Below are 1,153,433 nucleotides of genomic sequence, written 5' to 3'. Positions count from 1 at the left end.
TCAGGAACACAGGAAGCCGCCTTGTCTTGATCCGGATCCTTGGTTCATTTAACTCAGCATCATCTTTCAGGCTGTTTGGAGATGCCAGGGATTGAATTTGGGACCCCTGGCATGCAGGCCACGTGCTCTGCCACGGAGCTGTGCAGCAGAGGTGAAATCATGAACCTACCACTGCTCCCTTTCTGCGGATGTGTGTACCAAATCCATCACACACCACTTTCAGCCCGAAAAGGACTCCTCCGATAACAAACAAGGGCAAGCTCAACTGCTTGGGAATTAGAGGATATTCCATGGCTTTCTCAGGAGAGCTCTACTGACAGTCGTAGACACAAAACCAACAGGTCAAAAAGGGGCACCAGGAGCCTTGTCTGCTTTCAGCACAGGCCTCTTTGTCGTCTCCTTGCCTGTTGCGAAAAAATCTTAATCCTCAAACAGGCAAGGAGAGATTTTGCTGGATCTCTGCCAATCCCTGGCTGCTGCTGCTGCTGCTGCTACTACTTCTGCTTTCTTTTTCTTTTTAAATTTCCACTAGCTGCCATCTTCCGAAAAGGAAGCAGGTCCCTCTTTGCTGTGCAGCTTGGCAAGCGAGCACAAGGTGGCTGGTCTCCCTGTGTGGTCTGTTTTTAAGCGCCATCTGTCTTGAGTTTAGCACAACAACAAGGCAATGAGAGCAATTAATACAATCTGCTCAAGTTGAAGCCTGGATAAATTCAACGCTGTAAGAGGTTGGGATGCAGATAAGTAGACCTGGGTGGAGTGGGGGTAAGGTTAGGGTGGAATATATTGGACAGTGAGGAGGAGACAGTACTGGGGGAATAAAGGGGGGGGGGTTAATAAGAATCACCAATATTTCAATATAATGGCAACTTTGGATATCTGTGATTTCTCTGCTCCGGAAATGAGAAACATGCACTTTATCACCATCCTATCGGCAAATACAAAGCAGCGGCTTAACTGTACATGTGGTTTGTTTATCATGTAATTTGAACAGCTGTCCTTGCTTTTGAATGGCCTGCAAGATGATGTGCAAATATGATTCAGGTCTGTGCCACTGTCTGCTTTTTAGAACGACTGCATATAACGACACAAATGCAATGTACAAGAACAATGCAGATCCTGTTTGCAAAAGAGAACCTATCCACTTTTATAGATGGGTCCATGCAATAGCAGTATATGAATATCAGCAAAATCACCAGATCAATTATTTTCCTGCCTGATCAACAAAGTCTTCAGGGGAGGTACCATTAGTGGCTCCCAACAACTTGGATGGACAACTCATATCTATCAGGAACTATGCATTTGTTATTGTGGGCCCAATTTTATGGAATTCCCTTCCAGCTGAGGCCAGACAAGTCCTCTCAGTGTAGAACTTTCTGGCACTTACTGAATACTTTTTAGAAACTCCAACAGCTCTAAAACTGAATTCTTACTTTATTCTTTTAGCTCATTTTTAGTTTCACTAAGCAGACAACTGTGATTAAATTGTATGCAAATTTTCAAAATAAAATAAATACGTAGAGAATAAACTTCATCTAGCATTGGCTGAAAATCTTCTCCCTCAGCAAATGGATATCCAAGCACATCAGCTCCATTTAATCACAGCTGTGTTTCAGGCTAGCTTTCTGTTCCCTCACCCAGTCCATCCTCAATTCCAGGCACAGGTGAGCTCTCCCAAAGCCCTCACCTGATTTAGATGAAAATGAGCATCATGCCCACAGAAAGACAGCACCTCAACCTCAAATATAATTTTTAAAAAAATTGTTGTTAATTGACCATGGGTGAGGGTTTGCAAGAGGAGCACGGAAGTGATAAGGCAGGCAGGACCTGTGTGCTTTAGGGTTGATAAATGGTTGTTTCACTGCCGTTGTGAAAATCAATCCAATTTGTGAACGGGAAACGCAGTCCAAAAAGCAACCCGAACAACATGGAATGGATCTGCAAGAACCTGTTTTACAAGAAGGGGGGGAAATGAGGTGCGGGGGGGGGGGAGCCCTATGAAATTCCTAAGGAAACAGTTCCAAAACACTGCTAATTAGTCCAAAATGTGAGACTGGCCCTCCCTGCTTTATGTTTTATATTCAGGGAAATCTCCCAGTGTGGCAAGTGTTAGTCATTAGCGAGGACTTTTCAGGAGTAAGGGCAACACGCATACTATTGTGTTCATAACTTGTGACTGAGAAGCAATCAATACCTATGTGTATAATCAGGAAAGGTTTCCAAAAGGATGCTTTATGTGCTTTAGCCCCCATGCAAAGGACAGGGCAAGACTATTAGGTGGTTTATGGTGCTGTGGCAGCAAATTCCCCAAGGCATTAAAAACAAACAATGACATTTCTTTAAATACATGGAGAGAAGGGAAAATCAGTCAGGAACCTGAGGGGACTTCAGACAGCAAAGGTGTGAAGGGTGGACTGAAGCAAAACAGGGAGACTTCAGAGAAGTCAAATGGATTCCTTTCCTCACTCTCTACAGCAAGTAAGATGGGTGAAGGAGCAGGGAATACATTGTAGTAATAATAATGTTAATCATGTTATTATTTGTACCCCACCCATCGGTCTGGGTTGCCCCAGCCACTCTGGGCAGAGGCGGGGAACCTCTGACCCACAAGCCAAATGTGGCCCAGCATGGCTCCCAATTTGGGCTACGAGGTCAATATTCCCGAACCAAATGCACCCGAAATTACCTGACGTCCTTCGTGATAACAGGTGTTGGTTGGGTAGATATATGGCTGGATCAGGTGAAAATCTGCATGGACAATCCCTGCACAGCCACAATCCAGGTTCCTCATGAGGAACACAACTACATAACCAATCTGTTCAGGGATTATTAGCCATGATAAAACTATGAACAGCTGTTAGGGGCAATAGGGTAATTGAACATCCATGTTCAGAGACAGTGTATCTCTGTTGCCTTCATGTTTTGCTTCTGAACTTCCCAGTGTCACCTGCTGGCTATGCTCAAAAAGAGGACGTCAGACCCAGTGGGCCGTCAGTCTGATCTAGCAAGGCTCTTTTTACTTTCATAACTCATATCACATCTAAGCCTGGAGTAGCTGGTTGGATATTTGGCCACAGCATTGCTCTTTGCTGAGGTCATTATGATTTGGTCATTGCCAGCTGAAGAGATACATTTAACATCTAGTAATGGGCAGATGCTGATGACCTCATAGCATTCCAACGGCAGTACCATCTCAAGTTTTCCTGCAGAATCAGATTCATTCACAGATTGGAGTGGCTTTGGAGGTCAATGAAGGATCTGCTCAATGGAGGAACTACAGCATCTCTGATAGAGGGCCACCCAGCATTTGCTCCAATGCTTCCAGCAAAGCAGGGCCACACAAGATGCAGGAAACTGCCTAATACAGAGTCAGTTCATTGATCCATCTAGCTTAGCATTATCTACACAGACTGCTAGAAGCTCTCGAGCTCAGCCAGGGAGTCTCTCACAGGGGGTGAACATGGGACCTTCTGCATAATAATAATAATAATAATAATAATAATAATAATAATAATTTATTATTTATACCCCGACCATCTGGCTAAGCTTCCCCAGCCACTCTGGGCGGCTCCCAATCGAGTGTTAAAAACAATACAGCATTAAATATTAAAAGCTTCCCTAAACAGGGCTGCCTTCAGTTGTCTTTTAAAGATAGGATAGCTGCTTATTTCCTTCACATCTGAAGGGAGGGTGTTCCACAGGGCGGGCGCCACTACCAAGAAGGCCCTCTGTCTGGTTCCCTGTAACCTCACTTCTCGCAATGAGGGAACTGCCAGAAGGCCCTCGGCGCTGGATCTCAGTGTCCGGGCTAAACGATGGGGGTGGAGATGCTCCTTCAGGTATACAGGACCGAGGCCGTTTAGGGCTTTAAAGGTCAGCACCAACACTTTGAATTGTGCTCAGAAACATACTGGGAGCCAATGCAGATCTCTCAGGACTGGTGTTATGTGGTCCCGGCGGCCACTCCCAGTCACCAGTCTAGCTGCCGCATTCTGGATGAATTGCAGTTTCCGGGTCACCTTCAAAGGTAGCCCCACGTAGAGCGCATTGCATGTAAAAGCAGACATTCTACCACCTGACTATGAACATTCCCATGGTAGTCTGTTCTACTGTCATGCAGTTCTTGCTATTAGGAAGTTTCTCCTAATGCTCAGCTGGAATCTGCTTCCTTGTAGCCTTGAACAAGTCTGCTCCATCACCTGCTGCAGCCTCTCAGACAGAAAAGGTTCACTGGGTGGGCACTGAACGCTATGGTTGCACGGAGGAGGAACCCGCAAACCCAGCTCCAGGAAGTCACTCTGCAGCTGGAGCAAACCACATGAGAACCGAAGCCGGCCAAACCATGAACATGCCCTGGTGCCACGGCTATCAGTTTAGATAAACATACGTGAAAGTATCCTTAGCACCAATACCCGTGTGGTCACTTACCTGCTTGTGTTTGCCACCCACACACTGCTTTATTAAGATGTAGTAAGCCTCCAGAGAGAAATGTTACTATTGGCAAAATTTATTTTAACATGTGGCTGACTCAGCCCAAGGAAAACATGTAAAAAAACCAACCAAACTTTTTTTTTACAACACACAAGAAAAACCAGGACTACTCTTTGCATAATGGGCGCGTTACGGACACACACACACACGCCATAATATTTATGAGTTCCAAATGTATAAACTTTTATAAAGTAACACCAGTCATATGGTTATTTGATAAATGAAAACAGGCTTTGTATTGGCCCAAAAATGTCAGCAGCGTTTTAATTTCCAGTGTGGGTGAGAGGTAATTTGCGGTTTCATAAATGGTGTTCGCGCCATCAGGGCTGATGTTTTTGCTAATGGCTGCCAGAGGTACATGTGCGATAACAGAGGAGAAGTGGTGTTCAGAGAAGAGATGGGTTGCTGGCATGGCTATTTGTACAGAAATGACAAAAGGACATTGACGTACAGGCAAGTAGTTGTGGGGAAGCTGTAGTAGCATTAGCATATCCAACGTGGTACCCTCGGGGTATTGTTGGACACCAACTCCCATTAGTCCCAGCCAGCATGGCCAATGGTCATGGATGATGGGAGTTGTAGTTCAGCAATGCCCAGAGTGCACCGTATTGGCTATACAGTGGTACCTCAGGTTAAGTACATAATTTGTTCCGGAGGTCTGTTCTTAACCTGAAGCACCACTTTAGCTAATGGGGCCTCCTGCTGCCGCCACGCCACCGGAGCACGATTTCTGTTCTCATCCTGAAGCAAAGTTCTTAACCTGAAGCACTATTTCTGGGTTAGCGGAGTCTGTAACCTGAAGCGTATGTAACCCGAGGTACCACTGTACCTGCTCATTGCTAGTGGCTCCAGTTCTTCCCATGTGCACAAAGTACACACTATTTACTAATTTTATTTATACAATTCCTTACTCACCCTTCTCCACATGCTCCCAGGGCAGGTTACCGTAATGGAAAATACAATTATAAAAACAGATAAAATCAATACAAGGATAAAATGCCTCCAGACCATTCCAAATGGAACAGAACAATATGAATTCAGCGAAAGAGGTGGCTCCCACTAAACAGTATTTCAGGGAGCCAGATGGAAGATGAGTGTCGGTTTCACAGCCATTCCAGCCTATTGTGGAGGGGACAAAATCTCTCGCTGAAAAGGACTGTTCATACATAATTGAATTCCAATCTAACAGCCTTGCCTCTTGCCTCTCCTTCTCAAGCTTTAGGCATAAGCTGCTCGTGCATTACCTTACGTTAATATTTCATGGGGATTTATTAAGTGACTTCCTCGTCTTAGGCTGCAAACTGAAGGATGATGGAGGCAGTCACATTTGTTTATTCACCTGTCCGTGTGCCACAATCACAGACGACAGTGAATGAATTCGTGATTTATAATGGAGTAGGGCAAGGGAAGGCTAATGTACTCCTTTTCAGGTTAAAATAAGATCTTAACCCAGGGAAGACCTACAGGCAACAACCATGGCTGGACCCATCATATCTAGCTTGGCCTGACGTATCTACAGTGGTCCCTCAGTTTAAGAACAGTCCTGTTTATGAATGAGTTGGTTTACGAACTCCGCAAAACCAGAAGTAATTTGCGAACTTTACCTAGGTCTACAAACGAAAACCGAACGGTGGAAGGGCACTGGCAGTGGGAGGCCTCATTAGGGAAAGCGTGCCTCAGTTTAAGAATGGATTTGGTTTAAGAACGGACTTCAGGAAAGGATTAAGTTCGTAAACAGAGGTACCACTGTACAGTGGTACCTCAGGTTACAAACACCTCGGGTTACAAACACTTCGGGTTACAGACTCTGCTAACTCAGAAGTAGTACCTCGGGTTAAGAACTTTACCCCAGGATGAGAACAGAAATTGTGTGCCGGCAGTGCACTGGCAGCAGGAGGCCCCATTAGCTAAAGTGGTACCTCAGGTTAAGAACGGTTTCAGGTTAAGAACACACCTCCAGAACAAATTAAGTTCGTAACCAGAGGTACCACTGTACTTGTTTCTTTGCTGATTAAAACAAAACCCCATTTCATGCAGTTTAGAAGCAAGGACAGAGTCCGGAATTTTGTGGTAGCCGGATGTTGTTGGGCTCAAAGTTCTGCCTCTACTGTTGGAGGCAATGTGTCTCTGAAGACCAGTTGCTAGAAGTCACAAGTGGGGAGAAAAGGCTGTTGCACTCAAGTTATGCTTGTGGGATTCCTGAAGGCATCTGGTTTCCCACTATGAGAATAGGATGCTGGACTAGATGAGCCACTGGCCTGATCCAGCACGGCTCTTCTAATGTTCTTAAGTTCCATCAGCCACAATCAGCATGACCAACGGTCAGGGATTATGGGAGTTGTGGTCCAAGAACATCTAGAGGGCCACAGGCTTCCCTCCTGTGAACTGAAGGAACATGATGAAGGAACCTTGAGAAAGTAAGCAGGTCTGGGTCTGCTTAGTCCTTGGATGGGGCTCTCCTGGGACCCCCATGTAGGTGAACCAGAGTTCTATCAGAGAAGATGGAAAATGCATGTGAAAAATAGCTGTTACAGAGTTCCTCCTGTAACAGCCTTCCTCCTCTAGTTTAAATTCCAGAACAGAGGCAATGGAAGCTGCAATCCAACAACATCTGGAGGGTACCAAGTTGGGGAAGACTGGACAAGGACCATGTCCATACTACAGCTTACACTTGCCTTGTAAAACACATGCTGAATAGATGGAACAAAATTAGTGCCATGCAGCAAATCTGTGACTCAGTACCTGGTTGATTCATGCAAATTGAAACTGATGCAATGGCCAATTAATGTCATAAAACTCTCAAGAGGAGAAATATGAGCACAGGTCAAGGAAAGAATCAAGATTACTCCAGATTTGTGTGTTGCTGGAGCCAAGATGAATCAGAAGAAAAAGTGGCAGGCACAAAGGAATAACTCAGAGACTGTTTGGGTGGGGTACATCGTGTATACTTAATTCTCATTCCGGCCTCTTCGCCAGCCACACAGATTTGCTGCCACGTAACAGGAAAGTCAGATCAACAGTTTGAGCCTGTTCTTGAAGTACAATTTGGTTTGTGAGTCTTTAGCCATCCCACACACACATGACTTCAACTAGAACCCAGTGTTAGACAAAAGACAGCTCATGGTTTTACACAGCCAGCATGTTTCAGTCACGTGAGGGTTTGCTTTAGGACAGGGGTGGAGAACCTGCAGCCCTCCCACTGTTGTTGTACTACAACTCCCATCATGCCTGGCAAATCTGTCAATTTCAGTTCTCTGAGTTTCTCGATTTTCCAATCTTAAATTTAGTTTCCCGGCAATTTGCATTTTTGTTTTCAAATCATGAAAATTCATCAGCATTTTAGTGTGAATTTCTCCTAATGAACCCATTTTATACACAGTTTTGACTAGCGCGCATGTCTTTTACAGCAATCTTCTCTGATATAATGCATCTCTTTATTATATTATTTTCACCGATATATGTATTTTTATGTACACTTGACTCGCGACAGGACGACGAAGAGTGAGGGCCGCGTGGCTGGCGCAGCAGCGATTTACGCTGCCATCCACGCCCCTTCGGAGGCACCTGGTTGGGTGCCTGCCCGTGGGTGTGGTGCACCAGCCAGGTGAGTGGGAGGCAAGGGGGCTAACACCCCCTGCTTGAGGCGGGAACCAGCTCCCGCCCACAACCACTCCCCTCTTTTGCAGGAGGAGGGTCTTTTCCCTTAAGAGATGCAATTTTGGAAACACTACTTGGCTGGAGAACCGCATTGCAAAATTTGGGTAAATGCAAATGTTAAAGGATAGCTCTTTTTTTTTGGAAATTCTGAATTTGATAGATTTGCCTTTATGTGGGAACTGAATCAAATCTCTCTCCCATTCCTTTTGTGAAAACTGATCATGCTGACCTCTGAAAGGCCACAGGTTCCTTCTTAAGAAACCTGCCTATCTCTATCACAGTTTCCTTGTATGGACGGTAATTTTCTTTAACCATCACTTCCCTCTTTCATCAGTATTAGGCTGGTAGGAACACATGGTTCTGAGTTTCGGGGGGAAACCCAAACCCATTTCTGAAGAATGTTTTTAAAAATCACATGTGGTTTATTGTTGGTTTGCTTGAGCTTTTTGAGGCTTTCTGTGAGTTCTGTTATTGTACTTGATTTGCTTTATTACCGCACTTTATTGTGGCTCTCCAGATGCTGTTAGATTCCCGTTCCCATCAGTCACTGCTAGCATGGCCAATGGCAAAGGATGATGGGAGTTGGAGTCCAGCATTGTCTGGAATGTCACAAGTGACCCAAACAAAAGGTATGTCCTAGGCAAGCAGCAGCAGCAGAACTGGGAAAAAGCTAAGCAAGCTCTATCTCCTCTCCCGGTGCCTGTGTGCTCACACTAAACAATGGCTTGGCATGACATGCAAGTCAGACCATACCAAGTTTATCACAGTTCCTTGTTGAGTGCGGGTGTATTTCAGATTGTATCTGCTGTTCCCCAAACGCAGCAGAATACACACTTACAGCAACAACTTGCCTGCTGCTCAGCATTACACTGAGCTAGGTCTGTCGTGCAGAAGATGGACCAGACTTGTTCTCTGTTGCTCAAGGACTAGAGTCAGCGGGAAATGCAGGGAAGAAGATTTGGAGATTAGGAGAAACTTCCAAACTGTCAGAGCCATTTCACAATGAAACAGACTATCTTGGAAGGTGGTGGTGGGCTTTCTGCTGTGAGCCTGGGGTTGTATTCAGCAGAGGGCCTTCAATATCCCAATTCTATGATCCTCCAGCTCAGCTTTTCCCGGGTGTCGCTAGACTAAAACACCCATCAGTCACTACTTGTTGTTTAGTCGTTTGGTCGTGCCCAACTCTTCGTGACCCCATGGACCAGAGCATACCAGGCACTCCTGTCTTCCACTGCCTCCAGCAGTTTGGTCAGACTCATGCTGGTAGCTCGAGAACACTGTCCAACCATCTTGTCCTCTGTCGTCCCCTTCTCCTTGTGCCCTCCATCTTTCCCAACATCAGGGTCTTTTCCAGGGAGTCTTCTCTTCTCATGAGGTGGCCAAAGTATTGGAGCCTCAGCTTCAGGATCTGTCCTTCCAGTGAGCAGTCACTGCTAGCAATGCCAATAGTAAAGGAACATGGGAGTTGTAGTCTGACAACATCTGGCAGTCACCAGGTTGGCCGAGACTACCTTAGCTCCTGCTTCCAGAGCGAGCGCTAATTGCGTCTTCCTCCAAGCGCGCTGCAGTCACACAACGAGCTCCTGGAATTAATTCAGTCCGATCCCTGGTTCATCACTGTTGCAACCCAGGCCTGTTCTCTCTCATATATCTTTTATACGGGTGGGATGACTTGTTACCTCCGCTGACTCAAAAACGCCTTATAATTAGTTTGCCAGTTTCTATGGCAACAGATGCCAGCTCTGTTTTAATAAGAAACAGCAACAGTGATATTTTAAAGTAGTAGCATCACAGCGCCACAGCTCTCCAGAGCGACGAGGGCGGGGTGATGAGCCAAAGAGGGGTTTTTTCCCTTCATAATTGTGGCAAGAGTTAAACAATGCCCGAGTCGTACAATTGCTGTATCCAAGAAGGAGCTGGTGGTGGGAGAAGGAGGATGACACCTGAGGCGCTAAAGAAAGCCACCCTTGGCGATCCAGTCAGATCACCTCCTCCCAGCCCCCAACTTCGAGCAGGAGTGGCAAAGACAGACGATGATAAGAAGGCAGAACTGCTCAGCGCCTGGAGAGGATAAGTTATGATGAGACGTTAAGCAGGTGGGGAAATAAGTGCTTGCAAAGGAATGCATCAAACAAGGCATGGGTGTCGCAGCTTCACTCAGTGGTGAAACACATCCGGGAAGCCAGGAGGAGGCACTAAGCGAGAGACAGGGAACTTGATATTTCAGAACTCACCAGAGGGTGGTGGAGATGTAAAGCTATCACTGCTTTGTGCCTGGGCATGGAAAGAGGGGCCACGTCAGATCTTCCCCCGCCAAAAGAAATCTCTCACCTACTCTATGTCAATTCTACTCTCCCCTCCACACTGACAACTGGCATTGACTGCATGACCTGAGTTTGGGGGGGGGGCTATAAGCCATTAAGTCCAGGAAATCCAGAGTACTGTATCCTAAACAGACGGCTGCCTAGCCCAGGCTTCCTCAATCTCAGCCCTCCTGATGTTTTTGGCCTACAACTCCCATGATCCCTAGCTAGCAGGACCAGTGGTCAGGGATGCTGGGAATTGTAGTCTCAAAACATCTGGAGGGCCGAGGTTGAGGAAGCCTGGCCTAGCCTCTGTCTGAAGAGACACCACCATCCCACAACTATCTCATTGTCAGGCTACTGCTATCAGCAAGAATTTTTGCTCCAACATTCAGGTGAAATCTGTCCTCCTAAAACATAACGCCGTTAGATCTAGGCTGCATCCACACAGGCGTTTATTCCATTTCCCCGACATTTCCCCAACTGTTAAGTTCCATTATTATATTTGAGTTTTCACATGATGTGAAAGCTTCTTCTGTAAAACTAACGTAATATATCGCGCTTCCATGTTATTTGATTACAGGGGGGAGGGGGAAATCCGTTTACAGTCTCCTTAACTCGGAAAACTGTGGGAGTAAAGTGATAGAATTTGGGACTGTATGCCGGCATGCTGTTCTTTCCTGTCATTTTCATGGGGGAATGGAGGGAGAATAGGGACGTTGTCCAATGTCATTCATTGTTGTGTCACAACACAGCCGTCGGTGAGAATGAAATTGAGTTTGACACGGTGGTATGGGCTGAGAAGCCACAGTTGTGACAAGTACTGCAATTTGAAAGGAACATTCGAAAACAGGACAGGTGTGTTAGCATTATAATCAGGGAAACTAATGCAATATTCCCCACATCTCAATGCATCCCTAATCCTGCCTTCTGGGGCAGAAGCAAACAAGTTTTGCCCTTTTCAATGTGATGACTCTTCAGGTATTTGAAGATCACCACCAGCCTTTTCTCTTCCAAACCAGGTTCCTTCAGCCTTTCCTTATGGGACTTGCTTTCCAAAGCTCTGAGCAGTTTCACCGCCCTCTTCTGAAGACATTCCAGTTGGCCTGCATCTTTCTCAAAGTGGACACGGCATTTCACACAAGGTCAGACTAGAGCAGAAGAATGCGGAGCTACCTGCAGAAAGTGACAACCAAAATGTATCCAGCAGCTCCTTTATCAGAAGAATGCTTTGGGGCATTTTTGGTTTGTTGTTGTTTTTTAAAAAAAATTAAGTTAAAAAAGGACATGATAGAGATTTATAGAATTGTGCATGGTGTGAAAAAGAAAACATAGGTGGTCATTTTTCTCCACCAGAACTCAGGGCTATGCAGTGAAACTGACTGCAAGAGATCATGAGTATGAACAAAAACAAAAGGCTTCTTTGCATCATTAAACTGTGGGACTCACTGCCACATGATGTGGTACACTGCCATCAACTGACATGGTTTTGAAAGAGGAATAGACAAAGTCATGGTGGATAAGGGGGGCTACTAGCCATGAGGACTATGTTCTACCTCCTTGACCAGAAGAAATGTGCCAGCTATTGGGGTCCAACACTGGTAGAGGACCAATGCTTGTAGACTTTCCAGAAGCTTCTGACTGGCCACTGAGAAACAGAACACTAGACTCATAGGCTCTGGGAAGATCCTTGCAGGACTCTCCTTATGTACCTACAAAGCCTACTGTCAAAACCTGATTAGTGATAAAAAATAAGATTGCTTGACTTTAGTAAGGCTTTGCTAAGTGTCCTCCTCCCTTCCACTCGAAGAAATGGAAGCAAAGAAACTCTCTGCAAAAGCGTGGTGGACAAAGCAGCAGCCAAAGTGTAATAGCAGATAACAATCCAACTAGAAAACAGATCAAGTGAAGTTCTGCAGGTGTCACAACCCTTGGGACAGAGCTGCTCAGCAAACCTCGCTGCTAACTGATAAAAAAAGAAGAAGCACTGAACGGAGGATTCGAGCAACATATTAAATACATATGAACTTCTGCTAACTGTAAGCAACCAAAACAAAATAGAAGAAATAAAAAGGCAAGGGAACCTCCGTCAAGCAGGATATACTATACCCTTCAACGGTCCCATGTTAAGCGGAACATCCTGGAATCACAGAAGACAATTGCGGCAATCACACAGGGTCCCCGGACGTTTCACCGTCTATTGATCCCTGTGCCACCACTATTTCTCACTGCCACCACCAAGGCCCTACCTGGTACAATACTGAGTCCAGTCAGGGTTAAATTGGAATATAAACTTCTGTTTATTTATTGCAGTTTAACAAGCGTGTGATTTCATAAACGGTATCGGTCAATTGCAATCATGGGGTGCCTATCCAGACCTATAACTTCCACTACCTGCTCTCACTCACTAAACCACCTTTCAGATATTTACTTGTCTTCCTAGCCCCCAACTGTTCCTGACTCAGCTTATTTTGCTACACTAACTCAACCTCCCCACAGACTCTATTCCAATTCACTCCCACTCCAACCAACCACCCAACTCCCAACGAACTCTCCCCTTCGCCCCTCCCAGAGCTGGTTTTATAGTCCCTCTGACTCCACCATCTGGGTTCTGATTGGTTAGCCTGTTTAACTATTTCCCCTCCAGGACTCTCATATGTTATGAGCTTCTGATTGGCTCCTGGAATGTCCTGCTCTGGCATAAGTCAGCAGGGTCACACCAGAGCACCCAGCCAAAAGATGCTCGTTTCTTGGTCTCGCAAGACCAAAAAATGAGCGTCTTGGTCTCGAATTCTTGCACATGCGCAAGAGCTCAGGACTGGAAAAGGAGAACACTGCTTTGGGCCCTGCGAATGTTGGAGGGTATCATACGCAGGTTATAGTGGATAACAAGTTGTTGCAAGTCAAGAATCTGATGCTATGGTACAAAATTCCAGTGTACTCTCTAGGTTCTTTTAGAAAATCACCGCATTCAAGACTAGCCAAGGAAGAAAAGCAATCCTACTCAGTACTGCTGAAGTCCAGGCTGGGAAACCTTAACAACTGAAGGCCCAAGGCCTGGAAGACGCCTGCTTTAAGGATGTGCTCTGTAACCCACTTGCCTTAGTATTCCCCAGTTCTGGCACTGCCTCAACACTTCCCATGGTTAAGGGTGATGGGGAGTTGTACTCTGACAACAGTCAGAGGACTGTTCCCCATCCCTGCCCTTTTGAAAACTACAAGCAGCAAAGGCCGGTCTCTGGTATCGGGGGGGGGGGGGAGTCAAGCTACCAATGTCATTGCAACAGTTCTGACTCCAGCAATGAATTCACATGCAGTGAGCGCCTATGAAAGCACCGTGCAGTATAAGACAGCCATGGAAAAGTAATCTGGAAAGCTTCTTCTTCTTCTTTCTTTTACTTTAATAATGATCTGGTGCGGGTGTCAGGAAACGAGAAGCAAGCCACACCTACCGTGAGCCGAGCGGGCTACAGAAGATATGACATATCTCTGGCAGCAGCGCGCATGAATCATGTGTGGATGTCTATGTTCTGTTTCTAAAGCAATAATACGTTTGGCCAGGCGTCTGTAGCAGAAAGTGAAGTTAAAAATACGCGAGGGGGAAGAAATCATTTCTATCTGACCTTTCTCTACAAAAGAAAACTCAAGCAGCTAGCAAAACCCATTTAGACACACACACACACACACACACACACACACACACACACACACCGTAAAATGGCTCATTCTTCATTTTAGGCTGCATTGCTCTTTGTAGGAGTTGGAAAAGGAGCTGAGATTTTGAGACCAGCACAGGCAACAGCTGGAAGCGTAAGTGAGACAACTAGAATTAAAAGCCAGATATCAGAAGAGTGAAAAGCACTTGGGAAGTGCAGGGATACTAGATTTATTTAAAGCGAGCTGGTCGGCTTATAGCTTCGTGATAACAGCTGGCAAAAACTACGGTTTGCTGTAATGCTTGTGCACAAATGATAGTTTGTTTGGGGCTGATAAAGCAGCACTGGAAACCACAGTTTGAAGATGCTCGGCAAAGCACAGTTTCTGTTAATTTACAGACAGCTGACAAACCACAGGGAAGGACATTTCTCCGCCTTAAAGGCTGCTGCACCATGAAAAAAGGGCAGAACATGTGAACCGAAGAATAAAAAAAGAGCCCTGCTGGACCAGTGTTCTCACAGTGACAAGGTGGCTCTGGGAACTACACAACATCACTCTTCTCACCTTGCAGAACTGGTATTCAGAGGCATCCTGCCTCCAACAGTGGAGATGGATGAGTCCTGAACAGATGGAGGGGAAAAACAGGCCAAGCAGCTCACAGTCATGGGTTGCCTGCCATATATCTAGATGCTCAAACACAGGTTCTTAATTGTGGTTAGCACAAACCACAGTTTAGTGGGTGTTATGTACTGAAGTTCTCACTCTGGGCCAGCAGGGGGATACTGTAGATAGTTTTCACTCAGGTCCACATATGCAAATAAGGGATTGAAAGTGACGTTCAGGGATTGGATAGTTACAGAAAGTGGTTACTGTTGCGTTGTAGTGGAGCTCTATATAAGCAGGCTGGCTGAAGCCTTCAGTTCTGTTCTGTTCTGGCCTGTGAATAAACAAGAGCTGTTTGAAGAATCGCTGTGTCGTCTGATATGTTCACCCACAACTTAACAGTGTGAATGCGTGAATATGCTGGCTCCCAAACAGCAGCTGCTTAATCATCCCAGCCTTGAGCTCCCTGATGTTGTCAGGTTACAACTCCCATAACCTCTGACTGGAGGCCATGCTGACTGAGGATGGGGTGTGTGTGTGTGTGTGTGTGTGTGTGTGTTGTGGTCCAACAACATCCGGAGACCCAAAGATGGGGAAGGCTGCTTTAGGAAAAGCTCACCTGCCCTTACTGATCTTACAAATGAACCTTGATAAGCTTGTGCCTTTAGGGTCCCCCAGAACACAGCTGGAAAAAACCAGCAGAGCAGTCTCTCAGTAAATATCACCAGGCTCCCCAAAGAAATCAAAGAGGAACTTTTTGTCTCCCTTCATACAATCTCCTCATAGCGCTATAAGCTGCAGATGCTAAGAATGCCTAGATTTTTTTAAAAAGGAAAAAAAATCCCTTAGCAACGGCATGGTGTAAAGGTTGATTTTCCCTTCTCTTTCTTTTGAAACGGCAGCAAATATGTTCAGTGGGTGTCGTCAAAATCCCTGGAACGCAAATCACATTTTTTAGAGTCGGCGGCGATTGGGAGAAGGAAGGGAAAGGTGGGGGGCAGCTGGGCATTGTTCAGAGGAAATAGCCAAATTGCTGGTGCTTGTGAGCCTCTGCCTTCCACCAAAACAAAAATCACTTGCAATGGGTGGCAACAAACTGAATATTCAACTTTCGCATTTCATACCTTACTAGAGTTTCATCAACATATTTATCTGCCTACACACCGTAAAGGTCAAGTAAAATCTGTTCCATGTATAGCGCTGGTGCACAGAAAATGTATTCTTTCTGCAATTCCATTCTTTTGCAGTTCATTTAAGAGGGCTGCATTGCAACCCACCCACCCCATTAGGTGTTGGAGAAATGTTTTCTTTCTATTGGCATGCAGCCCAATTCATTGGGGGAGGGGACCCTCTCTCAGTTTCTTAGCAGTACAGAAATGGGACCTGTTATTCACTTTAACGCTTCAATTACATTTCAGGTATTTGTTTTGGCCGTCTTTTTTCATTTAGTTTTATTTATTTTCAATGACAAGCCAAACTTCCTTTCTAGCTTTGTCATCCAGCTAGTTGCTGAATTCTTCATCAGATGCTAAAAGCAAGTATGAATTCCAAGCATTGCTGTTATATATTGTATATTTTCTCAAGGCCGCCACCATTGCGGGGCTTCTGGTTTCACATACTGGACCTGTTCGGTTGATCGTATCACAGCTACAAAAGCCAAGATATGTCCAAGGCTTTTGCCTGCTCACTCAGTCCCTTCGCAGTGCACCTCAGTCAGCAAAAAAAAAAAAAAAAAAAAAAAGTAATTGACCACAGTATACTGTTTCACTCAAACCAGCAAACTATGGTTACCAGCTTCAAAAAGGAAACCAGGATTTTAAACAATGCTTTGTGGATCTGGCTTGTTACGAACTATATTTAGCTATAGACAGGGAAGGGGTTACACGAGTGGGCAAAAGTCTTTCTTGTGTCTCAACTTATTAGGCTAAGATATGAACAAATGAACATAAATAAGCAGAAACGTTTTCACTGCAGCAAACTATTCCTGACTGTCAGTAGCATGCTGAAGCAGAAAGGGGTTTCCTGTCTCTAAGCCAGGGGTCTGCAACCTGCGGCTCCGGAGCCGCATGCGGCTCTTTTACATCTTTGCTGCGGCTCCGGGGCGGATACTAGCGAGGGGAGGAGGCGCATTGTGCGCCCCGACACTCCTCACTGTGGCGGGCGCTGTACTGGCTGTGACGTTGCATGGGGGCGGTGCATGCCTTAGTCACGCACCGTCCCGACGTCACCTTCCCGCCCGCTGTCAGATCGTGGCTCCGGAGATATATTTGTTTTAAATGTCGCAATGGTTTTGCGGCTCCCAGTTGTTGTTTTTTCTTCGGAAATGGGTCCAAGTGGCTCTTTTTGTCTTAAAGGTTGCAGACCCCTGCTCTAAGCCAAAGAAACAGATAGAATGAGCTTTGTTGCTAGTCCAGATGCAAGCTATATCTACCAGATGTTGGCACGAAGTTTCACCAACCAGTTAGAATTTTACTGGGCAACTTAGCACTTTATGATGTTTTGCTGTCTGAGGCAAAGGACAAGATGGCATCCCCCTCCAACCCCCCCCCCAATGTACTAACTTCTTCTGTTCTTCTACCACTGCTCCTGGTTGGATCCAGCAAAATAACAAAAGATCCCACAATATCTGGCCATTCCATAGAGAAAAGGGGGGGGGTGTCTGCATAAGCATCCTTAAGAATCATCTGCAGTTTAGCCAACATTCCTCCTACCCACCCACCAAGAAGTGGTCCATTCCCATCATCCCACTCCATGCATGATGTGGCCTCTCTAGCCTTAGCATGAGCTTATTATTTGCTTGTTTGATGCTTCCCAGTTCTTAAGCCCCATTGCTTGCCTGGGCCCTCCCAGGGTTATCCAATTAAGCTGCCGTTTTGCACGGAGGTCTACAATGCAATATCATAAAGCATTTTAACTGTGTGTTTAAGTAGTTCCCATTTATTGACATTGGCACAGGCAGGTTTTTAATGCTGCGGAACAATGTGGGCTTCCATTGGCTCAGTTGTTACGAGAGTAAATTGGTGTTATTCATTAAAAAAAAAATGCAGGCATATTCGTGATAAACAGCTCCTGTGACTGCACCTTCTCAAATGGCCAGAGTACGAAGGTGCCCTTGTTCCAGGGCAGCTGGCACCTTTTGTTCTTCCTAGAGCACTGCTACAGCAGAGGAGCACAACAAAGCAATATTAGAGATGTTGTTTGGTGCAAGAGAGCCATGGGTGCTGCAGTGGTTAGAGTGTTGAAGCAGGACCTGGGAGACCAGAGTTCGAATCCCCACTCATCCATGGAGCTTACTGGGTGACCTGGGGCCAGTCAGCCTAACCTACCTCACAGCGTTGTTGTGGGGATTAAATGAGGACGGGGGAAACAGTGTGCGCCAGCTTGGAAGAAAGGTGAGATAGAAATATAATAAGTAAATAAGTAAATAAGAATCCAGGGACGTAGAGATGGAGGGCAGGGGGGCAGAGGATGTTTGCCAGGCCACAGAACTTCAACTCATCTGCCCTAGAAAAGACTGCTTTAGCTCAAACTGCTGAATGGTGGGGTCAGCTTGCTCTTCTAACACTGACATCTTGCCCTATAAGCTGATTCAGAAACTACACTGATCTTGCAAGGGATACCATCAGACTGCAGTTACAGTAAGCTGCTTATGCTGACCCCTCTCTTCAAGTCCTGCGCTAGAGTTTGGATTTGATATCCCGCTTTATCACTACCTGAAGGAGTCTCAAAGCGGCTAACAGTCTCCTTTCCCTTCCTCCCCCACAACAAACACTCTGTGAGGTGAGTGGGGCTGAGAGACTTCAGAGAAGTGTGACTGGCCCAAGGTCACCCAGCAGCTGCAGGTGGAGGAGCGGAGACGCAAACTCGGTTCACCAGATTACGAGTCTGCCGCTCTTAACCACTACACCACACTGGCTCTCAATACCTTCTTGTCTACCTTCCTGTCTGCTACCTTCTTTGCTCCCGGACCCTGCGCAGGCTTCTTGTCCTTGCCTCCAAAACTCTCCAGAGCCTCACGGCTCCCCGCACTTACCTCTCCTCTCTCAAGCTTTCTGCCAACCTTTGCTCATCCAGCTCATGCACCACCCTCTGCTATCCTCCTCTCTGAAACAACCCAGCCCTTTCTCCCTTGCTGCACTTATGCCTGGAACAGCCTCCACAGAGGTCTTTGTGAGACTATTTCCTTTACCTTCTTCAAATTCCCCATACTCTTTAAAGGAGGCCTCTGTAACTATTCCTGCATCGCAAGGGTTTGTCCTAGGTGGCCCTCGGGGTCCCTTCCATCGCTATGATTCTATGGTTCTGTGATGTTTCATTCTGATTTGCACCTGATCCAAAGAACAAATGACTTTGTATTTGTACAAACTAAGTACAAACATGGGTGGCGCTGTGGTCTAAACCACAAAAATTTGCTAATATGTCTGCAAAAAGTTTATGATCATTATTCAACAAAGATATAGGTTGATAATTCTTAACCTGCTCTGGATCTCTATCTTGTTTAGGGATCAAAGTTATATGCACACTCTTCCAAGATTCTGCCAATACCTTTGTATTTAAAGTCATATTCATAATGTCTTTTAATGGTCCCATTAGGTAATCTTGTAACTTCTTATAATATATTGCTGAAAGTCCATCAGATCCAGGTGCCTTCCCTAATTTTGCCTGTGAGATTGCTTGCTGTAATTCCATCATTCTCACCAGGCCATTCAAAATTGTCATTTTATCTTTTGGTATCTTATATTCCACTGTCTGTTGTCTTTGTCCATGGAGTTTTCTTGGCAGGGATACTGGAGTGGTTTGCCGGTTCCTGCTCCAGGTGGATCACGTTTGGTCAAAACTCTCCACTATGACCTGTCCGTCTTGGGTGGCCCTGCACGGCATAGCTCATAGCTTCTCTGAGTTATTCAAGCCCCTTCGCCACAGCAAGACAGTGATCCATGAAGCTACAAACATGAGTCTGACCAAACTGCGGGAGGCAGTGGAAGACAGGAGTGCCTGCCGTGCTCTGGTCCATGGGGTCACGAAGAGTCGGACACGACTAAACAAAAACAATAAATTCCACTGTCTTCTAGATATTTTTGCATTTCTTCTATAATGCCCTGTTTGCCTCAATATAGTTCCGTATAAAACCTCACAAATTGATCTCTTATTTATTTAGGATTTTCCACAGCTCTACCTCCTATATTAATTTTGTTAATACTGGATTTTTCTTGTTTTGATTGTAAGTTTCTTGGCACGGGGACCTGTCATCCCCTTTCTGAGTAGAGAGCCAGGTACCTAGGTGGTGCTATAGAAGTAGCAACCTACCACACCATAGGAAGAGCCCTGCTAGATCAGACCAGGCGCCCATCTAGTCCAGCACCCTGTTGGCACACTGGCTAACCAGATGCCTGTGAGAAGCCCAAAAGCTGGACACCAACACGATAGTATAATAGAGAGAAAAGTGCCAACAAGACAGCTGAGACCAGCTACAATCCTATTCATGCCACCTTCAAAGTAATTCTGGAAATCAAGTGGGCTCTGACTGTGGCATGTTTCTGCTGACCATGAAGGCGTTCCCTGGCCATTAATCCCAGGTTCTGTAATTAGATTTTTTTTACTTTGTTCTATTGAGCTAGTTATACAGTGGTTCCATGTTTCCGTCATACAAGAATATGGTATGTAAACTTTTTGTTTAATACGTATGTTATGTGACTTAGTTTGTATAAGGATTATGTTATATCATGTTTGTTTAATTTAGAGTATGCACGGCTGACGAAGCCCGGTTGGGCGAAACAAGGTATTATCCCGGATTCCTTGTCGTGCCATACCTTCAAGTTTTCCATCTGATCTGATATCTACATACAAGAAACGTTAGAATCCTCAAAGCAGCGATATGTGGAACATCATAAGATAAGCATACCATATTGTGGTTACTGCGAATATGCCAATTTAGGAACCGAATGGACTTTATCCCCTGACCATCCATTGGACTTTAATTTCTCTTGATATGTTCTGTTTGCATGTGTTGGTCTACGGAATGACACTTTGTGAGATATTATATGTTGAATTGTGTTTGAAATAGAAGCTACGTAGTCAAAAACAGCCTGTTATGTTGTGTGTGTTGTTGCCAGTTATACAGTGGTTCTTGAACATAATCCGTTCTGGGAGTCTGTTTGACTCCTGAAACGGTTCAAAAACCAAGGCACAGCTTCCGATTGGCTGCTTCCAATTGGACGTTCAGCTTCCGAAAAATGTTCACAAACTGGAACACTCATTTCCGGGTTTGCAGCGTTTGGGAGTCAATTTGTTCAGGAGCCAAGCCATTCAAGTACCAAGGTACCACTTTATTGCAATACTGTGGTTGTTGTTTTATCTGGTTGTGAACCATACTGGTATTTCTTTTTGTAATAAAAGTTGTTACACAAATTCTGGGCTCTCACTTGTGGGGTGCCTCAGGGTTCTGTCCTCTCCCCCATGCGTTTCAACATTTACATGTGGCCGCTGGGAGAGATCATCAGGAGGTTTGGGCTGGGTGTTCATCAGTATGCGGATGATACCCAGCTCTACCTCTCTTTCAAATCAGAACCAGTGAAGGCGGTGAAGGTCCTGTGTGAGTGTCTGGAGGCGGTTGGAGGATGGATGGCGGCTAACAGATTGAGGTTGAATCCTGACAAGACAGAAGTACTGTTTTTGGGGGACAGGAGGCGGGCAGGTGTGGAGGATTCCCTGGTCCTGAATGGGGTAACTGTGCCCCTGAAGGACCAGGTGCGCAGCCTGGGAGTCATTTTGGACTCACAGCTGTCCATGGAGGCACAGGTCAAATCTGTGTCCAGGGCAGCTGTTTACCAGCTCCATCTGGTACGTAGGCTGAGACCCTATCTGCCTGCGGACTGTCTCGCCAGAGTGGTGCATGCTCTGGTTATCTCCCGCTTGGACTACTGCAATGCACTCTACGTGGGGCTACCTTTGAAGGTGACTCGGAAACTACAACTAATCCAGAATGCGGCAGCTAGACTGGTGACTGGGAGCGGCCGCCGAGACCATATAACACCGGTCTTGAAAGACCTGCATTGGCTCCCAGTACGTTTCCAAGCACAATTCAAAGTGTTGGTGCTGACCTTTAAAGCCCTAAACGGCCTCGGTCCAGTATACCTGAAGGAGCGTCTCCACCCCCATCATTCTGCCCGGACGCTGAGGTCCAGCGCCGAGGGCCTTCTGGCGGTTCCCTCATTGCGAGAAGCAAAACTACAGGGAACCAGGCAGAGGGCCTTCTCGGTAGTGGCGCCCGCCCTGTGGAATGCCCTCCCACGAGATGTCAAAGCGATAAACAACTACCTGACATTCAGGAGACATCTTAAGGCAGCCCTGTTCAGGGAAGTTTTTAACGTGTGATATTTTATTGTATTTTTGGTTTTTATGGAAGCCGCCCAGAGTGGCTGGGGAGGCCCAGCCAGATGGGCGGGGTATAAATAATAAATTATTATTATTATTATTATTATTATTATTATTATTATAAATAGTTCATTGAGTTCAAATGGGGTTTTCTCCCAGGTCAGAGTGGATTGCATCCTTAGTAGCAATATCTTTTCCCTCCCCCTGCATCATCTCTAAGATCATTAGTTTCATACTTTTGACACATCTTAATTAACACAGTGAGTTGATGCTAGTCATTCATAAAAGCTTGGCTTAAACGGCGGGGGGGGGAGGAGGTCTGGGTGCCTTGAATGTTGAATTCATTTCAAATTAGTGGCTAATATTCTAAAATTCAGCAAAGCATTTTATGGTTCCGCCATAAAATGCATGGTCGAGAGTGTAATACTGGAAACCCAGCTGCTCTGAGTAGTTTTGTATCGCTGCGGGAAAGCAAAAGTTTAAATTGAACACAGACTTGGCATTTTCACCGTTACACAGCTACTTGTGGAACAAGTGCCAACCTCCAAGCTCCCTTCTCCTATATAAAATGCAAGGTTTGTTTTTTAAGGGAAAGAATCCGTTGGAGGTGATCCCAGCAACACAGAAGCTAATGGTGGAATTCCTGTCAGCTTCCACAGATCCAGGATAATTGTACTGATCCAACAGCTCCCTCATGCATACGTGAACTCTGCGTGAAGAAGAAGGAACATTCTTTCCATGAGTGGAGAATGTGGAATGAGCACAACAGATACACACCATCAGGAGTGTAACACGCTTTGACATTCAATTGCTGTTCACACATAATCTCCATGTGTACCCTGCGGTCCTGCCGAGTTTGGGATCAGAGTTGTAGGCCCAGATCCAAAAGGCTGCCTGGCAAATTTCATGCTCACAATACAACTTCCGAAGCCACCATCTGCAGAAGAACACAATCCACCTCCCAAAACCCAAGGCAACATCAGGAGCAATTTCCAAGGTAGCTGTGTCCAGAAGAGAAAAGTGGTGAAAGCTCCAGCGGGCGTATTCAGGCCTTGGATCATAGCCGCAATTGTTTGTACAGTTTTACCAAGAATGCATTCCTTCTATCCATGTCTACTCTAAAGTAATCAAACAAAGAGCAGTCACAAATTGGGCCTGCAGCACAAGGGACCCCCCCTTTCTTTCCCTTGTGCAGTGTTCCATGCAAAAATCCTCCTTCTCCCCAATGATATTTGACCGAGGAGGAAAGTTGCTATCAATGCAAAAACTAACTTCCTTTCCAGAACAAAGAGCAGCTTCAGCAGGAGGTGTGAGTATTTTAGTCAGAAAAACAGTGCAGGGGTAAAGGTTAAATAAAAATACCCGCCTCCCAGGTGGCACCCACCCACAATATCACAATTGGAAAACAGCAGCTGCTAAGCACTGCACGGTGTCCTATTACCTGGTGTCCAAACAACTTGCTTATCAATCGCAGTTTGGGCTTCACTTTTTGGCTAAAAGCACTGATAGATGGGAACAGCCAAGCTGACTGATTTCACAGAAATTGCTTAGAACGGTACTGGCACATTTTGTTGTGTAACTTTCTTTCTAGGAGGGCTAGAGCACTGGCTTCTGGGAGCAGCAATGAAAGTCTTCAGGGGTGCTATACTGGTGACCCCTGTTCTATTACGACAGGCTCCCCACATGGTGATTCTGCAGGATTCTAAATCACGCATGGAGCCTCCCCACTTCAGACTTTGCTTCTAACTTGTGGAGAACAACGGGCAGAGTGGTGTGTGGGAGAACTTCGTGCATTCACCCCTGCTTGCTCTGCTCACGCTTTACATGCACAACGCATGTCTGAATAGGGCTGGTGTTGATCTGGCATAACCATCTCAGGCTCAAAACACCCACGTGCACTTAATTTCCATCTTCAAATAAGAAACAAAACCTGTTCAGAAGTCAAAGCCAAGAACCATTTCTCATGCAGAGAGAAAACTGTGTGCTCTCAACACGAGATGCTTTGCTGCAAGAAAGCAAGGAGTTGGCAGGACACTGAGGTCTGGATCAGACGCAATGGCGAATAGTGACTTGCCACTATGTGAATAAGCCTTACAGGACAACCGGTTCCCTCCTTCTCCACTCATGCCCCAAGGATTCCCTTCCCAGTTTGTGGCAAATACTGGTTTCTTGTCCGTCCGTCCCCTCAAAAAAAATGGGGAATTAGAAACCAGGACTGAAAAAAACCACAATCAAATCCTAGCCTCTGTTCTTGCTTCACGTGGCAAGTGCAAACGGCAGTGAGAACCAACCCTGTGTCATCTTAAGTTCATGGACTGTACAAACAATCGAGAAATCACAAAATTTCACATCAACTTTTTACCTCTTCTAGGTCAAATAAAGAAAATGTCAGCTTCAGAATTTACATATATTTGCTGAAGTATATGCAGCAGTGTGACCTGGGTAGTGTTAATTTGTGACATGAAGTTATAAATGCCACTAAGAGCAACTTGGTCTGCTATGCTCTCGCAACAGGTTATTTAATTAATTGTTCAACTGCTCATGGTTTTTAAAGATATAAATTAAGTGGGTTCCTCCCCCTGCCCCAGGATTCTGCACTGTAATAAATTGCTTTTAAAGCGTATTCTGTCTACAGGTTGCACTCCTCTGAGCAACACGCTGCGAGCATTTACTACAGGTTAATTACTACTGAGATATGGAACGAGTAAAATATTCGCTTGCTCGTTTATCAGAAAGCCTTTGTTTTGGAGCTGTTGTTTTCGTTACTTCTGGCCATGTTACTTCAGTGGCTCATTCTCTGACATTGTCATCCCGCTGCTTCTACGCAAATAAGGTAACAAATGTGAACGGGAGAAAAGACAGTATTATCAATGGGTCAACTTTGAGGACGACTCGTCGCAGGTGAGCAAGAGTGCTGCTGTGCTCAGGTGGTCCCTTCTTGGGGGTTTCTTGTGGTTGGCCACTGGGAGAAGAGGACGCGGACCCAAATGGGCCTTTGACCTTATCCAGGAGACTCTTCTTACATTGTGAAACCAATATAAGAGGGAACTGTTTGTTCTGCAGGCAGCTCTCTGGCAGGCCTTGACTGTATTGCTTCCATATGTGAGTTGGGTGGGTGGTTATGATCCTGCCTAGATGGCATATGGTTCCAAGTGTAGGATTCCAATTACTTTTTGCTCTGTTCTTAAAACCAGCTCCTTGTACACCAAATTATCAGTTAGCTTCAAATCTACCTGTAGGAAAAAGGTAAACAATAAGAAACACAACAGGTCGCAAAATTGCCTGCAGAAATTACCGGTACTTTTTCCTCCCCCAGTGAGGTGTGGGGAAAAGAAATCAAACGATCCAATTCCATATAGTTTTCATAATATGCGGGGGGGGGGCATTTAAAAGGTGCAGCTTAGCAACCTAGGCTGCCATCTGGTGCTTGCTGACATAAATGTTCTTTTTTCATGAAATATTAATATTTATAGCAATCTTTTAGGAGGGGGAATCTTTATTAAAACAACGGTTGCGAGATTCAGATACGGAGAGGTGTTGGTGCCTGAAGGCAGACTGTTTAATATTTATGTTTCATACACCCTACGTTGCGCTTCACCTCTCTAAGAAAGATAAATTTGCCCTCTTCTGACTATCATGTGACCCGCGACAGGGTTGTCTCTGTGTATGTATGTATCTTAAAGGTTCTCTTGTTTATACTGAAAAACCAAAAGGAACTGAAACCAGTGGTGGGTGGGGACAGAGGCAAAAGTGGGCAGAACAACACGTGTAAATGTAGCCAGCAGGGTACTTTCTGCACACATTCAAACATTCCCCTCTGTCCTACATCTGTAAAAGCAAGAAGCATTATCAGAGTTCAAGGACCAATCCCAGCCAGGCAAAATCAGTATGAAGAAAGGCCAATGACAGGTGTAGTCTGGGGAGTTCATAGAGCCAGACAGAGAGGACCGAAGGGCCACATTTGAGGTTCCCTATCACTCTCTCAAGGGACACAGGTGGCGCTGTGGGTTAAACCACAGAGTCTAGGACTTGACAATCAGAAAATTGGCGGTTTGAATCCCCACGATGGGGTGATCTCCCGTTGCTCGGTCCCAGCTCCTGCCAACCTAGCAGTTCGAAAGCACATCAAAGTGCAAGTAGATAAATAGGTACCACTCCGGCGGGAAGGTAATTGGTGTTTCTGTGCACTGCTCTGGTTCGCCAGAAGCGGCTTAGTCATGCTGGCTACATGACCCAGAAGCTGTACGCCGGCTCTCTTGGCCAATAAAGAGAGATGAGCGCCGCAACCCCAGAGTCGGTCACGACTGGACCTAATGGTCAGGGGTCCCTTTACCTTTACCTTTATCACTCTCTCAAGATGTATTTCCCAATATACATAGAAACTAGGAATGTAAGAAAATCCCTCTTGCTGGCTGGACCCTCTCAAGCCAACCATTGGCCATGTAAATAATTTGTCAGGAGTGAGTCAGCAATAAATCACACCGAGTAAGTGAAGTTAACTCTTTATTAGACGAAACAGGCTGCTCAGTAGTGCCAAGCCTAGGGAGCACAGCAACTCTTCCTGGTAGGTCTTGCCCCTATGAGGCAGTTGTGGAGATTGCAGGTCCCCGCCTTCCCACACCTGACCAAGCCTCTTCCTCCCCTGGGTCCTTCCCAAGCAATCTGAGACTCAGCTGGTGTGCCTGTCTCTGCTTCTCCCTCTTCATACCATTTCTGGTTCTGGGAGACCAGGGGAGAGTGGAGCTTGTCACAGAAGTGGGAGACACCCTTGGCTTCTACACCAGCCTGACTCAACTCTGCTTCTTGACCTCCGTCCTTCTCTGCTTCCACTTCTGCCTCTGATTCTGGACTTCTCTCTGTGACAGACTCTCCCTGCTCATTACGTCCTGCTGCCTCTTCATTTTCCCACCCTTGCTCCTCCCAGTCTTCTCCCTCTTCTCCCTCTGACCACCCATTGTCATCCCAACACCAATTCCCAGGCTCTGAGCCGTCTTCCCTTGGGAGTTCCCCAGTGGGTGCCTCCCACTATTCCTCTGTGCCCAGCCAGTCCATGACACATACAGTGGTACCTCGGGTTAAGTACTTAATTCGTTCCGGAGGTCCGTTCTTAACCTGAAACTGTTCTTAACCTGAAGCACCACTTTAGCTAATGGGGCCTCCTGCTGCCGCTGTGCCACCGCTGCATGATTTCTGTTCTCATCCTGAAGCAAAGTTCTTAACCCAAGGTAATATTTCTGGGTTAGCGGAGTCTGTAACCTGAAGCGTATGTAACCTGAAGCGTATGTAACCTGAGGTACCACTGTACAGATGTGGAAGCACATTGTTGTTAGCCATTTGAAAGCATTCTGTTTCAGCTGTGTGTAGAGGACAGAAAAGAGCACCAATATGAAGAAAACAGAGAATGCCATCGAACAGAGGATTGTTCTCTGACAGCCTTTCAAAACAGAGGACACACAGCCACCCTAGCATGAAGGCAATAGCCCTTCCTATCTGTTATCTCCAAACAACTGGTATTTAACAGAAGATTACTTGGGAGTAATGAGGAATGCAGTCCTTGTGAATTGCTATAGGAAATGACCTAGTCAGCACCTCTTGGACCAATGGGTAGACCAGAACATAGTGCCTACCAGATCTCATATTTCTGAATGTTGCAACACACTTCTCAGCTGTTGAAATGATCAAAATATGTATTTTGAGGGGATTGAGGGGAAAGAACAGCAGCTTACTACACAGGCAGAACTGAATTATGGGTTTAAAAAATGAGAAGGTGATATGGGCTGGAAATAGATTCACCCATGCCTAAAATTGTTGTGCAGGCCTAATCTGTTTTCACTAAAATGCACATTTCAGTCTAACAGAGCGAAGGAAAAGAGCCGCAACACTGAATACATTCAAATTTAAATGTTTATGATAGGTTGTACATCATGATAATTCCAGGGGCATATGTGTGTGTGTAGGTGGGGGCAGTGTGCTAAGTCCATAACACCTTTTTGTTGTTGTTGTGGGGGTGGGGAACAAGGATATTATTGCGTTCACATTTTCTCCTCCTATAAGTTTGACTTTTGAAAATGTGACATTTAGAGACAATGCAATTCCCCCCACTTTAAAGATAAAGCTTGGAACATAGATTTAATACAGCAGGAGCGCACGCTTGCAATAAAATGTTATAATGAATTCCGCATGTGGAGAGAAAGAAAAAGAGAATTATCCTGCACCTCAGCACTGCATTATTTCTAGGTAGCTGCTTGTTCTCTGTTGTGTAATTTTGAGGTTTAGAAGCACGAATCTTTTATGTGGTGGTAGCCGTTGAAAGGCGAGTGATGACTCATAATTCTTTGTATGGAGACAACCCAAGACATTTTGCAGCCTGAGGCAAAAGGCAAGATGGTGGTCCCTCACATTCCAGGTCCAAAACTAACTGGATTTCCAGCTGAATGTTATTTCCACACTGGCAATGGGAGAGTGTCTTCCACAGCACCTGAGGGCACCACTGTTGCTTAGGGGATATAGGGCAGGCCACAAGTGTCAAGACGAGAGTTGGGCGCAGGTCAGCAATAACTCACAAGGTGCCGATGAAGTTAACTCTTTATTCAAAGAAACAAAACAGCCCAGACCTAGTAAGCACAGCAATTCTTCCCAGTAAATCTTGCCCCAATGGGGCAGTTGCAAGGACTGAAGGTTCCCGCCTTTCCACAGCTCCCTAAGTCTCCTCTTCACCTGGTCTGTCTTTGCTCCACCCTCTTCAGACCTCTGCGGGTTCTGGGAGACTGGAAGGATGGGAGCTGGTTGCAGCAGGAGGGAGACCTTCCCTGGCTTTTTCAACAGCCTGTCTGATTTCTGCCTCTTGGCCCTCCTCCTCTCCTCTGCCTCTGAATCTGGGCTGCTCTCTGCCACAGCCTCTTCCTGCTCACCAAACCCTGGTGCCTCTTCAGCTTCCTCCTCCCAGACTGCTTCCTCTTCTCCCTCTGACCACTCATTGTCATCCCAGCACCAATCCCCTGGCTCTGAGCCATCTTCCCTTGGGGGTTCCCCATCTTATGCCTCCCACCACTCCTCAGCTTCCAGCCAGTCCATGACAACGGGGCACTTACTGCTCTGTCCTCCGACACCTTGCTTGCCATTGCTTCCCGCTTCACAGTAGTTGCCATCTAAGGCAGTTGCATCCCTCTGCCTAATAGTTAGGCTGACCCTGTCTATGCATCCAGATTCAGGTAGGTAGCCGTGCTGGTCCGACACAGTCGGAATAAATAAAAAAATTGTCCAGTGGCACCTTAGAGACCAACTAAGTTTGTTCTGGGTATAAGCTTTCATGTGCATGCACACTTCTTCAGATACCTGTCTATGCATGTTTACTCAGAAACAAGTCTCACTGACCTCAGTGGCACTTGCTTCTAGGTAGGTTGGTACAGGCTTGTCATCAAAGACCTTCTACAGAAACCAAACGTTGCATTCTGGAGCCAAAATCTGTACAGTGGTACCTCGGGTTATATACGCTTCAAGTTACAGACTCCGCTATCCCAGAAATAGTGCCTCAGGTTAAGAACTTTGCTTCAGGATGAGAACAGAAATCATGCGGCAGCAGCAGGAGGACCCATTAGCTAAAGTGGTGCTTCAGGTTAAGAACAGTTTCAGGTTAAGAACGGACCTCCGGAACAAATTAAGTACGTAAGCAGAGGTACCACTGTACTGCAAATGTTGGCCTGTTTGCATCAGATGGCGGGACTTTCTGTATGCAGAGCATGTGCTCTATGTTGACCTATGGGCCTCTTGCCAACCAAATGGCTGGTAAAAAACCCCCACTGTTTTCTACAGCCATTCTCAGAAACCTCCAGGGCCTCATTTCCTTGGGGGCTAATCTATAGGAGGTTGCAGTGAGTGAGGCCTGGGACAGAAACCATCACTTTCTTGGGATACCACAATTAAGGACCAAAAACGGCCAAATAGAGAGACTACAGCATTTTCTTCCTTCATCCTCCAACCAGCAGGGAATCAGAGCATTCCCGCACTCTTGAAGGAATGTCACATTTTAAACGTTCACGTCACCTAAGGAACGCAGCAAACACCCTTTTCTGTTCTCCTTTTAGCAGAGCTCACAGAAGACTCAAAAGCCTGCCATTCCTGCGTACAAAGTAAACAGTTAAAATTCAGGAGGCAGAAATTAAAAGAAGACGAAGTGTGTGTGGGGGGGGGGACATATTGTGAATGCTCCCTGCGGTTACTGCTACCATGGATATTCTTCTTCTGACATTGTTTCAGAAAGAAACCAAATCATGTGTTCTCAAGTCGCCCTTTCAAAACGAAGCACAAAGCGGGGGAAATGTAAAAGGGGAAAAATTACACCTACATTCAGGCACAACTGTTTCTCAGGGGAGGGGGAAGGTGGCACTGCTGTTCTGTTGGGTGAAGGAAATTCTTTTATTAAGCTGATTGCTTGCTAATAGTAAGGGACTGTGGTGGGTTGGTGTGTCCTGAATGGGAGCTAATGACGAGGAAAATGTCTTCCTGAATGTGCAATTTACCAGCTGAGGCCAGCTTTGGATTTGGACAGAGACCTAAAGAGGATTTAGCTGAATGAGAAGCGGGCTTGATGGCTACAGGGTCCCCGATGTTGCTTGTGAAATCTTGAAGTGGGGTCAGTAATTCTGGTGCCTGTTTTTGGGAGTCGTCTACCTTCCAATAGGCTCTGCTTCTACATTATGAGCTGTATGCAAAGCTCCTGTTCCACTAGCACAAGGGATATGCACTAGTGGAACAAAACATTTCCCTCTTCTCCTCCACAGTTCTCTGTCACAGAGAATGCCATCTTCCAGATCACCACCTCTGCTGATCTTAACTTCTGAGAGCTGGCATAGGCAAACTTGGCCCTCCAGATGTTTTGGGACTATAACTCCCATCATCCCTGACCACGGGTACTGTTAGCTAGGGATGATGAGAGTTGTAGTCCCAAAACAACTGGAGGGCCTAGTTTGCCTATGCCTGTTCTGAGAGAGTCTGTAGGGAAGGGGGCAGATATTTGGGGCCTAACTCATTTGTGGTTTTAAACATCATCATCATCATGATAGATGATAGATAGATATAGATATAGATATAGATATAGATATAGATATAGATATAGATATAGATATAGATATAGATATAGATATAGATATAGATATAGATATAGATATAGATATATAGATATATCCTGGCTTTTTCCCTGATGGGAAAAACAAGATGAAAACAACAACCACAAAAAACATACAGAAAACAATCATTAAGAAGCAATTAAACATTGATAGAATTAAAATGATAAACCTATATAACATCTGTTTAAAACATAACAAGAATTATCATAAAAACAGCACAGCACCAGCCCTTTAATTAAGAGCAGACAATTCCCAAAAGCCTGTTGTTGGACCTGCCAGGAAAAGCAGAGCAAGGAGGAAGCCCATCTAGCTTCCTTAGGGAGGGAGTTCTAAAGTCTGAAGGCCCTTTCTGACATCTCCACCCAGTGTGCCTGTGAGGGCAGCAGCATGAAGAGAAGGCCCTCTCCTGAAGTCCTCAAAACCCAGGCAGGTTCATGCGAGGGAATGCGGTCTTTCAGATAGCTTGGACCTAAGCTGCGTAGGGTTTTATGGGTCATAGCCAGCACTTTGACTTGTGCCCGGAAACAGACTGGCAGCCAGTGGAGCTGTTCTAACAAGGGATTCATCTGCTCCCTGTAACCAGATCCCATCCGCAGTCTGGCTGCAGCTCTTTGAGCCAGCTGAAGTTTCAGAGCACTTTTCAAAGGCAGAGCATATTACAGGACTCGGAGCAGGATGGGACACAGGCATGGGTCACTGTGGTCAAATCAGGCATCTCAAGGAATGGCCACAGCTGGGCACCAGCCTGAACTGTACAAATGCACCGCTGGCCACCGCAGAGAACTGTGCATCCTACGGTAATGTGAGCACCTTGAATTGGGCCTAGAAAGCTTCTAGGTGCGCGCAAGCAGTCCGCTGCCGCCCCAAGCCTCGCGCACCCGGTGGGACCTCCTGCGCGAGGCTTGCAGACACTCGCCCGAAGCAGGGGGAGCCCTCCCGAGGGCTCCCCTGCTTCGGGCGACAGGCTGCCGCCCCAAGCCTCGCGCACCCGGTGGGCCCTCCTGCCGGGCGCGCGAGGCTTGCAGGCATTCGCCCCATAAGACGCACCCCGATTTCCCCTTCATTTTTGGAGGGGAAAAAGTGTGTCTTATGGGGCGAAAAATACGGTATTTGATTCATAATATATTTTATATATTACGGACAGACAGACAGGAGTGCCTGGCGTGCTCTGGTCCATGGGGTCACGAAGAGTCGGACACGACTAAACAACAACAACAAAATATTTTATTGCCTTGATTTTCTGTTTCGATTTGTAGTGATTTCCGTTTTGCGCATTGTTTGGAGATGCTTGTGAATCTAAAACGATGAAGACGTTTTCCGAGTCAATTATAAAGCCCAGTCAAAACGTGTGGTCCCTCGCAGAGCAAATCTGTGTTTCGAAAACTCGGCCCCTGTAAACCCAGCACGTGCCTCTGCTAGGACCACCCCACCCAACCAAGTCCTAAAGCCGCCTTGTGCATTGCAGCGAATGGGGTCGATGGGCGAAGTGATTTGTGCAGGAACAGAGCGCTCCCTCCTCGCCTGCTGCTTTGGGACCCTTCCAAAGGCTTGGGAAGGGTATCGGAGTTGCAATCTGGCAGCCGTAAATCAGTGGTGGGCACATGGGGATTATCTGCAACATCTTGCGCCACGGCTGGCAGATTTTCCTGCACTCACTTTGTGGAACAGATCCTCTCTTTGCAAAATAAATTTTAAAAAGCAATTTTTTTATTTTTTTTAAAAAAAGCCTCCGTAATGTGACTTGCCTGTGGCTGGGCTTGAACATTTTAATCTTGTTCTTGGAGAGTTGCTAGGCAGTCTTTCATAAGTCACAGAGGCTTGGTGTCAAGAATCGGGAAGAAAGCAGGAGTGGGGTGGGGAGAGATCTTTGCTTGAGTTAATTGCTTGCAGCTGTGACTACACAGCCCCACTTTTGCTTACCAGCTGGAGTGTGTGTGTGTGTTGGAGGGAGGGAGGGAGGGAGGTTAGGAAAGAACGGCCTTTTAAGCCCTTCTTAAGCTTATGCAGTAGTTGCATGTCATGGAAATGATGTGCAGGAAAAGCCAGGCCAGGGTGGCCTGTCTCTCCTATTGGAGATGGCATATCTTGCCTTTGCTGACCAAGGGTTGGTGTAGCAATCGGAGATGCCCCCTCTCCAGAATAAGCTGTTACTGTATTTTTCCAGCAGCATCTAATATTAGAATAATGATTAATTGCATTTACACCCCACCATTTTTCCCAAGGAGCTCAAGGGGGCGTACATGGTTCTCCCCCCCCCCCATTTAATCCCCACAACAACCCTGTGAGGTAGCTTAGGCTGAGAGGCCCATGGTCACCCAGTGAGCTTCAGGGCTAAATTTGAACCCTGGTCTCCCAGCTCCCAGACCAGTGCTATAACAACCTAATCATGCTGGCTTTCACAGTGTTTTATACTAATTGTTACTTGCAATGGTGTGTTTGTGTGCGCGCACATTCCTCTCTGAATTCCCTGTTTGCTTAAGAACTCAAAGGCACTGAAAGCATAGGAAGTTACTTTGCACCAAGTCAGATCATTGATCCATCTAGCTCTGTACTAAGCTTTCGGGCAGGAAGTCTCTGCCAGCTTCACTAGGAGATCATGTTGGGGGCTGAACCTGTCAGGAAAAAGCAGCAATGCAAGAACGAGCTGCAGTTGTCTGGAATGCAAAACAGGATGTTGATGTTTGGGACTGTATTATTGGAACAAAGGGGCAATCTATTCACTGTGCTGAGCACCGGATGTTAGCTCAGAGTGTCATCTGACCTGTACTGGAAGTACAGGGGTGGAGTTTCTCTCTCTTCTGTTGGAGACTGGAGAGTGCAGACGTGTTTCTCTGTACTGCTGCAATGACAGAAATAAAGACATGTAAATAGATTTCTGTCTGTCTCTTTCCCCCTCCCTGAGGGAAGCAGGGAGGAGGGAGGAGAGGTGTGTCCCTCTCACGCTGAGTGGAATCGCCGATAGTGACCTTGCCTGTATCCTGCCGGGAGACGCAGACGGGGAGGTCAACAAGGATCTCAAGCCGAATGCCTGGAGTGTGGCCAGTTACCTCTGACTGCGGCCTGAGAATCCGACAGAACCTGCATGCAAGGCAGGTATGACCTATCGCCCTTTCTCCCCAGCTTCTGTTCTGCCAGCCTTGCTTCTCCCTTGCTCCTCTTGCCCAGCTCCTAGACTCCCGCTTAAGCTCCATGTTTCTCTTTTGTTTTCCTAACAGGAGAACATAATCCATTCAATCGTTCGGCTGCAGAGTATTCTGGTGGTATGGGAAACCCACAGCGGACAGAAAACAAGAGATGTACGCTCATGGTGTGACCTCACACACACACACACACAGCCACGCATCACTACTGCACATTGCCGGTGTAGCCAGAAACAAATAACATCTCAGAGTCGAGAAGGAAGGAGACTGGGGATCTGCAGGTTCCCCCCCCCCCTTTGCTGGCAAAGCTTAGCAAAGAATCCCAGGCATCCAGTGGTGGCTGGTGCTCAGCGGGACTGGAAGTGCGGAACGCAGGGAGACCCCCAATAGGTGGATGACAAACTGAGCCAGACCCTGATTGGCTGCAGGAAGGCAGGCAGGTGGGGCCTGGATGAGGACAGACTGGGATAGGTGGAGAAGTGCTCCACTCACCCTGATGGACCAGCCTCCACAGCTCAGGCTGATGGAAGTCTGAGACCAAGAATGTCTGGAACATCTCCTAGATGTTCTCACCTCAAGCATCTTTCCTTCTCCATTTACCTCACTCCATATCCTTAATACTTCGTCTTTCTTCTCTTTTTCTGAAAAGGCCAGCCTGCAGGCGAGGTCGTATCTGTTTTCAATATTCCAAAAGGTTTTTCATAGACCCATAAAATGTCATGCAGCTGATCTGCAGATGTCACTGACCACTGTTTCTGCGAGGCTGCAATCCCTGCTCATGCTTCTTGGCAAACAATTCTGGCCCCGTTGGACTCGCTGCGACTGTCGCCTCACGGAACATGTTTAAGATTGGGATGAACAAAAACAAGCTCTATGTGAAAAATAAAACACTGAAGCATTTATGTCTTTACACCGCTCCTTGAAGACCACCAGATAAGACAGTGGCAGCTATTCATTATTGCTCTAACGCCACCTAGGGGGCCTGCTAGGCACTGCACCAACACAAAGGGTATTTCAGACACCTTTCTCTTTTGGGGTAAATTGGGTGTGCAAATGTGGAAAATCCATATAGAATCATAGAACTGTAGAGAACCATAAGGGCCATCTAGTCTGACCCCCTGCAATGGAATCTTTTTGCCCAACGTGGGGCTCAGACCTACAACTCTAAGATTATGAGTCTCACGTTCCACCAACTGAGCTATAGGTTTTCCTACGTCTTGAAAAAGTTGACTAGCAACTGCAGGGGTCTCTGATTTGAAGCAGGACCATGGTGATGGAGAAGGGAGTTTAACCTTGATCAAAATTGCTGTTTCCCCTATTAGCATCAGTTACCTTCACAATTCTTCCTGTGGATTAAATAGCAGTTTTGGGAGAGTTTAAGAAGGAAAAATGGTGTGGGGGGGATTAGCCTCCCTCCCACTAGCATTGCATTGCTGGCCCAACCCACAGATTCTATTAAAGTGTTTTAAAAATTGCGGAATATTGTATTCTCAGATCTCCCGATTCCTGACAGTAAGAGCTGTTCAACAGTGGAATTTGCTGCCAAGGAGTGTGGTGGAGTCTCCTTCTTTGGAGGTCTTTAAGCAGAGGCTTGACAACCATATGTCAGGAGTGCTCTGATGGTGTTTCCTGCTTGGCAGGGGGTTGGACTCGATGGCCCTTGTGGTCTCTTCCAACTCTATGATTCTATGATTCTAGGGTTTAGAGGAGGGGTGGTTAACCTGTGGCACTGCACGTGCTGCGAGTCTTCAGACCCCATCAGCTCCAGCCAGCAAGGCCAATGGTCAAGGGTGAAGGGAGATGTGCTCCAAAAACATCTGGAGGACCACATCTTAGGGTGGTGTAGAGACTCCAGACCAGAACATGCATTTCAGTCCCCACAGTAAAGTCTTCAGAAATTACATACTCAAGTGAAGTGACCTGGGCCCTGACATAATCAAACTAATCAACACAGATTTCTGTGTGAGCCTATTGTGAGTTTCCACATATCATTCCGGCAGACCCCTGGAATTTTGTACTGAGCAGAACAAATATACTGTACAAGACACGCTGTTATTGTTTGGGCCTGAAAGTGCCTCTTCCCTGTAGCTCATTTATGGCCTCAGAAGCAGCCTTCACATGACACTTGGCTGAACCGAGCAGAGCTGTGTGAGAAGGGTCTCTCAAAATTCCCCCCTCCTCCTCTTTGTGGACGGAGAAATTGGGAGACCATCTCAACAAATTTCTCCAAGGGAAATGGAAAATCTCTTAACATTTTTTCAGGGGCAGGGCAAATGTGAAGGCAAAGCACCTGCTTTTCACACAGAACATCCCAGGTTGAATTTCTGGTGCCTCCAAGCAGGTCACTCGGTTGAAGGCAGCTTGCTGTGTTCCTGTTCAAAGGATCATAGAGTTGTAGAATCGTACAGTTGAAGGGATGCTGAGGGTCATCTAATCCAACCTCTTGTGATAAAGGAATCTTTTTTGCTCAATGTGGGGCTCAAACCTTGTGTGCTCTACTGAATGAGTAGCACAGCCTCTTTCTTTTCTGTTGTTGCAAGAGGCAACTGCGTTGGCAGCCTAGATGCCATGGTGCATTCTCCACTGAGCCCCATTTCTGGTGTCATGCCAGGGCACTGTTGGAGAGGAGATAGTGGGGGCCTCCTCATGAGAAAAATGGCAGAGGATATGTTTCTTCTTATTTTGCAAAGCACCCTTCTTTTATTAGTGGGGGTGAGGATCTTCTGAGAGATTTTGGCTCAGCTCTACTAAGTTATTAATTGACAGGCTACAACTTCAGGGGGACGTGGGTGGCAGTGGCGTAGCGTGGGGGTGCAGGGGGGCCGGCCGCACCGGGCGCAACATCTGGGGGTTAGGGTTAGGGGGCGCAAATCCACGGGTTAGGGGGCGCAAATTACTTGCCTTGTCCCGGGTGCTGACAACCCACGCTACGCCACTGGTGGGTGGCGCTGTGGGTTAAACCACAGAGCCTAGGACTTGCCGATCAGAAGGTCGGTGTTTCGAATCCCCACAACGGGGTGAGCTTGGTCGCTGCTCCTGCCAACCTAGCAGTTCAAAAACACATCAAAGTGCAAGTAGATAAATAGGTACCGCTCCAGTGGGAAGGTAAACGGCATTTCCGTGTGCTGCTCCGGTTCGCCAGAAGCGGCTTAGTCATGCTGGCCACATGACTCAGAAGCTGTATGCCGGCTCCCTCAGCCAATAAAACGAGATGAGCGCTGCAACCCCAAAGTCGGTCACAATTGGACCTAATGGTCAGGGGTCCCTTTACCTTTACCTTACAACTTCAGGAGAGAACAACATCATGAGAAGGAAGTTTGCAGCTACCCAGCTTACTGCCTCTTATAACGAGTTGTTGCAGAAGAGGGATTGTGAGCAGAGGAGAGGTGTATCTAGGTCCAAGGTGAAACCGTCAAGCTCCCTTGTTATTTTTGCTATTGCCAGGAAGTGCAATGTGGTCGATGTAACCTTGCAGTGTTTACAGAAATGTCTATTGTTATATTTGCTATTATGATGTTTTATCGTGTTATTATGAAATTGTTGAGTTTGAGATGTAGCCCTGTTTTCTTTGTCGTAAGCTGCTTTGAGCACGATTCTCTTTCTGGAAAACCAGCATACAAATAAAATTATGAACAAATGAGGGAGTGAAACTTTCGCAACATAAGCCCAGTGCATTTTTAGCAGGGTGGGGCAGGGAAGGGAAGAAGGTAAATGGCTGCCCTCCAAATGTTATTGGACTACAACTCCCCACAGCGTCAGCCAGCATGGCCACTGGGAGTTGGACCATCAATGCTGGGAGTTGGACCACCAACATCTAGAGAGCACCAGGTTGACTACCCCTTAGTGAGTTAAGGCATGGGGCAAGCAGGTGGGAGAAGGGTAAGATGTAATGACTTCCATTAGCAGGGATGGAGAATGACTTCCTAGTGGAGGGCTGGACCTAGAAGCGGATGACCCCCTATAGAGCCACCCACCTTTCAATCACCTGATGCCATACAACATCAGCTGACTGAAACTTCAAGCCATGGCTGCAGATGAAGAACCAGGAGTGTGCTTTGAAGGAAAGGTGTGTGTGGTTCACCCTACGGTGGCCTGGAGGGACTAATCAGGGCCACAGGCCAGCAGTTCCAACCACTTTCCTATATTGCTATCCCTTCCTCCATTTATGCCTCCAGGAAACCATCATCAGATCTGCAGGCCGCATAGAGTTTAGTCTTGTGAAGACTATTATTATAGGCACAGATAATTGGGTCAATGGGAAGAGATTCATCTCGAGAACAAGCACATATGTATATGTACTTTCCCTGTGCAGAGTGAAAATGTCACCTTAGCTCAGAAGCTGAACAGCGAGTGACAGAGCCCGGCATTTGGAGACAGCAGCAGATCCTTGTCAGCCTCAAATGCCATTTCATGTCCTTCCGCAGCAAATTACAGACGCCTTCGGATAACCTGGCTCCCATATGCTGAGGGCAGGATGGAACAGGAAGTCACTTGATCTTCCTGTTCCTGCTACTCCTAATAGGTTTCCTTGCTGGTATTTAAAAAGGATGTTCAGAGACTGTGAATAACAATATGGCTCTATCGTCATTGGCAGTGCTCATTGTTCCTTTCTCTAGTCTGTGGATCCTCCTTGGATTAGAGTTGCTGGATTTTATGTTCTGCTAATTCAGGAAGCCCTGGGCGGTTTACCAAGATCTAAACAATGCTGAATATTCAGGAAGGATTCAAGACCCCATTGTAATAGGCAGTGAATATGAATATATAGTATTGGTATATGCACACACACACACAAAATATCTGGGGTGAAAATATGCATGCTACTTTCCTCATTTTGCTTTTAGCAAATTTTATTGAATCAAACTAATTAATGTACAGTGGTACCCCGCAAGATGAACGCCTCGCAAGACGGAAAACCTGCTAGACGAAAGGGTTTTCCGTTTTGGAGGCGCTTCGCAAAACGAATTTCCCTATGGGCTTCCTTCGCAAGACGAAAGCCCATAGGGAAATCTCCGGGACAGCGGGGAAGCGCAGCGCGTCTTCCCCACTGTCCTCGGACCTCCTCCCCCCCCCCCCGCCCGGCATCGGAACGAAGCTCCGATGCCGGGCGGGAGGGGACCGCCTCCTCCCCCCCCCCCCGCCCGGCATCGGAACGAAGCTCCGATGCCGGGCGGGGGGGGAACGCCTCCTCCCGCCGCCCAGCTTCGGATGGCTTTCCTGAAGACTTGGGGTGGGAGGAGGGTTTTCCTTCCCACCGCCAACATTCAGAATGCTGTTCTGAATGTTGGCGGTGCGGAGGAAAAACCCTCCTCCCACGCAAGCCCCGGGAACAGAGGGAAAGCACTGCGCGCCTTCCCCTCTGTTCCCGTACCTGTCCTGAAGGCTTGCGGTGGGGAGAAAAGCCCTTCTCCGCACCGCCAGCCTGGCAAGCGGTTTCCCTAGGAACGCATTAATTGATTTTCAATGCATTCCTATGGGAAACCATGCTTCGCAAGACGAAAAACTCGCAAGAAGAAAAAACTTGCGGAACCAATTAATTTCGTCTTGCGAGGCACCACTGTATCCCTTTTAAAGCCAATTGCCAATTGTTCTCCATCAGTGACAAAGGGAATGGCAAGCATCTTTGAGACAGAATTTTAATGGAAATACAGTGGTACCTCGGGTTAAGTACTTAATTCGTTCTGGAGGTAATTCTTAACCTGAAACCGTTCTTAACCTGAGGTACCACTTTAGCTAATGGTGCCTCCCGCTGCCGCCGCCACGCCTCCGCTGAGTGATTTCTGAGGTAAAGTTCTTAACCCGAGGTACTATTTCTGGGTTAGCGGAGTCTGTAACCTGAAGCATCTGTAACCTGAAGTGTCTGTAACCCGAGGTACCACTGTATTTATGAACTCCTTTCAGATGTGTTTATGTGTGACAGCCTTGCTGTCATTTTATGCCCCTAGCCTAGCGCCTTCCTTTCCTCCGAACTCCGAACGCCTTGGAAATTATGCATAGTGGAAGCTCTGGGATACAAGGCAAGGAAGGTGCCATTGCTGTCTTCTCCTTGCATTAATCAATAGCAGGGGCTCTTGCCAGTTATGCGTAAGAGTGTGTGAGCACCCAGAAACGCAGGTGGCTTCCCCTTTAAAACAATCATGGCACATCCTGATTTGGCTTACCTAAAAGCCTGCTGAAGGACACTCGATGCCCGATGCACTGGAGGGAAAACACATTATAGGTACTTGGGAACATAGGAGGCCTTCTTGCATCCAGTCAAATCTTTGGTCCATCTAACTCAGTTGTTGACACTGGCAGGCAGTGGCTGTCGAGGTTCTTGGGCAGGAGTCTTTGCCAGCCCTGCTTGACAGGGATTGAACATGGGGCATTTTGGGTGCAAAAGACATGCTTTGCTGCTAAGCTACAACTCTTCCTCTCAAACACCTACATTTGTTTCCATCAAGGTTAGAAATCTGCACCCAGAGCCAGTGTGGTGTGGTGGTTAAGAGCGGTGGACTCGTAATCTGGTGAATCGGGTTCGCGTCTCCGCTCCTCCACATGTAGCTGCTGGGTGACCTTGGGCCAGTCACACTTCTCTGAGGTCTCTCAGTCCCACTCACCTCACAGACTGTTTGTTGTGGAGGAGGAAGGGAAAGGAGAATGTTAGCCGCTTTGAGACTCTTTCGGGTAGTGATAAAGCGGGATATCAAATCCAAACTCTTCTTCTTCTTCTTCTTCTTCTTCTTCTTCTTCTTCTTCTCTTCTTGTATTCCACACATACTTACCATATTTTTTGCTCTATAAGACTCACTTTTTCCCTCCTAAAAATTAAGGGGAAATGTGTGTGCGTCTTATGGAGCGAATGCAGGCTGCACAGCTATCCCAGAAGCCAGAACAGCAAGAGGGATTGCTGCTTTCACTGTGCAGCGATCCCTCTTGCTGTTCTGGCTTCTGGGATTCAGAATATTTTTTTTCTTGTTTTCCTCCTCCAAAAACTAGGTGCGTCTTGTGGTCTGGTGCGTCTTATAGAGCGAAAAATACGGTACATTCAGCACTCATAGTAGGAAAATGTAGCTCTCACAGAAACTCTTGAGTACCTTATCCACATCTTTGTTCTTGGAAACCCCTCTCCGTCGGCTAACTGAGCCTCTAAGGCAGACTTTCTCAACCTTGGGTCCCCAAATGTTTTTGACCTACAACTCCCATCATCCCTGACCACTGGTCCTGTGAGCTAGGGATCATGGGAGTTGTAGGCCAAAAACATCTGGGGACCCAAGTTTGAGAACCACTGCTCTAAGGGTTTTCTGCCTCTGGATGTCAGTGTTTATGCCTAGCTTGTTCATTCCTGGTCTGAAGGCCTGGCTCTCAGGTCAGCCTACGTTCTCCTACTTCTAGTCAGCCTGGTTCTTTTTCCTAAAGAAACAATGGCTTCTTCTCTCCCACAAATTCCTTGTCCCTCTCCCACTTTTCTCTTGATGGGTTGCAGAACCATCACTGCATCTCCCCTCTTAGTGGAAAAGCAGTGGTGGGCGTCAATAAGGAAGCGTCTAAACCAGAGATGCAACAGCAGACCCCACTGTCCTCCAGCAAACCCATATTCCTGACAGATCTCCTTAAAATAAATGATGGGGCATCTCTGTTGCCAAGGCCAGAGGAGGAATGGCAAATGTTCATTTACATTATAAAACAGGGTGCATGGAGTTCAGACAACTTGTCACTGTTATCAGTTTGATCATAGACAGTAAGAAACTGGCCCATTTCCTCAAGTATGAAATGTGGGGGGACGACATTTTGTTTAGTCTAGCAGGGAAGGGATAGATGACATCAGAAATGATCAGATTTGGGGCGGTCATTCCATGCCAATCAACATGTTAATACACACAGTGTAAGCTGCCGTTCCCCCAAAACGACGTTTATTATTTTGTTAAACCACATCCCAAGATATAGAGCATGTGTAAACGGCGGAACACCCCTTTGACATCCAATATGGACAAAGAATCCTATTCCCTAATTTAAGTACCAGGTGAAGCCCAAGGCACCAAATGTTTACTGGCGGCTGTCAACGTCATATTCTCGGCTCCAGCGCCCGTTACACCAGCTGTGGATTTGCACAATTGATCTGAAAAGTAATTCAATCAGGCAGCTTTTCAAAGCCCCTTTAAACCCTTGAAATGTAATCCAGAGTAACTTGTAAGAAGTCAAATATTTTAGACAGAGTCGCCTTGTATTTGCCAAGCACAACGTGTACACTACACCTGCTCCTTTGTCTCTTTCTCTCTCCCTCACACGCACACACACACACACACACACACACCACTTTAATAAATAATAAAATAAAATAAACCAGTCTCTGAGCCCTTGCTGGAAAAAAATGCTATACATAAAAAAGAAAGTTGCCCACCACTTTTTTTTTTTAAAAAAAAGGCTATAGAAACCAAGCAACCAAGACCGGTCTCCTGCATAACCAATCTCTGTGCCTTTAAGAATTGCCCAGTATTGGGAAACTCTAGGGAGGGGATGTAACTCAATGGAGTGCAAATCAGGCTTTGCCACCTCCTTGCAGAGTCCATTTCAAAGAGATATTGGTCACACTTTTGAAGAAGACCTCTGCTGGACAGCAACAGAAGGCGAACCTCCCTTCTAACAGAGGCAGTATTCAACATGGTTTTATTCCAGGGATCAGTTTCCTTTGGTTTTGCATTGATGGGCAAAGACATTTCTTCTCTCTCAGGCATTTATTTGAGTGTTTTTCTTTCCAGCAGTTGGAGGGATATCCCCGCCCCCTCCTTCTGCTTTGGTTATCTGTGGTGGTGAGACCCATGTTAGGGAATGCAGTAGTATTTAATGCTTGAGTATTGTATCATACTGCACTTTGCTTTGAATGATTTTGCACTGTGAATTTTAGCATTATTTGTAAGCTGCTTTTCAACCCTTGTGTAAAGTGACTAGATAATAATAATATTTCAGCAAAGCTTTCTCATTTAACAAAAAAAATTGCTTAGGAAAGTGAAGCAAGGAACTATAGACTGAAGTTCCTGTGACTGATTTTTATTGTTACTTTACGAATGTACCAGGGAAAGCTGCATTTCACCGAATATCAGGTATAAGGTAAAGGTAAAGGGACCCCTGACCATTAGGTCCAGTCATGACCGACTCTGGGGTTGCGTGCTCATCTTGCTCTATAGGCTGAGGGAGCAGGCGTTTGTCCACAGACAGCTTCCGGGTCATGTGGCCAGCATGACTAAGCCACTTCTGGCGAACCAGAGCAGCGCACGAAAACACAGTTTACCTTCCCACTGGAGTGGTCCCTATTTATCTACTTGCACATGACGTGTTTTCGAACTGCTAGGTTGGCAGGAGATCAGGTATAGTTCTGCCCTAATATTAGATACCACATCCCAACATCCAAGTTCACAACAAACTGCACTGAGCTCAGGCCGGCCCACCCATGAGGAAAGGTGAGGTGACTGCCTCAGGCAGCAAAATCCACAGGGACAGCATATCGTGATATAGCTCTTAACCCTCCCACACACTTTTGGATCCTCACTCACCCCTTCTTCCCTGGCAGGGAGCAGGGTGCCAATTCATGGTTTGCCTCAGGTGTCAAAATATCTTGGGCCGGCCCTGACTGAGTTGCAACTATCCATTTGGATCATAGCCTCAATATGCTTCCCCCTATTTCAGCAGCAGAGGTTAAGTGCTCGAAACAGAAGTGCATTGCATTAGCCAACATCCAAGGGCCTCCTCTTAAGATTAAAAACTGCTTTATAAATCAAATCCAGCAAAGCTGAGCAGACTGTTCCAAAGCATGTTACTCATGAGAGGAACGAAGTGCAAATGTGGGTGTGAAAAATTACAAAAATACTTGACGCATATGGGAGCAATAATTCAGGCAATTTGGGGTGTGTGTGTGTGTGTTTTCTTCCACCAGAAACAATTGCTTCATCATTCACTGTTATTCATTCCATTGCTACTTTGAACAGACACTTTTAACACCCCCTCTCTCTTTTTGCCCTTTGAAAATCTGTGCCAGTAGTCAAAGCAAAGACCGAAAATAAACCCAGTTAGCTGGGAGTCGGAATATTGCTGAAATTCTGCAAAGAAGAATTAGCACTTAAATGCTTCAGTTATTAATTGAATGTCTAAGAAAGGGAGCATCTAAGACCCCAGCTCCTTTGTAGGGCCTGGACCACGCATAAATCTTGGTGAGAGCAATGCAGCGAGCGGCCTCCTGGAGCCACGGTGGCAGAAAGAGTAATAACCACCACAAACAATGCTCTCACGCAGATACGAGCCATGCCACTGCCAGACAGGTTGCAGAATAGTGTGCCAGAAATGGCCACACCGGTAGATCACAATGGGCAGAATGATAACTGAACGGTCTGTTCGTGCAGCGCTCGGGAAGACTGAATAAGTCGGCTAATTAAAATGAGGATTTCTGCATGAATTCAAAATGGTGTCTTTGCATTCCTGGATGATAAGGTTTGAAAGTGCTAAGAAGAGCTTTGCTGGATCAGACCAATCTAATCCCAGCACCCTTTCCCTACACACAATGGCCAACCAAATGCCTATGGCAGGGCTGGGGAACTTTGGACCCACCAGATGTTGCTACACTACAACCTCCACCATTTCTGTCTTCTAAATCCGGCCCACAGATGGTCTGGGAATCAGCGTGTTTTTACATGAATAGAATGTGTGCTTTTATTTAAAATGCATCTCTGGGTTATCTGTGGGGCATAGGAATTGGTTCATTTTTCCCCCTTCAAAATATAGTCCGTCTGCCCCCCCCACAAGGTCTGAGGGGCAGTGGACCGCCCCCCTGAAAAGTTTGCTGACCCCTGGTCAAAAGAAAGTTAGCTTTCTTAAGTGCTACACAGCAATATCCAATTTTTGATTTAGGTAACTTAAATCCATTGATATTCTGATTGTAACATTTGACATTTTATGTTTTCATATTCTGCTGGAAGCCACCTGGAGTGGCAGGGGAAACCCAGCCAGATGGGCAGGGTATAAATATAATCAGTGGTTTTTTTCCTAAAAAAAATGTTTAGGGGTACTCTCATTTTTCTACTCATATTGAAATACTGCCTCTCAATGAGGCGAAACTTAGATTCACAAAATGTTTAGGAGTATGCGTACTTATGCGTCCCCCAAGAAAAAAACACTGAATATAACAACAACAACAATTTAGTAACTATGGCTGCAATCCTAACCATGTCTATTCAAAAGCAAGTCTCATTTAATTCAATGGAGGTTACTTCTATGTAAATAGAGTTCAGATTGCAGCCTAAATTGGATGCCACGCACTGTAACCTACTAAGCGTGTTGGATTGGAACTGAGAAGACAAGGGGAAAGTTGCATGACACAATAGGAGGCACCTGGCATGGTGAATTCTTGACAGTCCAAGATGATGGAATGGCAGTGAGAGGCAGATCCCAGCGCTCCCTCCGCCAAGTGTGCAAGGACTCAGGAAACCGGAGCTCTAATGTGATTGTTACACGTGCCAGTCAAGAGTCTTCCGCACTCTCACCCTGATATTTTAAGCTACTGCAAAAAAGGAAACATAACTATGGCAACAACATTTCTAGCCGGGAGAGTTTTAGCAGCAGCACCCTCCTCCCACACAAGAATGCAATAAAGATCCATGAGGTGCCTGCACACACATTGATCAGAAAATACCAGGCCCCAACCAGAATATTTTACGGCCCGCAACAAAAGGCAGTGGCGCATTTAACTTCAAATCATGTCCATCTGAATAGGCCATTTATTATCATCCTCAAAAGACCTCAGGATGGCAAATGCAGCTTGCCTCATTCATCTCTAGCTAGTAACCATTTGTTGCCCTTAAAGGTTTAGATATTCATCCTAATTGCATTAGGGACAGGCTGTAAATTCCCTGTCCTATTCTCTCAGCAGACCACCGCTTTTTTCCCTGGGCCTTTTTTTTTTGTGGAGAGAGAAGAGCATTATGCAAAAGGCACTCCTAATAGCCATTCAGCCACCCAGCTCCAATGACAGCTTTATTCAAGGCCCAAAGCTTGTTAACAAGCTGAATGGAAGGCAGATTAAGGCAAAGCAGATCTGATTAGGAAACAGCAACCTGACTCCCTAGGAGTTAGCAGGATTTCACTTGCACGCACAATGCCACCTTCTCCAAGTGCCACCACAGCTACTTCTCCTCATCTGTTTAAAAGGGGGGGGGGATACAAGGACATCCCTAGGACTTTCCACAACATACGCAGATGAATATTTCAACACCGTTCGGATCTCAGCTGGTTTGCAGATGATCTTCTGTGTGGAAAATTCTCAGGTATTTAAAATAAGAACGCGCTTTGGTTAGCTATGAAATCTAAGCATTGCAAGTCAACTGCTATGGCGCGGACAGGTATTCAGATATTCTGACATATACAAATACACACACACTAAAGGAACATCTCCAGAGATTCAAAACAAGCTCAGAGAAATTAGGGGCAATTCCAAGTGATCTTTCTTTTCTTTTCAAATTATGAATTCAGGATGCCCAACAGCAACAAATCTAACAGGAGCTTCAGCAGCACCCACAATGACCACTAGCTAATCCAAACAAGAAGGAACTGAAACAGAATGTTGCAGCGAGAAGCATTACAAGTTTACGATTCCAGCTGCTGTGCTCAATCCTCTCTCCAAGCCCATTTTTGTTGCCCCAGCGTTCCATGGCTACTGAGCATGCTCAGTCCTCATTATATGCGTTCTGAGGCTCCCCCCTCCATTTAAGTCCCACTCCCCATATTTATTTATATATGTGTGTGTGTGTATTTCTGCAAACTTTGCAGTTCCGCCAGCCTACTTCTGTTCTTCGCTCTTGGGCCAGCTTGGTGCCATTCCAGCTACATAAGCAACGCCACACATAGCCTGAACATCAGAAAAAGGGGGCATAACGTTAGCCTGGAGGTTTGTAAAAACATTGTGAGTGTCGCAGTTCAGAGCTATTGGAAGGGCCTATTGCTCAGAAGTGGAGCATCTGCACTGAGGTACAGTCATACCTTGGTTGCCTTGGTACTCGGACGTTTTGGCTCCCGAACGTCACAAACCCGGGAGTGAATGTTCTGGTTTGCGAACGTTTTTTGGAAGCCAAACATCCGGTGGGGCTTCCACGGCTTCCGGTTGAGTGCAAGAAGCTCCTGCAGCCAGGGATGTGGCTTTCAAACCGTTCCAGGAGTCGAACGGATTCCTGGAACAGATTAAGTTCAACAACCAAGGTACCACTGTAGTAGGAACTCAATAACTGGCATCTCCCGTAAAACTGTCTCAAAGCTCAGAAAGAACTCAGCCCAAGACCCCCAGAGAGCTTCTACGAGTCAAAACAAGACAGTTTTGCGAAATGGGCCATTTTTAGCACAGCGTTTGGGCTCCCTGATGGAAATATCTGAACCCCCATATTCCAAAGGGGGTCAAGAGGTGTACCTAGGGGTCAGTGAAGTCACCCAAGGGGACGCCAAAATCCCCCCTCTCCACTCGTTTGGTTCCTCTGACAGTCTGGGGCACCAATACATCTCCTTGCCAAGGGAGCCAGTGTGGTGTAGTGGTTAAGAGCAGCGGACTCGTAATCTGGGGAACCGGGTTGGCGTCTCCTCTCCTCCACATGCAGCTGCTGGGTGACCTTGGGCTAGTCACACTTCTCTGAAGTCTCTCAGCCCCACTCACCTCACCAAGTGTTTGTTGTGGGGAATGAAGGGAAAGGAGAATGTTAGACGCTTTGAGACTCCTTCAGGTAGTGATAAAGCGGGATATCAAATCCAAACTCTTCAAGGGTACATGGGAGCCTGAGTATGTCTCTGAGTGGGACTGCTAAAGAAATGGTTTGGTCTGGACTTACATACCCAAGATAAGGTTACCAGGTTTTTTTCAATGAATCTGGGGACACTTTTCAACTTCAATGGATTTTGTATGGGGACGGATTTGTAAATCTGGGGACTGTCCCCAGGCAACGGGGACATCTGGTAACCTTAATAAGAAGTCATTTCCCATTGTGCTCCAAAGTCAGCAGTAAGTGCCCATTTAAGAATACCATTTATGCTCAGCAAAATATCACTGAAGGGTACCCTCTACCCCACAATGCTTAAGGCCAAGTGTTTTATGGACGCTTTCCCAATATACATACAGTTGTACCTTGGTTTTCGAACAGCTTAGTTTTTGAACGTTTTGGGTCCCGAACACCGCAAACCCAGTGACTGTTCCAGTTTGCGAACTATTTTTGCAAACCGAACGTCCGACAGGGCTTTCCCAATATATATACAGTGGTACCTCAGGTCACATACGCTTCAGGTTACAGACTCCGCTAACCCAGAAATAGTACCTCGGGTTAAGAACTTTGCTTCAGGATGAGAACAGAAATCGTGCTCTGGCGGTGCGGCAGCAGCAGGAGGCCCCATTAGCTAAAGTGGTCTTCAGGTTAAGAACAGTTTCAGGTTAAGAACGGACCTCTGGAACGAATTAAGTACTTAACCCGAGGTACCACTGTACTTCCAAGGTACGACTGTATTTTGTATTTAATCCCATTTAAGATTGTATTATGTTTCATTCTTCGGCTCTGCTGTATAATTAGAGGGCCTTACATCTTTCTGGCCCCCTCTTTCTGTCAACATCAGTATTATGACAGGAGATGGGTGGCTCCAGCTCCTCTCCCATCTTCCCTCCTCTCTACTCTATTAAAAACCAGCTTTTGGAAGGTCGGCAGGCCAGTGGGATCTCCTAGCAAACAGCACGGAGGGAGAAGAGGTGGTTGCCAGCACAGACACAGAGGAGGAAGGGGCAATGATGGCAGGGGCGGGGGGAAAGGAGGAGCCATCATTGATGAGGGGGTGCTGATAGGCCCCCAGGGCAACTTCCTGTTGCTGCCAATTGGCTGGACTATAACATGGTCTCTTCTCTCCCCCCCCCCCCTTGTATGGCTAATTGCTCTAATTGAAACTGTACTTTCAGGAGAATGTTTCTGAAAGCAATTTAAGGAAAGGACAGATTGTAAAACAGGCCACATCCTGTAAATTAAAATAACGAACTAGAAGTACGGTGCAAATTAGCTCTTAAAGGGAGAGGAATGAAATCACATAAAATGAAATGTGTGTCTCCGAAGAGAACATTTGGAATTCCATTTTTCTTTTTTTTTCTTTTAAGTGATGCATCCTACAGAGAAGGAAGAGAGAAAGATAGATCTAGGAATATTTTTCAATCGTCAGTCAAGACATTCTCCTCCTTTCACGAAGGACTTTTAAACATCCCCTTTGATCTTCTAGCCACAGCAATTTTTGCCCGGGTTAATAAAACGGCAGCACAGATCATGGCGAAAAAGAAATCATGGCTAATTAGGAAGCATAAGGTTCCACATAATGATAATAAATGCACAACGCTTGCATCAGCAATTGGGACAATTTGCTTTCTGAATGTATCACAGGCTTAGAACTCTAGCCTCCCCGAGGTATCTTGTAAATTCCCATCTTTGAAGCCCCAAGTCCAATTTGCATTTAACAGCAAAAACTGTACAGTTAAAAGATTACGAGAAAGAAGCTTAAGAACCCCAGTGGTTAATTGATCTAGCCTTGTTTCCTTAAGCTGTACATTCCCTTGAAACCTATTGTTTTCTTTTAGCTTTATCAAGCATTTTAATGTGGCTGAAACAGGCTTGTAGCTTTTTCCTCTGTGTACAAAACCACAAAAGCCAAATTATTCGGGGCTGTTCTGAACACCAGAACAGGCTGTGAAGAACTCCCCCCCCCCCCAAAAAAAAAATCTTTTCAGGCAAGGTAAGTGAGCAAGATGGCAAATTATAGATTAGATGCACAGAAAGTATAAAGCCATTTACACTGGAATAACTAGTCACCAATGGGGGCGCATAATCCCAACATCAGATTTCCTTCGGCACATATATTTCTAAGGGTAAACGAGAGTGTAATTGCTCAATAAATAAATAAGTAAAGAACTTGATTCTGACTAAGGCTGCCTTCTTTCGCCCAAAGGCAGCATTCAACCTTGGCCAACCCGCTAAAGTCCACATGCTGGGAGTGGCCACCCACCCACAGTCTGCCTCCCCTCCTTAGTTGATTAGAAAAATTTGCTGGGGGGATTCAATCAGGCCTCCAGGCCATGAGTAAGTCATCCTAAGAACATACAAGGAGCCCTGCTGGGTCAGGCAAATGGCTCATCTAGTCCAGCCTTCTGTTCTCACAGTGGCCAGTCAGGTGCCCATGACAGAAGTAAATAAACAGGGAATCCGCAAAGAGTGTCCCTATCTCCTCTAGCGAGCCAGCATGACCACAAAAGCAGGTCCCCATCCTCTTTACTGGGGAGAAGGGGGTGTCCCCTGCAGAGATGCTGGGCTTTGGGGTGTCCCAAAGGCCTCTGGAGCCCAGTGAGATGATGTTCTGCCTCTTCCACCTTAGGAGAGGGTCATGGTTAGTGGCAATGGCATATTTTGGCTGGTTCCCGAGGTGGGGGTGGGGGGAAGCAAGGGGGTGAAGGAATCGTATCTCAAGGGTTCACAGTGAAACTAGTTGGCTGTTGATCCAGGGACTTCAGACAATGCATAATTAACATACAAAATTCACAGAATTGTAGAGTTGCATTGCAAGAATTTTAGCTAAAGCATCCATGACAGATGACCATCCGACCTCTGCTTAAAACCCTCCAATTTAATACTGCGGGTTTAGGTGGCTTTCAAAAATGAACCAGCACATGTTCACACAGGTTAGGCACATATGTCATCTTGGATGGAAGAGATGAAGCTCAGTTGGGTGATGGCGCTTGGTATAACAAGGTCTTGGGTTGGTTCATTAATATAGTTAAAGAAAGGGCGTCTTGGAAGGTCTTCTCCTCATTTAGCCCCCCACAAGGTTAGGCTGAGAGAGACAGTGGCTGGCCCCCAAGGTCACCTGGTGAGGGGGTGGTTTGAACCTTGATCTCCTGGGGTTCGTGGTTGAGTGGGGATTTGAACCCTGGTCTGCCAGGTGCTGGTCCAACACTTTGAACCACTGCACCACACCAGCTTGTCTTCACCTGCAGAGGCAGAGACAGCCCAACAGAACTGCAGCACTGCTACGAAACGGGATGCAAATAGATCTTCTCACATCCGTGCAGCTCTGATACCTCCACACTGCATATTGGAAAAGGTCTCCTCTCTGTGGCTCTTTTTGTCCCTTTGGTCAGCTCCGTGGATGAGAACAAGTGCAACAGCTAGAAGGGGCCCTGTGAGGTCTCTTAAGCCCTTCCATGTGCACAGCCTCAGCCCTGGACCATAGGAGAATTAGGTATCAGCCTGAGGTCACCCTACTGCCCATCCCCTCTCCAAATATTAGCCCTTGTGTTAACAAAACACAAATAAACATGGAAAAGTGCATAGAGCATGTCTCCTTTTGATTCATAGAGTCTTTTTCACTGTTCGTTTACATTTGGTAAGAGAGGAGAGAGAGAGACGGTGGATCATGTTCTTTCGTGCTATTGCATAGTGTTTGAGCAAGGTTTCTGTGTCAGCATCAGGTGGGTAGTTCCTTTATTTGTGTGTGTGTGTGTGTGTGTGTATGTATAAATTTTTTGGCATTGCAAGAGATTAGAGGGTTGCAGAGCTTCGTTGGTTGCATTTGGTTGGCTGCAGTGTGGTTTGTTTGTAAGTGTATGGGAGGCAGGACAACACCTTCACCCTAGTGTGGCTCCCCTTTATCACATATTAGCCCTAGACACCGTGAGGGGAACTTCTGAAAAGGACTATAGACTTCTTGGGTGCAGCCTGGTGGCCTGCATATGATGTTGGACTATAAGGCCCAGCAGCTCCATCCATCATGCCCAGGGGTCAGGGATGATAGGTGCTGTAGTCCAACCATGGTCTCTAGGACCATGAGAGCAATTAAGAGTTGGCATGAATAAATCTAAGGATATATATATCTAGAGGGCATGAACTTGGCTACCCATGGGCAGCTGTGCCATCAGTGCGGGAATTGGAAGAAAAGCTTGGAACCATGCACTGTTTATTTTTATTTTTAAATAACATGAGTTTAAAAAAACCTGTCCTCAAGATCGTCTACCAAATAAAAAGAGAAACAGGAAAAACATCTTTATCTACTTGCACTTGACGTGCTTTTGAAGATATATATATAATTGGGTTTTATGCTGATCCTTTCTGTGAACCACTCTGAGACCTCCGGGTATAGGGCGGTATATAAATGCAATAAATAATAACAATGATAATAATAAGTAAATATAAGGAGGGTGCCAGGAATCCCTCCTGCATAAGGGCATCCTGTCAGGATGGAGCCACCACAGAAAAGGCTGTGTCTCTTGGCTAACCCGCCCCCCCCCCCAGTAGGTCCATGGTAGCTTCTCTCCCTAAGATTTCTCAACAGCACTGCCAGGATAGTCAAGGCTGCAATGGCTCCTCCATCTAAGCAGGGCTTGCAGCCAGCAGTAGAAAATGTCCTGTTACAGCAAACTGCAAATGCACCCACTCAACCCACGGTGAATCATGTAATGAGACAGGCTGTACCATGGGGTTGCAGGAGTTTCTCACCCTACGGTAAGGCGGTTGCAAGGCGTTCTTGCACAGAAACATGCAGATCTTGCAAAAAGATGCGAGGGCTGAGCTGCAAGCAGCTGTCAGAGGTGAGTCAGAGTTAAAGGACCGAAGCAGAGCCAGGAAGAAGTTCACGCAAGAAGCCCTCCCGTCCAAAGGGGCCCAGTGAAAATACTTCACTGATAAGATGTCCCAAGCTCTGGTTCTGATGGCTCACCACACAAAGGTGCCACTCATCATGTTAAATGTTTATGTACAGTACTGATTTTCAAAACGGGTTTTATAAATGTAGAGTGTATGACCACTTGCAGATAATTGCACGATGCCTTACGGTTTTCAATAATATACTTTCCTATGCAACATCATACAATAAAACTAAATTAAAACCAGCCAATGGCTCCTGGCTCTATAGCTCAAGTCAGTAGAGCATGAGACTCTAAAGCTAAAAGTTGTGGGTTCAAGCCCCACGTTGGGCAAAAGATTCCAGCATTAACAGGGGGTTGGACCAGATGGCAATTGTGGTCCCTTCCAATTCTACAATTATATGAGTCCCTAAAATTTTTTGTACCCCAAGCAATTGCCCTGTTAGGCCTCTCCCGCCCCCCACACTATGCATCTGGGTAGGATTTATTTATTTATTTATTTATTTATTTATTTATTTATTTATAGTCCACCACACTCTGGGTGGCTTCCAACAAAATATTAAAATGCAATAGTGCGTCAAACATTAAAAAGCCTCCCTAAACAGGGCTGCCTTCAGATGTCTTCTAAAAGTCTGGTAGTTGTTTTTCTCTTTGACATCTGGTGGGAGGGTGTTCCACAGGGCGGGTGCCACTACCAAGAAGGCCCTCTGCCTGGTTCCCTGTAACAAAAGCTGTTGTTCCCATCCTACAGTTCTGGGTCACAGTTAAGGAAAAGGCAGGCATGGTCAGAATCCTTAAGGTATATGACAGGAGTAGCCAACATGGTTCTCTCCAGGTGTTGGACTTCAGCTCTCACCAGTCCTGACTATTAATGTCTCTAGTCCAAACACATCTCAGGCAGGCAGGGTTACCAGCTTGGGGAAGGCTGGTGTATTCTTATTGACCTTCATGAATTTATATGGTGCTTGATTGCCAAAGCTTACAAGTATCAAAACCAATTGCAAAACAATGTAAAAGCATGTAAATAAAAATGCCCAATCAAACAATTTCATTGAAACATTAAAATAAGCATCCACGTTATTTAAAAATACAGTAAAGCAAGCACATTCGAACAGCGCAACAGTGAAGCACTCTCAGCGCATCCAGAAAGTCTGTAGCAGAGTCCAGAACTGCACTGGTGCTTCGAGAGGACCACTGCTTTTCCCAGCAGACGAAGAGAAAAGAAAGCTCACCTGACAACTGTAGCCACAGCAGTTTTAGGAATTCACTTTCCTCTCAAGTGGCCACAGAGGGGTTCACACGTTGTATTCAGCAGGTGACCAGCCTCTGTACACAATAACTGAGCTGTATAAATCAACAAGTGTACCCTCCTCCCAGAAGCAGATTTAGGGGAGTGTGAATTGATGCTTTTGAATTATGGTGCTGGAGGAGACTCTTGAGAGTCTCATGGACTGAAAGAAGATCAAACCGAGGGAAATCAGCCCAGAATGCTCACTGGAAGGACAGATCGTGAAGCTGAGGCTCCAATACTTTGGCCACCTCATGAGAAGAGAAGACTCCCTGGAAAAGACCCTGATGTTGGGAAAGATGGAGGGCACAAGGAGAAGGGGACGACAGAGGACGAGATGCTTGGACAGTGTTCTCGAAGCTACTAACATGAGTTTGACCAAACTGCGGGAGGCAGTGGAAGACAGGAGTGCCTGGCGTGCTCTGGTCCATGGGGTCACGAAGAGTCGGACACAACTAAACGACAACAACAACCAGTTCAGTCACACTGGGCACAGAGCCTTGCGGGTGTCACTAGGGGCACCACAGCTATGATGCAGAATGGAAGGGAGAGAGGCAGGGGGGTGAATTTTAGCGTAGCACGTGGCGCCGCTGTAATTTGAGACCCCAAAGGTCTGCCACTGCTTCTCCACACTTCTGCATGCATAGAGACAGCTTCCATCTGTGTGAATTCTTTCTGTAACAGTTCCATTGCCCTCTTCAGCACTTGTTTTATTTTTACTGGCTGATTTTGCTTGTTTATCCCTCCTCTCCTCCAAGGTAGCATCCATGGCTCTCCCCACTCTCCATATTGTCCTCACAACAACCCTGTGAGGTCAGTTAGGCTGAGAGATGGGGACTGGTCTCCAAGGTCAGTGAGTTCCATGGCTGAGTGGAGATTTGAACCCTAGTCTCCCAAGTCCTAGTTCAGCACCCTAACCACTACACCACACTATCGCTAGAAAGACAATACATCAAGGAAGTTTTTTTTGTTAATGGTTAAGTCAGGTAACCATCTTCAGACTGCGACAAAATATAGACCTCAAGGCTTCAACAGCCTACCAATTATTCGGTAACAAACGCAATTCTCAACCTCTGCTTTGTAGAGCATCTAGCTTGAAGACGACTTCCGGAAAATTCAAAAGACTGCACAATCTTTAGTGACATTTTGGTCAGTATTGCCCAACTGTGGATTTCGGAGTTGTTGCTTTTCTTAAAATCAGATGCGTCTGTCAGTACCTCAAAACCTACAAACGAAGGGCAGGTCCTGCTCACAAATGAAGCACGCAGAGAAATGTCACTCAATGTTGTTCGTCAAAACTGAAGCAGCAGGAGTAATAATTATGGAACTTTGTGGTGAGACCTGGGGCAGATAATGCCACAGAGAACGATTGCAGGAAAGGATGATCACAAGCCGGAAAGAAGTCTTGAACAAACCCAACAGAACAGCACACCGATATGACAGGGAGGAATCAACAACACCAACCACCAAGTTTTATTATACGTCCAGAGATCACATTTTAAGCACACAAACACACACAGGGTGTTAGGCTTTCCAGCGAGCTTGCACTCTGCCTCTCATTGTTTTCACAACTCCTTGGGGACGCTGTGTGTGTGTGTGTGAAACGTTTGTCTCCTTACCTCCATTTATGAAGTGCGAAGCCCGGACACTGGTCACCGCAGTTGTTGCAAGGCCGCTCTCGTTCCAGCTCACCCAAGGCGGTCAACTTCATTGAGGAAAAAGAAGGAATCCCATGAATACAAACAACATGCTTTCTGTCTCCCTCTCCCACCTCCCTGGCAAGAATGGGGGGGGGGGGGCAGACCCAACCTTGTTAAAGACGCACCAGCTGATTGCTCGCCCATTGATAAAATGAGGAGAAATGAGGAGTAGATCTGTTTGCAAACATTTTTTTTTAATTATCTAAAGACAAATTTAATAAATCGCTCCATCGGGAAACGGCATCTCCCTCCACGGAAGAGTAGCGTTGGGTGGTGGAAGGAGATGATTAGCATCTGAAAAGGTCCAGCTGGTGGGAAACTGACCCGGTTCTCCCCGCGCCTTGGACAAAGGGAGCAGCAAGTCAAGGCGCTGTGACCTAGCCATGGCTGGGGCTTTGCCTTTGGAAGCGGGTGGGCGCCACAGTGGGGCGGGGGTCCCGGACCAACCTGTTCAAAGGGTGGAGGGGCTGGAGAGGAGGTGCCCAGTGAGGCGCGATGCCCTGGCCAGGGCGCACGAGGGGGGTCTCTCTCTCGCTTGCCAGGGTGGGCTCGCTCTCCAGGACATGTTTCTTTCCCCACGCCCAGACCACGACATAATCTCAGACCCGCGGCAGATTCCTACCCCCCTCTCTCCCCCCCCCATACACCGGGTCTCCCAGACCACGCGATCGTCGCGGACTCACCGATCGGCTGGAGAGGCGCTTCCGCGCGCTCCGGCTGAACATGGCAGCGGCGAGAAGGGGGCTGTCCGGCCGGCCCGGGCGCGCTTCGGCTTGGATAGGGTGGCCGCGCGCGCTGCGCACAGGGCGAGCCGAGGCTGCTGCGCCTTCCGAGCGAGGGGCCGCGGCGCAGCTGCTGGCGCTCCGCTTTTGCTTCCTCGCCCCCCCCCCCGGCAGGCTGTCCCCTCCCCTCGCAGCCCTGCCTGCCTCCCACTCGGCCCCCGGCTGCTTCCCCTCACGTGTCTCGGGCGCCCTTCGGGGCCGGGCGTGCCGTCACCGCCGCCTGATCCTCAATGCGCTCTAGCGCCTTGATGCTTCCCTACGCGTCCTGCCGCCTTCCTGCTCCTCCTCTGGCATCTCCTTAGGGGGCCACCACCACCTCGCCTGCGTTGCGCTTTAGCGCGTTCCTGCGCTCTGGCTAGTTGGCACCTGGCGCCTCCAGTGTCCCCCCTCCTCCCCCTTCTGCCTCCGCTTTCTCCAGGCGCCACTTTCACTCACTTGCGGGTTGCGCGCACGCGGCCCACGTGGGATTGGGGGGGTGGGGGTCGCCCACCTGCCCTGCAACTCTCGCTCCCACCTTGACTCCGCTCCCGCCGCCGCCGCTGGCGAGGGAAGCCGGGTTTGCGCACGGCGTTGGTAGCCGCACGCACCATCCGTCTCTGTCCGGTATCGATCCTGCACCGTCTTAGGAAATAATGTATTTTTATGTGTCCAAAGCCAGCTTCGATCCGATTTGAGGGTGGGGGCGTGAGAGAGGCGAGAGAAGGAGATAGATGTGCTGTACGCAGGTAATGCTTCAATAGACAGTAAGGCCCGTTCAGTCTGTAGGAATACATTGATTTATTCACAAATAAGAGTCAACTGCCAATTCATCGAATAACAGTAATGGCCGATCGCAATAAAGTCACGAAAACATCATAAAATGATGGCGTCATAAAATGCAGGTCGTGCATCTGCAGAAAGCATTACCTGTCTTCACTTTCTCGGAAGGTTCCCAACTACATTAGGCAGTGCATTGCATTATAGCAGTGGCGTAGCGTGGGTTGTCAGCACCCGGGGCAAGACAAGTATTTTGCGCTCCCTAACCCGTGGATTTGTGCCCCCTAACCCTAACCCCCAGATGTTGCGCCCGGTGCGGCTGGCCCCCCTGCACCCCCCACGCTACGCCACTGCATTATAGTACTACCATTATAGTACATTGCATCTATATAGTACTACCATTATAGTACTTTGCATCAGGCAGCCATGGGTAGAGGGAGCTGGCGCACGCAGGATTGCTTGGGACTGGTTTGTAGGGTCAATTCTGTGTCCATGTGGTGCTTCCCAAGGCCACCTTTGCCCCAAGTAATTAGCCAGATTGAGAAATGCCATCTCCAGGGGTGGGGAACCTTTGTCCTTCTAGTTGTTGCTGAACTACATATCCCACCCTACCCCCCCCCCCAGCCAGCACTGCCAATAGTCAAGGCTGATGGGAGTTGGAGTCCAGCAACATCTGGAGGGTAAAAATTTCCCCACCCCTGGGCTACAGAATGTCTGGTATGGGCTGGGATCTCCCTGGCTGCAGCATCTTCTCAGGAATAACCTTGGTGATTGTGGTCACTGAATAATAATAATTAGTATTATTACCATTATTATTTATTAAATTTCCAGGCCACCCTTCATGTGAAGTGCACAGGGCTGTCTACAATATAAAACACACGCACAAAAAGGCATCCCATAATAACAAACAAATACAACACCTCTCCTTAGTGCCCATAGATTGCTTAATTGGCCTATGAGAAAAGGAATGATAATGATAACATGATAAGCCTCCTTGGGGAGAGAATTCCACAAGCAGGGAGCCACCGCAGGAAAGGCACATTTTCGTGTTGCTACCCTCAAGACCTATTGTGGAGGAGGCACGTGAAGAAGGCCTCAGATGGCAATCACAGGGTCCGGGTCAGTTCGTATGGGGAGGAGCAGACAATCACCTTCCCAGATTTTGCGGGAAAGAGACAGTGAATCTCTTTGGGAGGATCCTAGTTCATAGGAGAGATCTGTAGCTCTGTGTTCAGTGGGAGAAAGACTAAGGAGTGCATCTTCAACCCCTTCCCACCAAAGGCAAATTGTGTGCATGAAAAGAGGGGGCTGCACTTTTCCACCACCTTGTCTGAATCTAAACTTCTGTGCAATTGAGAATGTTTGTTAGCATTCCGTAATACCTCCAGAGACCAATTAGTGGCCAGGGAAACTTCATTCCTATGTACCAAATCCTGAGCTCGTAGAACTAGAGAGACTTGAAAGGCCACACACACTACATCTCTTTAGTAGATAGGTAGCCGTGTTGGTCTGCCATAGTCAAAATAAAAAAATTCCTTCCAGTAGCACCTTAAAGACCAACTAAGTTAGTTCTTGGTATGAGCTTTCGTGTGCATGCACACTTCTTCAGATATACATCTCTTTACTTCCTTTTGCTAAGTTTATCTCTATTTAGGACATTGCCGGATTTACGTATAAACTAAACAAGCTATAGCTTAGGGCCCCACTCTCTTGGGGGCCCCCAAAAAAATTAAAGGGAAAAAAACCTGGATGTACATTTCCAAAATTTATGATAAAAAACAAATAAAATAAAACCTACATACAGCAACAGTGTTTTGTTTTATGTTGTGTAGGCTCCTATTTGTTATGTGCAAATGGCTTTAGATACCTGTTAGGTCCATAAATTACCATATAGCATATAATACGAGGAAAACAGCAACAATTTGTTGTTGACAAAGGACACCTGGACATATAAAGGGCCCCATTACCTTCAGTAGCTTAGGGCCTCATCAAAAGTAAATCGGGCCCTGATTTAGGGTGAAATGGCAGACCCCTTTCCACTTCCAGCCATCTTCTTCGCTTTTGTTTGAAGCTTCCATCTCCCAGGAAATGTAGTAAGTGCCTTAGATGTTTTTGTTCACAGCTGGCATTGACTCTGAAGGAAATTTAAGAGAGTGGTAGTCATGATGGACGCAGGTGGCACTGTGGGTTAAACCACAGAGCCTAGGGCTTGCCGATCAGAAGGTAGGCGGTTCGAAACCCCGCGAAGGGCTGAGTTCCCATTTCTCGGTCCCAGCTCCTGCCATCCTAGCAGTTCGAAAGCACATCAAAGTGCAAGTAGATAAATAGGTACTGCTCCGGCGGGAAGGTAAATGGCGTTTCTGTGCACTGCTTTGGTTTCGCCAGAAGCAGCTTAGTCGTACCGGCCACATGACCTGGAAAAACTGTCTGTGGACAAACGTTGGCTCCCTCGGCCAGTAAGTGAGATGAGTGCCGCAACCCTAGAGTCGTTCGTGACTGGACTTAACTGACTGGACTTAACTGACCTTTACCTTTACCTTAATCATGATCACAGGGTCAGGAATTGCACCCTCGCAGGACGGATTCAGGCAGCCGTGCTTTCCCTCAGGCATAATTATGGAGATATATTCCAAATGTTAGAGGTGAAGTGGAATTAGGAGCGAAACCTGACAGCTGTACCCCATACTGTGGACAAGTTCCAAAATCTTGCTTGCCCATTTATGATAGTCGTGGAGTCCAGTTGTGCAAGTTGGACTCTTTCAAACAACTTTGATCTACTCTATTCCTGCTTCTCACCGAAGGTGCTTGACTCTCTTACAGTGGAAGTTTTTAAGCAGATGTTGGATGGCTTCTGCCAGGAATTCTTCAGCTGTGATTCTGCATTGCAGGGGATGGACTAGATGACAGGGGTCTCTTCCAGCTCTACAATTCTATGGCTCTAGGATTGCTGTGTGCCACGCATAACAATCTGTATGTATCTCCAACACAAGTTACAGGGTAAAGTAATCCACACTGAGCCATAAAGCTCACTGGGAGACCTCGGACCAGTACTATCTTTCAGCCTAACCTACCACACAGGGTTGTTGTGAGTATAAAATATTTTCTCAAATTTATACCCCCCCTTCCTCTAAAAATAGGTGAGGAGAGAACCATGGAGGGACATAACAAATCTAACCAAATGTAACAGACCAAAAAAAACCCCTGTTCGTTCTCCTGGGTGTTTCAGTGGTTTCTGAGACCATCAACCATCGTTTCCTTCCGGACTAATTACCCTATTTTTCACTCTATAAGACGCACCAGACCACAAGACGCACCTAGTTTTTGGGAGAGGAAAACAAGAAAAAAAATATTCTGAATCTCAGAAGCCAGAACAGCAAGAGGGATCGCTACGCAGCGAAAGCAGCAATCCCTCTTGCTGTTCTGGCTTCTGGGATAGCTGCGCAGCCTGCATTCGCTCCATAAGACACAGACACATTTCCCCTTGCTTTTAAGGAGGGAAAAGGTGAGTCTTATAGAGCAAAAAATACGGTATGTGATGGGAACTGGAAGCACAGAGTTCAAGTGTTGAGGCGCCTTTCTCACTGATCAGTTCCAGAAGTTGTGTTGGGAGAGCTTTTTGCAGTGTTCAAACCTTCTTTTAGTGACTCTTGGTACTTAAAGGGCTTTTAAATGTATCTTGATCAGCGATCCTCTCACTCCCCCTGCCCACTTGAGAATTGCTGAGTGCCCTGGCCGACCGTGTAGGGATTTTTCTGCCTGCTGTACTAATTGTAATGCACCGTGGTAGGTGCTGTATGGTTTTTAATTATGTTTGTATTGCCGCTTTTATTCCTTATATTGCATTACAATTTGCTTTCCATAGAATTCAGACAGTCATACAACAGAAAACAACACAGGAAATAAAAGGAGCAATAAAAATAAATCAATATGAATATTTTAATGTGGGCATGCTGTGGACCACCTGAATGTATTTTGTGGGGTGCCGTTGCTGCTGGAAAATGCTGCTGCTTAAAAAGATGAACAAGGGGGAACTATCTTTAGAAAGAATTCTTTTAAGAAAATGTTTCTAATCAGACGTCACACTGAAGCATTGTTTAGTGCTATGTGAATGAAGCTTGTGATCATTCACCAGCAGTGCAGTTAGATAATTTTAGACTGTTATGGTAGAAGCTTCTCTTTAGATGATATTTTTTCTCACTTTTTTCAGAATGTGGTGAACCATGTCTGCTGCAATTGGGGATGGGGTGAGGGGCTCCCTCCTGATCGTTCTGATGAGTCGAACCCAGCACTTCTGCCCCTAAATCTTGTCCTGGTAGTGCCATCATCACGCTATCATCACCCCACTTTCCCCTCTCAGGTGCAGTCATGAAGTGAAGCTTGGAACCACCAATTCCGCTTTCAGATAACCGCAGTTTAGAATCATAGAATCATAGAATCATAGAGTTGGAAGAGACCACAAGGGCCATCGAGTCCAACCCCCTGCCAAGCAGGAAACGCCATCAGAGCACTCCTGACATATGGTTGTCAAGCCTCTGCTTAAAGACCTCCAAAGTAGGAGACTCCACCACACTCCTTGGCAGCAAATTCCACTGTCGAACAGCTCTTACTGTCAGGAAGTTCTTCCTAATGTTTAGGTGGAATCTTCTTTCTTGTAGTTTGGATCCATTGCTCCGTGTCCGCTTCTCTGGAGCAGCAGAAAACAACCTTTCTCCCTCCTCTATGTGACATCCTTTTATATATTTGAACATGGCTATCATATCACCCCTTAACCTCCTCTTCTCCAGGCTAAACATGCCCAGCTCCCTTAGCCGTTCCTCATAAGGCATCGTTTCCAGGCCTTTGACCATTTTGGTTGCCCTCCTCTGGACACGTTCCAGTTTGTCAGTGTCCTTCTTGAATTGTGGTGCCCAGAACTGGACACAGTACTCCAGGTGTGGTCTGACCAGAGCAGAATACAGTGGCACTATTACTTCCCTTGATCTAGATGCTATACTCCTATTGATGCAGCCCAGAATTGCATTGGCTTTTTTAGCTGCCGCGTCACACTGTTGGCTCATGTCAAGTTTGTGGTCAACCAAGACTCCTAGATCCTTTTCACATGTACTGCTCTCAAGCCAGGTGTCACCCATCTTGTATTTGTGCCTCTCATTTTTTTTGCCCAAGTGCAATACTTTACATTTCTCCCTGTTAAAATTCATCTTGTTTGTTTTTGCCCAGTTCTCTAATCTGTCAAGGTCGTTTTGAAGTGTGATCCTGTCCTCTGGGGTGTTAGCCACCCCTCCCAGTTTGGTGTCATCTGCAAATTTGATCAGGATGCCCTTGAGTCCATCATCCAAGTCGTTGATAAAGATGTTGAATAAGACCGGGCCCAAGACAGAACCCTGTGGCACCCCACTAGTCACTCTTCTCCAGGATGAAGAGGAACCATTGATGAGCACCCTTTGGGTTCGGTCAGTCAGCCAGTTACAAATCCACTGAGTGGTAGCATAGTCAAGACCGCATTTTACCAGCTTCTTTACAAGAATATCATGGGGCACCTTGTCAAATGCCTTACTGAAATCAAGGTAGGCTACATCCACTGCGTTCCCTTCATCTACCAGGCTTGTAATTCTGTCAAAAAACGAGATCAGGTTAGTCTGACATGACTTATTTTTCAGAAATCCATGCTGACTATTGGTGATCACAGCATTCCTTTCTAGGTGCTCGCAGACTGTTTGCTTAATGATCTGCTCCAGAATCTTCCCTGCTATTGATGTCTGACTGACTGGGCGGTAATTATTTGGGTCCTCTCTTTTCCCCTTTTTGAAAATAGGGACAACATTTGCCCTCCTCCAGTCTGCCGGGACTTCGCCTGTTCTCCAGGAATTCTCAAAGATGACTGCCAGTGGTTCTGAGATCACATCTGCCAGTTCTTTTAATACTCTTGGATGCAGTTCATTTGGCCCTGGAGACTTGAATACATCTAAACTAGCCAAATATTCTTGTACTATCTCCTTAGTTATTCTGGGCTGTGTTTCCTTTGCTGAATCATTTGCTCCAAATTCTTCAGGTCGGGCATTGTTTTCTTTATCGGAGAAGACTGAGGCAAAGAAGGCATTGAGGAGTTCAGCCCTTTCTGTGTCCCCTGTTTGCATTTCACCATCTTCTCCTCTGAGTGACCCCACTGTTTCTTTGTTCTTCCTTTTGCTACGAACATACCCATAAAAGCCTTTTTTGTTGCTTTTAACCTCTCTAGCAAGCCTGAGTTCATTCTGTGCTTTAGCTTTTCTGACTTTGTGTCTACACGTGCTGGCTATTTGTTTGAATTCCTCTTTGGTGGTTTCCCCCCTTTTCCATTTTTTGTACACATCCTTTTTAAATCTTAATTCAGTTAAAAGTTCTTTAGATAGCCACCCTGGCTTCTTTAGGCACCTTCCATGTTTCCGTCTCATTGGTATTGCCTGACGTTGTGCTTTTACTATCTCCCTCTTAACAAACTCCCAGCCATCATGAACTCCCTTTCCTTTTAGTATTGCTGTCCATGGGATCTCACCCAGCACTTCCCTAAGTTTTATGAAGTCGGCTTTCTTAAAGTCAAGAAATTGAGTCCTAGTATGCTTGGCTGCTCCTTTCCGCCGTATAGTAAACTTCAGAAGAGCATGATCACTCGCGCCTAATGATCCTTCCACATCTACCCCACTAACCAGGTCATCAACATTGGTTAGGACCAGATCTAAAATGGCTGTTCCTCTTGTTGCTTCTCCCACTTTCTGGACAATGAAGTTGTCTGCAAGGCCAGTGAGGAATCTGTTTGACCTTATGCTCTTGGCTGAGTTTGACGTCCAACAAATATCCGGGTAATTGAAGTCCCCCATTACTACTATCTCCCTTCCTTTTGCATGCTTGGCCATCTGTTCCAGGAAGGCATCATCTATGTCCTCCGTTTGGCTTGGGGATCTATAGTAAACTCCCACAATGAGGTCTCTGTTATTCTTCTCTCCCTTAATTTTGACCCAAATGCTCTCACTTTGGCTTTGAGGTTCTAAATCTTGGATCTCTTCACAGGTATACACATCCCTGACATATAACGCCACTCCTCCTCCTTTCTTGTCTGGTCTGTTTCTCTGAAATAGATTGTATCCCCCCATTATTACATTCCAATCGTGGGACTTATCCCACCAGGTTTCAGTGATGCCTATTATGTCATATTTAGTTTGCTGTACCAAGAGCTCAAGCTCATCTTGTTTATTTCCCATGCTTTGCGCATTAGTGTACAGACATTGAAGTCCATTAATCATTCCCCCGTGTCCCTTATTTAAGGATTTTTTCCTCCCTCCACTAGGTCCGCGTGCTGTTTGCTCCATTTGGTCTATGACATTTGGATGATCATCTTCATTAATTGATAGACTCCTACCTTCAGGAGCACTGTCTCCCTCCCCCACATTAGTCAGTTTAAAGCCCTCCTGATGAGGTTTCTGAGATTTTTGGCAAAAACATTTCTCCCAACCGTTGTGAGGTGCAGCCCATCACTTGTCAGAAGTCCATCTTCAAGAAACTGCAGTCCGTGATCTAAGAATCCAAACCGTTCCTGTTTACACCATTTGCGAAGCCAGCTGTTCACTTCCACTATTTTCCCCTCTCTCCCTGGGCCACGTCGTTCAACTGGGAGGACAGACGAGATGACAATTTGTGCATTTAGTTGCTTCAATTTCCTGCCGAGAGCCTCGTAGTCTCTTTTGATCTTCTGGAGGCTATTGCTTGCAGTGTCATTGGTTCCCACATTGGTTTGTTACCTGAAGGAGCGTCTCCACCCCCATCATTCTGCCTGGACACTGAGGTCCAGCGCCAAAGGCCTTCTGGTGGTTCCCTCACTGCGAGAAGTGAGGTTTTAGGGAACCAGGCAGAGGGCCTTTTCGGTAGTGGCACCCGCCTTGTGGAACGCCCTCCCATCAAATGTCATAGAAATAAACTATCTGACTTTTAGAAGATATCTGAAGGCAGCCTTGTTTAGGGAAGTTTTTAATGTTTGGTGTTTTAGTGTGTTTTTACTATTCTCCTGGGAGCTGCCCAGAGTCAGTGGCGGAGCTTCATGCTCCGGCACTGGGGGACAGAGAGCAGGCGGGGGCAGGGCTGGCGTGCATCCCGGGAGAGTGCCGCACTGCCCTATGGTGAAACTTTTCATTCCTTTCTGCGCAACCTTTTGGGTGGCGATATGTTAGTGATGTGGAGAAGGAACTGGCAAACCACGCCAGTATTTTGCCAAGAAAACTCCATGGATATAAAAAAGGAGAAGTGAGAGCTTCCAAGGCATGCTCTGGTTCATGGGGTCATGGAGAGTCGAACACGACTAAGACGACTAAACAAAAATGTTAGTGATAGGCACGTCCAAAGGCAAAAGTGGGCAAAGCAATGGATGTAAATGTACCGTACAATAGCCTAGGTTCTGCACACATTCACACAACCCTTTACATCCAGGCAAGCAAGAAGCACGATCAGAATCCAAGGACGTACTCCAAACAGGTAAACAGACCCAAGGAAGGTGTGAAGCCAGGCCAATGAGGGGGTGTGGCCTGGGAAGAGAGGGTGTGGCCTGAGGCAAGTCTTGAGGGCCAGACAGAGGGGTGTGGCAGGCCGTGTTGGTCTCCTGAGGTTGCTCACCCCTCATTTAAACAAGGAATTATGGCATCCTAGGAATGAAGAGCGGGAGGACAAATGCTTGTAGCAACAACAAAAACTCATACTGTATATAAAGACATGATTTTCCTCCAGCTATTAATTCCTCCCATATGGCTGTCTTCGGAATGTGAATATTTTCTTAAGCCTGTCCATAATGGAGAGCACGCTTCCTTTCGGCTGCTGCCGTAGCCTTACGATTCTCATTATTTTACGGAACTAATAACTTGGAAGCAGCCATAAGAGGAAGGCAACTTTCAAGAGGGCTTCTGTATTAGTCCCTCACGGCCAGACGCTCAGGTGCTCGGTTGCTCTCTCCACACGTAATTATAGTGGTTGTTCTGTTTTAATAGATCTTATATGGGGGCAATTATACTGTGCTTGGCAATTCTACAGCGCTGTTGCAGAGAGATGCAGACCTGAAAGATGCCAAGGAACCAAAGATGGAAAAATACGTGCAGAAGGATTAAACGTGCCAAAGCAGTGGTTCTCAAAGGGTGCTGCACACCACACCTTTGTGGCAGGAGAGGGTGGCAAGTGTGGCAGGAAGACTGAAGGATAACCAAACATTTCAGCATTTCAGTGTGGTATGGATATGCAGCCAGAAACAGTATCCACACCTCTCTTCAAGAGTGATGCAGCAAGAAAACTGCTAGTATGTTTGCAAAGCTAAACAGGGTGTCTTATAAAACAAGGTTGGACTCGATGGTGTTTGTGATCCTTTCCTAGAATGGCTTTTTAAAATTTTATTTCTGCTTTTTAGGTTTATACATTTCACTAATTTTACAGTCATTTTAACATTTCAAAACTTGAATTCCTTCCCCCTCTTTCTGCGCTTCCTTAATTTTATTTTTAATACCTTCTGCATATACAAATGAACTTAATTTGCTCATTTATTCATCTACTTTAAATACACACTCTTATAAACCTGCGGCTTATTACAATAATCCTGCCAATGTTCTTAACTGTTTACAATTTATCTGTAAACATTCAATAAACCATTTCCATTCTTTTATAAAAAGTTTGTTATCTTGATTTCTTATTCTTCCAGTAAATTTCGCCGTTTCTGCAAATTCCATAAGTTTTTGTATCCATTCTTCCTTTGATGGAACTTCTGCTTCTATCCATTTGGGGGCGAGTAACATTCTTGCCACTGTAGTTGCATACATGTATAAGTTTCTATACCGTTTCATTAGTTCTGTTCCTATAATTCCCAAAAGAAAAGCTTCTGTGGTTTTTTAAAAACAAACGTTATTTTAAACATCCTTTTCGATTCATTACATATCATTTCCCAGTAAGCTTTAACCTTACTACAAGACCACCACATACGATAAAAAGAACCTTCTTTCTCTTTACATTTCCAACATTTCTTTGATTTAGATTTATACATTTTTGTCAATTTACTCTGTGTTAGATACCATCAATATATCATTTTCATATAATTTTCTGCTTGGGGTCCCTTCCGACTCTACTATGGGTCTATGAGCACCAGCTCTTCTTCTACAGTTGCCCATGACATCCTGTAGTGAACAGGGATTTTCAACTCTGACAAATATGAAAGATCAGAAAAGAGAAAGGCTTCCTTGTGTTATTGAAGAGAGTTGGACTGTCTCAAATGAGACCCGATGTAAATGAGATTGCTTGGCAAAAGCAAGCTCATGCCTCTCATTGAGTTTGTGTATATGCTTAAGGTACATATGTACAAGGCTGGTTTATCATTATATTTTGGGAATGATTTATGTTCTTATGTAGCTGCCTTGTTTTTCTACTTTCTGGATGTCTGGATATAAAGTAGTTGCATTCTATGTCATGAATCAAGCAATGTTGGAGCTGTTTCTTTTTGTTTTCCAACATATTTCTTGTCAATAAAAGATTCAGTGTGTTCTGGGCAAATTTTATTCTGAAAGTGTGGCGCAGAGAAAAAGGTTTGAGAACTACTGGGCTAAAATGAACAGCTAAAACAGGAATGGACAGCTCACAATGTAGAGTCACATAGAATTGTAGAGCTAAAAGGGAACTCAAGGGCCATCTATTGCAACCCCCTGAAACGCAGGAAACTTTTGGCCACATGGGGTTTGCAATGTGTATGAGTTACTCGTGCGTAAACTGCTGCCTTTCTAGGCTTAATTGCCTTGGTTAAACCGTTCTGACTGCACAGCCCATCTCCGCATGGCTGCCTCAGTCGCTAGCAGAATCTGTCTGTGGGCGTTTCTTAAACCTTTTCCAGCACAGAAGCTGTCTGACTCCCAGTCGCCTCCTCCTCTCACTGCACGGGAGTCTTCTGCGCAGGGAGGGCGTGGGTAGTGGAGGACCTGTGCTCTCTTCACTGATGTCCAGAGAAGAATCCCGGAGCTCTCCCTCCGCTTCCCCCATTTGCCCCCCTTTATCCCTGGTGTTGCGCTGATTTCCTTCCTCCTCTACCGAGCTGCTTCTCCCCCTGGTGCTGGGTCCTTCGCCTGCAGAATCTGGGAGCCTCCCCTTCGCCTCTCACTCTGATGTCAATTCCCTGACAGGGTTCAAACCCACAGCCCTGAGAGTCTCATGCTCTATGTGGCATGCAATGCAATGGACTTGCTCGGGGTTCTTTGTGTTGGAACATTCTCAAAGAATGAGAAGCTGGCAGGTCACTTCCTACCATCAGAAGACAACTGGTAACTCACTACAGCAGCTTGGGTCAACCTGGTGATCTTCAGATGGCTTAGACTACAACGCCCATCAGCGCCAGCCAGCCCCAATGGGAGTTGTAGTGTAAGCCAGGGGTCAGCAAACTTTTTCAGCAGGGGGCCAGTCCACTGTCCCTCAGACCTTGTTGGGGGCTGGACTAGATTGTTTTTTTGGGGGGTGGATGAATGAATTCCTATGCCCCACAAATAACCCAGAGATGCATTTTAAATAAAAGCACACATTCTACTCATGTAAAAACACCAGGCAGGCCCCGCAAATAACTCAGAGATGCATTTTAAATAAAAGGACACCTTCTACTCAAGTAAAAACATGCTGATTTCTGGACTGTCCACGGGCCAGATTTAGAAGGTGATTGGGCCAGATCCAGCCCCTGGGCTTTTGTTTGCCTACCCATGGTCTAGTACCAGGTTGACAAAGCCTGTACAGCAAGTTACTGATTTCTTAATCAGTGGCTAAACTGAAGATGCTGACTGTGACCCATAAACTTCCTGTGCTTTTAATATCTGCATGAAAAAGCTGGGAAAAGTGATCAGGACGTTTGCGCTGCTGTGCCACGGGGCTTTTGCTACTTTAAGGACATTTCCTCCCTTTTTGAGGCTTTTGTTTTTTGGGGAATAAAAAATATATACTTCTGCAAATCTCAAGATCTCCCCTCAAAGCCAGTCACTCTCTTACTCATAGGGTGGCACTTCTTTCATTACCCAAGCAATTGGAGTGCACAGCCAAAGCATCAGAAATAGACTGATAGGTTTTGATATTTCACAATCCGTATTATACCTCTCTGCCCACTGCCTTGCAGGACATCTTTGGAAGAAGAAAAGGCTAAGGAGTAAACCCTATACAAATTTGGAGTGGAGTCCCTAAGGCGGTTGGGTAGTGCCTTCTACACCTCCTTCCAGCAATTCCTGCAGCCAAGCTCATGCCAAACATTTTGTTCTGCTTTCCTTTGGACCACATGACCAAGGCTGAGAGGCGGATCTTGTCGTCTGGGCAGCCAGGACCTCCATACACACTGCCAAGGCTTGCACCTTGGGGAGAAGCCACACTCCATTGTCTCTGGAGAAAGACGGATGCCAACAATTATACCTCTCTGTAACATTTATGGTGCTGTAGCTCACCTGTCCTAATACAAACCTAAACAAGCAACAAACAATGCAATCCTGATCAGGTTTAATCAGAAGCAAATTCCATTGTGTTCAGCGAAACTTACTCCCTGAGTAATGAGGATTGCAGCAGCCTCATCTACTCAGCGTGAGCTTTGGGATCTGGGAGGAAGCCAAAGAAATGCAAGTCGTCTCTTAGGACAGACTTTTATGAAAAATACGGTGGGGAAATCTGGGTAGCGGAATATGAAGATGAGGCAATATAGTTTTATTGTTTCCTCTTTAAACAGTTTTCTTTCTCATTCGGGTTGTTAATGGTGTGGCGGCTTTGAAAAATTCTGACAGAACTAATGGCTTCTGAATGATTTCCCAGTATCCATTCTTGTTTCAGATTCTCGATGATAACTTGTTCCAAAATGTAACTGATAAAGGGTGTATTCAGAGGCAAGCTCTTTTGTGGGACTTTTGCAGAATGTCGTCCCCCCCCCCCCCGTCCTTCCCAGATTTTAGTGATGTATTCACAGCATGTGTTAAGAAGCTGGATTTTCCGTTTTAATATCCCACAAAAAGTGTGGTTTTATGCATTTTCACTCATAGGTGAAATAACTACTGTTATTATTATGCTCCTGCAGCCAAATGTCTTGCTCTGCTTTCCTTTGGACCACATCTGCGAGGCTTGTCTTGTCGCCTAGGACCTCCAGACACCACTGCCCAGGCTTGTGCCCCAGGGAAGGTCACTTCAGTTCTGCTAGCACAGCAGTTTGACTTCACCCCCAGAGGGGCACTCCATTGTCTCTCGAGACAGACGGATGCCAACCACAACCACAACTATTATTACTATTATTATTATTATTATTATTATTAGTCATGGAATCATGGAAGGGACCCCAAGTATCATCTGGCTCAGCCACCTGCAATGCAGGAATAACAACTAAAGCATCTCTGACAGGTGACAGCCGCAGCTTTTGATGCAACCCAGTGAACCATGTTCAAGTACCACACGGTCTGAGTTACTAAAAAAACTAGAAGCAGTGCTTGAAGAAAGCTGGGAGGAAAGAGGAGTAACTCACTGAATATAATTTCTGCAGCAATAATAATAATAATAATAATAATAATAATAATAATAATAATAATAATTTATTTATACCTCGCCCATCTGGCTGAGTTTCCCCAGCCACTCTAGGCGGCTCCCAACAGAACACTAAAAACAGAATAAAACTTCAAACATTAAAAACTTCCCTAAACAGGGCTGCCTTCAGATGTCTTCTAAAACTCAGATAGTTATTTATTTCCTTGACATCTGATGGGAGGGCACCACTACTGAGAAGGCCCTCTGCCTGGTTCCCTGTAACCTTACTTCTCGCAATGAGGGAACCGCCAGAAGGCTCTCGGCACTGGACCTCAGTGTCCGGGCTGAACGATGGGAGACTACAGGTCCCATCGCCCATGGCCATGGGCTGTGCTGGCTGAGGCTGATGGGGGTTGGATCTCACATATTAAGGATGCTCTCTCATATGTATCAATTTACTTGGGTGTAAACTCCCTGATCTAAGCAGTGCTAGGGGATTCTGGGAATTGACAGAGGCTGTATGCACACCATTCATTTAAAGCACATGACTCCCCCCCCCCCAAGAATCATGGGGTCTGTAGTTCACCCCTCACAAAGCTACAATTCTACCATTCCCAGGATTCCTTGAGGGAAGTCGTGCACAGCCACTGTCAATTCCCAGAAGCAGCTAACACACCTTAGATCAAGGATGGGGAACCTGTGGTCATCAAGGTGCCGATGGGCTAATAATAATAATAATAATAATAATAATAATAATAATAATAATAATAATGTTATTATTTATACCTCGCCCACCTGGATGGGTTTCCCCAGCCACTCTAGAACACTAAAAACAGAATAAAACTTCAAACATTAAAAACTTCCCTAAACAGGGCTGCCTTCAGATGTCTTCTAAAGCTCATATAGTTGTTTATTTCCTTGACATCTGATGGGAGGGTGCCACCACTGGTAAGGCTCTCTGCCTGGTTCCCTGCTACCTCACTTTTCTCAGGAAAGGAGCCGCCAGAAGGCCCTCAGCGCTGGCCCTCAGTGTCTGGGCTGAACGATGGGAGACTACAGCTCCCATCGTCCATGGCCATGGGCCGTGCTGGCTGAGGCTGATGGGAGTTGGAGTCCACAACATCTAGCGGGCCGCAGGTTGCATATCCTTGGCTTGGAAGTAGTGTAGGCCTATATTTGCCCTGCAGACAACTATCATCTGGAAAACACAGCTTCTCTCATCTAGCCCTTTCAGTGATGAAAGGAGACCTGGCACAAACCCTTTAAATGTCAGCCAACGCTCCAGATGAAAGACGGAGTCTAATAAAACGGAGGTATATGCTCTGCAACATTGCTTCTCTCCCCCTCCCCCCACTTTATTCACAATCTCCCCCATCAGGCCCTTTATACGAAAGTGCAATCTGATGCCTCTGTTTTATTTGCGAAGCTCTCCGCTGTTCGTCAGAGAGGTGTGGGAGGGCAGGGAGCCGAGGGCCATAGGACTAGCTGGCCTTCTGAGATGTCCCTGTCATTAGCCTCGTCTTGGTGCCATTTATAAAGGTTTTGCGACGAATAAAAAACAACAACTCAGAATAGCTCGGCCAGATACCAGATCAAACCAGCAGGCCAGTCTGCCAATCTCTCACGTGTTCATCACTGTGCTGAAATTGCTGTGCGACGCTCTGCATTCAACCGACGAAAGTTACGCCAGCCATCTGACTAACATATGAGCAATGCTTTCGTATGTCTGAATCATCTGCTGCAACTAAGTCAGGGCAAAATTCTGCTATCTATCACAGACGTCCACCTCTCTTTCTCCCTCTCCCTTATGTACACATCGAGGTATTTCTAAACAAACTCCCTCCTTCTAACCTTTGGGGGTTGTTATTTTTTTTATTGTGCTAGTTGCTAGGGAACTGAGCAAGATTTATAGTCATCTATTGTTAATTTGGAAAGGCTGGTCTTTGCTATGGCTGTTAATAAAGAAATAAATAAAAGAATTTGGAAGAGGACAGCATGCCGTAAAACCTCCTAGCTAGTTTCATCACATTGAGATAAAAGACCCGGAAACCCAATTTGGAAGAACGACAAGGAGCAAAATGTACCCCGAACTTTTCTAGCGGAACATTCAGAGCAGAACATTTGCAAGGCTTCTTCTTTTGGAAAAGAAAAAGTTGCAGCATTTCAAAAGCAGCTCTTTTGCTCCCCCTGGTGCCACTTCAGATAAATGTTTGTTTTTAGAATTTCGGAGTATTCTCCCAGCATGGCAGATTTCTACATCCTACACGGAATCGCTTGACCTCTCCAACAATGCCAAGATTCGATTTTACCTCTGTGCATGCAAAGTTTGTAAGTCAAAAGTTTGTACTTGCCAAAGAAACGGGATACTAGCTCCCACCGGAAACTGATGAAAAACAACAAGAAGATCCCTTTAAAATAATGAATCACTTTGAGAATGTCTTTTATGAGAAGGACTAGCGATGAGCAAGTCCTTATTTGGCCACCTCATGAGAAGAGAAGACTCCCTGGGAAAGACCCTGATGTTGGGAAAGATGGAGGGCACAAGGAGAAGGGGATGACAGAGGACGAGATGGTTGGATAGTGTTCTTGTAGCTACCAGCATGAGTTTGACCAAACTGCGGGAGGCAGTGGAAGACAGGAGTGCCTGGCATGCTCTGGTCCATGGGGTCATGAAGAGTCCGACACGACTAAACGACTAAGCAACAACAACAAAGCAATGAGCAAACTGTCACTGGCTTAAAAAAGGAAAGGAGGGGAAAACCCTTGTGGATGTTAAAACACAGTCACTGCTTTGACCTTCCCAACTCTTCCAAGGGAAAAAAAAGCAACAAGTGGATTAGACAATCCCTTCCCCTGCTCGCCTATGAACTGTTTCATCTCCCATCCCTTACCTGGCCTCCTCCCAAATTTACCCAGCAGCAGCAGTGAGTCAGAAAGGTCTCTCTTCCTCTTTCCTCCACTGAAGTGCCATGGATTTTGGCTGGTTTTCCCTTTGCCATGATGTTCTGCCTGAAAGGTTAGGGGCTTCAGCCTCTGATATAGCCCTTGCTCAGTGGCTGGGGCCAAAGCATCCTTCTCTTCAAATCTGAATATATATCTTTTACTGTTGGAGCTGATCAGGGCTGACCAGCTTTCTTCTTCTTCTCGCCGCTGGAGGGCTGTTTGAGTATGTTAACAAAGTGCAACCTCTTGGCTTCTTGCACAGAAATGTGCTGCAGAAGTAAAAGGTAAAGGTACCCCTGCCCGTACGGGCCAGTCTTGCCAGACTCTAGGGTTGTGCGCTCATCTCACTCTATAGGCCGGGAGCCAGCACTGTCTGCAGACACTTCCGGGTCACGTGGTCAGCGTGACAAGCTGCATCTGGCGAGCCAGCGCAGCACACAGAACGCCGTTTACCTTCCCACTGGTAAGCAGTCCCTATTTATCTACTTGCACCCGGAGGTGCTTTCGAACTGCTAGGTTGGCAGGCGCTGGGACCGAACGACGGGAGCGCACCCCGCCGCGGGGATTCGAACCGCCAACCATGCGATCGGCAAGTCCTAGGCACTGAGGTTTTACCCACAGCGCCACCTGCAAAAGTAACAGCTGCTTAATAAGGTGACCAGAGGTAATGCTTAGCAAGTCTCCTGTAAGTTTTAAAAGCAGCACGGAATGTATTGTTTTCTACACACAGACATACTTGATTTTAAGTTATATTTTATGTTTTCAAGATTTTGTAAGTCGCTCAAAGACTCTTAGTGTAGCTAGTAAGCAATACATTTAATAATAATTTTAGAACACAGCGGGTGGCATTCAACTAAGTATCGCTTTGAGTAGACTTGTTGAAATCTATGGACCGATTGTAGCCATGTTCATTAGCTTCAATGGGCCTATTCTAAGTAAAACTTTGTTGAACACCACTCAGTGGGTTACAGCTGAGGATACTAGCAGATGTAGAGGATTTCTTTAGCTCAGTGCTAGTCCCACCTGGAGGGCATCTGTTGAAACTGATGAACCTAAATTGTTGTTGTTGTTGTTGTTGCTGTTGTTGTTTAGTCATTTAGTCGTGTCAGACTCTTTGTGACCCCATGGAGCAGAGCACACCAGGCACTTCTGTCTTCCACTGCCTCTCGCAGTTTGGTCAAACTTATGCTGGAAGCTTCGAAAACACTGTCCAACCATCTCGTCCCCTGTCGTCCCCTTCTCCTTGTGCCCTCCATCTTTCCCAACATCAGGGTCTTTTCCTGGGAGTCTTCTCTTCTCATGAGGTGGCCAAAGTATTGGAGCCTCAGCTTCAGGACCTGTCCTTCCAGTGAGCACTCAGGGCTGATTTCCTTCAGAATGGAGAGGTTTGATCTTTTTGCAGTCCATGGGACTCTCAAGAGTCTCCTCCAGCACCATAATTCGAAAACATCAATTCTTCGGCAATCAGCCTTCTTTATGGTCCAGCTCTCACTTCCATGCATCACTACTGGGAAAACCATAGCTTTAACAATACCTAAATTAGTCATAGATAGGTAGCCGTGTTGGTCTGCCATAGTCAAAATAAAAAAATTCCTTCCAGTAGCACCTTAAAGACCAACTAAGTTAGTTCTTGGTATGAGCTTTCGTGTGCATGCACACTTCTTCAGATACGTATCAGGTATCTGAAGAAGTGTGCATGCACACGAAAGCTCATACCAAGAACTAACTTAGTTGGTCTTTAAGGTGCTACTGGAAGGAATTTTTTTATTTAAATTAGTCATGTCCATTAACTTCACTGGGTCAACTCTGGATAGGACTATGACTGGCTGCAACCCAATAAAAAATAATGCCGAGAAACGGTTCTGCTTTATAATGTGTGGGATTGGTAAAACAAATTTTAAAAAATAACTTTTCATCTTGCTTTTGATGCGTGAGAGGACCTTCAAAGCCAAGGGGGAGAGAGCAATTTCTAACTTATTCCACGTGACAAAGTCTGTCTAATACATAAACACGTGCACTTCTCTGTTGCCTGTTAAACTCCTTGAAGCCAGCCATCATTGTCTACTACAATGGGGAAGAGCAGCCAAAGAATTTTACTTATGATACTTTTTTCCCCAGTGCAGTAGAAGGAGGTGTCAAATGAGAAGGTCACCAGCCGCTGGAAAGAATGGATTACTCTGGGACCAAGTCACAATGCGCTGATTAATTGAATTGTTCTTGTGCACGGTAGTTAAGGAGAGGAAGCGGATGATGAAAACGATCAACATATGAAAGGAGTTGAGTAATAATCACTTTTATGTAAGGGGGAAGGCGGGCAGATAACCTTACGGAAGCTTTGCAGGCAAGGATTAAACATCAGTGTGTTGAGCCGCTTTGTTTCAGCCAACAATTAATATGCTTATTACACCACTCTCAAAATGTTCAAATGGGTTGCATGTCATGCAGTTAATTCATAACCAGGGCTGCATTAACTCTTTGCCTTTGTGCATCATAAAGATTGCCTCCTCCAAAAATAATCCAGGGGAGCCAAATGAATTCCTCGCACATCCTCTGGGCATGTGGAAACGTAATCTGGACTCCCGGTTGTTAGGGAGGCTAATGGCACAATCATCGTAATCACAATAATAATTCCATTTATCAGTTGCTTTTATGCAACGAAACATCCCAAAGCAACTTGGCGAAATAAAATGCAACACCTAAAGGCAATTTAAAACGTGTGTGTGTGTGTGTAAACAAAAGAACGACATTGCAGAATACATAACATGCTGATCCAGCAGTGTCTTTTCCAACTGCTACCTGTTCAATGAAAAGATGCACATCATTGTAATTATTAATTATGGTCAAATCCACACCGTACATTTAAAGCTCTCTCACTCAACTTTAACAGTCATGGCTCCTCCCCGCAAAGAACCATGAGAACCGTAGTTAAGGTGCTGACCTCACAGAACTACAATTCCCGGCACCCTTAACAAGCTACAGTTCCCAGGATTCCCCGTTGCAGTGCAAAGTGCTTCAAATGTCTGGAGTGGGTGTGATTTCTGTTGTTTGCCCTTCTACACTGCCATCAATGTACGTGGCTCTGCACACAATTAAAAGATGCACAGTGGTGCCTCGCAAGACGAAAAGAATCCGTTCTGTGATACTCTTCGTCTAGCGTTTTTTTCGTCTTGCGAAGCAAGCCCATAGACGGATTAGCGGATTAGCGCTATTAGCACTATTAGCGGCTTTTAGCGGCTTTTAGCGGGTTATCGGCTGATCGGATCAGCTGATAAGCGGCTTAGCAGCTTAGAAAAAGGGGGGGGAACCCGCAGGAACTCGCAAGACATTGTCGTCTTGCGAAGCAAGCCCATAGGAAATTCGTTTTGCGAAGCCAAACGGGAGCCAGTGTGGTATAGTGGTTAAGAGCGGCAGTCTTGCAATCTGGGTAACCGGGTTCGCGTCTCCACTCCTCCACTTGCAGCTGCTGGGTGACCTTGGGCCAGTCACACTTCTCTGAAGTCTCTCAGCCCCACTCACCTCACAGAGTGTTTGTTGTGGGGGAGGAAGGGAAAGGAGAATGTTAGCCGCTTTGAGACTCCTGAAGGGGAGTGAAAGACGGGATATCAAATCCAAACTCTTCTTCTTCTTCTCCAAAACGGAAAACTCTTTCGTCTAGCGAGTTTTCCGTCTTGCGAGGCATTCGTCTTGCGGGGCACCACTGTACCCCGAAGGGCATACAATCTAAAACAACCAATAAACAGTACCACGAAGTGCATGACTTCCCGTGATTCTGTGATCTGTGATTCTGCATCTAAGGGCTTTTCCACATTTCCGCTTGTGCTACTGCTTTCCCTCTGGAAAACTCCCTTCTTTACCGCTGAATCAGAGCAAATGTCAACCAGGTTTTTGGTGAATTGACATTTGCTCCGATTCAGCAGTAAAGAGCGGGTTTTCCCGGGGGAAAGTGGTGGGGCAAACAGAAAACGGTGCCTGGGAAGCAGGAAACCTCTCAGACCCATGCTTTCTAGGGAGAGGTCAAGCAGAAGTGTGGGAGAGTCCAAAGTGAGCTGAGCAGACTGTGAGCAGACTTTAGGAACCTTGGATTGCATCCCTGTTTGGCAGAGTGTTTTGCTCCAGGTTGTGCCAGTATGCAGGTAGTGGTGCTTGAATGATATTGGGGCAGCAGGACTCATGGTCTGGATCTCCAGATTGTGGTCCCTCCTCCCTTATGTAAGGTAGATAAAAACAGTTAAAAACACCAAATACATTTAAAACAAGACTCAAACCCTAACAAAGTAGGGCTGGAAGCCCAGCCATATGGGCGGGGTATAAATAATAAATAATAATAATAATAATAATAATAATAATTATTATTATTATTATTATTACTTGCGGTAAAGAACCATTTCTCCAACGGAGAATGCCTGTGGGAAACAAATGAATGTCTTCAATAGTTTCCAGAAAGGGCCGATAGTGAGTGCCTGTCGTATTGCAACAGGATTGCTATTTCACAGAACAAGGGGCAACCACACAAAAAGCCCTGCTCTGAATTACTGAGGAGCGGGCTTCCAAGATTGTTAGAATTTGCAAATACATGCTCTTCCACAGACCTCATGGAAGAGAACAGTGTCAATTGTTTTCTCAAGGCTCCTAGATCTGACTCAAAAAACTTACATGAACAGCGCTGTGGACATTTGTTCCCCAGCGTTCAATGGGGCTGACTCCTAGGCGTGTATAAGATTGCACCCTTTAGCATTTAATGTGCAACATTAAACATTTAAGTGTTCTGGCTGAATTACTGTGTCTTTTTGCAAGAAACCTGTGCTAATAACTGCTTTCATTTTAAGCATATTTTTTTTCTAGCCCTCATGATCCTAGAGAAAAAGAGCTAGAAATTATGTATTAAAGCCTCAGAAATGGAGAAAAAAGGCCAAAGTATTATTTTTAATTATTTTTAATGCATGATTTTAGTTAAATTATTATAAAGGAGCTGACTGGTGTTTTTTTCTAGGCCTCTAAGTGGAATCTGTGATTAGAAATATCACTAGGCTATTAACAGAATAATAATTTTGTAACGCGAGGAATATTTTAGTCTCCTTTACATGTCAGTCAGTGCAGCTACCATTATTATTTAACAGCACTAAAGTAATATTTCTTTTATGGATAATGCCTACTTTCCAACATAACATTGAAGAATGAAATAGAGATGATTTTAGATCAAAATTAATTTCTAGCCTAATATCACACGGTCCCATTATTCTCAAGAAACATTTGCTGTCAAAGGCGAGCCTTCTTTGGGTTCCTGCAGAGGTCACACAGATTTTTGGACCACTGGGTACATTTAGGACTCTGAGAAATTGCTGTGGGTGCCAGGCACAAAATGGCAGCCATGAGGTGAGCAGCTTAACACAAAATGGCGGGTCTGCAGTGTAGGTGTGTGTGTTTGGCACAACACAAAATGGCTGCCAAAACTGAAAGAGAAGCAAATGATCATCACCCCACATCAGTTCCATCAACAGGGACAAAAGGCACCAGCCCCCACCAGGCTCACTCAGAGAGAGAAGCTCTTTGCACCTACCATACCCTCTGACATCATGAGTCGCCAAACCGGGATGTGGGTCTTGCTGCCCATGCTCCTTCATGAGTCACGTGACCTATGTGAGATCACAGAGCCCCAAAGATGCATGTTTTTCTTCAGGCAGTGCTTGCACAGTGCCCCAAAGTGCATGAGATCTTGGCACAAAATTGTAGGGGTTCAAGGCACCTGAAATGGCTGCCATGCTCTTTCGCAGGAAAAAAGGATGTCCCTTTTTTCCAGGACACTTGTGGTGTATGACCTAATCCATGCCCTTTCGGTGTCCCTGGGTTTGATGAGGATATTTTAAGGTTGTTTTTAAATAGCTGCTCCCCATGATGAGCAGGTAGAAAGGGGTATCGCGAAATTTAAAAACCACTCGCAGGATTGTTTTCAAAGCTGAGAAGCATTTTCACATACAGGTGTTCCATGTTGCATCTTAATGCTTATGGACATCACTGAAGACTTAGGGAAAGGTGGGCCATTGCTAACACAGAAGATGTAGAAACAGTTTGATCAGCTCAGTGTGCAGGTGCAAAAAAAGAACAACCAACAGATCCCTTGAAAGACCTACACTGGCTTCCAGTACGTTTCCAAGCACAATTCAAAGTATTGGTGCTGACCTTTAAAGCCCTAAACAGCCTCAGCCCAGTATACCTGAAGGAGCTTCTCCATTCCCATCGTTCAGCCTGGACACTGCGGTCCAGCGCCAAGGGCCTTCTGGTGGTTCCCTCACTGTGAGAAGTGAGGTTACAGGGAACCAGGCAGAGGGACTTCTCAGTAGTTGTGCCTGCCCTGTGGAATGCTCTCCCACCAGATGTCAAGGAAATAAACAACTATCTGACATTTAGAAGACATCTGAAGGCAGCCCTGTTTAGAGAAGTTTTTAATGACTGATGTTTTAATGTATTTTTAATCTTTTGTTGAAAGCCGCCCAGAGTGGCTGGGAAACCCAGCCAGATGGGCGGGGTAGAAATAAGTTGTTGTTGTTGTTGTTGTTGTTGTTGTTGTTGTTGTTGTTGTTGTTGTTGTACAATCTAAAAATCCTACAGAGGAGACACAATGGATGAATAAGGGAAATGGAGGCAGGGACAGTTGGTGCGACTGTTTTAGTTACACATGCTTTGGCTCACGACTGGGTTAACTGGAGCAGGGTAGAGGTGGCTAATGTAGTGCCTTCCAAATATTGCTAAACTACAGTTACTATGATTCCTGATCATTGGCTATGCTGTCTGGGGTGATGGGTGTTGCACATCTCAACATTTGCAAGGGGGGGGGGAGGAGTGGGAACTGTTAAGGATAATGGTTTAATGTCCTGAAATGGGAATGTTTGCTTGTGTTGAATTGCTGCGTATTTTTTTGTTTTTAGCATGGGGTTTTCCTTGGGCAGTAGCTCTCTCATGTGATTGGCTGACTGTGAGTCACATAAGAGGGGCATTCCATTTTGTTGTGACTGTTATTCCTGTGACTGATATCGTTTTTTGACAGAATTACAAGCCTGGTAGATGAAGGGAACGCAGTGGGTGTAGCCTACCTTGATTTCAGCAAGGCATTTGACAAGGTGCCCCATGATATTCTTGTAAAGCTGGTAAAATGCTGTCTTGACTATGCTACCACTCAGTGGATTTGTAACTGGCTGACTGACCGAACCCAAAGGGTGCTCATCAATGGTTCCTCTTCATCCTGGAGAAGAGTGACTAGTGGGGTGCCACAGGGTTCTGTCTTGGGCCCGGTCTTATTCAACATCTTTATCAATGACTTGGATGATGGACTCAAGGGCATCCTGATCAAATTTGCAGATGACACCAAACTGGGAGGGGTGGCTAACACCCCAGAGGACAGTATCACACTTCAAAACGACCTTGACAGATTAGAGAACTGGGCAAAAACAAACAAGATGAATTTTAACAGGGAGAAATGTCAAGTATTGCACTTGGGCAAAAAAAATGAGAGGCACAAATACAAGATGGGTGACACCTGGCTTGAGAGCAGTACATGTGAAAAGGATCTAGGAGTCTTGGTTGACCACAAACTTGATGTTATGTAGTGTAGTTTCACCCTGGGCCAACAGGGGGATACTGTATATAGTTTTCACTCAGGTCTGTAGATAGTTTTCACTCAGGTCCGCGCCAGTTATTTTAGGCGGGAACTCTGGGCTGTTGTGGTTACAATGTTGACAGCCGGCTGCCTATAAATACAGGCCGGCTGAGCTGTTCGCAGTCAGTTCTATTCCAGCTTACCATAATAAAGAGCTACTTGAAGAAATCGCTGTGCCGGCTGCTATGTCAACCCACGACTTAACACTGGCGATGAAGGTGGGATAGATGGACATCAGAGCACAGCCAGATGCGGCCAGCCTCTGAACTGAGCTGAATCACAGAGCGAAATCACTGAGCGGAATCACTGGGCAGAACCAATTCAGAGCTGACTGTTCTGGCTAGAGCACTGTGTTCCATCCATCGCCCTTCACGCCGGCATCGGAATCATGGCTTCACTTGTGCCTCTACCGCCGTTTGCGCCAGCCTCTGAATCATGGGACTCCTACCTCGCTCGGTTCGACTGCTACCTCCAAGCCAACGAGCTGACAGCAGTATCAAAGGATCGGAAGCGGGGCCTATTCCTCAGCCTCTGTGGGCCTGAGGTGTTTGAGACGGCCCGAGCGTTGGTTGCGCCTGAAGCAGTCCAGGCAACACCATGGGACACGACCCAAGAGAAGCTCCGCAACCACTACGCACCAAAGCCGTCCAAGATTGCTGCCCGCCATGCGTTCTACCACCGGAACCAGGCAGAGGGGGAGTCAATCAACAACTACACCACCGCCCTGCGACAGGCTGCAATGCACTGTGAGTTCCGAGACTTAGACGATGCCCTGATGGATCGAATCGTCTGCGGGGTCCGGGACATCCATCTGCAACGGCGTCTCCTAGCCAAGCCAGACCTCACGCTACAGAAAGCCATTGAGGAGGCTGTGGCCTCAGAAGCTGCTGAACGCTCCGCCCAGGAGATCCGCAAGTCCAGCAGCCCGCGTCTTGCTAGGGAGCCAGTTCCGGTGCATCATGAAGAGGCCAGCAGTGAGGAGGCATCCTCCAGTGAAGACGATGACGTGCACCAGACAAAGCGGGAGCGCAGGAAGTTCCAACAGAAGTCCAAGGGCCAACCGGAATGTGCTGGCTGCGGAGGCAACCATTCCCGTGCCAAGTGTCGATTCAGAGACGCCATCTGTAGGAAGTGTTCCAGAAGGGGCCACATCGCTAAGGTCTGCCGATCGGCTCCGTCTGACACCCCCCCTTCATCGACTCGCAAGTCCAAGTCTTCACTCCAGTCTGCCAAGGAAAGTTGTTTCGCTCTCACCAACTGCCGCTGCCCGTCTGGAACCACGATTGGCCAAACCGACTCGCCTACGCGACGCAAGCTGAACGTCACGGTGCTCATTGAAGGAGCTCCATGTGACATGGAGATCGACACCGGGTCTGCCCTGTCCATCGTGTCATGGAGCACCATCAAAAGACTGGTACCCAGAGTGTCCAAAAGGCAACTCGACTCTCACCGCGTACACCTGAGAGACTAACAGGGAAACGACATTCCCGTGGTAGGCGTTGGCCGGTTCCGGATCGCCTTCAAGGATTTTTCGGGCCTGCTCCGGTTGGTGGTGGTCGAAGGTCAGCGGCCAAGCCTCCTAGGGCTAGACTGGTTTGATGCCCTCGGCCTGGAAGTCACCGGCATCAACTGCATCTCTAACGCAGAGACTGAGGGTCTGGTCAAAGACTTTGCCGAGGTTTTTGACGGCACCTTGGGCCAATATACAGGTACGCCCATCTCCTTTAGCCTTGATCCACAAGTCGCCCCCATCAAGCTAAAGCCACGCCGGGTTCCCTTTGCTCTCAAGGCTAAGGTGGACGAACAACTGGACAAACTGATCGCCCAAGGAGTTTTGGAGCCGGTTGACCACGCAAAGTGGGAAACCCCCATCGTCACGCCTGTCAAGCCAGATGGGTCGGTGAGAATCTGCGCTGACTACAAGTGCACGATCAACAAGGCACTTCAGCAGCACGCTTATCCGGTTCCTGTTGTCCAACACCTGCTGCATTCCCTGGGTGAGGGTAAGGTCTTCGCTAAGCTGGACCTTGCCCAAGCCTATCAACAACTGCCAGTCGATGATGCCACTGCTGAAGCCCAGACGATCGTCACCCACCGGGGGGCATTCTGTTGCCGCCGGTTGCAGTTCGGGGTGAGTGTGGCTCCTGGCATCTTCCAAAGCCTTATGGAGCGTCTCCTGCAAGGGCTTCCGGGCGTGGTACCATATTTTGATGACGTCTTGGTGTCTGCAGACTCACACCAGCAGCTGTTCGAGCGCCTCCGTGCCGTGCTGACCAGGTTCCAGGAGGCCGGGCTCAAGGTAAAGAGGGAGAAGTGCCAGATCGCCGTTCCACAGGTAGAGTTCCTGGGCTATCTTATCCTCCGGTCTTCATCCAACCACATCCAAGATCCGCGCTATCCAGCAGGCCCCCACTCCAAAGAACAAAACGGAGTTGCAGGCGTTCCTGGGGCTGCTGAACTTTTATAACATGTTCCTGCCCCACAAAGCCACAGTGGCTGAGCCTCTTCACCGACTCCTTAGCACTAAGACGCCTTGGGCCTGGGGTCATCGGGAGACGGCGGCCTTCAACACGGTCAAGGCTCTCCTTTCTTCAGACAGTGTGCTGGTACAGTACAGTGAATCCAGGCCGCTGGTCCTTGCCTGCGACGCCTCACCTTTTGGCATCGGTGCTGTCCTTAGTCACCGTTTTCCAGATGGAAGAGAAGCACCGCTCGCCTACTTTTCCAGGACACTATCTCCGACGGAACGGAATTACAGCCAGCTCGACAAGGAGGCATTGGCACTTGTGGCTGGAGTGAAGAGGTTCCATGAATACCTCTATGGCAGGACTTTTGACCTCATCACTGACCACAAGCCACTCCTGGGCCTCCTCGCCGGTGATCGTCCAACTCCACCGGTCCTCTCACCACGCATGCTGCGATGGACTGTTTTCCTGGCTGCCTACCACTACCGGCTCATCCATCGCCCGGGGAAATCGATGGGCCATGCCGACGCCCTCAGCCGTTGCCCTCTTCCAGCATTTGTGGAAGACCCGGCTCCAGCTTCATCGCTCCTTCTGATTGAGGATCTTCCGGCAGCGCCTGTATCGGCTGCCACTGTGGCCTCCGCATCTGCCCAGGATCGCACCATCAGCCGGGTGCTCAACTGGGTGTGGAGGGGGTGGCCACAAGGGCCCTTTGCATCGGAGTTCCAGCCCTTCGCAACCAGACAACATGAACTCTCAGCTCATCGCGGCTGTCTGCTGTGGGGAGACCGCGTCGTGATTCCCCAGGGACTCCGTCAGCGCGTCCTGGAGGCTCTGCACGTTGGCCACCCGGGAATTGTCAAAATGAAGGCGTTGGCTCGGTGTTACGTCTGGTGGCCTAATATGGACGATGCCATCACTGCCTGGGTGTCCGCCTGTCAAGCGTGCCAGGAGTCGAGGCCTGCACCACCGGCAGCTAAGGGACACACCTGGGAGATGCCAAAGACACCCTGGTCGAGGGTGCACATCGATCTGGCTGGCCCCTTTCACGGCCGGACCTTTATGGTAGTGGTGGACGCCTATTCCAAATGGCTGGAGGTCGCTCTGATGCCCTCCACCACTACCGAAGCTGTCATCCGGGTGCTGCGAGGCCTGTTTGCAACGCATGGGTGTCCTGATGTCCTTGTCTCTGACAACGGACCTGTGCTGGTCCCGGGGGTAAGGTACCGTGAGTGTAGCAGAGTCCACACGAAGAGGGGCGAGGTCCGATGCAGAGAGCTGGGCGGGGAACAGGAACTCTGGAACAGAAGGCTGAGCAGGTAACAGGAACACCGGAGGGTCGGGAACAGGAGGCCGAGCAGGGAACAGGAGTACTGGATAGTCAGGAACAGGAAGCCGAGCAGGGATCAAGAACACAGGAAGGGCCGAAGCCAACAACGACGTTGCTCCCGCAACCTGGGGCCGGCCTGACTGGGCTTTTATCCTCTTCTAAGGTCAAGGGCGGTCCCGACCCCCAGGAGCCCCGCCTCCTCTGGCCTTAAGGCGAGCACTCCTCCTGGGGGCAACCAGTTCCCTTCGCCTCTCTGCCCTAAGCCTCTGCAGATTAGGAGAGGCCGAAGGGTTACTGGGCCCTGGAGGAGGCTCACCTGTGGCCACTGAGTCATCCAGCACCTCTGGGGCCAGAATGGTTTCACCTGGTGCCTGCTCTTGAGTTTCCTCAGCATCTAGGCCTTGCCCCAGTTCAGCCGGCCCTGGAGGCGGGGACTCCTGTGCCGGCTGGGATTCCTCCGGATCGCTTTCAGACTCGGAATCCCAGGCCATCACACCATCCCCCCTCCCAGGCCCCCCCCTCACTTGAGGGTCCGGACCTGGCTTGCTGGGGTACGCCGCATGAAACTCTCGGATGCAGGCAGGCGCGTGGACGTTGGCCGCTGGTTCCCAGGAACAGTCCTCTGGCCCATACCCCTTCCAGTCAATGAGATACTGCAGCCTTCCCCTGCGGTATCGGGAGTCCAGAATGCGTTCCACCTCGTACTCAGGCTCTCCCTGCACCAAAACTGGCTGCGGTCGGGGACGGTTCGGGTGGAACTCGTCGGGTGGGGCCACTGGACTCAGAAGGGACCTGTGGAATACCGGGTGAACCTTCAGGTGTGCTGGCAACCGGAGGCGGAATGCCACAGGCGAGACCTGGTTCACGATAGGGAACGGGCCGGTGAACCGGGCGTCCAGCTTCCGCGAAGGTCGAGAAGGGTGGAGGTGGCGAGTGGAAAGCCACACCAGGTCACCGACGTGAAGTTCCGGCCCCACCTGGCGGTGGCGGTCGGCCTGGACCTTGTACGCCTCCTTGGCCTGGCGCAGCTGCTCCATCAACAGCTGTTGCTGGGACTGGAGCTCCTGAAGCCACTCTGTCACCGCAGGGACCGCAGATGCCGGCAGCACATCCGGAAACAACCGTGGATGAAAACCATAACTGGCTTGGAACGGGGTCTGCTGGGTGGACGCATTCACCGCGTTGTTATAAGCGAACTCCGCCAATGCTAGGTGGTCGACCCAGTCGTCCTGCTGGTAGCTGCAGTAACACCGGAGGTACTGTTCCAGCACCGCGTTCGCCCGTTCCGTCTGGCCATCAGTCTGTGGGTGGTAAGCAGATGAGAGACAGACCTCTGTCCCGAGGGCCTGGTGCAAAGCACGCCAAAAACGGGACGTGAACTGAACGCCACGGTCGGACACTACACGCTCAGGTAGGCCATGCAGGCGGAAGACATGCTGAAGGTACAGCTGCGCGGTTTCCTTAGCTGAGGGTACGGATGGGCAGGGGGCACAGTGCACCACCTTCGTGAAGTGGTCGGAGAAAACTAGAAGGCAGGTGCAGCCACGAGACGGGGGTAACTCCACTACAAAGTCCAAAGAAACTGTGTGCCAAGGACGTGGTGGAACCGGCAACGGCTGAAGAAGGCCGGGGGGTCGCCCGGTAGGCCCCTTGGCCCGCCTGCAGACGTCACAACCAGCGACGTAGTGAGCCACGTCGGCCTTCAAACGGGGCCACCAAAACTCACGGCTTACCAGATGGGTGGTCCGATACCGCCCAAAGTGCCCCGCCGCTGGCGCATCATGGGTCATCCGGAGAATCTCAGCCCGCAGCGGCCCTGATGGGATGTACAGGCGCCCGTGGTGCAGCAGAAGACCCTGATGCGAGACCAGCCCTGGATACTGAGGGCATGATCCTTCGGCCAGTTCCCGGAGTCGTTCCTGGGCCCAAGCGTCGACCCGCTGCTGTTCCCGCACCCGAGCCTGCAGTGGCTCAACCTCCTGGGTGGCCAGGAATGCAGCTGGTGGTAGGATCGTGGTGGGTGCTGCTTGCTGAACCGTGTCTACGTTGTCTTCGGGTTTCCGGGACAGGGCATCCGCCTTCTGGTTTTGGGAGCTAGGGATGTAGCGGATCCGGAACTGGAACCGGGAAAAGAACAACGCCCACCGGATCTGCCTTTGGTTCAGCTTGCGGGTGGTCTGGAGGTATTCCAGGTTCCGGTGGTCGGTTCTCACCTCCACCGGGTGTCGTGCTCCTTCAAGATGATGGCGCCAAACCTCAAAGGCCACCTTGATGGCCAGTAGTTCCCGCTCCCACACGGTATAGTTACGCTCCGCTGGGAGGAGCTGGCGGGAATAGAAGGCGCAGGGTAAAAGTGGCGCTTCCGGTCCGTGCTGCTGAGACAAGACGGCACCGAGAGCCGTACTGGAGGCGTCAGTCTCTACCACAAAGGGTCGAGAAGGATCCGGATGTTGCAAGATTGGCGCTCTCTGGAAACAGGCCTTCAACCCTTGAAACGCCTCCTCCGCCTCCTTGTCCCAGGAAAACGGCGTCTTGGGGCGCAGTAGTCGGGTCAACGGGGTGGTGCGGTGAGCATAGTCCGCAATGAAGGTCCGGTAATAGTTGGCGAACCCCAGGAAACGCTGTAGGTCCTTGCGGTTCCGAGGTGCCGCCCATTCTCGAACCGCTGCCACCTTCCCAGGATCCATCTGCACCCCACCTGGTGAGAGTCGGTGACCCAGGAAGTCCACTGACCGCTGATGAAACTCGCACTTGCTGAGCTTTGCATACAGACGATGCTTGCGCAAGCGCTGCAGCACGGTCCGGACATGGCCTTCGTGGCACGCCGGGTCACGGGAGTAAACCAGAATGTCATCCAAGTACACCACCACGTACTTGTCTAGCAAGTCCTGGAACACGTGGTTGATGTACCGTTGGAACACAGCAGGCGCGTTGCACAAACCAAAGGGCATAACCAGGTATTCGAACTGTCCATACCGGGTCCCAAATGCGGTCTTCCACTCATCCCCGGCGCGGATCCGAATCAAATTGTAGGCACCCCGGAGGTCTAGCTTGGTGAACACCTGCGCCCCTTGCACCCGCTCCAGTAACTCCGAAATAAGGGGCAAGGGGTACCGGTCCGGGATGGTAATTTTGTTCAGGGCCCGGTAATCATGGCAAAGGCGGAGCTCCCCACATTTCTTTTTAACAAAGAGCACTGGCGCAGCAGTGGGCGAGGTAGAAGGCCTAATGAACCCACGCTCCAGGTTCTTGCGCAAGAAGTCCTGTAAAGCCTCGCGCTCTGGCTCTGTTAACGAGTATAAGCGACTCACCGGTAGAGGCGCTCCGGGCTGCAGGTCTATGCCACAGTCAAAGGACCGATGCGGCGGCAGCTGGTCTGCCCCCCGTTCCTCAAACACGTCATGATATTCCCGGTATTCAGCGGGGAGCGTTGCAGCAACCTCCTCAGTGGGCGCAGCTGCTAGCATCTCAGTCTCAGCAGGAGAACTGGGGTCTGGGAAGTGTACAGTCCGTTTGACCCAGTCAATCCGCACATTGTGAGCCTCCAGCCAGTCCATCCCAAGCACCAGGGGGAACCGGGGCATGGAGGCAATATCCAGAGTTCGCATCTCACGGTGCTGCTGGAGGCACAGGACCAGGGGCTGGGTCTCCTGAGTGACAGCACCCGAACGCAGGGGCCGTCCGTCGATTGCCTCCACCTGCACCGGTTCTGGCTTGTTCCGAAGTGGCACCCGATGCTGGGCAGCAAAAGCAGCGTCCATATAAGAGCGGGTTGCGCCCGAATCCACCAGCGCATGGGTAAGAATCCATGGCCCTCCTGGAGGGTATAGATGTACCGGAACCATAAGGTGTTGTAATTCAATTGGTGCGGCCCCATTCTGTGCTGTTTGGGACCCCAAGTAGCCAGGGCCATCAGCTACTGTGGTTTGGTGGTTTCCCTGCGGCTGGCGTTTCTCAGGACAGGACCTTGCATAGTGTCCGCTTCCGCCACAATAGAGACATAGATTCCCCTCCCGACGCCGCGACTTCTCTGCGGGAGAGAGGCGTGGCCGCACTGCCCCAAGCTGCATAGGTTCCTCCAATGACTTAGCTGGGCCCGTGGGGCTGCTGGTAGACACTGGGGCCAAGAACTGGAGGTGCCGGCGGTCCCGAGCCTGACGCCGGTCCTCTAGCCGATCGTCAATCTGTAGACTCCATTGAATAAGGGTGTCTAGCGTGGTGGGGCGTTCCATTGTGGCCAGCTGGTCCAGTATCTCATCTGAAAGCCCCTCGAGATACTGGTCCCGGAGAGCCGAGTCGTTTCAGGTCAAGTCCTGTGCCAGCAGCTGGAATTCTGTGGTGTATGCGGCCACCGTGGTCTTGCCCTGCCTCAACCGCCGAATCGCCCGGTTGGCTTGACTCCCCTTCTGGGGGTTGCCGAACGCGGCCTCCAACAGATTGCAAAACCCCCCGTAGTCTGTCAGCAAGGGGGAGTCTTGCCTGAGCAGTGGCAACGCCCACTTGGCCGCCTGGTCCTTTAACAAACTAATCAAAAAATGCACCTTGGTGCGGTCGTCAGGGAAATTCCGGGCGCGCCCCTGAATATACAGCTTGGCCTGGGCAAGGAACATGGGAAAGCTGGCCGGGGCCCCATCAAATTTCTCAGGCAAGGCCACTGGGTACTTGCCAGAAGCCGGGGCGTCGGCCCCAGGAGCCGGTAGGGCGTCCAAACGCTGCTGCAGTGCCGAAATCGCGTTACTGAGCTGCTGCACGGTGTGCCTCAAAGCCTGGTTCTCCTGGGCTATTGCCAACAGTGTAGCCGCTTGGTCGGCCATGGCCTCTGACTCTTCCCGAACGCACCCCTACGAAGGGGGAGTGCGGGTGTGGCGGGAGCAAACTGTGCTGGTCCCGGGGGTAAGGTACCGTGAGTGTAGCAGAGTCCACACGAAGAGGGGCGAGGTCCGATGCAGAGAGCTGGGCGGGGAACAGGAACTCTGGAACAGAAGGCTGAGCAGGTAACAGGAACACCGGAGGGTCGGGAACAGGAGGCCGAGCAGGGAACAGGAGTACTGGATAGTCAGGAACAGGAAGCCGAGCAGGGATCAAGAACACAGGAAGGTCCGAAGCCAACAACGACGTTGCTCCCGCAACCTGGGCCCGGCCTGACTGGGCTTTTATCCTCTTCTAAGGTCAAGGGCGGTCCCGACCCCCAGGAGCCCCGCCTCCTCTGGCCTTAAGGCGAGCACTCCTCCTGGGGGCAACCAGTTCCCTTCGCCTCTCTGCCCTAAGCCTCTGCAGATCAGGAGAGGCCGAAGGGTTACTGGGCCCTGGAGGAGGCTCACCTGTGGCCACTGAGTCATCCAGCACCTCTGGGGCCAGAATGGTTTCACCTGGTGCCTGCTCTTGAGTTTCCTCAGCATCTAGGCCTTGCCCCAGTTCAGCCGGCCCTGGAGGCGGGGACTCCTGTGCCGGCTGGGATTCCTCCGGATCGCTTTCAGACTCGGAATCCCAGGCCATCACAGGACCGCAGTTCACGTCAGGCACGTTTGAGCGGTATCTTTTGGGACTGGGCATCCGCCATGCCCTAACGGCACCCTTTCATCCATCCAGCAACGGGCAAGTGGAAAGAATGGTGCGCTCGACAAAAGAGGCACTGGCGCGCCTGGACCGGGGAGACTGGCATGAGCGGGTCGCCGAATACTTGTTCGTGCAACACATCACCCCTCATGCGGCCACAGGGAGGAGTCCTGCTGAACTGCTTATGGGCCGCCGCCTCAGGTCACCGCTCGACCGGCTACACCCAGACTTTGCCGTGGCTGAACCCCCAGGCTGTGCCAACGCACCACGGTCATTTGTCCCAGGAAACCAGGTCTTTGCCCGGAACTATGTGGGGGACATCCCTTGGGTGCCAGCCACAGTAGTGGGAGTCACTGGACCTCGCTCGTACCAGGTGGCACTCGAAGACGGACGCTTGTGGCGACGGCACATAGACCAGCTTAGGCGCAGGGTTGGGGACTTGGACACTACCGAGGTGCCTCCAACTGCGCTTGCGGCTCCAGAAGAGACACGTACAGATGGCGAGGCCCCACCTACACCTCCCTCGCAAACTGCCAGCGTGGAGCCGAACCAAGCCGTTTCAGAACAGACTCAGACCACTCCACTTGCGGAGGCTCCACCCACAGCAGCGGATCCAGGGGAGTTGGTTCCAACGCCACCTAGGGTCGCACCACAGCCTCAGCGAGAACTGTGTGGCCCTCCGGACTTGGCTACCAGTCCCCGGCGGTCTGGCAGAGTTTCCAAGCGCCCAACTCATTTAAAGGACTATGTTGTTGGACAGGTATCACTGTTGGTCTAAGTATGGGAAATGTAACCGATATGCTTTTGTGCCTAATTGAACCATTACGCGTAGTGCTGTATATAAGGAAACCATTACGATTGTAACTAACGCCTTATCTCGGTGGGGAGGGGTGTTATGTAGTGTAGTTTCACCCTGGGCCAACAGGGGGATACTGTATATAGTTTTCACTCAGGTCTGTAGATAGTTTTCACTCAGGTCCGCGCCAGTTATTTTAGGCGGGAACTCTGGGCTGTTGTGGTTACAATGTTGACAGCCGGCTGCCTATAAATACAGGCCGGCTGAGCTGTTCGCAGTCAGTTCTATTCCAGCTTACCATAATAAAGAGCTACTTGAAGAAATCGCTGTGCCGGCTGCTATGTCAACCCACGACTTAACACTTGACATGAGCCAACAGTGTGACGCGGCAGCTAAAAAGGCCAATGCAATTCTGGGCTGCATCAATAGGAGTATAGCATCTAGATCAAGGGAAGTAATAGTGCCACTGTATTCTGCTCTGGTCAGACCTCACCTGGAGTACTGTGTCCAGTTCTGGGCACCACAGTACAAGAAGGACACTGACAAACTGGAACGTGTCCAGAGGAGGGCAACCAAAATGCCTTATGAGGAACGGCTAAGGGAGCTGGGCATGTTTAGCCTGGAGAAGAGGAGGTTAAGGGGTGATATGATAGCCATGTTCAAATATATAAAAGGATGTCACATAGAGGAGGGAGAAAGGTTGCTTTCTGCTGCTCCAGAGAAGCGGACACGGAGCAATGGATCCAAACTACAAGAAAGAAGATTCCACCTAAACATTAGGAAGAACTTCCTGACAGTAAGAGCTGTTCGACAGTGGAATTTGCTGCCAAGGAGTGTGGTGGAGTCTCCTACTTTGGAGGTCTTTAAGCAGAGGCTTGACAACCATATGTCAGGAGTGCTCTGATGGTGTTTCCTGCTTGGCAGGGGGTTGGACTCGATGGCCCTTGTGGTCTTTTCCAACTCTATGATTCTATGATTCTATGACTGTCGTTTTTAACTATTTTCTGTTCTTCTCTCTGTGTGTGTCAGGAGAATGGCTGCTGAAAGAGGTTTCTCTGGATACTGCTCTGGACGGTGTGCGCCGTTGTGTTCTGTCTAGGGTGAAGCAGACAGAGGAACATCCCCAAATGTTAATAGGGAGAAATCTGAGTTTGGCATTGTACACTCATGCACACGCGCACACATACACACAAACACAGGACCACACTGTTGATCCCTATAGTAGGACATGAGAACAGGGTGGGTGTGTATGTGTGCATGTATAAAGCCAAAAGTTTCACAGAAAAGATGACTTTTGAGGAGGGATTTGAAGGAAGTAAGAGAAGTCTTGGATACTTTAGTTGAAGTTCCTGTATCGCAGGGGGTTGGACTAGATGGCCCTTCCAACTCTATAATTCTATAAGTGGCATTTTTTTGCAGGCAGTAGCAATTTATTGACTTCTGCACCCATTGCAGGAACAGCTGAGTATGGGGTTTTTCTTTTCTTGATTTTACAAGCACGCCTCTCTCCCACACATAGGTTTCTGCCTGCAAGGAGGTTATATTCTAAGTTTTGATAGCAAGAAAGATACAGAGGGAGGGGGTGAGTGATGAATAATGAGCACCACCTTTCACGAACGCATCTCCGTTTCCCTCGAGAAGCAGGCTTATCACAACATACATCTCCTGACCATAAGGAAGGTCTAATCTTCAGCTGATTAAATGCAATTCCTCAAGGTTCCTACAAGGCATGTGCTTAATGTCTTCAGTGCATTTAAGCAATTTGCAGAATACAAAGTTCACACACTTGGCATTATCGCCAATACATCACCCGCCTCCAGACGCTTTGCTATCGCCGAAGGGATATATCAGGAAAGGTTAACAGAGACGCTAACTAACTTGAAAGAGAGCGAAACCGTGAGAGTGTGCTGAGGAAACAGCCAAGGAGGTTATCCAGGAGTCAGGGATTGCTGCGAGAACATCCAGGGACTTGTGGCTGTAGTCGCTGTGCGTCTCTTGCCCTGATTTATTATGATCATTGGGATTACCCATCCCTGAACACCTTCAGCCTGGCCAATAAACACCGTGGAGGTTCATAATGGGAGGTGAGGGGACGGGAGGAGGAAATAGTTAATCCATGTGTAGCAGGAAATTGACCAGAAAGGCCATTTGGGGGTTCCAGAATTTGGGGGGTTGGGAAGGCTATTTTTACATTCATCTCATTAACTTCCTTTATAAATCTGTACATGGAAAATCGTTACTGCAATCCAGCCGAAATGTGTGAAGCATTTGCCAAAACTTTTTATCTTCCTTTGACGGATTTCTTTTCTTTGAATTTCTTCAGTGATTATTATCATCATCATCCTTTGCAAATGTTTCCGCTGGATACTCCTTTCCTTATAGCTTGGCTCCAGTATCTATCTGCAACCCCAGTCTCAGGTTTCGTTCCCCCAAGAGAGCTTGCTTTGGAGTTTACTATTATGGAAGTACTGGAAGTTTATTAGAAATGAGCGGAAGCAGGAAAGTAGATCTGAGCACCTGTACAGGATTACATAGAATGGTTGTGTAATGGTAAATTTTCATATGAAAGTAGCGATCAGCGAATCCATCCATTTCGGTTTCTTTCAGTTTCTCAGCTTCTTTTTTCTATTCTTATGTTTACTTCTCCACATTGGTTTGTGGTTTTAAATTGAAGTTTTTAAATTGAAATGCAAACCATCTTGCAGAGGTATTACCACCTAAATTGCACACACACTCTATGGCCTTTTAAATGTGTGTGAGAGAGGGGTTATTGGTTTGCTTTGGTTTTATTATGTATGTTGTTCTCATTTTGTAGTTTCCTATTGCAAATTGCCCTGTGATCTTTGGATGAAAGGTGGTATACAAATTTAATAAATGTTGTTGTTGTTGTTGTTGTTGTTGTTGATGATGATGATATACAGTCATACCTTGGTTGTCAAACTCCCTGGAACTTGGACGTTTCGGCTCCCAAATGCCGCAAACCCAGAAGTGATTGTTCCAGTTTGCAAACGTTCTTTTGGAACCCGGACATCCGATGGGGCTTCTGCGGCTTCTGATTGGCTGCAGGAGCTTCCTGCAACCAATCAGAAGCTGTGATTTGGTTTTCAAACGTTTTGGAAGTCAAATGGACTTCCGGAACAGATTCCGTTCAACTTCCAAGGTATCACTGTATATTGAAGAACTCGAAAGCCTATCATTTCATTCGCTTGCCAATTTCCCTCATGCTCCAGCAGAAGGCATCACTGAAAAAAGTCCTGGAGCCGCAATCCCCTGTATTCTGCCTCCTCTGCATGACTGGTGTAGAAGACAGGACTTGCAGCATGTACAGGTTTCCCCTACTTTGTGGCAAGGTTGTGACCTTTCCCCCTTTTGCAGAAGCCTTGTCTGCCTTTGCACTTGACCACCCTAGTGGTTTTGCTCTGGCACCAAGGCTTTGCCAAATAAAGATGAATGAATGAATGGAAATCTTGTGGTCTATATTATTCATTCTGCTTTAAATTGATGGTGAATGGAAGACCAGGCTTCCAAACTAAGAAAGAAAATAATGGAATTTATTCAAGCAGAAAATCGTTACAACATCTGAAAAATAAAAGAACTTCATAATGTGGGTTGCATGTGGTTTTTTGAAGCGCCCAAATCACTTGGTATGCGTAAGCCTGGGTCCAACAGATGGAACGATTTGTTCTGCATGCCCAAGGAAGCTCTTGCTTCTTCTTTTGTTCCCAAAGTGGTTTGTGGCATTGCATGGGGGACTTGCTGTTCAAAAGGGGGAAGGATCTGCTAGAAAGGCCCAAGCTTGCAGATACCCTTAGGATAGTAAAGGTAAAGGGACCCCTGACCATTAGGTCCAGTTGTGGCTGACTCTGGGGTTGTGGCGCTCATCTCGCTTTATTGGCCGAGGGAGCAGGCATACAGTCATGTGGCCAGCATGACTAAGCCGCTTCTGGCGAACCAGAGCAGCGCACGGAAACACCGTTTACCTTCCCGCCAGAGCGGTACTTTATCTACTGGTACTTGCACTTTGACATGCTTTCGAACTGCTAGCTTGGCAGGAGCAGGGACCGAGCAACGGGAGCTCACCCCGTCACGGGGATTCGAACTGCCGACCTTCTGATCGGCAAGTCCAAGGCTCTGTGGTTTAACCCACAGCACCACCCGCGTCCCACCCTTAGGATAGCTCTAGAGATAACCACAGCCACTGTTAATTGGATCCCTTTGAGTGTGGTACATCCATTTCCAAAGGTGTGGTCTCCAGAGAAGGGATATGAGGAACATCTACTTTGGGCAATGGGGGAACACCTCAGTGACCAGGAAGAGCCAGTGCAGAGCGGCCAAACACCAGCATTGCTGCGGCTTACATGGATGGTGCTGAGGCAAGCCAGTGGTGAATTTGGGGCTGTGCAGATGCACAGGCAGTGCCCATCCAATGCTCCTGCAGGTGAATCCATGCAGCCTTGACCTCATCCACCCTGCGCATACCAGTGCTGCCCTGGTACACTGCATTAACAAGGGTGTCGGAACGGTAACACTGAGACTCTGCTCAACCACACTGGCCACTACTGTCAGTGGCAAAACAGAAACACAGGCACAAAAAGCTTCTAAGGATTATCAGCTTGTGGGCTGCAATTTCTAATAGGCACATAGAGGCAGGGTAAGGCAAAAGTAGGTGGAGCAACAGATGCAAATTAGTCTGCATTCCAGCCGTGCAAAAGTCAGATACGTACCCACCAGCTTCTTATCCAGGCAAGCCAGAGACATTACAATTCAACAACATGTTCCAAAAGAGAACATGGCCTAGAAGAGTCTCAAGGGCCAAAGAGGTCTGGAAGCATTTGGTCAGGCGGCTCCAGAGATGTGTGGGGATTTCCTATTGGAACTGTAATGGGTATGAGTTACTCGTGCGTAAACTGGTGCCTTTTTAGGCTAATTTGCCTTGTTAAACCTTTCTGACTGCACAGCCCTTTCTCATTATGGCTGCCTCAGTCGCTGGCAGAATCCGTCAGTGGGCGTTTCTTGAACCTCTTCCAACATAAACGTTGTTTGACACCCAGTCTCCTCCTCCTCTCACTGCGCGGGAGCCTTCTGCGCAGGGAAGGCGTGGGTAGCGGAGGACCTGGGCTCTCCTCACTGATGTCCAGTGAAGAGTCCTGGAGCCCTCTCTCCAATACCCCAATCTGCCCCCCTTTATCCCTGGTGTTGCGCTGATTGGCTTCCCCCTCTACTGAGCTGTTTCTCCCCCTGCTGCTGGGTCCTTCGCCAGCATCATCTGGGAGCCTCCCCTTCGCTTCTTGCTCCGATGTCAGTTCCGACAGGAACATTGATAGTGGCAGGTGCCCAGCTATAACCACCTCTGATGCCAGCCCTGAATCTTCTCCTGAAAAATCTACTCGCATCACCTAGTGCTTTCCTGATCTTCTTTCACTTCCTCAGGAATGAATACAGCCATTGCAAGATCTGACAGTATTCTTGAAAAAAACCATGTTATTAATCCCATGTGTGCAGTGTGTTTTGTCTCTAGGATACCACGCAAGCGATTACGGTTGATGCTGGTGAACAAAGGAAGACCACACAAACTTAAAAACACACATTTTGTTTTCTTTCTGATAGTCCAAACGAAAGAAGGAACAGAAAAGGTAGAAAGGAAGCAAAATAACGAAAGTGCTTGCAAAAGTTATTTTCATTTTTAAAAATGGCATTGGTACAAGAGAAAAATAATTGTATATTTACTTTACAGGACGTGTCTAATCATTCAGTGGTCCTCCTTTTGCAAAACAAACAAACCGCATCAGGCACACTACAAATTAGTATCTATCAACAGTTTCCTTTCATTTTATAATTTTAAGGCTTCCTCTTTGCACTGTTGTTGATAGCCATTATGATACTACATAGTATAAAGGAATGTATAGATTTCCCCCCCTTAATAATATTTCTTTGTATAAATACTCAGTCACTTCATTACTGAAAATAAAAAGCAGATTGCAATTTTCTAAATATCAATTAAGCACCATTGTTTCTGTCCTAATGCTTATAGTGCAATTTCCCCTTTTCCCTATAGAAAGAAGATCTTTAAGGATAAGTGGTGGGCTTAAAAAAAAATCACTACTCCTTTAAACTACTCATGGTTTTCCTAGAATGTACTTTGAAATGGTATTTTTGGCATTTTCTCAAAGTAGTACACAAACATTACCACCATGCATTCGTTTAAAAAAAACAAAAACACCCCATGTATCTGAAGAGCTTAGCTTGCCTGAGATATGGATTTATTCAGTTCTTGCGAGACTTATGCTAACATGAATTATGCAGAGAATAGTTTTACTACCTGCGGAGCTAAATGAAGTGCAGCCTCCTTCATCTGAACAGCAGAAAGCAACAACATTTAGTCAGAAGTTTAGATCAGGAGAGTGAACATACAAAACTGCCTTGTGCTCAATATTATTTACTTAGACAGACGGCAATTCTACTAAGGGCAGTTTTATGCTACTGTTGCTACCCAAGAGCCATTTCAGAGGAGACATGAAACTGTCCCCCAGATCTTCCCATAGCTGTCAACTTTCCCTTTTTTAAAGGGAAATTCCCTTATTCCAAATAGGATCCCTTGCAAGAAAAGGGAAACGTTGACAGCTATGGATCTTCCACATGAGTTGTCCTTAATCCAACTGTAATTGTGTGGAAGCAATTGTGCACAACAACTAGTGACCATCGTGGGGCCCCATGAAGCCAAAAAAGGTGTGTAAAATTAGTAAAAAAAGGGGGAGAATAGAGATATTAATTTTGCAGATAACAAAGCACATTTTGAAGGCACCTTCTCAACATATGATGCCTATTTTGTTCTGCCAACTGGATACCATGCTTGAGCCTTGCTAAGAGTTTGATTCGGGGGCAACCACCATCCTATTTCTGGAGAGAAATCCAATAATTTTCCCCATTCCTACGCAGCCAACTGAACTGAACAGATGGCTTTATCTAGAGTGGGAATTATATTCTGCATGATTTAAATCTAACAAATGAAAGGCATCTTTATTTCTACATGTAAACTTAAAAATTTTGAGAATGGGAGGGCGTTTCCCACACCCAATTTGACAGAGATTACATGCTATGATACAGCTAGAAGATCCAAGACATGGGAGAAACCTTTCACAGAAACAGCCATAGCATGCATACAGAGGCATATATGAATCCATATTATCCACCTATAAGAGACCCCATCTATACTCATTAGTGCTGGGTTCCCCTTTTGACAGGGGTGGGGATATGAATCAGTATGCTGGGTCATTTTTTTTTTTTTGCATGCTACTAGTGAGGCACGAATAGAGTTTGACTGGAGTCAAGATAATTTGGTTTCCAAAAGAAATTGGCTAAAACTGAATTTCTGACACGGAAGAGGAAACACAGTTCACTCTGCATAAAAAACATCAAATTTTGATACCATTAAAAAAAAATTGAATTTCTATGTACACATTTGAAATGTGTGTTATGCTTTCAGGGAGTACTGGGGTTCTTGATAATTCATATTTTTTCAGAAGTACGTTCGTTTCCCAAACCTTGAAACACTCACTAAAAAGAAAACAGGATTCATTTTGGGAACTGAACCCAGGGTTAATTATTCGGCTTCAACTATGATTTGTGGGATTAACCTAACACTGATCCCATGCAGCAACCATGTCAGTTTTTTCTGGAACACTTCCTATGCCTTAGGCATTAGCCTGGACTGGCTGAAGGTATAGCACTCACCCCTGTAACTGAGGGAAATAGTGATCTGGAGCCCCTGCTTCTGGTATGAGTTTGACTAAGACAGCAGTTGACTGTGACCTTAAGCCACCTCATCAATTTGGCGGTGGAGGCCTTCTCCTTCTGCTACGATTAGGAAAAGGGACATTCCATTGCCTGCCAGGGCGTGACACTCCATCAGGGGGAGCAGACCAGCTGGCAAACATCTCTACTCTTTTGCTCCATGGGAGCAATATTGGAGGCTTCTGCCAGGCATTGCTATATCCTCTTGCAGGAGTCTTTGGTCTGCTGCAACAGAGATCCTTTAGGGCAGTCAGGCCCCATCTCAGCAGCGTTTCCCCACCCAGCTTCTGCTCTCCCTTGTGCATGAGTGGATTGGGGTGGGCATCTTTACTGCAGAAGGGCATGGGATAGGGGGAAGGCCTGAGAAGCTGTAGCCTATGGTCTTTCCAAAGTGTCCCTCAATATGCTGGGCCAGGATGAACAGGAACTGTTTTTGCTGCAATTTGAACCCACTGGTTCAGGTCCTACCATCTGAAGGAACAGAATACAAATTTGCTCCCTCATCCATGTCAAAGTCCTTCAAAAATTCAAAGACTGATCTACTTTCTCCAGGTTTCTTTGAGGGAGAAGGTGACGCCAAGTTGGGGGTGGATATCTCTGCCTTCTCTTTCACTCGCTAACATTTCTCCATCTTCTCTACTCAGTTTATCTACATTTCTCTTATTCTTCCTATTGCCCCAAACAGAGCAAAAAATAACCCCCTTTAACTATTTTTAACATCTGTCACAAGGTCAAGATCCCTCTGAGATTTAGCCTTCCTGACATTCTCCCTACAAGCTTTGGCTACTTGTTTGAAATCATCTTTGGTGCTGCAGTTTCTTTCCCCATCTGTAGATTTCTTTCTTGGTTCTTGTTCAAACTCCTGGAGCCTCAACGGAGCCTGCCTCTCAGTTATGGTGCAGGAAGTCAACTGGGGATGAAACTCATCCAGAAGAATGCAAGGTGATCACATCTCAGGCCTGGAAGATAGGACATTTCCCAGTCTTGATGTCCTCCTCCACTTGAGGAGAGATCTGTTTCTATATCACTATGTCTGCCACAGGATTCCAGGACAAAGGAAGGGAGTACAAACAGTTCACAATGGGGTGATGGTCACAGGACTAAGGGCTGTTGCCCCATCCAAACTGCAAGTACACCCTAGTATTACACCAGTAGTCTCCTGTGGATGCACAATGCAAGGTTAATAGTTTCAGGCAAATGTTATGTATCTTTCCTTTGGGGAAGGAGCTCTTTATGAAGGACTGAGAATACTAGGATTCCATAGAACACTTTGTTTTATTAAATGCTGCCTCAGACTAAATATCTGAACGCACCCTCAATTTTCCCTAATGTACTTACTCGTTCTCCATGGCTATTTAGTATGGTACGGGATTCAGCTTTTAAAGCCTACAGGATACTAATAAATATTACCATGTTAGCACCAAACCAGTAGCTGTTAGCACTGGCCAAAAGAGGTCACATGCCATTAAAAAAACACACCTAAGAAACAATTGTTGATAAAACCATTGTATCATAATGTGTGTTCACTGAGTCCCTGTGTAGCGCTGATTGCCTTGTGAGTTTAAAAAATAATCATCGCAACCATCATCGTATTCTTTTGCTCATAAGAAAAAAATGCCAAAAATACCCCAATGCAAACCGTTTAGCACCTTGCAAATATCAGTGCAGCCTGTAACAGGAAGAGAAATTACTGATTGAAAGTAAACAATTGAGTACAGTGACAGTAAAAGTATCACTTTTGTCATAATGCTACATATAATGTAGAGTACGTAAAATGCAGTGGTGTGACTGCAAGATTTTTTAAAAAATTAAAAAACACACAGGATAAGCAGCCTTAATATAAACATTTTACGTACAAAAATATTAAATCAAAAATAAATAATTCGAGACATAAATATTATACTTTACAACATTAAGAATATACAATATATATATATACACACACACATATACGCACACACTTGCACACACAGGTACACACACACACACATATTTGGATGTGCACACACACCACACGCACAGAGGAAGAAGTACAAAAAGGAAGGCAGAGGTATTGCTTCATTGTCCTTCATCTGTCTTGCTTCAGCTCCCGGCAATCAGAAACCCTGGGAATTAAAAGCATAATGGAGAGTTCTCATCTCTACTTTCAGCACTATTAATGCATTTAAAAGAAAAGCGCAACCCAGCCCTTCACAGAGGCAGCTATCTGCACAGCAAGGAATATGAACAGGGCTCACTGTTTCCCTCTACTCTTTGTTGCACAGCTGAATCAGGGACAGATGCTTTTGATTTCCATTCGAACAGTAACGTCCTCAAGAGTAAGCCCTGATGTTACCAAATCACTGTTGTGCCATTTCGCTTGGGCTCTGTAATGCTGATTATTCTCCATGGGCTGCACACAAGAGTGGAAGAATTGGGAGGGATCTCGAGGGTCACCTAGTCCAACCGCCCCCCAGCAATGCATAATATTCAGGTGACTGGCAGCCATTCCCACAAGCTTGGTGCAAACTTTGGGAGCTGCCAAGATGGCTGCAATCTCATGGCTGGTACTATTTCCACCTGGCTGCATCATGAAGAAGCCTAACAGCTACTGCATGAAAGGAGTTCAGTGGCACTACTTTCTGCACATGTTGAGGGCTAAATTAGCAATGGACACACTATAATTAAAGCTAAAGCGAGATCCCAGCATTGGACAAGGGGGAAAACACAGGGTTGTACCAGCTTTCTTTTCAGTTCCCAGGGTACTGTGATGTGTGTTGCTAACCTACTGAATTTCCTCTCTCCAACAATGCAGAGAAAATTGCATTCCCCATCCCTCCTATGTGGGCAACGCAGTAGCTGGTGGTTGCTATCCCGCTGTGCTAAGTTCAATTATGTCATTAAGCTTGAATCAGTTGGGATCGTTATATCCAACTGCCTAAAGCTTAGCTGCTCGCTCAATGCACCATAGTTTTGAGCTGTGGGGTTATGATGCAAAGCCTGAATCCGTGGAACCAAGTTTCACTTGAAGTAAATGTTTACCTGATTTGGTGCCAGGTTACCACCACAAATGTAGTGCTTTATAGTAAAATGCACAAATCTGAACTTACCTTTGCTACAACACTTGTACGTCGAGGCCAGTTCCAGATGATGGAGTACACTTTCCGCAGTAGCCGCCACATTTCCCTATTACTTTGGTACCATCCTGTAAGTAAAATCACAAAGCAGATCTCAGGAGAAAGCAACCAAAATCTGTATCAAGTAAGACTAGAACTGTGACCGTAAACACGTTAACTGGGAAGCAAGTCCTTTTAGAGACAATGGAACTTACTTTTGAGTAAGCCTAGGTTAAAAATTGGAAATACAATTAAAAACTGAAATGTGTGTGAGAACGGCTGAGTAAGCGAAGGTTGGGACGTGAACATTGTGTTTGCAGGAGAACCATGACAGAAGGTTGGAACAACTTGTATGCAGGAGCTATTGCTTATAACTGCAGAGGACAAAGGAAGGAGGGAAAGTTCCTTTGCTTTGTGGTTAAACCAATAGAAGCTAGTAGAAGGAAGCACTGCCATATGTGGTCCTAACTCCCCCTTTGATTTTAAGTGTATAAATGCTTGTGCTATTTTCATACTTGATGTGCCACCCCTCAGTGGCTTTTTGCTTAAGGTTGAGTCACACTGGCCTTGCAATGGCTAAACAAACATCCTGCTTGATTGACAACTGGAGTCAGGCTCTAACTGGCCGCCCAGGCTGAACCCACAGGGTATTGGTTACTGATATTTCCCCAACGCATGCACAACGTGGGGAATATCTGCTTTTAAAATATGTGTTTATTTTGCAATGGTGGGAAGGGTGGGAAGCAATTACCTGGCACTGAAGACGAAAAGGACATGCAAGAAAAACCGCCAGCCCATCCTAAACTGATCCCCGTGCTAGCGTTTTAAAATATTGTGAATATTAATGAAATTCTAATATATACAAAGTAACACACAGTCTCTCCCTTCCGCAGTTCAGCGGATATCAAATTCTGGCCAGCGTAATCTACGCTAGCATACGTAAAACCACAGCAAAGCCTTCCGCACCCCATTGTGTGGCTGATAGCTTATTCTACCTTCGTATGTTTTTACACTCAGAAGCAGCAAAATATATCAAAGATCGACCAAGCTCAATGGACGACTTTCCAAGCCTTTTTGTTGTTGTTACGCTGTGGTGTATGAAGCTTCTGCGCTTGATACTATTGATCTGTTGATGCTGCTACCACCTCCTAAGAGCATCTTTGCTCTCATATTCTCCTGCCACCTACGCTTCAAGAGCTGTGCCTTACAGGTGAGCCAGGTAACGTGATGTGCCCTACATCGATTGCCTCTTCGGTTCTGCTTTAATTTGGTCAGTCGGGACTCCCTCGGTCTTTGTGCTCAGCACTCATCTCGGTTGCTTCAGATTTCCCGTCGAAAGGTCCCTCTCTGCGCTGTCCCTTTCCAGATGAGCCCAATGTCTTTTATTTTTCACTTGTCTTTTGCCATTTTAATTGCGGCAGCTGAGATGGCAAATGGCTCAAACGGGCCAACAGCTCTCTTGGTTCAGATGCCAGCACAGTGCAGCCAGCCACTAACAGCAAGGTAGACACATGCATTCTCTGGGCCATTCCATCTTCTGCGGCCTTCCATGCTTGGGACTCTGTATGGAGTCTGCTAGCATGTGGCAAACCCATTTGATTCTCGGAAATATCAAGCCCAGTATTCGCGTTAATCGGTTTGACGTGTTCGAAACGGCCCTAGGTATGAGGTACGAAGGCCAGTTTGGTATTCTGGAAAAATGAAGGTCCTTGTTTTGACAAGAAGCTGTATGAACTGCCTTGTGGTTCCCAACTTCCTGCTTATCAATAGCATTCGCTGGGTGGGTTTGGGGAAGGAGAAACCCCCTCAGCCTACCCTTGTCCAGTGGACATTGTAAGGACTCCCCCCCCCCTTTACAATTATTGCATTTTGTGTGCTGAAAAGTGCCACAGATGTGGCAAACATACTAACACATAACCAGTGCTAAATAGAGGCTTTACGGTGCTATTGTTGTACCTGGATCCACAAGGATAGGAGGAGGGAGGTGAAGAACCGCAGGCACTGGAAAGTAATCTCTTTGGTACTTTATTATGCTCAGTAGCACTGTTAGAGCAGGCTCCCAACTGCATGCTTCCTGAGGACTCAGACAACTAATTAAAGAAGTGTCTGCACCACTGTGCTCAGTGTTTTTAGCTTCACGGTTAAGCAGACCCACTAATTAATTGCAATAATACAGATCAAGTTGAATTTACTCCAGTCTGTGGCTCTAAACCCACCAATTACAGACCATGCTTCACAGTTCTTATGCTTCACATTAGAATTCAAGAGGTTATTTTAAACTCCCCCCCCCCACCGCCCCATATGTACAAGGCACAATTTACAAAGGTACATTACAATATGATTTGATAGGTTAACAGGTACGATGTCACAATTAGCTGCAAGTTAAAAGATTTTCCTTACTGGTGATTTTATAATTTCAGAAACCGCGTAATTCCCTTGGGAAAGCCATTTTGACGTTTGTGTCACGGACAGGCCGGTTCCAGAGAGGTTGATGCTAAAGCGGCCCTTGAAAATGGAAAAAGGATATGCATCAGGTCTGAAATGACAGCTACGTAATAAAATTCGCTGAAACGAAGAAAGAGAAAGAAAACCTAATTCTAAACGGGGCTGTTCTCCACTGCCACAACCCTGCAACCCTGCCCTGCAACAACAAGCCATTGTGCCATTATTCTAACAAGATCACCCCGGCAATGTTTTCAATTGTTCCAAGCCCTCATAGCGATTAGCACATACTGTACAAATCACAGCAGGAGTGAGATTAAGCATTTCTTCCCCTCTGCAGCTTCCTGAGGAAAGGCTGTTTTTGCTGCAGATCGCCAGCTGAGGGCATCCTTGCCCTTTCCCTAGTAATCTCTGCTGCTCACTGGAGAAAGTCAACTCTCCACTTTTGAAGAGACGTCATTCCCCCCCCCTTTTTTTTAACCTGGATGGGGGAAATTCGATTTTAAAAATAAATAAATTGTAGCATCTGCCACACTCTTGTTTGCTCACTGGAACGCCAATCGTCCTTGGCTCCCCCCCCCCCCCCCGCTTGCAACAAAAGAAATGGGTCTTTGTGCAGGACTCTCGATATCTTTAGGAAACAATGTAATGACACGTACAACTAAATGGCTTAGGACCACTGTGCCTCAAGGACCGCTTGCTCCCACACACACCTCCCCAGAGATCCTCAAAATCGTCCTCCATCACCCTTTTCTCAGTTTCACTGGCATCTGAGCTGAAGGGCAGGGGTAGGGCCAAAAGCAGGGTTTTCTCTGTGGTCAGTCTTTGGAGTTACACCCCATAAAGGTTTACCTAGCAACTGATTTTGATATCTTTTCAGATACCAGAGAAGACCTTTTTTTGTTTGCCCGTGCTCTACGGGGAGCTGGCTTCAGATAGAAGGCCTTTTGGCAGGCCAACTCTGCGTTACAAAGATGTCTGCAAACATGACATGAAGTGACATGACAACGTCAACCCCACCATGAGGAAATCCCTCACAGACGACAGCAGTGCCTGGAGACAGACAGTCAGGTTGTGTATCCATAGCAGTGACCAAAGGAGGAATGACCACTGGAAGAAGCATAGAAAGAAAAAACGCCATGGTACATCTGCAGCAGCACAACCAGACGTCTTCATCTGTTCCGGCTGCAACAAAACATGTCTCTCCCATATCGCTCTCTATAGTCACAGCAGATGCTGCATCCTTCCAGCGGTCTGACTTTTCCCTCCTTCAACCGTCTCCCAAGAGAGATGGTTGCCAACAACAGCTCTCTAGGCATGTGTTTTTACACTAGTGTCTCTTTTGGAAGAGAGCCAGTGTGGTGTAGTGGTTAAGAGCGGTAGTCTTGTAATCTGGGGAACCGGGTTCACTTCCTCGCTCCTCCACATGCAGCTGCTGGGTGACCTTGGGCCAGTCACACTTCTCTGAAGTCTCTCAGCCCCACTCACCTCACAGAGTGTTTGTTGTGGGGGAGGAAGGGAAAGGAGAATGTTAGACGCTTTGAGACTCCTTAAAGGGAGTGAAAGGAGGGATATCAAATCCAAACTCTTCTTCTTCTTTTCTGTCTCTCTAATGTTTAATCTCTTTGTCCTTTTTAATGTTCATGTTGTTTGAACAGTAAATTATTGTTCTAATTGTCTGCTGTCCTGACAATCCTTTGTGGTTAAAGGGTGCAACGCGACTATACAAAACCAATGCCTGCCATGCTGACAAAGGGAAGTGCTAGATTTGGAGGGGCTGGAGAGCGACTGTTCCGATCAAGAGCAATTCATATAACGCTAGAATATAACAAATGGAATCATGGTTTGAGAAATATTGTTGTGGAGATACCTGTGGGCACTTGGCTGCACTGTAGCAGTCCCCAGCAGTGGCGAAAGGTACAGGTCGTCCATCAAGCGTCTGCGCAAACTGCAAATCGGTTGCTATGAAAAATATTCGGTAAGAACCAGAGAGACAAAGGGAACGGAACAGCAGGGAAAGGGAAAGGAAAACCGAATGCATTATCTGATCCCCATTTAATATGGTGCACCTGCCTTTACACATTAATCTTGTGAATCCGCTGGGATCCTCCCTAAACAATAAGGTTGGCCATTAAATGTGACACTCGGAGTAACACGTGTGCATGTTAAAATTGAGGAACAACTCATTTGTCTTTAAAGGTGAAGGCATTCTAAACATGCAGGATTCCAGTCTTTTAACAATATTTTTTTACATAGGGGAAATATGCTCAGGACCACATGGGCACCGATGGTATATCTAACCAACACCACCTTTGGGCTTATTCCTTTAGTATGTTTCGCATCACGTTTGACACTTTCGGATTGTCCTGGGAGTAGAACAGAGGACTTGAATTCAGAAATTCTTCTCGAGTTCTTCTGGGAATGGCATGAAGAGGCTTTCAATAGGGTCCTACCATGTGTAAAGAATCTAATTTCCCTTGGCCTGGCTCAAATTCCACTTCAGTCAGTAGGAATTGTGTCCAGTTCCAACTGTGGTAGAAATAAAAAGCTACCACATTGCTTCAGTGGAATTTCTATGATTTCCAGAGGGACCCAAATCTGAAGGGAGCTCTGGGGAGGCTATAGACCTTTTATCCTGAGGGTCTATCATGCCACTGGAGAAAAGGCAGGAGAGTCATATATGAAACATAACTTGCAGGGCAAACATTTATGATTTAAATTCTGCTTCTGAGTTCAGGAGGAGGAGAAGAAGGGAACAACCTGAATGTGCAACAAAGTGAACAAATTCAGTCTAAAAGGAAGAGTTGTTCTTTCTTGCTTCAAATGAACTGAAGAGAAATCCATTTTTTGGTGGTTTTAAACTACACGACCATTCAAGTACAAAGTGCTGTAGTATAAAATGTTAACCCAGGTATTGTAAGGACCTTACCCTAGCCTACCTAGCTTTAAATTGAAAATTGTGCACACGTGCATGCACGCACGCGCGCACACACACACACACACACACCACAGAGCATTTTGCGGGTAAAGCCCTATTGTTACTCACTTATTATTTGCATAGCGTTCAGGTCCAGCCTAACTTTGCTGAAGGCGGAAAACCCAGCTGCTGTGTAATCTTTCCTACACTGGCAGTCTTCTCTTCTGCTTCCATTATATGGACATTCGGTCGGGTTATGTAATCTGAATCAAAAGAAAAGCCCTTTTCTACTCATGACAAGAAACATAACACCAGGAAGAGAAAACAAAGCATTGCCAAATGCAGAGTGCCTTGATGCTCTTACCTGTAGCTGTATACTTCTGAGAAGTTCTCCGCTTCGCCATTTGCCAGAGTCACATATTCTTTTGGTCTGTCAGATTCCATGCCAGTACAATAAATCTGAGAGAAACAGGCCTTCAGTTTAATCAAACATCTAATGCTAGGTGTTAAATGAATGACTAGGAAATCAAAGGATGGAAAACACACAGGTAGAAGTCACAAGAGAACTGAAATGAATATGAATTATTAGTTTTTCATACACAAACACACACGGTGGACACTCGGGTTGCGAACGTGATCCATGCGGGATGCACATTCGCAACCTGCAGCGGTGTGTCTGCACACGTGCGGGTTGCGATTCGGCATTTCTGCACATGCGCAACCGCTGAAACCCGGAAGTAACCTGTTCCGGTACTTCCGGGTTTCGGCGGGTGTGTAACCCGAAAAAACGCAATCTGAAGCGGCTGTAACCCGAGGTATGACACTGTGTGTGTGTGTGTGTGTACATATATATGTGTGTGCGTGTATATCAAAATGCAAATAGGCCTCAACATGCATGCACATAATTAAAATTCAAAGGATTAATAACACATGCAAACACACTCACATGGACACAAAGGGATTGTGTACTTCCCACCCCCCTTAAAATCAAGAGGTTGAATGAACCAGGGAGTTCTATTGACCATGAGGCCAAATGTGGAATGTAATATTTCCAAAAGAGGGATTATAACATTATAAGCAACCAAGTTTTAGTTCTTCTAGAAATGTACCATGGACAGGCATTCTCCAAAGTCATCTGATCTCTGAGAACTCATGCAGCCCTGGAAATTCAATGAAATGCTCACACAGAAACGATACAGAAGTGGCTGAGCCATACCTTGAGGAGCTTTCCTTTAACTTGAAGGTAATATTCTCCATCTTCAGTGGTGACTTTGAGCCTTTTTACTTCTTTGCAGCTTGTTGGTAATTCACCTAAATTAAAGAATTATCAGTAAATAATAATAATACAAAATTTCAGAATGCAAGCTCTAAACAGCTGATTTTTCGATTGACTTGCCTAAGATCCAGGACAGAAATTCCCCCTGGTAATGTCCGGAAAAATCTGAACATAGGCAGCCCTAATCTCTATCTATCTATCTATCTATCTATCTATCTATCTATCTATCTATGAGACAAACACCAGTAATACTGGTCCCATTTCCTTTCAGCAGTGGCCTGGTAATTTTAAAAATGTGGTGTTTAGTTATTGGAAGGATATGTGCTCCTATTGCCAGCCAATGACAACTCCCCTAACTGAAAAACAGAAACACACACACACACACACACACAACCCAGCAGCGGCATCTAATGGGGGCATATGGCTACCCACCTGTGTAAAGCTTCATGACATCAATTCAGTGGGGACAGGAATACAGAACTATAGGCGCTTGACTGGTGCTAGGGATGGTTATAGCATTAAAGGGAAAGTTCAGGTTCTTAAAAAAAAAACAACAACAACAATTTGCAAAAGGCCCTTACAGTCATGAATATTGTGGCATGTCCTCCTTTCTTCAGGTTTCAGTTCATCAAGACACAAGGGGCTCACTTGGTCATTGTTCGTAAGGCACTGAACTGACCGGTGCATTACTCCATTTCCACAACTCACCGAACACTGGAAAGCAAAGGAAGTAAGTTCAGTTCAACTGCTGAAAACACCCGAAAGTAGGTAAGACCTCAAGCAGCCTCCATTCTGATTCCCAGGTTATGGGTGCAAAGAGACCAGAGGTCTGGCAATGCTATTTTGCTCTAGTGGAAATATACTTTATTCTGAAGCCCACAATTCCCGCATCTTAAGGCAATAATAATCACTGCAAGGAAAGAACTACGGTCTACTGTTCCACTTGCTCAGTACAATGGATTAACTCCCCTCCTCCCCTGGCCATCAGCAAAAATGTGCAATAAAAGGCCATGCACAATGCAATTTCTGAAGCCAGGTGAACATCTATCTTAGAAATATGAAACTCACTCACTCTGCTGGAAAAGCTTCTGTCTAAAGTCATATGGGCTAGATTTTATTTTTGTATCCAAGCGTACAAACGGTTGGTCACAGTCAGATTAGATCCGTCTGAACTCCAAACAAATGCCAGAAGCTCTCTGATTGCGAAGGGTTTGTGTTAAAAAGAAAGATTTGTATGTGATCCTGTAAGTGGATTTCCCAGTAGCAAAGTAGTTCTGAGACACACTAGGACCACACAACAATGCATTTGGGTCTGAAAACATTTTGATTTACAGTAGTCCATTTAATGGTGCCCTGCCAGCCTCCTCTCTTCATTTAGTCCAGCCAATGGGCCTCATTTGGCCTGTGAGGCTGTTTTATCCAAGCCATGCCCAGCCATGTACATCAAGTGTGGGACCTGAATGCGAAGGAACAAGTGGGGATCTTAAAAAAAAAAGCTTTGGACTTGTTGCTTATAAATTTGGCACCAAATGCAAGACAATCAGAGCAAATGAGTGAAGCCAAGCCCTGCTAAAAGTGAGGCTTGAAGTCAGCACTGCCTAATTTCAAGTGCTGCTCAGGAGTGACTTCAAGGGCTGTTGGGATTGGCTACACTCCAGTTTCCAGTCAACTATCAGCTCGAACCACACCATATCAGAAAAATGGGTTTCCCACCACTGAACTAAATGATGGATCATCATGGTGATGCCAGGTGTTTTACAGGTGAGCAGTCCTGCCCACCTATCACAGTCACCCATCAGAGGTGGGGGAGCTTGCGGTCCATCTTGATGGAGTGGGGGGGAAATTGCGCCCGATTTAGCCCCATAGCTGCCAAAGGATTGCACTGGTTCTCCTTGAGGATGGGGATTATTGGCAAAGAGAGAACACCTATGTGATGGAAGGAGAATCTCCCTGTAGCTACACTCAAACTCAGAGCATATTCTGTGCGTTGGCTGCTACTTCCTGTTCATAGCAACTGGTTGTTCAACTTACAGCTCATCAGCAAAATTTGAAATTTTGTTAAGCCACCCAATCAATGCAGGCTGAGCAGGGGATTAAAAATCATGGATTTTCCCCACCCCTCCTTCCAAGTCAGGGAAAAATGAGTAAATTCAGACGTGAAAGACTGTGGCAGATTAATGTGGTTTCCCCCAAACCTCATTTCCTATTGGTTCTTCAAGGTACCTTTCCTTTAAAACAGATAATATTCCCCACCCCCTATATTTTCCTGTTCTTAGAGCAGAGTGGGCTACACATTAATATTAAACAACAAATAATAAAGAAGGAGTAAGATTAGAAACATACACTTCCCCAATTTCCAACTCTCCATGATGCCAAAACTGGGCACTCGCCTAGATAGCATGACTGCACGTTTGGTGGTTGTGTTCCTGGACAGTTGACTGTGTTCTGATAACCATACTCATAATGATCCTTCCCTGTGTAAATTTCACTGCAGGAAACCAGCCTTTGCCTGTAGCCTTTGCCACATGTCACGGAGCACTATGGGAAGAAAGAAAATCAATTTGTTTTGGTAACATTAGGGACGCTCAAAGTAAGCTTCTGACAAAAGAATAAATGACTTAGTCTTTAAAGCCCTAAACGGCCTTGGTCCAGTATACCTGAAGGAGTGTCTCCACCCCCATTGTTCTGCCCGGACACTGAGGTCCAGTGCCGAGGGCCTTCTGGAGGTTCCCTCGCTGTGAGAAGCCAAGTTACAGGGAACCAGGCAGAGGGCCTTCTCGGTAGTGGCGCCCGCCCTGTGGAACGCCCTCCCACCAGATGTCAAAGAGAACAACAGAGACTTTTAGAAGACATCCGAAGACAGCCCTGTTTAGGGAAGCTTTTAATGTTTAATAGACTATTGTATTTTAATATTTTGTTGGAAGCCGCCCAGAGTGGCTGGGGAAACCCAGCCAGATGGGTGGGGTATAGATAATTTATTATTATTATTATTATTATTATTATTACCACCCTTTGGTAATACTTACCAGCCAAAGCCCACCAAGCACTGGTGGGATCTGGTGTTTCCCATTATTCCCTTCCTGCCCTTAACCACTCCTACCTCTGATATTTAAGGCCACTACCTTATCACCTCCACTTTATGTGATATATATCCTCCTTCCCCCTTTTGGAGCAGGCACCAAAAATGAGACAGCAAAGGATCGGAAAAAGATTGTCCTCTATTCCCAAGGAAGTTGGCCACCAAATTTGCTATTCCCTTCTTATCCCCAGACAGGATTGCTAGTATTATGTCTCTGCGACACAGTCTGAAAATTCAGAGTGTGCCAAAGAGATGAAAAGGAGTAAAGCTGCTCCCACATGCAATTTCCTCCCCACACTGCCCAAATGACGTTATTGTCATCTAAATGCCAGCCCTTTTCAAACGTTTAGTCTGGATTTCCTCTTACTGCAATATATATATATATATATATATATATATATATATATATATATATATGCAGGTTTTGGTGTCTTCGGGTGTCTTCCCGTGTAAGAGTTGGGGTGTCTAGGCGACGTTTCGACGAGGTCTCACTCGTCATCTTCAGGCTGGTGCTTTCGGCTTCTTGTTACTGGAACAGAGCAGGATCTCAAACACTGAGATCCTGCTCTGTTCCAGTAACAAGAAGCCGAAAGCACCAGCCTGAAGATGACGAGTGAGACCTCGTCGAAACGTCGCCTAGACACCCCAACTCTTACACGGGAAGACACCCGAAGACACCAAAACCTGCATTCCTGTACCCGTGAAAATCTACGAAAGCATATATATATATATATATATATATATATATATATATATATATGTATGTAAAAATAACACTGCTGGTGTGGAAGAATGTTAGCACGATGTTTCAGTGAGTGGTTTGCAATAAGTAGGATTACATTTCCATGTGTGGTCTCTGTCACCACATTCCTCCTTCGGTTTGCTCCCCACATGAGCACAGCTTAGCACAACCCACTTTAAGGCAACTATTCCATCAAAATATGAACAAATGTGGGGAATTCCCTTGCAGACGATCATTGCAGCACACACATAAAGACTTAAAACAAATTAATACAGAGATTCTGCAGAAGACTTTTTTATTGGAATTTTGGTATAATTTGCTGTTATAATCTACCAATGCACACACAATCACATTGTTTTTACATGGTATGGGGGGAATAAGCTATTATATGCTGCCATTGAAGAGAGTGCATTTCCCCACACTCCTGTGGTGAAGAATATATTACAAGTTACTGCTGGATCGAATATCCTGTGGTTTCCCTGTAGCGTAATATCAGGGAGTCTAAGGGCCACACACTGTAATCTGCAAACAATTCTACACAGGAAATGTTTCCACGGGATGTCAAACCAAAGTAAAACAAGGTGGTTGCAAAAGAAGCAGATGAAGATTTGCCTGCAATGCTAAAAAAAAAGAATAGAAGTTCTTTGCCTTTATACACACCCCTCCTTCAGAATCAGTGCCCAATAAGAGCTTGAATCTTATCTTTGAAGAAGAGTTTCATATATAGATGGCAAGGCCTCATGAACCTAACTGAAGCATGACTATGTATGCAGGACTGGAACTATGGCAATTTAAAGAAAGAATATGCTATGGAAATTTGCTTTGAGGCCATTTGGGAACAGCACCATTTCTGGTAAAGGGCCGGAAAACAAAATGGAGGCACCTCCAGTGGCAAAGGCACAATCTCTGTTGACTAGCCAATCCCTTTCCCTTAACTCTTTACCAACTCCTGTGTCTCTTTTATCACTCCATTCCCTGCCCACCCAGAATCTGAAACTATAGAGTAATTAGGGAATATTATGCAAAATCCACCTGCTCTGGATAATTTATTAATTTATTATGGCAGCACCATTTAGATTAGTAGTACAGAAATATAGCCAGGTCTCTCTTTTACCCATTTAAGGAACGTACCAAGAACCATCACCTCCCTCAATAATCTAGCTTTGGGATATAGGTGAGCCCAAAGAAATGTATAATGGGGGGGTCAGCTGAATCTCTTAGCTCCTTGCACCAGACATCCACATGCATTTTCTTTTCATGCTTCAACTCCATTCTGCTCTAAAAAAATTCCCTTTTCTGCTAGGTGAGCAATAGCACTGCCATTTCTCGATGGGGCTTTTCCCCGGTGCAAAATGCTTCTTCATATGATGCAGAAGGAACAGGCCAGGATCCGTCTGTTTCCTTCTGTGCTGAGCTCGGGCATACATGGGAAGCAGCTGATTTCTCTTGACAGGTGTGCTCAGCGTTGTGGGGGCAGAACTGCCAGCCCAGATTTGCTCAAGAAGTAGAAATCTGATCTTTGTATTTACGAGAAGGAATTGTTATTTTCAAAGTTGTCAGGTAATTCCTTAGCCTTCTCCCTCCCAGCCTAATTTTCTTTTTGTTTCCTCAACAACAGGACCAACAGTGGGCAGCTCTGCTGGGTATAAAATATAGGGACTGAATAGTAACCTCTCCTGCTATCGTTCCCCATCCTGACCCACTTTTTGGCAAACAAATCAACCAACGTAAAGTGCTATTTTTGCAGAACACCACTCATCAGCTCTTGGAGAAAATCAAGGAGCATTATAATATATGATTTGCATATATTATTCTTGGCATTCTGGGTGGATGCAATTGACCAGAGAACAAAAGCAGAGGCTCCCTCTTTTTGCCTTCCTGCAGACTTACCTCTGACCAGTCCCCTGTAATCCAAATGTATTCGCACGGTGCCGGGTTGCAGGCCTCAATATCAGGTGGCCTCTTGCTTGAATCGCAGTGAAGGCTGTCGGCCTTTTGCATATCTTGATCCACACAGGTCACCTTGCGATATCTGGAGCCTTCGCCACATGTTTTGCTACACTGTTGAAAGAAGAGATCGGAAAGAGAGGTTGCTGACCATGCGGCAGAACTGATGCAGCAAGGGAGAAATATGGTGGACGGCAGGACTGGTGTTGGCTGTTGAGGGAGATGTCCTCTCATTGCTTTTTGAAGTTTTGAAAAAGCTTCAGCTGCTTCCCACTTCCCTCCTTCTGTGCTGGATCTAGGAGGGAGGTTCAGAACACTAGTGGTGCATGCCATGGGGTGGAACTGGGAAGCCGCCCTCATGACAATGGCTCCACCTTGCACCACCACATGACCCATGACTGGGGCTTGGAGTGGAACTTATCTGAGGGACAGCCAAAAGGAGAGAGGCCTAATTTGAAGCGTAGTAAAGGTAAAGGGACCCCTGACCATTAGGTCCAGTCGTGACTGATTCTGGGGTGGCGGCGCTCATCTCGCTTTATTGGCCGAGGGAGCTGGCGTACAGCTTTAGGGTCATGTGGCCAGCATGACTAAGCCGCTTCTGGTGAACCAGAGCTGCGCATGGAAACGCCGTTTACCTTCCTGCTGGAGCGGTCCCTATTTATCTACTTGCACTTTGACGTGCTTTCGAACTGCTAGGTGGGCAGGAGCAGGGACCAAGCAACGGGAGCTCACCCCGTCACGGGGATTCAAACCGCCGACCTTCTGATTGGCAAGTCCTAGGCTCTGTGGTTTAACCCACAGTGCCACCCGTGTCCCAATTTGAAGCATACAATTACCCAATTAATAGGAATATGCTGGTAAGTCTACTATATGATTCACACCAACACATGGTCCAGTGTCACTCCTCCTTCTGCCAGCCTCTATAGCTGTCAAGTTTAGGTAGATATATTAGAACCATGGTGGCAGAGACAAAATAAAGTTCTGCGGACCAAGGAGGTGGAAGAGGCCCTAGGATATATAAGCACTGCATGAGATATATGGTGTGTTTCTTACTTGACAAGATCCTTCTAAGCAAGCAGCGGGGAAGAAAATGGGTTTGTGTTTCACGGTATGCCGTAACTTCATTCGTTTATTTAATTAATCGAAATGTGTAACCCATCGTTCAGCCTTCGAGGTATGTTTTTGACGTTGGAAAAAAATACCCCACAATTTAAAACGCAATGAAACAAAGCTAATATAATCATAAAGCACAGCAAATGAAAAATACAGACAACGAAGAACGAACAAGACCCATAGCCTGCACTGGAAAAAGCGACAGTGAATTGCATTGCATCTGAATGCTACCGATGAGCCAGCCGGCTTCATACATACCTCAAGGTTGCTAAGAGAATTTAGGCAGGGCAAATGGCTCCACACCACAACTTTAAGGTAGTGAGGACTAGGCCCTAGGTGGGCAAAGGCCAGAATTTGCACTTTGAATTAGGCCCAAAGACAACCTGACAGCCAGCTCAACTTTTTCAGCACTGGCAAGATGTTGTCCCTATAGGAAGTCCCTGTTTGCCGCCAGGTTACACATTTTACCCCAGCTAAAGGTTTCAGACCATCTTCAAGGGCTGCTCCACGTAGAACGTCATTGCAAACAATTAAATAACAGTAGAATAAGCTCACTGGAACTCAATGAGAATTGTAAACAGGACCGCGGAAAATTGAACCAGTCAGGGACAGAGGTTCAAATACAGGCCTTAATGAGGTTGTAACCTTGTTTCCAACAGGCTTTTCGTGTCAGTCTGGATTTACTACCAGATGGCTTAATTCAGCCTGCACCTCATCCCTCAATAAATAACATGAAAACTAGTTCTATGGCAGACAAGGTGCCTTTTTTGGCAGTTTATCAGTTTGAAAAAGAGGGGGTTGCGGGCTGGAAGTGGTGCAGGACTGCTGGAAAAAAGATATCCGAAGGACCAAGTGTTTAATGGGTGCAAGATCTGGACTGTCATTCATGATTTCTTATGAGGAAGATGTCAGGGATTTAAAGGTTGGTGGGTTGTTGTTTTTTAAGCATTCTTTGAAGTCTGTTCTGTCACATGGTAGAGATTTACAGAGCATAGACACACACACACACACTCTCACACAAAACCAGCACACGGGGAGCCTGGAAAGCGTTAGAAAACCAGCGTGACCCATCAAACATTCACCTCCCACAAAAAGGGCCGGCAGTGTGAGTGGGGGAGGGGTCCCTAATGCTTTCCAGTTGTGTAGAAGTTATAACAAAATTTGCGAGAAACAGACAGAGGGAGAAAGAAAGAAAGAAGAGCGTGAGGGACTGGGGAGAGAAAGGAGCAGTTGCTTTGGGAACAAAGTTACTCCGATTTGGGTAAGTTTTGTCAGTGCATGCTATTTGGTGATCTTTAAATGTGCTACCTGGATCTGTTTCAATGTGTTCTGTTCACACTGTGCTTCCTACAATCTTCCACACCATCTTTTTACAAGCAGTTCTGCAGGAGACAACAGTCCAAGGCTGAGTCCTCCTTTGTTTCTTGCTTACAGAAAGAACTAGGCTGTGAGCCATTGTAGTGAAGCTCAAGCCACAAAATTTTTACACCACTTGAAGTAAGTGTTTCTTTGGAGCTTCTATTGATCCTCACTTGTCACTGCACAGGATTGGAGTATCTCTGGACCTTAAGACAGCAGCAGAATGTCAGAATGTGTATCTTTTCTATATATAAAAACCATCCCCGGGGCCCACGATTGATGTGGGAGTTAGCTGAGGGTAAGAAACTCTGCCATGTATGCTGTTAATGCAACATATTGTGGGAATTCGAGGACAAGCAAATCTGAAGGAGGGAGAGCTGTTGACTTCACCTTGAACATTCTCTCTGCTCTCTGAGGAAAGTTTGTTCCTTCAGAATCTGAAGAACTGGGAATTGCTTTTTATTCTTCCTTTCTCTCCCAAGTAAAGGGGGAGGAAGAAAGTGTTTTATGCAACTGTGAATGTGCTAGAAGAAAAGATATACCGAGCATGGAATTCAACAACCTGAGCAGACCATGCCAGCTACCAGTCAATGCAAAAGTGCCCTCATGGTGCTAACATTTTACACACACAATATACTGTATATATATTTGTGTGAGAGTGTGTTAAGCAAACAATCCTTCAGACTCACAACTTTATTCTGTGTTTGCGTAACTCAAGTATGTATTACAAATGTATACTTTTAATCTGTTAAGAGCTACACACCCTTTGAAACAAATACTACTATACACCCACAATGTACCTTCTCACACACACTGTTTCTTCTTCTTTTCAGGCTGTTTGATTTTAAATTTTTTTTTAAATATTCTGTTTCTTGCTTTCCTTTTCTCATATATGCCTCATAATCCCACAAGCATCTGATCTACCTGTCTAGAAAATGTTTACGAAACAAAGGAATGGGAAGACAAGAGAGGGGCAACAAGGAGAGTTCTCTATTTATACAAGCTAGCAGAAGTTTCTTTTTGCTTTTGCTTTCTTTTACTAATCTGCTGTGAAATCTTGACTGTGTAGGGCAAGGTTAACAAATGCCGGCTGCTATGAAGCCACAGACACCCAGAACTTTCTGGTACATCCCTTCTCCTTGCTTCTGAATAACGACAAGTTATTCTCCACCTTATAACCTTTTCCATAATCAGATCCATTTTTAGAAGGCTCTGGAGAAACATTTTTAAAAGCACCACAACAAAACTTTTCAGGCAGACGTTTGTTTTTCGGTTCATTTCTAACCACAGGTGTCAGCACATGTGCTGGTACATCACTGTTTTGTACTAGATGGTGCGTATTCACATAGAAAGATGCCTGACCCTGTTTGCAAAAGATGAGCTACAGGTGAATTCTACAGGTGAATTCCAAGCACTTGGATACATCAGGATATGCTCAGACACAAGTGAATAGACCAAGGTTGCATTCACACAGCAGCTTATTCCATTTCCCCCATTATATCTGAGCTTTCATACCACACAAAAACCGCTTTTGAAAGTATAGTGGAGTAAACAGAACATATTTAGTGCTCATTTATGTGGTTTTTTGTTTTTTGTTTTTGTTTTTTGCAAACAGGTGTCTTTCTGGACCAAGTAAATGGGAAATAAGCACTAAATTTGTGCCACATTCTGATGTATTTCTGTAAGTGGCTTTTATGTCATTTGAAAGCTGAACAATAATGCAGAAAATTAGGGAAACTTGGGGAAACAGAAAAAATTGTCGTGTGAATGTAGCCATTGGATTCAAAAGGGCCAGCCTGACATGAACGATTTGGGGATCTAAGTAGTCATTTCTAGAGCTGGTTGACTGCCCAGAACCATGCCTCCAGTCAGCCAGTGTGAGACACACTCAAAGAGAATGACCATTTCTAGATTCTGCCCAGACACATCCAGATGTATCCTAGGTTTAGCATATATCGGAAATATATACACTATTGCCTTTTCCTAATACGTTGTTCTCCAGATGTTTTAGATTACCATTCCTATCAGCTCCAGCCAGTGTGGCCCCTGGCCAGTGCCGATGGGAGATGTGGACCATAATATCTGGCATTACAATAGCTATGCACTACCAATGGGGACAGTATTGAAATCTGTTTCTAGAATAGCAAAATTAAAAACAAAGTAATTGTATTCAAAGGAAGGTGATCTTACATTTAAAATTATTTAAAGAGGTGTGTTTTTTTAATAGAACAAACTTGCTTTCTTCAATTATCCTGTATCAGCTCAGTAGATTATATTGATGAAAAGAACAACAACGCTGGTAATCATATGCCATGCATAGTGGTAATTAAATCTGCTTATGCCGTCCACTTCTTATGTGGGGTAGATCAAACGCTTCTCATTTAAAAAGCTCTGCCTTTTACCTTCTGAAAATTAAGCTTCCTGCTTTAATTAACAAACCAAGTCACCAGCATTAATAGGTTTGTGAACATGTCCTGGTGTTTCCTTAAGAACTTAATGCTTAGCGTTTGCCTGAACTAACATTCCGATGACCGAGCCGACTCTTGCCCACAGCAGCACGTCTACTCTATGCCTGCTTGCCAAATGAAAAGCGCTAATGCAGGATTTAGCTAGCACAGCAGAACCGATAAACTTTCTTACTGCATGCTAGGTCCAACAGGTGTGTGTCAGTGCTTCTGTAATAAATCTGCCACATGTGTTCCTACTGGCTCATGCTGTAGCACTGAACACTTGGTAAGCATTAAAAAGGGGGCATTTTGCAAAGCATGGGCTCATTTTCCATAGCGTATCTCCAGACTTGGTCATGTAGAAAGCATAAACAAGGTTTCTAGAGAACGGAGAAAGCCACCACACTGGTGCGGGAACTCGGAGGGAGATCTTATTATACCTATAGGTAAAGGTAAAGGGACCCCTGACCATTAGGTCCAGTCGTGACTGACTCTGGGGTTGCAGCCTTCATCTCGCTTTATTGGCCAAGGGAGCCGGCATACAGCTTCCGGGTCATGTGGCCAGCAGGACTAAGCCACTTCTGGCGAACCAGAGCAGCGCACGGAAACACCGTTTACCTTCCCGCCGGAGCGGTACCTATTTATCTACTTGCACTTTGACGTGCTTTCAAACTGCTAGGCTGGCAGGAGCAGGGACCGAGCAATGGGAGCTCACCCCGTCGCGGGAATTCAAACCGCCAACCTTCTGATCGGCAAGTCCTAGGCTCTGTAGTTTAACCCACAACGCCACCCGCGTCCCTTATTATACATATAGTTGATGGCTAATCTGTTCAGTGCTACTTATTTGTGTCTTTTTGTACCCCACTTGTTCTTTGGGGATCTCAGGGTCCCCCCTCCCACTCAAGGATTCAACCTTTGCAATGACCTGATACACGAAGCATGGTGACAGTGTGTTTTTAACTGGCCAACTATCCCATCATCTCTCTGTGCTGTCTAACTCCCCAAAAAGAGAAATGTGATGGCAAAGAGTATCAGGAACACCTTTGCTCTGATTCAGTGTCAGCATAGTCCCACCACATTACAGTCTACTTACATCTGGAAACAATTAAATCACTTAGAAGAATATGGAACATATTGGCTAATAAAAACAAATTTGATCCATTTTTACATGCTAAATTACTCTGTGGGGAAACTGCACACCATGAACTGCAAAAATAGATGGTGATATGGGAAAACTGGATGGAAGCAGGTGTATTGACACTGGACCAACTGATATAGATAGGGAAGATGAATTTTATACTTTTGCTGTTTTAAGACAAAAATATCACCTATCAGACACAGCCCAATGGAAATATCTTTAATTACAAATCTTCTAACAAGTGTGTTTGGGATGTCAGCCCTTTCAGCTACCGAGATACCTGAGATTTTGGAGCAATTGGACAACTCATTCAAAAATAAAAAGCCAGCAATTACTTTTTATAGGTATCTATTAACAACACACAAGTTCAATATGCAGACTGTAAGAGATGATTGGAATAAAGAATTGGACCTTACATTATTACCCAGCCAGTGGGAAAATGTATTAGCTTCAATACCTAAGGTGTCATTAGATTTTAAATTAAGATTAATACAACAGAAAACAATATTTAGAGTTTATTGGACTCACGTACAGTAGTATAAAAAAGGGTTAGCTAAGGTAGCTCAGTGTTGGAGATGTGGTAAGGACAATGCCTCTCTGAAACACATGTTTGTACAGTGTTCTTTACTTAACAAGATTGGGGAGAATCTGCTGGACTGTGTAACTATGACTAGGCAGAAAAAGTTAAATCTTTCAGAGGAGAATATTTTTATGGAAGTTATCAATGGCACAACGGAAAACGTAGTAGGCTATTAGCGTTTACATAAACACTAGGGCAATAACACTATACTGTACGAATTTATACAAGAATATATGGGAATATCCAGGACGCGGGTGGCGCTGTGGTCTAAACCACAGAACCTAGGTCTTGCCGATCAGAAGGTCGGCGGCTTGAATCCCCGCGACGGGGTGAGCTCCTGTTGTTCAGTCCCAGCTCCTGCCAACCTAGCAGTTTGAAAGCACATCAAAGTGCAAGTAGATAAATAGGTACCGCTCCGGCGGGAAGGTAAATGGCGTTTCCATGCGCTGCTCTGGTTCGCCAGAAGCGGCTCAGTCATGCTGGCCACATGACCTGGAAGCTGTACGTCGGCTCCCTCAGCCAGTAAAGCAAGATGAGCGCCGCAACCCCAGTGTCATCCGCGACTAGACCTAACGGTCAGGGGTCCCTTTACATTTATATGGTAATATAGCATACTGCCCCCCTCCCCATATTTTCGCTTTTATATGTATCTTTGTTGTTGCTGTTCTCCTTCTCACTTTCCCTTCCTTTTTTTCCTGTATCACTCTATTTCTTTTAGCTGAAATCACCTTAATAATATATAAATATTAAAGGCAAAGCGGAATGAATAACTTTATAAACTAACTAACTAACTAACTAGAATCATAGAATCATAGAATCATAGAGTTGGAAGAGACCACAAGGGCCATCGAGTCCAACCCCCTGCCAAGCAGGAAACACCATCAGAGCACTCCTGACATATGGGTGTCAAGCCTCTGCTTAAAGACCTCCAAAGTAGGAGACTCCACCACACTCCTTGGCAGCAAATTCCACTGTCGAACAGTTCTTCCTAATGTTTAGGTGGAATCTTCTTTCTTGTAGTTTGGATCCATTGCAAATAAATAAATAAATAAATAAATAAATAAATAAATAAATAAATAACAAATAAATAAATAGTCTACTTACATCTTGCCAATCCTCTGTTTTCCAGCTGTAAGAGGCACATCCCGCCATTTGGCATTCTTGTTCAGAAGCTGGCCTGCTGGACTGACTGCATTCAGTGTCGCTAGCTGTTTTGTGAGTACCAAGGTGGCAGACAACGCTTCTTTGCTGAACTCCTCTCCCACAGGACACTGAGCACTGAAGAGGCAGAAAAAGTAAGGCTCAAAAGTTTTGCCTATTTTCACCCCCAGTCTCTCTTCAACATTGGAAGTTTTTAGTTCAGATATTAAAAAAATAATAATTGTGAGGTCTCCTCCAGGCAACCTGTTCATTGAGCGTTCACTCTGATTTGTTTTCACAAGTTTGTGTGAAGGTTACACAACCTCTGCTCTTTATTGAGCTTTTATTATGATTTGCTTGTGTGGAGGTTATATTATCAGTGCCGAATTTACGTATAAGCTAAACAAGCTATAGCTTAGGGCTCCACTCTCTTGGGGCCCCCAAAAAAATTTAAAAGGAAAAAAAACCTGGATGTACATTTCCAAAATATAAGGGGGGGAAACAAATAAAATAAAACCTACATACAGCAACAGTGTTTTGCGTTGTGTAGGCTCCTATGATGTAAGTAATGGCCCCCGCCTGCTAGCCTGCTCCTTGAAATATCACTGGTTTGCTCATTTCTATATACAGTGGTACCTCGGGTTACTTACGCTTCAGGTTACATATGCTTCAGGTTACAGACTCCGCTAACCCAGAAATATTACCTCGGGTTAAGAACTTTACCTCAGGATGAGAACAGAAATCGTGTGCCAGCGGCATGGCGGCAGAGGGAGGCCCCATTAGCTAAAGTGGTGCTTCAGGTTAAGAACAGTTTCAGGTGAAGAACAGACCTCCGGAACGAATTAAGTACGTAACCAGAGGTACCACTGTATAGGGTGCCTACATTCTGCATGGACTGGTTGCAGGGCAACATGTGCAAATGGCTTTAGATAGCTATTGGGTAGTATATATTCAACACAAAAAACAGCGACAATTTGTTGTTTACAAATTACAAAGGACAGCTGGACGTATAAAGTGCCCCATTACCTTCAGTAGCTTAGGGCCTCATCAAACCTAAATCTGGCCCTGTATATGATATTGCATAATACAACTGTTACCCCACACTTTCCCCCCAGTGCTTTCCTTGTCACAAAGGCCTTAAAAAAAAAAAAGCATGTTTGTTGCGCCAGAGTGCCAATCACACTTTGACTCGAGCAGACTGAATCTCACCAGCAAAACAGCAACAGTCTAGAAGTGACCTGAATCCTAAGAAAGATGGTTCCCATTGCTGTTTTGTACGAAATGCTGAAATGCTACATGCCAGTGGTTTTCAGCAGGACTAGACCAAGACCCTTGTGGACCTGAGTGGCACCTCAGAGAGTTTGTACTGGTCCAGTAAACACTTCCGCTGCGCCACCAGCAACAGCTCTCTTTGCAGAGTATTAATTAAGTCCAGTGCAGAGATTCTTGTTGCAGTACAAGCTTCAGAGTCTCAGCAGCAAAGAAATAACGACACAGGGAAGCCTGTCTTTCCAAAGACAGGTTTATTGCAGAAAGATAACAGAAACACCTCCGGAGCTTTCAGACATTTTGCTTCACGCCCCAAACACAGAGAAAACAAACACTCTTTATATACTGAGCAACTTAACAACTTAACGAGCTTGACTACTTAAAGTCACATGACATTGCTAACTTGCCAGCGTCTTAGGTTTCACACCCTAACACCCCCTCTCGCTGGCAATACAAAAAACAAAATTACTTCAGACCCATTTCTTCACAAAAGTTTTCATGCCGCTGAAACCCAAGCGGTTTTGTAAAACCATCAGCTTGATTCTCATGACTGGGACAGTAATTTAATTTAACAATTCCTGCTTTTACCGTTTGACAAACATTTTGAAAGCGGATATCCAAATGTTTTGTACGACCTTTAAACTGCCCATTTTGTGCTAACTTAAGACACGGTTGATTATCACCCCATACAGTGATTGGAGTGATGGCCTTTTCATACATCTCTTGTGCCAAGCATTTGTAAAATTCTAGATCTCTACATAACTCAGATAAGGCACAGAACTCAGCTTCTGTTGACGACAAAGCAATTAGGTTCTGTTTCTTGGATCTCCACCCAATCAGAGAGTTACCAAATTTTATTACACAGCCAGACACTGATTTTCTATCCTTTAAATTTGCCCAATCACTATCTGCCCAACAAGTAATCTGTGCTTGTTCTTCCGAAGACAATTCAAGGCAAAAATCTTTGGTGTATTGTAAATATCTTAACACTCTTTGAATTCCTTTCCATGCATTTACACTAGGTTTTGAAGCTTCTCTGCTGAGTAAGTTAACAGCGTAAGCAATATCTGGTCTACTCCATTGCGAAAGATGAAGTAAGCTTCCCAGTGCTGACTGAAAGATTTCAGCACGCTTGAATTCAGCACTATCCTTGAACTCATTGTCTTTTACAAAACCCATTTCCATTGGTGTTCTAACACCTGCACACTCTGTCATGTTAAACTTTTTCAACATTTGTAATATCTTGCCTTTTTGATTCAGTAGAAAACTGCCATTTTTGGTCCTATCTTATCTGAACACCAAGATAGACCTTCACATCACCAAGATTCTTAACTTTGAAGTGCTTATTTAACTCTTTGGCTAGTTTTTTTACTTGTTCTTGTGTCTTTGAAGTATAAATCAGGTCATCTACATAAACAAGCAACGATTCTTGAGCATCTCCTGAACCTCTGAAATATAAGCAATTGTCAGCCTTGCTCCTGCTAAAACCAATGCCTACCAAAACGTCATTCAAACACTCATTCCAATTATGAGCAGATTGCTTGAGTCCATAAATAGATTTATGTAGTTTCCATACCTGATTTGATTTACCAACTTTCAATCCTGGCGGTAGCTCCATATAGAGCTCTTCAGCCAAGTCTGAATGAAGATAAGCTGTAGAGACATCAAATTGATTCACTTTGAACCCTTTCTGAGCAGCAACTGCTAATAGTGCCCGTAGGGTTTCACTCCTTGAAGTGGGTGCATAGACTTCGGAATAATGTAACCCCTTTCTTTGCGTAAAACCTCGAGCTACAAGCCTTGCTTTGTACTCTGGTTTCCCCATCGCTGTTCTCTTTATCCTGTACACCCACCTACAACTTACTGCTTTGGTACCTTCTGGCAGTTTGGTGATGGAAAACACACCCAGTTCTTTCATAGAATTCAACTCCTTTTGCATGGCCTCACGCCACCTACTGGCCTCCTCCTGGGGTAATTGCTCAACCTCCTCAAAACTTTCAGGTTCGCAATTTGCCAAACCAGCCCAAACACTAATAGCTTGGTACCTTTCAGGAGGTTTACCTTTGTTGGTACGCTGAGAACGCCTTAACAGTTCCTGCGATGTTCCTTCAGTTTCCCCCTCTGACCCAGAATCACTAGTCGTCACCTGTTTGTCACTAGTAGTTGAAGAACTTTCTGATTCTGACTTTACACGTCTCTCTTGCTGTACAGGTGAACTTTTAGAGCTAGAGGATTCTGACTTTACAGACTTGGGTGAACTAGGCGATTTCTGACCCTTGTCCTCAGACTCAAATTCCTCAGTCTGTTCTGGAACTAATACCTGCCCTGGGGCCTGAGTTTCATTGTTACTGTTCACCACATCAAATAGTATGTCAGGATTCCCATGAATTTTATTCCAACCATCCTGTTCACAAAATTCCGCACTTCTGCTGATTGTGATTTTCGTTTGATTGCCTTCTACATTCACAAATCTCCAACCTTTTGTGTTTGCTTGATAACCACAGAAAAACATTTCTTTAGACCTAGGATCGCCTTTCCTACGTTGTGCCCTAGGCACCAGCACATAAGCACGACATCCAAAAACTCTTAGATGATCAATTTTTGGTTTTTTCCCAAATAGCATGAAGTAAGGAGTGTTGCCTACTGTGCTATTGTACACTCTGTTAAAAGTATAATTCGCATACAGTGCAGCCTCAGCCCAAAAACGCTGTGGAAGTCCAGAATCAAACAGCAAAGCAGCAATGGCTTCCTGTAATGTTCGAAATTTTCTTTCGGCAACTGCATTCTCCTGTGGTGAATAGGGATTGGTAAGTCTATGAACTATACCTTTCCTTTTTAACCACGTCTCCAGCGTGTGGTTCACAAATTCCCCACCACGATCTGATTGTATTTTACGTACCCTGGTGTCAAATTTACATTCGACTTCTTCAATCCAATCCATCAGGATGGAAGCTGCTTGTGATTTTTCTTTCAGAAAGAAAACCCAACTAGCCCTTGAAAAATCATCCACCAAAATTTGCATAAATCTCGCACCTCCAAGCGATTTGACTGGCATAGGGCCACACACGTCTGTGTGCACAAGTTCAAAGGGTTTCTTGCTTACTCTATCAGATCTAGGATAGTTACATGTCTTAACCTTAGCATGTTTACAAGCGCAACAATCCAGAAAATTTGGACAGGGTTTAATGTTACACTCCTCAGCTAAATCTGGCATCTTGCTTACATACTTAAAGCATATATGAGCTAACCTTCTGTGTAGTAGATGTGCACAACCTGTATGAGGAGCCTTATTTACACACTTAGCTTGCGCTTCACCTGTTGAACATCTACCTGCTGCTAACTGCTCTTCATCCAAAACAAAAAGCCCATCCTCACAGGGAATTTTAACTAGCTCCTTTCCCTGTTTTGAAATGGTGCACACATCATTTTCAAACTCAACCTTAAAACCACTTTTTACCAGGCATGACACACTCAAAAGTCCATTCTTCATTCCTGGAAGAACAAAAACAGGAAGGTTAGTTTGCAAACAGTTAACATAAATTGTGCCTTTAAGGTTCATTTCTCGTTTACTATTGTCTGCTATAGTCACAGTTTTTGCAACTGGCAATGTCTTGCAGTTCATCAAGCGGCCACTAGATGTCGCTGGAACTAAACTGTGACTTGCTCCACTGTCAATTATCCACTTCAAGGTTTGTTGACTCCTTTTAGGACTCTGTTGTGCTGCCATTGCAGATAGCCCCTTATCAGCACCTGCTCCCCCTCTGGATCGTTGATTCTTGTAGTTCTCACGTCGTCTTCCCCTGTAGCTCCGGAAACTGGCCTTGGACTGTTGAAATTCCTGTTGCTTTTCTGGACACTTTGCTATCAAATGAAACCTGCTGCCACATCGAAAACATGACTTGCTGGCCATAGCAGACACTTGTGAGGCTTCCTTACAGCTCTGCCTGCTAGTTTCCCCACGCTGGGAATTATCTGAACGTCCAACCCTTGGGGTATTTGAATTATCAATACGTTTTCGATGATGTTGATATTCTTGTTCACACAATCTACCAGTCACATAATTCATATTCAGCTGGTCCTCTGGCAAAACTTGTAAAGTTAGTACTAAGTTTTCAAACCCTGCATGCAGGCTGCTAAGCAGAGTATAAACTTTAATATTTTCAGGGAAATTCACACCTAAAGAAGACAGTTGGTTGAAATACTCAGTCATCTGTGACGTGTGTTCAACCACACTATCCCCTGGCTTCAGTTTCAATTCATACAAAGCACGTATAATGTTCACCTTCTCTCCGGGCGTGGCTCTATGGTGAATTCGCTTAAGAGCTTCCCAAATTTCAAATGCAGACCTTAAATTTTCCACATGAGGTAATTGGGAATCGTCTATCGATACCATCAACATGCATCTAGCTTTAGTGTCCATTTTATCATGTTCCCTGTTCTGAGCATGTGCAGCAGCCTGTTGCTCTGCTGTGGCATCTGCTGCAACAGCCACAAACGGCTTTCGCCTCTGGACATAGTCAGCCCACACTTCTTTGGCTTCCAACCAGACTTGAGCCCTCTTAGACCACTGCACGTAATTAGCAGAGTTCAACTTTGTAAAGGGAACCTGGAAATTTTCCACTGCCATTCTTGGGGTCTGCTGCTACTCCCTCTGTGTGCCCTTTCTTCTCTTTCCCCTTGGGATTTGTTTTACTCACTTTTCAGATGCCTCCAGCCTCCTCTGAAGCCTTTAAGAGCTGGATTTACGACCAAGCCAGTCTTCTCTCATCCGAAAGCTGCTTTCACTTTCTCTGCACATAATACAGCTGTAGAAACGTAGAAGGATCCATAACCTAAGAGAGTTTGTACTGGTCCAGTAAACACTTCCGCTGCGCCACCAGCAACAGCTCTCTTTGCAGAGTATTAATTAAGTCCAGTGCAGAGATTCTTGTTGCAGTACAAGCTTCAGAGTCTCAGCAGCAAAGAAATAACGACACAGGGAAGCCTGTCTTTCCAAAGACAGGTTTATTGCAGAAAGATAACAGAAACACCTCCGGAGCTTTCAGACATTTTGCTTCACGCCCCAAACACAGAGAAAACAAACACTCTTTATATACTGAGCAACTTAACAACTTAACGAGCTTGACTACTTAAAGTCACATGACATTGCTAACTTGCCAGCGTCTTAGGTTTCACACCCTAACAACTTCCACATATGCAGTATCTATTTAAAAATGTCTTCATGCTATCTTTAAAGATATAAACCATCTCAGGGCAGTGTACATAACACAAATAATGATGCATGTAAATTCTTATGCTGTGTTGATAACTGATACGACTGAAGTAATCTCAGTTGTTTCACACCTTTTCCGTTAGGGCAACTCACTCAAAATCAGTGTGCATTACTTTCTACAGGACAGAGGGTAATAGCACAATACGCAAGATCACTTTTCCAACTCACCCCCTAAAAGAAGAATATAACTGACAATAAAGCTACCATTTAGTGCTGTTGAGAATCTGTTGACTGAGGCGGCCACCTCAATTCTGTATCACATTAGGGCCAGCCATGCTTTTAAGCCACCGAATTCATCTTTTTGTAAGGAAACATGTTGCGGGGCCACAGGCCTTACAGAAGCAAGAAGAAACATTTCCAGCTATGGGATTCTAGCAGAATTACTCAGTGCACAGCTACATGTACAGAACTCCTTGTGCAAACGTTTTTCTCCTTCCATTGTGTGAGGTAAATGACAGATCACAGTCACATAGAGAAGACCTGTGTGAAATTATCAACTTACTGAATGTCACAACTGGTTCCAACAGCTCCATAGAAAAAATGAAGAATGGAGCTGATCTAGAAAATTGCAAGAGTGGCAAAAGGTGGCACTTGCAGATAAACAAAGCAGAGAGGCAGAAAGGTTGCCATTGTTGAAAACTATGGAGTAACAGGATCATTATAAGGTTGCTGCATATGTCCCTCTTCCCACATCATGCTACAAGCTTCCCCACAGCTACTAAAGCAGACTTAAGTGTATGTGTATAGCTAACTATCTTTCCACTTTATTTCCACTTTATTTCTCCCCTCCCCCATACCAATTTGCTATTGCTTTTGGAATTATTTTAACATATTCAGTCTAAAGCTAATCCTAATGAAGGTTAGGAAAAATAGTTTCATTTGTCCTTGTTTTTAGAAGATTCATTAAAATCATATAAAAGTAATCAATAATAATGTCTGGAGTACGTGAACAATCTTATATTTGTGAGTCAGTCTCACTGAGCTCACTTATTCACAGGGAATGTGTTACCAACGACATACTGATAGTACTCCAGTCCAATCCTACACATTGTTTACACGGAAGTAAGTCCCACAACTCAACTGGACTTACTCCCTGGCAAGTATACATGGAATTGCTGCCTGAATATGGCAAATGGATGAGATATTATTGCTCATTAAAAGTAAAGGTAAAAGACCCCTGACAGATAAGTCCAGTCATGAACAACTGTGGGGTTGCAGCACTCATCTCGCTTTACTGGCCAAGAGAGCTGGTTTTGTCCGCAGACAGTTTTTCCGGGTCATGTGGACAGCATGACTAAGCCACTTCTGGCGAAACCAGAGCAGCACATGGAAATCCCGTTTACCTTCCCGCCGGAGCGGTACCTATTTATCTACTTGCACTTTGACGTGCTTTCGAACTGCTAGGTTGGCAGGAACTGGGACCGAACAACGGGAGCTCACCCCGTCGCGGGGATTCGAACCGCCAACCTTCTGATTGGCAAGCCCTGGGCTCAGTGGTTTAGAGCACAGCGCCACCCGTGTCCCTTTTTTGCTCATTAGTAGATCCTGAAAGGCAGTTTGAGTGTGTGCAGAAGAGGATAATTAATTTTACCAAGAAAAAAGTTTAAAAGTCAAGAAGGTTTGTAGCTAAAACACAGATATTACGGATGACATTTAGCATTTTTGAAGATTGGCTTTTGCTAATAATGCAAGGGCCATTAAGCAACACTTTAGAATCCAGTAATGTAGTATCTTTAAGCTTCCTTGAACTTATAAAATACTTGAAATACAGAGATCATGAATAACATTTGCAAGTATTAGTTTAACAAGTTTTAGAGCACTTGTTAATATAAGAGTTATTAAAAACAACTTTATAAACCCAATAATGCTGTATCTATCAAAGCAAAATGTCCTTGAATTCAACACAAATTATCATTTTCCTGCAAATAACAATTTCATATCATTTTCTTACATTTACAGCTAGTTGTCAATGGCAAATCACCATTCTTTATTGAGTAAACAACTTTAAAAAGGGCTTCTTCCGTGTTACACGATTTAGTGTTGGTATGCCCCGTAAAGTGAAGAGACCCAAAGAGCAAATGGACTTCAGACATTTTTTTGGGGGGGGGGTTATAAACAGTTATGAAAGGCTAGTTTTATAAGTTGAAAAAGTGGAACACAATGCAGCTTTATCTGTTCTTCTTTGGCGATCACTCGTAGCTGAGTAAGATTGTCTTCCATAAATATGGTTTTAACAATGATTCCGTAAGTGACTGTGGAGGCCAATTCTGGATCCCCACGTCCTTCCACAGTGGGGACATTGGTTTCTGGGCAGGAGTTGATCACGGTGTGGTTTTGCCAAGCGTGCCTTCCTCTTAGCACGTTTCTCCCTTGTGTCTTGAGTTTGAGTGTCTTCAAAGCCCATGAAACCTTTGGTAAAGGCGGTTCTCCAATTGGAGCGCTTTTTTAGGATCCACTGCTCACCCCCAAAAGGGGGAGGGGCTAGAAAAGGTGCCCTAAACATAGTCTGCCTCCCTTTTCCCCTGACTGTATTACTGCGCCCAGTGGGGTCACCACCCAGCAGTTGTAAAAGACAATCAAACTTTGGAACATGGAATATATGGACTTTGGAATATACGGACTTTGTCCTGAATGCAGAACTGCCATCATTGCAAGAGAGCTGCGATGTTTTAACATTGATATTGCAGCACTTCAAGAGACTCAAAGAGCAGGCGAGGGACAACCGAAGGAAGAAAAAGGAAGCTACACATTCTTCTGGAAAGATGTATCTGAACAAGAACGTCAAATACATGGGGTAGGCTTCGCTATCAAAAACGATCTTGTGAAGCTCCTGTCAGAAGTCCCTACCAGCATTAATGAGCAACTCTCAACCCTTGGAATAGCAATCAAACTTTGGAACATGGAATATACAGACTTTTTCGGATAACGAGTGTCCTGAACCCAGAACTGTCATTATTGCAAGAGAGCTGCGATGTTTTAACATTGATATTGCAGCACTTCAAGAGACTCAAAGAGCAGGCGAGGGACAACCGAAGGAAGAAAAAGGAAGCTACACATTCTTCTGGAAGGATGTTTCTGAACAAGAACGTCAAATACATGGGGTAGGCTTCGCTATCAAAAACGATCTTGTGAAGCTCCTGTCAGAAGTCCCTACCAGCATTAATGAGCAACTCTCAACCCTTCGAATAACACTAACCAAAAACCAGCAAGCTACTATTATAAGCCCTTATGCACCAACACTGGGTGCCGATGAAGACATTAAAGAAAAATTTTACTCTCAGCTGGATATCGTCCTATCAGAGACGCCTAAGGAAGATAAAATTATCCTTCTTGGTGATTTTAATGCAAAAGTTGGGTGAGATTTCGATCTGTGGCCTGGGACTATTGGGAAAGAAGGAATTGGCAACAGAACCAGAATGGAACCTTACTTTTGACGATATGTGCAGCACACTTCCCTTTGACCTTGCTGCCTTGGGTAACCCTGCTGGGAGTACGAGATTCCTGACGGCTTCGCTCACAAGGGTCATAGGAACGTGCAAGCCCACTCACCACGACAAGGTGAGGATACAGCGAGTGAGAGCTTGATCTGTACCCAAATGTGGTGTGGTGCTTTGTATTGTGATTAATAATACTGCTTATCCTCTGCAATCCTTATGGAATAGTTGAATAGCAGAATCACAGCCAGAAGAATCTATACGAAACTGTTCCCTTTAATGTATTTCAAAAAGGACTTTATCCCTTGTTTCTCATACTTAAGGGCATTCATTTTCAAGAATGCTATGATGATATAGAAGACTGATACAAAATGAGTTAAGCTAAATTGAACTGGAGGACTTCTCCCTATTAGTAATGAGTCAATATCTTAGCAAGGTAGTAATAGCTCCTTAGAGGCAGATGTTAGTAGTACTTATCATGTATACAGTGAAAACAATCTTGCTGTTCAGATCTCAATGTACATAACTGATATTTGTGAGATCTGTCACAATTCTAGCAAATAACTACTTTACCTGAAAGAAGAAAATGCAATTTGCCTTTAGTATTTACCTGGTATAAATCAGTATTGTGAAAAATGTTGCTTTGCCCTTTTTAAAAAACAAACAAACAAAACTTAATTTAAAATGTGCTTTACCCCTAATTAAAAAAAAATGTTGACAGATTAAAAAAAATTGTTGACAGATGAGTCAGGATATTATGCCATAATTAAACCATGGCTTAATATCATGGGTCAGTTTAGCTAACACCAGCTGTTGTGGATTATAACTCCCATTATCCTGATGGGAGTTGTAGTGAAATACAGCTGGATGGCACCATGCAAGCTCCTTCTGTCGTAGGTTACTAGCAGTAATTTCTGGGTTCGCACGTAACAGGAAGCTGTGGTTAACAGTGGTTTAGGAACTCACTCACTGGGCAAAGCAAAGCATTGGGGAATGGTTGTATATGACCGCATACCTCTCCTTTACATCATGGCTTAGGAAACCAGGATGGAACCCTGGAAAGTCACTCACTGTCCTGATAATTATTTGCCACTTCCAGGATGAGAAGCCACCTGCCTCTGTGTACCAGCCACCAGGGAACCAAAGCAGTCCTGTTTGTGGGCTTTCCATAAGCATCTGGCTGGTGACTGCAATACAGAACTCAGGGCATGCAGTCTATGCATATCCTGACTTATGTAGCCCAAGATATGATTGTGTAAACTAGGCCATAGTGACCCTTTCATGAAAATTTGTTGCTGACCAAAACCACAGAGAGTGAGAACTTGAGTCACGCATAACTTATTGTCGTGAGTTTTTGCCTGTTTCTCCCCTTCTCCCATAGGCTGACAATTCTGGAAACCTACGGGGCAAACCATACTTTGTGCAGGCATTTCCCCCTCCCACAAGTCCTGCCTCCAGGCACCTTAAAGAACACAACAGGGCTGCATATTTCCTTCCCTGAGATTAAGGTGCAAGGCACCATCCACATCTTTTTTTCCTTATCTTACACCCAAGTTCCTTTCCCTTGACGTAAGAGGAGCCCCCGAAACCTTGGGTGCACTGAAATCCCTTTTATATTCTCGATGACATCCAATGAAAATACTGTATGAAGAATACATTGCAGCAGCTAATAAATCCCTGCCCCTCAAAAAAAATGTCGGCATCTAGCAGAAAGAGCCATGACATTCCAACGAGGCATTATTCAAACCCTCTTGTACTCTAGCAAAGCTAGACAAAATGTGTCATTGCACGGCATGGTGATGAATGATAGCCCTTTCTAGACCCGACTATAGAAGGAACTACTGTTGGAACACTGACAGCAGATTTTTAAAAGTTCTCTGTGGGTGTCATTAGATATATATTTGTAAATGAAAATAAAAACCAAAAAACAAATCACTATCACCACAGCTTGATGTCCAGATGGCTTAAATTGGTACCACTCACTATACTAAGGTGACAGACATTTCGGTTTACACCATCTGAAGAACAAAGTCTAGATCTCAATGGCCTGTTCATGGGCTAACCATTAGCATACAGATTAGCTGTTTACCCCACTCGTTTCAATGGGGCGAAGCACAGGCAACCAGGCAGAGCATTGCAATCATAGCCTTTAATTGCCAAGTCACAACAGATTATCGCAGGCCATAAATCATACTACATCCTTATTAATTTGCGTCCTTTCTGAATTGGGCCCCAATCATCTGAGATAATACTTGGAAATTTCAGAACGTCTGTTTTTATATAAGTTCAAGCATCTGACAGGCCGTCGTGCGTCGGCTGGCATGCCTTCATTAGCCACAAAGATTGCTTTCAGGGCAAGATGTGATTTCAAAAGCAGAAGTGCAAAAAAGAAAGAAAAAAATCCTGGGCCCAAAAATAGTATGGCAAACTCACTGCCTCTTAAAAATGATGTTCCCACACTTACAAAGGCCGTTCTCCTCAATCTGCCAATAATCATATGAGTTCCACAGAGAGCTGTCTGCTTAAGTTAAAAGACCAGCGACAGAATGTTAAGGGAGTAACCAAATTATACATTTGACTAAAGCTGAACTAAAGCTGCCTGCCCCAAACCAGCGATGGCGAGTGACTCAACTCAGCAGCTTGGCTCTAGGAAAGCTGAAGACACCGTGTGTGTATGCATTTGTGTTTTAGAAGTCCTTCCATGTTAAGATTCTCAGGGTCTGTAGGCCCTCTGCCTATTTGCATTATGATTATTGGCAGGTTCTTGGGGTCCTGAAGGAGGAGAGAAATCACCTGCCTTCCTAGTCCAGCCAGAGAGATAGGAAGAAATATGGTTTGCATTTTAATGTGAACATAGCCGATTTGCACATTGCAGATCAATACGCAAATTGAAATTCAGCTACCTTTCAAAATTTGCACTTCTCCGCATTGGATGTGTATACCGTATTAGGAGCAACATGAACTAAAATGCTGAGGATTTTTTGTGTGTGCAGACTTTTTCTTTTAATAGCAAACTGATGCAGAAATGGCAAGGCTTGACAGCAAGCAAAAGCACTCCTGTCTGTAGTGAAGGTAGGCGCAACACTTTCTCTCTGACATTGTTACTCTTCCCTTTGGGGCGGCCAACGATTTGTAAGGTAAGAAGCTGTGGCGGGTTGATGGCTGCCTGAAGAGTCTCACGTCTTGTCATCTGCCTTTGCGTGTCCTTCAACCATACCCCCTGCCCGCTCCTTGCACAACCTCATTTTATTCCCTCGCCTTTCCCTCAGTTAGCCCCCGAAGCAACTGCTGAAGTACAGGCCCGGATATTTTGCATGGCCCAGGTTGCTTATGTATGACACTGGCCCGGACGGCAGCCCACAGTTGCTTAGCAACCGCAAGGGCCGATCTCCTCCACTTTTGTTTACAAAAGGAGCTGTACTGTATTAGCTGGAAGTATGCTAACTGGAAAGGCCACAGCATAGATAAAAGCGAAGGTCTGGGACAGGAGGAGATCACTGATCCAGAGTGACAGGAATTTGACATATGATTTCTTACATCCTCCCTTCCTTCTCTCTTTCCGTTAACTAATGGAACCTTCCACAATAGGCTTTACAAGAGGGGTTGTGAAATGTATCCAAGGAAGGTATTAGCAGTGCAATTCTAATGCCCTCTGATGGGGGCTTACTTCTGAGTATCATTTTCATGCAGCCTAGGACCCACGTACCTACAGAACTGCCTCTCCTGGTATGCCCCGCGGAGGACCTTAAGGTCCACAAATGACAACACTTTGGAGGTCCCAAGTCGCAAGGTGGTTAGATTGGTCTCAACTAGGGCCAGGGCCTTTTCAGTACTGGCCCCGACTTGGTGGAACGCTCTGTCACAAGAGACTAGGGCCCTGCGGGACTTGACATCTTTCCACAGGGCTTGCAAGACAGAGGTGTTCCGCCTGGCCTTTGGTTTGGACTCAGTCTGACCCTTATGGTTTCCCCTCCCCTTATGGTTTTGATCTATGGGCTACTTTTAAGATGAGGCTGCATTTTAAATTGCATTTTAACCTGTATTTTAAATTGGTTTTTCCCCCTATTATGATTTTATTGTAATTTTACTGATGTTAGCCGCCCTGAGCCCGACTCTGGCCGGGGTATAAATCATCATCATCACCACCACAGTTTGTGAGTTGTTGGAGAAGAGCTATAGTTCAGTGGTAGAGCATCTGCTTTGCATGCAGAACATTCCAGGTTCAATTCCCAGTATCTCCAGGTGGGAGAGACTCCTTCCTGCAACCCTGGAGACCTGTTGACAGCCAGTGCGGACAATGCTGAGCTAGATGGACAATGGTCTGAGTTGGGAGAAAGCAGTTTCCTATGTTCCCACAAAAGATTCAAAGGAACTTACAAAAATTAAAAATCCAAAACATAGTAAAATGTTGAAAACAGTATTAAGGGGGTCACACAATAAAGCACATCCATCTATGTCCCAACACGGACTCAACTACCAAATATCCACCCCCCCTCCCCAGTGTTAGAAACCAAGATATGAAAACTAGGAGCTAAATGGCACCTTAAACCTAGGTTATGGGCGCAGCAATGGAGTGCCTATGCACACTTTTTAAATAACAAGAATACAAAGCTGAAAATGAATGAACTGTTCATTTTTCGCATGGCCTAGTCCTTCCCCTGCGCACCCCTCTAATGTTTTTAAGAGGGTCTCTTTTCCAGTCTTCAGAGAGTGGATGGAGTCCCCCTTTCCTTCCACTCTGCAGTTTTAATCTGAAATCTTAAGCGCAGTACTGCACCCAGAGCTCAGAAACTGCTCACGCTAATGAAATTCCCTGTTGCAAAATGCGCCTAGAGCAATGGGAGTTTCGAACACTGATTCCTCCCCCCCCCCCAAAAAAAATATTCAATGGCTGCAGAAAATTAATGCTCAAAAATGCCTGGAGAAATAAAAGGTGATTGATGGGGTGGGGGGGGGGGGAGACGACCAAGCAAACAAAATGCCAGCATTGGTCCATTGTTCCGAAGACAGGGGGCCACTACTGAAAAGCCTAACAAATATGTATAGTACTGTAAAGTACATTAAAAAGGCAAAATTCTATGTCAAGCTACAGAGGAAGGTTAAAGCTTGAATTTACATGCCACAGTGGAGGATTCCTACAGCCAACGTTAGATCCATCTGCCTTTGACTGTCCCATTTAGAGAGACTGGACTGAATGCGGCCATCTGCTGGGAAACCAAGGAAGATTTGCAACCCAGGGGTACGCAGACATCTCTCATCCCATGCCTGCATGATGAACGTGTGGAGGGAGAGCAGGATCATGCCCTTGGACCTTGTCTCTCAACTTCTGCTTGTTCAGTATTAGCGTGGAAATTTATGCACACACAATACTTTTCACGTAAATGCTGAACATATGAGAAGTGGGAAGAGGGGAGGGGAGAGAGGACAGGCATGATCCTGCTCCCCTCCATGTGTTAAGTGTGTGTGTGTGTGTGTGTGTGTGTGTGTGTGTAGGGTGGGAAGGGAAGTCTACATGCCCCTTCCATCTTGAACAATGACACCATATATCCAGGAGAGAAGCAGCTTTAATAAACTGGAAAATAAAATCCAATAAAATCCAGATCAACCCCCTTGTACTCCTCAGTACTTTCAGGTGACAACTATACAAGGCCTCTTGCAGAGGTCAATCTCAGTTTTGTTACTTGGAGAGGGTGATAATTGAACTGGTGCCTTCTGAAAGCAAAACACGTGTCCTGCCACTGAGCTATGATTCCCCTCCCTTAAAACAACCACAACACCCAGATGTTTATCAACAGCCATAGTTGTTGGCGCAAAAAGTAGGATGTCACACCTTACCTGTCCCCAGTCTCCTGTTTTCCACTTTGGGCACCTGCCACCTCTACACTTTCTTTGCACATTCGGTTTAGCCAGGTGTTTGCAAAGACTGTTTTCTAAATGTGTCCCATCCTTCGACAAGCAATAAACTTCTCGATACTTCTGCCCTCGTCCACAAGAGACAGAACACTGAAATGTAAAGGTAAAGACAAATATATCTTATACAGCTAGTTTTACGGCCTTCTACATGGTTTAGCGAAAAATACAGCATAAGACTATTTGGGGGTTAAGTGAGCAAGGAAGTGGATTTCATGTCCCCCACTCAGAGAACGAGAGAGAACAGAGTACCCTGAGGCTGCTTTGCAATAATAATAAGCAATAGCTGTCCCTCAACCTCTACCTCCCCAGGTCTCTCCCTATCAACCTTCCCATAAATACAGCACAGGTCATTATCCCAAAGAATAGCAAAGGAGAAGGAGAGAGAAGTGGCAACTGAGGAGATTTGGAGAAAAAAAACTGCCTCTTCCACACTATATTTTCAGATCTTTTGTAGGCAGTGCTATTTTTCTAGAAAAAGAGGTCCTGGAACTCACCACGAATGCCTCCCTTGTTCTCTTATAATGGCAATCGCACCTACCTGGGAGGTGCCGGAACTGAGTTCCAGTGAGTTCCGCCTGAAAAAAGCCCTGGTTGTAGGTCTTTTTACCAAAATTACTGCTGTGAATATAAACATTTTGTGTCAAACTTAACGGGCATTTCGATAATCTCTAGAAAGTTCTGAAATGCAACATTTTTTAGAAAAACATAATAATCTAAGATAAGCAAAGGAGCAATGATGAGGGAACACAACTGAACTGCAGCTAGGACTAAAGAGTGACTGAAAAAAAGTTTGGTGAAGCAAAGATTGTTATTAGGGGAGCAAGAGTTTTGCTGTACATGTTAAATGCAAACATAGCATGAGAAAGAAGACTGAAATATACTGAGGAACGGTGGTGGTGGAGAGGGTAGGAAAAAATATTTGGGGCAAGCATCTGCCACCCCTCACTATCAGGGGTGACAGGAATCAGTTCCTTACACTTCTATATTACGCTAGAATTGGGGTGTTGGGTGGGGAGGAGCTCCTGAAGTCCAAATAAGAACATGAAAAGCAATTGGACAGAACACAGGGAGGATTAACAGTGCAATCCTAACCAAGTTCCTCCAAACATTGTCAATCATGGCAGAAATGGGGAGCAACACACTCGCTCCCCGGCTTCTACTGCATTTCAGGTCATTCTCTACACCCATTAGAGGGTGACTGCTGTGTAGGCTCCCTCTGCACTTTGGAACTCAGATTTTCCAAATCTTACCTAACTAAGCTGGCTCCCCACTACCTTCCAATTCATGGCAAACATCGGGAATGCAACTGATCCAGTGGGATAAGAATGTTTGCCCCCTTTTCCTCCTCTGTACCATGATTTACCCCAATGCATGCTGGGAGACAGTGTTGAGGGTAGAAATGCCTCAGTCAGTTCCATACAAACGTACCAGTTGACCTGCTAGCAATACTATGATAGACGCTTCTGCCAGCAGCCTCAGTGGTCACTGCTGCCTCCAGCAGTGATGGAGAAATGTGTCAGAAGCAGGAAGATTAGATGTTAACAGAGTGAGATGTATGAACTGAATGAAAAGTAAACAAGGAATTGATTCTGTGTTACTTAAGTATATTGTTTTGTTATACAAGCGGGCAAACATCATCGTGGAAACTGCAAAGATCTATCTCCTGCAGTGGCAATTCAAAGGTGCTGGATTATATAAACAGTAAAGAGCTACAGAACTTTGTTGGAAGTACAAATAGTCCCGAATAGCAGGTCATGGAATAAAATTAGTTGGATAACTAGCCTGACATATTTTGGCACATAATTTTCACCTTCTGTTTTGCAGAAACCTGTCCTTTAAGGACCGTAACAACAGAGGGAAGGACAACTACAAATATTTAATATTGAAAATGTTACTAGTGCTGCCTTTTAAAGTGTGGGTTGGTGGCTTGCTGCTGCTTGTTAATTACACGTGTATTTAACCAGAAGGGGTTCAGTATTTTTTACACTTTATGTAGCCAGCTCCAAAGAAGGCAAAGCGGGCACAACAGGACATTACAAGCCCAAGCAAAAAGCAAACCAGCAGGTGCGTTGGCTGCAAGCTTTGTAGTAAAGCAACAAATTTCAACCTCCTTCTGCAGGTTCATTGAACTTTTACAAATGTGACCACTTCTGGCATGTGGGCCCCTGAACCATTTTGATTTTAGATTAGTCTCCACCAAAAGATTTAGGAATCAAAAGGGGTCTGGAAGCACAACAAGAATTTAATATGACAGTTCCTTGCCGAACGGGCCTCTTACTCAGCATGACGCAGGGAGAGATTCAATTTCGATTTCTTCATTACATGTTAAACAAGTCATTACATGTTATATCACACACAATGTCAGCTTAATCCTTTAGCACAAACACATTCTGTGGTGATCTTTCGAAAGTAACACTCTCCTGTTTTCTTTTCAGAGCTGAATCGATGGAGGAGGATGCAGACCACTAACATCTAACAGGCCTCTCAGGCTCTTCTGTGCAGGGCTTTAAATTGCAATTATGCGCGTGCCCCCAAGCATTAAGATTCCTGCATTGCAGGGGGTTGGACTAGATGACCCTTGGGGTCCCTTCCAACTCTACAATTCTTTGATTCTATACCCCCACCCCGCCTCCAAAGATTGAAGGTAGCTAGAAAGAGGTGGATACAGGAGTTGGGAGAATCCATCATTTTGTCTGGGGATTTAGGAAACCTTCAGATTATCTATTTATCACATTATTAACTGCACCTTAGCCACCTCTTATAATTACAATGCCATTACCGCCAATACATTAAGCATTTCCATTCACAAAAAAACCTGGCAACTGCCCCTCACTGGCATATATTTCTGCTACACATGCTCGCCCACTATCCACAAGAAGCCCTGCCAAATTGCAAGGCAAAGTGATGTCATGACCTTCGGCTATAAGTATTGTAGGGTTGGCAGAGCAGCTCTCCTCTTGCTTTGCTCCCGTCTAAATGCTCATTTGCTACTGGTGGGATGATATTAATAGGGCTCTGCACTTTATATGTGGAATTAACAGCAATTATTGCTGGGATTATTGCACAAAACAATTGCAGAAGCAGAAACACGCATTGTAGATATTTTACTTGATATAATGTTCATGAAACACAAAGGCGGGAAACTGGGAGAGGCCATGGTGGCCTGCACTTCAAATATGGCTCTCAGAAGACTTCCATCTAGCCTCTCCTCCTTGGCTTTTGTGCATCCAATTTTATCTGCTGGGATCCCATTGGGATCACCTTGGGACCACAACAGGGGTTGGGGGAGATTTAAAGCAGTGTTTAAAAACTGAGATAAGAAAGCTAGGAGCTAAATGGCACCTTAGACCTAGGTTATGGGCGCAACAACGGAATGTCTATAGGCACACTTTTTTTAAATAACAAGAATACAAAGCTGAAAATGAATGAACTGCAGCTAAAATATGTTCGTTTTTCACACAGTTTAGTCCTCCCCCTGCCCACCCCCTAATATTCTTAAGAGCATCTCTTCTCCAATCTTCAGAGTAGCTAGAAGTGGGGAGGCAGAAAAAGGTCCTCCTTTCCTTCCACTCTGCAGTTTTAATCTGAAATTTTAGGCGCAATACTGAGCTCATGCTAATGAAATTTCCTGTCGCAAAATGTGCCTAGGACAATGAGAGTTTTGAACACTGGTTTAAAGCCCTCTTGTTCCTCACACCATGGTCCACATCCGCACTGGACCCCTGCTTCCTACAATTTGCATTGCAGAGGGGAACTCCCATTGGAGAGAATGGAGGATGTGTCTGCCCCCAGTAGTTTGCAAAGGGTTAAAGTCATCCCTCTACCATGCCAGGACCCTTTGCATTGGAGGGTTGTTTTTTTTGCAATGCAAATTTCAGGTGTGCTGTCAGGGATTATGAATCATCCGATGGATGGGTTGAATGTATGGATAAGGGTGCAAATCACTGTGGGGCGGTCCTGCTCATTTTGACTCCAGCCTTACCCACCTGCTGGCATGCTGTCCCCAACACATTACCCCCATGGGGATGTGCCCTAAAGAGAAAAACAATTCCCCAACCCTGATCTGACTGTTTAACCTAAAGACAGGCCCCGATTTTTATTTTTTAAAAATGTTCATACCATTTTCAACACAACATTATTTTCCTAATTATAAAAAGACAGACAACAAAACAGCACATACATTAAAAAAGCAAAACTCAATTTTCTTTTAAAAAAATAAATTATGAGGGTAAGAGCCACCAGCAAAATCTTGCCTTCATACCTACCTATGGATCACTCCATAGCAATTGGCCCATTGTTCTGCTTGTCAACTATGTTTATTAAGCTACAGAACCACAGAATAAATAATAAAATTAATGTAAATAGCATCAATAATAAGGAACTCAGTTATACCAGATCTACCACATACACATACAGGTGCCAGAGCCATAGTGGTGAAACCATGTTTTGAGTTCCCTATGCAGAGACTAGAAATTTCACCTACTTCCCACACAATTTTTATTCTGGCATACTCATACACAGTGAGTTCCATCCTGACAGAAATGTATGAGCCACGTTCAGATACAAAAAGGCAGTTGTAGAGTTCGGATTGCTATAGCATGTGGTTGACTTTGCATGGGTCATACAAAGAGGCCAAACAATCTCCTCTTGATGTTATATTTTTCTTTCATGAACTTCTCATGTCACTGGCTGACTCTAAGTCCTGTTTTTACAGCTGCAAACTACGCGTCCTGTTTGTAACTTCCATCTCTAACAATTCCATAGTGAGGCAAGCTTTGACCCTGGGCTTCTTGAATACACAGAAAAGAAGAACAGAGCAAATGCATCTCTGGTTCTATCTGTTTGAACTGAAGGGTTTACAATCTCTTTCTGATACTCAACTGCCTTGCTCTAAGCTCTGTGAACTTGAGAGAAAGGTTCTCTATCAATTTCATTTGAGGAACTCAAGTAAGTCACTCCACTGACCTCTTCCTTATGCCAGTTAGTTGGTATAGATATTAAAGGTCAATTTCAACTCTACTTACTCATGAAATATGAGTTGCAGAAATAACTTCTGAATGGCCATGACAAGTATATAGGAAAATTAACATCCCCCAAGTGCCCCTGCCCTAGGAATATGTGCTAGAGACTTTGAAGGAGGAAAACAAAGCAGGCCAAACTCTCAACATCGATAGCGAGGATTAAATAAGTAGTAAGACAATTGTCAGCTGAATGTATTAGCACTGACAGCCAACTGTCTTAGAGCAAAGAAAATGAAGATCCAAATCTCTATAGAGCCTCAAAGCCGATACTAAAACAATACCACACAATCTAATTCACCTATCAAAATTAATGTGGGTATAAAACAACTGCACAACACATTATAAACTGAAAAATGCCATACAAATCATTAACTCACTTAAGACTCAACACACCTGCCATGGACAATTAATTTCAAATTAAGTTCAAAGTCAAATGCAAACATTCAAAGTAAAAACCCCCAACCCCATTCAAGTTTTAAAGTGTGCCTTTTGAACAGTGACAACACAAACTTGTCCAATTGGAGTAGACAACCTAATTTACACTGTGCACTGAATTGTAAAATACATTATGAGTTGCAGAAAGCTATAACTCCTCTGCATGTTTTAGTAATTGTATGTTTTGCATATGGTATTATTATGATGGATGCAAAGCAACAGTGGTGCACATGCCGATTTTTTGATATTCCTATTCTGGAAATGATGACTCCAAAGAAGAGGAACATGGAAAAAATAATGACAGCAGAAGCTTTGGAATTCTGTGCTAAACAAGTTCTGGTTACTAAGTTTATCAGATTAGGCACATTTACTTCTATCGAGTTAATATATATGTATTTGATTGTGAGATTTTTGTGGGTTCAACAATGGTAGTATTTGGTAATTGGTAGTTATTAGTAATTATTATTAGGTAATTAGAAATACTTGCTTTCCTTTTTTAAGTCATAGATTTAGGATTGGGCAATATATACAATATATGCAACTTTAGATGGGCAATATATACAACAAAGCAGAGAGACCAAGACTGAAGGACCCAGAGAGGAATGGAAAGCTGTGATGAAAATTACAACATAGCAAGCGAAACACACACAAAAACCCAAACCCTCGAAACGATTTCATTTCTTAGGATTAAAACTGAACTCCAAATATTTCACAATCTTTTAAACCTGCAGGTCTAGCAATGCAATCGGAGCTGTCATATGAACTATGAGATCAGTGGAAGAGAAATATTTTGTGGTAGGACTGGTCTAAACATTACTCTCCACACACAATTGCCTGACTGCAGAGGCCTGAATGATTCGATTTCCTCTTTGCAAATTGAACCAACTCTTTGCACAGCTGCTTTATGCAGAGGGCCTGCTCCCATGCTGGAGGCTCTGTGTGGTTGAGTGAAGAGTATCACGCTGCTTCTCCACTGCGCTATTTCATTGCCACTCTCAGCAAAATGTTAGGAACTGAGTCTACAGGTATTCATTCAAGGTCATTTTCTTCTCATCAGAATTAATTAAGACAGAGTAGTTATAGCCAGCATGGCCCTTTGGACAGATGAATTTTACATATGGATGTAAGAATTTCTTTTTTAATCTGTATTCATTTACAGCCTGGGGCAAGTCAGTGTAGTCCTCAGGCAACAACTCATAAAAATGTGCTAATTTCAACACCACCATCATTATTAATACCATTACTTTTTTCCCATTACAAGGTTCCCGTGATGATAAATGGGTAAGGATTGCAATGTACTGTAAATACTGTCAGAATGCTAGTTAATACTATCAGCATCACCTCTGGATTTATATTCAAAATTACTACCCTGGTTTTGGATAACACAGAAAGGCTTGGGGGGGGGGGGGACTTTAACTCATTAATAGTCTTAGCCTGCCCAGTCCTAAAGATTTAGCAAGTTTAACAGCATCACCTTATACATGCCTACTCAGAAGTATCCAACACTGAGTACAATGGAATTTACTCAGAGGTAAGTTCATATAGGCTGCAGCCTAAAACAAACATTGCAACAGAACAGGGGTGGCAAAACTTCTGGAGCTCCACAAGCCTGATTCTTATCCAAATAAGCACTGTGGACCAAATTTGGAAGGTGGACAGCATGGCTGTCAATCGCATAGTACATCACATTTTGCTGGTGGGTGGGGCAGCCCCTTTTTTGGGGGGGGGTCCTACTTGGGAGGGGTCCATTTCCAACCTCACGTGCAGCAGACTAGGGAGCTCAGAGCATACTTCTGGCAAGCTACTTGCTTCCCCCCTCCTCACCACTTACACAGAGGGGAGAAAAAGCTATCTTTTGCAAGCATAAGCAGCCAAGTGGAGAAGCTTTGCTTGCTGCTGTTGCTTGTGAACACCCGGATGAAGGAAGCAGCATCACTCTCCCTTCTCTTTAGCTGATTTGGGGACAGGGTCCAGCTAAGGGATGAGTTTGGTTGTGCAGGAGAGCCCAGCGCTTAGCAGGATGGCTGTCCTGTTGCATCAGCTGCTTAACGCTGGGTTCCCAAAGCTGTTTGAAGCATCCACCCATCTCCTCCTCTAAGTGAAGGAGAAGAGGTGGCTGCTTCAAAGAGTGCTTTTGAGAAGCTCCTGAAAGCATCCCCCACGGATGGGGGGGATGTCTTAGATTGCTTCTTAGAAGCATTGTCTGAAGCAGCTTGCGCACTCCTCCTGCAAGAACACAGGAGGCCGAGGGGGAAAGGTGGAAGAGACTCTTCTGCCACCTGCCTGCCCACTTGCAACAGAAGCAAATGAGCTACTTCAAACAGTGCATCTGAGCAGGATTTAATCACTGACCATCAGCTGAGATGAAATCCTGTTGCCATGGCTGTGTGGTTCTGTTCCCTGCTGGGAGCCGGCATGCAGTCAAGTGCGGATTAAGCATGGTCGTCCTGCCCATCAGCTGATGTCTCCATGATGCCAGCTGATGGGCAGGAGGGTGTGGTTTGGCAGGAAAAGCCTGGCAGTCCAAGACTGGTCTGCAGAGCAGAGGTTCCTCACCCCTGCGATAAGTGACAAGGTATGGATGCTGGACTCAAGCCAAATAGAGATCACAGCTCAAAAACCAGAAACTTGAATTTAACCTGGAAGCTGGGGCATCAGTGTGACAGGTTCCCAGTTACCATTTACGGAGAGGGGGACAGGCGTTAATTTTAGTAAATAATTTATAACATGTGCAGTAGTCAATTCGTGAAGCTGTCAATGCATGAATAATACGTGCCAGAAATTTGGTGGAGTTTAGCTGTCCTGTCAAGGCAATTAAAAATACGCATTCCTTGCCCTGCAAAATATAAGCTGGATCCAGGAACACTCCCAGTTGTTGGGCGCTAGAAGGAAGTCATGAGCAGCAGAATTCTGTTCTAAGTTACCGGTACTTTATATTCAAAAGCATGTTTGAACTATGCTAGTCTAATTTTTTCCTTAACTTCCCAAGGCAGCTTGTTATATTGCTATAGCTCTTTTGGTTAGAATCACAACCCTGTGAGACTTAAATCAGTTTTGATATACACCAGATTTTTGCTTGCTCCTAAATGAATTGCTATTTCCCTGGATAAACTTCGTTCATTCACCAGTCATGTGGGCCCCATTCACGGGGTCTCTTTAGCAACCTCTGAAAACAAGGGAACAGTCACACAAATGCCAATTCAAGTTCTTCCGTGTGCTTAAATTCATGTTGATGACATGGGAAGAGTGTTCACATATTTGACTTGCAAATTTAAAGAGCACTGCATTTTTCAGGTCTGCTATTTCCCCCCCCCACACACACATTTTTAACATTCACCTAGCTTTTGCAACCTATTTTTATTTTATTTTTTTCAAAGGCATTTCTAACTCATTTCTAGATAGCCTTGTTTACTCCAGTCACTGCTCTTCTCTTTTCAAGCCCTATGCTTGGCACTTTGAAATGTGTCAAACACCTCCCGTTATTGTAGTGTCAGATAATTTATCAGCGGGTTGTCCCAGCCACCTATCAAATTGGTCCGAGGAGGTCGGAGAAATAAAGATTTGTTTCACCAGGCCAAAAAAAGGCTCCCCACCGCTGTACCTTGAAAACATAATTTTAGGCCAAGTTAACTATGGTGACTAACTAGGGACGCAGGTGGCGCTGTGGGTTAAACCACAGAGCCTAGGGCTTGCCAATCAGAAGGTCGGCGGTTCGAATCCCCACGACGGGGTGAGCTTCTGTTGCTTGGTCCCAGCTCCTGCCAACCTAGCAGTTCGAAAGCGTGTCAAAGTGCAAGTAGATAAATAGGTGGGAAGGTAAACAGGAAGGTAAACGGCGTTTCCGTGTGCTGCTCTGGTTCGCCAGAAGCAGCTCAGTCATGTTGGCCACATGACCCGGAAGCTGTACACTGGCTCCCTCAGCCAGTAAAGCAAGATGAGCGCCGCAACCCGAGTTGGCCACGACTGGACCTAATGGTCAGGGGTCCCTTTACCTTTACCTTAACTATGGTGACAGATATTAAGTGATCTTTCTGCTACAACTGCACTACTCCTAACATGAAGCCTGTGGTTGTATTCATGAGAAATTCAAATCATGATTTTGGATGAGTCCCAACAAGCTCAAGAATAGTCTTGGTTCCCATTCCCATTGCTTCCCTCTCCTCCTCCTGCATCGCTGGAAAGAGGATTTTGATATAATTCAGTTTCACCTTTAAAAAGTTTTGACTTAATATTGCATTCAAACAAATTTTGTTTGAATGCACAATGGTGTTTAACAAATCAGCTTTATAACATTATGCCTAGATCCCTTAAGAGTGAAGCTTCTGAAGGTCTTTTCACGTGAACTTCTTTCCCCTCCGAATAAAACAAAGCAACTTTTAAAAATTACGGAAGAGCTCTGCATACAGTGCTGCCTTAGAGATAATTTAACAAGCATTTTGATTGGAAGACCTGCATTTTGACCTTGGTTTTTAAAGATACGTGGGCAAAGCTGGCCTGAATTTTGAACACAAGTGGAACTGTATACAAAGGGCTGAGCCCAATGCACTCATTGCATGAGTGGAATAACTTCTGTTCATGCAATGGAACGTCCCCTTCCCTTTTCCCCCCTTCCAAATCTGCTCTGGGGACTGACTTCACTGGCTGCAAACCAAGATTGGGATGTGTGTGAATATGTCCCAGCTAGACCACACGAGTCCAGCTTACCAAAAACTCCACCTGTGTTAGCTGCCCCTTCGTGTCTAGCTAAATATCAAGCAGCTCTGTATTGTCTGAAACCATTTGCTCCTGAACAAACTGGACCAACTGTTAGCAACTTATTTGCTTATCTGCATTAGTTGTGCTCTCAGACATGGAACAGCTCCATGTTCTGGCACCCGATCAGGAGGAAAAGAAGCCAGCCAACTAAATCAGCAAGCCAAATTCTATCAAGTGCTCTGAGGACAGAATAAACCATGTAAAACCATACAAATATTTATTTGGTTTTTAATAAATCAAATATTGCACATTACATCATAAACCAAATTCTGTTCATAACAACAGAAGTGGTAGCTGTTTTCTGGAGATGATGCTACCCATATTAGGTTAAGTACTTTGCCCTAATCACAAAACAGAGAATTGTGCACTGTAAAAGAATAATAGATTGTAGAGTTGGACAATATTACAAGCCTTAAGATCTGTATTCAACACATTCATCAGGACCTTCTTCCTCCTGCTATTATAATCTGGACCACGGGGTGCCGGAATCAGACAGCAAGTTTGCTGAACAGGACGGATCATTAGTTGTAGTTTCCCCTCAATACCAGCTGGCTCAACATTTATTTCTGAAGAATTTGCTTCTGGTGCATTATTTATAGTGTATCAGTTAAAAAGAATCTACTTCCAATAGTGTACTGTGAAAATTCATGAGCTTGGAGCACATATACTTCTACATCACAGTGTCCTATACGCTTAAAGACATAAGACACAATTCATTTAATGGACCCTGACAGTGCTCCCACTTGCACCATGGGACTATTTATTTTTATTTTTATAGCACCCTTCACCACAAGGTCTCAGGGCAGTGCACAGGATAAAAATACAAGGTAAAAGCACAAATAAATAGCTAAAACAACAAGAACAACAACCAAACCCTCCCTCCCACTTCCTTACCCTTCTCCCTGAAATTGGGGGGTGGGAGCAACCCCAGAGGGAATTGTTCCATTTGGGAAGCTGCAATGCTTGTGCAGACACAAGGTCTGACACAGTGTGACATTGAATTCCACCCATCACACGTACATATTCAATCCTTAATGGGGGTAAAAATCTGGACAGGTTTTTAGAATTTGCTATAGCCATTCCAGCTCAAAGACTAGACATTTCATCAACCACATAGGGCTCCTATAAGGGAACATGTTATTAAATCACTACCTGTAGAATCAGTACTTTGGGGGAAGACAGATGTTTCCTTAACTAGAAAAGCCACAGTAGAGCCACATGCTATTAAGTATCCTACTGCGGCTTTTGGATTTCTTCCAACGAAACAACATGGCATCCTTTTGTATCCTTAAACAGAAGTTGCCATGGCCACGTTTTCTTTGCGATCCCCTCACATTCTCTGGTAGCAGGATCTTTAAGGAGTCAAGACATTGTATGGCGTCAATGGAATAACTTAAATAACATTCTTCTAGGCAACATCACACTTAATTTGTATCTGCTATTCTCCCTTCTCCTCCAGATTTGCGTAACTAACACTGCTACTTATGCAAACTTCAAATTTCCCACTATGTTTGATGACATCCAGACCCTTTGGAAAAATTGCATACACGTCCGCATTTGGAAAACCAGCTGGAGATCTTTATAACAGAGATTCATGAAGGCCTGACAAGTACTAGTCCCATACTTCCGCAGGATGCCCATCTTCTTAGGAAAAGGGATATCAAGATTTTTTTATTTTTTTTAAAGTGAACCGGTAAAGCACTTACTTTATAGGTTTCAGCTAAATCGAAGTTAAACGCACTCAGCAATTATGCCTTCCTCGCTTGAGGACTCTCTCCCTAATGCATTTTGAAGTAGAAGAGAAACTGGGTAGTTATGCACCAAATTACTAGGCACCAGTAACAGGGTTAGATTGCAGACTTAGGAGCTCTCTGGAAGAAGGAAAGAGAAAATTGCCTAATTCTCATGGGCATTTTAGTGCAGGAAACCCGTGCAGAAATAAAAATGAAGAGAGACCAAGAGCAATGTGTTGAAAGAATGTGTAAGCAATGCCTCCAGACACTGGCACTATTGTAGAATGAAAAAATTACTTAGGGAGTAAAGGAGTTTCAGCTTATGAAGTAGTGTTAGAAAATAATTTTGTTCCTGCTCTCTTTCTGGTCCCCTGGGAAGAGGGCAATCATCAGAGTGGCCCCTTCAGGTCTTGCCAGTCCATGTCTGCAGCACCCTAGCATATTCAGGTATTTCTCGCATATATGCAGTCATCACTACGCCCAAGGACGGCAGCTGCAAACTGCTTCTGTTCTGGGATCAGGCCCTCGGGTTACGGCACTGAGAAATTCAAAACATGATGCGCAGAATTATTAGGAAAGGAACTGAATATAAAAGGTAAAGGGCAATTTATGTCCCCATACAAACACTTGAGGCTGTTTGCTAAACTGCTAGTGAGGATGAACTACCAAGCTGTAGGGCTCACTAGGGCAAACGGCTTTTAAAAAGAGGCAGGTTAAAATCTTTAGGTCCAGCCCCTGGCATTTGCAGTTGAAGGATATCGGACTGCAAAGCTAGGAATGCTGGAGACCCTAATAGAGCCACTACCAGGAAGAGTAGAAAATTCAGAGCTCAATGGAGCAATGGCCCGACTCAATAAAGACAGCTTCGTATTTGCCAGTTTAGAAAAAGAATTGCAAATCTGTTGGTAGGTATAGCTATGACCTCTGCGGGCGTCATATAACCATTGGAAATGTATAGTCCTAACATTCTTATTTCACTGGGTCTGCTCAGGCCCATGCCACAAGAACCTCCACTATGCGTTAGGACTCTTTCTCTCTCTTGCCAATGCTTCAGAGTGGATCTGCACAGCGGCAGCCTGTCCTGTCTCGCCACCTGAGGAGAAACGGGGAGGTGCCACCCACACCAAAGCCACACTTACCAGGGTCACATGCCTGTTGCAGCTTCTGGCAATACTCTGTGGATCTCTCATGGAGCTATCACAAGAGTTCCACAAGATTTTGCCGGAAGCTGACGCCACTTCTCACTTCTCTGGTGGCGGCGGGTGGACTGCCACCCCACAGGATTCTGACACCTGAGGCAACTGCTTCAGGCAAACTCATGGGCAAGCCCAGCCCTAGATCTGCATGTTCTCTTAATACACTGAAGCCCAAGCATGTGATACCTGCCACAGTCTATAAAAGCCTACAAGCAGGAGTTTCATTTCCAGTCCTGGTTCCCAGGGACAACTTATCTCTATACATAGGAGGGTTTTTTTTGCGTGTGACAGTACTCACCAATATGGAGTACTAGCACCTCTTCCCCCCCACCCCCTTTTCTTTTTTTGCTGCCCATGGCGGCCATTTTGTGCTGGCATCCACCACACTTTTATCAATGAGTACAAGCACCTCACTTTTAACAAGAAAGAAAAAAAAGCACTGCCTGTATGGCCTAACTTACATGACCTATTCAGATGTACACCCACAGCTGATTAGAGGGACAGAGGCATCCATTATATAATAATAATAATGATAATAATACCCTGTCCATCTGGCTGGGTTTCCCCAGCCACTCTGGGTGGCTTACAGCATATCTAAAAACATAATAGAAACATCAAGCGTTAAAAACCTCCCAATACTTCAGATGTCTTTTAAAAGTTGTGTAATTCTTTATCACCTTGACATCTGAAGGGAGGGCGTAGCACAGGGAGGGTGCCACTACTGAGAAGGCCCTTTGCCTGGGCAAAGAAATGTGGCGTTCAAGCATGTTAAGGACAAACACGAATCTCTCCCAGGTGGAGTTAACCTTAGATGTACAGAACTTTTGTTAACAGTAATTGCATTTACTTGCTCTTCCCTGAATGGAAAATGGGTTAATAAACAAATATTTTCAACGAGGGCAATATCCAACAAAGTCATAATCAGAAAAGAGCCACAGAGTAGAAATACTTAAGTACCAAGTCCATTGATGGTCCATAAAGGCTTAATGTTGAATATGACTAATGTTGATATGTTAAGCTTGGGCAAGAGACAAAGGATGACATTCGTAAATCCTTGCTGGTGCCACAGATGTACAAAGGAATAATGTGAGATGGAAGGAACCTGAGTGGCACAGGGAATCAAGCACCACTCCTAGGCCCTCAGGTAGAAACAATATGTGAACTCACTTCAAATTTCTGATTCATTTAAGCATTCAATAAATTATTTAAAGCTGTGTCGTGTGGAATACTTTGTATCTGGGAGCCAATTCCTCAGTGAAATGTGTCTTGATAAATGGCAGCCATATGTATACATTGTGGTTTTTTGCTTGCAAAAAATAAAATAAAAATTGTGGTAGATGGGAAATGTATGCTTGGGTGCATTTTCGGAGGTAAAAATCGGACTGCGGAATAACTTAGCAAAAGAATGTAGCAAAAGAAAAACAGACGGCACCGCTTTGCTCACTAGAACAGGAAAAAGCAACAACGCTGTGCTAACAGCCATTGCATCTTGGGTGTAATGAGGCCGAATGAGAACCACAGCTTAACTACAGAGCAGTTTCCTGCAGGAGCGAAAGTCCCAAATTAGACCCCCCCCCCCAAAGCATCTCCAGGCAGAGTTAGGAAAGAGTCGTGTGTGAGAGATGCTGCTAACCGATGTGCACGGTAATGATTTAGAAGGACCAATGGTCTTAAAGGGCCTAAGACCGCTTCCTATGTTCTTCCTAACAAAGAAGCAAGTAAATAAAACTAAATTCCATCCTGTCTTTTCTGGCTGAGTGTTAAGACTATAATCCTAAGCATACAGGAAGGAAGGGCTGACACACAAGTTCGATTTAGCATGCTGAAAGCAGCTGTGACACTCAGTACTATGTGCATGAACACATATTGCATAGAACACATATTGTTCTAAACAAATCAGGCATGCCCGATGGACTAATTTCATCAAAATAAGAATAACAATAACTACGAAATATAGCTTTGTCACTGCTTCTATGTGATCAGGCCCTACAGGGGTAATGTTTGTGTATGGGAATGATGTGGAATGGTTTGATAATGTTGGTACTTTTCAGTTCCTCAGGAGGAAGTGTTGTGGTAAATAACTATGAGCTTTTGCTCATGGTATTTGGTCCCTGCTGCTTTCTGGTGCAGATGGGACCTGGCCATGTAAACTGATCAAAAATGGCCATGTACAAATAGAGATATAAAGAATGGGGGTGGAAGGATGACCCAGGGAAAACCCAGAGGTTTTTTTCCATTTCTGTTTTTAGTCCTTTTAATCTCTAGTACAAAGTGTCTCTAATTCCCACTGATTTGGTTGAACGTTACCAAGTGAATATGCTCAGCACTGTCGATTTAAGAGGCAATGCTAAACATGGTTTAACTGGCAGGAAGTCCAACAGCTTTTAAAGGAAGTCACTTCCTGATAAGGATGTTCAGTATACCAAGAGCTGACTCAAGTTAACAATTTTCCAAGTGAGAACATGATTCAGTCAGTTCGGTTTATCTCTCAGTTGAAGTTTGGTTCCTGCCAAGCTACTGTGAATGATATGCAGTGTATGTCAATTACCTGCCACTTAAGGTATGCCCTCTGGGTCTTCAGCCAGCATTGACAAATTTATGAGCAACATGCTGGAGAAAAAATTGCCTGCTTCTATTACAGATTAAGTTCTACCAGCGACACCTTATTTTAAGTCACCCAAACAGAAATATGAAGCATATTTGCAGGGCTCTCTGTATAGCTGTATAGAGCCTTCAAACGTTACCATGTCTGACACAACAGTCTCTGTGCTTTCGACTCATATCCCACAGGAGAGATAACAGGGAAGCAAAAAAAACCCCATAATAAACACCATAATCAAAACTGAAACCTCGCCCCGGTCCCATCAATTTATGCAGGAAGGTATACTCGGTTATTTGCAAGATATTCACTGGCAATGCTGCTCAAAGATCAGATCTATACTCTGTTCCATCGATCAGTTAAAACAGATACAAATATATGGGGCTGGTGGGAACTTGCTCATCCTATATCCTTTAAGCACAGACACGAAGAGCCTGCTTGATCAGGCCAGGGGTCCATCTAATCCTGTTCTCACAGTGGCCACCCCAGACACCTGTGGGAATCCCTCAAGCAGGAAGCCCTCAAGCACTCTACATGCCTGTGGTTTCCAGCAACTGGTATTCAGGAGTGCAGTGGTGGCCAAACTTGGCCCTCCAGCTGCTTTGGGACTACAATTCCCATCATCCCTGATCACTGTTAGCTACTGTGGATCTCTACGTTACTATTTCTTACTTTCTTGGAAAGGAATAAAGATCAACAATACAGTCGTACCTCAGAAGTCGAACAGAATCCGTTCCGGAAGTCCGTTCAACTTCTGAAATGTTTGATTTCCAAAGCGCGGCTTCTGATTGGGTGCCGGAAGTTTCTGCAGCCAATTAGAAGCCCCGTCGGACGTTTGAAAACTGGAACACTCACTTCGGGTTTTCAGTCGTTTGGGAGCCGGAACGTTCGACTCCCAAGGCGTTCGGGAGCCAAGGTACAACTGTACAAGAGCTAGTATAAGTGCCTCTACTCAAGCTGTGATCTTGGGCATGCACAATTTGTGACCCATCAAGTTGCACACAGCCTGCCAGAAATGGCCTGGGGAGGGTCTGTCCTCCTGCGACAGCTTTTGTGTTAATCGTAAATAGCAAAACCAGGCAGTGTTCATACCCGCAAATGGGTCACGATATACAGCCCATAGGTTACGTTCAACTTATTGGGTCTCAAAAGGCCTACTCTGGCTGCTAAAGCACTTGCCAAAAAACCAGGCCAGAAACATTTCGCATTTGGATCAATGTAGATTGTGTGAACATTCCCATGTTGACTGGAATGAACTGATAATACTTTTAACACAAACATAGTCTTTTTTGAGTGTTATAGGAATGCCAACATGAATAGAGGCCATGAAGATGCCCCCATCTGCCAACCTCAAGCTTTTCTCCATTCACCTGGAAGGAGCTCTATGCACGTTCAGCTGAACACAAACAGAAGTCTGATAACACAAGATTCTCTTGACAATTGGAGGAAAACTTTTAAGCACGCCTGGCTGAAGGCACTTAGAAGCCCTCTTCCAACCTTCCTGTTCAATGCCAAAATGGATGGAGAGGTTTGGGGTGGGGCACATGGACGTGACTTGTGCCGCCATTTTTGAGTGTTCACAGCCTTTCACATATGTTAGAACAGTAATCGGCGCAACAACCCAGTGGGGGGGGGGTCAGTACTATTACCACAAATGGAGGAGAGACAGTGGTTTGTGTAAGTGCTTTCATTGAGGAGACAGAATCTGAAGCCCAAAGTCTGGAGAGAAATTAAACGTTGTACCTCCCTCCAGGTATAGGGCGGTATATACAGTGGTGCCTCGCAAGACGAAATTAATTCGTTCCGCAAGTCTCTTCGTCTTGCGGGTTTTTCGTCTTGCGATGCACGGTTTCCCATAGGAATGCATTGAAAATCAGTTAATGCGTTCCTAGGGAAACCGCCTTCAGACCAGGTCCGGGGACAGTCTGTCCCCGGACCTCTTCTGAAGGCTGGGGGGGGGGATAAGGGCTTTTCTTCCCACCCCCAGCATTTTAAAAAAACCCGGGACAGCGGAGGACTTCTCCGCTGTCCGGGCGATCTTAAAATGCTGGCGGGCGGCATTTTAAAATCGCCCCGGGACAGCGGAGGACTTCTCCGCTATCCGGGGCGATTTAAAAGCCCCTGGGAAGGCAGGCAGGGGGGACAAAGACTTTTGCCCCCCGCCAGCCTTCAGAAGGTGTTCCCGCCCCGCTTCGGAGCACCGTTCCGAAGCGGGGCGGGGGGGGAAGGTGTTCCCACCACCCCACCCCGCTTCGGAGCACCTTTCCGAAGCCGGGCGGTGGGGGAAGGTGTTCCCACCCCCCCGCCCCGCTTCGGAGCACCATTCCGAAGCGGGGCGGTGGGGGAAGGTGTTCCTGCCCCCCGCCCCGCTTCGGAGCACCGGGAGACGCGATCTCCCCGCAGCCCCTTGCTTCAAAAGAGGTCCGGGGGCAGCGCAAAGCGCTTCCCGCTGTCCCTGGACCTCTTTTGAAGCAAGGGGCGATGGGGAGAAGCGATCTCCCCGCAAACCCTTGCTTCAAAAGAGGTCCGGGGGCAGCAGGAAGCACTTCCCGCTGTCCCCGGACCTGGGGCTGCGGGGAGAAGATCGCTTCTCCCCGCCGCCCCTTGCTTCAAAAGAGAAGACCCGCTGTCCCCGGGGCAAGCTTCGTTTTGCGAAGCAAGCCCATAGGGAAATTCGTCTTGTGAGGCAACTCGAAAACGAAAAAACCTTTCGTTTTGCGAGTTTTTCGTCTTGCGAGGCGTTCGTCTTGCGGGGTACCACTGTAAATTCAATATATAATAATAAAATAAAATGATAATCTGATTGTTATGCCAGCACAAATATTTTGGCCAGAGGGAATGCTCTCCACTATCTTCCCCTCACACCAGGTTCTGGGGGCTCCTACAAACTCCCAGAGTGGATTGTGGGGGGAGCGAGAGGGAAGAAAGAGAGGAAGAGGTCCCATTGTGCAACAGGACTTGTTGTGTGGGCTGCCACTGGCACCTACTTAGCTGAATCCGGTCCTCAGTTTTTTAACCATGGCACCACACTAGTTCTGCATTCTGTCAGCTTGAATGCACCTGCCATGAGGCTATACAGTATACAGTAGTACCTCAGGTTAAATACTTAATTCGTTCCGGAGATCCGTACTTAACCTGAAATTGTTCTTAGCCTGAAGTACCACTTTAGCTAATGGGGCGTCCTGCTGCCGTAGCCCAATTTCTGTTCTCATCCTGAAGCAAAGTTCTTAACCTGAAGCACTATTTCTGGATTAGCGGAGTCTGTAACCTGAAGCGTATGTAACCTAAAGCGTATGTAACCTGAGGTACCACTGCAGTGGTCTTTTGAACACTTAGCCTTTGCATGCAAATTCATGTTTATATTACTTCATTATATAACGGATCAGTTCCACTGCAGCAGGCCTAAAGCAGAGCCTATCGATCTTGTGTTCAGAAAATAAATACGCCTCATGACTCTATGATTATCAAAGCCAAGAAATCATTCTGCGAAACGTATTGATGATTACATTCTACTTTTAATTTCTCTGTCTCCTTTGGCCAGCATTCAAACATTGTAAATGCAATGCGACATTTTTATAAAATTAAATAACAATAGTTGAAAAATAAATACACTTCATTAACATAAATACATAAAGAGATCCATCCTGCTGAAGAAAAAAAGCTTCAGTCAATACTATACTCTTGTTTCAAAAGTGTCCAAAAACATGGAAGCAACACTCCATCTGGGACAGATGAAGCAGAAACATTTACAGCAGAAAGGTGGTGATAAATGTCAGAGCCAGGAGAAAGTGTGTGGCAACATGAAACAAAAAGACAACTTCTTTTTGTCCTCTACTACCTACAGCAGTAGCACATGGTCTCAAAACGAGGTAGACAAACATCATTGGTTGAATTTTTCAGGTGAAGCGAGAAATCTTAAGTTTAAGCTCATTTATCAGTGTTTTAGTTTTGTCTTCACTCAGCACCATTTGAATCATTGGCCATCTAAACTGTAAGCAGCTTAAAGTAAGTTTGTGTGAAATTTATGTACTTTTTTCACACTCTCTCTCTTTAAAAAAAATAAATCATGATTTGCAAATAAAGTGGCTCAGCCCTGCAGACTTTTTCTCTGGGGGATTTTTCATCTGAACGGATGGCTGGAATTTAATAAGGAACTCTGAATACTCGGATCACAAGACTCCCCACTGAAGAGCCAAAGACCATTTGTGTTAAGAACAGGAGGACAGTTTACTGTTCCATGCATCATTTCAAAAGAGTGGGGGGAAGATCTGAATCTGGAACTATGTTTCCATTGAGCAGGACACCCAGAACTTAGTTCAGTTCTGATACTACCTGCCCTCTCACCTTCGGACCTTGCATGGTGAGTGGGCAGCAGAAGAGAATGGGCCAGGAGATTGCAGTTGTATTGTGCTGTGTGTGTGTGTGTGTGTGTGTGTGTGTGTGTGTGGCAAGACAGAGCAAGAGGACACAGATATGCAACTTAGGGCACATGTTACTTCTGCACCACAGAGTCTTGTCCATTTCAGGATCTGGCAAGCTTTCATTTGTGTACGTTAAGCCGTGCGCTGTGCACGAGACTTTATAAACTACGTTGATTACATTTTTATGGCAAGCTAGCAGACATTTGTGTTGTTGTTGTTTAAAAAAAGTGCAGCACTACACTTTGTACCAACAATTTAGATGTTTAGATGTCTAGTTCTCAGAGCTGTTTATATATAAAAAAGATGAAAATATCATTTGGGCTTATCCTATACACACAAACACACACAGAGAGAGATAGAAGTATGCTTACTTTTGGAAGTGCTTCCCTGATTCTTTTTAAAATAACATAATGGGAACTGTGGCCTGCCTAGTTAAGGAATTAGAGAATCATAGAACTGTAGAGCTGGAAGAGACCCCAAGGGTCATCTAGACCAACCCCCTGCAATGCAGGAGTCTGAACTAACTCATCCTTGACAGATGGCCATCCAACCTCTGCTTAAATACCTCCAGTGAAGGAGGTTTACTGAAGCCTGTATTTTAAATTCAAAGGGAAGTCTTACTATGGTGAGACAGAACTCCATTGGAATGGATCTAGAAGTTTCTGCAGGGACTGCTGCTGAAGGAGGAAATTGCCAGAATGCATATGAATCATACACCAGAACAATCTCAATGTCATAACCTTATTTGTTTGTTAATGTTCAAAGCAAGTGTAATCCAGTGTCAACAGCAGCCTTTGGTACATAGTTTTGGGCTAGAATAACCCACACTGTGCCTCCAGAAGCTGTGGACTACAACTCCCATCAGCCCTGGCCAGCATGGTCAATGGAGAGAAGCACGATGGGAGATGCAGTCAACATCTGGAGGACCGTCATGTTGGCCACCCCTGGCTTGGGGAGAAAGTCCAAGGCATGCAGATGCCTAGCCACACAGAGCACATTTGCATTTAGCACCAACTCTGCCCCCTCAACATAGAAAGGGCTACAGCAGCACCTTGGATGAAAGTGTTTTATAGCACTGTCCCTTGTAATGATAAAAAGCACCATAGAAAATACAACTTGAGCAAATGTGCGGCTATTGACATTGTTTGCTGAGGTATGAAAGTGAAAAATGGTCACAGAACTCTCCATAGAAACAGCAGGGAAGGACGGAACAAAGGAAGGACGATTCCAGCAATAAGACTATGGCACTTTTGGAAGTTCATATATTGGACGAAAGGAGCTTCTTTTATATAAAGTGCTTTAGAGTCAGATTAGGACTTTAAAAAAACCAAAACCCTTTAAATTACATTATACCACAATAATGATATTTGGAGGCTCATTTGCATGAGACTTTGAATCGGGCACACTTATGGTTTCCTATCCAGCCATTATTTGCCACCGTCTTAAACATACGTGGCTGGAGGCAGGGAATTAACTTACATGGGCTTCAAGAGCCCAGGAGAAGGTGGGATGAGTTCCTTCTGTCAACTCACATTCACCCATGCCTACTTTCCAAGTTGCAGTGGTTTCTTGAGAATCAGCACCCATGGGATGCTTGTGAAGAAGCATAATCTCTGTTGTGGGGAAGTTCACTGTGGAAGAAGGAGGAAACAAAAGACTGCCTAACCCCTTTGGTGGAACCTGTGAGACAAGGGCAGCTGTAATAAAGGTCTATCTTCCCCTTCCCTCTCCTCTCCACAGTGGGCCTGGGAAATGTACCTAAAAAAATATCTGTGCAACCATTTTATGGCAGCGTTCAGAGGGACAAGGCAAGTGGATAGGCAGCAGCAATGAGGAGCAGATGGGGAGACTTAAGGAGAAGTGGTCCTTTTGAGCATCTTGTCCAAGAGTTTCCAAACTATGGATCCAAGACGGATGCTACGTGCTTGATTCTTTGGACAGTGGTGTACGTGAGGAATTCTAAAGTGAGCAACTGTTCTCAGGCATACCTGAATTTCTGAAGATCAGGGGTGGGGAACCTGTGGCTCTCAAAATCGCTGCTGGACTCCAACTTCCATGAGCACAGCTGATCATCAGGGATGATGGGAACTGTAGTCCAATAACATATTGATGGCCACGGGTTCCCCCATCCTGGCAACAGATTGTGTTGATGTAGCTTCTCACACCAACATGGCAACACTGACCTACGGAAACAAAAATGCTCCAGATCTCTATTTTGTTACCCGCTTGTGGCTTTGTGACTGGGAAGGATTTTAGGTATTTTGACAATCTCTTAGCGATGGTTAATGTTGGGGGTTTCCCCCTCCCCCCATCTTTCTGCTGGAGGTTAAGAAGCATTGCGCAATGAGCTTATGAATATGTTTATGCCGTCCAATCAAAAGGGCTTGGGACAAGTAACACAGAACTTTTAAATCAAAACCATCTGCTGTTGTAAGGTTACTCTGAAAGGCAAGAAGCCAGTGTTAAAAGCATCCCCCTTTGGTCTTCATCACTGACATACAAGACAGACACCCAGATACACAATTATGCAATATGTTGCTATTAAAAATATTAGCTATCCTTTGATGGAGCCCAAAGGCAGCATCGTTCTGTGTCACTCTTACTTATTGTTGTGGGTTGTGTTTTTGTTGTTGCTAAAAAGGATGTTCCTTCATCTGAACAAGTAAGTTTGTACTATACAGTTCTAAATATACAGAAAGAGCTACATGGATGACAGCAGCTTAGCACTGGAATTATCCCGTAACTATAGTAGCGTTGAAGGTGGCTTGCTAAGTGTTAAAACTGGAGCTTAAAACAGATCTATGAAGACAGAAGAAAATGTTTTGGAAACAGTCGAATACTTCGACAACTCTCATTTGCTTGCAATGGGTTTCCTTCATAGTGAAGATCAGTATCGTGCAGCACTTGTCATGGGCTAATAAAATGTACAAACTTCATTAACAAGCAGAAAGTGCCTTTTAAAACGAACAGATTTCCTAGTTGATGCTCTTCCTGAATGCCTATTTATTTGGAATGCATCGTTTTGTTTTGTTTTTTAAACACCTTTAAGTGCAGTTTCCTTTTTTAAAAACACGTGCACATGCACCAAGTATTAGCACCTTGACATTAAGGACACTCATTCCGTTCCTATGAAACATCTGTGAAAATGACTAACAAAAAGCAACAACAACAACAGAAGTATGTTATGGCCGTACCGAGCTCCAAGGACCAGTATTCCAGGCGGTATCTCGAAGGCAGTCCTGCATATTGCACTGCTCACGGTCTGGTGGCTTGTCAAGGATTTCGCAGCTCAGATCAGTAAATCTCTCCCCATTGGGATGCTGGCACACAACCAGTCTTGTTCTGGTTCCTCCACCGCATGGCTTTGTACACTGGGGGGGAGGAAGGCAGTAGGTGGAGATCACATTAGCAACGGCTAGGTTCATTTATACTTCATGATTGCTACTTTTGTCTTCTTTGATCTGACTCACAGCCAATTTAGATGCTGCTTTCCTTCTGATGTGAGAGACTCAAAACTCTAGACTCCAGGGGGGGAAATACAAACATATGCCTTATACCAAGCTGGACCCATTGGTCCATCTAGCTCAGTATTTTCTATAGTCCAGTTGTAGACTACAACTCCCATCATCCTTAGCTGGCAAGACCAGTGGTCAGGGATGATGGGAATTGTAGTCCAAAAACAGCTGGAGACCCATGTTTGGGAAACCCTGGTCTAAAGTACCTGGCAGTAACTCTCCAGGGTCTCAGGCAAGGACTCTTTTCCAGCCCTACCTGAAGACGCTGGGGACTGAACCTGGGACTTTCTGAATGCAAAGCAGATGCCCTACCATTGAGCTATGATTCTTCTTCTTCAAAATGAAGGCAGTGAGATCTGTATGTTAAGATGTGTATGAGACCGTCCTGATCTGACCTCAATGTATTGCTACTTTCCACATGCCTTTATTTCCCCTCTGGGACTGTGGATGTGTGAGGGATTCCCATAACCGTACAATCTGGGAAAGAGAAAGCATCTAAATTTGCTCTCATGAGTGAAGTGAATGACACCTTTGTTATTTGTTTCAAAATAAACTGGGGAGCAGGTTCCAGATTAGGTCTTTTTTGTGGGTGGGAAGGTAGAGCAGGGAATAATAAGAAATATGCATAGTTTCTGGGACTCTTCCCCAAAGTTAGAGAGCCATCCCAAAGGAAAACACAAAGGTTGCTAAAATCTGGTTTTATCTATCTACACCTCTTAGTTTTAGGACTGATTCAGGTGTAATGTCTTATGAACTGCTGATTAGAGCAAAAACCAGACTCCGCATATACCAGACTCCCTGCTCTTTGCATACCCAAATCTGGGGCTTCTATTATGGTTTATTAAACCACAGTTTCCTCTTATAGCCTAACGGGGAAACTGTGGTTTAATATACCTTTGCAAACCAGGCTATGGGACTGGGAATTTGATTTTACTTCCTGTGAACAGTAAACAGAGATTAAACCTGTTTCCCAATTTGGATGCAATGTGAAAAGGTAGCTTTAGCAAAATCTTGGAAACCTTGAATTATGGTGAGAGGACATACGGCTAGGAGGAAGCCCACAGAAACATGGTTTGCTCCTGGTCTAATAACCATAGTTTATCCAGACGAACAACAGTAAGTCTAAACTATGTCTCAACAGTCCTTTCAGCACTACTGGATAAATAAGTGTTATTATTTCCAACGAGGAAAGGTAAACAAGCAGGATAATTAGAACTTCTGGATAACGGATCTTCTGTCGAAACCTATTGGCTTATGCTATTTTGTTGATTTTTTAAAAAAAAGGTTTCAAGGAAATTCAAATACAGCCACATCTTTAAAATCTACAGTTAAGAATGCTTTGCCTTGGGAATGGGTTAGTTAAAAAAAAAAGCAACAACAACCCCAAATAAAGTAGAATATGCTCACCTCACCCCAGCTGCCATAGGCCCATTGTGGGCAGGGCCCTGATTCACATGATCTTTGCTCATCTGGTTTCATTCTTACATCACAGTTACTGGCAGTGTATCCATTTTCATCCTGGCACACGACAACCCGCCGTTGGAATCCACCAGCGCATGTACTGGAACACTACAAAACATAGTTTCATATGACTGAGGAGGCTCCACCGATCTTAGCCCACAACTAACTTAAGCGATATAGCCTAGTAAAGTGAGGAGTCCCAATGGCTATGAAACCTGCAGCCATAGTCGAAAAGCCGTCTTCTTGATGGAGCGCCAGTGCCGTTCCTTAAAACTGTAAGATCAGACTCTTGGCATTAAAAATTCAGTTTGAGGTAGCATTAGCACAGCCGCTAAATTTTTTTCTCTTTGACATCAAAGGCGTTTTAGGCAGAGAGTACCCTGTCCACTTTTATCAATGTAGGTACTAACGAGGGGAAGTCCAGTGGGAGATTTCAGAGAAGAAACAGATTGCCATTGCATTTAAATCAGTGCATTTTGTCTGAGAAGAGACACAGAATGTAGACACAACAGAATTTCTTTCTTTCTTTTTTTTTAAAGAGGCAAGTTGCTAGTCCCCGTAATGACAAGGACAATCTTGGCAACTTTGCAAAGCCAAAAAAAAAATTAGGACAGTGCCGGAACAAGGCTTCTCAACATTGGGAGGACAGATGATAGGTTCCTATCACTACCACCACCCCATGGTTATTATTCCTTGCCCCTCTAATCCTAGTGATTGTGTAACTAGGCCCCTTCAACTCTTCCCATCCTCGTTGATAATATTTATATATAGTAAAATGCCTTGATGGTGTCTTGGGGTTGTATCCATCCTAGTTCTAGAATAGAATTAATGAACCTAAGTTAGTCCTGCCCATTAACTTCAGTGGGTCTACTTTGACAAGGACTAACATCAGATACAACCCTTAGGAGTGGAGGAGGCTGTAACCCGACTCGCAACAGATTAAGAGTATCTCCACCAGCTACTCACCGCTCCCCATGGGCCAGTTCTCCACTGGTTGCCTCCGTGCACATGTGCACGGCCTTGGTTTCGGTTCACGCTTCCACCCTGGTTGTTCTTTTGGCGATAGTCAGGGTAAGGGAAGGAAGGGATTGGCCTGTTGTACTCAGGGCTAATCTGCTGGCACGAAGGCGTGGAGCAATCTTGCTCCGTCGCAGGGACGTCCTCAGCATCGCACTCACTCCTGTCAACCATCTGGTCGCTGTAATCGATGCAGACGACTTGCCGGGTCACCTTGCCTTGCCCACAGGTTACAGAGCACTGCGTCAATAAGAGGGAGAAACGGGGAGATCAACGCCCTTGGCAACGAGGCACAAGTTTTAAGAATCGCAGGACGAAACATATTTACGTAAAACTATTTTTTTTAATGTATGCGGATCCCATGTGGCTGTTGATTTCACATGATTAGGAATGTGGGAAGCTGCCTGATCCCATTCGCTCGTCTAGTTCTCAAGCAGGAACAACCAGAGGGGAGGGACGGTACAGCAGACTTGTCCCCCAGGAAGCAGTGTCACTGCTGTGAGAGTGCAGGATGGTGTGGGTGGGGGGAGCACAGTTGGGGTGGTTTGGGGGCACTGGTGGAGGCAATCCAGTACTCCTGCCGCTGGTCCTGGTCCTTCACCATCCTGGCCGTGTAGCAGCAATGCTACTGCCAGAAGATAGGGTCCATGGCGGTGAAGGCCCTCCCCACTGCTCACTCTCACTTTCCAAGATCTCAGGCAGAGGTGATTCATCTAGCTGGAGATGGCAGGGGTTGAACTCAGGACTTTGTGGATGCACCGAGCTCCAGCCCCTTCCTTAACTTGTGTCAGTTGGTATAAACTGATCCTGTTAGTCCCCAGCTTTGCTGAACAAAGAAAAGCTCTGCTGCTGCTGCTGCTGCCGCCGCCACTCCCAAGGGCAGAAACACACTATTATAACTTCTGCTCCAACAACTACTTCTACTGGTTCCCGATTACAGGACATTCTGCTGCCTCCGTTTGAGCCAAGCGTTATCTTTAGAAGGCCTGATAAATGTTGAATAAGCAACAGGCATCTGGGAGACACTACCCCTAAACAAGAGGAAGCTGCTTACAGGGCTCCACTCCATGGCTTTCCACTGTCCACATGGTGTCACAGAGCAGGCTTCTGTCGCCGATGGCCTTGGGAGGTGGAAGCAGGCGGCCTCGTCAGCCACAGAGCCTTGGTCGTCGCGGCAGCTGACGTATCTCATCCTGGTGCCTTTCCCGCATGTAGTTGAGCACTAGGGAAGATGGACAAGGAGTGACAATGGGAGTTGGAGGGGGGGAAGCAGCTGCCCTTTTTGACAAGAAGGGAAAAAAGCCCCCTGGAGTTGCAGGACTGTGGGGGGGGGGTTATCAAGGGATCTCCTTGTAATCTACGCTGACCAGTTTAACGTACGGGAGTCCAGGATCCAAATCTCCACTGGGTTCTGTGGCTGCTTTGCTTCGTTTCCGGGCTTCCTGGGCGGAGACGGCATGGTGCTGTCTCACAGTCCTATTTCATAGAGGAGAACAGGAAAAAGCAAGCTATCAGCAATTCACAGGGATTTCAGTGTAGGTTAGATGGTTATAGCGATGCAGTGACGGAAGCGGGGGGGGGGGGGTTGGAGGGAGGAAACCCCCCCATTACATTTGTCATACATCTTTTGTTTGATACAAATGGCTCATCTTAACCCTAAAGGCGGATGCTCCTGGGGCATCTGCCAAGATGAGAATATACATGCCTGAAGGCTGCCACCTCGATTATTTTGCTCTAGCTGCATTCCCTCCCACCAACAAAATGCCAGCCCTCACAAGCATGCTAATTTACAGAAGCACCCATCATTACTATGAAAATCACTTACATAGCACCAAATTGCCCCATGACCTGTATAAATCACAAAGGGCTTACAACCCGTGCCACTGGGATGAGGCCCAAAATCAATCTGAAGAGAAGACTGGAATTAGCGGGGACTATTTGGACGTCACAATAAAAGAAGAAGAAGAAGAAGAAGAAGAAGAAGAAGAAGAAGAGGAGGAGGAGGAGGAGTTTGGATTTGATATCCCGCTTTATCACTACCCTAAGGAGTCTCAAAGCGGCTAACATTCTCCTTTCCCTTCCTCCCCCACAACAAACACTCTGTGAGGTGAGTGGGGCTGAGAGACTTCAAAGAAGTGTGACTGGCCCAAGCTCACCTAGCAGCTGCGTGTGGAGGAGCGGAGACACAAACCCGGTTCCCCAGATTACGAGACTACCGCTCTTAACCACTACACCACACTGGCCATGATTTAATGTGAAGGGAATGTCCCTCCCCTCAAGGTCACATGCTTCCCCCTCCTCTCCGCCAGTGTGCTCACGAGGAGATCAGAATCTTTCTCTTCCAACGTTAGTATTACATCTAAACTGCAGATTATGGCTAATTTTAACAATGGTTTGTTAAAAACAAGCCAGCTTTGTAAATCATGTTTGTTGTTGCTGCTGCTTTTTACTGCTTTGAAGAGGGCTTGTTTCGAAGAAATCAGACTGACCACACTTTGACAAGTTCAGACCAAAGGACAAGCTGCTTCTGAGCTCCTCCTTGTGGCCGTGGCAAAGGAGGAGTGGGACACCTGAGCCCGGGGGGGGGGAGAAAAAGGTTGGTTCCTGGCATGATGCTCTGAACCTGACAGATTAAGTACTGGCAAATAAATAGAAGGGCTCAGAGGGGAAAGTTTTAGATGTGCCACCCCCCCCCCCGGATATTATCGGACTCCAGTTTCTATCGGTTTCAGCCAGAATGTCAGGTGTGATGGGAGTTGCAGTGCAAGAACATCCCTGCTCTCCACTCCTGCTTTAGAGAGAAGCTGAGGTTTGGTTAAAATGCAGTTCTTGAGCAGGGCCCTGGAGGTACTGAGGAAGAGAAATTGGCAAAAGCATCCTGCGAGGAAGGGGAGCAGCGAGGGAGTGAGATGAAGGAACTAAAGAACAATTCTGCCCAGAGATGCTGGGGCAATACGGTCAGATAGGCAGAGTACGACTACTATAAATAATAGTTGTCAGGGAACTGCCATCAGAGCATCAGGTGGTGGAGGGACTCAGGCAGGATGAAAGAGACTCAACTGCTGAAGCAGGGACCAGCAGGGGGAGGAGTGGGTCTCTGAGGGAATGCGAGCAGGAGGGAGGGCTCAGGGAGGCTTCCAGCGAGAACAGTGGGGAGGTATCGGAGTCTCCCATAGGGAGACCCACACCTCGCAGGAAACTGTCACGCCGTGAGTCCAGGAGACGCGTTTCCGTTAAGGAACTTCTTTGCTGGAAACGCTTCCGCAGACAGCCACTGTCGGACTCTACTAGTGACTAGAGCAGACATGTCTGAGGAGCTCCGTCACACACGGAGGTTTGTGGGGTCGCACAAACTCTGAGGGAGCACGTTTTCACGCACAAGCAGCTAATCAAACCCTCACAGCAGTCCGACAGTCTTTGTACGCTGCCTGTGCAAGAGAAGGCATCATGAGCGAACCAACCGGAACCGGAGGAGCAGGGGCTGGAGCTGGTCCAAGCTTGGAAGATAGATACCGAGCGTTGGAGGTTCAACTGGCCCTGCAGACGGCGAGGTTGGAGGAGAGAAGGGCTCAGGATGCAGACAAGAAGGGGAGAGCCACGCAATTCCCCAGAAAGGTACCAGGATTGGTGCAGAAATTTGGGGGGGGACCCCAAGGATTACCATGCTGATTCACAGACTGAGTTGGGATTTATCGGCGGCACCCGTTCAAATGCTATTTGAGGAAGGTCTTTCTTCGGGGGTGAAAGACGAGCTGGCACGGAGCCCCAGGGCGGAGTCTATGGATCAGCTGACCAAATCTGCGCTGACCATAGGAGCGCGGCAGGAGGCAAGAGCCTTGGAGAGGCGGGAAGGGAGAGGGGAACGTTGGAAGGAGTTCCGCATTCCAGACATTCCTGAGCCAGCTTTCCCGCCGGCAGAGCCGATGGAAATCGGAACAGCGCGCGCGCGCGCATTTTCAAAAACCAGCGAGGGAGCTAAGAAGGAGGGAAAGGGCCCCCGGAAATGCTATCTCTGCCAACAGCCAGGCCACTTTGCCAGAGTCTGCCCCCAGAGGAAGGAATGGCAAGGGATGGTGGGAGCTGTTGAGGGGGGAGAAGAAGGGGGAGCGGAGCAGGTAAAAGCCAACGCCTGGTTGCCACAATTGGGGCACTGCAGCCAGGCCAAAGAGCAGTGAAAGTGCCCGTGCCAGAAGCTCCTCGACCTGCTCTAGTGATTGAAGTGTCGCTAGAGCTGCAGAATGGGCACCCCCTAAAAATAAAGGCGCTATTGGACTCAGGCAGCTCCTGCAATTTTATGAGCAAGGAGTTTGCTGCTGAACACCAGATACAGACCATCCCTTTAAGCAACCCCCTGCAGGTGACCACGATTGATGGCAGGGAGTTGTTGGGAGGAGGAGTCCGCTTGCAGACTGTCCCAATGATAATGAGGGTGGCAAGGCACACAGAACTGATAGCGTTTAATGTGGCCACCCTGGGAGGCGCTCCCATTATTTTGGGAATGAGCTGGCTAGCTCTACATGATCCGCTGGTTGGCTGGCATCAAAGAGTGGTGTCCTTTGGTTCAGCACATTGCCTAGAACACTGCAAAGGGGAGAAGGGTTCAGCAGGGGCCCAAGCCACCCTAGCAGGGACTGAAGTAATGGGGAAGGTGAAGGTACCACCACAGTATGCAGATCTCAGCGACGTGTTCAGCGAGAAGGAAGCTGACCAACTACCACCTCATAGACCCTTTGATTGTCAGATCAATTTACTCCCAGGAGCACAGCTTCCCGTGGGCAAGTTGTATGCCATGTCAGACAGGGAAATGCAGGAGTTGCGAGGGTTCATTGACAAGAACCTGAAGAGAGGCTTCATCAGAGAGTCCAAAGCAGCAGGGGGGAGCCCAGTGTTCTTTGTGGACAAAAAAAATGCGGACAAGCCGAGACTTGTATGTGATTTTAGGCGGCTGAATGCAGTGACTGAACCGGTGGCGTTCCCTATGCCCAGAATTGATGATATTTTGACCAGGGTGAGAAAGGGAAAGATTTTCACAAAGCTGGATCTAAGGGGGGCGTACAACCTGATACGCATAAGGAAAGGGGATGAATGGAAAACCACCATGTTTACCCCTTTGGGGGCGTTTGAATACCTCGTTATGCCATTTGGATTACAAGCAGGCTCCGCGTGTTTTCAATCTTTTATGAACCACGTGCTGGGCCCTTTGCTCTACAAGAATTGCGTTGCCTTTCTAGATGATGTGTTGGTGTATTCTGAGAATGAGGAGCAACATGTGAGAGACGTCAGAGAAGTGTTGAGCAGACTGCAAGCCAACAGGCTGTGGGTCAAACTGGAGAAGTGTCGGTTCCATACCAAGGAGGTGGAATTCCTGGGGTACCGCCTGTCAGACAAGGGATTGGCCATGGATCCCGGCAAGGTACAGGCAGTGCTGGAATGGAAAACACCCAAAACCAAGAAGGATGTGCAGAGGTTCCTAGGGTTTGGAAACTTTTATCGTAAGTTCATCCGCAACTTCGCCCATCTGACGGCGCCCATCACTGACTGTCTCAGCAGTAAAAAGAAGTTTGTATGGACGGCGGAGGCGGAGCGAGCGTTTGAGGAACTGAAAAGGGCCTTCGCCTCTGAAGAACAACTTCTGCATGTGGATTTACGAAAGAAGCTAAGGGTTGAAACAGACGCATCTGACAGAGCCATAGGGGCGGTGCTTCTTCTGCAGCCGGGGAAGGAGGAGTCAGAGTGGCGTCCGTGTGCCTTCTTCTCGCGGAAGCTGAACAAATCCGAGAGGAACTACACGGTGTACGACCGAGAACTGCTTGCTATTCATGAGGCGTTCCGGAGATGGAGGCATCTGCTAGTTGGTGCACAACATAAAGTGCAAGTGTGCACGGACCATAAAAATCTAGAGTACTGGAGAACGGCGCGAGTGCTCAACCAAAGGCAGTTGAGATGGGCCCAAGAGTTCTCCAAATTTAACTTTGAGATTTGTTATGTGCCAGGCCCAGAGAATGTTAGGGCGGACGCTCTCTCACGCAAACCTGAATATTTGGAGGGGGAGGGAGCACCCGAAGAAACCCATATCATTCCAGAGGACCGCTGGGTGTGTGGGGCGACTTTGGTGGGGCAAAGGGAATTGGTAGAGGGTACGGTGCAGGATGCATACGCCCAGGGGAAACTCAGGGATCTCAGAGGGGAGGAAGACAAATCCGGTGGTTTTGAGGAGAGAAATGGGGCATTGTATTATAAGGGAGCGTTATATATACCTGAAGGGGAATTGAGGGAGAAGGTACTCAAGCAGCTGCACGATAGCCCCACAGCAGGGCACTTTGGGCAACACAAAACCATGTGGCTGGTTACCAGGGAATTTTGGTGGCCCAAGGTCAGGGAAGATGTGCGGGAGTATGTGAGAGGGTGTGAACAATGCCAAAGAGCCAAGGGGGAGAGGCAGGCGCCGGCTGGTTTATTAGAACCACTGCCCACACCTGAGAGACCGTGGGAAGCAGTGGCAATAGATTTCATGACTGATCTGCCAAGGTCTAGAGGGAAAACAGCCATCATGGTTGTAGTAGACCTGTTAACTAAAATGGCCCACTTCATAGCCTGCTCACATGCGGTTACAGCAGAAGAAACCGCCAAATTGTTTGTAGAGAATGTGTTTAGGTTGCATGGCGCCCCCTTGAGGGTGGTTTCAGACCGAGGGAAACAATTTACTTCCAGGTTCTGGAGGAAGCTCATGAGCTTACTGCATGTAGAGGTTAATTTCTCGACGGCCCGTCATCCTGAAACCAACGGGCAGGCGGAAAGAGCAAATGGGGTTCTCCAACAATATTTGAGGTGTTATGTTAATGACAGAGAGAATGATTGGGTGGAGAAGTTGGCGTTGGCAGAATTTGCCTACAACAATGCAGAGAACGTGTCCACGGGGATGAGCCCCTTTTTGGCTAATCACGGGTGCCATCCCAGAGCCTTCCCAGGGGGGGAGGGGGAGAACTGGAGCGTTCCAGCTGCAGAACAGTTCGTGGAAGAAATGGAAGCGATCCATCGCCAGCTCCAACTCAATTTAAACAGGGCTAAGGAGGAATATAAGAGGCAGGCAGACAAAAACAGAAGGGAAGGTGAAAGCATCAGGGTGGGGGACCAGGTGTGGCTGTCAACCCAAGGGTTGCCATTCAAAGGAGGTTGTAAGAAATTAAGACCCAAAAGGCTGGGTCCGTTTGAAGTCATACAGCAGGTCAATCCAGTGGCTTTCAGGCTCCGGTTACCGAACCACATGAAGCTGCACCCAGTTTTTCACAGGTCGTTGCTGTCACCGTATAGAGGAGACAGTGAGGGGAGGGTCACTAGGGGACCAGCAATGGAGGAGAAGGAACACAGCTACCATGTAGCGGAGATCCTCGATTCCAGGTGGAAGGGAGATCAAGTAGAGTATTTGGTAATGTGGGAAGGGGAACCGGAGTCGGAAAACACCTGGGTTAGGGCAGAGGATGTCAATGACGAGGTTTTAATAGAGACTTTTCATCAGAGGTTCCCACGTAAACCTCAGCCTGTAGCGAGGTTCCGAAGGGAATACTTTGCCACCACCGACGAGGAAGAGGAGTTGGAGGGGTTCCCAGATTCTGAAGAGGAGGAGGATTCAGCTGGCCAGGACGACGATCGATGGAGAGAATTGTTCGAGACGTCAGAAGATGAGGAAGATTCGTTTCGGGGTTTTAGCCCTTCACCTCCCAGGGGGGAGGAATTGGGAGGGGGTGAGGGGGGCCCTGGAGGGGAGGTGGATGTCAGGGAACTGCCATCAGAGCATCAGGTGGTGGAGGGACTCAGGCAGGATGAAAGAGACTCAACTGCTGAAGCAGGGACCAGCAGGGGGAGGAGTGGGTCTCTGAGGGAATGCGAGCAGGAGGGAGGGCTCAGGGAGGCTTCCAGCGAGAACAGTGGGGAGGTATCGGAGTCTCCCATAGGGAGACCCACACCTCGCAGGAAACTGTCACGCCGTGAGTCCAGGAGACGCGTTTCCGTTAAGGAACTTCTTTGCTGGAAACGCTTCCGCAGACAGCCACTGTCGGACTCTACTAGTGACTAGAGCAGACATGTCTGAGGAGCTCCGTCACACACGGAGGTTTGTGGGGTCGCACAAACTCTGAGGGAGCACGTTTTCACGCACAAGCAGCTAATCAAACCCTCACAATAGTAATAACATACAGGAACACTGTATGATCGGACTATACTACTCAGTTCCTGCTGCAGGCGAAGGACCCCCTACACATTCAAAAACCCACCCTCCAGGTGAAAAGCTAGCATACCAGAAAGAAGGCTAGACTGGCGACTGGGAGTCGCTGCCCAGGACCACATAACACCGGTCTTGAAAGACCTACATTAGCTCCCAGTACGTTTCCAAGCACAATTCAAAGTGTTGGTGCTGACCTTTAAAGCCCTAAATGGCCTCGGCCCAGTATACCTGAAGGAGCACCTCCACTCCCATTGTTCAGGCCAGACACTGTGGTCCAGCTCCGAGGGCCTACTCGTGGTTCCCTCACTGCGAGAAGCAAAGTTACAGGGAACCAGGCAGAGGGCCTTCTCGGTAGTGGTACCCACCCTGTGGAACGCCCTCCCATCAGATGTCAAGGAAATAAACAACTATCTGACTTTTAGAAGACATCTGAAGGCAGCCCTGTTTAGGGAAGTTTTTAATGACTGGTGTTTTAATGTATTTTTAGTATTTTGTTGGAAGCCGCCCAGAGTGGCTGGGGTATAAATAAATTACTATCATCATCGTCGTCATTATTATTATTATTATTAGGCTAAGATGAAATCCTTGCCCCTAAAATGCTCATTTTTCATTGGGAGCAAATGCTTGCGACAGCATGCCACCATGGACCATACTTCTCCATGACCCCTCCATCACACCATGTGTGTTTCAATCATTTCCCAGCAAGCTTAATTCACCCCCTCCCAGTCGAGGCAACATCGGTGGCTGCATGCCCTTCCACTTTTCTTGACTGACAACACACTGCATCCACCCCCTTTCACCCTTTGATTGAGATACAGATACAGATATATACATGGAGATTCTCATGTGGCTGCCACATCAACACACTTACCTGTACATCTGTTGGCTTCGTAGCAGCATTGCACTCGTTGTCATCTACCACGGACACGTAGGCGCCAACCACGCATTTCACCGCTCTCATCTGATAGCCCTGCCCACATGTTGCAGTGCACTGCGGGGAAGGAAAGAAAGCTGTGGGGATAGCTATACGGCAAGCAAGCCTAAGGATGCGAAAAGGCAGCTTCCACTGAATCAGGCCAAAAGCCAATCTGGTCCAGCATCCTGTTTCACAGTGGCCAACTAGACACCTATAGCAGGAGGAACGTGCTTTTGCGATTGCAAAACTATAGTTTTTGGGAACTATAGTTTTTATAGGACACAGAAAACCCCAGCCTGCCTCTATAGTTTCCCACAGGGAGGGAATTAATATCAAACCAGTTCAAATATATGCCCTGTGTCCCAGGCTTCATAATGCACCTGCCTTAGTTCTAAATGCATTAAAAAGAGGCAAGGAAGTTCAAAGCACCTAACTTCTTTGGCCAAATCCAGAGTGATTTAAAATATAAAAAAAGAGCCCTTTCTCCTTCTTCAGTCGCTTCCATTTAAAATTAGGTCAAACGGTTAAAATGCGCTGCTTCCGCTGAATCTTCCATGCTTCATTTATTCCCTTCAAATATACATGTGCAAGTGTTTAAATCATTTACCATACTGTGGATTACGAGCCTCACATAATCTCTGTCACATTTCTTTACCGATTGACTACTGCAACAACCTTAATAGAACACGATCATGACAGGAAGGCATGACCGGCTGAAGAGAAGTTTGTGTGGTCTGGACAGGTTTATTCATTTACTTGTTTTGAAAGTATAATTAGATGAGAGCTGTTGCTGCACTGGAGACTGGAGACGGCAAATGAAGTCTCTCCGACAGATTGCTTGGAAGTTCTCATTCTGTGTATGATGTATTGTTAAAAAGGAAAAGGTCAACACAAAAAGTTGTGTCCGTGTGGGTTGGTTTTTTTGAAAGGATCCTTAAAGCCAGCTCTAAAGCAGAATTTATCAAAACCTGCCTTTCCTTTCCAGTCCTTATTCTTAGCTAAATTACTTGCTTTCAGGATCCCAGCTGCATTGCAGAGCGATGGACTTTCAGCAGTGGCTCACAAGGTGGGGTGGAGCTTCAGTGCTGGTTTCCAGGGAGGCCTGAGGTAGCAGGGAGGTTGGTGCGGTGCAAGCACACCGGTGGTTCTGCCGACGCACCTGCACCATGCCATCCTACCCGCCACCTCACCCCTCTCTCCCCACCAGTAAGAAGCACTGGCACGCCTTCTGGGAAATGAGTGCTGCTGCTCTGCGCCACCACTACTGTATGCTTTGCATGTACAGTGGTACCTCAGGTTAAGTACTTAATTCGTTCCGGAGGTCCATACTTAACCTGAAACTGTTCTTAACCTGAAGCACCACTTTAGCTAATGGGGCCTCCTGCTGCCGCTGCACCGCCGGAGCACGATTTCAGTGTACAGTGGCACCTCGGGTTACATACGCTTCAGGTTACATACTCCGCTAACCCAGAAATAGTGCTTCAGGTTAAGAACTTTGCTTCAGGATGAGAAAAGAAATCGTGCTCTGGCGGCGTGGCGGCAGCAGGAGGCCCCATTAGCTAAAGTGGTGCTTCAGGTTAAGAACAGTTTCAGGTTAAGTACGGACCTCCGGAACGAATTAAGTACTTAACCCGAGGTATCACTGTATAGGGATCCTTGCCAACTGGTATCCAGGCTGGGAACCACCTCTCCCTGAGAGCACATTAAGTGGTGGACTGCAAGTCTGCACTAACAACGCTGGTCTAAAATACCCACAGTCTGATTCAGCAGAAGGCAGGAGTTCTTTGGAAGTCCAAGAACACTTTATTATTATGGTCAGCAAGCGAGCTAAGGCCAAGCGCCTCCATTTCTGTGATAAACATAAGACGGCAATGGATGTAAATATTTAAAGAGAAGGCGCAGCACTTCAACAGCGGCATGAGGCTGGCTCCCCTCCGGTTTCCATTATGAGTAATTGTGGTGGAGCAGTTTGGATGCCGGGCTAGATGTGGCTCCAAATCACCGCTCGCTGGGTCACTCACTCTTGTTCTTTGCTTAACCTAGGGCAATTGTGAAGGTAAAATGGGAACTGGAGCCATGAACGTTGCCTTGAACTCCCCCAAGGAAAAGCAGGATATAAATGAAATAACTCAGTAAGCTCAAAGTCTTGTTCCTCCTCCTGGAGGCTCCCAGATGTAAAAAATGCAAAAGCCCACCCAAAGAAACATTCATCGGTTTATATGTACAACACCTGATTTTAAAGAAACATAAATGTTTCCAAAGCAACTGCAAAAGTGGTCCAGAGATGGAAGGGAGGAATCTGGGTGAGGCCCGGGAAGTTATCCAATGGGAAGTTAACCAGCCACGTTGGTTGTCCCGGAAAGTTAACCAGTTGGGTGTCCCAGGAAGTTAACCAGCCACGTTGCTCTACGAATATTATATCTGTGTTCATCCATAGGCTATTTGTCCAAGTAACAAAAAGTTGCATTCTGCAGCTGCACCTGTGGCTCCACCTGTACCATTGGAAGCCTTGAGCCTCTCTTTTGGGTCCTGGGACAGAAGTCATGACAAAGAGCCTGCATTTTTTAAAAACACCACCCCAAAACAACATCTGCTGGAGCCCATGAAAAGCCCCATAGCAGTAAAAATGAGAAGAATGGCTTCAAATACCTGGCCCCAGGGTCCTACTTGCCATGCGGCACACTCCTGTTGCTGACAACTTTGCACGGAAACTGGTTTGCTCTCAGGATGGCAAAGCCTGTCATTCAATCGGTCTCCTCCAAACTGGCACCAGATCTGGCGGTGTTTGTGCCCTTTCCCGCAGGTTACCAAGCACTAAAGGAAGGAAACGGCAAGCTTTAGGCATGCATAAGCAGCTGCTCATCCAAAGCCAGTGCAACAATCACTGAAAAGCTAAGTAAGATTGGTAAGTTGCCCCTGGGACATTGGAACTGAAGGACAGCAAACTCTGGCCTCTGCTAATACCGAGGGGCCGAGGGAGCTGGTGTTTGTCCGCAGACAGCTTTAGGGGACCAAGGAAGAGGTGCCAAATATGCAAGACTGGTTGCAGAATGGATGGACCTGCAGCACAGGGAGGACACACCCATACTTCCACTTGTCCCATGCCTAGAAAGCATGGTTCCGAGTGGTTTCCCCTTGTCCCTTTCCCAGGAAAAGCGTACTCTTTAGCTCAAAGCCTGTTTGCGGCTAAAGAGCAGTTTTCCCCGGAGCAAAGCAGTGGAACAAGTCTCTGTCCTGCACAGCCACTCCCAGAACTTGATAGCAGTCTCCCTTCACAAACCCACAACTGCACTGCCTTCATCCTAAATAGACAACCATTCCAGTTAGTTGTGACTTCAATGGGATTAAAGCCTCTCCCGCATGTCAAAACGGGAGGTGGGTCACTTCCAGATCTCACCCCTGCTTTAGTCCCATAGAAATCATGACTAACTTGTATCATTGAGTTAAAAGCCTGATTAACTTGGTCTGGACTTAACCTGATATAGCACTGCAGTTCTAACACCAGGGAAAACCCCTTTTCTGCTGCCCTTCAATGAGCAGGCGGAGGATTTACCCTGCCTCCTGCCCTTTTCTCCTCCTTGCTGCCTTTCAAACAACAGGCAGTGGCTGATCTCTGATCTTAGCGCTGTAGTCTGACACCATTAAGATCAGACAGAAGCTTATCTTATTGCAATGGTGCTTAGCTCCAAGATTATGGATAAGAGATTTTTTATCTCCGATTTTAGAGCTTATATTGGAGATAACAGGTCTCTGTAACTCATGTTTCACAACTGCTAGCAGTGGTTTGCCCAAAATGGCCCCACAGACTAAATTCAGAGGTCTCACAGCCCTAATTAGGCCCATGGGCCAGAAGTTTCTCAATGCTGGACTAAAGTGCAACTAATTTAGGCTATAATCCTCAGCACTTACCTGGCACTAAGTCTCACTGAAGACATGTATAGGGTTACGTTTGCAATCCAACTCAATATATATATTTTGTCTGTGAGTGCAAATATTGATCGCACAAACCTTGAAAACCAGAAAGGTCCACAAGATATGACATTTTAGTTGGACCTGCAAACATGTAACACAAAATGGCTTGCCACATGCAGCAGCTACCATTCAGGAAAAGGTTCAATGGGCTTTCCACTGGGCTTCAGATTCTAAGGCATTATCTCTAGGTGGTGAGGGATAATTCCAACCTGGAATTAAGGATTGCAACTTGACTACCATCCCTCACTAATCAAGGAGGAGGGTGTGAGCAAAGTAAATCTCAGACTTGTGAGAAGGAAAGGAAAAGGGATAAAGCAGCATGCACACCTTTTCCTAATGATGGTGGCAAACTGATTCGGGGTGCTTCTGACATTACTGCACTGCAGCTTTCCCGTGATCAAAATCTACCATGCTGTTTACACCTTTAAAGCAATAAGCTCCTTACTTCTGACCAATCGCCGGTCTTCCACTGCGGGCACGAGAGTTCGTTGCATCGCTGCACGGTCACCTTCTCCTGCTGGCTGCATTTACTGTCCTCCAGGACGTCGTTGAAGGTGTTCATGCAGACAGCTCGGCGCCTCTTTGTGCCAACCCCACAGCTCTTGGAGCACTGGAAGGAAGAAAAGCAGAGTCAGCAGACAGCAGCAGAAAGGCCCACTCCCTGCTTGCCTCAGGTCAGGAGTGATGAGCTCCCATTTGTCAGGGAGTGCCAGGAGGTAGTTCAGAAAAAACGAGGTAGGACTCTCGTTTCAGAAAATCCTATCTATAATGAATAGTTCTCCCCAATTTTAAGCAATCGGGGGAATGTTCTTAAGTTTGGTCTCCAAAAGGTTTTATCACAGGGGTAGGCAACCTAAGGCCCAGGGGCTGGATGCGGCCCAATCACCTTCTAAATCCAGCCCACAGACGGTCCAGGAATCAGTGTGTTTTTACATGAGTAGAAGGTGTCCTTTTATTTAAAATGCATCTCTGGGTTATTTGTGGGGCATAGGAATTTGCTCATTATTATTTTTCAAAATATAGTCCGGCCCACCACATGGTCTGAGGGATGGTGGACCAGCCCATGGCTGAAAAAAAGGTTGCTGACCCAATTTATCCATTCTAGGAAACGGCGAAAATGATGAGCCCCTTTCACTTCTGTACATGGTATGTAACCTAACAAACTTACAATATTCAATTATTGCTATTTGGCTTGCTAGCCTCCAGTTGACTAACAACATGTTTAAAATCAAAAACATTTCGTCATTAACAGAGTCGTACAAACACACACACACACCAGCACTACAAGAATGTTTAGCGGCACACTGGCAACAAAACAACACCATCTCAGTTCATCAAAAGCTGGGGGTGGGGGGTAAGTCTTTACCTGGTGCCAAAAAAGATGTCAGTTTGGGTGCCAGGCGGACTGCACTGGAGAGAGCATTCCACAGACAGGGAACCACAACTGAGAAGGCCCTGTCCTTTTCATATATGTCTGTCTGTGTGTGTGTACACACAGAGACACATTCAGTACAAAGAAGCATCAGTGGAAGGAGCCACAGTAAGTGGCAGCACTTACTTCTGTCCAGGCAGAATAGCGCCACCCCCCAGTGTTACATTCCGCTGAACATTTTTCTCTAGAGCTTGGCTTGGGGATGCCGCTGCAGTACCGGTCATCAAATTTTTCGATTTTCCCTTCCAGCTTGCTGTACTTTGTGCAGGATATCTCCAGTGTCTGGTACCCCAATCCGCACTGAGCAGTGCATTCGCTCTTTCTCGCAACGTGCCACCTAGGGACAACCAAGGGCACCGGGTTAGAAAAAACACTGACAAGACAGTGACAAAGGAGCCTGAAACAGAGAAGAGAAGCCAAAATATAGGAAGCTGCCTAACACCCAAGTCAGACGGGTCCACACAGCTCCTTGGCACTGACTGGCAGCAGCTCTACAAGGTTTCAGTCACGTAACATTCCCAGTCCTACCTGGAGATTCAATTCCTGCAGAGGGCTCTTAGTGGGTTCTTTCCAACACCACAGTTCTGTGATTCTGTGAGATGTCAGGATTTGAACCTGGGTCCTTCTGCGTGCAAGCAGACCCTCTCCCACTGAGCCTCAACCAAAGAAGACTTACAGTCCAATCTTAAACATGACTATATTCTCAAAAAGCAAAAAATCCTCTATGAAGCTGCAGACTAATTGTCCGTGTAGCCTGGTACTGCCTCCTCTGACTGCCAGTGGCTCTTGGGGGACTTAGGTGGAGACCTTTCACATCACCTGCTACCTGAACTTTTTGCTAAATGGAAATGGCAGAGTCTGAGGCTGGAACCTTCTGCACGCAAACCGCGTGCTTTTTACCACTAATCTATAGAACCTCACTGAACTTCCTTTAGACCTTGGATTTTTTAATAGGTGTTTTGAGATTAGGACAGACATGGGGAACTTCAGAACTGGGGGCCAAATGCAGCCCACCAGGCCTCTCTGCCTAGTTGTTGGAACTCTCCCAAAGTCACACAGCTTTCTGCAGTCTTGTCTCATCCCCTCCTGGAGTGTTTCTGCCTGACCAGAATGTGCCCTTGTGCTCTTTTAACGCCTCTTGTTTGCCTGGATTAGAGGGCAGAGAGGGGTGAACACAGAAACTAGTCTACCATGCAAAATTTACATATCTTGCTCCACCCACTTTTGCCAGTCTCCACCCACCACTGGCATATGGGCCCTGAAGATTGTTCAGAAGGGAATGTGCCCCTTCGGCTGGGAAAGATTCCAGCCTCGGGCCTTGGTAATTGCCTGCTCCAGGAGCAAGCAACCATTTTTCCCCATTGAGGGCTATGTTCCCTCTTTCCCCCCTTATTTTTACTTAAACAATATTTTATCAAGACATAAAATATTACAATTTTTAAAAACCCTGAACAAAAGCAAAGGAAGAAGAAGGAAGGAAGAATGCAAAGTCCTCTTTTGCAGGTAAATCTTAACCTGTCCCACACAGAGAGAGGTGAGCCCTTCCAGCTCTCACCTGCCAGCTTCCCTTTCTTCTCCCAGCCTCCCACCCTGGGAGAGCATCCCTCCCCTGCCTATCACACACAGGGTCCTTCATCCATCACCTTCAACTGCATATTAACCTGTCCTTAAGCATGAGTAAAGGTAAAGGTACGCCTGACCATTAGGTCCAGTCGCGGATGACTCTGGGGTTGCGCGCTCATCTCGCTCTACAGGCCGAGGGTGCCGGTGTTTGTCCACAGACAGCTTCCGGGTCATGTGGCCAGCATGACTACGCCGCTTCTGGCAAACCAGAGCAGTACACAGAAACACCATTTACCTTTCTGCTGGAGTGGTACCTATTTATCTACTTGCACTTGACGTGCTTTCGAACTGCTAGGTTGGCAGGAGCAGGGACTGAGCAACAGGAGCTAGGGACCGAACAACGGGAGCTCACCCCGTCACGGGGATTCGAACCACCGACCTTCTGATCAGCAAGCTCTAGGCTCTGTGGTTTAGACCACAGCGCCACCCACATCCCCTTTAAGCCTGAGTAGAAGACCACAAAATACAAAAGAATGGAGCAGAGCAAAAACACAAAGTGTTTGATACAGTGGGACAAGGTTTTGAACCATGGAACTGCTTCACATTGCAGCCTCTCCAGTGATCAGCTGGTGTTTTACGGATACATGGAGAGAACAAACTTATTAATCTCACAATCCTCGGGAAGGAGCCTAAATGTGCTGGTCCCGGGGGGAAGGTTACTGTTACCGTAGTCAAAGTTCAGTCCTAAGTCACTAGCCTGGAGATAGTCCACAAAGTGCGAGGTGAGGTCCAAAACAGGGAGCCGGGCGGGGACAGGAACACTCAAAGATCAGAAGCAGGAAGCCGGGTGGGGAACAGGAACACTGGAGGAACAGGACTGGATGCTGGCCGAAACAGCTCTTCAATGACGACGTTGCTCCCGCAACCTGGGACCGGGCTGACTGCCCTTTATCTTCTCTAAGGCCAGGGGCGGTCCCAGCCCCCAGGAGCCCCGCCTCTCCTGGCCTTAAGGCGAGCACTCCTCCTGGGAGAAACCAGTTCCCTTCGCCTCTCTGCCCTAAGCCTCTGCAGTTTAGGAGAGGCCGAAGGGTTACTGGGCCCCAGGGAAGGCTCACCTGTAGACACTGAGTCCTCAAGCACCTCTGGGGCCAGAATGGTTTCACCTGGTGCCTGCTCCTGAGGATCTGGCACAGGTGCAGGCTCCTCAGAATCTAGGCCTTGCCCCAGTTCAGCCGGCCCTGGAGGTGGGGACTCTTGTGCCGGCTGGGATTCCTCCGGTTCACTCTCAGAATCGGAATCCCAGGCCATCACACTAAAGAGCACACAAACAACAAAGAGTGCCAGGAGCCACCGGACATTGCCCTGGAAGTGTGGCGGTCACGAGGTTTGGAAGCTTTTGCTAGCTTCCTTTCCTTGGCAAAACCAGAGCATGGCATGCAATGCTCCAGCGGAAGGAACACTCTGACACCCCGGGAGAAGCCATTACAGGCCTCTACGCTGCCATCTGCAACACATTCGGAAACATTTTAACGCCCCCCAGCTGCAAGTGCAGAACACAGAGGAAGGTGGGGCTACTTTTCACTGGAAGAGGCTCCTTAAACAACAAAACTTTCCACGAAATAAGGAACAGACTTGGTGTAACTGTTGCTGTTGGATATACAGACTTTTTTTCCATCAACAGGCTCTCATGTCCGCTGCATTAACAAGTAAGTGGCTGGCAGACGGAACTGTGTAAAGAGAGCATGGAATGAAACACTCCAGAGTAGAGTAAATCTCACAATGCTATTTTAAAGGCTTGTTTTCCCTCTGCCAGGACTGGGCCAGCTCCTCCGGCAGTAGAACTGCTCCTGAATGGAGTATGCTACAGGGGTGACTTACTTAACTTAAGCTGGCAACCCAGCCAGATGGGCAAGTAATAATGATGATGATAATGATGAAGATGATAATAATAATGTTCTGTCCATTTCCAAGGATACCTCTGCCCAAGACAAGTGTCCTGAGCAGGTGTCATACAGTGGTTCCGCTCCTTCCTCCTGGGCCGTGTCCAGAAAGTGGTGGGGGGGGATGAGTGTTCAGACCCCTGGGCTCTCACTTGTGGGGTGCCTCAGGGTTCTGTCCTCTCCCCCATGCTTTTTAATATCTATATGAAGCCGCTGGGAGAGATCATCAGGGGGTTTGGACTGGGTGTTCATCAGTATGCAGATGACACCCAGCTCTACCTCTCCTTTAAATCAGAACCAGTGAAGGCGGTGAAAGTCCTGTGTGAATGCCTGGAGGCGGTTGGAGGATGGATGGTGGCTAACAGATTGAGGTTGAATCCTGACAAGACAGAAGTACTGTTTTTGGGGGACAGGGAGTGGGTTGGTGTGGGGGATTCCCTGGTCTTGAATGGGGTAACTGAAGGACCAGGTGCGCAGCCTGGGAGTCATTTTGGACTCACAGCTGTCCATGGAGGCTCAGGTTAACTCTGTGTCCAGGGCAGCTGTCTACCAGCTCCACCTGGTACGCAGGCTAAGACCCTACCTGCCCGCGAACTGTCTCACCAGAGTGGAGCATGCTCTAGTTATCTCACGCTTGGACTACTGCAACGCGCTGTACGTGGGGCTACCTTTGAAGGTGACCCGGAAACTGCAATTAATCCAGAATGCGGCAGCTAGACTGGTGACTGGGAGTGGCCGCCGGGACCACATAACACCGGTTCTGAGAGATCTGCATTGGCTCCCAGTACGTTTCCGAGCACGATTCAAAGTGCTGGTGCTGACCTTTAAAGCCCTAAACGGCCTCGGTCCTGTATACCTGAAGGAGCGTCTCCACCCCCATCGTTCAGCCCGGACACTGAGATCCAGCGCCGAGGGCCTTCTGGTGGTTCCCTCATTGCAAGAAGTGAGGCCTCAGGGAACCAGACAGAGGGCCTTCTCAGTAGTGGCGCCCGCCCTGTGGAACGCCCTCCCATCAGATGTCAAAGAGATAAATAATTACCTGACATTCAGAAGACATCTTAAGGCAGCCCTGTTCAGGGAAGTTTTTAATATGTAACGCTGTACTGTTTTTAACACTGATTGGGAGCCGCCCAGAGTGGCTGGGGAAACTCAGCCAGATGGGCGGGGTATAAATAATAAATTATTATTATTATTATTATTATTATTATTATTATTATTATTATTATTATTATTATTATTATTATTATTGCAATGCTGTCCTGCACTGGCTTTTAAAGAAGGTTAGTAAACTTGTAGTAACAAGTTTCTTTAAAACAGCAACGAAAGAATACATAGCAGAATTTTAATCTCATAAAAGATCTGGTTGTGCTTGTTCTAGAATGAATGCACATCCAGCAACATTTGCTATCTGGGTGGACCATTATGAAGGGAGGGCACGTGACGAGGAAGAGGAGTGAATGCAGATGTGTTCTCGCTAACACAATGCTCTAAAAGGCATCCCCTAAGTCTTCCCCAAAGCCAAAACGTTTGTGTGTGTGTGATCTGCCAAGGACAAGCGCCTGAAAAAAAAGGGACTGTCCCATGACAAATAGGGATTTTTTCAAGTGTATGCAATTCTGGTTGCCAGGTGGATGCAGAACTAAGGGAGAGAAAAAATGGAGAGGGAGCGAAACAGAGAAAGACTGTTGTCATTTGTTTGTGGAGCTTAAGTGTTCTGAAACCGGAGGAATCATTTGTGTTCTATGGGACTATGGTGCTCTCAAGGAAAAAAAGAGAATAAACACAATGGAGGTTGGTCCATTAGAGTGAATGGGCAATAGCTCCACCAACTTAAGTCTTTCCCCAGTCAGGCTACACCTGCCTGCCTTCCAACCTACAACGAATCCAGGGGGTGACCCTAGCTGTCAGCTTCCTCTTCCTTAGTCTCTGTTTTGCTGCCGGAGGATGGGGTCCAAACTAGAATGAGTTGTCCCTGTCAGTCATTGGCTCTGGCGCCACCTACTGTTGGCCTCCCTTGCCTTCTGCCCTACCAGTCTCAATGGGCTACAGACTCCTGGGAGCAAGTGATCTCTCCCCGTCTAAAATAGGGACACTTATTATCCTTTCGGAGAACAGGCTACCTGACAACTCTCAGCAACAGGAAATGCATTTTCGCACACATTTTTGTGTGGGAGGATTGCACTGCAAAATCTGGAGAATGCCAAATTTCGAAGGATAGTTATGTGTCAGCTTGCACACTGTATGGATTTCCCCCTCGTCCCTGCTCAGGCAAGGGCAGCAGAAACGGACTCTCCAGAAACCAAGGAAAACCTCAACACTGCACACTTTGATTTTTAGCAAAAATCCACCATGAAAACACAGATATTAGCAAAGAAGACATGGCCTAAAATATATGATGCACCATATGTACAGACTATCTTTGGGGTAGCGGCAGGGGAGAGGGGTGTCAATACCTTAATTCACAGTTTGTATTACACAACTCCGTTACTGGGTCCGGCTGGGGAATCCGATCACATCTTTGGTCAGATACTGTGAGCTGGTCGGATTCTCGGGTGCAAACAAGTTTCCTTTTTCGTTCCCCTAAAATAGAAAAGCATAGTTTTATGAGGCCTATGGAAAGAGATACATACCCCTTATTTCTCAAAACTTCACTGCTCGTCTTCCACAAACTGGTTTACATGTCCTTGCATCAGGCTGCACACAGGCCTCGCTTCAACGAAGCCCTATATATAGTTTTTTATATATGTGTGCAAATTGTCTCTCGAAAGCCTCCTCCCTGTTTGTGGGCAGAGAAATTGGGAGGAACAGGTTTGGGGGAACGATGCTCTCCATTACCAATGACAGTAAGCACCACTGCCCCCCCCCCCCGCGCCTTGGTTAGGAAGGGAAGTGAGCGCAGGAGCAACTATGTTGGCAGCCAGGACATCATTTTACATGCTCCACAATGTGTCCCGCATAACTGCAAGTGGTGTGTGTGTGCAGGGAGGACAGGAGGATGGCAGCTGTAGAGAATTTCCAGAGAAATATTCTATTACAAAAGTGGCCTTTTATTTGGTTGTGGTGGGTGAGGATAACGAAAACCTCAGACATTTTCTCAGAAAGATGTCTGACAAACTTTGGTTCAGCTGTACAGTGGTGCCTCGCAAGACGAAAAGAATCCGTTCCGCGAGTCTCTTCGTCTTGCGGTTTTTTCATCTTGCGAAGCAAGCCCATTAGCGGCTTAGCGCTATTAGCGGCTTAGCGGGCTTAGTGGATCAGCTGATAAGCGGTTTAGCGGCTTAGCGGATCAGCTGATAAGCGGCTTAGCGGATCAGCTGATAAACGGCTTGGCGGATCAGCTGTTAAGCGGCTTAGCGGCTTAGGATCAGCTGATAAGCGGCTTAGCAGCTTGGGAAAAAGGGGGGGAGGAAAAAAACCCCGCAGGAACTCGCAAGACATTTTCGTCTTGAGAAGCAAGCCCATAGGAAATTCGTTTTGCGAAGCACCTCCAAAACGGAAAACCCTTTCGTCTAGCGGGTTTTCCGTCTTGCGAGGCATTCATCTTGCGGGGCACCACTGTAGTTTTAACTCCTCATTCTTTTTGTCATTTGTTAGGGCATCACATTAGGCCTTTCCTGTGTCCTTTACATTACTGGACCACGACTCTCATAATCCATCTGCACTGGCCACCAATGGGAGCTGGAATCCAACATCATCTGGTATGACATAGGTTCTCCACCCCTGCTGAAAAGTAGGACAATGGCTTCAAGACTTATTTTGGTTGTTAAAGACTGAATGTATTGGAGACCTTGATTTCTGCCTTGGTGGCTATCCGAACTCAAATGCTGCCTTCAAGAAGCAGGATTCTGTGTACAGTACTATGCTTTGAGGCTTGGTTAATGACAAAGAGAGGCCTGGGTATGACAGGCCTCTCTTTGTTAAGATAGATCCTGTTCCACATCTCATTAAGGCCAAAATGGCCAATTTGTAATAGTGAATGGTTGCACCAATGCTGGAGTTTCTGTCTAGTAAAGTAAATGGAAAAGAATGCTTCGGCCAGTGTCCATAATTCATTCTACTTGCTGTGTATACATCTTGACATCTAGTTATCCTGACTACCAAGATTTAGATCTTTCATTCTCAGTAAACTGCAGGCCGTTTTGTTTATGCATCCTGAGCCCTGGGGTATTCAGTGCTCTTCCCAAGATGCAGTTGCTGTGTACCTGGCTGTGAAAAGAGGATTCAGCTAATGGCTGATTATGCTAGGCCAGAAGAGGTTGGGGTGACTTTGCTTGGTATCCTGGGAAGAACTTGTGCTTCCAGCTAAAGAGGAACAGCCAGAACCTGTGAAAAAGCACTGTTGACGGGGGAATAGACTTTTCTATGAGCAAGTCCAATTTGTGGTGCTGACAAAGAATTTACAGCCTTCAAGATGGGGTTTAGAGAATCACAATGCTGGAAAAGGCAAGTAGGCTATCAAGACAAGCAGGGTCCTTCACAATTCAACAAGTGTTTCTTTGCCAAATTGTTTGCAGCCCTGCTGAGCTGCTCATTAGCAGTTCTTTCAATACAGGCACTTACCCTCCCCTCCAATGCCACTCACCAAGGAAGCAGGATTTCTGACTTCACAGTGAGAGCCAGAGTGGTCCAGGAAATAGAGTACTAGTCTTCCATGGGAAACTTGTCATGGCTTTGGGTGAGTCGCTATCTCTCAGTTTCAGTTTCCTAGCTGAAAAACTAGACTAATGAAGACTTTCTTATCTGGAGCTTTCAGGGCCAGAACTGCGCACTCTGGGTTGTGAGTTATCAGAACTACAGCCTGGTACCTGTCTCTAGCAGGAATATGGCTCTGGACTGGCTCTGCCAACTCAGGCTGGCCTCTTGGACAGGAAGTGGTGTAAAAGACTTCCTATAGGGACTTGGATCTCTCCTGAGTGACGAGGTTTCCCTGGCTCTTTTTCTGCATGATCCTCAGTTCTGACTTGCTGCCCTTTGTTTCCTTAGCTTTGGATCATTTCTCACAGTTGCTTTTGGCTCAGCCTTGACACCTCCTCACAGGGTTTTTCTATACACTGGGGCAGAGGGGGAACCTCTGTGCCACCGAATGTGTGCTGAACTGCAACTCCCATCCTCCCTGGCCCTTGGCCGTGCTTGCTAGGGCTTATGGGAGTTGTAGTTCAGAAAACATCTGGAGGGCCAAAGGTTCCCCACTCTTGCTGTGCAGGTTCAATCTCTGTCATCTGTAGGGAAGACGCCTTTCTGAACCCCTTGGAGAGCCCCTGCCAGTAACTATATGAGTCAGCTTCCTATGTTCCACTTTGCAAATTAAAATCATGGGATCACAGAGTTGGAAGTGACCAGGAGGTCACAAACAAAGCAAGAATCTTTTGCCCAACATGGGGCTCAAACCCACAACCCTGAGATTAGGAGAATCACACTCTACCCACTGAGCTATCCAAGTGCTATCTAAATTAATTGTAGGGGCAGGGGGAATTCATTCATTTAAAAACATTTCTAAACCTCTAAAGATCAGTAGAAAGTATGCACAAATAGGTTCATACAGTAGTGAAACCTATAATGGCTACGGGCAGTAGTTACATTGCTCAGATGTTGTAGGAGCTGGGGCTGATTCATACATCATTTGGGATGTTGTTCAAGGAGAAGCAACCCATTCCTGCTCCTGCTTTCACTTCTTCCACCCCACTCTTACGATCAACTGTGTAATCTCCAATAGCAGAACAGTCTGCACAATGCTCTAAAGACAGGTGGACACCAGGATGAAACAAAACACGTTCCGTTCCATATGCTTCACTTAGCAGCCCGAGCTGCCTTTGGACAGAGCCAAAGGGGAGCTCAGATTTCTGCAAGCAAAACTGCAGTGTCTACTTGCACACGCTTAACCATTTATGCTATCGCTTCACCTTGAGCAGGGTAAGATAAGGAGCCACCTGCCAGCAGAATGGTCAGCCATTAGTCTGTGGAGGAAGCAAGAAATCTGAAGTGTTAAGGAGGGGCCTCAGCATTATCAAGTGACTTGCAGATAGTATGCATCATTCCACTATGACAGTTCTCGGAAAACAAAATTGCTTGAATTTTATCAGAAGCTAAAGGCAGACAATAGAAGCATAGTTGTCATCACCACCAGAATCGAAGATAAAGCATTAAATACAGAAGATGATGGTGATAATGGTGATGATTTTTTAAAATAAAAAACCCCCTAAGACCACATACCTTGGCATAGTTTACTGCAGTGCTGCCAAGGGCCATAGATATTCCAATAAAACTGCTGAGGTTTATCTTCAATGGGGATATTGAATGTGTATCGAACATCAGGGTTATATAAATTACCCACTGATAAAACCTAAGAGGGAGGAGAAAAGCATAAGGTGAAAAGAATTATCTCAGCTATTACAATTTAGAAGAACAGTATTTATGAGGTTTTCATTTTAAAGCGAGCTGTTTCTAACCTGAAGAACTATTTCTTGGTCAATACGGTATGTAGAATTGATCCTTTCAACGGGGGTGTCTGAGCCGCTGTATTCTATCACCGCATTTCCAACTTTTATTTCCTTCTTAAACATGCTGACAACGTAGTCTCCGTTTAATATGAAGCCTTCGTTACTCGACAATGCTGTGCGGATAGAAAGAACAACAGGCAGGCACACGGAATCAGTGTAATCTGCTTGCCTAGATAAGAAAGGACGTTATTCGAAAGCCATCTAATTTACATAATGCTCAAAATGAACTCGGGGATGTCTATCTCCAGAAGCAACCAAGACAGAACAAGACTGGGAGGGAACCAGAGACCGCCTGCACTGATTTATGTACTCCTTATTCATTTTGTTCCCTTTATTGCTTCTGTCTCACTGTCCCTTCCTGACAGAAGCCCAAAGCAGCCAACAGCAAAACCAAAAGCAACTAGATTAATACAAAAGTATCAGGCTGTCAATATAATGAAACCTGGCAGACAGGAAAACATAAACCAAGTCAAATTCAAATTCAAGTTGAATTCCTTGCAGCGCTGGTGTCCCCATGCTCCCACACTTGACCTCATTTGTACAATGATGGGAGCTGCTTCTCCATGTTGTGATCCCACTGGGGATACAAGTGTGTGTGTGTGTGTGTGTGTGTGTGTGTGTGTGTATCTAGTTCTCACACTACTGCAGCCTAACCCCTGACAGCTTCCCACCTTGGCAATACAGGCCAAAGTCCAAAAAGGCTTCCCTACTACCCCTGAACAATGACTTGGAAAATCAGCACAAATCCACCAAATAGTTGGAAATCCAGGAATAATTAGCCCCTACTAAAGGCTGTTCTTCAGGTAAGCAACAGTAGAGACCAATTCAGTTAGTCACTGCAACTCAGGCAAGGCAATGGTGATTGCATCACATTTTGTTTTTTGGCTGCTGCAACCGAGTAGCCGTCAAAGGGTTGTTGTGGGCACTGGCTGGCCCTGTTTGTTAAGGAGCTACTGAAGTCCCTGAATGCAAGATGCCGATGGCATAGCGCTTGCACATGCTCTGCTTGGAAAGATTCCAGGTTTGATCCCCTGCAACTCCAGCCAGGGTTGCAGCTCAGTGGTATAAGGAAGGACCCTGGCTCAGCGGTAGAGCAGCCACTTTGCATTCAGAAGGTTCTAGGTTCAATCCCAGGCACCTCCCAAGTTGGGAGTGGATAAAGTCCTGTCAGAAATCCTGGAGAGCTGCTGCATAGGCAATATGGAGCTAGATGATCAATTGTTTGATTCTGCACAAGGCAGCTGTCTGTGTTGCAAGCTCTAAAGTAAAAGGTTTTCTGTATCAATACTGTGGAGGACATGCATCTCAAGCTTGGAGGGAGGGAGTTATTAAAAAAAAAGACAATTCTGGAATGGTGAAAATTTGAAAGGGTGCAAATATGGAGGGATATGTCAAGCTCCTCACGGTGAAGTCAGGAGAACCAGCAACCATAAAAAGGTGCCTGATTCCTCCTTCACGTTCCTGCTGGACCCTGATGCCAGACGTGGCGTGATTGGCTACAGCCCTCACACTTCAAGTGATGGGTGCTGTAGAAACACCTGCCTCAGGAAGAGGAAGACCAGAAGCACCAGAAGAGGAAGTGGGATGACAAAGGTGAGAGTTTCCCCCTTTGTCTCCCACAGCTTTTCTTCCTGGGGCAAAGAGCTGAGCCTTTCTACAGAAGCCTGCATGAGACACAATTTTTTATCCCGCCACCTGCTCTTGCAGATGGCAAGGCAGAGGGTGGCAGCAAAATGTGTAGATCTGGCACTCTTTACTCCACACAATCTCGGGTGTGGGTGGCGCTGTGGTCGAAACCACTGAGCCTCTTGGGCTGGCTGATCAGAAGGTTGGTGGTTCGAATCCCCGCAACGGGGTGAGCTCCCATTGTTCTGTCCCAGCTCCTGACAACCTAGCAGTCCGAAAGCAATCCAGTGCAAGTAGATAAATAGGTGCCGCTGCAGCAAGGAGGTAAACGGCGTTTCCATGCGTTCTGGTTTCCGGCGCACCAGAAGTAGTTTAATCATGCTGGCCACATGACCAGAAAGCTGTCTGTGAACAAACACTGGCTCCCTCAGCCTGAAAGTGAGATGAGCGCAGCAACCCCATAGTCGCCTTTGACTGAACTTAACTGTCCAGGGGTCCTTTACCTTTTACCTTACTCTACCCAAATACTGGGATGTGGGTGGCACTGTGGGTTAAACCACTGAGCCTAGGGCTTGCCAATCAGAAGGTCGGCAGTTCGAATCCCCGCGATGGGTTGAGCTCCCGTTGCTCGGTCCCTGCTCCTGCCAACCTAGCAGTTCGAAAGCACATCAAAGTGCAAGTAGATAAATAGGTACCGCTCCAGCGGGAAGGTAAACGGCGTTTTCGTGCGCTCTTCTGGTTCGCCAGAAGCGGCTTAGTCATGCTGGCCACATGACCTGGAAGCTGTATGCCGGCTCCCTCGGCCAATAAAGAGAGATGAGCGCCGCAACCCCAGAGTCGTCCGTGACTGGACTTAATGGTCAGGGGTCCCTTTACCTTTTACCTTTACCCAAATACTGCATTTAAGGAATGCAACAGAGGCATCCGTTTGGCCTCTTTTTCAAATTTCCCTGGACCGTGCTTGCTTCAGATTCAAATACATGTATCAAATATACACAAATCAGCAAACATGCACGTGCTTGTGTACAAAATCTGGAGTCTACAAGCATGCAGCATACAAACCCCAAGACAGAAATTTCTACTATGCTCATGGACACAAATGTCTATATCCTCTAACGTCAACCCAACCTTTGACACAACCAGTACAGAGACACTTCAACACTCTTCCTAATGCAAACGTGAACATCCCACACGCGTATCAGTTCATTCTCTCCTATCTTCCTACATAGCACACACTTGTAGGATGGAAGTCAACTCCACCACACAACACCTTGATTTAGTTGTAAAGAAATACTAAAACAAGAGGATCTAGTTAAAACATCTACAGCTGGCCATCCAAATGGGAGATTCAGAGGTGTTTGGCGAGCACCGTATTTTGCGTTTTGCTTCATGCCAAACATGAGCAACACATAAAAATGTCAAAAAGCTTAAAAGTCTAAAAGCTTTCTCTAAAAGGGACGGTTTCCTGAAAACAGCAGTCTGCTGCACAAATTCACACTAATGCGATTATGTAGTTAATTTCCTAAGTTAGTTTCCCCACCATTTCACCCATCACAGCTACTATATTAGCCCTAAAGGAGTACTCAAAGTTGCACAGAAAGGAAGGTGTTCTCTGAAAAGGCCGGCAAGAGATAAAAAGCTATCACACTGCAAAGGGACAAGGAAGGGGAACTTTCAAAGCACACAGAATCCAGCCACTGTTGCTTTTCACGCAGAGGTGGGCTCTTACGGTGCCAAATGACACTGAAACCCACAACAAATCTGAGTCCTTCCTCTCGCGGGAGGGTGAAGCAGTGAGACAAAAAAGGTACACCTCTCAGTTGAAGGTGTGGTTGGATGAATGTCACCTTTGACACAAACAGGCCACCATTAGAGGAAATGAAAAGTTCCCGGGGCAAGAGGAAATAAAACACTAGCTTCAAGTAAGACACACTGGATCAGGTAGGAGTCGTGCCGCCATCTTATTTGTGCAAGGAAGCCTTTGCCAAGCAGTTACCCTCCAGATGTTTTTGACTACAACTCCCATCAGCCCCAGCCAGCACAAGGCTGATGGGAGTTGTAGCACAAAGCATCTGGAGGGCACAAGGTAGGTAAAGGCTAGCATAAAGTATATTAGTGGCTCCCCATTTGTGGAATGCTTTCCCCGGCGAGGTCCATCTTTGGGCGCCAGGCAAAAACATTCCTCTTCAACCAGGCCTTTGGCTGATTAATGTTCTACAGCCTTTTAAATGTGTTTGTGGGAGCAGGGGGCTATTGTTTTGTTGCTTTTGTTTTACCTGCTTATTTTTGTCTTTATCTTATATTTTTACTTTGTGAGCCGTCCTGAGATCTTTTGATGAAAGGCAGAATTATTATTATTATTATTATTATTATTATTATTATTATTATTATTATTATTATTAATGCTGCATTTTATTAAATACTTCTGAAGGCAGCTGTGCGTGAGTTTCCTTCTTTTGCTCCATGCTAGGTTTTGATTGAGATGGAGCTAATACACATTTTTTGCTACAGAACCATCAGGACTCAACATCCAGCACAAAGGAACTTTTGCATCAGATGACCTTTGAGTTCTTTCCATACTGGAAGTCCTGCGTTAGCCCGATGGAAACATAAGCACGTCAAGAAAACAGCATGGTTTTGCCACTGCTAACAAGCGCCATGTCTTACCAAGGTAGTTATCATCTTCTGGTTTCCCTGAGTAACTATGCTGCCGCACATCGATATTTGTAGCACCAGCTGGTATGCGTATCACAGTGTTATAACCTGGGGAAATAAACTAGAAAGTCAAGCTTGTCATGCATTTGTATCCTCTGCTTTCCTTTTTCCCCCTTCTAAATCATCTTAGTAAAGAGGGGGAAAACCAGTGTAAAAATGTGGAGCTATATCAATTAAATTAGTTGTTTGGTGCGATCACGAAGTAGCAAGAAACTCACATTTCCGGTAGCTAAAGGGAACTCCTGCTTATTATAAGTGTTAGGTGTTAAGGGGTTTTCCATCCTGGTGTACTGCCCGGGTAAAGTTTTCTGCGACTGATTCTTACCATAGTGCACCGTGTTGAATGTCCCTGCAATGGTTTTGCACGACGAATTGTCACCGCCACACACACCGCACTTATCTCTCCTGGCTTTCGAATTGAGCACGTGATCACATCCAGCTTGCTTTAGAGAAAGAAAAGTTCAGAACTAGATTGAACAAATACGGAAAGGAGGATAGCGTTTAGCAGGGCTCCAAATTGAAAACATGCATCTGCCACTGAAGGCCTCCGACTGCCTCGCTCATTCGTTTATTTTCCAACGTGCTCTGTTGAAGCTATAATTATAGCCATCTTCCAATTAGGACTTGAAAAACGAGTCTCTTCCAGGCCCGCCATGTGAAGAGCAAAACCACTCAGCGTGGCGGGGAGAAAAGGTGGGGGGGAGAGCTAAGGAGCGGTGGGGGGCAGGATTACACCGTGGTTAAAAGTCACACGGACGTGGGATAGGGTCATTATCGAAACGGCATTTGTGTATTTATTAAGTATTTGTAAACTGCTCTTTTCATAAAAGCATACTGAGGAGGGAGCACAGCATGCAAAGTTATAATAAAACGAGCAAAAGCATCCATTAAGACATAATTAAAATATCAATAAAACAGTAAATACATACTGGTTGGTTAAAGGGGAAAATTCATATTGTGAAGGCCTGCCTAAACCACACAGTGAAGTGGAAACGCCTAAAAGAAGGCAGGGGTGGTTCCTGTGGAAACACCATTGGCAAGGCCTGAACCTGCCACACTATAGTCTTGGTTCCCAGTGAAGGCCAGCTAAACCCGAGAGAAGTGGGAAAGCATCAGATGTAGGGCCATCAGAAGATCTCAGTGATCAAGGCTGGGCATAAGGAGTCAGGTGGTCCTTAATGTAAAGTTGCTTTTCCCCAGGCTTTGTATTCTAACGAATGTTTTTTCCTGTTTTAAATTGTTTTGACTGTGTGGGAGGTGGGGCAGGCTGGGTAAGGAGGAGGACACGGCACAGGTGGTAAGTGACCTGGCCATGTGCCAGACCTGGGGAATTGTGGTTGTGCTGTCAACCAGCCCTCGGGTCTGCAGCTGCTGTTGCTGAATGCCAGGCTGGCTCTGAGGTTGGCCACGATCTGATTGTGGATGAGGAGGCCGGTCTGGTCTGTATCACTGAGACCTGGATGGGTGAGCAGGGTGGAGTTGGTTTCACCCAGCTGTAAGGTAATGGTAAAGGACTCCTGGACGTTAAGTCCAGTCAAAGGCGACTATGGGGTTGCGGCGCTCATCCCACTTTCAGGCCGAGGAGCTGGCGTTTGTCCACAGACAGCTTTCCAAATAATGTGGCCAGCGTGACTAAACTGCTTCTGGCACAATGGAACACTGTGACAAAAGCCAGAGCGAACGGAAACACCATTTACCTTTCCACCACAGCGGTATCTATTTATCTACTTGCACTGGTGTGCTTTCGAACTACAAGGTTGGCAGGAGCTGGGACAGAGCAACAGGAGCTCACTCCGTCGCGAGGATTCAAACCTTCTGATCGGCAAGCCCAAGAGGCTCAGTGGTTTAGACCACAGTGCCACTTGTGCCCACCTGGGAACTTGCCGTGTAGCTTCAGGGCATACTTGAAGGTCGGGGATGGGGAGTTGCTGTGGTGGAGGAAAACTCCAGTCAAATGCAATCAAAGACTGGTGAGGGTTCATCATCGAGACTACCTAGTGGCAGTGAAGAGAGCGAAGAAGGCAGGCACTCTAGATGATTTTCTAGATCCATTTCAGTCAGGGGTTAGGTCCAATTTTGGCACGGAAACTACAATCCTTTACTTTAATGGTAGAGGAAGCAGCAAAATCTGTTATATGATTTAGATGCCGTAGGTTCTGTGGAGTTCATATCCCACAGATCCATTTTGGGAACTGACTGGCCTGTTTCTCCCATCCAAAGTGGATTCTGTCTGGACTGTATGAAGCCTCTAGGTGCTGGCACAAAGCCAAGACACAGGCATGCACCAGGGCCTCACAGCATCCATCCCTATCATGGCTATTATGTGGGGAATGAAACCTCACTCCTCATACACTTAAAACCCCTCATTATTTTGTGATTTGGGGCTTTGGCAAGATACACCAAACGCGGTTGTTAAGGCAGCTGGGTGATACAAAACAGAACCCTAAAGGGGATATATTACAGTCTAAAGCAGATAACAAGGCTCTTGGGTTTAATTTAAGATAAAGAGTATGGAATAGAGCCTTTAGTCCTGATTAGGGCTCCCAGGCCTTCCCATTTGGCCCACAAAGCCATTTAGGCCAAGTCATGCCCTATATCTGATGTCATATTTGCAGAGCACTCTGCAGAAAATGGTCATCGTGAGCACAGGTGACTGACTGACCGGTGGCGCGCCCACCTGTGAAACCTGGAGAAAGGCGCTCAGGATCCAACTCATGGAAGAGGAATGAGCTGGTTCCTTGAAGAGCGTTAGCCAGTTAAACCGAAGGAGGCTGTATTTACCCGACAAAGTCCTTGTACACAGATGTCATTTGTGTCTGGGCCACAAGGAGTGCCATCAATAACTCTGTCCCTGAGCTGATAATACGCCGTGTTTCCTGCCACTCTGCAGAAGAGCTTGCACCTATCTTTCATTAAAACTGCCAAGAGAAAGAAAGGAGAGAGAGGAGAAAACCAAGTTAATTTAGTGCTGGTTGCTTACTTTGTATGGTGAGAGAACACTCTTATTCACTCTCCCACAACTCTGAGCTAATGTCCCTTCCCTCACAGGTCAAAAATCAGATGCCAGCACCGCCTTGACCAAACGAGGCACTCATTTGCCCAGCTGGGTTGCTCTCAACTCAGTTGCCATGGCGGCAGCAGGTTGGTGGCGGTGGTGGAGGGGCCTATGGCTGCAGGCAGGTGACTGATTCTACTAGGCCAGGTGGTAAAAGTAAACTGGACAGCGGAGGCAGGGCTCCAGTGAGGAACAGCGGTAGGAAATCATCATGAGGCGGCTCCCCACAAATTCCTCCTTAGACTGTCATTTTGCAAGGTTGAAATCACTGTATCCTGAAAATCTCTAGAGATCTTGCCTGCCTTCATTTGACAGCCCCCCACTCCCAATATTGTAACTTGCTATTTAAATAATGTAAGGGAGCTTTTGTCAAACCAAACTAGCCCTGTTAATGTCTTTTCTGTGGGGGCAGAGAGGCCTCATGTTAAGGCTTTGCTGTTAAAAATGGTGGCGGGAATCAACCCTGGGACTAGGAACAATACACAGAGTTAAGCTGCAAGGTGTGTGTTCCTTGTATCTAGTCCACAGATGAGGGACCCATTAAACTCGAGGGCTTCATTTCCTTCATGGCAACTTCTCAGCTCTTGGACTTGGGCTTCCCCACCCTGATCTAATTGCTATATTGTTTTGATATACTTACTTCCACTGTATTTTGGAACCCAGCGCACATTAGGAGGTAGACCGTTAATGTTAAAATGCTTCCCATCAAAGACTGCACATTGCTCATCGCGGAAATCTTTCTTTTGCTTTGAACATGGTTCAGTGTTGCAGGATTTAAATTTCATTCGTCGTCCCACACAGTATTTTCCACCATTTTTGGGTCTTGGAAAAAAAAAAGAGATGGGATAAGTATACAGTTACAAATTATAACATTAATTAAGAAAACCCAACGCTCTCACACAACCCATCCATTTTTTTGAAGCCTTGACTAGTTCTTTGATCCTTTCACTTCTTTCCGTTTTTTAAAGCCCTACCACAATATTGGTTGCATCAGACATACTGATAGCTGTGATGGTACTCTGTCCCATGTGGTTTAAGAGACAAAGAAGAAGTGTTGTGCCCACTCACTCCTTGCTTCCTTCTCTTGTGTGCCTAATGCCATACTTCCAGGGTTTGTCAGACCAGAGTTTCTTGTTACATCCAAACCAGGAAACTGTGTTTTAAGCTCTTTCTAAAACCCTGGCTTGCAAAGAAAAATCAAACCAGGTTTGTAACATAGGAATAAATTCAGGGTAACATTATCATAATCTTTCTATTGCCGCGAGCATTTCAGCTTGCCAGACGGAACAATACCCCCTCTCTTCCCTCCAGGTGCTGTTCTGGGGCTTCTCCCAACCCCCCCAGAGGACAACACTTTTTCTCAAGTCTAATAGGCCAGTGGTTCCTAAACCTCCCCCCAATGGACTGCTTGAAAATCGCTGGGGGTCTTGGAGGACCACTTAGCTGCTTTTCTGCCGGTTGTAGCACTTACAATGTATTGTGCTAGGTACTGTATAATTTTAAATTGCATTTTTGTTGCTTCTTTTATTTCTTATATATTGTGATTTAATGTATTGCAATTTGAATTCCATATAATTCAAATTATAACCCAATAAAATGAATGCATGAAATGAAAGCAGCAAGAAAAATCCAATTAAAAATCAATATGAATATTTAATGCAATGGATCTCTCCCCTTCAGCCACAAATGCGCAGACCACTTAAACAAAGCTCACGGACTACTGGTGGTCTGTGGACCAGTTTAAGAACACCTGTAATAGTCCATTTGACTGAGATCATTATGTCTGAACTGGTGTTGTATGGTCAGGATTTCTCAGCACAGAAGAAGAAGAAGAAGAAGAAGAAGAAGAAGAAGAAGAAGAAGAAGAAGAAGAAGAAGAAGTCTGAACTGACTTCAGGTCTCCAAAATATTTTTGCCACTCGTGGCAAACACAACCCACCAGCCTTGTATGACATGCCTACAGGAGCTAATATTTCACTGCTTGCCTAGACTGACACAGATTGCCAGGCAGGCCACAATATACGGGTGGTGGGCTTCATTTAGAGTGATGGGTCACACACTGTGCAGGCTGGCTCCCTTGTTTCTGAACAGAATTAGAGAGAGCTGCTTCGTTCTGATTATGAATCACTAACATGACCTTCCAGTATTGTTATAAGGATTGATGAGGTAAGAACTGTCAAGCACGTGGGTGTTCTCCTTGCAAAACAAGTTTGCACACTGCATTTCATATGTGACAGCACATACATACCATTCCCCAAGCGGGGATGATCTGTGCAGAATAAAATGTCACAAATAAAGCCATGTTAAGACCAAGAGCCAAGGCACACCAGTCACTTAATATGAAAATCTGGATTGAAAACAGTACACAGTCTGCTGGACTATCTTGGTTCTCAACAAGATACTGCAGGATCCATTTAAGAGCTAATTACGTGACAGGAAATATCCCCCCCTTTATTGTGAAAAGCTAATAAATTAATCCAAAACTGTTTGAAAGAAAATTATGCTGCAATCTTATGCCCACTTTTCTAAGAGTAAGCTATGATGAACTCAGTGGGATTTACTTCTGAGTAGGCATGTACAAAGGTCCGTATAGTTGGAGCTATGGTTTTCCCAGTACAGTGGTACCCTGGGTTAAGTACTTAATTCGTTCTGGAGGTCTGTTCTTAACCTGAAACTATTCTTAACCTGAAGCACCACTTTAGCTAATGGGGTCTCTGCTGCCGCTGCGCCACCGGAGCATGATTTCTCTTCTCATCCTAAAGCAAAGTTCTTAACCCGAGGTACTATTTCTGGGTTAGCGGAGTCTGTAACCTGAAGCGTATGTAACCTGAGGTACCACTCTAGTGATGTATGGAAGTGAGAGCTGGACCATAAAGAAGGCTGATCGCCGAAGAACTGATGCTTTTGAACTATGGTGCTGGAGGAGACTCTTGAGAGTCCCATGGACTGCAAGAAGATCAAACCTCTCCATTCTGAAGGAAATCAGCCCTCAGTGCTCACTGGAAGGACAGATCCTGAAGCTGAGGCTCCAATATGGACATGGCTAAACAACAAGGCATGTACAGATTTTTTTCAAACCATGACACCAAAAACAAGTTTTAATGAGGAGGGAACTTTTATTATTTGAAGACAGCAAGCAACAATGTATGGATTCCAATCCACACGAAACTGGGTTTGAAGGCTGCTCACAATAGGTTTTTGAAGGCTGCTCACAATAGGTTTTCAAGGCAATACCATTTTCCTGTGCAATTTTTGATGTCAGAGGCAACACACTGCACATATGGTACTGTCACAAACCGCAGGAAGCTGGGCTTTGCTGCCAAGCTATCATTCATCAGCTTCACGGTACCATAATAAAACTTCCTTTCAATCAGGATGTTGGGGTTAAAACATACTTACAGCTCTGAAATTGATTTTTTTCTTTTCCAAACTAGCCCTTTACCACTCTAACAAATTTTATGAAAACTTTGAAGCCGTTAAGGCTTTGTACTAGCTTTCTCAGCAGCAAGCAGAGACAGATCTAAACCTGGCTCGATGTACTGGGCACCACAGTTAAAGAAGGACACTGACAAACTGGAACGTGTCCAGAGGAGGGCAACCAAAATGGTCAAAGGCCTGGAAACGATGCCTTATGAGGAACAGCTAAGGGAGCTGGGCATGTTTAGCCTGGAGAAAAGGAGGTTAAGGGGTGATATGATAGCCATGTTCAAATATATAAAAGGATGCCATATAGAGGAGGGAGAAAGGTTGTTTTCTGCTGCTCCAGAGAAGCGGACGCGGAGCAATGGATCCAAACTACAAGAAAGAAGATTCTACCTAAACATTAGGAAGAACTTCCTGACAGTAAGAGCTGTTCGACAGTGGAATTTGCTGCCAAGGAGTGTGGTGGCGTCTCCTTCTTTGGAGGTCTTTAAGCAGAGGCTTGACAACCATATGTCAGGTGTGCTCTGATGGTGTTTCCTGCTTGGCAGGGGGTTGGACTCGATGGCCCTTGTGGTCTCTTCCAACTCTATGATTCTATGATTCTACTTTGAAGCAGAAGTACCCACTAGCAGAGAGGGTATGTTCCCAATTAAGTACTGTCTCCAATATTGCCATGCCTTGTTCACAATTGCCATTTGGGACATTTCCTTTTCTTATACAATCAAATTCCGTTCTGTTTTTTCAATAGATATCTGAAATGAAATCTTTTTCCGCATTCAGACAGTTGGAAAGACTCTTGGGTTATCAACCCAAACTTTCTGCTCTACAGCGGGAAAATATAGGCAGCTGTAGTCAGAAGGTTTTCTAGACTCATCTTAAGCTAAGGGACTTGGCATGAGAGCAACATGAAGGGACAGGAGGTGACACAGAGTTCTGATTGTTTGTGTCAGGGAAACAGCCCCGGCACAACCTGTTTCTGCTCCCACTCCTGTGGCCAGAACACCAGTGCTAGCAGGCATTCATATTTTGCATACTAGGAGACCTCTGGGGGCGTTTACTGGTGGACCTCCCTCGGTCAATAGAATGGCCTTTATGCCAGTGGTGGCACTGTGGGTTAAACCACAGAGCCTAGGACTTGCCGATCAGAAGGTCGGCGGTTCAAATCCCCGTGACGGGGTGAGCTCCCGTTGCTCAGTCCCTGCTCTTGCCAACCTAGCAGTTAGAAAGCACGTCAAAGTGCTAGTAGAAGGGAAGGTAAACGGCGTTTCCGTGTGCTGGTCTGGTTCGCCAGAAGCGGCTTAGTCATGCTGGCCACATGACCTGGAAGCTGTACACCGGCTCCCTCGGCCAATAAAGCGAGATGAGCGCCGCAACCCCAGAGTCGGCCATGACTGGACTTAATGGTCAGGGGTCCCTTTACCTTTACCTTAAGAACGTTTCCCAAAACCCTTAAGCAGGGTTTCCCAAACTTGGGTCTCCAGCTGTTCTTGGACTACAACTCCCATCATCCCTAGCTAGCAGGACCAGTGCTCAGGGATAATGGGGATTGTGGTCCAACAACAGCTGGAGACCAAAGTTTGGGAAACCCTAGCCTGGCGGCGTCTCCAAGGAAGTACAGGATTGCTCCCTTAATTTTTTAAAAAAATAAATAAATAAAATCTATAGCTAAAACACAGAAAGCAAAAAATATTAAAAGGATGAAAGAATGTCATATAAGAAAGTCCACCGCAACAGACGTCTCAGCTGTTAAAGTGAGTTTATACTTCTGCCATATTTACTCCAATTTTACTTTTACTGTTGAAATTATGACCATTGTTTTAATTGCTGCTTTTTATTGTTTTGCTGTGACGCTATCCTACTTGCCAGTTTGTAAATCAGTTATGTCGAAGAGATGGGATACAAACATTTTTAGACATATACGACGTATATGATTGCCGACATAGATTTGCAAACGGTGGTCGAGGCCAGTCTTGCTTTGCTGAAAGCGTCTTCCCCATGTGGCATCCAGTAAGTACACCAATCCCATCCATCAGTGGCTTATCTTAAGCCTTTTTTCTACCTTGGAGACTCAGCAGAGCATCGCGGTGAGACGGGGTCTGCTCTGCTCATTCCTTTGATTGCTATGAAAGCATAGTCTGCTTGCAAAGCCACTTACATCTTCTTAAAAAGAGCTGGTCCATGTATGTGTCAGAATAAATTCATTTTAAATAAAATAAAAAAAAGAACCACTGGCAGCAAAAGCTCAGGATAAGGCTGTGAGTGTCTTGGGCTTTATGAGCACCATCAAGTTTAATGGGGAGGCAGCACTAAGCCAGGGAAAAGAGGCTTCACTTGGCCTCCTCCTCCCTGTCTTCTCCCAGCTCACTCTTCGTACCATTGTCCTTCGACACGGCCAACTAGGGAGGAGTGAAATCTGCCAATTTCTATTTCGTCCCGTTTCTCATTTTTTCCAATCTTAAGTTCAGTTCCCAATATTTCCTCACCAGTTTGCAACTCCTTTTTCTTTTTTAAAAATAGTCTTCATGAAAAATCATCGGCAGTTTAGGGAGAGAATTTCTCCTAATGTATAATAATAATAATAATAATAATAATAATAATAATAATAATAATAATAATTTATTTATTTATTTATACCCCACCCATCTGGCTGAGCCCCTCCAGCCACTCTGGGCGGCTCCCAATCAAGTGTTAAAAACAGTACAGCATTAAATAATAAAAACTTCCCTAAACAGGGCTGCCTTCAGATGTCTTTTAAAGATAGGATAGCTGCTTATTTCCTTCACATATGAAGGGAGGGTGTTCCACAGGGTGGGCGCCACTACCGAGAAGGCCCTCTGCCTGGTTCCCTGTAACCTCACTTCTCGCAATGAGGGAACTGCCAGAAGGCCCTCGGCGCTGGATCTCAGTATCCGGGCTGAACGATGGGGGTGGAGACACTCCTTCAGGTAATGTACACATTGTTGTATGTAATTACGCATATTTCTTACAAAGCACCCCCAATATAACTTTCCCCACTAATATATGCATATTTATGCACACTCATTATGCATCTGCGCATTCCTGCGTACTTAACTTGGCTAGACAACCGCACTGCAAAATTCAGAGATGTGTGAACTTTTATAGATGGCTGTGGTTCGGTTAGGATGTTGATTCAGAAAGTGAGAATTTGCTATGTTTGTCTTGTATATGTGAATGGAGTCCTATTTCTCCCTCATGCCTACTGCTACACCATACCCCCAAGCGCTTTACAAAATCTACTGACGTATGAGAATGAGAGCAGTCTATGGTTGCCTTGTGAGACAATATCACTTACAAGTACTTTTTGGCCCAAAATGAATATGACATTAAAAACAAACAGCATTTTAAAAGAAATTTGCACTCTAGATAATTCCTTAAGTGGCTTCTGATTATAGACACACACACACGTCAGTAAATTTAAAAGGAGTAACACAAAAATTAAACCACAACAGCAAACTGAATTAAAAGGCTTGAGAAAGTTCAAACAAGGTATTTGACTGATGCCAAAATTAGATCAGACACCATGTGACCCTCTCTTGTGGAAGAACATTCAACAATTGACCCATTACTTCTTCTCATTCTGCTTATTTGAGATCAGAACTGATTAAAAATCTTCATCGTCAATTGTATGACTTCCACAGCTGGAAACTGAGGACTGAAATTCGCAACACAAAAGAAATTTGTTTTAAAGCTAAGTGACCTAATTGGCCAGTTTCAGTTTCATAAGCTGGTGATAATGCAGCTACAAATCAGACTATGCACTTCTCCAAATTGGGTGGTGTAGCTTTTGTTCAAAAAAGTACGCCAAAAATGAATATTTTAAAGAAAAAGATGTTTATACAGATGCATGTTTTAGTGGAGAACATTGAAAAACATACAAAATGTGTATTTCAGAGTAAGAATATATATAAAATGAAGATAATTTAAATGCAAAATGAGGATGGATTATACATATAACTGAGGGCTAAGAAATAGGTTGATCCATCCATCCTTAGATGAAATACTTCCTTATGATATAAGAACAAGACATCCTCATATGGTTTACTACAGCACTAGAGATATCAGCATTTTAGAAACATTTTTTTCATTTTAGGAGGGAGGCCAACAATGGCTGTTACTCTTTCATCAGTAAGCTTAACAGTTGGTTAGCACTCCTGTACTTACTCAGGCCTGTTGCATTCTCGAACAGCATTTTTTATGCCCCCACCACATGTTCGTGAGCATGCGCCAAAGGGACTCCATGTGCCCCATGCTCCGTCCGTCATGGATATCTCTCGCTCTCTGGGAACACAGTGGCCATATTTGCAGTGCTACACTCCAGAAAGGGCAATAGAAAAAGAAAGAGTTTCACAACATTGTTTCATTGCTATGATCTGGATCCAAGCATTCTAAAATGAACCCGAGATACTACTACTACTACTTTATTATTTATACCCCACCCATCTGGCTGGGTTTTCCCAGCCACTCTGGGCAGCTAGCTCCCAACAAAAGACTAAAAATACATTAAAACATCAGTCATTAAAAACATCCCTAAACAGGGCTGCCTTCAGATGCCTGGTCCCCTGTAACTATGCTTCTTGGAGTGAGGGAACCGCCAGAAAACCCTCGAAGTTGGACCTCAGTGTCCAGGTCAGATGATGGGGGTGGAGATGCTCCTTCAGGTATACTGAACTGAGGCTGTTTAGGGCTTTAAAGGTCAGCACCAACACTTTGAATTGTGCTCGGAAACGTAATGGGATCCAATGTAGGTCTTTCAAGACCCGTGTTATGTGGTCTCGGCGGCCACTCCCAGTCACCAGTCTAGCTTTACACCTGAATGTGATGTTGTCAAACTTAGCAGGAAAAGAAATTGCACCTGTCAGAACACAATATTAGAGATCAACCTTCTCTCCTAACCCAAGTTGTGCAGGGGGCATTTCCCCGTTTACTGTGATGTGGGGAGCTGCATTTGCTTTTTTGCTGCTGCTCAAAATCTGGTTGTAACACTATGATAAACTGGTATTTTCCATCCTACTAAAATGAAATTCTTCCACTCATTATTTTATCGAGGGGGTTGGTTAAACTATGGTAAGTGAGGATAAGCCAAGATAAAGACATTGTTTCAGGTGCTGACTTGTTCAAAAACACATAGTTTAAACAAGCCACAGTTTTTCAACTTCAAGCATCACAAGGAACCAAAGTTTGCTTAAAAGCAGAAGTGGGTGCTTTCAATGTTCTCTGTCTGGTGCATGGAAGAGGGGAGGGGAGGGCACAATCTTGATGCTCGTGTAGCAGGAAACTTCAGTTTCCCATTGTATCTGAACCAGGGCAGTGAATTTATAATCAGTTTTTAGTTATGGATTAAGAAGCTTCCACTCCCATCAAATTCTACTGCAGATATGAATGAGTTTTGAATCTTTGAACAATGAAGGACAATCAGTCTGCTGAGGACAGTGGAGTGACAACTCCCCAAGGAATTGAGTTCTGCTCATTTGCTGATCCAGGATGAGAAGTGAAAGCTGTTACAGCTTCTGAGGAAAGCAGCCTGGCTGATTTTCTGATCACAGGTTAGATGTCACAGTGCGTAGAAAGAAAAGATGCATCTGCAGATCAGGAATGTTGAAAGAACCTCTCAAATACTGAAGGCTAAAAAAAAAAAAGATGATGTAAATAACAGGGGTGGGGAGGAAGGAGAGAGTGGATTCATGTCTCTGCCCTGTCAAGCTGGATGCCCTAGGCACAATATGTTCCCCTTCTGAAAAGATCCTGCACCACTTATGTGCAACCACATCACTCCCAGCGAAGGGGAAGCTCGGAGAATTTAAGAACGGCAGCATCAATTCCTAGCTAACCTTCTGCAAGAGCACAGAGGTTCTGCAGCTGTCAAAATAAAGATACACATGGCATCAATATAGACAGTGCTATCCCCAAAGAGGAACATCTTGCAGAACAGCTGCCATGTGCAGTGAAAATATTGAATAGCAATCGCGCTCCGCGCAGAACAGACCAATTTGGCTTGAGAGCGCCTAGAACTCACACGACGCGGCACGTTTTACACATGTTTGAGCCAGCAGTGAAAGGCGGAAGCCCCACTGGAGAAAACTGGTGTAATCCAACGATGGCAACTGCAGGTGAGTGCTACATCTAGTTGTGTGAATCAGATGAATCTGAAATAATGCTGATTTAAAAACAAAAGCAGAGACATCACCTTGCCAACAAGTTCCATATAGTTAAAACTATGGTTTTCCCAGTAGTGATGTATGGAAGTGAGAGCTGGACCATAAAGAAGGCTGATCGCCGAAGAATTGATGCTTTTGAATTATGGTGCTGGAGGAGACTCTTGAGAGTCCCCTGGACTGCAAGAAGATCAAACCTCTCCATTCTGAAGGAAATCAGCCCTGAGTGCTCACTGGAAGGACAGATCCTGAAGATGAGGCTCCAATACTTTGGCCACCTCATGAGAAGAGAAGACTCCCTGGAAAAGACCCTGATGTTGGGAAAGATGGAGGGCACAAGGAGAAGGGGACGACAGAGGACGAGATGGTTGGACAGTGTTCTCAAAGCTACCAGCATGAGTTTGACCAAGCTGCGGGAGGCAGTGGAAGCCAGGAGTGCCTAGCGTGCTCTGGTAAATGGGGTCATGAAGAGTTGGACATGACTAAATGACTAAACAACAACAACAACCATGGCATGACCACACTTGAAATATTGTGTACAGTTCCGGTCGCCTCCCCTCAAAAAGGGTATTGTAGAGTTGAGAAAGCTTCGGAAAATGGCAGCCAAATATGGTCAAGGAGATGGAGCAACTCCCCAAAGGTTACAACCTTTGGGGCTTTTTAGTTTAGATCGGGGTTTCCCAAACTTAGGTCTCCAGCTGCTTTTGGACTACAATTCCCATCGTCATCTAATGCCTCTAAAAGAGGATTAGGCAAATTCATGGAGGATAAGGCTAGCAATGTTCCATGGCCATGCTTGGAGGCATTACGGCTCACGTGTTTGGGGTTAGCAAGAAAGAGTCAAGGAGCTGAAACAAACCTTGCCCTGGCCACATTCCGTCCCATCAGCCCATGGCGTGTGTTGAGTCCGACATCCTTTATGTGCTCCATCAGCATTGATGCACCAGAGTCTCCTGCACTGCTTCTGCTTAAGTGAGTTCAAAAAGTCTCAGCATTACTGAACAGCCAACCCAACATACATCATAGCCCAGAGACATAGTTTAGATTATCTCCCTGGTGTTGTTACCATCGTGTGTAAACAACGAACGCAATAAAGCAGGGGAAGATGACTCGGGCTCTGGTTGCAAACGGAGAAGCTTTCTGCTTAAATGCCTTAACCATGGATTTCAGCGGCCAACAGCTCAGTCCAAACCGAAGATTCACTGGGGCGGGAGAGTTTGGATTCAGTGGATCTTGGGTTTCCTGGCTCAGCTGGGGCTTTGCTGTGTAAGACACTCACCCTGGCTCAGCTGAGGCTCAGCCAGGGGAACTTAAAGCATTAAAGCGTAAAAAAGGGAGCATTCTAGGGGCAGGACAGAGCAAGGAGAGATCCGCAATATCATTTGCTGATTTTAAGATCAGCAATATCATTTGCAGTATGGAGCCCCTGAAGTGTAGAAAGAAAATCAGGTTGGCAATCACAGTTAACAATGAGACTGTCTTACATTCCAACTCTATTACTATTAAAATATGTGGATAAGCCATTTCCCCTCTGTGATTCCTAATTTGGAACAGTTATATAAAATTTTAAGTTCTTCCTGTAGCAGCACGCAGAACCTGCTCTAGGTCAGAATTTAGTGCTATAAAGAGGGATTTCTGTGACATCAGTCCTTCCAAATCCTATCATGTTTCCTCTCCCTTCACCCGGCAAATTTAAAATTGGGCACAAGTTTTACCACATATTGTGCTTGTAGACTGAAGTTACCTAATATTGCCTGTAAGCTTAAATGTTGCTGCTCAAGCAGGCCCCATTCACACACCTACCCAGAGGCATCTCTCACATGGCTGTGTAATGAACATGAACAACTCAAATACAGGGACTGGGCAGACTGCATGGATTTCCAACATCTGATCAGAACTCTGTAAGGAAGTAGGGTGTTGACTGGGTAAGAAAGGTCCACAAGATTGACCTGACCCATGCATTGTGGCATTCAAACACATACAGTATTTGCTATTGGTTTTCTTGCTGCAGTTTTATGATTTTAATGTTAGTATATTAGAATTCGAAATTCTAATTACTAATTCTAATTCTAAATTCTTGTAACGTCCCTGGAGCCATTTCGTGAAGGGTGGTCTGTAAGTATTAATACTACTACTACTACTACTAATAATAATAATAATAATACCACAGCCATGTGAGAGGACCTGGGAAAGTGGTTTTCCTGTGTGTGTGTGTGTGTGTGTGTGTGTGTGTGTGTGTGTAAGACTCACACTGTAAAGCTTCGAATCCAAAATGACTGAAAGGCTGCAATCTTTTTCAACAACAAGGATTTGTCTCATTTAGGAATCTCACATACAAAACACATGCATGCATCTTATTCGAAATGTGCCTATCAGTATTTCATACTCAAAGCAAGTTTGTTTTTTTAAAAAAGTGTTCTTACCATGTACGGGCAAACCTTAGCTCCAGGCCCAAAAATTAACTCACACTGCTTATTAACATCATATATGTATCCTGGAAGTTGTTGAGGCAACGCATACTTTCTCGGTGAAGGTTCATCAAGCAAACACTCCCCATAACCAGTGCTAGAATGAAAAATGTGACATTTATCTCCACAGCTGCACTTGAGAAGTCGGTTAAGATCATTCTAAAAATTTCTCAATGGTTAGTGAATAGAGTATTATTAGCACGGAATAGTAACATAAGGCCACTTAAGCTTAATAAATGTAAAGATAAAGGTACCCCTGCCCGTACGGGCCAGCCTTGACAGACTCTAGGGTTGTGCGCCCATCTCACTTAAGAGGCCGAGGGCCAGCGCTGTCCGGAGACACTTCCGGGTCACGTGGCCAGCGTGACAAGCTACATCTGGCGAGCCAGCGCAGCACACGGAAACGCCGTTTACCTTCCCGCTGGAGCGGTCCCTATTTATCTACTTGCACCCGGGGGTGCTTTCGAACTGCTAGGTTGGCAGGCGCTAGGACCGAGCAACGGGAGCGCACCCCGCTGCGGGGATTCAAACCGCCGACCTTTCGATCGGCAAGCCCTAGGCGCTGAGGCTTTTACCCACAGCGCCACCCGCATCCCACTTAAGCTTACCAACCCTCAAAAAGCCCATTTCAAAAAGCCCATTTATAAAAAGAGTAATCTACTAAAGGACCACAGTCGTGCCATAAAGTTGCTTCACTGCATGATAACCACTTGCTCACAAAGACCAACAAAAAATTAATTTTCACATAATATTTCTGTACAGTGGCACCTCGGGTTAAGTACTTAATTCGTTCCGGAGGTTCGTACTTAACCTGAAACTGTTCTTAACCTGAAGCACCACTTTAGCTAATGGGGCCTCCTGCTGCTGCCGCGCCACCGGAGCACGATTTCTGTTCTCATTCTGAAGCAAAGTTCTTAACCTGAGGTAATATTTCTGGGTTAGCGGAGTCTGTAACCTGAAGCGTATGTAACCTGAAGCGTATGTAACCCGAGGTACCACTGTAACTTATAGCAGTAGAGAGGGGTTTAAGAGGTGCACAAGGCTGTCTTCTAAAGGTTGGAAGCAAAAGTTAAGTGAGAGTGGAAGATAAAAATAACATCCTACTATTCTCAGCCCCCCCCCAGCTGCTAATGCTAATAATAATAATAATAATAATAATAATAATAATAATAATAATAATAATAATTTATTATTTATACCCCGCCCATCTGGCTGGGTTTCCCCAGCCACTCTGGGCGACTTCCAACTGAATATTAAAAACAATACAGCATCAGACATACGCTATGAGGCCAACCCTCCCATCTAGCACTGCATCGTTCCACAATTAAAACAGAGAACCTAAAGGCAGTGCAAGCTGCCTCAAATCACCTGTCACCCTCTTATGCTGATGGGAAACTCTGCCTGAGAAAGAAACTTTGATTTCTTTATTATATAAATTAATGTACAGTCGTAGAGTTTGCCTTTTAGGGTTGGAGAATATTGCTTTTAGATTGGCAGAAAGCAAACAGCTGGCTGCTGTTCTCAAATGCATCTTAGTAATGTGCACAGTAGGGCTTGGAAAACTGGGGGGGGGTCAGGGGGGAAAGCTGCATACACCCCATACATTTAAAGCACATTTTCCTCCCCGCAAAGGAATTGTGGGAACTGTAGTGTGTTAAGGGAATTGTAGCTCCGTGAGGGGGTAAAATAGTCCCCAGGATTCTTGGATGAGATATGCGTGTGTGCTTTAAAAGTATGTTGCGTGTGCAGCCTCACGACATAATTTTGGCCTGTTTCCCACCCGCTAAATTTTCACATATGGAATCATGTTGGAAAAGCACCCCCATGTGGCACTCTTGGAAGAGTGCTGTACACATGTGAAGAAAGAGGATCAGATGATAACCCAGTCATACAACCCAGTAGCTCATTTTCCTTTGGTGAGTTGCTGGATACAACACTCATGTGGGTTTTGCACTTTTGCCATCACTCACAGTGATTGTTTTTTTATTGCCCACTTCTACAATTAAGAGTGTTTTGCATCACAAACCACTGAACCTCTTTATCACTCCTTCTAACCGCAAACTCAAGCGTTGACAGGATTATAGCCAAAATAAGGACACTGGGGGGGGGGCAAGAGGGAGGGAGGTACTGTATCTGCATGCTCAAGGGAACCCCAGAAGCTGTAGAAGTGCAAGAAAGCCTTAAGGTGAAAAACACAAATAGGAACTAGGAAAGGCCCAATTAAGGACTGAGTATGCTCAACAGTTGTGGAATGTCGAGTATCAGATGGAAAAGGAAAAGAGAAAGGGAGACAGTGATTGAATGGCCTGACGGAGGAGAGGAGGAACCTTGAACAGGAACACTTCCTTTAGGATTTGAGGACACACTGCAGTGGTGCCTCGCAAGACGAAAATAATCTGTTCTGTGATTCTCTTCGTCTAGCGTTTTTTTTTTGTCTTGCGAAGCAAGCCCATTGGCGGATTAGCGGATTAGCGCTATTAGCGGCTTTTAGCGGCTTATCAGCTTATCGGATCAGCTGATAAGCGGCTTAGCGGCTTAGAAAAGGGGGGAAAAGGAAAAAAAACCCCCGCAGGAACTCGCAAGACATTTTCGTCTTGCGAAGCAAGCCCATAGGAGATTCGTTTTGCGAAGCACCTCCAAAACGGAAAACTCTTTCGTCTAGCGAGTTTTCCGTCTTGCGAGGCATTCGTCTTGCGGGGCACCACTGTACAAGGTTTTTTGCTTGCAATCACCAGATTTTTCTCTTTTGTGGCTGGTACACTTTGCCTGTACCTTTAACACCCTCCCTTTCTTTTGTTCTGCTCATCATGGAGAGCAGCACTGATATCAATTGCTGCTGGCCATGATGTCAGATGCAGTCTACCTCTGTATACCATTTGCTAGGAATCACAAGCGGGGAGAGTTCTTGGGTCCTGTTTACAGGCTTCTCGCAGGCATCTTTCAGGCTATGGTGAGAACAGGATGCTAGATTAGTTGGGCCTTGGGCTTGATTCAGCACAGCCCTTCTCTTGTATTCTTATATTTTTGCCACGGAAAAGTTGCGACAATGCGGTATGAATGGACCAAGCGCCGGGACCTTTTGATTCACAAACTCGTAATATGAGCAAACAAATCCACAGTGTGCATGTAATGTATATTTGCATTCCACACACACACACACCCCGCTGCTCCGCCCCCTCGGCTAAGCATGCATTCATATCCAGGCAATTTCACACAAACTCCGGAATCTATGAAGTAGTCATTAAGGCTTTACTCTAGAAATTCTGTGATATATTTCCGGCTACATTTTGACCACATCCAAGGGTTGGTGTTGTAGTTCAGGGTGGGAGCCATCACATGTTGCTGGTTTTTCCCTCCGTCTTCTTTGCACTTATTGTTGTCGTCGTGAGGCATGTTAAATCTACAAGAGACAGCATACAGTGGCCAATGTGTTTAACGTGAATTTTAAAAAGGAGGAAAAGTTAAAAACACTTGCACACGTAAGGGATTTCAGCGGAAGGGAGCCAAAAGCTTTGCCAACTCCCCTACTTAGAATCATAGAATGTTAGAAATGAAAGGGGTCATCTAGTAAAATCATTTCATTCAGAGTGCTCTGGGTGGGAATTATGGAGCAAAGGCTTACAGAATTCCTACATAAACAGGGGTTTCTCCTAGGGCTGTGTTCAGAGATTACGGCCCATGTGAGAGGTCTCCTGCCTCATCTCCAAAACAACAATTCCCAGTTCTCCATGGGCAAGCAAGCAATATTATTTCAGATGTTTTGGACTTTCTGCTTTGGAAATCAAAGGGTGACTATATGCCTAACAGAGTGCGTAGACACTCCATATGTTTTTAATCAGTAAAGCAAGCTATGCAAATGAATTTTTAATATATATAAAATTCTTGATGAAGCACTGTCAGGACACGTAACTAATGATCTGGGGCGGTGGAGAAGGGAAGACATTTTGCATGCTTTACCAAAACAACCACAAGGGGAAACTGTTGTTTACAGTGGTGCCTCGCAAGACGAAAAGAATCCATTCTGTGATTCTCTTCGTCTAGCGGTTTTTTTCGTCTTGCGAAGCAAGCCCATTGAAGGATTAGCGGATTAGCACTATTAGAGGCTTTTAGCGACTTATCTGCTGATCGGATCAGCTGATAAGCGGCTTAGCGCTATTAGCACTATTATCGGCTTATCTGCTGATCAGATCAGCTGATAAGCGGCTTAGCACTATTAGCGGCTTATCTGCTGATCGGATCAGCTGATAAGCTTCTTAGCGCTATTAGTGCTATTAGCGGCTTATCTGCTGATTGGATCAGCTGATAAGCAGCTTAGTGGCTTAGAAAAAGGGGGAGGGGGGAAAAACCAGCAGGAACTCGCAAGACATTGTCGTCTTGCGAAGCAAGCCCATAGGAGATTCGTTTTGCGAAGCACCTCCTAAACGGAAAACTCTTTCGTCTAGCGAGTTTTCCGTCTTGCGAGGCATTCGTCTTGCGGGGCACCACTGTATTGCATTACCCAATCAGAAATCCAGAAAAGCAAAAAATTAGCAAAAATTGTCCCACCTTGTGGCAGGACAGTGTCACCAACTTTACATGTGGCAACATGTTCTGCTAATAAACCTAGCAGCATCAATAGTGTAGTAAATAATAGTCTACAGTCACCCAGCACCAAAAATTTTAGTATTCGTTTTCTAACTTTTCAAAAAAAATTCCCACTACAGTATTTAATGCTCATACCACAATTTCAAACATTGAGAAAACATTGCCCTGAACCCTAGCTCGCTCCTTCATTCACATAAGGGAGCAGTGGATTGATTTCTGCCATCTGGCAGTGGAGAGTTTGTTTCGACCCTGGTGGCTGAGAAGGAGGGAGTATCAGAAGTGAACTGAATTAATATTGATTTATATATATTAGTAACTCTGTATTAATCTACCATTATCATATGTAACTGTTTATTTTTGTAATATTCTGTTTAAGTTGTCTGGTTTTGCTTCAGGCTTCTGTACACCACTTACAGCTGTTTTTAATAAATTAAGTGGTATAGAAATTAAATAATCAAATCAACTCTCCCATCTATTTACAGTTCCCAGTGCCATATCACACACCATTTTCAAGGGTCCCCCAGCTCCCTTAATCAGATTTTTGGAGAGGTCAGGCGGATGCAGAGCAGAGAGGAAGGCCTTGTTCTATAACTCTTCAGTTTACAAGGGGAAAGTTTGGATCCAAGCCAATATTGGCATATACAGCTGTACCTTGGAAGTCGAAGGGAATCCATTCCAGAAGTCCGTTCGACTTACGAAATATTTGAAAACCTAATCACGGCTTCTGATCAGCTGCAGGAAGCTCCTGCAGCCAATCAGAAGCCACAGAAGCCCCATCAGACGTTCGGGTTCCAAAAGAATATTCGTAAACCGGAACAATCACTTGCATCCCCATGTAAGCTATATGGTTTACATATCTCTCTCAATGCTGTTATTTTTAAAATATATCTATGTTTTTATAGAACATACACATGGCCAAGTTCATGTGCAATCGTAAAAGCAGTACTTAGTCCACTGTCTTCACTAATTGAGCAGCTCCGGTATGGATCACAGACTGTACCCAATTCAGCCAGACCTGGAAAATCAAAAGCAGAACGAGAGAGAGAGAGAGAGTTTGCTCTCTAAATAAAGGTGCGCACAACATTCTGTCAAAAACATGTTAACATTGACACCTTAAAGAGTAAAAGAAAAAGGAGATTAGGCTTACCTAAAGTATCACATTTGTCGTGAGCTCTACAAATATCCTGTCTGAAAGCAAAACAGACTTGATGCTTTTAATTTCCATGCAAGTTAGCATTCAGAACACACAATAATAAACATAACACCATTTAATTATATGGCTTTGGGTTTCTTGCTTGGCATTAATTTCAATATGTAGGCTGCCCAATTCCAAATGTTCAAGACGGGGATAATAGTAGATTAAAAAAAGCAGGAATAAAAATCCAATTTGATTTTTCAAAGGACTATCATTAAGGCCTGATAATCTCACATTAAAATATTTTGCGGCATTATAAATAAGAGACATGAGCGCTCACTTTAATGAAAATTTCAATGGAAAACTCCAAGGCCCTGCCTTGACTGAGTGCTGTGCATTGCTCATAACCGGTAGCTATTTTAAACTAATAGCAGAAATGAAGAAGAAGCCAAATGGGTCTTTCTATTCACTTTTTTTTTTATGCGTTCTGGAGTAAAATTCAAACTGTGCAATGTTCTGAAGGTAGCAGGCAATGCTCCACATCCACTTGGCATCTAGCCAGATTTGAAGTCATGGAGGCAGCTGCTAGTATCCTCTAACCCAGAGGTGGCTCATAATATTGAGTAAGAGCCGTCTTCCCCGACCTGGTGCCCCCCAGACGTTTTGCAATACAATCCCCATCACTGCCCCCAGTCAGCATTGCCAATGATGCAAGTTGTAGGCCAAAACCCCTAGATGGCATTGGTTCGAGAAGGCAGGACTAGAAATAAGCGCCTACTAAAAACAGCTGATGTTTTTACTATCTTACGTCACTAGTACAGGCCACTGTTTCCCAAACTTGGGTCTCCAGCTGGTTTTTTGGGACTACAACTCCCATCATCCCTAGCTAGCAAGACCAGTGGTCAGGGATGATAGGAATTGTAGTCTGAAAACAGCTAGAGACCCACATTTGGGAAACACTGGATAGGCTGTGGTGCTTTATTAGAACATTTTAACAAACCTACGGCCATTTCCCCCACTTTGAATCTTCAGCCGAGGCTAAATTAGTTCCCCACTTGAAATACATGACTACTTGTGTAAGTAGATTTTATTTCTTTTTTCATTTCTGGTCCAGCTGCTTGCCCCCACCTGCCCCACCCCCCAGCTGACGAACTGTGTTTTAGAACCCTACACATCTAAAACATAGTGTGCAACAGGGAGGCTGTGAGAGCAACAATGAAAAGAAGATGTGTACGTGTTAGATCACGGCCTCCAGCCACAGCTGTAGTGCAAATGCTTATGCATTCATAAAGCCACTTCCACCCCAGCTTGAAATCCCTCCCACAAGACCTCTCCTTTTCTGAAAAGGAGAAAGCATTGCCTTTATTGCTAACTGGTGGGGCTTAATAAGAAACTCCCATACATTGCAAACTTAGCACCAAAACTCCAGAAAGCCTCACTTTGGGTTCAGCCAATGACCATACGGCTGAGTAATAGGATTGTATACTCTCACTCCAAAAAAAATAAAATAAAATAAAAAATATTGATCCCCTGGTAGGGATGGGCTAATTTCCTCTCTGTTTCTTGCCTTTTATTCAGTTTTCTACATTTCCACACCAGTTTTTAAATATATATATTTTTAAAGCCCTCGCGAAAATTCAACAAAAGTCTAGCGCAAATTTGTAATATTTGCATGCAACTCCCCCTGATGTAACACACATTTGTGCTTTGATTTCACTAATATATGCCTTTTTACGCACCCACTACCATTCACGTATGCAGTACGTTATTTGGCTGGAGAACTGCGCTGCACATTCTGAAAGAAGGCTGTGCTTTGTTTGCATTATCGTTTCCAAAAGGGGGATATTCAGTAGATCCGCCTTTAATTGCAAATTGAAATGAATTCCTGATGCCCCTATCCGTAGCCCTTAGAGCTCCTGTTCTCATCACCGCCAAAAAATTAGACAGCAATATAATACCTTTCCCCATCATGCCTCAACGTTTCAATTACCCTTGACTATAACATGCATTGTCGTTCAGTTGTGATTTGTAACATTGCATTCTAGTGGCAATTACAGTGAGGCTAAAAAATCTGCCCGTGACATACCTTGTCACCAATACAGCTGTGTCATGCTTTTCTGGATGATCTTCGTTAGGGTGGTTCTGGGTCTGCTGCCACTGACAGAAGTTTTTTAGTGTCGTCTGAGCATTGTAAGATATGGAAGGGCCATCCTAGGTATAAAGCAAACATGTCAAAGGATTAGGACTCCCTATCCTCCCCAGTTCCCATCCCTCCATCTGCAGTGCCTTTTATTTATTGACCATTTTATTTTACCTTTATGGGCCACCTTTCTACCTGATAACATGTCTCAGAGATGGACGGCCGCAGGAAAGAACACTGAATGTAGTCATCAGAAAAACAGCAAACTATCTCTCTCTGCTCAAAAGCATTCAGCACCGGCATCCTACTTGTGGATTACTTTCAAATTCCTTTTTTTAATAATAATATTTATTAAAAGTTTAAAGATTACAGAAAGAAGTAAAAAAAGAGAAAAAGTAAACAATACAAATCAATACATTACAATACATTAAAAAAACAAAAGACACAATACATCAAAACAAAAACAATTAAAAACACATCCAATATTTCCATATCTTTGTCTTTCATTAACTTGTTTCATCGACCTCCTCACACCTCCCTTTTTTGTATTCTAGTTATTAATTGTTTCAGCAAATCCTTTCCATCTTTCACTGTTTTCTGTCATTTAATTATCTTGATTTATTTTAACCTTATCTTACCATTAAAACCCTAAAACTTATTTGAACTTAACTCCTTATAACGTTTCTACTAAAGCCATGTAATTTCATTCCAACATTTTTCTAACACTCATTAATTTTACAATATTTCTCTAAATAAATTTTAAACTTTTTTCCAATCTTCTTTCACCGTCTCTTCTCCCTGGTCTCGGATTCTGTCAGTCCTTTCTATCAATTCCATATGGTCCATCAACCTGGTGATCTTCTGTCCGAGGCTCTTAACTCTTTTTCATGTCCCTTCTGCAGATCTTCTTCATATTTATACATGCACTTAACTTTATCTTCTGCTGATCTTGTTCTTAATTTCCTTCCTTTGGCGCTGAGGAGTAGATCTCGGGGAAACTCCAACCTACCAATGTCTTTATTCCTTCTCGACAGGTCAGCCCATTCTCCATAGTCAAAACTAAAGTCCATAAGATATTTCAGAGCGTGTTTCAAAATCCCTCCAAAGCTAAAGGCCCCCACAACTCCAATCTCCCCCTGACCCAAATCCAGATCCCAAAAGCCAGAGCATCCCTGCATAAGGGGATCTATCCAACTTTCCTTCCCCAATCCAGGCGGGACTCCATCCCTCCAAATCTGGCTTTCTCTAAATTCAATCGTAGAAGGCAACAGCTTATATTCATCAAATTGCCTCTGAACGGCTGGGGCTCTCTCCACTTGTATTACTTGGGGTTCAACAACAGCTTTCTCCCTTGTCTTCTCCACAACTTGCCATGTCAAAGTGGATTCCTGAATCGATTCCTGAGTAGTTTCTGTATAGGTATTCACTTTTTGTCCCAAATCAGTCATTTTTTGTCCCAAATTATCAATTTTAGTAGTCATCACATCCGTCTTCTCATGAAGCTGTTCCAATAAAGCACTTATCTTGCAAAATGCAATCACTAAGGCTTCTTCTGTCGAAATTATTGTCCAAAGTCAATCTCTGATTCTCACGGTCTTTAATCTCTGCAGCTGGAAAATTCCCCAGCTCCACTCCTGCAACAGTTTCAAAAGCTCCCTCTAGAGGAAACAATTTCTATTTGTATCTGTCCTTTTAAACGCAGATCCAGCAACAAAATTAGTTTCAATTTTCAGCTACTTTTGCTCCTTTTTAAGTGCAAAAGGAAACAATGGAAACAATATATTTCTCTTATTTAACTGTCTGTCAACATACGTTTTATTCACAGTCAATGAACTTTCCCAAAACGTCAATCTTACTGGCAGCCCGTTCCAAGGTTCAAAACTGTGGTAATTTATCTTTCTTCACTCTCTCTCCTGCAGGCTTAGGCAATCTAAAATTTCCCCCCTCTTCTCCTGCTTCCAAGGGGGGTTTAGTAGTTTTAACCGATGGAAATTTAATCCATTAGAAAAGGCTTTCCAAGACTTTAGCTTGCAGCACCTTTGCTTCAATCTATTTACAAAAGAGGAAGGCGGACTTCCCGTTTGAAACCTTCCCGTTTCGGTGCCAAATTAAGATGTTTAAAGATCCAATTTTCCGTTCTACTCACGGGTAGTTGTTTAAAGTCCAATTGTCCACAGGAAAAAAGTCAGCGCTCTCCGGCAACAGCAATGCGGCTTCACTCCGTGAAAGAAGCAGTCGATTCGAAGCACTGCGCCACTCACCCCACGTCGCTCCGGATCCCCGAAACCGGGTTTCCCCGCGAGTAGGGGAGGCGCAAAAGGTGCCAGCCGAATCCCACGTCCACAGGCTTCTCCCGCCTGTGGTTTTTAGTGGGTCTCTGCCATGCCGTGGCGGTCCAGACCCTGATTTCCACGGAGCGGATTCCTCCCGGTCAGAGGAAATCCGCCATTGCCGGAGGTGCTAACCCGGATGGATTACTTTCAAATTCCTAATGACTTTCAATAAGGTAGCATTGTTGTTCTTGTTGTTTTCCACTCTCCCCTCCTCCAAAAACACATTAACACTATTGTGAGACTGATGGGTGCTGTAAAATTTAAATAAACAGCCCTCTTCTCCCCATGATATTCCCATTCGCTCAGTAATATAAGAAAAAAAAATACGGCAAGTGCAGTGAGAAGGGGGGGGGGGTGACATTCCTTCTGAAATCCTCAGCGAGAATACGAAGCTCTGTCTAGGTTGTATGGAACCCTGATCAGGAACTGCTTTGCTAGGAAATGGGAAAACACTGCAATAGCTTGTTTAGCAGGGAAGCATTTGTTTGCACCGATTGGGGATGCTTCCAGGTGAGTGATTAATTGAGTAAATGGTACCCCTTGTGCATACATGTTATTTTGAGGCATCTATCTTTGACATATATATTTCTTTAAAGTATTTGTTATCCTATTTCATTATCCCTATTGGCGGCTGAGAACAGGATGCTGGAATACAGGGGCATTTAGCCTGATCTACAGAGGCAGAGGAGCTGTGTTGGGGAGGGAGCTCCCTGGCTCCAAGCTCATGTTGAGGATCTTCCATGTGGTGCTGCTGTTTGAAGAGCACCTTCCAGCATACAAGGCACGGATGGTTCTTTGTCACTCTCCTGCAGACAGCGAGGAGATGTTTGGATTCAGTTGGACGCCATTTTGAATCAAGATGGCTGAACTGAACCTTTCAAAACCTCACACTGATCTTAACCAAATTGCGCACAATGGCTCCTGTGACCAAGGAGCAGGTTTCCAACTATGCTTGGATGCACAGTTTTGAAAATGGCAGAGTCAGTCTTTCAAAACCACACTGATTTCAACCACCGATTTGAAAACTGCCCTGAAGTTTTAGCTTCTCAGAATTTTGAGCTACGTTGTACACAAGGCTGCTGGTAATAAATAAGTGGGAATGTTTCTGCCATTGCAAATAGTGGGGGCAAGGCCCCCTGATTCTGACTGGTATTGCAGCAGTGGCAAAGCGTTGACCCACTCCCGCACCCGAGGATATGGATAAATCTTCTAGAATTATCCCAATCACACAAGTGTGGATTACATCGTTAGGGAAGGGCGATTGCTCAGTGGTAGAACATCTAGTAGAGACTCCTGTCCAGAACTCTAGAAATCCACTGCTGGTCCATGTACACAAATCTGTGGGCCTCTGAAGCTGAGACAAGCTTGCCTCATACTGCCTGCAACATACACCCAACTTTCAGCAATACAAATCTCAGTGAGCTTTTGGGAAGGACATATCATGTTTTTTTCTCAGTTTTAGAGCATTTAAATGATCAAGAATAAGATATTCCTAGAAATATGTCCAGGCGAGAAAGAGAGTGAGAGAGAAGAACGAGGGAAGGAGTAATTACCTGCTCATTTTGTATGACCTCTAATCTCACGATAACAATATTAATTAGATTTCCAATACTTGGGTCTTTATATATAGAAGCTACCTGCATAAAAAAGGATAAATTTTGAAAAGTTAACGTTAACACTATACAAGCAAGCAAATAATTGACTCTTTTTTTAAAAAAAAAAGCAAACAAACAAACACCTGCAGTGCAAAAAGCTACAGCTACTGGCCTACAGCTGATTAAATCCTGACCTCAGGAAGTACGTTCTGTTAGCAACAGATTCTGAGAGCAAGGAAGGGATGGGAGACCTCAGACCTAAAGGCCAAATGCAGCCCTGCGGGTCTCCTTATGTAGCCCTTAGAGGTCTTCCTGGGCCCTGCTGAGCACCACACCTTCCTCAATATCTTCTGCCTGGCTAGGATGTGCCCTTGAACCCCCATAACTCCTCTTGTTGCCTGGATGGAGGATGGAGAGGTGTATGTTTGCAGAGAAACCTCTGGCCTGTTGTACAAAGCCAAGAGTCACATCTTTGGACTCCAGGTTGGAGGTTCCTCATCTCTGCCACAACACAGCAACAAAACACTCGGGTTCGTTGTGTGCAAGTGCCATGGGAGGGGGAAGAAAGTGCCCTCTGAAATGCCCGGGAGACAGCATCTTAAAAAGCAGAGACATCACCTTGCCAACAAAGGTCAAAGCTATGGTTTTCCCAGTAGTGATGTATGGAAGTGAGAGCTGGACCATAAAGAAGGCTGATGGCCGAAGAATTGATGCTTTTGAATTATGGTGTTGGAGGAGACTCTTGAGAGTCCCATGGACTGCAAGAAGATCAAACGTATCCATTCTTAAGGAAATCAGCCCTGAGTGCTCACTGGAAGGACAGATCCTGAAGATGAGGCTCCAATACTTTGGCCACCTCATGAGAAGAGAAGATTCCCTGGAAAACACCCTGATGTTGGGAAAGATGGAGGGCACAAGGAGAAGGGGGCGAAAGAGGACGAGATGGTTGGATAGTGTTTTCAAAGCTACCAGCATGAGTTTGACCAAACTGCGGGAGGCAGTGTGGAAGACAGGAGTGCCTGGCGTGCTCTGGTCCATGGGGACACGAAGAGTCGGACACGACTAAATGACTAAACAACAACACTCCAAGTCTCCATCTGGGCTGTCTGGAACTCTGAGCAGGAGCACTGCAACCGCTTGTTCCGTAGGCAAGCATTAAATTGCACAGATCTGGCAAACTTAAAATCCCCACAGTGGGATTTTAATACTTACTATGGACATTAAGGTCAAAATGTAGTGCTGTAGATTTGCTCCATGGTAAGCAACCATCCGACTGTCTGCCACCACCATGACCTCCACGTATCGAGGGTAGGAGAGGAATCGCTTGGTTCTTCGGCGCGTGCTTTTCCTCCTCACACTGCTAGTCTTGTTTTTACTGGGTGCAGGAGACTGCGCTGAGGCTAGGCCACGTTTCAATGCCTCCACATCGGACAATATGCTCGCCGTGGGCCACTGTCCCGTCTTGCTCCGCCTCTTAAACTTTCTGTGGCTTTTTTCATGCCCTGCAGTTTTAAAGAAGGCAGGAAGACAAGAGACATTCTTGAAAATATGCCTAAATGAGACCAAGATTTTTCATTCATTCATTCATTCATTCATTCATTCATTCATTCATTCATGGGTTTCCCCAGCTACTCTGGGCAGATTCCAACAAAATATTAAAAATACATTAAAACACCTCACATTAAAAATTTCCCTAAACAGGGCAGCCTTCAGATGTCTTCTAAACATCAGATAGTTGTTTATTTCTTTGACATCTGATGGGAAGGCGTTCCACAGGGCAGGCGCCACTACTGAGAAGGCCCTCTGGCTGGTTCCCTGTAACTTCACGTCTTGCCAGAAGGCCCTCAGCACTGGACCTCAGGTAGTGGTGGAGACGCTCCTTCAGGTATACTCGTCGAAACCCCCACATGAAGCCCCTGCGCAAGATGGCTTCCTTGTCATCTAGGGTCAAAATATGCACGATGCTTCACTCCATTTGCTGTTGCACAAAAGCCTTTTCTTTTAATGTAAAGCACAAGCACAGTCTCTCTCCCACCCACCTCCGCAAAACTGCCCGTCCGATCAGTATGTTCTTCCAATTTGATCCTGAGCAATGGTGCCAGGGCAGATCCAGGTTTGATTACCATGCCAACCCTAGACTAGCAAAGCAATCTGCCTGCCCACCCATGTTCTGTCCAAGCTGGCAGAGCTACAGATGCAGAGGTGGCACTGTCATTCTGTTAAGCCCAGCCAGGCAGGCAACAGCCAGGGCTAGGACTGCAGCCCAGATCACTATGGCTCCATTCAGAGGTGGGGGTATATTGGGTTAAGTTTTCCTAGTTATAATGCCAGCGTTTCTAATGTTCCTTTTACACTGCAGTACCTGTTACGTTAGGGACGTGGGTGGCGGTGTGGTCTAAACCACACAGCCTAGGGCAAGCCGATCAGAAGGTCGGCGGTTCAAATCCCCGTGACGGGGTGAGCTCCCGTTGCTCGGTCCCAGCTCCTGCCAACCTAGCAGTTCGAAAGCACATCAAAGTGCAAGTAGTTAAATACGTACCGCTCCAGCGGGAAGGTAAACAGTGTTTCTGTGCACTGCTCTGGTTCGCCAGAAGCGGCTTAGTCATGCTGGCCACATGACCCAGAAGCTGTCTGTGGACAAACGCTGGCTCCCTCGGCCAATAAAGCGAGATGAGCACCGCAACCCCAGAGTCGGTCACGACTGGACCTAATGGTCAGGGGTCCCTTTACCTTTACCTTACCTGTTACGTTATGGAACAGTGGCTTTTTGAGCAACATATATCGGCCATGCCATGCTAAATTTTAAACAGCAGGGAAGAACTGTGTGCCAGAAAAGCACCCTGAATTTCATCACATGAACAGGGGCAGCATGATAAATGCAAAACAAAGGTAAACTGCAACACAACACAACCCCCCGCCCCAAGTTTGCCAACATTTTTTTTCTTCTGGAAACCATTAGCAAGGAAATGAACACGAAACGTCTGCTGGGTTGTGCGAGATTTCCGGAAGTGGCTTTCACAGCCAAACCAGGAAGGGGCATGGGCTTGGCAAACATTGTTTTTGGTTTGGTTATTAAGGCCAGTCCCTGGACTCAATGCTTACTTGTTGACATCTGCCTGTCTCAGGAGTCAACGGAGGAATGCACCTCTGGGTGGGGAAGTCAAATTGTTGAAAGGTTGTAGGGCTTGCTGTGGATCCAGAGACCGATATGGGAGAGACATGCTTTGTTGCAGCTGGGGCAGGTGAAGGTGCCCAGTTGTGCTGCTGCAGGTACACCAGTCACTAAATTCCCTGAACACAATTTCTTCTATTTATTTTAAGAGAACACCTCTGTGGAATTGAGGACCATGTAATGGTGTCTAGAGGTTCCTTGCAGACTTCTTTGTCTGGAGTTTCTCTGTAACAGTTGGGGAACCTGTGGCCCTCCATATGTCATTGGACAACAATTCTCATCAGCCCCAGCCAACACAGCCAGTGGGTAGGGTCGATGGGGGCTGTATTCCTACAATATCTAGAGGGCCTCTAGGCAACTATCCAGTTGAGAACTTACAAGGGGATTTTCTGCAAGAATCTTCACCTCCACTGCTGCCTCCCAGTACCCAAGGCTAGGAATTTTCCTCTCCCTTCTAACATCCGGCAGCAACCTGCCAGCAGTTTCATCGAGCAAACTCTCTCTCAGACTGCGATTGTTTCTTCCTGAAGCCAGAATTTCCTTCCATGCCACAGAGCTTCCACGCATACAGGGTTTTTTCTCTTTTCCCGTTTCTGAAGTAGACGTTCCACAGGTACTGAAATGCTCACACAAGCGTTCCACCTATGCCTTTGAGTATCTAGGTCGCTCTAGATCAAGGGCTTAATCTTTAGAATCTTAGTCCCTTTTTGTTTTGAAGATTTGCTGTAATTTACATCATGCTGGCTGAAAATATTCAGCACCCTACTGGGTCCACAGAGAAGAATACATGCAAAGTCATATAATGGAATTAAGAAATCCCATAAGCTGGCACAACATCTAACAAGAACTAGAGCGCCTTTCCTGTGAGGAGTTCTCAAAAATTCAGATATTAAAAATACAGAAGCGTGCATCAAGATTAACGCTAGTATTATTTTGCAAACTTTAGAATTTAAAATAGGAAGCACTTCCCAAACTAAGCACAACTTAAACTTTACGCTCCTCTTTAGACTTAGTTGGTCTTTAAGGTGCTACTGGAAGGAATTTTTTTATTTTGACTATGGCAGACCAACACGGCTACCTATCTGTAACTGGCTCCTCTTTTGTGATCTCGACATGCACCTTTAAACTCTGCCCTCTGACGTGAGCTGTGACAAAAATCACACTGACCCGGCCCGCTTAGCTCCAGCAAAGTGGTGGTCTTAATGTGCCTTCACACCATACCCTGGGCCATTCCCTTACAAAGGAAAAAAGTATCATTTATATATGCTTCAGGGCACCTTAACTCGTAAGGCCCTTGTTTGGAAGAAAGGGAGGATGAACTCTATACACTCATACCTACATACCAAACAAAAGGCAGAAACCTTGAGCACACACACAAAAGCTGTAACCAGAGAGAAGAGTACAGAAATCTTGTCACTTTCCTTATGTGCAGTTGTTCCAATGACCTTCTGTCAATCTTAGCAGTGAATTTCCTTGTTAGTTACACCAGTGGAACGCAGAACACAGCCTTGTTTCTTTACTAAACAATTGAGCAGAATATTGCCTGTAAGGTCCCCTTATATCTCAGGCACTTTCTCTCCCTCTCTCTCTATATAAAACATCATAAATTTATTTATATACCAACAACAACAACAATAATGATAATAATAATAGAATATTTATATACCACTTAACTGCTTGACTGCCCAATAGACTTGGGGAATCTGCAATCATAAAACCGATTTCAAAAAAATATAAACACACATACTCAAAATATGCAACAATTCCATGAAAACAGAAATGTATTTTGTAACAAAAGAAAACGTGAATCCAGGGCAGGCAGCTAAATGCCCCAAACAGGCACAAGGTGGCAGGCCTAGAATCCCAGCAAAAATTTGGCTCTCTGGGCAATATGGAAACGCTACGCGATGCATAATCGCTGTGTCCACAAGCACTGTTATGCTAAACTGAGAAATTGAAAGAGGGCAACCACTTATGGTGAGTCACTCTAATCCCCTTCGTTTCCACAATAACGTGTCCTTCAGAAGAGACACCATTTTGCACTATTTAATGGGACATGTGACAATGGACACAAGTCCAGTTCAGGCTCATGACAGATTGGGGGGGGGGTGTCAGTTTCTATAGCTACTCTCAGCCAGCCATGCAATAACTAGGAAGTTAATTATTTCACAGGCCTTCGCAGAGCTGATCAAATGTTAACCAATATACCTTCAGGCAGATACACATGTTATGAACTAAAAACAAAGGTTTGTTTGTTGTTGTTGTTTCAAGCAATTGGCACAATCCGAAACAGTGTTGGTTGGTGCTGTGTATGACTACAGCAAAAATAGATTTTACCTCACGATACAAGACATTCTGTCATGTAAGCGAGGGTGCAAGACAACAACAAGGGGTTTCTGCCACGGAGCTACACATCTATAGAGCTGTCAATGGAGGCAAACCTAAACTGGAAAGGGAGATTTTACCCTTGCTATAATAATAATAATAATAAATAATAATAATAATAATAATAATAATTTATTTATACCCCGCCCATCTGGCTGGGCTTCCCCAGCCACTCTGGGTGGCTTCCAAAAGAATATTAAAATACTATAATACATCAAACATTAAAAGCTTCCCGAAACAGGGAATCCAGCAGGGAAGCTGTGCTGGCTTTCTGGCAAGTGGATCACTGGTGGATCACTGGTGCTTACAATCAGGGAGAAAGGGGAGGCATTGGAGAGGTCGGTGCAGGGAAAGGGTGCCAATGTTTCTGCACCTCACCTTCCTCCCTGTCACATCGGCCCTGTTCTCTCAGTAAGCCGCAGCGAGCTGTTACTGTATATACTGCATGGATGCCCCAAACAGATGCCCATTAGAACTTTGTCTGCATCTCTGTAGAAAGCATCTTGTATCTCTGTAGAAAGTATCTTGTCATAGCACAGCATTTCTCTGACCGGTGCACTCCAACTCCCTCTGTCCCTGACCACACTGGTTGGGACTGATGGGAGTTGGATGGAGTCCAACATCTTCTGGAGGGCACCATGTAGGTGAGGTAAAGGTAAAGGACCCCTGGACGGTTAAATCCAGTCAAAGGCAACTACGGGCTTGCGGCGCTCATCTTCACTTTCAGGCCGAGGGAGCCGGTGTTTGTCCACAGACAGCTTTCCGGGTCAAGTGGCCAGCATGACTAAACTGCTTCTAGTGCAGCGGGACACCATGACGGAAGCCAGAGCGCATGGAAACACTGTTTACCTTACTGCCACAGTGGTACCTATTTATCTACTTGCACTGGCGTGCTTTCAAACTGCTACATTGGCAGAAGCTGAGGCAGAGCAACGGGAGCTCACCCCATCGCACGAATTCGAACCTCTGACCTTCTGATCAGCAAGCCCAAGAAGCTCAGTGGTTTAGACCACAGCACCACCAGCTCCCGCTTAGGTGAACCCTGTCATAACACACCCCTTGTTGATTTTGCAAGAAGTTCGCTGCAGTCCTCACCTGCAATATTCTGCATGCCAGAGTATTAATTATTATTGCTATTAATTAATGATAATGGTAGTTTTAATGTAACTTGTTAGTTACCTAATATCAAAGAAAAAAGTCTCTAAGCGACATACAAAAAATTAAGGCACAGCAGGAAAAACAGACAAAATATTTGGTTAGTACTGCTAAGGCACAAAAGCAGGTCCAGTAAAAATCTGGAAATCCTAAAGGCTGGTTGCAGCTTCATCACCCAATTTGTGGACATAAAGGTTAGAACTGCCCCAAGGTATTGTGCACCTTCCGACCCTTTCCTCCAATGGTCCTTGCATTTACCTTCCTCTGTCTACCTGAGCCTGGACAGCAACAGCAAGCAAGAGAAGAAGATGCATGAGAGCAGGTGTGGTCAACCTTTTCAGGGTTTTGAGGGCTCCATTTCCATGGGAAATGATGTTCTCATGAAAATCCATCAGCATTATCCCGTGAATTATTCCAACTATACACATTAGCTCAGGACCGCAATACCTCAAGGACCGCCTCTTTCCATATGAACCTACCCGGACCCTGAGATTATCTTCTGAGGCCCTCCTTTCTGTGTCTCCTCCTCGAGAGTTCTGGAGGGTGGCAACATGAGAACGGGCCTTCTATGCAGTGGCTCCCCATCTGTGAAATTCTCTCCCCAGGGAAGTTCGCCTGGCACAAGGCAAAAGCGTTTCTCTTTAACCAGGCATTTGGTTGATGCGATTTATATCCTATGCCCTTTTAAAATGTGGGGGTTTTTTGGGGGGGGGTTATTGGTTGCTGTTTTTATTTTCATTAGGTATTTTTGTGGTTTTATATCTTGATTTTATTCTGTGAACCGCCCTGAGACCCCCAGGTATAGGGCAGTATATAAATACAAGAAAATAAATAAATAATTTTTTATATGCCGTTTCCCCTAACAGAATGCATTTTTGTACGTTATTTTCCACAAATATACACATTTATAGGCACACCAGTATCTGCAGTTTTGTAAACAATAGTTGGCTGGAGAACTGCGCTGCAAAATCTGGATAAGTACGAATTCTGAAGGACAGCTGTATTCCAATGTGTGTTACTGTACAGTGGTACCTCGGGTTAAGAACTTACTGTTCTTAACCTGAAGCACCACTTTAGCTAATGGGGCCTCCTGCTGCTGCTGCGCCGCCGGAGCACGATTTCTGTTCTCATCCTGAAGCAAAGTTCTTAACCCGAGCTACTATTTTCGGTTAGCGGAGTCTGTAACCTGGAGCGTCTGTAACCCGAGGTACCACTGTACTGGAAAAGGCAAATTAGGAAGGTTTGCCTTCAAATGTCGAATTTCTTCCTAATCTGGGCGCTCTACAGGAAGTGTCAAGGCTGTAGCCTAACTCAATGCTTCAGATCATGTCAAGGTGTAGCTCTTCCCTCCAGGTGAGGAAGCAGCACCAGTATAAGCCAGAAGGCCACAAAACGGATTTATCAGGGAAGGAAGAAGTGCATTTTCCCGCTTCCCGTCACTCAAGGGCACTATAGGAGGTGACAGCACCATGGCACACAACTCTGAAAATCCTGGCTAGGTGGAACTAGTCCTAGATCACCCATAACAACAAAGGTGTCTTTTCAGTTCAGCTTATCTCTAAATGCACCCATTATAAATAAGTTTCCATGATTTCAAAAGACCCTTTGATTAAAACTAATGAAAGCTGCTATGGCTGGAGATAGTGGAAACCAAAGCTCTACTGCCACTGGCATTTTAAAAAAGAAAAAAATTGCCCCCAGCTACATAGTACGAGTTGCAGTAACCCAAGCTCCTCATATTCTGCTAATGTGTTTCAACCTTGACTTCATGGGGGGCTTTTACGAAGAGTTCCATTTCTTATGCCCAGTCAAGTGCACACAGCCAACAAAGGCAGCCAACTCAGGTCGATGCTTTCTCAAAGTGGACTCTGAAACTGATAGCATTTCACGAAGGCAAGGCTGGAAAGAAATATGCCAGCGCTCCCCGCCACCCCCGTCCTTTTCGAAGGATTCCACTCAAGCACGCCTCTCACTGTTATTTCTTTATTTCAGGCATTTACACCAAATCCTTTCTACGGGGATGCGCTCAAAGATGCTAAGCGGTAGCGTTTGTGTTGCACGCCACCCCATCTCCGAGCAGTGCAAGATTCCAGGGGTTCCAGGCCTTTACCCTGGAGTTCGTGCTTCCTTTTGGAACAAGGCACAGCGGAGACTGCAGTGTCTTTAGGATATATGGTTTACTTGCACATATATAGATCTTGAGCCCACGATGGAGGGGTTCACAGCATGAACACCCCAAAAGGGTCTTGTTTCTCCTTGGATTCAAGCAGAAATCTGGCATGGCTCTCTCTCTCTCTCTCTGCCTGCTGCTTTGCTTCTAGGTCACACCACTGCAATCTCTCCACTCCAAACTCTGGCTTTTGCCCTTCTGAATATCCGCGAGTTGAGGGAAAGGCCCCACCCATTTGCCGTCTCCCACAGAGCCCCTTCCTTGGTTCCCCTTACACCTCAAAAGCAGGCTAGCCTGCCTATTCCAAGAATCAGAAGCCTTGATTAGATTGTAACTCTTGCTGGATCCAGGAATTAGAGGGATCTCTGAATACAGCCTACTTTTCCCGCCCCACTGCATCCAAGTTTATATTAGGGGAGGAAAGAGAGAGGTGACTAAACAGTGGACGTGTAGAGTAATTATTTTTTGGGGGGGAGATGATATATAATGAATTGAAAAAAATGTTTAAAATAACTTTTGCGGGAAAAACCAGAAGCCTTTTTATTTGGAATTACAGGTACCAAAGGACCAGAAAATTCATGGTTGCGACAACAGCCGCATAGATGCTACTAGCCCAGAAATGAAAGGAAGAAAAAACCCTGACTAGAGAAGAATGGCAAACCAAGCTGATGGGCTATGCCAAAATGGCAAAATTAACTGGGATGCTCAGAAATCAAGAAGACAAAAAATTTAAAAAAGAATGGGAAAAGTTTATGATTTCCTTAGGAGACCACTGCAAGCAAGTTAACACATCGACAGGATTTTAACCACACTTGTAAAGTAACAGAAAGGATGGATAAGTTAGAAGGATAAAAAATTGGATTAATGTTGAAATGCAGTTGTAAACATTATGATTAGGACCCAGGGAAGGGATTGGGGGAAGTCAGGAGAATCAGAGTACTGTAATCTCAATATTTGGACTCTAAATTGTTGTTTGTAATTTGTTTACATTGTTTAAAATCAAATTAAAAAATTATGAAAAATATCATTTAGGTGGAACCCTAAGTGGAATTACATCTTTACCGCCCCACCTCCCCCGATTTTTGCTTCTTTCAATCAAATGCCATTTGGATTGCAAACCACATCCGACACACACACACATATCCTGAAATCTGCCAGCTGATTTCTCCAGTGAAGCCTCAGTGAAGAGGGCTCATGGAAGTGCAGAAGAGAAAAAGGATCTCAGACTAAGCCCTTACTTTTGGTCTCCCCTCCACCTTATCAGCCACTGCTGAGAGGCGAAGAAAGACTTTGGCGTCAGATCCTATATATTCTCCCAGAGGCTGGCACTGTGCTGAGAACCATTTCAGCTTCTTGCCACCACGGTGAGAATCGACGGAAGTCCTTTCCTTCCTTGATTACAACCCCTTTGCCTCTTCTCAAGGAGGCGAGGTCTCTGGTCACCTTTCCTAGCCACAAACGAAATGTGCAGCGTTAGGTCGCTGGAGAGGTCAAGCCTTTGTGGAACTATGACACATCGGGATTGAAATTGACCTCAGATCTAATCTGTTGCAATCCCTGCCCTCACCACAGCTGCTTTAAAAGGCACAAGAAGTGCAAGGCGCCTCACATTCCACTTGGAAAAAAGGAGGAAAAGTTGGCCCCAGACAACTGCTTTCATTTCCCATTTTGACATATGAGAAATCCACCCTTATCAGTTGCTGCAGCCAGAGGCAGACCCCGCCGCAATCCCAAACAAAGGTCAAGGGGGAAGTGGTGTGGCGCACGATGGGGGCAACTTGGATTACATTTCTTTTTGGGGGGTGGGGGTGGTTGGGAATCGTTAAGGTGAGGCCAGGAAGGAAACCGAGTAAGCCGAAGGAAAGGTCAACTGATAAGAAAACAAGAGTTTAAAACCATTCGTGACATTGAGAAGGAAATACCAGAAACAGCTAATTAAAAATCCAGCCTCTGAATGCAATAAAAAAAAGGAAGAGAGCATGCAAAATTGGAAAATAAAATCAATCGACCAAGACAGAGAAGCAGCCTGAGATTGCAAGCTACTTGCAAAACGTGACAACAATCACATATGAAGGTATTCCATAGGTATTCTGCACTTCGTTTGGTAAGCAAGGCCGGCACAGAATGGTCCCTAAGGCTGGTTTTCCCTGACACTTTCCCCCCCTTGACACTGGCTGACTCATTCGCAATCTACAAGTTTCTGAACACCAGCCATAGGTTTTGCAATCAGGAGCTGAGCAGCACTTTCTGTGTCTTGTATCTCTCATGCAAGCCCATTATTACTGACTAGAGATATCTGGGCCTTCAACATGGAGAATCATACATACAAAGGATGTGTAGCACTCTACTGACCTATGACCCTCCTCTTGTACTAGAGCAGGCATAGGCAAACTCGGCCCTCCAGTTGTTTTTGGACCACAACTCTCATGATCCCTAGCTAACAGGACTAGTGGTCAGGGATGATGGGAATTGTAGTCCCAAAACATCTGGAGGGCCGCGTTTGCCTATGCCTGTACTAGAGAAACACCTGAGAAAGGGGAATGCCTACCACTAAAGTTACCTCAGAAGAGGGGGGGTGACTGTACTCAATGGCTCGTGGGTTCCCTCCTCAGCGCTTCCACAACAAATTTAAATACTGCTTGTAGCATACTGATCCTGTGTCACCTAGTCACCCACTAGTCCAGCTTATTTCCCCCAAACCTCTCTACAGAAAGGCTCTTGGACTACCAGAACCTTAAAATCCTCTTTGGATGCCCTCTACGGCTTAAGCAAGGCAGGTAACCACCAGGGACAGGGACTTTTCAGTGGCGGCACCTCAGTTATAAAATAGCCTTCCTGGGAAGCTCTCCTGGAGCCATATTTGTGACCCTACTGGCATCAAGTGAAGAGCTTTTTGTTCACTCGGTCCTTTTAAATAATTTAGGTAATGTGGGCCTCTGTTCTTTTTTAAAACAACAACAACCCTGAAGGAGCTCTTTTTTCTCTAATTGCCTTGTATGAATGTTACAAAGTTTATGAGGCCTTCTTGGTTGTGTCACAACCTTCAGAAGTTTGGTTGGTGGCAGCGACAGGGAGGACCTTGTCTGTGATGGAACACTTGTGGGGATATGACCCCTTCTGAGCTTAGCCAAACTCCATTATTATTAACGTTCAGTGACTATTAAGGTGACATTTATGTTTCCTAGCCTTTGCTGCTTAGTCCCAGTACGTTACTTCATTTCATTTCAACTTTGCCTGGGTTTTATTCTGAATTCTAACTCTTCAGTGTTGCTATATCGTAAACATAGCAAATCTGTTTTTAATTTTGGGTGTGTGGCAAGTTCTGTATTGTTGTTATTTATGTGGGATTGCCCCCCCTTTTTAATTGTTTGATCTTTTTCATTTTGCACAGTAAGCTGCAACTTACGTGAGGGTTACATTCTGGGGTTTGCACCTAAAGCCAAAATCGTGCAGTCAAAACCTACAGGGTTCAATGGTGGTTGGGATTGCCCAAGTCATTTTTCCTGGAACCCTGCCCCCCTTTCTTATTGTTATTTTTATTCTTTGCCAAGCACATAAAGCTGAATGCACACAAATTAAATGTGCCTAAGTTGTGGACTTGCTGCAGTTCATTGTTGTTGTTGTTTTAATTATTTATTGTAAACAGCCCAGAAAACTTTTTGTTATGCAGCAGAATACAAATGTATATACTCAGGGCTGCCAACTTGAATAAAATATTGGGGTGTGTGTGAGAGAGGGAGGGGGGGTAAGCCCCACCCTGCATAATCAATCACAAGACACGGCTCACACACACCATTTGACTTGCAATGCCTATCCACTTTGGGCATGTAACAGAAGAACAGAAGATTGTTAAGAAGAGCATCTGGTCCACTATCCTGTTCTCACAGTGGATGAACAGTTGCCTGTGGGAAAACAGCAAGCATTATTCAGGCACAACAGCACTCTCCCTTCCTATGGTTTCCAGCAACTGGTAAGGCTCTTTGGCTTCCATCAGTGGAATGGGGAGGAGCCAAGAATCCCCCTTCCCTTTGAACGCCCCCAAATATGCTCCAGAGGTTTGGGGGGAGCCACCAAAGAAATGTGGTAGGGGTTGCAGGGAGCTGCAAGGTGCAATGGGGCTATTGCTAAACATCACCTCCCTTTCTGTTCCGCTGGTGGAATCCTCTACTGGTGGCAAAAGCTTTCTGCCAGTGAAGGAATGCCAACTGGATACAACTATCAAGGATCAGAAAACCAATTTCATACGACACCATCTTACCTTGTTTGGAAGCCATTGACCTGGTTCAGATGTGACAGGAAACTATAGTTAACTGCGGTTTGTATGTGGAGAGGGAGCTGTAAAGAAGCTGTACGTGAAGCTAGTGCACATCTTGGCTTATCAAACTCAGATTTTGTGGTCCAAATTTGGACAGTATATGCTAGATTTTAGGGCATCTTGCCATTCTGGAAAACAGTTGGACCATAATGACAACAGGTATCATCCACCAGGAACTAGAAAGCCAAGGGTGCATCAGGCCATAATGTCTTTCCTATAGGTAGATTTGGAGGGGGAGAAACCCACCAGTAGTATAAAAATCTAGGAACAGTGGATGTTGCCTCAGGCCATTAGGCCATCTAGTCTAGGCTGACTGGCAGTGGCTCCCCAGGATATGAGGCAGGGTTCCTCCACTGCCCTACCGGGAGGTGCCAGGGATCCTCTGCATGCAGAACAGATGAGTGACGTCGCTTTCCCGGCACGGAATACTTGGGACACATTGTAAGAAAATACGTGCAGAACTCTTAACCAGGAACGATGAGAGTGTTATGAAACGAGCATCCGGCATTTTACAACAGCATGACTCGGTAGCATTTTATGACCTTTTCCGCTCCAAAGGGTCACACCTCCTGCCCTTGAAACTATTCTCCACCTCCTCCTCCTCCTCTCCCACAAGTCAAGCGAGCATCTGAACTATTGAGCCAATTTATTTTTTTCCTCCGCCTCATTCTCAAGCCCACCCTCTTCCGTGGCTCACAGGAAAGACGAGGCTCCCGAGTTCTGCAGTGCTTCCTTTCTTTATTACAGATTATTTTTAAGTTCCCAGTCCCTCCTTCTTCCTTCGCTTCCCTGCCCACATCCCCTCCCCACAATAACTGGAAATGTTTAGATCAAATGTTATTTGAAGCTGGGATCTGAAAGGCCAACTCAACAGGGATGCTGGCACACGCCAGCAGAGAAAGCACTCGAAGTTGCCTCTGATTAGAGGAGCGCTAAGCGACACAAAACCCTGCACACTGGTGCTGCCGTCTTGACCCTTCTGCATCACAATCCCGTTTAAAGAGCCTATCCTTTTTGGTCAAGGTTGAAGGTGCATGGAACTGGGGGAGGGGGGACTGCTTAACATTTCAGCAAGACCTGCTGAAGCTGAACACCACACAGTTTTTTAAAATGTGGCAAGAGTTGTGGTTCAGTGGCAGAGCATCCACAAGGCCTCAGATTCAATCTCTGGCATTCTGAGGACAAGCTAGGAAAGCACACCTTTCAGGATGAGGCCGTAGCTCAACGTTAGGGCATCCTCGGTTGAATACCAGGTCTCCCCAGGCTGTAAAGCACTCCTTTCTAAAACCCTGGAGAGCCATTACTGAGCGTGGAAGGCCAATGTGTCCAACTTAGTCTAAGGCAGCTCCCTATGAAACAACAGGGAGCTGGTTGGCCAGTCAGTGTTGTAGACAGTACTGAGCCAACGGCCTGACTCTGGTAAAGAAAAGCTCCCTATATCTGGCATGTACGCTACTGGCTTCTCTGGACCTTGGCCCCTTAGCCCAATCTCAAGCTCCACAATCACTGTGATGCACAAATGGCGATCTCATACAAGTGACTTTAACCCATTCATTTCAATGTTTGGCCAGCTCTCTTGCGTATAAGCTTTCTCTCAAACCAGGGTTGCTGGGTTGAAAGCCAGAGAACATATACATGCCTTTAGATCTCCCAAGGCAGCAGGAGATCAGAAGTTCTGCGATGTCTCCTGTCCATTCCCTCTATGTCCCTATTGCCCAGCCCCCTCTCAGGCTTGCTGTGTGGCATACCTGGGACTCTGACAACATTGGGGAGGAGGGATGGATGAAGTGTTCCACTGAGACACGTGTTGGAAGGAATCAGGAAATGGCCTGTTAAGCCATGCATGAGAGGAGAGGAAGGAAGGAGGGGGGAGGGAGGGCGTTCGGCCGGGAGGATTGGGAATGTGATCAGTGATTTTGTGTGAGTCATGGGAAATTCACCAGGACGTGGTGTTTCACAGCCCCCTGGAAGAAGAGGCAAAGCGAAATAATTTCTTGAGTGCAGGTGGTGTTCCAAACAAAGACTAATTTCCCTTGCAAGGTCCCTGTTCTTATACACCATCTAAATAATCATCGTGTTTAAGAAATATTTACTGGATACTGGTACTCAGAAACCCTCATTTCCAGTTAAGCTACACTAAGCTCTTCCCTGTCTCACAGAGCTTAGCTATTAAGAATGCGGCTTGCAGATCTCTCCGCAAGTTTTGCCGTTTTTATCCTCGAGCCACTTCACCCCTTTGCTGCAAAAGTTGTGGCGTTTATGCAACTGTTTGCTCCAGTAATGCTGTAAAAGCTAACCCAAGCATCCCTCTGGAATACAGCTGAGCTTCAAAGACTCCACGAGATTATTTCTTTTCTCTCTGGTTGGCTGGCAACTGTGACTGATGGAGCTGGCCCACACAAAAGGACCGGGGCGAGCCAAGTTGCAATGATGAAGCTGACAATAGCCCCCGCCAGCCCCCCACTCCTCTTTTGATGGCAAGCCACTCTCTCCAAATAGAAAGGTCAGAGCAGGGGAGTATGAGCAAAGGAGCACATTGCCTCCCATACAACTTCAAGGCGGTTGACACCAGCACAAGAAGATACACTGCGATGATCATAGGAAATGATGAATGGCAATGCAGGCATCTTCTGGAGAAGAGGGAACGTAAGAACAGAGGAAGCTGCCTTGTACCAAGTCAGACCACTGTCCTAGCTCAGCACTGCCTGCACTGAATGGCAGCAGCTCTCCATGGATTCAGGCATTCTCTCTGGAGATCTGGGACCTTCTGCATGCAAAACAGATGCACTACCGCTGAGCTATGGATCTGAACCTTATCCTACTGAATCTTCAGTCAAGTAACGAACAAAATCATAGAATCATAGAGTTGGAAGAGACCACAAGGGCCATCGAGTTCAACCCCCTGCCAAGCAGGAAACACCATCAGAGCACTTCTGACATATGGTTGTCAAGCCTCTGCTTAAAGACCTCCAAAGTAGGAGACTCCACCACACTCCTTGGCAGCAAATTCCACTGTCAAACAGCTCTTACTGTCAGGAAGTTCTTCCTAATGTTTAGGTGGAATCTTCTTTCTTGTAGTTTGGATCTATTGCTCCGTGTCCGCTTCTCTGGAGCAGCAGAAAGCAACCTTTCTCCCTCCTCTATATGACATCCTTTTATATATTTGAACATGGCTATCATATCACCCCTTAACCTCCTCTTCTCCAGGCCAAACATGCCCAGCTCCCTTAGCCGTTCCTCATAAGGCATCGTTTCCAGGCCTTTGACCATTTTGGTTGCCCTCCTCTGGACACGTTCCAGTTTGTCAGTGTCCTTCTTGAACTGTGGTGCCCAGAACTGGACACAGTACTCCAGGTAAGGTCTGACCAGAGCAGAATACAGTGGCACTATTACTTCCCTTGATCTAGATGCTATACTCCTATTGATGCAGCCCAGAATTGCATTGGCTTTTTTAGCTGCCACGTCACACTGTTGGCTCATGTCAAGTTTGTGGTCAACCAAGACTCCTAGATCCTTTTCACATGTACTGCTCTCAAGCCAGGTGTCAACCATCTTGAATGGTTGAGTCTTCCCTGGGGTTACTAAAGAAAGCCAAGCAATGTGAGGCTAGTTAGAAGATGGCCCTCATTATCCTCCCCAGATGTGTGGACCACTGGATGGGTGAAAGAATGGAGGGAGACTAACAGGAGGATACCCAAACAAGTTTTTTTTCTTCCCAGGGTCCCTCCAACTACCTTTGATTCAGCGGAATCCATGCTCTGCTGATCCACTCTCCCAAGGGTTGCTGATCAAATGTGCCAGATCCCATGGTTCCTTCCAACTGTTCTGAGTCTCCAGCATCTGATCTCCAAGAAGGGAGCAGAGACAGCTGGAAGAGAGAAACCAGAGGGGCATAGTCCAGCAGCAACCTTTGGAAGAACAAACAATAAAAAGCCTTGTCAGAGGTACCGCTCTCTTGAGAAGTCAGCCCTTCTTACACCTCTAGGCGAGTGTTGCTAAGAGGGGCCCCAAGATAAAATTAAAGGGGGGGGGGAACCTGGATGTACATTTCCAAAATATAAGATAAAAAACAAATAAAATAAAACCTACATACAGCAAGTGTTTTGGGTTGTGTAGGCTCTAATAATAATAATCATCATCATCATCATCATCATCTATTATTTATACCCTGCCCATCTGGCTGAGTCTCCCCAGCCACTCTGGGCGGCTCCCAATCAAGTGTACACCATTAAATATTAAAAACTTTCCTAAACAGGGCTGCCTTCAGATGTCTTTTAAAGATAGGATAGCTGCTTATTTCCTTCATATCTGAAGGGAGGGCATTCCACAGGGTGGGTGCCACTACCGAGAAGGCCCTCTGTCTGGTTCCTTGTAACTTCACTTCTCACAGCGAGGGAACCGCCAGAAGGCCCTCAGCGTTAGATCTCAGTGTCCGGGCTGAACGATGGGGGTGGAGACGCTCCTCTCCTTCAGGTATACTTACTTGTGATGTAAGTAATGGGCCCTGCCTGCTAGCCTGCTCCCTAAAATATCACTGGTTTGCTCATTTCTATATATAGGGTGCCTACATTCTGCATGGACTGCTTGCATGGTCCATATAGCATATATTCAACACAAAAAGCAGCTGTTGACAAAGGACAGCTGGACATATAAAGGGCCCCATTACCTTCAGTAGCTTAGGGCCTCATCAAACCTAAATCCGTCCCTGGCTGGGCGATATCTGGTTTCAACATTGTGATACATCGATATATCACGATGTCTGAAATAAGGATGGAGCTATGCAGAGTCAATGGCTGGCTTCATGGTTTTCCCCACATTGTGATTTTTCCTGGCAGGAGAGAGCTGAGCTGGCAGAGATAAAAGGGGCTGCAGGAATCAAGAGAAGCACTGGCTGGCTTCACAGTTTTCCCCGCATTGTGATTTTTGCATAGCACACACACCATGATTCATGATATACTGCCAGATCAAAAATTATGAAACCGATATCACAATACGGACTTCAAACCAGTTTTGGGCAATTTATTGATATATTGCCGAGCCCTACTGATTGCTATTAAGAGATCTCTCATGCTTTCTCTAGTTCTCTTCAGCCATAATTTTCCTGTATTAAATTAACATGGGGTGGGTGCTCCATGGGAGAGGTGGGTGTTAACTCCACCCCCACTACTATTCCACCTGCCTCCCACATGAACTGAAGGGGCATTGACTGAAGTGGGGAGCCCCATGTACTTGTGGAAGGTCCCCACATTGGAAAATCAGGATGCTAACATGAGAAGCCTCCTCTGCTGTTGAGGGCGGTGGAATCCCAAGTAAGGAGAATGTTGCTGCCCTCATCTCCAGCATGTGAGTTTCCTCTGGCCCCTGTGAGAACAGGAAACTAGACTAGATGGGCCTGTAGTCCAGTGTTTCCCAACCGGTGTTCCGCGGCACACTAGTGTGCCGTGAGATGTTGCCTGGTGTGCCGCGAGATGTTGCCTGGAGGGAGGCGGGCGAGGGCGTTTGCTTCCCGGAGGACTTGTGGGAAGCCGCCCCTTCCCTGGGCGACGCGCCGCCTCGCGACTCTGGAGTCAGTCCCGAGGGCTCTCGGAGGGACTCGCGAGCGACGGCGCGGCGGCTCCGGGGCGCGCTCAGCCGGGCCGCCGCGCGCCCCCGCGCAGCCCCTGCTGCAGCTGCCCGGCGTGGAGCGCGACGCGGAGCCGGCCGGGCTTGGAGGCGCCCAGGTAGGGCCGAGCCGGGCGGGGGCGGGGAGGTCTCGGTCTGCTGCGGGCGCAGGAGGGCGAGCGGGAGAGGGGGAGCCGTCGGGTCTCCTGGAAGGAAGCGAGGCGGCGGCTGAGGGGGATGCAGCCCCGTCCCCAGCAACAGGCGCTCCTCGAAGTGAGGCCACAAGTCGGGGCTCGGACAGGGCCTGGAAGCAGCGGCTCCGGCTCTTGGGAGCGGAGAAGGGGACTTCGAAAGCGGCCTGGAGGAGAAAAGCCCCGATGCAGCGAGAGCGGGGAGCGTGCTGCCTTGTCCAGGCCTCCTCGCTTTGTGCCGTCCGCTGCCGGGAGCAGGACACGGGGGCTCCTCGTTCGCATGCTTTCCCGGGTGATCGGTGGGGGTTAGGGTTAGGGTTAGGGTCCCTCAGTCCCTCGCTTTGCTGCCTCCTCCCCCCCTCCCCCCCTCCCCCAAAGCTTGGAGGTTCCCCGGCAAGGGGGAGGGAAAAAAATTGAAAGTTACACTTTCGTGCGTCCCTCCCGGTGTGACGCTGCGCGCTGACGTCACGGGGCTGTAATGGTGGTGTGCCTCGAGATTTTTTTCATCAAACAAGTGTGCCTTTGCCCAAAAAAGGTTGGGAAACACTGCTGTAGTCTGATCCTTCAGGGCTTTCCTTATGCAGATCCCTGCTCCAGGATTTCGGCTTCCAACTCATGGCAGGCCATCGGAACGAGTGGTGGACAGCAGAGCTGGCAAGCTTACTCCCCACAGCCCTCTACATGTTAACGCAACTCCTGGCAAGGGGTTTCCCCTCACTCGCTTGATCGCTTTACCCATAATACTAATTTTTGCACCACTAGTTCCAGTCAACCCAGCTAAGTAAACTGGAATCAAATGAATTCCTGCTTCAAGCCCGCTACACACCAATCAACATGAACGATTAACGATAAAGAAAAACCACAACAAAGCAGCTATGATTAAGATGATGGCCTGGGCAAAAGACTACCTGCCCACAACACAAAGAGAATTAGCTCGGGATGAGTGCTGTGGCAGATGCCTGGACCTTGAGAGCCAAATACCATTTAAAAGCACATCAAAACAATGAACGTCATCTCTAGGGGGAATAGTACACAGGCATCTGGCACAGGATATTAATACATAAAATATCACAAGAGAAACTGTGGGAAGCAACTATGGTAAGTTGGGGGGGAAGAAGTCTCTTTACAATGTTGGCATAAATAGATCCCATTACAGGTTTGTAAAGTTCTATATAAAATATTGGAAAAGAGGTATTGAGAGTGGTTTAAGAATCAAAGCAATGTTTATTATTAAGATAGTGTTTCATAAGAATTGCAAGAGCGGTGGAGGCAGCTGTTAACCCTTTTCCTGTAGCATAGGAACATCATGTACTTTATTTTCTCTGTTTATGCGATAACAAAGACGTCAATAATGGTGTGCAAGTATAGATTTTTTTCTTTTTTCCCATTATTTAATTATTTGCTCTGTATTGGCAAACTGTTCTCTCCCACCCCCATTCCCCCCTAGTAATTGCTAGGGGGGAAATTGTATGCCAGAATATTCCACTTGAGTATTGGAATGGGTAACAAATGATTAAAAACAAAAAGTTTTTTTTAAAAAAAGTTTATCTTCATTTGAAATTATCTATAAATGCCCACAGCTTCCGGAGGTGCCTATCTCCTGGAGTATATCTCCTGGGTACAACCATATAAAATGGATATTAATTAAATCATTTTCAGAATTGTCAATCAGCTTGAACTTGAACCATGTATTGAGCTAGGTTTGATTTTAAAAAGGATTGGTGCTGAATTCAATGAGTGGGGGTGCAAATACAGCACAATATGGGAAGAAAGAAGTGACCAAGTTGCATTAGGAAAAACGTCTCTCCCCCCCCCCCCCCCGGCAACACAAACATTCATAGTGAAGGCAAATGATCAGCTTCATTTCGCCTTAGTGATATTCTCACATATAGTATTGGCCCAAATATAAACCAAACCTTCAAAATTCGGGGGGGGGGGGGCGGGGAGAGAAAAAAGGCAATACTCAAATATAAGATGACCACATAGCAGCAACCACATGGTCCAGGCAAAAATTTGTGGCACTGGGAAATGATGGGGGGGGGGGCTGTCAAATAGGCCCCAACACTCCTCCAAAGTGCCAGCCTTGCACAGTGCAGCTGGGATAAGTTGGCATAGGGTGGAGGTGGCCTACCCGGGCACCTGCAACCCACCACTGGCTGCCCCCTCCATGCTGGGTGGGCACCCCCTGCTCCCTAACAGCGGTGGCAGGGGCCAACAGGGCAAGAAAAGACATTCTGCGCCAGGAAGGTGTCCCCCACTACATTAACAGTGGCAGGGCAGGCAGAAGGAGATCACATGGTGGTGGTGGTGCGGCAGCCCCTGCCAGCACTCGCCATCCCACCGCCCGCTGCTCCCGGCACTGGGCAGGCACCCCCCCCCCGACAGCGGAGGCCCACAGTGGGAAGTGGCGGCACTGGCAACCAGCCGCCAGCAGTCCGCCACCCTGTTTGCTAGGGCTCCAGCAGCAGTTACACTGCCCCGCGCTCCCGCCCACTTTGCCCGCGGCCTCCCCCTCTTCGCTCTGACGGCTCGGGGGAGGCTTGGGAGCAGTGGACAAGGCGGGCACCATTGTCCTGCACCCCCGACAGCCCTCGTGGTGGCATCCTAGGCTGTTTCAGCAGCAATATCATAAGCCCGCAAATATAAGCCACACTAACTTTTCACTGTCGGAATTTGGGGGGGAAAGTGCGGCTTATATTTGGGCCAATACGGTAGCATCGTTGCATATAAACAAACCCCTTTGCGCATCTTAAACATGCCTGAGGTCAAGGGATAGCCCACTCCCTGGTCACTGATTCATCTGCCAGTCATGCTTTTCACTTCCATGCTCAGTGAGCACAAAGGACCTGAGACATGTACTGATGTATACAAACAGGGCTTCTTCTGTAAGACCCAGAAAGACCCTTGCAAAAGGTTGTTTTATGTGCATAGCTAGTACACGCGCAGGGGACCTCTTTACCCGCTCGCCAAACACGCTGCTACAGGCAGGTGTGGTGAGCAGTCTGAGGGAACAGCCACCCCCTCCATGTGGCATTTAAATATGTGAGAGGTTTGCCTGACCACCCCCAGCATGGTATTTGACAAGCTGGAATCATGTTACGAATAGCAATCAAAGATGGCACCTGGAGCAGAAGAGAGGGGACCTGGAACAAGAGAGACTTAAGTTATTTCACAGGCAAAATTCTGACACAATCCTACTCAGTGTGAGGACCAGCACTGGGGGTTTCAGGTTCAGTATTCATTCTGCAGAAGCGCACATTTAAAGCGCTTATTCCGCATTGAGAGTCACGGCTTCCTCGCCAAATAATCCCGGTGACTGTAGTTTGTGTCTCCGAACACCTCACAGCTCCCAAATCTCTCCTGTTCCGGGTTGCCTCTCTCCTGCATGCCATGGACGGCACGCGAGCTGGTGCACTAGGCCGAAATGCACCCAGGCAGTTGGAATACAGGGACAGTAAGAAGTAAATTACAGTGGTATCTCGAGTTAAGTACTTACAGTGGTACCTCAGGTTACATACGCTTCAGGTTACAGACTCCGCTAACCCAGAAATAGTGCTTCAGGTTAAGAACTTTGCTTCAGGATAAGAACAGAAATCAGGCTCCGGCGGCGTGGCGGCAGCAGGAGGCCCCATTAGATAAAGTGATGCTTCAGGTTAAGAACAGTTTCAGGTTAAGAACAGACCTCTGGAACGAATTAAGTACTTAACCTGAGATACCACTGTAATTTGTTCTGGAGGTCCGTACTTAACCTGAAACTGTTCTTAACCTGAAGCACCACCACTTATCTAATGGGGCCTCCTGCTGCCGCCACGCCGCCAGAGTCTGATTTCTGTTCTCATCCTGAAGCAAAGTTCTTAACATGAAGCACTATTTCTGGGTTAGCGGAGTCTGTAACCTGAAGCGTATGTAACCTGAAGCGTATGTAACTCGAGGTACCACTGTATTGGATGCAAACAGACACACAGAGAGAAAAAGACATGTTGTGTTGAAGTTGGGGCAGGGGAAATCTAGTTATAGACAGAGAGTGTTTGTGCTGATCATGCCATGGTTCAATCCTTGCATGAGACAATTGCATATTTCTGCATTGCAGGGGGTTCAAGGATTCTATAATGACAGCAAAGCGCAACATAAGTCAATGGCATCCCTGCTCCCCAAATATATGTGGACACACACACAAAAATCCATACATGTGTTTTAGGCAAATATGGCTCTTCATGCCTCTCTCATAAACGTGCGGTTGTATTGCAATGAGGCAACTGGCGGGAATGTTGTAGTTGTCTCCTGGCACAGCGGTGGATGGTTCCCCCCATGCAAACCCACTATGGATATTTACGCCAGATGCTGGTGAAGTGTGTGAAATGGGAGTGGAGAGTGGAGAGTGGAGAGTAGAGCAGGGCGTTTCTCCTGGAGTGTCGTTTTAGTGGTCAACATCAGCCTGTGACCAAGAGGTCTCATCTGAAATGTTTTGCAAGGTTCTATAGGCCTGTATCATTAAAGTGGTAATTTTACTCTCAGCTCTTGTTTTCCAAATCAGTGTATATTATGCATGGTGTGAAGAAAGTGGACCCTTATCTAATACTAGAACTCAGTGACATCCAGTGAAGCTAAATCTTGGAAGAGCCAGCACAGATGTAGGAACAAAAGGAAAGGAAAAAGAAAGTAAGGCTATCAAGAGCCCACCATGGCTGTGGTCTATCTCCACTGCTGGAGGCCGGGCTCTCTTTACGTTCTTATGTTAATGAAAGTAGCAACGCCAGCCCGCAATGCACTAAATGTTTCTTCAGTTTTAAGCATGTATCATAGAATTGTAAAGTTGGAACGGACCCCAAGGGTCATAAATAAATTTATTTATGCATTTATTCTTATAAGTAAATGTAAGGTAAAGGTAAAAGACCCCTGGACAGTTAAGTCCAGTCAAAGATGACTATGGGGTTGTGGTGCTCATTTTGCTTTCAGGCAGAGGGAGCCGGCGTTTGTCCAGTCAACTTTCCGGTTCATGTGGCCAGCATGATGAAACCGCTTCTGGCGCAACAGAACACCGTGGCGGAAACCAGAGTGCACAGAAACACCGTTTACATTCGTGCCACAGCGGTGCCTATTTATCTACTTGCACCGGCATGCTTTCGAACTGCTAGGTAGGCAGGAGCTGGGACAGAGCTCAGCCCGTCACGGGGATCCGAACTGCCAACCTTCTGATCGGCAAGCCCAAGAGGTTCAGTGGTTTAGACCACAGCGCCACCCGCATCCCTTACTTACATTGTAAGTAAATGTATTTGTGCACAAACACTATGAGAGAGAAGGCCGGAGGAGCTCTCCCCTTCCCTCTTGCCTCAGGGCATTATGGACTGAGTTTCATGCGATATTGTGCCCTTGTAGTTTGAAGGAGAAAGGGGGCACAGCTCCACAAGCAGTGCGAAACAAAAAGGGAAAAATTCAAGCACAGGAGATGAAAGGTGGACCTGAAAGGAGCTGAGCTTTGCCTTGGGGCAATCAATAATGCTAGAGCCCAAAGCCAACTCAGCTGAGCAACGGGACTAGGTTATCCATTCCAGGGAGATATTCTTAGAAAGTAAGCAGCCCACATCCATCAATTCTTCACCCCCAATTTAGGATTCCAATCCTCGTGGGCTATCTTGGATGGTTTCAAAATTATTCTTACCTCCTGCAAACTCAATGCTAAAGGTCAGGGGAAAGCAAAATATGGGATTACCTGAAGTGTCGCAAGTCTGCTTGTCCCTTGGCACGGCTGTCGGAGGTACGCTGTGTCTGTAGACCACGTGTGGCTTTTTGTGCTCTTCTGCATACTCTTGATGGTCAGGCGGTATCAGTGGCTCTACAAAATACTCTCCATCATGAGACCTGAATGTGCCGAGCTGAGAAGGAATGAAAACAATACCATGAAGCTTCCGACAGAGCTGTGCCGAGGTGGGAGAAGATTCATTCAAAGACTCTGAAACAGGGGAGAAGGGGCAAAAGAGGACAGGATCCTTACCTTTCAGAGGTTTGCAGAAGAAGGGATTCCAACAGGCATGGCTTGCATCATCATCATCACCACCACCACCATTTTATTATTTATACCCCCCCCCCCAATCTGGCTGGTTTGCCCCTGCCACTCTGGGCGGCTTCCAAAACATATAAAAACATCTGGCCACCGTTTCTAAACTCCTGCTAAGAATGGGAATTTGCACAAAGGCTGCATTTGCATGACTGTCTAGCTGTATTTTGGGTGGCTTTGGTACACATGGCATGTACAGTATTTGCTTTGCATCGTCAGCTCTTTCCCAAGATTCCTTAAGGTGAATACTACGTGACATGTTTGAAGGCCTGCAGAGCAGGGATGATGAAACTGCATGCCTCTGGACATTGCTGAACTGCAACTCCCATCAACCCCAACAACTGGTCATGCTGGCTGGGGCTGATGGGAGTTGGAGTCCACCAGCATCTGGAGACCACACCAGTTTCCCACCCCGGCCGCAGAGGAACAACGTCCACTTGCAGCTCCTTGAATATAAACTCAACGGCCAGAAAGAATCTTAGGTACCACAATGAAGTAGTAAGCAGATGACTTTGTCCTGCTCTTTGACTCCTTGAACTGTTAAAAAAATTGTGCAAACTACACACTAACTCTACCACTGTGGTGCAATCAAATGAGCAAGCCAGCAGGAGGGAATTTCTCAGATGTTCTGCTTTTACTCATCACAGATTTCTCCCCATCCACAAGCTGCACCTTGAGGTATTTATGTATTCTTGGATGGAGGTGGGCCACTTTTTCTGGACTAACCGGCAGCACTGGGCATGGATCAGTGAACTGAGAGAGAAACTTCTCTTTTCTCAGGCTGGATTTCTATAAGAAGCTACAAAAGAGCCAAGAAGAGCCTGTTGGATCAAGTCAATGGTCCTGATCCAGTCCAAGCATCCTGTGGCCAACCGGATGCCTGTGGGAAGCCAGGATTCAAACACAAGGGCACTTTCCCCTCCTGCGGTTTCCAACAAGTGGAATTACTGCCCCCATCTGTGGAGGCTCAGCAGAGCCATCAGAGCCCTCTTCTCCATGAATTCATCTAAAAGAAACCTCTTTTAAGGTCCAGGTTGGTGGCCATCATCACTGCCTCCTTCGGGAGGGAGCTCCATATGCACTGAGTGAAGAAGCACTTCGCTTCATCAGTCCCGAACCTTTCAACCTGCAGCTTTGTTGGACGTCTTATTTGTAGGTTATCATCCTGGATTTCTCAAACAGGATCAAGATTGGAGGTGGCACAAGAGATCACATCTCAGGAACACTTAAAGACACTCGCTGCAGAGGTGGCCCCTCTTACGGATCCAATCAAATTACAAACAGGGCCCTGCTCGCTCCCATTCCCACCATTCCCCACAGGGGCTTGTGGAGGGAAGATCTCTCTTGACGTCTTCCTTGCCTTTCCACCTTAAGTTTCCAGCGGGCTGAAGAGGCTGGGAAGTTCCTGGAGTCCCTTAAGGTCGATCCCAGTAGGAAGGCACAGTGCCGGAGCTCAGTTAGGAAAATGAGTGTTATTTCCCCTCCTCTTCTGGTAAGCCATGCTTGTCTAGAGGCCTGGCAGAACACACTCCCACCCCCTGGTGGCTCTTTCCGCAGAGCCCTGGGCCCTCCCTCCCCTCCACTGCCTCCTCCCCCTAAGCATCAGAACATCACAACAACAACAATGGCACAGAGGTTTACTACAACTGCGCAAGCAGCATCTTGGAGGAAAGGAATATGGTTTTGCGGGGGGAGAAAACGGGCTACGTGTCACTGCATCCCTTTCCCACCTGTAGGGCACTGCCCCAGGCAACCCCAACACCAGGACAGTTCTGCCTGGTAAGTAAGGCTAAAACTTAGCTGCTTGCATCTCTCTCTCTCTCTGGAACAGAGGGGGGGAGGGGGGAGGGGGAGAAAAGCAAAACCTCTCATCTTTTTTCTTCCCCATGCAACTGGGACAGAAAGCTGATGAGCGTCAGGTTTTGACAGCAGGACCCAAAGCTTTCTTACAACTTCTTAAAGCAGGACTTCTTCCAAGTGGGGGAAATGACAGCTTAATCAAATTACTCTTTTGGTGCTCTGAAAGCTGGGAACCCGTACCACTCTTCCCACAAACCCACCTACTGGATCAAAGTAGCAGTATCTACCCTGACTATATACCCCCATCCTCGGGCAGGCTTCCTTAGCAAGAACTGCACACACTGTCTGACACCGTACCATGCTTTTCAACTTAAAACCTGTTAAACTAGAGAGGAGCCCTGCCGGCTTTAAGGACACTTTTCAAGAAACTTCCAAGTTGCAGAGCTGTAGAACAGTAAACTTTCGTCCCTAGGGGGAGCGAGGGGGAAGAAAAGGGGAAAACACACGCTGCTTCTATTTGTCTCCTTCCACCTTAAATGGCTCTCCGGCTCAGAGCACCACCCTTGTTTGGGGTTCTTCTGACTGCGAATCCTCCTCCCACCAAACCCACCCATCTGCCCCCTCCTCCAAAAAGCCGCCTGGGGTAACCCCACCTCCCAGCTTCCTCTCCCATCGCAATCCCAGCCTCACGTCAGAGCCCTGCAGTTCCCCGGTTAAGTCTCCTTGGCTGGACACTGCTCATGTGTTTGTCAATGGGAATAGGGGGGAGAGAAGGACTTGGCTCTAATGGCCTTTGGGAGGAAAAAAACCCAGAATTTGCTAATGATCACTGCTTGTTCCTGGCAGATCCTTGCCCCCCAACCCTCCTTTCTCCCTCCCCGCATCGCTTTTCCCTCTTCCCCATCAATCAAAATGAGCTCTCCTCAAAAGTGAATCCTTTGATTTTTGATCTACTGCTCTAGCCTCGGACCACAATGGCAATTCCTTAACTTTTGTTTCACTTTTTTTTTAAAAGAGTGCTTTGTAAATAAGGTGAGGGGGGGGAGGGAGAGATGCTGAAGGAAGGAAAGCAGCCAGCTCCGATATCCATCAGCAAACAACTTTTAACAAACAGGAGTTTTGCTTTGTTTAAAAGCCTTATCTTTAACTTCAGCACTCCTCCTACACGCAGGCAGGTTCCAATAGAGCCACGGGGCAAGGATGTTTAAAAAAAGTGTGACATAATCCCAAGCATCCCCAATTGTGGTTCAGAATCAAGGGCTGAGAATGAATTCATTCCACCCCACCCCACCCCCACCCCTGCCCCTATAAACAACAACAAGGGCTGTCCATCTTGTGACAACAAAACTCCATCCACAGCCAAGACCAGCAAGGAAGGCCACTTAACTTACCATCCCAGAACAGAGGCTGATGACTGCTGTGTGCTGGGGCTCGGTATTGACATGTCCTTTGTAGAAACAATGCTTAATGTCACTTTCCTCCTCCTCGGTGTAAAAGTTTGTTTGGTTAACCTCAGGTACTCCCAGGAAGCTGACAGTGAAGAGAGGAGCAATAAATCCCGAATGGGCTGTAAGGTTGAAAAAGAAGTGTTGCCCAAAGGCTGTGAGCCTATAGTGCGCTTGGACGGCACTGGAAGATGGGGAGGAGGAGGAGGAGGTAGCATCCGGGCCCCAGGCCTCAGCGTCCAAATGGAGACTCCGCTTCTTCCTTCGAAAGTGGACTTTGGGAGGGAAGGGCTCTCCAAACTCATTCACCCGGGTGGGGGTCACTATCTCGTACTCACTCAGAGTCTCCAGCAGTTTGGCTGTCGAGAGGGAACAAAACAGATCCCCTGTGAGCGGATGCAAGTGTGTGCGTCTGTGCACTATACAATATTATTTCCACCCCGTGGGACTGTGAGAAATCCAGTACCAAGGGAAACCAGCAACAGCCCCATAGCAGTGCCATTTCCTTATCTGTGGGAAAGACACAGTAAGTGACTGTGGAACGTGCTTTTTCTGAACACTGCCCATCTTTCTCAAGAGTTTTAACTTGCCTCATTCACTTGAAATATCTGATGTGCATTCTGCAAACACTCACAAAGGTAAAGGAGGCTGGCGGTTTAGAGCAATAGGGCAGAGGCTGCCTGTGAGGGGGGAAAAAAACTTTCCGCTCTTATGTAACCACGCTAAGCACTGCGAACAGCACATGCACTCGGCAGCAATTGCACAAACGGGACGTAAAATTCCTTAACCACCGCAAAATGCACACAGGTATATATGAATGTATGTGCACCGCAAGGTTGACATCTCCTAAAACCCTATGCTGCTCTGGAAAGAAAGCACTTAGTTCTGGGCCACTGCAAACAGCATCCTTCTGAGGCTGAGCCAAGCAGTTCAGTTCAGCCCAAGGAAACGTTCAGGAGGTGAGCGAATTAACAGGTTTGCTAACAGGAGCTCCCTTCCCCCTGCCCTCCCCAATGCAAAACTTTTGCCTTTAAACACTGAGCACAAAAAGAGCCAACAGAAATGTCCAGCTGTTTGCAGCAGAAGTACACATGGCACAAGTGCTGGAGTTTTAGGTTTTTTTATTAAAAAAAATGTTTAGGGAGGCTGCTTTCCAGCCACAAGCAGCGAAAGAGAAAAGCAAAGCAGGCTGAACTACCGACAGCAATGTTGCGGGGCTGCAAGTGTTTCGAAATCTTAAGCACAGCATACATATATTTGTAGGCGGAGCTGCTAGCAGACTGGATACGTCTGGAGCTCCAATTGCTTAGGAACGCTTTCTGCGCTTTGCAGATTTGCCTCCCCGCGTTGAAAAGAAAAGCGTGACACCCCTTCACCCCACCCCGCCACGAGCCAAGCAATGCCAAACTTAAAAAGAAAAAGAAAATTATTTTTATTTTATTTTTTTAAAAAGGCGCTGCTGTATCTTACCTTGTCTCAGATGCAATCTTTCTTTCCTTGCTGCTGCACCGGCTACATTCAAGAAGTCTTGCAGGAAGAGCGTGCTTAATCCCACTGCCCATAACACAAGCTGCATGGTGGTTTGTGCCGCTCCGTTGCAGCGGGTCAGCCTTTCCACACCCCCGTTTCGTCCCCTTCTTTCGCCTTCTTGCTGCTTGGAGGTGGGCTGGGGGGGGGAGCGAGGAGAGCGGGGGGGGGGGTTGTTGGAGCCAAAACTTCAGAGAGAGCTTTTTCCCCCACTCTCCTTGGCTGCCTCCCCTCCTCCCTCCCTCTCTCCTTCTTCCCTCCCTCCCTCCTCCTCCACCTCCCGCAACTTCACTTTTATTAAACGTGGGTATCCCTCCGATCCGAGTCGCTTTCTGCTGTGGCCACCACTGCCCGCTCTGGAGAGTTGTTGATCGGCAGGAGCGGAAAGACTCGAGCGCGGTGGATCGGGTGCACCATAGTGCAGGGAAGAGGGGCTGGCGTGCGGGGGGGGGGGGCGGGAAAGACGCCGCTGCACTTTTGGTGGGCTGCCTCCTTTGCTCTCCCACCCACCCCTCTCTCCCTCTCCCCCCCGTTTGCCTGCCGGACTAGAGAGTGCTTGGGAACCACTTTAGGATACCGGAGTAGGGGCGGGATCGCAGAGATCAAATGCCCGGAGATCCCGCCTCCCTTTAAGGAGGGGATTGAGAGAGAAGGAGTTGGTTGCGTGCGTGCGTCCGTGTCCCCCGCGTTACTTGCAAGAAGAGTGTCCCGCAGCGAGGCTCTGGGATTCGCCTTTCCAAATGAAATGTTGGTTCTTGCAGGTTCGGGTGGAAAATCGAAAGGGCTGGGCCTCCTTCCGAAACCGAGCCGAAAGGCACGAGAGATCCGAGATCTTAAGTTTTTGGAAGAGCGATCAGGGCCGGAGTTGGGGGTGGGGGTGGTTGAATTCGGCAGCCTGGGCTGCCAATAAATGTGGCACAATATAATCATTTCCACAAAAAGTTTTTGGTGGCCGGCTCTTCGGTTTCCTTTTGTGCACTCCTCCTTCGTCACTCTCTCTCTCTCTCTCTCTCCACCCCTGTCTGCTGAAAGCCAAAACTGCCCGCTTCAATTACTCCCCTTCTCTATAATTTGTTTTCTTCCAAAAGAAGGGAGAAGCTACTTTGAAAAGTATAGGCGGCAGCAGGCAAGCTTCGCACCTATTTATCGTTCCTTGGACTGAGAGTTAATCTGGAACAATCGCGCTCATTATTAACACTTTATGGAGTGTGGAAAAACCCTTTGTCGCTTCCCTTGATACTGAGAGAGAAAGAAGGGGGGGTGGGGAGAGGTCACCAGCCACAAGAATCTTACCTTTCTCCCTTGCTTTTTTGTTTATTCTCTGCTTATTTGGATTTTGTTGTTGTTAGTTTTTCTTAGTGAAACCGCAGGACCTCTTGCAAAGTAAAGCTTTATTTAGAACAAGATATACTTCCTTGGAAGTAAGCCCCATTCATTGTGATTTACTCCGGAGTAAACTTCCACAACATGAGTTGCATAATTCAAAGGAAGCCAAAGTTCACGCTTGATAGGGTGATCCTATGGCCCAGTGCTGCCACTATACCTATAGGAACCTACAGTGATTTAACTACTAGGGAGCCTGAGGTTCTCCAAGCTCTGTCTAAAGCACAGGAAAGAGCAGCAGCAGCAAAAAAAAAAGGGGGGGGACAATGAAAAATGACAGCCACCCCCAGCTATTCCTATCATGGCATACGCTGATGATATCACCACAATACCAATACATATGTGGGCCCAATCAAAAGCTGGCGACAGCTCCCACTGGCCAATCACCATATGGCACCAGTGGAACACCAAAGTGATGCCACTCAAACCAGAATGGTAGTTAATGGTGAATTAAAGCAGGCATAGGCAAACTCGGCCCTCTAGATGTGTTGGGACTACAACTCCCATCATACCTGACCACCAGTCATGTTAGCTAGGGGGTGATGGGAGTTGTAGTCCCAAAACATCTGGAGCGCCGAGTTTGCCTATGCCTGAATTAAAGTATGACTTGTAGTACAATATAAGCTGAAACATGCTGATTATTTTCTTTCTCACATTTTTCGGGGGCGGGGCAGTATATATTTGTCATCCTCACAACAGTTCTATAAAGTGGGTTAGACCTGCCTCACCACAGAGTTTGGACTACAGCAGGCATAGGCAAACTTGGCCCCGCCCCCCAATATGTTTTTTGGGACTACAATTCCCATCATTCCTGACCACTGGTCCTATTAGTTAAGGATGATGGGAGTTGTAGTCCCAAAACAGCTGGAAGGCCGAGTTTGCCTATGCCTGGACTATAGCTTCCTCCAGCCCTCCAACAAGTGCTTGGGTTGATGAAGGCTTGGTTATACTGGAAGCGTCTTGCTAGAGATCATCTTGGGAACTTCTGGCTAAGCCCTCTGTGCCCCTTTGACCTCTTGCACCAGAACCCAACACTCTCCCCTTTTGTCACTTTTGCCAGAAAGCTCAGATCACAACCGCTCCCCCTTTTCAAATATTCAAAAAAACTCCGCAGAACACTGCGGCAGCAACCTCTGCCACCCATCTGACAGCACTGTAGTATATTTCAGCTCCCAAGGAGCCAAACTTCACACTATCCCAATACATAGTGTGCAGCTGTATATTCTGGTTTTCTATAATTGATCGTAGGTGTGGGGAAGCCCAATTGTTTTGGGGATCACAGCGTGTGGGGAGGCTTATTCCTTTCTCCCCCAGCTGTGATCGGGATGACCCCAAACTGCAGCATGGCAGTGGGGGGGGGGAGTCTCCTTTGCATCAGAGGTGGCCAGAGGCCTGCAGCACCCCCCACAAAAATCTTTAAAGACTGGGACACCCTGCCCTGGAGCACAGTTGACTCAGAGGGACAAGTGGTGTGGGAGACAGCCACACACCCCACAGATTCTGGAGAGACAAGAAGGCCACATCCACACCGTACATTTAAAGCACTATGAAACCACTTTAAACAGCCATGGCTTCCCCCAAAGAATCCTGGGAATTGTAGTTTGTTAAACATGCTGAGAGTCGTTTGGAGACCCCAATTCCCCCTGCAGTGCTGTAATTCCCAGAGTTCCTTGTGAAAAGAGATTGTCTGTTAAAACCATTCTGAGGATTGTAACTCTGAGGAGAATCCGGGGGTCTCCTAGCAAGTCCTGGCACCTTTAACCACCTACAGCTCCCAGAATCCTTTGGGGGAAACCGTAGAGTGCTTTAAAATGTATGGTGTGAACAGGACCAGGAGTTTGGCTTCTTAAAAACCCTCTTCGTGTGTTACTTGTGTGAAGGGGCAACATGGACACAAAATGGCTGGGGTGGGGCCTTGTGTTTAGCCCCACCCCTAAGGCTGTGCAGTCCTCTGCCCACCTCACATTGTTGAGGGTTAACTTCCGAGGTGGGGAACCTTCCTCTCTGTGTAGATTCCCTGTGTGATATATATACAATTTTATCTTCAACAAAATCATTATCACATATAGCATATGGCTTCCCTCAGCTTCCCCTTCTCGTTCTTTAAATATTGCTTGTCCTGCCTAATTTGTTGTACTTTAATTTTTTGATCTTTTAATTAAATATTGTTATATTCTTATCACTTTTATGCCCTATTTCCCAAGTCACATCTTATGTTTTATTATTTACCCCTTTATTGTCTCTTAACTTTTTTTGTTTATTTTCTTACTTGTAAGTGTTTACTCAAACCCTGCTCGTGAGTTCACTTCTTTGCAATGTTTCTGTAGATTCACCATAAACGGTTCCCGGTCCTTTTTAAAGTCTCTATTGTCCTTGTCTCTTAGTTTCCCAGTAAGCTTCACCATTTCAGCGTATTCCATCAGCTTTTCTTGCCATTCTTCTTCTGTTGGCATCTTGTCATCTTTCCATTTGGGTTTAGCTAGTAGCATCCTCGCCGCTGTTGTAGCGTAAATAAAGAGTTTCTTCCATTATTTTGGCAAGTCCTGGCCTGTAATGCCTAACAGAAAAGCTTCTGGTCCTTTTCCCAAAAGTTATCTTAAACATTTTTTTCATTTCATTATAAATCATTTCCCAATAGCATTTGATTACTTTATAATTCCACCACATGTGGTAAAACATGCCTTCTTTCTCTTTGCACTTCCAACACTTATTAGAACTTGTTCTATACATTTTTTGCTGTTTTAACAGATTCCCTGTGTGATTTAGACCCTTGAGAGATCAGAGTCCTAAATCACATGGGGAGCCGGTGTGGATAGAAAAGGTGTCCTCGAAAAGTTAAGCCTCAACATGGGAGAGGTTGGGTGGAGCCATGTAACCTTGGTGACAGGACTAAACCCCTAAAAAAACAACAACCCACGTTGCCCTTTCAGGCAAGTAATGGGTGAACAGGGCTCTAAATACCCTAATATTACAGACCCAGTCAATGGCTTGCTTTTTCTACCTGCCTAAACTGGAAAAACAACAACAATAGGGTCATCAAGCACTAAGACCCCATAGCCCAGCAACACAATTCTGGTGAGTTGCGTATAGGTCACAAGTTGAGCAGGTGTGGTTTGATAAGGCTTGCAGCTTCAATGCAGGACAAGGGTCCTATTCATAGGTGCCGTTTCTCATCTTGTAGAGCAGGCCTGAGGGGAGAAAACCTCACTTGCTGAAATTTGCCTTTCTGGGAAATGGTTTCCACCAGCCATTTCAAGCAAGGGTATTTGACCCTCTGCTCTCCGTGTTAAACTTAATGCGGGGGGTGGGCAGTAAATGGAAGAAAATAAAAGCAGCGAATAAAATACAATGAGAACAAGCAGTATGCAGTCCCAAGCGAGGGTATTTGTTTTTTCTAGTAAATAATCCAAGTTGCAGAGTTTAGGTAAATCTGTTTTTAGGGTGAAGGGAGGTCAGTAAATTAATGTAACAAGGTTTTTTAATCTATATTTTTTCCGCGCGTGCACACACACACACACACACACACACACTCTACGGTGCTATTTTTCTAGAAAAAGAGTGCCAGAACTCACCATGAACACCTCCCTTGTTCTCTTATAATGGCAATGGAGCCCACCTGAGTTCCCTTGAGTTCTGGCTGGAAAATGCCATATATATCTATATGGTATTGGGGGATAGGGGAGAATCTTCATCTTCTGAGACAATATGGGAACCATAACACAGCTACTTTTCAAAATTTGCACTTCTTTGAATTTTGCAGTGCAGTTCTCCTGCTAGGTAACATGCACAATAATGCATGTAGGGCAAGGAGTGCATTAGAATGCATACGTTAGTGAATGTATATTAGGGGAAATAGCATTGAAAAATGTGTGTTTTAGAAAAAAATGCACCAAAAGGCTGATGAATTTATAGAGGACTTTTAAAAATGTGAATTGGTGTGGAAATATGGAGAACTGAAGACTGGAAACATGGAGAGACCATAATCTATCTATTTCATAAAATTTATACTCCACTTGACTGTAAAAACAAAACCTCTAACAATCTCAGTTTACAAAAAGACAAAACAAGAAAAATTCAAAACCACACTTTGAAACACACAAAAGTGAAAATACTAAACCAGTTTAAAATTACCTCAACTTTCTAAGAATCTAAGTTGGCTTGTCTAAATGAGAATGTTTTTAGCAGGCATCAGAAAGTACAGAGATGGCGCCTGCTAGATCTCAATAGGCGGGGAGTTCCAAAGTTCAGGTGCTGCCACACCAAATGACCGAGTTCTTACAAATGTGGAAATGAGTATTGCTTGACCCCTCCCTTGTAACCAGTTTACTAATGTGGTAAGTAATTGTGGTTGATTTCAGTTGACCTTATTGCTACAGTATTGCTATGCCACAAAAAACTAGAAGGACATGCAATTCACAGTGTCATTCTTGTACAGGGATGATTGACTGCCACTGCCAACATGCCCAGTGAATGCGCTTTTGACTTTCCACAACCCACATGGTTTATATATCGGTACGGAATTAATCTCGACTGAATTAACTTTTGGTGATGACGAGGACAATGCAATGCTCTGAAGAAGAGCAGGATTTTAAAGTGCCTAACTTTGCCTGGATAGTTCAAACAATAATTGTAACAGTATTGCTTTTATAGCTTCTCCTGTCCATTGGAACATAAGGCGCTGCATGTGAAAAAGCACAATAAAATCTAATAGCGCGCCATTGTAATCTTGCAATCTTATTTCCAGATTATTTCGAAATATGTGTGCTAAGTATTAGCTATGCTTCCTTGGGCTTTTTAGCTTGCTGAAAGCTTAGAGCAAGCATTTAAATTAGTAAGCAAAATGCTGGTGGTGTTGTTGTTGTTAAATTAACAATGTATTTTCAAGGGGTGCAGAAAGAAATCAGCCATTGAAATAATCCCTTGTTCACCCACATGAAAATATTCCTATCTTAAAAAGTTTTTTATTATTATTTCTGCACTCCTTTCCCATCTTCATAAATATACACAAGGAGGCTTACAATAATGTATAAAACAGCAGCACAATAAAGCCACATAATTAAAACTAAAAGCAGGTTAAAAGGCAGCAGCAGCAGCAATCAAAATGACACTTTTAAGAGCAGTGCTCAAGGAAAGCTTGTACAATTGTATTCCCTGCCCGTCTAAAAGCAAACAGCTGTGTGCCAAATAGACCTCCCTAGAAAGGTTATTTCAGATTTAAGATGAAAAGGCCCTGTCCCAAGTACCAGGCTCAGCACCAGGAGTCAGGCTGGCACTGTATTACCTCTCACACTGATTCAATATAAATCTTTATTACGGTCATAGACCAACATTTAAAATCTAGAAAGCCTTTAGATTTAAAATCTAAAAAGCGTTTAGACAAGGTGAATATAAAAGTCTATAAGAATTTAAAAGAAGCTAAAAGAATCCAAAAGAAGGGTCAGGAACATTGGGTGGGTGTAGAAGAGCACAAAAGGTTGATATATAAAGGCTTTAACTATCATTTACAGAGCACTCTGATATGTTCATTAAAGCTGATTTGTGGCACAGGTCATCCTCCTACGAATCTCGAGCGCTGCTGTGCAGAACCTAGCAACACTATACGTCGCAGCAGGATCGGTATCTGAGAGCAGCAGGGAGGTGTAAAATTGTCCTGTGCGCTCTGGGTACTTATGAAGTAGTGGGGAAATCAGGCTAGTAAGGATGACTCTGGAATACAGTGGTACCTCAGGTTAAGTACTTAATTCGTTCCGGAGGTCCGTTCTTAACTTGAAACTGTTCTTAACCTGAGGTACCACTTTAGCTAATGGGGCCTCCTGCTGCTGCCGCGCCGTCGGAGCACGATTTGTGTTCTCATCCTGAAGCAAAGTTCTTAACCCGAGGTAATATTTCTGGGTTAGCGGAGTCTGTAACCTGAAGCGTATGTAACCTGAGGTACCACTGTACAGGTACTGGAGAAGGACATGCTCTAATGTTTCTACTTGTCCCAAGTCACGGGAGCATTGTCTTCTGGGTAGTCAATCTTCCGGGATCAGCCTTCAAGAACGGCCGAGGGGAGGGCATGACATCGAGGCAGGGTGAAAGCCCTTCTGTGTTTAGACACTTCGATTTTAGTTAGATATGCCATAGGGGAGGCAAGGTGGATTCCGTGGCAGTAAACGTTGGAGTCCTGGCTAGATCCAATTGGCGCTCTGTGTCTACTACCTCATACTGACTCAACCCAACTATGCTGCCACTCCTCAGCTTGCCCCCAGATGACCATTTTAGCAATGGGTAGCCAGTGACGCCTCTTTCAAATGGGATCCATGCTTGACTGCATGACCATATAGAGTGTGTAGCACAGAGCTGAGGGCCTCCCGAAGTCTGGTCCTTCCAAGGATCCTCCAACCATATATCTGATGGTGGGTGGACCAAAGGCAGGGCACTGAATGTTGAATAAAGCGCTTTGAGCAGGCTTGTATGAAGGACACCATTCTTGAGATACTCTTCCTATCCCTTTCATTACAATCGTATGCTCAAATTATGTCTCCTCGGCCGGATAGGATCATTACTAAACCCTGTTACTTTGGCAGAACAGATGCTACCTAGATTTACTGGATTTTAGCAGTAAACCTCAGCTGAAATGTTTGAGGAAGTCTGAAGGGACGCAAGAGAAATTAATAAGACCAGCACAGCCTATGAACCCTATATGTGCTCAGTAACTCGGACACTGCAAGTCCCATGATGCAGTACATAATAAATCCACGAAACAATCCACAGGTTTGAAAATTCTACTGAAAAGCCACTTGGTGATTCCAGATCAACAATCCCGGGAACTGATTTTTTTTCCTCTTGCAGGAATCAAAACAATGGTTGTAAAATCAGAGTTTACAGTAATATGAATCACCTTGCCATATTTTTTGGAAATTTCATGTATGCCTGATTCTGTTTTCTACTTTCTCTTAATAACACCCCGTTTCTTACTGGCTGACACAAAATAATAATGCAAATAATTGCTAGAATTCTCATTTCTGCAGCAAAGACTAGGGAAAGGGATTTTGTTAAATTTATTCTATCTCAGTTTGTGTCTGTCTTTGGCTAATAGAATTATGATATATTTTAAAACGGTGTATGTGTACTTTTAGTGTTTTGTTTTTACCAAGTCTGTGTCTATATAAGAAAGTTTGTTGTTTTATTCAATCAACCCGCAATACTTGATATGCAATACTTTAGCCATCTTTCCTTATTGAAATATTTCAGTTCATCACAAATAAGGGAAACTCCTTTGTGAATAAAACAACATTTACAGAAATGCAGAGTGGGGACAATGTAAGGGAGGGAGAGAGAAAGGTTTCAAGCACGTGAAATGCAGGAAACAATCTTGTTTAAGCTGATTAATTTAAGAACCTTGAGGACTGGTGGGTTTGTGTATTTAAAAGAAGAGACATCACCAAAGTTCATAGGCTCTGAAGAACATGGACTTGTACAACTTGCAGGGTTCAGATGCACCGGCAGCGCAATCCCGGTGGGGTTCCATCGCGGCTGTCCCCCCGCTCGTGCTGGGCACCCCACCCCCACAGGCAGCGCGTCCCGCCCCCAGGACGCGTGCCACGCCCCTTTGGGCAGTGCGCCCCGCCCCCACCTGCTCTCCGCCCCCGGTGCTGGAGCATGAAGCTCTGCCACTGTTCAGATGTATTGCAAATACAGTAGTGCCCCTCAAGACGAATGCCTCGCAAGACAAAAAACTCGCTAGACGAAAGGTTTTTTCATTCGCGATTTGCCTCGCAAGACGAATTCCCCTATGGGCTTGCTTCGCAAGACGAAAACGTCTTGCGACTTTGTTAAACCATTTAAACCGTGCTTCGCAAGAAGAAAAATTCGTTAGACGGCAAAAATTGCGGAACGAATTAATTTCGTCTTGCGGGGCAATACTGTACTGCTGCATGTTCCTCAAAAGTTGTTTTCTGACTCCAGATTAAAACAACCTCCGACCTCATTCCCCGGTGCCTTAAAATTTGCATTAGCGACATCCCAGACAGCAAAAGCCCTGGGAAATGTAATTTTGCCTACACTGACTGGCAGCAGCTCTCCAGGATTTCAGACAAAGAATATTTCGAGCCCCACCAGGTTGTGTGTGTGTGTGTTTGATCCTGAGCCCTCCTGCATGCAAAACGGATGCATTACCACTGAGTTGCAGCCCTTAGTGCAAATACTGGCAGAGAAACTATTCTACTTTGCGCATATGGTCATTATGTGGCAAACCGTGGTTAACCCCCCCCCCCATCCCCAGCAACAAGCCCAGACCAGCTGGAAGCTGAGTGCGAGAAGCATGTTTGGCAGAATTAGGTATGTTCCTGGATACATGTCAGGATGTTTCTCAACATGCTTTGCAGCCACTAGCTAGCGCTACCCTGCAAGGTCCAATTTTTGTAAACCACATCAGCCTATTAGTAACTAATGTAATATACATGTCCAAACAAGTTAAAATAAACCCGGGGAATACAAAAGAGGCCAATCCGTTGTTAAAATTACTTCAGTCTGTTGGGCACACTTTCCCTGAAAAGCCATTGTTCTTGCGTTCTGCCCTGGCTCGGGATGAAAGCAGGCCTTTGAAGGCTGAGGGAGGTCAACCACGTCTACGGTGGTGGAGCTCTGACGTTACCTTCTCTGGGTAAGGGACTGCAGGTGAGCCTGTGGGAAATTAGTTGGGGAAAGAACACAAGGCTGGACAGTGCCTCCTATTGTAGAGAGAGGATGGATAGGTGAACATCTAGATTGGCTTCAGCCAGAGCCAGGGCCTTTTCAACACTGGCTCCGGCCTGGTGGAACGCTCTGCCCCATGAGACCAGGGCCCTGCAGGATCTGATTTCTTTCCGCAGGGCCTGTAAGACAGAGTTGTTCCGCCTGGCCTTTGGCTTGGAGCCAATTTGATTCCCTCCCTCCCTTTCTTTCTTTTTCCCTTTCCTTCTCCTCCTGCGATGAGGCTACATTTTAATATTTTAATGTTTCCATATTTTAATGTTGTATTTTAATTTTGTTTTTAAGTTGTAATCATTCAATTTGTTTTTATTATTGCTTGTAAGCCGCTCTGAGCCCGGCCTTGGCTGGGGAGGGCGGGGTATAAATAAAAACTATTATTATTATTATTATTTGCACAATCAGGTGCAGATGTGGTTTGGGTCAATGTGCAGGCCAGAAGGAGCCCACAAATGTTTGTCCAAATAAATATTACTAACATTAGAACCTCTTCACATCACCTTCACCGTTCATGCTAGAGCAGTGTTCTGCTCTGGCCCAGATTTATCCTGGATGGCAATAAGGACACCACCATCTTGCTGCAGAAGAATGGCCTCATCACAGGTTCCCCTTCCTTTTTTAAAAAAAATCAAACATGGCCAAAGTGTGCTATAGCACTGGAAAGAAAAACGGCATGTCAAATAATTAAAGAGACAGAAAAACTGTTTGTGAAATGGGAGGAAACTGCTGGTGGGATGAGAGGGAGGGATAGTTGCTGGTATCCAGCAGCTTAGGTTTTATGTGTGTGCTTTGTTTTATTTTAGAAGGCTGTTTCAGGGCTTCTGTTGGATCAGTGCAATACCCAAAAGGAAATCAAAACACTTTTGGTATTCTCAGAACGTTGCATGCATGAGAACAGAGTATATGGTTGTTCTTCACCAGTGATGTCACAGGCACTAGCCAATACGTACCCATGGCAATCACGTGACTCACAACCTATGAAATTGCAATGGCCAAGTGAAAACTTTGCATTTATTCTAGCCACAAAAAACTGAAGTATAAGTGGCAGGAAAAACTGAAATATGTATCTGAAAAGATGCTAGGAAATACTGTAAAGTTGCTGCCTTCTGTGAGGTATTGATTCTAGCTCTCAAAACGCTGTACACAAGCAGGTCATATAGTGTTATGATCAGGCTGTACACATTACTGGTGGTATCTATTTGAGTAAAGCTGCAATTCTATAGTATACAAACTTATCTGACAGTAAATCACACTAGACCCAATGGGACTTACTTCTGAGTAGACATGGCTAGGATCCATCCATCCGTCCGTCCGTCCGTCCATTCATTCATGACATATGCATTCTGCCCCATAACACAAAGTTATCTGGGTGGCTCAAATTAAACAAGAAAGAAATAATTTGAATGCAAGTAAGATGTAAAACATAATGGCATGATTGTCTGTAAATTGCATTAAAGAGGGCCAATGGGGTCATATCCTCAGATTGCTCCAGATTCTGAAGAGTACACAGGAAACCTGGACAACCTAAAAAGAATCACGCGAAAGAAACCCCAGGATCTAACCAAAATATTTCATCCCAAGCCTGTAAAGCGAATGGTGACTTTTATAGCACAATCCTATCTGCTTACTCAGAAACAATTTCCGCTGTGTTGACTAGGAGCTCCCCCCCCCCATGTAAGTGTCTAAGACTGAAGTCTTTAGGATTGCGTCAACGTTTTCGAGAAAGGATATGATAGTGGGATGGTTTCTTTAAGGAACAGTATTCAGCATTAAATCCTTTGAAATAATATTATGCCGTGTGACAAGACTACATTGGCAAACCCATTTCTTTCACTGTGGTTAAGGGGGGAAAGATACATCCTTTGAGGGTAATGATGGCCATCTGAATCCCTTAGCTTTTTTCTTCTGTATTCTTTAAAACCAGCTCCAAACTCAATGCTAAAAGGTCAAACAATAAATGCTTTTGCTGTTGTTTGTATTTCCAGGCTTAATCAACATACTTTTATGCTTACACTTAAAAGAGCCATCAACTGAGGAATGGTATTATAGATCAGCCCCTGCTGTGGCCACCAGTTCCTGGGTGGTATAGGGTTTGAATGACTTTTTATTGGCAGTTTGGATGATATACAGACAAGTCTCGTACAGCTCGGCGTTGTGAATCTTTGCAGATGGGACGCCCGGAGGAAAATCGCAGCCTAAGTGAATAGATATGCAACATCTGAAGGAATGGAGCCGTAATCCTAAATACCAACTCAGCAAATAGCTTCCCTATCATGAAGGATCTGTTTTTACTTACAGACAGCTCTGGATATAATATTAGTGCAAACATTACACTACGCACACACACACAAAGAGAGGAACGTTTCGTTTATGTGGGTCTGAAATCCAGATCCTTCCCACTCTATAGGATCGGATTAATTACCGAGTGAGCAGCCCGAATCTATGTGCTTGAATATCCATTCAAAATATCTGGACGTATTGGCCCAGCCTAGAAAAGTTTTGCCATTTTTATCCTGACAAAATCCACCAAATCAGAGAGACTTAAGCTAGTAACAGCTAACTTGCCCGATGATTTTCACCAGCGTTTAAACCTGGTTCATATATTAACGGATCTGCATGTGAGCCAGTCCCAGGCAGAGATGGGGAGAAATTCATCGGGTAATTTTCACTTCGCGAATCAGTAAGCGGACTGAAGGTAGCTGTCGTGTGGAATTTGTACTTTTCCCAAATTTGCAATGCTGTCCTCCCAACATTAGCTGTGGCGAAAAGAAGTGGTGAAAAATGTTAGGTTGCAATGAGCTGGTGAGTCCCTCAGCTTTCAAATCAGAGCCAGCTAGATCAGAGCCAGTGAATTTAATGAGCACCATGAATGCAGCTGCAGCCCATGTTCTGTAAAACCTCAGGCTGGGGAGGGCATGGATTCGATCCTTTAAGCAAGAGCCTAAATACCAGGAGCAAATGCTCCTTTGCTGTAATAGAACTTCACCATTGTCACTATGGTTTTCTTTGTTTTGACTTTCATGGGCTCCATATGACACTTCACTGAAGAGTATACAGTGGTACCTTGGGTTAAGAACTTAATTCGTTCTGGAGGTCCGTTCTTAACCTGAAACTGTTCTTAACCTGAGGTACCACTTTAGCTAATGGAGCCTCCCACTGCCGCCACACGATTTCTGTTCCCATCCTGAAGCAAAGTTCTTAACCCAAGGTACTATTTCTGGGTTAGTGGAGCCTGTAACCTGAAGCATCTGTAACCCGAGGTACCACTATACCTTGGTATCTGAATGAACAAATTTGTTCTACAGCTTGTGGATCTAAACACCATTTGAACCTGCCCTAAATCCCACTGAAATTAATGGGCTAACGTAAGTCAACCCAGGCCCTACCCCTCACTGGCCCAGTGGGAATGTGTCTGTGAACTGAGGTAATGCCCCTTGCTTGCCTAAATAGAGGGTAGAGACAGGTAGGTGTGTTTATAGAAACTTGCCCACTGTACAAAGGCAAAATTTCCATTCCTTGCTCCACAGACTTTTGCCTCTGGTATGTGGCCCTAGGGAGGTTGTCCAGAACAGAATTTGGCCCTCATGCTAACTGACTCTTAACTATCAACCACGGAACATACCCAGTACATTTCAGAGAGCAAATATAGCATCTGAAATGTTATACTAGGCAAAATGTCTTTGTCTCTACAGAGTCAGAACTGTTTCAGACTCTCTGCCAATGAAAATAATCTACAGAAAGGTGTTTCCCCGTTATCCTCTGGATTGGTCATTTGAGGGTGCAATCTTATTCTCCCTTATTTGGGAGTACTTAAACCTGAGTGGACATGTATAGCATTGCACTATTAAATTATGGGCACAACCCAGATTTTCTTGGCATTACACCCTTTAGTTATCATGTATTCAACAGAGATTTTGCTCCTTTCTTCCGAGGTTCTACTATTTTCTGAATTTAGTGAGTCTTATCTTTACAGGAAGGGTTATCTCTTACAAATATATTTTCAGTTATTATGTCAGAGCGTTTGCTGTAAACCCTGCAGCATCCAAGATTTTCAGCCCTAGTCAGGAAGCCAAAAACCTGCAGGTTCTTGGCATACATTTAATTTTCAAAAGTCTGCCTGCCAAGCAAAAGCTTTTGATCATGCACTGGTTGAAGGGTTTTTAATTTGTGACCAAACACTTACCCAGTAGCTAGTTCTTCTGCCTCTGGCTTCCACTTCCCCGTTCCCCCCATATCTCATTGGCCCCACATAGCGCTCAGGGATTTGGGGGCAGTGCATGTGTTTGAGCGAGTGTCTGCAGAAGGCTGGAGACTAGTTATAACTCAGTGCCCTCCAATATTTGCCAGACAAAAATAGGTGTACTTGTTTTACATTATATGGTGGGAAATGGCTCCTTGTAGCAGAGCAGAAACTAATTGGAACAAGCAAAATTTATTTTATTACAGTATTGAAATTGGGAGGCTTAGAAAGCTTGTTACACAATCTACGAATTGTGGTTCACTCTTATAAAACTGAGGGGAAAGAACATCTGTTTCCATCCCGCCAATTCTAGAGATGATGAATGTGACGTTGTCAGGTCTTTCATTTTTTTTTAAAAAAAAGATGTGTTATATTTTTCACAGCATCTGATAGTTGCAATGGTCATCATTCAAAAGGCCATATTCCTACCACATCCTGCCAGCGCAAGGGTCACCACTAGCATGATGGGACTTCCTTCCCTTCTCTCTGGATTAATAAACAATCCACCTTTGCAGGGAACTCTGGAAATTTTATCTCTGTGTGGGGAATAGGGGGGTCTCCTAACAACTCTCAGCACCCTAAACAAAACTACACCTCCCTGAATTGTTAGGGCAAAGCCATGATGATATAGAGTGGTACCACAGTATACTAATACTAATACTAATACTAATACTAATACTAATACTAATACTAATACTAATACTAATACTAATACTAATTTATTTATACCCTGCCCATCTGGCTGAGTTTCCCAGCCACTCTGGGAGGCTTCCAGCAAAATATTAAACTACAATAATTCATCAAATATTAAAAGCTTCCCTAAACAGGGCTGCCTTCAGATGTCTTCTAAAAGTCATATAGTTGTAAATTTCCTTGACATCTGATGGGAGGGCCTTCCACAGGGCGGGCGCCACTACCAAGAAGGTCCTCTGCCTGGTTCCCTGTGACCTCACTTCTCACGGTGAGGGAACCGCCAGAAGGCCCTCGGAGCTAGACCTCAGTGTCCAGGCAGAACAATGTGGGTGGAGACGCTCCTTCAGGTATACTGGGCTGAGGCTGTTTAGGGCTTCAAAGGTCAGCACCAACACCTTGAATAGTGCCCGGAAACATACTGGGAGCCAATGCAGGTCTTTCAAGACCGGTGTTAGGTGGTCTTTCAAGACCAGTGTTATGTGGTATGTGGTCTCGGTCTTAAATATATGGTGTGGATGTGGCCTTAGCTGCACACCATCCTCTGGAATATTATCATGGGTTTCTCAGTGAGAAGATCAGGAAAAGTTCATATGCTTCCTTGAAAGGCAGGTAACTCTACTACCTCCACTGTCAGAGGCACCTTGACTTGGAATTCCAGCTGCTGGGAATCACAAGTGGGAGGATGGCTACTGTGTGCAAGCTTTCCATAACCATTTGGTTGGCCACTGTGAGAAGATGCCGCTGGACTAATTGGATAGGCCTCTGGTCTGATGCAACAAACCACCCTGGACAGGATAATCCAGAGGCTTTCTTCTGGGTGCACTGATCTAGTTGCCAGGCCCAAGGAAGCTGGCATGTTGCCAAGGTGATGGAGGCGCAATCCAGATGCTTCTTTGGAGACCAGCTGCCTCTTGCAGGACTGTGCTGCCTGCCAAAGATGGGAGGCCAAGGGGAGACAACCCTTGCAATCGCTCTGCATCCAGGAGCCTCACGCATGCAGTCAGAGGAGAGTGTGTCTCTGTGCCAACAACACAGATGTGCCAACCAAAGTTGGAAAAGTAGTATGGTCTGCAGCTTGGGGGGGAAAATACTTGATTAAATAACATTGCATTTAGGGGTTGTTGCAAAGATTCGTGTATATGTGAGTGTCCGCTTTTTAAAGCATAATAGTTTGACATGCAAAAGAAAGAGCTCATGTTACCTGAAATACAGAAAAGGCTATTTTTAGGTCCCCTTTTCAGTAAAACAAGCAAGCAAACAAACAAACAAATGTCCATTCACTTCCTTTCGCTCTCCTCCCTTCATAATTCACAGTACCAGCCCTCTTGCAGATGACAGTAATACTTTTCGTGAAATACCATACCATTTTTGTACTCAGATGTGGCCCTCAGGCTGAAACATTTGCCCGTCCCTGCTCTGACATACTATATAAATACTAAAATGAACGCTAATGTGGAAGGCCCGTAGATTTCAGTGGTGTGGATGGACTGTGGGACTGCAGCCTTATTGAGAAAGAATCTTACAGAGGAGGAATTGCAGTGGCTTATGGATGCTTCCCAGTTTATTTCTGCCTTTTCAGCAATTTCACATCTTTCAACTCATATTTCACTGAGCGATATTTTTTTGTCTAGTGTGCAGCAACCATTGGAGACCCTAGCCAAACTCATTTCAAATACTTTTTCAATGTTGTTATATCCCTCTATATAACAAAAATGTAAGAACGTCATCATGCAGTCCCCAAAGCAGGACCAGTAGTCAGGGATGATGGGAGCTGTAATAGAACAGCTGCTGGGGGCCCAAGCTTGTGAAACACTGCCTAGTGTGTGTGTGTGTGTGTGTGTGTGTGTGTATACACACACACACACTCATCCTTATTGTTATCTCAGGAGGTGTTTTTACCATGCTTGTTCAGTCCGACTGAAATCAGTGTGGTTTCCTCACAAGTAAGCAAGCATGGGCTTATTATACCATGACCCGGTAATGAAGCTGCAGGAACAAGTGCACTTGGGAGTGTGACCCAGGTGTCCTTGCCAATAAATTTATAAATAGTACCCAATTAAGAGCAAAAACAACAGATGCTTCTTGTCTGAAAGCCAGAAAAGGACTTGTGAAATGTAGAGGTTGTATACAAGACCAGAGAGCTTTCAGCCCTATTGCTATATATTCTTACACCAAATATTTCATAAAGCATGAAGTAATAGTAATCACTCAAGCAAGCCCATAAGGAAAGGCGGGTTGGTTTTCTGTTTTGTTTTTCTCTTTCAGCTGGAAAACCTGCAGCAATCAGATGTTTTATCCAAAGGCACACAACCCATCAGCAATGGAGCCCAAGAGGACCAGACTTCTAATTACACGTTTTTCCTTTCTTTGAAAATGGGCCAACACTGTGTGTTCAATACCTTTGCACCCGCATAAAGTATGGACAAACCTGATGCATTCCCATTGAATTATTCACACCATAAGACCTCAGAAACCCCGACAAGTTGCTTCCTTCCCGCACACTTGTTCTTGTAGTTTGGCACATGTTAGTTGTATTATATCTCAAAGGTTGTCACTGTGGAAGAAAACAACTTGAAGCTTTCCCGTAGGATGTCACCTCTTCCTTGTCAGCGAGGAACCCTGTGGTGCAGGCTTCCTGCATAGCAGAGGACTGATGCCTCAGTTGACGAAATAAGCCACACCTACCTACATAAAACACTCCTTACAGCATGCAATAACTTACTATTCCAGCCAGGTCAGTGATGGAGTAATTCCATTCTAACCTATGACGCCTTGAACGGTGAAAGAACATACCTTAGAGCAGAGGAAGGCAGATTTCAGGCTTGCAGGATCTACCTTGGTGTTTTGTTTTTTAATCCACCAACTGAAGCCTGTTGCAAAAACTACACAGAATGAAATTCTGAGTGCAGGAATTTGTTTTGAGTACCAAAACTGAATGGAGTACACTGCTGTAATGCGATGGAGGCACTCTAGAAATACGTTTTTAAATGGAAAGTCTCTGAAAACACATCCCCATGTTACCTCACCCTATTTCAGCAGGTTATTATTGGAGGTAACTTTATTGTTATACCTCAGGCATCTTTGCCAATCTACTTCAGCTCACCTGGAATCTGTCAATATTCCGATCTACATTCTGCCCCTCCTGCCTTAGAGAATTCCCTTTCCAAAGGCTTACCAGATTGGAGAAGCTCCTCTGTCTCTTTAGTAATTCTGGAGCCACAAAGGAAGAGGGAGCTATTGTCTGCTCCCATCACATATGCTGGGCCACTAAATGAGAACTCTACCAGGTCCAGCAGGTGGAGAGAAGGAAGAATGACAGGACAGGGGTAAGGTAACCTTGGCTACACATTTTCCTTCAGCTTTGTTGACAAAGAGACAATGGAGTTCTCTAGGTTGCAGCTACCAGGATCTGAGCATGATGGGGTTTATACAGCTGGTACAGTGGTACCTCAGGCTAAATACTTAATTCGTTCCGAGGTCCGTACTTGACCTGAAACTGTTTCTTAACCTGAAGCACCACTTTAGTTAATGGGGCCTCTTACTGCTGCCGCGCCGCCGGAGCACAATTTCTGTTCTCATCCTGAAGCAAAGTTCTTAACCTGAAGCACTATTTCTGGGTTAGTGGAGTCTGTAACCTGAAGCATATGTAACCTGAGGTACCACTGTATATGCTAAACACAAACTCATATGTTCACAACAAACTCTTTCTCTGAGTGTGGATCCTTAGAAAGCCAAAATGGCACCAGTTGGACGTGAGTGGAAGATATCTGCTTGGGGGAATTTGAAGATTTGCAGGAGTACAAAGACTCTTTCCAAACACACAGAGGGTATGAAGTAGCCCATTGACAACTGAGCATATTGCATGGGCGTGGAATACTGATGGGTGAGGATGGAAAATGGATGGCTGGATGTGTGCTGGCACACCGTCGACCAAGACATGGCTGGCCAGAACTCTGAACAGGAGCACTCTGCAATGTAACATTTTTGTTGTAGCTCTCACTTATTGCTGTATAGTGAAAAATGCCACATTCTGAGATAGGCTATGGGTGCCTTTTCCTGCCTCCATGAACCTTTTAATTCCCCATCCCTCTGTATAGTTACATTCTCCACAACCAAGCAACATGAGCACAACAATAGGCACCATTTTGAGATGTTGAGTTCACTGCTGTGGCTTCCTGTGGAGCGCTAATGAAGTAGGAGTGCTAACCCTTAAAATAATGGGTGTGGAAAGCAAATGGAACAGTACAGCACCCCACCCAAACACAGCCTAATTTCTTAAAGAAAGGAAAAAGAAGAAAGAGAGAGCATTTTGGCTAGTGGTCAGCGAGACCACAACTGCTTTTGTTGGGATCACTAAGAGACTAACACAAACCACCCACCAGTTCTAGTTAGGCTCTGTTGTACTGCTTGAAATATTCTGTCTGAACTAGTACCCAAGAGAGTCTAAGATTAGAAGCAGAATCTTCTTCTAAAAGAAATAAAATGACTGTGTTTCTTGGCCATGAATGTAAGATACCAGATGGTTTTGGAAGAATATTAAACAGAAGACAAGTTCTCCTGGCATGCCTAAATTCATCTAGGGGTTGTGTTTATATTTATAACAGAGCATTTCTTTTGAGGCAAAATTTGTCCATATCGTCAGTTCTAGTCACTATAAAAATGTGAGCTGGCTAATAAAAAGGGAAACACAGAACCAGGGCATTTTCTAAATATAAAAAAGGTCGGCTGGTAAGGAAGGGGCTTGCTGTCTGCCCCCTTTCCTCTGAAGACAAAGAGACAACTGTGCGGAGCTCAAATGGTTTGTGCCTCCTGTTAAGTTCACAAAACTGATAACATTTAGAAGAGACTCCTAGTTCAAACAGTCACTTTCTAAGACTGCAGGATACTGTCCCCCAGGGGCAGCCACTTGCTTGAAAGGACCCTCCAGAGAAAAACTGTCTGTGCCGCATGACAAAATGTACCTGAAAAAGAACGTGTGCCTCTTGAAGGAACAAGGTTTGATGCAGAACACTTTCAAAGGAATAACATCCCACATTAAACAAACCCAGGGACATAGGATTCATACCCCAAAGATTTAAAACCCACCCACTCATAAATATTGGGAACTATAGTTTAAGAATTATGAAAACTGTGTCTCTGTGAGGGGTAAATTGCAGTTCCTGGGATTCTTTTTGGGTGTGTGTGTGCTTTAAATGTATGGTGCATATGCAGCACTAGGATCTATTGATACATATCTACACATACACAATACACACCAGACCACACCCACCCATTCCCTTAGGTTGGATTCAGTGGTATTCCTCACAGGCCCAGAGGGCTTTTCGATCCAGTGAAGATTTCTGTCAGTGGAATTCGGAGTGAGGCCATTTTTGTCTGTTCCCCTTCTCCCCTGTAGCCTTCCCACACCAAATCAGTTCCAGATGAACCTTTTCGGACATCTTGACCTGGGGGGCAGGGGAATCAGAAGACATTGCCCCCCTCCCCATTGTTGTTGTTTAGTCATTTAGTCATGTCCGACTCTTCATGACCCCATGGACCAGAGCACGCCAGGAGACTCTTGAGAGTCCCATGGACTGCAAGAAGATCAAACCTATCCATTCTTAAGGAAATCAGCCCTGAGTGCTCACTGGAAGGACAGATCCTGAAGCTGAGGCTCCAATACTCTGGCCACCTCATGAGAAGAGAAGACTCCCTGGAAAAGACCCTGATGTTGGGAAAGATGGAGGGCACAAGGAGAAGGGGACGACAGGGGACGAGATGGTTGGACAGTGTTCTCGAAGCTACCAGTATGAGTCTGGCCAAACTGCGGGAGGCAGTGGAAGACATGAATGCCTGGCGTGCTCTGGTCCATGGGGTCACAAAGAGTCAGACACGACTAAGTGACTAAACAACAACAATTCCTCCTTACTTTCTGCCATCAAGGTTGTGTCATCTGCATATCTGAGGTTGTTGATATTTCTTCCGGCAATCTTAATTCTGGCTTGGGATTCATCCAGTCCAGCCTTTCGCATGATGAATTCTGCATATAAGTTAAATAAGTAGGGAGACAATATACAGCCTTGTAGTACTCATTTCCCAATTTTGAACCAATTTTGAACCGCTCCGCATACTACTGACAAAAGCCTCTGCTGGATCAAAAGATACTTTTGGCAGTTCAACAGACACCACTGGATCATACAACCCACAAGCTGCCATTGACCCTCGTTGCAAAGATACTGAGAAAATGCAACACAACTCTCAGAACATTCCAAAGTGCCATATAAATGCCAAGTGTGTGCTTGTTGTTACACTGAGCAGGTAGCAATGAGGTTTTATCACGCATCAGGTACAAAAGCTCTGGTAACAAAAGGGCTCCCATCTAATCTTCAGCAACTACGAGGACTGACAGTTGCATAAATACATTTCCGCAAGGGATAGGTGCCAGAGAACCAGCCACAGTTGTAAAAAGTCAAGCCAAGATAAACTTCACTTATTTAGTTCCACTTCTACAATGATGATATAGTACATCTCTGGAGATTAAAAAAAATAAAGATTAAAATAAATTAAAATAACAATAATTCAACACACCGATTAACAATGGCTTAAATCTGGAAATAGCTTAAGGAAGTAGAGTAAACCAAATAATCACAGAGGAACTAATAATATCTTCAGAGGCACAAGATTTGTTTAGACTGTGATAGATGGGACACATTTTTAATCAATCCGTAGAGAGGGGCTATAGAAAAACATAAACCTCTTCAGCTGGGGGCAAGTATGGTGTCCATGACAATGAGAGCAGATGCATCCAAAGGATACAACCAATTTTCTCAAAGAAGCCGCATTTCTTCCCCCACTTTGTGGTACATAAGTTTAATCAGTTGACTATTGCATCTTTCCAAAGGCAGAAGGTTATATAACTGTGTTAAATATTTGTTTAATGCTAATTAAATATTTGTTTAATGCTATTTGTTAGGGTGAGTATAGGGACCTCAGCCATTGTCCTAAATCAGGGATGGGGTACCTGTGGTCCCCAGGAAGCTGCTAGAATCCAACTTCCGTCACCTTGAGCCATTATGACCAATGGCTCCAGCAACATCTGGAAGGCCACAGGTTCCTGGTGTCCATCCTAAATCTTAACATTACTGGTAATGTTTAGCCTGGGTGTATGTCCCTCATCTAATTGATTTCAGTCGGTCTACTTTGAGGCCCCATCAGCACCATACACTTAAAGCAGTAACACACCATGTTAAACTGTCATGGCTTCTTCCCCCAAGTAATTCTGGGAAGTGTAGTTTGTTAAGGTGCTGAGTGTTGTTAGGACACACACACACACACACACACACACACACACAAGCTACAATTACCATGGTGGTTTAACAACCGATCCTTCTTCCCAGGGAACTCTGAGAATTGCAAGTCTGTGAGAGGAATGGTTCCCCAACAACAACAACAACTTAAATCCCTTACCACCCTTCATCCCAAGATCTCAGAGTGGTTTGCAGCATAAAAATACAAAATAAAGACACAAAATACATAATAAAAAACAAGAACAAACCAAAACAATCCCAGGATTCCTTGAGGGAAGAGGTGGCTGTTAAAGTGTTTTACGTGTATGCAGCAGATGTGGCCTTAGTACCCAAACAACTTGGCTAGCCTTGAATGCCATGTACCCTGACTTGGGGAGGGAGCGGGTAACATTTGCTATTGAACCTCAGGCAGCAAAATGTCTTGGGCAGGCCCTTTCCCCAGATTCAGTCACTGGTAGGAACATAAGGAGAGGGCATAAGAAGAGTGTGCTGAATGAGGCCAATGGCCTATCCTGTTCTCATAGTAGCCAGCCAGATGCCTGTGGAAGTCAGCAAGCAATCCCTAACTAAAGGAACTCAGTATGAATTTGGCAAGCCAGTGCCAGCCAGAGAGGACTTGGGTTTTCAGTAAGTCTTCAGTTCCAGCCTGCGGTGTGTGATTACTAGGCCTTACTGCCCATTGGATTGGCTTAAAACAGTAGGCTTTGTGCCAGCACCAGCTTCAACACCATTCACGTTCATATACATTTAACATGGGAGTTAAAAAGACAGAGAAAAAGAAACTGTGGAGCAATAGATTCATTTATTATTTTGATGCCTAACAAGAAGGCAGATAAGGATGAGAACAACTCCAGACCAAACTAGGGACTGGGCTTTGCGAAGAGAAGGACAACATGTATCGTCCTGCACAGATACAGATACCAAATAATTCACACAGCAGACTTTGAGAATGCAGAAGCCATTGCTTGATAAGGAATTTGAGGAGAGGAGACAGAAGCTGGCAAGGTTACTACTCAGTTTGTGGTTACAAAGGGGATTGGTGAAAGGCCTGCTCTGCAATTTCATTTTATCTTTTTGTCAGCACGCTGCCCCAGTCTTCACTGGTGCGGGTTAAGCTCCCTTCTACTCCAGCTTTCTAAAATGGGCAAGTCAGGCTGACCTCTGTTTTCAAGTTAGATGGGGATTCTTGAAGGCTATTGCTGAGGAGGACTCTGGAGCCAAGGACTTGCTGCTGTTATTGAGAAACAATTCTGAAGAGAGGCTGAAAGTGGGGCAAATTTCTTTTAGGCTGCTTCAGTGAATCTAGCAGCATGTTTAGATTTGCTTCGCTACATGCCAGTGGGCCTTGTGCAAGGCAGTGAAGTCAGATCCAAAAGGCAGGTCTCGATGTTGATGCATCCTGAACATGGTTCTGAAGCAAGCCTGAGATTTACCCTGGATTTTGTGCTTACTAAACCTTGCTGCCAATCTGAGTTCCTTAAACCGCAGGGCTGCTGTAAACTGCCCAGATTGGTTGGGGAAACTGCCCAGATTGGTGGGTAATAATAATAATAATAATAATAATAATAATAATAATAATAATAATAGCAAGGAGCCAGGAGTGAAACCAAAAGTAGACTGACCAGCTAGCTGAATCAAATTATATTGCTATGGGGGGGGGGGGGCAAATCTCTAACATTTTACTTTTTGATACTTCCAGTTTTTGATACCCTCCCTCCCTGGGAAAAGCTAATGTTTGAATAGCAGCTGGTTAAGGAACAGCATTGGGCAGACGCCATGATTTGATTTTATCGGGACTGTGTGTCGATAAGGCAGCTACCTGCAGTGGAAGACTCCTGGACTAATTCGGCAGAAACACCAGTTTGTGAAGAGAGGATGTGAATTTACAGAGGGGAATCTTGGACTACAGATTTGGACTATAAAGAAGAAGAGTAAAGACATAAAATCCACACAGAAACATTTTATTTGGACTTCAACTCACTTGCAGAATGAACGCAGAGGCTGTTGAAAAGAATGGAGGATTAACAGCAGAATGTATTAAGGGAATTATTGTAATATTTTGAAATGCAGTAAAACTATGAGATGATTAGGATTCCATCCGATCTCAAAGCATGAGAAGTCAGCTAAAAATAATATATATATTAAAATAATAATTTATAATTAGGCATAACATTGGGATTGTTTGATTACTGGATAATTTGTATAATTTGGAATATATAATTTGGTTTGATTGGAAATTTTTAATAAATTGTTAATAATTTGTAAATACTTTTTTAATAAACAACAACAACAAGGCATCCTTAGGCAGTTGCCAAGGTCTCAGTGCAGGTGAGAAGTAGGTCCACTTCTGATGCCTGCCGTGCGTCCCTCACCGTTGGTCCAGTACTCTGAGAAGCATCAGACAGCTGGGTCTAGACACCCTTTTAATTTCCCACAATGCCCCTGAGCTAGTATCACCCCAGGGGATTATGGGGAATTAAAATGGTATCTAGACCCAGCTGCCTGGTTCTGATTGCAGCACTACCACCACAGCCAGGTAAACACCTTGAGGACCACTGACAGAGGCAAGGGGACAACAGAGGAATATTTTATCCAGGGCCCTCTTTCCCTCCACCCCAAGTTTCAAACCCTGCTAAACAGGTTCTTTGTGGAGTAACCAGCCTCCTATTTGGCATAAGTAGGAAAATGTAGGTACTTCAATTTTATTGAAAAGCTGCACCTAGCATTCTAAGGAATAAATTGTTATGAGAATCAGTTCCAATGATATGCCAGCAGCTGGGTTGTTGTTGTTGTTTTTGAGGGGGGGGGGGTTAAAACATTTCATGCAAAATGTGCTTGTATGTCTAGACTAACATAGGAGCTATGAGATGGCATGTTGCCATTTTCCATTTGTGGAAGTAAAGGCGTTATCCCGCATGAGTTAGAAAAAGGCACAGGTGTTTGGGCTCAGATCCACCTGGGTCTGAGTTATTATTTGAAGGCAGTGGGGTCTTGTCTATAAAAGTGTGTTGGTTGCACTGTGGTGTCTAGTTTGGATTCTTATTCCATAGTCCTTGTTTTATCATCTAATGGTGCAGTGGAGAGTTTGTCACACTGCCTTCCTTTCTGCTTTCTGCATTAACTTTGGCTTTCTGGCTTAGCATCTGTCATCAGCTTTTGTGCTTTCCTCCTAGTTTCTCTTCTCTTCTCTTTTCCTTTTGTTTTGTTTTGTGAAGGGACCTTATACGAAAGCACAAAACTCTCATACCCTTGTTGAGAAGCGAACTCCAGCATGATGGATCCGCATTTAATTCTGGAAAGAATTCGTGCCAAAATTTCTGTTCTTACTTCATGTTGGAAACAATCCCACCAGCCGCGAAGCATTTGGAGAGTGATGCCAAACCGTACAGGAATGATTTTGAGCACAGAATCGAGCAGTTAGATCAGGGGGGTACCAATGTGGTGTGTCCTAGATGTTCTGACTCCAACTCCCATCAAACCCAGCCAACATGGCCAGTGGTCTGGGACGTTACTCATGGGAGCTGGAATCCAGCAACATTTGAAGGGCACAACATTGGCAACCCCTAAGTTAGATTTACCCCAAAGAGTTAGGGCAGAGTGGAAATTAAATGGCTATATGCATTAAAAGGGATTTCCAACTGAAATAATGGGGGGGGGGTAGAATTTGTAAATGTTATGGAGTGCCTTTTTTGTTATAGTATTACAAGGCTATACATTTGCATAAAATAAAATGGACCCACGCTACTTGCAATTTACTCAACAGCCACTGCATACAAAGTCCCCCTTTTGTGCCAATGTGCACTGACTCTGCTAAGCTTTGCTCAGAGCAAGGGCTGATGGGAAAGAGGAGCCGAGTTGTGATGATGACTCATTTGTGCATTAAAAGTTGTGTGCCTGTCTACTACACCACTCTGTGGTGCATATCACTTTCTCTGTCTGAACACAGTGCCTCCTAGTGGTCCTTCTGGCAATTCACAGATGTCCATCTCCACCCTCTTTTTGATAACATCTTATGCAAAAATGAGGCATTAGCAAAACTTTTGTATGTTGTGGCTAACTTGTGGCCCTTTAGACGTTGGACTCAAACTCCCATCATCCCAGTCAGCATGGCCAATGACCAGGGATAATGGGTGTTGAACTCCAGCAACATTTAGAGGGCCACATTTCCCACATCCCCGGTCTAACAATATCCTGCACAAGAAGAACCTCACCTCATATTCCACAACTGCTTTGTCAGGAATCTTCGATGAAGTGCTTTATTGAAAGCTTTTTTTAAAGTCCAAGTACTCTATGTCAACTGGATTGCCTCTATCTATATAGACACTCTCAGAGAAATCTAAAAAGTTAGTGAGGCAGGACATACCATTGCAGAAGCCATGCTGGTTTTGCTTCAAGCATGGCTTGTTCTTCTATATGCTTGGTTGTTTAACCATTAACAGTAATTAACAGTAACAGTAATTAACAGTAATTCCCACTAGTTTTCTAGTGTCATTTCCAGAATACATTTCCTGTATTCCTTTCTAAAAATTGGTGTTACATTGGCCACTTTCCAGCCACTTTCCAGGCTGATCCCAGGGACACGTTACATACTTTTTGTTAAGAAACAAGCAATTTCACATTTGAGTTCTTTAAGAATTATTGGGTGGATGCTGAAACTGTACCAGATGTAACAGCACACCTGCCAAAATGGTGCCAGTTTGTGGTAAGGTGACCTGTACCCTGAGCTGAAAGAGATCTATTTATACTGCGTTGGGGAACCTTTGGTTTTTTCTAATGTTGATAAAACTACTACTCCCATCATCCCTTGGCCATTGGCCATGCTTGCTGGGGATGATGGGAATTTTGGTTCAACAACACTTGGAAGACCAAAGGTTCCCCATACCTAATCTATAAAATAAGAAACAAATGTGTGGATTTAGAGGAAAGACTGCTCTTGCTGTTGGAGAAGGTTGAGAAAATGTGGAAATAAATATTTGTTAAATATAAAAAAGGACTCCAAGGTGTAGTTGGCAAAATGTACCACAAAATTCTTCCTCAGTTCACAGAATCAGGCAGTTGATCTTCAGATCTCTTGCAGTCTTAGGAGCTTCCTTGGCCTAAATCTCTGATACACTGGTTTGAGCACTTCCACAACATATGGCTCTTCATTTATTCATTTACCAAATTTCAACCCAGCCTTCCCACATATGCAACCAAGGCAACTAAAAATAATTTGCTGTCAGAAAATGGCCTGTAAAAAGCGTAACAATAAAAATGCAAAATGTGCCAGTTAAGACCATTAGTATTAAAATCAGATTTTAAAACACTACTCTTTCCCAAAGCCATGTCTATGAAATAAGAATAATGTTGGCTATCTTCCAAAAGCTAGGACTGGGTCACGATGAATAAGCTATGTTGCTAAACTACACCAAACCCTTAAACTGTGATGATAGGATAGTGGCTTTTCTTAAATCAGATTGTTTCCAGGCAACACAGGGTTTTAAAGATAAGCACCAGCATCTTGAGCCTGGAAGTCAATGCAGCGGAAGGGAAGTTATCTGATTACATCAGTGGTATAGTGGAGGACAGCATGCAGGAGTGCACAAGCACGGGACATTTTCAAAGCAGGAGCGATGACATCATCTGCTGGCACACCAGAACAACTGGCGGACTCTCCTTTGCCTGGAATGAGGTGATAACGAGGCTTTTAAGTTTGTCTGTAACAGATTAGCTTGGAGGAAGTCAGATAAGGAGGGAAATTATCAAGCAGAGGCGGGATAGTTTTGTCCTTTGATGGAATTCCGAGTTCATGCTAGCAGTTTAAATGATAACACTTCTGCGCAGTTTTAATTTGCATTTCTAATTGGACGTCTTAAGGTTGCGTTTCAGCTGATCTTTCGCCAAAGCTCGTTTCAGTTAGCTGGAGATCTTTCGTTAAAGTTCAGTGTGATTTACAAGCTGGACCCATGCTGGCAACGGTAGACTCATTCCCAGGAAACAATGCACAGGATTACAGTTGCACTGAGTCTAAATAAATGTGTATTATGGCCATGGCTGTGGCAGGAACAACACATGTGGCAGGGTGAAGATGTAGACGCCACCTTCCTGATAGTAGTATTGCTCCTGTTTACCTGGACAGGGCTGGATGGGGTTGTGGCAGTGTTGGGGTCATGTGATTGTACTGCGAATCCATCCCTCTCACTGGTACAACCGCAGCCTCACTATTGACCTGCCTGGCCCCATCCTCATCTAGGTCAAGAGAGCAGTGACATACTGCTCCTGGGCTATGGACTCTCCTTGGTGGACTGATGGTGGTAGGAGAGCTCTCAAGAGGAGCTCCTCCTCATTGTTGTTGTTTAGTCGTTTAGTCGTGTCCGACTCTTCGTGACCCCATGGACCAGAGCACGCCAGGCACTCCTGTCTTCCACTGCCTCCTGCAGTTTGGTCAAACTCATGCTGGTAGCTTTGAGAACACTATCCAACCATCTCGTCCTCTGTCGTCCCCTTCTCCTTGTGCCCTCAATCTTTCCCAGCATCAGGGTCTTTTCCAGAGAGTCTTCTCTTCTCATGAGGTGGCCAAAGTACTGGAGCCTCAACTTCACGATCTGTCCTTCCAGTGAGCACTCAGGGTTGATTTCCTTAAGAATGGAGAGGTTTGATCTTCTTGCAGTCCATGGGACTCTCAAGAGTCTCCTCCAGCACCATAATTCAAAAGAGTTCCTCCTAGTCAGATTTACTGCTATGCTGACAGGAGTGGGCCAGCAGTAAATCACACAGGGCAAGCTGAAGTTAACTCTTTATTAGCAAAACAGGATCCACGAAGGATCTTGTCCCCATGAAGCAGTTGCCAAGACTAATGGGGCCTCCTCACAGCTGACTACGTCTCCTCCTCTCTAGGATGTTTCCCAAGCAATAAGAGACTGGGCCTGTGTGCGTGTCTTTGCTCCTCCCAGTTCATGGCCCTCCTGGTTCTGGGAGACCAGGAAGGAGGGGAGCTTGTCATGGCTTGCCATGCCTCTTCACAAGCTTGGCCCATCTCTGGCTCTTGGCCTTCCTCCTCTCCTGCTCCTGCTTCTGGATTTCCCTCAGCCACAGACTCTCTCCGCTCCCTAAGGCCAGTATCTGCCACCTGCTCCCTCTGCCCACTCATCATTGTCTCACCACCAATCCCCGGGCTCTGAGCCTTCTTCCTCTCGCCATTCCTCTGCATCTAACCAGTTCATGATATACATCACTGTAACGTCCTCAGTTTCCAACAGCCTTTAGAAAGCAAGGTGCAGCATTCTGTAGCAGCCAAACTCCAAAAGCCATCCTATGCTGTATAAGCAACATTGCAGCAGCCAGGCCTTGAAGTGAGTTTTTTAAATTAAAAAAAAACAACCATGACAGCTTCTACCTTTCCTATTTTTCTGACAAGATGGCCACCAGTGAATAAGGTGCAAATGGCAAAACATCTTTAGCCCAAAGCATTCCCTGTAATTCTTTACTCTCTTCCAAGCTGTAAACCTATCACACTTTATTTCTGAAAAAAAAATATTTAGTCCAGCTTTCCTGCTAAAAAGGCTGGAGGGCAGCTTACATACAGTTCATTAAAAGCAAGAGGGCCTCTGTCTATCAGCTTAGAAACCTAAAAGGCATGATATGAAAGGCAAAAAGGAGGAGGCGGCAAAGGGCAACTCAGAAATATTCAACCAAAGCAAGGGATAAATTCCAAAAGGGTAGTGTCAGGGAACTGACATCAGAGCGAGAGGCGAAGGGGAGGCTCCCAGATTCTGCAGGCGAAGGACCCAGCACCAGGGGGAGAAGCAGCTCGGTAGAGGAGGAAGGTAATCAGCGCAACACCAGGGATAAAGGGGGGCAAATGGGGGAAGCGGAGGGAGAGCTCCGGGATTCTTCTCTGGAAATCAGTGAGGAGAGCCCAGGTCCTCCGCTACCCATGCCCTCCCTGCGCAGAAGACTCCCGCGCAGTGAGAGGAGGAGGCGACTGGGAGTCAGACAGCTTCTATGCTGGAAAAGGTTTAAGAAACGCCCACAGACAGATTCTGCTAGCGACTGAGGCAGCCACGCTGAGATGGGCTGTGCAGTCAGAACGGTTTAACCAAGGCAATTAAGCCTAGAACGGCAGCAGTTTACGCACGAGTAACTCAAACCCATTACAGGTAGCCTTATTAATCTATAGCAGAAACAAAATAAAAAAAATCCCTTCCAGTAGCACCTTAGAGACCAACTAAGTTTGTTATTGGTATGAGCTAAGTGTGCATGCAATAACACACTTAGTTGGTCTCTAAGGTGCTACTGGAAGGAATTTTTTTTATTTTGTTTCGACTATGGCAGACCAACACGGCTACCTACCTATAACTAATCTATAGTAGCAAAAGCAACAAAGAATCCTGAAACGCTGTTAGAAATTAACACTTTTGTTTTCAGCTTTGAAGACACGAGCACCAGCTAATTCCCTCCTTTCCAGACCCCAGCCCTTATTCCCTCCATCTCTCCAAGAAATTGTTTGTTTTCAACCAACTACCAAGGGCTTCCAGGCCATGCTTCAGGTTAAGCAACAGAGCTTCTTCTTCTGAATGGATTTGGGGGAGAAGACAAATGGAATTGGGTGTCATCAGCATATTGACAACAGCTCCATCCAGATGATCGTTCCCAGTGGCCTCATGTAGAAGTTGATAGTTTCTGCATTTATTGGTCTTTGATTGGTATAACTGCCTGTTGGCAGGCATTACATTATCTTCAGCAAATGAGACAAAGGAAGATGAGTTGGTCTTAATTGGAGCTACTAAGCCAGAAGAAAAACAATCATGGATAATAAGTTGCAGATGCTCAAGCCGGGGCTGGTGGTGTTCTTAGTCCTAAGGTTGCCCCTGGATCTCCTCCACTCCACATAAGGAATAGATTTCAAAAGCTATTAATGCAACATAGATGTGCGGTTTGAATGCCTTAGATCAGCATTAGCTCTAGTCTAGTCTGTTAATCAATAAATGAAAACATTGTGGTTGCTTGAGAATGCTCCGTGTAAGCTTGATCAAATTCTTCTAAACCAAACAAAGCCAAAGCTTTACATCTTAAAAATGGAACATTTTAAATATAAGCAGGGGGTTCTGTGGAGGTCCTGCCAATTGTTTCTTTTCAGGGCTTTGCATTATAAAACCCTACCTGCCCTTGCATATAAAGTTTGTTTAAGTTGGCGTGAGGATGTGGCCATTTCCACAGACACACCCCTCATCTTCCACCCCCCCAACCGCACACTCTCTTTTCAATATGGGACCTAAGGCCTGCTAGCCTTGTTTTTTTGTTTTTTTTTCTGTGGCATGCATTTATGTGTTATTATATTGTAAACTATACTGTGCCCTTCGGATGAAATGAGGTATAGAAATTTATTTAATAATAGTAATAAGAAGGATGCAGAGACAGAGTCCATTTGGGACTCCTTTCTAGCTGTGCTGCTCTACGCAGCTACCCCAGTTACGTAGGTGTTGAAAACAGCGGCACCAGACTATAGAAATTCTGTATTTTACCCTGGCTTCTAGCATCCTGGTATAGATGAGGTATTCGGTGACTGACCTTTGCCAAATTTCCCCTTCTTTCCACCCATTAGCCCATTAGCTATCCTAGCAGGGTTGGTTTCACAACTGCTCGACAAGGGATGTCACTAGATAGACCAATGACAGAAGCTCCCTTCATGCACAAAATGAAAATGTGGATACTAAAGTAGCATATGGTGTACATTTAGGCCCCCCCGGCTCACGTGGCTTCTCCTGGCCACTCAAGTGTTGAGGGATAACCTCTGAAGTTGGGGGCCTTTTCTATAGACTCTCTGTGCAATCATAGAATTGTAGAAATCTTTCAGGTTTCCAAATGGTGCAGGGAGCCCCTTTGAAGAGAAAAGGCTCACTGCTTTAGAAGTTATTGTTCAATATGCAAGAGGCCGGGGACGGACGGACTGCATGACCTCATAGTCTCCCTTCCAGACCTTTAGGATCTGTATTGTACACTTGCATGGAAAAGGGCCTCTGTTATTAGTCTGCATGGTTATGGTCCCTGTGTGAAGAAGGCGAGAGGGCAATTCAACACTTGTTTCAATCATTCAGTCAGCCCTCAGCGTCAGCGTGGCAGTGCTGAAGATCAACACAGTCCCCACCACCACAATTTCTGTGTGGTTTTCTGAAAGCATTATAAAGTAAACTAGATTTGTCATAACAAGCTTTCCCCTGTCAAACAGCACATTTTCTCAGAGCTAAACTATGTGGACATCATCGTATACAGATAAGAGGGTTTTTTATGTTATGTGTGTGTGTTTTAAATTAACACTCCACTTCAACCCAGTGATGCCTTCAAGGCAGGATTGGGGGGCAGATTAACCAAAAGGCCCCCCGAAACACAGCATAGCTGGTGTACTACATTTTTAAATGAAAGAAGTAATAGTATTTCCAACCAAGAGCATCTCCATCACCTGAAGAACAGGATGTCCAGAGCCCAAAGAGTCAAAATTAGCCCTATTGGGCTCTCACAGGAATTGAAATTGAAATACTTTATTGTCACTTGTACAACTTGTATAAAGTGAGATTACACGAGCACCCCCCCCCACTCAGCTCTCTTAGTCTTAATTCCCCTCGTTTACTGACGCACACCCACCAAACCCAAAAGTCAGTTGCCCTGTTGTTATAATTTCATTCAGCAGCCTAACAGCCCACGGATAGAAGCTGTTCTTTACCCTGTTGGCACGACTAATCATGCTTCTATATCTTATGCCTGAGGGCAGGAGATCAAGAAAGTGCTGGCCAGGGTGTGAATCATCCCTGAGAATTTTCCTCACTCTCCTGAGGCAACGTTCTTCCGCTATTTCATCCAGCGGATTCACAGGACAGCCCATAATATCTTGTGCTGTATTCACCACCCTCTGTAGGCACTTCCTATCAGTTGATGCCAAAGCAGCGTACCACACCGTGATGCAGTATGAAAGGACAATTTCTATTGTAGACCGGTAGAAGGAGATCATCAAATGTTGATTGACATCGTTCTTTCGCAATACTCTGAGGAGATGGATTCTCTGTTGGGCTTTCTTAACCATCTGGGTTGTATTTATTTTCCAAGAAAGGTCTTCACTGAGATAAACTCCTAGGAATTTAAAGGAAGAGACTCTTCACAATGAATTCACAATGAACATATAAGTGACAGAAGAAAACCCAAATGCTGTCAACCTCAAAGAATAAAACAAACAAAACAAACTCCACCAGCCTCATATACCTTAGAACTAGGGATGGGGAAGAAATTTTATTCCACTTGCATCTGAATGTGAACCCCATCTAATTTGCAACCTGCGAACCAAACCACAGCCCCCCTTTGAAATTTGTTCTTCTCTGAATTTTGCAATGCCACCCACCAGCCAGCTAACAGGTACAAAAATGTGCATACTAGGGTAAAGTGTGCATAGAAATGAGTACTGAAGGGAAAATAACATACACAAATGCATTTTATTAGGGGACACTGTTTTGTAACCTCCCAGAAAACCGTGTACATTAGGCTTAAGAGTACCGTATTTTTTGCTCTATAAGACGCACATTTTCCCCTCCAAAAATTAAGGGGGAACGTTTGTGCGTCTTATGGAGCGAATGCAGGCTCCTTGGCTTCAGCGATAGCAACGTGAAGCCTCCGAAGCGCAGTGGGAGCGCTCCCACCGCGCTCCAGAGGCTTTGTGTTGCCTTCTGCTGAAGCCTGGAGAGTGAGACAGGTTGGTGCACACTGACTCCTCTCACTCTCCAGGCTTGAAAGATAGCTGCCTGAAGCCTCCGGAGAAATAGACTGGAAAGAGAAGCTGCTGAATTGCAACTCATTACCAAACTTAAAACCATGGAGAGACCTGGTCTCAACAGAGACATTGGATTCTTATCTCATTATACATGACTAGCTATTTTTCACCTTCTCACCCCTTGCCTTTTCCTGTAAGACCTATTGCAGTTGTTAAGAGTCGTCAACAGGCTCATCTCAGCTATCTGCCAATCACCCATTCCCACCACCCTTCTGAGTAATACCCCTCCCCACCTTCTCACTATATAGAAGGATCTGGCAACTTCTGTTTCAGTGTATCTGAAGAAGTGTGCATGCACACGAAAGCTCATACCAAGAACTAACTTAGTTGGTCTTTAAGGTGCTACTGGAAGGAATTTTTTTATTTTGACTATGGCAGACCAACACGGCTACCTATCTGTAACTGAAAAATACAGGGAGCAGATAAAAATTGCAGCAAGAGCATCAATGGTAAGAATAAATCAGAATCTAGCCACTTGTGTCATTGGACAGGCCCTTGTAATTTACCTACAACCACCTTCCACACAAATCTTTATGATTTGCTATTCTTCTTCCTTTTTTGCTGGTTTCAGCTTCTGATTCTTTCCTTTCCATGATGATGTTTATTCTGCAGCTCCTTTAAGCAGATCTCCACCCCTCCAATTTTTTTTTGCCTTGGCATTTGCCATATCCATCTGTGGCTGGCAAGCCTTTATTGAATATTTTAATTTCCATTCCGCCCTCCCCACTTTTCCCCTCTAATCCCAGCATGCTTAACTGATTACAGCTAGGATTCTCGCTGCTTCTAAGATTTTTGTCTGGCATAAGGTGTAACAGAGCAGAACTGACTTCCTGGCATGGTTTCACATGCTGCCTATCGGCTGGCTCTCATATCTGTAGGCTCCCTGTTAATGAATCTGAATAGCTTCCTATGCCAGTAGACACGCTTATTAAAACTGAGATTACTTAGAGGTGATTTGCCAAAGGGACAGAGGGATTTAATCCCTCTCACACACCCCTCCCCATCAGGTTATATTTTAAAGCAGGCCTGGATGAATTGTGACCCAGCAAATTTAACACAGCCCACCGGGTATATATGATTGCAGCTTGCCAAGAGTATTTAACAGCCATCCTGGTTTTACTGTCCCAGAACTGGAGGCAGGAAGGCTGCCAAAATTGGAGGGCCATTGAACCCAGACCTACCAATGGGTTTGGGAGGCATTTCCTCCGCCCCCCCCCCTTTGCCTAAATTGAAATCTGAAGCATTTTTTTTCCTGGGGCAGGGGGGGGGCTGTTTATCCATGTGAGAATTTCAAAGGAAGCACACAGAATATTTTTGTCCACTGAGTGTGAACTTGCCAGAGAAATGGACTTTGTGGAGACAATTCATGATTTTTCAGTGGGGGGGGGGCACAAAAAATAAAGCTTTAAAGCTCTATGTTATTCTGAAATGTTTGCAGCTGTGTTGATCCATTATAATGAGAAGAATCAAAACACTGACAGATGAGGACCAACCGTAAAGTTGTAAAATAGTTGGCAAGCTTTAAACAAAAGTAGCCAAAAGCAGCGTGGTAGAAAAGCCACAGTTTGGACCGTGGTGTAATTTCAGAAATGAAATTTCAGAATTAAAATAGAAACTTTCCTTTCATAACTTGTGTTAGCATATGTAAGGGACAGAATCATGGCATGCTTGTGGGAGGGGGACCATGTTACCAGTTTGTACTCCATGTGGCCCCCCAATGCAAAAAAAAGGATACTTGGGGCCAGCATCATTTACCGTATTTTTCGCTCTATAAGATGTACTTTTCCCCTCCTAAAAAGTAAGGGGAAATGTGTGTGCGTCTTATGGTGTTCTGGCTTCAGGGATAGCAGTGCAAAGCCTCTTCAACAACATTTGATTCAGAATATATTTTTTCTTGTTTTCCTCCTCTGAAAACTAGGTGCGTCTTATGGTCGGGTACGTCTTACAGAGCAAAAAATACAGTAGGTCTTGCTAGACCCACAACATAGCTGGGTTGTGCTTGGCTTGGTGGGTTGGGAGTTGTGCAAGCATATATTTTTTATAATCCTTTTATTTCAAAGCCTGTTTTCATGACTCTCACAATGGCATCAGCAGCCCATGTATGGCAGTTGATAGTCGCCTATTGTGGTTCTGATGGTAGATGGATAGCCTGGTGGTGCACTGGAATCAATGCCCGTGAGGTAAATTCTGGTCCGAACCTGAGTCCATTACCGATTGCCAAGTGCTAAGCTTGCCCCATAATTGTTATGGGAGACATAAAACCCTAAATCAGATGAGCAGAAAGTTGTGAAAGGCACATTGGACATGATAATATTTGGCTTAATCTTATGTTTTTGCTAAAGGGAAGAGAGTGATGTTTTCAAGGCTCCAATTATAAAGAAAACTACTTGGAACTGAATGAGATTTACACCTGAGTGAGCCTGATTAAGATCACCCTACAGTAGTTTTAACCTAATTTTCTGTATTTGCCAGCATGTTTTATGATATAGTGCTGTTGCCTTTGTAATCTGCCCCACGGCAATAGCATAAGACAGTGGGATATCCTATGAAACATAGAACTGGGTTTAATAGCTGCTTAGCCTTAATCACATTTGGTAGGGTTTTTGTTTTGTTTTTAGGTAACAAGCCCCCCCCCCGACCTTGTCTATCCATTTCCTATGTGTAGAACAGGAACTGTCACGATATTGCTCACTGGATTTTTGTTGGGATGTGAACTGGGTAAGGGACAGAGCAAACCTTATACTCTGAAAGTGTGTACGGAAATTGTTTTGATTAATTGTAGCATGACTGCTAAGTAAATGTGTTTTTGACACGGTCAAAATTAGACCCAGATTGGCAGAAAATGAGGGTTCTGTTCTGTGTATGTTCTCATGTGGAAAACACATGTCCGCTGGGTGGTACATAGCTGAGGGCATGTTCTTCAAATTCTAGTACAGGGGATCACCAACATCTTCCCATCTCCCACTCTCAGTCTTGTCAGATGTGGTACTTACAAGGACATAGTTTTGTCAGATTATTATTATTAAAATATGTATACTGCCTCCCATCCATAGATCTTATGGCAGTTCACAACATAAAATTACAACATGCTATTCAATAGATTGAGTGGAATGGTCTTCCACCCACATACCAGACTGATCTAGCCAATTTCAAACTTTAGGGTCATGGAGGGTGATGGACCTGAGTTCAAATCCCAGATCAGTCCTGTCTCCTCTGCTCTGTCCATAAAATGGAAATTGCAAGTATTAGCCCCATAGGGACAAGTGACAGATACGGAGCAAAACACTCTGAACACAGAAAGGTTTTCAAATGGTATGTAATTTAACTCAAAGAGTACGCAGCTTCACGGCCCATTGCTGAACTTTGTGGATAACCCAAAGCCAGATGCAGAGGGTGAACTGGGGCAAACGCCTATTGGTACCATGGCAGCCAGATCGCAAATAGATCTACCTGCAGTTCACAGGAGCCCTGTTCACATGCCAGTCATGTGTAGGACTCTAATAGATTCAAACCAGCGTGGGGGAACACTTCTTACTCACATGAACTGAGATGTCACCTCAGCGGGCACCACTACAGTGACTTAGGGTGGAAGATGAGAGGCGGGGTGGGGGGTGCACAGTGCGCCACTGAAATTTGAAAGTCCAAAGTCTGTCGCTGCTCCAACAACAGCACACCGAATGAAGTTGTTTTGCCAGTCTGGGATCCACACACAGAGAGCCTTCTTAACTGCTCCAAGCCTTAGTAACAAAGAGTTGCTGCTCAGAAAGACATGGCCCGACCACAGTTCTAGAGAGCCAGTGTGGTGTAGTGGTTAAGAGCGGTGGACTCGTAATCTGGTGAACCGGGTTCACGTCTCCGCTCCTCCACATGCAGCTGCTCGGTGATCTTGGGCTAGTCACACTTCTCTGAAGTCTCTCAGCCTCACTCACCTCACAGAGTGTTTGTTGTGGGGGAGGAAGGGAAAGGAGAATGTTAGCTGCTTTGAGACTCCTTAAGGGGAGTGATAAAGCGGGATATCAAATCCAAACTCTTCTCTTCTTCTTCTTCTTCTTCTTCTTCTTCTTCTTCTTCTTCTTCTTCTTCTTCTTCTTCTTCTTCTTCACAAAAGTGTCTTAAATCACAACCCCAAAGCAATGTATGTGCAGAACTGCAGCTTATGTATCGCAGTGGACCATTTATTCCGTGCGGCACCTCAGTGTTTTCTTCTGCACCTCCATTCTTTGCTGTATCCCCAGTTTAGAAACTCTTTCCACATGGAATCAGTTGCCAAAGAGTGCAAGAGACCCAGTTAGGGAGGAAGAGAGTGTCTTTCTACAGCTCTGTGCACCGCGTAGGAAACACTGCAGTGAAGGGATTAGGAGGCTATTTTCAGGCTAGCATTCTTTGCTGTCTTGGCCATGAGGCAGAAATCTGTGCAGAAGTGGTTGCATAAACACGCTAAATTAACAAACAGAAGGAGCATATTCCGGAAGAGATTAATTCCAGCTACCCTTTTTCCCCCTATAGAGCAAGTTGCCATTTTCATCAAACAAGAGAAGCGAGGCGGCAGTGAAAACAGCAGGTGGGGGGGAGGGGGAGGGAGAACATGCAAGGAGCTTAGAGGCAAGTGTAGGAGGTTATACAGTACAACTCATGGTTCTGAATTCAAGGCGTTTCATTGGAACTCCCCCAAAAAGCTGAGCGTGCAGGCTGAGAGTCAGCACAAGCAAAGCGCACCACCACTGACCTGTCAGTGGGACAGGGAAGTCTGCCATGTCTGTGCCACACACCAAAAGCAGTGTGAAATATGGTATTAGGTGAACTCCCCGTTGCTCATCTCAAAAATTATTTGGGTTTTAAAAAAGAAAGAACCAGCTTTCCCCCTGCCTCCCCACAGCTGTAGAGCGGCTGAGGGCACGCACAGTCCATATGGGCGCTGATCGTGCAGTGTCCACACGGGCTGCCTCTCACATGGCAACCATATGGGATGCTGTGCATACGCAGTCCGTATGGGATGCCACACATGCACAGTGCGTACGGGATGCTGCTCATGTGGCAGCCTGTATGGCCACTGCATGCAAGCGGCATCCCGTACGGACTGCACATGTGCAGCATCCCGTGCGGTCGCCGTACATGCACAGTCCGTACGGGATCCAACTTGCACGGCGTCTGTACGGGTTGCCGCACATGCACACACCATACAGGATGCCGCTCACGCGGCAGCCCGTATGGACACTGCATGCGTGCGGCAGCCCATACGGAGTGCACATGTGCGGCATTCCGTACAGACTGCGCATGTGCGGCATTCTGTATGGAATGCGCACTCCGTACGGGCTGCTCCGCCCCAGGTGCCAGAGAGGGTTCCTCCACCACTGGAACTATTAGAGGTGTGTGATGGGGGGGAGGAGCATTTTGTTTCTGTGCATTCAACAGGAAAGTTTGTAAAATAAACAAGGGAGTCCCTTCCCTGCCAGCCCGCCTGAGCCCTTTCCAAGAAAAAGCCGGAGAAACCGCCCCCTTCCTTTGAGAAGTGGGAAAGAATACTCAGCGATCATCACTAGAGCAGGGATGGGAACCCCACAGGCCTCCAGGTTAGCAATGGGGGAGAGATTCATTTCAGTGTACATCTAAAGGCTAATTCACACTTTCTGAAACAACACAAGAACAGCCATCCTTCAGCTGTAGAACATCTGCCTTACAGGATCAGAGTTCAAATCCCGGCATCTCCAGCTAGGGCTAGGAGGGACTCCTGCCTGAAACCTGGAGAGCTGCTGCCAGTCAGTGTGGACAACACTCAGCTAGATGGACCAATGGGCTGACCAAGTATAAGGAAGCTTCCCATGTCCCTAATGTGAACATTCCTGAATTTCACAGCGTTTAATAGCAATGGGAAGCCAGTGGGGTAGCTGAGCCCAAAAGCAGAGTCATGTCTCCTTTCCCACCATCTTACAGATCAGAAGCATCAATACTATTCATTGACCAACAACTGCAGCCCTAGGATTGCTATAGAAGGCAGCTGTTTGGTTTGTGGTATCTGTATAATGGAAGCATCACAGTCGGTCAATACATATCTTGTGAGCATATGTTTTCTTTGTATACAAGGCTTTCTTCCCCATCTAACATGGATCCGTATAACGTCCTAGTTATATCAACAAATATCAGAGTATTTTGTTCTTGCTGTGTTTTTTTTACTGTTCTACATCGCTACTTATTTACTTGGACATAAATCCCACGGATTTCAATGGAAGTCCCTTTCATCTAAGGGTGCTGAAGATCACAGCTTCAAGTGTTTTTTAATAGAAATCACCAGAGGATCTTTTAATGAGAGAAGTGACAGAGAACGCCAGCCTCAAATCTTTTGACAATAGGGCACCGGATTCTTTCATCCCAGCATGTCTACAATGAGATGAGACAAAGGCAATAAAAAGAAGGGAGCTCAATGAGTCTGAAGAGACATGAAACTGCAGCCTTGTCATCAGCTGCTGAAGAAACAGAACAACATGCTAATACAATTATCTTCTCCAGAATAAAGTAACTTTTTGTACATCAATGTGAGAAAGGGAAAAAATCACAAAAAGTGACAATGCGCTAACACTACTCTGGTGGTAGTGGGGAAATCAAGGGCAGAGATAATTACGAGAGGAGGAAAGAACTTCACGTTTATGTTTCTATTAAACTAGAAGTGCTTCATTGTGTGTGAGGATTATTAAGTAAACTGGAGGAGATCAGTTTATTCCCTCATCCCTGGTGGTCCTCAGTCCAGTCAGAGACGAACAATGGAGGGACCAGGAATAGCCAAGGATCCTGAACTTTGTGAATTCCAGTGCGAACCTTTCAGGCTAAGGTGCAAAACTAATGTTGTAGCAATCCTACTCCGAATTAAGCCTCACTGACTTCATAGGGAAAATAAAAAAATTCCTTCCAGTAGCACCTTAAAGACCAACTAAGTTAGTTCTTGGTATGAGCTTTCGTGTGCATGCACACTTCTTCAGATACACTGAAACAGAAGTTGCCAGATCCTTCTATATAGTGAGAAGGTGGGGAGGGGTATTACTCAGAAGGGTGGTGGGAATGGGAGATTGGCAGATAGCTGAGATGAGCCTGTAGACGACTTCATAGGGGTTCACTTCCAGGTAAGCGGGGTTAAAATTAAAGCCTCTGTTATTCACCAATTTTTACACTTATTGAACCTGACCAAAGAACTCAGTTATGTGGGATGTATACAATGAATACATGCATAAATAAAAAAAAAAATTGATCTGCCACAGGTCTTGGCTCAGAAATGCATTATCTGACCTCAGGCGAAGCCTTGTTGGTGGTGCCATCACTGACCTGTGGCAGGGCCTTTTCAGTGATGGTTCTCAGGTTGGGGAATGCCCTCCCTAGAGAAGTGTGCCTGTCTCCGTCATTATTAACGTTCAGGAAGAATTTGAAAACCCCTGCAAATCCAGGCATTTGGTGCTTGAAGCATGCTGCTCCTGGCAACCTTGAACTCATTTTTAAAAATTGTAATTGCCTTTAGAATGTTTTTAACTGCTCTTAGATGCTTTCAATTGTAATTGCTTTTAGCATTTTTTTAACACGTTACTTTGTTTCTAAATTGTATATCTGTTTGCCACCCTGAGCTCCTAGGGAGGAAGGGAAGGATATAAATCCAAAAAACAACAACCACAACCACAAATAATATCCTGAGAGAAAGGACGTTCAGAAATGTGTGTTTAAATACATATTTTAATGTGAATTACCATGGGCAGTATTCAGTGACATATCTGTGCTAGAAGAAGAAGAAGAAGAAGAAGAAGAAGAAGAAGAAGAAGAAGAAGAAGAGTTTGCATTTGATATCCCGCCTTTCACTCCCCTTAAGGAGTCTCAAAGTGGCTAATAATCTCCTTTCCCTTCCTCCCTCACAACAAACATTCAGTGAGGTGAGTGGGGCTGAGAGACTTCAGAGAAGTGTGACTGGCCCAAAGTCACCCAGCAGCTGCATGTGGAGGAGAGGGAAGCAAACCCGGTTCACCAGATTACAAGTCCACCGCTCTTAACCACTACACCATGCTAGCATAAAGATGAGTGTTAGCTCACTGGGATTCCCTCCTCTCTCCTTCCCCATCCTGTTACCAAATCTGCTGTTGAGTATTGGGGGAAGCCCGGAATAGATTTGGGGAATGCTTGTGGGGAGGAGAAAGGGAGAACATTCTGCTGCACGAGGAGAAATCCTTGCACTGATGGGACATGCTTCGTTGAACGCAACCCCAAATGGTTTGTTTCAACAACAACAGCAACAGATCTGTGCATAAATGGGAATGGTGCAGCGATCAAACCGCTAGCACATTTGCAAAGCTAAGTATGGTTTCAAATTGGATGAGGGACTGTGTGTTGAGATTCCTGCATTGCAGGGGATTGGACTAGATGACTCTCACAGTCCCTTCCAACCTCTATTAGTCTAATGATTCTATGAACTGCTGTATATGCAAAAGTGACAAAGACTGGAAATTAGCTGATTCACCTGTCTCTGGGTGGAACCTCGGAAGACATTGCAGAAAACTGTCTGCCACTCCTGTTCTATTTCTGGAGCCAGGAAGTAGCTGAAGCCAAATATACATTTAAATATGCATGTTTTGTCCCACAGGGATCACGAGACTGAAACATAACATAAATGTTGTGCATTATGCTTATAAGTTTAAAGACAGGCAAATAGAGGAGTGCAAGTTGGGAGTTTGCTTGAAGGAAAGCTAGGTGCATTGAGCCGTAACTCTTTGCAGATAATTTCTGGATGAGGCAGTATCTGCAATAAAAACATATGCCAAATACAGTGCAATTCCAAAACCTGCCAAAACAGGTTGGTCCCCCTGCCCTCCACCCATGTAGATGACTTAATGCAGGGATGGAGAGAACCTGTGGCTCTGCAGATATTGTTGGACTCCAGCATCCATCAGCCCCAGGAGACATGGCCAATAGTCAGGGGATGATGGGAGTTGCAGTCCAACAACACCTGCAGGCCAGGGTTACCCAATTCCTGGTCCAGTGGTTACCCAGCACATGAGTACTCACAACCCATGACTGGTACACTGCTAAGTTTACAGTAGAAGAGAAGAAACAGGAAGCTCTGAGTGCTATTCCACTTCCTCATCATTCGCTACTCAAGAGAGGAAGGACCACAGCTTAGCGATAGACCACAGCTTCTTCACATGCAAAAGGTTCCAGGTTAAACGTGTAGCACTTCCAGCCAAAAGCTTATCAAGTCAATGGAGTGAGAACTGCCTGAGATCTTGGGGAGGAATTGTCTCGTATATAAGACCAGACTAGAAGACCAATAGCCTGACTCAGTGCAAGGCTATAAGTTCTTATATACTCTGAGCAACCATAAGAGCAGCTAAGTTTGGACCAGATGGAAACCGGTGAGGAGGTACTTCTGTCCCAAGCAAAAGCGATATATGAAAAAGGAAAGACTGGGCACTTACACCCTCACTTCAGGTTCTCTATTCTGACAACATTCCTGCAAATCAAACAGGTTGGTAGGGGAAGGGCAGGACTCCCTTTTCTGTTGCTGCTGTGATGGAAGTTACACCCACATGAGCCCCACTGATTTCATTGGACATAACTGAATGCAGGCCTAGAGGCAATCAAAAGGACTGTTTGCTGAGCCTTTGGTTCAGCTTAAGCTGCGGTAGCGCAAAGAGCAACAGACAACAGTGTTGTTGAAGTGCAATCCTATGCTTGGGAAACAAAGATGCCTGGCAATGCTCTGCAAGAGGGTAGTAAGGTAAAGGGGCCCCTGACTATTAGGTCCAGTCGTGGCCGACTCTGGGGTTGCGGCGCTCATCTCACTTTAGTGGCAGAGGGAGCTGGAGTACAGCTTCCAGGTCATGTGGTCAGCATGACTAAGCCGCTTCTGGTGAACCAGAGCAGCGCACAGAAACACCGTTTACCTTCCCGTTGGAGTGGTACCTATTTATCTACTTGCACTTTGACGTGCTTTCGAACTGCTAGGTTGGCAGGAGCAGGGACCGAGCAACAGGAGCTCACCCCGTCGTGGGGATTCGAACCACCGACCTTCTGATTGGCAAGCCCTAGGCTCTGTGGTTTAGACCACAGTGCCACCCGCATCCCTTAAGAGGGTAATAGAGAGAGCCTTATCCTCTACTTCATGCCAATGCCAGAGAAATGTATTGGCCCAACCATGCCATGTGGCATAGTGGCTAGAGTGTTGGGCTATGACCTGAGAGACCAGGGTTCAAATCCATGAAGTTCACTGGGTAACCTTACCCTCAGCCCAACAACGGACCTCACAGTAAGAAGTTGTGTGGATCAAATGGGAAGGATAACTATGTAAGCCATCTTCAGCTCTTTGGAAGAAAGGTGGGGTAGAAATGTAATTAATGGTAATAGTAATGCAACAGCTGTCCATGAATTGCGCAGTGGAACAGACCAATGCCCACCACTGGGGTGAGAAGGCAATTTCTCTTTGCACTAGATCCTGCATATTACGGAAGCAGGAATGGATCTCTGGCTTAGCTGAGGACAAGAAATGTTGGTTTAAACAGCCCATAGGCTACAGCTTTAAATCACATATGTAGAAAAATAACCAATAAGCTGTGATTGAAAGAGTTGCAAATGAACCCTTTCTGTTGGTTGCAATATGTGGGGAAGTAAACTTCTTTTTGATGTGCCACAGATTCCTAAAATACAAATGAAGAGATCAGTGAGAGGTTCAGTCCATTTCCTTTTCAGTCTGCGGCTTGCTGGGTGTCCTTCCGAGTCCTACTTAGCCTGGTTTTTAAGGCAACGATCAAAGGTGATGTTGCATCTAATGTGGTGAAACGGTCGCTAGGGCAGAGGCCCCACACCCATCAAGGATTTACGACTTGTTTGTTCGTTGTGTGGTTTGAGTCTTCAATAAACCAAAACAAGGAAAACCATTTAATTTCAGGGTACAAATATATGTATGTGAGAGTGCAACCCAGATGAAAGCTGCCGTTCTCAGGACTGAAGACAAGATACACGAAACCAGCCAAGAATGACAGAAGCAAGGCAATGTCTGCCAGATTTCCAGTTCGGGTGGATAATGAATGAGTGCAGCTATAAAACGAAATGACTTCTCTCCCTCTGCCAATGTATGGCTTTTTAGAGGGTTGCTACGAGGCTATTATGAGGGAGGAAAACAGGGCAAATTAAAATACGAGCAACTTTGTAAAATCAAAGATGTTCCAAGCCACTGTGATTGATGCTATGTCATTTGGTAGCCTTCTGTGTGGTTTAAAAATAAATAAATGGTGTGTCCTACTGATGAATGACGCTATTCGACAGGGATAGGGAACCTCAGGCCCGGATTCAACTAATCTGGTATGCTAGTGAAAAGCAGAACAAGGGCTCCTACTAGTGCAAAGGGCCTTTCCTGCACCCCAGTTCTGCTCTGTGAGTTGGGGAAAACAGTGCATGGGGGAAGGAGAGGGGGGATTGTTCCATCTGGCAAGTGGAAATGCTTGTCCTGACAGAACAATCAGATGATGAAGAAGAAGAGTTTGGATTTGATATCCCGCTTTATCACTACCCAAAGGAGTCTCAAAGCGGCTAACAGTCTCCTTTCCCTTCCTCCCCCACAACAAACACTCTGTGAGGTGAGTGGGGCTGAGAGACTTCAGAGAAGGGTGACTAGCCCAAGGTCACCCAGCAGCTGCATGTGGAGGAGCAGGGAAGTGAACCCGGTTCACCACATTACGAGCCCACCGCTCTTAACCACTACACCACGCTGACTCTCAGATAAAAGTATTCCTCTGAGAGGAATACTCTGAGAGATCTCTGGGCCCAAATGCAGCTCCTCAGCCCTCTCTATCTACACCTCAGGACCTTTCTCAGGCCACATCTCCTCCAGACCAAACTCCACAGTGGCCATGTATCCTTCAAGTGAGGTAATGCCTCTTGCTTGCCTTGACAGACAACTGAGATATGTGTATGTTTGTGTGTAGAAACTTCTCACAATTGCACGACTGGATTTTACAAAGAAAAGAGTCGCAACTCTGGCCTTGCCCACTTTTGCCTCACAGTCATCATGTGGCCTCTAACAGGTTGTTCATAGGGGAATGATGCCCTCGAACTGCAAAAGTTTCCCCAACCTGACTAGATGGCAATATATTGTTGCTTTCAGGGGTATTCAGTGCTTTTTTCTGGGGGGTATGCATACCCCTAAACATTTTGTGAGTCTTTGTACTTTTGTCCATTTACTGTATTTATTTTCCCCGATTTGACCTATAAAATGGTGATTTTCCTGAGTCAAAATGAGAGTACCCTAAACATTTTTTTAAGAAAAAAAGCACTGGGGGTATTCTAATTTGATACATGGTATCCAGTCACATAGCATTATCAGGTTTTGGTCTACTTGCATTGGCTTTTAAGCTCTGAGTTGCGATTCACAGCTTGGGGGTTTAGACAGCCAATCACGATGAGAGTGGCCCAGGCCTTCAGAAATACATACAAGCAGTTGCTTTCCCCCTTTTGTTCAGTTCTATTAGCTCAATAAAGTCTCTTGCTGTTATCACTGTGTCTCACCTTGTAGAAACCCATGTACAGTGGTACCTTGGATTACAGACGCTTCAGGCTACAGACTCTGCTAACCCAGAAATAGTACCTCGGGTTAAGAACTTTGCTTCAGGATGAGAACAGAAATCGTGCTCCAGCGGCGCGGCGGCAGCAGGAGGCCCCATTAGCTAAAGTGGTACCTCAGGTTAAGAACAGTTTCAAGTTAAGAACCGACCTCCAGAACAAATTAACTTCTTAACCCGAGGTTACCACTGTACACTTCAACTGGGATGGAGAGTGTTGGCATCGAGAAAAGTCCTGCTGTTGCTACTGCCAAATAAATGGCAGTGGAAGGACGCAAGGCATAAAGAGGTGAGCAGATTTCACCTTCCCCTTTTGCCTCCCATCTGTAGTATCCACAATACTATCTCATCGGTGGTTCTAAAATGCAACACAGAGCAGTCCAGCAGCAACCTTACAATAGCGCTGGAGGAGATCTGTTGCCTCATCTTCACCAGGAATGTGATCCTTTGCTTGCTGATTTGAGTTTCTAGGCCCTCTTGGTTTCTGGTGAGATGCAAACCCCACGTAACAGCTCAGGAATGTCAGAATCGCTATGTACTATCAACTCTTGCCCATTTCATTTTCGCTTTGGGCTTGCTTCCAGCCACTGTACATGATGAACAGCCTTGTGGGATCCCAACACGTGAGGATAACTTATGATCTCAAACATGTGATCCCCACCTCCCACCCACTCAAGTCAGCAGACATACACAACTGAGTTTCTGGGGAAGCAGCAGACAAAGCATGCTCAAAATGTTTTTGGATTTCTCAGACACATGGAAGCGATACGACTGCAACTTGGAATGGAAAGCTACATACTCAACTTCTGAAGCTAAACATTCTGGACCCAAACATTTATGCAAAGCTTAAACAACTAGCAGTGATAATTTTCGTCAACGGTTTCACTGGCTGCTTCGTGAAATAATCTAGAAAGCAAAACAAGCAATATCTTTTTAAATGACATAAAACATGACATGTATCAGATTAGAGCCCCCTGGAAAGCGCCATGTAGTACAGCTGTATCTGACCACTCGTTTGTATACTTCTCTAGTTTCTGGGTCACAAATTCTATTCATTTTCCAAAGTTGGCTAAGCATTCCTTTGAATTGAATCCTGCTGGCTTCATATTTGGCCGGATAGCAGCTTCCTGGCTGTACAGATGACATTCTGCAGCAGTCGGATACTTTCAGAGGAGTCAACTTCTAAAGTAATCCCTGGATGCTGGGGTAACTATTCAAAAGTCCCCTGATAGATCACTCACTCCCAGGATATGTCAAAAGAGAGAGAAGCAAAATTAGAGAAAGCCAGAGAGAGAGAGGGAAAGGAAATGGAATCCCCATGCAATGAAAGCGATGGCTACTAATGTGCGTAACAACTGGGGAATTCAGTTGCCAAGGCAGAGCAGAGGCAAGCACAGGGGATGCCTTGGCCAGGGTTCCTGCAAAAACTGGAGCTGGTGTGGTGGAAGGAGACAATTAATTTCACAAGGGCACCTAGGGCTGCTCGCATCATTTTTTCAGAAGCGAGGAGTGCTAAGACCTCATAGGAAGCTGCCTTATACCAAAGCAGGCCACTGGTCCATATAGCTCAGTATTGTCTACACTGCCTGCCAGTGGCTCTCCAGAACTTCAGGCAGGGATCTCTGACAGCCTTATCTGGAAATGCCAGGGACTGAAACTTCTACATGCAAAGCAGTTGGTCTGCCACTGAGCTACCACATTGGTTTTGTGTTCAAAACTTGACATCTATGCTTCACAGAAAGCATTATTTTTATGAAGAGTGATTTGTTTATTATTCATTTAAGCCGGCCAGGCCTTGGATCTGCTATGTAGGTGTGCAGGGTATGGGCTGTTTGAAGAGACAAGACAACAAAAGAATAGTAAGCGGTTGATTATCGGTCCTTTTGTCTCCTTCCCTTCCTGTTTTCGGCCTCTTGCTACATCCTATAAACAGCCTACCCCCTCCATTTGTCAAGTCACTTCCTCTTCCTGTTCCAAATCCCTCCTCGTCGTTCACGCAAGAGTGCCATTTAGGGACAGCAGGGGAAAGGATACGAACTGCCTCCCCACCCCACCAGTGTTGAGGAACAAGTCAGGAACATCTCCATCTCTCTGGCTAACACATTTGCTCCATACACTGAGTTATGGAGTTCTTCTTCATTAGATAAAGAAAGAACAAAGTCTTGTATATGTGGCATATGGTGAAGTGATGTTGGGTCCCATGACTTCATTCTGCTGTTTGTGTGCTCTCAGGTCACACCAGCACCCTACATTTAAAGCACTACGGTACCATTTTAACTGTCATGGCTTCCCCCAAGGAACTGTCATGGGGGTAGTAGTTTGTTATGGGTGCTGAGAGATATTAGGAAACTCCCTTTCCCCTCACGGAGCTACGGTAGCCAAAGTGGTTTAACAGTCAATCCCTCTTCACAGGCAACTCAGGGAATTATAGCTCTTTGAGAAGAATAGGGGTCTCCTAATAACTGCCAGCATCCTTAACATTTACAACTCCCAGAATTCCTTGGGGGAAGCCATGAGAATTCAGAGTGTTATCATTGTGCTTTAAATGTGTGATGTGAATGTGGCCTTAAGTAGGCTTTTACATATGACACCTTCCAACTTAAGTAAGGACTTCTGCACATTTGCTTCTGAGGAGAGGAAAAGGGAAAGTAACTTTTGGGAGGATAAAATAGTTAATTGGTGAGTTTTCTCAGTGTTGAATAACTTATGCTGCTTCCTTACTCTCATAATTATGTCCCGAAGAAAAGTCCTTACTGACAATTTTGGTATTTCTCCCTGGAGATTAATTCACTAGCTGGGATAAGCCTAGAACTGAAAATGGCCAATTAAATTGTCCCGAAAGGAAGGGCCTTTATTCTAACTGCTGCTGGAGCTGTTCCCTCCCTCCATTGATTCCACTAAATAGTGAGCACTGCAGCATCTATGTACAATTAAAATTAATGGCCAAATTAATGGCCGCAGTGAGAAATCAATGTAACCACCATTAGAAAAATAGGGATGGCTCCTCATGTGTATCACGGTGGCAAAATGGCGATCTGTGCTGGAGACAGCAGTGGAACAAATAAAATCGATGGTGCATTTTTATTGTTCGTAGAATGTTTGTAAAAACAAATGTCGCACCAAGGAAATAGATTCAGTGCCACTGGCTAGGATGGGCAGCTCACCCATATTTCTGCCATGCAACAAAACCAAACCCTGTTATTCCACAAGTTTTATTCACCTTCCAGTGGCAGGATGGTTTATGGCTGGCTTCGTTAAACTGCTTATTTCACCCTAGTGGCGATCTTCAGGGCTTGGTTTATGATCCCTTAAAAAAAAAGGTAATAAAATCAAGGTTCCAAATTGCCCATATATCCCGGGAAGCACATTTATGAAAACATAAGATTTTAAACCCCGGGAAGATGGATCAAAATTAAATCTGGTTGCCCCATAGAAATGGACTAAACTGTGGCCACTAGTTTATTTTGCTTTTCAAGCAGGTAAAGGAACAAAGAAAAGGAGAGGTATTGATATTGGCAATGCAAAGACTACAAAGAACACGTCCATACTAGTAGGGGCTTTTGTGTTTGCACGCAAAGGTTCTCTTTTATCTGATGACATTATGAGGGTCTTATGGGATGTGTTTCTTCTGATTATGATACAAAGGATGCTTTGTCTCCTAATTCCATCTCCACATCTCAGTTGACCTCTAGATATTTTCCTTTGGTTGCCATGCCAAGTGCAATGTTTATCTTGTTATGCTCACGTTTGTACAGAAAAGACAATGTTTTTTTCCCTTCTATGAGAGAAGAAAATATCATGTATCAGACACTCGCTCAAAAAGATTTCAAAGAAAACCACATTATAACTTCGCTTGTTACAGTTTCCAGAGGGGTAGTTGTGTTAGACAGCTGCAGCAAAAGCAGCAAAGAGGGTTTATTTGTGACACCATGGATGACCTGCCTGAAATTTGGCAAGCTTAATCCACTCTGGAGGGGTTTCTTTGCCTGCAAATTTCATCCACTTAGGTGAAAAGCAGGGAAGGTTGCAGCCATGTTTAGATTCTCCATTATAATCAATGGGGACAAAACAGAACTTTGTGTTTAACAGATCAGATTTGGACCTAAATAAAGAATTAAATGAGAATGACACCGAGCCATTCTAAAACAGATCAGGCTATTCCCAAATGCCACAGATATGAGAAAATATTGTGGTCATTATACACATCTTAGCACGCACCGGGCCAGACTATTTACCTACCAAGCACATTGTTGTTTATTCTGACTGACAAGGTCCCAGACAAAATATCTTTTCCATCACCCATGACCTTCTAAGTGGAGAGGCCTGGGATTGAACCTGGGACCTTCTGCATGCAAAGCATTTGCTCTCTCTTCTGAACTATGCTATGCTCCCTATGTAACCTCGTGGGCAGGACTCTTTTAGTAGCAGCGCCTAAAATGCAACTCCCTTCTTACGAGAGACTAGCACATCTTCTTCAGTTATCTTATTGCAATAGTTTATTAAGAACCTGCTGTTTCAGAGGACCTTGGGGATAACAGGTAATAACTTGGATCCTCACTAGCCCTCTGTGAGCAGGACACCTTTCATCCATGGGGGGAGCTAGGATCCAGAAGATGTCCCACTGGAGTATAGGGGTGGGGCAGCATTTTTCACTGATGAAGCCTTCACCCTGTGGTAAAGGTAAAGGTAAAGGGAACCCTGACCATTACGTCCAGTCGTGTCCGACTCTGGCGTTGCGGCGCTCATCTTGCTTTATTGGCCGAGGGAACCGGCGTACAGCTTCTGGGTCATGTGACCAGCATGACTAAGCCGCTTCTGGCGAACCAGAGCAGCGCATGGAAACGCCGTTTACCTTCCCGCCGGAGTGGTACCTATTTATCTACTTGCATTTTGACGTGCTTTTGAACTGCTAGGTTGGCAGAAGCAGGGACCGAGCAACGGGAGTTCACCCCGTCGCGGGGATTCGAACCACCGACCTTCTGATCAGCAAGTCCTAGGCTCTGTGGTTTAACGCACAGCACCACCCCTTTCGCTCTGTGGTACTGCTTTATCTGAAACACCCCCCAACCCTCTGGTGCAGAACAGCAAAAAATGCCCCCCTTCCACTGGCATGTGGGTTGTCGTTATTGGAACTTCTGTCATGAGATGCTTGCATGAGCAGAACCTCAGCTGGACTCTAAGCCAATTAGTTTTTAGATATCTGGATTTCCTGTGTTGGCAGGGGAATAGACTAGATGTCCTTTGAAGTCCCTTCCAGCTCTACAATGCTAGCTGCTCCTATGCCCAGTTCAGTTCTGGTTTCATGATACTGCTGTTTGCATTGTGGTTTTCATTTTGTGTGGTTTTCATTTTGCTATTGGGTTGTCTTGCAGATCCCAGTGGAAAGATACGGTGTAAAGGATTAAAGACCTGTTCATCCTTACCAGAGAGTAACCCTTACTCAGTGGTACTTCTGAATGACTATATAGATCAAGCACAGTTCATAACAAACATATTGCGCAGGATCTTACGTGGTGGAAAAAAACTTTGAGGAATCCAAAATTTGATGTGCCGCAACTGTAAAATAATCACACACAGAGACAAATCAACAATGGATGCCAGAAAAGTCCTTCTGGTTCCAGTGGTTCCAACCTTTTTTTGGCCATGCCCCACCTAAGCATCTCTAAAATATTGATTGTGCCCCCCCATGACATATAATTCTTATTATTCAAAAAGTGAACTCCTATTCAAGTGGAGGAAGGCTAAAATGCCATTAACTTGGTTTAATTCATTCTTGAATTGCCCCCTTAAAAATCTAGTTGCCTCCCTGTGGGGTGTGTGCCCCACATTGGGAACCACGGGTCTAACCCCTTCTCAAGCCCTTTGCTTAGTCAGTGAGCTGGACATCATAGCTTTGTAGGGGGCAAATGGTTAACTTCTCCTCTTTGGCCCACTGCTGTAAGAGTTATTTCTTACACATAGCTTAGGGTTGTCATTAGATGGGTTCCCCTCACTCAGTCTACTCCTTATTGCGACTCTCGCTACTGGATTGTTTCAGATAATGCTCCCCTTTGTTCAGAATCCTGCTGGAGTTCTCTGTGCAAATTAGTCATGCTTTGCTGTCCCAGGGTAGCTGTGTGTCCCATTCCTCCAGCAGGCCTCCATTTGAAGGCTCCATTGGAAGGTCTGTCTAGTCCAAGACTGGTTTAAAGATAAGGAGCCATCATAATGGAGACCAGGGCCTTGTAGTTCTCCATCTACGAGTAGCTCCTGGAGAGCAAGGTGAGCAGGCATGCAGGTCATCTGGTCACACACTCCAAAACTATTGTACTATACATCTATTTAAGTTATAATACTTCTACACCTAAGGGACGCGGGTGGTGCTATGGGTTAAACCACAGATCCTAGGACTTGCCGATCAGAAGGTTGGCAGTTTGAAACCCCGCGATGGGGTGAGCTCCCGTTGCTCGGTCCCAGCTCCTGCCAACCTAGCAGTTCAAAAGCACCTCAAAGTGCAAGTAGATAAATAGGTACCACTCCGACAGGAAGGTAAACGGAGTTTCCGTGCACTGCTCTGGTTCGCCAGAAGTGGCTTAGTCATGCTAGCCACATGACCCGGAAGCTGTACGCCGGCTTCCTCGGCCAGTAAAGCGAGATGAGTGCCGCAACCCCAGAGTCAGTCATGACTGGACCTAATGGTCAGGGGTCCCTTTACCCTTTACCTTACCTTTACCTGTACACCTGCATCTATTCATACAGATAACACAGGCAACTTACATGCAAATATGTTTCTTTCGCGGGGGCAATGCATGTGTGGCTACCATATGCGATGCTTAACAAACTGGTTTGGCCTCTGCCCTTCCCCCAGGAAGGAAGAGAGAAACAAAGGACTATCTTACCATTTGAGATGCTGGTGATGTCTGTCCTCAACCCAACTTCGAAAACAAAACAAACAGCTTGGGAGATAACAGTGTCTTCCACTCTGTCTTCTGACCTACTGTGCCAATTGTGTTTCTCAACCCTGGAGGCTCCTGTGGTGAAAAGCGATACTGTCTCTTTATATCTCCCTTTCCTTAACTGATTCCTACATCAGCCCAAGGCCATCGATGTTGCTTCCTTCCTGCTAGGGGTGTGTGTGTACCGGTGAGACATCAATGAAACCCAGCCTCCTATTTTCTGCTTTTCTCTCCCCTCTCCGTGCAATTGTGCAATTGAAAACCATGCGCTCGGTACTGCCTGACTGCCTCTCCCCTGTTGTGCTAAATAAGCACTTCAGGAAGTGTCCCCCTCTCATCAGAGCATGATCTCAGTAAGATGTGAAAGGGATATTGAGCTCCCTGAGGAGCCCAGGCAAAGGACAAGTGGCAAACTACCAACTGAAGAATAAGAAACCAGGAGGGGTGTGTGTTGCAATCCTGCCTATAGGTGTACCTGGGTTAAGTCCCACTGATTTGGGGGGATTTGTGCACGAATAATGAGGAGCATCACTGCCGTTCTTATGCCTTACTTATTGCTATTTGAGGCACCATGCAGAACTTAAAAGGGATATAATTCTCCATGCAGGCTTGCAGTCTGGTAACCAAGGGGAAAGGAACTGGGCTGCTTTTGCAAGAGCAAGAGCATCCCAAATGTTGACCAGGAATCAAAGAAGGACCAAGAAGGAAAAGCAAGTGTAAAGAAAATAATAAGAGGAGAGAGGTTTCGAAAAAGATCTTAACGGAAGAGAAGAAAGCATTTGGTTGTATGGTGGAAGAACGTTCTGAGCAATGCAATTTGACAAGAAAGAAAGGAAAAAAGGACGAAGCTAAGAAATAGCAGGTGATAAATGGGGTTTAAAAAGAAGATTTGTGACTGAATACAGAAGAGGCCAAGATAAAAAGAAGGGAAGAATGAAAGATAGCAGGGGCTAAGCCAAACTTGCAACAATACATTTATAATATCTATCTCATGACACCAATAATAATGATGATAAATGAATTGCTGTGAGAGGAACATGCCCTTATACAATCCATCTGTATAAATCACCACTGGTCTACAGGCCTTTTTAATAGGAGAGTAAAGTCATGTTATTTGAACAGACTTGGTGTTTAAACTCTAGCACAAGAAAACTCCCTTCGGGAAGGCTGCATATTGTGTTAATTTACGTATGGTAACCTGGCATTCTTAGTCGAAAAAAAAAGGGGTTGATTTTGCTTAACTTGATTAATGGGGATGGATTAATGGAGATTAGTGGAAGAGGGCATTCCCTGCACACATGGTCCCAGATACAGGTTGCAACCCTAAACACAACTACAGTGTGATCCTATATACGTCTACTAGAAATAATTCCTATTGAGTTCAATGGCACTTACTCCCTGGTAGGTGTGTATTGGTTTGCATCCTTACTAGGAATTAAGCTTCACTGAGCATAGTCCGACTTAATTCTGAGCAAACACATGATAAGATTAACCTGTCAATCCTTGACATCTGCACTTTAAAAAGATTGCAGCTATGGATGGGTGTATCTTCTCTGGCGGTAAACAAAGGCAAGTGCAATACAAACTGTCCTTCCAAGAAACGTGACGTGAGAAACTGCAATAATGGTTTCTCTGAAAGCGTGATCCAAAACTTTGTGGCAAGTAAACAGAAGTTGGAATCAGCTGTGGGAGTTGAGATGGACTTGTTTTCTAGTGGTGCCTAACTTCCAAAGTGCTTGAGCTAGATTCCTCTGCTCTGGTGCAGAAGGCGAGTCTAAATAAGCCATTGGGTTGGAGCCCAACTCCAATTTCCATGGGTGAAAAGACTTCTTCCATCCTTGGAAGACTTTGGATCCGGCAAAGGGATACTACTGATAGGGATGGAGTGTTAGGAAGGCAAGTTGGCTGCTTCCTCCCCTCCTGAATTCCTGAAACACTGTGTGAGTGGGAAGTCACTCCAGGTAATAATAATAATTTATTATTTATACCCCGCCCATCTGGCTGGGCTTCCCCAGTCACTCTGGGCGGCTTCCAAAAAATATATTAAAATACTGTAATGCATCAAACATTAAAAGCTTCCCTAAACAGGGCTGCCTTCAGATCTCTTCTAAAAGTCTGGTAGTTGTTGTTCCCTTTGACATCTGGTGGGAGGGCGTTCCACAGGGAGGGTGCCACTACCGAGAAGGCCCTCTGCCTGGTTCCCTGTAACTTGGCTTCTCGCAATGAGGGAACCATTAGAAGACCCTTGGTGCTGGACCTCAGTGTCCGGGTAGAACGATGGGGGTGGAGACGCTCCTTCAGATATACTGGACCGAGGCCGTTCAGGGCTTTAAAGGTTTGAATTGTGCTCGGAAACGTATTGGGAGCCAATGTAGGTCTTTCAAGACCAGTGTTATATGGTCTCTGCGGCCGCTCCCAGTCACCAGTCTAGCTGCCGCATTCTGGATTAGTTGTAGTTTCCGGGTCACCTTCAAAGGTAGCCCCACGTAGAGTGCATTGCAGTAGTCCAAGCGGGAGATAACCAAAGCATGCACCACTCTGGTCAGGCAGTCCGCAGGCAGATATGGTCTCAGCCTACGTACCAGATGGAGCTGGTAAACAGCTGCCCTGGATACAGATTTGACCTGTGCCTCCATGGACAGCTGTGAGTCCAAAATGACTCCCAGGCTGCGCACCTGGTCCTTCAGGGGCACAGTTACCCCATTCAGGAACAGGGAATCCTCCACACCTGCCCGCCTCCTGTCCCCCCAAAACAGTATTTCTGTCTTGTCAGGATTCACCCTCAATCTGTTAGCCGCCGTCCATCCTCCAACTGCCTCCAGACACTCACACAGGACCTTCACCGCCTTCACTGGTAGTACTGAGGAAAACATCTTCACAAGACTCTGGAGAGCTGCAGCCAATCAAAGCAGACCATATTAAGCTAGATAGACCAATGGGTCTGATGTGGCATAAAGCGTTTGCTGCCTGAGGCAGTTGCCTCCCTGCCCCTCACAGTGAAGCTTTTTGTCTGATCATTCAAAATGGCACAATGCATTCAAACTGCAGAAACACGTGACAACTAGATTTTCATTGTAGAGTTCCAGGTTCCCCTTAAGCCAAAGGAATGACGTCCAGTTCAGCACCAAAGGCCACACACTATGGAGGTGAGACAAGGTGGGATCCATAGGAACTTCTGCACAGAGCCTAACTGCACAGTTGTGGACTGGATTCTTGAGGAAGGACCATCCACAAAAATGCAGGGTGCAGACTAGCCTACATGCATATTGCTGGTACATGTGTTGGGCTCAGCACAGGTGAATGCCAGGTGAATGTGTGACGCTAAGGGGCAAGAACAGAAAGCGTGTTCCTCATCCATTCCTATATGCACAAAGATTCCTTATCCATCAAATGTGGTTGATGGAGCAGGGCTATTATTGGACGCTCTGGAGAAAAAGGAAGTGTGGTGTTTGCCCTCCAAGGTGTGTGACATCATACTGGGTTCATAAGGAAAGGGTTAACTAAGTGTAAAATGACTAACCAATAGGAACCCAAGGGGAGGAGTTAGAGTTAGAGTTGTTAAGAAGTCAGTCTGGAGTTAGAGAAGGGAGAGGGAGGATAAGTCTGTGAGTTGGGCTAGTCTGATGTGAGAGAAACTGTGAAGTTGAGATAATCAGTCAGTATTAGGAAAGTATAGACTGGTAAAGAAACTAAGGATAAGAAACTGACAAGAAAATTAACTGAGAAACCATACTTGTTAATGCTTACAAAATAAACTTGTTTATTTGATTTAATTTTATTTTAACAACTGTCTGGACTCAGTGTTTTACCCGAGAGTAACGGGTTGGTGGCAGCGGGGAAGCGAGCACAGTGGTGGCACAGGAATCAATAGACCGTCAAATGTCCAGGGACCCTGTGTGATCACCACAAGAAGGTTTTCTTTTCTTTTCTTTTTTTCTTTTCATATATAAACAAATGATCAGCCATGAATGCCATGCCTCAGAAATCCATTCTGAGAAGTCAAAGTCTTCTTTTTCTGATTGCAGTTACTGTTTCAAAGTGAAGCAGTGCAGAAGGGCTCATGGAAGATCATGATGTTGCCATAGCACTGCAGATCATCTTTACTCCATAGCAGAGGTTTTGAAATGCACACTTGTTTTACTCAGAAAGATCCTTGGAAACAACTGGAGAGGTTGCTCAACCAGAGCTGACTCTGTATGTGGAACTATAGGGATGCTTTGCACCCATCGCACCCAGGATCCAAAGGGGCTGCATATTTAGCCCTGCCAGACATTGTGCAGCTCCTCTCAGCCTTTCATGTTTTTAAGGAACAACTTTAGAAGGGAGGCACTTTTCCCATCCGTGTTGGGTGCCCCATATAATTGAGAACTCCATTCAGTCCCCCCTTCAATTCTGTGCATCCATGTACCCCCTATGCATTCATGGGAACTTGAAAGAGTGGAGTCCCACAAGAATTACGGAAGCGGTAGGTCCATTACTAGGACGCCACACGCCACTAAATGTCCTGTGCCTGCACAAAAGCACCAAGGACACTGATAAAGGCAACACATTTGACATGGTGCAAATTGCAGCCTCCTCACAGAAGCAAAGGAAGCTGATTGACAGACTGAGACCATGTGTCCATCTCTGTCAATATCATCTACAGTGGTACCTTGGTTTACAAACTTAATGCGTTCCTGAAGTCCGTTCTTAAACCAAAGCTGTTCTTAAACCGAGGTGCGCTGTCCCTAATGAGGCCTCCCGCCGCCGGTGCCCTTCCACCCTTCGGCTTCCATTTGTAGACCGAGGTAAAGTTCACAAACCAGAACATTACTTCCGGTTTTGCGTAGTTCGTAAACCGAATACAGTGGTACCTCGGGTTACAGATGCTTCAGGTTACAGACTCTGCTAACCCAGAAATAGTACCTCGGGTTAAGAACTTTACCTCAGGATGAGAACAGAAATCGCGTGGTGACGGCGCAGCGGCAGCAGTGGGAGGCCCCATTAGCTAAAGTGGTGCTTCAGGTTAAGAACAGTTTCAGGTTAAGAACAGACCTCCAGAACAAATTAAGTTCTTAACCCGAGGTACCACTGTAGTTCGTTTACAGGGCTGTTCATAAACCGAGGTACCACTGTACACCAGTGGCTCCCAATTAGCTATGTACTGCAAATGTCCTGTTTTTCAAAAGCCAAGCCATGGACTTTTCATGGAATCATAGAATCATAGAGTTGGAAGGGATCCCAAGGGTGATCTGGAATGCAGGAATCTCAGCTAAAGCATCCATGACAGATGGATGTCCACCCAACCTCTGCTTAAAAACCTCCAAGGAATGCGAGTCCACCACCTCCCAAGGGAGTCGGTTCCACTGCTGAACAGCTCTTACCGTCAGAAAGTTCTTCCTGATGTTTAGTCAGAATCTCCTTTCTTGTAACTTGAAGCCATTGCCTCGAGTCCTACCCTCCAGAGCAGGAGATATTTTGATATCTCCATGGTAGTTTTTGTTATGTGAAGGGTGACATGGCCGCAGACTTCCTGGGGAACCAGCAATTGGGAACCACTGATTTATACTGACTGGCCAAGGCTTGCAAGATTTCAGATAGGATGGAACCTGGCCCTTCTTCAGGCAAAGCCTGCTCCCTGCTACTGAGCCTCTTCCCTTTCCCCTACACTTCCGATGGGTTGTTGGGCATGGTTGGGTTTCCCCCTCGCTGTGCAGGTCAAAGGGCTCTAGGCCCTGACGAACAGCACTGGAGACGTATTAGCATCAGCAAGCTTTTATGGCTGGGGGCAGACAAAGGAAAGTCACCTCATCGTCCACTTTGGGAGTTTGGTTTGGCGCACACGGTTATATAAAAAAAAGGAACTGTCCCCTATTAAAGATACCTATGTTGATGGTTCCCATGGGATTACTCACATTACAGTGAAGCCTCATATGGTGCTTGGAATTAGGGATGCATAATGCATGAACAGACAGAGAGAAACACAAGGCGAGGTCAGTGAAGTGAAAAGCTATAAAATAGCTTTAGAATTTAGGTACTTGGGATCGCGGGGAAGAAAATTCTATCGCCACCCAGGCCTATTCCTTCCACGCTGCTAACGAAGGGGCACTGCAACCGTTCCAGAGGGCAGCCGTTGGAGACAAAGTCTTATTATGCCGAGCAACAGACAAGTCTATTTTATTTTATTTTATTTTATTTGGATGTAGAATCTGTCATCTCTGCCAGGCAACGAACAACATCTAGGAATACTCCTTCCTGCAAAGTACCGTGGTGTATTTTGGCTTCTAGCTCTGCAGACATGATATAACAAGCAGGGGCTGCCAGTAATTCACCCAGTGAAGCCGAGCAGTGGAAGATTCAGGTCAGTTTAAGGAAGGGCTTTTTATTTTTTATTTCTAGAAAAATAAGCGCTGGTACTCAGGGGTGAAATCAGGCTTTATTTCACCCTGGTCAAAGACCCAGTTTGGTACCCACAATGTGTATTTGCACACATACACATGCAGACTGGGAGCCTCAATGGCAGCCCTGTGCAGGTTTCACCTGGGGCAAAAAACCTGGCTAACCCTCCTGTAGCTACGGCTCTGCGGCAGTGGCGTAGCGTGGGTTGTCAGCACCCGGGGCAAGGCAAGTAATTTGCGCCCCCTAACCGGTGGATTTGCGCCCCCTAACCTGTGGATTTGCGCCCCCTAACCCTAACCCCCATATGTTGCGCCCGGTGCGGCCGGGCCCCCCCTGCACCCCCACGCTACGCCACTGCTCTGCGGTACTCACCATGGAGTTGTTACCGTAAGTGCCACACTTTTTAACAACAAAAAATGGTGCTGGTACTCGAGTACCCCCTGAAAAAAAGCAGCACTGGTTAAAATGGAGCATTTTTTCACACAGCACACAGTTAGTCAGTGGAATTTGCTGCGCCAAGATGTGGTGATGGCCACAAACCTAAGTGGCATTAAAAGAGAGTTAGATAAATTCATGATGAATGAGGCTAGCAATGGCAATTTGTCATGATGGCTTTATGGCCCCTCCGGGATCAGAGGCAAACTGCCTCTGAACCTCAGTTGTTGAGGAATAACAAGCTGGAAAGGGGTCTTGCCATAGGCATCTGTGGGGCTAGATAGGCCTTTGGTCTGAACCAGCGGGGCTCTCATACTTTTATGTTCTTATGATCCTGCGTCCAGTCACCGAGTTACAGCCTGTCTCTCTAATACACATGTTTGTTCGCATGAGAAACACAGACTCAAACACAGAAACACAAAAGCAGATTCAAGCATGGTCTCACATGAAAACAGACTCAAAGCTGAAGTCTTTCCACGAGCCCAAATCCATCATAGCTCCTACCAGAGTTGTCCATTGGCAGAGAGGCTTATGTTGGCCAGCTTGACACGGGTAGCTTCCAGAGGGCAATTCTTAGTTTTTGCAAATCAATGAAGCTTGCACACTGGCTAGCTGTCCTGTAAACCAGTCATTTGTATAGGAACTTCCAAAGCTCTAATTCCTCAAGCATCCCTATGATGATGAGCAACTCCCCTTTATTTCTAATGTGGTGGTCCGGCAACCACGTGGTTGAAGCCATTTTGAAATGGCCTGAAATGACAATTATACTTTCTTTTTCGGTTTTGAAATCTACATGATCTAATTTTTTTAATTTTTTTTGGTAATGTTGCATTTATTCTGTGTTTACCAAACTGTTGATTTTTGTCATTTTTTAATTTCCTGACATGCTCTTATTTTGTCTAAACTGAGCTTTCCCCACTACCAAATTCTCTTTTGCTTACTGGTGACAACTGATTTTTCCCCCAACTGGAACTCATCAGAACTCAGTTCCGGCACCTCTCAGATGGCTCCATTGCCATTATAAGAGAACAGATGGTGAGTTCTGGCACATCTATACCTATATCTATGATCTATCTATATCTGTATCTATATCTATATCTATGGAAACCAGCTGAGTGTGCAAGTCTAAGTGACTGGGGGCGGGGAATCAGTTTAGACCCTGTCTTACACAGGAATCAACTCCAGTTCCAAAGCACAAAGTTTGGGGTGGAAGGCAGCTATGCAGCCCCTGGGTCCAAAACAACAAAAATAAATTGGCACAGATTACTTGCAAGCTCTTGAAATTTAGGTAGGGTTTCAGAGCTGTGGGAGGTTGGCTTGACCTCTCACTCTTTTATTGCTTTGCCCAACATTCTCAATTTTTGCCCTCACTTCTCTGCAGGCAGAACGGCAGCTCAGAAATAGATGCCAGATGTGCATAAAATGCACATCACCAATACTATATTTTGCTAGTACTCACCCTTGCTTAACCAAGGCCATCAAGCGCTTGCCCTTGCATCAGCCCTGAGGATGCTCGGATTCTGGCAAACCTCAAGAGGGTACGGGGAGCAGGGGGGAAATGAAGCCAATGCCCACTGCAGTTGACGTCTTGATCATTTTGGAACAAACTCATCCTGTGTCCGTAGCAAAACTATGGAACTCTCACGCGAGGCTGTGATGGTGACCACCTTGGATGGCTTTAGACAACTTGGATGGATTAGACGAATTCATGGAGCACAAGACTACCCAAGGGCTGCTAGCCACAATGGCTCTGTCCCACCGCAATTGTCAGAGAGGCATCATGCCTCTGAATATCAATTTCTGGGAATTGCATGTGAGCAGATTGCTGGTGTGTTTATGTCTAGCTTCCCAGCTTCTGCCAGTCATCTGGTTGGCCACCATGAGAACAGGATGCTGAACTAGATGGACCCTTGGCCTGATCCAGAAGCCTTGACTTATATTCTTATGTTCACAATCACTGCACAGCTGCCACACCCGCAGCTGTGACTCTCCTTTTATTTCTGCTGCGCACTGAAGAACTCAGTTGCAATTTGCATAATGTCAGATGCAACAAACAAACAGATTTCCGAGGTTTATTTAAACAATACAATGGAGCCATCACTGTTGATTGTTTAACAAACTGCACAGGGTTGAGATGCCACCTACAAGTTATGCCCAACAGTCCGCCCAACGAAGCCATGCTTTCAACTCTTTGTACACAGCTAGCTTCAAATTTTCTGAAGTTCACTGCAGTCGATTTCTCCTGCTAGGAAAGCTGGCAGATGGCTGTTAAGTGAATGATTGACTTTCGAGCTAAACCTCTCACAAAAGTCAACAGAGGGGAAGGGTTCTCCATGGGATTTCTTGCCCATGATGGAATTAGGATGGAGCATGGACTGAGGTGAGCAGCCAAGATGATAAACGGTCTGTGAACAAAGCCTTATGAGGAACAGTTGAGGGTATGTTTAGCCTGCAGAAGAGGAGACTGAGAGGTGATATGATGGCCATCTTCAAATATCTAAAGGGCTGCCACATGGAAGATGGAGCAAGCTTGTTTTCACCTGCTCTGGAGGACTTGATTATGTATTTGTTTGTTTCCTTGTTTGTCTTATATACTGGCCTTCATAAACAGATCTCAGGGTGGTTCACAAGACAAAAATACAAGATAAAACATAAACAAACAGAAACAAGAAAACAATAGTCCCCCTCCCATAAACATATTTAAAAGGCTGTAGAATATTAATATTATTATTAATATAATAATAATATTTTATATCCCGCCCTCCCCAGCTGAAGCTGGGCTCAGAGCGGCTAACAACAGTAAAAAGATACAACATTCTAATATCATTTCCATATAAAATCAGTTCAAATCAGATTAATGGCAACCATTGGGCTGGAGTTCTGTGAGTTACAAGACAGATCTTCTGCTGCTATGTAACTTTTCTTCTTCTTCAACAGCTTTTTCTGTTAAATACAATCCCTGGGATGCCTTTATACACTTCCAATTTAGAGCAGGTCAAGCTTTTTCTGTGCTGAAACCTTATGCGCTAAACTGATCAGACAGAACTCCCTCAGCATGAGATCATGCCTTTCTTAATGACTGCAACTGACCTACGCCAGGCCATTGAAAAAGGCAGGCTTCAGAACTCCATTCAGAGAACAGCAAGCTATGTTTGAGGAGCTGCGTTTCAGTCTCCCTTGCATTTAGGGCATGCCCCCCTGCTACAAATCTAATATGTCCGGGGACTGTTATGCAATGCAGGAGTGCCATGTAGAATGCTATGGCTTGGGCGTTCTGAGTATTCCTTTCCCCCTTTCCATTTCCAATTCTGGCTTGGAAAGAGGGTTGCTGGGTGTCCTACTTTACAGAAGACAGTTCTTTATTTAAAGGTTATCTGGCCCAAGGCTTGTTTGAAAGATAAGAATGGTGAGCAGCGCCCCCGAATGTATCCATCAACAGTCAGCACATAGACAGCAGACTGAGCATCCCATCACAGTCTACTCCCACCATGGTGAGATTTACTGCATTTTAAAAATCTTAATTATAGCAAGTATCCCTAGATTTGCATCTGTCTCTATAAATTAGCATATGAAATTTTTTTGCGAATCTGCACTCCCTTCTCTGATGATGAATAAAGGGCTACCCTGTTTGCAAACCATCTTGATTTGGATTGGGGCATTTGTTGTTCCATTCCAGGAATCAAAATGTCTTGGGCTAGCCCTGTTTCTAAACAGTGCGCTCTGACCCGGAAGTGCTTCCTTTAATCCCAGATGTGGGAGATGAACTCCCTCTACTTGCCCAGTGAAGTTCATCACACTCTGAATCAGTGCAGGTGTGCTCCCACCTCACACTTCAAATTTAGGTAAAGAATAGGTTGAAATTCATTGAAAATTATTGTTTTGTACAAGTGCTAGCAGTCTGGGTCTGTATGAAGAGATACAAGGGAGGCCTCAATCTATAAACAGAATGAGGGACCGGCCTGTGTCTGCTTTGCTAGATCAAGTAGGAGAAAGCAGGATTTCCATAATGTATTTAAATTGCTTAACCATTCCAGACCTTGTTCGTTTTAATAGCGTTCTTGCCAAAAAGCATCTAAGGCTGCAATCTTTTGCACACTTGTGTATGGGAACATTTGCACCATTGAGCACAGTAGTACTTACTTCTGAGTAACCCTGCATGGGATTGCAATGTATGAGATCCAGTTTCTTGGCAAAAGAAGTTAGACCTTTGTCCAAGCTGGAGTCCCTAGTTACACTAGATCAACTCTGAAGAATGGCTTTGTTTGTCAGATACCGAGAAATATGACTGTCCTTTTGCCCAAAACTTCGCCATTGTTTTGCTTAGTAACCACCTGAAATGTTTACATTTGCACACTGCAGTGGTAGTAAAAGGAAATCTTATCTCGTAGCAAAACCAACAAGCTGTTTCAATACAAGAACAATGTCTGCAAAACTGTCATGCCATCTGTGCCTGTAAAATTCCGTCTTTCATAGACACAACATGAAAGCCAAAAAGAGAGAGAAAGAAACAAGAAACACCCTCTGGTTTTTTTGGGTTCTGGAAGACAAAATATTCTGTATTTTGTTCTCCAGTATGCATTTGCTGAATTATGCTGAATTTTGAATTATGGTGCTGGAGGAGACTCTTGAGAGTCCCATGGACTGCAAGAAGATCAGACCTATCCATTCCTAAGGAAATCAGCCCTGAGTGCTCACTGGAAGGACAGATCCTGAAGATGAGGCTCCAATACTTTGGCCACCTCATGAGAAGAGAAGGAAAAGACCCTGATATTGGGAAAGATGGAGGGCACAAGGAGAAGGGGACGACAGAGGACCAGATGGTTGGATAGTGTTCTCGAAGCTACCAGCATGAGTTTGACCAAACTGCGGGAGGCAGTGGAAGACAGAAGTGCCTGCCGTGCTCTGGTCCATGGGGTCACGAAGAGTTGGACACGACTAAACGACTAAACAACAACAACAACATGCATTTGCTTTCCTAGAAAGTAATATGTAAGTATAGGAAAGAGGAGGAAGGATTCTGTCTATCCCAGGGATGCAGAAGCTGCATTCCTCCAGATGTTGGTGGCCCACAACTCCCATCACCTCTAAGCACACACCATGCTGGTTGGGGCTAATGGGAGCTGGAGGTCAACAATATGGAGAGAGTGCTACAGGTTCCCTATCCTTTCTCTACTGCACTATAGAGAAGGCTTACAAAACATTGTATTGAAATGCTGAACTATTGGCTCAATTTCCAGCTCAATGCCAGTGGTATTTTGAGTGGCATGGTAGGACAGAAAGGAATAGATTTTGTGTTCTGTTCATGAGAGCAGCAGTGGAGATTGCAGGGCCGGGGTAGCTGCTTAGATTTTGTAATGCAATTGGCTGCAAGGTGCTGCACCAGTCTCTGCTAGCCTTCCAGATGTTTTGGACCACAGGTCCCATCAGATCACTGTATATGCTAACTCCATGTTCATGGGCAGCATAGTACAGTGGTACCTCGGGTTAAGAACTTACCGTATTTTTCGCTCTATAAGACGCACCAGACCACAAGACGCACCTAGTTTTTGGAGGAGGAAAACAAGGGAAAAAAATATTCTGAATCTCAGAAGCCAGAACAGCAAGAGGGATCGCTGCGCAGTGAAAGCAGCAATCCCTCTTGCTGTTCTGGCTTCTGGGATAGCTGCGCAGCCTGCATTCGCTCCATAAGACGCACACACATTTCCCCTTACTTTTTAGGAGGGAAAAAGTGAGTCTTATAGAGCAAAAAATACGGTAATTCATTCTGGAAGTCCGTTCTTAATCTGAAACTGTTCTTAACCTGAAGCACCTCTTTAGCTAATGGGGCCTCGCGCTGCTGTCGTGCCGCCGGAGCACGATTTCTGTTCTCATCCTGAAGCAAAGTTCTTAACCTGAGGTACTATTTCTGGGTTAGCAGAGTCTGTAACCTGAAGCATCTGTAAGCTGCAGCGTCTGTAACCCAAGGTACCACTGTACTTGTTGCTGGGGAGCATCAACAGGAGATGGTTGTTGCCTTCAAGCCCTGCTTGTACAAGGGCACCACAGAAGCACCTGGCTGGCTACTTTGGAAAACAGGGGGCTGGACTGGGTGGGCCATAGGGTCAGAATCCAGTGGGGCTCTTCTTATGACCCAAACATCTAAAGAGAAGCATGTGAGGTTTGGGGAGTTAAAAGGACTGTCTTCTGTGTCCCAGTACTTTGCTGAGACCTTGGTTGTAGCTAGCATCCTCATTGCTGGTATGGCAAGCATCATTTATCTTGTGCTGAAAACCTACCATTTCATAACAAGAGATATTTTATCCCTCCTTCTTCCCCCTTCAAACGCTCCCAAGCAAATCTGTCTGAGGGATAATAGAGAGCTGTGTGCCCCAGCATAGCGTGACCGGCTCTGAAAAAGATATTTGTCTTGAGAAGTGCTTTTCAGACTTGGCACGGACAAGGAGAAGAGGAAGGCGGCAAGCTCTATGCATTTTGCATGTGATTATATGTTTCCTGAGGTGGAGCTATCCTGCTAGCAACATGAGGCAAACAGATCAGGTACAAATGAAAGGGAACATGATTGCCATAAGGTCAATGCTTCACGGAGCCAAACCGGGGGGGACCCCACATGATAGAAATATCATATGAAAAGCTGTCCCTCAGGAAATTCTTCCCCTTATGTAACTATCTAGTTACAAAATGCCCCTTCTGGCATTGAATGACAGGATGGGGAGAAATTTCGTGACAGTACTCCATATCGGTGAGTACCATCATACAGGTAAAAGGACTGTTTTCACAGTTTCTGTTGTTTATTAAATTTATATACCACCCTTCACTCGAAGATCACAACAGAAAAACTACAAAACAAGAAAACAAAATACATAATGAAACAAAAACAAACCAATAACCCCCCACCCCTTATCATAAAGGATCAGGCAGTAGTATTATATAACAAATAGCTTTATTTAAACAGGCTTTCTTTCATTTCCAAACTTTCTCTGACCCTTCTGCGTGTGTGTTCTCTCTCTCTCTCTCTCTCTCTCTCTCTCTCTCTCTCTCTCTCTCTCTCTCTCTCTCTCACATGCTGAATCTTTTTCTGGTAGCTGTTCCCTCTCTGTGTCACTAAGTTTATCTCCTTGACTGCTGTCCTGACTGCTTCCACGTACATTGACACATTTACCTTCCATATTTTGGGATGCTTAAGTAATCATAGAATTGTAGAGTTGGAAGGGACCCTGAGGATTATCTATAGTCCAATTCCCTGCAATGCAGCTGCCCCATACAGGGCTCGAACCTGCAACCATAGCGTTATCAGCACCACGCTTTAACCTACCAAGTTATCCAGGCTGATGAATGGAACCTGGAATTTAATAGAGACGGATTTATACATTTCAGACACCTGCCTGTGAGGAAGAAAACACACACACACACACACACACACACACACACACACTGTTAGCTTTTCTAAGTATTACTCAAGTAATCTCCAGCCTTGCCTTTGTCTTCAGGCAAGGTCTCTCTGAATGTTAGAGCCTATAGTCTCAGCTCCCTTGCTTCCAGCAGGCAGGCAGGCAGGCAGGCAGGCAGAGCTTAGTGCCACAGTTTTAATATCTGTTTCATATGTTCCTCCAGAGCATTAGAGGGTGTTTTTGGGGGTGGGGGGAGGAATCTATTTCTTTAAAATGAATCGAAAACTGTACGTATTAACACAGGAATGAAAAAGCACAAACCCATAGAGTAAATGTGGGCTGGCCAGGGAGGGGCAGGACAGGGGCCTGCACAAATGGGATAAGTATTTTAGCCTTGGCTAGAATTGTTGGGCGGGGTGGATTGTTATGAGGAATAGATAAGAATAGTTAAGAATGAACTGTCCTACTCTATCCTAGGGATCAGCACAGTTTGCTTACTCAGAACAGAATGTTCTTATTAATTTGGTTTACTGGACGCTTCAAGCATGGTGGCAAAACATATCTAAGGGGCCATCAGATGGCTGGATAAGATACTTTGAGCACATCGCATGGGCTGATGCCATCTTTGGTCCACTTTTATGTGTAATGTGGACAGCAGTTTTTGCACATATATATGGTGAAGCCTGAGTTGGGCTAAGGGCACTTCTGTGCCCCCGCACTCCAAAGTGGCTGAGCGTAGAGGCCTCTGACATGCCACACATTGACGAAAGTCAGCATCATTGTCAAGACGCAGAATGCCGTAGACTTCCACGTCTATTCACACTCAACAAACCAACCAGATTCTGCCATTAAAAGAGCAAAGAATTTTCCAAGCCAATAGTGAAAGCTCAGCAAGATCTGTCTGACTTTTAACATTCCATTTCATCCAAAACATCATAGCGCCTCTACTCATTTTCAGTCTTTCTTTTTTATTTCTTTACATTGCCAATTATAAAGAGGGCATTTTTACACTATTAGCAAAACTACTAATTTCTATGTGGTATTTTTGGACCCTTGCCTGCAACCCTATATACACTTACTTGGGAGTAAATCCTACTGAACCCCATGGAGCTTAACCCCAGCTTAGTAAAGACAAATGTTATGCAAATGTTATAGAATAAACTTTTCAGTAAATCCTTAGGAAGAGGATTACTGAAATTGATAATCACTTTACTATTCTAAAACTATAGCCTGTGTTCAATAGACTATAGATAGCCCACTCTTTAAAATTTTCCAAACACCAACAAGTATGACAAGGAAATATACCTCTGTTATTTTTGATTTATTCTTAATTTATTTGAAGTTCTCACTTTAATTTATTTTTTATTGATTTGAAGTTCATTCCTCCTGAAATTCTTTTAATGAGCCAAACACACATTTGTATTTGTTCACAGTCTAGTCTTACACTTTAGGATCAAGGTACTGGGACCATTACTTCTTATCCTATCTAAAGTGTGTAAGATAAACACTTCATTCCAGCCACAAACATCCCTTCCACCCCCCTGCCATTCTTTAAATATTTGAAAGCAACCAGCTTCTCCCCTGAGCTCCCCATGACCAGTTCCCCCCACTGTTCTTCATATCATCGGCCAGACATACACTTAGGATGGAGTCTCCAACCCTTTTGACCTAAGACTGTTATATGTAAATGATCTGCAAATGGTGTTTAGAGGTAAGTTTCACATATTTACAGAGGTCCTTCTGCTTTCCAGGAGAGATAACCTATCAAAGTCTGAACGATAAAGCCATGTGAGATAAGGAGTCAGAGCCCACAAACCAGATCTGAATCAATATTTACTGTACACCCAAAGATGACTTCTCTGCTGCCAGTCTCAGACAAGACCCTCAAGAAGATGAGATCCTCAGTCGAGCCTCTTTTCCGGGGCAGCATGTTGGGGAACAAATCTTGGGATATTGGAATGACTTGAACTCATGAACCTTGTTCTGTTCTACATCATTTAAGGGACTGAGCAGGCTCAACGTTGTCAGGGCAGTTTAGTAGCCAGGTTAGCCGTAGCGATGGAGATATCTGTGCCACCCCAACCAGCTGCTCCTGTGCAGAACAAATCTTAACAGTTTACACAAAAACTTTCCAAAGTGGAGGCATCACCTCCTAGAACTATTCCAACACAGGACTAGACTGTGTTCTGGATTCCTCCTGAGAGTCATCTGCTATAATATACTGGAGGATGCAAGTGGCTTTATCATAGAATTGTTGTGTTGGAAGGGAACCTGTTTGAAATGCTTTCCAAACAAATCACAGTGGGCCACTGCTGTTTCTGGCCAGCATGTAAAAAGCCAAGAACTACCCCCTCAAAAAGCTCTGCTGGATGGTATAACGAGGATGCAATGACAGCAGCCAAGTGTCTTCACTGGCACCAAGTAGGGTTGATAATGATTCTTGAGATCTTGTTAATGATTCAAGAGTCAAGACCCATCAACTACCTGACTCATCCTTGTGTTCCACAAAGCCAGGGCTTTGACAGGTGTGCCATTTTAGTTGGCGAATCCTTCAGAATGGTCAGAAACCGGTTCAATTCATCAACCTCCAGGGACAGGCCTTTCCAAAAGATCCCTGTTTGTGAAACTACTAAAGTAATTGTGAGAGGAAATGGGGTCTCCTAATAACTGGATGGCTATATTGATTCTCTAGGTTCAGAGACAATATGGCTCCGATTAGCAGCGGAAAGCACGTAACAATTGGAACAGGCTGTTGCTTCATGCCTTGGTTTGAACCAGTAGGGTTCAACCTCTCCTCTCATGGTAGTTTCCTCCTCTGGAACCCCTGACACAGATCTTCCACTAAAATAAATAGATAACTCTGTCTTCCACCATTATCACCAAAACAGTATCAGTTCCAAAGCCAGGTCGGAAACATAATTCAATCAATGAACCAACCAGCCAATCCAATTTTATTACGCAACTACAGACCCATGGGAAATCTTACTGGGGGGAAATTGATATCTTATCCAGAAATGTTCTGGGATGACCACGTGCTCAGTTAACTGCTCTAAGGAAGGAGATCAGAGGCAAGCAAGTATAGTCACCAGAGGTTAACGTGCAGAATCACAGCTGGCCACGAGAGAACCTTTGGGCTCCATCAATTGCAGTTTTAAAAGTGCTTCTTTCTAAAGGCAACTCCACAACTGTATTCACAAGCTTGCAACACATAACTGGAAAATACAGTCCTAAAGCAATGTCTGATTATTAAACTTGTTTGGAAACATATAGAAACGAAACACAGAAACTGAAACCTACATAAAAAGTTGGTGGATCCTGCATTTTAAAAACTAACTATGACTAGGATGTTGGGGTTTTAATGTTAAGGAGTTGACATCTCCAGGGGCCATTGATGCTGGCCAGCATAATTTTATAAATGCCCATACAGGGAGAATGAGCCGATAAGATGTGATTCTGGCACAAGTCCCAAAATCATTTATATTGGTAACTCCTTAAAGTGCAATTTTTCATAGCAACATTGTTCTACAGTTTGTACAACATACTGGAGGTTCTCTCCCCCACCTGCCACCCCCAGCTAAAGAAGCCCAAGAGGCATAATTGACGGAAATGTGATGTAAAATGCCAAGGTCATTTAAATAATAGGTTCCTTTCCAGGCCAGATTACAGCATAAAGGTAGTCCCCGAGGGAAAAGAAATGAGCACATGTGCTAAGAAATGTGTGGATGTTATATGGCAATGCTTGGCTATGTTACAACTACGTCTAATAGCCCAAAATAAAAGCAGTTCGGTCATGGGGGAAACATGCACATAACTAGGCTGGGGGAAAAACCCCTCTTTAAGAACTGTACTTAAACCTGTATCTTCTGACTACTAATAGAGAACCCAGGGACTGAGTGTTAATTCATTCCCAAGTGAGACAAGCTGGATTTCATCCCGAAGAAGGAAAACATCATAACTGTGACCTCATTGTCCTGCTGCCACTACACCAGCAGCCTTGAGGTTGTGGACTTGGGGGTGTAGAGGGTTATGTCATCACAGTGAGGTTGGTGAGCCACACATTGATGCTCCAACCAAGATGAAACCTGGGATATCTGTAACAGGGTCTCCTTGTTTTTTAAAAATTGAGACAGCCATGGAGTGGGAGGTTTGTATTATGGTGTGGGAGAAGCAACCCTTGCCCTCTGCCATTTTCCTGATGTAATTTTGCCCTCCTAATGCTACTTCCTGTTACACGTTAAGGCATTTTTTTTCAACCTATGGGGAGGAATTTGATGTAGTGCTAACATAAAGCCTCCTAGTGGTGTACATGTACAGTTCTCAGGGAAACGTTTGTTAGGCAAGAGTTTGCATAATGAGTTGACGATTTCCATTGATTCATGTCCAAAAATTTCTAATGTGTTCACGACCATGGAATTCTGGCCCCCCCAAATGGTGGGAAAACCCAATAAAACCCTCTAAGACCTTGCAAAAGGCAACAACAACAACAACAACAACAACAACAACAACAACAACAATAATAATTTATTATTTATACCCCGCCCATCTGACTGGGTCTCCCCAGCCACTCTGGGCAGCTTCCAACCAAATATCAAAAACAATACAGTGTCAGACATTAAAAACTTCCCTAAACAGGGAAGTGTCTTTTAAAAGTAAAATAATTGTTTATTGCCTTGACATCTGCTGGGAGAGCGTTCCGCAGGGCAGGCGCCACTACTGAGAAGGCCGTCTGCCTGGTTCCCTGTAACCTCACTTCTCGCAATGAGGGAACCGCCAGAAGGCCCTCGGCGCTGGATCTCAGTGTCCGGGCTGGATGATGGGGGGTGGAGACACGCCTTCAGGTATACAGGACTGAGGTCGTTTAGGGCTTTAAAGGTCAGCACCAACACTTTGAATTGTGCTCTGAAACGTACTGGGAGCCAATGAAGATCTTTCAGGACCGGTGTTATATGGTCTCGTCAGCCACTCCCAGTCACCAGTCTAGCTGCCGCATTCTGGATTAATTGCAGTTTCCGAGTCACCTTCAAAGGTAGCCCCACGTAGAGCGCATTGCAGTAGTCCAAGCGGGAGATAACCAGAGCATGCACCACTCTGGCAAGACAGTCTGCGGGCAGGTAGGGCAAGCAAGGAAAGGGGGGGGGGAACTCTCTTATTTGCCCAGACTCTCTCCCTTTACCCCTGTCCTTCCCTTCCCTCCCACTATGGTTTCTGGAGAAAAGGCTCCCACAAACCAGCAAAACCCAAAAAAGCAAGGCTTGCCTGAGGCTGCTTATTGGCTTACAGTACTACACACGGGTCTGGCTGTTTGGATATCTGAATCCAGGAGGGCTGTGTTCATTGCAAGAAGAGACTGAGTCAGTGCAATCAGGATCTGAGCAGATTTTTTGAGATTTTTGCCAAGACCCTCACAGGCACCACAGGAAGTATGAGCACAACCCCTGATTATAAGGCTTTATTTATTCTTTTTTAATGAGTTGACTTTTATATGTATGTTTTAGACATATTGAACCCACTGCTCCCCAAAACTTTATGGATGGGGTGGCCTACCAAACAAACAAACAAACAAACAAACAAACAAACAAACAAACGTGGTTGCTCACCAGGCAAGTGCAGCCTACAGTGCTTCTGCCTGCCTTCAGAAGGTGGTGGACTGTCCTTCATTGGAGGTTTTTAAACAGAGGGATTATTTAGCTGTGATACTGCACTGCAGAGGTTTGAAGTACATGACCCTTGGGGTCCTTTCCAACTGTACAATTCAACGGTTCTATGAAAGCTCATGGCATCCCCCAGCCCATATTTGCTGCAAGCATCTTAAAAGGGCACAATTGGTGTGTGCTTAGGAGCAGGTGCTTAGTCAGTAATCAAAGGACTGGCAAGAAGAAATAGCAAGTTATCGACTGAAAGTTAGTATATTCACAGTGGGAGCAGTCCAGAGCAAGGTTTGTTTCTGGCAATCATTTGCTGCAATCGTTCAGTTTCTGCTTGGAGCGGCTGGTTCGTAAACCCACAAAGTGCTCCCTTTAAAACTCGTGGGATTGAGGCGAAGTCCTAAGACAAAGAAGCGAGATGTCTTGACTTTGAGGTGGCCTTTCTTCAAAGCTCAAGGCAAACGCTATGCAAGGCAATTACAGCCAGGGCCATTTCCCACCGCTGCACCCATTCGGAGGGAGCTCTAAAATGGCCAAACATGGTTAATAGCTGCATTGAGCTCTTGTTTGGGGATTAACAAGCCCTTCAGAAGAGTTTAACCTGCCCCTCACTTGGCTCAGAGCTCTTCACTAACAAACTGGTCATTAACCACTGCTGAAGAATCACTGAGTGGTTTCCTGGGATTACATCAGCGGTAATTAAAAAACCTAATCGCTCCCAACAATGGCCTGCTAAATTACACTAATTTATCATTCCACCTCTTGAAAAGGCCTCAAGTAAAGTGGGCAACAAAGAAAGGGACAAAAACACTGGACGGAATGTGATCCCCTGAAGATGCAATGCAAATCGAGAATTTCCTTGGCATCAGAACTCCTTTTTTTATGTTACATTTGCACACATGGGCCAAGACTCCAGTGTGCAGGGGTTGAGGGTGCGGGAACTTGTCTCTCTCTCTCTCTCTCTCTCTCTCTCTCTCTCTCTCTCTCTCTCTGTGAGTGTAACTCAGGATGGGTGGAAACAATGTGCATACTAACTGGAATTTTCACAGGAATCAGATGTAAAGGCTTCCTTGCAAAAAACGAAGTTATGAGAATTATTTTAATTAAGGGATCCAAAAGGAAACAGAAGCATTTTTTCATTGGTTAAACTACCAGTCAAAAGGCAACACTTCTCAAACAGCTGCTCTGCATCTTAACGAAAGCACAGCAGTTCTTATTAGGGCTTGCTTGCATGTATGTGTATATCTCCATTTTACTGATAACTGTGATGTAAATATTTACAGCAATTACTTATGCTATTATTGAAGCTATTTGAGGAATATCTTACTCAGCCACCCCTGCCTGCTGGCAGCATCAGACTTTGTGGATGTTAAAAAGCAGATGTGTTGAGAGGAATAAGCAATTGTTGTGAATGGGGGGAAATGTTAATGGGGGAGGGAATTGCTTGTTTTAGATAGGCTTACTCTCCTTGTGTCTAATGTCTGAATCCAAATTGGTGTTACTATGCCAAGTTACTTCTAATTCTTTCATGCACGACGTGCTTTAAAATTCTGACTTATTTTCACCCTACCCACCACCTCAATGTTTCTGGATTAATCCATATCTGTCCATATTGAAGGCCATGGGGGAGAGTGTGGAGCAGAGGTTAGGATTTCCATTGTGCCCCAAGTTTCTTCAGGTCAGGGGCAATTGTGCCACCTCCTGGTGGCTGGCATCATAAAAGGGGGGGGGGCAGGGAATCAAACAGAGTGTGATTCAAGAAAACACGGCAAGTGTATGTGTTGTTGGAATTTAATGAATTATAGTGGTACCTCGGGTTACAGACACTTCAGGTTACAGACTCCGCTAACCCAGAAATAGTACCACGGGTTAAGAACTTTGCTTCAGGAAGAGAACAGAAATCGTGCTCTGGAGGCGCGGCGGCAGTGGGAGGCCCCATTAGCTAAAGTGGTACCTCAGGTTAAGAACAGTTTCAGGTTAAGAACAAACCTCTAGAACGAAATAAGTTCTTAACCCGAGGTACCACTGTATTGTATTTTAATATTTTGCTGAAAGCTGCTCAGAGTGGCTGGGGAAACCCAGCCTGATGGGTGGGGTATGTATGTATGAATAAATAAATAAACAAACAAACAAATAAATAAATATTACTATTCTTATTATAGCAAGGAGGGCGAATGCAGAGGGGACGAGGCCTAAATGCACCCATTTGAAAAATATCTTTTAGGGAAGCCTTGCAGGCTAACGCTTCTTATACGGGTATGGACATTGATGACTGCATTGCTTCTTATACGTTTGTTTTTATTCATTTATCACATAAATTTTAAGCTGCTTTTCAACACACACATTTTCCCAAGGCAGTGTACAAAAAAAGGAAAGAGAGAATGGAAATAAATTAAGATCCTTTATCAACCTTAAAATTGTAGAACGGACACACAAGGACAATGATGAACAAAAAGTGCAGCAAGCAAAGCATTAATAAGAACATAGGGAAGATCCTACTGGAAGAGGCCAACGGCCCATCTAAGTCCAGCATCCTGTTCTCACAGTGGCCAACCAGGTGGCTGCGGAAAACCCTCAAGCAGGACCCAAGCACAACAGCGCTCTCCCTCCCATTGGTTTCCAGCAACTGATATTCAGACGCTATTCTGCCTCTGCCCATGAAGAAGAGCATGACCATCATAGCTAGTAGCCCTTGATAGCACTGTCCTCCATGAATTTGTCCAGTTCATCTAAGTTGGTGGCCCTCGCTGTCTCTTGTGTGAGCATAGCTGTCAACTTACAGATTTGAAAAGAAGGGACCAGCAGCCTCGAAAATAAGGGATCAGCAGCCAAAATAAGGGATCAACAATTACCGTATTTTTCGCTCTATAAGACGCACCAGACCACAAGACGCACCTAGTTTTTGGAGGAGGAAAACAAGAAAAAAATATATTCTGAATCTCAGAAGCCAGAACAGCAGGAGGGATCGCTGCACAGTGAAAGCAGCAATCCCTCTTGCTGTTCTCGCTTCTGTGATAGCTGCGCAGCCTGCATTCGCTCCATAAGACGCACACACATTTCCCTTTACTTTTTAGGAGGGAAAAAGTGAGTCTTATAGAGCAAAAAATACAGTACTTTGATGAAATACATATTTTGTTGCTTGCAAATGGCTTTAGATACCTATTAGGTCCATAAATTACCATATAGCATATATTCAACACAAAAAAACAGCAACAATTTGTTGTTGACAAAGCACAGCTGGACATAGAAAGGGCCCCATTACCTTCAGTAGCTTATTTAAGGGACATCATCAATAAGGGGCAGCAGTGGGACATGGCGCTGATATAAGGGACTGTCCCGCCAAATAAGAGACGATTGACAGCTATGTGTGTGAGTGAGTTCCATAGTTTAACTATGAGCTGCATGGTAATTTTAGCCAGCCAAGTTAGCAGAATCAGCTGGTGTGGTAGGGCAGGTTTTGGGGCATACCTGGAAGGGGCTGGGGTGGGACAGAGTGGTGATGAGGCCAAGGCTGCCTGGGCACATTGGCAGGGATGCTGCATTGGCTCTGTCGCCGGTGCCACCCTGTCCCAGCCTAGCTCTGTTCAAGTAAGATACAGCAACGTCAGAGTGGGGAGGATATTTCTGCTCCTTTGCCTGACTGCAATTTGGCATAAAATCTAAGCGGCCTATAAAATGCCACCAGGAGACAGAGAACGAAGGATATAGATTACAGAAGTGTCCTCCCTGCCTTTTGCAAACCAAGGAGCTGACGAGTAAATGAAACACATAGAGCAATTTTACTCGAGGTTAATTTGCTCAGGAATAAATCCCACGGAGTTCAGCAGAGCTGGGTCAGTTGGATTGCAGCCATACTGCGCTGAGGTAAATCTTAAAACGAAGCCAAGTTAAAATGCTCACCTTATTTGTTTTAACTTTCTATAAAGAGCAGCACAGCTCAAAAGATGCATGTATGGGTTGGGTTTTGTTTTTGTTTTTTAAGTCCAATAAATTCTTTGTTTTCATTGACCAATGGATTCTGCCCCCCATCCTGCTTTTACCCACCATCCACTCTGCTGCATGGTAGAGTGTGATCTTTACTCTCTCTTTCCCTGTAGGTAACAAACTTGGCTGCTGCACTGCCTAATCCTGTGATCTGGTGCCCTCCTGGGAAACTCCATTCCAGGCAATTTCCTGACAAAGCTATTCATCAGGCATATGGACCACATTGATTCTCGAAGAGCAGTCATCATCTCTGGGGTCAAAACTCACTCAGCCTTTGAAATGCTAAACTGCAGAAATGTCCACAATCAGGTAAACATTTCCCAGTTACATTACTCATTCAGTATCTGCACCTAATTATTTAATCTGCATGATTAACTGTGTGTATGTAAAGTCTACATGATTAAGAGCCCCGGTGGATTAATTTTCATTTGGAAAGCAATTTGTACCTCTCAGACATACATTTGTGAACATAACAAGATTATCCCAAGAAAAGACAGCGTATTCTCGTATGGAAATATTGCAAATGGGTAATGAAGAGAAGAGAAAAGGAAAAAGTCAGCGTAACATGCCTTCCTGTTCTGCAAAGAAATGTTTCAGTCACCGGATTTCAAACTTCTTAGCCTCAGGCAACTTTGAACTTCCCATCCTTGGTGCCTCTTCACACAATTGTAGTTGTAGTGTATGGAACTCACTGCCACAAGATGTGGATATGGTTATTGGCTTAAATGGCCATATAATCCACATCTTAAAGGGTAAAGGGACCCCTGACAATTAAGTCCAGTCATGAATGACTTGGGGGTTGTGGCGCTCATCTTGCTTTACAGACCGAGGGAGCCGGCGTTTGTCTGCTGGGTCATGTGGCCAGCATGACTAAGCCGCTTCTGGTGAAACCAGAGCAGCACATGAAAACGCCGTTTACCTTCCCGCCAGAGTGGTACCTATTTATCTGCTAGGTTGGCGGGAGCTGGGACCGAACAACGGGAGCTTACCCCGTCATGGGGATTCGAACCACCGACCTTTCGATTGACAAGCCCAAGCGGCACAGTGGTTTAACCCACAGCGCCACCTGCGTCCCTAATCCACATCTTATATTTTTTTTTTAAATGGAGGGCAAATCAATCAATGGGTATGACATATGTTAGAACCCCATCTTCAGAGGCAGCGTATCTCTGAATATGGCTGTTGCTTTCATGCTTTGCTTGTGAGAGTCTTGGAAGCATATAGCTAGCCATGGTGGGAATCTGCCTACTGGCCTGGAGAATATTATTTGTTTATTTGCAACCATCTTTATAGACTGCCACCTCATATAAAATATCAAGATGGAGTCCAGCAAAACATCCTCCTTCTTTGGCGACACAGGTGCAGTAAAGCATTAGCTACTATCAAAACAATACAAATAATCATTAAAAAATGACCAGCTACTATAGAAAATAGTGATGTATGAAAGTGAGAGCTGGACCATAAAGAAGGCTGATGGCCGAAGAATTGATGCTTTTGAATTATGGTGCTGGAGGAGACTCTTGAGAGTCCCATGGACTGCAAGAAGATCAAACCTATCCATTCCTAAGGAAATCAGCCCTGAGTGCTCACTGGAAGGACAGATCTTGATGCTGAGGCTCCAATACTTTGGCCACCTCATGAGAAGAGAAGACTCCCTGGAAAAGACCCTGATATTGGGAAAGATGGAGGGCACAAGGAGAAGGGGACGACAGAGGACGAGATGGTTGGACAGTGTTCTCGAAGCTACAAACATGAGTCTGACCAAACTGTGGGAGGCAGTGGAAGACAGGAGTGCCTGGTGTGCTCTGGTCCATGGGGTCACGAAGAATCAAACACGACTAAACGACTAAACAACAACAACTATAGAAAAGGTTTAAACAACTAAATAGGCCTGTTGGCTGCAGCTGTCCATCTCCAACCACGACGTTCGAAATCCTTGTCCCTGAAAATGACTCTTATATTAACACTTTCCACGACAATGTACTTACTGCCTGAAGCAATCCAAGGCTCCAGCCATCTCTCCTAGTTCTTCATGTTCCACCACCAAACACATTTCCTATTGCTCTTCTTTTACCTTGTAAGTAATGGGGCACTGGAGGCAGGCGTAGTGATTCATGGTCTGAGGGTTCCCTCCTTATTCTCCTCTTTCTATTGCCCCCAAGCACCAAATTGCAGTGTGTGCAGGGTGCAAAAGTCCATAGTCTTCCAGGCTTTCTGCTTTGCCATGCCGCTACCCATCTTGCCCATTAACAGGAAGTGAGGGAAGAGGCAAACCTCTCTCTCCTCTCTCTCTCTCCCCCCACTGTTCTCACTGACTCAACAAGTTGCAACCTATGTGAACAGAAATGGGAAGGACTGGCTAGGAGGGCTTTTGGAGATGGTGAAGGCTGATGGGAATGTGCCAAGTGAGGGAATTCTTCTCTGGCTTGGATTTTGATCCAAGCAGCAGTGGAATTCTGGGGCTATGAAAGCTTGCATCTCTGAGGTGGGTTTTTGAGAACCCCAAATATCCAATCCTGGCTGCTGGGAACTGCTCCAGCACCTCCAATTAGTTCTATTTCACACAGAAGCAAATTTGTATTTGGCACCAAGTGCACATTTGACAAGGAGCTGCAGCCAATCCATAGCTGTCAAGCGTCCCTTATTTGGCGGGACAGTCCCTTATATCAGCACCATGTCCCGCTGCTGTCCCTTAAATAAGCTACTGAAGGTAATGGGGCCCTTTCCATGTCCAGCTGTGCTTTGTCAACAACAAATTGTTGCTGTTTTTTTGTGTTGAATATATGCTATATGGTAATTTATGGACTTAATAGGTATCTAAAGCCATTTGCAAGCAACAAAATATGTATTTTATCAAAGGAATTGTTGATCCCTTATTTTGGCTGCTGGTCCCTTATTTTCAAATCTGTAAGTTGACAGCTATGAGCCAATCGTGTTTGACCGATGAACATACCTTTATGATGCACATTTTTGCAAGGATGCATTTGTTACACTGCATTTTTAAGTGCAGGCTTAGAACATCTTGCTACAGCGTGCAATTGAAAAGGGAACATGTTAATTGGGCATTCGTCTCCAAGAAACGAAATAGTACCTTAGGTTCTAACTGGATTGTTTTTGCATAGGCTTTCTTCGGCCCGGTCAGAAGCTTGTGCCAAATAACCTAGAACACAAAAACTGTGTTCTTCCGGTAAGGAGGTGATTGCTTTAAGCACCGTGTGATAATGGAGACCTGAATGAAGCTGCTATTGTTGATCAGGATTAAGATTGGGCTGACTCTTCAAAAGAGGCTAAATGGATGGAGAGGCATTGTGAATGAATATGCCAAGACAGCAACTCCAAGGATTTTGCTAGCCCTGACCATTCACCGAATGGCAGCTGATAAGGTTTTCAGTAACATGAACTCCACTCTTTGGATAATGCCCCCCTGTAATCTAGGCATAATTAAAAGTGTTAACAATTTTGTTGCCTTTATCTGAACACATTTTTCCCACATGCTTGGAGTGACCCAGGTCATAATCTAAAGACAAGCAGCCTTCTTGTTTTACACGCTATTAGTCTCGTGAGCTATTCCTTCAGCGGGTGTGCAAAGGTCACTGTACCCCAGGCAACATCTTTTGCCAGCATCTCCCACAAATCCAGGATGCACCAAAACAAACACAGATGGATTACGTGTTGTCTGTGAGCTCAGCATTTCTTTCCCCCTCTTTCCTTGGATGCCAGAAAACAATTAAAGGCTCTTTGTGTGTAAGCTGTGATGATGCAGACAAATTATTTGATAATTACCCTGTCGGTTACCTTTATTAAGTCCTCCATAAAATGATTCAAGTGGGTGCAACGTGGTTCCGCTATGCTCTTGCTGCACAGGCTTCCTTTATTAAGGAACAGGAATAAAATTTTAAGATGAGGTGGAGGACAGAATTGATGATAACAGGTACTGAACCCAAAGTTGAATTTAAATTTTTTAAAAAAATGGTATCAGGAAATAGTAATAATTTCTAAAACACTAAAACAAAATCCAGTGCAGTGCAGCAGCACTGTACAATTGTATTGTATAACACTGTACAAACTCATAACCATACAATTAAAATGGGTGGGATTTACAAAAAGACCCCAAAAACCTCAGCAGTTTGGCTACACAATGAGTACATGAATGATCACTTGACTACTTAGAAATCTTTACGGTCTCTGCTATAATTGAGAAAGATAAACATGCCATTTGAAATGCACAAAAATGGTGAATATATTTATAGAATGTATAAACCATTTACTTAAAAAACAACAACCCAAAACTCTAAATGGCATAGAACAGATTAGCCAACAGTTGCCAAAGAAAGAATACCATTTCCTACATCGCCAAGAGATTCTCCAGCAGCAGGAGGGGTCAGTTCATGAAGTGAGACCATTTGTTTTATATTCAATAGTTATTTGATATAAAGACAGCCAATTGGTTTCCTCAGTTTTCATTATTACCAGAAGGCTGTGTGAATGCCAACAAATCAGCTTGCTCTTCCTTGATTGGGACTCCTGAGGGAGGTTTTGGCGTGTGTGTTTTTAAAAAAATATCTTTGCTCTTCAAACACTTGTTCGAGGAACTTTCCAGTTTGTACGAAGAATCAACAGCTTAATCCTCTTCAGGTCAGTGAGAAAAAGGATAAGTCAGGACAGTTACACATAATGGAATGAGAATGTATAGAAGAACGGGAAAGGAATAGTCTCCACCAGCTCACTACACCTCTTGGTGCCAGTCGCTCTGTGTATAGTTGCCGCCCAACTCAAAATTCATGGTTCATATCCAGAAAGTGTGGTGGAGCTTAAGCTTCAGAAGGATTGGTACATTAGCTTTGTGGCAGCAAGGCTGAGCTGGCTGCAGGGATGGCCCAAGACATTTGGGCGCCTGAGGGAAACCCCAAAATGGCAGCTCCCCCCGCCACTGCCAGGGAAGAAGGAGTGAGTGAAGATGTACATTAGGAACAAGGGGGAATAAAGATCAACGCTGGGATCTGCTGCCCCCGTGGGTCCTGCTACCTGAGACGGTCTCCTCACCTTGCCTCATGGGTGGGCCAGCCCCGCCTGGCTACATAGATAATATATCAACAACCAGCACCTTTATGCAGTTGTTGGGGTCACAGCATCCCAGAAGAACCCACCGACCCCTCCCCAAGTGGACTGCTACTGACTTTGAGTCGCCATTTAAATTTCCCACAATGCCCCAGGGTGATATTGCATTGTGTGCTTTGAGGCATTTGGGGAAACTTCAAATGGTGACTCGTGGACTGGGCAATCCTCCTGCTAGGGGAGCCCAATAGCACTTCCCGCGTCTTAAATTTACAATGAAATGGCACTATTTCACTATAAAAATGAAATTTGAACTTTTATTTATTTATAGAAGTATTTCTATACCTCCACCTCATAAAATATATCAAGGTGGTGTACACTATAAAACATAAAATATCATTTAGTTTTGTTTTTAAAAATGTACAGATAATTGTGGTGACTCACTAATAACAAATTAAACATAGATGTTAAATAACACAAGGGGACAAAATGGTGCTCTACAGAACCCCATAGCCAAAGTGCCAGGGGGGTGAAGAGCAGTCCCCCGATGTTGCTCTCTGGACTTGGCCACACAGGTAAGAATGGCATCAGCCAAGTATGGTGCTTCCAAGAACCACCCCACTCAGTCATCAAGGAGGAGCTACATAGCCACATAGAGCTACAACTGGTCCCCACTCATTCTGTTTTTAGGTGTCAGATGAAGACACATTTGTTTTCCCATACCTATGGAAACTGATGTGAGACTGAGAGTCCTGCTGGATTGTTTGGGCTTTCCTCTTCTTGTCTTCTCCTCCTTCTCCCTCTCAATTTTTGCTTTTCTTGATGTCTGTCTCATATATGGTTGGTTCTATGGTTTATGTATTGAATTGAGTATTTTAACAGATTGTTATGTATCACCCTGGGATTTTTTAGGTTGAAGTGTAACTACAAACGTGTTGTGTGTATGTGTGTGATAGACACCTTGCCCGGCTGAGTATTGAAAGTGTTGGGTGCCTGGGGTTCTTCCCAAATCAGCCTTTTATTTTTACACAATCTGGTAGGCTAGAACTTTCGGGTGGGTGGAAAGGGATCTTCTTTTGACTCTGGTGCTGAGAAGTGTAAAAAAAAAAAAAAGAGGGGGTGGGGAGGGGGGAAAGAATGTCTTCTTAATTGGTAGGTGTTGAGAACTTTACAATATCTGGTTCCAATTGTGGTTGAAGAGTTGGCCTGAACTGGAGAAATCCTGGCCAAAGGGATAGGCCATAGCCATAAAACAATGAGGAAGCAATGACTCCCAGGACAGACTTTTCCAGTAGTTTCAAAGGCCAAAATAAATGGTCCGGTAATAGCTGGAGGATATAAGCTAGCTTATCAATCAAAGAGCCTTTCATACAGTCGCTTGCTCACTCCGGGTGCTGCTGGTAATGCCATATAAGCTTCTGAATGAGGCCATGAATGGGCTGTCTGGAGGATCCCCTGGAGATAAGAGTTGTGTGGAAAGCTGAAAATAGGGGTATTTACAGATGTGAATTACTGGCCGTGGGACTCGCAAGCTTTATTACAGTTGCCAACTGAGAGCCGGGAGAGGGAGAAGCCCTGCTCTGCCTCTGTATCTCCATCCAAGTTTAATATGCAGAAATCAGCAGCTGAAGCTGTTGGGGCCATTGAGATAAACACAATCACCTGCTAATTGCTGCAGAGCTAGCCATTGGTGATGGGACAGGGGCCAGTGTTGATGTGGGAAGCCTGACTACTGCTTCCAGATCTGAGGGAAGGAGCAGACCCAACTCTGCTTATACGCTCCTCTACTTCCCATTCCATACCAGCTCCAGTCCCTGGCTGAGCTCAATGAGCCTCGGTTTCTGTTCAGCTTAGGTTCATCCCAGCGTTGTTTATCTCTTCACAGCTCTGCTCCAGTGTCCTTAACAACTGCATGGGTGCAGAATGAAGCAGGATACTTTGCCCCCATTACTGTTCCCTGCCCCCAATTACTCCTCCTCTAAGCACTGAGAGAAGATATGAGGGGCTGGTGGGTAATAGCCCCGCCCCAACCAATGTACCCAGAAACCACATCTCCCTGCTGTTCATGTTTTTGGCTGGTGTGCAAAGAGTCTGGGCATAGTAATGAACTGGTTTCCATGACACAGTAAGCCAAACTATGGTCTTGCTTAAAGCTCATGATTGGGTGAAGAGAAAGCTTAGTTGTTTGGGTGACATCTACAGTGGTACCTCGGGTTACAGACGCTTCAGGTTACAGACTCTGCTAACCCAGAAATAGTACTTCGGGTTAAGAACTTTACCTCAGGATGAGAACATAAATTGCACTGTGGCAGCGCGACGGCAGCGGGAGGCCCCATTAGCTAAAGTGGTGCTTCAGGTTAAGAACAGTTTCAGGTTAAGAATGGACCTCCAGAACAAATTAAGTTCTTAACCTGAGGTACCACTGTAAAACCAAAACTTGCCTTAGTTCAACGCATGGAGAGCCCACAAGTCTGCTCACTGTGTTGTGTGAACCAAATCAATTTGATTTATTTTTATCTGTTGTATCTACACCCCACCTTTTCCTCCAAGGAGCTCAAGGTGGCGTAGATGGTTCTCCTCACTTAATCCCCACAATAGCTCTGTGAAGCAGACTGGGCTGAGAGGCAGTGGCCAGCCCAAAGTCACCCCATGAGCTTCATGGCCGAGTGGGGATTTGAACCCTCATCTCCCAGGCCCTAGTCCAAAACTCTAACCACTACTGCACACTGAGTTCCTCTGTGTTAGAAGGGACCCTGATTAGGCCAGGTTCCCCATATGGAGAAGCCCTACACACTCCGTAGAGTCTTTTCACCTGTTGCCCAAGTGCACAGAGAACAAAGGGTCCATTGGTTTCTGACGACCCCCCACAATATATATTTTTCAACACTTTAATCTCTTTGTCATGGAATGAGCGCTCACACTTACACTGTGGGTGCCCTTTGTGGGATCGCACGCGGTCCTTTGGACCCCAGGGAACTTACCAGTTGTATGGGCTGACCTATCTCTAAGTGTTATGCATTGGAGGTTCACGCCGAGCCTCAGTTACTCAATTTACACTGCTAGGAGGTGGGGCCAGTCGCATAAATAGGGGGTGGAGCCGGCAGCAGCCAGGCAGTCGGCTCAGGAGCTTCACCCACCCAACTCTCCCTTTGTTTAATGTTTCTTGTTTGCAGGTTCACCTTTTTCTTCCTGTTTAGCAGGTGCTGCGATGGTCTTTTGATTGGTTGCTGTTGAAGAACCGGGAAGAAATTTTCCTGCACTGGCAGGTTTTGTTTTCCCCATAGCAATTTTGTCACAACTTTGGTGGTTTAAGGCCTTGGGTGGAATCCTTTAGTCTTTTCTTCTCTAAATTGGGGGGAGGGGTGAAGTGGTGATTCACGCCCCCCAGGGCAGCGATTCCAGGGTCTCCTCTTAAAGGGGTTGTAATATGGGTGTCACTGCCCACACACTAAAAGGTTGTCTGTGAACTACCCTGCTTGCAGGGATATGGGGTGCACTGTCTGCGTACACATGCGTCTTGCAGAGCACCCCCATATCCCATTTACCCTGAGGAGCCCCAGTTCCCCCGGTTGGGGGGCTGGGAGGGATACACACCCAATGCCTAGGTCTTCCTACATTTGAAAGTTTAATAAAGTTGTGGCCAAATTTTAATTCCATAACACGTTGTCATGAGTCTTTATTCCTTTCTGGTGGTCCCTTGGGCTGGGACGGTTGCTGCCTGGTCACGCAAAGTTAAATTTCTGCAGAGCATGGTGATGTTTAAGACGTAGGAGTAAGCTGGGGTGAAGAGTTGAGAATCCTAATTAAACTTTAGGAATATTGGGAGAACAGCTGAGGGACTAAGAGGCTCCAATAAATAGCTTTTTTAAAAAAATCATGGCTGTGTTTCCCATTTGTGTGATACAAATGCTAATGCTTTAAGAATTATTAATGCTCCCCGGCACACCCACAAGCTCTAGAATATTGCTGAGGCACACTGCCAGGGAACTCTTCTGCTGCAGTATTATTCACACTGGTCTGAGAGTAAGTCCCCTTGAGGATTTTCTGTTGGGTGTACAGACACAGGATTGCACCGTTAGTGCCTATACCTTACTCACACAAGAAATGTGAGTGTGAATTCAGAGGCAGGAATGACTGCCCCAGATGTTGAGCTACAGTACCCATTATCCCTGGTTGGGGCTAGTGGGAGCCCAATAATATCTGAAGGCCACAATGTTGGCTATCCCTGGACTAAGGTTGTAAAGGTAAGGGGACCCCTGACCATTAGGTCCAGTCGTGACCAACTCTGGGGTTGCGGCGCTCATCTCGCTTTATTGGCTGAGGGAGCCGGCATACAGCTTCCGGGTCATGTGCCCAGCATGACTAAGCTGCTTCTGGTGAACCAGAGCAGCACACGGAAACGCCGTTTACCTTCCCGCCAGAGCGGTACCTATTTATCTACTTGCACTTTGACGTGCTTTTGAACTGCTAGGTTGGCAGGAGCAGGGACCGAGCAACGGGAGCTCACCCCGTCACAGGGATTCGAACCGCGACCTTCTGATTGGCAAGTCCTAGGCTCTGTGGTTTAACCCACAGCGCCACCCGTGTCCCTCTCGGACTAAGGTCACTTCAACATATATCCCCCCCCATTAACTCCTAGTCCAACTACTACACCACACTGTCTTGTTGTAAGTACAGGAAGCCAAGGAGATTGCCTAACATCTTGCTGGCAGCTGCTCTGTACAATTTATTTTTTAAGTCATATTTTTACTTTTAAAGTAATCAGCACAGAAAGATTTTTTTAAAGCAGATAAAAGGTAGAACTTCCCTTAAAAACCAAAACCAGTGAGTGCACCAATTTCATGTGCTTCTTAGCCACCCTCCCTGGCTTCCCTCATTTCAATTAAAAACTCAGGAGAAGGTGTCATGAGGTAAGTCCTCCCACTGAGCTTTTTCAGATCAGGAAATTTCAGACCAGGAAGGCTGCCAAACCCTGGAGAAATAAGTAGCGGAAAGTAAAACACGCACACCAGCCCCCTCACAAGGATAAAGTAAGCTCACCCACTAGAATTATTCAAAATTCTAAAGTGTCCATCAGATGAGGAAGAAAAACCGAAGGCTCTTTCACAAGTGTAGGAAACTTTTGAGAAACTGGAGGGCAGTTTTGGCACAAAACTAGTGTCGATCATCCAGTCTGAGTTAGAGGACCCCAGATGGAAGGAGGGAGACTAAAGAGACCAACAGTCTGTGTCTGGATTCATTATTCATCAACACTTGGTAGAAGCACATCTCAAGATGGTTGTTCGGGTGGAGGATCCTGGGTGGCAATGCTTGGTGGTTGCAAGGGGCGATGCAATAGGCTAAGATTATGCTGTGTGTATTTGCCAGACACATGACGAAATGGCTTTCAGATGGAAGATGCAGGTTGGGTGGTAAGCTGCATCTAAGCATGTGCCAAACATATGTCAACTGCCATAAAACCATCCTTACGGCCGCACCCACAACCCCCCAAATAGTCAACACCACCCTTAATATCCATCACCTCATCACCATATTTGACTGCATCTTTTGATGTAGAAGCTTTCAGTGTCAAACTGGCCTTAGCACACCCTTAGAAACTTAGGAATCTGCTTTTTACTGGGTAAGACCAATGCTCTCTCTAGCTTGGCATCCGGGAGTGGTGCTTAAGTGAAAAGAACACATTTGATCACTCACTTGAAACATGGCACCCTGCCATGGTACCACCTCATCTTTATTTGTGTGGCATGTAGATTTTGTATTACATAGGCTAATCTCGGTCTGTGGTGTGCAGAGGACTCTGCCTTAGAGTAGATGTTCACAGTGCTATTTTTCTAGAAAAAGTTGTGTCGGAATCACCAAGAATGCCTCCCTTGTTCTCTTACAATGGCATTGGTGCCCACCTGAGAGGTGCCAGAACTGAGTTTTGGCTGATGAAAGCACCCTGGATGTTCAGATTTTATTATCTTTCCTCCTAGGAGTGCCATGAGTCTATCGGTTTTGGTGTTCAACCATTCAATGTCCAATGCACTGGTTTTTAGAGAGCTATGTGTGGACATGTATACACATATATGGGTGTTTAAAATCAAAATCTGCTCAGAAGATTGCAGAGATGGGGAAAGAAAATGAAAAATCAGGAAGGATAGAATTAAGCAGATTGTACAGAAGCAGCAATATTTTTCTAACGAGTTAATGAGGAAAACGTGCAAAGAAGAGGATTTGAATAATGTTCCTAGTTTTGACATGTAAAAGCAAATATTGTGCTTCAATAGCTAATGTGTTGATGGATATTTACAGGAATTTTATAACAACATAGCTAAGCTTCCAAAATTATCAACCTGCACTGATATGAGATCATTTTTTTTCTGGCGTTGGCTCTTTGCCATGCAAAATCTGAAAATGATTTCCGGTTATTAAAAGAATCCATTCAATCTGACTTTCATAAAGTTAAGGGAAATTTGGAGCTTTATTAAGGGCAATCCAGAGGGACCTACAGGGAACTATAGTTTGTGACTCACATGCACCTGACCTATGAATCACATGCTGATTGGATGAACTGGTGTGAATAACCAGTTGCCCAAGACACGCGGCATTTTGCAGTCCAGGTTCTGTGAGGGAACAGAAAGCTGTTTGTTTCATTAGGATTCGGGAAGTGCCATAACTCAGTGGCAGGACATCTGCTTTCCATTCAGAAGGTCCCAAGTTCAATACTCAACATCTCCAGGTGGGGCCGGAAGTGTCTGAAACCCTGGAGAACCACCACCAGTCAAGCTTAGACAATACTGATCTAGATGGACCGACGATCTCTCCCAGTTTAAGGCAATTTCCTTCCTATCACCCAACACGATTAAAACCTCCCAGGGTGGTGCAAATGAAGAAGAAGTGCTGAGAGTTAAGAAAGCTAAGGGCCAAGGATTTCAAAGGCAGATTTGTCTCTTTCCACATAGAGCGTGAGAAGGATTTATTATGTGTGTCTTCGTTCTCATCATCACGAAGAAAGCTTTTCCACTTCTCTGGGGGTCGTTGTGGGGTTTGTGCTCCTTTCCAAATATTTTAATAGCTAGGGGGGAAACCAGCTGTTCACTGGCACCACCCCACATTCTTTTCCTTGATAGCAAGATACCAATCTGTGCCAAAGCCCTAAGCAGTCTGGGGCTTGATTATCTCAGGAAATGTCCCTTCCAGCGTGACTCCTCGCCTCCTGCCCTGAAATTTAAGATCGAATGCCCTGCTGCAAACACCATCCTATGTTGAGGTCAAGTCAGATTCCAAGAAGCACAGGGTCTTCTTTGTTTTAGCTCCTGAACTTTGGGAGGCCTTCCTATCTGGTCATCTTTCCAGAAGCATCTCAAGAGCTTCTTTTCCTGTGATGCTTTAGGAGGCTGAGCCTAATGAAATGTTGTTCTGCCCAGTGTTATTTAATGTATTCATTGGTTTTACTCATCCTGCACCAACCTGGCACCCTCCAGGTGCTGTTGGACTACAACTCCCATCAGCTGCAGCCAACACATGCTGATGGGAGTTGTAGTCCAACCAAATCTGGATGGCACCTGGTTGGCAAAGACTGGTTTACTTGTACAGTGGTACCTTGGGTTAAGTACTTAATTCGTTCCGGAGGTCCGTTCTTAACCTGAAACTGTTCTTAACCTGAAGCACCACTTTAGCTAATGGGGCCTCCTGCTGCTGCCGCGTCACCGGAGCACAATTTCTGTTCTCATCCTGAAGCAAAGTTCTTAACCCGAGGCACTATTTCTGGGTTAGCGGAGTCTGTAACCTGAAGCGTATGTAACCTGAAGTGTATGTAACCCGAGGCACCACTGTACTCTGTTTGTGGTTTTTACCTCAATCCTTATTTATAATATATTTTATAATGTATTGTGATTTGATTGTTGTACGGTGCTTTCGTATTGCATACCGATATGTTTTATATCTTATAATTTTATTCTAAAGTACTTTGATGCAAGCCTAATTCTGTTCAGTGGCAGCATCATATTGTAGTTCTTTAATAAGCAGTGTGCCATCAAAAATTATTATAACTATCTGTTGCATAGTTTTGTTTTATTTAAAGCTTGATGTATTTCAGAATTTCTTCAGGGCTGCTATAAATACTCTCTCTCTCTCTTTCTCTATACAGAGGAAATGGGATCATAAAGTATACTACAGTCTCATGTTTATTAATATGGTGTATTACATACATTTTGCTGTCCTTGACGTAGTGCTCTGGTTTTGGGGAAGCTAAAAAAAAACCCATAAGTAATTTGGTAATTTTCCATCCTATTTATTTAGTATGAACCTTCACTACCCCATTCCCTGTGCGTGTATTTTGTATATTTATACTGCCCCAGAAGAAAGATTCTTCCAAAATGTGTGGGACTTGAAAAACATCCTCCCTGCCAAATCTCTGGAGCTCCTTTCTCTACCTGAACCCCCCTGTCAGCAGTTCTGTGGTAATTTCATCTTTATTCCTGCACAGAAGGAAATTAAGAAGAGTTTATGTACTGGGATTTGCTAAAGGACCATTGGACACTGTGTGGATGGTATGAAAGTGCTCCCAAGGAGCAGGAGAAATTTCTCTTTAATAAGTTGTCATGCTGTGGTCTAACAGCACAAATCTGCACACTTTAGAGGGTTGCATTCAGAGCAGACCCACTGAAATCTATAGACCTACCTTAGTCATATCTATTCATTTCAATGGATCTACTCTATGGTTGGATACAGCCCCTTAAATGTTGATTCTGAATGTACCTAGTATCGGGGCCGGAGTTGTACAAGCATGGCAGCATGCAGGGGAGAGGGGAAATGCTTTGCTCCTGCACCACCATCTTCATGAATATTGCCCAGTTCCTAAAGCAGCTATTTGGTACGAGAAGAATCACCTATATGGGGGATAAGGCTACCTTTGAAGGTGACCCGGAAACTGCAACTAATCCAGAATGCAGCAGCTAGACTGGTGACTGGGAGTGGCCGCCAAGACCACATAACACTGGTCCTGAGAGATGTGCATTGGCTCCCAGTACGTTTCCGAGCACAATTCAAAGTATTGGTGCTGACCTTTAAAGCCCTAAACGGCCTCAGCCCAATACACCTGAAGGAGCTTCTCCACCCCCATCATCCAGCCCGGACACGGAGGTCCAGCGCTGAGGGCCTTCTGGCGGTTCCCTCACTGCAAGAAGCGAAATTACAAGCAAGCAGGCAGAGGGCCTTCTCAGTAGTGGTGCCTCCCCTGCGGAACACCCTCCCATCAGATGTCAAATAAATTAACAACTATCTGACGTTTAGAAGACATCTGAAGGCAGCCCTGTTTAGGGAAGTTTTTAATGACTGATGTTTTAATGTATTTTTAATCTTTTGTTGGAAGCCGCCCAGCCAGATGTGCGAGGTATAAGTAATAATAATAATAATAATAATAATAATAATAATAATAATAATAATAATAATAATAAATTTATTTATACCCCGCCCATCTGGCTGGGTTTCCCCAGCCACTCTGGGCAGCTTCCAACAGAATATTTAAACAATGTAATGCATCAAACATTAAAAGCTTCCCTAAACAGGGCTGCCTTCAGATGTCTTCTAAAAGTCTGGTAGTTGTTTTCCTTGACATCTGGTGGGAGGACGTTCCACAGGGCGGGCCCCACTACCGAGAAGGCCCTCTGCCTGGTTCCCTGTCTCCACAGTCAGAGGCAATAATGTATCTGAAGACCAGTTGCCAAAAAGCACAGGAGGACAGAGTGCTTTTGCGCTCAGGTCTTGCCTCCAGGTTTCTCACAGGCATCAGCAAAATGCTTTCCATCCTGACTTTTACTGAGTTCAAGCCCCGTAGGGTCAGACCAAGGTCTAGTGAAAAGGAGCCTGATTTCTCCTTCTCCCGGGGACCGCTACTGGTAGAGGAGATTACATAATCTCAACTAATCCAGCACCATGTTCTCAAAGTGGCCCAAACCGACTGCTTATGGGAAATTCATAAGCAGGGCCTGAGTGCAACAGAGCTCTCCCTTGTTGTGATTCCTAACTCTTCTCTGAAATTCCCAACAAATCTCTTGCCTGCTTGCCAATTCTCCATGTATTCCCTACTCGTACCTCCCTCTCCCAACATCCTGGCCAGCCAGAAGGGCAGCAGAGCTTCTTTTGTTTCTATTTTCCCCTTTAGGTTTCGGTTTCCTTGGCTGACCTATCATACCTCCTATAGCTTTCTGGACCTCTTGTAACCTCCAGAACCTCATGGCAGAAAACAGTTTCTGAACAGAAAAGCGGCTGTTCTCCAAGTAAGAACGGGACATAACGGCAGAGCCGTTCCATTCTTTCATGTTATAAAAAGTCATATCTGCAAAGTGAGTAGTGTTTCACAATACCAATAGGGGTGAGGTGGGGAGAGAGGGCATTTTAGGATTTAATGTGCAGCATATGGATCAAAACTCTGAGCTCCATAAAACAGTTTTTGTGGATAAAGCTGTTTATCTCCTGCTTTTAATTGCTGGTTTCCAATGCGATTTGGTTTTGTTATACTGAACGTATTGTTCTGTGTTTTATTGTGAACTGCCCTGGAAACCGTTTGGCTGGAGGGCACTATATCGATGTATAAAATAAAAATCTAGATCAACAAAACCTGAAAACAAAATCTTGCACACACACACACACCCCTCCCCCATGCTTAACTTGTTTGGCACCATTTTCTCAGTATTCCTTCCTTCCCTTTTTTCTTTTGCTTAATGCTTCCAATAATTATTTCATTACACTGTTGATCTCATTCAGACATTTTGACCCCTCTTCGTACCAAATGAGGCGAAAAGTATGAAAGCTGTAGCAACGAATCCATACATCTATGGAGGACAAAAAGTGCTAAGGAGGTTTGCACTCTTCAGAGTGTCCTACACCCTGGAGATAGGTCATCTGCAGTTTTGCAGATGAAATTTTACATTACCGTATAGTCAAAGAATAGTGTGTTGTGACCCTGACCCTGAGCTTTGAGTCAAAGGAGGATGAGCTGGCCATGGCAAGACTGCTGTTTCACTGGCTGAAGAGCTAGACTGGATTCCTGATACTGAACCTGAAGCTAGTGGTCAGAAGCCAAGCCATTGTTGATGCTATCCCTTGAGCTCAATTCAGCAGATTTGAATAAAGTCCCCCCCCCTTCCCCAGTGTAGCTGCCCTGCAGTGCAGGGAGTAGGTTAAAAAGTAAAGGTAAAGGACTCCTGGATGGTTAAGTCCAGTGAAAGGCAACTATGAGGTGCAGCACTCATCTTGCTTTTCAGGCTGAGGGAGCCAGCATTTGTCCACATACAGCTTTCCGGGTCATGTGGCCAGCAGCACTAAACCGCTTCTGGCACAACGGGACACTGTGACAAAAACTAGAGTGCATGGAAACACCATTTACCTTCCTGTCACAGTGGTACCTCTTTATCTACTTGCACAGGTGTGCTTTCAAACTGCTAGGTTGGCAGGAGCTGGGACAGAGCAACAGGAACTTACCCCATCATGTGGCACTGTGATCTAAACCAGTGTTTCCCAACCTTTTTTGGGCAAAGGCACACTTGTTTCATGAAAAAAATCTCGAGGCACACCACCATTACAGCCCCGTGACGTCAGCGCGCAGCGTCACGCCGGGAGGGACATGAATTGCTAGCAAATTACATAATCACCTCCTTGAGGGCTGGCTCATCTTCTCCGAAGGCAGAACCCCATTAATTAACAGCACAGACTCACACCATAGCCAAGACGAGGGGGGGAAACCTCAGTCATGCACAGTCATGCACATGTGGGGGCTAAATGAGGACGAAGACCGGGCAGAGAGCAGGGTTCAAATCACCCCACCTGACCAGGACAATCCCTGGGTGCTCCCTTGGGCCACTCGCCTGACCCACCTCGCAGGGCTGTTGTTGCGAGGATAACACGGGGAGAACCACGCGCGCCCCCGGGAGCTCCTTGGAGGAGAAAGCGGGCGATGAATGCAATGCACGAAATATATGAGAGGCGACCAGGTTTTGCAGGTGAGGGGCCCCCGCCAGCCTCCGCTTCCAACACCCGGCGCAACGACGCCGAAGTTTCCCCCCGGGCTCGGCTCGGGGAGCAGCGCTGCTCCCCCCGGCTCCCCTTCGCCTCTCTGCCGCCCACTGGGGACCCCCCTCACCTGCCAAGTCCGGAGCGCCGGTGGAAGTTGCATGCATGCATGCAGGGCACCGCGTTGCCATTGCATTGCACTGCACTCCATGCAACGCCTGCACGCATGCATTGCCTTGCACGCCCGCCAAGGGGTCTCCCCGCGGTCCGATGCGTCCCCTCCGGCGCGGATGCAGCATTGCAAAAATAAAAAACCCCCGACGCAGCCCTACCTGGGGGGCAGCCTCCGCCTCCGCCGCTCCGCCTCCGCGGGGATCCCCGGGCTCCATCCTGCCGCCCGATCTCCGCGGGGGCGCAGGAGGCTGCGCGGGGTCTGCGCGGAAGAGCCCCTGCCCGCCCGGCCGCCGCCGCTGCGCTCATTCCATGGCCGGGAGAAGAGCGCTTCAAACAAAACGCCCGGCCCGCCAGGCCACGCTGGGAAACGTAGTTCGCGCACCCCGCGCGGGCGCGGAGCCCAAGGGCGAGGGGACTACGGATCCCGGCAGCCCCGGCGCCGGGGACGGAGGGGGAGAGGCCGGGTGGAGGGATGGAGGGACGGGTGGGCGAGCGAGTGAGTGAGTAACAGCCGCCAAGCCTTGGCCGAGAGCCAGGAAGGGCCTCCCCGGAGGAGGAGGAGGAGGGAGGCGCAGAGCGGGAGGGAGGGAGGGAACCCCAGGGGTCATCTAGTGACGGCGCCCCAATCGAAAATTTGACTTTTTTTAAAAAAATCTTTCGAATTTTTTAATTTTTCCCGCGGCACACCAGGCAACATCTCGCGGCACACTAGTGTGCCGCGGAACAGTGGTTGGGAAACACTGATCTAAACCACTGAGCCTCTTGGGCTTGCCGATCGGAAGGCTGGGAGGGAGTACAGCATGAGGAAAGCCAGAAAAAGGTGAAATGTTCATCTTAAGGCCAGGGGGTTGGCCCTTTAAGGATTCACACCCTTCAGGCAAGCGGTGGAGCCAGGGCTGGCCCACCCATGAGGCAAGGTGAAGGGACTGCCTCAGACTGCAGGATCCACCGGGGCAGCAGATCCTGATGTCAATCTTTCTTTCTCCGCTTTATTCCTTTTGTAGATCTTCCTTCACTCCTTCTACCCTGACGGAGAGGGAGGCACCATTTTGGGGTCCGTCTCAGGTGCCAAAATGCCTTGTGCCAGCCCTGAGTGGAGCATGAGGAACTCATAGAATTGTAGAGTTGGAAGGGACCCCAAGGAACCCCCTGTAATGCAAGAATCTCAGCTAAAGCATCCATATGGTCTTACTCACTGCATCTCCAGCCTAAATTTGAGCTAGTGGCTCACCTGGAGCTTTCCACAGTACAGTACTGGAATTGCTTTGACTCATGGGGCAAAGATGCCTCAGAATGCAATCCACTGAGAAGACAAATGAAAAGTGGTTCCCAGATGGTGGAACAAGCATACACAATAATGGGTCTTTACAAAAATTCATATGGGGCTTAGGATGGGTTGTGCACTGTGACAGGAAGGAAGCAGAGAAGCAAAAGTTTCAAGCTTGAACTCTGAGCAGGTAGGAATGGGGGAAGAATTCAATTCAGTTCACCTTTCAAGGTGAACCTGCCTAATTCACGCTTTCTGAAACGACGCACGGAGCAAAACACAGCCATCCTTTGAAAGTTGCTCTTCTCCAGCAGGGTGCAATTCTCCAGCCAAGTGATGTGTACAAAAACGCATATATTAAGGCAAAATGTGCATTAAAAGGTATATATTAGGTAGAAAATAACAAAATGCATCATATTTGGGGAAATTCCTTTAACTAAAAAATAATGTGTATATTCGGAGAAATCCACACTAACATGCTGGTGAATTTTCACGAGGACCTTAAAATAAAATTCAACTGATGTGGAAAACTGAACTTAAGATTGGAAAAATGAGAAGCTGACATATTCACCCAGCCCTATCAGCAGGGAGTTCTGTCCGTTGTGGTTGCTATTGCCATTGCAGCATTATAACCTGGAAAACTCAAGGGGCCAATGAAAGCCAAGAACCAGAGGCAGCGAGGCTGAATTTCACGTGCTGATTTGCCAGCTCGTTCTTAACTCTTGTCCCTTTTCATGATGTCAGTTGAAAAATGTAAGACCCAAGGCTGAAGCTCTCTCCTTAAACCAAGACGGTAATTCACATTATTCTATGCCTCCTGTGCATCTCATCATGCATGCAGTCTGGTTTGTGCGAACTGAGATTATTTTGTTTAAAAATAATTGTGGTGGGTGACCTTTGATGTTACAGGTCTCATGCACTGGGGTGGGGTGGGAGGAGTTCAAGTCGGTGTCTGAATGCAGAGAATCTACTGTATCTTTTAGAACACCATTCACAACCAATAGTACAAAATGTATAGGAGAGATAAAAACTTGTTCCTTAAACCACAGGGTTTATAAGAAGGCGTATTGGTTTCATGCATCTAGATCTCAGCCAGCACATCGTAGAGCCAGGACCATATAGTCTCTTGCACCCAGACTTGAGGTTCTACCATGAATGATTCAGCCTCCCCATATTAGCATATTTCATGAAATCCATGTGGTTTTTGGAACGATCATTGCTGGGAGATACTAACTGTGGGTAGGATAAGATGTGGCGTGTCTGGAGAGAGTGGGAAAGGACCCCCCCCCCCGGTTCTATAGCCTGTACTTGAGGTCAAATTGCAAATACTGTGCTATATGCAATTTTGGCAGCCGAGGGGAGAGAGAAATACCTAATCACACTGGCATGCAATCTGTACAGAAGGCTGAGACCAGATAGGATTACACCACCAGGAAGCCAACCAGCCCTCATTTGCAAAAGCCACATAAAGCAAGGCAATTGCTCCATACCTCTCTCTTGTGATTTAGAAATGAAAACAATAATTGCCTCTTTGAAAACGCTTGGATATTAATTGAACCATGAGACATGCATTATGCAAATGCTGCCTACAAAAAAAAAGCACCATTTCCCTCTCCGCTTTCAACCCAGTCTCCTCACTGCAGAAAGCCAGCGTGCTTGAAAGGGTTTCTGTGACATTGCACAGAAGATCAACACTGTTGCCTTTGTCCATCAGATGCAAGCAGAGAGGTGATGTGTAACATCGTTTACCTTCTTTGCCCTCCCTTCCCATTCAGACAGAAGAAGATTAAGGTCTTCGATGTGCCTGACAGATACAATACAGACACCTGCCCGCTTGTCAGAAGAAATGGCTGTAGATTTGGCAGGAATGGGTGACACCCCAGGAAACCTGGGAAGTGCCACACAAGGGCACTGGCACAACCTCAAGCTGGATTTCTTCCTGTCTTTGATGTTTTCTGAGCATCTGTTATACTAGATTGTGCAAGCATAAAAAATACACATTTTCATTTGTTACGTATGGGAAAACAGGAAACCTCAGATGGGAGGTAACAGGCAAATATTTGCTCCTAGGTTTATCTCGTTCTCTCTTTGCCAACTTGACTACAACTCCCATCAGTCCCAGCCAGCACTGATGGGAGCTGTAGTCCAACAACAGCTGGGGACACTGGGTTGCAAAAAAGCTGATTCAGTTGTTTAAGTCAGCCTTTCCCAACTTGGCACATTCCAGATGTTGCTGGACCACAACTCTTGAGCATGGGCCATATTAGAGGTGTTCACACATTGCACTCAATGAGCATGTGCACCTGCCTACACAGTAGTTGAGTACACACGCATATACAGATGTAACTTCCTATGTGTGCAGCCGGTGCGCCCAATAGTTTACCTGCACAAATCAACAAGTGTAGACTCTTTCACACAAACACGTGTGGAGAACAGCTTGTACCTATGTTCTGTATCCTACTGGCTGGCGTTGATGGGTACATTGGAATGCACAACATTTAGAGGACATCAGCTTTGGGGGGGGGGGGGGAAGCTGGTGTGAAATATTTTTTTTTATCCTGCTCTCCAGCTGGTGAAAAGGCTCCCACAGCGGCTTACATAAGGACATCAAAAACAAGAAAGCCCCATCCCACAGGCAGGTTATGTTTTCAAAATTCAGGCCCCGTTCTTTGATGTTTGTGTAAAACAGTGAATTATTGATTCTCTGGCTTGATTGTCAGGCAGCTTCATAAATAATCCTGGAGACTTGACTATGTTAATCAGATTTTACCTAGCCTGTTTCTTTTAGCCCTTTTCTCCTCGTGCGTTCTCTGCATGTCGAGTGGTCTATCATAACACAGCTACACTCTGGAAACGTAGTTGGGGTTTTTCAAAGGGGAGAGCTGTATTGACCAACTCAGGTTCCGGAAACGCAATGTGTTTCTGAAGACAAGAAGCTGAGCGTAAGGCTCATTTATTTATTTTATCCGTATAGCTTGCTTATGTGTGTATAAGTATACATGTGAAGGCATGTCTGCAACATGCCAAAGAACATGTCTACAACAGGCAGCTGGAACTCAACCACACTTCATGCTATGACATTCAAGAGAAGTGGCCCAAACTCCTGAAGTGAGCTTGTGTCTTCAGTTTGAAAGGAAAGAAGCCATATCTTTACCCCCTAGCTCTAAAAATCCTCCTATTTTTCAAAAAAAACCATAAATTACTGCTGAAAGTACTCAGGCACCCCAAGTGATGGAGTCGCCATTTTGAATGAATGTGTCATGTTGGTCCTTTGCTATGTGTGCTTTTGATCAATGGAGGCTTCTGTGAATTGTCTGGCCTCAGCTGACCTGGGGGGGGGGGAATCAAGAAAGATTAGGCTCAAGCAATTTAATCTGTGAGTTCTCTATGAACAACCATAGATAACCTCAAAGCAGGTGTTACTTCTAATCCAATCTTGGCAAAATCAGGCGTGTCATTTTAAGAATAATGTTTCATGCCACCAGTTTGCTGAGTGGTGGGAAGTCCGAGCCAGCGTTTCAAGAGGCCAGTTTCCTTCTGGAGGGCAGGAAGCGGGAGAATTGTGGTCCCTCCACAGGCATTCAGCTTAAATGTCTGAATGAGCAAGTGGGGGCACAGTTATGCCTCACTCCCAATGTTGGTGTTCCTGTCAGGCCCAGCACCCCTGCCAGTTCCATTCCTGACCTTCATGCACTGAGTGAAAAGGTCTAATGCAGGAATCTTCATATGTTTGGCTGAAGGTATTTGGAATTCTCCACATAACTGAAAACTCAGAACTGGGATTTACAGTCACATTGAGGACTGTTGGGGGTGGGATGAGCATGGATGGAAACATTTGGGGCATGTCCAATGTGCAGAGCTTCACTTCCCCTCCTTGCATTTTTTTTTTAACGTGGAGGAATAATTTTGGAAGCAGACTCTGGTTTGTTTATTAATGCCTAGGTCACACAAGCATTATGTGGGCACAGAAACAAGCACACAGAGTTGGGAGTTAGCATACTGACATTATGACTAGTGGCCACAAATAGCTTTGTCCTCCACAAATCTCTCTACTCTCTCTTTAAAGCCATCTTAAGTTAGGACTGTTACCAATTTTTACAGAAGCGAATTCCATCAATTACCAATGCATTGCATGAATGAGTACTTTCTTTAGTCTGCCAGCCTCATTGGATGATTGTAAGTATTATGGGGAAAGCTTGCTACAAACCATGCACAATTCTGTAAGCCAGAGGTTTTCAACCTTTTTGAGTCCATGGCTCCCTCAACCAACTGCATTATTTCTGCGGCACCCCTGTGGGGCTCAGAAGCCCAGATGTGTCACCCCTTGCCTGGAGAGCATCCTTGTGGAGTGTTCCCTAGCATCCTCTCCTCTTCCCTCTCCTTGGGAGTCCTCTGGGCAGCCACAGCTGCCCCCCTGCCCCAAAGAGAGGTGCCTCCTCCCACTGCCCCACAGTCCCAGAGGCACCATTCGCCTGGGGAGCTTGTAGCCAGGGCTGTTGCAACAAACAGCTGTGCAAGTCTTTGGGAGGCAGAGACACAAGAGGGCATCAGAGGAGGGAGGAATGGAAAGAGGGCCAGGGGCCAGTGTTGCCCGCGGCACCCCTGTCCATCTGCCACAGCACACTGGTTGACTATACAGTGGTACCTCTGGAAATTGTATTTCTGTGTGGGGAATGGGGGGGGGGTCTCCTAACAACTCTCAGCACCCTAAACAAAACTACACCTCCCTGAATTGTTAGGGCAAAACCATGATGATATAGAGTGGTACCATAGTGTAGTAGTAGTAGTAGTAGTAGTAGTAGTAGTAGTAGTACAGTGGTACCTCAGGTTACACACGCTTCAGCTTACAGATGCTTCAGCTTACAGACTCCGCTAACCCAGAAATAGTACCTTGGGTTAAGAACTTTACCTCAGGATGAGAACAGAAATTGCATGGTGGCAGCGGGAGGCCCCATTAGCTAAAGTGGTATCTCAGGTTAAGAACAGTTTCAGGTTAAGAACGGACCTCCAGAACGAATTAAGTTCTTAACCCAAGGTACCACTGTATAGGGTTCCTTCTTTTTTCTAAACTAAAAAAAACCCCAAACATTGTACCTCTTCCTCATATGGAAATTGCTTTAACCTTTTGATCATTTTGGTTCCCCTTTTGGGCACCTTTTACAGCTCTATAATATTCTTCCTGAGAGGCAACAATCAGAACAGTACAAACAGCGTTCCAAGTGTGACCGCACCGTAGATTTCTATAAAGCCATTTTGATATTTGCATTTTCTATCTCTTTCCAAATGAGTCTTAGCACACACATCTGCCATACTCTAGATCTATATATTGAGTTATTTGTCATTATACCAATAACTCTTTCCTGGGCAGCTCAGATTACACAGGTCTAATCTAGAATTTATTCATTTACGTACCCCATTTTACACCATCTTCTACTTCCTTACATTGAGCCACACCTGCCAGTTGCTTGCCTATCCACCCCCCCCTTTAAAAAAGATGCTTTCTCAGCTTTTCAGAATCTAGTTTGGTTTATTCACACTCCCAAATAATTTGCTGTCATCTGTAAATTTGGCCCCCTCATATCTCTGGATCTTTTAACAATTCTGCCTACCTACTGCAAAACTATTTCTTTCCTCGGTTCTTGCACCATGAGCAGTTGCCTTCAGATAAAAATGGTTTCCTGCTTTCCCTTGAGGACGTGATTCACATTCCAGGCATGTAGAGAAAGAAGAGAAGCCCAAGGGCTCATTAAACGTACCGGCGACAATCAGGCTATAAAGAGGCTCTGCGCCCAAGACACATCACAAAATGGCTGTGACAATATTGGTTTGAAAACAAACATACAAACCTATGTGAAGACTGTCACAGTACATGCTAAAATGGGATATGGACCTTATTTGGTTTCGCAATGTTGATCACGGTGTTTACTTTGGCTAAGCATTTAGTTCTTATTTTCTGAGTACTGTATACATTTTGCAAGCCCCTTTGCTCTGAATAAAAAGCCTGACGTACACATACTTTGTTGTTTTTCAGAGGGCTGAATCGTCCACATGTAGCCAGCTGTCCCAGCAACAACGTGGAGATTCAGCTGCTTCTGAAAGCCAAAAGGAAAGCTAGATTTAAGCCCGTTGAGTGCCAACTGCTGCCTTGCATTATTAACATTCTTCTGCGGTGTCTTTCCCCTCAATAAATAGTGTGTACACATAATCCTCACATATACACATTTCTTTCGCATCACATCAAGTTCTCTGGTTGCCCCTGCCCCAACTTTTAAAGGAAGGAATCAGGAAATACCCGGCAAAGAACTATTTGTTTATTTATATATTTATTTTCGTACTTTTTATATATATTTGTGGACTGTCATCCCAGCAAGGGCAGCTAACGGCAGTAAAATACCAAGTAAAATTACAAAATAACAACCAAAAGCATAACAAACAGGCAGTTAAAACATCAGTAAACTCTATAGCCCGGTAGAGTGTACTTGGTACCCTAATCTTAGTTGTGCCCCACTGAAACCTAGGCAGAAAGGAGAAGCAGATTTGAGTGTCATCAGCATATTAGGGGTACCAAAATCCAAGACTCCAGGAAACCTCACACAACGGCCTCATATGTTAATTTAGTCATATGCTCCATGGGAAACGTTGATACTCAGCAAATTGCTGGAAAAAGACAAGCATGTTAGTGCCAGGTGGGTGAGCGTTACATAGTTCAGGGCAGAGGCACAATCTTCTCAAGATGATTGAGGGGACCCAATGCAATGTCCCAGTGTCATATGTGTGATGTGGTGAGGCATCCTGATGACATCACAAGGAGCCAGGGGGTGTAGCCGAACACCCTCTGAACATTCAGCCCCCCCAATAAAAAAACAAACACTGGGGCAGGGGAAGAAGTCTTGCTTTGGTTCAGACGAGCCCCAAATCTGTCCCCAAGGTGGCCTGGGGGTTTGAGGTTTGTCCAGCTCCATAGTCTGATTAGTGCAGGGTCTTAGTTCAGTGGTGGGGTACATGCTTTGTGAATAGAAATTGCTTGGCTCAACTGCTAACCCAAAGAATTTTGGGGAGCAAATTTTTGGAGGTCCTTCCTTTCCACTAGAGATCCCAGAAAGCCATAACCAGTCAGAGCTGACAGCACACAACAGGATCTGCCAATGATGAGATAATTTCATGGTAAGAGTTAGTGGAATGTAGTTTGGGAGACTTGTGAGTGAAATGACTGGAAAAAAATAAATAATTGTGCAGGGCTTTGTTTTTCTGTTTTTTAAAGTGAAGGCCACGTGATTAGTTGATTTCATACTGCACCGCTTGTTATGTCATTAAATTCTGAGTGAAGGCCTGCTCCTCCTTTTGGATGTGGTCTGAACATGTTTTGCAAGCACATTGCCATGTATTGCTAAGTAGGACCCAGGGGTCTCCTGGAATAAAATCACCATTCAAAAATGTACTGTACTCCTACAGCTGGATTCCTACTTTGTTTTGCAAATCAGAAACAAACCCTGAATGCAATTAAAAAAGAAAAATAGAAAGCTGGAGGTTTATACTGGCACACAGAGGATGGTGGCCCCGATCCAAGAATATGAAGAATGATGTGTGAAAATCCAGGGAGGACGTATGGGACTTCTGTTTTAACTTGGGACCGGGGGGGAGGGCAGAGGGAACGAGTGTATTGGATGTTTCTGCCAAAATTAAATCACCTATACAAAGTGTGGGGAAGAAACAGGATTGTGTCATGGAAATTTGGATAGGTAAAAGGCAAGATGGCTCCCAAGAAGGTACCAGGGCTGGCCCTACCATTAAGCAGAGTGAAGCAGCTGCTTCAGGTGGCAGATGCTGGAGGACAGGGAATGGTGAAGAGGCGTTGGAGCACAGGACTGTGTACATTGTGCGTGGCTTGCCATACACCTCCCAAGGCAGCCTGCTGGCCTGAAATGCAGCAAGGGATGCTGTCAGCCTGGCTGGCTTCTGTACACGGACTTGGACCTCAGGCAGCAAAATGCCTTGGGCTAGCCCTGGACGATACACATCACCGACTTTCGTTACTCAACTTTCCTTTTATGGATCTGGAAGGCCAATGTGCTTGTTTATAAGCTGGCCGGTTTACTTAACACATGCTGCTTTGGGAACAGTGAAGCATAGGCCAGTACACAGTGAATGGATATAGCAGGCAGAGAAGAAGCATCAGCAACATTTAATGGGAGGGAGTGGGGAGACTCTGACCATTTTTGTTTCTCTGTTTCCACTCCTAAGTTCAGTTCTTTACATTTCCAATTTGTATTTGTATTAAACAACAACAACAAAAACTCCTCCTGAAAATTCATGTGACCCCCCCCCCCCGATACACACAATTTTGTGTGCACATGTACAAAACATACACATTTTTGCAAAGCAATTCCCCTGCTGTGATGCATTTTTGAACGTTACTTTCACCGATATATTCATTTACATTCATACTTCACCCTTGCATATGCATTTCTGGAGACATTACTTGGTTGGAGAATTGCACTGCAGAATTCAGAGAAGGGCACATTTCTAAGACTCTTGGTTCACATATTGTCTCAGAAATTAAGAATTAAGGGGGCATTCAATTTAGAATTGGATTTCTGCCGCATCCCGAGGGGACAGTAATCCTTGGTGTGAGGATATGGGTGGAACAAACTAATGTGATTTCTACTGCATTCCTAAGAGCCCATCCTTTTGTTTGAGCTCAACATCTACAGCTGAAAGGCTGCTCTTCATGTGTTGGTTCCCAGTTGTGAACCACTCTAATCTGTACAGGTCAGGCTGCATCTGAAGTATTGAGCTTTAAAAAGGACCGAGACAAATTGCAGTGCATGCAAAGGGAGGCAACAATAATTCTGAGGAGTCTAGTAACAAGTAACTCATTATTGTTCTTCTAACAGAATTTATTTCTTTTGTGACCTGTGAATTTTATCACTACTCCTCAGATAAAATTCTAGCCTCCTAGTGAAAGTGGATTGAAACACCTGGATTTGACTGCCCATTTCTTACCACCCTAAAACTTCATTTAAAAAGTAAAATTAAATTCAAAATTCCTCTCCTCACACCCCTAAGGTTTTCTTGACTTACAGTTAAACTATCCATCTCTGGTGTGGGGGAAATGAGATAGGATGACAAGTTTATAAAAAGGTAAAGGTAAAGGGACCCCTGGCCATTAGGTCAAGTCATGACCGACTCTGGGGTTGCGGCGCTCATCTTGCTTTATTGGCCAAGGGAGCGGGCGTACAGCTTCTGGGTCATGTGGCCATCATGACTAAGCCACTTCTGGCAAACCAGAGCAGCGTGCGGAAACGCCATTTACCTTCCCGCCAGAGCGGTACCTATTTATCTACTTGAACTTTGGTGTGCTTTCGAATTGCTAGGTTGGCAGGAGCAGGGACCGAGCGACGGGAGCTCACCCCGTCACGGGGATTCGAACCGCCGACCTTATGATTGGCAAGTCCTAGGCCTGCTAAATCAAGGTAGTGCGAGTGATTGCAACCCTAACTCCATTTACCTGGCAGTAAACCCCACAGAATTCTATGGGACATACCTCTTATGGACTCACTGTTAAAACCGTGTTTATGGAAGACAATCTTACTCGGCTACGAGTGATCGCCGAAGAAGAAGAGACATGAATAAGTTTGCAGCCACAGTAGGCTCCGCAATAACTCTGAAAGGTCTGACTTGAGAAGGTCATTGATTTGCAAATATGTTGATGGCTGAGATATGTGTCTATCATGTGCTATGTTTAAAATATGTGAATATTTCCACATAAGCAAACTATGAGATGAAACACAGATTTGTGCAAAGTAAACAAGGGGCAGCAAAACAGAAAATGCTAGATGGAAGTGCAAATCAATATTAGAATTAATTGACACATGTCCATGCATCCCTGCACCAGTATCATGATGGGGCTCAACATCATCCTCTCCTCCTGAGAGGCAGTGTGGTGTAATGGTTAAGAGCAGTACACTCGTAATCTGGTGAACCAGGTTCGCGTCTCCGCTCCTCCACATGCAGCTGCTGGGTGACCTTGAGCTAGTCACACTTCTCTGAAGTATCTCAGCCTCACTTCTTCACCTCACAGAGTGTTTGTTGTGGGGGAGGAAGGGAAAGGAGAATGTTAGCCACTTGGAGACTACTTTGGGTAGTGATAAAGCGGGATATCAGATCCAAACTCTTCTCTACTCTTCTTCTCCTGCTCATCATTGACACACAGGTCTGGACAGAGAGAGGTTGAAACTTCTCTGCTCACAAAAGTGTGATGATGGGGTCCAACAGTGCCACCTCCGGCTTGGTAAAACAGCAGCAAAATTACTGGGCAGCTTGGGGGTCCATCAGAAATTGCTTGGGGAGTAGGCCAGATATGGTGCACTAGCTATAGGGTAGCTACCCTTGACATGAGATATGTTTTCCTGGGTTATTTGACCATCTTGGACCTATCAAATCCCCAGTTGTATTTCTAACAGGAACTAGTAGCCAGGTTCCTCTGGACAAACAGCATCATGACCTCAAAACTATATTATCCCTGTCATTTGCTTATCATGTCCAATAGGCTGCAACTGAACTGTGGTCCATGAAGATGTCTAGACCTCTTAAAAAGTCATCTGTGCTGATGGGCATTGCTATACCTCGTGATATGCGTCATTGTGTAAGGAAGAACATCTTTCTGTCTATATTGAATCTGCTCCAGTCTCTCCCCACACTTATAATTTTATCAACCTTGACCATGTTTATTTTATTTCATACGCAGCGTGGCACTGTGATTGACCCTACCTTTGAGGAGGGGAGTTCTCAAGTGCATGTGGAATGCAGAAAGATATGTACTCCTGCTACAAATGCCACAAATTTATCAAGTCTGCAACATACAATCCTGTTAAAACTGTAGTGCATGATACAGCCCACAGCATAAAAGCATTTTAGACAATCACATAGCATCTTTCCTCTCTAAATTACATTATTTAGAGATGGGTGAAGTGGCCTCCACCTGCTACTTACCCATCTTCTTATCTTCCTTTCTTCTGATTTTCTTCCTTTTTCAACTTCTAGAAATATTTAAAACGCGCACGCACACACACACACACACAGAGAGAGAGAGAGAGAGAGAGAGAGAGAGAGAGAGAGATAAGCTGAAGGATTGTGCTCACTTGCCATAAGATGGCAGCAGGTGGGCCTTGTACTGTAGCCAAAAAGTACTAGGGACTTAAAGATCACCGTCTCTTTTTTATTATTTTATTTTTTTAAGTTTCTCCTGGATGGAACTAACTGTTGCTCTGTAAAGTTGTAAATTCGCAGCAGGGAAGAGGAACTGTAAATGCAAACATACGGAAACCTCCTGGACTTATTTGGATAGCTAAGATGTGAGTCACTGAGGATAGCGCTGCATCTGTGGTAAATGACTAGTTTTACCTCCATCTCCTTACAGGCACCACAAAACCTTGTTATCTCAGGGCCAGACAAACACATTTGCCTGATAGCTGTCTGTTTTCCAGACAGATCTCTTTATACTTCATCTCGCTATCTACACTTTGACCTTCTGCTCATTCCTTTCCCACTTTTTAAAGATACACTCTTATTGCCTTCCAAATAATTGGAGGGGAGAAGAGGGCATAGGATGGCAGTGGATGAAATTTACAGTCACAGGATTAAGCCTGCCAATTTATAGCCAAATAGGTCCAGGGGCTTTTTGTGGGGGAAAGTGATCAAATTTCCTCTATAATTCTATATTGGGAAGGTGTTTTAATCTCTTGCTCTTTCTTACCTTAAAATAATAAGGGTGCGCACATTTGGTGCATGTATTATTGCTTGTATATAAGTTTATAGTTTTGCACAAGCCGTTCATTTCTGACGCTTGTGTCCTCTCATGCACCTTACAGGCCTCTGACAGGCCTCGCAACATGAGGCTGTCTAAAATGTTGCATGCTTTAAACTTTTAAAAAATCCTCCTCCGCTGTGCTTTAACAAACAAACAACAACCAATTCAGAGCCCTTCAGCACTCTGTGGGAAATATTTTGGACAATTTTACTTCTTGCAAGGCTCATGGACCTAGAGAAATGCAGAGCTTTTGGAAAGCATAGACTGCAGGGGTCAGCAAACTTTTTCAGCAGGGGGCCAGTCCACTGTCCCTCAGACCTTGTGGGGAGCCGGACTATATTGGGGGGGGGGTGAACGAATTCCTATGCCCCACAAATAACCCAGAGATGCATTTGAAATAAAAGGACACATTCTACTCATGTGAAAACACACTGATTCCCAGACCGCCTGCGGGCTGGATTTAGAAGGATCCGGCCCCCGGGTCTTAGTTTGCCTACCCATGGCATAGAGCTACATGGTACTGAAAATTCAGTAACAACAGAACCTTGCCCCAAAATGGGTGGTTGTCAATTGGCCAGTAATTAGTCTGATTTTCTTAACTCAGGGCAGGTTTCCCGAGGAGTGATTTTAGCACTACCCCCTTCTAGCAGGCAGGGACCACTCCCTCTTGTATGGAGGCATTAATCTCCTCCCTGGCCCAGCCAGCTGTCCCCTCGCTGCTAATTTTTTATCAGCCAAGAGGGGCAAGGTTCCAGAAAGCAAGTGGTTGCTCTTACCGATCCAAACACCTTGTCCATGTCGAGCCTTACTAACGGAAACTCATCCAACACAATAGGAGTAGACAGTGCTGTGGACACCCTTTGAGTTCCATCTGCTGTAACAGCGCAGTCAAGGTCCTGGCGGATGCAAGCATTTTATCATCATCATCACCCCCACCACCATCATCATAGCAGCTCTGGAAGTGCAAAACATTGTGCCAGTCCCACTGAGATGCATTTTTGCAGTGGAGTCGTCTATGAGTTGCCACCAGCCTTTTTATCTTGATAATTAAATTTTAAAAGGCAATATTATCAAGGTGTGGGGGGGGGGGAGGTGATGTTAATTTGGAGAGAAAGCAACACATACAACTCACGTGTCCCCTCTTTCATCAGTCTTCCTGAAAGCATCATTACTATCCTTGCAAACTCCCCCCACCAAAAAACGGTTTGCTGTTGAGATTCCACCTGAAAATAATTAGATGTAAGCAGATGTTACTGCTGACTAGACACTGAATCATCCAAACATTTTAACATGGCTTTTAAACATCCAAATGGAGTGAGCTGTAACAGAGTGATAAATCAGATTAAGGTGATTAAGGAGCACAATAAAGGTGCAGTCAGTGCCATGCTTACACTGTTATTAATCAGGCCATCAGAGCCCATTTAAGTAAATGTAGAGGCACCAGTTCTGATGCGAGATCAGCTGCCTGGCATTCCTTAATTTTAAGAAATGTCTCTTTTTCAGCCTCTACCACTAATATGGTGCCCCCCCCCAGATGTTTGGAATGCAAGAACCACAAGCCCCGCCCTGCATGGCCTATGGTCAAGAATTCGAGTAGCTGTAGTCCAAGACATCTGGAGGACCTGAGGGTGGAGAAGTCCGCAGTAGAGAAATTAAAAGGACATCCCTTGTTTTGGAAGACTCTGGAGTTCAACATTTGAACTAGCAGCCTTGAAAGAGAATCATATCTATAGTCTTTTTGCTTAGTTTAACATTTGCCACCATGCCAATGATGATGATGATGATAATAATAATAATAATAATAATAATAATAATAATAATAATAATAATAATGGAGTGGTCTTCAGGTAGTAACTAATATGAAGACTGAAATCTCCTAAGTGATCTGTCTTGTTTCAGTTTTCCAAAAACTATTAGGGCAGACTTTTAACTTTCTCTCTCCTGCTGCTACCCAGAGAATTATAGATTAGGCTTTCCTGCTTATTTTTCTGACAAAACTAAATCCTAATATCTGCACCCCACACATTTTATATATCAACAACAGGAAAACCTTGACAGAAAGCCGACCAGCTGTTTACATAATCATCCCCTCAGTTAGTGATGTTCAGAGGTGAGTTTTGATTCTTATGTAGACAAAATAGCATTGTCCACACCCAAAAGGGCGGGATCAGCTGCCTCAGAAGCAGAATCTGGCTGTTTGCAGAAACACAAAAAGTATTTAGGAACAATTTGGGAGGGGGGAGGGAACCGTTTCCCCAAAACTGCTCAGTGAGAACTGAGCATGTTCAGTAACTATGAAACATTGTGTTACTGGGCAGGGGAGCAGGCTAGAAGTGGGGCCGGCCCTACCATTAGGCAGAGTGAGGCAGCTGCTTCAGGTGGCAGATACTGAGGGCTGGGGGCTAAACAGAATGGAGTGTGTCATATGTAAGGTTTCCAGGTGTCCCCATTTCCCGGGGATTTACAAATCAGTCCCCTGACAAAATCCTATCATTCCTACTGGCGTTGAAAAGTGTCCCCAGATTCAATGAAAAAAATCTGGTAACCTTATCATACGGCCTGCCCTGACATGCTAAGCTGGCCTGCAGTCCTTAGGCATAGTGGAGGATGGTGCCCCATTGGCAATGGAGGACTAAGATTTGACTGCCTGTCTTTTGGGCTTTTGTATAGGGATGTGGCAGAAATTTGTTTCTGTTTGCATTAAAAAGCCTGGAGCTGACCCTGAGCGCAGGTCCCCGAACGTACAACAAAGGCGTAAAGGATGTGTGGCGTGCCTGGGCAGGAGCAAAAGGGCTATGCCACCTTTGCTCGGATTCCATCTATTGCCTTGGACCTCCCAGGCTCATTACTTTGTCTTTTGTAAAGCAGATGTTCTGCTGATGCAGCAAATGTGGGTGCAAAGAAGTGGCTTGGGCTCAGAGCCAAACCAGATGTTGTACTAATTTAGTGACTCATGCCTGTGATTTTAGAATAAAATATTAATCCGTGCAGGGCTCCCTGGTTTTCATCTGGACTGCGGCACAATGAGAGGGGAGGTTTAACCCTTTCATCTCCACCCGTGAACCTGGCGCAGTTCATCTACACATCACCATCAGCCTGGCACAAGACTATAGGATTGCTGGCCACGGAGAGAGCTGTTTTTCTAAGGGTAATTGCAGCACTGGGGAGAGTTGTGGGTTTTGTTTTTTAATGGCATTGCAGCTAGAAGGATTAAACCCCAATGAGTTGTGGCCCCAGTGAAAATCACCCCCCCCACACACACACCAGAATTTCTTTTAAAATCATCATCATCATCAGGACATAAGAACATAACAGCCCGCTGGATCAGGAAAATGGCCAATCTAGTCCAGGATCTTGTGGCCAACTAGATGTCTTTGGGAAACACACAAGCAGGATCCGAACACAGGATTCAAACAGTTTCCAGCGATTGGTCTTCATAAGCACTGCTGCCACCTAGGCTGGTGGTCACCATTGCCCACTGTGGCAGTGAGTTCCACAGTTAAGTACGCCCTGTGTGGGGAAGTATTTCCTTTGATCTGCCGTCCTGAGACTTACAAAATTCTGTTTCATTGTAAGTCCACGAGTTCTAGTGTTTTGAGGGAGAAAAAACTTCCCACTGTTCATTCCCTCTGTGCAATGCATTTTTTTTTTTTTTAAGAAATTTTATTTAGGAAAAATACATAGTTTACATTATGTTACAGATACAAGCATACAAAACAGGATTCCATCAAAAAGAAAAAAAATAGAAAAAAGAAGAAAGAAAGAAAAGAAAAAAGAGCAAAAAAGAGAAGAAACAAGTGACGTATATACAATTACAGATTACAGAACTTCCGTCCATCTCGGTCTTGGAGTTACCTATTCTTATATTACTTCTGCAGTATTAATTAAACGTTATACATCGATGATTTTAACTATCGTCTACTGATAAATTATTTATTCCCTGGATATTTTCAAAATAAATTAAAAATTTATTCCATTCATCTTTATATTTACCTATGTTGTTTTGTCTTATTTTTTGTGTTAATCTCGCTAGTTCAATATATTGATATAACCTCAATTGCCACTCTCCCACCGTGGGTAAGTCAGAGGTTTTCCATTTTTGTGCGATTTGGATCCTCGCCGCGGCCATGGCATATTGAAAAAATGTTTGGTCTATTTTCTTTATTTCCTTACCAATCAACCCTAAGAGAAACAGCTCAGGGGTTTTGGGGAAGTTATACTTCAAAAAAATTTTCATTTCGTCATAAATTTGCTTCCAGAATTCTTTTACTACATCACAGGTCCACCAAATGTGGAGGAAGGTCCCAACCTTGTCTCTACATCTCCAGCAGGTGTTATCAACTGCTTTATACATTTTTCCTAGCTTTACTGGGGTCAGGTACCAACGGTACATCATTTTCTCTAAATTTTCCCTCAGGGCTACGCAAGCTGTAAATTTTACGCCTTTCATCCAAAGTATCTGCCATTTGTTATAATCTATATTATGACCGAGGTCTTTCTCCCATTTTACCATCACTCCCTTCACCAGATCTTCTTTGGTATCCCATTCCAATAATTGTTTATACATTTTGGAGAGGAGTTTATCATTACTTTCCAGAATTTCGACCTGAAACCTCGATTTTTTTTCGTTCATGCCCAGTCTCTTATGCTCACCCCATAAAGCGTTAATCTGATGGAAGTGGAACCATTCTTTTATTTTGTCTTTCAACTCCTCATAGGGCTTCACCCTCCATCCTGTTTCTGTTTTTTCTAGAAGATCCTCATACGTACATCTGTCGTCTGTCATATTTATTTTTTTATTTTAATGATATTGATTGGAGAGAGCCACCAGGGGATGCCTTTCTCAATTAGTTTTTTATACCTCTTCCACACTTCCAATAATGGGCCTCTGATTATATGATTAGAGAATCCTCTGTGCACCTCCTCTTTCTCTTGCCAAAGGTAGGCATGCCACCCAAATCTAATATTAAAACCCTCCAAATCTAAGAGGTCTGTGCAATGCATAATATTATAAGCTTCCAGAGAAAACTACATGTCAGTGGCAAGGATTCCAGCTCAACCCTTTTCCTTGCATAAGATGGTGCTCTGTAGATGGAAGCAGTTTAAATAGTTTGCCTATTTAACATATGCTTGAATAAATAATGTAATAAATGCTTGAAGGAGCCATCTGGAGTCTTGGGAGGGTTAAATATATAATGCTGTTACATGGTCACCTATTTTATATTGCGGTTTTGCTGATATTAGGACTCTGTTGTAAGCTGTCTTGAGGTGATTTTGTCAGGAGAAGACAGTATTAACCATTTTTGATGCAAACAAATTATGACAGTAACATTAAAACCGCAAACCAGAATATTGCATACTTTAGTTCGAATCTGGACTGCGATGGTAATCCTATGCAGCCATCATGTGGGTAAAGTGAGAAACTTTTACACAACCTGGGATGCCTTGACTGTTTTCCCTACAGCTAAGTGGTCTTACTGGTGTGTTGTTGTTTTTCCAGCAACCCGGTTGTGTATGCTTCTTTCCTTCCCCTGTGTCTGCCTGGAACTGGAATTGCACCTTAAATGGGCATTTTGCTGAGCAGATTCCACATATGGGCCTTGGAAACATCATTTTCATCCTTCATGGGTTTGATCTCCCTGGCTTTTTTGTTTTGTTTTGACCATTGCAGCATCAAACTACTGTCTGTAATGATGGATACTTGCAGTCCACATAACTTCCTGTACTTTAGCTCCTTCTCTTTTAGTTTACCAAGGGTGCAACATCTGTATAAGCAACATCCAAAGATTTCACTTCACTTTAGATTCTAGTAAAATGAAACTAATGAGACTTGTGTATGTGTGTATTAGATGTATGTGTGCTCTAATTTATATTTTTTAAAAGAGAATATATAGATACTTAACACACACTTCTTTGGCAATCACTCGTAGCCGAGTAAGATTGTCTTCCATGAACATGGCCTTAGCAGTGAGTCTGTAGGTGACTGTGGAGGCCAATTCTGGATCCACACGTCCTTCCACAGTGGGGACATAGGTTTCTCTGCAGGAGTTGATTATGATGAGGGTTTGCCAAGCATGCCTTCCTCTTAGCTCGTTTCTCCTTTTTGCCCTGAGTTCATGCTTCTTCAAAGTCCATGACACCTTTGGTAAAGGCTGTCCTCCAACTGGAGTGCTCACAGGCCAGTGTTTCCCAGTTATCAGTGCTTACACTACATTTTTAAAGATTTGCCTTGAGAACATCTTTAAACCTCTGTTGTTGTCCACCAGTATATCGCTTTCCATTCTTAAGTTGGGAATAGAATTGTTGCTTTGGAAGATGATAATCAGGCATTCTGAACCACATGACCAGTCCAACAAAGTTGATAATGAAGAATCATTGCTTGGTGATCTTTGCTTCTTCCAGTTCACTGGCATTAGTTTGTCTGTTGCACAGCCCTGGCTTTTCAATAAACACAGCACATACTTAAACTATGGAATGATGACCACCAACCTAGATGCCTTAAAAAGAGTATCAGACAAATTCATGGAGGATAAAGGCTAGCAATGGGTACTAATCCTGATAACTATGATCGATCTCCAAAGCTGGAGGCAGTAATGTTTCTGAATACCAGCTGCTGGAAATCATAGGAGAGAAGAGTGTTGCTGTGCTCATGTCCTGCTTTCAGATTTCCAAAATACGTCTGGCCAGTGACTGTGAGAACAGAATGCTGGACTAGATGGACCATTGATCTGACCCAGCAGGCTCTTCTTATGTTCTTAATGGACCCACGTGACAAGTAGCATCCCTACTTGTAAACCATATGAATAGTTTGACATTCCTGGTAGAAGGTCTACCATGTTGAGCACATTGATTTATGGAAGTGAGTCGTGTGCAACTTACACTTAGCAGGAGCAATGCCTCAGTGACTTCTGTATGAGCTGTGTCAGGAAGATTCTGGGCATCACAAGGCAAGACAAAGATGTTCTCTCCCAAGCCCGCATTTCTCAGCGACATCTACGCTGGCTTGGTCATGTACACAGAATGGAAGATGGCAGGATCTCCAAGGATGTGCTTTGCAGGGAGCTGGCTTCAGGCACCAGGCCTGTGGGCAGACCAACTCTTCATTATAAAGATGTCTGCAAATATGACACGAAGGCTGGCATTGTTAGCCCTGCCGTGTAGGAGTCCCTTGCAGACGATTGCAGTGTCTGGAAACAGACAGTCAGGTTGTGTAGCCACAGCAGTGACCAGAGGAGGAATGACCACTGGGAGGAATGCAGAGAGGGGAAACATCATGGTGAAACTGGGTGAAACTGGGCATGCCTCCATCTGTCTCAGCTGCAATAAAATATGCCTCTCCCATACTGATCTCTACAGCCACCGCAGGTGCTATAACTTTCCAACAGTTTTACTTTACCCTTGATGGTGTACTCTTCCATTGTCTCTCAAGTCAGATAGATGCCAACAACTTATTGATATTCACAGGTTGTCAACAGAAGCATTTCAAAGGGAGGGTTGAATTCTTTGTAAATACAAAAGAAATGGGAAGGCTTTTGGTTTATCTCCAGGAAGCCATGTTTTACATTAACAATGCTATCTTCCTCTCTCCCCTACTGTCACCCTCAATTACCCTGCATAAGATTACTTCAAACTAGATCTGCCGGTTGCCCAGGAATTGCCATTTTGTTCTCCCCCCCCTACTGAAACAAGAGCTAGGTAGTAAACGACAGATTCAATTGAGAGTATTGAGATCTTATTCCTGGTGGGCTGGATACCTGCCTAGACAAAGAGCTGCTGTATATAAAAAAATAAAATACAAAGAGTTCTTTTGTGCTTTATGGAGTCATATTAATAAAGTCCTCCAGGACCAGGGGCTCAAAATGTCTTTGCCTATAGCCTTGATAGACAAAACAAATATAATGGCGCCCAGTATTACAGGGACTAAAATAAAGAGCAGAAGATAACTGATCACTGGAAAGGTCCTTGACAATTATGGTTTCGATTCCGTATCCATGGGGATGGCATTGCTTCACTCGTTCCATTCCCCATCTTCAGAATAACAGAGCTTCAAAGATGGCAACTCTTCCGGAACAAAGGCTGTTTGAAGGAGGGAAGGGCATATTTGCAGGCTGTAGCTCTTGGGGAGAAAAGAAAGGAAAATAATGCGGATCTCATCAGAATGTAAGAAGAGCCTTGCCTAAAGTATGTGTGTGTCCTACTTTATAGGTGTAGTCCTCTGAGGTCCCACCTCTGTTTGAAGGAGTCCTCTACTTGAACGGCTATTCTGTCAGAATCGGGTCTAAAGGTAAAGAACCCTAATCAGGGAGGGAGCACCATACAAGAGAGTCAAGCCCCATGTGACACTATATTTCTGCAGCATTTTTTATATATATAATTGAATTTCAAGTATTTTTATACTTATATGCACCTATCCATCTACGTATCTATTTTCTGAAATTTCCCATTTCCAGTAATCAAACAAATATGAAGTTGCCTTCTACAAAGTCAGACTAATTGTCCGTCTAACCCTGTGTTGCCTCTCTGACTGGCTGTGGCTCTCCTGCATCTTTCTCATTCTCTCTGATCTCATCCTTTAAAGTGTAGATGCCACAGATTGAACCAGAGACTTCTTATGTGTAAAAAGCATGCACTCTACTGCTGAGCTTGTGTTGCATCTATGCCACTGAGCACTCTTCTTCACTGGCGGTGGCTGCTTCTCATGAACACCTCCCTCCCCCTTTCTCCTTCTTTGCCAGCACTGCCCTTGACATCATTCACCCACCCTGCCCTTTAATTTGATTGGCTGTGACAGCCTATGCGATTTTTGCCAGTGGTGATGTGACGCGACACCTGACATACTAACCATCCTGCATGCCTGTGGAGATATGCACACCCCATGCCAATCCAAAGTATGCAAGGCCGCAAACTCCACCAATGGGGCAAAGCAGAGCTAAGCACCACTTCATGCTTCCTTTTCCCATCCAAATATACCATTCATGTCACATAGAGGAGGGAGAAAGGTTGTTTTCTGCTGCTCCAGAGAAGCGGACACGGAGCAATGGATTCAAACTACAAGAAAGAAGATTCCACCTAAACATTAGGAAGAACTTCCTGACAGTAAGAGCTGTTCGACAGTGGAATTTGCTGCCAAGGAGTGTGGTGGAGTCTCCTACTTTGGAGGTCTTTAAGCAGAGGCTTGACAACCATATGTCAGGAGTGCTCTGATGGTGTTTCCTGCTTGGCAGGGGGTTGGACTCGATGGCCCTTGTGGTCTCTTCCAACTCTATGATTCTATGATTCTATGTTTTGTACTAAACTGGAATTTTCCATGAAGATATGCCCAGACAGAGAGAGAGAGAGAGAGAGAGAGAGAGAGAGAAAGAGAGACTCCATCTTGTGCTTAGTTCCCAATTACTTTTAAACTTGTACAGTGGTACCTCAGTTTACGAACTTAATCCGTTCCTGAAGTACATTCTTAAACCGAAACCTTTCTTAAACTGAGGCGTGCTTTCCCTAATGAGGCCTCTTGCCACCGGTGCCCTTCCACCGTTCGGCTTCCATTCGTAGACCAAGGTAAAGTTCGCAAACTGGAACACTACTTCCGGTTTTGCGGAGTTGGTAAACCGACATCGGGTTTACATCGGGTTAAGTACTTAATTCGTTCCGGAGGTCCGTACTTAACCTGAAACTGTTCTTAACCTGAAGCACCACTTTAGCTAATGGGGGCCTCCCGCTGCTGCTGCGCCGCCGGAGCACGATTTCTGTTCTCATCCTGAAGCAAAGTTCTTAACCTGAGGTACTATTTCTGGGTTAGCGGAGTCTGTAACTTGAAGCGTATGTAACCTGAGGTACCACTGTAACTACATTAATATGGATCATAAAAAACCTGGGCGAAAGAAACTATTAAGTTTCTTTATTAAGTAGTTCGTAAACAGGACTGTCCGTAAACTGAGGTACCACCGTATTTTAAAAAGGGATAAGGAAAAGCTTTGGAAATGTTTTCACACGGGGGGGGGGGCAGAGATAGAGAGAAAAACTGTGAATGCCGGGGTGGGGTGGGGGGGAGATCACCAAAGATAACTTGGGGGTTGTTTCCCCCCACCAACCCCAGGGAAAAATTTACCTCAGGCTAACCCTTTTTGTGTGAATGAGGTCATTGGGTTCCTTAAAGGGCACCGTACGATTAGGCATGAAGGAGACTGGGAAACAGATTCAGATTCCAGAAGCACAGCTGTGGCTCCAAACAAGATGCTGCCAAATGTGTCTGTACAAGGAGAAGGCATGCCGATGGACTTGTATGACAAGTCTCAAGAGGATCTAACAAAGGGCGGCTACTGAGCCAAGCGACGGTGGATGCCATCACTCTTGGAAATGTGGCACTGGCAAAGACAACAGGAGCTGTGCCTTTCGATACAGGAGAAGTTAAAGATTTAACTCCACACATCTGGATGTATTTCCATGGGTCTCTGGTTGGCCACTGTGAGAAGAGGATGCTGAAGTAGACAGTCCTTAGCCAGGAGGAGCAGCACTCTTATAGCAGAGTCACAGAAATCAGGACTCCCAAGATGCAAGCCGATCCGTCGCCAACCAAATACCTTTCCAAGCCTCTTCCTGGATTTGTTTATGAAAGCCTTATCCATTGGCAATGAAAACAAATCTTTGCTAATTGGGGCTGCTGCTGCTGCTGCTGCCAGGTCACAGGGCTCTCTAGGAAACCAGCTGAGCCCATGCTCAAACTGTTCCTGGATTGTACCACTTTGGATTATACAGAGATGATTTTATGGCCGCTCCCTTTTGTGTGTGTGTGTGTGTCTACAAATATTATGAAGGTGTAGATTTGACTCATTTGGTTTTTATTAATTGAATCTGCACACAACTGCAGAGGAGGACCCTTAAACTAAGTTGGATCTGAACTACGTTAGTTGCTCCTACTCCTCAATGAGACTTGTAATCAGGCCTAACTTTTCACACTGATTTCAATGGGAGCTGCATTCACAACTGATTTCAAAAGGACTTCTGAGAAGACTTGGTTAGGACTGTGGCGTTCGCCTGGATCCTTCATGTTTGGATTGTGAATGCATATATCTCAGCTGATGCTATCCAAGAGCAGGAGAGGGTCCTGCTACCTGAAGTTTTTTTTTTTGTTAACTTGTTTTAAACTGTAAGTAACTTTTTTAAAGAAAAGAAAGGTTGCCAGGCTAATTGGGGATGGCTTTTTAGTCAATTTAAAACGCTTGTAATTGATAAAGTGAGATTGCCCTGCTTTTTCAAGAGAAAAGAAGGAACACTAATGCGCTTGTGCATTTTTTAATTAAAAAAATCTGGTTAAACAAGTTCTATTTAAATAATTCAAAATGGCCACTGAAAAGCGCAAATTTTATCCACCATGAAGGCCATGCTGCCATTTGCTTGTGTAGCTAGAATCCAGAGTGAACCTGTTTTGTGTTCTTAGATTAATTACCTTGTCAATTTTCCCTTCAAAGCCCGAAAAGGCGTAATTTGAAGGTTACTCCTTTCTGTAACTTGATGAAGGGTATAATGATTCCTTTTTAGCTACACTAAGCAGATGGGGTATTGTTGTGAGACAACATAACATTAAACAGGGTAGATTAAATTTCTTTTCTTATGTAGATTGCTTTGGTCGGGGAAACTAGACACACCCTTGTTTCTAGCATCATTTGCAATGAAAAATCTTGATTATCTACCGAGGAGCAGAGGGAAATTAAAATCTTACACATATTTGTTTCTTTACTGGAGAAAAGGGTTATCCCATCCCATTTTGAATTTGTGTTCAAACATCTTTATTGGCAAAACTTCACAAGCCATGTAAACTGGCCTAACATGCTGAAATCTAGGATGAAATGATGAAGTATAATCATGGGTGTAACCTGGGGGGAGGGCAGCTGCCCCCCCAGATCAAGTAAAACAACAGAAATACTGACCAATAATGTAGGTTCCGCCCCCCAACAAAAATCCTGACTCCGCCCATGAGTACAATCCTAATTTTTTAAACTCTGAAATAGAAGAGAACCTAATATTTTCCTCCCTTCTAAGGCCACATTCACACCACAAATTCAAAGCACTTAAAGAGTTTCCAGTGAAGAGAGGTGTGGGGTTTTTTTCTTTGTTAAGCTACTGTGGAAATTGTAGTTCTGTGAGGGGAATGGAACTAAACTCTCAGAACCCTTAACAAGCTACAACTCCCAGAATTCCTTGGGGGAACCCATGACCTTTTAAAGTAGCATCATGGTCCTTGAAATGCACGGTGTGAATGTGGCCTAATAAGGGCTTTTTTTCAGTCAGAACTCGCTGGAACTCAACCATCTTTGGAGAGGTGTCTATTTAGTGCTGATTTTTTTTAAAAAAATCATGTTATAGAAATTCTCTTCAGTTACTTAGGGGCAACTTTTTAGTTGACTGCACAGTCTCTCCCCAATCCATTCCCTACAAAGAAAACAATTTTAATTGATCAATCTAACTGATTAATTGATTATCTACGGCAGCTCTGTTTTTAATATGGTACATTGTACTGGCACTAACGTAGACGTCGCCCAGCATTTCTTGAAAACTGGGGAAAGGGTTAGAGGCAAGTTCTGCACGTCATTTTAGAGCTGTACGCAAAATTGAAATGTTGCCGGAGCTATGAGTCTTGCTAACATCTGTCCCATTGAAATGTATTAGCATTAAAAGTAGGCTGCAGGGTATATTCACAGTTAAACATTTTCAGTGCAAATATAATGCATGTGGCGGGGGCGGGGGGATACTAAAAACCTACCAGACTTTCCCCTTGTTTGTTGTTGTTTAGTTGTTTAGTCGTGTCCGACTCTTCGTGACCCCATGGACCAGAGCATGCCAGGCACTCCTGTCTTCCACTGCCTCCCGCAGTTTGGTCAAACTCATGCTAGTATCTTCGAGAACAGTGTCCAACCATCTCATCCTCTGTCGTCCCCTTCTCCTTGTGCCCTCCATCTTTCCCTTTCAGGGTCTTTTCCAGGGAGTCTTCTCTTCTCATGAGGTGGCCAAAGTATTGGAGTCTCAGCTTCAGGATCTGTCCTTCTAGTGAGCACTCAGGGCTGATTTCCTTCAGAATGGAGAGGTTTGATCTTCTTGCAGTCCATGGGACTCTCAAGTGTCTCCTCCAGCACCATAATTCAAAAGCATCAATTCTTTGGCAATCAGACTTCCCCTTGTTTACTCATTGTTTAAGAGCTGGCAGCTCTTTTGGTGCCGTCAGTGGTGTAGCAAGGTCAGGTGGTACCCGGAGCAGAAAATTTCTTGTCTCCCCCCCCCCCCATTAAAATCTACTTGGACTCCAATTAATGAGACTACGATCTACTCACAGTATAAAAATACTGGCTGTGACACATTCTCATGAGTTGTTGAGCTTTTTTTTGGGGGGGGGGTTACAGGGTTTGGGTCCTGACTTGAGGGAGCTTCTGCTGTTTCTTTCCTTCCATCCACCCTCCTCTTGTTTGCTTGCCAGCCTCCTTCCCGTCATCTCCCTGCCTGCCTCCTCCAGCAGCCCAGGGCAGGTGGCACGCTGAATGTCACCCCCTTCGTCGGTGACACTCGGGGCCACCCCCACTTGCTCTGCCCCTGGGTGCCATCATCCCTTGGGTTACCACAGAGCAAGTGTGATTGCATTGCAATGCCAATATGTCATCACATGGTCAGGTTGGGCCGTATGATGACATTACAAAGCCAGTTAGGAGAAAGAGCAGAAAGCATGGGTGTCAAGGAGGGTACAATACTGCTACCACTGTTGCTTGTAGCCATCCTTACCAATCAAAGTGTATGTGTGTGTGTGTGAGAGAGAGAGAGAGAGAGAGAGAGAATGTTTTGTAGGGAAGAATGTTCAGAAGAAGTTCCCCCTTCTTCTGGATCATGCAATGTGTCTTTTGTCTTGATAGTTTTTTTATTAAAGATTTTCTTGAGTTATTTTTAAATTCCTCCCTCTATGAGGAGGTCCAGCAGCCATGGCCCTGCTAGTTCAGCTTATAACAGAACAGTTGGGGTCCTTTCCCACCTGCTGAAATTAGGTTGGAAGAAGCATTATACAGTGGTACCTCAGGTTACATCCGCTTCAGGTTACAGACTCCCCTAACCCAGAAATAGTACCTCGGGTTAAGAACTTTGCTTCAGGTGCGGTGGCAGCAGGAGGCCCCATTAGCTAAAGTGGTGCTTCAGGTTAAGAACAGTTTCAGGTTAAGAACAGACCTCCGGAACAAATTAATTACGTAACCAGAGGTACCACTGTACCGCCACCAATGTAATAGGTTGTGGTGCTTAGCTGTGGTGCATGTGCAATAACCACGGCAGTTCCCTTGTCCTGCAAATGTGCCCAGGCGCCCAGCCAGGTTGGTGACAGCCCCCCCCCCCCTGGCTGATGGCTATTCTTTTCTGTTGGCAGATCTGCCTTTTGTTTTAGCGGGTCACATCGAGGCAACAAAAAGCCTAACCCCAAGGAATGAATTAAAGTAGTTTTCTTGGTGATAGCATGTGCAGCTGACATGGGAGCAGCCTCCAACATCTTGTAGGCAGCTGTGAACATCTGCGTCAGTGCCAATTAATAGCATCGTTGGTCAGGGAGGCAGCTCAGCCGACACACAAAGCTCTATTCAGCAATGATAAAGAAGTTACGCAGGTGTTCAAGGAGCTTACCCCCACCCTGACCTCTTGCCGATGAAATCTTATGCCTGAAATTTCGTAGGTGCAGCTTGGGTTTTACAAAATAGTTGCACCACAGAGGAGCTGTATTCAAATTACTGCGTTCCTGATGGTCTCAGCTCCTGTTCGTTCTGTTTGGCATTTTCAAGATCTCCAGCACTCTCACTATCTGAGGTTCCCAGCAACTGGTGTTCAGGGGTAGACTGCTTCCAGCACAGGAGGTACTGCATAGTTGATGTGGCTATTGATATCCATAAACATCTCCCCGCCTCTTTGAAGCCATCCAGCCCAGCCACCCTTGCAACACCTTGAGGCAGCAAACTCCATAGTTTAACTGTGCATTCTGAGGCATGGTGCTTCCTTTTGACTGTCCTGAAGTTTCCACACCAGGATTTCTTCGGAAAGTTTTCATTCTGGCAGATTCCACTGTAGAATCTTCCGAAATAGTAATAGTAATACAGTAGTAGTAGTGCAGTGGTACCTCGGGCTAAGAACTTAATTCGTTCTGGAGGTCTTTTCTTAACCTGAAACTGTCCTTAACCTGAGGTACCACTTTAGCTAATGGGGCCTCCCGCTGCTGCTGCTGTGCTGCTGCTATGCGATTTCTGTTCTCATCCTGAAGCAAAGTTCTTAACCTGAGGTACTACTTCTGGGTTAGCGGAGTCTGTAACCTGAAGCATCTGTAATCCAAGGTACCACTGTAGTAGTAGTAGTAGTAGTAGTAGTAGTAGTAGTAGTAGTAGTAATAAAACAAGCAGTTGGGGTTGGCTGTTGGAATGAAACTTGAGAGAGAATCTTCCCACCCACCTACCCATATTTCCATATCAATCTGTGTGAAACTACAACCAGTTTTAAAGGTGGGGGGGGGGACCCCAGCGAAGTCTAATAGATTTGATGTTTTAATGGGGAGGGAAAGGGAAAACTAAGTTGTATGAATGGCATGCAGAAGTCACCAGCATCGGTGAGCATATTAATTAAATTAATTACTTAAATTTATAGACTGTTCTTCACCCAAAGATCTCGGGGCGGCTCACAATTATTGCAACTTGGTTATAAACCGCTGTTGAAAAGGACTGCATGCAAGTGGTGCAGCAATAAAGCTGCTAGCACATTTGCAAAGCTTAAGCAGGGTCTGGTGTGGTTTCGAATTGGATGTGGGACTGCAGAGGGTTGACCCCCGAGGTTCCTTCCAACTCGACACTTCTACCATGTCTCTACTCACGAAGACGTAGTGCTGAGAAACACACTTTGTAAGCTGAAGGGCCACGTTCCCTTCTGGACAGCCTTCCTGAGGTCCGCATGCCAGAAGTAGGCGGGGCCAGGGGCAAAAGTGTGCAGGGCAACAAAAGCAAATTTTACCTTTGCACAGTACACTGGTTCTCTATCCTGCATCCAGGCATGCAAAAAGCATTGTTGAAGGACACAGCTCTGAGTGCCATGCACATTGTCCCGTGGGCATCTGGTTGGCCGCTGAGTGATCCGTATGCTGGATATTAGATAGGCCACCGGCCAGCTCAAGTAGGACTCGTATGTTTTTATTCCAGCAGGACTGGTGAGGGGCATGGCCTGGGAGGAAGGGATGTGGTTGGATAGGGAGCGTGGTGAGAAAGAGCCAGGTAGAGAGGTTTGGAGAGCCACATTTGATCCCTGGACCTGAGATTAGCCAACCCCTGGTGCTGTTTTTAAAGTTTTTGTTGTTGTTTAGTCATTTAGTCGTGTCCGACTCTTTGTGACCCCATGGACCAGAGCACGCCAGGCACTTCTGTCTTCCACTGCCTCCCGCAGTTTGGTCAAACTCATGCTGGTAGCTTCGAGAACACTATCCAACCATCTGATCCTCTGTCGTCCCCTTCTCCTTGTGCCCTCCATCTTTCCCAACATCAGGGTCTTTTCCAGGGAGTCTTCTCTTCTCATGAGGTGGCCAAAGTACTGGAGCCTCAGCTTTAGGACCTGTCCTTCCAGTGAGCACTCAGGGCTGATTTCCTTAAGAATGGATCGGTTTGATCTTCTTGCAGTCCATGGGACTCTCAAGAGTCTCCTCCAGCACCATAATTCAAAAGCATCAGTTCTTCAGTGATCAGTCTTCTTTATGGTCCAGCTCTCACTTCCATACATCACAACTGGGAAAACCATAGCTTTAACTATACGGACCTTTGTTGGCAAGGTGATGTCTCTGCTTTTTAAGATGCTGTCTAGGTTTGTCATTGCTTTTCTCCTAAGAAGCAGGCGTCTTTTAATTTTGTGACTGCTGTCACCTTCTGCAGTGATCATGGAGCCCAGGAAAGTAAAAACTCTCACTGCCTCCATTTCTTCCCCTTCTATTTGCCAGGAGAGGTTGCTTCCCAAACCAACCTTGCACTTGATCAATCTGGGATAGCTCTGTTGGTAGATGATGAGACTCTTAATCTCACGGTTGTGGGTTCAAGGCCCACAATGGGCCAAAGATTCCTGGATTGCAGGGGGTTGGGCTAGATGACCCCCGGGATCCCTTCCAACTCTATGATTCCATGATTCATTTGTTGCAAGTGACTCCCATTGGAGTTTGTTGCGCTGCAGAATGAATGATGCATTCAAAAAGAGCTAGTAATACAGATGTAAAACGATGGTCACAGGTTAAAAGAATTAAGGTGTTCCAGTGAATCTCTCATTACTACTAAGAGACGCGCTGTCTGTTTGCTTTTGCCCAGATGCAATAGGCTCCACTGGAATGGCATTATTAAAAGCAAACATGGAAATGACTTTTAAATGACCTGGGTCAGCAGCAGCAGCGACAACAGCAAGAACAACAGAATCCCCACGCCCACTAAGATTTATGTGCAAATACTTCATAAAGTTTGGAATAATCCTTGCTTACGACAAAATGTTTGGAATAATCTTTGAAGGACCAGTTTCTTCATTTGTCAAGATAGTGGTAAATGCGGACTGAGAACAAGCAGCCTGAGTCAATACCGTCTTCTAAATAAGCTTGTAAGCAAAGGCTGATCCTTTATTTCAACACATAAACAAGGGCTGAAATTTTGCTGGTGTTTCAAAATGAACACTGCTGAAAACACACGACAAGGAAGCAAGTGCAGAACACGGGAGAAAAAAGCAAAGTAGATACAGTAAGCAGTTCTGAAAAAAACAACACACACACACACACACAAAAACAGATATTCAGCATTTTCCTAAACCAGGTAATGCCTTTCTTTTAAATCAAACACTCAGGACCTATTAAATGTGATACTAATGGTGTGCTTGTTCATGATGCCATGTTTAGAAAAATTAAATACAGCTGCTGGGAAGGGGGGTTATTATCAAGTTCGCAGCATGTTGGGAGGGGAGGTTTCAGCCTTCCTTCCCCAGCCCCGATCTCCGTCAAATTGGCCTTTTCCCTTGCAGCAATTCCCACTGGTGCCCAGATAGCAGGAAGGTATATTCATCAGAATAAGCATGGGGATTGGGTCTACACCCACACGCTCACAAACAGTATAAAAATTCCTAGTACGTGGTTAATCCATTGTGCTGAAACATGTATTTTTATACCTTAAAGGAATTACACACACACACACTGGAAACACAAGAGTATACCTGAGAACAAAATGAGAAAAATGGTAATGGCCATCAAGGGGAATGATCAGCCTGTTGATTCAATAGCTGAAATTTCAAGGTCGTCCAGGGATCTGCAAATGGACAGATGTATAAATAAGGCACTCTCCTGGAAATGAAGAAAGCAGCTATGCCTGCTTTTGTATAATGATTCATTATACAGGGACACATGTTTCCCAACCCTGGTAATGGGGAGTAGGTCCCCTTGAGCTCATTTCTAGGTAGACGTGTATATTGTATGGGCAATAATTGTGCTGTTAAACAACTATGTAGAAAATACTTCGAACTCATGCGAAAGTGGTTCTTTGTAAGCTTAATCAGTCAGGGGAAAGGGGCCGGTTTTGGGACAGGGCAGAGTTTGGAGAAGGGACACAGCTCAGTGTTGGGTCATTTGCCAGAGTAGCAGAGTACTACCAGAGTATTAGATCTGGCTGCTGTAAAAGTCAGGTTGAGTTTGTGATACGGTGAACTTAGTAGAAGATGCACATGTAATTCAGGCCTATGAAAGTGTCTGGGGATTTCCTTATTCCAGAGTATTCCCTTTCTCTCCGCCCCCCACTCCTGAGCCAAATCTCACATCCTTTTCCTCAAACCAGCCACCCCATTTTCTCTCCTAGTTTCTATTTCCTTAACTCTCCCCCAGCTCCTTTCTTTGATCTTTAACAGACGCTTTGGCGCCCAGCAGATTCCTTCCATTTCATGATGTCACACTGGGGATTCTCGGCAGATCTGGTAACTTTCGTTTTTTGGCGGCTGGCCACTTTCTGTATTAACGCTCACACTCACCAGGGCTTTCTCCGAATAAGAGGTGGGTCAATTTATGTCGCTGCTCGCCCAGCCTTTGGGGAGCCCCACAACTCACGAGCTCTGGAAGAAACAGGAGAGAAAGTCAAGTAATGGCTCTGGAACATGCAGAGTTCAGTTTCAGAATTAAGTGTGACTGAATCCTAAAAGGATCCTGTTGAGGCATTTAGGCAGACGTTATTTCAACCACCTTTTTTTCTGATGAAGTGGTTCTGTGCTGCTGAAAGGGGACACCAGCATTGGTGAGGAAGCATTGTAGCCAACAAGACTTGCTATATGAACAGGTCATACATTGGGTAAGATTGTGGGCCCATTTCAACCAGTATGTTTACTCTGAGTGACAGTGCCCCTACACCCTGGTAGGCTTTACCTAGGCCTGCCATCCAATCTCCCTTTAACTGGAGAGGCCAATGTTTTCACCTGGGTTCTGCCCATGCTGTGCTCTAGTGCTCCATCTCATTTGCATGGTCCTCATTTTCATGTTCTTTGGCTGCTGAGTTGCCACTCGCTCCTGCTTCTTGGGAGAAAAGCAATGACAAACCTAGACAGCATCTTAAAAAGCAGAGACATCACTTTGCCAACAAAGGTCCGTATAGTTAAAGCTACGGTTTTTCCAGTAGTGATGTATGGAAGTGAGAGCTGGACCATAAAGAAGGCTGATTGCCGAAGAATTGATGCTTTGAATTATGGTGCTGGAGGAGACTCTTGAGAGTCCCATGGACTGCAAGAAGATCAAACCTCTCCATTCTGAAGGAAATCAGCCCTGAGTGCTCACTAGAAGGACAAATCATGAAGCTGAGACTCCAATACTTTGACCACCTCATGAGAAGAGAAGACTCCCTGGAAAAGACCCTGATGTTGGGAAAGATGGAGGGCACAAGGAGAAGGGGACGACAGAGGACGAGATGGTTGGACAGTGTTCTCGAAGCTACCAGCATGAGTTTGACCAAACTGCGGGAGGTAGTGGAAGACAGGAGTGCCTGGCGTGGTCTGGTCCATGGGGTCACGAAGAGTCGGACACGACTAAACGACTAAACAACAACAACATTTTCAAATTACTACTGTTCTTTGGCTGCTGAGTTGCCACTCGCTCCTGGTTTCTCACACCCAGACTACTGATCCTACAGACTGTCCCTGTGGTCAGAAGGCTATGGACCAGTGAAATGATGTAGAAGCGTCTTGAGGACTGGATGCAAAATCCAGTCATTGCATGGAGCAGTTGATTATGATGATCATATGAGGTAGGTTTGGCTAAGAGGCAGGGAATGGCCCGAGATCCCCCAGGGAACTTCATGGCCAAAATGTGAACTGAACTCTGGCCTTCCAGGTCCTAGTCCTACACTGTAACCACATTGGCTCTTGGGAAGGGTGAGGGATGCAACTGGCACTTGGCACGGGAGATAAGGCGAATGATGCTATGTGGTGAACAAGGCCAGGGAATTTTATACATCCCAGAACAATGCATTTAGCCTTGTATAAGGTGATACAAGTAGAGGGCAATGTGATCTGAGGGTATTACTGGAAATCAATAACCATCTGGTATCCAGGAAAGGCTACGTAATTTATGAAATGGAATTAATCCCTTGCACAGAAGAGGCTAGGATTGCATATATTGATCTAATTAGGAAAGCAAGGGAATGACTTACATTAAAGCTCACAGATTTGGGACGTGGATCCACCACCCTCCTTAAAAACGATATATTTGCTATTGTGAATACATGTCCCAAACTGAAAGGCCTCTTTCTGGACATGTTGGTCATCTGTTGTGGACCTGGTTATAGGCAGCCCATTCTTTCTCCTTCCTAACAGGTGATTCTCTCTCTCTCTCTCTCTCTCTCTCTCTCTCTCTCTCTCTCTCTCAGCTAACACAGTCAACAATCTGTTCAGCAGGAGACATTACCCAGTGGAGATGTTCAGTGGGGCCACATTCACAGCATACATATAAAGCTCTATGATGCAAAGAATCTTGGAAGCTATGGTTTCTTAAGGCTGTTAGGAAGAAGGAGAGCTGTTAGGAAGCCCCAGTTACAATTTCTGGAATGTTTTAAGAATTTACCCCTCTTCCACAGGGAGCTCTGGGAATTGTGGCTCTGTTCCAAGGGCGTGTTTTAAATGTGCGCTGGATGTGCTTTAAATGTGTGGCATGAACCTGCCCCACTGAACTCAATAGGGCTTGCTTATGAATGGAGAGGGCTGGGAATGCCTCCTGTCTAAACTCTCATCATCCCTAACCATGGGGATAATGGCCCCAAGGTTCCCAGTCTTAGCTGTAAGGAGGCGAGTCCTCCTGGATGTAAGGATCTGGATTGAGACCCAGATGCTACAACTTTAATTCATTTTTCCTTTCAAGGTTTAAGGGAGCTATTTGTCATCAGGATAATGTTAACTTTTCTCCTGGGCTAATTGATCATTTGTTTTATAATTAGCAGCCAACCATAAATGGACCTTCTGCTTTTTTGTATCTTGTTGAGCAAGAAGTACCTGCTTATGTGATTCAGCCTGTTGATGGCTTTCAAGAAAGCGAGCACAAAATCATTATCTGAATGTTATTTATTTACTGAAGTGTCTAAGAGGGAGGTGGGGTTAGCAGTATTCTTAGTGGTAACTGTAATGCTTCCAAGGAACAAGAGAAGAGGAGGAGGAGGAGGAGAATAAGAATCAAACAATCCCGTTATTGATTGGTACCAACAGTCTAGGTGGAATTACATTTCTTTTGCCGCCATGGCAATTCGCATCTGTACGAATGCATCTCATCCAAGCCACATTAGATATGTTCTTCTTCCAAGCCCCTTTTTCTTGCCAAATATTCTCCAGACCTTTAAGTCAATAGCTGCTGTTTAAATTGTCAATATTCATCAAAGACGACTCGCCGCAGAGTTGTGAAACATATGTGTTGTGCAGCGTTTTGTTTTTTTCAGCTGGAACTCACTGGAACTCAGTTCCAGCACCTCTCAGATGCTCACCCTTGCCATTGCAAGAGCAAAAGGGAGGTGTTCATAGTGTGTCTGGCACCCGTTTTTCTAGGAAAAAATAAATAGCACTGTTGTGCGTGAAGAATACGGGCCCCATTCAAGACGAAAGTTAATAGAGATGGTGAGCCTGAGCTGTCTCCGGGGTGGCCAGGTGAAAAGGAAGACAGGGCTCCAGTACTGTTAATAGTTGTGTTAGGGAAGGAGTTTTCCGCAGGTGTAGCTTACCATGTAACCTAGTATGCAGGGCCTGAGGCGACTCTGCTGCTTCCTGATGCTCAGAGATTCATTACACTAGCCACTGTATAGAGATCCAGCAGTTCCTGATGCTTCCATGGAGAAAACAATCCCTGCATGAAGAATGCAAGCATGTTAAGATGAAGGCTAGACTAGGGCCCAAGTCCTTGACATCTAGCTTTTGAGGTGCAGAGACTCTTTGGTATGCCATAGGAAGCCGCCCAGAGTGGCTGGGGAAACCCAGCCAGATAAGCAGGGTATAAATAATAATTGTTATTATTATTGTTAAGCTGCTTTATACCACCAGGTCAGATTATTGATTTGTGTATCCTAGTATTGCCTATGCAGAATCATAGGAGGAGGAGGACTCCATTACCAAAAAGGGGGGCAGAGATTTACGGAAAATGTGCCTTTGCTTATTTATATGCATAGTTGGTTGTGTGGAAATAATTGCTGCGATTTAAATACAGCCATCTCACCATACTGGGGAAGGCTGTCACCAGGTGACCTATATAGGCATATAGCCTGCTGTCCAGATGCAGCTTTTAAATGAACAGGGGTCCTGCCTTTTCACCTGCCCCCCACAGTCCCCTGAATAACTCCTCTAGATGACAACCAGTCATTCCCTGGCCTGCGTTGCACTCAGCTATTGCAGGACTCTGTACTGAGCAGCACGAATGCTCTTAAGTAAATCCAAGTCCACACTTCTGTGGAAGGGCTGGAGGTCAGCGGTAGAGCATCTGTCTTGCATGCAGGAGGTCCCGGGTTCAATCCCCAGCATCTCCCGTAAGGTTCCAGAGAGACGCCTGCCTGAAACCCTGGAGAGCTGCTGCCTGTCCGTGTAGGCAATGCTGACCTTGATGGACTAATGGTTTGACTCATTATAAGGCAGCTTCCTCTCTCTCTCTCTCTCTCTCTCTCTCTCTGAAATAAACAATGGTTCTGATCTTTTTTTAAAAAAAATGGAAATCCTTCGTTCCGTTTTCCCCCTTAAGTGTTTCCTCTGCACCAAACAGCCTTTTTTTATATGGAAAACTGAATATCTTTTAAAATAAAAAACATCTGTGCTGCTGGATTCGCTGGTCTCATCCGGCGTTGGGTTTCTTCACCATACTGGAATTATTCTCTCCCTCCCTCCCCCCTTCCCTTTCTCCCCCCCCCCCAAGCTGCTGAACTGATCACATTAGTCAACGGAGTTTATTAGGCACAGTGTTTGTTGAACTATAACATTTTACACAGTCTGTTGCTGCCTAATGCCTTTTATAAGTAACACATTTCTAATTCTCATTGCCCAACACCGCGCTTCCCCTCCTGTTAAAAAATGTTGCTATTTAAACGGTGACAAAAGACCCGATTCTGTTATTAATTACATCCACGTCAATCAAAGCTAACTCCTCCAAAGCCAAGACAGAATAAATCAGGTATGAGAGTAGAATCCATCTACAATGTTTGGGGCTACCCCTTGAGGGCAGAAGCTTCCAGTTGGATTTGTTTAGGCTTTGAGGGAAGGTTTAATGCTAAGGTGGTAAGAGAGAGAGGGCACGAATTTCCTTCTAAACTAGAAGAGAGATGCTTTCTGCAGCAGACAACAGCAGAGGCAGCAGCAAAAGCAGAGAAAGGAATTGATTGAACAGCAATGAGAATCAGAAATATGTTACTTATAAAAGGCATTAGCCAGCAGCAGGCTGTGTAGAATGTTATAGTTCAGCTCTGTATAGTTCAGCTCTTGTGCCGCTCTCATTTATTGCAGTGGGATTTGCTTGGGGGAACTTTGGCATAGGAATCTGTAGCAGGGTAAAAGGTAAAGGACCCCTGGATGGTTAAGTCCAGTCAAAGGCGACTATGGGGTTGCGGTGCTCATCTCGCTTTCAGGCCAAGGGAGCCGGTATTTGTCCACAGTCAGCTTTCCGGGTCATGTGGCCAGCATGATTAAACTGCTTCTAGCGCAACAGAACACCATGATGGAAACCAGAGTGCATGGAAATGCCGTTTACCTTCCCACCACAGTGGCACCTATTTATCTACTTGCACTGGTGTGCTTTAGAACTGCTAGGTAGGCAGGAGCTGGGACAGAGCAACAGGAGCTCACTCCATCACGGGGATTTGAACTGCCAACCTTCTGATCGGCAAGCCCAAGAGGCTCAGTGGTTTAGATTGTAGCAAAGCTTCAGGCTCAAGGCAACTCCACACAGACACACACACACATCTTCCCCGGGACTTTTCCTGTGTGACTCGAAGGAAGAAGGGAGAAGCAAGGAACCCCACATGCCAGGAAGCTTGTGAACTTGGTCTGAGTAAACCACCTGGGGTGCATTTAGAGAAAGGCAGTATAAAAACGCGATGAAATAATAAATACCAGTCCTTGGGGAACATGAGTAAGGAGAGGGCTCGTGTCTTCCTCGAGGGCTTCCCCATAGGCCATCTGATTGGCCACTGTGAGATCAAGGATGCTGTTCAAGTAAGGCGTTCAGTCTTCTTATGTTCTTAAGATGTGTGAAAGTGTTTCAATAATTTGTATCTAAGGTGAGTGCATGCCTACACAGATTCATTATCGCGGTGCAATAAAAAAAATACACTAATGTAGAGAAGGAAAATAGAAAAAAGCAAGAATAAGGAAAGGAAAGAAATAAAGAAGAAGAGAAAGAAGAGTGCAGAATTCAGCAGCCAGGTTGCTCACTGGCGCAAGACAGTTTGAACACATTGCACTGATCCTGGTCTGCCTGCACTGGCTACCATTTAGTTTCTGGACCCAGTTCAAAGTGTGCTGGTTTTGACTTATAAAGCCCTAAACGGCTCAGGACTGCAATACCTCCAGGGATGCCTCTTTCCATATGAACCTACCCGGACCCTGAGATCATCTTCTGAGGCCCTTCTTCCTGTGCCTCCTCCTCGAGAGGTCCAAAGGGTGGCAACACAAGAGCGGGGCCTTCTCTGCAGTGGCTCCCCATCTGTGGAATGCTCTCCCCAGGGAAGTTCACCTGGCACCTTCATTATACACCTTTAGGCACCAGGCAAAAACATTCCTTTTTAACCAGGCCTTGGGTTGATCCGATTTATATCCTATGCCCTTTTAAAATGTGTTTTTTTGTTGGGGGTGGGGTGGGTTTATTGGGTTGTTGTTTTTATTTTTATTAGGTGAATTTCTACTTCCCCTAGAGAAATTGGGTGAAATGTCCCCCTCCACTTTCTCTCCCACAAACAGAGTGGAATTACTTGAGGGGACATTTGCACACATTGCTTTTGTCCAGAAGTGGCTCACTGGAGTGGGTGGGGCAGAGCTGCAGGTGAGTCACTGGATGAGGAGGCAGTGGGGAGGCAGTGGGGAGGTTGGCGCAAACACATCAGCAGGGCCAATCCAGTACTCCATCTTGGTGCACTTCCAATCTTGCCGTTCATTCCACCTTGTGAGCTACTGCCGGTTATATGTTCTCCAGGAACAGATGCATCTGGTAAAGAAGCTGGTAAAAGCTTACCACTGAGGTAGCCTGAGCCTCAAATGGCATATCTGGACCCAGGAGTGCCCCACATTGGGCAAAAGTTTGATGCACTGCAGGGGGTGGACTAGATGGCTCTCAGGGGCCCTTCCAACTCTGAAACTCGGCTGTGTAAATAGGGAGTATAACCCTGTCCAGAGCAGGCAACTGGCCTATCTCCCAGACACAGCTTGCCAGTACAATCTAAAGACATTGAGTTTCTGTATCCCATAAGCTAGTGCTTATGTGGAAGCTGCTAAGTGTGGTGAGGCAAGGTGTTATGGAGGGAGTCCTGCCATTTTCACCAGCAGTAAACCTGTGAACCCAAGCGTCCCTGGTCCAAGTCCAAATTGTGAGGGAGCCACTTTCACATCACAAAAAAGAAGACAAGGAAGACACCAATTTGCGTAAAAATTGCACATGCTAATTTATATGCATAGATGCAAAATTAGAATTAATTACTATAATGTAAACAGAAATACTGTGTGTGCCTGCTTTGTCTGCTCTCCAGATGCTCACTATTGATGGGAAATCGGATTCTTTATCTTTAAACTAGTCTAGGACCAGGTAAAGGGACCCCTGACCATTAGGTGCAGTTGTGACCGACTCTAGGGTTGTGCGCTCATCTCGCTTTATTGGCTGAGGGAGCCGGTGTACAGCTTCCGGGTCATGTGGCCAGCATGACTAAGCCACTTCTGGCGAACCAGAGCAGCGCACGGAAACGCCGTTTACCTTCCCGCCGGAGCGGTCCCTATTTACTACTTGCACTTTGACATGCTTTCGAACTGCTAGGTTGGCAGGAGCTGGGACTGAGCAATGTGAGCTTACCCCGTCGCGGGGATTCGAACCACCAACTTTCTGATCGGCAAATCCTAGGCTCTGTGGTTTGACCCACAGCACCACCCACAAGTCTAGGACCAGACATCCCTGCAAATAGGGAACTGTGCTCTGTAAAGTAGGGCACATGGCCGCCTTACCTTCCTGGTGAAAGTTCTACCGTGCAGCGCCATGCATGTCTTTTCCAAAGTAAGTCATGCAGAATTCATTAGGATTTACTCCCAGGTAAGTACGTAATGCATTGTAGCCTTAACCTTCTGCTCCTAACCTTTGGTTCGCTACGTCACGAAGTCATAAACTGAACGCCAGGCTAGGCGAGCCATATGACATGGTCTACTATTTTAGGTTAAAACATTTCCAGAAAGCACTCTTCTATGACTGTTTTATTTAAAACCAGGAGATAAATAGGTCTTCCTGCTGGAGCAATCTTGTTCTCTGGAGTACTGCTGCTGATATCCAGTTACAAATCACTTCTTTAAAAATAAAAACGAGAAGGTCTGTTTGGCAGAAGCGACCAGGAACGAATGGGTAACACAGAGCAAAAGCAGTTGCTCTTTCCTCTTTTGTTAAATGGGGATATGCTATCCATCAGCGGGGATGAGGCAGAAAATTCACCCCCAGGCTATATTGGAATGAAATGGCATGTAGTGTGAATGCATCTTGTCTCTATAAAGCTTTTTAGCTGAACAAATGAATTTTACAGAACTCCAGTGGTTAACTTAAACAGCTGGGGCAGCAGGGAGGGGGAGTGATTTAATAACTGAATGCTAGGAGTTGGAATTATGGGAGAAAGATGGCTGACGGTGGTACACAATGGCCACCACCTGTGGTGTTTCTATTTATTTATATATTTATTAAAGAATTTATACATCACCCTATCAGGGCAGTGTATAAAAACATTTTTTAAAAAAATTAAAAGGAACAATTAGTAAAATGACTAGGTACTAAAGAAATGTTTATAAACACCTGGATGGGCCTGTTGGCATGATGATGACGATACCTTCAAGTGATGCCTGAAAGTCATCTTGTTACTTTGCATACAGTCATTGCATGGAAGTCAAACGGAATCCATTCCGGAAGTCCGTTCGACTTCCAAAACGTTCGGAAACCAAAGCACGGCTTCTGATTGGTTGCAGGAAGCTCCAGCAGTGAATTGGAAGCCACGGAACCCGCAGCGGATGTTCAGGTTCCAAAAGAATGTTTGAAAACCAAAACACTCACTTCTGGGTTTTGATTGTCCAGGAGCCAATTTGTTCGGGAGCCAAAGCATTTGAGGTCCAAGGTATGAATGTACTTTAGCTTCTGGCTCCACCCACTATTGGAATGTGGCCCCTGGAAAGTTCCCCAAGTGGGAATGTGGCCCTCAGTTTGAAAAAGAAGTATTCCCCACCCCTGCTCTACATAGCATAGCATTAGCTGGCATCTGTCTTGCAGGAGGGCTTCCCCCCCCTCCAGGACCTTAACTAAAGGTATGTCTCTGCTGTGATCATTGTGGTGAGAGATGCCAGAGATTGAAGACAGCAGCTTCGGCATGTAGGAGGAATGCATTTGACTGCTTAACTGTGGTGGGAGGGGAAAGGAAGTAACCACACCTGGCAGTGCCTTTCCCCTGACGACGTACATCAGATCTAAAGCACCTTTCTGTCAATGGATTAAAATTCATTAATTCCACCATCTCATTAGTTTTCTTTATGATAGCTTTTATATAATGAAAGTTGACAAATGAGATTAGCTGGTGCAAATTAATTTCCAGTGGCAGGTGTATGTAATGGAAGGCATAAGTACTGCTCATGACATGGACTGTAATGCTTTCTGGTGGACACCCAACAGGCGTAGTTTCTGAATATGATACATTCATTATAGGATTAGAAGTCATTTGAAAAGGCATTCTGCAGAAGGCCATTTCCTTCTAATGTGTACGTAACCTGAGCCATCCACGAGCGATGGCCAACGGCAGGGATCAAAAGTATATTTTGGAAACAGACGGAAAGGACTGAAGAATTTGATGGTTTTCTTCTTGGGGTTCTCAAGCGATTTAGAGGACCCTTTGCCTGACCTTCTGCAGTGATGGATCCAGCGATGCATCCAGTAATGGATCTGTTTGTAAGGGGAAAGCAACATCTTCTTGACAGATTAGAGAAAATGAAATTGAAATTGAAACTGCAGCCTGCTAGAGCTGACAGATTGACCCTGAGCTCTCAAGTTATCCTTGTTCTAAAGTTGAAAACTTAAGCCTTCAATCCACCAGGCAGCTGCCGGGCTCCGAAGGCTCCGGGTATTTTTACGACAAAGAAAAGAGAGTGAGAGGCAGCTTGATTTAATTTTGTAATTACATGCTTTAAAATCCCACTCAACAAATCAGCGTAGGGTGCTAAAATGGGGTCCTACCTGAAAAAGAAAGATCCAAATAGCCATTCTAAATGGAGAAAGAAGGCAGTCATATGAAAGAGAAATGGAGTATATCTTATGAAACTGCTTGTCATCTTTATAGTACCCCACTACATTCTTTCCAGGGACGCGGGTGGCACTGTGGGTTAAACCACAGAGCCTAGGACTTGCTGATCAGAAGTTCGGCGGTTCGAATCCCCGTTGCTCAGTCCCTGCTCCTGCCAACCTAGCAGTTCGAAAGCACCTCAAAGTGCAAGTAGATAAATAGGTACCACTCTGGTGGGAAGGTAAACAGCGTTTCTGTGCACTGCTCTGGTTTGCCAGAAGCAGCTTAGTCATGCTGGCCACATGACCCGGAAGCTGTACGCCGGCTCCCTCGGCCAGTAAGGCGAGATGAGCGCCGCAACCCCAGAGTCGGTCACGACTGGACCTACTGGTCAGGGGTCCCTTTACCTTCTTTCCAATGGTCTCCAGTTAAGAAAGACTTTCCACTTTCCAGGTATGTTTGAGATCCCCAGGAACATCATTCACATTGACGTTTCCTCATGCGTGCTCTTACCTTGAGCAGTCACAGTTAAAGAAAAGCATTCTAAAAGCAATTAAGCACATTCTTCCATCTGGTGATCGTAGGGTTGCCTGAAACAGTTCAGTTACCAAATTCCTCGGTAAACAGGAATGTTTTCAAATTCCTTCCGAAAGTTAATAATGATGGAGACTGGTGCACCTCACTAGGGAGGGCATTCTGCAACCGGGAGCCGTCACTGAAATGGCCGTCTCATGGGCCAGTGCCAACCAGGCAGCCCCTGGTGGTAGTGCCACCAATAAGGCCTCATTTTCTAGAAGTTCACTCTTTAAAACTTCCTGGGGCCAATCCATGTAGAGCTTTAAAGATGATCACTGGAACTTTTCACTAAGCATGACAGCAAACGGATGGCCACCGAAGCTGATTCAGCAATGGAATGCCATGTCCCTGAAACCATGGTTCTGCTCACAACCCTGGCTGCGGCATTTTGGACTATTTCCAAATATTGTTCAAATGCCTCTCCATGTAGAGCTCATGACCAGCCTTGGTGTAACCAAGGCATGCATAACTACGGACAAGGAATGTTTGAGCTGATCTGCAATTTGGACTTCTAAGTCTGTCTGCTACTACTCTGAATTATAAGCTGCTTGAAAAAGTCCTTGGGGCTGTTTGGAAAAGACTTCACCACAATCCGATTCCACAGAACACAGCTATTCAGTATACAGTACACAGCTGTGTGGGTTCCCCCCCCTCCCCCCCTTGTTCCTTCATTATTCCTTCTTGATCTAAGCAATTACACTGGGTGCCGCAGCACTTAAGAGCTCATCAGAATTTATTAACTTCCATTCTCATCCCCAACAACACAAGCCTTTTCCCTTCCCTTTAAACACTGGCAGCATCTTATTCAAACAGAATCCTGGGAAGGAACTGAAGGTCACCTAGCTAAAGGCTTTTTCAAATGTTGTCAAAGTGAGCTAAAATCAAGGAGGAACCTATTTGGGTCCCTCCAAGTGTCACTAATGGCAGATAAAATTAAAAAAGAGTGGGCAAGGGGGAAAGTATCAGCTTACACTATTGCTAAAGAGGGCAATTGCAAGGGAGGCATCCCAGTGAAGCAAAACACCACACACAAGAGAGACACAAATAGCAGGTTGCTCCTCAGTACTGACAACCAACACAACAGCACATTGTGAATTCAGGCACTTCCTAGTCCAGTGAACACAGCCATAGAAGCATGTGGTACGAAATCTGTGGCAATACTACTATGGAAGTTTTCTCTGATATATGTGAATGTATCTTTAAGAAGCTTGCATTTTGTCCTACCATAATATCTGTGAGTATTCCACAAGGTTGCGTTCTGCGTCCTCTGGTCTTTGGGAGTGTAGAGCTCCCAAAACTCCTCCCTTTCACATTCTCTCCCTCTCTCTCTCTTTCTCTCTCCCCCGGAGCAGAGCTGAAGGGAGGGGTCCCCCCTGCAAGAAACTGGACCACCTGAGTGTTCAGGGCATGTCAGGAAGTAGGAAGCCAATGGTCAGGGATGAGAAGAGTTTCAGTCAAGCAACAACTGGAGGGCCATAGGTCCCGCACCCCTGTTCTAAGGGGCCAGGGCCTTCTTTTGCTGTGCCTACCCCTTCCCAGCTGAGGACCCTCTAGGCCCACATGGGACACTGATTCTCCATTATAAACAGATTGCATTAAAATCGGTGCCAAGCAGAACACAGAGCAAAACATTGCTCACTGTACATTTTGACACAGTATTATGGTATGAAAAGTGATGTTTGGCAATACGCAAATATGAACTGAAAAAGAGAAAGTGATTAAGGAAGCGTACAATATAGATGTGGGCAGAAAATGGCACTGATAACTACTCACTGGTGACTGACACTAGCGCCTGGTATGACATGTGATCAGGCAACAGGATCAGGAAAGAGAAAAGTAGCCCTTCTGATTACTCGCATAGTTTATTGGGTCCTCCTTTAAAGAGGGCACGTTGTTAAGTCGTGGGTTGACATAGCAGCCGGCACAGCGATTTCTTCAAGTCGCTCTTTATTGTGGTAAGCTGGAATAGAACTGGCTGAGAACAGCTCAGCCGGCCTGTATTTATAGGCAGCCGGCTGTCAACATTGTAACCACCACAGCCCAGAGTTCCCGCCTAAAATAACTGCCGCGGACCTGAGTGAAAACTATCTACAGACCTGAGTGAAAACTATATACAGTATCCCCCTGTTGGCCCAGGGTGAAACTACACTACATAACACCCCTCCCCACCGAGATAAGGCGTTAGTTACAATCGTAATGGTTTCCTTATATACAGCACTACGCGTAATGGTTCAAATAAGCACAAAAGCATATCGGTTACATTTCCCATACTTAGACCAACAGTGATACCTGTCCAACAACATAGTCCTTTAAATACGTTGGGCGCTTGGAAACTCTGCCAGACCGCCGGGGACTGGTAGCCAAGTCCGGAGGGCCACACAGTTCTCGCTGAGGCTGTGGTGCGACCCTAGGTGGCGTTGGAACCAACTCCCCTGGATCCGCTGCTGTGGGTGGAGCCTCCGCAAGTGGAGTGGTCTGAGTCTGTTCTGAAACGGCTTGGTTCGGCTCCACGCTGGCAGTTTGCGAGGGAGGTGTAGGTGGGGCCTCGCCATCTGTACGTGTCTCTTCTGGAGCCGCAAGCGCAGTTGGGGGCACCTCGGTAGTGTCCAAGTCCCCAACCCTGCGCCTAAGCTGGTCTATGTGCCGTCGCCACAAGCGTCCATCTTCGAGTGCCACCTGGTACGAGCGAGGTCCAGTGACTCCCACTACTGTGGCTGGCACCCAAGGGATGTCCCCCACATAGTTCCGGGCAAAGACCTGGTTTCCTGGGACAAATGACCGTGGTGCGTTGGCACAGCCTGGGGGTTCAGCCACGGCAAAGTCTGGGTGTAGCCGGTCGAGCGGTGACCTGAGGCGGCGGCCCATAAGCAGTTCAGCAGGACTCCTCCCTGTGGCCGCATGAGGGGTGATGTGTTGCACGAACAAGTATTCGGCGACCCGCTCATGCCAGTCTCCCCGGTCCAGGCGCGCCAGTGCCTCTTTTGTCGAGCGCACCATTCTTTCCGCTTGCCCGTTGCTGGATGGATGAAAGGGTGCCGTTAGGGCATGGCGGATGCCCAGTCCCAAAAGATACCGCTCAAACGTGCCTGACGTGAACTGCGGTCCGTTGTCAGAGACAAGGACATCAGGACACCCATGCGTTGCAAACAGGCCTCGCAGCACCCGGATGACAGCTTCGGTAGTGGTGGAGGGCATCAGGGCGACCTCCAGCCATTTGGAATAGGCGTCCACCACTACCATAAAGGTCCGGCCGTGAAAGGGGCCAGCCAGATCGATGTGCACCCTCGACCAGGGTGTCTTTGGCGTCTCCCAGGTGTGTCCCTTAGCTGCCGGTGGTGCAGGCCTCGACTCCTGGCACGCTTGACAGGCGGACACCCAGGCAGTGATGGCATCGTCCATATTAGGCCACCAGACGTAACACCGAGCCAACGCCTTCATTTTGACAATTCCCGGGTGGCCAACGTGCAGAGCCTCCAGGACGCGCTGACGGAGTCCCTGGGGAATCACGACGCGGTCTCCCCACAGCAGGCAGCCGCGATGAGCTGAGAGTTCATGTTGTCTGGTTGCGAAGGGCTGGAACTCCGATGCAAAAGGCCCTTGTGGCCACCCCCTCCACACCCAGTTGAGCACCCGGCTGATGGTGCGATCCTGGGCAGATGCGGAGGCCACAGTGGCAGCCGATACAGGCGCTGCCGGAAGATCCTCAATCAGAAGGAGCGATGAAGCTGGAGCCGGGTCTTCCACAAATGCTGGAAGAGGGCAACGGCTGAGGGCGTCGGCATGGCCCATCGATTTCCCCGGGCGATGGATGAGCCGGTAGTGGTAGGCAGCCAGGAAAACAGTCCATCGCAGCATGCGTGGTGAGAGGACCGGTGGAGTTGGACGATCACCGGCGAGGAGGCCCAGGAGTGGCTTGTGGTCAGTGATGAGGTCAAAAGTCCTGCCATAAAGGTATTCATGGAACCTCTTCACTCCAGCCACAAGTGCCAATGCCTCCTTGTCGAGCTGGCTGTAATTCCGTTCCGTCGGAGATAGTGTCCTGGAAAAGTAGGCGAGCGGTGCTTCTCTTCCATCTGGAAAACGGTGACTAAGGACAGCACCGATACCAAAAGGTGAGGCGTCGCAGGCAAGGACCAGCGGCCTGGATTCACTGTACTGTACCAGCACACTGTCTGAAGAAAGGAGAGCCTTGACCGCGTTGAAGGCCGCCGTCTCCCGATGACCCCAGGCCCAAGGCGTCTTAGTGCTAAGGAGTCGGTGAAGAGGCTCAGCCACTGTGGCTTTGTGGGGCAGGAACATGTTACAAAAGTTCAGCAGCCCCAGGAATGCCTGCAACTCCGTTTTGTTCTTTGGGGTGGGGGCCTGCTGGATAGCGCGGATCTTGGATGTGGTTGGACGAAGACCGGAGGCATCAATAAGATAGCCCAGGAACTCTACCTGTGGAACGGCGATCTGGCACTTGTCCCTCTTTACCTTGAGCCCGGCCTCCTGGAACCTGGTCAGCACGGCACGGAGGCGCTCGAACAGCTGCTGGTGTGAGTCTGCAGACACCAAGACGTCATCAAAATATGGTACCACGCCCGGAAGCCCTTGCAGGAGACGCTCCATAAGGCTTTGGAAGATGCCAGGAGCCACACTCACCCCGAACTGCAACCGGCGGCAACGGAATGCCCCCCGGTGGGTGACGATCGTCTGGGCTTCAGCAGTGGCATCATCGACTGGCAGTTGTTGATAGGCTTGGGCAAGGTCCAGCTTAGCGAAGACCTTACCCTCACCCAGGGAATGCAGCAGGTGTTGGACAACAGGAACCGGATAAGCATGCTGCTGAAGTGCCTTGTTGATCGTGCACTTGTAGTCAGCGCAGATTCTCACCGACCCATCTGGCTTGACAGGCGTGACGATGGGGGTTTCCCACTTTGCATGGTCAACCGGCTCCAAAACTCCTTGGGCAATCAGTTTGTCCAGTTGTTCGTCCACCTTAGCCTTGAGAGCAAAGGGAACCCGGCGTGGCTTTAGCTTGATGGGGGCGACTTGTGGATCAAGGCTAAAGGAGATGGGCGTACCTGTATATTGGCCCAAGGTGCCGTCAAAAACCTCGGCAAAGTCTTTGACCAGACCCTCAGTCTCTGCGTTAGAGATGCAGTTGATGCCGGTGACTTCCAGGCCGAGGGCATCAAACCAGTCTAGCCCTAGGAGGCTTGGCCGCTGACCTTCGACCACCACCAACCGGAGCAGGCCCGAAAAATCCTTGAAGGCGATCCGGAACCGGCCAACGCCTACCACGGGAATGTCGTTTCCCTGGTAGTCTCTCAGGTGTACGCGGTGAGAGTCGAGTTGCCTTTTGGACACTCTGGGTACCAGTCTTTTGATGGTGCTCCATGACACGATGGACAGGGCAGACCCGGTGTCGATCTCCATGTCACATGGAGCTCCTTCAATGAGCACCGTGACGTTCAGCTTGCGTCGCGTAGTCGAGTCGGTTTGGCCAATCGTGGTTCCAGACGGGCAGCGGCAGTTGGTGAGAGCGAAACAACTTTCCTTGGCAGACTGGAGTGAAGACTTGGACTTGCGAGTCGATGAAGGGGGGGTGTCAGACGGAGCCGATCGGCAGACCTTAGCGATGTGGCCCCTTCTGGAACACTTCCTACAGATGGCGTCTCTGAATCGACACTTGGCACGGGAATGGTTGCCTCCGCAGCCAGCACATTCCGGTTGGCCCTTGGACTTCTGTTGGAACTTCCTGCGCTCCCGCTTTGTCTGGTGCACGTCATCGTCTTCACTGGAGGATGCCTCCTCACTGCTGGCCTCTTCATGATGCACCGGAACTGGCTCCCTAGCAAGACGCGGGCTGCTGGACTTGCGGATCTCCTGGGCGGAGCGTTCAGCAGCTTCTGAGGCCACAGCCTCCTCAATGGCTTTCTGTAGCGTGAGGTCTGGCTTGGCTAGGAGACGCCGTTGCAGATGGATGTCCCGGACCCCGCAGACGATTCGATCCATCAGGGCATCGTCTAAGTCTCGGAACTCACAGTGCATTGCAGCCTGTCGCAGGGCGGTGGTGTAGTTGTTGATTGACTCCCCCTCTGCCTGGTTCCGGTGGTAGAACGCATGGCGGGCAGCAATCTTGGACGGCTTTGGTGCGTAGTGGTTGCGGAGCTTCTCTTGGATCGTGTCCCATGGTGTTGCCTGGACTGCTTCAGGCGCAACCAACGCTCGGGCCGTCTCAAACACCTCAGGCCCACAGAGGCTGAGGAATAGGCCCCGCTTCCGATCCTTTGATACTGCTGTCAGCTCGTTGGCTTGGAGGTAGCAGTCGAACCGAGCGAGGTAGGAGTCCCACGATTCAGAGGCTGGCGCAAACGGCGGTAGAGGCACAAGTGAAGCCATGATTCCGATGCCGGCGTGAAGGGCGATGGATGGAACACAGTGCTCTAGCCAGAACAGTCAGCTCTGAATTGGTTCTGCCCAGTGATTTCGCTCAGTGATTTCGCTCTGTGATTCAGCTCAGTGATTCAGCTCAGTTCAGAGGCTGGCCGCATCTGGCTGTGCTCTGATGTCCATCCATCCCATCCTCGTCGCCAGTGTTAAGTCGTGGGTTGACATAGCAGCCGGCACAGCGATTTCTTCAAGTCGCTCTTTATTGTGGTAAGCTGGAATAGAACTGGCTGAGAACAGCTCAGCCGGCCTGTATTTATAGGCAGCCGGCTGTCAACATTGTAACCACCACAGCCCAGAGTTCCCGCCTAAAATAACTGCCGCGGACCTGAGTGAAAACTATCTACAGACCTGAGTGAAAACTATATACAGTATCCCCCTGTTGGCCCAGGGTGAAACTACACTACATAACACACGTATTGCGGTGAGACCTGGAAAAGCGACACCCTGCATTGTGGATGGGTATGTTTGGACAGCCACAACACCTGATTGGTAGGTCCCTCAAAGCTGGATGCAATCTGGCCAATGGGACGCAGTCCAAACGGTTCGAGGGACCTATTTATGCCCATGCACGTGACCCAGAGCTTCCTCTTTTGGCGCGTGCATTCGGAACACCCGCCCACCTCTCCCTACTTTTAGGGCTTTGCGCTTGACCTTGCCATGCCATTGTGTGTCGTCTGCCGTTGGGACAGGGGCATGGCAGGAATTTTCCCCACTTGGCTGATTGGCTGTTTCCATTTGGGTTTCGCTTGCCACGTAGCAAATCATCACAACTTGTAAGGGTGTGGATAGGCTCTGGTTCTCGTCATCCCTATGTAAAGTGTATTCCGTTTAAGTAATCCAGGGGGACATTTGGATGGTGGAGTTAGCCCATTCCCGGCTTTCCGCTTATCCAGGTGTTCACCCTTGGCTGACCTATGCTGGAACCCTGGGTCAGCGCTACCTGCGTGGCAGGGAGCTAGTCAAACCAGAGCCTATGCAACCAGTCACTCTCTGTAATCAATAAAGTTGTGGCCTAAATTCTGCCAAAAACCAAAACAAAAATTTGAGTCACGTGTGAATTTATTTAGAGGGGAGGTTTCTAGGTCTGAACACGCAAATGGTTTTGCACACAAAAAGAGTATAGAATGTAGGGGAAAACTGCTATTCAAAGTATCATATCTCAAATTTGCTTATGCAGGAATCAACATTTTCCATTTGAAAGTCTGTGAATCTGTTTGAGGACCAGGCAAGGTGATGGTCTGACGTTGCCCCTTTGGGGGATATGTCCCCACCTAATTTCAAGAAACTGACATTTGCACGATCCACCCTTTGCAATGGACAGGGTGCCTCCTGGCTCTGGCAGGTATAAATCTTTGGGAAGCTGAACCCTCCGTGTCATATGAGTTCACTTCATTGATGCTTAACAAACACGGAGATTTTCTTCTTCCAGCTAATGTGCTCGCGTCTAAAATGTTACATGCCAGTTCTTTTCTTAGACTTTTTGTATTGTAAGACCTGTTCAATGGTGTATTTGAAGCAGCTAATTTCCTGGCTCGCAGTCAGCCCTAACAAGTCTCAATCTGTATCCAAGCAACAGAGTCTGTAAACATTTCATATGTCTTACCCTCCCATCTGCAAAGAACAGAGCAGGAGAAGACATTCCAGCAACTGCACGGCTTGTATGGGTAGGAGTGCCAGGGCAGGGGAGAATGGGGGAGGCAGAACCCAAAGGAGGGTGCTTATTTTATTTTTAAAAGCAAACAAGAAATCTTGAGGTTCACTAAATTTCCCCCTCCCCACTGACCCACCCATATTAGCCCTGTATGACTTTGGCTGGTGCAAAACCTACCTGATGTGACGAAGGTGTTTGCACTGTTGATAAACCTGGGTTGGAATGCAAGCTCAGATTGAAGTTACTTTTACTTCACTGCTCCTGTTGCTTTTCATTTCTATTTGGAAAGCATCTTGGAAAGCTTTGAGGCTTCCACTGTATTCCTTGAACTGAAGTGGTCCAGGGAAAGGTATTCTCACAAATAGAGTGTTCTTGTTTTGCTCCCAATGGTTTCCATGGGGCTCACACAGGAGAGCTATTTCACTCATAGAGAGGGGAAAATCTGTCCCTTCTGGCTCCTCTCAGTTTCTCATTTCCCCAATCTTCAATTCAGTCACTTACTGTTCCACATCACTTTGTGCTACCCTGAATTCCTTCAGTAGGAAGCGGGGAATATTAATTGAAACAACAACAATTTTTACAGTCCTCGTGAAAATTCACCAGCATTTTAGTGCACATTTCCCCAAAAAACAAATTTTTGCATGCAATTTCACCTAATATATACATTGTTACAAAGCAATTTCCCCTAATATAATGCATTATTATGTGATTTTCACCAATATATGCATTTTTACTGCACATTTTGCTGTAGTGTATCCTTTTTTGTATGAATTAATTGGCTGGAGAACTGCCTTGCGAAATCTGGAGAAGGATTGCTGTGTTGTTTTGGGAAGTGTGAATTAGGTAAAAAAGTAAAGGTAAAGGGACCCCTGGGTCATGTGGCCAGCAGGATTAAGCTGCTTCTAGCGAACCAGAAGAGCGCACGGAAACGCTGTTTACCTTCCTGCCAGAGTGGTACTTATTTATCTACTTGCACTTTGACGTGCTTTCGAACTGCTAGGTTGGCAGGAGCAGGGACCGAGCAACGGGAGCTCACCTCATTGCAGGGATTCGAACCGCCGACCTTCTCATCGGTTTGCACAAAATGAGTCAAAGTCTTCCTCCATTCTTAGTGAAGACTGTGAGATGCCCTCTTTATATTTTGTCTGCAAAGAGAATGAATTTCTCCTCGGCAGATTTGGTTCACATTGATTACAAATCATTCCCTCGCTTTCCAGTGTTCGATCTGTGTGAGTGTTATGTAGCCAGACAGCATCACTCATGCAGGCTTGGGGAAAGCCTGAGATTTGCAGAAGTCGAAAAAAATTACAGCAGAGGAAAAACTCTATTGGGTGGTAGGGAGGAGAACCCTTAGAACAGACCAATGAGGACTGAGCATGCTCAGCAGCTGCAGAATGTGGATTAACTGTTGGATAGGGGGGAAAGGAACCAATAACCTGGAATGGAGTGCCTGGAATCCTGAACAGAGTGTTATCCATGCTGCAACATTTTGTTACAGGTCCTACCCGACTTGTGTCTTTTAGTCGCCTCCTCTGTGTCTCTTTCTTTTCATGCCTGGTTAAAAGGTAAAAAAGGTAAAGGGCACCTGGACGGTTAAGTCCAGTCAAAGGTGACTATGGGGTTGCGGCGCTCATCTCGCTTTCAGGCCAAGGGAGCCGGCGTTTGTCCACAGACAGCTTTCCAGGTCATGTGGCCAGCATGACTAAACCACTTCTGGCACAACGGGACAGGAAACCAGAGTGCATGGAAACGCCATTTACCTTCCCGCCGCTGCGGTACTTATTTATCTACTTGCACTGGCATGCTTTCGAACTGCTAGGTTGTCAGGAACTGGGACAGAGCAACAGGAGCTCACCCTGTCACAGGGATTCGAACCGCTGACCTTCCGATCGGCAAACCGAAGAGGCACAGTGGTTTAAACCACAGCACCACCAGACACATGGGTCCAGCTTGCTTTCTCCATCAGCCTTCCAGAACAATATTGTAAATGATGAAAGACATTTCTTTCACGTTTTAGGCAATCACATAATACTAGAACAACACAATTGTACTATGGGGGTGAGAGAAACCAGCAAGCGAGGGCATATTTATGCCCACCCCCAAAGGACAACTCACGGCATTCCTGTTTCACCTGCATCCTTGTTTCATAGCAAGCTGAGGTTATGGCTGTTAGCCCAACTCAGATCAGGTACGGAACTGGGCTGAAGACACGATCCCAAAACGCTTGTTGGAAACACAATCCCTAAATTATAGGGAAATCAGGGCGAAATTAAATGCATATAATTAGCAACTGCACATGTGAATTTTTGAAAGTAAATTGCAAGTGCGGAACCCTAATTTGGTCTCAGAACCAGCCCAAGCGTAGAGGTGGGGGCATAGGAATTTAAACATTGCTGCAGTTCTACAGGGGGGCGCAGATGACAGCTTTTACAGTGGTACCTCAGGTTAAGTACTTAATTTATTCCGGAGGTCCGTACTTAACCTGAAACTGTTCTTAACCTGAAGCACCACTTTAGCTAATGGGGCCTCCTGCTGCCGCCGCACCACCGGAGCACGATTTCTGTTCTCATCCTGAAGCAAAGTTCTTAACCTGAAGCACTATTTCTGGGTTAGCAGAGTCTGTAACCTGAAGCGTATGTAACCTGAAGCGTATGTAACCTGAGGTACCACTGTATTCTAATAGCAAACCTTAGTTCCAATCTAAATCATGAGCCGCAGTGTAAGGCAAGGGTTAAATCACACACACACACTCTACTAAGATACGAATCTAGATCAACACCTGAGCTCGCTCTTGTAGGATTATTCAAAAGCAACAGTGTAAAATTGTTTAGTATGACCCCACGTACTTTGCTTTATCATTAAAAGCTACCGGCAGAGAAAGGGATGAAAGCGGCTGATCCTCAAAAATATTCTCATTTATTTTCCTCTCCTCCATTCTTCTCGCCTCCTTTTGCTGACTCAGAAATGTGCAGAGCAGGAGAGCAAGCAGCACAGAGCGACTAAACCCTCTCATCCTCCTCCTCCACTGACAGAAACCAATTACTCTGGGTCTCCTCGGAGCATGCTTCTACCTCTTCCTCACTAAGGCAGGGCATTGTGTTCCCTGTTTATGTTGCATCACAGAAAACACAGCTGGGAGACCGGCAAACTCTTTTAATTTCTCTCGCTCCAAGGAAAGTTAATTATCCCCCTTCTAGGATCTAACGAAGGGAACACATCTTTTGCTGACAGGGCAGGGCTGCAGAAGTTCGGGCGTGTATGTATTTGTGCATTTTCTCTCTGTGGTGCCAATATAACCCACCCCCAAAATGTGTGTGTGTGTGATTACATTTAATAGAAACAAGGGAGGGAAGGACATCGTCAGTACAGTGGTACCTCAGGTTACATACGCTTCAGGTTACATACGCTTCAGGTTACAGACTCCACTAACCCAGAAATAGTGCTTCAGGTTAAGAACTTTGCTTCAGGATAAGAACAGAAATCGTGCTCCGGCGGCGCGGCGGCAGCAGGAGGCCCCATTAGCTAAAGTGGTGCTTCAGGTTAAGAACAGTTTCAGGTTAAGAACGGACCTCTGGAACGAATTAAGTACTTAACCCGAGGTACCACTGTACAGTGCATGGGGAGAGGGGGGGAACGGATCACAAAAGCAACAACAGTTAACACAACACAGTGCCTTTCCATAGCTTGAGACGCTTTGGTTTGGTAACTGGTTTCGAAATGATGAATACCATTACTGCCGGCTGAACTCCAAGGCCGGCCCTACCATTAGGAGTGAGGTGGCAGCAGCTGTGCATGCTATATTTGCCTGCCCCACCTCTCAGCCCGTTTGCTGCCTTCAGGCACAGTAGAAGACTCTGTCCCGTGTGGACCTTGCATTTAGAGCACTATTATACCACTTTAAAGGTCATGGCTTCTCCCCAAAAATCCTGGGGATTCTTTATTCAAAACACTATTCCACTGAATTACATCTATACTGAGGGGAACAGGGGTCTCATCCTGCTTAGCAAACTACAGTCTCCAGGATTCTTTGGAGGAATCCATGCCTGTTTAAAAGTGGTATAAGAGTGCTTTAAGTGTAAGGTGACCAGTGTCAAATGACGATTCAGCTGCCAGTCTGGTCAGCTTTTGCACATGGAAACAAAAATAAATTTAGCGTTGTATCCAACTAGAGCCCCATCTGTACTATACATTTAAAACAGTACTGTAGCACTTCAAACAGTAATGGCTTCCCTCAAAGAATTCTGGGAAGTGTAGTTTGTGAAGGGTGCTGAAAGTCGTTAGGAAGCCCCCTTTCCCCTCAGAGAGTTACAATTCCCATAGTGGTTTAACAACCAACCCCTCTTCTCAGGGCACTCTAGAGCTGTGGCTCTGTGAAGGGAATAACGGTATCCTAACAATTCCAAGCATCCTTAACAAATGACATTTTCCAAGATTCTTTGAGGGAAGTTATGGCAGTTTAAAGTGGGATGATACTGCTTGAAATGCAAAGGTGCAGGTATGACCAGTGTCAAATTGAGATTCAGCTTCTAGTCTGGTCAGCTTCTGCATATGGGGAGGTGCCATCTTGTCTTTCAACTCAGGCAGCAAAATGTCTTGGCTGGGGCCTGCCTGCCATTTTGATAATTCACTGATACTTCATTTGGTGCCAGCAAATACTGACTGATGGTGCAGAGGTGGAAAGGCACATGTCTACTTTTTTGAAGCCTCTGGGGCTCTCATATTCTCCTCTTAACAAAAGTACAGTGGTACCTCGGGTTACAGACGCTTCAGGTTACAGACACTTCAGGTTACAGACTCCACTAACCCAGAAATAGTAAAATTCCTTCCAGTAGCACCTTAAAGACCAACTAAGTTAGTTCTTGGTATGAGCTTTTGTGTGCATGCACACTTCTTCAGATACACATCTGTATCTGAAGAAGTGTGCATGCACACGAAAGCTCATACCAAGAACTAACTTAGTTGGTCTTTAAGGTGCTACTGGAAGGAATTTTTTTATTTTGACTATGGCAGACCAACACAGCTACCTACCTGTAACCAGAAATAGTACCTCGGGTTAAGAACTTTGCTTCAGGATGAGAACAGAAATCGTGTAGCGGCGGCAGGCCCCATTTAGCTAAAGTGGTACCTCAGGTTAAGAACAGTTTCAGCTGAAAACAGATGGCAGTTTCTCCTAACAATAACTGGTAACCTTTGTTTATTAAATTTTAATTCATCTCTCTTGCACTGAGATTTTGGTAATTATACAGATGTGCTTAAAATGAATTGATTAATTGGTCAAAAGGCAAATAATTAATCAACAAAATGATCTTTCATCAGTTGACAGCTTAAGTAATTATGTTTTCCAGCAGCAACGGAAGGCTATCTGTGTAATTTCAAGATGCAGAGGTCTTATCTACAAGGCTGTCAGCTTTTTAGTGGCTGCCAAACCTAAATTCAGTTTGCGATTTCTCACTAGCATTGTCCCTTTATCTTCAAACCAGAAAAGGCTTCACTCCTAAATATCTGCATATCAATCTGCTGTTAAAGACACAGCAAATCCAGTAGAAAAGCTGGCAAATCTATCTAATAAGAGTGGTTTGAGCTTGACTCACTTTCTGCTTTAGTTTTAAGCTCTTTCCTGCACAGTCCCTGTTTCTAAAACTATTTTCTGCCTCAGTGTTCCAGGTCTGTAAAATGGGTAGGCATTAAATTCCTTGGCTTGACTCAAGTCAGAGTACTTTCTGGAATCTTAGGGGAATCTCAAGGGCAAAGCCTCCTAGTTGTTTAAACGGTCAGGCAAGCCATATGAGGCTTGCAAAGCAAAGCAAAGTGAAACAAGAACCTGCAGGTGACATGGCTTATACTGCTTTGATTTTGTCTGTAAGTTTATTGGGAGGCTATTGAGCATAAATGTTGCTGGAAATGTTGGGATGCAGCTCAGCTTGCACTGGAGACTGATGTTTCTGCATAGGAAAGAGCAGATAAGAGAGAGGAACTGTCCTTTCTGAATTTACCTGTGAAGTCCTCCATCTCTGAAATATACAGATACAGAGGTACCTCAGCTTACAGACACTTCAGGTTACAGACTCCGCTAACCCAGAAATAGTACCTCGGGTTAAGAACTTTGCGTCAGGATGAGAACAGAAATTGTGCTCTGGCGGCGTGGCGGCAGCAGGAGGCCTCATTAGCTAAAGTGGTCTTCAGGTTAAGAACAGTTTCAGGTTAAGAACAGACCTCCGGAACGAATTAAGTACTTAACCCGAGGTACCACTGTATGTTCAGACAGGACCTAACTTCACTATCGGCCTACAACATCCTGTTCCTCACAGTGTGGCCATTCCCACCACTGAGATTTTGTGCTTCTTTCTACAAAAGGGAGACAAGCGGAGAACATTTGAGGAGGGAAAGTGGCAGCTCAAATATTCACAAACAACAAGCAAGGGAATGTTAACTTTGGTGCCTGCCACCCAGGAGTTGCTTGTTAAAAAACACAAAATCCAGACAGACAGACAGGCTGAAAGGTATCCATTGGGGGGAAGCCCCAGAAGGATCCAGCAAGATGTGCTGACAAGACTCCCTCCCCAAAGAGTTCCACAGCTTGTCAATTATCAGCTATTTAACATCCCTGTGTGATTTCCTCATGTGTGCTGAAAAATGTTATTCACAGCTTTGATGTCTCCTAAACAACAGGAAGTCCTGAAAGGGTCAGGGGATTAGTAAAGAAATGTGTTGCTAAGGAATGATTTACATTTGCCAGGATTGGGGACTGAATCTCATTTGCTATCATCCAAACAGAGTTGAAACCAAATACGGCCTCTGAAATATGTCCCTCTGAGGCCCTCAACCCATTTCCTAGCTGCTGGCCTCTGTACTCTGCTTTGTACTACACTGACACACTCATTTTCGTTCCTACACACACCCCTAAATGTAGTGGAGAGCACTTCTTGGCTACTTTCTTGCACCTACCCCTGAAGTATTGCCAGTACTGATTAGGAAAATCCTGTCGTAACTGGGATATATCCACACTACAGACTAAAAGCTGGTTCAACCTCTTTGAGATCTGCGGTGAACTGCCCTTAGATCTGCGGATGAAGGGTGTTATACCAGTTTACTTAATTAATTTTAATAACAACAACAACCAACATTCCCTCAGTCTAGGGAACCCTGGGAACTGTAGGTCTGTGAAGGTGTCTAGGCATTCCTTACAAAGAATTCCCAACATATCACCAGCCTATAATTCCCAGAATTCTTTGAAGGAAGCAATGAGCTCTTGAGCGACATAAAGCAAATTACTATTTTGTAGTGTGATACATTTCTCTCTTTCCATTTCACTCTTAGATGCCTTTTCTGGAAGGCTTGGCAATTGTGTATTTATGGATCACATCTGTATTCAGCTTTATACAGTGCAGGAAACAATAGTGCTTTGAGAGGAGCTTATTGAGATGGTCTTCAGAAACCCTTCTCAAAGAGCTATCTAGTGCAGTGCTTTGAACAGGGCTTCTGAAGACAATCAACAAAAGGGTCACCTGATGTCATAATGATCCACAGTGGAAACACTACAGTTTCCTGAACTTCACCAGCTTCTGGAAGTTGGGAGGGCTTCTTCTTCTTCTTCTTCTTCTTCTTCTTCTTCTTCTTCTTCTTCTTCTTCTTCTTCTTCTTCTTCTTCTATAAATATTTTTTTATTAGTTTTTACACATATATTCCAGCATAACATCCTTTTAAACATCATTTCGAACTTTTTGGCTATCACAGCCTGAGATTTCCTTCAACCTTGACTGATGGTTTTCTAAAGTCTTTCTAATTATGCATTTTATTACTATAAAGGTAAAGGTACCCCTGCCCGTACGGGCCAGTCTTGCCAGACTCTAGGGTTGTGCGCTCATCTCACTCTAGAGGCCGGGAGCCAGCGCTGTCCGCAGACACTTCCGGGTCACGTGGCCAGCGTGACAAAGCTGCTCTGGCGAGCCAGAGCCGCACATGGAAATGCCGTTTACCTTCCCGCTAGTAAGCGGTCCCTATTTATCTACTTGCACCCGGGGGTGCTTTCGAACAGCTAGGTTGGCAGGCGCTGGGACTGAGCAACGGGAGCGCACCCCGCCACGGGGATTCGAACCGCCGACCATGCGTTCGGCAAGTCCTAGGCGCTGAGGTTTAACCCACAGTGCCACCCACGTCCCTTTATTGCTATAGTTATTGCTATAAACTCAGATTTCTAATACATCTATTCTTAATTCTCTTCACAATAATTTGTAAATTACTCCTTACAAAACTTCTTTTAACCCTACAAGCGATATAAGTGATTACAATAGCTTTCCAGATATGTCAAAAAGTTCTTCCATTCCTTTAGGAAATTCTGGTCCTGCTAGTTCCGAATTTTCCCTGTTAGTCTCGCCATCTCGGCAAAGTTCATCAATTTCTCTTGTCACTCTTCTTTGGTTGGTATTTCTTCTTGTTTCCATCTTTGGGCTAATAGTATCCTTGCTGCAGTTGTTGCATATAAAAACAGGTTTTTTTTATCATTCCTATGAATTTCTGTACCCACTATACCCAATAGAAGGGCTTCTGGTTTTTTAACAAATGTATATTGCAACATCTCCTCCTCCTCATCCTCCTTCGTTTTCTCCCGTTGCCTCCAATGGAAGAAAAATAGCAACACCTGCTGTTGAGTTCACATTAAAAAAGCTCTGTTTGACATAGCTGTCAACCATCCCTTATTTGGTGGGAAACTCCCTTATCCCAGCGCCGTTTCCCACTGCTGTCCCTTATTGATGATGTCCCTTAAATTTCCGGGTTTCAAAGGAAGCAGCTCCTCTCCCTCTCTGCCTGCCGGCCAGGGAGAAGAGAGGCTCCAACTGTGTTGCTTGGCTGCGTTGCTCACCCAATAAGGAGTTTAAGAACGACTGGGGGGTGGAGCTTGCATGCTTTGTGCCGATCAAATCGGCCATGTTACCTGGGGACTCGCCTTTGCTTAGCGCTTCCCAGCGGAGAGGTGATGGTGGTTTTCCTTGCTGCATCCCCTTTGCCAGGTTGCTGCACTGTGGGAACCACAGCTTGAGGCTTCGTTTGGCTGCTGGTTGACTAAAATCCCTTATTTTGGCTGCTGATCCCTTATTTTCGAGGCTGCTGGTCCCTTATTTTCAAATCTGTAAGTTGACAGCTATGTCTGTTTGGAGAGGTCAGGGAATAAGGGAACCTTGGTCACTCCCAGCACCCAAAGTGCCCTGCTTTTGGACTCACAATTGGCGGAGCACTCTCAGCACTGTTTAGAGAAGACCTCTAGCAGCAGATCTCCCACCCAGCAGGTGCATCTCTCTCTCTCCAGTTGCAGATGCCCATGACATCCAATGACACTCTCCCAGGGATCATAGGAATTCACCCTGAATCTCTTTGGCTACAGATTTTTTTATGTGGGTGTCTTAGGCTAAGGTTTGCATTAACATGCTCATGAGAGAGAGGGGAGAAAGATTACAGATGAAATCATACTTTAATCCTTCAGCTTTTCCCAGTAAAGTATTTACGAATTAAAATTATTTGGGTCTGTTTTTTATGATTGTGGGAGAGATTAAAGTGGGAGAGATTTCTTAAAAGGATTTTTAAAAACTTGTCTTGGATCATTCTTCGTTTCCAAGCAGAACCTGTATATTCAATTAGCCCCTGATGAAGTCTAATTACTCTTGATATCAAAAGAAAAAAGAGGAGGAAGGACAGGAAGAAAGCAAGCCAGTGGTCAAGAAAACAGAAAAGTGACTGCTCATTCACATTTCCTTGGAAATGAACCCCACTCACTCCCAATGAATTATTTTATTATTATTATTATTTATTTACTAGCTGCTTTTCAGGAGGCAACTTGAAGCGTTTCACATAATAATGGATATAAAACACGGATATAAAAACAGTTAAAACAATTATGTACATGAAAGCACTTTTTTAAAAAACCAACTATAAATATAGAAAGCAGTATGGAACCACAATAGCCCCTACGTAAAATCAATCCATACCAACCGAGATAAAAATTTTAGAAGGCTTGTTGAAATATGCATAGGGCTGAGGCCTTGCTGCAGTTTGGGAAGTATTGCTTTGGTTACGAATACAGATTTTTAAAACTGCCGTGGTAAATAACTACATTACTATGGATCATAAAAAACCTGGGCGAAAGAAACTATTAAGGTTCACCAGGTCAGTGTTTTCATCACACATTCTCAAGAAGTATGTACTCACAGAATAAGTTCTAATTGCTCCAGCTGGATTTCACAAAGCCGTTTACAAGCTGTAAATTGCTGTCACTTGAGCCACAATAGATATTGATGTTCTTCTGAAATGTGCACATTATAGACTCGATCCAGTGCCTTAAACTTATTTAAGGCAATTTCAACGAGAAAATGAACTATACAGTCGTACCTTGGATCTCAAACACCTTGGCTCCCGAACAAATTGGTTCCCGATCGATCGAAACCCGGAAGTGAGTGTTCTGGTTTTCGAGCGATTTTCGGAAGCTGAATGTCCAGCACGGCTTCTGCAGCTTCTGATTGCCTGCAGGAGTTTCCTGCAGCCAACCAGAAGCTGCGCTTTGGTTTCCAAACATTTTGAATGGACTTCTGGAACAGATTGCATTAGACTTCCAAGGTACGACTATACAGAGGAATGGGACTTCCTGGTCACAGTGAGCCACCCTTGTGCTGGATATTGGTTTAATTCAATATGTTTGAGAAGGATCATACAATTAAACTGATGAGGCTAAGAAATCCAGTAATATAAATTAATATACGTAGGAGTGTTTGTAAATAATCTGCAGAACAGTGGTGGGGAAGCTCTGGCCCATGGGTCAGTCATGGCCCACCAGGGGTTCCAATTTGCCCATTTTCCCCAAACTACATCTTCTGCCGTGTGTGGGTTGAGGTTCCAATCCTGCTCTGCTTCTGGTGAAGCAGATCGCCTGGGGAAAGCAGGACTTGAATCCTCCACTTATCAGCTGGTGAGTAGAGAGTTCAGTTTTGCTTGGTGTTGTTTCACCTACATAACAGGGCATGTGAGTTCAGGTCTCAGGCATGTTAAGTTCCCTACCATTGCCTATAACTAGAATGGGGAATTTGTACTCCCCCCCCCCAATGTTGTTGGGCTTCAACTCCCATCAGCCCATGGACAGCATGGACAATGGTCAGGGATGATGGGAGTTGTAGTCTCACAACATCTGGATGACCATAGGCTTCGCACCTTGGTCTACAAAGTGTGATGTATGGTGCAACAAAAGCAGGGGAGCGGGGAATAAAATACAGTGGTACCTCAGGTTAAGTACTTAATTCGTTCCGGAGGTCCGTACTTAACCTGAAGCTGTTCTTAACCTGAAGCAACACTTTAGCTAATGGGGCCTCCTGCTGCTGCTGCGCCGACTGATCACGATTTCTGTTCTCATCCTGAAGCAAAGTTCTTAACCTGAAGCACTATTTCTGGGTTAGCGGAGTCTGTAACCTGAAGCATATGTAACCTGAAGCATATGTAACCTGAGGTACCACTGTACGCCAGGAACTCTAGATTATTTTATCCTGCAGTTTGATGAGCAGTTTTCTTATATATAAATCTTTAATAACGAACACCTAATAAATAATATATATAGCATGATGGTTTAGTGTTTTGTTTTGGTATTTTTAAAGAGAAACGGCTGTTCTGGGCTTTATGATTTTGAGTTGCCTCATGAGTCCTGACTGCAAAATGAGATAGAAATAATATTAAATATCTGCAGCAAGTTCTCGGTGAAGTTTTGCTATTGCCTCTTCACACTACTGTCATAGAATCCAAAAACATGGGGAGCAAACAGGGAGAGAGTCCTGTGCTTGGGGCTTCTGACGTGCCACTGATCACATGATCCTGTGTGGTTCTGCTGAAGCCCCAAGGATCACCTGATCACGGGGCCTTCTGAAGCACCAACTATCAGCTGATTGGCTTCAGAAGCTCCTCTTCTCCCAGCCCAGTCTCCTTTTTACCTGCCCACATCTGACATCATATATCTCAGGGGATTGGAAGGTGGACGTGGCTTGGCCAAAATGACCTGCCAGGCCTGGTGGGTTTACAGGCTCGTTGACCAGAGTTTCCCCACCCCTAACCTCAGTGAAGTCCCTTTCATGCATTTTTTGATGTGGTGCAGTTCCGTACCCCCCAACATCTGCATAGAGGAAGTCTATGCATGTACACTTCTAGAACCCTGCATGCTCCAAGTTCCAAATAGTGCAGAAGCCTATGTGTGTAGCCCTCAAATATGCAGATTTTCTGAGTGGAGCTGGGGAGCCAGATGGCACTGGTGGTGAAGGCAGCCATTTGACCCCACTTCCCTTTTATGCAGAGCTGCCTTTATGTAATGGGAAATTTACAAATTTAAATCGTACATCTACAAATTTACTCTAGAAGCCCACCTTTAGTACTTCACATCTGTCTCGGCTTTACATCTTGTTTGCTGGGATCTATGTGCAGGTGCCCTGTGTGCCAAACCACTGACTTACAGGTGAGAGCCTTTTCAGTGAAGATCCTTCCATACTCTGATGAAAATAGGGACATTCCTCCTCCTCCTCCTCCTCCTCCTCCTCCTCCTCCTCCTCCTCCTCCTCCTTCTTCTTCTTCCCTAACCCATGTGACTAGGTTGCCCCAGCCACTCCGGGTGGCTTCCAACATATGTAAAAGCATAGTAAAACATTAAACATTAAAAAACTTCACTGTACAGGGCTGCCTTGAAGGACAGATCATGAAGCTGAGGCTCCAATACTTTGGCCACCTCATGAGAAGAGAAGACTCCCTGGAAAAGACCCTGATGTTGGGAAAGATTGAGGGCACAAGGAGAAGGGGACGGCAGAGGATGAGATGGTTGGACAGTGTTCTTGAAGCTACCAGCATGAGTTTGATCAAACTGAGGGAGGCAGTGGAAGACAGGAGTGCCTGGCGTGCTCTGGTCCATGGGGTCACAAAGAGTCGGACACGACTAAACAACAAAGGATGCCTGGTGTGCTCTGGTCCATGGGGTCATGAAAAGTCGGACATCACTAAGCGACTAAACAACAAAAAGGTTGTATAGTCACTTATTTCCTTAGCTCGGAAGTCACATAACTCCATACCCCCCAGCATTTCTCCAATAAAAACGGACATCCAAAGGAAAAGTGGGACATTCCGGGATCAGACAGAAACCAGGACGGCTTCTGTAAATCCAGGACCGTCTCTAGACAATAGGGACACTTGGAAAGTCTACCCTTCTGGACCGACTCCCATCTTCCAGCTGAGGTCTGCTTATACAACAAGGCTTTCCTGAGCTCCAGTGTGATCCTTTTCTTGGGACCTGCTTCCCAATTTGTTCTCAGGTCCTAGATTTGCTCTTTGGCCCTGCCTCCTGGCATCCTCCTTGATCCTGCTTTATTTGCTTTTCTTTTGCCCATCCGTTCTGGCCACTGACCGGTCACGTGACTCCTGGCTCCTTATTAACTTCAGACTGCTGCTCATAGCCTAGACCTGACAGTCTGTGAGCAGTCATTTTTTTCTTCTTGCCTTCCAGTCTCATTATTCTGTTTTATGAAAGGGAGGTCATGGTCAGGTACTAGAATAATAATAATAATAATAAAACCATTTACATGAATGTCTAGCAATATCTCCTCCATCGCCTCTTCTTTGTCAACTTATAATTGGCCTTGCATGAAGATATCCTCTCCTAAATTATGCACATGTATTACTACAGATGCCTGAACAATAATGGCATAGATAATGAATAGATGTTCGACAGCTATGAGAAATTCTCCTTAGACATATGTCAAAGCCAAACAGTGACAATCTTCCTTAAACATTAAATGTTTCCACTTCGTTTGAGGTGCCAATTCATGACAGGAAATAACTTCTTCTTTATAAGTTTGAGAGTTGTATCTTTTTTCTGTTTTTACATTTTTTTTATTGTTTGAATTGAACACTGAACTTAGATCAACTGGTATGTTAACTAAGGTTTTCAATAGCAGGTTGTAAATTGGTGAGGCTCATATTGAGTGGCATCTCACTCTATAAGGATGGAAAAATGTGCTCACCCTCCTCATCATGTACTAAACTTTTGCAGGCTGGGAAGTTATTAATTTTGTCTCTTAAATAGTATTCAAAGCCAGCAACTAAGTTACATTTCAAAATGCAACCACTGTGGCTTTCCGTCCAACAATATGTCAAATTTCCTAATTCCCAGGTAACTCAGGAAGAAGAGTTTAAGGCTTATACTTTAAGGACCGGGTGGACTGGGAATAAAATGGCAGAAATAAAATGAGAATACCTGTTTCTGTTCTTAAGCCTCTGTCCTAAGTGCTGCTGCTCCTTTGATATTTTCAGCTTATTGTTTTGATTGTATTACATCTTTGTACTACAGTGGTACCTCAGGTTAAGTACTTAATTCGTTCCGGAGGTCCGTTCTTAACCTGAAACTGTTCTTAACCTGAGGTTAACCACTTTAGCTAATGGGGCCTCCCACTGCTGCCGCCCCGCCAGAGCATGATTTCTGTTTCATCCTGAAGCAAAGTTCTTAACCTGAGGTAATATTTCTGGGTTAGCAGAGTCTGTAACCTGAAGCGTATGTAACCTGAGGTGCCACTGTACTCTCTTTGTCAGTTCTCTCTCAACTCCGATTTAAGCATCTTATTTACTTGCAAATGCCTCCAATGCCCTGGTCCACTGTATCTGTCTTCTCTTCTTTCTGAATGTGCTCCACTTGGATGCTTTGCTTTTTGGTGCCCATCTTCAAATGCAGTCCAAGATAACTTTCCATATTCCTTACTTATGCTCTGCTTCCTATCACTTCCTTCCCAACTGCAGCTCTAAATTGGACAGCTACTCTCCTGGGGTAGAGGAGGACCACAGCTTCAGACCTTTGACCTCAATCAAAGGTCATATATGTCCTCAATCAAAGGCTATTTGCCCTCTTTTTCCAGGACACGTCCTCTTTTCCGTCATGGCAATCCATAGTTAAAATGAGAAGTCAGCAAATGTGTCCCTTTTTTGCTCTTCAAAATATGGCAACCCTAGCTTTAGAGGGGACCTGCCAGAAGAGGAGAGGCTTGACAACAAGTCCCTGCTTCCTCTCACATGTTGGATGTGAGTATGAATACTTGAAGAGGGCTGTGCAGTCAGGTCCCAGAAGCCCTGTTGTGTGCAAAAAGCCCACAGCAAATCTCTCTCACTGTTTGGAACAGCAGTCGATAGATACCATGAATTTTTAGGTGGCTTTCATCCACGAGATAGCACTTTGACAGCAGCCTTCATCTAAGGGAACGCTCCTGATAAGGGAGCACTCCTCTGGCTGTGAGTTAAAGCAGGAGCGGGGCAGATCCTGCATCCTACCCGCAAATAAAGAATGCAAATACAGAGTTCACATGCCACATGGCCACTGCCTTTTCCAGGATATGTTGGAATGCTAAACTGGGGAAAGGTGAGACCTGGTGGCTATATACCATGTTTAAAAGAAGATGGATTATTGGAGGCAGAGCTATTTTGATAATCAAGTAAAACTCTGTTGCTGTGGCTGCATAGATATTTGGTCTCAAAGGCAGGGTTGGCTACCCTTAATGGGCATGCAAATGTCAGATTTGTGTGGTTTTTTTTAAAGTGGGTTACTTCTTACATCCAACTCATGCAATAAACTTAAATAATTCTGTCTTTGCCTCTGCTGCAGTCTATAAGAAAAGTTGCGTTTTGGTTTGCTTCCAAACTTTATTTTAAACAGAATGAAGCTAATCTTAAACAAGATTAAGCTAAAATCCTTACTGGAAGCCCCCATTGACCTTCATTGGACTTAGTTCTGAGTGGGAATGTAAAACTTTGCACTGTAGTTGCATTAATTTACATTATGTTGTCAATGAAGATTTTATATATCAATATATATTGGCCTGGAATAGATACTGACTTAAAAAATCCCACAAACTTGACTTGTTGTGTTTTTTTAATCGTAATGATCTATAACAGGGGTCAGCAAACTTTTTTAGCAGGGGGCCGGTACACTGTCCCTCAGACCTTGGGGGGGGGGGGCTAGACTATATTTTTTGGGGGAAATGAATGGATTCCTATGCCCCACAAATAACTCAGAGATGCATTTTAAATAAAAGCACATATTCTACTCATGTAAAAACACGCTGATTCCCAGACTGTCCGCGGGCCAGATTTAGAAAGCGATTGGTCCGGATCTGACCCCCAGGCCTTAGTTTGCCTACCCATGATCTATAAGGTACTTCTGTGTATGTAAAACTATACTTTGTCGTGTAACTGTGCAGTTTTGTTATACAGGCACCTCCCCCCCCCCACACTTATGCAGGGGTTCTATTCCACGCCTCCATGCACATAAGTAAAAAGCGTAAGTGGGGAGCACCCCACTGCTAAATGCCCATTCTTTTTTATGCTCCCCAGCTCGCTCGCTCTCTCTCTCTCTCTGTCTCTCTCTCTCTCTCCTGCTCTCTCTCCACACAACTCTCTCTTCAGCTAGATTTGAAACTCTGGGGCCGGCTGGAGCACATGCAGGGAAATGGCTGTTGCTGCTGCACTGCCACGCACGCCAGCTGCTAGGTGGGTTGGCTAGCCCAAACAAAGCACTGCTATGCCTCTGGTCTCTGTTGAGCTTCCTCCACCCTTACCAAAGTCCTCTTCGGTGTGGTGTAGTGGTTAAGAGCAGTGGACTCATAATCTGGGGAACCGGGTTCGCTTACCCGCTCCTCCACCTGCAGCTGCTGGGTGACCTTGGTCCAGTCACACTTCTTTGAAGTCTCTCAGCCTCACTCACCTCACAGAGTGTTTGTTGGAGGGGAGGAAGGGAAAAGTAGAATGTTAGCTGCTTTGAGACTCCCTAGGGTAGTGATAAAGTGGGATATCAAATCCAAACTCTTCTTCTTCTTCTTCAGGCTCCAGGGAGGGTGTCTCCAGCTCTCTCCTGCCATTTCCTGGTTTGAATCTATTTATTTATTTCCCGGCATTGCACATATACGTGGCTGCGCACATGTCAGTTGTGCGTAAATTGTGGGGAGCCTGTATTCTATTTATATGGCAATGCACTCCTTTGTTTCTTGCCTATGGCTCCTGCACTTTACAAATACCTCTGGATCCATTTTTGACAGCGACGTAAAAGGTTCAGTTGTCCCAGACAGCTGATGTCAAAACAGGCTAATGTTGAGCCCTATCACATTGGGGGGAGGAGGGGGAAGGATGTATAAAATATTAAGATAATTCACTCTTAAAGGGTGAGCAAATACTTAAAAAATACCAGTCCTTGAGGTCGTCACCTAGTAGCTTCTACACAGATCTGCTCTTAGCCATGATCTGAGTTGACATGTGTTGCTGAAAGGATCTTTAGAACAGTATTGCTGATGGAAGAGGACAGATTTAGGGCACATCTCCTAGCGCTGTGCAAAATTTCACGCTCAGACATTTTTTAAGATGAAAAAAGGGGTTTACCAAAATGCTTTCCAACCCCTCTCCCGTACTGCTTTTTCATGGGGTATCTTTGGTGCCTGGTTGTAACAGTTGTGGTGCCATTCCTAGAGGTCTGCTTAGAAATGCATGCCCTGAAATAAAATGTGTGTTTAGTGATAAAATACATATTTGAAATCAATTCCCCCCCCCTGTGAATTTATCTCTTGCTTGCAGACTGTTGCAGACATGGCAAAGGACAGACTTATGAAAGGAGGTGTGTGAAGTGGACAAGGACCGGGAATGGGCTGATCTATCCGTCTGTGACGCTGGCAGGAGATGCTGCTCCAAAAGCCTGACCTCTGTCCATTGCTGTTCAAACCTGCCAATGGGAAGGTAGGCTCAGTAAGCTGGTGAGTGGGCTCATATGGGGAGATGCATTCCTCAAGGTAGGGGAGGGAAATACTTTGACTTAAGGCTGGGTGCAATCTGGCAACCAGTGCAGCTGGTGCCAAACAAACTGAACACTGCAGGTAGGCCAGCTAAGTATACAGTCACTTGCCTTACAAAACTATTGTACTACCAACCTTACTGTATGCTTGTGAAACATGGACCACTTATAAACGCCATATCCAGCTCCTCGAAAGATTCCATCAACGGTGTCTCCGAAAATTTTTACGCATCACTTGGGAAGACAGGCCAAGTAATGCCAGTGTACTGGAAGAAGCAAAGATCACTAATGTTGAAGCAATGATTCTTTAACATCAACTTTGTTGGACTGTTTATGTTGTTTGGGTGTCTGATTATTGTCTTCCAAAGCAACTACAGCTCAGGTTACATACGCTTCAGGTTACAGACTCCGCTAACCCAGAAATAGTGCTTCAGGTTAAGAACTTTGCTTCAGGATGAGAACAGAAATCGTGCTCAGGCAGTGCGGCAGCAGCAGGAGGCCCCATTAGCTAAAGTGGTGCTTCGGGTTAAGAACAGTTTCAGGTTAAGTACGGACCTCCAGAACGAATTAAGTACTTGAGGTACCACTGTACTCTATTCTGAACTTAAAAATGGAAAGCGTAATGCTGGTGGTCAATGAAAGAGGTTTTAAGACTGTCTCAAGGCAAATCCAAAAAAATGTAGTATAAACACCAACAATTGGGAAACACTGGCCTGTGAGTGCTCCAGTTGGAGAACAGCCTTTACCAAAGGTGTCATGGGCTTTGAAGACACTCGAATTCAGGACGCAACGGAGAAACATGCTAAGAGGAAGGCATCCTTGGCAAATCCACACTGTGATCATCTCCCACCCGGAAACCAATGTCCCCACTGTGGAAGGACGTGTGGATCCAGAATTGGCCTCCACAGTCACCTACGGACTCATTGTGAAAATCGTGTTTATGGAAGACCATCTTACTTGGCAACAAGTGATCGCCGAAGAAGAAGAAGAAGAAGAAGAAGAAGAAGAAGAAGACAGTCGCTTGCCTAATACTATCTCATAAGTGTGGAAGTGAGACTTGAACTAGGAACTTCACAGCTCACAGTCTTAGCCACTATAATTCACTAGTTTATCCTATATTAACTAGAGGCAGATAGATCTGTCAGTTTCATTTTCTCTCAGCTTTTCCAATGTTGAGTTCAGTTTGCCACATCTACACATCACTTTGTAATTTTTTTTTTAAGTTCTCATAAAAATAAGTGCATTTCTTCTGATGTACATCTTTCCACAGGCAGTCCCCCGCCCCTGCACATCTTTGGTTTTTTTTTGTCAGAGAACTACATGGCAAAATCTATGGACGTGTGAATTTCATAGGACAGCTGTGTTCGTTTCGCTCGTTGATTTCAGAAGGGGGAATCAGAACATGAACCAAACTCAATATTTCTTCCATCCCTGATATCAACCTGGGCAACACACAAAAACAGATTAAACATTTTTCACTACCAAGGAGGCGAGGCAAGAATAAACACCGTTGTAACTGTGAAAGGAACCCTTTTAAGATTTTACCAGAGAGATAGTTTCAGCACATCCTACAATGTATGATTTCTTCTGAATATTATGTAAAGGCATGGTATATACCTGGTGTGCCTTTTCTTTACCATAGATTTCAACGACGACTCGCTGTATTACTTGCAAAATGAGACGTGTGGCTTTCCTGTCCATGCCAAATGGGCAGGACACCAGCTGGCTCAGGTTTATAGTTAGAGGGGGTAAATGTTTGAACTGCAGATGCAATTAAACATGAAAGCATATTCTCTTTTAAAAATAAAATAAGGGCCCCTTTGCTGAAGGCTTCACAATCAGATTTTCAGTGCCTATCAGAGCTAATTTTTAATGACTTCTATGAAATTAATTCAGTTGGAACCTACACAGAAAAAGAGAGAAAAGAGTTTGTGGGGGTGGAGGGGGGAATACCCCACTATTGAAACTTCTAGGTAACTGAATTTACTGCGTGCCATCCATAGATTTCCCTGCCTCTTTCTTTAATGAGCAGTTCCATTTATATACCGCTCCTAAGGGACCATGTCAGCTGCACCTGCAGAAATGGAGATCTGCTCTCCTGCAGCTTAGGACAAAATTATATTACACTACCGTCGCATGTAACATTAACCTGACAGCAACTTCTCTGCCCCAAAGTTTTATTGTGGGCAATTTGCACTGGAGAAATGGCATGAGGGAGGTTCTCAAACCTTCCCCCAACACTTTTCACCTAATTTTCCCCAGCAGTTTTTACCTTTACATCACAAACATAGTCTGGCATCTTGTGAGCCTTGGGGAATGACTTCGGGGAAGTTTCCCCAAAATGACTTTGGGGAAGCATAGCTAAACCCGTGGGATGCGAGTGGCACTGTAGGTTAAACCACAGAGCCTAGGGCTTGCCGATTAGAAGGTCAGCGGTTCGAATCCCCGCGATGGGGTAAGCTCCCGTTGCTCGGTCCCTGCTCCTGCCAACCTAGCAGTTCAAAAGCACGTCAAAGTGCAAGTAGATAAATAGGTACCGCTCTGGCAGAAAGGTTAATGGTGTTTCCATACGCTGCTCTGGTTCGCCAGAAGCGGCTTAGTCATGCTGGCCACATGACCCGGAAGCTGTACGCTGGCTCCCTCGGCCAGTAAAGCGAGATGAGCGCCGCAACTCCAGAGTCGTCCACGACTGGACCTAATGGTCGGGGGTCCCTTTACCTTTTAGTTAAACACCCTGCCACTTTGTCACCACAATAGCACCTTCTCAAGGACACTTTGGTGCAAAGAAGCAGCCATGAAGTTAAGGTAGCACCCTGCTGCTGGGTACAGGGGCAGACTTTGGTCATATTTCAGCGGCGCCCTGTGCAAGGCAAACTTTGGTGCCTCCTGTTTCTTGCCTTCCATTCTGCTCAATGTACTACATCATAGTTGCAATGCCCTGCAACACCCGCTAGGCTTGGTGCCCAGTGTGGTGGAACCGGTCTTGCTGCCTTAAATCTGTCTCTGCTATGCAATGTGTGCCTTTGTTGGCCCTATCAATTGCAAACAGAATGGAGCCATACAGGTCTTCCCTATGCCTAGTTGCAGTCTCATATAAGGCATTTGTCACTTCTCCCATATTCAGGCTGAAGAGGAGGGCAGTAATCATGTTTTTGTGTGCACATGGACATGTGTTCACACATTGCATCTGGCTGGCCATTGCTGAGAACAGGCTATTTTTTTTCTGGAATAACTTTTCTGACAATGCAAGCTCAGTCCTGTGTTGAATTGTGGGGAGGTGAATGCATCTAGCTAGCCACTAGAATGCTAACCTTAAAATGATACTTTTCTTTTTCGTTCCTGGAAAATATGCCGGGAATTAACAAAAGGAGCTCTGTTGTTTTAGCTTTGGAACGTCACTACTGCAAAATATAGAGGCATGCATGTGTTTGTTTGTTTGTTTGTTTGTGTGTGTGTATGAATGTACACCTGTGATATGAAGTTGAAAAGCTGTTACATGTTCAGGTAGGTAGCCGTGTTGGTCTGACGCAGTCGAAATAAATAAAAAAAATAAAAAATTGTCCAGGAGCACCTTAGAGACCAACTAAGTTTGCTCTGGTTATATGCTTTCATGTGCATCTGAAGAAGTATCTGAAGTATTTGGTATCTGAAGAAGTGTGTATGCACACATTTTTTTTGATTTTTTAATTTATTTCAGCTGTTATATGTGTTTGCGTTGAAAGCTGTTTGTAGGACAGGTTCTTTTGTTCCTCTAGTGAAAAGTGAGCAATAAAAGATTTATGAATATGAAAATTTAATAGATTTTAGTCAATAAATCTTGCTAGTAATTTTTTAAAATCAGGCTGCACCCCCATTTTCCATGAAACAGGCATCTCCTCGGGTGGGGAACGACATACTTTCTACAACCCCCATTTTGAAATGACAGTGATTTAAAGTTCATCAAAACTTGACGCAGCAAAATCCTGACATTTAATGAATTATCTCGTAACCCAATCTTATGCATGTCTAGCTGGGATACTTACTCCCAGGTCTGCAGCCTTAATGGGATTTCCTGCAACCTCACAGCAAGCAGCGATTCCACAAATAGCTGCACTTATATCTAGATCCCTGCTTCCCAGGTGCCCCTGTGTCACATGACTTTGCAGCTGCTTCAGTGCTGCTTGGCTGGGATTTTAAGAGCTGCCATGAACTTGTGTGGTCCTGCAGAGACACAGCTTACGTGCAGCACACATAAGACACAGCTGCCGCCAAATACACTCTTTGTCCCCACTCAAGGCAGGACTTGGATGACAGTTTGGGTCATCCCCACCCCCATCCCCCATCACACACCCTTTTGTGTACGTGTGGTTTTTTTGCCTTTTCTCCAGTCTTTAGATGCTAAACAGGAATTATTTTCACATAGGCTCATAAGCTGCTGCAGATACCTGCTCCGCCTTGCATTTGAGAATTAAGCAGGGCCACAAACTGTACCATAGAACAGATCGTGGAGGAAAGCGGCGCCTGTCGTTTTGCGGCGCTGGATGATTGCATGTAAGGAGCCGAGTGATTTACTAGTTATAGCGTTAGGAAGATTGTGCTCTGGCATGAACTTGATATTGAATCAACACAGCAAAGCGAGGAGCACAATTTGCTTGGATGCTAGAGTCCTTTAGAACAGCGGCCATGTGCACAGATCCCCTCCTCCATAGACACACACAAACACCTTCCGGTCATCCAGCTGCCAAGAATCAGGTTTGCCAAATCTGAACCAGTCGAGAGAGCATTACCACAAAGCAGTGCTTTGCTGGCAAGGTTAGAAGGCTCACAGAACACTTTGCAACTCAGAGGGATGTAATGTAAACAGGTGCTTCTGGTTTAAGCATAGGTACCACCAGAGTTCCATGAATAAAGGAACAAGGCAAGACAGCAGCTGTGGTTGCTCCCTGCAGTGTTGCTATCCTAGCTAGGCTCCTGTCTAAGGCTGCCATACGCCTGGGTTTTCCTGGACACTTCCAGGAATTGGGCAGCGAAATGGTGACCGGGCGGATTTTCACTGAATTGGCAAAATGTCTGGGAAACATGCCCCCCCAAAGCTCCTGATTCTCACTATTGGGTATTTGGCAACCCTACTCCTGCTTTCATAGCCAATGCCTCCTAGAAGAAAAGGGGGTGGTGGTGTTGAAATGCTTTTGAGACCGGCCAAAGCTATTGGTGAACACTGATGTGACTGGCACAAGATGTGCGCGGCTTGCAGAACAGCGTGAGAAATGGTGTGAAATTGCACTGGGTGGGTGGTTCTAGCTACAGGTGTATTCAGTCAAGTACATCTTGTGTTTCCAACCCAGCAATTTCCTGTCAGTGGAAGTGATCGTTTCTGCTCATTCCTGTGGGAAGTGGTCGTTTTAGAGCCTTTGCAAAAGGTGGAACCAGCACTGTTTAGTAAAAGCTTTGTCTCAGCATTAGCAGTTCCTCTCTGCATAAAGGAAGTTATGCCCTGATCACGTGGTGCCAGATACACTATGCAATTGATGGCTCTGCATGTGAAAGGTTAAAACTTTCTTCTGCTCTCAGGTTGATGGCATGTGACGACGAACTGCTTTTGCTGACAATTTTTATTTATCTGTATAATTTTTTTATTTATCTGTAGTTAATTGTGTATTCTGCCAATTTTGATTTCTATGAGATGCATGCTTCTTCTTTTTTACAATTCCTTATTGTTTTATTTTAAACTATCTATCTATCTATCTATCTATCTATCTATCTATCTATCTATCTATCTCTATCTATCTATCTATCTATCTATCATCTATCTATCTATCTATCTATCTATCTATCTATCTATCTATCTATCTATCTATCTGTCTGTAAGCCACATTGGCTCATTTTTGAGAAAGGTATACTTAAGAGCTGTGTTCTTTATGTATTTCATAAAATTTAAATGCCACTTGGTCGTACAAAATATCAATGTGGTTTCCAAAAGAATATAACAACAGGATTGAAGTACAGATGGAAAAGACCATGCTCTGGCTGTTTCAGCTGGACTTGCTCCAACTGTGGCATCCCAACTCTGTCCAGATTGCTGAAACCCCCTCCATGAGTAAGCAGTGATGGATAGGAGAATATATTGCAGGGTATATTTCAGCCATAGGCTCTGGAGGGACTGAAGGTGTCACTTTGCACACAACCAGTCCCAGATTCAATCTCTGGCGGTCCCAAGGAATGATGGGAAAACTCCAGGCAGAGTTTCAGATATATCCTGCAGAGCTGCTGCCAGTTAGGGTAGGCACTACTACGCTTGATAGACCCGGGGCAGAGGAGGGGGGCGGTGGGGGTGGTCCGCCCTGGGTGTCACCACTGAGGAGGGTGACAAAGTGCCCGGCGGCACTCATCACGGGGCCTGCAGCACGCCCAAGCCTTGCGTCTCTCCTGGAAGTGACATTGTGGCTTGGGTGCCTGCAGGCTCCATGCTGCCCCAAATGGCCCATCTGCTGCCTCCCCCTCAGCTGTAGGGCGGCTGAGTGAGAGGAGGCAGGCAGACTCTGCAGAGGCCCAGCAGAGCGCCCTGCCCTGGCTTGCCCCACCCCATGGGTGGCTGGCCTACTCCCTGGGCACAGGGCACGTGCGTCGCCTCAGGCACCCGATTGACTTGTTCCGCTGCTGGATAGACCCATTGGTCTGACTCTGTGTAAGGCATCCCAGTCTGCTCCTTAGGCTTTCTGTCTTTCCCTCTGTTGTTTTCTAAGGATCAAGGCAGCACTCTTTTATTTAGCTTTGAATTATCAACAAGGAACAAACATGCATGTCATTCTGACAGGCAGAGAGGGTGTGCAGAGAAAGCTTAGAAATTGCCAGAGCATGTTCTCACTGCATGGATACATATTTTCCCCTCCCGCTTTAATGCCCTGCTCAGTGTAAGTTCCTTGGATGACCAAGTGTCATGCCTATGGAGAAGAAGGTTTTTTCAGATCCACTTCAGTGGTTTTCCCCCAAAAGGGGTCCAGCCTGCTCCAGCTGACCCTCCGTGCTGGTTTTTGAATGAATAAAGATGTGTTTTAATCTGCTGGTACTATTTTTAGCTGCTGCTATTCTTTTTGTAGACGTGTTATGTTTTACCTTACAATCTTAGGCTCATGGTGCTTTGTGTTTTAATATAAGTGGTGAGTTTACTTGGTGCTCTGTAAATGATGGGATAAGCCAATGAATAAAAATGGCAGGCAGCAGTTTCCCTATCCTTGCCAATTTTTAAGAATTCTAACTCATTTAGTTTTCTCTATAGAACTAGATGGGAGCACTGAAGAGCTTGGATTTGATATCCCGCTTTATCACTACCCTAAGGAGTCTCAAAGAGGCTAACAATCTCCTTTTCCCTTCCTCCCCCACAACAAGCACTCTGTGAGGTGAGTGAGGCTGAGAGACTTCAGAGAAGTGTGACTACCCCAAGGTCACCCAGTAGCTGCATGTGGAGGAGCGGGGAAGTGAACCCGGTTCACCTGATTATGAGTCCACTACTCTTAACCACTACACCATACTGGCTCACACTGAAGTCACCCCTTACCTGTGTGACCCAGTCACTGTATCTGAATGGCTCCACCCTGCGTTCAACGTATTGGTAACTTGGAAATGTAATAATGAGAGAAGAGTCCAGGAAATGGCTTTGGCCATGCCCAGTGCTTGGAACGAACTAATCTGGATGAAGTAATTAACTAAATTAATTAAAGATCTCTGAATTACCGATGAAAGTAGTTCCCGTAATTTCTGGATGAAATGGGTGTAAATTAAGTTTCCATTGCAGCATAACTGTGGGCAACTTTCAATTCAGTTTTACTTTTAAGTCAATAATTTATCTATGTATGATAAATCTGTGTAGGTTCATAACACTTAACTCTGTGCTTGATGGTATGACCATTGCATCGATCATTTTTAACCAATCTCAAAAGTGATGCTGTTGAAGCATGGAGGTCATAATTGCTGGGAAGAATAAACACAACAATTGTTCACATTACACATTGATGTTTTCTTAGTTTCTTAGCTTGTAAAATTCTGAAGGCTGGGGCAGGGAATGCTGAGGACCATGTGAATTGAACTGGAATTCTATTAGTTGCTTTTTGGAGGGGAGGAACTGGAACTGGAATTAATTCATTTTTAAAATGGGCTTTCCAAGCACTGACACACCACACATTGAAAGCATAGGGACCCTGGGAACCAAGCTACAGTTCCCAGAACAACAAACTACAGTTCCCAGGATCCTTCGGAGGGAGCAGGGTACTTTAAACATATGGTGTGGGTGTGACCCAAATATATGTGACCCATATGTCACACTTGGGATTGCAATAGAGCATTCAATACTGGAAAACAAAATTTAGGGGTTTAATGGAAAGTGTGCTTTTATTTTTCTTTTACAATTTATATAATACATGTGTGAACTGTTTTATTGTAAATAACCATCTTGGGGACATTTCTTTTAGAAAGCAGAAGGGAAGTGTAGGAAGAAATTATTTTTAACAATGTCTAAGTCCTTATTCTTGTACCGTTGAGCAGGGACAAATCAAAGTTTATACCAAACTACACATAGCGATGGATATTGACTTAAATAACTGAAGCAAAATGGAGCCCGGTCTTCAAAGCGCTGCCAACAGATACCCCACTGTGTGGGGTTTTCCTTCTTATCGTGCAAAAGGGTCAGCTTGCAGATAAGCCAAATATATGCTCTCCCCCGGTATAAATTATCCACCACAATCTCAAATTCCTTTCTCCCACTTGGCTTCATTTCTCTTGCTTGTCATTCTCTTCTCTTTATTGATGATCTGGGACTCCTCCTGACAAGAGTGTTTTATCAATAAAAGCTATGCCCAGGCATTGGGATCAAAGTAGGAAGTCCATTGCCTGGGTCCTTCCCCTCCTTTGACAGAATCAATCTTACCTGCTGCAACCCTTTCAACTCGCATAATTTATGACCGCGATGTGCAAACATTCCCTGTGTAACAAAGCTATTTATATTGTAACCTTCAGGGGTCTGATTCATCAGCGGCGCTCCTCCACGTAGTTTCGTATCATTAAAAACAGCCTCTTGCTCAATGAAAGATGCTGCTTGCTAATGAAAAGAAGGTAATCTGGGAGATCATAAGGTATAAATAGCAACAACAACAACAAAAAGCAGCGTCAGGATTTTAAGCATTGCTTACGCAAGCAAGGCCAGGCAAGTTAACATAATTATTCAGTGCCGTTAAGAGAAAATGGGAGCCAGTAATAAGCCCCACAGAGAGCTGTAGACTGCCTTGTGTTCTTGGGCAATAACTTCTGTCTTAACAGCTCTCATGCTTTCAACGTTGAATCATAAATGGCTAAGGTCACAAGAGCTGAAGAACAAGGCATATGTACATAGATCAGGTCTAAGGCTGTTCTTCTCCAGCCTCCATGTTTTCACACGGTCATCCAGATGCCTACAAGAAGCCTATTAAGTAGCACAACATCACTCTCCACACTTGAGTCTCCCAGCAAACAGGTATAGAGAAGGTACTACCTCAGACACTGGAGGCAGTACACAGCCAACATGGCGACTAACCATTGCTTTGCCTGTGTGAGGGTCACACGCAGGACGTTAAGACAAATAGCCTCTCCCACTTTGACTTTCTAACAAGTGGTAGTCAGCAGCAAATTGCTCCTGAACCTGGAGAAACTGTATAGACATCATGATCCGTAACCACTGACAGTCTCGTTCTCTGTGAATTGGTCTAATATAATCTGTCTGAGCTAGCGGCCAAAACCACAGCTTTAAAGCAGCAAATTTCATAGTTCAACTGTGCACCACAGTTCTTTTTGTCTGTCCTGAATTTCCTACCTCCCAGCTTCATGCATGACCCGAAGTTCCAGTATTATGGCCGAGGGAGGAAAAACTGCCTCCACACCATGCATTCGTTATTCTATACAACTCTCTCATGTCCTTACTCGTCTTTGTTTCCTAAGCCTCAGATGCTGTATCCTTTCCCAGCAGAATATGGTCTGGAGACCGGTATACGATGCACTGCTACTATGGAGAACTGGAGCAAAGGACAGGAAATGATGTAGTCAGGTAGAAAGTCATTCATAGGAAGCAGTATTGTGGAGGGATGGAATTGGGTTAGGAGAACATAGGCTGCCTAGGGAAATGACCGGAGGGTCCGGGAAGCAGAAAACACAGACAAGAAACGTTGCTGTTTCTGGAAAGATCACAGGGTGAGGGGGTGTTGAGCAAGGGGAAATGAGCCCTTGTTAATTCTCCTTGAGTGGTTGTCGATACCATTGACCATGGTATCCTTCTGGAGCGGCTGTCCGAGTTAGGAGTGGGTGGCACCGCTTTGCAGTGGTCCCAGAGGGTGATGCTTAGGAAGTGCCCTTCAACCCCATGGAGCTTTCAATATGGGGTTCCTCCGGGTTGGATTTTATGGTGTTTATTATCTATGGTGTTTAATACCTACATGAAACCACTGGGTGGGGATACCCGGAGTTTTGGAGTATGCTGACAGGAATATGCTGGTGCCACCCAGCTCTGCTTCAGTGAGAGCCAGTGTGGTGTAGTGGTTAAGAGCGGTAGTCTTGTAATCTGGGGAACTGGGTTCGCTTCCCCGCTCCTCCACCTGCAGCTGCTGGGTGACCTTGGGCCAGTCACACTTCTCTGAAGTCTCTCAGCCCCACTCACCTCACAGAGTGTTTGTTGTGGGGGAGAAAGGGAAAGGAGAATGTTAGCTGCTTTGAGACTCCTTTGGGTAGTGATAAAGCGGGATATCAAATCCAAAATCCAAATCCAATCCAATCCAGTCCTCAGGATCTCCAGGTAAGGCAGGGAATATCCACCTGAAGCCCTGGAGAGCCACTGCCAGTCAGTGTATATGGTACTGAGCTCCATGGACCAGTATAAGGTAGCTTCCTATGTTCCAAAAGTGGGAGCTGGGAAAAAGGAAGCAAAGCAAGAGCTGGACATGAACATGGGGACTGAAGGCAGTGTGCATTTCTCTTCATTGAACTCGCCAGAGGCCGCTCTCTTTCTTTCTTCGATATATATTTTAACTTTTGTTCACGAGCAGCATTACTTCACAGCATGGACGTTCTTCATCAAGAATGGCCACTGATTCTGTGCTTTGTTTCCTCTAAGGGTGCTGTTAAGAGGCAGGAAGTGGAGCCAAGTATTCTAAACATTAGAAAGCGCCGTTTTAAACTGAGCAGATTCCATTTGCAAGGGCTCATTTTTGGTATCTAAAACCCTTCTAAGAAAACATGCCATTCCCGCTCGACACTTTGATATTTAACATTAATTCCCTGCTCGGGGTTGACATGGTCTCTTAGCAACTTCCTGCCCTTTGCCCCCTTTCATTCTTGTTCCTGTTAGAGCACTTCCTTTTGTTGCCAGCCACTCTCTCTCCCTTTCAAGACTGCTTTGGAGAAAAGATAATAAAAAAATCCCTGAGTGGGGTGTGTGTGTGTGGAGAGAGAGAGAGAGTGATAGAAAAAAACCAGATACAATTGGGCTATGTGTGCGTATTTATGGTAAATAGCACTGAGGAACAAGCTGTTCTGCGTTCTGATTTCCAACTGTAACCATAAATCAGTCGGAATAAAACTTACACATGCTGGAGGAGGAGAAACTTTCTCCACAGTTCTTGCCAGGGGTGTGAGGCCTTCACAGTGGGTTGAAAGAGCTGTCTGCCCATGGCACTGGGCACCAAATGCATGCGAATCACATTAAGATCACAGACATATGAAGTTGCCACACAAGGAATCTGGTCCTCTTTTCACGATGCCGATGCTCCTTTCGCACTGTTCTTGGCAGCAAAAAGGGATTGCATGGAAATAACCCCTCTCCGCAAGAATACCCCCTGCTTAGGGGTTTAAGGAATCCATGTTAGCCCCCCCGCCATTCTTCACCCTAGTCGAAGCGAGATGGTGGAACACACCAAACCGTAGCTGTTCCTTGTTTCCCAGGGTTCATAAAGGGCTCCTGCCTGGCTCCAGAACACAGGAAATGCAAAAGTAGCTTAAAGCCACCTTAATCCCCATTCTTGTCCAATTCTGAGCAAAGAGCCGGAATGGAGTAACCGAGTAGTTAGCTTGAGGAAGGGGCTCTCCTTTTCAAAAGACGGGCCATAAATTGGCTACATTGATCCTCCCCTCCCCCCGCAGGGCTCATTCATTCCTAGCAAATATCCAAGGAGGTTTTTTTAAATGCTCATTTGCATACCTATTTAGTATGTTGGTGCAGACCAGCATCTGACACTTGTGTCACAAATGCGTGTGTACACAGTCATTCTATAAACTGCAGAAACTCTGTCCAGCTGCCTCTGTCCCCTCGCCCAAGGAATGTTGCATAGCTCAAACGAGAGCTCAGTCAAAATTTCAGCAGACATTCCGGTAATAGTTTTGATTCTTGAAACCCCCCAATATGATAATATTGAAAAGTTTGATGTGGGGAAGGCCACCTTGAATGAACTTTAACGAACTCCTGTTTTCCAATGGTGTCTCCAGGCTGCACTGAGGACATAACCATTCGTTTGTTTGTTCATACATTTTAACTTGTTGTATATTGTTGTAGGTTCAACCCCATCCCCACCTACCTGGGAGTATGCCTCATGAAACCCAATGGGATTTACTTCAGAGTAGACATGTGTAAGATTTGCAGTATGTAGGCTTAGTTGTATCTTTTTTTACAAAATCAACACAAAATGTTTGTCCAAATAAAAAGTTGTATATGACGTCTGGAATATGGGAGATACATGTGTATCTGAAATAGAGTGAGGGAAGGCCTACTTTATTTAAAAAGAAAAATCTGTGCCTTGAGAATATGTCTTGTTTTAAACTGTTTAGGTTGTAAACCTGATGGTGGGGCCTGTCTTATTTTTAGTGATTTGTAAACCACTCTGGGATCTTTTCCAGCTAAACAGCCTTTAATGAATTAATGAACAAATAAATAAATATGTACATTACATGAACACATTGGTGCCACTGTTGGAGCTACTATGAAGTCATGGGTGTGTGGCCAGCAAAAGTTCACGTGAGCTGGTGGGGTGGGTTTCAAGCACGTTTTGTTTACAGCAGGATTGGAAATGACAAGTGTCCAGACAAAAGGAACAGCATCTATATTTGCGTTTTGATTTCCCAAAATGTAAATGCCAAGCAGAATCGAAAGGACACTTCTTGGGGAGAATTTTGAGCTTCCTGGGGGGTGGTGAGAGGATTTCACCCACACGTAATAAGTTTTTTTAAGTGCCCTGCTTTCCTCTATTGCAACACACAAGCTATCCACGGGCAATTTGTCCTCCTGATCCTCATATAGTACCCCCCCCCAACCTATTCACAAAAATAAATGCAAATAGTTTGAAAGGAAAAAAATTACAAAAAATCCCAACAGGTAAATAAATATAAGTGACATGATGGTGTCATATCATCCCAGCCAATCAGATTTGACTATGTGATGAAGTTACAAAGCTAAATAAGAGTGAGGTCTGTAAGCATTCACCTTCCTCTGAATAGGATTGCTGATGATGCCTTTGTGTTATGCGATTATACAAAGGCAGATTAAGAGCAACAGTTCTTTTCATATATCCAAATAGGCAACCATTTGCTCCCCATTTTTTGGTCCTTCCTTTAAAAATGCCAAAATGTGGGTGCTTTTCAAAGAGGAATCTTTTTAGCTAAACATGGTCCTCTTTCAGTTCAGCCTTAAAAATAGCACAAATTAAATTGTTATTGTGAAGCGAAACACAATGAGTCTTTACAGTTAGTTGGCAAGTCCACTTTGTAAGATGTCTGCAGTTTTATAAACCAATTTAGCTCAGATCTAATAGAAACTGTTCCTTCACTATAATCATATTGGCCTGCATTTTAGGTTAATGGAGATGAATATTACTGCCAGAATTTGTTCTTTCCTTGCATGTAATCTAATGCCAGATGGTTCTGAAAGGGTATTAAAACTCCCATGCTCATGACCTCCCAGAGGGTTTTTTTTATCATTAGAAGTGCAGCATAATTCAAGGAAGTTTCTCTGCTCGGCTCCTGATCATAAATCTTCCTAATGAGGCACTGAAGCCCAAAAAACAAAATAATTTTGTTAATTTCAGTTGTTCCTTTTTCATCAGACGAAGTGAGAATTCACTATACCAGGTATCATTTTAAATAATGCTAGTGAAACACCACGGAAATTAAATAGACAGGTCAAGAGTTCAACCCACCGTGGGGAGTTAGAAAATGAAGCGGAGGTGGAATGCACCCACCTTGTACAGTTTAGTTTCTAATTTAGGACACAGAGATGCTATCCTGTGTGGTATTGAATTGCGCTTAGCTTTGCATAAAATCCAGGGGATTTATTGCATAAGCAAGGGTTAATTTATGTTGCACAGAATTTGTCGTATTTTGAGGATGAAACAAAATGGAGTCCCTATTGTAATGGAAGACAAAAGTGGGCAACCGTTCCAAGGGACTGAGACCACATTGTGACTCCAAGCTGAAAGCAATGATCTGACTTTTTAAGGTCCAAGATACATCACAGTCTTGTGCTGTTCTGGGGGTTCTCCTAATTCCCCCAGAGCCAATGGCAGGGGGAGTACGCCCTAGGGAGGGGGGGGCAGCCCCATTGTGCTAGCAAAAGGCATTGCATGGGTTTTCGCTGGCAGTGCCAGTTAGCTGAATCCAGTCCTCTGTTTTTAAAACAATAAAACTAAATAATGAAACGATATAGTTTGAGGTTTTATAAGCAGATTTGAAAAATTGTGCACCTGGAAAGTAATTAAAAAGCACAGGCACGAATATATAGAAATATTTTGTAATTCAGTATTATATATTCTGAAAAAAGAGAGATAAGACAATGAAATATAATGACCATGGTGTGATATTTTGAAAATCCAATACCATGTCTTCTTTCGAGAGATCATTCTGCTTTTGATGATATACATTGAGTCTGGACAAAACACACACACATTCAAATCAATAAAGTATGTCTTTAAACTTGAACATCTGATCTACAAAAGGATGCATAATTCAGGCTAGACCATTCATTTTAAACAAAAATAAATTCTAAATCAATAGACCAATAGTTTTGCCATGGGAATTAAACTTGTCTGTTCAGGAAACTGCTTTCAGAATATATTTTCCTTTTGAACTGTGCTACGCAGTGTTAAGAAAATACATACTTACCCAGATTGCTACCACATAAAATTGGGTAGTGGCAGCGAGAAATAAAGTGGTGGCACAGGGATTAATAGACGGTGAAACGTCTGGGGTCCCTGTGTGATCGCCACAGGGACGTCCCATTCCATAATGATAATTTTACTATTTATACCCCACACATCTTACTGGAGTGCCCCAGCCACTCTGGGCAACTTCCAACATATATAAAAACATAACAAAACATCAAACATTAAAAATACCCTACCCTATACAGGATTGCCTTCAGACGGCTCGGGGGTTGGATAACTCCATACCCTCCAACATTTCTCCACTGAAAATAGAGACATCCTAAGGAAAAGTGGTACATTTGGGGATCAAATCAGAAACCAGGATGGCTTCTCCAAATCAGGGATGTCCCTCAAAATAGTGACACATGGGTGTGTGTGTCTGTGTTTACAGAGACATAAGGGCCACTGGCTTTAATGACAATTATTCCTTGGTTGTTGTGAGCCTCACGCTAACACTCAGCCTACAGAATGGGGATTCACCACAATAAACTGAACTATTTAAATGCAAAGTAGTACTGGGGAAACTCCCTCCTTTCATTCTTTGTACCATCCGCTTGTTGGTTCCTATTCCAAGGATAGATTTCTCCAGATTTTTGCTTTGATAAGCTGATACCAATCAGTTTCGGCACCTTTGCAAAGGCCCTCTGTGCAGAATGAGAATTAAGAGCTTCTTCAAACATCATCATGGCTCAATCTATTTCATTTTTTTAAAGGAGAAATTGGCTAGTCCTCCTCCCACAAAGGCTGTACCAGTCATGTGATAGTAGGACTATTGTACTATCGCCTTCAAACAAGGCCAGCCACATTTCCCCACAAAGACTAATGCTTTTTAATTTAGTTAGCTCTACTTCTTACCCTCTCCTCACCATAAGGTTCCATAAGGGTAGGTTACAATACGTATAAAAACGATGGAAACATCGCGACTGTACAACAAGTAAAAATGTTCCAAGTGGAACAAGAACAATACAAATTCAGCACAAGATGTGGCTCCCACAAAACAAAATATCTTGACTGTCAAAGGCCAAGAGGTGAGGGCTGCTTTTAATGTGTTGCATTGGAAAGCCCTAATAAACAGAGCTGGAGGAGAATGGTCAACCATGTCTCACTGCAAGCGCTATCATGAACTTTGATGGTGGTGTGGGAGAGGTCAGCATGTAGCCTCCTGGTCCAATCAAGGCACTCATAAAAACTGGTCTTGAACTAAGGGAGGCTTGTAATTTCTCCCTGCTTTGTCCCCTTTGTCTATATTTCTCTCCCCCCCCCCCATCTGCTTGACACTCCACTTAACTGAAATGTCAGCATCGGCCGGGCTGTTTGAAGTGGCAACTCTCAGGATTATGTTTAGATACCCTGTTCACTTGCTTTTTTATACTAATTCCCCAGGTCTTTTTTCCCTTGGGTTTCCCCAATAATATTCAATTGAGTTTTCTTTTCTTGGTTAGCTGGAGTTGAATAACCACATGTATTCGGAGTCTGTGACTGGCTGAAATCACAACCTAATAATAATAATAATACCCCGTCCATCTGACTGGGTTGCCCCAGCCACTCTGCATGACTTCCAGCATATACAAAAACATAATAAAACATTAGACATTAAAAACTTCCCAATACAGGGCTGCCTTCAGATGTCTCCTAAAGGTTGTATAGTTACTTACCTCCTTGACTTCTGATGGGAGGGCATTTCATAGAGTGGGTAATGATGACCCCTACTTGGAAGGTGTTTTTTCTTTTTTTAAGTACAATTTCCCAATATTCTTTGGTTTGGACCCAGCCTGAACCATGCACAATTTGATTCAGTTCTCATTTAAAGGCAAAACTTAACAAAACTGCATTTCCTCCCAAAAATATGCAAATCCAAACAATGCCATCCTTCCAAATTTGCAATTGAATGAACTTTGCAGTGCTGTTTTTCAGCCAAATTATGTGTACCAAAATGTACATACTGGGATAAAGTGTGCATCGAAATGCATATTGCTGAAAATCACATACACAGATGCACTAGATTGGGGGAATTGATTTGCAAAAATGTCTATATTAGTCAGAGTTGTGTATAAAGACGTGCAAAGTAGGAAAAATTTGAACAAAAATGCTGAAGAATTTTCATGCGATTTAAATATATATATATATATAACTGGTGGGGAAATGTGGAGACTTAAATTTAAGACGGGGAAAATTAGACAGATTTAAGACGGGGAAAACAGACTTGTTTTCCCATCCCTACCCTGGGCTTAATGTTCTTATGGGGTGGGGGGAACCTTTAGATAGTCAAGTGTAGTACTTCAGTTACAAAGCACACAATAGCATTTCCCTTCTCTCTGTGTCCCTTCTCCTCCCCCATCATTCCATACTTTACAACTGCTTCTTCATTCCTGGTATGTTAGAACAAAAAAAAAAACAAAAAACGAGCAGTTTGCAATCCTGGGTTTTATTTTATTTTATTATTTTTTGGAAAAGAAGGAAAACAAATACTCTGCATAGCAGATTTTTAACTCACTTAAATTGTGGCACCGTCACGACTACGGGAAGTAAATTGAGTTTGCTTCTATTTGCTTTAGCTGATGCTGAACTCATTTAATTAGGAATAAGCACTGTCTCACTGTATGAAGGGACAAATAATAAGTTGAGCATCTGTAACCACGCACATGTCTGGTCAGCCGCTCCCTGGCTCTAAATTTTTATTATTTAAATAAGAAGAAAGAAAATATGCCAGGTGAAGCCTGGCATTATAGTGCCACTGATGCCAGGCCTGTTGCCCAGTACCCTCACCATCTGTCATGTTCTGGGTGCTGCTTTGGGTTGGGTGTGGCTTGGGCTGAAAACCCTCTGAGTTATGACCCTAAGGTTCAGGCAGTAGCGTAGTGGCGAATTCAAAAGTGCAGGGTCCATTCATGATAGTCACATCCAAGCCCTTTGGAAGATTATATAATAATCTTATAATTATGCCAAAAAAACGACATTGAAGAGATCAGTGCAGATTTTCTATTTTTGTATGCAAACTTGAGAAATGATTTGAAGTGCTCCAATAAAAAAAGGGGGGGTAAAGGACCCCTGGGTGGTTAAGTCGAGTCAAAGGCGCCTATGGGGTTGCAGCGCTCATCTTGCTTTCCGGCATTTGTCCACAGACAGCTTCCTGGGTTATGTGGCCAGCATGACTAAACCGATTCTGGCGCAACACAGTGACGGAAACCAGAGCGCATAGAAATGCTGTTTACCTTCCTGCCGCAGTGGTGCCTATTTATCTACTTGAACTGGTGTGCTTTCGAACTGCTAAGGTTGGCAGAAACTGGGACAGAGCAATGGGAGCTCACCCTGTTGCGGAGATTCGAACTGCCAACCTTCCGACTAGCAAGCCCAAGAGGCTCAGTGGTTTAGACCACAGTGCCACCCGTGTCCCTAGTTCCCCAATATCTTCTTCCAGATAGGTTGTGTTTTTCATGAAGTTCCATTGTATGTCGCAGAGCTTGTGCACCATTCGCTGGAAACTGAAGCTCCTTATGTTTTCAGTGTTCTTTAATGTTTTGCTGTGGAACACACAGTAGCTTAAAAAGCCACTCCCCTTTCATGTTGATTGGGTGACTCTAGACTGCTGGAGACAGGGAACCTTGCAGGCACCGCACTGCAGAAATAGTAGTGGGTCTACTTTTACTACTACCAGTGTCCTTGCGTTGAAGTTTAACTTGTAAGCTCCTTGGGGCAGAATCCTCCTGTACTTTTGTAAAGCACTGTGCGCACTGATGGTGCTGCATTAATGATTACCACGGTGGTTTCGATGTTGTGCCTGGACTCAGGTTCTTTCCGTACAATACCAAAAATTCCCCAGGAATTCCTGGACATGTACATACGTTGCTAATGATGTAAAGAAAGTGACAGATATTTTTGAAAACAGAGTATATAAACTCAAGTCAGTGTAAGTTCTCCATTCAAGCTCCATACATTGAGAATGCAAAAAGAGAGAGCCATGCAGAAACTTAGTTAGCCACTTAAATTTTATTGATGCCTAAGAGAATTCTGTTGCTGTTAGAGGATTGCAAACTCATTACAGAAGATGGTCCAAAGAGGGGGAAGTGAATTATTTGCCCTGAAGCCCTAAGTAAATTTACTCAGAAGTAAATATTTAATTTGAAGCTTTTGTGCCATTTTGATTTACAGAAGTGGAACACTTTCCCATCATTGTGGAGGAGTTGGTCCATGGCCTGGCAAGACAGAGCCAGAGCTGAACCAGCATTTCTCTAGTTTCTCAAAGAAGGGGAAGGAAGACATGAAGGAAGGGAGCATGTGAAATCTCCAGGCTGAAATTTCTGCTCTCAAATTCTACTTAATCCAATAGGACTAATTCTTAAACAAGCAGGCCTAAGATTCCATCCTTGCTTCATATTTCTTCTGATTTAATCCAAGCACAGTAGCAAGGACTCAAAAGAGAAAAGCTTACCAACTAAAAAGTCTCCCTTAAATCAAAGCGGCTTCATAAAAATCTCCCATCTTATCATCCCAGCTCTGATAAAACTGGTGGTGATGTCTTCTCTTTGTATGCATGCATCATTAATAAGGCTGTATTCCTGAAGCGCTGGATCCAGAGTTCAAGCAACATAGCTTTCAAACAACACAAGCTTTCAAAAAACATCTGCAACCTGGGCTTTGTCCAGAAAAGCAGTCCAGAAAAAACTGTCATAGAGTAAAACCTTAGGAAGCTCAATCTATTCGGCTTGTTTCTGGCAGACTGATCTGAAGGGGCTATTCAAGCTGAAGCTGTGCCCAGAGGTTTTCATTGCTGTGGTGAGTTCAGTAACATCCAAGTCATGACCGACTCTGGGGTTGCGGTGCTCATCTCGCTTTATTGGCTGACAGAGCTGGTGTACAGCTTCCGGGTCATGTGGCCAGCATGACTAAGCCGCTTCTGGCGAACCAGAGCAGTGCACGGAAACACCGTTTACCTTCCCGCCAGAGTGGTATCTATTTATCTACTTGCACTTTGGCATGCTTTCAAACTGCTAGGTTGGCAGGAGCAGGGACTGAACAACCCCGTCGCGGGGATTCGAACCGCCGACCTTCTGATCGGCAAGTCCTAGGCTCTGTGGTTTAACCCACAGTGCCACCTGCGTCCATACAGCGCCTAATGCGTCCATGTACATCCTGCCAAACAATAAAGAGACTTTTACAGCACCCCCAAATCACATCAGAAAACTGGAGAAGCCAGTGAATGGAAATATTTTCCTCACTACTTCCATAATGCTTCAGACTGCTAGGGAGAGCATTCCACAAGCAGGGAGCCACTGCAAAAAAGGCCTGTTCTTGTTTTGCCACCCACCGGATCCCTCGTGGATAAGGCACACGAAGAAGGGCCTTGGTTGATCATCTCAGGTTCCAGGCTGGCTCATATGGGGAGAGGTGGTCCTTGAGGTATCACAGTCCTGAGCCAGTTAAGGCCTCATAGGTCAAAACCAGCACTTTGAATCAGGCCTGGAAACTTATTGGCAGTGCAGTTGGGCCAGGATTGGTGTAATATGCTCAAACTGTCTTGTGCTCTTGAGTGATGTTATGTACTTAGTGGTATGGAGTACCATCACTTTTTTAAAAATACCACAAGCTGCCATTTTGTGGTAGTACCCATGGTACTTTGATCAAGCTATGAGTAGTGGCACTTGACTCTTTTATATAAAAAAGTACTGCATGTAGATGTATTCATTCGTTGTGGTAGAATAATATGGAGCCTTCTATCCACATGCCTCCATCCAACTCACACCTTGTCCTATTAATTCTACATTTCCATGCCATGAAATTATCTGTAGAGTATATTATTTGCCCAAGCTATAGGTGATATGGAGGCATGTAAAAAATACCCACAAACTCATCACAGGTGGGCTTCATGTGTTCACTGCACCTGTGTGTGTAGCCAAGTTGTCAGACCCAAGTGATTTGATGGGAATCAGCACTAAGAGAAATTCACAGCACCAGTGGCAATCTTTTAGACACAGTCAGTGACTTAAATTTGCTATTTTGATGTCTTGACTGAGTTTTTCCTTTACTCCTCTAGTTAGCTATTGACGGTCTGTCAGTGAATGTTGCTAAGTAACACCTTACAAACTTCTATACCCTTGTTACATGTGTAAGCTGTTAACTATGAATTCTTTATTGCTACTCCTTGAAAGCAATGAAACATAGACAATAAGTAACTTCTAGGTGTTGGAAGGAGGGGAAACCCACTGTCAAAGTCCATCCCAAGTTATTTTACTTATTTATTTATTTGTTAGATTATTCTGTTTCCAAAGAGCCACAGGGAGATACATGGAGTCATGCCTTTACCTCCTCACAACAACCCTATGAGGTAGGCCAGAGAGATAGAGAGGGCACAGGTCAGTGTTTTATTATTCAGCAATGATATAAGTAGATCGTACAGTGGTACCTCAGGTTACATACGCTTCAGGTTACAGACTCCGCTAACGCAGAAAGAGTGCTTCAGGTTAAGAACTTTGCTTCAGGATAAGAACAGAAATCGGGCTCCGGCGGCGCGACAGCAGCGGGAGGCCCCATTAGCTAAAGTGGTGCTTCAGGTTAAGAACAGTTTCAGGTTAAGTACAGATCTCCGGAACGAATTAAGTACTTAACCCGACGTACCACTGTAGTAGGAACAGAAGGATTTGTCAATTTCATTTCTCTCAGTTTCCAGGGCAGGCCTACCCATAAGTTTTGGTACTTTTGTCCTCTTCTATAAGGAAATGAAAGCATATAACTAGCACGAGTATAGGAAATCAACATTTATTTCCTTTTTCTCCCTCTGAGCTTGCTGGCGGTTTTTTTGGAACTGTTTTTTTCTCAATGCTTGAAGCAAGCTTAACACCCACCCCACATCAAGATGGGGATGGGAGAATTGGCACTATGCTACTTTCAGTGGTTAGCTTGGTGTATTTTAAAAAATACTTATTACAGGCAATTTTCAAGAATTCAGAAATAACCCTTGTTTACACATCTATTTCTTGGGAACCGTTTGCTGTTGTTGCCAAACACAGGGTTTTTTTGTTTGTTTGTTTTTGTTTTTGGTCCATTTGAATTTTGTTTTCTTGTGCTGCAATTATCAACGTTTAAATTGTCCCAAGCAAGCACAAGAGCTTTATACATTTTTCCTCCAAAATGTTTGCAAGGGCTTTCCTCAGATCTCTCTGGGAGACACCAAGGATAGAAACCAAGCCCTTCTGCATGCAAGGCAACTCCTGTACCACAAATGTGACTGCAGTTATGCAGCAGCTATGAAGCTCACCCCCTGTTTCCATAAAAGGAGCACATATCAATAAACATAATCATGTTAAAGAACTCTTGAACTTCTCCACAAAGAGAGGCAAGCTTGTTTATTATCGTTAGCGCCATTTTGATTTCCCTACACAGTTCTTTGTTGCAAAGGGGCAATGTATGGGGCCTACCTCGAATAAAACTCATTTCTTTCCCAAAAGAAATTATTTCCTTCCCAAAAGAAATCAGATGATGGTTTGAAGGATGTACCAATTTGTAGAACACATGTTGATGATCTTAGCGAATCCTGTCATTTTCAAAAGGTCTGATAGCAATAAAAATTACATGCTGATTACTGGTTCAGAGGGAAAATTGGCCTGGCAAGATTCTAACCTTTTAGAAATAACAAAAAGTTGAGGCTTAAAGAGGGACAAATCACCATTTTAGTCTGATTGTTCTAACCACAAATGACCAATTCCCTAACTTTCTCTTTTCTTCTTTCCCCCCAGTTCTGCAAAGACTGATGAGTTATATGCCGAGCCAACAATTTAACATTTTGCATTTGGTTAAAGGGGGTGGGGGAGAAAAGGGAGGGATGCCCTTCAAAATGCTTTGATATGTTAACTGAAAACAGGAGTTTTTTTCTGATACAAGGCAGGATTGGACTAAAATTTTATTTTTTTTCTCGCAAATTGGACAAATAAGAGGCATGAACTAACCCCACATGAGTTCAGCTTCAGCTTGGGAGGTTATGGGCTTACTTCTCAATGGAACCCTCTTCCCTTCACCGCCATCTCCAAACAGTCCTCAGGTATACAAAGTGCAACCCACTGTTTGGGGTGGCAAGTGGGTGCACATTTCCTATTTAGCCATCCATATTCCACCAGGACCCTTATCTGCAGTTACTGTTGCTCTGAATATTGGCTGAGAAGGGAGAGATGAGACTCCACTGAGGCTTATGCCAATGTCCACATTTTGTTTTGTTTTGTTCCATTCTATGTCCCACGCATCACCGTTTGCTTACTGCTGCAGTTCATCTTCCACCCAAAAATCTAAACTATTTGTCGCACTGTCTGCTGTGGCAAAATAATGCAACTTATGCAACTAATTACATAAATTACCCCGTTACATTTTGTTTCATTGCAAAGGAGACAACCATGCAAATGGGGAGGAGGAAGTTATAAATTACACACCCTTTACAGACTGAAAACAGCAGCAGTAGTGAACACAGATCATATCTGCTGGATTGACTTCTGTTCTGCACATGGGAGAAATAAGCAAACCCTGATAATTTCCATTCATGTTCCTGCTTTTGTTGGAATTCTCTGACATCCTTCGTTTTATTATGTGTTCCTGGAAGAAAAAGGAAGAGGAGGTTTGGGTTACTGCATCTGGCAGCCACTGTACACCTCCAGTAGCTCCTCATTCTGGTTGAAATTCCATTGAATTCAATGAGACATAGGTCTGAAGAAAACACAGATAAGATCAGGCCAGTGGCAGAGTAAGCTGCTCAGGCACCCAGGGCGGTGTGCCCATAGGGGTGGGGTGAGCCACCCTTAGGGGCGAGGTGTGCCCTTAGGGGTGGGGCGCACCACAGGGCCTCCAGAGCCTGCCTGCCTCCTCCAACTCAGCCGCCCTATAGCTGGGGGGGGGGAGGCAGTGGGCAAACCGTTTGGGCAGCATGGAGCCTGCGCGTGCCCCAGCCACTGTGTCTCTTCTGGGAGAGAGGCATGGCTCGGGCGCGCTGCAGGCCCCACGGTGAGTGCCGCCTGACATTTTGTCACCCCCCCTCAGTGGTGACACCCAGGGCGGTCCACACCCACCGCATCTCCCTTCCTCCGCCCTTGGATCAGGCTGAAAGGTTTTCAATCCTATGGAAATGTAGTGGGATTTCCACTCAGGTAAAAGTCACGGTATTAAACTGTAAGTGGCAGTAAAGATCTGAATCTTGCTCACAAGAGCAGAACTGGATTACAGCGGGAAGAAGGCCTGGGATGGATGTAAACAATGCTTGATTCTGGTGGGAGTTTTGCCCACATAATAATGGAAAGGTCAGGCCTATAATTACTGGGTGAGGGGAATATATCTTTTTACTATGCCAAGAAGAGTCAAAACTAAACAAATACCTATAGGAACTTCAAAATGCCAGACTTTCTCATTAATCTCTATTCAGCATAAACAATCTCCCACGAGGTTCTAAAGTTGCGTTTATGTGAAAGCATTTCCAACCCCCAAATCAGGCTGTGTATATTATGGAGTGCCCCCCCCCCCGAAAAATAGGTCCCGGTACTCATCATGGAGTTGTTACAGTAAGTGCCACACTTTTTAGCAACAACAAAAAGAGGTGCCGGTACTGCGTACTCTTGAGTACCTTCTGAAAAAAACACTGATATTATGAGACAATGAGTTCAGAGGGCAACAGACATTGAATTGGTTTATGTACAATATTTTACCTCTTTTCAAGGGCACTCAATCTTTTCAAACAGCATACAGTGGTACCTTGGTTTACGAACTTAATCCGTTCCGGAAGTCTGTTCTTAAACCACAGTGTTCTTAAACCAAGGCATGCTTTCCCATAGCAGCGGGGGACTCAATTTACAAATGGAACACACTCAACAGGAAGCAGAACATGTTCCTATTCCAAGGCAAAGTTCACAAACCAAAACACCTACTTCTGGATTTGCAGCATTCTTAATCGAAGTGGTTCATAAACTAAGCTGTTCTTAAACCAAGCTGCCACTGTATATAGGTTATGGAGTGAACACAACACAACACAACACAACACAACACAACACAACACAACACAACACTAAATACAATTTGAAATGCTTAATTCTGTCCCTGCTGCCATCACAGTTTTGCTTGGCTGTAACCTTCTGTTTACATATTGCTTTATTCAAATGTTTATTTGGGAAGAGGTTGTTGTAATAAAGCAATGAAAACATTAAATACACAGTTTGTTTTAGGGCAGTTATATGTTACTAACTTTGCATTACCCATACTGTACATTCCAGTTTCTTTAAATGAGTTTCTGAAGCAATCCCAACTAACACTAAATAAGTCGCAGTGGTAGTGCAGTTGAGGATGGCTTTAGGTTCCTTAGCACAATATTCAGAGTACTCGTCTGCATTTCTCCTCAAAGAAATTTGAAAACTGAAGTATTAACCCCATGTTGGGCAAAAGATTCATCATGGTCCAGCGCGACTCTACGTTTCTATGAAATGTTACCTCCCTGCCACCGACGACTCCACAAATTCCAAGAAAACAGCAACAACCACAAGGCATTTCATTTGGGTTGTCTCATACTCAGAGTAGACCCATTGAAATCAATGGTCATAAGTCAGTCATGACTAATTTGAATGCACTTACTTCAGTGGGTCATGCCATGGACCCGCTGGACACAGGAATGGAGGGAGGCACCAGCTGGGGAACCCTCAAGGGAAGATGGCTCAGAGTCAGGAGATTGGTGGTGGGAAGACAGAGGGAGAGGACTGGGAGGAGCAAGGGTCAGAAACTGAAGAGGCAGCAGGATGTAATGAGCAGGGAGAGTCTGTGGCAGAGAGCAGTCCAGACTCAGAGGCAGAAGCGGAAGCAGGAGAGGAGAGAGGGCATTTGACAGGGATTTTAAAGCTGTGGTTCCTTCATTGTATGGGTTTTGGCTAGTTGACCCCTGGGAATTTCTTCCAACTCGGCAATTCAGTGGTTGTGTTAGTCCCTTTCCATACAATGTGGGGGGGATGGGGAGGTTGAACTTTTATTCAGTTTGCGTTTAAAGAAAATGCATAAATACAAAAATGCTCAAAGAATGTCCAAGGAAGATGCCTCCCACCATCTGCATACTTTACATTTCACAAATAGGCCTGTAGGTTTGGAGGCAAGAAGGCAACGCTGTGTTTTGTGACTCGTTCCCCATGACTTGCCTTTTCCCATGGACTGGGTTACAAAGCAAGGCCCTGTTCTACAATGTAGGAAAATGTAAAACACTAAAAACTAAACAACAAAAAACGCTGAGGGAGAATACTCTTGAATTTTTCCTTTACTAAGGAAAAAGAGCTGTGAATGGTACAGGAAGTTAAAGAAACTGCAATAGATTTCCTTCCACCCCACCCCGCAAAAAGAGCTAAGAGCTGAGCAGAGCTTTAGATCGTTCGTAAACCTGGGAGGCCCAGATGAGGTAAATTGACCTGAATTTATAACCCTGTTTTGAACGAAATGTAATTTAGGGCTTGAATGATCAGATAATTTGCAGAGCAGGATTATTTCTGCCGTTCCAGGCCAAGCTCCCAGCTTGAGAGTAAGCCTTGTTTTGAGAAAGCGTATATGTACCAGACTGCAGAGGTTTCAGCATATGACGCTACAAATGTACACTGAATTTGTATGCATGTGTGAACGCAAAGGGGAGACAGCGATTGCAAGTCTAGTTGGATCAGAATGTTGTTCATCTTTTACCAAAAATAAAATAAAATACCATGCTAAACACCTATTAATGATAAAGATGATGATATGCCTCTGACTCTTTGAATGTACAGATTGAAAGGTTGAGTCTGGGGAAGGGAGAGCAGAGGTTTCCTAGCTCCTTGCTCCCCCTGCAGCCCCCTGAATGCCCTCAGAAAAACTGTTCTGAATGGCTAAGGGGACTCTCTGGGATGGCATGAAGGCTCCAGAGGATGGGGAACTTGCAGAATTTAGGGGAAGCTGTTTTGCATGGACAGATGTGTGTTTTGACTCACACAAGACCCCTTTGGAGCCTTTTAATACTTTGGGCATTCACCTAGGCACATAGGATTTCTAACAGTACAGTGGTACCTCGGCTTACAGACACTTCAGGTTACATACGCTTCAGGTTACAGACTCCGCTAACCCAGAAATAGTACCTCGGGTTAAGAACTTTGCCTCAGGATGAGAACAGAAATCGTGCTCCTAAGTGATGCTTCAGGTTAAGAACAGTTTCAGGTTAAGAACGGACCTCCGGAATGAATTAAGTTCTTAACCCGAGGTACCACTGTATCAGGTTGGATCTAGACTTAATTAAGCTTAGGATACATAAACCCATTATGATCAGTGGCTTGTATCAGATGCAGCATGACGTAAGCATCCTGTCGGCACAAGAAAATTCCGCTTGCACAATGGGACTTTCCCCCCTCCCTCTCTCTCTCTCTCTCCCCCCCACCCCACACCCTGAGCCCTCCACAGATCTGCTCTGGAGGGTTGTGGGGAAAGTCAGAAACAGATTCTAGGGGTGTGAAGGGGAGGAAAGGAGGGAAAGTCCCATTGTGCAAGTGGAAATTTCTTGCTCTGACAGGATGGCTATAGCACTAGAGAAGTTATTTAGATGCATTTTTGGTGTAATATTCTCCAGCTTAAGTTTTTATTTTTATTTAGGCCATATATGCTGGCCTAAAAAATTAAATTGAACAGACCAAAGTACTAATGTTATGCATGCCAGCTCAGAAATAAGTCCTATTAAGTTCACTGGGACTCATTCCCAGGTAAGTGCATATCAAATTGTAGCCTAAATAACCATTCTTACAATTCTTACAATGGTTATTTGCAATAAACAATATTGCAAAATGGATATAAAAGGAATCGGCTTACAAAATTGTATATATGGCTTCCAATGGTTTATAAGCAGTTCTATTTTTGAGTGTGCCATCTTCCATCTGTTGGGATCAAACAGTGCCCCTCTCTGCTTTTACTTTAATTAATGCAACATTGGGAAATTATAGTGGTGTAGATCATAGTCATTCATTTCTGGTCATTATACCATTATTATTATTATTATTATTATTATTATTATTATTATTACAGTGGTGCCTCGCAAGACGAAAAGAATCCGTTCTGTGATTCTCTTCGTCTAGTGGTTTTTTCGTCTTGCGAAGCAAGCCCATTGACAGATTAGCGGATTAGCGCTTTTAGCGGCTTTTAGCGGCTTATCTGCTGATCGGATCAGCTGATAAGCGGCTTAGCGGCTTAGAAAAAGGGGGGGAAAGGGGAAAAAACCCTGCAGGAACTCGCAAGACATTGTCGTCTTGCGAAGCAAGCCCATAGGAGATTCATTTTGCGAAGCACCTCCAAAACGGAAAACTCTTTCGTCTAGCGAGTTTTCCGTCTTGCAAGGCATTCGTCTTGCAGGGCACCACTGTATTATTAACAATGTTTAATGGAATAAAAGTAAGAAACAGAAGTTAACTTGGACACATAAATGGCAACATGAACAAGCTTAGAATACTGAATTTCCCTGGCAAATCACAGCATGTTGCTTTAAAAAGAAAGGACTGTTTGTCTTAACAAATATTAAAACACACACACACACACAATCTGGATAAAATTGCATCACACCAGAATGAATAGAACCATAAGACAAATGTAAAAGCCTGAATCACCCTGGCAAAAACTGGTGTAAGGCAAGGGAGGGCAGGCTTATCTCTCCCCTCCCTAGAGGTCCCATGTACTTGGAACACATTTTTTCAAACCTACAAAAGTATTTTCCAAGGGTTGTAATCACACAGGAGTGGTGATATTAGTTTCACCCAGGGTGGGGGGAGGGAAGAGATAAGGCTTCCCTCCCTGCATGCTGCATTCCTGACAAGGATGCCCTCCTCTCGCACACCTGCAATTAATAAAAATAAAAAACGAGAGGTAACGGCCAGCTACAAGTGACCTGCAACATGTAGGCGGACCCTTTATATAATCCATCAACTTGGTCGTTACTGCGTAGTCACGCATTTCAGCAATCCATCCTTTTTATTTTTGCTTTCCAGTATTTTGCCCGTAGTAACCAAGCAGCAGTTTCCATCAAGCTTGCCAATTCCGAATGTTCTTTTTTAAAAGGCACCTTTTATTGCATCTATTTGTTAATATCAGCAGGTTTAAACTTATGTTGTAACTCAAGGTTCTTTCCACAAGGATCCTTTCTTTATTCCATACCCTCCCCTGCTCCCCCCCCCTTTTTTGTAAGATAATGGATCCTCCTCTTTTGAAAGATGTGTCTGTGAGCTGTTTGGCCTCTCCCTCAATGAAGGCTGTGCTGCTTCTTTGTTTCAGATAGCATTGCTGGGACAGCACACCAGCAACCAGCCATCATTTCCAAGCAATTTCTTCTTCTTCTTCTTCTTCTTCTTCTTCTTCTTCTTCTTCTTCTTCTTCTTCTTCTTCTTCTTCTTCTTCTATAAAAAAACAATGAAGTAACCCTTTTTCCTATACAGTGGTACCTCAGGTTAAGTACTTAATTTGTTCCAGAGGTCCGTACTTAACCTGAAACTGTTCTTAACCTGAAGCACCACTTTAGCTAACTGCTGCCACTGCACTGCCGGAGCATGATTTCTGTTTTCATCCTGAAGCAAAGTTCTTAGCCTGAAGCACTATTTTTGGGTTAGCGGAGTCTGTAACCTGAAGCGTATGTAACCCGAGGTACCATTGTATGTTTGTTGCAAAAAAATTCCATATGCATAATTCACCTGTCAAGAGCCCTGTCAGCACAAACCCTACAGGAGGGATTTTGCTGACGTAACAGCAGTGCCGGATTTACGTATAAGCTAAACAAGCTATAGCTTAGGGCCCCACTCTCTTGGCCCCCTCCAAAAAAAATTTAAAGAAAAAACCCCTGGATGTACATTTCCAAAATATAAGATAGAAAACAAATAAAATAAAACCTACACACAGCAACAGTGTTTTGTGTTGTGTAAGTAATGGGCCCCGCCTGCTAGCCTGCTCCCTAAAATATCACAGGTTTGCTCATTTCTATATATAGGGTGCCTACAATCTGCATGGACTGGTTGCAGGGCAACAGGTGCAAATGGCTTTAGATACCTATTAGGTCCATAAATTACCATATAGCATATATTCAGCACAAAAACCAGCAACAATGTGTGTTCGACAAAGGACAGGTGGACATATAAAGGGCCCCATTACCTCCAGTAGCTTAGGGCCTCATCAAACCTAAATCCGGCCCTGTGCAACAGGAATGTCCCCTCCTTGCTGTGTGCCCCCTGAAACTGGGGGATCAGGAAAACCCCCAGAACGGTGCAAGGGGAGAGGAGAGGGGGGATTGTTCTACCTCACAAGCTACAACTCCACCCTATATATACTGGAGGAGGAGGACTAAGAAAGAATTTACATTATAAAACTACAAGTGCAGATTTTTTTATCTTGTTCTAGTGCCTAATAAACATACATCAAATTTCAACAAAAGGTAGTCTTCCTTATCTACCTTTGTATATTTAACAATGTCTGTCAGATTTCAGCATTATCTACCACATCCCAAATCATGCTTGGCCAATCTCTTACGAATGGAGGTTTTTCTGTTTCCAGTTAGAGCTGGTTGTTCATTTACTCACTGCAGCTAGGATGGCAATCATTTCTCTGCCCCCCCTTAAATACTCCTCATTTAATGCTGCCAAACTGGATAACTATCTGTTTGAATGTTAGTTGGTATCCTGTGATTTCCTCTATATTATCCAGTACTTTTAGATACTAATGCATTCCCCCCAAAACATGGGCCATATGCTTCCACATCTCCAACGTTTGTCTCCTGGATATATATGGCTCATTCTTTTAGGTGTTAGATACCATCTGCATAAGAGCTTGCAAAACCGTTTCTTCAGATCAAGACATATGGCTTCCACTCCCCACACCTACAAAACAAATTTCACTTACATTCATATGTGGAAAAAGAGTATTTCCTTCTTTCCATATGCATCGTTAGGTCTGCCTTTTTTTGAACCCTTTTACTTGTTGCATGTATGTTATTATGCGTTCTAATCAGTTTTCACTTTAAGGATTAATAATAATAATAATAATAATAATAATAATAATAATTTTATTATTTGTTCCCCACCACTCTCAGTGGCTTCCAATGGATATAAAAACACAGTAAAACATTAAAAACATTATTTGTACCCCAGCCACTCTCAGTGGCTTCCAACGGATATAAAAACACAGTAAAACATTAAAAACTTCCCTATACAGGACTGCTTTCAGATGTCTTCTAAAAGTTGTATAGCTGCTTATCTCCTTGACAACTGATGGGAGGGCATTCCGCAGGGCAGGTGCCACTACTGAGAAGGTCCTCTGCTTGGTTCCCTGTAACCTAACTTCTTGCAGCGAGGAACGGCCAGAAGGCCCTCGGCGCTGGACCTCAGTGTCCGGACTGAATTATGGGGGTGGAGATGCTCCTTCAGGTATACAGGGCTTTCAAGGTTAGCGCCAACACCTTGAATTGTGCTCAGAAACGTACTGGGAGCCAATGTAGAGTCTTATAAATACTAGCCTGCTGGTGGCTAGTTGAAGAGGGACGCTACTACTTACAGAAGGGATATGGGGAGGTGTGAGGTGTGGAGATCTCATCTCTGTTCAGACAAGACTGTTGGATTGGCTGAACCACACCTCACAACACTGATCTCCCCACTCCTCTTCCTTCCCCATTTCATTCCATTAAGCACCAGCAACGTACTGTGTTCAGAAGCCGGGAGAGCATCAGTGACCTCCCCACCGCACAGGCCACTACCGTGTGAAGGATTGCATTGTTAGCTCTCGTGATTTTCAGGAAACGAAGGTTCGCCCTCACTACAAACGCTTCTTCCAAAAGTTAAGCAGACAACTTAAAAACTAATCTGATGGATTTCCACTCGGTCGGAGACGCAGCGGAAGAGCCAGCAACTTCCACGGCAGTGAACTAATCTGAACTTTGTGCAAATTTCGAGGCTTGCCAACGCCGCTGCTCAGGATAGAACTTGTAGTAACAGGACTGGCGGAAATTAGCCAACGAGAGCGATCTTTGGCAGCCTCCGCAGTGCAGCTGTCACTGACTTTCACTGGGTCTTCCTAAAGTTACAACATGCGAGCAGCAACTTTGCAATAAACTTTTTATCTAGCAAAGGAGAGCAAAAGCAACCGAGCACGACCTCGTACACTTCACCCCTTTCCTTTTTCCTTTGTGCGTTATTATTATTGTTGTTATTGAGGATCTGCTCAGGTTATCGCAGTCATGAAACAGGACCTCAGTTTGGTGCATAGCGGGCAAATACCGAAAGGATAAACAACCCCTGTTCATAAGGAACTTACAGTCAAAATACGAGCCAAGTTATAAATAAGTTTATGCAACGGAAAAGAACTGCCTTCTGTGTCACAAACTACAGCTGTAACACAATTGCCTGCTTGTGTGACGCCACCGCCACAAGTCTACCAACTAAGACTATTGTTTCTATCAGGTTGCCTTGCGGTGGAAGCATGAGGGGGGGGGGGTATGAAAATAACTCCCAATCCCAAGCCACCATTTTGTGAAGCAGCAGCGCACATTGGTTATCATGGAGGTATCATGCATTCCAACATGAACACATACATAAAGGCAGTCTTTGCCAACCTGGTGCTCTCCAGATGTTTTGGACGATAACTTCCATCATTTCTGACCACCGGCCAGGCTAGCTGGGGCTGACGGGAGTTTGAGTCCAGAACATCTGGAGGGCATTGGGTTGATGAAGATTTCACAAAGATCATCTGAGGAGCAGTATGTGGGAATAAATAATAGACTTTTCAACGGTGGCATTTTTCTATGCTCACCCCAGGGAAACTCACCTAGTACTAGGAGTGTGAAATGAAAGCATTTTTTGTTTCGTCTGGCATTTTTATTTTTGAGGAGACGTTTGTTATATTTTACCACGGTTTTCATTTCCCCACTGATTTCAGCGAAGACCCAACCTGTCTTCGGTTGTGTGCAGTTGTTTTTTCTTTTGTCAAGTGAAGCTGCTATTAGGGTCTGAAATTAAAAATAATCTCATCGTCCAGTGCCAATTTATTTTTTCTCTCTCTTTAAGAATGTGGGAAGCTTATCTTGGCAAATGCACTGTTATTTCTATTTCAGAATTGTAACGTGTGGCTCTCCTTCCTTAGAGGTTTATAAGCAGAGGTTGAATGGCCACCTGTCATTTAGTTGAAATTCCTTCATTGCAGGGGGCTGGACTAGATGACCCTTGGGTCCCTTCCAACTCTGAAATTCTATGACAAAGCGTAAGCTAGATGTTTGGGGCAACACATTAGCAATATAAAGTTAGAGCTTGTTTAGCAAGCAGCTACTTGCTAAGAGGTTTTCAAAGGTTGCAGCCTGAGTTTGCCTCAAGTGTTTATTTCATGTTTAAGAGATTTTATTTACAATGTGATTTTACCTTCAAGGGTAGGTATTGTGCATTAAGGCTTTCACCCTAAACATATTCTCTCTGAAGACAGTGATTTTGAAGGACTTAACTTCCAAGTAAGGATGGATGGATGAGTGTGTCAATTTTGGTTTCTCTCAGTTTCTCATTTTTCTAGTCATAAGTCTGCTGCTACATTTCCACAACACTTGGTGACTTTCTGACAAATTCTCCTCATCAAAATTCATCTGCATTTTAGTGCAAACTGCACCATATATATATATATATATATATATATATATATATATATATATGCACAATTTTGCCTGATATACTCATTTTTGTAGAGCATAATTTTCCTGATATTTAAAGTTCCCCTAACACAATGCATATTGAATGTTATTTCCATGAATACATGCATTTTAATGCAACTTTACCCTAGCTTATGCATTTTGTTACTAGGTTGGAGAATGGAATTGCAAAATTCAGAGAAGTATGAATTCCAGAACACAGCTGTGTTTTGGCTTGCATATTGTTTCAGGTAGTGTGAGTTAGGTAGAGTCACATTTAAATGCAAACCAAATTGGATTTCTTCCCCATCCTGACTTCCAAGTAAGAATGCTAGTGATTGCAGCCTTATATGTGCACGTAATTAGTGTCTTTCCTTCAGGACTAGCAACTAGACAGGGGGATGAAGCTACATGCTTTTCCTAACCTTCTCCTCATGTGTGTAGGACACGGGTGGCGCTGTGGTCTAAACCACTGAGGCTCTTGGGCTTGCTGATCGGAAGCTCGGCGGTTCAAATCCCCACAAACGGAGTGCGCTCCTGTTGCTCTGTTCCAGCTCCTGCCAACCTAAGAGTTCAAAAGCACACCAGTGTAAGTAGATAAATAATAAGTACTGCTGCGACAGGAAGGTAAACGGTGCTTCCATGAGTTCTGGTTTCCATCACAGTGTTCTGTTGCGCCAGAAGTGGTTTAGTCTTTCTGGCCACATGACCTGGAAAGCTGTCTGTGGACAAACACCAGCTCCCTTGGCCTGAAAGCGAGATGAGCACCACACCCCATAGTCGCCTTTGACTAGACTTAACCATCCAGGGGTCCTTTACCTTTTTTTACAAAAAAACCTTATGTGTGTCCAGTATGGGTGCTGCTGAGGTCTTGGGCCTGTAACATATCACACGATGTGTGAGAGTTCAGAAAGGAACGTCAGAATAAGACAGAAAGGGACGCAAATTTGTCACCCTGATGGGGCTGAGCCCAGTTAGATGTAACAGCCCCTTTGCATGTCTTGGCAATGAAGCTGCCTGATGGCTAATTATTTTTATGCAAACAGTTTCCAGTCCCTTGGGGTGAAGGAACTAGGGCGATATTTCAGTGAAGCCTACAGGTATTTCAGAAAGGCATAATTGCATTTGTTGCTGTCCGTTGCTGCTCCCCAACGCAAGTCAGCTTGCTTGCCGCAGATGACAAAATACTAGGAGACTGCTTTCACCTCTGGTATTTATAAGCATTTTCCCAACTCCAAAAGCTGGTGTGTGCGTTTGTGAGTGTGTTTTCCTAAGGCCTATTTGTGTGCATTGCTGCGGTTGTCCTTTTACTGCTTGTTTACTCTTTAATATGTTCATTTTTTCCTCCTTTGACCCCCCTCTCCCTTCTGAAAAAAAACCCCCTCTCTTTGGTGGTTAATTCTAGAAATGTTTGTTGTCCAAGCCAACAGTTATCTTAGAATTCTGTACGCACTGGCACAGGCTCTGGAGGAGTACTTAAATGTACATGTAATTCAACAAACGGATTCTTCTGCCAGTCTCAGAACTGTGTTGAAGGTACTGGTGGGAAGTTTCATGAAAATGGCCACATCATGGAGAAAACCCGCTTTTGGAAATCTGCTTGTGAAAAGTACAATGTTGGTATGAGATTACTGAAGAAAGGAAGGAAGGAAGATGCCCTTAAAACTATGTGCAAACCTTGCCAGCTTAAGATCAGAGTTAAGGCTCATGTTGCTTCATCTTCCACAAAGCTAGAATATTAGAAGCTAAGGCTGATGCTGTAACAAACAAATCTCATGATCCACAACGATGTAATGTCATAAATTGTGCTTGCTTACAACTTGCCCTCTTAGCACCCACGAGTTTGGGGCCTTTCAGACCGAAATTCAAATGGAGAGGACGGAGTGACTAGGAGCAGCAAAGCTGCCCCATGTGGTCCTGTCCTGGTCCTACATTGCCTTCTGAAGTCTCTGAGCCTTACCAAATTGCTGGAGGAGCCTTCCTGTGAACTGACCCACACTGCTTTGCTGTTTACATCAGTAGCTGTCAGGATGGGTTGAACAGTGGGAGGGTCCCCCTTCCAGCACCCTTCACTGTGCTTATGCTGGCTCACCACACAGAATGGTTTTTTTTCATGCGGCTCAACAGAAAGACTGGATGCCATGAGGGTTCGAGTTTCTTATTCTGTGCATGCACACGAAAGCTTATACCAATAACAAACTTGGCCTCTAAGGTGCTACTGGAAAGATTTTTTTTTTAAAATTTTGTTTCGACTACGGCAGACCAACAAGGCTGCCAACCTGTAACTTATTTTGGATTTGTGTGTGTGGCATTTCAATGTGAGATGGGATGTTGGGGGGCTATCTATTGAGTGAGGGGTTCAGTTGTGTGGTGCGGTGTTATTCTGGAGAGGGTATTTGTTTGAGGTGTTTTGATTTATGTGATTGGCTCCATTTCTACATAACGGGAGGGCATTCCAAGGTGCCAGCACACTAAAGGCCAGGTTCCTAAATCATACAGACTGGACTTCCCAATAAAATGGTGTCTGCAGGAATCTGACCCCTACAGAGTGCAGTGATAAGTTCTAAGCCAATCTGTTACGTATCCTGGTCCTGAGCTGTTCTAAAAAACGTTTTAGCTCTTTGCATGGTACAAATAATTGCTTATCTTCTTTGATCAGAATTCTTAACTCTGTTCTATATTTCTGCAGTTCCTTGTCATTTTGCTCAGGTAATTTTGAAGTTATCACCTTCTAGTGATTAAAAATAGAGCTCTGTAATTTATTTTGCAATTTTTCTGTCTAGTTTGTCTCTATTTGTCACGAACGTTCCAGCGGAAATATTCATTTTTCTCAGTGATCAGGTCTATCCCTCCCCTCACCCACCCCTTCTATCCAAAACCATCATCTGCCCCACTCCCAGAACTCAATAAGAAGTGACTGTCAGCTGGAATCTATTTTTAATGCTTTCAGGAAACTTTTTCAAACGAGAAATGTTTGAACATAGTTGGAATTCAAGTCACTTTTGAAGACAGGAAATATTTCCCCCATGTTAGCACAATCCTACTATAATACTGTCATCTTTGAAATTAACAATTTCCCCCCTTTAAATTGAAATTCAAATACGTTTATGCTTTGAATTATTTATTTTGCTCACTGGAAAGGCAAGGTGCAGTCTACAGTGCCAGAACAGCAGCTGCGGAAAATGTTGTTGTGTACACCGAGTAAGCAAATGGGTATGATTGTCTCTTGAGTGCACACAAAGCTGCAGAAACCTTTGCTGGATCCCAGTCAATGAGGGTGGGTGGAAGGGAGAGAGGCTCTGAGATCAGCTCTCTCCATGTCGTTGGCTGTTTGATATCGCCGGAATTGTATCCAGCAGTGTGTAAGTGCAATTTTGCTCAAGCAACAGGACTTCCCTTTTCTCTCCTCTGGCCATGTGCTCCCTGGTGGGAGGGACAAACCAGGAAGCACAACTGAAGGAAACGCCAGGTGTCACGATCCAGAAAAATAAGCAAGGGTGGTGGAACTCAGATGCCAGAATTCAAGAAGGCCTTGATTGCTTGAGCAAAGCCTAACTGGCACAGGGAGCCCTTTACACGTCTATCTGCCTAGAAGGATCCAATGTCCAGCCTAGGTAGCTGGAGTCAGTCCAGAAGCCTGTAAAGGGTATGAATCAGGAATGCCTCGCTCCTTACTTTAGGAGTGTGGCAGAGGGAATAGGGGCTGGGAGTAGTACCAGCCAGACTCACTGCAGGGTGGACTCATCCAGTTCCAACAGGCTTAGAAGTCTGACAGGGCTTTTGGATGGTTTCCTGCACATGGTCTCATCCCCCTTATGCAGCTTAGAAGTTCAGAAGTTCTTGAGTTCTGTTGTTCGTATGTTTTTAAGCTATAGTTAATAAATCTGTCCTTGTTTACTCCACACTTGTGTCTTGCCTCTTTTATTTCCACTTTCCTAATACAGTGATACCTTGGGTTAAGAACTTAATTCATTCTGGAGGTCCGTTCTTAACCTGAAACTGTTCTTAACCTGAAGCACCACTTTAGCTAATGGGGCCTCCTGCTGCCGCTGCACAATTTCTGTTCTCATCCTGAAGCAAGATTCTTAACGCGAGGTACTATTTCTGGGTTAGCGGAGTCTGTAAGCTGAAGCGTCTGTAACCCAAGATACCACAGTACAAAGGAGGCTCTCAGTTTTGGATTTATATTACAAATATAAAAGCAAACATAAGGTAACCCCATCATTAGAACACAAATTGTCAAACTAAAGACAGCGGCAATCAATCAATCAATCAATCACACAAAGAGCAGTACTCAGAATCAAAACATTAAGCAGCAACTAAGTCAAAATCCTTGTTTGTAGTACAGTGGTACCTTGGGTTACATATGCTTCAGGTTACATACGCCTCAGGTTACAGACTCTGCTAACCCAGAAATATTACCTTGGGTTAAGAACTTTGCTTCAGGATGAGAACAGAAATTGTGCTCCGGCAGCACGGCGGCAGCAGGAGGCCCCATTAGCTAAAGTGATGCTTCAGGTTAAGAACAGTTTCAGGTTAAGAACGGGCCTCCGGAACGAATTAAATACTTAACCCAAGGTACCACTATAACAGAATGCTTTCAATTGCCTGCAGAACACATAAAGAGGATGATAACCTTGGGACAAGGAGTTCCACAGACACAAAGCCACCAAGGAGAGAAGGCTCCCTTGTGCATTGCCACCAACCTTGCTTCAGAAGCCAGTAGCACAAGATGCGCAGGCTTTGAAGGCATGATCGGCAGTACTCGAGCAAAAACGAACGGTCACAAGTCATGGGTTTGGAGCTTAGGATCATCTCAGCTAATGAACATATTCTGGTCCCCATGTACCCTCCCCAACACATAGAGCTTAAGAGCAGAGGATCAGAAGAAGAGCCTTGCTGAATGGAAGAGTCAGTGGCCCTTGTCACATCCTGTTCTCACAGTGCCCAACCAGATGCTTGGCAAGAAGAGGGGTTGGTGCAGCATGGCTGATCCCAATCTCCACTCCACACCACGTCCAATCTCACGCCCAGGGGAATGCCTTCCATGAGGTTGTGATCCGCTGCTGGCTCAGCCTTTCCCTTGACTCCATTGGGCACCACATCAGATGCTGCCAGAGCTTCTGTTCAAAATGCAATTTCTCAGCTGGTTTTCCTTGCTCCAGAGGTTTTGCAAGAATTAGGTTTTACTCGTCATCGAGGAGACTCAGCGCCACATTCTGGTTCTGGAATTCAGACCAAGCTTTTGAGGGATTAGATGTCCCAGGCTAACCTCAGCTGTTTGGAATTACTTCTGAATTTGGCTAATGTAGGTGAACTAAAAAGAGAACAAAGGGTTTTGTTTGGTTCTTTTTCTTGCTTCCCTCCCGCCTTCTCTAAAACAAAAAAACAAAACCCTCCTTCTTCTCCTGCTTTGGTTTTTATTGGGTATTGTGTGCTTAACTGGTATGTTTTAAATTCAGAAATACAAATGAAAATTCCAGGAAAGGAGGAAGTTCAAATACAACATTCCTGCTCCCATTGGAAAAGCTACCCTAAGAAGAATAGTGAGGGAAAAATAATAATTCCGGCACAGACCATCCGATATGGCTGATCTTGTTTGGATACCTACAGTATTTGCAGATATAGACTGCCTCTGTTAATTCACATGTTTAATGTAAGAAGAACATGAGAAGAGCTCTACTGGATCCAGCCAATAGCCCATCTAGTCCAGCAACTTGTTCTCACAGTGGTCAGCCCATGGGAAACACTTGTGATTCCCTGCCAGCTGGTGTTGAGGGACATCTTCCCTCTGACAAGGGAGGTACAACATAGCCATTGTGGCTAGTAGCCACTGATTGCCTTCTCCTCCATGACTGTGTCTAATCTTCTTTTAAAGCTTTCCAAGTCGGTGGCCAAGTTTAAGTCAGGATCAATGGGATATTTTTGATTGTTAATGTCAGCTCACAGTTTTTCTTTCTCCCCTGTTATATTTACAAAAATTAGATTAAAACAAAACAATATGAACTTTGCTACACCAACAACAGAAGCACACACACAAAAAAACCCTTTGGAAAAGACATCTGGATCCAATGCAACAACTAAGTAACAATTTTGCAATGACTTTTCTCAGTGCAATTATCTGGGAAAGGCCCTTGCTGTACTCTAATTCTGTGATCCTGGCACTCAACTACAAATGGTGCTTAATCTAATTTCAAGCATTATAAAAAAACACGCTTAAATGTGAGAACAGTTGGGCCAGCAACCGAGATACTAGATCTGAAACTTAGAAACCTGCATTTGAATCCTCGCTCAGCTATGAACTTGGCAGACAGCCCCGGCTGTTTTCTGTATGTAAAATGGGGATGTGAGCTTTGTGTGCTCACAAACCTATGTTTGCCATGATAACATGAGTGGGTAGAGGGGCATTTTAATGTAAAATCAGTGGGAGGGAATGTCCCCAATGGGGGCACCATGCTGCAGGTAGGAAAACATGCACAGGTGGCCTTTGGAAAGACTCCATGAGCAAAGGAAAGGAGGGGAAGTTTCCCTTCCCGTGTCCATATTATCCCTTGCAAATGCCCCACTACTGCATTAGTGCTGCAAGCGCTTGGGTCCCAAGCATTTTGCTGCCTGGGGTAAATAACAAGACGGCACTAGAATTCATGGACACCCAATGAAGCTGAACACTGGAAAATGAAGCTGGACATTGGAAAATTCAGAGAAAACGATCTCTCCCCCCAGAGCATAGTTATGGCACTTGCTCTCACAGGAAGCAGTGATGACCATCAGTTTGGAGGAGAATTGGATAAATTCATGGAGGACAAGGCTATCATGGCTGGTAGCCATGACAGGTCTGCTCTGCTTCCATAGCTGCTGGAAACCACAGGAGAGACAAGTGGTCTTGTGCATCTGACTGACCACTGGGAGAACAGGGTGCGGACTAGATGGGCCCTTGGCCTGATCCAGCAGGCTCCTCTTATGTTCTTATTACCCCCCCCCCACCTTACTTCAATACTGATGAGAAGACAGTGTTCTTCACCACATCTGATGGCAGCAGACTAGTTGAGGGCCAAGCCATGTGACACCAACAGCTCACTGTCATTCACTGCTCCCCAGGATCTGCTGCCTCGGGTTGCCACCTGATTTTAACAAACGTTTAGGGCAGCCCTGATTCCATGGAAGACTTAGAGGATGCATCTTTCTGGAAGTTGGATTAAGCCAGGGTGAAATAATGAGGGAGGCTACTGACTCCATCCAGATGCAGCTAAGCCTAGAGCTACCTAGTGACTCGGATCTCATGCAATGAAGAATTCTCTAGACAATGAAGAAAGAAGCAAAACATTCTTGCATACTGGAAGTGATGTGGGCAAACTACATGTTACATAAAACTATGTGTGAGAGAGTTAGGGGGGCCAGTAACGTAGTGCCAAAAAAAAAAAGAGAGAACAAATGAAGATACCATTTTGTGTAAAATCTGCATGTGGCAATTTATATATATATATATAGAGAGAGAGAGAGATACACTTTAAAAATAATTACTATGCTTTAAGTAGTAGAACAAATCTCACCATAGTGAGGCAGGCACTATGTGAGAAGACGTCCGCAGGGAGAAAGACTTTGCCTGCCTGCACAGTCTGTTGACCAGGTGTTGAGAGCTGTTGATGGGCAACTTCAAGGCCCCTCCAGCTCTCCCTTTTAGGATTCCTTATCTTTAAACCCGACTTGACCAGGAAATCCTTCAGAAAGATGGCTTTCCTCCACTACCCTTTAAAAATAGAGGACTCCCCTTTATGCAGTATGAGAAATGACTTGGTGCATGTTTATTAAATAACAGCCAGGAGCCTGGAGCTGAAATCCTGCTCATACTCTTAGCAAGACATCTGGGGCAGTTCTGTGTTAAGTGTGTGCCCTGCTGGAACAGGACCTAAATTCTGTTCCTAGACCTTGAGTTCAAAGAATTGGGGAAAGGCCCTGACTGAATTAAGGACTTGCATCACTTGACGAACTGTAGATCTTGTCTAGCATAAGGGCCCAACTTTCATCCTGTCTGTTTTAGAGGTCAAAGGCTGGTCATAGTACCACTCCTGCATGTTCTGTCGTCACCTATTTGAAGTCAGTAGAGCAAGCTGCTGAGGCAGATTTGGAATTCAGTCTTGGTTTCAATGCAATGGGGAAATAGCACAGTTGAAAACCAAAGCTCACAGATTAGTAAGATCATGGCTCCCACCACCTCCCATTTCAAAAGAGGTGCAATCCTGAGCAGTGTTAGATTTCTAGTGGGCAGAAAGATGAGCACAGAAATCCTATTGTTACAAGCCGTAATTCAAAGCACTTGTACTCCTCTAACATATAAGATAGTGACATAATTTGCTCCAGGGCACTGTAGATCACAGCATCATCAAAACCCTTTCAGTTACATCTAAGATAACTTGCTAAAGTTGTGAAACCCACATAGCAGGCATCAGATGGAGAGAGAAGAATGGCTCTTGGCTAACAAGGCTGTAAATGCCACTCCACTCCACTAGGAAAAAAACCCCAAACACCTAGAAACATCTCGTGAACAGATATAATGAGCTGTCTTACACTGAGTCACACTAAACAGGCTATCTAGCCAACCCCCATGGAACTGAGAGAAATCTTCTGTTCTTCTTTCCCAGACTGGCAAAAGCAACGTAGGGAGAAATGAGGACATACAGTACCATTAGATGTCCACATTTGCAACAATTCCCCTGGCTCTAATTCACCATGGTTGTATTCATCAACTGCTGGAGAAGAACGTAGAAGCAACTTAACTTCTCATCATCAATTCATAGGATCATCAACACCACCACCACCTATAGCCCTTTGGGGATATTCAAGGTGCTTCACCCTCCATTCTCTTAGTAATCCTAAAAACAACTTCGTAACACACATCAGCACTGAAACGTGTTGGGAACCATCTCTGTTATGCAACTTGCCTTTTTTTTGTTCTTGGGTTTTTCTGTTGCTGATATTAATCCCTCTCTGTTTGTGTTTGGATAATTTCCTGCTGAGGAATAGGAAAGCTTCAAGGAGGGGTGGACCCTGTATACTATACGTAGATTTAGCCCTCCGAGCCACTCACAAAGGATGACACAAATCTGTGTATCCTTTGTGTCATGTGCCATTTTGTGAAAGGCCCCAAAATAAATAAATGTAATTCAAATGTCTGACAGGCGCAATGTAAACAGGTGAAGCTTTCCTCAAATTTACATTTCCATACTACAGAAGGCATAGCCCCACTTTCTCCCAGTGCCAACTCTAAACCAAAGGAAGTACAAAACACATCTCCTTTATTGGGCCTTTGACTCAGCTGGTTAGTTTCCTTGATCTGATTGATTCTGCTCTTCGGTTTTCTTTTGATTATTGAGGTGGTTCTGTTTGTTTTTCAACACTGTATGGTTCCTCTAGTGCTGGGAAGACAGCAAATCCTTAGGAACACAAGACCATTGGAATCTGCTTTACTTATACCAAGTCAGACCATTGGCCTTAATAGTTCAGTATTGTATGCAATGACTGGAAGCAGTTCTCTATGGAATGAGGAACATTCCCAGCAATACCTGGACAGTCTAGGGATTGCAACAGAAATAACCTACCCCTGAGCTATGGCTTATCCATCATCATCATCATCATCATCATCATCATCATCTTCATTGTTGTTGTGTTAATTGTTATTGTTACTCCAATTGTGAAAATGGTTTCTTAGGAAATGTCAAGGTTGCTTTCCTGACACGGAGAGCTGCGAACTCAACTAGAATGACAGTCTAGTTAGTATAATGCTTGGGTTTTTTTTTTTTGCAGGGGTGGGAGCATTTTGTATCTGAGTTATAGAATTACTATGCTAAAAGATACACCAGCCACATTATCCTAACTCAGACCATGAGTCACTTTCCCTGCATCAGCAAGGCATTCAGTAACTCCTAACAGGTGTGACTCTTAACAGGAATAATCCATAACATTACACCTGATGGAACAGTAACCTTTACAAAGGAGAGCTGTGGACGTCAGAAGAGAAAAGAACCAGGAAATGAGGTGTAGAAACTGGTTGCAGAATACTTAAATCAGATAAATACTCTCCATAGGTTAGTGACCTTGAAATAAATGGGCAACGTAGCCAATGCAGAACAGTAGTGATTTATGTGCTTGCCCTGCACAAATATTGGAAATGCTTCTTGAAGTGTGCAATATATTATGAAAAGCTTTATTGGATTCATGAAGAGAGAATTTATAAAGGAATGCTGAGGAGTTTAGACTTCCTCGTGGATTTCTCATCATCAACACACACACACACACCCGGCCGACCCAATTTAAATCTTTTTTTATTATTATTTGTGTGCTAAGCAGTGGCATTTTGCTTGATAGTTCCTTGTCATTTACCTGGAACCAAATATTATACATGCCGACAGTAAAGTAAGTCCCAGGTGATAGTGCACAAGACTGCATCTTTAATTAATTGACATAAATCTTTGTTAACATCGGCACGATGGGGAGGGGGGAAATGTGCTTTTCGGAGCAGCAGCTTGGAAAAGGCAAATTTCAGCAACACATGAACAAAGCAATCAGCCATGCCATTAACAAAAATCTTCAGAAACTCTGTATGTTTCATGAGCTTGTTAAATCAGAGTTATGGATGCACAGACCATGTTCGGCTGATTATATCTCATCTTAATAAGCCAAAGTACGAATGTGCATTGTGGCCTCACAAACAACCTTCTCACGCCATCATTTGTATGTGAAAAAGCCTGGGAATCTTTAGCTATATATTTATTTTTACCTAACAAAATTTATATGACACTTAATTTTTTTTTTTAAAAAAACCCTCTGAGTAGTTTTACAAGACATATCAATTATCAGCAAAACAGTTAAAAGCAATTAAAACCCTTTAAAATAACTAAGATTAACAGTGAAAGAGACTCCTACTTAGCGGGCCATTATCAAGCTCTTCCAGCAATCAAATCTGCACTGGATCCAGGAATTAGAAGGCTTGATAGTTTTTTTTAACACTCACTGGATCCTGGAGGCACCCCCCCATCCCATAATGCTACCTCCTTGCAAGAGTCAGACATCTGCCCCTAGATGTACAAAGAAACAGCAAAATACAACTTCCCTGTGGAAAAATAGCAGACAAGTTAGCAAAGGCATTAGAACACACATAATAAAATAATAAATAATTGCACAATTTAACCCAACACCAATTTATGTGCTTATTTTGTTGGGATATAGTTCTGTTCCACCTTAAAAGGGAACAGGCTGTTGTGTGTCACATGCCTGTTTACTTCCAGCACTTGCTGGGAACTTCCGTTTGTGTTACTGCTGTTTTGCTGGAGACGAAGGGAAGCAGACATGTTTTCCTCTGTTCCTGAACTATGCTGAATAAAATGCTGTACATTATGCTTACACATTTCTCTGTCCGCCTCTTCTGCTGTGAGAAGATTTATACACTCTGATGATAGAGTGTGCACGGGTCTCTAAACGTATCTGAGGCTCGTGTTGCTAATTGATGCTGTTCCAAGGGAGACTGGCTGCCAGCTGGGCGCCTGCCTGATGCCCCCGCCTTCCCGGCAGTATCCCAACACATTTAACCCAACACCAGTGCAGTGACAGCTTATTCCTTTTAAGCAAGCTCCAGTCCATCAGAATCTCTTCAGGCCTGCCTCTTTCTCCTTGGCGCATGCCCACCGTCAACATCCAGCCCCCGGAAGGCTGCCCATGAGGGAATGCGGTCCTCACGCTGAAAGAGGATCCCCACCCCAATCTAGACAGCGTAAGTTGGGTTGGGAAAGCCTGTGGAGAAATATTTGTGTTTCTGTTCATAAAGGGAAGTCTAGGTTGGGAGTGTCTTGTTTAGCAACTGCATTACTAACGCTGGAGGCTTCACAAGGTTATGGTTAAATATTGTAGATAATGGACAGCCCAGGGATAGTTGAGGGTGGATTACATCTCTGATGTAACCCTCCCATCCTCATCTTTTATTTTTGTAGGTTGTGGAAGAACTTGCCCACCATGCAAAACAAAAGCGGAGAAGGTAACCGATGACAGTAAGAACTTGCCAGGAAAAGAACGATCAACCTACCAATTAATCTGGGACTTAGATGCCTGAAGAAAGGTAACTTTATTCTTCCACAAACGTTGCTCACCCATGTTCCAACTGAGGTATTTATCAATTTCACATTTCTTCATCCCTTAGGAGAAAGCTGACATGTATATATAGAAGTGGGCAGGATAAATAAATAAATCCCAGGAAACATTTACTTGATTCCATGAGGCTTAGCCCACACATGATTGGAGTTTCAGCCTCAGTTATTAAAATAATAATAATAATAATAATAATAATAATAATAATAATAATAATAATAATAATAATCAGCTGAACTCTTGATGAGTAAGCTCAGTGGAGCAGCTCATTAATAGCTAATAAAATTGTGGCAGAGGCCTAATAAATATATTTAGCCAATTAATTGGTATCATAAATAAGTTCTATAAATACTGCCATGAACTTACTACTTGTTATCTGTGTGGAGGGGAGGAGGGGAGGAAGTTGATAGAAGGAAGAAGGGCTTACCATTCATGTGGAAGATTACTGTTACTTTGCAGTATGGTGAAATGGAACGGTTTAATTTTCTTCAGTTAAGAGAATACTGGAGACTCAAGCTTTCTTTGTTAATATATACAAGAAGAGATTTATGGAACCAAATTGGCTCCTCAAAGCAAGCAAGCATCAAATCTTCAAGATAGCACACCCTCTAGGCAGAAACTCCAAAATAACTGTTTTGCTTACCTGCAGGTGTGGTGTGTGAAAAGTGCTTTGCTTGAACATTTGTGCATAACAGCAAATGTTACCAAAAAAGCACATCATCGCTGCTGTCCTCCCTGGAGGAAAACTTAAGCCTTGCAGTGTTCTCACTGACCAGAGAAGTGGTTTGCTTGTGCATTTATAATGGTGGTGAAAGATGTGGGATACCGTGTCAGTGAGAGAGCAAAGGTGAACTGGAGCTCGCATGGGGAAAATGGTAACAACGTTCCTTGCAGAAATCACTGTATTCCAATAGCAAATGCAGATATTCAAAGTGAGCCTGAAGGAAGAACACGATGCAACAGTTAAGGGGAGTTTGGAGCCCCACGCGTAGAGCAACAATGAAGGGACAGCTGATGAGCTTTGATGGTGTAGCATTGTAATCAGTAGCGGAGAATCAGCAGCTTTGTCTGTCCAAAGAGCCTGGCAGCAATAACAGAGATGGAAAGCTGGAAGAACTTTTCACAGGAAACAAGAGAAAGTAAGAAGAGTCCCACCAGCATCAGACCAAAAGCCCATCTAGTCTAGCATTCTGTTTTCACAGTGACCAATCAGATGTGGCTTTTCTAACCAGCAGGGCTCGTCTAATGTTTTTAATGGCTGGGATGGTGGAGAGAAAGGGATTAATAGTTGGGTCAGCTCTAGACAGTGGGTAAGACAATTTGTCTAGCTGGCAGAAGATCTTTGTAAAGTGCTTTGAGGTTTTGTTTTTGTTTTTACAATAAAGCAGTATTTAAATTTTATGGAATGAATGAATGAATGAGCTCTCTAGACAAAGAACATGATTTTCTACTTACTCCTTGTAGCTGGAGATACCACAGACTAAGATTGGGATGTTCCATGTGCAAAGCATGAACTCTACAGCTGACGATGCTACTGGGTTTATCACTGGATAAAGGCATGTGAGTCCTTAGATGAGCAGTTTAGATCATGATACCAGCCAGAGTAGACCAGGAATGGAAGAAAGGGGTACCTTATGCAGAAGGGGTGAAATACATTTGTCAGCATGGCACATGGAGATACTCAAAGCAAGGCCAAAGACCATGGTGAAAGACCACTTCACTGCGATTGGAGATTTGATTGGATCTTCACATTAATGTTTCTTGAGATCCTTTGCTAAGCAGCAAAAATCACTACAAAAGTGAGGTCTTCCTCTACGGTCTCTTGACAAAGAGAAATGTGGCTTGTCAAAGCGAAATTATGTGTTTTGACAATGTGGCTGCAGAATTAAGTGTTTAGTTTTGATAACTGTTGGAGTTGTGTGACGTTATTGGATATTTGGAATGCCTGAAAACAGAAATATGAAAAACCTACTTTAGATGGATAATGAAGATGCCTTAGAATAATTAGAAGAGGTGTTTGTTTTGGGGTTTGGGGGAAGTCACATGTAGCAAAATAGCATTCTTTAAATCCTTGCCCTACCCATTTTAGTGAAACTCCATTTATTTAGAATTTGCCTATGTAATAGGAGACTCTGGAGGGGGTCTGGCTGAGGAAATTCTAACTGGTGTTTTGTGAAGAGCAAGAAAGAAGCTGGTTTGCCAAATGGGTGTCTGGTTTCCTGTAAATAAGGAGACACTGGGGACTGGAGTTTTCTTAAAGACCTAAATATTTTTGTCTTCCACTCACAGAAGGAGTCTCCACCTGGTTTTTTATGGACCCCCCTCCTTTCCTCTCAGTACCCACCCCAGGCCACTTCATACAGGAGTTCCTTTGACCCTCAAAAATAGGAGATGGGGGAGAATTTTGTTGTGTTTTCATTTTAATGTGGTCCTCCTAATTTCACACTTCCCAAACCTATAAGCAAACCGAAACACAGCTGCCCTTCCAAACTGGTGCTTTCTCCCAAATTTCGTGATGCAATTCTCCAGCCAAAACGGGTGCAAAAATGTATACATTCGTGAAAATAATATACAAAGCTACATTATATTAGAGAAACTTGGTAAATTTGCATACAAAAATACAATGCACATGACATTTCATATAGATTCTTGTGTGTATTTTTTTTAAAAAGGGGGGAACCAGCAAATTGAACTGAAAGGCGAAAAAAACGAGAAACTGGGAGAAACCGAAATTTTTAGAATTATCCATCTCTACTCAGAAGAGACACTTCTCTGTTTCCAATCCCTTGGTGATTCAGCAGCAGGTGAATGGCTGAAAATACATCATCTGGTATGTCCTTAATCTTTGTTAACCTGGCAACTGCCTTCTACACAGGAAGTGCTGCAGGTGCAAAGTTTCTTTGGGATAAATTTTATGAGTGTTACAACAGTTGTGAAGCTGAATTGCTTGCTAAGATTGCTGATCATCTGACAGTATCTCACTGCTAGGGTAGTGTAGTGGTTAGAGTGCTGAACTAGGACCTGAGAGACTAGGGTTCAAATCCCCATTCAATCATGAAGGTCACTGGTGGCCAGTCACTGCCTCTCAGCAATAAATAAATAAGTGTATGTTAGGAGGTGATTTCTTGTCTAAGTTGCAGGCATATAGTCTGAGGCATAAGACCTCTTCAGGTGGGAAGACTGGTGGGAATGAAGGTGTAAGCTCCACCCGCCCCCCAATCTTCATGCCCATAGCTGTCCATGAGTTGTTGAAGACCAACTGCATGAAGAAGAAGAAGAGTTTGGATTTGATATCCCACTTTATCACTACCCGAAGGAGTCTCAAAGCGGCTAACATTCTCCTTTCCCTTCTTCCCCCACAACAAGCACTCTGTGAGGTGAAGAAGTGAGGCTGCTTCTACTTGTGTAAGTTCTGGTGTAGAAATCAGGGGTTCAGCATCAAGCAAGGAGCCTACAGGAGTAGAAGCTGGCTCCTCACTTCAGGTTGTTGCCCTCCAAGAGCTCGGGTGGGGATAGGGATGGAGACAGGGTGCTCCTTCCCTTATCCCCTCACCTGTAGGGTTACCATATTTTGAACAGCAAAAAAGAGGACACACTGGTCAACTTCTCCTTTTAACTATGGAGCACTATGACAACTCTACCCATGAAAAAGAGGATGTGTCCTGGAAAAAGAGGAAATATGGCAAGCCTATGTGACTTGAACCACATTCCTGACATTATGGAGATGGCAAAAGCTCCATAGGTCTACAGTATTCACCCATCCAATAAAACTACAGCCTGCAGTGGCAACCAGTGATGTGGTCTGCTAGGCCAAACTAGCCTTTAGCAGGGAGAAATGCTCCATCATACTGTCTGCATGCTGGAAGCTGGTAGTGGAGGCAGAGGGTATTATAACCAGCCCTAAGCAAGCATGGGTTGCTGGCTGGGCAGTCTTTCCCAAGAGCTGGCCTTTGCAGATTGCAGCAGTACTAGGGCAGCTATCCAGAAGTGGTGGATGGTCCCCATAGGGCAGCCAGAACCAATGGCAGACAACTAATTCTAGCTTTGACCCCATCCTCCTCCCTGCCAAGGTCTGCATGGGCAACAATAAGACCAAGCAAGAGGAAGTTGTAAGTCAGGGCCAGTCATTGGTTGCAAGAAAAAAGACAGGCAGGTGGGGGGCTGGCTGAGAGCAGACTGAGGTTGGTGGGGCAGTGCCCCATTTGCTCAAATGGACCGGCCTTCACTGCATAGTGACATACTGTACGTTTGTTCAATGCTGGCTGTAGCAGCCTCTACCTCCACCATCCTCCTAGCCAGAGCTGGCCCTACCATTGGACGCAGTGAGGCATCCACGTCAGGTGGTGAGCCCTGGAGAGCAGCATTCACCTAGACTAGCCTGCTGCTCCCAGGTGCCTTGGAAGTAACATTCAGCTGCCAGACAGTTTCTGTATATGGTGTATGTGTGTTTGTGTGTGTGTGTCTGCATGTGAGAATTCCACCTAGTTCTTTGCTTCAGGCAGCAAAATGCCTTGGTCCAGCCCTGCTCCTAACACATAACAGGAATGGATGGGGATTCTCCTCACCTCTTAAGCAGTCACTGCCGAACCACTGTTGCTCCTGTCTCCAGAGCTTCTCGCCACAACTGGAAGCGGGGGACACACGGCCACCTTCTGACTTTGGAACGAGCCCTTTTTACAGAGCAGATATGGGAAGCCGTGGCGCAGGTTAGGGATATGCGATACGAGGGACTTTTCTTGCAGCAACACCATGGAATAAAAGTTATGGCCAGAAGTGAGGACACTCACCACAGCCAAGTGCTGATGAATGCTGCCAGGTGCCTTTTGTGCTCAATGTGGATGAAATATTAAGTGAAAGTAGTCCGGGCAATGTACTTCCCAGTAATGGAAGCTATTCATATACGAGCCGTTTCTATCAGTGACAGTGATCTGGTCTGGAAGCTACAGCTACCTGGGACTGTGGTTGCATTTGCCCTGCGTCTTTTTACAAAGCATTGTCCAGGTCAGGAAAGTATTTGAGGCATTTGGCTGACAGCTCAGCATTCTTTATTTAGAACCCCCTTGTCTTTCATTCGCCATCCATTATTTAGCGTTTTTGACAATGTCATGAATATCTTAATGGAAAGCAAATTAATGAGAGAGAAAAAGGCCGATAGGACGGGGAGCAGCACCTTCTGCTCTCAAAGGAGGTTCTTTGTGCTTTTAGGGCTAGCAATGGGAAACGTCTCTCCAGCTGCTTAGCAAGCTTATTTTCAGATGACACATTTCCCTTGCGGTGTTGGCAACGGCCGTGGGGTACATTGTAAAGCTCACAGCTGCATTTCGCTCCTATTTGATGCTGTGCATAACTCAGGAGTATTGCATACCTCCAGCTCTAAGTCTGGATGCACAGACGCACGGGGGGGACCAGCAGAAGGAAGGAGGGAAGCATAGAACCCACCTCCTAGGGGCTGGGGTTGCTTTGGCACCCCCCGATAAAATATTTGAGGAGGACATTCCCCCAAAATTGATGGACGTTGCCATTCAAACGATGTGCCTGCACTGTGTCATTGATCGATTATGTGGGGCAGGGCTTACCTGGAGGGAGGGTAGCAGGCAGCAGTGGCAAAGGCCTCGTATTTAAGGCATGGAGCTTCCTGAGTGTGTTTGGGAATGCCCATTTCTCCCCTGGAGAACACAGAAGTTATAGTTTTCTGATCTCAGGTGGCGCAATGGGTCAGTGCATCTGGCTGTTAACCAGAAGGTTGGTGGATGAAGCCCACCTGGTGATGACAGTGGTCAGGATTCCCAACCCTCAGGGTCCCTTCCAACTCTACAGTTCTATGGTTCTATTATTCTCCTAGATGGATCCATTGAGTAAGGAGACAGAACAAACGACACCCCCCTGCTCCTTGGTGTTAATGAACACAACAGATGAACATCCAAGCCTTCAAGATGAGGCCGCCCCCACCCAGGCCTTTCCATTTGCTATGTCTAGGGATGGAGGAATCTGTTGATTTGGGTGTCTCCTGGTTTCTAAGTTTTCCAGTTAAAAATTCAGTTCTCCACAATTCTGCCACAATCTGTGGGTTTTCTTTTTTAAAAAATAATGCTAACAAAACCTGGCATTTTAGTGCAAATTTCTCCAAAAATATACATTTTTGTTTGCAGCTAATAGACACATATTTCCTCTAATATATTGCATTTGTGTGTGTTATTTTTAATCACGTGCGCATTTGTATGTACCCTCCCCTGTTGCCTGTGCATTTTTGTACCCATTCTTTGGTTGGAGCACTGTGCGTTCCAAAGGGTACTTGTGTTTGCGTATTTGTTCAAGAGGTGAAAATGAGGTAGTTTCTCATTAAAATGCTAATTCTCCTCCATGCCTAGCTACAACCACCAACCTCTTTCCCCCCCACAAAGGTACATTTTGGGACATGCTATCTGAGAGAGCTTATTGGCAGCAGAGGAGACAGGTGCCGGATGAACTCAATACAACCTGGGTCAGAACTGCGGAGAACTTTGGGCTTGGCTCACAATGCCCCAGTCCTTTCTGGGGAGGGATCCAATGAAAACGCCCCACTGCGGCAGTGCAACACCCACAAATTTCAGTGGGGCTGTTATACCTATCAAACGTATGTGTACCCTTATGAGAAGAGGGAGCCACCTTCTGGATTTAGCTCTGTACTGCTTTGCTTTGATGACTGACTCTGTAAGTACCTGGACTTCAGCTACTTTCTTTAGAGTAGTCCTATTGAATTCAACACAATTACTCTGAAGCAAGAAATCCAAGGACCGCCACCAAAGTGAGGATTTGTGTTGACCATTTTTAAAAGAGAAATAGAGAGACAGAGACAGAGAGAGAAGGCAGACAAACACAGGGACTGCCCCTGCAGCAGCAGGAAATCATAGGGGGAAACCCCTCAAAACTCTCAGTTCTGGTCGGTTATTTACTGTGGAAATAGATGCCGGAAGCCTTTTGAGCTGCTACTGCAAAAAGCTTTTATGCAAAACTCTGTAAGCGGCATCACTCTGAGTTCTGGCTGAAATTGGGCAGACCACATAGACATCTTACAAAAGTCCCTCCTGCTTATTGCAGCGTTTTTGGATGAAAGTGTTTCCCAGCTTTTATCCTTCTCTAGGAGGAAAGCCCACTCAACAATGCAGAGGGCACCCAATTCCCCAATAGATAGTTGGCACTGACTGCGGATCTCTTTTTAAAAGACCCATTGAAGCAATCAAGTCCCCTTACATTGAGCCATTTAACCCAATTCATATTTATTATGCACGGAGCGCCTCAGACTCTCCGCACTGTGCAATTATGAAATTAAAAAGAACAGATCCTGCCTGCAGGCTTCATATATATATATATATATATATATATATATATATATATATGTTTTCGTAGATTTTCACGGGTACAGGAATGCAGGTTTTGGTGTCCTCGGGTGTCTTCCCGTGTAAAAGTTGGGGTGTCTAGGCGACGTTTCGACGAGGTCTCACTCGTCATCTTCAGGCTGGTGCTTTCGGCTTCTTGTTACTGGAACAGAGCGGGATCTCAGTGTTTGAGTTCCTATAAATACTGTAGAGGGGTGTGGTGTATTGCCTCAAAAGTTCTGGGCAGAGGGGAAGTTCCCAGGCTAGTGTTCTTTTCTTCTTTTGTTCCTTAATTACTTGAGGGATATCTTGAGTGATTTCTTGAGTGATATTCTGAGTACCACTTAGGTGGGTCATTAGGTGTGGATTAGTTGCTAAAGCCTTCGTGTCTTGACCTCTTGAATTTGTGAAGAGTTTTTCTGGGAAGATGGCTGTACTGCACTTAGTTGTGCTTTGGCTTGGCTTCGTGTATAGGGGCGAGCTGTGGTTTTGTGCCCTGTGCCAGCCAGATCTGTGTAGGGATTGCAGGGGGGTGCAGCATCCGGAGTTGCCACCATGGTTTGGTTACTGGATGGTGTCTGTAATTTATCTGTGGAGAGGGTCTGGGTTTGGGTCTGGTGTGGTTGATTGGTGGTGGCGTTCTGTGTGCCTCTGGATCTGGTGTCGGTTTTTGTGGGGAGGGCTAATTTCCAGATGTCTGGCAGGCGGGACGTGTCGTCACGCTTGTTCATGTTGTGAGGGTGTTTCTCTATCTCGATGGCTTCCATGATTATTCTCTTGTGGTGATGTTCCATGTTAAAGAGCAATTTGGAATCTGCAAAATTAATTTCGTGTCCTGTTTCTTTCATGTGTTGGAAAAGAGAGGAAGATTTTTCTTCTTTTTTGACGGCATTCTTGTGTTCTGCGATACGTGCATTTATTCGTCTGTTTGTTTGTCCAATGTACGTGGCTGGGCAGACTTTGCAGGGTATTTCATAGACCCCTTGGTTTTCCAACTGGATTTTATCTTTGGGGTTTCTGAGGATATTGGCTATTTTTTGGTTGGTGCAAAAGGCTGTTTTGATATTGTGTTTATGGAGGATTTTGCTAATTTTATCTGTAGTGCCCTTGATATAAGGAAGGAGGGCCATGCCATTGTTTTCTTCCGTGTCTAACCAAGACACGGAAGAAAACAATGGCATGGCCCTCCTTCCTTATATCAAGGGCACTACAGATAAAATTAGCAAAATCCTCCATAAACACAATATCAAAACAGCCTTTTGCACCAACCAAAAAATAGCCAATATCCTCAGAAACCCCAAAGATAAAATCCAGTTGGAAAACCAAGGGGTCTATGAAATACCCTGCAAAGTCTGCCCAGCCACGTACATTGGACAAACAAACAGACGAATAAATGCACGTATCGCAGAACACAAGAATGCCGTCAAAAAAGAAGAAAAATCTTCCTCTCTTTTCCAACACATGAAAGAAACAGGACACGAAATTAATTTTGCAGATTCCAAATTGCTCTTTAACATGGAACATCACCACAAGAGAATAATCATGGAAGCCATCGAGATAGAGAAACACCCTCACAACATGAACAAGCGTGACGACACGTCCCGCCTGCCAGACATCTGGAAATTAGCCCTCCCCACAAAAACCGACACCAGATCCAGAGGCACACAGAACGCCACCACCAATCAACCACACCAGACCCAAACCCAGACCCTCTCCACAGATAAATTACAGACACCATCCAGTAACCAAACCATGGTGGCAACTCCGGATGCTGCACCCCCCTGCAATCCCTACACAGATCTGGCTGGCACAGGGCACAAAACCACAGCTCGCCCCTATACACGAAGCCAAGCCAAAGCACAACTAAGTGCAGTACAGCCATCTTCCCAGAAAAACTCTTCACAAATTCAAGAGGTCAAGACACGAAGGCTTTAGCAACTAATCCACACCTAATGACCCACCTAAGTGGTACTCAGAATATCACTCAAGAAATCACTCAAGATATCCCTCAAGTAATTAAGGAACAAAAGAAGAAAAGAACACTAGCCTGGGAACTTCCCCTCTGCCCAGAACTTTTGAGGCAATACACCACACCCCTCTACAGTATTTATAGGAACTCAAACACTGAGATCCCGCTCTGTTCCAGTAACAAGAAGCCGAAAGCACCAGCCTGAAGATGACGAGTGAGACCTCGTCGAAACGTCGCCTAGACACCCCAACTTTTACACGGGAAGACACCCGAGGACACCAAAACCTGCATATATATATATATATATATATATATATGGAAGAACAGAGCAAACAATAATTGCTTTGCATTATTTATACAGAACAAACAGTGGAGGCATGTTTGGCGGTGGGACTCCTCTGCTTCTTAATTAAGAAGCCAAGCCTGCAGCCTAATAAAGACTGTGATAAAGCAAATTGGTCCCTAGTCTAAACATTCCCACACTAGCCCTGAAATATCAGAATCAGCAGAAATGTGTGCACAGTCCTCGAGACAAGGACAATGCTGTGGAAGGGTTTGTTGGGCACACCAGTCGGAAGTTACACACGGACATTGTTGTTACACACCACCCCAATTTCCACCAAGCTTGCAGGGGTTCCAGGAAGCTCACCCAGGGTCATGTTTCTGTGTTGTGAATTCGGGCCATGGCAGAGGCTGGAATGTTTCAAGATATATGGTTTATTTTGCACCTGTATACACCTGGATCTACATGGAGAGGAAGAGAGTTCACATCATTACATCTACAGAGTGTCTCCAGAGGCGGAGCTAGCTGCTCATGCACCCAGGGGTAGGGCTAGCTGCCCACAGGGGTGGACCGAGGATCCCAGGGGGTGGGGCAAGGGTGTGTGCCACCTGCCACGAGTGTCCTGGGGCGTGCGCCACCCACCATGAGCCTCCCAGTGGGTGCACCACCCGCCACGGGCATCCGGGGGGGGCGGGGCAGCAATATCACCCCCCTCAGGGATGGCACCCGGGGCGGACCACACCCAGGCCCCCTTCCTACACCTCTCTCCTTATTTCTCTCACAGCTCCAGCCAGCTGGAGTCCAGAGAAGCCAGCCATGCTCCACAGTCTCTGGGTTGCAGCCTCTCCAGTCAGATGGTTCTGACTGCATGACCTCCCCTTCTTCTTCCCAGAGCTCTTTGCAGCGGGAGGGGGGGGGACTCCACTTCTGCTTCCAACATCCCCACTGTCTCACTGTAACTTCTGTTTCAAAAATCTCCCGTAAAAGGCCATTTACCATTGCCTTGGTAACCTGCCAATTCTGGGGGAAGGACTTTCATCTTTCAAATTTCAGTGGGGTCATGTGTGAGGCCAAAATTCTCTGTGTCCCCACCTCTCGCCTTCCATTCTGCTCAATTCACTATGTCCTCATTGGGGTGCCCTGTGGCATCCCCTAGACTTGGTGCCCAATGTGGTGGAACCAGCCACGCTGCCCTAAATCTGCCAGCTCAGCTGATTCTCCTGTCTCTGTTCACTCCTCAGAACTTGGGGTGGTGGTGATGATGAAGACAGTTCTTTTGCATTGCCAATGGCCCTTAATGTCCCAGTATTGTTTCTTAATGGTGCTGCATTTTACTAGCCTGGGCTGAGAGGGTGCTGCTGCAGGGGGCCTCAGTCGCTGGATCATCACCCTGTCATGATGATTGGGCTTGCACGTTCCTATTAACCTTTGAGTGAAGCCGTCGGGAATCTCGTACTCCCAGCAGAGTCACCCAAGGCGGTAAGGTCAAAGGGAAAGAGCTAGACAAAGAATAATCCAAGAAGTCCTCAACTGCAGAACAGGTGGATGATAACAAGCAGTATGTTACAACGGCTGTGAAGGCGGATGAAGGCTGCAGCAGATAAGAATCTACCGGTTGTCGTGACTATCGGAACAGAGCCTTACTGCGAAGACTGTGTGTTGGTCAGCATGCACTGATCTACACACATAAAACAAATTCATGCACAGGCGTCTTATAAAAACCCAACCCAAACCCCCAAAGTCCCATGGTGATCGGCAAATGGTAACAGCAGCAGGATTGTGAAATTTGGAAGCCCCTAGTCATGAATCAGCACATGGGTGGTGGATACAGATTCATTCGTTCTGACTCGAAGAACGAGACAGTTGAGCAGCTCGGCAGCTGTATCCATGACTGAGCACAGCCCCTTTTAGGATCCACTCTCCTTCTGAAGCAAGAACAGCACATCCAAAGGAAACGCCAGACTCCACCAAGATGCAGTTAGGTCCAATACCATCAGGTGACTCAAACATACTATGGCACTTTCCATCCAGACAGTGGTAAGTCATAAGGACATAGGAAGCTGCCTTGTCCTGAGTCAGGCCAATGGTCAATCTAGCTCAGCATCTAATGACTCTCCATGATTTCAGACAGGGGACATTTATAATATAATAATATATTTTATTATTTATACCCCGCCCATCTGGCTGGGTTTCCCCAGCCACTCTGGGCGGCTTTCAACAAAATATTAAAATACAATAGTCTATTAAGCATTAAAAGCTTTCCTAAACAGGGCTGCCTTCAGATGTCTTCTAAAAGTCTGGCAGTTGTTTTTCTCTTTGACATCTGGTGGGAGGGAGTTCCACAGGGTGGGTGCCACTACTGAGAAGGCCATACATTTCCTGCCCTACATGAAGATGCTGGGGATTGAACTTGGGACCTTCTGCATGCAATTTGGCTTAACCTTGGAAAGTTATCCTCTAGAGGCAGAGCACTGTGGACAATGAACAAAATATCCTTATTTGCTGTGACTATGTTCCAAAGATGTGGGGAAATTTGGGCTGATTTCCGCTGACATGGTCTGAGCATCAAAGGTTAATTTGCCCTGAAATTCTGGGGTTTTATTTGGGTTGCTTATCAAGCAAGCAATTACGCAATGCTACATCCCGTGAGACATCCTTCATTGGCCTTAACCTTTTTTTCTTTTTTTAAAGGTCTCTGATCTAAATGATGTTCTGTCCCTTATAAAGACTCAGACCATCTGATTCAGAATCACTGAATCATTATTCTAAAACCAAGGATGTTCTTCAGCATCAACTCTTGGCTGAAAATTGATTCCCCCCCCCATTCTGTGGATGACACATTGGACAAATTGGGGTTCACAAGACGAGAGACTTCCAGACTTCCGCTTGAAGAGCTGCAATATCCCATCTGCACTATACATTTAAAGCATCACCATCCCACTTTAAACAGTTCTGGCTTCCCCAAAATAATCCTTGGTTTGCTAAGGGCATTGAGAGTTTTTAAGAGTCGCAGAGGTACAATTATCAGAGTGGATTGACCATCAGTGCCTCTTCCCAGGAAACTGGTCATTGTAGTTTTGTAACAACAACACTCCAACAAACTTCAATTCCCAGGATTATTTTGGGGAAGCAATGACTATTTACAGTGGTATGATACAGCATTAAACGTGTAGTGCAGATGTGGCCGAGATAAGTCAGCCCAAAGCAGTCTCCACTTACTTTAAAAGTGAGGAGACCTAGGTCCTTCTTACTCATTTCACAGAGTCAAGATGCCCAGCTTTCCCCGGAGTCTATCTATTTTATTGGATTTCTTACTTGGCCTTCACCACAAGGTGCTAGTGTGGATTGCAACAATAAAACACACCATTAGAAAGCGAATGAAACAGTTAGAAACCTAAAGCAACAATAGTATAAAAACCAAACAAAAACGCTCCCATGTATAGCATAATGCAAAAAACAATTCCACATAGAACAATAGTTCTGTCCCATTAAACTTTAATTAGTTTAATGCTAATCATATGTCCAGTGCGCTTCCGATGCCACAATGTCCCATTACAGCAGAGCATTTCGCACAGCGGCTCAAGAAGGGCTGGAGAGTCAGCATCTTGTCAATAAAGGAATCTTGGAGCAAGCGGTTTGGAACTCAAATAAAAGGTTTATTTACACAAAACAAAAAACCCTGGTGAAGAATCACACATTACAGCAAACACCCCCCAAAAGAAAAGGAAGGGGGAAAAGGGGAGGCAAACACAGTAGTGAGTTGACTATTTATACAAACTCACATTCCTGGAAGCCTAACGACCTTCAGCTGCTCAGTGACTAGAGCGTCTTGATTAGAGCTTCTTAACCCTTTAATACCAACACCCCCTCTCGCTCGTAACACTGAGCTGTACCAACCTTAATTCAAATTTAAACCTGAACAGAAACATTTATGAGATTGCGGACTCAAAGCTTTTGTAAAACCGTCTGCGAGATTTTCTTGGCTTGGACAATACTTTAGTTCAATTAAACCTTGTTTTACACTTTGGCATACATTTTGATAACGGATATCCAAGTGTTTTGTGTGTGCCTTGAATTGACCTGATTTAGCTAGTTTAATACAAGGTTGATTGTCTTCCCACACTCTGATAGGTAGGGAACATTCTCCAAACAATTCTTGTACCAGTTGCTTATAAAATTCCAGTTCTCTACATACATCTGATAATGCATTGAACTCAGATTCAGTTGAACTTAAAGCTATAAGTGATTGTTTTCTTGATCTCCAACCAATTAGTGCATTTCCAAATTTTATCGCCATTCCTGACACTGATTTTCTATCTGGTCCAGCATCTGCCCAACTGCTGTCGGCCCAACATTCAAGTTGTGTGCTGCCCTCTGCTGATAGTTTTAAGCGAAACCTTTTGGTAGTTTGGAGATACCTTAAAACTCTTTTTACTCCTTGCCAAGCATGCATTGATGGTTTTTCAGCTTGTCTACACAGCATGTTGACAGCATATGTTATATCGGGCCGAGTCCACTGTGCAATGTGGAGTAGACTGCCTATCGCTGACTGATAAACCCCGGGATTACAGAACTCTGTCTGTTGCTCAGTTTGAGCATCCTTTGTGTAACTTAACTCCATTGGGGTTTTAACACCAGCACAGTTGTCCATTTTAAACCTTTCCATCAACTGCTGGATCTTAGCTTCTTGGCTGAGCCAATAGTTCCCATCTTCATCTTGCTGAATTTTAACTCCTAGATAAACAGATACATTGCCTAGTGATTTTATCTGAAACCTTTCTCCAAGCTTTGTGGCAAATTGTTGTGCAAGTTTATCGTCCTTTCCACTGTATAATAAATCGTCAACAAATATCAAGACTGCTTCTTGTTCACATCCCGAGCCTTTTAGATAAAGACACGCATCTGCTGCGCTCTTTCTGAACCCCATGCTCTCTAGAGCATCGTTTAAGCAGGAATTCCAATTACGGGCGGACTGTTTCAACCCATAAATGGATTTGTGTAGGCGCCAGACCTGGTTTGGCTTGTCTCCTTCAAAACCTGGTGGTGGCGTCATATAGACTTCCTCCTGTAAGTCTGCATTTAAATAAGCCACATTGACATCAAAATGAAACAGCTTATTTCCCTTCTTAGCTGAAGAGGCTAAAAGCATTCTTAATGACTCCGATCTTGAAGTAGGGGCATAAATTTGAGAATAGTGAACTCCTTTGCGCTGCGAAAACCCTTTTGCAACTAGTCGGGCTTTATATTGCAACTCCTCAGTAGTTGTGGGCTTTAAACGATATACCCATCGACAACCTACAGCTTGTTGCCCTTCTGGAAGCTCTGTACTTGTAAACACACCGAGAGACTTCATTGAAGCTATCTCTTTTTCCATTGCTTCCTGCCACTTTGCGGCTTCTGAGCTTGGAAGCTGTTGTACTTCCATATAGCTATCTGGCTCACACTGTGCCATATTTACGTATACACTTGTCACCTTAAACCGCTCTGGCGGCTTGCCCTTTGTGGCACGTTTTGACCTGCGCAATTGCTCCTCTTGTGCCCCCTCTGACCGTTGGCTGTCAGAATCTGTCTCAGACTTTATGTCTGGACGTGCCTCTAGGGATAAATACCTCCGTTTAGATACCTCCCTTGGGCTTGGTGTTGCAGGCGACCTGCTTCGCTTTTGCTGTCTGCTAGGCCTACTGACTGGCGATGTTGGAACACTCTTAGATTCTGGCTTTTCTACCTTAGGAGAAGAACCTTGTGCCTGGTCAGAATCTGCATCTGAACCATGTGCACCATCCCCTTCTGGCTCATCACCCTCTGGACTTTCTTTCTCAGCATAAATGCCTAAATCATCTCTCAAAATGTCAGGGTTAGCATGTAAGTGAGTCCATCCGGATTGCTCACAAAATTCAGCGCTCCTACTGAGGATCACTCTTGTAGTATCCCCATCTGGGTTCACGAACCTCCAAGATTTGGCGTGTGGTTCGTACCCACAAAAGATGAGTTTTCTAGCCCTTGGACTTCCCTTTTTCCTTAACGCTTTTGGGATAAGTACATAGGCTTGAGATCCAAACACCCGAAAGTAATTAACTTTGGGCTTCTTCCCATATAAAGCAAAATATGGCGTAGTATCAATTACCGAATTATATACTCGGTTCAGAACATGAGTAGCCGTCTTCCAGGCTTCCGCCCAGTAACTTTGAGGAAGTTTAGCATCAAACAACATAGAATTTGCCAACTCTTGCAGAACCCTGTTTTTACGTTCGGCCACGCCTCCTTCTTGGGGGGAATAAGGTGTAGACAGACGATGCTTAATTCCCTTTTTCTTAAAGAAATTCTGCAACACAGACCCGGTAAATTCTGACCCTCTGTCTGTCTGAAAAGCAAGTACTCTAGTACCGAATTCAAGTTCTACTGCATGAACCCAATTTTTAACTGTTTCTGCAGTATCTGCTTTTGTTTTGAGAGGAAAAAACCATGTAACCTTTGTTTTGTCATCTGAGAGACACAGTGCATACCTCGAACCTCCCATGCTAGCAACAGGCATTGGGCCACATAGGTCCATATGCACAAGTTGGAATACTTTGTCAGATTTCCTATTTGAACTGGGATAGCTGCATCTATGAACCTTCGCCCTTTTGCATGCAGTACAATCCAAATACTTAGTACATTTGTTCAATTTGCACCCTTCTGATAATTCAGGTTGTCTTTTAACATACTGAAAATTAATATGTCCCAAACGGCGATGCCATAAATGAACACAAGAATTATGGGTAGGCGAGTTCACACAACCAGCATGAACCTGTTCAACTTCATCTGGACTTGTCTCAAAATAATATAACCCATTTCTGCATTCCACCTGCAAAAGAGACACGTTATTCTTTGAAATAGTGCAAACCCCATTTTCAAACACAGTTTTAAACCCATTTCTATCAAGTTCTGACACAGACAAAATACACCCCTTCATTCCCTTTAGCACGTAGGCATCAATTTCTGTTTGCAAACACTTCAAAAACACTGTGCCTACAGTCTCTAAGGAACGTTTAGTTGAATCTGCCATTGTCACAACTTTAAGGGTTTGCAAATGTCTGCAATTCTGCAAACGGACACTAGATGGCGCCACCAGGTGATGAGATGCACCACTGTCGATCAACCAGCGTAGATTGCTGCCTTGGCCACGCCCTTGCATCAACACCATTGCTGAAGCCATGTGCTGTGTGCTGTGGGAGTAGCCACGACCTCCTCTTCTTCGACGTCCCCTGGAACTCCTTGTCTGGTAACTAGGGGTAACGGCCTTGGTGCTGTCTTGACCAGGTTCACGTGTACAATTCCTGATTAAATGGGAAGAGGAACCACAGCGAAAACAGTGTCTAGCTGCAAAAGCATTTACTGTGTTCTCAAACTCAGCATCCCCACTCTTAGGCACAGCATAACTCCCCTTTGAAGACAAACCTCTTTCTCTTTGCCTTTTATCCTGTTCATCAGCAAGTCGAGAAGAAATGTATTCAAGGGTTAATTCAGATGAAGGCATAGCTTCCAAAGTTAAAGCTAGAGTCTCATAGCTTTTATCAAGAGAAGACAACAAAATGTATGACTGCTGCTCCATAGAGAAAGGAATGCCCAGCTGTCTTAGTTGATTAAAGGCAGACACCATTTTGGCAATATGTTCTTTCACACACGCTCCCGGTTGGAGACGTAAATCAAACAAACATCTTGTAGCATGGATCTTGGCCCCCGCAGTGTTTCTGGAATTTAGCCGCTGCAGAACCGTCCAGACCTCATGCGTGTTCTTTAACTCAGAAACATAAGGCATTTGCTCTGGTCCCACTGCCAAAACTAGTAGACCTTGGGCTTTCCTGTCGCGTTTCTGTGAAGCTGCCGCTGCTGCTTTGTCTTCTGCAGACGCGTCTGCAGCTGCCTGTAAAGGCGGTGCTTCAGTACAACTCCACAACTCTTTTGCTTGCAACCAAACCCTTACTCTAGCCTTCCAATCTTGCCAATTTTTCCCATTGAGTCGCGTAAAGGGGACAGTAAAACTTTCCTGGGACTCTGCCATCCTCCCTGGGGCTTAGGAACGATACTCACAGACCTGTAGACCGTCTCCCAGCTGCTGAGGTGGCTCCTTGAGGAATAAGACGTCTTCCAGCGAGTACAAACTGCGCAGTGCCTCTTTAAAACTTTTCCTAGGCACGTTGCAGGACTCAAGCTGCTTTGAAGGCTTTTGTTGTCGGCAACCGCTTCTGTCTTTGCTCCAGTCCTTTCATAAATCACTCTGAACTGCACTCCTTATCTCCTTCTTGACGTACAAACATCCATAACCTGTCCCATTAAACTTTAATTAGTTTAATGCTAATCATATGTCCAGTGCGCTTCCGATGCCACAATGTCCCATTACAGCAGAGCATTTCGCACAGCGGCTCAAGAAGGGCTGGAGAGTCAGCATCTTGTCAATAAAGGAATCTTGGAGCAAGCGGTTTGGAACTCAAATAAAAGGTTTATTTACACAAAACAAAAAACCCTGGTGAAGAATCACACATTACAGCAAACACCCCCCAAAAGAAAAGGAAGGGGGAAAAGGGGAGGCAAACACAGTAGTGAGTTGACTATTTATACAAACTCACATTCCTGGAAGCCTAACGACCTTCAGCTGCTCAGTGACTAGAGCGTCTTGATTAGAGCTTCTTAACCCTTTAATACCAACAAGTTCTACCAAATTCCACCAAGTTCTACCAAGTCAATTAGTCCATCCAGTTCAGTATTGTCAACACTGACTGGCAGTGTCTCTCTAGGGTTTCAGGCATGGGTCTTCCCCAGACCTACAAGAAGACACCAAAGATTGAACCTTCGGCATGGAAAGCATGTGCTATGCAACTGATAGGGGTGGTCTCAGGCATGGTGTAGTTGGGGCAGAGTTTATCATTACCTGTATTAAGGTCTTGATGGATGTCAGGACTCATCCATACACATCTTTGGGGGAGAGGCTTCTTTGCACCCCACCATCAAACTTCTCTGTAGCAGCAGCTAGACTTTGGAATGCCCAACTCAAAGAGTTCTCGATCCTTTTCCCACCCTCTGATAACATGTCATTTCCAATTGACAACTGTTTTGTTCCAATGAATATTCAAGTTCAGTTGAATTATGATTTTTAGACATGGTTGCCTAGATTTATATTTTTTGTGTTGCTTTGTTGTTGTTGTTTTTAAAAGAAATGTCCATGTTATTTATTTTTTTAATATATGTTGTTGCTGTGTTGTATTATTGTGTCACTTGTAATCCAACTTGGAAATTGTTATTCGGTGGGAAATGCAGGATATACGTGATTCATCCAATATATTCTTATGAATGTGCTACAGTAAGTAGCTGCTTCATTAACATCAGTGAGCAGCTAGTTCAAATAGCCATTTGGCTTGTCAAAACACTCAAAATATGGTGGCTTCATCACATCGTTTGGCTTGTTAAGTGAATGAATAAATAGATACATTAAGGCCAGTAAAGACTTGTTGAGCTCTAGAAATGAATTCAGGAAACCATTTTAATATGTCAGCTCATATTATTATGCCACCGTCAACTTCTACACAGGATTGTTAGTCCTATTAACTCCTGCAGAACTGACTCACCTTAAATCAAAACTCCAATTTAACTAGTATGTGAAATGGGTTGACAAATGGCGAATTCCCAACATCTGCAAATAGCATATCAGCAAGCAGAGCCAGGCCAGTGAGTATATTCAGCTGATCTCCCTACACAATACTCTTTACTACACTGTTAAAGTCTTCAGTGTGGTGCAGTGGTTAAGAGCGGTAGTCACATAATCTGGTGAACTGGGTTCGCTTCCCCGCTCCTCCACATGCAGCTGCTGGGTGACCTTGGGCTAGTCACACTTCTCTGAGGTCTCTCAGCCCCACTCACCTCACAGAGTGTTTGTTGTGGGGGAGGAAGGGAAAGGAGAATGTTAGCCGCTTTGAGACTCCTTCGCGTAGTGATAAAGCGGGATATCAAATCCAAACTCCTCCTCCTCCTCCTCCTCCTCCTCCTCCTCCTCTTCTTCTTCTTCTTCTTCTTCTTCTTCTTCTTCTTCTTCTTCTTCCTTGGGCTTTTGTTTTCATAAGAACCAACGCTGCTGGATCAGAGCATTTTACCCAGCAGTCACTCTCCAACAGTGGCTCTCTAGATGACTCTGGGAAACTCACCGGAGAAGCAAGATGGAGACAGCCATTTTGCTTGCCATAGCATCTCGTAATCAGAAGCTAACTGCTCTTGAATGTGGAGGCTTCATTTCGCTATCACTCATGGGGAACAGCAACAAAAATTTCTCCCGGAGCTGGATTTAGATACCTTGCCCTCGCCAAACAGCTGACTGGCACTGATGGGAGTTTTGCCTGTACTGCCCTGGCCACAGCATGTACCCAGGATTGGATCAGGGCCCAGAAATAACAGAGAGGGCAGGGTGGCCATTCCACCAGACGTCCAGGGTGATGTGGTATGCCAGGGATTCATTAGGACAGCATATGGTGATTTATAGCAGATAGCAGAAGCAGCAGCAGCAAATTCCTTACCAACCCAATTTGAAATTCAGCTCGGCTCCCCTGACAAAATGCATTGTTAGGAAATCAGTGAGGTGGCGAAACTAATCAGGATGCCTCTGCTAGCTGGATACTTCACCTCATGTGTGGGATGGAGGATTGAAGGAGGGGGGAAATGAGCTGACAGCAGAGAAATGGACAATCTCCAACCCGTACAGAACTGGCCCAGGGTAATCAGATTCCTCACTTCCTCCTTTGTTCCTGGCTTCCGTCCCGTTCCAGCCTGATAAAACATACCCCAAGCACAATGAGCAGCAGCGCCATTGAAAGCCAGCAAAGTGATGGATCACCCTGGCACTACGAGTCGTCAGATTTATGAAGAGATGCTGTTCCCTGACTCCCTTCTGGAGGCTTGGGGTGATGGGAGGGAAATCTGGATTTCACTTTTACACTGCACAAGTTATTTGCAGGGTGTGCTTGATTTTCCAGCAAGGTAAAAAGGGGAGAGTGAAAATGCATGGTTTTGTTGTTTTGTTTTTAATCTCTTTCCAAAGCGATTCTAAGACTTTGTTTTAAAACACAGGCACATTGAGGATCTAGTCCTTTTATTTTAGCCTCCCCCTTTTTACTCAGGTCACATCCCAAAACTTTATGAGGTGTCCGTCAGGTTTTGCATTGCTAAGAAAAATCCTGATCTCTGCGGGCTGAGGTCAGAAGGGCTGCTCCCTGCCTTATTCCTAAATAGCTGTCCAGGAGCTGTGGCGCTCAACAGCCTGTGAATCACACTGCCCTCATTTACGAATCATTTGCAAATCTTGTCCACTCACACTCAGCAGTCAGAGACTATTCAGCAACCCACTTCCTGTCCAAGCATGTGAACATACAAAGGACAATTAGTCTCGGGCTGTCATAAGCACATTGTCCCCTTCCTCGACTTCATCCTGCCTAGAATCTTGCTTTTGTTTTGCGGTCCCACCTAGCCTTGATCTGCCACCTCATCTCTAGTACCATGTGGCAGAAAGGAAGCGGTCTTCTGTTTAGCTAAGCCACCTGGCCATTTGCAGTGTCTATCCAGGGTTTCAGACAGGAGACTTGCCCAGCCCAGCCTGGAGACATTGGAAACTGAACCTGGGCCTTTCTGTGCTCTGTCACTGAGCTAAGACCCTTTCTCAGGTGGTTAATTACTGATTATCCTCTAATAAGTCAGTCTTCTCCAGTCTGACAGCATCCAGATTCCCATCAGTGCCAGACAGCATGGCCAATGGTCAAGTATAATGGGAGTTGTAGTCTGAGATACCTGGAAGGCACCAAATGGGGGAAGCCTGCTCTAGGTAGTCTCCAATCTATTCACCAATACAGTAATTTCCAAACTTCCTGCTTTCGGGAGAAATCCTTCTTCAGTGGTGACTTATCTGCCAAGGTACCGCTGAATTCTACAATAGAACAGCATCTTCAGTTCACATAAGGAGCTGTTGAGCAGTGGTAGACTTTGGGCTCTCAAATTTCAGTGGTGTCCTGTGTGGTGCTAAAATTCAGCACCCCCTACCTCTCACGCTCTGTTCTACAGCATTATTGTGATGCCCCCTGCAGCATGGTACACAGTGTGGTCGCACCGGTTGCGCTACTCTAAAACAGTCTCTGTGTTGAGCCTCAGCATTGCCTTGTGAGAATTTGTATAACTCCCTGTAGCTTGAACATACAATCTTGAACTCAAGACGCAAGGGAGAAATGTGCTAAGAGGAAGGCACGCTTGGCAGATTCACACCGTGATCAACTCCTGCCTGGAAACCAATGTCCCCACTGTGGAAGGACTTGTGGATCCAGAATTGGCCTCCACAGCTACTTACGAACTCACTGTTAAGACCGTGTTTATGGAACACAATATTACTCGGCTACGAGAAGAAGGGAACATATCATATCAATGGATGCACATTGGTAGTGGTGAGCTAGTGGTTTTTCATGGAAACCTGTCCACATTATTATGGGTGCTCACACTGACTAGCTTCCAAGCAAACCCCAAGTTTGTTTCCTGGCACAATCTGAATCCGATGGGTCTAGAAGCATCTGGAAGGGAACACAGTCAGCCAAGCTCTATTTAGCAGTAAGTTCAAGGGCATTTATTGTTGAACTCCTGAGGTGATTTATCAGAGTAAACCATGAAACAATCCTGGGGCTGTGATTTATTGCTTATGTGTGCTGTGTGTGTTTGGAACAGATTGGGGCTTATTCCCAGGGGAAATACTAGTAGGCATTTTTAACACTGCCTGAGCAAGGACAGAATGGCAGGTTTCCAGAGGTACGTATCGTTTGAGTGGTCTAGTCCAACTGAGTTTCATTCCCAGAGCAAGTTCTGAGGGTGATGATTGTGACAGCAGCAAAGAGGAATGGATCATTCAAATACTTGATAGACTAATAATAATAATAATAATAATAATAATAATAATAATAATAATTTATTATTTATACCCCGCCCATCTGGCTGGGCCTCCCCAGCCACTCTGGGCGGCTTCCAAAAGAATATTAAAATACTATAATACATCAAACATTAAAAGATTCCTGAAACAGGGCTGCCTTCATATGTCGCGAGTTAATGTTAGTAAATAATGTTAATGTTAATAAACATAACATTTACATAGCTTCATCTTGAAATCAAGATCATGCCATTCCCTCACCATCAGCACTGCACTCAAGGCAGTTTACAATCCATGGAAACGACAAAATGTGCAGCAATAGCTGTGCTGTCATCTTATAACAATTGGGGGGGGGGACAAAAACAAATTTACAAAATTCAAATCCACAGGAGGCCCCAAGGACTGCCAACTTGGATAGCTTTAAAAGAGAATTTGACAGATTCATGAAGAGTAAGGCTAACAATATGCCTCTGGATGACAGTTGCTAGGAATTACAAGTGGGGAGGCTGCTGTTGCGTTGCTTTCAGGTTTCCCACAGGCTTCTGATTGGTCAGTCTGCGAACAGGAAGCTGGAAGTGTGCAAACAGGAAGATGGACCGTTGGCCCAATTCAGCAGGAGCCAGTGTGGTGTAGTGGTTAAGAGCGGTAGATTTGTTATCTGGGGAACCGGGTTCACATCTCCGCTCCTCCACATGCAGCTGCTGGGTGACCTTGGGCTAGTCACACTTCTTTGGAGTCTCTCAGCCTCACTCACCTCACAGGGTGTTTGTTGTGGGGGAGGAAGGGAAAGGAGATTGTTAGCTGCTTTGAGACTCCTTAGGGTAGTGATAAAGCGGGATATCTTCTTTTTCTTAATGTCCAATAGTATCTGAAGGACCACAGGTTCCCCATCCTTGCCTTAGTCCTCCTTCCCCAAATAGGATCTCCTTCCTTCACCCTTGTTTGTTGCCTCTTTTCTTGGCATGTTCCTGACATTTTTTCCTTCCATCCAGCAACAGCTGTGCATAGTTGGCCAAGCAATCCAAGTTGTTTTCCACATTCCCTCCCCCCCCCCGCACCCGGCTTTTCATCTCTTCTAATATGAGAAAACCGAATATAAGTCAATGTGTTGCCTTTTACATAAGCAGATTAGTTCAGAACCCAAACATGCAGCCTCAAGTTTGGCAGAGGTTTTTAGCAGCTAGAGTGTAGAGTTCAGAAGAAGCTTGTTTCCAAGAGGGGGGGGGGGTTGAAGGTGTGGCAAATATTTTCCGATTAGCATATTTGAACTCGGATGCAGTGCTGCTTACAAAGCCAACTCCTTTCCAAATAGAAATGTGCAATTTCCTATTGGGTGGTGGATCGACAGGTCACAGGCCTGCGGCCAAAAGGTTTCGCAGACATAAAAGGCGGTTTGTCAGAAGTGACATTTCCGAAGGGAAGCCCCTACTTTCAACATCCTTTTAACTCAGAGTTATTTCTCCCTTGTTCCGTCAATTGGCGCTGGACCAACAGGCACACTTCCCACACACATCTTTTCCTATGGCACCAGTGGCTCACTTATATTGCACTCTCTTTCCAGCCTCTAATATTTATTGAACATACATATGGGTTTTATTCAACAGAGTTCTACTCCGAGCAGACAATTGGAATTAATGGACCTTAGTCATGTCCATTAACTTGAATGGGTCTACTAGAATTGACTACCACCCAATGTTTGCCCCAGCCCTCAAATAATCATCTGTCTTCATGTCACATGTGTCCTTTATCCTTCACTAGATGCCAAATAGTCATTTGCTTCATATATCTTAGTCTTACCACCCTGGTGTTCTCCATATGTTTCAGACCAAATTCCCTCCAGCCCCAGATGGTCAGGGTTGATGGGAATTGTCCAAAACATCTGGAGGCCACCAGGATGAGAAGGCTATCTTAGATTTCTATCTTAACTCATCATCTTCTTGGGCAATATGTGTAATACATATGATCTTCTAGTCCAGGTATGAGGAAATGATGGCCCTCCAGATGGGTTCCTACTGCCACCAGCCCAGCATGGTCAATCGTCAAGGATGCTGAGAGCTGTCGTCCAACATCTGGAGGGCCAATCCTTGTTCTCGTCTCTACAGAAAGCTGTGTACAGCAGAGACCCGAAGCTAGAAAGCCTGAATTAAATTGATGGAGCTTTGGCAGACATGGCAGAGTGGCCTAGCAGCAGATGGTGAGACAGGTCACAGGTGGTGGCAATAGGCTTTAGACCAGCCATTGACTAGTAAACAAGGGAGGAAATGGCTTCTGTGCCCTTACAGGAGGGTGCTGTGGGAGGTGGCATGAGTCTAGCAGTGTGGGTGAGAGCCATCATAGCTTTCTTTGGATCTGGCCCTCACCAATAAAATAGAGGTGCAATGGAATTGGCAACATAGTATAGGAAATATAGTTGTGCTGCATATAAGGGTAATGAATACAGTTCTGGTCTCCTTGCACACACACACACACACACACACACACACACAGTGTAGAGTAAGAAAAATGATACAATGCATATTTTAGCCAAGTATTATATTTGATATTTTCATGCCATCCAAATACCACTAACTACACACTTGAACATAGATCAAGCTAGTTGAACTTTGTTCTTACTGAAATCAATAGGACTTCAGGACCAACTTGCCCCATTGATTTCAATGGGAACTAAACTCAACTTCCTCCAGATCCAACCCAATGGTTTGTAGAGAGGAAAAGCAAGTTTTCTTAGGAAGGCAGTCTTTGCTCCCATTGCATGCCCATTTGACTGCCAGCCTTCACTAACTGGTGTGATACAATAGTGTCTGAATGGAAAGTATACTTTTGGAAGATTTTCACTACCAAGGAATCTTTAGATGTGTGACCTTTAGATGTGTTTCTTTTTCTTTCTGTCAAGGGCAAACAAAAGTGAACGTTGTCAGATGGACCTCTGTTGTGGAGACTCTGTTTCATATTTTTTTTCTTGACTCGGGGAGACCTCCTATTGATAACCTTGGAGCCAATATAGGAAAATATTCAGTCCACTTCTGGCTGAGGAGAGCTTGCTAGCAAACCCAAGCCCGAATGTGTTTGGATGGAAAAATGTACTGAAGAATTTTGATCAAACACATGGTGGAGGTTTCAGGGAGACATAAGGCTTTGATTTCACGGTTCGAAAAAAGGTCACCATCACATATCAAGCCAGAGCCAAAAAACAAGCTTACATTATTTGTTGCAGGAAGAAATAGTAATCTTTGGCAGCGTACTCTATTTAATTGAATTAAAATTTGCCTTCATCTCTACAATTGGACCAGCCACTATTAAAAGGAAGGGCAAGGCAATAATAAAAGGAGGGCTGAGGATTTTAGCTGTGTTCACAGTTTCACTGTGGAAGTGGGGGAGAACTGTAACCCAAGAGGGTTGTTAGCTCTCAAGCCTTTAGACACTGTCCTGTTACATTCCTAGAAAGAGTAAGATGTAGAATCCAGGTGTCACCTAATCCTGTGCTAAACAACAGATATGTTCTTGCTACAATGATCTGCATCCTGACAGGCCTGATCCAGAATTTTAATTTCAGATCCATTAACATAACTAGCAGGTCCATAAATGTCATCTTTCCCTTACCCCTACAGAGTTCTGCTGTACTGGAGTTCCAAATAGGACAGAGACCCAGGGGCGTCTTACCCATAGAGGCTAGTGGCGCAGGGCATCAAGTTCTGGAGGGCGCCAAGGAAGAGGCGGAGGCTGGACGCGTCGCCTCCCGGCATCATCTCACCACCCTTGCCCACCTCCGTCATGCTGCGCCAAAGCAGCGCCGCGCCCGGAGCCTCTGTCTGCCATGGCCACCGGGGCACAAAGCGGCCAGCTGAGCCGGGAGCCTCAGTGTCCAGCCTCCGTCTCTTCCCCACCGGAGGAACCGCCCTTCAACCGCTGCCCACCTCCTCCAGCCCCGCCGGCAGCACCGTCCTCCCTAAAAAAAGGTGGACAATTCTGGGAAACGGGGGGGGGGGCACCGGAGGGAGCTTTGCACCACAGCACCAGATATGCTTAAGACGGCCCTGCAGAGACCACATCAGTCCAGAAATCTGATGAGACATTCATAAACACTCCTGCCATGCCCCTTGGAAACTTGTCTATTAGCTTGTACACAAGGCACAGTGTTAATGCGTTTGTTGTGGTCAGATGCCTGCAGATTTGAGCAAATCTTACAGCAGAGCTTTCCAAACTGTGTGTTGCAACATGTTAGTGTGTCGGCTGCAGTTTGTAAGTTTGTCACATGAACGCTCCCCATGCTCTTCCTGGGGCTGGAAAGGGGTTAGCTTAACCTTTGGTTTGCTAGTAAAACTGAGTTACTGTGTCACAAAATGATGCATGTCTAAAAAGTGTGTCACCAACATGAAAAGTTTGGAAAGCTCTGTCTTATGGCCTTCTGAACTGGGCTTCTTAACAGTAAGTTCTTGTGAATAATTATTCTGGTCCTATATTTGGAGTAGAATACGATTAGATTAGCCAAGGTTATTTAGCATGACTTGGCATGTTTTGCTAAGAGATAAAAAGGGGGAAATAACTTTGATGAGCTACACTAACATACTTATCTTTGATAGGTTGCACCACATTCGACAAGTTAATTCTTTTAATCCTCTTGTACCATGTGGAGATGACTAATTCAAGTATCTCTCCTCCTCTTTTTGTTTTCTCAGTTAATAACACTCATTTTTTTTGCTAGCTATGCAATATTTATGCTGATTGTCAGGGTATGATTTGCTATTTCTTTCATCCTCTTTCTGCGGGATGGGTAGAAATAGTGCAACATTTCCTTTTATCTCAAAGGATCTTTAATCTTCAGCACCTTTCCCAGAATGCACACCCCCTTTGCACTCAGTCCTCAAATCTACCCTGTGTCTGGTGTAGTTGCAAAAGAACAGCCTGGTGCATTTGTCAGCAGACTTCAAGTTTGCCATCTATTCCCACCAAAATCTAAAGTTCTATATATACAAGCAGAAGAAGCCTGCCGGAGCAATTTAGTTTCTCCACAACTCCCTTCAGTATTCCTCCCACACACTGGTCATTGCTCCCTCTCATGTTGGCTTACTGCTTCTGATGTTCTTCAGAAATGTTCAAGCGATTATTAATGGTCCCCTGTTTAAACAGTGCCATTCTACTGCGGCTACAGTGGTGCTGGTGAAAGAGTGTTGGGCACGAGAGACCTATGTGTAAATCCCTTACCATATATCATATTGTCACTTTCTACATCAGGAAATAATGGCTTCTTCTTTCAAAGAAAGGCACAGTGTTTCCAAACCAACATCAAAACCTGGACCAAAATATCTTTTTAATCTTATAGTCTGGGGCCTGATTTATGAAAGGCTCTCAAAGAAAAGTCTGCATTCCCCAAGGTGAGACTCATAAGAATCAACTCATAAAATCTTGGTCAAAGTTCCATAAATACGGGCATCTAAAAGAAACCTTCTCAAACGTTCTCCCGCCCAAGCTTTTCATCAGCACTTCCCCTAAATCTGCCCTTGTTACAGTGCAAGCTGAGTGGGGTTTGCACCCAGGAAAGTGTGTAATGTACAGGGTTAATGTCTTAGACTGTTTAGTCGCATTTATAGAAAGCTGGTTTTTATATGGAAGATGAGTCATGTTCTCTGTTCAAAGCTGCAATTCACTGGCCTCTTTTCTGGCATGTTGATGTGGCCATTTTTGCAGGACTTTTACAAGCCCAGATCTTCACTGTGTGCTTAATTGGGTGCATTTAATGCCTGTCATTTTATTAGTCAGTACAAATGTATAGTAAGTGTAAAAAATGTCGCTTTGACAAGATTTATTAAGTCTACCCTTTCGCTGACTCACAATTTGTTGATTTCGTGCTACCATTTCCAGGGCTCTGTTTTTGTTTGTTTTTTAATACAGACATTTCCCCACTTACATGTGTTCTACTCATGCTCAACCACATATATGTGCAGCTCTAATAAGTAAGTAAATAAAGAATCATACCAGTCCTATTTGTTCAGACCAGTCCTGTTTGTTCTGACACTGACCCTTAGCTACTACATCTACTAAGGAGACTGTCTGCCTTCCAGAACAGCCAATCCCACACTGCCATTTTGAGCAATGGCAGAATATCACACCTTGAAATATAACGTGCACATATATCTTCAGAAAGCATTCATTCTTGTAACCATCCTGTTCCTTCACCTTTCATGCCCACTCAACTTTTGTATCCACCACAGATAAAATAGAATTCTTTACCAGAGCACCGAAAACAACACTTCGGAATCGGATATTTAATTGGACAAAACTTGGGATACATTTTTCTTCTTGCCACCTGGTAACCTTTTGTGAAATGTGTTTTTTTTTTTCCACCCTCAAAAATAAAACATTTCTCCTTTGTGGGTGCTAAAGCTCACCTTTTTCAGAACAACTCTGCTTGCTACAACATGTCTCTCTGTCATGAATAATGGAATTACAGTTGCCAAATGCCAGACTCATTTTCTGTCATATTATTCTTTTGTAGACATTTTCTGAGTGCACATTATGTTTACTTGGCAATTTATCTGCCCAAATACTTAAAAGAAAACCAAACCTTTCCCACCATCATCAGCACATCGTCACCCTCCTCTCTTGAATTATGGTAACTAACTGCCTTAGATGTTTTGCTGTTCTTTTTCATTTCAGCAGATGCATGGAAATGAGTTGCCATTTTTGAACTTGGATGTGGTGCTTGAGAAAGATGCCTACTCTTCTATCTGAAAGGAAAGAGCCAGAAGCTCTCTGTAGATATTTTGCTCACATGTAAAAACTGCCTGTGTCCTGTTGTGTAAAGGTAAAGGGACCCCTGACCATTAGGTCCAGTCATGACTTGACTCTGGGGTTGCAGCGCTCATCTCACTTTATTGGCCGAGGGAGCCGGCGTACAGCTTCCGGGTCATGTGGCCAGCAGGACTAAGCCGCTTCTGGCAAACCAGAGCAATGCACAGAAATGCCGTTTATCTTCCCGCCGGAAAGCACTTTGACAAATTGCTAGGTGGGCAGGAGCTGGGACCGAGCAACGGGAGCTCACCCCGTTGCGGGGATTCGAACTGCCAACCTTCTGATCGGCAAGTCCTAGGCTCTCGGGTTTAACCCACAGCGCCACCCATGTCCCACCGCACCACAGTCCTGCTCTTTTCATTTTGGCCTGAGAAATACCTTCTTTCCAACACTCAGTCCAATTTCCCTATCCTAGCTTCCTCAAACTTCTCCATATTCCGAAATGTGCTGCTCTCTTACTTTATTGCTTGTCCATTGACAAATTAGTCCAACACCGTTGCAGCTAAATTTTTTTGGTTCCTTCCAATTTTGGGGAGCTTTGAATTGGGATGGATACTGAAGTGAAGGATTAGGTGGTTAATGCTGTAGTTTTGAATAAGATGGTTCATTTCAGGACAATTCTCCCATACTGATCTGCTCCATTATAAGATGACCACCATTAGGAGGCCATGCTAAAAACAAATATTTCTGACCCGAGAATGAGTTCAACAACATTAGAGCCCATTAGTTTTCCCTGTCCTTGAAACATCAGTTGATAATGCAGTGCCAGAAATCGAACCCAGAATTAATAAACCATTTGTCTAGAAAAACAAATTCTACATTCTAGCAGGGTAGAAAGTTCACTCACCTCGTGCACTTTGTGATCTTTTTGTTGACGCTTTGGTCAAGGTTAGCTCCCAATTAGTATCTGGTATACGGATGGAATTTATTTTCTATGGGGATGTGTCAGTACGGGATGGAAACAAATGTTTTATTTCTTAAGTTTTCTGTACTTAAAACAGATACCACCCCTAATCAGCTTGAATGACACATCCTGGATTTGTCATCCTAGACTGGATTTCATCCCAGTCCTATTTGTGCACTGTCAAATATATATTTTAATTAAGAGCCTGAGATTTTTCACATGTGTATGTTGACCGCAGTCACAGTGCATCATAGATTGGGTGACCTTCAGTCTACATAAACAGTTGGTCGTAGCTGAGCACGATATCCTGAAGCTACAGAGAAAATGAACTAGGCAGTAGAATTCGGTATACACATGATGGAATATTGGGCATGGACTAGCACTATAAAATACTGGCTGCATTGCCATTTTCATTCCCAACCTTTACGTCTGCTTTCCGATTTACTTAAGGACTCCTATAAATCTAGATGGCTCCAACTCATACACAGCAAAATTAGATCAATTGGTATTGACTTGGAATTATTGTATAATTCTAGTGAGGAATATATTTATCAAAATATCCAAATTAGATTAAGGGATATTGAAAAACAAAGCATTGAGCCAGCTGTAAATAAAATCTGCTCCCCCAACTTCTGTGGTTTAAATACATCCGATAACAGGATCATTTATATCTCAAAGTTAATAATTCCAGCCCAACACAGGGCATTTATGTTACCCCAACTGAACGTTTGTTAAGGGCAGATATTTAAACATCCCTAGAAAGGATAGACATTGCGGATGTTATTTGAAAGTGCCGGACACTGTAGAACATATTCTTTTCTACTGTCCACTGTACAACCAGCTACGTAAATGTGTGTTATCCTCCTTTTTGGGTAGTTAAACATCATAGTGCAATGAAAATATCATATTCTATCTGTCTGATATTAACCCGGAAGTAACTGCAAGGGTGGCTGAATTCCTGTCAATAGGGTGAATGGCACAGTTTAGCGGGAAGACACTCCAATGAAAATTTCTGTTACTGTATAACTTATATGGCTGTTCCGTTGTATGTTTTTTTTTAAAAAAAAATGTATATGGATGTTTTAAGATGGTTTATATCTGTAGTGCCTAATAACGGTTTAAAGAAAGAAAAGGAACCATGGATAAATATGTAACAGCTCTCACTAAATGGGATTTTAAGGCTTCCTCAGCTTTTTGCCCATAATTCCTCACTAATGAAACCTCATATTTTATAGGAAACCCTAGGTATAGCAAGTGATTTCCTTCCAAGTGCCAGGGCCATGAGACATTGCAGTGAAATAATGTCATATTGGATCAGGAGGAATTGTCCTAGCAGCAGCAGAATAATTTGAAGGCGACTACCAGATAGCATGGGATGCAGGTGGCACTGTGGGTTAAATCACAGAGCCTAGGACTTGCCAATCAGAAGGTCGGCGGTTCGAATCCCTGCGACGGGGTGAGCTCCCGTTGCTCGGTCCCTGCTCCTGCCAACCTAGCAGTTCAAAAGCATGTCAAAGTGCAAGTAGATAAATAGGTACTGCTCTGGCGGGAAGGTAAACGGTGTTTCTGTGTGCTGCTCTTGTTTGCCAGAAGCGGCTTAGTCATGCTGGCCACATGACCCGGAAGCTGTACGCCGGCTCCCTCGGCCAATAAAGCGAGATGAGTGCCATAACCCCAGAGTCGGCCGCTACTGGACCTAATGGTCAGGGGTCCCTTTACCTTAACTTTCACAAGATAGCATGGGTTCTGTAGTTTTCTCTGCCTCCAGTCCAATTAAGAAAGAAGAGAAACTTACAAATCAATTGATTGTCTGTGTGGAAGGATGCTGCCGAGCATTGGTTCAGTAGTGCCATTTCCACTTCAGGAGAGGGCTGGCTGGCATGGCCTTTCCTCTTCCAAGCAATCCCGTCTTACTCCCTTTTAATCATTTCTCCCTTCTTAAAAAGTAAGAGGGTCTGCTTGGAAAGAGAATGGGGGGGGGGACTGATGGGAGTGGGGGCATGGTTTACTTATTTTTCGAGCTTTTACCTCGTTTTTCCCTTCAAGTATTCTCAAGTAAAGCTGGGGGATGCGTGTGTGGAAGCCACTCTGTTTCTCAAAAAAAGAAGAAAAAAAAAGAAAAGGAAGAAGCTGAGGCTGAATTAAATTTCACAGTTCCTCTTTCCCCCTCCACAGCCACTTCCCTGGGAGCAAAAAAGTGCCATTTCCCATGTGACATTTCAGATCCAATAGCACCATGACCATTACATTTTAGATGTTTTCCAGTTCCAGTCTTGTTTATCATAGTTGTCTAATTTACAGAGAAATGTAGATAAGCGAAATGTTTTAAGAGGCCTGCAACCAATAAACAGAAATCACAAGACCACAGTTGCATTTAATTTACAACTTTGTGTGGGTTTTGCCTTTCTCATTTCTTTTTGCTGCGTTGGCCAAAATGTGCTGTTTAGATCGCTTTATTACTGCAGACTCAGCATCATATTCTGCCATGTATCGCAATGTTTTAAAGCCCTTGCTATTGTTCTGGTTGAGATGTGCCTTTATTAATCCGATAAATTGTTTTTCTGGAAGTGCATTTACTTGACTTATTATTGTCTAGCAGCAATAAGAAAAGTGCTGCGAGCCTGTGAAAGGTTGAGGTAAAGGTAAAGCAAAGGACCCCTGGACCGTTAAGTCCAGTCAAAGGCGATGATGGAGTGCGGCGCTCATCTCGCTTCAGGCTGAGGGAGCCGGCGTTTGTCCACAGACAGCTTCCTGGGTCATGTGGCCAGCATGACAAAACCGCTTCTGGTGCAATGGGACACCGTGACGGAAACCAGAGTGCATGGAAGCACTGTTTACCTTCCCGCCACAGCAGTACCTATTTATCTGCTTGCACTGGTATGCTTTCAAACTGCTAGGTTGATAGAAGCTGGGACAGAGCAATGGGAGCTCACCCCATCAGGCAGATTTGAACTGCCGACCTTCTGATCAGCAAGCCCAAGAGGCTCATGGAATATTTCCCCCAGATGCAGGCAAGAAAGGAATGCTCAATAACCAGCAGATAGGAGACCCTCATTTTCACACATGACAGAAGGATCAAGAACTTGGCTAGAGTACAAATTGCCCATAAATTGTGTCCTCTCCCTTTCCTCCAGGCTTTTCAGAAGAGACTTGGTCTGCAACCATTCCTTAAAGCTAGAGAATCTTGCCACAACTGGTTACCAGGCATAAGTCATGAAATTTGGCTCGGCCAGAGATAGCTGAGTTCAGCTCACTCAGCCAGCTCAGGTCAGCCAAGTCCAGTGGGAGTTTCCAAAAGGTGTGTTCCAGTGACATGGCAGATGGGGGACTGGGCAGGTGATTCCTTATGCTGGTTCCTAAGCCTGCCGTCATGTGACCTGACAACCCAGTAGAAACTGCACTTGCAAAAAAGGGTGGTGCCAAGTCAAACTCTATTTTAAAGGCTTGTTTTCCCTCTGTCAGGCTTTGGCTAGCTCAGTAGTAGTCTCACTTCTGAACCGGGTTTGGAGATGGTGTCCTTTATGCTTGTTTAACTTAAACTGGCATAAATTAAGCTGGCTTCCCATAGTTAGGGTTGCTTCCTTCTGGCTGTATTCAACTAAGTACCACTCAGAGTAGACTCACTGAAACGAATAAAACTATGCATTAACTTCAGTGGGTCTACTCTGAGTAAGACTAGAATGAAACATCACCCTAAACCTCTGGATTTTTTAATAGTTCGAAATTTTGCTGTGTTGCTTGAAAGTTTGACATTATTATTATTTTTTAATTATCCAGGGCTGAATGTTGCATTATATATAATTTCATTCTTTTTGCTTTATCATTTCAACCCCCCCCCTTTTTTTTGCTTTAAGCATGGATGAATTTATTGAAAATGCGGTGCATAAATAAGTAGACTATGACTACAATTGTATTTTGATGTATTTGTTGTTATTTTAAAGCACACAGAACACTAGAATATCAAGTGGCGATTCAATAACATTAATACATAGATGTTGTGCATTATGCATATTACAGATTGTCTCTCTTGATTGGCCTTTGCCTTTCCTCTTTCATTATCCTGGCTCTTTAAACAAGCCCCACTCCCCCTCTGCCCGGAGCATGACATTTAGCAGTATGTAAATAGATACTCAGACAAAATTGTGCAAATTCAGCATTAATGAAGACTTAAAGAAGAACTGATCCCGCACTTGGGGGGGGGGGGGAGAGAAAGTGTGTAGGCTTGCAAAACAAGCCAACGCAGTATCAGAATAACAAAAGCACAATGCAAGTTCAATTAAATGCCACAGGTTCTCGTCTAGACACACCCCACCTTATAGCCTAATTGCAGATAGTCCAGCTCCCTTAAAATGGTAGCATCTCTTGGAAACTCAACTAATTGGAATATAGCCTGGCAAACTATGATATTTGTAGACTTTCTCTCTGTTAAATTGCACCAGTGATCTTGGATTGACTGAGTCAATGATCCGAAGCAGAGTTAAGTGAAATTTGCAGGATGGTTATGCCGTTTCCTTTACCACATGGGAAAGCCTCACTACACTTATTCCCACCCGATTCACTGTTTCAGAATCTGAGCAAGTCAGGATTCGGTCTCTTACTCATAACAACGTAACTTACGGGAATTTGGAAGAAACCTGGGTCCTTGAGGGCTAAGGCACAAGCCTCACAGGACTTTCCGTTCCAGACAGAAGCTGTAAGAAGGAAGAGTCAGAGAGAGAGAGGATGGATTCCCGGAGGAATGCAATGCTCTAATTGCAATAAAAGCTCAAATAAAGTGATTCAGCACATTGATGGACTGGGCACATAGGAGCTCATTGTTAAAATACTGCCTCTTCGCTCAGAGGAAGCCTAGACCATTTCCCTGCCACTAATGGAATTCCCCTCATTGCTTACCCTGAAGAGATTACTTATCCTCCACACAGCTCGTAAAAATATGCCCTCATAATGGATCTGATAGCACCATCTAGTTGAGGTTTCCTCCCCATCATTATGACTACTTTTTAAAGACATCATTTCCAGAAACGGATATGATGAAGCAATTCTCTCTTGCAGATTATGTCACCTTTCGGCCTTACATTTTCAGATGGCATTGAAGAGCGAGAAACACAACATTCGGAGCAAAACTTAAAAAAGAATTTAGTTGCGGGGGGGCGATGACATCTCAGAGTTAAATGGGAAAACATCACACTGCTCAATACAGGAAGTCTAGCTTTACCATGAATATCTCTGCCTCTGCAGAACACATTACTACTTCAACAAGCAGCACAAACAGATCCCTCCAAAATCCCCGACCTTAACACATTGCCAGTTCAGCTCAGGAGTGAGGTCATATAATATTGTACCCTTCAGTGTGTGACACATTCCGTTTCGCTGGTGGCAAGCTAACTAGCAAATTTACCTGGGGTTTTGTAAGACCACTTGCCTTCCCAGCTTACATTCTTATGCTGCTTCAGCTGTGTCAGAAGCTACGCAGAGCATGGAAGAGCCTGTGCTGTGTCGTAAATTGTGCGATTTGTTAGCGTGATCGAACACAAGGGAATAAATATCTAGGAGGAAGAGCAAGTTGCTAGACATCTCAGAGAAAGACATGGCATCCTCTATGAAAAGGAAGCTATCTATGGTTGCATTTTCCCTTCCTCCATATCATGGGACTTCCATTGAAGATGGTTTGGAAAGGGCACTTTGTGCAGAATGGTGCTGCCCAGTTGCCGATAGTCTCACATTGGGCTGACCATATTACATCAATTTTGGTAGAGTTCGCAAGCCCACCTGCTGGTTTTGAGCTATAAAGCCCTGTATGGTTCTGGACGCCAGTATCTTTAAGATATCAACCTAGATTGCCCATTGGTATGATCCAGCAGGCACTTCCTATGTTTGTGCCCAGCACTTTGGTCTTCACCTGAGGCCCTCATCCAGGTGTTTCAGAGAGGTTTGGCGGCTGGTGACAATGGAGAGAAACTTTTCTGTTGTAGCTCCACACTTCTGGAATGTTCTCCCAGTAAAGTCCACCTAGCACTATCATTGGCACCATGTAGAAACTTACCTCTTCTCCCAGACATTAGACAGTTCATGATTAATGTTGCTGTTTATTGATGAAAGGTTTTCTGCTGCTGCCATTTTTGCTGTTTGCCTGTGTCTGTTGTGGGTCATTGCAAAGTTGTTGTTGCTTGCAATGCATCAGTTTTATCCTGTACCATCGGTTCTTAATTTCTGGTAAGTTGTCAGTCACTTACTTCCAGAAAAAAGGTCCCCAACTAGCCAAATAAACATTTCCTCTGAAATAGGATACACACAGGTCCCACTCTCCAAATGCTCATTTTTATTTTAAAAATCACTTATCCAAACATGGGGAAGTAGTATGCAAAACCTCACTATACACACCACAGATTCAGATATCCAAACAGCCAGACCTGTGTGTAGTACCCTAAACAATTAAGCTGCCTAAAATAAGCCTTACTTTTTGTGTTTTGCTGGTCTGTGACAGCCATTATGCCAAAATCCATGGTGGGAATGGCGGAGGAAGGGGAAGAGAACAAACAAATAAGAGGACTTTCCCTCTTCTTCTTTGCCTTTTGCAAGGCTTCAGAGGGTTTTCTGGGATTTTTCTTTTTCCTCCCCATTTTGTGGTCGGGAACACATTAGCAATTTCTCTATACGAATTAATGGAAATCACTGACTTGTTGTGGAAATGCTCACCTAACGAACCATTTCCTGAGGACACATTGTGTTTGGATAGTGAGATCTGAGTTATTTCTGAATACAGTGGAGTTTACTTGGGATTAAGATGCTGAATTCTAACTGGGAGATGTGGCTGGCTATTGCTAGCTCAAATGGACCAGCAGGATTGATCAGCATGTGTGCATCTGTATTGTAAAACCACCAATCACACTGTGCATGTGCCGATTCACAGAGGTGCTTCCTACCACTACCTCCTAGTCTGGTTCATGAATCACGATAATGATCTCATGTAGCTCATACTGTAGACCATCCTGATTTTTTTCTTTGGTTTCTGTACATCAAGCAACAGGACCAGGCATTAAATGTTTTTTGATTAGTTACAAATGTGGTGCAAAATGTTGATACCATATATTTTTTCTTTAAATTATCTAAAAAGAATAGTGTGAGCATTGGGCATAGTTGCATGAAACTCAGTCGATTGCTTCTTCCTATTTCTTACACACACAAATAAATGAATACATTTTATTTACCACTGATTAAGATTTATTATTTTACTCTAAGGAATAAGCATATAATCTAAAAGCAATTTTGGCTAACTTGTTGATGGTTTTATACACAAATTAAGAAATGAGTTATGACAACAGCCTTGAAAAAGACAGTGATTTATGCTGGGTTTCCTGAGATTGAAATATTTAAAATTATTGTGAAAAAAGGAATTGTGATTTTCAAAAGCAGAGCAGAAAATCAAGGATTAAAGGTAAAGGTACCCCTGCCCGTACGGGCCAGTCTTGTCAAAGGCTGGGAGCCGGCACCATCCACAGACACTTCCGGGTCACGTGGCCAGTGTGACATCGCTGCTCTGGCGAGCCTGCACCAGCACAGCACACGGAAACGCCGTTTACCTTCCCACTATAAAGTGGTACCTATTTATCTACTTGCACTTTAAGGGTGCTTTCGAACTGCTAGGTGGGCAGGAGCTGGGACCGAAAGACGGGAGCTCACCCCGCCGCGGGGATTCGAACCGCCAACCATATGATCGGCAAGTCCTAGGCACTGTGGTTTTACCCACAGCGCCACCCGTGTCCCCAAATCAAGGTTTACATTACCATTATAACCAAAATAAAACCCTCCTGATTCCAAACAAAACTCTACCAGAATCTATTATTACTTATTTAGAATAATTACAGCCTGGTTTAGATCTTCCAAGACTCTGAAGTGACTTACAAAAGATACTCAAATCATGTTCACATATCTCCTAGGAACAGAAATTACATGGAGCTCGTATGGAAGCAGCATTTCCTGCTCTCATCCTTGTTCTATCCTAGTGTCATACTAGGTTTCAGAGGCGGTTTTAGGGCAGCACAATCAGTTCCCCCACAATGGGCCCGTAATCAATTGCCTGGCTATAGGAAGGAGGTGTGAAGGCTCTGACAGGGTCCTAGAGCCCTCTCATCTACATCCCAAAGTATACTTAGGGTTTGCCTAGCTTTGAGAATGAGATGGGAGGGCTCTAGGACCCTGCCAGAGTTCTTAACACCTCTTCCCCAAAGCCTAGCTTGATGAGTGGACCGGGGCACCAAATTTTGGCCTAGCTCAGGGTGCCATAGCACCAAAGTCTGCCCCTGTAGGAAGAAGCTCACCCTGGACCTTTCTGAGACAAGAGAGTAGGGCTGAGCATCTAGAACTCACTCAGCCCAAGATGGGAGCAGTCTTCCCTTGGTGGCAACAGCTCATCATCCCTAGCAAGCTTAGCCAATGATAAGAGAGTTACCGGTGAAACAATACTCTAGAAATTCACAAGCCATCTTCATATAAATCTCTCCTCACCCATCTCAACCCATGTTGTTTCTTCTTCCAGCATGGCTTTTATCCTGGTTGTTCCTGGGTGTTATGGAGCTGGAGGTGACAGTTTGGAATTTCAACTGTATTCCTCTGAGAGGTTTTTCTGTATTTTGGTAAGCCGCAGAACTCATGCAGAAGGTGCCATTTCCATCCTATGCAGTTAGCACAATCTCTCAACAGTCTGAGTGGCTATAATAATAATAATAATAATAATAATAATAATAATAATAATTTATTATTTATACCCCGCCCATCTGGCTGAGTCTCCCCAGCCACTCTAGGCGGCTTCCAATCAAGTGTTAAAAACAGTACAGTGTTAAATATTAAAAACTTCCCTGAACAGGGCTGCCTTCAGATGTCTTTTAAAGAGAGGATAGCTGCTTATTTCCTTCACATCTGAAGGGTGGGTGTTCCACAGGGTGGGCGCCACTACCGAGAAGGCCCTCCATCTGGTTCCCTGTAACCTCACTTCTCGCAATGAGGGAACCACTACCGAGAAGGCCCTCGGTGCTGGATCTCAGTATCCAGGCTGAACGATGGGGGTGGAGATGCTCCTTCAGGTATACTGGACCGAGGCCATTTAGAGCTTTAAAGGTCAGCACCAACACTTTGAATTGTGCTCGGAAACGTACTGGGAGCCAATGCAGATCTCTCAGAACCAGTGTTATGTGGTCCCGGCGGCCACTCCCAGTCACCAGTCTAGCTGCCGCATTCTGGATTAATTGTAGTTTCCGGGCCACCTTCAAAGGTAGCCCCACATATAGCGCGTTGCAGTAGTCCAAGCGGGAGATAACTAGAGCATGCACCACTCTGGCGAGACAGTCCGTGGGCAGGTAGGGTCTCAGCCCGCGTACCAGGTGGAGCTGGTAGACAGCTGCCCTGGACACAGAATTATTTTTTAAAAAAATAATATTTATTGAGATTTTACAAACATTAAAAAGTTTCAAAGTTTAGACTTAACCAATAAGAACAAAAAGTAACCTTAAAAAAGAAAAAAAGCTACAAAAGTACAAAAACAGAACACATGAAAAATACAAAATAGAAAACAGTTAACAGAAAGAAAAAAAAGAAAAGAAAAAGATCAATAATTTCATATCTTATACTTCATTTACTAGTTTCCTGACCTCCTCACACCTCCCTTTTTGTATTCCAGTTCAGATATTTAATTCAGCAAATCCTTACCCTCTGTCATTTATCTTTACTCAGTATCTTAACCTATCATAACCATGTGTTTATAACCATTGTCAATCCATATTTACATATTCTTAATAATCTTTTTACCAATACCACTTAGTTTCCATCCGACATCATTTTAACTGCCCTGGACACAGAATTAACCTGCACCTCCATGGACAGCTGTGAGTCCAAAATGACTCCCAGGCTGTGCACCTGGTCCTTCAGGGGCACAGTTACCCCATTCAGGACCAGGGAAACCCCCACATCTGCCCGCCCCCTGTCCCCCAAAAACAGTACTTCTGTCTTGTCAGGATTCAGACTCTGAACCTGACATAAGCAGCCTATATATATGCATCTGAAAAAGCAGGGTTTCTGATCATGCAGAGACAGTCCTATATGTATGCAACTTTGCATGCACATACTATGTATAGACTTTCCTCAACCTGACGCCCTCCAAATATTGTTGGACTGCAGTTACTATCAGCCCCAGCCAACAGCGTCAAAGGTAAAGATGACGGTGTTGCAGTCCAACAATATCTGGAGGGCGTTAGGTTGGAGAAGCCTGGTATAGACCTTCAAATGCTTGAAGCAGGACCTTCTGCAAGGTTGATCCTCTAACCATTTTACCTCGCATGTTGTCTGAAAAATATCACAATTTAAACTTTAAATCAAGTAAAGATCACTGGTCCCATCACCTCCTGGCAAATAGAAGGGGAAGAAATGGAGGCAGTGAGAGATTTTACTTTCTTGGGCTCCATGATCACTGCAGATGGTGACAGCAGTCACGAAATTAAAAGACGCCTGCTCCTTGGGAGAAAGGCGATGGCAAACCTAGACAGCATCTTAAAAAGCAGAGACATCACCTTGCCAACAAAGGTCCGTATAGTTAAAGCCATGGTTTTCCCAGTAGTGATGTATGGAAGTGAGAGCTGGACCATCAAGAAGGCTGATCGCCGAAGAATTGATGCTTTTTAATTATGGTGCTGGAGGAGACTCTTGAGAGTCCCATGGACTGCAAGAAGATCAGACGTATCCATTCTTAAGGAAATCAGCCCTGAGTGCTCACTGGTAGGACAGATTGTGAAGCTGAGGCTCCAATACTTTGGCCACCTCATGAGAAGAGAAGACTTCCTGGAAAAGACCCTGATGTTGGGAAAGATGGAGGGCACAAGGAGAAGGGGACGACAGAGGGCGAGATGATTGGACAGTGTTCTCGAAGCTACCAGCATGAGTTTGACCAAACTGCGGGAGGCAGTGGAAGACAGCAGTGCCTGGTGTGCTCTGGTCCATGGGGTGACAAAGAGTTGGACACGACTACACGACTAAACAAGAACAACAAAAGATCAAGATATGCTAAGAATAGAGTAGGGAACGAACTGTTGCTTATAATATATAGTGATGAAAATGAGCAGACAATCTCCTGGAAGCGGGTGAACTGGAAGATGAGAAATGGCAGAGAAAAAGTGAACTCAGATGTCAGAGCTCCGAATGTTTGGATGAACCTATCCAGGGATATAATTAGAATCAAATCTTAAAAGGACCCCTGTTGGTGATCTTGCACAATAAAAGTTGTTTAGAAATGCCATGGATCTATCTACAATGCAAGAAGTCACTGTAGATGTCTAAAGGAGCAAAGTGGAGGGAGGAATATATTTATGGACTCATTATGCGATAATTGTATTCTTATGTTCTGAAATAACTCCGTTGAAATGCAACAGTAAGAAAAATACCACCAGTTATTTTGTTTAAAAGAAATTGCAAACTTACAATGAATGCAGGGCAGCCAATTCTCATTTTGTATATTTAGCAGTATTTCATGTAAAGGTTTGCAAGAAGCAATTAATCATCCTTGATTTAAACAGCATGCTGTATGTTCCCCATGTTTGATCTTCCATTGTGCTCTCTTCTTACCTCCCAAAGCATGGCTTTGGCATCAGAAAAAGGCCAGCGAGAGCCTTTCTCACGGGCCAAAGCTCCTGTTGTAAATGGTACCAAAGCTCAGAAATAAATGTTAGTTGCCTTCCAGTCTGTGTCTAGACCCTTTTATTTTGAGGTTGGCTCACTCCACAGTCAATTTCTTTTGAATGTGGTACTGCCATTGAAGTTAATGCCAACATGTTTCTAATATTGCCAGCCACAAATCAGGAAATTGCACCAAAGCTGAGTTCAAGGCATTAGATTATTCCCATTTTGCAAAACTTTAGGGCACAATAGTTAACAATTTTGGAGTCCTTGAATAGTTTAAAATACAGGACTGGCACAGAGAACCTATTCAGGGGAACAAACTAGAGAGTTGTGCACAATTGTTTTCACAATAGGCAGTAATGATTCCATAATTTCACACGGAAATCACGATGGTAGCCAAAAGTTTCAGTTGTACTGTGGCTGACTTATTTATTTACATGTCGGTTCTTTCGGTCAACTGCTGAAATACACTGGGGAATTTTAAAGTTTCATTAGTGACTGGTATTATTTGATAAAGAGATTGTTCAGCACTGTTTTCAAGGATCTGCCCTGTTTTTTATTTCCTTTGGGGTTTTGCTGCTCCTTCCTCTCTTCCCCTTTGTCAAAAGTAATAGATGACTCGCTCTCACATACAGAAGTCACACACACTTAAGAACTGGTGAAACAAATCTTTTAAAAGAAACAGTGTCAATGAATAGAAAACTCAGCATAGGAGAAAACAATAATTTACTTTTACCATTACTGGGTTTTTGAACTATTGGTAAAATTTTAAAAATACTACAAGTAACCTAAAAAACAACAACAATTTAAAACACCTATAGCCCTTTCCTAGTTTGTTTTCGGGGCACTCATCAGCATCAGACTTGGGCAGCTCACACAAATTCATTAGATGCAACACCAAAACCCTGCGACATTTATTTTGCTTTTGTAAAAAGATTAACCTAATTTTATCGATCCAGAAGGAAAGATGGGTATAACCAAAGACAGGGTGTGAGAAAAATAACTTCCCATCCTCCTTTGAGTTCTAAGCTCTAATCAGAATCAAGCAAGTAGAAAGCAGCATGATAGATGCTAGCCGATGAGACCTGGGAGTTTATTTATTTTTAAAGGTTGAGCAAATCCTTTCCTAAAGTATAGTGGTACCTCAAGTTACAGGCGCTTCAGCTTACAGACGCTTCAGGTTACAGACTCCGCCAACCCAGAAGTAGTACCTCGGGTTAAGAACTTTACCTCAGGATGAGAACAGAAATCGTGTGCCAGCAGCATGGCGGCAGAGGGAGGCCCCATTAGCTAAAGTGGTACCTCAGCTTAAGAACAGTTTCAGGTTAAGAACGGACCTCCAGAACGAATTAAGTTCTTAACCTGAGGTACCACTGTACTGGAGAAGGACATTGATGTAATCTCAACTCATGGTTTCACCACTCCGTCTTCTTTCTTCCGACAGTTTGCAGAAATAGCTTGTCCCCGTCCCTGTGAGGCAAGACCTTTTTCCAGAGGTGTCATCATGGTCCTGCATATAAATTTTCACATTTGAAATAAAGCAAAGCTCCATATATTGCACATAGCTTCCAGTTTCTTAGAACCGCAGGTTTTTAGAGTCTTTCTACACTATCGTTCATTAATGCGTCTTAACTGTCTTTCTTACTGTATCTTACGAAATGCACGCACACATCACCCGCAGAGTTTTGAGCAAATATAGCCCGAGACATCTTAGTATAATTTCTGTCTACTTTATGAGTACAGTTTGGTTATTAATACTGAAGGAAGACCCAGCAGAGTGACCTATTATCCTTCAAATCTTCCAATTAAAATGCAGAGGAAGGAAGCTGAATGCTTATGTTTGCTAAGTAAATTCCAAGAGAACGTCGTCTTTGCTGGATCGTTTATATGTTGTGTGCAGCTGGAGCTTCCACATAAAAATGTCCAAAAATATTAATCCCATATTGCTGCTTTTGGCTTTTGGGGGGTGGGGGGTGGATACAGCAAGTTCGATCTATTTACAAGTTACAAGATGGGGAAATATCCTACTCCCAGCCTGATGTGTAATTAATCCAGGAAATTATTCGGATTAATATTGTTTTATCAGTTTAATTATCAGCAATCTTATAATTCATTAGACCTGTTCTTAAACCCAGTGATGTCATCACAAGTTACTTTCTCTCCACTCTACCTACCATAAATCCTTATGCTGTTTACCAAAGCAAGGCTGGCAGCATCCTTTGCATTGTGATTCGTAGGATCTGTATGGTGAGTGTTAAGTATAATTGGTTTAATTGACACTGAAATGGCAACGGCTATGTGTATTAATGAAGGCTTTAACATGGGGATTTTCCATGGGGTCATATTAAAGCCAAGAATGGGCTCTCTGAGCAATAACTGAGTTGATAATTTACTATTCTTGTTTCCTGCTAACTAACACATGGGTGTTTAACCTTAGATCAGGTGACAAAGGTATTTGGTTGCAAATCTCCATTTTGAAGGGAGTTGCCTTAGGTTCTTTGTTCTCATGCTCCGTGGAAGTAAGGATGTGTAAATGAAGGTAAACAGCCTAAGGCAGGTCGCAGACTAGAATGCAGGCTGTGGTGAGAGAGAGACCTCTGCTTCTAGGTCTGTTGCAATTATTTCATATTTTGTAAGATGCTAAGCGTATGCCTTGGGCTGGCATATGTCTTATAGAACTGTTTGGATGTACTGCTTTTGGTTATTTTTGAAGGAAGTTCTGCAAGTAAAGTTTTGAATAATATCTAATGGGTCTGGACAATGCTTTATTTCCAAAAGGAGTCAGTTTTCATGCATCCAGTCACTTCAAACTGCACTATATTAGTATCTGCAATAGTGAGTTGCACCTGGTGACATATTACACCCATTATGTAGGTGAATTTGTGACAGGAAAAGTATTTCAGGGGTCTTCTCAATGGCTGGTATAGCGTGTAAGCCAGTTTTGGTTCTTAGACATATTTCGGCCTTTGGATTGGGTCCTTCAGAAGCATAAATTATCAAACTGACTACTGGGTCATTCCACTGTCTTAAGAATGCCAAACTCTCTGTGGAGCAGGGACCACTGGTGAGTTTTAGCCCACTTTTAAGTAGGCCTCATCCCTCGGCTGTGCTGTAGCCTTTGGATTGGACAATGGCTGCAGCAGCATCCTGAATTTGTGAAGTGTAGACTTCTGTGGAACAGGAACTGATTAGAGAGCAAGGCTGGAGCATGCTAAGCTGGAGCGGAAGAAGGGAAAGAAAAAGAGAAAACTGACAGAGTGGCCAACTGAGTGGGAAGGAAGAGAGAGGAAGAGGCAAAAGGAACAAATGTACTGAGGTAATGGAACAGGAGAAGCAATTTCCAAAGAGGGACTCAGTGTCAATAGTAAATAGTAACTGCCAACTGACTGTGCCAAGCGCCACCTCAAATTTGCCCCCATTTTACGACTGACTTTGCCCCTGCACCACCATTTTGTGACTGGTGGGGCCATGTAATTTCTATCCCTCTCAATTGGGCCCTGGGGATAGGTAAGTTCCAGAACCTCCGAAGCAGAAGATGCCTTCAAATGGAGGACAGTCCTCTGTAAAGTCAACCACGTGGCAGCTCACACTGACTCCTGATATGGTTGAAAGCCCGGAACTCTCATAATGCAAAGAGAGGCCCTGGGGAGGTAGAGAAGTGTAAACTGCCTGCACTTCTCTAGGGAAGCTGAGCTGAGCTCATGCTGAGTTATGTAGTAGGTTTATACAAGTGGCTTTGGATGGCACTGAGTGACTCACGACATTACATAAACAGTACCTCCATATGTAATAATTAGCTAAAGGTAAAATGCTTTTTGACTTTATACACGCTCTTGTGAATGGGGCTTTTCATTCTGATCAATGTAGGCACTCTCTATCCTTCATTTTTATGTTCCTTTGTCCTGTATTGATTCCTGAGGGCTTGGAGGGTCCCCCGGGGGGGGGGGTTATATTCAGTGTCAGTGGAAACAGTATGAATTTATTCTCTGCACTGGAAACAATAATTCTCATAGTCTAATTAGTTAGTTTGGCTCCCTAGAGAGTCTATGTAATTATTTATTTTCAGCCCAGATGCCTTCACCAGCTCTTATAGGGCCATTTAATAGTATGCGATACACAACCCAGATTAGATGTTATTGCTGATATAACCACTTCAGGCAATATACTGAGGTAAAATTTAATACCAGGAAGGTCTTAATGTAACTCGCCGTCTCCCTATTGAGCTTTTGGTATATTTTATTGATTTCTTCCCCTGCATGTAAATGAAGGGCTCAGCACTCACACTTAAATATTGCTCCACTGGAAGCAGAAATAATTCTTGAATGTTTTTATTTGCTTTAAATTAGCATACTCCAAGTTCACTTAGTGGGAAAAGTTGAGCCAGGGGTTGCCAAACAATTTTGGGTCTGTGGACGTTTGCAAACCGGGGCACTCTGCAGCTTATTCTATTGACGTCAACAGAATCTTTGTTTCAAGCTTAATTTCAGCAGCAGAAAGAGATCCTGTGGTTGCCCAGGAAAGCCTTTGTGGGTGTATGTGCACCTTTGAGTAGCACATTGGGAGTGGCTGGGCTAAGCTAAAGAAAAATGGCAAGCAGCCATAAATAACATCCAACAGGCAAACACACACACACACTGCCAGGGATATGAAACCTGTGATCCTCTATGTGTTGTTGGACTAAGACACCTAACATCTTGGGTCATTGGCCAACCTGACTGAGGCTGATGGGAGTTGTAGTCCAACAACATCTGGATGGCCATAGGTTTCCCATCCATTAGGTTGATGCAGCAGATGCTGGAAAAAAAGGCTTCTTCTTTTTTAAAAAATTAGCAAAGGAGAAACAGTTTTGTATTTCTTCACACCCAAAGTCCACATCTGGTTTACTGGCACATTATCTGAAGTTTAGAAGATCTGTATTGCATCTGCACTTATGAAACATCAGGTGTGAGGCAGGAAAAAAAACACAAGTCATGCCAAAGACACCAAATGCCAGATACGAAGTTGAGAATTGACAGAGTGCACAGAAAGCAGGGCCGTAATCTTTTATTTTGGACACATAGTATAGATAGTTGCAGGTGTAGATGTCTCCACAAAACCCACAAGACTGGTTAGGACTTACGAGGGGAACCCCACATTCAAATCCAGGTTAACACATATTGTCACAGTATTGTCCTGGCTCTCACTCTTGGACTTGGAACTCCAACTCTACACACAATTACACCCAAAAGCTGTCTTGAAGAAATCAGTACATGACCTGTGCATGAGCTCAGACTACGGGCTAGTTTTACTGGCAATGGAGAAGCAGTTTTGGGTTTCTTCACACCCAATAGCTGCATCTGGTTTACTGGCACATTACCTGAATTTTCAAAGAAAAACCTATACAACACCTGCACTTACAAAACACCAGGTGTGAGGCAGAAAAGTCAATGCATGAGAAGACACAGATGCCAGATACAACGTCTGTGAGTAATGGACTGCAGGAAAAGCACTAGGTGAAAAGTATTAAAATCTCAGGGATGCCCAGGCATAGCTGTCAACTTACAGATTTGAAAATAAGGGACCAGCAGCCTCAAAAATAAGGGAGCAGTAGCCAAAATAAGGGATTTTAGTCAACCAGCTGAAATACGAAGTTAAAAGGGACCAGATAATTTGGGAGAACAGCGCTGGTTTTTAGCCCTTCGTTTCCAGAGGTTTCTGCTCAAGACACCAGCTGATGAAACACTGCAATTAAATAACTACAAGCAGCAACCATTTTTTGAGCAAAATGAAGTCCAAGCTACGAAGATGCTGCTGCAGTTCTGTATCTTTTCTCTCGTCACAGATCAGACCATCTATGCTAGTCTACCACTACAAATCTATGGGAGAAGCGCTTGCGGTCCTTCCTCTGTTTTCCCCCTCTATGGTTAGCCCTTGGAACACCTGCCCGCACCTCCTCCTCCTCTCTCTGAACTGCTTTCTCTATGGTTGCCCTCGCTCTCCTCTCAAGGCTCCTCAGTCCCAGTGGGGAGGGGCTCCCAGGGGCCGAGGCTGGTGAGAGGAGGCCAGAGGGGGGCAGGCCGGGCAGCCAAGCAACACAGTTGGAGCCTCCCTCCTCTCTGGCCGGCAGGGAGGGAGGGAGAGGAGCTGCTTCCTTTGAAACCTGGGAAATTTAAGCGACATCATCAATAAGGGACAGTAGCGGGACATGGTGCTGGGATAAGGGACTTTCACGCCAAATAAAGGACAGTTGACAGCTATGTGCCCAGGTGGAATCAAGTAATAAAAAAGGAGGGAGGACTCTCCCTGTGCCTGGAGTGGTGCTGTTCCCCAAGGAAATGTCATGTTGTCAAGGCCTGCATATGCCTAGGTGCCATGTAGCAGCAGGGATAGGGGACTGATGTTGCTCCTTTCTGCTTGCCCATACACATCTACCAGAGGTCTGTCAGCAGCCAAGCCAGTGGGAATGGGAAGACTGGAGATTATTGAAGGTAGGGATGGATGCAGTTTGAATTCAAAAAGCTTGAATATTGGTTGAGCTGTTTTCCTATGGGGGGGGCAGAAATACCGTATTTTTCACTCTATAAGACTCACTTTTTCCCTCCTAAAAAGTAAGGGGAAATGTGTGTGCGTCTTATGGAGCGAATGCAGGCTGCACAGCTATCCCAGAAGCCAGAACAGCAAGAGGGATTGCTGCTTTCACTGTGCAATGATCCCTCTTGCTGTTCTGGCTTCTGAGATTCAGAATATTTCTTTTCTTGTTTTCCTCCTCCCAAAACTAGGTGCGTCTTGTGGTCTGGTGCGTCTTATAGAGCGAAAAATACGGTAGTAGCTTGTCTTATTTCCAAGCCTGTCTAATTTGAGCCAGGGGGCAGTTCTTCCCCCTTCAGTATCCATGATTCTGCCCTGAAATCTTGCTTGGTCTGTTTGCCCTCAGCTTACTCCTGATTCAGCAATGCCGCCCACGCCGGCAGGGGACTCCAGATAAAATTTAACCCTAGTACTAAAAAGTGAAGCTAATGTCATTTTTAAGGACAAAGAAAAGAGGGATCACCTGACTATTAAGGATTTGGGGAGAGGAGGAGACAACGTTAGCACACAGCTGCAACTGGACAAAGGGCTATTTGTAAAGAAATGAGTCATGACAGAATTACATTCACGCTCTCCCCACAGACTTTATAGGCCAAGCAGACAAATAAATTGTGCCTGTAATATGCTTGGTTCAAAATGCTTGGTAAGAGAAAACCTTCCTTTTGTCTCCTGGCAGCCCAAATGACAATAACATGCTTAAGGAGCAACAGAGCAAATGGCTCCTTGTCTTTTGTGTGGTGAGTTAAAAAAAAACATACGAAGGCCTCCTTCTCCCAACCACAAAACCAGGAGTTTGTTTTCTAGCTGGTTTTTACCTTCCAGGCAGAGAAAATGACGATGTGGCAAATGAGAGAATAAAAGAACAAAAGATTCTGAAGGCACTGATACTCTTCTAAAGTTATAATGATGTAAGAGTATATTTAAAAGCAATTTTAAGGGTGTTTCGAATTACTACAGGATGGCATTTAATAGGCAACTAGGCTGCAGTCTGTTCACATATGTTCTGCTATTGATAATAATGCAAATAGCATAATTTGTAGCATATCTTGTGACAGAAAACTACTGCTTCATTTCCAGAGTTTTCCATGTAACTCAAGTTTAATTATAGTTAAAGAGCCCCAAAGCTTCCACATTCTTTCCCATTCTGTCAGGAGCTTTCAGTTCTCAAACGGGAAGCCTTCTGATCTGGGTAAATCAGAGATAGCTAATCTTTGGCCCATCACATCTTGTTTGGCTCCAACTCCCATCTGTTGACCTGCACCCCAAGCACCCTCCGCCTGTTGCTGTTCCAGAGTGGGGTTGAACCTCAACAACTGGTCAGAGAAGCTGATTTGGCAGAATGGAGATGTAAACAATTTGGGCCAATACATTTGGGACAGAGAAAGCAAAGACTACTTCATGCTAGAACACAGGTGGATAACTTTTTGTTCTGTATTACCGTAATTATGATAGATAGCATTTCGTCTTTATTTCAGCACATGGTTTTATCATGTGATATGAACATGGAAAGCTGCCTTAGCTGAGTTCTGTCTACATCCGACTGGTGGCAAGTCTTCAGGGTTTCAGAAAAGCTCTTCTCCCAGCCCTACCTGAAGATACCAAGCATTGAACCTGGGACCTTCCTGCATTCAAAGCAGAATGCATTAGTGTACCACTGAGCTACGGCCCTCCCCAGAAGAATACTAATGTCTGAATCCTATACTTGTCTACAAGCTGAATTGCAGTCCTGAAGAAACACTGTGAATGTATGAACAGAACTCATCAATACTAAGCTGCTGATAATTCACACGAAACAGTCAATAAACAGCCCAAAGGATACTGATGTTTGAACATCCCTTTCCTTTTTCTTATCTCTTGTATGTTAGCTTTAGGCTCCATTAATCCTTCACCTGTCATGTGTGTGTGTGTGTGTCTGTGTGTTTATAGGATAAAAGGAGTAATAAAGCAGAACTTTAACTCCATAATTATTTGTTCCATGTTGTATTTAGACAGTGTATTATTATTTTAAAAAACAGGGATGAAATAATGAGATAACCTTTTTAGTTAAATAATAATTAACCCAAGTTAATCTGTTTCCTTTGCTGTTAAGAAACGTTTTGTTAAGAAACGTTTTTATAAACAAGGAAAACTGGAGAAAGAGAGACGTCCAAGGAAGGCTTTGCAACAAAATACCTTTAATCAATCATTTAATAAGGCAAGCAACTAGCATCATACAGTAAATGCAGGTCTCCCACATGAAAGGGTGTAGTTAACTGTTGGGTGGGTTAAGGCTCTCGTCAGAATTACTTGTACTACATACTTGCATGAGTGACTCTTACATGTTTGTACAACTTGTTGATAACACAAAGGCTTGGGAATTCGTGAAACCACTGGTAACTGAATTCACTAATAAAACCCTTTCATGAACTGCCGATTTACACAAGAAGTTGTCAAACTAGTCTAGAAACTCCCAGCGAATATCCTTGCAACTTCCCAAGTTTTGAGGATCATGCCCTAGATCACGTGATCAAGTTGAATGGGGTTTGGAATCGGTGTATGTTTCCAGTCATGCCATGACACACTGCCAGAATGCCCCTTTTTGTGGATTTATGCCAGCATAAATTCCATTGGCTTAAGTTCTTCTGGTTGAGCCCTGCCTAAGCTGTGGTGAGGGACTTATGCCAATGTACCTCCATCTTAGCTAGAGTAAGAGACTTGTGCCAGCACAGTCCTGGCTAATCCAGGAAAGCCCTAAATCCACCAGATCCAAACTCTACAATCCCAGCGGATTTGGGGTGTGGATTGCACTGCAAATCATTATATATCCTGCTTCTATTTTGTCTATGTTTTCCCATTAATAATACCTTGTCCATTCCTTTTCCTCATTAATACACATGTCAATGATCAAAATCATAAGAATGAAGGACAATTTATTTGAAATGAAATAATGAGGAACCTATCAGTACACATCACCTTCTTTATTAATTTGTACATCCAAAGGGATCTTTTAATCTCTGCACTTTTTCAGCAGAGCAGAGGCAAGGCATGCAAATATGCTTTTCAATAATACCCTTCTAAGTTCAACCAGGCTGGCTGTAAAAATAGACTTGTTGAGTGTGAGAGAAGCACTGCAATGGGAGCTTGATTTAACAACTTTTCATCGTTTCTATATATGTAATTGTTTTTACATAGGAAATAGTTTTCAATTCTTTTAATTGTTGGTGTTTGGCTGTGAAATTGCTCTGAGGCATTTTATGAGCGCTGGATCATAAATGGAATTAATTAATCGACCAAATTCATACCCACTGACTTAAGCTTCCATTCCCACCCGCATTGATGCTTTGCTCCCCTCAGCTTTCCCACAATTAACATGTCTCAGATTCCCCTTTTTATCAGTGAAGATAGTACAATTATTGAGCCCTTTTACCTGAATTGAAAGAATTTCACCAAGGGGAAAAAAGAGGGGTATATCTGTCCCCATCTGCATGTTTCCATCAGGAAGAGCATAGAAAGAGAACGATGTCCTTCAGTTTGTTAAACCTCCTTAAGTCATTTACATACTGTCTTTTCTTGTACATTATTTACTACAAAGCTTGATGGCTAAGCTCTTTAGCGACAAAACGTCGGATTACTGGAACGACATCCAAGCACTGGACCACTGGTATATCACAAGTGGAGCCTTATTACTGCATTTGCAATTGTTTAAGAAAATGAATTATTTTTGAAAGAGATGGAATGAGCACTGAACCACTGATATATTACAAGTGAGCTTTTTATTTACTGCGTTTGCTATTATTTAAGATAAAACCTATTTGAGAAAGAAACTACTTTTGCCATTTAAATGGACGTTTATTGTTTGTCCATTGCCTTGGTGATATTATCTTGTGTCAATTGCAGTAGTCATTGTTCATTGTTCAGCAACATTCCTATTTCAGACTACCGTCCATTTATTTATTCAACAAAATTTATATACCACTTCATTGCAATAAAACTAGATATTTAAAACATGTGTGCATCTGAAACTGCCTCCAGCCAATAATGTATCATTTCAACATTTTAAAATTCACTTGCTCTGCAATTTCCCCCTCTGTCACCTCGCAATTCTCTTATGCTCCAGTCCAAAATGGGAAACCCTCCATTTCAAATGTTGAAACTCAGCATTCAAAATCACAGGGACCCTATTACTAACAAATACAAAACACAGTGCAAAAGGCAACAGTTGGTACTGTGTGATCTGCATTAGATAAAAATTAATCGCCCACCACAGAGGAAGATACATGGCAAGCCAATAACATGCTTTCCTAACTTTACACAGTCAAAAATAGGGACACATTTGTGAGCTTCTGACATTCCTTTTCTCTCACCAAAGATCTGTGCTTGAGGACTTCCCTCAGTGCTGCCTCAATACCCTGCTGGGGGATAGTTTCCCACTTGCTGCACACTGCATTAATTTATGGATAGTCACTGCAATGACTTAAAACCAAATAGGATGTCCTTTTGATTAAATATATTCTACAAATATAATTGCCCCATAATACATAACCAGCAGTTCAAAATGAACACTGCCAGCAGCTTGCGATTTGTCCAGCTTTCATTACAACGATGCCTTTGCGTGAATATGAGTGCTTCATTCACGCATATGAATGCTAGAGAAATCTGTCTCCACTCCTGTTTTATTTTATTTTTATTTTCCTAAAAAAATCACCAGACAAGGATGAAAAGAAAAATGGGCAACAAATGTAGGATGAGCCAAGTAACAGGTGAGTCCTAACTATATCCACCAGGATGTAGATGGAGTGATCCAGCAGATACTGACAAAGTTCCTGACCAAATACTCATTGGACTCAAGATCATCTGGAAAGGAATCAGAACTGTGTAGAGTTCTGGTTGCTGCACCTCAAAAAAAGTTGCAGAAAAGGGCAACCAGAATTATTGTAGGGATGGAGCAACTCCCTGTGAGAAAAGGCTACAACATTCAGGGCTTTTTAGCTTCTTCTTTTTTAAAAAAAAGAAGAAGCAAATAAGCAGGAGGGTATAACAGACTTGTATAGTGTGAAGAAAGGGGATAGAGGGGTGCTTTTCTCCAATCTCATAATACTATAACTTGGGATCATGCAATGAAGTTGCGCTCTATTGAGGTTTCCCAAAACCTCCTTGGACTATCCCTCCAGGTGACCTGGGTTTTTAGTAGTAGTAGTTATCCTCTTCCCCGCTTTTTCTTCCCCAGCTGCTTCCAAATTGCAATCGCTCTGGATCCAAAGGCACACTGCACAACCACATCACTCACCCTCAATCCCTTCCATCTCGCCCTCTCTCCATTCCCAGAAAGTCTTCAACAGCCAGTGGTTCAGTTAATAGTTTGTTATACTTTCTCAATAAAACATAGTTCTGAAGTTCTCTCCATTACTCCCTTGATTAACTTATGTGCCGAAGTGCCAACTTGGGCCCGCAATTGTGGGTGCCCAGGGCTGTGGGTGCATGGCCCTGGCACTGAAGTTTGTGGGTGCCCAGACCCTTCATGGGGAATTTTGTGGGTGCTCAGGGCCCCAATGAGTTGGTACCTATGCTTATGTGAGTGCTCCCATGTCTTGACTAGTTTTCCCCACAGTCTCTTGTGCTCCAGAAGGATCTGTTCCCTGAACACAGAGACGCTGTCCTCAGAATCACAGTGCAAAGAACTAGTTAGAGTGTCAGACTAGGAATGGGGCGACCCAATCTTTGAATCTCGACTCAGCCATTAAACTCACTGAGTGACATGTGTCCTTTGTGCTTCTCCTCATCTGATCACCACACAAAAAAGGCAGCTGGCTGCAATTATTAAGGGATGAGGGCCAAACACTGGCTCCTTCATGTCCTCAGAGCTGAGTCGTGCCACTGAAAGACAGTTTCTAGGGTTAAGCCCTGGCTCAAGCCAAAGGACGCAAAGGGATTCCAGCAAAGCTTGGTGAAGCATCACAGAGACGTAAGTTGCCAAATGTTATCAAATCTTGGAGCAGAGATGATTTCGAAATACATCTGGCAGCAGTTAAGGTATGAGATTAGCAGGCAGGTCTAGGGCTTTAGAGGACTAAGCTTAGCGGAACTGACGAATAAGACATCGGGGAAGGAGCCCGTCATCAAAGCCAAAATAAACCCCTCAGAAAACCCAAAGGAAGCACGGCTGGAAAATAAATTGTGAGCGGGTCGAACGCTCTTGAGAGCAGGCTTCCCTCATCACCATGAATTGTCATACTATTTCCCTGCCACTGCCATTCAATTACCTTTTTATTGACCCAGAAGTGTCTTTTCCATTCCATTAGCACCTGAGTGCCAACCAAGAAATCCGGAAGAAGTTATATAGAGCAGCAAATGCCTGCGAATTTCATCCTGTCACAATAAAACAAGGCCTGACAAGATTTGGTTTTTTTAAAAAAAAAAAGATGGAGAAGAGAGATGGCCAAGAAGCGAAGCAAAGACTATCATTCCGCCATGTGACAACAAAGTCTTAAGTACTCACTGTGTGGGAAAGGCTTTGGAATAAAACCAGATTTGTGCTGGAGTTCGTTTTGTCCTTAAGATAGAAAATGGTTTCGCATATAAGGTGCTGCTGGTCCTAAAAGCAGTAACTGCAGCAGCTTCTCATGGTGACAGTTTTCTTTCCACATAACTGTTAAGGAATGATCTCTTCTGAAATTACAGCGATGTAAACAGTGAAGCCTGAAGTTTTTGACAGACATTACGATAACTGCATAGGGGTAGGGGGATACATTCATTTGAAAGTGCAGGCAGTTCTACTTGGTATGACTCTGCATGCTACTGTAAAACCTGGGAAAGCAATTGTGCAAAAAGAGGCCTGTACAGATAGAAATGTGCATGCATAATATCTCTAGAGGGAAGGGCTGTAGGTCAGCATAGGTTCAGTCTCTGGCATCTACTGGTAGGCCTGGGAGAGACCCTTGTCTGAAATCCTGGAGAGCCACGGCTAGTCACTGTGGACAATTCTGAGCTAGATGGAGCAAGGGTCTGACTAGGAATAAGGCAACGTCCTATGTACCTATGCTGGTATTGAATTGAAGGGCTGTGGAGGTCAGGATCAGGGAAAGGTTGTGTAATCCTGTGTGTCCAGTAGTGTAGTGACCAATTCAGATGTGCAGAGCCCCTTCATGATAGTAACAGCCATGCCATTTCCTAAGATCATGTAACCTTCTACTATTATACAATAAGGTAAAGGTAAAGGACCCCAGGGTGGTTAAGTCCAGTCAAAGGCGACTATGGGGTATGGCGCTAATCTTGCTTTCAGGCCATGGGAGTCGGCATTTGTCCACAGACAGCTTTCCCGGTCATGTGGCCAGCATGACTAAACCGCTACTGGTGCGCGGAGGACCGTGACGAGTGCCAGAGTGCACAGAAACGCCATTTACCTTCCCGCTGCAGTGGTACCTAGTTATCTACTTGCACTGGTGTGCTTTTGAACTGCTAGGTTGACAGAAGCTGGGACAGAGCAATGGGAGCTCACCCTGTTGCATGGATTCAAACTGCTGACCTTTCAATCGGCAAGCCCAAGAGGCTCAGCGGTTTGGACCACAACACCACCTGTGTCCCTTGTTAAACAATAATCTTATCAGGATAAATAATAATAATAATGAGGGATGTATTGCAATGATCAATGCAGCTCTCCATGTATTGCTTTTCAGCTTGATCTACAATATTCCAGCCACATATATGGGGCAATGAATTGGAGTACTCAAATATCTACTTTACTCGTTGTGTTTTCCATGACGTTCTGTTGTACATAACAGAACTTGTACACCCTTCTCTTGAAACTGGAGTGTCATACAGTGGCTAAAAAGCACTTCTTTCATGCTGATTGGGTAGGTCTAGGCAGTTGGAAACAAGAACCCAGCTGCAGGGGTAGGAATGAGGCCTCAGCCCCCACCCCCCTTGAGCCCAGAGCACTACACCGCTGTACTCGTCCCTCCATAAATTCACTGCAATGTCTGCACAGAGCTGCATATACATTCCAAACGGTTTGAATGCCAGTTCACAGCATTCTGAGGCATTTGCTTTGGAACCACTTCTGCCACACTTAGAATGTCTGTCTTCACTCTTAAATGTAACATGTTGACTCTTGGCCTTCAGCAGAGTCAACCAGAAGGCAGAAGAGGAGCAGGAATGTAAGTCGACTTCTGGGTCAGCTCAATGCTTTATTTCTTCACTCCAATTAAAAAATTGCAGCAATATCTGAATCCAAGGAAGAGCTTGCATCTGTCCAAGCAAGTGTCCAAGTTTCTTTAAGTTACCTCCCCACAAACTTTGAGAATCAGGGAATTTAAGGCTGTTTATGAGCCACAATGGCTCTTTTGATTCAATATGAGATTAACAAGCCTGAAACAAAACAAAACACTCACCTTGTGTATGGTTATCACTGACACTGTTAAAATGGAGCCTGGGAGATAATCTGTGAGTTAACGAAGGAAGGAAGGAAGGAAGGAAGGAAGGAAGGAAGGAAGGTCAGAGCAACAGTTCTTATCAGGGGGGTATCCTAACTCTGACTCCCAGGGAGCTTACCAGGTTCCTTGTTGTTGTTGTTTAGTCGTTTCCGACTCTGTGTGACCCTATGGACCAGAGCACGCCAGGCACTCCTGTCTTCCACTGCCTCCTGCAGTTTGGTCAAACTCATGCTGGTAGCTTCGAGAGCACCGTCCAACCATCTTGTCCTCTGTCGTCCCCTTCTCCTTGTGCCCTCCATCTTTCCCAACATCAGGGTCTTTTCCAGGGAGTCTTCTCTTCTCATGAGGTGGCCAAAGTATTGGAGCCTCAGCTTCAGGATCTGTCCTTCCAGTGAGCACTCAGGGCTGATTTCCTTAAGAATGGAGAGGTTTGATCTTCTTGCAGTCCACGGGACTCTCAAGAGTCTCCTCCAGCACCATAATTCAAAAGCATCAATTCTTCGGCGATCAGCCTTCTTTATGGTCCAGCTCTCACTTCCATACATCACTACTGGGAAAACCATAGCTTTAACTATACGGACCTTTGTTGGCAAGGTACCTGGTTCCTAAAGCTTGCTAAACGCTCAGTCAGCACGGCAGTGAAAGTTGCAATCTGAACTTGGGTCAAGCTTACCTCTCTTTATCTTCATGTTAACGTGCAAAGTTAAAATTCTAAGAATGGTTTTTGAGACCTTGGCTCTACCATTTAGTTCTCCTTCAGCATCCTTTGAAGGTGATTGTTTGGGGAAATAGTTTCTGTGTGCCAAATGATGGAATACATCAGGTATTGCTATTTACACTTAAAATGATGATAAATCATATCCCACTTTGGAAGCAAATCAGAAGCCAGCACTCCAGTCCTGACAAAGGATATTGATAAATCCCACAAACCTATGAACTTAAAAGGGCTCATATGTATCTAGGACATATTTTAAGGGAAAAGGCGGTATGGAGGTGCAAAGGCAGTGGGGGGAGCAGGGAGAGAGATCAGTATGTCTTTCCACTGACATCTTAGGGAACAGAATGTGCATTCGCCACAGCAGCTGATCTATTCCTAAAGGGGGAAAGTGGAGTGTATATTTCTTGCAGCGAAGAGGCTAATGTAAATAGAAGAGACTACTGTAATGTATATCATCTCTTCCCAAAAACAGACACTTGAAAGTACTCCTAAGAAATAGGACTGTTTTGACTCACTGACCCAATTCCTGGAAAGGCGTCTGTGAAATACCAACTCTGACAGCAGCAGAGTTTAGCCCTCTTCTTATGGAAACATAAATGCACGGAGCTAAAATGTACGTACACTTAACAGCCAGAGGAGCTGAGCCAGCACTGATCTCCAGCCACAGATTTGTGAACGTGGAGAAGGGAAAGGCTTCAGATTTCATTGCCTGCAAAGTATCCTGCAGGCCCCAAGCGATTCCAAAGCATTTAGGAGAAATAGCTTCAGAAGGTTATTAGTCAGTGAGTGAGTGAGTGAGGGTGGGTGGGTATGATGGCTAGCAACTCAACAAATGTCAAATGCCACCTCTGAAACAAAGTTATTATCTTTGAATCCTTATATTGCATTGCAGATGAGAGGGACTCTCATTCTGCCAAGATGGCAGCAAATACAGATTGAAGTGATTTTGTAAACTCACCTCGAAGATTAAGCTTACTCTAAGCAGCATTTGTCAATGTCACAACTAAGTGCCAACCGCATAGGCTCTCCCTGGGGGCGAACCTGCCCACAAAGCCTGAGGAAGGACCCCAGGAACTGACTCATATGCAAGTGAAAAGAGATATACTGGTTGAAGCAGGTGGTGAAGATGTTTTTTAGTTTTCAGTAGGGATGCAGATGGCGTTGTGGTATAAACCACTGAGGCTCTTGGGCTTGCCAATCAGAAGGTTGGCAGTTTGAATCCCCGCAACCGGGTGAGCTCCTGTTGCTCTGTCCCTGCTCCTGCCAACCTAGCAGTGCAAATAGATAAATAGGCACCACTGCGGCAGGAAGGTACACGGCATTTCTGTGCACTCTGGTTTCCATCACGGTGTCCATCACGGCGTAGTCGCCTTTCACTGAAACATGGTTTTATGTATCTGCTGGTCTTTGATGCCCTTCACCAGTTTGGTTTCACTCGCATAGATATTAAGTCAGCAGCCTTGCTCCTAAACAGGGCTTGGGATTTGGCATAACTTTATACCAGCCAAACTTATGCCAGCTTGCTTTGCGCTAGCTTCTCATATGTAGGATTGCTCCCTGTATGATATTCAGGCCCATTGCAGCAAGGCCTACTGTGCACAGTCATCAGATCCCCAAAACAGCATTGTTTATTATCCCAAATGATATTTCTTTGAACGCATGTTGAAGGTACACAGGAACATAGGCACAGATCTTGTAACACATGATTACCACAGAGAAACAAAATAAGCCATTGTGTATTTTGTGTTTTTTTATATTGTAATTCTATGTTGTGAACCAGCCTGAGAGCTATGGGTATCAGGTACTATACAAGTTCAATAAATAAGAATAATAAAATAAGACTCTTCTGGAGGAGATGTGCTGAAAGCAATAACAGTTATATAGTAATATTCTTTTTTCAACACCAAAAATGAAACAAAGCATTAGCACAGTGTGGGTTAGCCATTCATAAAACCTACCCTGTAATTTCCACTGTATATTTATGGAAACATATCAGTATTTATGCTTACAGCAAAAATGGCCTATATATTAAAGGAAGAAGAAGAAAGAAAGAATAGCTGCAAACCTATCTGCATTTGCCTTGTGACATTGCCATTAAACAAGCCCTGAAGCAAGGGAACCCTCTGTAAAGCTTCATGAGAACTATTTCTGTACATATGGGTCTCCCAAAAAAATAATAATAAAATGGCATTTTTGGATGTTTATGAGATGACCATGCAAAGGAACCATTAATGTTTGGGAATGGGTTTACAGCTGTGATGCTTAGTTGTGCTTTATCTCTCCCTCTATTAAAGGTAAAGGTAAAGGGACCCCTGACCATTAGGTCCAGTCATGACCAACTCTGGGGTTGCGGCGCTCATCTCGCTTTATTGGCCGAGGGAGCCGGCATACAGCTTAGTCATGTGGCCAGCATGACTAAGCCGCTTCTGGCAAACCAGAGCAGAGTATGGAAATGCCGTTTACCTTCCCACCAGAGCGGTACCTATTTATCTACTTGCACTTTGACATGCTTTCGAACTGCTAGCTTGGCAGGAGCAGGGACTGAGCAACGGGAGCTCACCCCATCGCGGGGATTCGAACCGCCAACCTTCTGATCAGCAAGTCCTAGGCTCTGTGGTTTAACCCACAGTGCCACCTGTGTCCCAAGGACACTTGGCAGTGGTGGGATTCGAACCCATGCCTCAGGAGAGACTGGAGCCTAAATCCAGCGCCTTAGACCGCTCAGCCACACTACTCTTGCATAATTTTGTCATTTAGCAACATTCAACATTTTGCTGTCTGTAGGATGGTCTTTGGCAGCCTTCTCCAAGCCAGTGCCCTCCAGATGTTTTCAACGATGGCTCCCATCATCTCTGATAATTGGCAGTGTTGGCTGCAAAAGCATATTCACCAAAGTCTTGTTATTCTAAAGGAAAGGGGGGAAGCTGGGCTGCATCTATTTTTGATTAAAGCTGGAATCCGAAGCCCGTTTTCTCAGAAGTCCCACTGAATGCCCTGGCACTTTCCTCTGAGCAAAAAAGCACATCAGTTCAGGCAGCAGTTGGAGGGAAACAGGCAGCCTTGTGCCTCACATTCTTCTGCTCATCTGCATGATTTCTCCCTCCCAGTTGCCATCACAATATGGCTTCCTGCCAAGGGCCTGAGGTGAGCTTTGAACTTTCCTTATTTCATTGAATATCCCAGCTCAGCTGTAAAAAATTAATTCCCAGTTCTTCTTCTTTTCTTTTGTTCTTGAGGGTCCTTGTGCTAAAACTGGGAGGGAATTAATTTTTGTGGGGGCATGGTTAAAAATAAAGCTAACAGGAGGTTCCCTGGTGGTGCTATAATCATGCACCCTTTTCTGAGGCTCTTCCCAACCTCCCTAATCTTCAACATGATGCGCTTTTCCCTTGACCTGAGGACAGCACAGCACAGATGCTTGGGAAGGGTAGATATGGGAAATACTAGATTAAAAACTTGCCAAACAACCACTGGACTCAAGATGGGGACTCACCCAGATTTCCTCTTCTTTCTTAATAGCATCTTGGAATTAGGCTTTTACTAGATTTCTTATAGGACTACTAAAAATATTCAGCTTAAAGGCAGTGTAGTAAGTGTAATTGTGCTATATATAAATATGAGTGTTCCTATATAAAACCGTGCTAGTTAAGTGTTAGCTTTATATTACTAACAACTGTTCATCATAAGGCTTGGTTTCCAGATAGGGTTGCCATCTATCAAAAAGTAAAAAACCATGACAGCTTTTTTTTTTAAGGAAACCAACAGATTTTTTGAGCTTATTTAAAAATATATAGCGCCAACCCCCCCCCCCCACCCACCTGCAATTTTTCAATTGACTTGCTTAAGATCCAGGACAAAATGCCGTCTTTCAGAAATCCCCTCCGGACTTCAATTCCACCTTTGAAATCCTGGTAATATCAGGGGAAATCTGGATATATGTCAGCCTTATTACCAGACCCTTGATCATCTTGGGTGCCCCCCCCTCTGCACACATTCCAGCTTGTCAATATCCTTCTTAAACTGTGGTGCCCAGGACAGGACACAGTACTCCATGTGTAGTCTAACGAAGACAGAATAGAGTGTTACTATGACTTCCCTTGATTGGGACACTATTGTCTCCAGCTGTAGAGGTCATAGGAGCCAACTCATAGGAGCCGAGGGGTCTTCGCCCCCCATAAAATATTTGAAGGGGCTTTCCCTCCCCAAGTTGATGGGCTTTGCCAATCAAATAGTGTATGCACTGCATCATGTGATCAATTACGCAGGGTGGGGCTTACCTGCTCCCTCAATATTTTATTCAAGTTGACACCCCTGATGGAGTTAGAGCATAGTCATCATGTCTAGTAGCCATTGATAGCTTTACCCAGCATTCCTTCATGGGCAACCCTTCTGGGACCCTCTATTAAGTGGCATATGTGGGTGGGTGTGTCTCTTACCTTCATGGCAGAAGGCTAAATTCCAGGTACCTTTATATGGTCTTAGACTTTACAGGTTTGCATCCACACCTACGCCCCCTAGATGGCGAAAGTTATAATTCTGCAATGTCGGAAGAACCACAGGTTCCCCTTGTCTTTCCATTCTTCCATGAGGTATTTGCATCTAAGTGGCAATAGGAAGATAGCCACTTTGGTGAGCCTCACAAAACCTGCCTGCCTCTGATTTCTCTCCTTGCAATCTGCATTCATAAACTGACAGCTTGCTCCTGTGTGCAGCTTTTGTCTAAATAACTCTTCCTGAACTTCTGCCTGAAACTCAGTGATTTTAGTCAAGCATTCCATGGTCACTTTTAGAACCATAGTTTGACAGCTATCCAAGCAAACTGTCCAGCTTGGACATTGTAGAAATGGGAAGTGTTTGTTGTGTTTGCCTGGGAAACTCTGTTTTGCAGATTGAGTGCAGCCTAAATGTAATTGGTAGTTTTAATGGCTACAGCTGAAAGGGACACATGTGGCTATGATTTTAATACAACTGCTAAATGATCATTCAAACCCCTCCTGTATTTGATCTTGCAGCCAAATACACAATGCATATGCATTTGAAATAGATAAGCTCTGTATTTCCAGAGTGTTTTAAAATATGTAATCATATTCCACATAATCAACCAAGTGGGGACATTTTGAATTTTGAGATTGTGTTGGGGGCGCCGGTCACAAAATGGCTGCCAAGTGGCACCACACAAAATGGTTGCCAGGCATGGCATAACATAATATTAGATAAACAACCACCCCAATAACTTTATGCTTCCCATGGGAAGTCAGTCATGTCCTGCTGGCCCTGATTATTAAGATCACACAAACACTGATGCTGTTGTCTAATAACCACAGGGAACATCCCTAAGCCACCCCCCCCATAGACAAGGGTGCATATTTTCTGTGGCAGATCAATTTAAGATCATGTACTCCCTACAGATGCCAACAATGGTATTTCCTAAAGTTACTTTATGCAAAGACTATTACACAGTAAGTGGGTGGATGCTAAAGAATTCCCCCCTCCAAAATGGCAATGAAAAATGTCAAATATTTTGCTAAGAGGTTTAGGCATATCTCCAGCTGTGCAGAAGCTGCAGACCAGGCACTTGTTGAGAATTAGCTTGCAAAATAATGGTGTGCATCTCTAATCAGAAGTAAATCACTTTGTGGTTAATGGGGCTTCCTCCCAGGTAAGCGGGTACAGGAATGCAGCCTAGGCTGTGGTTTAGGGTTGGCATTGGGAGAAAGCTGGTGTCCTGTGTCCTTTGCAGCTGCATGGCAAGCAGAAAGTCAAACCTTTTATATTACAGAAATACAATTATGGGGAAAGCTTTGCCTGTTCACATTCTGTCTGACCAACATTTTATTACATTGATTTTCCCCCATGTATCTGCAACCCTACCTCCAAAAGAAGACACAAATTGGCATATGTCCCAGAGCACCTGCACATTTTATACATCCTGTTTGGCAAGATAGTTGGAGGGCCCATTCACCATACAATGCATAGGGCCCAGAAAATCCACCTGGCACCCTGAGCCTATGTATGTATGTATGTATGTATGTATGTATGTATGTATTCATTCAAATGTTGACTTTTCTGTCAGAAGAAAAATCAAGGACAGAATGGCTGCAAAGGAGAAGACAAGAGGACTTGTAGAGGGATCAGCTTGTGGAAAGACCCCTTTCCCTTTCCACCTTTATTTATTTATTTATTTATTTTTATTTTAAAAATATAGTTAAGAAAACCAAGCAACCTTTGGGTCGATGTGTCCCTGTGGTAAGCAAGTTGTTCATGCTCCAGTTTGTCTTACTATATTGTTTTCGTTAGCATTATTATAACCAGATGTAATCTGAGCATGATTCTTTGAAGCTGTGGTTGTAACATCTGATGTTCCAATAACCTAGGGAGGCTGTGGGGAGGAGAATAATAAAAATTTATTTCAAATGCCAAGAGTGGTTCCAGAACTCCCCTCCCCCCACAACCCCAATGTTATGTTGACATAAATCCAGAAAACAAGAAGCTCGTTATGAACATAAATTTGCTCCTCAGTTTCTTCCTCTTGGTCTGAACATTTGCTGTGCTCAAACAGTAGAATATATGAAGCAGTTTAGAATATACAAAAATAGACTGCAGCTGTTCCTACAATCAAGCATTCAGGTGTACCACACAACTTCTAATGCTGGCACAGGGACGCAACCCCCACTCAGAAGTTCCATTACAGACAAGTCCATGGTAGCCAGCCCAAGACATTTTGTTGTCTGAGGTGAAAGACAAAATGGCACTTCTCCCTCATCTCATGCCCCAAAGCCAACCAGACCTGGGTAGTGGGATATTACTTCATCACTGGTGAGGAGGCAGCATCATCCACAGCACCTGAGGGAGATCTGCCCATTCCGCTCCCTTCTGCACCTGCTGTCTGAGGTGGCTGCCTCATTCAGCCTCATGGTAGGGCCTGGTTTTATGCTAAGGTTTGGGCCAGAGCAATTCCAGTTAAAATGGTCTTGGGTAAAGAGACAAGGCACATTCTCTGGTGAAGGCCTGCTGGTAGTAAAGGTAATACACTAGGGGGACCAATGGTCTGATTCATATTTGGGAATATGAATGTGTTTAACATGCATTTTGTTATCCTGCGCATATTTCTTTTTCGTCTTGGTTCACACACTGGACAAGTAACCCTCTGTTTCATTACATACAAACTGGAGAAATGTATGTACACTTGGGTATCCATTCTTAAGGGAAGTTCCATAGCTTATGCAAGTAGCTTGCCAAGCCCCAACCCTTCAACCACCCATGCCACCCTCCCTTTCCACCCACAGCTCACCAAAACAGCCCTCTCCTTACTCCTTACTCTTTGCCAAAGCCACCCACCTCTCTCCAAGCCTATGCAGCTCACCTGTGATGCCCACTTGCTGGCCTGGGCTGCCTATCCATCCACCCACCTGCTCATCCACCTGTCAGCCTCCATCTCTAGCTCCCCCTCCTCTCCCACTGACACTGCTGCAGTGGTCCAGCAGCTCTGAAAGCCCCGTTTCTTGCAACACTGCAGTTCACAGCAGCACTTGTCTGTGACTAAGTGAGCTGCAGCGTGACAACATTCTTACATTTCTATTATATGTATGGAGAGGGATGGGCAGTTGCTGCCAATCCTGCCTTTCTAATTTCTAATTAGAGAAATGGTCATATTCTCATGTTACATTCTTTAGGATACATTTGAATGATCTTAGGTGTATACCTTAAGGACAGATCGTGAAGCTGAGGCTCCAATACTTTGGCCACCTCATGAGAAGAGAAGACTCCCTGGAAAAAGACCCTGATGTTGGGAAAGATGGAGGGCACAAGGAGAAGGGGACAACAGAGGATGAGATGGTTGGACAGTGTTCTCGAAGCTACCAGCATGAGTTTGACCAAACTACGGGAGGCAATGGAAGACAGAAGTACCTGTCGTGCTCTGGTCCATGGGGTCACGAAGAGTCGGACATGACTAAATGACTAAACAACAACAACAGGTGTATACCTAAAACACGTAATGTGTGAAATAGCCTTAAATCATGAAAGATGTGTGGACTTGCAAGTATGCAAACATAACATGACAACAGGCTTTCACAGTAGTTTTTAAAACAGGGGTTGATGTGGATTGAAAGCTCTGCTCCATAAAGCAACACGTCAGTGCAAAACTACGGTACTGCTCTTCTCTGTAAAGCATCTAAAGGGATACGATTACCTCATGTGGGTGCACAGTTGCCCTCCTGGCTGGTTATAGATAAATTGGCTCAGAACTGGATAAGATTTTTGAGAAGATGCAAGCTAAACGTTAACAGGAGAGCTAAATGTCAAATCATTCCATTCTTTAAGAAGCTAGCCTTTAAGCATTTTGATGAATGGGAGCAACCTGAAAGAAGCCACAGTGGGGGAAAGGATGTTAATTGAAATTAAAATAATGTGCAAAGTTCAGCTTTAGAAGACGAGTATCTCTTGTGCACAGTACAATGGAGAAAAGGAACCCTCCGACTTCAAAGCTCTCCATAATTTAAGAGTCAAAACTGTCAGTTTACTGCTCTAGTTAATCTCTCAGCCCTTTTTCATTAAGACCTTGACTTGGCACAAGACAGTCATTTGTGACATTGCCTATGAACTAATGAAATTTGTTATCAGTGATTTTTTTTTAAGCTTCCTGTATTCAAAAACAGCAACCCCTCGCCTTTTTGCAGCATTTAGCTTGTTATGTTGCTCTTGAGGCACCCCATTTAGTCTGTCAGCCAACACAAAATAATTCATCCAAGCAATTGAAGGTGCATGTTTGGTTTTAGCAGAGGGGATTAAATGGTATTTCTAAAGGGACCGCCATCGGAGAAGCGAGCCTGAGAAGTGGGACACCCCTCAGAAATAAACCTCTGTAAGCAATCACCACCTTTCCAAATGGAGGAGGAGACGTGTAGTTAGTAAGAAAGGTTCTCCTCTGAAGGAAGAGATGTCATGCCTTTGCTGGAAAATGTCAATTGGTCAAAGCATAACGTATTTCTGAATAATAACCTGGTGAATTGTTGCTGGTGTCCCCTACTCTTGGGAGTTCTAGTTCAAAACAACTACCTCAGTGGCAGCCTCTATTAACGGTGGTGATCATTTCTTCATAGAACCCCCTTTTCTGGATCATAAAGGTAAAGGTAAAGGGACCTCTGACCATTAGGTCCAGTCGTGGCCGACTCTGGGGTTGCGGCACTCATCTTGCTTTATTGGCCAAGGGAGCCGGCGTACAGCTTCCAGGTCATGTGGCCAATATGACTAAACCGCTTCTGGCAAACCAGAGCAGCGCACGGAAACATCGTTTACCTTCCTGCCGGAGTGGTACCTATTTATCTACTTGCACTTTGACATGCTTTCGAACTGCTAGGTTGGCAGGAGCAGGGACCGAGCAACGGGAGCTCACCCCATTGCGGGGATTCGAACCGCTGAACTTCTGATTGGCAAGTCCTAGGCTCTGTGGTTTAACCCACAGCGCCACCCGCATCCCTGTTTCTGGATCATAGAGTGATTTATTATATGACATCATTCCAGGACATGTTGAGAGAAGCAAAACAGTGAGCAGAGCAGCAAGCCCTACAAGATCGGGGTATGGATTTAATTACCGGTATGTTGCAAGTATGGACCCATCGACTCTGATTGCCTTCAACTCACCTTCTCCTCTAACTATATTTGCTCAGATGTAAGTCATATTTAACTCAGTGAGGCTTACGCCTGGGAAATAGGATTAGTGTTGCAGCCTAAGCCTGTAGCTAAGACTAAGGATGTACAACTGAAACAATCACTTCCTATCGCTGGTGATCATGTTGTTCTTTTGTGATATATATATATGTTAGATGGAATACTGTGCCAGGAAATGAGAGGAAAAGGAAACAGGCCATTTGATTTCGGAGGTCTGGTGCTATCGTGGGCTGCATTCCAACCAAGCCTTCTGTGCTGAGCTGTTTTGCGTCCCCTGCACCCCCAAGAGGCCCCATCCTGGATGTAGGAAGCTCCCATCAACATCAACCTTATGCAGAACTTAGCGCTCCCTCAAAAGGTCTGCACAGATAGACAGGGGGAGTTGCAGGCCAGGAAGAGTAACGTTTCTGGAAATGGTTCTGCTCAATTCCAAATGTGCCTGAAAGGGGATTACGCTGGAAATAAACTATTGCTTTAAAAATATGTAAACTGATAAAACAGCCTTACTTTGATGCTTTCCTTGGCAGCCCCATTCCAGCTGAACCACTAATAATGGAGACATGGCGTATTCTTTCCTTCCAATATTCAGTGCAGGCAGAAACGTTTTCTGCTTCCTCCCCAGTCCCTTCTTTTTAATATATGCTGTTTCCAGGAGGCCTGGGATTCTATGAATGCTGATATTTGACATGGGTTTAGCAGAACATATTATACCAGCAAAGAGCTATAGGATACACAGCTGCAGGGCTTTAGGCTTTCCTCAGTAAGCGACGGGTTTTTTTGGTTTTGTGCACAGGATATGCTATTTTCCATTACAAATCGAGCAACATGTGGGGATTATGTTTGGCTTTTTCCTGCTCCAGAGACAATAGCTGCCCAATATAGCCTTCCAATATAGCCTTCCAGAGGCCTGGCAGCAGGAGAGGAAAAGCTGAGTTGATTTCACATCATTAGTCAAAATGCAAAGCCTGCTAATAAGCATTCAAAGGCTTGGCCACAAAATAACAGAACAGACTTACTAGATACACTCCACCCTCAATTAGCTGTAGTCCACCAAAGTAAAAATTACAAAGATGTTTCAAGACCATACAGCCCACGTCCTTCTTGTAGCAGAAAATAAATCCGTGATCAGAAAACAGAATTTCAAAGAACCTGATTATGTATTCAGAAGGGGAAAGTGCCAAGTTCAGCCTTTATGTCCAACCATGTAAAACTGGAAAGGCAATTATGTGAAGTTTTGTTTCTTATTAGGAATACAAGAGGAAATGTGTGTCTTTTATTGGTTGCGTCTTCGGTTAACGGGTAATAAATCATCTAATCAAATTTGCAATATTTACTTCAGTTCAAATGGAGGGGTTCCTCCCTCCGCTCTTGTTTACCTATAATGGATATGAAACCCCTTGGGCCTGTTTCCTATTACAATCTCATTCCCATTTCTCTGTTCGTTAAAAGAGGTTCCCCCACCCTGCTCTCTTTTCATTTGCTTTCTCTTTCCCTCAGTATTTAGCCACTGTGTTGTTCTGCCCATTACTCTTCAGTTCTTCTCATCGCTGGTGATTTCTGTCACGCCACGGGTTATGTTTAAGACAGGTCACATTCATATGTTCAAAGCATGTGGCTTCCCCCTAAAAGAATCATGGGAATTGAAATTTACACCTCCTGAGCCAAAATTCCTAGCATCTTTATCAAACCACAATTTCTGGGGAACTGTACACCGGGGGAATCATTGTGTGGCTGCAACCAGACATTTTGCTTTGGCCTCACACACTTTGGTATTGTGTAGCACGGGGTAAGCATTCCTTAACTGACCAAATTGCTATATGCTTCTACTAAATCCCATCATTCATCAGCCTTAGAAAACACTAGCCGGTCTGGCGAAAACTCCCTTAGATTTTCCGGCGTGTGCTTTCTGCTGGGTCATTCTGTGGTATGCCAAATTTCACCATGCGCATCTGTCAGCGAGCAAAAAGGAAGCAGTAAGGTTAACAATCATTTCAAGAGCTCAAATTCAGTCCAACGCAAATTCATCTCAAAACTCTGCTTCTCCACCAAGAATATCCACCCAGCACTCATAAGAAAATGTGGTGTAATTACTCTTAGAGTAATCAAATGAAGCTTTAACACATGGCACGATAAAAGTCAGTAGTTTTATCAGGACAAGTTCTTTGTTGTTTACTGTTGTAACAATTGTTTTCTCAAAAAGTATCTTCTGTACCATGAAAATAAATAAATAAAACAAATTTTATAAATAAATTAAATAAATAAAAACAGTATTTTATTTTATTTTATTTTATTTTATTTTATTTTATTTTATTTTATTTTATTTTATTTTATTTTATTTTAAACACTCTGCTACCTATAATGGATAACATCAGCCAGAATTTTTTTTAGCCAAACGCCCTTACTATAGGGTTTACTTTTGAGTAAGCCCATTTAGGATCATACTGTTAACGTACACACTGTTTATATCTTTATATTGATGCACTTCCAAGCAAACAAACAGCTCACCGATATGTGATGGGCAGCAATTTGATGATGATGATGATGAGGATGAGGATTAGAGAAATTCATGGACAATAAGGTGATCAATGGCTACTAACTACAACAGCTATGCTCTACTGTTAAGCATAATTGTTTAAGCAAAGCAGAGGATCTTCCCAGAAGAGTTATGAATAGTGGGAGAATTGGTGTCTTTCTACACTCACTATATACACGTTACAGTGCAAGAAGAATGTGATCAACAGAACCTATTGCTCCAGCTCCACACAAACCTGGGTCCTCTTTTGCCCACATTGCTGGCGATGTGTAAGAGGTCATCACCTCACCAGAGTGGTGCATGTTCTAGTTATCTCCCGCTTGGACTACTGCAATGCACTCTACGTGGGACTACTTTTGAAGGTGACCCAGAAACTACAATTAATCCAGAATGCGGCAGCTAGACTGGTGACTGGGAGTGGCCGCCGAGACCATATAACACCAGTCCTGAAAGACCTACATTGGCTCCCAGTATGTTTCCAAGCACAATTCAAAGTGTGGGTGCAGACTTTTAAAGCCCTAAACGGCCTAGGCCCAGTATACCTGAAGGAGCATCTCCACCCCCATCATTCAGCCCGGACACTGAGGTCCAGTGCCGAGGGTCTTCTAGCGGTTCCCTCACTGTGAGAAGTGAAATTACAGGGAACCAGGCAAAGGGCCTTCTCGGTAGTGGTGCCTGCCCTGTGCAATGCCCTCCCATCAGATGTCAAGGAAATAAGAAACTATCTGACTTTTAGAAGACATCTGAAAACAGCCCTGTTTAGGGAAGTTTCTAATGTTTGATGCTTTATTGTGTTTTTAATATTCTGTTGGAAGCCGCCCAGAGTGGCTGGAGAGGCCCAGCCAGATGGGCGGGGTATAAGTAATAAATTATTATTATTATTATTATTACTACTACTACTACTACTACTACTAGTACTAGTACTAGTACTTAGGCAATGTGCTCCAATGCCTTCTTCTGTCTCAAGCTACCTCTGTGCTGAGCTCTACATCTCCATCTCTCAGGTGCCCCCTGCCATCGGAAAGAAGATGGGAAGCAACCAGAAAGCCTTCCTTTTTTAAATGAAGATGCCCTACTTATGGAAGACCTCAGTTCCCAGGAAGCTTCACCTGGTGTCTGCTTTCCTATAGTTTTGGCACCAAGCAAATTATTTTATTTTTCTAGTGCTTTCAACCTTGCTACATTTAATTAAAAAAATGTTGTAAGTTGTTGTGGATGTTTATTCTAGGCTGCTTTTTCCCATTGTTGTTTATTTTATGTGCTTTGTAACATCTGTATTTTCTTTTTACTCTTTTGTAAGCTGTTTTGGGAATACGCATGAACTTCTGAAGGGCAGGGTATGGATCTTAGAAATAAATGATGGCCCTCTCGTAATTAAATACTATTTGGAAGTTTTGAAGGAGGAAGCATAAAAGGAAGAAGATGAGGTTGAGGGCAGGATGGAGCTCAGGGCACCTGCTTTGCATGCAAAAGTTTCCATCTTCACTTCCCTTGATATTTTTCCAGTTAGGGCTGGAAAAGCCTCAGGTCTGTAACGCAGAACAGCCACCATCAGGCAATGTTGTTGTTGTTGTTGTTGTTTAGTCATTTAATCGTGTCCGACTCTTTGTGACCCCATGGACCAGAGCATGCCAGGTACTCCTGTCTTCCACTGCCTCCCACAGTTTGGTCAAACTCATGCTGGTAGCTTCAAGAACACTGTCCAAGCATCTCGTCCTCTGTCATCCCCTTCTCCTTGTGCCCTCCATCTTTCCCAACATCAGGGTCTTTTCCAGGGAGTCTTCTCTTCTCATGAGGTGGCCAAAGTATTGGAGTCTCAGCTTCAGGATCTGTCAGGATCAGCCTTCTTTATGGTCCAGCTTTTGTGGACCAGCCTTTTCCAAGTACCTTCCAAATATTGTTAGACTATGATTTCTATCATCCCATGACCAGTGGCGGAGGAACCCTCTCTGGCACCTGGGGCAGGGCAGCCTGTATGGAGTGCACACATGTGGCAGCCCATACGGTCATGGTGCGAGAAGCAGCCCGTACAGACGCCTGTATGGACGCCGTGCAAGTGCTGCCCATACGGACTGCACACACCATTGGCTGCTCTACAGCTGGGGGAAGGCAGGGGCCATCTTGTCACACACACACCCCAGAGTGGCACTTGGGGCGGCCCGCCCCCCCTTCCTATGCGCCTGCCCATGACTATTGACCATGCTGGTTGGGGCTGATGGGATTTGTGGTCCAACAACATCTGGAGGGCAGCAGCTTAGGGAAAGCTGATGTTGACAATCATGAACCACATGGACGAACCATCTGATTCAATGCAAATAAGCGTTCCATATTCCTATGGAGTGTGGGGAAGGCAGTGCTGATGCTTTTGCAGAGGAGAAAAAGAAGGTAACTCGGTGAAATTCCATGTTCATGAAGGGCAGCTGCTGTAGTTTGGTATACTGATGTGAGCTACCAAAAGTGGCCAACTGCAACGTTATAGTTTCTCCGAATTCTATACATTCAGATGTAAGAAATATGCTGCACACCACTAGGACGACACTCTGAAGACACACAGTGCAACTCTGCTGCTGAAACTGAGAAAGACTAGCTGCATAAAATGCTCAGATGGGAAACTCTCAGAGTCATGTGCCCATCAGCCTGATGCATTGGAGGTTTAGAGGAAGAACAACGCAAACAAAGTTGGGGCCGTGATTTTGCCATATTGAGCCCCCATAAGTTAGCGGCTCTGAGAGAAATGCTCGTTCCATCTTGGTTTCCATGCTTGGATTCTGCTTTAAACACTATTTAAACAGCAAGACCAGATGCAGGAGATTTATTTCAAGAGGAGTTGGTTTTGGGGGTTTTGTTTTTTTTACAGTCTCCATACACAGGCTAGGAATACTTGCTTTGTTTGTTTTTACAGAGTTTCCCTTGAGAACCAGCCATTCAGCAGAGAAAAAGAAGGGTTGTGTCTCAAAGCATTAGATGTGAAATGCATCCCTTTCAATCCATTGCAACAAGAGAACAGTTTATAAAACCCTAAAACAAGCCTAAGCCATAAACCTCCCTGCCTGAAAAAAGTTGAAGGCAGGCCTGGTTTCAGTCAACATTGCAGTTTTGTTGAAATTTCTTTCCCCTTCTCTTTATATAATAATTTCTCCAATCACCCCTGACCACTGACAATGCTAGTTGGGACTGATGAGCCGTACAGTTCAGCAACATCTAGAAATCACCACATTGTCTACCCTCTGGCATAAGGCAAGGTTGGTGCGCTTTTTTAAAAAATGGGTGTTTTTTCCCCTTTTAAAAAAACAACTGCTTCCAAACACCAGATAATGAATTCACGAAATCATGAACATTTCCTTTAGAACATGCTTTAAGAGCCAACATAGCTCACTCTGCAACTCTAAATTGGATTATTTGGGCATCCGTCACACTTCTTCATAAACTGAAAGCAGCCACCCCACAGACAAGGCAATGAGACTTCTAGGCACTTTTGTACTTCCCCAACATCAAATTGAATAATATTTGTACAGATGGATACTTGCCATGCAAAATATCTTCCTGGCATTTGCAGAAGGCATCCTTTTTGCTTTTTCCTAACTGTATGCAGTTGAAGAGCAGAGGCACGTGGAACATTGTTACAGTGGTACCTTGGGTTACAGACACTTCAGGTTACAGACGCTTCAGGTTACAGACTCTGCTAACCCAGAAGTAGTACCTCAGGTTAAGAACTTTGCTTCAGGATGAGAACAGAAATCGCACAGTGGCGGCACGGCGGCAGCGGGAGGCCCCATTAGCTAAAGTGGTACCTCAGGTTAAGAACAGTTTCAGGTTAAGAACGGACCTCCAGAACGAATTAAGTTCTTAACCAGAGGTACCACTGTATGTAAGAGAGGGGGGCAGGAGGGGGAGAGAGAGAGACTGACTTCTTCTTGTTTTGATTAACTGGCTCTGCAGATAGTGCTGCTGGAGTTAAAATTCTCTTGTGCATCTCTGGCAAGGTTAACGCAGCCCGGAATTCCAAACCCATAATTCCTTTCTGACACACGTTCCCTGCAGAAACATCTTGAGAACTCAGTTAACATTCATGACTTCATAACATTGCTGCGTTGGGAGAACAGGGATTGCAGCTATTCCTGTAACGTGCGTCTTATCGGAAGTGGCTGTTTATAAAAAGGTTTGAAAATGACGCTCACTGGATCGAGTGCACACACTGCATACGCAAACAACCCAGCGGTGCCAAAGTATCCCGGGAGAACGGTAACGTGCTGTACTCTCTTTCCAGGCTTGCCATGATTAGTTCTCTGGCTGAGGAAGTTCATTTCTCTACTGGTCTCACCAGAAAATAATTGCATTCTGCATTCATAACATCCTCCCCTTATTCTGTTTGGGAATCGTTGAAGCTTGGGGGCAAGGAGCAACAGAAATTTTATTAGGAATTCTATCTGAGAGCAAAATAAAAATGAAAACACTTTGTTATCACTCTGACTTTTTTTTAAAGCAAGTTAAGTAAAACATAGCTTTATTCCTCAGAACATGAAAATTCAAGGAAATGTAATTCATGAAAATGTAACAGTAAGTTATAAAACCTCGAAGAAATTACTTGTGGGGAAGATATATTGATTGTTGTGTTACCTGCAAGCTCTGCATTTTAAAAAAAACTTTAGCCAATTTATGGCATATGCATGTTGATGCACGTGAAGATTATACTGTAATTGGACAAGTGTCTCTGGAGTATTGGTGTATGTTTTGTTGGAGTTATTGTTCAAAATAATAAAATAATAAAACTATTATTACAGAAAACAAAACAAAAACGGAAGAGATAATACGTGTGAGTGTGCGTATATTTGTGTATATATGTAGTGCAATTGCCTTTGAGCACTCACTTCTGAGGTTCTGGACTAGGTGAGCTGGAAGCTGTTCACTTAATAGCACAATCCTATGTTGACTCAGAAGAAAGACCTATCAAATTCAGTGGGGCTTACTGCCACGTAAGTGGCTAACCTGTGGCCTTCCAGTTTTTATTAGACTGCAACTCTCAGGATCTCTGACTATTGACCATGCTGGTTGTGGTTCATGGGAGTTGAAGTCCAACAACATCTGAAGGGACACAGGTTAGTCAAACCCACTTAGACAGTCTTTGGGGTGGTTTGAAGGAAGTCCACTTCCTTTGCTCCTACTCACTCCCATACAAGACACTTTTAGCTTGAAGCCTTTCAAATCCCACAGCACAGGGACGAAGAGCCTGTGGTCCTCCAGAAGCTACCAAACTACAGCTCCCATTAATCCTAGCCAGCATGGTCAGTTGTTAGGGGTGATGGGAGTTGTAGTTCAGCAGCAGCAGGAGGGTCACAAGTTAACTACCCCTTCATAAGCGTAACAAACATGGTGGGATTAGTGGGATTAAGGTTTGGACATGTCCACCATGAGATCCACAGTTTTTTAAACCTCAGATATGCAGATGACACAACCTTGATGGCAGAAAGTGAGGAGGAATTAAAGAACCTTTTAATGAGGGTGAAAAAGGAGAGCACAAAATATGGTCTGAAGCTCAACATCAAAAAAACGAAGATCATGGCCACTGGGCCCATCACCTCCTGGCAAATAGAAGGGGAAGAAATGGAGGCAGTGAGAGATTTTACTTTCTTGGGCTCCATGATCACTGCAGATGGTGACATTAGTCACGAAATTAAAAGACGCCTGCTCCTTGGGAGAAAGGCGATGGCAAACCTAGACAGCATCTTAAAAAGCAGAGACATCACTTTGCCAACAAAGGTCCGTATAGTTAAAGCTATGGTTTTCCCTATAGTGATGTACGGAAGTGAGAGCTGGACCATAAAGAAGGCGGATCGCCGATGTCAGGGGTTCAGGAGCAGAGGCACAGGAAAGGGAGGAAACAGAGAGCGAGGGGGAGGAATCCGAAGGTAATATGAGCGACGACAGCGGACCGAGATCTCCGAGTCTTTCCAGTGAGTCGGAAGATTCTCAGAAAGGGGCGCCAGTGGTCAGAGCAAGGGGGGCGCCTAGGGGAACACCCCAGGAAGAAGGGACCAGAGGGGGTTCAGAGAGCAGCAGTTGGAAATCGGGACCAGCGTCCCCACCAGAGCGCAGCAGGGGGGAGGAGTCCCAGGTATCGGGATCGGGCGGCTCTCCGCAAGAGGGAGGACAGGAGTCAGGATTGGCCACACCTCCGTCGGGGAGCGAGGGAACGGTCAAGAGGAAGGTTGAAGGCTGCGCGCGCGCGCGCGCCAAGTTCAAATGCACAGGAAGGCGGCGCAGTAAGCAGCCCGGATAGAGAGCCAGGTCCTAAAGCCCGCCGCAAAGAGGGAGAAGAGTCGGGGGGGTCAGCGTCAGAAGAGTCCAGGAAGGAAGAGACCACGGGGGGTAGAGGGACCCAGAGGAGAAAGGAAAGAAGGAAGAGGTGGAGCAAGGCGAGAGTATTAAGTTGGTGTACAGGGGGCGGAGACTCAGACGGAGCTTCGCCGGTCTAGCTTCTAAGACGTAGAGCTGCGCGCTGCGGCTTTGAAATGGAAACTGTAACTCAATAAAGATTTTTGTACAGTACTGCTGGCTAGCGTGGTCCTCTGTGAGCTGGGACCTGGAAGCGGCTCTGACAGTCGAAGAATTGATGCTTTTGAATTATGGTGCTGGAGGAGACTCTTGAGAGTCCCATGGACTGCAAAAAGATCAAACGTATCCATTCTTAAGGAGATCAGTCCTGAGTGCTCACTGGAAGGACAGATCCTGAAGCTGAGGCTCCAATACTTTGGCCACCTCATGAGAAGAGAAGACTCCCTGGAAAAGACCCTGTTGCTGGGAAAGATGGAGGGCACAAGGAGAAGGGGATGACAGAGGACGAGATGGTTGGACAGTGTTCTCGAGGCTACCAGCATGAGTCTGGCCAAACTGCGGGAGGCAGTGGAAGAGAGGAGTGCCTGGCGTGCTCTGGTCCATGGGGTCACGAAGAGTCGGACACGACTAAACAACAACAACAAAATCAGAGAGTTGTAAGGCACCTTGAATGTCTTCTATTAACCCCCATGCTCTGTACAGAATGTAACTTCAACATCCCTGGCAGATGATAATCCAGACTCTACCTAAGAACCCCCAGAGATGGAAAACCCACCACCTTCCAAGGTAGCTCATTCCACTATTGAGGAGCTCTTAACGTTAGAGAGTTTATCTGAATGCCCAGCTGAAATATGCTTCTCTGCAATTTCTCCCCATTGGTTCTACCCATCGTCCTGCCAGCTGAAGCAACAGAAATCAAATCTGTTCCATCTTCTGTGCTAACAGCCCTTCAGATATTTGAAGGCCACTATCATTTCTCCCTTTCATCTTTTCTTATCCAGGCTAAACATACCCAAATCTTTCAACTATTTCTCAAAGGACTTAGTTTCCAGACCCTGCACTTTGCCCACGTCCTGAAAATGGACACAATGAAACAGTCTGACCAGCACAGAATAGAGGAAAGATATGACTTCTCACTTAGCACAGCTTAAGTTTGAATTAGCTTTTTTAGCCAAAGCATCACACTGCTGGCTCCTGTTGAGCTTGTGACCCACTGAGTACCTGGATCCTTGTCATGTGTGGTGTTGCCAAATCAGGTTTTCCCTGTCCTATACTTGTGCCTTTTGTTTTACATATGTAAAGTAAAGGTAAAGGGACCCCTGACCATTAGGTCCAGTCGTGTCCGACTCTGGGGTTGCGGCGCTCATCTCGCTTTATTGGCCGAGGGAGCCGGGGTACAGCTTCCGGGTCATGTGGCCAGCATGACTAAGCCGCTTCTGGTGAACCAGAGAATCACACGGAAATGCCGTTTACCTTCCCGCCAGAGAGGTACCTATTTATCTACTTGCACTTTGACGTGCTTTCAAACAGCTAGGTTGGCAGGAGCAGGGACCGAGCAACGGGAGCTCACCCCGTCACGGGGATTCGAACCACAGAATTTACATTTAGCAAGAATTTACATTTAGCCCCAAATTTCAGCTTGTTAATTTTAGACCACTGTACTAGCTATAACATTAAAACTATTGTAGAAGGGGAACCACTGCCCCACTTATTTGATTGGAGGTGAGGAGTCAGGGTCCCTTTCCCCCTTATAATTCTTCACAGCACAGGGAATTTATAGTCATTTGTTCTGTTTTCAATCCGAAGACATTAGCAACAACTAATGAATGCCAACAGTGATAAAAACAACAACACATAACCACATTTCCAGATTGGCTAGGAAGTGCCTCATTTCCAGATTTGCTGGGAAGCAATCATGATTGATTCCTGCCCCCCCCCCCAAAAAATGTTGGTTTTCTATGCAACATGTGATTCTACTTAGCCTCATAGTTCTTTGTTCACATCCAAAAGTAGCAAAATAAATCGTATGGTCACCTAAAAAAAAGTCAGGGCTAAACCTTGGTTCTTTTAAGGCACACCCGATTTCCTACAGAAGCAACACGAGCTTTGGAGATACGGTTGCAAAATATGCAGAATTACAAAATCAGAAGGAGCCATCAAACTTGCTCCTGGGGAATCAGTTCTCACCTCTGCTCATTCACCATGCATAATGCATCACGGCAAGGAAGCAATACTGGGAACCTCATTACCGGGAGCTACAAGGGAAATCTATACCTTACAGCAGCCGTGTTGGAATAAAGGAATCACTAACAGCTGACTAAGCTGTCCACAGAAATACTGCTGTTAAAAAAAGCATTTTCGGGGCAATGAAATACAAACTCCTTACTGGAAATCAACTGAGGGTCAACGTCCCATGACACTGGGCTTAATCTGTGGCTCATTAGCAGGCATGACACCTATGCTCCGCGGTGGCTCATTCCCATAAACAGTTAATGTTAAGTTGTGGGCGAACATATCAGACGACACAGCGATTCTTCCAAAGCAGCTCTTTATTTGTCAGCTGGAACAGAACTGAACTGAGGAGCTCAGTCAGCCTGCTTATATAGAGCTCCAGAACAGCGTAACTGTTGCAACTTTCTAAAACTATCCAATCACTGAATGTCACTTTCAATCCTTCATTTGCATACAAACTATCCAATCACTGAACGTCACTTTCGATCCTTCATTTGCATAACTATCTACAGTATCCCCCTGCTGGCCCAGGGTGAGAACTTCAGTACATAACAGTTAAGCCACACCCTCCAGGTGTCCCAAATTTCAAGGGATGGTCCTGGAATGACAGAAGCCATCCCTGTTTCTGATTTGATCCCGGAATGTCTTGCTTTTCTGAAATATACTCAGAGTCCTGTAGTGATTTCATGCTCTTTATTGCAGCTTTTAAAACAGTGATTGAATTGCCCCCCCCAAACCTCAGGCTTTTATATACATTATTTACACAACGAGTCCCATCTGACTGGCTGATTCTGCTTCCCTCCTGGAGGCTGATTGGTCTTTTCGTGCAGGCCAATCGGATGTTGCATTCTACGATCCTACTTGCCGATTGCTCTAGGATCCAAGCTTAGTACATAACACCTTCCTTTTTCCTCCTCTCCTTTGTATCAATTAAAAGTGGTGGAGAGATAAGACATTTTTTGGAAACAGGGTGTGTGTGTGTGTAGTTGCAAAAATGGAGTCCTGTTTATACTGAAAATAAAATACCTGCACCAAAAGAAGGAAACAGTGAAGCTGGCATTCGAAGCCCTTCCTATAATTTTGGAGGGAAATGCAACCAATCCACTTTACATTCTTTAACTGCAATGCTTTAGAGGCAAACCATTTTTAGGAAACACATGGGGGTGTTTATTCCATTATTGTAAATGGAGCCTTACACTTTCTACTCAAAAGTCCCACTGTATTCACAGGTAACTGGGTAAAGACTGTACAGTCCTGAACATTTTTACTCAGAACTAAGTCCCAGTGAGTTCAATAAGATTTACTGCCTGGTGTGTTTGTGATGATGATGATGATGATGATGATATCCCGCCTTTTCCCCAGACAGGGACTCAAGGCAACTTACAGCTAAATTTTTATTTCATTCCATTTATCTGTGGAAGGTGTTGTACATGATTCACACACATTTTTTCTTTACAACAATCCTGTGAGGTAGGTTTGGCAGAGAAATTGTAGTTGGCTCAATGTGACTGGTGTTTACATGTATATGACAAATATGTGTGCGGTGAGATCAAATGCGGGAGAAGCTTCCTGATGTAGAATAGAACGCCCCTATTTTCATCTCAGAAACGTTGGAGGGTATGTTCATCATTTATGCATTCAGTCCACAGAACAAAAGAGGCCCAATGCAGTTGAGTGACTCAAGCTTTATTTTGCAGAAACAGGCTCCGTGAAGTGAGGTCCATGTTGTCGGTTCAAGGGCAGCTCACATGAGGAGCTTGGAAACATTGCAATAATCCATTCCGGAAGATACAAAACCCAGAACAGAGTGGCCAAGTCATTTCTGTCCAAAAGGAGCCGTATCTGGCAAACGCTGTACACACAATGACAGTGGCGTAGCGTGGGGGGTGCCAGGGGTGCCAGCCGCACCGGGCGCAACATTTGGGGGGGGGCGCGCGTTTGGCCGGCCCTCCTCGAGGAAGCAGGAACCCCACTGTCCTCGGACCTCCTCCGAAGCCTGGCGGTGGGGCGGAGAGACCTTCTCCCCGCGCCAGCCTTCGGAAGGATGCTCCGAAGCCTGGCGGTGGGGCGGAGAGACCTTCTCCCCGTGCCAGCCTTCGGATGGCTGTCCTGAAGACTTGTGGTGGGAGCAGTGGCGTAGCGTGGGGGGTGCAGGGGGCCTGCTGCACCTGGCGCAACATCTGGGGGCACGCGGAAGAGACTCGAGTGCTAAAATCCACGGGTTAGGGGGCGCAAATTACTTGCCTTGCCCCGGGTGCTGAGAACCCACGCTACGCCACTGCACAATGATCATAATGAGTTCTTATTATAATGTTGTAATTGTCATGGTTAGCAATTTTCAGGCAGGTGAACCAGAGCTTTGCTTTTGGTGTTCTGATCATTGTCAGGATCTGCTAAGAAACTCAGGTATAGTTTCTGTGCCTCTCAACACTAGATCCAGCTAACAAATAATGCCATGTGTCTTGTGGCTGGCTTCCAAATAAAATAAATACCAAAAGATGGGTCAAATTCTGTACTGTTTTGTGGTACCTCGGTGGTTCTGATGACTATGGGAATTTCTTCAGTATCTGCTTTCCAGATATTTTGAGCTCGTTCTACACCCGATGGTAACTGAAATTTATGTTCGTCTCTGTGCGGTGATGTTATATTTCGATGGAATCAAGACATCTATTAAGGAAGTTTTATTTGCTATGAGATTTATAGGAATGATGTCAGATGAGCTGGCATTAATCTTCATATCAGTCTGCACAGGGAGCTCCCTCAGAATCTTAACTAATGAAGTTCAGATTTCCCCAAGATCTTTATGCATTTATAGTTCCCAATCCAACCATTGGCTTGTCCATTTAAAATTGTGGTCTTTAGTCACCATCCAATAGGTGTAGTTTATAGCCTGAAACATGTATCGTGAGCCCTGATTTGTGAGTTTTAAAAATCATTAAAGAGGCAACATCATCAATTGCAAAAGAACAAAATCATTACACACTGACAGCATTAGAGCTGTCTCAGGGAAGTCACACTCGTGTTCCAAGAAAATATACCAAAGTACCTAGAACCATACCATAACATTCTATATACACATTTTATTTTGTAAAATTATTTAATTGCTAATTGTGATCATGTCCTTGTACTCTGTAAGTCACTTTTGCAAACTATTATTGTAATCTGAATTAGAGCTTTTAAACAAAAAAGAATTACAGAGTTGGAAGTGAACTTAGAGGTTATTTAGCCACCCCTTGCTCAATGGCATTTCTACAATGCAGGTTGCAATTGCACCGTCCTTGACAGAGGACCATTCAGCTTCTTCTGTTTAAATATCACCCTCGCGAGAATGCCTGTTGTGCTGCAACACTGCTCTCATTCTGAGGACATTTCTCCCAGTGGAAAAACATTTAAAGGGGTTAGTTTTGAACACACTGTCGTCTCCACCTTCATCCAAAGCTTATCTGGGAAAGGGGTTCCAAGCCCCTCTTTCATCACTGGAGGCTGCAAATCTGTTGAACTAAAATAGATTTGTTTTATTTTGAACAAAAACCAGATGCCTGGAGTTGACTAACCTGGATAGCTCAGCTGGGATAGCTCAGTTGGTAGAGCATGAGAATATTAATATTAGGCTCATGGGTTTGATCCCCACATTGAACAAAAAAGTAGTCTTGCATTGCAGGGGGTTGGACTAGATCAGGCATCCCCAGCCTGTGGCCCTGCAGATGTTTTGGCCTACAACTCCCATGATCCCTAGCTAACAGGACCAGTGGTCAGGGATGATGGGAATTGAAGTCCAAAACATCTGGAGGGCTGAAGGTTGGGCATGCCTGGACCATATGATCCTCGTGGTCACTTGTGTGATTCTGTGATCTACTTTATTCTACCTCTGGCCTCTCATGCCAGCAATTCTTGGTTACAGTTTCTGTTTCCTTTCTTATTTTAGTTTTTCTGCTGAACAAAATTCAATAAATATTATTTTAAAAAAGAATCAGAGAATAAACATTGAAGCCACAACTGGACTTACTGTAAAGTAAAAAGAAAAAAGGTAAAGGACCCCTGGATGGTTAAGTCCAGTCAAAGGCAACTATGGGGTTGCGGCGCTCATCTCGCTTTCAGGCCGAGGGAGCCGACGTTTGTCCACAGACAGCTTCCCGGGTCATGTGGCCAGCATGACTAAACCGCTTCTGGTGCAATGGGACACCGTGACAGAAACCAGAGCACACGGAAACACCATTTACCTTCCTGCCACAGCAGTACCTATTTATCTACTTGCACTGGTATGCTTTCGAACTGCTAGGCTGGCAAAAGCTGGGACAGAGCAACAGGCGCTCACTCCATTGCAGGGATTTGAACCGCTGACCTTCCAGTCGGCAAGCCCAAGAGGCTCAGTGGTTTAGACCACAGCGCCATAGATCTGACTCAGCTTTGCAGCCCAGCAAGGGACCAACACAGGTTGAAGGGGTTCTGCCCAAAGATATGATCGGATTTGGGAGTCAGCAGGAGCAAATTAGAAACAGAGACAGAGGAGGACTGTGAACACAGTGGGGGTGACTGTCCTTGCCTTCTTTATCAAGCTCCCGAGTTTGGACACGAACCCATCCGCAAACCTTAATAAATGTTGAATTCATGTGGGAGACAGCAATCATCCAGTATGTGCTGCAGACAGAGGCTGCCTTCATCACACCCACAGTATGGTCTCTGCCCATGTGGCTGCTTAATTTGTACTCTTTCCTTGCTTCTGTGAGATCTCATTAAAGTGGCTCCTGGGATGCTTCATGTGTCTGTAATGGTAGCCAGAGACTGTGAAGAAGGTGCAGTGATAATCTCCAAGCAAGGAATAGTTCACCGCTAGCCATAGTTCAAGAGGACATGCTAGTCTTCTGCTATTCAGTTACTTTTCCTCTCAACCTCATCCCAAGCCACTTTATCTGTCTGCTACCATGCAGTCATTTTAGTAAGATTTATCTATTTCAGAGTTAGCAAACCCCCCTCAGTCGTGATGTAGTTCCAAGAATAGCAGCAGGACTTAAAATGACTGGCACATATGTAGTGCTTTGGAACATAAATAGAGGGTAGATATCATCTTATCTATAGGAGCTCTTCCCTACCTAAAAAAAATCCCCCCTAAAATTCAGTCTTTAAAATCTATATTTTATTTTGTATTCCAAAAATAAAGATCCTCTTTCTTGGCCAAACCACTTGAGAGTAATTTCATCTCCTGTTTAATTCCTGCCCAATCATTTTTTATCTTTCATTTCCTTCCATTGTACTCCACCTGGCAAACATCCCATCTGTTATGAGTCCCAGATATCATAAAGGTTTTTTAAAAAAAGATTTATGAAGAAGTAGAAAATAAGAATCAGGTGGTTTGAGGCTGAGGAGGTCTGCGATTTGTAGATATTGGAGAAGAACTGCATGAAATTTGCAAGGGTATAATGGTCTCTCTGTGGAACAAAGTTTCGGAGATGAGAAAAATGAATTGTATTTTTCTATATTAACTGCATTGATGCCAAGTCTAAGATAATTACGTTAGTTTCAGGAACCTCATGGGGAATGGTACTGGGCAAAATATAAGTGCATTAGCAAAAGGGTATGTCATTATTCCTACTCATTCATTTTACAAATGATAGCAGTGGCAGTAATGATGGCCAAACTTCAAACAATAGGGTTCCTATATTTTTAACAGGTGTTTAGAAGAGGAAATTTTTGCAAGCTGAAGCCAGCTCCCCAAATTATAATATAACAAGGGGCACCTGCTGAAATTTTGTCTTTTGCTGCTAGTGCTTGGATGAATTAGGAGGAAAACAATAAAGAATTCATGAGAAAATGCTTCTCTTTCTTCCATAATTTAAGAACCACATCTCATGCAAGCACCTGAAAATCCACTGTTGGGACTCAACCCCACCCAGGGAGAAGGAGGAGAACCTCCATGCATTAGGCCTCCACACGGCCAGTGACTCTGAAGAGCTGTTGGATCTGGACCTCCTTTCTTCAGAACTGGAAGTCACCCCACTAGCTGATGTTTAGAAGAGTTGTAGCATAGTAGCAGAGCATCTGCTTTTCACACAGAAGCTTCCAAGTTTGATCCCTGGTATCTCTTGTACTGCAACAAGCTCTGCCACCAATTTGAGACATTAACATTCAACATTGTTTTCCAGTTTTGTACAATTGTGAGAGGAGCTGTGCATGAGATGTTCCACAATTGTTTTCATTTTAACATTGCAGCTTCAGATTTGTAGTATTTTTCGTGTTGTTGTTTAGTTGTTTAGTCATGTCCAAGTCTTCGTGACCCCATGGACCAAAGCACACCAGGCACTCCTGTCTTCCACTGTCTCCCGCAGTTTGGTCAAACTCATGCTGGTAGCTTCGAGAACACTATCCAACCATCTTGTCCTCTGTCGTCCCCTTCTCCTTGTGCCCTCCATCTTTCCCAACATCAGGGTCTTTTCCAGGGAGTCTTCTCTTCTCATGAGATGGCCAAAGTATTGGAGCCTCAGCTTCAGGATCTGTCTTCCAGTGAACACTCAGGGCTGATTTCCTTAAGAATTAATAGGTTTGATCTTCTTGCAGTCTATGGGACTCTCAAGAGTCTCCTCCAGCACCATAATTCAAAAGCATCAATTCAGTGGCTTAAATAAGTAAATAAAATGTTTTGTTCCCAAAGTGAAGGAAAGAGAAAAGAGGGGTTGCTACTGAAGGAAAGAGACACTTTCCACATGACTGATTGTCCCTACCAGCAAGTGCCAAACTGGGAGAATGGAAAGTTGTCATGTTGGGATACCCCATTTTCCCAAACTCATACATATCATCGGCTCCCCCCTGTGGCTCCTAGAAGCTGTCAGCATGTGACAGTGGCCACACTCTAGGAATTGGCTTTGACTGGCCAACTAAACCAAGTGAGGGTAGCTGATGGGTCTCAAACCCCCAGTGAGTTAGGGACTTCTCCTGCATGTGAATACAAGCTCTGGTGGATTGAGTGGATGAGACTTGAAGTGGGTCAAACAGTCAAGAAAGCAGTTACAGCATGTGCTGTAGAGAGAAATGTGGGGCAGGTGGAGCTAGTCAACCCGGGATGGTAGCCTACCTTGTTGTTGTTGTTTAGTCATTTAGTAATGTCCGACTCTTCGTGACCCCATGGACCAGAGCATGCCAGGCACTCCTGTCTTCCACTGCCTCCCACAGTTTGGTCAAACTCATGCTGGTAGCTTCGAGAACACTGTCCAACCATCTCACCCTCTGTCGTCCCCTTCTCCTTGTGCCCTCTATCTTTCCCAACATCAGGGTCTTTTCCAGAGAGTCTTCTCTTCTCATGTGGTGGCCAACCTCCTAGCCTACCTAGGAGAAGGAAAACCTCCACTACCTTACATAAGAAAAAATCTGTACTTGCTGCCTTGTGGGACATATTCGGGAGAAGAAAAGGCTAAGCCCTACACAAATCCAGAGTGGAGTCCCTAAGGCAGTTGGATGGTGCTTTGTACACCTCCTTCCAGCAGCTCCTGCAACCAAGCTGGTGCCAAATGTATTGCTCTGCTTTCCTTTGGATGGCATCTGCAAGGCCAAGAGGTCTTGTCATCTGGGCAGCCCAGGACCTCCACACACACAGCCCAGGCTTGCACCCCGGAGAGAACACTTTGGTGCTACTAATGCAGCAAAAACAACATGGGAGACAGCAGTTATGAGATACTGGTCTCTGCAACCACAGCAGGTGCTATGATTCTCCAGAGGTTGAACCTGCAAAGGTGTACTCCATTGTCTCCAGAGACAGACAGATGCCAACAAATGGGGCAGCAACCAATCACAGTGCTGAGGGGTGGACTAGGTTGATGAAGCCGAAATCCTTTTCCAGAAAGCCTGTTCCTTTCCCAATAGGATGGAAATGCCCATAGTTATTATTACAATTATAAAGCTTCTTCTTGCTACTTCTCTTTAGCTTGAGCACTGCATGCTACAAATCTGATAGTTGGAAGCGCACCATTTGTTAGAAATATGGAACGTGCTCCTAGGAGTATAGAAACCTACCTTATACCAAGTTGGACCTTTGGTCTATTTAGCTCTGTGGGGTATTCCTGATGTGGGGTATTCCAAGCCCTACCTGAAGATGCTGGGGCTTGAACCCAGCGCTGAGCTACAGCCCTTTCCCAAAGCGGATTAGATTCTTTGTTCTCTAAAGTCCCTGGGAGATTTGTGGGTGTGAAGCATCCACTCTTTCTGCTTAACAAAAAATTGTAACTAGGAAGAACAAAAACACGCACCACTAAAATTATCCCCAGAGTCATCAGTGGTCAGAATGACCTCCGTTTGACATGGAAACAGCCGTATTTCTTACAACCCAATATGAAATAACAATAAGCTGTGGTCAGTAGCATTACTCTTCTTGGCATGATTGCATGAGCAGTGGAGACTATTAAAATGTTAAAAGTTATTGTTTCTTGACTGCAAGGCAGAGTTCCAAGAAAATATATATTATTATTATTCCCTTCTCAACTCCAGCTTTTGCACCAGATATTTGAATCGAATCCAGAGTAGGTTAGTTGAACTTTGTCCCCACTGATGATGGTGGTGGTGATATTTATTTATATCCTAGCTTTCACCCCAGAGTCAAAATGCCGATGGGCTTTGCTTAGAACCCTAGAATTATAGAGTTGGAAGAGATCCCAAGGATCATCTAGTCCAATCCCATGCAGTGCAGGAATCTTTTTGCCCAATGTAAGTCTCAAACTCACGACCCACGTTCTACCAACTGAGCCATCCCTGCAGATTGATGTCAATGAGACAATCTCAGCTAAGTCTGTATCTAACCCTTTGGCTAGGCTGAGAGAATGCAAGGAATCCAGACCAAAAGTCTTGTTTTGTTCATGTATGGTATAAGGCAGCTTCTAATCTACTGATGCAAAAGTGTAATGAATATTTAAGGACCAGATTCAGTGCAGTCACCACCTAATTTTGTCTCAAGCAAATTTAGAAGGCAACAGAAAATTCGAGGGAAGTTAAAACAGCATTTTAAGGTTTATGAAATTTCTCAGGAGTGTCTTCCACATCCCCAGTCCAAGACATAGTTTGGGCTGTTCAAGGCAGCAGTTGATTATTGGGACAAAATGAATTGCTCATGTTTCAAAAGCCCCAAGCAAATGTGGCTGTTATCAGAACTTCCTTAAACCAGGCTTATCTCACTCACTCCAGATTTATTCAACTCCGCTAAAAGGAAATATAAAGATGTTGAATTAAGACTATAGGAAGTGCCCTTTGCTCACCTTTTTTATTTGGTAGAGAATGGCAGTGGCGTAGCATGGGTTGTCAGCACCCGGGGCAAGGCAAGTAATTTACGCCCCCTAACCCCTAACCTGCCCCGCTGCCAGCTTCTTCTTGTTGCTGCCTGGGCTGGGCTGGTGTGGTTCTCTCCCGCGCTCAGCGCTGCGCTGGGCGGCCGCCTCCCCCAGATAGTCCCTCGCTCTCTCTCCGCACCGCACGCCTGGCACCCACCCCCTCCACAGTGGGCGGCGACCCAGCGGCTCGGATCGGATTCGCACAGCCAGCACTGCAGTGAGAGAGAGTGAGTGAGCCAGGTAGGGGCAGAGAGCTGCGAGTGCGAGCGCCCCCCAGATGTTGCTCCCGGTGCGGCCGGCCCCCCCTGCACCCCCCACGCTACGTCACTGGAGAATGGGAAATCCAGAGTCAAAACTGAGTTCTCCAGATCTTTCCACATCCTCCCATACACTCCATCCTCATTTAAGCTCCCTGCATGTTGGATGAAGCACCAGAGCTCCAAAGAGGAAGGGGGCCTATAGGTAAGCTTTTTAAAATGTGAATGCAATGCAAAAAAGAGGCTTGTTTATTTGGCATGCATAAGATGTGCAGACAGCATCATCATCCTTGCTGTGAAATAAGTGGTAGTAGCACTTCATCCCTGCTCCACTGGTTGTGGCATCAGTTGAATATTAATTCGCAGGGACAAATGTTTGTGCATCTTTAGGACTACAGGCCCCATAATACACATGTAGAATGCATGTGCTGCAACAGCAAGGGGCAGGTTATATAAAAAATGGAGATTATGGCGTGAACTATGGGTGTGCACAATCAAACAGGTTGGTTTTAATTGAACTGAAGCCCCTTGCTTTGAAAGTTCCTTTTGTATGAAACTAACTAGGGTTGTAATTTTAGTACGGTATGCACTGAGCATGCCTTTCATGGAGGCAGAATTTGCTTTATCTGTAGAGGTTATGCTATGTCCCCAACAGCTTTAGAGGGGAGTTTAGTCTCTCTCTCTCTCTCTCTCTCTCTCTCTCTCTCTCTCGTGTGTGTGTGTGTGTGTGTGAGAGAGAGAGAGAGAGAGAGAGAGAGAGAGAGAGACAGAGAGAGAGAGAGAGAGAGAGAGACCTTTTGGCAGATTTTTTTTAAAAAAAATGTAAAACAGGAAGTCTGGCTTCAGTAGGACTTATCTTTTGTTTATACTTAGATAAAAGCAAAAGAGGAATGTCAGACTTCACAGAGCAAATCCTTAGAGCATAATCTCCAGACTCCCATGGCAGCGTAAGAGCAGGACCACACTGTGAATATTCATGCAGGCACTTAACAGCCCATACTAACAGCAGTGTGGGGCATGGTCAATGGACAATGGCTGCGTTCAGACATGACACCAAACACCCTCCTCTCCCCTCTCCTTCTCAGACATTGCTGCAAGAAGGAGGTTCGGAGCATCTGTTTCTGTTTCAACTTACTAGAATTCGTTGTTTTGTCCAAACTGGGACAAACTGGGGCTAGTTTAAACCATGGTTTGTCCGAACAAAACCATGTTATACTACAGTTTATGATCTTGGCTTGTTCAGGTGAACAATAGCTTAAGTGCAATTGGTGGATAGGACGAAATTACAAACTGTGGTTAGTTTAAAAATGGAGCGGGTGCTTCTGTTATGAATAAAGAGTAGCAGCCATGGTACTTGCTTGCAGCAAAACCAGCAAAGTCTTTTGGCACCTTTAGCAAATTTATCGTGGAATAAACTTTCATGGACTGCCGCCCACTTCATCAGATGCACAAAGTGTTATCCTCAGTTGCAGGTACACATATGTACAAGTGGGGAGGGTGTAAACAGTGAGGTCAGAAGGAAACGAAGCACAGAAAAGTACAGGCGGTGACAATTACCTTATTAACAGTGACACCGCACAAAAGAGTAGTTGATAACACAAACATCCTAGCATTGGTAAGCCAATTTAACACATCTAGAGTGGGTTGTTGTTGTTGTTTTTTAAGAAAATAAATGAGCCTAATTCACATGTTGTTCACCTATTGAACCTCTCGATGAACTGTAATTCATGTTTCGGTCTCCCTTTGGAGTGCCTTTGCTCACCAGTAGCCACTTTAAGGTCGAGTACAGTGTCCCAAGAGGCGGAACCAACCATTAAAATAAGGCATTAAATGAGGATCAAAGGCAAAACAACCACATTTATTGAATACAGTTCGGAAAAATCCAAGAGCTCTCTCCCCTACACACTTACATTCACAGGCATTTAGTTACCAGGCGTTCTGACTGATAGATGGCCAGTCTAGGAGTTTAGAAAGAAAGATGGAAGGAAGGAATCAGTATGGCTGTGGCATCTGCATGCTGCTCCAGAGGGATGCAGAGTTCTTCGCACACTCCCCCACTGCCTTTTGCCAATAGATGCTGTCTGGGGTACAGGCTCTTACCAGCTTCCCCCAGGTAACAGGAGATCAATTGCCTCCTTCCTTCACACTCCTTGTCATCTTGGCCACAGGCACATGGTCAGAGAAACTTCGGTCCTATAACACCAATGATCGGGTCTTTGCTGATCTTGGGCTGATCTTCCATGCTGAAGTCAAACTTACAGGGCATGGTGGGGTGCTGTTTCTTGTAGTGACAAAGATGTTTGCCTCTGAAGTACATCTTTAGCCAATTTTGCTTTGTGGAGTTGAAATGCCCATCATTGAAATGACGCTACAGATTCTTCTTTCCCAATAGGAATATTATTTTCCTAAGCTAAACATTCATGCCTCGCACACACCACTTACAATTAATCTATATAACATCAGGTGGGTGGGTGGGTGTGAAAGTCTGGCGTTCTTGGAGGAAACCAAAGGCGCAATATTGTGGAAATGCAAAATGCAGTTTACAAAGAAAAGACACAGAGTTTATACTTGTAAGCTTGATGGGAAGCATTAAAGGCCTCTCATAAAGGAAATGAATACATAAGCACATTACACTGCTGGATATAGAAAGAGCTCATGTTAGTATATACAATTGTTGTTGTTTAGTCGTGTCCGACTCTTTGTGACCTCAATGACCAGAGCACGCCAGGCACTCCTGTCTTCCACTGCTTCCCGCAGTTTGGTCAACTCATGTTGGTAGCTTTGAGAACACTGTCCAACCATCCCGTCCTCTGTTGTCCCCTTCTCCTTGTGCTCTCCATCTTTCCCAACATCAGGGTCTTTTTCAGGGAGTCTTCTCTTCTCATGAGGTGGCCAAAGTATTGGAGCCTCAGCTTCAGGATCTGTCCTTCCAGTGAGCACTCAGGGCTGATTTCCTTAAGAATGGATAGGTTTGATCTTCTTGCAGTCCATGGGACTCTCAAGAGTCTCCTCCAGCACCATAATTCAAAAGCATCAATTCTTCGGCAATCAGCCTTCTTTATGGTCCAACCCCTTCATGGATCACTGCCTTGCCGTGGCGAAGGGGCTTGAATAACTCAGAGAAGCTATGAGCTATGCCGTGCAGGGCCACCCAAGATGGACAGGTCATAGTGGAGAGTTTTGACCAAACGTGATCCACCTGGAGCAGGAACCGGCAAGCCACTCCAGTATCCCTGACAAGAAAACTCCATGGAGAAAGAGTACATACAATACATCATAGCAAAAGCGTAACACTTCCAAGCTCCAACTCACAGCCCCACCCAATGGGAGGAGAAGCATGCTAAACTACGGTTTAGTGCTTCAACCCAACCAGGCCAAAAGGTACTACCCAGGACTGCTTTCACCAAATTCTCATTATTGTTATTTTGAGAAAGATTCTGCAAAAGGAAGGAAATCTACAGAATCTTTAGGCTTGACAATACAACTGCTATTCTCAGAATACACTCTTGGTTCATTAGGGATAGCCTCCTTCAAGACTGTGCAGGATACTGCCCTCGGGCATATCCTGCTTCTGGGTAGCATTAACATTGTCCAAATTCCCAAGGAGTGGCTAAGAATCAGCCCACATTAAAATACTTCCATGCACACTTAGATTATTCTAGAAGAATCCAACCCCAGGCCAATCAGGGATGGGCCATAGTTCAGTGGTGGAGCACATGCATTGCACACAAAAGGACCCATGTTTGGTCCTTGGCAGGTCCAAGCAGAAATCTTGGAAAGTGGCCTCCAGTCCGTGTAGACAAGCGGTTCTCAACCTGTGGGTCCCCAGATGTTGTTGGACTACAACTCCCATCATCCCTGACCACTGAGAATGCTGGCTAGGAATGATGGGAGTTGTAGTCCAACAACATCTGGGGACCCACAGGTTAAGAAACACTGGTGTAGACAGTACTGAGCTAGATGGACCCAGTGCTCTGACTCAGTATGAGGCAGCTTCCTATGCTCCATTTTTGATGCAACCATTCTGACACATTTGGAAATGGGGTCCAATGATCACACACAGAGCACACCTGCAGTCACCATCCCTGACTTACATATGTTCACGATTCCTTGCACACAAAGACTACATGCGTACAAGTCAGGGCCGGCCCACACATCAGGCACTAGGATCCACAGGGGTGGCACACCTCAATGTAGGTGTTTATTTTTTTCCTGCTGTAGTCCTGCGTCTCCCCAAAGTCTGAGGGCACAGGGAAGGGAGAAGACTCCTAAATCAGGGACCTCCTCTTGTGTGAGTAGAAGTACCTTCCAGCTGTGCAACATCACCTTTAGGCCCAAGACACACTGGTACATACATTAAAAGCATTAAAAAGCTGAAAACAAGCTAGAAACAAAACAAAAGTTAAGGGAAAGTGGCTATTGCATGCAGGTATTGCATGCATCTGGAAGGTTAAAACTAACTACAGCTTTAGCCATTGCCAAATCACAGACTGGCCCACCTAAACATTGGCCCTCTAGTTAAATCTCAGTATGTTCCCAACTGTCCTAACTGCACAGCGTTTTTGTTTAAGAGAAGAACATGTCTACAAATTCAGAGTGGCATCTCAGGGCTGCTGTGGTCTTAGATGCATGGTGGTGTCCATGATCTAAGACAGAATCCGGTGAAGAATGTGGAACTTCTCTCTGATCCACAAGCTTCCAAACCTTCTTGAACTTCTTTTGCACATTGATGGTTCCTTCTATTCCCCCTTTGCTCAAAACTAAAATTTGGTTCCATGTTGGTAAATGCCATATCAGGAGGGAAAAGTTCATCGTATCATTTTACACTTACACCGCTTACTTTTGGGGAAACTGATATGGGTCCCTTTATCAGGGGAGAGACTCTGAGCCCAAGGTCATTGAAAGACTATTTAACTTCGTATCTTCTTTCCGCTACGGTTCATTGTGGCACAGCTTGGACAAGGCCTAGTCACCATAGCAACCATTTATCTATCTTTCCCCTCATTTCAGATTCCAGAGGTCCTGGCTAAAAAGATAAAAATAAAAATCTCTGCCTTCCTTTCCAACAGGAAACTGGCAATCCGGGCTGTTTATGAGGCACAGTGAGAGCCAGCCCAATGATGAGGCAGAGTGAAAAACCTACCTCAGGCAGCAGAAATACAAGAGGTGGGGCCCTACCTGCTCCACTGCTTCTGTCCCCACTAGAATGCCCTCCTCTTGGTGGTGAGAGGGAGGTATTCCAGCCTGTGGCATTGGCGCTCATCTTCCCTTGGGCAGAGTTCTTAAGCAATGACTTCTTCCATTCCATACCTCTGTAGGCATTGTCTTCAGTACACGTGGCATGCCAAATTAAGAGCAGGCCTTCAGGAATGAGTCCCACCAATTTCAGTGGATCATCATATATACTCAGAAGCAAGCTCCATTGCCTTTAATGCAACTTACAAATAATTGTATAGGGGATTGCAGTCATAGAGAAAGAGAAAGCCTTAGGGAAAGTACCCAAAAGCAAATTCCATTTCAAACACACAATTGCTGTGCTTCATCAAACTCAGCCTGCACCAGCAAAGCGCAGTAGAGGTTTGTATACAAGCGTTTGAGACACATTAAGACTGATGCTACATGTGTATTTATTTAAATGCAAATTGATTCCTTAAAATGTGTTTGTCGAAGATTAACACCTACCCTACGTGATACAAACACAGTACTAATTATAAACGCTTAGAGCTGCTCTTTATAATTTTCGAGTGATCAATTTGCTTTGCAGTAATGTTCTCTGGTTGCGAAGGCATTGTGGAGTTTTGAAGTTTACGAACATCCATCTCACATAGCAAGCCAATACGGAGAGTTGATTCCCCTTCTTGCCACTAAATATGCAAAGACAATTGTTTTTATACTGAAGATGTATTTTATAGGAAGAGTTTGTATGTCCTTGATTCAGATGTAATCCCAGGCAACTAATCATGCACAGTACTTGGTGGTCCAAGATGTAGACATACATTGTCTGCATGAAAAGAAACATAAAACCCATTCACCACAGCTCAGATGAGCATCAGATGTAATGCAAATGGGAAATATATATCCATAGATAGATGCTGAAAATGTGCATAAATTACTTTTTCTAAGCAGGTAAGTACGTAAGTGTAAGATATTTGTCTTTCACAGGAGAATGCTCTTCAAAACGTAACCATACTGGCTACATTAATTACTAAATCAAACATTGAATTCTGAGGCATGAACGTGACTGGCAGAGCAATGGAAAACCCCAAACTCATTGTGCTAGTGTCCCTGTGCCCATCTCCACTGGATTCTGCTGATGGGCAGTCTTCACCAGTTAGGAGCACCCCAACACACCCACCCCAAATGACGAGCAAGTGGAACCAGCAAGTGTCACATTCCTCTGTGTCCAAGCAGTCCCTGACCTGTAGAAATTATATAATTACATGATTACATTATATATTACATTATGTATGTGCATCTTAAAAAGCAGAGACATCACCTTGCCAACAAAGATCCTTGTAGTAAAAGCTATGGTTTTCCCAGTAGTGATGTATGGAAGTGAGAGCTGGACCATAAAGAAGGCTGATCACCGAAGAATTGATGCTTTTGAATTATGGTGTTGGAGGAGACTCTTGAGAGTCCCATGGACTGCAAGAAAATCAAACCTCTCCATTCTTAAGGAAATCAGCCCTGAGTGCTCACTGGAAGGACAGATCGTGAAGCTGAGGCTCCAAGACTTTGGCCACCTCATGAAAAGAGAAGACTCCCTGGAAAAGACCCTGATGTTGGGAAAGATTGAGGGCACAAGGAGAAGGGGACGGCAGAGGACGAGATGGTTGGACGGTGTTCTCGAAGCTACCAGCATGAGTTTGACCAAACTGTGGGAGGCAGTGGAAGACAGGAGTGCCTGGCGTGCTCTGGCCCACGGGGTCACAAAGAGTCGGACACGACTAAACGACTAAACAACAACAAAAATGTGCCTATTGTATTAGGTGCACTGTTTGTTTGGCTGCCATGTGCACTCATTGCCAAATTTGGGTTTGCTCCGTATGTGTGAAACAGCTCTTACTAAAGGTTCTAAGGCACTGGAGAAACACAAGTGCGCCCTGATTTTTTCCCCTGAAAGTGACTCATCCTTTTGGACATGACTCTCAGGACACAACCTTTTATTTTGATTTTAAAAGCTCTCTCAGCACCCCAAGCTGTCAGTCCACGTGACTAGATTTTCTAAGTGTCCTCCAAAAACCACCAGCACTTCAGGACACTGACAGACAGCTGCAGTGTTTACTTTGCATTCTGGCAGGACTCCAACACTGGGATGCTCCAACTGTGTGGAATTGTAAATACGCCATAATGAACTACTGCAGCCCTTTCTAACTGACAAGTACAATGAAAATGATCATTGATCTAATTTCTCCACAAAGGCATGTTGCAATCAGGTACACGAAACTTTGTGCTTTATCTCCTTCCAGCACTACTTTGGTATTAGACACATCAAACACCCCAAACAACCTAATAACTAATACATACAAGGCCCCATTAGTGAAGCCGGAAAAGTGCTTGCTCTGGATCTATGAAATCTTTAATTTAGTAAGTTTGGTTTGCCTTCTCAGTGGTCTTTAGATGAAGCGATGAGGGACATCAAAGGCAGAGAGGGAGATAACATACAGAGGGATACATTACTTGTATTACTGAAAACATTAGATAAAACCGTGAGGGGTGGCATTCTTGAATGCATGATGAAATAGACGGGTACGGTGATTCTTAGGCTCCAATACGAACCATGAGAAAATGCCCTAGGGCACACAAAGGGATGTTCTTTTGAGTGAACGTGCACCCGTAAGTTGCTAGAGCAGGGGTTGCCAGTGTGGCATCCACAGCCCCACATGTGCCCACAGTGGCCTTCACCCACACCCATAGCCTCTCTGCCACCCCCACCCCCCGCCAATCTGAACTCAGGTTTGAAATATATTTCAGGGCATGTTTCATCATGCACATTGGATGGAGGGGTGCCCACAACCAACTCTTCCATTTGCAGTTGTGCCCACAGGCTCTCAGAGGTTGGCGAGCAACCCTTGCGCTGTAGAATCGTGCCAGTTAAGTAGGGTGGACCAATGGCATGCAACTGGGATTGGCAGCAGGAAAATGGTTGTCCTGTACAGTGCGCATTTTGGGTTGACATGTTTTTCATTGGTCTTTCTAATAAAACCATAGAAACAAACAGACATGAGACAGAACACCAGTCCTGTCTCACTTCGTCACCTTAGCCCACCCAAAAGGAGGAAAGAGAAACATAAAAGGCAGTGGGCTACCAGAAAAAAAGCATCCAGATAAAGTAAGAGATAAGAAGAAAAGGCTAAGCGACAAACCACATGCGGTGCAGGAGATCTCTGATCGGATGTCCAGATGGGATTGTTTTGTTCTACATTAAAGTAGCCATGCGGACTTAGATTTTCAGTGGAGGAATGGTGTGGGTATAAGGGGTGTTTAGCACAGGTGGCGCTGTGGTCTAAACCACAGAACCTAGGGCTTGCTGATCAGAAGGTCGGCGGTTCAAATCCCCGCGACAGAGTGAGCTCCCGTTGCTCGGTCCCAGCTCCTGCCAACCTAGCAGTTCGAAAGCACATCAAAGTGCAAGTAGATAAATAGGTACCACTCCGGTGGGAAGGTAAATGGTGCTTCCATGCACTGCTCTGGTTCACCAGAAGTGGCTTTGTCATGCTGGCCACATGACCCGGAAGCTGTCTGCAGACAAACGCTGGCTCCCTCAGCCTATAGAGCGAGATGAGCGACCCAACCCCAGAGTCGTACCTTTACCTTTAACCTCTTCCCCATGCTGTTTGCCCCTTCTGAATCACACACATGCACAGAGCTGGTATCAGCCTAACTGGGGGGTGGGGCAGGGAATACTGCCATAAAATAAAGGTGCCTTTTTTCTGTTATAGGACTAATTCACTGCTAGGGGTGAATTTAGACTGGGAATACTGTACAGAAAGAAGGGTTAGCCCACCCTTTACCCAGCCCTGATGCTACTCTGAGCAAAACATGAGTCCTCCACGGCAACTGTTTTAAAGGATTGAAAAACTGGAGAAGGTCTGGTCATAATCTCTTGAATCACATGTGGTCTAGCCCTAAATATAGAAGATGAAATAAGAGAAGGAGGAGGAAGAAGAAGATGGGGTTCAGGAGAGGGGTCAAGGGGAAGTGCAGCAACAGAGCGGTGATTCTGTTATCGCAGAAAGACTTATTTTCATGCCGTGATCTAATCAGTACACATATGGGCTGGTGCACATTGGTAAAGAAGAATAAGCTACACAAATAAGAAAACTATGCTCCGGTAACCTTTAGGCTAGATTGCTGCAACGCGTTATATGTGAGGCTGCCCCTGAAGATGGTTTGAAATTCAGCTGATGCGGAATTTGGCATCCAGGTTGCTTGCAAGGGCAAGAGGATTTGAGCATATTGCAGCACTTCTGCCCTGACTGCACTGGCTGACAATTAGTTTCCGGGCCTATTTCAAACTGCTAGTTTTGACCCATAAATCCTTAACGGCTCAGGACCACAATACCTCAAGGACCTCCTCTTCCCATATAAAAAGAATAATAAATAATAAAATTTTATTTATATCCCGCCCTCCCCAGCCGAAGCTGGGCTCAGAGCGACTAACAACAATAAAAGTAACACAGCATTCTAAAATCAATTCATTTTAAAATCAATTCAAAATCAAATTAATGGCAACCATTGGGCTAGAGTTCTGTGAGGATTACCAAAAAGGGGGTCAGACTGTGCCTTGGCCAAAGGCCTGGTGGAACAGCTCTGTCTTGCAGGCCCTGCGGAAAGATGTCAAGTCCCACAAGGCCCTAGTCTCTTGGGACAGAGCGTTCCACCAGATCGGGGCCACAGCCCAAAAAGCCCTGGCTCTGGTTGAGGCCAGCCTAACCTTCCTGTGGCCTGGGACCTCCAAGATGTTTTGTTTGAAGACCGTAAGGTCCTTCGTGGGACATACTAGGAGAGGCAGTCCCATAGGTACAAGGGTCCTAGGCCGTATAGGGCTTTAAAGGTTAAAACCAGCACCTTAAACCTGATCCTGTACTCCACCGGGAGCCAGTGCAGCTGGTATAGCACCGGGTGAATGTGATCCCGCAGCGAGGACCCCGTTAGGAGTCTCGCCGCAGCATTCTGCACTCACTGGAGTTTCTGGGTCAGTCTCAAGGGCAGCCCCACGTAGAGCGAGTTACAATAATCCAGTCTGGAGGTGACCGTCGCGTGGATCACAATGGCTAGGTCAGGGCGAGAGAGGTAAAGAGCCAACTGCTTAGCTTGTTGGAGATGAAAAAATGCCGCCTTTGTTATAGCTGCAATCTGTGACTGACCTGGAACCTGTGATCATCATCTGACGCCCTTATTGATGTGTCCCCTCCATGAGAGGTCTGGAGGTTGACAGCACACAAATGGGCCTTTTCTGTGGTGGCTCCCCATTTGTGGAATGCTCTCCCTTGGGAGACTCACCTGGCACCTTCATTCCATCTTCTTCCAGGCCTTCGGCTAATTAAACAATCTGTGGCCTTTAAATTTGTGGTGGGGTGTATTGTTTCATTTGTTATTATGTTATGGAATTTTGTGTTTTTGTATTGTAAACCGCTCTGTGATCCTCAGCTGAACGACAGTATAATTAATTAATTAATTAATTAATTAATTAATTAATTAATTATTAGTCCAGACATCAAGTTAGGAAGAATAGCAGATCCCTAATGCATTGGTGCTGCTACAGAAACAAGCTGTTCAGGAAGCAGAAGAAACCTTCAAGGAGATATTCAGAAGGGGTGATTTTATTTTATTTTAAGCACCACTGCCAAATAAATAAATAATTTCTCGATCTACACACATGCAGAGGTGGTAGTTTGGAAGGCAAAGAATCACGAAAATATTTAGAGCCCTCCTCCAGCTGTTTGCAGATAAAATCCGCATGACTTATTCATCTTGCCTCTGGATCGAAACTGGCACAACAGAGATTTTCTCCATCAGTTACTGTCCATGGGGAATTGGTGTGTGCGCATGCGAGCACATGACCCAAAAGAGAAAGAGTTCAGCTTCTGCTAGCGAAAGAAGTTGCTTCACTAGCAAAACAGCTGAATGGAAATTTTGTTGGTGGCTTCAGGAGAGTTGCTTTCCGCATACCCCCTTTTCCCTCTCCATTTTTTAAATAGAAAAAAAAAATCAAGAACTGGCTCCTTTCCCAAGTCTAATTAACAGCTGTTATTTTTGCCCTCTCCAGCTGCGAAAAACAAAACAGTTAACACACAAGTGCCTCCGACAACACAACTTCAGCCGACCCCATGCTGCCCCAGTACCTTTCCCCATGTTACACAACATTATATTCAGGCAGCAGTTTGAATACAACATGAAAAAATGTCAATTCATACTCCCTCCTTTCTCTTTTTTGCTTGTCAGCTGAGAACCATAAAAGTGTCTGACTTGTCTCTATGGTAGAGATGGATAACTGGTGGTCCCCAGGCTTAATTTGTTTATTACTCACATTTATTAGTTGCCTATCAACCCGGCCTTCTAGGCAATGTTACAAACAAGCAGTTCAAGGAAAAATTAATACAAAAATGCAAGCAGCACAATAAGCTAACATTCTAAAACGTGACACATAGAGAGAGAGTGACGGCTATCCCACCAGGTTAAAAAAAATGCTGTGAAAGTGAAGACTGAAATAACATTGATATCAAGAGTACATCTGGTCTTAAAAACATATTGCAGATGGTACAAAAAAAGCTGAATGTTATTAAAAGGCCTGGATGAACAAGAAGGCATTTTCCAGGTACTGAAAAGGTGTTACTGTAAACCCTCCATTGCCGCCATCCTTTGTACTTCAGATGGAGGAGATACAGTGGTACCTCGGGTTACATACACTTCAGGTTACATATGCTTCAGGTTACAGACTCCGCTAACCCAGAAATAGTGCTTCAGGTTAAGAACTTTGCTTCAGGATGAGATCAGAAATCGTGCTCCGGTGGCGCAACGGCAGCGGGAGGCCCCATTAGCTAAAGTGGTGCTTCAGGTTAAGAACAGTTTCAGGTTAAGTACGGACCTCCGGAACGAATTAAGTACTTAACCCAAGGTACCACTGTACTTGGAAATGGGCTTTAGTGGGTGATCTTAAGGTATGGGTAGAAAATAGGAGTTAGGTTTGGAGGACCCATGTTTGTACACTGCCATATAGCAAAAGCAACACTTCAAATTGGCTCCACGTTGTGTACCTCCAAAATTCAAAACAAAATGCCTCCCTGAACAGGTTGAACATCATTCATCTGTGTAGAGAAACCACCTCCATCTTGCCTGGAAGGAGCATCAGTTTGTTGGATTTCAGCCAAACCCTTACCATGGCCAGACAATGATCTAGCTCTCCCACCACCACCACATCTGATTTATGTGGTAGTGATGATGATGATGATGATGATGATGATATATGAAATGGGGAGGGAGAGCTGCATGTCATCTGCATACTGATGACAAGACTCTCCAAATCCCTGGATGTCCTCACTTCAGAGGTTTCATGTAGATATTTAATATTGTGGGAGATCAGATGGAGCCCTGAACCATAAATCCCATGACCCATAAATTCCACAGTAGTCAACCTACCTTCTCAAAATGGCCATCCAGGTTTGAGTAGAACAACCACAGAGCAGTGCCACCCATGTCCAATCCAGAAGGATGCAATGGGCAACAGCATCAAAAGTTGCTGAGTGATTGAAGAGAATCAATAGGGTTGTACTCCCTCTGTCTTTCTCCAGACAAACATGATACAAAGCAGCTTCATCAGTATAAGTAGGCCTAAACTCCAGTAGAAATAGATCCAGAAAATCAGTCTCATCCAAGAGCGATTGGACTTGCTTTGGCACTATTCATTCAAGAATCTTATACTGGAAGAGGACCTTTGCTACCAACTTATAGCTCTACAATTTAAGATCTTCTGTGTCTAAATAAGATTTCCTTAGGAATGGTCACACTGCTGCCCCTTTGAGAATACTGAGACCACTCCCTCCCTTAAGGAGGAATTTACTACCTCTTAGTTCCAGCTCACTATAAGACGTAATAAACCATGAGAATCAAGGGGGAAACCAAAGGGGTTGGTTGCACAAATCCAATGAAGCACCTTGTCCACATTCTTGAGTAACACAAACTGAAAGTCTTACAACAAAATAGGACCCGATACTACTCTAGGTGGCTCTGCAAATTGACCTGCCAAAAATCGTGGCACATGCAAGTGATTTTACTCCAAATAATGTCTCACGAACATTTCACAACAACCCACTGAGAGTTCCACTCCAACACCCCTTGAGCCACAGCTTGAAGCACCCCAATCTATTGGGGAAAGCTCCACTGGATGACATTGAGAGGATGTAATGGTGGTGGTGAAGACCCATCACAACCACAGAGTAAATGTGATGGGCTCATATTAATGTTTGGTTGGATTCATAATTAGTTTTCTTCCACCTGCGCTGTAGACATCTATCTGTTTGATTCATTAGCCTCAGTTCTGATATGCGCCAAGAAGCTGTCCAGACTTTGTGGGGGGGGGGAGATTACTCAGAAGTGGTCATGTCAACCCTCTAGGTTATTTATGCATTCCACAGATCAATCAGTGTTGTCCGCCCTAGAAGCTAATGGATCCTGATAAACTCCAATGGGCTTAGAAGATCCCACAGAACCCTTGCAAAGGGAAGTGGCAATTGTGATTCTAAATATCAATATCAAATGATCTGACCACAACAAGGGAAGACTAGCCTCCAATTCCGGAGCACCTTCCTTCTGTCCAGTATAGAAAACCAAAACAAATGTGTGTCCTGCTACCTGTGTTGGACCCCTTCCATGTTGGAATGGTTGCCCTGGATTCAATGGACTTGGTGTAGATACTGAGATTCCCTCGGACAATCATCCTGAACACCAAGGACTCTGGACTGGAAATACCATTAGGTAGAATGAAGCAGTCATCTCAGGCAGTGAGATGCTGGAGGATAGTTCTCTATGTGCCACAGCCAACTTTGCTGCTCTCAGGTACAGTGGAGGATGCTGCCCAATCACCACTCCAGTCAGCTTCCATACATAGGATAAGAGGGATGCCATCTTGCCCTTCACCTCAGGCAATAAAGTGTCTTGGGCTAGTCCTGCAAGGACTTAGTCCAAATTAGGAACTCCACTCCTGCTATCTGACTAACAAAGAAGCTCTTATTAGCTTCAGTGGGAGCTTTTCTCCAATGCAAGTCCATGGCATGGCAGTCCAGACTGATAACCAGAGCAAGGAAGTCAACCATTTTCCCATGCCGAGACCTCAGTCCACACCTATTTTTTTATTGCAGGTGAGGAATCCTGCACTTAAGATGAAATCACATGAGCACTTGCAAGGGTAAGCCAGACCATGCAATATTTGCTGACAAACTATGGCCATGTATTGTTGGTGTGGTTCAGCTGAAAGATTTCAGAGCCTTTGGAGGAGAAAGCTCATACTTTTGTTGATCATGCTTGCAAATCTGATGCACTGGTTGCAGTATTTGTCACGGCACTCTAGCCTGATCTTTTGGTGACAGAGGAGAGAGAAGCAACTTTGAAAAGAGAAGCAATCAATTAACAATGAACAAAATTTTGGTGAAGTGAATCATGTCACCAATCATCATGATTCTTCTGTGCAGGCCACCACTGCCCAGTTTATTTTAGAAGAAAACTCATGATGTGCAATTGTAAGTCTTGGCCTCCTGCTGGAGATCATGGTTCTTTGACCAAGCCAAGCCAATCTCTGAACAAGAGGATTGCAGAGACAGGCATTTGTATTCCTGTTAAACCTGCATTGATTATTTCCTGCTGTGAGTGCTGAAGAAACTTAATGAAACACCTTAGGAGATCAACCCAAATTAACCCCAAAGTTGCTATAGTCACAATGAGAACTTAAACACACAGACACACACACATACACATAAATAAATAAATAAATAAATAAATAAATAAATAAATAAATAGCAAATGGGAGGCTGAGATATTTGATTAAGTACAATGTTTGGTTCTTATCAACAGACACTGCTTCGAGGGGAAATGTTTTACTGTATACCCAAATCATAAAACTCCAGCAAATGACTGGTCTTCCTTAAGTACCAGAGCATCTGTAGAGTCACAGTCCAGCCAAAAGGTTGGAATCCATGTCAGATCTAGAGTTCTCCTTATTTACAGGCATTTAGGAAGCAGTTGTCGTCCATTCTCTTCCACCAGAATGGAGGTTTGCAGCACAGAATTCATCAAAGAAGTTGAGTTGCTGATCTGCCCAGCCCCACAGGTCTGCGGAGGCAACACAAACTTCCATAGCCTGAAACTAACCGAGGAAATATGAAGTGGTGATGCTGGGCAATTTGATTAGGGGCACAAGGAACATGCAAAAGCCTTTGACTGTGTCGACCACAGCAAACTATGGCAAGTTCTTAAAGAAATGGGAGTGCCTGATCACCTCATCTGTCTCCTGAGAAATCTCTATGTGGGACAAGAAGCTACAGTTAGAACTGGATATGGAACAACTGATTGGTTCAAAATTGGGAAAGGAGTACGGCAAGGCTGTATATTGTCTCCCTGCTTATTTAACTTATATGCAGAATTCATCATGCGAAAGGCTGGGCTGGATGAATCCCAAGCCGGAATTAAGATTGCCGGAAGAAATATCAACAACCTCAGATATGCAGATGACACAACCTTGATGGCAGAAAGTGAGGCTGAATTAAAGAACCTTTTAATGAGGGTGAAAGAGGAGAGCGCAAAATATGGTCTGAAGCTCAACATCAAAAAAAAAAAAAAAAAGATCATGGCCACTGGTCCCATCACCTCCTGGCAAATAGAAGGGGAAGAAATTGAGGCAGTGAGAGATTTTACTTTCTTGGGAGAAAGGCGATGGCAAACCTAGACAGCATCTTAAAAAGCAGAGAGATCATCTTACCAACAAAGGTCCGTATAGTTAAAGTCATGGTTTTCCCAGTAGTGATGTATGGAAGTGAGAGCTGGACCATCAAGAAGGCTGATCGCCGAAGAATTGATGTTTTTGAATTATGGTGTTGGAGGAGACTCTTGAGAGTTCCATGGACTGCAAGAAGATCAAACGTATTCATTCTTAAGGAGATCAGCCCTGAGTGCTCACTGCAAGGACAGATCCTGAAGCTGAGGCTCCAATACTTTGGCCACCTCATGAGAAGAGAAGACTCCCTGGAAAAGACCCTGATGTTGGGAAAGATTGAGGGCACAAGGAGAAGGGGACGACAGAGGACGAGATGGTTGGACAGTGTTCTCAAAGCTACAAACATGAGTCTGACCAAACTGCGGGAGGCAGTGGAAGACAGGAGGTCCTGGCGTGCTCTGGTTCATGGGGTCACGAAGAGTCGGACACGACTAAACGACTAAACAACAACAACAAGGAACATGCTCTAGGAAGCAGATGAAGAGACAATCAGAACTAGTGGAGTTCAGAAGACAGCCCATAGGTGAATGTGGACCAAGGGCAAAGCTTTAGGGAAGGATGAAAGACTGAAGGGACAAGTAAAAATCCAGAAAAGAGGTATCAAGATGATCTAGCAGCCAAGTCAGCAGTTCATCATATCTTGCCAAGGCTGGAGATCTGAGGTCAATCAGGAAGTTACAGAGCAAAGTGCTATGTTATTGGTACCCAAGTCACCTGATGGAGCAGATGTCTCTCAATTCTTTTGAGCCAACGTCTAGAACAGGGAGCTTGTAGCCCTCCAGATGTTGGACAGCTAGAGTTTCACTGCAGAGCTTAATGTTTAAATAATGTTATAAGCCAAGTCTACCCAACACCTGTGCTTGGTCTCTTTCTTCTGGAAGTGGGACTAAATGGGATGCACTTCTTCCTCCATTTATTCATCCAGAGCTCTATGTACACATCAGAAGAACTGTGTTGCAAGAGAACACCAGCACTCTGATGCGCCAATGCAGCCTCCGAAATATTTGGAACTGCAAAGCTGTTGCCCAAATGTATCGACAGAGAACTGGTATCACATTGTGCACGCTGATGAAACTACCTCCTACTTCTGCTCTGAAGCTAAAGAATAAGTGTGGGGAGGAGGAGAAGCAGCAGCGGATTGCAGAAAGTGGGGGATTTTATGGCCCTTAAGTTTTGGCTAAGAGAAGCACTAAAGCCAGAGGAGGAAAAAAGAAACTACCTAAGTAAGAGAGATTTTATTTATATGCCACTCATTGGTGGTGTGCAAAGGTTAATTCGCCTAATAAAACACAAGACCATCAATCAAAGCAAAGCAAAGAGAAGGCCTGTAGCAATTGCCTTTTGCCAAAATAAGCTGCCAGAGGGCACAGCATAGTCTTCTGCTTCCCAATCCTTTACTGGAAGCTTAGGGTAGGCCTGCAGGGATACCTTCTCTAACCAATACACAGGAGCAGCATCTCTGGTTTTCACTTTGATCATATGTAACAAGTGTCATCCCCTGAAGCATCTACTACCGGTCAATTTCAGACAATGAAATTCTGTTCAAGAGTGCTAAATGAAGCTATCTTTAGTCTACCCAGTCCGTCCACCCCAGCAGGGATGACGCAAAATTAATGGCTTGTGATCATAGCACAAAGATGGCATTATACTTTCATCCAATATCTTCTTGTCCACATTGAGTGCTCATTTCAGGTATGTAACCCAATACTCAAGCAAATTTGCAAGCCGCATCTCTTTGGCTGACGCATAACGGCTTAAATTGGCTTAAGAAGTACCCATTTCTTCTGTCTAATTTTGCACGGAATGAACCTGGCATGTCATTCCAATGATAATGCCATCAGTCTTACTGGTTATGTTTGTGCTATCTTTATCTGTCTCTGGCTCCCATGATATTCCTCTCCAGCTACAGAAACAACAGTCTGCAAGGCCAGGAAGAACCCAAATAAGTTCAGTAATAATCACGCTGTGTTCTACCACAAAAAGCAATGGCAGCAATTGGAAATTTTCCCCTATCTCCCATTGTACATACTCCAAAATAAGTCAACTTCCCTGTCGTACGACCACTGCGACAATTTTATTTCAAATATTTTGATTGCTGCAATCTGCCATAGAGTACGCCAGTGCTAATGGCATCTTACGATGCCTAATTCGACGTAACACTGCCCTCTTGTGCCTCTTCTCATTAGAGGCTTTCCCTGCTTAAAGCTGGCTTAAAATCAAAGAGGGGTGTGTGTGTTTGCATGTGTGCATAATAATAAATATTGGTGGCATTTTCTCATATTTTCCATTCCTGGGCAATTTTGGTAGTTTAGGTTTTTATCTATACTTAGAAGCAGCAGTTGAACCTCGCTGGGCAACTTGAGAAGAGAAAGGTCTGGAACCCAGTCTGGCTAAAATTAGGCGAAGCAAACAGAACAGTCTAAGTCATGCTTTCAGTGGGACTTACAGCACAAGCAAATACAGTGGTACCTCGGGTTAAGAACTTAATTCGTTCTGGAGGTCCGTTCTTAACCTGAAACTGTTCTTAACCTGAGGTACCACTTTAGCTAATGGGGCCTCCCACTGCCACTGCCACACGATTTCTGTTCTCATCCTGAAGCAAAGTTCTTAACCCGAGGTACTACTTGCAGGTTAGCGGAGTCTGTAAACTGAAGCGTCAGTAACCTGAAGTGTCTGTAACCTGAGGTACCACTGTATATGACTACTCAGAAACAAGTGCCATTGAATTCAGTGAGACTTGATCCCAAGTAATTAGGTGTGGGAGGGGACATAGCTCAGCAATGTATCATCTGCCTTGCATGCAGAAAATCTCAGCTTCAATCACCAGATAGGGCTGAGACAGAGTCCATGTTTGAAACGCCGGAGAACTCCTGCCAGTCAGTGTAGAAAGTAGAGCTGGATGGACTCAGTACAACCAAGCTGTTATGTACTGAAGTTTTCACTCTGGGCCAGCAGGGGGATACTGTAGATAGTTATGCAATAAGGGATCGGAAGTGACGTTCAGTGATTGGATAGTTTTAGAAAGTTGTTACAGTAACGTTGTACTGGAGCTCTATATAAGCAGGCTGACTGAACCCTTCAGTTCAGTTCTGTCCTGGCTTGTGAATAAACAAGAGCTGTTTGAAGAATCGCTGTGTCGTCTGATGTGTTCACCCACAACTTAACACAAGCTTCCTGTGTTCTTTGGACTGCAGTGTTAGTCAAGACAAACACTAGTGTGGTCAATGACTGAGGAAACCTGGGTGAAGCTTATCAGGTCCCCCTAGATCATTCTCTATGTCTCAGCCTCATGTTTTTGTGATTATAGAGAGGGGACAAACTATGGGTACTATCCTGCGCTCCTTGGAGCAGAGAGTACCATAGGTTGAAAATAATAAATATGCCCACTGCAAAAATAAGGCTAATGGGAAAGGCCGGGTATACTTTTACCGCCTTTCGGAGACCAGATATTACAAATTGTACATTAATGAATGCTTGGATGGAACCTTCTTGTTGGGAATCACATATTCTACCCACGTGCCAAAAAAGGAGAAAGAAATCAACAATGATTAATGTTCATTCTACCAAGAGAGAGAGATAGAATGGCCAGAGCAGCAAATAAACACCTTTTTCCCTTGGTGCACTAAGCAATTTCCAATAAAAACAAAAAAAATATGAAATATTAGCTCAGATATGTATGTACATACAGAGCATGTAATTGGGGTTTTGATTATACTACTCTGTTATAGCAGAAGTCTAGAGGAGAGGGGAAGGAAGGGAAGGAAGGAAGGGGGAATAGTTAATATCAGAATAAATCCACTGAGATATTGGAGGGGGCATAGCAATTAGAAGTAGCTGGGAAGGAATAGCTTTTTCCTCCTCCTGGATTGCTACAGGGCAAGGTATCGGTAATGTAGACACATCCCTTTTAGGAAACATCAGAAATCCAGCCAGTGCAGACACTGAAGATCCTGATAACATGTGACCCAGAGAGAGGCATGTCGCTGAATCAAGCACAATGCACATACATTGCACATACATGGGTATATTTGTGATACCCATTATTTCCCATGTGCAGTGGTCCACATGCAAAGTCATGACTCGGTCTACATGCCACAATCTATCAGGATCTTCAGCCTTTAAACCAGGCCTATTTGGCCCATGGATTATGGGGACTGGAACTTATTAAGTCAGAGTCCAGGTCTAGATACCCAATCCACATTTTCCAGCACACCTAAGTATTCCGTTGTGCTTGGATGCATCGGAAGAAAAGGCAGCCAGTGTCTGAGCTTGAGCTCCAACATGTTTTGCCCTATTAACCTGAGGAACATTTCCGAGGCATCCAAACACAAGCGAAAATGTCAATGGAATACAGCTGATGTTTTTAGCGTTACACATCAGATTCGGTGCCTGGCCACAGGAAGATGGATGCTTCGCACTTCTAATTTGAGATATGCCAAATTCATACACACACTCTCTCTCTCTCTCTCTCTCTCTCTCTATATATATATATATGCAGAAGCTCCTTGGAGACACCATTTTGAAGGGAGCAGGGAGATTCACACCAAGTTCAAAAGTCCACGCCTGGATATATTCAAAACCAACTTGCAAAACCCACACATACAAACACACAGCGCTGGCCCTGTAGTTAGATGGAGTGGGACGGCTGCCACAGACAGCTATGACAGGGCAGCAAATTGCAATTGATTTTATTCATTATCTTTGTATTTTTATTGCCATGGAGAAGCACTAATAGGCTTCTCTCTCTCTCTCGGGTACCAAAATAACTTTGCCGACCTAGGATAGTACAGTGGTACCTCGGGTTACAAACACTTCAGGTTACAGACACTTCAGGTTACAGACTCCGCTAACCCAAAAATAGTACCTCGGGTTAAGAACTTTGCTTCAGGATGAAAACAGAAATCGCGCAGTGTTGGGGTGGTGGCAATGGGAGGCCCCATTAGCTAAAGTGGTACCTCAGGTTAAGAGCAGTTTCAGGTTAAGAACGGACCTCTGGAACGAATTAAGTTCTTAACCCAAGGTACCACTGTATGCACTTTTACTTGTGGGGTGGGGGGTGCTATTAGCTATTCCACTTCAGACAGCAACTTGTCTTTGGGTCAGCCCCACAGACATGCACCAGCCACCCAACGTTCTGTGGATGGTTGCACCCCTGCTCCCCCACGAATCAATCAGCATCCAATTTTTCTTTAAATAGGGACATTATGTCATAAGGCAGTCCATCATGCGGAAGCAGTGACACAGCTGCAGCAGCAGACACTGCCTTGAGGTTTGAAGTGTCACTTCACTTCAGTATTCTAGAATCTCACATACATTGGATGTGTGTCAGGAAGGTTTCCTTCTTCCACAACATACGCACAGCACCCTACTTAACACATAATAAGGCAACTGGGATGCTATCTCCCCCCTATGATATTTGCTTGCTGCTTTTTTTAAAAAAAACAGCCCCATCCTTGTGCATTTCATTTTACAGGCACATGCTGAGGCCAAAGATCGTATAGGTGTGTTTTGCTCTGCATTCCACCAGAAGATATAATTTTAATTATGGCACCCTGCAGAAAGATGTCAGTGAAAAAACATCCAACAGTTTTATTATTCATGACTGAACTTGAGCAATATTTATTTATTTAGAGCATTTGTACCCCTTTCTGGATTCACAGCTGTCCATGGAGGCGCAGGTCAATTCTGTGTCCAGGGCAGCTGTTTATCAGCTCCATCTGGTACGCAGGCTGAGACCCTACCTGCCCGCAGACTGTCTTGCCAGAGTGGTGCATGCTCTGGTTATCTCCAGCTTGGACTACTGCAATGCGCTCTACGTGGGGCTACCTTTGAAGGTGACCCGGAAAGAGCGTCTCCGCCCCCATCGTTCTGCCCAGACACTGAGGTCCAGCACTGAGGGCCTTCTGGTGGTTCCCTTGCTGCGAGAAGCCAAGTTACAGGGAACCAGGCAGAGGGCCTTCTCGGTAATGGCACCCACGCCGTGGAACGCCCTCCCACCAGATGTCAAAGAGAGAGAAAACAACTACCAGACTTTTAGAAGATATCTGAAGGCAGTCCTGATTAGGGAAGCTTTTAATGTTTAATAGACTGTTGTATTTTAATATTCTGTTGGAAGCCTTCCAGAGTGGCTGGGGAAACCAGCCAGATGGGTGGGGTATTAATAATAATAATAATAATAATAATAATAATAATTATTATTATTATTATTATTATTATTATTATTATTATTACCCCACGCACACACATAAGGCTCTCAGAGCAGCTTACATGAAATCAAATCTACCCAGAGAGTCACCTCACTACAGTGGCCAGATTATTAGACTTGATCCGGATGAGACTTGATCTCTTGGACTCAATCTCTCTCTCTCTCTCTCTCTCTCTCTCTCACACACACACACACACACACACACACACACACCAGTAGCATGCTTGCTATATGCTTGTGGATTCAGACAACTTACATATTTTTGGTACAGCTTGCAAGAAGTCTGTCCTCACAAGGCAGAAATCAGAAAGGCATACAAAGGCTCTAAGAAGACAATGACATGTATGACTGGGTATGGTGAGAAGAAGCAGACAGAGAGCTGGGGTTGTAATCCCAGAGTCCAGCAGCAATCCAGGTTTGGAGTCAGAGGCTGCAGCGTCCCTGGCTATGGAGCCAGTCCAGATTCATGGCTCTGAGCTGCTCCTGGAGACTGGAGGGAGCACAGAGGCTGATAAACTGGAACCTACAGGGCAACATCCCCTACCACCAAAGTCTGCAAGTCCAGGTCCATCACAGGCATTTTCCTCTAAGTCTGAGGAACTCATTGCTTCCCACAGCATCACAAGGAGCATAGCAGGAGAGAGGCTATGGAACAGAGGAGGAGTGCGTGTCTTCAGGCAAGCGGGTTGGCCCTTTAAGACAGTGAAGTTCTCCACAAGTGGATGAGGCCTGATGGAGGGAGTCTGAGGGCAGAGGGTTTATAATGCTCAATCTGCTCTCCACCTTTGTCACCACAAGTTCTTCACTTGGAGCTATCAGTGGTCCTGCAACTTTTGACCTACCTTTCTCCATGAGAGAGGGAAGGGGCAGGAAGTGGTCTGCTGCAATGTTTTTGTACAATATGTCTCAAAAACATTTTTATAAATGATAAAGTTTACTGAATTCCATTTTTGTGAATTCTGCTGTGAAATATATATATGGAATTTATATCTGCACCTCTCATGTTAATATGTGGATTGGACAGGAGCTATCCCTTGGATCTTGACATTCTTCTGCCATTGTGACACAGTTTTCTGCTAAAAGGGGGGGAGGAATCAAGGTGTGGGTTGGCTGTCTCTCAGTGTAGACGTAGATAATTGAGCCTGTGCTTCCACAGCTGCTGCCCACCATGAACCACCGTTGGCAGGACCGGCAGCAACAGCAGCAGATATTTTATTCTCTTGTTAATTATGCTGTTTGAACAGTGTATTTTATATTTGACTTCCTTTAATAATGTTTTCCTTTAAAATGTTTAAGTTTTTTTTGTTAACTTTGCTGCATTAAATGTGCATTCTGTACTTGACTTCCTTTGTAATGTTTTATTTTGAAATCTTTAAAGATAATATTTTAGTTTCCTGTTAATTACAGTGGTACCTCGGGTTAAGTATTTAATTTGTTCTGGAGGTCCGTTCTTAACCTGAAATTGTTCTTAACCTGAAGCACCACTTTAGCTAATGGGGCCTCCTGCTGCTGCTGCGCCGCCGGAGCACGATTTCTGTTCTCATCCTGAAGCAAAGTTCTTAACCTGAAGCACTATTTCTGGGTTAGCTGAGTGTGTAACCTGAAGCGTATGTAACCTGAAGCGTATGTAATCCGAGGTACCACTGTACATTGCTTTGAAAGCATACTTTACAGATGACTTTCTTCAGTAATGTTCTAATGTGTTGTAAACCACTTTGAGATTTTTCCCCTTAAAAATATAAATTGGCATAGAAATGAAATGGGAGGAAAGTGGGGGGGGGTGTTTTTTTTAATGAAACCACTTTGTGAAGCAGTTCTCCCTCTGTTAAACAGCACACCTGGGCTGTCTGTCCCCCTGCACTGCTTGCTTGCTCATCAGGCTGCCTACTGCTCTGTCCTCACTCTGGAGTTGGCAGCCACACAACCTGCAGCATGACAACAGCCTTACATTTTTATGTATATAGGAAGATAGCACTGCGCAACTTATTGCAATCTAGAATTAACTAGGGATGCTTTGGAGGAGGAGGAGGAGGAGGAGGAGGAGGAGGAGGAGGAGGAGGAGGAGGAGGAAGAAGAAGAAGAAGAAGAAGAAGAAGAAGAAGAAGAAGAAGAAGAAGAAGAAGAAGAGGAGGAGGAGTTTGGATTTGATATCCCGCTTTATCACTACCCTAAGGAATCCCAAAGCAGCTAATAATCTCCTTTCCCTTCCTCCCCCACAACAAACAGTCTGTGAGGTGAGGGAGGCTGAGAGACTTCAGAGAAGGGTGACTAGCCCAAGGTCACCCAGCAGCTGCATGTGGAGGAGTGGGGACGTGAACCCAGTTCACCAGATTACTAGTCTACCGCTCTTAGCCACTACACCACACTGAGCAAGAGACAAACCAAAGAGGGACAAAGCAGCTAGAACCAAACTTTTTGGAAATAAATGTTTCATGATTAATAAAAAAAAATGTTTGCCTTGTAGAGGCTGTTCCCGCTCCCCTTTCCTATGCTTTCTTTTTGGCTGATTTCCAGATGACGCTGGAGCCTTTTCTTTACAAGAAAGAGGCTGTGAGGGAAGGAAGAGTGACTGAGAGGAAGCCAGTACTGTAATTGGACAAATCTATCTCTTAATGGAATAATGGCTGCCTCTGCCTCTTGGCTTGCAGTTCTAAAGGTTCCTGTTAATTGGTTCTACCTCTTTCATGTCTTGTTCTTCTTCCAATGAAGTGATTGGGTAGAGACTTTGGGGGAACTTCTGTGCTTCTCTATCAACCCATCTTTGTGTTAGTAAGGCAACAGTTTTAGTGACTTTATGACAGTTGGACAAAAATTAAATGTTTAGTCAGAAAAGAAATGCTTCTGCCATTATAAGCCTCAAAATTATATCTTATAAAAAGACACCCATTGAGCTATTAACTTGAAACCCAGCATATGTGAACTACCTGATGATATCTATGAACGTGCCAAATCTCATACCTCTACAATAAAAATTGTCCCAGATACAATAAGTTAAAAAGTCCTAGAAATTGGTACACTTACCCCTCTCCAATTTTTGAACAGGAATGTTATATATTTCTTTCCCATGTTGGTGGAAACTACTGATATACTTTATTCAAGATGATGAAGGAAGGCAATCTTTCATGGACTTGGGGAAATTCTTAGCGGTAGTTCAAAAGTTATCGAGGTTTCCCAGCCCCGTTAATGAGGGCATTAAACTAAGGGCAGCAACTGCTGGCAAAATAAGATGGTGCATGCACAGTTAAAATCTTGAAGTGAGAATTAAACCAGTACTGCAATGTTTGCCGGGGGAGCCACCTAGTGGGTGCTATGTACAATGCCTGTTTTCTGTGTTGCTGGAGCTGTTGCTCTGTTAGTCAACTGCAGAAAGTAAAGAAGCATGTGGTACAGTCAAACCATGGTTGTCGGATGTAATCTGTTTTGGAAGCCCATTCGGCTTCCAAAATGTTCGACAACCAAGGTGTGGCTTCCAATTGGTTGCAGGTGCTTCCTGCACTCAAGTGGAAGCCATGTCGGACATTCGGCTTCTGAAAAACGTTTGAAAACCGGAACACCTACTTCCAGGTTTTCGGCATTCGGGAGCTGAAACGTTCCAAAACAGAGGCATTCAGGAGCTGAGGTTTGACTGCACAGGGATTACACACAAATAGTGAGGATTGGGCCTGTTGCATCTACCTCTCTGAAGCTCAGCGCTGGCATCCCACAGGGATGTGTGCTGAGTCCCTACCTGTACTCGTATACATATGACTGTATCTCATCCGATCCATCTACTGTAATTATTAAGTTTGCAGATGATACCACCATAATAGGTCTAATTACAGGTGGAGATGAATCAGCGTATAGGGAAGAGGTTCAAAAAGTCTCGACATGGTGCCTAGAGAACCACTTGCACCTAAATATCAGTAAGACAAAGGAGGTGGTGTTGGACTTTGGGAGGAAGAGAGGGGAACTAGCCCTGTTGTATATCAGGGTGTGTGTGTATGGAGAGTCTCTTCTTTAAATTCCTGGGAGTCTACCTTAGTGAAGACCTCACTTGGAAAATAAACACAACCCAGGTCGTTAGGAAGGCCCAAGAGAGACTCCATTTCCTCAGGGTCTTGTGAAGGAACAATGTCAAACAAAAATTGATGATCTCCTTCTACCAGTCCACAATAGAAAGTGTCCTTTCATACTGTATTACAGTGTGGTACGCTGGTTTGACAGCCACGGACAGGAAGTCCCTACAGAGGGTGGCGAATACAGCACATGATATCATGGGCTGTCCTTTGAGTTTGCTAGATGACATCGCGGGAGACCGCTGCATCAGGAGAAAAATTCTTAGGGACGACTCACACCCCGGCCAGTACCTCTTTAATCTCCTACCTCTGGGCAGGAGATACAGAAGTATAGTCAGCCGCACCAACAGGTTAAATAACAGTTTTTATCTGTGGGCTGTTGGGCTGCTGAATGGAAAAAGAATTAGTGGTGTAATTCACTTTCGACAAGCACACAGAGCGCGAACAAGACTGAGTGTATGGGGGGCTCATTTAATTTTACTGCACACAGGCGGTGTAGTGACAATAAAGGTATTATTATTATTATTATTATTATTATTATTATTATTATTATCTGCCTGCCCTGGAACTCTTGTCTGTGTTCATGGCTGTCTTCCATGTATTCCTGTGAGGTGTGGCATGTGTTTAATTGGCATTGTCCTGTGAGCTGACCATGCCTTGTTTGCTGCTTACTGTCAAGCTATGTCTAGTCTGGTGGCGCATTCCACAGAGGAGGCGGCAAAGCTGGGTTGGGCACAGGGCTAGGTTGAGCTAGGCAGGGCAGGGCAGCTGTTGCAGGACCACAGCTAGCTCTGAGAAGCAACTTGCTCTAACAAAGGTTGTCAGCAGAAGGTGCCTTTTTCAGCTCGTACTCTCGGACTACCTCAGTCTACCCCTCATTGTGACTCATAGTTTGGTTCTTAAATTAAGCCGGTATACTATTTGCTGGCTTCACACATATATACAGTGGTACCTCGGGTTAAGTACTTAATTCGTTCCGGAGGTCCGTTCTTAACCTGAAACTGTTCTTAACCTGAAGCACCACTTTAGCTAATGGGGCCTCCTGCTGCCGCCGCACCGCCGGAGCACAATTTCTGTTCTCATCCTGAAGCAAAGTTCTTAACCTGAAGCACTATTTCTGGCTTAGTGGAGTGTGTAAACTGAAGCGTCTGTAACCTGAAGCGTATGTAACCTGAGGTACCACTGTATAGGATTCAACAATTATTCTGATGCGGACTTGCAACATGACAGACAAGGGAAATGTTGGTATTTTTACCACCAGGCATTGTAGAAGATATCTGAGGCATCTTAGGACCCTGAGGTGGAGATAAAGCATGTTGGTGCTAGAAAAAAAGTGGGAGGGTTAATCACGCTCTTTCAGCACACAATATATTTGCTTCAAATTGCACCCTCCCAAGACCACATCAGAACAGAAAAGATACATGGGCTAAGGTTTGTGAACTTGATATTCTGTGTAAGCCCTTATAAACACCTTTAGCGGGGAAGAGGGTCCTGAAATATTAATATTTAGGGAACCGATACCTGCTCAAAATCAGCTTCTTCCCCACCTCTGCCTTTCCTTGCTGCCTCCGAAAATTCCATGAAGCAGGTGGATTTTTTTTCAAGCTCGCTTTGACATTTTTCATTAATAGCACCATCATCAATCACAACAGTGCTAGGGAACACGGCTATACGTGCCACACCCCAAAGTCATTAACAGCAGTACCATTCTTTCTCTTAGTGCATCTGAAGAGATTCCCACCTCCCACTTCCCATTCTACCAGCTACTGATGGAGGCAACAAACAGGCATAGGTCAACTTGAAGCAGGATTGCTCCAGCAATGCCACAAGGCCCAGATGCTTCAAAATGGAATATAGAACCAGGACAGCATGGGACATCTCTGCTGATGCCACATTCTCCACCCACTCCATCTGGATTGGGGCCTGAAAGACCAAGGAAAAGTGTGAGTGTGTGGAGGGTAAGTTATAAGCAAGCATAATTTATGGCACAACACAACATCATTGCTGATCATGGGGCACATAAACTTCCAATTTTCCAGCTGTATGGAATTTGAGACAAACCTTAACACTGATTATAAATGAGCAGGGTTTTTTTAGTTTTGATAATTGAGTAGTATTAACAAATAGCTTCAAATACTTATTTTTAGTGTATATTGGATAACTTCTGAACCCCAACACATATCCATGAAAAAATTGCAGGGAATCTTACCAATGGACATGTATTCATTCTTTGTGAGTTTCATGCAAATATGTGGTACAAAAAAACCCAAATGACACGTCTTTTTTAAAAAACCAAAACAAAACAGCAACACTCCAACTTTAAAGATATCCAACACAAAGACTCCTGAACCCATTTGTCTTATATTTGGGCAAGCCTCAACCCCTCAAAGGGGACAACCATCTTTAGAAACGTCTATCAATTCTGCTAACAATAAAAAAGTCATATCTCATTTTCTCTTTTAATTAGTCGAAAATATTTAAAAAAAAATGATCCAAAGATCAAAAATGAAATGAAGCAACAAAATGAAGCTGTGGAAAGAGAGAGAAGTTCTTTTTGTACAGTTGTAGCATTTAAACACATATTTAAATGCCAAAATGTGCTGATTGTTTAAAATTGCAGATAAATCCAGAAATACGACGGGATAGAATTATGAGGGAACACATGCCAAAGTAACATGGACCAGAAATAGACAGATTTATCCAATGTATAAAAAAATGAGGATAGGATAAGTGACATAAGGATTGCATAATATTTCATAAGGAACAGGCGGTAGACTATCAGTATTATAGCACAAGGCAATTAACAATAAATCAAGTAAAATTCAGTTTAGACTACCAAATTATTCTGGAATGACAAGCTAAGGAATGGCATGTAAGAAAACTTCCTGGAATCTGTGGCTACAGATACTATCTAAATACTTAATGTCTTTTTCCTGTAAGCCAATCGCATCTGCCAACTAATTGTTTTCTGCTGCAAGAAAAATAATCCATCAGCAGAGCCCAACAATGTGGGAGCTCATTTAGACTTGCCAGCCAAGCAGCCTCACTGCCACTGTTGAAGTAGTTTTAAAATGTGACAATAGTGACAATGACTTCTTTGCCAACTTCAACACTTTAAAGTCTCATTTATCATTTCTAACTAGTATTCTAACAGCCAAGTGCTTTGGGCATGTTCATTTGCTTACAGCATTTGTGCCAGATTTGGGGTGATCTTAATTTAAACATCACAATCGCTGAGTAACAAAACACTGAAGTCCTTCTGTACAACCACACAAATTTAGAAAATGCCAAATGTGCTCAGGGAAAGAAAAATATATCTTTTGATGGTGGGAGAGTCAGCATTCCACAGTTGTTCGTAGCAAAACTGCAATTGACAATGTGTTCTTTCTGTGTCAGGGAATTTACCATGAGGCTAAGCATGCAAATGACTTTTGGAAGCGGGGAATGACAGGAATTGATTCATACCAGTTGACAGCCAGTTCTAGGCAGGAAGGTAGTGGAATGATTGATTTACCCAAATGTACACAGGGTCGATTATATGACCTCAATCCAATTTCATAAAGTGTAACTAGAAGACCAAATGGTGAGCCCACTGAATGGAAGATTTGAGGTTGGGCAGCTTATACATATATAGAACACAACAATACTTTTCAAAAGGCTAGCTTAATTGTGCTGACAATTCGCAAAGCAATTGCTATAATGCAAGCACTAACTTGCAGCAGCAAATGTGTGAGTTTTGGTCCACACAGCAGAGAACAGCACCCCCCCTGCCAATATATTTTGCGTATCTGCAATGGAAGAATTTTTTTCCAGGTTTCAAAGGATTCTGGGAAATCTTTCAGGGTGTACACTTAGTTCACAAAAGGTGAACCCTAGGTTCACCTAATGGACCTCACCACTCTTCCACACAAGTTAAGTGCACATTCTAGCACTCATCCAACTCTCCCTTGCAATTGGACATTTTTCAAGATGATCAGCAGTGTTGTATTTCAGGGAACCTTTCTGCTTTACATTTCTGGTTGCTTTATTTATGTTATTACCTTTCTGCACCTGTTTGTATGACTAATGTATACAGTTAGCCACAGTATTTTTATTTTTTAAATAATGGTGGCATAGAAATACTTTTTAAAAAATAAGGTGTTGCATGCAATGCTGATTGTTCACTTGCAGAACAGTCTTTAGCTCACACAACAGGATTTCACCTTCCTCTCTTCCCCTCTGCTGCCCTCCGCACACCCTCAAAATATTTGCAGAGACCCCCTAGAGCAGATTTACGGGGCATGTGAGGGATGAGAGGAAGGCGACGTTCCACTGTGTGAGCAGAATCTACTCACACAACATTGGATTCTGCCAAAAATAAATACTGAGGAATCTTTAGAAGAGTCCCAGGGGTCTAAAGAATGCAAGTAGAAAACAATTGGCACAGATGACCATCAGGCTTCTCAGGTTACGAGAGCACAACTTACAACTGCCTTGGAATGAGTAATACATTTACTTCAGATTCTGAATGAACTACAGCAGACCCAGATTCAAACAAAGCATATATCTAGCAATTTCCTGTGACCAAGGATCAAACTCAAAAATTTTGGAAATTTCAAAACAGTCCTTGCCTAAAATATCTGTGTTCACAACTTCCTTGGTTACCAGGACAACAGAAAGCATATTTTCATTTTGCCCCTGGGTCAATTAATGGAAGGCCTGAAGTGACAATCTTGATGTTCAAGTCACGAACTTTCCAAAGGTGCCTTCACCTTGGGATGATGTTCTCTCCAAATACTCAATAAGAAGCAGAGACCCGTCCACAAGGCCGGTGAGCTGCCTGTATTTGTGCCATATGTATTCAGTAAACATAGCAAGGCAGCAATCAAGAGGCACAATGGAGTGACACAGCCACCCACAAGCCTACATCCCAAATCAACTCAGACTGAAAAATGAATTGTGCCGAGATAACAGCAATGTGAAGAGCCTGCTGGATTTGACAGCTAAGATCACACACACAAGAGACATTTCCAAACAACGATCGGCAGAGAATTATACAGAATTTCTAGGCGGTGGATGTAACAAAGGGAGAGTTATGGCAGAAGGCAGGCATCTGGTCAAAGGGTGAAGAAGTGACAGCAGGAAGATGGAGTTGTGCTGAATGCATGCCAACAACATTTGTCTGATTTTAAAGGAGGCCACCTGTAGATAAAAGCAAGAGGGGGAAAGGGCCAAGAGAGAGAAATTAAGAGTGGGTACAACTGTGGCTGACTGTAGCCGTGTTCAGATACATTTACTTCATCACACAATGTTTAAGAAAGTGACAATAAGGTTCTGCACGCAAACCTCACCATCCCTGAGTGTGTTGAGCAGGAGAGGTCTGCATGGGGGCTTGAACATGAGGAGAACCTCTCCACACTCTAAATACTCCTTCCTACATTATATCGTTGTGCAAATTATCAGATGCTGGTGACATTGCAATCTTTTGCTGGCTGCCCATTTCCTGATCATCTTCTGTTGTTGTTGTTTAGTCGTTTAGTCATGTCCGACTTGTCGTGACCCTGTGGACCAGAGCACGCCAGGCACTCCTGTCTTCCACTGCCTCCCGCAGTTTGGTCAGACTCATGTTTGTAGCTTCGAGAACACTGTCCAACCATCTTGTCCTCTGTCGTCCCCTTCTCCTTGTGCCCTCCATCTTTCCCAACATCAGGGTCTTTTCCAGGGAGTCTTCTCTTCTCATGAGTGGCCAAAGTACTGGAGCCTCAGCTTCAGGATCTGTCCTTCCAGTGAGCACTCAGGGCTGATTTCCTTAAGAATGGATACGTTTGATCTTCTTGCAGTCCAGGGGACTCTCAAGAGTCTCCTCCAGCATCATAATTCAAAAGCATCAATTCTTCAGTGATCAGCCTTCTTTATGGTCCAGCTCTCACTTCCATACATCACTAGGTCATCTTCTAGGACAGCCCCAAATAATGATGATGATGATGATGATGATGATGATGATGATGATGATGATATATTATTTATACCCTGCCCATCTGGCTGGGCTTCCCCAGCCACTCTGTGCAGCTTCCAACAAAATATTAAAATAGAGTAATGCATCAAACATTAAAAGCTTCCCTAAACAGGGCTGCCTTCAGATCTCTTCTAAAAGTCTTTGACATCTGGTGGGAGGGCGTTCCATATAGACAGCGCATTACAGTAATCCAGTCAGGAGATTACCAGAGCATGACTTGCTGTGGGCCAGACTATCCCCGTCTAGGAATAGCCATCATTGGCAAAACAGCTAAAGCTGCAAAACAGGCAAGCTTTAGAGTAAGAGTTCATAGCTGCCAGTGCCCAATCCACTGTAGAGGCTATCACTATGACATATTTGAAGATAAAGAGGTGAGTTTGGCCTCCTGTATTGACATGACAGCCTTTCCTCTGCCATCATTCTGGCCCTGCATCTGCTGGGGTGCTGTTGCCTTGTCACCCAACGAAATCCATCTCACCAAGCTTAACTAAAACAAAAGAAAGGGAAGTACCTCTTGCTGTGGCTCTCATCATAGCCATATGAGCCCAAGAGCATGAATTAGGCTTCAAAGTAATGGGTGCCAGGGAAACTGCTGCAAAAATGACTTGATCCTTTGGCACTCTCAAACAGGTTGGAAGCATGCCTGCCACCCATATTGCCCAGATTGCAAGAATGTTGAATTGACACTTCATCTCCTGAAATACCATATTTTTCGCTCTATAGGACACACTTTCCCCCCTCCAAAAATTAAGGGGAAATGTGTGTGCATCCTATGGAGTGAATGCAGGCTCCTTGGCTTCAGCGATAGCAACGCGAAGCCTCCGAAGCACAGAGGGAGCGCTCCCTCCGCACTCCAGAGGCTACACGTTGCTTTAGCTGAAGCCTGGAGAGCGAGAGGGGTCGGTGCTCCCTCCAGGCTTCAGGGATAGCCGCCTGAAGCCTTTGGAGCACAGCGGGAACTCCCGCTGTGCTCCAAAGGCTTCGGGTTCCTTTTGCTGAAGCCGGGAGAGCAAGACTCTCCCGGCTTCAGCAGAGAGGGAGAGCGAAGTGGGAAGAGAAATGGAAGGGATTCCGTTTCTCCTGCCGCTTCGCTGAAGGGGCGCTGAGCAGAGAGGGGGATAATTTTTTTCCTCTTGTTCTCCCCCTCTAAAACAATGTGTGTCCTATGGTTGGGTGTGTCCTATAGAGCGAAAAATACGGTATATAAACCGAGTGACATAAGGGTCTGTTCTCCTAGCCTCTACTGGCATTTCCTCAGATTACACTTTGGTGAGGTTTTGAGTTGGAATTTGCATTTTCTTTACAGGCCTGGTATCTGTGAAACAACATGATGAGCAGCAGCTGAACAAAATTTAGAATAATTACATCGTGGAAGGCACCGCAAAGGCCATCAAGTCCAACCCATGCCAAGAAATCCATTGCTACATCATCCCTGATAGGTGACCACCCAACCATCTAACCAAGATTATTTGGATGTGCCAGTGGCCAACGGGGTACTCTTATCTATTCTATTCACCTTGTAGTCCAGACAGAATTTCTAGGGAATTTGTGGCATTAGCTTCGAAGTGCAACATACCAGCTTCAATACATACCCTAATGCAGCAATCTGAAATCCACACAGTACTAATCCAATTATGGAAACCACCCTAGAGGTAGAGGAAGTGTAAACATCTTTGCATAGAACTGGGTTGGCAAAAAAAAAAAAAAAAAAAGATGGACAAATATTTAACTGCAGGAATCTCAGATTTTCTGGGCTGCATTCCAAAAGGAGGTGGGAGTCTCTTTTCTCTCCTTCTCTCCACCACCCGCAGTATCTTTCCAACAACATGAGCATGGCAAAATTCAGTTAGAAACCCAGCACAGCAAACTATTAATGCCTGGGAGAATAAATATGCATTGTCTTACCTTCCCTGAAGGTCTTTGTGTGATGGATTGGCAAGCCCAGGAAAGATGCTTGCAAACCTCTCTGTTTGGTGGGGAGGGGTGGCGGATACAAATTTGCAAATAAAACTGAGCCAAGGGTCTCTTTCCTCCAGGGGTGATTTAGTTGAAAGCAGCAGCATTAGCAAACACTTTTCTCTCTGTGTCTCTACTCAAAATTAATGCTTCCCCCCACAAAAGAAAAAAGTTTCCGGGAACAGGATAGCTCCTGAAAATAATTCAGTGTGAGCAACTAGCTACAATGGCAATGTTCTACCTCCACTGTCAGAAACATTATGCCTCTGAATACTAGTGGCTGGGAATCACAAGTGAACAGAGTGCGGTTGCGCTGATGTCCAGTTTGCCAGCTTCTCACTGGCATCTTGTCCGTCGCTGTGAGGACAGCATTCTGAACTTGTTGGGCCATTGGTCTGATCCAGCAAGATCTTCTGATGTTCTTAGCTGAAACTCACACGGAAGCGGCAAATTTGCAATTTGCTCCGAATCTCATGAACTCCAAAGCTCTGGAATTCTTCCTGAAATGGATGAGATGGCCATCTCAGAAATTCTATTCGAATCACTCACATCACATGTTTCTGTGCGTATCCAACCATGAGGATTACTGGGGCTGTCGACAAATAGGGGTTGTCTTTCTGCATTCTGCATAGGTGAGGCCTGTGCAGCAGTTGCTACTACAACCTTCTGAGCAATGGGAGTCGGCCGGGGGGGGGGGTGATGAAGGATGGACAATAAACCTGAATTGACATATGGCCTTGATTTCTTCAATGAGCCTGCCTCCCTTGTTTACTTGGGGGCATTGTCTTTTCGCTGCAGCCTCAGTTGCCAAAGGGAGCAGAGGTTCCTAGTGGGCATTGGTAGGATAGCAGTAAGGGTCCCAAGAAGATGCCCTTTTCATCCCAGGTTGAACAGTCAGCCCTGTTTGTTGTTGTTGTGTAGCACCCTGCTTGTGGTTAACGCTTAGCTGGAATGAAATATTCAACGCAGCAATAGAGAATTTAAAATAATTATTTATTTGTCAGACAAATAAATGAGAGGCACAGTGGTATATGGTTACCAAGCTCTGGCCTGGCCTCCTGCCATTATGGCCAGCACTTATATTCCCTTAATCCAGCCCCCTTTGCTCCTCCTTGGGCTGCCTCTGTTCAATCAGCCTGGTTGGATTTCCTATTGGCTGATTGCTATAACCAATCACAAAAAGATACACCCATATCCTTCTGTCCTTATAAGGAACACAAACAGCTATATATTGTTACATCTATAAATGACAAATAAGTAATAATATATCTTATATGTGTCTCAACAAGGAATCTTAATTACCAGCTCACCTCTTGCCCTCCCTGCCCTATTGCCTTCTAAAACAAATGGTTAATCTTAAATTTTTATCTTAAACATATGTCAAGGATCTTGAGTTTCACATCAACATTGAAAGATATCCTTCATTTGAAGGTTTCTAAACAAATGTCTGACAGCTAATATATCAGGACAGCATTTGATGGCGTCTTCTTGTCTGGCAGGGGGCTGGACTGGTGGCTGACTTAATTCCAGGATAAATACAACTCTTCTAGAATTTGTTAAATCCTTTGCATAATTACATTTAAGCCAATATATTTAAACTAATATATTTCATACATTATCATAGGTAACCTTTTAAAAGGAATAAGGCCTTTTTAAAGTAGAGAGAGAAAGAAAAAAAAGAACTCAGTTTAAAACAGTTTCAGAAGAAGGCTCTTCAGTTTACATCCCCCCCCTTCAACAAGCTGCTTTTCCCATTATCTGTTTAAGGAAGAAACAGCTTTAAAAAGACTTCCCAGCTAGATGCTTTTTCTCCCATTTGCCTCTGGCCTTAGAAAATACAGCTCAAGGTTTAAAAGAGGCCCATGATATCATTTTACTATTTGCCCATTCCTAATTATATTTATCTCTGCCTTTGTTATCTTCTGTAACATGTAGGGTCAGTGTCATTACTCAGTCTGTAATTTCAGCTTTTACGACTTTGAGAATTGCTTTCTGCTATCAATCAAAAGGGGCCCCTTGTCTAGGAAAACAGTGCCAGTGTTTTCTTAAGCAGCTAGCCTTCTTGCCTGGCATGAATACTTTTGAAAATCTACTTTTGAAAATCTAAGCCCTCTTTAATATACAAGTCCTGATCAAACATTAATAAAATGCAGGCTTATGCCTGATGCCTCATTTGTTGTGTACACATGCCCGAACACACAGTGTTCCCTTTCTGCAAAGACCCCCATCATCCAATGTTTTAAACTTTCTAGTTAAGAGGGCAGAGTTTTGTAGTCTCATGCCTCTTGCTGATATATAAGGCAGATCTTGTTTATTCCTATTTTAGTAAAGTGGTAGCTTGGTTTGCAACCATTTTGGATTACAACTGTTTTGGATTACAACCACGTCAAACCCGGAAGTGTGTGTCCCTTTTTTTGGATTACAACCCTTTATTATTATTATTACAACCAATTTTGGGGGGAGGCCCCATTGGCGAAAGCACCCCTTGGGTTACAACCTGTTTTGGTTTACAACCGGACCCCCGGAACGGATTATGGTTGTAAACCAAGGTACCACTGTACAATGATTGTCTGCAGTGTGAGTCAGGGCTCATCCAGACTTGTGCTTGTCCCCTACCTAGAAAATGTGTATGGGCCCAAGTTATTTTTGCCCTTGCTCTGTCACTTTCCCTGGGAAAACCAGCTCTTTATCAATAAATGGGAGAAAACCCTAGTGATGTTTGGTCTGTTTCAGTGGTAAAGATTGGGTTTCTGTGGGGGAAAGTCTGGATGAGCCTGCAGAATAATAGTTATTTTAATTAAATGTGCATACTGCCTTTCATCCGCAGATCTAAGGGTGGTTCACAACCTCTCTGGCAGCAAAGAGGGGAGCTGTGGTGCAGTTCGGACCTGCGTTAACTTCAACTGAAGTGTTGAAATTGTTAGCATTATGCCTGGGTGAAGGCGGGCATGGACAGTAAAAATTGCCACAGACGGACTATTGGCACTCCTACTAAGCTATGCTTCTTTTCCATCACAACCCCACATTTCCCTCCTTGTTACTTCCCTACAGTTGTAACAGTTTTGTCTTCGGCAAGGGTGCTGCTGTGCCAACATAGGTTTGGCCTTTGCTGGAAGATAGAAGCATACCTTCACACTTTCTCTTGAGTCTAACAAGGGGATAGGGATTGTAGTGAGAGAAGTAGATGGCAGTTTGACAGTGCAGCTGTGACAGTATCCCGTGAATTATTTACTTGGTTCTGTATTTGTGCACTGAGGTGCAATATACATCAGTCATTGGGATTTGTATTATTAACTCCTTCTTTGGGTAGACATATGTGAAAGCTATAGGTGTTGTACAGGAATATTTGGTGATATGGGTGAATCTAGGAGGAACGTTTGGTTATAGAAATTCCCAGTACCCACGTCTTCTCTGCATCAGGCAAACTTTTCTCTTCTCCCTTGCACTTCTTTGCTGCGCCGTCGGTATTACTACTTATTCCTGGAGGGCCACAGGTTCGCCGCCTCTGGTGTAGAAAATTGCAGCCTAAGTAATATTCTTTACCCTAAGTGATATCATTGAGATAAGGTGTCTATACAGGTTGTGGCAAAGCAAATTTATTTCTTCATAAAAATAAAAATAAATCGTTCACCCTGGCTGTTGGGCATTCGGTTTTTGAACAAAGTGTTTCCTCAGTTCAAAGTGTCTAGAACCCAAAGGTTCACTACCAAGTTCTTTTCTTGTGCCTTCCTGGTTTTCAGACCAGGGGAGTCGAATGATGTATCCCTAGGCTGTATCTCCTGACGGGGTTTTATAGTTCCTTGGGACTGTGTGGTGATTGGCTGCAGAGTTAGTCAGGTTACATACTTCAGGTTACATACGCTTCATGTTACAGACTCCGCTAACACAGAAATAGTGCTTCAGGTTAAGAACTTTGCTTCAGGATGAGAACAGAAATCGTGCTCTGGCGGCGCGGCGGCAGCGGGAGGCCCCATTAGCTAAAGTGGTGCTTCAGGTTAAGAACAATTTCAGGTTAAGTACGGACCTCCGGAACGAATTAAGTACTTAACCCGAGGTACCACTGTAGTAGGGAAGTTGTCTAGGGGCCTTCTAATGACATCAGTGGGAGTGTTTTAACTTTTATCGTCTGCTTTGCAGGTGAAATATGAGACTAAAAATAATCCCTTATAGGATTCCCCACTTTCATTCCAGCTCTGCTCTCCATTCTGCACAGTTTTCTTCCTTGTGCTAATGAAGTCAGTATTGCTGTACTGTCATGTTCCCCACCTTTGCCAGCAAAGCATTATGATGGATTGGCTCAAAAGGGTTTTAAATGTGATCCTGCCTGCCCAGTAGTTATAACTCGGGGACAGGATCACTTTGGAATAGCTCTCCGTAGCTCAAAAGCTTGTACATTCATACAATAGCAAGAAACTGTCCTAGAGAAAAATGATCTTACCTATTTTGCATATCTGCTCTCAGAAGCCAGCATTGTAACTGTGCAGTGAAACACTAGCTCCAAGGATGGCATTATCTCTTTTTAACCACAAATTGCAATCAACTTCCTCTTGTGATTTCCTTTCAATACCCATTTAGAATGTATATAAACAAGATCAGCAGACAGAATTCTAACTGGAGCCCGCAAACTCCATTCAGATTAACGAAGGGCTGAAGAGTCTCAGACAATTCAGTTTGCCATACATTATCCAGCCAGTACAGAGGCACTGCATTTCAGGAACCATTGACTCTCGGTCAAAGTGAGATGGCCAGCAGTTAATTAAAATATAACCTAGCTGGCCATAGAAACCCTGTATTAGCTTTTCCAACTGTGTCATTTGACTCGCAGTTGAATGATGACTTAGGGCCAGTTCACATATGGCCACTCTGTTCGTTGCTGGCTCTTTTCTTTCCCTTTTTTGGAAAGCCAATCACACAGGGAGCGTGGCAGACAGGTAGTCTGAAATGTGCTGCTGATGATATAATAATAATTTATTATTTATACCATGCCCATCTGGCTGGGTTTCCCCAGCCACACTGGGCGGCTTCCAACAAAACACTAAAATACAATAACCTATTAAACATTAAAAGCTTCCCTAAACAGGGCTGCCTTCAAATGTCTTCTAAAAGTTTGGTAGTTATTTTTCTCTTTGACATCTGGTGGGAGGGCCTTCCACAGGGCGGGCGCCACTACCGAGAAGGCCCTCTGCCTGGTTCCCTGTAACTTGGCTTCTCGCAGCGAGGGAACCACCAGAAGGCCCTCGGCGCTGGACCTCAGTGTCCGGGCAGAAGGATGGAGGTGGAGACGATGAACAGAGTGAACATTTTGCTGTGCAATTCAACCCACATCAGGAAAGTTTGAGATGCCGTGCCAGAATTATGACTTCTACTTGTGATTCGGACAACTTGTTCAGCTCATATGTGGTGTGGTCTGTTTCAGAAAATGTGGAAAGTTGTTTCCAGAGTAGTCATTTCATTTGCCCATTACACCCCGAGCCTATTCCAGAAGTACGTATATGTAATATATACATCTCTCTATGGGTGTGGGGGCATGTTAAAAAAATTCAAAAGAGTGTATTTTTTGTCACTATGTAATTAACATCTAGCATCCAGCTGGCATAATATTCCCACATTCTCAAATATATGAAAATGAGAAAACTTGTTATTGTAGCTAAAAATGCCTTTTGATGCATACATTCATTGCCCCACCATCCCCATGTGTGCACAGGGAGGAAACTGATGCAATTCATAATGGTTTAGCACATTTTACCCATTCCTGTCCCAGTACAAATACCCCTGCATTTCCTGCACATGAATGCTTCCACTTTCGTGTTCCTCCCACCCACCCAAAGTTGTACCATTGGGCTATGCACCCATACAATTATTATTTAGCAATACATTGACTGTGGGGAGATATGACAGCCATCTTCAAATATTTAAAGGGCTGTCATATGGAAGATGGAGCAAGCTTGTTTTTTTCTGCTCTGGAGGGTAGGACCCAAACCAATGGCTTCAAGTTACAAGAAAGGGAGGGGCCTATGCTGTGATAATGAAGTACAGTAGATTGTGGCGATCACACACAGGGCCCCCGGACGTTTGACGGTCTATTGACCCTGTGTCGCCACTGCGATTGCTTTTTCCGCTGCCACCACTCTGTATCTCACAGGGACACACGGAGTCCAGTCAGTTGTTAACATAAACAAATAATCAAGTTTATTTTTAAATGCAGGAACAAGCTTATGGTTTTAGTTAATTTTTCTCTTGTCAGTTTCTTATTCTTAGTTCCTAACAACTCCAAACTGATTATTCCAACTATCTATCTGACTCCACCTAACAATTCCTCTCACTCTCTCACAATACAACTCTACCAACCCACACCTAAACCTCCCTCTTCCTTCTTCAACTCCCAAACCTCAAACTCAACTCAACTCAACTCAACTCAAAACCTCCCACTCTAACTTTTATTCCCCCCTTGCATTCTCACTGGCCAATCACATCACACCTATTTTAACCCTTTCCTTATGACCCATCCTAGGAGGCAAACGCCACATAGATCAACAGAGCTTAACTTGGTTTTGAAGTAACTTCTGTTTAACAATTTGAAAACTTTGCTTCTCAGCAAAGGAGCCTGATGGACAATGATAATGATGTTTTATTTATATGGATCAGGTCAATGTCCCATTGAGCCCAGCATCCTGTTCTCACAGTGGCCAATCAGACGTCTGTAGGAAGTTCGCAAGCTGAAGTTTCCAACAAGTTTGTTATCTCAGGTTGCAAGCTATGACTTTGTCCCTGATAGCAAGGACAGTGAGCACTTAGTGGTTGGCAACTTAGCAATTTCTTCTTTTTCTGAAGCTAAAACCAGCATCTTAGGATTGATGGAGCACTTTGGCACCACTGCCCGTTATCCAACCAATGCAGTCTTAACATTTATAAGAGACTGGGGTAGAGAGTGAGCGTTAACCAACCCAAAAAGTACTTCACTCCTAGTTATAGCTTGAGCTTTAGGATCCTGCATCCTTTGTCATATTGCTGAAGTGGCAAACATTCTTTACTGGCTGCACTTGGATAAGGATGAAATCCATCAATTAGCAGAGATAAGCATGCTATCACACTTATTTGGGCTATTCCTGTAAATCTTTCCTTAATGATCTATTGGGCACTGTAAAAAAACACCACAATTGCATTTTCAATGACCGTTAATTTAAGTGATCAATTCCTTTAAGGAATACTTTAATTGCATACTGTAATACTAAACAAAGACAGCAACCTGCATCATAAGCAAGTGTGTGGCCAAGACTGTGCTGCTGTTGATGTGATTGTTTGTTGTTGTTTTTTAAAAAAGTGGAAGGCTCAGGATTGCCAAGATGCAGGTTCAGACTCACCTTGAAGAAAATCCGCATAGTGACTGCAAAGCCAGTGAATCAAATGATAGCAGGAAGTTCCCTAAAGGGATTGCTGGAAGGTTCTCAGAAATCAAAGCATGGAGCATCACATGGAAATTAAAAGACAATTTCTCGACACAGAAAATTTAGGCCCACTCAGTGTGGTGTAGTGGTTAAGAGCGGTAGTCTCGTAATCTGGGGAACCGGGTTTGCGTCTCCGCTCCTCCACATGCAGCTGCTGGGTGACCTTGGGCCAGTCACACTTCTCTGAAGTCTCTCAGCCCCACTCACCTCACAGAGTGTTTGTGGTGGGGGAGGAAGGGAAAGGAGAATGTTAGCGGCTTTGAGACTGCTGAAGGGGAGTGAAAGGCGGGGTATCAAATCCAAAACTCTTCTTCTTCTTCTTCTTAGATGTTCCAGCCACTTTCAGCTGTTAAAGATTGCTTCAGATATCAGAAGTGAATTGTGAATCTGTTTTTGCCCATTTCCAGTTCTAAGGGGATGGTGGAGAAGAACTTGAAATAACTCCCTCATGGCTTCCTCTCTTGGATCTTACATAAAAAAATGTGAAGACCCAAACCCCATTCAGACATTCAAAAGCCGTCAAGTAATAAAGAACTATACACTTTGGCAATCACTCGTAACCGAGTAAGATTGTCTTCCATAAACATGGTTTGAACAATGAGTCTGTAAGTGACTGTGGAGGCCAATTCTAGATCCACACGTCCTTCCACAGTGGGGACATTGGTTTCTGGGCAGGGGTTGATCATGATGCGGGTTTACCAAGCGTGCCTTCCTCATAGCACGTTACTCCCTTTCGTCCTGAGTTTGAGGGTCTTCAAAGCCCATGACACCTTTGGTAAAGGCTGTTCTCCAATTGGAGCGTTTGCAGGCCAGTGTTTCCCAGTTGTCGGGACAGTAGGGACACATAACAAACAGGGGACAGGACCTTTCAGGTAGAAGAGGAGCATATGCAAACCACTGCATGAGGCAGTTACAGGGGCAGTTAGGCTGGTGAAGAGGTCCTCACTTGTTCACCTTTCCCTCTGATGAAGCACATAGGGATTTTTCCCTCCCAACCTACCTAAACTGTGAGAAATCTTTATCTGCCACACAGTTATGAATGTCATGACGGTCACCTTCAGGTCAAGAATTGACAAGTATGACAGCAAGTGAGAAGGAGCAGAGTCTGAAGAGCAAGTTGTGGTTCTTTGTGCTCAGTGGCCAAATACAGCTCCACATATGAAAGGTCTGGTGCCTTAAACTGGAAATAATATGGGCCATCGAGAAAATATTCCTTTCTCAGAGCGTGGACAAGGCGGGAGAGCCACATGAGGTTCAAAGGTGAGCTTTTTAATCACCAGTGCCTCTCCAGGCAGCAAAGCACCCAAGCTGTGCTTGATCACATAGTTCAGATTTACCATATCTGTTGTTTTGGATTACAGCTCAGCCCTATCCATTACTATCATGTGTTACTTTGGAACATCCTCTAGACAACCCTACTTTGCTTAAAGGCATAAAAATGTCTTTTGCTGACTCATTAGGACTTTTTATCATCATTACTATGATCTTTAAATCATTTTTGCGTGCAGCAAATTTGGAATTAACTTATTCTAGACGAATGACCATTAAGTAAGGGGGAAATTGCCTTACTTCTGTGTGCCTTAGCAACAGTGATTTTGCTCTCCTGTTGCCATAACAACTGCAGCCTCCACATCAAGGTCACCAAACCCACTTTGCTTTCTGCCTGCAGCTACATCTGATGCCTTCCCTCTATGCCTCCTTTTATTGTAGATTTCATGAAGGATGGCTTGTTAGGAAACACACTTTTTCCACCTGGCATGTAAAGCAGACATAGGAAGATGAGGGTTTGCTGAACCATATTTAAGCACCTGATGTCTTGAGTAGCACTGATATGGTTTTAACCGGGAAACGGCCTCAGGGCGGGTGGGGAAGATCCTCAATTCAATATAATTCCTCTTAAAGTACAGCACAAGCAAATCACATAAATCTAAACAAACAGAGATGGAAATTGAATTTGCAATTTACAACATGAAACGTTAAGTGTAGTTTCCCCCTCCAATTAAAACCATTAAATTATTCTCTCTACTGAACATTGGAAACTGCATTATACTGGCTTAGACCAGTGGTCCATCTATGTGGTATACTGAGTGAAAGTGGCTGTTAAGGGTTTCAGACAAGGTACATTCCTAGCCCTGCCTGGAGATGTTTGGGATGGACTCTGGGACCGTCTTCTGCATGAAAGGCAGATGTACTATCACTGAGCTATGCTCCTTCCCCAAATAAGGGAGGAATCAGTGAGCCTTCCCTTTTATTTGGCTGTCTTGTTTCACACATTACAGAACATTTGTTACTCTCTTAGTATAAACTGTTTCCTCCCAAATCACCTCATGTATGGGGGTATCTCATATTTGCATTCATTTTTTTAACCTACCATGGCACCACCCTGGCTTGGCAAGGTTCCATCCAATCCTTTCTCTCAGGTCAATTAGAATCTAGGCTTCTGGAGAGTGCAAAAATATTAGGTAGGTCTTTTGGAGAGCCAGTGTGGTGTAGTGGTTAAGAGCGGTAGACTCGTAATCTGGCGAACTGGGTTCGCTTCCCCGCTCATCCACATGCAGCTGCTGGGTGACCTTGGGCCAGTCACACTTTTCTGAAGTCTCTCAGCCCCACTCACCTCACAGAGTGTTTGTTGTGGGGGAGGAAGGGAAAGGAGATTGTTCGCCACTTTGAGACTCCTTAGGGTCCTGTATACCTGAAGGAGCGTCTCCACCCCCATCGTTCAGCCCGGACACTGAGATCCAGCGCCGAGGGCCTTCTGGCGGTTCCCTCATTGCGAGAAGTGAGGCTACAGGGAACCAGACAGAGGGCCTTCTCGGTAGTGGCGCCCTCCCATCAGATGTCAAAGAGATAAATAATTACCTGACATTCAGAAGACATCCCTGTTCAGGGAAGTTTTTAATATGTAATGTTGTACTGTTTTTAACACTGATTGGGAGCCGCCCAGAGTGGCTGGGGAAACTCAGACAGATGGGCGGGGTATAAATAATAAATTATTATTATTATTATTATTATTATTATTATTAGGTAGTGATAAAGCGGGATTATCAAATCCAAACTCCTCCTCCTCCTCTTCTTCTTCTTCTTCTTCTTCTTCTTCTTCTTCTTCTTCTTCTTCTTCTTCTTCTTTTAGCTAGTCTGAAGGATACACAGAACACCCATCAAATGTCACATGGGTGATGTTTGGGACAAACTGAAAACTAAGAAAATATCTACCGAAAGAGAATATTTAAATTATTAAACTGGGAGCTTTCCCCCTCACCTGCCCCCGCCTTCCCATCTTTCCACAATGGTTTGCAACAGCTCATCATGGATGTCAAGGTTTCCACAGAAGGATGAGAGAAGGAAAGTGGGAAATGTATAATGTAAGGGTCTGTATGCAGCCAGCAGGCTCATTTGCATATGGCTCTGTGGAGAGGGAGTTGAGAGGGTGGAATTTTCAACTTGTGTGACAGTTGAAATGACAGTTACAACAGTTTTCCCTAAACTGAGGGCTCAGGCAGTGTGTAAGGGGAGCGTTACCTGAACACCTCAAAGTAAGAATGAAAACTCAGCCTCGCCTCATCACACTTCCATGCTGAAATTCAGGTTCATCCAATAAAATTGGCTCACAGGACTTTGGGGGACAAACAAAGGAAAGTACTTATTCGCACAACTCATAAATGGTTTGTGGAATTCACATCCACATGATGCAGTGACAGTCACAAGCTAGAATGGCTTTAAAGCAGGGGTAGGGAGGTTCAATCACTGAGGTCATAGAGAGACACCCACCTGGTGATGCCGCATGCCTGCAAGATTTTGTGTGGCAGCTACTTGGAAGATGGTATTCAGTGAGATGGAACCTACTTTATGGAACACACTCCCTTCTGATATATGCAGGTGCCAACAGTTGATTGTTTTTAGCACACGTTTAAATCACTTTTGTTCAGGCAAGCCTTTGGGAGTGGAGATGCTTCCATTTATTCTGATTTTGTAGGTCCTTCAGTTACTTTATATTTATCTTTATGTTTTACTTTGTATTTTGCATTGTATTCCCAGTGGTGCTGAGATTGTTCCATCAGCACAAGCATTTTTGCTTGTCCGACAGAACGATCTTCTGTCTCTTTCCATGTGTCTTATTGGCGCTTCTCCTGACCCTCTAGAACTGATCTCGGGGGAGCATGGGGGCACGCAGAAGGAGAAGAGGGGGCAGCCCCATTGTGCTAAGGGAAAACGTTGCACTGACTTCCACTTGGACAATGACGTAGTTGCTTTTAATAAGATTCAGACCACTTGGAAACCCTTTGCATTAGTGGTCTATAAATTACCATCAATCGTTAAAATATATAATAAATAAATAATTTTCATGGGAATACCAGCTGCTGCAGGCAAACAGTGGGAGCTCTCTATTGACTTCATATCCTACTAGGCACTTTATGAAATCACCAGGGAAGTAGGAAGCTCAGCTTGTTCTGATGCAGCAATGTTCATCTTATGTTCATACACGTAAAAGGTTTTGTCTTTGTTTGGCAGGGTGGGTGGGAATTGTTTTGAGTGAGTGACTTAGAGTTTGGTGCCAGTGCTAGAGATCAGGGCCCACTAGTACACATCCAGTAATGTTCAAGGCCAGACGCAAAGCTTTTAGTGGCTGCGTTGCAGTTGATAGTTGCTTGAATGCTACAATAGGCTGTAAGCGTGGATGCCAACTCAGGCCAAGGCTACTAAATGTGTTTAAAGTAACAAACCTATCTCTATAAAATTCATAAAATCTCTATAAAAGACAACCTAGGAAACCCTAGCACAAGCGCATGGCAGGAACGTAATGTGGGGTCTACTTAATAATGGAAATTCCAGAGAAAGGGTTCATGTATCTTCCACATCAAATTTTAAATCTATTTCTTTGTTATTCATTGGATAGTTTATCTTAGCTTATTTGAATTAGTTTTTCTTCTGGATTTATGAACTTTCTAGAAAGGATATCTGTATATGTTGATAATGAGTTAATAGTATTTTTAAAAAAAATAATGTATCTTAATAGGCTTTTTAGAAGCATTTTTCAAAACAAGACTTGAGGCAGCACAGAGAGCATTTAAAACATGCAGAAATTTAAAAGCAAACCAATGGCCTACAACAATTATCATGTAATACTAAAACCACACACCCCTATAAAAATAACCAGAGTCATCAATAGCAACAGTAACTTACTAACAAAATGCTGATCAAAAAATTTGCAGCATTCAGTTGCAATAATTTCTGAAGGACTTGGCTGAGTTCAATATGAAAAATATATGCTATGATAGAACCAAACTCCAACACTTTAAAAAGTCCCATTGACTTCACTGGGGGAGTTAATTCCATGCTTCAGTTTTTACCAAGGAAATCAATGGGACTGAATATGTGGTGTGTACACAACCAGCACAGTGTCAAGAAGTAGTTCAATGACCAAGTAATCAAACAAAAAATAGCTGAATGGCTAGTTAAACACCTTTTCATATAGTTAGATGGTAATTAGAATTGATTTATGAACAATAGTTCAAACTGCCTAGCCAAACTACTTTTGGTGATGATTGACTACTACAGTTTAATTACTCAGAACAGCAATTACTTTCATTCAGGTGGAAGGGAGCTAATATTTAAATTATTCATAATTTATTATCATACTGAAAACTGTGGTTGAAATCCAGTGTTAGTCATGCTCAGAGAAGATCCAATGAAATCAAGTGACTTAAGTGAGGTCTGCTCTAGGTATATCACCAGATATCACCTTGTATAAGAATAATACAGGCAAATTTGCAGGTACCAGCAAAGAGTCTTCCATAGAATCACAGAATTGTAGTGTTGGAAGGAACCCCAGGGGTTCATCTAGTCCAGCCCACTTCAATGCAGGAATCTCAACTAGATCATACACAACAGATGACCATCTAACCAATGCTAAAATGCCTCTGATGTTGGAGATCCACTGTCTCCCAGGGGAGTCTGGTGAACAGTTCTTATTGCACACCAAGGCACCCGAGCCACAAAGTTCCTAGGAGAACAATAAATCACACTGACATTGAGTATTTTGGTTTATGGGTTCAAATAGGCCACAACTTTATTGGTTACAGATGTGAGCGGTTTGGCTTAGGCATTGGGGTGAAGCCAGGCTATATCTTGACTCCTGCCTGTCTGCAGAGAGTCCACTTAAGGGTAAACCACCGATGGGGGCGCCCTATGACTTACATCAAGTAGGGACACCCCAACATAGGCGCCGACTCCATGGGGCCTGAGGGGGCCCGAGCCCCCTCAAAAATTCTTTTGGGGGGGCTCCGCCCCCCAATAATCTCGGGCGCCCCTCCAGCAGAGCGCCACCGCCGCCCCTCCCCCAGCCCAAAATGCACAGGGTCAGGCTGCATGCCTCCTGCCCTCCCTCCCGAGCAAAAGCTCCACCCAATTTCCTTTGGAGCTGATTAATAGGCGCAGCACGCTCTCCCCTATTCGCTCACGAGGAGGCGGCGCCACTTTATCTGCATATTCATGAGCTTATTTATTATTCATGAGCTTTCGCGGGCTCCCCCAATATTTTTTATAAGTCGGCGCCCCTGCACCCCAAGGGTCCCCATAGTTCTGGCTTCAGACAGGATTCACACCCCAGATCCCTTTAACAGGATACCCTTACTGAGGAGGGGCAGGCGAAGGCCTCCACTGTTGAACAGCTCTTTCCATCGGAAAGTTCTCTCTGGTGTTTAATTGAAATCTCCTATCTGTATCTACTAAGAAATAAGTCCCATCAATACTGGCCCAGTTGTGCCCATTTTCCTCCAAGGATGGGATGAGAAATCTCCTAATTTAGCATAGTGGGGAGTACATTTTCTTCATGCTTATCTTCACAGGGTTACTCTCATTCCCATATCCCGAGATATCATACTGAAGATTGGCCCATTGACTGATTGCCTGCCCTGCTCCGTTTGACAATCAGATAATGTTTCCCTTCTTTTCAGGCTCTAAAAAACAAGTCTTTTTCGTGACATATAAGAACATGATTTGGGTAATAAGAAAGAGCCTTCAAAAGCTTTTTGCACATTCCACTTCAGGGCTTCTTTTATTCTGTAACAAGTTTCCATTCTTCAGACACCACATTACCAGCCTCACTTAAACAATCCCATTCTGCATTAACAATTACCGGGCTCTTTGCCTTCGTTAAGAGGAACAGCTAAAAATGAAGGGCAGCTTTCCTGGCTGCCTCCACATGCTCGGTTCCTCGGTGGCTCATTTTGTTACATGGAGGGGCCTCCTGTCTCTGCAGGTACGTGATTCATAGCTGCTCCAAGAATCTACTCTGAATGGTCCTCATGACACTGCTCATTCTTATCTGCCCCGGCTTGCTGCCCTATGGACTTCTTCTAACTTGACAACAAAATGACAAGTGAAACACCATCATTTGAATTCTCACTCAATTTATCAAAGCCCTATTCAGGTATTTGTTTCTGTCCCGTGGTGACAGGCCAGCTAGCACAATCCCCTCAGCAAAACACCAGCAATGTCTGCCAGCTGATGCAGGATTGACACAATCTGAAAGGAGCTACCTCAACATATGTATAGTTTCATTCATGGGATGGACAGGAATCCTGGCTAAGCAGAATGAGGCAATCAGATGCCAGCTAGGAGCGTGGTCAGTGCAAGTGTGTTGGCAGGAATCTTACATACAATATGTTAGCATTCTGTGCCTTTGCAAGCACTGTTGGATGTGTTGGGATACAACTCAGCTTGCACTGTAGGCTAACATATCTGCATGGGAAGAGTAGACACAGAAGAACCTCCAAACCTCCTAGACTATCCCACTTGTGCTGACCTCTTGCTCTTCCTTCAGTGTTAGACTGATACTCTCAGGGTTGCTAGCTTCTTTCCTACGTCCTGCTTCTTCTTTTTTTTAATATTTTATTAAGGATTTTCTTGTTTTACAGAAGTGTAGTGCCTCGTTTTTGGTTTGTTTTTTTCATGTAACATTTTTACAAATCCATTTCATTTGTTGAGGCATTAGGGGGAGAAGAAAAAAGAAAGAGAGAAGAAAAGGGGGGGTGGAGAGAGGGAAGATGGATGGGGGTGGGGTCGGGTGGCGGTGTTTCTATTATGTTTAATGTGTGTAGAGTTTGGTGTCAGCGTTGTTTGTGTTGTTCACTTGTGTTCCTTAGGTGGTGAGAGAGGTTGAGGTTGGCCTAGGGTGTGATTGTTTGCTTGTGATTGGAAAACAAAGATCACCACAGTCCTGCTTCTTCATCCTCACCTTGGGAGAGGAAGCATCTTTGTGTGTTTCTCCTGCTGAGATGAAAGAGCAAGTGTGGCTCTTTGCATCTTAGTTACACAGAACTGGGATCTTTCTTATCAAGTATGTGCTTCCTGCAATAAATAAATATGTCTTTTTTCTTTACTAATCTCATTCTGATGGTAAAGTGTGCTCCTCCAACAGGGATTGGGTGTTCTGTTCTGTTCAGGTTCTGAAAGCACCAATAATAACCTCACACACAAAAAGCAGCACTCTTAAATTCATTTTTTCTACCTTTCAAAGCATATTTCTATACTTTCTCGGAAATGGGGGTTGAGGAAAGATAGACAATGCCTTGAGGAAGAAGAGATGCTAAAGAGTGCTTCCAGGGCTCAAGGGGTGAAACTCTTCTCAACAATTAGCCAAACTAGAACGCATCTAATTTGCACAAGCTATTTAGAGTACAGATCTCAGCCTTACTTGGCATGGAAAAGGAAATGTGTTTTTGTGTGTGTACAGAACCTGCAGAGGTGGGCATATATCATTTTGCACAGAAGTTAAAGAAAATGCATTTTCTGGCTCAGTTTTGCAGGTGGGAAAAAGGATGCGCAATTTTCCACAGCCTGATCTTATTTGGTGCTATCGCTCCAAAGAGGTATATCCTGGTAGCATCTCCAGGGCAGCTTGCAGCATCGGTAAGCTTTTGTTTAGACAAGTCTTTATAAACATTCTTCACATAACAATGAAAACGTAAAAGAGGCCCAAATGAATGTGTTGCTGTGACTGGTTTGTGGAACAACCTTGCTAATGTGGCAGCTCGTATAAAATATTTATAACCCACAGAGTACCATCTATTACAGCATGCAGCAGAAGAAGGGGGAAAAAGAGAACAGCAACATCAGCCTAGCATCTGCACACTCACTGGTGTCTGGAGAGAGGGGGATATTTTTAAATCAAACAGGGATCTAATGTATGCGACTGCCGGGTGAATTTCTTCCAGGTGGATGCCAGAGGAAGGGTGTGCTGGCAGGCATGCTTCAAATAAGAGAAGTCTCTCTCTCAAAAAAGTGAGAGGCAACAGCAACAAAGACAATCCTTGCATTTGATGGACTACAACACCCATCATCCCTGACTATTGGCCATCCTGGCTGCGGCTGGTGGGAATTGTAGTCCTCCAGGAGGATGAGCATCAAGCTGTGATGAGATACAGGAGGCAGGTGGAGGAAGATACATATCGGAGGAGGCAGCGATAAAATGAGTATCAGTCCTTGAAACATGAAGCTCTGGCTGAGAAATAAGTAAGCAGGATAAATTTCAGTTGACTTATGAGTACACAAGCCATAGGCCAGGGCATAATTCAACCTGCTACGCACATTCTCTGTAATAAAACTACCCGATATTTCAAGCTGCCAGCACACAATACACACAGTCTTCAAAGGAGCATATAATCAAGAGTCAATCATATTCTTAAATAATCATAAAACAGACAGCAACGATCAGATATCCAGCAAGCGAGGTCCGTACACAGAAGCAGCCTTCATCACACAGAGCCACTGTGGGTGCTAGCGATGCTTATCTTTGCCCCATTCAACTGACTGAAGGATAAGGGGGTCAAAAAACAATGTAAGTTGCACAAAGGGATTCAAAACGAGGGAGGTATGATGCTTCAGCCAGTACAAAAGGTCAAACCAGTAGAACCAGTATTCAGAATTGAGTGGAACCAGTGAAAGCAAGCCAACTCATAGGGAGATTAAATGAGAGGAATTGGGGATAGCACAATGTATTAACTGAGGCTCCCTAAACCCTTTAAATTTTCCTGTGTATGTAATGGGTTGGGTTGGGCTTCTAAGGAGACAATGCCACCCCAAAGGGATATTGTATCCCCTAACTTTAAAGCTCATTTCAGGTAATATAATTGTGAGGCGATGGGAAGTTTATCCCTGTCCTTGTTCATGATATTTCTGCACCTCCACAGATGTGATAATAATAATAATAATAATAATAATAATAATAATAATAATAATAATAATAATAATAATTTTTATTTATATCCCGCCCTCCCCAACCAAAGCCGGGCTCAGAGCGGTTAACAACAGTAGAATAATACAGCATTCTAAAATCAATTAATTATAAAATCAGTTCAAATCAAATTAATGGCAACCATTGGGCTAGAGTTCTGTGAGGATTACCAGAGGGGGTCAGGCTGTGCCTTGGCCAAAGGCCTGGTGGAACAGCTCTGTCTTGCAGGCCCTGCAGAAAGGTGTTAAGTCCCGCAGGGCCCTAGTCTCTTGTGACAGAGTGTTCCACAGCCGAAAAAGCCCTGGCTCTGGTTGAGGCCAGCCTAACCACTCTGTGGCCCGGGACCTCCAAGAAGTTTTTGTTTGAACACTGTAAGGTCCTCTGTGGGACATACCAGGAGAGGCGGTCCCGTAGGTACGAGGGTCCTAGGCCGTATAGGGCTTTAAAGGTTAAAACCAGCAATCTATAGCAAGAGATTTCTAAAATTCTGAATACAATGCAGCAGCAGCTTTAGAAAAAAGAAAAAAGAAATACCTAAAAAGAAAGATGAGCCTTATCTGGAAAGAACCGAAACATTAATTGCAATTATTTCGAGAAATACGGTTGTTTCCACAGTGATACTCACAGCTAATGAGGTGGAGATAAATTAAGCCCCGGCCTGACAGATCTTTTACAGGGGGAGGAACATCTGGCATTCAAGAGCTACACCAATCAGGTCTCAGATTAATCTCTGCAAAGCAGCACGTTTCTCCCTTGCTCACTCTCTCGCTCTCCAGTCATGACTGCTGGTTCAGAAAATAGGTTGTTGAGTGAGCCACTGCAGAAATCTTCCTGTCATGAAGAACTCATTAGGTCAGCAATAAAGTGATTTATCAAAGTTTTGGATAGCAGCCACCGGCTTTGCCTGTACAACAGATTCAATTGTGATGCTTAAAAGCAAAAGCTTTACAAATTGCCATTATAATCTCATAAGTATGCCTCCTCCATAGACAGGTTGCTCCTGGCCACTGAAGTGGACCAAGCAATACAATCCTTCTTGACCTCTATTATGCATTGTCACCCATCCAGATGTGATCCATCAAGCTAAGTATTCATATTTCAAATTCTGATGAAAGGGAGATTGTGCTGGGGGAGTTCCTACAAGGCAAGAGATACTGAATAGCATATTATTACCTTCTCTAGAATGAACAGCATTGCTATTTTTTTTGTTTTGTCAAAGGCCTGTAAAGTATTGAGGAAAGGAACAGAGAAAGCATACAGGGGAAAGCTCAACCACAGGCAAATATTCATTTCATACACATAGAGAGGCTTGTACACAGAGAATATTTGATTTATCCTTTGCTACAGAAGCACTGCATACAGCTCTGGTGTCCCATATTCTCCCAAGCTGGCAAGAGATCTGTGTACCTTTAACACATATACATGCATGCATGCATACAAAAAAACAAATTACGAAGTGAAGCACATAGCCCATCCTAGGGACTTGCACACGCAGCACTTCTTAGGATTGGCAAAGGTGAAGTGCTTCGTTTCTTGGAAGGATGGGTGTTTGACTGACCCATTCATGTCCAACATCTCAGGCAGATCCACAGGATTATTTGTTCCTCAAATGTCAGATCCCCATGGGTCCCAAACCTTGAGATCCAGAAGCCCTGCATTTGGTTGGTAGCAATCTGCCATAAAAGGGAGCTACTGATGCCTTATGCCTCTTAAGTTCTCCTCTTGTGCACCTGCAAGGCATCTAGCCAGGAGAAAATACTGCCACCTGCTACATGATGTGGCCCAGGCCGATTGAGCTGTTTCGTCATGACTAGTGGGTTTTCAGGTTTCTACGGAAACTTGCTTTGCTCTTAAATCTGAACAATTCTTACTTCTTTGTTTAAAGGCTTCTTTAGTTAAAAGCATTCTGTGTGCAACTGCCATCTATGCCAGTTTACTTCCCCCACCTATTTGGCTGCCTGCTACAGTTCTGCACTGCTGTAGGTTCTGTTTTCTTCATTACACCTTGATAGACACCTCTTGTATCTGAACCTTTAGTCTGATAGGATCAGGGCATTAAGAACTTGCAGGTGCACCAACCTTGGTACCTCATCAATGGAGAAGGTAAAAGATAAAGGGACCCCGGACCATTAGGTCCAGTCATGGCCGACTCTGGGGTTGCGGTGCTCATCTCGCTTTGTTGGCCAAGGGAGCCAGCGTACAGCTTCTGGGTCATGTGGCCAGCATGACTAAGCCGCTTCTGGCAAACCAGAGCAGCGCACGGAAAGGCCGTTTACCTTCCCGCCGGAGCAGTACCTATTTATCTACTTGCACTTTGACATGCTTTCGAACTGCTAGGTTGGCAGGAGCAGGGACTGAGCAACGGGAACTCACCCCGTCGCAGGGATTCGAACCACCGATCTTCTGATCTGCAAGTCCTAGGCTCTGTGGTTTAACCCACAGCGCCAGCCGCGTCCCAAGTGGGTAGCACGTCTCCATTTCATCAATGGAGAAAGTGGAGAGCATTTCCAAAAGCAGGCCAATGCACTTCCAGAGAGTTCCATAGTAAGCACAACCTGGATGACCTTGAAGGACTTTGCCCATAGTCCACCTCACACAGCAGAGTGCCCATCATGCTTGCCTTTCCTCTGACCCCCAGGTGAGAAGACAGGAGGGTGGAATGAAATGTCAGAAATGAGCCCCCAAACACATAAATGCTCAAGAGAACCTGAAATTAGTTAGAAACCATCTCACCCATCCCAATTGTTTAATGTCAAAGGCTTCAGAGGCATAGATTCAATCAACAATGAAGAGGAAGCCAAGGAGTAAATGAATTAGAAGTCACACCTTGCCTGCCATTTTTCTTCCTGGGGTGAGCCATATCATAAAACATTTACAGTTTCTTTGGTGCTAGCAATCAATGTAAAGTGCCATTTGTATACAGCTCACATCTTCCCAAACTAGGGGAAGCCCTGAAAAACCTTCCTAATGTCAAGCAGTAATTGCATTTTTATAACATTAATCACCTTTTATCATTACTTTTCAATTTGTTGAGTCAAATGCCACATTTGCTAGCATTAGGCTTCTGTACTGCCTCTGCATTAATTACACAGACAGATTGAATTTGTTACCACGTTGTTAAGACCCAGCACATAAATAAAAATAAGTGGACTTCCTTTCTCAAGGTTCTAATAATAGGTTAGGCCAAGACTCCGATTAGTACTTGTCACATCATCCAAAGAGTATGATGAAAGCTTCTGGGGCAATGGGGGGAAATGGACTGTGAATTCAGAAATTATTCCTGCCACCTGAGGCAGTTCCTGGTGCACTTGAAAGACAAGGGTGGGGCAGTCATTACTATAGCAGGGCACCTTGCTGCTTTAGCTCTTTGGTTCCAGGCTTCTGGGGTGAAGAGCTTCACTGGTGACTTCTTTGTTAAGAAGACGTTAGAAGGTTGGAACAAGGCGTTCCTGCCTGTCCCTGATGTATGCAGACCTATCACACCCGATGTCTTAATGCTGCTTCTGCCTCAATTCTAGTTCCTTTGTTCTCCTTTCGCAGTTGTTTTCTGCTGTTGCTTTGGTAGCATTTTATGGGCCATTCTGGACTAGGCATGTTGCTGGATGCTATCAGAGTCATATTGTATGGACACTCCATCTTGTTCTGGGTATACAGAACAGCTGCTTCACTGGCCATTGGGATGCAGGGATACCTTTCGGCCCAGGCTACTTGTCAGTGGGTGACAAGGCAGGGGTTGCATTGGGAGGGACTGTTGCCCACCTTTCATTGCCTGGAGGCAACCTTGCCTCACCATTTCGTCATCTACTTGGGTGAGACTGATTTCATCCTACAGACTGGAATCAAGATCCTTGCCAGCATGTTGAATTCGGACACAGGGTCCAGGTACGTTATTGGTTTCGTTGGTGCTCTTGGAGTGACATGTATGAAAAGTGGTTGATCACCCCACCAGGGTAGATAGGGGCTACTCCCCCCCCAAAAAAAGCCTGGTTAAAGGCTTTATTTTCTCTCACGGGGAGCATACATTCCACACGGGACAATCCATTCCGAGCTTCCCCACTTTTACTGGGATGGTGGGTGTCCACTCCTCTGTTATGGGTTGCGGCTTCTTCTTAGAGAGCTCTTTTTGAGCTATTGTTTGTTTTGGGAAGGGGAAAAACACACACAGACAAAACAAGAATTTGCATTATTATACAATCGCTCAATGAATTTCTAAACAAAAGACTTCCAATTCTTTTTTCGCCCTTTCGTTTGCTGTCTTAATTTTTTCTTTTTTATCTTTATGTGTGTACAGTGGTACCTCGGGTTAAGAACTTAATTCATTTTGGAGGTCCGTTCTTAACCTGACACCTGAGGCATCACTTTAGCTAACAGGGCCTCCCGCTGCCGCCGCACGATTTCTGTTCTCATCCTGAAGCAAAGTTCTTAAGCCGAGGTACTATTTCAGGGTTAGCAGAGTCTGTAACCTGAAGCGTCTGTTACCCGAGGTACCACTGTATGTATTTGTATTTTAATTCAATAAAGATGTTTTTGGAAGGAGGTGAACTAGCTGGAACTGTTTGCCTCCTGTGGATGTTAGTCCAGGTGGGAAAAACAAGAGCTGGCGGCATAGTCATCTGAGGCAGGGGCGGGGGTTACTGGGCGTGGATTTAAACTTGGCATGCACACTGACCCAATGGGGCCACAGTGTGCTTGTCAAGTTCTTATGCCCAAGGTGCTCAGAGCAAGTAGGAGGGATTCCTTCCTATCCTTTTTTCTGAGGCCACTAGCAATGCCAATAAACATGCCCAAGAATATGGAGGGACTTTATCCCTCCAGTAATAGTCTCCCTGCCCAGTCTATGTTTTGATCTGGTTAATCAGGTTACATGTTTTGTAGATTCTCTGAGCTGATATATTTTTAACAAACTATTTTCCAAAGTTGGTGTCCTAAGTCTTCTTTAAGAGTGTGATGGCAATATAAGCATACAATAGAGTTACAGCTATGTGAGAACACACCAGGGAATTTGTAATAATACGAAGAGATAGAACTCTTCATGATCCCAATATTTTCAACTAATTTATAGCATTCTCAGTCTTCTAAAAAAAATAACATTATATAATTGTCTAATATTAAATATGAAATGTCTGACAAAGGTTTACTAGGAAAAATTATTATCTGGAATTCATAAGAGATTGCTGAAGTCTAAAAAGCACATGGATCGTAATTTTGAAATAAGATGGGAAAGTGTCTTGGGAACTCAATTATCTGAAGAAAAATGAGAAAATAACTGCTTCAGCTGTGTTTATGTGTGTAAATGTTTAAAGTTTATATTTCAGAGAGACATTTCACACCTGAAAGGATAAGAAAAGTTAGGACCAAAAAAAAGGAAAATGAAAAGAAAATTGTAGGATATATGGCACTGATAAAGCTGATTTCATGCATATTTTCTGGGAGTATCCCAGACTTAAAGTTTATTAGAAAGATATTTTAGTACTATGGGCTGAGCCACTGATTGCTCCACTCACTAACCCTCTTGCTATTCCCTGACATTAATGCCCTGGAGCTCCACACAAAACTCTGCTGTTGTTTAAAACATATTTTTTCTCCCTTTCCCATGTCCTTTCCTTTCTCGCTGTACTCAAACCTCTGCTTCTTCCATTCGTCATCTGCCACATGTGAGAAAAATAAAGGATGTGGGTCTCTCAAATATTCTCTAGTACTTTAGTCAAACTTCTGCTGTGGTTTAAACCTACAAACCTACAATCTTCCTCTCAGTTGCCTCCATCCCTGCTTCACTCAAATTTCTGTCATCGTTTTAAACTACCACTTTCCCCCTCTCTCAGTGTTTCCCTCCCCCTGCCTTCACACACCCATGGCATGGCCACTGCTCTCGTGCAACCTGCCTACTCTTGTACTCTCCTCCACTACCCTGCCTTTGTGTAATTCTAGGATTGTTATGGGGTGGCGCTGTGGGTTAAACCACAGAGCCTAGGACTTGCAGATCAGAAGGTCAGCGCCCGTTGCTCAGTCCCAGCTCCTGCCAACCTAGCATTTTGAAAGCACGTCAAAGTGCAAGTAGATAAATAGGTACCACTCCAGCAGGAAGGTAAACAGTGTTTCTGTGCGCTGCTCTGGTTCGCCAGAAGCGGCTTAGTCATGCTGGCCACATGACCCGGAAGCTGTACGCCGGCTCCCTCAGCCAATAAAGCAAGATGAGTGCCACAACCCCAGAGTCAGTCACAACTGGACCTAATGGTCAGGGGTCCTTTTACCTTTACCTTTAGGATTGTTATGAGGTACTACAAATTCTTAAATGGGGGCTGCACAGTGACAGCCTTACATTTTAATGTACATTGAAAGAAATTATGTGCTGTTGTTGTTTTTTAAAAAACACCATGGAAAATTCCAAATACAGTGGGACCTCCACTTGCGAATGGGATCCATTCCAGAGGTCCGGTCGGATCCCAAGGTTTTCGCAACCCGGGGATCACTGTTATACGCATGAGCGCAGTGGTAGACCGCTTCGGCGCATACGTGCGTGGCAAAACCCGGTCAAATACTTCCAGGTTTGCCACTTTCGCAACCTGAAGTTTACGTAACCCAAAGGTTGTGTAACCCGTGGTGCTATTGTATGCCACAAAGGGGGGGGGGAATCTAATTATAAGAAATCCTTCGTAGATCAAATTAGCAGCTTCCATTTTCAGGTATCTTAGTCCAATCCGGTATCTAATACAAGGTTCGCCAATGTGATGGCCTCCAGATGTTGTCATGGTCAATAGTCATAGATGATGGGACTTGTAGTCCCAGAAACATCTGGAGAACAGCACGTTGACTAAAAAGAGAGAGAACCTGCTGTCTTTGAAAGGTTCACTTGAGCTAAGTTTTCAGTCCCAAAGATGTTTGAAATAGCTCAGTTTGTGCATTAGCATAACATTCCAGGTTTTTTCCTCTTTCATATTACTAATGTTGGCAACTGATCCTGTTTACAGTATTTAGCCATCTGTATTCTCCCCACAACTGGCAGTGTTATCAAACATCTATCCTCAGTTTCAGCATAGCAATTCACATATCCTAATAATATAGTTATGGGGTCACTAAAAGGTAATCCATGGGCACAACAGCACACTGAGTCACTCTCCCTTGCACCTCCCTATTCTTTAATTTTTAAAAATTGATTTTTTGTTTGGAGGGGGTCTTGCCCAGTTTTCTTTTTGTTTGTATCTTGTTTATTTTGGGGTGCACACAGGAGTTTGGGCTGGGGGGTTCTAAGCATCACCATTTTTTCCTCTGTGAAATGGGTATTTTTTGGTACCCATGACAGTTCCTTGGCTTTCCAAATGTGGCCCTGGGCCCAGAAAGGCTAGGGATACCTGCTATGCTTAAGGACATTACAAAAATTTCATATTTTGCAATATTCTCATGCAGAACAAAATATTCTGCTATTTTTGTGCCATCTTACACTCTGGCCAAAAATGTTCCAGGTTTTAGAATTACTGTGTTAACTTGGCTCCAATGTGTTTTAAAATTATAATAAGATTATTTATTTAAGGGAGCCAACTGGGCTCTGTTCTAGGTTGCTCCCTATGCAGAGAAGCACAGATGACATTCATGACTAGGGCAGGAAAAAACCAAAGCTTTAGACTCTAAAGCTGAGAGTGTCATTTTTATAGTAGTTTTCAAATGCTCCAGATTCTGATTTCCCCCACTCCCTGTGATTTTATCTCTGTGTCTTTCTGTCTCTCTCTCTGCAGCTGCAACATATTTGCAAGGCGTTTTATCCCATATATTACCAAATAGTGTATGAGAGACGGAGCTGCTCAGAACGTGACATGCGGGGGAAGCAAAGGGTGCTGGGCAGTGATATAAAGGGCATCATTGTTACAGGGCTCCAAAACGTAACCAAGTATATTCTGTAAGCTACAGTCCTCCCCTGGACGTCAGGAGCTGCATACATAATTAACATCACCGAAAGGACAGGGCTGGTTTGCGTTTGCAAACCACACATGGATTTCAGCACTGAATAACGTTTCCAGAAAGTGATGCAAAACACAGCACCGCACGAAGCACAAAATAGGGCAAGCAAGGAATTCGGCAGCAGCTGAGGACAAATTATGCAGGCGGCTGGGTACTCAGCCAAAGGGGCGAGGAAGCGTTATCGACCGGGTATGTAGAGTTTCTGGCCAACGTGGAAATCAAAGTGGTGACAGGGAGCCGAGAAAGGAAGAGGTAATTTAGCACTATTTTCCACCTCTTCCTTCCCTCCATTTCTTGTGGAGAGAAACCAGCCACCCCAGTAGGAAGGAACTCTGCAAAACACTGATAGGATTGGCAGTTCCCCGGGAAAACTGGGTTTGAACAGGACACGTAAATATTGGTTTGTCCATGGGAAAATAGAAACCTATGGCAGATACAGTTTTGTGCAATTAGGCTGATGGGAATCATAGTCTATACAATGGTACCTCGGGTTACATACGCTTCAGGTTACATACACTTCAGGTTACAGACTCTGCTAACCCAGAAATAGTGATTCAGGTTAAAAACTTTGCTTCAGGATGAGAACAGAAATCGTGCTCCAGCAGCGCAGTGGCAGCGGGAGGCCCCATTAGCTAAAGTGGTGCTTCAGGTAACGAACAGTTTCAGGTTAAGAACGGACCTCTGGAATGAATTAAGTACTTAACCCGAGGTACCACTGTTTTGCTGTCTGGAAAATTTGAAGGGTCCCAGTTTAGGGAAAGCTGACCTGCACCCTTATTTGACCCAATGTTTCTCTCAAAAAATATGAGGTACGGCAACAATAAACACTCTATTTCCTATTTCCAGCAGAAAAGCAAACAAAACCCAAAAAACTGTAATATATGAAAAAGCAGTATTGCTTTACGTTCCTATTGGAACCGCCATTTCCATGTGTATTTCCCACTTAGCACATATAGCCACTTCAGCTCATGAGAAAATCCTTTCCTATTTTATTTAAGCGTTCGGGCAAAGCATGCTTCATATCTGTCTTTGGCCCAACATCCTTGGAATGACAGCCGTTGCTCTTGCATCTGACAATGGAATCAAGCAAATGCCAGCCTGTCATAGTTCAATTCACAGTGGACAGATGGTTTATATATGAATAAAATGAAACCCCAAAGAGGGCTGAGTAGACTGTCAAAAGTCCACATGGAGAAGGACGGCTAAAGAGTTTGACATGAACTTGAGGAACCTATCATTAAGTCATGCTTCTCCCATGGACTCATTTAACCCCAATCCAGCAAGGGAGACACATTTGCAAAAACAGGTTTCCATGCGTGCAGCTGATTTGACTGTACCAAGGCTCCCCTGATCTGACTGGAGGTTTGTTTTTTTTCATTTGGATAGGGATATCCATCCTATCCACACCCGCTAGCAGATGTGCATGGCTTGAGTTATCGTGTGGCCTCGGGCAAGCCACATTTCCTCAGGTCACCATCTGTGACATTGACAGCTACTGCCCTGGCAAGGCTGTTGGGAGGAAGAAGACTCTGCAAATGTTTTTCAAATCGAAATGCTTCACTTAAGAAATAAAGCAGTCAACTAACAGCCTGGCTACATATTCCAGTGTGCAATGCTGGGAGCAGAGTGGGGACCACTTTCACCCCCAAACAAGGTGGGATCGTCATCAAAATCGAGACCCATCTGATCAAGAGCTGGTTTGTATAAAACAAGGAGGTGGTGTTGGTGCATCTTTGAAATCCTTTCATTTGGCTACTCTCAGTGGTGACACTGACGCATTGAATTGTGCCTCAGGCTCTTCACTTACTCCACATGGTGTTTGCTACCATGTGGGAAGCTAGGCCTCCACAACAATTGCGGGCCAAATCAATATATGGTTTCCATAGAGGCTGCTGAAATTTGCTTTGATGAGACATCAAAGAGATGTTGAAAGTCATTTTTTAATATCATCCAGTCTAATCAGATAGAGACTCCTCATGCTAGGACGACATCATCCTAGCAAGATTCTCCATGCTGATAGCTATTAGGTTTAACTGAGAGAAAGGTACCTTTCAGACATTTCAGTCATGGAGTTACTTCAGGGGATTCCTCTCCCACTCCAAGCCTCCAGGAAAGGTTGAAAGGAAATAGTGTCCCTATTTTAGCTAGAACAACAACAACAACCACCTTGCACTCACTCCTGCTGCTCTGCAACTTAGACTGCATAACACCTTTCTTGGCAGTCCCACCTACCTTAGGGTGTGAATGAAAGGAGCAAAACAATTTGTTTTTGATCCTAGACAGACAGACAGACTTGAGAAAGCAGCTTTGCTTGCTCAGATGGTGATAAACATTGGGCTATTGTATTGGTTTTATGGCCAGCGCTGTCTTTGATGCAGAGTAACGTGGAGACAATGTACTGAAAGGAATATTTTCTTTCATCTTTTAACATCCAATGGCAATCCCAGGAAGTTAATTGCAATGGGAAAATGTCATGCAAAGGTAAAATGAAATAATGCTTCCTGATCCTGAGTAATTTATTTGACCTGCTCAGTTGCCTGCTGTCTCCTGGCAGGTTGTTGCTCCTATGGTAATATGATCTTCAAGCTTGTGGACTTCATCACTCTAGGGAACAAGATGTTAGACTAGATAGACCTTTGCTTTTCCAGTCTGAGCTGGAAAGTGTGTGGTAATCTCTGGGGCTGGTGCCACTACAGAGATTTCATCTATTTGTCCTTTCAGTGACCAGACTGCTGGTGCAAGGAAAAATATAGAAAGGAGAATTCCTGGATGCCAATGTCCAATATAGGCTGTTAGACCTTTAAAATATGCCCTTGTGAGTGCCAAAACTTCACTCTAGCATAGAAAAAGACCATGCATTTGGTAATTTAAAAATGGTTTACTTACCAACTCTCCAAAGGTCAGATTCATGTGCTTTTCCATACAGCATTCAGAAAAAGCTGCACAGGAAGTAAAGCTTAGTTTAGTTCCAAAGTGGAGAAAATTCCTAAATTACAGGTATAGAAACCCAAGAGTGGCTTGTGAGAGCCATGCAGCTAAGTTGAAGGAATCAGCTTAGCCTCTTCACATGCTGAGTTCATCAGGGAGACTGGAAGAACAAAGGCTTGATAAACCTAGTTCCTGCTAAGGTGAGCTAAGCGTGGCAGGACAGCTTACTCTGTGGTCTTAACCCCTTCATGCATTCATTTAGTCTTGAGTCAGATCTGCACCCTACATTAAAAACATTGTTGTACTACTATAACAGTCTTGGCTTCCACTGAAGTATCCTGAAAACTGTAGTTTGATAAGGGTGCTGAGAGTTGTTAGGAGACCCCTATTCCCCTCCCAGAGCTACAAGTATCAGAGTGGTTTAACAATCAATCCCATCCCACACACCTAGGTGACCTGCATCTTCCTGGTAAGTGGCATTCAGTCATCAGGCCTGAGGTTCCCTACTGATGATGTAGCTGAACACACACACACACACACACACACACACACACACACACCAATTCATGCTGCAAAAGCATACAAATTCTTTTAATTTAGAATCAGCTTTCCAAATATAAATTAACAGCTGTATTCACAGTATGTCATCCAACTAATTCAGCTACTTGAAGAAGCCTGTTAGATCTCTCGGTGCACCGAGCAGCCTCTTCCTCTGATCCATTTTTCCTTTTCTTCTCCTTTTTAAATTTAGGGTGAAACAAGATTGTTCCAAGAGTCCAGCACAGCAGGTAAACTTGCTTTATGTTGCCTGTATGCTTCCCTGCAGCCAAGCGCATTTGCACATCAACAGTATTGCTTTGCAGCAGGGCTACCCAGTGACATTATCTTCAAAAGTACTTCAAGGCCAGTGGAACGCTGCGGGGAGCTCTGCTTTTTTAAAAAAAATATAAAAAAGCGAGAGCAGGAATAAAGGAAACCTCACAAAACTTATTTATGAATTTCCTTGGCAATGTTGATTCTTTTACCAGCCCTAGCAATAGTGATTAGGGCGGGAGTTAGCAGAGATTCAGGACTGCATCAACTCAATTTGCCTGGTCACCTTGCTGCGCATCAGAACATTTCAGCATCCTTGGTGTGCTTTGGGAAATGTTTGACCGCTGCGGAGGGCACTGAAATCTAAGGCTATGATCTGGTTTCTGTCCCTTCTCCTTACACACTGTATTTTTCAGCTGCAGGTTTTCAGCTGTCAAAGAATCTGACATCCCAGTTTTCAGAGCTCCACTGTGAGAGCAGTCTTGGGTGAGCCAGGAGCTGGGAACCAGGGGCTGTGGGGCAGAGCAGTATTCAGGACCCAGGAGTAAGTCAGAACCCAAGGAGAAAGCAGAAGGGAGGCAGGAGTTGGAACCAAAAGGACGAAGGGGACAGGAGAAGGAGCAAGTCCGAATTCAGGACTGAAGAACAACCAAGGACATAGGAACATGGCGGAGCTCAGGCACTGCCCATACTTCTTTCTGTCTGGAAGGGTGGAAGGGTGGAGGTAGTCCAGGGCCTGAGGTACTTCACCACAAAGCAGCCATCTGCATTCCATGGGGCAGCTGCACACAGATCCCAGCAGCTCCTACAGTACCATATTGGCCTGAATATAAGCCGCAACCCCCCCCCAAATTCCAACAGTGAAAAGTTAAAGTGCGGCTTATATTTGCGACCTTACAAAAATTACCCAGTATGCAGCCAGGAGCATGGGGCAAACAGTGCCTGCCCCACGTGTAGTCGCCCGTCCTCTCCCCCAAGGCTGGGAAGGGAGAAAGCGAGGAAGGGAGTGGCTTATATTCAGGTATTGTCTTTCTCTCTCTCTCCCCCCCCCCCGACTTTTAAATATGCGTCTTATATTTGGGTGAGGCTTATATTCGGGCCAATGCAGTATATTGTTGCAACGGTGACATACCAACCCCCAACCTCTGCCAAATTCCAGGGAGTTCCAGGCGCTCACCCAGGTTTCCAAGATGGGGCAGAGACTTTAGTGACTTTATGTGCATATGTACAACCTGAGTGTAAGTGGAGGGAGTTGCAGATCTTGCAGCATTGTCATCTCAAAAGTGACAATTCCCTGCTTCCCTCATGGAATCAGCCAGCTTGCGTCTAGAACAGCTAGCCATGCTCCCTAGTCTCTGGCTCGCAGTCTCTCCAGCCAGCAGATAAGGTGTTTCTGGCCCTCCAGCCCCTGCATGGAGTTCTAACCTGTCCAGCAGCTCATGGAGGATTCACCTTTGTTCTCCCTTCTTCTTCTCAGCAACTCCTTCCCATAATCTTGGCAACCTCTGTTTTGCCCAGACTCACACACCTTCTTTGATGTTTGGATGCCTGGCCGGTGTTTCATAATGGCCTACATCCAACCAGCATGGCCAGGCTAGTTTGCCTAGTCTACTGCTGCAGCCTGTATTTTCCCTTCAATATAAAAATATAATTCTGACATTCATTATTTTATTGGGTTTAGGGGGTCTCCCTCCCAAACGTCCATAATGTGGGCAACCACCTGAATGTCATGATTCCATGCATGTGTAGCTAAAGAGATAATTTAGAAGAGAACGTTAACTCCTATCCAGAGCGATTCTGAGGAGAACAGCACGGGTGGGTTCAGAATAGAAAGGGTGGCTAGAGAATGGAGCATTCTGTCACAATCTGTGCCAGCCACAGAAAGACCCACACAGCTGGGCATTTCCCCAAAACCATACATAACAGAATGCTCCTTTCGTTGTATCCCACTTGGTTAGACACACACCAAGCAGTCATGCCAGAATATCGGTTTAAGGCTGTTTAACCATCCGGCTTTAAGAGCCTAGAGAAAAGCCTATAAGCAGGCTATTAGATGTTTCAGATAAATAAACAAACAAGTTAGCAGGCTCAATAGGGAATGGAAAGGAGACTAGATGTTAGCCGTGAGGGGTAGACCCCACACATTCTCAAAACACTGCCTTACCAGTGGTTCCATAGACTCTTTTCTTCAGCAAACAAACTTCACAAATCCACCACTTTTCATGCTTTTTTCTCACTACTTGAACAATCTTTGCATTGTGCTTAAGGATGCATCAGGCAGGAGATGTTTTTAATCATTGGTCTCCCAGACAATGTGAACTAGGGGCTTTCATACAGCTGGTGAAGAAGAATTGCCCAGGATTTGGGGATAGGTAGGATGACAAATGAGAACTTTTCTGTTGAGGATCCAGACGACATCTGATGTAATTGGGGGGGGGGGCTGTTTGCTTATGAGCATGTTGCTGGGTATCAGTAGAATGGCGGGCATAATGGTAGCACAGTATTGTTTCATGCCAGGAGTGGGGACCCCCGCACACAAGATTCAAATCACAAACTCAGCCATGGAGTTTATTGAGTAACCCATAGGGAGAAACCGACTGTCTGAAGGCATATGGGGCAGTGCAAGAGTGGGGGCAGCAGTCCATGCACACCACAGTGAGCTTCTTGAAGGCAATAAATTGTTGTTGTTTAGTCTTTTAGTCGTGTCTGACTCTTCGTGACCCCATGGACCAGAGCACGCCAGGCACTCCTGTCTTCCACTGCCTCCCGCAGTTTGGTCAAACTCATGCTGGTAGCTTCAAGAACACCATCCAACCATCTCATCCTCTGTCGTCCCCTTCTCCTTGTGCCCTCCATCTTTCCCAACATCAGGGTCTTTTCCAGGGAGTCTTCTCTTCTCATGAGGTGGTCAAAGTATTGGAGCCTCAGCTTCACGATCTGTCCTTCCAGTGAGCACTCAGGGCTGATTTCCTTCAGAATGGATAGGTTTGATCTTCTTGCAGTCTATGGGACTCTCAAGAGTCTCCTCCAGCACCATAATTCAAAAGCATCAATTTGGTGGCTTAAATAAGTAAATAAAATGTTTTGTTCCCAAAGTGAAGGAAAGAGAAAAGAGGGGTTGCTACTGTATATTCCCATCCAAGTTTCACGCTGACAAACAAAAATGTTTCTTCATCCACCTCCTTTTTTCTTCACCTCCTCCTCAGACTGGAGCTGAGGCAAGGCAATCGATAGAAGAGCAAAGGGGTGTCTCTCAAAGTGAGCTCATGGCAGTTTCAGTTTTGAGCAAACACTTGAATGCTTTCCAGTTTGGCTAAGGTGAATACAGCAGACAGCTTCAGAATGGAATTCTCTTGCTAGACGAACGGAAAGAGGTACCAAACACCTAGGCAAACAAAATACTCTCTCGTCCCCTTGCTACAGGGCCTTCTTAACTTCAGTTTCCACAAAGACAAGCCTGCCTTAATATATTGCCTGCCAGATGATCGGCTGCCTCCCTTGTCCCAGTTCCACCAAGGCATAGCTGGCAGAGCTATAACTCTCCAAAGCTCACCAAGGTAAGCAACAGAAATGCTTGATGCAGGATTTCAATTATAATTCTGAGCAGCGTCAAACATCTCAGACCCGGAACTCAAAAGCCATAAAGAGTTCAAAGGCAGCTTGCGAACTGTGCTCAAACTCACAGCAGAGTTATAATGGAGGAGCTTTCGCACTGTTCAACTTTCCTCTTCATCAGCTGTAACGCCACACCAAGATCCCTCTCGGTATCTTTTGCCAGTGGCTCTTTTAAAGTGGATGTTATATTAATAATCCAAGAGCTTTTTCTAAAAAGAGTTAACCTCTCGGGATAAGCTCGGCATCACTGCCAACAGAACATTTCTCATTCAGGTTGCTCTGTCTCGTAAAAGGATGGAGGGGAACCGCAAAATGGAGGAGAGGAAAGGACAAGTGGGGGGGGGAGGGAGGGAGAGGAGATGGTGTCCACAAGGAAGAAGCCAGAGCAGGAGTTTCTGTAATAAAAGGATACCTAGTTAGCTAAAACGGTGTGGGGAGGGCTGTGTAGGAAATCAGGAGGTACAGCAGGAAAGGCTATTAATCCTTCATGTCTTCTCATCACGGTTCCAAAGGGAAACGATGACCCAAAACAGTGTCATGACAGCCTTCAAGAATGCTGGCAGTGTGTGTTAGTTGCCAGTTTGGAACAACAGGAAGAGCAGTGTTTTACTCAGATGGATTCTAAATAAATAGTATTCAAATCATGTGACTCCCTTCAGTTAAAAACTCAGAAACTTAGGGAGCATGAAATGAGTTGCTTCAACAATTAAATTGCACGCCCCTTCTCTCCTCTCTGCCCTCCAAATCAAGCGCTAATCAGGTATTCTCTTCCACCGATGATTACACCACATGATAAGCAGAGCAGGGACAAGCCTCTTGGCCCCATCCTCTCCATTGCATTCCTGTAGCCGATAACATTGCCATCCATGTGTTGATGAGGCAAAGCTGGGCAGCAGAGAGACTCTTCCCTGCACACACACAAAATGATGCTGAGCTGTGGAACAGTGAACTGCAAACAGGTGCAAAAAAAGTGAGTATTTTTGGGCAGGAATTTGGGGAAATCTTCAGGCTCTCCCACCCTAAGTCAACTTTTTACAACAAAGTTGTTGATTTGTATGAAGGCCACAATGAGACTATCAAGCTATATATTTAAAGTGTGAGGACCAGTGAGATAAAATTCCACCCTACACATTAAGATTCAGTAACTTGAAGGTTTCAACTTTTCTAGCTTTCTCTCATCCAATAATCGGTGTGTGTGTGTCCAGTTGGTTTTCTCATATTTTTTATATTTTTTAAAAATAATATTTATTAATTTTCAACAATTTAAACACAACACTACAAAAAACCAAAGAAAAAACAATACAACAATACAATACCATACAAAAAACACTACACAACACTAACACAAACAATTAACAAAACAAAAACCATTCAAAACACAATCCAATTTCAATATCTTATCTTTCATTCACATGTTTCCACGACCTCCTCACACCTCCCTTTTTGTCTTCCACTTCTATTAATTGTTTCAGCAATTCCTCTCCATCTTCCTCTATTTTCTATCCTATAATTATCTTAACACATTCTAACCTTATTTTCCCCTTTAATACCCTATTAATCTATCTACACCTAATTCCTTATAACATTTCTACTAAAGCCATATAACTTCATTCCAACATTTTTCTAACATTCATTAATTTTACAGTATTTCTGTAAGTAGTCTTTAAACTTTTTCCAATCTTCTTCCACCGATTCTTCTCCCTGGTCTCGGATTCTGCCAGTCATTTCCGCCAATTCCATGTAGTCCATCAACTTCATCTGCCATTCTTCCCGGGTGGGTAAATCTTGTGTCTTCCAGTACTTCGCGATAAGTATTATTGCCGCTGCTGTTGCATACATAAGGTTTTCTCATATTTGCCATCAACTAAAGCAGGCATGTCCAAAGACCGTTTCGGGGGCCTAGTCTGGCCCGCCAGTCAGTTTAATCAGGCCCCTGTGGCAGTTTATTTCCTGGGGTAAAATCCTAAACAAAAAACAAAAAACTCAACAACTTCAATCCTAAAAGAAGCCCAACAACTTCAATCCTTTAAAAAAAGGTCACAACAACTTTGGCTGGCCCCCACGGCCCTTCACTTCATTAAATCTGGCCCTCTTTGAAAAAAGTTTGGACACCACTGATTACTAAAGTATGCAGTTGTGCAGAGTGAGGTAAACCTGTGCCAGACATCTTGAAACATGGCTTGTGTTCTCTTGTTTGGACTTTACATACACCTACAGTGCTGAGGTTCAAGAAGCTACTGAACCAGTCAGCAAGCTATCCTCTAAAGTGGCTGGGATGCGAAGGAGGACAGTTATCTGGGCTTCTCCATTGCCTCCAGTGGGAATGATTCACCACCTCTTTTGCAGGCATAACTATATTTGGAAAAGACCTGGTTCCAATTAAGTTTTGAGTGAAGCAATGCCACGCACCCCTTGTGTTGGCATCCGACTTGCCAGCATCAGGGTTCCACCATCAATCCAGATCAAATCCAGTAAACTGGTGTGTCATCATATTCTGCCAGTGTGATGGGATTTGTTACTTCAAGTTCAAAAGTTTGTTGTTCTAGACGAAGGGCCAAGACAATGGTATTCATAAAACAATATTCAGTGTATATCCCTAACAGAAGCCATGCTGTAAGAGACAAAAGATACTGGCGACACCAACAAGGCAGTGTGATGGGATTTACTAGCAATGCTGCAGACATTAACTCCAAGAAAGAATTGCTCTGTTTGTCATATTGCAGTGGGACTTCTGCAGCTCTCCCATAAAGTCCTGCAAACTCCACCAGCAGCTGCACCAGAGTGCGCATTTGCCAGTAAACATATGGCTGGAGCAAATCTTTATTTGAAGAATGCAAACCTATGGAGCGAGATATTGTTCCACAGCACCTGCAGGGCAGCTGAAAGACATCTAGCCAAGACCAGATAGATAGATTCAATAGAGAGTGTGGAAGAGTTCGTTTCAACAGCACACAGCACAGCAAGGATGTTCCGAGTGTTCCACCCTGTGAAATATGTTGCCTTTCAAAAAGGATAATAGCTTTTGCAGCCTTATGAAGCATGACAGATGCAGCCTTGCATCTTTTACAGTGCAGAGCTACTAATATACTCATTCTATGGCTAAGCTCTGCCTATATATGTACTCAACACATTCCCTTTTCTACTTAAGATTACGTTGCCCCATTGCCATTTGTCTATCAACACATCCCATTTCCTATTGAAGCTCACGTCACTGCTATTGCCATTTGTCTGCGAGATTCTCATAAAAGGCGCATTTCAGTTGCCAATAAAGGACATGAAGAAGTTCAAACACCAGATAGATAAAACAGGCACGAGTTGAACACAAGAAGAGACCACTGTTCTCACAATGGCAAACAGGGGGGCAGACCCTCTAGGGCTGACCTGAAGTTCCCAGGTTGGGCTGCACCCTGCCTCCTGAGCCCAGGTGGCAGGGGGAAGCCTTAAATCTCCAGGTGAACACCATAAGTAAGTAAGTAAGTAAGTAAGTAAGTAAGTAAGTAAGTAAAATGTTAAGAAGACTGTGGGAGTAGGGGGCGAGGCAGTATCCTAGTGCATATGGACATAAGTACTCTCCTCAATCAGACCAAAGCCCTATTTAATCACAGAATCATGTTTTCACAGTGCCTAAACTGACACCTCTGGGAAGCCCAAAAGCAAGACACAAAGGCACTATCCTGCTCCTGCTTTTCCTCTGTAACAACTGGTATCTGCCACCAGCTGGCACTGACCTGTGACAGAGCCTTTTCAGTGGTGGTTCCCTTGTTGTGGAAAGCCCTCCCTAATGAGGTGTTCCTCTCTTCATCATTATTGGGCTTCAGGGTGGATTTGAAAACATTATTGTTCACCCAGACACTCGGTGGCCGTAGAATACGCTTCCTGGCAAGCTTAAGATCATTGGATGGATTTTAAATTAACTGCAAGGTGTGTGTGTGTGTGTGTGTGTGTGTGTGTGTGTGTGTGTGTGTGTGTTGGCTTTCTTTTTCTTATTCAGTTGTGTATCTGTTTAGCACCCTGGGCTCCTTCCTGGGGAAGGATAAGATATAAATTCAACCAATCAATGAAATCCAGAGGTATGCTGTTGCCATTGCAGCCACAACAGCCAGATACGGAGATCTGAGGGCATCTGGGGAAGGGATCTGCCATGCTCTCAGGATCCTAAAAGAGTGCTTGTAACAGAGATGATAAATAACCAATTTATTTTGTGACATTTCAAAAAAATAGTTCAGTTAGCCAAGCACACAAATTGAGCCCAGAGGGGTCTGACCACCACAACTAATCGCCTCATTTAGTGTTTATTTTCATGAATGTTGCATAGTGGTATTCACAGGAGATTTTCATTGTGAATGAGACCGCTCACATAGTTTCAGTGTTACTTTATTATTTACTACACTCGTACCTCGACTTTCCTCATAAGGAAACCGAGGCAGCATACATAGTTCCCTCTGCCTCCATTTTATCCACACACCAAACTTGTGAGCTATGTCAGGCTGAGAGATAGTAACTGGGTCACGTGAGCATCATAGACGAACAGAGATTTCAACCCAGGCCTCCCATTTGGGGGTGTGTGATTCAATTATATACCAGCAAGTCCAGGTTGTGCAATTAAAGTTGATTTGGCACTTTTGCACAACAAACTCATTTTCTCCAAAACTTTAACTCCAGACTTTGTGCAATAAGGAAAGTGAGGGGAATAAGCACTTTCTTGACACAACGCATTCTAACCTCCCTGTAAACCAATCATAATGATTGCTCAGTAAACAGCCAGTGTCATCTAATGTCCCTGGAAACTTGGTGTAAAGAAGTCTTAATGAATGCTCAATAAACATGTTACTTGCAGGTGACCCTAGTCCAGAGGTCAGCAAACTTTTTCAGCAGGGGGCCGGTCCACTGTCTCTCAGACCTTGTGGGGGGCCGGACTATATTTTGAAGAAGAAAAAAGAACTCTATCCCCTCATGCCACTGGCTATGGAGAGTCACATGGCCATGTTGGTGATGCCCCATCAGACATGATGGCATTATGGATGAGTCATCACAGCCAACAGGGTTAAGCAGCAGCATGGACAAATGAGGAGAAGGACAATGAGGAGAAATTTGACACTGAACAAGCAGCTGCCAGAAGAACGACGAGGTATCAACAAATATTGAAAGAACGCCAATATTTGGCAATGTATTTTTCACTAAGAAATTTAGCTATATCAAATGAGCAACTTTCAAAGTGAATGTAGAAATTAAGGAACATTCTGCAGAGCTCTAACCTTTCCCCAAGATCTAATGCAATATGGAGTGACCCGCTAACTGCAGCACACTAGAGCTGGTGGGGAGACAGGCATTTTATCTTCACGCTAATTAACAGAACATGGCAATCAGCAGTTGTCAAATATAGAGCCCCCACCCCTGTAAAGTTTATCTTTAAAAGAAAAATGCAGAACACAGTAGGCATTTTGAATTTCTGAGGGAATCTGCGACTTCAGAGGGTCTAAAATCAGTTGTTGCCAGGGAAATGAGCTGACAAGAGTCAGATATCACGAACGTTGTCAGGCCTGGCAAACACGACAGGGAAAAAATGGATTAGTAAATCCATATGGATTCCTAAGCTTCCCGGGTGCTGAAGATCCATCTAAAAGAATTAAGAAACAGTATACGCTTAGTGAGGCATCAGATACATCGCATTTTCGAATGTATTTCTGAATATGCATCTTCCTTAATGAGTATTGTGGCATTCGTACGGAGCCCCCGGTTGTCTCACAGACTATTGACCCGTACACCACTAATCCGCTGCCACCAACCAGCTCTTCCCCGGTAAATCACTTAGTCTCAGTCAGGTTCTTAAGTTAACAATGAAGATTGTAGTTTATTGCAAACACAAATAAACTTTAAATGCATTCGAAACGCTGTTACACTTTACCCCCTTATTTTATTCTGTTTCTAACTCTTCTACCTCCCCTCACACAAGAACCAACTGCACAAACTGTCTCTCTATTTCCATCTGTCCGCCAGCTGCTCTCCCAACTGCCTTTCCCAACCAACCAACTAACTAACCAGCTAACTAAACCTTGGGCTAAACTCTTTTATAAACAGGTAGGCTCCGCCTCTGGCTTTTCAATTGGTCTACCTATTAACTCTTTCTCTCCCCCTGTACAGACATTTTCAAAAGGACGGGCAAACGCCACAAGTGTCTTACCAGTTTTCCTTCTGATAGCAGACATTGAGCTATGAAGGCTGTAAATTTGGGTTGCTTGGAGCACGCAAGCAGTCAGTCTTTCATGCCAACTTCACTGGCTGCAAGTCTGCATCTGGCCACAATTCAAAAAGCTGGCAGTTGCATTTGAAGACCTAAATGTGTTGCATCCAAGAATTAAGGGTCATCTCCCATATGATCCCACCCAAACTCTGAGCTCAGTGGAAGTAGTCCTTTTGTGTGTTCAGTCACTGTATCAGTATACAGTAGATCAAAAGGGAGCAGGTGGCGCTGTGGTCCAAACCACTGAGCCTCTTGGGCTTGCCGATCAGAAGGCCAGCAGTTCAAATCCGTGCAACGGGGTGAGCTCCCATTGCTCTGCCCCTGCCCCTGCCCCTGCCTCTGCCAACCTAGCTGATTGAGCCAGTCCTTATCAGATTTCTATCACCATTAGATTACTTTTTGTTTGTTTGTTTGTAGACCTTTGCCTCCCATGTACTTTTTTGATCAGTTTCCACTGGTGTGAGTATTTAATTTTGATAACGTTACTTTACCTTGAGTGCTTCATCGTGAAACTGTAAGTTTGGAGAAAAATCTTGAAAGTGAATAAATAATTACCCCAGGTAGTAAGAACATGAAAATTCATTTACAAGGCAGAAAATATTTCAGCTTTCAAAAAAAACCAAAAAACCCAAAACTACTGCCAAGATACATTGAGCACTTCACGTCCTACAGAATGAGAAGGACTGTCAAATTTGAACACGCACACACTATCCATTCCTTGTGAGTTTCCCCAGCACACTGGACTTTTCTAAATGTGCTTTTCTTTCTCTCATCTCCACCTGCCTGAATCTTAAAATATTTTACTGAGGCACCTCTCTCTGTGTGCCACCACTATCCAAGATCAAGCAGATGGCAAAAAGAAGAGGAATTGTCTATCTCCCTCAAGAAGCCATCCAGGCACTCACTTTTAGGCATTTTAATGAGCTCCCATCTTTAAGTGCTGAAAAGAAGCTGTACTTTAAACACTGAAGTTTTGCCCAGTGCTGTTCTAAATTGCTGTTTAATTGAGTTAATCATTTTATTGATTTGTTTAGTATTTTACTGTATAATTATTTTTATGGGATTGATGTTAACTTGCATTGTAAAACTACACAGGGATAAACATTTGTGAAGGGTTGTACATAGATGCCTTTAACAAACAAACAAAATAAATAATTCTCACCTTGGTCTTTCCCTGAGATTAATGCCTACCTATCAGAAACATTGAACCAATAGAATTCCAGCCACAGATCATGCCAAATATCTATGGGTTGTGGAAGGGACAATGATTTTGAGCATTCAGGTAGAAGTTTTCAGGTGAGGGGGGGGCTATGTGTTGTAGGTGTGACTGTTGCTATAGGATAAACTCCCAGATGACCTTCAGCCAGAGAATATTGGTCACACAGATAGAGCCTGGGAGGTTTGTTCACTGTACTACTCTAGGAGAGACCTAGAGTAGTACGACATTGTCATTGTACAACAACTTCCATCATCGCTGACCACTGGTCCTGCTAGCTAGGGATTATGGGAGTCAAAGTCCAACAGCAGCCAGAGACCCGAGCTCAAGAAACAGTGGATGCAGCTTTTCTACTCAATAAATAGTTGTTGCTCACCATATCACCTCTGCAACTGTTTCCTGACCTAAGAAATACTACACTAAGGAATTGTGAGATTATTGCGGATTGCATGTAGCCAACTTGGTTTCCTACACTTAAGCCCTTCATACGTTCCTAGACAGCATCTTAAAAAGCAGAGACATTGCCTTGCCAACAAAGGTCCGTATAGTTAAAGCTATGGTTTTCCCAGCAGTGATGTACGGAAGTGAGAGCTGGACCATAAAGAAGGCTGTTCACCGAAGAATTGATACTTTTGAATTATGATGCTGGAGGAGACTCTTGAGAGTCCCATGGACTGCAAGAAGATCAAACCTCTCCATTCTGAAGGAAATCAGCCCTGAGTGCTCACTGGAAGGACAGATCGTGAAGCTGAGGCTCCATTACTTTGGCCACATCATAAGAAGAGAAGACTCCCTGGAAAAGACCCTGATGCTGGGAAAGATGGAGGGCACAAGGAGAAGGGGACAACAGAGGACGAGATGGTTGTACAGTGTTCTCGAAGCTACCAGCATGAGCTTGACCAAACTGCGGGAGGTAGTGGAAGACAGGAGTGCCTGGTGTGCTCTGGTCCATGGTGTCATGAAGAGTCGGACGCAACTAAACGACTAAACAACAACAACAACGGTCCAGGGCTTCTGCCTGCACATCCAACCAACTTGGCCAGGCTGAATGCAGACGTGCTTTACTCAAAACAAGTTATGCGAGCCCTGCTTCAAATTAAGCTTTGGCAAAACTATGGCTTTCGTTGCCTACATTTTTGACAGTCCATTGCAACTTTAATATGTCTGTATGGTCTCTCAAATATTTGCACACCAAGTAGCTCTTCCTGTATGCTCACATATACAAACAGAGTAAAGTAATTATTACAGAAGCTTAGCTGAACTTTGTGCAAATGAAAGCAGCTGGTTATCTTTCAGCTAAATCCAAAATAGGTTTTGAATCAACGCAACTCCTTGATTCCGCTCCTCTTCCTGATCTTACATGACGCTGGGATTTTGCTCCAAAAGCATTCGAGGCATAACGGACGCTTTGATGATTGCCGTTTGAAATCCATCAGCATTAAAGTCTGAGGCAAGACTTCTGAGAGGGCTCAGAGAGAATGAACAATTAGAGGCTGCAATAAGGCTGATCAAGACAAAGAATGTGCCAGAGAAAAGGAATTGGCTAGAGGTCGCATATCAAAAATGGACATGAAGAAAGGAGGCTAAACATTACAATGCACTTGTACGAAGGAGATCTGAGGTAACAGGACTAATCAAATTACCCGAAGTGAGCAGCAAAATACAGTAATGTACAAAACCTCATCCATTATTTGAGTAGCAGGAAAGCCAGCTTGAATATTGGGCTCGTGTTTTCTTTTTTTTTCATGGTTTCTTCTTATTTGTTTCCTCCTTATATATGCCCTCAATTTACACAGGAGGTGCATTCCAGGGATCGTGCCTAAAGCCAAAATCGCGTAGTCAAAACACACTGGGCTCAATGGCGGGTGGGATTGCCAAAGTATTTTCTCCCAGACACTTGCCCCCTTTCTGCCCCCCCTTAAAAAAAAATTAAATTGCCAAATACATAAAAATGAAGTGTAAGTTGTGGGCTTACTGTATCGCCTTTCTGCCAAGGCACTGAGGGCTGTTTACAATTTTAAAATACAAAAATGAATAAATGAACTAATACATAAAATAAGCCTGGAGGCATATTCTGTCAGAATATGCGCAGTTTGCAGACTTAACATATAGAATAAGAGAACAAGAAGAACATACGTTTAGAGAAGATTGGAAAACGTTCATTGAATATATGGGAAATAATTGTGTACAATAACGTTGGCAGCATTAAGATAAATTCATCAGTGTGAATAAGTTTTGATGGATGCAATAGTGGAATACTGAATGGTATAGTTTTTGTAAAATATGCAGGCATTTATGATATGTAAAATGAACCATGGAAAGAGAAGGGAAGTCATTGATATCTTAAGGATGTAAAAACGAGTATTTTATATTGTAAACAGAAAATTTAATAAAAAATTATATGCAAAAAATAAAAAATAAAATAGGCCCTGAGGCGAGGCGACAGCCTAACTGGAATAGGCCCCAGTGCTTCCTTTGACTGCTTCCCTCACTCTATTCTCCCTTCCCAAAGGACAGATGGTATCTGTTGGCCCTTGTGGGTGGCACGCGGGTGGATAGGTGACAACTTGCCAACTGCCACATATATCATTATTTCTAGGGCGCTCAATGTGCTAGGCATGATGCAAAGCTTAAACAGACAGGCTTCCTGCTGGAACAAACCAATCAAGAGATGGACTGGAAAGAATGGGGAGAGAGGGCACTCTGCCAAATGCTGGGACTGATAGATTAAAAAGAACCATAACTGGACAGGAATAATTTGAAAAGGGAAAAACTGAGACGGCAAAAGGGGGGGGGCAGGGAAGAGCAGAAAAAGAAAGGAATGCAAATGTGAAATGAGAGGTGGGTGGCAAAAGGTTTTTTTAACAAGATGGTTCCAGTTTCAGAATAATAGTAGTAATGAAGAGAGTTCAGGCAAGGAGAAAAAAGATGCAAGGATGGAACAAAGATGAGGAGGAGTGAGGCCGTGGAGAGACTTGAAGGTCAGGAGAACCTGAAAAATTAATATGAAATGGAAGAGGAAGTCAGTGGAGGGAGCAGTTGAGAGGAGTAATGTGGTCAAATTGAGAAAGCGAAGAAAGATGAGATCGGCGAAAGAACTGAGCACAGGAATAAAGGGTTTGAGAGGAGAGTCAGGGAGCCCAGTTGGATAGCAGCCATTCTTCGGGCAGGAATGAATAGGGGCTTGGAGAGGAAATTTTGAAACAAAGTGGGGGGGGAGTAGAAAGGAAGAGATGGATTGTGGCAATATAATGAAGAAAAATGTGACAGGAAAGGTTCGGGCAAGAAAATAATACTGTCTTCTGGTGACCTAATACCTCATAAAAGAACATAAGGCCTTATACTAAATAAGGGCTTCTCCATACTTTGGCTTGTCCCATGCTGGGAAAGCACAGGTCTGAGGAGTTTCCCACTTGTCTCATGCTTTCTAGGGACACGGGTGGCACTGTGGGTTAAACCACAGAGCCTAGAACTTGCCGATCAGAAGGTCGGCAGTTCGAATCCCCGCGACAGGGTGAGCTCCCGTTGCTCGGTCCCTGCTCCTGCCAACCTAGCAGTTCGAAAGCACATCAAAGTGCAAGTAGATAAATAGGTACCGCTCCAGCGGGAAGGTAAATGGCGTTTCCATGCACTGCTCTGGTTTGCCAGAAGCGGCTTAGTCATGCTGGCCACGTGACCCGGAAGCTGTACGCCGGCTCCCTCGGCCAATAAAGTGAGATGAGCACTACAACCCCAGAGTCGGTCATGACTGGACCTAATGGTCAGGGGTCCGTTTACCTTTACCTTACAGGTTCTGAGATGCTCTCCAGCAACAGCATCTCATTCAACTGCTGCTCAGGCTCTGCCTGCTGAATGCTATCCTCTTCCTCTCCCGTTATTTCCCTTTTGCCCTCATCTCCTTCTGAGGTCTGTGAAATATACTCAGAGTCGAGTGTGAATTTCATGCTCTTTATTCAGCTCATAGTAGCAATAAATGAATCTTTCCCCAAAACATGTAGCTACATATACATTTTTACACAATGGGCCCTGCATGATTGGCTAATTCCGGGCTGCCCCTGTAGGCCAATCACTTCCACCTGGAGCTGGATTGGGTAGCTCCTGGGGACCAATCAGACTGCTGCATTCTGGATCCTATTGTTCTGGGATTCAGTTCAGTACATAACAGTCTGCCCTGTGCCAAACCACTCCTGGAGGTCTATGATATCTGCCCCTTCCTTCTCTCTAGATGATGCCTGGGTTGGCGGTCTCCACCATTCTTCCTCATCTACTCAGTCCCTGACAGGAAACTAGGCTTGTATTTTACATACAAAAGCTCTCTTCATAAGCTAGTACACAGAGCTCAACAGGAAATCCATTTCCCTCACCAATCAGAGCAATTATTCCAACAGATCGCTTTCCATTTCCCTCCCTTCGAACGTAGTATTTAGAACGGAATTAAAATTGCACAGCCATTGATCCTGACATTTTTGTTGGTTCCTTGAGTAATTCAGCACCCACATGCCATTTAGGATCTGTGTCTTTGTGGTGTAGGAAGAAAGCACCTTTTATTCTTAAAATGACGTTGGTTTTATGTGAGGCAGCTCCTCTTTTTTAAATGGTGCATTTAAAAACACATTGGATATCACTTTGTCCCCAGGGGGGCCATTCTGGTGTGTGTGGAATACCTTAATAGGCATTTTACAGCTTCTTAACTGTCTCCTGCTGGAAAAATGTGAAGGAATATTGCACCAGGTTAAAAATACTAGAATTAATAGAACTCTTGAGAGCCTGTTGGATCAAACATCCCCTCAGCAATTGCTTAATGGCTTTATACAAATGCTAACGCCACGAAGTGCCGAGAATACCTGAAATGTGCAGGTGGTCTCAGCAACACATTTAACATAAAAAACCCCCAACTGTGCATATGGTACAAAATATATTGTAGAATCTCAACCATTTGTAATGCACTTCAAAAACATGGAGTGACAAATGAGCTTTTCACAAGGTATAAGGGGGAAGAGGAGAATGAATATGCGATTTGGCTTTTGAGTCTGGGCCACAATGGATGTCCCACTACATCAGGAATGGGCGGCATTAGCTCACCACAACTCCTCTGCCAGCAATGGGTGTAACTACTGTGGGGACCGCAAACAGCGCACCCCAGTGTTGCAATGGCAAGGAATATGGCATCTGCTAAGCTCTTCAGAGAGGGACGCAGGTGAAGATGGACGCGGGTGGCACTGTGGTCTAAACCACAGAGCCTAGGCTTGCCGATCAGAAGGTGGCGGTTTGAATCCCCATGACAGGGTGAGCTCCCGTTGCTCAGTCCCTGCTCCTGCCCACCTAGCAGTTCGAAAGCATGTCAAGTGCAAGTAGATAAATAGGTACCACTCCGGTGGGAAGGTAAACAGCGTTTCCATGCGCTGCTCTGGTTCGCCAGAAGCAGCTTAGTCATGCTGGCCACATGACCCGGAAGCTATACACCGGCTCCCTCGGCCAATAAAGCGAGATGAGCGCCACAACCCTAGAGTCGTCCGCTACTGGACCTAACGGTCAGGGGTCCCTTTACCTTTACCTAAGCTCTTCAGATCTTCTTCAATGAGTTACGCAGGCTTCAATCCAGCTGCATTCACCTGGGTCAGTTTATCAGTGGCCAGATGTGCCACCTCTAGGGGGCCAAGGTGTTTTCAGCCTCTTCAATATTTGTTGGAAGGTGGCCAGGCCCCCTCTATGTTGAGGAGGTGGAGGAAGAAGAAGAGTTTGGATTTGATATCCCGCTTTATCACTTCCTGAAGGAGTCTTAAAGCGGCTAACATTCTCCTTTCCCTTCCTCCCCCACAACAAACACTCTGTGAGGTGAGTGGGCCTGAGAGACTTCAAAGAAGTGTGACTAGCCCAAGGTCACCCAGCAGCTGCATGTGGCGGAGCGGAGACACGAACCCAGTTCACCAGATTACGAGTCCACCGCTCTTAACCACTACACCACACAGGCTGAGTGTGAAACCAAGTGTGGCGCAGCTTCAGTGGCTGGCTCCTCCAGAGCGCTCAACCTCCTGGACGACATGACGACAGGCAATGTTGCATGCATGGAATGTGCACCAGGCCCCCTTAATCTTGAGGACAACTTGTCAGTGGTGGTGAACAAGGCACTCAGAACTGCTCCAGTGCTCTCCAAGCACTCAGGAAGTGCTCCTGCAAAGATTGCAAAAACACCCCAGGACAACGCTATTGGAGTCACAGCAGATTCGGCCACCATCAATGCTGCTGGCAGCAAACTGAGCAGGTGGCTGGCGGAAGGAGCAAGTACAGGAGGAGGAAGGGAATCTAGGTTGGAATACCAGCAATTTATCGCACCAGCACTACATAGTGGCAGCGCTGGCAGAGGAGGTGCGGCAAATATCAAGCCTATTGGGGATCAAGCCCCTGGGACAGGAAAACACTAGTTTGCTTGACATAGTGAAGTGGCTGTGCAGAAAATGTGATGGTTGCGAACTCCGATGGAAAGGGGGATTAGGCAAACTCACAAAGGACAGAACTGCCAATAGCTACACAAAAGCAGAACAGAGCTTCAAGTGCAGGCAGTGCCATGGAATAATAATAATATAATAATAATAATTTATTATTTATACCCCGCCCATCTGGCTGAGTTTCCCCAGCCACTCTGGGCGGCTCCCAATCAGTGTTAAAAACAGTACAGCGTTATATATTAGAGTAATCCTAGTTACTAGTAATCCTAGTTACTAGTCACTCTTGAACTAGTAGGACATCTGTGTGGGAAGCAAAATACTGGAGTAGATGAATGTAAGTGTGGGGAGGGCCATGTCATACTTCAGATTCAGATAGGCTACAGGATCTCCAAGTAGGGTGGGGGAAGGCCTATTCTGAAAACCCGAAAAGACACAGCCAGTGCACTGTTGCAGATCATCCTTAGCTAGGTGTACCAATGGTCTGACTTGTCATATGGCAGCTCCTTCGGTTCCTCTGGTCTGATCCAGCAGTGAACTTCTTATTCTCTAATGCTTTTTGGGGAAGGAATAAAACACTAATAGGAATGCAGTTCCATGCTGGGTATTTTTGCAATTGCACCTGTTGCGGCAGATTTGACTTTCTTCTTCTTCTTCTTCTTCTTCTTCTTCTTCTTTTCCTCTTCTTTTTGCACAGCCAGGCTAATCTTCAAGTACCTGGAAGCTGAAATGACTAAACAGCTCGTTAAAAAAGAAAAGAAAAGATTAAGCAGGTCCCCCAAGGAAATTGAATGAGTTTCCCACAATGACTTGGTTTGCCTATTGGCACAAAACACATGGGGCTCCAGTAAATAGATTCCTGTACAGCAGGTGTAGGGAAGCTTTAATCCTCCGTGTTGCTGATCTACAACTCTTAACGTCCCTGGCCATGGTTGTTAGGGTTGGTGGAAGCTGTAGTTCAGAAACATCTGGTGCACCAAAGGTTCCCCCACCCCTTGCCTTACACTCTTGGTGTTACTTTTTGTCTTTATTTCAAGTATCTAGATTGCTGCAATGTATGACTGGTGGGTGTGTTCAACTTGGTAGGACCCAGAGAGTAGAGACGGATAGTGAAGATCTTAAACCACATTTAATCTTTCTTTTATGGTGCACTGGAGTCAATTGAACTAGGGTTTTTCTCACCTCCAAGAATGGAAAAATGTGAAGCGGAGACACAAAACTGACTAGGAGGATAATAGTGTTTATCAGAATTTCTTTAGAGAAGAATCCGGTCAGTACACACATTTTATCTTTCCTTTGTGGATTCTGATGACCTATAGAGGATTCAGACTGTGCTTTCTCAGATGACAACAACAGAGCATCTGCTTCTAATTTATCTCCCTTTCTTTTCTTTTCAGTAAGAACCCACAGAGGGATCTTTTCTAGCAAAGTACAGGAGCAACTTCATGAAGCTTTGAATTTTTGCACCAGGAACAGAGAGAGAGAGAGAGAGAGAGAGAGAGAGAGAGAGAGAGAGACTTGATTTCTAATCAACCTAATTGTTGCGTGTTACTCAGACTCAGTATGTTTTAAATAAAGGTATATATTTAAGTCTTCTGTTTAGACATTAAGCATTGAAAATTAAATTTAATTATTTAATTTTATTGGGAACATGCCATTTAGGGAGCACTATGCTGCCTCCCCTGTGGCTTATAGACCATTTGCAGATGACTAAGCTTTTCTTCCCTCTGGCATGATATATCTATCAATTCAGATTTTTTGAAAACACTGATTTTGAGAGACCTAGAGAAGATTGAAGATCAAAATAACAGCCTTTGATCCAACATAAGTAGAGATGGAAGGACAGTCCTTAAATAATTGGCCAAATAGAATTATATACTGTGTAGACTATATACACAGGGCTTCATTTAGGACAGTGGTTCCCAGTTAGCTAAGTACTGTGGACCCCCAGTTTTTCAAAAGCCAAGGAATTGACCCCCTACTTTCAAGACTTTTTAGATCTCTATGGTAGTTTTTGCTATGCAAATGGGGCCACAGACCACCCTGGGTGAGTTATGCAGACCTTGTGGGGTTTGTGGACTACCAATTGGGAACCACCGATTTAGGAAGATAAGTCTGCTAAATAAAGCAGCAAAGATGTTGGTGTTTTTTTCCCTAGTAAGTAATACTATTTCATTTTTTGGCGTTATTATGTTATATGGTTTATAAAGTTCAGCATTTGTTTTGAATCTAGGAAAGGATAAATGTTTGCTTATATTTGATTTCAAGTTCCTTTCTGCAGACGGATTCGATATAGGTTTGCAGCCCATCTGCTATCCTAATTGTCCAGCTCCTGAAAAAACTTTTCTTCTTTGAGGGAAACGTTGATCCTTGATATATTTGTTCTTAATATGTCCTTGTTTCTTTGTTGAATTATTGTTTGATCATTATACGTTTCATTATGTTTTATGAGAAGAATATTTAACTTAAGTTCTTGATCGTTTTCATGTATTCTTTTTTAAAAATATTGTTCCCTGAATTAAGATGGTAGCTTGAAATGTTTTTGTGTTTAAGATTTATACCATGGAGTTCAAAAAAATCAGACTCTTGCTTCTGCTGGTTTTGGGGGTTCTGTCTTGTGCTGCTACCCCTTTGGTGTAGTCACTGTTGGCCTGGGCTAGGAAATGAGTACACATCCCACTCCAAATACAAATCTGCCAAAAGCCGATAAGAAGAGAAGAGTTTGGATTTGATATCCCGCTTTATCACTACCCGAAGGAGTCTCAAAGCGGCTAACATTCTCCTTTCCCTTCCTCCCCCACAACAAACACTCTGTGAGGTGAGTGAGGCTGAGAGACTTCAGAGAAGGGTGACTAGCCCAAGGTCACCCAGCAGCTGCATGTGGAGGAGCAGGGAAGCGAACCCGGTTCACCACATTACGAGCCCACTGCTCTTAACCACTACACCACACTGGTTATAGAGCTTATTGGAAAAAGTGTGTCAGTGATGGTGGTCAAGGCTCTACTCACTGGCAAACCAAATATCTTGATATATAATTCTGCATTAGAATATTTGATTCAACTGACTGGGGTACAGCAAGAGCCTTCTGGGCTTCTATTGGTGCAACAGGTAGAGCACCACCAAACGTTTGACTGCCCTGAAGCTTAGGAACTGTACAGTGGCACCTCAGGTTACATACGCTTCAGGTTACAGACTCCGCTTACCCAGAAATAGTGCTTCAGGTTAAGAACTTTGCTTCAGGATGAGAACAGAAATTGTGCTCCGGCGACACGGCGGCAGCAAGAGGCCCCATTAGCTAAAGTGGTGCTTCAGGTTAAGAACAGTTTCAGGTTAAGTACGGACCTCCGGAACAAATTAAGTACTTACCACTGTAGTTGGCTCTACCCCAGAATGAGCCACACACTCTTTTATTTTTCCATTTATGCACGCTTTGAGTCATGCAAAACTCTTCATTCATAACTTACCCATTTCTAATGAAGCACTAATCAAGCAAATGAAGCTTCGAGTGGAACTGGCAATTTTTTTGTTCTGGAGGTCACTCCGTTCCTCTGCCAGCTTTTGAGCTCTTTTCCAACCACAATTAAAGATGCTGGTTGGGAACCTAGGAATTTGCTTATGCCAGGCCAGACATTTTGCCCACCTAGTCCAGTATTGTTTACTTTGACTGGTAGCAGCTCTCCAGAGGCAGAGGTCCACTTGATCTTTCTAACTGAAGATGCATTTCCGAGCACAATTCAAAGTGTTGCTGCTGACCTTTAAAGCCCTAAACGGCCTCGGTCCAGTATACCTGAAGGAGCGTCTCCACCCCCACTGTTCTGCCCGGACACTGAGGTCCAGCGCCGAGGGCCTTCTGGCAGTTCCCTCACTGCGAGAAGTTACAGGGAACCAGGCACAGGGCCTTCTCAGTAGTGGCACCCGCCCTGTGGAACACCCTCCCTTCAGATATCAAAGAGAACAACTACTAGACTTTAGAAGACATGTGAAGGCAGCCCTGTTTAGGGAAGCTTTTAATGTTTGATGCATTGCTGTATTTTAATATTTTTGTTGAAAGCAGCCCAGAGTGGCTGGGAAAGCCCAGCCAGATGGGCGGGGTATAAATAATAAATAAATGTTGTTGTTATTATTATGCCAGGGATTGAACCTGGGGCCTTCTTCATGCAAAGCACTTAGCTCTGGTCCTTCACCATACCATCGCTGCAGTCCCAGACTGTTAAGATGGGAATGAGGAACTTATAGCCCTCCAGATGTCATGGGACTCCAATCTCCCACTGGCCCCAGGCAGCATGGCAAAAGCTCAGGGATGATGGCCCTCACAGATCCAACACCTGGAGGTCTCTAATGTAAGGCCAGAATATTTTAAGGACCATCTCCTTGGTTTTTGGCTCTATCCACCCTGTGTGTTTAGTTGGATATGCCTTTCTGTGTGTCCTTCTGCCAGCTAAGGTGCTTCTGAGGACAAAAAGATTCCAGTGTTTGGCATCACCAAGTTGTGGAATGCCTTATCCCAAGTGCTTTTCTATTTAGGCTAGGCCCCGCTTCTTTGAATTACTCTCACATGTTGTGAAGAATCATTCTTTATTGGAAATGTCATGATTTCAGCATCTTAATGTTGGGCAACAAGTTTATAGGGATCTTAAGAGACGAGTTCACTTAAAACGTTTGGGTGTGGGTAAAGTCCCTGACTGAGGCCTGCACGGCATTCTTCTGAGGTAAACTGAAAGATGTAGAAAAGATCTTTCCTGGGCTTATAGCATGCTTAACATATTTCATCAAAGCAAATTGTGACCCCAGTTGTGCAAAACTTGAGGACTGAAAAAATAGCATCAAGCAATGCTATCAGCCTGCAATATTTTAAATGCACTCATACACAGAGAGTAATTACCTTGACATACCTAGTATTTCAACTTTATTTTATTAACCCCCACTAACAGCAGCTCTGACATATTGGATGAAAACCACTTTTAAATTTTGAATGTTATAAAATTAGAGCTGTGTTGAGAAAGAAGAAGCTACCTCTATGGGAGAAGTGGATGACTAGACTGTCTTACAGGGTGCATGTGTCCATCAGGGCTTCATTTATCTTCCTTCCTCCATGTGAAAGAAAAGGAATAATCATTTGGACCTACTCTTAATAACCATCAGCATTTGAATGAGTCTTTGACCTTTTTATCAGTTTAGCTCATAAAATCATAAGAAAACTGTCACACAATTACTGCTTTGTAGCCAACCCAATATATTTAAATGTGTGGTCAATTTCATTATTCCACTCATGCCATGCTTTTTCTCCAAAGGGACTTAGATGTGGTCCTTCCCCAGGCAGGTTGCACTGCTTAGACCTCTTCGCACCAGCAATATAACTCCATTGTATACTGGATGGATCCAAGATCAACTGAGACGTTGCCCTGCTGATTAGGGATCCTAGTCAGAAAGTCACTGAAACACAAACCCAAGAAAGGAAAATGCATACAAGAGGAAACCTAGAAAGCTGCCTTTCATTGAGCGAGGCCATTGGTTCATTTAGTTCAGAATTGACTTCTGGCAGGAGCTCTCCAAGTTTTCAGACAGCCCTGGAGCCAGGAATGACCCTGGACACTCTACTGTTGACCTATGGCCCTTACGCTTCTCCATTCGCTATTAAAGCTGTTGTTTGATGTGATTTGGGAACACAACTGCACACTCTGCTGGTCTTCCACTGGTTCAGCCAAGACGCCCACATACAAACCTCTTCGTACCTCCTAAGGGAGTCTTGCATCCTTCTTTCGTCAAGTACTATATAAGGAGAGCAGGGCAAACCTGGGCAAGTCGTACCGCAGACTTTCTTCATCTTACCACTACAGCCATATTGTTTACTTTGTATGGAAATCTTTATTTGATAATAAAAATAGCATTCACAGACTCTTTCCTTCTTAGTAGCTACATCATATACATTGTGTTTTATCCCAAGGAAAGAATTTTATACTGGGTAAAGTCCACATCTACTTATAACTAATGTCATGTATAAACCCGATTAAGTCAAATAAAGCTATGAACAATGTAGTATTTATATATGCATAGTGTTTTATAAAAAAGATTGGCCCACAGACTGCTTTTCATCGACACAGAAGAGAGAGCATTATGACTATAGCACACTTCAAGAAATGAGGACTGAAGAACACAGACCGCACACAAGTGCCTAAGGGTCAAACAGGCAGCCCCCTCCCCCCCAACCATGAGGAAAGATATGATATTCAAACCAACAAAAGCTTCAGTTACTTATACAGTCTCCTGTTTAAAACAGCTTTACATACCTGATTCAGTTTACATTAAAATATATCCTCATGAATCAATTTGTTCCATTTTCCCCCCAGAAATATAAACACTTAGCACATTCCCCACAGCTAAATTTTGTCATAAAGTCTCTTTTATATAAGAAAAAAGGCAACAGTTTTTTTTGTTTTGTTTTCAACAGGCTCTATTAATTACAATTTAAACTCTGTACACACAATGATTGGCCATCTCTTTTTTTCCTTTTTCTTTACAGTACCATGGCAACAACAGTGATAGACTTGTAATCCTTACGTGTGTGTGTGTGTGTGTGTGTGTGTGTGTAAAAGATGGTGAAACAGTATACATGTACACATCAATGCACTGTAAAAAAAAAAAAAGCAGCAGTCTTTAAACCTTTAGTGGTCCAATGGTAATGGCAAACATTTTGGCTCAGCTAGGCAGTAATCCATTAATATCTCATATCAGTACTACAGCAGACCTACCACACAAACTTGCCATTAAAAAAAATAGAACCTTGTATTGGTTTCTCCCCATTCTTTACAGTCCAGAAGTACAGCATATACTTGGTGTTGAAACCCCATAGCCAAACTTTCCAGCCACTGCTTTTAACAGTCCTCGACACATCACATTTCCTTTGCAAATGCACTTCTTTTGTCTCAAGTAAGTGTGGACCAGCAAATTGGAAAAACAAAACAAAACAAAAAACAGAATCCTAGAGAAGCAGCTCCATTTGGCAATAATAGTAATAAAAACATATAGCCTGAACTGAAGGCATTAAAACCCAGTCTGTGAAAGGAGCGTTTGTTCCTCAAAATGCATCTTGACTCAGGAACCAAAACTAATATAAATTTCCCTTCAGAGTAGACAAATGATATTGTCCAGACTCGTTTCATCCGCCCAGTCGAAGAAGACTCACAGTGGTGCTGCCTTTGTGAAATATTCAGTGTCCAGATAGAAAAAAAAAGAAAAAGATGGTTGATCCCATGTGTGACACAATGGCTCCCAGTCCTTGGCCACCTTGCTTCCTTTTAAAGGAGACCCAAAAGTACATATTGTTCATGGAACACACTATAAATTCCTTTTAACATCTTGTGCTGTGTGGATTTGTATAAATATCCTTCATCCTAATAGTAGTCTCTTCAAATAGTTCTTAATTTTAGCAATACGTTCTTTATATGTAAAGGGGGGGACACACCCTTCTACCACAGTAGTTCTCGGTTATTTAATTATAAACCTACTCTTCATAAGAACACTCTTCCTCCAACCCATCCTTTAGGAAATCCTACATAACGTCACTGCAGTGAATCGCAATGAGAGCAAATCAGTGTGGTTGGTCATAAAACCCTTAACCGTTGTTGGCTCGCCCTCCAAATAACTAGGAAAGGGACAACAATGAAACAAAAAGTTATCAATGAAAGGTTTTATGCTCATTATGGTTACTGATTATGGAAGAACACAACTTTCATAATCCTTCAAGACTAACATTTGGCGACATTTTTTTTAATGAATACATTGGAAAATACTTTAATGTTGTCATAAACCAGGCACAAGACTTGCACAAACTCTCATGATTTAGATTTCATTTGCACTGTTGCTGTTGGAGGCATCAGATGTGGGGAACTAAAATGGATTCCCAGCTTGCTACCTTCGCACTCTTGGGAACGCTGAATGCTGGAAAGGCCGCAGTTGTATCTTGAGCTTGCAAAACCCACTAGATACTGAGGTCAGTACTGCATTCCTTATAGGGTCGCCGTCTTTGCTCAGGGGGGTGCCTGTTATTTTTATTAGTGTCGTATTTTAGAGCGCGCTCTTCCTTCTCCCTGAAACCCACTCTATCATCTCTATTCCTTTTGTCAGGTGACCTCTCTCTCCTCCGTTCTGGGGTCCTCTCCCTTCTCCTGTCAGTTGACTTTGCCCTCCTTTCAGGGGGGGAGCTCTCCCTCTTCCTGTCAGGTGACCTTCGTTGATCCATAAGCCTTTCGAGCGACCGCCTCCTTCTGCTTGGTGAGCCATCCCTCCTGCGGGCTGGTGACCTCTCCCTCCGTCTCTCTGGAGAAAAGTCTCTCCTCTTCTCGTGTCTTTCCCTTCTCTCCAAAGTGTTGTCAGCACTCCTGGTCCCTTCCCTCCTCTTCTCGGGAGATTTCCGTTTTTGTCCATTGATCACCACCATCCTCTCCGGTTGCCGGTCTCTCCTGCCTTCTGGGGACCTGTCTTTTTTCCTGCCTGCTATGCTATTGCTGTTTTTAGAAGTTCCATTCCATGTGTGGTGCTCATTAGATTGTCTGCCAAACTCTCTGCTGCCTTTTGGGTCCTTAACATATATCCGCTTGTCTCCATGTTGTGATGATTTGTGAAGATCTGGTGGATAACTGGGCTCCAATGATGAGTGTTGTCGTCTGTCAGATGGCATGTTTTTCACTTCCGATACATTTTGTGAACCTGTGGCTGGACTGTTCCTGTCACTGCTGGGGTCTGAAAAAAAGACAACAAACATGTTTGGTATCGGCACCTTCGTCTTAAGAGTCTGACACCAGTCATTCATTCCTCAGGCTTCATTAGTGACAAAAACAAACAACTGTTAAGCAGTCAGTAGGAGACTAACTGAAGCGTTCGTTAATTTCAGAGAAACCGCCAAGGCTGAGGGCTGGAGATAAGCACTGCCATTTGTCCTGGCTGGGGCCATCTTAGGCCAGATTCTGGTCTCCTCTACATCAGGAGTGGGGGAATTTTAAACTTTCTCAGGTTCAAATGAGAATATGTTTACATATTATGCCAAGTATACTCCGTCTAGCTGAGTATTACCTACAATGATTGGCAGCTGTTCCCCAGGGTTTTAGACAGAAGTCTTTGTTTGCCCTATACAGTGGTACCTCGGGTTACAGACTCTGCTACCCCAGAAGTAGTACCTCGGGTTAAGAACTTTACCTCAGGATGAGAACAGAAATTGCGCGGCGGCAGCAGGAGGCCCCATTAGCTGAAGTGGTACCTCAGGTTAAGAACGGTTTCAGGTTAAGAATGCACCTCCGGAACAAAATAAGTTTGTAACCAGAGGTACCACTGTATTTCCTGCTCTACTTGGAGATGCTGAGTGTTCTGCAAGGTTTTACATGCCAAGGATGCACCTCACAACTGAGTTATGGCCCTTCCCTACCCTCATTCCTTTAGAATTAATAATCTTATATCCAATTAATATCTCCATATCCTTTTCCTTTCCTTTTTGCCACCTCCCTGTGTTAAATGTCTGTTAAACAAAAGGAGTGTGTTTATTTATTTCAGGAAAAATTGGGAGGCAGGGAGGAAATGCTGTTCTTGGAAAGCTTAAGTGTTTTATTCATATGGTTTTCTTTTAAGTGTACAAACATCTTGTTGAGTGATGTGCCTTGGAGATACAGATTTCAATGGCATAGCGTTTATACTATGACCCTTGCGTTCCTATTCTTGGAAACAGTAGGCATACAGCTTAACTCCAGTTAGTTTCAATATATCATGGAAGTGTGGTGGGAACAATTTTGGTTTTGCCACAATGACTCAACTTAAACACACACAATGAGAGGCAGCAAGGAGGATGGGGAATGGAGAAGGACAGGATCTCATCTTATTAAAGCAATGGAAAGCTGTTTAGATGTGCAGAATGGAGCTCTTAGGAATATTAAAATCTCCTTTGCAACAAATGTACATGATGTAAGCTCAATGACATTGTAATGGCAATATGAAAAGCAAAGAATTGGTGCTAGAGTGAATTTTAAAATTTGATACATCATTTGCAATGGATGGTTGTGAATTGTTTATTATAAAAATGACAAACTATTGCAGTTAGGTTGCTTTGAGGGGTGTGTGTTGTTTATATATACACAGATGTCTTCTATAAGACAATTTTATGGATTTTATATCAAGATACCCAACATGTGCCCAACAGGTGTTTTAGGAAAACTAAAATGACCAAATGCTTTAGAGTCCAAGACTCTTCTTTCTCTCCTCCTGTATATTAAATAAACTTCTGAGATGTGACCTCTTGTCTTGATCAACCAGCTTAGTTTTGGTTTTGTGCAGGCCATTATTTTGATGATTTCTAGGTGGAAACCATGTTCAAGTTTCATCTTATCAGCTGGCTTTCAAAAAAATAAAAATATGGAGGACCACGTTCTTCTCTTCTACTGATGCCAACTTATTTTGGTATCTTGTGGTCCGCAGTAGGAGACCGTGTTGCTCAGTGTACTTACAGTAATTCAAGGAACTGCAGGTTGCTCAGAATGAATTGCCGTATATACAGAAGTATAGCAAAGCGGAAAGCAATGTGAGAGAATTAGGCCACAGCACAGAAACACCTAGTATTGATTTTAGCTACAAACCGTAGTTTGATTATGGCCCATAAGGTAGAAGCAAGACTCCCCGAGCTTGTCATTTCTCATACATGCAGCGATATTAGGAGGTATCATCGCTGAGGAAGGAAGAGCCCGGCACCAAGAAAAGTAGGAGAAAGAGAAAGAGAAAAGTAGAATGTTTAGATACCCTATAATAAAGAGGAAAGAAAAAAAAAATCTTCATTTGTTTTTATCTTAGAATAAAGAAAAGTTTATTTTTTTTCCCAAGTCCGGATCACCCAGATATAAGGCTGCAGAGATAGCAGTTGTTAAAGCGACATATTATAATTAAACATTTAAAAAAGGTGATTAGGTAACCCAGACAACTAAAGCATCCATTCTGAGAGAGAGAGAGAGGAAAAGAGGAAGAGAGAGAGAGAGAAAGACGGAGGAGAAAGAGACATAATTGGAAAGTGAGACAGAATGTTAGAGGAAAACAAGTTAACATTCAACGACAAAAAGAAGCCCACGAAAGATCACAACGTTAAAAATAAGTACAAAACTCATTACAAAAATATACAGCCTCGTTAGAGAAGCACGTTCCAATCAAGTCAGAAAAATATCGGAACCTAACATATTATTTTTTCGAAGCAACTTGTTAGTGACTGCAGCGAACTGTAGATGCCTTAAGCCCCCCGAATGTTACAAGCACATAGCAGCAGCAGCAAAGCCCCTTGCTCAGAAATGGAATTGGTTACGTGATTAACATTTGTTACGTGCATCCAAAAGACAAAGAAAATAAAAGAAGCTGCCCCACCCCATGCCCTGGTGTTGGGATTTTCATCCTCGGTGCAACAGACTTTCTTGAAGATGTGAAGCAATATTTTTTTTTCCCCCCAAGGAAAAAAAACAACCCAGGATATATTTACGATGCTTAACATATGATACAATACTTTACAGCCAAAAGAGCATAGGAAAAGACAGAGTAAGAAAGAACATTACACAACTTTAGTCCTGCTGAAAGATGGCTAACAGAGTGGTTTGTACAAGAGAATTGCAAACACAAAAGAGCTTCGATTCATTAAGTACTACAAATGGATTTGAATTTATAGAGTGGAATCGGCCAGGCTATTCGGGCCCAGTGTAATTTTGCGGGCAATTGAGTGCACGGTCTTGAGTGTGTCATAAATAAAAATAGACGATGAGCCTATGTTTGATACATTCGCACTGTTCCTTTTTTAAACAAATAATTAGCAATTGGAGTGTGGGGTGTTTAGTGGAGATATCAACACCAGCCCAGCTTGGGGAAAAGCACTCCAATGTGTTCGCAAGCAGCCTTACAGCTTCCTCTGACATTCTCTCTCTGTGTGTAAGGAAAAAAATCCCATCCCAGCACTTGCGGCATTGCTACTTCACGCCAAAGCAGCACCTGGCTGCCTCTGACAGAACAGTGGAAAGAACTCATTTATGTGTTGCCTTTAGGGAAGAATCTCACAAGTTGTTGTTTTTTAAAGCATGTTAACGTCAACATGTTAGCTTGACTTTTTGAGGTGATTGTGTTTCTAGACCTGGCCTTATAAACAGTTTGAGCCTAGATCTATGGGCCTAGATCAGCCTTCCTGGTGCCCTCCATGTCTCCTCCAGGCCAACCATCAGGGATGAAGGAAGTTCTAGTCTATGTCTGGGACGGCACAAGGCTGGCGAGGGCTGGCCTAGATTGTAACTCCTCACACCTCAAGTTCAACTTTTCAGGACAAGATGGATTGACACCTGGACACACGCTCAACCATTCATAAGATCAGTTCAACTTGGTGCAAATTTACTCTAAAAAGTCCAGCTTGTGACCCTTAAAATTTGGGACGCTCCCATCCACATGTGGCCTTGTGCTAACCAACCAAGCCCTCCTCCATTCAGCTTGGGGGGGGGGGGGGAGAAGGACAATAAAGGGAGACTGGTTGGGACCATTGTAATTTCCCACACTGGGATAGAAGGAATATAATTTATTGATATATTATTATCCTGAATATGGGGAAGCATAAAGGACATCTCTGTTCATTTATGTGCTTATAACTCATAACTGGTTGGAAACCTGTTATATAGCTGGGGAAAACCCCACAATCCAGGGCATACCTTCAAATAATTATCTCAAATAAATAAGACAGCGTAACATTATATACAATATTAAGCCACCCAAAACCTCTACCTAGGGAACTCAAATACAGTGGTGGGAAAAGAGGGTCATTTAACATTGACCTTATTTATTTGTTTTTAAACCCTTGGCAAGAAAATTTTATGTGATCTCACCGGACATGACAAAACACTGAGAATGGCAAATTGAATTTGTTCATAGCTTACACAGTTGTGAACGAACAAACATTAAAGAAGGTGGCAGGAGAGGGGTCCAAGTGTGTGTGTATATTTATATTTATATATATATATATATTGTATTGCATACTTTTAAAAAATAAATTTATAAATATTTACATAAATATAAGGGGACAGTAAAAGCCCAGACACCATCTTGGAATTCATGCCTACGGTTACAGACAACAGCCAAGGACAAAAGCCAAACAAAGGCTACAGCTTCAGAAGTATAATACAGGATTCCCATTTCTGAATTGATCAGAAGACGAGAGAAACAATTCATCCGCTGAGAAAGAGTTTGGCACAGTTCAATAAACATTCCTTGTTTGGTCGGACAGGATAGTAGGGTTTTTGTTTTTGTCTCTCTGGGGTTTTTTTTGCCCTCTCTGATCACCAAAAAAATACTGCTTTGAAGATGATCTTGCCTGTACACTGTGCCCCCACAAAAGTCCATAGTAGCAAGCAAAGGATGAAAATGTGTAGAGAAAATTCAGCACAAGTGAGGCAATTAAGCCACTTGTTGCCAAGGTTGGTAAGACACTGGTGGAAAAAAAGAGAGAAAGAGAGAGGGGTGGGGGACGGAAAAGAATCCCCGCTTCAGATCTTGAGACATATCATTCATGGTGTGATGCCAGGAGGAAGAAAAGGAATGTTTTCATAGTTTGACCCACCATATTCTGGTACAGAGCCATCTCCACGTTTGAGAAACAGGCGAACTTTGCGGCCACCATTTTTAATTAGTTCTATGGCTCGGGCGTGCTTCATGTTTTTTGTGGTTTCTCCATTGATCTCCAGGATTTCATCACCGATCTGCCATAACAAAATAATCCATGATTAAAGAAAAATGCTGGAAGAACATGAATTTGGGCAATGTCCAATGCCCTTGTTCTGTTAGCACAATCATTTATAATGATGATGATGATGATGATGATGATTTATTTCTATGTCACCCATCTGACTGGGTTGCCCCAGCCACTCTGGGCAGCTTCCAACAAATCAAAACACCCAACACAGTAAAACATCAAATATTAAAAACTTCCCTATACAGGGCTGTCTTCTAAAGGTCAGATAATTGTTTATTTCCTTAGCACAACTGAATACAACTGCTTGTACAACTGAACTCTTCCCTTCTTTTCCTCCCACATGCGCCCTCCACCCTCCCCAAATCTGCCCCAGAAGGTTGAGGGGACAGAAACCAAAAGCACTGTTTTCACTGTACATACTAGTACCGCTCAAACATATGATAGTTTTGCAGAGAACTGTATGACACAGCATTCCTGCATTGTCCATTCTATAACGGGCCACACATGAAGCTTATCTCAGGGCCCTAAAAATCACTGTACCTAGAGACCATCCTCTTTCCCCATGCCCACGCCTCCCCCAAACAGAGCAAGAGAAAGAGCAGGGAGCTGGGGGCAGAGATTCTGGTTCTCAACAGACTTTTCTTAGATCTAGTGAAAAGGGGAACTCATGGAAAATGTTTTCTTTTTACAGACATACCCTCATTTTCCCGCATCTCTCAGCAGGACCGTCCTCCGCTAACCGCAGCACATAGAGATCCATGTTATATTCTCGGCCCCCTCGTAGACTAAAGCCAAACCCTTTGGCTCCTCTTTCAAGCTCAACTGTGTAAAAATCCTGGTCCGGCTAGAAGGGAAGTAATAAGAAGCAGTTTGCAACCAATTTGAAAGAGATTACAATTATCATTATTTTTAAGTTAATACGAAAAGTGCATCAAATCAGGCTTGTTTTCAGAAGGATCTATCTGCTCTTAAAGACCCAATTTAGGATCCCAAATTAAGAGCAAATGACAGAGACCTTTCTTTATTAATCTCATTCTGCATACAGAATTGAAGTTAACTACATAGTCATTGCAGTGGTACCTTGGTTTAAGAACAGCTTAGTTTATGAACAACTTGGATTAAGAATGCTGCAAACCCGGAAGCAGGTGCTTTGGTTTGTGAACTTTGCCTTGGAAACAGAACACGTTGAGTGTGTTCCATTTGTAAATTGAGTCCCCTGCTGCTATGGGAAAGCACAGCTTGGTTTAAGAAGGCTTTGGTTTAAGAACGGACTTCCGGAATGGATTAAGTTCGGAAATCAAGGTACCACTGTACTTATAATTGCTAGGAAGTCTCCTATGTGATCCTTAGGCATACTGCGGGTACATCATATATCCTGTTTTCTAATTATTATTGTTTTTTATATCGAGGAATACATAGCTAAGAAAGATACAAAAATGTCTTCCTCCTTTATCCTTTCCATATCGTAAACTAGCACTCAACAGGGAACAATCGCAGCAATTTCTATGGCAATTGTCAGCAGAAGAGGTAACAGATATGTGAGGCCATAATAGTCAATGAAACATGCACAAAACCACCTATGGAAGGGATGACAAGGGAGCTACTTATAGGGATCTTTTACGACGCTGAGTTTTTACCTTCTAAATGTAGGGCTTGGAACACAACTTATCACCATGGTGAAACTGAAGAAATCTTGCAAACACACCATGAATAGTATCATCATAGAATATTCACCACCCTCCTCATCAATCATGAGTAAGCTTTGTCTGCTACAAACACATCTCTACTACAAATATGGTTGGGGCACCATTAGTGCACTTGAGTACATTAATTGGTGATTTATATTTTTCAGACAAGCTAGACAGAGGAAGGACATAGGGCAGAGATGTGGAAGCAGTGTGGCCTTTTGGATGTTGCTGCTGTACAAGTCTCTCTAACCCCCTAGCTGTGATGGGAGTGGGAGTCGAACAATTTCTAGAAGGCCACTGGTTCCCCAGTCCGCAATAAAGATTTCCTGCAGGCATGCAAGGGACAGCATAAATGACACAAATTGGATAAGGATACCTTACCTGTGAGGCTGTGGGTGGTTTGAAATCAAATTGGGACTCTTGCTTTGGTTTTGTGTTGTTCCTGTTCAAATTGATAAGGAATGTGGAGGTGGGGAGTAGAGGGGGAGAGAGAACAGCGTCAGTGTTATGGTTAGGAAGATGCATGAGAAGTAAAAGGGGAAAGAGAAGATCAACACACTTTCAGAAATGAACATTAGGCTGACCTGGTCTCCTGCGGCATTTGTTGAGGAGTATGTGTGGTTGTAATTGTAGCAATTTTTTCTGCATTGGTCAATAAGGTTGCATTGGAGGATTCTGCAAAATAAAACAATGCCCTTTGTAAGGCAGGCTATTTTCGTGATAATGATTCACACACAGCTTTCCCTTGGCCAAAGTAACCCAAAGTCATCAAATACATTTTTAAACAACACGCTGCCCAACAAAGATTTGTACCAGCTCACATAATCCAGTAACACACAGTGAATTATATAAGTGGTTGCCCCACTGAGTATTTATTTAACACCACACTGGTTAACAGATTGCCTACGAAGCCTTAATATATTAGTAAGGTGGGAGGGGACTAGTGTATGTATGAAAATAATAGTGGAATTTCCCCTTCTTCCATCATGGCAGTGAACACATAATTGCATACAGCATCAATTTTAGTTGTATGTCTGGGTTTTTATCCTGGTTGTTTAGGGCTTTTTATGCTTTGTGATCCTGTGATCTTTATGCTTTGTGATCCTGATATCTTTAATATTCAGTTTGTCTCACAAGATGTTTTAGACCTCATGGTTGCAAGCACACGAGTGGGGTGGGGAGGCTGTCATTCTGGCATATCCAAAGACATTTCTTTGTCACTTTTTGACTCACTCTCACCATTTGACTCCCGATTTAAACAGAAACACTGAGCAATATCAGCATGTTTAGCTTTCTGTTGACTTGATGATACAGCTGGTAAAAGGGATTTGTTACACTTCATAATGTTCAAGAGCTGCTTTTCAAAAACAAAAAAAGCTGATTCTATGAAGGGTCGAGACAAACGCTCCCTAATTTCAACATTCACTTTCAAAAGCAGCATTCACATGCACACAGCCAAGTTGTTGAAAAAATACTTTGCTGAACACTCACACTGTTTTGGTATTGTTTGGCAGCCATCGCTGCCCTTCTTTTTTTCTTTGCCCTCCCTGTCCTTGCTCCCTTATGGTATATTTTATGGAAGTGTGTATTCAAATAAATAAACTATTAAAAAATAACAGTCCACAGTCACTTAATCCAATTGGCTTTGGTGACCTATGTGATTTTGTCCTTGACATCATCTTGTCTGATGTATTATTATGGTGTCTTTGATAAAACCACACAGGTGACTGTAGCCAAACTGATTAAGTCGTAGTAAAGGCAAGGGATGCCATGAACAATGATAGTAAAGAATGAGAACATGTGTTTTGTTCTTCTGTTCTAAAGCAGGGGTGCTGTTGGCCAACCCTTCAAGGGCATGGCCAATGTCTTGGCACGTGTGAGTGCTCAACAGGCATGCAGCCACACAAAAACACACATAGAGACATGCCTGCCTGTTCTTCCGCTGGTCTTTGGGGGAAGGACTTTCTTTCCCTTAACAGCACTGAGCTAGGAAGAGAACTTGAGAAACAGGAAGGAGAACTAAGACACCAGGAAGGAGAACTAAGACCTCATCGCAATGGTAGCATGCAAGAGAGAGAAGAGGGGCCTTTGAAAGAGGAAGAGGTTCAGCCAGTTTTTACAGAGGCTGGCAGACTACGTCAAGCAGCTTGTTATGGAGAACATGATCTGAAATGCCAGGATCGTTCTTCACTTCATGACTGCAACATCACTGGCATGCAGGAATAGATGAGAAAATCAGAAATGCAGAATCTTATGGCACCTCAAGCACACTGCTTTTTAATGAGTTTATTAACTAGCTGCCAGTCATCAGCTAAAGAAATCAAGTGAATTATATGATTGACTCAACCAGCCCTTAGTAAACTCGCAGGTATTTTTTATATGTTAGTGATGAAATGTTTTTGCAAGAATTCTTTTTTCGGCTGTTTGGGAGCCAGCAACCATTTTGCGTTAGGCCACACCCATGGTAGAAGTCATTTGGTGGCTGTTGCCCTACAACATCCAAGCAATTCAGGTCCTCAACAACTGAACTGGTTTGTATGCACACACACAAGGGATAGTCTCCAGTGTTAGTTCTATTCAGAGATGGTTTATTGAAATAATGGGCATGACTAACTTTGGCCCTTTAATTCCACTGGGTCTACTCTGAGTATAACTTAGTTGGATATGAACCAGTTTAATTAAGAGAGCATCTTAGCAGCCCCATGATATGCAATCAATTTCAAAATTGGACTCTCTACAAAAATTGGTCTCTTAAAAATTTCATGAATATTTCAGAATAAGGATAATATTTGCCTCAAATGAAAACAAATCCTTGTTTTCTCTACTGTTTCCAGACTTGAAAACAGAAAGTATATTGAACATGTATATTTGTTACAATACAGGTCTGACTGGCAAAACTCCAGACTGGCAGCTCTGACTATTTTGTTAATGTATAGTAAAATGGTACATTTGCTGAATAGTCTCAGAAAATAGTAAGGGTTGTATCCAGCGACAGTCCTACTCCAGAGTAGATCCATTGAAGTCAATAGGCATGACCAAATTGTGGTCTTTAATTTAAAGGGATCTACTTTAAGATCTTAGTTGGATGCAACCCTAAATCTGCTGAATTGTTTAAAGAAATGAATCAATCTTTGAGACAACTTATTGACTTCTGGCATAGTGTAATAAAATCATTTGAAATACAGAGGTTAATTTCCCCCGATGTCTTCAGAAGTCTAAGATACAAACTGTCAAATCTCTGATTAATCAAGGTCTCTACAACTTGGAAGGATATTAATAGGGCAGGTGCCAGCAGTTCTGACATAAGGGGTGGACTCCCTTTGGAAGAAACAACAGGGTAAAAGTGTAACAAATAAACAATGTATGCTTCTAAATTATATTTTGTATCATTACACCAAAGGACAAGTGGACATTTGTGCCTATTCCAGGAAAAAAGCTAATTTATTAAGTTCTTTCCTCCTTGCTGCATTGCTAATAATTTGTTTTATTGTTTTACCATTTTGGGATTGTATTTTGGGCTTCTTAATAAGTTTGCAAATCACTCGTGAGGACAGAGTTGTGTATATGGGTGGTGCATAAATGAAGCAAAGTAAATAAATCCAACGATTATGGAGATATAGTTTATTTGAAATGTTTATACCCTACCTATCAAACTTATAAAGTTCAAATCTCAGAAGCAATCTGAGATTTCAAGTCTGTGAAAATGCTGCCCTTTCAGCAATTGTTCATGGGGGCTTTTGAAAACAGGGGTGACATGTCTGTTTGATGACCCCCCCCCCCATCACATAGACAAAGCTAATAGTAACAAAGTCATTTCAGAGAAAACATGGAAGAACTCTAAAAGGCCCTTGCTTCACTCCCCAAATATGATGCCATACATCTAAGAATATATGGCACAGCGCTACTTTCAAGTTCCTCCATGTTATCTGCCTTTTCTTGGAATCCATGACAGGGATAATTGTATTCAAGGGTCTAAATATGTCTCTTAGGGATATACATGGATTTTGAAGCTTATAAAGCAGTCATATAACATAATCTTTCTTTCTTTCTTTCTTTCTTTCTTTCTTTCTTTCTTTCTTTCTTTCTTTCTTAGAATTCCATGGGCAGTTTACAACAAAAGTAGAAGTGTGTCAGTTTAATCACTCTGCAGCACGTAAAAGCAGAGTTGGAGTAAGGTGACCAGACAAATTCTCCTTCCCACCAACACCATCCCGTTGAGATCAAGGGACACCCGAATTATGGTACTTTTCTCTGTAGCATTTATTCTGAAATAAATGAAATACCTTAACTTTTATGGGCCTCTGAGAATCTGGAATATGTAAGCACATTCCAAAATAAGAACGCATCTAACGAAACAGTATCTTAAGATATGATGAAGCAACTTGCTGAATAAATATACTACCCTACTAACTCATGACGATGTAACTTTCTGTCCTGTGCTCTGTCCGTAAGACTACAAATCCTCAATCTGGTTCTATCTTCTGAAGCTAAAAAGCAAGCACTCTCGTGACTACAGAAAAGCTTTTAGAGTGATCTAAAGAGAAGAAACAAAGCTTCTTTTCAACAGGCGCTTATCCTTTTTGCTTCCTAACCTTCCTTTGCAACACATAAAACTTCCGGATTACACATAGCGAAAGGCAGAGAATGAGAGCCAGCTATCCTCGCGCAGCCATCCCTTAAGACAAAAGCAGATTCAAAACATGCAGGATGTACATTAGATTTAGTGATGGTATTGTAAGACTGCAAATAGAAGGGAAAGGGGTGTCAGTGATTCTCCAGAAAGAGCGTGTGTGATTCATGGCTTCTCAATGGAGTAAGGGACCACAAGAATCACATCTAGTGCTTTTCCAGATGATTCTGAGTATGTTGTAGAAAGAGTATTGTTTATTCCAACCACATTCCTAATGGATTGTAGTCTCAAAGTCAATACAGTGTTGTGCTTCCAGCACAAAGATGTCACACCCCTGTAACAATCCAATAACTGCTTCAGAATTTACTTATTCTGCTTCTTAAGAGTCAAGTTAACAAAGAATAAAAGAAGTAAGGAGGAGAAATGGTGAGACTTGAGTATATGGATTGTAGTCAGTAGGCAAGTAGATGGAAAGGAAACAGTGGTCATGAATGAAGGGTCACCAAACTGCAAAGGACCAAATTGCACCGGATCAAAAATATAAGCTTCCTCTCTCATGTCTGAGCTGGGTCCTGCTCCATGTACTCCCTATATGTACCTTTTTGCCTTCAGTTGAACTATCAAGCAACCATGAGGACTAAGGAGGGTTTTGGTTTTTTTAAAGTAAAGTTGAGATTTCCAGGGCATGTAATGCCGTACCAGCTTCTGTAGGTTGGCAAAATGCTTTAGAGTTATTACCACAAGTTAACACATCCAAATGGTTGGAACTATTCTTTAGGAGATGCATCTAAAACATGCTCCACAAGTTTCAAATGTCCCCGATTTCTGATAATCACCCCAAAATATTCCTAATGCTTAAATGGCCTTGCTGAGATGGACGGAAGATCCCCAGTGGTTCATATCTCCAACCATGCACAGGCAATTGGCACTGAGCATGCTTTTGGAGTGGCTATTTGGAATGCATCTGATCGCTTAGTGCCAAAATGCACATCACTGGCACTGTGAAAGCACCAAGATGTCTTGTAGATCCTCTACACCAGGGCTTCCCAAACTTGGGTTGCCAGCTGTTTTTGGACTACAGTTCCCACCATTCCCTGACCACTGTTCCTGTCAGCTAGGGATGATGGGAGTTGTAGTCCAAAAGTAGCTGCAGACCCAAGTTTGGGAAGCCCTGCTCTACACCAATGAGGGAGAAAGAAATGGACAATGAGTGTGAGGGAAAAGGGTGTCCCAGCTAGGAATTAGAACTGTAAAGAGCCCTTCCATTCAACTAGAAAATTTCCATACACTACTCAGCTCCCACACAAAAAAAGACACAATGTTGTGGGAGCAAAGTCTACTCCCCCCCCAAAAAACCCCCACCTGCCCATTGCAGCATTTCTGTAGAAGGAAAATAAATAAATAACCGTACAGCACAAGTTTCTCTCAGAATATGCCCAGGGCTTTAGAATTGCTCGGACCACAATCTCCTAAGTCGGTGTAGCTCAAAGCAACTCAAAAGCCCGTAAAAAGCAATGACCAACTATGATGGGAAGTGGAGAGGGTGGGTAGAGAAAAATTAAGAGAATATATACTTTACCATCCCCTGGGATAATGCGCAGAGTAACCATATTTCCCGCTTCCTTAATTAGGTTGACGATGTCCGAATGTGATTTGTTGGTGATGGAGCATCCATTAACGGCCAGGATCCGGTCCCCCACTTTCAGCTTCCCACAGCGGTCTGCTGGGCTCCCCTCAATAATTCGACCTATTTTGTGAGGCATGGCCACACATGCATTGCCCGCTTTTGTATTGATATTGCGATATTTATATATATATTTCGTGTGCGTGTGCATGTTTTTTGGTTTTTGTTTAACAAATTGTTTACATACGTTGGGAACGTGGTGAAGGGGGAAAGGAGAAAAAGGGTTGAAAAGGGAAAGAGAAGGTTAAGGGTTAATTAATTAATGCATCAAGCAAAAGTTATTAAAGGATAGCTTTGCTGCCAGTGCTCAAAACATTGGCAATTGGCTCTGGGAGTGCAAAGTAAGCCTCACAAAATTGCATTTCCTACATCTTCCTCAGTAATCCCCACTCCCCGCCGCCCCCCCCAAAACACAAAAAATTCTCTCCCATTAACATGGTTGAGAATTGCACAGTTTCTTCAGATGAGTTGTGGTCCCCAAAATAAAATCACAGAGGATTTTAGTTGCAAACTTCAAGGTTTGCTGCTGTATGGAAATGCAACTCTCTATTGTTTTCCTAAGCTTGTAATATCTTATCATCGTCATCTCAGTGAGTGCCTGCTAAAGCTTCTGCCAATGTTTTGTTCTTTCTCCATTTTGAAAGACAATAATTCTATGTCTACCAAGGAATAAGGAAGTTTTGTTTGATTATTTTAAAAAAAACCTCATAGCAATCAGCACTATAAAATGAACACAGCATGGATAAAAGCAGAAGGGAACTGGGTGATGTTTTCCCCTCCTTTCTGAGGTAACTATCTGAGGCAAGGAGCAGAGTCACTACAGAAGGGACAGGAGGACTGGAATATATGGGGCAGCATTCAGCCACAACCTCCCATCAGCGCAAAGGTTTCCACTTACGCAACGGGACTTTCCCCACCCCCTCTCCTGCGTGCGCACTGCACCCTCCCCAAATCTGCTCCAGAAGGTTGGGGGGAACCCCTAAAACAGATTTAAGGGGCATGCAGGGGAAAGGAGAGGGGAGGAGCACTTCGTTGCAAAAGCAGAAATCTGCGTCAAAGGAATGAGAGACTTAGCGCTACGACGAATTCCACCCACGGCCTTCCAAAGCCACTTGCCTCCAAACCATTTGATAACTCTTCCCCTTTGCGATCTTGGTAAAGAGTGGGTGGGAAATCCCCAAACCTGACCACAACACCTCTCAATTGCAAGCCAAAAATCTAAATGCATTTATTTGTTTTAGGGTCAGCCCCACTGGTTTCCATGGAACTCATTTCCAGGTGTTTGTGCTTAGAATTAGGTGTGTTGCTGGGTTCCAATTCTACCATCACTGCCAAGGCCACAAGGATTGGAGCTGGAAGTCCCATCAGATTTGGAGGATTACAAGTTCCCCACCGCTGGTATTGGAGAGCGCAAGAGAAAACGAGCAAGTGATCTGGGATGAATGTATTTTATTTCCTATCTCCACCTAACACATATTGTGAATTGTAACAAACAGGTGAATTCTGGTTTCTTTGTTGCAGCAGAATATGAACACTTTAAGGGTTGACTGCTGGCTACTTGTTCCCTTTACTCCAGTGATGGCAAACTTCGCCCTCCAGCTGTTTTGGGACTACAATTCCCATCATCCCTGACCACTGGTCCTGTTAGCTAGGGATGATGGGAGTTGTAGGGCTGGAGGGCCATGTTTGGCCATCACTGCTTTCCTAGAACCTTTACTAGAATTTAACCCGAAGGGATCAGCTGTCAGGAAATACTGTGCAGCCATGTGATCAACTTTACAAAATCACTGGGGATGATTCAGCCTAAATCAAGGTATATTCCAAAGGTAGTATTAACTGACCTACCCTGAAATCCACGAACAATAAAGTTTCTCAATTTTCCCCCACTGTTCCATTCATCCTCACAACGCTATTAGGTCATGCTGTTGCATTTCCACCCCTCTTCTCTCTCTATTGTACCTCCATTTTAACTGAAGGTGGAGAAACAGTGAAAAGCTCAGGGTTTCCGGTGGTGCTATGGCTGAAGTGTGATTTGGGCCACTGCCTCCTATTTTCAATATGCTACTCACTGGCACCATGTGGCGTTATGAGGGGGTAACAAAAGTTGTAGCAAACGGGAGACTGAAATCTGTTAAAATGGGAGCAATGTGTGACAAGAGGTTTGTTAAAAGTACTTAAAATGTGATATACAGTGTAAAGTTAACAGAAACCTATTTTAGAAATATGCCTTCTAGTATCTTATACCAGAAAGAATACATACAACATTCCAGCAAAACTTTGGAGTTAGCACAAGTGGAGATATAGCAACTTATTTCCACTGGTGGCAGGCAAGCCCAGTTGTCCAAACGTTTTGGATACAAGCCAATCAAGAAAATAAAATAAATTTGGTGCCTCTTACTATATTGTTAGGATGAAGAAGAATAGCTTTCAGATTTTAACTATTCAATGCATGTTAAATCGCAGTGATATTTTGACAATACTGCAAAAAAAAGTGCGTCTTTCAGGCTCGCAGAATTGGCTTCAGAAATTTTGCAACGATTTAACGGTAGGCAAAGCCATCACATCGATTAAGAGTCCAATGCGTAAGCCCAACTCACTCCACAATGCGAGGCTGGCACTGCATTTGGACAACAAATGCAAATATTTTTGTGATATAATTGTTCTATAATAACTTAAAAGTAGAAGAGTGGGGGTGGGGGAAGAAGCAGAGAGAGCTGAGCAATATTTTTGGTCATTCTGTTAGTTTCTTTCTTTTTTAAACCAACAGCACTTTATCTTCAGTACAAGGGTGATCACTTTATGAACTACTAATCTAATGGATATATACTTTAATGGGGTCCAGAAGTGGACTTAACTGGCTGCAGGATTCTGGCTTTTTTCCTTGCTTTGATTCAGCCCGGGCCACTGGCTATCTTGACTACACTCATCTTTCAGCAAGACCTAATGTGCTGTACTGTTCTTGCTTCTCATCTCTGGCTTGGAGATCAATTCTGGCACTTGCCTCTATTTCCGCCAATCTACCGTTGGAATTTAATTTCAGAATACCAGCTCTGTATGAGATTCCCAGATCTGACTTCTTGAGGAGAACTTTCAAGTCAAAATCTGCTGTCTTGACACTGCTTAGCTTTCACAACACTTCCTTTCCACATTCGTGTGTACTTCTCAAAAGTTGCCCAAGGCAGATATAGAGACTAGCATTTAGTAAGTGGGTGCAGTTGAATCTGAATGTGGTCATATCCATCACACCTACGTAATTTTTTCCAAGTGGCTGGAAATAATATTCATTCATCCAAAGATATGCTTGCACTGCATTTTTATTAGTAGTTTGAAACACATGTTTATGCTGTGCTTTATCAAAAAGATCACAATGAAGGATGAGTTAAAATGGCAACATGAGGAAAAGCCTACTCACTAACCGAAGGCAGTATAACTGATGATAATTGGTCGTTATATAATTTACATTGGTGTGTATCACCCACTCCTGGCTTTGTCACATGAGAGTAACTTTTATTGACTAATTCCTTAACACACCCAGACAACTAAATGAATACAATTTTGAAGTAGCTCAACCCATCTCAGCAGACCACCTCTGTGAGATCGGAATAACGATACAAAGAACCCTATGGGTATGAGTCACACACTTTGTAGCTAAGGGCAAGCATCTCATGCAAAATATAGGGGAGAAGTGTTTTCTGGGGAGCAGAAGGGGGGGAGTCAAGTCAAGACATAAATTTGCTTCCACATTGCTCATATTTCTAGCCACGAAAATTTATCTTTTCACAAATGGTCACATTCATCATTCTTATTCTGGCTGATCTGGGCAAGCATAGGCTTTGGAATACTCTTATTTAAGAGACCACTCCAATACATTTCACAACGGTTAATTAAGTTTTAGAGTAAAAAAAATACATCTATATGTGGAATGGGTGCTCATGTGCTACACTATCACAAGGAAGGACTGTCTCCTTATGTTAGGCCCCTGCACCTCAGAGTTACTACCAATTTGGTGTGTCTTGACTGGTTCTGTAACTGTACTTGCTTCATCGTCTCATCTGCAATGATGGTTTCTTAATAGCCATCACAGATGGTCAGAGAGGCCCTTTCAAAACTGAATGGCTATCCCATGCAATTCCAAATGTGCTTTTCTCTCCTCTGGGGACAGAAGAACTCTTATCTCTCGGAATTTGCAAAGGACCATTTAGCACAAGTGGTTCAGGAACCCCTGTTGTCATAATTAACAGCAGGGCATGTTACATGTTGCAGGCAGGATTACTAAACATTGCCGGGTAAGCAATGCAACGAAGCACACCATATTTTAAAGTCTATTATAGTAAGTTTAGGGAAGTTTAGGGACGCGGGTGGTGCTGTGGGTAAAACCTCAGCACCTAGGACTTGCTGATCGTATGGTCGGCGGTTCGAATCCCCACGGCGGGGTGAGCTCCCGTCGTTCGGTCCCAGCTTCTGCCCACCTAGCAGTTTGAAAGCACCCCTAAGTGCAAGTAGATAAATAGGTACCGCTTTATAGCGGGAAGGTAAACGGCATTTCCGTGTGCTGCTGTGGTGCTGGCTCGCCAGCTGCAGCTTCGTCCCGCTGGCCATGTGACCCGGAAGTGTCTCCGGACAGCGCTGGCCCCCGGCCTCTTAAGTGAGATGGGCGCACAACCCTAGAGTCGGACACGACTGGCCCGTACAGGCAGGGGTACCTTTACCTTTACTATAGTAAGTTTTAGGTTTAGACAAGTTAGAGCTGGATAACGGAAGAAATGAAGCTCTTCCCTAACCCAACATTGAGATTGATTTGAATAGACTCTGCTGTAACATATAGATTCAGGTATAAAAACAGGGGAAGAAAGAAGCTCTCGTATTTCTTTTTATGTCTGGGGGGTTCCTTCCAAGAACCTCCAGTTCCATCCCCGTGCCACATTTAAGATGTATGGGGCAGCTAATTACCATTGATGGATGCTTGAGTTAATTTAGATTATGCTTTCTCTGGTGCCTGGAGAAACAAAACCTGAATGGAAAGGACTTGCTGTGTGTGTGTCACATCTACGGTCCTCAGCTGAATGTTGAAGAGACACGTAAGACACGGCCACAGACAAAGTACGTTGGCGCAAGCATCCCGCTTCTTGGCATCATGTTCTAAAACATGCCTTACCCCCAGGCAAGGGCACCATGCCAGCACAGAACCCACAGGGGATCCAGGCTGCAAGAACACATACAATGTACACACATATGCTGGTGTGGGGGTGAAGCACTTCTGAAATGTGATGCTGGCTGCATGGAGTGCTTATAGTGGTAAATGTTAAACTGAGACTCACTGGAACAGCAGGAGCCATTCCTTATCTGGAATGCCTATTGGCTGCCAGAGCTTGGAATAAATGGCATTTCCCAAACTCACAGGGTGGCCATAATGCGAGAGACAGCGGAGATACTGAGAAGGGGCCGTAAAAGTATCACAAACAAAATTTAAGTCTAGTATTACCTTCAGTGATTTCACGGGCCCCACTAAATGTCTGCATGTTTCACTTAATGGGAACTTGGGAGTGCAGTGATGCATCCTGAAGATCAGTTAAATTAATATTTTAACAAAATATTTTTTTATGTCTATAAATGTGAAAGGGCCATTTTTTTTTTTAAAAAAACCCAGAGTTATTCACAAGTACATATATAGAATAAAGCACCGTTTGTTCCCAGGGATAGCCACCTGTCAGAGAGGGCACTTGCGTTAAACTCAGGCCTACAGGCTTTGTCGCTGGAGAAGAGTTCAGTGAGTGACAACCTCTTCTACTACTGTCCTTACTCAAGAGTTCAAAATGTCAGTCTGCTTTCCAAAAAACAAAAACAGCCCCTCTCCTCTAATACAGCTTTGAACAAGACCCTGGAGGGAAACAACTCCCAAAGCTTGACTTTCCAATTAAACATATTAATTAAATAGAATAGGGAGTACATTCATGAACTGCAATTACTGTTTAGTAACTGTAATTATTATTCTCACTGTACAGAGGCAAATCAACTCAGGCTCTTTTCACAGTGTTGCCTCAGGGTTGGTCATAAATAAGTTGAGTTTTACTCGTGAGATACAACACCGTAAGTGAAATGAAGAAGACCTCACCCAGGTAAATTAATGGTTATAACGAAAGAGTTGCTGAATTCAGCTGCCTCGATACAGGACAATGCAAGACAAAACTCCCCATCAAAATGGGATCCACTATGCCAGGCTTTCTCAACCTAGGCCCTCTGGATGTTTCGAGACTACAATTCCCATCATCCCTGACCACTGGTCCTGCTAGCTAGGGATCATGGGAGTTGAAGGCCAAAAATATATGGTGGGCAGAGGTTGAGGAAGCCTGCAGCATGCAATGGGATGCACAAATCAACGGTGTGCCAAGCTAGTTTATGTATCTCGGAAACATAGAGGCGCTTATGAGCGCAGGTAAAAGAGCCCCAGCCACCAAGGAAACCGATTAAAGAACCAAAGCAATTCTAAGCACGTTCTGCACTTACCAAACGTCGTTCCAGCTTCTGGCCGGCTAACGGAAGACACGATGACAAAGCCAAAGCCTTCATTCTCTCCACGGCGTATTTCCACATCGTAGGGCTGCACCACAGTGCTGACCACACCGCTGCCCCCGCCTCCTCCGCTGCCGATTCCGCTGGTGCTGCCACTGCCGGAACTGACAGTGTTGAGCGAGTTCTGGCTCCCCTGCGGAGTGCGCTTCTCCTCTGTCAGAGAAGCAGGCTGGTTGCTGCTGTGGTGAGATGAGGCTGGGGAGGGGACCTCGTTCTCTGCTTTCGGAACTGTTTCGGAAAGAGGCAATCGTCTCTCAACACCAAGAGATAACTGAACGAGTTGCTGAATTTCTAATTATGTGAGGGAAATATCAAGGTCTACATACTACAGTCATACCTGCGCTTACGTATTCCTCCGGTTACGTAAACTTCGGGATGCGTCAGTGGCAAACCCAGAAGTATATTTCCGGGTTTTTGCCGCGTGCGCATGCCCCAAAGCGGTCTCTCTGGTTGTGAAAACCTTGGGATCCGGCCGGACCTCTGGAACGGATCCCGTCCGCAACCAGAGGTACCACTGCGTAAGACTATCTTAGGAAGTGTTTTCTTCCATGTATTCTTCCCCAACAACCCCTGAAGTCATCTGAGGCTTCCTTGAAATATGTCCCTTCTTTCTGCTGTTCTGTCAGCTGGGGCTTGGTGCACAGTCTGTTCAGAAGTGATGACCCACCTTATGAAATACTCTTTCTCTAGAGAGGGGGGGCACATTCTATCACTTCTTTCACTCCCTGATAGCACGAAGACCTATTTATTCAGGAAAGAAAATATTTAACTGGGGGTTTAGTTTTTTTTCTAGTGGTGGATTTCATGCTGGATTAACACTGGGTTATCACACTTTTACTTGCGACTTTTCATGCCAATTTCTTGTTTCTGTTTTGTTTTCACACATTTTATTTATGGTATTTTACCTTGATTATTATTATTATTTCGTAAAGTCACTTCAAATAATTATGTACAGAAAAGCAAACACCACTAGTACTAAATATGGCCACATCAGAAAGAAAAGGCACACTATAGCCAAACTGTATGCCAGGTTTTTTTCCTCCATGGAGGCATACTGCGCAGAAATTCGTGAGAGGTATGTTAAAAATCAGAAGGCAAATTTCCTTCATATAGATTTTGCAGGAAATACTGTATTTTTTGCACTATAACACTCACTTTTTTCCTCCTAAAAAGTAAGGGGAAATGTCTGTGCGTGTTACGGAGGGAATGCCTACGGGTGGCATGCCTATGGATTTTCCTCCTCTAAAAACTACGTGCGTGTTATGGTTGGGTGCGTGTTTAGAGTGAAAAATACGGTATATGCAGGCATGAGTCTGGATGCCTGCTTGTCCCTGCTAATGAATCTTTCCTGCACAAAATCATGCAGTGGGGTTTGTATTCTGCCTTAACAATTTCCACGGCTATCCCTCCATTATTATTTTTATGCAGAGGAAATGTATCAACACTGACTCTGAATATGCTAAAACATAGTTTCCTATAGGTCCAAAGGCAAAATTAAGAGAATGCCATTGGGGAAATAATAATAATAATAATAATAATAATAATAATAATAATAATAATTTTATTATTATTATTATTATTATTATTATTATTATTATTATTAATACACTGCCCATCTTAATCATCCTCCCAAATCCATACCCACTGGGAATTCCAAGTCCATACTGACACTTCAATAGGGGCCCAGCATGGATCATGCAATCCAATTGACCTGATGTTTGATATTGAGCTATGCCATGCTGACACCAGGAACACTTCCTATACTTCTGGGTTAGCACTAGCACACAGTCATATATGCAGTAAACTTGTTGGGAACAACCGGGGGGTGGCTGTTCATGCTAGGTAGGCTTCTCTGAAACATCTGCTGGATACGGATTGCTGGATAAATAGTGGAATCCCACGCATATCTACTCAGAATAAGACCCACTGAGCTCAATGGGACACACATCCAGGCAAGTGTGTACATGATTATGGCCTAAATGTAGTTTAGTCAGCTCCAGCAAGGGCCTTTTTTAGGGCAGAACCATCGGCATCCAACATTAGGATTTGGATAACATGGCTATGTGCTCCCTTGCGGGTAGTACTATAAAATGATTACCACTTTACAGGTCTATCAGTTTCACAATATTTTTTATCCTATAAGAGATTATCCTTTAAAATGGTAAATTGAAACTAAACCCAATGGGGGGAAACCCTTGGAAAGTGGCAACATATCTCTTCTAATCACCAGCAGTCAACTTCTCAGCTTGAAAACATTTCAGCCTATATTTATACTGTGTTCGAAAAGCCTCAAACAAAAACCAGCCAAAAAAAACCCGGGGGTTAAAAAGCAAAATATAAATAACAGAACGGTGCATTGCTATTTTTTGCTAGAACCTGAAGCTTTTGATCTTTAGAAAGTAGTTCACTTTCATCCAGAGACAGGAGTAAAAACAAAAACAAAACAAAAAAACCCTGCGAGTCACATTGCAACCTACCTGTGTAAACCACTTTGCGCCTGACAGTCAGATTGACATGGCCTTGCTTGGCGGCCTGTTGCATAAGCTGAACTACAAGCTGGTGAGATTTCCCGACAACAGGGGTCCCATCCACGCAGATCAATTCGTCCCCAGATCGCAGGCGGCCATCGGCATCTGCAGCACCCAGTGGCACAATGTGACCAATGTAAATCTGCGAGAAGCATGTGCAGGTGCGAGAGAAGAATCGCTGTCAGAATTGCGGAAGAAGTGAAATCTCATCCCACAGCACCAAATCAGGACTGTCCACAGCCAGGGAACCTTATATCGGGGTCAAGGACTGTATCCCCTTGTGGGCAACTGTAACCAGGGGATGCACACCAGTGCAAAAGGGGGCAGAAGAAGGGGCGTAGGGGACATTCCAGCCATACATAAGTCAGAGGCTGCTTAGACAGGCCCAAATGCTCACATCTCTCCACCCAGGCAACCCAGAGGTTTAAGGACACATTTCAGCTGGGAAAAATACTCTGGGAAGTTGTGGGTCCATGGAGTTGGGGTATGAGCGGGGAAAGTCCCAAGCAGCAAATAGATAGGCCTGGAGGGTTGCATTTGCCCACCAAGGTAGAGGTTCCCTGCCCTCGGTCTATACCCAAACATCTTCTAGCCAAGTGGACCAATGTAATCCAGGCTATTACGTGACTACATCTGGGTCATGTCAGATGTGCCCAAAGGGCCGGACCCAGATGGATGATACCAGTGAGGCAACAATGTGGAAGGGATGGCAGAAAAGGCCCAAAGGGTCAGTCAGTGCCATACTTTGGTCAACTACCTTACTTTCCTAAACTTTGAACATGGAAGCAGTACATATTCTCAGAGCTTCCCAACAGGGTCATTATCCCCTTAGCAAAAGTATGCCCTAACTTTATTTATACAGGGGGCATATCTGTGCACTGCCCCCACTCCCGGTACTATGACAGAGGAACCTAGAGGCCTCTACACATGCACACAAGTTGATGATATCAGTTGACCATGTGAAGAAGAAGAAGAAGAAGAAGAGTTTGGACTTGATATCCCGCCTTTCACTCCCCTTAAGGAGTCTCAAAGCGGCTAACAATCTCCTTTCCCTTCCTCCCCCACAACAAACACTCTGTGAGGTGAGTGAGGCTGAGAGACTTCAGAGAAGGGTGGCTAGCCCAAGGTCACCCAGCAGCTGCGTGTGGAGGAGCAGGGAAGCGAACCTGGTTCACCAGATTACGAGTCCACCACTCTTAACCACTACACTATGCTGGCTCTCATGAAGGCTTCTGTGTAGGCGGCAGTTTTCATGGCATGCCAGCAAATAGCCCATCATTGTATCATTCTCACAAAGTGAGAATTCCCCCCCCCCTTCTGAATGTCTCCACTTCCATGAACTACTGTTCCCATGGTGCAACACAGTTAAGAGAGCCATAGGCATGCAAGGCATCTTACAAATTACCTGTAATGACAGCTACAAATTTTGGGCTGTAGCCAACTAAGTCCAATGCGGAGTAGAACCACTGAAATTAATTATCTAGCCAGAGCAGCTGTTAACTAGGCTAGATGGGGCATTGGCCCAACTTGATACAAGTCGCTTTCATATTTCCCTATGAACACCCTTCTTCAAAGAATATATGTATTGTATGACTTTGCCCCTGGGAAACGAATTCTAGAATTTTGATCCTGAGATTCATGGAAAGGCTCAGCAGATCATTACTAGCGCAAATCTCTAGACTTCCGTTCCTTTACCCATGATTGTGCCTTTCCTCCTCTATTTAAGATGACATTCATTTTCTTGGAGAGTCCTGCTGAATGAGACTGTATTTATTCAGCTCAAGGGACTGGTAATAAGATCAGAAGCCTTGGCTCGAGTGTGACCTAAATCAAAGCAGCCCAAAGTTGCTAACATCTGTTGACGTTCTGGTCAGTAGCTGCTGCAAAACAGCTCGGGGGTCTAAGCCAGTTGATAGCAGAAATAGACCTCTATGTGAACAAAGATCAACACTCTTCATAACCTTAGCTATTCAGAACATAGCTCAGCACTCTGATCTGGTTTTGCTTGTTTTTAAAATCAAGTGGCTGAAAGGATGCAGATGAAATATTATTGGACACGTATTCTGGCGAATGCAGATCTGAAAATTCCGGGGTAAAGAGATAAAAAAGAGATAAAAATGTCAAAATACTTACAGGTTCTCCAGGCTCATTTCCACCAAGAATCCTAAATCCAAATCCAGTCTCTTTTCTCCATAGAAAAATATCCTGCTCTTGATAATCGGGAACTGCAAGAAAATAGGAAGAATTAATGCTTTACCACAAAGCTGACTTGGGAAAAAAAGCACATATACACAATGAAATCCCCTTCTAAGCAGACCATTTTACTTACGCTGAATGGCACCACATTACATAATTCTCAAAATGCATGTGTAGTTATCTATGATGTCCTATTATAAAATGGCTCGGCCTCTGGGGATTTCCCTGGACAGATGGGGGACAGCTGTGAAAGGAAAGACCCAACAACTTGCCTTTGATCTTGGGAGGAACTCTGCATCATACCAAGCTCCACAGGGCTGCACGGGAAATAAATCTTTATGTACTTTTTATTTATATCTTATTTATATCTTATTTATTTATATCTGGCTCAAGGTACCAGATAAAGTCATGTCAAAACAATATTGCATTTGTCTGTACATGTCCATTACATATCCTGCCCCTTGCCTGCACATGCCAGGGATTCCTGGATTCCTGAATACTGTTCACACCAGATGAAGGGGATTCCAGTAACCTCGCTGTCTCTCGGCCCTTGCAGCTGACAAATCAAAGCAATGATCTTGCTTTTGAGGCATTTGCTTTGTGCCATTGCTCCGCTCCTCTTTTCTGCTTTAGAACAGCACCAACCTGAGATTCTGGGTTGGTGGAATAGTTGCTATAATACCCTTCTGATATAATCTTCTCACAAACCTGAAGGCACCAGGTTTGTAACTTCCTAGTAGTGTATTTAAAAGAAAGACTGAGAGGAGTGGGAACAAAATGCAACCTACTATTTTCTCTGCAAAAGAGAAGTGCAAATATGAGGAGGAGGTTAGAGGATCCACTGGGAAATTAGAATCCCAGGCAAGGAAAGTAAGGTCTGTTAATCTCTCAGATCCATAGTTTTGAAGTCATCTTTTAGTGTTAAACCGGGAATGTGGTTCCTCAATATTTTCTTGCTGCTTTACTGGATATTTCCTTCTTTTGCTTACAGACTTTAATGAGGCCCGCCACCAAGAAATACTGAAGCACCTTTCGGGATTTTGTGATTATGCTAAACAGTTTCAGAACAATCATGTTATTAGGCATTGTTTTTGTTTTAGGTTTGCGACTGGATGCAAATCAGACGTTTGCCTAGCACTGCAGTATTAGAACTCATCTGTTGTTAGTAATAAATCCAGGGTCCTTTTTGGAAATCACGAGCAAATAGACTTTTGTCATTATACAAATGAGGGTCTATAAAAGAGTGTAACTCCATTAGTAACATAAAACAGTTGATTTTCTTTTCATAAGGCCGGAGAGAGGAGAACAAATCAAGAGCTCTGCGCTGCAACGGCTGTTGCAATAATTGACATCTGCGCGACATTATTTCTTATTGTCAGCATTACTGCTATTGAATAATGCTATAAATAGCTGGAACAACTGGGCATAACCCTTGCAAAACCTCTCTTGCGTAAGCCCCAATGAAATTATTAGGAGCTTCTCTCTTCTATATACCTGCATTTGTTTTAAAAAATTACTTGCGTAAAGTTCATGTCTGCCCAATGACCATAACCAGACCTGCTTACATTCAGCAAGCTGGCTTCATTATGTGACCTCAAAAGAGCATGTCCTGGCCATCATATTAACGTCAAAAAGTTGTAGCAGTAGTCCTACACCAGTGATGGTCAAACTTGGCCCTCCAGCTGTTTTGGGACTACAACTCCCATCATCCCTACCTAACAGGACCAGTGGTCAGGGATGATGGGAGTTGTAGTCCCAAAACAGCTGGAGGAGCAAGTTTGGCCACCACTATCCTACACCAAATAGTCACTTGCAAACATACTCCAGGTGAAATACGATTACCCCCCCCGGGGGGGGCACTGAACTGTTCCCTCATAAAATCTTCGGGCACTTTTAGGTGACTGTGAGAGTGCGGTTCTGTGGTTTCCCTTCTCAGCTACCGCTTTGGAATCATTTCTACTCACCCAGCTTTTGCCTTTATCAAGCAATCAGATTTGGTTACATGATAAGAAGGTACAAAGAGCCATGCTGGATCAGGTCAAAGGCCCACTGAGCCCAGCATCCTGTTCTTACACCAGATACCCACAGGGAAACCTTTAAGTGGGACCTGAGTGCAACAGTGCTCTCCCCATTTATTTTGTCCTGAATCTCCCAACAAGGAGTTTCACTGGATGGTGCTGGACTCTAGAGGGGGGGGGGAACTCTCCCTAATCACATTCTCCACAGCATACAGTGGTACCCCGCAAGACGAATGCCTCGCAAGACGGAAAACCCACAAGACGAAAGGGTTTTCTGTTTTGGAGGCGCTTTGCAAGACGAATTTCCCTATGGGCTTGCTTCGCAAGACGAAAGCCCATAGGGAAATCTCCGGGGACCTGTTTTAAATTGCTGGCGGTCGGGAGCAAAGACTTTCGCCCACAGCCGGCCTTCAGAAGAGGTCCTGGACCTCTTCTGAAGATCGGCGGGGGGCAAAAGTCTTTGCTCCCCCCCGCCTGCCTTCCCGGGACAGCGGAGACTTCTCCGCTGCCCCGGGCGATCTTAAAATGCTGGCGGGCGGGAGCGAAGCGTTCGCTGCCGACCCCCAGCATTTTAAAATCTCCCCGGGACAGCAGAGACTTCGCTCCCGCCCGCCAGCATTTTAAAATCGCCCCAGGACAGCAGGGGCTTTTAAAATGCTGGCGGTCGGCAGCAAAGCCCTCCTGTCCCCGGAGCTTGCGGGGCGGGAGGTGGGAAGAAGGGCTTTTCTTCCCACTGCCAGCCTTCAGAACAGCCTTCTGAAGGCTGGGGGTGGGAAGAAAAGCCCTTGTCCCCCCCCCCCAGCCTTCAGAAGAGGTCGGGGGACAGACTGTCCCCGGACCTGGTCTGAAGGCGGTTTCCCTAGGAACGCATTGATTTTCAATGCATTCCTATGGGAAACCGTGCTTCGCAAGACGAAAAACTCGCAAGAAGAAAAAACTTGCGGAACGAATTAATTTCGTCTTGCGAGGCACCACTGTACGTAATTTTATGCTGCTCTATCATGCCCCTTTGGGACGCGGGTGGCGCTGTGGGTTAAACCACAGAGCCTAGCACTTGCCGATCAGAAGGTCGGCGGTTCGAATCCCTGCGATGGGGTGAGCTTCTGTTGCTCGGTCCCTGCTCCTGCCAACCTAGCAGTTCAAAAGCACGCCAAAGTGCAAGTAGATAAATAGGTACCACTCTGGCGGAAAGGTAAAGCGTGTTTCTGTGCGCTGCTCTGGTTCGCCAGAAGCGGCTTAGTCATGCTGGCCACATGACCCGGTAGCTGTACGCAGGCTCCCTCGGCCAGTAAAGCGAGATGAGCGCCGCAACCCCAGAGTTGGCCACAACTGGACCTAATGGTCAGGGGTCCCTTTACCCTTTACCTTTATCATGTCCCTTCTTCCTCGCCTTTTCTAAAGAGTCCCCAGTGCTCCAACCTTTTCTCATAGGGGAGTTGCTTCATCCCTTTAATGGTTTTGCTTACCTTCTCCTGAAACCTTTCCCGTTCTACGGTATCCTTTTTGAGGTGTGGCAACCAGAACATAGAATTCCAAGTGTGGATGCACCACATATTTGTATAATGGCATTACAATATTATTAACAGTTTTATTTTCAACCCCTTTCCTAATGATCCATAGGATGGCATTTGCCATTTCCAGAGCTGCCACACACTGTGTTGCATTAAACTTTTCTTCCTAACATGGTGTGCTTCGATTTTTATCTAATTATGGATGAAAGGAGATATTTATAGAATAATTTTTTGGTATATGGTGGTGCTTTATGATTATTTTCACAACAGCATGCAATATTTGCTAATTATTGGCCACAGTTTTCTAGGGTAAGCGGTTTATTTTACAGGCCAAACATCCCATTCAATGTACCACATTAACCACTGAAATATAGAGATAAGCTACTGTAAAAGCCAGTTGCACCGACTTTCCAGAAGGTGTCAACAATTAAATGTAAAATGCACCAAAGCCCTAAGCGTCAAATGCAATTAACAAAGGTGATGCATATTTGAACTGGGTTATTAATTTTTTTAAAATGCAAAATTAATTTTGCCTACGAACTAACACCAGGGGACAACTTCAAATACATTTACTATTTATTGGGTTGTAGGGGACTGTAGCACTTTGATTAATTTTGGTATGTCTATGTGTAAAACTTTTCCATGATGTATACTTAAAGGTAAAGAAACAACTCTTCAAAAGATCAGATACCCAATTTCCATTAAAACACAAACATAAACACATTCTTTTAATTATTATTTTCAAGACCCCAAAATACATTCAACATAATTTTTGAAAGCCAGAAACATGTGTTAAATATGTGTGATTATAGTAAAATAATGTGAATAAAGCAACTGCTCTGCTTAGTGGAGCTGAAGGAGAAGCTCCCTATCAAAGACAGCATTCAACCCTGAAGGCTGTCCAATCAAAGAAAGCCCAGATAAAGGAGTCCAAAATGTAGAAGTCCATCTAGTCCGGTGATGGCCAAACTTGGCCTTCCAGCTGCTTTGGGACTACAACTCCTATCATCCCTAGCCAACAGGACCAGTGGTCAGGGATGATGGGAATTGTAGTCCCAAAACAGCTGGAGGGCCAAGTTTGGCCATCACTGATCCTAGAGCATGTGCTATGAGACTGTGACAAAGAATTTTCCTAGATCAAGGACAAAGTACAATGGTACTCACTCCTATCCCAAATCTGTGAAATGATGAATCAGAGGAAGTGAAAGACTTCAGGCTCCACTTTAAGACTCCACTTAAAATAATACTTAGGCAAAAGACAATTAAAACATGATTGACTCATCAATTTGTATTATGGTCCACTGGCAGAATGAGCCAGCACTAAGTCGCACCAATTGTGAAACTAAATTTGAAGCTTTCATAATCAAATCTGCACAGGATTATGGTGAGAGGTGGCCTGGTTAATAATAATAACATCAAATAGCTACATCTATGTTCCCAGCATCGTATCAGTAGAATTTGTGTCAACTATGAATTTCCAGGTGTCTCTTTTGTTTCTCCATGATCAAAGACTCATTCAGAAACTGAAATGATCCTAAATGAAACACCAACCAGAGAGAGATGGCTCAAATGCAGTGTTCCATCTTGTCCCTACATGAAACTGCTGGTAGATTTGAGGATTTGGAAAAAGGAGCCATTGTGATGTTTAAAATGTTCACCTCTCTCTCTCCATCTCTCTCTCCTTTTGATTGGATTTAGCAGAGGCCATTGAAGTGCTGAGCCAGTGCCCAGAATCAGTAATTGTCTGGATGAGGGCCAATAAACTGAAACTCAATCTCAAGGAGATGGAGATCAACCTGTTCTAGATGGGGTTGTACTTCCAATTCCGTGCTCTGCCACATTCATGACATCAAGCAGGTTTTGCTTACTGTTGGATCCAAAATCATACCATTATAATTCCCACCAGCTCTGTGGATGAAAGCTGCCATCGACTGAACACACCTGGCTCATGGAAGCACCAAGGAGCTTCTCGACATTTTCACTTAGAAAGTCAAGTTACTGTACTTTGACTGGGATGTTGGGGGGAAGCTAATGAATTTAAATCAGCTTAAATACAAGTACTGTGGGTTCCATGTATTGTTGATTATATCACACCAAGCAGGTGCTATGCTGTCAGAACTGAACTCACAGTTTAACCTCCCTAAAAGGGGTCTGGCTGAGATTTCGGAGCTGCTATCCTTTTTCAATGGCTCACGGCAGAGGGTTTATTCAAGTAGGAACACCAAACAAATGCATAAACAAAAAGTATAGAAATGAGACAAGGCAGACATCTGCTAGTTTCTGCAATGTTTTACAGCCATTGATCTGTGTGCACACTTTGTATGCACTCTCATCTTAATTGATCAGTGTTTATTAAGCTAAAATATTTTTAAAACTCCCATGTATTAGTGCACTGAGCCATGGCTTAACAATCTTCTAAATACAATTACAGAATAATAAGGTGATAAATATCGTGGAAGACCATAATTGGACTCAGTTAAGCCTTAGTTGCTTGAAGGCTGGTTTGCTGGAAACGGTGACTCTTGCCTTCTTGCGGCAGCGCAGTGAAAACAATGCAAGCTCAATTGCATTAAAATTGGCGAACTCTGACACTAACCTCTGACATAAGGTGGACCGCATCCTAAGTTAATTGGTATTTATCACTGGCTTTAGACAACCAAAGCAAAAGAAACCAGAGATAGATGGCAAAGGTTCTGTTCAGTGACTCACGTCGGAGCCTGGGCCAAACCAGTTGAGAATACACAGCTTGTCTGATAGAGGCAAAAGAGCTTCTGCTGGGCACTCCAGCGTGGAACACTTTTTGTCTCAGCATCTCCTCACACCTTTCCATTTGTCAACTCTACAGTGCTTCCCATCCGCAGCCAAAGCATTGCCTTCTGTTTCTTGTTCAGATACAAATCTATTGTTTCAGGCTCTGTTCTCTTGAACGACATATATACCACATTATCATCACGATCTTTGTAAGGTTCAAGCTGGAGAGGATGAATTAGATCTCATCTCGAACAATGCTCCTCTGTTTGGGGCTCCAGCTCATCAGAGAGCTATTCTTAAATTGTAAAGGTAGCAGTCTGGTAAACAGGGCAGCTTGTTTCATGACGACTACAGTGACAGTTTACACGGACTTTTGTTCATACGGATGTGATTTTATGTAAGGGAGTTGACATTTTCAAGGTTAAGAAGGGTGCTCTTGCTGCAGTATTACTGTTCAGGATTTGTATGCTTAGTCACTCACTCCACTTAAAGATTCGTTCATCGATCCTTGTGTATTTCATGGAATCTTTCTTTTACGGCTTTGCCTGCACAATTATTGTTTATCCCCCTGCTGTTGTGAATTTTAATTGTTGTACCCTATGGCTAGAACACTTAATGATAAATTTGGTTTGAAACAATCCAATCCAATCGAAAAGCCAGCATGTGTGACCCCGAAGCTATACTTTTCAGCCAGGGCTTTAAATCAATACAGTACAAGGGAACAAGGCAAGGAAGCTTCTAATACCCCCTTTCTTTCATTAAGGTTGATATAATCCAAAACTGCATTCTGGACAAAATGCTATGTTAAGAGGACAACAGCACTCTGAAACACAAACACACACATGCACAACATACGGCACAACACAAACAAAAGTGGGACAAAATTCTTTTTGAAGACTTTTGCACTGATTGGCCCAATTTAATGGCTGACATTAGGAGTTGATCAGGCTGCCAGCCAACCAAAGCTCATTCCCAGTTCTGACCGGCACATATTGTTTCTGCGTGTTTTGGATTGGGCAAACTGGGTGATCCTGAACTCATAGGATTACTGAAGATCAGCCACTGGATGTTGTTGCACAAGACGTGCTCTTGCTATGTATCTTACAAACACGTGACTGGCATTTTTCCTATATGTGAATATAGAGCCTGGTATGCAACACGTGGCAGCGGCAAAAACTAGCCACATAAGATGGAAGACATCTGTGAAGCCCGAACACAGTAAAGGTAAAGGGACCCCTGACCATTAGGTCCAGTCGTGGCCGACTCTAGGGTTGCGGCGCTCATCTCGCTTTCTTGGCCAAGGGAGATGGCATACAGTCTGGTGAACCAGAGCAGCGCATGGAAACACTGTTTACCTTCCCACCAGAGTGGTATCTATTTATCTACTTGCACTTTGACGTGCTTTCGAACTGCTAGGTTGGCAGGAGCAGGGACCGAGCAACGGGAGCTCACCCTGTTGCGGGGATTCGAACTGCCGACCTTCTGATCGGCAAGTCCTAGGCTCTGTGGTTTAACCCACAGCGCCACCCGCATCCCTTTGTTTGCCTATTTACCACAGTATGATTTCTTTTCCACCACCACAGGGTTTATTTTAATTTATTTTTTTTTCATCAAATTGTAAATCAGTGTTTGTAGACTGATTAGCACACTCAGAGGCTGCTGTGAATTGTCATAAAATACTTAATTCAAATCTAACTTAATTAAAATTTTGACTGCAGACCCCCACAAATTTTTTTTTTCAATGGAAGGGACTTTACTGTGCGTTTTAGCACAACTACTTCTTTATTCTAACCCCACCTCGCCCCATGACATAAGTAGCATTTCTAAAACCAGTGGTGGCTTGAGGGCAATCAGTGTTGGCTCATTACTGCCATTCTCTCAAGGGCTTCATTGCAAAAGTAATAGAAAGAGTTTTGAACAGCTGATGAGAAAGAATGATCCCAGATGGATACAGGTAACCCTCCCCTATCCAATTGCTATTCAGGTAAAGCTTACACAACACAACAAGATTCTTCCCTTCTGCTAGATTACCCCATCTTGCTCTTTGGCAATGGAACATTTGAAGAAGGCATATGAAACCGTCAGTGCCCATCATGCTTCCCCCTCCAACCCCACCTGACCCGTATGAATTGCCCCCCAATCACAGACACTACCACAAGATGGACAACAAGACAGATATAAAGCTCTCGGCTCATTCTTACATTCTCCAAAATTCGTGGAATTGATTTCTCTCTCTCTTTCACCCTTGCTCAGTCCAGTCGCAGGCGAAGGTGACATAGCTGTGAATATTAATTTTAACATTTTGCAAAGCTTAATGGGATTTTGTTTTCTTGTTTGTTCATTTCAGTTTAGCGTTGACTGTTAACAGCTCTGATTCAGCTTTCATGCCCTTACTATTACAGAAAAGATTGCAGCTGCTAAGGATTAGAACAGACCTACCTGTCTTGCCAGGTGTATACAATACTGGCCTTATCTAATGTGGGAAATGGTTGAATATGCATCATTGTAAATACATTCAAACTGGGTTTCAGAAAAACTAGGAAATATTTGCCTTTTTTTTTAAGTGCATAGACATTTGACAACAGACTTATCTTGTGGATTAGGAAACAAAACCTATACACACAAGAAAATTATACTGAATACTTTTCATTAAGTTGCTGCTTTATTGTGCTACTTTTAAAACTAAAGCTAACCAGTAGCTGCAGGAGGTTGAGTAAAGTCTTGCCTTGTGTCCCTAGAGCATCTGCTTAAACCAAATACATGCGGTAGTTGAAAATCAGATTCTACTATTATTTCATAATGCACATGTGTTCATGCAAGTCTAAGACAATGCATGTATTAAAAGTTAACCAACAATTCCTTATAGCATGAAGGTCTTGTTATTGGCGCGCATTCTGGATATTCACATAATGTGGCTTCCCATTATCAGGATCAAAATACACAAGTGTGACCTGCAACACAACATCCAATCCTCACGTTCTATCAGGACCACTCCTATTCAGGGTTCTTGTCGGTCAGCCATGCCTTCCTCCACGACACTCCACTATTTCCCTTTCCAAATGGCAGTCAACATTCCTTAGCTGTCATGCACAGAGCTCTTAAGAGTTCCTACCTTAGGTTGTGCTCCCCACCCCAATGAATGAATGAATGAATGAACAGGCTGCTTGTACTTCTGCCATCACTGGGGTTCCCCCAAATATTCCAATATATTTCTGGGTTTTGGCTTCAAATCATGACATCAGCACTCACAACCAGAGTTTGTTATTTGAGGGAGAGATACCTGAGCTCTCACCCTTTAGGCCACCCCAGTGCACCCAAAATAAAACAATGTTTATCAGTACCTCAAAGCTCTTACTGTACCTCCATAGCTAGAATACATATATTTTGGCCCGCCAGTCACAAAGAGCAATTTTAAAGTCTTTACACTTGAACCTATGTTAAGCTTATGCCTGGGAATCATATAGAAATAAGGAACATAAAAGGCCCAAAGACCTCTAGACAACACAACCATGATCCGAAGTTTAGAAATGAACTAGTAAAAAAATAAACGAGCAAGCTCTGCAACAACTCTGCCTCTTGGTCATCAACAGAGGCCTGTTTTTGGTAAAATGGCCCAAACTAACAAAGATTGTGGGTGTTTAAATGTAGGTGCTTTGTTTCCTAGCCATAAAATGGGTAAACACTCCCCCCTGTTACACAACTACTCCATTTTTAAAGGCTGCCTCATCAGCATTTCCTTAGTTACATGGTGCTCACATTTTCCCCATGCCTATTTAATTGTGGATGAAGGAATAGCTTCACGTGCTGCTTTTTATCTATTGTGTGACTGAAAATAAAATCCAAATATTTTTTCTAAAAAACCTGCAATATTTTAAAAGCTTTAGAAAGCCTCGACCCTGTTCTGCTTTGCTTTTAATTAAAACATGCTTAAGCCCTTCAAAGGGGCTCATTAACACATCTGCAATTCAGATTAATTCATTTTGTCACTGCTGTTTTGACAGATGGCCATGCGTAGGATACAGCAGCTCCGCAAAGCATGCAGGCAGCACAACAACAGATTGTTGCAATCCTCAAGGAAGTTTAAGACTAAAACAATAAATGAGAGAGGAGAATATTCTATTTTTCCCCCCAGATATAGGTCCACTTTTAAAATTCATGACCCTAAATTTGCCATATTCTCTTGAGAACTCTTAATCTCTGAATAGGTAAAGGATACTTCTTGGAAATGATCAAGCCAAGAATTATGTCACTCATTATCACTTACAGAAATAGCATTTTAAAAGTAGTACAAAGGTATGCAAAAGAACAGGTGGCATGAACTTTAAGGGGAAGAAGGCAAACAGCAGCTTATCATCACAAGCCCACCATTTCTTTGAAGCTGCCATCTTAGCAGACAAGGTTCATGGAAGAAAAAGGTTCTTTGTTTTGTCTTTTTTTAAAGGCATGGGCTTTAGCATAGTTTTACAACATTCCAATAGGATTGGCACACATCCAGACTAAGTATTAATAATTATTCCCATTCCACTGAGGGAAAATTGAGACTGACTGAAGATGACGGACTGTGTGACTAAACTGTGATTTAGATCTTGGCACCGCAAGACTCAGAGATGACCGTGGTCTCTGAGACAAGTCTAAAGCAAGGTAGTTCTTTCTGTCTCCGCCATTAAAGGATTCCCCCACAAGGGAGGAATTCAGCATGACGCTCTTCTGAGCAATCTTTTCCCCTGTCTTCCCTGCCTCCTTTGAGCTGCTCTGGGGTTTCTCCTGACTCTGCTGAGTGACTTTGCAAGGGTGCTCATTGTTCAGGATTCCGTCCACTCCTTTGGCCATTTTAATTTATTTATTCTTTTATTTTGCTCTCGCAGACTTTGGGGTTCCCCCCAAAGCCTACCCACCTGAGTGTGCCTGGTTCCAGGTTGGCTGCAGAAGCAGCAGTGTTCCTAGCCTGGGCATTGGATATAGAGGAAATCGTGCTCCTGCTGTCCTTGGATTATTCCACACCATAAACTCCTGGAACCTCCAAGGCCCTGGAGCATCCTAAGGACCAATGCCTAATTCCCTCCTAGGTCTCAATGTCTGGCTTTGTTTAAGTGCAAATATTTACTAGACAGGTTCCACTAAAACTGCCAGCTTCTCTGATAGCTCTTCCAATCTCAGATGTCTGTTGATCCCACCTAGAATCTATCCTCCTATTACAGTTAAAGAACCAAGTAGCATCTTAATCCCTACAGTTATGAATAATGTCCCAGGTTGTCAATTTCACACCAGCATGACAGTAACGGCACTAAGAGTTCTTTTGGAGAAGGGTGGGTGAGGAAAAGACAGTTGAACCTAAAGTGGGCATGTGGAAAACCACATGCTCCAAACTCCTTAAACAACAAACAAACAACTCAGTCCACTTTAGAGCTGTGCTGTTAAACAGGGTCTCTCAAGTGCCTCCTGGGGCTGAATCCTGCACCGCCAGCTGCTTCTGCGCGAGCAGCTCATGTCCATTAGAAGCAGATTGGCTTGTTCTTGCGCGGGAGTACTTCTGCAACCTGCCTGGCGCTTTAAGAAAGAGGGAGCCACTATTTTTATTCCGCAGGATTATGTTATTGCCAGTATCTCCGTCTTAAATAAGGAAAGGACTGTGAGTGAAAGTCACTTCTGGGAAGACTGCCAGGATGGAGGCAGAGGCACATTGCTCCTCACCCTTCGAGGACAGGCTCATTTGCCTTTGCAGAGAAGACAGCATCCTTAATATGATTTATCTCCCGATGCCTTGGTAGATTTCAAACATCAAATACCAATGCAGATCTCCTGCATGGATAGGTGTAACTCACAAAAAGGCTACAACCAATAAGCCCGTCTTTTAACAAGAAATGCTTCAACTGAATGCTGGCTTAATGACCAAGGCAACAGTGGGGCAGAAGCAAGACACCCACACATGATTTCTGCTTGTTAAGAATTTCCCTATCATTAGCTGAAGTCAGGTTGTGCTCAAAATGCCTTTAACTCAAAAGTCTGAGAAGTGCTTAAAGGAAAGCCAGGTGGGAAATGAACACTGAGCCAAGGCTTTTCTTTTTATCACCCCCTTTGCAAAAGAAGGCCACTTTGCAGAATTTTCTCCAGCAATTTTTTTTTATGGCAGGGACCATTTAACAACCCTTCCCTGCCACACAAACACAGCAACTTGGAATGAGATTTGACCTGGAGTATCATGGAGGATGTTCCAAATGGTCCAACATGCAGCAGCAAAGAAAGAAGGAAAAAGAGGTGGAGAGACCGAAAGACAGGGAAGTTGCGCTACCGCAACGGCAAATGGCGAGCCCCAGCCCTAAAGACTATTGGAGAATTTCTACCCCACTGAGAAATTTGGTAAAATGGCCACTCTTAATGTCAAGAGGCCATTTGTGCTCAACTCTAGAGAAATGACCCTTGCAGTTCAGTGAACGTCTGCAGTCTCTTAAATGCGACGGTGTTTGAAAGATAGTTGGAAGGCTGCATGGAGGAAGCTAGTGACAGGAAAACTCTCAAAATTCAAATTGGTGTCCTTCTGGATTGTTGTCCAAATCAAAATTAATCACCACCGACAAATAATTATCAACTGGGGAAATTCATCTTAGACACGCAGTGCTTGAATTAATAGTAAAACGTGCATGTCAAGGTTACCATACCCTCTGAAATTTGCCTGAAAATTTGGAATTACTGAACCGGTGTTGACTTATTTAACCTATGGCACTGGTAATTTAATAGTATATGGTGTTGATTTTTGTTTAATCAACTCATTTTTAGAAAATTATGTGTTTGGGATCAAGCTCTTTAAGACAATGGTGAATTAAGGGCTGAATCCAAATTTTATCAGGAACTCCAGGTCCTAGCTTGGTGGAGCTAGCTGGGAGTGCTTTATCGACTGCCTATTCAGAAGGTTCAAAGACAATGTTCTGAAGGATAACCTTTCCCTGGGTCTTCATATTTTAGGTACTCCTCTTAAGTTAATCTGTAAACCCATGGAATGGCCTGGTTGTTCAGAAGGGCCCTAGTACATCCAGCATTCAGTTTCCTATAGCGGCCAGCCAGAAGTCCCATCTTTGATTTCAACCTGGGCTCTTCTTGCACCTTCAGTGAGAATCATACCTCTCCACCTCTCCATTTCTAAGCAAATTATCTGTAAGATACAAAGTTGTGTGGTCTGCAACTGCAGTAGACTAGAAAGGAGCTGGTCCCCAACCAAACACAGTAAGCTAGCGAAGGACAGTGAAGTGCAAGGTGTCAAGTGGTACAGTGAGAAGCCAACGGAAAAAGGGTATGGGATGCATGCAAAACTTCAGAAATAAGTAGTCACTCAAAGCTTCAAACTATTTGCACATATAAAATAAAATAATTTGCACATGCAGCAAACCTGTGGAGTGCCTCTGAAATGCATAAAACTTGCCATGTTGGTGGACTGGCTAGGAAGCAGTTGTGTCCTGCAGCGAATTCCCAAGTTAATTTTTTTTAAAAAGGCAGAACAGGCAGCAGTTAATACTGCTAAGCTAATCCTAATGACTAATTAGATAATTTCTAATTAACTGTTTAGTTGGTACTGAATAGCTGCAGGGGGTCACAGACAATGACAATGTGAGCATCCAGCTGGGGAAGGGGGAAATCCAGAGCAGTGGAAGTAGTAGGACAAGAGCACAAAAACCTTCACAAGTGATGCCGCCATCAAAAATGGCAAAAGGGCAGTTTATTCCCTCCCGTATTATCTTGTAGGGCTTGCATGTGTCCAGATATTTCACGGTTTCGCATTTCCCTGCTGCTAAACAGTAGGCAGCCAATGCACAATTTTCATAATATGCATCCTGAAATTGTTATCTACAGTTCAATATGTCAACCAGAGATACTGTCTGGCCACTACATATTTTTGGCAGTAAAGACTGAAGCATCTAAAGTGGTATCAAGAAAAAAAACAACCCACTTCCTAGACCCTCATTCATTTCCTAAGTAAATCCCCAAACCTATCAGCATCCAAACCTTAGTCTGCCATAGGCTGGGGAGGCTGCATTACACAGGCCCTGGCCCCCCAGGAAAGGGAAGCCATTGATCTGCAAATTAAATTGGTAGAACCACAAAGTCGCTGGAGGGCAATCTCTCCCTTCTTTTCGCTGGGTTGTTTTGGCACTGCATCTGAATGCATCGAAATGACGTGCTGATCTATCTCCAAGGTTTTAGTGAGCTCATCCATCCATGCAGGTCTGCAGTTTGAAATGTGGGGCTGCTGAGGACTTTTATGTCCCACTCTGCCAAAGTTGGTCTCTTAAAAGGCTTGGGTAAGAAATCACTTTAGAAGAAGCTACCGTGAGTGCAAGAACCCCTTTCTTTTTAAAGGTGGCCCTGGAGGAGTCTGCTCCACCTTCTTCAACCCCAAAGTGGAAATAACTTTTAACGTTAATGGGAGGAACTCCACCATTTTCAAGAACCGCCCTGCCCCAAACCCCAGCCACTTGCAAAGCATTTGCGCAGTGGTGTGAGTGAAAATACATAGACTGGTCCACAGCGGGAATCTCTTGGCTATTAATATTCCTCCGGACTGTACCTGAACAAGACTTGATGACCTTAAAATGCCCTTTCCTCTATGCTATCCAAACTAGGCCAGGCTACCCTGTCATCTACACATACCACATTTTTTGAGAGAGGCGTCCTTGCTGGTGCCTTATCCAGCACTCAGATGTCCGTCATGGAACTTAGTTAGCCTCCATCGCCCTGTGGCTAACTTTCAAAGTGGCATTTCTAGCGGCCATTACATCAGCTCAGAGCGTAGCTGAGTTGGAGGCACTGTGGTGTTAGGAGACCTGTTTTCTTCAGGCAGATAAGGAAGCCCTTTGCCCAGACCTCTTCTACATACCCAAACTCAATTCTGCCTTTCACAGAGCCCAAGAATTAGTTTTGCTTTTGTCCTAATCCTTCTCACCATACAAAAAAGGTGTTGCATTAGTAAAGCATGAGAAGGAGATGTGATTTTTTCTTCTTTGCCAACTCTCTCTTTCAATGCAGCTCCCTGCAGCCCACCCCGCCCCCACCTGAATATCCATTTCATAGGGCTGATGGACTGGAAGGTGGCAGGGAGGACTGAAGGAGGAATCGGGGGGGGGGGGGGGAACCCTCTCGTCTTACATTAGCAGATGCCCCTGCTAGATCAAAAGTAGTCCCACGAACAAAATGCGGGCACGAGATTCTGTGAAAACAATTCCTGAGAGCAGAAGATCATGTGAGGATGGGTTGTGTATCCATGCCATGCCCAGAAAAATACGAAAAGAAATGAATGTTGTGAAGGAAAACAGAAGAAACGCAAGATATCATGCTGCTAAAATACATTTTCCAGTATTTTCCCAAAGCCTCTGCTTCCAGGTTCTTCCCTTTTATTTTTTTAATGACATTTTATGTAACCGATTCAGCTGCTCAGCCACTCAGATGACTCCAAACTATGCAGAAACGCCAAGTCTACAAGGTGAGCAGCGTTTTGTGATGGGAGGTTGCTTGAGAGCTGCTTCACTCTACGGGATGCCACATAACTCTACTAGTGTAACTAATGCTCTACAGATTGCAACTGAAGAGGAAAAGGAGGTTGATTTTCTTTGAAGAAAAGGGGGTTGATTGAAACCCATTTTGTATTCTCGGAGGCAAATCAAAACCCTGCTGAATTATTAGTGTGGTGCATCTATTAATAACCGACAATAAAAGTTGTTTACTGTATCTATTCGACCTCTGCATTGTTGAAATAGCACACAACGATAAAGGCGAGCATGGCTTGGCAGCATGTGGGTCAGCTAGGCAGTGCTGTCATTAATTTAGCAAAATTATTCCTTTGGCCTTAACCTTTATACCTGCAAACAGAGAGACTGAAAACTTTTTAAAGGACTTAATACAGTGCTTTTATTCGGGGGGGGGGGGACACAGGGGTACGCATACCCCTAAACATTTTGTGAATCTAACTTAGGCCTCGCTGAGGGGCAGTATTTCAACACGAGTAGGATAATGAGAGTACCCCTAAAAGTTTTTTTTAGAAAAAAGCACTGACTCTCTCTCCCACTCTCTGAATGAAGGAATAACTGAATAGGCATTGAAAGGGCATGACATTCCTACAAGTTGCCAAGCCATACTACAATACTGTGAGGCTATATTTCAACTACTTCATGAATTAAGAGCTTAGAAGGATTGGGTCCACAAGTGTCTTCAGCACAAAGCTTGGAAAGCAATTGGTGCGACCTCTTATATTATGCTTGTCTGACATTTCCCCGTTCAGAAATTGATTTCTTTTAAAGAAGTAAACGCTGAAGAACAAGAAAAGATATCAGTACTGGCATACTGTGCTGCAAAGTTCATAGAATCATAGGATTGTAGCGCTGGAAGGAGAATCATCGAGTCCAACCCCCCTGCAATGCAGGAATATGCAGCTGTCCCACATGGGGATCGAACCTGCAACCGTGGAATTATCAGCACCATGCTCAAACCAACTGAGCCATCCAGGCTGACAGAAGCCAAAGCTCCTTCACCACCATCAAAAAATGATTAATGTCAACTACATGTAAACTGCTGGTCTCTCTGGCTCCTTGGCACTGTATTCACCCACCCCATGCCCATCTTCAGCAATGCTCAGCTTTGCTCACTTTCATCCTATCCAGAAATGAATAGACATATCTATCCCCCCCCCCATTCTAGGGGAGGGGAGGGGGAACTCCCCTTAAACCAAGAGTTACAGAAGGCAATGATCTAGAGCAGCTGCCAAAATAATGAAGTCTCCTTTGATACTCACGTCGGCTTTCATACATGCTCCTGGACTGGGCCCAGATTTTGAATGGATCTGGCTTCTTCTGCCCAGCGTTGTCTGGTTGCTCCGCAGCTGGTGCTTCGGTGGCAGGGTAGTCGGGAAGCACCTGGGTGCTGCGGACAGGTGAAGCGGTGTGGGTGCTGTGGTGGCTGGAGACGCTGTGCTGAGAGCTGTTTTGGCTGTCTTTCCTTTCAAGTGGTTGCTGTAAGGAAGGAAGCCAGAAAAGAAGGGGGAGGGGGAGGGGGGAATCCCAAGAAGGTTAATGGCCTGCAACTGAGCCATTCCCCCACTGCTTTTCCTCTACGTTCAGCATTTCTGCGTGCTCCTGCGCAAATACATAAAGTCCCTCCTTGGGCTTCTACCATTTCCAGTTTGTGCTGAGAGCAGGTGAATTTCCCCAAGGATAGGCAGACGGAGAGACAGGGGGATGCACAAAAAGGGAAAGCCATTCATCACACACAGAGAGAGAAAACCATGCAAGCTTTCATATGCCGACGCAACACAAATCAAGGTTTCCTTATGCATTAGTATCGCCATATGTTTTCGCCCCCAGTTAAGAACACAATCTAAAATCTAGCAGCGGTGCAGAGCATCAGTCAGAACTGGACAATACCAGATAAATAAAAATGCTTCCTTTGACATGCATGCATGCTCATGCGCATTCAGGATTTCTCATGCATGCAGCACAGCCTTTTGCCTGCCACCAAGGACAGGTTGACCAGGACCTGTGCTGAACCTGAAGAAGTGGACAAACGAAACTCCATTACTAGAAATTAATCTGAAAGATACAGGCCCCCCCCCTTGTTTTCTGTTCTGAACTCAACTTCCTCTAGGGAAACTCTGTTAGACACACACACACACACACACACACACACACACACACACACACACACACACCATGCACCCTCCTTGTGAAAGCATGCCCCATACTAATGGACCTGCAGCCAGATCCAAAGAAGGGGGTTGCAAATTCACGCAAGCTGTGATGGAGATGCAAGAAACAAAATGGACCAAGAGCCACATCAGATGAAATTCCCAAACAGATGAAATAACTCTAAACCAAAATTGGGAGTAAAGAAGTTGGGAGAAATTGGGCTGAATACTGTACTTAAAACTGCTGCAAGACTGAAGCATGCCAAAATTCTTTGCAACCTAAGCTCCAGTAAATGGGCACGCAGGAAATTTAAATTCCCATGTCTCAATTTCCCTTCACTTCCATCGATTTCTATTAGAACATGAAGCATCAGACAAAAACTTTGTTGTGGGAATAATGTTTGACAACTCTAGATAACTGCAACTTTGGGACAATACATTTTACATAACATTGTCTATCTTCTTTTTAAAGTTAGAAGTGCTTGACCTGTGCCCTTTTCTAAGGTCACAAGACTTTACAATAAGCCAGTACTGGAGCAACGTTATGTCCCCATATTAAAACATTTGCCCCATGCAGGTACTGAGAAGTATCACATAAATTACAAATAGTAAGTAGAATCCCCATTTATTTTTTTATTTTAAAAAACCAACCCAGTGGTTTTCAAACTCTTTACTCGGGAAATCTCCATCTATCGCTGATTTATCTGCCAAGGAACCATTGCAGAGGATTCCAGAACATTTCCCTGAGGTGTGCTTAATGCTTAAGTTCATGTGGAGTGCTCAACACTCCTTTCGGACATGGTCACCTTCCAATGGAACACAGCATGCTCAACAACGCTCCCAATCCTTTCCTGCAGCAACTCCTTGCAAGCGGAGAGCAGTAATAAAAGGCAAATTGTCATTCAGGGAAGCCTGCTTGCCTTCACTAATCTTCTTGAGGACACTTAGCTAGGATTTCCAAAGAATTCCCAACAACAGAGCTTGAAAAATACTAAATTAAGCATCCGACTGCTCAAATATTCTTCACGTCCCCTCAAAGCATAAACATAATTTCGTATTAACAGAAGAGGACGCGCACCCAACAGATAAAACACATGTAAATTACAAAGACTGCAGGCTGGAACCAAGACCTCTTTTACAAGAAATACAAACAAAAAAACAGGGCTTAGGGAAAACAGGCCTCTAATTTTGCAGCCCTATTCGTGGGCTACAATAGGTCTCCTCTCCTTTTCTGGCTGTTCTTTAGGGGAGCATCTGCAAATAGAGCGAAATATTCATCCAGCCCATCTCAGCAGGACATCGGGCAATGTTGGCACATATAATCAGGGCCAGCCCAATACATTTTGGCACTGGAGGCGAACCACAAAATGGTGCCTCTCCTCACCAGGGAAGAAGGGGTGAGTGAAGATCTAGACTGGGAACAAATCAACCTTACCCAATGGTTGAAGTGGGAATCAAAGCTGTCACGGTGGGAAGGGTGAGGGACTCTATTGGAATCACATTGGGAGGGTGAAGACCCTAGGAGACTCCAGAGGACATCCCCTGCCATTTCTTCCCTAGGGGTGGGAGGAAACTAGCAACTGCCCCTAGGAATCCGGCTGCCCGAGACAGTCACCTTGCCTTGCCTCATGGGTGGGCCGGCCCTGCTTGTGATAAACCTCCATGCTATTCCCCAACATTTGTTCCAATCTCAGTGGAGCGAGGAAGGGATAAGCCTCCATTCTCTGGGTGCTACCTTCTCAGTAAGAATCACCTTGCTGCAGTGGTAGCTAATTAAGGTGAAAAATGAAGAGATAGCTACACATGTCAGTGGAACATGCAATGTGGCCCTTCCTCCACAGTCTCTGCGTGAACTATACTAAATACTAGCAAGCAGGAGCAGAGCTGGGCAGAGAAAGCAAAGTAGCGTTGACTACCGCCACTTCACTAGAAGCTCTTTGTGACCGAAAACGCTGTGTTCTATTTAACAATAGTTTTGAATATAGCTGTTGGTTGGAGGGGCGTGGCAACTCCCGAGAGCAGAAATTGCTCCGGAACGCTTTATTGAGCTTTATTGATGTCTGCTGAAGCTCTTGACCCACCAATGGCATTTCTTTAAAATGATATACTCTCAAGTGACTTGAATTTGAAATTAACTCTCGACTTCAAATGACATTTTGAGCAGCGTGTGTGATATCTCCAATTTCTCCACCCGTGCTTTTCAGGTGCTTTAATGCTGCCGACAATTTATTTCCCCAGCAAATATGGCTAATTCCCACTTGGCTAAGAACAATAATATGGAAGTTTGGGACAAACACTGTGAAAACCACCTTCAGATATAGACAAATGTTCTTTCATCGAAGTACACTAGCATAAGACACTGCAGATACCCTTTTGGGTGTCCACACTCTTGCCACAGGAGTTATAAAGATGGGAACAAACCACCATCTATAATTGCATATGTCAAATTTCAGGACGACCGGATCAGAAAGATGGTTTGAAACGCTCTCAGCCACTTTGAAAGCTGGGTAGCAAAATAGGAAGTAAAAGATTAGCCCAGCCTTGCAGATAAATTGGGATGGAGGCAGTTGTTCAACCGATCTAGTTACCTGAGCCTTTCTCCCTCATCCTGCTCCCTCTCTTTTGCACCTCCAAAATACAGTGAAGAAACTATTTCTCTCCCCCCCCCTCTCTCTCTCACACACACACTGGCAACTTTTAGGACCCAGGTGCTGTTTCTCAAGAGGGCAGCCAAGGGGCAAAACAGCCTCAGTCTACCTTTCCCTCTCTCTCAGTAGCAGCATCACTATAGAGACTGAACAGATAGATGTTCATTCTCCCTCTCGCTTCCCTTTACTGAAGGAAAGTAGGGAGGCAGAGAAGGAAAGAGAGACCAATCTACCTGCCAGCTCAGTTCCACTGGTCCAGATTGACCCCGTGTCTCTCCTTCTCCTTTGCAGAGAGTCTTTCTTCCCTTCAATCAAACAAAACAGAGGTAGTCGAAATTTTAAAAATTAAAAAAAAGTCCAGTAGCGCCTTAGAGACCAACTAATTCTTAGTTGGTCTCTAAGGTGCTACTGAACATTTTTTAAAAAAAATTCAACTACATCAGACCAACACGGCTACCTACCTCTAGACCAGTGAGGGCCAAACTTGGCACTCCAGCTGATTTGGGACTACAATTCCCATCATCCCTGACCACCGGTCCTGTTAGCTAGGGATGATGGGAGTTGTAGTCCAGAAACAGCTGGAGGGCCAAGTTTGGCCATCACTGCTCTAGGCGACTTAGGCCAGATGACTTGTGAGCTGGTTGTTCCACAGAAGGGCCGAATCACACTAAGGCACCCTTTGTATCATTCGTCCCCCTCCGCTGCATCAGCAGAGCTACCATGAGCTCAAAACCTTCCTGGAGCATGCAGCTTACACATCACTTTATCTTTGGGGTGGGAAGGGTGTACCTGCACCACATCAAGCCTCTGAGCGACTCAAGGGTGTACTAAATGATATGGTTTTGATCAAATAAATAAAAAAAATAAATATTTTTTAAGGCAGTATGAACTAGGGGCTTACATTTTAACACACCATGTGAGGCTTTTCTCCTTTGAGACGCTGCTGAAGTGGTATGGCAGCCACTTTCCCATGGGTTTATTTCATGTGGCTACTTAACACTGAAAGGTCTGCCTCTATGGGTGGGGCCCATTTCGCGGGTCCTTCCCACACAGCAGAATCTGGCATTAGAAAGGGTGAAAGGGGACACAGTTTACTTTGCCCATGTGATAGCAAGCTTTTATTTTAGAATGATTTTAGCATGCATTCCAAGTGGGACATGTACACACTCTGGGGGGGCTAGAAACATTTCTCCTATTAGATACTGTCCCTTTTAAAGTCAGCCGTATTAGATGTTAGGCACCCACACTGGACATACAGAGAAAAGAGAAGCTGCTTTTAAAGGCTGGAGATCCTTTTTGTGTGTGTGCAGCAGCCTGTTTATACAGTCAAGGCAGAAACTTCATTAAATTGGAAATGGAGAGATACAGAAACACATATTACCAGCTGCATAAATAAATCCATGAAATGTGTTTTTCCTCTCACAAGAGATCATTTCTTTGAAATCTGCAAATCTAGATTTTGTGTCATAAGACTAAGCAACAGAAACCATACTTAAGAGAAATTAAAAATTAAGATAATGTGGAAATGCCAAACAATTCACTGAATTTTCACATATAAATCTTCAGGGGAACATGGGAAGCTGTGTTATATTGACTCGGACTACTGGTACATCTATCTCAGTATTATCCACACTGCAAGTGGCTATCCAGGGTTTCAAGCAGGGGCCATGGCCAGACCCAATCGGGGATTACTGGGGATTGAACCAGGGACCTTCTGCATGCAAAGCGGATGCTCCCCTAAGATGCCACAGTGGTTTATCCCACCTCACAAGATGCATCATATGAACAGGAAGGGGCCACTATGGTAAAGGGTGGCACAGGAAACACCTAAGAAATACTAGAGTATTTAAATAAGGTGCTACTAGTCTGCCTTACTTTTACTGATGTAAGGAAGAGTGCAAAGGGTCATTTTATTTTTATACTTGGCTAGGAGAGAGAAGAAATGCCTCCTCATGTCCACACTGGGAAATCCTTTCAGATGTGCCAGATATCCAGTTGTGATCTGTGGACTCTTATTTCAAACCCTGACCTAAGGAAGTTCACTTCTGCCACAAAGCACATAATCAAGTGCGGTCTGCAGATAAAATTGACAAGTTGTCTGTCTCCAAGGTTGCTAATCTACTGTCACGCCTAGTCATCTCACTTCATCCAAGACCCTGTTTCTTTCATTTTGTATATTTATGGACCGCATATATACTGTATATACCCACCATGGTTGAGGAGTGGAAGAGAGCCCATAGTTGTGGGAATCCATGGGAGATGCAAGAAGGGAATTGTGGGTGCCCAAGAGGGCTTTGTCAGCAAAGGATGGACTGCCCAGTATCAGAGATGGGAGAGGGATTTGTTCCCTAAACTCAACAAGGTCCCTAAGAACATCACTTCACTTTCTGCTTTTAAGTGAGTGGTATCCATTCATGTTTATGGAGACAAGTGAGCAGCAGTTAGCATGCACTCTTTGGGAGGACCCTAGTTGTCCTGAAGGAGGGCCCACCCTTAACAGTATCAGGTGGGCATAGCAGCAGCAAAACCGCCTGTCATATTATTAAGTACTGCAGCCGACTCTGGCCGTTTTCGTTCCCCCATATACCTCTGGAGCAACACTATGTCACGAGCTCCAGAGGAGGGGTGTCAGAGAATTAAAAGTGGCAAGTGCAAACCTTTCCTTTGCCAAGTGCTGAGAGGCCTGGTTGGTTTGGCAGCGGACCTCCCTAAGGGTGCTGCCCATTGGCAAATGCCCAATGCTGTGGTTGGCCAACATCGGAGCAGCATGCATCATCCAAGCACGGTAGGGTGCAATGGAAGCTCTAGTCCAGTTGGGAGGTGACCATGCTATGGGAGCCAGGGGAGTGTGGCATGAATTCATCTCTCTCTATCACACATATATCATAAACATATTTGTCAACGTGAAAAAGCTATAGACAAATATGGAGGATTGCAAGCAACTAACTTTTGCTGAGAGTAGACCCAATGAATGTAGTAGATGCCAGTTGATAATGCTCGTTGATGTCAGTGGGTCCATTCTGTGTAGGCTGAGCATTGGCTACAACCCTTCAAACCACTGCATTGGTAGTAAGATGAACTAGATGACCACTGAGGTCCCCTTCAACTCTTATGCTTCTGCATAGTAATGATGTTGGTAACCTTCTGTGTACTTTAGTGTCACCAGAGATTTTGACTGGGATGGGGTGGGGGGGGGGAGAAGTGAATGGACTCAAGATACACTGCAGCCAAATCTCTAATGCTTCTCCTTTCTGTAAGCTGAAACCATGCAGCAGTGCTACCCTACAGGTCTGCAACAAATTATTGGGCTAAAGAAGTTTTTGCCTGATGTTGTGATACATTCCAAACATGCTGCTACCTAGAAAAGCGTAGCAGAGCTGAGCATCTATAGGAGAATGGATGAGGGCTCAGTAGACATATTAGCAAGTGACTACAACGAGATTCAAATGAAGGCCACTTTCAGCATGATAAACATTGTGAGAAAGGAGAAGGGGTGCAGCATATTTTCTAAAAGATACCTTCCCCACTCATTGTCTCCCTTACTAGAATTTGGTTGCAAACTGATAATGCAGCAGCCCTCTTTGTACAGCTCTCTTTCCCCCAGATCGTCAGCTGTCTTGGGTATATAGTTCCTGGTGGACTACTCTTGGTTGTTTTTCATTCGCCTACGGACCCTCCTTTCTTCCTGTACTGCAAAGAACTATCGGCACTGAGATTCCCAGCTGCTGGGGTCTCAGACTGGCAGCCACGATCTTTCTTCTTCCATTCACACATCCATTCATTCATAGGAAGCAAAAGACAGTTGGGTCTTTGTGGAATGGGCTGACACCAATATTTTGGATCGTGACAGCTGGGAATTTAGCTATTGGCACAGGCGGGTATTCCACAACAGCTTGCCAGTCTTAAAACAGGCTCGTGGACCCTCCTGGAGAAGAGGAAAATTTAATATCGTACTTCTTGTTCACTTTTTTTGAGGGCCACATTCCCTTGTGGGTAATCTTCCAGGGGCCATTCTGGCTAGACAAAAGACTCCAGGAGGGCACGTAGCAAGTGGGATGGAGTCAGGGGAGGGTCACAGCCTGGGGTGTGTATCCTAAGGGCCAGATAAAGAGGTGTGGGATTAAAGTTTCCCACCGCTGATTGGCAAGAGACAGCCTGCACATGCATGATAAAGGGGAATGATCCTTCCACATGTTGATGTCTCGACAGGCATCTTTTATTTTCTTTAAAAAATCTTGCTACTTAATTTGAAATCACAGGTGCGCAGGGGTAGATAGGACACCTTAGGAGGCAGGTGCTTCTATGAGATTTACTGGAACCGTATTTTCCTGGCAGTGGTATACTTGCTAGGCTGTAAGCCTGCTTCTTAAGGTCTCAAGAAGGCAGCTTCTGCATGTGCCATAGAGGGAACTGAGGGGCAGATGGGGCTCATAAACCTGGGAAGGCAGCCCATCTAAGAGAAGTAAAACTCTGATCCTAAATCTCCACTGCTTTGCAGGGTATCTTCAGGAGAAGAAAAGACTAAGGAGTAAACCCCACACAAATCTGGAGTGGAGTCCCTAAAATGGTTGATGGCACCTTCCGGCAACTCTTGCAACCAAACATATAGCTCTGCTTTCCCATCAGCGAGGCCAAGAGGAGGGTCATTGCCTAGGCAGTCCAGGACCTCCATCCACACTGCCCAGGCTTGCGCCCCGGGGAGGTCACTTTGGTGCTGCTAATGCAGCAGTTTGACCCCCCCCCCACCTCTTGAGACAGATGGAGGCCAACATACACAGTTTGTGCCCTGGCATCAACCATACTGATACATTACATGCAAATTTGGCCTTCTAGTGATAATCATTACCTGCAAAATATGGCCCAGTTCACATGATGTGCTAAGAGAATCCCTAGCTTAACGGCCCTCCGAACCTCTCTCTCTGGCCCTTGGCCCTCTCCCCAGGCCATAGACCCTCTGCAGCCAGAGCCCTCACTGGTCCTGTTTCACATTGTACTTGAGTGTTTTTGCCTGGCTCCTTGAACTTTGATAATGGCTATTGCTTGGCTGGATGGAGGAAACAGCGGCGTATTTAAGTGTGTACAGAATCTAGCCTTCTGCACCAAGGCAAAAAAAAATCTGCATTCATTGCTCTGCCCACTTTTGCCTCTGGCCCCGCCCACCACTAGTATGCAGCTCCCAGAAGGTAATGGCTGAAAAATGGTTTTCTACCCCGGGTGGCGCTGTGGGTAAAACCTCAGTGCCTAGGACTTGACGATCGCATGGTCGGTGGTTCGAATCCCCGCGGCGGGGTGAGCTCCGGTCGTTCGGTCCCAGCTCCTGCCCACCTGGCAGTTCAAAAGCACTCTTAAGTGCAAGTAGATAAATAGGGACCACTTTAAGCGGGAAGGTAAACGGCGTTTCAGTGTGCTGCGTTGGTGCTGGCTCGCCAGCTGCAGCTTTGTCACGCTGGCCACGTGAGCCGGAAGTGTCTTCGGACGGCGCCGGCTCACGGCCTCTAGAGCGAGATGAGCACGCAACCCCAGAGTCGGACACGACTGGCCCGTATGGGCAGGGGTACCTTTACCTTTACCTTTACCCCAGATGTAGTGAGGCCACACAAACATGCAGGCTCCTGGAGAGGGCTTTGCAGCCGCCTTTGCTAATCCATTTTGCTGCCACACTGTGGTGAGCTAAATCAAGGCTTGGCTTGGTGCATCTTCCAACTTAGGACTCTTGGTTAACCAGGGGGTTCTTCATCGCAAGTCCTCGCATGGACAACACACGAAATCAAACCTTGGCTTAGCACAGCAGTCACAAGAACCAGGGCAAAGTGGCAGCGGAAGCTTCTCTGGGAGGCTGCAAGTCCATGCAGTCTCACTAGGTCACGATTTGTCTTAGGATGTTGTGTGAACCAGGCCTACGGCAGATCACTCAGTGGCAGGGGCAGCAAAGGAAGGGTCAAGCTGAACTTTATTTGAATTTAATTCAGAGGAGGAGGACGGAGGTGTGGGGAGAGAAGAGGAAGATCCCCCACCCCTTTTAATGCCGCAAAGGGCGTCTACACATTGCTCATAGCAAAGGAGCTAATCTATTATTGATCAAGAAATAATTAGTGTTTTAAGGGACTCCTGGAGAAAAACCGGAAAGGTGTAAGGCAAAAAGGAGCACGACCACAAGACCACGTAAGAAGCCTCAGGGGACTTCCGAGGGCTGACGCTTGGCATTTGCGTGGTCTGCGTCATCACACTAAGCTGTCAACATGCAGGCTTCTCTGAATAGCAACAGCCAGTGGAAATATTTCATGGCATTTTCAAGAATTGGATTCAGGGAACTCCCACATGGATTGGCACTGGGCGTAACATGTCCACAGAAAACTTGAACCAATTTGCTGCTCACAGCGTTCAGCAACGCCGAAGCTTCATTATTATTTTTCTACCTCTCCCTTAAAAACAAACAATGGATTGCTGAATATAATACTGTGTGTGATTTCATCTCAGTAAGATATAAGTGCCCTGGATTGGTGCGGACCTGCTCATTTTTCTACAGCAGGATACCACTGTCTCTAAGCACTGTATTATTTAGGAAAGAAAGCAGCAACACCCTCAACACAATAGCATTATAACATTAGCTGAACAACAGCCCCTTTAGAAATCTCTTTTTAAACAAGGAAAAACTATGTTGGGGGGGGGGATGTTCCTCCTAGAAGAGGATGGGCTCTGACTGGGGTTTCAAAATATTGTGAAGGAAATGAAGAAGAGGAAGAGGGAAGCAATGTGTCATCCAAGGATTCCATTTTCCTTTACTGACCAAAAAATAATAATATTAAAACAAAAATCCCATACAATCTCCTGAGGTAATCTGAATTCTGTTTGAGGGTGTGCATGAGAGAGAGAGAGAGAGAGAGAGAGAGAGAGAGAGAGAAGAGTGTTGGAGGAATGGGAAGAGAAAGGGCTACAGAACGACACCTGTTTGTAAACAGTCTCTTTGTTCACTAGGGGAGGATTATCTCTAAACGGATTTAGGATCCACACACAGGATTTCAAAGCTCCTAATGTTATCACCATTCACTGGAGAGGCCGGTTCACGGCAACTCCAAATGACTGGAGGAGATTTCCTATAAGTTGATTGCAGTTGACTGCTTTTTTTTCCTCTCCCGCTTTTCTTTTTCCAAATCAACCTTGTTAATCCATTCATTAGATGCGGCTTAATTAACAGGGGCAGTGAGACAAGGACGACGGGAAGAAGATGGGGAACCGATACCCTTCCCCCAATGTTGGTTGGGGTTTTTTGTTTGTTTTGCTTGAAAGCTAACAGCTATCTCTCCTCTTCCCAAATACGCTTTCTACATGTTTTACACACTGGCTTCTATTTTAACCAAAGGCTAAATTCCTCCCTGACTGTGACACAGAAGTAAACCCCATACGGTTTGACATTTGTGGGATTTGAGGCTGAGCGCGAACGGCGCTCTCCTCCCTTGCCAACGTTAATGCAAACTGACAATAGTAGAGGCCCGGGGTCATGTGACTTTAATCAGCGCGGCCCTAAGCCAGCAGAACCACATTAATTATTTCGGGGCTTTCTTTTCCATGGGCAGAGGGGGTGGGGTGGGGGTGGGGAAAACTTGTATATCAAGAGGAGGAGGAGGCTTCTGCTCAGCCTTCCTCTTTGGGTTGCTTCTCAGAAAAAGGTGGGGCATCGTAAAAGGTGCAGGAAGAGCCCCAGAGCCGACCGCCAGGGAAGTTTTACAGCATCTTGCATTACCGCAACAATCTCTCCATCTTCGGAAAACTGGTTGGTTACAGCTCCCCGCCCCCCTTGCTTTTTCTGCTTCTCCCCCACCACTGCACACTCTTCAAACAAATGGAGAAACTTTCACTCTGCAGCCAGTTAACTCCCTATAATGCTTCTTGATCTGTGTCACTCCCTGGAGTGGCAGAGTCCTCTGTTTTTAATTGTACTTTTCGGACAACAGCCTACAAGCTATTAGCCGGCGTGTCAACCAGGTAACCGTTCCACAGAGAAACAAGATCAGGACGGACAGGGGAATATTGATTCTCTCCCCTTCCCCCCCCCCACTCCCGCAGCCCTCCATCTTTCCTCTAAAAAGGCAATGGGCTGGGGGGGGCGGTTTGAGGGGGGGGAACCTACACCTGCAGCATAACGCTGCTAAACCCAGGCAAATCCAACAAACAACAAAGGATGCCCTACAGAGAGCAGAAGAGACCGTCGGACATGCGAAAGGCTCAGGCAGGGAACTAGGAAGATACTCGTAGCGTTACAAAAAGGGTTCTCTTCCCCGCCTCCCGCCTCTGTTGCTGCTGTTAGGAAACAAGCTTCAGGAATTCCCTCTCCCCCAATTATCCACCATATAGTGCATGATAAGGCTCAAAACGAGTGCAGCCCGCTGCTAGCGGATGCCATCTGAAAGGGAGGTGGAGTCTCCACACGCAATTGTGCCAAGAAGGAAACAATGGCATTTTCACGGGCAAGTGAAATGCCTGCGAAGAGCAGTCCACCAGAAGTAAGGCTGAATTCCGTCCAAGCCCACACACCCCTCCGTCTGCCCATCCCCTCCAGCTCGCTGGACAAATCCTCTCCTGCGCCGCATTCTTCCCCGGCTAACCCCTGCTCAGCACAAGCCATGCAAAAGCGATCAAGTGCAGCGACAGAACCGCAACTTTCAAACGGAATGACAACCACCGGGGTGGGGTTGGAGGGGAAGGACGGAAAAGAAGGGGAGCCCCACGGACCCACACAGTATATATTTTTTTATTTCGCATTTCCAGAAACGCCCACCCATGCCTCCGACAAGAAAATAATCAAACAGGTATAGTAGCTCTGTAAAAGTGCTTACCGACTTTGGGCTCTTCTTAGGGGCTGGCAGTCCTGGGGAAAAATGGCAACAAGGAGGGGGGGAAGAAAAAAAACAACAAACCATTAGCAGCATATAAATCTTTACCTTCCTTAAGGGGGGTGGGGGGGAGAAATCCCTAGGTGTATCATCCGAACGTAGCCATCTGCAGAGTTATGTCAGATTTTGCTCTAGCATCAGAGTTGCCAGTCTGTTCATATCGAATCAAAGCACAGCGTTGGAGGTTTGTGGGGGGGGGGGGGAGAGTCGGAGTGGGGAGGGGAAAGAGAGAGAGAGAGAGCGCTTGGAGAAGGGAGGAGATCTATCTGCATTAGCTATGCTGACTTGTGCTGCAGCAGCCTGGAGGCTGGAGAAAGAAATTCACAGACCTCAGCGGCATGGGAAATTGAACACTTGGACAGAATCTCAAACGCTCCCCTGGATTAAGAGGGACTTAGCTCACAATTAAGCCAAGGATATTACCTTTTGACACGGCCGGCGTGTCAAATTTATCAGACCAATTGGAACGGTAGTGCAGAAACACAAGATAAGACAGGCAGATAAGAGAGATGATCTGCTTCTACATACTTAAAAAAAATAAAATAACGCGAGCCTTTTTTGGGGGTGGGGGTGTATGTATGTTTTCCCCACCACAAGCTTAGGAAAGCAAAAGCTGAAGCAAGAGAACAAAGAAGGGTAAGGTTTATCTCTAAGAAGGGTCAGTTATAAATACAGATGCTCCTGGCAAACCCTTTAAGTTTGCTTCCAAGTCCAGTCTGCATGATTATAGGCAGCGATCACCATCAACTAGTTAAGAGTGCAGCAGATTCACAATGAATGCAATGTTATTTTTGGATAGGGAGAGGTGAATGGATGGCCAGGGAGCAGAGGCAGGGAGAGATTTTTTTCTTTCTTTCACTCTCCTGGGCATTAATGGTGATGAAAATGCAAATGAGAAAGCATTTAACGCTGAGAGGGAAAGCCTAGAGATTTTACATTTTGGAGACAGACCCGGAACACTGCAGCATATCATTGTTTCTCTGACAGTGGGGAAACTGGATAAAAGGAGTCTCCCAGTCCCTGCCATTGGCATTTTCTTTTCTTTTTTGGTAGCACAATGTCCCATTGGAAATGGAGTTCATGCTTAAGGGAAATGAGTCTTAATAAAGGAAGACAATGTCCCTAAGCAGATGTGAGAAGGTAAGAAACAAATTACTTTAGAAATCAGAGAAACAGGAACTGTGGTGGAGCAAATAGCTAGAAGTGCTGTTTCAACTATGTGTTAAAAACTGCAAAGCAACTCAACAGTGTGAAATCTGCTCCCATTTTTTAAAAAACAACAACACACATAACATTATGCTCTCTTTTCTTTCTATTGCTCCTTTAATGCTTCACGATCCAATGCTACGCAGAGAATGAAGCATGTTGTGTGAATGAAAAATAAATTAATAATAATAATAATAATAATAATAATAATAATAATAATAATAATAATGTGTGTGAAGAATGGCTTCTGGTGATGTGCAACATGATGTCAGATGTCCACAATAAATTCGTATTGACTTATTGACATATAATAGATCTTTAGGATCAATATGGAGTAGTCAGCTTGTGCTCCTGTATACCAGTGATTTCTAAAACCTTAGAAATCACTGATATACAGGAGCACAAGGCTGGCCCATGATATCAAATATTTACTATATAGGAGCCAAACATGAGAAATGCTGAACTAGAATGGCCCTTTATACGCTGATGCAGTTGTACTAAAAGCATTGTATTATACTGCAAATGTTCTATGTCTGGTATTAGCCAGTAATTGAGATACTTGTCTATAAATGATCTTCCTTAAATACAAGTGGGCCCCTGACAAAATTTCTTGTTGACATGGTGCACCTTCAAGCTTAACACTGTCTAAACATCACCCAATAAGGGCTTCCTTTTGCCCCACCCTCCTCCAGCTCATATGTTCATTTATTTTATTTTATTTTTACTGGAGTGCACATGCAACAGATGAATCTGTTTGCTGGAGCCACGTTTTACTTAGGAAACCTGTCAAGGGTCCTTTCTACGAAGTAGGCCGCTAGAAGGAAAGCAAAGGTGGTGGCCCACAAAAAGGAGCAAAGCAAAAGCACCATCCAAAAAAGAAAGCAAAGGGTTTGGTTTAAATATACACACTCAGAGGTTCAATTCTTCTGACAAGTTACTAGTGATGGACAGCCTACACACAACAGCTTCAGCTGATGAAAGCTGCAGATGACACTGCTAATAATAGTGAGCATTTGCATATAAATTATGCAAAGCAGCTCACATTCAATGTCTCTTAATGACATCCTTAAAATGGGCTGTTACCCATACTGCAGATGAAATGACTGAGGCTCATACAGAATGGGTTGCCCAAGTCCACCTGGGAAAGTTTGAAGCTGGAGGTAAAATCTGAACCAAATACATAGAGGTCCTGTGTCATACTCTTAGCCACTCTACTCCAACAGGTGCACAGAATACACACACCCTGCAACACACACACACACACACACACACACACACACACAAACAAATAATAATCTTCACTTCACCTTAGACCTCACAATCCCAGCCAGGGACTGATGGGGAGCCTCCCTCATTAATATTTCCTAGTCAAGGGTATTCTCAGTCCCCACAAAATTTTCAAGTCCGCTTTCAGAGCGAAATTCTAGGATCGAAAAAACCTTTGGTTTGAGAAAAAGAGTCAAGGTTTTTTGTTTTTTAAATGAAATTTAATTACACACGAGCCCTGTTGAGGAGGAGGGCAGAACATTTAATTTCATGGATCTGTTATAATAATAAGTCTAAAAATGAGCTGGAAGGAGTATGGATTTGGGCATCGTATATTGTTTTAGCTAGGAAGGCCTCTTTCTTGACTTGCTTTAGACAAAAAAAGCACCTCCAAATTTATCTTATGTTACAAAAGATACAAGTGAACATTTTTTTTAAAAAAAGAAGCATACCACAAAACAGTACTGAGCACATTTGTAGATCTTAATCATGGCAACAAACAGGTCGTTTCCTACATAACAAGTTTCCCTCAACTGGTGTATGTAAAGTTTCAAAGATTCAACTCCTTACTTAGGTGGCAAGCCGGGGGGATAAACTCCAATGAACTAAGGCCCCTGCTCGGGCAGGTCCCTTCATAACACACCTCCATCACCTGCAAACCTACAAACCCTTCACACAGAAAATTTCACAACCTCTCCACACAAAACACATGTGAAGATACTTCTGGCACACTTCAAAAATGGATACAAACTGAGGAACACATCTCTCTCTCTCTCTCGCTCTCTCTCTCTCTCTCTCTCTCTCTCACACACACACACACACACACACACACTTTGCCACCCCCACTTTCCCCATGTACCCTCATCTACTGGACCACAAGCCTCCTCAGTCAGGAGTCAGCCATCTTTATTTTGGTAACACGCTCCTCATATGACACTCACTTGCCTTTACTGAAATTATCTGTTTAAATGAGAAATAAAAAAAAATCACTTTTATGAACACACAGTTGATTTTCACCAAAAAGGAAAGGCAATACTCCTGACAATTTGATTATTATTATTTTTTAGAAAATCTAAAACAGCAAAAAAGGAAAAATAAAGGTATGGTGCGGTGGGCAAAAAGGGATGGGGAGGGGAGGCCCCCAAAAGGGAAATTTGAAATTAAGGAGAAATGCTTGAAAAGCCATTTCTCAGGTTGCTTGCTTGATTTAGCTAGCTAGCTAGATTCTCGCATAGACATTCTGGGTCAAAGATTCGATGGTTGGGACAAATCTAAGCCTTGAAGAAGCTTTCCCAACTAGGCACCCTCCGAAATTTTTGGACTACTACTCCGCCAGCTCTAGTCAAAATAGCCAATGGCCAGGAATGATGGGAGTTGTAGTTCAACAATATCAGGAAGGCACAAGATTACAGAAGGCTGTCTTTGGCTGTATTTCCTTTTCAAAGTTTACCTTTCTGTTTCCAGGGTCATCTCAACCTGCTCTGAACCTATGGGGCAGTGTGACACCTAATGCAACTTCTAATGAAAAAGTGTGTGAACTGACTCATTGACCTGCTGCTTGCTTGTGAGAAAGCTTGCAGCTCTACAATGGGGGAACAATCCTTGTCTCCAAGAGTCTGTTCAACTTTAACAGCTGACGTACCAGGAAGCAGAACAGAACAGAACATCGGCACCTGAGCTGCCTTTATCTAAGCCAGCCTTTGCCAGCATGGTTGGCACTAAGGTCTGCTGCCCTCTGAAATGAAACCATATGTCCACCACACTATCACAAGGAATTCTAGGAAAGCCAGCATAAGCCACTCACTATCTAAAGAGCTGGACCAGGTTGCAGCAAAATTCAGTGCAAGTTCCACCTCTATAAGTTCCTCCCAGTTGCAGTTTCCCATATGTATAGAATTAGATTATCAGTGAATCTGATTAAAACTGTGAGGTGTCGTGTAAATTATAAATGCTTTCTACATATCATAAATAGTAACGTTCTCAGAACGTTTTCATGCATTGGATAAATCCCAGAAGCAAGCAGGGTGCCTCAAGAGAGATGGGTGGCTTGCTCAAGAAAAAGTGGGCTCTCTATGAGGCAGTGCAAGTCAAAATGGGGAGCACTGCAAGCACTTCGAGGTAAACTGGCAATCCAGACAGGGGGATGCGGGGAAATTTCAGGCTGGAATCTGCTGAAAGCAGAAGAGTTTGGATTTGATATCCTGCTTTATCACTACCCGAAGGAGTCTCAAAGCGGCTAACATTCTCCTTTCCCTTCCTCCCCAACAACAAACACTCTGTGAGGTGAGTGAGGCTGAGAGACTTCAGAGAAATGTGACTGGCCCAAGATCACCCAGCAGCTGCATGTGGAGGAGCAGGGAAGCGAACCAGGTTCCCCAGATTACGAGTCTACTGCTCTTAACCACTACACCACACTGGCTCTCGAAGGAATGCCTCTTGACGAATGATAGCATCTGAGTGAGATGATGGGGAGAGGAAGCCACCACCATTATGGACAGAGGGCAAAGTGGCAGGAATGGTTGTGACTCATAAGTCAAGCTTGTAATCAGAGGGGATGATTGTACCCAGAAAGCTAAACATTTTTAGCTCTTCCCCACAAAAAATATTTAAAAGTATCTAGCACAAAAGGCCACGGGTGGCGCTGTGGGTTAAACCACAGAGCCTAGGACTTGCCAATCAGAAGGTTGGCGGTTCGAATCCCTGCAACGGGGTGAGCTCTCGTTGCTCAGTCCCTGCTCCTGCCGACCTAGCAGTTCTAAAGCACGCAGTACAAGTAGATATATACGTACCGCTCCAGCGGGAAGGTAAATGGCATTTCTGTGCGCTGCTCTGGCTCGCCAGAAGTGGCTTAGTCATGCTGGCCACATGACCCGGAAGCTGTATGCTGGCTCCCTCAGCCAATAAAGCAAGATGAGCGCTGGCAACCCCAGAGTCGGCCACGACTGGACCTAATGATCAGGGGTCCCTTTACCTTTACCTAGCACAAAAGGTCATGTACCTATATGTCTCACAATTTTCAGGATTCTTACGCAGGGACATCTCTGAAAATTTAAGAACAATTACCTACAAAGCAGGGAGATTGTGTGTGTATGTGTGTGTGTACACACGCGCGCACACGCATACACGCACACCCTAAAACTGAAATGGTTGCCACTGCAGGAAAACCACTGCAGCTATCCTTCTGAAACCTGGCAGAATTCATGCACTCTGAAGAGGTAACCTTGCCTGTAAATTTCATCCCCCAAATAAACACATTATGGAAGTTTTCCCTTCTATCTCCCGCCCCCCAAAAAGCAAGTTAAACTTTAAAGATGCCCAGCACAAAATCCCCCTTTTTTCAGTAATTCTGAATGCTTTATTTAGTTTAGAGACATTTAGTATGCCTGTATTATTTCACACACTTCTGTCAAAAGCAGGAGGGGGAGTGAGAGCCATTTTTGATATCTCAATCATGAATGGAGGGAGAAAATGAAGGAGAAATTGGGCAGACTATGACATGTCTTGCTCTGAAACTGTTTGCCCAAGCACCAAACCGGGGTATCAATAGACTCCTAATATTCTATAAACATGTATGGATTCACTTTTTATAGAATTGTGTTCTCTCTCTCTCTCTCTCTCTCACACACACACACATACATTTGGTCACTCATTTGGACAGAGTAATCTCAGCAATGAGATATTCCCTAATTAATAATAATAATATGGCAGCAAAGAAAAACTTTTGCATTTTTAAAATAAACAAGGGATTTGCTTATGGCACCAGAGTTATTAAATGTTAAAATGTAATAAACATGAATGACTGAAAAAACCTTCCCTCTCAGTGTTTGCCATTAATTCCAGCTGCCCCCCCCCCCCAATGAAAATAGCTGGGGAAAAATGGTGGGAAATATACACAAGCTACTGCTTGGCATTTCAAGGGCCCATGAATCTTGAAAGGGTTTTGCTCTTTGGCAGAGTTTGTTGCAGAACAAGCAGTAATTGACTTCTTACCAAAAACAAGCTAACACACACGATTTGTATGAAAAAACACACATATACAACACAGGCGGTTTGCATCCAGACAAACGTACCATCACAAGGAACAGCCTGGAGAAGACTTTCTTGTTAATACTTGCCTATAGAATGGTGCTTTCTAATTTAAAATCAGGGCATATTTACAAGTGTAATTCTAGCTGCCAAGGACCGAGCCAGGAAATAAATGTGCCGCAATCTGCATTGTGTATTCTCAACTGAAGGACAAGGGGCAGCACTACCGGCCAACAAGAAACCACAGCTGAGGATTTCCCTGTGCATTTGGAGATTGGCAGTATTAGCACTGCCTTTCTTTAGCTGACTTCCACAGACACTGCTGTCCTTTATTAGGGTAGCAACGTGATGCCCTTCTGAAAATGCTGTGCTACAACTTCCATCAATCCCAGCAAGGAGGGGCAACGATCACAAATGATGGAAGCTGTCATCCAATGACATTAGGAAGGCATCGCACTTGCGCCTCCTCCTTTGTGTACTCTGCTTGAGCACATCCCTTAATCAAACATGCAGAAATAAATATGCAAAAGGTTGTATCTAATCAAGATCTACTCAAAGTAAAAAGGTAAAGGGACCCCTGACCATTAGGTCCAGTCGTGGATGACTCTGGGGTTGCAGTGCTCATCTTGCTTTATTGGCTGAGGGAGCCGGCATACAGCTTCCGGGTCATGTGGCCAGCATGACTAAGCCGCTTCTGGTGAACCAGAGCAGCGCACGGAAACGCCGTTTACCTTCCCGCCGGAGTGGTACCTATTTATCTACTTGCACTTTGACGTGCTTTTGAACTGCTAGGTTGGCAGGAGCAGGGACCGAGCAACAGGAGCTCACCCTGTCGCGGGGATTAGAACCGCCAACCTTCTGATCAACAAGTCCTAGGCTCTGTAGTTTAACCCACATCCATTAACTTCGGGGGGGGGGGGTCTGTTCTGAGTAGAATTAGCACTGGATACGCCACCAAGACTGAAAGGGGGATAGGTTTCACAAACAAGTATTTTTAAGCTAATGAATGCCACAGATTAGAACTGTCCCTGCTAGGGTAACAAACAGAAACTCCCCGAGAAGATTTCATTAGCAAGCAGCAAGAAGGTAACTTGCTGTAAATGTCATGCAGTGAAAGATGAGACTTAGCTTTCCCCTTGCCATCAGTCATTGTCTTGGGGGAATATAGCCACCTACCCAAGAAAACCTACTTTAGCATTTATATAGTAAGTTGATCATCATCACTAAGTTTGGAGATTCTGGTGTTCCTCCCCATTCTCTGATGCATGGCAAAATGTTCACCCTGGAGGATGTTATAAATGTCCAGCTTGATAATGATTGCATGCATAGTGTGCTAAGCTATCGCTTGTTGCAAAGTTGCATTCATCTCTCATCAAGGCTAGCCTGCAACATGACCCGAAGGGGCATGCTGTAGAAAATGAAAGTGCAGCAGGATCATTACACTCCAGAAAAGTGTAGCATGGCATGGCGAAACTGAACAGGGAAACCTTTTTCGCCCTCTCTCACAACACTAGAATTTGCGGACATTCGATGAAGCTGAATGCTGGAAGATGCAGGGTGGAGAAAATAAAGATTTCTTCACACAGCGCATAAATAAAAAGTATGGTGTTCACTCCCAAAGTTGGCAGTGACGACACAGCAATTCTTCAAACAGCTCTTGTTTATTCACAGGACAGGACAGAACTGAACTGAAGGGTTCAGCCAGCCTGCTTATATAGAGCTCCACTAGAAAGCAACAGTAACCACTTTCTGTAACTATCCAATCACTGAACGTCACTTTCCATCTCTTATTTGCATATGCGGACCTGAGTGAAAACTATCTACAGTATCCCTCTGCTGGCCTTGGGTGAGAACTTCAGTACATAACAAGACCATTTCATGGTGGATAAGACTAGCCATGGCTACTAGCTACCAACTCAGCCCATTGCGTCCATCTGGCTCAGGATTGTCAACATTGATTGACAGTGGGCCTCCAACACTGTAGGAAGGAGTCTTTCCTATCCCTACCTGGAGATGCTAGGGATTGAACTAGGGCTTGTGTATACAAAGCATGGGGACGTGGGTGGCACTGTGGGTTAAACCACAGAGCCTAGGACTTGCCAATCAGAAGGTCGGCGGTTCGAAACCCCGTGACGGGATGAGCTCCTGTTGCTTGGTCCCTGCTCCTGCCAACCTAGCAGTTCGAAAGCACGTCAAAGTGCAAGTAGATAAATAGGTACTGCTCTGGCGGGAAGGTAAATGGTGTTTCCATGCGCTGCTCTGGTTCACCAGAAACGGCTTAGTCATGCTGGCCACATGACTGTATGCCGGCTCCCTCGGCCAATAAAGTGAGATGAGCGTCGCAACCCCAGAGTCGGTCACGACTGGACCTAATGGTCCCTTTACCTTTACTATACAAAGCATGAGCTCTATCACTGAGCAATGGTCCTTTTGTAGTAGGAGAGAAGCATTAGGAGTAGATAGAGGTGGTTGGAGCACGAAGAAATGGAGACATGAGTGAATCGAAATAGTGCCCTCTACTGGACGGGAAGTCTCACAGCAAATAATTACAAACAGATCCAGCTCCTCACAGAAATAAAAAAATAAAATAGAGGCTATATTCATTTCAGCTATCATTGTAATACGTTAAAACTTACTTTCTTTGCAAAAGGGAATTCATGCCCAAGACTAATTTCATATTCCTATCAGTTAAAGGAATCATGTGTATGCACAGGGTTCCTCCCAAAAGAAGGGAATAGAGCATTTAAATGAAACTAATTATCACTGAGATTATCATAAACATCTGAACCAAAACATTTCTCTCATTGTTCAGTGCTCTTAAAGCCGTGTTTGGGAGCAGCTTCTTCTACTTAGCAAATGACACTTTGGGAAAAAGGATAATCACGCGCTATTAAGCATTTCGTATGTAATACTTTTACTGTTTCATAATGACTTTGATGTTTTACTATATTACGGGGAAAAACTATCAGCTACCGAGTTTCTTGCTATATTAATAAATTCCCTTTGCACAACATTTGTGCTGCTCTCTGAACGGGGAATTTTTATTGCTTTCTAAAATAGGTGGTCAGTCTGGAGTTCCATGAATCATGCTGGCAGCTACCAATATAATAACCTAAAGTAATTAATAATCAAGCTCATTAACCAATGGAACTTAAGACCTTCTTGAATGCCCCCTTTTCCTGATATTAATGCAAAACTAATCAACCCTGAGAGCTCATGGACCTCTGTATTGGCAGATCAAGACTTCAACATGAAAGGCAAACAGAGCTGGGTTGGCGGTTCTACAGAAAGTTAGAACACTGGGTACATTCTGAGATAAGGGATGCTTCTCAGCTTCCCTGGGTACCTGAAAAAGGGAGACATTTCTATGTGTTTTTAAAACAGTGGCATCCATCTTACTCTAGACAGACAATAAAAGTGTAAAACAAATCTCTCACCACGTGGCCAATGTAAGCTCCCTGTGACTCAGGAAATGCACATCAATATGTTTGACTTCCAAGTGCAAAACAAGGAGCTCTTAATTATTAACACTAATGGTCAATAATGCTCTTTGGTGGAGAAGGCAGGAGGATACTAAACTAACTCTGCATAAAACGTTGCCAGCAGAATTTTAATAAAAGATTAGATGAATAAAGCCCCATTTCAAGGACTTTGTGAAAGTCAAAACGACTCCAGGCTTGGTACAAAATAAAAAGAGGGGGAAAGAAGACAGAAAGTCTGGATGGATTGGGGGTTTTTTTGGGGGGGGGGGTTGACTGCTTGCACAAGTAAGTCCTTTAGAAGTGTGTTTTTTAAATAAAAAAATGTATACATCATAACTTATGAAGCACAGTGTTAGCTTTGTCAAGAGAATGCAGGCCCAGAAGATTGCCCAAAACAAACATGAATGCAACTCATTTCTGGTTCTAATTCTACATTCACTTATCCCAAGCCAGAGCTCAGAACTCCTCGAAGTTTGATTTTTATTTTATTTTTTGCATCTTCAAGGTGTAGAATCAGTGGAACTGAGCTGAAAGAACATTTTTTTGCAAAGAATTCTTCACTGAAGGGCTAGTGATCACATGGAACAGGGAAATGGCTATCTTTCCACCATGCCGCTCATATTCAACAGGAAAAGACCAAGGTTATCAACATACGAGTTGTGAATTACCATCTACTGACTTCAGCTGTCTCCTTCTCTGTGTGCTTGGAATCATTCTCTTCTTGCACCAGTTGCAAACAGTTAGACCAGGCAGGAATGGGCAGAAACAGAGAAGCCACTCATGCTTGTACCTGGATGCAGGTGTCAGCCCTCTGTCTTGAACCTGGTGCTTCACTAATTCATGGATGGAAGCATACTCTTTAATATTTCACGGTGGAGGAGGGACACAGTTGCTTGCACACTTGCTATGGGACACACAGGCTAGCTGCCTCAAGGCCTCACCCAGCAACAGGTGAGTATGCCACTTGCTGTACACTATGCAACAGACTGTCCAAAACGGCTTAAAAATCCCAGAGGATGCTTGTTATGAAGCTGTCATATTCTGAGATAGACCACTGTTCCATCTACTCCAGGGCTGTCTCTTCTGGCTGGTGGTGACTCTACTTTCTCATGCAGAGATCTTTCTCCTGATGCAGGGGGTCACGGTTCCCATGGAGCACTCTGATTCAGACCAGGAGTGGGAGGCATTTGAGGAGGAGAACTTGGAAGGAGTCTACACAGCACAGGCTTTGTGATGATGCCCTCCACCCTGTCCCCTTGGATGTTCTCAGATCTACTGACAAGGCAGGAGACTCCCTGCCTTCTTCCCTAAATGTGAAGGATGAGGACTGCTCAGGGGCATGACCTGCTCTGACAGAGTGGGGGGGGGGAGGATTCAGAAAGGGACGTGCTGTCTCTCAGGGACTCTGCACCTACAGGCCAAGAATTCCCACAGGGACACGGATTTTCATGCGTAGCTTGGCCATTTGCCACCTCTGCTTACAAGCTTGGTGGGTAGGGCAGGGAAACTTGTTGGAACAACCTCACAGCTCCTGTGCAGTTGCTAATTGTGAACTCCTGAATCTTGGTCCTTGCTCCTAGACTGGATGTGTAGATATTACTCCTTTGCCTTGTAAGACCATCTAGACTAGATTTTGCTCCTTCCTAGTCATGGAGTTTGCACTAGTAAGGCTGCTATAATAAAAATCAACTTCTTTACCTGTAAGCAAGGGCACATGATGTTGGTTTTATGCAGGAATCAGGACACCAGGAACTTGGTGTCTTCTACATGCAAAGGACTTGTTCTACCACTATGCTGTGGCCTCTTTCCCCTCAATTAAAGAGACACCAGAAAAACAAAATAACCCCAGAATATATTATCAGCATTCAAAATACACCTCAGCAGCTGCAGTGTGTGAAATCACAGGCTGCACAGCATCTTTGTGTTAATGCACATGCTGTCTTTTTAGTTATTTATTTAATTTAGAATACCTAATTACCGTATTTTTCCATCTATAAGACGCCCCCATGTATAAGACAACTCTGATTTAAGAAAATGGGGGGAGATCTAGCCGTGTATAAGACACCCCCAAATTTTGTACTTTATTTTTTTGGGGGGGGGGGTGAACCTAGTCTTATACATGGGAAAATATTGTATATCCCATTTTATATCCCCAATAAGTTCTCAAAGGGGCTTTCAAAAAATTCTCACAATACCCACTTTATAACTTTTACTGATATACCATAAATAAAACAGAGGCCAAGCTCTGATAAGTGTTGTTTCCTGGAGTTCTCATTCATGTTATTATCACGAGACAACTCCAAAAGGGAAAAAATGAGAAGGGCAAAATAGCGACAGCAGTTTACCAATTAAACTGTATGAGATAAAACTTTGTTTTCAACAGTGGCCAGGCTTCAGACAGCACACAAGGCCCTTCTTGGTTGTTTGCCTCCCTCTACCTATGGAATCTACTTATTTCTTGCTTACGAAAAACCTTCCCTAAGCTGGTGCTCTTCAGGTGTTTTGGACATATAACTCCCATCATCCCTGGCCATTGCTTGTTTTGGCTGAGAATGATGGGAGCTGAAGTCCAACAACATCTGCAGGGGACCAGACTGAGGAGAATGCCTCAGAACATGGAGTTGCAATCCACCTATTATGACTAATTGCTAATAGGTATCCATGCTTCATTAACTTGATTAATTGGGGGGGGGGGGCTCTTCCTTAAAAAGGCATCGAAGCTAACTACATCTTACGATGCTGAACACAATAATACATTATGTGTTGTATTAAGTGGGATCGTCTTGCCTGAACTCCATCTGTGGCCGGTCTGTTCAACAGGTAATCCCCAAGAGGGAGGGAGGGAGGGAGAGAAATTTCTCCCACTTTTCACAAAGCCACAATATCAGCTTAAAGCTCGGGCACAAAGATGGGCAACCTGTGGCTCCTCAGGTGCTGTGGGACACCAACTCCAATCAGCCCCAACCAGCGCAGCCAAAGGTTAGGATGACAGTAGAGCATGAAACTTTTAATCTCAGGATCATGGACAAAAGATTCTTGCATTTCAGGGGCTAGATGATCCTGATGGTCCCTTCTGACCCTAAAATCCTATGATCCTATATGGAGGGCCCAATGGTTAGCCTATATTAATGTAAGCGACACAAACAGCAACCGCAAACAAAAGCGAGCCTCCTCGTATTTGCATTTTCCTAGCCCTCTGCTGAAAGGGAAAGGACCGTCCTGTAGATGAGGCAGGGAAGAAGAATTAAACCAAGGCGTTTCAGAAATGTGACTAGCTAAATTCAAATATCCGGTAATAGCCAAATCCCAAGACGCTGCAGAGCCATTCTCAAGAAGCAGAATGCACCTGCAAGCCATTTATGCCTTCCCCGGACAACGGATGTGCACTAGGGGTCCCGTGACTCACTCTGAGCAACTACTACAGCCATTTCCTTGAATCCTAGGCACATAGCTGTCAACTTTTCCCTTTTCTTGCGAGGAATCCTATTCGGAATAAGGGAATTTCCCTTAAAAAAGGGAAACGTTGACAGCTATGCCTAGGCACCTCCCTGAGCCTACTGGCGTCGTGCGTTTACGGGGATGCTTAATCAATCACTCAGCTGCAAGCTTTCCAACCAAACTCAGCTGCGGCCTCAGTATTTCATGCTTCCCAAATTATGCACAGAAGCCCCTTGTGCTGAGTATAGCATGGCAATCTGCTCTCAGCAAGCCAGGATAAAATATGGTTGTCCTCTTAGCTGAGACAATTTAACGTCTGCTCGAGTTACCGGCATGTAAGGAATAGCTGGGAGAATGGAGAATATCATCTCTAGTTAAATCTGCCTTGTTTAATGCACAATATAAGGTTCTGCTGTGCCACCTTGTGTTATATCAAATCACATCTGATATAAAACACCAGCACAAGGCTAGGGAATGCCTAGCAATAAAACACAGATAATAACTGAATTATTATTATTTTGCAGAAGGGCCCGTTACCGAAATTTAACAGTGTTAGCAAGGACTTTGTTTAAACTAGATGGTATTGTCCACTAAGCACCAAGAACAGGAACAGGGTCTTGTAGCAGCTTAAAGGCTATCAGATTTATTGTAGCATAAGCCTTCATGGACCAGAGCCCACTTTATCAGATGTATTTGATAAAGTGAGCTTTAGCCCATGAAAGATTATGTCACAATAAATCAGATGATCTTTAAGGTGCTACGAAATTCTGGGTATTTTTTTCCCCTGTGGGGGGAGTTCCAATGACTTAACACAACTAGCCCTATGGAATTGGCACCAAATACTTGAGGTCTGTTCAAAGAACTTGGTTTTTTGTTGCTGCTGTTGTATAACCCAACAGAAACAGGACTGGCTTTGGCCACCTCTTCCTTACCCTCATTTCAAGGGTCTATTTAAAACATCTGATCGATTACTCAAAAGAAAATCCTCTCCCACTTCCTGGTACTTTTAACCAACAAACCGCCAACATAACCAGCCGACAGCTGCATACCCAAATTTTGCACATGTTGCACAACAACAGTGTTATGCAAATGGAAGAGAATTTATTTCCACCATATTCCCTGCGGGCTAAAATTATTTTTCCATCTCAATTATACTAATTGCCTGTTTGCTTAATTTTCTACAACAGTCTTCCCAGCTTTCCAAACTTCGTGCCAATTGTGCAAGCTTAGGAAATGGTATGAGATACTGTATCTGCAATTTAAATAATAGAATCATAGAGTTGTAAGGGACCCTGTGGGTCATCTAGTCTAACCCAAAGCTCTCAAAATTCCTTGGGGGAAGCCATGGCTGTTTATAAAGAAGCACCACAGTGCATTAAAAGTGTGGCAGCAAACTCTTCTCCCAATTGCCTGATTCATACATTATAATCTTGATGCATCGGATACTTCAGAACACATGGCTGCTGATGGTACAAAAGCAGCTAGCTCTATGGTTCAATAAAAGTTCAGTCATACATTTCGACTCCTCGTTTTTGTGGAAATATGACAGCATAGCTGAAACCAAACAAACAAGACAAGAGAATTGCTTTATCCAAAACAGCACCCACATAGTTCTGTTTTCAGGCACTTACTGTAACCTATGAATCAAACCTCGCTTTATTTGATGAGTAACTTTGAGACAGCATACGCAACAATATTGTGGGTTATAGGGTTCTATTTTCACACGGTGCTTTATTTTTCCTCCGCATCTCCTTCATTTACCTCCCTCTTCCTGCCCTTTAACCTGACAGGGTCTGTGGGCACAAGCAAGTCTAATATCGCAAGTCACAGCTCCAGATGAAGATGCATTGTAGTAAATATTTTACGGGCTGCTCTTTCCCTGGCTATGCGCCTTGCATTTCAACAATCAGGCATAATTGTCAAGAGCAGACGAGCGGCTCGGAGCTGGCTGAGCTTTTCAAATCTATTACTCATCCATTTCTGATATTTTTCTGCCTTAGTAACCACCGCTGACAAAGTCTTTCGACAACTCTGAACACCAGCCTTTTGTGCCACGCAGCAGAGGACGCCTGCCGAAGCCGGCATGAACACAAGCAGCGTGTTAATAAAATAAACGCCTGACATCAAGGCGTCTCCCCGGCACTCTCTTCAGTGGACAGCAGAGGGAGAAGGAGGGAAATGCAACCCACAGAATCATCTCCTTCAAGAGAGATGGGGAAAGAGTTCAGTCATAAAGGTGGAGCCACACACACACTTCTCAGAAGCGTAGGAAAATTATGAATACTGATACCCATATCAGGGACCTATGGCTCTAGAAAAGGAACAGGCAACAGTCGGTGGTTGTAAAAAGAAAAGAAGTGGACTCTGTAACCTAAAATAGTTTTGGGGAACTGGGTGCTTCAGAAGGTGAAATATTTCTTATCCCCACAGGAATGAGCCGCATCAGTTAATGCTTCCTTGCCTATACAACTACTAAAAGACTCGTTTCTCTTTGCTACTCTTTGCTTTGATCGCCAGAAGCACAAGTAATAAAGGAAGTCTAGAAACCACAAAAATCATTTCAAAACTTTGGGCTTGCTCTGTGTGTGTATATATATATTTTTACAATACAAATTGTATATGCAATTGCCTATTCTTCTAGTTAGCTTAGGCTTAGTGTGCATGACAGTACTATGCCAAATTATATTCCAGGTGCCAACTCTCCAGCCTGCCCTTTTCCCTGCCTTCATGCAAAGGCAGTAATGCACGCAAAAAACGAGGCAGACACCATTAGCAGCTCATAAAATCTGTCATAATATCCTCTCCCCATTTTGGAATGGAGTCATCGCAAGGTGACTTCCAGCCCATATTGTCTATTCTCCAACCTTGTGAAAGTGCTCCATACAGTATACATAGGTAAAGGTAAAGGGACCCCTGACCATTAGGTCCAGTCGTGGCTGACTCTGGGGTTGCGGTGCTCATCTCGCTTTATTGGCCGAGGGAGCCGGCATATAGTTTCCGGGTCATGTGGCCAGCATGACTAAGCCGCTTCTGGTGAACCAGAGCACTGCACAGAAATGCCGTTTACCTTCCTGCCGGAGCAGTATCTATTTATCTACTTGCACTTTGACGTGCTTTCGAACTGCTAGGTTGGCAGGAGCTGGGACCGAGCAACGGGAGAGCTCACCCCGTCACGAGAATTCGAACTGCTGACCTTCTGATCGGCAAGTCCTAGGCTCTGTGTGGTTTAACCCACAGCGCCACCCGTGTCCCCTATATAGTATACATAGAAGTTACCAAATCATCAAAAACACTAGAAAACTGAGATGGGTCAAGCCATTACTGCTGCTTTGGGGGGGGGGGGTGAATTGTCCTGATGTCGAGAACAGATGCATTTATTGTGCCGATGATTTCTAAAATCTCTGAGCTACTCAGAAGGTATGCATTGCGTAAAGAGGGCGTGCGATTGCCTATGATAGAGCACAGGCAGGCAGGAACAGCCCACCTGGTATACACCTGAGTTAAGAAAGCCCTGGAGTTGAAAAAGCCCCTGTAAACATGGCAGCATGTTTCCTGCCCTGTTGCTGGGAGAAAGTGAAACGGTTGGCAGAGATTTCCTAAATAGGGATGGAACAAGCCCCCAAAGGTTGCAGACCCATGGGTGCAGCAAGTCTGTAGGAGCACAGTCCATGTGGCAACTTGCCGGGTGATTCCGAGGCTGAGCAAAGCTTCGTGCATCCAAATTCTAGCTCAACAAGTAAGGATGAGCTTCATCCACTCACAACGTAGTCCTTTTCTCCCTCTTCGCTCTTCCCTTCGGGGAAGTGGGGAGATAAACCAAGAAGCTGCAGTTAACCACAGCTTCTCAGGATGTGTAAAGTGGAAAAAAATAGGATTAATGGCTTCCGAACAAGCCTAGATTTGGAAGTCCACATTAAGCTCACCTGTAGCTTCCTAGTTTGTTTCCTGCTCATTCCCAGGAAGCAGGTGCAAAAGGACTGCATGTAGGTGAAAGCTGCATGTGTATGTCCTGGCTGTGATTACGTGAATGTAGACAGCTGATGTCGGGCAGGTTATGAGAAGGTAAGAGACACAGCTCGGAGGTGATTAGCCCTCCCTCCTCTCAGAAAAGTACTGAATCACTTTTCCAGCAGGTGGAAAGCATAATTAAGCACTGAGCATCAAAGCAGGGTGCATAAAAATCAAGGATTTTTTAAAAAAGAAAAATGATTGTTTTATTTAAATCAGATTTTTTTATTTAAATCAGATTTTTTTTAATTTAAATTGGATTTTTAAAATAAAATGCTTTTGGATGAAAAAAAATCTATCTAAAGATAGTTTTCTGTTTAAGTTGCATTATAGTCCAAAGGCTATTCATCAAGAAATAAGGATTTAAGTTTTTCATGTGTGCTAAAATGCAGTCTAAGATTTGTTTGTTTGTTTTAAGAAAATTGTTTAACCACATCAGTTAACAAACATGGATACATATGCTATAATGTTATTGTTTTAGTTAAATGAATTGTTTCAATTGTTACTAAGGAAATGATTATTTTTCTCCTTCCAATAAAGTACAGCAGAAAAGTTGCCCAAATATAAACAGTTAACTTATTAAACCTCACAATAATTTCATAATTATCGGTCTATGTATTTCTAACAGTATAACCAAATCAGTAATTTTTGATATAACTGTAAAAACTACTCTGGAAATTTATTATTCCAGAAATGAAACCTTCATCTGGTTGTAAATATTAAGATTATACCAGCAAGAATGAGTCTTTCTGTAAAAAATAATAATGATTTAAATCAAGTCTTACTGACTAGTGATTTAAATCATGAGTTAAATCGTGATTGTAATCGATTTGATTTGATTTAAATCAAATCCACCTTTCTGGGGATGCAAAAAGTTGAGCATGGCAACTAAAGCAAGGTCATAGCAATTCCTTTCCTTTGTTTCTGCAATGAGGTGATCGACTGATACGGGACTAAAATATAAGACAGAAATGAGACCGATAAATTAAAAACAAATAAATCGAAAATCAGCTGACTCATCATTTCAGATTCTAATTAAAACTGGATACCTGCAGTTTCTGATCACACCATCTCATTATACCCAGGATATATAATGAGGAAGTTTAAATGTCAACCATGATTCCCATTTCCATATGCAGTTTGCTATGGGAAGATTAATACTATGTGTCATTTTCTTTTTCTAATGCATCGGTACGGATGCATTTAAAATAAAGTAAAAAATCGAAACTGCCAGGCTTCTAAGTATATGATGAAGAATCTCAATATTGAGCTTGCTTAACTATTCCACTTTCAGCGAGAAAACGCTTCTCAGCAATTCTGAGCCATATTGACTCGAGTCTCTTCCATATCTAAAATAAGCTTAGAATACCAGGGACACATCTTTTGTTATATTTCTACAGGGTTTTTCAAAACAATGATCCAAATGAAGAGGCAAATGACTATCAGTTTTCATCAGTCTCTGGTGGCTGTGTGTATTCAAACATATATGTTTGAAGCCAGGCATCTCCAACCTGGTATCACCCAGAAATCGTCGGACTACAACTCCCATCATCCCTGACCACTGGCAGCGGATGGGAACTGAAGTTCGACAACATCCGGAGGGCACCTGGCTGGGAGAGGCTGCTTTTAAGTCCGTGCTGTTCTGTGTGAACTAAAAGAAAATACACATCACACCTACCTCCTCGCTGTACCAGCAGTGTCACCTCGCTTCCTTTTGGGCATTCGATAAGCATATCCACTACTTGGTTGTGAGTTAGATTCTGGACATTCTTCTTACTGACTTCCACTATAAGATCCCCTTCTTTTAGGCCTCGGCACCTTGGGCTGTCAACGATTTGCTTCACTCTCTGTCCCCCGCCCCCGGGACTGTCTGCTATAGTGAAGCCAAAGCCCATGGGCCCTTTGATTATATGTACAGTGATGAGTTCAGGTTGCGTCGCTATAGAAGAAGCCAAAGAGACGGTGTCATTGGGGTAGCCGTGGGATCCGTTCGAGGAAACCTCAGCCGGGCTGCTGGGCCTGGGCTCCTTCATCCCGTTTACTTTCCCCGTTTTGCTGCCGTGACTCGCCGGGGAGTCATAGTTCTCCTGCCCGTTCACAATGATCGGTTCTTTATCCAAGATGGCCACAGAGGTCACTAGGCTCGTGTTGGGATCGTCGGGGTCGAAAGGCAGAGGATAGCCTCGGCAGAGTTCTAGATCCACGCTGGCACCGATGGGGATCGACTGGAAGATTTTGACAACTTGAGCGTGCGTATGGCCCAGCACACACGTGTCATTCACGCTGACGATAACGTCCCCTAGGGAGCAAGCGGATGAGAAGTCTGTGAATTTACAACGCCCAAGCCTGTTGCATCAGCACATCATGGCATGGGGACTACCTTAGGTTTGCCGAAGTGCATCTCCAGTCATATTTTTTAAACATGCATTTGACCAGCAAACACTCAACACATTTTGCTATGTCACAAGCTGCCTGAAAACCCCCACACTTTTATGGCAAGTTTTTTAAATTTTGTGTCGTGGGTGGTGGCTGTTTTAAGAAACATTCTGCGCACACCTATTGGGCATGAAGCATCAAGTGCATTTGTCTTTGGATGCCTCAGACTTTTTAATGACTTTTTAACAGCAACTGTGAAGAGGAAAAGCACAGGAAAACCAAAATGGAGTTCTGTACAAACGACAAGCAAGCCAATGTGGTCAAATGGGCAGAATTTAGAGTCCGGACTTGGGTTTCTCTGAATCCTCGGTTCCCTATCTTTAAAGTAGAAACACCATAAAAAACAAAGGTGAAGGATGAAATATTGACCGTAAGTTTGATTTAAGATGGGAATCCCTAAATATCCCCAGCGCAATGGAACTTTTATAAGAAGACACAGGCACTTGCAGAGGTGGTTGTGCAGACTAACATACTGAGAAATAACTTCAAAAGGCAGTGGAATCTTCTTTTAATTTCTGGAACAAAGTAGCTGTAGACGACTACAACGCACTTAACTGCCATTCAGTGTTGCTGATTAGAAACTCTTCAATTACACCCCCCCCAAATAAAACCCCCCCAAACCCGCCTTATAACTGTGATAATCCCCTTGTTCGCCTGGATAGAAAGAAGTGTGTGGAGCTTTTACATGGCTGGAATGTAGCCTCCTGTAAAACGGTATGAGTCAAATCAATCCCAGCCAATAATCAGGGATGGCCAATAATCAGAGCTGTGGTCCATCGACATCTGGAGGATGTCTAGGAGCTACATAAAAGGGGTCATCAAATGCTTGCCAACCCCTTCCGGTAGAGTGCCATGTTTCAAATGGATCCCATCTAGGTACAAAATATTACTTGTCAAGCATACAACACTGTGACAAGCCTGCTTGTTTTGTTGAGCATCAGAGATTCATTGATCAAGTGGCCAAAAAATTATTGCACGCTTCTGAGTGCTTTAAAACACTTATATCAAGGGAGGCTTTATTAGCCTTGTTTTATAGACTGAGGTCACAGCAAACCGATACACCAGGTGCACCCCACCCCACCAATTCTGTGTCTTAACTTGCCATTTGACCTCAGATCTTCACGGTTTAAAAGCTCAAAAACCTCTGCTCTCTGGGCCACACCAGCTGCCCGAACCTGCTAATATTACATGAGCGCAAAGCATTTGGGGAGTGTTTTTGAAGCCAGACTGACAACACTACCTGTTTCCATTTTGCCATCCAGGGCTGCAGGCCCATCAAGCACCAAACTCTTTATCTGAAGAAATTCATCCGGTTCATCCCCGCCGACGACGGTGAAACCAAAACCCCTGCTGCTTTTCCTCAGTTTGGTGTGAATGAACTTTCCTTTCAGTTCAGACGGGTTCCGTGTGAAAAACGGCTTTCCTGCTGTGGAAGTTTCAGAAGTTTATAAACATGCCAAGGAAGGAAAGAAAGAAGAAAAAAGAGACAAGCACGCCTCTCCACTACCCCCTTTTCTTAACCTTTCGCAGCAACACTATGAACTCACTTCTAAGGATGAGCAAGATTCCAAGCTTCAGAGGGCTCCTTTTTTCCCCCAGGCAGGTGAGAAACTCCTGGGAAGCTCAAAAGATGGGAGTACATTCTCCCCCAAGAAGGAAGCTCAATTAAAATGCATCGCCGTCACCATCTCTCCTCGGCTGGAACTGTTACAGCAATTAATACAGTAACATCCAATCCAAAAGGAAATTAAAGGGCAGCGATACAAGTTAATTCCCACTGTAATGCACATCTTAATTGCAAAAGCGCTTTTCTTTTTAAAGCAAGACAACCTTATTAAGTACAGCCGGTTATTGTCAAAGGCCTGGCCTGCACATCACACTTAGCCAAACTATGGCTTTAGTGCAAACTTATGGGTATCCAAGGACAGCTGTTACAATAAGCTCAGAGCTTACAATCTCCAAATGGAGAAATATTTGGCCCTCGGTTACGTGACCTTAGAAATTGGCTCTTTGACCAGGATGCCAATCAAGATAGAACATCCACTGTAGCTGCCCATAACTCTACTAGGTACCCCCAAATTAAGATCAACCATTCAAGGCCCCACTACCTTGAGACACTGACTTTCCTGCAACTGCGTAGGGCATTTGTTGAACTAAGGTTCCAGCAGATGCCATCAGCATACTTAAGAGGGGTATTCCCCATATGGAACGCAAATGCATTTATGGAGGCAATCAGGTCAAGGATATTATGTGCTACCTGTGGATTTGCCCCCATATACAATGCCAAGAGATTTTTTTAAAAATAATATATTTTTAACTGATGGCCTCAGGAGGTGACAGTCGAACTTTTAGCTGATAAAAGATCTTGAGATTATACACCTGGCAGCCAAATTTGCTCTGGCAGCTAAGAAGCTCATTCCGGATATGTGAATGCTCTCTAATTTTTTAAATTTTATGCTGTAAACTTTTATAGGGTATGTTGTGCGATTTCAGAGCAAACCCTTGCCTTGCCCTTTGCTGTACATTGTAAAGGCTATGCACAATAAATTGACTGACTGACTGATTGATTGGCATCTCCTCTTTGATCCCCTCTGTTCCTTTTGGTTGCCACATTGAACTAAGGAGTGGTGTGTGTGTGTGTGTGTGTGTGTGTGTGTGTGTGTTGGTTTATTTTGAGTGACAGTAATTGCTTTGTAACACACAGAATGTCCCTCTATGCACTAGCTGCAAATAAAATAAAATAAAATCAGGTGAAAGGTGTTAGTTAAAATCACTGCAGTTATTGTGGCGATTCCGAGGTTTAATTTAAAATCAAGGTGTATTTGACTTTGCTGGTGCCTCTGGTAACCTCTGAATTACATCATGGATGTTGGCTCACATTATGGACACATAATCTGTATTGTTTTATTGGTACTGTTGCTGTGGGTTTGCCGTTGCCTGTGGCTAGAACAATAAACTGATACCATACTGTATGGAGCTAAGAGGGCTCGTGGTTAAGCTCTCTTCAAACTAACCATGAGCAATAACCAAGGTTGGCTTTTGGTTACAGGTCATGGTTAGTCTGCAGAGAGCTTAACCATGAACCCAGGCACAGGCTGAGCCAAAGCTTGGCTCAGAATACATTTACAGACATAGCAGGTGTAAGAATATGGCAAGTGTAATGGCTTAGCTCATGCTAGATTGCCCTATACCAAGTCAGAACACAGGCTCATCAGATACAGTATTGTCTGGCAGCTGCTCCTCATGTTCTTGAGCTGAGATATTTCCTGATATTACAGCATGCACTAAAGAATGAATCTAGGCCCTTATCCATGTGCTCATCCACTGAACTATGGAGTCCTTTCCCCTTTAATTCCAACCCCACCCATGCCCACAACATCCGTAGGAACCAATTTGCACACTAGTATTAGAAACAACACCCCCCCCCCATTGCCTTATAGGGCTGCAGCCTCATGGAAGAATCAAGAAAGATGAATGCTTTTCTTCTTTGTGCAGCTGAAACTGAGAGCATCATATCTGATGAAAAGTGAGAAGGGGATACAAGGATGAACTGCTTGGAAACACGCACAGGCGAAATGCATAGGAGGGACCAAGAAACCGCAGATAATGTTATGTTGGCATTGTCCCCTCGCAAATAGCCATGACAAATACGTCTTCCCCACAGGACAGCTATGGAATTGAAAGCTGCAGAAGAATTACACACAGCGAAGGAGAATACTTTTCAACACCGCAAGGGTGAATTTGGTATTTACAAAAATAGGTTTTTGCACACACCAGCCAAGACGACAAGGTGATACATAATATGACTCTCAAGGGTGACTCAGAACACCAAAGCTTTAAGCGGTGCTAATTATTTTTGAGCCTGAATGGATTTTTGAAAGTATAAAATCACCAAGCAAGGAGATGAGTATGCCATGGGGAACCTCTGAAGAAGAGATAAGTTATGTATTTATTCACTTAAATTCATTAGCAATTTTGCCATTTGCATCTTTACATACCAGCAATAAAAATATGTTAATAAAATAATAAGAAGGCAGCAGAGTCGGTACTATTTTTGTGCCTTTTCCAACCTGACTTCATTTTTTCCAAGTGTTTCAGCCTGTGCAGCTTAGGCCCCAGTTCACACAATGGTTCTTTTCAATGAGCTGAACTCAACACGTTTTCCATGGACTGGCACATGCTGAACTTGTTTTCTGAATGGGCACAACACATGCCGCCATCCTGACTCAACGTGTCCTAAAGAGGCATTGGCAAGTGTGCCGAACAAGCATGAGAAAGGCAAGTGCACAGAAGTTCCTTGCGCTTGAGAGCAGCATGCTACCAGCATCTTCATGCTTCTCATACAATGGATAACTCCACCAGTGTATTTGTTTGGAGGCGGAGGGAAAAGCTTCAGGACAGGAAGTGAGCTAGTCCCAAGCTAGTTTGTGTGCGAGAGAGATTTCTTTGCACAGTCACATGCACTAGCACTTCTTGTTAAGTCACAGCTATTGGGCATGAGAAAGTACTGGTGTGGACCTAGCACTTGTGCGAGGCTTCAGTTCCAGGGGTTGGTGCACAAAGGGAAAATTGTGCAAAGTCAGGAACCCCTGGAAACCACCATGAGCCAGAAGCTGCTTACTGGCATCCCACGATCTTCCCAGAGCCCAGTAATCAAGCAGATGTCTTTTTTGCCTGCCTCTGGGATGTTCTCAGAGCCCTCACATCTCCTTCCCAGAGGTTGGTAAGGAAGGCGCAGCCATGCTTATCGGGCTTTGGGAAGGCAGTGTGAGGGCTCTGGGATGCTGTTGGAGCCCTCCTGCTCCCCTCTGGAAGACCAGTAAGTGAGGAAAACCCCACCTATCTGATTGGGTTGCCCCCGCCACTCTGGGCATCTCTACTTAGCCACCCCACCACACAAGGTTGTGATCACAGAGTGCTTGAAGGAGCTGAGTATGTTTAGCCTGGAAAAGAAGAGACTGAGAGGAGATATGACTCCCTGGTGGAGTACAGGGTCAGATTTAAGGTGCTGGTTTTGACCTTTAAAGCCCTTCATGGCCTAGGACCCTCGTACCTACGGGACCACCTCTCCTGGTATGCCCCACGGAGAGCCTCAAAGTCCATAAATAGCAACACCCTAGAGGTCCCAGGCCCTAAGGAAGTTAGATTAGCTTCCACCAGAGCCAGGGCCTTTTCAACTCTGGCTCCGGCCTGGTGGAACGCTCTGCTTTCCGCAGGGCCTGTAAGACAGAGTTGTTCCGCCTGGCCTTTGGCTTGGAGCCAATTTGATTCCCTCCTCCTCTTTCTTTTTCCTTTTTCCTTTCTCCTCCTGTGATGAGGCTGCATTTTACTATTTTAATGTTTCAATATTTTAATGTTGTATTTTAATCTTGTTTTTAAGTTGTATTTATTCAACTTGTTTTTATTATTGCCTGTTAGCCGCCCTGAGCCCGGCCTTGGCTGGGGAGGGCGGGGTATAAATAAAAATTATTATTATTATTATTGTCTTCAAATATCTTAAAGGCTCTCACATGGGAAAGGGAACAAGCTTGTTTTCTCCTGCTCTGGAGGGTATAACTAGAACCAGTGGCTTCAAGTTGCAAGAAAGGAGATTCTGACTAAACATTCGGAAAAAAACTTTCTGACAGTAAGAGCTGTTTGGCAGTGGAACAGACTCCCACAAGAGGTGGTGAACTCTCCTTCCTTGGAGGTTTCTAAGCAGAGGTTGGATGGTCATCTGTCATGGATGCTTGAGTTGAGATTCCTGGAAGGGACCACCTTCCAACTCTACGATTCTACCACTGAGCTAAGAAGACCCTTCCTCTAACTGAAAATCAGGCAAAACCTTTCCCTGAGCACTTCACCACACCCCCAAGGAAGCATATCTTATTAGATAATGACACTATCTGAATCATTTTTTTTATTTTCTTCTTCTTGCGAAAGAGAAATATGTATTACAGCAACTTACTTTGTACTGGAGCATCTCGAACTGTCTCCTGCTTGTTGGGAGTGTGGTTTGGAACGGCAGGAGGGGCAAGTGGCGGGTGCTCCGCTGTCCATTCTGAGAAAAGAAAACAGACGTGCATTGGCTTTTACTCTGTTGACACCAGGGGAAAATCAGCAATCAAGAGGGACTTGACATGCCGACCACGATGGCTCTTCAAGTGCCTAGTCAACTTTATTTGCAACCCAACAGAAGACTTGTCACGATGGGAGTCTCTCAGAGCCTGCCCAACCATGGGAAGTTACGGGGGGAAAGTGATCCATCTCCCTAAACCTGGAATCTGCCAGGCCCAGCCAGTATGGCCGACGGTCAGGGATGGTGGGAGTTGCAGTCCAACAACATCTGGAATCTGGAATCCTTGCCTAATGTGATCAAGGATGAGAACGCAAGATTAACCACATGTTGGGAGTGTGGAAAATGAGGGGCAATGCCTGACTAGCGAATGGATATTTGTGGTCACAGAGGAGAGACAGATGCAGTAGTTAGGGTTAACCACCCATGCTTACACTGTAAGGCCACACACACAGCATTTTAGTGCACGTTACAACTCGTTCAACCTCCCATCTGAAATTGCCTTGCCTTTTATTGGGCCTTCGTTTATTTTGAATCTCAGACAAATCTATGGAGGAGAGTGAGCTTTTGTTGTATGTGGCAGATCATGTTTTTATGCTTTTTTTTTATAAAAATGATCCAGTCTCCTTGGCTCTGTTTTATACTGGCTATGTTGATGACATCGTAATCTTAAACGTTGTAAAATGCCCTGAGTGGTGGGGAAGGGTATACATGTTCAAACAGATGAAATAAACAATAACTGTAAGGAAAGGAGAGGCACTTAGTGCTGCTTGGCTTAGAGACAACTTGCCCATTAACCAGGCAATGCCTGGAACCGAGCTGTCTGCTGCCTTTGCCATTTTTTCTGGAGATCAGGGCAGGTGGGGACAGCTTCTCCTTCCCATTGCAGCTCCTCATGATGTGCCTGAGTTCAACTAAGCTGATTATAGTTCAAATTCATCTGTGAACATGTGAGATTATGAAACTGTCTCAAACAGAGGTAAACCACTGCTTTATCTAGCCTGGTCCTACCACCTGTGATAGCTGCTCGCCAAGCTCTCTCGCAGAGATGTTTCTTCCTGATATGACTTAAAAAAACAAACGGCACACACCTGGAAATGCCAGTGATTCCTGCCTGCAAGATGTGTGCCACAGGACTCTGTTCACTGCAATCACTGATCTTTCTTTGGCCACCTCTCAGTTGTCCACATTGGATGGGTTTGTGCAAATACCCACATGGGTTTGCATCCTTTGCATTTGGAACTTTAGATCATGGATACTGAAATCCACACAGGAGAGAATGCCTTGCGTCGCACTTGCATTACTTCTGGAGCAGCTCTGTGCTTTAAAGCAGTTGCACACATCAGTCCCCCCCCCCTGAAAGTATTCACTGGTTTGCCTATGGTGAACACACAGCAGCAACTTGAGGAACTAGACAAGTTCTTTCTCATCCACAGACACCGAAGGGAGGGCCAGCCATTTTCAACGACAGCTTCCTGCTTGTTCTATTTCCTAATGCCTGCAATTTTGTCATTGGGTGCTGCAATAATGGTCAGCTGCTTGAAGCATTTACACATTAAAACAAAAAGGATATCTGAACCGTCAGTGTCTATTCACATATATCCTGTATTCTACTATGCATCCTAACCCAATAAACCAGTAGAGTAAATATGCTGGCTCAGTTTGCACAAATGCAAGCAATGCGACACCAACGTGAATGAACAGACGTGTGGGTTCCCAAAGCGAAGATCATAGCTATTGCACTCCCCACTGATTCTGCTGTTTGGGGCTTAGCCGTGGTTTGGCTTAGCATTATGTCCAAACCCAGGCTCATGGTTTGCCTCTGCAAAACAAACTGTGAGTGACAAATATTGGTTACAGCCCGTGGTATGCAGTTCTGGGAACCTGCCATTTTGCTGGCTTGTGCTAAGCTGTCTGTGGACGCTCTCAGAAGAGTACTCTTGGTAGATAAATCACAACCTGCAGGACTCTGTATGGGGACTCTGCAAAGGCTACATATATTTCATAATAGAGGCAAATGTAGTTATATTGGGACTGGTTTTTGCAGGCCAGGATTATTAATCAGTTCTGGTGTATTTCTGCCCATGCACTGTTATCTCTCTTCAACTGCGCCTGGCTCTGTATGGAAGGGCAGCTGGGCCTAGCCAGGAATTCAATAATTAAACAATACGAAACCTTAAGGAAGTACATGTGGTGTTTAGCAAATATTTCAACCCTGACAATTTTGCAGAGTAGTTGCCAACCTTCTGGTGGTTGTGGTGGTTGCTGCTGCTGCTGCTCAAGCTGTTTCTTCCGTTTAGCTTCCAGAACTGGGTTTTCATATTGTGTTTTCCGGTTGATGTGGCTAAAAAGAAAGATCGCCGTTAAATAAGGGAATACTTGGCGAAAACAGAAAAGAAAAAGAAACCTTAAGCAAGCTCAAAGGCTCCTCTAACAGAAACGTGGCAGGGGGAGGAGAGAAGTCAAATGCAAGACCTGTGGACTATGTGTCAGAAAGCTGCTCTAAAGGGGTGGGGAAATGTTCACAGCTTCTTATCTGGCATGGCATCTTGAAGAGTAAGGCTAATTCTTTCAAATACTCTAAAGTAGCAGTTTATCTGCGAACAATGATATTAAGGCAGGAGAGTCCATGCAAGACAGTCATCCGATTCTCAGATGTGCAGCCATTGTTGGGTTCAGCAGAGTTTAATACGGCGGCGATATCTCTAAGATATCTGAACAACATGCTATATCATCACAGTACATGCAAGCTACTTATAAATGCTCCGGAATAAACTTTGCAAAAGCAGACTGCAGAGAGGCTTAGCTGAAAGACCACAAACAAGCCACGGACACTATCGCTGCGAGTTAATAACCCTAGCAGAAATCTCCAAAACAAATCAGCATATGGGGACTCCAAAGTCTGCCACATAAATAAAGGATGGATGGCCGAAAATTAAAAACACCTGTGAAAAGGTTAGAAGAACAAAGCAACTCTGTTATCAAAAAGTTAAGCCAATAACTTTAAGCCATTATTAGTCTTGCTACAGCCACTTGGAGATCTCGCTTATAGGTTACTTTTTTAAAAAAACAAAAACAAAACACAGCTCCGTGATTCCAAAGGCAAGAGTTCTTTTGAGCATGTTCATTTTCCCTGGGGTGCTCCATTGTTTTCAACGAACCTGAGCTAGAGTCCGACTGGCACTTCCTGAATTACCACATGGCCGTGCCTGGATGACCCAACGAAAAAGAAACACAATTGGTGTCTGTCTGCCTTTGGCACAGCTCCATTGAAAACAATGGGAAAGTGCGAAAACCTGGGGATCGGCTGGATGCAATCAGATGCAATTTTAGAGCCTGATCTGCTATGATGGTGCAGTGGTGGGTAGGATCAGGCCCTAGACTTTTTGAAGCACCACGATGGAACAGGTTTAAGGCGCTGTGTGAATGGCTGGAGTGGCACCTGTATCACTGCACTTGCCAAGGCTGTGGGGCACCGTGGCAGGGAGGAGACAAGACTGCCAGCACCTCGTCAAGGGCACCCTGGCAGCTTTTGAGCCACTAAGTATAAGAGCAGTGCAGGTTTCCTTATAAGCTAAATGCTGAAAGACAGGCCTCCCCTATTGCTCCCGTGTTTGTGCCTGTGCGTTATTCACATTAATTCTTTGGATACAAACCTTGAGCCCAATGCAAAGTTTACCCTCATGTCCATCTGGACTCCAGTCCTTGTAGCAGTTATAGAATATATAAACAAAAACTATTATCAAACAACAGCATTGCACTCACAGGGTCCAGCTCAGATTTCTTTTGGCTCGGCTCGTAATAGAAGCTCGCAACGTAAAAAAAAGCTATTAGGGAGAGGGGCTGCATTTGACAGAGCAACATTAATTTAATGAGTGCAATAAATGTGAAGGAAATAAATGCTTCCTAGGTTTCCTCTCTGTTATGAAGCACCGGGCTTGGGCCGATTCATGAAGAAGAGTTTGGATTTGATATCCCGCCTTTCACTCCCTTTTAAGGAGTCTCAAAGCAGCTAACATTCTCCTTTTCCTTCCTCCCCCACAACAAATACTCTGTGAGGTGAGTGGGGCTGAGAGACTTCAGAGAAGTGTGACTGGCCCAAGATCACCCAGCAGCTGCATGTGGAGGAGCGGAGACGTGAACCCGGTTCCCCAGATAATGAGACTACTGCTCTTAACCACTACACCACACTGGCTCCGTGTCACTGCAAGCCAGCAGCCCCTTCTTGAGCCTCTGTGGGACTCCAGTGCTGTGACCCACACCTTCCATCCCAGACATTGGTGGGTGAGAGCACGTGAGGTTATTCGTAACTCTGTCATTCTCTCTGTTTCTCAAGTGGGGCCATGCAGAGCAAGTAGGAAGAATGAGCAGAACTGCTTTCCCTATTGGCACACAGATGGATGGAACTGGAAGGAAAAAGTCCATTCCCTTCCTCCAGCTAAAAAACAAACCTCCCCTGGTAGCTGCACCAGATGAGTAATACAGCCGTTGTTGGCTCTTCTGCAGCTTCTCATGGGAGGCGCAAGTCCAGTTTTGGACTTGCATATTATGAACATATGAGCTGGTGTCAGTGTGAAGGACGATGTTGTTCCTGGTCTTGGAAAGCGCCAGCCGTATGAAGTACTCCTTCAGAGGATGTACATATTGCTCAAATGCAGATAATGCCTCCTGGGGAAGACCTCGCTAATCGAAGTCTAGCAAGCCCCCATATTGCTATTATGCATGCTTTGGAGCTGGCCTTCAGTGAGTCCTTGTACTCCATTGGGTTGCAAGGCTCAGGTCTGGGGAACAAATGCAGACCTCCTGGCCACATATCCACCCCCCGCTTCAGGCCACGCTGCTCATCTGCCCTGCTCCATGCCCTCTCTAAGCTGTTTCTCTTGGCTAGAAGGTGTCCTTGAACTATGACGATGCCTCTTGTTTTCTGCATGTGGAGACATGTATGGGTGTTAAAACTGCTGGCATTTGCATGTTTGGGATGCAGCCAACTGCATGCACCTGTTGCTCCAACCCCTTTTGCCTCTGGCCCTGCCCACCCCTGGGGCTTCCCCAAAATGCAAGGTGTTCCTCAAGCTGGAAAAGGCTCCCCATCCCTGGTATATGAGAAGCAGCTGTACAGGCAACAAAGCTGACTAACTGAAAAGTCTTCTTCCCTACCACACACACACACACACGCACACACACACACACACACACACACACACACATGCAAACAATGTTTAGACGCCTCTCCAAAACCTCAGTGTGAGAAATGATGCCTTACCATCCTATACTGAAAATGGATCTTGGACAACAAATGTGGAAGCCTGCCAGCTGAAGATAATCCAAATCTCACAAATGCAAAACAGTGAGTGAATGGTGATAAAAGTTTTGTCTTAGTTCTTAACCGCACTCGGCACTTCCTCAAAATAGGCTACAAGGACGAAGGCCTTGGAACAGGCAGGAAAAGGCCAGAAAAGTCAGCTGAAGTGTTTATAATGGGTTGAACTACTAGGAAAATGAGATACAAGGGTACATGTGGATGTACATGTATTATGGCGGGGTATGAATGCGTACACAAAATGAGTATTGCTTAAATACTGTGTGCTTAAACTGCCACTAGCATGGAGGTTCTCGGGTTCATGGGTAGCAGTCAGGAGCAATAGGCCTGGTGGCTATATTCGGTCATTTTTTTTAGAAAAAAGACTAAGGCAAAAGTGAAAAAGTACCAGTATGACCTTATCAGACCTATTGCTATCTTCATCATCCACACAGCTCTTACATATATGTTGATCCTACTTGCAGGTAGGAATGGCCAGATAAGGAGAAAAAAACCAACTGTGGATTCAAAGGAGGAAATGGCAATAGACAGGCTTGGAATTGTATTATCCTGAACATGCATTCGTACTATTCATCAAATTTGATAAGTCTCATTATGCAATATATTTTCCCTATCTAAATAACGTGTGTTGAAAAAAGCTATCCCAGAACAGAAGCAATATAGTGAAGAATCAAATGGTCAGGGTATGAGGGGAGAAGTGAAATTACGGTGCAAAAAGCAGAATTGTGTGAATCCTACCTTTCTAGCTCCAGGAGTTTTCTGGTGAAACGAATGACGGCGGGCCTGCCACTTACACAAGGGCTCCATTGTGGGAGTTTGTGCACAAAGGCACACAACTGTGCACAGTCAGGAACCCCTGCAAGGCTGAGGGGTGCTTATTGGGGTCAGGGAAGGTTGCGGGAAGGTCATGTTGAGACCTGTGACATTCCCAGATTCCAGTAATCAAAGCACGGGGCTTTAGGAAGGATGCACACAGGCTCTGGAACGCTGTCTGGAGCCCTCGTACTGCCTTCCCAAAGCCCAGTAAGTGAGGAAAAGCCACTGGGTGTGTGGGAAAATGAAATGAAATAAATGGAGAGTGGGCTTCTCTCACTCTGCATTCATTCATTTGTCCTCCCACCAACACCACCAGCATAAAGTTGTGATTGTGTTAAGTAAAGCAAGCACATGTTGTGGGTTTATCATATATAGATTTCAGCCTGCTGGTCTTTTGGTATGGATGCTCTATGATCTACAGTGGAAGTGTGACTCTGTTGGTTCTCCCAGTGTTTTTTGGTACCATCGACCATGGGCATCCTTCTGAGTGTATGTTAGGGGTTCAGTGCTGAAGTCGCATTGCTGGGAGACAGGCCCAAAGGAGTGGATCTGGTAGACTGTTGCTCTTCTCCTTGGCCAGTGGCTAATGGGGTTCTGCAAGGCTCTGTCTTGCTGGCACAACGCTGTTTAACCTCTAAATGAAGCTGCTGGGAGAGGGCAGCTAGGTATTTGAGATGCAGAGCCATCAGTATGCTGATGGCACCCAACTCTCTCTCTCTCTCATTGCAAAGTTGCTGCTCATTGGTAGCCATCAAAGACTGGATGGGGTGGAACAGGTTGAAGCATAATGCAGTCACAAAACAGAACTGCTGGCAGTCTGTGTACTGTCTAAAGCGGGTAGAGCATGTTCTGAGTGTGGTTACAGTCCACCAGAAAGATCAGGTTCGTAGCTTGGGTGTGCTCCTTCACCCAGTGCTGTTAAATGTGCCGGTGGCATCAGTTGCAAAAGGTTCCTTATTCCAGCTTCAACGGATTTGTCAACCAGTCCACCCTGACAAAGTCAGACATACCTCCAATGGCCTTCAGACGATGTGACCACTGTAACACGCTCTGTGTGGGGTTGCCACCGAAAAATGTTTGAAAATGGCTACCAAGCTTGAAACCAGGATGCCGACAAGTGCTAGCCATTTGATTCTACCATGCCAGTTTTCTAAGATTTGCATTGATTTGTCCAGTCGCAGGCGACTCTGGGGTTGCACGCTCATCTCGCTCTACAGGCCGAGGGAGCCGGCATTTGTCCGCAGACAGCTTGCGGGTCATGTGGCTAGCATGACTACCACTTTCTATCTGTGCTCAATTCAAGGAGCTGGTGTTAACATTTTAAGTACCAAAAGGCTTGGAACTAGAGTAACTTAAGGTCTGCCTTCTCCCATACATTCCTCCCTGCATGCTGTGATCATCGCCTAGAGTAGGGGTAGCCAACTCCTGAGGGACTGCAATCTACTTTCAGAATTAAAATCTGACAGTGATCTACCCCTGTTTTTAGGGGTTCAGGTAAAAGTTGTTGACCTTTTTTATGCCCATTTTGTTGGGGTTCTGTTGGGGGGGGCTTTTAAGGGGGAACAGGATTAGTCGCTCACTAAAACAGCGCTGTGAAACTCAGCCTTCAGCTACAGATATCAGGAGAAAATCCAGGCAGGAGAGAAGGGCCGGGACTGGGTGCTCTTAGGCAAAAGCAAAGAAAAATGAGCCCACGATCGACTGCAACCTCCCAGGGACATACCTGTTGGACATCCCTGGCCTAGAGCCTTTCTCTAGATCCCTTGATCCTGGTAAACAAAGCAGCAGTAAAGATTTCCCAGCTGTGGCCTTCCACCTGTGGAACGCCTTGCCAAGTGAGGTATGTCAGCCCCCATCACTGCATTGTTTTCAGGTGGCTGGGAAAAACTTGGCTCTTTCAAAAGCCCTTTGCGTGATTTTTCTGGCATAGTTTCAATGGCAATTATAAAGCATGGGGTAGCTTGGTTCTTATGTCCATCTTGGCTAAGAGTCCTGGAAGATCTTGTAAGTCCCCTGCCTTACAAGCCTTTCCCACCTGGAGTGGAAGGGCAGGGCCCTGACTGACTCCAGCTACAAAAACTGAGGCTACTGAACAGACTCTTGGGCTGGGCTATCGTTTCAGGATTTTTGTTGCAGGAGGGGGTGTTGCTGTTATTGCTAATTTTTTGCACTATTAATTTAGATCTCAGTAGGATTTATGTGGAAATTGTTCTGTTTGGTTGTGTGCTTTTTGATGTGTTTAATTGTTTAATTCTGTTTGGCTGTGTGCTTTTTGATGTGTTTGTGGATACTTTTTATGTGGTAAGCCGCCTTGAGAATGGTGTCAATTATAGAAATACAATTAAAACATACGCGTGGTATGTCAATATTTGTTATTTTAATTGGAATTGGAATGTATTTTACTATTGCTTTATGTTTTGGGTTGTAAGCCACCTTAAACGTTTCTTAGCAAATTAGGCAGGAATGATGATAATAACAACAACTTCCAGAGGTAAACATGTACATACTTGTGCAATGTTTGTGTAGTTCCTCTTTCCACAGCAGCCCCTCATGCCAGGCTGAAAAACACTCCAAAGATGTCCCTGACTTCCAGAGTAACTTTTCCAGAGGCCCACGGGACTGTTGTGGAAAGGGAAGAACTAACAGGCCCAAGCACATGTGTCCAATGCTACAGACCAGCTCTTTAGATCCCAAACCATTGTTTCTCTTATGCTGCTTTCTCATGCTGCCAGCCAATTTTTCAATGAAGCAGAGGACTTAATATAAATGGATTATTTGTGCACCATGCATACACACACACACACACACACACACACACACACACACACACACACACAGTGGGTTGGAAGATACTGGAGAGATTTCTTAGTATGGTGTTTAATAGCAAAAAAAGAAAAAGGAAAAGGAAAGAGAAAAGATAAATATTTCCCCTTGATGTCTCCAGCAAAATAAATGTCATGTTTTAATTATACGGTTTGCTAACGTTGGAGTCCAAGGCACCGAGGCCATGAGTTAAAACAACAAACGTACACCATGAAAGGTTAACTCTTCCAACTAAAGAAAACACTGTGAGCTGAGAGATACCAGGAAGCTCATCTATTCATTCGTACATATAATTAAATATGCATTCTTGTGGGGGTTAGCAATGAAACTAAAATGGAATCTCAATTTCTTAAGGGAGAGAGCTGCCGTCTAAATCAAGAGCAAGGCAGAATTGGGGGGGGGGGAGAGAAGGAAGTCGCCCTTGTAAAAATGCTGCCCCCCTTTAAGCAACTGCTCACTGCAGGATTCCTTCTGGGTAATGTTTGTTTCCACACATTTGGAATAAAGTCACAGTAGTCATTTTGGCTACACTGCAACGCTAGCAAAAGCAGGAATTAAAGCCCAAAACTGTGACCCAGTTCAGTTAATCTAAGAAGATTCCTGTCATTAAGAATGCCAGTTTGCTGCCATATTCAGATAGCGAATCTGCGAATCCTGTGCCCCTGCTTTTCAGACGCAGGCAATGTTTCTGAACTGGCATTTACTTAGGAACCCAGGACTTAAAACTGAGGTCTGTATTGTCTTCATTTCACAGCAACTCTTTTCAATACTCGTTTTCATTAAACAGCTTACACCAGACCACTAGTATATCATTCCAAAGCATACAGGAAATGGAGTTTCCCTTCTCTGAGGCTGAATTTGTGTTTTCTCCCTTAATTATCACTAGGGGGTGCACAAGAGCAATGCATGAGGTACCCTCCTCTCTCTCTTTCCCTTTTCAAGCATCCATACTACAGAAAGAGCCAAGTATTTGCAGTTTTATGCTGCTAGCTACATATTGGCACATAGCACCACAGCCTGTTAACGATAAATCACTCAAGGTGGCTAAATTTCCAGTGACAAATGCCCAACTCTAGTGGATTTCCACACAGTGGTTGGATGCTGCTATCTGCAGCGTGTTAAGGGTCACATAAAAATCATTACGGCGACAAAGTTACTTACTCTACATAGTAGACACCATATACAGGATCTTCAATCTTTTCCCAACCAGTAGGTAGTTCTGGAAACAAATGGATATTACTTATTTAAAGCATTTTACTTTCACTTGCAGATTTATCCTCCCCCGCTGCCCCCAACTACGTTTTCACATAACACTTGCTGCAATCCTAGATTATCCCAGAGCATGCAACTTTTAAGAATACGCTTTTTAAAACAATCTATTCACTCACTGGACAACACATTCATGGAAATGGCTTCTCGGGACACATTGTGCAGCTTAAAGGGTGAGGCACACACAGTCTCTTTTACCCAAAAAGGTAGTCTGTTGCAGTAAAATGAACCAAGATGCAAATATGTCGTTCCTTTAGTGCAAAGGACTCCCACCTGAGCAACAGAACTTCTTGTTTTCTTCTCCTGGTGATCCCTTTCCCCAAATGCACAGGAGGCATGTGGGCTGAATATGTCATTTTGTGCAAGTGGGGTGCCCTGCCACTAATAGGAATAACTTTGCTGGATGCAAGCCCAACAGTCCTAAGCTACAGCATCAGCTTTCACAGGTCAATCTCCTGGGAGCTTTCGTGCAGCACTTAGTTCAGTTTCAGAAGTTTTTGTTATGGCTGTCAAAATGCATTTGGATGGACATTTAATGGCAAAAAGGCTTACGGAGCCCAGAAGGTAACAGGGCCCTGAAACAAGGATCAAATGACAACAGGCTCATATTCATTAGCTACGTCTGCAGAGCGAGATTTTTGAAATTCTTTACAATAGAGAGTAACACAATTATATTGCAAAATAGGGGCAGCGCTCCCAGCAACGTCACACGATCTGGTGTCTTTCAACATGCCCAGCTGATGTCCATGTGAGCACCCCCCCAAAAAGGCAGCTCCTCCCGCAGCACCTAGCAAACTGCTAATGTGGCCCAACTTGCAGCAATTGTCTCTTAGCTCTATCTAAGCACTTCACATTTCTATCACAACTGAAAGGGATCAGAATCCCGGTGCTGACAGCATAAATCTCTGTGCACGTGCAGTCATTTTATCATGTTACAAAACCTGTCACAAAATCATTATCCCTTAATCGCACCTTAAAGTAATTTTCAGTTTTACAACTGCGGGGTGGGGGGTGGGGAATGCAGCAAAAGGAAGATTGCTCAGGAAAAGCTAAGAGCTCCACGCCTGCAGGCTTGCAAAGCTGGAGGCGTAAATACTTCTATAAGCATAATTAGTCAATGAAGAAAAACCATTTGAGCGTACATCGGAGTTTGCCTTTTTTAACTTGTCTGTTTTGTTTTCTCCTGCTCTCGATAAGAGAGAATGGCGCGTCAAAAGGGCCACAGGCACCAAAACATGAGATTTGCTCTGAAGAAGCTCTACTTATCAGAAGCAAATTGCTACCTTTTAAAAAAAAGAAGGGGGAAAAAAGCTTAACTTGGGTACAGTGCCTAATAGCTTTAAGGAGGATGGGATGTGCCATCTTTTCCGAAAGGCAGCCATGAACAACCTCAGAAGACATGAATCCATCATTTGTCCTCTGTGGACACAATACAGATGAGGGCAATTGTGTGGGCTGTGTAGTCTGAATGATAAGAGCAATTCTTCCAGCTCACAGGAAACCTTTACCAATGAATCACTTTTGCTTTCCCCAGTTTATGTGAACATCACAAGCCATAGCACACTCCAAATAGGGTTTTAACCATGGGCTCTTTCTAAACTGATAGGGTGAATTCAAAGAAAGAAAGAGAGAGTAAGGAGACACTCTATGCTCAGCATATCAGTGTCTTTTTCAGAATCAGACCGTTTCATTGAGCTTACCTATAATGGTAAAAAATAACCAGCATGAGAATTATTCTAAGACCACAGCAAGAAGCAATGTTTGTGAAACGAGCATTAGTTTTAACAGCACATCATATATGCATGTCTACTTAGAAGACTTGTTCCCGGGAAGCACATATAGGATTGCAGCCTTGAAAAGGAAAGAAAAAACACCCAAACCCTATTTGGTACCCTGTACAATCAAACAGTTGCGCAACATGAAATAGTTATCCAGTGTGCTATCGACAGGCTCCAGCTACAATGCCATAAGGACACAAACAGCTCCAGACTGAACAGCAATGAAACCCTTATAAACACACATGGGCTAATTACTCAAAATGTATGTTTGCAATGCGGAAACTGGCTGAAAATCAAGAGAAATTATTTAATGAGTTCTGCTCCACATGTTCCCTGTTTGCAAATAAAAAGCAGGTTTCCCTCCAACTTCCCCCACCCCCATTTTTTTTTTTTTAAATGCTATCCTTCTGAAGCACCTTTGGATTCCTTGAGATATAAAGAAAGGAAATGAAAGCCAGCGCTGACTGGGGGTAGAGGAGGAGTGGTTTGGAGGTGCATGTGCAAGAAAGGAAACACTTGGCAAGAATGATAAACTGGTCTTTTCTGCAGACCAGAAACAAGGGCTTTCTGGGTACAGCATTAGAAGGCAATAAAATTGCCTCTCAGAAGACCCAAATTTTGCTCTGTAATCCTTCACCAAAGAAAATCGAACAAAATATATTTCCCCCCCTTTTGTTAGAGTCACATGTGAGCTTAAAATATGGGCTTTAAAAGTGCTTCCAAAGATATTACTTCCAAAATGTGGAAGTTGAAGCTGGCTGGAATGTCACCAAAGAGAGAAATCAGCTCTGGGTCTCTGTGTTTAGTACCTGTGCCATTTTTTTTAAAAAATGTACCAAATAAAATGTTATTAAAATTCACCTTGGAGAGATTTGTCCCTGCCTTTTCTTTCCCTTTTTGATCTGAAGCATTTTGACAAACAAGTGCTAAGTTCCAAAAACAAACATCAATATTGAAATTGTAAGCGATGTTGTTGATAATCCACCACCGAGGTGAAAGGTTGCCACTTAAAACATTACCAAAAAAGAAGAAGCTTTTTTTTTGTTTCTTTTTTTGTTTTGTTTTCTTTCTGCCTTGAATGATTTGCATTTTAACAGGTGTGCACAGGTTTGCATGCTGCTTCTCTGGAAATTCGCACTTAGGGGGGGAAAAGACGCACACGCAACATTGGGGAAATTGCAAAGCCAATTGGAGAATAAATTTGTCATACGTCGACTGGAGTATTGTTTCAGGGGTTTTATTGGTGGGGTTGCTGCTGTTTCTTTTTTGTATCTTTATTTTGCATCTTATTATGATTTATGTGGAAATTGATCAATTTTGTTGTGTACTTTTTGATGTTTTGTTTACGACTACTTTTTTGTTTGTAGTTATGCAATTTTTGGATGTGGTACGCCGCCTTGAGCGTGTTTTTGGTTTTGGAAAGGTGGCATACAAACAAAACGATTCGTAGAATCACAGAAGCATAGTTGGAAGGGTCCCTGAGGATCATCAGGGCATCACCTCCTGGACTAGCTCAATCCTGCAACCTTGGCGTTATCAGCACCACATTCTAACCAACTGAGATTGACTGACTGATGTTACTTTACTTCTTTCTGCCAATGCGCAAACACACAGAAGGTAGTGACGTTGGCATTTTTGGTTGTCCTCACCCTGAAGAAACTTATGGCTAATTAGTAACATGTGTGACAAGCAGACTGGCCATGATTGTATCAGTGTTGTTGTTTTTTGCAGATGTAAACACTGCCATATTTTAAAAAAGATGGTCAAGCATGTGGGAAGGGGTGGGCTGAGCCTTGCTTTGTTCACCATGACTTCTAACCGTTAAGGCAGGGGTCAGCAACCTTTTTCAGCCGTGGGCCGGTCCACCGTCCCACAGACCATGTGTGGGGCCGGACTATATTTTTTTGGGAGGGGGGGGCAAATGAACAAATTCCTATGCCCCACAAATAACCCAGAGATGCATTTTAAACAAACGGACACATTCTACTCATGTAAAAACATGCTGATTCCTGGACTGTCTGCGGGCCGGATTTAGAAGGTGAATGGGTCGCATCCGGCTCCCCGGCCTCAGGTTGGTTTTAATACAGGGGTCAGCAAACTTTTTTAGCAGGCAGCCAGTTCACTGTCCCCCAGACCTTGTGGGGGGTTGGATTATTTTTTTGGGGGGGGGGATGAACAAATTCCTATGCCCCACGAATAAATAAACGGGCACATTCTACTCATGTAAAAACACACTGATTCCTGAACCATCTGTGGGCTGGCGATTGGGCCGGATCCGGCCCCCGGGCCTTAGTTTCCCTACCCATGTTTTAATATATATGCCGTGTTACAGTATTTACTGCTTGCTGCACAGCACCATGAGATCCCTTTGGGATGTATATTTAGAAATATAACAGATGAGTGAATGATAAAGTAGTACAAGCTCCAAATGGTCAGGGGCGCACAGCTGAGCTGCCAGAGAGCCACGGACCAGCTGCAGCTCTCCAACATTTGTCCTAGAGCATTTGGAAACGTGAACCGTCTCTTTCACCTTTCATAGAGTTTAGTGCTTCGGACACCAGGGCGCATGCTGCAAAGCAGGCCTGTTGCTCAGCGTATGGAAGAAGAATTGTTCATGAAGTAGAAGGCTCAATGAATATCAAAAGCAAACAGAACACCCACAAGTGGGAGATGAACAAGTCAAAAGGGCGGGGTGCGCCCGCCAAACCCTGTCAGCAGAAGATCTGCGCGAGGGTTTTTCCACTTGCGCAAGGGGGCTTTCCCTGCCTCTGCTCCCCCTGAAACTGGCTCAGGGTGGGTGGGGTGGGAGAACCCCTCAGAACATAAGGGGGATTGCTCCATCTGGCAAGCGGATATGCTTGATATGCAGATAGGTTTGTGCAGATGGAACATTTGTAAAAGCACAACGTTGCATTGTATCCCAAATCTCTAAAACATGTTCGGTGGAAATCAACTTCTGTTTTACTCTGAGTACATCTGTTTATTGAGTATACATGTTTATTGATTTGAATGCTTCTACTCTGAGCGAAAAAAAAAGAAGTTTGTTGAATACCATCCCATAACCCTAAGTGCCAGAGGCAGCTCCTCCTTTCGGGTTAAGTACTTAATTCCTTCCGGAGGTCCATTCTTAACCTGAAACTGTTCTTAACCTGAAGCACCACTTTAGCTAATGGGGCCTCCTGCTGCCGCCGTGCTGCCGGAGCATGATTTCTCTTCTCATCCTGAAGCAAAGTTCTTAACCTGAAGCACTATTTCTGGGTTAGCGGAGTCTATAACCTGAAGCGTATGTAACCTGAGGTACCACTGTATTTATATTTGCCTTGTTAACATTTTGTTAGAGTAAGCTACCAATGCTGTCAGTCTTAAGGGATCAGCTTCCACCTCGGATTCTGAAAATGTTCATTCTCTAAGTGGGACTGGATGCATTTTATCCTTAGTAAACACACACACACATACAAATGCATGTGTCTGAATACTAAGGCACTGCACAGTGCACGGCCTGCCATTTCATACACTGCAGCTGCTGAGCTACATTTTGAAAGGGTGATAACATGTTGTAGGACAACCATGTTTCCTAATAGGCTTTAAGGAAAGGCTACACTCGTGGCTGCTGTATCAGTGAAGGACTAACTGTTGTGCAGTAAACGGATGCAGCGTACAACCAAGAGACTTCCGGGAGAGCTGTTTGGACAAACCGCTGGCCAGCTCCATAGTTAGGCAAATCAAGTCTGTGGAGGAGGTGTGTGATGCTGCACTCAGCTCTCTGCTCCTCCCTTCCTTGAGTCGGGAAGCAAACCACACGCCATCTCGACAAGCTGCAAGCACTGGTTCAGCTGCAGGAGCTACTCAGCCACACCATGGTTTGTTTTCCCCACTCAGAGAACAAAGCGGAGCCTGCTTGGGAAGCGAACACAAGCACACAATTCATTCACAAACAAACCTCCCTAACTATGGTTTGTAGCCATCATTACATCCAAACGCAATCAAGTGTCTAATAGTGGATGGGGGACGAAGCAATAAGATATAATTGCCTGATGGTTTCAGAGATACGATGATGGTATCATAACCATGCCAGCTGCAGATCTAGTCTAGCTCGTCAGGGTTAGAAAGGGCTATACTCTGGAAATAGAACCAGGCTTGTAATCCAGATTCTGCCTAATTTCTGGAATCGGTTCTGGATTCTTAATCCCCAATGCTAAGAGCAAGCTTGATGAAATATACAGAGTTCTGGCAGTTTCAGGTGCGGTTTAGGCCGTGTGGAACCACAGATACCCCCCCCCCAAAAAAAAAGTGGGTGCAAGAGAGGGCATGGTGCAAAGTTGAGTCATGGCAGAAAGCAATCTGTATGCAAGCACTGGACCCTACACTATTATGGCGGCATTCCAGACTACTGTTAGATTCACAAATCAAGTACCCAACTTCAAATGCGAACTGAATATAAAAGCAACAGTGGTTAGCATTAATGAGAAGCATATACACATGTCCTGTAGCACAGAAACACTTTCAAACAGTGAGTTGTTTCCAACCAAGTCATTAAGTGAGTGGAATGACTCCCGTTTCTGCACTGGTGCTTCCATCTCCTTGTACATACACAACCCCAACTGCTCCAGGGTTTTCCCCAACAATACAGAGCAGATTTGGGGCAGAGCGAGGGGGCTTGCAGAAACAGAAGAGGGCAGAGAAGTTTACATTATGTGAGCTGAAGTCATTCTGCTTGTCCAATGACTTAGCCGGATTTGACCCAGAGTCATGTAGGGAAAAAAGGGTTGACGGCTCCACAAATCTACTGGACAGCAACAACCCTGCTTGAAAATGACATGCTTAAGCAAAAACAAGCAAACAAACAAAGAAAAGAAAACACCTTTGGTTACGACTATGTTAGATCTTGCTTGAAATTAAAAGAAGAAAAAAGTGATACAAAGAAAAGGATGTTAAAGCAGTTAACGGTGCAGTCCAACCAACGGTGCAAAAATGAGAGATGGATGATTTACCTAGTTCACTGTCCAGTTCCTCCGTGTGTACCCCTTCTTCTCCAAAGGAAGAGCAGTAAGTGAGATAGAAAAAAATTAAAAGAAGAATTCAGACACCAGCACCAAGCAAGAAATTCCTTCCAGTATACAGCAGAACCAACACCAGGTTTTGTACCAACCTAGCCCAAACCCATACGCCACGACACCTTAGTCAGGAGGGACACTGTGGCCACTGACAATAATACTGAAAATCTTTTTATTTTATTTTTTGCATTCCAAAAGGCTAACAACATGGATCTGCTCTCCTCCCACCCCCGCCCCCTGGCTCAATGGGGGCTGCCTGGTCTTGTCAGTTTAATTTGCCAAATCTAGAACTTGGGCTTCCCATTCATTTTGTGAATGGTGGAAAGTCTAAGATGACTCTGCCTGCATATCCCATTTGGAAAGTCCTTGTGACTAGGCAGAGCTCCAGTGCTTAACTCAGAGCCCTTGCACATGCAAGGAATTGGAGCCTCAAAAGGAAAGCTGGTGTACCTTCAACTATTACATTATCTAAATTAAACGACCACTTCATTTGTCCCCAAATAATTAACAACTAAACCCCAGTCCAGTTCAGCTTGTTCTTAAAGAAGAGCAGAACCTCATTAGAATGAATGGAGACTGCTCAGGGCCCAATAATTGGATAATATTAAGCTGGTTATTCAGGTGTGCTTCGAGAGTTCGATATACGTGTTGATTGCTGCATATTGGACTTTGGTCCTACTCTAGAAACTACATGCCTCAAGTATAAAGTCCTACTTTATACTTTATGGTTGCATTAAGGGACAACCACTTGCAGAGAGCTTCTATTAAATAAAGCGTAATTTAATCATCCATTTACTTATTGCATACCATTTCCATCTGCTAACAATGTTATGAATGACTGGGGATGTCATTTTGTCAAGAAACAAAATTGCAGCCAGCAAATGAAAGATGATAAAACTTGCAAGCAAATGATTGATAAAAGAATAATGGATTCGGTTTAGCACAAGTCAGCCAGAGAATCTCAGAATTTCTCCAAACATGAGATACATCAACGTAAAAAGATTTGTATTTTGTGGTTAGATTAATTCAAAACTGGTAATAGATAGCTGCCATATGGCAGACAGTAAATGCATCCAAAAATTATGTCCAGTTATATATTTTTCTAATGGTTATACCTGTAAAAATGACCTGCATGATTTTTAAACACTTGCCCAAGTTGGAGGGCCCAAATAACATACTTTTTCATGTGTAACAACCCAGAGCAAATTCCTGGCATATCTAGCTCAAAGATCTCAAAGAGTATCACTAGGAAACACCAGTGAGAACCAGGGTCAGTCAGAGCAGACCACAGTGGACTAGCTGAACTACTGCAGGATTCACCAACCTGTTGCTCCGCAGATGTTTTGGACTACAATTCTGATCAGCCCCAGTCAGCACAGGTTGCAGTCCAAGACATCAGCACGGCACCAGATTTGCAAAGGCTGACCTACTGGGCCTGATTCAATATAAAGCATAATCACACCTTTATATACTCATATGCGTAAACCATGCAAAGTTACCAGTGTTATTTCACTGAGGTCACATTCCCATACTCAAAGTTGGAAATAATAATAATTTTAAAAAGGATTTCCCTTCATTTGCTCCACAGGACATCCTTCACAATTTAAAAAGAAGAAAATCACGGTGCACATCAAAATAAAGTAATGTTAAGTATTTTGACATTTATACCCCCTGCCGATGAATGTATTCGTTAGCTACCCCACTGGCTGCAGAAAGTAAATTTGCTGAATAAAGGAGTTGCTGTACAATCACACGTCTACTCATTAAAAATGATAATACAGTGGTACCTCGCAAGACGAATGCCTTGCAAGACGAAAAACTCGATAGACGAAAGGGTTTTTTGTTTTTTGAGCTGCTTCGCAAGATGATTTTCCCTATGGCCTTGCTTCGCAAGACGGAAACGTCTTGCAAGTTTGTTTCCTTTTTCTTAACACCGTTAATACAGTTGCGACTTGACTTCGAGGAGCAACTCATAGCCTTTTTTGAGGTTTTTAAAGACTTTGGTGATTTTTGAAGCTTTTCCAAAACTTTCCCGACACCGTGCTTCGCAAGACGAAAAAAATCGCAAGACGACAAAACTCGCGGAACAAATTAATTTCGTCTTGCGAGGCACCACTGTACTGGGATATATTAATTGTGCCTATTTGCTGGAGTTCACCACCTATTTGTTACCCTAGTTTTGAAATGGGAATGGCCAATTTGTGCAAGAGGAGGGGAGACGTTGATGCAGAGGTAAGCCCAACTGAATTCAGCAGGACTTGCTCCGAGGGAAGGGAGCACAGGGCTGCAGCCTTGAGGCTTCTCATAAAAATGTGGTCTGGAGGCTGGGGTTAAAGAAACTACCATATTTTTCACTCTATAAGACGCACCAGACCACAAGACACACCTAGTTTTTGGAGGAGGAAAACAAGAAATAAAATATTCTGAATCTCAGAAGCCAGAACAGCAAGAGGGATCGCTACGCAGTGAAAGCAGCAATCCCTCTTGCTGTTCTGGCTTCTGGGATAGCTGCGCAGCCTGCATTCGCTCCATAAGACACACACACATTTCCCCTTACTTTTTAGGAGGGAAAAAGTGAGTCTTATAGAGCAAAAAATACAGTACTTAGCGTAGGGCAATGTGGGGAGTGCATTATTTGGAGGGTTACCTCCCACACACAGGCTGGTGTAATACAAATTTCAATATAACGGAAATGCTTCTTAAAAAGCCATTTTGGAAACAAATTCAAAAAAATTGCGATTGCTAGTTTCTGAAGAACAACTGTTAATGCATCGATCAGCTAAGGGCCAGGCTAGATGTGAGAGTAGCAGTATCATTTCTGTTTGTTCAGAAGCCTGCTGGAGTTATGTATAAATAGGGCTGAGAGCAGGGCCAGCCCACCCATGAGGCAAGTTGAGGCGACTGCGGTCAGGTGGCGGTCAATGTTGATCTTTTTCCCTACCTTCCACTTGTTCCTCATGTGGATCTTCCCTGATATCTTCTTCCCTGGGGACACCATTTTGGGGTCCACCTCAGGTATCAAAATGTCTTAGGCCAGCCCTGGCTGTAAGCGTCTAATTCTAAGCTCCAATGGGACATGCAGTTGGGCCTTCCTCACCTTACCTCTCCCAGATCACTTTTGCCCCAGCGCTGCCTTAATACCCGATTCATATGTGGATGGGGAAGTGTATGAATAACTGTGCCTGCCACCATCACCTCTAGTTTGGTCCTGACACATAGCAATTTGACCTACAAGTTTTGTTTCATTTTGTTTTAAAATGAACTTAAGAATCAGGCATGTGTTGCTGCCCCTTTCATTTTCTCTCCTCTCAACTTTCTACCTGTTGTTGTTTTTAAAATTGCTGTTACATGCCCCATTTTCTTCTCCGAAGTTAAATTAAAGTAGCCGGGTTTCTTGAGTTGGAAACTGGCTGGCATACTGAAGGTCTCAAGGGGTGCAAATATCAAATCTGATTTATGATTTCAATAACTGCTGGGAAATAACGCTGCAAAATTGGAGTAACGTATATATACACACACCTTTTATTTTCACTAAGATAAGCAATAATGACCATTGGATCAAAATGAAGTGATGAAGCTGCAATATCCCATACACTGTATTATATAGTGTCTTAAGACTAATTGTAGGATTCTATAAGGATGGCATTAAATTGTCTTTTCCTTTTTTTCTTCTTTTTCAGTGGCTTCACCAAGGAGTAATTTTCAAAGCAGGATAATTGTAGCTATGGTTTTAGCTGCTGCTGCTTCTTTTAAAAAAGTAATAATAACCGGCTCAGAAAAGCTGCAAGGTGATTATAGTGGAAAAATCATAGAATCATAGAAGGGACTCAAGGGTCATCTAGCCAGCCCCCTGCAATGCAGGAATCTCTGCTAAATCACCCATGACAGATGGCCATCCAACCTCTGCTTAAAAACCTTCAAGGAAAAACAGCAAGCTGAGCTCGCTGAATTGGACAATTGCTGAGGATGCTGAGAATGCCATTGTAGCTAAGTCTGCCTTCAGAGTCTCTATAGAGGCCAGAATTCTATAGCTGAGGGGACATACAAAAATTATGCCACCTAGAACTTAGGAAGATTCTGTCCTGTATGTTGCCATTTAAAAAATGCTTCTGGTACACATAGCACATACCCAGCAAGGGAAATCTGTACCAAGGACATAGTTTAGCACCCCCACCTGCATTATGATACAAATCTGGGCCCCACTGAACCAGCTGTGATTTTGAGAGGAGAATCCGGTTCCACTCATTCCTTTGCAACCTTAAGTTAGGTAAAATGTTTCCCAGATTTCATTTCAGCGCTTACTCCCTTACCGTCATCTTCACATTCTTCTAGAGGCTTTTGCTGTTTGTTCAGGCACCGTGGGTCTAGCCAAGACGTCGTTTTAGTGTTATGGCTGCAAACCGAAAAGAAAAGGGAAAAAGAAAAAGAGACCTTTGTTAAAAAAATAAAGTATCAGTGACAGAAAAATAGCCTGTGGCCACCACTTTGACTTATCTGAGCGAAATCCATTTTCATTTAGAACAGAGCATAAAAATTAAACTTTCTAAGACATGGCTTCCAGTCTAGTCTCTGAAAATACAGGGAGAAAAAGGAAACAATGATATTTGAAGATGCAATGGTGGTGGGCCCATTTGGATGGACCTACCCACATAGACTGTGTTCCTGAATGATCTGGGGCAAATCTTTCCTCTTACAGACCACTTGAAAATTGTTGAGGGATGAGTTAGAATTGTAGAGTTGGAAGGGACCAGTTCAACCCGCCCCGCCTGCAATGCAGGGATCTTTTGCCCAATGTGGGGCTTGAACCCACAGCCCTGAGATTAAGAGTCTCATGATCTATCCGAGCTCTAAGATGCAGGTCAGATTAAAGAAATGCCTTTTACACTGATCAGGCAGTATTGAAAAGTGCCAGGTCCAGAGCTAGCAATGTGCACATGGCACTCCTCTGAGCTGGATGGCACTGCATGATAGGCCAGATGTGAACACAGCCCTTCAATGATCCTGCTCCCCCTACCCCAGCGGCATAGCTAGCTGCTCGGGGCCCCGATTCAGTGCACACGTCCTGCAGCTGGGGGGGCGGGGTGAACCAAGGCAGGGCATGTTGCGTGGAGCCTCTCCACAGCCTTCCCCTCAGCTGTAGGGCGGCGGAAGCAGTGGGCAGACGCATGCCCCACACTGCTTGAAAAATTCCTCCCACCGCCTCCCCCTCAGGAAAGACGCGTGGCTCAGGCATCCTGCAGGCCCCACCGTGTGGCACCCAGTGCCCCTCATCTCACCTAGCTACCAGTGGTGTAGGAAGGGGGGTGCGGTGAGTGAAGGAATTATTTTCTCTCAAAAAAAAAAGTGTCATGAGCTTATTTTTTAACACCCCCACACACATATATTTGCCATTTGTCACCCCCCTCAGTGATAACACTCGGGGCAGCCCGCACCCCCCTTCCTACGCCACTGGCCTACCCCCACCAATCCGCCTGGTCGCCTTTCTGACACATCTAAAGGCGTGGCATTCTAATTCTTGCAGCGAATACATCATTCACCTCCTTTCCTTTCAGTAACCTCGATGGCTCAAACACGGCCCCCGCTGACAAACAGGGAACTACATAGCATTCCGGTTCCAGTATCACTTTAAATAGCATGGCACAGTTCCTTCCGCAAGTCTCAAAGGGGGTTTGCAACACAACCTAACCCTCCTCTGAAATTATGTGGGGGCATGTACCTTTGAAGACTTCACTACTAAACAGCAGACCCGTTCTCAAAGGATGGGCTTCACAATCCCTGCCATAGATTATTGGCGATATGAAAGCTGGAGTGGAAGGTCGCTGTTTCACACACTACTTTACCCACCCTCGCAATACAGAAGGCAAAAACCGTTTTAATTCTTTTGTGCACTCCAGGGCAATTAATCTCTAACTGGTAAACCAGGGCATAGAAGTCCAGCAAGCAAGTCAAATTAACAATAATGGAGTAAAAGGGGTCTGCCAAGGTACAAAACATTTTATGTCCCAAGGGGATAAAGGGATTTTTATACAGTATTTGGATAGCCTTCAGAAGTGAGAAAACAAGATGCTTCTAAGACAAACGGTGGCAGAACTTCACAAGGTTCTGGGCCTTGCGGTGAATGAGAAGCCAACTTTTTAGCTTGCCACACTATGATTTGTCTGCTATTGAGGGAAATGATGACTAACTTTTGAGAAGTGCAATGCATTACCCTCTACCGCCAAACTGTTGATGCTTTGACCTGCCAGAGAATTTAACAGGGGCTCACTTAGCTTCTGGTTTGTTTGGCAAAACAGTTTGATTACTGCAGACAATAGTGTTTCCTAAATAAATTCCTCAACAATTATGCTTTTGTTTTCAGAATAAGCGCGAATGAATTACGGTTAAACTGCATTTCAATGTGTGGGGGTTAGTAGAATGGCATTCAGTGCAATGCCCTTCTAAGTCGCAAGTGAGGGAAACCTGCAGGCCCCAGGAGAAAGGCAGCCCTTAGCCATCCATTGCCTAACTCCTTGCCACTTCCAGCACCACCACCAACCAGTAGAAGAAAGCCCCAAAGGCTGCCCACGCTGTGGCTAGTTTGGCCTCAAAAATGGTGCAAAGGTTCAACCCCTCTCTTGTTTATCTGCAAGTACAAAGAACACACAAGAAAATGATCTCTTTACTCTATAAAGTAGACTTCTCCATTTTCTGTATAGGCCATCTCCCAGTTTTCAGGCAGAGGACCCAAGTTTTCCTCTGCACAAGGAGGTAGGTATTGAGGGAGCTTCTGAGAAGGTTCCGTGGTGGGAACAGTGGTGATACTGCTATTATTCACAGATGGGGGAGCCGAATCTCTTGTGCTGTGTGTATTGTGCTCGTCTTGTTCACCAGAGTCTGCTGCAGAAGGACACACACACACACAGAGAGAGAGAATTAGACATAGTGATTATTAGTCAGTGGTACATTACTATTTTCACCCTGCTTGCTTCTTTAATTGTTTGAGACACTTCGTAAAAAAAAACATGCAAGCTGGATCCACCAAGCTGGGGCTGTTTCTTAAGTAACCAGTGAGTAACAAAGACTATTAGATCATTCAGAAATGGAGGCATATACCACATATACTCGAGTATAAGCCAACTCGAGTATAAGCCAAGGCACCTAATTTTGCCACAAAAAACTGGGAAAACTTATTGACTCGAGTATAAGCCGGTTCACCACACCAAAAACCTGGTGGTGGGGGCAGCGGCGGAGGAAGAACAAGCAGCCCAAAAGGGCTGCTTTCAGGCTGCTGGTTCCTTCGCCACCGCCACCAGTGGCAAAGGTGGAGGAGGAGGAAGGAGCAGCCCGAAAGGACCCTCACTCGAGTATAAGCCAAGGGGGGCCTTTTCAGCATAAAAAATGTGCTGAAAAAGTCGGCTTATACTCGAGTATATATGGTAATTACTGTATAGTTTGTAACTATATGCCTGTCTTGTCCTGTTGTTTTCACCCTTGTCTGTTTTATTTATTTTAATCCATATTTCTTACTGGGTTGTTACAAACCATACAGGAATTTTGCAAGGGGGGGGGGGTTAGAAATGGAAGCATGTCACATTGGAAAGATCAGGTTTTAATACCACGTAGCCCGTCTGACTGACTAACACACAGGGCTACTTGACCAACCCACAGATGAGATACACATTTAATTGTTCTACAGCATGGGTAGGCAAACTAAGGCCCAGGGGCCGGATCCAGCCCAATTGCCTTCTAAATCTGGCCCACAGACCGTCCGGGAATCATTCTACATGAGTAGAATGTGTGCTTTTATTTAAAATGTGTCTCTGGGTTATTTGTGGGTCATAGGAATTCGTTCATTTTATTCCCCAAAATACAGTCTGGCCCCCCACAAGGTCTTAGGGACAGTGGACTGGCCCCCTGCTGAAAAAGTTTGCTGACCCCTGTGCTACAGGAAAGATCAACAGATCAAAAGATCAACACATCAACAGAGGAAGGAACTAGGCTCATTATCATAATGCTAAACAGTGGTTTACTATTACATCCAGATGCAGCCTATGGCAAAGTTGCTTCTTGCAAACAAGCAAAGGTGCAAGTTCCCAAAATGAAGATCGGGGCCACTGCACTCCTCTTCCAGTCTTGCTGCTACTGCACTAGAATAATAGAATCACGGGACTGTAGTGCTGGGACCCTGAGGGTCATCTAGTCCAACCCCCTGAAATGCAGGAATCTCAACTAAAACATACACGACAGACAGCCCCCCAACTTCTGCTTAAAACTCTTCAAGGAAGGAGAGTCCACCACCTCCATAAGTGTCGAACAGCTCTTACATGATTGCAGCCACATAAAATGCCCAATGAAAATTCAAGTCCTATTTAATGTGACCTCAATCAATTAAACATACATTCTGGTCCAAACCATGTTCACTCAGAAATCCCACTGCTTTCTGCAGTACTTGTTTCCAAAGATGTGTGCTTAGGATCATAAGACCCTGCAGATCTCCTAAATATTTTGCCCTTCATTTAATCAATGGCAGGATATTTTTAATATCTAACTCTCAAAGTAAGGGATCTGAAGTCAGCTGATTCTTGCAACAGGTTTCTCAGCTGATAAAGGAATTATACTAGCCGGGATAAGAAAAACACAGTCGTTTCAGCTAGGTGCCAACTTCCAATTGTTATTTTTAGCCTATCTGATAGCCGAAAAGTCAAGAGATCGCACAGGCAGCTACCTGAAGTTCTTTTCACATGCTCTGCCAAAAGCTGTGGTTCTAAGCCTTAACTGTCAAGTCAAAGAAATGGGTTCTGCTAAGATCACACTCATTCATATTGTTAACACGGGAAAATTCCCAACAGTAATAACTACAGACTTTTGTTGAGGGGAAGGGGGAAAGTAGCAAATGGTGAGCTGTGCATCCCTCAGATGCTAAAGATTTTGTGAATATGTATGCACAGGAATTTTCTTGAGAAGAACCACCAATTTGCACATCCCAATTCCTTCCCCCACCCCCACCCCCGCCCACTGGCCACCTCCTTCTTATACAAAGGCAAGCAAATAAGTTACCTGTAAAGCTACTGTTCATTTCAGGGACATCATCTTCCTCTTCATTCTCCGTATGCACTATGCCAGCATTTTGCATATCATTGTAAGACTTGGTTCGCTTGGGGGTCGACTGCTTGGAGCCGGACTGGAGGTTTTGCAAAGCATCAGTATTATTCACTTTCCCACTGAGGGGTTGGCTGGGAGGCTTGGGTGTTCCATAGTAGTTACCTAGGCAACAGAAAGACATTTGCGTGTTTGTTTGCTTTTGCAGATTTCGTGTCATTAAATATTTCTTCTCTCTTTTCTCTCCCACCACCACCACTCCCCTCCTCAGCTCCACCCGCCATAATCAAAGCCATTTCTCCTTCTTAGTTAACAGGAACAAATATTGTTCCCCACCCCCACCCCTTCCTGCCCACCAACTGAAAGAAAAAGCATTCAAAAGATGTCGGCTGTTTTGCCTTCATGAAACTTATTCATGTTTGAATTTTAAAACCAAAGAACCAAAGCCTGCCTTTTTGAGGTGCGCCAGGCGTACAAGGATTAAAACAAAAGAAGACTGTGGTGAATTGGGGGCGGCGGGAGGGGGGGAGGCCTTCATCTCATTACATTTGAATTTCAATTAGTAGCTTTGAAACACACACACACATACACACACACACACACAGAGAGAGAGAGAGAGATGGAAGCACCCACATAATACTGTGCCAGATTGAGAGTGAGCCCTGCATGAAATAAATAAAAAAACCCTCAGTTCTTAACATCACCCAGAAAAGCGATGGAAGACTAGCATGACCTGCTTTAATAGGCATCCTCAATGGGTAGCAGTTAAACATTTTTTTTATTTTTTTAAATAAAGTGCTGTCCAAAAAAAGGGGGAAACTTTGCCAAAAGGAAAGGGGAATGGCAACACGTGGCCTCTGCTTTGCCAAGGCAGGCTTTTGGCTTGTCTAGGTCAGGGAGAATAGGGACAAAAGGCATCCGATGCACACATTTTTGGAGGCACACCCACCGGACATGCGTGCTCTACACACACACAATTACTTGGACACTGCAAACAAAACCTACATCAGAGCAGGTTTACAGGGGAGTCAAGCATACGAGGTGCCAATCCTTAAACTTAGACCACCATTGGACCTACAATTTCCACGGGTCCCTGGGAATAGGGACTGAACCACTCTGGGAACTGTAACTCTGTGAGGGTGGGGGGTAGGGGGCCTTAACAAACAACAGGATTATTTGGGGGAAGCCATGACTATTAAAGTGAAGTAAGAATGTTTTCACTGCAGGGTGTGGATGTGGCCTTAGTTCAGGCATCCCCAACCTCCGGCCCTCCAGATGTTTTGGACTACAATTCCCACCATCCCTGACCACTGGTTCTGTTAGCTAGGGATCATGGGAGTTGTAGGCCAAAACATCTGAAGGGCTACAGGTTGGGGGTGCCTGCCTTAGATCCTTCAGGGAACAGGGATGGGCAGAGAGACAAGGCTTTGCAGCCTCCTCCAGAGACATGCCATGTAACACGTGTGTGTCACACGTGTGACGTCATGTACGCACAATGAGGTAGGTGTGTGTCGTCCCCCCCAATGTTGGGTGGAACTCTGCGCATATCCATATGTAAAATCCCAGTTCCATATTGTTTTACTTTCTGACCCTTGTCACAGTCCCCTCCCCCCCCAACTGCAAAGAATCCTGGGAAATGTAGTTTAACCCTCACAGAGCTATAACTCTCAGCACCTTTAACAAACTGCAGTTCCCAGGATTCTTTGGTGGAGAGGAAGAGAGGTGTGGTTTATATATACAGCATGTATGCAAACCAGAGTTTGCTCACACACTTTGGCCACACCCTCTCTTGTTTAAAGCTAACAAGTGTTAACATTGGTGAAGATGTGATACTGTGCCGCAGTTTCCCCCCAAAAGGAAAGGAATGAAACTCATGTGAGGCAACATGAGGTCAGAGGTGGAGTGGGGGTTCAATCTTTTGCAGGATTCCTATCCACCTACGTACAAAATTCAAGTCCAGTTGAAGATGTGAGGGGAAAGGGTACAAGCCTGATTTCCCTGTACATACCTTCACTGAATCCTGGACCAAACAGCACAGAGGAGTTAAAGAGTCAGGTTTAAAATTTATTAGAAATATCTACGGTACAAACAGAGGTTCGTTGTTTGGAAGAACTACAGTTGTCTCAATAAAACCCTTTAGCAGATCCAAGACGTTGAGAATATCACAGAGTAAGGGAATCTTACTCTGAGTAAGGATTTGTAATATTGCCTGATTTTACTGCTGCCAGCGTTTTAGGTGAACAAGATCTACTGCACAATGTTGCATGGTGTTGCTGTGCTTCAGCTCTGAATTAACCTCTTAGTTGCGTAACTAAGTCAAAATCAAGCTATCAGCTCCGAATTATTTTCATATATAAAAGGAGTCCAGTTTGGGATAGAATGCTTCATTTTGCCACATATGTTGAAAAAGCAGCAGCACAAAGATGGATTGTATCTGGTGCATTCTTTCCTCTTCTTTTCCCATTCCTTTTTCCTTGTGTGTCGTGTCCACTAGTTTGTGAGCCTGCAAACAGGGACTGTCTTATGCTTTAATATATTCACAGTGTTCTGAAAATGTTAGGGAGTATTAATAAGGTGTGTGTTTTTAACAACAGCAAACGCATTGTTCTTATTACATTTTTCTTCTTTCCTTTCTATAATGAGCTTAGGAGGACATAAAGGACTCCCCCTGTTTACTCTCACAACCACCATGTGAGCTTGGCCAGGCTAAGTAAGATATAGTGTTTGAGAGTTATGGCCTAGCAGACATTTGAAGCCAGGTCCCCGGCCAACACTCTCCTCAGTTCCACACCACATTGGCTTTAACATCTTAGAGAAATTCAGAATTCCAGGTTCAGGCCATGGGAGGAAGTTTATTTCCAAGTTTCCGTGGGGTGGAGGTGGTTGTGGGGCAACGGCCCCAATCTGCTTTTAAAGGACGGCTCCAAATCTCAATCCACCCTGTTCAAATCTCTGTAATGAAGCATAAAGTTTTCATCTCCACAGGAGGAGCAGCACCTTTAACTCATCCTTCATTTTGAATCTTGAATGCACATACATGCATTATTGATACAAAGGAAACAACTTATTCTACTAAAAGCCTTAATGGGAATAAGGAAGGTACGGCAGACCCACTTTTTATTAAGAGAAGGTATTTCTGTGCTCTATATAAAGCCAGAAAAAGCAGGGGGTGGGGAGAGGGAAGGAAGGAAGGAAGGAAGGAAGGAAGGAAGGAAGGAAGGAAGGAAGGAAGGACCAACACTTCATTGATCTTTTCTTTGCTCTGTTTTATAGAGGAGACTGAGGCTGACAAGCCTGTTCGGAAAAAAATCTCCAGGCAGGCTTCTCCTAAAATGGCATAATCCCTCTAGTGCTGCTCTCGTTCAGCTCCCATATGTTTCAACAGGACTCTGAAGCTGTAGTTAACAAACGGGTTGGTATCCAAAGCAGTGAGTTTTCCACAGTAGATTTCCTCTCCACTGTGCCCTCCACTGCACTCATTGTTCAAATTTCAAAACAAGTTTTCAAAATGGTATGATGCAATGGTAACAAGAGGTTGGGAAGTCTACATCCCGATTCCCATTTCTGGGCTGGGTTGAACAAATGAAATTTAGAATACTCCCAACACAAGATTCCTAGCTTACTCCACAAATTCCTACTGCTAGATTTGCAGTCAAACATGTTGTTGTTGTTGCTGCTGCTGCTGCTGCTGCTGCTGTTCAGTTCTGGGTTCCATTTTCGTCACCACTGAAGTTCTGCAACCTGTAACCCCACAGACTTTTTAGGAATGTCAGAATCACCTTTTGCATCATAATTCAACATCACGGAAAAATAGACGAGGATCCAACCAGAGCGTAAGAGCATAAGCGATATGCTTCCCTTTCAAAAGAGGGAACGAAGTTAACCTGGCTTCAGTCAGCAGCAGTAATTAAAGGTTAAGTTTGGCTTTCTAACAAGGTGGAGACACAAATGTCAAAACAGATGCCAAATGTTTCACTGCTGTGTGTATATGTCACCGACTGCAAGAAGAAATACACAGCAAAGCCTTGATAACCTTCTCGGAGGCAGTCTATTCTGCTTCTTTTTTTCGATAATCATCTAACTGGTGGAATAGTTATCGTGCTTCATCCTCTGTTAAAGGCTATCTCCTTTTCAGGTATTCATCCCTTTTCAGGTATTCATTTTTATAGGAGAGTGGTGGGGAAATAAAATGGAAGCTTATGGGGCGGGGGGGGGAGCAATAAATACGTAAAATTAAAATGGCATGGAAATGTAAAAAGGTAAAGGTAAATGGCCCCTGGATGCAAGGACAGGTTAAAACTGGATAGGGGGCAATTCTATCACTCATAAATGAAACATTCCTATTTTGCTAACTTTGACTATCCGGCAGCTAAAATGCTGAGCTGATCCAGAGGCCTGTTGTATGCGATGAATGTTGATGGGAATGCTATCCTGATTCCAAAGCCTCCTCCATTGTATCCCATTTGCTCTTTTCACCTCCTAATAATGTAAATTGCCTCAGTCAACCACTTAAGAAGCACAAGCACCACCCTATGATTTAGCACAACACACCCACTGCAAATAAGGAGAACAGTCAAAGCAAAGCGCATGTAGAATGCAGTGAATGAATGCATGTAGAACAAATCAACCTGCCGTCTGGAGACCTAACTCATTCAAAGCTAAGAAAAGATCAAGGGGAAGGAAGGGGGGGGGAGGAAAAGGCATTCAAGGAAACACAGCACTACAGTGGTACCTCGGGTTACAAACACTTCAGGTTAAATACTCCGCTAACCCAGAAGTAGTACCTCGGGTTAAGAACTTTACCTCAGGATGAGAACAGAAATCGTGCTCCGGCGGTGTGGCAACAGCAGGAGGCCCCATTAGCTAAAGTGGTGCCTCAGGTTAAGAACAGTTTCAGGTTAAGAACGTACCTACGGAACGAATTAAGTTCTTAACCCGAGGTACCACTGTACTTGGAGGAGAGAACCTAATAAAAATGCCCAATCAATACCTAATCATTCTCTTGGTTTGCACATGTATTTGCATTTCGCTGTGTATGCAAAAGTGATTTTATTTATTTCAACAAATTTATTAAAATCGTTTGGACGCCACCTTTTATTTCACAGAAATACTAAAGCAGTTTACAGAAATAATACAACAGGCAGCATATAAGAAAACATAACACAAAAACCATATTAATTAAGCAGAAATATTATTATTGTCATTTATAAGAATAATAAATTACATGTATGGACTGCTGCCCTTCATCTGTAGCTCTCAGAGCAATTCGCAACGTGAAAATACAATATAGAAATAAAACAGTATGACTTGTAGTAGCCAGAAATGCTAAGAACTGATATGGTCAGAAAAAGCTCAGGTAACAACATAAGTTTTTAATTGTTGGCAGAAGCACCTAACAGTTGGAGCCCATTCCGCATCTATCGGATATTAATCTGCCACAGTTAGAATGCCTTTGATACTATTTTTTATTTTATTTTATTTTATTTTATGTACCCACAACATCTTACATCTGACCATTTGCACAGCAGTTTCTAGCCATATACATCCAGCCAAAGTTCAACTAGATTCAAGCGACAACAGAGGAGATCATAGCATACGACACACATTGGGGGGGGGGGGAGTCTCACACGTAACACTAGACCAGATTTTTAATACTGTGTCCAGGATCAGGAATCTGTGAGCTTCCAGGCGTTGCTGAGACTCGCAAGTTCCCTCCAGCCCCAACCAATATAACCCAATGGGCAAGAATGATGGAAGCTGGAGTCAGGAAACTTCTGGAAGCTGACAGATTCCCCTGTGCTACACTGGACTAAATGGACACCGGACATGTGGCCCCCCCCTTCTTCAATGCCTGGATAGCAATTCAGTAACATTTGATGAGCAGGTGTGTAGAACCATTAATACAGATATCATAGGAGGGACCAGAAAATAATGTTATTATTTGTAACCTGCCCATCTAACTGGGTGGCCCCAGGCACTCTGGGTCCAACGTATATAAAAACATAGTAAGTGATGTGGCATCATCATATCAACATTTTCTCTACACTGCAAAGGACAATCAGTTAACTGTCGGGGTGGGAAAAACTCCACTCATGTCTTTGGTAACGTTTGGTTCCAGCCAAAGATAATTTGTAAGGTTTTGATGGAGTAGAAAATTGTTTACCATCTGTTAGATTGGTTGCTGTGTTGAAGGACTGTAATTTATCAAAAGTTAGTGAGTGGATTAGGTTTCACAATTTACCCTTTGACGCCATTTACACAGATCCACATTTATTGTTATCCTTTAGGCCCCTTTGGATAAGGCCAAGTTACCTTAGTTCCCCAAATATTATCTCAGGAATCCACAGACCATTAAATTATAGCCCAAATAACAGTGCTGCAGTGAGCAGCATTCAGCTTTCTAACAACGCAGAATCATAATAGCTCCTTTCTCACGGCGGGTGGAATGAGCGGCCTTCAGTGGACAAAATGAAATCTCAACAATGCATTCATCATAACTTCAACTTTCTGAAATTAAAAGGCCACTGCCAACCCTTGTCAAGGACAAATTGCATTGTGTTGGAAATAAGTTGAAAAGTAATAAAGACCAAAGAAATAATAATCACCAACACCTTTTAAAAGTAGAACTTACACAACACTGATGTTATTTCAAAAAGAAAACTATCAAGAAGAAGAGGAGTTTGGATTTGATATCCCACTTTATCACTACCCGAAGGAGTCTCAAAGCAGCTAACATTCTCCTTTCCCTTCCTCCCCCACAACAAACACTCTGTGAGGTGAGTGGGGCTGAGAGACCTCAGAGAAGTGTGACTGGCCCAAGGTCACCCAGCAGCTGCATGTGGAGGAGTGGGGACATGAACACGGTTCATCAGATTACGAGTCCACTGCTCTTAACCACTACACTACACTGGCATTGCCTAAAAAAGTTTTAAAAGAGCATAAGCATAAGGAGAAGAGCATAAGCATACAGAGAAAATAAAATATTCCACTGCAATTAGATCTTGGTGATCTAATGGGGTTAAAGGGCCATTTGGATTACAGTGGTACCTCGGGTTCGTTCTGGAGGTCTGTAACCTGAAACGTCTGTAACCTGAAGCGTATGTAACCTGAGGTACCACTTTACTGAGTTGATCTGTTGTATAGAAACATTAGTAAGTACATCTTACGCTATGAATGGAAACTAATTGCTCTGCTCCTGACAAAACCGCTCACCTTCCCAGGGGGGCGGAGTTGCAGGCTGGCCATGAGCACTCTCTGTGTACAGCAGGGGACATGGTGATGCCACCTGCGTCATTGGGAGTCCCGGCTGCGTCACGACCCACGGCCAACCAATCTGGTCGACCGGGGGATGTGGCTCACCTGATTTAAACATCTGCGCAGCCGGGGCTCAGTCTCCTTTTCTCCTCCTGCGTCAGATCTCCCGCCCTCCCACCATATTTCCGTGCATTCACCATCTTGGCCTTGCTATGGACTGTGGTTGGTCGCCTGTTGCGGGGGCCAGGTAGGAATTTTCCCACTTGGCAAATTGGCACCAGCCACAAGGTTTTCGCCTGCCTTGTAGCAATCGTCACAACTTTGTAAGGTTTGGCGGTTAGGCATTGGTAAACCTGGTTTATGGGAGGAGAGGTTGTGACCTTCACCTGCCCCCCTCTTTAAGCGTATTCCGTTAATGGGATCCGGGGGTGTGGATCCTGTCTGAAGCCCGGGTATGGGCTAGGGCCATGCCACGACCCCATTGGTGATCCTGGGGGAGCTCACAGTTGATGTGCATCAACAGAGCTCCCCCTACTGGTGGATGACCCTTATGAGACTACCTGCATGGTGGGCAGGAGTCGGATATAGTCGGTTCAGTTCCACTGCCTAAGCCAATACTGCTCACATCTGTTACCAATAAAGTAGTGGCCTTAATTATCCCATTAACCCAAAATATTGGTGTCTGTGTGTTTCATTATCTAAGAAATGGGGTGGGGCTTGGGGTTTCGCTATGCAATATATGCCACATCTACAACCACCTAATCTGTTCCATCTTGGTTCTGAGTCCTGGAAGACCTGCTCCTTGGCCTGCAGGACTTTTCCACCTAGCCTGGGAGGGCGGGGTCCTGATCAATTCAGCTACAAAGGCTCAGTTATTGGGCTGGGGTATTGGTTAGTGGGTGGCGCTGTGGGTTAAACCACAGAGCCTAGGACTTGCCGATCAGAAGGTCAGCAGTTCGATCCCCGCAACGGGGTGAGCTCCCATTGCTCGGTCCCTGCTCCTGCCAACCTAGCAGTTCGAAAGCACGTCAAAGTGCAAGTAGATAAATAGGTACCGCTCCGGGGGGAAGGTAAACGGCGTTTCCGTGCGCTGCTCTGGTTCACCAGAAGCGGCTTAGTCATGCTGGCCACATGACCCAGAAGCTGTCTGCGGACAAACGCCGGCTCCCTTGGCCTATAGAGCGAGATGAGCGCCAAAACCCCAGAGTCGGTCACGACTGGACCTAATGGTCAGGGATCCCTTTACCTTTATTGGGGGGTTTTACGGCGGGGTTGTTGGGGAGGGCTGTTGCTGTTATTGATATTAATTTTTGTATCTTTATTTTAGATCTGATTATGAGTTATGTGGAAATTATTCAATTTGATTGTGTATATATAAACAAAGGACCTATCCACATGATGCTTACACAACCCCACTAGGCGATAAAATGAAAGAACAACAGCCCCCCATCTCTGTTCTTCCCTCTCTCCCTCCCCCCTCTCCCCCCCATTGTACTTTTCAACTATTAAACCCCTCAATGGCCCAAGTAGCTGACTGTCTCTCCTGATAGCAGCCTGTCCGTGTCCTAAGATCTGTCAGAGAAAGCTTCTACATGCTATGTTTCAATGAAAGAGCAAGCCTTCTTTGTTATGATACCATAACTGTATCATAACAGCTGTATCTCAGTCGTGTAGTCTCTCTGACGGTGGTTTACTGCTTTGCCAGTATTTCCACAGTTGTTATATTTTATAGTTGTATATTTGGCCTTGCTTTGTACACTACCTTGGCATCAAACTGATGAACGAAAGAGCCTAAAAAAAGTCTTTTAAATGGTAAATAAAATAAACAATAAACTATCTCAGGGCTCCTCCATTATTTGCAAAGAATAGGAAAAACTCAGAGCACACAATCAAACAATCCTATGCATACAACTTCATGTGTAAACATGAAAACTGGAGTGAGTCGGTTTAGGAGTTGTCTGCAAGTATTTGCAAAGTTTCATAAATTTGGAATTCAGGCCTGAATTATTTTATTAATAAAAAAATAATGAGCATGAGGTTCTGAAACACAATGGAACCCTTGACTAATATTCCTAAGGCAACTGAGTTGTTAATTGCTTCCGAACAGAACTAAATCTTCATTGTTCAAAATGTATGACTTCTTGTTGTTTTAAAAGGCCACCTTATTACATTTTGAACAGACCTCGACAGAAGTAATTAAAGATAACTTCTCCCTCTCCTTGACAAATCTATGCTTCATGCCCAGAGGATGAATCATAGCATCTTAAAATACTCTTAAATGAAATAAACTTGGATGGGGTGGTACTTTACTGTGATACAAAGAAGCCTTGAGTGACTTGACAAAAATCTATAAATGCATTTCTTGTCCTGCCTCTAGACCATCAGCAGCCAACATGGTAGCTTCTGGATATTGTCGAACCACAATTCCCATCATCCCTGACTGGCTGGGGGGTGATGGGAATTGTTGTTCAACAACATCCAGAGGGCATTACACACACAAACACACACATGCTTACTGTTTATTAATATTATTACTCACCATTACAAAATCCTGAAAATAATAAAGATGTCCAACTTGCAGTCAAAAGCCAAGATGCTGAGTAAGTCATTAAAGTTGTAACAATTGTATCAATAGATATGTTTAGGAAAGTTTTTGATATTTGATGAATGATTGTATTTTAATATTTTGCTGGAGCTGTCCAGAGTGGCTGGGGAAACCCAGCCAGATGGGCAGGGTATAAATAAATAAATTATTATTATTATTATTATTATTATTATTATTATTATTATTATTATTATTAGCTTTACAATTCTTTACAATTCTTCATCCTCACAACAAACTTGAAAAGCAGGTCACTAGTGATTCCCATCACTGCAACTTGTCAACTATAAACTCCTATAGCTGGGTGGGCACAGGACCTGTATATTTCCAATTCTCAGCCAATAATTCAGCATTTTTTACTGCAATTTTTGCATTCTTCTGTAGATTAAAAAGACAAATGTCATTACCTCTCCGAATCTCAGCTAGGAAGCCTCCCTAAGTTTAAGAAGTTAAGTTTATAGTCAGAAAAGCTCAAACACTGGCTTAATTCAGGCTAGCAAAAAGCAATCCCATTCAACTCAACCCAGAAGAAAGCTTCGCTAAATGTTACAGAACTTTCTCTCAGGTAAGTGTGTAAAGGATTGCAGTCTAAAAGGCAGCACTTGTCAAAGCAGCCTGCAGCACCATTAACAAACCAATACATCCAAAGTGGTTAGTGCAGCATCCGCCCAGGCAACCCAAAATAAGTATATAAATAATGAAAGCAATGGGTCTTCATTAACTTCAGCAGGCATTTGGATGGGACTGAATGTCAAAGTTGCCAGAGCTCTTATTGATGAACCCACACAGGCATATTTGCAGGATCTCTGTGGGCTGCCTGCCTATACGTAACAAGGCTCAATTCAAAGTGTTAATGCTGGCATGCTTGAGTTGAATAACTTGGGGTCTAGGTATTTGAGGGAACACATCCCAACCCTGCAAATTAGCCAATCTAGATCATGAAATTGTGGGAGGTGGGGGGACACTATACTCAATGATGGCTGTGCAGTGACATAAGACAGGGTCTTCTCTATAGTGGCCCTCTGAATGTGGATCTCCCTCTCCTTAGAAGTATGGATGGCCCCTACACTTTTGGGCTTCATATGCCTAATAAGAAGTGTTTGCTCATGCAGCCCTGAGGGGAATTTGTTGTTGTTGTTGAAAGGTTTAATATTATTCTCATGTTGTACTGCAGCTGTTTGCATAGAAAGATCCCTCTTTTATTGCTGCTTTTTAAAAATTTCCGAATCTGTTTATTGTTGTGAATTGGGTTCTGTTTTGTGTAACGTTTTGGGATCTATCTTTGATGAAGAATGGTAAAAAATACAATACAATGCAATACAATACAATCCTCAACACTGCCATGTTAATTCCTACCTTTCAAAACACTGTTTTAAAGCTTTTAAAGGGGGTGGGGTTGAAATGGTGCCATTATAAAAAGCAAGCGGTGGCCCTAAGTCTCCCAAATAAGTTCCTCAAGCATTTCTAGAAGCTGTCCTTCATCACGGGGATCTCGTTGAGAACACAGTACTACAACATACCTTCATAGGTTCCCACTTCAAGAAGAGTCCCGCTTTTTTCAAGCTCAAGAAACTCCTGCACAGTCAGAAAGTTATAGTCCACACCAGGCACTTCTCCTTCTCGTGGAGGACGTGTTGTGCCTAAGGGGAGACAAAAAAGGATAACAAAAATGACTTTTCAGGCTTCCTTACCACCATCAGGACAAAACAAGTATCATCGCATCAAGACATTACTGAGAGAAATGGAGCCACGATCTTCTGGGGAAAGAGGCCACGTACCAAAGGAAAAAGACAATGTGAAGTAGCATCATACAATGAGTGTCTGCAACAACAACGACCCCACACCAAGCACAGTGCAGAGTCTAGCAGTGCCTTAAAAGATTTGCATTTTTTGCAAAATGGCATAAGCTCGCAGCAGCGGGTGATGCATTTCTTGGAAGCTGGATCTGTTGTCCCTGTGGATCCTACTGCCTGAGGCAGTTGCTTCACCTTGCCTCATGGGTGGTCCGGCCCTGGCTCTGGACCAGGTGTCTGCAAGATACCTTTTAACTGAATCCATTTCTGGCCTTTGCAGGGAAGCACCATACAAATTCTCACCAATTCCATATCCTCTCCAAGTCAACTTATACTGGGGAACTTGGGTGAAAAATCGCTTTATTCGATTTCACAAAGCTTTCCTCAACCACCCAGAACTTGCATGAAATATTTATTGGCATCCACCCCCACATTTTCCATCTGTCTTTTTATGACAATTACTAACGTTTTATCATCCTTCTCCGCCTTTGTTTACATTACATCAACACATCTGTCAAAATTGCAGACTAATTTTCTAAGGCATTTGAATAGTTCTACTTGTTTCAAGCAACTGCTCTTAATTTTCTGGGGATGCTGAAATCTGAATGTTGCAGAGGCTCTTTTCTATCAACGTAGGGTGGTCTGCTAAAACACTCTGTAAGAATTATGAATTCAGATGGGCTTAGATATAATGGGCTGGATCTAAAAGAACACGAATGGAAGGGGAGACTGGAAGATGAGCTGCTTCTCAATGAAAGTGCTTCCTCGTTCCTCCTTATTTTTAAAAAATAATTCCTCCCCCTTCCCTCTTGACACCCCAGACCACCCCATTTGGCAGGAACCCCTCATCTTTGGGAGAGTCTTTCTAGGGAGGAAGAAGGGGTGCGAAATTCACCTCCCATGCCTACTCCCTTAAGCCAGTGTTTCTCTGGATCCAACCCATTAAATATAACTAAGGGAAAGCTAAGTGCATCCATCTGCCATTAAATTCAGTGGAAGAGCTACACATATTAGTTTTCTCTACATACAACCAAAATACACGCACACCCCACATCCTTCAGGGGAGGGGAAATTCACAAAACCAAGGCAGAGTATACTTGCACTGTTACTGAGATGCAACTGTAGGGCTTTAAAGTTTCCATGTTCTATACTTCAGCAATGAGTGCTCAGAGCAAAAACAAGCACATCTGAATCAGATGGAGTTTGTTCTTAAAGGCACAAATTAAGTCCATTGCTCATCCAGGATGCTCAGAGAACAAAGAGTTGCCCAGGATGTTGATTTATTCATTCACACTTAGGATGACCCATTGCGTCTCATCTGGCTTTTCACTTGCGCTCTGAAGATAAACGCACCTAGAAGAGCCTTGTAACGTCAAGAAGCTAGTAACTTAAAACATACCAATTTCCACTGTAGCCTAAGATATAGTTTCACTGGCAAGTCCCTCTCATTTTGTGGGATCAACGGGGCTGCAAACGCCCACATTCTGCATTTTTGCGTAGCGCAAGGATTACTCTCGGCTTCACTGCATCTAAGCAAATGTTCCCAACAACAATTCAGAAAGGTAGTAAAGAAAACAAGGGGCAAGGGAATTCCTGCCTCCGCTTTTCTGTAGTGAAATGACAGGCTGCCGGCTGGACACACGCCTGACAGATGGCATTTCAAAGGGTTTTTATGAACCATCTGGGGTGTACACAATGACTACAAACCACACTTACTACCAACTCAGGAGGGTTTTCCTGTTCAATGTTATTTAAGAGGAGACACAGAAAAACAGGCAAACAAAATTCAGTCTCTTTTTCCCCTGCAATCTTTACATCGGCAATAAGTTCACCCTTTTCTCTGCTGAGTTCCTGAACAGGGAAAAACCCAAATTTCACTATTAATTTCTAAAGAACAGTGTCAGAGGCCATGACTCTACCTACTCTGAAAGGTTTTGAGATAAAAACCAGTTGAGCAACTGATTTCACACAAACAGTTTCTTTTTAAGGAGTAGTTTTGTCAAAGAGAAATTCCAGTTTCGAGTTTTCCTTTCAGCAAAAACCGATCTAAATTAATAGGGAATTTAGTAGAGAAATTAAAACATCAGATATTGAAGAAAAGAAAAGCACTTAAAATGCTCAGTGAGGCATTTTGCAAAAATTTGAAACCGTTTGAATGATAAAACTTTGAATAAGAACGTGTTCCCAAGCAAAAGTAACTTCGTTAAAAAGCTAACCACTTGAAAGGAATCCAAAATTAGACCACAGTCAGAAAGTTATTCTGAAAATTCAGAGCTCTTGCTCACTGTCTCTCTCTGCTCTTTCTCAGCTATGCACTTCTTTTGTTGTGCAAGGTTTCCTGTTAGGTTGCTTAATAAAAGTTGACACCCTGAGGCTAAATTAATCAGAAACTTGCTTACTGTAATATTAGAACAACACTTCAAGAAGCCTGCATTCAGTCACCTCAATTACTTTTGCATTATATTAAAACAATTATCTGATATTGCACCACAATTAAAGCATATGAACAGTCTTCAGAAAGCAGTTTAGGGATGTGCATGAACAAATGAGAACAGTTAGAGAATTTACGATGGGGCAGTTGGGACAAGTTAGGTTAGGTTTCCCCAGCCACTCTGGGTGGCTCCCAACAGATTAAAAACTGAATAAAACATCAAACATTAAAAACTTCCCTAAACAGGGCTGCCTTCAGATGTCTTCTAAAGTCAGATAGTTGTTTCTCTCCTTGACATCTGAGGGCTTCTTTAAGAGCTGTTGGTACTGGTCTTGTCCTTCGGTCTTTAACACCCCTGTCTGAAAGATCTCTTTGGTCTGGCCCCCCACAAGGTCTGAGGGACAGTGGACCGGCCCCCTGCTGAAAAAATTTGCTGACCCCTGTACTGGTTTGTCACCTGACATTAATCCAGAGTTTCCCAGCAGAGATTTAACAGGGGACTTCAGCCAGGACCTTCGCTCCAAAGAACCGAAAAGGAGGAGGGGAGGAAGGGAACTTGGTCCCAACCCTTGTTTCTGGCTTCATAAACCACATGGACACAAAGCCTCAAAAGATCATCTGAACTGGGCCTGTATTTGTAAAATATTGTAAACGTTCCCAACTCTTTGGGATGAACCCAGTACCTAAAGTCTTCCAGGTAATCTAGGAGTCAGCTTACTTTCACCTGCAAAAACAGGGCTCCTTTGAGAGGAAGTGAGGGATATAAATTTAATAAATGATAACTGTTACTTCCCTGTGCTGCAATCTGAAGCCACTCTGCCAATATGTGTAGAGTTTCTCCTACTGGAAACCTGGAAGCCACAACCCAAAATAAGCCAGGCAAATTTTAAGAAGACCAACTCGGATAGACACATACACATTTCTTGAATCAGTTGGGTCTTTCCTGGGGATCAGCCTCTGCCATTATGCCTATAACGTACACATAACTACTTAAAAACTAATTATTAAAGAAAGTGGGTGGGGAGAAGTGAATGGTACTCTATCAAATACATTTTCTTAAGCAGAAGAAAATTAAAGGCATGAGTGTCTTTTACCCAGATGAAAGACAAGGGTCATTTTTTGGGGGGAGGGGAGGTCCTAACAATAACCCTCTGGAAAAAATTGTGTCCTAGGGTGGTACCACGGTACCCCCAGAAACTCACTTTTGGTGCCCACCAAAGGCCCCTTCCAATCAATTTGTGTGCTTTTAAATATTTTTAATAATCCTTTTACCCTTGGCTGTGGTTGGTAGAGTGAATTAATTTGGATGACAGCAATTTAAACTAGTAAGGTTTGCATTCTCAAGCTGTGTAGAACAATGGTAAATGGATGTATTTTGTCTATTATCTCCCAGGAAGCCTTATGCCATAATATGCAGACCTCGAAAAGTATAAAATTAAATTTTTATATATAGTGTAGTTGGGTGTGTCTCCCTACTGACTTCTTTGAATCAGTGACATAGTTTTACTCCTCCAACTTGGAATCATCTGAGAGGGTCCCATTCCATCTCCACTTGGATATTATGTTCTTGTGGTTCTGAAAATCTTCAACAGCTCAGGGGATCCTGTGTCATTTAAAGGTCACCCTCTTCAGCCATGTCATCTGATAATTTGGAAAGACTGCCTTGCCTCTTTTGCATCTGTCACCTAAATCACAGTTAAATGGTAGGCAAGGGAGAAAGAGAGCTCTGCAGGTCTGCTGACGGCAACACGAAAATGGGACAGACAGAGACAACCTGCTCCATATTTCCAGAAAAGGCAACCTGATTAGTGGCCAGGCACAAGTATGAACTAATTACCTGTGACACATAATCAGAACTATCCCAATAAACTGTGACAAAACCCTGAAAAAGGCACCCAGTTCCAACACCTCTACGCAGAACTCTTGACAACACTGACTGTGTTCCTAACAACCCAAAGATGTTGCATTGCTGAGCCACTTTTTACCCCAAGGGTCAGCAAACTTTTTCAGCAGGGGGCTGGTCCACTGTCCCTCAGACCTTGTGGAGGGCCGGACTATATGGGGGGGATGAACAAATTCCTATGCCCCACAAATAACCCAGAGATGCATTTTAAATAAAAGGACACATTCTACTCATGTAAAAACATGCTGATTTCCAGACAGCCTGCGGGCCAGATTTAGAAGGCAACTGAGCCAGATCCAGCCCCTGGGCCCTAGTTTGCCTACCCACATCCAGGCCCTCTAAGAAGCTTAAACCAAGAGGATTCCTCAAGGAAGTCTTGCTCCATAGATTCGGGTCACATTCTGGGTCAAAGAGTCATGGAAACCCCACCCCACTCCAATACAGTTGGAAAGGGTTTGTGTGTTTCATGCCCACAACAATTTCTCCAGTTTGTAAATGTGCCAAGGACCCCCCAAAAGTTGGCACCCTATAGTATCTTTCTTTCCTCTATTCCAAGTTTCACAAGTGACTGCATCAAAACAGAAGAAGAAGTGGATCCATTCTACAGTGAGGAAGAAAACAGCAGCTCAACTTTGGCAGTGCTAAAGCCATAGCAGAAACAGTGGGAGTGGGTGATGATTCTGGACTCCAACCCAGACCTCTTCCCCTCACTTTCGATGCATGCAAACTTGTTTATGTGCAGGTGGGAAGAGGAGTCAGCTGCTACCCGCTTCTCTCTACAACCCAGCGTACAAATGAAGAGGAACAGCTGCTGTCTGGAGAAGGGAGACTTCTGTTCCTCCTTGACTCCTGGCAGGGACTGTGAATGACAAAAGAACAACAGCTGTTGTTCCAAGGCAATTCAGGCTCCTAAGGGCATTTGCCCTCCAAGCAATGTCCACCATACATTGTAAACTACTGTCAGTTTGGTCCCTTTGCAAGGAGAACTACTTGATCCTAATTTTCCCTAAAAGCTGAGTGAATAGATTGTAGAGCAGGTCTCTAAAGTCAGACAAATTAATTGCAACCACACCAGTGCAATAGTTCAGAAGGGGAAGCAAAGGGCAAAAAAGTAAACGTGTGATATTCATTATACAGGATCTGGAGTATTAAAAACAGTTGGGTAATTACCAGTCCACTCATTTTGACTACAGTGGTACCTCGGGTTCCATACACTTCAGGTTACATACGCTTCAGGTTACAGACTCCGCTAACCCAGGAATAGTACCTCCGGTTAAGAACTTTGCTTCAGGATGAGAACAGAAATCGTGCTCCGGTGGTGCGGCGGCAGCGGGAGGCCCCATTAGCTAAAGTGGTGTTTCAGGTTAAGAACAGTTTCAGGTTAAGAACGGACCTCTGGAACAAATTAAGTACGTAACCAGAGGTACCACTGTATCTGCTTATATATTTATATTTGTAATGTGTCATCACGCTGCAGGTTAAAGCAACACAGTGGAAGCCTGCCTCTCTTTGTATGAGGAATATGCCGATTCCACTTCCTCCAGACCTGACTGTCAGAGCCCACTTTTGTCCCGGGATCTAGCCAAGCAGATCAGAGGAGAAGAAAGACAATATGAAATGGCAATCCCTTTAAAGAGAACCTAGGGGAATCCTGCAATAAAGGCGCAAGCAATGCAGGGAGAAAAGGCGCAAAGCTGATTGGGAAATGGGACAAGCCACTGCTGCACATCCGGATCCAACCTGATAATGACACACAAAAGCCAGCTTGGGGGAAGGATTGGGCAGAATGGGAAAATTAAGAGGAAAGATTACACACACACACCCCAGCAAGTGCTCACACCTCTGTAAAGAGTGTCGTTTCATACCCTGAGAATTCTTCATTGAGTACATCATTGCACCTAAAGGAACAGGTCACAGGCCCTGCAAGCCTTGGTATCTCCAGGTAGGACAGGGAATGTCTCCTGCTTGAAACCCTGCCAATTTCAGTACAGACAGCTGCCAGTTAGGACAGACAACTCTGAGCAACATGGGCAGCTTTCTATTTCCTCATCACACACAGTTCCTAGTACCTGCTACTTCCTGGCGAACTGGCGGAAACAACTGTATTGTCCCAGTCTATAACAGGAAGCCCGCCAGATGGGTGGGGTATAAATAACAAATTATTATTATTATTATTATTATTATTATTATTATTATTATTATTATTATTTCATGGCAGCACACAATCCAACACTGCTCCTCATTGTAGATGAGATACCAATGAATTCTAAAGCCACAAAGCAATCAGAAGTAAGCAATGAATTTCCATTCTGTCAACACACACAATAATAATAAAGTAACAACCCTTCCCAGGGCTATTATACACACGCACACATCTGAAGTAAACCCTTAAATCTGTTACTAGGTCAAATAACTGGTGGGCTTGTTACGACGACGATGCATAACAATAATTATAATCTGGTAGAATATTTATGTAATGGACATTCAGAACAATGTTGTAGAACTGCAGAGACAACACAGACCCCAAGAGTTGTCTGTTACAATTCATGCTCCTAAAGGAACATACCCATATCGGGAGTATCCCCAGCAGGTACCTACAAATTCTTTCATTGTAGACCCCACAGGGTGGGAAGATGGTGTCAATGGTGTGATCACAACAGTGGGCTGTTACGATTTATATCCCTGGAACTTTGCCTGAAAGCAAGCAAGCTATAGAATGCCACCAGTTGAATGTACCGATTAGAACAATAAGGTTTCAAGCCAAGAGTTGGATCGGTGAGCAGTCTTAGATGGTCTACAACTGAGTCGCTTAAAGTAGAACAAAGTGAAGCGGAAAATGAGTTCTATGACAGAAATAGGAAAATCAACGGTATCACTGGAAGGGAGAGAAGTCATGGCTTGGTACTAGATCGCTGATCTAGAAGGAAAGCAAAGATTTTCTGCCTTGGCCCCTGTTACTACCTTTCTGCGTTTAATTACGAGACCCACAATATACCAGCTTTTGCACTGCTGAACTTGTGTAATATTTTGGAGTGTTTCAACCAAATCTACTTTCTTTTGATGTAAACAGATCTCTGGTTTAACTTTGTGTTTGGTAGTGTTCCTCAAGCTTTCTGAATTCGGCTTCCCCTCTAAAAGAGAGTTTCTTCTGAGGATCTCCAACCCAGCCAACAAGCACCTGTTAATGTACAGAGAACCTAGCATGTGGCTATGTCTACAGCCTGCTCCTGTGTGCAAGGTTCAGTAGATTAGTTAGCAATCTCCTGCTGGAGATACAAAGCAGAATCTCTCTCACCCCATCCTACAGGAAAAAAATAATAATTGTGAGAACAAAAGCAGCAACTCTCCTTAAGCTCTCGCCATCCAAAATCACCCCGCAGGTTACAAATCCAGTGTGGATCTGTGAGAGTCTAGTCACTGTCATGTGGGGAAGGAAAGAGATTGCCTGTACCAGAACTTCAATGCTCCCTGGAATGTCACACTATCACCCCACACCAGAACCCTGTATGTGCACCTTGACTGTGGACTGCTCCCCAAATTATGAATGACCGTTGCATGGTGAACAATGCGCACGCTGTAAACAAGGGAGAAAGTTAAGATATTGAAAAGTGTTTGCGTGGTGTCTAGACATTAGACATCCTTTGTAAGTAACAGCAACATCAGTTTCCATTCCAGCATTGTGCAGAATGGATGCACTTAACTGCCAGCAAAATAATATGCCAAATAAATGCTACCTTGTGACAGAAAGCAATTAGAAGTCAAGGGATTACACAATAAGTGCCAGAGTTAACTCCTTTTAAGCTTTTAGTGGAACAGGGTTCATATAGATTTAATTCATTTTTAAACATGCATTTTAGATCTAGGTTTTCTTTTATTTTATTTTTTTAAAATACTCTTCCTGGCCTGAGGCTTTTAGGATGAGGTGCGAGATAAATTACTACTCCTCATAATTCCTAACATGTTTTTGCAATCAGTGCCAGCTAACCATACAAGCATTCTAAATGGTCACCTGGGGCAAGACACCAAATATTTCCCTTCAATATTAAGTGGCCAGAAGTGAATGCAGCGCATGATTTAAGGAGTGCATTGCAGGTTTCCCTTCAGATGACACAAAAAGATGCAGGGGCATAGCTTTGACTGAACTGCATGACCCAAGAGTTGAAATGCAGGATTTCCCTTCAACATCACAAAAGATCTTAAGAGTGCCATCTAGACATTTAGGATCACTAAATCAAAGGGGTTGACAACCTTTTTGGGTTCGTCGTGGGCATATATGCAAACTGGATAACACTATTGCGGCTACACACACACACACACAAACCCAAGCACACACTGCAATCTATTATGTTGGTTACAATAGCATGTTTCTTCCATGCCTATGGTGGTGGTGGTGGTGAGAAAATCCTCTGGGCACCAGTCAAAACATACTATATAATACTATTAATATTAATATGTGTGCCCACAGGCACCCCATTGGTAACCCCTTGCTAAATGTCTTTGGGTGTACCTGTTTAGAGTTCTGATTTCTCAGGCCGGGCTGAGACATTGTGATTATGCCCTGGGGGTCACCCAGTGGTTTCCACATCTAGTGTCTGACACCTTGTCCAAGACATTACACAAGCTCCTTATTTATAAATTAACCAATAAGTCGCAATATATCAAAACCAAATCTTGCGCAACGGAGCAATGCCACAGTGAAAGCAAGCATGTTAGTTAACTCTAGGGCCATAAAGACTTGTTTGGAGATGTAGACTTTCAAGGTTCCTTTATGTAATACGCAACAAACAATGGATTGATTGGGAAGGAACTACCAAGACAAAGGGCAGGCACAAAGTGATTAGTGGAGGTCACTAACTTTCCAGGAAGACCTGGAGCAGGGGTCAGCAACCTAAGGCCAATAGAGGTCATTTGACCGGCCCACGAGCTGCCCCTGAACTGAGTTGCCCACTCACGCGCTGCGCTAAACCAGAGCAGCGCAGCGTGAGGACTTGCTTCTGCGGCGCTGGAAATCACATCTGCGCATGCACAGACGCTGAAAATTGCATGCGCACATGCTCACACACGTGCACGATCCGGCCCACAGAGGGATCTCTGAGGGACGGATCCAGCCCAGGCAAGATAAGCCTTGCTGACCCCTGACCTACAGGATAAAGAGTATTTCAAGATCACCTTTACAATCTACAGAAAAACAGACAAGCAAATGACCAACGTGATTAAAGGGAAATTCAAACTATACTGAATAGTGAGCAGAGCTACAATTCCCAGAGTGGTTTAACAACCAATCACTCTCCCCAAGGAACTCTGGGAACTGTAGCTTGGGGGGGACGGGACAGAGAGAGAAACAGGGGTCTCCTAACTATTCTCAGCACCCTTAACAAACTACTATTACCCAGATTCTTTGGGGGAAGTCACAACTCTTGAAAGTGGAATTCTACTATTTTAAATGCATAGTGCAGGTGGGAACTGTGTCAGAAGTTGCCTGATCTGTACAAGGATGTCCAACCAGTAGATCGCGATCTACTGGTAGATCCCCGGCTGATCCTGCAATCCTTATCGTGTAAAAAAGTTACAGAAAAAGCTCAACAACTCTGTGCAATCCTCCCCCAAAAAGCTCAACAATTCTGGGCAAACCACCCACCCTACACGCACTCCTCCTCCCTCCAATGACAATGGGTAGATCACTGCCAGTTTTTTTATACTGGGAGTAGATCACAGTCTCTTGGGAGTTGGGACATGCCTGTGTTAGAAGTTGCCCCGTCTGATGAAGTGCAGAGTTGCAGGCAGCAGTCTTCTAAGAGAAGAAGCTTCCAACATTTGACAGGCTCTTCCGATCCAACATAACCACTGAATCTTCTTGGACAGGAAAGGGTATAAAAATCATCCTGTATCAACTGAATCTTGCCAAGCGTTCCTGAACTCTGGCACATTCCTGCATCCTTGGTTATCTTTTGGTCCTGACTCCTGCCCTTGCTCCTTGAAGCTTCCTCCTGGTTTTCCTGACTTGCTCTCCAGTCCTGACTACTGGCTGGGTCCCACAGCTCCTGGCACACCCAGACAATGCCCTGACACAAAGCTTTCATCTTTTTAAGGTGGGTGGGGTGAATTGTTAATTGAATCACCCCAACAATCTTCAAACTAGAAGGTGAATACAAGCCAGCACTTTGCCTGCTGGCTGTCTATTTGCAAGGGGATTTTGTAACAGAGCGTTCAAAGCTGTGATTCCCCGCCTCTGGTCCAAAACAACCTTGTCCATTTGTCCACTCGTCTCGGTCTACCGCACATGTAGACCGGGACTATTTACTGAAGACTTGACATTCTCGTCGTCTCTGGCATCTCGACACCACAGCATCACATTTACAACCCATATTTATAGGGCTGCCTTTATTCAGTGCGCTCCTATTCCTGAACAACGAACACTAGAGACAACTTCTCTACAGTGCGCTTTCTTCCCACAGTGCAGAAGCTGTGAAATGCTATAAACTTAATGGACTTCCAACTGGGATAACCTCACTGGTTTCTTACAAATCTGTGGCTCCTGTGACATGCCAATTTTCAACAAGACGGACATCTGCTCTCTTCCTTTCCTTTTGGCTCTTATTCATAGGGAAGCCATTGTACATCTTGGCTCGGATAACTTGCAATTTTCTACTTGCGCAAGACTAAAGGAACTGAAGTTGGATAGGGCAGAAAGAAAAGCAATTACGTAGTTCTCCACATTCAATACTCCAAACTGAATTACAACAACGAGGGAGTTTCACAAGCAACTGTGGCAGCTTGCCAAAGAACTGTTTTTATCAAGATTTTCTTCCTTATGCAGACACTTTCTATTTTAATTATCAATAAGAGACTACCTCTTCTCCCATGATTAAGGGCAATTGCTTAGATCATTTGTGGGTATTATTATTATTATTATATTTATTATTTATTGAATGTATATACCGCCCTATACCCGGAGGGTGGTTCACAAAAAAGATCACAATATATAAAATCAAAATAAGAACAATAACCCAATAATGCCCCTCAAAAAAAGAGCCACATTTTAAAAGGGTATAGGATGTCAATCGGGTCAACCAATGGCCTGGTCAAAAAGGAACCTTTTTGCCTGGCACCTTCATTTAGGTGAGCCATTTAGATGAACTTCATTTAGATGAACTTCCCTAAGGAGAGCATTCCCTAGATGGTGAGCCACTGCAGAGAAGGCCCGTTCTCATGTTGCCACCCTCCGAACCTCTCAAGGAGGAAGAACACGAAGGAAGGCCTCAGAAGATGATCTCAGGGTCCGGGTAGGTTCATATGGAAAGAGGTGGTCCTTGAGGTATTGTGGTCCTGATATTAGGTATTCTAATCTTAGATATTAATAAACATACCACCTTTGCCAGCATTCTCACCTGCATCAGGAAGTATGCCATCATGTCCTCAGTGACTGCCCCACAGTTACAGAACACTCTTCCACTGGATTATTTTCTCCTGGCTTACTAAATCCAGAGTCTGGCCACCTTATGGAAGCATTTCAAGACCTTTGCAGCTGTATTAGATCTTGTTGCTGAGGTTAAGCTGATAGGACTGGAGCTTTACTTAGCGATGCTACACATATCCACGGCTGAGATGGGTTTTATTGTTCAAGCTATATCGTGAGTATTTTTAATATCATTGATATTACTGTTAATTATTGCCACTTGAAAACTGCAGTTTGGGTAAACAGGGAAAGAGATGTGCTAATACTGGACTGATTCAGGAGGGGGGGCATGAGTCTCCCTGCTCTCCCACAGCAGTGGGAAAGTGAAAGGGCCTTATAATAGAAAGTAAACCTCTAGACAGGGGGGGTGGGGAACCTGTGGCCAATCACATGTTGCTGGACTACAACTCCAATCATCCCTGACCAATGGGCACACTGACTGGGGCTGATGGGAGTTGGAGTCCAACAGCATGTGATTGGCCACAGGTTCCCTACCCCTGCTCTAGCACATGGGCATATGGTTGGGCTGGGAGCAAAAGAGGTTTAAGACACGTTCTGCAGGGACTTAAAGAAGTGGCGACGGGAAGAACGAATTACTTTAGCTTACTCTCTTGCCACATCCAGGTTTCACATGGAATGGGGGGAAGTATGTATATCTTTCTGCAGTGAGAAGTTAATTTCACCCAAGGTAGAGAGAGGGAGTGCAGATTTCTCTGTAGGTGGCCCCTTTTAAGTGTAAGCACAAACAACCGAGTGTTGTGGAACAGCAGGAAGGTAAGAATTTACTGCTATAATCCACTATTCTTAGGCTTTAACATACCAACACTTTACGTGCAAAATGAATTATTTACAGTCTGGTTCCAGGCTACGCTATTCTTCTACATTTTTAGCTACCAAAAAATAAATAAATATCTCTACAACTATTAAATCACAATAAGGGTGTGTTTTTGGGGGGGGGGAGAAACCGTACAAGGCATCATGAGAGGCAAATTAATTCATCAGCTGATAACTCTCTTCATTTGCATCACTTCCTTCTACAGGGAAAAATTATATCATGATACATATAACACATTGTATTTCTGGGGCACTATTTCAATTCATTTTGTGTTATGTGTTACACTTTCTAGATGGATGAGTCACATTAATTATTATTTTTCACTCTGACTGCTAAGCCAAATTAGGCAGCTTTTAGAGGTGAAGGGGAAAACACAATTATTAATGCTTCTAAACATCTGCTAAGGAAAAATTCCATGTAGGCAATGGGGTTGTGGGGGTGGGGAAGGCAAGGGAGGACCTTTGCTGACACAACCACAAAAGATTTGGGCCTGGCATCTTTACTAAACAGTTAAACAGTTTCCTATACTGTAGGGACTGAAGTAACAAATATGGTGCCCTCAGTATGTTCTAGAACTACAACTCCCATCATCCCTTACCATTGGCCGTGCTCTGGCTGGGCCTGATGGAAGTTGTAGTCCAATACCTCCAGGAAGCGAAAGGCTGGGAAATGCTGCTCCAGGCTCTCTGTTACCTCTGAATCATGCTCAGCTACAACTTCACACACACACACACACACACACACACACACACACACACAACGTAATGACACACATTCAAAGCCAACAAACAAACGTATTAGATCGGATAAAGGAGAGCCATGAAGCTTACTGGGTGAACACCAAGATTGCAGGTTCCATCCCCATTTGGGACAGTTGCATATTCTTGAATTGCATGGTATTGGACTTGATGATCCTCAGGGTCCTTTCCAATTCTACGATTCTATTATTCTATGATCATTATCAACAACAGTGGGCCAATACAGGCATACCTCCTTACAAGGATGTGGGTGCAGCTGAAGACAGCCTGGCTGCTTTCAGGGGAAGGAAGCCCCCTGCCACTCCCACTCCCATCCCTTCTGGCCTAATGGACTACAGTATAGTGTAAACATAACTTTTATGTACACTGGGAAACTAACTAACTAACTAACTAACTGACTGTGTGACTTGCTTTATTCACTTTATTGTGGTGGTCAGGAACAGAACCTAAAATATCTCCGAAGTATGCCTGTTGTGAGACTAACGTGGGAGAGGGAGTACATTTTCCATCGAGCTTCTTAATAAATGGAAAATAAATCTATTGCCTGGAAGATTTCATTAATTTAGCTGGAGGAGCTGCAATAAAGTTCAATACAATAATTGCTAAAGAGCATTTTCAGTTTTGCACATAGAATAGTCAATAGATCAATGCTTCCTGTATGAAAACGTATTTTCAACAAAATCATTGGGGGTTGAAAATCAAGAACTGGAAGGTAAATGTAAAGAATAATAAACATCCAGCAAGACAACGCCAATTTCCTCCTGCGAAGTGTTGTGAAAGTAATTTTGTTTTGTTTCATAATTTAAGCAAGAAGCCATTCATTTCTTGCTCTAAGAAATCTAGACTCTTTCATAATAGCTAAACTGAGAGATGGCACACACCTTAGTCTTCCTTCAAAACGTATCTGAAACCTAATACATTATCGGGTCCATAACTTCATTGTTCAACTGGTCATGTCAATACCTCAAACTTGGAGGTTCCCAACTTGAAGCCAAGGATAGAGTCACAGTTACCTTACAGAGGAGTTGTACAGATTGCCAAGAATGCATGCAAAGCATTTTTTAAGAAGCAACTTGAGGGTGCACTGCAAGAGACTTGCTGCTCTGTTTCAGTGACTTCCTGAATGATCCACTTTGGGGTAGTTGGGTTTGTTTCCCATGCTGATAAAGGAACCAATCTGCTCAAATACAGCTGCAACACGTGGCTAATAAAGTATGGTAAATGTATTATTGTTCGTAGTTAGAATATAATCCAAAATTTACAAATCAGAAACATCATTATATAATGTATGTATAAGTCCATAAACAAGAAATAGTCAACGTAATGAATTGCTGTCAGGGAATACCAACAGTGTTTCCAGATTAAGTCAACTGTTTCAAAGATGAATCTTCGTCAGCAAATAATTTCTAATAAATTATCCATTCAAGTAAATGTGATACTTATAGACCAGTGCTCACTAACCAGTGTAGCCAACTGGTAAAGGAACCAAAGCATTGTCCACCCAGAAAATTGCTGGGTAAATGACAAAGTAGTGCCAAACAGCTGCCTGCGCCCCTCTGTTGGTGCAGAATTTGGGTGATTAACATGGCTGCGTCCACATATCATGGATACATCCTAAGCGTAGTTCAGCAGCCACAGATCAGCTCCACCCACACAATGCTGCACACATCACATTTTCCAGTAAATAAGAGACAGTGGAATTTGATAGCTTTGCCTCACTTGTCAAGTGCTGGACACCACTATAGCTAAAACTGACGTGAGCTACTCTTTTTGCTGTCACAGCTGTAGCACATCTATAGGATCAGAGTGCCAAACTCTCATTAGGAATCCAGCTTAGATGCCTCTGCCAAAGAAAAGTTTGACATAAGACACAGGAGAATTCCGTTTTCCGGAGCCCGGATGCCAGGCGCAATCTGAGTTATTCACATCTCTGAAAATGAACTTGATTCGTAATGCTTGAAAATGTCTTACCCTGTCTGCGAGGATTTAAGAGCAGAACATGGCGTGTATCTTGCCACTGGCTAACTGTGGGAGTTAAAGCCGTCAAGCAGAATGCCCAAGTCACAGAGTACTTAAAGAAGATTTCCGTTTCACTTCAGCCTTACTTAAACATACAGGGCGGCATTCAATTAACCCATCCCACAAGTGCAGGGATTCCCACTTCTGCAAGGCGACTTTCACCCCATCTCTTCCCCCCGGTGTGAGCCCATGCTCTCTCCTAGTCTACTTCAGAGAGTTGGGTGAACCCCTAGAACAGATTTGGATGGTGCTCTTGGGGGGCTGGGGGGAGAGAGAAGGTGAATGTTCCATTACAGAAACAGAAATCCTTATGTTGACAAAACAATTTAGCACTATGTTGGATTCCACCCACACTACAGTGGTGCCCCGCAAGACGAATGCCTCGCAAGACGAAAAACTCGCTAGACGAAAGGGTTTTGCGGTTTTCGAGCTGCTTCGCAAGACGAATTTCCCAATGGGCTTGCTTCACAAGACGAAAATGTCTTGCGTTTTTTGCAAGTTTGTTTCCTTTTTCTTAACACCCTTAATACAGTTGCGACTTGACTTCGAGGAGCAACTCATAGAACGTGGTGTGGTAGCCTTTTTTGAGGTTTTTGGTGATTTTTGAAGCTTTTCCAAAACTTTTCCGACACAGTGCTTCGCAAGACAAAAAATTCGCTAGACGAAAAAACTCGTGGAACGAATTAATTTCGTCTTGCGAGGCACCACTGTATTTCCCTTTTCTGTTCTACATGGAACATAGGGCACAAGGCTTGCCCTATTTTACTCAGTACACTTTGCTATAAAGAGTTAGCTCTCCACTCGAAGAAAAATACAGAGAAGCAGGGTTGGAAGAACTCAAAACCAAATGCTGAAAGGATCCAGCCAACCCTCAACATCCCCTTCCCAGATTACCATACAAGACCCAGGCTGTGTTAGCCAAGCAGAGAGCTTTTGTTTTTGTTTTGCAGAAAGGAAAGTTCAATGCAAATAGCTCAAGGTATCTCACCCAAGTAGGTAAAGGTAAAGGGACCCCTGACCATTAAGTCCAGTCGTGACCGAGCTCATCTCGCTTTATTGGCCGAGGGAGCCGGCGTACAGCTTCTGGATCATGTGGCCAGCATGACTAAGCCGCTTTTGGCGAACCAGAGCAGCACACGGAAGCGCCGTTTACCTTCCCGCCAGAGTGGTACCTATTTATCTACTTGCACTTTGACGTACTTTTGAATTGCTAGGTGGGCAGGAGCAGGGACCGAGCAACAGGAGCTCACCCCGTCGCAGGGATTCGAACCGCCGACCTTCTGATCGGCAAGTCCTAGGCTCTGTGCTTTAACCCACAGCGTCACTGGTAAGTCAAGTCAAAAACAACAGGGCAGACAAAATGAAGAGTTAAAAAAGCAACAACACCCAGATACCAAGGCCACTTGTCAGTGTTAGTTCACCTTCTGACCCTCAATGTACCAGTCACACCTCCCAGTAAAACCGATTGATGGAATCAACCCAAAGAAAAATTAAATAGGATTTCATCATCCTCTGCTAATGTTTTTCAAACTTTCTACTTGTAGCTTGTCTGTGGACCACTAAGCATCTATCATGGTCACATTCTGAGTGATAAATTCATGTAAGGAACTAGCCAGACCTGTGAGGCTCACCCTTATGATGCACGACCTCAGAGTGCCTTAGACACATCCAGCATTCACCTGAAGGCTGAAGAGATGGGCAAGCTATTTTTAAGGCGAGCTTGTCTGCTATGACTCATCTTAGCCCCAGCTAAGCTCTGAAGGATTCCTGGTTCCCCAAGAACACAGTCTGAAAGCGACTACCAGAAGCACAAATAATCTTTCAGAATGGGGGAAATACTGACTTGTTCCAGCCTTCCTTCCCACAAGCTTCACTTGGTAATAATTTACTTGAATAGTATTACAAGTAAGAGTTTCGGATTCTTGTCAAGACATTTTCTTCTTTTCTTTCCAGTTCAGTGGGAACCAACAAAGCACAGTTGGACAAGCTTTGTTTCTATAAGAGCACAAATGAAAGAGCGGCTGAATTAAATCTGAATATATCAGGCCTTCGTGGCTTTGATCCCTCCTGTTTCTAATTATAGCCAACATCACTGTAAACACCAGAATAAATAATGAAGTAATAGGCCAATGTGTCAAAACTCAAGAGGTATTTATATGCTTTCTATCCTCATAGTCCTTTGTAGGCAAAGTTAACAAGGCCACAGTCTTACATCAGTGTAAATGGAAATACAGGGCAGGGATTGGTGTCCTCGTATAAAGCAGTTTAGCGTTATTTCTATTTAACAGTGACTTGCTTTCCCAACAGTACTGGCAAACAGAAACCATGGCAAAACAGCAAATGGACTTCAACATACAGTGGTGCCCCGCAAGACGAATGCCTCGCAAGATGAAAAACTCGCTAGACGAAAGGGTTTTGCAGTTTTTGAGCCGCTTCGCAAGACGAATTTCCCTATGGGCTTGCTTCGCAAGACGGAAATGTCTTGCAAGTTTGTTTCCTTTTTCTTAACACCATTAATACAGTTGCGACTTGACTTCGAGGAGCAACTCATAGAACGCGGTGTGGTAGCCTTTTTTGAGGTTTTTGAAGACTTTGGTCATTTTTGAAGCTTTTCCAAAACTTTCCCGACACCGTGCTTCACAAGACGAAAAATTCACTAGATGAAAAAACTCGCGGAACGAATTAATTTCGTCTTGCGAGGCACCACTGTACTGGAGATGGCAGACCACCCCTCCTCCCATAAATTTTACTAGAAGAAAAATCAAGAGTGGCCTTGTATGGTCCTTCCTTACCACTCACACAGGGATAAAGTAGGTTCTTGGTTCCTGCGCTGCTTGAAAAGTCAGAAGTTTGGCGGAAGATTAGGACCAAAACAATTACCTACATTAAAAACAACAACCCTCAGTCCAGTCAGTCATGCTCCATGGCGTTCAGTAGGCACAACCAGTGTTTGGAATAGGTAAAGATTACCTTTTTACCTATAATTTGTGTTGATTCTCCATCCTCGTTGAATTACAGACTCCAGCTCCTCCTCCTCTACAGTGAATAACTCCCCACTCCCATATATGCAACATATCAGAGTTCATTCATAAATGCTCACTGCTCTTCTGTTTCCCAGGATCACATTGCACCAACAGAGTTCCCGGTCAATCACCTTCTGTCCAAAGCCTTGGCAAAGCAGGAGGAATTTCAGGAAAGCCAACAACCTTTTAGAGATTTTCTGAGCCAATTCTGCAGGCAGCAGTTGTGCCCGATCAGTGAGATGATAAATACAAAATTAGAATGAATGGAGGAAAGACTGGATGAATAGATTGTTCATTTTCATTCTCAGAGGAGGATATGAACTCGTGTTAGCCGATTAGAAGGCTGGGAACCGATGGATTGAATTGAACTTAACTAATATTACTCTTGATTAAATTACTTTTGTTTTTATGGGAGGGGACTAGAAGAAGAGTTAATAAAATCAGCTTAAAATCAATCGGCTGAAAAGCAACACAGCATCAGACAAGTGGAGTCTGTGTAGTAAATTTATGCTGTACATGCACATTCAACATCTTCTCTGGGTATACAATGCCCATGTTTCACACATTCTCCCATTTATTCAAACTGCGCACAAATACCCCACATACCACCATCAAGAATGCCAGTGACTAGCAGTTGACTATCAAGCAATCAGTTGGCAATCAGTTGGCTCAGTCAAGCCAACTGAAGTCAAAACTCTTCTCATACTCAATAGACAGTGTAGTATAATGGTTAGAGCATTGAACTACAAACAAGGAGACCAGGGTTCAAATCCCCTTTCTGCTACGAAGCTCACTGGGTAAACTTGGAACAGTGTCTCTCACCATCTCTCTCTTAGGATTCTTCTAGTGAGGATTAAATGGTTAGTTGGCCATCTGTCATGGATGCTTTAGATGAGATTCCTGCACTGTAGAATGTTGGACCAGATGACACGCCAAGTCCTTTCCAACTCTACAAATTCTGCGATTCTATGAAATTGGGGGTGGGAGGGTGATCGCTACATGTCACTTAATAGTTCCTTGGAAGAAAAGAAAAGGTAGCAACACCAATAGATATGGGTTATTCAAAGGTCTGCGAATTTTGTGGATCTGCACTATTATTAAACTAAGCATGCTTCATTCATAGGAGCCCTGCTGCTGTGTGGAAATAACCAATTTGTTCCACAAACGATTCAGAAATGAAGTGAAGGACACAGAAGGATTTAGTGGGGAACACATCTAGAGGTTTTATGGACCTTTGCATTCGAGAACGGCTGGGGATAATTTTCTCAGCACCACCATATAGCACTGTAAGATTACTGAATGAGATTTAATATGGTTTAATTAAAGCGTTAGAGGGCATCTCAAATGTCACGCGGGCTATGGGACCTAAGAACCTGAATTCGGCGTCACATTTATGTAAGTGGAAAGTAGTTTTGATGGGGAAACACTTGTACATCTCCACAGCACATTCCTCACTGAATTGTGACATTAAAAGGTCAATGGCAGCAAAGTCATGGAACTAGGAGGAAACTGCTGATGCAGCTCCACTACTGAAATGAAGTACCCCGGGCTGAGGCAACAGCACTCCTTTCTCTAGGAAAGGTCAGCCGAAACTATAAAACAGAATGGTAAGGCTCAACAAAGAAATGCATGGAGGCTGAAAAGTCCTTTCTGACAGGATTGTAAGGGTACTCATATAACGCTAGCTGGCAGGCATCACCCCAGGAAAGAGCAACCAACATGATCAAGGGTTTGAGGAACTCCACTACGAGGAAAGGTTACGGCATTTGGGGCTTTTTAGCCTAGGAAAAAATGGTAAGGGAGGACATAATAGAGGGGTATAGAACAATGCACAGTGTGGAGAAAGTGAACAGAGAAAAGCTATTTTTCTCCTCACACGAAACTAGAACATGCAGCTGGATGTTCAAAGTATTCTTCACACAGGGCATAATTAAACTACGGCAACCAAAGTGTCTAAAGTGGATTAGACAAATTTCATGGAGGACAGGCGGCCTAAACATGATTACGTGCTACTATGGCCTCCACTGTCTCAGGCTGCTGGGAACCGCAAGCAGAGAGAGCGCTGTTGCTCACATGAACATCTGGTTGGCCATTGTGAGAATAGGATGCTAGACTAGATGGGCCTTTGGGCTGATCCAGCCTCTTATGCTCTTTGGGTGACACCCAGCTAAGTTCTACTCAAGAGTAGACCCACTGGAATCAATCAACCTAAGTTTCAATAATTCTATTAACTTTAGTGGGTCTGCTTTGAGGAGGACTTTGAGGAGGATCCAATCCTTACGATTCCCTACTGGTATCTTGTGGAACCTTTCCCAGAAGATGGCCATGCCTTGGGTGGCTTAAAGGGGTCAAAACATCTTAACAATCAACAACCTCCATTTAAGTTGTTGCAGTCTCAAGAGACCCCTGCTCAGGCCTCCATGTACCTCAGTTAAGCCAGGCAGCTACTGCTTTACCAGATGGGTTCTCAAGCTTTCTTGCAAGCGAGTGTGTTTAAAGTTCACAAATCACAGACCTTCCAAGGGTCCCTATTTTCCAAGGACAGTCCCAAATTCACTGAAGCCGTCCCAGTTTCTTATTTGATCCTGGAATGTCCCGCTTTTCCTTAGGACATTCCTACTTTCATTGGAGGTTATGGAGTTATGTGACCCCCTGACCAAGGAGATAAGTAACTATACAACCTTTAGAAGACATCTTCAGCTGCATTGGGAAGGTGGTATTTTTAATGTTTAATGTTTTATTATGTTTTTATATATGTTGGAAGATGCCCAGAGTGGCTGGGGCAACCTATTTTCATTGGAGAAATGTTGGAGGGTATGAAATCATAGAATTGTAGAGTTGGAAGGGACCCTGAGGATTATCTAGTCCAACTCCCTGCAATGCAGGAAGAGTATAGGAATGTTGTGTTGTAAGCAGTTGTGGTTACCAGGACATTGCATCCTTCCCTTCGCATTGACCTCATACTGTACCTCCACAGGGAGTCGGATACAATCCCCTACACTGCACCTCAGCGCCAAGTTTCTGCTGGAAAGGGAACTTGCCAGAACAACAGGAAAACACTGGGTGTGCTCACATTTGCATGCAATTATGCAGTCCAGGCATTATTTGGTTCCCCACCAAGGAAATGCTTTAACCAGAATGGGGACTAACTGCTGTAAAAAGTGCATTACATTTATTTATGACATTTGTCCATGCCAAACAGACTGATGGACTTCCCAGCATTTATACAGCAAGGAAAGAAAATCCAACTCTGTGCAGACACAGATGAAATAATGAAAACACATTCACAGAGAGGAGAAACAAACATTCCTGTTAACATTTCAAGCATGCCACCTAGGAAACTGGCCAAGTGTCTTATCCACAATGCTAGACTTCATATTTTAAACCAGAAAGTCATTTCTATGCATGTGGTTATGAACCTAGTACAGAGCCTGCAGAGTAAAATCAGAATCTCAAGCAATAAACACTGCTTTGGCTTCTGTTAGAGTAACAAAAATTAAGTACAGAGCTGGTTGCTCATTGCAACTGCATATCTAAACGTGTCTCTATCATAGATTTCTGTAAGGGAATTATAATATTGGCTGTTTTCATTCCAATCCCTTTCCTGATAATCCTCTGCATGGAATCAGTTCAGATTCCTCCGTCTATTTGTGACATTGGGATTGTTTCCATTGGTTACAAGTGGGAGCATGAAAAACTATGGGGAAAGTGGGGCATTTCCACTGGTCATCAGTCACAACATCACTACTCAAAGAAGTAAGGTGCACACATATCAGTAAGATATGTATCACTAAGCCATACAATGAAATAACTACCCACCCAGTCACTTGGAGAGGTTTCAGAAGGAGAACTTTGGTCTTCTCCATCATCTACTTGTGCTTTCTCTTGGGGGGACTTGAACTGGTTACACCCAGCAAACCATCCACAAATGAATCAAAATTCCACAGTTGCTTCCTTGTCTCTTTGCAAGCATCAACTATGGGAGTCAAAGCAACTTCTTTGATTTGTGAAGCTGTACTTGGAAAATGCTGAAGCCACCTGCCAGGTTGACAAGCAGGAAACAAACATTGTTCCTTTCAGACCACCTTCAACAATGGACAGCTTCAAGAGCCTGCGACTGTCAGATGCCCTATAACCCCTTGCAGTTCCTCTCCGTTAACAAATGTGACTCACCTGCTGTACCACATGACAGCCAGAGGAAAAGCATTTCTGTCTGCCATTCCTTTATAGCTCAATCATAAAGGCAGAACCATCGTTCCTAAAGGCATCAGGCATAATAACTGGCACACGCAGCTTCATCTATAGAGCCAACTTGCAGCCATGATGTGCCCAGCTGTTGCTTTTTTCTTATTATTAACAGTTTTATGGAACAACACATTATTAAAGAAACAAAGAACGTCTGTATGACACAAATGGATAAAAACATGTAAATGAAACCTTTATTCAGCTCAAGTCTTATTACAAATACAGTGGTGCCCCGCAAGACGAATGCCTCGCAAGACGGAAAACCCGCTAGATGAAACGGTTTTCCGTTTTTGAGTTGCTTCGCAGGATGAATTTCCCTATGGGCTTGCTGCGCAAGCTGAGAATGTCTTGCGAGTCTTGAGATTTTTTTTTCGCCTCCCCCCCTTTTTCTAAGCCGCTAAGCCGCTAATAGCCTTTTAGCAGCTAAGCCGCTAAGCCTTTAATAGCCGCTAAACCGCTAATAGCGCTAATCTGCTAATAGGGTTGCTTCGCAAGACGAAAAAACCGCTAGACCAGTGTTTCCCAACCTTTTTTGGGCAAAGGCACACTTGTTTGATGAAAAAAATCTCGAGGCACACCACCATTACAGCCCCGTGACGTCAGCGCGCAGCGTCACGCCGGGAGGGACACACGAAAGTGTAAGTTTCAATTTTTTTTCCTCCCCCTTGCCGGGGAACCTCCAAGCTTTGGGGGTGGGGGGGAGGAGGCAGCAAAGCGAGGGACTGAGGGACTCCTCCAACGACAAGGGTTGGGGAAGAAGAGAAAGGGCTATTCCGCTCCAGTCCTTTCTGAAGGAGCTGAGGGTGGGGGTCCTCCGGCGCCTTCGGCGAAACGGCGCCGGCCCAGAGCGCTTCTAGGAGGCTGCCTTTGTGCGCGACGTAAAGCCCTCTTTCCCTCCCTCCAGCCCCGTGTCACCTGTGGAAAAGGGGGCTGGATCCAGTGACGCAACTCGGAAAACTGTTAGGGAAGCCAGAGCAGGAAAGTGAGTGGTGGGGGGCGGCGGCGCCGCTTTAACCCACGTTTCCTTTTTGAAAGAGAAACTTAAGACTAGATGACCCTTGGGACCCCTGCCAACTCTACAGTTCTCTGGCCCTTTGTGGAGGGGGGGCAGCACCTGGAAAGACGGGCTAGGGGATAATTGGGGCGGCCGCCTTAGGCACACCAGAAGCGAAGCACGTCCTGAGCTACAAAAACAAACCCAATTCCTGCCTCGTTTTTTGCAGTTTCTGCAAAGCGAGGGAGTCTCCCCCGCCTCCATTCCTCGGTGCCTCCTCCTCCCCCTGCTCCCCACTACGGGTCTCCCCTGCACTTGGCCAGGCCGCCTCGCCCTCCTTCCTTTCCCAGAGCAGTGGCTCAGAGCGCCTCCTTGCACCGCAGGTACACTCCGTGGGGAGGGGAGGGAGCAGAAGCCCAGACCAGCCCCCAACCCGCTTAGTCCGACCCCTCAAACCTTCCCAAAATAAGAACTCTGCGTTCTACAACGTCACCCCCCAGCGGGGCCCCCTTTATTCCCGGTGAGAGGGGGGCGGCGGAGGGAAAAAGCTGCTTCCCACACTTACCCGCCGCCATCTTGACTTCCCGCAATGAGCCGGATGCGGCGCCTAAGCTCCCTGCCGTCGCTTCTCCGCCTCCTCTACTTTGCACAAGGCTTCAGGGTCGCCGGCCGATTCATCCATCGGCCGCTCTTTCAAGCCCACTCGGAGGAGGAATGAGTCGAAAGAGCCAGAGACGCAGCCGCAGTGGAAGCCCCGCCCCTCCCTTCCAGTCTCGGGGCGGGGCAGAGGCCACCAGGCTGGCAAGCAGAGCGCCGAGAGCGAGGAAGCTGATGCAACGCGGAGGCAGACCCCGGCTGGCGTGTGTTAGAGCAGTGTTTCCCAACCTTTTTTGGACTCGCCCGCCTCCCTCCAGGCAACATCTCGCGGCACACCAGGCAACATCTCGCGGCACACTAGTGTGCCGCGGAACACTGGTTGGGAAACACTGCGCTAGACGAAGACACTCGCGGAACGGATTAATTTCGTCTTGCGAGGCACCACTGTAAAAGAAACTGGATTTTTGAGGCTTAAACAACTCAACTGGCTATCAAGTCAAAATATGTCTACAAATCAGTTCCAATACTGATCTCACCTTTCAAGTAACTGAAAAACACAACACTAAATGGTAGACAGATATCTGACCACTGTGGCTACGATTATTGCCTTTCTAGCACTGCCGTATGGGTGGGAGGGTGGGGATGGATCCAGACTAGATCTTGACAGGGCCTGCTGAATAATGATGTTCCCAAACCTCGTTATTACCCAATTCAGAATAGGAATTTTCCTAGCACATAATGTTGAGATGAAATACAAATTTAACGTTATTCTACCGTTCAGAATACTAAAGAAGGTTTTGCACAAGAATAGAAAGTGTTAGTGTATTTCTATTTTTGCTTAAGTCTCAAAAACCCATTTGTACTCAAAAACAACTAAGGAAATTTTCTTAAGAATACAGGTCCTCTTTCTTCTTTGGCGATCACTCGTAGCCGAGTAAGATTTTCTTCCATAAACATGGTTTTAACAATGAGTCCATAAGTGACTGTGGAGGCCAATTCTGGACCCACACGTCCTTCCACAGTGGGGACATTAGTTCCCAGGCGGGAGTTGATCACGCCATAACCGAAGGCCAGGAAGCTCCACAATCCTGGGGGAAAGGAGCTGTATGGTCCCCAAGTCTGCCTGGTTAGGAACTGAAGAAATGCCTATAGCTTTTGCAAATACTTTCTATGCATTATCTGTTACGTATGCCCCCCTCAAGATTTTCTTGGCCTTTTCAGATTACGGTGAGATGGGGAAGAAGAGCAACTCAAAAGTCTTACCACATTAGGGCAACTAACCTATGGCTCTCCAGAAGCTGTTGGACTCCAGTTCCCATGAGCTGCAGACCACACGGCCAATGATGAAGGATGATGGGAATTACAGACCAACAACATCAGGAGGACCCCATAGGTTGGCCATTCCTGCAGTAAATGAAAGTGCAATGGAATGCCATAGGAGAAGCCAGCATTTAGCAGCCAATTAAGATCTGCCAATGAAGAAAACCAACACTACTCTCCAAAGATCCACTTTATTGTTGACCCATTCCTGAATGAAATTCGTGCCCTGATGAATTCCCTAAACCTCCCCTAAATTCTGTGGTAGGTTCCACCACCAGAATTTTTTCCAAATCTGGCAAAAACTGTAATACACACACACTTAATTGTACTGATACTTCTTGTACTGTCTCACAAATATCTGAGACAAAACATATTTTCAACACATGAGCAATCAGTTTTCAACAAGCACTACTCAAGCTATTGATCTTGTGATAGTGTCTGCTCAGCAAACAAAACACCTCATCAGTGATTCCACCATTTCTCAAGTTCTGTTTCTGCTTCACATTGATGGGCTGGATGACTCCATCCATTATTAAAAGCACTTACACCTTTTTATTTAAGATATCTATGTTTTTTAAAGAATGGTTTGAACAGTCCAGGGTCTTGCTGAAGTCAATGCACATGGTATGTCCATCGTACTGGGGGAAATCCTTATTATTTTTCTGCCTATCATCTTGACACATAACACAGGCAACCTAATTAGCCACAAGAGCATACTTCCAATAACAGCTTCAGTTCCTATCGGTCACATTCTCTATGCAATACTGTAATTATGCAGGTTGTCTGGATTCCCTTATCTGCATGCAAATTATTTCCACATGCTATGCATTTGCTATAATGAAAGCATTACAACATGTGATGTATAATGAATCCGGTCCTTTTATGGCATCCTTGTACAATTAATTTATTAATATGCTGCCTCAAAGCCACCCCCCTCTGCCTCTAACAGTCCCAAACAGAAAACACAAGGCAGAATGGCATCCATTCACATACCTACAAGCCAGTGGTCAGCAACCTTTTTCAGCCATGGGCCGGTCCACCGTCCCTCAGACCATGTGGTAGGCCGGACTATATTTTGAAAAAAAAATGTGAACGAGTTCCTATGCCCCACAAATAACCCAGAGATGCCTTTTAAATAAAAACACACATTCTACTCATGTAAAAACACCAGGCAGGCCCCACAAATAACCCAGAGATGCATTTTAAATAAAAGTACACATTCTACTCATGTAAAAACACACTGATTCCTGGACTGTCCATGGGCCGGACTGAGAAGGCCTTAGGTTGCCTACCCCTGCTACAAGCCTTTCAGCTTATTTTTCCTTTAAAAAATAATACTGAAAAAGAATACTTCTTATTTTAGGGAAATACCTAAACCATATCTACACACACACACACACACACACACACACACACACAAAACACCACTTGCTTCCACAGAAGTACTGCACTGAAGTGTCCCGAGGTGAGCAAATATACACCGATAATGCTCTGAAGGCTATGAGATGAAACGGTAATAATCAAATCAGCAGCTGTTTGCTCCTAGCTTTGACATTAATCATCAGCTGCTGCTGCTGACTAACTACTGGGCGCACGGCAGACAAGAGGAAGGAAGCTCAACAACAGGGGAGAAGAGCATCAGATCTGCAATCACATTGCAAAGAAATTTAGAGAGAAAATATATAATATCCGGAGTACCTAAGAGAGTGTTCACAAAGGGGGGGAAACTGATTATAATCTAAGCATTTAAACGTCTGCTGTCTTTAAGAGATTCCTGCTTTGAATAAGCACACAATTCCACCTCTTCAGATTTCTTAGATACATTTGAGCTCATCCAGCCAGCTAGTCTGGGATGGGAATGCAATATCATGAATCTCGTCTGCTCTCTTTCTCCTCCTCTCCTGGCTGCCGTTGTGTTCCAGCGCTTTAATATCAAGGGAGAGGCATCCTCTGCTCTCCCAAAGCATGCAACAACATTTCACAGTGTATCAGCATCATGAGGCTCAGATCTCTGCCTTTGGTCCTCTGTGCCTTTTGAATGTGGTATTCAGAGCTGGCTTCAGAGTGAATTATGCAATTTCCCACAAACCTTATTTGCAGTGATTAGCCTCTGAAAATAAAAATCAATATAGCACTTACTGCTTTTTCCTGTGCTCATTTTACGGATATGTTTCATTATATTCTCATTAATGGCGCTACAGAATTTTTTTAAATTGCTCTTTCTTTGGACAAATATATCAATAAAATTAGAGCTGTACGCGCATTAAGGAGAAATCACTTTCTTATATAAGGACTTAAGTGGCTCACGTGGTCACCCTCTTCAATGACACAGACCACCACTATTAAATTAAAATCTGAAACAATGGAATCAACTTCTGAGAGTAGGCATGTTAAATGTAAAAAAAACAAAAAGCCTCCAACAAAACCCCAAACCACACATTTTTCTTCTCGATGTATCAATGCTTTATTACAAAACCACAAAGCATCTTGTTTATAATCAAGACCGACAGGGAGATTCCTATACCACTGAACAGACTTCATGCTTATGAACTCGCCACAACAACTTATTAGCCTTGGGCAAGCAAGATTCAGGCATTGTCGCAAATGTAAACATATGTCAGAGCAGCCTCTGACATAATTTGTTATTTCCCCACCTTCAAATGGGCACACGTTTGGCCCCTCTCCCCTTTGGGATGGGATGAAGCCACCAACATTGCCAATGTTGCATGGCAACACATACATATTACTGGGACGGGCATGGCCTCACACTGTTTAAGGTGAGTCCATTAGGTGCCTCCACGCCCCTCTTCTCTCAGTGTGGCTACCCATCTTCCTGCCCTATGGCTGATAATGTGGACTTCACTTGCTCATCCTTTAAGAAGTCTGAGCAGGGATTTTTTTTAGCAAGGACTGAACCGGCCATGGGAGTCATCTTTTTCTCTTGCTGCTCACTATCTTTGCCTATCAGGTTGTTCGATATTCTCAATGTTAGGTGGGCCGGGGAACAACACCAGAGAGGTAGCAGTGTGCGTTTGGTGAACATCTCAAGGAAACTGGGATCCTAACCCATCCTACCCCTTGGAGGCAGAGGAAAGGGGCAGACCTTGCCATGGGCTGACCTCTTCTGTTGACAGCTGCCTGCCATGTGGCCGTGTGAATGTAGGGTTCAGCAGAAGCCAAACTGCAGTTGAATTGAAACAGCGTTAATTGCAAGAAACACAGAGCAGGATAGAAACTCCTGCCTGCTTACATCCCTAACTGGGATTGGTGGTGACCTCCTTTGCCAGGTCTGCGCCCTGAGACAGGGTGCTCCCCCTAGCCTTTTTCATTTACAAATTATCATGGTTTTCTTTTACACTTATCATGGTTTGCTCTGCCTAGTTGCAGATCCTCATTTGCTTTAATAAAGTAACCCCCTTTAAATCCAGTTTTCTGTCATGTCTTCAGTTGGAGGGGGGGACCCCTCAAAGAATTTGGCATTTTCAAATTTTATAAAGCCCCCTGAATTCTTTGACTGCAAGAGAGCATACAAATTAATGTGTTTAGATCCACTGCATCTGTGTACAGGGAGCGCCACCACTTCCAGAACCTCAGTACGTCCCAAAGTAGCAATTCATAAAGGATCTTAGAAATTCCCAATCCTCCCTCTTTTTTCCGGAGGTGACCAATGGCTATTCTAGATTAAGTAAAGGTAAAGGGACCCCTGACCATTAGGTCCAGTCGTGACCGACTCTGGGGTTGCAGTGCTCATCTCGCCAAGGGAGCCGGCGTGCAGCTTCCGGGTCATGTGGCCAGCATGACTAAGTCGCTTTGGGTGAACCACAGCAGCACACGGGAACGCTGCTTACCTTCCTGCCGGAGCGGTACCTATTTATCTACTTGCACTTTGACGTGCTTTTGAACTGCTAGGTTGGCAGGAGTAGGGCCCGAGCAACAGGAGCTCACCCCATCGCGGGGATTCGAACCGCCGACCTTCTGATCGGCAAGTCCTAGGCTCTGTGGTTTAACCCACAGCGCCACCCGCGTCCCTAGATTACGCATGACTAAACTTTCCACACAGCTAGTTTTTAAGTGCTTAATAGACTATGCACACAGGGCCTGGAAGTGGCTAGTTCACTATAATAAGAAGCTGTCCCTATTCAGTTCCTCATTTATACCCAAGGAATGGAAGGCTGCAGCCCGCCAGTCCTGTCAATCTAACTCGCCAGACTCACTCTAGGCCACTGTCCTCACCAGCTCTCTCTGCTCTGCACATTTTACATTATTCATCTTGCTATCCATCACCAGTAGCTGCTAGCTGGGTCTTGCATTCATATGGCTGGATTCTGCATTCGTTTTGCTCTCTGCAAAGCAATGGATCAGCCTGCTCTCTCCTTCACACATCTGGCAAAGTGGGCTCTGGTCCTCAAAAGCTCACACCACAATATGTTTGTTAGTTTTTGAAATGCCAGTCTCTAGAGTCAAGAATAGCTTGAGATCCAGGTGGATACAATATCAAATACAGTGGTACCTCGGGTTAAGTACTTAATTCGTTCCGGAGGTCTGTTCTTAACCTGAAGCACCACTTTAGCTAATGGGGCCTCCTGCTGCTGCCGCGCCGCCGGAACACGATTTCTGTTCTCATCCTGAAGCAAAATTCTTAACCTGAGGTACTATTTCTGGGTTGGCGGAGTCTGTAACCTGAAGCGTGTGTAACCCGAGGTACCACTGTATAGACTTAAGGAGACCAGATTTCAAAACTTGCTCAGACATAAAGCAGCTAACTCACAGGTTTGGTGAAAGAAAACTAAGGAATGGCAATGTAAGCTGTCCTTACGCTTGGAGGAATGGCAGACCCAAATAACAGGGATATACTATAACAAGGGGGCCGAAAGGAATCCCTATGGAGATATAGCATGCATCAGGGTAGCAGGGTTAAAAAGTGGTTTTAGCAATTTCATTGCATTTTGTTGTTCAGCTCTGTTGAGTGAGGGCCAATAAGAGATTCAGTAGGGGACTCGGGGAGTGCTCTCATATTGCCTGTATCTGAAGCTTGCAGCGTTGTCCCTTGATAACATGAGTTGCTGAAACTGTTACGGTGAGGTATCACAGAGGTGACAGCTTCTCGTCAGTAGTTGCCGAGCCAATCAAATACAGCCTAGCTGGGAGGCGACTCAACTTTCAGAGGTGGCTCATTCAGTCACTCTGTGCGGCTAAACTGGGGTGGGGCATGTGCTTCAGCCCCAGGAAGCATTTCCCTCATTGGCAACCTTCTGGGATCTGCATACGACAGTTGGTAGGTGGGAAGAGAGACTAAAGTGTGCTTGGCAAATGTGGGCAGAGTAGGCCACATCCCAATGAGAGATGTTTCTCCACATACACACACCACTAGCTCCATCCAGGCAAGCGAGTGGGGGAACAATGGCCTGATCCACTTCCCCACCCCTAAGTCAGACTAATGGGTACCAGAGACAGGTTTCCCATGCTTTCAAAGGTTGCCCCATACCTATAGGATATGTTCCCCCAGGAGGTACATAAGTGTGCTCCAGAAAGTATGCATGACCCTTCATTTGTGATTTTTAAAGACTCTCTAGACATTTTTATTTTGATCGGCATCTTATTAATTTCTAACACCTGCCGCATTTCTCTTTTGTCTTCATGCCACCTTGTAAGTAATTGTCCTAAAACAGCAGGGTATAAACATTTAAATAGATAGATAGATAGATAGATAGATAGATAGATAGATAGATAGATAGATAGACAGACAGATAGATGACTAAATAAATAGACGGTCATTGAAGCAAATAGAGCCCCAAGTGTTTCAGACCTGTCTACAGCTGGGAGCTGGGGGCACTGTTATACAGTGGTTCCGCTCTTTTCTCCTGGGCTGTGTCCAGAAAGTGGTGTTGGGAGATGAGTGTTCAGACCCCTGGGCTCTCACCTGTGGGGTGCCTCAGGGTTCCGTCCTCTCCCCCACGCTTTTTAATATCTATATGAAGCCGCTGGGAGAGATCACCAGGGGATTTGGGCTGGGTGTTCATCAGTATGCATATGATACCCAGTTCTACCTCTGTTTTAAATCAGAACCAGTGAAGGTCCTGTGTGAGTGCCAGGAGGTGGTTGGAGGAGGGATGATGGCTAACAGATTGAGGTGGAATCCTGACAAGACAGAAGTACTGTTTTGGAGAGACGGGGGGCAGGCGGGTGTGTGGGACTCTCTGGTCCTGAATGGGGCAACTGTGCCCCTGAAGGAGCAGGTGCACAGCCTGGGAGTCATTTGGGACTCACAGCTGTCCATGGAGGCGCAGGTCAATTCTGTGTCCAGGGCATCTGCCTACCAGCTCCATCTGGTACGCAGGCTGAGACCCTACCTGCATCCAGACTGTCTCGCCAGAGTGGTGCATGCTCTAGTTATCTCCTGCTTGGATTACAGCAATGCGCTCTACCTTTGAAGGTAACCAGACTGGTGACTGAGACCGAGACCATATTACACTGGTCCTGAGGACCTTCTGGCAGTTCCCTCACTGCAAGAAGCAAAGTTACAGGGAACCAGGCAGAGGGCCTTCTCGGTAGTGGTGCCCACCCCGTGGAACGTCCTTCCATCAGATGTCAAGGAAATAAACAACTATCTAACTTTTAGAAGACATCTGAAGGCAGCCCTGTTTAGGGAAGTTTTTAATGTTTGAAATTTTATTCTGTTTTTATTGTTCTGTTGAAAGCCGCCCAAAGTGGCTGGGGAAACCCAGCTAGATGGGTGAGGTAGAAATAATAAAATTATTGTTGTTGTTGTTGTTGTTGTTAATAATAAAATTAATATTTCATATCATCTCTAAACTCAGAGCATTCTTTAACATGGCTTTAATATTTGTTCCTCTTTCTTTTTTATAAATAATGTTATAATTTCTATGGTTAAGAATAATCACACTGAAATAACACAAACCAAGTACTCTCCAAAAACACACGTATTTCAGGAAAATACAGTTTTAAGCACAGCTCCAAGCACACCCCTTGAATTAAAAGGATCCTAAGTGTATTCACTAAGCACTCTTTCCTAATTGAGGCTGCTATTCTATACCTGTGCACTTGGAAGTAAGTGCTATTGAAATCACTCTGATCCACCACTCTCCAACAAATACTGAAAGCTGAACAATCCAACCTACATCTGATATCTCAATTCACATTTTATTCCTAAATAGTTTTATGTAAAAAATTAAAAAGTTAATACAGATAAGTTTTGTTTATTTATTGTTGAACTGCATGTACAAAATCTTAATTTTAATGGACTTTGGGGTAACATTTCTCAATACGAATCCAAGCAGAGAAGGTAAATCTAACAATCTCTCTCAATGGGTTATCCCGTTTAAGCTGCACTCTTTTAAAAAGATTTGCATTGAGAAATTCCTTAGTTTACATGCCAATAGTTTACTGCCCTGGAAATCACAACTGACAAAAATAGCTTGCAGCACATTAGATAGAAGTTACCCAGAATTAGATTTAAGTACAATATCAACAGCTATGGGCTGCCGACATTCCAAAGAAAGGGACAGACTTTTAAATTAGCCACATTTGGGCACAGCTATCCTAGCCATCCAACCGCAACTTATTTCGGTATGAAATGGTTATTAATGACACATTTTGTATGACTGCAGCTCACCTCTCTACAAAATAAGCTTGCACAAGTTACGTGTGCTACTTACTGCTCTATTTAAGTTCTATCGCTGCCAGGAATTTGTGCTGTTAATGGAAACAACTGGTTGCCCAGTAGGGTTGGCACCGCGGATCAGTTGTGACTTCAGCTCATCCCAGTGTTTGCTTGGCAGAGCTATGCTGGGTTATTTATAGACACTCATTACTTTGCTACTAGTCAAGTCTCGAATCCCATTCATACCCTTGGAAGCAAGATCCTCCTAAGTGTGTGTCACAGAATTCCAGTGCAATCTCTCCGGATGTTCTAGGGCAGGATTATTTTGTCTGAGGAAAATAGGCCAGGCGATTTTGTTGCCACTGTTAAACGCTAGAGAGAGTCTCAGCGAAGAGAAAGCAGAGTCCTAAATACACCCCCCATCTCTCTCTTTCTGATGGAGAAAACAGTTAAGATTGAGCTAAAACTCCTGGCAGCATGACTGTAGACAAGAAGGTATATTCAAGACGCAACTCCAGGATCTGCTAAAGGGAGGCACACCCTCTCTCACACGCTTTTTAACTACCCTTGGTGGTCTAAACATTTTCACTATTCTTATCAAACACATTATACAATTTCTGCTTATAGAAGGGGGGGAAAGGGGAAGCGATAACCATTTCCACCACATGAAAGGTGAGCAACCTGTTTGGCTCACAGGGACACATTATAAGGTCACCATTAATTTACATATGTTTACTGGGCATAATTTAAATTTCATAACATTTTAATAAACACAGCAGTTGCCAAAGTACAGCTAGAGGTCATATTCACTTAGCCTTTTTTTTTTATTCTGAAACTTTGCTCATGAATAAGTTACAATAGGCACAATGTAAGCTGAAGGAAATAAACTTCTTAGCGGGGTGGGGAGGCGAGGCTGCATTGGTCAATTAATTCCCCACATTACGTTTACCAAGAGATTTCTCTCCCCCCCCCCCCGCCCCAATAGCACAGTTTAAAAGCTGGGCCCAAATATTTGCATCATTCCCCAGAATGCAGATGTGGCACGAGAGTCAATGGCCATGTTCCAAGTCTCTCTTTTAACATAGCAAGTTCAACAAAGCAAGTTCAACATACAAGTTGGTCCATCTGAGTTCCAAGGTCCCTTTGAACTCAGTGGCCTCGTTCGAATATAACACTAAGTTATAGTTTATTAAACCATAGCTTAAGCTTTTCATGTCAACCCAGTACACTGCTTGGTTTATTAACTATGGTTAATAAACTTTTGTTTAGTTAAAGGTCACTCGTTAACTAAGATTTGCAATTGGATTATAAACCTTTGTTAACATGAACCATAGCCTAGAGCAGGGGTTGGCACAGTTTTTGTGTGTGGCTTGGGCCAGTTCACGGTCCCGCAGATGCCACAGTGGGCCCGAGTGCGCGCATGCGCAAACACTATTTCCGGTGCGGAGGAGGCGTGTGCAGCTTCCCATTGGCTGCAGGAGCTTCTTGCAGCTAATGGGAAGCCAGCCAGCATCGCGGAAGGCAGTCCCTGCTCTGCTCCATGCCGGTTTAGCGTGGCGCATGGGAGCCAACTGAGTGGGCGGCAGGGATCCATGGGCCAGTTAAATGACCCCCATGGGCCTTAGGCTGCTGACCCCTGGCCTAGAGTTAGATGTGATTCTGGACTGCCCCCTTGACTATGGTTAAGAAATATTCATTGCCCCAACACTACAGAACTGTAAGTGATGAGCAGCTAAAAATCCTGTGATGTAATAAACCAAGGTTTCAGTGACTGTCCCAGGTGCCTCAGCTTTAACCATGTTTTATTAACTATGGTTAACGTTAAGCCATGACACAGTACTATGTGCTAAAAAGACAAGTGATTCTGTCTCAATCCTATTTTGTTGACACCTAACAGAAGCTTTTAAAAAAATAAAAAACACCACAAATTGAGTATAAAGGTTATTGTCCATAGCTTCTAAATGTAGGGTTGTGGTCAACACAAGTCAGAGTACACCCATACAAATTAATGGCCAAGACTAGCTTTTGTCCAGTAATTTCACTGGGTCTGCTATAAGCAGGGTCCTTCTCCCTTTTCCTTTACTCTAAGCAGAACTTTGCTGAATACAATTTTAATTTTGCTACCATGATACTATGCTGCTATTACACACACACACACACACACACACACACACACACACACACTACAGATTTGTGTAATTGCCTTTTAAAAAGCCATCTAACCTAGCCATCGCTTTGTCTCCCATAACTTAATATTATCATTACATATATTTATGGGATTGTTGGATACAGCAGCCCATCCACTGACAACAGAAAAATACTGTTGCCCACAAAGAGGAATAAATGCACAAGTCTACAACTTCCCGAGAAAAGTTTAAATAAGAGACCGGCTGACAGTGCAAACCCCAAGGGGTATTGCTTATATTGTAAAATAAATTGTCTTGTGTGATTGCATCAGAAGGTAAGTTTCTGTATCCTGACAAGCCATTCATCACAGCTGCCAAAAGTTGGAGGAAAATAGCTGGGGTTACAAGAAGCTGACCTGAAACCCAGGGTGGCAATAGACCTGAATTTCTAAGCTATCACAAAAAATGGCCTGTACTTTATAGAATATGTGTTGTGCGTGCGTGTTATCCCCAACCTATCTCCCATACTAATCATGTCAGCTATTTCTTCCTTATTAACACTGCGGCTATTGTGAATTACCCCGACCGCAAATAAGTGTGGAGAAATTAGCAGGCAAGAACAGTGTGTAAGCTAAGCCACCCAATGCCACTAGTAGAAGGGCTGTTCTTACACAAAGAAAACAGAAAATCAGAGTGAATGCACCAAAAGCCATTCGGGGGGAAAGCACACTACAAATAATTCATTTGGTGTGGGATCTCCCCCACCGACAGACACAATCCAAAATTATGAGGAAGCCATGGCACCTGCAACAAAAACCCATGCTGCTGCTTGTATTAATAAGAGCCTCCAGTTATTTTAATTCCAAAACTCAAAAGCAGTGGGGTGTTGGGGAGGTGGGGGGGGGAGTACAGAAGGGATGTGCTTGTACTATGCGAACAGAAAGCTGTGAACTGCAGTGCTTGGCTGAATATTTTATGACTGTGATCCACAGGGTATGCAATGTAATTCTGAGAGCTTACACTGCGCTACGTCGCCTGCATCATCAATGCTGTTTGCAGTTGCTTCACGGGAGAACAAAAAATATATTTATATATAAATGAAGAGGGTGAGCTCCGGCAGGAGAGAGCAGTGGAAATCTAGCATCCACTCAAACGTAAAGAAGGGTCTTGTCCCTTGGACTTGTAAAATAAACATTACCAAATATTCTCTTATATTGATAACATGTTAACGTAGCTGCCTTTAGTTTGCTACTTAATTATCTCATGGTACTATTGCACTCGCAAGCAAGGGAATATGGGTTCTGCCATTTATCTTGATCTGTCCACAATGTAGGTAGCCGTGTTGGTCTGACGCAGTCGAAATAAATAAAAATAAATAAATAATTGTCCAGTGGCACCTTAGAGACCAACTAAGTTTGTTCTGGGTATAAGCTTTCGTGTGCATGCACACTTCTTCAGAATTGTCCACAATGTGTTGGTGCAATATGAACTCGGCCATTTAGTGTGGAAGCACCTGTGCTTCGCAATGCTTTGCCCTTCATCGTACTCTTGTTTAGACAAGCCTACCCTGATGCCTAGGAAGTTGAGGTCATTTGAATCTGTTTTAGTATTTTAACTTTTGTTATGATTTACAGTACGGTTGTGATTTCTCTCTCTCTCTCAATTTGATTGTTTTATCTTTTTGTAAAACCGCTTTGAGGTTTGTTTGTTTTTTTATAACAATCAAGCAGTACATAAATGTTACGAAATAAAGAGAAAGACATAAATAATATTAAAATGATGAAATAAAAAAATTCCTTCCAGTAGCACCTTAAAGACCAACTAAGTTAGTTCTTGGTATGAGCTTTCGTGTGCATGCACACTTCTTCAGATACGTATCTGAAGAAGTGTGCATGCACACGAAAGCTCATACCAAGAACTAACTTAGTTGGTCTTTAAGGTGCTACTGGAAGGAATTTTTTTATTTTGACTATGGCAGACCAACACGGCTACCTATCTACTATTAAAATGATGTTAATCGTAAACACACAGTGGCCCAGTCTAGGTGTCACACCAACAGTCCAGAACTCCACTGTATGTTGCATCAGCCATGTGCCATGCATAGACAGACAACCTGGTTTGACAAACCAGTGTGTGGTATGAGCACTCCCAGTTTCCCTGGTTTGGATGTTATGACAAACTGCTTTGGCCTAAAATAAGAATCCCTGGTTTGTTAAACAGGCATGTAAGGAAAGGAGGGAATTGGGGGGGGGGCACATTGTGTATTCCCAGTCCAACAAACCATAGCTTCCCAGGCCAGGATTGCAACACCTGAATTAGGGAAGTAAATCTCTGGTGCCTCTCAGTGCCAAACAAACCCGCTGCCCTCAGTCAATCATATACCATTAATGATTTTCTTTTCAATATGATTTTTCATTCCTGTATCTGGGCAAAACAACAGTGAAAAGGACCAAATGGTATTAAGAGAAAGGGCATCAAACAATAATAGTTCAGCAGTACAAATGCCTCTTAAGATTGTTATTAAGAAAAAAAATTATGAGGTGGCGAAAGAGACAGTTCCTCTCTTAAAACCAACAAGTGCGTGAACACAATTCATTTTGAATTAAACCCCAATTTAGACAGTTAAGGTTAGGGAATGTGTACATGTTTACGGTCTTTAGTAACAGATACACCTTTCTTTTGAGATGAGCAGGGGAAAGCATATATGTGTATAAGGGAGGAGGGGACACTATCTAGCTTTACAGCCACCAAGAGATTTGCTTTGTAAAGGGAAATCATTTTGGTAGTGCAATGTAACAGATGGTATCATAGGTCACATGATGGTTTATGTTTTGGAATTTAACAAGCTATATGGCAGACTGTCACTGGAGACAATTATAGCAGGGATAGTAGAGCATTCTTCAGGAAGGAGTAATGCAATGCAATTCTGAGATGTGGGGGAATTTTGGAAAGCATCTGCAGCCAGTAAGTAAGCGGTTGGGCTACAATTTGGGTCAGAACTTTACAATCTCTCAACTACCCACAGCAGGGGGTGCTTACCCTTTCCGCACCCCCAGCCAATTCACCCTCGGCTAGCTCTCAGGGCAGTGGGCAGAGCACACGCCCTCTCTCCCTCTACTTTCACATGCAGGCAGAAACATACACAGCTAAGATCAGCTGAGAAGGAGAAATTACTGTCCACCCTCCATTCATCAAATGGCCAGTCTGATAACTGGGGATGTGGTAATTTGCATCCCCATTAGGGTGCTGGACTTTGCCCACCCCAGCACTGTGCCTTTGAGGAGGGGGAAGGAGACAGAGAGAAATTTAGCAGGGTGGGGAGATATCAGCCATCTGAACTGGGTGCCGGCCATCCCTGAGCTACAGCTTCCATCATGTGAAAAATTAATGAATGAGAAGTGGTAGCTTAGTTTTACTATGACATAAATAGGAGTTCAACTGGATGGTGAGCGATTTTACTACACTGGCTCTTTTCATGTCTCGATAGGCATAATTAGCTGGAAGCTTTTTTCCAAATGCCCTATTTTCTTTAAATGTCAGCATCACGCCACCCCGTAAGTGCTTCCAAATTTTATTTTAAATATATGAACCTGTGTACTATACATTAGGCTATGTATGCTGTGAGAAGGAGTCCAAATATCTCATCCCTATTCTCCGCCTTCCCCTGGATTCCCTTTTCCTGTTTCCTCTCAAGTTGTCACCGTCATCCCCAAGTCACTATACCTTATTGTAAATAAGCCAAAAAGCAAAAAATGGAAATGATCACATATTCTTCCCCTGCCCCCCACCCCCTGCCTTCCTCTGTTGTTTCCCTAAATCTGTTTTAGATTGTTGGCTCCTTGGGCTATCACTTTTTGTAAAATGTCATGTATACAGATGGTACTAAAAATATAAAACTCCTACTATATGAGAATGATCTTAAAGTTGGTTAGAGAACCTCAGGCCAGATGTGGCCCTCTAGGCCTCTCTAGAAGAGGAGATTAAGGGGTGATATGATAGCCATGTTCAAATATATAAAAGGATGTCACATAGAGGAGGGAGAAAGGTTGTTTTCTGCTGCTCCAGAGAAGCGGACACGGAGCAATGGATCCAAACTACAAGAAAGAAGATTCCACCTAAACATTAGGAAGAACTTCCTGACAGTAAGAGCTGTTCGACAGTGGAATTTGCTGCCAAGGAGTGTGGTGGAGTCTCCTTCTTTGGAGGTCTTTAAGCAGAGGCTTGACAACCATATGTCAGGAGTGCTCTGGTGGTGTTTCCTGCTTGGCAGGGGGTTGGACTCGATGGCCCTTGTGGTCTATTCCAATGATTCTATTCTATGATTCTATGATCTGCACCTCAAGGGACGCGGGTGGCACTGTGGTCTGAACCACTGAGCCTCTTGGGCTTGCTGATCAGAAGGTCGGTGGTTTGAATCCCCACAACAGGGTGAGCTTCTGTTGCTCTGTCCCAGCTCCTGCCAACCTAGAAGTTTGAAAGCACGCCAGTGCAAGTAGATCAATAGGTACCGCTGTGGCGGGAAGGTAAATGGCGTTTCCATGCACTCTGGTTTCCGTCACAGTGTTCTGTTGTGCCAAATGTGGTTTAGTCATGCTGGCCACATGACCTGGAAAACTGTCTGTGGACAAATGCCGGCTCCCTCAGCCTCAAAGCGAGATGAGCGCCGCACCCCATAGTCACCTGTGACTGGACTTAACCGTCCAGGGGTCCTTTACCTTTAATCTGCACCTCAAAACCCTTCTTGTTTTTCTGAATGGGGGGTACAGAGGTGTATATCAGCACATGCAGAAAGCAGCCAACTGCACAAAGGGAAAATGTACCACCGTTGCTTCACCCACTCTTGCCTCTACCACCAGCGTGCAGCCCTCAGAAGGTTGACCAAATAGGAACATGGCCCTTGAGCTAAACAAGTTCTCCCATCCTGTCTTAAAGACTCTCTCATGTGAAAAGCCAGTACTGTATATTGAACACCATGTGCAGGATTCCCTAAAAAATTGCTATTCCGTTATCCCATGACGGGCAACCTACTACGTATTGGTGTCTTTGAGTGTCTTCACATGAGGCCTGCTTCCCACGTAGGATGAAGATGCACGGAAGTAGCACATTGGCCATAGCAATATTTTCCATTCAGAATCCTCCAGGTTTAAACATTATGGTTCAGTAATGCTTAGAGTTTCTGAGCGTGCTCCAAAATCAGCAACACACAAGTCCTATAGTTCTTCTGCAGAAGAAGCTGATGTGTAAGTAGTTGAGATTTAATAGGGCTGAGCATGTCATATTTTTTCAGTCTTTGGTAATGAAGCACTATAGGGCAAAGGATTGCCCAGTGCAATTCTGCAATCTCAGACCTAAATGCCCACAAATTGTTAAATAAGAGCATGAAACAAAAGCCTAAGTACAATTCCCATTTCTAGTTAATTTATTTCCCCACTTTAGTCTTCATTTTCCCATTTTCTGACCATTATCATGCTAGGCTTCTCAGCAACTCTAGGAACTGCTCTAATTTGTTAATTAAAGGGAAGCAAGAGCAGATGAGTTCTATCTCAAGGAGCAAAGGGTTCATACAGGTAAGGAGTGGAGAACCCTTTCCTTTCCCATCACTTGCCAGGGACCCTGTTATTCCAGCTGGGATCACTCCCAGTTTCTTAAGCAGACATTGGGGGTGGGATGCTTCCAGCTACAAGAAAATAAGCGGCAGCTGAGAATGACTTTAGAGACCCTGATGCTCTCATGTTGGCCACTCTGGTTTTCTTCTTTAACCAGTGCACATCTGGACTTAAATCTATCACTTTGGTTCAGTTAAACATAACACACACATCCCAGACACGTAGAGCCAAAAGGCAATTATCCCTCCAACTAATAAACAATAAATACCATTCTTGAGCAAGAGTGAACAGATCACCTGGTACTATTTTTCTGAGCGCATAGCTACCATATGCACCACACCATTAGTAATTCATTCAATGCCCTTCAGACATGGCAGTATATGTTTGAGGTCAAAAGAATAGTAATCCTAGCCATTCTCAAGTGTGACACACCATGTTGCCAAGCTATTGTGGCAATATAAATTAAAGAAAACCAAGAATCAAGGACATGCAATTCAAATGAGCATCCGACAGAGGACGAGATGGTTGAAGCTACCAACATGAGTTTGACCAAACTGTGGGAGGCAGTGGAAGACAGGAGTGCCTGGTGTGCTCTGGTCCATGGGGTCACAAAGTGTCGGACACAACGACTAAACAACAACAACAAAACACAACATTTAGCGCAAAACAGTGGAAGAAACGGGATGTGGGATTGAGATATGATGCGAGGTCCCCTGAAGAGAGGTCACCAGGAAGCAAAAGCGAGGATCATGAGAAAATGGAACTGTGAGATTCCAGTGCTAACCAAACCCCACATGGTACTGAGGGGCAGGTGGGGCACACAAAACCGACCATAGTACTTTCAGGTTTAGGAAAGACATGCAATACAAATGGGGCATTTTAAGAGGAAGAAGGTGGGGAGACCTATCAAGGAGCTGGTTGTGATTATTCTGTCCATCACTATGATTCCCCTGAGGAGTCCTTTATCACTCTCTGAGAGGTTTGATACAAACAAGGGAAAACTGTTTAAGTTTGGGCCAAGTGTAATTACCACAAAGGCAGATGGCTTATGGGGCAGTCTCCACACCTGTCCTCAGCCCAGAGCCAAGCAGAAACAAAGGAGGAGGAAGGGGGGCCCAAGCATCAGTGTGGTAACATCCCTGAGGGCATTGGCTCTTAGTAAATTGTTCTTCCCTTCCCCCCACCCCTTCTTACAAAAACACACATTCACACCACTCCTGTACCAACAGCAAGTACAATGAGAAAGCAGCTTAGTGTTCTGCATTTATGGAAGGGAGGAGGGGATGCATTTTTGCCAATGCCTAATTATGTGTATATAGTGGAAGAGAGGCAGCTGGGGAGAGGTTTACCTCTCTCCCACAACATTTAACAGAAGCACATTTGCCATTGCAAAACACAAGTGCAACTGTAAAGGTATCTTCCAAGGATGTGGAAGCTTCTGAATGGTTCCAGTGCAGTTGCAAATAGGTACATACTGGCATTATTATTATTATTATTATCATCATTGGGACCCTCTTGTTCCCTGAAGCGACGCCAAAGAAGGTTAGAACTCCAATGTGAAAAACATACAAGCAATCAAAAGTTATGTTTCTTTAAAGGCTAACCTCATGCCAACGTGTTAGACCAAAGCCAAATATTTCTTTTCCGTGCGAAACCTGAAAAAAAGTCACTCCCCAGAAATCTCTCACAGTGGTGTCATTTCCCCCCCTTACAAAAACACACAGAACACACCAAAAATCACTTACTATACAATTGCAGCTCTTTGCATTTCACCCATTTGCCTTTGAATGCATTTATTGCAAGCAGGGAACAAAGATTTGACATTCCAGAAATAGAAGCAAAGTATTGGCGATTGCTTAGCATTCAGTGATGAGCCTGTGGCAACAGAATCGTTCACACCCAGAAGGTGGAGGGAGCCAGACTGCTGGGAGTTTTGGCATTCTCCACAGATGCAAGTTCAATATCGGATCCTTTTGCTTGCTTCTGCCCAAATACTGTATACCACACATCTGTGTGTGTGTGTGTGTGTGTGTGTGAGAGAGAGAGAGAGAGAGAGAGAGAGGTGTGTGACATCTTCAAACACTATGCTGAAATATAAGGAGAAAATTGCACTTCGTTTTTAATCAACTACCAGGCGATTTCGAGCCTGATTTATTAAAGCCACATCAAATACCACTCCAGGAAGGACAGAAAAACCGTGGCAGAGTCTGCTGTTAAGAGGAACCTGAGAAATGCAGTGCTCATGAAGCCAAGAGAACAGCTTGTCAATAAATGGGGAGGGCGGAGGAGGAGGAGGAGGCAGGTTCACATAATACACTTTTGGCTAAGTTGACAGCCTTTTCCCAGCCTACAGTTTCTGAGCCGCCTTCCGCATCCTTCTGATATTGTGACTCAAAACCTACCCCAGCCTTCTCCCCAGACCACAAGGGTCAGCAGACCTGTTTCTTCAGGCAATAGGCAGTTAACTCACAAGGGGGTGCTCTCTCTAGTGAAGCTGAAGGGGGTGGGGAGAGAAAGAGAAGAGGGAGAGGGAAGGAAAGGGACCGCACAATAGCGCGCAACACAAAAGGCCACCCTTCTCCCCCTGCCTGCCTCTCCATTTTCCCCAGCTGACACCCAGCTTCATTCAAACAGCATCTTTATTTTTATTTTTTTTAAAAAGCAAGCACAATGCAAAGGAAGGAAACTAAATAGCCGCGTGTAAGAATCAGGAAAGGGAATGGGGGGAGATCGCTGGGGGAGGGGGTTGTTTCATCTCGCCCCTTCCATGTAAATATCGCTACCTCCTCATTCTCCCTGGAAAATATTGTGTGTGTGTGTGTGTGTGTGCATCTGTATCATCTGTAAGCCACCAGTAGAATATTGCGATTCCCCCATATTGCATTGGGCGAAGCTGCCTCCGGGAGAGCAGTGAGCATCCTCGCTTCTCTCAGCAAGAGAGGCAACACAGTAGATAATCGCACGAAAAACATGGCTGGCTGGTGCATCGACAGATGCAAACAAGAACTTACCGACTGGGGCTTATTTAGAGCAGCACAGCATTCAAAAGGAAAAGGCAAACATCACCAGCACCCCTCACACCCCACGGCCACTCGAGAGCTGCCTCCCCGCTCATTAAAAGGGCAAAGAGCCTCTCGCATTTTAAATCAAAGTTTTGCTGCCGACAGCCAACTGCAGCCCGCCTGCCTGTTGGAGAAAGGTCTGGCCGATATTGCACGGCTCTCCTTTTGCATCGCAGCCTTCTTCTTCGCCCGTGCCTTCCGCTCACCCGTCACTCAATCGGAAGCAAAGCAGACGAGGAGATTGACAAAAAAAAAAAATCGCGAAGGGAAATGTTGTGGGTTTTTTACCTGATTCCACGCAACTTCACCGGCGAGAGCGCGAGGCAGAGATTCCGGAGGTAACGCGGAGAGGAAAAGAGAGAAAAAAAACCCGGCGAGGTTTTCACGTCTCTCCTTTCCCCCTCCTCCTCCCTCCCCGCTTTTCGCAGTCCACCGTCTCATCTACATGCATCTGAGCGAGCGGTCGCCAGCAGCTGCTTCTTTTTCTTAAGCCCACAGGCAGAGAGCCCAGGAGTCCCCCTGCCCAGAGCCCCCGCGCGGTGGTGGGCGCGCACACCCCGAGCGCTGCTGCTGCTGCTGCTGCTGCTGCGAGGCGAGCCTCTCCCGGCCCTGCCGCGTCCCTCTGGCGAGCAGCGCCCGGCTACCTCCACATGGCCTTTGGATAAACGAGGCTCTTCTGGCACAGCAGCCACGGAGCAAATCGCGGCACAGCTGGGAGGTGGAGGGAGAGGAGAAGCTCTGGGCTGTGCTGATAGGTGAAGACAGCCTATTAAACAGGCGGCGGCAGCAGCAGCAGGAGGTTGTTGTTGTTGTTGTCGTTATTATTATTATTTTGACGAGGGGCTGAAATCAGGTGTCCTCTCTCCTGGGAGACTCATCACCTGACTCATTCCAAATACAGTGGTACCTCAGGTTACATACAGTGGCGTAGCTTGGGTTGTCAGCACCCGGGGCAAGGCAAGTAATTTGCGCCCCCTAACCCGTGGATTTGCGCCCCCTAACCCATGGATTTGCGCCCCCTAACCCTAACCCCCAGGTGTTGCGGCCGGTGCGGCCAGCACCCCCTGCACCCCCCACGCTACGCCACTGGTTACATACGTTTCAGGTTACAGACGCTTCAGGTTACAGACTCCGCTAACCCAGAAATAGTGCTTCAGGTTAAGAACTATGCTTCAGGATGAGAACAGAAATCGTGCTCTGGCGGCACGGCGGCAACGGGAGGCCCCATTAGCTAAAGTGGTGCTTCAGGTTAAGAACAGTTTCAGGTTAAGATCAGACCTCCAGAACGAATTAAGTACTTAGCCTGAGGTACCACTGTACCGGTTTCATCCTCCTGGCCTTGAAATATCTGGCACACAGAGTTGGAAGGGACCCCAAGGTTCATCTAGTCTGACCCCCCTGCAATGCAGGAATCTGTGGGCTTGAGGAACATCAGGTTGAAGAGAGGCTGGGAGTGAGAGGCGCACCCTTCCGACCCTATTTCCCAGAGGCCATCTCCTATGCCACAGGCAAATCTGTATGCATGCTGGTTTTTGCCTTGCGGTATCTGAAGTTGCGCACATCCGCTGCAGAGCCCGCCAGCTAGCTCTCTTTTCCAACCCTTGGCTCTGTAGCCTCTGTAGGGTCAGGATGTGCCTATGTCAAAATAATAAATTTTGCTGAATATCTTTGAATTGCAGCGCCTATTGTTTAACAAGCACAGCCCCCATCTGTTGAGGGTGCAAAGCACCCTATTATAGCATTCTCATGTGTGTGTGTTTAAAAAAGGAAAAGGAGGTGATCAGCTTATCAATACCCTTGCCTCAGAAGCCAATGCAAACAGGCTAATAATGGAGAATAAATACACCAGGATAGAAAAGTCCTCATGAAATGGAGGGCTGGGGAGAAGGCAGGGAGATGCAGATTTTGGCTAGGGACCTTGGTCTGAAAGAGTCAGATGCATTACAATGATGCCTTCTGCAAGCTGAGATTATTTGTCTCCATTACTTTATTTAAATTATCCCTACAATGCTTTATATACATCAAAGGAAAAACAAAATCTCAAGGCAGGTTTTGTATCAGACAGGTAAGCCCTCTATTATCTTTTCAGCATCTTCCATTTCCAACAAGTCCTTTAAGTGGAGATTTTGTATATGTTGTCAAGTGTGGGGCAAGTGGGCGTGGCTTGGGTAAAAACAGCCTCCTGGGCCAAATTAGGACCCCCGCTGTGCTGGAGGGATCTCACTAGTGCCCTAAACAATCTGAGCAGTGGCAGGCAGCAAGAGTACCACTTGATGATCAAATCTTTGGCCAGGGGTCAGATACTGACCAAAAAGAGAAAGAAAATAAAACGAAGTCTGTCTGAATTTTCTTATGCAAATTAAAAATACTGAAATTGGCTAGTCCCACCACACTGCAAATAGCATTTTGAAACACAACTTTGGGTGGATTTGAGTTATATCCACTAACTGGTAGAGAAATACTACAAAGTATCAGCCAGAGCTCAGAATAAAATAACATCAACAATAACGTGAGACTAGAGTTTGTCTTGATAATGGAAGGATACTTAGCCTACAGAAAGGGTGGGAATCATTTGGTCTCCCAGATATTGCTGCACCAGAGTTCCCATCAAGCCATGCTAATGGGCTGATGGGATGTGGAGCCCCAAAACTTGGGAAGGGTCCCACATCCGCAGTACAGGAAAGCTTTCATTTGGCTAAACTCTTAGTTGCTCATTCAACCACGGTTTAGACCAGAGATGATCACTCCTGTGCCTTTATTAAAAGAATGCACACATGTAAACCTTCCGTATCTAAGATCATTGAAGTTGTGGCGAAACTAAACATGATACATTCATGTTCTTCAAGTTCAGGAGTTTATTGTTCTAGTCAAAGGACCAGAGAGACTTGTAGCGATAGTATTAAAAAATATTATTCATAATATTGATCATACATATAAAAGAATTGGGATAACTTCACTGGGAAAAATTTCCAGATGGATGGCTAGCTACCATAGAACCACAATGCTTTTGTTCTTCAATCATTGTGATTTAATCTTGTAGCCAACTAAGTTCTACTCAGAGTAGAAGCACTGAAATTAACAAACCTACAGCAGTCATGTCAATTCATTTAATTGACCTACTCTGAGTAGGACTAGCATTTGATACAACCCAGTTTTCCATGCTACTTTGTAGACAAGAACCATTCAAGTTGTTGACAGCATTGTACTTCGCAGTATGTTATCACCAACATACTATATCACCAACTGCCACCAAGAAAGAAAATCTGTTTCTTTGCTCTCATTCAGATTCACAGCAACAGCACTGCTTAAACAATAATGAATAGCAACTAAATAGCCCTCATTAAAAGCTCTACTAAAAGTTGACAGTATGTTTGATAACTCCCTTTCAATATGTAATTATTAAATATGCTGCCGAACAGCAGATTGATTTAGATGCTTTTATACTTATGCATTTAAACGTATTCTGATCGCATCTGAAATGTTTTCGCAATGGCCATTATTATTCACATCAGGAATTCTAATTGTAACACTTAAAAAAACAACAACCCCAAAGCATTCTACAGCCTGATGTTAAACAACACACTCTTGAAGTACATCACTATTATTCCTGTTTTATCCATTGGAAATTAAACTAAATTACGGTGTCTTGCTCAAGAATGAATGGCAGAGATACATGTTGAACCGAGGTTAGCACACTAAATTTACTACCATAAGAAGCGGTGGTGGCCATTAGTTCATCCAGGGTATGGTCTGAAAGCACGTGATGGAACCACGGTACTGAAGCTGATTTAAAGCACATTTTCCCCACAAAGGATTTGTTGGGGGTGCTGGGAGTTGCAGTTCTGTTGAGGGTTCATTACAGTGCTTTAAATGTGCCATGCAGTGTGCATACAGTCTAAGCAAATCTTGGTCTGGTCAGTTCCTAGATGGGAGAAAATGTGGGAATCATCTATCTATTACCTTCACATTTAGTGACAAGTGGGATACTAAAGTTAAAATGAAAATAACTTAAAAACAGCTTCAGCAGGGGGCCGGTCCACTGTCCCTCAGACCTTGTGGGAGGCTGAACTATTTTTTTGGGGGGGGGGATGAACAAATTCCTATGCCCCACAAATAACCCAGAGATGCATTTTAAATAAAAGCACATATTCTACTCATGTAAAAACACACTGCTTCCAGGACCGTCCACTTGGAAGTGAAAATGAAGCAAGCAGCAACACCCGAGAAAACCTTAAAAGATTCCTTAGAACCAGGACACCACGGCAAGAGTTTTTCACAGGATGTAGCAATCCGGCCCCTCTAAATCTACTTTCATAGGGGCTTGAGCAATGTCTCATGCAGAAAAGACCCCACACAAATATTCGGCCCTCCTACATCTGCCTCCTTTATCACATCTGTGCATTCACAGATATCCTTAGTGACTCTCCCACTCCTATGCATTGCAGATGCAACTAAAGTAGGGATGGTGAGGAAACTGGTGCCCTCCAGATGTTTCTCATATCATTCCCGGTCATTGCTGCCTGCTGCTGAAAAGCACCTGGGTCAGTTGAGGAGACCGGTGATGTAGCCGAGTCAGAGTGAGAACCCCTTCCAAGTCAGAACTGGGCCCTTGCCAGAGTCTGACACTAGGCCTGCTTTTTACATTCCTAGGCCTTCTAATCTAAACTCTTTTATCGCTTTAGGGGCATTATGTTTTCTTCTACCTTAGCTTTTTGATCCTCGTCCTTCTAGCCCCTAGTATGTTGTGTGCTTCCTAAATGCTCTTATTGTTCTAGCTGGGCTCTGAGGTCCCTTCCAACTCTATTTGAAGGTTGGGTTATAAATTTCTATAATGCGTACATAACATTTTTAGCTTTGCTTTGCTTTGGATTGCCAAGAATATGCCTTTGATGTGCATACAGCTGTGTGCCATGTTATTGGATGTTTTACATAGCTTTTTTAAAACAGCAACCCATGCCCAAGCCCTAGGACTACACTTAAGAAGACTTGAACCAGCAGTTTAACTACCTAAAAAAGTGGCTGTTCTGCCCCCTCTTCCCTTGGGAGATTCCCACTCTTCATAGGAAGAGTGGCAATATTCTCAACTGCAGGAAAACATAAAATACAGATCATCTGCCAGTTTGGAAAGCACTAGACGGGTGGAATTATTGGGTCTGGAAAGGGTAGTTTGGCTGTGACTGACTCTCTGTGCACATATACAGGAAGAGAAGGACATGCAGCACATAGTTCAAAGGGCTGCAGGGCCCCCAAATATCGTTTGGAACAGGAGCCGATGTCCTCTGCTCCATTATCACAGAATAAACAGCACAGAACAAGAGATGCTGGCCTTCTGTTGTGCCCTTCATCAAAAACAAAGAGCCTTAGAGCATCAGTACCCCCTGGAGACTGATTTTTTTTTTTTTAAGTCTCATTTCATCTGTATCAACTGCATGCAGATGGTTAACAGTACTTATTCCTATCTGGTTTGGATTTTTGCTTTGCTTAGCTGTGGGGCACCTGAGACATCCTGCCAGCACAGAATACTGATAAGTAATCATGGATCCAGGAGGTCTATTACCTGCTGATGCCCTACTTCGCTAGTTGCAACAATGATGACGTGCTTCAAGAAGGAAGCAAACAACATGGCCCTTGCCTAGTTTCCATATGTATTTTTAATTTGGCAAGGAGGTTTTTACATCGGTCAGCCTGATGAACGCTGGCACAGCTTACTTGACACATTTGGCTAGGGTTTCTGTATAATGCACTGGGTGTGTAAATGTAAAGGTACCCCTGGCCATTAGGTCCAGTCACGGACGATTCTGGGGTTGCGAGCTCATCTCACTCTATAGGCCGAGGGAGCCGGCATTTGTCCGCAGACAGCTTCCGGGTCATGTGGCCAGCATGACTAAGCCGCTTCTGGCGAACCACAGCAGCGCACGGAAATGCCATTTACCTTCCCGCCAGTGTGGTACCTATTTATCTACCTGTACTTGGACGGGCTTTTGAACTGCTAGGTAGGCAGGAGCAGGGACCGAACAATGGGTGCTCACTCTATCGTGGGGATTCGAACCGCCGACCTTCTGATCGGCGAGATTCGCACCTAGCCTCAGCCACAGTCTCCTTTACTGCCCTGGGCAAGCTGTTTTCTCTTTAGCCAAAAATAACACACAGGACTGCTGTGAAATGAAAAAGCAACTCTGAACTCTACAGGTGGCCTAACAAACAGGTCTTCTGCTTACTGTTGAATATTTTAAAATAAATTGCATATAAATTTACAGAATAGATACAGAATACGCAGCCATTACAAATACTGGGAAATAAACGTGTGTGTGAGAGAGAAAGTGTGTGAGAGAGAGCTTTTTGCTTCATAAATTTCCAACTTTATTTTATTTATTTATTTCCCTTCCATCACCATAAAACCATAAGGTCCCAGGGCAGACTACTTTAAAATGCAATATTTAAAATGTGTGGAAGGCAGATAGATGTCTGCAGCAGCAAGCATTTTTGTTTGTTTATTTATTTGTATCCACGGATGCTCCTTGTGTTTTTTGGAACCCTGGAGGGTTCTGAAATGGAGGGGGAACCTCCATGGATCCAAAAGCCTCCCCCACATCGCAGGATTTCCATGAGTTGGAAGGTGATTGAATCAAATGGAGTGGGGTGGAGGGAAGAGCCAGGGTGCTCGTCCCCTCCACCCTTTCACACATTTTATTCCTGACATAAAGTAAAACCTGTATGTAGCTATCCTGTTCAGTAGAGACTGGTGAATTCTGAATCTCTGCTAATGCCATTTATAGAGTGCCATCAATGCACATGATATGTTTCCTAAGTACGGTAACTTAATCACAACACGTAGGCTCCAAGAAGCTTACAAGTGAAATGTTTATTGCTGGGATGGGGAGAAAATCAAAGGGAGGCATGGGTTAAAGAGGATTATAAACAAATCACAGACCTTAGGTTTAAACATACTATCCTATGTTGCTGGCATAGATACCGTGAGACTTATTTAGAAACATATCCTAATTTTCTAGCAGTGGTCTATGATCTCTCATTTACAATGTTTTGTGGATATATTTGTATTTCATTTCAGATCATAATAATTTATTATTATTATTATTATTATTATTATTATTATTATTATTATTTAATACCCCGCCCATCTGGCTGGGTTTCCCCAGCCACTCTGGGCGGCTTCGAACAAAATATTAAAATTACAATAGTCTGTCAAACATTAAAAGCTCTCCTAAACAGATAATGCAATTTATTTGAAACAAGAATTCCACACACTTAGTACTGAAGTCATAAGCTTTTACATATTTTCAGAATTCTTTTTACGTGTTTGAGATTTGTTTGAATAGTATTTTTATTTGTATTATTTTACTGCTTTGTTGTTTGCCACCTTGGGCTCCTGTGGAAGGAAAGGCGAGATAGAAAATAACTGCAGTAGCAGCAGCAGCAGCAACAACAACAACGCTACACAGCAACAAATATATGCCAAAAAAAATTGACATCTAATTGTGACAGTATACAGAAAGTTGTGCTTTAAAGCCTGGAATTCAAAGCACTCATTAGCAAAGCTGGCTTTCTATCATACAAGGAACTCAATATTTTACATAAGTCAATAAAAATAACCCAATTTTCTACTTTTGAATGCTGGGAATGTACGGCTGTGGTACTCAGGTGTGGTCACCTGAATTAGAGTTGGGAAATAGATGCTTGAACACCAGGTTGCTGCTGTTACCTATTCTAGAAAGATAAATTGAGAAACTTAAAATGGAAGCTATTATCTTCGATTGCTTTCCCCCTTCCTAACTGTGTTGGGGTTTTTTTTAAGAAAACCAACAGTGAGACTAACTAATGTTTAGAAACAAGCAAAATTTAGGGTGCCCACATTCAACTTTGGGTATCATCTTAAGGAAGTTTTTAACGTTTGCTGTTTTATCGTGTTTTTAATATTCTATTGGGAGCCACCCAGAGGGGCTAGGGAAACCCAACCAGATGGGCGGGGTATAATAATAATAATAATAATAATAATAATAATAATAATAATAATAATAATTTATTTGTACCCTGCCCATCTGGCTGGGTTTCCCCAGCCACTCTGGGCAGCTTCCAACAAAGATTAAAAATACATTAAAATGTCATACATTAAAAACTTCCCTGAACCTTCAAATAATTATATATTATCGCCACCATCATAATCTTTTTATCTTGATAATTTGTAAGGAAGAATTGACACATTTTAATATCTCCACATGGGTAATACCCCATTATGGGCAGTGCCCTAAACTTTCAGTCACCACTGCCCCACTGTAAGCCTGATTCCATATTGCTAATAGGAGATCCAGCCATTCAGAAAGAGCACGCAATGGATTTTTCCTGGCTGTGGCAAGCTAGCAAGTGTGTCCCAAGCCTAGCCTTTCCCTTGGCATGTCAGTTTTCTGCGTACAGTCAGATGTAGGGAGAGCGATCAAACCAGCCGTCTCCCCCAACTGCATTCTTATGTGGTCCAGTCCCTGAAGAATTGCACCATGTGATTCTTTTTTTAGCATTTCAATCAGCTCAGAGACAAGTGAAGGTAAGATAAAGGCAGAGTCCACATTCTCACAGGGCTCAATTAACAATAATAAAGAAACATCTGATTCTAGTCACTGCAGACTACCATAAATTCTTGTCAGATCTTTCAGAAATATGGGCTTCCCAGGAGATGAGCAAGATACCTCACCCATGAAGGGTAATTATATCAGACTCCTTCTGTACAGAAACCATCACACACTTTCTGCCCATCAAGGTCTTTCCTGCAGGTGAAAGTCAGAGCAGGTTGTACCCAATTATATGTGAGGTTCCATTTACCGAGGGATTTTTAGTTCGTTTAACAAAATGAGCAAGGAGGCTTTATTGCACACGTAGTTGGTTATAAATCTTTGCGAATATCAAAACTGAAAAAAAGTGTGGAGGGGTTTTCCCCTCTCCTAGCGATAATCATAACTGAGCGGACTTAAGATTAGACGTTTGCCTAATTATGATAATTCAACACACATTCTGGTTTCTCTCTTTTTCGCAACCCCTCAGGAAGTTTTATTAATACTGCTTGCTATGCGTTATTAAAAAGCTCATGACATTTGCAAGCTTTGAGGCAAATGACAACAGTACAGAGACCCTCACCACCACCTAAGTCTTGTGTGCTCAGCCTTCCCAAACACTTCCCAAACAAGCCATGGTCAACATCTGCTCTGCAAGAGGTTCCCAAATCCCACTTAAAAAGGGATTCTCACTTATTGTGTCAATCGTGGGATGCAGCCAAACCATGGTTTAGTGTATACTATAGGTTCGTAGTGCAAAGTTCATGGCTGAAGTGCTCCTTCTCCTGCTGCTGCTGTGCTATCCAGGACTAAGCTATGGTTTGATTTAACATTACAATGGTACCTTGGTTCTCAAACGCCAAAAACTCAGAAGTAAGTGTTCTGGTTTTCAAATGTTTTTCAGAAGCCGAACATCTGATGCGGCTGTCGGCTATTGTTTCTGGGGCGCCTGCACCAATCAGAAGCTGCGTCTTGGGTTTTGAACATTCTGGAAGTCAAATGGACTTCCGGAACAGATTAAATTTGGTGCTTTTGTTTTTCCGGTTTATTTTGCGTTTTCGTTTTTGAGGCCTTTTCAGTTCATTTGTTTTTGTGACTGTGTGGAACCCAGTTCAGCTACTGATTGTGACTGCAGAAATGGATAAAAGCCCCCCCATCCAAACAATGACTATCATCAGTGCAGGTAAGGGAGGAGGAATCAATTTTAATTTTTATCATCTACAATACTGTCTTATTTATAGCACAGTCCATTGATTATTGATTTCATTTTATGGATCAATGGTTTTGTTAGATAGTAAAATTCATGTTAAATTGCTGTTTTAGGGGTTGTTTTTAAGAGTCTGGAATGGATTAATCCGTTTCGCATTACTTTCTATGGGAAAACGCGCCTTGGTTTTGGAACGGACTTCCGGAACAGATTAAGTCTGAGAACCACTGTACATCCAAACCAAGACTTGTGGCTTGCCTTGGCCCAGATGAAACTGGGGTGAGGAAGACCCAAGACTTCCCTCTTATGCTATTCTAACTCGGCATTGTTCTCAGGGAGATACCAGTGAAGACTTCCTTCTCCATCCCAACACCTGTGCATTCAGATTCCCCCCACTACACCTTAGTACTGTTTTCATCTAATTTTTAATCCTTTGACTAATTGGTCTTACACTGTTTTATTGTACATTCATTGATCTGGCTGTCTTTAAAAAGGATGTAACTAGCTCTGAGAGGCTTTAGCTTGAAGAGCAGTAGATAAGTAACTTAAATAAAATACGTGGAACCAAATTAAAACCAAAAAGTAATACGCACTTCTATATGCTTTAGATGGTTAGCTTTAAAAATAGCCTGTTCTCCTGAACTCCTGAAGTCTATGCTGCTATCTATAACAACTTAGAAGCCTGGTAGACTGGTGCATGTCCAATATAATGACATCAAGCATGAGATACCTTTTGAGGCACAAGAATATATGTAGGCTACTGTAAAATGAGCCATTCATAAAGTGTTACAGTTGTGGATTTTGGTCCAGAGAGAGAAAAGACAGACGGAATGACTCAAAGTGACATAAACGCAGAAGAATTATTACAAAATTTGCCTCTGCTCCAAGGGGTGGAAAATAGCGCTGTTGCCCAATTAAAGGTAATCAAACCAATTAAATTGCCTAAATTTGCATATGAATAAACAGTAATTCTGAAGGAACAAGTGTACTTTGTTTGGCCTGTACTTGATATTTGCTTTGCTGTGTTAATTGCTTTTGCTTTTCTGGCCCTACCTGGGTTTTAGTGTATTGTATGTTGTTTTAGTTAGCGGCTTCTACTTTAATTTTCCAAGCTGCTGTGATATATTTACATAAAGCAATATACATTTTTCTCTTTAATAAAATAAATAAAATTTATCCATTATTCTAACCAATTGTTGATTTAGAAAGCTACGCCACCCTTCACATTAAACACTTTCAGAGCAACACACAATGAGATAATAAAAAATAATATATAAAGCAAAATAGCAGAAATGGGAATCAAAGCAAAACTAAAATTTATGTAGAACAGATAAATTCATGATCGGTCCTACTTATAAATTCATGACATTATATTGGGGAGAGTATTTGTCTAATACTGAAATGACACCAAAATTGGTGTGCCATGGCCCATCCCAAATAACAAAGTTATCTTATAGTTTGATATTTAACCCTTTATTGGCAAGAGAAACCCTCACAGCAGCTTCTGCAGTGCTCTAGATACATAGGTACACTTCTAGCTTCTAGGCAGCTGTCTGCAGGTCTGGGCCCAATGGAGTAGTTGCAGCAACAGGGAAACTTTGCCCCTCTGCTGGCTTATATAGCCTCCCCAAGAAAAGGCCAACATAATCACATTTTATTTTATTTCAAGCAGGGAAAATTCTCAGAAATGTCGGGACTGGGTTGAAAGTCAAGAGGGTCAAATCTCTCCAGAACATTTGTGGGTTATTCAAATCAACAATAACAGCAGCTCAACAGAGATGCATTCTGCAGATTATGCACCATCAAGTCCAAGAGATTTGGGCCTTGGGAAGTAAATAAATAGTAAATAACAAAGGGTATCAGCATGATTAATGAGCCAAGTGGTGGTATGGAGAAAGTGGATTGTGAGACTTTTTCTCCTCTCCTAAAGCTCACCCAATGACGCTGAATGGCGAGACGTTCAAGCTAGACAAAATGAAGTACTCCTTCACACAGCGCATAGTTGAACAATTCAATTTGCTACTGCAAGATGTCGTGATGGTTGTCAACCTGGTCAGCTTTAAAAGAGTATTAGGGTAAGACTATCAATGACTGCTAATCATGATGTCTATATTACCTCCAGTACCAGAGTCAGTCTCCCTCTGAGCTCTAGTTGCTGAGCACCACCACTGGAAAGAGCTATTGCACTCAGGGCCTGCTTATGACCTTCCCATGGGCATCTGGCTGGTACAAAATGCTGGACTAGATAGGCCTTTGGTCTGATCCAGCAGGTGTCACCTTATGTTCATAATCTACACAAGGTATGGAACGCTGTTCTAGTCAAGTACCAGTATAGATGGCAGTTATGTGTGGATGGAGAATGTGTGTGTTTATATTCAAGAGAGAAACAAAATAATAATAATAATAATAATAATAATAATAATAATAATAATAATAATTTTTATTTATATCCCGCCCTCCCCAGCCAAAGCCGGGCTCAGGGCGGCTAACAACAATAAAACAGTACAACAGTACAACACAACACAACACAACACAACACAACACAACACTCTAAAATCATTCATTATAAAATTAATTCAAATCAAACCAATGGCAACCATTGGGCCAGAGCTCTGCGAAGATTGCCGAAGGAGGGAGTCAGGCTGTGCCCTGGCCAAAGGCCTGGTGGAACAGCTCTGTCTTGCAGACCCTGCGGAAAGATGCCAAGTCCCGCAGGGCCCTAGTCTCTTGTGACAGAGTGATCCACCAGATCGGAGGCACAGCCGAAAAAGCCCTGGCTCTAGTTGAAGCCAGCCTAACCTCTCTTTGGCCTGGGACCTTCAAGATGTTTTTATTTGAAGACCATAAGTTTCTCTGTGGGACAGACCAGGAGAGTATGAGGAATTTACATGCCCATACATGTAGGAGCATGTAAGCCCACACAGGTGTGTACACATCTACATGCTTATTATCCTTGGACTGCAACTCTGTCCAATTTAAACGTAGCCCCTAGAGCAGCGGTTCTCAACCTGTGGGTCCCCAGATGTTGCTGAACTACAACTCCAATAATCCCTGACCACTGGTCCTGCTAGCTAGGGATGATGGGAGTTGTAGTCCAACAACAGCTGGGAACCCAAGTTTGAGAAACACTGCCTTAGGCCCAGGGCGGCATAGCAGCAGCAGGACTGAAGGAGGAGCACTTATGGCCTCGATATTCACTCTGAGAACTTACACGTTTGCTCACTAGGGCTAAGCCAAGGTTTGGCTCAGCAGTACATCCAAACTGGGCCACTGACTGCAAAACATTCCATCCTTTTAAATGTCTTTATGGGAGGAGTGGAGTCATTCCCTCTATTTGTCATATTTTACATATTTTTAATAGCGAATGCCTCCTTTGTTCTAAGTCTCCTCTTCATCCACTACATCATTTACTTTGTGGATAAGTCCACTAATGCAGACAAATGAAGTTCCCTGTCACTGAAGTTAGAAGATGATTTATGCTAGCATAGCGAAATGAACAATAGCAAGTATAGAATATCAGGAGATGCTGAGCTGTTACTTTTAAGATAGGAGGTTCCCTAATAAGGATGGCATGGCAGGGCTGGAGCTGTACGGCAGAAGAAGAGGAATCCAAATTAAGCAAAAGCCAACCCCACTCCAAGTATTATTTATAGGCGGTCTAAATATAGACCAACTAGGAAGCTAGCTAGCCACATGGATTTTGTGGCAGGTTAACTCTGCTTTAGAATACAACGAATTATATCGACAAAATAGGGCCTTGATTCAGAGTTGCCAATAGGTGATTCTGAGTAGGACATTCATTGTGCTTTCCCCCCAGAAAAGGGTCTTGCCTAAAGTCGGTCGTCCCCCCACACGTACCACAATATAAAATTTTGAAAAGTCTTTTTTTAATGGCGTTCATTGGATTCAAGATAAGTTATTTTTAGTATTTATATATTGCCGTCTTACAAAACATCAGGGCACTCTACAGTAACACAAAAACTTTTAGAATCAATTAAGATGACAGGCGACTCAAGAAAATTTTGAACAACTACTTAGGCCTGTCAGCATTAAATAAAAATAAAAATCTTCAAGAGACACCTGAAACTAAAAAGCGAGGGTGATTGCCTGCCACATCTCTGCTTGATGAGTGTTCCTAATTATTCCACAGTTATCAAATGGAAACTGTATTTGCAAACACAAAACAGTGAACTATACTGGAATAACCAAAGCAGAAGCTTGTGCAACTCTCAAATTATTACTTCCTTCTGTTTTAGATTCTCTGTTAATACACACACTCAAATAAAGATACCATCAGAAGACGTTGCCAGGAAGAAGTTTCCCCTCTTCCCAACCCTCCTGGGAACATATTAGGAAATTAATTACCTGCAGAAAAGTTACCATGAAAGAGAATGCCCACGAGACTTTTTGATCCAAGTGACCAAAAATGAAGGTATTCAGGGTATGGACAGGGCATCCGGCCGGTGTTGTGTTCATATTAAACGGTGTACAAACCATTCTACTGCATAGCTTTTACTACAAGGATAGGGCATTCAGAGCTGAGCATTCAACCCAATAACCTACAAATTAGTTGCTTCAGTCTCTCACGCTGGTTTCCACTCACCATACATTTTTCTTCCCGTCCTAAGAGGTTTTTATATAGATGTCAGCAAACTGCGCAGTCATGCGAAGAAAAGGGAGAGAACTCCTTATGTCTCACAACTTGTTTCTAGCCCATTTAATTAGGCAAAGAGTATAAAAACACACACAGAAAGATGCGTGCTGAGGGCCGAACAATATTTTGGTCAAGTGCCCTTCCACAAAAGCTTGATCAGAAGGAAATGAGAACAGGCAGACTTTGTTTCCACAGGATCCTACAGAAGGACAGTCTTCCCCTTCCTGGTGTCCCTCCAGATGTTTTGTACTACAACTCCCATAATTCCTGATCAGGAGCCATGCTGGGTAGGGCCGATGGGAATTGTAGTGCAAAAGTATCAGGGAGGGCACCGGGTTGGGTGAAGTCTGCTGTACAAGATGCCTCCAAGTTGGGTTTATTGCCACGTGAACTCAAACAACGAGAAGCGGAGCTAACCGTTTTTGTGGCATCATGGGTGCACTGCTGATGGGACGAATTGGGGCTCTCCAAAACCTATTTTGGCCATGCAGTAAAAGAAAGCATCCCATAGGACAAGCATGGGAAAGCCCAGCCTTCAGGGCCAAATTCCTGGCTGAAACGTGATCCTGATGACGCCTCTAGCTGTCATGGATGGGGAAATGGTGTGTGCGTTTGAAGGAATCCCTGTTTTTGTGTGGCTGCTATGTTAAGGTTACGAGACGTCCCCGTTTCCCGGGGACAGTCCCCAGATTTACAAATCAGTCCCCATACAAAATCAATTGAAGTTCAAAAGCATCCCTGGATTCACTGAAAAAAATCTGGCAACCTTATGCTATGTCGTCAACGGTACAAAGGTAAGAGTAACATCCATTACACTTTTATCTCTGGACCCACCCATGACTGGCATGCCCAGGGTTGCTCATGAGGGGATGTGAGTTGAAAACATTTCCCCAGCCCCTGAACCTTATATTCTTGAGCCAAAAGACACCCACCACTGAGGTGGAAAATCCATTTCCCAGAGGAGCACATTAAACATTTCTGAATTCCAGTCTATTACAAGGGACCTGATAGTTCTCTTATTCCAGAAACAAAGACCTTTTAAAAAAAAATGTTATCAGGTTTTTCCTACTCCAGTAAATGGACATCTAAATACTTCTGCCTGTGAGGGTTGCTATAGCAACCACACAACGGGTGCAGCTTCCAGGGACCCCAGGCATCACCTAATGCGGGTTGCTGACCATGCTAAAGCAGCAACACATGTGGGCAGATGTCTGTAGATATTCTGATACTGGAGTGGGAACAGCTATAGAAGCAGCAGCAACCACAATGATAAAGGAATATAGAAAGGGGCTTCAATCACATGGCCGGGCAACTCCTGACTTCTTGGAACTACTTTATTTTTTACTTGATCCCCAAGATGCAGCCACAAGAGAATGAAAGACACAAGATGCCTCTGAGGAGATTCTGAGCCCAGCGATTTGAGGAGCAAAATCCTTTCATTTAGCCAAGTCCACACCTGGTTAGATCTCTTCAATTCAGCAGCCTAAAGCAAGTGGGGGAAATCATTTTGTTGCTGGTGATTGTTCGACAACTGAGAGTCTGAAACTATAGCAAATTGCCCAGAGATCTTCTGCTTTCTGCTCCAGAGGGTAGCACTGGACTCAAACCAATGGCTTCAAGTTACAAGAAAGGGGATTCCGATTTAAAAAAAACACAGGAAGAACTTTCTGACAGCACGAGCTGTCCAGCAGTGGAATGGACTCCCCTGGAAGGCTATGGACTCTCCTTCCTTGGAGGTTTTCAAGCAGAGGTTGGATGGTCATCTGTCATGGATGCTTGAGTTGAGATTCCTGCATTGCAGGGAGTTGGACTAGATGACCCTTCCAACTCTACAAAATTCTATGCTTCTGACTTATTTAATATGAAATATAGCATCCATTGTGTGTTTCTTTTTTCTCTTGATGTCAAGAGGACACATACTCAATTCCTGAATACAATTCATGGTGGCAGAAATTATTTATGGTGGCAGAAACTAATGAGATTCAGCTCTAATGAGATTCCCCATCCCTTAAAAAAAATAGCTTTCCTTCCTTATACTTTATCCTTGCGGACATTAAAAAGCACAATTTTTATTTAGTTGGCACAGATCTGGGGAGAAATCAAGAACAATCCAGGCTGCCCAACTTTATTTGATGTAGGGCCACTTAGTGATACAGCAGGAGATCCTACATATGTGAAGAAGAAATATCTAACCATTTTCTTTTCAATACAGTGGTACCTCGGTTTATGAACTTAATCCGCTCCGGAAGTCTGTTCTTAAACCGAGGCGTGCTTTCCCTAATGAGGCCTCCCGCTGCCAGTGCCCTTCCACCATTCGGATTCTGTTCTTAGACCGAGGTAAAGTTCGCAAACCGGGACACTACTTCCGGTTTTGTGGAGTTCGTATACTGAATAGTTTGTAAACAGGACTGTTCTTAAACCGAGGTACCACTGTATGGAGGTTACATTTTATGATGCCAACAGTTGTATTAGACAACTTTCTACATTAGATTGGCTCTTTGCAATATCACCATGGTCACCACTTTCGCGGTCAGTATACGCCCAACCTTAAGTAATCGATTCTGGGTTTGCAACTGCATTACAAAGATGTCTGCAAAAGTGACATGAAGGCTGACAACATCAACCCCACCATGAGGGGAGACAGACAATCAGGTTGTGTAACCATAGCAGTGACCAGAGGAAGAATGACCACTGGGAGGAGGACAGAAAGAAGAAACGCCACGGTGCATCTGCAGCAGCACAACCAGATGCCTTCGTCTTCCCCAGCTGCAACAAAACATGTCTCTCCAGACTCAGTCTCTATAGCCACAGCAGGCGCTGCAACCTTCCAACAGTTCGACTTCACCTGCAAGGCACACTCCTCCGTTGTCTCCTATGACAGACAGTTGCCAACAATAATTTCAAAGCAGTATCAAGAATATAAATTAATAGGCTTTTTAAGGTTCCTAGGTACAGATCAAGTTACAGATCGAGTTATTGCCGACTGAATTTAGCTCTAGTTGCTCCACAGTTACTTTAAGAAAAATCTGATGTATTCAAAACTATACTCCCAAGGCTGAAATATTAAACCTGCTGAAATCAGCCGGAGATCTGCCAAGACTTCACCCACTGACCTCACTGGAAAAATTCTCATTGACTTCACTGGTTGCAAGTGTTTTGTGGAATGTATGTAGCAATCTCACCCTTGCCTTCTAGGTCAAGAGTGAAACGAATAGCAAACTGTAAAAGCTACAGAGAAAAACAGAAGCAGCCAATGGCGGACTCGCATTGTAAGAAACCCAAGATGCATCACTGCGAAGAAGCCCAATCTGAATGCTGGATGAAGCTGTAATAGATCCTTAATAGATATAGTTGTCCTATGTTATTCAACAAATACATGTGCCCACGTGTGTAGAAACTGCACAGGGATCATAGTAACTACCAGAATAATAACTCTAACTGCACATATTTGAACTGTTAATGCCAAGTTTTTCTTATAGCTGCCTCCCTTCAAACTTAACTGGTTGATATGGCTGAGTTCTTGATTTGCAGAAATCAAGACTTGGGGGGCAGGGGCAAGGCTATTCTGAAACAGTCTCACATGTTGCTAAAGCAAAGAAGCTTGGTGTCAGCATCATAAACTAATGATTTAATAATATCAGGGAACAACTAATGATTTAATAATGTCAAGGAACATCTAAAATTACTGATCTCATTCTATCAATATTTGGAGTTTGTTCTTCTTGTACAAAAGTTGTGTGCTGAATCTTTTAATGACAGATTTAAGTCATTTATTGAAACACACTTCCTTTTTTGGATTTGGCTGCTGCTGGTTGTTTTGTTCTTAAAGGAAGTCTGGTTTTCACAAGCTTTTATTGAACATCACCATTGTGATAGTCATTATACTTTGTCAGTCTTAGAGGAAAGAATGTATTTGTTCCCATTCACACCTGAACTCCAAAAATGGTTGCATTAGAGTTTTGTGGATTTAGCTTAACACATGAAAAGGACAGTCTGCCAGGCTATGAGACCATGCAGAAATAGGTTTTATTTATGAATTCTGTTTCTTGTTCTAATAGTGCAAATCTCACAAACTTATTTTGTGGCTCTCAGTGTCTTCCCAATGGAAGCATTTACAATTAGTCACTATGACCTAATCAACTATGACAGGAAAAGCCTCTCTGCAGGTTTGGAAGAACAGCAAATGTCTGTCTTTAACATTTCAATTACCATTCCTCCCTCAGCATTTACCACTTGGCAGTGGCAAGGTGTGCCTATTCTGGGACATTTATCCCAACTTCATCCCCCACTAAAAGTGAAGAAATTATCTGAGTGCATGAGTGAATATCACCTGAAATTTTAATTCATAATGAATTCTACCAGAAATTTGGAAAACGTTAAGAACACAGAAAACGCTGCACTTCAAAATATAGAAATGACATTATTCCAAGATGTAATTCTGGATTATGTCTAAATCTGGTATCTTGAACCCTTCCTCAGAGCAAGGAATTCCAAGCGAGGTGGCCTGAATTGACATTCTGAGTCAGCATGCCTGAATTGCTGTGCTTTGCTATGATGGCTAGGAATCGGCTTTCTAAATTTACTTTGGTTACTTTTAACTCTGTTTTTTTGGGTGGGCAAAGAATTTATAAACACAGCAGCACTTTCTGAGACCATCCCTCCCAGAATGCCTTGCTTTGAAGAGCGACCCTTTTCCTCATAGGGAGTCATGTGGGTGGTGCTTTCACTCTGGAGATGCCACAGAAGACGGATGGGTGAGTGGCGGCTGGGCAATGCCTAAGAAAGTTGCAACCAATGTACCAGGTGGCCTATACAGTGGTACCTCGGTTTTCGAACATATTTTGTTCCAGAAGACCATTTGAGTTCTGAAACGTTCGAAAACCGAAAACTCAAGAGCCAACAGCTAGGCCTCAGGATCTTGCGTTCAGCAGAAGCAGTGTGGCATGTCCGACTTCCAAGGAGTGTTCAAAAACTGAAGCATTTACTTCCAGGTTTATGGCGTTTGAAAATCGAAATGTTAATGATTGGAGACATTCGAAAACCGAGGTACCACTGTATATTCATCCTAATAGCCAACCTTTTGTTGCATATTAACACCTCAATCAGGCTTGTACTGACATAGTTTGTACTGGGCACCTGTTAATCTGATATTGTTTTGATGGTGCTGTTTTTAAATTTATGTGATGGTTTTAGGCTTTACAGGACCCTATCCTGCAATCACTTTGTGATGAAGGGCAGGGTACAAGTGCTTTTAATTCATTCATTCATTCCACACAGCTGACCACTTTTTCTTCTAACTGCCTGATCAGTTCTCAAGTCAACTTGCCTGGTAGAGTAAGTAATTCTCTGAAATCATCTTGCAGAACTCAACATTTTGCCAAGAGGAAACATAAAAAGAACAAAACCATGCGATTAAATGTGGGATTTATGCACATAAACTGATGTTTTGGTGCAGAGGAGACAAGACTCTATAGCATTGCAAATGGCTTGGAATTCTCCTTTTGGCAAGTTTATTCACTGAGGCAGCTCTCTTCTCAAGTAACTGCTCCATTCTACTCATGCTGATGAAAACACACCACCTTCTCCGTGTTAAGAAATGCCAACTCAGAAGGAACCTCAAATGAATTGTGATTGTGTCTCACCAAACTGCAGGGAAAAAATATCTATTCTTATGCCCATCTCACACAGTTTAAATGCTTGAACAGCAAAACACAAAAGACACGGATGAATCCAGCTATATAATAGTATGTACAAGCCCCATAACCAAATTCTCCCGAGAGCTATTTCCTACAATAAAATATCCAGGAGATACAATGGACCATTTGAACCATCTGGCGATTCACTGAACACACTCAAAACTATACGTTTGAGGCAGCAAATTGCATTAAATGGATTTTCTTTGTAATCTATGGGCCACTCTCTTTTGCAAAAGTTTGCAGTGCCTTCACCTTGAGGCGGGTGGCGGTGGTGGAGGAGACCAGCATTCAGACTTAATGGCCATTAAAAAAGATGAGGGGAGGAAACAAAGCTGCAGAGAGCTTTCAGGTTAAGAATCTCCAAAGACCCCAGGATAGACAAGTGGCTCTGTCAGGCATCGTTAGTTTTATTCCCTTGATTTCATTGCAGGTTCTCATCATTGGTTATTACTAATTACAATAAAATTACTGAATGAGTTAATTCTCCAAAATCTCAACATTTCAACGAAGAGTAGAATCGACTTTCCAAAACTTTATAACTTAATCTGGGTAATTGTTATTTTTCTCCTGCATCTAAGTTGTTTCAACTCTAACCTTGATGTTCCTGATATTTCTGTCTCTTTTTCGTTTCAATTATTTGTCGCTGTCAAGGAAAGATAGCCACAAATCACGTACATGGCCCCATTTGGACATCAGGGTGGCACCGTGACTTCCAATGGTACATTTACGTTGGAAGGAACAAAGGCTCAGGCATCACCCTATGCAAGCTTCATCGTTTGTCAATCTCTTTTGCACCAGCGTAGGAGCAAAGCAGATGTGACCAGGCAGTGTGACTTCTGGGTGGGACCAAAGCTCAGGGACTGAATATCATACAGAAGATCTCAAGTTCAGTCCCCAGCATTCCCAGTTAGGGCTGGGAGAAAATTCTGTCTGAAATTCTGGAGAGTAGGGGTGGTTGATATATCAATATATCGTCCAAAACCGGTTTGAAGTCCATATCACGATATTGGTTTCATAATTTCTAATCTGGCAATATATTGCGAAACATTGCGTGTGTGTGCTATGCAAAAATCACAATATGGGTAAAAACTGTGAAGCCAGCCAATACCTCTACATAGCTCCACCCTTATTTCAGACACTGTGATATACCAGTATATTGTGATGTTCAGTGGTGATATATCACAAAGTTGAAAACCAGATCCATCCTTATTTCAGACATTGTGATGTATCAGTACATCACAATGTTTAGCAGGTGATCTATCACAAAGTTGAAAACCAGATATCACCCAGCTCTACTGTTCACCTCTACACAGCCCCATCCTTATTTCAGACATTGTGATATATTGGTATATTGTGATGTTTAGCTGGTGATATATCACGTTGTTGAAAACTAGAGCCACTGCCTGTGAGTGTAGACCATACTGAGATAGATGGACTATGTTTCTGCGATTTAGCACATGGCTTGTTTTCAGTAAGCCTTTACACACAGTTTATTGTGACGTGCACTGAGCCACTGTTTGATCTTTCTCCCACCAACATTCCACTTCTTAAAGTTTAACTAGCAGCTTCAGTTTTATCTTCATTTCAGAGCAGGTATAGTTGGAACCTGTGACTACCTAATTTACATCCAAACCAACAAGAGACAGGCCATACCCAGCTACCTCAGTCTGAAGTGCAATATTCAATCTGGCCTGGGGAAATGTTGTTTATTTCTTAACATTTGTCACTTTTTCAGCCACAGCATCCATAGCTGCAGCGTCCACAACAGCTTTGGGGCAGGGGGAGAACAAATTTAGGCAACTAAAATCAAAACATAACAAGCTTTTCCAGCTAGAGATGAAAAGGTCTCTGCTTAGGTGTTTATATTATTCTAGGTGCTTTAAAAAAGGTGTTCTTGTACTGTTTTTAAAATTATTTTAGCTGTTTTAAAGAATATACCTGCAAATCACCGTAGGATATATATGTGGAAAGTGTTTGTTGTTGTTGTTGTTGTTAACAACAACAACACATAAATAAAATAAAATAAAATGTAAACAAACACTAAAAAGGCCTGGGGGGAATAAAATAAATTGCTACCTGGTGCCAGGAGAAAGGCAAGTGCTGGGGTATCTGAAAAGCCTCTGGTCAACACCTGTATTGAGAACATAAGGTGAACCTTGCTGGTTTAGTGCCACACCAATCAAATGTCTATGGGAGACCCACACACAGGATATGAGCACTACAACACTCTCATTTGTGTTCCCCAGGAACTGGTATTCAGAGGCATGCCGTCCCCGATACTAGAGGTAGCATACACTTTGCGTGATTCTTAGTCATCAATGGTCGTATCTTCCAGGCATTTGTGGAGTCATTTCTTGAAACAATCATTTCTAAGAGAGTTGCTGCATCTTTCTCTTTATCTGTGGGGCACAGGAATTCGTTCTCTCCCCCCCCCCCAAAAAAAATAGTCCGGTCCCACACAAGGTTTGAGGGACAGTGAACTGGCCCCCTGCTGAAAAAGTTTGCTGACCCCTGTTATATACGTATTGTTTTACGTGACTGGGAACAGGGTGAGTTCCAGGGTTTGTGGTGCTTCTGGGTAAGGCTGTGTCAATGAGCCTCCTCTCTTGAGCGCCCCCATCTCTTCTTGCCCGCCATTATCGCCACTGACCATTCACCACTACATATGGGGCCAAACAGAGGGGGATTTAGGGGGAGCACGGCCAGTTCGCCCGCACTGGGTTTGGAGTCTCAGGGGCACCACAACTATGATTTAGAATGGAGTGCGAGAGGTAGAGAAGCACAAAATTTTGGTCTCGCACAGGGCATCACTAGAATTTGAGACCCCAAGGTCTGCCACTGGCCCAAACCATGCCATCTCCCAGAAAGGAAGAGAGAGTGCCAGGATAAGGAAAGCAGAGGTTGTAGTATCTTCTCTCCATTGTTCTAAGAGCAGAGCTGTCAACGTTTCCCTTTTTTGAAGGGAAATTCCCTTATTCCGGATAGGATTCCTCGCAAGAAAAGGGAAAAGTTGACAGCTATGTCTAGGAGAGAACAGGCACGGGCCTTGTCATGTGCCCAATGATGTCACAACTGACCCTAGTCCTGCCTGATTGCTAAAGGGCACACAGCCCTTGGTGTTCACATTCTGCATAGTTGCTGCAGAATACACTGTTGTACCTATGGCAAACATGAAAAGGAATGATATACACAACCACTCAAATGCTTTGACTTGCAGAGACACTGGGAATTAAGTTACTTGATATTGATTACTGAGACCACTCTATTTCGGAACTTTGGGGATGGCACACTGCTGCAGTGCATCAGCTATGATTTGAGGTAGGAATTTTTATTATATTCTGGAGTCACTGCATCCATCTTTGTGTACCTTTGCCACAGTGGTTCTGCAGTGTGCCACTGTGTAAATTCTTGCAATCTGAAAAAGCCAAAATACTATTGCAGTGCACTGCCTCAGTCCCCCGCCCCCCCCCACTTCCTCCTAACGGAGGAATAAGGTTGAGCAGAAAAGGGGATCACAGAACAGTCACTCTAAGTCGGTCCCTCATTATGAAAGCACCCATGGGAATCGTCAGATCAAAGTGTTCCCGTACAAAGAGTTTTTGTCATAATGGGGATATCTGGTTTGGGCCTTAGTGCAGTCAGATACTTTTAAAATTTCGGGAAATTCGTCAACAGGCTGCTGCTTAATAAGGGGAAATCATGCAGCTACTAAAGGAACAGGTCAGCAGGTAATTCAATGGGAGTGAGTTACTTTTAAATATTTTATACTAAAGGAACCCCACTGAGATAATGACATTCTCATTTTCCAACATGCCCTTCAAGTTGATATAACCAATAGTGATTTTTTTAGAGAAGCAAAAAACGGAACTTTATTAATACAAAGACCGTTCCACAAAGGATAATAATGTGATGTTTGCAGCTAGAGAAAGGATTTAAGAGCATCCAAAAAGGTGTCGGGTTCTTAAGATTACACACACACACACACAAACAAACATGTGTGTGTGTGTGTGTGTGTGTGTGTGTGTGTGTGTGTGTAAACTTTTTAAAATATTGGAGTTGGATTATAAAAGGAAACTGGGAGAATGCTTTTATGTTAAATAATGCCCATATCAGCATATTAATTGCAAAATTGTAACTTAGATGTAGAAAAGGAGAGCATATTCAATTTTTGTGCCAAGGTGGTGGTGAAGAAAAAATCAAGTACTGTGGCTGTTTGACAGGTGCCCTATCATTTCCAGGAGGGATACAAAAGGTAAGTGATATGCAAACCCCAAACCTGGTCCAGGTGTTCCTTCCTACTGAATTGTAGATGGTGGAAATTATCACATGTGCATTACTCTGTAGTAGACGTCTGCATTGTCCCAAACTAGGGCAGCCACCAATTAAATAAAACGTATCTGCTTAATCACATGAGGGTCAATTAAATCTGCAGAAGCTTGCATGTGAGAAAACAAATATTTATTTATAAGTGAACCAAGCAAACAGGCTCTATATATACAGGCATCCAGGGCTCTCTTGGTTAGGTCACAGCCACCATCCCGCTGCCCAATAAAATTTATGCCCATTTGACACCACCGCCCCTAATGGCATATAAAGGGCAGAGAATGAGCCCCATTGGAACCATTTAAAGAAGGGTTTACTATCTGAAGTGCTCTTTTTTTTAAGGGGGTACTCAAGGATATGGAGTACCAGCACCTCTTTTTGTTGTTGTTAAAAAGTGTGGCACTTACTGTAACAACTTCATGGTGAGTACCGACACCTATTTTTCTATTTTTTAAAAAAAGCACTGACTATTTGGGTTTCCTTATGTATCCTACTCAAGAAGATGGATGCTTCTTGATTCACCTTTGTTAGTGAATGAGCCAGTGGCATGTCTTGTTAGAGCTCTTCTTATAAATGGGGATCTTGCCATTATTCATGAGAAAAATCAGCACCTGCGCTTGCTATATATAAAGAGTGGCACTGGAAACTTCAGCAGATACGGAATGTCACTTAGCTGCCTCTACCGTTTACCCTAAGCTTCTGGGCCTAATTCAAATTGTGGGCTTTGACTTGAAAAACATGACATTACAGGCTTCTCTTCCCATCACTTATGTTACCTCCTCTCGCCCTACTTTATTAAGATATTCAAAGGAAGGCCAGTTTGTTCCTGGTGCCTCTAAGAGAAATCTCGCATATGGGAAGGAAAACATCCTTTCTGCTCAGGCATCTCCTTGGAGGAGAGGAGTTGTCTTCCTCTGCTTGTGGGCTTTTGCTTGGTGTGCCCAGCATAAAGGACAGAAACCAAGAGATTGAGATTGGTGGCGGCTACAAATATTACCGTATTTTTCTGTGTATAAAACTAGGTTTTCCCCCTAAAATTTGGGGGCATCTTATACACAGGGACCATCTCCCCCATTTTCTTAAATCAGAGTCCCTAAAAATAGGGGTATGGAAGTGAGAGCTGGACCATAAAGAAGGCTGATCGCCGAAGAATTGATGCTTTTGAATTATGGTGCTGGAGGAGACTCTTGAGAGTCCCATGGACTGCAAGAAGATCAAACCTATCCATTCTTAAGGAAATCAGCCCTGAGTGCTCCCTGGAAGGACAGATCGTGAAGCTGAGGCTCCAATACTTTGGCCACCTCATGAGAAGAGAAGACTCCCTGGAAAAGACCCTGATGTTGGGAAAGATGGAGGGCACAAGGAGAAGGGGACGACAGAGGACAAGATGGTTGGACAGTGTTCTCGAAGCTACTAACATGAGTCTGACCAAACTGCGGAAGGCAGTGGAAGACAGGAGTGCCTGGCATGCTCTGGTCCATGGGGTCACGAAGAGTCAGACACGACTAAACGACTAAACAACAACAAAGATAGGGGGCGTCTTATAGACGGAAAAATATGGTAGTTCGCTAGCAAGCCAAACCAGAATCTGTGGAACCCTGCCTAGAATTTCTTCTCACAGTATTCCAAATAACAGAATGTGCATTACTGCTGAACGCTGCATCTCTTCCGGCTTAATTTTGTTGCCTTGTGCCCATGCCAGCCACAATGCATGTTGGACCAGCCACTTTGGTGACCCAAGGGATCTCAAAGAAAGTTCTGTCTGCATATAATTATAGAAAATGAACAGCTTTTTTTGGGGGGGTTGCTTATTTACAACGGCAATTTTCATGGCCCCAAAATGTAGCTCATTGTAGGATTTGGGGAGAATTTACAGCAACACCCAGATTTCGTCTCTTTACCGTTTTCACTGAACTTCCACTACATATGACAGAGAAGACTAGTTCAGAAAACCACTGGAAAAACATACTAGTCTGGTAGTCTTCCTTAGCACCCTGGGCCTGTCAGCATTTTTCAAAATATATGCATCTAATTGGAGCCTTTGACATTTGCTTCTATCAGTTTTGTTGGCAGAACTAATGGGGTGTGGAAGATGTAGAATAGGAAATCTATTCCTCCTCTGCACCCTCACACTGAAATAGCAAACTGATTGATCCATATTTTTGAAAAGAATCTCCAGCTGATTAGTTAGACAAAATCTAGCAAATGCTCCTCCCCCGTCCCCAAACACTGAGGCAGTGAACTGTGTAAAAGGAACGAGTGCACAAAATCCATCATTTATAAAATATCTGTATTTGATTAGTCAAGACAAAAGGCTAACAGATACCGCCTCAGACAGCACAAGAGATTCAGACGTTATCATCTGAACGAACATGGCTTGGAAGAACTATAAGCAAACAGAGCGGGGAGGAAGGCAGAGAAAATTCTTGCCATCAGTGACAATTTCTTACCAAGATCTTCTTAAAAGGCTAGTACGCGTAGCCTTTGAAGACATCAAAGACCACAGAACTAATAAAACTATAAAAACACAAGGAATTATTAGAGAGATAAATGGGGGGGAATTCTGATAAAGAGGCTTCCAATCAAATAGCTACTACAAAGTCTAAAGATAAAATGGAATTAAAAGTTCTTTGCCGTGCCACAATAATAATTATTTTTTATTAAAAAAAAACAAACTTCAGAGCAATTAGAAAGGCAGCACTCAAGCTTCATGTTCCGTTACCCAGGGATCTTTCAATCAGGAACCCGCATTTTCTAATTGGATAGCCAGATGACTCAGGGGTCTCAAGAGGTTTGTGAACTGCTTACTTATGCACAGCTGTGGCTCAATGCTCTTATTCCAGTTTCTCAATAAAAGCTCACTGGCATGCTTATATATTATTAGAATTAAATCAGCATTAAAAACCCAAAATCCTAATCCTGTACAAAATATTAAGAACATTATGGACACTGTCCACAGGCATGCAATCTACAATTTATTGGTAGCTGGTTGTGTTCCAGAGCGTTCCCCGCCCCCCCAACCTCAAAACAAATGTGCCAGTTGCACTGATTAGTATTTCATTTCTACCATTCTGGTAATTTTAGCAGAGCATGAGTTTCCCTACCCTTTCCCATCCAGACCCACGCATATATACACAATTATAATTCACACAATTTCTCTTGCCTGGCTTGCACCTCCTTCAAAGGTCCCCAACCCAGGGAACAGAATCCAAGAGGAGAAAACTGGTGGCAACTACAAAATTTGAGGTGGTTAACAAGCCCTGTATCAAATTCCCTGACTGACAAGCTTAGCAGGTACAAATTCCAGACAATCCTTGTGTTTTTATCCCTGTTTAACTGTTCTTTTTCTTCTTAAGGTTTATTCCATAACAGCTTAAAAATACAGTGTTGAAACACAAGAAGGGATTGCACAAAGCTCCCAGTCAGTGTGTAACTTGCAGGATAATACCGGTCATAGTTTGTCAAACCTTCCAAAACTGGAGCCAATACTAACAAATTCCCAAAAGATTTCCCAGGAAGCATGTCTGAATGACACGCTCTTGTCTTCCAAGGAGGTCAGAAATTAAAACGCAGGAGAAACAGTGGAATAATTGTTTGCCTGTTGTGTGTGGCTCATTTTCAATACTTTCCAATAGCCTAATTTTCTCAAGTGTTAAATCCTTGCAAACATGTCTATAGACGGGGGAGTGGGGAAGAGAAGAATTCACCCACTGTTTCCTAAGCCATGTCCACACAATTCTTCTGTTTATGAAAATCCATGGAGGAAACCAATTTGAACCTGTAGGCGCGGGGGGGGGGGGCTGTTTTGGCATTTGAAAAGGGCAAGGCAAGGGAGGAAGCCAACTGTGACACAACTCAAATCAGTTGCCTTTACAGCCTTTCATAAAGAGGATGCCTTCTGTCTCTTATGAGATAACCAGTAGAATATAAAGGAGCTCACAAGCAAGACCTAAGTGTAGCAGCGCTCTCTCTACTTGTGATTCACAGCAACTGTATTTAGAGACACACTGCCTCAGAAAGTGGAGGCAAGTAGCCACAAGATAGCCTTGCTCTCAACGGATTTGTCTAGTCCTCTCTTAAAGTCATCCAAGTTGGTGGCCAACTTATAGGCAGTCAACTCCACGGTTTAACCGTGCGCTGTGTAAAGTACGTTTCTTTTCCTGAACTGAACCTTCCAACATTCAGATGGCCCCGAGTTCTGTTTACTGAGTTACTTGTTTATGAAATTAATTTTAAGGATCCCTGGGCAGCGAGCATTTTGAGAATAGGAGAAACACTTCACCCACTCTACTTACTGCAGCAGACCAAGTCCCTTCTTACTTGTCTTTTTGCTCAGGTCCTATTTGTGGGCTTTTCCATGGGCAACTGGTTGGCCACTGTGAGAATAGGACGGTGGATTGCATGGGTAGGCAAACTAAGGCCCAGGGGCCAGATTCGGCCCAATCGCTTTCTAAATCCGGCCCACAGACAGTCCAGGAATCAGTGTGTTTTTACATGAGTAGAATGTGTCCTTTTATTTAAAAGGCATCTCTGGGTTATTTGTGGGGCCCGCCTGGTGTTTTTACATGAGTAGAATGTGTGCTTTTATTTAAAAAGGCATCTCTGGGTCATTTGTGGGGCATAGGAATTCATTCATTTTCTCCCCCAAAATTTAGTCTGGCCCCCACAAGGTCTGAGGGACAGTGGACTGGCCCACGGCTGAAAAAGTTTGCTGACCCCTTGGTGATTGAATCCAGCAGGGTTATTCTTATGTTCTCATGCTCTAAACAAAAAAGGCCCAAATGGGGCAAAAGTTTCTCACAGGAGAAATGCTTCAATGCCTCACATAGTTTGGTACAAAATGTAGAAGTGTTCTAACAAAGCAGCATCAGCTGTTGATTTGCTGATAGTTACTGTCCAACTCCAATGGAGACTAAAGGACATGGGGCGTCAATGTCATACACGAACCTCTGCTACACAGCGTAATATTCACTTTCAGCCGTAAGTGTAGTAGATCCGTACACACGAGTGGCACACATCTTGGCAATTTACAATAAAACTGGGGAACTCTGAAGACGTCGAACTGGCAATCAATGCAGCTGGCACCAGCTTTTATAGCTTGGATGGGTTCCTGAACACAATCTTTTGGCCTGACATCAACTTATAACGATGCACCATTTTAGAATAATTTATTTGAAAGGTTAAAAACTAATTAAACCGATACACACGACATGAGAACAGCACATTAGACATCTCATAATAATATATCACTCTCTTAGGATGTTAGACAAATAGAAAAATAATTGTGGCAAGTTAACTAGTGGAAAAGCTGAGTCACAGAGCAAAAAGTAGCTTTTGTTTTGCTTAGGAAACACAGAATTAATTGGGACACTGGGAAATCTGCATTTAGTGCATATTGAGGCTTTAATAATAAGTAATGTTATATTTTATAATGCTTGTATTATATTTAATATAGTATTTGATATTTACAAAACTTTAATAAGGTGGTCAGTTTATTATGAAGTGAAGAACACGTTGCCAAAAGTTTCCAGTGACGTAAAAGATGAGAGACAAAGGCTTAAGGAACAGCATTATCAAAACAGACATAGAGGAAGAACAGAAATAAATGAGAGCAGGCTGTGAAACTGGAGTTCTAGTTTCAAATGTCACCATAGGTATGGACTCTGCAAATATTTTTTTCAGTCTTGGCTCCCTATTGGAAATAAAGTGATGATAATAATATTGGCGTACCTTTCAGGACTCTTGTAAGGATTGCTACATCATCACCATCACTGTTGTGGCTCAGAATCTCAATACAATTTTAGAACCAAATGTTAGGAAGGAGTTGTTTTCTACATTCAGTGAAGATCAGATTTATTTCTTTTTAATCACTTTAGGTTTACTGAACAACAGGTTTAAAAAGAAAAAAAACTTCAGTTCCATTGCTGAACTCCTCTTGTAGGTATGAACATGCTGCCTAGAGGGATTGTGAAATCTCCTGTCTAGAAAAAGACGAAAAACCACCTGGGAGGAATAGGTGAGCTTTTTCTGAGAATTTCCTGCTTGGCAGGGGGTTGGACTCGATGGCCCTTGTGGTCTCTTCCAACTCTATGATTCTATGATTCTATCCCATGACCTAGCCAATTCTGAATGACAAATGGGTGAGTTTTGTCCATTGATAAGTAGAACATATCTGAACCTATTTTTTATTTGATCATTTACGTTGCTTTTTCTTTTAAGTTTCCCCAGAGAACGAGTTTATTCTTAACATCTCTAGCACACCGTTAAGCATGAGAAATGCCCGTCAGAAAACTCTTCAGCTGCCTCAGGACTTCAACTCTACAACCCCACAGTTTTACATGAAATCTCAACTGGAAAACATTTTTTAAAATGGACTGGAATCCCTAAGATTACAGCCTCCATTATGGGCTCACTCTGCATTCTTATGATTAAAAAAAAAAAGACAAAACAGGCAATAATGATAATGATAATGATAATTTATTTATTATGTATACACTGCCCATCTGGCTGGGTTTCCCCAGCTATTCTGGGAGGCTTCCAACAAAATATTAAAATACAGTAGTCCATCAAACATTAAAAGCTTCCTTAAACAGGGCTGCCTTCAGATGTCTTCTAAAAGTCTGTCAGGCAAGAAAGGCACTGACACATTTCTCACATCAATCCTCTTACTAACTCTTGCTTGCTATGCCAGGAAAACCATAGTTGCATGACGAGGGACCAGACCATTCAGGAGCATCAACCTTCCTGGTCAGTCAGGGGTTAAGCAATATGTGATAAACCAATTCTTATTTAAAAATAAAAATTACACCAGACATCTGTAAGCGCTCAGGTTCCTATAAACATATGCAACTAACCAAAAAATATTTGAATAGGTATTAATTATATTTAAAAAGATTTTCATAACGGAAACTGCAATTAAGCTACAGGGATCAAGAAGCATCAGCAATTATGCTTTGGATATCTCAAGAGGACTGAAAATTTGCATTCAAAAGGTCTGAATATCAGGCCTTAACACCAGGATGCATCTCCTTTAAGATCTTAAGACGCAATAGCTTTTGAGAGGAATTTTAAACACATACAACTCAGTTTCATCACAAGGATATAAAAATCAAGACATTGCTGGAATATGAGTGTCAGAGCTTGGATGCTTCACTTTCGGGTACACGCAGTCTGGCACTTGTGATATGGTTTATGTAAGGGCTTGCTCCATAGTAAGTCTTATTGGGATGGTCATAGAAAGCCCAACTGAGACACAGGACTTTCAGAAGGGCCATAGCTCACGGGTGGAACATGTGATTTACATGCAGAAGAGTCCCCAGTTTGACCCCTAGCATCTCCAGCTAAGCAGTAAGGTAGCAGGCTATAGGAAAGACTTCTGCTGGGGAGGGCAGAGGGCCAATGTCAGTCATGGAAGACAACATGGTGTTAGATGGATCCAGAAAGAAAGCAGGTTCATAGGACTTTGCCCAAAGCTCCTGCATTTGGGGCACAATTTTTCTTCTTCCTGTCTCCTTTCGATGAACAATTCATTGCCTGGCAATTCATTGCACCATTGAGCCATTTTATTGTCCATGAATTACCTTTGTCACCGGATTTGTGTCAGGGATAGGCTGGATAATGAGGAGTGCTGGGAGGCCAGCCCAAGAGCCTCCCCCAAGGCTGGGTTGCCATATTTCAAAAAATGAAAATCCTGACAGAAAAGTTGTTGCCTCAGTCTCAGCATTTTCTGCCCGGACGCTGGCTGCGAAGGACGATTGCCAGCTATATTCAGAAAATTCTGGGTGTATGGTAACCCTACCCCAGGGCGGATTCGGACTCGATGGATGGATGGATGGATGAAGAAGACTGGTGGGAGCCTGCCTCACAGGGCAGGGCTCTGAAGATGACACCTTAGAGCCCAGAGCCTGGTGGTGGGACACTGAGGAGCAGTCAGCAGAAGGGATGAGCTGGGAGCCGATAGAAACCGGAGACTTGAGAAGGTGTCAGGAGAAGGAGGGCCCTCCAGGAGAGGATTGGAAGCCGAGAGTCACAGCATGGGCACAGACATTCCCAGTCCTGCTGACTCTCCTCTTCCTCTGACTCCCCACTTAAGGAAGAACCTGCACATTGCTGAGCAATGCGCCAAACGGGCCCAGAGGAGGAGCCCATCCTCTTGATGAAGCCTTCATCTGCTTGGGAGGGAGCCACGGTGAGAGGCTAGAGGGGAAGGGTATGCCTAGAGCTTAGCATCAGCAACGCCTTCGTTGAGTTAAGACGAACCAGGGGCACTGCTGTATTGTTTTTTCAGCTAATAAACAGCTAATTGCACTGTGTCCCTTCCATGTGTGTGCCTGCCCTGTGGATGACCAGGCTCGTTGACAGCTCCATGATATTTTGCTACAAGCAGAACTCTTAGTTGGACCCAGAATGCAAAACCCTTGTCTAAAATCCAGCATGTCTTTGATAAACCGCCCTGAGATTTGCGGGTGAAATTTGGCATTAAAAGGTAAAGGTAAAGGGACCCCTGACCATTAGGTCCAGTCGTGACCGACTCTGGGGTTGCGGCGCTCATCTCGCTTTATTGGCCGAGGGAGCCAGTGTTTGTCCGCAGACAGCTTCGGGTCATGTGGCCAGCATGACAAAGCCGTTTCTGGCGAACCAGAGCAGCGCACGGAAACGCCGTTTACCTTCCCGCCGGAGCGGTACCTATTTATCTACTTGCACTTTGACATGCTTTTGAACTGCTAGGTTGGCAGGAGCAGGGACCGAGCAACAGGAGCTCACCCCGTTGCGGGGATTCGAACCGCCGACCTTCTGATCGGCAAGTCCTAGGCTCTGTGGTTTAACCCACAGCGCCACTCACGTCCCGAAATGTGGCATACAAAATAAATAAATGCATAAATGTGCTTATGAGATCCATGGATGTGTATTGATTTATTCTTACAATATTACATACACTGGCATCCAAGAACAGTTTCTCATACCAAGCCAACTTCCTTTGCACAATGTGTTACTCCTCGATGCAGTGAAACCACAAGTGAAATTAGTTTGCGTTCCAACAATCAACTTCAAATGAATGGGACGAATCCTGACATAGTTCCAGCAGTGGTTTTCACGTAGCCGTGAGCCTGGTAAACCAACCTTCCGCAACCCTATCTTCATTTAGAATAAGCAAGCTTTCTTCATCCATTTTCAAGTAAAAGTTTTTAACATGGCGTTCTGGTTCTATACTGGAACCTGAAAGTATGAATTAAGGAGGACGACGACAATATAATATATGTGTGGAAAACGGCAGCCTTCTGAAATTCTAATGGATATTAAAAATAGGGTGAGGGTTTGACTCATTCCTGTATGCAAATGACAGCAGCTCAGGATTAGCTGCAGACAGGGAGCGTATGTGGGATTAACAAAGTGAAACCAGCCATCATACCTACTAGAATATTCAAGAGGGGGATCTATGCAGAGGATTTTCAGGAGAAGATCTGAGTGACAAAGAAATGGCACCACATTTCTCAACACATCACATCCAACCGTCTTTGTCAACAGCACAGATTTTTTAAAAAAAATTATAATGCATGTTATTTTTGCAGGCATTTGTAGCATAAATTATTTCCCAGGCACAGTGGCAAGGAGTGAATGAAGGGCTGTCAAGGAAGGCACCCGAGTGGATCTTCAAAGTGAGCCACACTGATAGGACTTGGTTTTCTTTCCTTTTTTTTTTTAAATGACTAAAATCCAATGTAAGCATTCTTACTGTCAGGCAAGGAGTCAGAACCCTGAGCTAACTAATCAGCTTGCATTGCTGAATTAATCCCTTGTGCTGTTGTGTCCCAGCCCCTTTTTGAGACACTCTGAATGCTATGACAAGCCTGCTTTTACCACAGCATGCCATTTGTATTCACCAGGGTATATGCTCAGTCTGAATTTACGAATCTGGATATTAATCTAAGTAGCATACACTTTTACGATCAATCAGTGTGTTTGTCTGATTGCAGATATAGTTGATTTGATAGAATCTGGAAAGGCGTGAACACCTGTTTGTTATTTAATGTGGGATGGAGTAGAAGCATCCGCTCCCAGCTTAAAGAATGTTCAGGATATGGTCCTTTCGATTCTGCTGTGAGCACTCTGAAAATAGGTTTCAGGATTCTAAGGTGGCGTTACCACTTCTGAATTATATTATTTTGAGCAATGAGGTTTGTTTAGCACTGTATTTAAATAAAGCTGTAACATTTTATGGGTTCTTTGGGTCATACTCTCTACGCAAGGTCCGGTGAAAATAATTTTTAAACTTCCTCAACATATATTTATTCAATGATAATTAACTTCTTGGGATTATGACTCCATAGCCACCCTTGATGGTGTCTTTTGTTCAGTTTCACCAAATTTATCATTTCTGTTCTTGATCTCCCCAGCTGTACTCCAGTAATAGAGCTTGTGAAATCTCGTCTCTCTTGGAGTTTTTCTTAACAGAGGTTTGTCCCTTCCTTCCCTCTGCAATTAAAGCACTTCTTCCCGCAACACTAATTATGGGAAGCTGATTTGATGTTATGTGGATTAAACTTAGTTTACACCAAGCTGCAAAGAATCACCTTTATCAGGTATGTTAAGAAGCCTTCTGGGATTCTATCAGCTACTGACAGGAAAAAGGACAAGATCTGGAGTCTAAGGAAACTCTCTGTTTAAAAATCTCTCACACTTATTTAATATATACATCAGTATGCAGATGACACCCAGCTCTACCTCTCTTTTAAATCAGAACCAGTGAAGGCGGTGAAGGTCCTGTGTGAGTGCCTGGAGGCGGTTGGAGGATGGATGGCGGCCAACAGATTGAGACTGAGGTTGAATCCTGACAAGACAGAAGTACTGTTTTGGGGGACAGGGGGAGGGCAGGTGTGGGGGACTACCTGGTCCTGAATGGGGTAACTGTGCCCCTGAAGGACCAGGTGCGCAGCCTGGGAGTCATTTTGGACTCACAGCTGTCCATGGAGGCACAGGTCAAATCTGTGTCCCAAGCGGCTGTCTACCAGCTCCTCCTGGTACGCTGAGACCCTACCTGCCCGCAGACTGTCTCGCCAGAGTAATGCATGCTCTAGTTATCTCCCGCTTGGACTACTGCAATGCGCTCTACGTGGGGCTACCTTTGAAGGTGACTCGGAAACTGCAATTAATCCAGAATGCGGCAGCTAGACTGATGACTGGGAGTGGCCACCGGGACCACATAACACTGGTCCTGAGAGATCTGCATTGGCTCCCACTACGTTTCCGAGCACAATTCAAAGTGTTGGTGCTGACCTTTAAAGCCCTAGACGGCCTCGGTCCTGTATACCTGAAGGAGTGTCTCCACTCCCATCGTTCTGCCCGGACACTGAGGTCCAGCGCCGAGGGCCTTCTGGCGGTTCCCTCATTGCAAGAAGTGAGGTTACAGGGAACCAGGCAGAGGGCCTTCTCAGTAGTGGCGCCTGCCCTGTGGAACGCCCTCCCTTCAAATGTGGAAGAAATAAGTAGCTATTTTATCTTTAAAAGACATCTGAAGGCAGCCCTATTTAGGGAAGTTTTTAATATTTAATGCTGTATTGTTTTCAACACTCGATTGGGAGCCGCCCAGAGTGGCTGGGGAAACTCAGCCAGATGGGCGGGGTATAAATAAATTATTATTATTAATAATACACAGCTTCACAGTAGATCACCCATGTCCTTCAAACTCGAAAGCCACCAATTGCTTTTCTTTCATTGCCTTTACTTCTAGGAAATGTTGATTTAACTACAGATCTACAGACCTATGGAGATCAGAAAGGGTGAGGAGAGTTTCCATGGTGAAGGGGGAGTGGGAGTTTTCCATTTTAAAAAAAACAACACCTGCTTTTTGCATTCATAGAAAATGTTTAATTTACACCAATGGGAGGGGAAATAACTTCATCAGTTGCAAAATAAGCCTAGCTGGCTCAGACCATGTAGTCCAGCCTCCAGTTCTCATAGTGGCCAACCAGATGCCCATGGGAAGCCCAAAAACAGCGCTCTCCCCTCTTGTGATTTCCAGTAACTGGTATTTAAATACAGGTAGTGACCATGTTAGGGGCATCCAATTGATGTGCAACTGTTGATGTGTGGGTCCCTTTGGACCCAGAATAAGGCGGAACAGGGTAGAGATGGAACGGGATGGGATACTCTTATACATGCTCTGCCGGCATGTGTGGAGACCAGGAAAAGAACCCCCCAAGCGAAACGGTCACCATCTGTACATGTTTAGCACTTTTCAGCATTTCTAGGGGTGTACTGGAGTAGTCCATCAGATTCAATGCCACCCCAACAGCTTTTCACATACCTGTAACTCTTTCCACATACCCACTGCCCACACAGCCCCATTGGTGGTGAAGTGCCACCAGGAGAGCTGGCCACGGCTGCACTGGGAAGGCCTCCGACTTTTCCTTCCACCAATGGAGAAGGAGGTCCACAGTACTCAATATGATCCTCAGCTGCTCTCTCCAGGAGTTTAGGGTTGCTCCCCATGTCGTTCTCTGAATTACCCGTGTCACTCTGGCCATTCAAAGAAACAATGAAAGCACAGAGATAAGCAGCTTCCTATCACCTTGCCAACAAAGGTCCATATAGTTAAAGCTATGGTCTTCCCAGTAGCGATGTATGGAAGTGAGAGCTGGACCATAAAGAAAGCTGATCGCCAAAGAATTGATGCTTTTGAATTATGGTGCTGGAGGAGACTCTTGAGAGTCCCATGGACTGCAAGAAGATCAAACCTCTCCATTCTGAAGGAAATCAGCCCTGAGTGCTCACTGGAAGGACAGATCGTGAAGCTGAGGCTCCAATACTTTGGCCACCTCGTGAGAAGAGAAGACTCCCTGGAAATGACCCTGATGTTGGGAAAGATGGAGGGCACAAGGAGAAGGGGACGTCAGAGGACAAGATGGTTGGACAGTGTTCTCGAAGCTACCAGCATGAGTTTGACCAAACTGTGGGAGACAGTGGAAGACAGAAGTGCCTGGTGTGCTCTGGTCCATGGGGCCACGAAGAGTCGGACACGACTAAACGACTAAACAACAACAGCTCTGGAAATCTCTGCCCCTGCCCCCTTGAAAGCTTTCTCACAACTCAAGAATCTTCAGGAAAAGATGCAGGGTAAATATGTGGTATAAGCAAGAAACCATTTGTCCAACTTTTGCTTTGCACTCTCATGTGGCCGAGGTCATCCTAGAATTCATCGCTGCACCTGGAATGCTAAGAACAGGGCAGGCACATTCCGATAACACCATGCTGCAAAAACACTGGAATATGTCAGTCAACAGGGGCAGATGACTGTAATATAGTTCATTTTAACTACTGCTCAATTCATGTGGAAAATCACGGCCCACCTCCTGATAGGTATGAGTCAATGGGATCATCTTACAATAGCATACCAGTTTCAAAGTCTTAACTTCAAAATACCTTGCACAATTAAAGGTGCAAATTATAGCCTATTCTTAAAGTTGCCCTCCAGCTTATCATACCCATAATTACCTCCCCTTTACTATTATCTTGTCCTGATCTAAAAGACTGACAAAGAATCCCCTCTTGAGTTAACCATCCATTTGCCAACTTGAGATACCAGAGGCAAGTAGAAGCACATCCACTACAACTGTGGATTTAGCCCAAAGACCAAACATTTCTGTCTGGATTTTGTCCATAGTGAGGCCATAAAAGGGGTCACAGGTCCAAGCAAATGCTAAATTGCCATCTAGTTTAGTTTGCTTTTATACAACTTATACACGTTTCCTTTAGGACATTTTAATGCTCGCTTTAGTCCCCTCCATCTCAATGCTTGTTTTAAGAACTAGAGTAGAGAGTCCTGCTGGGGCAGACCAAAGGTCCAACAGGTCTTCCATCCTTCTTCCCAAAATAGTCCAGAAGATGTTTCCAAAAAGCCCACAAAGAGGGCTTGACAGCAACGGAGTCCCTCAGTTGCTCACAGCAAGTGATATTCAGTGATATACTGCCTTTGAAAATAGAGCCAGCATATAACTGGAGCTATATAGCCATCTTATAGCCATCATGGATAAGAGCCATGGATACAATGGCTGTATTCCATGAATATGTCTAATCCACCTTTTGAGGCCAAACGAGCTACCATCTTAAATGAATAAATGCTCAACACAATTGATAGAGAAGGTCTAGAAATCCAAATAGGTGGATGGATGGACAGCACCCTATAATTTTGTTTTGAGGTCGCCATAAAGCAGCTTGTTATATGCCACCCCAGCTTTGCCCGCCATGCCTGCCTTTTTATGACCCACTTCCACTTTAAAAGCAAAGCATTTAAGAAATAGATGTGCAAAGGCAAGGGCTTATTAATCTTGAGAAGCCACTGCCATTGGTGTCAGCATTAAAAATACATCACGCTTGGAAATATTGCCTGCTTGCACACAAGAATGATATTTAAGTAGCTCAGCAGGGTGGTCAATAAGCAGTACTAGTTGATATGAAGTGAGATGTGCAAGATTTGATTACAGAGGATCTCAAGTGGCTTGGCCGTAATCAGAGCTAGTCTCACCAAGTCAATATGATCCACAAATCATAACTCATCTCTGAGAAGAAAGGTGTGATCAATCTTCATCCTCACAGGCAAAGCTCACAAGGCAGCGGGGGTGGCGGTGCAGGGACAGAATACCACCCTTGCTGGTAAGTTCAGTGCTGACCAATGAGGAAGCATCAGTGGTCTGCTACGGTCATAACTCTGCATTGTTTTTTCTATGTGAATTCAATTCACATAGAAAACAGAGTGCATAGGGTTACCAACAGACATTACCATGCATGGCTATATATTCATTTCCTTTCCCCACTGCACTTAATGCACACAAAAGTCCCGTATGTTTCCTTGATAAATACATGCAATGTTCATAACTGAAAGCAGCATAAGCCCTGTTGAGCATCCTCAGTATAGGTACAACCTGTTAAGCAAGCTTTGCAAAGAAGAATTCTGTTTTTAACAGGGGGGGGGGGGAGACTGTGTTGCAGGAACAAAGCTGCCCATTTGCCATTCCGGGTCTTTCCCCAACAGCAGAATGGAACTCAATGCTCATAATATCTCAGAGTCGCAACCGTGCATTTGTGAAAGTGGGAGGAGACATGTCAACACACAGCAATACACACATTTTCCTCCTATAATCACCCATTATAAAACTGGTTAACATACCTATTACTACATAGGGCAAAGAGAAATTGCCCTCCCTCACCCCACCCCCACCCCCACCCCCCAAAACCCCATCCTGAACGGAACCAGGAGATAATGTTTTATTTAACATGAATATCTTTGTGAGAATTCTAGATCACACAGCGTTCAGTGTGTGAAAACACAAGGCAATTTATTTTTTAAGTAAAAATAGAAGAACAGCATATATAAAAGACGTGGTTTTAATTCTTCGGCTAACAAGAAACCCTGATCTATGTTAGCAGATCTACTTAGGATCTCCCAAGCAACAACACCAGCCCAGCATTCCTAAATGATATCAGCCTTCCTGGTTCTACTGCTTTTATAGGATTATGCATCGCAAATTAAAGCCTCTGCTGTCCCTTTAAGGAAACATCCAGTCTCTTCCCGCTTCAATAATTTGCTTGCCAGAATCAGGCACCCAAAGCAGGCGATCAGTGTAGCAGCTCACAGCTGTCTCCCTCACAGATCCAAGCTTCTTTCTGTAAGTGCTCCTTGCTGTCTCTCTCTCTCTCACACACATTTATCCCTCCCCACAAACCAAAGGCTCCTCATTTCTATATATATACAGACCACACAGGAGACCTAAAAAGGGGGGCTGATATTTGCACCCCTCTCTCCCAGCCAAAGCCCACAAAGATGCCTGAAGAGCAACAGCATTTTCTATTCCAACTGAATTGCTTCACACACACACACAAGGAATTCCCTTGCACACCCCACCCTCACCCTTTGGCTACGCTGCAGGGGAAAACACAGCGCAAGGAAATAGTTTTGCACAACACCTGCCGGACCCTATTGAAATGCACAGGGATGGATGGATGGATTCCCTGCCCCCCTCCCTTGCCTCTCCCCCCCCCCCACCGCCAACAACAACCGAGACAGCATTGTTCTTCCAGTGTGCAATCCATTGGGCTGCTGGGCTTCCTTCGCCCTCCTCCCTCTGCAACCCCAAGCCGCTTTTGACATGCCCCCCCCCCGCGCCACCCTTCCCTGGCAGGAGGAGGGGGGGTGCGGAAGCCCCCCGCTACAGACTGACGACCACATTTCGGAATGCACTTCATTAAAATATAGCTGCCCGATTCCAACCTGCAATGCGGAGGCAAGACAAAGCGAGCGCCACGCTTCCCCTTGCATCTCGCTCAAAAGCCCCATTGTTCAGCAGGCATCTGGTCCTGATCTCAACCTATTCGTGCCCATTGACCCCGCTTTTCACAGCGCAACCCGTTCGCGAATGGGCCTCACGTAAAGCTTGCTTGATGAATTGTGGGGCGGGGGGGGGAGAGAGAGAGAAGAGTGGGGGGGGGGAGAGAGAAGCAGCACTAGCCATCTGTCCTCCCAAGCTGAACTCAGACAGGGTGGCAGAGGGGCTGTACCTCCTCCCCCCCCCTCCACCTTTTCCAGCTGCCTCTCTTTCTCTCCATCACAACCCAAATTTCCCCATTTCTAGCTTCTGCTCCTATCCCCCTGGAGCTGGAGGAAGAACCTTGGCTTTTGGCTCGGTAAAAATACCGCCACCGCCACCACCACCACTTGCTGCTTTTAAGCATCTCTTGCTTGGGCATCACACAGAGAGACAGAGAGCATTCCACACCCAGAACATGTACACACACACACACACAAACACACACACAAACCAGCATTCTGACTTGCCTGGGTCCTTCGCAATTCAAGCACCGCTACCAGATTAATCCTTCCTTTGTGAGATATTTTCTCCTGTGCATGTAAGGATCCTCAACAGTACTGCGGTAAAAAAAGGGGGGATTTATTTTTTTAAAAATAAAAAAGGAAGGAAAGGAAGAAGGCAGGAAGGCAGGGAAAGCAAGACTCAGAAGTGGGAGGGGGTCAGGTGGGGGTGGCCGGTGCTTACATGCATCACAGCTTTTGCCACATGACAGAAAAAAAGAAAAGAGGGTTTTGGAGGAAGGTGGGGCGGGGAGAGAGACAGAATAAGCTGGTGGCGGCAGCTGACAGCACAGAAAAGGGGGAAAGAAGGAGCCTGCCTTTTATATTACTGGTGACATTTCTAACACATGACAACAACTTCCATCTGTGTTTAAAGCCGGGAGTGCGAGGGGAAAAAAGAGCATTACATCACAATTCCTTCTATTCCTTGAGGTGTCGGCACTGTAGGCCAAGGGGGGATTAAAAAGCACCTGTGTGTGTTGAAATGTGAAATACCTACGGAGGGGTTTTCAGCCCCCCCTTCCCCCCCTCTCCGCATCTCCCTTTTAATTTTCTCTCTGCCTTTGTCTGGGAGGACGCCCAGGGAAGTGTTGAAATGGTACTGCCCTCGATTGCAAGGCAACAGAACTAGAGAATGAATATATATGTATGCATGTGTCTGTAGCAAATGCAGCAGTTCGGTTTCTCTCCCCACCCCCTTCCCCGGATTTATTTTTAGGCCAAAACCAGGCATTCTTTTTTCTCTCGGTTTTTTTCCTTCATAGACATTTTGCTCCTCTCTCAAACTCTCATTTCCCAGAAGGACATTTGCTGAAACTTAGGCATGTGCGCGACGTTAAATAATGATGGTGTTGCTGATGATGGAGACAGGTTGCAAGGTTATCTAATTATTGTTGTGATTCATGAAGAGTCAAGCAGGTGTGTGCATCTGGGGTGATCTCCATCCGTTACTCTACAATCAGTTCAGTGTTTTTTAATGGAGGAGTGGGGATCAAAATGAGGAGGGAAATCAATCCTAGTTCAAAGGCTGATTAACTGGACTGGCTGCAGGAGCTGGAGAATAACTAGGTGGGTAGCAGCACTTAGAACTGAGGTGCAGAAATCCAAAAATCAGCATTGCTCTCAGGCTGAAAGGGCAGGCAATTTTCGCCTGCTTTTAGGGCAATACCCAAATTATCACTACAAGAGGGCAGGGGCACTTTTGGACATTACAGTCATACCTCGGGTTAAAGTCGCTTCAGGTTGAGCGTTTTCAGGTTACGCGACCTGGAAGTAACAGAATGCGTTACTTCTGGGTTTCGCAGCTCGCACATGCGCAGACGCTCAAAATGATGTCAAGCGCATGCACAGAAGAGGCGAATCGCGACCCGCACATGTGCAGACACAGAGATGCGGGTTGCGTTCTACTCAGGAATGCAAACGGATCCCGTTCACATCCAGAGGTACCACTGTACTAGAAAGTTTTAGCAAAAAAAAGCAAAGGAGCCCTTCCTCTTCCCCCATGTCAAACTATTCATTTGAACTTTTTTGTATCTCTGCAGACCAACAGTCTTGAAATGCTTCGTTCTCCTCTAGACACATAGGTAAAGGTAAAGGGACTCCTGACTGTTAGGTCCAGTTGCGGACAACTCTGGGGTTGCGGCCCCTATCTCGCTTTATTGGTCGAGGGAGCCGGCGTACACCTTCCGGGTCAGGCGGCCAACATGACTAAGCCACTTCTGGCAAACCAGAGCAGTACACGGAAATGCTGTTAACCTTCCCGCCGGAGTGGTACCTATTTATCTACTTGCACTTGACGTGCTTTTGAACTGCTAGGTTGGCAGGAGCAGGGACCGAGCAACGGGAGCTCACCCCGTCGCGGGGATTCAAACCGCCGACCTTCTGATCATCAAGTCCTAGGCTCAGTGGTTTAGACCACAGCGCCACCCGCGTCCCTTCTAGACACACATGCATACTTAATTACTAATTTTGTGCCTAGTTCTTCCAACCACCTTGCTTCCACAAGTCCAGAGATGCTTGCAACTACTTACATGACCCTAATGCTGGCCTGCAGTATTCCCAGGCATACAAGATGGCAACATTTTCCACTGATGCTGCTGGCACCCTAACTACAGTCAGTAGGAGGGAGAAACCAAGCTGGGTGGAGGTGGGGGACACTGCCAATGCCGCCAACATCTATATCAGGCTGGTCAAGGGTTATGCTCAAGACGACTGTTTTGCCTTTCTCCTGAAATTTGCTTACATGTACATCAGCAATAGCTATAATCCTCTCTTTCTTTAAACTTGAGTGTGTGTTTTTCAACCCACCTTTCATAGCACATTGCCCTCAAGGTGGCTTACAAAAGTCTAAAGTGCATGTAAATAGCATTACCACGGCAAAAAGAAGCAGGTAAAGATTTTATTTTTCCAAGTAGAGCATGGTTCAGTGAAATGTGGGCTTGAATACACAGTGGTTAGCCAACTAACATGCTCCATCCGTGCAAATATTTTCACTTTTACAATAGAACTTCCTCTTCCCCTGCCCTAAGTCCCCCTAAATCTCTTGTAGAGATTTGGGAAGGACGCAGGGCAGTGGGCACTTGTGGGACAAGCTCATACAGAAGCCTGCAGTCAAGACCATCACGTCTTGAATTGCCTATCCCTGGAACATCGCTTTGATTTTCCTGGTTACAGACCATTTGTAGCAAGATCATGTCCTCTTCTGCCAACCATATGGGATCCACTGTGAGGGTCCTACCTGCTTACCAACATTTCTTAGCATCCCATGAGAATTGGGTGTTGGCTTCTGAACAGCCATTCAGGATCCTTTCATTTATAGTGAAAGTAACCATAGCTAAATGAGTAAAATACGTGATTTGAATATAGAAGTTTCCATGTTCAATCCCTGACATGCCCTACTAAAAGATCAGGTGACAGGAAAGACACCCTAGTTGCACGGACCAATTGCTTGACTCAATTTAAGGTAGCTTCATTTATTCATCTGATCTGACCCTTGGGTTCGCCTTTTCTGATGTTTGAGTCACACTTGTCTGTGCCTAGTTGTGGGCTCATTTACTAAGCCTCTTGGGAAATCAAGGCATACTTTGTACCCACATTATTAGCAAAAGTGGTGCTGCTGGCATTCATGTGCAGACTTTCTTAATCTGGCTGTCCTGGAAACTTCCCAGTTCTCCTGTTTTAAATGCCTCTCCAAGTCTTGGAGAGATGGGCCCACTTTCATGTGACCACTTGCTTGGAATTCCTGACTTCTCTTAATAATATAATATAATATAATATAATATAATATAATATAATATAATATAATATAATATAATATAATATAATATAATATAATATAATATAATATTATTATTATTATTATTATTATTATTATTATTATTATTATTATTATTATTATTTGTACCCCACCCATCTGACTGGTTTGCCCCAGCCACTCTGGGCGGCTTTCACATACAGTCAAACCTCGTTCTGCAGCCGCCTCCACTTGCGTCCGCTTCGGCGAACGTCCACGGCAAACACGGAAGTACTGGAACGGGTTACTTCTGGGTTTGCTGTTCGCACATGCACAGAAGCGTGTGTGCAGACATGGCACTTCGATGTGTGTCATTTTCGACTTGCGGACGGGCCTCCGGAATGGATCCCGTCCACAAAACGAGGTTTGACTGTATATGGAAACACTAAACCTTAAAAAGTTTCCCTATACAGGGCTGCCTTCAGATGCCTTCTAAAGGTTATATAGTTACTCATCTCCTTGACATCTGATGGGAGGGCATCCCACAATGTGGGCGTTCTTTAGGGTGCCAATCCACCTCCATGTTTGTTGTTCTTGACTTTCAAGCTATAGGCCGGAGAAGACTGTCCAACTCCAAAAGCATATGCAGATTCTCACTGGCCCGAAATCCTATGAGAGCCAACACATGCTCCTCCTTAAAAGTTGCTCTGCCCTATAGCTTATCAGCCAAGTGTGACATACATGCCCTCCCAAAGGTGCCTGGTTGTCTGCAAAATTTACCAGGCCCAGCAAGGAGCTTTACATGTCACACCCAATGGTGCAACAGGAATGAAAGAAACTCTTATCACATAATGCCAGTTCAAGTAGAAAGAGCCTTGAAACAGTTCCAAAAGCTAACACAGGCTCTGGAATGTCTCTGGAGGAGCAGCTAGGGAGAATACTATTTAAGGGCTGCTTCTCACACAAAAAAAAGGAGTCATGTCACAGACACTTTAAATGTCCTTTGCATGGCAGCTGTTCCATATGGCAGCTATATTTGGAAAATGCAGCCCTAAGTGCCATTAGTGTGTGGGTTTGGCACATGAATGGTATAGCTAGAAAAGTACTTGTTCGGGAATGGATGTCACCTCATAACAGGACCAGGATTTAGTGACAAATCTCTGACTCTTTCTATATAAATGCAGGGCTACAGAGTCTGGGGCTTAGACTTGGGAGCTGATAAGAGTAGGGAAAATGCAACTCAGCATACTTCAGGGGGACACTGCCATTTTTTTAAAGAACTCTGCTGGGGGAAACCTGCTGTGGAAATAAATTAATAATAATAATAGCAGCAGCAGCATAGACAACTTGGGAGATGCGTAAGCACATGTAAGCAAATTGTCTCCACCTTAGTCCTCTACAGTTTCACTTCACCCAGTTAGGTCAAGGACAAAGGTATTCCCAACAGATCTCCAACCAACAAGAAGTTTATGGCAAGCTAGAAACACGAATGTTCTCAGGCAGAAGCTAACTTCTGCAATCAGACCTCTCTTGAGTTTCATCAGCACATATTGGAACCAATTTGCTTAGCATGTGGGAGCACCAAATGGAGAAACAAACTGTGAATTCACATTAGCTGAAAACTCAGCAAGATGTGGAAATCAAACACAGATGGTTTGCTTCAGATTAAAGGGTCAGTATTTCGCCTTCTCGTCTCACTTTACATTCTCCTGGATAATATTTAACAATCACCTTGGGTTCTTTCTCCAGTGGGTGTGGTGAGGACTGGATTTTGACACAAAACCACCAAGGAACGCGCAGAAGCAAATGAGCGTCCATGCAAGCAGAAGAACCTGCAGCAGAAAGAAAGCTTCTCTCTGCGAGGATTCACACATGCATATTTATTACTTGATGCTGCGGCATTTGAGCGATGACTTGCATGAGAGATACCAATTAAAGACCAGACAGCACAAATAGCCTTCTTTATTTATGTTTTGCTTGCTTGTTTAAACTTATTCTTCCTCCTTTTACACAAATGTCTCAGCATCACTTACAAAGTAAGAGTACAAAAACGCAGCCCAAAAATATTTTAAACCGTTTCCTAATATGATCCCAAATACAGTATTCTTCATGCAGAATGTTCCTCCACTCAGCTGAGTCACTGACTGGTAAGTGATGGCATATTAAGCAACATATGTGAGTGCTTTCAGAAAAAATTATTCATTCAGAAGTGGAAACCAGATTCTGGGAACTCTGAGATGGGACCATACAATCTAGCACTAGGGCTGTGCAATAAATCGCCATATCACTGAATACCGGTATCAAAATAACATCATCATGATAAGCATTTTGAACAAGGCAATATATTCAGGTGAACAAAAGGTGGAGACTTAATAGCTTCCCAGGAGGTAGCTCAGCTGAACTGATACTTTACAGATACTTAGGAGATAATGGTGTTTCCAGCTTTATTTTCTCTCTCCCTCCTCCCTCCTAATCAAGCTTTCCTCCATATTATAAAGGGTTTTTTAAAAAAAATAAAGGAGACTATCTTTTTGCTTGTTTGCCCTCCCTCCTTCCCTTTGATATAAAGGAAGAGTTGGTGAGATGGGGGGGGGGGCTCCTGTGGGGTTTAAATGGAGGGGAGAATATTTAGCCAGCTGCCTTATGCTGAAATGGGAGGTTGGGTACTGTGTGAGAATGATGGGGAGGGTGTTTCTCAGTAAGCAGTGAAAGCAAATGTCTCACAAGCAAGCCCTACTGAATTCAATGGGGCTTACTCCCAGGAAAGTAGAAGTAAGTTTAGTTGAACTCAGTAGGGCTTACGCATGCACAGATTCCACTTACATGCACATGCACAGACCTCTGAGTGGGGAAGCAGATGCAACTTGACTAGTAAATCACTTAAACTACTCATAAATTAGTTGAAAATATATTAAATGTAATATATGGAAGTTTATTTCATATTTTTATTAGAATCATAGAATCATAGAGTTGGAAGAGACCACAAGGGCCATCAAGTCCAACCCCCTGCCAAGCAGGAAACACCATCAGAGCACTCCTGACATATGGGTGAAGCCACTACTTCCTTTAATTCCACTACTTCCTTGCATTTCACGTGGCTCCAGCAGGGAGCCTTATCAAGGCCCTCGGCTACTGCGGGGAAGCAAGGTGAGGAGGTACAGCAGGGCTTGCTGATGTGCTCTAAAAAGGAAAGCAGATCAAGACATTTGGAACCAGCTTGGCTGCAGGAGTTACAAGATGCCATTAAGGACTACATTCCAGATTTGTGTGGGGTTTACTCCCAAAGCCTTTCTCACTAATGAGTATAGCCACAAGGTAGCAGAGGTTTAGGATAAGAGTTTCCCTTTTCCTAGAATAGCAACCTTCCCAGGCTGACCAGCCCATCCACCCCTCCCTTCCCTCTACAGCACATGCAGAATCCACCTTCTTGAAGGTTGGACTATTGGTCTAGTTCGCTCAATCCACCAGAGCTTGTCTTCGCATGCAGGGCAAGTCCCTAACTCACTGAGGGTTTGAGAGCCTTTAGTGGCTGCAGCATCTACCCTTTGGAATTCCTTTCTCTTGAATAACAGACAAGGTTACCTTTTCCTCTTTCATCAATTCTTTGACGTTGAGATCTTTCGCCGTCTACATCTGCATTGGAATTGTTTTCAATGTGTTTTTATTTTTATTATTATTTTAACACAGTTTGCCACCCTGGGCTCCTCTGGGAAGAGGGGAGGGATATAATTTTAATGAACAACTAACTAATGCCACCAACTATGCTGGCATACGGCTGTGTACACACAGCCATTAAAGTCACCATGCATGGCTGCTGAAACAAACCAAACTCCTCTAAAAAGAGTTAATAAGAAATGTAGTTTGCCAACGGCGTTCTTTTCACATTCTCCAAACTCCTGGATTACGGCTGAGCTCATCCTTGTACTGAAGCACTCACCTGGTAGCCATAGGCAACAAGGAACCGCATGCAGGGAAACATCTGGGGGGGGGGGTCTCCTGCTACACTATGCAAGAGACTAAGTGGGTTCCTGGGGGAGGAGGGCCAGAATTGGCCTTATCAAGAGGCAAATGCTGCAATTTCCTTAAGCAGCAAGGGCAGCGAGAAATTAGTGACCTGGCCCCTCTTAACTAGCTCATCTCATCTGACCAGCCCACTAATCCATCCAGACACCAAGGCTCCCATATGGTTCTTTAGAATCATACCTGGCCCCCTTCTTCAGCCCTGCTCTCACTCTTCCTCTCTCCCTGCCCACCTGTTTACTTGTTAACTATTTTGTTATTGCTAATGTAGCCGCAGTACCGGCCACACCTCAGCCTCACCACCACCACCACCACCCCGCTCCCCAACCCCTTTCTCAGAGTGAAGTTGAGCAGAGCGGAGGAGCAGCTGAGGCACAGTGCTGTCATTGTGTTAGCAGGAGTCAATGGGTAAGTGGGCAGGTTGGAGACAGACAGAGCCATGGTGGAGTTAAGAAGGGGCAGCAGTGGTGAAGGAAGGAATCACCTATGGCTGCAAAATTTCTTGCACTCTATGAATGGAGCACTCTGTCCCTCCTCCCTGCAAGGCATAGGACCCAAACGGGCTGCGAGAGAAGATAACCCCTCTCCTCTGCACCCAGTGTAGAAATGCAGTGGGCCCTTCTCTGCTAGTACGCAGCAGACTAGTAAATAAATTTGCAGGTGACTTCCTTTTGTCAGCTTATTTACAAGGTTGAGCAAGCTCAATATCTGCGGCCTGTGATGCAAAGTAATTTATGCATGTCTCTAGCGGCTGCATTCGGATGCAATGTTAACATGTAATTTAGTTGGAAGACAAGCAGGACTATTGGGCAGTGGCTCCCACACTTCTTCCCCCCCCCCCCATGCACCATATGAATATCGCTGAGGGTCCTGGCAGTCTAGAGGTTTTTCTGCCTCTTGTAGCATTTGTAACGCACTGCACTTGGTTATGGGTGCTTTCCTGTGTTGTGTTTCACTGCGTTACAGTCTGAATTCCACAGAGTTCAATCTGTAATGCGATAAAATGAAAATGTAAGAAACAAATCAGCAATAAACATGCAATATGAATGCGTAAAGCAGACAGGCCATGGACCACATGAACGAAGTCCGCAGGCCACAGTTTGGGACCGCCAACGATAGGAGATCAGAGCTCTGGCGTTCCTGAATCCCTATTGCCAGCCTCACCCTCATTAGAAGGTGCTTTTTAAAAGACCACATTCCATTTCCCAGTCTTCTATTCCAAAGAAGCAGGGTAGACACTGGGGTATTTGAGAAGCAGTCCTCTGAAGATAGCAATACTACGTTCTCGGACCAGAGGGGCATTAGCACCATAAACTTATCTGACAAAGCATTTCTGGGTTGGGGTCTGCCTACCCTTCCCCTTCTCGGCTTCTGAGTCCTCATCCTCATCCCCCCTCACCCTAAATAAGAGGAATCTGACTTCAGGATCATGACAGGTAGTTTAAGAACAAGCCTGGTCTTCCATACAAACCCATCCCCTCTCCTGGTACAACTGCAAGAAATAGATTGCATCTATTTTCAACTGAGCGTGGTTACTCACTTTGTCTAAGCCAAGAACTGTCATTTCTATTTAGAGGGGGAACAAGACAAGATAATTAAGAACAGTCTGAAGCTGGCTAGTTCCCCTAAACTGCAGTTAGCGCTGACCAGTGTTTTGTTTTTTTCCTGGAGTACTCGAGGGTACGAAGTACCTGCACCTCTTTTGTTGTGGTTGTTAAAAAGTGTGCCACTTACTGTAACAACTTAATGGTGAGTAAAAGGTAAAGGGACTCCTGACCATTAATTAGGTCCAGTCGCGGACGACTCTGGGGTTGTGGCACTCATCTCGCTTTACTGGCCAAGGGAGCTGGTGTACAGCTTCCAGGTCATGTGGCCAGCATGACTAAGCCTCTTCTGGAGAACCAGAGCAGCACACGGAAACGCCGTTTACCTTCCCGCCGGAGTGGTACCTATTTATCTACTTGCACTTCGTGCTTTCGAACTGCTAGGTTGGCAGGAGCAGGGACCGAGCAAAGGGAGCTCATCCCGTCGCGGGGATTCTGATCGGCAAGCCCTAGGCTCTGTGGTTTAACCCACAGCGCCACCTGCGTCCCTAATGGTGAGTACTGGCACCTATTTTTCGGGGGTGGGGGGGAGAAGCACTGGTGCTGACCACTGCTTGGCCTGGTCTTCAACCTCCTTTCTGAGAGCCTATGAGGTCCTGGTAAGCATTAGTTTGTCTTACTGTATCGTGCAAATAAGGCCTTTGTCGGGACTCAGACATAACTGTAACCATGGCTTACCGAACGCAAAAAGCTTCTAGACTTTTCCTTGTCGCTGTGCCAGAGCAGGGGCAGAGGGACATCCAAGCACGGAGGCTACAAAACAGTTTAGATCTGCATGCAAACCAGGCCAATATCTACCTGATCATTTTACAATATACGTCTCATTTTCAAGATGCATTAGCCCTTCAAGGGCCATTTATTATGCATTCCCACTCAAATAATAATAATTTTCACAATTCTCGTTGAAACAGATGTGTCTCTTCTTCAATCACTAATTAAGTGCATTGCGGGACATTGCAATTCTTAAAAGGCTATCAGAGGAGGAACCCCCCCCCCCTCCATTCTTAAACAAATCTGCTCTGGCAACTTCCCAGCAATCTTGACTTCATAACTCAAGGCCGTAATTATTCAAGGAGGACAAGTCTTTGATTATGGATATTTCCAGAGTGTTATGACTTAAGCAGAGAGATTTATTTTCACCTTTAACAGAAGCAGAACTGAAAATATTTGCTTTATGTGCTAATTGATTTTTAGCAGCTGGACCTCTCTCCCCCTCTCTCTCTTTCACACACACTCGCAATATTCTCTTGAACCAGGGCAACTAATGTTCAGTTCAGCCATAAAACTTAAGGAATCAAGCAACTGAAGTACTTTCTTTCAATCTGGAGCAGCTCGTAAATTCCTAACCATATGACAATGGAGAAAACTTTAATAGCGTGCTGACCACATTATTAAACTGTGAGAAACTGGGAGGCAGTATTAAAACAAATGGAGAAAGTACATGAGAAAGCTGACATTCATTAGGCAATATTATAACCTAACACTGGGTTTGGGATGTGGTGTGCAGAAAGCACCCTCCCACCCAAATCCTGTTTGGATACATTGACTAAAGTTCAGCTGTAAGTATTCTGATGCGACATTGGGTTCCGATGAGATCAATGGGGCTAACTATGCCAACTAAGTAAGTATGGAACTATGGAAATACATTACAGTCGTACCTTGGAAGTCGAATGGAATCCGTTCGACTTCCAAAACATTTGGAAACCAAGGCGCAGCTTCTGATTGGCTGTAGGAACCCGTGGAACCCACATCGGACGTTCGGGTTCCAAAGAACGTTTGCAAACCGGAACATTCACTTCCGGGTTTGCGGCATTCAGGAGCCAAAACATTTGACTCACAAGGCGTTTGGCTTCCAAGGTACGGCTGTCTAACTAGGCAAATTTATATCCAAGCTAACATAAGCTAAGGGAGAAGATGCAGAAGTAGGTGTTTGTGGAGGGAGAGGTATAAGTTTTTGGAAGGCAAACAGCATGACAACACTGGAAACCAACTGCATAAAAGGGTCCATCACCAGCTGTTGATCTTTGCTAAGCTATCACACTTTACTTTACTTCTAAACTACTCTTGAGCTCCATCTCATAAAAAAACTTTTCCCCCAGACGGCTATATGAAGCTTTAACCCAGGGGTCAGCAACCTTTTTCAGCCATGGGCCGGTCCACCATCCCTCAGACCATGTGGTGGGCCAGACTATATTTTGAAGGAAAAAATGAACAAATTCCTATGCCCCACAAATAATCCAGAGATGCATTTTAAATAAAAGAACACATTCTACTCATGTAAAACCACGCTGATTCCCGGACTGAGAAGGCCGGGTTGGGAAGGCGATTGGGCCGCACCCAGCCCATGGGTCTTAGGTTGCCTACCCCTGCTTTAACCCATTCCATGTTGTGGTTCGAGGACCCGATCCCCGCGCAGTGGAATGAAACACAAGGACACGTGATATAAGGTTAATGGGCAAGAAAAGGCCACAACTTTATTGATTACAGCAAGTGAAAAGGTATTGGCTTAGGCATGGGATTACGTCAGCTGACTCCACCCACTCGGAGAGGGGTGGGTGAGTCGGAAAACAAGGGGGTTTATTCACCAGTAGGTGGAGCCTGTTGATGCTAATCCAACTATAAGCTTTCCCCTGATGTCACCGAGGGTCGTGCCATGGCCTCCCGCTACGCAGGCATCAGACAGAATACACGACCGCCGGATTCCTTTAACGGAATACCCAAAAATTGAAGGCGCAGGCGATGGCCACACCTAGCCCTTCGACACCACAACACATTATTCCAATGCCTAACCTACCCACCAATACCACAAAAGTTGTGACGATTGCTACGAGGTAGGCGGAAAAACCCAAAAGCCTAATGCCAAATGGAAAAATTCCTACCAGGCCCCCAGGACAACCAGGGTGACCAACCTAAGGTCCATAGCAAGGCCAAAAGAAACTGAAACCCTGCTCTAAGGGAGTGGAGGGTGGGTGACTCGCGACGGAACGACGAAAAGTGAGGGCTGGGAGGCTGGCGATGCAGCAATTTAGGCTGCTGTACACGCCCCCTTGAAGGCACCTGGTTAGGTGCCTGGCCGTGGGCGTGGGCGCCAGCCAGGTGAGTGGGGGGCAGGGGGCAAACGCCCCCTGCTTGAGGCGGAGTCCGGCTCCCGGCCACAACCACTCCCCTCTCTTGCAGGGAGGAGAGTCTTTCCCGTGATGGAACTCCATGATTAGGCTTTGGGAGACAGCTAAAAAAGAAAGAAAAGCTCCCACTCCCTCTTGGTGCTTAGAATTCAATCGAGAGAGCATGCCACTGTTTTCTGCTGATGGAATATTACATTTGAGATGCATATCTTTACTACATCTGAGATTGTAAAGAGCACTAATAACTCAGCATTAAGCTGCAATTTCTTCCCTCTTGGCCACTGGCTTTCAAGTCTCAATACCTTTTAGGACCACTTGAATACCCACTGCAGATTCCTCACAATGAGGACAAAGCCCTTTGGAAGCCCTTTGCGTGTCGTAATTATGGGAGCAAACTGAAGAGCACTGGGAATTAATAAAGAAACAAAGGCATCTAAAACCATCAGCCATCTTCCCACACTACTTACTGGAAGGCTGCTTGGCAAGTGATAAAGAAAAACTTTCAAGATGAACTTCAGGGAAGTGTTCGCTCTGATTTTTGTTTTATTCTCTTAATCTCTGGCCACTTTGAAGCCGCTCTTCAGTGATGCTGGTCAGCAGATAGGTTTCCCCCTCCCCCAAAACATAACGAAAAATTAAACCTGAAATGGTTTGCTAGGCTGAAAAATATAATGTGGGTGGCTGCTAAAGGCAAAAACAAATAGTTGGGTGAAACCAACAGGATATAAAACTTATAAAGATTCTTATTTTCAAAAAAGAAAGAAAGAAGTTCGCATTTTGAACTTATGAACCAGTTTTAGCTCAGTGCGGCAGCACAAATTGATAGAAATGCAGCAAGCATCTTAGGGAAACAGAAGTGAGTCTTTACACAACGAGTGCGGCAAGTTTACAGTGTGCAAAACACGGCCAGCTTTTCTCCCTCATTGGTAATGTGGACAGGCAGGGACCAGTGTGAGCTGAAATACTCCTCTGAGGTAGTAAATGTCTGTACACATTTACATAGAATACAGGTTTATTCCCTCAACAAGAGCTAGGCCTAAGATAACGCTTAAGAACCTTGGGGTTTAAGAACTAAAGCTTGAGAACTTTGTTTCCTTGTTTTGAGTTACGGAATGAAACAACGAGCACGGATAATGTTTTTCGCAACTTTTAGTCTTCAATTCTGTTGCCACCAGAAATACATCCTAGGTCAGGCATAGGCAAACTCTGCCCTCCAGATGTTTTGGGGCTACAATTCCCATCATACCTGACCACTGGTCCTGTTAGCTAGGGATGGTGGGAGTTGTAGTCCCAAAACATCTGGAGGGCCGAGTTTGGGGATGCCTGTCCTAGGGGCTTGGATAGTGTGGTCCTTTCTCTACCACAGGCAGAGAGGAGGATCTCTGGACGGAGCAGGAAGTCTGCTATGCGGGCATCCTCCTTGCAGTTTTACAAGCCTCTGAAGCTGACCCTCCTCTGCAAGAGCAGAAAGAAAACATTTCCATGGGATGGGGTGGAGCAGGAGAGAATATGCCTCTGGAAAGACTAGGGGAGAGAAGAGGCTAGGCCAGCCTTGGAGCTGGTACCTTGGGGTCACTGGGAGGAGGGAAACGGGGGGTGGGGGGCAGGACTTGACTGAACAGCAGAAAAAGGAAGGCTGTGTCCTCCCGCACTTTGGGCAAGGTTTATCTTCCTTTGATTCTACCTCCCTTTCACTTGTTCTCTTAACTGCATTTATGCACAATGGCACAAATTGTATCTGCTGTTTTTACCCTCAAGATGGTTTCCTCTGTTAATGTGATTTGGGATTTTGGCTTCAGATTGGGAACTGGACTTCTCCCTACATCCATGTTCATATTTAGCTGCTGCATGTTGAACAGGACATACAGTGTCGATACGCGAGGGGTACTCTCAACTCCAATGCACCATTGTAAGTCTTGGCTTTAACAATATGAGTTGAAGCTCTAATAATCTTTGCTTGGTTGTGTAATCGCGGGGCTTTTATACTACCAACGACATAGATTATAATGGTACCCAGAGTTCATCTGAGCATACAGCCTTCCTATGGGAGCCACCAAGTTGGATTTCACTGCGCATGGCACCACTTGGAAAGCAGATGAATCTATCTGCATAGAATATGCATACTGGAAATGTGAATAGTCTCAAATAAATAACAGGCTCACCACTGGCCTAGTTGCAGTCTGATCCTACAGACACTTCTCCAGTAAGGCTTTTACAGTGGTACCTCAGGTTAAGAGCTTAATTCGTTCTGGAGGTCCATCCTTAATCAGAAACTGTTCTTAACCTGAGGTACCACTTTAGCTAATGGGGCCTCCTGCTGCTGCTGCTGCCGCGCTGCTGGAGCACGATTTCTGCTCTCATCCTGAAGCAAAGTTCTTAACCCGAGGTACTATTTCTGGGTTAGCGGAGTCTGTAATCTGAAACGTTTGTAACCCGAGGTACCACTGTATCTATATTTATCTATCCCATTGCACACTAAGTTCACTCTCCCACTCCACTGCAGTTTTCTTTACTTCTGTTTTCGACTTTCCACTAGAATCCCTCTGTTTTTAACCTTTTCTATTTCCCCTACCTTTAGATCACCCTAAGTACTACCTCTCACCATTTTCACTCCTTTGGATAATTTCTCACTCATTGTAGCCAAAAATTGAGTACACAAATCTAATAAAACCAATATAATGAAAACCTAGTAGCACCTGCGTGAGAGAATCTGTACTAAAAGGGCCTTCTGTTTTGTGCCCTCAGTCAGATTGCAAAATGGCAACACAGGTGAATCTACAGTGGTACCTTGGGTTACAGACGTTTCAGGTTACAGACGCTTTAGGTTACAGACTCCGCTAACCCAGAAATAGTACCTCGGGTTAAGAACTTTGCTTCAGGATGAGAAGAGAAATTGTGCGGCAGTGCGGCGGCAGTGGTAGGCCCCATTAGCAAAAGTGGTGTCTCGGGTTAAGAACAGTTTCAGGTTAATAATGGACCTCCAGAACAAATTAAGTTCTTAACCCGAGGTACCACTGTATAAGCTCTTCTACACCTTAGCAACAAAACGACACCTCATTTGGGCTTAACTGCAGATAGGCTGGTGTGGTATCGCCTTGGTTCAGAAAGTGCCCGTTTGTCTTTCCTTTGCAATTTTTCACACTTGATTTAAACACAGTAACATATGCTTTTAAGTCATTTCCCCAGATGCGGAGATGCAACTCAGCTGCATTTTTAAAAAAAAGAATTAGTTGATTTTGCTGCATTTTTCTTTGTAGGTTCTGGGAGCAGTTTTTAAAGGCTGGAATATATCAAGGTAGGCCGGCTATTAGACTGCTCCTCTACCACAGCTAAAGAAAGCCAATTGATCACTGCAAGAACTGTAAAGCTGCCTGTGGCTGCTCAGTTTTGGCCGTGGCTGTTTTTCTTAAGTATGGCGGCTCCTTCCTAATTCAGAAAAAGGCAGCGGGGGTTGTTGATCAATGCCGTGAGCTGCTCATTTTGAAAACGACTATTGTTCCACGAGCATTTCTGTGGTGGTCAGCCAGCCCTTCTCCCCTGCTACACATGCGGTTTTATTGATTTTTGACTTTTGCAATGTAACATGTAACTGCACTACTTAGAGCCGAATTTTTAGGATTTCAAATGACTGGGGGGTGGGGTGGACGTAGAGGAAAGGACCCATTTTACGCATTTTGGGCCATTAGTCGTCCGTTCAGCAGAGTCCTCTGGTTACAGCAATAAGGATCAGCAGGCAGTCAAGGCATGCTCAGTTTGAGTGACCTTGTGAGCCTTTAACATGTTTACCACATAATCAGCAGGGAATTCCATTTTCAAAATACAAGACTTCATAATCCATTAGCAACAGAGATTGGCCCAGAGCACTGGATTTTCTGATCACGTGCATCGAGGAATAAAAAAATATTAGTATGCAGCAGCCAGATTAATCTTCAGCCCTGGAAAAATCTCCTCCCTCCCCCTGCCCTCCCCCACTTCACCACTTCCTGGTACCAAACAGCCATACATACAGTAGCTTCATTCAGTTTCAAGCCTGCACATTTTTATCACATCCAAAGCCCATAGGAAAGCTCCTTTGCAGAAAAACCGCCAGGGCGGAGGGGGAGGAGGAGAAGGAGAGAATGCTATTCAGCTAACTGCTCTACAAAGGTAAGTATTGCATAACAACCAACTCCCCCTTCTAGGTTTGTCTGTTGGTTATATAATTGCGAGGCATGAATACAGATGTTCATTTTAAAGCAAGAAGAGAATTGTCTCCCATTCGCAGTGTCACCACTCCCTTTCCTTTCATTAAAAACAGAATTGCAAAATGTATATTTAAAAAAACAACATCTCCCTGCTAAACACCCCCTCCCCCCCAAAAAATACACACCCGATTCTATAATCAAGGCCTTGGGTGAGATTAAAAAGCAAGCAAAGTAGTTTAGCTCACAGTCAAGTCCAATAAATCAGAGAAAAGATTCAAGTCGAGAGCATTTCAAAACGTAACCTTGGCAACGCAGAAAAATGCTCCAACAGAACTTAGGCTCGTTTTGCTTTATTCGTCGTTTCTGAAACTGGAACTGTAAAGAAGAGGAAGATGATGCAGCAAGAAAGTCGGCGGCAACAAGCTGCAGATCCAGGGGGTTCAAAGGGCACACGGCTCCCTATAGCGAAAGTTCTTCAGACCCTCAAAATCTGACACCAAGTACAGCTGACCACATGAAAACAATTCAGCGTCTTGTTTTTGTAAAAAGATATGTAGCCCATGTTGCCTTTAAAAAGGCGTAAGGAAAGTAACACATTTAGAATACAGTGGTACCTCGGGTTACATACGCTTCAGGTTACATACGCTTCAGATTACACACTCCGCTAACCGAGAAATAGTGCTTCAGGTTAAGAAATTTGCTTCAGGATAAGAACAGAAATCATGCGCCGGCAGCGCGAGGCCCCATTAGCTAAAGTGGGGCTTCAGGTTAAGAACAGTTTCAGGTTAAGTACGGACCTCCGGAACGAATTAAGTACTTAACCCGAGGTACCACTGTACGATAAAAATACCCAATTCATATAAAAGCCTAAAACATGTAACAAGTTTTAAAAAATTAATTGGGTTGTATGCTACGAAAGTACGGTAATTGCACGAGTGGAGTGTTTCTGTTCATGCAATGGAATTCTGCTCCTTTTTCTGCCTCCCCTCTTTGATGCGCTCCCCAAAATATACCGTACTTTCCCGTGTATAAGACGAGGTTTTCTAATTATAAAATAATGTGAAAAATTGGGGGGTGTTTTATACACAGATAGTGCATAGGGTGGACTGGGGATTGGTTGGTGCGGCGAGCAGGAGATTGTCAGTAGTGATTGGGTGGGAGATTGGTGGCTGCGTCAAGGGTTGGTGTCGATTGGCTGTCGCTGCGGCAATTGGGCAGGTGATTGGTGGCTGCCGGCGGCAAGCAGATCGATGATTGGTTGCTTTGACGAGGCATGTTAGTGAGCGATTTTCGGCAATCCCTCCCCCAAAAAGCTCAACAACCCTGGGCAATTCCCCCCCCCCAAAAAAAGCTGAACAAGTCTGAGCAATCCCCTCCATTTTCTTAATTTGGAGTCCCCCAAAATAGGGGGGTGTTATACATGGAAAAATACGGTACTCTGGGGGCTCCCTCTGGAGCAGATTTGGTGGGTACAGAGGCATGTGAGGGGAGGAAAGGGTGAGCAAGTTGCATTGTGGGAAAATAGGTCATTCTGCTTGTGCAAGTAATATGGCTGCATTCAGGTGTGGGGCTTTATTGTAATAGTGGTTTTTGTGTTATAACATTCCTTCTAAATTGCAGTACCTGTTGCATTACGAACGGTGCCTTTTAAATCAATATACAGTGGTACATCGGGTTACAAACACCTTGGGTTACAAACGCTTCGGGTTACAACCTCCGCTAACCCGGAAGTGGTACCTCAGGTTACAAACTTTGCCCCAGGATGAGAACGGAAATCGCGCGCCGGCAGCGCAGCGGCAGGCCCCATTAGTGAAAACGCACCTCAGGGTAAGAACGGTTTCAGGTTAAGAACGGACCTCCAGAACAAATTAAGTTCGTAACCCAAGGTACCACTGTACTACCACGTCACACTGAATTTTAAAGGGCAGGAAAGAACTGTATGCCAGGATACCACCTCAAACTGTGTCACATGAGCGGCAGATCATGAAAACCGTGGGAAAGTTACAACACAAAACTCCTGCATTTTTCTGAGCTGACGAGGTTGCAAACGGATTTGTCTTTTTCTGGAAACAATTAAAACAGAGATGAGCACTAAACCTATGCTAGATTCTGCAACACTTCCAGAAGTGGCTTTTAAGCTGTGTGAAAGATCACATAAAACATGAACGTTAGCAGGTAAGGAAACGTCAGGAAGATGAACTAAAGTTTAACACCAACTCCGTAAAAGCTGGCCTGTCAAGAGAAAGGCGATATAACACTTTGCAGAAGAGTCAGGATTAAGTATTGAGAAGCTTCCAATTTGCAGGGCTGTGATCCTGCCTTTATACATTTATTTATTTATTTATTTTGGTTCAAACTGAAGGGCCCTCCAGATATCCAAGTATATGGGGGAGAAAGTAACCAAATTGTTGGTTTGGGGTGAAAGGCGGCTTTTGAGTCAAACGCTGAGCCAATGTTTTTCATATTGTTAAACAGGAACTTATGAAGCTCTCTTCATTGATCCACATTCACCATGGAACATTTGAAGCTGCCAAATATTGGGCCAGGTAATTGTTCAATCTAGCCCACTGTCATCAGTAGCCTTCTATGGTTTAACGCAAAGGTCCTTCTCATCACCTGCTACTTGATCTTTAATACAGGTGATGTCAGGGATTTAATTTGAGACCTCCTATAGGCAAACCATGTGCTTTAACCACTAGGCTGTTGCTCCCTAATTTCTTAACCTTCTCCATCCAAGCACTCTGTGCAACTGGTGACAAAGCAAATCCAGCATTTTCTCAACCACCACCGGAAGCAAGCATCTCCTCCTAGTAAGAAAATTAAACAAAAAACCATACCAGGTCTCCATACAGCAGCCCCATTGGCTGTCATCAAAAGGTTGTTTGTTTGTCTTTAGTTTTATTACACTAAATTCACTAGATGAATTGTTAGCTACTTACAAGGCACAGCGTGGCGATAAAGGTTATCTCTAATAGTCTGTTGCAGCTCGTGATCTGGAGATCCTTTCTGAAACCTCTGGTTGAGATAATGTCTCAGATCTTTGTTCAGACGACTTCCTGAAAGAAAAAAAGAAAGAAATCACAAATTGAGCAGAGAAGGGATTAACATTGCCAGCTCTAGCTAACATTAGACTTGCAATCTGCAGTTCCTCTGAATTATGGTATGCTGCTTTCATGTGCGTTTTCTGTAAATGGCTAATTACCAAAAATAACTTGCTGCAAACATGAAATCTCCCTGGCTTTACAACCCCTCTTCCTTCCTGCTGCTGCTAAAGGGATTATCACCCTCTCTCCTGGCAATAGCACATATTTTTTCTGCACTGGGAGGAAAATGACATAGACAAAATGATGATGGGGGAAAATATTTTAAAAGGGAGAGCATTTCTTCTTCTACACAGCCCAAGGCTTGGGCAAAAAGGAAGGCTGGACACACAGATTAACATAGCAGAGCTGCCTGGTCTTTAGTTGGGAAATACTCAAATAAACTGACATTTGCAACCTCCACAGCAACTAGGTTTGGGTAAAGTCTAAACATCCACTGCTGTAATTTAGACAGGCCTCCAGGTTTCAAATCCTAGATGAGTGTTTCCCAAACTTGGGTCTCCAGTTGTTTTTGGACTACAACTCCCATCATCCCAGGCTAGCAGGACCAGTGGTCAGGGATGATATGAACTGTAGTCCAAAAACTGCCTGAGACGCAAGGTTGGGAAACACTGTCCTAGATGATAAGCAGACATTAAGCCAGAGCTCCCCATTTGAGACAAAGCTCTGGTGTAAATGAACCAAGAACAAAGCACCAAAACCAGAACACAAATGAATGAGGAAAGAGGAAAGGCAAAGGTGTACACAAAGGTGTACACTAAACCACTAACTTCTACTCAGGGAAACCTACTGAAATCAATAACCCTAGTTTAGTCATGTTCATTAATTTCAGTGGGTCTAAACTTAGCTGAATACCACCCATTATGACCAAATCTACCCAGTGGGTTTAAACAGTAACATTTCTAGTGAAAGTTTGAAAGATTACAAGCTGAAGAATTGGCTACGCTTCCTAACAAGTCGTTTCCAACACCAGTCTGCTAAACTAATAGCAGTCCGCACATATTAACGGTATCTTAACCAAGCAATGGGTTTCTTGATTTAATAGTCCCCAATATCTAAGCTGCAATTGCATCTCAGTTTTTCTGGTGACCAAGAAGGATGTATAGGTTTCTTTTAAGTCAAATATATTAGAAGTGTCATGAGATGTTTGTACAAGTAGGTGAAATATTCAAAGGCGAAATTGTGCTATATCAGCATACACAATTTATGCAGAATATAAATCACATATAGCTTCTTCTTCTATGTTCATAATCATATACATCAATAAATGTACTCATTAGTTATTTTGGTCATAGACCAGCAGGGACTTAATGTGCTGTAGTTAAAAATATGAATTTGAAACACTTAATTAAAAAAAATCAAGGATCTTCTAAGTTTTTCTATAGGAACAGAACTCCATTAGAGACTTCCAGGACTAATCACTGTTCTGGGATTTGCGAAAGAGACATTTTTATTAGTCCTGTAGAATTCCCACTAATGAGCTCCTAGCAGGGCATGGGATCAGTCAATCCCCCCCCCAAAAAAAAAGGGGGGGAGGGGGAACAATTAAGCAACACTTCTCTTTGTCACATACTCATCTATTTTTACACTTCCAAGAGTCCCACAAGGGCCCAGCAAATTCATTCTCCAGGCACGCGAAATAATTAAGCTGAAATGAAATTGTTCCACTAATGCAAACTCCCACAGGATTTAAGATACCTTTGCAAATCCCACTGCCACCCCCATTCCAGTTTTACCGTACGTGCTCCAAGAGTTTTCCAGGAAAAATAAGTACATTTGCTTTCCCTTAATTGGAACAGGGTGCCCTTCCACCCCCCACCCCCACCCCCCGTCACAGCCACATGGGAGCTACCTTTCATAGAATTGTAGAGTTGGAAGGGATCGTGAGGATTTTCTAGTCCAGGGTTTCCCAGAGTTGGGTCTGCAGCTGTTGTTGTTGTTGTTTTTTGGGGGGGGACTACAATTCCCATCACCTTGCCTACAAAGGTCCATATAGTTAAAGCTATGGTTTTCCCAGTAGTGATGTATGGAAGTAAGAGCTGGACCATAAAGAAGGCTGATCGCCGAAGAATTGATGCTTTTGAATTATGGTGCTGGAGGAGACTCTTGAGAGTCCTATGGACTGCAAGAAGATCAAATCTCTCCATTCTGAAGGAAATCAGCCCTGAGTGCTCACTGGAAGGACAGATCCTGAAGCTGAGGCTCCAATACTTTGGCCACCTCATGAGAAGAGAAGACTCCCTGGAAAAGACCCTGATGTTGGGAAAGATGGAGGGCACAAGGAGAAGGGGACGGCAGAGGACAAGATGGTTGGACAGCTACCAACATGAGTTTGACCAAACTGCGGGAGGCAGTGGAAGACAGGAGTGCCTGGCGTGCTCTGGTCCATGGGGTCACGAAGAGTCGGACATGACTAAACGACTAAACAACAATTCCCATCATCCCTAGGTAGCAAGACCAATGGTCAGGGATGATGGAAACTGTAGTCCAAGAACTGTAAGATTGGGAAACCTTGATCTAGTCCAACCCCCTGCAATGCAGGAATCTTTTTGTCCAACATGGGGCTCAAACCCATGACCCTGACATTAAGAGTCTACCAACTGAGCTATCTGTTGATGAGATCCTTTCCCATTGTGGGTTTTCAGTAAATGACGTAAATATGTGGCTGTGGCACACTGCTTGGGCCTTGAGTGACCATTGTTTAGGAAAGACTCACATGATTCCACCATTCACATACTGCTCCCAGCAGCGCAGGATTCCATTACAGAAGAGTGGCTCCTATGTGGCTATGGGCAGAAGACACCTGGGTCTTCTCATAACAGAACAACTTGCCACTGACGCTGCACTGCCACTGTAAATTCCCTAGCTGACATGCCTCTCCTCACAAGCAAATAATAGTAATAATAATAATAATAGTAATAATAGTAATAGTAATAGTAATAGTAATAATAGTAATAATAATAATAATAATAATAATAATTTTTTATTTATACCCCGCCTATCTGGCTGAGTTTCTCCAGCCACTCTGGGTGGCTCCCAATCAAGTGTTAAAAACAGTACAGCGTTAAATATTAAAAACTTCCCTAAACAGGGCTGCCTTCAGATGTCTTTTAAAGATAAGATAGCTGCTTATTTCCTTCACATCTGAAGGGAGGGCATTCCACAGGGCACGCGCCACTACCGAGAAGGCCCTCTGTCTGGTTCCCTGTAACCTCACTTCTCGTAATGAGGGAACCACCAAAAGGCCCTCGGGGCTGGATCTCAGTCCCCGGGCTGAACGATGGGGGTGGAGATGCTCCTACAGGTATACAGGACCGAGGCCGTTTAGGGCTTTAAAGGTCAACACCAACACTTTGAATTGTGCTCGGAAACGTACTGGGAGCCAATGCAGATCTCTCAGAACCGGTGTTATGTGGTCCCAGTTGCCGCATTCTGGATTAATTGCAGTTTCCGGGTCACCTGCAAAGGTAGCCCCACGTAGAGTGCATTGCAGTAGTCCAAGTGGGAGATAACTAGAGCATGCACCACTCTGGTGAGACAGTCCACGGGCAGGTAGGGTCTCAGCCTGCATACCAGGTGGAGCTGGTAGACAGCCACCCTGGACACAGAATTAACCTGCGCCTCCATGGACAGCTGTGAGTCCAAAATGACTCCCAGGCTGCGCACCTGGTCCTTCAGGGGCACAGTTACCCCATTCAGGACCAGGGAAACCCCCACACCCGCCCGCCCCCTGTCCCCCAAAACAGTACTTCTGTCTTGTCAGGATTCAATCTCAATCTGTTAGCCGCCATCCATCCTCCAACCGCCTCCAGGCACTCACACAGGACCTTCACCGCCTTCACTGGTTCTGAGGTCCATGGGTCTGAGTCCTACATTCGACAAAATATCCCTGCATTGCAGGGAGTTGGACTAGATGGCCCTCACGGTCCCTTCCAGCTCTGCTATTCTATGATTCTACGTTCCAGAACCATAATGAGCTCAGCACAGTGGATGGTCAGATTGCAAGCACTGAAGCCCTAAGCCTATATAGGTTGAGCAGCAGTTTTCCTGTCTGAAGCCCTCCGTTCAATCCTGTCATTGCAATAAACTACTTCCCAGTAGCAGTTTGAATCATCTCCAACTGAAGGTTATGGACAGATTCGACGATTTAATTGGTTTAAAGATTTATATGCTGCCACAATGCCAAATGGCATTCAAGGCTGCAGGATAAAATTCTACTGAAAAACGAAGCCACCCAGAAGCCACAGAATATAAAACACAGAATCATACAAAAATGATAGAGAAAGTTATCTATTTCCAGCCTGCCATGGTCAGACATTCCAGCAAGAGGAGTTGGTTGAGTCCTATCCCACCTCCAAACAATGAGTTTCTCAGGGTAGCTGAATAGGCAGTTGGCCAATTGGCAGAGCCTGGTGAACTGGAGGAGAAGGGAAAGTCAAGAGATTTGGACCCATTATGATTGTCCGCACTGTCACAAACAGCCCCAGCAGCCACACCAACATGACAGAAGCACTTAAACTCATGCCTAGCTCTGCATCTTAAAGGTAAATGGACCCCTGACCATTAGGTCCAGTCGTGACCGACTCTGGGGTTGTGGCGCTCATCTCGCTTTACTGGCTGGTAAATGTGACCAGAAGCACAGAAACGCTGTTTACCTTTCCGCCGGAGCGGTACCTATTTATCTACTTGCACTTTGAAGTGCTTTCGAACTGCTAGGTTGGCAGGAGCAGGGACCAAGCAATGGGAGCTCACCCCGTCGCGGGGATTCGAACCACTGACCTTCTGATCGGCAAGTCCTAGGCTCTGTGGTTTAACCCAGCCTAGCTCTGCATCTTAGAACTTTGCAAATGGATCTTTTGAGCAGTACATCTTGTATTCTGAGCTAATGCTGAGACTCTGTGCTGACTTGTAGAATAAAGCTTTTGGGTTTCTTGGAGTTAAGAGTCTCAAGTATTGTGCCCGAGGGTGAAAGCCAAGGCACTTATATTTCTTAATTAGTTTCAGTCACTGCTTTATCAGCTTGTATATTTTGTAACTGTTGTTTGTTTCAGGACATTCTGGAAACCAATCTGAGATCACTATAATAAGTGATGAAGGGCAGTCTACAAAACTAGGTGACAAATACAATAAATATATGTGTGCACATATTCCTTGACCCCCTCGGGAATTAAAATGTTAACGTGTAGTTATTTTTTTGTCAAAGGGAAAATAACAATTCTAGGTCAGTTTGGCCCTGTATACCTGAAGGAGCGTCTCTATACTAATCATTCAGCCCTGGACACGGTGGTCCAGCATCCAGGGCATTCTGGTGTTTCCCCCACTGTGAGGTTACAAGGAACCAGGCAGAGGGCCTTCTTGGTAGTGGCGCCTGCCCCATGGAACACCCTCCCATCAGATGTCAAGGAAATAAACAACTTTGACTTTTAGAAGACATCTGAAGGCAGCCCCATATAGGGAAATGTTTAATGCCTTATTGTGTTTTTAATATTTTGTTGGGAGTTGCCCAGAGTGGCTGCGGCAACCGTCAGATGGGCAGCATATAACTAATAACATTCTTATTCTTATTCATTGAGGGTAATAAATTTGCATGCTAACCTTGTCAAACACTTAAAAAATGATGATGATGATGATGCTTTTAGGTGCAGGTGGACTGAACACCTCTGAGAATGCAAAGCAAAAGATAACTACCAAAAACCCTAATCATCCATTTGGCTTAAACCATTTTATGAAAAGCTATTTCTCCTAACTGCTGATACACTGTACACTTGAGTGCTACATAGTTGCCTTGATGAAGCTAGAAAATGGTATGAATGTAGGGAACTCAAGCTCAAATGCCTCTTCAACTATTAATCTATTTTAATTACCTTGAGCAAGCCACGCTCCCTACCTCACCCAACGGAACTCACAGATTTGTTGCACAATGTAAGCTAATGAAAGAGGATTTTGAGAGAGAGAGAGAGAGAGAGAGAGAGAGAGAGCGCAATGGAGCGAGGTAGTCCTGCAGGGGTCAAGCAATTTGTGGCTTTGTAAGTCTAAACCAGCATCTTTATAATTATATCTAGAAGGCTACTGGAAGCTAATACAGAACATCATGCATTGGCGACACTCCAGATGGGATGTTTCTTGAAAGAAAAGTGGAAGATGATGCTAAATCAGAAGGCAGCAAACTTCAAGATTAATCCCATCTGGAATACATTACATCAGTGTTTCCCAAACTTTTTCCAACCATGGCCCCCTTCCGATCTTGTTTCCTTCCTGTGCCCCCCATGGGCGTAGCCAAGAGGGGGCGGTTTCTCCCCCCCCCCAATAAGTAAAAATACATATCAATACAAATTTGAGGTTCCGCCCTCCCTAACAAAAATTCTGGCTACACCCATGTCCCCCCGTCCTACCAGTAGAAAGGTAGCTATTTAAATGTTTTGTTTGTAAACAGAACATATTTCATTGATATTTTTTATAATTTATACAAAATACAATTACATAAAATGATAGGAACATAAGGAAATATTTGTTGAAGCAGAAAAACACATAGAGAATAATGGAGCTGGAAGGGACCCCAAGGGCCATCTTTCTAGTGCAGGCTTCCTCAACCTCGGCCCTCCAGATGTTTCTGGCCTACAACTCCCATGATCCCTAGCTAGCAGGACCAGTAGTCAGGGATGATGGGAGTTGTAGTCTCAAAATATCTGGAGGGCCGAGTTTGAGAAAGGCTATTCTAGTGCAACCCCCTGCAATGTAGGAATCTCAGCTAAAGCATCCATGACAGATGGCCATCCAACCTCTGCTTAAAAACCTCCAAGGAAGGAGAGTCCAGAACCTCCTGAGGAAGATCCATCTTCCATGTATTATAAAAAATAAACAACACTTATTTGACCCAATTTATTTGACACTGAGGGGAAAACCTAAAGATACAGTCCCAAAGGTGCATAGGGAGTTCTGTATATATGGGAGAATTTTAAAAAGCAAATGGTCCTCACTGACCTGGTGCAGAAAGATCTTGTCATCCCAAGGAACCCTGGCTGCTTAGATAAAACACTGCATTCCCACTCAAGCTTACCTGGGAGTAAGGCCCACAGAACTGAGTGTGGCTTTTTTCTGAGTATATAGTTATTTACTAGTTGCAAGTAAGTAGTACCAGATGACCCTGCAGGATGCTGCAGTGATGTTTGTCTGACACATGCACACAAGTACTTAAGGTTCAGTACTGGTTCCCAATAACCTTCCATATATCATTTCACAACATTGGTTTGAATTTTAGAGTCCAAAAGAACTCCAGAAGACTACTTCCGTCAGTATTTCCCCATTGCTTTCTCCCAATCCGATGTCCCCAAACGGTACTCTTCCAATGTATACAGTGGTACCTCGGGTTACTTACGCTTCAGGTTACAGATTCCGCTAACCCAGAAATAGTGCTTCAGGTTAAGAACTTTGCTTCAGGGTGAGAACAGAAATCATGCTCTGGCGGCGCGGCAGCAGCAGGAGGCCCCATTAGCTAAAGTGGTGCTTTAGGTTCAGAACAGTTTCAGGTTAAGAACAGACCTCTGGAACGAATTAAGTACTTAACCCGAGGTATCACTGTAATTTTAAAACAACCTGATCGAGACATGCTTGTTCATATAAAGACATCCCAACTGAAAACTGCACAATTCCAGAGGAAATGACTTAAACCTGAGGGGGATTCCTCTCTACATGCCATTGCACCTTGGTGCTTGGCAATGAGAAACATCACCACTGTGAGTCCATATTAGGACTGAATGGGAAACCCTGCAAGAGAACATATAGGAAATGAGGCACTCCGTGAGTTAAGAGGTTGCACAGTAGTGATTTGCACAGCATTCAGGCCACTGCAAACGTTCTGGTGCAGAAAGGAAAATTCATACATGCTGTTCCTGCTTGAGCAAATGGCACCCTTTAGAATTTTATTTGTTGGGTATTGCCAAGAACGGTTTTCCTTGTGAAGTGGAAAGCTTCAGGTGAGCACATACCATTTAATTTGTTTTTTGAAATTTATATCCTGCTCTTCGCCAAAATGATCACAGGGTGGGTCGTTTGCGGCCAACGTAACCGTCAAACACAACCGATACAGCAAAATCAAAACACATATTCTGCCATCAGTCAAAAAAAACCCAATCCCGTCATACTCAACATATATTGATAACTGCTCGGATGCAGTCACCCTGTTCAGAACAGCAGCATCCAATAATGTTGGGTTTTTTTGGTGCATTAAAAAAAAAAAAGATTAACACAACATCAAGCATCTAAACTCCTGTTGCTGGCATAACCCTAATCCCAGGAGCAGATAACAAATGGTAACATTTTGTGCTATATTACTTCGCTCTGCTCCATCCTGGCCTCCCAGCTGTAGACCAAAAGTGATTATAAGTAATGGGGCTATAAAAGCCATTCAATAATTAGAACACTCACTGGCCTTATGCCAGCAGTGACAAAAGAGAGTGATTTATGTAAGTCAGGAATGTTACATCTGCCAGTCTACAGGCTGCAATATCCCTGTGGCTTTCAGGTCAAAGCTTCACACTGCTCAGTGAGATAAGGGGAAGAAAACAAACAAAACAGTATTGAATGGCCTGCTTCTTGTCTGCACAGTTTCTTTCTTTCTTTTTTATTTTAAAAAATGAAGGGGACTTGGGTGGGAAGGCTCTGTTATGTGACTGCCGTATCTAAGATCAGGAAGAAATTTCTGTTCAGATCGTGCTGGTTAGTGAGAATGTTTAGGGAGGTTTTTAATGTTTGATGTTTTATTGCGCTTTTAATTCTGTTGGGAGCTGCCCAGAGTGGCTGGGGAAACAAAGCCAGATGGTCAGGGTATTAATAATTTATTATTATTATTATTATTATTATTATTATTATTATTATTATTATGGCTTGGCTGGCTGGCTTGAATGTTGCATAACAGAATGAACCTGTTACTCTCTTCTCTGAATTGTGTCTCTCTGTCGGGAGAGGGAGTGTGATCTGAATCACAGCAGATGCGCCGGGTTTTCTCTGATACGCCTTACACAGCATTATTTTGAATTTATTTTTTTAAAGATGCGTATTCTCCCTTCCTTCGCAGAATTGTTTTAGGACAGGTTACAACACACACAAAATACACCAACACAGAACAAAGTTAAAATATCACGGAAGCGGACAGTTTGCTTATATAAAATGTGGGCACACACACACCCCTTCCAGCTAGCACAAGCTAGCAAAGCTATTTTGATTCAAGGCAAGCAAAAACAATTTCATACATCATTCATTCTCAAAAAACATGTTCATGACTGCAGTTGGTTTTGTGCTCGTGCTTAAAGAGGTAAAAATAAGGCCAGGAAATGAGGGCTTGAATAACATCATTCCACCTAAGATCTGGAACTTACACAGTTTTCCCAGTTCCTAAACCAAGGTCCAGGAGAATGTCTGGCATGCTAACAACACACTTCAAATTCCTTGATTTGTGCTGCCAGAGGAAATGTGACTACCGACAGACTGTCGTGTGTGTGTGTGCAGCAGAGCAAACCATGGATCTGCTGATCTAAAGCTGCAAGGCTTTGGTTAGGGTAGTGGTTCTGCAATCCCAAACCATATTTAGAATTGCTCTGTAATGGGCACTGCAACATAGTCTTATGCATGCTTACTTAAGAGTTCAACAGGCTTTGCTCTCAAGTAAGTGCGCACAGAACTGCAACACTGTCCTGTGTTATAGACAAATGGAGGGGGTGGGGGAGATTCTGTTTTCATAGGATGCAATAAACAAACAGTGCTAGATTTAGGGCTTTATTGGTATGGGTGCTTTTCTTAGACCAACTGCTACTCTGGGCAAGCTGCAAATTGGACCTCTAGCTTAAGCACTGCAAAGGTGGGAGTGAAAAACATAGCAACTGTTTTATAGTGTGTGAATAAATATTTCATTGGGAGAGAACATTGGGAAATTGTGTCCATGGTATGATTATTTTCCACATAGTCATTCTGAGACGTTGGCACCCTATTTGCAACAATTCCAAAATTCAGACGCGGTTTCAGTAACGCAAGATTAAATATACTGCCTTCGGCTGTATTTGAGGGTCGATTTCAAAAAACTCCGCTGGGAAAACGCTTATGTCCATGTGGAGATGGCGGCATGTGCTTCTAGCCTGCACTCTTTATAAAAATTTGAGCAGTGAGGTTATTACCCCTCTACTGCTATCCGTACCAGGTCTCCCAACCATTGCTACTGTTTCATATCTTCTAGCAGATCAAGATAATCACGGGACAGCCGAAACTGCAAAACATTTAGCAGGGGCAATTAGAATAAGATCTATAATTTGATTATTGATGTTAACCTCCAGAATGTATTTTGTACAGTTAAGTTTTTTACCTCTATCTTCAGTACATTGTATTTTATTTTATTGCTACAGCTAGTGGCTGATGCAAATAAACATTCCTCTCTGATTCTTTCACTGGGAGAGAACAGATCAGCTGCAGCTTCTTTGGGAGCCAGAGACACACACACACCACTTCACTGGTGTCTGAAAAAGAGACAAGCATTTGGTTCCAACTCTTTTCACCTCCTCCTTTCCTCTCTTTGAAGAATACTCATCAAACACAAGCTGATGTGGGAAAAGAGAGGAGAGGCATGCCTTCAAAACCTCTCTAGAATTGACACCAAAGAGTAGAGGCGAGCAGAGGTGAGAAAAGGGTGCCCAGGGGATCAAATGCAGGAGGGCATTTATCTGATTGAAATGAAAATATCTAGGCCAAGCTTAAGAATCAGAACTGATCCTCAGGCACATCAAACAGGGGAAGCACTTGGGGAAAATCAGCACTGGGTGATGACCAGGGAGAAGCAATGGGCTGCAGAAAAAGGTGATTAAACCAAAACATACTTTGGGGATAATGGAAATTCTGCTACCTGCTTCACGAAACAGCGGAAGCCGCCAGTAAATGTGGAAAGCTGAGATAGCACAGGATACTTCCTTCTGCAATTACTGCCAGGACACTGAGGGTTTTGACTGGGAAGAACGCAAATTTTGCTACATTTCTTAAAATAGTGGGAATCACCATTATACGTCTATTCTCCGAAATATCTGAAAAGGTACAGAAGTGAGGTGGAGGTGAATTGCCAGGACACTGAGGAATTGTGAGTGAGTGGCAGATTCTCCCCTACCCCACCCAAAAAAATAACAACCACAATTTCTTTTTGGTGATGTAGAATAACTTCGTAATGCATTTCTGAGCTCTTGGCTCCACAGGGTGAATGATAGCCATCAGGCAGCACTATAATGGGCACCCCAAGACTGACACACAGGAAACCATACTGGTTCATTAGAGAAATTTCAGAATCGACAGCCAGGCAATATTAATAGCCAGGAAGCTTTTGAGTTCTCCTGAACTCTGCACCACACACTGAAGGCTTATCCAAGCCCTCTAGCTTCTTGTCATTAAAAACCCCCTGAAACATTCACTGTGCATAAGCAATCCAAAATCATATACGATGTTCAAGATCAACCCACTTTCAATGCCTTTGGATGTGCACACGGTAGAAACAAGAATGACCCATGCACATTTCTGGACTACAAACAAGACAGTGCGTGGTATGAAGAAGCATGACTCACCGATGCTTCCAGTCTGTGCCATTCTCTGGTGGATTAATGAAAACATACAGCTACCTGTAACTCAATATTGTACATTTCTACATTGCAGTGTCACAACTGCACTTTTATTTCAAAATTGCTCTCAACAGCGCTGCACTTTCCCAGATAAGGCAAGCAGCCAAAGGAATAAAAATTGCCAAAAGGTTCCAGTCCTATTCAGCACTGGCCATCAAATATTTAAGCTCAGCACGTAAATTGGTATAGCATCTATTAAGGTTAGCTGAATGGTACCTTGGTATGAGTCCATCAGCCTGATCCCATTCATGCTTCCTTGGCAGCAAATTCTGCACATTTCAATGTGCCTTGGTGCAATGTGCCAATGCATAGAATGCCACTCTTCGTATACCCTCCCTGCAATTGCACCCAACCCTTGTGTTTTGCCTCCTTATTTCCACATGTGGTTGCAATTACTTGCCATAGATAGAACCTTAGCTTTGTGGGGGCTTTTGAGGCACCTGCCAAGCAAAGGCCAGTCACTGGGAGCCATATAACTAGACTCGCCATGCAGAGAGCAAAATGGGTGAATTCACCCTTGAATAACCGTAATAAGAAGTGCAAAAATTGCTGCAGTCATTGCACATTGACCAGCAGGTTGTGCATTGTGCATAGACCAGCATCCTGTGTGGTCCAAGTCTGAAGATTCTGGATGTCACAAACGGAAAGAGCTACTGTATAACATTTGAGCTGTCAGTAGCTCATGCAGGCATAAGGAGCTACTAAACTTGTAGCAGTGCAAGTGAAAGGCACAACTGGGCAGCTGCCAAAGCCCATCTCCACAAGGGATCCACTATCAACCACTGGAGGCTTCTGGCCTGTTCACCTGCAATCTCTGGGCATACAATCTATTCCAAGAGTGGAAGGATAAGAAGATAGCTTCTTTCACTTCCCTTCTGCTTTCCCTCTAGGCAGAAATACAGGGGGCAATGACTGGGCAAAACATGAACGGGGAGGGGGCCCACTGAGGGCATCTTGCCCAAGCCTGCTCCCCCACCCCGCAAAAAAATCTGGAGCTGGCACTGAATGTTCCCTTGGAGTCCAGATTACTCTTTCAGGAAATATGTTGGCTGTACACAGAGTGGCTTGGGATATTTCCTTATTTGTGTGCCTGAATAGATATTTGGTTTAAACGAATACACAGGCACATATGCAAGTAGATATATATGCAACTAGATATATATCAATATTACTTCTTGAGCACAGGGAGTGTGTGTCCTCCCCCAAAGTTGTTTGTTTCATCCACACTTCTGTCTTCATTGCCTGACTATCCTCTCCCGCCTGCAACACTGTGCAGTGCCTGCTGTTGTGTCATCTCTGGCTCTGTGTGACTGCTACACAACCACAACCACCATTTTCACTACCCGAAGGAGTCTCAAAGCGGCTAACATTCTCCTTTCCCTTCCTCCCCCACAACAAACACTCTGTGAGGTGAGTGGGGCTCAGAGACTTCAGAGAAGTGTGACTGGCCCAAGGTCACCCAGCAGCTGCATGTGGAGGAGCGGAGACGCAAACCCGGTTCACCAGATTACGAGTCCACCGCTCTTAACCACTACACCACACTAAGAGTTAAATGAGAGAAATGGGTGGGCGGTGACACTGCTGGTCTCTTTGCTGCTCATTCCAAGGAAGTGTACTCAACTCATACCAGGAGCAAATTGCAGGGCATTAAATACACAAGCAGGGAGAGAGGATGTCTGCAGAGGTGTAAGGAGCCCTGGCACCTGCTAGCCTAAACATTAGAAACTCGCCCCAAAGAGTGAAACATCCCCTACTCCAAGTATCTGCAAGATCGGTATCTATAAACATTTAATGCTGGCTCCTGAAAGGGACAGTGGCACTTTGGAACCCAACCATGTTTTGCAACCCTGAGTAATAGGGGATTTACATATTACATAATAGAGTAATAGGGGGGGAATCATTTTTTTACATAATCAGAATCTAGAATGAACAGAGCCTGAGTCCACCTCTCTTCACACTGGATCCCTTTCGCTGTTTCGGTCTCCCAGCCACGTTCCCTGCCATCGCCATCGCCAATTTACGTGTCCATTAAAACAGTGCTTTTGTGAGCAGCCCCAGAGCCCCAATGCTCCCTCAGAATCAGTAGACTTTCCTCCTAAAATAAAGCAATCCCCACCTGCTGTTCAACCAAACCATTTTATACTATTAACTAGGGAAGAAAGCTCTTTCTGGAACGACCAACCTAAAGCAATCTGTGAGCGCAATTCTCACCCAAAGGCACCTGATCTTATTGCGAAATCATACTGGGGGCAAATTCAATCGCCATCTGCCTGATAGCCTCTGTCTACTAAGCGGTCAGCGTGAGGCAGAAGATAGGCCTCTCTCCTCATTTTGGCACTGTGCTGATTCATTTTGTACTCACAGAAGGACATGAACCAGTCCTAGGGCCCGAGTCAGCCCAATACATTTTGCAGCCTGAGGCAGAGCAACAAACCCTGTCTCCACCTAACACCAAGGCCAGGCACATTATTGTGGCACCTGAGGCAGAAAATCTAACAAGAGCCTCTCTCCCTTATTGGCAGAACAAAATCAGAATCATAATAAATTGCTTTATACAGTATTGGAGGGAGGGATTTTTGTGTGTGTATTTACTTACTGATATTATTATATTTTCTGGTTGTTATAATGTGTTTTTTGAATTCTTTTACTAACTGTGCATTTTATACATTGAGAGGCACTTTGGGCGTAATTGCTTAGAAAAGTAGTACAGTATACAAATAAACAGCTCACTGTTATGAAAACAGATGATGACCCGTAACAAATTAAATACCTAAGTTGCTACCCTTTCGTGACACCAAAATCTGGTTCGAGAGGCTGCTGCCAGACTGTATATAAGGGCGGGGCTGGCCCTATTCAGTCCCCAATATTCCAAATATATTTTCCTCTAGTACATGGTCCTGCAAACCCTGCTGGGAGCGCTGACACCCAATGTTACTACAGTGGTACCTCAGGTTACAGACGCTTCAGGTTACAGACTCCGCTAACCCAGAAATAGTACCTCGGATTAAGAACTTTGTTTCAGGATGAGAACAGAAATTGTGGCGCAGCGGCAGCAGGAGGCCCTGGTACCTCAGGTTAAGAATAGTTTCAGGTTAAGAACGGACCTCCAGAACGAATTAAGTTCTTAACCCGAGGTACCACTGTACATCATTCGTCCCGTCCCCCCTATTTATTTAACAATTTTAAGATGCAAGGGTGCTTCTAAACAACTATTTTTTGAAGAAAAGTCTGAAGAAACCACCAAGGATCACTGAAGCAATCCTAGAATTGTAGAGTTGGAAGGAACCCTAAGGGTCCAACCCCTTAAATGCAGGAATAAGTTGAAGCAATGGCCAAATGGCTTGGTCTAGGACCCACATATCTTAGAAACCACCTTGCCTGTTACGTACCTCTCCATCAATTAAGTTCTTCCACTGGTGCTCTGCTTTGTATTTATTCTCTGCAGGGGACCCTGACAACACCAGGAAACAGCAGGCTTTTTCAGAGACTGCCTCAGGTTCATGGAACAGTCCCTAAGAGGTTTGGCAAAGCTCATTCTGGAGAGACATTTCTGAGACCTGCGTCCTTTGGGAAGGCACTTGGAAGCTGATGCAGAGCTTTTAATTTGTCTGTCTTTAGGGGTTTTACAAGATCATCACACACTTTCTTTTCCTAATTATTGTTCCAGGCCGCCACAAGCGCGGGAAATGCGGGATACAAATGTTTTATAAATAAACACACGCACATAAGATTTCTGCGCGTCTTGCCTGCAGCCGTTGACTGGCCTGGCTCAAACCAAAGGGACTGGAAGAGAAGGGGGATAACCAGCAGCTTTTCACATTGCAGATGAGCACAGAAGCACTTAACTCCCTCTTCTGTTGAAGCACGTGCAACACACTCAAGCAGTGCTCAGCGAAATTAGCCAAGAGAAATCAGTTAACAAGCCTCTGCACAACAACACAGCTGCCCTTATTCCCACCCTTTGCTCATAACCTTCTCATACAGACCTTGTAGACCCTCCAAATATCCCTATTTTCCAAGAACCTCCCTGATTTAGAGAAGCTGTCCCGGTTTCTGGATTTGATCCCAGAATTTCCTACTTTACCTTAAAGGTAAAGGTAAAGGGACCCCTGACCATTAGGTCCAGTCGTGGACGACTCTGGGGTTGCGGCACTCATCTCGCTTTATTGGCTGAGGGAGCCAGTGTACAGCTTCCGGGTCATGTGGCCAGCATGACTAAGCCACTTCTGGAGAACCAGAGCAGCGCACAGAAACGCCGTTTACCTTCCCGCCAGAGCAGTACCTATTTATCTACTTGCACTCTGACGTGCTTTTGAACTGCTAGGTGGGCAGGAGCAGGGACCGAGCAACGGGAGCTCACCCCGTCGCGGGGATTCGAACCACTAACCTTCTGATCAGCAAGTCCTAGGCTCTGTGGTTTAACCCACAGCGCCACCCACATCCCTCCTACTTTACCTCACGATGTCCCTATTTTCATCAGAGAAATGTTGGAGGGTATGGAGTTATCCGACCCCCAAGCCATCTGAAGGCAATCCTGTATAGGGATTATTATTATTTTTAAATGCTTAATGTTTTACTATGTTTTTATATATGTTGGAAGCTGCCCAGAGTGGCTGGGGCAACCCAGTTAAAATGTGTGGGGTATAAATAGCAAAATTATAAATATGGAATGGGACATCCCTATTTTCATCGCAGAAATGTTGGAGGGTATGGCCTTCTGCATGCATTGAACAGGACTGCAGTATGTCTAACTACTCTATCTAAACATTTGACTTAATACCCTTCATGGGGGGGTGGGGGAATCACTGAAGATGATAGCAGTAATGATGCAGCAATCAAGAAGAAAGGCAGACACCTAGGGGGATAACAGGAATACCAGGAGTGGAGGAAGTGGTTTTAACCACACAGCTTTCTAACCTGTGGCATCACTTTTTCTTTCTTTCTTTTTTACTGCTGCTGCTCTGTGGCCAATAACTAACACTTGTAATGAGCTACCTGGCTGAATTCCAAGGGGAATGGACTGAACATATATTTTAAGGTGTTTTATATATTACAATAGTCTGATTTACCATATTTTTTCGTGTATAACACCCCCCCCCCATGTTTATATTTGGGGGTGGGCTCCAAATGGAGAAAATGGGGGGAGATTGTATCCATGTATAAGACGACCCACAACTTTGAACATAGATTTTAAATTAAAAAAACCTAGTCTTATACACTGAAAAGTACGGTAATTTTCTCCCTTGGTTTGCCAATTTTCCCTTTAAAAAAAAGGAGCTCATTGCATCTTTGATTGCCCAATCCTACACACCTCTCTCCAAAGTATTTCACCTGCTCCCTTTTTACAGTGCGGCCACAACTTATGTGCAATTTTACTTGTGTGTCATCAGAAATAAATAAATAAATAAATAAATAAATAAATAAATGGGAGCAAAAAGCGAGCAAGGTTCCAGAAAAAAATGACATTGGCGCTCCCACCCGTCACTGAATCCAATGGCTTTTGGCGATACACAATTTTGGCTTTAGGCACAATCTCTGGAACGTAACTCCCATGTACGTTGTCTAGGGCTTACTGTAAGCATACACAGGATTGCAGCTTGAATCTTGTGTAAGATTCAAATAGTTGAAATCTTATACCAACAATCTTCTCTCCCCCTCCCCACAAATTCCTATGCTGTAACATCTCCCTCTTTACCCGCTTCTCAAAAGCAGCCATCTCTTTTATATTTATACCTGATTTCCAACCAAAATTTTAAAAAAGCAATAATGTTACGCTTGTACTTTCCCTTTGTTAAAGTTATATATATATCAAAATCAATAATCCATAATCAATAGCTGTGGCTTAATATTTTATATTCAGGAGTTTCTTAGTATTAAGTTAGCTTTTAGCATGCATCCTGTCAGCTTAGCATTTTTAGCTGAATGGCGGTAATTTCAGGTTCAAAGTTTCCCATCGCAACAAACATAATTAGGCACAGTTATTTTTAGTTATCAGATCACTGTGGCAATGCATTCATAACCAGGTACACACTATTGGGTTCAGTTCTCATTGATTTTATGAAGAGCGAAATGTCACATGTCACATCCATACTTGAGGCGATGTAATTACCAAAGGTAAAAGACATTCAAGGCATATGAACCCATCAAACCTTTGTAAAAGTTAATGTTCCTTTTAAGGCTTTGAATTGCCTTATTTTGTAGAATTATTCAGTATGAAATAACTGTTGTTACAACACTTCAGAGTTCCTTTCTCCCTGGAAGGTTCCGGTTAATGTTAAGATGTTAAGTTACCATCTTGCTACAGTTTTTCACTGGCAAACTGGAGGGTACCCACTGAAGAAGTAGCATTTTCCATTACCGACAACGGGAAGAGCTGGGGTTATTTTTCTGTCAGTGGTTATTCTTTTTTTAGTGTTTATGGATTGTACCAGCACCCTTCACTGCCTTCCACTCTTCCCGCTACGAATGGATTTTGGGAATGATTAATAACAGAGGCTACAGTGAGGCATTTAATCAATCTTCCTTGCCACTTATGCCTTCCTGCACTGCACAATGGTAGCCATAACCCATTAAGTACATCTACATAATTTTTTTCTAAATTAAATGTAGCAGCACAGAGAGAGGAAGTTCCCTAGCTCCTATAGCTCATTCGCCCTCGTGCAGAAGAGTTACCCCATCTCTGCAGAACTGTCAACTACTTAAGGTAAAGGTAAAGGTACCCCTGCCCGTACAGGCCAGTCTTGACAGACTCTAGGGTTGTGCGCTCATCTCACTCTAGAGGCCGGGAGCCAGCGCTGTCTGCAGACACTTCCGGGTCATGTGGCCAGCATGACTAAGCCGCTTCTGGCGAGCCAGCGCAGCACATGGAACGCTGTTTACCTTCCTGCTGGTAAGCGGTCCCTATTTATCTACTTGCACCCGGGGGTGCTTTCGAACTGCTAGGTTAGCAGGCGCTGGGACCGAACGACGGGAGCGCACCCCGCCGCGGGGATTCGAACCGCCGACCATGCGATCGGCAAGTCCTAGGCGCTGAGGTTTTACCCACAGCGCCACCCGCGTCCCTAGTCAACTACTTACCCACCATTATTTGTCATATACAGTGGTACCTCGGGTTAAGAACTTTATTCGTTCTGGAGGTCTGTTCTTAACCTGAAACTGTTCTTAACCTGAAGCACCACTTTAGCTAATGGGGTCTCCCGCTGCCGCTGTGCGGCCGCTGCACAATTTCTGTTCTCACCCTGAAGCAAAGTTCTTAACCCAAGGTAATATTTCTGGGTTAGTAGAGTCTGTAACCTGAAGCGTATGCAACCCGAGGTACCACTGTATTTAATACCAACAGAAGAGCAAGTGCTGTAGAATTAGAGAAGTGACAGGGCACCGAATCACAAGGCCTTGGTCAGCGACTGATTTTAATGGCGCATGTCAGGAACCAGTGGCCAGCAAGGTCAGGGATCTGCCAATACCCCTGGATTAACACAGGAATAGAAAATGCCAGGCCTGGGAGCCGAAATGTGAACCTCCAGGATCCTCCCTGGGCTGCAATCCCTCCCCAGCCTTCTCCTCAGGCTACAACAATCACTGCCCCCATTTTGTACCTTCCTTGAGTGTTTACACTTTGCTAGTATGCATCACTGAAGCCTGCTCATGCTTTTCCTTGCCTGGATGGAGGAGAGAGGGTGTGTGTGTTGCGACAGGCCTGCTGTACAAAGGTAAAACTAACGTTCATTGCTCCGTCTTTCGCTCCTGGCCCTGCCGCCTCCCCGCAAATCAGCCTGTGTTCCCCAGAAAATTGCCTAGAAGGGAATGCACTCTTCAAAGTGAAAAGGGTCCCCTGTTCCCTGATGGGCATGTAACCCACCGCCAACCAGAGATGGTACTGAGGCAAGGGTAAGTCCAGTGCCTACTGCCTCAGGGGCTTTGGGAACATTCTCCTTTTTCTGGCAGCGAGAAAAGGGAACAAACCATGGCTCCCATGATCCTTTGACACAGCAGGAGTGAAGAGCTACCATTCCAAAATTTGTCCTCACGGCTAAAGCAGGTCGCTGTGGAAGCCTCTGAAGCAGTGTGAGTGGAAGGATGGTTCTGCAGGATGAGAAAAGCTGGCAAGTCTCTTGCCTGAGGGCCCACTTTGAGAAATGAGTGCAACATGGCAGACCAGTATACCAAGTCAGTATACCAAGTTTCTACAATGGCCTGCTAGCCAGCTATGTTGATAAGGTTCCATTTTTCCTCTCACATCAGGCTGAAGGGCCTGCGGACTTCAAGTGTAAGGTTTCTATGAAAACCACTACCAAAAGGAGCAAACTGCGAATTCAGTATCACTTGCTACCGTTCAGCGCAGTTACAAAGTCTCATTCTTTCTGAAAAATTCTACCCAATCCTCACGTTCTTGTATTTTTACACAGCTTTCTCTCATAGCCAGTATGGATGCACATTGGGGCCTAGGCATCCTTCTTCCAACTCAACATATCAGCATTCAAATCAAGAAAAGAAGCCTCTGACAGGATTTGGTAGGTAAATCAGAAACACTTAAAACATATAAGGCAAGGAAAGCTTTCCGAGATAAAATACTGTAATGCAAAAAGTTAACGGTGCATTTAAAAATACCTATCTTTCAAATGTTTTCATCTTTAAAAAATAGTTAAAAGGCAGTCACTTACCCTGACCTTCTACAGGTATGATGCATTTTAAATCAAAATATATGAATAATGAATAAGTGGAGGAAACTGTTTGCAGAGAACAGAAACAAATAAGCACACTCCGTTCTCCAAGTGAATATAAAAAACTCGTTCCAGTCAAATGGGGATTATTGCAGAAGCAGCAACAGGAGTTACGGAATGGAGGCACCCAGCGATATTGCAATGAATTTTAATATCCCATCTGTACTCCTGCTGTATTGAGCACTCATTTTTCAGGTTTTGCTTCAACGGAGAGAACAGAAAAAAAGTGTTCTTCTCCCCACTATTCCAACCTTTCCTTTTGATTCAAAGCCACAAAATATTCTCTTTGCTTGCTGCACTGAGACCATACCTCAAGGAGTAAAGTCCAGAATTTGGTGAAAGAAGAATCACCATAAGGGAAAACAACACTTTCTAGCTGTTTTGCTTCTCTGTTGTACATCATCATCTGCTAATGCTACTAACCTCCTGTAGGCGCAACAGCCAAGCATGCTAGTGCACTGCAATGCCTTCAGAGACTGAAGCACACCATGTGGTGGTCAAACACAGTTGGTCAAACACAGACACACAAAAAAGAGCTTTTTCCTTTGCATCATTTTTTCAGCCTCATTAGGATGCTGACCAATTTTTTACCTTGCAAGGGAAGTGGCAAGTGCTTGGTATAAATAAAAGTGCAAGTGATCCGAACTACATGCAATGCCATTCTACAAAATCTATGGTGTGGATCAGGGGTGCCAACTTGAATAAAATATTTGGGGGCCCAGGAAAGCCCCATCCTGTACACACACCATTTGAATGGCAATGCCCATCAACTTTAGAAAGTCCCCAGCCCCCTCAAATATTTTATTGGGGTGTCCGAAGGCCCTGTTAGCCCCCAGGCGTTGGCTCCTAGAGTGCGGATAAATACCACTCACTAGGAATCACAAGTGGGGGGAATTCTGCTGGGCTAAGGTCCTGTTAGCAGGATTCCCTTGGGCATCCGGTTGGGCACTGAGAGAAAAAGATGCTGGGCCTCTGGTCTCATCCTTTGCTTATGCTTCCACGTTTTAGACCGTCTTGAAGATTATGCTACAGCAGTTCTTTTTTAAACGCAAATTATTAAAATAGCAAGCATCGTAATGGAGCACACATTTAGAATAGTGTGTGAAATTCTTTTCACCCGCCTTTAAATTGAAGTAGTAGTGCTGAATAAAGAGAGAAAGAGAGAGAAATGATCCTATCTATGAATCATCTTCATTATGAAGAAAGCCTCAAATAGCTTGATCTTGTACCTTACAGAATTAGATGACTGAATGAGGACATACCAGAGTTTAAAACAATTATGAGTGAATGTGGAAACTATATCCAATCTTGAAACAAAAAACAGCAACACCAAAACCTTCCACAAAAAATAAATAGGAAGTGAAGTTAAAGACAAATGCAAGATCTTCACACAACTGTTTATTGAACCAGTGTCTGTGGATCATACTGGCATTGAAAACAGTGATGGAAATGCACCTATATAAGATTAACCACATAGATTAGACTATCATTGCTTATGAGTTATGATAGGCAGAAAATGCTACTGCATTTACAGACACTACATCCTAGACAGATATTGCGAATAAAGAACTGAGGTTACATAAATTTGAAATAAGACAGAAAGCAGGGAGACAACACTTTAAGATGTTTCTCTCTTTCTGTATAATAATCTATGCATACAGAAAACTAGTTTATCAATAGGAGGTCTAGATTTTACCTCGGATATCTAATTTGATGGTGAAAGAGAACTTTCCACCCCTTTGAGCTTGAAACCCTATTTTAAACAGTGTCAGCATGTGATGCTAAACCATGGTTTTGTGCTATGAAATAAGTGGCAGCAAGGTCAAAGAACATGCTGAGCTGGAAATGTAAAGAGAAAGAGGGAGACTTTTACCATATGTGGTGGGAGTGTGACAAAGTAAAAGCATTTTGGGAACTGATCTATAATGAGTTGAAAAAGATTTTTAGATATACCTTCCCCAAGAGGCATTTTTGCTGGGTTTGATGGGAGAAGAAATTGCAAAGATAGATCAAAGACTATTCATGTATGCCACAACGGCGGCAAGAACTTTATTAGCCCAAAGATGGAAATTGCAGGATTTGCCAATGATTAAGGAGTGGCAGACGAAGATGATGGACTATGCGGAACAGGCTAAGCTGACAGGCAGAGTCCGGAATCAAGAAGACCAAAAATTTCAAAGAGACTGGAGTAAATTTATAGGGTATATGATTATTTATTGTAAAAATGTGAAGACACTGGCAGGATTGACCTAAATTATGCAACGAAAAATGATATGCTAAAACCTTCTAGACCAACAGAGACAGAGTTGCTTATAAGGATTGAAAGGTCAGAAGGTGAGGATATAAAGTGCGATATAAAGACTTGAAAATAAAAAAAAAACCTGTTGAAGGGATGGAGGGAAGTCACAAGCTCAGCAGAGCAAAGAATTTGTTTGTTTTGTTATTGGTACGTTGAAATATTGTGTTAAAAAAAGAAATCAATAAAAATTATATTAAAAAACAAAAACAAAGAACATGCTGAGTTCATGGACTCCACAGCCCATTCCCAATTCCTACACATAACCCGTTTACTTCCAAAGAATGTTGTCTTGCCATGGCATGGCATACGAACCAGGAGTCCTGACTTAGAACAGTGTTTCCCAACCTTTTTTGGGCAAAGGCACACTTGTTTGATGAAAAAAATCTCGAGGCACACCACCATTACAGCCCCGTGATGTCAGCGCGCAGCGTCACGCCGGGAGGGACATGAATTGCTAGCAAATTACATAATCACCTCCTTGAGGGCTGGCTCATCTTCTCCGAAGGCAGAACCCCATTAATTAACAGCACAGACTCACACCATAGCCAAGACGAGGGGGGAAAACCTCAGTCATGCACAGTCATGCACATGTGGGGGCTAAATGAGGACGAAGACCGGGTAGAGAGCAGGGTTCAAATCACCCCACCTGGCCAGGACAATCCCTGGGTGCTTCCTTGGGCCACTCGCCTGACCCACCTCGCAGGGCTGTTGTTGCGAGGATAACACGGGGAGAACCACGCGCGCCCCCGGGAGCTCCTTGGAGGAGAAAGTGGGCGATGAATGCAATGCACGAAATATATGAGAGGCAACCAGGTTTTGCAGGTGAGGGGCCCCCGCCAGCCTCCGCTTCCAACACCCGGCACAACGACGCTGAAGTTTCCCCCCGGGCTCGGCTCGGGGAGCAGCGCTGCTCCCCCCTGGCTCCCCTTCGCCCTCCCGGCTCTCTCTGCCGCCCACTAGGGACCCCCCTCACCTGCCAAGTCCGGAGCGCCGGTGGAAGTTGCATGCATGCATGCAGGGCGCCGCGTTGCCATTGCATTGCACTGCACTCCATGCAACGCCTGCACGCATGCATTGCCTTGCACGCCCGCCAAGGGGTCTCCCCGTGGTCCGATGCGTCCCCTCCGGCGCGGATGCAGCATTGCAAAAATAAAAAAACCCCGACGCAGCCCTACCTGGGGGGCAGCCTCCGCTTCCGTTGCTCCGCCTCCGCAGGGATCCCCGGGCTCCATCCTGCCGCCCAATCTCCGCGGGGGCGCAGGCAGGCTGCGCGGGGTCTGCGCGGAAGAGCCCCTGCCCACCCGGCCGCCGCCGCTGCGCTCATTCCATGGCCGGGAGAAGAGCGCTTCAAACAAAACGCCCGGCCCGCCAGGCCACGCTGGGAAACGTAGTTCGCGCACCCCGCGCGGGCGCGGAGCCCAAGGGCGAGGGGACTACGGATCCCGGCAGCCCCCGCGCCGGGGACGGAGGGGGAGAGGCCGGGTGCAGGGATGGAGGGACGGGTGGGCGAGCGAGTGAGTGAGTGGCAGCCGCCAAGCCTTGGCCGAGAGCCAGGAAGGGCCTCCCTGGAGGAGGAGGAGGAGGGAGGCGCAGAGCGGGAGGGAGGGAGGGAACCCCAGGGGTCATCTAGTGACGGCGCCCCAATCGAAAATTTGACTTTAAAAAAAAAAATCTTTCGAATTTTTTAATTTTTCCCGCGGCACACCAGGCAACATCTCGCGGCACACTAGTGTGCCACGGAACAGTGGTTGGGAAACACTGACTTAGAATAACTTTAGTTAGGATTTGCTTAAAAAAACCCCAATAACAACAACTTCACACCATGGCTTATGAAGCTGGTTTTTCTGCTGTAAGACAGGATTCTGACCTGTACAGTGTGGCAATACAACATCCTTGAAAGGGAAACCAATCCCTCAGAAATCCCCTAACTGGCTGCATTTGAGTGGGAAGATTCAAACCCAACATTTTGTTCAGCTTGCCGCCATGGTGTTACACGTGAATGCAGCCAATTAGTGATCCTCTGCCTTTGGGGGCCAGTTTTAATTAATTTATCAGCAGCTCCGAAATGAAAGTATGTGTAGTGAAATTTTAATCTCTGCTTCTCACTCCTTCTATCTCACCTAATTTTTCTTTTGTATGATTTTTAACTGTTGTTTTTCAAGGGTTTTTAAAAAAAGAAATAGCAAAGAAATAACCAATAACAGGTTTGATACTCCAAAAGAGCAGCATCCCTAGACCCATACTCCTCCAACGGTACATTTTTGCCAGGCTTTATTTTTTTCAAACTCAGACATGGATTAAGCAGCATTGTTATATATTTTATTTGAGCTTAAAGTAATGTATTATATTTGCATTTGCAGCTCAAAGAAATCAGATCAGAGTGGATTTTCTTCCCACATGTGAAAATGTTCAAGATATTAAAACATTCATCATATTTAATGAATGTCTATATATCTAAGTGTGGATCTGCTGACGGTCAAGGCAGAACTCTCAACGTGCTGCTCATAAAAGGTGAATAATTACAAGGTTAAAAAAAGAATTATTCCTACATTAATATTAATAAATGACAGCACTGTTGAACATTTCTTACCGCATGTCAAGAAAGGAAGGTATCTAGACACAGTCAATTCTATGCAGTTAAATGCTGTGAACTCTATACCAAGAAGCCAAGTATTACAGAAGTAAATAAATGTGTTCAACTATCCTTTAAGAATTTGGCTTACCTAAAAATAAGTGTGCCTTTTAAAAATTTGACTAGAGCAGGTTGTTATTGAAATTTCTTACAGAAACTTTCTGTAAGTAAAAAAAAGGTGTTCAAGGCTTTTCAACGTTATATGATCAAAGAAAGAAGACTGGCCCAGCAGCTGTTGATGAAGCTTCAACAGTAAGAGAAGGAAGGAAGGAAGGAAGGAAGGAAGGAAGGAAGGAAGGAAGGAAGGAAGGGTCCACCCACTGTCCAACCAGAATTAAAGGGCACACAACATCCATAGACCAAAAAAAGGCTAAAGATTTTGCTCCACCTACTGGCTTAACTAAAGCATGCCAACCCATCACACAAGAGAGCAGGAGGGCTACAACTTCAACTATTGGGCACCTTCACCACTGTGAATTTCCTGCAGCTGGAGGAAATAGAGCTGAGCCAAACATGTTCTGAGATTCTTCCTCATCCCCTCCCTGGAAAAGGCCACCTCGTCCCGGAGAAATCAAGTCAAGCAACCCCCATCCGATTTCTCTCCCCACGAATCAGGTGGAGCACTTTGAGAGATCACCTGTGCACAACTCTAGGGAGGAAGCAAGTCATCTCAGACTTCTAAATCTTCAATTTACATAGACAAACCACAAACCTGGGTTTGGAGGACACATTGAGCCAAACCATAGCTGTGTTCCAGGCAGCGCATCGCCAGGATAACTTGCATGTTTCGCAAAATGAGCCACAGAAGTCAAGCTGATGAAAGTCTCAGCTTCAAACACTAACTCCGAAAGCAAGTTCTCGTTTTGACAAAACCAAACCATTATCAAACTTCGTAAACTGGCAATTCCTGCATGGTGCATGGGCTGTGTCTGTTTTCCACAATATGCTGAGGCAAAGTAAAAAAAGAATATTTTATATATTTTCAGAAGACAGTGCACGGAGGAGAAATACGGGAAGGGTGGGGGGGTGAGGTTTGCTTGTTGTTGTTGTTGTTGTTGTTGTTGTTGTTGTTGTCATCTTAAAAGCATAGCAATGTAATCTAGTCCAACCCCTTGCAATACAGGAATCTCAGGTAAAGCATCCATGACAGATGGTCATCCAGCCTCTACTTAAAAACCTCCAGGGTTTTTAAATGTTCTTTGAGAAATTCAGTGGTGAAGCACCTCACAATTGCAGCCTTCTTGTCTTCGTCCTCTCTTGCTATTCAAGTTAAACAAATAAATAACCCCCTCCCCCTTGATAAAAAACACACACACACACAAACACCACCCAAGTAAATTGGTTCTTTTATTATAGCCCCTCTGGGCCTGACATTTATGGTCGCAAAGTAGTGACACACACAGCAAATGCCACGATTCCTTGTTAATGGGAGATAAAATGGTCTGTAGCACAGACAAATAATTCTGTTTGTGTGTTTAGGCATTCATTGGCCATATACCCTCAGAACAAGGGCAGCACAGAGTCACAGTGGGAAACAGAAGATGGCGATAATGATAAAAGGATAGAGAATGACCTTTGAATGAAGCCCTGCTCTTGTTTTAACAAATCTTTTTAAACAAGTGAGGCTCTCTTCAGCCTTACAATTGAGCTATCCGTTCACCCAAAAGGAAAAGGAAAAGAATAGGGTTTTAAGACATCTGCTGCAATGCTCTTCTAAAACTATTTCACTTGGTCTATGTAATAACATCTACAAAAACATACACAACATACGACAAAAGCAACGGTTCAGAGTTGAGATTATTTCCAGTAAGTTCCAGAAGAAAACACATTGAATAAAACAATCGTGTACATTTGAGAATATTCAGGATGCCTTTTACTTATACAGTGGTACCTCGGTTTATGAACTTAATCCATTCTGGAAGTCCGTTCTTAAACCAAGGCATGTTTTCCCTAATGAGGCCTCCCGCCGCTGGTGCCCTTCCACCGTTCGGATTCCGTTCTTAGACCGAGGTAAAGTTCTCAAAGCGGGACACTACTTCCGTTTTTGCGGAGTTCATAAACTAAATCGTTCCTAAACAGGACTGTTCTTAAACCGAGGTTCCACTGTAATTATGAAACTGCACCAACTTCCCCTACATAATTAGAAAAAGGTCAGCACATAATGAAAACTATTAGCTGGAGAAGGGCAAAGAAAATCCAGGGAGAAATGAACCTCCCTCCCCACCTTAAGGCTCCATCCTCCTCAAGTTTTTCCAGTGGGGGGGAAATGGTATTTGGGGCAGGGAAAAGACCAAAAGGATCTTAGGAAATATTTTTCCCTTTAGGAATAAATGAAATGCTTTTTAAGAAAAGGTTTTACTTAATCTGCAGTTTGACGATTTTTCTATAAGACGAACTATAGCATACTGGAACTAATTTTAACTGTTTTTAACAGATGGATTCACCTTAACAGTTTACTATATTAGAGACTTGCAGAAGTTCATAAGCCCTAAGGTGGAAAATGAAGCTTTGGAGGAAAGAAGCAATTAACGACTTGTGAAAACCGGAAATATATGTAATGCTTTCTTATGAAAAAGGGGCATCACTTTGTAACTTAAAAGGTAAAGGTACCCCTGCCCGAACGGGCCAGTCTTGACAGACTCTGGGGTTTGTGCGCCCATCTCACTCAAGAGGCCGGGGGCCAGCGCTGTCCGGAGACACTTCCGGGTCACGTGGCCAGCGTGACGAAGCTGCATCTGGCGAGCCAGCGTAGCACACGGAAACGCCGTTTACCTTCCCGCTGGTAACTTTGTAACTTAGTCTTGTATAAAAGATTGTACTATTGGGCTTGCTTATTTATTTATTTATTTATTTATTTATTTATTTTTCTCACCTGCAGCTTTACCATAACATCTGAGGGCAGGTTACAGCAATAAAATACACAATTTTAATTCAAATAAAAGTTCAAAGTATCAAACAAGAAATGTAAAATAAAAAATAAAAACAGTTCATTCCCATTACACCTGAATCAACCCACTGATTAATTGGCGGGGGGGGGGGTCCTCACACAAATTAAAACACTGGTGCCTCTCTTAGAAATTATGACCAGACTAAAACCAGATAACACACAAACAATCCACTCCTAACGTTCCATCTAACTTTACTTCCAGCAACTCTTCTTGAACTTCCAGCTCAATAAAGGTACAGTGGTACCTCTAGTTATGTACTTAATTCGTTCTGGAGGTCTGTTCTTAACCTGAAACTGTTCTTAACCTGAGGCACCACTTTAGCTAATGGGGCCTCCTGCTGCTGCCGCACCGCCGGAGCACGATTTCTGTTCTCATCCTGAAGCAAAGTTCTTAACCTGAAGCACTATTTCTGGGTTAGCGGAGTCTGTAACCTGAAGCATATGTAACCTGAGGTACCACTGTATCTTGATGCACCCAGAAGCTTGCTTACCTGATCCCGTATTTGATCTGCTTTGCTTCTCCCCTCGCATTTTACGGTCACATATTGCCTGCACACTGCATACTCACAATAATAAATTATAATAAATTACAAAATCATTTTAATTATAAAGCGATTGTATATAAATTATGCAGTGACTCAGAGCCCTATTAAATAATGATAGTGATTAATATGCATTGTGCAGGGCATCTGTGACCTTCAAAAGTAAAGATGAAATGTTTGTACACAACACTTTACTGCAAATTGCAAGTTATAGGATCTGAGTATTTCCTTCCCTGCCACAACGTGAGCTACTTTAGAACTCCCTCCTGTTACATATCAGGCTGGTGGCTTCTCTGTTGCCTTTTTGGCATCTGTTCAGGATGTTGCTCTTTCAAGAAGCCTTCATAGAACCACAGAATTGTAGCGCTGGAAGGGACCGCAAGGATCATCTAGTCCAGGGGTCTGCAACCCACGGCTCCGGAGCCACATGTGGCTCTTTTACATCTTTGCCGCAGCTCCGGGGTGGATACTAGCGAGGGGAGGAGGCGCATTGTGCGCCCCGACACTCCTCACTGTGGCGGGCGCTGTACTGGCTGTGACGTCGCATGGGGGCGGTGCGTGCGTTAGTCACGCACCGTCCCGACGTCACCTTCCCGCCCGCTGTCAGATCGTGGCTCCGGAGATATATTTGTTTTAAATGTCGCAATGGTTTTGCGGCTCCCAGGTTTTTTTTCCTTCGGAAACGGGTCCAAGTGGCTCTTTTTGTCTTAAAGGTTGCAGACCCCTGATCTAGTCCAACTCCCTGCAATTCAAGAAACAAAGGTAAAGAACCCCTGACCGCCGGGGTTAAAATTCTCCAATGACTCTCTTTGAAGTGGAGATTTTTATCCCAGTTGGCATTAGCACTAGACTTGAAATTGTTTTTATATAAGTAATTGTATTAACAATGCTGCTTTATATGGGTAGCACTGAATGTAGCACTAATCAATTCGTTTCATTCGTTTCTCCTTGAGCAATGGAATATCCCCTCCCCGCATGCCTAACCTTAAGGTCCCCCCAATTATCCAGAGCAAATTGGGGGACGGTACAGACACCAGAGGGGTGTAAGGCAGGAGGGGGAAATAACTGAAAATTGCCTATCTCCACCACCATTTCCTCAAGGCATGCAAATTCAAATCTACATCGTTAACCGAAGCTGGTCCGCTAAAAGCTTTTGATACAACTGCATCTCTTTACATCAGGGGAGGGAACCTTCCTCACCCCTCGCAGGCCAAGTCTGACAAGTAAGCAGACCCAACCACCTGATGTCACAGTGATGTCAGATGGGGTTTCCACACACAGGGATTTTCAGAAGCCCCTTTCAAAGCACTATATATTATGCCATGCTTTAAAATGGACCGTTGATCAGCTGATCAGTACCCTTTTGGGCTGCTGTTAGTAGGAATGTGGGTGGCGCAGTGGGTTAAACCAGAGAGCCTAGGGCTTGCAGATCAGAAGGTCGGCGGTTCGAATCCCCGCAATGGGGTGAGCTCCCGTTGCTCTGTCCCTGCTCCTGCCCACCTAGCAGTTCAAAAGCACATCAAAGTACAAGTAGATAAATAGGTACCGCTCTGGCAGGAAGGTAAACGGCGTTTCTGTGCGCTGCTCTGGTTTGCCAAAAGAGGCTTTGTCATGCTGGTCACATGACCCAGAAGCTGTACGCCGGCTCCCTCGGCCAGTAAAGCGAGATGAGCGCCGCAACCCCAGAGTCGTCCACGACTGGGCCTAATGGTCAGGGGCCCCTTTACCTCTACTAGTAGGGCAGATGGGCGTGGTTTGGCCAAAATGCCTCAAGGAGCCATATGGTGTGGCCTGCTAGGCCTAAAGAGATTCCCCACCACTGAACCCATGCCATGTGATGACATTGCTTCATGGCAATTGTGTGGTGAAATATATCACCGAGCTGTACTGGCTTGCTCTCTCTCTCTCTCTGGACCTTTCAAGATAATGCAGTTTACTTCAACAGACCAACACGCAAATGATGAAGCTCCAGCAGGCATTCCTAATACTGAGTTATAAGGACCCACATCTGAGCACTCCTTCGTCCCCTTTGTCTGAGGGGTAGTGAAGGATGCATTTCTGTTCTGTTTATGCCTTCCCCCCTCAGGAGCTTCTGCTGACCTTTGGAAGTGCACAATCCCACGTCTATATGGCAAGTTGCACAGGATAGGATTTCTGGGGATTTAAAAAGCTGATATTAGGGAGTATACAGGGAGCACAGTTTTAAATTGCTTGAGTCAAGAGACAAACGGATACTAGATTAGATCTGAGGAAAACCTGTCTCAGCGGACAGAAGTATACTTTAAAGAAAGAAAAAAAGAGTGTTCAACGCCATACATCTTGCATTAAGACAGGGGCTCAAGACTGAAAGAGTCAACAGATACCAGAGCAAGACTGGCACGAAACACAATTATGACAAAACCCACACCACAGCAATCCTCATTCTTTATTTAACCAAATTCATAGAACAGAAAACCCGTGCCGCTGTCTTGACAATCTCTCGCTCTTCGCAATATCAGGACATAAAATATTATGTATTTATTTATTGTTAATGGAAGGGAAATCTTGTTGCATATCTGGAGAGCATTTTTTTTTTTTAGGGGAAGGAAATTGAGACGCACTTCTGTTTATGAAATATGCTAACCGGGAATCTTAAATCCTACAATTTCAAATGACAATTGGGAGTTCATTTCCTTCTTGGCATTGATGAAATGTTGTTATATTATTTACAAACCAAATTTTACACACACACACACAGAGAGAGAGAGAGAGAGAGAGAGAGAGAGAGAGAGATGAAGCAACTAAAGTACTACCTTCAAGATTCTGGAAACCTATTCCCCATTTGTGCTCAACACCTGCTACAGCATTTCAGTCATGCAGTGTTATTATTTTGGTTATACCGTATAGTCAAATAGTCAAGAGATCTAGTGCAGGAAAATAATATTTTATTTATTTGGTTTCATTTAGAAATCTATTCCCACAAATCATATCAAAGGGATAATAAAACCATCATCATCACCCAGTTTTTTAAAAAACAAAAACAGAGGAAGTTGCCTTATTCTGGCCTTTCTCCATATTGTGCACCCTGAGTAGCAGCTGAACCCTTATATTCCCTGTGTGTGAGAGATCCCCATTATTTGGGAGCTAGATATGAGATAGCGGGTGTTCACTTAAGGGCATCCACCAAGCAGGGGCAGAGGAAGGGTGTGTGGTGGGGGCGGGCCACCCCGAGTGTCACCACTGAGGGGGGTGACAAAATGCCGGGCGGCACTCACTGTGGGGCCTGCAGCACGCCCGAGCCACACGTCTCTCCTGGGAGTGACGCAGTGGCTTGGGCACCTGCAGGCTCCGTGCTACCCCAAACAGTCCGCCCACCACCTCCCCCTCAGCTGTAGGGTGGCTGAGTGGAAGGAGGCAGGCAGACACTGCGGAGGCCCAGCAGAGCATCCTGCCCCAGTTGGCCCCACCCCTGGGCCCAATCGGCTTGCTCTGCCGCTGCCCCTATGTCTGCAGCATAATCAGAGACAGGGCTGTTTGCATGCAATCAGGTTATGCCTGAAACCCATTCACTCTTTACACTGCAAATGCACACACTTTACCAGTGGCTGCACGTAGGTTGTAAAATACACTGTGAACTTCCACCCCAACCCCTATACTGTTTAAAACTGGCTGACGGATTAAAAAAATTCCTATGCAAGAGTGGAAACCTGCTGCATGAACAGAACAGCACCGCGGGATACAACCCATTGCCTTTCTATGCATACTGGGCATGGAAAGAAGGAGAAGAGATGTTATCATCACCAGGTGATACAGGGAGGTTGTATCAGTTTTCCAACTGAGCTTCAGATAGAATTCAAGTCAGCTCCATGCTCAGAGAAGGAGCGAACAAATTTTTAATAAGAGAATTCTATAAACAGAGGTAATTTCATTTAACACCATCCACCCAACCCCCCGCCTCTGCAAATGCAACACTCAAGGCAAAGTAAAAGGGCACCGCTATACAAACATCTCACCAAATAGTCTGCAAAAGCCCATCAATATTTTAGCACAAGCTCTCGGTGTGTACAGATGCACAGCATTTCCAATATTTGAACACCCAACACAATTCGAGTAAAGCAAACAGGGTTGCGGAACATTCAAAGAGCTCCAAAAGATTAATCTGAAAAGAGTTCCAGACAATTCTGGAGCCACGATACAAAAACGCCTGCCCATGTGAGGAAAACACGAAGTTATCGCAAATAAGCAAAATCATCATGGACTATAAACAACACCTCCCAGTCCATTCCAACCTGATGCTACAAAAATACTCCAGAAAGGAAGCTCACTGGTTTGACAGATAACTTGCATTCAGAAGGTCCCACGTTCAACCTCTGGCATCTCTGTGTAGGGCTCAGAAGACAGCTTGGAGAGCCATTGCCAGTGTAGACAGCACTGGGCTAGATCAAGGAAAGGGAAGTGAGCGTCCTATGTTCTCTATCTCTGTGGGTTCCCCTCCTAGCTTCACATCCAAACAGTCACTTTGGGGATGGCCACGCCTTTTGAGAAGAGCCCATTCCAGATACTATGGCTTGAACAACAGTGCTTACATTTAAGATCACACCTCTTCATAAGAATGAAAAAGAATTTTAAAAATAACCTGAAATTTAAAAGCCACATTCAAGAGTTAATACAGTGGTACCTCGGGTTAAGTACTTAATGCGTTCCTGAGGTCCGTTCTTAACCTGGAACTGTTCTTAACCTGAAGCACCACTTTAGCTAATGGGGCCTCCTGCTGCTGCCGCGCCGCCGGAACACGATTTCTGTTCTCATCCTGAAGCAAAGTTCTTAACCTGAGGTACTATTTCTGGGTTAGCGGAGTCTGTAACCTGAAGCATATGTAACCTGAAGTGTATGTAACCCGAGGTACCACTGTACATGAATTAAGAAAGGAAAGCTCCATTTTTTGTGTGCTACATAAACCGCATACATAGAGCAGTAGAGGATCCTTCCCTCTCACTTTAGGATGCAATGAAGGCATTCTTGGCCTTCCCATGACAAAGACCTATGGCACAAAAGTAAAGGTTAGAAGGCTTAGGGAGGCAGAACCATTTCATGCAAGAAATGGAGCAAACCCCTGCTATGCAGGAATCTCAGCAAAAGCATCCATGACAGATAGCCATCCAACCTCTCCTTAAAAACCTCCAAGGAAGAAGAGGAGGCCACAGCCTCACAAGGGAGTCTGTTCCACTGTCGAACAGCTCTTACTGCCAGAAAGTTCTTCCTGATACTGAGTTGCCATCTCCTTTCTCGTAACTTGAGGCCATTGGTTCAGGTCCTATCCTCTGGAACAGAAGAAAACAAGCTTGTCCCATCTTCCATGTGACAGCTCTTGAGATATTTGAAAATCACCATCGTATCGCCTCCCAGTCTCCTCTTTTCCAGGGTTCAGTCAAGTCAACTAGCTATAAATCCTGAAATCAAAAGATACACTACGTCCACAGCATCCCCCTGATCTACCAAGCTTGTAACGGAAGGAAGGAAGGAAGGAAGGAGATGGTCTCATGTCTGCCAAATGCACACTTTACATCTTTTGGTGTGAAACCCAAACATGACATGAGAAGAGGTTTACTGAAGCAGCAGCCTGACTGTCAGTCATCCACTATTTTTTAAAAGCACAGAATCAAGAAGTGCCTACATAATCTTCCTCCCACTAAAAACAAAAGAAAGCCCTAGGCAGCAAAGAGACAGGCTTCTGTTGCTAGATTTGCTGCTATTTGTAGGCAGCGAGAGCATGAACAGATTTAGGCTTTTCATGTGAGAAACCCGACCAGCTTCAGGGCAGCCGCACTGACCATAACTGCAGTTGCACCCTGCTCCACTTGAATTTTTTATTTTATTCTGTAATTGAACTGTCAGGCAAGCGCTTGACAGAAAAGTGTCTTGGCACCAGCAAGAGAGGTATTATATCCCAAAATGTATTAAGCATCATTACTTTTAGAATTGAATCTTCTACTGCTTGCCATATTTCTGACTCTAGCTTCTGAAATATACTTCAGCTCTTCTGAAAAAAAATGAAGGTTTGCCTTAAATTTCCCCCGGATGCTCTGCATTCTCTGAAAAGTTTCCTCACACAGAACTTTTCCCACTGAGGCGGATTTGCAAAACGCTATGAGAGCAGCCTTTTAACGCAAACAGTGGACTTGATTTGTTCTGAAATTATTTGGAAAGCTCCTGTTTTCAGTGACACATCCTTAAGCACACCTAATAAGTTGTCTGTTATGTACACCATTTCTGCCACCAATGTGGAAGAGAAAAGAGCCCAACACAAGCACAGAGCTGGACTGTGTAACAGCCAACACACACATCTCTACTGCCAACAAAGCTTAACAAGCCATCAGTGAAAGCCCTGCAGCCCTGCAAAAATAAATGGAATAATTTGGCACAGAGCAGAGGTACTTAATGACTGCTGACTTTAATCATTACTTGGAGATATGGCATGTTCCGTCTGAGATGGCAACTCTAATCATGGTGCCCTCCTCAGGTCGCTGAATGACAGGTCCTATCACCGCTGACCATTGGTCATCCTGGCTGAGCTGATGGGATTTCCTGTCTGACATCACCTCAAGGGGACCACATTGGGTACCCCTAGTCTTCCTATTGAAAACACACAGGTTGTGAGAGTTCAAGGCAGACCTCAAGACAGCAATGGCAACCAGTTGCCAGTGCTGTGAGCACACTTTTTTAAAAAAGAAAAGAAAAAAGAAATGAGGCCAGATGGCAATTAGGAGTCAGAAGAAACATTTCTATCAAACGCATTCAATCAACACCCAAAATGGAGCCCATAGAGACTCTGCTCTTTTACATAGGCAAGAACACTGCTGAAATGAAGAGTCAACATCTCCACATTTTATCCAGGGGAGCATCCCTAAGAAGCGTGACACTCATTTAAGTCTGGCCACACTTAATCTCACTCTCATAGAGTCAACCTTGAGTCCACACATGCAAGCACTGGGGACTTTGAGGTCTTCTTCTTTGACATTCAGTGACAGGATAGCCTCCCTTCAAAACAGGGAACGCAAGCCTTACAATTTAGACCTTAACAAAACACACAGTAGTCATATGCAAGGTGACATTTTAACAATTACATTTGAAAAGTGTTTTTTTTAAAATCAAGACACTTACTTTTTAACCACATTAATTATTATTTAGCTTTCTTGCCCATCCTTCATCATAAGGTACCTGGGCAGGTTACAGCAAGGTAAAAGTACAATAATTAAATCAGTTAAATCAATTTACAATCAAAAAGAATAGGGCTAAGAGTCAACACATTTATTCCACACAGTTTTGCATACTAACCGAACATATCTCTACCACCTCTTTTATTCCTACTTTAAAACTCAACACAAACAAGTCTACAGAGCTCATCCAAGCTAAAACATATCAGTCTGCCAAGTGCTCTGCCTTCCCAGCTCTATTCAACTTAGCAGTTTTAATTAAAATGGAATCATATTTCCACTGACACATTTCTGGATATTTGGGAACTGGGCACATTGTCACTCTATATTACCTGGCTCAAGGCATAGCAAAACTGTCCACCTTTATTTCTTTGATCCATCTGCTCATCCCTCTCACCTCCAGACTTGTCTTAATTTCTCGTTGGCTAAGTTTGGCTTGTGAACTAACACATCAATTTATCCCTCTGATAAGCAAGTGCCCTCAACAGTGCGTTTCATGAGTCGCAATTAACAAAGGATTCACTCATGTCCAAGATTTAAAAAAAGAAGAAAAGAGGAAAGATTAACAACATGCATTTTCAAGTGCTGTATTTCCTGTCTCCCTCATGCCTGCTGCATAATGAGGACTGCGGCGAGCAATTTACTTCCTGTAATTTTAAGTTTGCGCATTAAAACCTTTAAAGTTTGTGTATTAATTCATTCTCGTGTGAAATAATGAACCATTTGAATGCCAATCAGAAAAGCATCCAAGGCACTTCTGAATGGAAATGACACTGAATTAACCAGCGCTGCTAATGAAATATCTAGCCATCTTCAGCAGGGGAACACTGTATTGAAGAAGACAGGGAAATATTTCCAAATTCAAAACCACCTGGGTAAAATGTTTAAGAGGCAGAATCAGATTAGGTATCATTTGTATACAAGCATAGAAACAATATTTGCACCCCCCCCCCAACATCAAACTTATAGCTTCCTGGGATTCTTCCAGGCCTAAGGGGAACATAATCAACATCCTCTGCAGAAAGTGTTCAATTGTGAGGGACAAGCTCTTCCTGATAAACGTGACAATCTGTAGGAAAAGGTACAGAGCAAAGCCTAAATAGAATGAATGTTTCTTATCAGACACTCATATACATAGATAGCTTAGTTGGTTAGAGCCTGGTGCTGATAATGTTGTAGGTTCAATCCTCGTATGAGACAGGTGCATATTCCTGCATATTTCTGTGTACAATCACGTTGCATTGGCATGCTAGTATCTTGCCCTGAACTCACAATACACAAGCAAGTAGTGAAAACATCTTCTACTTGGGGTGAAGGAATAACTGCAAAGACTATCTCCATACAGGTTTTGCAGCATATTGAGACAGAAAGAAGATATACATTTTTTTAATGTTATATGTGTACATTCAAAAATCAAAAGGGCTAGAGAAGTCCCCCCCCCCCTTATTCATCAGGAACATTGCCTTGATTTTCAGAAACACAGCCATGAAGATAAGCAATCTTTATTCTTTCTAAAATTAATTTCTAGAACAGAGTGTTTTACAATCCCCAGCTTCCTGGGACACAATAACTTGGTGGTGCAGGTCATCTTGTGAATGAGGAACTATTGTATTGTTTGAACCCAAGCCTCCCACGTCAAAGTCCAGCATTGTGGTCGCTGTGCTGAAACTGATAGTGATTCATGGTGACAAGGTGGAAACAAGCTCCTAATTCTCTTTCTGCAGTGTTCTTTGTAAATTTGCCGTGCTATTTTGTTCCAGTAAAATTGGGAAAGTATCCCCCCCCCCCGCTTTCCTTTTATATCCAAATCCACTGAAATATTTTTTTAAAATAATATTTATTACTTTTATAGATTACAAAGAAAGAAAAGTAAAAAAAAAGAAAAAAACAGCAGAGGAAAAAAAGAAAAACAAAGAGAAGGAAAAAAACACACAATACAATATATAAACAATACAAAACACAACCTAAACTCAAAACTAAACTCATTAAGCTAAACTAAACAAACCCCACTCCCAAAACAAAAGCAATTTGAAAACATACATCATTTCTTTTCCATACTCTATCTTTCATTCCCTTGTTTCCTCGACCTCCTCACACCTCCCTTTTTGTGTTCCACTTCTGTTAATTGTTTCAGCAAATCCTTTCCATCTTTCTCCATTTTCTGTGATATTGTAAATAACGTATTATTTTAACCTTATTTTCCATTAAAATTAAATTACTTATATATACTTAACTCCTTATAACATTTCTGTTAAGCCCATAAAAAATAAAAAATCATTCCACCATTTTTCTATCACTCATTAGTTTTACCATAAGTCTATATATAAACATTAAATTTTCCAATCTTCTTCCACCATCTCCTCTCCCAGGTTTCGGATTCTGCCAGTCCTTTCCGTCAATTCCATATAGTCCATCAACCTGGTGATCTAATGTCCGAGGCTCTTAACTCTTTTCCAAGTCCCTTCTGCGGGTCTTCTTCCTTTTCTTTAATGCTAAAGAGCCAATCTCGGGGAAATTCCAACCTGTCAATCCTTTCCTTCCTTCTGAACAAATCAGCTGAATTTCCATAGTTAAGACTACAGTCCATAAAGTATTTCCGGGTATATTTCAAAATTCCTCCAATTCAAAAGGCCCCCAAAACTTCAATCTCCTCCAGGCCCGAGTCCATGTCCCAAAAGTCAGTTAACCCCTGCATAGAGGACTCTTTCCAACTTTCCTTCTTTAATCCAAACCGGGATCCATTCCTCGGAGTCTGGCTTTTTCTAAATTCAATCACAGAAGGCCTCAACTTATAGTCTCCAATTTGCTTCTGTAAATCCACAGATCTCACTTGTGTTATTTTATGTTCAACAACAGCTGCATTCTCCTTCTCCTTCACCATTTGTCCTGCCAAAATGGGTTCCTGTACCAAGTCCTGAATTATTTCTGTGTTAGTATTCGCTTTTTGACTCAAGTTGGTCACTTTCTGTTCCAAATTATCAACTTTGAGAGTCATATCATCCATCTTCTTGTGAAGCTGTCCCAGCGAACAGCTTATCTTACATAGAACAGTCACAATGGCTTCTCCTATCAACATTTTTAAATAGTCCAAGGTCACTCTCTGGTTCCCAAACTCCTTTTCTGCAGCTGGAAATCCCCAGTTACAGTCCTGTTACAGTTTCAAAAGGTCCCTCTAGAGGGAAACAGTTTCCACTTGTATCAGTTCTTTCAAGCACAATTTCAAACATTAAAGATAAAATTTCAGTTACTTTCCCTCTCTTTTTTTTTTAAATGCAGAAAGGGACAATGGAAACAGTATCTTACTCTTGTTTAGCTAGCTGTCAAATCTGTTCTCTCAAAAGCACTCTCTCCAAACGTCATCTGGCAGCCCGTTCCCAGGTTCAGAGCAGTGGTAATTTGCTTTCTTCACTCTCTCCTGCAGGCTCACTAGATCCAAAATTTCCCCCTCTTCTCCTGCTTCCAAAGGGGGTTTTGTATCTTTAAACCGGTGGAAATTTGATCCTTTGCCAAAAGCTTTCAAAGGCTTTACTTATAACGTCTTTGCTTCAGTCTATTTACAAAAACGGGAGGCGGACTTCCTGTTTATAACCTTCCCGTTTCAATGCCAAATTGAAGTATTTAAGAATCCAATTTTCCATTTTACTCACAAGTAGTTGTTTAAAGTCCAATTGTCCACAGGAAAAAGTCAGCGCTCTCCGGCAACAGCAACGCGGCTTCACTCCGTGAAAGAAGCAGTCGATTCAAAGCACCGCACCACTCACCCCATGTCGCTCCGGATCCCCAAAACAGGGTTTCCCTGCGAGTAGGGGAGGCGCAAAGGTGCCAGCCAAATCCCACGTCCACAGGCTTCTCCCGCCTGTGGTTTTTGATGGGTCTCCGCCTCGCCGTGGCGGTTTAGACCCTGTTTTTCACGGAGCGGGTTCCTCCCGATCGGAGGAAATCCGCCATTGCCAGAGGCGCCAACCCGGAAGTCCCCAAATCCACTGAAATAAATGGGAAGCAGTATCTCTATCATGGAGAAGCAATGGAGGCAAGAAAGAGGTTGTTTGGGTTTTGATTGTTATAAATCGTGGGTGGCTAACCCATGGTCTTGCAGATGTTGGTCTACAATTCCCATCAGCCCTGGCCATTGGTCATCTTGGCTTAGTTTGATGGGAACTAGAGTCCAACAACATCTGGAGGGCCACAAATAAATCACCCTGTCATAGATACTGAAGAAACCAAGAAAGAAAGGGAGTCAAACACATGAAACCACCATGTTGCAGTCTGTCAGATCATTCCTCCTGGAATATGTATGCCTTGGGGCCATCTCAGCGTTTTGGAATCAAATCAGTGGATGACAGGTGGGCAGACACCAATTTATAAGGAACAGGCAGTTGGTCTCTTTATCCCCTTGTTAACGACATATTGATGGAATTCTGGCAACACTGAGGTCATTTCCAAAGGATAATCATGCAGAAAAAGACTGCAGCACAAAAAGTGTGTGTTGGGGGGTGCAGCTTGTTGTTACTTTAAGTGGTACACACAGTGCTCAACATTGTTCAATCATGGCTGAGGTAAGAAGGATTTCACTAGAAGTTCAACTTAAAAGGGTAAATTATAGGCCAGGGTCAGGAACTGGGCAGAGGAGGAATGGTGGAGACTGCCTCCTCATCCTGACCCTTCCAGGGAGGAGGAAGAGGAAGACAGTGTAGATTTAGAACAGGGGTTTGCAGGAGGTCACAGCTCAGAGGCAGATGAGAGGAAAAGTTGGGAAATAATGGGAGAGGAGGAGGAGAAGACAAAACCGGAGCAGCAGCTGGCTGACACTATGTCATTAGAAAGCATTTCAGACCCTCCATCTCCCAGAACCTGGCAAGCCTTAAAAGTAGGAGAGCAAAGAGCTCAAAGACAGAGGGCATGTAGCAGCACCCATAGAGGAGATGATGATGATGATGATGATGATGAATGAGGAAGTGGGAGAGATGGGGGTGGGGTGGGGAATATTCACTCAGGACAATGCCATTATCCAAGAGGCTGGGTACTATAGCCTCTCTCTGTAAATATTGAAATAAAAAAGGACTGTAAGAAACTTTTCCTTGTCTTTATACCTTCCTGGGAAACCAGTCGGGAGCCGTTGACAGCACCCTGACAGCCAGTTAGCTGAAGCTTTGTTCTGGGAAGCTACAAAATATACAGAAGACCAGGTATCGCTGAAGCAGAACTAGCATTGCTTCTACAAAGATAAGTTCTGTCTCACTAAGCATTCTTTGAAAGTGTCAACAAGCATATAGATAGAGGCACTGGTGGAGGAAGGGGGTGCGGGGTGTGTGGTTCCACCCCGGATGTCATCCCTGAGGAGGGGTTGACATTGCCGCCCCGCCCTCCTGGGACGCTTGCCACGCCGCCCCTGTTGATACCCAACTGTTCAAGGTAGTTAAAGCAAAACGATATTGGGATGAACTCCAAAATAACCTCCCCACACTGGGTGAATGGACAGTAGAATGACAAATTGAAATTCAGTGCAAATAAGTGGGAAGTGATGTACAGTGGTACCTCGGGTTACATATGCTTCAGGTTACATACGCTTCAGGTTACAGACTCCGCTAACCCAGAAATAGTACCTCGGGTTAAGAACTTTGCTTCAGGATGAGAACAGAAATCACGCGACGGTGGCATGGCAGCAGTTGGAGGCCCCATTAGCTAAAGTGGTGTCTCAGGTTAAGAACAGTTTCAGGTTAAGAACGGACCTCCGGAAAGAATTAAGTACGTAACCAGAGGTACCACTGTACATTGAGCAAAATTAAAATCTTATTTTTTAAATACGTGCTCATGAGGTCTGAGAGAATGACCAGGAATAAGACTTTGAGGTTGTAGTGGACAGCTCAATGAAGATGTCAGGTCAGTATGCAGCAGCTGTGGAAAAACCTAAGGAATGTTAGGGATCATTAGGAAAGGAATTAAAAAATAAACTGCTAGTATCATAAATATGCAACTCTATGGTGCAACACATTTGGAATGCAGTATAAGTTCTGATCATCTTACACCCTAAAGGGTATTGTAGAGCTGGAAAAGGTTCAGAAAAGGGCAACCAGAATTATCAAAGGGATGGAGCAACTGCCCTATGGGGAAAGGCTACATCATTTGGGACATTTTAGTTTAGTGAAAAGGTGTTTAAGAAGGGACATAGTAAGAGTTGTATAAAATCATGCATGTTGTGGAAAAAGTGTACAGGGAAAATGTTTTGCTCCCTCTCTCACAGTGCTATAGCCCACATTTCCCTTTTAGTTCCCAAGCCCAAAGACTCATTAATCAGTATAAAAAGAGTACAGCAAGCAAGTACAAAATTGGTTTTGTCATTGCTGAGTCATCCAACATCTATGTGTAGGTGCATTTTGGTCTCAGACATGAAAATATTATATAGATAAGCAACCACCCAATAAAAATCACAGGATACCACAAAAGCAGGCACTCGCAAGTGACACCCTGAACATCCAAGCAGCATATCACACGCACCACTGTAATCTTTTGCTAAATATTTAGAAAGTTAATGGGGGGGGGGACTTGTACTCAACAGAAAATCTAATATAAGCAATGAAAAGAGTGCAAACATCACAAGCAACTGCCCTCCCTATGACTTGCTGATAAGCTAAATCTTAAATTTATTGTTCCTAGAATTTGCTTTTGCTGAATAACCTCTTCAGACTGCAGCAACAAATGACCCTTTGTTTGGAAGCCTTATGAACCACTTCTGTTAAGTATTCGGCTGGTATTTAAGCTATGCTAGCTGGTGTTCTTTTGCTCAGTGCACAGCTTAGAAGAAAAGGCATCTGGAATCAAAAAGAAACAGCTGATTAAGTGCCCTCTGCCAAGCTTCTGTAATGATGTCTGTAGAGCATAATCTTTCCACCAGCCCCACAGTGCTGCCTGGATTGGGTCTGAATTGGCAGGCTCTGACACAGGAGGAGGAAGAAACAGCTGGGACCATCAGTTGGAGCAGGTGGGTTCTCCCCTTTCTGCAACGACTTCAGCTGCTTCAGAAGGGGAAGCAGAGGTTCTGGTTCTTCCTCCCCACCCCACCCCACCTTTCCTGCAGTGCACAAAGTCTCCATGGAGGCTCGGGAGGGCTTGGAGCAGCCATATGGGGGAGTTAGAACCGCAGGAGGCAGCGACTGAACAGGGTTCCAAACAAGAGGGTGCAGTCTTGTCACCTAGAAGCAGACACTGCTTTTGCGGATAGGAACAGGCCCACCCACCCCAAAGCAATACATACAGTGGACCCTCCGGATACGAATTAAATTTGTTCCGGGGGGTCCGTCCGCAACCCGAAGAGTCCGTAGGCAGAAGCACCGCTTCTGCGCATGCGGCGAAACCTGGAAGTATACGCTTCCGGGTTTGCCACATTTGTAAAACGAAAGTTACGTATCCAGAGCGGTAGGTAACTAGAGGGTCCACTATATTTGCAAACCTGTCATTCCCACAAGGCAAGAGATTCTCGCCAATGAGCACTCCACACCTTGTCTTTCAAAGCTTGGTGAGCAGGGCATGGAAACTTGTTTGGACATCTTTGTTGCTTTTGTCCAGTTCTGAGCTTCTTGCCCTGATTGTGGACTCTTGAACCATGACTCCTGAGTCTCATGTTTGTTGCTGATCTTGTACTGTTATTTGCCTGAATAAAATTTTGTGTAAGACATACACACCCAAACTTACATATTTTGGGCGGGAGCCACGACACTTATTATTTTGATGAACAACCTCCCAACACAGTTTAAAAGATGGCCTTTGGATAACACAAGCATGAGTTCCTGGTTGGCATCAAAGCCAGCTCTCTCCATTGCTACCTTCACTATCCCTTGTATGTTCAATATTTGCTCAATAAGCAAGATACCCCTCCCGGGGATGTGGGGGAATCAATAAACAAATTACAGTTATGAATCTTAACTCTTAGAAAATGGTGAGAGACTCTTTCATTGTTTCTTCCCCTCCTCTTCTTGGCTTCAAGTTAGATCAGCAGGATATTGCTAAATAAAAGCAAATTGTTGCTAAACATAAAACTATAAAACTCTATTAATAAAAAAGGATACTGCTGCTTGATAAATACATAGGTGTGCAGTGATATGGAAAGGGGAAATTACCCTGCTGACAGCAAACACAGCATCTATGGTGAACAAGAAGTATGTTTGATTTATTACTTTTACGCTGCATTTTTGTCCAGGGACACACAAAGTGACTTTAGAACCAGAGTTTCAGAGCTGAAAATGACCTTGGCAGGTCACCCCTTCCAATCCCTGCTCAGTGCAGGAATCACAGCATCCCTGACAGATCTCTGTCCAGCAAAGGAGAGAGCAGTACAAACTTTTCCACTTATTTGCACACAGTGAAGTAATATAAATAAAACACAACAGCAGAAACACGATAGCTAAAACCTAACACAGGTTAAAAGTCAAATACACAAAACGGAAGCAAAAACCTGAACAACAACAACAACAACATAGGCTTCCCAAATAGAAAAAGATGTCAACAAATGTTTAAATACTTAAAGAGAAGAAACCTAGGAAAACTCAACAGGTTAGAGAGACAGGATGCTGGAACAGATTGGCCAACATCCTGTTCCCCAAAGTGGCCAACTAGCACCTCCAGGAACCCCACAAAATGGGACTTGAAGGCAGTAGTCCTGCTTTAGATCAATAGCAACTTGGCCTGCATTTTAAATTCAGAGAATGCATACAGGCAAATGGCAAAAATACACGTTGGTAGGGTTTTCCTTTATGCATTTAATTCCCTTTTAAATCCATATATGCAAGCTACAGCCCACCACCAAATCTTACAGCAGTGAATCCATAAGTTAATTACGAGATTTATGAAAGAGTCCTTTGTCTTTCCTCCATCTCCTGCCAGTCAGTTACACTGGATGACCTCGAATTCTAGTTTGAGTAGTCCAACACAATTACTTGTATTGCACACAATGCAAATCCAGAATACTAGGTATATTTTGCAGGCCAGATCCTTGGCATCTGATGTTTGTGGGTGGGATTTATTTTGGCAAAGCTGCATTCCAGCATTAATTTACCCTGCTGTGAGTTCCGAAAAGCTGCACCTTAAAATATACTTTTCAAAGCCACACAAATTCTGCATTGCTAACATGTTCAGGGACATTTGTCTGTCTTCTGGGTGGTCTGAATCTAAACAAAGCTGTCAGACCCTCGTTAGGAAACCCTGAAACACAATTATTTTTAATCACTGGCTGGCAGCAGAGAGGCATGGAGCACTTACTTAAGAGCAATTGGATGCAATGGATTGAAAGCAACACAGATGTTTTAAAACTCTTATGTAAGTTCTGGTCCACAACCAGAACTTGTAGGGTGTTCTGGTCCATTTGTAAGGCGTTACGAGACATTTGTTGCCTTTCCAAGTGACCTGTTCATTCATCCTGATTTACTTGCATAAGGCTCACACTGAGGTTAAATTATATCCAGCCTTTACTGAGCATTTGTACCAACTTGTTTGCAGGGCAAATTACAGGGCATAATTATCCTTCTGATTCTGCAGTTCTCCGAATTTTGCAATGCAGTTATCAGCTCAAAAAAAATGTAGCTAAATATATTAAATGTGCATTTTGTCCAAGTAAATACATTTAGAAATGTGTATATTAAGATAACATACCTATTCAAATACCTATTTTTTCTGATAAAATACTACTTTGAATATGGGTTTTAATGGTTTTTCTTTTTTTCAAATCACTAATGTGAAAACAGGACAGAACTGACTTATGAATGAACATATGCAAAGTCAACATATGGAGATAGAGATTGATACACATCCATTCCTACCCAGAACCTAAATTGATGATTACCAGGTGGGCCATTCACTTCTATCATATATGTATCTATGATCAAAACGATGTGTGTGTGTGTGTGTGTGTGTGTGTGTGTGTGTGTGTGTGTGGCGCTAAGGGGGCAGGGAATTCTAGGATGATGAGAAACCTTCCACTTTGGTATGCTGAGTTGTTGGCAGTATTACTTTACTTCTCTCTTTCAAGGGTTCTTTTTAAAGGCTGGAATGATGCTCAGTAAGGAAAGAAGTTAAAAATCCTGTTCTTCTCTTTCACTGTAACAAAATCAATACTGGATGAACTTCAGATCTTCTGTGCTGGATTCTCTGCTGTGCCAAGAATCCCTGAACACCGAATGCAACAGAACAACCTTGCTTCAAAGAGAATATTTTGTCACCTGAGATGCAGCAAGGATCAGCTTCAACCGAAAGCAATTTAGCACCTCAAGTCTATTGCCCAGAAATCCCTGAATGATGAAGGCTTCTTCATCTTCTGTTATCACAGGGTGAGGAAGGAGGAGATTGCCTTGGTTTCTTTTAAACTCATAGTTTTGCAAAGCATGCAGCCTACCAATTGTGAATAAAAGAAAAATTTCAATCAGCCAACACAGTCACCCTGTGGTAACCCTATATACCACTACATTAGAAGATAGTGCAATTGTTTATGTGGCCAAAATTGTTACCCTGTCTGCCCCTCCACACATGAGAGGTATCAGCAGAGAGAGAGAGAAGGGGGAGCAGAGATAACTGAATGAATGTTTGGTGTGTGTGTGTGTGTCACCATTTTTCTTTCTATTTCTTTTCAATTTTGGCACCCATCTGCCTAGTACTGACATGTGGCCCCAGGAAGTTTCATAGAACCATAGAATTGTAGAGTTGGAGATGATAATCTAGTCCAGTTCCCTGTAATGAAGGAATATGCAGCTGTCCCCTACGGGAATCGAACCACCAACCTTGGCACTATCAGCACCACACCCTAACCAGCTGTGCTATCCAGGCTGATGATGATTTCCCACAAGGGAATTTGCCATTGACCTGCAAAATCCACTGCTGCTCTAGCATGATGAGACGGCATCTGGCCTAAGTTCACCCAATGGGCCACAGAACTGGCTGAGAATTTGCCTCGGGCCTCCATGTTCTTAATAAACAGCTTAACCTCTACACAACACTGGCTCTTGCATTTTTAGAGTGTTCTTCAACCTTGGGTCCCCAGACACTGCTTGACTGCAACTCCCATCAACCTGACTATGGGCCAGGCTGGCTGGGGCTGATTGGAGCTGGGAGTCCAATGAGATCTGGAGGGCACAGTGGCCAACCCTGCTCTGGCCTATGTTTCTGAGTTCCCAAGAAAGCAGAATATAGCATCTAACAACATTACAGCCCCAATACTCCTTCAACCGGCACTGGGCAGGGATCTGGCAGAGCTGAGTCTCTTAGAGGGCCTTTGAGGACACGGAAGAATATTGAGAGGACTCCTGAAGAGGGCCTGGCATCCTGATGCCTGCTTAGCCCAGAATGTTTAGTACTAGGGACTTCCGGTCGGTGCCAGCGCTTAATGGCGGTCCTAGCTCCGAGCTCCGGAGGAGGACTGCTTCGCAAGTTCGGGTCTTACCCGCTACGGCAAGCGGGGGACCCCTAAAATCCCAGGCGCTGAAGCCTGAGAACAAGGAGACTCGGTGGGCACCTTTGCGCCCCCCGGTACCGTGAAAGAGCCTTTTTAAAGGCTACGGATCGACATCGGGAGTGAGCGCGGTGCTGAGAGTCGCTACCCAGCCTGCGAAGTGAAGCCGCGTCGCCATAAGCGGAGAGCGCCGATTCCTTCCTGAAAAGAAAATTTGGACTGAATCCCCGTAAGAGCTGAAAAATAATCGGGACCCTTTAAATTCTTAAAATTGGGCTAAAAACGGGGGAGAATTAAACAAAGGAAGTCTGCCTCCCCCCGACTGCATGAAAGCGAAAGCAACGGAGCTTTAAACCTGCATCCGTTTAAATCCGCTCTTTGATCAGCTAAACCGGACATTTAGACCTTTGATCTCCCCCCTAGCTAGCAGGGCAGAGGGGAGGTGAATTTGATGAATAACTGCATGATCTATTCGAAGAAAAAAACCTCTGCTGTCTCACCCATTTGAAAGCATGAAACGGTCTGCCTTTTTAGCACACTGAACTGACTTCTCCCTGTGAAGTGATACTTTGACACAAAGTTTCCACAGTGCCTGGCTACTGTATAATACAAGAAGAAATAGCATAAATTGGGCAACTGTGGCAATTTGAAGTTACAAGTTTTTAGCAACATTGAACATTGAATTTGACTGTGTTAATCTCCTTTTTTACATTTTGGACAGTCTCCTTTGTTTTTGTACTTGGAAATTTTGCCCTATGGCCATTTTGATTTGCTCCCTCTAGAGGACAAAGTGAAGTCCGGCACGGCCTAAGACAGTGGAATTTTCCAAGGGAGAACAAATCCCGTGGGAATTGACCTTGACATGAGTGGCGCACAAGAAGAGATAGTTACAAGAGCCAAGACCAAGCAACAACAACAACAGCTGCAGCAGCAACAGGCAAAGAAAAGAGGCTCAATCTCAGGCGCAACAGCCGGATCAGCAGGAACAACAGGACAAGACAAAGGAGTAGCCGTCTCTATGGAAGCTGTGACAGACGCCCTGCTCAAGATAAACCAAACTCTGGAGTCTCTGACAAAACAGACTTCAGAGAATACACTAAAATTAACAGAAATTTCAACAAGACTGAACCAGAATACAGAATCTATAAATAAACTGGTGGAGGAAAACGCCACTACGCGCCAAATTGCGGAAGATGCCAAAGCTACTGCGGGAGAGACACAGGAGAGATTAGAGCCGATTGCCAAGAAGGTCTATGAGCATGACGCAACCCTGGCCTTGTGGGAGTTACAGAGGAAAGAGAGAAACTTAAAAATAAGACTGATCCCGGAGAATGAAAGAGACAATCTTGTGGAATATTTGACACGGGAGTTTGTGGACTGCTGGGACCTTGAGGAAGACGAATTCAAAATCACGACTGCCTTTAGATTGGGTAAAAAGCAACACAGAAAGACTCCGAGAGATTGTTTGATCACACTCAGATCCAAGGAGGAAAGAGACAAAATACTAGGACTACACTTTGAAAAGGCCTTGCAAATTGGAAACTCAGCTGTACAGATCTTCAAAGACATCCCAAAATACATTCTGGATTTAAGAAACTTCTACAAGGACTTAGCCCTTTTACTAAAGAAAAATTCTATCCGCTTCAGGTGGGAATTCCCACAAGGACTGTCATTTGACTACAAGGCAAACAAGGTGAAAATAAAGACAATTCAAGACAAAGACAAATTTTTGGCAAGATATCAGGAGGACCTACAGAAGGGGACTGTGGACGTACTTGCAGAACAGAGGAGAGCACTGGATCTCCTGAATCTCTCGATTGGACAAAAACCACCACCATCAGAAGAAGAGCAACAACTGGGAGCTGTTGGAGGAGCCTTAGAAAAATAGCAAGATGGCTCTGCAATTTCTTAGCTGGAATTGCAATGGGCTCAATGGGCCTTTGAAGAGAAGACAAGTATTTCATATATTGAATAGAGAACAATTGGACTTGATATGCTTACAAGAAACCCACATAACCAGAGCCCACAGGAGATTACTCATAAACAAAAGGCTAGGACAAGAATTTATTTCATCAGACAAAGTTAAGAAGAGAGGAGTTGTAATATATGTGAAGGAGAAATGGGCTCCAAAAATGATATTCAAGGACGAACAAGGGAGATATCTGGCAGTGGAGATACAAATACAAGGAGAAAAACTTCTAGTGGTTGGAATTTATGCACCAAATGAAGGCAAATCTGACTTCTTTAAGAGACTTCATGAAACCCTCACCGACTATCTGGACTACAATATGATAATCATGGGAGACATGAATGGCGTGGTCTCCACTAACATGGACAAGGCACAAAGACTAACAGTTAGCAAGGAAGGGAGACTCCCTAAGACTTTCTTCGAAATGACAGAAAATATGGACTTGATAGACATATGGAGAACAAGGAACCCTCTGGAGAGAGAGGGAACTTTCTTCTCCCAAGCAATGATGACCTGGACCAGAATCGATCAAATCTGGGTTACTAGTGGAATGGCTCCAAAAATCAAGAAAGTAGAAATCTGCCCAAAAACTTGCTCCGACCATAACGCCGTGAAGATGGAGATGAAACTCACAATAACTGGTCAATTTAGATGGAAAATGAATGACACCCTCTTTCGAGATAAGGAGATTCTCACGAAGGCCCAAAAGACCCTAAAAGACTATTTTGAAATAAATTTGAGGACCGACGTGGAGAAAAGAGTGATCTGGGACGCAAGTAAAGCGGTTATGAGAGGATTCTTGATTCAACAAAATTCAATAAAGAGGAAAAAACAAAATGAGAAAAAAGAGAGGATTTTGGAAATGATAAAGGAAGGAGAGAGAAAATTAAGAACAAAACCAAAATCTCAGGACATTTTAAGAGAGATCAAGTTATATCAAACACAATATATGGAATTGATGAACCAAGAGATTGAATGGAAGATAAAGCAAATGAAGCAAAAGACTTTTGAATCAGCAAATAAATGTGGTAAACTTTTGGCATGGCAAATGAAGAAAAGGCAGAAACTAAATACAGTTACAAGCCTAGAGGTGGATGGAAAGAATATATCTAAACCTAATGAAATTAGAAATTGCTTTTTAAGTTATTTTAAAAAACTCTACACTCAAGGCCCGCAAAATGAAGAAGATATAGACAAATTCCTTGGAAAATATGGATTACAAAACATCTCTCATCAAAGTAAGATGGATTTGAACCAGAGAATCTCAGAACAAGAGATAGAGGCTGCCATTCAGAATATGCAACTGGGCAAATCTCCGGGACCAGATGGACTGACTTCCAGATACTACAAATCGCTGAAGGAATGGCTGACTCAACCACTAAGAGAAGTTTGTAATGAGATCCTTGAGGGAAAAAGGGCACCTGAATCGTGGAAAGAGGCATATATTTCACTCATACCAAAGTCAGAGACTGAAAAGACCCAACTCAAGAACTACCGCCCAATATCACTCCTTAATGTGGATTACAAAATTTTTGCAGACATTTTGGCAAAAAGATTTAAAAGGAGAAATTTCAAGAGGAAACAGGTTTGACTGTGGTAAAGAAGGTGAAATATCTAGGGGTTTACTTAACATCTAAGAATGTGAATTTGTATAAGGACAACTATGAAAAATGTTGGTCAGAAATTAAAAAAGATCTAGAAATATGGTCAAATTTGAAATTGTCAATGATAGGCCGAATTGCAGTAATCAAAATGAATGTATTGCCTAGAATGCTATTTTTGTTTCAGACCTTGCAGATTCTTGACAAGATGGAATGTTTTAAGAGGTGGCACAAAGACATTTCGAAATTTGTCTGGCAGGGCAAAAAGCCCCGAATTAAATTTAAGATATTGACAGATGCTAAAGAAAGAGGGGGTTTTGCCCTGCCGGACCTAAAATTGTACTACGAGGCAGCAGCTTTTTGCTGGCTGAAAGAATGGATGCTCCTCGAGAACACGGACATCTTGGATCTGGAAGGTTTCAATAATGCTTTTGGTTGGCATGCATATCTTTGGTATGATAAGGTTAACAGTGCCTTTAAAAATCACATTGTTAGAAAAGCATTGTTTAACGTTTGGATAAGATATAAAGATCTATTGGAAAACAAAACCCCTAGATGGGTCTCACCAGTGGAGGCTAAAGCAGTGAAGAAACTCAATATGGAGGTCGGATGGCCGAAGTATTGGGAAATCTTAGAACAGGATGGAGATAAGTTCAAACTACAAAGTCAGGAGAAATTGAAGCATAAAGTAGAAAATTGGTTCCAATATCGTCAAATAATGGAATTTTCTAAACAGGACAGGAAAATCGGTTTCCAGGTGGAGAAATCAAAATTAGAAACCGAACTGTTAGAACCCAATACTAAGAATTTATCTAGAATGTACAACTTGCTGTTGAAATGGAACACACAGGATGAAACAGTTAAATCGGCTATGATCAAGTGGGCTCAGGATGTTGGACATAACATCATGTCAGCTGACTGGGAATGGTTATGGAACACCGGTATTAAATTTACGGCATGTAATGCCTTAAAGGAAAACATTATGAAAATGGTATACAGGTGGTACATGACCCCAGTCAAGCTGGCAAAAATCTATCATTTGCCCGATAATAAATGTTGGAAGTGTAAAGAGACTGAAGGTACCTTTTATCACCTTTGGTGGACATGCCCGAAGATTAAGGCCTTCTGGGAAATGATCTACAATGAAATGAAAAAGGTACTTAAATGTACCTTTCCTAAAAAACCAGAGGCCTTTCTCTTGGGCATTGTCGGCCAATTGGTGACAAAGAAAGATAGAACTTTTTTTATGTATGCCACAACAGCAGCAAGAATACTCATCGCAAAGTATTGGAAGACACAAGATTTACCCACTGTGGAAGAATGGCAGATGAAAGTGATGGACTATATGACATTGGCCGAGATGACAGGCAGAATCCGTGACCAACGAAAAGAGACGGTGGAAGAGGAGTGGAAAAAATTTAAAAGCTACCTTAAGGACTACTATAAACTTAATGAATGCTAAAATGTTGTGGTTTCCAGAAGCAAAAGGGTACAGGGATATAAGGTTAGACTATAAAAGAGGACTAAGACGATAGAGATTGGAAAGTAACAATTGGGAGTTGCTAGTTCAATTATGGACATTGGGATGCAGAGAGGGGGGGTATGGGGAAGTCCAAGAAAAGAGGTTTATGAAAATATGTTTGAAATTATACGTGTATGTTTGTCTTTTTTAATGTTTGTTTGTTTTTCTTAAAAATGTTGTAAAACCAATAAAAATTTTATAAAAAAAAAAAAACAACAGAATGTTTAGTACTAGGGAGAAATTGGGGCTGGCAGGTGGCAAGGAGGTGGATGGGGATGTACTATTTTATAACACATAGATGGCTACTTTATGAGATTGCTACTGAAGTGTCAACACTCAGCAAAGCCTATGGGCTGCAGATACTGCTTGCAGACCAAGAAATATCACTAGCAGATTGCTGGCTGGCTTTGTGATAATATGGTTCGTTGAACACAGGACATACTGTGCATGCAAAAATAACTTTCCCAATTGAGAAAACATTAGGAAATTAAAGGTCTTATATGTAAAGGCCTGATATTCATCAACAGATATTGTACGCTGTCACTACAGAGTCGCCTAGTTTGCAGGGAAAGACAGCATTTGCTTCCGTTCTAGACTGATATCCACTGGACCAAAGACTCATTCGCGTAGAAGTAGGTGGCTGTCTGCTGCACAGGGCAAATGCAACAGGACAGCAGGTTCAGCTTTGCAGCTAGGTAACTAAAATTAAGATTGCTTTTCTCATTAGTGGGGCTAGTGTAAAAATTCATTTCTCTCCAAGATTTTCAGTTAACTTTGACTGCACTTTGATCCAAGGTGGTTGCAAGTTTACGAGCTTGTAAGGCAGGCTTGATTCTGTGCGTGTCCAAGCATTGTTGGTCCTGATAAGTAAGCCTTAAAAGATAATAGATGCTGAACAGAGAGAGAACAGATACTGAAACAGTGTCACAGCTGAAAGGGGAAAGATGAGACACACTCCAACCTCAGACAACTTTGTTTTTCCATCTTTTCTGATACCCTATTTTGCCAGAGAAGGCAAAATATATTCAGAGATGAAAATTATTCCCGTCTGTCTCTGGATTTTCTTATTCTTTTATGAATAACACACACACACACACACACACACACACACACACACACACTACCACAGCAATATAAGAAAACATATCCATATGCAATAGCCTTCTCATTCAGTTTGAGGTCTTTGCAAAATAAATTGCTTTGCAAGCTAAAAGGTAAAGGTAAATGACCCCAGGATGGTTAAGTCTAGTCAAAGGTGACTATGGGGTGTGGCACTCATCTCGCTTTTCAGACCAAGGGAGCTGGTGTTTGTCCACAAACAGCTTTCTGGGTCATGTGGCCAGCATGATTAAACAGCTTCTGGCGCAACGGGACATCGTGACAGAAGCCAGAGCGCAAGGAAACATAGTTTTGCCTTCCCGCTGCAGCGATACCTATTTATCTACTTGCACTGGTGGGACAGAATTTTTTTTATGTATGCTACAACAGCAGCAATAATACTCATTGCAAAGTATTGGAAGACACAAGATTTACCCACTCTGGAAGAATGGCAGATGAAGGTGATCGACTACATGGAATTGGCAGAAATGACTGGCAGAATCCGAGACCAGGGAGAAGAGTTGGTGAAAGAAGACTGGAAGAAATTTAAAGACTATTTACAGAAATATTGTAAAATTAATGAATGTTAGAAGGATGTTGGATAGAAACTAAGGGGTTTCCAGCTGTAATGCTTTAGGAGATACGAGAAAAAAAAGGTTTATAAATGGGTAAAAGCTTAATGGTAAGGATTTGCTGAACTAACAAATTGAAGTGGAATACAAAGAAGGGAGGTACGAGGAGGTCTGGGAAAATAAGCGTAAGGAAGATATGTTATGGGAAATTATTTGTTTTTTAACTGTTTTATGTTGTATTTTGTTTCTTTTTATTTTTTATTTTTTTCATTGTTATATCTTAAAAACTTTAATAAATATCTTTTGGGGGGGGGGGGAAATATATCTACTTGCACTGGTGAAGTGGCCCAGCTGAGATCTTCTGAGAAAGAGTTAGTCCCAGACTGCTCACTGCTACTTCTTGATGAAACCTTGCGGTAACAGATCATTCTGAACCTCTACTTTTAAATTCAAATTTAAAGACTAAAGAAATAAGAACACTGTCTTTGGAGAACACCCAGTGAAAAGCTTTATGTAATGACATACTACTTTAAAGGACAACAGCAGGAGGGTTCACTCATAAAAGATAGAGGGGAAAACTAGTTAGGCGGTGTACACAATTTGACCTTAAGGCACATTCTTCCCCTCAAATAATTATGAGTGCCGTGGTTTGTTAAGGGTTGCTGGGAACTGTAACTCTGTGAGAGGTAAACTACAGTGCCCAAAATTATTTGAGGGGGGAATGTACTTCAAATGTGCTTTAAAGGCAGGATGTGTACACAGCCTAGGTTTCAGCAAATTAGCCACAATTTGCAGCATTCAGAAAACACAAGTCCATGTGTCAGAGCTGCTTGAAGATCCTAGCTCACAGAGGATCACGCTAGCCAGCGGTCATTAAGTAAAAGTCTTTATTGAATTACAGTTTCCATTCTCACGCTGCTGCGCGCAACTCTACGCCTAGTAGCTAGGTCGGCGAAGCTCCGTCTGAGTCTCCGCCCTGTGTGCACCAACTTAATATCCTAGCCTTGCTCCACCTTTTCCTCCTGACTGTCCTCCTCTGGGTCCCTCTACCCCCCGGGGCTTCTTCCTTCCGGGATTCTTCTGACGCTGACCCAGACCCTCCTGCCTCCTTGCGCCGGGCTTTAGGACCTGGCTCTCTTTCGGGGCTGCTTACTGCGCCGCCTTCCTCTGCATTTGAACTTGGCGCGCGCGCCCAACCTTCCACTTTCCTCTCAACCGTTTCTTCGCTCCCCGATGGAGGTGTGGCCATCCCCGACTCATGTCCTCCCTCATGTGGAGGTGTGGCCACTCCTGACTCATGTCCTCCCTCCTGTGGTGAGCTGCCAGCGCTTCCCCCCTGGCTCCCTTCCTCTTCCCTGCTTCCTGGCGGTGACGCTGGTCCCGATTTCCAGCTGCTCCCCCCTGAGTCCTCTCTGGCTCTGTCTTCCTGGGGTGCCCCCCTAGACTCCCCCCTTGCCCTCGCCACTGGTGCTCCTTTCTGTGAATCCTCTGATTCACTGGAAAGACTAGGAGATCTCGGGTCGTCGTCGTCACTCATCTTTTCTTCTGCCTCCTCCCCTTCGCTCTCTGTTTCCTCCCTTGCCCGTGCTTCTGCTCCTAAACCCCTGACATCCATCCCCCCCTCGAAGCCCCCCATTCCCCCCTCCCCTCCTTCCGGTGCTGGAGCTGGGGGCTGCTGTTGCAAAGGGACGAACGTCGGGTATCGGTCGCTTCCCGTGGCAGGCCTCCATCTGAAGTCTCCCGGGTCTTCCTCCCCGCTCTCGTCGACGACAGTCACCTCCGCTTCCATCTCTGTGCCGCCGTGCTCGAAACCAGGGTCGTCCCCGAAAACGTCCATGTCCGTCTCTCCCTCACTTCCTCCTGTCGGTGTTGCTCGTCCTGGGCCTTCCAGCCACCGTCTGCGCCACTGCTCCTCTGGCCTATCGTCCCACCAATACGAGGGTTCTGATGCAGATCCCGAGGGTGACCCCTCCGGGGAACGGACGTCTTGTGTCGGGTCCTCGTCCGAGTCGAACCCCCGGAAAGTGCTGGCCGAAAGTGTGGGCGTGAAAAGCCAGTCGTCAAAATATTCTGCTGGCATAGGTCTATGGGGAAAGAGGGCATGAAACTCGTCTTTGAGGAGAGGTTCGTCCAAGGCGTAACCCGGCACCCAGCTGTTCGCACTGGCCGGGGTGCCCTCCTTGGCGAGAAAGTATTCTACCCCCTCTTCCCCCCATCTGGAGTCCAAAATCTCAGTGACTTCGTTGATGCGCTCCTTCTGTGCCACTTCCGCGTGCCCTGTTCTGTCTCTGACCGGACTCGGCGCTGTTCCGGGTTCCTGGAACCTGTGCGGTGCCTTGTAGGGAGTGAGCACCGATCTGTGGAATACCGGATGCATTCTGGAACCCTCCGGAAGTGCCAGTCTGAAAGCTACCGGGTTGACCTGCTCTTCGACTTGGTAGGGCCCCAGTTGCTTATGCCCTAGTTTCTTCTTGGCCAACGACCTGGCCGGCACTGCGTGGGCTGCTAACCAAACCCAGTCTCCCACGTGGAGCTCTTCTCCAACCCTTCTGTGCTTGTCTGCTTGTACCTTGTATGCGTGCTTGGCCAGCTCCAGGTGGCGCCTCAGCTGATCGTGGACCTCCTGCAGCTCCGACGCGAACGCATCTGCTGTCTGCGGCTCCCCCTCCCCCATTCTTTCCAGTCCCGGGAAGGTTCTGGGGTGCCTCCCGTTGTTGGCGAAGAACGGCGTGACCCCCGTGGACACGTGCTTCGTGTTGTTGTAGGCGAACTCGGCAAGCGGTAGGTAATCCACCCACGTCGCAGGCTGTTGATTTGCATAACATCTCAGGTACTGCTGCATGATGGCATTGACCCGCTCCGCTTGCCCGTTGGTCTGCGGGTGTCTCGCCGACGCCAGGTTGATCTTGACGTTCAGGAAGCCCATCAGCTTCTGCCAGAAATTCGAGATGAACTGCCGCCCCCGGTCGGACAGAATAGACCGTGGCAGACCATGAACCTTGAACACGTGGTCTATGAACAGTTTGGCGGTTTGCTCCGCCGTGGCCACCTTCGCACACGGAATGAAATGCGCCATCTTGGAAAACAGGTCCACCACCACCAGCACTGCCGTCTTGCCCCTTGAGCTGGGCAGATCCGTGACAAAGTCCAGAGCCACCCTTTCCCAAGGTTCGACCGGAGTTTGCAGCGGTTCCAACAGTCCGGCCGGCGGTTTGTGCACTGGTTTGGCCCTCTGGCAGGTGTCGCACCTCGCCACGTAGTCTGCGACCTCCCCTCTCATTCCAGGCCACCAGAAATCCCTGGCTACTAATTCCACCGTCTTCTCCTTGCCAAAGTGCCCGGCCGTGGGCGCGTCGTGCAGCTGCTGCAGCACCTTGGCTCGAAGTTCGTCTCCCGGCACGTAGATGGCCCCTTTTCGGATGAGCAATCCATCTCGTAGCCGGAAACCGTCGGCCGCTGCCTTGCCCCTCTGCACCTCTGCCATCTTTGCTTGTGCGAAGGAGTCCTCCTGCAACGCACGTCGCACCGCCTCTAGGTCCACGGTCGCCGCGGCGCACGCCCACACTGCTGGTGCGAAGATGTGCATGGCGGCCGCTGGCGTTGCGTCCTCCAGATACTGTGGCTTACGGGAGAGAGCGTCTGCCATGATGTTGGTGTCCCCCGGGACATACTCTATTTGGAAGTCGAAGTTTGCAAAGAACTCAGCCCAACGTATCTGCCTCTGGTTCAGGAACTGTGCCGTGCGCCAGTGCTCTAGATTCTTGTGGTCCGTGCAAACCTGCACCGTGTGCTTGGCGCCGATCAGAAAGTGCCTCCACGCCTTGAACGCTGCGTGAATGGCCAGCAACTCCCTGTCCCAGATGGTGTAGTTCTGTTCGGACTTGCTGAGCTTCCTGGAGTAAAACGCTCCCGGTCGCCACACCCCCTGCGGGTCTTTCTGCAACAGGACCGCCCCCACGGCTCTGTCCGAGGCGTCTGTCTCCACCCTCATCGGCTTGCTGGGGTTGACATGAAGCAGCTGCTCTTCCGACGCGAAGAGACGCTTGAGTGCCTGAAAGGACTGCTCCGCCTGCGCTGTCCAAACGAACTTCTTCTTCTTGGAGCTAAGCGTGTCAGTGATGGCCGCTGTCTGCATCGCGAAGCCCTTGATAAACTTGCGATAGAAGTTCGCAAAGCCGACAAACCGTTGGACCTCCTTCCGGTTGCGCGGACTCTTCCAATCCAACACCGCTCGAACCTTGGCGCTGTCCATGGCGAGCCCCTTGTCAGACAGCTTGTAGCCCAGAAAATCCACCTCCGGCACGTCAAATTGGCACTTCTCCAGCTTGGCGTAGAGCCTATGTTGCTTTAGCCTGCTCAGCACTTCCTTGACGTGTCCGTCATGCTCCTGCTGCGACTCCGAAAAGATCAGGATGTCATCTAAGAAACAGACGCACGTCTTGTAGAGAAGTCCCGCCAACACGTGATGCATAAACGCTTGAAAAACGTGGGAGCCATTTTGCAATCCAAAAGGCATAACTCTATATTCGTAGGTCCCCAGTGGCGTGAACATGGCTGTCTTCCACTCATCTCCTTCCCGCATGCGAATGAGGTTGTACGCCCCCCGCAGGTCCAACTTGGTGAACACTCTGCCCTTCCGTACCTTTGCGAGGAGGTCGTCAATACGGGGCATGGGGAAGTCCGAAGGCCTAGTCAGACTGTTCAAAATCCTGTAATCCACTACCAGTCTTTTCTGGGGCGTGTCCCGCTTCTTAACAAAGAATACGGGACTGCCCCCCACTGCCCTGGACTCCCGGATGAAGCCGCGTTGCAAATTATGGTCAATGAACTCTTTGAGTTCCTGCAGTTCGTCCTCTGACATGGAATACAGTTTCCCTTTAGGCAGCGCCGCCCCCGGCAGCAGGTCAATTTTGCAGTCATATGGTCTGTGAGGGGGTAGCCTGTCTGCCTCCTTCTCGCAGAAAACTTCCAAAAATTCAGCGTACTTGTGTGGAATCGCTTGCAGCGTGCCTAGCAGCAGCTGTGACTCCTCTTCCTCTCCTTCCTGCCTGGGCACGATGCAGTGTTCAGCACAAAAGGAAGAGCCGAAGGTCAGCTGCCTCTGGTACCAAGCCATCGCTGGGCTGTGCTTGTCCAGCCAACTCATGCCCAATACAATGGGCGTGTCAGATAGACGAGTGACGTTGAAGCTGATGATTTCTCTGTGATTCCCAAGTCGCATCACCATTGGTGGCGTCTGCTTCACCACTTGCCCCCCGAGCAGCTCCCTGCCATCCACCGTGACAACCTGCAGGGGCAGTGTGGCCGGCAGCAACTGCACAGCGTGCCTGTCGACAAAGTCCTGCCCTATAAAGTCCGCATTGCTGCCTGAGTCAATGGTGATTGGCACGTCCATGGTGATTCCATTGGGCAGTTGGAGAGACGCTGTGAGCCTCACTACTGGTTTGGGCGGGAGGGGGTTCACGGACTGTAAAATCGCTGGGGACTGCGTCACTAACACGTCTGGCTGGGCCCCAGTGCCTCTTCCTCCAGCCAGACAGCCTCGTTTCCCTGCTGTGGTCCTCCTTGCTGTGTTGCTGCAGTCACCATTGCTGAGGCTGCAGTGAGCTTGTGGGGCCTCTGGGGACACTCTTTCGCCATATGCCCTGGCTCCTCACAGACGTAACACTTCCTGTTCCCTCTAGGAGGCTTCGCTTTCACTGCTGCTGGTGCTAGGGCTCTGGTTGCTGACTGAGCCCTTGCACCTCCCACCTCCATAGGTTCGGCTCCTCCTCCTGGCGGAGGCATGGATTGCGCCCGCGCTGCTTCCCTGGGAAAGAAGGAGGGGCCCCCGGCTGGTTCGCGCCCTCCACGCCCTTCGTCCCTGTTCCACGGACGTCCTTCCAGCCTCACCCCCACTGCCAGTGCCCTCTGAACGACCTCCTGGGTGGTTCGGGGTCTCTCCCCCCTGGCGATCTCATCTTTAATCGAGTTATGCAGCCCCTCCCAAAAGAGGTCTCTTACAGGAGCCGAATCTCTGTCCCATTCCAGGGCACTGACCAAGGCGAAAAAGCGGGCATGGTACTGCCTGACGCTGGCCCTCCCTTGTCTCAGCCCATGCACCTCCTTCCGTGCAAGATCCACGTCAATACTTGATAAAAAACACCCATCCATTGCTTTAATAAAGGCATCTGCATTCTGTAGCGCCGGATCCTTATCTCTCCATAAATTGCGTAGCCATGCTCTCGCATCCCCATGCAGATGGGACATGATGAACCCCACTCTCTCTTGTTCATCTCTAAAGTCTTTATGCAGCAGTTGCAGTGCGCACAGTACGTCGGCTCTAAAGTTGGGATACTGTTGCAGGTTCCCATCGAAGTGAGAGACCAGCCCGCCTGTCCGTCTCGCCAACCCAATGCCCTCCTGCCGGGGTGTCTGCTTTGTCAGCACGTCTAACCTGACCTGGAGATCCCTGCAGGCTGCGGCTGCTTCCTCCTCCCTCTTCCTGGATGCTAGAGCCTCGGCGTTCAGTTGTGCCACCGCGTTTCTGAGTTCCTCTATCTGCTGCTCAGCCGTCATGTCGTCTGCCGTTCGTGAGCTTGCTAGTAGGCACCTGTGTCTCTCCCCTCCTCGAGGCTGCAGATGCCCACAAGTGGAGACGGAGCTTACTGTCAGAGCTGCTTGAAGATCCTAGCTCACAGAGGATCACGCTAGCCAGCGGTCATTAAGTAAAAGTCTTTATTGAATTACAGTTTCCATTCTCACGCTGCTGCGCGCAACTCTACGCCTAGTAGCTAGGTCGGCGAAGCTCCGTCTGAGTCTCCGCCCTGTGTGCACCAACTTAATATCCTAGCCTTGCTCCACCTTTTCCTCCTGACTGTCCTCCTCTGGGTCCCTCTACCCCCCGGGGCTTCTTCCTTCCGGGATTCTTCTGACGCTGACCCAGACCCTCCTGCCTCCTTGCGCCGGGCTTTAGGACCTGGCTCTCTTTCGGGGCTGCTTACTGCGCCGCCTTCCTCTGCATTTGAACTTGGCGCGCGCGCCCAACCTTCCACTTTCCTCTCAACCGTTTCTTCGCTCCCCGATGGAGGTGTGGCCATCCCCGACTCATGTCCTCCCTCCTGTGGAGGTGTGGCCACTCCTGACTCATGTCCTCCCTCCTGTGGTGAGCTGCCAGCGCTTCCCCCCTGGCTCCCTTCCTCTTCCCTGCTTCCTGGCGGTGACGCTGGTCCCGATTTCCAGCTGCTCCCCCCTGAGTCCTCTCTGGCTCTGTCTTCCTGGGGTGCCCCCCTAGACTCCCCCCTTCCCCTCGCCACTGGTGCTCCTTTCTGTGAATCCTCTGATTCACTGGAAAGACTAGGAGATCTCGGGTCGTCGTCGTCACTCATCTTTTCTTCTGCCTCCTCCCCTTCGCTCTCTGTTTCCTCCCTTGCCCGTGCTTCTGCTCCTAAACCCCTGACATCCATGGTAATCAAAAACAGAAGTGAAAGCCTGCAATCTCTGTCCCTGTATAGTGATAGCCTGGCCATGCGTAATTCATGCTTTGGTAACTTCCAAGATAGATTACTGTAATGTGCTCTGCACAGGGTCGCTCTTGAACACTGTCCAGAAATTGGATGTAGTGCAAAATGCTGCAGCAAAAATGCTAGCAGCAGCAGCAGGCCATGAGCATCTTAACCTGATCTTAAAAACAGCTACAGTGGTTGCTAATTGTTTTCTAGGCCCAATTCAAGGTCATAAAACCTCCTAAGTTTTAATCCTATTATTTTCTGCATGCAAAGCACAGAATCTTCCTAGAGGCTCTCTGGGTACTGATGTTTTGAGGAAGCAAAGTCAATACAAGCCAGTTTGTTAATTGGCAGCTCATCTGCTATGGCATTATTGGAAAAGTAATATTGAGCAATCAATGGCATGCATCTGGGTAACCTTTGTGGGAGGCCCTTGTCATCATTTCAATTACATAACAGCCATTGCAATGCCTTCCCCCCATCAATAGCTTTAAAAATGTCAAACTGGGCACCTAGCATCAATATGGATAGCAAGGATGGAGAAAGCCGGCGCTAGGAGCTATAAATGTGGAGCGCTAAGAATATGCTCCCAACATCCATTGGGAAATGAGAGATAAATGGATGTACATTAAGGGCAAACGAAGTTCATGGTATTTCAATGAACATGTGAAATGGACCAAGTCAATATTTCTGGAGACCAGAGAAAAGACTCACTGTAATCCTAAAAGGGAAGGCACATTAGATATGTCAATATAAGTATACTATGAATTATATTCCTTGTCATACATGACCAAGAAATATTTCCCAAGTAATGAATTTGGGAGTTAGGAGGCAACATGATGGGAGATCCATGGTCCGTTCCACAACCCACTGCCTGCATTTCTCTGGCTTTGGGAAAGAAGGGATGGAGTTGTAAAACCAATATTGTGGTTTGAGAACAAGCCAGAAAATGAATCTTTGTCTGATCCCAGCTTGTTCTCTTTAACCATAGTTAAGGTTAAGCAAACCAAAGGTTTCCAAATATGGATGCCACTAGACTACCGTAGTTTGCCCACAACTTCCAATATCCCTTTCACATCCACAAAAGACAAGGAGAGGAGGAGGTGTATGCAAGCCTTGTTCTCACTGGAGCTCGTTCACATAACTTGAAACCAGAATTTTCCATTACTTCTGCACCAGCCCGGAAAGAAACGTAGGGAGAGAATGAGTTATTTACACAACTATTGGGACAAAGAGGAAACCATTTCCTCCTGATATATACACATAACATAAACTTTAGGAGGGACTTTCTGACAGCAAGAGCTGTTCAACAGTGGAACGAAATAACTCGAAAGGTGGTGGACTCTCCTTCATTGCAGGATTTTAAGCAGAGGTTGGGTGGCCATCTGTCAGGGATTCCTTAGCTGTGATGAACCTTGGGATCCCTTCCAACTCTACCATTCTCAGTTGTGCACAGAAGTAATTACTGTGTGATATCCCTATGTTAGGTAAGCCTCAGCTGAAAAATAATTGCCACAGATAAAGGGCAAACACTACAACATGTGAGAGACAGTTTCAGTCACCCCCTAAGTCTGAAGCTGGCCTTATAACTTAACACTTTGACAAAAGCCATATTTTTCCTGCTGTAATAAGTACAGTGGTACCTCGGGTTAAGTACTTAATTCGTTCCGGAGATCTGTTCTTAACCTGAAACTGTTCTTAAAATGAAGCACCACTTTAGCTAATGGGGCCTCTCACTGCCACTGCACAATTTCTGTTCTCATCCTGAAGCAAAGTTCTTAACCCGAAGTATTATTTCTGGGTTAGAGAAGTCTGTAATCTGAAGCATATGTAACCTGAAGCGTCTGTAACCCGAGGTACCACTGTATTACTATTAGAGATAGGAGATAAGACCTGGTTTGTAATAATGGCTTTTTAAAAAAAGCATTTCTTAAGCACAGGTCTACTATAGGAAAAGGGGAGAAAAGTATCTGCAACTTGCATGATCAATCAAGTGTGCAAAAGCTTCATTTATGTCTGCAGCAGGTTGTGGGGAGGGAACTTAGCATTTGCTACACCTACACAGAAAGACACGCATGCACAAAAACACCAAGCTTTTATCTTAGCAAATCAAAACCATTTGTATAAAACGCCTAGTTAATAATAGCGTACTGTACAACATTACAGCTGGCAACTGCTGACACCGGCAAGCGAGGTCTCTACCAGAATCTTAACAGCCTTTGATTGACAGCTAGAATTCCTAACCAGGCTCAGGGGAAGAAGGAGAAAAAAGGATGATTTGTAAAAATAGAAAGTCTCGCAATACTGGAAAATGTTTGATTTGCTCTTTCTGGCTTTAAGAGTCAAATCGTCAATGTGTCCAGTGTCACTTCCATCTAGTTTAGAAAGGTGAAGGTCCTTCCTTCCTCTGCTGCAACAGAACCATCCATCTATTAATGAGGAGTGGTGGGGTACAGGTTCCTAAATCTTCAGCTGTGACAACAAGCTGAAAGGTTATAAACAGCTTACCTACTTTGTTCTATACCTCATGTGCTACTGTGAGAATGGATAACAGAATGGTGCTTGGATGAGTCGTGTGTGTGTGTGTGTGTGTGTGTGCAAAGGTAACTGAATAAAGGGAGAAAGTGTGTTACACACACATAGCTTATGAAAAAGAGGGTGATGCATGTGATTTCTGATGTAAGTAACCAAACAAGAACTATACTTTATTTTAAGAGAATGGGAAAGGGAGTAAAACGGTATACCAGGGATCACCAGTGTTGCTCCCATAGCTGCAAGGGTGTCCTTGGAGCATCTGAGGCTCCCCACTCACTGTCCCATTGATCATAAGGTGATGAGGATAGTTGCCTCTTGCCCCCTGAAAAGTACATAGAGCAGAAGGAGGAAATTGGATGAGCGACACACTTTTTTCAGCTCTATGTGCTTTCCAAAGGCCTAGATTAACTGCATGCACCTTCTCTCCTTCTGTCTTGGGGGGAAAGAAGTGATCAGAGGGGGGGCTGTCTATAACCTGTTGAAATATCCATGTCTTTTAAAAAATGGTGACCCTTTGCAGTAGACCATTGTTTGAAAGGATTCTTTGCTTAGGTACTTCTGGGTTGCTATGCAGAACCCCAATAAAGGTCTCCTTTTGATGTTTATCAAAACCTTAAGTTACATTGAAACTGTGATTCCTTTAACTTGACAGCAAAGCAAAGCAAATCTGTTACAGATTTGTGAGTCAGACTTCTATTTCCATTAGGTTACTTGTCCCAGTACTGAAGACACATGTAGTTCAGAGCCCTCACGTCTTGGTCACCATTGCTCAGATTGCTGCTATGTCTGACAAAGAAGCAGCATTAGTTTCTGAAAGAACACTAAGGCAGGATATTCCCTGCAGTCATCTGCTCTCATCTTTCGCTAGTGGTAGTAAAGCAAGACTTTACTACAGCTGCAGAAGCCAACAATCATATGCAATGTTCCCAGTTCTGGAGCTCTTAAACTTGCATGGTTATTGACAGCAGGCAGTCACGGTCTCCTTGATAGCATTAACCCAACCTGTTAGCAAATGAAACATAACCGCATTTCCTACAGAACAATTTGAAAGGTTTCACTGAATCCTCACCTTCTTCAGATTTTGGTCCCCAGATGTTGATGGACTATGGACATAAGAAGACAGTGAGAGCTGTTCAATAGTGGAACAGTCTCCTTCGGGAGGTTGTGGACTCTCCTTCCTTGGAGGTTTTTACGTGGAGCTTGGATGGCCACCTGGCATGGATGCTTTAGCTGAGATTCCTGCACTGAAGGGGGTTGGACTAGATGGCCCTTGGGTCCCTTCCAACTCTACAATTCTATGATTCTGTGAAGAGCCTGTTGAATTGAATAGCGTCCCATTCTCACGGAGGCCAACCAGATGTACGTGGGAAGCCTGCATCCAAGACATGTGTGTAACATCACTCTGCCCATCTGTGTTTCTCAGCATCCAACATTCAGAGGCATATTACCTCTGGCAGTGGAGGCAGAACATAGAGATTGTGGCTAGTATCCATTGATAAGCCTTGTCCTCCCACCTCCCATCATCCTTCACTAGTGGTCTAGCTGCCTGGAGATGATGGGAGCCTTGAATACAGAAAGATCTGGGGACTCAATGATGGGGAACAATGCACTAGACCACATCTCTCCCAACTACACCTAACCAGTGGTTTTTTTCTGGGGGATGCAGGGATATGCATACCCCTAAACATTTCATGAATCTAAGTTTGGCCTCATTGCCATATTTCAATATGAGTGGGAAAATGAGAGTACCCCTAAACATTTTAAAGAAAAAAGCACTGAACCTAACTATTTAAAAACAAAACAAAACATACGCCAAAATGCGGACGTACAAACTAGACACTGCGTAACTGATCAATAGGACACTGACACTCAGCACATCATATCTACGCAAAGGCATATCTGTAATTTGATCAATACCTGGGTCAGACAAGGATTGGGATGGCAGCCAGCTGGCAAAGGGTCAGTTAAAAACACTGACAGGGATAGTACTTGCTGCAAAACGACAGTAAGCAAAACCAAAAGTCATTAACTTTCCATAAAATGAGGGTCTTGCTTTTGCACGTCTACAGTCTCTTTCCCACGCCTGAACAGGGAGCAATCTTTGTTACGCCATTTCTTTTCCACTGATTTAACATTTGACAAAAAATATGTTCCTTTAACTTTGGCAAAAGGGTGATACCTTCTAATCTGGAGTAGTGAGGGGAGGAATGAGAGCAGTTAGGGCAATATTCTCCACCGCCACTGAGATGAGAGCAGTGGTTCATGACTTTGGTCATAATGAGGCTCTCCAGCACAAGGAAGCAATATTTCACAACATCCTTAACAGACCTTTCCTCCAGCTCAGCAGATATAAGGCTATCCTTGGATTTTTCTCTCTAAATCAGCTGCATATTGACTTCACTGGTACAGTTAAGAACCAGGACTCATATGTGGAGGTAAAGCTCCGCTTTGCGAAGGCAAACCTTGCACCAGACATGCAAAAGTATGTCAAGGAGCATTGCGTCTGCTTTCCCTGACCTTCTGCCTTCTTGGCTAGAAAACAGGTTTTCCCCCCTGACATTTTGTCCTCTCACAATTTGTTTGTTAGACATATCGCTTGGCTGGAGCATGACGGGGGATGCAGACATAATCAACTATCGGGGGGGGGGAGACATCTGAGGGAAACATCTGCTGACATGTGTATTTGCTAATGCTGAAAATGTGCTTAGATGGAAATACGTTAAGTTCAGGGGGGTTTCACTACTGTTTCCAATTGTTGACTTCTGCTAATAAAAGGAGCCTCAGCAGAGCTAGCCAGCAGCTTGCTTGGAGCATGCTTGCCAGCGTGCTTCTGCACAGCTCACCTGCATTCAACCTCCTGTCATCTCTGTTATTCCTACACTCATACAAATATAATACTCTCAATTTATTAATCATAGCAGGCTGCAGGATTATGAGATCTATCCCTCTAGCACCTTTACAAGTGAACTCCCCACATCAACCTTAACCACGACTAAGAGTTATGTCTGTAATGATCGTAACTATGGTTAATGTTAACTATAGTTTGCATATTAAGCAGGATTAGAAACCAGACCCTGAGGCTGACTGGCAGCTCTGGCTGACAAGCAACTCACACTGACCATAGTTAACTGTTTTCCTGAGGGAAGCAGTACGGCAGTAGTTCTGGGGAAACAGGGCTTCCCACGGTCCTGCACACAGCATACAAATGAAAAACCACTGAACCATCTGTACTCAAAAAAGGTAAGGCTATAAAAGTAACTGTCTGCTATCGAGGTAGTCCAAAAGTCCACTTAGCCCAGTACTCCTGCCCTTGATCATGAAAAGCAGCACCCAAACAGAATACTATCTCAGTCCTTCAACCCAGGATGCTTTAGCTCAGGGATTGGGTACCTGTGGCCTTCCAGGTATTGTTGGGCTCTAACTCTATCAATCCCAACCAGAATGGGCAATATTCAAGGATGATGGGAGTTGTAGTACAGCAGCATCCAGTGGTTCCCCATCCCTGATTTAGCTGGATTTATTGATGTTGGGTCATTTGCGCATGCCAATGTATCTGCTTGAGCTGCTCTAGTTCTGCAGTAAAACTATAACCAAACAATACTCTTTTTCCCTAAGCAAATTACCAGCTGAAATTTGGTATGCCAATAGTATCTGGAAGCGGCCTAGGAGTAAATTATATTTGCCCAAGGTTTCATTATGCAAAATCAAGCCTATTAAATATAGGCTTACGAAACAGACACATTGAATAGAAATTTTGAACGAGTTTGCAGACAAGTCATTATTACAAACTAATAACAGGCAAAGCTGGACAACATAATCAAACACGTAGCTTCAAAGTTCTGTATCTTCATAAATGACGAAACTCCTTTGATCTTATGGAGAATTGTAAGGCCGGCAATAAATGCCTCTACTTTGTCTTATGATCAGTACAACGGGGGGGGAATTAATGACACCTGCCTTCCTTCAAATCCATATTTTCACAACAGAATGTATTTGAAAATAAAATAAGAAGATAGTGAATGTCCTAAATGAATATGAAAGATCAGCTTCAGCAAAGGAAAACAGATTTTATTGCTTGCTGTTGAGATTATAAGGACCCTGGAAGGAAAAGAAAATTGCAGAGTAATGCTGAGAAGAAAGTCAAGAACCTGGAAAAATATGTATGGGGCGATAACTCCTGAGCTTTCATTATGTTTGATTTCAAGACAAAACTGTTATAAAGTCCTATTCCAATGACAACCCAGAGGAGATATAAAATATATTTTTTCTTTTTTTCTTAATTTAATTTAATTTAAATTCATCATTAATACACATATACAAGCATACAAACATACATTTCATACAATCCTTAAAAATGTTCAAACATACTTATACTCAATCCCACAAATAGTTCCTTTCCCCATCACCATCCACCAACCCTTCACCCCACCTTTGTGTTTGACTTCCAATCTACTCAATTACAATTTCTTTCCACTTCTATTACTTTCTTTCACAAATATTAACACAAATGCTGACAGGTGCTAGAATTGTCAGGAGGAGACATAGGGAGACTTTTCCTGCGTGTGGCAGATTAGTCCAAGCACGAAGCCATTCCAGAAAAAGCAACCTGAAGCACTAGAAAAGCCATATCCAGGAATATGAAAGAATAGGGTGCTGCGTTTTAAATCTGATTGTTTCAGCATCGCTCTGAGAAGAGTTGAAATCTATACAGAACCCACTTAGGTGGTAAAATTGTGGACTGCCGCTGCATTATTAGAGGCATGGTTAGAGTAGGAAGGAGGGGCAAAACTCTAAAAGACAATGTCCATTACATAGCTGTCAACCGTCCCTTATTGGGCGGGAAACTCCCTTATCCCAGCTCCGTGTCCTGATGCTTTCCCTTATTGATGATGTCCCTTAAATTTCCCGGGTTTCAAAGGAAGCAGCTCCTCTCTCTCCCTCCCTGCCGGCCAGGGAGGAGGGAGGCTCCAACTGTGTTGCTTGGCTACATTGCAGCCTTTGCTCAGCGCTTCCCAGCGGAGAGGTGACGATGGTTTTCCTTGCTGCATCCCCTTTGCCGGGTTGCTGCGCTGTGGGAACCACCGCTTGAAGCTTCGTTTGGCTGTTGGCTGGGCTTTCTGCCTTTGGCTCCAAGGGGCTCAGAAGTTGAACATACCTGTGCCAGGAGAATCCCTTATTTTGGCTGCTGATCCCTTATTTTTGAGGCTGCTGGTCCCTTATTTTCAAATCTGTAAGTTGACAGCTATGGTCCATTAAGAAATTAAAAGAGGTTAAACGTGCTTTTACGCTGCTGCAATGAGCAACTGTCTGCTATTATATTGGCATTTATATTATTTTTTTGTAAATGAGAACCACATGATGGGATGCTGTGCACTATGTGCATTCTAAGTGGTAATGTACAAAAGTGACAATATTTAACTAAAAGAATGGAAAGCGGCTCAAACTGGTGAGGCATTTCGATAGCAATCTTACTAACTGAGCACTGCATTCACTGTATCTCACGACAACCCAACATATATCTTCTTTGATAAACTGGTCCCAGAGGGCCTAAGCCAGGGTGGTCCAATGTGCGGCCCGAATACCTTTTTCAGCGGCCCTCAGAAACATTTGATGCCCTCTCCCCAAGCCATTGTGCTGCCTTCCCAAAGCCTGGTAAGCAAGGCACTGGGCTTTGGGAAGGAGACGCAAGGGCTCCCCTACACAACAAGGAAGTGTGAGGCCTGTGGCTTCCATACTGAAGTACTCTTGTGGCCCACTCAGTATGAAAAGTTGGGCTGCCCTGATCTAAGCTGAACAGAAGGGGAAGTTAACAAGTCACCTCTCCGCGAAATGTAAAGTGGCGCAGTTGTTGTAGGAGCAGCAGGGCTGTACTGAAATTTCCTCCTGCGTTTTTTTCAAACATTCTCCATCAATTTATGATACAAGACATTGCATTTTAAAATTATGAAATAAAGAGGGGGAAATGATGTAATTCACATGGATGAAGTGTGGGACTACTTCAAGGCGGCAGCGGTGTGTTTATAAGTGTGCTTTCTTGCCTTGTACAAATGAATAGGAACTGGAGAGCCACTCGTTCCCCCATCCCTGATAATTAGAGCCGGGTGATGTATCGATATATCATCCAAAACCAGTTTGGAGTCCATATTGTGATATTGGTTTCATAATTTTGAACCTGGCAATATATCATGAATCCTGATGTGCGCGTGTGCTATGCAAAAAAATGCAATGTGGGGAAAATTACAACGCCTGCCAGTGCTTCTCTTAATTCCTGCAGCCCCTGTTAACTCTGCTGGCTCAGCTCTCCCCTGCCCCCCGCAGGGGGCAGAGAAATCACAAGAACAAAAATCGTGATGCAGGAAAAATCGTGAAACCAGCCAATGCCTCTACATAGCTCCATCTTTCTTTCAGACATCGTGATATATCGGGATATTGCGATGTTTTAGCTGGTGATGTATCATGATGTTGAAAACCAGATATTGCCCAATGCTACTGTTTGCCTCTATGTGGTTTCAACCTTATTTCAGACACTGGGATATATCACTACTGTATATTGTAATGTTTATATATCACAATGTTGAAAACCAGATATTGTGCAACTCACAGATAATATTATTTGTTGTTGCTGCTGCCGTTGAAAAATTTAATGTTTTACAGTAAACAAATTAAGACATTAGCAGGATTAATGTAAAAACGTGCAGTATTGAATTTATATATGAAATGGAAATAAAATATAAAACAGGTTTAAATTGGGATATGCAGGAAATATAAGGAAACACAGAAAGAGGAAGAAGAAAGTCGACATATGATATGTAAAGATGATTCTGATTGAAATGCTTATTTGTGATAAATGAAAATTATAAAAAAGAAACACACCATGAAGAACACAACATACAAAACTTGAAAAGAAAAAGGAAATGTAATGTTTTATTGCATTCCCTTACCTTCAAACTCAGAAGCATTTTAATTAAAAAGCATTCTCAGTTCATTTTTATCATCATTTCTCAAGACAATGGCACCAACGGCAGTACTACTGATGACAAATATTGTTTTGAAAAGCAACCAAGCATGAATTGGCACACATAAGAACCAAACGTGTACATGCTTCTGCACGTAACAATTACAATGAACGAGATAGGCCTTATTTAAAAGATAAATCCCGAAAAGAGTTCAGAAGTGTTGAGATTTTTTATTCTCCAGGGATGGCAGTCCTGATTTTTTAATTAACTCTACTAATCCTCAAGCACGCAGCTTCAACATTTTTAAAAATTTATCTACAAATGGAATGGAATATGGAAACAGTCAATCTAGGTCCAATTTAAAATTGACTAATACTAATCTGTTCTGATAACCACCACCCCACACACAAATAAAGAGGGAGGAGATTAGCCTCAATGAGTCTATTGCCATGGTTTTCTGACGAGCTTGGTCTGTGACTGAGGCAGAACCAAAAGACTTTAATGGTCTGGAATATCCCTCTAGACTTTGGAATGTGATACCCATCACAATTTGACAGAAAGTGGGTTATGTGGGGGTTTTTAATAGTTTAAGTTTGAGACATAAACTTGCAGAGTGAGTTTATTTGGAGTGCAAGGAAGGCGGCACACTATGCAGGTCAACCCTCTTGCTCTGAGAAACACCCCCCCCCCAAAAAAAAAAGTGAAATTGCATAAGATCACGGCATCCAAAATGGCCGCTGCTATCTCGCAAGAAAAAACAATGGGAAGATTGAGTCCTGGAAGATTGCGTCCTGCATTTTGCCGTCATGGAGGCTATGGCATCCCAGAACCCTGTACAATATTCAGAAGTACAAGAAAAGCATATGTGGTTATTACAGACCAAAGTATAACCAACATGCGCTTCCACTAAACATTGATGATAGTAAGATTGTCCAAAGTGCTTCATTACTTCATTTTCACAGAACCTGTCAACTGCAACCAAGTTACACTAATATGCTTCCTAAATAAAGGTTTCAAATACCTCTCTTGAACTGGTCGGGATAAAATTGTCTTGGCACTATGCTCCTGCGTCACACACATAAACAATCGAAACCCACACTAGCAACATGGTAGTTGTGTATAGGTGCCTACCGTGAGTAAAAATGAAGCCTGTGAAACTCCAGAACTAGGCAGATATTGCAGGAAGTCGTGGGAAATGGAAACAGTACATAAGCGCTTTTTTTTTTTTTAGCACAAGAAAAGCAAGGTGTCACAGAGGTGAGGTGAAGCAGATCCATTTTGCAGTTGGATATGCATGAAATGTAATTTAACATAATAGAGCAAAGGTTTGGCTATTAAATTAGCTCCACTTGAAGGAAGGAGGGGGAAAGCATTTACCCAGGCTTGGTGAACCTTCCCGTGCCGTTTCTGTTCAACCTCCACACTTCCTTGTCAGAAGTAAGACAATTTGACAATTTCTTCCTTAAATGAATGGGTCAAAGATGGCTGCATCAGTGAAGCATACTCAGCCGGTATGACTAGTCAGCAGCTCAAGAGCTGCACAGGGGAGGAGAGTGTGAGGAAGGGGCGGGAGGAGAATTAGATATTTGGGGTTAGAGAGCACTCTGCCATAAGAGCGAAATTGCTGTCATCTCAAACAATCTGCCTCCAAGAGAGAGTTCAAGTATTTATGTAGGGGTGGAGTACAGTTTCTTGAGAGTCCTGAACCACTACAGCACAGTGACGGCAAGGTGATCCCAACCCAACACATCTATAAGCTCATTTCATATGACAAGCTAACAAATATGCCCCCCACCTATTGTCAAGTAATACAGAGCTACATCTAAAGCGGAGCTAAAATTCAAGGGTGGCAAAAAAAGGAACTTGGTTTGGCCATTGGGGTGTGTGTGTGTGTGTGTGTGTGTGTGAAACTTCTTTAATTAAAGATGGGAGGAAACTCACTTCTGGAGCTCCGTCTGGGGGCTGAATCCCCCCCCCCCCGGAACTCCCCACTAGAATAGCATTACAGTGGTATCTCAGTTTAAGAACAGCCCTGTTTCCAAACTATTCAGTATACGAACTCCGCAAAACCAGAAGCAGTGTCCCTGTTTGCGAACTTTACCTCGGTCTATGAACGGAAGCCGAACGGTGGAAGCGCACCGGCGGCGGGAGGCCTCATTAGGGAAAGGGCGCTTCAGTTTAAGAACGGCTTTGGTTTAAGAACAAACTTCAAGAACGGATTAAGTTCGTAAACAGAGGGTAGCCAAATTCTGTGCGATTGCCATAAAACTTAGGTAACAAGCTGTGCTATCATAATGATTAAGGCCTTAAATGATAATTTTAGGTTATATGTTAGTGACTAAGTTTTAATTTATATATTTTTTAACTGCTGCTATATCTGTATTGTCCCTGTTATACCTAATTGCAAATTCAAATGTATCCCTATCGTGTTTTATTACTTCCTTAATATTGTATGTGGGGGGGAACTGGTCTGTGACTGAAATAATAAATTCAGTTCAATACAGTGGTACCTTTGGTTAAGAACTTAATTCATTCTGGAGGTCCATTCTTAACCTGAAACTGTTCTTAACCTGAGGTACCACTTTAGCTAATGGGGCCTCCTGCTGCCGCTGTGCCGCCGCTGCACGATTTCTGTTCTCATCCTGAAGCAAAGTTCTTAACCTGAAGTACTATTTCTGGGTTAGCAGAGTCTGTAACCTGAAGCGTCTGTAACCCGAGGTACCACTGTACTCAGTAAACAAAGGTACCACTGTACTTCTTCATGTAGCTCAGGTGCCCAGCTTTGACACTTGAGACAGAAACAGAGAGAAAGCCGGGGCCCAACCCATCCTTCTGAGGCAAATGTTTTAAACTGTGTTTTTACATTGCTGTAACCTGGCCTGGGACCTTATGTTGAAGTGCAGGTAAGAAGTCCAATTTAAATAAATAACAATAGTAGAAGAAGAAGAAGCAGCAGCCATGAGTTGAAGGCTGCCAGAGGAAGTTCCAAATGTAGGCATCTACTTCCCTTCTTACCCCCAAATTTCATGCTCACCCCCTTCTGAAATCTCTGCAGCACACACCCAGTTCCAGCAGCTGTCCTGAGTGTCCCAGGGGGTCTCAATTAGGACACCCGTCCAATCACATAGCTTCCTCTTGTCTCTGCACACCAGCTTCGAGCAAGGAACAGTCCGGAATGTGCCTGTGCAGAAAGAACCAGGCAAGATTTCCCTGGGCTGGGATCACTGGGTGAATCACCAGGGATTAGGAGCATGGCTTTGCATGCAGAAGACGCATAGTTCAGTTCCTGGCGTCTCCAATTAAAAATGGCCCGGTAGCTGGTGCTGGGAAAGACCTGTGCCTGCAATCCTGGAGAGTGGATGAAGCTCAAGAGTAGAGAATTTTGATTTAGGGGAATAAATAGCCTGACCTAGGCAACTATCTAGGCATCCTTCTTCCTTCCTTCCTTCCACACAAAATGAAGGAAAAAGAAAAGCGATAAATAAAGTTATTTTAAAATTGTGATTCTCAAATTCAAAATAAATGCATGGACAGTCAGTAGAATAGGGGTGGCAATCTTTTTTTAAAAAAATGGGCTGCATTATCTTGGGAATAATCAGTTGGGGCCTGCATTTCAGAGGTAAGTAGGGCCACTCCATCCCCCCCCCCCCCGTACATTGTCTCTTGCTCTCCCCCCTGAAACTGCCTGAGACTGTTCTACTACTTAACCTTCTAATGAATTAAAAGCGTCCAGATGTACAGCTCCCTAGTCGGCCTGGTATGTACTGCACTACAGAGCGTTTTCAAAATTGCACAGAAGACGGTACTGTAACATCATTGCATGTGATGATTTCTTAAGTGGAGTATCTTTCACGTTGAGAACCCTCCAGGGGATATAGAGGAAAATTAAGCAGCTTATTTTTCATTGCACCGGTTTGGTTCAGGAGCATGCCATGCTATCCGCTAGACATCGATTCCACTTGGATGAACCACCACCATAAAGTGTAATCTATAGTTTCCACTTTCCACTAATTCGTGGCATAAATACCCAGTGCAACATAGACAGGCATAGTTTGGCTTCATGTCACGTGAATCAAAGCTGTTGTTTTGAAGTTGTTTCCAAATGCTCAAGAAGAAAAGGATGAGTGTCACAGCTCACTGGATCACCCACACCATGACTTAGATCAGGAATTGGGAAAGTATGCTACGATATTGGGATTCAACATCCTCCCTCACCATTGGTCACATTAGCTGGGGCTGATGGGATTTGGGAATCTAACAACATTCAGGAGGTCAACTTTTGAAGCACTTTAATTCAATGAATGGCCTGCTTCACACCATATGAAGCCAAACCACAGTTTAGTGGGACTGTGCGAACTCCACACATGAGGGCTCGTATTTGCTTTGTTCTTCCTTATTTAATTCTTGCTGCTGCACCACACCATACTAAGCCAAGGTTTAGCTATGAAGATCATCTGAACCCAGGCTCGAGGTTAAACTCTCTCCTCGCTAACCACAAATTGCAGCCAATGGTTGTGGTTAGGGCAAGGAGATATTAACCATGAGCCCCCGGTTCAGACAACTCAGTAAACCAAAGCTTGGCTGAGCTCAGCGCAACCGCAAAAAGGACTGGGGAGGAGAAAAGCAGCTGCAAGCCCCTCTCTGAGCATTCCCTGAAGTCATAGTTTGGTTTCATGTGACATTTGAACCAGGCAATCATGTACCCTGTTTTCAGGCAATATTTCCTGCTGCATCATGAGCTCAAGGATTCAGGTGTAAAGCTAAGTTGGACTGAAAAATAAGTGTTTTGATATTCTGTTATAACCAGTCTACATTCTTGCCATGGATCTTCCAGAGTTTTCTAATTAAGAATTAGTTCCTAATTAAATACACGGGTGGCGTTGTGGGTTAAACCACAGAGCCTAGGACTTGCCGATCGGAAGGTCGGCGGTCCAAATCCCCGTGATGGGGTGAGCTCCCGTTCCTCAGTCCCTGTTCCTGCCAACCTAGCAGTTCGAAAGCACGTCAAAGTGCAAGTAGATAAATAGGTACCGCTCTGGCGGGAAGGTGAACGGCGTTTCCGTGCACTGCTCTGGTTCACCAAAAGTGGCTTAGTCATGCTGGCCACATGACCTGGAAGCTGTACGCCGGCTCCCTCGGCCAATAAAGCGAGATGAGCGCCGCAACCCCAGAGTCGGCCACGACTGGAGCTAATGGTCAGGGGTCCCTTTACCTTTAATTAAATATACACACACACATTTAGCTTTTAAAAAAAACACCACCTCAGTCTCTCTTCCAAGCTGGATTAGCTCTGGAGAAAGACAGCGGATCATGGCACACTAAGATAAACAGAATCATTTCTGTATTTTTTTCCCTCTTCCACTATTGATCCACCACCCTTAAAAGGATTTTCATCATTTCTTTCTTCAAGAGAGATTCTGGGAAGCTGCTTAATGGAGGCTACTCTTCAGGTAGCTGCATGCTTCTTTCAGCTCTGGTTTTAATGAACTATCACCCTCCTCCTTTCCCCACAAGCATCAAAGCTGCAGTGATTACCATGGAAACTAGCTTCAGAATAATAATGCGGGGGGGGGGGGGAGAGAGAGAAGAAGAATCAATGTACTCGTTCGTCCAAAGCAAGCACACTGCCACCCACTGGGTGCTTGGGTAAGAATATCTCCAAGTATAAAATGAAAACACTTCTGGACTGGAAACAATGCATATACGTTTAGGAAATGCTATTACGGTTCTATAATCATTTCACAACCTTTTTTTGGCTTAACATTAAACACATTTGCTCTATCCAAAGGCCCGGATATATCCACTGCCTGCTACCTTCATGTGTGCTTAAGTAGCAGAGTGCTCAGGCAAGAACCCAACGCTTTAATACAGACATCAAACGCACAGCGCTGCAACTCAGACATCAAAACATGGTTAATGGATTTAAGTATAGTATTTGGACAAGCCACTGTTAGCAATTCCTGCAAATCAGAATCAGAAACCATATTGCTGTAGACTTGGATAGTACGGTTTCTGCTAACCATGGTGGGGTGACTAAATAGACAAACCTTCGCCAAAGCTGTTTCTCTGCCTCCAGAGGCCAATGGACTTAAATGGGCATATTGACCAAATATACAGTGAAAACAGACAAGTGGGACTAAACCATTGTATGCCTGATTGTCTGGAACCATGACTGGCTCAGTTCACACATAACATTCAGCCAAACTATGGCTTATTGTGAATAAACAAATGTGCACAGCACATTTAGAAGATTACTGCAGCTTTGTTACTGCCCTGCTCCTGCTGCTATCACACAACAGAAAGCTAAGCCTTGGATTGGGCTAAGCACTGCATACAAATCTCAGCTTACAGATAGGTAGCCGTGTTGGTCTGCCATAGTCAAAATAAAAAAATTCCTTCCAGTAGCACCTTAAAGACCAACTAAGTTAGTTCTTGGTATGAGCTTTCGTGTGCATGCACACTTCTTCAGATGAAGAAGTGTGCATGCACACGAAAGCTCATACCAAGAACTAACTTAGTTGGTCTTTAAGGTGCTACTGGAAGAAATCTCAGCTTGTTGTTTGTCTCTCCCAAACCAAACCATGAGCCCAGGTTTGCATGAATGCTAAGCTAAACCATGGTTTGGGCTCCTGGACAGCAAGAATACCAGAGGAGGGGCAAAGAAGAAACAATTATCTGCACCAGCATGTCTGCCTGTTCGCGCTAAACCATTGTTTGGCTTAGTGTTGCATGTCAACCAGATCATAGATTACATGTGTGGCTCGAAACATGGTTAACATAAACCATGGTTTGTCATGAAGCCTGAATGAAGTGATAGCTCTACACTGCTGGTGTGTTTTTTGTATGGGGCAGAAGAGGTTTGAGCAACAAATACTATACAGTGATTTATTTATTTATTTTTAATGGGAGGTTCTGGCCATTTCAGTAGTTCCCTTTGAAATTATCTCCCTAATGGTTTGATAAAACTTGTGAAAACATGGTGCTGGCATTTGTGTGTGTGTATGTGTGTGTAGATGAAACTTTTTCACACACACCCAGCCCTTTAGATTTTAACTCTGTTCCTTGCTAGATATGTTTTTTGCTGCACAATTTCATTTATTATTATTGCGTTTTCTTAATTTTCTTATTATGTATTTCAATTTTCTTGCAAGCCGCTCTGATATTCCTGCAGCTTGAAGAACCAGGGAAGCAAATCTAAACAGACAATTCAGTCAGGCAGCGCCTCTATTGGGATCAACCAAAATTCATTTATTAAATTTACTGCATTTGTAGCCCACCTTCCTTTCAAGAAGCTCAAGGCAGTGTATCACACCTGCCTCCATTTAATCCTCACAACAATCCCATGAAGTCAGTAAGGCTGACAGATAGTGATTGCCCAAGGTCACCCAATGAGTTTCATGGCTGAGTTGGCATATGAATCTGGGCCTCCCTGATCCTGGGCCTAGTCCAACATCTAACCACTGCACCAGTGTCCCCTAACCTGTGAGTCACAATCTGGTGAGTTTGTCCCAAAGCCTGTGCCATTTTTGCTTCTTCAAATGTATTGCAGATTGCAATTTCATTTACAGAGACGACTCTTGAAGAAAAACAGCACACACACACACACACACACACACACGAGAGAGAGAGAGAGAGAGAGAGAGAGAGAGAGAGAGAGAGAGAGAGGCTTGTTCCATTTTCTGTTCCTACTCCAGAAACTTTTCATACTAAAAACATTTCAAAAAGAAAAAAAAAGTTTCTGAGATTCCCGCAATGTTGATTTGGCATTTAACAGTTTTTATCTTGTGATTTCCACACAAAAGCTTAGCTATTTTTTCTCCGTGTGGGCTTCTACATTTACACAGCAGGTTTGAGACTGAAACGCGAAAAGCTGACTAGACTTCACTTTAAAAAAAGAAAATTAGGCAGATGACGCAAGAGCATAATTTCGAACTGTTCTGCAATTACAGCTATAGCATTCAAAACATTCTCATACCAGAATTTCCTGCTTTTTAATTAATAAAGCAAAGCACTCAAATTAAACCCTCTAGAGGGGGCCACAGAGGGGAGACTTACTTATATTGATCTTGTGAATGTATCCTGTGGACCATTAAATCACAGGCAATTTCACTTGTCTTCCAGTACAACCTCGGACTAATTAATACAGGGATCCTCCCTTAAATTATTCCAATTGTCTAAATAACTAGCACCACAGGCTGATGAGGTCAACCATTTGCTAGGATCACCAAGACTGAACAAGCATCAACAGCACCCCACTATCTCATTTTGCATGAAGCATTCGGAAATAACAAAGGAGAGCATTCTCCATTTGTATATTCCTCCTCTTTCAGGTTAAAACAGCCAAGATCATGGGTAGGCAAACTAAGGCCCTGGGGCCGGATCCAGCCCAACCGCCTTCTGAATCCGGCCCGCGGACGGTCCAGGAATCAGCGTGTTTTGACATGAGTAGAATGTGTCCTTTTATTTAAAATGCACCTCTGGGTTATTTGTGGGGCCTGCCTGGTGTTTTTACATGAGTAGAGCGTGTGCTTTTATTTAAAATGTATCTCTGAGTTATTTGTGGGGCATAGGAATTCGTTCATTCCCGCCCCGCCCCCCAAAATATAGTCCAGCCCTCCACAAGGTCTGAGGGACAGTGGACCAGCCCCCTGCTGAAAAAGCTTGCTGAGCCCTGGCCAAGATCAAGCTTCCACATCTTTGCCACCATCTTGAATGTGGCACTGCCCTCTGATGAGCCTTCCTCCCATCCTTAAAGAGTTCCTGAGGTGGGCAGGGGGTCACCCAACAGCATGCTGTGTTGGCAATGCTCTTCAGCCGCACAGTGTCCAAAACAGCATGTTCACCAGACCATTTCAAGCAAAGTGGCAGGTGGCAAGGGGTTTTTGGCTGCTCGGAAGCCCAGATGCCCAGAGCACCTCAATGGTGATGCAGTCAAAGCAGGAAAGTTCCCAGGCACACAACTGAGATTCAGGCTCTGGCAGCTACAGATGCCAGGCTCTGGCAATCTACAGTGTGGACCTAGACCTAGCTGCTGGAAGTGTTTCTGAGTGTGCGCCCTACGTTCCCTTTCCCTTCTGCTTCGGAGTTCTACCGCTATCCCCCCCCCAAAAAAAGAGGAACCCAGCTCCACGATCTTTGCAATAACCCTGTTAGACAAGTCACACTGCTTTCTAGTTTACAGATGCGGCTGTGATGCACTCTATTGCTCCAAGGACAAGACAATGAGCTATAATTTAAGAAGTCTGAGAGGTAGTGTAGGGCAATAGCTAAGCTTGTCAGACTAAGATAGCTGAAAGTCCCAAGCTGAAATTCAGACATACAGATGTGAAGACTTCGGGAGGGGAGAAAGAAAAAAATCAATTTTCCATTTTGTTTTCTCATTTCCCCCCAAAAAAACAAATTAGGTTGCTGCTCTTTTCCCATTTTTTCATTCCCCCCACCTTCCAGGCCTTCACAACTCTATTCAGACGTGACACTCACTAAGTGTGCTTGAGGCAATCATCATTTTAAATTACCTCACAGGGTTGTTGTGGGAGCATAATGGCGGGAGCAGGGAGAGAAAATAATATATGCTGCCCCTGAGCTTCCTGGGAAGAAAGATGGATGAAAATGCAATAAATTAATTCCAGCACTGTCCAAGTCCACTGGACTGCAACAGCTGCTTAAACGAGGAAATTAAAAAATCTCCAGGGTGCCTATAAATTTGTAGGGTATTATTATAAACAACGAAGGAGGAAAAACAAGTTATATTACATAAGAACTGACCTGTATTGCAACTGCTGCCATTATGTAGCTATATCAATCCTTGAATAATAATAATAATAAAAAGATCTTAAAATAGAGCAACATGCCAGTAATCAAAGTCGACAAGAGCAAACAAACTCTACTGCTGGTCTGACTGATCTCTCTGAAAACAGCGTACGCCAAACTAAACAACTCACAAGGCTAGAGACTTGCTTTGAGGCTAAGAGAAATCTCTGAAGATTATGCTTAACAAGACCACTGGAAAACAAAAATTACAACCATAATATATTAGACAAAAACCCACGCCACAAAATCTATACAGAACTGAATGTGCAGTATGTGTTAATTTATTCCTGGTCCCTGGTTTAAGAAGGAATGGCTTTCTCCCACATTATTCATTAGTGAACATGCAATGTTATAAAGCACATAGCAAAATTTATGTGTACTTACAATGCATCCCTCGCCAACTATAAATCCCACATTTTACCGCAAGGAGATGTTCCTTGAGCTAATGTTAATTCTAATGTTCACTTTAAAAAAAAGAAATCAGTGCTATGTTCTGTCCCTTTATACTCCTTTTTGGCTGAGATTATTACAAAATATTAAAACGCAGAAAAAAATGATAGAACACTAATCTGCATTTGCCTTGCAGATTTCTTAGATACAGTTGTTACATAGGAAAAAAGGCAACGAGATAAACTGAAGCTCCAGTGCAGTGCTCACATTCAAACGTCTCATTTCCAATCCTCCAAACCCATCATTTGGAAGAAAGGGAAGCGCCCACATCTGCCTCCCACATTCTACGTTGCCTTAAAGATTTCCAGGTTTCTAAGATTACCTGGCGTGCTCTGGTCCATGGGGTCACGAAGAGTAGGACACGACTAAACGACTGTTGTTGTTGTTGCTGCTGCTGCTTAATTGTTTAGTCGTGTCCGACTCTTTGTGACCCCAAGGACCAGAGCACGCCAGGCACTCCTGTCTTCCACTGCCTCCCGCAGTTTGGTCAAACTCATGCTGGTAGCTTCGAGAACACTATCCAACCATCTCGTCCTCTGTCATCCCCTTCTCCTTGTGCCCTCCATCTTTCCCAACATCAGGGTCTTTTCCAGGGAGTCTTCTCTTCTCATGAGGTGGCCAAAGTAATGGAGCCTCAGCTTCAGGATCTGTCCTTCCAGTGAGCACTCAGGGCTGATTTCCTTCAGAATGGAGAGGTTTGATCTTCTTGCAGTCCATGGGATTCTCAAGAGTCTCCTCCAGCACCATAATTCAAAAGCATAATTCAAAAGCATAAATTCTTCGGCGATCAGCCTTCTTTATGGTCCAGCTCTCACTTCCATAAATCACTACGGGGAAAACCATAGCTTTAACTATACGGACCTTTGTCGGCAAGGTGATGTCTCTGCTTTTTAAGATGCTAAACAACAACGACGACTAAACAACAACAAAGATTACTGTCACTGTCAAAGAACAACCGAAGATTATAGCTATGCTCTATGGTAGTGTAGGAAGGAAGCTGAGGTGAAGTCTTTGCCTCAATCAAGACTTTCGATCATACTGAGGTCATTTAAGTTCATCTTAATTCTCCATATACCATAATGTGGGCCATTGGTGACTAAGACAATGGTTCAAAAAGCTTAAATCCTCAGAAAATGAGGGAGGGGAAGAACAGAAGAAATACATCAGAACATGGACCCAAAGTGCACTCAAATTCAGCACGTATGAATGTCATGCTAGAAAATTCCCAACACTTGTAAATTATCAGTGCATCCCCACCCATTGCCCTCTGGTTAACCCAGAGCCAAACTGGCTTCCACTCTCTAGTTCCCTGCCAAGCACAGTGCTTTTAAAAAGTATTATTGGTTGGCAATGTTGGTAGCATCCAGTTGTTGATTTTAATAATCTGGTTACATTATTAGATTATAATAGGTTCTCCAAGTGTCTGCCAGCCTAATATTGGGCATTAACTGTGCTCGTTCATTAAAAGGGACTCTGTCCATGGAATAAAAGGACAATTTGCAGCTCAGAAAAACTGATTAGAAGCCAAGTAGTTATGTGTCCTATTTCACATTCACCGTAATTTAGTATTATTTACTCTAGGATACAACTGAAGATTATCTCCATTCTAAAACTAATCTTGTTAAGTTTAATTTGACATAGCTATTGGTGTTATGGAGATATTATTGAGATATGAATTTGCTGTTTTATTTGTGTAGTGATTAAATTATATTAATAAGTATCCTAAGGCCCAGTTCAAAGAATAGTGGATATAGAATAATAACTTGAATGAAATAATAGTTGGGCTCATAATTTCCCCCCTTTCAAATTAATAAATTTAGTTCAAAACCTAGTGACAGCTATGTTTATGAATAGGCTAATAGGCTGCCACTTGTCTGCAACAGTTTTGTTCCAGATCAGGGGTCAGCAAACTTTTTCAGCAGGGGGCCGGTCCACTGTCCCTCAGACCTTGTGGGGAGCTGGACTATATTTTTGGCGGTGGGAAATGAACGAATTCCTATGCCCCACAAATAACCCAGAGACGCATTTTAAATAAAAGCACACATTCTACTCATGTAAAAACCCGCTGATTCCTGGACCGTCCATGGGCCGGATTTAGAAGGCGACTGGGCTGGATCCGGCCCCCGGGCCTTAGTTTGCCTACCCATGTTCAAGATCAACACAACTAGAGAATCCCCAGAACTGATCTTCACAAACACAGCATGCACTTGAGTAGGGGAAGCCAAAGTAATGCTGCCCAGATGTTGCTGGCCAAAGGGGTACCATCCAGATGTTTGACTATAACGCCCTCAGACCCAGCTACCATGGCCAGTGGTCAGGGATAATGGAAGTTACAGTTCAACAACTATGATGGCTACGCATGCACTAGATTTTAAGAAAATGTAGAATCATAGAGTTGGAAGGGACCCTGAGTATCATCTAGTCCAACCCTCTGCAAGGTAGGAATATGTAGCTATCCCTTATGGGGATCAAACCTGCAACCTTGGCGTTATCAGCACCACACTCTAACTGAGCTAACAACCAGATGTGTGTCCATAAATCTTGTGCAATTAGTAGTCTCCTGTCCCAGCTGGACTGAGAGCTGGTGAGCCACAAACCAAGGAGTCACCCAGCCATTGGCAAGAAGCATCAGAGAACAGTTGGCAGGTTTACAGGACAAATTTGAAGCCTACAGGACTTAGCTGAGTTCAGAGCTGCAGAGCAAGTCTTCAACGGTGTTCTAATCTCACCTGGATATCTGGGTGATGGATGTGGAACCTACCCATAATGAGATTGCTGGAAGCGGGGCCACAGCAGATTAGCAGAGTTATCTGCTTTCTGTGCATGATGTCATAGGCAAAATCTCTCCCCCCCCCCCCCGTCCAGTTAAAGGATCCAAGGCAGCAATCCCTGCCCAAAGCTTTAGAGGGCCTAACTGTCAGAGTAGGCAGGTTCACATTGACTGTAACTTTAGTAGAAATATAGATGTATGTGGTACAACAACTGCACAACTTATTTTTTTTAAAATCTGCCTGTGTGAGCTCCTTTGTAGCAGTTTTGTACTATTGTGCCAATCCTAGCTTGAACCAGAGGTTGCTATTACAGTGTGTGTGTGTGTGTGTGTGTGTGTGTGTACACACACACACACACACACAACTGCTCAGTGTTAAAAGAATTCAAACTTCTTCATGGCCTTCTAAATGGACTTCTTGCAGCAAGTTGCAAAGTCTAGGTCTTTACAATATGCCAATAGACAGAAAGATGATAAATACAAAAACTACACTGGGTTGAAGAAGTGATCACTATCATTCTAAATAGACAGCACATCAGACTTTCCCTTTTTCCCTTTTTTGGAAACTTCAGTGAAGCTCAGATGGGTTACACACCATGCAATCCTGTATATGAATATTTAGAAGTCCTTCTGAGTTCAGCAGAGCATACTGCCAGGCAAGTGGGTGTAAGATTACAGACTTGTAGATTTTGAGAAATTTTGCCATATACAGGAGACAATTTTCCTATAGACTAAGATTTAACTTAGCCTACTGTGAGCATCTTCAAGTAACATTGCTGGCTGATTCTATTATCATTGTAATGGAAACAACTTTCGAATCACTGTCACAAATCCATGTAGCCAAGCTTTCCAAAATCATAACAGACCAAATCTTAAAATAAAACAGTCAAATACTTAACATATGCACACATACACACATTTTATTGCACATATCAATCTCCCACGTTCATGTTCTACCTCCAATATGGCTAAACGTTCGTCCATTATATTTCATATCTCTGCAAAAACATTTCATTCATTAACATGCAGGAAATTCCACACTGCCAAATATTTTCTGAGCATCTGTTCAGATGACAGCTTGTCTGTATCTGCCGATACAGTGGCTAGCAATAAAAAAGAAAAAAGAAAAATTGTATTGACTGATCAAAATTAGTACTAACTGGCTCCAACAGAATAACTGGGCTTTAGCTTTGAATGTCACATTGAAAACGGAGCCCACAGCATAAGGCGATTCACACAAATGGATCCTTTCGTCCAAAGCCAAATTATTGCACAGGAAGGCAATTTGAGTGCCCATCACCATATGCTGCTGCCTCCCACATGGCAATTAGGCACAGTGGGAGAAGGTCCCATTAGTGAAGGTGGGACCTTTTTTCTAAGCCTAATTGCCATGGGGCGGGGAGGGGGAATAAAGGGAGATAAACAGGCTTAAATGTGGGTGGGTGGGTGGATGTGAATACAGAATGGATGGATGAGACTGAACAGTGGTCTCTTTTGGCTTGGGCTTCACTAGCCCCAACCATGGTTGGTAAGCTGCCACCCAACCACTTCCCCTTGACTTTAAACAACTCTTCTAACCCTTTAAGTATAGACTATGGAAGGCCTCCTTGAGATAAAAGTCAGTCGTGTCCCCTTCCTGTTTGCGTTCACTAAGGGAGATGTCAAATACCTACTCTTTTACATTCCATTCCACCTCCTTGTGGGAACATCTGACTCAACAAGAGAGTGGAAGTCTTAAAGAATACCTGAAAATGGTGTCCTGTTTGGCAGGTCATTGCAAGCCCAGTTATGGCTTACTAGACCACAGCAACATGCTAACTCCAAGAGAGGAGTTTGCAGTTACTGTGCTCCTCCCCAGGGTCATCTGGGCTCAGGATCATAGTTAATCTCTCTCTTTTCTAAACCACAAGGGGCAGGTGTTACTCCCTAACCATGCCAGTGAATACCACGTTCCTCAAGGCAAGTCTTGGGACCACACCCTTCACCTTTAAGGTGGCCTAAGGCTGCCTGGCATGCTCTGGTCCATGGGGTCACGTAGAGTCGGACACTACTAAATGACTAAACCACAACAACAATAACAAGAAGGCTGCTCATAAAACCTTTATTATCTTATAACTTCCCACACCTACCTGACATAAGAAAGAGCAAGGCTCCACTTAGTCACCTTACCCCACTCCCACCCCCACCCAGCGGGAATAACTTCAAGGAGTTCCCTCTGTAGAACTAGCAAAAAGATGTCATTACTAAAATGGATTTTGACACCTGAGATGAACAGACCCACCTCATTTCAGTAATTTTAAGTTGTTTTAAGCTTTTCAAATATTGTGTTTTAATTGTTGTAACCAGCCCTGGGACCTTGGAGCGAAGGCCAGGTGATGATTATGATTATTCCAGTTGACCTAGTTCAGTTCACTCAGAATACAATGAATTAATACAAGTTTCATAATTCTTTTAAGTTGCACATCCCTGGAGTGGTCCATTTATTATGGATGCTACTAATGGTGCCTTCAAAATATTATGCAGCCATTCTTGTAGTCATGGAGGGAACTACTTTGTAAGGAAGAATTTCCTCAAACAATCACAGTACAGAAATGATTATCCCATGTCTGGAGTCTCTAAAATACCAGCCCCTATATATGACAAAGGAAATTCAAGGCTATTGCAGCCCACATACTGTATGTAGCATGGCTTGTTCACAGATTATTATGAGCAAAGGAACAATACAAAAATCCTGCTGTGATTTATATGAACATCCTAGGAAGAGAGAAAAAGAGCAAGTCAAGAGACCATGGTTTTGCTACAATTTGCTGAGCCTTTCAGCTCATTTCAATCCTTCATTTAATCCATGAGTTGGCTGATTCAGATAAAACATTTTTATAATGACGAACTACTTCAAAACTCATCCTATGAAAACTGTAGTCACAAGGAGAGGCAGTAGTCCGTCAAAATAGTGCAGCAGTGGGAGTGGGGAAGAATTAAAAGTCATTTGTAACACATAAAGCTACCTGATGTCAGGAGCCAGAGTCAGGAGTAGGTCAGTAATAAAACAAGCCAGTGTCAGTGAAGTTACCTCTTTAGTCAAAGAAACCAAAACAGTGATCACACCAGTGATCTTCCCAGTCGGTCTTGCCCTAATGAGGCAGCTGCGAGGACTAAAGGCCCCTGGCTTCCCACCACTCCCTAAAATGCCTCCCCCAGTTCCTTTTTCAGCAGCCTAAGGCCTTGTTGTCTTGTCTCTCTTTGCTCCACCCTCTTCATTTCTCTTCGTGTTCTGGGAGACCAGGAGGGAAGAGAGCTTGTTGCAGCAGGAGGAGCAGACTCCCTGTATTCTTCCGCAGCCTGCCTTGTATCTGTCTGCTGGCCCACCTCCTCTCCTACCTCTGAGTCTGGACTGTTCTCTGCCCCAGCCTCTTCTTGCTCACTAAACCTTGTTGCCTCTTCAGCTTCCAACACCTCCTCCTCCCCATCTGCTCCCTATGACCACACATTGTCATCCCACCACCAATCCCCTGGCTCTGAGCCTTCTTCCCTTGGGGGTTCCCCAGCTGTTGCCTCCCATCATTCCTCTGCATCCAGCCAGTCCATGACACCTTAACTTGAGGCAGAGCATTGAGCCATCTAGCTCAGTATTGTCTCCACTAACTGACAGCAGCTCTCTATGGTTTCAGGAAGAGGACATTCCCAGCTCTGCCAGAAGATGTGAGGAACTGAACCTGTTGTCTTATATGCGTAAAGCAAATGCTCTACCACTGAACTATAGCTTCTCCCCAGTCTGTTGCAGCAACATGGTACAATTTACCTTCCCATGGAGAGCATCAACACAAATGTCTAACTCTCCATGTAGCTACAGTTACCATGCCAGTGTTCACTGTACCACATTCATCTGAAACCAATCAATGTGAAAAGAAATCAGGAACTGAAATTATATCCCAGGGCATTTGATGTATGAACAGGTAAATTAATTTTGATACATCTATTCCCCTCTGATACAAGCGCACACCTGAAGTGAAATTAAGTTGCTAAAAGTTGGTGGTATTCTATTTGTTTCCAAGGACCTGAGAACAGGTAAACTAAATGAGAATAGCTTGAATGATATTCTTAAAGCTGCAAACTTGTGGGACCAGAGTGAAAGCCACGGAAAAAGGATGTGGCCTAGGACATAAGCAGCAGAAAGGGAGAGTTTTGCTCCTCTGTAGATACCTCTGAGAAGGTATCTGCAGACGTCCCTCACCTGCAGAGCACAGTAATCGGGTGGGTAAGTAAGGGGTGAGATCATCCTTCAGGTATCCTGATCAGAAACTGTATAGGACTTTATACACTAAAACCGGAATTCTGAACTTAGCAGTAACTTTGTCTGACATATTTCAAGTATATCACCACTATTCTTCAAAGCCAATAGTCACTTCATTTCAAATCTCTTCCATGAGAAGTCTTCAAGCACAGAATGTCAGTAAATTAGGTATGGAGAAAGTGAGGCCCTATGATGTTGCTGGACCAAAACTCTCATCATCTTTGACCACTGATGGAATTGGGGGTTAGACAACATCTAGAGGGCCTTAGGAATCCTCATCCCTGTAAGAAACTTTCTGGATTGCTTCTCAAGTAGTATTTATTTTTAAAGAGTCCACAGTATCTTCTATTCTCTTTGTGTTGTATTTTTATATGCACGTGAGAAGTGGCTGGGAAAGATGGAAGGAGAAGAAGGCATGAATGAGCATGCAATGCGAGCTCTCATGATGTATACTTTGGGTTCCTATCTCAAATCGTTTCCTTCCTTGGAGGTTTTGAGGTTGGATGGCCATGTCATGGATGCTTTATCTGAGATTCCTGCATTGCAGGGGGCTGGACTGGATGACCCTCGGGGTCCCTCCCAACGCTACCATTATATGATTCTATGAGTCTCTCTCTCCTTCATAAACCTTTCGGTCTATCTTTTCTCCTACTGAGTGTCCCCATTTTCCAGCTGGAGACACACAGAAGGGTACTTAAGGGAGAGAACTGTCCCCAGTATGGAAACTCAATAAAATAATAGTAACAATAATTATATATCCACTTATCGATATCTCCTGGGTGGAAAACGTGTCTGCCAGACAGTGATGGGGACACACACACAAAATGCTGGACTATACTGCTGCTAAATATGATAGAGCTGTATAACGTATTCATGGTGTAGAAAAGGTTATCACACTAAAACTTTGGGACACCCAATGAAGCTCAGGAGAGACAAAATAAATTACTTATTTACAGAGTGCTTTGTTAAACTATAGAATTCACTCCCCCAGGAGGGAGTGATGACCACCAAGTGGGATTAGACAAGTTCTGGAGGATAAAGCACTCAACGGCTAATAGGCATAATTCTACCCCCATTGTCAGAGTCGTACCAGTTGCTGGGGATCACAAGTGGCGAGAGAGCTGTTGTGCTCAGATCCTGCTTATGGGCTTCTTATCCGGCTGGAGTAGAAGGACCTTTGACCTGATCCAGGAAGATTCTTCCTATGTTTATGTTAAATCATCAGGCACTTATCCACAGAATATAAAAACAGCTAATCTTAACTTCATAACCACTTCCAGTTGAATTAGAAGGCAATTTTTGGCCCGCCACATTCTATACAATATGCATTCTTCTTTTAACAGGAAATTGCACTCTTCTTTTCATAGGAAATTGCGCTAACTATTGAAATATTGATATGTCATTGACCTGCTTCCCACTTCCCTTCCCACAAAAATATCTAGCTGAATTCTGCCAGAAGAAACACAGCACGGTCCTGTTCCATCTCTGGCCTGTCAGTCTCCTCACAGTTTATATTTTACCAAACACTCCCTTAAGATATCTGTAATAATGAACAGCTGTTTTGGGTCCTGAGAGGGCGGGGGGAGTACAGCGTAACACATTACAGTCATACCTTGGGTTACAGACACTCCAGGTTGCGTTTTTCGTGTTATAGAACGCCAAAACCTGGAACTACACAGAACTTCCGTGTTTCAGTGGTCGCACATGCGCAGAAGCGCCAAATCGCAACCCGCACGTGCGCAGGCGTGCAGGTGTGGGTTGCAAACGTTGCAGGTTGCAAATGTGCATCCTGCGCAGATCATGTTCGCAACCCGAGCATCCACTGTACAGGGAAATCTACACAACTTTGCCAGAAATAGATGAAACTTTTGCCATTGCCCTTAGTGATGTCAGAATTTAAGGCACAGCTCTGCCTGCCTACTACTAATCAAGGAGGCAGACCCAGCCAAGGAGTTGTGTGTGTGTGTGCGCGCGCGCATGTGTGTGTGTGTGTGTGTGTGTGCATGCATGCATGCATGTGCGTGTATGTACCAAGTAATTCTGGGATGCTGTTAGTCATTTTCTCAGTTGGGGCCAGGCTCATGATTCTATACCAATAATCTATCAATGGGACAAGTCAAGAATGGTTGTGGGACTTTACAAATACTGATTCTGAAACTGAAAGTTCTGCTTGCATGAAACAGTCCTTCCCAAAAGCTGCGTTGGTGGGTAGGGGTGGATTTGCTGGCTCCCTCACAATTCTGCCAATATTTCCGCCCCACTCACTGAATGTGGTTTACTGCGTTAGGTTGCAGATAATAATTGCAGTGCATTCTGCCTGACCTCCTGATTTTAATTAAGTCTCTGAGCAAGACAGATTTTCATTTACCACCTTGAAGACAAGCTCAACTATCTCATAATTAATGGACAGCAATGCCTAACTTTTAATAACCTCCAAGATACGAAATTATTCCCGATGCTTGCTTTGCACCTCGGTCTACCTTGCACCAAGAAGATACACCAAAGTCAAAGCACAGAAGGCACTGCAAAGGGACAAACAAAATTACACTACTGTCATGATTTATACTGGACCAAGAGGTCAAAAATCGACATCTCCATAGCTATAATTTCATGTGTTATCAAGAGATGTCCACTGAGGCACCGGGTACTCAACATTTACTTCAGACCATGTCACCCAATAATCACATCCACGCCAGTACAAGTGTTTGCCATGTCGAGGAGGATTTTTCTTTTTAAGAAATACTTACAAGTGGGGTCCCTAATTTTGCGAGCTAGAACATTTTTGCATGATTTGGCAGCTTACAAATGAGAGTAAAGAAGAAGCATCTGTCAAGTCCCAAAGGCAGCTTGGCTCAGTGGAATGCAATTTCTTACCTGCAAAAACATAGAGAAGAAACGCACATTTACATTCTACTCCACAGACATTAATAACACATTTACTATATTAAAACATATGCAAAATCAGCCCTTTCTGCCAAGCTCAGAAAGATGTCTGCATCAACTGTTTTATACAGTATTAAAAATCCACACACATCTTCCAATTAAAACGACTTCAGAAGCATTTATATCTAGCCAGGCAGAAACAGGGGGGAAGGGGGAGAGATGCATAATCAATATATTTCTACTGAAGATACATCTCTCCACCGCCACCAGATGTCGGGTCCTTAAATGATTGCTACATTTTTCACACTTCCATTTTTCACATTTTCAGAAAAGGGAATTAGTATGTTTCACCCAAATCACTGATCTGAACCAGAATAAAAATGCATCTTTGGCCAAGCACAATGCCTTGCATAGGAACTTTTTAAACAGCACCACCAGTTCTTAATAAACTTGTTCTCCAATCAAGTGCTGGTGAAACTTCAAAGCGTATCAGAGACTGCCTTCCTGTTTCTAGAGCCCTCCAACCAGCTCTCAGTTGCACTGGCTTGCTCAACACCATCAAAGAAGCTGCACAGGTTGCCATCAAACGTCTCCAGAAAGACTATCACAGGCGGGAGATACAACCAAGTAGAAAAACAAACAAACAAAAAAACAACACCCTGAAATTGCTGGCTGTCCAACATGGGTATGACTGAAAAGCAAGAGGCATGGTGTGTGTGACAAGCTTGTACCAAAGGCGGTTTAAGGGTTGCGAAACCAGTGCAGCCGCACTGGGTGCCACACTGTAGGGGGTGCAACAACAACACTGTAGAACAGAGTGTGAGAGGCAGGAGGCACTGTATTTTAGGGTCACACAGGGCACTGCTGAAATTTGAGAGCCCAAAGTCCGCCACTGCTTGCGTATTCCATGTGTGTGCAAGCACACAAATTGTGGTGGCTGTACCACTAGTGGCATGTGGCCCTTGGTGGGCTGATCAGCTGTCAACGTGGCCCTCAGGCTGAAAAAGGCGAGTAGCCTCAGCTCCAAGCCCTGTGCACACTGGCTTTTGTATTGTGAAAACACATTACATGTGGCCAATAACTTTTGATGTTTAATAGGTTATTGTATTTTAGTGTTTTGTTCGAAGCCGCCCAGAGTGGTTGGGGAAACCCAGCCAGATGGGCGGGGTATAAATAAATATATTATTATTATTATTATTATTATTATTATTATTATTATTATTATTAATAATAATAATATTTAAACAGAGAAAGCGAGAGATAGTGGAAGAGAGAGAGCACACTTCCCAAATATATGTCTATCGCCCATACTTTTTACTGCAGGAAACATTCTTGCTGTGCATAGCATGGAGCCACCTTGAATTGTCTAAAATCCTCACGGTGACCTACTTACAAACATAGCACCCTTCCCTCTCTCCTATAGTGCTTCCCATCAAGTCATTTGGAGTACAAACGCAGACAGCTTTATGAGCTTGGAATCATTCCAAGCAATCATCGAGCGGTCATGAGCCAATAACTATGCTGCTAAGCTTGCAATGACATGAGCCGATCTAGTAATTAAGTTCATAAATTTTTATTAATCTTGTAAAGTTCCCATCGTGGCATGTAGCAAACATATTAAGTGACTAATAAATACCACAGACAAGAAGAATCAATAGCCTGCCATTAATGCATTACCAAGAAATGAAACACAAGCCAACAGGATACAGGCAACAGGTTGTGTAGTGCACATGCTGGGGATGTGGGGGATGGAATTCTGCACTACAAAGAACCCATAATTCTGCTATTTAAAAAGATTCTGCGAATAACCACTTAAATGATGCTTTGTAAAAAAAAAAAATTAAGACTTTTAATTATATTGGACAAAGAAGGGTGGGACTAATCAACATTGAGGATCAATGCTCACCAAGAATTGAAATGGTGTATAGGACAGAAGATCAGAATCTGTATATACCTGCTTTGGCCATCAGCGGTTCCCAATTACTGAGGACCCCCTATTTTTCAAAAGCCAAGCCATGGACCCCCTACTTTTGAAAATTTTGATAGTTCTATGGTAGTTAACTCTGCAAAGCATTTTTTTTTAAGTGGGGTAGCCCCTAATAATCAAAGGATTTTAGGTATACTAAAAAACAGAATAGGGTTGAGTGATATCTGGTTTTCAACATTGCGATATATCAGCAGCTAGCCATTGTGGTATTCTGATATATCACGATGTCACAGAGATCGCATGGGTGGGGGGGCGTGCAGATCAAGTGTGGGGATGAGGGAAGGAGCATTGTTATTAGCTGAGATCATCATGCGATATCGGTGAAGCCTTGAAATCGGCTGCCCTGCTCCCCTCGCGTTAGGAGCGATATATTGCTGCATATTGCCAGGTTAAAATCGTTATGGCAGTGCGATTTCAAAACCAATTTTGGCCAATATATTGAAAAGCTGCAGAGGGCTAAAAGAGACCATAAAATTTGTGATATTACCATGCAAAAATGACAAAAAAATTAGTTGGGAGGGAGGCAAGGGATGGGGCCATGGACCTGTTGAGAGCATTCTGCAGACCCTCAAAGGTCCCCAGACCCCTAATTGGCAACCACTGATCTACACAATCCTCTAATTTCAAAGCATGTATCAGAAACTTTCCTCCTATTTTCAGGTTTCTTTCTTCTTACCCAATACCCTCAGCTGTTATGAGGACCAGAATGTTCCTTCAACGTACAAGGGAACCTGAAGGCGCTGGCTGCACCTCTGTGGGGAGGGAATTCCACAACTTAGGAACAGCCACAGATAATATCCTCTCCCAGACTGCTATCCTCCACACATCTGAGGGTGGTGGAACTACCAAAAGATCTTAACTCGCAAGGGGGTCTGTAGGTAGGGAGGCAGTCTTTCAGACATCTGGGATTTAAATAGTACAGGGCTTTAAACACTAATGCGATCGTTTTGATTTGGGCTTGGAAATGAACCTAGTGCAGCTGTTTTAATGCAGGAATTGCATGTGTTCCTAGTGGAACCCTTCCCTAAGCTGTATTTTGGACCAGTTGGAAGTCTCCCCGTCTTCATATTCCTACATCTAGCTTGCATGAGCCGCTTAATTGGATAAGGAAGTAAAATCCTAGTCCTACTCCCTGCAACTTACTTACAGTGGTACCTCGGGTTACATACGCTTCAGGTTACATACGTTTCAGGTTACAGACTCCGCTAACCCAGAAATAGTACCTCGGGTTAAGAACTTTGCTTCAGGATGAGAACAGAAATCTTGCTCCGGTGGCGCGGCAGCAGCAGGAGACCCCATTAGCTAAAGTGGTGCTTCAGGTTAAGAACAGTTTCAGGTTAAGAACGGACCTCCAGAATGAATTAAGTATGTAACCAGAGGTACCACTGTACTTACTTACCTACTTACTTACTTACTTGATTATGAAATTTATATACCACTTTATGGTAAAAAACCAAAAACCCACCTCAAAGTGGTCTCCAAAAATACCTTCCTGCTGAGTCCATAATAACATGCTATCAAACAGTCTGCTTTTTCCCTGAACTCCCTTCATTTACTGTACCATCCACTACTTGCCCATAGTCTATGTAAATTTGTTCCAAACTGGATGGCTGCACACTGGCAACCCCTTACACAGCCCAGAAGCAGAAAAACAGGCAGCAATATCTCTTTCACTGTAGAATCTGTGAAGCAACCAAGGCTGCTCATAAGTACAAGGAAGTGATGTGCATAATGCCATGATCCTGAAAACCACAAGGGATTTTCGCTTGCCTCAGGCACACAGTTGTGGCCATGCATAAACCCAACATTTAGCCATGGGCATGTAACCAATCTCATGTTCTGCTCTGGGGAGGAAAATAAAATGTGCAAAGCAGAGCATATAAATACAGTGGTACCTCTGGTTATGAACTTAATTCGTTCCGGAGGTCCATTCTTAACCTGAAACAGTTCTTAACCTGAGGTACCACTTTAGCTAATGGGGCCTCCTGCTGCCGCCACGCCACCAGCGCGCAATTTCTGTTCTGATCCTGAGGTAAAGTTCTTAACCCAAGGTACTACTTCCGGGTTAGCGGAGTCTGTAACCCGAAATGTTTGTAACCTGAGGTGTTTGTAACCCGAGGTACCAGTGTATTGAGAATTACTCCATCAAGAACGTCATGCCAGAGAGATGGTTTGGCTCTTCAAATCCAGGTAAGTCTCTCAGCAATCACCCTCTAATTTCATCAAGGCCCAAGGCATGTTAAATGCTGGAACATTAGCATCTGGCTTTTGTTAACCAAGCTCCCGCCGCCAAAGTCAAGATCGATCAAGCCTTATATACGAGGCACGAGTATTTATGAGATCTGTCTCTGTGCTTTCTAGTGGCTCTTAAAGCAGCAGCTTCTTAATGTTTAATGAGTACTTGCAGCAAACCATCATTAGAACAACATGCTTAAACTGTGACACATGTGGCAATTCCACTCTATTCTCTCCACTGCTTTGACAGTCTGTTTGCCCTAACGGGAATTAGTAACTCACTCACTCTCTGTTTTGATGCCGTTTGCCTTACAATCTAAGTAGCCCTCTACCTTACATGTTCCTTGCAAATGTAGTTTTCCCCTTCATGGCACAGGGCTAAAAATATTATCAGTTAATCACAGGTTTTAAAATACCCGGGAAAGTGTTTCAGAAGATGTGAAGAGTATGTAGGCAACTGTTTTTAAAAAGGTTTTTGCAGACAATGAATTTAGCTGCATCACACAATCACAAGGAACCAGCTTCCATAAATATCTTCTAAATATCATTTGAACTTATGGATTTATTTTAATCCTTTCTACCTGCCTATTTATGGCGTGAAATTACCATATGACTCATTCAAAGGGAGACAGTTCACTGACACACACAAATACCATCGGTTGACAGCGTTCAGTCAAGGTAAGATCGCTTGATCGCTTCCCCGCTGAAAAGTGGAATCCTGCCTCTTCTGAAGAGCAAGTCTCATTTTTCATCTTAAAAAAAAAAAATTCCATAAAATTTACAACTAGTTCCTAAGCATGTTTATTCGAGAAATAAGTCTGACTAAGTTTTCTGGGGAAGGCCCTACTGAATTCAGCGGGACTTACCTTTTTAGGGTTGAATCCAACAAAATAATTGTGCAAGCGGAACCAATTACATGAGATCAATGGCTCCTCCATCTCCCCCCTGCGCTGTCCCCCCAATCTGCTCCTGGGAGCTCAGTGAACCCTCAGCTGCCACTGCAGAAGTCACATTACACATACAATTATTTATTTGGATGCAATCCTTAGTAAGTATGCAGTGCTAGCATTCTAATTGCTGGTCTGTTAACAATAATAACAAAAGTTATTTATATCCAGCTCTTTCACAAGTGTGCTCTGCTTGTAATCCTAACATGCTTAGAACCATCCCCTGTCATGTTCCCACTCTCCCGCAAATGATGAAAGAAGCAGTGAAAACAAGGGCAAGATTTAACTTTTGTGTATTGCATCCAATCAGCTCCATATCGCACACATTTTGGGATATGTCAGAAACGATGTGCTTCAGGAAGCAAGCCAGGAGAGCAGTTCACATGAATTTTGGTCAGAAACAGTTGAGATGCCTTATTTACAAGAAAGAGAAAATGAGGGTCATTTCCAAAGGGTGTTAATAATAATTAAATATATATATATGATGAAACGGGCCATCAAGTACTATGATTTATGCCAGCTTTTTGGGAGAAATCGATATTTAGAGAGACTCACAGTGTTTTATTGCTGCCATTTTTCATTTTACGGTGCTGCTAATATGGACCTTGCAGACTACAGAGAGGTATAAAAACAAGAGCAAGATCAGTTAAGCAAATAGTGGGGTTCTATTTTAATTTTATTGCTTTGTACTAAAGGAGAATATTTCCTCTTTCAATGTAGGAGACGATTCAGTGATGCTTGACATCAAAAGGAGCTTTGGCAAATTATTAATTTTAACATTTATTTAGCTTTAATGCCTTGACTTATGCCAAATACTACGACTGGGTCTACTCTAAGATCAACACCCAAAATAGAACGAATAACATTTCATAAGAATACCTCTTTCCCCAAATACCAAGAATCAAACCAATGAGAAACAGAAAACAGAACAGAATCCAATTCTTGGTGGGAGTCACAATTTGGGAATTTGACTTCACCATCTGGACTCGCCAAAACCCAAAGACAGTCCTGGAACCTTTATTCACCCCACCCCACCCCAGCCACTCCTTGCAAATTCCTCCTTGCTTCTCAACTCCACTCTTCTTAATCCCCCTCCTTTGTGGACATCTCTCACACGCAACCTGAGAGGAGGAGGCAGGAAGTAGTCTGTACAACCAGAGTGCAATTCTGACTCTTCTAGATGTTACTCAAGAGCATGGGTAGGCAAACTAAGGCCTGGGGGCTGGATCCGGCCCAATCGCCTTCTAAATCCAGCCTGCGGACAGTCCGGGAATCAGCGTGCTTTTACATGAGTAGAATGTGTGCTTTATTTAAAATGCATCTCTGGGTTATTTGTGGGGCATAGGAATTCGTTCATTTTTTTTTCTTTTCAAAATATAGTACAGCCCCCCACAAGGTCTGAGGGACCGTGGATCAGCCCCCTGCTGAAAAAGTTTGCTGGCCCCTCCTCAAGAGTCTGCCTTCCAGATCTGCAGGACAGGCTTTTCCCAAAGCTGACTGCCCTCCTCTCCCCTTGAGGAAAAATGTGAGGGGGGAAGCGACACCTTTAATAAATCAGTCGCTGGCATAGATTTATGGGCTTCTGGCACACAGTGAAGAATTTTTTGTCCTCTTCAGAGACAGTGTTTAGATTCAGTTCAATTTTGTTCAGCTTTTAGTCTTTACTTACAGCAGGACCAAAACTTAATGTAGGGGTTATGTTCCGGTGGTCCATGTACAAAGCCCCCCCCCCCCGGAACACGCCCCCCCCCTTCATGACCATCCCTATTCTACTAAACTCTGGGCAGGTTGTGTGAGGCCTCTGGAAGGCTGGTGGTGGCTCCTGCAAGATCTCCCAAGAGGAAAACCAAGTACATAAAGAGCTTTTTCAGCCCACCGCCTTGCTTACTGGGCTCTGGGAAGGTTGTGCAAGATCCTGTGGGGTCTGTGAAAGATCTCATAGGGCCTTCGCATCCTTGGGGATCCTGCCATCTTCCATTCTGTGGACAGGGCCAAGCCCTGTGTCGACATCGCTGAGACAGGAATGCAAACTTGCTGGAAATGTTGGCTTGGGAGAGCACACCTTTGTTGGGAATTCTGCCCTGCCATGGGGTACCTACAATTCTCCTGATGCAGCACATGTCGAAGGCATTGAGGCAGGTGCCCATGAGTCGCTTCCAATAATATTACGATCATGCCACAGTATGCTTACTGTTTAAAGGCATTCACTGCCTTTCTGGACGCAAATCCTCGTAGGCTACCTTACATGTAGAATCAAAATACAATCATGATTGAGTAGTACAGTGGTGCCTCGCAAGACGAAATTAATCCGTTCCGCGAGTCTCTTCGTCTTGCGGTTTTTTCGTCTTGCGAAGCACGGCTATTAGCGGCTTAGCGGCTATTAACGGCTTAGCGGCTATTAAGGGCTTAGCGGCTTTAAGAAAAAGGAAACAAACTCGCAAGAACTCGCAAGACGTTTCGTCTTGTGAAGCAAGCCCATAGGGAAATTCGTCTTGCGGAACGACTCAAAAAACGGAAAACTCTTTCGTCTAGCGAGTTTTTCATCTTGCGAGGCATTCGTCTTGCGGGGCACCACTGTAGGGTTTGTGAAATGTGTTAAGTTTCTTAATGTCACAAGCTCTATTTTCCATAAAAATACAGTATAAAAATATAACAATTCACCAAGATCCTTCCATAGGGCAGTTGGTGGTAGATGGCAGGGAGGGAGCAGTTCAGATGGAGCAGGATTTTTGTGTCTCCTTTGCCTGCCTCCGGCAACATGGAGAGCTTCTGCTCCCACCTCCTAGCTTTGTGTACCTTTTGAAGATGAGGGATCAAAGGTCTTTTGGTCCTTGATCAAAGGTAACATCACCACAGTGTTGACTAACATAAGGCCTTAGCAGCTTGTTATTCCCATTTGTAACATAGCTGATGAATAAACTTTGCAGAAGAAGCGAATGCATAATTTCACACTTATAAGTTGCCTTCCAGTCCACTCGAGACACTAAGCCTTCAACAGATTCTTTGGAGGGTGTGTGAAATGCAAATGATTGCTACTGACCTTCATGGGAATGGTTCGTGTGTAGCAATTTTATCGCCACGGAACTGCTTTGGAAATATTCCCCCACAGATAGGTATGTCTCAAAAACATGGGTGAATGAAAGGTCCCTGCAAAATTCTTACAATTGTAAAGGATGATGTGGCAGAGTCCATGTGGAGTCCATATTCCACGTTAATGTTTGTGTGTACATCATTCAGGGGTGTGTGGGATGTTGGTGGAGGGGTTGCACCTCTGGTGGGCAACATGTCCTGTTCCTTCTGGGGTAGTTTGTCCACCTTTGGTCCCTACCCTGCACTCAGCTATCACCTGCGGCTCCCAGAAGCTTTCAGTATGCAACAGGGGCCACACCCCAAGAGCAGCTTCAGTTGGCTGGCTAAACCAGGTGAGGGTAGTCGATGGGTCTCAAACCCTCAGTGAGTTAAGAACTTCCCCTGCATGTGAAGACTGGCTCTGCTGTATTGAGTGGATGAGACCAATAGTAAGTCCAGTGGTCAAGGAGGCAGTTTTTACACGTGCTGCAGATGGAAGTAAGGGACAGATGGGGCTTCTCAACCTGGAAAGAGAGCCCATTTGGGAGAAAGAAAGCTCTGGTCCTAAACCTCTGCTGCCTTGAGAGATATCTTGAGACGAAAAGGCTAAGGAGTAAACCCAGCACAAATCTGGAGTCCCTAAGGTGGTTGGGTGGTGCCTTGTACACCTCCTTCCAGCAATTCCTGCAGCCAAGCTGGTGCCAAACATCTTGCTCTGCTTTCCTTTGGACCACATCAGCGAGACCAAGAGGGGGGTCTTGTCGTCTGGGCAGCCCAGGACCTCCATACACACTGCCCAGACTTGCGCCCTGGGGAGGTCACTTCGGTGCTGCTAACACAATGGTTTAACTTCACCCCCAGATGCGCACTCCATTGTCTCTTGAGACATACAAACGTCAACAGCAGTGCATCGTTCATCCACAGAAATCCATCGAAAGCACTTCTGCTATACCTGAACCAGTGCTATAATGGTGGCACTACTACTATAAAGCAAACAGCTTCAGAACAGCAGGCACAGCTAAAGGACCAAAACAACTGCCCAGGGGTTTGAAGCCACAGAGGAAAGAGAAAACACACACACACATTCCACCACCTAGATATGGACTGAATATTTGGAGTTAAATACCATTACTGCTGGATCTTCAAGAGCTGCTATTCTCATTTCCTATTTAAAGGTTTATATTTACATTATAAATCATCTTATTGCATTCCCCACAGAGCAATTTTAAGCACTGATCATAGCCTTTAACCAGTTTTGATATGAAATTTAAACACTGAAGAGTGGTAATAGTGCCATTAGAGCCATCTACGTTTCTTTTCCAGAAAAAAAGTAATAGTATTCTACAGAGCCATGAAAGAGCAAAAATGATTGCCATGTTAACCTGCGGTAATTACATTAATAAAGAGGGAAAGAGCACTGTAGGTATTACAAGGAGAAAAGAAATGCTCACTAAAATAACCTTGTCTAGATAAAACACACATGGCTCCTTTCAATGAATATTACGCTGCAAAAACCCTGTTAAAAACTCAATCCAAATTATTTGAAAAAGATTGTGGTTACCATCTAGCCTCATTTACATCTGCACTCACTGTCAAAATTTCAATCCATTCTTCAAAAACAAAAGAATGCAGGGATAATATATATTATACTAGAGGCTTTTATTATATACGGTAAGTGGTATTGAATGTTTAAGATCAAATTCGAATTCTCAGACCTTTATTGGCATACACAAGATTCCAGTAGGGTTCAGTCCAATAAAATCACTCATCAAAACCTGCATCTAACACTTAAGTTAATGTTGTATAACATTCATGAATCCCCACTGCATGTCGCAGAAAAAATAAAATCTTGAAATGAAAGCTAGAGTTCAGCTAAATGATTCTGGAGGCACCTGTTAACCCTACTTACAATGGTTTCCAATGAGTTTTAGAAAGACCTGGCATCAGGTGCATTTACTTGAATAAAATATTGGGGGGTGGGGGCAGATAAGCCACTCCCCCAATAATTGCATGCCCACGGCCCATTTGCCTCCATTGGTCCCGCCCTGCTCAATGTAATGAGCCAAGAAGGGCAAGGGGGCAAACGAAGAGGGAGGAGGCCATGCGCCTCCAATGACCTTGCAAACATCTAGATCCCCTCTGAATTGGTGATGCTACGGTTGTGAGCTTGAGACGTCCTGCATACAAAACAGATGCCATGTTGCTAAGCCATGGTCACTGCCATGACCAGAGAACGTGTGCCTCTCTCTCTTTGCCTTCCAAGTCCTCAGCGTTGGAAGAACATCAGCAAAAACAGAGGACTAGAGATTTTTGCTTGATTGGTTTTAAAAAAAATTAATAATAGCATTCAAGGGGCAAAAGGGCACTTGCATGCTGCATGTTCTTGGCCACTACTGTGTAAGTTCATTAAAGGGCATTCCCTGGATGTTAAATCCTCAACCATTTAATAGCTTTTGCTTAAAAATGAAAAAGCATTAAGAGCAACGTCACCCTAAGTCACTCAGCAAGCCCTCTTTGTTTAGAAAGGAAGTTAGCTGTCAGATTTCTACTATAAGCTGTCACCATTGCATGAACAGCCTCAATTACCCAATAATCTTCTGTCACGCAGGGTGGCAACGAGGTGACCGCCTTCACACAAAAGACAACAGCAAAGAGGTGGAGGGGATCACTTTCGATCCACAAGCATTGCTGTGTTTATTAAGCAAAATTTTTGAAATGAACTTTTCCATAATATCCATTTGCCATTAACGTGCCTTATCTACAGACATGAAACACGCATGACAATCATGTGGTATCATTCAACACAATAAAATTATCCATTTCTGGGGTTTCCAATTTAGGTGTTTGATATACTTGTTTTGAAAAGCCCCTATTGTCTCACTGACAGTCATCACGGTCTGCATTACCACTTAAAATTGTACCAATTTGATGGCTTCACCACATGCAACATGTATAGCCTGTCACTTGACATTCCTAACAGCAGCGGTCCTGGCAAGGAGAAATTCCATTTGATGCATAACAACTCCTTGGTGGCCAGCAGCAACACAATATGCAACATCATAATACCCGTTTCAAGCTGTATATAGAATGGCCCTGTCAGAATGAAAGAAAGAATGCATGGACACAGTCTACACCAGGGGTAGTCAACCTTTTTATACCTACCACCCACTAATGCATCTTTCTTGATGGTGAAATTTCCTTACCGCCCACCAGTGCTCGATGGAAGGAGGATTCAGATTGTGCCATGGAACCCCCTACCGCCCACCTGAAACGCTCACTAGTGGGCTGTAGGGACCAGGTTGACAACCCCTGATCTACACTTTTAAAGAGATTTAGCCATGTGCCTGAAGATGAAAACACAATAAAATGCTAAAAGATGGACTCTTCGTTCTAACCCATAATACAATGTGACAATACACAGCCCAACAAGACGACAAAAATCCACCAACAGCATACAAATCAATATGGCTAACATGATCCAAAACACCCACCCACCCCACTCACACATGAAAACAAAGACCACCACAGCCAACCACAAATGAATAACCACACCCTAGGCCAACCCCAACCTCTCTCACCACCAAAGGAACACAGCAAAGAATCTAAACAAGCAACGCTGACACCAAACCCTACATACAGTAAGTAAAATAGAAACATCGCCACCCGACCCCACCCCCACCCATCTTCCTCCCCCCCCACCTTTCCCCCCTTTTCTTCCTAATGTCTCAACAAATGAAACTGATTTGTAAAAATGTTACATGGGAAAAAAAATGAGAGAGAGACATTGCACACTTTTGTAAATCAACAAAATCTTTAATTAAAAAAAAAATACAATGTGATAATATTTTACTCTATAATTACCAATTGCTGCAATAAGCTTGACTCGAGAATTTTATGTGGTGGTATCAGTGTCCAATACGACTGGAGATTATGTGAATTATACGATGGTGGTGCTTTGGCTGAGTGTTGTTATATGTGCATTTCACATATAACACTAAGCCAAAATATGGCTTAACTCTGGGTAGCCTGGAAGCAGGACAACCAGGACAGCACTCACACACTCATGCTGAACAATAGCTTGTTTTAGGATTATGTGTGAACCTACTGAAACGTGGTGGTAGCTTATAGCGGAGACAGGGATAATGAAGATAATGAAGGCCTGTGTCTTGTGGTCATCTCATCGGGCAGTAAATTTTTAGGCGATCACCCTAATGTTGTTGCTGTTTCTACCCAATTTTGCCATGTGCTTTCAAGGGGGTTAAAATCAACACACATTCATTCAACACCAGGCAACACAATACCAAGAGCACGTTCATCTGGACTACAGAAGACAGAATACGGTTGCGTCAGCCAACTGGATCTTTCCTCATATAACTTCATCGCCTGAGGACCATTTCAGAGACTCAGAACTGAGTTTCCCACCAGTTTTTTGTTTTTGTTTTAAAAGTCTCACACAAATCATGTTGGCTATGGAGCAGATCTTGTAGTAGAACCAAGTTCTTCGCTGAACGGTGGGAGCCTGGCCAACTGAGCTGGAGACAGCTTTGCTAAAGGCCATGGATCCAAGAACAAAGCACTGAGCAAACCATGACAGATGGAGCAGAGAGTTCTGGAATGCTGAAACCCATTGACAGGAGTGGGTGGGCGGGTGGATAGCAGAAGCAGGGGATCAAAATATTGCTTTGGCTTGTCACTGTTTTTCCTGAAGCTCAACGGCAAACACCAAAACAGCAAGCTCAGTACCATATGACAGATTTGTGCATTGCTTTTAATGAGTGTCATACGCCCCTCTCAGTTAACAGAAAGCATATGCCTGAGTGACAAGCTAAAAAAACACTAGACTGAGATTCTGCCATTCATTTCTCTGTCTCCAACCTTTTGCTTAAGCATTAATAAATATGGTGCATCAACGCATATAAAGGAGATCACAATATTTAGCACAGAGTACCTTCGTTCAGTTGCACTTTTATAACTCTGCTAAAGCAAAGTACTTCATACTGATGCCAGAAGAACTGCTTCATGAAGCAAACAGAAAGACTTGGATTGTCTTATTAGGCTATCAACCCCCTTCGTATTTTATTTTATGAACCATTTAAACAATCAGCGCTCTTCCCAGAAAAAACTGGATCAGTTCCAATAAAATCATGCCTTTTGCTTTTTCTGAATGTCTAACTTACATTTTTGATTTGACTATGATGACATTACAAGAACCATGCTTTTGTGTAACTGCAACAACAGGCACAAGTCTTAGGCTTCTGTGCATTCAGATATCACAAATGGGTCATCAGCAACAGGTTTATTTAACTTATCAAAGGGTAAATCCAGATTTAATAGGGGGAAATGCCAGGTGGCATGTTTAGGTCACTGACATCATGTTGACACTGGAAAAATTTGCATGCATGAACAACACTCATCTTCCTTGGCCATTGATCACCCTGCCCTATTATTGTGTTACAGAGGTTTATAGAGAAAGGGGCAGAAAAACACAATGGCAGCTGCTCCGTTTTACACTTCAGCAACCATTAGTGCAGATATGACCTCCTCCATTATTGATATTGTGCCTGCAACCCAACCAGATAGGAACAAAATCAATTCACATTCTCACTTCAAGTCAGTCTCAATTAGATTCGGAGAAGGTTCAGGCCTAGGCAGAAAAGGTCAGATGAGACCAATTTCTTTTTGGTCAGCCAGCTGAAGGTTGATATGGTCTATGCATTAACCATGGAATATTTGTGGCTAAATTCTACGCTTCAGACACCGCTCAGCCTGCCAAATACAGGAATGGTCATTCTCTGCGCGGAACTCAAAAGTTAGCAGACCAAACTTTCGAGACATGAAACAGATCTAACTATGGACCCAGTTCAGATGAAAGTAGACAACAATGGTTTGTTCAGTTGCTACTGGGCTACTGGTGGGGGCTCCCCGCTATGTTGCCCCCGCCCAGGTTCTTTGTACTTCTGCAAAACTGAGGGTTACCTCAAGTCAACGGGTACCACTCTTTTCCGTGCAGCTGTTACCAGTTTAGCTGAATATGGAATAGCGCTTATGAACTGGAATTAGAAAATAGGCTGACAAAATATATATTTAAATCTGGCTGTGCGACCATGTAAAACACAAACTGTTTATAAAATACTGCTGGATATGCAAACTCAGTAAAATCAACCAACTTCACCTTACATACGTCAAAAAATTGCATACACTTTAAAAAGGCTAAAAAAGGCTAAAAAGTCCCCATCGCCAACTTCCTCCGATACCACAGAGGTCCACAGTAAAAGATTAGGCTGCATTGTTCAAGTGAGTCACTATGTGGTATTCAAATTTAGCTGAATACGCCCATTATGGAAGAACTAATGGGATGTGATTAGAGGTTTCCTGGTGATATTATTATTATTATTATTATTATTATTATTATTATTATTATTATTATTATTGACTGCTCTTCATCCAAAAATCCCAGAGCATTTACAATATACAAACAAAAAAATACATAACATAGCAACAAACAAACACAATACCCCCCAAGTTTAAAAGGCCATAGATTGTTGTTGTTTTTTGCCCAGTGCCAAAAGATATGTAATGAAGGCACCAGGCAAGCCTCCTTGGGGAGAGCATTCCACAAATGGAGCCACCGCAGAAAAGGCCCGTTCTCATGTTGCCATCCTTCAGACCTCTTGTGGAGGAGGCACACGAATAAGGGCCTCAGAGGATATTCGCAGAGTCTGGGTCAATTCATACGGGGAGAGGCAGTCCTTGAGGAACTGGGGTATGTCTTACTTAGGACCAAAATTGTTAACACAAATCCCAGATTGGCACTTCCAGCTCCCTAAGCAATGTCTAGTTGGGATAGAGCAACCAATGACACCTGAGTATTCATTTTGACACTGGCACAAGTTTGATACACTTTTACATTAAGGAGCAATTTTGAGGATTCATCTGTTGCTGGACATGTTTATGGCAGAATTAGAAGAGAAAAATAAATGCAAAGATGGCAGCCCTTGTGGGTTACAGCTACAACTAGGTGCCCACAACAAACTCACCAGGAGAATTGCTTCACTGGAGAGATGCAGCTGCTTCAATACACCACAAGAGGGGGCTTTTAAAAAGCTTAATGCCGAAAATTTATTTTAACGGCAGCTTCTGTTTATGAAACGGTCAGAGAGCAGAGAGAGACATCAACACATAGGATGATTTGTGTCCAAGTACAGTCAGCAGATAGTCTCCTCTAGACATTTTTGATAGATTTATGGCTTCTTTATCAGAAGACTGTCTCTAATCAAATTCAGCATGGGTGAACAAGTTAATACCCTGTTACCAAGGCATCAGTTACTGTAAATAAATATGAAATGTCAAGTCAATTTCTGGTCACACATAATCTTAAGGGTCAAGTTATCTAGGACTTCATCTTCACTAAAGGATACAATGCTGATCTCATTAACTTTCCAAAGTTAATACACAATGTATTATTTGACTTCATTCATTGCTAGTCTTAAACCACAACTTCTACTCAGATAAATAGATCTATATTAGATAGATTGATACATTTGTTATATAAATAAACAAACCGACAGATAAATAGATAGACAACAAGAGCATAGTGTTAATGTTTTGTTAAAAGGGGGAGGGGGAAATCAAAGCAGAAATATCATATAGAATCCCCACTGGTTTCAACGCATTCATTCCAATTTCACTAGGCAATAGTGTTTCATAACAGTCATAATTTTAAAAACATGTGCCATGTGTAAAGTCCACAGTATCTGAGACTATCACTCTGGCACATTAGCATATTTACACTGTTCCTGCCATTCAGAACCTTGCAGAAGCATCACTGGCAGAAGTTCACTAAGCTACGGGTGTGTGGGTGTAAAATGTATTAATTGCATTTATATCCCACCTGTGAGACTAGGCTGAGAGGCAGGAGACAGTGACTGGACCAAGGTCACCCAGTGAGCTTCATGGCATAGCTGTCAACTTTTCCCTTTTCTTGCGAGGAATCCTATTCAGAATAAGGGAATTTCCTTTTTAAAAAAGGGAAACGTTGACAGCTATGCTTCATGGTCAAGTAGGAATTTAAATCGTGGTCTCCCAAGTCTTAGTCTGACTAAACCACACTGGTCCACTGCAAGTACAGTGGTACCTCAGGTTACATACACTTCAGGTTACAGACTCCGCTAACCCAGGAATAGTGCTTCAGGTTAAGAACTTTGCTTCAGGATGAGAACAGAAATCGTGCTCCGGCGGCGCGGCAGCAGCAGGAGGCCCCATTAGCTAAAGTGGTGCTCCAGGTTAAGAACAGTTTCAGGTTAAGTACGGACCTCTGGAACCCGAGGTACCACTGTATTTCACAAACCTGTGGAGTCTCACCCACTTCTATGAGCAAAAGTGGTCACAGAAATGAAACCACGTTCTGCTACACTTAAAATATCGCTGCGTAACATGAGAGGGTACGAAGTGCTCAGATTTGACAGATAGAGGGAATCAGATTGCCAACTCTTGCAGCAGATCCATGTCTTTAATTTGCAGGAGGCTTTTAATCGGTATGCCTGCCCTGAACCTGGAGGTTTAACACCAAGGTTTCATGACGGTTCACAAGAATTCTCATTAATGAAAGTAAGGCTACATAGTGACCCAAACAATCCTCATAAAAAATCCCGCAGCGTCTTTGGCCAAGGGCTGACTTCGGGAGACAACTCTGGCCTGGCTCTTTCAAGCCATTTTCTTTCACCCTCCATTACTTTTCCTTTAATCTCTTGTCAAGCGATTTCCGTCCTTTCCTTTCCCAGCTTAATTTACCACAAACTGCTCTGGTGGTCAAGCCGCAGAGTTCAGCTTTACAACGGGCGCCGGCAACCTCTGTGTCTTGCTGGGTTCCTCATGAAAACTAAAGTACTGCAGCGAGTCAGTGCCTCGACCACCTATAAAAGGCTCGCCGCCAATGTTTTTTTTTGAATGGCGCTTCCTGTCAGTTCTGAATGCTGATTACGGAAGAGAATCCCCTATGCAGCCTTGTAGGTGAAGTCCAAAAATACTGAACTGCTCAGAATGTTTGTGGGCCTGACAGCCTTGGTCACTGTCACACAAAAATGGCTTGAAAAGAAGAGGAAATAAAACAAAACAAAGAATACTTCCAAGAGTCCTCTCGACTTCCCAAAGGTTTTCCTACACGGTCCTGTAAAATCAGCTCTTGCTGCTACGTGAAAGCAACTGAGGGATTAATAAAAAGGGTTGCAGCTCATTTGCATGGAGAAAGTCCTATATTTTGGGGAAAAAGTGAACGAATTCCTATGCCCCACAAATAACCCAGAGATGCATTTTAAATAAAAGCACACATTCTACTCATGTAAAAACACGCTGTTTCCAGGACTGTCCGCAGGCCGGACTGAGAAGGCGATTGGGCCGCACCCGGCCCACGGGCCTTAGGTTGCCTACCCCTGTCCTAGGTTCAACCCCAAGCATCTCCAGCTAGGTTTGGGAATGTCCCCTCCCTGAAACCCTGGACAGCTGCTGCCAGTCAGTGCACACAATACCGAGCCAAATGGACCATTGGTCTAAGTATAAGGCAGCTTCCTGTAAGGAACATGTGTCCTTGCATTAAACAGTCGCTGTCGGCAACACAGCATGCCCCAAAGCACTTAGGACCCACTGATGTGTCTCACTTTTTTGTGTGTGTGTGGGGGGGTGTTGTTAGGCTTGGAGCAGCCTAGAAGGTCACACAAATCCACACGGAAGTTCTATGCAACAGTCTGGTCCACGTCCCCATACACACATGCACACACAAAAAGATTATGCAGACCACAGTGTGCCTGTCTTTGTTTCCAGGTTCAATTTAAAGTGCAGCTTTTGGCCTTTAAAGCCCTAAATGGTTTTGGAGCACATTACCTGAAGGCCTGACTGCACCTGTACGAACCTGCCCAAGCTGGAGGCCCTACTCACAACTCATTAAAAAAAAGAGGACAGGTACCAGAGACAGGTACCTTTCAGTTGTGGGCCCCATTTTTGTTCAAAATATATATATATAAATGTATCTCCTCTTCTCCTTGTGCCTTTTGACTGTTTCAATCAACTTTTAATTAATTTTTATCAATCAATGTGTCTTGTGTTGTTTTACGGAAGTTAAGATTTCATAATGATGCTTTTATTATGTTTCATTACTTTTTCTCTACTTCCCTGAAAGACGGGACAGACATAGACACACACACACACACACACACACACACACACACACGTATGGTGGGATTCAACTAAAGAGTCCTGTATGTATGGTACCTCAGGTTAAGTACTTAATTCGTTCCGGAGGTACGTTCTTAACCTGAAACTGTTCTTAACCTGAAGCACCACTTTAGCTAATGGGGCCTCCTGCTGCTGCCGCGCTGCCAGAGCATGATTTCTGTTCTCATCCTGAAGCAAAGTTCTTAACCCGAGGTACTACTTCTGGGTTAGTGGAGTCCGTAACCTGAAGCGTATGTAACCCAAGGTTCCACTGTAGAGCTCAAGGACCTCCACGCTTGTGCAATGGGTCTTTCCCATTTCTCCTCCCCTCACCTGATTGGGGGGAATGTCAGGAGAGCACCAGAACAGCACATGGGGAAGAAGAGGGGGGATTGTTCCGCCTGGCAAACCTAAATGCTTGCAATCACCTGAAAGAGAAACTTCATTCCTCCCATAGCCTTTTGTAGCACCAGTGCTCTGCTTTCACAGAAAGCCTAAAAAGAAACCTCGACAACTAATCACTTGCAGGTTTTGTCGGGGCCTGTAGCTTTTAAGCATTTGGAGTTGAAAGAAAGCTTGCATGCTTGAAAACGCCAGATCTGCTCCCCAACTCAACTGTTACAAACCTTCAGAACAAAACGCAATAAATCAGAACCACGTTCTCACCATAATTCACTTCAGCTTCGGTGTTCAGCTTAAACCTGCTCGTACAGTGAAAACTCGACATTCCACCCTTCAAGAATATTTTTCATTAAACTGGTGTTAAACCAAGATGTAGTTAAATTCCCTACAAATACTTGGGGTAAAGAGGGGCAAAGCAGTATCTAAATGTACTAGGGGTTTTTTTTTAACTAAGTCAACGCAGCTGTTTGGAGCTGTTTTTGCACAAAAATGACAACGAACTGCAAGGAGATCACAGACCACCCCTTTCATGCAAATGAATACAGGGTTTGCAACTCGTTTCTTAAAAGGAAGCTTGCACTGATGCCAGCTGCAGAGGGAGCTGCTAGCTTATATTTGCAAACACAGCAGCAGCCTACTAAAGAGAAGAAGGCAGCAGCTTGGGTATTGAAAAGAGGAATAGAGCTTTCTTTCCTAAGAGAGTATTTATTGTACAGCCACATTTCCTACGACGATACATACTTTGCTCAGAATCACGCTGCTTTTTTTAAATTGAAAAAGAGCAACAAAACAAGAACAAAATAAATGTTTGCAGTATGGCTGTTCATCGTGTTGCGTTAAAAGCTCTACTTCGGGGAGGAGGGAGGTGGTGCACACTCCGACCGGCACCTGGAATGTCTTCCCGCTACAGATTCGGCTGCTTGCACACCACCCATTTAAAGCACATGACTTCCCCTCGGAACTGCAGTTTCTTAAGGGTGCTGGGAACCGTAGCACTGCTAGTGGCGAACCGCATTTCCCAGGATACTTTGAGGAATGCCACGTGCTTTAAATGTGCTTAAAATGTACGGTCTATACACAGTCCGTGGTCCCTGATCCCTAGTGAGGCAAAATACATGCCATGCTTTGATTGAAGCTCTCGCTGTCTCCTCCTTCTCAAAGGGGCGATTTTGTTTTGTTTTGTTTTACTTATGGAAGAAGGAGAAGCAGGGTGGGGGAAAGATAAGGGAGGACTAAGTGATCTGTAGTGCCAGGCACTTGAACCAGGTTCGATTCCCTGCTCCTCCACATGCAGCTGCTGGGTGACCTTGGGCCAGTCACACTTCTCTGCAGTCTCTCAGCCCCACTCACCTCACAGAGTGTTTGTTGTGGGGAATGAAGGGAAAGGAGAATGCTAGCCGCTTTGAGACTCCTTCAGGTAGTGATAAAGCGGGATATCAAATCCAAACTCTTCTTCTTATACAGCACTGTTTTCTGAAGGAAACATGAACTCTGTATTATTTAGAATTGGGATCAATTCCTTTCGATCCACTGAACTTTACATAACCTTGCTTTAAGGGCCCAGTCCTGCTTGACCAGACAAAAAAAGGTCCATCTAGTCTGCCAGCATCTTGTTTCTAGCACCAGTCAACTCAATACCTCAATAAAGCCCCCTTCAAGCCAGTAACACTACCAGCTGTGGCTACCCAGCAGGGCTGTTCCATATTACCACCCTCCTAGGCACTAATAGCAAAGTGATGTGTCAGAGTGACAGTCCTTATGTAGCCAACACAGGATTGCCAATGTTCAAGGGAGTATCAGCAAGCTTGGAGGCAAACTCATGGTTTGCTATGGCTGTCTACTTGACTTTTTAAAATTGTTTTTAATTGTTTTTGTTGCATTCTGCACATGGTCGGCTTCTTTCCTGGAGCAAAAAGCAAGAGCATCATTCCAGGTTCCAGTATCTGAAATACATTACTCTTGATTCTTCACGAAATAGCATATACATTATTATCTTTCCCTTCTCTTTCAGAGCTGAACAGAAAAGGCACGTTGTGGCCCATAGGGAATGCACTATGCTATGTCCATTCAAAGCAGTACAGAGCACTCCTTTTCAGTCCGTCCAACTGGCACCAGATGTGTGAGGGCGTGTGAATGGGTGGATACACAGGCGGATGGAGTCCAAGTAACATTTCTCTCTTTCACAACGGTCCAGGAAGGGCTGCCAAATGCTAACACAGCTCCGCATTTTACTAAACCAAACAGCAGCAAGCAGGCTGTGCAAAGGAAATCACATTCCCAGGTCAAGTGAAAAAAGCAGCTTTCTTTTCCCTTTTCCTTTTGTTTCGCAGAAGGGGAGAGTCTCCATGAGAAGGGGCTGAAATTCCTTGGATGATAGTGCAACATGAGTAAACCCAGGAAAAAAGAAAAAGAAAGCATGCGTATTCTTTTTCAGGTAAATTGAAAACAGGCATAATAAAACACACACAGGCAAATGCTCCACTTAAAGTTGCAGCTGACTTTGGAAGGGTATTAAACTATGTCAAAACAGCAAACTCGGTTTTTAATCTTCTTGAAGCAACCTTTGTTTAAATAGAGGCGAGGTTTAGTCATTCCACATTCTGCCTGATGAGCAGCCCTGTTTAACCTAGAGACATGCAGATTCCTGTACCAACAAAAGTTTATCTGGGCATCAGAAACTATCCCCATAGGTTAGCTCAGTTGGTTAGAGTGTGGTGCTGATAACACTCAAGGTCACAGGTTTGATCTCCATATGGGTGCATATTCCTGAATTGCAGGGACTGGACTAGGGCAGGGGTCTGCAACCTGTGGCTCCGGAGCCGCATGTGGCTCTTTTACACCTTTGCCGCGGCTCCGGGGCGGATACTAGTGAGGGGAGGAGGCGCATTGTGCGCCCTGACACTCCCCACTGTGGCGGGCACTGTACTGGCTGTGACGTCGCATGGGGGCGGTACGTGCGTTAGTCACGCACCGCCCCGACGTCACCTTCCCGCCCGCTGTCAGATCGCGGCTCCAGAGATATATGTTTTAAATGTTGCAATGGTTTTGCGGCTCCCAGTTGTTGTTTTTTCTTCGGAAACGGGTCCAAGTGGCTCTTTTTGTCTTAAAGGTTGCAGAACCCTGGACTAGGGGATCCATGGGGTCCCTTCAAAATCTATGATTCGGTATTTCAGCTGCTGTGAGCAGGCTGTCTCTCACACATTCCTATTATGTCGACATCACTGGCAGATGAAAAATTGCTCCGACAACGACGTTCGCTCGCTAAGATACAAAAATGCATCGTAGCAAAGGAGAAGAAAGCCAGCCAGAAAATAAATCCCTTCCCCTACCACCCAGATTCAGCCCCACACAAATAATCTCTATGCCTCCCCTTTATCCCTCCAGACCAAAAAGCACAGAAATGATAGGCTTTGGCATTTTACGTTGGTTCCTTAATTACAGCATTTGATGTTATCTGTGGTGCGGCGGCAAATGCCTATGGTGGAGCTATGTGTGCGTCTGCATCCCAGTACAGAGGTATTTTGCACAGCATGACTGCTACGGGAAGCCCTGAATTATACTCTTCCTTTTTACAAGGAAGCTCTCGATTAAGCCACTCTTCGCTTTCTAACTCTTCGGTGAATACGCTTTACTCAAGAACCAAGGTTCCTTGCCGACTTCATTGATTAAAAGTCCTCCACTCGGCATTCATTATTTGCTCCGAACCTTTTTGCAGTGGACTTAGTTGTCGGGGGGAAATAGGTGTATATTATGCAAATATAAGACGCAAAAGTCCTGCAAGATGCTATAGCATCAGAACTGCTTGAGATGGGACACCATCTTCATCAGAACCACATGGGCAGAAGGCTCTTTAAAACTTAACAGCAGAGCTCCAACTTTCACTGCAGTGTCAACATGGACTAATACAAGTATCAGGTTTATTTACCGCGATGGGGTGAGCTCCCATTGCTCGGTCCCTGCTTCTGCCCACCTAGCAGTTCAAAAGCACATCAAAGTGCAAGTAGATAAATAGGTACTGCTCCAGCAGGAAGGTAAACAGCGTTTCCATGCCCTGCTCTGGTTCGTCAGAAGCAGCTTAGTCATGCTGGCCACATGACCCGGAAGCTGTACGCCGGCTCCCTCGGCCAGTAAAGCGAGATGAGCGCCGCAACCCCGGAGTCGGTCACGACTGGACCTAATGGTCAGGGGTCCCTTTACCTTTACCTTACAATTCACTTACATCAGGGGTGGGGGAACCCTTTGCAGGCTGAGGACCACATTCCCTTCTGGGGGCCGCAAGCAGGGGGGGGCAGGGTCAGAGGCAAAGGTGGGCAAGCCAACCAATGTGAATTTCATCTTTGCAAACTAAGCTAATTTCTCTCTACACACAGGTGCACATCCCTCGTATGCTGCATCCAGGCAAGCAAGATTCACTGACAGAATTCAAAGGCTTGAGTTCAAGGGCACATTTTAGCCAGGCAAACCCTCTCAAGCTAGCTGCAATGCAAGACCAGTAAGGTCTGTGGCCTGGGGGTCCCAAAGGCTGGAGGATTGCATTTGGCCCCCAGGTCTGACAACGGCTATATTTATTTGTCACTTACTACAAGAATTTTTTTCTCAAAGCGACTTACATTTTTTTAAAAAAAGCATTCAATACCAAATCAAAATACATCGATATATTAAAATGCATTATTAACTAAAAGTGTCGGTGCGTAAAAGCTGATAGTGGTGGCACCCGATGCATCTCTCTGGGGAAAGGATTTCATTGTCAGGAAGGCCCAATCATGCGCTGCCATCCTCTCCACCTCCCTTAGAGTAGACACACAAAGAAAGTCCTTGGATGAAGCAGCACCTAAGGAATTGGGGTCTTTATTGGTCAAAACCTGCATTTGAACTGAGCCTGGGTGGACTATATCATGGACACCTAACAACTCCCTTGTACCAGAAACCCAATGACCACTACAGATATCTGCACACAAGTGTCCACTTGTCTATTCAGTGGACACTCAGGTTGCAAACATGATCTATGAGGGATGCATGTTTGCAACCTGCAGCATTCGCAACCCGCGTCTGTGCGCCTGCGCACACACGAGTTGCGATTCAGAGCTTCTGCGCATGCGCAAAGCGCAATTTAGCACTTCTGTGCATGCACGACCGCTGAAACCCGCAAGTAACCCGTTTCGGTACTTCTGGGTTTCGGCGGACCATAACCTGAAAAAACGCAACCTGAAGCATCTATAACCCGAGATATGACTGTACTAGACAAGCCCTACAACAGAGCCATAGGTGCTGCAACTCAGGACAGGTGTTCACACCTGAAAAACTGACATCAGGCTAGCCTTAAACTACAATACCCAGTGAAGGAAGGGGGGGGGGTGAGATCAGCAAGGTCAGAAGAGAAGGTGACTGTGATGGGATGATGAGCTGCTTGTGCGTAAAATCGTAGTCCCTCAGAGTCTGTGCAACTCCACAAACCTCTGTCTGTGACAGAGCTCCTCAGACATGTCTGCTCTAGTCACTTGCAGATTCCGACAGTGGTTGTTTTCGGAAGCGCTTCCAGCATAAAAGCTCCTTAACGGAAACACGTCTTCGGGACTCACGGCGTGACAGCTTCCGGCGAGGAATGGGTCTCCCTATGGGAGCTTCAGACACCTCCCCACTGTTCTCGCTGGACGTGTCCCTGAGCCCTCCCTCTTGCTCGCTTTCCCTCAGAGATCCACCTCTCACCCTGCTAGTTCCTGCTTTAGCTGCTGAGTCTCTCTCAGCCTCCGTGAGACTTTCCTCCAGAGACTCACCTCTCCCCCTGCTGGTCCCTGCTTCCGCTGCTGAGTCCCTCCCAGCCTCCGTGAGCCCTTTCCCCACCTGTTCCTCCGATGGCAGTTCCCTGACAGTGACAAACCACCACTACAATTCCCAGCTAAAACCACTCCAACAATGTACGAATGACTCTACAGTTTTGGACAACAAAACTTCCTTCTCACCGACCTTAGGTAGGAGAACCTAAAGCAGCTACTCACCAGCAACAACAGACCACACAATAGAGACACAAACGCAGGGGACAGAGCCTGCAATAAGCCCAAATGCGCAATCAATCCTCTTGTCTGGCTCAGGCAACATTGCTACAAGACCCGACAGTATCAGTGGCTCAGCAGCGCATTTCTGCACTCTACAGAGGAGAAGCAGGTCGCTCTCTACACAAGAGAATAAACGGATGCAAATCTGACATCAGCAATGGCAACTCTGGTGATGTTAAAGGAGCATTTAGCTGTGCAGCCCACAACCATGTGCATCAAATAGAAACTAGAGACTTTGCTGCCAGAGACAATACACAAGCCTTCAATTCTCTAAAGCCACAAAGCCTTAGAGGGAGTTCCAGAGGGCTTTGTGCCTAGAATAAGTTTTGATTTCTGTTTGATTTAATACAGCTGTTGAAAGAGCAAGCCAAATGGCACTTGGCCCCATCCACTGTCAGCTGCACAGAGGGACGGCCACCTTCGGTGGACAAAGGGGGTATTGTTTGGGTTGCATTTTCGTGCAAGTCGTCTGATCCAATGCAGTACACATTAACGAGTCAGCGCTTTGATTATGACATGACTTATGCCTGTATGTAACTAAAGAAAATAAATTAAGATGCTAGTTAAAGAACGAAGCCTTAAGAACGACAGAAGATGTCCTACAATCGAAGCTAATGTAGCGCATGAGGCCATTATAATACCACCAGCGGCAAAGGAATAGTACCTTCCATTCTGCTGAATCAGAGGGGGGAAGCTGTGGCCTTCCAGATGTTGTTCAACAACAACTCCCATCCTCCAAGACCATTAGCCAGGCTGACTGGGATGGATGGGAGCTGGAGTCCGTCTGCACCTGGATGGCTGCAGGTCCCCCATCCCTGTATGAAGAACTGAAATGCCTTATACCAAAGCAGACCACTGTCCAACCAGCCCAGTATTACCTGCTCTTACTGACAGTGGGTCTCAACACAGGTCCTTCTCAACCCTACTACACCTGAGGTCCTAGAATTAGAAAAACCATGTACACATGTTCTACCACTGACATACAAGGTCACTTAAAAATCACACTTTGCAATTACTAGGACACCACCAATTATCGTTTTTACTAAAACATCCCCCCCCCCAATTAAAACCTGCATGTGGCCCTTGCCACTTGTGAACATGTGTTTATATTCCAGGATCCTAAAAGAACACCTAAGGCAGGAGTGGGAAATCTATAGCCCATTCGGTTAATCATTTAGCTGCTAGTTCGCCACCCACTTCACTCTGCTCGGCTCCTGAAGTATAAGAGTTGGAGAAACTGGCAGAACAGACCAATGGGGCCTCTTTCCATGCCATTCATAAACCAGTGGCAGAGCGTTCCTTGATGGTGTCTGGGGCAGGGCGCTATGTCTGAGCAACCCCTGCCCACTGGAGCTAAGCAGGACTGCAATGGGATGCCTGCCCAGTTGCATGCTGGGGAGCCCAGCTGGCTGCAATCCTGTACTCAACTGGAAATGAGTCCTACTGAAGTCAAAAGAATGTTTCTGAATATCTGCACAAGTCATTTCTAAATCCCCCCCAAATGAGCAAGTTAATTGAAGCCAATGTAACCCTGTCTGCAGTTAGGAACAGACCCCAGTAAAGATCTTAAGAGCTTTTTGAATTGGAGACAGACGTGCTAGCAAATCCAGTAACAAAACCTAAATGTGGAGAGCTTATGGTCATTTAATAATAATAATAATAATAATAATAATAATAATAATTCTATATACTGCCCTTCATTCAAAGACCATAGGACAGTTTACAAAATAAAAATACAAAATGAAAACACAACATACATTTCATATTAAGAACAACACCAAGGTTACAGGTTCAATCCCTGTAAGGGACAGCTGCATATTCCTGTATTGCAGGGGGTTGGACTAAATGATCCTCAGGATCCCTTCCAACTCTATGATTCTATGAGCTGAAGCTTCTATAACAACAACAACAATACTCCCCCCCCAAAAAAAGCATTTTAAATGCCATAGATTGTTTAATCAACCCAAAGCCTGGTGTTCACACAGGAGGAGATGAAGGAGATGAAACGCTGGGAAACTCTGTGTGATTAGCTCTCCAGGAATACAATCCTCTAGCTAGGCCATTGTTTTTAAAGGAATTTGCACCGAGACAGCCTACTGCAGAAAATATTATTTTTAGCTCCCATCATATAAGCTCAGACAATTCCTGCACTGTGCTTGTTTTAGAATTTAATATTAATTCATTCGCACAAAAGAGAAATAGTCAAGTTAGAAAAGAAAAACGCTACTTCAAATATTTACATTTTTCTATTAGTTTGAGTGAGGATGGGTTCATGGACCACGTCATGCCATTAACAAAAGAAGGACTTAAAAATTCCCTGCTCTGTGTACACACAGTGAAGAAAAGACTTAGCCAAACAGTGCTCCCTGCAGCCATTGTTGAAGGAAGATAGTCCATAATTCCCAGTGGATTATGGAAACGAGACTGGTGCATGGGGAGGGAGACAGGAAAGGCTTACCTGGGACACTATGGTATGACTTTGGGGTCAGAAGGCTGAACAAAAGCTCCCCATAAGGGCAAAGCAGCAGTGATGGTACTGAGAGTGATGATTTAGAACTGAAAGTGATACAGCAGCCTAATTAAATAAGCGTCTCCCATTCCCAAAAAGAACATCACGTCAATAGCTCCATTCATGCATTATACCTGTGAAAGGGGCCCCTTTATTTATTTGTTTATAAAAATATTTATATGCTGCTGTATCACAAATATATATCAATGAAATCCATCTAATAAAAGCACAGAAAAAACAAAGTTGAAAACCCCCAAAAGTTTTTAAAACGATTGTCGAAAAGGGTAGCAAAGCCACATTGTTTCTCCAGGCCTGGTTCTAATATCCATGTGCTTAATAGAGACATCTGAGCAGGTTTGTCATATGCAGGTAGACTTCCATGGGAGATGGAATCCCAACCGCACCACACAGTATTTGAACTCCAGCGGAGGCCTGCGCACATAGGCTTACCTGACTCAGGTGTGTCCTTGATCAATGTGTGGATGTCAGGGGATGGAGGTGAAGAAGCTGCACTATGTCACGGGGTGGGGGAGGGAGACCAGCAGCATGGATCCATTTCGCTTTTCAGTGTGCGCACCACCTTCACGCATTGGGAGCAAACATCAGCTTTCAAACATCAGCTTTCAAACATCAGCTTCCAAATACATTTTACTACCTCCCCCTGCAAAGACCTGTAAGATCACTTAGGTATGAATACATTTTACTAGTGCCATTGCACCCTACAGAATTATCGCTAGGCGGTGAGCCCCCCCCAAAAAAGGGGTGTTTTCTGCCATTGCCCCTGCAATCTGGAAGGCCACCTTCCCTCTGCCATAAGTGAAGCATCATTCATCAGTTGCTCCTGATGGGGCTGAAAACTAGGATTTCAAAACATATTTCAAAATATGACCATTAATTCGACTGCACTTTACAAGCACCACTGTATTGTCATCCACTCTTGTACATTTTTCCTTCCTAATGTTTACAGGTTACTGGTGCCACCTCTCCCTCTTATCAGTGTTGAAAGGGGGGGGAGGGAAGAAGGAGGGAATTTTCTAATTAATTGCTAATTCTTCTCCAAGGCTAAAAGCAGCAGGGCTGAAGGTCAACGTGGAACAATTCAGAGACCACATTAAAGCCTCCAACTGTCTGAGGTTTCATCGTTCCCTTCCCTTTCACAGCACAGCATCTCACCGCTGATACCTTTGCAGTGCTGACTGCAAAGGACACCCGATACGCTTTTCTACGGGGGAAAGCAACGTTGATGAGAAACACTAAGAGCTCTGCCTGTACATGCATGGACCAATCAACAAGGCCTTCAATGCCAAGAAGCAGAGGGAGGGAGCCACAGCATGAAAATGAAACTTCCATAGGTAAATGGAATATACAGTCGTATCTTGGATCCCAAACGCCTTGGTACTCGGACATTTTGGCTCCCGAACGCCGCAAACCTGGAAGTGAGTGTTCCAGTTTCCAAACATTCTTTGGAACCCGAACATCCGACAGGGCTTTCACAGCTTCTGATTGGCTGCAGGAGCTTACTGCAGCCAATCAGAAGCCACACTTTGGTTTCCGAACATTCCGGAAGTCGAATGGGTTCCAGAACGGACTTCATCCGACTTCCGAGGTACCACTGTCATTAGAAGGGGGCACAGACAGAAAAGGAAAACTGTGGGAGCAAGTTCCATAGTTGGACTATGCTGAGCGAAGACATGTTTTCTTTTACAGTGGTACCTCGGGTTACATACGCTTCAGGTTACAGACTTCGCTAACCGAGAAATAGTACCTTGGGTTAGGAAACTTTGCTTCAGGATGAGAACAGAAATTGTGCTCCAGCAGCGCGGCAGCAGCAGGAGGCCTCATTAGCTAAAGTGGTGCTTCAGGTTAAGAACAGTTTCAGGTTAAGAACGGACCTCCGGAATGAATTAAGTACTTAACCCGAGGTACCACTGTATATTCCTGAATCTTCCATCATTCAGCTTCACTGTATGTCTATAAGTTCTAGTGTTAGGAGAGAGGAAGAAAAACTTTTCTCTATAACATCTCCATGTTGTGTACAATTTTATAAACTTCTACCACGCAACCTCTTATGCACCATTTGTTTAAACTAAGAAATCCCAAACGCTGCTCCATCCCCTTGATCACTTTGGCTGCCCCTTTCTGAAACGTTTCCAAACTTCACAACACCCTTTCTGAGGTCAGAACCGTACACCGTTTCCCAAATGCGGTTGTGCCACAGACTGATTTAACGGCATTATGATATTGGCAGTTTTATTTTTATGCGTAAAAAAAGAAAGTCACGCTTGCTTAAATAGGATTAAAACCATTTTGTTTGTTAAAACTCTTCAAAGAATTAAAAGAGAAAACTCAGTATTATTCTCACAGAGCGTGATGCTCTGCCGCCTAAATTCTATGCGCACCACATTTAAGACTTCGCAACTTCAAAAAAAAAAAAAAAAAGGAGGCTCTGGCATGTCGGGGGAGGAGAATTATTAGAGTTACCAGATGCCAAGGCTTGTGGTAGACAGTAGGGGTTTGTGCTGCTTCCCCACCCTGAAAGCCTATGAGCTGTAGGCTCCCTCCAGAGTTCGAACACAGCAACATCTGGCAAGTCTAGACATACAGGCAGATTACAGTCATCACAAAAAACAGCACAGAGAAAGCGGACAAGAGCCATTTTGTCAGTTTCTTCCTTCCCAAACCTCGCTAGGTGACGTAGGAGGTTATGAAGACCAATAATGCATCTGGATTCTGTTTTATTTTCCATGTTCTCTCCAATTTGTGGCAGACTGGCTCATTAATAGGTGTGGCAACTGCCACACCCGCACACCACAAACGCAAGTGAGACATGACTCGGAGGCCATTGCAACGCTGAAAGAGGAGACGGCAAGATCTTCCTTCTTCAATTTGCTCTTGCCTGCTGGAGCAAGGTGGTTTGCTTTGCCCCACAGCAAGCAGGAGGATGGCTGGTCTAAGAGAAAGTCTGGTCCAGGAGAAGGAGCAGCTGGGTCATTCTTTGCTACTGCGGTGCTATTAAAAAGGGCAATGCGAGCTCTTAGGGATGGAATTTGGCAACTCTAGTAGGTAGGTCTATGTGTGAGAGATTACGAAGACAAATACTAGAATATTAAACTGGCTTCCAGGGTAGAACTGAACTGCAGGCATTCTGAGAACTGGACTGGTTAGGAGACTGTTTGCATGGTGTCTAGGAGATGAAGGCTGAGCAAAGAACAAAGTGCTAAATAAAGTCACAGGGTGGGAGAAAAGGCAGATCCACTTCACTGCAGAAGTGGGTCAGATGTTGGAATGCTCCTACATGTGTGTCTGACTAATTCCACGCAAGAAAAAAAAAACCCACAGCATGCAGGAAGAAGAGCAGGCCACACCAGGATCTTTCTCTGGCTTACATTTTTAAAGATCTATTCTTCTAACTACCTGGTGCAGCTAACAAACTCCACTCCTTGCCTTGTTCTCTATCCCAAAACAACAAACCAACCTATGGTCACGTAAAGCATCCTCAATAAACACACGAGACCTAACCGGCTGTGTTCTTGGGATAAATAAGGTATACAGTGGTACCTCGGGTTACATACACTTCAGGTTAAATACGCTTCAGGTTACAGACTCTGCTAACCCAGAAATAGTACCTCGGGTTAAGAACTTTGCTTCAGGATGAGAACAGAAATCATGCACCAGTGGCAGTGAGAGGCCCCATTAGCTAAAGTAGTACCTCAGGTTAAGAAAAAGTTTCAGGTTAAGAACGGACCTCCGGAACGAATTAAGTACTTAACCCGAGGTACCACTGTACTATTCATTGTATCAAATTGTAAATTTCAACAAAAGTAACTCATAAAGTTCAACAAACTTCTTCTGCTTTGTTCGTTTGTTGAACTTTACGAGTTCAACAAACTTTATGAATTCTTTTGCCCCTGCTTCATTTGCCAGGGACCCCTTTTGAAAAGGGCCTCAATAGCTTACGTCTCCCAGTCCAAAGTTTCACCACTTTCCCCAATTCCATCAATCCCTTTGGACAGGTAGCTCATTAACGCGGTCCCTTCTTACCACATACTGATTCATCCAATGATGATCATAGGTCCATTCCATATTTCATATCCACCACAAAGGTGGATATTGCTTCCAAAAGGCAGGGAGCAAACTCTGCAAGGGCTTCTGGGAGACCAGCAGCAAAGCTCTGTGGAACACCTCCTGGGCAGCTGGCCTAATAATGACGCGGCTGTTGGTGTCACCTCCCAAGTGGTACTGAGGCTGCTGCCAGCGTTTGTGGGCTGCTGAGGACATGTTGCCTCAGCTTCAGTGGGCACTTCACCGGCAGCGGCCCCAGTGCCATATTGGAAGCGGCCTTGGCGGTTGCTTCACCACGAGGCTGCCCATCCAGGAGCCATTTTGGAGGCAGCTGCAGCCTCAACACTGTTTTGGAGGAGGCCCTGGCCACATCTTCGGCAGTGGCCTCAGAAGGCATAGTAGTGGGATCTGCCGCCTCAGGCTGCCTCATGCTAAGGTCAGCCTTGACTGGACAACAACTGAAGTGCCTATCCCATTTAAAGCAGCAAGGTGAAACATCTGGAAGAAACCACACTGGCTAACGCTTCTTTATACAGTGGTACCTCGGGTTAAGTACTTAATTCATTCCGGAGGTCCGTACTTAACCTGAAACTGTTCTTAACCTAAAGCACCACTTTAGCTAATGGGGCCTCCCGCTGCCGCTGCACCGCCAGAGCACGATTTCTATTCTCATCCGGAAGCAAAGTTCTTAACCTGAGGTAATATTTCTGGGTTAGCAGAGTCTAACCTGAAGCGTATGTAACCCGAGGTACCACTGTACTTTTAAAAATTTACCCATCACCCTTAGCTGGAATACATATTAAGGAAGCTTTTTTTAAAAAAAAGAAATCATTTACAGTCAAACCTCATTTTGTGTTCTGCTCTTGTTACGGACTTTCAGCTTATGAACGCGGCAAACCTGGAAGTGTTTACTTCCAGGTTCGCCGCCTGCGCCCGTGCAGAAGCTATCCGCGCACTTCACACACACGCAGAAGCAATCTGCGCACTTTGTGTATGCACAGAAGCGCTCGATCGCGCCGCAGACATGCGCAGAAGAGGCGCTCTAGCTGCAGGCTTTTGGGGGGGTGTATGGCACCTGAAACGGATTAAGTCAACAACTAGAGGTTCCACTGCACAAACAAATGATTGTCCTCTCATTTGGCATCTAGTACTTGAATTGTTTTAGTCCATTGTATGGTGGACAATTTAAAAACTATGTGTCTGGCCATTTTAGCACCCAGCTAAATCACATTTACAGTCAATATTAACAAAGTGGAACATTCAGACCCCACAACCTCTCCTGTGTGGGTCATATTGATCTCCTTGGTTTCGATCAACTTAATTAAATGATACGATCTGTATGGTACACATATATTGGCAGATTTTTAAAAAGCAATTTAGGATTAAGGTTCTCTATGCATTCTGCCAAAAGAACAATAGGCATTCTGCAGAATCAAAAAGCAGTTGTCACCACCTAACCCTGGATGGCCAGACTAGTATAGGGGACATAGTCTCCCAAACTTTGCTGCAAGGATTCAGAATAACACAGAAAGTGATTTTAAAGGAGATGGGTGGCAGGAGACCCAAGTTGGATATTTAAATAAAGATATTTTTAAAAAACCCAACCCATAGGGTAGTAGTCAACTAAGCTTTACTCAAAGTAGACCCACTGAAATAACTAAGGCCATGTACACACACACTTATTCATTCTTCATCCAATGTGCTCCCGCTGCAGGTTTGGAAAGCAGTGTGCCCACAGTGTTGGCCATAATCCGTATCTATCCCGCCTTTTCTTATGAAATACTGATGTTTCTCTGGGCAAAGTAGCATCGATGTGAACTGAGAAAAGAATAGCTTGGCTGTATCTTAAGCTGGTGAGGTGCACTCGGACTAAGTTAATATCAACGTGTCTACTCTTGATCAATACCTGCTGCCTTGCAGGACATCTTCGGGAGAAGAAAACCAGCTCAGAATGGTAAGTGACAAACCTGGCGCAAGAGGAAAAGAAATCAAATGGTAGGGAGCATGTGGGAGAGTCTAGAAGCTTTCCAGGGACTTCGGTGCTGGATTTTATTGAGGAAACAGCAAGTGAACTTGGATGATATCAAACCCTCTATCTAACCAATTTTAAGAGCGTCAGATATGAATGTTCTGAGAGAGCCCTACAACTTGTGATCCTTCCCCAGACAAAACCCTAACGCCAACAAATCATGGCCAAATCTCAACTTCTCTCCTTTAGCAGACTTAAAAGTACAACTTTATGGCTCTATTTCCCCTCCTTATTCATTTCTAGATTCCCTTATCACCACACACTCAGCCCTGCTCCTATCATTAGTTGCTGCATCTGTTCCTCATTTGAAATCCACCACTTTGCTAATGCATGTCTTAGCAAAAGATTACTATATGCCAGTTTAATAGGTGGATGTCCTCCAAGGGCTGCCTTGTCCTCAATAGACACATGTCTGGTAACCAAGTTGGAGTCAACAAAGAACAAGATTACCAACGGCTGCGGGAGAAATTGCCAACTAACATTACCCATGATACACTGGCATGCCTTAAAAGCCACATTAATGGATGGAATGATAACAGTTTTGCAACGGCAATGCATTAAGACTTTTTGCACATATAGTTGGATGATATTTGTCTTCTACACACATTGAAAAAAGAGCAGGCCCAAGCGAGTCTTTTTGTAGGGAGTGCCAACGTAGATAAGAAGCAACCACAAGATGGCTAGCTAACTTGTTGCTCAACTGTACCATTGCAGACTGCAATTTGGGATTGGATACCAGAATACTGCTTACATTAAATGCTCCCTTTCCCATAAAGATAAGGAGGTTCTAGGTCAGCTCCTACATTTACAGATCCAGAGAGGTTATTTTTTTGTGGAAGAGAGCATTCACTCACTTAATACACGGCTTGCAGTCTGAATTGATACAGTCCAGCCGCCACTAAGGGCTTCTGCTTTTTCTGTGACTCTGTACTTTTCGGCTCTCAAAACAACAGAATTTTGTTGCTTGTGGCACCTAAATGACTAGACCCAGGACACCTTAAGGTAAAGGGACCCCTGACCATTAGATCCAGTCGTGACCGACTCTGGGGTTGTGGCGCTCATCTCACTTTATTGGCCAAGGAAGCCGGTGTACAGCTTCCGGGTCATGTGGCCAGCATGACTAAGCTGCTTCTGGCGAACCAGAGCAGCACACGGAAATGCCGTTTACCTTCCCGCCGGAGCGGTACCTATTTATCTACTTGCACTTTTTGTGCTTTCGAACTGCTAGGTTGGCAGGAGCAGGGACCGAGCAACGGGAGCTCACCCCGTCACAGGGATTCGAACCACCGATCTTCTGATTGGCAAGTCCTAGGCTCTGTGGTTTAACTCACAGTGCCACCTGCGTTAGGAGAGACAAAATGCCAAGGTTCTTCATAGCTCAACCCACCATTACTGTGGAGAGGACAAGACTGCACTCACTCTCTTATAATAGTGACATGGGACCAAAGGTGCAGACAAACAGCTGCACATTCACCCTTAAAAACGCCGTAACAGGAACGATACCACTACAACTTAGTGCGGAACGGCCTCTCAGTCATGCTTTTGTAGAACTTGACAAGGAGGAGGATGGGGACAAAACCAGTCTGCCTGCCACTGGCTGTGGTTCGTCCGACTATGACCTCTCTGCCTTCTGCCCTGCCAGCCACCATGGGCACCAGCCACCAGGCATCACAGCATGAAGGTAATCCCTGGGAAAACTGAGCTTGTGAACTCTGAATAAATTATTCTAAATCAATATGAATACCTGGTAACTTTCCATATATCAGTCTCTTCTGGATATCAGACATGAGGAGCTGTGGCACAGGGAAAGGGTAGGGTTACAGGGAGGCAAAAGGAGAGATCTACCAGGCAGTACAAATTGAACTTCAAGTCACAGGGGGAGGGCATGTCATGCAGGCATAGTGAAGTTTACTGCAGCACCATCTTCCAAATGTGTTTGTTTTAAAGAGGAGAGGAAAGCTGAGGACTGTTTAAAAAAACAAATACACCTCTGCTGAGTTTTCACTGTTTTATTGCTTCATCCTGCTGCCCTTAAAAAAAGAAGAAGTTATAATTTGCTTTGGTTGTTTGGAATTATTGGGTTTAATCTGCAGCACTGTTTTTAATTTATGATAAAAAGGAAACGACAACGGGGGGGGGACAATTAAATAAATAAATGCATGGAAACTATATACATTTACTGATGCTTCAACTGTACCAGTTCTATTTGCTATATTTTAGCCTCTACCAAATTACAAACCCATAATCGTAACAGTAAAACAGCTCATTACTCGCTGATTTATGGTGCAGGTGCACAAGAAGGAATGTCGCTTACATTTGGAAGAACAGCAAACACAGCCACAAAGGTGACATTTTACGGCTGCGTGCATTTTATAAAAACTTGGAAGTGTGCTCAGGGAATCTGGACTCGGTCAGAACTACACACACACACACACACACACACACACACACACACACACACATCCCTGCTGTCTCTCACTTTTCACTGACACTAGGTTTAACTTACGAAAGAATTATCCTAACAGACTGAGCTTCAGATCATAAAAGAGTAGTGTTTAAACTTGATTCCTTATTATATTAGTTGGTAGCTAAGGATGACTCTTCAAGCATAGGTATTTTACTGATGCAAACATTTTAAAACAAAATGTTAAAACCACAAAAGATTTTAAAACCACGACAGGGTGAGATCCAGGAAGTCTCTGCTTTAAAATCTCACTTCAGTTCTAAACATCGCCCAACGACCTATCTCAGGCATAGGCAAACTCGGCCCTCCAGATGTTTTGGGACTATAATTCCCATCATCCCTGACCACTGTTAGCTAGGGATCATGGGAGCTGTAGTCCCAAAACATCTGGAGGGCCGAGTTTGCCTATGCCTGACCTATCTTGTGGTGGTGTTATGGGTTTACTTAGACCATCTTTCCTCAACCTGGTGATTTGGACCATAACTCCCATCAGTCCAGAGCATCCAGAGGACACCAAGTTGAGGAATGCATGCAAAGCTGTGGAAAAGAAGCCATACAAATGCTTAATAATGCTGGTTTGAAAAACAAGGGAAGTCTTTCTAATGATTGGAAGCCAATGGTATTTTAATTTTGAATGAGAGGTATGAGGAGGAGGCATGTAACAGCCTTTTCTGCATGTGTGAGAAGGGTAATGAGCAGTCCATTAAAGGAAAATAGAGAGATATAGTATCAACCCATCGCAAATAATTAGCATTGTGAACTGCTTTAGTCAAGTGGAAATCTTGCACTATCCTTCCCCACCCTGTTACCCTCCAGATGTTCTGCACTACAGTGCCTATCATCCCATACTATTGGCCATGCAGACACGGGATGATGGGAATTGTAGTTCGAAACAAGTGCAGGGCAACAGGCTATGGAAAGACTGTTCTACACACCATCAACCATAAGGCTTCCACTATTTCTCATTCCATCCAAGAGCCGAAAAACTTTTAATGGAAATCTCACTCACAAAGGTGGATTTTGCACTCCAGCTCAAGCAAGCAAAGTGTCCTCTGCCAACAGACACAAAAACTGACCTTTTGAAAGCCATGAAGCTGTTCATCTGTTGCTATGAACCAGCTCCTCATAAATGCGTAATGCAAAAGCTATTTAGTTATAAGATGGCAAGTTCCCAGAGTTATGCTCCGAAAGTATAATTGGAATGCATGAAAACAATTAACTTTTAACTGCAAAAAAATTCAATATAGAAGATGCCGTTAACTGGTTGGTTCCAAAGTACTCTATTTCATATTAATTTTTGACAGCCCACATGGGATAGCAGTGGGAACCAGAAAGTTTAAGGTATTTTAAAAGCTTCCCTACTGAAAAGCCCCTCCTAATGCTTTGACACAGCCTCACCATCACCAAAATATGTAGTGTCACCTAGAAACCTCGACAAAGAAACTGCACCTGGAATGCAGGCACAAGACATGTGTGTTGCAGCTTGCACACATGCAAAAAAATTTCAAAAACGCGCAGCTCCACCAAGCTGCCCTGGTTGGGAATTTCCACATGCATTCAAAATCGCAGCTGTTGTGTTGGTGTTGTGATAAGTTGGGGAGGAAGGTTAGTCTATATGGTGCCAGAGTCCCTTCAACTTCTTGGGGCCCCAGATCCTGGGTTGAAATCTAATGGAGAATTCCATTGTTGAACTAGTCGGGCATGTTTCTTTGTGAGTTAATAACTCTAAGGACACTTAGTGTAACAGAAGAAGTTGCTCTGTGCCAGAAGGCAAATCGGTGGGCAGCCCTCTCCTCACCTGACTGGTGGTTAGAAGACAAAAGCCAGGGCCAGGGTTTTGTGTGAGAGAGCTGAGAGCAGGGAGAAGGTTGCAGCTAGAGAGACAGTACCATGAAGGACTTCTGCTGGAATCCATGGGGGAAGCAAGACCTTTTGGGGGTGCAAATGCTGTGATCCCCTCCATCTTTGAGTCAGGTTGTATATACATGCAAATAGTGATGTTAAATTCTCGAGAATATTCTCCAAAAGATTATTCTCGATTAATGAGAATATTAGAGAATTTTCATTTAAAATAGGAGAATATTCATCTTAATGCATTGAAAATGATATAATTAGTCAATATACATGCTTATTCATGGGTAAACATGTTCAGATGGCAACCAAAAACTGTACAGATACTTTTATTCAATGGGGCAATGCAGTGAATTCACATTATTTGATTTTTTGTTGCACCAAACTTGAAACTGAAAATTCAACGTGAATGATTCATGTTAATCACATCTCAGAACTGCCAATGGCGAATGACACAATGCCAAGTAATGTAACTGGATTTGTTACTTACACTGGCAATATGACAGCTTAACTTATTATTTACTAGATTTTTAAAATGTGGGTTGTAAAACTGGTTCTTACATTATAATTTACAGTTTGTGGAGAATATTCTAGAGAATATTCTCATACACACACACACACACACACACACACAAACACACACACACACACACACATACATACATATACATATGGATAGATAGGTATCTGATACTTTCATAATAAGGCACAAAGTACCTACAGCCGTACCTTGAATTCCGAACGCCTTGCGATTCAAACGTTTTGGCTTCCGAACACCACAAACCCAGAAGTGAGTGTTCTGATTTGCAAACGTTCTCTGGAACCCAAACGTCCGACACGGTTTCCAATCGCGTGCAGGAAGGTCCTGTGGCCAATTGGAAGCCGCGCCTTGGTTGTCAAACGTTTTTGGGAGTCAAAAGGACTTCCGGAACGGATTCCGTTTGACAACCAAGGTACGACTGTATTTGGTGGTGAATGCAATAAGATCAAGACAAAATAATAATAAAGGTACTCTAAGTAGGGATGCCACTCTTTCCCTTCACACACTCATGACCTTAGGCAAATGCGACCCAACAATGGATTGTTTTGTATAAACAGCTTGCTATTTCTGAAAACATTAGTGCTCTTTTAAAACAATGAAAATGCATCTTTACCCAACAGCCTTGTGGCACAATATAATGCAAAAGTGCTATTCTCTGCAGGCAAGTATGTCATATGTATAGCATAAAGGTAAAGGTAAAGGGACCCCTGACCATTAGGTCCAGTTGTGACAGACTCTGGGGTTGCATCTGGTTTTACTGGCCAAGGGAGCCAGCGTACAGCTTCCGGGTCATGTGGCCAGCATGACTAAGCTCTGGCTAAGTTCTGGCGAACCAGAGCAGCGCACGGAAACACCGTTTACCTTCCCGCCGGGGCGGTACCTATTTATCTACTTACACTTTGACGTGCTTTCGAACTGTTAGGTTGGCAGGAGCAGGGACCGAGCAACGGGGGCAAAACAGGCTTGAGGCCAACACTTAACAGGTCTGATACAATAGGTGCTAGTCAATTAAAGCATATTTTGGAAGAAATTAGGAGGTCATTTGAGGTCTCTTTTTTATTCAGAATTTCAACTGTAACAGAAACTTCTGTTTGTTTCCCATGCAGAGTTGCAGTTTCATACCTCTACGGACACACACACACATCAGTAACAAAGAACAAGTATATAACTTCAACAGGGCACTTTGTCAGAAGGACAGAAGCTAAATCTCCAGCAAGGGGTTGAGGATTTATACCTCTAATTCTAAGTGTTGCTAGTGACAACATTAAATCTGAGGCAGATGTTTGGACACCAGAACAAAAGAGATTAGTAATACTGGTGCGAAACTCTGAGCTGCTCATCTGCAAGAGTCAAACACACTTCAGTGTGCACACCCAAAGACAAAGCATGAGCGTTTGACTTGCCAAAAAACTGCTGCTCTGTTAAATGATACCCAAAACTGAAGACCTAACGAAATTGATATAGGCTTTTAAAAGAGCCTATTGTCTTTTGTACCTTGTTTATTTTACTTAGCATCACTACACACATATTGTCACAAAGCGAAATGCAAGAAAAAAGTGAAATGAACAAAATATATTGGACCATGCAACATATATTTTTTTCAAAATTACTAGAACTAAGCATTATTATTATTATTATTTGTTTAGAATATAAAATTCACCAGTTGAATGGAAGCTTTTGCCTAACTCAATGACTGAGTGATTTATAAGCTCCGCAACACTTTTACCTTAATCCATAAAGTGGTGAAATACCTCCATCATACAAAATGGGCTGACACCAATCCAGCCCACTGAGGCTGCCATACTCTTCCTGCTGGAAGACTGCCCTGCAGCTGACTTGCCAAATAGGAGCAAAGGACTAGTGGAAGCCTTGGCAACCTAAAATTGCCTGTCATAAGGCATAACTGTCATGAATTAGGCAGAGACTTTGTTATCAGGAATAAGCATTGCCTGTTTTAATGAGACGGGAGGCGCATAATAAAATTTCATTTAATTTGGCATGAGAGTTACCTATTTTATGGAGACAGCAGATTTGTACTTGTTTCAGGAATGAATCCAACCCGTTTAAAAAAAAAACCACAACAAACTTGTATCAACCCCTTGCTGTGAAAAAATGCCAGGTTTGTGCAGGAAAAGAGAAAACAAAGAGGGTATCATATGTATCCAACTAAGTCATACTCAGGGTGGATCCATTAGAATCAATCGCTTTAAGTTGTTTGTCCAATGATTTCAGTACGTCAACTCTAAGACTGACTACTATCACTCTAAATCAGAACAGTAGCAATTCAGCCATTCTGTGGATTTTCCAGAGTAAACTTTTGTCAGAGTAAACACAGTAAGTCTCATGTTGTGACATCTGCCCAATAAGCGTGATATGCTGGGTTCATCCAGACTGTCTTAGTGCAGGAGAATGCCAGTGGCTGATCTAAAGGTAAAGGACCCTTGACAGTTCAGTCCAGTCGCAGACGACTCTGGGGTTGTGGCGCTCATCTCACTTTATAGGCCAAGGGAGCCGGCATTTGTCCACAGACAGTTTTTCCGGGTCATGTGGCCAGCATGACTAAGCCGCTTCTGGCGCAACCAGAACGGCACACGGAAACACCGTTTACCTTCCCACCAGAATGGTACCTATTTATCTACTTGCACTTTTTTAGGTGTGCTTTGAACTGCTAGGTTGGCAGGAGCTGGGACCGAGCAACGGGAGCTCACTGGGTCCTGGGGATTCGAACCGCCAACCTTCTGATTGGCAAGCCCAAGAGGCTCAGTGGTTTAGACCACAGTGCCACCCGTGTCCTGTGGCTGATCTACACAGAACCAAATCCTGTGGTGCTTCATAGCTGAAAACCAGGACATGCCCATGCATAAGTGACATAGCCAAGGTAGAAGAATCAAGTAATCTAGCAATGTAGACTGGTGTCACTGAGTTGCTTCCAAGGATGTTCCTGCAATGACTTCTGCTTGTACAGTGCAATTTCCCCTCCTTCTCCTCCTATCCTATACTCCCAATCTTTTCTGGGGGTTCTCCCAAGCTTCTGGACCAGACCATTTTTTGGGGGGAGGGAAGGACACAGGGAGTGTGCAGGAATGGGAGGGGAAGTTCCATTGTGCAAACCAAAGTCCTTTGGGGAAACTTTGTTAGATACAACCGAATGTAATCCGAACTCAGAATGTACCACATAGAGAAATGGGGAATTAAAAGCACATGCAAGCAGATGATTCTGGATGACAAAATTGATGAGAATTTATGCAGGCTGCAAACTACGTTGGCTACATGCAAAAGGCACATAGAATCATAGAGTTGGAAGGGACAACTCGGATCATCTAGTCTAACCTCCTGCAATGAAGAAATCTTTCACCCAATGTGAGACTTGAACCCACAGCCCTGAGATTAAGTCTTATGCTTGAGCTACATTACTTTTAAATCATTTTACAGAAGCATAACACAGATGCACAGCAGCAAGTTTAAACATTTTGTGAATGTTTATTTTTATTTTATTCATTTAGAAAAAATATAAACCGCTTCATCAGGAGAGGGAAAAAAACCTTCTAAGCCGCGTACAAAAATAATAGAATTCTTGTTTTCATTTTATTCTTGCTCTGCAAACCACCAGAGTACTCCTGTTATTGCTATATAAACGAAGTAAATAGTTTGCTTGGCTAGCCTCTTCCCATTACCATTATGCTGGCAAAAACTCAATCCCAATCGTAGCACTCATGAAGCCAGGTTCTGCTGTTATTTCTGCTGATGTTCTTCTATGCAATTAAGAACCGGCTGAGGATACACCAAATGACTTTCTTCAGCCATTGCTTCTGAGGAGCAAATAAAAGTTTTAAAGCAGGAATGATAGGCTGCAATCCCCAAACCCCCGCCTCCGACAGCCCACCTGAAGGTAGTTTAGCAACCTTGTTCTATTATTAAATTGGAACTCCTGAGCCATCCACTGAACTTCAAAAGAAAACTACCTATCTACACAGTCAACAACAGTGGAAATTACCAAGGGCTCTGTCCGGAAATTTCCCCTCTGTCCATCACCAATTAAAGTCAACACTTTATTGCATATATGATTGATGCAGCTCGCAGGGTTGCCAAAGCATTTCCCAACGTGGAGATGGTGACCTTACTGGAATACTCTGAAAACTCCTGGCGTGTGCCCGCAGGCTAGAGATGAAATAGCACAGGATGCAAGCAGAGGTGGGATCTGTGAAATGGGTCCATGGAGAGGGAAGAACTAAGAAGTGGGCAAGTGTTCTAAGGACAGGGGTGGGAAAACATTGCAACCCAAGGACCTCCTTTCTTCACGGGGAAGCTTCCTGGGGTTCCATGTCAGTGGCGGGCAAGGCAAAAGTGTTTGAAACAATGGATGTGACTCTCTAACTTGGTGCAGCAGGTCAACCCAAAGTCAGACATTTACAGACACATCTTTCCATCCTCCAAGTTACAGGAAAGGAGAGTCCGACTACACATCAGGAAGGACTTTCTTTTTTATATAATAATTTTTATTGATTTTAACATATAAATTATAAAACGTACCACGAAACTTATCACATATACAATCTTTTTAGACTTCCATCAGCACCTCTGATAATCCACCGTTTTATCCACTTCTTATACATTTCTTAACTTTATATTGCCTTTAAGTCTCTTAACAAATTATCCTTTCCTTTATCTCTTTTTGCAATACTTCCAATAATACTCCTCACCGAACTTCTTGTAAACCTACAAACGTTGTCTGGTCTTCACAAATACTCATCAGGAAGGACTTTCTGACAGCGAGAGGCTTGTAAAGAGTTGTAAAGACTGCGGAGAGAATAACTGGGTGCACTCTTCCCACCTTGGATCAAATCTATGCTTCCAGGTGTCATAAGAAAGCTGCAGAGATAGTGCGCACCCCAGAAACGATCTCTTTCAGCCTTCTGGAAGAAGATACAGTGTTATAAAGACTAGGACTAAGCCTCCTGAGAAACAGTTTCTATCAAAATGCGATTTTGGTTCTAAATGCAGTGTAACTGTCAGGGAACTGCCATCAGTGCCGGAGGGAGAGAGCAAAAGCCAGATGCATTATAGAGAGCCTCCAGGGATCGGGAAAAGTAGCTCCTCTTCCGGGGAAGAGGATAAATGCAGGTCCAGTGGAGAGGAGGCGCAGACGTCGGAAATGGCGAGGCGGTCCCAGGACTCCTTGCCTGGGAGAAGCGAGGAGGGAAGGGGTCCTTCACTGCCCACGCCCTCTCTGCGCAGAAGGCATTCGCACAGAGAGGGACGGCGCAGGCTGGGCGTAAAGGAGCTTCTTTGTTGGAGGAAGTTCAAGAAACGCCCACTCACGGATTCTGCCAGCGATTGAGTCAGCCACGGGCGAGTGGTGCTCCGGACAGATAAAGTTTACTTTCGCAGCCAGCCAGGGAGATACTTGCCTGCTTGCTCACGAGCAACCCCTTGGAACCGTAACAGTAACCTAGTCTCTGTGGGAGCATATTGTATTTAATTATGGGGTATCAGAGTTTTAGGGGGTTAACCAGGCTGGGATAGCAGGCGTGTTGGTTTTTGAATGTCTGATGTAGATTTTTTCAATTTCGTTGTTCTGTATGGGACAATGACAATAAAGATTATCGTATCGTATCGAAAGTGGAATGAACTCCCACAAGAGGTGGTGGATTCTCCTTTCTTTCTTTTTTGAGGTTTTTAAGCCGAGGTTGGATGGCCCTCTCTCATGGATGCTTTCATTGAGATTCCAACATTGCAGAGGTTGGACAAGAGGACCCTCAGAGTCCTTTCCAACTCTACAATTTTATGATTCTATTCCATCTGGCTCAGAACTGTCTGCTGGTCGTGGCTCTCAACAAGCCCTAACTGGAAGTGCTTGTGATTGAACCTGCAGAGCATGTACTCTCCCAATGAGCTGCAGCTCTACAGCCTTGTCTCTGCTCAGTCTAACAGCAAATGATACATCATTAGTATTCTCAGGTTATGTGAGCTCCGTAATCATCGCAAACATTTACTGACCCCAGGGTAGAACCTATTTGTTTAAACATTTACATAGCGTCCCCACAATCTCAAGTGGGCGTCAAGACCTGAATCACTGAGCAAGGAAGCATGACTGAAAACCTACGGGAATAGCGGGATGGGTAGGCAAGGCTGTTAGTCAGCCAGAAAGACAGCCAGGAAATTAAACTGTCAATCATTAAGCATCTTTTAAAAGGGTCAAATCAGACATGAGAAGAATGGCAGTGGCATGCCTGGCGCTCCTATGGGGAGGCAAGGTGAGATGTTACTTAGGCGTGTGGCTGCCATTTTGGGCACCCGCCACACAATTAGCGAAACATCTACTTTGGCTCTTTGTATCCGCCTTTGAAAAGAAGAAAGCACATGAGACTCCTTGGCAGTTTTATAAAGTCTCTTTCACACTTACAGTCAGGATGTGTGTGTCTCTCTCTTTTTTTTTTTTTTCATTTGGCAGCTGCCTGCTGCTTTGTGAAACTTTGCTTCAAAATTACAGAAATTCAGATATATGGCAGATGAGACTCTGATTAGCTCTCGAGGCCTTATTATGCTAACGTGTGTTTGTGCATCGGGTTGATTAACTTGAACAGATTAGATCTAATTAGAAACTTTTTTTTTAAAAAAAAAAGGCCAACAAACACACACACACCACACCACAGTGCTCTCTCATTTTGACATAAAAGTTTCCTAACAGATCTTCTGCACAGATTTCCCAAGGATATTTTCAACAACAACAACAGAAAGAAGCCATCTGAGGCTGGTGAGAATTGTAGTCGAAAACATCTGGATTAAGCCAGCTTGGGGAAGGCTGGTCTACAGTACTATTACAATGAAAATGACACTCAGATACCATCTCTTTCATTCAGAACTAGAAACACGCCCCTTCTGCCCCGGGACCACCAACGCATGATAGATAGACTCTTTCATTATGCAGGTAGCCACATTTGTTTTTGGTATCTCCTATCATTTCTAACAACAATTAAACTTTTGGGTGCCTCCATTGGTGTCTCTCAAGCTGATGGAAATCCCTTTGATCTGGTGGAGACTTCTATAATCAGAACAGGGGTGAGAGGCTAATTTTCACTGTTCCAAAGGGTGATTCAACCCCCTGGAGCGATTTATTTGGTAGGGGGGCAGAGCTTCAGAGGAATAGAGAAATCAGTTGAAATTGCCTCTCCCTCTCTTCTGCTGATGGAAGCCTGAGCTAGATCAAAGAGCCTTTTGTCAGCATGAGGAGCACCACTAGACAGCACCCTTTCTTGTGAGGAATAAATTGATAACGACTGTGGTAGGGCAATCAAATTTCTGCTCAAGAAATAAATGAGAAAGCCTTTTGCTAGGACATATAATCCCATTCACACTTCCACTTCTGCAGTGGAACTAATCAAGCCAGGAAGCTTCTAATTAAACTCAGTTTCCGAGTTTTCTGAACCAAGTCAACGGGCCTGTTCCAACGCTGGCAACCAGTTTGGATGAACTGGAAAACTACAGGTAATCAGAAGCTTGATTGCTCATGCCATAAAGGGAGGAGAGATGGAGCTATCTGTGTGGGCAAGAGGCTCGTTGATATCTTGGCTTGTTGAGCAGAGATATGATCATCCCAACCAGGTCAATAAATGAATTTATCATCATCAGCTTCTTCCTCCCTCCCGTGCCAGTGCATACTCACATGTACACAAATATGTCAAAAGACATTTCCTTTCAATGATTCATTCATGTTGACGCCACACTAGATGAGATGAAGTTGAAAAATCTTAATTAGGAAAGGCGTCACGGCTTGACACTGGTTGTTGTGGAGCTAATCCAGCAGCTGAGCTTTTCAATAGCAGCATTAGACTATCTGGCAGCTTTAAGCACAGCTCAAGCTGTTTAGAGAGAAAAATTCTACTGTATGAACTGTTTCACAAAGTTCATAATAATAAACAACACCTGTCCTTCTAGGTCAGATGCAGTGGACTGGAATAAATAAAACAGACGCCATTAAATGATGAGTATTGCCATTTGGGGAAAATTGTTCACTGCAGTTTTCTGTTAAGGGCTTTGCACGCATGACAAATTAGCTCAGATATTTACAAAAGAGTACCCAGGCATGATGATTAGGGGAGAAAGCAACACATCCTTGTCTTATCCCCTAAGGTAAGATTCCCAAAGAGTGAGACAAAAGCTTCTGCATGATTCCTACTGCCAGTACAATTTTCTGACTGGGCCAGGAAAGAATGATCCAACATAGAAACAATGGGAACTTCCACATACTGGGTCAGACTACTCGTTCATCCAGCTCAGTATTGTCTACTCTGTGCTGCTGCTGGACTACAATTCCCATCAGCCACAGCTACCCTGGCCAATAGTCAGGAATTATGGGAGTTGCAGTCCAACAGCATCTGAAAGACACCACATTGGCTACCCATGGTTCTACTCTGGCAGGATCACAGACAGCGAAAATCCTGTAATATCACCTGCTATCTAAATCTTTCAATGAGAGATACCATGGATTGAACCAGGGACTCTCATTATGATCTGCTCCTCAACTACAGTTTGTCCTCAACTTACAGTGCGATCCTATGCATGCCTACTTAGAAGCCACCTTATATATGAGTTAAGTATATATAAGATTCCAGCCTTATTATTTGCCCTCGACCCAAAACGTGCACATCTACAAGTCTACCAGCTATTAAGGAGCCAATACCAGAAGAAGTTTCAAAGTAGTTTTCAGGGGCAGCCCCCACACTCAACACATTGAACTGCCAAGTCTGGGGCTGAAGAACTCTGGCAGGAGCACAGGCATGAATGTCACTTCTTCTGATGATAAGGCACATGGAGAATTGGAAATCACTCCTCAGAGAACTCCCAAGCTCTTCCAAACCTTGCCAATCAAACATCTGTTTCTACCCCAAAAGCCCAGTCAAGTTCCATTAGGAAGCATCTAATTGCATACCACTGGCAAGATACAGCCATTTTTTAAAATATAAAACATTAAGCCCATCATGCCACAGCTATGGCTTATGTTATCCATTCGCCACATTAAATACACCTCTTCCTGGAAGAAAAAGCTATCTTGCTTCTGTAGAACATGCCAGGCTTTTTATCGCAACTGCAGACAGCAACCCATAACGTTGACGAATGCCTACAATGATCAGTAAAACACTTATCGGCATAGTGGTCCTTAGTGCTTAATTCCTAACATGCTGACGGAGCACCCTGATAAATAAAATTTCTCCCCTTACACTTCTGAGTTGCAATTATGCGCATATATGAGCGAGCGCTCTTGGTCTTCAGGGCAACATGGACTGCAGTTCCTTCATGAAGAAGTGGCTGCCCACTGGAAGTTCAAATCACCTCCTTTCCAGGAGGAGTGGCCAGCGGAAGTATGTGGCTGCACTGTCAGAACACCTGATATATAAACAGAGAGTCCTTCATGGTTCATCAAAAATGGATCTTTTTTTACTTGATATGGTATGTTTGTCTCCTATGCTAACTCAACTGAACAGCCTACAAAACACCCTTCTCTACAGAAAAGTATATGGAGAGGTTTTATTGAGAACTAAACGGACCGACCTTTTTCTTCTCATAAGGTAAAAGTAAAGGACCCCTGGAAAGTTAAGTCCAGTCAAAGGCAACTATGGGGTTGCAGCGCTCATCTCACTTTCAGGCCGAAGGAGCCAACATTTGTCCACAGACAACTTTCCGGGTCATGTGACCAGCATGACTAAACCTCTTCTGGCGCAACAGAACACCATGACGGAAGCCAGAGCGTACGGAAACACCGTTTACCTTCCCGTCACAGCGGTACCTATTTATCTACTTGCACTGGTGTGCTTTTGAACTGCTAGGTTGGCAGAAGCCAGGACAGAGCAACGGGAGCTCACTCTGCCATGGGGATTTGAACCGCCAAGCCCAAGAGGCTCAGTGGTTTAGACCACAGCGCCACCCGCTTCCCTCGTCTTCTCATATGTGACGACTGAAGGTGGCAGTGTATTTTCAGTAGTTCCCTGTTTTTTTCCTACCCCTCCTCTGTATCTGTGTTTCATTCTTCTATTTTCACATTTATTTTTATTCACCATAACCACCACTTTAATTGTATTCTGTATGTGTTTATGCCAATAAACTTTTAACTTTTTGAAAAAGTGAACCCCAAGGCCACATTGCCACAGACCATGAATGGCCATGGTGTCTCTTTTCATTCACCCTCATGCAACATGCTAGTTTGCATGTGCACAGCGCACTCAACACAGATTTCCGTGCGGCAGTGTGCATTTAATCTGTGACTACTGTTTTTCTTCTAAAGGAGAAGCACTACAGTGCACAATCCACAAGCAAGCCAGTTGGTTATGTGGCAATCACACATGTGAGCTTTTCGCTACATGCATGCATGTGGGAAGATTAGGGGCAGCACATGCGCACAGTAGTGGCCTGTTACCTGTGACACAAAAGTCTTTGAGAGGCAGCCATAACTGGATACTGTCACAGTGGCAATTAAAGCAGGCATTGGAGCGAGTCAGGATGCCATGCAGTCAATTGTTTGAGCAGGGTACCAAACTGGCTGCCTGCATATGTTATGCAAGTTTATATGCAATCACCATGTCCCCATATTTTATCTAGCTACACAGGATAAAATTAAGTGACAGGCTGGTGGGGAGATTTCCCAATTCCTGGCCCTGTGAAACTTGTCCACATTGTGACAATGGCTAGGGAGATCTTTTATCATGCCCAGTTCTTGTTTTAATTGTACAGGCATCTCCCAATTCATCTCCGAGGCACCACGCATTTACGTGAAATCCTGTATATTTGAAACACCATTGGAAAAGCCTGCAAACACCCTCTAAACCTCTGGAAACCCTTTTAAAAACCAGTAGCACTTACCAGATGCCAAACCTTGTCAAATTCCACTGCAGTCGCTCCTTCTTGCTCAAACTTCAACTCTCCACTGGCCTCAACAGTCAGCGCAAGGGTTGCTGGGATTGCACTTGCAAAGGCTTGTGGGATTGCTAGGCTGCTGGGTTTGCCAATGATTAACCTGTTTGCTACATGGGCCTCAATGTTTCTTCCCTGTACCAAGCATTTTTCTTTTAAATCACCTTCTGCAAACAAACGTTTATACGCAGCAGAACACTGTTTAATTGGTGATGAGTCAGCTACATCATCAGCACACCAGAGACAGACAAACTGGAATTTATTCTTTTGAGTTTGCAAACCTTTTTTATGCAAGAGGGAAGGAAGTATTCATATGGGGGGTGCAAAGTGGTATTTTGCTTCTTTGTGGCAAAACATTTCTATGCTATTGGAAACAATACAAAAAGTTTATTCTCCACCCTCTTATTCTGCAAGTCACCTGAATGTCATTGTCTCTACAAGCTTTGCAAAACTGAAAGTGCTTCTTCAGGCTGGACAAATTATGAAGTGTTGGTGGGGGTTTTTTTAGTATATACTAGAAGAACAAATTAGTTTTCTTGTTGTTCCCATTTCTCATCAATTGTTACAAAGGGCAGACCAGCCAACATTCTGCTTATGTTGCTGAAATTTCCCCTAATTTCTTTATAGGCCATGGACAATGTTATCCATTAAGTGTGGTGCTCCTTTAAAAAACAACAAGGCCATTGTGAAAAACTTTTCCATGATGGAAGACATATGGGACCCAAGGTGCGGCTTGGGCTAAAATACCCAATTTTAGAGAACCGAACAGCACACTGTTCACACACAGTGTTTGAAAAAGAAAGCACCCAGGAATTTTAGTTTCTAAAATAAAAGAGATCCCAGTTTTGTATTATGCTCACACAAGGTTATTTTAAAGGGGGATAGGATGGAGAGATGGGGACATTATTTTAATGGATACCTGGCAATCTGTTGACCTTAAAGTCAAGGATTTCCCAGTTTCCATTGCAATAATGTCCACTTCTGATTCTCATTCACATGAATTAGAAGAAGGCATCCTAAAGAACTGGAGGGTAACATCCTATTGATGATCGCAGAAGAATCCAGCAGAGGAATCAATGCAAGAGACAGGGAGGGGATGTTTGCCAGTTCCATCTCCCACTTTAGCCCCCCACCCCACCCCCACCCCCCCAAAAAATCAGCTCCAGAACAGGGTGGACAGTGGTGTGGCAGATTGATGAGGAAGGAAAACCTTACAGATGTCATTGGCAGGGCCTGATGGAAGCAGTTCCTGGCTATGGCGATTCAGAATGCTATTCCTCTCTTCACTGTCTGCTGCCCCTGACTCAACACAGGCTTTCCAAAATTTCAGACATGCAAACCACATGTAAAACACATGCATTTTATCAAGGATCATCACTTGATGTTGCTACAGGTAAGCATTTATATCATCCTCGTCCAGTGGCGGAGCTTCATACTCCAGCATCGGGAGGGGAGAGCATGTGGGGGGCAGGGGGCACTGCCTGTGGGGGCAGGGCACTCAGCACAGGCGGGGGGGGGGCAGCCACGATGGCACCCTGCCGGGATCATGCCGCCGGGGGTGGTGTGTTCCCCCTGCACTCCTCTTCCTCCGCCAGTGCCCTCATCTACCTTTCAGAATAAATAAATGCAGAAAGATTCCATTTGCTCTACCATGGATGGGCCTGAAACACTTCTATGTGCACCTCAGCCACTGTGATGTAGTGAAAAATCACCAGTGTCATTAGACAAGTCCCCTAACCCCTCGAATACTGGCTGCTTTAGCTGGGGTTGGTGAGAGCTGGAGTTGGTAACCTCTGGAAGGAACCACATTGGCTATTCTAGCATAGACTGTTGGATTTTTGGCTGGGGAGACCTAGATTTGAACCTATACTCTGCCAAGAAAATCATTAGATAACCTTGGGGCACTCAGTCTCTGTATCAAGGATGGGGATCCTGTGACACTGTAAATCCCATCATCCCCAGCCAGCATGCTCGGTGCTCTAAGATGATGGGCATTCTAGTCTAGCAGCATGTGGAAGACACCAAGTTTCCCATCCCTGCTCTGTATCATAACTTTGTCGTACAACTAGGAGACATGGGGCAATTTCTTGGAGAAAGACTAAGCTTACAAAGTTCCAAAAAGTAGCTTCAACTTGAGTCTCCCTCATTCAGCTTGAGGATCCAACTCAGGCCAGCAAGAGGTAGTGATAGCCCGTAAGTTGGATGGCATTAAAATAGGACTGCACAAATTCATCAAGGATAAGGTTATCCATGGCTACTATTATAGTGCCGGGATGGCTATGTTCTTACCTCCACTGTTGGAGACAATATATCTCCAAACACCAAGTGCTGGGAACCACAAGTGGGGAGAGCAGGTTTGCACTAAAGCCCTGCTTGTGGGCTTTCCCAGGGCATCTGGTTGGCCAACATGAGGACAGTCTTTGGCTAGATCCACCTGAGCTCATCTTATGCCCCATGCTAACCATTACACAACGCTTGACTAAAGAGTACTTATATTTATCAGTTGCCACATAATATAAATTTTCTACATTTCCCTAAAATGAGCTGCCATGGGGAACTGGTCGGCAAACAGCTCACTTATTGATTCTCCATTTCTCTTCTCAATACGTACGGCAAATAAGACACAGTGTCCTTCCCCAGAACTTTCTCCTCCTTGTCCTCATAGCCAAATCTTGGAAGGTGCCAGGAGTGACCTGGGAACCACCTATTTTGCAGCCATGGATAGGATGCAAAATTATACCTCTGTCCACAACGGACATATTTACAGTTGTCAAGGAAATATGGCAAGAGGGAACAGATACAAAAAGCTCTCATACCATTAAATGTAATCACTAAGCTATTAGCTTATTTGAAGAAGAGATGAAAGGATAATGTCTCAATTGCATTGAAACACACTATATTTGTTTTTGTTTTAAGAACAGAACCCTTGCTAAATATGGAAATCTTTGCTTTATTTCATCCTGCGCAGGTGGGATTAGCAAGAGATTTGATAGTATTTGTTGTGATTTTTGATTTCCAGCGCAACAATCCCTCTACAACCAAGCTGTGCCTATTACTTCTGCCCAAAGAAACAAGCTCTTCAGTTTGGTACAACCTTTTAAGAGGAAATCTATTTACACACTTCAGTTGCACATAAAAGGCAGACCTCTTCTGAACATGAAGCTTCCATTTACCCATCATGGTTGCTTAGAGGGTATTACATTAGTAGAGCAAGCAGGATATGGTTTGTATGGATGGGAGTGGCTTCAAAGCATTAGTAGGATTTGTAGGATGCTACTGGTGACCTAGAGATCTAACACATACACAGGAGTTCTAACCAACTAATCCTACTTATTTCTTTAAAAAAAGTAGGAGGAGATCACCGTTCTCTCTCATTCACACATACACAGAGACTTTCACAACTCTAACATTTATTCTGGCCTATTTTGCATGAGAAGAGAAGACTCCCTGGAAAAGACCCTGATGTTGGGAAAGACGGAGGGCACAAGGAGAAGGGGATGACAGAGGATGAGATGGTTGGATAGTGTTCTCGAAGCTACCAGAATGAGTTTGACCAAACTGTGGGAAGCAGTGGAAGACAGAAGTGCCTGGCGTGCTCTGGTCCATGGGGTCACGAAGAGTCGGACACAACTAAACGACTAAACAACAACATTTTGCATGAATTATCTTGCATTCTCTTACCACTCACTATCAGTCCACCCACTGATGGACTGTCTATCAAACAATCAATCAATCAATCAATCGTGCCAACGCATAAAAGCATGTTATGGACCTGGTGTTACCAGAAATACTGCACTGCTTGCAGGATCCTGTTTTGCTTCCATTTCTAGTTAAAACAGGAAAAAAGAGATCATATCCCAAGTGCAAATCCCCACCATCACTGCCAATATACACAAACCAATTTGCTACTATGTTCAAAATTTACAACCACAGATCTGGTAAGAAACATAATTTTTAAAAATTAGACAATAATATCTTTCAATGCAAAAAATATATATTTAAAAAGTTCAGATTCTCATACCACTTTTGCAGATCACCTTCCTAATACACCAGAATGTTGAACTCAATAGCAAACAAAAAATCCACCTCAAGGTTTTGTCCCAATGACTTAAAAAAAAAAAGGAGGTGAGAGGATTATTAACTATTCCAATCATTCCTTACAGCAGTTATAATGAAGTCTAGCCTTTCTTGGATTTCACTGCAGTCTTGGCAGCCAGCCACTATGCTCAGCCGCCAACAGGAGAGGCGAAACGGCTACCAGTTTTACAGAATGTGGCTAAGGAACAGTGCCAAATGCAAGCGTCCAAAAATCATGAGTCAGCCAGCATATATCATAAACTGATTTCTTTTTAAGTGTGAAATGATATGAAAACATGGGGGGAAATTCCCTCCTTTTCATGTGTGTTTGAGCTTTTAAGGCTTTTAACATTAAAAGGAAGGCATGGGTGACAGCAAATCTCATTTCACTTGAAGTTACTATTAATTCTTTACTCCTTTCTAATGTCCTCAGTGGGACTCTGGCTCTTTCCAAGCACTGACAATTAGCTGATCCTTGATTCTTACAGAGAGCCCTGCTCTATGCTTTGACGCCTCAAAAGTCAGCAAATAGTCAGGGCTCAAAAGCAACTTGCAAAGGATTTCACAGGCTGATCCGCAGCCCCTGCAAACCCTTTTGGGGGGCCAGCTGCAACTTTTATTGCCCCACACCTGATTGCACATAGTGCATCAGGTATAGGGCAGCTGGGCTTGCATGGGGCTCAATGGCCTGGCAGGCCACATCCATCTCTGTGCTACAGTAATATAAGAAGTGTTCCACCTAGCTCAGTACAGTGGTACCTCGGGTTACATACGCTTCAGGTTACATATGCTTCAGGTTACAGACTCCGCTAACTGCTTCAGGTTACATATGCTTCAGGTTACAGACTCTGCTGCTGCGCCGCCTGAGCACGATTTCTGTTCTCATCCTGAAGCAAAGTTCTTAACCCGAGGTACTATTTCTGGGTTAGCGGAGTCTGTAACCTGAAGCGTCTGTAAACCGAGGTACCACTGTATTGCCTTTCTGCCCAAGAAATCCAAGTGGTTTGCATTTTATAATGATGTTTGTGAATCTCTGAGAAAACAATAGGAAAAGGAATAGGAAAAGGGGAATAGGAAATGGAGATAACACAGCAAAACTACCGATGTCACATGAGAGCAAGGAGTTGTCACTGCAGAAAATTGTTCAGAGTGGAGAATCTAAATGGAAGTTTGTTGTCGTTTAGTCGTGTCTGACTCTTCGTGACCCCATGGACCAGAGCACGCCAGGCACTCCTGTCTTCCACTGCCTCCTGCAGTTTGGTATGGAAGTTGGCCACAGCCAAATTGGTGGAAGGGTCCTCTTTGGCCCTTCTTCATATGAAGCCAATAACTAAAATCAACACACACTAAGGGGGGGGGGGATTCAATGTCACACTACGACAAAAGTTCTGTCTGTGCAAGCTTTTCAGCCTGCTAGATGGAATAATACCCCATCTCCCAACCCATAATTTCTGTAGTTCTGCCGCTACCTATCAGTTTATGAAACAGCAAGGCTCTTAATACCTGTGAAAAATGACTCACATCTGGTTAGAGATCAATGTCAGGACAAAATGACAAAATTGCCAGCTTCTGATTTCTAACCAGCCAACTCCACCCCCCACCCCACCCCAAAAAGGGTCATCATACTGATTTGGTTGCAGCCATGCCCCACTTCTTCTTCCCAGTGGCGTAGCGTGGGTTCTCAGCACCCAGGGCAAGGCAAGTAATTTGCGCCCCCTAACCCGTGGATTTTAGCACTCGAGTCTCTTCCGCGCCCCCCCCAGATGTTGCGCCAGGTGCACCCCCACGCTACGCCACTGCTCCCACCACAAGTCTTCAGGACAGCCTTCCGAAGCCTGGCGGCGGGAGGAGGTCTCCCCGCCCCTCCGCCAGGCTTCGGAGGAGCCTTCCGAAGGCTGGCGTTGGGGCGGAGAGACCTCCTCCCGCCGCCAGGCTTCGGAGCAGCCTTCCGAAGCCTGGCGGTGAGGCGGAGAGCCCTCCTCCCGCCGCCAGCCTTCGGAGCATCCTTCCGAAGCCTGGCGGCGGGAGGAGGTCTCTCCGCCCCACCGCCAGGCTTCGGAGCAGCCTTCCGAAGGCTGGCGGCGGGAGGAGGTCTCTCCGCCCCACCGCCAGCCTTCGGAGGAGGTCCGAGGACAGTGGGGAAGACGCGCTGCGCTTCCCCGCTGTCCCGGAGATTTCCCTATGGACTTTCGTCTTGCGAAGGGCCGGCCAAACGCGCCCCCCCCAATGTTGCGCTCGGTGCGGCCGGCACCCCTGGCACCCCCCACGCTACGCCACTGCTTATTCCTGCCCCATCCAAAAGGTAAACTTGGAACAAAACATAGTGAGCAGATTTCTAGGGGGTTGAAGGAGAACATATAACCCACTTGCTTTTTGCAGTCGGAAAATCACAGAAAGTAAGATGAAATCAAGGTAAGAAGAGTCCTGGTGGATCAAGTCAAAGTTCCCTCTGGTCCAGCATCATGTTCTCATCCTGGCCAACCAGGTGCCCATGGGAAGCTTGCAACTAGCAGGACCTGAGCACAACAGCCCCCTCCCCACTTGCACTGCAGCCAACTATCTCATTGTCTTTAGCACCACCTTATCCATGAAATCTGTCTCTCCTTTTTAATTTTAATGGTGAATATTCTTTGTGAACTTAAATGTTGTGTTCCTTATATTAGCATGCACAATAAATCATTAGTGGCATTTTCCCCTGCCGAGTTAACTTCTCAGGGTTTTTTTTTAACACATAAAACTGGAACATGATAGTGATCTGCTAATGTACTAATTAATAAAAACTCCTCTCAATCATCAATTATGAACCCCCACGGACTTTTTTTTGTTAAGCATTATTCACGCTGGCATTCCCTCATTGACATCCAGTTTTCAGACTGTTGAACGAACTTGGTTTTAACCCTCCTCTCTTCACTACCCACGATGTTTGTTTTTAAGTATTGGTTTTTTAAGTAATTTAAATATTTTGTACTACCTTTCATATAGCATCCCAAAGCTGTGCACAACTGGTGGGGGAGAGAATCAATTGAATAAAATAAATATTGACACAACAGGGAAATCTACAAAGAATAAAATACCTTGGTGTCAAGGCTTCAGGGAATCCGATCCCTCCCACGGTGGCAGCCAAGGAGGAGAAAAACAAGAAGAGTCCTTTATTCAATATTCACAGAGAGAGAACGTAGAAATGCTGTTTCTCTTAGATAACACTGGTCAACAACAAATTTGTTGTCTGCGTTTTTTCAGCTGATTTAGGACGAATCTGATGCGCTGAATCCAAAAATCACATTGGTTTTGCTCAATCAGGTCAAGTTTATGAGCTATGGCCACATGTCATTTTTTTACGTTTTTGTTCACATGTACGCTTGTGTGGAGCATTTTAGAAGAAGTTGATGGGGGTAAAATGCCATGTCGAATAATTGTTTTGATTGGAAATGATTATTTTAATGACAAGAAGTATTCAGGTCCGATAGTTCTGGGTGATTATGTCGAAAAGGGATCAGTTTGAAGTCATAAAACCTCAAAATCTTCCATAAATTGGTGCGGCAAAGTATAAAGTTGGGGGATCAAAACTAAGTTAATCCTGATCTTCAATCAGCACGTCGTCCTGTAGCTCACTGTGATGAAATTCCAGTGCCTATCTTCGGGGAACTTCCTGATATTAGTGACGAAGATGCCTCCAGTGTTGAAGGACACGAAGAAGAAGAAGTGGTTCTTGAAGATGATGCTCCACATCCATTTTCCCAGAAGGATTTGAATGATCTAGTTCGCGACCTCAGCTTGTCAAAGGACTCTGCTGAACTGTTGGCATCCAGATTGAAGGGGAAAAACCTCCTTTCTGACAGTGCTTGCATCAGCTTCTTCTGCAACAGGCATCAAGAGTACCTCCATTTTTTCTCAGAAGAGAAGGACTTGGTGTACTGTGCAGATATTGCGCAGCTTCTGCTCAAGCTTGGAGTGCCACAGTACGAACCCAAAGATTGGAGACTGTTCATTGACAGCAGCAAGCGATCACTGAAATGTGTTCTGCTACACAACGGCAACCAGTTTGCCTCTATACCCCTGGCTCACTCGACTACACTAAGGAGAACTATGAAGTGGTGAAGTATGCGCTGGAGAAAATTGTTATGATCAGCATAAGTGGTTTATTTGTGTTGACCTGAAGATGGTGAACTTTTTGTTGGGACAACAGTCTGGCTTCACCAAGTACCCATGTTTTCTGTGCATGTGGGATAGTAGGGACCGTGCTCAGCATTACACGAAGGAGGACAGGTCTGTGCGGGAGGAATTGGTGCCTTGCAAAAAAAGGACCGTCATCAATGACCCTATGGTGGACAGAACAGAATACTCTTCCCACCGCTGCACATCAAGCTCGGCTTAATCAAGCAGTTCACCAAGGCTCTGGACAAGGATGGTGACTGCTTCACTTACTTGTGCCAGGCTTTTCCAGGATTGACCATGAAAGCTGAAAGCTGACATCTTTGATGGTCCTCAGCTCATCCGTCAGCTCATCAGAGATCCAGAATTCGGAAACTCAATGAACGAAGTGGAACTGGAAGCGTGGAAGGCATTTGTTCTGGTAGTGAAGAACTTTCTTGGCAACAATAAGGCCAGAAACTACACAGAACTTGTCAACAACATGCTGACTGCTTTCAGAAACCTGGGCTGCAACATGAGCTTCAAGATGCACTACCTATTTTCACATATGGACCGGTTTCCTGAGAACCTGGGTTCAATGAGTGATGAGCAGGGGGAGAGATTCCATCAGGACATGAAAAAGATGGAGACCAGGTATCAGGGTCGCTGGGACGCAGTCATGATGGCTGACTACTGTTGGACTCTGAAGAGAGACCTCCCTGCCACTGAGCATTCCAGGAGTTCCAAGAAACGGAAGTTCAAGCCCTGAAGTTTGAAAAATGGTGATGCAACATGCAATTTATGTATACTTACCTCTATCAATGCCCACCATTCAGTTTACAGTAAACCTGACCTGATGGAGAGAAACGGATGCCATTTCCTGATTCAGCAGTGTAAAAATACCCTAAATCAGTTGTAGAAATCTAAACAACATTCAAAAAGTAAAAAATTGTTGCCCAGTGTAATGCTATGTCCTACGGAGGACCTTATGGTCTTCAAATAAAAACATCTTGGAGGTCCTGGGCCACAGGGAGGTTAGGCTGGCCTCAACCAAAGCCAGGGTTTTTTCGGCCGTGGCCCCGATCTGGTGGAACGCTCTGTCCCAAGAGACTAGGGCCTTGCGGGACTTGACATCTTTCCGCAGGGCCTGCAAGACAGAGCTGTTCCACCAGGCCTTTGGCCAAGGCACAGTCTGACCCCCTATCTCCTTCTGTAACCCTCATAGAACTCTAGCCCAATGGTTGCCATTAATTTGACTCTGAATTGATTTTAGAATGAATTGATTTTAGAACGTATTTCAATTAACTGATTGTGATTTTATGTAAACTGTGTTATTTTTACTGTTAGCCGCTCTGAGCCCGGCTTCGGTTGGGGAGGGCGGGATATAAATAAAAATTATTATTATTATTATTACTACTACTACTACTACTACTACTATTGCTCCAAGTAAAGTCCCACCCTCTCCGTCTCTTCTGTTCTACATCATCCCTGCGCCAGCTAATCTGTGTTTTCTGCCTCTGAGCTTTCTGTTCTGCTACTCTCAAAGCACGCCGTGTCCTGGGAGGAGGGGGGGTTCAGGAATGCTGTCTAAAGACACTGAGTCTGTCGGCTGTCTCTCCCCCGGTGCTTCTTCTTCCTGCTCCTGATCTTCACCCGATATTTCCCAGCTTCTCCCCTCTGCGGCCTATGAACTATGACCTTCTGCAAACCACTGTTCTAAATCTATACTGTCTCCCTCTTCTCCGGGAAGTACAGGGGGAGGGGGCAGACTCCACCATTCCTCCTCCAATGTCCAGTCCCTGAGAGTTGGCAATCCTGAGCAAATTAATACGCCACCTCCAGAATTAAAAACCAGCAATCGCCTGGCAGAAGGTGCTGAAACACCATAGTATCAACATCTCTGAATTCCAGGGGAGGTAATTCCACAGAGAGGGTGCCACCGCGGAGAAGCCCCTCTTACTGCCCCACAGTTGTCTCTTGAAGCAGTGAATCATATGAGACGCCAATCCAACCAAAGCCCATGGGAGGTAGGGCAATCATAGGATTGGTATCCAATGCTGCTGTTCCACTTCCACAGCATATTTCCACTTGTGCAATGGAACTCCCCCCTGCAGCCCCTTGAATATCCTCAAAACCTGCTCCACAGCATTGGGGGCTCCTCCAGAGCAGACTTTGGAGGCACACAAGGAGAAGAGAGGAGAGGAAGAGGAAACCCCACTGCAAAGGCAGAACTCCACTTGTGCTGCACTGTACACTTAAAAATAAGCTAAGTTGGCACTGTATTTTTTGCGCTATAAGACTCACTTTTTCCCTCCTAAAAAGTAAGGGGAAATGTGTGTGCGTCTTATGGAGCGAATGCAGGCTGCGCAGCTATCCCAGAAGCCAGAACAGCAAGAGGGATTGCTGCTTTCACTGCGCAGCGATCCCTCTTGCTGTTCTGGCTTCTGAGATTCAGAATATTTTTTTTCTTGTCTTCCTCCTCCAAAAACTAGGTGCATCTTGTGGTCTGGTGCGTCTTATAGAGCGAAAAATACGGTATTTTTTTAAATAGAGGTTGGATGGCCATCTGTCATGGATGCTTTAGTTGAGATTCCTGCATTGCAGGGGGCTGGACTAGATGACCACAGGGACCGCTTCCGACTCTATGATTCTGTAAGTACTGAGGTAATAATAATAATAATAATAATAAATTTTATTTATATCCCGCCCTCCCCAGCCGAAGCCGGGCTCAGGGCGGCTAACAACAATCAAATAATCAAACAGTCAAATAGTCACACAATCTAAAAATATTCCATTATAAAAATTAATTAAATCAAATTGATGGCAACCAATTAAGCAAAATTCTGTGCAGGTTGCCAGAGGAGGGAGTCAGGCTGCGCCCTGACCAAAGGCCTGGCGGAACAACTCTGTCTTGCAGGCCCTGCGGAAAGATGTCAGGTCCCGCAGGGCCCTAGTCTCTCATGACAGAGCATTCCACCAGATTGGAGCCGCAGCCGAGAAGGCCCTGGCTCTAGTTGAGGCCAGCCTAACCTCTCTGAGGCCTGGGACCTTGAGGATGTTATTATTTGCAGACCGTAGGTTTCTCTGTGGGGCATACCAGGAGAGGCGGTCCCGTAGGTACGAGGGTCCTAGGCCGTATAGGGCTTTAAAGGTTAAAACCAGCACCTTAAACCTGATCCTGTACTCCACCGGGAGCCACCCGTAAAGGCTCTGAAACCAATCTCTTGTTGCAATTCCTGCTTTTGCCGATCCTGGTCCTGGAAGTTCTTTGTTTTTTCTCCTGGACAGCTAGCACAGCAAGACAAAAAGAGTGCTGGGACTGGCAAGGTTCTCAAAAAGTAGAATAATCTTGTTTAACAAAAGAAGGGAGGGAAACTCACTCAGCTTTCAGACCAGGCAGAAGACTCCAGCCTACACATACCTTAGACACATTAACCACGATCTCAGTCACAGGCACATTCTATTATATCTCCTTTCATGCCTCTGCTCCCTTGCCTGGCGCCACTTCCATCAGTATGGATAACTTGTGGTTATTAGGAGGCATTAGGAGCACGGGAAGAGAAGAGGCACTGGAGACATCCAGCGGGAGGGTTTGGGGAAACCCGTCAAGAGGGAGTGGAGTGGTATTAAGAAGGACTTTGAAGAACGAACATCTCCGACTCAGAACCGCCCCCAGGTTGCACTGTTAATGGCTGTAAAATATGCACATAAACAGCTGAAAACCAGGGGATTCAGATGTCGGCAGACACCCATGATTTAATGCAAATAAAAAGCTTATGGTGTCTTAATTCTCCGGCAGAAGGGGAGAAAAATAAATCTGCCTGCATCAATGATCTCAGATGCTTCTGACATCTCACACAGGATATTATCATCCCTGCAGACTGATATTAAAAAGAAACAAAATTCTCCTCAGTAAGATTCCCAAAGAAAGCCCAAGTGTTAAGTGTAATGAATGCCAGAGATAGCAAGAACTCAGGCTTTCCTCACCGATGGTCAGACAGCCTCACTCTAGCGCTGCTTATGTACACAGGTTTTATGAGACCAACGGATTCAGCACAGGCCAGACAGCTCCAAGCCATCAGGTAATTCTAGAAGATGATCGCTCATACTGAGTAGGACAAAACAGGAGCAATGCAGGACAGCTAGAAAGAGTGACCACTGTGGGGACCCACATATTAATACCAATGTCCTTTGAAAACAGCCTAGTCTAAGCTTCCTTAACCTAGTACCCCTCAAGTGTTACTTGACTACAACTCCATAGCTGTCAACCGTCCCTTATTTGGTGGGAAAGTCCCTTATCCCAGCGCTGTGCCAGCCAGGGAGGAGGGAGGCTCCAACTGTGTTGCTTGGCTGCGTTGCTCACCCATTAAGGAGTCTAAGAACAACTGGGGGGTGGAGCTTGCATGCCTTGTGCCGATCAAATCGGTCGCATTGCCTGGGGACTCGCTTTGATCAGCACTTCCCAGCAGAGAGGTGACGGTGGTTTTCCTTGCTGCATCCCCTTTGCCGGGTTGCTGTGATGTGGGAACCACCGCTTGAGACTTTGTTTGGCTGCTGGCTGGACTTTCTGCCTTTGGCTCGGAGGGGCTCAGAGATGGAACATGCCTGTGCTCGCAAAATCCCTTATTTTGGCTGCTGATCCCTTATTTTCAAATCTGTAAGTTGACAGCTATGCAACTCCCATCAGCCCAAGCCAGCAGGGGCAGGAGTCAGAGCTGATGGGAGATGTAGTCCAGCAACATCTAAACAGCAGCAAACTGGGATTGGATGGAATGAAGATTTAGGGCCTCACAAAAAGAGCCTTCAGGTAAGCTATCAGTATTCACTTCCAGCATTGGCCATCCAGATACTTCTGGGAAGCTTACAACCCAAGCAGCTTGTCATCAGTTCCAGCATCTGCTTTCCTGCTTGCAAACATGGAGGCTCCGGTTAACTACCATAGTCAGCAGGCAAATTTTCAAAGCAGCCATTACCGCAGATATTAGAGCAAGCAGCAAACTCTAATTAATATCACCCACCATTCCTGCCAGAGACTCCTTCAGGAGACAGATTGGCTCTAAATGAAGTGCAGAAGAAGCTGACAACATAGGAAATGGAGCTATGATTCAGGAACTGGCAACAGAGCTAAGAAAGTCGCGTAAAACAGGAAACATCGAAGGCCTTGATTCGACCCTACTCTTGTGATTGATCTCAGGAATGTTAGCACTAACTGTTTTGGATGAGACTGTTTTGTGGATATATAGCCTCTATTGGCAGTGGGTGTTATGAACACTGTGAAACCTAAGCAAACATGCGTAGGCATAGATGCATGATTCACTGTAACCCTTATCCTCGTGTACTTTTTCAGAGTACTATACTACAGCTCCAGACTCCACAAAAGCATGAACTTAGCCCCCCCCCCCCAAGGGCTTACACGATAAGAGCGGAGATCTAGATTTCTTGCTCACAATGCAAGCTAAGGTCTGTACGCTTAAAATGATGGTCACGAGCGTAGTTGAAAGGAACAGGAAAGCTGATGCCAAAACCAGCTGAACTGGACTGAAACATCTAGGCAGAGCCCCTGAATCACTAGCAGCAAAGAGGGAGCTGCTTTCTTACAGCAACTGCAGCCTTTAAGACGCATCTGAAGTGGTATTAAATACAAAGGAATAAATTATGGCTTTCCTGGAGAGCTGATGAACTATAACGGCAATATAGGATGCTTGCTTTACTTCCAACTTGTTTGTTCGCTACATAACATTTTGAAACCACTTTTTAAATTCAAGTTAAAAAAAAGCAACAACAAGAAAACCAAACTGTTATATCAATCAATCAATCAATCAATCAATGGCATTTGCAACTCACCCTCATCACACAGTCCCAGGACCGATAGACGTACATCAATGCAACAATAAATACAACATCTCTAAAATCCCATACATACCATATTGGCCTGAATATAAGCTGTACCTTTAAAATTGGAGGGGGGGGAGAGAGAAAAATTAAAAAATACCCGAATATAAGCCGCTCCATTCCTTGCTGCTCCTGGCTGCATACTTGGGGGGGGGGGCAGTCCGGCTGTGTTGCCAGTGGCCTTTTCCACTCCTTACTCTCTCCCTTCCTGGCCTTGAGGGAGAGGACAGGGGACTAGGCTGGGGCGGGCACCACTGTGCCGCGCTCCTGACGCTGTTTGCCCTGCACTCCTGACTGCGTACCGTAAGGTCGTGAATATAAGCCGCACTTTTAACTTTTCACGGTCGGAATTTGGGGGGAAAGTGATGCTTATATCCAGGCCAATATGGTATATAAAACATGAATATCCTCAGCAAATTTAGTAATTAGCTGTCATGGACAGGTTGGTCACGGAAGAATGGTGGAGTGAACCAACTAGGGAAGAAGGCTAACTACCTGGGGATTGGTGGTAGAACGATGAGTGATCACAGGGAGAAGACCAGGAAGAGGAGGCATCGGAAGCTGAAAACGTAGCAGGGCATGGTGAGCTGGGACAGTTTGGGGCAGAAAGAAGTTCAGAATCTGAGGCAAAAGCCAGCGAGTGGGAGAAGGGAGGCCAAGAGACAGAGATGAGTCTGGATGGTGAAGAGTCATGGGTGTCTCCTCTCCTGTTGTGACAAGCTCCCGTTTCCCAGAACCAGAAGAGGGCTGAAATGAGCAGAGCAGCGACAGGCTGCACGCAGACTAGTTTCTGTACATTCACACATTCCTTTATCCAGGCGAGAAAGAAGCATTACAAGAGTTGAAGGACACATTTCAGCCAGGCAAAAGCACTCAAAAGGATGCAAAGCAAAGCAGTTGAGGGATGTGGTTTGGGGAAAATCCTGGGATCCAGGTAGAGAAGTCTAGAGTATTGGCCCCAAAGCCTGAGGCTTCCCATCCCTTGCCTAGAATTAAACAAGTGAAGAATGTGAATTTATTCGGGGTTGTTGTTTTTAAAGTAAGAATCATTACAATCTAAATACAACTTTTAAAAGCTCAATCCTGGGGCCATAGCAGCAGATCTTAAATACCTTCTCTGTTATCCTCCTTATAAATGTGCCAGGGAGATTCATTTACAATCACAAAAGAGGAGAATTCAAATATAACAGGCTATTAAAAAGTAAAAGCCCTTAAGTTCTCTCCTGAAGGGCATGGCTGGCTAGAGATTATTCCCTTCCTCACTCATGAGATTTAAAATCCCAGAGGTCTTCACTTAATACTGCCGTAAAAGATACCGTTGTTTAACACTAAGAGTGTGTCCTTTGCACACCTATAATATGTCAGCATTTCGTAGGATACAGGGCTTCTCCCCCCCTCCTTTTTGTTGAACTCGTTTGATAATTCATTAATTGTTGCCGATTAAAAGTATGAACCACTGCAGCTACTCCCATACAACCCACAGACAACATGTTGCACACCCCAGATCCACCCTACTAAAGAGGAGCCCTCTACCTGCAGCCTGAAAAAGTACATCGCAGAATTCTGCAACTCTAGCCTGTGAAACCCTGGGACGCGGGTGGTGCTGTGGGTTAAACCACAGAGCCTAGGGCTTGCTGATCAGAAGGTTGGCGGTTCAAATCCCCACAACGGGGTGAGCTCCCGTTGCTCGGTCCCTGCTCCTGCCAACCTAGCAGTTGGAAAGCACATCAAAGTGCAAGTAGATAAATAGGTACCACTCCGGCGGGAAGGTAAATGGCGTTTCCGTGCACTGCTCTCATTCGCCAGAAGCGGCTTAGTCATGCTGGCCACATAACCCAGAAAAACTGTCTGCAGACAAATGCCGGCTCCCTCGGCCAGTAAAGCGAGATGAGCGCCGCAACCTCAGAGTCGTCCGTGACTGGACCTAACGGTCAGGGGTTCCTTGACCTTTACCCTGCGAAATGAGTACATCAGCTCTAGGTTTCTTGAAGGCCACCACTATCTAAACAGCCATGCAGATAGTTGCACAAGGCCTCTGGGATTTCTCGGATGAAACAGTCCCAATGTGCTCTTATCCCTACACATGGCAAGCTGCTTTTGAAGCCAAAGGAGCTTTCAAAAGCAGTGGGTGATATGCCACAGTGGGCTTCTGCTGATCTGTGCTCCTTTGTTATTGAATCAGCCATGGAATTAACAAAGAAGAGGGGGGACAGAAATCTTGTATGACTTTGTTTTGGTGACTATTAATGTCACCACATTCCTAGAGGAACACGTGGAACAGGCGAAGATGGGGAGTTTATGATGCCATAGATGAGTCTTCTTCATGACGTGCATTTGGTAATTTAGCACTAGGAAAGATTCGGGGGCGGGGAGTTAAGTCAGTAATAAAGAGCACTTGGGTAAGATTGATGGTTTTTCACCACAAAATTCCCCTTATGAATGCTTAATCTAAATTTTATGCAGTTTCAGAGTGCCAAGTCTGCAGCTTAGAACCAAAATCAAAAAGGAATAAATTAGCTCCTTAATATCTCATCAAGATTACTGCCAAATTACCCTCACAATTAATGTTAAATCATATTTACCATGCTACTTGCATTTTTATATACGCATAACATTGTTTTGCCCTCCCCTTTACTCCAGGATGGGGAAAAGGGGGAGGGGGTGCAGCTCTATAGTAGAACATCTGCTTTGCATTCAAATGATCGTGGTTCAAACCCCAGCATCTGACTCTGTAGAAGACAGCTTTCTTACTCAGTATAAGCTTATGAGGTAAATGAGCAGGCAGCTTACAGTGATTTGGTAATTTTCTAGTTACAAATATGAAGAATGAGCAAGTTTTGGGGTCAGGGGGAGCACAAAAATAAGCAGCGAATTGTAGAGTATCACCCTATAATATCCGGGAACTACATGTGGAAGTACTTTTAATAAATAAAAATATGCATTGCCTTCCCCTAGCCTCTTAGCTACTCTGTCAGTTAAGGCAAAACTGGCTTTTGACAGATAGGTAGCAAAATCTAATAGTAGTGATTATTTCCTCCAGTAATAACAAGCACACAGAGCTTAAAGATGGGTATTGTATGTCAAACTACGGCAGCATCCATTTCAAATTATTTCACTCATCAAATGTACATGCACCCCCAGGAAAATCTGCATTACATTTAAATAAATGTGTTCTGGTTTGGATGGGATGATGCCCTCAACATTTAGGAGCTCAGTATACTGACCCTTCAGCAGAATTTGCCAAGAAATGCCAATTCTCTTTCCAGAATCCACAGGGGTTAGAAACTTGCGGAAGGAACTATCATCTGTATGAAATCCACCCATGTATGGATGAATACCCAGAAGGCTCCAAGGTTTTGGCATAGCCCAAGAGACCTGGTGAACGCAGTGCTCAAGTCAAAAGCCCATTACCCAATGCTATGTTGTTGCTGGGCTTCTCACTTCCACGGTCCAGCTATGCCTCTTAAGTACCGTATTTTTTGCTCTAGAAGACTCACTTTATCCCTCCTAAAAAGTAAGGGGAAATGTGTGTGCGTCTTATGGAGCGAATGCAGGCTGCACAGCTATCACAGAAGCCAGAACAGCAAGAGGGATTGCTGCTTTCACTGCGCAGCGATCCCTCTTGCTGTTCTGGCTTCTGAGATTCAGAATATTTTTTTTCTTGTTTTCCGCCTCCAAAAACTGGGTGCGTCTTGTGGTCTGGTGCGTCTTATAGAGCGAAAAATACGGTACCAGATCGGAGATTTGAAGATCCCCTGAAATACGTGAGAATCAAATACATGGGATTAAGCACACCTGATATTTCTCAATCCTACCAAAAAATAAAATTAAAATGCCCTTGTCGTATGTGTCATTAGTGGAGTCAAGATCGCTGTTTTAAAAACAAAACAGAACGCCACCATCCTGTAATTCAGTGGTGTTTCCCATCAGCATCACCCAGCACAAGCATTTCAGTCGTAATACACTTAAAAGGACGTAAATCACAAGTTCAGTGGACACTTTGAAACATTCCCTAAATAGAACGTCGAGTGCATGAATGAATAATGGGTCAGATAAAACTGGTTCATCTATTACAATGTCCACGCTGCAGGAGAGACGGAGAGAACACAGGAGTAGATCTATAATACCACTGTGTACTCATTTTATGTACTTACTACATTTGCCTTCTGCCTGTCCTCGCAAGAGCTCTTCTGCACCCTGGTTTCCATTTTATCCTCACAACACAACACTCCTGCGAGGTAGGTCATGCTGAAAGACAGTGCCGTTCTGTACTGCAGTGGCAACTGCAGTACAATGTGCGGCAGCTCATTGTGATGTGCAGTAATAACCAATCCAACCCCCCCAGGAGAAGAATAAGTAAACCTGTAACTCAGGATAATGCTTCATGCATCTGATGAAGTGGACTTTTAGTCCATGAAAACTTCTAGTCTATGAAAACTTAAGCAATTGCCTTCTGGAGGTTCCCTCGCTACGAGAAGCCATGTTACAGGGAACCAGGCAGAGGGCCTTCTCAGTAGTGGCACCCGCCCTGTGGAACGCCCTCCCACCAGATGTCAAAGAGAAAAACAACTACCAGACTTTTAGAAGACATCTGAAGGCAACCCTGTTTAGGGAAGCTTTTAATGTTTAATAGGCTATTGTATTTTAATATTCTGTTGGAAGCCTCCCAGAGTGGCTGGGGAAACCCAGCCAGATGGGTGGGGTATAAATTTATTATTATTGTTGTTGTTGTTGTTGTTGTTGTTGTTGTTGTTGTTGTTGTTGTTGTTGTTGTATTATGATGGTGATAAATTTGTTAGTGTTTAAAGAACTGCAAGACTCATTTCTGCACAACTGCTGCCACCAGTACAAAGTAAACGCTTATCCTGTATCCTAATAGTCGGTACATGTCCCCCAACCTGATGAAAAGAAAGACTTCAACAGACACAGGTTTTTTTGGCCACCCCATCCCAGATCTTCTGATGAGCTGCACAGGCAAGAGCAGCTAAAACATATACCCAATGAAACATCACCTACTCCTCAGATCTCAGTGGGCACCAACCACACACACTTGCAGGAATATCAGTGCAACCACAAAGGCTTGAAACTTGAAATGAAGATTGGAGGTCTAGTTCTGCATCCACTGTCAAATCTTGGCTTCACAAGGTAATTAGTTTGGAGGGAAGCAAACTATTGATTCCAGTTGGGATGCAACACTAAGGCAAGAATTGTAGTTTGTAGCTCCTGCTAGGGGAGACGTAGTATGGGGCTAAATTCACAGCAAACCATTACCTGTGTGTGTGAACAAAACCTATAGGGATTGAGGAGCTAAAAATTGGTCTGGTTCAAGGGAACTTCCTACACAGTTAATTTAGTACCCATTGCTGCTTACAGCTTATCACACAGCATTTGATTTTGGCAACCATGTATCTGTCTGCAGAAGGATGCACACCAAAAAGAAATTGCCACCACAAAAAGTAATTGGAAAAGTCTTAGCCAGTTAGCAATTGTCACATCATATTGAACCAGTTTGGAAAGGAATGGAATGTATCATTTCCCAACATTCTTCTGCAAGCTTGATGTGAATAGGTCAGACACGCATATAAGCAAAGAGATATCGGGGGGGGGGGATAGGGCAGTGAAGAGGAGAGCGCTTAGGGAACCCTTAGGGAAAGGGTTAAAAAGAAAAAGTTGGGAGGGGAGAAGCATTTAGCACCATTGCTAAAGTTACATACATTCCAAAATACCTTGTTGTCTAACGCCACCTGTTTAATAATTAAAAAGGTACATTACCAATCTGGTGACTCTCAAATATTTACCTAGCAAATAGTAATGATGATATAATGATAACGATAATGATAATTGTAACGATGATAATGATTTTATTATTTATACCCTGCCTATCTGGCTGGGTTCCCCCAGCTACTCTGGGCGACTCCTAGCAGAATAGTAAAAACACGATAAAACCTCAGACATTAACAACTTCCCTAAACAGGGCTGCCTTCAGGTGTCTTCTAAAAGTCAGATAGTTGTTTATTTCCTTGACATTTGAAGGGAGGGTGTTCCACAGGGAGGGCGCCACTACCGAGAAGACGCCACTACCTGGTTCCCTGTAACTTCAATCCTCGCAGTGAGGGAACTGCCAGAAGACGCTCAAAGGAGGACCTCAGTGTCCGGGCTGACTGATGGGGGTGGAGATGCTCCTTCAGGTATACTGGGCCAAGGCCATTTAGAGCTTTAAAGGTCAACACCAACACTTTGAATTGTGCTCGGAAATGCATCGGGAGCCGATGAAGATCCTTTAGGATCGGTGTTATATGGTCCCGGGGGCCACTCCTGGTCACCAGTCTAGCTGCTACTTTCTGGATTAGTCGTAGTTTCCGAGTCACCCAAATACTTTGGCTTATATCCAAAGCTGCAGTTCCACTCATGCAACAGTCTTCCTTTCCACTTGCCCAATGAAACTTCCCCTTCTTCAGTTGGTGAGAGTGTTGTGTTGATGATGCCAAGGTTGCAGATCTGATCCCCATAAGGAACAGCTGCATATTCCTGCACTGCAGGTGGTTGGACTAGATGATCTGCAGGATCCCACCCAATTCTACAATTTATGATTCTATTCTATGATGCCTCTGCAGCCCCCAAATCAGCTCCAGGGGGTCAGAGGACCGTCCAGAGCACACTTTGGGGATGTGTGGGGCAAGGAGAAGAGGGTAGAATGTTGCACAAGCAGAGTTCTGCTCTTGCAGTGTTGGATACAACCCATTGGCTTGCATGCATCTACCAGAGTTTGAGGTCTCTGCTTTACAGTGGTAGCCGGCAAGTAGTCGCCAAAGATCAGAATGCCTTCCAGAGTGGCATTCCATGGACACACAAGAGCACACACACACACACACACACACACACACACACACAGTCCTAGTTACTCACACCTTGCTAGCAAACTGAATCTCATTACTTTCCTAGCATGAACTACATGTTACTATTTTTCCCAAATTGCAAAAACTTGGGAGCACAAAGCTTAAAAGTTAATTGCATTCAAACCACAAATAAATGCTTGCCGATTTGTAGGGAAAGTCACATTTCGTGCATCCTTTGGCAAATACCTACTGCCGCCACCACATTTCACAGTATCACAGTACACTAGTAGTATTCCACCTTGCCGGCTACTGGATCATAAACCAGCTGTCGTTTAGTTTACAACTCCCACCATAGTTTTCAGCTCTCATATGCTGAAGCACATGGAATGCACGGATACTTCAGAGAGAGCTTCAGATCTGTAAAAATGCAGCCAATTCAGAGAAGAACAATAAAATAAACGTGTGCTTTGGGAAGAGAGAAACCTCACAGGAAAGCTGCCTGGTACCACGTCAGATCTGCTTCAGTGTTATCTACACAGTCTTTGCCAGCCTAATCTGGAGATGCTCAGGACTGAACCTTTGTCCTCTAGCATTCCCACAAAGCTATGATCCTCTGCTTTGCCGTAATTCCCCAAGGAGCTTGTCTTGCACACACATACGCAGAGCCACCATGGAAACATATTCCAAAATGCCGAAAGAGAGGAATGTTAGCACTGAAGCACAATCCTCCTGTCTTGTGTGTGATATCGCACTCCGAGTTAACACCGCTGCGTGTGATTTTGTACCCCTTTGCTGTTAGATGTACCTTCTGTCCAAGGGTGCCAGGAAACAGTTTTAATTAGCAGGCTGACAACTTCCGGAGGAATACGTTAAAGTAACTGGCCTCTCAGCTACTTCGAAAGGATTGAGCCAAGACTAATAATCTAAAATTAAGGTTCCCAAAATGGGCACTGATCACCCTGGAACGGTGAGAGCTGAGGGTGAAAATGGCTATTGAACTTTCAGACATTGCGAAATTTGTCTGGCAGGGCAAAAAGCCCAGAATAAAACTCAAAGTACTCACAGATGCAAAAGAAAGAGGGGGATTTGCCCTGCCGGACTTAAAATTGTACTATGAAGCAGCAGCGTTTTGCTGGCTGAAAGAGTGGATGCTCCTCGAGAACACAGATATCTTGGATTTAGAAGGTTTTAATAATACATTTGGTTGGCATGCATATTTATGGTATGATAAGATCGAAGTGCATAGGCCTTTTAAAAATCACATTGTCAGAAAAGCGCTGTTTAATGTTTGGATAAGATATAAAGACTTGCTGGAAAACAAAACCCCTAGATGGTTGTCACCCTTGGAGGCTAAAGCATGTAAAAAACTCAATATGGAGGCCGGGTGGCCAAAGTATTGGGAAATTTTGGAACAAGATGGAGACAAATTGAAATTACAGAGTCAGGAGAAACTGAAACCTAAAGTACGAGATTGGTTCCATTATTGTCAAATAATGGAGCTTTATAAACAAGACAGGAAAATTGGCTTCCAGGTGGAGAAATCAAAACTAGAAACTGAATTGTTAGAACCCAATACTAAGAACTTGTCAAGAATGTATAATTTGCTGCTGAAATGGAATACACAAGATGAAACAGTCAAATCAGCTATGATTAAGTGGGCACAGGACATTGGTCATAACATTATGTTTGCTGACTGGGAATGGTTGTGGAACACCGGTATAAAATTTACGGCATGTAATGCTTTAAAGGAAAATATTATGAAAATGATCTATAGGTGGTATATGACCCCAGTCAAGCTAGCAAAAATTTATCACCTGCCTGACAATAAGTGTTGGAAGTGTAAAGAAACGGAAGGTACTTTCTATCACCTTTGGTGGACGTGCCCGAAGATTAAGGCTTTCTGGGATATGATATATAATGAAATGAAAAAGGTACTTAAATGTACCTTTCTTAAAAAACCAGAGGCCTTTCTCCTGGGCATAGTCGGCCAATTGGTGTCAAAGAAAGATAGAATTTTCTTTATGTACGCTACGACAGCAGCAAGAATACTTATTGCAAAGTACTGGAAGACACAAGATCTACCCACTTTGGAAGAATGGCAGATGAAAGTGATGGACTATATGACATTGGCTGAGATGACCGGCAGAATCCGTGATCAGGGGAAGGAGACGGCGGAAGAAGAATGGAAGAAATTTAAAATTTATCTTAAAGATTACTATAAACTTGATGAATGTTAGAATGTTGAGGTTATGAGAAAGAAAGGGTTACAGTGATATAAGATTAGACTGAAGGAAAGACTAAGAGGACAGAGGTTTGACAGAAATATTTAGAAGTTGCTAAAAAAATTTGGACATTGGGATGCAGAAAGGGGAGGTATGGGGGAGTCTGAGAAACAAGGTTTACGAAAAAAAGGTTATGAAATTATACGTGTTTGTATGTCTTCTTATATGTTTGTATTGTTTCAAAAATTTTGTAAAACCAATAAAAAATTTTATAAAAAAAAGAGAAAATGGCTATTGAACTTTCAAGAGCTGGCATCACTGGTTCATGTTCCAGGTAGGTAGCCGTGTTGGTCTAACGCAGACGAAATAAATTTTAAAATTGTCCAGTGGCACCTTATAGACCAACTGAGTTTGTTCTGGGTATAAGCTTCCGTGCACATGCACCCTTCTTCAGATACACATGTATCTATCTGAAGAAGTGTGAATGCATACGGAAGCTTATACCCAGAACAAACTTAGTTGGTCTCTAAGGTGCTACTGGACAATGGTTCAAGTTCATCAGTTTTAACTGGATTTTACGGTAATAAATGTGCAATTAATTGTTACCACTTTGAATTTTATTGTATTATCTTTTATAGTGTGCTGTGCAAACCGCTATTCTGAATAATGATTTTTACAGGGTAGCGCAGGGGGCAGGGGGGATGAGTTTTTGGAAGTAAGGGGGCAGTGGCCCAAAAAAGTTTGGGAACTACTGATCTAAAACACAGGCATCAGTTTCCCTGTCTCTCAGTTCTTCCCTCTTGCACTTAAAATCTGTTAAAATATCTGGGCAGCTTTCTTTTTGCTGCTATGTAGACTGTGCTTCTGCTGCACCGTAAAGGAACAAAAAACTTCATTTTGATTTCTCTCCCCTCCCCCCCCCCCCCATGAGCTGAAGCTTCTCTAACAAACGCATTCCAATCCTACTTTGCTGGTAAACAATGAAAACCTAAAATTCAACCAAACTTTACAGAAGACTTTCTCAAAACCCCACAAGCTATATAAACACCCAAAAGGTAAAATCTAGGATCACAGGCTAGCCTTGGTTGGAAATTATTTTAGTTAAGTTTGGATATGCCAAGCAAACTGACAGTGAATATTTGAAACATCACCAATCCCAAAGGCAATTTAACAACAACAACAACAAAAAGGTGGGGAGGACAAAAGGGTTTCCAGCTCCATATAATTCCTGTCCTATTTTCCCACAAAGTACCATATTACTTTTAAAAAATAAAGGCATGGGAACATAAACTGCACAACTAAAAAAAAAAAAAAAAAAAGCTACTCAGTTCCAAAAGCAATGTTAAACCTAGTTTCCCTAAAGAGCAAAATGCACACCAGACCGCCACAAAATATGGCCTTCCAACACGATGAGCCCAGGCTTCCAAACTTTTTTCCAAAAGGTAAAAATAATGTGCACTTGTTAAAAAGGAAGCTGCTCCGTAACTACCATTGTACTGCCATCCTACAAGTTGCACAAACGCACCGTGCACACTTAAAACCCGTACAGCACAAAGCTTTGTAAGTGACCCTGAAGTATAGAAATTGAGCTGTGTAAGTAATCTTTTAACACCCAAATGCCCAGCATCGTAACGATCGTGGGATTTAACATGCTCTATGCTGTCAGTCAGCGCTCAATTTACATGTTTAACAGGGAAGAAAGAAAGAAAGAAGGAAGGAAGGAAGGAAGGAAGGAAGGAAGGAAGGAAGGAAGGAAGGAAGGAAAGCTTGTAGCTACCATAACTATGCCTAGGGGGTAAAACCCTCAACTTTGCATGCTAACGAAAATCTTTAATAAAAATACATTTTTAAAAAAACTTTGTGTGGTAACAGGATTTAGCTTCACACAGAAAACTGAAGCACATTAGAAGAAGGGCACGTTCCCCCTCTAAGAGAAATAACCTGGGCTAGCAGCTTTTATTTTTTGACAGAAAACAGGTGCGAGTGAGGCACGCTGCCTGTGTGTGTGCGTGTGTGGGTGTGTTTGTTGTAAAACAAGAATTAAAAGTACACGGCTTCTTTGAACGAAAACATTCAGTCAGAGTATTCCTGGCATGCTCTGAAGCCCATCTGCCTCACTGAAGAGGCTACCACCTGAGCTCCTGGAGAACTTAACTGGAAAAATACACCCCAAATAAATACACACTGATAATATATATAGAGAGAGAGAGAGCATACAAGATGGCTTCCTGACAAAAGAAGTCAGCGCAAGAGGCCTCAAACAATAAGCAACAGAATTTGTGAACAGAACACAAGATCTCTTTATAAAGAGGAAATTGGAATGTATTTCCGCAAAAGGATTCACTTTGGAGATGCCTGTGATAATATAATAATAGGAGCTTCTTACCTGTTTCTTCTTCACCCTTAGGATCTAAAGTCAAAGCCTGCTGAAGTTACTTTACAAAAATGGTGTGTTCCCCTTCTTTCCTTTCTGACTCCTTAAGGAGATTTTGAGCATGCCTAGAGCTGCCTTGCAACCCGGTTTCTCAAAAGGGGGGGGAGTTTTAGTGATGCACAACAAGCAAAAAGGGCGTGTGCACTTGTCTATGCGCATGCAGCAGACTTCCCCGCAAACCCAGAAACACACATGCCACTACAAAGCACGGATCAAAAGACACGTGGTGATTAATGTTAAAAGAACAGTCTGCTGGGATTCCATCGCGTTTTACTGGTATTCCACACTTGTCCATTCCTGCCCCATTTTCAGAATTCTTGAAGAGTAGCAGTGATTTGATATAGTTCCACTGGAATTTCAAGTTGAACAAGGAAGAGTTGTCTGGGGAGGCGGTGCTTTTCTCTCACACATAAAAAAGGAAAGTGCAGTGATTCATGTAGAGTCATGCACTTAGATGGGGAAGAGTGGACTTTCCCCCTTCAAAACGGTCTCCGTTCGAATTGCTTATACTGAAGTTTTCATTTTGTTCTAATTTGTTCTTTTAATACTCAGGCACTCCCTAGCAACAAACTTCTCTGGAAGGTTTGAGGAATGAATATTATATAAAACCAATAGTCATTTGTATCGTTTTCCTCTTTCACCTCATGGAAAATAAATCAGACACACAAGAGACGGAGAAACACTTGGTTTTATTTGCATATTTCATTTCATTTATGCTATTTCCCTTAATTTACGAATCATTTCCTGTGAAAGATCTCCAAGAGATTTAACAATAAAAATATCAGCAACAGACAATTTCCTATATTCATTTATAGTGTGTGTGTGTGTGTGTGTGTGTGTGTGTGTCTCCAATAAAGATGCAGAGAGCGAATGCACATTGCATTATAATATGCATTCAGCTTTGAATGCTGGCACCTTTTTGGGGGGTGCTGCACACACAACCTCATCCAAATGTTGTCCCTGGCCAACAGTATTTGTCAATCTAAAGCTGAAACGGTTATAATCCATTATTATTATTATTTTTAAATGGGATATTATAAACAAGAATAATGTTACACAAGCAAATATACCAATTTTCTCATGCCATTTGTATATCCTGTCGTTCAGTCCCAGCTCCTGCCCACCTAGCAGTTCAAAAGCACCCTTAAGTGCAAGTAGATAAATAGGTACCGCTTTATAGCGGGAAGGTAAATGGCGTTTCCGTGTGCAGCACTCATGCTGGCTCGCCAGTTGCAGCTTCGTCACGCTGGCCACATGACCCGGAAGTGTTTTCGGACGGCGCCAGCTCCCGGCCTCTTGAGTGAGATGAGCGCACAACCCTAGAGTCGGTCACGACTGGCCCGTACGGGCAGGGGTACCTTTACCTTTATTACACGGTGGACGTTGTTTTATTTCATCAGACATTTTCAGCCTGCACACTTCCTGAAAGTCTTCTGCTGACTTGCTGCTGCTGGATTTATATTATTTTAGACTTTTAGTCGCTGTCACTGCTGTAAAGCCAGTTTGACTGTAGTCAATACAGAAAGGCAAGGAAGGACATTTTGGTATCAATATAATAAATAAATCCTGCCAAGGAGGATGGACTCTGAGCCTTGTCGAGAAAAAAGAAAAAAGGACAGCAAGGATGTTCCGCCTGACAAGTCACGAAAATTAACTGGGCAGAGGTGTGACAACGGTGGCAATGTTCTGCCAGCCATCAAAATTCTGATTTGTGTCAATAGCACCTAGAACGGCTCGTGTCCTGTATTATATACGGCAAGAAATAATTCTGCTCTGTTCTACATCATAATACAGTTTGAAGCTGGCAACATGTCCTCATGTCAACTCTCAACCCCCCCCCCTCTCTCTGCCACCGGCGCCCAAATCTCATTAAGATGTTCCTTTGCACTGTTGCTCTTCAACCACAGAAGACGTCTAATAGTCTCCCTGCCAATCTGGTGAAGGCGTAATGCCTGGCGACAGGCAGGCATGGATGCCTGCATCCAGAGGAAAGCAAACTGAAGCCGATCTCGTTCTAAATGATCCGACAGCTCCCTGATTCAAGATTATGTAATTTGGCTGCCAGGCACAATAAGTATTACCTATTTCCTTTGCAGGAAACACAGGCTGTTACGCCGGCAGGCTCAACGGATCCAGGATCAAAGTCACCGTATTTTCCCGCTCTCTCTCTTTCTGCATTTTGTTCCTGTCCTCACTTCCCCCATGAGGCTCCCATCAAGTTGCATTTATATGTATGAAATGCCACTCCACACAGACACCTTCAACCAGTGGCCAGAAGCAAGCATCCAGACAGATTATTGTTCCTTACAGCCAGGCTGACATCAGTGGGTTACAGCAGGTGATCAGTGTGGAAACTCAGGACTGCTATCTGCATGGTCACAGACCTTGTTGTTGGGGGTGACCTCTAGATGGGGTGAGCCAACCAATTTCCTGTCTTGCAGCTACACGGAATTGCAGAGAGACGACAAGTGGGAGCCCTGAGTTAGTCACAGGAATGCCCTCCAGATGTTGCAGGGCTATCACTCCTATTTGCCCTATTCATGGGCCATGCTGGCTGAGGCTGATGGGGTCTTGAAGCCAACAATATCTGCATATGCAAATTCAAGTGAGAAGACTTTTTGCTGGTGAAAGCAGAAGCACAGCCAACTTCCAGCTCCTTTTCCTTTTCTGAAACACAGTTCTCTGTAGTAGATAGGTAGCCGTGTTGGTCTGCCATAGTCAAAATAAAAAATTCCTTCCAGTAGCACCTTAAAGACCAACTAAGTTAGTTCTTGGTATGAGCTTTCGTGTGCATGCACACTTCTTCAGAAGAAGTATCTGAAGAAGTGTGCATGCACACGAAAGCTCATACCAAGAACAGTTCTCTGTGTCACTAAAAAAAGTTTGCTTTTTTTTGCACTGTATAGTCCAGGCATAAGCAAACTCAGCCCTCCAGATGTTTTGGGACTACAACTCCCATCATCCCTAGCTAACAGTGGTCAGGGATGATGGGAATTGTAGTCCCAAAACATCTGGAGGGCTGAGTTTTCCTATGCCTGGTATAGTCAGTGCAAAAAATATGCAAACTTTTGAATTACACATACAGCTTTGCTTTAAATAATCAAATTTCAAGGGGAAGGAAGCTGCAAACTACATGACAAGTATACGTACCGTAGTTAATTGAACAGTTGTTAAGGAGTGCATGTTCTCTGGGGAGAAAGCAGTTTCCAGGCAAACAACCCCAAGGATTGCTCCAAACACAGCTTTCATTGCTCAACAAAGCTTTTTTGTAGGTCTTGCTTGTGATATATCTTTCTGTTTACAACTTGAAGTGTATAACATGCTACCTGTCTTCAGGACTGAAAGTTGTCATTGCCCTTGATAAAAAGTAAGGCATCATATCCAAGCCCAGCTCAGCTTTAAACGTCAACATAGCAGGAAAGGACACTTATATAAAAGAAATTGACCATGCTGAGTATCGAGCCAGGTTCCCAATCTGCCGTTAGAGCTCAAAATCATCTCCTCCACCTCCCTTCCAGACCAATCAGCAATGCTCAAAAGACATGAATTCAACTCCTCTTCACACAGCAAAATCCTGAAAACTCATAGCAATGATGGCAGCTCAGTTTCTTGCATCTGGTGGATTGGAAGCCCTCTTTCAACCTCCAGCAGCAACCTCCAACAAAAAGGGGAAAACAGAGCTCTGATTGGTTATTTTGGTGCAATGCCTGGGGTCTGGTCCCCAGTGTATGTGTATGCATGCTCATTCATACACAAACATGCATGGATTCCTCGCATATCCCACTCTGCTAATCAACCTCTTGCTCTATGTGGGAGTTATCTCTCCACTGCTTGTAAAAAAAAAGCATTAATGCCTTTTGACACTACTGGAAGAAAACAATGTTTCTCCATTTCCATGACTGTGCTATGCAAATCCAAAATATGGTACCAACTACAAATTCAGCATCTAAAACATCTTAACTTTTCTTTTTTTAAAAAAAAAAAGTGGCTGGGTTAGAATGCATATTCCTAAGAAGACCAGGGATCACTAGAAAATAAAAGACTTCCAGCAGAACTGTTATATAGAGTGTGGTCTTTCCCAGTGATTAATGGAATTTCAGAAATTTCAGAAACGTGAAGATTTCCCCACATCATGGCAACCACAGGCTTCAGCTGCTATTGGCACCAAATTTAGCTTACCTTCGCACAGAAATTACGGTTCCCTGGTAGAATGTATAGAAACATAAAAATTGGTCAGTGCTGCTGAAGCGCTGCCTTACAATTTTCATTTACAGGCATCCATAGAAGGTTTACGAAGAATATTCTGCTTGAAGTCGATATACGTATGTGCACATGGATTACACCAGCCAATATCAGTATAGCCAGATGAAACAAACAAGGGGGCTTTCTGTCTCACTCTCTTCTCTGGACACTGCAAATCAGATAATGAAGTATTGACTATACTGATCTAAGGACAAGACTAATTAAGAGAAAATGTCCAGGGGCAAGGGAAAAAAACCTCAAGGGGAATTTTGCGGTAGGATTTAATTTCCCACCCCCACCCCTACTCTGTCTCTCTCTCTCCTTTCATTCCTTCACAGTTCTGTCTTCAAAGCTAGTCTGTTTCATCTTCCTAGGGGTAGTTAACAATTCTGGCCTACACTCACTTCTGTAGACAAGTCACCAAGAAGGACTAATTAGATTTTTAAACTAGCTGTTCCTAGGTTAAATACAGATCACAGCGTAAATTCATCATGAAAAAATCAGATTTTCCATATACAAAGTGTTTTTTTTTTGTGTGTGTGTGTGTGCGTGTGTAGTTTTGTAGTTACTCCCACTGCAGTTTATTCACTTCTGTTTCTGTTAACTGATCTACATTGTGCAAGAAGTGAATAAACTGCAGTAGGAGTAACTACAAATCTATTATTATTGTTATTATTTATTGAAATTATATACCACCCTATACCCGGGGTTCTCAGGGCGTTCACACAATAAAATCAAGATATAAAACGACAAAATACCTAATAAAAACAAAAACAGCAACCAAATACGCCCCCCCCCCAATTTTTTTTAAAGGGCATAGGATGTCAATCAAATCAACCAAAAGCCTGGTTAAGAAGGAACGTTTTTGCCTGGTGCCTAAAGGTGTACAATGAAGGTACCAGGCGACCTTCCCTGGAGAGAGTATTCCACAGATGGGGAGCCACTGCAGAGAAGGCTCGTTCTCGTGTTGCCATCCTCCGAACCTCTTGAGGGGGCACACGAAGGAGGGCCCAGGGTCCAGGTAGGTTCATATGGAAAGAGGTGGTCCTTGAGGTATTGTGGCATAGCTGTCAACCGTCCCTTATTTGGCGGGAAAGTCCCTTATCCCAGCGCTGTGTCCCGCTGCTGTCCTTTATTGATGATGTCCCTTAAATTTCCCGGGTTTCAAAGGAAGCAGCTCTTCTCCCTCCCTCCCTGCCGTCCAAGGAGGAGGGAGGCTCCAACTGTGTTGCTTGGCTGCGTTGCTCACCCAATAAGAAGTCTAAGAACGACTGCAGGGTGGAGCTTGCATGCCTTGTGCAATGCAAGCCTCGTTGCCTGGGGACTCGCCTTTGCTCAGAGCTTCCCAGAGGAGAGGTGACGGTGGTTTTCCTTGCTGCATCCCCTTTGCTGGGTTGCTGCGCTGTGGGAACCACCGCTTGAGGCTTCGTTTGGCTGCTGGCTGGGCTTTCTGCCTTTGGCTCAGAGGGGCTCAGAAGTTGAACATACCTGTGTTCGGAAAATTCCTTTTTTTGGCTGCTGATCCTTTATTTTCGAGGCTGCTGGTCCCTTATTTTCAAATCTGTAAGTTGACAGCTGTGTATTGTGGTCCTGATCCCAATACAAACGACAAACAAATGCAACTGCATTTTGAATACTGTGCAGAGTAAGAGGTAGAATGACAGAGTCTATAAAATTATGCATGACACTGAGATTCCAAGGAAGCTGAATGTTGAAAGATTCAGGAAAGGTAAAAGAAAGCAGCTATTCCACGCAGCACACAGTTAAACTTCGGGAGGCAGTGATGGCCACCAACTTGGAGGGCTTTAAAAGAGGATTAGACAAATTCATGGGGGAGAAGGCTATCTATGGCTACTAGCCATAATGGGTACGCTCTGTCTCCACAGACAGAGGGAATAATGTTTCTGAGAACCAGTTGGTGAACACTGCAGGAGGAGAGAGAATGCTCTTCTGCTCAGGTCCTGATTCCAACACCCGTGTTTCAAAAAAGGGTCCCCATTCAAATGGTAGGCTGGTAGAGATGCCTTCAGAATTAAAGTTTCTGGGAAAGCTGACAAGATCAGTCGCTATAAAACCTCAGTCCTAACTGTGTTTACGCAAATCCCACAAATTTGAATGACACATGTAGCTGCGTACATACCATACATTTAAAGCACACTATCCTGGGAACTGTGGCTTGTTGAAGGTGTTGGAAGAAGAACTGTAGCTCTGTGAGGGATAAAGCACAGTTGCCAGGATTATTTGGAGGAAATGACGTGCTTTAAATATAGGGTGTTTACGCAGTTCCGTGCAAACATGTGTGGAAGTGCAGCCAAATAAATAGCTTGTTTTGATACCCAGTAGAATGAGGCAGTCAAGTCCCAAGATGGCAGAATAGACAGCCAACATTCAAACATCAAGTGTGAAATATCATTTATAAACAAAACAAAAAACAAAATAAAAGATTCCCCTATGCAAAAAAGAAGAAAAAAAGAAAAGAAAATACATCTCTCCTTCAAATGGAAACCGAGCATAGCAGAGAAGGCTCAAACCTAGTCCTGTACCTATCATAATTCAGTGGTAGAGAGGACAATACTGACCTAAATGGACCAATGGGCTGACACGGCATAAGACAGCTTCTTATTTGAGAAGGGCCATAGCTCAGCGGTAGATATGCAAGCATCTGCCTTGCATACAGAAGGTCTCAAATTTGAACCCCAGCATCTTCAATAAGGACTGCCTGGAAACTCTAGAAAGCTGCTGCTGAACACTAAAGACAATAGATGGACCAACTAAGTTAGTTCTTGGTATGAGCTTTCGTGTGCATGCACACTTCTTCAGATACACAGATATACACAAATACACAGATATACAGAAGTGTGCATGCACACGAAAGCTCATACCAAGAACTAACTTAGTTGGTCTTTAAGGTGCTACTGGAAGGATTTTTTTTATTTTGACTATGGCAGACCAACACGGCTACCTATCTGTAACTGAATACATGGACCAGTGTGTCTGATCCTGTCCATGGCAGCTTCCTCTGTTCCAACTAATTCTCTGCTTGTGAAGAATTGAGTTTGTTTGGACAGCGAGTCTTCAAAAATGGCACCCTATCCACCACCTCAGGGCTCCAGCTCATTCTGCAGCTTCTAGACCTCCGGCCTATGTCTTTTTGCTGCAAACAGACTAGTCAATTAGCAGTGCAAGTAAGTCTACTGCTGTTGCAAATGTTCGTTTTATCTAGCTTTTCACATACAGTGGTACCTCGGATTACAGACGCTTTAGGTTACATACACTTAAGGTTGCAGACTCCGCTAACCCAGAAATAGTACCTCGGGTTAAGAACTTTGCTTCAGGATGAGAACAGAAATCATGCTCTGGCAGCGCAGCAGCAGCAGGAGGCCCCATTAGCTAAAGTGGTGCTTCAGGTTAAGAACAGTTTCAGGTTAAGAACGGACCTCCAGAACGAATTAATTACTTAACCTGGGGTACCACTGTACACAGAAACTCAACATAAAAGAGTAGTTTCATAGTTCTGGGATGAGTTCCAATTAAAGTGTGGGGGGAGAGACCCCACCATGTTTATACCCTTGGCCTCACCACCACGGCTTCCTCCTCTGCAACTAAGGCAAAAGTCACCTCGCCCCATGGCAGCAGGATTATCTGCCCCCTCTCGGTACATTTTTAAAAAAATTAAGCCAGGGCAAACACAGAAAGTAGACAGGGAGAATGTCTGTGTAAAGTGGAACTGTAGTATCAGCAGCAGAAGGCACAAAGCCAATCATACCATCCTGCAGAAAGCAACAAGAGCTTTTGGCGCCATGATATATCTGTGATAACTACCTATGAATGTATTTCAGCCCCAGAGATTGATGATACAATCCAGGGCAGAGGATAAAACAATATTAGAAAAGTATAACCTCTTGACCGCATACTTGTGTGGCTGTCTCCTTTGAGTAGGAACAAAACACTCACCCCCCTACTATTGATGAGTGGCTCATCATAATCATCTGTGTATGGCACATTAGCAAATTTACTGTGATTTGCTGAAGTCAGAGAAGGAAGGCAGCAGGACAACACATTTCCAGAGAAACTGACTTGTATTCCAGACTAAAATATGTCTCGGACCTTACATTATTAGAAGAGATCTAACCATACCTTTTCCATTCCTTTTTCTATGTTAGTAGTTATAATTTCTTATTTTTATTCTCAACTGTTACGATACGCCTTATACCCAAAAAAATAATTGTCGTGACGGTAGAATTATTGCATTACATAAGCTGTTGTTGTATGAATTACCATGTTATTTATGCTAATGAAATTTACTGTATAAGAAGAAAGGAAACTCACCTGAACTACTCATGTCATTCATTTGCTGAAGCAATGTGTTTTGACCTGGCCGCTCAAAGGAGGCAGGCAGGGAGCTGTGGTGATTCCTAGGGAACAACTAATTTCGAAGCCTGGGTGCCACTACCCCAAAGGCCTCCTCTTGCAAATTCATATATGCCCCCGTTCAGACAATGGTGGAACGGGGATTGGGACCTCATCTGTGGATCTCCACATGCTGTGGGTCCACACGAAAGGAGGAAGCACCTGGAACCAAACTGCTTTAAGCATGAAAAGCTTTTTCTGCTGTTATCACCTTCTTGCACTGCAAGATTCCCGTTCTCACCTGTCAACACGCTGAGAAAAATCAGGCTTTGCAAAGGGGTTGGGGGGGCGAGGATTTAAAAGCACAGTTATCTCCTTCCCCAGCATCTCCTCAAACATCTTAAGGAGGGCTCATTATCTTAAAAGTCTGGGAAAGCAGTGTTTTGAATACCCAGCACAGCACAAAGAGAAGGAGGAGAAATGATATACATGCTAAGGGGAACAAGCTGGAACAGAATAACTTAGCAGAAAAAAAATGAGACAGCCCTGCAGCTACATAAGAGGATTATGTACAAAGTCATCATAGGGGGTCCCTTTCTTTATTGCTGGTTTGAATAGTCAAGCCAGAATATATTAACTTGCGCAAAGTGTGCCTAGAGAAATCAGAGCTCACCTGTCCAACAAATTAGGAAGTAGAGACGCCATCAAAATATAGCTACAGGAAAACCCTTAAGCCCGCCATTATATTTCATTGTGACTGGAAGTTTACAGCCAAGCAGGTTCTGTCACATGCAGCGAACCCTCTCTATATGCTAATGTTCTGTTTATTTATTTATTTATTTTCAGGTCCAGAGCCATTTAGCGAAACTCAGATCAATCATGTGCTTTGCAGCGCTGCTGACACGCTGCTGTATTTTATCCAGACCATCTCCAAATTAATGTTCGTTTTTCAGACCCGTGTTACGCCAAGCCCTTTGGCAACGCAGGTAAGCTCTCATCTGTCCCATGGATACATTTCCCCCCCATACCACTAGGGGGTGCAGACAGAACTCTGTTGGAAAGAAATAGTTATGAGGCTAATAAATAATGCTTATAGTTGAATGAGCAATGAAACTAGCCAGCCAGCCGGCGGGGCGGGGGCGGGGGCGGGGGGGGGGGGCTGACCAGCCATCAATTCAGATTTCCCAGGAACACAAAATGCTGCTTAAAACTCAGAAGGCACCTATATATTCTGTCATGTGTGTTGGTATTGGTTGCTTAAAAGTTTAGGAACATAGGAAGCTGTCGCATGCTGAGTCAGACCACTGCTCCATCTAGCACAGTCCAGTGTTTTTCTCAAACTTGGTTCCCTGACTGTTGTTGGACTACAACTCCCATCACCACTAGTGGTCAGGGATGGTGGGAGTTGTAGTCTAGCTGGAGACCCAAGTTTAAGAAACACGGATATACTCCAACTGGCAGCAGTTTAAACACCAAGTTGGTAAATATTATTAAACATCAAGTTGGCACATACAGTTTTTATACACAGATTCTATCAATAATGTTAACTCAACATGAACTCTCATTTTGCATAACCTGCACCTAAACTAAATTAAACTCTGCAGGATGGTGGCTGCAACAGAGTTCTGTCAGCAGTTTGTAGTTAGGTACCTGGCAGCATCAGCTTTGAGATAGCCTGGAAAAGGAACAGTGTTACTGGGAGACGACAAAGGCATACTGGCGTGTGAGAGCCAGTGTGGTGTAGTGGTTAGGAGCGGTGGTCTATCAGCTAGTCACACTTCTCTGAAGTCTCTCAGCCTCACTCACCTCACAGTGTTTGTTGTGGGGTAGGAAGGGAAAGGAGATTGTTAGCCACTTTGAGACTCCTTAAGGGGAGTGAAAGGCGGGATATCAAGTCCAAACTCCTCCTCTTCTTCTTCTTCTTCTTCTTCTTCTTCTGAGGAACCGATGCCTTACAGATTCCAACTGCCTCTGTGCATGACTGCTCTGCCATGCTCAACGTGCGCATTTGTAAATAAACAGATATCACAGAAGTGCCGCAAGTCTCTGGCACACACTCATCCAGAAGGAAACTAAATCCTTTAGCCCTGCCTCTGGAGTTTGTCACTGCATGTAACAGTATATGATCTTAGAAGAGAGCACGTGCATATCTGCACATAAATATTCATACAAAGCAAAGGGGAGAAAACAGTACAGGTGCATCCTGTATAAAAGGGGGGGAAACTTCCCTCCCTTGCACTGTAGCCATATTGTTGGAAATCAGAATCCTGGAGCAGTTGCAGTCTCAGCACCGTAGCTTAGGCCAGTGTTTCCCAACCACTGTTCCGCGGCACACTAGTGTGCCGCGAGATGTTGCCTGGTGTGCCGCGGGAAAAATTAAAAAATTCGAAAGATTTTTTTTTAAAAAAAGTCAAATTTTCGATTGGGGCGCCGTCACTAGATGACCCCTGGGGTTCCCTCCCTCCCTCCCGCTCTGCGCCTCCCTCCTCCTCCGGGGAGGCCCTTCCTGGCTCTCGGCCAAGGCTTGGCGGCTGCCACTCACTCACTCACTCGCCCACCCGTCCCTCCATCCCTGCACCCGGCCTCTCCCCCTCCGTCCCCGGCGCGGGGGCTGCCGGGATCCGTAGTCCCCTCGCCCTTGGGCTCTGCGCCCGTGCGGGGTGCGCGAACTACGTTTCCCAGCGTGGCCTGGCGGGCCGGGCGTTTTGTTTGAAGCGCTCTTCTCCCAGCCATGGAATGAGCGCAGTGGCGGCGGCTGGGCGGGCAGGGGCTCTTCCGCGCAGACCCCGCGCAGCCTGCCTGCGCCCCCGCGGAGATCGGGCGGCAGTATGGAGCCCGGGGATCCCCGCAGAGGCGGAGTGGCGGAGGCGGAGGCTGCCCCCCCAGGTAGGGCTGCGTCGGGGTTTATTTATTTTTGCAATGCTGCATCCGCGCCGGAGGGGACGCATCGGACTGCGGGGAGACCCCTTGGCGGGCGTGCAAGGCAATGCATGCGTGCAGGCGTTGCATGGAGTGCAGCGCAATGCAATGGCAACGCGGCGCCCTGCATGCATGCATGCAACTTCCACCGGCGCTCCGGACTTGGCAGGTGAGGGGGGTCCCCAGTGGGCGGCAGAGAGAGCCGGGAGGGCGAAGGGGAGCTGGGGGGGAGCAGCGCTGCTCCCCGAGCCGTGCCTGGGGGGAAACTTCGGCGTCGTTGCGCCGGGTGTTGGAAGCGGAGGCTGGCGGGGGCCCCTCACCTGCAAAACCTGGTCGCCTCTCATATATTTCGTGCATTGCATTCATCGCCCGCTTTCTCCTCCAAGTTGCTCCCGGGGGCGCGCGTGGTTCTCCCCGTGTTATCCTCGCAACAACAGCCCTGCGAGGTGGGTCAGGTGAGTGGCCCAAGGGAGCACCCAGGGATTGTCCTGGCCAGGTGGGGTGATTTGAACCCTGCTCTCTGCCCGGTCTTCGTCCTCATTTAGCCCCCACATGTGCATGACTGAGGTTTCCCCCCCTCGTCTTGGCTATGGTGTGAGTCTGTGCTGTTAATTAATGGGGTTCTGCCTTCGGAGAAGATGAGCCAGCCCTCAAGGAGGTGATTATGTAATTTGCTAGCAATTCATGTCCCTCCCGGCGTGACGCTGCGCGCTGACATCACGGGGCTGTAATGGTGGTGTGCCTCGAGATTTTTTTCATGAAACAAGTGTGCCTTTGCCCAAAAAAGGTTGGGAAACACTGGCTTAGGCAATTCATGGGACCATTTTCTACAACCTTGTGGTGGGTTCAAATGTCCTGCTGCTCCTGAAGAAGAACTGTATGACCCCCCAATGAAAGCAGAAGTAGTTCAGGATGGGTGGGCGTTGGCTGCCTACAGCCTTGGCTTGAAGCAAACTGAGCTGATTTCAAAAGGAGGTAAGAGAATAGCTATCTTTACCTGCTGGAACATATGTCTGTCTGTGAGCAGCACCTGTATCCCCCCCAAAAAACCCAAACCTGTCCACAGAGTCTGGTGTCAAGAGAGAGGTAGAGCAGCCATGTGTCCTGCTTTACAGAAGAGAACCTCGGAAGCTAAAGTCTTTCCCACTATAGTGAAACATACTGAATTTCTATTTTAACTTACTGTACTTGTTTACAAATTTCCATATGTGAAATGTTTTCAAATGCACATTTTCTGCAAAACTGCACCCTCTTCTCTGGCGATATGTAAGTGACCACCATGTTGTGAGAGGCTTAAACACCTGTGCTTGTACACCAGTGGAGGTACATCACTGGGCAACAGATCATCGCACACGCTGTATGTTGTGGGGTCAGTGCATAGTTAAGAAGCATTTGTGTGTGCCACAAGCGCTGGTGGGTGCTTTTCATACAGCACCTAATATAGTAAAAACTGGAGTAAATGGCAAGGCAGCACTTTAAACACGTTCCTGCTGCACATTACCAGCAATGACGGCCACGAAAGAACTCCGTTGTGATGGTGATGACAATATGCATTGTGAACTACCAAGTTACAGCTGCTTCAGTGGCACTAAGAGGCCTTATAAAAAAATACCTTAATAGGCACTCAAAGAGGTGCAACACTTCTAAGGCCAGAGGGCACAGCAAAAGTGGTAAGAGAAATTTCATCCAGTGTCATTAGGCCCATTATTACTGGCACTCGAAATTTGTATCTAGAACCAAGAACCTATTCAAGGTCCCTCAACCAGCAGAAGATCTTGTTGTTGTTGTTTAGTCATGTCTGACTCTTCGTGACCCCATGGACCAGAGCACGCCAGGCACTCCTGTCTTCCACTGCCTCCCGCAGCTTGATCAAACTCATGTTTGTAGCTTCAAGAACACTGTCCAACCATCTCGTCCTCTGTCGTCGCCTTCTCCTTGTGCCCTCAACATCAGGGTCCCCAACGTCATGTTCTTTCCCAGGGAATCTTCTCTTCTCATGAGGTGGCCAAAGTACTGGAGCCTCAGCTTTAGGATCATAGCAACCTCCAAAGGACATTCCCCCTTCCCGGAATGCCAAGATTAAGATCAACCAATAATATCTGGTAAGTAAAAGGTATAGCAGTTAAAGTTCAGTTATAACTTGCGGTTCGGGTACAATGTCTGCACTGCTCACAACTACCTGAAGAACAGTAAGGAGGGGAACAAGGGAGAAGCCACACCAAATATCCTCTTAAGTATGTTTCCAAATTCATTTTGCATTTTTATAAGAACAAGGTAACTTGTGTGCTGTATTCCCGTCTGAATTTCAAGCTGGATATTTTTAATTGAGATAAAAACTCATCTGTTTTCCATGGTTACGGTTCCAGGAATAAAAGTATTTACACCTTTGGAAGGCTGAAGCGATAAATTAAAGCTTGAATTCACAAAGGAGGGCATATATTCTTAACTATTACAAGCATGAATGATGCCAGGGTTATCTTCAGTATTAATTGAATTTAGGTGCTCACTTCTGTTCAGTTTGGCCAGCTTTAAAATAAATGACAAAGTCTTTTCATGCTCACGCTAGACAAGGCTCTCAGGAGTTGCTCTTTTTTACCATTGCCAATTTATCCCTCTCTCTGTCTGTTTGTCTCTCTGTCTTTTTGTGTGTGTTTGTATAAGAACAAGCAAGCATTCAACCATGTAGCATGACCTTCTCTGAAATGCTGCAGGAATCATAATTTTGCAAACACACTGGTCCCAGACTCTTTTCTCCCCACTTAGAAGTTACAGCAGCACCAGAGCCATCTACTACAAACAACTTGTCACTAGCCATCAGGTTATCTGGGGCTCAAAGAGTAGGCCAGTGAAGAGAACACTCACTGCAGAAACTGTTGGGATAATCAGGTCAATTATCTACTGAAACATCTGCAGAGTGAGCAGCGTTTCTTCGTCAGTAGGTCTTAAGAGAGTGGACTTTACTTGTTGCAATCAGACACAGAGAGGTGCTTGTAAGCAAGGAAATAATAAAATTGTTTATTGTAGGAAACACATAACTTGTATAGAAAAAATTCTAGTTGCAACCTAACCTAACTAGTTCACCTGTCGCGGGGATTCGAACCGCCGACCTTCTGATCGGCAAGCCCTAGGCTCTGTGGTTTAACTCACAGCGCCACCCGCATCCCAATGAGCCGTCCACGACTGGACCTAATAGCCAGGGGTCCCTTTACCTTTGCCTAACTAGTCTAGAGAAAAAACAAGGCAGCCGTGTTTGCTCCTTTGTCCCTCAGAGGAGAGTTAAAGATGACCTCTCATCTTGAGGTCTGATAGAGCAGTGTGAGGAAGAGGAAGCAGGACAAAGCCTAAAATGTATCTGTCTGAACAAGAAGATAGAGCAGGAAGCTGATAGGTTTAAGGTACAGCACAGGGATGATCTGGGAATGTGGATGTCTCTCACTCTGTCTTTAATATGGCTACATGTTTGCAGATCCATGTGCCGGGATGGATGTATCTGTGCAGAGCAGAATTATGTGCTGTAAGAAAAACGTAACCCTACATTTCCTCCAACCATTCTCCATCAATTAATGAGAAAGTGAATGAGAAGGATTTTATTTTTAAAAAGTTGTTGTTGTTACAAATGGAGCTATAATCTGCTGAATGGTAAGGAACCAAGCATGCAAAAAAACAAAACCAAAAAAAAAAAACCAGAATGCAAAACAACAACACAGAAACCATCAGCATAATTGTAAAACAAATTATTATTTACTCTGGAAATTATTATGTCTTCTCCCATTTTCCACAGTGTCAAGCAGAAATAGAAAGAGCTGAGAAAAAGCAGGGAGGAGGAACAAGTCTAAATGAACATTCATGAAATTGAATCAGTCTCTTTTTTCTAAGCTATCGCTATCAGATTCACTCTCTTCATATTTGTCATCATATTTATCATGGAGCTCTAAAAACAGAAGGTTTGCCTAGATTGCAATAAGCTTCAAGCCTTTCACACGTCAATTTCTTTCTTCATAGAACTGCAGAGTTGGAAGGGACCCTGACGGTCATCTAGTCCAACCCCCTGCAATGCAGGAAACGCAACACAAACTCCCCCATCCAGTTCAAAACCATACCCCCCACTGCTCAGCTTTGCAAATGTGCTAGCAGTTTTTATCTGGAATGAAGTATTCCTGAACACATGCAAGTTTATTTCACCTGCAGAAGGTACAGGGATCCAAAAAAGGCTTTGGGGGAAATGGAAAAAAATGTTGTCGCCCCCCCTGAAATTTTTCAGGGTGTCCCCCCCCCCCTTGACATCTCTAGGCATGTGGACCTTAGAAGGCTGTTTGGGAGGGAACATGGCCCTTAGCAGCCTCCCCCACCCGTGCCACAAGATGTTTGTTCAACAATGCAACGAAGCCTACAACTTTATTCTTAGTGCTTGCGGAGCATAATATTAGATCATGGGACAAAGAGGGCACAAAAGAGGAAATAGATTATCTTTCTCTTTCATATACAATTCTCAGAACGTTGCTGAAGGTGAAGACAGATATTTGCAGCAGAGTGGCTTCAAGGGGAAGATATTTCCAGAGCCACGAGTTTCACTGAGAATCACCGGGAAACTTCATAGCGGTTTCCCTTCAGAAAACAGCTCTGAAGGCACGTGTCTCTAAGAGCAAGCATGCCTAAGCCTTTAATTGTGCCAAACAAGGCTTTGAGAACTGTCAAGTGCAGTACAGCGAGCTTTATTGTCCTTTTAAATAAGACAACAACCAGCCGTGAACATTTGAACTTTTAAAACACTGCATGGCGGTTTTAATAAACTATGCAGAATTTTTGTACGCTCTAATCTCTCCCTTAAAACTGCAATAAATATTTTAGTTGCAGCCATATTAACTTCATCATGTTGCCGTCTCAAGCCGTTGCATTTATGAAGTAACAGGAGACCACAGCCAGTTTTTAAAACCCAGCATGCAATAAAGTGTGACAAAATGAAATGCTTTACTTAAAAAACACCATCGTTTTCAGACACTTTGTACCATATTTATACTCGTTCCTCCTTCCACAGACCTGGGTTTTTAAAAAGTATGCAGTCTGGGCAAGTAGTCGGTACAGCTAAAACAGAGTTAGCATAGGCTCTTTTTGGACCCAAAATCTCCCAATTGCCCTGCTGCCCAACATGCATCACATGTCATTTAACAGCCATGTGGCTGGCTCCCCTCAGTGACAGCTCACACTTGGCTGACACTGAAAGATTCCTGCCAGCTTGGGCTACAAGGTGATGGAACGATGAACAGCGAGGAGGAGAAAAGTCATCTTCCCCCAGCCATATAACTTGAACATAACCAGAGACCGTACGGTGAGTCAGATCATTGGTCCGTCTAGTTCAGTATCGTCTACACTGATTGACAGCAGCTCTCCAGGGCCGCAGACAGGGTTCTGTCCCGCCCCTGCCTGATGATTGAGCCTGGGAACTTCTGTAGGCAAAGGAGATGCTCTACACCAGAGCTATGGACCTTCTACCCCACCTTCCACAATGTAGGAAAGCTGCTTACTGTTATTTGCCGAGACGAAGTGGCTTGAGTAATTTGGAGAAGCTATGAGCTATGCCGTGCAGGGCCACCCAAGATGGACAGGTCATAGTGGAGAGTTTTGACCAAACGTGAACCACCTGGAGCAGGAACCAGCAAGCCACTCCAGTATCCCTGCCAAGAAAACTCCATGGAATTGATGATTTTGAATTATGGTGCTGAAGCAGACTCTTGAGAGTCCCATGGACTGCAAGAAGATCAAACCGATCCATTCTTAAGGAAATCAGCCCTGAGTGCTCACTGGAAGGACAGATCCTAAAGCTGAGGCTCCAATACTTTGGCCACCTCATGAGAAGAGAAAACTCCCTGGAAAAGACCCTGATGTTGGGAAAGATGGAGGGCACAAGGAGAAGGGGACGACAGAGGATGAGATGGTTGGACAGTGTTGTCGAAGCTACCAGCATGAGTTTGACCAAACTGCGGGAGGCAGTGGAAGACAGGGGTGCCTGGCGTGCTCTGGTCCATGGGGTCACGAAGAGTCGGACACGACTAAATGACTAAACAACAACAAAGGACATTCTGATCACTCCTGGCAAAAAAGCATTTCCCAGTAGTTGGGAATCTGTTGCCCAACCACATCCACCATCACTCCCGACCCCTGGCCATGCTGACAAGAGCTACAACCTGATATCCTTCCCCAAACCTGCAAATGGTGACTATGTGCACATTTATTTTTCCAGAGAATGTACCTCACTCCAGTCAGGGAAAGGACTCAGGAACCAAACAAAACTGGTTTTATGGACACAGGGCCTGAGCACATGGCCTACTGTGGATTTCTGTTGCTCTAAGCACCAACAGACACAAGCATCATGTCTTCTGCCCCAACTTGGCTTGAGAATCAGAAGGCAAGATTATGCTGCGGTTTAACATTTTATGAGAACAAGCTTTCATTCAAGTGCAATTTTCACATGAACTGCTATGCATATATTAATTTTCATTATTAGTGGCTTTTTGGGGGAGGGAGCATTTCCTAATGCAGGCCTAATGGAGAATTGCTTTATAGCACACCAGGTTCCAGGAATTTGCCAAGTCTTAAAACATGCTGGGATTAACAGCCCCGAGGGGTGGGGGAGAGGGAGAAGGTAAGTGTGTTAGATCGATTCCCACACGACAAATACAACCTTTGACTTCCATGAGTAACTGTAGCAGTATTTCATACTTTAACCTTGATGGGCGTCCAGTCACATGAGCACCTATTTTCTGCTTGCCATATTTACAGCACACCTACTAATGTAGCGATAAAGATCCATTACTGTTTAACCAGACTTTGACCGAGGCGTTTTTGTTAAGCAGACTCTCTACCGTTTCAGAAACAGGATGACATAGCACAAACAGCATGTTTTCCCATTGTGAAGCAAGGCTAAGACCAACACATTCCTGTACTGAGCTCACGGCCAATTTCTCAAGCATTCTCTGTGTGTCTCCTTGGCACATCTGAGAGCTGCTGGGAGTGGTGTGGGAAAGAGAGCCACAACTAACAACAGACATTTCCACAACCACTGTCCATCATGAACATAAATAATGAGGTCACCCATTTGGGGATTTCTTTTAAAATGTTAACACTGAAGTACCAACAATTCTGGACTTGGTTCACAGAGACTCAACAGTGTTTGGAGTCCTTTCGTTTTTAATCAGTCCGGAGGTGCCAGAAGTTTCAAGGAACATGAGCCCATCACAGGGATGGAAGGATGTCCAAGTGCTTAGATGATCCAGTCACCTGGGCTTTCCCAGTCCTAGGCTAGAGGAAAAACCCAGGCTAGCCTGATGGCAAACTAACCCCAAATTCTCAGACTCCCATCTGTTTCCTTTTATTATTACGATCCACTAAAATGTCGGAAAGTAATGAGCCAGTTTCCAATTATTCAAGCTGGAAGATAAGCAAAACAACAAGAAAGGCTGAAAAGTTACTGACAGGGGATGAGCAGTAATCTCCTAGGACTACCTTTTTGAAAGGGCCATCCAAGGAGGAGGGGAACCACTGCCATGAGGTGTCTCTGTAGCAGGGCCTAACGGGGACAACCTGTGCAAAAGGACAGCATGGTTCACGATATCAAAAAGCTGCTGAGAAGTGCAGGAACATAAACCTGTTTGTATGTCCCTTCTGTCTTTTTCTACGTGAAGGTCATCGGACAAGGCAACCAAGGTTGCTTCTGCCCCCCAAACAAGGTCTGAAATCCAGCTGAAATGGCTCGAGTCAGTTTCACCCAGAAGCGGCTGGAGTTACCTGACCTCCAACATGGCCCACAGAGCACTGAACTGATTTTAATACAAATTTAGCATGAATTTGCCAAGAGAGACAGAGAAAGAGAGAGAGAAACGTATGTACATGTATAATCACAAACGGAGAAAACTTTGTCAGTATTTGATCATCTAATCCAGTGATTATTGTATTTAATAAAGTGAGAACTGCTGTTCTCAAAAGCCTTCCCTCTGCATGAGAAAGAGGGTATCAAGCTGTCACTGTCATATCATGTGTCTAGGAAGTCAAAGCTGCTTGCCACAGAAGAAAGCAGAATAACAAACGACAATAACAACAACAACACATTTATATGCTGCCCATCTAACTGCGTAGTTAGATGCCCCAGCCATTCTGCGTAGCTTTCAACAAATTATAAAACCACAGTAAAACATCTAACATTTAAAACTTCCCTATACAGGGTTTCCTTCAGATGTCTTCTAAAAGACAGATAGATGTTTATTTCCTTGACATCTGACATGAGGGCGTTCCAGATGGGTGGGTGTGATTACCAAGAATGCCCTCTGCCTGATTTCCTGTAACCTCACTTCTCACAATGAGGGCACTTCCAGAACCTGCCTTGCATAACTGAACCTTCTAAAGGAGGTGAGACGACCAGCTCCATCCTCAGAAGCTGGCATCAAGAGTAGGCCCAGGCAGGCAGGCAGGCAGGCAGGCAGAGACCCCGGCAAGATCTCCACTGACAAAAAGGCCTTGGGCCTGCTCCTCTTCTTCTATTTGTTTGTCAGCTTCTCACTCTGTTGCAGACACCAGTGGTGGCAAGAAGGAAGAGTAGATATTCCTGCCTGCTTGCTCACTGGCGTTCTGCCTGGCAAGCAAGCAGGTGGTAGCACTGATGTGAAAAGAACAGGAGGAGCAGCTGGTGATAAGGGCAGTGAGGAGATGGACTTAATGATGGAGGAGGCAGGTGTCTTGCCTAAAGGCCCTGTAAAACCTGGAACTAACGCTGCCCAACTCTGATGGTAGCTAGACAAGCAGTGAAAATACTATTCCATGTGGTGGAAGTTTTTGACTTTGTTATCTTTTTTATTATTTGATGTTGTTTGGGTTTGGGTTTTTTTTATTCATTTGTGTCAGGAATGTGGAACTTGTAGACCTCCAGATGTTGCTGGACGTCAACTCCATCATCCACTGCCAGCATGACCAGTGACCAGGAATGATGCAAATGGGAATCCAACAACGTGCTCAGCAAAGTAATCCACAGGTTCTCCATCCCTGCTTTGTGTAAAAAGCTTTAAGGGTCCTTGCAAGGGCCATAAAACAGTACAGAAATTGTTTTATACATAAATAAACCTTCATCATAGGATAGTGGAGGAGGAGAATTGTTACCTATGCAAGAGGCATTAGAAAATATTGTTTTAATGAAATACATCCTAAAACACTTTCAAAGTGCTATAAAATTGTTATTGTTAACGGATAACGATTGGCTTCAAGGAAGGCAACTCACAGTGACTAGTTGCACACCCAAAGGAAGTTTATTCAGAGTATGAAATATTTTTGCAAAAACGGCCAGTCATTTGGAAGGATGCCAAGATCCCAGCTATGCTCCAATGCAACAAAAACGAGTGGAGGATCCTAGTCTGATCTTGTCTATCCATTCAAACTGCCTATTAGAATTGAGGTGACAACAGCATGAAATGCAAGTGTCTTCAAAACGAAATTATAATCTGGCGGGGGGTGGGGGCAGAGACAGATACCCCTCTGCAGCCTGAAAAACTGGTTACAAAAACATAGGCAAGTTCTTCCAGAACATGAGCAGGCAACATTCTGTCTGATACGACACATTGACTATGAAAGGAAAATATAATCACATTAGGGGAAGATTTTAGCTCACTTGTTCCCAAGCGTGGCAATTCTCTGAGCGCTGCATTTCAATGGTATCTGACTGCAATAAGTAGAGGCTGTTATATGCTTTCCTTCAAAATTCTCTTGCTCTCCTCATTGCTGGGACCCTGTCTGCTAAAGATGGGATTTGCTGAACCCGTAGGCTAGGCAAAACTTTCATGTCTAGGCTGGATTCAGCTGGATGAGTCATCTCTTTCCTTGGACACTGCCTAGAAAAGCAGCTGTTTCCTAAGCTGGCAACACTACATAGGAGGCTCTGCAGGTTTTGGGGAGGGGAGGGGGAAAGGTCACTTCTGGGGAACTGTGGCAATGTCCTGTCAGCCAAAGAAAACACTCATTACTCTGCTGTATGAATCAGCAAAGCCAAGTTGCCAGGAGCTCTAGGTCTCCAAAGCCTATGCTTCTTGTAATTGGCTCCTGAGCATATCTTGTACATGCCGCTTCTCTGCACCGTTTTTGTTTGCTTTGCATGTAGCATATGCAAAGGCATCCCAGCACTTAATTCTATTGCTACACAAAAGTAAGTTTTGATTATTTTAACAGGACCGATGGCCTATTTAATGAAGTTCACGGGTGGCGCCAGACCCAGAACGTGCTTATAAAAAAGGGACGCCATGTGCAGAGAGACTGGTATGGCTTTTTAAGGACAACAGGGCTCTTAAGGTACAACAAGTATCGTAAAAGGGGAATTCTCAGTAGCCTTCTAGCCAGCCGCTTCACAGACCTATTCCATACTTTTCTTCCAGGCTTGTGGGCAGAGAGCTGCATAGAAAACAAGTAAGTAAATGATTTCACGATACTTTCTCCAGTTTTCCCATTCGGTAGTAATACCCTTCTGGGTGACATCATGAGTGCCGTGTTCCTTCTTCCTTAAACAAACAGCAATCTTCTGTGCTAGTAAGTGGTTGCTAGTCTCGCACATTCGTCCCCAAAGGACAATGAAAGCAACAGCAGGCAGTGCCCTCAACAATGGCCAGGAAGCAGTTCACGCAACACACAAAATGAAAATGCAGCAGCGTTCAAATCATGCCTGGGCACAGAAGGGGGGCGCCTGTGGAATCGTACAACTGTTAATAAGTCCATTTACTCTTTAGTAAGTAAGCTGGAAGAAGTCAAAATCTATATCCTGGTTGGATTCAGCGTTGAGTAGTTCCCATGAGAAGCAATTAGATTTGAAATGCAATGGAAACTTGAAAACAGAGGTTGTTAAATTAAGTCTGTCTTATACCCATTGGTTTTGCTTTCCCTTAATCCAATATCCCGAAGATGCCAACGAGTGAATTACGAACTAAAAGAACAAAAGCTCTGATTAGCATTCCCAAGCTCTGTAGGAACACAGAAGAGATTAACACATTTGATTCCCCACTGTATATCCACCAAAAATATATGTGCTTTGATGAGCCACTGGGATACAGGCAGCAAAATCCTTGCAGGATACCCACAGCAAAGTCTGGACTCTGAGTTTCCAATATGTAAAATGGGAATATCAGCCTACCAAAGAGAATCTTGGGTATAAATTGAGTCCTGTCAGGGAAAATGGCCAATGGCAACGGAGGACCTGCGGTCTCAAATTCAGCAGCACCCTGTGTGATGCCCAAATTCGGCAACCTCTGCCTCTCACACTCCATTCTAAATTGTAGTTGAAGCACCCCCTAGGACGGCTCTGCACCCAGTGTCACTCTCCCCTGAAACCGCCTCTGGCAATGGGAAGGCCTCTGATAATGAAGGCAGTGCATATCCATCAGGCTTAGTAACTGTTGATAGCCTTCGCCTTCATGAATCCTTCTAATCCTCTTTTCAAAGCCATCCAATTGGTGGCTATTATTGCCTCCAGCAGGAGTGAGTTCTATAGCTCAACTATGTGCTGCAAGAATCTTCCAACATTTGGCTTCATTGGATGTCCATGAGTTCTGGTGTTATGAGGGAGAAAATATTTTCTCTATCCACTTTCTTCACACATGCTTTAGTACCTCAGACTTTCTCTTTCTGTCCCCACACTGACCACTTGAAAACTGGCAGGTCACTTGAGGATTTTTCGGCCCATTGTAACAATTGTAACTCACCGTGCTAGGCACTGTGTGATTTTTATTTGCATTTTAGTGCTTCTTTTATTTATTATATTGTATTTCAGTACTATGTTGTTCAGTACTATATTGCTAGACACTGTGAGACTTTTAGCTGCATTTTAGTGCTTTTTTTGTTTATTATATTGTATTTCAGTGTGTACTGCAATTTGAACTACATAGAATTCAGTGTACAGTGGTACCTCGCAAGACGAATGCCTCGCAAGACGAAAAACACGCAAGACGAAAGAGTTTTTCGTTTTTTGAGTTGCTTCGCAAGACGAATTTCCCTATGGGCTTGCTTCGCAAGACGAAAACGTCTTGTGAGTTTGTTTCCTTTTTCTTAAAACCGTTAATACCGTTAAAACCGTGCTTCGCAAGACGAAAAAACTCGCAGAACGAATTAATTTCGTCTTGCGAGGCACCACTGTAACATGAAATGATCCATAATGCAATATAAGAAGCAATAAAGTTAAAATTAAAAATCAGTATGAATGTTTAATGTACTGAGCCTGCCATTCATAGTCAATGATCCCGCTGTTCTGCAGACACACACCACAGACCAACCTGAATGAACCTCACAGACCACTTGCAGTCCATGGTAAAAGGTAAAGGACCACTGGACATCCAGTCCAATGCGACTCTGGGGTGCGGCGCTCATGTAAACACTGCTTACCTTCCTGCCACAGCAGTACCTATTTATCTACTTGCACTGGTATGCTTTCGAACTGCTAGGTTGGAAGAAACTGGGACAGAGCAACGCGAGCTCACCCCATTGCATGGATTCAAACTGCTGACCTTCCAACTGGCAAGCCTAAGAGTCTCAGTGGTTTAGACTACAGCAGCACCCGCATCCCTTTGCAGTCCATGGGCCACAGTTTGGGAACTCCAAAAGAATATTTGGAAGGTTTGCCTTTATCTCCATGATCCCTAACAGTTCCATGCAATGCAAACTGCAGTCATTTTAGAAGGTAAAAAAGAAAAAGAAAAATTCAAGGCTTTTTTGCTTTCCAATCCATCATCTCCAGTATGTCACCTTATTTGCTTTCCCTGAACGTGTTCAAGGCATTCAAATACCAAGCATTCAGGCTATTCAAATGCCCACTTCCTCGATGGGAAAGTAACTTGGCCGGGAAAGTAATTGCATGATACACCCTTACCCTGTTTCTGCCTGCAGAAGATAGCCTGTGCTGTAGGGAGGGGAGAAATTTAATTACAATGCAACTGCATGTGGATAACCTGATTTACAGAAATAAAATTATGACTAAAATGGGTTTCACTGAAAACAGCTAAGACCATGAAGATCAACTGGGAATATGCCAGGGAATTTAAAAAGCGGGGATTTCTACTGACTCACTTCTACGGGTCTTGCTGTAGCCAACGGTTTCAATCAAAACTGCTTTGTGAAATTCACATTTAGTCAACAGCATCTGCTACAAACATACACGTAAAGAGCTGCTAGCACATTTTGCTCATCAGACTGCCATTTAGCTTCAACCAAGATCCCTGAATCATAGAACTGGAAGGGACTGTGAGGACCAACCCCCTGAAATGCAAGAATCTCCACTAAAGCATCCATAAGAGGTGGCCATCCAACCTCTGCTTAAAACCTCCAAGGAAGGTGTAGTGGAACCACCACTTAATACCACCAATTAATAATGCGGCGGATCCACTCCCTATTAAATACAGTGCACCCACCTCTAGGTACACCAATTACACGAATTCCTACAATTTACCACAGATTATCTAGTGGGGGACTTGTGTGAGGGAAAACTTAATGATTTAGAGTCTCAGGCAAGAGTTGATTAAACAAACTAGAAAAGTTTTATTAAACGAAAGAGGTTTATGAAACAAAGTGGGTTAGGAAAAGCGTTCAGGTAGAAGTTAACTTGTTTGCTTTAACTAACTCTAAGATGTCTCAGGCTCAAACACAACACAATTGGCACAGCTCTTCTTAAAGTTCAGTTACTAAAAATCAGGTGGTGGATGTTAAGGTTTTTAGGATAGATGGCAAAATGCTCAACTCAGCTTCTGTTACTTAGATATTACAGTTAAATATTTTCAACACCATACAGTTTCCTTCACAGATTATTACTGTGGTTCATGAGCGAGGGGCACTTCTCCTCAGGTACCCACTCTCTTAAGAATCCCACATCTGAGATTTTCTAAATGGTATAACAGACCCAGAGGATCCCCTCACCCCTTGTTACTGGGTTGGGAGTCTTCTCTACCTAGAAGAACTTTCCCCTCCTGGCTGTTATTCTGTGAACCGCCCTGAGACCCCCGGGTATAGGGTGGTACATAAATTCTAACAACAACAACACTGAGACCCAAGTAGCCTGAATTCCCACAGGATCTACCTCTCCCAGTTCAGATTCAGCCCTCCCAGGACACTCCTGTCTGTATACCTTTCCCAGACCCTCAACCTGGTCTCCCTATCCAAGCCGTGAGGCTCTGTCCTCTCACTATGGATAGTCTCTTCAATGTGCATGTTTCACTTCACTCAGAACCAGTTCTCCTTATCTCACTCCCTATCTCCCAACCTGAAACCTGTCTAGCATCTCAAATGAAATCCTATCCCTCTTCTCATATCCAGCACTGTATCTCATCTTAAACCCAGCCCTATCTAACTCTCTCCCTCAGAAACTGCTCCTTTTATTTTCCCCCCACCCCCAAAAAAGTGCTGTACCCCACTGCTCTGTGGTCAGCTGACTCTGTAGCCAACCAGACTCTAGTCTGGCTCTGCTGTCCGTCACAGAAGGAGAGTCCACCACCTCCCAAGGGTGGCCTTATAATCTACCACACCCCAAACAACACACCCTATATTTAGTTTACACAGTCCAGCCCATTATCAGAACCAAATTACAGCCTGGCACTAGAAAACACAGGAAAACACCAACTCACAGTGAAACCGAGGCATGGATTTAATAGCTATGAATTGTACGTCTCACAAAGCTGTGGAGCTGGTGGTGCCACAGAGAGGTCAACATTCTTGTGTTTATATAACACAATAAATACACACTGAGATGCGTTAGAGGCAATGGGGCTGTGATCAAGTAAACTGTACTACAACAGTTGTCATTATGCCTATGGAAAGGACAGATTTCTTTTACAGCCTCTTCTGCCACAGTGGTGTTTCTAGAGGAGAAGGCTAGCTGATGAGATGAACAATGACCCATCAACTATGGAGCACTGGGCCTGCCAAATACTCATGGGAGGAAACAAGCAGAACTTGAGTGCAACAGGACTCTCTCCACCTGTGATTTGCGCCAACTTGCATTCAAGACCGGCTCTGAGAAAGGAACCCAAATATCTTCCTCTTTACTGCTGCATATGTGTGAAGCTAAGCTAACAAGCATTTGCTTTTAAAAAAAAATTAAAAAACAAAGAATTAAAATCCACATAAACCTCTCGCCGCAGGTTGATTGTGGTCACCATTTAAAAGTCTGAAGTGTCCTTCAAATTAAGAACTAATTTGGCCAAATGGCCTGATTGGCTTTTAAAATCATTCCCAGGCGAGGCCTGGTCAATTACATTTTGGAGACAGTGAGCCCAGGTGTGCTTACAAGGCTGACCGGAGAGGCATGTTTATAAAGGAAATGCTGTTGCATATTAACAACGGTGGCCTTGGGAGCTTTGAGCTCAATACCAGCAGTCTTCCTGTCTCTAAGGGGGGTGAACTTGTGTTGTTTTATCCTTTTCCAGGAGACCACCTCATTTGGAGGCTATGACTCAATTCCTGTTTTCGAAACAGCCACACCAACATTGCAGGGACACGCTTGCCCTTCTTTCATATATGGTTTCCCTATATGAAGACAACAGGAAAAGCAGGAAGCAGCACACACTGTGGAACAAAAGATTCTACTAGGAAACTAAAACTGGCCAAGCGAAGCCCACTTGTCGGTTTGCCTGTAGCTGGGGAGCTCCACTGAAGGCTATGTTTCTGAGAAGAATTTGGTACATTCATTCAGGACCCTGTTATGTGGTACAAGTTCAAAACCCAAACTCAGGCCTTGCCCTATTTTCAAGGGAATCTGGGAAAATGCAACCAAGCCCATGGTGTAATATATCATACCCTGCAAGTGCCCTGAAAAACCTGAACATCTTGTTTTTTTCCTGTGAGAGAATGGCGGCCATTTTGGTCACCATGATCTCATGCGATTTTGCACCAAGATCTCGCCCCCCCCCAAACCTTTTTGCACAGCACCCCAAAACACGTGTTTTGGGGTGCCGCAAGAGCACAGCCCTGAAAACAGAACATCTTTGGGGCTCCATGATCTTGTGGGAGTGCAGACAGAAAGATGTGCATCCCAGTTTGGGGACTGAACATGTTGGAGGGTATGTAATATCTGAAACGAGGTTGAATAGATTGATTGTGAAACATGGTGTCTGACACAGCACCACCTTATACGAAGTCAGACCTGGGTCCACCTAGCTCAGTCTTGTTTACCTTGACTGGCAGCAGTTTTCTGGGGTTTCAGACAAGCTTCTTTCACAGGCCTACCTGGAGAAGCCGTGGGTTCAAACTGCAACTGTCTGCATGCAAAGCACACACTCTATCATTGAACAAAGGCTACATCATAAATACATAGGTGTGTATCCAATGCAAGGCTAAGCAACCATCCCATCTGTGCAAGGATTTCCACTTGCACAACTGTAATTCCTTCCTCCGTGCACCCTGCACCTTCTCCAAAATTTGCTCCAGAAGACTGGGGAAAACCCCGGCACAGATTTGCTGAAGAACAGAGAAAGGAGGGGAGGAAAGTCCCATTGCACAAGCAAAAATCCATGTGCTAATGGAAGAGTTGCAATGGATACAACTCATATTTATCAGCTTACATTTTAAACACCTGCTTGCCTCATGCAACTTTTTTCAAGTGGAGAACAAAAGCTGTTGCACACATTTAAAAAAACCCTAAGTTCAAACTCCAAGTTCCACATTCAGGTCAGGAGATGCTCAAACAATGTACTTTCCCAAAGACTGCAGAACACTGATACTTGCAGGGAATGGCATGCCTGCAAATGTTGGAGTACTACCAAGTAGCAACATGGCACTTTGTTTTTTGGACTTATATCCCGCCTTCAAAAATAAAATCTCCCCCAAGTTATCAAGGAAAAAGAAGAACAATATCCAACAGTTAAAAGCACATCACCCCGTAAACAAAATATGTAAGACGTAGCACAAACAACCTAGCATTAAAAAGTCATGAAAAGTCTTGTGGAGCAGAAATATTTTCAGTCAGGTAGGGAAAGAGGCTCGGTACATTTCCCTGGGGAACCAAATGACATAACTACAGTGCCACAGCTGAGAAAGCCCTGTCTTCTTAACCTGCAATCTGATTTTGCTAATGACAGGCCAGGGATGCCTTCTCACGCCAACTGCAAGGTATGGATAGGATCGTGTAGGTTCACTTCCTATTAATATAAGAACCAACTATTGAAGAATTGGTGCCTGAGTTTGTTTTTCTCCTCTTCCCTTCCTGTCACTTTTCCCTTGTGTGTCTTGTTTATTTGCTTTCGCAATGGTACGCCTGTGGGCAAGAATCTGTCTTGCTTTGACTGATTGTGTGTAAGCCATTCTGAGAGGCATTTGGGCTGAAGAGGGGGCGCAAACGCTATAAAATAAACAAAGTGAAAATGATGTAGGCCGACATGGAAGAACACACGTTTTATTTATTTTTCAACTGACTGCATTTATGAACCGCTTCCCATAAAATATCTCAAAGCAATTTTGCAGTGAAAACTGCAACAGCAGAATAGCGAAACGCAACTCCATCTATACAAACAATTAAAACCAACAACAGCAAAAAACCGTTTCAAAGACAACACATATGCAGATGTGAACTGTTTAAATAAATATACAAGCGAGTGTGCACATGTGTTTACAAAAAAAATGAAGACGGGAAAAAGGATTTTGTCATTATGGGAACTATTAAGACACGCAGAGGTTTGAGATCATACTCATATGCTGCTTCAGTCAGATTTCAAATCAGTGATTTTAAAAAACCCACCTTCAGTATGAAGTTCACAAGAGCAGAGGGAACACTTAAAAGTTCGCTCAATCTCAGACTCCATCCATCCCTAACGCCCTCTATAGAATTAACAGGCCCCACTTGAATGCTGTTTCTGTAACCATTCTTCCCACTTCTGTAATAAACCGCATGGCTCAAGCACCCTATCCCCATCTATCGACTCTGCGCTACACCCCACCTGGGTGCCTCCAATTACTGCCGGCAGCATATAGTGACTCTTAAAAGATGCAAACATGTGTTCCTCATGTTCACATGGGATGAAGGGTAACAGGAATTGTTATATCTCAAGAGCTCTTGGGAATTTTAAAAATAAAAAACCTTGTAAAAACTGTGTCTTAATTCAGAATATCAAAAAATAAAAACACAGAGAGGAATACAGAGTTCCCACTAGAATGCACAGCTGTACACATGTTCCAGCAGGCCTGCACAGATGCTGAACTCTTGTTGGCAAGCAAGCAAACAGGTTTTACAACCTCATACACTGCTAGCTTGGGAGCGGGGGTTTCCCCGTATAGGAAATGATCAGTTTAAGCCCAGCTGCTATCATTTGCACTTCTTGTTTTCCTTATTTTAGCTACCAGCTTGGAATTTCAGGATCTAACAGTGAAAAACAAGGGTAGGGAGATGAGACAGACAAATTAAAATCAGAGGTTATCCAATTTGGTTCTCTCCAGATGCCATCGGACTACAATTCCCATCATCCACATTCATCATAAACAGTGGTAAGCAATGGTTATTTTTATTTATTTACAAAAGGTGTTTCTATACCGTCATATCATAATATACATTAAACGGCTGTACATCAGGCAATGTAAAAGTAAATACAGGAGATCAAGTCTGGCAACCGACTAACAAAACAGCTGCAAATGCTTCTCAGCACAAAAAGTCTTCAAGAAATTCAAAAGCATGGATGCCTGCCGAATCCCTGCTGGAACAGCGTTCCATAGTATGAGAGCAGTGACTGGAAAGCAAGAAAAACAAAAAAGGCACAAAGTTTCTTTCTGGAGGTTGACTAAATGAAATTTATTCATTAAGGAAATGCAGTCTCATTGCCACCCGTTCAGAACTCAAGCTCCATGCTGTCTTGAAATGCAGAGTCCCACATAATGATGTTAAAAGTTTGTTAAATAACATATAGATTTTGCAAGGGAGGGGAAGAGGTAAGGGGGGAAATGCCCTAAAGCTGGACCAATAGCTGATCAGGGCGTTGAAGGCTGAAAACATTTCACTTTGACTACAATGTTCTAGCACCAAAGAGTTGCTCAGTTACAGATAAACTTGGCTTAACCTGATATCATTGACTGGGTACACTGCATAAATATAATGGAACAGCAAATTATTTCCAGGAAGGGAAGAATGGTTTCATTGTTGGGGTATGTTTGGTTTTGAGCCATTTAAAAATTCACACTTCCTCATTTGCATTAATGTATGCAAAAGGCTGCACTGTTAATGATTTTTGCATATGCACAAATAAAGTTCCAGTCGTGCATGCACACAAAATCGCTCCGTGAACCAGAAAGCCAAAAGGAGGAGGAGGGATAGAGAGAAGATAGGGGAAGAGAAGTAAGAGAAAGTTGAAGCATGTTTTTAGATGTTTTCCATGCTTTAACAAGTTCTAAAAGATTTTTAATTATTTTGAATTTTTTTGTTTTTAATAGTTTCATTTTGCCACTTTGGTGTCTGCTGCCCTAGTATCCTTTGGCAGGATAGACATTTTAGTAATATTGTGTTGTATGTCCTTTTCTCACGGATTTAATTTTCTTGTTCATTTTTATTTCACAGATTGTGCATGCTGCATTTGTGCATTTTCTTGATTTTTGCAAAGTGCCTAGGGGATTCTGGCCAATGGGCAGTCAAGAAGCGGTGTAATCATACAAAAATAAAGGTTCGTGGATACATGCACAATGGATTTTTATTTTGGCATGCTTTCATCCAGGTGTTTGTAAAGTCTACTGCTTAGTCCCAAAACATGGTCATTACGAAACATCTTAATGGGCTTGCTTGTGGTGCAGATGCTCAATATATAATCTGAACAACTAGTAAAGGTAAAGGTACCCCTGCCCGTACAGGCCAGTCTTGACAGACTCTAGGGTTGTGCACTCATCTCACTCTATAGGCCGGGAGCCAGCGCTGTCCGCAGACACTTCCGGGTCACGTGGCCAGCATGACAAGCTGCATCTGGCGAGCCAGCGCAGCACACGGAATGCCATTTACCTTCTCACTGGTCCCTATTTATCTACTTGCAACCCAGGGGTGCTTTCGAACGGCAAGGTTGGCAGGCGCTGGGACCGAACGATGGGAGCGCACCCCGCCGCGGGGATTCGAACCGCCGACCATGCGACCGGCAAGTCCTAGGCGCTGAGATTTTACCCAAAGCGCCACCCGCGTCTGAACAACTAGAAGATACTAAAGCATCAGTTCTGGTTTTATTAGGAATCCCATTTGGGAATCAAGCAGGAGGCACACAGGTAGGAAAAGAAAGGGCTCTTCTCTATTCTGGTAGCAAATATTATTTTTTAAAAAAGCTGGTTGCTTTCACAAAGCAAAGTGTTGTGGCACAGAAGGGTGCATTGGGAAGAGACATGGAAGAGACACGCACATCCCTTTCCCCCCTGGGTTCTCTTGATTTTAATCCTTGCACTCCTTCTTGGCAACAATGCCTCTGCTTGGCAAGTTCCAAGATCCCAAAGTTGTCTCAGAAGAAATAAGATCCCGTCTGTCGAGGCAGCAGACCTGCTGTACATATCAAAAGAAGGGCAACTCCCAAGGCTGGGAGGTTTCTAGGCGGCCACATACTCTGGCGCACAGACTGTTTACATGCTGTTGCCAAGGCTGAGAGGTTTCGCAACACTTATTTTTAAAGCAGCTCAGAGGGAGCGCTCCCCCAGCACAGGTGAAACTAGTCCAACCGGTCCAAATCCAAGGGATCAGGTGCACTGCGCTACAAGAGCAGCACTGGGAAAGGAGGCTGTTTTCTCTCCTTTTTAAAGTGCCACACACACCAGATACAAATGGCTACGGTAATCGAAATCCGTGAGGCCCAGTGAAAGACAGAGAGGAGAGCCGGGACTTGGAGCCTGAATAAGAATGTCCTGACAACAAGCCTTTTTCCAGCTTTGCAACCTCAGCTTGGGGACTGAGCCAGGGGGACCTCTGGGTCCAGGAGAATGGATGGAGAACAGCTCCACATCTCCATCATCCAGACAGTCCACACAACAGAGTTCTAGCTTACTCCAGGGTTCCCCAAGGCATTTTCTGTGGACTTCAAAGATCAACTTGAATGACATGAACGAAAGTGTCCTCTCAGCTTCCTGGACCATAATTCAACTTCCCACTGCACCACCAGTGTGTCACTGGTCTCATCCATAAAACAGGCATTGGCGATTGTCGTGTTGCAATGCCCTCTATGTGGGGCTTCCCTGAAGGCTGAGCCTTGAGCTGGAGCTCGTGAGGAATGTCAGAGCAAGGTTGCCTTCAGTGAAATATAAGACATTTCAATTGGCACATAAAATGTCCTGAACAACTTGGATCCAGGTTACCTCTGGTAACATCCTTCAAGGGACACAGGCTCTATGTATAAAGGGCCCCTGAATGTGTGTTGCTTGTGGGCAAAAAGTCACCCTTCCACAGGTTCAATCAACGCCAAAACAAGGCAATTGCCAAAAAACAAGGATATCAGTCCCACAGCCCCACCAAAGCCCAAGGCTCTTCATTAAAAAAAGAATCCGACAGACCCCTGCAATGAGACAGGAGGAACAAAGACTTTGTTGTTCAAAAGGGCACCGAAGACGTAGCTCTATCCAGAGAAGGTTATTGTTTGAAGAGAACTGTGATGTTGCTGTTTCTGGCCATAAGGATATCAAGAAGGATAAACTACCGCAAACTCGACAATGCAATGTTTGAATTCGTTCTGTATTTCACATCCTTGACAGACTTACAGGAAACAATGATTCAGATCAAAAATAGAATGATACAGATCTGACATGTCAGGGTTTGTAGGGAGGGGGAGAAAGCTGTCATGTTCCAAAGTAGGACAGTCCTTTTGTTCTGCAACAATGTAAAAAAAGTCTGGCATTTTAAAAAATTGTAATAATAACATGATGGAAGGCAAATTCTACCAGTGCCTTCACCATAATGGGCTATGGCTTGACACCTATGAGGTTAGGAGAATAACAACAAATGTGTTACAGTCAAATGGTCACTATCCATCTAAAGCCCAGGTGGAACTGAATACAAATCTAAAAGTTAAACATTTAATTATGAAGACAGAAACATATTGTCAGGCATAGACAAAAGCAGGCAACACAGAGACAATGCCAATGATTGATGCTAAGTGACATGCAATGATACTTTTGTCCTGAACTTTGCATTCATTTGACTCTTCGGTAGCATTATCCAAATATTCATATATATTAAAAAGGTCAAAAGTGACTCTTTGGATTTTGCCCAGTTTAAACAACCTGCAGGAAATCGCTCCAACAGAGGAGCAAAAAAACCAACAGCCCTCAACTATGCTTTCATTGGCAGAGCACAACTATCATTAAAAGTTGGCGCTTTGTGTTTCTAACGCTCCTGTTGTCTCGTTAAGGAGTTTGCATGATGGAGAAGTGAAGATTTCACATTAAAACCAACTCACAGATCGAGAATGTGCACTGCATCAATTACTCAGTGGCTGGAGGCTTATTAGGACAAATGGAAGCTTAATTAAGTACCTGCTTTAGCAGTGCTATTGTTGTCTTACCTCTCAATGATTTAGATCACTCAACTTCCTTAAACTGCTTGTATTTCAGTTAAAATCAAGTTAAATATTCGAACTGAGAGCAGCTTTAAAAAGTGGAAGGGAGAGGAACATGAGTGCAACTTAAGGCAGGCTAGCCAAGGGCAGTTAAAAGCTATTTCATAGCAAACCAATAGCTTTTCAACTCAAAGGGGAGAAGAGGGAGAGAGAGCTAATCATTCCTCATTTAAAATGCTCACATTCATCCCCTATCCACCCCACAGTGCAGATCAATCGTTTGGTTATTTGTTTCTTCTCCCCTAAACTTCACTGATCCTATAGGAGATGGGTGATAAAACTCAACTTGCTGGTATTGAATTAGGAGCTGCTAATCTGTTCAAAAGGGACACGGGTGGCGCTGTGGGTTAAACCACAGAGCCTAGGACTTGCCAATCAGAAGGTCGGCAGTTCAAATCCCCGCGACGGGGTGAGCTCCTGTTGCTCGGTCCCTGCTCCTGCCAACCTAACAGTTCGAAAGCACGTCAAAGTGCAAGTAGATAAATAGGTACCGCTCCAGCGGGAAGGTAAACGGCGTTTCTGTGCACTGCTCTGGTTCGCCAGAAGCAGCTTAGTCATGCTGGCCACATGATCCGGAAGCTGTACGCCGGCTCCCTCGGCCAATAAAGCGAGATGAGCGCCACAACCCCAGAGTCGGCCACGACTGGACCTAATGGTCAGGGGTCCCTTTACCTTTACCTTTTAATCTGTTCAAATGTCACCTTCCACAGAAGCTCTGCAGGAGTTTTGTTGTACTGCAAGGCATGGGGTGAGGGAGCTGGCATCCCTACAAAACTGAGAACGAGCAGAGTTTGATGCTGTGCAACATCCAGCTACATAGCTTTTGTTCAGGTGTCCCAGGGGATGACAGGGTGGGAAGATGGCCTTCTCTCCCTCTACAACAGCGATAGTAAACCTGTGGCATCTCGAGATGCTGTTGGGCAACAAGTCCCTTCATCCCTGACCACTGGGCCATGTTGGCTGGCACTGAGGGCATTCATCACACACACACACCATCATCTAGAGGGCCACAGGTTCACAATCCCACCCTACAACTTGGAAGCACTATCACCTCTTGGGAAGAAGCTAACTTTTTGAGTCCACTTTGCTAACTGGAGGAAAGGTTCTCTGGTTGCCCTGCCAGAGGAGTTGGCAAATAATACATTGGCAGTGCTCACCACAAGCGAGACGCAGGACTTTGGTAGAAGAATGAGTGGTCTTTGGCAGCTACAGTTGCCCTTGCCTCTACAGACACCACCAAGTCCAGACAGCAGCTGTAGCCCTGGATTCATTTTAATAATCACATCTCTTAAGGTTCTGGGCAATCGTATTGCATTTTGTAACATGAAAAGTATTTTTCATCTCAGTTCCCACCAGGCCATGAAACATATGCATCCTTGTGCACTAGTGCGGGCCTTGCTTGCACAAAAATGAATTCAAGGGCAAAACTATTCTTTTTTAAAAAATGGGAGGGAGGGGAAAGTATAGTATTTTTAAAAATAGTATTATTTTTTTTTTAAAAAAGTGGGGGAAATCACCCTCCAGCCTCTCTCGGGAATCACTGCTTATTTATTCCCGGCACAGACTTACTTCTGGAGAGTTTTCCATAGCTCTTTTTCCCTAATGTAAATTTGCAAGAAACCCCTGTACCTTAAATCATACAAATCCATTTTATGGCTGGCTTCCAAGAACACCAAAGATCAGAGCAAGAGCTCTACAAAAGAAAGCAAAATTTGTTATGTTTCTCTGTGCTTTTTTTTTTTGCGCTCTTGACTGGCTGTAAAAATGATTGCAAGTGAAGTCTGGAATGATTAGCGTCACTGGAATCTCAGGGCACAAAAGCTATTTGTATTCCCCTACTTATCTAGTAATAAAAGCTCAAGCTCATTTTCCCCCCATTTGTCTCTGTTTCCCCAACTGTGGCTTTTGTTTTTTCCTTAATTGAGAAAGGAAAAAGCACCCAAATGCACAGGCAGGATACAATCAAGATCCCTATAATTTCAAAGGCGATTTTCTCAACATGCCTTCCCCGCAAACAAATCCCTAGCAGCAATTCAAAATGCAAAACTGCGCTGGGGGAAGGAAGAGGCAGAAAGAGCAAAGCAGAACTCAACATTGAACGTCTTTTTCTCTTCCCTTCAAAAGCTGAACCACAAATCTGATCAAAAAGAGAGTACTTCTGGCCTCAGGTTTTCAAACACAAGGAAGCTCAGAATTAACTCGAAATTAACTCTGAAGCTCCAGTTACCCAAGGCCCCTCTATCCTTTAACATTTCAGCCATAAGACCACCCAATGTCTGGAAACCTTTTGCACAAAGTCTAAGCACAGCAGGGTATGTTAACAATCACTCAAGACAGGATATGTGGCTGAAATTAAATATACAGAATACATACGCCAAGTGTGCCACACTCGGCATACTTTCCTTAGAACTGAGATTTGCATTAACCTTGGCGGAATGTACCACTTGCTCAGGTTTCCCGTTAAAAAAAAGAGTGGCACTTCCAAAAATTCTGCTTGGAAAAGGAAAGAAAGGAGAGCACCCACACACTATAGAAGTTTGCTTTCTAGCTGCCCACAGAACTGGGTGCTGCACCTCCACAACCAAAGCCATTGTACCTGTGAAATTCTGTCATAGCCTTCAGTTTGATTTCCACACACTGTTAATTCCAACCAATTTACACATCCCAACCTAAAATGGAGTATAATGATCACCCAATGAAGTGTTTTAACAGAATGAGTCACGACTGCACTATCAGCTTCTACTTATTCTGATACCCGAGTCCCAAGGTGGGAGTCCTGGGTTCAAGTTCCCATGCGGAAAGCGTTGCTCTGAGGGTAAAAAGGGTACAGACCATGGCCTGAGTTCAAAGATCACCTAAACCAGGGGAAGCCAATGTTGTTGAACTACAACTCCCATCAGCCACAGTCAGTATCACCCATGATCAGGGACAGTGGAAGTCTAACAACGTATTGCAGGTTCCACAATCGCCTACCTCTATCCTAGACCACAGTTTCCCAACACACAACTGTGGTTTGTTCCTAGGGTAGAAGCATTTCACTCTCTCATACGTACAAAAAAAGGAGGAGAGGGTCAGTTTGTGAACCTCAGGGCTTGCCACACTCCTCCCTAGTCACCTAAGACAGAAAGAGGGAACCTCTGGATCACCAAATGTTATTGGATGACAAGTCCCATGATACCTGGCCCATCCATGCTGCCTGGGGCTAATGGGAGATGCAGGCCAAAAACATCTGGAGGGTACCACATTGACTACCCATGCTGGCTAGTCCAGGAGCATCTGGGAGAGCCACCCCCATCCCTGAACTAAGGCATGTCTTAGGTGATGGCCTCAACTGGGCCTAACTATGTGTTAGGAGTCACTACATTGGTCATAAGCCAGCTGAACCCGGGCTGAGTGGGTGTGTAACAGACAGAAAGTCAACCTGTTCTTCCTTCTCACTGATTCTTTCTTCGTGCTTTATTTACTACTTCTGCAAGTTAGTTTGAGCCAGTTAGTATGAGCAAGTGTCTCCACATGTAAAGCCTATATACTTAGAATGGCTTTGTTTGCCATGAGTAATTAACTTACAGTTTTCCTCTATCCCTTCAACCAGAAGTCTTACCAGATTACTGGTTTTTTCTCCCCTGCACACTGCTGCAAATATATTTACCAAACTCTTACAACAGGTTGTCTCAAGCTCTTTAGGAAAAGGGTGGGATTAAAATGTAATAAAATTAAGGAAATACACGCGCGCACACCCCCCCAAAAAATGTTCGCAACAGCAGACTTGCATATGTAACTGCAATACTGGATGTAGGAAGTCCATGTCAGAACCAGTGCCATGTGAAATACGAGGGAGACCTGGGCTTTAAATCCTGGCTCAGCCACTGTGCTCACCAGGCAACGCTATAATTGCAATAATAAGAGGGGAGTAAGAACACCCAGGAATAAGGTTCCAAGTTCCATGAACTCATGAACTCGGTTAGTTCCATGTGGTTAGAGCGTGTTGCTGACAATGCCAGGGTTGTTGGTTCAATCCTCATACGGGCAACCTACACAGTCCTACATCGCAGGGGGTTGAACTAGATCACTCTAGGGATCCCTTCCAACTCTGCAATTCTATGAATCAAGAGTAGATTACAGCTCCCACTGCTATATTTCCAATACAGTGGTACCTCTAGTTACGTACTTAATTCGTTCCGGAGGTCCGTTCTTAACCTGAAACTGTTCTTAACCTGAAGCACCACTTTAGCTAATGGGGCTTTCCGTTGCTGCTGCTGCGCCGCCGCGGTGCAATTTCTGTTCTCATCCTGAGGCAAAGTTCTTAACCCCAGGTACTATTTCTGGGTTAGCAGGTCTATAACCTGAAGTGTATGTAACCTGAAGTGTATGTAACCCGAGGTACCACTGTAGAGTCCAGCTGAACACTTCCAAAGAAGAGAAGAAAATGCACACACAAAGATTGTTTGTCCTTACATAGAAAGACAAGAAGTATATTGCTACTGAACATTGCCACTTCATCATCATTGTAATATAAATGTGGTGAGGATCAAGTATGCCATTTTTAAATAAATGTATTAGCAAATACCATAAAACAGCTGGTATGGTGCCAACAATAGCTCTACAATCTGAATAAGTTATATATATAAGTTTTCTACTGCAATGACCTTCTCAGGCACCAAAGAACAATCAGATCACAAGAAGCTTGGTTTTCACTGAGGATCTACTTTAAACAAAAATTCCCTACACGAAGATGCAGTTGCAATTCACAGGCCATTTACAACTCTTCCACAAAAGGGCCTGTCACATTTATGAAAAAGGTAGTTGACATCATTGCAAGCTATTAAGAAAACCCATTCACTACTGGGGTTCTTCTCTCAAATCATTCTTTTAACTATTCTTAAGCCCCTTGTGCCACATTATAATTTTATTCTGCCAACCTTGAACAGGCTACAAAAGTGGAAGAGAGAACAAGAAAATGAGAAGCTTATTATGCGCAGAATACAGACTCTAAGCACACTCATTTGGGAATTACGTTCTCATGAAATCAGCAGGATTCACTTCTAAGTAAATATGTTTTAGGACTGAGGTAAGAAATCATTTACAAATAAATTATACTGCGGTGAGTTCACACCTTCATTTTCATTGGGCTGTTTCATCAAAAGGAACCATGGAAATCCATAAGATTAAGAAGGATTGCTTTCCTTGCAGAGTCTCCAAGGACATTTGGATGTTCACCTACTCTAATCCAGGGCAAACACACACACACACACACACACACACACGGTTGGCTAAAATGATCTGATAAACTCCTGGCTGGGTTCATAACTACAACATGCAGACAAAAACCATCCATGAACTGCAAAATTGTTAACAGCAACCAAAGGCACTGAAACCCATGCCAGCCACAATCATCATTTAGCTAACTTCCAGCAGGTCACCACAGACTGAACCTGTGTATTCCCTGAACTCTAATCAAGACTAGTTTGCGGTCTTTGACTAATTGCTCTCAAATATGTGGTTGCATTTGGGTATCAAAACAGACCCAGGCCAAACTCCGAGCACGGGGGTTAGCGTATGATCAAAGGTCAAAAAAGGCTAAATAAGTGTATGGCTGCCCCACGGCCAAAGTGTTGCATTAACATCCCCTGCCTCCTGGCAAATTGTAAATACAGTTGTACCTCGGAAGTCGAACAGAATCCGTTCCGGAAGTCCGTTTGACTTCCAAGCTCCTACAGCCAATCGGAAGCCACGGAAGCCCCGTCGGACGTTCGGCTTCTGAAAGAACGTTCAAAAACTGGAACAATCACTTTGGGAGCTGGAACGTTAGACTCCCCAGGTGTTCAGGAACCACGGTACGACTGTACTGGCCTAGTTTGCACATTGTGCTAAGAGCAGCCAATGCTTAGTGCAAATGCATAACCCTCCAGGAGAGGAGTTTGTGGCCATTTCGCCCCTCCCCTAGTCTTTCTGGTGCTGCAATGAACTAAGACACAAGCCATAACACGGAACCAACCTTGGTCACAGCTCATGGTTAATTTAGAGAGAGTTAAACCATGAGTTCAACAAGGTGTGGAAGACAAGCTAAGGCAAACAGTGCAGCAGCAGAGCAACTGGGAAGGAGCAAAGTGGTCATGATCTCCTCTCTGAGAGCCCGCATGTTGGAGTTAAGGCAGGATTGGCCTTAGCATAATGTGCAAACCAGTCCAAATATCTTCTTCAGCCACAGAGTCGTTTTAAGGCCAATAGAACACTAATGGCCCAAATGCAAGGCTGTCTATATCACCATATTAAAACAGGCAAGCTTTTCTTTGGCCATCCAGGATTCCTAATCTCAAATGATAACAAGACTGAACCTGCCACCATAACCTGAGAGTAAATTGAACTGAACACAGTGGGATTTAGATGCATAAGATTTCGCTGCAAAATTTTAAAATTTTCTCAGATTTTGGCAGTGAAAAGAGGGAAAGGTACATGGCAGGGAATACTAGGAAATGCCACATTTTCCTTTGCTGCGACATTATAGCAATCAACCAGAGTGCATTCCGGGAACTTAGACCATCTGTATTCTAGGTATTGTCAAACCGGAGGTTACTTCAGCTCAGTTTCCATGAATAACTGTGGCCATTGGTGATAAATGCTTGGAATCATGTATGTGAACTGATTAATATATGCACCGCGAAACATTCTGCAGAAGGCAGAAATACACGGACGTTTGTTTTACCATCATTTGCAGAATTACCTCCAGGATCGGGGCAGCATGCCTCCAAATACTAGCCACTGGGAAACGAAAGCAGGAGAGTGCTATTATATTCATGCCTTGCTTGTGGTCCTTCCATAAACTTCTTAATGGCCAATACAGGAAAACAGGACTTGGTGTGATCCAGCAGTGCTCTTATGTTCTCAGTTTATGCTATGTGGCGGATCATTGGAACAAATCAAATTGGTCCTTGGTTGCCTTAATTTTAACTTTTTTATATATACAGTGGTGCCCCGCAAGACGAATGCCTCGCAAGACGGAAAACTCGCTAGACGAAAGAGTTTTCCGTTTTGGAGGTGCTTCGCGAAACGAATTTCCTATGGGCTTGCTTCGCAAGACGACAATGTCTTGCGAGTTCCTGCTGGTTTTTTTTCCTTCCCCCCCCCCTTTTTCTAAGCCGCTAAGCCGCTTATCAGCTGATCCGATCAGCAGATAAGCCGCTAAAAGCCGCTAATAGCGCTAATCCGCTAATCCTTCAATGGGCTTGCTTCGCAAGACGAAAAAACCGCTAGACGAAGAGAATCACAGAACGGATTCTTTTCGTCTTGCGAGGCACCACTGTATATAAAAAAAATATTTGCATCCCAAAGGATGGTAGCAGGCTTGAAATGCACACGCTAGACTCTTGACATTTCTTTATTGATGCAAATAAGTGTAGCCTGACATTTCCAGAAGTGCTATTATACTATAATCTTGGCAAAATTAGCAACACACACACACACACACACACACAGAGAGCAGTTTCACAAAAAGCAGCAGTCAATCAGCTATGGGGTACAAGATTAGAAAGCTCCTTTCCTAATCACTGACTCTTGCTCTTTCCCCCAACCCCTTTTGACTGTTTGCTCTCTCTATTCACAGGAAAGGACAGTATTCTCTGCAGCCACCCTGTCACTAAGCAACCTCCCTTGGTCAAAGTGGCATGTTTCCCAAAGCCTTGTCAAGTTACTGTTGTTTCTATCTATGTGCCCATCTTCAGGGACACAGAGACCTTATCCTGGCCCATATCTTAAAGTCGCTCACCTTCAAAAGCCTTTTTCTACTTATACTTGCATAAACAGATCCATGCAAGTATAAGTAGACCTGCAAATGCAAACGTCCTGGCTGGTTCACAAACACATAAATGACACTTGATTCTCCGCTAAACATGTGAACTGCCCCCACTTGAAACCATTGCATTCAAGAGAATAGGCACATCCAACTTGTGCTGCCTGCTCTCCCAACAGCTTAACTATCCCCGGGAAGTTGTTACAGTGGTACCTCGAGTTACATACGCTTCAGGTTACAGACTCCGCTAACCCAGAAATAGTACCTCGGGTTAAGAACTTTGCTTCAGGATGAGAACAGAAATCGTGCTCCAGCGGCACGGCAGCAGCGGGAGGCCCCATTAGCTAAAGTGGTGCTTCAGGTTAAGAACAGTTTCAGGTTAAGAACGGACCTCCGGAACGAATTAAGTACTTAACCCGAGGTACCACTGTACTTCCATCAAATGCATGTGTGAACTGGAGGTAGGGTGTTCCTTTTTTCTACTCCTCATCCAGTCGTTTCCAATCCCCCCAGCAAAGAAAACGGTGTTTTGCTATAGATAATTCTATATCTACATGGTGTGCCGAATCAAATGGTAACTATTTGATTGCACTTTCTGATCCACAATGTCTGTATAAGTGAATACAGGCACTTATTAAAAGTTAAGGGCGACTTGCGTCATCTTTTTCAACCATTCTCTTGTTTCTTCGCCCATCCATCAGTTTCGATCCCCATGAATGTTGGTGCCAGCACAGCCATTTGTTAAACAAATTGAAGTCAAACTAGAAAGAGACTTTGTTTGCTATAACAAAAAAAAAGCGATCCAACTGTCAGCTTCACAGGATATAGTGTGTGAACTCTTCCTTCTCCTTTTCCTGACAGGGTGGCATACCCAGAAGGCGAGTTTTGTCCTGAGTCAGAGATCAGCAGCAGAATGATCAACCTGGCGTACCTGTTTCCAGGACACAAGCCAGGCACAAATGAGAGAAGGGAAATATTGTGGGGCCCAGCTTGAGTGGCACCAATGTGTTTATGACCAAGCATGAGAATCCACTCAGAATAAGGCACTGCTCAGGCTGTGCCTTGATTGTGCTCCCTTAGCATACAGTCCCCATTCCTAACTTACCATGCAACTTTCATCCATCCTGACTGGTCATGGAAAGTGGCATGCCTTCAACTTTAACAGACAGAACTTTGTACTAACATTCGATGACATCACAGCAGCCGAGCCTTAAGATGGGTGCTCAGTCTCCGGACAAAATCCAGTTTATAGTCTGTTACATGGAACAGGCTTTTTAGACACTTAATAAAACCCATTGCTCATGGAATTAAATAGCATTTCTTGTCCTGTTGTGGAGTGCTTTATTTACATAAAGACAGTTAGCATTTCCATTACAGTGGTATCTCGGGTTAAGTACTTAATTCATTCTGGAGGTCCGTTCTTAACCTGAAACTGTTCTTAACCTGAAGCACCACTTTACCTAATGAGGCCTCCCTCTGCCGCCGCACCACCGGAGCACGATTTGTGTTCTCATCCTGAAGCAAAGTTCTTAACCCGAGGTACTATTTATGGGTTAGTGGAGTGTGTAACCTGAAGCATATATAACCCGAGGTACCACAGTACAAACATGTGTGCTACAGCATTCCTTTTTACATAGTTCATTTCTTCCTCTTCCAACCATCTTTTTGCCCAATTTCAGCAGCTGCCTTGTCCCTAAACCTTGCCGTGCACAGGAGATTGTAGAACGGTTTTCTAGACCCACTGCAATCAGGTGGCAAATCAGCTAGGCAGCTTTGCACTTGAGTTGTCACCATCTTAAGAAAAGTAAACCAGCGTCATTCCAACTGTAAGCCATAGCATACCTGGCACTGTGGCAGGTACACGTGGAAAACTCTACCGAGCTCTGATCACTGCACCTCAGCAAGGGTGCCGTAGAGATAGAAAAGCTGCCAAAAAAAAGGCAACCAAAGCGATCAGGGATCTGGAGCAACTTCCCTACAAGAAAAGGTTACACTTGGAGCCTTTTTTAAGTTCAGGGGGGAAAAGAAAGCAAAGGGGGATATGGTTAGGATATAGGGGAATGCATGGTGTTGAGAAAATATAGGGGGAAGATATTACTCAACCTTTCATAATGCTGAAATCATGGGCCAATCAAAGCAGCTGAATGGTGAGAGATTTGGGACAGACAATATGAAGTACTTCCCGACAGAGCAGTTAGTTAAGCTACAGAATCTGCTACAAGATATAGCAATAACCATTGATTCACGATAGGTTTTTTTTAAAGGGGGCTTAGACAAATTCATGGGGTAGATTCTTAATCATGATGCGATCCCCCATGATCAAAGAAAGAGTGCCTATGGCCCTCACATTCTGTTTGTGGGATTCCCAAAGACTTCTGGTTTTGCAGAGGAAGAAACAGGGTACTAGATTGGCCTCTGATCTGATCCAGTAAAGCTCATACAGGAGAGGTTCAGGATTTTCCTTACCACCAGCAGAACTGGTTTCATTCTGACAGCATGAAAACAGAATGCCACAAGAGCAAATGCACCCAAACCCCCAAACTCCGTCGTCACACGACTGTGTTGTTCTTTGGAAGTCCTTCATGACTATTTGGCTATTAAAACCATCTTCACATTACTTTAAAACTGCTGCGCAGAGTCTCCACTCCCTCTCCCAAAACCATGCATTTTAAACCCATTTGCACATTTTTAATTACACCTATATTAATTTCCCTGGCAATTTAAAGCTAACTTTTAGATTAGCAGTTCACACCATTCCCTCTTGCGGAGTAAAACTTGGAAGCATGCACACTTTTTTCATGATGGATGGTTTTAATTAGACTGCATTCTCTTTGAAGTGCAGGGATCACCTAGAAGAATTCAGATCCTTCTGGAGTGTTTTTTCACCTTCCTGCGTATGCCTTGCAGGAGACTGCAGCGCTAGAAGTTTTCAAGACTAGTCAGAGTCGCCAAAAGGAGGAAGAGGAGGAGGCTGGAGAAAGGGGTCCTGTATTTTCATCCACGTGGACACCAGATGATGGTTTTAGGAACACCTGCAGAGTGACAAACTTAAGGGTTCTTGGATTCTGCAACTAGCAGTCACCTGGCCAATTGACACATTTGCCAAACACAATTGGGGAGGGTGCCAGAAACCAGAATCAGGGTACTTAAGGACCAACTCAACCACATCTCCAAGTCATCCAGGCACCAAATACATCATAAAGGCGGTAAGGGGGAAAGGGAGCTCAATCATTAAGAACAAAAGTGATACAGCAGATAAAATCACCAACAGAATTTACAGTCATGTAACTGAAATAAGGGACGCGGGTGGCGCTGTGGGTAAAACCTCAGCGCCTAGGACTTGCTGATCGTCAGGTCGGCGGTTCGAATCCCCGTGGCGGGGTGCGCTCCCGTTGCTCGGTCCCAGTGCCTGCCAACCTAGCAGTTCGAAAGCACCCTCGGGTCAAGTAGATAAATAGGGACCGCTTACTAGCGGGAAGGTAAACAGCGTTTCTGTGTGCTGCGCTGGCTCGCCAGATGCAGCTTGTCACGCTGGCCACGTGACCCAGAAGTGTCTTCGGACGGCGCTGGCCCCCGGCCTCTTAAGCGAGATGGGCGCGCAACCCCAGAGTCGGACACGACTAGACCGTATGGCCAGGGGTACCTTTACCTTTACCTTAACTGAAATAAAAATATTTCCAATGTTCGGTGTATAAACCTTATTTTTCCATTCCACCACCACCACCACCAATATAAATATCCTGTGATTTGGGCTGCATATGACAATTCACTATATGTTTATTTAAATGAAACTATTAATGGAAGACCCTCCACGCTACTCTCTAGACCAGAGCTTTCCAAACTATGTGTCGTGACACATTGGTGTGTTGGCTGCAGCGTGTAGGTGCGTCATGCAAATGCTCCCTGTGTTCCTCCAGAGGTTGGAAAGGGGGTTAGTTTAACCTCTGGTTTGTTAAGTAAAACTGAATTACTGTGTCACGAAATGATGTATGTCTAAAAAGTGTGTCACCGTGGAAAGCTCTGGTCTAGGCCAGTCTTCAGCAACCTGGTGTCCTACAGATGTCCTGGACTACAACTCCCATCAGCCACTGTCAGCGCATCCTGGCTGCAATTGGTGGGAGCCGTAATTCAAAAATCTGGAAGGCACCAGACTGGTAGTCAGCCTTCAGATATGGGTAAAAGGTTGGAGAAACACTCTGAAGGAGGAATCGACACATGTTCAGATGAAAGCACACAGGCTTGTTTGTGCCTTTGGGAGATGCATACAATCAGAGCTCCTGATCATATGGAGGAACCGATCCACATCCAGTTAAAAATATGTAGGTTCCCCCTTCAGACCTTTCCCCCAATGCATGGAGATCTGGTAGGAACCACAAGGGCCAACATGTGCAGCCCCATTCTCCGGTTTCTGAAGGAGGACAGCATGCGTGGAAAGAGACATGATAAACTGCCTTGCAGGAAGCGAGAGTGATGTCACCTCTGCCTTCCAGTCCTCACCCAGCACAGATCACCGTCTTTCCGCCAAATAAAGTTCCTCTTGCCTCACCGCAAAACACTTTGCTTATACTAAACAAATATCGCATATCCTCCACTGTAGACAAAACAAAAGCATTCCGCTTTTACAAATAAGAAAAAGGAGTGTTTTGTTTGGCCAAACCACAAATCAATAATCTGCTGGTGGGTGGATTCTCTCTTTCCCTTCAGGAGCAACTGGCTATTATCTCTATGGGTCTTGTGGCATTTTTTATTTTCAGAGAGAGAGAGAGCGCTTTTCTTTGGCTGTTCTCATTACTCGCAGCAGCTCTGCACATTTCCTCTAAAGCAACGTAACCCGGCAACCCAGGAGAGGCTGCGATTAACTTTTTTTGACAGCAGGGACAGCGAAGCAAGGCAAGCCAACCCCTTCCCTGAAGACAGTTAAATCTCCATCGGATTGTCTTTATTGCACAGATTCTCAAAGCACCGGAAAGGGCTCCAAATGAAAACTACCGAGCCCCAGGAACAGATTCAGGTCATAGAAGCCAATCACAAGCCATTTGGGAAGCTACTTTGAGAGATTCCTCCAGAAAAGTCCCCCAAAACCAAGTACAGTACTTACACACATTGAACTTGTGCACATTCAGCGTTACACACTTAGCAAAAATATTGTTGTTGTTGTTGTTGTTGTTGTTTAGTCGTTTAGTCGTATCCGACTCTTCGTGACCCCATGGACCAGAGCACGCCAGGAACTCCTGTCTTCCACTGTCTCCCGCAGTTTAGTCAAACTCATGCTGGTAGCTTCGAGAACACTGTCCAACCATCTCGTCCTCTGCCGTCCCCTTCTCCTTGTGCCCTCCATCTTTCCCAACATCAGGGTCTTTTCCAGGGAGTCTTCTCTTCTCATGAGGTGGCCAAAGTATTGGACCCTCAGCTTCAGGATCTGTCCTTCCAGTGAGCACTCAGGGCTGATTTCCTTAAGAATGGATAGGTTTGTTCTTCTTGCAGTCCATGGGACTCTCAAGAGTCTCCTCCAGCACCGTAATTCAAAAGCATCAATTCTTCGGCGATCAGCCTTCTTTATGGTCCAGCTCTCACTTCCATACATGGGAAAACCATAGCTTTAACTATACGGACCTTTGTTGGCAAGGTGAGGTCTCTGCTTTTTAAGATGCTGTCTAGGTTTGTCAGCTTCATATAACAGGAGTCTATATTCATGAGATGGGAAAGCCGTGACCTCCTGGATGTGGCTAGACTACAACTCTCAGCATCCCGGACAATTGGTCATACCAGCTGGGGCTGATGAGAGTTGAAATCCAATGACACCTGAAGAGCCACGAGCTCCTCATCCCAGCTATGTTATCTCAATAAAACCAGTCCGCGTCCCTCATCGTGCATCAGCAACATACAAGGAAACCAGATCCAGCACAGCTGTACTTTTGTCGCCACGCAACGCTCTTCTCGCTCAGCAGAGTCCTGAAATTTACAGGAAGCTTCTCCCAGAGGAATGCCAAGAGATGATTGCCAGCACACCTGAGATACAGTGCAAAGCTGGAAACCTAATTTTAGGTTGTGCAAGTGGCTGCAAGAGGCATTTTGAGATAAGAGATACCCTGAAAAGAAACTCGTCTTCCACTTCAGAGGTTCAGGCACAAACTATCACATTGCTTGCAACATATCAAGTAGTGTGCTAGGATAAGAAGGAACTCAGCCCAAACACTTCAGTAACGCAGGTTATATCCCATAAGCTGCTTTACATCCCTTAACCAGCAGGGGTGAGCATGGTTATAAGGTGGCCCAGGAAGCCCCTCGCTATGAGTTTTTTGTACTGTGCTCCAGACTTTGTGTCCCTTTCCCTCCCCTGTTTTCTTTCAACTTTTTTTAAAAAAAGAAAACTTGTCTGCAGAGCAGCCAAGCACACTTCAAAGGTACTCTGCTGGTGAGACACTGGCACCATGCATTCTTAATTTATCCAGAGGAATCTGTATAAAAATTAGCATATGCAAATTTTATGCAAATAGACGCCATAAGCTTTTGCCCCAAGTCCTTTAAAGTACCTAGCAACACCTCTGCCAGTAAAGATGCTTTTAAAGTCCTGGATGAAGGTTGAATATGGGAGGACAAAAATACAGCTACATGGGCAAAAGCGTCTTTCCACTCATCATCCCTCTTCAAATCTCCTCCGCCTAAAATCACAGCTTTGCATGATGGATTCTCAAGGTGGTTTGATGCTGTAATTTGCTATCCTGCATGTAATTTGCTATCCTGCTCTTTGGAACTCTGGAACTCCCTGCCTATTGATGTTAGGCAGGAGTATTTGCTGTGCTCTTTTTGTTTACGCAAGCACATCCAGAATGCTGACGGTTTTTAGTTTATTGTTGGTTTCAATTGTTTGTTTTTAACGTTTTAAATAGTTGCATATAACTTTTTTATATTGATAATCTTATCGTTTAATTCTTTTTGTAAATGGCTTTGAGGTTTTATTACAATGGAGCAGCATATACATTTTATGAAATAAACAATGGAACGAACGAATAAATTGGACATTCTCTCCCTCTCTTTCTCTCTGATTCAGCACTTGCTTAGCAAATTCCCACCCCATCCCTGGTTCAAATGGGCCAGATTCGGGACCACTGAATCCAGCAGAAGCCTACCCCATCTTTACTAAGAACCTGATTGAAAAACGCATTGAATTTTGCAAGCATCACACTAGCAGAAGCTGCTGAGAGAGAGGGGAACAACAACAACAACAATGGAATAAATTCCAGAGAAACCTGACACACAGTTGAACTATTCCATTTTGGCTGGTGCATCTAAATATTTTAACAGGAGGGGAACGTCTTCATCACCATTTGTGTTTCTCCCTTCCCCTACATGAGAAGCTGTTGTGCCTGAATGAGACGCAGCGCAACGGAGTAACAAGGCACTATTGTACTACAGCAAAAGGAGCCAGCTAGGCAGAAGAACAAACAAGAAGGGGGGAAAACTCCAACAACCCCTCTGAGTTCAATAGCAAATGGGAAAACTGACGCCTTTATTCAGCCATGTTTTTCTATTTGGGAAACAATCCTTTAGGAATGGGTTATCAGCAGCTAATGGCTGGTTTGTTACTTACAAGGCTTCAGATGAAGCGCGGGGTGGTTTAAGGTCTGTCACGCTGCGGTAATAAGCAAATAGAAGGGGATTACGATCATTACAAACTAATCATGCGAGTATTATATATATTTTAATTAGCATCTGCCGCTGCACAGTTCGAGCAGTTACGAGTTCTCTGCCATCCCATGCCCGCCCCTTGCTGCTATCAAGAGACTGAGCACAGTGCAAGACTGGCACCCTTGAAGAGAAAAGGCACTGAGAAAATTGGAAAAGTTTGGGTCCTGTAAGCATTTTATCACATTGCCCATGATGAGCCTTCATCGAAGGCATTTGTGTTTTTCCTTTAAAGCCCTTAATGGTCCAAGACACATATAGTTGAGGCAGCCCCACTTCCTTTATTAGCCTTCCATTAATCTAAAAGCTACAAACAGGGATCTGTACCAGTTTGGGGACATCCTTTTCCAACCTCCAGATATTTTCAGTCGCAAGTCCCTTCCAATGCAGCTAGAAGTTGATTTTTATCACTCTCTACTTGTTGCAGTGCAAATATGTGCTAAACCACATCAAAGCGTGAAAGGCAAGGCATATACATATAGAGATGCACAGATATAGATATATTTAAACCACCAGGATTCTTGAAGTAACCTTTAACTTTAATACTAAATCATACACTGCAATCTCAGAGTGGGACACCCTTTCCAAAACAAAAGATTCTCTCTTTTGCCACATCTATTACTTTTCCAAACTACGAAAGTGGGTTTTTAAAAATCCCTCCAATGCTAGATGTAAACAGTTTAGCTTTTGTTTAGCTTGCAGAGCTATGAAGGCTTACATTACAGCAGAGGGCTTTAAGGCGTATTTGCTGCATGAATCAGAACAAAAAAGGCTGTCTTGTGAGTTATCTAGTCTCTATGCTATCAAACCCAAGACCTGAAGGTATCATAAGAAATTTACATGGGCTTTTAGTAGCTGCATCCCATTAAACAATTAAACTTTACAGAGAGAGTGTGTGATTGTGTGCTAGGGTTTATCTACACTTCCCTTTCCTCTGCCATTTCCAGGCCCGCGCTTTAAAGCTCCAAGTCTGAGCATTCATATGTGGAGCTTCAAAGTGCTGACCTGTGTGTCTGGAAAGAGCAGGGCAAAAGGTAATTGTGGATAATCCCTTAGACTTGGGGCTCTGGCACACTTACCTTTGGTCTGCACTTTCTAGGTGCAGATTCAGGTTTTCCAGGTCTGTGTCAGAGCGGCATGCTTGCTTGTTTGTTTGTTTGGCCCAACACTTTCCCTGGGAAAACCTGTGTTTTATCATAGAATCTGAGCAAACGGCAAACCCGATTGGTGTTCACTCTAATTCAGCAGTAAAATGTGGGTTTTCCTAGGAGAAGCACTGGGACACCTAGAAACACAGCACAAAAACAAATGCCGATGAGCCCTACGACTGCAGCCCCACAACGTGAGTCTAACAAGGCTCAATGGAATTTTGCTTTGCACTCACAGGAAGCAAGAGGGAGCATTGCAAGGCAGAGGAGATTCCCATGCTGCTCCAGTAAGCCCAGCAAAGTGCCATGCACAGTACTCATGTCAAATGGATAATGGGGGGGGGGGGGACAGGCTCTTTGGAGACCTATGGAACTCCTCCTCATATGACTTGTTTCACTGCATTTTAAATGCAGCAGCATGTCAGCATTGCTTAGTGGAAGTTGTTCCACTAAACAGTGGATGCCTTACATAAAAGTATTCACTACTTTTGCCCAGTTGGTTTTGTCCAAGGATTCTCCATTATAAATCAGCCGATCAGTGTTGACCCTGGTTGCCTGCCAAAAAGTTACTCTGTGTAGCCTCAGTTTATCCATATTTGGCAGAAGATTATTCATCATCAAGAGAGAACAGTCTTGTTTGAAGCACTAAGTACATATCTCAAATACATTACACGCAGCACTTCCTTCCTTATGGACAAGATCATGGCAGGAACTGTGCAGTATAGCTGCCGTCACCTCTTCTCTCCCCGCACCCACTCTGCCCGCGTGACGTGACACCGTCCTGCTCTGCCCACCTCTGCAAACCAAAGTAGAGGAATGACAGGAACTCGAAACTGCATTACTAACAGTTTCAGGGAGAGGAACGAGGAAACAAAGCAAACAAAAAGTCCTGTGTGCTTCCTCCATTTTCTACTTAAGTGGATTTGCCTTTGATGCCGCCAACACTCCTAATTCCTGCTTCCTAAAACATACCATGTCAGAAGGTTATGTCTTTCCGAAGAGTCACATCTAGGAGGCGTACAGAGAAGACTCCTAGACTTTGTGTTTCATCTGGGATGCTGTTGTGCCACTGATGGCACTTCACAGGTCAGCCTAAAGCAGTGGTGGCCAAACTTGCCCTCCAGCTGTTTTGGGACTACAGTTCTCATCATCCCTGACCACTGGTCCGGTTAGCTACAGATGGTGGGAGTTGTAGTCCAAAAACAGCTGGAGGGCCAAGTTTGGCCACCACTGGCCTAAAGAGATCCTGGGGTAAAACTTTGGTCAGCCCTCATGGCCCTTCACTTCATCAAATATGGCCCTCTTTGAGAAAAGTTTGGACACCACTGCTATATGCCGTTGTTAGAAAATGGTCATCCATCATGGATGTCAAAACCTGATCAGTTGAGTACTTCAGCACATAGCAAGGGCCTTGTTTGGTCAAAATCATCTTAGGTATATTCCACTACAGAATTTGTGGCCATCAGGACCCTGTTGCTATGAACGCTTTCAAAAACCATGTAACTGTAATAACCCGAAAGATTGCAGACGATATTTAATAGAACATAAAATGGCTGCTGTGATTTACTTTCAAGGAAACTAATTATTTAAAGGGTTGCTACCTCAACAACAGTTAGGCAATTTCACATCTCACCCAGTCCAAAAGCTCAATTCTAAGCCTTTCAATGAGTGGTATTAACAGATATGAAGCATTTATACAGTGGTACCTCTGGTTGTGAACAGGATCCGTTCCGGAGGCCCGTTCACAACATGAAAAGAGCGCAACCTGAAGCGCCATATCTGCACAGGTGTGCAGTGCGATTTAGCGCTTCTGCACATGTGTGAGCGGCGAAACCCGGAAGTAACCCCTTCCGGTACATCTGGGTCGCTGCGGGACGTAACCTGAAAGAACGTAACATGAAGCAAACGTAACACGAGGTATGACTGTATAGCACCGAGCACTCAAATCACCACACATACATTATCTCGCTAACCTCAAGGGTAATAGATGGAAATACAGATGGAAAGCCAAGGTTCAGAGAACAGTAGTTTGCCCAAGGAGGGGTGGGAAATGCATGGCCCTACAAATGCTGGTGTCACAACTCCATCAGCCCAACCAGCCCAATCAATGGCCCAGATGGGACTTGTAGCCCAGCAACATCTATCTGGAGGGCCTCAAGTAAAGGACCAAGAGTGTGTTCTCCATAGGGAAGCAGGAGGCAAATTAGTTTGTTCCAGCTCCGAAAGAAGTTTCCAATTTCCTAGAGAGGTGGGTGTCAAGTTTTTAGTGGGTTTATTGGGTGGGGTGAAACTAATGAGTCCCAACAATGGAAGCCCTATGCAAGGACTTTCACTTGCTTCCCCAAAAAGGAATGGCGGGGGGGGGGGAGAAACCCCAGGACAGCATGCAAGGGAATTGTGCCATCCGGCAAGTCAAAATGCCTGCCCTGGTGGCACAATGACCTTATCACAACGCTGAATTTCTCCCGGTTTTTATTCTCTTGCTATCTGTGTGGCACCTATACTAAATAAATAAAACCTAATGGATTTCTAATGGGACTATGCCAGAATAAAAGTTCTAATTGTCTTCACACTCCAACTTCTGTATGTTAACTGGCCTACTTAAGATTCTGCTTCTTACTCTTGGAACCTAAACCTGGTAATTAAGTTAGCTGGACACGGTACCTGGAAGTTATTTAGCACTCTGGAACTGTTCATCTACCAATAATCATTAAGCACTTTAATGAGATCCACAGTCAACTGCAGTATTGACAGTGACCATGCTGCTCATTCTCTGCCACACCTCAGTTCCCCCAAGGCACACCTGGGCCTGCTTCACAGCAGCATGGACAATACTCAGAACTGAACCTGTGCAGAAGATGCTTCGCTTAAGGAGTTGTGTGCCTGCACCCAAAGTCCTGTGTCATGCTGTGTTTTTCCCTTCTATAAATGACAAATGACAAAATGTCACTGGCATTTTGCGGGCCCAGCTAATCAAAACAAAGGAAGAGAAATGACTATGACAACCAGGAACACACCAGATTCTTCTGCTACATGGCCCATGGGTGCCATAATGACCTTGGTGTTTCTTAATGGGCCCCACAGAGCCTCCGAGTACTCCCTCCCCCCTTGGACAAGAGGTGGCGAGAAGGGTCACCCTGAAAAGTACATAGAGCTGAAAAATGAAATCAGAAGAGTGACTCTCTTTCCCACTTCCTCTTTCATCTCTATGTGTTTTTCAAGGCTCTGATTTATTCTACTGAATCTGCCTTCTAACGAGATTCCTTAGTAAAACAAAGTGAATGTGCACACACTGTCTGTCTGTCTGGGGTGCTGATCCAGGGGATGGCAGGTGGGGGGAGATAAGTGACCAGAGGGGATTATGCTTATGGCAGTCAACCAAAAATCCAGATGTGCCCATGGGCTTAAAAAGGGTTGACAACCGCTGTTCTACAGGAAGAAGAAAGGTGTGCAGTGCAGCATTGTTTGGCTTAGTGGATATAAGATGCAGCAAAATTTGCTCTCCCATTGCTGTGTTCAAGCAGAATGCATGACTGTGGCTCAGGAACATTCGAAGCAAACCACTTGTGTTATAAAAATAAATATGTTATTTAAAAACCAACATTTTATTGTTGCACAAGCTGCTGGGACAAAGTGTTAATTGCCATCTCAGAATACTCAGTCACTTGAACAAGTCTCCGTAGTAATTTGGCAGCTTCTGGGGGGTTAAGAAAGTGGACATGTTTATAGCACTTGCAGCATCACTTGTCATTTTGAGAGTACCTTGAAACTGGAGTCCAGCTCACCCTAAATAATTCTTCACTGTTTAATTAGCTTTTACTTAAAGACTTCAGTTTATGGCAAGAAAAAATCCTCAGCTCCATGTTGATCACCATTGGATCCAACATCACAAACTTTTACACAGTTTTGAACTGGCAAGACTGTTGGTACCAAAAGGCCACTTTATGGGATCTACTATCTTCCCTAACTGCAAGAGTTCATGTTCCAGAGCAATTTCAGGCTTCTAGTCCCAAGGGGTTGTGCAGCTGTGGGCTCCCAGATGTTGTTGGACCCCAACTCCCATCAACCCCAGCCAGCATGGTGAATACTCAAGGATCATGGGAATCGTAGTCATGCAACACCTGGAGAACCACCGGTTCCTACCCTACCCTGTTGTAGACACCTGCATTTGTGAGAAGTATGCAAGAGTCTCTCTGCAGGAATTTCCTAATGCATGGAAAGGAATTTTGAGTTCATTCCAACCACAATCTTATTTTGAGCCAGAACTGCAGCCACTCCTTTTGACTCCTCTTAGATTCCATCTTGCCCTATGTATGCTACACAATCTCATGGTCTGTTATCACTCTTTTCCAGTCTCTGTTTGCATGCAGAATGTCCCAGGTTTAATCCCTGGCATTTCCAGGCAGGCCTGGGAAGAGACCATCATCCCACCCTGAGACCCTGGAAAGCTACTGCCAGTCAGAGAGGACACTACCGAGATAAAGGGACCAAGGGTTTGACTGGGTATGCAGTAGCTTCTTATGTACCTGTTCTATTAGATTGCCAGTGTGGTATAGTGGTTAGTATGTCAAGACCAGGACCTGATAGACCAGGGTTCTAATCCTCACTCAGCCATGAAGCTCATTGGGTGACCTCGGGACAGTTGCCATCTAACCTACCCTACTTGACAGGGTTGTTGTCAGGACAAAATTGGGTGTGTGGGTGTGTCCCCTATGTCACTACCTTGACCTACTTGGAGCAAAGGTGGACTCAAAGTGCAATAATAACACATAACATCAAAACAGTTCAACCTTCTTTTATCAAAATCCATTTATTTTATAGATGATAGATAGATAGATAGATAGATAGATAGACAGACAGACAGACAGACAGACAGGTGTTTAACTGCTCTAGTCACCTTTCCTGCTTTTCTGGCTTCCCCTCTTAACTACTGTACATGCTTTCAGCAAGGACATTGCCATTTCCATGCCAAACAAGGATTCAGCACGATGCTAAAAGAGGACAAGAAGGTGGGATCATCCATGGAGATGATGGAACACAGAGGCACTAGATAGGGAGGGGCAAGATTACAGAAAATGTGCTGAGCATAGAAATAACAGGGAGGAGTCGTATGGGAGATATTTGCTGAAGTTGTAAAATGTAAGCCCCTCAGACCGCAAACCCTTTAATGCTGTTTGATTTAGGGAAAGGGTGGGCAGAGATTTTGGCAGCAGGGCTCACTTCAAATTGCCAAGACTTGGTCCTGGGTTAAGTAAGTCCGTATAAACTCATGCTATGAGGAAAGCAGGCTAAGTAAAGTATTCTAAGGGAGCCACGTAACTTTTAATAGCAGCTTTGAATTTAAATCAGAAAAGAAAAACACATTTCTCTCTCTACCCGAAAGCCCACTTTGGGCAAAGATTTATGCAACACCGCATAAAAGTGTGCGCAGCAGAGGCGATGGGCTTTTCTGCCTTCTACTTTGCCACCGCCGCCAAGTCAACTCTCTAGAGGCCTTCTAGAAAGGCGACACCACAAGTTGTTTTAGGGAGAGCTAGAAACTGCAGTTTTGAGAATGGTTTAGTGGCTACCAAATGGGGTATGTGCTCTTCAGGTTATCTGCTCACCAAGACGGATTCTGAGATTTTCCTAAACCAAGGCACATTCCCAAATATGAGAGAAACGTAATATTTTGTACCAGATGAAGTAGCCTGTTTGCCGCATAAAGCAATATGACAAGTCCTTTGCTGGGTTCCTATTTTACTGGGGGGGGGGGTTGAGAGGCCAGGTTCACAGGTCTGCTATTGAATACATTCAATACTAAATTGCTAAGTGTACTTGAAAGGCGTTGTCACCTTTCAATATATCACAAATACATAGAGATTTGTGTTCCCAAGAAAATATCTGGGATATATGAAGCTGTCAGTTCATCTGTCAGTGCTGTCAGTGCTGCCTACACTGACTGGCAGCAGCAATCCGGGATTTCAGAAAAGGATGTCTCCTAGCACCTAGAAGATGCTGAGGACTGAACCTGGGTGCTGCTGAATGCAAAGCAGATGCTATACCACTGAACGAAGGCCCTTCACCAAAGGAAGGGTATCAGTGCCCCTTGCCCTCCTCCTCACGACCACCACCTAAAGAGAGAATTCTCCAATTAACCATATTTCCTATTATTTTTAAAATTGGGAATCTATGGTTACCAATCTGAGAGCAAACCAAGATGTTAAAACAACTTTATGCTATGGTTTAAGATCCTGGCTTGTTCCAAGCTTGATAGCAGTACTTTCCCAATTCAAGCACAAGAAGAAATTATGGTTAACTTGGGACTTCTGGGGACAACTAGAGTTTGCCAAGAGGAGAGCCAAGGGTGGTTTGGGAGGCACAAGGCTCAATCATATTTCTGCTTATTAAGCCATTAGTAATAGTAGTAGTAGTAGTAGGGACGCGGGTGGCGCTGTGGGTTAAACCACAGACCCTAGGACTTGCTGATCAGAAGGTCGGCAGTTCGAATCCCCTCAATGGGGTGAGCTCCCGTTGCTCGGTCCCTGCTCCTGCCCACTTTATTTTTTATTTATTTATTTACGGCTATTAGCCCATAAAATATGTACAAACATAAAAGCACAGAGGCATAAAAACCGATATATTCGACACCAGAAGGTGAACACCACGACGCAAGGGTGGGTCACTGAGCAGAGCCAAATAACAGCTTGGGGCCCGGAGAGCTCCAAGGGACGGATCGCAGAAAAAGGAAAACTGAAAACGAGGTCCGACATGCACTCTCATCATAACTGTCCGATTAGTTTTTGATGTTGTTGTGGTTTTTGGTGGTTTTTGTGTGTGTGATAACCGCGTTCAGGAATCTCGCCACCTGCAGAGTTACAGAAGGATCTGTATCCTGCAAAAGTAGTGCGGCGTGTGACTCAACAGGCCTGCCAACCAAGCGCAATAAAGCAGGACCCAGGAATTTAGTCCTGACCTGCCCACTTAGCAGTTCAAAAACACGTCAAAGTGCTAGTAGATAAATAGGTACCGCTCCGGCGGGAAGGTAAACGACCTTTCTGTGCGCTACTCTGGTTCGCCAAAAGCAGCTTAGTCATGCTGGCCACATGACCAGGAAGCTGTACACTGGCTCCCTCAGCCAATAAAGCGAGATGAGCGCCGCAACCCCAGAGTCGGCCACGACTGGACCTAATGGCCAGGGGTCCCTTTACCTTTACCTTTAGTAGTAGTAGTAGTTGTAGTAGTATACCACCCTTCATCTGCCGATCTCAAGGCGGGTCACAACATATACCAGGGTGATTGATTCCTAGCACAGCTAATGCATGTTCTGGGATCCCAGCCCAATCCTGCGTTTCCTCTGAAACAAGTCCCCTTCAGTTCAGTGCTGCTTACTCCCAAGTAATATAATATATTGAATAGTGGATCCCCTGAATGAGGTCAATGTATACATGTTGATATTTCCATACACACCTCTCAAGTTTTGAGCTACACCCTGAAGATATGAGATGGCTCTTCACTAGTGTAAAAAAAGAAAAAATAACACAAAAAAATATTAAATGTAAACCCTAGTCAAGGCAGGCAAGAGGCTTTTAAAAAGCAGTAACTCATTTCGTTCAGTGCAAAAAGCTCGGAAGCTCGTAAAACTGCGGTAGTAAACTTTAAAAGATGTACTGTTTTCACGGGGTTGCTGCTGGTGCATTTCCATTCTCAGATGCGAGTAATGGAACTTTTACAGTTCACTAACACACTTGTACTTACAGACATCTTGTTCATGAGCAAAGAAACGTGTAACAAAAAGGAAAAATCCACATCCATCATAAATTTTATATGCACTTTTCAGTCCAGAAGGACAGCCTGAAGTGGCCCCAAATAAAGGCTGTTTGTTATTCTGAAGGAGTCAGGTACATGTCAATTTTAACCTTTGAACACAGTCTTCCTAAATCAATTGGAAATTCCCTCTTAGTCATCAAAACTAAAACACTCTCAAATATTTATGTAGCTTATCGTTATCGTTAACAGCAAAGAGCAGAATTAAAATTGGCCGTACGGGGCACACGAATAGCCCAGATGGTGTAACTAATTATCACAAACTGATGGGATGGCAACATGGGAACCCAATGTCCTCCCATGAAAACCAGTTTGGGCACATCTTAACAATCCTGATAAGAGCTTGCTCCCCTGATCTTCATCCATGTGCCAAAGTTGTTCGACCACCATTATCCCCATCAGAGATCAATTCTCAGAGTTCCCCAAGAAGATGGATTGTTAAGCTACTCTGGGAATTGTAGGAACTGGGGTTTCCTAACAAATCTCAGCGCCCATTAACAAACCATAGCTCCCAGAATTCTTTGGGGGAAGCCGTGGGATCATAGTGCTTTAAATGTATGGTGTGAATGTGGCGTCAGATTATTCATTGACATCATGTGGTAGGAATCAAACGGAACTAAGTTTTGTTCTAAATGTCCTGGGCCTCCAAGTCAGCCTCATGGCATCCTGGAAGACCTGGTGTAGCAAAAAGAGCCAGTCGGGTGAGACTCATGTCCCTGCTCCCGTAACCTCCCACTCAGCCATGAAGCTCAATGGTTGACCTTGAGCCAGGCACCATCTCTCACCCAAATGTGCCTCAGGGTCATTCCATATCAAATGATCCAATTTTTTACCTCATGTCATCTAATTTTCTTATATTTTGTATACTTGCTGAATGATCAAAACTAAGTTTAAATCTAAAAGTGTGTGTGTGTGTGTGTGTGTGTGTGTATGTGTGTGTGTGTGTGTATTCCTCAATTTTTGAGTTATGAGGGTTTGAAATTAAAAAAGAAGACAATTTTGGCCTTGTCAGACTTCACAAAAACCTTAAAAGCTCAGCCCAGAATGGAGGTATTTCAAAACTAAAAACACCGATCTCTCCAGAACATCATGGGCTTGAATATGATGTGTCACATGATAGACTTACTTTAAATTTTAAAGTTAAGTTACAAAATTAAAAATTTAGAAATAAAAAAGTGATTTTAAAAAATCAACATGATTCAAAATTCCCAAAAATGTATTATTTAATATTTCTAAATACTACCTGCAAAATTTCATCTTGGGATCTCAACGGGATCACACACACACACACACACACACACACACACACACGTATATAGTACATACATGTCTGCCTTATTGGGTTCTATTTAGGATAAATGGGTCTTCTTGGAGTAAAATATAACAGAAGAAACAAGACTTCAAACTAAAATATCAGTTACTTCAGGCATTTCTTTAGAAAGTTATTCAATTAAAAGGTATCTGAAAAGCTAGTCAGGGTTCTCTTTAAAAAATGTGTTCCAATGAAAAGTGATAGCTTGCTGTTGCATGACAGTCTCGAACTCAGTAAGTGGCTACAGCAAGTCCCTTTTCTCTCTGAATCAGTCCCACCCACCCACCCACCCTTTTTGCAATATGGAGGCAGCGTGGTGCAGTGGCTAGAGAGCTAGACTAAGACCTGGGACACCAAGGTTCAAGTCCCCACTCAGTCATGATGCTCAACCATCATTGTTGTGAGGATAAAATGCAGAGGTACCTATGTTATGTATGCTATTGCTTTCAGGAAAGGAGGTATATAAATGGGCAAACATAATGTTAAAAGGACTGGGCTGTTTGTAGGTATTACTGCGGGCAAAACCACCTTTCCAAATGTCCAAACCCTCCAGAAAAAGTCCAAATATTATAACAGAAAATCAATTCATTCTCTGAAATGGATGATGGGATCTGCAGTCCAACAACAACTGGGGGAAGAGCCATGGCTCAGTTGCAGAGCATCTGCCTTGCATGTCATTGGTCCCAGGTTGGAGACCATGGCATCTCCAGGTGTGGCTGGAAGACACCCTGCCTGAAATCCAGGGAGCTGCTGCCAGTCAGTGTAGTCAATATGGAGCTAGATGGACTAATGGTCTGACTCACCATAAGGCAGCTTCCTATCTGGAGGGCTGCAGGGTCCCCCATACCTGCACTGGCTTTGGTATTGAATACAGCTTGCTACCATCAAAATCCCTATTTGCACAATTCAGTGCCTTTAGCCGAGTGAAGGAAAAATTCAAACCATATGCATAGCACTGTGCGCCTTCAGAATCAGAGCAAAAGCAATTTTATTGGTTTTCTTTTTCTTTTCTTTTTAAAGCAAGCATTAATGACATTTCCCCTCAGGAACAGAGCATAATAGTTATTTGGCCTGGGAATGTGATTAAAACGTTATAAAAAGAAGTAGAAAAGAAAAGAAAAGAAAACACTACTATAAAAACACACGCATCTCCAAATCTGTCTGTCCTACGACGAAGAATAAAGATCAGCTTAGGTCATACATTACGGAGAATTAAGAGCCAGAAAAGAGAGTGACACAGAAATATTGGAGGAGAAGAAAGCAATTTCCAAGCTGTTACGTAAAGAGGAAAGAGGTTTCATAATTGCCGGCTTCGGAGTATTCAATTTTAATAGCCAGAGATAAACAACCAGCCCAAAGACGGGGCTTTATATCTATTAAATAAATAAATATTATATACAACGTCCAATTCTACTTGGCTTAAGAGAATTTGCGAAAGGATTAGACAGGCTGATAGACAAAGAGGCATTCTGAATTATGTACAAGAATACATTGCAGACCGGGGGGGCGGGCAGGAACCAGGCACTTCTTGAGGAAAGAATAATGTTCTTAACATTTGAGGCAGTAATGAAATATTTACCCCAAGGCCTCACAATTCCTAGCAGTCTCACACGCTGGGAGGACCATGATGACTTAACTTGGCCACTACCATTTTGCATCAACCGCTTAGGAAAAAGCCATTGAGGCCGAGTCAACTTTGAGCAGAGGTGTTGTACTTATTCTGGGCTGCCGGCCACCCAAAAAAAAAAAAAAAAGTTCTGTCGGCAGACAAGCTGATTTGTGCAAGTGGATGAATCGCATGGTGCAGAGCTATAAGGAGTGTAACCCCCTTTGGCAGCCATGTTTGGATGTCGCCCCATAAATCTACAGCAGGTGTGCAGACACTTTTTTTTTGTTTGAAGGCCTCATTGCCTCAGGGGACATGTGCTAGTGGAGCGCAGGATGAGGAGCAAAAGGGGCTGAGCAAAAGGAGGCCACATCCAAGTCACACAGAAGTCAGAGGTTCCTACACACCTCACCTAGGGCAGCACAAAGCATGATCACATCACACGCACATGAGAAAGGCATGGAGCAGTCTGGCTGTTCCCTGGGGAGAGTCCTGAGGACCATATCAAGAGGGCTGGAGAGTCACAACTGGGGTCTCAGGCCTGAGGCTCCCCACCGCAACTTCGAGCACATTAGGGAGCAATGTAGGCGAGTTCCTTCTCTCTGTGAAGAAGAACTGGGAAATGTGGACATTAGGGAAGAATTCAAGCACCCAATAGCATAAGAAGCGCCCTACCAGAGCTGGCCAAAGGCCCATGCAGGCCATCGTCACAGCGGCTAATCAGATACCTATGGAAACACCACAAGGAGGACCTGAGAGCATCAGCAAGTCTCCCGAAGAGAATTATTATTACACTGAAGAGCAACACGTCTGGTGCGTTCTGGAGGTAAAAGACAGTTTAAAACTGCACACTAAAAGCACACGTATGTTGACTGCCTGCATAAATGTAAGCAAAGCCTACATACTGACTGCCCACGGAGAAACGAAGCTGACAAGAAAGTGGGTGGTGGAGGGAAAAGAGAAATGGGTAAAAATAGACATGCCAAGCTACAACATGCCTCCAAGTTATAGCAAAGGCATCTGGAATGTCCTCAGATCCCCTTGGCTCTGCCTACCACCGTGTGCCTGTTTATGCGGAGACATTTCCTCAAGCAGAGCAACAGGGCAAGACCCAGTTCCTGCCAGCTTAGGCCACGTGGGGCACTGAGCCTCACGGGCTTGTCTACTGCCTGAGTAGTAGGGATTTTTTGTTTTTAAAAAGGTTATTATTGCAAAAACACTGTTTTCCACTTGCATTCAGCAGAGCGAACTCCCAAGTATGACCCCACAATAAAAAAGGTCAGTGTTCAGAACACCAACCCCAAATCCTCCAGCACAACGGGTCTGATCCAGACTTAGCTGTGCTTAGAGAAGACCTGCAAAAATCCATGAGGCTTAACTGCGAATCTTCCCCCTTCCTCCACAGGCCTAGTACATATATGCGTGGGGGCAAGTGTCTGTGCAACTCACTGTTTGAAGTAATTCCTGTACTACAAAAAGAAAAAAGGGGTCAAAAGCTGATGTTATAGCACTTACTAATATGAAGCAAACACTGGGGTCCAGACTGACTCCAGCCACCCTTTTAAAACACCATTTTTGGGGAACTGTATATAGAGGGCCAGGGCCAGATGGTACCTCAGGTTAAGAACTTAATTCGTTCCGGAGGTCCGTTCTTAACCTGAAACTGTTCTTAACCTGAAGCACCACTTTAGCTAATGGGGCTTCCCGCTGCCGCCGCGCCACCGGAGCACGATTTCTGTTCTCATCCTGAAGCAAAGTTCTTAACCTGAGGTACTATTTCTGGGTCAGCGGAGTCTGTAACCTGAAGCGTATGTAACCCGAGGTACCACTGTACTGCCCCCCCAGCTTTTCTTTAGTTTGATTGATTGCATTTCTGTCCCAGCTTTTTCTCTGAGGAGCTCAAAGTGACAGCATACATGGTTCTCCCTGCTCCTCATTTAATCCCTGCAACTGCCATGTGAGGTAAGTTAGCCTGAGAGACAGTGACTAGGCCCAAGGCTGCCCAGAGTGCTTCATGGCTATGCAGGGATTTGAACCCTGGTCTCCCACACATCATAGCTCAGTAGAAAAGCACCTGCTTTGTATGCAGAAAGTCCCTGGTTTGATCAACCGTGTCTCCAGGTAGGGCTGGGAAAGCCGCAAGCGAGCGACGTGGTCGGGAAACCACTATAAACCCAATGGAAGACATTTGCGGTCGTCTGATATGCAAAGCGCGCCTTTATTCCTTCAGCCTTTTTCTGCATGCAGGTTTGCCTCGCTGCGTTCAGTGGGAAGACAATGAATCCTTAAAGACACCATTGCTTCCTCTATTAACAGGCACAGTGTGCGACAGTTTTGGCCAACCTGATGCCCTCTAGATGTTTTGGACTATGATTGCCATCAGTCCCAGCCAGCCAGACTGCAGCTGAAGGCCAAAACATCTGGAGGGCACCAGGTTGGCACAGGCTGCTGAACAGTACAGTGGTACCTCGGGTTAAGAACTTAATTCGTTCCGGAGGTCCGTTCTTAACCTGAAACTGTTCTTAACCTGAGGTACCACTTTAGCTAATGGGGCCTCCCGCTGCCGCCGCGCCACCGCTATCCTCATCCTGAAGCAAAGTTCTTAACCCGAGGTACTATTTCTGGGTTAGTGGAGTCTGTAACCTAAAGCATCTGTAACCCGAGGTACCACTGTATATCCACTGGACTACTCTCTTCCCCACCACCTCATTTTTAAAAGCATTTAAAAAGCTTTCATGCTGCATTTTTAAAAAATGAACCTGTAAAACCCTGAATCCCTGCAACGCGAGCTGCACTCAACCAAAAGAGAAAAGGAGTTGGCTTCTCTCGCACTGACCCAGCGGAACATTAATTGAAGCGAACATGAACAGCTATGTGTGAATGTTCGACACAGTCATGTAGAAACCACAAACCTTAGGCCTGAGCCATGGTAAGTCAAGTGCACAAATGCCTTCCACATGCCCCCAAAGGGGGTGGGGGGTGGGCAGAGAAAGAGGAGCTAAGCTTTAAAAGGAAAAAAAAACCCAACATGGAAACCGCTCTGAGCAATTTGTCATTTTAGAATGAAACGGCGAGGCAAAGGAGAGAGACTTTAAGCAAGTTCAACGGCTCAAATTGCGGCTACCTATCAGGTTTGTTTATAGTTCTCAACTACAAGGCTTTCACATGTTGTTTAAAGTTTAATATAGGCAATTTGGAGGAAGCGGAATGCAGGAAGAGAAAGGAAGAGGCCCCCCAAAAAATCATCTTAAAAGCTGCATTCCAAGACTAGAGAGTCAAGGAATTGGCAGCAGTATAAAAGCAATTGTGGGGGAGAGGGACAGAATAGCCCAGAGAACCAGCTTATGCTCAAGGAGGCAAACTACTGCCTAAGAAGCCAACAACTTCTTGGGGAAGCAAGAGGAGGCCATGGGAAACGCAGCTGTCACACGGATTGTCAATGCAGATTCACCTGTTCATGCAGAAGTGCTCTGTACAAATGTCCATACATCCAACGGCAGGGCCATTGATTTATCTCCACAGCCCCTTCGTGCAGTTTTTTATTTTAACATTCTTTTCAGATTGTCCATTCCATACTTCTGTTTCTGTAATGTGTTTTCCTTTTAATTCATTGTGGTTGTTTGGGTTTTAATCAGAATTTTGTACACCGCCTTGATACTTTTTTTTATCTTTCTGACAGTAAGAGCTGTTCGACAGTGGAACACTCTGGAGGTTGTGGCCTCTCCTTCTTTGGAGGTTTTTAAGCAAGAGTTGGATGGTCATCTGTCATGGAAGTTTTAGTTGAGATTCTAGCATTGAAGGGGGTTGGACTAGATGGCCCTTGGTGTCCCTTCCAATTCTATTATTCTATGAAAATAGAAATAAATAAAAAATCTCTTCGGCAGAGGTGCTGCTGCACTCAGGCCCTTCTTATGGGTTTTACATAGGTATCTGAACAACTGTATCTGTTCAAGTCAACAAACAGCAGCAGCTTCAATATGAGATGGGCAACACTGAATTTATCCACCAAGTCCACCTTCTTCCAAGGTCTGTGTATTTTGGACTTATTCAAGGATGCACTCTGTGAGGTAGGGCCCACTGCATAGTCCAAGAAGATGCAATAAGCTGAGAGTGTTGCAATATAAATACTCCGGCATGCGGTGGCAGGGAGTTTGGGCACGTTGCAAGGACTTCATCCCTCCAGAGGCAGAAGTGACTTTGCACTCCGACTAGCAAGTGGCTTCAGAAATTTGGCTTCTGGTCTCCACAGCCACAGTCAACAGCAGGTGCAAGCAATAGCCCAGCTGCTAGGATGGCTTACAAACCTCCCAGCAGTGATTTCAGCCAGGAATAGATGAGCTCACCCAATAACAATGTCAACCAATAGGTATTAAAGCACATTTCTGGTTCAAGCATTGAAACACGGCAATAACTCAACTCTTACAGACGCCTGGTTTTATAGACTTGGTTCCAATTAGATCTAACAGCAGCAAATTATCTCATCAATCTTCATTCGAGAAGAGAAAAGAATGCTTCTTTATCTTAATCTGCTTTCCTGACCAGAGCTACATCTCTATGTTCCCAAATGAGACCTATGCTCAGGATGAACCAGCCTGGCTCTTCTTACTTGTTGAGGGTGGCTGCAAAGGAGGCACAAGGGCCACCAGCACCATTTATCGGTTAACATACCACAAGAGCTGCAATTAAGCATAAACTGCAGTTCTGCCCAACATGCAAGTCAGGCTCCTTCACAGTGATGCATCTTGTGATGTTTTATATACCATGAGAATGCACACACATCCAGCCTCCACCATTAGGCAGCTTTGGTTTTGCTCTACTACAGCTTTATATTGTTTGTGACGAATCATTTAGTGTCATGATTTGCATTCATTATCTCCTCCATAAGAAGATCCCTGCTGGATCTGATCAAAGCTCCATCTAGTCCAACAGCTGGTTCTTACAGTGGCCACCCAGCTGCAGATGGGAAGCCCATGATCAGGACATTAGCACAAGAGCACACTCTCCCCACTTATGCCCCCAAGCAACCAGGGTTCAGATGCAACACATCTCTGACCCCGAAGAAGAAGAAGATGATTTTGGATTTGATATCCCGCTTTATCACTACCCGAAGGAGTCTCAAAGTGTCTAACAATCTCCTTTCCCTTCCTCCCCCACAACAAACACTCTGTGAGGTGAGTGGGGCTGAGAGACTTCAAAGAAGTGTGACTAGCCCAAGGTCACCCAGCAGCTGCATGTGGAGGAGGGGAGACGTGAACCCGGTTCGCCAGATTACGGATCTACCGCTCTTAACCACTACACCACACTGGCTCTCAATGCAACATATAGCCATAATGACTAGTAGCCACCAATGGCTTTATCCACCATGAGCTACCTAATCCGAGGATCCCCAGTTAGATAGCACTCTGCATGCTCCTGACAGAAAAGATGGCATTTGCACAAGTTCTCTCTGCCCTGATTTGTAAGAAACGTCATTCAACTTTAATAATTAAAAATAAATGGGTTTTGATTAAAAAAAATTTAAACACTATGCTAAACTCTTTTCTAAGAACGTGTCCAGCACAAAGAACTGAATGAAGCAAGCACACAATTTGTTTTTTCATTTTAACAGCCAGTTGTGCAGGATGCAGTTAATATTAACTTTTGTGAACTTGAAAGTTCAGGGCCTTATTGAACATTGTGCGCTCTGATACACAGAACTCTTGTGCTTGCTGTAGAACAGCTTGCTTGCCTTTCTAGGCGGAAAGTTGATTGCCAGCTTTCTATTCCATTCTCAGAAGGATGTTTGAAAAGTGGAGATAATCATCTGGAAACACAACCAAATATGGTGGGGAGTGAGGATTAACACCACGCAAATACCAAACAGTATCACTGCAGCATAATGCTGTTTTAGAAGTGAAAAAAATGACTACTGTCTATATTATCCCTAAGAACAGCTAAATTATACACCAGATTATCTCAGAAGAATTTGCACATAACAAACAACAAGCCGTGCTTCCGCTGGTATCATGGAAAAAGCAACTTGTTGATCTCACTACCAAGACAGCTGAGGATTGTATCCAGCATTAGCCCTATGCAGAGTAGGCCCACTGAAAATAATGCACATGACTAACTTGGTTCCATTCATAGCAGTGGTGCTACTCCAGGTATAACTTGGTTGGATACAACCCTCAGTCCTTTGCACATAACACAGAGATGGAAGGGATGGGTATGAAGACAAGTCAGAAATGCACATGACTTGTAGAGTTCCCATTTCTGCCACAGACTTTCACATTGAGCGCAAAACTACACATTTGCAAGGCCTTCTCCCAGGCATACATCTGTCGTTCCTGCACTGCAAGGTGACATCCACAAGGAGCAGGGCTTTCTTAGTAGTGGCATCTTGCTCGCTAGAATCTTGACAGTCTCTCAACCTGCCTTTGGAAGACAGTTTGGTCCAGTAGCCCTTCCCGGAGCACTGCTAAAACTGGCTCACGTTTCTCCCTGCCTCTGTTTCAATGACTAGATTGTTATTTATTATACAACATTGTTGGTTTTTAATTTGCATTAAAGCCTGAAATTTCAATGTAAGCCACCTTGAGGGCCTCTTTGTGGGTGGAAAGGTGTGGTAAAAAGTGATTAAGAACAAATACAGATAACAATTTGATTGTGGCGAGCTTCTATAGTTATGCAATTTTTTAATTAAAAAAAACCCTCTTTGAAGGATTATCATGGTTTTTTTACCCCACCTTGTTATGAGAAAAGTGGTTCGCTTAAAATACTGGCCACAAGAATAAAAACGACAAGCTCATCTTTAAAACGACAATTAGTAGAGCAATAAGCAGCAGGGTAAAAAGAAAAACACACAGATAAGACAGAAGAATGAAAATTGTGTTGGAACAGTATCTGGGTTCTTTCTAAAAGAGAGACAGGATGGAGAAACAGATTTCATTATTGAGTGTATGGATTAGTGCACCAATGACCCAAAACACATGTTTGTGCTACCTGGGCATTGCAAGCAGAATATGTATCAGGGCAGAGGGACAGAATAGGTTTGCCAAATCCCCTTTGCTGAAAATAAGCGTTAAGTTTGCCTCCCATTACCAGTACGCAAAGCTCAGCGGCCCAGCAAAATTTTTGCTACTTATGCTTTTGTCTCTAGCACTCGCTCAGAGCACGTCCCCCAGCTTCTTATACAGAGCAGCAAACATTTCAGGAATGACAGTTGTTCAGAACTGCTAAATATTTGTGAGCTCTAAAAATTCTTCTACTTAAACCTCCAGCCTCTCTCCAGCCCAGCCTCCCAAGGTCTCACATACCACAATATTTGCCTGGATATCAGCTCGCAAAACCCAGGCTGAGACTGGCTGAACCACCCTCCATTTATACTTTTGTCATTGCTCCGGCCAATCACAAAGCTTTTATTCTGTAACCGAAAAGGGATCAATGTGCCTTTCGGAGCTATGAAACAGGAAGAAGTTCCAAGAGTTTGGGTTACACACACACATCCCCCCCCCAATTGCTTCACAACTGTTGAATCGATATCTTTTCCCACCACTCTCCATTCCTTCCTGAAGGCAACCCTCTCAAAATCCAATTGCAGAAGGGCTGTATAGCAAACATTAGCGATATCTATTTGTTTGCATCCACAGGTTGCATTAAAGGCTGGATTGCTTGACTTGGACCAGAGAGACCCGGGTTCCGATGCCTTAAAGCTATAGCACCTACCAGCTTGGGATACATTGCTCCCAAACTCTCTCGAAGAAGAGCAAGATCTGAAGCAATGCAGAAAACTAAACAATACTGTGCAGGAGAGAAAGCAAGCAACACCTTAAGCGACCTTAGCTGGAATCCTGCTTAAATTGACAATAATGCATTTATTATAATGTACAAGCAATGCTTGAGAAATGAGTTGCTCGAATAGAGTTTCCATCATCCACTGCCACTGGCCCCACTGGCTAGAGCTGATAGGAGTTGGAGTCCAACAACATATGCAAAGTCACAGGTCTGAGATCCCCAGAGATAAACCATAGGCTTGCTGGTCAGCTTTAAGGAAAACGCTGGATCTCAGATTCAGTTTCTTATGTAAGAAGATAGAGTGCCTAGGATTTATTGGAGCTATTATTAGGATCAGCGCAATTAGCAGTGCCGAGCATTTGTGAAAGTGCCTCATACTGTATACAAACATGGATTAGAAACCGCTCCCAAGCATCCGGTGCAAAAAAAGGTGGCAGCTCTCCATCTTTAACTGCAGGCAGAAGAGGATGGTTGAAGTGTGCTGGGGCAATGGTCAATCTGCATTAACTGGTCTAGAGCACATGCAAGAAAAAGAGAAAGAAAGCCAGTGACAAAGATGGTACAAGCCATATTCCAACTTGCTTTCTAGGGAGGGGAAAGGAAGCTGGGCTTATACATGCAGCAGAGCTGTACGGTGCAGCATTAGTGTTAGAAAGTGAGATATGAAAGCTAGGAGCTAAATAGCAACTTAAACCTAGGTTATGGGCGCAACAACGGAATGTCTAGGCATGCTTTCTTATAACAAGAACACAAAGCTGAAAATGAATGAACTGCTGCCAAAATATTATGTTCATTTTTCGCGTATTCTAGTCCTTCCCCTGCCCACCCATCTTAATATTCTTAAGAGGGTCTCTTCTCCAGTCTTCAGAGAGCGGCTGGAAGTGGGGAGGCAGAAAAAGGTCCTTCTTTCCTTCTGCTGTGCAGTTTTAATATGAAATCTTAGGTGCAGTACTGCACCCAGAGCCCAGAAACTGCTCCCGCTAATGAAATCCCCTGTTGCAAAAAGCACCTAGAACACTGGGAGTTTCGAACACTAGACTGTATTATTGCAGGTGAGAAAGTACCATTTCTTCAGGTTTCATGGAAGAAGAAGAAGAAGAGGAGGAGTTTGGATTTGATATCCTGATTTATCACTACCCTAAGGAGTCTCAAAGCGGCTAAGAATCTCCTTTTCCCTTCCTCCCCCACAACAAAAACTCTGTGAGGTGAGTGAGGCTGAGAGACTTCAGAGAAGTGTGACTAGCCCAAGGTCACCCAGCAGCTGCATGTGGAGGAACGGGGAAGCAAACCCAGTTCACCAGATTACGAGTCCACAGCTCTTTACTACACCACAATGGAATCATGGAATTGTAGAGTTAGAAGGGGCCACAAAGGTCATGTGATCCAACCCCCTACTCTGCAGGAATATTTTGCCCAACGTGAGGCTCGAACCCAAGACCACCATGTTTTTTAAGCCAGTCCCTGCAGGCAGAAACCTAGCATAGCAAGCGAAAGCATATTTTCAAACTGCCTTCCTAAACTGCTAGTTTCCACCATCAACCCCTAATATACAAGAGAATTCAGAAATTGTATTCCCACACACACACTTTTATTCATGCCTCAACCTCTACATTCAGTTACCTGTGCAGATCCAGCTTGCAATATGCAATATCTTAGCATTTGGTAAGCAGGAAGGGAGGAAAACCTAACTATGCAACATAAAGTGTTTGCATCCTAGTAAGTAGCACATAACTCCAGTGCTGGCAGCATATTTGCTAAACCAGCCAAGTATGTTAGGAGCGATCAGCCTCCTTTCCCAAAGTAAAAATAGCAAAACAACAGCATTTGGTAGCCTTTGTTCTGCCATCTCTTTAGAGTTTGTCTTGCAGACAACCAAATGTTATTCTGTCCAGCTGCGGAGCCACCAGTTCAAATTATGAGGGCGTTCTATGCATCTTTCCAGGGTTCAAGGAAGCTGCGTTGAGGCTGAGCAGACCCCCAAACGCCAAACACAATTTACCCTCAGGCTTGCAAAGAAGCCAGGCGTCCGTCTTTCCATTAGAGAAAGGGTGGGGAACTTGGTGCCCTCCAGATGTTGCTGGGATCCAACTCCATCAAAACCCAGCCAGCGGTTAGGAATGATGGGCCCAGCGATGCCAGCAGGTCACCACTTCCTCACCTCTGCACTGAAACTGCCAAAAAAACCACACACAAAATTGGCCAGTGTCACAGAGAGACAGGAAATGACCTGAGCCAACCCTTGAAGGCTTTTCCACCCGCTTCCATCTGGCCACTGTGTGAACAGCTTGGTTCCAGACTACTTGCCTTGATACTGTCTCCAAGCTTCAATTCCTGGTGAAACTGCACCAGGCTGCAGCATCAGAGCCAGCCAAGGGGACTGGAAAAAGACACAGCAGAGCAACTGAGAGCAAGGGGGTTGCTCACATTGCAAAGCGGAACAGGGAACAACATGGCCATCTCGATGTGGAAAGCCATTATTAATGATCCAGCGTCCACTGCGAAACATTGCATGACAAACACAACATTCACGGCTTCCTCTCGCACGCCTCTCATTTTATACTGCCCTCTCACCAACTCAAGGACGACGTACGCGATACCCACCACCACCGCTTGATCTTCACAACCAGCCTACGAGGGAGGTCGCTAAATAGGTGAGCAGGGGTTTTAGGCACTGTAACGCAATGGCTAATCTGGAGGAACGCCCAGCAATCTGCAAATGGTGTTTTAGTGGTCGGAACTGTATTGCCCTAAGTTCAGGTGCCTTTCCAACTGCAGTACAGTCATACCTCGGGATAAATGTGCTGCAAGTTAAGTATTTTTGGGTTGCGCTCCACGGCGACCCGGAAGTAACGGAGTGCGTTACTTTCAGGTTTCACCGTGTGCACATGCACAGACGGTCAAAATGATCTCACGCGCATGCGCGGAAGCTGCAAAACGTGACCCGTGGACGCACAGACGCGGGTTGCGTTCGCGTCAGGATGCGAACGGGGCTCTGGAACGGATCCCATTCGCATCCCGAGGTACCACTGTAGAGGATTTGTGCAGCCTCCAGGATTTCCAAACTAAAATGCCAGTCAGCTCAGTTGGTCAGAGCATGGTGCTAATAATGCCAAGGTTGCTGGTTCGATCCCTATATGGTCCCACCTGCATATTTCTGCCTGAGCACTTACTCTGATATGCTTCCCCTGAGGGTGTCTGGGATGTCTTCAATAGTCTGAATTTCTCCTCTTGTGTCCCTCCAACAACTCTGACTCTGTGATTATTCAGTCTCCAAGCTGAATAGATAGGATCTAGAAATAACCCTGGGGCAGGAGCACTTTTCAAGTTACTGAAGCACTGCTCACTGCCCCTTTATTGCTAGCAACCCCTGCTGCCCACCATGTTGCATTCCCAAGAAACATAGATCTGCAATCATACTGAATCACAGAATCAGAGAGATGAAAGGAACCCTGAGGGTCATCTAGTCCAACCCCCTGCAATGCAAGAATCTCAACTAAAGCATCCATGGCATGTGGCCATTCCAACTTTTGCTTAAAAACGTCCAAGGAAGGAGAATCCACCACCTCCCAAGGGAGACGGTTCCAATGTCGAACAGCTCTTACTGTCAGAGCAGCAATACTTAACATTTCTATAGTGCTTTCAAGCTGCCTATATTACTTTGGTGCAATCCTTATAACGAGGCTGTAATGCTAATTTTATTATCCCCATATTGCAGATTGGTGTGTGCGCGCGAGGAAAAGTGATTTGCCTGAGGCCACCTTGTAAGTTTCATGGCACAGGTGAGATTCGAGCAAAGTACTTCCTGATTAGTAGCACAACCTCTCTCTGCCACTATGCAGAGAGTACACCAAGTAAACACTGAGTCAGAATTCACATAGTTTTCTATTTGCAGGATCCAGCCTTCCTTGGCGTACATGCGCAATTCACTCGCACCTAACAATGACCTCTCTCTCTCTCTCTCATTCCCTGCGCTTAACATACCCACCCGTCATCGACTACCTGAATTCTACCAAACAAGAATTGCCGCCACAAGAGACCATCCTCTGTCTCAGCAGCAAACTTCACAGAGAGCTCTATCCCCAGATCAAAGCGCCACAGTTCTCTTTTTATGCGCCGCCACAAGCTTATGCAGCAAAGATAACAAGCGTACGCACCATTCCCCATTTCACGGGCAGCTCGGCTATTGCAAAGTCATCCGTTTCAATTAAATTAAGCTCATCCTGCTCTGAAATGTCTTCTGCTTAGAAGCTGGGTGCCAAGCACAGCCGCCTTGTAAAGTCCGGCAAGCCTCTTCGCTCACAAAGTTGAGAGCAAGGAGAGGAGACACTTCCCTTCAAGAGCAATCACTTGCTTTGCCACAGTCTTAAATGTTTGGCAGCCAGGAGGCTTGAATCTATTTGGCTTAGTGCTTCTAAAAAGCCAGCTCCTTCAGCCATGGAGACTGCTAATCTAAGCAGGCCTTTCTTGAGAGTAAGCCCTATGGAGCACAGTTGGAGTTACTTCCCCGCTCACAATTGTACTGCAGTAATCTAATCCAATGGGACGCGGGCAGCGCTGTGGTCTAAACCACTGAGCCTTTTGGGTTTGCCAATCAGAAGGTCGGCGGTTCAAATCCCCGTGATGGGAGTGAGCTCCCGTTGCTCTGCCCCAGCTCCTGCCAACCTAGCAGTTCAAAAGCACGCCCAAAAGTGCAAGTAAATAAATAGATGTGCCGCTCTGGAGGGAAGGTAAACAGCGTTTCATTGCGCTGCTCTGGTTTCTGTGTTGTGTTGCGTCAGAAGCGGCTCAGTCATGCTGGTCACATGATGCAGTAAAACTGTCTGCAGACAAACGCTGGCTCCCTCGGCTTGTAAAGCAAGATGAGCACCGCAACCCCAGAGACGTCTGCGACTGGACTTAACTGTCAGGGGTCCTTTACATTTATTTTTTTTTAAATCTCTAATCCAGAACATTGTTTGTGTGTGGGAGAGCCAGGGCAGCCCAAGACATTTTGGCACCTGAGGCGAACCACAAAATGGCACTTCCTCCTCACCAGGGAAGAGGGGATGAGTGAAGATCTACATCAGGAGCAAGGGGGCAGGAACTAATATCTACATTGGGCTCTGCTACCTGAGGTAGTCGCCTAATGGGTGGGCCAGCCCTGCTGTCAACTGATCTTGAACTCGTGCACTCAAGGCTGTAATACTAAGCACATCTGCTTGGAACCAAGGCAACATTCAATACATGCACTTAAAGTGCTACGACACCACTTTAAACAGTCACAGCTTCCCCCAAAGAATTCTGGGAGTTGTAGTTTGTTAAGCGTGCTGAGAGTTGTCTCTGTTCTACTCACAAAGAGGGACTGATTGTAAAACCACTCTGGGAAGGGGAGTTGCCCATGCTCTCTGAGAGCAACTCCCCACATGCATCCCAGCGGGTACATTACACACTGCGTGAAATGAGGCCCATGTAGTTCTTGGCTTCAAAATCAAGTGCAGCCTATTTTAGTATATCTATGTCCCAAAGTTGCTTAGAACTTGGACAAAATGCAATGAATGAATTAAAGAGCCTCACACTTGAAGAAAACTGGCCTAGCTGGAGCAGAAGCCTAGCCTTTGCCTGCCTCTCTCCTCTTCATGGAATCGTTCCTGGTGACAGATGAGGTTCCTACACACTTTTTCCTGCCCTTCCCCATGGACCTTAAGGTCTCGCCCTATGAGGAAGGTCAGGCTAAGAGAAAGTCTTTGGGTCCAGGGTCACACATACCCAGTTTTCACAAGATGCTAAACAACGGTTTAGCTTTATGAGGCTGAACTGCAGTAACCTTCTCTCCTCTCCCTCTCTGGCATGGCCACGAGGCAGAAATCAGAAGTTTCTGCTTCCGTTTTAGCTTAACCACAGTTTAGAGCTCCCTCCAAAACCTAAACTCTGGCTAATTAAGTACGGTTAATGAAAATAAGCCAGCTTCGTAGATTGAAGTTGGCTTGTGTCCACTAATCATAGCTGAGATCACAGTTTGCTTGTATTCAGACATCATGACAAGCTGTGGTTAGTTTAAAGTGGAAGATGAAGCCTCCAAACTCATCCTCACAGCTGGGCTGGGGAGAACAGAGAGAGAACGCATAGTTAGTGTGCAAGCTCAAGGCTCACTGCAACATGTCCTTGAAATGCTAAACCACAGTTTAGCATTACATGCAAACAAAGCCATAGCATAGTCTTATGTTTCAGTGCATCTCATTTCAAAGATCCTTGTTTGAACTCCAGGTATAAATTCAGACTCTTATTACTGGCGTCCCCCCGCCCCCAGCAAGAATAAAACAGTCTTAAGCCTACAATCTTACAAGGAAGACTTATTGACGTAGTTATGATCAACATGCAAGCTGAACAATAATACCATGGACAGACTTATTTTGCATGCTCAAACCTTCCATTTCAGTTTGTATTATATGTTATTTAAGAGGGTTTGCTGGATGGCTATTGCCCATCAATGTACCATGCCTCTTCTATGAGTACACGTTCTTGATGGAAACATGCATAAGGCCAATGTTTGCAAGCCAAGAAGTTTGTGCTGTAATTTGCATTAAACGAACCAGTCACTGAATGTGTCCCTTCTGGTCACAAAATTTTGATCCTGCAGAATATATTTCTAGTAGTAGCTAAGAACTGCAATGCAAAGCTATTCTGAAGAATATATGACAAACCACATTAGGCAGTCCTATGTGACTGGGACAAAGAAGTATTGACAAACACATTTTGCTAATGCTAGATTAGCCCCAGAACTAATTAAGTCACTCAATTGCATTAAGGAAATAAACTCTGAGAAAAAGCTGCGAGAAGCCCAACCAGAAGATGCCAGAATCCAGATGCTATAGTTGAATAATGCATATTTTAAGAAGCATTTGATAAAACCATGAAAAGAAGGGGGCAAGGAAGACAGAGACCCTAATTCAGGAGCAGCGAATGTGTTATTCAGAAGATGTTGGTAGGAACTGTGGTCCAACAACATCTGTAAGGCACCGGACTGCTGTGCAGCTATCCAGGATGCAAAGGGGATGTTTGGCAGGCTTCTAAAGCAAACTGCTGTTGAGATCAAAATGGCAGCTAGAGTGGTAACTTATAAACCAACAAGTTAGCTCAGCCGGTGGAGCGTGAGACACTTACCATAATTTCAGGGTTGTGGGTTTGAGCCCCAAGTTGAGCAAAAGGATTCCTAGAAGACCCTTCCAACTCTGCAATCAAACCCCTGTTCAAATCTTTGCCTGTACATTAGTACCTCGGGTTACGTACTTAATTTGTTCTGGAGGTCCGTTCTTAACCTGAAACTGTTCTTAACCTGAAGCACCACTTTAGCTAATGGGGCCTCCTGCTGCCGCCGCACCGTCGGAGCACGATTTCTGTTCTCATCCTGAAGCAAAGTTCTTAACCCGAGGTAATATTTCTGGGTTAGTGGAGTCTGTAACCTGAAGCATATGTAACCCGAAGTACCACTGTAATATGAAGTCACTAGGTAAGCCTTAGCCACCTAGAGGTGCCAGCTTCAACTAACAGGTCCTCATCCTGGCCCTCCAAGAACTGCGCTACTCCACCCAACCCAGCAGGGTCAGACAAACACAACTGGGTATGATCAGCAATTTTAGTGACAACATTTAGTGACAACATCTCCGCACAGCTTCATGTAGATGTTAAACAAGATGGGGGACAGAACAGAATCCTGCAGGAGACCCCATAGCTTAAGAGCCAAGGATCTGAGAAAAACTCCTGCATCACTACTTTCTGGCCGTGGCCCTGCAGGTAGGAGTAGAACAACGGTTAAGGTGGTGCCCTGCCTTGCTAACTACTAATGTTTCTTAAGATGGGGTACCACTGTAAAATGGCTTCCCGGCTACACTTTGGACAGGCCCCTGACAAAAGCCACAGAGGTGTGACTTTGCCTTCACCAGCACCAGCCTGTACCACAGGGGTAAAGAACCTGTACCCTCCAGGTGTTGCTGGACTGACCAGTATAACGCTGGCCACGCTGCCTGGGGATGAGGGGAGCTGGAGTCTAGATGGCCACAGGTTCCCAACTCCTCCGGTACCACTTTATGGGACGAGGCAGGAGGGATAGAACAGACTGGTGTTCTCATCAAACAGAAAAACCGTGGTCATTCTCTGCTTGCCTCACCCCATTTCGCTTCCTCACAAAATGCACTCAGTCCATATTTTTATCCAATGGTGGAGTTTAAATGCAGGTTGTCAAATAGTTGCTTGAAAGTTAAGAGGAGCTTCTGAGAAGAGGAGGCAGCACAAGAATTGCTTTTTGGCCCTTTTTTTGCCACCAACCCAACAGGCCTCCTAAATAATAGATGGGCACCCTTTACTCCTAAAATGAAGCAGAAGATGTATAAGTAATGAGAATAAAGTCTTTAGCGCTGAGAGGTTACTAGCTCTTAAATACTTAAAAGGGCTTGCATTCTTAAAACAGCTCCATCCCAAGACAGACTTGTTTTTGCTTTCCCTGTATGATCTCTCTGCTGCCCCTGTCGGATTTGGGAGCTCAGAGACACTGTTTGGATACATGACCATTTTAAGCTGAAAAAGGAGCAGGCAAATGTGGCCTCCTCTTCTCTTTCTAAAAACAAAACAAGACCTTACAACTGAACATATATAGCTGTATCTTTAGGACAGTATTAAATAATGATGTATTCACAGATTTGTACACCAATTTAATTCACATTTCTACCTTTGTGTTATTCCGAGGTCTTAGGACAGGTTGGGGGCGGGGAGTCATCCTCTCTCTTTTTATAGCTGCACAAACACTGCAGTATAGTTGCGTTGGTCAAGGTGACACGAGGCTGTCTTCAGACCCAAGACTTGAGGACTCCACAGTCAAAAAACAGGACAGGAATTCCAGCTAATTATTTCTTCCCTTGGTTATTTCATAGAATCAGAGAATGGTAAGAGTTAGAAGGGCTTTATTTAATGGAATATAAAGATGCATAAATGGGGTGTGCGTGAAGGTACGTCTATAATTTTAAACACACGCAATGCAGCAAAATGTGAGCCAGTAAAGTGGTTAAAGGTGGGTGAGTGAGGAAAGCGGGGAACCTGGGTTCAAATCTCCACCCAGCTGTGAAGCCCTCCTCGCAGGACTGTTAGGAGGATAAAATGGGTGCAGGGAGAGAGAGGGAGAGAATTGTGTATGCTGCCTTGGATGAAAGGAGGAGATATAAATGTACGAAAACAAAATGGGCCAGTGGTGTCTACCACATCACAGTGGATGCCTGTCTAAACATAGAGGATATAATCTGGCAGAAGTGTTCCAAAGTGAATTTCAAGACTTTACAGAGATTTGAACCACACTCAGCACTATACATACTGCCACGGGCATTTGGAAAGATTGAGGGCACAAGGAGAAGGGAAAAACAGATGATGAGACAGTTGGACAGTGTTCTCGAAACTACTAACATGAGTTTGACCAAATCACGGGAGACAGTGGAAGACAGGAGTGCCTGAAGTGCTCTGGTCCATGGGGTCACAAAGAGTCGGACACGACTAAACAACAACAAATTATGTTTTATTTCCCCAGGCTGAATTTTAATACCCACACCTCAACCCTTCTGTTTGGGCACTGCAGCCTACAAATGAAGAACATCCCAGGACAACGATGTGGTGGTGGGACTACAATGAGTGGTCACAGGAAGAGAGGGGAGGGTGGGAGGTGGTGTCGGAAGCTGAAGAAGAGGACTTAGTGAGCAGGGAGAGCCTGTGGCAGAGAGAAGTCTAGAACCAGAGGCAGAAGCTGAAGCAGAAGCGGGAGGGAGGCCAAGAGGCAGAGATGAGTCAGGGTGGTGAAGAGTCACAGGGGTCCCTCCCACCCACCCCCCACTCCTGCTGCAACAAGTTCCCCTTCCCACTGTTTCCCATAACCAGGAGAGGAATGAAAAGGGCAGGAGACACATGCAGACACAGTCTCTGATTGCTTGGGGGATGTCCTGGAGAGGAGGGGACTTATGACGGCTGTGAGAAGACAGGGACCTTCAGTCCTGGTAACTGATTTTCACTGAATGAGCTGCTGTGCTCATTAGGCCCGATCCTCATCCAAGTCTGTGGAGATTGTGTTTTTGCTAATAAATAGTTAGCTCCAACTTTGAACTGTGTGATTACTGACTGACCTGCTCCTGTGACACTCTCCCAATGGATCTCTGTGTGGTTGAGTGCTGTAAGGCCTGTCTCCTTCCAGTCAAGAAAGGTATCTTCTGTGAGGTCACAGAAGTATCAACTTGTTTACAAGATATCCTTTTCAGATGCATAAGCGGTGGGGGAAGAAGGTGTCTCCAATTTTAATTAAAGGGGAGGGGAGGGAACTGTGTACTGGCAGCTTGTGAAACTAGCTAGAAAGACTGAATTCTAAATTCAGGCTCTTGTTCTTTGGGAGACCGAAAGCACATTTAAATTTCAAGTTTGTAAACAGCTTTAAACACAAACACACACACACACCACACAACCACCAAGAGTAGTTAAATTATTTAATACCCTACATGGCAATAATTTTCAAACATCGGTTGCAATTAACACTGTAATTTGAAGGATAATTGCACTATGATCTGGCAGCCCCTAAAAATGAAAGCCTGCAGTATTATTTAATAATGAGGCTGAAAGATTTAACCTTATTGTGGAAAACATAATCCAATTTTATCCCATTAAAGGATCATATTAATTCTTGAAAAATTGTAAACAGAAAGCAATTGAAGCCAACACCAAAGAAGACAAGGCAAAAAAAAAAGTGTTAACTTGATCTTTGTAACAGCGAATGGCAAGAACCAGTTCGCTGCTAAAGAGGATCCCTTTTTACATTCCATACCCTGGTAAATGCTTACAGGGAGCGTTCTCTCTGAGATTTTCAGCACCCAGTAGACAGATGTCTTGTGTTAAATTTCACACCATGTGCAAGGGTATGCCAGCACTGAGCTCAATGGCTGCGTCACACAAGCATTCAACAATTAAACGGCTGCCGTTAACACAATGCATAGGTCTTTGGAACAAAATGTGTCATCTTTAATCAATGCTGCCTTTCCCATGGAAAGCATGGTTGGCGATTGCATTGTTATAAATCTGTACTTGCTGCAGAACAGCAGTTGCCAACTGGCAAGTTATGAACCATGAACAAGTGAAAAAGGGAACCCTATGCAAGTGGACTACCAAATTTTCAGAGCACCACCACAGGTCAAGAGCAGAAACTGGAGGTTTCCTTGGAAAGAAACTAGGGAGACTCTACTCTAGAGTAGGCTGTCATACATTACACTCAAAAGGTTGTCTTCTGAATAGTATACACCATGGGTAGGCAAACTAAGGCCCAGGGGCCGGATCCGGCCCAATTGCCTTCTAAATCCGGCCCGCGGACGGTCCGGGAATCAGCTTGTTTTTACATGAGTAGAATGTGTCCTTTTATTTAAAATGCATCTCTGGGTTATTTGTGGGGCATAGGAATTCATTCTTTATCCCCCTTCAAAATATAGTCCGGCCCTCCACAAGGTCTGAGGGACAGTGGACCAGCCCCCTGCTGAAAAAGTTTGCTGGCCTCTGGTATACACTAAGATTTGAACATACAGCTTTGTGCAAGAGCTGGATAGTCTGAAATAATAATCTACCTGGATGTCCGGCCATCCAGCACCTGCCTCTCATTCAAAGATGCTCAAATGTCTGCAGCTTCCACCACTGCTCTTTGAGCACGTGCTTCCATAAAATTGCTGTTTTTTCCCCTTATTGTGTGCCATATGGTACTATATAATGGGAACTTATACAACAGGTGGCACAGTGATCCTGCAAGACACAATTAATGCAATAAACAATCTTGAAAAAGAAAATCGGCTCAACGGCAGCAAGGTGAAATTCATAGGAGAAAAAAAATGAAATTTTAAACTACACACTGCAATATTGATTTAAACCTTCTTCCTAACTGGTCAAAAAAAAGAAAGAAAGAAAAACATAATTCATAAACTACTAATTGTCAGTTGTTCAGAGCACTCTGGCATAATTATAAAAAAGCCATGTACATCTGTTTTAATCTGCAAGTTTTGTAGTTTGAACACTAGATAATGTAACTAATCACTGCAGTAATATAAACCAGGGAGCCATGCCTTTTTAAAAGGAACTTCAGCCAAGAACTTGCAAGCCAGAGCATCTTCCCAAATCCTGTATGTGTCATGTTTACATATACAAATGTCAGTAAGAAGAGACACATCAAAATCCTCAACAGCGAGAAACTTTTTAAATGTTTTTTTTTCTATAAAAAGGGGGGGAGATGGGGAGGTTAACCTGTTATGCATTTACCCAGCACAGGAATTTGGAAATCAAAACACAAAGAACTATTGAAACTATTTCTACACTTTGGCTGCAGATGGTTAGAATATGCATATGGCCAGAGGTTTTGAGTTATCTGTTAACAAAAGTTGGCAGTTTGCTTCCCTGCATACATGAAGCTGCTGAAGGGATACAAAACTTTCACTGAAGCACTGATCATTATGACCCACCCTTCCTTCCTTAACCAACCCCTCCAAAATATATATATATATTTCTTTTTCTTTCGTTTTTGGCAGGGTGTTGGAGGGGCACAAGAGGAGAAATTCAGACTATTGAAGACATCACATCCCTCCCAGACACCCTCAGGGGAAGCATGTCAGAATAAGTGCTCAGGCAAATAACTTTTAAAGAGCCTGTTTCATTCGCATTGGTAAATGTAATTGAGCCTAACATTCCACAGCTGGCCTGGGTAATTAATGCCAGCCCTTGCACAGAAATCTACCATTTCATCCTTCTGCTTTCACATACATCTCAGGGTCAAATTAATGTTGTCAAAGCAGCACATGTGACAGCAAGCAGAAAATAGGACCACTGTCTTGCTTCGCCGGCATGCTGGGTTTCATTTCTTTTGTTTCCTTAAAAAAAAATTAAATCAACCAAAAATAATCTAAATATATCACTGAAGTAAACTGATCTTCATGGGCTGTAACTTTAGAAGGATTGATTCATGCAGCGAATTAGAAAATGCAAGAGCAATTTCTTTTGTAAGAAAAATGGGGAGGGATTAAAAATCCATCCTGTCTGAAAACCTGGAGTGTGGACAACACTGAGCTAAATGGGACCAGGGATCCAATTTGGGATAAGGCAGCATCCTACGTACCTAGACATTCCATTTTTAAGTGACAGGCAGTTCATACTTTAATTTTATAATCTCTGTAGCCAACGGCCTACAACTCAAAACAGACACAAAGCCATGCAAGGAAATGCAAGTTTTAATCCCATTGTCGGGCTTTGGCATTTTTTACCCACATGCAAGAAAACACCGGTTTTATTTCGTCTCCTGTCAGTTTCACCACAGGGTTTTTGTAGGTTTCAACCTCTATGTTGCAAAAGCAAGGAGGATACCTACTGGCATCCGAAGCGTTCCATCAATTTGGAAACCTATTCTCCAAGCAACTAGAAGGCAATCCAACACTGCTTTTACAAGACTGGCCAGCCAAAGACATCTTGTTGCCTGAGACCAGTGACAAGATAGCCCCTTCCTTTCCATTCTACATACAAAAGCTGACACGCAATAGAGCCTTACTCATCACTGACAATGAGACAACATCTTCCAGTGCACCCCAGGGCAACAGGCTAGCTTAGAAGTCCCTTGGGCACAAGAGCTCTACTGGCGGCTCAAGCCAACGGCCCACCTAGACCAGCATTCTGTTCTCAAAGCGGTCAACCTATGGGAAGCCTGCAAACAGCACTCTTCCCGATAGCTCACATCCTAAACTTTGCTGCTGCACCTGTGTGGGAAGGAGTCCCCTGAAAACTCTGCCCAACGGTAGGGCCGGTCCTTTTACAAAATAAGGGGGGGAGACGGACATCCAAACTTATTTTCTGTACCCGCCCCAAAGTTATTTTGTGGGAACCCAGGCAATCTGGAAGGGTCTGCTAAGTATTAGTTCGTGCCCGTCAAAACATGAATCAAGATTTAAGAGTTCACAATTTTTGGTAAGAATATTTCCAGTGTGACTTGCAGTCTCTGTGTATTAAGAAGAGGTAGAAGGAGAATGGAAGACAGGATCACTGCTCAGTCGCATGTACACACTCTTCCTGCTTCTATATCTGGCCAGCAAGTTCCGCAAGTTTTCCTGTAAGACCTGTTTGACCAGCAGATTGGAACAGAAGAAATGTGTCTGTACACTATGATGCCTCTCAGAGACTAATTCCTGCCTCCAAGCCCTAGGCTAAATAAAACTTTGCCATGAGACGCATCAATAAGTGTTCTAGCAGAACCACTGCTTATCACATCTGGTGCATCTCTCATTTAAGCATGGGAGACATCTACGTTAATGTCTCTGAGAAAGAAGATACCTGGATGCCCTTTGGTACGCCTTTCAGTTAAATGCAAAGAATACAGAGTGGCTATGCAATGTTGAATGTTCTCTGTTAAAGCTGTTCTGTTTCCCTTATGTTTTTGTTGAAAATAATCCATGAACTAGTAAGTTGTACATTGACCACTAATAATGAACCATATGTAATGGATATTGTTTCAAATTTATTATGCTGGGGGTTTTTTTGCGATATACAAGCAACATGAGAAGACTTGGTCTATTGATTTGTGTCATTTATGATAATGATGATCCTTATTTATTAAACACAATAAAAAGTTATTTTTTAAAAAGAATACAAAGAAAAATTGTTACTATTATTCTAATGTGTGGCCTGAAGTTTAGCACAGATAATATGCCTTAAATGTCTCCACAGCAAAAATGTATTTGGGAAAATTTATCAAGAAAGCAGGCTCAATAGGAGTAAAGAAGTAAATTTTGAAATAAAAATAATTACATTTTGTAGAAAATCTAGCAGCAGCTATAATTTACCGCCCTACATTATAATTCCACAGTCCTATGTTATAATTCTACCAACTGTGGCAGGCACTAACTACTGTAATCCAACTGCTGTTGGATGTCCCATGGGTAGTTTACACCCCATAGCACAAGTACACGTAACTACGTTTTTCAGCTGTGGCAGATTCCAGATCTACAAGTCATAACTTAAAGGTGCAAACAGGACTGAGATTTGCCGTTAAGTTCAATCAGCCGAACTTCTGAAAGCATTCAGAACTGACTGTCCAAGATCATGGTGCCAACTTGCATTGCACCTGTTGAAAGGAACCGTGGTCTAAAGGTTGCCAGGCTCCATCCAACAGCTTCTGGAAATCCACTCTGGATTTGTGTAGGGCTTACTCCTTAGCCCTTTCCCTAAAGCATATGTAGCATAATGTAAAGGCAGGTTGCCCAGCAGCTTTACTCATGTTCACAACAGCAAAACACAGGGAGAAAAGGGAAGCAAGCAGGGCTGCAAGACCCCACCAACAGCCTCCGAGGAGGAATGAGAAAGCAGCTTTCTTGGCATCTTTCATTTTGCAGTTGAGAGTAGAAGAACTGCCCTGCTGGATCAGCCTGAAAGGTTCTCCCCCCTGCTCTAGACAGGTGTCTGTGGAGCACCACAAACAGGTGAAAGCTCTCACAGGTTTACTGCCTCTGGAAATTGAGGTTCCACTTAGCTATCCCAGCTAATAGCTGTTAACTAATCAGCTGGCACGATGGTGGTAGGCTGTGAACAAAAATTCCACTTGATAATTCAGGAGTTTGTTGGTGTCCAGGACACTTGCAGAAGTCAAGAGCTTTTCAGCCAATCCCCAGGCAATGGCCTCTAAGCCACAGAGGGGGACGGACACCCACATTGCTCTGGGTAGGGTATGGTGGCTTGGCTTGCTTAATCACAGGGACAAAAGAGGAACAAGCACTATCCCTGGCTATGACCCCTAAAAACTTGGTGGATGCCAACCAGAACAGGCCAAAAGTGAATGTCAAGCGTCTCTGCATAGGCTATGAGGGATCCAGAAGCGTCCTGTTGCTAGGGAAGTCTGAAGGAAGAAATGTTTGGGATTTCAGAAAAGCAGAAAATAAACCATTCGTGGCAGGCAAGGGGGGGGAGAAGGGGGGGAAGAGAGAGAAATAATCCATTTCCCATGCAGAAATCCATGCCAATCTTTTGACATAAAGCAAGGGAGGCAGCTGGCAATCACATGCCTACACTTAAGAAACACACAGGCAAGGAGTCATCCTCCAGCAAAGCAGCCGAATGTTCCAATTCGAAGGGAGGAGTCGGTCTCTCCGGAAATTCCTCTAGGTCCAGTCAAGTGAAATATTTGTTTGGCTCCCTAATAGAGTTTGCCACCAGACCCAGGGACTCACCACTTGACAAACTGCAGAAGCCCTTCCCGGAACCGTCTGTGGCCAGGGGCGCTGGTGCAGTTCTTAAAAAGAACATCTCCAATTGAACGAGAACTGCAGGGCGAAAGGAGCCAGCACAAGCCGTAAAACTTAGAGCCGAGTCCCCAAGGGAGATGTGTGGAGGGTGGCAGCGGAGAAGAATGCAGTTCGGCTTACCCAGGAGAATCAGAGCATCATTCCCAAATAATTACTGCCTTGGCATCAAAACAAAGCAAAGATGTTCCCCTCAGTCTCTCTCTCCTAGGGTGACTCCGTTATTTTCAAACTGGCAGAGGGAGGGAGAGAGGGCAAGGAGAGAGAGAAAAGGCAGACTTGATTTGTGGCTGCATTTTTTTAAAAAAAGAAAACAGCAGCAGTAAAAAGCTCCCTGAAGGTGGCTTTGCCCATCGCAACTTTTGCAGTCAAAGACTGCAAAGAAGCCAACTCATTCATCCATATGGGCAACAGAATGATCACACACACAAATACAGTGGTATCTCGGGTTACAGACGCTTCCTTCAGGTTACAGACTCCGCTAACCCAGAAATAGTACCTCGGGTTAAGAACTTTACCTCAGGATGAGAACAGAAATTGTGCGGTGGCAGCGGGAAGCCCCATTAGCTAAAGTGGTACCTCAGGTTAAGAACAGTTTCAGGTTAAGAACGGACTTCCGGAACGAATTAAGTACTTAACCCGAGGTACCACTGTAATCTTTTTTTTGGTAAGGGGGGGGCAGGACAAAAACACTTGAAGAGCACATTATTTTGGGAGACTTAAAAAAAACACAAAAAACACTTTGTGGTTCTCCAGCCTTTCTTTTTTAAAAACATATTAAGAGTTCCCTATTACTTATCTTTCTGTGTGTGATCTTTTAGGAGAGTAATAAAACTCTACTTAGACCCGATAAGCATCTGAGGCGCACTCACACCCTGCATTACCCAGCAATTTCCTTCCCATAGAAACCAAGCCCTCCCCTTTTTCTAAACACACCAGCTACCACCCTCATTCGCTTCCCAAGGACCAGCCAAGTAGCTGACCTGGGAGGAAGCACACCTCCCACGCCGCTCAATGCAACACAAGAGCTTGTTGGGTTTGTCCACTCCCAAGGCAACTTTTATAGCTCAAACAGCGTCCAACAAGTGGAAACCAAGCCTCGTCCAGGAATGGGACTGAGCAGCAGCATCTTCTTCCTGTGATGGAAGGCATGGACTTATTCCTAGCACAGAACAAAAAAAGGAGGAAAGGAACCAATGGAGTTCCTCTTTCTGAAGGCTTGGCACGCTCTTTATAGGGCCACCTCGTATCTCAGGAACTAGGATTGGAATCCACCATTCCAAACAGAAAAAGTCCCAGTCTTCCTTTGAAGCAAGAGCAAACTTTAGCTAGTTTTTTTTTAAAATACTGCTTTTACAGGTCTGAGATCCCAAGCTGTATTCAGTTTTCTGCCTGGTATTTTTAAGGGATGTGTGTTGCCATCAGGGTTTTAAGAAGCAAACCCGACCTCACCCTACGGATGGGGCAGATTAGAAATTTTGAACCCTCTAATTTGGGGGTGGATCATAGCTCAGTGGTAGAGTTTCTGCCTTGCACACAGAAGATCCCAAGTTAGATCCCCGGCGTCTCCAGAGAGGCTGACAACAAAGCTTGTCTGAAACCTTGGAGAGTCATTGGGTCATCAGTAGAGAAGATTGCTGAGTGGGATGGACCAATGATATGCCTCAGTATAAGGCAGGTTCCTACACCTTCCTATCACTCCCTCCAGCACCAGTCAGTTCCAAGGCTCTAGAATGCAACAGAATTTACCCAACCCTGATGGGTGAACTAAATCAGGACTTTCACACCTGTCAAAAAAATAATAATCACTTGAAACAGAGCATGATGAAGTTCACATCGGGCAGATGTGACCTTGACCCTGACCTAGCAGAGAGCCATTTTACGAAAATAAATAAATAAGTGAAATCTTCAGCAGGGTTCAGTCCTGCTTCCATTGCTAGGGGTCCCCAAATCCCATAGGTCACCTTAAGAATTCCCAGCAGATATTTCTGTCCTGGCTGAAGCAAGGCACCTCTCTAGACTCACGTCTCAAAAGCACCTTTCCCTTCATAGAACCGTAGAACTGGAAGGGACCCACAGGGTCATCTAGTCCAACCCCCTGCAATGAAGGAATTTTTGGCCCAACGCAGAGCTTGAACCCACGACCCTGAGATTTTGAGAGCCTCTACTGCCTGAGCTACGCCAGCTCCATCAACCCATCACACATCCCTTCGAGACGGGTCAAGCCCGAGGTCCCCAAAGTGTGAAGACCACCGTAGTGCGTCGTCTCTGACTTTTTAACAAAAACCAGGCACACGGACTCCACACCGAGACCAGAAGCCAGCCCGAGAAAGAGCGCAGCTTCTCCTGCGCCACGAGCCCCGTTCCCTTGTCCGCAGACTCGGTGCACTGCGGAGGAGAAAGAGAGGCTCCCCCCCCTTCCCCAAAAAACCGCCTCCAGGACCAGCGGGAGCCTCGCCGTCGTTGCTCCGTCTCAGGAGGCGGCTGAAGTTCGTTCGCAGCCCCGCAAACTTCCCCCGAAGTCGCCAGCAGCACCCCAAGAAAGGGCAGTCGAGGAGACAGATCTCCAAGCGTCCTCCTCGCACCAAACCAAGAAAAAAGTGGAGGAATTCAAGTCCCGCAGCGGCGAGGCGCCCCTCGCCTCCGCGCCAAACTCCCGCAAGTGCAACCCCGCGTCTTCTTCGCCCCCCAACCCCGCACCATGCAAACCAACGAGCCTCTTTTTCTCCCCCCCCCCCCCGCAATTTCCTTTCCTTTTACCTTGTCTGACGGCTTTGAAAAGGACGGGGTCCTTGCAGCTGCGGATAACTCCCAGCACGTCGTAGCGGGGCAAGCCCGACACCCGGATGCCCTGCACCTCCAACAAGAGCTCCCCTTCGCCCAGTTTCCCGTCGCCTCCGCCGCCGTCCTCCTCGGCCGTCGCCCCGACGTAAGGAAACTCTCCATATTCCGCTCCCCCCAGGATGGTGACCCCCAGCTGGCCCTGAGCCCCGCGGCTCACCGCGCACTGGTGCACCTTGGTCGTCCAGTGGTTCTTCTTCTGGATCACTTTCGACATGGCGCTGCTCGCCGAGTCCGAAACAAACACCACCAGCAGCAGCAGAAAGAGGGAGAAAGGCGAGGCAGGCAGGCAGGCGCGCTGGGGCCGTCGAGCCAGCCTTCCCCGGGCGCTGCCGGCAACTTTCAAGCCATCACCGAGCAAACTTCGCGCAGCTCCTGCCCGAAGCGGCGGCGGCGGCAACAGCAGCGGCGGCAGCAGCGAGCGCCTCCTCCGACGGCGCCGCTGCCATCGAGCCGGCCCTGGTCCCTCAGCAAGAGTCCGGCGCGCGTCCCCCTCGTCCTGCCGCTTTCCTCTTTCTCCTTTCCTTCTTGGTCGGCAAGTCTCCTTCCCTGCGCAGTTTCCCTCCGTGCGGCTCCGGGTCCCACCTGGGAACGTGGAGGAAGCAAACCAACAACCAGGTCCTCGTCCCCTTTCCTCCGGGCCACTTTCCCCGCGACTTCTTCCCCCCCCCCCTCAGTTTCGCCTCCGAGCGAGCGCGGCTCCTTTAAGCGCGGGCGAAGGCGCCGCTTGTTTTGTTACATTTCACTCGGGTAGCTTCTTAGCAAGACCAAAGCAGAGCGAGAGAGAGCGAGCGAGCAGCGATAGGCACCGCCGGCGCAGGCGCCCGGCACAAGCTCCTCCCTCTCCTCCTCCCTGGCCGCCTCCCCTTGGAGAAAGCGCGCCTCTCTCCCCGGCATGTGAGCGCGCACAGAAGCGCCGGCGGGGAGTGAAGCCGTTGCCCTTAAGGCTGAATTGCCCATAAGCAGCAGCCCAGACCAGAATCTAGGCTGGCCAGATGTTTCTTATTTGTCCCCTTTGTTTTCCGAGGCTGGCCCAGACGAGCGGCATAAAGGTCGGCGCTTGATTCCCAGAGTTGCAGCACATGTGTACTTTTTTAAAAAGTGAATGCCTATCTATCTATACACCCTTTCTGTTGCTTTATTGAGCCGGAAGGTGCACCACCTGAGACGAAATGTTAAGGCTGCACTTACCTCGAGAGTTAAGCTCGCTCATTAAAAAAAAAAACGGGGTTGCTTCGAAAACCAGCAGACAATTGTGCTGCGATGATGCTAACGCTTTATTGACCATTGGATTCAGTTAGACCTACTTCTGAGTAAGCACGGTCAGGATTGTGCTGTTACTTAGCTACACCGTAATTAAGGGAGTTTAGTAAGAAGTACGTGGAAGCATACATCATAAGGAGTTGCTTTAAAAAAAGAGCGCACAGTGAGATTTTCATTGTTTTGACTTAGAGGAAATTTGTTAATTAGTGAATTTTTTTTACCTACCTTCTCTGTCTCAGGATATTAACATCTCGAAAGATGTAACCAAATTCTAGGGATGCCATATTTCAAGAAGTAAATTTCCTGACCCTCAAATTGCTGAGCTTTTTATTTTTTTATTTTTAGAGCAAACCCAAATTGTTGAACTTCTTTGGGTAAATCTAACCCCAAAATAGTGATTTTAAGTTTTTTGAGCTGTTCCTGCTGCTTTTTCCATCATGTTGCCATACATCCTGGACATTTTGGTGAAACCCCACCCCCCACATGCTAGTTTTACACCCGAAAACCAGGAATTTCCTTGCCTACCAAATGCAGCAAAATTATATGTAATTAAATACTAGTTGTGATGTAGCATTAAACAATTATGGAAGCAATTTTCTTCCTGTTTTGAGGGTGAAATTCTGATTAATTTGAATTCACAGAATTTGCAGCCCACGATCCAACTTCCAGAAATATTGGTGCACATCTACATTCACATAAACTGGGACAGCAACTACCACTTGTTGGGGATGGGGAGAAGAGCTTCGGTTGAGCCACACATTATTGGTGATTGGTGCTACATGCATAGTCCTAAGCCAGGAATTGTACCAGTGTCATGAACAAACCTCGTAGACAAAGAAGGCAGTTCATGAGGGAAAGTCTTATTTCACATGAACATGATCGTGTATTATTTATGAAAGCTTATACTGTAAAGCATACTTTTTATTTTAAGAACAGCTCAACTGAACATCAGAAAATGAAAATAAAAAGTGGGGGGAGAAAAGGTTTCCTGTATCACTATATTTACAATGCTACATATACTTATCTAATGTATAGGCATTATTATTATCCAAATACATATATAAATAAAAATACTTGAAGAAACGTGCGTGTCAACTTTACCTATTTTGGCAGCGACAGAGCAGTGGGGAGTAATTGTCGCTGCTGCGTTTATTCTCGGCACCCCCTGTTGCGTCTTGCAAGCATGAAATTCATCATTAGCACCCTGAGAATCTCATGGTGTGTGTACTGCAGACATACACTAAGCCAGTTTCTTATCCATTGCAACAGCAGGGATAAACACGGACACCTCTAGGTAGTACCTTTTGAATACTAAGGCTAGAAATGAGCTAATCAGGACTTCCAGATTGTTTGTGGGACCACAGCTGGTGCAGAAGGTCCCAAGTTCAGGACCAGCACCAGATTTTGGACCTTGAGACGACTGCTTTGATATTCCCCTTATGGAGCAGTCCTCCCCCCACCACCACAGCACCAGATGCCCCAAGGGTGTACATTAGGGGGCAACTGGCAGCTGCAGCAGCAGTGCTGCCAGGGAGGCCAAGTGGCGATGGCTGCGGGAAGGAAAGGAAAGCTTTTTGTCCCAGCGGACCCTGTGGTCAAGCTGAATTTAGCCCACCACTACCATGACACGCCCCCCCCGGGAGGAATTAGTTCACACACCCAAACCAAGCAGGATAGAACTCCCCACCATCTGTTGATGTGTGGGAAGTATAAATTGTGCTTTTCCAGCAGTAGGATCCAGCCACACCCTTTCCTGCACAGTACCTGAACACCACAAATGATGTCTGGTGTGATTCAGGGTGGCATGGGTTGGGGTCAAATGAGGAGGCCTGGCGGGCAAGCGGTGTTGAGTGTGTAAAAAGCAGTTCCCTATGTCCTTAAAAACACTTCTCCCTGCATAGCTCAGGGCAGCTTAAAGGTAAAGGTACCCCTGACTGTTAGGTCCAGTCGCGGACAACTCTGGGGTTGTGCACTCATCTCACTCTATAGGCAGAGGGAGCCGGCATTTGTCCACAGACAGCTTCCGGGTCATGTGGCCAGCATGACTAAGGCGCTTCTGGTGAAACCAGAGCAGCGCACGGAAACACCGTTTACTGTCCCACCGGAGCGGTACCTATTTATCTACTTGCACTTGACGTGCTTTCGAACTGCTAGGTGGGCAGGAGCAGGGACCGAGCAACGGGAGCTCACCCCGTCACGGGGATTCGAACCGCCAACCTTCTGATCGGCAAGCCCTTAATATATATATATATATATATGTTTTCGTAGATTTTCACGGGTACAGGAATGCAGGTTTTGGTGTCCTCGGGTGTCTTCCCGTGTAAAAGCCTAGACACCCCAACTTTTACACGGGAAGACACCCGAGGACACCAAAACCTGCATATATATATATATATATACACGAAGCCAAGCCAAAGCACAACTAAGTGCAATACAGCCATCTTCCCAGAAAAACTCTTCACAAATTCAAGAGGTCAAGACACGAAGGCTTTAGCAACTAATCCACACCTAATGACCCACCTAAGTGGTACTCAGAATATCACTCAAGAAATCACTCAAGATATCCCTCAAGTAATTAAGGAACAAAAGAAGAAAAGAACACTAGCCTGGGAACTTCCCCTCTGCCCAGAACTTTTGAGGCAATACACCACACCCCTCTACAGTATTTATAGGAACTCAAACACTGAGATCCCGCTCTGTTCCAGTAACAAGAAGCCGAAAGCACCAGCCTGAAGATGACGAGTGAGACCTCGTCGAAACGTCGCCTAGACACCCCAACTTTTACACGGGAAGACACCCGAGGACACCAAAACCTGCATTCCTGTACCCGTGAAAATCTACGAAAACAAATATATATATATACTGTATATAAATAATCAGTGTTCACAGAAACCAATATCAAGTTATCTGGGGGTGGGGGGGTAGGGTGGAAGTTGAGGCATTGGTGCTCTATGCAGTTCCATTTTCTCTCCTCAAGCCTATCGGAGCAAATTATATTGTAAGTGGGGGGGACGTTCTAAAGGTGCCATGTGATCATTCTGGCAGCTGGCTACAATTACTACATGATTCCAAGCTTTTCTGAAGTTTCATTGCAGGAATTGGAGAGGACAGTTGCTTTTAAAATCCCGGGATCTCTGGAGTTTTGAAAAAAAAAATTTTTTTTTAATGAAATACATACAATCCACTTTCAGCCTGCCCCCAGTCCCTCTCTCTTTCTCTATCTCTTTCTCTCTTTCTCCCATTTTCAGAAGCACTTGAGGTTCAAAAACAGCCAGGGAACAATCCCTGTTAAACACACACACACACACACACACACACACACACACACACACACCATCACAACTGTTGGCTTTTGTCCACATCCCGCCCAGCTTCTTCCCTGTTAAAGCTGTATTTGAGCTGTAATTGGCACAGATCCGCCTGTTCATTATTTATTGATTTATTGTTTGGAGGCCAAGTGGTGGTTAATAAGATTACGAAATGATGGCCCCCTGAGACAAGGTTTAACAAATGGTTCTTTAACAAAAATCTGCGTAGTAGCCACTGATCTCCCCCCACCCCCGGCATCAAATCTGGCTTAGGGCATGTGTACACCTATATGTGTGCGCGCATATATATATGCACATGTAAAACTAGACTGCACCGCAAAACATTCAGAGACTTGATGATACCATGAGCCAAACTCCTCTTAAAATTTAAGAATGTGCAGACATGAATTAGGATGGGTGCAGAAGAAACCCAAAGTTCTATGTCCCAGGCCAAAGGACCACAAGAGTACAAATCACCCCTTAGAATGGCTTTGAGAAAAGCTATAGCTAAATGGCAGAGCACTTCTGCATGCAAAGGGTCCCTGTTCAACTCCTGGCATCTCTTCTAGGGTAGTCAAGTGAAGAAAAAAGCTCATGCAATAATTTGCATAGAAGATAACGTTTCACGTGGGCTGCATCCAGACAACACTTTCTTCCGCCTTCCTGACATTTCCTTACCTGTTAATTTCTACATTTTATCTTTCATATGATGTAAAGGAGCACTCATTGACATGTTTCCGGGAGGGTGAGCGTACAGAAACCATTTGCAGCTCAATGTAGGGGGGGAAATGCGGTTCAACCAGGGGAAAATGCAGGCCTTTCGTGTTGTAATTTCACATGGCAGAATTTGGGGCGGCATCCCAGCATACGCTTCTCTCCTGCCATTTAAAATTTAGCATGACATGGCAGTATATTGATCCGGAACACAACAAGTAAGGTAAAGGGACCCCTGACCATTAGGTCCAGTCGTGGCCGACTCTGGGGTTGCAGTGCTCATCTCGCTTTATTGGCCAAGGGAGCCGGCGTACAGCTTCCGGGTCATGTGGCCAGCATGCCTAAGCCGCTTCTGGCGAACTAGAGCAGCGCACAGAAACGCCGTTTACCTTCCCGCTGGAGCGGTACCTATTTATCTACTTGCACTTTGATGTACTTTCAAACTGCTAGGTTGGCAGGAGCAGGGACCAAGCAACGGGAGCTCACCCCGTTGTGGGGATTCAAACCGCCGACCTTCTGATCAGCAAGTCCTAGGCTCTGTGGTTTAACCTACAGCGCCACCCGCGTCCCTCAAAACAGAAGTACTGTAGAGTAAAAGGAACATTGAGGAATTGGGACGGAAGCACTAGCATTATAATCATGAAAAGTAACACAATAAACCCCTCATCTGAATACAGCCTAAGTGTAGATTCTCAGGCCCTGTTCCCTCCGCCCGCCCTCCCCCCAAAGTTTGGTCATCTTATACTGGGCCAGGAGATAATTGGTTGGGAATGAAATTCAGATTTAAGCAGAAGAGGGAGAGGCAAATAGCTGAGAGAGGCTAAGGTCATCACCTCACTCATCTGGCAAGAAGACTGATATAAATATGGCTTTGTGGTCATCTGATCATTATGTTGTGGTGGTTGTTCAGTTTAGGCTGCAGCTGGCGTAGGATGCGGCTGCTAGGTCACTGAGTGGGCAACCTGAAGTGACCTTCTCTCACTGGTCCTGAAAGCTCTGCCCTGGCTGCCTGCACATTACCAAGCCCAATTTAACGCCAGAATACAAAGCAAAATGGCTAGGGACTGAAGTAACTAACAGGCCCTCCAACGCCTTGACGGCAAAAACCACAACGCCATCTTCTTGTTTTTTCTCGTGAGAGAATGGCAGTCATTTTGGGCGTCGCAATCTCGTGCAATTTTGCACCACGCTTCTTCTCGGGGAGGAATCACAGCATGAAATCGTGTGAGATCGTGTAACCCGCCCCAGGACCTTAGTTAAGGTGAAGGACGGCAATGACAACGAAACAGATCCTCAGCCCTTTGGATCATAACTCATATAATATAATAATTATAATTTATTATTTATACCCCGCCCATCTGGCTGGGTTTCCCCAGCCACTCTGGGCGGCTTCCAACTGAATATTAAAAACAGTACAGCTTCAAACATTAAAAACTTCCCTAAAGAGGGCTGCCTTTAGATGTCTTTTAAAAGTAAAATAGTTGTTTATTGCTTTGACATCTGCTGGGAGGGCGTTCCACAGGGCAGGCGCCACTACCGAGAAGGCCCTCTGCCTGGTTCCCTGTAACCTTACTTCTCGTAATGAGGGAACCGCCAGAAGGCCCTCAGTGCTGGATCTCAGTGTCCGGGCTGAACGATGGGGGTGGAGACGCTCCTTCAGGTATACTGGACCGAGGCCATTTAGGGCTTTAAAGGTCAGCACCAACACTTTGAATTGTGCTCGGAAACGTACTGGGAGCCAATGCAGATCTCTCATACATCTGAACTGCCAATCCAGTTGCAATTGTAAAGCAGAAGGACTGCCTGGTTATGAATATGCAGACAACATGATCTCAGGTTCAATCTGCCCATCTCACACAGTGGCTTCAAATGGCGTACTTCACCGTCAATTCTCAGTGTGTGAAGATGGGGAAGTTAGTCAGAAATACAGCAAGAGCGGGGATAACAAAGAAGATAAGCATTTTGAGGATGCTCTAAATCTGGAAGCAGAAAGAACCCTGATGTCTCACAGGGCAAATCCTTGTTTATTTCTCTCCCAGCTTAAGCTTCTCCTGCTCTCCACCCCCACCCCCTTTACGGGGTTTTGTTTTGCTTTGTGCTTTGTTTTAATCCTTAATTACAAAGCCTCCCTGCTGCCCTGGTTTGATCTGAACACCGGGAAACAGTGACCTCTCCCTCCTCTAGGCACATGCTGTATGGCAGCTGTTGTGTGGCCTCAGTGGATCTCTGCTCCATCCCAGAACCACCATAGGCTGCGTACATACCACACATTTAAAGCATGTGACTTCCCTCAAAGAATCCTGGGAATTGTAGTTTGCTGAGGCTGCCGGGAACCACAATTCTGTGAGAGGGTAAACTGTGGTTCCCAGGATTCTTCAAGGGGGGCAGGGTGCTTCAAAGGTAATCAGTACAGCGAACCTGTAAAGGTAAAGGGGCCCCTGACTGTTAGGTACTGTCGCAAACGACTCTGGGGTTGCGCGCTATTCTTGCTTTATTGGCTGAGGGAGCCGGCGTACAGCTTCCGGGTCATGTGGCCAGCATGACTAAGCCGCTTCTGGCGAACCAAAGCAGCGCATGGAAACGCCGTTTACCTTCCCGCCGGAGCGGTACCTATTTATCTACTTGCACTTTGACGTGCTTTCAAACTGCTAGGTTGGCAGGAGCAGGGACTGAGCAACGGGAGCTCACCCTGTTGCGGGGATTCAACCCACCGACCTTCTGATCAGCAAGCCCTAGGCCTGTGGAAATCTGCAAACCTAGCCAACTCCCTTTGTCAGGGAACACGGAGCAATAAACAAGCAGGAGTGACAGGAGCGTGGTTTGGTGGGGAGAGAGAGAGAGAGAGGGAGAGAGTCTGTTCCTGCAGCAAGTGATCCAAATTAGAAGGAAAAGAGCTAAGCAACAGGCTGGAGGAGGAGAAGCAAAGTGAGCTGGGCTGCTTTTCCTGCTTGGAGAACAGCCCTTTCATTTATCAGTTCCTGCGATTTGCTTTGTGACAGCCTCCGCTGGGTCCGCAAAGCTCGTTTGGGCTGCATGTGAATGTCACATGCCCTGCCTTGCGTGCCGGAAAGAGCTGCTGCTGCCTCGCAAGAAAGCAGCCAGGGGAGACACTCGACATCGGGATACTCCTGCCAAGTCACAGCGGGAAAGGCTGGGCTATCTCCAGTGTGTTTTCTTCCCCATCAAGCAAATCCCTGACAAATGGGGGGAACACAGAATCATACAAGTGCAGGCTTGGAAGGGATCCCGAGGGTCATCTAGTCTGACCCCCTTCAATGCAGGAATCTCAACTAAAGCATCCAGGACAGATGGCCATTCAACCTCTGCTTTAAGAAGAAAAGAGCACACCACTTTCCAAGGGAGTCCATTCTGCTGTCAAACAGCTCAGGGCTGAGGTCTGTGTGGTAAAGGAGAGGGTGACTCTGAGAATGTGCAGAGTGCACTTCTATGGCCACTGAGTAACCATATCCAGATCCACCCATCTAGCATTAGATGTCGGTGTTTCTAGGTCAAGTGGTGTGGCTTCTTTGAAGCCCTTCTGGGTTACATATTAAGCGTTCATTAGGAGCATTGCTAATTTGCAGTGGAATAAAGGATGAACAAACCTTAAAGTTGACCCATATTTCACAGGCCCATTCTTTGTCTGCTTTAGTAAATCTAATCCTCTGTTGTTGTTGTTGTTGTTGTTGTTGTTGTTGTTGTTATCCTCCACTAGTAGCTACTGATTATTACACCACAACAAAATGTTGCAGTGTGAAGTGCTTCTGTTCAGCCTTTTGCCCACTCTGTCCCACACCCATTCCCCTGTTTTATTCCCCCCCCCTCCTCCCACAGTCAGTGAGCATTCCAGCTAGCATTGGCCTGTCTTGGGGTTTGCTTGTTTTTCCCAGAACTCTAAAAAAGAAACCAGTTCTAGTTCAAGTTCATTATGTCCGAAAGGGAACTAATTGCAGTTCCCATTCAGACATTTACAAAACAAATTTGTTTCCTTGGTTTCCAGGGAAGTTGCCAATGACACCTACCAAGGGTATTTTTCTTCAGGCCCCCTTGAAACTTTGATATCCCTCCCTTGTCTCCTCCTTACCCCCAATATCCAGGAGCCACAAAGAGTATGGAAGAATTGCTGGCAGCTCCCTTCCACTGACAGCTACGGGAAAAGTAGTAAAGCTGGTCCTCTTTGTGCAATATAAATTAATCATTAGCATTAGGTCAGCGGTTCAAATCCACTCAACGGTGGTGAGCTCCTATTGCTCTGTCCCAGCTCCTGCCAACCTAGCAGTTCAAAAGCACACCAGTGCAAGTAGATAAATAGGTACCGCTGCAGAGGGGAGGTAAATGGGGTTTCTGTGTGCTCTGGCTTCCGTCACGGTGTTCCGTTGTGCCAGAAGTGGTTTAGTCATGCTGGCCACATGACCTGGAAAGCTGTCTGTGGACAAAAGCCTGAAGCAAGATGAGTCGCCTTTGACTGGATTTAACCGCCCGGGGTCTTTTCCCTTTACCTACATATGCCAAACAAGGATACGGCTTGAGGCATTCAAGAGTCAAGCAAGTACATTCAGAGTAGGGAGGCTACAGTTTGCTTTCAGCTGTGTGGTGTGGAAGCAATAATCTCACAGGCCATTTCCACTGCTAACCATCGCTGCACTAATAATAGGACTTTCTTCTCGCAAAGGGGCAACAGGGTTCTTTGCAAACATTAATTAATGAAGCTCCAGAACACATAGGGGATAGTGAAATGGAATCATTAAGGCCACAAGAAGTTCAGCACTTCTCTTCTCAAGAGGAACTGCTGAGGTTTTTATTTTTATTTTTTTAAAAGAATTCTGTCAGCCTTGCACCTTGTAATGGGGGGTTCACCATGGAATGAAAATTAATTTTTGTGCACATTCAGAATTTGGCAGAATTTCAAGAGTTGGCATTGACGTTTTGCTTTTAAAATGTGTCCTTTTCACCTGGATAGCTGCTGTAATACCCAGTTCTGCCCCAAAGGGTTGCTGGAAAGTGATGGGGCTCCAACCCAACACTTCAAACATGGTTGTATGCACTTGTTTGTTTTCTATATATAGGGGCAAAGGCATACAGTTTATGCATACTTAAATTAAACTCCATCAATCTGACCTAGAACCTGTGCTCAAAGACAGCAATGCTATCTTATTCATGCTGAATTTGTTCCATATTATACCCTTTCTCTTGCATCAGCTGTTTTATGCTATAGTTTCATGAAACTGTGTTTTTAAAAATGTTGTCCCTGAGTGGTGCATCTGGACTAGAGAAGGATGGTGGTATCTAAATGCCTGGAAAAAAAATAAAAAACCTCTAATTTCTTCTTCTTATTTCATTTTGCAGGGTCTGGTTCGTTATCTCAGGATTCAAGTCCTCTGCAGCTTGTCATATTGCATCATATTTACTTTAAGGCAAGATGGATGGGTACAATTGGCCAAATTCAAGAATAGCATCAATGTATGAAAAGCGTGCTGAGACTATGGAGGACTATGAAGGACAAAACTGAAATGAAATGGAGGGAGAGAGAAAAAATGTGTCCGTCTAGGTGCACTTTAATCAGAGGTGCAAACCTTATACAGTGGTACCTCAGGTTACATACACTTCAGGTTACATACACTTCAGGTTACAGACTCCGCTAACCCAGAAATATTACCTCGGGTTAAGAACTTTGCTTCAGGATGAGAACAGAAATCGTGCTCCAGCAGCGCGGCAGCAGCAGGAGGCCCCATTAGCTAAAGTGGTGCTTCAGGTTAAGAACAGTTTCAGGTTAAGTACAGACCTCTGGAACGAATTAAGTACTTAACCTGAGGTACCACTGTACTTTTCTTCCTGGGAGAAGTTGTAGCATTGTCTTCTTCTGTAATTAAGTCTGGTCATGTTTGAAACAGTGAAATATAAAGCTGAAGATCAATCTCATCATCATGTTGAGATACTCCAGGGTGTGTTTTATGGCTCCATTAATACACCGCTTGGGTGGCGGAAGTCAACCATGGTATGAATTAATGGTTCCATAAAATATGACCCGTAAGTTATTCCTTTTGACTTAAATAACACACAAACTGACAGAACGTCGGGCAGTTAATTTCAAATGCTACACAGCAAAATGACTTTCAGAAACCGCTCCATTGAAATCCAGTGCGGTGGCGCCATGGATTCAAAGACTACCCCTTGGGTGAATCCATTGTGTGAATTGCTACCCCTCCGTCTCATCTTCGCATCTGCAAAATGGAAAGGATAATGAACACTGTAGGTCGGGTTAGGAAGGTGAGCTGGACAAAATAATTATAGAGGAAGCTTACCATAGCAGGTGTTAAAGCTATGGTTTTCCCAGTAGTGATGTATGGAAGTGAGAGCTGGACCATAAAGAAGGTTGATTGCCGAAGAATTTATGCTTTTGAATTATGGTGCTGGAGGAGACTCTTGAGAGTCCCATGGACTGCAAGAAACCTATCCATTCTTAAGGAAATCAGCCCAGAGTGCTGATTGGAAGGACAGATCGTGAAGCTGAGGCTCACAATACTTGGGCCACCTCATGAGAAGAGAAGACTCCCTGGAAAAGACCCTGATGTTGGGAAAGATGGAGGGCACAAGGAGAAGGGGACGGCAGAGGACGAGATGGTTGGACAGTGTTGTTGAAGCTACCAGCATGAGTTTGACCAAACTGCGGGAGGCAGTGGAAGACAGGAGTGCCTGGCATGCTCTGGTCCATGGGGTCACAAAGAGTCAGACACAAATAAATGACTAAACAACAACAACCATAGCAGGTCATGGCAATACATGGGAAAGTTTGTGACAGATTTGGTCTCTGTCGCCTCTGTCTAGACCCCTTCCCACAGACAAGTCTATGTGGTATGGTGTTCACAGTGTCAGTGTAGGATCTGGGTTCAAATCCCGGCACCAATAATCTCTCTGTGTGGTAGTGGGGCTGAAACAAGCAGTTGCAGCATTTCGAAATAAGAGCTGTCAGGCCTGGGCCAGATAAACTCAGACTTTGCAGCCCTGAGAAATGCGCACATTTCACTGGTTGACCAGTTTCTCCCACAGGATTAGCACGAGTGTATTCCATTGGGTAGAACACTGGCTCAGTCCACTGTCAACTTGGAAATGTGGAGAAGCTACTGTGACATGGCGGTTAGAATGCTGGACCAAGAGCTATGAGGCCAGGGTTCAAATCTCCCCTCAGCTGTGAGGCTCGCTGGCTGACCTTTGTCTCTCAGCCTAACCTTCCTCACATGTTTGTCATGAGGATAAAAGAGAAAGTAGGGAGACCCAAGAACGTCATTTTGAGGAAAGGAAAGAAAAGGGGGGGATATAAATGGATTAATAACAAAAATAGCAACTTTCCCATTTCTCTGTTGTTGCACACACACTCCCCCCTTGCCTTACAGTGGTACCTCTGGTTACATACTTAATTCGTTCCGGAGGTCCGTTCTTAACCTGAAACTGTTCTTAACCTGAGGTACCACTTTAGCTAATGGGGCCTCCTGCCGCCGCTGCGCGATTTCTGTTCTTATCCTGAAGCAAAGTTCTTAACCCAAGGTACTATTTCTGCGTTAGCGGAGTATGTAACGTGAAGCGTATGTAACGTGAAGCGTATATAACCTGAGGTGCCACTGTAATGCCATCTAGGCTGCCTTTGAGAGCAGGTCTGTACCTGCACTGATCTTGCTACTGCCTCAGAACTAAGGGCCCATCAAAGGAAAACTAGCCACTAAAATATCAATCCTGTGAAACTCTCCCAAAATGAATTAGATCTGAAAGGGTTCAGCAGCCGGAAGATGATCTATCCGCTTCATCTTCACGTATCCTGACCTCCTATAATTCATTAGTCTAAACATTGGCTTCAACATCACACTCGCTTTCTTCTGTGCAAGTTGAGCCAGACAAGTTGACATTCCCGTAGGGTAATAAATGCTTTTCTGAATGGATTTTCTTTTTCAAAGGAAGGATGCCCAGTACAAGGAAGGCCTGGAACAAAATTCCCAAATGATCCAGAAAGTGTTGCAGTGACTGCAAATGGCAGCAAGTATTATTGCTGGAGGTACACTTGGGCCTGTGGAAACATTTTTAATGGGATGGCATGCTCCCCATTTCTGCCAGTCCATCCTCAGCGTCCAACAACATCCACTTCTATAGTAGTGCTCCAGATGTCCTCTTTTTTGGCTCATGATTTTTCAGCCCACTTCCAAGTGTTACTTTGCAAACAGCCAGGAAGGTGGACCAATTCATGGGTGAGAAGATGGTCGCCTCTAAGGACTGTAGTACCTCAGTGGCAGAGCATCTGCCTTGGATGCAGAAGGTCCCAGGTTCAATCCCTGACATCGGCAGGTAGGCGAGGAGAGAACTCTGCCTGAAATCCTGAAGAGCTGCTGCCAGTCAGTGGGGGCAATATTAATGGTCTGGCTCAATATAATGCACCTTCCTATGTTCCTAACCAATGGTCTACTAAGGCATTCTATGCATTGTATCTCTTTGCTGTGACTGTTTTGGCCGTTCCCAATTAATGTGTTATTATAATTGCCAGCAGTGATTATTTGATCGTTTGCTGATATTTCCTTGCTGCAATGGGTTATTGAATTGATGTTAATGAATTGAAATTGTTTGCTGAACATTTAAGTTACGGCGTCGGATTCTAATTGTCCTAGGATGCGATTTTGCTTGTACGTTTTGTGTGGGTCGAAAGGTAGTCTATGCGCAGTTGAAACAAAATACAGTGGTGTCTCGGGTTAAGAACTTAATTCATTCTGGAGGTCCGTTCTTAACCTGAAACTGTTCTTAACCTGAGGTACCACTTTAGCTAATGGGGCCTCCTGCCGCCGCTGTGCGATTTCTGTTCTCATCCTGAAGCAAAGTTCTTAACCCGAGGTACTATTTCTGAGTCTGTAACCTGAAGTGTCTGTAACCTGAAGTGTCTGTAACCTGAGGTACCACTGTATTTGACAAAGAAGCGCTGTCACCTGACCAAAATACAGTGGTACCTCGGGTTACAAACGATTCGTGTTACAAACACTTGAGGTAACAAACTCCGCTAACCTGGAAGTAGTACTTCGGGTTGAGAACTTTGCCCCAGGATGAGAATGGAAATCGTGCGGCGGCAGCGGGAGGCCCCATTAGCGAAAGCACGCCTCAGGTTAAGAATGGACCTCCGGAATGAATTAAGTTCGTAACCCAAGGTACCACTATATAGGGAGGCACTTCAGGGAGGTTGCTGAGTAGTGAGAGCTTGCAGTTTGCTTCCCAGGTTCCAGAAGGGAAGTAACTGTAATTAAAAACAGACCTGGATCAAATTAAGCAAGGGCACTGTTTAATGAGTAATTGTGATATATGTGTGTATTTTAATAGCAGAACATTTCTATATCCAATAATGACTAATATAGCAGTACAGATCCATAGAAATTGACTCAAACAAATCCCGCTATTCTCATTGGGACATACTTGCAGCATGAAAATATTTTCATAATTACAAACATAGGAAAAGTAGTCATAAACAATAAATAAAACCCATCAGAAGGTACACTACCAAACTGAATAATTTCTGCATAAATCATAATAAGATCTAAAAAGAAATATATAAAAAGCAATACCAATAACAGTAGTAACAACACCTGCCCTGCAACAACAACAACAACAACAATAATCCAAACAACATTCCAGCACAAGAGTCTGTTCATCAACCTTAGTTTTTGTAGCTGGAGTCAGTCAGGGTCCTCCCCTCCCAGGCCAGGTGGAAAAAGTCATGTAAGGCAGGAAGCAGGTCTTCCAGGGCTCACAGTCAAGATGGAATCCATTGTTGAAATGCCCTGGCAACTCAGGGCAGATTGACTATGGCCTTTACCACTTGAAAATGCTTATGGGAGGCACAAATTTGGTTCTTCGTCAATTTGGTTCTACAGTACACCCCGTAGAGAACACCAGTGATAAGGAGACAGGTAGGGTAACATGCTAACTTTCCACTAACAAGGGAGAGAGATGCATATTAACACCCCCGCACTGCGAAGTCCGGAAGGGGCCATGTACATTTTCTGAATAGTTTGACGAGTGCTACGTTTTTAACCACCCAGCAGACCAGCCTCTCTGATTATATTTGTTTTGTAAACAGCATGGTGGTACTGCTGCTGCACGCTGCTTTCTCACTTTAGAAATCTCTGGGTAATGAATCAAACTTGCAGGTAGCTTCATTATTCAGAATATGTTAACAACAAGCGATTGTTGAGATAGTTCTTTGGTCTACGTGTGTGTATGTGTGTGTGTGTATGCATCAGTCATTTTGCTTTTTGCTTTGTTGACTGATTGCTGGAGGAAGGAATATTTGTTTTTCTTAACTACGTTTATATTCTGCTGTTATTAAGAGATGCGTCATTGGCTGGGATGGCTTCTAGGTGACTGAGTTGCTGTTATTTGCCAGGAGGGGGAAGGAGAGGGGCAAAGGGACAAGGAGGGTGGTGGCGCTCTCGCCCTCATTGCCGGACAAAGAACTCAGACTCCCAGCTCGGTTTCTGCCAAAGACTTTAATGTGTAAATCAGATTGGTTGCAAGGTGCAGCGGGTTTGGAATAGAGGCACAATTCCTGGCTGACCTCTGACAGCTCAGCCCTAACAAGTCCTCACATGCCCCAAGGCTCAGACCCTGCTCCTATCACTTTCAATCAGAGTGTAACCCAACAATAATGGCGACTGAAAGCTTTCATTTTTACTGCACCCATCTTCTCAGTTAGGATGAGGAGCAGTTGAGCATGATCCTGATAAGGACATAAGAAGATCCCTACTGGATCAGGCCCGCCTAGTCCGGCATCCTGCTCTCTCAGCCAGCAACCAGGTCCCAATGGAAAGCCCACAAGCAAGACACCAGCACAAGAGCATTCTCCCCACTTGGGATTCCCAGTTGCTTTTGCTTCAGCACAACCAAGCGCCTAAGTCCAGGGAAGTGGCCTGGGGACAGTCTTGAGGGCCAAATACCTGGAGGTCCGCATTTGGATTTCCCACCAGGCCCAGACACGGGGGGGGGGGGGGGCATATGGGCCACTGGGCCCGGGCTTCCAATTCCAAAGGGGGCCTTGGTCAGCATATTTATCTATATTTTCCATTTTGTCTTTATACGGTTCAAGCCTTGAAATAAAATTATTTGTCAGCATAACTTTTGTGAAAATTATTCACAGTGCTACCTCAGGTTAAGTACTTAATTCGTTCTGGAGGTCTGTTCTTAACCCGAAACTGTTCTTAACCTGAACCACCACTTTAGCTAATGGGGCCTCCTGCTGCTGCTGCGCCGCCGGAGCACGATTTCTGTTCTCATCCTGAAGAAAAATGTCGGAATCTCCTCTGCGACCGAGCTACTCCTCCGGTCGAGCCTTCGGAATCTCCTCCGACAATGCTTAACAACCTGAGCCTTTGATAAGGCTCCAGGCACGTTCCCCATTCTGCAGAGTATCAAAGCAGCAGAAGAGACGAGAAGTTTTAGCTACATTGCTAGGTTTTATTTCTAACTATGCAGATAGAAAAGAAATATACATGTTCTCTCTGCGTGAAAGCAGAGAGCAACTGAAACACAAAGGAAGAAGAAGAAGAAGAAGAGTTTGGATTTGATATCTCACCTTTCACTCCCTTTAAGGAGTCTCAAAGCGGCTAACATTCTCCTTTCCCTTCCTCCCCCACAACAAACACTCTGTGAGGTGAGTGAGGCTGAGAGACTTCAGAGAAGTGTGACTGGCCCAAGGTCACCCAGCAGCTGCATGTGGAGGAGCGGAGACACGAACCCGGTTCCCCAGATTACAAGACTACCGCTCTTAACCACTACACCACACTGGCGTAGGAACAGGAAACCAGTAACATCACATCCCTCTCCTGTCTTCCGTGAGACTTCCAATAGCCTGGAATCTCTGGAATGCAAAACAGAGTCTTGTGACTCCAAGCACTGCACAGTGGCGTAAACAGAAACCAACGCAACGTTCTTAACCCGAGGTACTATTTCTGGGTTAGCGGAGTATGTAACCTGAAGTGTCTGTAACCTGAAGCATATGTAACCCGAGGTACCACTGAATATACTTACTTATTTATAAGACTTCAATTATCCCCAGGGTAAAAAAAGGGGGGGTACATTATCTACCTGGCCTGGGCCTCTGCAAGACCCTGTTTCCCACCCCAATCTAAAGCAAATATTCATGGCCATTGATAACACTGATATGTCTGACACATGCATAGGATTTTTACCTGGCCTATGAGCTCCCCTCTTCTAGCGTGTGACAGTATAAATCAGTGAGTGAAAGCACAGAAGATTTCCTTTATTTTGTTGATGTTGTTAGAAGAGCAATAACTATCTCTCTTCCCAATTCTGAAGTTTAGTTCACATCACATTAAACTTCCAATTATCAAGTCTAGCTCTTTGGTGATGCCAGAATTGAAAGTCTTTTACGAGGCAGATTGTGAGTGTGTTTGCTCATTAAATATCCCCTGGGGGTGCTTGCAGCACCCTCGGCTCAACTTCTCGGGCGCCTCTTGCGCGTGCATTCTTCCTGAGTGACAGCAGTTCTTTCATAATGTATTTTCATTCCCGCTACTTTATAGGAAACATTGCTGTGCTGAAGCAAAACCAAGTGCTGCGCTCTGTCTTCCTGGGGTTTGTTTATGCCTTACGTTTTATGAGATATTGGCCTCAGAGTTTGTTCCGTCCTTTTGGGATTTTTTTTTAAAAATATATTTTCATAAACAAGAATTAACTCCATAGGGGAAGCATGCAGTAAGAGCCACTAAATAATCAGAGGCTTTGTCTAGAGCTCGGTTGTCACTGTGTTGTAAGTAAGTAAGTAAGTAAGTAAGTAAATAAATAATAGGTAGCTTCCAAAATATTAAAACAGCTGTATATATGCCGTAAAGGGACGCGGGTGGCGCTGTGGGTTAAACCACAGAGCCTAGGACTTGCCGATCAGAAGGTCGGCGGTTCGAATCCCCGCGACGTGGTGAGCTGCTCCTGCCAACCTAGCATTTCGAAAGCACGTCAAAGTGCAAGTAGATAAATAGGTACTGCTCTGGCGGGAAGGTAAACGGCGTTTCTGTGTGCTGCTCTGGTTCACTAAGCGGCTTAGTCATGCTGGCCACATGGCCCGGAAGCTGAACGCCGGCTCCCTTGGCCAATAAAGCGAGATGAGCGCCACAACCCCAGAGTCGGCCACGACTGGACCTAATGGTCAGGGATCCCTTTACCTTTATATATGCCGTACATATAAAGCCTGTGACCTCCCACAGAGAATACTGGCCACTGTACTTCACAGAGCTACAGCTGCTAGCACTCTTAACAAACTGTGGTTCCCAGGATTCTTTAAATATATGGTGTATACACAGCCCTTGTAAATAACTTCATAGCGGGGCATTATGCCTCTACTTGCTTGTTGTGCATGCACTTGGAAAAGGGCCTTCTTGGTGGTGACCCCACAGTTATGCAACTCCCTCCCCTCGGGCCACAACAGTTTTTGCTTGTTGGTGGAGACCCATTTGTTTTTAATAGTTGGCTTGAACAGAGGTGTGGTTCTTGTCTCACTACAGGTGAGCATAGCAAAGCTTGGATACCTGTGAAATCGCCAGTTACTTCTCCTGTGTGTGTTGCATGTCCTTACTTTAAATATATTTAAGCTTTAATGGGATTGCCATGGACTGTACGTTTTGCATTTCGTGGTCATTTGGACTGGGCTGTGGAGCTATGATGCAGGGCACATTTACAGATCCAGAACTGTGTGACTCTTTGAGATTGTGGGTCTTCTTGAGAGCAGGGAATCTCTGAAACACCTTCACTGTTGTCAGCTATGGCTGGGGTGTGGCCTGGGAGGCTGAGTATATTAGGTATTCCTCTTGAGCTTTCCAGTTGTTGGCGACAACACAGGCTTTTGGTTCCTGGGAGCCTAGCTGCCTACACCGCAATGGGATTCCTGCTGTTGCTTTTGGGCTGCTGCCTGACATGGCCTCTGGATTTTGTTTTGGACCTGGATGGATTCCCTGACATTAGTTGTTTGTGCTGTTGCTGTATCATTGCCCCTGTTTTCTTTCTTGAGTTCTTTGGGGACATCTGCTGGCGTGTGGCAACAGGGCTGAGAGATGCTCCTGTCTGAAGCCCTGGAGAGCAGATACCAGTCAGCATTGACAACAGTGAGCTAGATGGGCCTTAGTTCTGGACAGCTTCCTGTCTTGATAGATCTTACGTATATAAGGAATCAGTATTTTAGTGTGGCAGCACCTAAAGTTTGGAACTGCCTGCCTGTTGACATGAGGCAGGTAGGTAAAGGTAAAGGGACCCCTGACCATTAGGTCCATCGTGGCTGACTCTGGGGTTGCGGCGCTCATTTCGCTTTACTGGCCGAGGGAGCCGGCGTACAGCTTCTGGGTCATGTGGCCAGCATGACTAAGCCGCTTCTGGCAAACCAGAGCAGCACACGGAAACGCCGTTTACCTTCCCGCCTGAGCGGTACCTATTTATCTATTTGCACTGGCGTGCTTTCGAACTGCTAGATGGGCAGAAGCTGGGACCGAACAACGGGAGCTCACCCCGTTGCGGGGATTCGAACTGCCGACCTTCTGATTGGCAAGCCCTAGGCTCTGTGGTTTAACCCACAGCGCCACCCGCGTCACATGAGGCAGGTACTGTCACTTTTTTCTTTCTTTTTGGCACCTGCTTAAAACATTTCTGTTTAGGCAAGAATGTCCAGACATGAAAAGTTATTTATTCATTTATTTATACATACCCTGCCCATCTGGCTGGGTTTCCCCAGCCACTCTAGGCAGCTGCTAACAGAATATTAAAAACACAATAAAACATCGAACATTAAAAACTTCCCGAAACATGTGCTTTATCTCTGTTGAGCTATTGTTTATTTTAATGGTCTTTTGAATGTTTTTAACTTGTTTTTGTTGATAATTTTAGTCTTTTATTTTATGTTGCTGTAAACTGCTTAGAGGTTTTCCAGTAGCTGCGCCCCACCCCCCAAAAAACCAAGTTGTATATAATTTTTGTTAAATAAAAGGAAGTGGAAAAGCCATGGCAAATTCAGGAAATCCTATCAGGGCTGAGCTGCCTTTAGGACAGCGATGGGGAATCTTGTGCCTGGGGCCTGACTGTGGCCCCTGAACCTCTTTGTCTGGCCCTTGGGAATCTGCCTGGGCCGCTCCTCCTGCAGCTAAGCCACATTCCTCACAAGCCCTGCTTTCTAACCTCTTTCTGCCGAGCTGGAATGTTTCTTTGAACTCTAATAAAGACTCTTTCTTTCCTGAATGCAGCCTCCTGCAGAAACCTGCCTCCTATACAAAGGTGAAACTTACAGTCATTGTTCTGCCCGCTTTGGCCTCACCCGCCACCAGTACGATATGCCTTGCAGAGGACTGTGCAGAAGGGAGTGATGCCCTCCAACTGAGAAAGATGCCCTAACCGTGCTCTGTGGAGAGAGAAGGTCCTGGAAACATCTGGATGCATTTATCACTGATTTGTTTTTGCAACTATATACCTGGCTGTTCTGCTCCCCAAAGCTCCTTATACAATAAACAATCTATTGCTGTACGAATGTACAGGTTGAGAAGGACATTGGGGCACACGCAAGCAAACAAAGGAGGAGAAACACCAGCACCTGACGGGGTGGGAGTGGAACTTAGCAATTGTTGTTATTTAGTCGTGTCCGACTCTTTGTGACCCCATGGACCAGAGCACGCCAGGCACTCCTGGCTTCCACTGCCTCCCGCAGATTGGTCAAACTCATGTTGGTAGCTTTGAGAACACTGTCCAACCATCTCGTCCTCTGTCGTCCCCTTCTCCTTGTGCCCTCAATCTTTCCCAACATCAGGGTCTTTTCCAGGGAGTCTTCTCTTCTCATGAGGTGGCCGAAATATTGGAGCCTCAGCTTCACGACCTGTCCTTCCAGTGAGCACTCAGGGCTGATTTCCTTCAGAATGGAGAGGTTTGATCTTCTTACAGTCCATGGGACTCTCAAGAGTCTCCTCCAGCACCATAATTCAAAAGCATCAGTTCTTTGGCGATCAGCCTTCTTTATGGTCCAGCTCTTACTTCCATACATCACTACAGGGAAAACCATAGCTTTAACTATACGGACCTTTGTTGGCAAGGTGATGTCTCTGCTTTTTAAGATGCTGGATCTTAGCAATACTGGCCATCAAACTTTGCTCTCTTCTTTCCTGGATGCACTCTGCACACTCAGACTCAACTGCCTGCATTTCGGCAGGAGGATGCAACTTTCATTCTACATACTTGGAATAGCAAAGGTCCCACCCACCACCCACCCTCATCTTCCTCAGATCATATGAAACCTTGGAAGACAGAGCCGCTATAATGGAAACAGCATGGCTGTAATAACGTATAGTGTAATAAAAGCGAGTGTCTGTTTGGCCGCAACTGCCAATGGCGTAGCGTGGGTTGTCAGCACCCGGGGCAAGGCAAGTAATTTGCGCCCCCTAACCCGTGGAGCCAGGTAGGGGCAGAGAGCTGCGAGTGCGAGCGCGCGTGCCCCCAGATGTTACGCCCGGTGCGGCCGTCACCCCCTGCACCCCCACGCTGCGCCACTGGCAACTGCACATGCGTGTCGCAACTTCACAACGCTGCTGCGTGTCGCAACTTCACAACATATGTAGTTGCGGCTGAACGGAGAGACGTCCTTCGCACACCGGTTATTTACTTATATTGATTTCTTGAAACCCACTCAATCAGGGGAGGTTGTATGAAGTCACACTTAGCTCAGTTGTGTCTACAACTGAAACCCAGCCAGATGGGTGGGGTAATAATAATAATAATAATAATTTGTTATTTATACCCCACCCTGGGCTATACCCTGGGCTGGGCTATTATTAATATTATTATTATTACAATTATACTAACTGGCAGTGGCTACTGTCCAGGGTGTTCAGACAATAGTATTTCTTCACCCTACCTAGTGAGGCTGCAGATGGAACCTCAAACCTTTAGCTTTCAAAGCTTGTGCTTTATCGTTGAGCTGTGCCGTTATCCCAAATGTTCAAGAGAAAAGGTACAGTGTGACACCCAGCATTGCACAAACGGGCTTCCACCAGCAGCAGGACTTCCTCCTCCAATTCCTTGTGCTTGTGCAATTCCCCATCCCTACCCGAAATCTGTTTTCGGTCTTGCATTCCTCTAGATCGGTGGGGGGGGGGGGACAGAGTGGGGGAAGCCCCACTGTGCAAATCTGTTGCATTCACAGACAGACACAACTGGATGCCACCCTGTAATATTTTCAGTGCTTTCCATTTTTGTAAATGATGGAGAAGCAAGGCAAAGGTTTGCCTGTGCCATTTGTCTCCATCACGCATTACACCTTATAAATGCAGTTTTGAAGAGTGCTTGGAATGGGGATTTCTCTGATTACAGTATCGACTGGGATATCAGTATCTCGCGAAATAGCTGGGAGCAAGAGTCATTGCCGAAACCAGTGCTTTCAAGAAAATGTACTCTTGCCTAGCCCATGGTGGAAGCTGAAAACGCTCCCCCATTGTCTGATAGGATTATAACTTCATGGCTTGGTTTCCATAACTACAGCTGATCAATTTGCAGCTTATTGCATTGGGGTTTCACTCTCCTCATTGCCTTTCTGATAGCTCTATTTTCACCTGTCAGGCTCTTAAAGCGAGCAAGTTGGGATCTTTTGAGAGGGTAGAAAGAGGAGGAGGAGGAGGAGGAGCTCTCTTCTTCCACCTAAACCGTTACTGAGCTGCAGGCCTCCTCCCGATGACCTCTCTATCCAGCATCCATACGGATTTGGTTGCACAAAGCTTTAAAGCACATTCAAAACACGTTGCCCCCAAAGAATGCTGGGAACTGTAGTTTCTTGAGAGTGCTGGGGATTGCCGCTCTGTGAGGGGCGAACTACAGTGCCCAGCATTATTGGGTGTGTGGTTTAAAGGAATGATGTGTGCGCCTGCCCGCCCTCTCCTGCCTTTCCTGCACAGCTTGCTGCCACTGTTTGCAGACCACCAGAATCTTGTCTTGACGTGGAAGTCTTTTTAAGGAAGGGGAAGCTTGCAGTCCATATTTGGGTGAAAAATGGAGAGGGCACAGAGGAACTCGTTCTTCGCCCTGGGGAGAGGTCAAGAGGTGGAGAGAAGATAAGGAAGAGCATCTGCTCTGCGGGGGGAAATTAATAGATCTGAAGCCTCATCTGTACTATACATTTAAACCTGTATCACACCGCTTAAAAAGGTCATGGCTTCTCCCAAAGAATCCTGGGAGCTGCCATTTGTTAAGGGGGCTGAGAGTTCTTAGGAGACCCCTGTTCCCCTCACAGGGCTATAATTCCCAGAATTCACTGGGAGGAAGGATTGTTAGATCACTTTGGGAATGGTTAGAAACATTCTCGTTCAAGTGGAATTGGAAGGTGTACAATGCAGACGTAGCCGCAGTTGGTTCCCATGCCGCCTTATGCTTGGACATCACTGTATACCTGTTCTCACCATTCACTAAGAGACCTCTGCACTGTATAAATCTGATCTGTCGATCATCCATCTTTCTATTTCTCCCATTCCTGTGCTTCCTGTGTTGGTGCAAGGGTGAGGGATGTGGGCAGATATGGGAAGATGCAGATAGGCCATTTTCTTGCACCAGCTGTCTTGAGGGGGTGGGCGGGGAGCAGCTGTCTTGAGCTGCAGCACACCAACACAACTGGTTGTGTCAGAAAGTATTATCCGATCCATTTGAGATCCCATCCAATTTGGTTAATGTAATTTAACTGCATGCAACAAAATTCCGAGGAGCTCTTTAGCACACATGTACACACACACCACCTCTGCTTCTGCTAGGGGAAGAAAAATCACATCTGTGAATCACCAACATTTCTACAACAATATGCAAGCAGATAAGGCAGTCGGGGGGCTGGGGACTCATGAAAACTCTTGCCTTTCCTCTTGTATCTCTCCTGCTGAAAGTTGCCCATAGCACTCATCAGCAGGAACAGTGAATAAGCAGCTGATGTCCCTCCTCTGCAGAGCCCCAAACCTTCTCTGTACATATCTTGAGTACGTTTCCGTCCGCTGTGCAGCCAGTAACTAACACATTTCTTTGCAAACCTCCTGGGGAATATAGCTTGACTGTGAAAAGTGCACTATAGAACCGAATTATCCTCCCCCCCCCCCCGTTTGTGTACATAATTCTCAGTGCATCTGGACAAGGGTCTGCCCTTCAGCCGACAAAATATTGCATCTGATTTTCATTTGGTGCCTGCAGTTCCTTCCTGAGATAAAGCTTTTAATACTGCTTTGAGTGTTATGCGGAAGGAATGGTACGGCGGGCTGTTTATTTCATCAGGCTGCGCTGCTTTAGCTGTTGACTGGTCAACCTTCAGTTTTGTTCTAATGGACTCTGCTCTTGGAAGAGATTCATATCGTCTTGCCATCCTGCATGGGGGGGGGGGAACCCTCTCAGAGAAAGAGCTGGCCTAAAATGTGCGCTGCTCCTATCGCCCAAACAGAGTTTTGTAATTTGGGCTGGAGCTGGGTTTAGTTTGCAGTAACTGGAAACTTGGGGAGGGGAGGAAGGCAGGGTCTGCCTTTGACATGGGGCCCAATCTTTCCTTGGTGAAAATGGGAGCCTTGCCTTTGATTTCACTGGTCTTGGGCTGATCTACGCCAGTGAGCAGCTTTGGCCTTCTGTGCCTCGAGTGACAACGCAGTACAAATTAGTTACACACAACATATGGATCGCAATCTGTGCTTCCTTGCTCCCCTTCATGCTGTCAAATGAAGTCAGAGGCAGGCGATGGACACTTTAAGCTATTTATTTCCTTAGCAAAGAATGAGAGAGTCATCTCAGCAAGGGCATCACATTCCTGCCTGCTGCAAAAACCACCCCTCTTTATCCAGGGCAAGATTACATATAAGGGGTGAGGAACCTATGGCTTTCCAGATGTTACTGGACTCCAACTCCCATAAGCCCCAGCCAGCATGGCTGGTGGGCAGGGACAATGGGGTTATTTGGAGGATCACAGGCATCGCCCAGCTATTAATCCCCTGATCTTGCCATGATGTCAGGGGAAGCACACAGCCAACGCAAGCAGGGTTTGCGCCCTGTGCCGATTTGTTGATTGACGGTGGCTGGAAGCCTTGCTTCCATTATGAGTCATCTCCACACAAGAGTTCCAGTTGAGAGTTCCTGTGTAAAATAAACCCCATCAGAGCTTGCATTTGGCACCATTTTTTTTTAAATCGAATATAAGCCCCAATTGCCAATGAACAGTTGGGAACACACTTTTAAGGCTGTGTGTGCACTCCCATTTACTCTGCATCCGACGTGCTCCCATTGCTGGTTTGGGAAGCAGGGTGCACATGACATTAGCCACAATTCATATCTATCCTATTTTTTCATATGAAATACAGGGGGGGGGGGTGTGCGCGCGCGTGTCCCCGTCCCACTTACACAGGGTTACGTTCCTGGCCTCTACGCATGTACGTGAAATCACGTCCAGTAGGGAAGCCGCTGTTGAGAGAGATTTTTCTCAGTAGATCCTGTCTATCCCACCAGCCTTCCCCGGGTGCGATGCACCTTTGCATGCCTCCAGTGACCAAAAAAGTTGAGCTGGGGGGTCAGTGGGTTGGTGGCTGGGTAGCTCCCAGTGCCCCTGCACCACTGCAGGACCTGTTAGTCTTGGAAGCTGCTGGGGTTGGCTTCTTTTTTTATCCCAACCCCCCAAGAAAGAATGTTGCTGCCTGCTTGATGGGTGGCAAGGGAGAGGGCAATGGTGATTGGAGGGGAGAGGGACTCTTGGATCCTGCTCAAGCGGACAAGCAAATGACAGGCAAGTGGACAGAGGGGCTGCGCACACCCTGCTGGCCAGGAAGAAGAAAGCACAGGAGGGTGAATGGGGGCAACGAGAGAATCAGAGTGACAGTGCAAGCTGTCCCCCCCACTCCAGCTCTCTCCCACTCTTGGTTTTGGCACCATTTCCCAGTTCAAATCCTTTATTTATTTCACAGCGATGTGCATAAACATGGCCGTAGAATGCGTGTCAGTGGGGGTGTATGCCTGCACTGCGCTTGATGTGTTCCTACCTCCCCAAAACAGCTTCAGTCTGTGTGTAGTCAGTAATGTGAAGGCAGCCTGAGGCACCTGATGTTCCTTTGCAGCCATACCTGCCCCACACCTGATGGGCAGGGCTTTGGGGAAATGGCCTGCGGGGCTGAGGTCTCCCACCACAGTTCGAAGGAAACCCAACCTATGCGCTAACACCCCTCGTTGCTTGGAGACTGAGTTGTGGGGTGCGCCATTTTCCTGGTAAAGCTATAGGTTCTCACAGATGCAAAAGGGATGCATCTGGCTGGGCAACACCAGGAGAACTCTGATTAATTCCACATTCAAGTTTATTTTTGGGTAAGAGCTAATGCATTTTAAAATCACAACCGAGCAGGATAAAGGAAGCATTTCAGGATTCATGAACAGGAGTCCTACATTCCCCTCCAGTTCCGTCCTCACCTTCAAAAGGAATATTGTCAGACAGACTCCCTGAAGCATATCAGAGGCATTGCATCCAGATGGAGCCCATGCTTGTACGAGAGACGACTTTACCTTGATGTGGAAACTATCAGTTAATAAAGAAGGGAATTAAAGGCATTCAGGACATTTTTTCCCCCCAGATGAAAAATGCATGCCGTAAACCCATGGGCTTGAATGAAGCCCGATACCCATGTTTGATTAATTGACGGAGAACGTCTAGGATGAGAAAAATCTGTAACTCATATTTATAGTAGAATAACACATTTTGTGCCCATGTATTTAAAAAACTGGCATAAGAAAACTGCTGATATTTATTAAGCTTATTGGTTGCTTCGCACATGTGTCTCAATTTGACTTACATTAAAAAACAAACACCACTTTATGGGGACCTAGGGTTCTGACAGCGGGTTGCATCCTGTGCCAATTCTACTCAGAGTAGACCCACTGAAATTAATGAACCACAGCCATTCATTTCAATGGATCTACTCTGAGTAAGATACAGCCCTATATATGGCAACATGGGAAAGGACTTCCTTGGTTTCTCCAACAGGCTGATCAGGTGATTTGGGCATCTTCCTGTAGGAAGTTAAGGACACATACAGTGGTACCTCAGTTTACGAACTTAATTCGTTCTAGAAGTCTGTTCTTAAACCAAAGCCGTTCTTAAACCGAGACACGCTTTCCCTAATGAGGCCTCCTGCTGTCTGTGCCCTTCCACTGTTCGGATTCCGTTCGTAGACCGAGGTAAAGTTCGCTTAACTGGAACACTACTTCCAGTTTTGCGGAGTTCTTATACCGAATAGTTCGTAAACAGGGATGTTCTTAAACTGTGGTACCACTGAACTCTGGTTCACATTCAATGTTCTACATGCAATGACAGAGAGCACACAAATAGGTCACCACATAGTATAAACTTACAGCCAAGCCCAACTGTGGTCTACTCAGAAATAAATCCTAGTGAATGTAACAGGCTTTACTCCCAGGTAAGCAGGGTTACGCATGCAGCCTTCATGTCAGTTATCTGACCCCTGAGCCGTCTGAAGGCAGCTGTGTGTAAAGGGAAGTTTTTAAAATGTACAGTGTTTCATTATGTTTTCATATACGTTGGAAGCCGCCCAGAATGGCTGGAGATGGGTGGGTCAGATGGGTGGGGCATAAACAGTAAAACTATCATCATCATCATCATCATCATCATCATCATCATGGAACAGGAGATTCCTATTTTCACCAGACATGTCAGGTCCATTTGGAGAACTGGCTTTCAGTTCTTCTACAAGATGCTGATGGAGGCGGACAGCTGCTTAAACAAAGGATGTTGTTGCCAGACCAGAATGCTGGATGCCAAGCTGGGGAGGGAGCCTTTTCAGAATGAACGCCGGGCCAGCAGTTCTGGAGCCATTCCAGGAAGAATCAGAGGCCTCTGGCATAGCAAAGGTTTCACCCCTAGTGCTGGGGTGTGTGTGTGTGTGTGTGTCAGGCATACAGGGTGGGATCCTAACATGGCCCGAGGATCTTGCTTACATGGCAAGAAATCTCCAACCCAGACAGGGGTCAGAGCTATGTGAACATACCCTAATTCATCATAGCCCCTAGCAGCTCTTGCTAACGAGATCAAGCTAGCGTGCTGAGAATTATACACAAACAAAACTTGTTGTGCCTAAAGTCTCACGGACCGGGGGGGGGGGGAGCCTTCAGCACTACAATTTAAAATATCGAAAGACGAAAAACAAAAAGCCAACATAGTTTTATAATACAGTGGTACCTCTGGATGCAAAAACGGGATCCGTTCCGGAGCCCCGTTCGCATCCTGAAGCGAACGCAACCCACGTCTGCACGTGCATGGGTCGCGATTTGCCGCTTCTGCACATGCGCATGAGTGGCGAAACCCGGAAGTAATGCATTCCGTTACTTCCGGGTCAGCGCGGAGCACAACCCGAAAATGCTCAACCTGAAGCAACTTCAACCTGAGGTATTGCCCTGGCCCTATAATGTATATAGCACAGAAATGCCTCAGCAGGGCCAAGACATTTTGGCACCTGAGGTGAACCACAAAATGCTCCCCCTGCCAGGGAAGAAAGGGTGAGTGAAGATCTACATCAGGAATAAGGAAGGAATAGAGACCTACGTTAGGAACAAGTGTGGGAGAAGACTATTCACTGAGAGGCCACTGTAAGAGGCAGATCCAACCTCCAAGGAGCTGTTGCTGCCATCTTGGAAGCAGCAGCGGGTGATGGAGGCTGGAACTGCTGTGGATCCTGCCATCTGAGGCCATTGCCTCGCCTTGCCTGATGGGTGGGCTGGGGGTGGGTCCACTGTATTAAAAGGAACCTCTCTTCCCAAATGCTTTCTGAATTGAAGTAAGGCCAGAGATAGGCCCTTGCTCATTCATATAAGCACAAACTAGTTCCGAGGCCTTTTCTTTTGGGGCACCTTCTCTGCAGCACTCCATGTTCTGGAAAAGTGTGACTCCCCTCTCCCTTGGAAGCTCTTCCCATCACTGGTGTCATGGTCCGGTCTACGGGTGATCGGAGTCCCATCTGAGGACGTCAGGACCGGGGGCAAGATGGCAGGGTGGGAGCAGGAACGAGAGTCCAGAAGCCAGGGGTCAGGAAGCAAGGAGTCACGAAGTCAAGGGTCTGAGGGCCAAGAAGCAAGGAGTCAAACGCAGGAAAGCAGGAAATGAGTTGCTGTGGCAAAGAGCCGAAGGGAAATGCTGACCTTATATCCCTTCCCGGCTCTTGCCACCAGCTGCAGTGAGTTACCAAGCGGCCTCACCTGTGTGGCTGCACCTTGCCTCTCCAGAACAAACTTAGGAAGGCCCCAGTCCTGCAAAGCCCTACTGGTCACAGGGCCTGGCTCCTGCACGCACTCCTGACAACTGGTGACCTTCTTTCCCTTATTAGAAGGTTTCGTTTGTTTGAGATGGGGGCAGCCAAGATACACCCATCTGCTCACTTGTTTACTTTTAGCTGTCCTCACAAGGTTTTCTCAGGGCAGTCACTCATCCTCACTCGTAGGTAAGCATTTTGTTGGCAAAAGCCAGGCATTCCTCCACCCCATCCATTGCAACTGTAGCCCAAATACTTTACTTTGCAGGATCAAAGCCCAGGTGCACCGTGCAGAAGAAGTTGCTGCCACATCCACAGAGTGCTACTGCAGTCCCTAACTCACAGGAAAAGCCTTGCCATCCCTGAGGATCACTACCCTTAGCTCTGCTATTCTTGTCGTTGCAGCATCTGTCCTTGAGGCCAATGGTAGCTTATCCACATCCCGTCTCCCAGAGGCCAATCGCTTCCATGTCCTTCACACACCTTTGTCTCTCGGTGCCTGCAAGTTCTGATTGCCATAGTATCTGTCGCCCTGACACATAAGTGATTAGCAGTTTACTGATTGCTGCTTTGATTGAGGCAAATTGAGAAAGACTTTCGCTAACATCACTTATGCCTTTGAAAGGCTTATTGCTTTGAAGTTGCTAAAATTAAGACTGTCGGCACACACATACACACACAGCAAAATTTAACAGCTGACGGATTTCTCTCAATACTTTGCACAAAGTTTTGTCACTTGGTTTTTACTCTTAGACCCCTTTCTAAAGCCACTATGTGGCTGAATCCTAGGGGTCCCCAAAGCATTGTACCTTGTTTGAGATTGTAGGACATAAGCAATAGCAAAACAATTGTTTTCCTGGAATCGATTACACCCGCTATTCAAAGTTCTCTTTCAAACTTCTCTCTCTCTCTCTCTCTCTCTCTCTCTCTCTCTCCCTCTCTCTCAGCATTCCTCCTACACTTTAGAAATGTACATACACTCTAAATAAAAATAAAAACAGCAGCTCCAGACTATGTAAATGAAGGGTAAATTTTGGAAAACGCGATTGACCATCTCAATTTTTGTTTATTAGTTTTAGTTTAGTTTAGTTACCCAATAAATTATCCTGGGACACTTCACAAATAAAAATGTAACATAAAATTCAGTTGCCTAATTAAAATACTATGAAGCCACAATAAAAGCAAAAAAGGATGCTACTGTTTATTTATGTGCACTATATAGAAACAACTGTAAATATGAGAGGATGCTGTTTTTAACTTTCTAAGTCCCATGGCACTCAGCTGGACTTACTTCTGGGTAGATATGTACAGGATTGCATTGCACTGTTAATTAATTCATTTGTAGTATTTATGTCCTTCCCTTCACCTGTTTACAAAATAGAGGCTGCGTTTAGTTGATATGCCCACACAAGACTCAGGCAGATCATTACATTCAGTGCATCAGGTACCCACAAACTGCCCAGCACCTGTGGGTACGATAGCTCCCGCCTGTCTTTTAACAGGTTGCCACTTCACTGGCAGCAGGATAAATGCTTCCCTCCGTAGTCATTGGAGACAACGGAGGCCTGCTTATACCTCTGAACATGTTCAGTATCGATAGACAGTATGAAGCATGCAGAGAAACATCAGCCAGAGTAAAGCATGCATGTAAGCACACTGCTGTGTCATTAAAGGCATATTAAATACTCAACAGAACAACACAGATTGCAAAACTACAATGTTGGAAGCAGCTGAGCATGTGGAGGTTTGCTATATTTTCATTCATTCATTTTATTTACAGTGGTACCTCGTGTTAAGTACTTAATTCGTTCCGGAGGTCCGTTCTTAACCTGAAACTGTTCTTAACCTGAAGCACCACTTTAGCTAATGGGGCTTCCTGCTTCCGCTGATGCTGCACAATTTCTGTTCTCAACCTGAAGCCAAGTTCTTAACCCAAGGTACTATCTCTGGTTTAGCGGAGTCTGTAACCTGAAACGTATGTAACCTGAAGTGTATGTAACCCAAGGTACCACTGTATTTATTAAATTTCTACAACACCCTTCATCTGAGGATCACAGGGCGGTTTGCAAAATAAAAACACCAAGCATTCAATTTATAAAATACTTACATATTGCAATTTCATTTAAAAAAATACAAAAGTTTACCACAATGATATATGCACAAAACTTATTCTATATGGCACAAAACTTACCCCTTTTTAAAAAAAAAAAAGCAAACAAGCAAATCAGCACGTATTGCAGAATATGAATCCCCCCCCCTGAAATATTTGAATAAGCCTGGCGGCAAAGAGAAATTTTCAGCAAACATTTAAGGTGAATATAGAAAACGGCAACTGAATCTCTATCAGAGGAGCGTTTCGTATTAGCACCTTGCCCTCTCTTCCAAGGAGGTCAGAGCAATAATCTAGCCTCACAGCTATTCTGTGCACCAATGCCCCGCAATGAACTTTTGAGTCTGAATTTACCCACATCACAAATCGAAGCTCGGAGGCCACTGTGCTATGCTGGCTGCACACCTTTCCACGGCAGCGCTGCTGCAGAGCTGGAAGGCTATTCTGCAAAAAGAATGGGAGGGGGTTTACATCTACATTAGCTATATAAGGGGAAAGCATTAGAGTTAAGGCTATAGGGTATATTCTTTATTTGGCTTCTCTATGTGTGTGGATAAGTAAAACATTTGTTTCCTAGGCTTTGCAGATTGGGAGTCGAGCATGATATAACAAGACAGGCAATAGATTATTCACAATAGCTTATTCAGCTGGGTGTGTTACCCTGATTTTCATAAAGATTTACATACCCAGCAGCACTGGGGATTTCTCATTTCAGTACTGCAGTTCCAAAGGAGTGGAAGAAGGCAAACACTCTTGATGCACTACTTCCTCTGTCCCTCTTTTTCAAAAAATAAATAAATACCCTGTTGAAGTTAGAATTGCAGCCAGCATCGTATTCCTTCTCCCCTCCCTCCTTTTCTGTTGTTGAATGAAGATTAAGAATTTTGGAGATGATGTGCAACAGCGCCACCTGCTGATACCTGGCAAAACAAGGCATGTGTTTTTAGTGATGTGCCCTGCCACCTTATTCTTTTCAAAATGGGGTTTTGATTGGATGGGGGAGGAAAGCGCATGTGATTTGTACTTCCTGTTTGAAAAGGAACTGACACGGGGTGCGAGCTCAAAACCTGTCTCCCCCTGCTGTGTTCCTTTATTGTAATGCTATGCACCCTACAACATTTTGAGTCCCAAAACAGGGGTGTGCATTTTCACGCCCGTGCTCCAGTGTGAGTCATGTGACCTGCTCGAGTTCACAGAGCCCAAAAAGAAGCGCTTTCTTCAGGGCCATGCTTGCAAGATCACAGCATCCAAAATGGCCGCTGTGCCCTTGCATGAGAAAAACGGGGTGACCTGTTTTTTCTGGGACACTTGCGGGGTATGTGCTATTTAAAGTGCATGCAAAGAGTAGGAACACCTTTGCACAGCTGCTCACTCTGGACCCAGATAATGTGTGAAGCCTCTCTGGTTTTGGCTGGACTTTTACAACCGGCGCTTAAGCCAGATTCTGCATTTTCCATGTTGGTAAAACAAATGGCTTGCTTACCTTCCCTCTGATCCAACTGGGCGGATGTACCTGAGATGTACATGTCAGAAAAATCAGCTGTGGGCAGGAAATAATCATTCCAGTCATGTCAACTGAAGAACAGCTGATTGACAGAGTTGCAGATTCCCTGGCTGCGGCCACACAGGCAAAGCGTAGCTGCTGCACATGCACACAGGTAGTTTCATAAGGATTGCAAACCACTCTGCTGGCTCAGACTATGGACTCCCTGGGCTGTCAGGTGAGCCAGCGGAGAACCTGTGTGTGCAGTGCCTGTTTGTGCAGACTGTTCCTCATCTAGTGAAAACAGCTGCTTCCCTGCACACCTGCCTCCTAGCTAGACGAAAGCACTGGCTAGAACTTAACTTTGATTTAAGGATAGGGCTCCTGTGATTTCTGCTGCAGTAATGAAATTCGCAAGTGACGCAGTCTAGACTAAAAGGCATTCAGCATCTTTTAGCCTTAGGCTGTGCTAGATTCTTTCTTTTTTTAAAAAAAGAAAGCTTAATATACCTTGATTATTAGCATGACTCATCAGCACAACAGGATATAGAACCAAAGTTCTTGATCCATTGAGGACAGTTTGCATGCAGCTAACAAACCACCTATGCACCAGTTCATCCCATGGGATGAATCGTCTGCATAATCTGTATGAATTATTGCTCATTTCATTGGGAAGCACTGCAGGTAAAACGCCGGTCTCCTTTCTCAGCTGCATCGGCAATCCTCTAACGAGGAATTACAGCCAGCTTTAGCCTTGCAGAACCTGATGCCTGCCTGTGTGTTCAGAGAAGAGCTAACATTTCCATTTGTAAATGAAGCCCGCAGTTTGTTAGTTTAGAAGCTGAAACAGTAGACATGCTTTTTTTAAAAAAGGGGAACAAATAATAGCTCCAGGATTCTACTGAATTTTTAAAGCAAAGCTCCCCAGAGAGAAAGGCAAGCGTTGCTTCTTAAAGATTAAGGGAGTTTGCAAGGGTCCTTCCAGCGGAGCTGACCAGCACTGCTTCTCTTGCAGTTGAAACTACAGTGGTACCTCGGGTTACATACGCTTCAGGTTACAGGCTCCGCTAACCCAGAAATATTGCTTCAGGTTAAGAACTTTGCTTCAGGATGAGAACAGAAATTGTGCTCCGGCGGCACGACAGCAGCGTGAGGCCCCATTAGCTAAAGTGGTGCTTCAGGTTAAGAACAGTTTCAGGTTAAGTACAGACCTCCAGAATGAATTAAGTACTTAACCCGAGGTACCACTGTACAGGAGATGCTGCTGCCTGGGGCTGCGACCACATCCGTACCATGCATTCAAAGCACTATGACACCACTTTAAACAGTCGTGGCTCCCTTCAAAGAATCCTGGGAACTATCATTTGTTAAGAATGCTGAGAGTTGTTATGAGGCCCTTTTTCACCTCACAGAGCCACAATTCCCAGAGTTCTCTGTGAAGAGGGATTGATAGATGATGAGCATAAGTCGGGAGGACTCACAGCGCTGCCAGCCTAGGAGATCCTGTTCCTCCATTTGGTTTCTAGGTGGGTACCCAAGGCCTTAGCTCTGGATCCAAGCCTCTGGGTCTCCTAACTCCAACACAAAGCCATGGCCCTTGCTCTACGCTACCTTTTACGCTCCTCAATTACATCACATCCAGTCAGTGAGGAGGCCTGCCTTCTGGAAGCATCTCCAGCTGTTCTCTTCAGTGGCTTGGCCATTCAAATCAGTCTCTTCCTCTACAGAATCCAATCTTACTGGTATAAAACCACAGGCTGTTTGGCCAGGGGAGGGGGACGTCCCCAAAGATGACATCTGGAATAACCCCCCCCCCATCCACAACCTGTAGAAAGTACCCATCTCATTGGGTTGGTAACTTCCTGTTTCATGTTGATAAGCTATTCTTCAGTATCCCCTGGTGTGGCAGAGAGCTGGCCAATAAAGACATTTAATGTAGCTGGCATTGGGCACAGTTGCATCCATCCTACACAGTAAAGGTCCCCACATGGAGAGACAAAAATCAGCATACAGTCCATTGAGGACTGAGCATGCTCAGTGGGCACAGAATGCTGACTGACTGCAGAGCCCATTGAGTACTGAGCATGCTCAGTGGGCTCAGAATGCTGACTGATTACAGAGCCCATTGAGGACTGAGCATGCTCAGTGGGCTCAGAATGCTGACTGATTACAGAGCCCATTGAGGACTGAGCATGCTCGATGGACACAGAATGCTGACTGATTACAGAGCCCATTGAGGACTGAGCATGCCCAGTGGGCACAGAATGCTGACTGTGTGTATGTGGAATAGGGAGACTGAAACACTGAACAGAAACTATTCATATTTTGCTGGAGGGCCCCCACTTGAAAAATGCCATAGCTGAAACTGCACTTCACAAGGGAATGGTTAATGTATCTCAAATGGGCACTTCAAATACACACAGTGATTAAACCTAAAGCACACACAAACACAGCCATCCATCTACATAAATGACGCCACACTATCCTCCGAGCAATGGGATTTGTGGACTGTGTTTCTGCTTTATCCAAAATTACACTCGGGGAAGATGCCCCTGTCATGCTCTTGGCAAATCATGTTCTAAAACCACCTTCCTCATGCAAGCACTGTCTCAATTTGCTGTAAGTTTGTATTCTGACCCAATGTCATAGGAACTCAGCCTTGTGGAATCGAAGATGATTGAAAGTATACTCCCGGGGTCCTTTTTGAACGGTATGTATGCAGAGGTCTGGTTAATACGAAAGAGAAGGTATCAAACTACATGACTCCCAAGCCACTGGTGAAATCAATACCCATACATGGTCGAGAGAGGGAAAGGGCCATAATGAATTCAATCTGACACACGCTTTAATTACTGTTATGAGTTTGGGGTGGGGGTGGGGTTAGAGTGAATGCCTGGACTCCTTTCTAATTCCTGGAATAGCCAAGCTAGCCTCTTGGTGACAGGGAACAAAGGAAGAGGCACTGTGTGAGATGAGAAATGGGTAGGGGCCCCGTCCCCACCGACCTGAGGGCAGCGAGTGGAGTAATGTGAGTGAGGCGGGGGGGGGGGCAGAAAGCTGGGGGCTGTGGGAGACACAGCGGTGTTTGATTTCTGTTTGAATCCAAGGCTTGCGGGTATGGCGGAAGCGAGAGCCCTCTTGGTGTGTTAATGCTGCGAACCCCTCCACCATAGGCTCAGGCTGTATATGTGTGTAAATAAACCATATATCCTAAAGACACCGCAGTCTCCGCTGTGCCTCACTGTGAAGGAAACACGAACCCCAGGTAAGCGCCTGGAACGCCCTGGAATCCCGCGCCACTTGGAGATTGGGCTGGCATGAAACATTATGTTTTCTTTTATTATGAAAGTAACTTGCCAGTGCCTGTGCCTTCTAAGGTGTGGAAAGATCCTAGGGAATGTTTTGGGATATTGTGCATGAGATAAAATGCACACATACCCTGCACACAACCAGTAAAAAGAGAGGCATTGATAAAGAGAGGCATTGGCTGCTGATTTAGGGTTTGGGGTATGATGTGCTAACTGTCCTTGCTAAAGCCTTTCAAGAGACCACGCCTAGGGCCGTCCTCTTTAAGACAGATAAGAGCAAGATAACACGAAAGGGCATGGCATGATAAAGATGTCACAATGACGGGCTAGAGAGCAGGAAATGCTCGTTGTTTTGAGTTTGCTGGGGGCAGGAGTTAGGGTGATACTCTTCTAATTCTTGGATCCGGAAAGGATTTGATTGCTGAATCAGCCAGGTAAGGGGCATAAAAGCCCCCTAAGTATGGGCCATTAAGGAAACAAAGAAAATGGCTCTGTGCTAGAGAACCAATGGATGGGACTCGCCTTCCTCACCTGGCTGTTGATGAGAAGGACAAAGCCCAGAGAGTTGTGGGTGAGGGCTAGAAGCAGGCTGGGCAGCTGAGAGACAGAGTCATGCCTGGTTTCTGATGGAATCCAAGGTTGTGGCTATGGGAGAAGCAAGACGTTCTTGGGGTGTTAATGCTGTGAGCCCCTCCACCTTAGATTCAGGGTGTATATATGTGCAAATAAACCAGATATCCTAAAGATAACACAGTCTCTGCTGTCCCTCAGTCCAAGGAAACCGAACTCTGGGTTAAAGGCCTGGAGCTCCTGGGATCTCACACCACTCAAAACATTTTTGTTTGGGGGGGTGGGTCGTTCAACAACATAATATATATATATAATAGGATGCTAAAGCAACCCAGGGTATAAGAGACATCATATCATGTTAAATACACTGGAAGGGAAGTAGTAATGTCACAAAACTTCATTATTGCCTGCTCCAAAATGCAAATTGTCAGACAAGTTCCATCCCCTGAAGTTTTCTCTAGCTGGGATTGTAATCTTAGGTCATATGCACCCCCCCCCTCCTTGGCAGCTCAAGCACAAGATATACGCAATTTAAAACAAAAAGTAAACCTCAAAAAATTTAAAACCTCAGAAATTTGGAATAAAAACACCAGAAAACACCAGAGAAGCATTCATGATGCAAAGGCCTCTTAAAACAAAATGGTTGTAGGAAGGGCACCTGAAACTCAGCAGGAACAGTGCCTGACTGACCTTGTGGGAAGGAGTTCCACAGCGTTGGGCCTACAAGAGTCGTTCTTCTGGTCCACGGGGGACCTGTCATAGTGTGCCACTACTGTGATCAACTGGGGGACGTAGAGGGTAAGGCATTGCCGTTCACTTTGCTCTTTGAATTACTTTTCTATTTTTAAAAAAGCCCCTCTCTGTCCACTTGGCCAGCTCCCCCCCCCTTATTTCCCGTTGCCTATTGCCTCATTTGGCTCTCAGTATCAACAGTGCCTTGGGAGCTCCAAGGGCAAGCTGTAGTGACCCTGCCACGTCCCTTGCTCAGAATTAGCCCGTGATGTATAGCATAGCATTTCTATTAGTGTCTTAGCAGTCTTACTCAGCTAGGAGATGTGTCGTTTCCCAAGGCTGTCTGGCTTGGGCTCTGCAAACTGAAATGTCACATTCGAGGAGAGCATAAAGCAATAATCCCTCACAGAAATTGCTCATTACCACCCATTCTCTTTAAGTAATCCATTTGCGAGCAGGCAGATGATAAGGGGCTATTGCTATCATTACCTCTGCTAATGTAAGATAGTAACAGAGTGTTTCCCCCCCTCCAAGTGCGGATGTCTGTAATGAGCTGCAGAGTCCAGCCCTCCCCGATTCCTTTCCTGTACCATAGTATGTGTGTGAGTCCTGTTGTGCAGTTTGTGGGAGAACCGCTGTCACCCCCCCAAAAAAACCCCTGTTCTTGAATATAGTCATGGAAGAGAGAAAAGGTAAGACATTTCTGGGGTTCTTTTAAAAAATACAGTACTGCATTAAAACAACAACAACAACAACAACATATAGCTATATCTGCACAGGACAAAGAATAATTTTGATCATGCTTGCAAGCAAAGGAATTTGTGCATTTGCCATGTATATCTAAGACTTGTATAGATCCCCAAAGGACTGCTGAAGTTCTCTCTCTCTCTCTCTCTCTCTCTCTCTCCTTTTAATATTTTATTTTATTTCAAGATTCAAAGTAATACTTTGGCACTCAGCAGTTATAATGCTTTTCTACGATATGAATGTCTTCCTGCTGCTAAAGTTCTCTGTGTCTGAAAATGGAACTGCTCTCAATGGTGCAGAACAGGACTAGGACACCCATGTTCTGCCCAAAGGCCACATTCCCTCATGAGCAACCATTAAGGGCCATATGCCTTGATGGGCAGAGCCAGAGGAAAAAGTGGGCAGGGCAACAGATCAAATAGGAGGCTGCATGCCAGCAACGCAAAAGCCTTTTTTACATTTGTACAAATACACATATCCCTACCTACGTCTATCCAGGCAAGGAAGAGGAATGAACATAACCGAAGGACAGATTCCAGACAGGCAAAAGCACTTGAGGGGAGAGAACAGAGGAGGTCTGGTGTGGTGTGTGGCCTTGAGAGACAGGACCACTTCAAAGGCTTGATAGAGAGGTCTAGAGGGATGCCATTATGTCTGAGGTTTTCCACCCCTGATGTAGAAAAAAGGGAAGTGGGAAGTCTGGTTTCAACAGCAGACTATTCCCACCCACCCTCTAGGGCTCTGTGCAGTTTCTCTGTTCTGACACTTGGAGAAAACTAGGTTCCAACACTGCAAAGGACCATGGCTTGATGAAAAGCATCCAATGTGAGGGGCTGCAGAAACATCAGCACCAAGGATGGAGAGAGTCCAACCACCATCTCACGTGCAATTATTTTGCTGTTAAAACTGGA

At 44.6% G+C, this 1,153,433-nt stretch overlaps 3 protein-coding genes and 9 long non-coding RNA genes across 65 annotated transcripts in view; 7 read left to right on the top strand and 5 right to left on the bottom strand.

Moving 5' to 3' along the window:
- PRICKLE2 (prickle planar cell polarity protein 2) overlaps window positions 1-57,359 on the bottom strand; it is a 259,498-nt gene extending 202,139 nt beyond the window's left edge. Inside the window, exons 1-2 of the mRNA XM_083491472.1 lie at window positions 56,674-57,359; window positions 55,910-55,995 (exon numbers count right to left, since the gene is read on the bottom strand). Coding sequence (XP_083347598.1) covers window positions 55,910-55,995; window positions 56,674-56,715 — 128 coding nt within the window. The 5' untranslated portion in view covers window positions 56,716-57,359. The remainder of the gene's footprint in view (window positions 1-55,909; window positions 55,996-56,673) is intronic.
- The window catches only part of LOC310702127, a 164,149-nt gene extending 48,947 nt beyond the window's left edge, over window positions 1-115,202 (top strand). The window contains exons 2-3 of the long non-coding RNA XR_014523273.1: window positions 27,130-27,345; window positions 115,192-115,202. This is a non-coding gene — a long non-coding RNA (uncharacterized lncRNA). The remainder of the gene's footprint in view (window positions 1-27,129; window positions 27,346-115,191) is intronic.
- On the bottom strand, window positions 97,438-252,351 carry ADAMTS9 (ADAM metallopeptidase with thrombospondin type 1 motif 9). Of its 5 annotated transcripts, none has more exons than XR_014522903.1 (40): window positions 250,433-252,351; window positions 248,909-249,321; window positions 245,373-245,535; window positions 221,886-222,175; window positions 220,632-220,715; window positions 216,692-216,816; window positions 214,618-214,658; window positions 214,380-214,485; window positions 212,140-212,286; window positions 208,842-208,983; window positions 207,278-207,385; window positions 204,428-204,573; window positions 197,463-197,644; window positions 196,549-196,685; window positions 194,093-194,210; window positions 193,720-193,815; window positions 189,376-189,539; window positions 189,140-189,269; window positions 185,383-185,509; window positions 179,553-179,763; window positions 178,440-178,604; window positions 176,672-176,836; window positions 173,978-174,097; window positions 166,266-166,361; window positions 165,940-166,107; window positions 164,835-165,125; window positions 163,815-163,976; window positions 162,087-162,263; window positions 138,655-138,822; window positions 122,809-122,982; window positions 115,011-115,181; window positions 111,690-111,837; window positions 109,881-110,013; window positions 109,240-109,334; window positions 108,388-108,482; window positions 108,153-108,286; window positions 106,977-107,068; window positions 105,065-105,169; window positions 102,659-102,753; window positions 97,438-101,674 (listed from the first exon to the last, which is right to left on the bottom strand). XR_014522903.1 is itself a non-coding variant. In XM_083491026.1 (40 exons), exons 1-39 carry the CDS (start codon window positions 250,536-250,538, stop codon window positions 102,664-102,666), a joined length of 5,832 nt encoding a protein of 1,943 aa, XP_083347152.1. In that variant the 5' UTR covers window positions 250,539-252,350; the 3' UTR covers window positions 97,438-101,674; window positions 102,659-102,663. The 5 variants fall into 5 exon arrangements, 4 of the variants coding, with proteins under 4 accessions (XP_083347152.1, XP_083347153.1, XP_083347154.1 ...); XM_083491026.1 differs by having other exon boundaries at window positions 111,643-111,837; window positions 250,433-252,350; XM_083491027.1 differs by having other exon boundaries at window positions 111,643-111,837; window positions 207,278-207,382; window positions 250,433-252,350.
- LOC310702151 lies at window positions 117,135-134,751 on the top strand. The gene is made up of 3 exons (XR_014523299.1): window positions 117,135-117,441; window positions 122,834-122,999; window positions 134,201-134,751. It is a non-coding gene; the product is annotated as an uncharacterized lncRNA (long non-coding RNA).
- Window positions 247,300-275,841, top strand: LOC310702062. Its single transcript, XR_014523182.1, has 3 exons — window positions 247,300-247,496; window positions 267,804-267,954; window positions 274,524-275,841. It is a non-coding gene; the product is annotated as an uncharacterized lncRNA (long non-coding RNA).
- Window positions 259,789-266,616, top strand: LOC310702263. The gene is made up of 2 exons (XR_014523415.1): window positions 259,789-261,718; window positions 262,591-266,616. It is a non-coding gene; the product is annotated as an uncharacterized lncRNA (long non-coding RNA).
- A 100,608-nt stretch (window positions 275,842-376,449) lies between the features above and the next one.
- On the bottom strand, window positions 376,450-379,191 carry LOC310702205. The gene is made up of 3 exons (XR_014523355.1): window positions 378,945-379,191; window positions 377,281-377,361; window positions 376,450-376,568 (listed from the first exon to the last, which is right to left on the bottom strand). It is a non-coding gene; the product is annotated as an uncharacterized lncRNA (long non-coding RNA).
- A 213,117-nt stretch (window positions 379,192-592,308) lies between these two features.
- Window positions 592,309-611,274, top strand: LOC310702159. Its single transcript, XR_014523307.1, has 3 exons — window positions 592,309-592,764; window positions 598,031-598,141; window positions 611,098-611,274. It is a non-coding gene; the product is annotated as an uncharacterized lncRNA (long non-coding RNA).
- A 3,094-nt stretch (window positions 611,275-614,368) lies between these two features.
- Window positions 614,369-618,255, top strand: LOC310702256. The gene is made up of 3 exons (XR_014523408.1): window positions 614,369-614,533; window positions 615,525-615,744; window positions 616,992-618,255. It is a non-coding gene; the product is annotated as an uncharacterized lncRNA (long non-coding RNA).
- Window positions 618,256-634,519: 16,264 nt separating this feature from the next.
- On the bottom strand, window positions 634,520-1,114,848 carry MAGI1 (membrane associated guanylate kinase, WW and PDZ domain containing 1). Of its 50 annotated transcripts, XM_083491085.1 has the most exons (26): window positions 1,113,899-1,114,817; window positions 859,293-859,409; window positions 754,618-754,737; window positions 743,200-743,406; window positions 740,826-741,039; window positions 738,474-738,556; window positions 734,101-734,136; window positions 727,224-727,281; window positions 720,760-720,807; window positions 719,347-719,447; window positions 716,996-717,088; window positions 712,289-712,474; window positions 710,291-710,911; window positions 691,130-691,161; window positions 678,760-678,976; window positions 670,187-670,264; window positions 661,643-661,734; window positions 659,459-659,651; window positions 656,916-657,209; window positions 650,307-650,510; window positions 644,682-644,772; window positions 644,479-644,539; window positions 643,107-643,253; window positions 642,278-642,416; window positions 639,291-639,379; window positions 634,520-637,413 (listed from the first exon to the last, which is right to left on the bottom strand). In XM_083491085.1, the coding sequence occupies exons 1-26, from the start codon at window positions 1,114,194-1,114,196 to the stop codon at window positions 637,357-637,359; spliced, it is 3,876 nt and encodes a 1,291-aa protein (XP_083347211.1). In that variant the 5' UTR covers window positions 1,114,197-1,114,817; the 3' UTR covers window positions 634,520-637,356. The 50 variants fall into 50 exon arrangements, with proteins under 50 accessions (XP_083347211.1, XP_083347187.1, XP_083347231.1 ...); XM_083491061.1 differs by lacking the exon at window positions 639,291-639,379; XM_083491105.1 differs by lacking the exon at window positions 639,291-639,379 and having other exon boundaries at window positions 650,307-650,474.
- On the top strand, window positions 689,993-696,283 carry LOC310702182. The gene is made up of 3 exons (XR_014523331.1): window positions 689,993-691,102; window positions 692,240-692,326; window positions 695,123-696,283. It is a non-coding gene; the product is annotated as an uncharacterized lncRNA (long non-coding RNA).
- A 27,590-nt stretch (window positions 1,114,849-1,142,438) lies between the features above and the next one.
- Window positions 1,142,439-1,146,628, bottom strand: LOC310702222. Its single transcript, XR_014523373.1, has 3 exons — window positions 1,146,369-1,146,628; window positions 1,146,041-1,146,126; window positions 1,142,439-1,143,380 (listed from the first exon to the last, which is right to left on the bottom strand). It is a non-coding gene; the product is annotated as an uncharacterized lncRNA (long non-coding RNA).
- Window positions 1,146,629-1,153,433: the final 6,805 nt, after the last annotated feature.

This window comes from Podarcis liolepis (assembly GCF_965112155.1).
Source record: "Podarcis liolepis genome assembly, chromosome: 2".
Lineage (NCBI taxonomy): Eukaryota > Metazoa > Chordata > Lepidosauria > Squamata > Lacertidae > Podarcis > Podarcis liolepis.
The sequence above is the reverse complement of the archived record's forward strand: the minus strand, read 5'-3'. Positions and strand labels throughout refer to the sequence as shown.

What these genes read in the sequence shown, in the direction of transcription:
- MAGI1 (XM_083491061.1), bottom strand. Translation starts at nt 1,114,196, where the DNA reads ATGTCGAAAGTGATCCAGAAGAAGAACCACTGGACGACCAAGGTGCAC. An exon ending in AATGAACAGTAGCTTTACAG is followed by an intron (nt 741,040 to 743,199) that starts GTAACTTATTTG and finishes GTCCTTCTGCAG; the next exon opens with CAGACTCTGGTGAACAAGAC. An exon ending in CTAAGAAGAGCCCAAAGTCG is followed by an intron (nt 678,977 to 691,129) that starts GTAAGCACTTTT and finishes CCTTCCTTACAG; the next exon opens with CAACCACTTGAAAGGAAAGA.
- ADAMTS9 (XM_083491026.1), bottom strand. Translation starts at nt 250,538, where the DNA reads ATGCAGCTTGTGTTATGGGCAGTGGGATTAAGCACGCTCTTCCTGCAA. An exon ending in GCTATTCTGCCTGGACAGAA is followed by an intron (nt 178,605 to 179,552) that starts GTAAGTGCTGCC and finishes TCTTCCTTCCAG; the next exon opens with TGCTCCAAGAGCTGTGGGGT. An exon ending in AAACAGAGGATTGGCAAGAT is followed by an intron (nt 115,182 to 122,808) that starts GTAAGTAGACTA and finishes TTCTTTCAACAG; the next exon opens with TGTAGCAAAACATGTGGCGA.